This window comes from Myotis nattereri, assembly GCF_964212035.1.
Source record: "Myotis nattereri genome assembly, chromosome: 7".
Classification (NCBI taxonomy): domain Eukaryota; kingdom Metazoa; phylum Chordata; class Mammalia; order Chiroptera; family Vespertilionidae; genus Myotis; species Myotis nattereri.
In genome coordinates this window covers 12,143,528-13,296,960 of record NC_138082.1, presented here as the reverse complement: position 1 = coordinate 13,296,960, position 1,153,433 = coordinate 12,143,528, and the positions used below count along the sequence as shown (strand labels likewise).

At 41.9% G+C, this 1,153,433-nt stretch overlaps 2 protein-coding genes and 1 pseudogene across 5 annotated transcripts; 1 reads left to right on the top strand and 2 right to left on the bottom strand.

The window, feature by feature from the left end:
• Positions 1-46,613: 46,613 nt before the first annotated feature.
• On the top strand, positions 46,614-47,527 carry LOC308522331 (glycolipid transfer protein-like; annotated as a pseudogene). Its single transcript has 2 exons — positions 46,614-46,694; positions 46,982-47,527. The product of its transcript is annotated as a glycolipid transfer protein-like (transcript).
• Positions 47,528-61,213: 13,686 nt separating this feature from the next.
• Positions 61,214-177,958, bottom strand: NRP2 (neuropilin 2; the record flags this gene model as incomplete). Of its 3 annotated transcripts, XM_081095601.1 has the most annotated exons (17): positions 177,470-177,958; positions 162,169-162,346; positions 139,696-139,877; positions 133,663-133,893; positions 132,456-132,611; positions 130,649-130,818; positions 128,187-128,342; positions 115,443-115,587; positions 112,668-113,017; positions 110,735-110,879; positions 106,274-106,390; positions 103,016-103,156; positions 91,737-91,999; positions 90,242-90,338; positions 89,060-89,095; positions 63,632-63,682; positions 61,214-61,628 (listed from the first exon to the last, which is right to left on the bottom strand). In XM_081095601.1, the coding sequence occupies exons 1-17, from the start codon at positions 177,540-177,542 to the stop codon at positions 61,324-61,326; spliced, it is 2,796 nt and encodes a 931-aa protein (XP_080951727.1). In that variant the 5' UTR covers positions 177,543-177,958. The 3 variants fall into 3 exon arrangements, with proteins under 3 accessions (XP_080951727.1, XP_080951726.1, XP_080951725.1); XM_081095600.1 differs by lacking the exons at positions 61,214-61,628; positions 63,632-63,682 and adding an exon at positions 79,223-79,503; XM_081095599.1 differs by lacking the exons at positions 61,214-61,628; positions 63,632-63,682; positions 91,737-91,999 and having other exon boundaries at positions 87,424-89,095.
• Positions 177,959-232,888: 54,930 nt separating this feature from the next.
• On the bottom strand, positions 232,889-1,140,293 carry PARD3B (par-3 family cell polarity regulator beta). The gene is made up of 23 exons (XM_081095604.1): positions 1,140,012-1,140,293; positions 1,036,896-1,036,997; positions 804,575-804,746; positions 733,640-733,749; positions 674,892-674,980; positions 664,433-664,519; positions 658,156-658,281; positions 655,136-655,494; positions 652,651-652,790; positions 651,389-651,517; positions 621,374-621,559; positions 607,322-607,492; positions 602,909-603,041; positions 597,386-597,485; positions 588,408-588,523; positions 559,717-559,761; positions 507,269-507,472; positions 506,323-506,560; positions 418,326-418,436; positions 382,736-383,038; positions 332,052-332,187; positions 285,169-285,248; positions 232,889-234,690 (listed from the first exon to the last, which is right to left on the bottom strand). The coding sequence occupies exons 1-23, from the start codon at positions 1,140,129-1,140,131 to the stop codon at positions 234,333-234,335; spliced, it is 3,615 nt and encodes a 1,204-aa protein (XP_080951730.1). The 5' UTR covers positions 1,140,132-1,140,293; the 3' UTR covers positions 232,889-234,332.
• Between the last annotated feature and the right edge of the window lie 13,140 nt (positions 1,140,294-1,153,433).

Genomic DNA, 1,153,433 nt, shown 5'->3' with positions numbered 1-1,153,433 from the left:
ATCAGTGGTTATGCCCATCAGTGGCCTATGTCCATTAGTGGTTATGCCCATCAGTGGTCTATGTCCATCAGTGGTTATGCCCATCAGTGGTTATGCCCATCAGTGGTCTATGCCCATCAGTGGTTATGCCCATCAGTGGCCTATGCCCATTAGTGGTCTATGCCCATCAGTGGTCTATGCCCATCAGTGGTTATGCCCATCAGTGGCCTATGCCCATCAGTGGCCTATGCCCATCATGGTCATGCCCATCAGTGGCCCATGTCCACCAGTGGCTCATGCTCTGGACCTTTTCTAACTTGTCAATGTCCACCCCAGCTTTCCTTTCCTTAGGAGCCTGAACTTTGGTGGGGCTATTATGTTCAAAGAATTCAGACTAAGAGGCAGGGATGACAAACACCTGGCACACTTCATATCAACCTTTCCCACACCATGCAGATGTCAGGGACTGCCCACGGGCCTGCCTCCTGCTGAGCAGCTGTGGCCCCGGAAGCTTCTCAGGACAGAACTCCAGCAGCTCCTGTGAATCCGCCAGCACTGCCTCCTGGGTTGGATTCAGCGTGCCATCCTGGATGAATGAGAGATCATAGGCGCTCCATGGGCTATCGCTCCCAGGTAATGTTTGCTTTTTCAACAAGGTTTTCATGACTCCATTAACCAGAAGAAGACTCTGGAAATTTCCAGCACTCTGGCAGCTCCAGTAGGAGAGATTTGAAGGCCGGGAACCATTTGTTTTCATTGCTCTTCAAATTACACCACTAACCTGCTGCCTATTTCAATTCAATTCAATTCAACAGATATTTATCTCACTTACAGTAGAGCAGGCTGTGTCTAGGAAGTCACATTTAACTCCATCACCAGCAAGTTTTTATTGAGCACCTGCTGTGTACATGGCAGCAAACTAGGCGCTCAGGTGTTTCTTCTGTGATTATGTTCACTTATAATCACCACATAGAGAAGCTCTATTCTCTCTCTCTCTCATTCTCAACCTCTCTCCCTCCCTTACCCCTCCCTCTCTTCCTCCTTTCTCCCCACCCCCCCTCACATTTTCCCCTGGGGGAGCTGACTTCCTGGAGGAGCCCCTGTCCTGTCCAGGCCACTTGGGCTGTTTTGGCTGCTGTCAGAGCCTCTCACCGCCCTTCCCAAGCTCGCTTAGCGGAGGGGCAGTTCCTGTGAGGGCCAGGATTTGTTCTCTCCCCAGTGTCCCTAAGCCATGGCATACTGGCAGGCCACAACTTTCTCTGCAGGGGCCCAGCTGCCTCTGCTGGTGGCCAGTCACACTTTTTTTGGAACCTGCCTTTCCAGGGCTACTTCACCAAAATGCAGCCCATGCAAAAAGAGCAGGTGTTGTCAGTCTTCCATTTGTGTAAGGGGAGGGGATTTCAATGGGCAGGATTTCTTTCCCACCCCACCCCACCCCATTCCACATCATGTTCTAGACTGGGAAGGGCAGATCCATCCCTTCCCTCCCAGTGAAACGTGTCTAACGAGATGACTGTGGCTGCCAAGCAGAGCTCCAGCCAGCCTGGCATCTGCAGGAGAGATGGGGTAAGGCCGCTGCCAGGACTCAGGGTTGGAGATGTGCCCCCAGGTGATGGCCACATGCATGGACCCACTTAGTCTTGGAAATGGAGTTGGAAAGGCATGGCTAGGCGGGCAGAGGGCAAATCTCAGCTTCTCCCAGCTGGGGCTACCTGTTGGGTGCTGGGTTTCCATAAGGCTGGGTGTGGGGGGGATGCTAGCTATGGGCACAGTGGGAAGGCCTGCAAACATATGAATAGTTAATGAAAGGTTGGATTTTGCAGAAAACAGCCAAATCCATGGAAGGGTGGCAGCTGCTACACTGAGCAGGAGCCCTAGGAGAGCCCTGAAGTTGTGGAATCCGCACATTTTCCTCACCCCTGCCTCGGAGGCCAGCGCGGAGCCGTCATTATGGGGCTTTTCCAGAGGCATCAGGAAGACAGGGAGGGTGATTTGTTTAGATTTGTCTGAAGAGTTGCGGCTGCCAAATCGCGCAGACAGCTGCAGTCAGTTGCTGTCTTCATGCTGTTCAATCCATACCATGCGTTTTATCAGCCGCATCTCTGCTCCACCCTGACTGTCTTGGGAAATCATCATAACTTCACTGGGAGCCAGAGTCCTGAATCTCCTGGTTTTCCGCAACATTGCTACATTTGTTCACCGTATCATTAGCTGGGCGGTGATAACAGACCACAGCTTCATCCCTTTTCCAACTCGGGCATTTGCTCATGGGATCCAGGTAGGAGAACAATGGACTATGGCTGTCACTCTCTCTGTGCCCCATAGTTCCTCCTTCCAGAGCAGCAGTGATGGGAGTGAGAAAGAGAAATCCAATGACGTATGCTCTGGGAATTCGGCCTCATAGGAATTCTGTGGGCAGCCTGGCTTTATCTCTACCCAGAATTCCTTTGCATAAAAGCAAAACACTTGTGTTACTCTCCTGAAGCGGTCTCTTTTGGTCAGTTTCTGAGTAGGCCAGGGGTAAAATCTGGGAGCTGACCTTTGTTGTCATTTTTCTGGTTTTAGGACAGAGTCAACCTGCAAGATCCTGGAGCCCATTACCATTTACAGGAGGTGATAACACCAGCCGAGAGTGGAGTTTGGGAGTCTGACTATAGGAATGAGTCTCGTAGTTTCTCTCGTTTGACTATCAGTTTGGCTTAAATCAAATCATAGAATCTTATCACTGAGTGGAAACTTGGAAATAGTTCTATTTTCATCCTTTCATTTTATAGATGAGGAAACCGAAGCGCAGAGAGATGACTTACATTCTTAAAGGCCCAGATCAGAGGCCGAGATCTCAGGTGTACCAGGTGTCCAGGAGTATGAAGTCTTCAGGTGTACCAACTCTCTAGGTGTACACCAGTGATGCTTCCTGGTTACAAAGGACAGAAACATTACCAAAGGTTTATTGGAAGTTTTGGAAGGATTCTGGAAGCTTCCAGAAATGGCAGAGGACCTGGAGAACCAGACCTGGAAATGCACTAGAGCAGTGGTCAGTAAACTGCGGCTCGCGAGTCACATGTGGCTCTTTGGCCCCTTGAGTGTGGCTCTTCCACAAAATACCAACTTCTGAGCATGGGCCACGAAGTTTCAACTGCACTGTATGTGTGTGCCCGCACGTGGTATTTTGTGGAAGAGCCACACTCAAGGGGCCAAAGAACCGCATGTGGCTCTCGAGCCGCAGCTTGCCGACCACTGCACTAGAGGAACCAAGGCATCTCTAGAAGGGGCCACCTAAGGAGGGTCTGTGGTAGGAGCAGTCTGGGCAGGGCAGTGATGGGCCGCCACTCTTTCAGTCTCTGGGAGCGAGCATTCACGGGGCTTACCTTGGCTATGGAACAGATGCTCTCTTTGCACCAACCATGTTCCCTTGGAGGTCACCTAAAGTCAGTTGCCTACATGCTCTCTCTGGGCTTCCCGTCTTTTCCTGCCTCAGAGCATTCTCTACCCCTGGGTTTTGTTCAGCCTACAGCCAGGCAGCCAGAAGTGCTGGGGACTCCACTCCCCAAAAGTGATCCTCAATAGCGAGGAACAGGAGCTGATGTATAAATACCCCAACTTCTGCTCCCCGGGGGGAGACAACCTGAGGGGTGTCCCACACAGTCCCTCAGAGGGTCCCAATGGGATGGAGCCTCAGTTTCCCACAGCAGTCATGTGGCCACGAGTCTATACTTTCCTCCTTTTCTCTCTCCATCCTCTTCTTCACATTGCTTCCTGGGAATCACCTTCCAAATAAAATGCTTCCTCCCAAATGCTTCATGGCCTACTTTTGGGAGACCTAAGTTAAGACATCCAGTTGGATTCTCGCTAGTACCACCGCTAGGGAAAAAATGGTCCTGATCACAGTCCTGTGAGACCATATCCAACGGGGAGGAAATGATTGTCCCAAAAGAATTTTGGTGCCTTTAGGAAGGTGTCTTAGGGGAGACTTCAAAACAAATATCCTCTACACTAGCCCACCGACCTCTTGATTTCATACATGGGTGTATGGAGTGCTTTTTGACATCTGTGTTTATTATAGAGCTTACTAATTTATTTTCAACCTGCCTGATAAATCTCTTGTGCCGGGGTCCAACCCCAGCGGGTCCAGGGGTTCCCAGAGGCGTAGATGGAGTCGGTGAAGAAGGAATGACACGGAGACAGCGTTCAGTTGATCAGCAGCCTAGCCAGGATCTCCAGCCAGGATCTCCAGCCAGGATCTCCAGCCAAGTTCTGGTCTGGATCTCCAGAGAGGTTCTGCTGTTTATTGTCTTGTTACATCCGTATTTATCCCAGTTGATTTTAATCCTGTCAATTTCTATTACAAAGGTTAGGGCGTTTCTTATCTCCATTCCAGGGAGTAAAGATTATGTAGCTTAAGCATGATTGTTTGTAGTGATTAACTACCCGCCTGGCACTTAGTTAAGGAGTTTCATCCCCTCCCTGACTTCAGGGAAAAATTCCTACCTGGGGAAACAACCTTTCTAGGAGAAGCATCCCCTCCCTGACTTCAGGGAAAAATTCCTACCTGGGGAAACAACCTTTCTCGGAGAGGTGACCTTGGTTAAAACACACAGCGCTAAGGGGAGCAAACATATTAAGAACAGTATGCTATATACGCCAGGTCCCTTGAAACATATGCTGTGCAGATGTTTCTTTCCTGCAGCGACTGTGTCAAGCAGCAAGGATGGACCGGCTTCCGGCACTCTTGTTTTTGCAGTCCTCACCTGGGCCAGAGCCTATTTATTTTCTGCAGTAGGCCTTGTCTTTCTCTCCCTTGGGTACCTTGAAGTTCATCCAGACAACATGGCCTGCCCAGCTAAAGACATTCCCCACCTTCTTTGCAATTAGATGTGGCCAGGGGACTCTGTTTGAATCAATGGGAGGTAAGTTAAAGTGATGATGTGACTTCAAGAGCATTTCCTTTCAAAAGAAATTACATGTCCTTCTTTCTCTCACCATAGGTTCATGTAATTATAGTATTCATAATCCTTCATTGATCCATGCATGGCCATCCATCCAACTATATTCATTATTTTTGTTTTTAATCCTTGGCCAAGGATATGTTTTTATTGATTTTGAGAGAGAGAGGAAAGGAGAGAAAAAGAGAAAAAGACATCGATTGGCTGTCTCCTGTACATGCCCCGACCAGGGATCGAACCTACAACCTAGGTATGTGTCCTGACTGGGAATCTAACCCACAACCTTTTTGGTGTATGGGATGACACTCCAACCAACTGAGTCACCCAGCTAGAGCTATATTTATTTAATATAGCCAGGCAGCCTTCTCTGATTTCCCTCCCCAAATCTTGATGAATGGTCAGTTCCTCCTATTAGCTATCAAGGATCCTTCATCTCTATCGTCATACAGTTACTAAGTCATATAGTGATTTATTCCCAACTAGACTGTAAAATCCATCAGGACAAAGACCATATTTGTCTTGTTTACCATTGTATCCTTGGTCCCCAACCCCAGTGTCTGGCACTCGGTAATGTTCAGCAAATACTTGCTGATGGACTAGCTCAGTGGTCGGCAAACTGCAGCTGGCGAGCCACATGCGGCTCTGTGGCCCCTTGAGTGTGGCTCTTCCACAAAATACCACGTGCGGGTAGGCACGTACAGTGCGATTGAAACTTCATGGCCCATGCTCAGAAGTTGGTATTTTGTGGAAGAGCCATACTCAAGGGGCCAAAGAGCTGCATGTGGCTCGCAAGCCGCAGTTTGCTGACCACTGGACTAGCTGAATGTATTACCCAATGTTCTATGGGACTTGGGACTCCTTTGCAGGGATGAGCCAGGGAGAAGAATGCGAAGAGCTCTATTTGTGGTCTCTTATTATTTTTAAAGCCCACTTGTGGCCTCTGATTGTTTTTAAGCCCTGGAGCACTGGAATTAATGGACCTCGATGGTTAGCTCCAGATGCGCCCAGACCAAGACATGTGCACATGGGGAACACCATCAGAATGGGAGGCAGATGGTGCCAGCTGACGGAGGCACAAAGGCAGGAGGGTGGGTGGCAGTGCAGAGGGGTGAGCTGCCCAGAGCGCGGTGGGTTCTGCTCTTGGTTAAAAAAGATTCTAACTTAACTGGGTTGGGTCTCATCTGGGACCACAATAATAGAGTCAGAGAAGTTAGCCGGAAATTCCCCAGTCCTCCTGGAGAGATGCTCTTGGAGTGTGGTCCAGGTTCCCTGGTGGTCCCCAGGCTGCTCTCCTGCGGGGGGAATGCTAATGTTAAGCCTTTGTTGCTGGCGTGAATTAGTCATTACTCATGTTGGTCCTCGCTTGGTGCCTCAGTTAAGGCAGGGCCATTCTTCTCCTGAATTCTGTGTGTGTGTGTTTTTTTCAGGACAGTGAGCAGGTGCTGCTGGGATGTGTCTTTGTCCAATGAAGTGTGTTGTGAGTGGGGAATTGCAGAACCGTGGCTCTAAAGGTGACTTAGGCAGCAAAAGGACAGACGCCAGGAACCGGCCTCGCGGTCTCTTGGCTGCCCTGCAGTCATTCTCTGCGGGGCAGCTGCTAGTCTCCAGCTTCAAGCTGCCTGGGGTGAAAATTGTAGGCGGAGAAATGGAATTACCCAGAAAGTGTGTTTTTTCTGAGGCTGCTACACTGCAGCCAGCATTAGGTCAGCAGGAAGTCACTGTTGATGATAATGGTGATGATAAGGGTAAATGAATGCTTAGGCCCATCTGAGCAATTGGAGATTAGGCTAATAGCAGTAGCGGCTGAGTTACTGCTTCCCACCCTTTCTGCTCTGGAAAATGCACGCATTTATTCCTCAGTCACCAACGGCTTTTGAGCAACTATCCGATGGTAAGCATGGTGCTAGACTCTGAGCTAACACCAGTAAAGGAAAGAAATTTGTCCCCTGACTTCATGGAGCTTACAGTCTATCAGGGAAGAGGTATATTTTAAACAGATGAGCACTTAACTGCTTAATCACAAATTGCGATGTGTGCGATAAAGCGACATACCAGGTGTGTTGAGAGAATATGGGGCAACGTAATTTAGATTGAGGGGCCAGGGAAGGTTTCTCTGAGGAAGGCAAAGAGGGGAGGGAAGAGCATCTCAGGCAGTGAAATGTGCACAGGAAAAAGCTTCAAGGTCACTGAGAAGGTCAATGCAACTGGAAAAAGAGAGCGAGGAAGAGATGTGGAGCGAGATGGTGGTGAAGCAATAGGCAAAGGCCGGTGATCTAGCCCTTCGAGCAGCGGTTCTCAACCTGTGCGGTCGAACGACCCTTTCACAGGGGTCGCCTAAGACCATCCTGCATATCAGATATTTACATTATGATTCATAACAGTAGCAATGTTACAGTTATGAAGTAGCAATGAAAATAATTTTATGCACAACATGAGGAACTGTATTTAAAGGGCCAGAAGATTGAGAACCACTGCCGAAGGTCATGTTAAAAAATTTTGTGCTTTGTCCTAAGTACAAAGAACAGGCGCTGAGAAGTTTTAAACAAGAGAATACTATGTTTTTAAAAGATTTCTTTGGCATCTTTGTGAAAATCAATAGGGGGCAAGAGTAAAAGCAATGAGTGAAGTACCAATACTTGTGGCAACGTGGATGAACCACGAAGACATTAGCTAAACAAAGGGTCACATATTGTACGATTTCATTTACATGAAATGCCCAGAATAGGTAACTCTATAGACAGAAATCAGATTGGGGCAGCCTGGGACTTGGGGAAGGGAGGATGAGCGCGACTGCTTAATGGATATAAGGTTTCCTTTTGAGGTGATGAAACTGTTCTGGAACCAGAGAGTGGGGATGGATGCATAACATTGTGAATGCACTAAATTGTACACTTAACCATGGTTACAATGGTGAATTATGTTATAGGTCCTCTACCACGAAGCAGATAAAAAACAGTGATAGCAAGGAGACCCCTTTGTAATCTATTGCTGTTGTCTTTGTGAGACTAAGGGTGGCCTGGACTGTGGAGTGGACACAGGAGGGAAGTGAGTGGGTTAGGGATATATACTTTACATAGTTCTCTTAGTTAATCTTAACAAGAACTGTGTAACATTCTCACTTACAAATAAGGAAACTGAGGCACAGAGGAGTTGGACTTACCCAAGGCCACACAGCTAGTAAGCAGGTCTCACACCTGCTTCTCACTGGTTCCAGAGCTCTCTCTACACCCAATCACTACCCTTGAAGTCTTGACTCTTGGAACAACAGGTGAGAATGGAGGTGCATTAGAGCTTGTATTGGAGGTTTCATCTTTCCAGTGAATAAAAGCAAGTCTTTGTCTTCCCAATAAATCCCAACCACGCTCTGCCAACCACGAGTCCTGGCATTCCAGCCGGGGCAGCGACTTCTCAGCGGGATTCCATAATTTTTCACTCACTCACACTTAGTAGAGCACTCTCATTCTGGTTGTTGGCATTTACTCTCACTCATTTTGCAATTTCAACTTCAACCTCAGATTCCATCCAGCGCTCTGTGTGCCCTCCCCGCACCGGGTGTGTTGATGGCCCCAGCGGCTGGGAGAGGTGGTGAAGCTGCAGCTGGCTTTCTTGTGCACCCTCCCTTCCCTGTGCTCTTCCCGTGGAGAGAAGTAGGCCTGAAGGGGAGGCCAAAGGCTCTTCCTACCCGACTGCCAGCCAGGAGCTTGCTTGTTTTCTCTCAGGAGGTCATTACATGGCACAGCTGCTGGACCTAGAGTTTGGTATGGAAAAGTGGGAACCCCAGCAACCTCCCCCTTCCCCTCCCTCCCCCGGGGCCTGTTGAAGGAAACTTGGCAGCTGCTGAGCGTTGTGAGCCTGGACCACATTTTTCAGCAGCTGGTAGCCCGGTGCCACACTCCCCTGAGGTCTCCGCAGTCTGGCCCCGGCCTCTGAGGTGTTGGCTGAGCCTGCAGTGAGTCTCTACACTCCATGGCCTCCTTGCTGGGCCTGCAGGTAGAAGTAGATCCATCTTCAGTTCCTCTGGAAGCCGGCACTTTCTGGCCTTCTGTCCTTAGTCCTTGCCACCTGGGCTAAGAACTGAACAACCGGAACACCAGCCGCCCTTTCTCACAGACACCCCTGCAGGTGATGGGTGAGTCTGAGGGCTTTTGTCTGTCTTCCTGGCCTTCCTGGCCTGGAGAGGGCACTGTCTCTCTTCTACCAGCACCCTCTCTGCTTCTTATGCCTTCTCTCCCATCTCTTCATGACCACAACCTGCAGGCCACTTCTGTGGCTCTGGCCCCAGCACTGGAGGCTTCTTTGAATCCGGCCCTGGAAGATGAGGAAAGTTCTCTTGCATCAGGGATTGCAAAGTCACATTCTCAATAATCAAACTGGTATTATTTTTCATTTTCTTTTACATCTACTCTGCAGAGTTTCCATCAAAGCTACAAAAAACAAAAACAAAAAAAACAACAACAAGATGGAATCTGGCCTCTATTTGCAAAGGGAATTTAATATGTGTAAAATGCTGAACTGTGGAAAAGTCCCAAAGAGTTGCTCAGTAGTAGACTATATAAGGACCTATGGTATTTTTAAAATAAAATATTAATTTTAAAAACTCTCCTGGAAACCTTACACCCATATGATAAAGGTTACAGATGCTAAGGTCATAGAAGCCAGACTACAATTCAGCCGCCTTGGAAAGGGCTTTAGGACTGGGCCTGAGAAGCAATGTTTTCAGTGGAAAGCAGGTAAAGATGAGCCTGCTTTGGCCTGTGGATTACATACCGGAAACATTGCAAAAGAATATCCTTAAAAACTCTTGTATTTGCAGCCCTTCCCCCCCTTCCAGTCTCCCGCGCCCCCTATTTTATTTAAGGCATAGATTGGACTGTTCTATCTCCCTGGTCCTTCCTTTAGAAGTCAGTTTTGTGTGTATACTAGGACGAAATGGAAAGCTTGCCAGAGGAACTACGTGTCAGAATTGTGCCAAGTTCAGCTATATAATCATAAGGACTAGATTCATCAAAACCATAAGAGCTTCAGCCATGTGCTATCATTTTAGAGATTTTTAAGAGGCACCATCTGTGTGGCTGCATATTTAATCAATGTTTATTATTCAACCTTGGGCGCACCCTTTTTCTTCAGATTGGTTTAAAATCATTTCCATCTCATAATAGATCTTTCCTTTCCTGAACTCAGAAGGCTTAGCAACAACCTACTTCTAAGTTATACTTCCTACTACTGCAGTGGATCCTAATACCCATAACCACTTCGGCTGTCAGCATCTTCTATTCGGCAACCTTGCTGAACTTGTTATTAGTCCGAATAGTTTTAAATGGATTCTTTGGGCTTTTCAATATACAAGACCATACCAGCTGTAATTAGAGTTTTACTTCTTCCATTCCAACCTGGATGCCTTTAATCCCTTTAATGTCAGCCCTAATTGCTTAGCTAGAACCTCCAGTCTGTTGTTGAATAGTCATGGCAAGATCGGATATTCTTGTTTTGTTCCTAATCCTAATGGAAAAGCATTCAATCTTTTATCACTGAGTATGATGTTAGTTGTAGTTGTTCATAAATACTTTCATCAGGTTGCAGAAGTTCCCTTCTAGTCCTAATTTGCTGTGTGTTTTTTAGCATGAAAGGCTCTTGGGTTTTGTAAAATGATTTTTCTGCATCTATTGAGATGATTGTGTGGATTTTGTTTTTTATTCTATTAATATGGTATATCACATTGACTGACTTTCAAATGTTAAATTCCAGTTGGTCATGGTATATAATTATTTTTATATGTTGCTGGATTTGGTGAGGAATTTCGCATCTATAATTATAAGGGATATTGGTTTGTAGTTTTATTTTTTGTGTGATATTTTTGTCTGATTTTGATATCAGGTTAATACTGGCCTCATAGAATGAGTTGGAAAGGGTTCCCTACTTTGATATATTTTGGAAGAGTTTGTGAAGAATTGTATTAATTAGAAACTAAGATGGCGGCATAGATAAACACCGGGAAATAGTCGCCTCCCACAACAATTGAAAAATACCACAAAGGACGGAGCAAACATCGTCCAGAACAACAGGAAGGCTGGCTGAGTGTAATTTCTACAACTAGAAGAAAAGAAAAGCACGCTGAGAGCCAGAGGAGCTGCGGAGGCTGAGTGCAGAGGTACGGCGGCGGCTCGCGCGCGCGGAAAGGGGGTGGCACCTGAGGACGCAGCTGTTTTTTTGAATCACAAGCTCCCGACTGCTCTGAACTCCAGTTCTGGGAAGTCTCTGGGGACCCAGGACTCATACGGGGAGAGGCTGGTCTGTCAGGCGGCAGCGGGCGAACTTGAGGGCGGATTTCCCTCAGAGGTGCTTGCAGCCGTTACCGGGACACTGAGACTCGCGACTCCGGGCGTGGAGAATCAGCCATAGCTTCTTTCTCCACCCTTTTGACTCCCTGAGACCCCGCCCCACACAGGCTGCAGCAGAGGCTTTTGCATGTCAATGTACCTAACTACAGCCCAGCCAAGCAGACCTGGAACTTCCAAGAGAAGGCCCAAGGCCCCCCAGCGGCTTGCATTGCTTCACAGCTGAGCCTCTTCGTGGCTCCGGCTGTGTGGCCTCAGGCAGGGGCTGAATTAGCACCTCCTTAGATCCAGGAGCCACTGTACCCAGTGGTCAGAGGGGGACCATTCTCCCACTTCAGACACAGCTGCTTCCCACAGCCAATTGGCCTGGAGGTCAATTCCTCCCAGTGATCCTACATCAACCAAGGCACCAAGAGTGCACCAAGAGTGTCCACCCCAGGTAACTGGGGAGGCTGAGCCACTGGGCCCTACAGGACACCTGGCGTGCAGGCCACTCTATCAACACAGGGAAGCAGCCAAAATGCGGAGACAAAGAAACAGGTGACAATTGGCAGAAACGGAGGAGGCCAGACGACTGGATATAGAGTTCAAGGCCACGTTTATAAGGTTTGTCAAGAATTTTATGGAAACGGCCGATAAATTTAATGAATCCCTCAAGGAGTATAGTGAGACCATGGAGGACATGAAAAAGGACCAACTAGAAATTAAGCATACACTGACTGAAATAAAGAATAATTTACAGAGATCCAACAGAAGACAAGAGGATCCCAAGAATCAAGTCAAAGATTTGAAATACAAAGAAACAAAAAATACCCAACCGAAAAAGAAAAAAGAAAAGAGATTCCAAAAATATGAAGATAGTGTAAGGAACCTCTGGGACAACTTCAAGCGTACCAACATCAGAATTATAGGGGTACCAGAAGGAGAGAGAGGGCAAGATATTGAAAACCTTTTTGAAGAAATAATGACAGAAAACTTCCCCCACCTGGTGAAAGAAATGGACTTACAAGTCCAGGAAGCGCAGAGAACCCCAAACAAAAGGAATCCAAAGAGGACCACACCAAGACACATCATAATTAAAATGCCAAGAGCAAAAGATAAAGAGAGAATCTTAAAAGCAGCAAGAGAAAGACAGTCAGTTACCTACAAGGGAGTACCCATCCGACTGTCAGTTGATTTCTCAACAGAAACCATGCAGGCCAGAAGAGAGTGGCAAGAAATATTCAAAGAGATGAATAGCAAGAACCTGCAACCAAGATTACTTTATCCAGCAAAGCTATCATTCAGAATGGAAGGTCAGATAAAGAGCTTCACAGATAAGAAAAAGCTAAAGGAGTTCATCACCACCAAACCAGCATTATATGAAATGCTGAAAGGTATTCTTTAAGAAGAGGAAGAAGAAAAAGGAACTCTTACCATTTGCCACAGCATTGATGGAACTGGAGAGCGGATAAATACCACAAGATCTCACTTATTTGTGGAATATAATGAACAACATAAACTGATGAACAAGGACTGATCCAGAGACGGAGAGGCTTTGATTGGTCTGTCGGGCTTTGGAGGGAAGGTAGGGGAGGGTGGGGGCAAGGGGGAAGGATCAACCAAAGGACTTATATGCAAGCATATAGGCCTAACCAATGAACACGGACAACGGGGGGGTGAGGGGATGAGCGGGGGGGAGGGGGGAGGTAGAGGGTACACATATGTAATATCTTAATCAATAAATATATATATATATATATATATATATATATATATATATATATATAAAAAGAATTGTATTAATTATTTAAATGTTTGGTAGAATTCACCAGTAAAGCCATCTAGGCTGGGCTTTCCTTTGTGGACAGTTTTATTTTCTTACTAGAGGCCTGGTGTTCCCTGGGGGATCGGGCCTAAGCTGGCAGTCAGACATCCCTCTGGCAGCCCAGGAGGCCTTGGGGGATGTCCACCAGGGAGCGGGCCTAAGCTGTTAGTTGGACATCCTTAGTGCTGCCTTGGAGGTGGGAGAGGCTCCCGCCACCACTGCTGTGCTGGTCAGCCGTGAGCTGGCTTCTGGCGGAGTGGTGCTCCCCCTATGGAAGCGCACTGACCACCAGGGGGAGGCTCCTGCATTGAGCGTCTTCCCCCTGGTGGTCAGTGTGCATCATAGCGACTGGTCATTCCAGTCCTTCCACTGTTAGGGTCAATTTGCATATTACCCTTTTATTATATAGGATCTTCTGGTCTGACATGTAAAGAGCTTGGAAGTCATTAGTGACAACCTCACAAAAGCAAACAAGCTGAACAAACTGAAACCAACAACTCCTCTTACATCCATTAGAGAATTGAAGTCATAGGGGAAACCACTGCCTCCCAAACCTGGAGAGAGAGGCAGCAACCAGCAGAAGCAGCCCTGGAGCAAAAGTTAGCCACTGGAGCCAGTGCTGGTAGGAAAAGCTAAACTGTTTGATGAATTTCTGTGGGCGTTGTGTGGACTAGGTTAAGAGTTAAACACTCTGAGGACCCCATCATAGGGAGATTCCCACACTTTTATGAGTTTTACTGATAGGAACCTTACTAGTTTCTCAAGGTGAATATTGGAGCTTCTCCTTGTGCTTCTAGCTGGGATGGGGCTGTGTGGAGAGGTAAGGTGGGGGATTAACCATTTTGAAATATGCTCAGAGCATTCTATTCTTTTCTCCCTAACAAAAGACTGCCTTACAAAGAAACTTTTTATTTTTTTAAATCTTCACCTGAGAATATGTTTGATTGGTTGCCTCCCGTAAGTGCCCCAATTGGGGATCAAACTCACAACCTTTTTGGTGTATGATGCTCCAACCAACTGAGCCACCCAGCCAGGACCAAAGAAACATTCTGCCTTCCTCTCCCCCAGAGTCTAGCAAACCTGGGAAAGGAGGAAAAGCTCAACTCCCTCTAGCCCTCGATGTTGGGAAAGGGCAATGGCTAACTCCAGCCCACTAGACTGCATGTCCCCTATGGGGGTGGGGGTAATCTGAGATGCTCTTGTGAAGATCACAGACCGGGGCACAGACTCACTAATCATAGGGCTATAAAATGCTTTCCTATACACCACCTCTATATCAATCAGGCTCCTGTGTGATAATATTGGATTATAGGTGAAAGAACTGCAAGGCTCAGACTCTATTTAATAAGGAGTATACAGAAAAACCCAAAGACAGAAGGGGAATAAAAACCAGGACACTAAAGAAAATTTTAGATTTTATAGCAAACAATATACACAGCCTAACTCCTAGCTAGGTAAACCATATAGTTGACACAATATAGTTGAATCTGTTTTTTTTCCAGTCTGACAATCTCACTTAAAAAAAAAATTCTCTGCCTTTTGCCTATTCATAGTGTCTCTATAGATATGGTTAGATTTATGTTTAACATTATGTTTTCCCCCCTATAATCACACATCTTTTTCTTCCTCTGTTCCTTCTTTGCTGCTTGCTTTTGCATTAATTGAATATTTTCTAAAGTAACATTTTAATTACTTTAATTATTTTTAACTACAAGTTTTTTGAATAATTTTGTTAGTGGTTGTTCTAGGGCGTAAAAGATATAGAGGGTGGGGCAAAAGTAGATTTATAGTTGCGAGTATGCAGTACACAGAGTTCATTCTTATATTTTTATTTATTAATTATTGTATTATTTTCCCTATGAATAACTATGGACCTACTTTTGCCCCACCATATATATTATCTTATATTAAGATTTAGTAAATTTTCTTAAATAAATGCTTATCCATTTGATGCATGTCCTTAGGAAAAATTTCAAAGACTTTAAAAGGTTGTTCTTTTATAATTTTCAGTAGTTAAATTGTATTCACCTGGAGAGAGGGCCTTTGGCATGCCTCACATTGCCATACCACATTCAGTCCATATTACTTTTAAAATCTGTTTCATGCAGCAACATCCAAGCTGGGAACATCTTGGGTACAATTTGAACTAATTCATGTCTAGGAAAATACCAGAAAAGTTAAGTCATTTATTGTTGCACACAGCTGAGTCTCTCTTTATCTTGTGCCAGCCACTTCAAACAAAAAGTTTAGAACTACGGCCAAAACGACATGGTGATGGATGGATCTGATGACTCCTTTATGATCACAGCTCTCCAATGGTACCTGTGCTTACATTGAGAGGCTCACTAATTCAGTTCTGCTTTGATCTTTGAAATTCACTTTAAAGAACATTCTGTGTCTACTCCTTGCAGAGTAGAGAGTGTTTAGAGAGCCTTTGTCCAATTGCATTAGAGTTTAGATCCATGGCAAAATTCACATGCAAGGAACAATTAGTGAACAATTAAGAACAAAAGTAGGCTCCCAGCCATTGTGGCTTAGCCTTTGAGCATCAACCTATGAACCAGGAGGTCGCGGTTTAATTCCTGGTCAGGGCACATGCCCAGGTTGTGGGTTTGATCCCCAGTAGGGGGCGTTCAGGAGTCAGCCAATCAGTGTATCTCTCTCATCATTGATGTTTCTATCTCTTTCTCCCTCTCCCTTCCTCTCTGAAATCAGTAAAGAAATATATATTTTTTAAAAAGAACAAAAGTAGGCAACCCTGTGTTGAAGTACCATAGAAGTTCAGATAAGAGAGAGGTTAGTGTAGGTTGGAAGATCTGGTTGAGGCTTCAGAGGAACTCAAAGCAGGCATTGAAGGATGAGTTGGAATAGATCAGCAGGGAGCAAGAGGGATAAACATCTACGCCTGAAGGACCACAGATTCTTCTTACTTGGGGAAATTCATTTCCAATTAACATTCATTGTTGACTTGATTGAAGAGAAAGCAACTCTCAAAGCCAGTGCCTTACTCAAAGTGTAATCTGGAGACCAACAGCATCAGCATGACACGGTAGTCAAAAATACAACTTCTTTTTAGAAGTGCAGATTCCCAAATCTCACCCCAGACTTACTGAATCAGAGTCTTCCGGGGTGGGCCTGACCATGTGTGCTTTTATCAAGCTTACCAGATGATCATTATGCATGCTAAAGACGGAGAATGCTGCTTTCAAGTGTTTTTCCTGGCGCTTCTTGGCATCCAGGGCGTATTTGAAATGAAATAGCCAGGGCCAGTGTCTAGGACCTCTAAGCATGGACCAAGGCTGGGCAGGCACGGATGCCCAGTTAGCAGATCATGGACATGGAAAACTGTGTGTTTGCACCCAGGCCAACAGAGTAGTTAAATAAATAAATAGAAGGCTGCCTGACTCTGGTCTCCCATAGCTGACTCACATTTTTCAACCCCAGGCACTGGGCAGCAGAAGTAGCGGGGGTGGTGCTGGCTCCCTGGCAGGAGGCAGGCTGGCTCTCTGGGGAGAGGGAGCAGCTCACTTAAAGTGCCCTCATGAAAATAACTCAGTCTCAGCAAGCTTGTTACTGAGAGCTCGTTCCCATGACAGCAAAGCAGAACTACAACCAAGACTCCCAGTCATCTTGTCAACCTCATTTCATACTTTCCCTCTATTCTTTTCATTAACATTAGTTTGGGGGAAATTTTCCTGATTCATTGAATCTCCAAGCTCACAAATCATTGCGTCTTTGCTCCCACTCTAGACAGGATCTGGAGAGTGTGATGAGAACCACTCATGTATTTTCAAAACAGTCTCTTTTAGCACAATAATGCTAAGAGGGGCTGAGAGGGGAGGGTCTCTAGGGGAGGTCAGAGTCCCTTAGAAAATGGGCTGCCCAGATGGATGGGCTGGCTTTCCAAAGCCCAGCAGTTTGGTTTCCAATGGCGGTTGGATTCAGCTGCCAAGAACCCAAATTAGGGAAGGTTTTGTTGACAGCTCATAAGAGGACACTCTGAAAGACTGATGGAAGGTCATTGCCAACCCTCGACAATAGACATATATACAACCCAGAGAAAGAGCATGTGCAAATATATATGTGTAAATGTATATATGTTGCTGTGTGTTACTAAAATAAATGTGTTTCTCACAGCCTTTGCCATGGATGAAATGATCAAAACCAGCTGCTCCGAGCAGTTCTTCCCTGGAAGGAGTAGCGGGGCGGAGCTAGCGGTTCGGGGGATTCTGCAGGCACACTTCAGCATCAGGCTGGCTCGCCACTTCTCTGGAAATGGTTAACATGCCTGGCTCACACCAGCCATCATGTGAATGTGACGTGCCTCTGAGCAGTTCTGTAGATGACAGGTATTTACTTTACCCCCAAATCTGGGCAGCACAGGGTCACATCACAGGGGAAGGCAGCTTGCTTCTGAGCTAGTTCATTTGCATTTCTCATGATTCCAGGCTAGACCCTGTTGCAAGTCTCTACCATAATCTATTTAAAAACAGTTCAAACATTTTACTTTGTTTTGGTTGAGTTTACTCTAATGTGGTTTCTGCAGAGCTCTCTCTTTTATGGTAATCAAATGTTCTGCCAACATTTCTCCTGCTATGTGCACCAGCTAAGGAAACCAGATGCTTGGGTTGGTCTTTTCAATGCGTCTGAGTGTTGTTTTTGTTTAGAATTTCAGAGGTTTGGCGAAAGAGTGTTGTTTTATAAATCTGACCCTCGATGCACCCCATTTCCCAACCTACTAATAGTTTTGGCTACTGTTCACATCTTGATTTGAAATTGCTCCCCATCACCATGCAGATTAGCATGTGAAAAGACAAGCTCATTTAATTCATCTTGTTTGATTTGCTTAATTTTCCTCTTCATCATTTATTCCATTTTGTAGGTTAAAGAGGATGGGTAGAAGAGCTAAACAGCTAACCCAGAACCACACCCTGCATTGTCTCTCAACCAATCACAGACCCGAGAGGGACTGTTCTTTGATGTGTGGGGTGTTTTTCCCCCTCTCACACCATCAGTGTGGGAAGGAAGCAGGCCAGCTCTCGTGGGAGTGTTGGCTTATAATGCAGACTGAAAGCGTTTCAGAAAAGTAACTTGGCATTGAATCAAAGTAGTAAGTGGAACTGCTTGTCTGTATGGATTGAAAAGAGACATTTTAGGGCTTCAAGAGTTTGTGGGAAAGAGAAGAGGAGAGAGCTTAGGTGAACTCTGTCAGAGGGAGATTTCTAAAATATGGGCTGAAGTCACCTTATAAGGAACAGTCCCTTGCAAATGGGGAGACTGAAAAGGAAAACACTCTGGGAATTTTAGCCCTCTCTACCCTCGTTCTACCATCTTGTTTAGTTAATAAGATTCTCTGGTCTGAAGATAGGGGTGGGGAAACTAGGAATTAATGACCAGATTTAGTAATTGAAAAAAACATAAGAGGATCAAGTGGTCCCCCAAGACTGGGCACTGGATACCTGAAAGTATATAGATGGAAGCAGTGTTCGTGGTTAATAGTGGCTGAGCCATGGAAAACAGAAAGGGCAGAGGGCGAGCCTTAGACTAAACAAAATCAGTGGAATGAGGGGTCCTCTCTTTAAGGATCATCATTTTTGGCCCCAAGGCCTGGACGTTGAGGCTCTAAAAGATGAGAAAAGTGTAAAGGGAACCAAAGTTCTAAAAAAAAAAGGAACAAAGGCAACTGTTAATGGATTTAAGTTAGTTTAAGGCTATGAATCTAAACGAATTCAAAGAAAAGGCACCAGACATTGGTTTTTCAAGAACAATAGCTGTAACTAACTCATACAAACTACTCATACAAACCCAAACTCTGAAATCTCCAGGGAAAAGTGTTCAGAGTCTTAGCATTTATTCCAGATGTTCGAAAGACTGTAGTTTTCCATTATAAATGTGTGCTTTTGTGAAGTCCACTGACAAAGGGGTAATCCATTTGAAATGGGTCCCATACCACCATAAAGAGTAAGTACTTAAGTTCCAACATGTGCCAATCCATGTGGGGAAGCTTGGCGAAGAGAAGAGTGGTAGGGACCAAGCCTTTGCCCGCTGGAAATGGGCTTAAGACGAGATAGGATGTTTTTGGCAGAACAGCAAGCAAAGGTTGAGCATAAATGGCAAATTCATTAAAAATGGTTCAATTTTTAGCCCCAAAATAGGACATCGTACATCAACTATAGGTTTTAGTTCTACAAATTATTGACTGAGTTTGGATCTTTTTGTAATTTTCAAACCTACTTTTGAAAATCTACGTACATTTTATTTTACTCATGGGCTCCAATGAATTTAACATAGGGAAAACTATCTTGCTTGAGGAGAGATGATTAATTTTGTTGGTAGCTATATCAAGAAAATCAGGATTCATAAATTTTCCAACAATTATGTATGTTTATTATAAGTAGTCAGAGATGCATATACAACATGAGTGAAAAGATTGAAGATGTTAATATGTCATTTTCAGAGTTTTCCAGGATTTGGCTCAATGAAAAGAAATAGATAAACTGGATTTCAACTATTACGTCATTTAATTTTGTTTTTCCCTTTCTTTTCCATCTAAAAAAAATTCTGCTATTAATTCTCTTCCACTTTTAATGTTTAAGATGGGGTACACCAACCTGTATGTATATGTATGTATGTATGTATTTGTTTGTGTAGGGACATGATCAGGAGCAGAGATTTTTAAAAAGCCAAGAGAATCGAAGTGACACTCAGAGAAGGGGAATTTAGGGCTCCATTCAAAATGACTTGTAGAAAGTGATGGGTCCCTAGAAATGTGGAGGTTTGTAAGGGAGTAATTTCAAGAGCCTAGGCAGTATGTGATACGGAGGAAAAAGATTCAGGTACTGCTGAAATTTTGAAGTAGGCTGATGGTTCTAAAGTTCTAAGCTTAGGAAACTTAGTATCTTGAAATGTAGATAGTACTGCCAACAAGGCCAACAGAAATGGCTAGCTTTCTCTTTGCTTGGCCTTAGATGCTGGCAGGACATTTATGCCAAAGTGTTGTGATAGACTGACTGGGAAAATGGCAGATGCATAAACACAGCCAGCTGAGATCAATCAAGTCAGGCCCACATCATAAAACTCCCCAGTGCATTTCATACACTCACAAGCAATAAAAATTGGTGAGTGCTTTAATCCATGAAGTTTTAAGGTGGTTTGTTATGCCATTTTATTGTGACAATGGATAACTGACACATATATCTTGGACAGAATTTGTGCTGGAGGTCATACATACAGTTGATAGGAAAACACATCATTAGAGAAACCACTTATTGGAAATGCTTTATGGAGAAGAATGAGAAGGAATGGTTATTGGACAGGAAAATAAGTAAGAATCTGTCAAGGAGTTATTCAAAAGGCTGCAGGTGATATACTATGTGGATACATCTTTGAGGTTTAGACATAAACTCTCACAACACTAGAGAAAGTGATGAGAAGGACACACATTTGTAAAAGGATTTGTGTATAGGGGAATTTTTTTTTAATCCTCACTGGACGATATTTTTCCATTTATTTTTTAGGAGATAGGGGAAGACAGAGAGAAACATCGATGTGAGAGAGACACATCCATTGACCTCCTGCATGAGCCCCAACCAGGACCTTGGCTGGGGAGGAGCCGGCAACCAATGTATGTTCCCTTGATGAGAATCGAACCTGGAACCCTCTGGTCCATAGGCTGACACTCTATCCACTGAGCAAAACCAGCCAGGGTGCTGGGAGCCGGTCCATCCTTGCTGTTTCAAAGGACCTGGCATATATGGCATACTGTTCTTAATATGTTTGCTCACCTTCTTGGCACTATGTGTTTTAACCAAGGTCGCCTCTCTGAGAAAGGTTGTTTCCCCAAGTAGGGATCTTCCCCTGAAGTTAGGGAGGGAATAAAATCCCTTAACTAAGTGCCAGGCGGGTAATTAATCACTTTAACTACGAATAATCATGCTTAAGCTACATAATCTTTACTCCCTGGAATGGAGATAAGAAACGCCCTAACCTTTGGAATAGAGATTGATAGGATTGGAATCAACTGGTATAAATACAGATGTAACAAGACAGCAAGAGACAGAAGAGAGACAGAACCTAGGCACAGAACCTACACAGAACGTTCTCTAGAGACAGAAGAACTTCGCTGGAGAGAACATGGCAAAAGATCCTGGACAGAAACTGGCCTCAGAACCTAGAGACAGAACCTAGCGAGAGAACATGGCAAAAGATTCTGGACTTAACCTGACTATAGAAATTGGCAAGAGAACCTGACTAGAACCTGGTGACTGAACCTGGCTGGAGAACCTGGACAGAACCTGGCTGAAGAACCTAGCGAGGGAACATGGCTACAGAACCTGGCTGGAGAACCTAGCAAGAGAACATGGACACAGAACCTGGCTGGAGATCCTAAGCAGAACCTCTCTGGAGATCCTAGACAGAACTTGGCTGGAGATCCTGGCTAGAGGAACCTGGCTATGATGATCACCCGAAGGCTGCCTCTGTGTCATTCCTTCTTCGCCGACTCAGTCCACACCTATGGGGACCCCTGGACCCGCTGGGGTTGGACCCCGGCACCAGGGCTATAGGGAAAATATTAAGTTTGACCCAAAACCATATAGGGTGATGGACAGAAACCAGATTACAAGGTGTTAAGAAGGGAGGAAGAAGAGACAAGTCAAAGTCAACAAAATTTCCTATGTGTTTGAGAGGAAAGATGTAGTAGGGGCTCTACTGGGTGGTGGACAGAGAGACGGCCTTCTAGGAGCAGAGGGATGCATGTGTTCTTAAACACAGAGAGGACAGACCAGGCAGAAGAGAGTGATGGCTCAGGAGAATAGGTAAGGGTGCCGGGGCTATTAACAGCTTCTCTGTAACGATAATACCCTGAAGTCAACATTCAACCCGGGCCCTTTGCATTAATTCCGTGAAATTCTCTATGAGATTCCGTTACACATTCAAAGTTGGGAGCAGCCCAAGAGCCAAAAATAACAGGGCTCTCATATTGTTTTACTCATGTTACAGATGAGTAACTTTAGATATCAAGTAGTTAAATAACTTGTCCAAAGTCAAACAGGAAGCCGGTTATTGAGTTGCTGAAAGACTCCAGCTCTGCAAATAAACTTCTAGTCCACTAGCTTTTCACCAAGCGAGTTAGTTAGAAGTCAGATTAAGTTCATTTATTTATGGATCCATTGAATTAATGGGGGAAAAAGTATATATATTTCTTATGGGAGGTCCTAAGTATGAGAATTTCCTTGCATCTGATGTGGTGCTTACGTTTCCATCTTTTTATTTAATTTAATTTATTTTTGTACTCTACACACCTTTTACCTTTCACACAGACACTTTTGGCTTCTCTTTGTGGTTTAAGATAACACATGCTGTCTGAGTAACAGTAGCCAGCTTTTTTCTGATCTACCTTGATGTTTTATAGGCCACAGAAAACACTTAAGGGCATTTCTTAGGTTCTAGAGTCTAAGATTCTTAACTTTTTTGCAGAAATCTCTTTGATCTGCTGGTGAGTCTAGGATGTGAAAAGATGATCACCCTCTTTGCAAGATACACTTAGGTGAATTCACCTGCGAAGGTTATAATTATGCTTATCACTTTGAGGCTTTCACTGTCTCCCCTTAGATCACTTCTCAGCTTTGTTGATTACCCCTCTCCTGGGTTGGTCCAAGGCAATTATCAACCATCCCAGAGCGTTCCGACCTCCAGGTTCTCTATAGACTGAGAGCTCTTTTTCATTTTTAGAAGGAGAGTTTTAGACTTCAAACGTACAGTCTGCTGATCAACCAGTCTGACACATGAAAAGGTAGCAGGGTTTTTTTTTCTTTTCTATTTTTACTGGAGATTAAGGAAACTAATGAATATTAATGACCATATGTACTCACCTATGGAATAACATTGCATATGAGATGCATTCCAGTTCCCAAGGCAAATCGGAGAAGTGAGAAACTGAGGAGAGTCAAAATGGCAGAAAAGAGAGAGATGCAAGCTAGGAATGAAAAGTGGACAGGAATTTGGCAAGAGGGAAAAAGCAAGTAGGAAAAAGAGAAGCAATGTGAAGTGTAGAAAGCAAATGGAATGGAGAGAAATGCAAGACATGGAGGAGGTATATTGATTTTCACATTTCAGAACACTGAAGAAGTTGCATTTCATATGCGAGTGGATGTATATAGGTATATATGTGTATGTACATGCTGTTTTCATCACATTAATAATTAAACTTAACCGCAAAGGTTTAAGATATACCATGAAGATACTAATTCAATTAATTCTTTCCTACAGCTGTGAAAAAAATTTGCCAATTTCTGTCCACTGGGGGAAACTGAGGCAGAAGCAATGCCTCACTTAGGACATGGGTGAAACTGGCAGGAGCCCTGACAATCGAAATGGTGCCAAACTGCTTTTCCAATCGGATCTGTCCCAATCCGAGGGGAAGGCCACGTGTACTTGGCGTTTTAATAATAATTCACGGTATGTTATTTTGAGTTGCAATGGTTTTATGTATTTTAATTAGTGTTTCCACGTATTTCACTTGTGCCCCAGAGAACATAATTGAGAGAAACAAACACCCCAAACCAGAAATGCACAGAACTGAGTGAATGAACGTGGAAGACAGCTCCTGGGAGTTCCTGGCTTGTGTTCTGACCATTGGCTGCTGCTGCCTTTCTCAAGCTCCCCCTCCTCAACCTCCCCTCCCAGTTCACAGCCTTTCTTTGCCCCGGGCTGCTTGGCATTCCTCCTGCACTCTGGTTGCTTACACGGTTCCTGTGCCTTCCATCTCAGATACGCCACAGCAAGGAGCAACCGCGTCTTTTCTGTTTCCTTTCTTTGGGAATCTGTTTCAAAGTCGTCCCCCCCCCCCCCCCCATGGCCAACGTGTGTTGCTAGTGTGTTTGTTGTTGGCCTTTGTCACCCCAGCTCGCTCCCCTTTCCACCCCCACAATCTGCTGCTCTTTTCGCTTGTTCGTTGCAGTCCCCAACCCAATTCTTCCCCACAGGCCTCTGTGGCCTCGCTTCCCTTTCAAGTCCAAGTTGGAATCTTTTCATCACGCTGCCTTAGCCTGAAAAGGTGCCTATTTTCTTTTTGCTCCTACCATTAGATTTATGGCCCTTGTCAGGCCTTCTCGCCTGGCCTCTGACAGCCCCTGCCTTTCCCAACATCAGATTCATTGCCTTTCCTGAGGTCCTTTAAGATTTTAATGCTAAGTCTATAAATTTCGCTTCCTTTCTGCTTTAACCTTTCTGTAGACCTTCCCATTGTCTGATGGGATGTCCCCCAGGTGTTGATTTGCAGCTCCTTCCTGAACTCCGGGGTGAGCTGGAGGAGGAGGGGGCTGGTTGGAGCCAGAGGAGGGGGACGTGGGGAAACGAACGGATAAATTTAGATTTCCATCAACTCCAACAATTCTTTGGGGTTTGATAGGGATTGACATTTTCCTTCAAAGCTGAGGACTTGTGGCTTTTCATTAAAATAGTATCTGAGAGGGGGAAAAAAGAAAAAAAGAGGGTTGGCTGAACAGATATCCAACCTTCCCTGACAAATACATCTGAGCTTACATTTTCCTCTCTGATGTATCAGCTGGGGACGCGCCTCCATCTCCTTCGCACATGGCACCGCTTAAATCACTCTGGTTTTTCTCCCAGGCAGAATTCTGCGGAGGAAACTTTTCTCACCTTAAGATAATAAAGCCCCCAGTCGAGAGAGAGGTGGAAATGGAAACGGGCTTGAAATTTCAGGGGAGAAGACGAGGTCATTGCGGAGAAAGAGAGCGCCTGCCCGCCCAGCGTGGCACCGTGAGGACTTCGGAAGGACGCTGCTTGAACTCATTTCGGTTTCGGAGGTGTGAACAGCATCATCGCCCAGCTTTGCCGTCCGCCCTCCGCTCAGGGCGGCTGCAATGAGGGAGAGGCTGGCGAAGGAGATGGAGTGAAGGAGGAGAAAGTGTGTCCAAATCACTTCGATGACATTGCTATTTAGTCTTAAATGTATTCGGCTGATGGTAAAGTCTAGGGAGCAAGCATGCATGGGACAGTGAGACAGGCCACATCCAGCAAGTCTGGTTTCCCCAGGCCCGACTTGAGAGAAGTCCAGGCTTTCGACATTTGCGGGTTCAGGGTCCCCCCGCAATCTGAAAGCAGAGCGGGCCCAATCTTTCGTAAACTGAAATGGCGCCAAGTGAAGAAGCGGTTGCTACTGAGGTAGATGGAAACATCCTCGAGTGCTCCAGACCCAAAAGTAACCTGCCTCCCGCCATTCCAAATAGCGCATATAACCGGAAGGAGCACCAACACATGCTGAAAGCAGCCACACGCTCGCTCCGTGGGTGTCGCTGCAAAACAGATGCTGAACCCACCATTTTTTTTTTTTTTTTGTGGTGGTGGTGGTGGGGGTAGTGGTGGGGGAGTTATCTTTTTGTTGTTGTTGTAAAAGTGAAAATACTCTTTGGATTTCTTATGATTAGTAAAAAAAGGTAGTATAATGTGGGTCTTTGGTAAAAGCCAAGCGGTGCTATGTGAGCTTCGGGAAAGCGGGGAGACCTGTATTTGTCTGAAGCGCTCACTCTGTTCACCTTTCAGCTCAGTTGGCAGCATGTCTCTGGCTATTGTCTTCTCTTCCTTCGCACGTGCAGCTTTCTTAGGGCCCAGAACAGAACAAAAGGTGGCGGTGGCAGCCCCTCCGTGAAGGTGGTGACCAGGGGAAGCGTCCCTGGGCGTCTGCATCCACAGCTGAATGAAACCAGGCACGTTTCTTACTCATTCTGCACCGCCGTCTCCTCACCAGAACCCACCACAGGGCGTGTTGTGAGGATGTAAGGAGCTGATATCTGAAGCACTTAGAACAGGGCCTGGCACAGAGCAAACCCCAGGTAAATGTTCGTTACCTGAGTTTTTAAGCGTCTTGCTTAAGGGGTCCACGGTGTGGAGGCGGCTGGCTTGACCCGGCCTTGCTTCCTGACTCGGTCCTCTTCACGGTTAAGCTGCTTTCATGGCCTTCCCGAGGCTCCCCAGCCCAGGCGATGTGGGAGCCCGTCTTTCCCTTCTGGCCCTTTCGTGCTGCAGAGCAAGTCTTGTGTTATTCTCTCCCTGAGCCTCTTCTTCCTCCTCCAACTCAGCTTGAGCCCAGGTGCTAGGCTCTTCTCTGTGGGTCTTAGTTCCTCTCCACCTCATCCATTATGTAGTCTGTTTAGAGAATTACATGGAAAAAAACAAACGGTTCGTCCCCACTTTTCCCACTCCCTTTTAAAAACATGTCAGTTTAGCCCTGGCCGGTGTGGCTCAGTTGGTTGGAGTGTTGTCCCATTCACTAAAGGGTCTCAGGTTTGATTCCTGGTCAGGGAGCATGTAGGAGACAGCTGGTAGCTCTCTCTCTCTCTCTCTTTTTCTCTCCCTTTCTCCCTCCCTCTCTCTTTCCATCTCTCTCTCTCTTCCTCTCTCTAAAATCAGTAAAAAATTTGTCAAAGTTTAATACAGTTGCTTTACTTTCCTATCAATGTTGGCATCTGATAACGGCACTTTGCCAACTAATTTATGGAAGGTGAGCCTGGAGGTGAATTATTTATTTTCCCCATGCAAAGGATTAACTATTTGTACTTTCTAAGTTTAATGGATTTTTGTTGCAGTGTTTAGGCACCTTTAGATGGATTGAAAAGTTCTCTGACCTCTAATATCCTATCACACAAAACTATTTGCAAATCACATTAAAAGCCTGAATTTAAACCAATGAAAGCAAAGAAATGAAGAGTTATAATATCGAGTCTGTGACCCAAAGGATTTTTCTTAATTTATATTATCATGTCTCAAAAAGAATACATAGATGTAAGAACAGGTCCATACCCATTTGTTCATTGAGCAAGCCAATACAGGTGTCCAACTTCCTAGGCAGTTACCCACGTCAAAGGTTGTGTCCTCCCACAGTGGGTTGGGGATTAGCCTGAAGGCTAGGGAACAGATGTACAAGATGCTGAATTGCCAGGGTACCGACTTCACCTCTAGAACATGGGCGGGTGAATGTGCTCCTTAGATGGTCATAAGACCAGGTTTTCTTTTAATGTGAAAGAAAGGTGGGTCTATCTCTCTATCTCCCTACCTTGAGTACACAATTACAAGTTTCATAGTAAAACTAGAGGCCCAATGCACGAAATTCATGAAAGAGTAGGCTTTGCTTTCCCCAGCTGCTGGCACCAGCTTCCCTTTAGCACCTGGGACCCAGACTTCCCTCGCAGCCCTGGCTTCGTCCAGAAGGACATCCGGTCTAATTAGCATATTATACTTTTATTATTATAGATGTTTTCAGTCCTTGCCTTCCCTCCTTCATCTGCCTGATTCTCTGTTTCTTGCCTTGGCAATCATTCCTCTTAGTTTCCTCCATATTCTTCCAGAGTTTCTTTTCTTTTTTTAAAAACATATATTTTTATTAATTTCAGAGAGGAAGGAAGAGGGAGAGAGAGACAGAAACATCAATGATAAGAGAGAATCACTGATCGGCTGCCTCCTGCACGCTCCCCAGTGGGGATTGAGCCCACAACCTGGGCATGTGCCCTTGACCAGAATCGAACCTGGGACCCTTCAGTCTGCAGGTCGATGTTCTATCCACTGAGCCAAACCAGCTAGGGCTCTTCCAGAGTTTCTTAATGTAAAACAAATGCAAGTACCTATCCTCATCTCCTGCCACTTGTATGCAAAATTTGAAAAGCCTCTCACACTGTTTTTCTGTGCCTTATGTTTTTCAAAGCTTAGCAATATATCTTGGAGATCTTATTGTTAAAGTACCCAGACAGCTTCCTCATATAAAATTTATTCATTGCTGTATAGTATTCAAATTCAACACGGTATCGAGGTTTATTTGATGGGCTCCCTATCGATGGACACTGGGTTTGTTTTCATTTTCTCCTTTCAAACATCTGCAATGAAATGCCTTATACCTGTTGCATAGCTCATAGGTGAGAGTTAATCTGCAGGATAAATTCTCCAGTATGACGTGCTGGATTGACAGGCATTTGTGTTTGTAATTTTGAAAGCTGTGTCCAGATTGCCCTCTGAAGTTGTTTGTCTGCTGCTTATACGCCCAACAAGAGACAGTGTTCTCTAATTGCGTGTGAGAGAGAGGTGTGGCTTACATTGCCTGAAAGGTGTGACAGTATTTAAATAGGAGAGGTGGAGTAAGAGAGGCCTTTCTTGGTTCCTAGAGTATGAATACGAAGCAACAGTGACTCTAGATAATAATACTAACAGCTAATATTTATATTGCACTTACTGTGTGTTTGCACTAAGTGTTTTATCATATTCACTCAGATCACACATGGCTCCTTTTAATTTTCTTTTCTTTCTTTTTAAAAAACAAGTATTGAGTATTTACTAAGTGCCAGACACTCTGCAAATGTTGGCTGATGTAATTTGTGTTGACAGAGGTCCTGCCAAATGTCAACAGAGAGGGAGTTTTGGGGACAAGCTCTTACACCAACCAAGATTCTGCAGAAAATACCAACAGCGATCTTGTTTCAGGTGCTATGTAATGGCTCCCGAAGGATGTTTGCTGCAACACTGGAAGCTGCAACAGGAGGCAAAGTGTGTGGCTGGCTCACCTGCTGTGCACTAAACACCCAATAGTTGCTTAACTACACATGTGCACTGATGCTCTGCTTTGGTCCAGGTCTCTGTTTAATGATTACAGTTCGGTCTTGGAGGAGTTGGAAAGGAGGGAGGAAGAATTTGATTGTGTGTGTGTGTGTGTGTGTGTGTGTGTGTGTGTGTGTTGTAATACTAAACTAAGAAACAAATCCACTTCAACTACACATTAGATGTAATCAATAACTGACAGTTATTATTAGTACATGGAATGTATTTCTGCAGCGGAATACTGAGAAGGAAAAAAATAATCTGATTGTATATAAATGGAAAATATTTTCCAGACCTGCAGGCATATATACTGGTGCTGGGCGGCAAAAACAAACCAAAAACACTGGGAGCCAGTGCCTTCCATTGTTTTCTAGTTTTTTTTACTTTCTTTTTTTCTGCCCTAGGTCATCTTCATGATTACAGCAGTGAACTCTGCTGTCTTCACTCCTGCCACTGACTTCCAAAAACTGTCCCTTCGCCTCAGCTGGCCCACCTCCCTGGTTCCTGACCTCATCTGTGTTACAGTGCTAGAAAGTGGTCAGCCTTTGTTCCTCTGCTAGTTATTCTTACACCACATAATACCAGTGGTGCGGGTATGAATTTGCATAATGGAGGGAATTTTGGGGTGGTTAGAGTGTTAGACATTTAAAAATGGATTTAGGGACAGTAGTAAAGGTAGGTAAAGTGTTTGGAGTAAAAGAAAGTCTTTTGGGGTATCAATGTTATTTGGAAAGAGAAAAATAGAGGATCTTAATAGGAAAAGGAATTAATAGTACTTGAAGACTGTTTCCAAGTCAGAAGCAGAGAACTGGTTCCGACTCTAGAAATCTCGGTTAAATGCCGTTTCAGTCAAGGTCCATTAGGTTAATGTAAACCACAGTAGTTATTTCAGATGGTGGGGCATTTAATAGAGGGACATGGATTCGGGTACTGTGTCTGGGGATGACTCGCCTGGGCTTTGAATCACTTGACCCCTTGGGACAGGACCTGGCTCTGCTCTGTGCCACAGCTCCTGCTTGGCACATTGACTGATTAGACTGGCCAGGCCCCTGAGTGGGATCTCTGTTGTAGAGGAGGTTGTACCAAGAGAATCAAGACATGTTTCTTGGTTGAAAGCATTTCACCTTGTTGATATTTTATAGGCAGACTCTCACTACCTTTTTGGTAACCACTGCTGGGTGGCTCCCTGGGTTTTTAGACCTATACTTTACACTCCCTAAGAACAGGTCCAAGGTCCTCTATTATTCTCAGGCCAGATTCTTCCCTAAGACATCCCATCCCACAATGATTTCAACTACACAGGAACTACTTCATGCCTCCAGCCCAGGCTTCTATCTTGAGCTCCAGGCCTCATGGATGCCTCAAAGAGACCCCATTTAACACATGTGAGACTGTGATGTCCCTACGAAATCTCATCTGCTCCCAGGGAGCGACACTACTATCTGTTCAGTGGCTCAAGTCAGGAAGCTGGAAGTCATCTATGACCCTCTGCCCTTTCCTCATATCCAATTCATTGTCAAGCCCTCTTGATTTGACCTCCTAAATACCTCTTGAATCTTTTTGTCTCTATCACTCTAGTCTAAGCTACCATCAACTCCCTCCCGAATTATCAAAATTGCCTTGTAACTGATATGTCTGCATCTATTTTGACTTCCCTCAAGTTCATTTTCCAATGGACTGTAGGGTGCTCTTTTCAAAGGCATATTTCATGCGAACATATTTTTCCTGTGGGAATGCTTTCTCTGCCCTTCACATCACTTATCATGGTGGCAATTTCACAGTTCTGAGTGCGGTTCTTCAATTGCTGTCTGCCTTTCCCTGTAGACTGTCAGCTCTTGGAGGGGGTGGGGATACAGGCTCTGTCTGTTTTTGCTTATTTTTTCTCACACCCACAGCCCTCAGGGTGATATATAGCACATAGTAGGCAATTAGAAAATACTTCCAATAATTGCAGTTTTGTACTTAGCCAGTGCTCAATAAAAATGACACATTTTTAAATACTACATGCCAATTGAGTAAACTGACATTGAATTTTGAAAATGAATTGATAATCAGTTAATCAACCTATCATAAAGTACAAAAGGAAGTCTGTGAACCTCTGTCTTTCATGGACAATGGAGCAATACCTGCCAGGATTTTTACCTGCACGCGGCAGCAGCTGAGTCCTGCTGATTGTGCAGAGAAGGAGCTTGTTAAAAGGGAATAGAGGAGCTCATGCGGGCATCGAGAGGGCCAAGAACCAGGCTAGAGACTCAGCTGTTAGCGGCACGCCACAACTGTGCTGTCACACTGGTCTGATGGGGGGCCCTGCTGCCCCCACCAGGAACTTGACACTAGAATTTGCTCTGCTGCAACTTCTGCATCTGGAACTAGGCTTGCTGCTCCCACCAGTGCATCTGATTGGCAGAGTCCAGGCCACATGTCTGTATTGCAGGTGCAAGGGAGATGCATTAGACGCATAGCTAAAAGATGTCAGGCAGCCACCAACATGACAGATGTCTCTGCACCTGGACAGCCATTTGTAAAGTCGTCACTTGCTCCTAGCTCATAATTGTGCATCTAGATATTAGCATGTACCCATAAGCATAGTTATGTAGATAAATGGTAAGAGCTGGACTCAGAGGACTCTAAACTCCTTTCCTACCTTGGCTGCTGATGTTGCACTTCACCGTTAGATGCTTTAGTTTAACCATCTAGAAAATTAATGTAATGCTAGCTACCAAACGCTGAGAATCAGCAGTAATAGCAATGTGTTTTAAAATCCTTGGATAAAAAGCACTGCGAAGATTTGCTGTATCATTATTTAAAATAGACGATTTCTAATGAAAATGCTAAGTTCAAAGGGCTGGATGGCTTCTCGGGATGCAAAATGGGCAATGCCTGGTATATTAGCTTAATAAACCAGTCCCAAAGATGTTTGCCTAACTCTCCTTCGCACTCCTCTGTGGGCATTAGAAGGCAGAAATATGCAGGAATGGTAATGGGTGTAATCAGTCACAACGTGTGAGCTTATTACTTTGGCTGCTTGCACAGTGGGAGCCTTCTGAAGCTAATCACAGCCCTTTTGCAAAGTTCTTGGGTTGGACTTTCTAATCCATCCTCCTCCCAGGTAGGCTGAGAGGCAGAGAAACTCCTGAGGAGGCCCCTGGGCGCACCATTTACCCACGTGTGTGATTCATTGGGAGAGAATCGCACGTTAAAGACACAAATCTCTTTTCTCTTTTTAGTCGTGGGATCTGCAATCTTTTCCAATAGGGTAATATCAGCAATAGATTTCCTCTCGCAGGCTCCTCTATTTTCTTTTCTAGTTTTATTTGTTTTTAAGCTTGGTAGTCTTAGCTCCTTTCTGCCCTAAGCCTGCCAGTCAGGTCTATCCCTGATTCTTCTGTGAAGAATGGCAACCGTAGCCTCTTTAAAAAAAAAAAAATCCCTCTTATTCTCTTGCAGCCTATTCTTCTTTGGTGCATTGCTCTCCACCCCAGAAATGCCTTCACCGATCCTCACTCTTAGCCCTCTTTCCTTCTTTCCCCATTCTTCTGTCCGCCAATTTCCAAGACAAGGATATGAGACGTCTACATGTCTCTTCTCTTTCCGGTCTGCAGCCAACCCTGGTCATGTTCTCTTTCTCCCTTTCCCTCATCAGCTGCAACAGGAGTGCTGGTTTCTCTGTAGGAGGCCATGGTTCTGCCGGCAAACTGAATCTCACCGTGGGGCCGCCATGAGGGGCTTTACGTGGACGGTGGCAGGTTCTCGTTGCCTGTCAATAAAATGGGCACCTGGAAGGGCAGGCATATCAGGCTCCCGCATCACATCACCCCAGCCGAGCTGGTCTCAGCCTCGGAAGGAGTTAGAGAGATTCTACTCACCCAGGACACCCGAGCTTGTTTGGTGGCAAGTTCATTTGGAGGGAAAAGCATGAGAGTTCCTTTCTTGGAGCAGGCTCTAGATGCAGGTGCTGAGAAAGGCCGTTTGAGTGAATCTGGCCCCGAATCAGTCAGTGATTGACTGTGACAACAGAGGGACAGGCACAAAAGCCACTGGAGCCGCATACAGATTACAGTGAGGTGGCCATACACTGAGCGGATGTCGGAGGGAGATTGAGTATTTATTAAAATATCTTTCATCGGCCAGATTTATTTTCATCTTCCTTCATAAGATGTGATAGTTTTGCATCAGCACATCTAAATGAAATAATTTGCTAAAGGTCAAATGCAATTCCCTCCAGCCAGCTTTCATTTACCTTCTAATTAATAACTAAATGTTCACACATACATTAGCCTAAGGCTCATGTATAAAATAATAACTACCATTTATTGAACACCTATTATGTCCCAGGCGTTTGGAATACATTATTTCTGATTCTCACAAACCCAGAAGGTAGAAATGCCCCTTTAATAGAGGAGGAAAATGATGCCTAGATAGCAAAAGAAATTTGCTGTTGGTCATGCAAATTAGCGTCTGAAGCCAAATGCTCCGTGCATTCTCACAGGGTGCCATAGGGCATCGGCTTCCTGCAAGGGTCTGATGCCTGTGCCATCTGTTGTTACTGAAGAATGGGGAGATGAGAGAAGGGTATGAGGACTGACTTTCTGAGTCAAACACATCCCCACTGGAGGAAGTTGCATTGCCCAAAGCTTGCACTCCTTGGGAAACTGAGGTTGGGACCTTGGAGAGGGCTGAATGTCTCTAAGAAAGGATATGTCTTAGGATATCTCGGCTTGCATTACTTCTCTAAGTGAGTGAGTGCCTTGACGGGTTATTTCATATGTAGATCTTCTTCTGCAGAACCCAGGTTAGAAGCCATTCTTCCTAGTTTTCTACTGACCTGTGTTAGCACAGGAATGTCACAAAGGTTCCTGGTATACGGGCCACACTGCTACATGGATCTCTCATATGGGAGAGAGAGAGAGAGAGAGAGAGAGAGAGAGAGAGAGAGAGAGAGAGGTAAGGATGCGTGTGCGTATGTGGGAGGGGGTCCAGTGCAGGGTTCCTAGGGTTCCTTTTCATTCAATTCCATTTGCTTCCCAGGTCCTCTAATTGAGGGAGGGCTTGCAATTAAATCAGAAGAACATGCTTTGAACTGGTGAGGCAGACGCGGACATGCCTTACCTGGAGAGGTAAGTGAATTGGGCAAAACGGAGATTTGCAACCAAACAGTGACTTCTTAATGCAGGCATCCGTCAACAAATTAGTTTGAAGTTTGCTAATAGTTCATGAAAAATAGGTAAAACAGGTTTCTGTAGCTCTTCAACCTCCCTCCTGAGTCCTGTGTCCATGGGCCCTGGACTCTGAAACTTTGCAATAAATTAGCCATTATACAAATACACTGCTTCCCCAATCCCCCCCAATATTTTTGGTATTGAATTTGTAAAAATTATTCAAACCTCTTTTCATTCACTTAATGTTTTAAACTTGAATAAACCAAGGAAGGTTTGAAACATTTATGGAGTAGTTATTTGACAACATCACATTTACATGACAAAATTGCTACCCTCTGACCTCTCAGAGGTCTCCTTCTCATTATGCCTGTAATTTTGATAAATTTCCATCTGGTGGTAATTCCTTGCTCCAGCTGCACGGATCCAGGACATTACCTGGTACATAAATCATAAGAGTAGCTTCTCAAGAGTGAGATGTGAATTTCTTGCATCAAATTACCCAGGATCTATTACCTTCCCCTTGTTAAAACAGATTCCTGAGCCACAACCCTACATCCACCTAATTAGACTCTTCGGTGATTCTGATGCAGATGAATGTTGAGGATCACTCATTTTGAGAAAAAGAGAAATGAAAATCATAAAATCTAAATATAACTCGAAGTTGTAAGGACAGTATAGAAAGCGATACCTAACTTAGAAAAACATACAAAGACCTACTGTACAAAAATCAATATTCAGGTTGAGTGCTTTGTCTCACTAGGCTTTGGTTATTATAGATCATTGTTTACCCATAATTCTACTTTTCCTTTTTATCCTTTAAGCAGAACGTCCTGATTTTCAATTACTCCTAGCATGTTAGACCTACCCCTTGGTCTCTCCTCACAAACTACTTTCAGACTTTCTCATTCTGTAGTTTTCACTGGAAACCTGTGGTACTTTTTTAAAAAAATATATTTTATTTGATTTTTTACAGAGAGGAAGGGAGAAGGATAGAGAGTTAGAAACGCCAATGAGAGAGAAACATCGATCAGCTGCCTCCTGCACATCCCCTACTGGGGATGTGCCCGCAACCAAGGTACATACCCTTGACTAGAATCGAACCTGGGACCCTACAGTCCGCAGGCCGACGCTCTATCCACTGAGCCAAACCAGTTATGGCAGTGGTCGGCAAACTGCGGCTCGCGAGCCACACGTGGCTCTTTGGCTCCTTGAGTGTGGCTCTTCCACAAAATACCGACTTCTGAGCATGGGCCACGAAGTTTCAATCGCACTGTACGTGCGCGCGCGCACGTGGTATTTTATGGAAGAGCCACACTCAAGGGGCCACAGAGCCACATGTGGCTCGAGAGCCGCAGTTTGCTGACCACTGAGTTAGGGCAACTGCGGTGCTTTGACCTCCTTGTTCTGTCTCATCACTTGGCCAAGGTCAGCTAGTCTTTTTCCCAAGAAAGCCTGGCTTTATTAGTCTCATAAATGCCCCCAAGCCACCTTCTGGCTTCCTGGTGTATCATCAGTCTGAGTCAGAAAATAAAATAAAATACAATAAAAGGCATAAGCCTGCATGGCAGTTTGCAAAAATTAAAAATTTTTTCCAATAAGGAAAATGTCCTTTTGACAACCAAGCCACTCCCCGCTACAACTGCCTCCTCCAGATGTGGCAGAGGAATTATTTTTGCTTAGATGGATGATTATTCAACTCGATTAGCAGCTACATAAACCCCAGCTGTCTTTATTTCTTTCCATACTACTTTGGGTATTGAATTTATAAAAAATCAGCCGAACCTCTTTTCTCTTTCCTAATGTTTTAAATTTGAACAAGCCAAACTAGCTTTAAAGCATTTATTGAGTAGTTACTTGATGGCATCACACAAATACATTTAGGCATTCAAGGGCAATATGTTAAGCGGATCTGCAAAATGTTCCTCTTTAACTGTGTTCAAGACATTTTGTTTTCACTTTCAAATTCTTGCCAAGGAAATTGGATATTGGTTCTTTTTCATCTCCAGTCTCTGCCTACTGGGAATAGAGTTCTAGCAATTATCTCAAAGTGTCAATAGAATAAGAAACATTTGAATATTTCATGGGGTGTCTGCAGGGAGGGGTTAGATTGTCATAATGAGATATTACTTGTATAACATGGCCATTAAGGATTATGACAGTAATCAATTGACTCATGAGTCATTCATTCATTCATTCATTATTGCAATAAACATATACCAAGGACCTATCTTGTGCTGTGTCATATTTTAAGTGCTGGGAAAGAAAAATATATCTGAGATTGGCTTTTCCATCAGAGTCACCACAGTTTAGTAGGGGATAAATGCAAGACAATATAGATGGTACAAATATACATACAGTTCTCTTACATAGATACTTGTGCCTAGTGTCTTAGGCAATTCAGAAGGGGGAAATTTCCCAAGGGAACAATGGGGTTTGGTTCAACCTTCATAGCATTTCTACAGCCAGTTTGAATTGAGTCCTGGAGTCTTCTTTTCCTCAGGTAAGCAATGCCACCATCTGCCACTGATCTTGACCTTCTGTGACTGAATTATTTTGTTGATTTACTTTTACTCTTGGAAGTCATTCCTCATCACTTTCTCAACTGCCTCAACCTCTTACATTATGTGGAAGCTTGGGGTAAGTCTTGAGAGAGTTGTCCACAAGAGTTGTAAAGTTGTCAGATTTAAGAAATGTTTTCAAGGAAAGAGGGTGTGGGGCCAGACTGAACTTAATATTGGCTTCAGACAATGGTGACCCCAGCATTCACCTGACTTGGTGGAATAAAAGAATTCATAGCCACATCTACCTGAAAAATAGTAGGCAGCCTTGACTTCCCAATGAGCCCTATTGTGTTCTGGATAGAAGAAGATTCTGTTGAGTGGAACAGCTGAGATGATTACATTTTAGTTCGATATTATGTAGATTGTTTACACCAAAATTGGGACCTCCCTCCTCTGTGGTTAATGGTTCAGAGCATGAGTTTTGAAGCCAGGATGTCTTTGCTCCAATCTGGCTTCATCCTTTACTCACAGGATAATGTCTGGAAAGTTACTTTTCCTCTTTGGACTTTAGGTTCCTTATCTCTAGAATGAGAAAAATAGTAGAACCTACCTTGCGGGAATCATGGGGATCAAGTGAATAGTTCAGCTAGCACATTGTAGATACCCAATAGATGCAAGTTGTTATGAGTATTTGTCATTAGGAGCATCTTATGTTCTGCTCCCATTTCTCCGGGATGTACGCCCCCCCCCCCCCCCCGCCCCCGCCTCCGACACATGAATGTGTCTTTGTAGTTAAACTTGAAACTTCTTGTTATGACTGATTATTACTGTTATTACAGATACATTCACCCAACCTACACATGTAATAAGATTTGGAATCCCCTTGTTCACAAGTGTAGCACTTATTAACCTACAGAGCAGCCATGAAAGTAGGCACTGGCCCCTGTGCCAGAAACCTGGCAAAACCCAGAGGTGGAGGAGAACCTTCCAGAGATCACAGCAAGATGACATTTTCAGTTTCATTGGGCTTCCTGGAAATATAAGTCTAGTGGTGAGCGAGTGAGTGTAAGAAAGAGGACATTTGTGGCATTAGTCATTACAGTCTGTTCTCTGAGCTCCTCCCCGCCCCCAGGACCTCCATGTGGTGACATGTAGCCACTGAGAAGTGGGAATGGGAGCCCACATATTGCTTAGGGTCAACATGGGGTTTTCTAGAACTCTGAGAATTTTTTCTTAATTATTTTATTTTTTTAAATTAGGTAACTCACCCACATGGCTCAAACATTAAAAAATATAAATAGGTGTATAGTGGCTATTCTTCTTCCTCCCCGCCTCCTTCCTCTTAGTTCTCACCCCACCCCAAATAGGTAAACCTGACTATTTATTTCCTATTTAACATTTTAGGTTTATGGCATGGCAGCAAACTAGCCGGACTGGCTTTATGGGTGTGGAAGTACAGTCACACAGGACCCATGTACAGGAGGGCCCTGCACTGGTCTTAATGCTCTGCCATTGCTGTTGTGAAATTCTTTTTTTTTTTTTTAAATATATTTTATTGATTTTTTTACAGAGAGGAGGGGAGAGGGGTAGTTAGAAACATCGATGAGAGAGAAACATTGATCAACTGCCTCCTGTACACCCCCTACTGGGGATATGCCTGCAACCAAGGTACATGCCCTTGACCGGAATCGAACCTGGGACCCTTCAGTCCTCAGGCTGACACTCTATCCACATGAGCCAAACCGATTAGGGCTGTTGTGAAATTCTTAATAACTTTGCCCCCTGCCCCCAATCAATTTTATTCTGTACTAGACCCCACAACTTACACAGCTTGTCATGCATGCCAGACACGGCTCTTCACTTGGCTTTTTTGCTTAGCTCTACATCTTAAAGATCTTTCCATATCCTATATAATAAAAGGCTAATATGCAAATTGACCAAATGGCAGAACGACCAGCCGCAATGATGTACACTGACCACAGGGGGAGCGCTGCTCAGCCAGAAGCCAGGCTCATGGCTGCTGAGCGCAGTGGTGGTGGTGGGAGCCTCTCCCATCACCGCGGCAGCACTAAGGATGTCCAACTCCTTGAGGACCTAAATCAATCAGACATCCCCTGAGGGCTCCCAGACTGCGAGAGGGTGCAGGCTGGGCTGAGGGGCTCACCACCCCCGAGTGCATGAATTTCGTGCACCAGGCCTCTAGTATATACAAAAAGAACTTTCTCATTATACTTTTTACAGCTGCTCCATAGTTTATCTTTGAGGATTTAAAAATCTATATACATGGCTACTTTAGGAGCCCCCTTAGGGATCCCTGTCCCAATTTTCTAGTCCTTCAAAGCTTCCAAACTTGGGAGAGAGAAGAGAAGATGGAGAGAGAAGCAGCAGAAAATCCTCCTTCTAGTTGAATCCCTCCTTTTGCCTGCCTGGTTTTAGAAGCAACTCTCGTTGCTTCCTGACTCGCAATGTCCCCACTCCCCGTGGCTCATTTCTGCCACCCCACCCTGCTTCACCTTTCAGCTCCCCGCTACTGAAATGCTTGGCAAGGAACCACCAGGGCTCCATCAGTCACAGGGCAAACTAATTTTGTCTTTGCCTCCGTGTGGAGACAAATACTTTGGGCTGAAGGTCATAGTGGCCACCAGAGACCCACTTTTAAACCTCCCCTTCCATTGCTTCTGTAGTCCCACCAATCATCATTTCTGGATAAATCTATGGTCGTGGCACAACAGTTTATGTGCGTCTGAGAAGATAGCCTAGGTCCTCCCTCCTCCGGGATCTCCCAAGGTCCTAAAGCCCATAACTCATTTTGAAGCAGCCAGTAGCTCTAACTTCATTACAGACGTATGTCCCCGAAGCCCCCTCTCAGCGTTAGAGCCGACCCCTCACTCAATCAGGGACAGGCCTGCATGGCACTGCACGGTGCACTGTACCATGGCTGCTCCGACCTTGCAAAGGACAGAGCTTCACACGAAGCCCATATTCCCTGAGAGGCTGGTGCTGGGGGGGCTTGTCCATGAGCACATGCTCTGCCTGTCACCTCTCCTCTGGCCACGGCGTGAGGACATGGATATGGATTGTTGGGTTAGACTGACTTGCTCCGCTGTAAATACATGGCGACCGAGATGGCAGCCCTCCAGCCAAGCCCAGAGGTGCTGGCAGCCGGAGGCACGTGGCTGCCACTCGGCCTTGGCTGGCCCAGCGACTGGACGGTGCACCCGCTGGCGTGTGTGCGTGCAGTGTAGACACGGACGCGACCAGTGCAGCAGGTGGATGGGAGGACGTCCTCAGCCTTGTTGTGTTACTGCCTCTGCTCCTTACCAGGCAGGAGAAACCACAAACCACTCGATGGCTCCATGCTCCTTCTTTCAATCAAGCCATGCCCTTGGCACCTGCAAGGAAGATTAACTAGAAGCTGGGAGCGAGAGCTTGGCGTCCATTCCCACTGCCAGGGAGAGCTTCCAGGTACCTGAGACTCCGCCGGGAGACAGCAAGGCTCCGGTTCCAATTAAACACCGTATTGAGTAGCCTGGTCTCAGTGTACTCTGTTTGTTTAGTTTATTTGACTATTTGATAAGAGAAGTGCTGGGGTGGCAAAAAATTAATTAAAATAAGAAAAAACGATCTTAAGAGAAAAGGGAAAAAATGCTAAGAAGCCAAGAGATGGCTTCTCCCCACACCTGCCAGCAATTAATTAATCACTAATCCGTTTATTATTTCCAACTTATGAATCTGTGTCCCCTGGACAAAACAACAAGGTTATTATTTTTTAAATGTCTAGTTAAAACACGCTGAAAGACGTTCTCTAAAATGGGTTTGGCCGGAGCTGATCCCATTGGCGTCGGCAAAGTGGCTGGGAGCTGCCGAAGGGCGGCCAGGGGCTTTCTGGAATGGGAGAAATCTTTCTCATCCAAATGCTAAGCCTTCCGCGCAGTCACCACAGTGGGCAAGGACAGGACCAGACTGACAACAATGATCTCCTCCGTCTTCCTGCAGAGGGTGGGGGTGGGGGAGGAGGATTCCCAGTGCAGCCGTCATGGGCTGCCGGTTGGAATACATAAAACAGCGCTATTGAGACATAAATCACACACTCTCCAGCTCAGCCAGGATTATGTATATATTTTTCAACCCGGATTATATTTTAACCCAGGAAAGGGCTGTACCTCGCTGGGTGGAGGAGAGATGCCAGGAGTTCTAGGAGGAGTTCTGTGCCTGACCATCCACGGCCGAGGCTACCACCTGGTCCGTCGCAGAGCTGGGGCCTCACCGCGGTGACCCCACCTCCCCCTTGTTTTTCTATTACCTACTCGCCCTTCTCCATCGAGCCGCTGAGAATCTTTATGGGAAGTGATGTACGCTGTGCGTGTCAGGGCGGGTCTGACCCTGGCCGAGCCCCTTATCTCCCGCTGTGTTCACCTGGCCGACAGCCTCCCTCCAGGTATCAGTCAGCGCATCCGCTCCCCACTCCTGGGTGGGCCAGGGGCCGGCAGGGATGCATTCTGACTGTCACCTTCATCTGAACTGCCACTTGCCCCTCATGGCTTCAAAGGTCGTTTTAAGGTGTCCAGAGAAGAGGAGGTCACACACCATTCCCAGCCAACCTGCCGTGGCTTGGGGAGATACCATGTGTTTTGGGCAAATTTGGGGGATATGGTTTCTAAAGGCAGCACAAGAGACATTACCTTGCATCAGCTGTTCAACCCCTGGGGGTCATGACAGCCGCATCTGGCAACCTCTCTTCCCTCGAGTGAAAATCCACCGTATGTCTTCTTAGCAGGGGCTGAGCTTTGTGAGTTTCTAAGACCGATGCTTTAGAGAAGGGGTGGGGAACCATTTTTCTGCCAATGGCCATTTGGGCATTTATAACAACATTCGGGGCCATACAAAATTATCAACTTAAAAATTAGCCTGCTCTGTTTGGTCCAACATTTAATTAACTCACCCCTAATGCCTTGGCAGGGCCAGACCAAATGATTTCCCAGGCCTTATATGGCCCGGGGGCTGGACATTCCCCACTCTTGCTTTAGAAGAAGGCAAGTGAGGACCGTACGGCAGAGAGGAGACATTAAGATGCCAATGAACACGGGGATGGGGTGGTGGAGGGGCAGCCCCTGAAGACTCCACGGGAGATAAAAACGCCGGGGCTGGGAGCCGGAACAGAGCAGCCGCCTAAGCCCGGCTTTTGAATCGGCCCCAAACGCAATGACATTTTCTTTTTTGGCTGCTTTGAAAAAGGAGAGGAGAAAATGTAGACACTGACATTAAAGATGGATGGGGCTTAGACAAATCGCAGTTTTGAAGGTTTTCCCAGTGCTGGGAAGCCGAGGGCACGTCTCCATGGTGTGCTTCTGCGGGAGCCGCCCTCTCTTCCCCAAGCCCAGAGAAAGCTGCATAATGCAACGGCAGCTCTCAGCCCAGCCGGCTGCTGGGAGGTTTCACATTTAACACCCTATTGGCTTCCATCGAGCTGGGGTTTGCTCATCCACTTTAGGCTGACATTTGCAACAGGAAGTGGACCACAGCCTCTCAGTGGTGAGACGCTGGGCTCAAGGGCGAGGCCAAAGTACCGAGCTTTCCGGTTTCCAGGGGAAGGCACCTGTGCAGAGCCCCTTCCGGGCAGAGCCCTCCTGCCCTGGGCCTGGCTGTGCACCTGACTTTAAAAGCAGATTCGGCTGGCCGGCCCCTCTGCACGTGCATGGCAGCTTGAAGGAGCGGGAATCTCATTAAGGGAAGAACTATTGACCCATCTGACTGCGTCCTGTTGACTCTGCTAACCTCCCATTTGTGGCCTGTGATTCTTTAATGTGGGGAGTGGTAATTGGAGAAGAGAGATTATAAAGAGGAATGAGACCATGGCTGCATGTCACACTAAATAGCACGGGCCTGAAGCCCACTTGGTCTATACCCGTGGTTGGCAAACTGCGGCTCTCGAGCCACATGCGGCTCTTTGGCTCCTTGAGTGTGGCTCTTCCTAAGCCTTAGGTGTACCCTAATTAAGTTAATACCAATGTACCTACTTATATAGTTTAAGTTTAAAAAATTTGGCTCTCAAAAGAAATTTCAGTCGTTGTACTGTTGATATTTGGCTCTGTTGACTAATGAGTTTGCCGACCACTGGTCTATACCATCCTCCTGGCCACCACAAAATGAGACTTTCTGTTCCTAGCCCCCCAGGGTTTGGTCCAAAGCAGGTCCAAATCCAGCCTGTGTGACTCATCCTAGTGGCTCTGAAGTCTCCAGCACTGGTGCTCTGCTGGCACCTCCTACCTTCACGTCTGTGTCGATGTCAGGAAAGGTTAGAAGTCCAAGGTTAACCTGGGGACTGACAGGGATGAGGGCCACACACAACTACAGGGAAACACGCACACCCAGGATGGAAGGCAAATGACAGGTGGCTTAGAGAGACTCGCCCTGGTTCAATGCCATCGGTAGGTGCTGGACTCCAGGGGCCATGGCTGATGCAAGCTGGGCAGAAAGCGTTTCAGGTGGCAGGCAGGTCGCGTCTGCTTCAGTGGGTGCTGGCTGCCACCGTGACCCTCTTTCTGATGAGTATAGTTGAATTAACTCCCCTCTCCCACCGCCTTTGGGCTTTTGCTCCCACCATGCAACACAAATTGAAATACAGGGGTGGCAGGCGGTGGCAGTGGGGGCTGTGCAGGGGAGGGGACCGCAGAGACCTTCCATCTTGTTAATGTAACGCTTCCTTATGTGATGGGAGCTGAGCGCGCCGGTAATGAATTTCTCCTCTGGTAATCATTCACCAGCGCATTGTGACCTGTGTGTTTTTGCTGTGCTCCTCATTTCCAGACTTTCGCTGTGACTTGTCAGCACCCAGTAAAAATGAATTGGACAAGACCCATCTCTTCTCGAGAAGCCCTCCCCAGCTGCCTTTCGTCTCGGTTGAGAGAAGGAGTAGGTGGGACCACCTGGAACGGCAGCTACAGACTCCTCGGCTGTGGTCCAAGTCCAGGCCCATCGCGCAGGCAGATGGACACAGGCATGCCAAGTCTGCGGGCGCTCTTGTTACATGGAGCCATGTTCCTTGGTCCAAATGGTTCCACAGTGGCCTTTGCCTTGTGCACCTGTTGTTTCTTGCTGTACGATGAGCTGTGCAGGCAGTTTCTTTCATGGAGAAGACATGGGTGCACATGGTGGTGCAATTAGGCATCTGGGCACCCCATGGGTTCTTACCAACTCTGGTGTGAAGATGCCTTGATGGCGGGCGACGAGGCTATCGTCTGAGTCACACGCATGAGTGTCGCCATCTGCAACTGTAATTCTAGCCACGTGGTCAATTGTAAGAAGGGGTTTATAACCAGCTTTTACTGCATTTGTGGATCGTGATGATTAAACAACAGATGGGAAACCCAACCAAGATTTCTAATCTTTACCTCTTCACTGATAGAGGGAGCGAGGGCTGAGGGATCGCGGTGTGGTTTCTGTCTAGGGTTGAGTCTATAATTAGAGAGGCACCCCCTGATTTTCTGCGTCTGTCTTGTATACTCATTCTTATCAGACAACAAACACTGATTTTTGGCTTTAAAAGGATGGTTCTTGAATCCTGGGAAGGTCCTAAGATTAAGAGAAAGTCCTTAATTTAAGGTTGCCAGATAAAATGCAGGATACAATTTCAGATAAACAATAAATAAACTTTAAGTTTAGGTATGTCCTAAGTATTACACAGGACTATATTTTTAAGAAAAAAATGCTTAATATTTTTTTCTATCAAAATGCTTTTTAAAATTGTGGTAAAATATACATAACATAAAATTTACCATTTTAACCATTTTTAAGTGTACAATTCAGTGGATCTAAGTTCTTTCACAATGCTGTGCAACCATTACCACTATCAATTTCCAGAACTTTTTCCACAGTGGCTGCATGGGATATTTTTATTTGTTAATTCCAGCAACCCTCAACTTTTCATCAGCTTTTAGATCTGAATATATTTGATCTAAATTATTATATATCATCTATACTAATAAAAGGGTAATATGCAAATTGGTTGGGATGCTCTCACGCAATGACCAAACAGCAGGCTGCATGGGGTGACCAGGCTGGTGGGGGAGTGGGGGGAGAGGACAGTGAGGGGTGACCAAATGACGAAACAGCAGGCTACGTGGGGCAACCAGGCTGGCGGGGGGGGGGCAGTAAGGGGTGACCAGGTTGGCAGGGGGGGATGAGGGGTGACCAGGCTGGCAGAGGGGAGGGCAGTGAGGGGTGACCAGGTTGGCAGGGGGGGCAGTTAGGGGCTATCAGGCCAGCAGGCAGAGGCAGTTAGGGGTGATCAGGCTGGTGGTGGGGGGGGGGGCAGTTAGGGGGATCAGGCAGGCAGGCAGGTGAGCGGTTAGGAGCCAGTGGTCCTGGATTGTGAGAGCAATGTCTGACTGCTGGTTTAGGCCCGATACCTTGGATCAGGCTTAACCTGGCAGTTGGACAACCCCTAAGGGGTCCCAGATTGGAGAGGGTGCAGGCTGGGCTGAGGCCTCCCCGCCCCTTACTGTGCATGAATTTCATGCACTGGGCTTCTAGTCTCTCTCTCTATATATATATACATACATATACATACTAGAGGCCCGGTGCACAAAAATTTGTGCACTGGCAGGGGGTTGGTGTCCCTCAGTCCCACTTGTGCCCTCTCACAGTCTGGGACCCCTTGGGAGATAACGACCTGCTGGCTTAGGCCTGCTCCCGGGTGGCAGAGGGCAGGCCCAATCCCTAGGTGCAGTCCCTGGTCGGGCTCAGAGCAGGGTGGATCAGGAGGTTGCGATGCCACCCCCAGTCATGCTCAGGGTAGGGCTGATTGGGGGGTTGGGGCGCCACTCCCTGTCACACTCAAGGCAGGGTTGATGGGGAGGTTGCGGCGCCACCCCCGTCACGCACAGAGCAGGGCCAATCAGAGGGTTGGGGTGCTGCCCCCTGTCACACACAGAGCAGGGCTGATAGGGGAGTTGGAGCACTGCCCCCTGTCATACACAGAGCAGGGCGGATCAGGGGGTTGGGGCACCTTCCCCTGTCATGAACAGAGCAGGGCCGATAGGGAGGTTGTGGCCCTGCCCCCTGTCACACACAGAGACGCAGGGCAATCAGGGGGTTTGGGCGCTGCCCCCTGTCACGCTGCTCCAGGGGCCAGGAGGCCTCATGGCTCCACTGATCCCAGTGCTGGGAGGCCTCATGCTTGACACCGGGGCAGTGAGGCCTCGCTGCTCCGCTGATCCCGGTGCTGGGAGGCTCCGCTGATCCTGGTGCCAGGAGGCCTCGCGGCTCCGCTGATCCCGGTGCTGGGAGGCATATTGCCCTTTTACTATATAGGATAGAGGCCTGGTACACAGGTGGGGGCCAGCTGGTTTGCCCTGAAGGGTGTCCTGGATCAAGATGGGGGTACCGCTTGGGTGCCTGGCCAGGCTGGATGAGGGGATGATGGCTGTTTGCAGCTGGTCACACTCCCTTCAGGGTGGGGGTCCCCACTGGGGTGCCTGGCCAGTCTGGGTGAGGGGCTGAGGGCCGTTTTCAGGCTGGCGGGTGACTGAAGCTCCCAGCCTCTCCTTTTTTTCTTTTTTTTTAATTCTGGGATTTATTTACCTTCTATGGCTGTCACTGGAACTGAGAGCTGGCTTTAGCTCTGAGGCTCAGCTCCAGCTCTGAGACCTTGGCTGCTGAAATCAGGTATCTGGTTTGTTTGGGTTCTATAATTGAAACTCTGTTGCAACTCCAGCTTGGCTGGCTGGCTGAAAGCATGGGGCTTGTTTAGCTTCTATACTTGCAACATTGTTTCTTAGCGTGCAGCTCAGAGGTCAGCAGCGGCAGGCAGGGAACGTTGGCTTCCTCCATCACTGGAGCAAGCAAGCCTCCTGTTCACTTCACTGCCTGGCTGCTGGCCGCCATCTTGGTTGGCAGTTAATTTGCATATCACCCTGATTAGCCAATGGGAAGCGTGTCAGAGGTATGGTTAATTACCATGTTTGTCTATTATTAGATAGGATATATATATATATATATATATATAGCCAGTGACCATAATGGCGTCACAACCATAATGAATGTTAGACCAGAACCACCATGGCCCCTGGCTGAGCTGGCCCCACCTTCTAGGGAGCGGTTAGGGGCACTCCTAGGCAACATGATAGGTTGCGAGTTTGATGGGGGAAAATCAAAGAAATAGGGGGGGAAGGTCTTAAGGATCTGTGGGGTTGGGGTGATCTGTCCAGAGTAGGTTTGGAGTGTGCTGGGGAAGGAAGAGAAAGATCTGATTAGAAAACGGCATCACTGCCAGTCTCAACCCTGAAATGGCGCTGTTGGCTGAGCACCTGCTGAAGCTGCTGCCTGTGGACAAGCAGATTGACACAGGGCCCTTCCTGAAGGCAATGATCCACCTGCTGCCCTTCTTTTTGTAAATTAATTAATTAATTAATTTTAAAATTTTTATTTATTAATTTATTTTTTAAAATATAGTTTATTGATTTTTTTACAGAGAGGCAGGGAGAGGGATAGAGTGTTAGAAACATTGATGAGAGAGAAACATCGATCAGCTGCCTCCTGCACACTCCCCACTGGGGATGTGCCTGCAACCAAGGTACATGCCCTTGACCAGAACTGAACCCGGGACCCTTGAGTCCGCAGGCTGACGCTCTATCCACTGAGCCAAACTGGTCAGGGCCTGCCGCCCTTCTTCGATTGCCTCGGGTCCCCAGTGTTTATGCCCATCAAGGCAGACGTAAGTGGTAACATCACGAAAATCAAAGCCGTGTACAACACCCACCCGGCCAAGTTCCGGACCCTGCAGAACATCCTGGAGGCAGAGAAGGAAATGTATGGAGCAGAGTGGTCCAACGTGGGGGCCACACTGGTGCTGATGTGGCTGAAAAAGGGCTTCCACTTCATCTAGGTCTTCCTGTGGAGCATCTGCGATGGGGAGTGGGATGAGAGCCACCCCAACCTCATGCGTGTCAACGCCACCGAGGCCTACGGGATGTCGCTCAAGAAGTACCACAGCTGGATCATGCAGAAGATCTTCCAGGCAGCGCTGTATGCTGCGCTCTACAAGTCTGACTTCCTGAAAGCACTCTCTAAGGGCCAGAACGTGATGGAGGGGGAGCGCCTGAAGAAGGTCCGCCGGTTACTGGTCAACTACACGGCCACCATTGACGTCATCTAGGAGATGTACACCAAGATGAGCACCGAGCTCAACTACAAGGTGTAGGCATGCCCAGTGGCCGGCACTCCCAGAAACAGACAAGCCAGAATCACTGCGAAGCAAGCTGGCAGGCCGCCTTGGCCTGCGTCCCCCAGAGCAGTCCAGAGTCTGGCTGGGGTTGCAGGGGACAGCCCTGGTTTCTGAAAAGTCATTTTTGGGGTCTATCCTAACAGAGCAATAAATAACCACTCTACTTCTCAATCACCTTTTAATTTCATGGCAGCACAGACTGACTGCCTTCATTTCAGTGTGATAAAAATCAGTTAATGTTGCTAATAAGTCAAGTCCTAGGGTTTTCTATCCCTGTCCCCCCACGTGGTGCGTGACCCTGGGGAAGCCCTGTCATACACCTCATTTTAAAAATGAGGATCTGTGCAGTGATGTTTCGGGTTGTGTACAGACCATGAGGAGTCTGATTTGAAATTATACAGGATTTTTTTAAAAGCAGACTGCTTTGTGCTCTCCTGTGGTTGCACAGCCCAGCGTCACAGTGCTGTCATTATAGACCCCGCTCTTTCCTTCTTTCTTTTTCCAGACAGTTTTTTATAGTTGAAAACAACCAGCAAGCCTTTGATGACCTTGACCAAGGGGACTTTATTTTAAAGCTGTCAGGTATGAGTAACTGACCACAGATGACTGAATTTGCATTCTTCTGCATAAGTATTTTCTTTAGGGACAGCCTACACCACCTAAGAAACTACCTACATGTGTATTCTCTCAGAGGGGAGACCACAAGCCCTCCAGATGCTGAGACCCAAGGAAACACCTCGCTGCCTTAACTGTCCCTCCTGGCACTAACAAGAGTTGTATTTTTAAAAATATATTTTTATTGATTTCAGAGAGGAAAGAAGAGGGAGAGAGAGATAGAAATACCAATGATGAGAGAGAATCATTGATTAACTGCCTCCTGCACGCCTCCCACTGGGGATTGAGCCTGCAACCCAGGCATGTGCCCTTGACCAGAATCAAACCTGGGACCCTTCAAGAGCTGTATTTTGAAAGTGTTGGGGTGAATAGAGGGACTCCCAAAAAACTCATGTGTGTTAAAAACCCAGTGAGGAACAGCTGGTAATTTTTATGAAAGCACTAAATAATTCTTAATAAATAAATCTCTATTTTGCAATCACACACACACACACACACACACACACAACTTTGGAGATAGTGAAAGGCAGTTTGCCTACTGTTGAGAGCTCAGAATTAGAGTTTAATTGGGATAGAAATCCTGCTAATAGCACCCGATGCCTGAAATCTGAGCACTTTACTTTTAGGCTTTCCAGTTCAAGTTTTGGAGACTGCCTATTAAAACATGCCTGGTTGGAAAGTGTTTGTATAGAAGCCCATAAGTATTAAGTATTTGCTGTGTTTACCATGCTTAGCTCTCTGTAAGGAATATGGAATAATATTAAATGCCTCATGTTCTCAAGAAGCTTGAATTTTAAAATAAAAATAAAGAAGAAAAATAAATATTAAAAATAAAAAAATAAGAAGCTTGAGTTTTAGGAGCAAAATCAGGCAGGCAGGCAAGCAATTAGGAGCCAGCAGTCCCAGATTGCGAGAGGGATGTCCATGTGATCGGGCCTAAACTGGCAGTCAGACACCTCCTGGTAGGTCCCAGATTGCAAGTGGGTGCAGGCTGGGCTGAGAGACCCACCCCCCTTCTGTGCACAGATTTCGTGCACTGGGCCTCTAGTTTATCATAAAATTATAATTTTACACAGAAACGAATAATACCCATCTCCATGTTGGAACTTGTGGGCATACTTTCTCAGTTCAGACTCTAGGAGATTTCCACATGTTCCGCTACAGGGAAGCACAGGTAGTGATTAGGAAGAACTAAAACTCTTACCTTTTAGTTTGTACAAACTAAATACTATCAGGCAGCTTAATACTATCAGGAAGGGGAATTTAGATATCATTCATTCATTCAACAAATGTTTATGTGCTTGCCCAGTAAATGCCAGTTATGCATTGGGGGCTCCTATACAATAGTGAATGAGGTGCTTGTCCTTAACCCCCACTTTTGCTGCTGCCAGGTTTCCCTCTACCTCCAATCCTTGCATGTGCTGCCCTTGCATATGCTTTCCCTCCTGCCTGTCCCAGTCATCTGACTCACCCTGAGGTTTCAGCTCCATTCGACATGATGCTCAGTGGTGGCTTGCCCAATCCGCTCCCACACTCACAGCTCTCTACTCTTCACTTTATAGCTCCTGCCATGATGGTTATGACAGAGTTGTGCAGTTATTGGACTCACCAAAGTCTCTTCTCTCTAGATTGTAAGCTCTCTGAAGGCAGGGACCACATCTGTTACACCTATTGCTCCCTAGTATCTAGCAAGGCACATAGTAGGCATTTAATGTAAAATATATTGAGGATATGAATGAAATCATGCATACATTCTTCCCTCAAGAGCTAGTAGGAGGATCTTATTTTTCGGGAGGAAAAATGGCGGAGGTATAAGCGGACGTGTCCTGTGCCTTGTCCTGGAGCAGATAAGGGTGAGCAGCTGAAACGGGTAACATTCAGCCCGAATAGGTAGAGGATTTTCAGCTGAGAGATTGTCTGCAGCTAGGAAAGACTGAGAACCCCCCAGGGAAAAAAAAGGACGGTTGGAGACTGCGGCTGAAGCCTCTCCTGGTGCGCCAGCTAAGCAGCGGAGACTGCGCCATCTTGGGTGATTGTTGCCGGCATCCAGAGACCAGCTACTAACCTGGAAACAAGGGATCTCAAGCAGCGTGACTGCGTGAACTCAGACGAGCACTGCTTCTTCTCACAGAAAGCGCAACAGAGAGAGATCTACATAACCAAACACCTTGAGAAGAGAAATCATGGTGAAACAAAGAACCAACCCAAATATGAAAGAAAAACAGGCATCATCAGAAAAGGAAGTAAACGAAATAGAGGCAATGGAGGCAAGCAACCTGTCAGAGAAAGAATTCAGAGTAATGGTCATAAGGTGGATGAAAAGAATGGAAGACCAATTCAACAATATGTGTAGGAACCAAGAGGAAATGAAGAAGAACCAAGAGGAAATGAAGAGAAACCAAGAAGAAATGAAAAACGACATCACTGCCATAAAGAACTCAATAGAAAGCATCAACAGTAGACTAGAAGAAGCAGAGGACCGTATCAGCGAGCTAGAAGACAAGGTAGAAAAAAATACCCAAACAGAACAGCTTCTAGAAAAAAAAATTAAAAAGCAGGAAGAGAGCCTAAGAGAACTCTGGGACAATGCTAAACGAAACAACATCCGAATAATAGGGGTGCCAGAAGGAGAGGAAACTGAGCAAGGAATAGAAAACCTGTTTGAAAAAATAGTAACAGAAAATTTCCCTGATATAGGGAGGAAAAAACTCACACAAATCCAAGAAGCTCACAGAGTCCCAAACAAAATGAACCCGAAAAGACCGACACCAAGGCACATAATAATTAAATTGGCAAACACCAACGACAAAGCAAGAATCTTAAAAGCAGCCAGAGAGAGACAGAAAGTTACCTACAAAGGATCCCCCATCAGACTAGCGACCGATTTCTCAACAGAAACACATCAGGCAAGAAGGGAATGGAATGAAATATACAAAGTCATGCAAAGGAAGGGTCTGAATCCAAGAATACTATACCCAGCGAGGCTATCAATCAAAATTGAGGGTCAAATCAGGAGCTTCACAGACAAAAATGGTCTACGGGAGTTTATTACAACCAAACCAGCAATGCAAGAAATGCTAAAGGGTCTGCTGTAAATAGAAAAAACAGGAAACAAAGAAGGAACACAGCGGTAAAGAACAAAAATGGCGACTAACAAGTTTCTATCAATAATAACTTTAAATGTAAATGGATTAAATTCCCCAGTCAAAAGGCATAGGGTAAATGAGTGGATAAGAAAACATGACCCATATATCTGCTGTCTACAGGAAACCCACCTCAGAAAAAAAGACGCACACAGACTGATGGTGAAGGGATGGAAAAAGGTTTTTCAGGCCAATGGAAGTGAAAAAAAAGCCGGGGTAGCAATACTTATATCTGACAAATTAGATCTCAAAGTGAAGGACATAAAAAGAGATCAAGAAGGCCACTTCATAATACTAAAGGGAGCAGTCCAACAAGAAGAAATAACTCTGGTAAATATATATGCACCCAATATAGGAGCACCCAAATACGTAAGAAAGCTTCTGGAGAAGATCAAGGGAGAGATTGACAGCAATACAATCATAGTAGGGGACCTTAACACCCCATTATCGCCACTGGACAAATCCTCTAAACAGAAACTCAGCAAAGAAACATCAATCCTAAATGACTCACTAGATCAGATGGAATTAATTGACATCTTCAGAACATTTCACCCCAAAGCCACAGAATATACATTCTCCTCAGGTGCACATTTGTCATCTTCAAAGATAGACCATATATTGGGTCACAGACAAAGTCTCTTCAAATTCAAGAAAATTGAAATCATATCAAGTATCTTCTCAGACCACAAAGGCATAAAACTGGAAATCAACTACAACAAAAATAATCCAAAAAAATCAAACACATGGAGACTAAATAGCATGCTATTAAACAACGACTGGGTCACCAGTGAGATCAAAGAAGAAATAAAAAACATCATGGCAACGAATGACAATGAAAACACAACAATCCAAAACCTATGGGACACAGCAAAAGCAGTCTTGAGAGGGAAGTTCATAGCTCTACAAGCCTACTGCAAGAAACAAGAAACAATGAGAATAAATGACCTAACTCTACAACTCGAAGAATTAGAAAGAGAGCAACAAAAAAAGCCCACTGTAAGCAGAAGGAAGGAAATAACAAAGATCAGAGTGGAGATAAACGACATAGAGACCAAAAAAACAATACAAAAGATCAACAAAACCAAGAGCTGGTTCTTTGAAAGGATAAACAAGATTGATACACCTCTAGCCAGGCTCACCAAGAAACAAAGAGAGAGGACCCAAATAAACAAAATCAGAAATGAAAGAGGAGAAATAACAACAGACCCCATAGAAATACAAAGGATTGTTAGAAAATACTATGAACAACTCTACTCCAACACACTAGACAACCTGGAGGAAATGGACATATTCCTAGATAAATACAACCTTCCAAAACTTAACCAGGAAGAATCTAAAAATCTCAATAGGCCAATAACTATGGAGGAAATCGAAGCAGTAATCAAAAAGCTTCCAGCAAACAAAAGCCCGGGGCCAGATGGCTTCACAGGGGAGTTTTACCAAACATTTAAGGAAGACCTAAAACCTATCCTCCTCAGACTATGTCGAAAGATCCAAGAGGAAGGAACACTTCCCAGCTCATTCTATGAAGCCAACATCACCCTAATCCCAAAACCAGATAAAGACAATACAATGAAAGAGAATTATAGGCCAATATCCCTCATGAACATAGATGCCAAAATCCTCAACAAAATCCTAGCAAATCGGATCCAGCAGTACATCAAAAAGATCATACACCATGACCAAGTAGGATTTATCCCAGGGATGCAAGGATGGTACAATATCCGCAAATCAATAAACGTGATACATCACATAAACAAATTGAGAGAAAAAAACCACATAGTCATATCAATTGATGCGGAAAAAGCATTTGACAAAATCCAACACCCTTTCTTGATAAAAACTCTCAGCAAGATAGGAATTGAGGGATCATACCTCAACATAATAAAAGCCATATATGACAAACCCACAGCCAACATCATAATCAATGGGCAAAAACTAAAACCATTCCCCCTAAAAACAGGAACAAGACAGGGATGCCCCCTCTCACCACTCCTGTTCAACATAGTACTGGAAGTACTAGCCATTGCGATCAGACACGAAGAAGAAATAAAAGGCATCCAGATTGGAAAAGAAGAAGTAAAACTGTCCTTATTTGCAGATGACATGATACTGTACATACAGAACCCTAAAGACTCCATCAAAAAATTATTAGACTTAATAAATGAATTCGGCAATGTAGCAGGATACAAAATTAATGCTAAGAAATCCATGGCATTTCTTTACACCAATAGTGAACTTACAGAAAGTGAAACTACAGAAGCAATCCCATTTACCATTGCACCAAAAAAATTAAAATACCTAGGAATAAACTTAACTAAGGAGGTAAAAGACTTATATGCTGAAAACTACAGGACACTGAAAAAAGAGATAGAGGAAGACATAAACAGATGGAAGAATATACCGTGTTCATGGATTGGTAGAATCAACATCATCAAAATGTCCATACTACCCAAAGCAATTTATAGATTCAATGCAATCCCCATTAAATTACCAATGGCATATTTCACAAATCTAGAACAAACGTTCCAAAAATTCATCTGGAATAAAAAAAGACCCCGAATAGCTGCAGCAATCCTGAGAAAACACAAAGTAGGTGGGATCTCAATACCAGATATCAAACTGTATTACAAAGCCACTGTTCTTAAAACAGCTTGGTACTGGCACAAGAACAGACATATAGATCAATGGAATAGAATAGAGACCCCAGAAATTGACCCAATCCACTATGCCCAATTAATATTCGACAAAGGAGGCAAGAGCATACAATGGAGTCAAGGCAGTCTTTTCAATAAATGGTGTTGGGAAAATTGGACAGATACATGCAAAAGGATGAAACTAGATCACCAACTCACACCATACACAAAAATAAACTCAAAATGGATAAAAGATTTAAACGTAAGACGGGAAACCATAAAAATACTAGAGGAATCCACAGGCAGCGAAATCGCAAACATATGCCGAAGAAATTTCTTCTCTGATAATGCTCCTAGGGCAGTGGAAACTAAAGAGAAAATAAACAAATGGGACTACATCAAAATAAAAAGCTTTTGCACAGCAAAGGAAACCATCAAAAAAACAACAAGAAGACCCACTACATGGGAGAACATATTTACCAATGATACCACCGATAAGGGTTTAATTTCCAACATATACAGGGATCTCATGAAACTTAACAAAAGGAAGATAAACAATCCAATAAAAAAATGGGCAACGGACCTAGATAGACACTTTTCGAAAGAGGACATACAGAAGGCAGAAAGACATATGAAAACCTGCTCAAAGTCACTAATTATACGAGAGATGCAAATCAAAACGACAATGCGTTATCATCTCACACCTGTCAGAATGGCTATCATCAACAAATCAACAAACAACAAGTGTTGGAGAGGATGTGGAGAAAAAGGAACCCTTCTGCACTGCTGGTGGGAATGCAGACTGGTGCAGCCACTGTGGAGAACAGTATGGAGCTACCTCAGAAGACTAAAAATGGAACTCCCATTTGACCCTGTGATCCCACTCCTAGGAATATATCCCAAGAAACCAGAAACGCCAATTAGAAAGGATATATGCACCCCTATGTTCATAGCAGCACAATTCACCATAGCTAAGATTTGGAAACAGCCTAAGTGCCCATCAGCAGATGAGTGGATTAGAAAACTGTGGTACATATACACAATGGAATACTATGCTGCGGTAAAAAAAAAGGAACTCCTGCCTTTTGCAACAGCATGGATGGAACTGGAGAGCATTATGCTAAGTGAAATAAGCCAGTCAGAGAAAGATAATTACCACATGATCTCACTCATTTGTGGATTATAGAGAACAACATAGACTGATGAAAAAGGACAGACCCAAAGACTGAGAAACAGCGATCAGGCTATCAATCCCTAGAAGGAAAGTAGGGGAGGGCGGGGGTAAGGGGAAGAGATCAACAGAAGGACTTGTATACATGTATATAAGCCAAACCAATGGACATGGACAACGGGGGGATGGGAGCACGAGTTTGTGTGTGGGGGGGAGGTTGGGGGTTAAAGGGGGGGGATGAGGACACATTTGTAATTCCTTAACTAATAATAATAATAATAAAAAAAAGAGCTAGTAGGAGATAGACAAATAAGCACATCAATATCTATGTAAATAGCTATGAGTGCTGAGAGAGAGCTTGGATTTGGGCCAGTTCCCCCATAGAATCAAGCCCAAGGGTGTGCTCCTGGCTTCTCTGCAGCAGGGAGCCCGAGAGAACTCGGGACCGGGAGCTTTACCCCCCTGAGTGTCTGACACAGATTCAGACAACCAAGCAGAACTACTGCATCAGCTGGGCTGGCCGAGCTCAGGGCTCAAAATTAATTTAGCCCAATGCCCACTTTAGAGGTGGGAAAGCCAAGATGTGCACGACCTTCCCAAGGTCATAGAACAAGAGGCAGAACCGAGAATCCTGGTTCCCCCAAACTCTGGGACTAGCGCTCTCCCACCTCCTCAGCATGTCCAAGTTCAAGGGCAAAGGAGCATTGGTGGGTTTCAAAACCCTCACAAGCTTTCTTTGAACTTCCACAAGATTTAAAAGCAGTTGGCTGGGAATAGAAATGTAACTGCTCAAGAAGAGGTGAGATGAGGGGGCCCGAGGAGAAAAACAGGGAAGAGAGAAAGCCGGTCCAGAAAGGCCGCCTGCCTGGCTCTGGAGTCAAGCCCACAGGGTGGTTATGTGTGGGGCTTGGCAGTGCAGCCGGGCAGCCAGCGGGCACTCAGGAAGCGGTGCTCAGGTCCCAGCGGAGGCAGTCTGGGCTGCAGGATGGAGATTTATTAGCAGAGCTGTGCTCCAAGCCGCGGCAACCTGGCTCTGCTACTGATTCCCAGAGGCCTGGGGTGGAGGGAGCAGGGTTTGGGAGCGGGGGGGAAGGGGGGCAGGCTCTTGAGGTCGTTTGAATTGGGCTAGAGGAAGGTTCATACCTGACCACAGCTCTTGGGCCTGCTGTTATGGTGAGGAACCCAGAACCGAGCACCCAAGTCCCTGGCTCGGGCTGTACTTCTCTGCTGGAGCAGGGCTGTGCTGGGTGCCTCTGTGTGTACAAGGGCTGGCCCTCAGGTCGGGGCTCTACATCTGTGTGGGCCTGCTCAGGCTGGCTCCTCTGCGGAGAGAGGGCCCCGCTCACCTGGAGCCAGCGGGCAGGTGGAGTGCTGAGGACAGGCTAGAGCAGCTGAAGGTCTTTCTCTCACAGCACCAACAGCGGGCCTGCGCGCAGCTGTCCTATGGGGTTTGCAGGCAGGGGAGAGAGGATCAGGCGTCACTCGCTGGACAGGCTGCAAGAATGCCTTGGCTCAGGGCTCCCTAGTGGTCCCTCACCCTGGTGTTCAGGCACGTCCTTCCTCCACGAGCTCCTCTCAAGGTCGCCGAGAAAACGAAGGGCTGAGGAGGACCAGCCTTTGCCGGTAGGGAGCTGGCTTTGGGGCTTGGGAATCCTGAGAGATGGGAATTCAAGGGCAAGCGAGCCTCTGCCTCAGTCCTTACCCTTCTTAGAAACCTTCCTGTTTTGCTGATGGGAACGGGCATTAAAGGTGCCATGACGGTCCTGGCGGGTGTGGCTCAGTAGTTGGAACACTGGCTCGAGCACTGAAAGGTCATGGGTTCTATTCCCAGTCAAGGGCACATGCCTGGGTTGCAGGTTCGATTCCTGGCCCGGGTAGGGGGCATGTGGGAGAGGCAACCAATTGATGTTTCTCTCTCTCTCACTCTCTCTCTCTCCCCCTACCACTCCCTTCCACTCTCCCTAGAAATCAGTGTAAAACATATCCTCCGATGAGGATTTAAAAAATTGTACAAATGTGTAGTGCTCAAAGGCACACACACACCATTAAAAAAAAAAAGTTTCTGTGAAGCCCAGAGGTGGACAGAGGGAGCTCCGAGGTAGGTAGCATTTCATATTTTGATCATCACCCCCTCATCTCACACCCTATCCCCCGGGGGAAATATTTTCCCCAGGAGTTTTATTTAGCTCAGCCTGGGGTTAGAGGCTGAAGCTTGGGAGAAAGGGAACACACTCATCTTTCCATTGCCTCTTCACGCTCCCCTCCCGGGCTCTACCACCGCCACCAGCGTTGCGGGGGCAAAGGCACCGTGGCTTCCAGATGGGCCCTGTTTCCCTCAAGGATGGGCCTATTTCAACTTCATTTCACTGCCTCCCCTGAGCATTGAATAAACATTTCCAGAAGGATACAGATAAGGAAGGAAAAAAAAAAAGAGAGAGAGAGAGAGATCTTATGTAAACACTAGCGGGCTAGAGACCAGGAGATATTATTAGTTTACTAGGGCTTTAAAAATACCCCAAAGCTCAACTAAAGGAAAGTAGGATTTGCTTTTCATTTTACCCTCTGTTATTGTTGCGAGGGTCAGGAATACAATAGAAGCAGGGATCTCAGGAGACGCGTGATATTACAAAGATCACAGCGAGGGCAGAGAGGGAAGTTGCAGAAATCTGACTCTGGTGACCTTCTGGGCCAGTGAGGAACAGGGATGGGAAGTGGGGAGCTGTTCTCTGCATACATTAAGGAAGGCCAGGGAGTGATGCAGATCAAACAGAGCCTTCTCCCTGTGCCTTGCAGGAGCTTATTTGGTCCCCGTCTCTGTGTTCCCAGGAGCACAGCAGACGTCCCCACAGCAGCCTCTCTGTATGCTGTTCCTTCCACGTGAAAGCTTTTCCCAGGCACTTTGCTTAGCTGACTCCTCATCCCTTCCGGTTTCAGCTTAACTATCACCTGCATAGCGAGGCCTTTCCTGGTCTACCGTTGAGAGGTCTGTTTGTAGGGATCACAGTCTTGGAAATCGACCAGGCAAGCCTTTGAGTTAAAATAACCCTATTGGACAGGTAGCCCATTACCCATCTCCATCATATTTTTATTTTATAAAAAGCCAACCAATCACCCTATTAATTCCCCATGAAAATGTTGAGAAACATTGTTCCAGGAGAGTGACCAAGCATCCTGGTTTGCTGAGGTGGAGGGATTTTGGGGACACGGGACTTTTAGGAATGTCTTGGGCAAGCTGGGATGATTTGGTCACCCCAAGTCTCTTTGTCTCCAGTAAAAAACACTCAACAAAATATCTCTGGTATAATGTTTATTTAAATAGTAATCTTAAAAAGGCTTTATACAAATCATATAAACACAGTTTGACATTGTTGTTTGTTTAATTTTTACATTGAAGAATCACAGTAAAAGCTCTCAAGTTCCCGTGATCTGGCTCAGCCAGCAAATGGTTGAATACCTTTAACTGCAAACCCTGGAAAAGTTAACCTGTGTGATGGCTTAACTTCTCCCCTTGTTTTCTTGCCATTCATGCTCATTCCTTGGACCCTCATCCCTGTCAACTCCTCATTCCCACCTAAGAGAGAAAGCAACCTTGGCCCTGTGGCCCGTCTAGTCCGGGAGAGCGTGGAGGTAATGTGTCAGTCAGTACAAGGCAAAAAAGGAGATCAATACTGTGAGTTGGGTTTCCCAAAGGGAATGACTTAAGGAGACGGGTCAGCCAGCCCACCTGCCGATGGAGACGACAAATGCACCAGGGTGCCCTCTGGCCAAGTTATAATCGGGGCCCACTATCTTTCTGTCTCGCCAGAGACCAGCCTCCAGCATTGGTGAGGTATCTACACGCAGCCCTGGGGAGCCTGCTTTCGTTCAGCATTCAGGGCCCGCCTGGGGCTTCACGGAGAACATGGATACAGAGGGATGCAGGCTGAGTTGTACGTAACTTAGAGGTGAACTGCAGGCTGGAGACAGGGCTGGTCTTTGGGGAGCTGTAACACGGTCCATTGGGCATGAGACAGCCAGACCCCCAGAGAAGACATCTGAACTTCTCTTTTTCGGTAGGCTGCTCCTGGAAATCCCCAGGACTTGCTAGCTTCCTGAACACGGAGCTACACGGGAAGGCGAAGAGGAGGGTAGGCTACTTAAACACTTGCTTCTGCTCTACGCCCAGCTCAGGGTGGGCCTAAAGCTAAGCCCTCGGGCTTGACGGCTTTACTTTTCACCTCTAACTACCACGGTGCCAGCGAGTGCTGAGATCAGCAGTTAACTCAGGCCCTCGGTCAGAGTCAAAGTCACAACAACACCACTGAGTCCCACGTGACCATTCACATACACAGTAGATACAGAGAACTCAAAGGCGGCACAGACACACACACGTAGGAATAAATAGCTGTTGGCATGAGTCTCCCTCTCTGCACACAAAACATGGTGACTTTCCCATGTGAACCAGCATTTCCATGAGTTAACACAGGAAACTGCCAGCCCCATTCACCCTCCCCCTTTCACCTGGGCACAAGACACATGAGATTGGGGTGACCATAGCAGCAAAAATGGTCGGACAGTTTATGCGATAGGCTGGGCACGCTGGTAGAGTTTCAACCAGCACACAGGTAAACCTTAGGCATCACTACAAAATCAGATTTGGATCTTGACGCGGACAATCCTATCCTTCGCACAGGTTCATCCATTCCTGATGCGGCCCCTTCTGGAGCAGTTGAGAGTCATCTGGGCAATGACGACCACTTGGGCAGCGGGCTCATTCCATTAGTAGGTCAGCGGTGAGGTGGGGGAGCTGGGTGGGGAGCCTCTGGGGTTAGGGAAGGAGGAATGCCTTAACTTGTATGATAGTCACTGATTTTGACATAGAGGGAAAATACATTTTTCTTCACTTTTTCAAGGCACTTAATAAAAAAAACACATAAATTGGTGCATGTATGTGTGTGAGAGAACATCGGTCTCTCTGGGGTTCAGACAGGGTTGCCAGCGTTTTGGTTCACAGTGCTTGCAGACTTCCGGCGAGACACCCTGACCTCCTGGCCCCCTCTCCTGAAAGGTGGAGGTGGTGGCCGTAACCCCAAGGAGAGATCAATGTTTACTCCTGGAGAGGCTGACTCATCAAGATTCTCTGTACGGTCTGCTCAGCCTTTGCCATCACACCATCAGGGGCTGGACTTTTTCCCCCCTCCACTGCCCCCTTCCCACCCGGTGGGCACCAGGCACCTGGCACTGACAGAGAAAACAGCCTGTGTCTCCCCACCCCACCTTTGAGACTATCAAACGAGGTCTTTCCTGGGGCTTAGAGACAAATGTGGGGGTGTGTGCATGAATGTGTGTGCATGTGTCCATGTCTTAGGAGAACAAGGAGGGGGGCGGGAAGCAGAACCACCCCCAGAGGCCCCGCAAGGAGCCCCACAGCCATAAGTCCTGGTCCGAATGGCTCCGATTCACAAAGCTCCTTAAGGCTCGTCCACGTCTCACATGGAGGTGCTTCCGCGGATTTTGACGTGTGAAGTTTCCTCTCTGGTTTGTTTTAAATCGCATGTAGGAAAGAACTGTTCGTGCTGACCCTAAAATGGCAATTTTCCCCTGGATAAAAAAAGCTAAAGGCAACGACATCCCATGTAAATGCTAGGACTGGGCACGGCAGCGCGCAGGGTCGGCGGCAGGGCCTTCGCCACCGCAGATCCCGTAAGTCAGGAGAAGATCAGGAGACGGGATAAGCTGCACGGCTTGTATTGTGAGTGTTTTCCCCTAAAGGTGGAAAGTGTGAAAAGACCCTTTGCTTTTCAAGTGTTGATTAGAAACAGAAAGCAGAGAATAACAACCCCCTCTGCTTCTATGCTAGAAAAGTCATTCTCTTCTGCCCTTCGAGTTGCTCACAGACCAAAGAAATAAAATATAATAATAATTAATAATAATAACAAACTCACAAACGAAAGAGAACTGTGACCCCAAAGAGATGAGCTCCCGTCTTTGTCCCAGCAATGACTCGCCCCCCCGCGGTGCTAGGTGGGTCGTGACACCCCTCCCCCGCAAGGAGGCTGCATCTCCCTCCTCCCTCCACTTGCCCGCCTGTCCTGCCCACACCTTCGGTAATTCTGGATCAGTTTGATCGAGATTATGGCATTCAGTTTCCAAAGGGGAGAAAAATTGTAATCTTCACTAGCCCCTCTCGCTGGAATGAAACGTCAGATGCGATTTGGGTGCAATCCGTCATGCCTCGGAGCAGCACTTCTGGTGGTTCATCTTGACCTTGTGCTTGAGGCCGTCGTAGAGCTCGAAGTTGTAGTTCTCGAGCGTGGTGCAGCTGCGGGAGCTCAGGCCCGAGTAGGAGCAGGTGCAGTAGAGCAGCAGCCCGGCGCATGTGGCCCCCAGGAGGACGCCCAGCGAGCTCATGGCGATGATGGTGATGAGGATGGGATCCAGCGTGTAGAGCCAGCTCTTCTCTTTGTCGGCCGAAGGGGTGCTGGACCCTGAGGTCGAGGAAGAAGCGTTGCTCCAGTCCACTTCGTACTCATCTAGGACAGAAAGCACAGGACAGATGGCAGGCAATGCTTCTTGCGGGGCGAAATACCTGAGCCTCCCAGAGGTTCTTCAGAGCGTGGGTTGGAAGCTGGGACTTAACACTGCTTGGCTTCAAAGCCCAGCCCTGCCACAGCCTCGCTGTGTAACTTTGGGAAAGTTATTTAACCTCGCTTTGCCTCAGTTCTCTCATCTGTAAAATGGAGATATTAATAAACTCTACCTCACTTGGTTGCTAGGTGAACTACATGAATATTGATAAAGTGGTTAGTGCCCAGCACATAGTGAGTATAGTCTTAAGTATTTGAGACTTAAATAGTTTCACTAATGCTAAGTAAATATATATTATAACAGGGTGCCTTCGGAGCCCCAGGGATGGCCCTGTGTTTGGGCACCCTTCCTCCTTCTCCTCCTCATCCCTTACTTCCAAGGGGTTCAAGTTAAATCGAAGGACAGGCTGAGGCTATTCTCACAGCAAGAGTTTCTGCATAGCATTCCTGGCCATCCGAGCAGCAGATGTTTTTCAAGCCACCAGACTTCACTTGACATCCGTCTTACCTTACTAATGGGTTGAATTATGTCCCTTCCCCAGACTCATATGTTGAAGTCTTAAATCCCAGAACCTCAGAGTGTGACCTTATTTGGAGATAGGAGCTTTACAGAGGTAATCAAGCTGAAATAGGGTGGGCCCTAACTCAGTGTGACTGGTGTTCTTATAAAAAGGGGAAACTTGAGACAGCCAGAGATGGCAGATGGCCATGTGGATACAGGCATGGCCATCGACAAGACAAAGAGAAAGGCTTGTACCAGATTTCCCCTTACAACCCTCAGAAGGAAGCCACACTGTTGACACCTTGATCTTGGACTTCCAGTCTCCAGAATGAGGAGAAATACATTTCTGTTGTTTAAACCACCCAGTGTGGCCAAGGCATGACGATACCCATGGCTTATTTTGTGGGATTTCCTGACAATTCCATGAAGAAAGCAGGGTGATATATATATAGAGAGGATGAAACCGAGGTTTTAAGGAATTAGGTGACTAGGTAACTCACACAGGGTCCCGGAGTCAGCAAGCAGTTGCACCGGGCCCCGCAGGCTTCCTGCACCCTCCTGCCCTCCTCCTCCCCGTCAGTGCTCCTTGCTTGATCCACTGCAGCCTCTCCGCGGAGGCCAGTTGCGCCGCTTTGCCCATAAAAGGAGCGTTAGGCTGGGTTTGCAGGCAGAGCCTGCGTTCAGTTAACAAGGTGCTGTTTGGATTAGTCACTCTGTTTCTATAACTACACTTGAAGTGTTTGATTAAGGTCGGGTGGAAAGCAGCTGCTCTATAAACTGCTCTTCTTAAATGCATCAATCTTGGTCTCAGAGCTGTTCTCCGAGGGGAACCTTCGTGATCCCTCTTGGAGATCAACTCTGGCACTCAGAGAAGCCCGGACAGACCTGTGCTGCTCTGAGCCCAGGGAAGAAACGACATCTACATGTTTGCCCAGGGGCCCTTTAGTCGGGATTCTCGCTTCAGCCTCTTGAGTATGTGTTTGAAGTGGGAAAACAGAGCTTGAAATAAAATGAAAACACGAGATGGGCAGTGTGAGAAGGAAACATGGATCTTGCAGTGAGCCCCAAGTTGGAGACTTGGAGAGTGTGAGAAAAGGTCGCTACACGCCAGGGAACTGGCAACCACAGCGGGCCTGGGAGGGTATGCACGGTGACGCTCATTCACTCAGGCACTTTTTGGAAGGAGGTTAATGGGTTCAAGCAGTGACTCCTGTAGAGGGCCCTGGCCTTCACTTCTCAAGGGTTTCTCCAGATTTGAAGTCCATCAATGTTGAAAGTTGCCCGAAGTAGGGGACCTGTTTCAGATTAGGCAGAAGGGACTCGATACACTTTCTAAACACTAAATTTGACCTTGACAGAGCAATTGGTGGTTTCTGGCCCTCTTCAGTACATCTTTATAACCAAACTTGAATTTCATGATTATCTGCTAAATCATAGTAATACTCACCAACAATTTCATCTTCGTAGCCCTCTCTCCCATGTACTTCTGGGATGTCCACTATAATGAAAAAGGAAACAAACAAATCAAGCTATAACCAGTTCTATCACCATGGCTACAAGGCAGAGACTAGACCTTTCTGAGAATGACTCTTCGGTATGTTGGCAGCTCAAGCATCCCATCTGCTTCTAGATCATGTAACAGGCATATTAATGGAGCCTTTTCCCTCAAAGGATCTGTCTTTACTTCCAGTAACCAGAAGAACAGAAACAATAGGAAAGGTCTTTAGTGCCAAGTAAATCCTTACTTGTGTCTTTACAATGATGGTTATTCATTAGCAATATAGGTCTGAGTTCTGAGGCAACTTCAACGACACTGCATGTCCATCCTCAGTGGTCATGACTGTTGTTCATCTAGTATAACATGCTGACCCTCCTTATATGATGATGCATCTAAGTGGACACAAAGTACAAGAGCCTTTCTCCTCTGGATTTCAAATAAATGTATGGAAATTTAAGGAAGTCACGTTTCATCATTATATGCTTCAGTGTAGACGTAGAATTGGAAAGAATGTCATGCCTATTCACCTTCACATATCTGTGCTAATATCTCCCATCTTTCCTTTCCCGCCTATTTTTCTATTGGCTTCCTTCAGTTTAGAATAGATCAAACATGGGCATCCAATCTGACTAGCCCAGTCTTGAATACAGCTGAGTTAATTTACTCTGAATTTTCTCTAGTATTATCACTATCTTTTTCTTCTTTTATGATAATATTTTGGGGAAGGGGATAATACAGGTTTCTCTATTCACTATGCTGTCCATCTTATAGAAATCAGAGCCAATAAAATTACATGTCTAAAACGGAAAATCATTAAAAAAGAGAATCAAATATGTGGTGAAGAACAGTGTCTTATCACTTCTTCCAATCTCACAAGTTAATTATGCTTGTTCCTGCTGTCAGCAAAATGGCACCAAGTGAAGGCATGTGGCCCTTTGAGAGTTTTATTCAGCCCAAAGTCAGGTGGACAACCTTGAAGTCAGCACTATAAAATGATATGCAGAAATCAAGGCTTACCACAAAACCCAAATCCTAAACAGCTAAAGTATCAAACAAAAGGAATAAAAGAGCTTCAGACCAGCCTGAACTTCTCCTTGATCAGCACAACATCTCAGGGAAGGTCGACTTGACCATGACCTGAACTGAAGATCCATCCATCACGGCCACACATAAAATTCAGACTTTTCCTGGAGGTGCTAGTTGTAGTCATGTTACAACCTCATTCCTGGCAAAAGTGCTAAAGCACATTCTCATCCCCTTGGTGGCCCAGAAGAGATGCACAAAACAATGTGCCAAGACCCCACTTGAAAGGATCGATGCCACTGGCACCAATCCTCCATAAATCCTGCCTGCTCCTGGCATGATTAGAGCACAGCAACTGGCACCTGCAGGCTGTGCCAGCCTCCCCACCTCGGTGCCCACCCCCTGCATTATTCTCCAGGCCTCTACAATGCAGACTGTTTCCCTGGAAGGAAGACGTGGACACGAATCAACAAGAGGCAGGTGGTGTCTGTCATGGGGATCAAATCAAACTTGTGAAAGTCAGCCTGGAGATTTTTTTTAACCTTATGAAAAATAAAACAAACATGGGAGAAAGGGAGAAAGCCATCACATTTCCAACCATTAATAGTTTTGATGCTCAGAGGTCTTAATAGCTTCACGGTTAAAAGACGCAGAACATTGGATGAGACTATGAAAGAGCCTAGAACAAACATTGTGGGGCTCCTATCTGTGAGTTTTGGGCCAAATCCTGTTCTTGCTTTTAGGTACTTGGTCTTCACAAAGGATGCAATGAGTTCTTAGAGGCTAGTCATCTTGCTCCATCTCACACCCGCAAAGAAGAACTCTGAGGACACTACTGATGATAGTCTGGAAAGGGGTGAATGTTGCCTGGATCTTAAAAAAGGGTAAGAGGGTGGTGATAACTATGAGGACATTTTGTCCCAGGAGATAACAGCTTCTTGTCTCTGGAGCTAGAGGACTGGATGAGATGAACTCCTAAGAATCGATCCATTTCTAAGAAATTGGACCAATGAGATTGGTCTGTGAAATTGATTGCCTAGATGTGGCTGATAGTTCTGCACCTGGAGAATTAAAGGCTACTCTGGGTGAAGAACACATTAGAGGCTTGACTTGGCTTTTGACCGCTTCCAGCAGTTTGGGGGAGTGGGAAGGGGTTGAAAAGAGGATAAGTTAATCAACGTTTTCAAACATGCATCTGTTCACCAAGCCTTGAAGAAAGAATGGCACACTGGGGAGAACCCAAATATAGGGAACATTTGTACAAAAGCAATTTAATTTGATAGCAATTTTCTCTAGTCCCTTTGCTAATATTCTTGATGTCTGTGGTTGATTAAGAGCTTTCTTTCTCAAAATCCTCTTTGACCTTCACAGGCCACCTTCCTTTTCGGTTGAGCCTAGTAGGTAAACCTCAGCCTGTTGGCAGCAAGGAGTGTGGTTCCACCAGGTTCCTGTAGTTCTAGCAAAGAAAAGGCAAGGGTTTGGAGGAGGGAGAAGTAATGAGCGAGGAGCTCAAGGCAGAGAATGGAGGCAGCACTTCCCTGGGAAGGAGACCTAGCTTGAGAAGTGAGGCAGATAGCAAAAAAAAACCAACAAAAAACAAAACAAAACACAAAAAACAACCCACCCACAAAAACAAAAAACACAAAAACAAAAAAACCAAAAAACATGGGGTCTAGGGACCTGGAATTTTGTTTTTAATTTTTTTTTTTTTTTTTTAAACGAGGAACAACTTGAAGAGAACCTGCCAGGACTCTGCTGTAGGGAGTGGTTATGAGGGTCAGATGGATGAGAAAGAGCAGAATGGGCCACACATTTAGGAGAACACAGGTCAGGGATGGATCTTACCACCCACATGACTTACACTTTCAACCTTTGTGCTTACATGACCCTATTTCCTTTTGGGCCCCTGTAGGGGTTCAATCTCAGGCCAATCCGACCGCAAAGTCTGAACTCTGACGCTCAGTACTGTATTAGGGCCAGAGGAGAGCCCTCCTCCCCTGGTCTGCTCTCAAGTTCTCTGGGTGTGGGCAGGACACTACAATTGCCCCCACATCATTATTACCCCATCCTAACAGAAATAAAGGTCTTGGATCCTAGTCGCCTGGATACACGCCCTCCCGTGGTTTACCTGCATCAATGGTTCACCACCTTGATGGGAACTAATGAAGATCTCTCATGAACGAGAAGATGTGGCAATCTGAAATTTAGGGCTTCACATTTTCTCTGATAGGCGTTACTCAAAGAGGGAAGGCTGATTTAAATTGTTCTTCATTGACTGGCTAACTAACCAATCAACCAGCCATCACTTATGAAGGGGTTTAGTAGGTGCCCAGGAACCATATTGAGGACTTTGGGAAATGAAGATGTATGGGACCAGGTGTCTGTAATCAAGGCCCTGACAGGTTGGGAAGCAAAGACTCAACCCCAACAAAATAGTGTACGAGAAAGGGGGGCATTGTGGAGGGGACTCCTATTGCTGCTGGAGCACAGGGTGGGGATTGGGCAAAGGAGGCTGGGCCAGGGCCAGGAAAGAAACCCGGGAGTGGGGAGGAGGACGCTTCAGAATTAAGCTGCAAAATGGGGGCTGGAGGTTGTAGGAGTGGTTTCAAACATGGCACCTGAAGCTTTTTACTCATACACTGAGTTCTTGGTTTTGGGCTCAAATTCATTATCAGATTCTCTTTGGGGAATTAAAAGAGATTGCCTTGCCCCCCACAAATCCTCCACCCTGTACTTCCCTACCTGAGAGCCAGGTCTGTCCCCTCTCCCCGCACCCACTGCTGCAGAACAGAACAGTGAGAGAGAGCAGGGCTCATGGTGACTGGAAGGGATTTTAGTAGAGTTGGAGCAATCAAGTGAGCCTTCTTAAAAAAACACACAAATGAACAAAAACGCAATCCAACAAAACATGGCCATTTTTATATGGACCTTGAACCTCAGACTGAAAGTCCTCTTGCTTCCCCAGGAGTTCTTCCTTTAGCATCACTGAGAGGTGGGTTAGGTACACAGTGATGAGTGACTCAAGGTCTCATCTATCTCCCATTTTCCTGATTTTTCAGAGCAAGAGTCATTAAACATCCACTGGACTGTTTCAGGAACCCTCTCCCCCCTAGAAAAGTCAAATATTCTCCAGTGTCCTTATCAGTAGATCTCAATACTATGGCACGAAGGGTGAACAGCCATACCTAGTTAAGAACCAAACCTAGTCTAAGAGATGTTTACCCCAAGGGGTCTGGAACACTGCCTGGTGGCGTAAGACCACACATGCTGTGCAGAGGAAACACCCCAGACACTCCAACCTGCACCGGGAAATTCCCCACTGAGCGTGACTTAGGCCTCAAACAAGAATGCTTTCTCTCACAGTCCTTTCTCCCCCCACCCCCCTTTCTTTTCTTCCTCATTTTCTTTCTTTTTTTTTCTCCTTAAATTAAGATCCTTGGGGTTAGTTTCTTTTTCTGCTATAGAAAAACTGTGACCTTCACTTTCACCACTTCTGCTCTGCTGTGGTCTACTATGAGTGTACTGGTGTTGACATTGTTCTGTGTACTTTCTGTGTGGTACAGGGAGCTTCATAGGGTTGCTAAGAGAGTTAATAGCCAAACCACTGGCTACTTTTATATAAATGATGTAAGACAGTCCATCCCCGGGTCACTTGTGCACAGATCATTTCAGGACACTGACATACACAGGTTCTCTAGAGCAGTGGTTGCCAACCTTTCAGACCTCATGGGCCACCAGTGGTCCACAGACCGCCAGTTGGCGACCACTGCTCTAGAGAGTCCCTTCCATGCCTACTCTGAGCAGTGGACTGAGAGGCTTGGTTGAAGCCTAGGACAGACTTGACATCCAGAATGTGTAGCAGAGACACCCAAGGGCCATCCACTCTGTACCTGAAGGGAATATGGAGGAGCAGTAGACTGGGGGCAGCCTGGGAACAGACTACCTGCTTCTTTTTAAAAACTATTTTTTTGATTTCAGAGAGGAAAGGAGAGGGAGAGAGAGATAGAAACATCAATGATGAGAGAACCATTGATCAGTTGCCTCCTGCACGCCCCCTACTGGGGATCGAGCTTGAAACCAGGGCATATGCCCTGACCAGGAATTGAACCGTGACCTCCTGGTTCATAGGTTGACACTCAACCACTGAGTCACACAGGCTGGGCCAGATGGCCTGCTTCATGCCTGAGTTCTGCTACTGCCCCAGGTGTAAGTGCCTGGACAAGGCATTGACCTCCCTGAAACTCTGTCTGCTCCTCTGTAGAGTAACCACGGACCTTCCCTGCTCAACTCTATCGTCTTTCTGGACAGAAAATAAGAGAGCTCTGAGGGCCCTTGTGCTGCATGCTTTCTGAACAGGGCTGCTGGCTGAAGGAGATGAGGCGGCTTCTACAGAAAAGGGCTCCATGGCTGCACGCTGCTCTGCCCCCACCTTCACCCAATCTGTCCTTAAGTGGCTGCTTCCCGAAGGCATCGATCTTAAGGTGTAAGGTGTGCGTGGAGAGAGAGGACCACAAGTGGGAGCCAGGAGCTTCTATGTTTGCAATACTTGCTCATTAGGCTTCGGAACCCGTCCTGCCAACTGGCAATCTGGGAACTGACGATGTGGGTAAGTGTGCCCCAACTTCCAGGCCTCCGCCTGGACTGAAGCAGGGCTGATAAAATGTCCCAGGACGCCAGCCGTAACCCCTCCACTTAACCCACCAAACTGCAAGCAGCTTTAAAGCAAGGATCCAAGAGGCTCTTCCACACCGAAAAATCACTGAAACCATTCATTTTCACAGGTACCAAGTGTCATCGCTTCTATGTTAAAGAGGAAGAAATTGAGGAAGGAGGGTAGAAAAATGCAATAAATCGTTGAACCAATCAGCAGTAAAACTGAGAGCAAGCCACACTGTCAACACCTTGTTTTGGGCCTATGATTTGTTTGGGATAAGCTCTTGGCCACTTCGAGCTCTTGTTGAATTTGATTCCAAGTTCCCAACCCCCCTGAGCCAGCTAAATCACTGGACTGTTTAGATGGGGGAGTAGCCTTAAAAAATTCTCTCGGACACTCTGTTTTGATCCCAACAGGAGATACAGCACTCAGACCAAAATAAATGGGAAATAATGAAGGACTAGGAGATATTTCTTGGCCCTCCAAAGTGTTTAATTTAGCACTGGCTAAAGGTGTACCCCCCTCCCCGCTATGTACTCAATTTCCCTAATTTGGTTTGCTCATCCCCAGCTGCTACAAGAAGCCAAAGGTTCAGATGTTAATCTAAACTTTGCCAAAGCTGCTCCAGAGTCAGGCTACTTGTGAGCCATTCGCCCCTTGCTGGGTTTGGCTTGAGTTTAGAAACACCCCCAGAAGGTCCTTCATCCTGGGTTATTATCTTGTAGGCTAGAGCCAAATCTAATGAAAATCATGGAAAAGAAATGTTTTTTGGAGTTTTCAAATGGTTTCAAGCTGGGAAAGAAAAGGGGCCTTGGTTTGAGATATTGGAAGAGTCTGGACCTGAATTTAGCCATTATTTTTTATTATTTTTAGTTGAATAACTAGGAGGAAACACTAAAAAGGATTGGAAATAGCAACTGCAATGAGAAGGCTGTAAAAGGACCTAATACTGCTTTCAAGTGTGGAGGAAGATGAGCAGCTGAGGCCGGAATGGCTCCATCAAGCCCCAACAATGGCGTGGAAATAAGAAAAGCGCAGTCAGAGAAATGGTTAGCTATAAAGATGGGTGTCACAGCTGTGTGGGCTGGGAAAGCCCAGCCATGTGGACGGAGGGCAATTCTGGAGCCTCTTCCTTACTCTAGGTCTTTGAAAAATCCGACATTCTCCATTTCTGTAAGAATACAGAAAGGAGGTCTTCTTACAGATTGCTCCATATGATTCCATAGGTGCTTGAAAAAAAGTCTCTTACACATGCATCTCACCGAGAGAGCTGTTTATACTGAGGAACTGGGCAGCTCTTCTGATCACAAGAATGAATGAATGATTCTGAGATAAGATGGTAGGTGTTCCAGAAAGGTGGAACACCTTTACCTATTCAAGAGGTGGAACACCTTTACCTATTCAAGAGGTGATTTGCACAGAAGCTTGCCGGCGAACAATGCAATTGTGTAATAAGCGAATAATAGAATAATTCCTCTGGCTCTAGGTTTGGTCTCCTCGGAGAATGCAACCAGTTGGAGGAACTAAGCAATTAAGCCTTTGTGTGAAGGAATCTGATCCATGCTTTTATGGGAGAAGGTTTTGGTGAGGCGGGCAGGGCAAGTGTGAGGATGTCACAGGAGAGGGACGGGTGCCACCAAGAGGGAGGAGGGTGCAGGCTGGAGATGAACACCTGGTGCAAAGGCAGAGGTGGAGACAGGCCTCCTTGGGGAAAGAGGAGGGGGCGACGGCCCTCTCAGGAGGTGCGAAGCAGATGGCGATTATGGTGTGGGGGCCCAGGGCTTCTCATGACACTACTATTGAGCTCACATTCTTGGTCTGCATTTGGCCAAGGCCTATGAGGCACCCCAGGCCTCCTTTGATGCTCCCATCTCACGCCCATCGAGGTCCTAATGACTGTCTTCCTCCTTCACTACCAGCTGTCAGGACTGTCCTAGAGAAACAGTGAGGAAGCTGACATGGGCCCCTGAGGTCTTTACATCCCCTTTCCCAGTTCCTTGGTGGCAGTGGGGAATTGCTGAGGGACAAAACAGTTCTTTAACAGTCTGTGCTCAAATAGAGTCTCAAACCAGCAGGCCGGCTGAGAACAAGACTCTGGTCAAGGCCACCTCCGGCTCAAAGCTTTCCCTGCACTCGCATCATTACCAGAGCTGGCTGCTCTCTAACAAGGCACAGAGAACTCTAGTCCACGCGTCCTGCTAATGAGTCCTGCTGCCAAGAAAAATTGCTGTGGTCGAAGGCCAAGATGCGGCATACTGTCGTTCCCGCTCCGGATCAGAGCCTTTGCTTGTGGGTATGTTAGTTAATGATGCTAAAAGGGTTCAGTTTTGCACAAGTATACACAGAAGGCAACACAAGGCTTGTGTGCATGGTGACGTCTCTAGCTCACCCACCCCTGGAGCTTATGCTGCTCTCCCCCCTGAGACATCCAGAGAATCTACCCAAGCCCCAGATCCCAGAACCAGCAGTCCTGGGTTTTGGGCCCACACAGCCCATATACGGCCGTAGAAACGACCCTTTATGCTCAGACTCAGAGTCCCCTTTGTCTTAGTGCTCGGCAGAACCAGGGTAGTGCTCTTGGAAGAAATTGTGTTTGGAACTAACAGGTCCCTTGTTTTCTCTCCCATTTGCCACTCCTGCCTGGAGCCCTTTGGGGCTAGTGGCTTGGCCTGCACACATGCACCTCCTGCTAGAAAACAGCCTCGTCGCCTGCTGTCTTTCCTCAGGTCACACCAGCCCGAACCTCCTCTGAAGGAAGCTGGACACCGCCGCTCAGCCCAAGGACTGGAGAATCTGGGGTGGCATGTAGACCTACTTGTGGCGGCTGGAACATTTCAGTCTGCAGCACAGTACTGTGCACTGACCTTAAAGGATGGCTTTACATGAATTTTTTAGTAGAAAACATAAATAAATAACAGCAAGGCACAGCACAGCCACTCTTTGAGGAAACCAAGTGGAACTCATTAATCATGAAGAACAGAGCTCTGCCTGCTGAACCCAGGGATGGAATTAACTCGTGGGCCACAGTTGCCTCGGCTCCGGTGAGCTGCCACGTACAGCCAGGCCCACCTTCTCTGCATATTGGAAGTGTTTTTAGAAAAGTCGCTGGGATTAACATTCCCTTTGGCTAAAGCTACCCAAAGTCTTCTCTTGTAAGCACTCCGCCCACTTTAGAGAAAGGGAGACTGTCACAGAGAGTATGCGGCTTGTGCAAGTGTGACCTGGGGTGCTCTCCGATGTCCACGACCTTGTTGCCCTCTCAAAGGGGGACAGGTCCTTTTAAAAGGAAACCCGCAGCCATCTGAAGTGTGTATGAAAATGCAATCAGGCACACCATGGGACCCAGGCATGCTATCGGCGACAAACACGTGCACAGAGGTGACTTTAAGGATGATCACTGCAATATTGCTTATAACAGTAAAAACTAAACAAGAAGAAAACTGGACACAACCTGAATGCTTATCAGGAGGGGAGCACTTAATAAACTATGGCGCTTCACATGATACGGAATGCTCTCCAGCAGCTCAAGGGCGGGGTACATTTGTCCATGTGAACTGATGAAACCTGGAGACTTTGTCAAGTGAAAACAACTAAGTTGTCCAACAAAGAGAACAAATGCTGATACCATTTATGCAGAACAAAAACAAATCCCAACCAAACCAAACCACAGAATTGGGCACGAAGGTTTTTTGAACTCTTGAAGGTCAGTGACTGAAATAAAACAACCCCCCCAAGAAATATTACTTTCCCCAGAAGAGAGGAGAAGGATTCTGGGTTTCCTGCCCACCCACTGGCCTTGGGACAAGAATGGTTTTTGCTGGTTTGCCTGAGGTAACCTATTCTCCGAAAACAGCATTCCATGCTGAAAGGGATTTTGCTCTTTGGCGATCCCCCAAACCTCGCCTCTCTTCACTGCTTAGGTCTGGGGCCAAGCAGAGCTCCCCACAGTTAGTACAAATGTGCTCCGGCCGAGGCCTGTGGCCTGACGCCTTCTGAGGGTGCAGGCTTCTGCTTCTATCTAACCTCTAGATGCACCCCAGTGTGCGCAGCTGTCAGGCTTCATTAATCCCTACACCTTCCCAGCTTTTAATTTATTTATATAAGGCGATGCCTCTCCCTGCCGACTGTAAGGCCATCAGCTGGCGTCCCCTTCCCTCCATGTTCGATGGTTGGATTTGTTGTGTGTTTTCTTTGGGCCGTCACTAAAGTGGATGAAAGGCAAACTACAGCTGTGAGAAGCCCAGCGACATGCACAATTAGAGAGAAAACGAGCCGCGTGGACAGGCCTGCAGACTGGCTCAGGTGTGCAGCCCACCACACAGACACATCAAAGCTCAACAATGAAGCCCTCTCCATCAACAGATTAGCAGTGGTTCTCAACCGTCTGGCCCTTTAAATACAGTTCCTCACGTTGTGACCCAACCATAAAATTATTTTCGTTGCTACTTCCTAACTGTAATGTTGCTACTGTTACGAATCGTAATGTAAATATCTGATATGCAGGATGGTCTTAGGCGACCCCTGTGAAAGGGTCGTTTGACCGCCAAAGGGGTCGCGACCCACAGGTTGAGAACCACGGAATTACAGACAGGCCATGATGTTGGTGCAAAACCACCGCAGAGTCAGGGAGGAGGGGCAGTAAATGGGCCACAGCAGACCGGCGGGGCTTTGGTTACATGGGCAGGAGGGCAGGTCTTGCTTCCACAGCAAGAACACACATTTAAACCATCATAAAGGGCCAGGTAGGAGCCCAAACAGGCCATGCGGGGCCTTGACATCTGGTATTTATGATCCATGGAAACACGATTTCTGCAACATTTATGCTTGAGCGCAGTCTGAAATACCACATTATAGTGCTGTGTGGACACCTAAGATCAGAGTCCTAACAGCCTTTCTCTCCTTTTGGGGCAGAGAAAGGTCCTCGAGAATGAGCTGTGGGGCTAGAACCAAGGCGGGAAGCGCAGGATGGAAATCTCCAAGGGGGCTCCAAAAACAGCAGTGCTAATGGAGCATACACGATGGCTCATTTAATTTAGTCTGGCAAATCTGGTCTCAGGCCAGCTCAGGAAAATGGTGACCGAGCCTGGGTCTTTGCCTGAAAGAAATACTTTACTAATGGGAACAAATGGCTTTAGAAAGGAAAGCCAAATGTTACTCAGACAAAATGGGCAATCATGCTTGTCATTAGAGGAGCAAACGAGGCTCTCGCCATGGACAGTCTCCTCTGCTCCCCGCCCGGGATGGACGGGGACATCTGTGGAGCCATCTGTACTGTCAGAGCTGCTCTGAGACCTGACAACCAGAAGCCCGTTGCCTCTGAGCACCACTGGGAGGTTTTATAGCTGTAAGAGCACCTTTCCCTGGACCTAGGTGGAGAGAGGGAAAAAGGAGGACTCGGGCGGAAATTGGGCCTCTTGGATATGTCCCTTTAAGACCTTGAATCATGGTTCTCAGACCCCTGAGGAAGGCTCCTGGGTTGATGAAATGTTCCACCAATAGGGGGTGGTGGGAAAATCCTTCCACAACCTCTTCTTGACCACATTCTAGAAACATTCAATAATGGAGAGGTTGCAATTCCTAGATTTTTTTTTCCTCCTAAATCCCACCGTGATAGAAATATCCTATATAATAAAAGCCCAGCGACCAGAGACCAGAAAGACCACGGCCTCTCACCCCAGCCGGCAGCCCCCCAGCGAGCAGTTAGGGGAGATCAGGGAGGCAGGCAGAGTGGTTAGGGGTGATCAGGCAGGCAGGTGAGCAGTTAGGGGCGATCAGGCAGGCAGGCGAGCAGTTAGGGGCCAGCGGTCCCAGATTGCGAAGGGGATGTCCAACTGCTGGTTTAGGCCCGATATCGCAGATTTCGAGAAGGTACAGGCTGGGCTGAAGGACCCTCCCACCCCAATGCATGAATCTCGTGCATCGGGCATCTAGTTTTATATAACTAATCACTGACAACCCAAAGAGGAGAACCAAAGAGAATTGCCTGTCAACAAGACATGGCTTTTGGAATAAGTTCCTCCAATCTCTCTCCTCAAAGTTTTAAAGGAATGTTCCTTTCAGAAGCTGTTCCTTTCATAAGAGTTCAGGATCACAGTAATTTATCATTATCTTCACGACTTGCTCTAAAATGAAGTCAGGAATATCTCTGAGCCTTGAACATGCTACAAGTTCCCGTTTTGTCTGCGAAAGTTTTGTCTGCGAAATGGGAGCTCCCCCTTGCTCTGGAAGTAATAATTAGGTAGGCGAGGCCCAAGACACCGCCTCTTCTCCAAAGGAAGTTATCTGTTTCCGTAGAGTCGAGCACACCTTTCAGCCTCCCTGGTCCCATTACCCGCGGGACCCTTTAAAAGTACAGTCCAGTCTCCAGGCGTTTTCCATCAAGAGAAATTTTGTGGAAATCACATCGAGCAATTTAGCACTTAGCAACTTTTGCAAAATCCCACACCAATCATAAAAGTTGGCTCAGCTGCACACATTGGATAAATTCCTAACAAGCAGTAATAAAACTAAAAGGAAGGGAAGCTGGTGTTCAGCCCCAAGGAGCAAACCCACCCACTGCCCACAACGATGCCCTGCAGCTCAGAAGACAGACAACCTGTAGGCTCTGAAAACATCCATTTGTTCAAAGCCTACATTTCCACTTTGTTCTCACAGGCAAAAGGGAAGAAAAAAAACTCAGATGTTTGTATAAAAAATATTATCATTTTATTACATTCCACAACAATACATTTTCAAATAGTTTCCAATGTCCACAAGTGATTTTGACACACAGGCAACTGAGCAATGCAAGAGTTGTCACAGCTATAGGGAGAGGGGATCAGAACAGGAAGTTAAAATGTTTACGTTTTCTTGTTGTTTTGTTTTCTTGTTGTTCTTTGGTAATTTTCGATTATTTAGGTGTTTGCTTGCCTGCTAGTTTCATTTTCAAGACAGGGTCCTTTTCAAGATGGGGTATCAACCTCAGAAACATGACTTAATTTCCTATCCTAATGTGGCTTTAATCCCTAAATTGTGGGATAACAGAAAGGGCAATTTTACTTTATTTTAAGCATCCTGTTTGGTTAATGGCAATGATACGATTTTTTTTTCTGCCTTTGCCAGCAATTAGGGGATAGCAATTGGCAGCACAATGTCAAGGAAGGGATTTTCACCCGGAGATCAGGGCTTCCTTCCTGGGTCTGTTGATATGAAACCTCTACTAAGGCAAAAACTTTAGCAGCCCGAGCTAGACCTTCATTCATTCATTCATTCATTTATATTTTCTTAGTTGCTATTACCTCTTTGTCTTCTTTGAAGCAACTCTAAACACATGCACGCATGCAGTCACCTGTCCAATCTATTTTTCTTAGGCGAGAGCGACCCTCCCTCCCTCTATGAAATACAGAATTTTGCTTTTTAAAGCTGCAAGGCATGATTTTGTAGAAGAGCTGCCCTTTTAGCATAGTACCTGGGTAATACTATGAAAGTTGCTGGGGGGGGGGGGGGAAGAGAGCGAGAGAGAGAGAGAGAGAGAGAGAGAGAGAGAGAGAGAGGATGGAATGACAACCCCAGCTGAAGTGCATCATGGGATTCACAAAGATTTGGGCAGCCTCATATCCTCAACTATGGCGTGTACATAATGATGTCTTCTTTTAAAGAAGGGAAATCCTCAAGGGTATATGGTAACTCTGACAGTTGCTACACTGGCTGGATTTTCCAGGTGTAATTTCCTGACACAGCTCCAGGGGGCTCCAACAGGGATGCCAATCATTTCCAGGGAATGCCTGGCCCCAAATGCAGACTGGATGTGGACACCTGCGATAAAAGCCCTTAGTGTCTGGCATGCAAGTCATCACAGGGTATCCTGGGCTCCTGCCCCTCCTCCCTCTCCCTGCTTCTCTCTGCAATCTTCAGCTGGGCTAGGATTCTTCTTGAAATCTCAAGGTGGCTCCTACTCTAGCCTTTCATCTTTCCTTTTCTTGGCAGGGCTGCTGTGGTTGAGACAGAGTCGCTCTTTGAAATAGAATAAGAGTGGGAGAGCACCATTCTTTCAGAAGGATGAAACAAACCAGATGCGAAAGTGAGCGTGTGCTAGAGGGAGTGCTGTGGATATCCTGAAAGAATGTCGAAAAGTCTCTCCCAAGCAGCCGAAAATAAAAATAAAAATCTATCATTAGTATTTTGTTCTCAGAAGATCCCTGAAGCTTTGAGCCCAGGCAACCTTCTTTGGAGAGAATGTCATACTTCCCCAGGGGATTCCTAGCAGGAAGGTGAGAAATAAACACCCCCAAGGCGGAGCCCCAGTACACTGTGAATCTCGTTAAAATATGCACTTTCTATCAATGAAATTGACTTCATTATTGAATCTATCCTTTGTACACACTATCATTAGGCCGTTTACCTCCAACATCCCTTTCCCTGTTGCTTAGAGGACAAATGGGCAGCGATGGATTTATCTTCATTATACCTTCTCCTGACCATGAGGCAACATCTGGAAATGCCAGGCCAGCCTAGGATGGTGGACTTGCCAGATGCTACACATGCTTTAAGGGGTAGCACATTGGTACGTTTAAAAAATGATTACTCTTTATTCTCTCATCATATTAAAATAAGTCAGGTGGACAGCCTTATATATTAGTGGCTATAGGCTCAGGCACACATCAACACCATGAAAGAAAGCAAATGATCCCTTTCCCCCATATTTTACAAACGCTATTACAGTGGCCGATAGAATACCAAGGGATATGGTTCATAACCACCTTACTCAACTCCCCTTAAGGTTGGGCACAAGGGTTCCTCTCGGGTGAGACGACTTAAAGAGAACATTTCAGTCCCTCCTTCTTCTGCCTTCTCTCCCCCACCTCCTCCTGCTCTCAACAAGCTACTGCTTTCCCTACATCAGTCTCAGGTCCGTCATTCTCTATGACTTACTCCAAGATTGGACTTAACTGATAACAGCTAAACATTCATTATGAGCTTCTCTTTGTAAGGCAACATGAGACAGATCTGCTTCAGGGCTGGAAGCAGAGGTGGTTCCGCTCGCACCCAATGGCTGTTGTCTTGTTACTTCAAAGACACCAGGAGACATGACAGGGGGTCACATCTGAGTGCACAGGGAACCTTCCTCTCGGGGCAGGGGGGCGGGGAATGGGGTTTTGGGATGGGGATGGGAGGGGCCACATTTCGGTCCATGTGGCCTCTAGGTTTTTAGGTACCCGGAGATGACAATGGTAGCCAACAGAAAGCCAGCCAGAGCTAGATAAGGCAACAAAAAGCTTCAACCTCTTCTCCAAGTAAACAAAACTAGGACAGTATATTATTTTCTCATAAAATGTACCCCCCCGGAGAAGTAACACAATAGTTAAAGGGGGCCCTCTCTGAACACACCCACACACTCCCCCCAACTCCCCACCCCGACAATGAACCGGTCTCTCTCACACCCACACACACACACACAGAGCTACTCACACGCGCAGAATGTATACTATGTACAGACACAGATCCAGGGCTCCCCTCCGGTCCACCAGGAGGGGGGAGGGGGTAAGGCAAGGGGACGTCAGGGAACCGGCCTCTGGAAGAAAACCAGCTGAGCCTTGAGCTGTGAAGTGCTTAGGGGTGTATCTCTTCTCCAGTCCAAGATGCAACATTAGAGTTGGGGTCGGCTGGTTGGTTGGATTGGAATCAACAAAAGGACCAAAAAACAAAAACAAAAGCAGAACTGAAGAATAATGGTCAGGATGGGTAAGAGTGCACAGGGTTTGGGCCCCAAGAGAGAGATGTCTGAGGGTTCACACAGAGACTAGGCGAGGAGGAAAAAGTGCAAAATCGAGGCAACGTGTTTGCAGTTTTTCTTGTTTGTTTTGGGTGCTGTCCTTGCTTCGGCCTCAGCAGTGCGAGGGGCGGTCTTGCTCTAGCTTAATGGTTAGGGTGGGCTCCACCGCCAGAGGGGCCCCGTTGGTGTAGTGGGAGGTTTTGTAGGTGATGGAGTGATCGGTCTTCTTGGCCGCATAGCGGAACCGGTGGTAGTGGAGCACCAGGGCCAGCGCGACGGAGACCAGCACCAGCACGGCACCCCCGGCGGCCATAACGTAATACCAGTAGGCTGGGATGGGCTGCACGGGCACCGTGTCCACTGTGGGCTCGGTCCCTGGTAGGAGGGTGCCCCCTGGTGGAGAGACACAGAAGAGTGTTGCTAGGCTGAGAGCATGCAGACTAATAAAAAAATTAATTTTTAAAAAAAGGAAACACACACATGCTTTGGAGTGGATAGGGAAGGGAACAGGGGAATAAGATGACGCCAAGTATCTAGTTCATAACAAGTACTTCTATTCACAACCTTCGAGGTAGGTACTGTCACACCCATTTTACAGATGAGGAAATAGAGGCCCAGGGAGGTTACACCAATAGTGGTTATGCAGCAAGTAGGTAGTAAGTATGGCATTCAACCAAGATCTGTACGATTAGAAAGCTCTTCTCTTCTTTCTGTTATATCACAATTACACTATAATACAGAGAAGCGGTATAATTTACACACACACACACACACACACACACACACAAATGATATTGAAATGACTTCTGGGATTCCGTAAGGCTGGTTCCCTGAATGGGTGGAAATACAGTATTTGGTCTGGCTGGCTAGCATTTTCAAACAATGTATTAATTAGGCTGGCTAGACTTGAAGGTAAATTCCACTTTGGATTGCCAAGGCTTCCAGGCCCACTGAAATCAGCCTGGTCTTGTCTAAACAGGTCAATTACCACTGTCAAGCAATGACTAACGATTCATTTTTTTTAAAAAAACTATACAGAGGATTTTAAAATCTGATTGGAAGGATGTTGCAACAAAAAATGTGGCCACAAAATGATAGTGGGTGTGTGAGAGCGAGAGTGGGTGAGGGCAAAGGGAGGGAGATCATTCTTAATCACGAAGAAGACAGGGGAGGGAAGGGAAGCTAGCAGAGGATTTAGAAGGCAACCACATTTGCTGGCCGGCCTCTGGTTGCCATGGAGATGATGTAGTAGATTTAAGTCCAGGGTAACTCTGGGGAATGACTGGCTGGAGTCCCACTTGATGCAAAACAGCACTACAACGTGTTTCTCCCAGAGATTTACATCAGATGAGAAGCTGGCCCGGGATGGGACTAGGAGCTTCTGAGCTTGCCAAAACCAGACATGATCTTTACTTCTGAAAAATGATATATGCTTAACCTCTGAAAATTCCTCCCTCGCTGCTTACATCAGATGCCGGTGGTTAGAAGGAGGTATCTTCTCTATCCATGGGCTACCCAGTGGGGGGCCGTGGCCATGCTGGGGCCTTCTCCATACCTTGCTGGTCCTACTCTGTGGGTGTTTCTCTGCTCAGGACACAGAGCTTAATTGTCGCTTCAGGCCTCCCCCGTGGGACCCAGAGCTGCTCAAGCAGGAGAAGAATGAGCGCTCATCTTGGTCCCCCCCCCCCCCCGGGTATGTGCAGAGAAGGCACCCAGTAAATGCTTGTGATTAAAAGACTGAACAGAGCAAGGACTTCTACTTCTGAGTCCGTGTTCGCCCACGCCTGCAGCCCAAACACCAGAGCTCCTCTCTTTGATTGGGGGATCGCCCAGGGGCGGGTCAGACCTTCTGATGTCTGCTCAGAGTGGCAGAAAAATGAGAACATTTTTCTTGGACAAAATTTCAGAGCCTGCCCACCTTCCCAGATCTTCACCGTTGCTCCCTCTGGTCCTAGGATCCCTTTGGCTAAGGTGCAGGGCTCGCCGATGCCTTTCAGGCTATCACAAGTGCCACAGTACTGGAGGAGCTTTGACAAGGATGCATCACACGGCACATGCCCTGGCAGCCGCGTCCACAGCCCCGGGGGTGGAAAGGGTCCCAGAATCCCAGGATGCCCTCTCCGTGCCCCTGCCTATGCTGTCATCTTCATCATCACCTGGTCTGCTTTTCTCGCCACTTTATCTTTTAATAGTCTCATCACTGTAGCTGAGAAAGTGCCCCCCCCCCTTGACCATATTAAAAATTATGCATAGAAACAGCAAAGGAAAGCAAGGCGCTGAAAAGAGCCACACCGGACTGGTATCAACTCATTATTCAGGACACCAGAGTTTCCGCTGCCTGGCAACCATCCTGCCGCTGGATTTTCCTGTGGGCTCGGGAGAATGCACGAGAAACAACAAAGTGTGCAGGGACGGCCCCAAGTTCCTCAGCGCCCAAAGGGCGTCCTTGGGTTTGCCTCTGATTTCGATTTTGCTGCACAGTGAGGGCTGTTATCTAATGAGGTGGCAGCTCACCTGTGAGAGGAAAGGAAGGCGATACATCTGCAGGGATTAGCTCCCCATGGGGAGCACCTGACCAGACCACAATGGCAGGAGTACACATTTTTGTCCAGCGGAAAACGGTCACAGCTGCCCACATTCCCTCCATCACCATCTAGTCCAGTGGTTCTCAGCCTTGGCTGCACATTAGAACCACCTGGGAGTCTTTTTAAAATCCTGATTTCTGGGCCTCATCCTCCTTGGTAACAAAGAAACAGAATTTCCGGAGGATGAGGCCCAGAAATCAGGATTTTAAAAAGACTCCCAGGTGATTCTAATGTGCAGCCAAGGTTGAGAATCACTGATCTAGTTTCAGTTCAAAGGTTTTGCTTTCCTCCCGCCAAGATCCTGGTTTTCAACGTTAAATGCACCACCCACGGCTCAGAGTGCTGGGGCTGAGGAAGGATGTGGCCTTCCTGCTACGCCTGAAATGTTTCTTATGATAGAGACGGTCAGGCACACAGGGGCGGATCTAGGGCGCCCCCTGGAGGAAGGTAGAATTACAATACATGGATTATCCAGTCAGAATCAGTGATGGACCCTGGCCTCGCGTTCTCTGCTCAGGAAGACAAACACTACTTTGGGTCTAAGACCCCCTTCCTTTTGCAAGTAAGACTCCCCTCCCCCAAAGGATCAACATGTGGGAACTGTGGGTGACCAAAGCCATGTGGGGGACATTGAATTGCCTACTTAAAACATTTTCCTTAAACACTGGTTTGGAGAAATGAGGACACATGCTACATGCCTTTGTGCTTTTAATGTTAAGGGAGTTAGAAAGGAGAAGATACACCTCATAACCCTTCCCTCATCTCCCACAGGCAATCTTGGGGTGACCTGCAGTTGGGGGCCAGAGGTGTTCAGAACTTTCTCCAGCTAAAGGGACTCAACGCCCCCAGGCGGGTGGATGGCTGGGTTGGAGTCCGGCTCTGTGGCAGCCTTCAGGGCGCTATGCTGATGAGGCTGCGGTTTGCCAGGAAAGGAAGGTAATAGGTCAATAGGGTTAGAGCGCCTTCCCAGACAACAGCAGCAATCCAACAGGCATCAGAGCGGTGGAGGGATGCATGGATGGGGGAATGTACTCTGGACTAACATTCAGATGCCCTGGAACGTGGTAATGGCCGGCACTTCGCCTCACAGTCATTCTTAAGAAGTGCTGGAGAGTCTGCGAGCTCGTACAGTGCCTCTACGTACAATTGCAATAAAGGTGCCCCCTGCAGGCGGACTGTACCTGCGCCAGGTGCCAAGGCTGGTGAGTGGCTGGGCTTTACAATGAAGGCGCCTGGGCTTGGTCCCCAACGTGGGAGGAAAGAGCGCAGGTACGGCTTCAGCCTGGCCTAGAGCCGGCCGGTGCTGACCTGAACGCCCCCGTTGGTAGCTCCCACTTGTACCGCTTACTCACGTGCGTCTTTTTCCCCAATGGGAAAATCAATGCCTGAACTATTTTTTATTAATCTCTCTCCCCCCCACCCCTATTCTCCACAGAGCTGTCTCCTTCTGTGAGATAATGAGAAACATATTTAAAGGGGCCGTAATTGCAAGTGTATTTGCCAGGCTGATCGGGCCTTCATCGGTACAGGCTCTGAGCCGCCGGGAGAGAGGGCGACATGAACGCACAGCATTTGAATCTGAAGAAACAATAAATGCAAAGAAGCCATGCGTGGGGGGAAAGCGAGGAGAGTGGTTACATAGGGCGCGGCGCTCCGGCCCTTCCTGCCTGCAGATAGGTTAACATGTAACTGGGGAAGTGGCCGGAACAGCCCCTACGCTGCGTGGGCATCTCGTGTGTGGTGGGCCCTGGGCTATGGGCTTCCTGTGAATTGTCCTGGTGACTTCTCAAGACTCTCAGGTAGGAGACCTGAGCATCTGAGAGCGTAAATGATTTCCTCCTGTTTTTCCCTGGAGGAAAGGGGAGGAGGAGGGCAGAGCAACACAGCGAAACCCTAGAGATGCCACGGGTCAGAGGCAGGGCCAGGACCGAAGTGCGTGCTGGTGGCACTGGTCCAGCCCTGATGTTGAGATGCACATGTAGGACATGGTCCCCGCATGCGTGCCCACACTGCTCCTGGCTCTCTGAGTTATGGGGCGGGGCTGAGCACTCGCCAGTCTCATAGAGCCCCACAGTCACCGCCTGGCCCTGCACAGAGAGTGTGCAGACCCTGTTCTTGGACAGGACGCGGCCCCTCCCTCCCTGAGGACCGTCCCCGCCAGGCAGGTCCTCCCGGAGTCACAGCGAAGGTTACGGCCGTCCTCCCGGACCCGGGGAGCCCAGGTTTCCTAAAGCAATGTTTTGAAAGACAACAACGGTGAATCGTCTCAGAATGGAAAACAAGGCTGGATGCAAGCAAGAACTGTTTGGGCCGGCCTGTCTGGGCGGTCCTTTTTGGATAGGTTGAAAATAAAGTGTTGGTGAAGGGGCATTTCAGATAAAAGGCTTACTTAATTTGGGAGATGAAACAAGCCAAAAAAAAAAAAAAAGTTGGCTCCTCTAGAAAAGTTTACAGAAGATAGGGGAAGAATGTGGTGTGTTTGGAAAAAGAATGAAGGAGTATGAAACATCCCTGAGAAATGGCTCTTTGCATTGCCTCTTGAGCAGGGCGTGGAGGGTCAGCAGAGGGTTTGTGCTGAGCTGGCAGGCACCATGCAGACCCCCGTCTATCGAAAATGGTTTTTGTTTTTTTTTTTTTTTTTACATAGGATATGGACTTATAGAAAAAGAACCTTCTATGTTGCTGTTCTAATTTTGCTTAAAGAGTTAAACCCAGGGGATTCCATGCTTAATGGGTGAATGTAGATTAAAAAAAAAAAACCTGCAAAATTTGCATAAAGATGTAAAGTGCTAAAAATGTTTTTGTTTCCTTCCCTCTTTTTAAAAAATATTTTTATTGATTTTTAGAGAGAGAGGAAGGAAGAGGGAGAGACAGAAACATCAATGATGAGAGAGAATCATTCATTGGCTGCCTCCTGCACACCCGCCACTGGGAATCGAGCCCGCAACCCGGGCATGTGCCCTTGACCGGAATTGAACCCAGGACCCTTCAGTCCGCAGGCTGACACTCTATCCACTGAGCCAAACCAGCTAGGACTCCTTCCCTCTTTTAACAAAACCACCTGAACTGTACCCTATACTAGAGTTGTTTGAATAAAAGTTGTATTAGTTGCATCAAAAAAATATAACTAAGTGCAATGCCTCTCAATTCAGGTCTGTGGTTGGCCGGCTGAAGTCTCCGGCACTTCCTATCCCTTCGGAGGCACATATGTGACTGTCTGGCAACCACGGCGTGTCCTTTCTGTACTTGGAGGAAGAGTCCACGAAAGAATGTTCTCCTCCCCTGAGAGAGTCGGCCGCTGGCCCCTGCTCAGATGGAAAGTGAACCTGCAGGAGGGGATGCGCCAGCCTTGTGCCAGGAGAGGTGACGTGCACAAGCGACCCTCACAGGGAATGCCTCAGTGTCCTCTCGGGCAGGCGCGGCAGCACACATCTGATCTGCAGGCTCCCTGGCTCAGCCACACCTAGGCTGCATCTGGCAGCCGGAGCTGGAGGGTGGGGGAGCCGGGAAGGAGCCATACAGCACAGCTGCCTATCTGTAGCCCTGGCAGGGCTTAGGAACATGTCTCTGCCTTTCATCGGAGGATTACGTGCATGAACACCATTTAACCCTCCCTGCGTCTCACAAGTGCTCCCAGCAGAGAGAGAGAGAGAGAGAGAGAGAGAGAGAGAGAGAGAGAGAACAGTGGGAGGAAAGAAGCCAAGGAGAGCGGGACGTTGAGGCCAGCCCCAGGTCCTGTGCCCTGGGATGGGGGCCCTGCTGCCAGTGGGCAAGGCCTCTGGGAGGCAGCCAACGGGAAAGGAGAGTGGGGATGGGAAGGGAGAGAGGGGCCTTAAAACCTGACGCACAGAGTCGAACCCCCGCCGGCTCTGTCTCTACCCCACATGGCTCTCTCCCCTGACTGCTCCCCTCCCTGCCCACGAGAGATGCCCCAATGTTCACTTTCTGCTGGTTATTCCGGGTGAAAACGGTGAGGACTTCTAGAAGGTGAAACCCAAGAGATGGGCCCCAGGACCCTCAGACCTGGTCTGAGACATGCAACCCACATTCGCTGTCATTAACAGGAGACACTGACGCTCCTTTTAGCATCCGTCAGTGGTGACATTCTTTCCCCAACAACCACCGCGCACAAGGGCACCCAGCCTGGGAGTGCCATGGGCCTCTCTCGGGGAGGGCACCAGACCCAGGCCCCGGGGTCTTCAAAGCCCACAGCCTCCAATGTGAACCCCGACTCCCGCCTCCACTGTGAGCTGCTAAGAATAGCCACCTGGCCACCAACCACGGAACGCTGATTATGGGCTTTATATATTTTTACTGGCTTCTTTATTATTTCTTTTATTGAAAAAAGAAAGGATTGGTGAAGAGGAAACAATCCATCACCTTAATTACACCCCTTCCGCCCCCCCCCTTCTTCTTTACACACAGATTTTCATTTGTTAAAGCTCAAATTCTAGAAAAAGATACACGACGGTAGTATGTTTATAGCCAGCGCTTAAAACAGGAGAGAAGAGAAAAAAATAGCGCACACCCAGCTACATTGTTTAAAACGTGACTCATAACAACAGCAAAAAAAGTCTTTCTGAAAACCACGTGACAAGTCGGCTTGTTCCTTCTCTCTCCTTGTCCCTTCCCCACACGTTTCTCTCTCCCCATGGCGTGTCCCTCCTCATTACTGACTCACCCCCTGCAGCACAATGACGGGGTACACACTAACCAGGAAGCACTGGGCGACTTATAGAAAAAGAACATGTTTCGTGGCAAGAAACGAGTAAGAGGCGGAAAATGAAAACAGACTTCAAAATAGGAAAGATCAAGAGTAGCTAAGAAGCCCCAGTCCAGAGGCCACTTTTACTGCATGTCCTTCAAGATTTACCCAGTACGTTGGTCTCCCCTGGAAGGAATGAGAATGCTGCCGTCTCATGGTTAATTTATAATGGAAAAGAAGAACAAGTCACATTCGAGAACACCTACTGACAATGTAAATGCCTGCTGTTAGCGGTGCTTTAGCATCCACTTTCCGTATCCTGCCTGCCCAAACCCGGTTTCTCTCTCTCGGTGGAAAGGTTGGTTTCATCCCCAGGCACCGTGCCCCCACCAGGTCTGCCCTGCCTGGACCAGGAGAGGAGCTGAATGCTGGTCGCTAGGTTCCACGGGGCAAACGGCCCTCTCTCCACTCCCAAAGGGAAAGCTTTGCTAGAATCCAGAGTTGCATACTGAGGTCCCCTGGGCCTCAGCCCCAAAGAAGGCTCTGGCCCTGGGTTCACTGGCTACCAGTTCGGAGCTCCGTGTCCAACTTGTCCATGGGACTGTCACTACCCATTCTCCATTCTGGGCCTGCTCTCGGCCAGAGGAATAGAGTCTCTGCTCCCCGAGACTTGGTTTCTTCCCTCCAAGGATGCTCTTTATCTCCCAAGACAGCAGCCAGGGGCCAACCCATGCCACCCGTGTCTGCCTTTGCTCAACCCCTAAACCAGCCCGTCGGGAGCTCTGGAAATGCTTACCTTCAAGTCACTAAGGTCTGTGTTTATTTTGGCTAAATGAGTGGCATGGCTCTGACGAGATTTCATATATATATATATATATATATATATATATATATATATATATTTTTTTTTTTTTACAAGGGAACACGACGGGACGGTGAAGCTCCCTGGTAAACACAGCCTCAAGGAGCCCACATGTGCCTGGTTTGTTTATTCTCCTTCGGAAGCCAACCACTCCGCCACGGCCATGGGCCTGTCCGTCACAGACCCGGCCTGCGCGTGCGCGCAGAGCACTGTCCCCGGCAGCGGCTGGATGCCTTTGCCCAGCCTCCCTGGGAGCTTCCAGTCTCAACCACCCACGAGAGTCCAGGGAAACAACAGAAGCAGGTTCCACACGCCAGCACCAATTTACCTTGGGTCCTGAAGGTTAGACCTTGAATTCAACGGTACCCACGCCCATCGCGAGTGAATTCCTCCCCACACTTAGATTCGCATGAACATACATCTCACATCCAAAAAGCACCAATGCAGGCATGGGAATGCTCTTAATAACTTCAAAATGTGCAATGGGGGTGGGGATGGGGCTCAGCGGGGAACGAAGGTGAGAAAGAAAGAGAAGACAGTATGTGTGGGCCTGTCCTTCCCTGTTCGGCTCCCCCCCACCCCTTCCTGTCTTAGGCTGTGGGGGGTGAGTGGCAAATTCGGCGAGCTGATTTCGAGCCAGAGAGCACATCTAGGTGACAAACCGGGAATTCATCTCTTTGCAGCCACGAGCTGGACAGATTAATGGAAGTGAAGATAATGAGTCTAGACTCAGATAGAAAACTGACTTCCCTTATCTCTGAAGTGCTGTCACCTACGGGGTGAGGCCCAGCCAGTACAAACAGGGCCCAGCACCCTCATGGCTGTCTGCACAGAGCAGGTTCTGAGAAACCCGTCCCTCGGTGCGGGTGAGGGCCTCTGAGGGTGCTTCTACACCAGGCCCATGAACTGGAGCGCTTCCAGTGGCTTCTAAATGCTCAGCACTGGGACCTGGGTGGGCACTTCAGCAGCGCCAGCCAACTGGATTGCCAAGAGCCCCACATGTGAGATCCGCCGCGTTATAAAAGCCCAGGCGTAAAGAATGAGAATGCGGCTGTCTCATGCATGGCCAATCGCCCCAGCATGGAGCCCCCTCACCGCCCCCATGAGGCAAACATCCCAAATTCTTCTCTCTTTGACCCGCTCTTATGTACTTTATTAGGAAGAAAATGTCCGTTTCTGTGTTCCAGTCCTCTAAGTGCTCAAATCCCAGCCATCGAATGTGCCTCCAATTCCCCTCATTAGACGCCAGCTCCTGAATTCTGCAGCTTCTCCTCTTTAGGATGGATAGTCCCTCCTTGAACTGTCCTCCCGATCACACTGCCTGCCCCTGTCGCTAGCCGGAGGTTAATTGAGACCGCTGCCTGGGTACCCTGGAGTTGGGACTGGGAAGAACCTGTCTTCAGGCTAAAATAAATCATTGCCACATCATTTCACTGTTAATTCACTCCCCATTTTTTTTTTGTTGCTGTTCAGTCTGCTCACAGTTTCTCCTTTCTCACCACTCACGCATTTTCTGCCTCATTGCTCCCCGTCGGACAATGCGAGGCTGAAAGGCTTATCTGTAACCTATTTGTCTCTATTAGAGGTTTCTAAACTTTAATTAAACAGGAGACAGGGAGGATCTCAATCCCCCTTTCCCAGCTTCTCCAGGCGTTGCTGGTGCCATCTAGCGGCGGGAAAGGGTGGCGTCTATGTTCTCTTAGGAGACTCGTTACACTTGGAGGTTTATTCTCTCCATCCAATTCACATCACATGAGGGGAGGAAAAGGCATGCAAAAAAAAAAATTTTTTTTTTACCTTTAAAATTCTCACCTGCAAAAGCTGAGATGGGTTCTGGAAAAAACAAACAGAAAACATTTTGAGTTAGATCAGGGGAAGAAAGAATCGGGCGAACACAGGGCATGGCATAGGTGACTTCCACGGACTGAGTTTGTTTATAATGCCCCTTGGAGAGTGTCCCACGTCCTCCGCATGCCCCAGACTGTCTCACCCACCATCATCATGGGGGCCGGGTGGGTGGGGAGAGCTTCGCAAGGTTGCTTTGGAACAAAAAGCCCTTTATGGAGTAACGGGTCCCAGAAGCATTGTAATCAGCCACTTACCGCTGATTACTTTCTCAGAGTCTGGCTGACTCTGAGATGCCCGGGCCTGAGAGCTGCCTGAAGGGACTAGGGGTCCCAGGTGCTCCTGACATCATCACGCGCACACGCCCGGGACCCACGTGCCAAGAAAAGCACTTGGCGAGTTACTACAGTCACCCTGCTGGCTGAAGGCGGGTTCCCTTCCTTCTCGGGATTCCCTCTGGCTTTTAGGAACGTCTGCGGCTGAAGGAAGATGACCAGGGTGCCCTGGGGTGCATATGGGAGGTGGGCTGGCTGCGCTGTGCTTCTGCTTAAGGGGACTGTCATGGTCCCTTCCCATACTGGCCACCTGGTGTGTCGTGCTTCATCTTATGATAATTCTGGGAGCTTGGCCATTAGAGGCATTCGCTTCAAAGCAAAATCTAAAATGTTACTTCACATGCCATAGTTTGCCCTGCAATTCATTCATGCAGAAGAACTGCTGGGTAATTATGCTATCACTCTGGTATGGCACAGGTACTATTTTTGCTCACCACTGAAGGCTCCCATTAAATCCATCAAACCCCTCCAGCATGTAATTCTGACTGGCAGCTGTTCTCGTCCTCCAGCATTTTCTTTGCTGAAAGCGGGAGTCTGATGATGGGGTCCCGGCACCCCCCAATCTCCATATACTCAGCGCATGTCTATTTCTCAATGGGAACGGGGCTCGAAGGCGTCCCCTCATCAGACACCCCTTCCTAAGACACAGCTACACGCACACCTCCCCTCCAGCACAGGCTGCCGCTGCCTCACCCACAGGGGAGCAACTGTGTCTGAGATGGCGTGCTGCCTCCTCTCGTCTATCCCAGCTCTCGGCGTCCCGTTTGGAAGAGCTGCAAAGAGACGGATCGCCACGTACCCATGCAGTTCTCCAGCGGGACGTCGGTGCTTATCCGGATGTCATCGATGGCGATTTCTCCGGAACGTCCTTTTCCGATGACGCCCTCGAACACAATCTGGAAGCCAGAAGAACAGAGGCACGGTTAGCTGAGCTCCCTGGGCCACCCAGTGCCAGGATTCCCAGCTTTCCGTTATTGGTTCAAGTCAAATGCATCTTGGAAGGGATTAAAATATGTATTACAAGGTGATGGACACTGTTGTCTAGTAACTCGAATGTACTGATGAAAAGAAACACGTTCAGAGTATGTTTAAAGAAGGGTGAAATGTTCCCTAGCATTTTTGAGGTTCCTTCCTCATAAGGCCCAACCCAGAGGTATTTGGAAACTCAGGAGACCTGAGCAGGTGGGGGTAAGGTGAGAAATATACAGTGTACAGGTTTGGATTGCCTTGGGGGTAACACTGTCTTATGGCTCCATTATGACAACTAGCAGGGAAATAGTTTACTGCACACCTACTGTGTGCCAGGCACAAGGATAGCTACAAAACCTAATAGACAAGCCCCTTTGAGAATCTCACAGGTGAGACAAAAATGCACACAGCTACTGACAATACATTGCATTGATGTTTATCAGCGGGAATGTGGTTGGGGTGGGGAGGAACTCGGGACCCCTTACAACACACAGGCGCCCCTCTGCTCCCTGGCCTCCCCCACCCCTCCCCCTCCCCAGGTTCTCTCCGCACACTAGCACATGTCCTCTGGCAAGCGAAGCGAGCAGTTGGCTGCCTCACCAGCCATCTGTTGCTGCTTCTCGTCTGGGGAGGAGCAGGTTAATGCTTTGGCTGGTTCTTAGTCACCTCTTCCACAGTGTGTCACCTCTACCCAAGCTTCAGCCACAGCTGCGCACACCCATCTGTGCCTCAGTCTCTCGCTCTGTGGGGCTGAGATAATGGAACTCAACTCCTGGAGCCTCGGGGAGAGAAACCACTCGTTTAGTTTAGAGCCGGGTCTCTCTGGTCTGCTGGCCAGGAAGCACACACAGCAACCCGTCCCCTTCCTGTGCTCGCACCGGGGCTGGGACAGGCCTGGGATTGCTCCCCTCGCCCCCCGCCCCCCCACCCCTCCACCCCGGAGTCTGAGCGGCTCCACAGGCCTCTTCCCTGGGCGTGGAGGGTTTGTTTGTGTTTATTTCCCTGGCTTGTGTGTCCCTTTGTCAGCCTACCGGATAGCAATCTAAACTAAAATGGAGAGAAGAAACATTTGCTGGAGAAGATTTCAGCAATATAAAAGGCAAAAGGAGGAACAAAGAACCAAGTCTGGGTGTAGAGATAGGCACACTCTGAATAACAAATAAGAGTGTCATTTAGTTGCCATGGCAACGTGAGAAACACAATGAAAACAGCAGCTTAACCACGTTCCCTGATGATGAATGGGCGCAGACAGCCCTTTGAAATATTGAAATACAGATCACAAGGACACCCGCGGAGGCCCGCACCGGCTCCCGCCACCACCCCACCTGATACTCCATGTCGTAGCTGGGCAAGATGATGCGCCCGTGCTTCCACTCGCTGCCCTGGTCCTCGCGGATGACCCAGAGGAGCTTGCTCTCCTGGCTGGCTTCACGCACCACCTGCAGCGCCACCCCGCGGCCGCCCGTGGCCTGGTACTGGAACTCCATGCACACAGGGCTTTGGGGCAGGTGCACGGGCGGGCTGATGAGCCGCGCGTACTGGCCCTCTCTCCGCCCGTCGCTCTGCAGCCGCAAGAAGTTCCTGTCATCTGGGGGGGAACAAACCAAACAGGGGTTCCTGGTAAACGCCTGGGAAAGACACCCGCTTGCAGCTGCTGCCCCTCCCGCGAACAGCTGGGGCCCGAGTTGGAGTGTCTTGTTTTTTCAAGTCCTGGCTCTGCAGGCCCCACCTCCCTTCCTATGGCTCCTTCAGAGCCTTGATTCAGATACTGGGCTCTCTTGAGGCCCTTGAGTCTTTCTGTCTCTAGCCAGTCCCTCCTGCCTATTCCTGGGCATCACTGTCTTTGAGCCACTTTTACGGAGGGCACCTGGCAGGGCTGGCCCGATGTCTCGGCTGGTTGTGTCTACTTGTCTTCTCTCTCTAGACCAGGGGTGGGCAAACTTTTTGACTCGAGGGCCACAATGGGTTCTTAAACTGGACCGGAGGGCCGGAACAAAAGCATGGATGGAGTGTTTGTGTGAACTAATATAAATTCAAAGTAAACATCATTACATAAAAGGGTACGGTATTTTTTTTTTTTTTTTTAGTTTTATTCATTTCAAACGGGCCGGATCCGGCCCGCGGGCCGTAGTTTGCCCACGGCTGCTCTAGACCCTAAGAGGCCAGACCCGCATCTCCTTCATCACTGGCTTACCCAAGGGGCCAACCCAGTCTACTGCGCCGCGCTGCAAGGGGGTGAGGTGGCTCTGGACTAGAGCCTGGCGCTGGCCAGGTGGTGCATGCTCCGAGCCTTTGTCATCTTGGCTGGGCACTGTCCAAATGCAAAACATTTAAAACCTTCTGTCTCCGCCAGCGTTACTCGACGGTGCCTGGGCGACCGTAAATCAGAAGCCTAGTGTCAGTTTTGAGAGAACAGGGGATGATGGCTGAGTGGGGGTGATTCTCGGGCTCCACCCCCTTCCCTGCCCGGCCTGGGGAGGCCTGAACTTGGCCTTTCGCACACACTACTAGGCCGACACTGCTCCCATCATCACGGACGAAGGCTATGTGTTTAGTAGAGGACAGACACATGTTGGAAAGTTAAGGTTTCTCCCATCCAAATGTTCAGAGGACGGGCCTTTTAGCTGATGAGTTTTCAAATACATCAGACACGATGTGAAACACCTAGTGCCTCTCCCCCTTTGCAGACCTCAGGCCCTGCAGACACAGGTGTGGGGCCTGCACCTGCAAATCCGGCTCGTGCGGGGGGAGGGGGCTCTGGCCACGCGTACAGAAAGCGAGGTGGCCCCTGAGGAGAACCCTCACTGGCTCCTGCTGGCCCTGAAACCGCTCAGGCTGGTCACTTCCGCAGGAGGGCAGGGATCCTTGCTGCACGCACCCCGCACGTCAGCCACCTCGGGGTCCTGCTAATGGGAGACGTGCACGGACTTTCTCAGCAGGGTCTGTGAGCACCTGGGGCTTGTTGGGGAAGGACAGGCCAGGACTTCAGAGCTCAGAAACCACTGGTTTTGTTACTCCTGCTGACATCATGTTTCTCGTGAGAGCTGAGCCTGCGACAGTCCCACCATCAGAAACAGCCCCTGCCTCCCCTCCTCCAGTCACCTCGCGTCTCTTCTCTAAGCCCCTCTGGGTAGAGCCTCCGGATTATGGCTCTAGAAGCCCCCCCCGCCCTGAATCAAAAGAGAGCCGCTTAGAATGCATAGTTGGGATTCCACTTTGTGTCTCCTAACCAGGGAAAGCCATGTCTGTCTAACACCCCACACCACGAGACCTCTCCAAGGCCAAAGTCGGCACAGAGACCCAGGCAGCTGCCTGCAGCCGAGATTGTTGATGACGGTGATCTGTGGAGGGAGGAGACACCCGTGCCACAGCCAGACACGCAGTGCGCTGCTAACCTATGCTTCTCCCATCAGATCTCATTACCGCCGCTGTTAATGATAATAATTATGTCGCATCTGCATAATGCTGTACAGGTTACAAAGCATGTTTGTATGCGCTGTTCCATTTAATCCTTGCCACATGCGTGTGAGCTCGGTTTGCTTCATCTTACTTTGCACAGGATGAAAAAACCGAGGCTCAGAAAGGTTCAGGGGACTTGTCCAAGGCAGAGAGGCCGCTAAGTATAGAGCCGGAAGGTGTTCCCACCTTCACACAGCACCAGGGACCCTGCCCCAAGCCAGGCAGTCAGTCACACCCTATGCAAGGCGCTTCCCACTGGGCCTGGTCCCCTTCCTCCTCTTCCCTGAATCGCCTCCCTCCCTGACCAATCCGCAGAGCCCACCTGTCAGGCTAGTCTTTCTCCTAACCCTCCTGGCACGTTTCAACATTAATACCTCCCTCCTCTGAACAACTCGAGCATTTACAGACCGTACTACTCGTTGTACCTTGTGTGTAAAAAGACTGGAGGCCATTTTTCCCCCCCATGCATTTCAGCACATAAACACCGGCTGCTATACTTATACTAAAATTTAACTGTTTCTTGTGTGATTTTATTATCTTCCCCGTTAGATAAACAGGTCCTGGTATCACACACATAAGGCTTAACAGGGCTTCTTCTCACCGGCCCCTAGATAGTGACATGTCTACGCCACTATTAAAAATAAATGTTGTTCCCATGAATGACTGAATGACACACACATGGGCGAGGAATGATAGGAGGCTATGTATTGGAACTAAGAACAGAGGGAGAATCAGCTAGCCTCTGGCAATCCCTCAGACTCATGAAATATCTTCACCATACCTCCACCCTGCCCACCCCCTGCCCCCACCCGGGACAACAGCCCTTTTCAAAAGTGAGGTGAACTAACAAGAGCAGGGGGACCTGTGGACGTCCCAGCCCCGGAGCCACAGGTTAGAACCCCCCAAAGGCTCCCCCCGCTGCAGTCCTTTCCAAGCCCTGACTGTTTCCACCTGATACAAAGGCAGCCAGCTTTCTGAGACTTATTATTCAGCCTTCCTCCTTCACAGTTTCACAAATAAGACCCCCTTGCCGCCTGAAAATTGCTTGGCAGAGATACTGTCACTTGTGTGAATTTACATTAAGCGGCCGGGGAATCCTGGCATAATGGGTAGGATTTAGGAAGTAAAATGTGCGAGGAGGTGTAAAGAGCAGGGCTGGCTGGGTGTTATCTGGGTCTGTTGCACTTACTCACCCTGTTGCTAAAACTTCGGCACAATGAGGCCAAAGGTTTCACAGACTGCTTCTCCCCCCGCCCGAGCTCAACCCCTTCCTACCCGCCCCCCCACCCCGCCCCCTCACAATAAGATGATAGTCGCTATGCATGATTTAAAGGGCCCCTGGAAGACCAGGGAGTTAATGCTGGTGGCGTGCTAAGCACGAGCAGCTGAGGGATCATAATTCAGTGCTGACATCTGAGCTAATCCACTAGTTTGAAGAATCTCGAGACAAGCAGGCCTCTGAATTTCACTGAGTTAAATCGTTTGTGCCCCACTTGTCTGTTAAGTGCTATGAGCTCGAGGGGAGAAAGATGATATGTAAATTTAGGGAATTAGCAGTAGACATCAGTCAGAGGGATGCTGGGCTGCAGAATGTCCCTGCCTGCCTGTCACTGAGAGACCTGATTAGAACCAGGACATCATGCAGGAATGGCCGAGACCAGGAAAATCCGGGGAGGGGGAGAGGAGAAGCAGGGGGAAGGGAGCGGATGTTAACTGAGCACCTACTATATGTCAGCTATTACACTGGAGGCTTCATCTGCCTATCTTATGGAATCCTCCCTGCAAAATAAGGATCATTTTCTTCATTTTTACCAACAAAAGAAAGCGAGGCTCAGAGAACTGAAGTGGTGTGCCTCAGACCCCAGCTACAGAGTGATAGAAGTAAGCTATGAGCCCTGATCAGTCTGAGTAAAATCACCTGAGCATGGCCTCGCACCTGGGCTGGAACCCTAGCCTAATCCTCACTCATCTGCTAAAGCCTCAGCCTTCCCATCTGTAAAATGGGTGCAACAACATCATTACTGCCTAGGGTTGTGAGGAGGAACTGGAACAAGCCGTGCACAATGCTTTGCACAGGAACAGGGACATGGTAAGAGCTCAATATAAATTATGGCCTTTTATCAAGACTACTATGGCTATCAACACTGCCTCCTATGCTTGCCTTTTTGGTTTTTTTTTTAGAAAGAAAAATGGTTGGAAGAGCACCAATAACTTGGGAAGACCAATCCAAGACTCAAAGGGAAGGATGGTTTGGCCTGAGGACAGTAAAAACGTTTTTAGGAATAAGACAGTTCCCAGATCCATCATCCTAATCCCCAAAACTGGGCAGCCCCCGATTGTGCATCATGCACGATGTACCACGTATCTGTGTGTGAACCTGTGCTAGATGAAATAAAGTAACACATGATCCTGGAACTCGAGGGGGCCTCATGAGACGGCTTACAGCAGGCCAGCCCTGCTGTCCAGAGGGACGAGGCCGAAACATCCAGAACAGCTGTCCACCCTTTGCTTTAAGCTTCCCAGGGAAGGAGTTCCCACAGGCCATGTGGACAATGTGCTTCCTGGGTCGCAACCCTAACTGTCAGGAGCTTCTTAAATTCAGCTTTACATTTTCCTGCTGTCACTTTAGACGCATGTCCTCCTTCCATCCCTGAGGGAGCACAGCCCAAGGTCTGTCTTCTGACTTAGAAACACCGTCACTCGTGAAGAACGGGAGACCCTTAGTCTTTGCTTCCTCAGGAAACACAACCCTTGTTCCTTTAAACATCCACTTTGCAGGCCTTCAGGTACAGGGTGGGTCTCCACTGACTCTTCTCTAAGCGAAGTGTCTCTGTTCCTTTAAGTCAGGGCGCCCACGTCAGTGCTACACTGAGGCACACGTGTGAAAGTGAAGTCTGTTCCCAAACACAGAGGGACTGCTAGGCACACACTGGCTGCTGTGACCAGATAGAGCAAAGTGTTGGCATGGCATGACGTGGGGGTGGGGGGGGGGGCTACCTTAGTGATTTCCTTGGACTTTAAGGATGAGCCCTTTGAATTGCTGACAATGAACTAGCTGAGAACCACCTGTGACTGGCGGCTGTCTTCTTGTTCTCCGACCTGGTGGCAGTGATGCCGGCAATGGATAGCTTCCCACAGAAAGACAACGGGAAGGAAATAGGTTCAGTTGTTGAAAGAGAATGAAGAAATAATGTCCCTGAGATACAATCCCTCTTCTCCCAGACCTGACACGCTTGGGAGGCGTTTGCGGAGGGCCCCTGACTCCAAGCATCTGCTGTTGCCCTCGACGCAGGGAAAACCCCCACGTGGGAATGAACAACGGGAGTTCGAAAGGGCAGGGAGGAAGCGCAGAGGACAGGGTCCTCAGGCGTCTTAACCTGCGGCCGCCTCTACAAGGGCCTCCTGATACCTCACCTGGCGATTTACGGCCACATCTGGCTTCAGCTGCGCGAGTGCTTTGTGAGCACGTGACAGCATCTGGCCCAGCAGCCACGGAACCACGGCGTCCCCACCTCACCAAACCCTGAAATAAACCACCAGGCGGGTCCTCCTGGTGATCACAAAGCCAAGCACGCCATCTGTCCAGTGCGTGCCTCTCCTGGCTAGCTTTGCGCCCTCCTGCCAGAGCCACCATCTGAAGGAATATTTAGTGCTGCAGAAGACGCAGGCGCTTTGTACAGGTCATGCTTAAAACATGAGTCAGCCCCTCGGCTGGCCTCCCAAGGTCAACCTGTCTCGCTGAGGTCCTCAGATTAACAACCATCGACAGGAAACACTGACGCTGGATGAACTCAGCGGGATGGTCTCAAGGTTTACAGCTGACCGTTTTGTGGGCAGTCTGGGATGTCAGGCCCGGTCCTTGCAGGAGCCTCCCTGAAGCTGTTTTGGTATGTCAGCGTTCAGGAAGGTTTTGCAATGGAGGCGGTCTTGCTATCACCCCACCCCTGTGTTATTTATTCACACACTGCTGGGGACTCAAGCAATGATGCCTTAAAAAAAAAAAAGGAGCAATTGCTTCTCTCTATTGCTGTCTTTTCCGCAAAGCCGAAGAAGTGTTTCCACCTCCTTAATGAAGGACCTCTATGCTTCTTTTTCCAGTTGAAGTTATTGCTTGAATATTGGCTTTCTTTTAGCCAAGCTGTTCCTGGTCTTTAATTAACTGTCATGATTTAAGCCTGAGAAGTTCCTGTCTCAGTATCTGCAGTGGCTGCAGAGCCGCAGCCAAGCCACAGCAGCCTCTTTCTCAGGGCAAGTCAAGCGAAAGCCAATCCCGTGTCTGCTGCCGTTGGCCCCATCTCTGGGGAAGGTCCTTCGAGCTCAGAGAGTTGCTTTTTAATTCATGGAGTCACCAGTAGTTTTCTGACAAAGATCATGCCCATCACAAGCCAGTTCATGCATCAGTTATTTCCTTTGATTTCTCTGCACCCATCGCCCACCATCCTGGCCCACACTTCATCCTCTCGTGCGTGTCCCACGGTTTTGGTCTTCCATTCTAATGGAGTTCACTCAATGGCCCGGTCTGCACCACCAGCCCATGGCTACCACGTGCTTTTGGTGGGATAGCCACCAGGTGTAAAATTCAAACATTGCTGAACATGGTATCCCTGATTCGCTCTCACTTGAGATTGTTTTTGAACCCAGAGGAAAGGTTCTGTTCTCTCAATCCAATAAACATGAATGTAAGCCAACCAACGCTGTCCTTTCCTACTGGCATACCATTCCATGTAGGCTTTGCCCGTTTCCTTTATATCACGTCCACGATTTGAACTTACTGAAATGAAGTCACACTGTACCCACCCTTCACGAGGTCAACAAGCGTGTGCAAGAGCACACACCCGAGGGAGACCACACACACCTGCGGGGACTGAAGCTAACCTGGCATCGTACCTGTGCCTCCAGTTTGTTTGTCTCATTCCTGACAACAATAATAATAACAACAAAAACAATCAGTATTCTTCCTGTTATGGGTATGGCTTAGGATTGATTTAGGATGCTCTTTCTGATTGAATGAAATAGCCCCTACCCTATCCAATGCTATGTTACTTGCTTACTGTATGAAGGTTGCACACGGAGGTAAAACGAAACAATGAGCCAGATACCAGCCACGGACCACTCCCATCAAGCGATAATATGGATGGCACATCCCCCTCATCACTTGCTTCTTGCTTTGCACCAAACCAAGGAGCAACAGCAGCAGCAGCGAGGGTCCCAGAGGTCACCCTCAGGTCAACGCCTGATGGCGCTGGAGCAGCGGTCGCCAGGGCAGCGTGATGACGAGCAGGCCCTATACCTGCACTGTCCCAGGCAGCATGGCTCTCGTGCCCCTGAACCATGGCTGGGTGAAGAAGGACCCAGAGTTTTAGCGGTATTTCATTTTAATTAAATTAAAATAGCCACACGTGGCTAGTGGCTGCCCTGTTGACAAAGGGCCATCTCAAGGACTTTTTGGCCTTGTTCTCTAAAGACCTCAATCTGATCTTCCTCAAAACCCCCACTAGGGGACACTTTCTGTGTTCTCGTAGCTACAGAGAAAAGGCAGAGTGGCTTCGGGCGACCATGGGACGGGCTCCTCTGTAACCAGCAGGGGTCAGTGAATTGGGAACAGGGTCCCCAGGGACAGGCTTCCCAGGGACGGGTGTGAACACACTCCGGGCTTCTGAGCACAAGCAAAGAGCTAAAAAAAGAAATTCCAAGCGGCTTGAAAGACTATCTTGAAAAACAAAAACAGTGGAATGGAACCAGTGGGTGTCCTGTCAGCCTTAAGCAACCACCAGCGCTGGCCAAAAGAACAGAACTAATTGCTTACTTAAAAGGAAAAGAAAAAAAAACAAAACAAGCAAAAACACACAAAACAAAACATGAGAAAAGAACTAAATCAGAAAATATCTAAGGAATGTAAGTCGTTTCCACAGACACTTCTAACCAAATGGCCTGTGTATGCGATTTCAACATGGCTATTTTCTTTCCTGCCTTCTTTTTTCTCCCGACTCGACGGAGACACCTCCTTTCTTAAATGAAATTACTTGTGTTTACCCAGCGAATGAGGGGATAAAACATATGGCGCACTTCTCTTAAGAGCGGGGTGGGCTCCTCTCTGTGCAGTGGTGACCTGTGGGGGACACAGCCACTTTCAGGTCTGACTTGGAAGGTCTGGCCACTCTGATCCCATTAGCATTTGCCCTGCCCCTAACCAAGCACAGCTGTTTCCTCTCTCCCAACTGCTCCCCTCGGGGGCCCTTCTTTTTTTTTTTGAAGGAGAAGAAGAAGAAAGGAAGGACCACCCTGAACAGAAAGGGCTTTCTCTCCTCTCCTACTTAAAGCCTGAGACCCAGTTTTGCCAGGAGAAGGAACATGGGAAATACAGCACATGCTTTTGTAAGTCATCAGCGGGCAGGAGGAAGGGCTCTGAAGACAATATTATGATTCTGTTTTCTGGAGGCAAGTTACAAGTGCCACTTTTCCAAACTTCAGGGCTACCTCTGGAGGAGGAAAATAATTATTTTCTTTCTCAATATCTTAGGGGAAAAACACCACTAGATCGAGTAGTTCCTTATGGCCCTAATTTTCCTTTCGTCCCCATCCAGCCAGCCACAGGTTGGAATTCTGCCCGCTTTGCGAGCTTGCTCCAAAGAGCCCTACCAACCGCAGGCTGCAATGCATCGGCCCAGTGAGGATAAGGACTAGAATTCCCAACCAGTAACCAGGGCACTCAGGGACGGGGCAAGGGCTGGGCCAGGGGGAGGCAGAAATGAGCAAGCAATGGGCAGGGGTAAAGGCCAGGGTCAAAGGGAGTCACTGAAGCTCTCCCTGAAGTGTCCCTTGCTAATTGGTGGCCTTGCAGCCTGGCCTGGGGAGGCCTCAGACATTCTTAGAGAACATTTGCTCAGAAGAGTGCAAGGGAAGAGGCTGAATTATTCGACAGGACCTGAAGATGAATGCTGGGTAAGAGCCAGGAAAGGTCTCCATGATGTGTCAGCCACATCCCTTTATTCAAACTGCCTCTGCCAAGCTCCCCTCTTACGCACACATGCGTGCCTCTAAACCACAACCACACACACAGATCTATAGACACAGGCACAGAGATTCATGCACAAAACACAGGCATATACATATTTATCCATACATCTACATCTATACAGAAAAACACATGATATATGCACGTACACACATACACAAAACAAACACCTTGAGAAAGAAACATACACACATGTGCCCACAAATACACACATGTAAACACGAGGCATACACACACACACACACACACTCAGACACATACCCTACAAATCTTTAAGATAAAAAGTGGGGGTTAGGAGAACAACCAATTAATTGGGCCAAGTCTCAAAGGAGAGGAAATAAAATGAAAAATCCAGGCTGGGTTATAAAAATAAGTTTTTTTTCCCGCGTGCAGGAGGCTCATTATATTAATTAAACATTATTGCAGTGAAGGAGAGGAGGAGGGTGATTAAGGCTGGGACAGGGTAAGTGCTCTCTCGTTGCCCGCGGCCGCGCCGATCCTCAGATATTAATCTCTCCGAGCACTCGAACGCTGAAGAGATAAACACTTGAAATATGAAAATGTTTTTCTCTAGAGCAGACGCTGTGACCCTCTGGGAAAGCAAGTGCAGGCCGTGTCGGGAGGCGGCCGCAGCGCCCTCCCGGCGTCTGTCCTACTGCCTCCCCTGGGGACAGGGGACACTGCCAGTTCTTGCAGTGAGGGGCAGGGGGCGGCTCCGGGGGACCCTGCAGAAGGGGCGGTCCCTTCTCCCTTTATTCTCTAGCCAGGCAACATTTAATCTGCTAATTTCCAGAGTGAACCCCTTTCCTCTTGAATGCTGGGGGGGGGTGAGGTGGAGGGGGTGGCGCAGGGGTGGGGGGACCGACAGCCCAGGCCAGGGGTGTGGGAATTTGAAAGCGAATGCCCAGTGTTTGTGACGACCTGTTGTTAAATTATCTGGGATTTTGCAAGACGGTTGTTAAACGCAAGCACTATTAAAAATTAAATGATAGAAAGTTTACAAGTAAATAAATGAGATTACAAATTCAAGATAATAAATTCCTTAAAACTCAACACTTCCTAATTATTTTAATATGATTTACCGGTACCTATGCTCCCAAGGTTATTTGCATGTATCACATCTGCCTGAGGGGGAAACTACGGGGTGCTGTCCCCCCCCCCCCCCCCCCGCCCACTGATGGCTGGTGGCTTGAGTTCAGCTACAGCAGGAGGAACTGCAACCCTGAAGGTGGCCCTCAGCGCAGAGCAGGCCTTTTCATCCTCGGAGAGCTGCTTGGAAGCATCTACCAGAACACCCCTGTAGCCGCGTGCAGCCCCGGACATGGCAGATGACCTGCTTCTGTCTATTCCAGTGATGGCGAACCTTTTGAGCTCGGCGTGTCAGCATTTGGAAAAATCCTAACTTAACTCTGGTGCCGTGTCACCTATAGAAATTTTTTGATATTTGCAACCATAGTAAAACAAAGACTTATATTTTTGATATTTATTTTACATATTTAAATGCTATTTAACAAAGAAAAATCAACCAAAAAAATGAGTGTCATAGGTTCGCCATCACTGAAAGGGCCCAGGCAACGCCTCACGTCCAGGGGCCAGAGGCTTTCGGACTCGGACCCTGCAGGACAGCGCCAGGCGGCTCTCCTAGACACCGATGGGCATGGCGGCATTCAGGCCCTCGACGGGGCTCGCCGCAGAAGCCGTGCCACCCTGCGAGAAGGTAAGGCCGACTCTCGGCCCGCGGCTTCCTGACGGGCCACTTTAGGAACAATACCCAGCCTGACAAGAGGCTCTGTGATGCTGGCAGCGAGGACCGGCCGGGAACAAGGGGACATTGACTCATGGCATCTCCTAGACCTCCCCACGGCCCTTCCTTCCTTCCTCTTCTTTTATCTTGGCCTCTCTCCCTCCCGCCCAGCTCCCGGGCCGTCCTGTAATCACAGGCGAGGGCAGGAACCACCAACCCGCTATTCTGTGGGGTGACGTCGTGAGCGAAGACCGTGGTGGTTTGCGGGCAAAGGGCAGAGGGTTGCTCTGTGCTGGGAAGTTAGGAAGCCTGCCCGAGGGTCTGAGCGGAGAGCGTGGGGAAGGCGAGCATGAACGCTCTCCTCTCTGCACTCGCAGCCGGCTTACCTGGGAACGTGTGGTCGTTGGGGCTGGTGCTGCTGGCCCAGGTGGTCCGGAGCCACTTGGCGTGGTCGTAGATCCAGCCGCAGGCCTCCTCGGGGAAGTCGAAGTTGCAGTTGAATCCTGAAGGGAGCTGCAAATCTTTGTCTAAAAGAAGAGAGAGAGAAAAAAAAATAACCCAAAGGAACGCCAGTGAAATGGGTTCAGAGAACAGCCACCGTGGTGCCATTTCAATGGCTGGCAAGGCCTGAGTGCAGAGCAGAGAAAGAAGGCTCCTTTTCGCTCATTCATGTCACTCCTCTTGGCGGTCGCTGGCTTTCGGGTCAGCCTTTGGTCTCATCCTTCCCAGGCACGGAAGCCAAGTCTGCCCGCGGTTCCCATTGTGAGCGATCACAAAGGGGGCCACCGAGTGGCTTCGGCTCTCCCTGGCCTCTCTGTCCACCTCGGAGAGCGACCAATGTGAAAATCGCTGCTCCCTACACGCCAGAGAAGAATGCTCCCAGGCCTCGGTGGAAGGCTGGCCCCTGCCCACCTGGCTCTCGGGAGTGATGGGCAGCCCGGTAGCATCCAGACAGGCGGGAGGGAATGCAGGCCAGGGAGGAGAAAGTGGACACCGGGACAAGGCCGGCTTGTTTGCGCCCCTTCCCCTCCTGCGGTAGGTCTCTCGTTTCAGAAGACCGGGCCATTTCCACATCCCGGGGGAGGCGCTGCCAGGTGGCATGTTAGGGCAAAGTGAGGGAACCGGACCAGCCGGCCGCCCACTCGGCGCTGACCCGGAGGAAAAGGGATTGCACAGAAGGCTGGGTCCAAGGTCAGCAGAGGGTGCATCCTCCTGGGAGTCCTGGAAGCGGCCACCCATGGTTTGCCCTGGCTGCTCAGTTGTTCTCGGGCCTGAGCTAGAAGCCTGAACCCGAGGCGTCGTTTTGAGGGTCCACTCGGCTCTAAAAACCAAGACTGAGCTGGTGCTACATGGGTGATGAAGCAGGGGTGGGTGGCGGTGGGCGAAAAGAGGAAATGGGACAAATATGGACGCATGCGCTTGCCAGAAGGGCCTGTGGAGACGGCAGGAAGGTGTGGCCAGTGCTGGCAGCAGAGAGGAAGTGGGGTCCCTGGCCTTTCCACTTCCCTTCTCAGGGTTCCCAGGGAGGAATTTCCGCGGAAGGCCTCAGACGTGGGTTAGGAGGTCTGAAGTGAGTAACAGGCTGGAAACAGATGGCTCCCACCACGGAGGGGAGGAGGGCACGCCTCTGGGGGCGAGGGCAGGGCTGGCCTCCGCGCAGAGGGCCACCGGGCGCTACCGGGCCCTGCTCATGCCTCTCCTTCCCAAGAGGGAACGTGGAATGTTTGCCCACCGTGGGCCAAAGTCAGCTCAAGTAGAGAAGAAACACATGGAATCTATTACAGCATCAACCTGTGGCTTGGAAAAGTCAGCTCTTAGCCCTCACCATCCCCTTCTCCCGGCCATTTCTGAATTTCTATTTTTCCGTTCAAAAAATATGGAGTAATTCAATATACCGTAATTCCTCTCCTCTCATGTTTACATGCATACTGTATCTCGGGAACCAAATTCCACAAAGGGATCTTGTGCAAAAGAAGAGGGAAGGGAGGAACCACCAAAGAAACCTCAAAGGAAACAAACCGCTACCAACAGGAAAATTATATGAAACTTCTGAACGTTTGCAGAACCCTTACATTTTCCTTTGGGCTGCCATTAAGATAGAAGCCCTGCCCCCTCCCTCCGCCCAGACAACCCTGCTAACCCGACACCATATATTCGCTCCCTATGCATTCTACTTCTGGCCCTCAAACTATCTTAAACATGTCTTGGAAGATTCTCCAAGTCTCCTTCCCCTCTTGATAAAACAAAAACAAGTTCATTAAAATGTCAGGATTCTGTATTCCACTCACCCCGACCAACAGTGTCCCTCCATCCACACAATGCACAAAAGCACATTCCTAAAAGCATATGCATTAAATTATCATTTTTCAGTCACACAACTTCAGCATTTATTTTTGGCTTCCCTCCCATTCTTCTTCGCAGCCTTTTTTTTTTTTTTTTTTTTGAGTTGGCCACTCCATCAGCGCAGTCCCTCCGACTGTCAGGCCGCCGAGTGTGCGGGTCCGGCAGACTCCACCGTCCACCTACGGAATCGGCGTTGCGTCTCTTATGTCTCCATCACTTCCCAAGTCTCTTCACCAATTTTCCCTCATTTTGTTTAATGAACATTTAATAATGGTCAGTAATTTACTGTAAATGGAGGCTGTCAAGCATGCACTTCCAGCCAAAAATGCCAGGTGTTCCAAAATTTGTGGTTTGTTAGGAATGTCCTCAGACTCCGCTCCTTAGCAGTATGATATAAAACCTGTCGCACTTTTGGTCTCTGCCAGTTGTTTCCATCAAACGTGGGTATGTTTAGGAGACGGGATGAGAGGAGTCCAGATTTCCCGCGTGAGGAGGAGGGGCCCTGTGACTGGGAGGAACTGAGGTGCCTTTTGACACGTCCGCTTTTGTCACTGACCTGCACTCACACCCCACGGAGGACGCGCGATCCCATGGAGTCATAACTATGACACTTTCGCAATCAATGGTGGCGAGAGACAGGGAAATGCAATTAAGGAATGGTTAACTGCTGAGTTAACCTTGACTATGGGGCTCCCTGAACCGTGCCACCTCCAGACTTTCACCTGACTGTATTGTGAAGACACGGCTTAGCAGGAACAAGGATCACAGATGTGGATTCTAACCACGTGAAGTGAAGGCTAGAGAAAAGGACTTCTCGGAGGAGGAGTCCTCTTTAAACGGACCTTTATGCCCGGCTGTGGTGGCTCAGTGGTTGAACACTGACTATGAACCAGAAGGTCACAGTTCGATTCCCGGTCAGGGCACATGCCCGGGTTGCGTGCTTGATCCCTAGTGGGGCTTGCAGGAGGCAGCTGATCAATGATTCTCTCTCAGCACTGATGTTTCTCTCTCTGTCTCTCCCTCCCTTCCTCTCTGAAATCAATAAAAATATATATATATTTTTAAAAATGGACCCTTATCTCAGCTGATGATCACTGAGTTTGTGCCCATAGGGCTGCACAGGTGGTTCCAACACTGATTGGTTGGAAATGGCCATTGCCCCAAGCCCCTGAGTGCCTGCACTTCCCTGACCTCTGACCCAGCGACCCCCAGGTCCTTGCCCAGTCACAGGTCAGCCTCCATCCCCACTGGTCAGCACCCCTGCCATCCCGGATGAATGCGACGCTGACCCCGACCCTCACCGTCCTCAAAGCTGCAGTTCTCCCCGCACTCCGTGGCCTCCTCGTCAATGGGATACGGGGTGGTGGTCTCTTCGCTCCTCACGGTGGGACCCAGTGTCTCCACGGTGGGCTTGGCATCTGCGTGAAGGCAAAGGAAGGGGCGTGAATGCCGCACACAGCAGCCAGCACTGAAACGCAGCAGGAGGGAGAGGCCCCACACCAGGTTTCCTGTCTGAGTGTGGGCCCTCAGAGAAGGAGAAGAAAGGCGGGACACAGGCACCCTGAGCCACCCCCGTGTGCCGGCAATGATGTCGGGGCGTTGTCCGAGCTGAACGAAAATGGGCTCAAGCTGCAGAAACAGGCCGGACAGAGGCCCCGATACAAGCCCCTGCTAAGGCCTTCCTGCCCCGCAGAGGCCCTGAGGCCGGCATGAAGGCCACGCGAGACAGGGCCACACGAGACAAGAATGAATGTGGGCGACGCTGACCTGGAGGCGGGGCTAAGCCACACTCCGGGTGGTCCGTTAAGACAGAAGTGTGGGTGAGCAAACACACAAAATGAATGACGCTCATCAAAACCAGTTTGCATGCGTCTTGCTGAACGACCTGAGCTTCGGTTCAGAGGAAACCTAGCACCTACCTGTGCCCCTCCCCTTGGGTGGCAGCCGACATGCCTTCCAGCCTCACCCCTGCTTTTGCGTGAATACAGAACTTTGGGAACCAAAGCTCACCCCACCTGGGCGGCACAGTCACCAAAGCCGTAAGCAAAGCCGGTGCCTGGAGGGTGTGATCCCAACACTGCTGTTCACGTTTGCACAAAAGCAACGGAAAGGACTGCGGATTCGAAGGGACTCAGACTACCCTTGGTGGGAATCGTGTGGGGCTGAGCCTTCAGAAGCTGAACCTGCTCCTTGGCGCCATGTGTGTGACTAGGCGTCTTTGTGAGGCCCCTTCAGGAGACCATGTAATAAACAATAAGGCGTGGCAGAGTCAAAAGCTTCCTAAATTCAATAGCTGCTGCCAGGCAGGCTGGGGGTTGGGGAGAGTCAAGGATGGGACAGAAGGTGGCGCAGGGGACCTTGCCTGCCTGATTTAGGGGGCCACCAGGACTGGCTCCAGCTGATTGAGGCCCTGAGGGATGGGGGTGAGGAAGAGCGGGGAGGTGGCCAAGTGTGGCCAGATCTTACAAAAAAAAAGAAATCCCCCCGCCCCCAAATCCAAGAATCCCCATGGAAAACCTCCAGACTTATCCATGTTGGCAACTTATTCAAAATATTATAATAACTAGAATGCAACAAAAGCGGGCTGGGCCCAACCTGGCTGCAGGCAGTCAGTTCTGACCTGGTGATTCATTCACCTCTCCATTCACTTGTTTATTTGCTCACCCCAGTCATTCATTCAGCAACCGTTTGTGAAATGAATTAAACCGTGAGTCAGGCCCTTGGTGGAGCAAAAAGGAGTGCTGGCGACTGGTGTTCAAACCCATGTGTCGTGGGGCGGGGTCTCCGTCCCAGAGCTGTGCTCCCACGAAACTCCCCGAGTCCGCCCAGGCGTGGTTCCTCCCATTTCTGTACCTGCTCCTTGGCGCCATTGTGTGTGATCAGGCGTCTCTGTCAGGTCCCCTTCAGGATACCGTTTAATAAAGCCAGGAGCTGAAGGAACCCGCTAAATACGCTGAAACGCTTTTTCACGGTCGATTTCCCATCTTTCTGCTATTAAGGACTACGCACCTAACCTCTCAGACTTCCCTTCGCCGTGTCTGCCTCTTGCTCACAGTCAACAGCAAATACCCTCGAAGCGTCCCAATTTGTAAGTTCGAATTTGTCACTGTGTCACGGAATCTCAAACTCAATTGTACAGCAAACTCCAGGCAGCAAGGCAAGAAGTAATCATTGGAAACACACATCGACTAACAGGTGAAGCAGCCCTGTCACATTACTTAGCGGCAGGGACCCGGCCCGGCCCATCCTTCTCCCTGGGATCCTTCTGGGGTAGGAATGGAAGGCATGAACCAAGGATGAGTCGCACAAACGGGTGTGCACGTGACAAGCCAGAGAGCCACGTGCCCTGGCAGAGCAGTTTCTGGAAATGCGAGGTAGCAAGATGGGTCAGCGGATCGGTGGCGATGAGGCTAAGTGCAGGGGCACAGCGGGCCGGGGAGGCCACAGAGGGCAGGGCGTGTGGCTGACAGCGAGGAAACAGCAGCAGCCTCTGTGTCCACAGTGTTTGTACTGGGCGCTCCGAGGCAAGTGCCTGTTAAACTGCAATTGAAACCAGATGTCCGAGACTTCAAAGGGAGGGAGGCCGGGCAGAGGGTAATGAGCCCCAACTCTGCTGTTCCGAGGAATGGCCGGGCAGGACTTTGAAATGAGAAACCTGTTGCTGACCGTCACCAGTGTCATTTGGGCCAGGTTGGGGTCGGGGTGCAATACGTGGAAAAAGCCATTTGCCACTGTCCGGCCGGTCAGAGAGCAGGGCCAGCCGGGAGAGGCCCGGCCCAGGGGCCCGTGGACAGGACGGAAGTGTGAGCAAGCCCCCAGCGGGCTGAGCGACCTCTGCCGCTGGCTTCCTCTCTCTGGGACTCAGTTTCTTTATCTGTGAAAGAGGCGCTGGCTTTGACTTGTGATTTTCCCCCCAAACTGTATGTCACATGCATTAGTAGGTTGTGGAATCAATTTAATGGGTCGTGACCAGCATTTTAAACATAGCAGCGATAACACGTCAGCGCGCACGCACGTGGTGAGGATGAGCACTGCTTTGGGAACCTTTTGTCTCAGTCATACTTACTTATCCTAACAGGTTTATTAGATGCCAGGCAGCAGTCTAGGTACTTGACATCCATTATTTTGTGGAATCCTCATAATAACCCTAGGGGGTGTAGCTATACCACGATCACCCCCGTTTTTCAGCTAAGATACCTGAGATGTTGAGGGCTAAGTAACGTGTCTGACTTACACTTGGCAATCTGTGGCCAGAGTCTAGGCCAGGGGTCCTCAAACTACGGCCCGTGGGCCACATGCAAATACAAATATTGTATTTGTTCCTGTTTTGTTTTGTTTACTTCAAAATAAGATATGTGCAGTGTGCATAGGAACTTGTTCATAGTTGTTTTTTTTTTTTTAAACTATAGTCCGGCCCTCCAGCGGTCTGAGGGACAGTGAACTGGCCCCCTGTTTGAAAAGTTTGAGGACCCCTGGTCTAGGCACTCAGTGGCACACTGTTCCCCATAGGCACACACGTGTGTGCTTATGTGTGTGTATGTGTGTGTGTGTGTGTGTGTGCGTGTGCGTGCATGCACTTGTAAATCTGGTGGGTAGTTTTATAAATTTATTTTAACTTGTGGAATGTGGTTAAAACCACTTGAAAGCCACTGGGCTAGAAGCCGCCGTTTTCAGCGCCTCAAATGGGCAGGTGACCCACATTCCTCGGAGACCTGGCCCTAGTCCTACCTAATGGGGAGTAAGTGTCTCCCCACTAGATGTGCTCATGAGGACTGCCTGCACTCCGAGGGGGAGGGAGGCCGGTCTGGGCCCGATTCCCACCTGCGTGCCGCCATGGGCCCCCTCCTCTGTGCACTTTTCTCCCTGGGAGCCGAGAGCACTCCTCCGACATGCCCTTATCAATCCTCCACGATCCCCTGCTGGTGACAGGCACAGCGCAGGCAGGAGAATGGAGATACCTGGGCCCTGGTGGAGGGGGCCGGGGGCTCAGCCCGCCTGCCGCTCGCTCCTGCTGGCCTGGGGCTCTGGCCGCCCCAGCTCTTTGGCAGCAGTGAGTGCGCTCCGGGGGTCTGTGGGGGGAGGAGGGCTGGTGCCTAGGGGACAGGTGGGGCTGACTCAGAAGAGCAGGGCGCTTCCCAGCAAAGGGTGGGCATGCTCAGGGGCCCCCTCCTTGTGAAGGAGAATTAAGAGGCGCTCCCAGGACCGGCTGCCTGGCGAGGGCGGGAATGAGCCATCTCCTGCCACACACTGGGAAGAGGTCCCAGCAACCGGGTCCCTCCTGAGCAAATGAATGCCTTTTACAGATGTGGCTTCGAAATGAAAACGAAGTCTCATAGCCGCTGACATCTGGAGGCCAGATTCATGCATAAACCGATTACTTGATTATCATGAGGGGTTGTTTTTTCTCTCCCTTCCCTAAATCAACAGCCAAGCTCCCTGGCCTGAAGAGTCAGGATCTAATTGAATTTGGGTGTGTGGTGTGTGGTTGTGATTTGTTTTTGAGAGACTCGGGCTGGAGAGCTGAAACGATCCTTTAAACATGACAAAGTACCTCCCTTGAGAAACCCCCAAGACCAGAGGCTGAGCGCCCATGGTCTGAGGCAGGAGAACATGGCAGGGCCCAGGGTGAGCAGGGCGCAGCATTTCGGTGGAGAGGGATTCAGCTAGGGAGGGGTGGCCCCTCTGCCCCATCCACGTCATGGTCTGACCCCCACCTCCCCCCCGCCCCCCGCCCAGGGCATCCTGAGGAGCCAGGGTCTTACCTGTCCAGTCACAGCCAAGCACCTCCAGCCGCATCCCGATTCCCGCTGGCGACCACCTCTCGGGGTACACCCGCACGTACTGCGCAGGGACGGGGTCGAACCTTCGGATGTCAGGGGTGTCGTAGTGCATGTTCCCTTCAAACAGCTGCAGGGGAGACAGGCTGCTTAGCCCTTCTTATGGGGGACCCCTCCTCCATCATCCCGTCTTCCCTTTCCTCCCCCTTCTCCTTCCCACCCTTCGCAACCAACAGAAGGCAGCGTTCTAGCTGCCTCGTGGTGGCTGGACATGACGGTCTCTGGGAGCTCCATTCTCAGGCCAAGGTTCGTATTCATTCGGAAGATGGTGAGAGGCCCAGACCATGGGAAGGAAGGGGGAGCAGGTCTGAGTGTCATTGCCTGGTCCCGCCTTCTATCCTGGGACTGAACTGAGCCCTCAGAAAAGAACTCGGCTCCGAATGAGTCTCACGCTGGACTTAGCCCCAGAGAGAAGAGAAGGGAGCTCAGGCTGCCTTGCCTGTTCCGAACTTTTCAGTTTATTAGGAATCAGACGTTCTAACCTAGTCCTTTTTCTAATGCTTGAAAGTCTAGATGTAGAAAGTCCCAGTTGACTGATGGTCCAAGTTCACGGAGAGGCAGAAGGGAAAGTGACCTTCGCAACAGCTGGTCACACACTGATAGTCAGAGACTGTTCCCCAAGCCTTTGCTTAGTGGAGGCAATTCTATCAAAAGAAAACTTGCCTAGAGCCCCAGTACATAAAACGGAGGACAGAGGGGCCGCCCCGGTTGAAGTCGGGGGGAGGGGGGGGGTGGCGACCCAGAGCACACCTGGGAGCCACTGGCTTAGGGGAAGGTGGGGTGGGGACAGTCAGGGGCTTGGTGATCAGCATGGGGAATGCTGCAGGGTGTCTGTGTCCACAGCTCCCAAAGGGGTGCTGTCCCGGGGAGGGCGGGCTCTGCCCCTGGCAAAGACCCTCTCTTTTCCCAGCACCGCGCCCCCCCCCCCCACCCCCCCAGTGGTTAAGAAGAACCAGGATCCAACTTCTCCACCCACCAAAGGTTCCCGTAACCGAGCCCTGAGCCTTTCCAGCCCCTGGAATGGCGAGCTGGGAGCTGACATCAGTATTGCAAACCTCCAGCCCAGCCCTTGCCTCAGTGTCAAGAATGAGCACACTTGCTTAGTAAAGGGGCTGAGTAGGGACATGGGCTACCCCTTCCTGGTTAGGGGCTCTGCTCTTCGGAGGAAAACCAGGGGAAACTTAGACATGAGGTTGGGAAGGCCTGGCTAGCCGGGAAATTGACCTGGAGAAGAGAAACGATGTCTTCCCCCTCCTGGGGCTGCTCCGGGCCTGGAAGGCCGGCCTTCACGCCCCTGACGGCAGGGGCTGTCCTCCCTGCCTCGCCCGGCCGCAGTACCAGGCGGGAAAGATCTAACAGTCCAGACTCGGGAGCTACAAAGGAGGGCGGCCACACTCAGGAAAGCACAGTTGTTTTTGGAAGTAAAGTCCCCGTTTCTACAGTTTAGCCTCCAAAAACCACATCGCCTTTGGATGTCTGGCCAATTGGAAGGAAACTTTATCTGGGAGAGCATACAAAAGGCGTCGAACTTGACCGTAAGGCGTTTGGGCTCTGGAGGCAGCCTCACGAAGGGGTCTGAACCGTGGAACTACCACAGGGACCTTGTGGGGCCCTGGGCGTACCCTCGAGCCTCAGTGTGTCATCGCTAAAATGGGAGTGACAAAGGGTCTACCTTCTAAACCTGTTGGAAGGATTGAAATAATAATAATAAGGATTAAAATAAGGCAGTTAGCACAGTGCCTGGCACAAAGTAATCTCTTAATGAGTATTCCTCATACTGGATTGTAGGGATTTGGTGATCACTGGATGGGAAACCAGCACCCCCGACTTAAGGTTAGAGCCCTCCAGGCACCCCTACCTTTGGCTGCTGGGTCCTGGGGTCCTGGATGTATTCCCAGTCCTTGCCGTTCAGGCTGTAAGAGACTTTGAACTTGCGCACAAACGCCCTGGCCTCCACCGCAGTGATGCTGTCTCCTCCTCGCGCCCCCTGGACGATGACGCCTTTGACCGTCTTGGGCGCTCCCAGGTCCACCTGCAGCCACTCCTCACCCGGCTGGGCCTGAGGGATCCGGGGGAACCAGCCCGAGCGGCTGCTGACCAGGCGGGCGGCGCTGGGGCTCCAGAGGTACTCGCGGGTGGAGGAGGCGGAGATCTGCGCGTCCGTGATGAGGCCCGAGAGCATGCCCAGCATGTTGGAGCAGGGGGCGTCTGTGGGGAGGGGAGGAAGAGGCAGGAGGTCAGGGCTGACACCACAGTCACTGGGGACACCGTATTAGTAGGGAGCTGTAAAAAAAACCCACTGGTATCGAACACTTTAAGTCAGCACTGATTTCTTTGCACTCCAAGGTAGAATAGTGCCGAGATCCAAGACTGGGAGCCAGGCTGCCGGGGTTCATGTTTGCTCCGCCACTAACTAGCTGCATGACCTCAGACAAATGACTGGATTGCCCCATGCCTCAGTTTCCCCAGGTCTAAAGGAGGACTAACAGCAGTGCTCACCTCTTGAGGGTTGCTGCGAGGGTTCCATTAGTTACTGTACGAAAGCTCACAGCCCAGAGCCTGACGTGCCGAAGCATCTAGCGCTGTTCGCCAAGGACTCTCAGATCTTTGTTGGTGACACCAGCTCCTGCTGCCCCAAAGGCTCTTCCCCTCTGTCACCACCGGGCTAACCTTTCCTCACCCCCTAAAGGTACAGGTCACAGCCTCGGAAAGGCTGTCCCAAACTTTCAACCAAGTTAATGAAGTCCTTCTAGTCACTCTTGCTCGGAGCTCCTGTTCTTTTTCTCCAGACACCCATCTTCGTTCTGAATGGTCCAGCACTTGTCTTTGCTAATTACCTATCTTGCCCACTAGCCCGAAAGCTCCCTGATGTCAGAGGCCCCATCTGCTTAGCTCACTTCTCAGGCCCCAGCTCCCAGCATGGGGCCTGCACACAGCAGGCCTTCGGTAAATATTTCTGGAGCACATGAGCGCGTGGAGAAGGCGGGCCCTCTGTCAGTGCGCTTTAGGTGCCTGGACACTGAATTACAGACCCTCCAGGTGGTCCCAACTCTTCAAATCCACTGGTTCTCTCTTTTCAATTTTCCAGAAAATGAGTTTTCACTGAGTCCTCGCTGGGCGCCTTGTGCAAAGTGAAGGGACAGAAAACCATCCCCTAGGTGGTTAGGATGCACACTCCCCTTAGGCAACGGTTCTCAACCTGTGGGTCGCGACCCCTTTGGGGGTCAAATGACCCTTTTACAGGGATCGCCTAAGACCATCGGAGAACACATATATAATTACATATTGTTTTTGTGATTAATCACTATGCTTTAATTATGTTCAATTTGTCACAATGAAAATGCATCCTGCATATCAGATATTTACATGACGATTCATAACAGTAGCAACATTACAGTTATGAAGTAGCAACGAAAATAATTTTTTGGTTGGGGGTCACCACAACATGAGGAACTGTATGAAAGGGTCACGGCATTAGGAAGGTTGAGAACCACTGATCTAATCCATCCTCCACATTGTACCCCTGGGGTCTCGGCCCACATTCCCTGCCCGCCCTCTCACTTTCTCTCTTGGTCCCTCTGGCCCCTGTGCCATTGAGCAAACGGTGACCACTCCCTGTGGCCTTTCCCTCTAGTCTGTAAGGCCTGTGTGGTTTACCACCCTGAACCCCATCTTGTCTGGTCTCGGAAGTTGGGCAGGGTTGGACCTGGCTAGTACTTGGATGGGAGGCCTGTTTGCCCGTTGCCCTCAGCTCAGCCACCACTTCCTCAAGGAAGTCCTCCTCCCTGACCTCCAAGACTGGGGCAGGTCCCCTACAGTGTTCTTTATCATGGTTTTATTTACCTTTATTTGTGCATTTGTTGGCTTATAACTATGTCTCCCCAACTTGTCTAGCTGTCCCCTCCGAGCTGGGTCTGTTGTGCTCATCCCTGTATCCATAATGCCTTGCATAGCTCTTGGCCCCCAGTTGAGGCAGCAGAAAGTGTTGTTTGTTTTGTTTGTTTGTTTGTTTTTTGTTAATCCTCACATTTTTCCATTGATTTTTAAAGAGAGTGGAAGAGAAAGACAGAGAGAAACATTGATGTGGAAGAAACACATCAATTGGTTGCCTCCTGTACAAGCCCTGACCAGCGCCGGGGCCGTGGAGGGGCCTGTAACCAAGGTGTGTGCCCTTGACCGGAATCCAACCTGGGACCCTTTGGTCCGCAGGCCACTGCTCTATCCACTGAGCCAAACCAGCTAGGACCAGAAAATGTTATTTGAGAGCCAGGCTCTTTCAAACTGCCTCGTTTCAAATCCTGGCTCTACCGCATAGTGCTGGGGGGGGGGGGGGGGACCTAAATCTCCAAGTCTTGTCTCCTCATCTGTGAAATGGAGAGCACTTCTGAAGGTTATGGAAGATAACACACCCAAGTGCTTGGCATGGAGCCTGGCGCCTCAGCATTCAATAGATGTTAGCTAGTGGAGACAGTAGATGTTTAATAAACACCCCCTGAATGAAGAGAGGGGGGCTGCTAGGATCTGAGTCCCCGAGCCCACTCCTTCTCGGAAGGTCACGTGGTGCAATCATGGGCCGAGAGATAGCAGAGCCAGGACACAATCCGCTCCCAACCTCCCCGGGGCGCCACCTCACCTGTGACCCGGCAGCCGAAGAGCTCCAGCCGGAGGGCGATGCCCGCGTGCCAGGTCTGAGGGCGGACCCTGACGAACCTCGTGAGCAGCGGCGTGTGCAGCCTGTTCAAAACCACCTCCGTGGGGTCGCTGTTGCCCTGGAACACCTGTGACAGAGGACGCGGAACCACGTGAGTCACATCCCCACGTGCAGCGAGGCCCCGCGCGCAGCCCTCGAAGGGGGTGGGAAAGTTCTGTTGAACGTTATTCCCCTCCGGTTTACAAATAATCAGTGGGCTTGTGGTTGGGGGCTTTTTGAGCAGCGCCATGAAGAACAACGTTAATGCCCCACAGAGCTCTGACTTGAAAACAGTCAGGGGTCTTCGCACACACTTTGGGAGGCAAAGACAATGTTGCCCCTGGGCTGAGAGCGAGCCGAGGAAGGCGCCTGGAAAAGGAAAACATGTCAGAAGCCGAGGGAGAGGGGAAAGAGTGGGATTTCCTTTAAAAATGGAGCAGAAATGTCCTCTTTTAGGGCCACCGGACCTCACCCGCTAGCTTGAACTTGACTCTCCCCTTTCCTCGTGTTGCAGGCGTCTGGCGCTATTTGCAGGGTGTTTAATGATAATCTGCTGTTTTCCTTAGTTACTTAGAGGCCTCCTTGTGCCAAGAACGAACGGGTGAAAGGGTGGAGGGCCCCGTCTAGCCCCGAGCCCCTGTGTCAATCAGCATGTTCTGGGTTCTCCTGGCCTTTGTTGTGGGGTCAGGGTTGCAGACGGTCCCCTCGGAGCCCTGCCCCGGCTTCCTCTCACTGTGGTCCCCGCCCTGTAATGAAATCCATCCCTGTCCCCATCTGACCAAGGCGCCTCTGATGGGAGGAAAGGCTTTTTGGAAGAGCTTCTAACCCAACATGGTGGGAGCGAGTCCTGGCCTAGCAGATGGCCCGAATCAATAGCGGCCATATGGACCTGAGGCTTTGTGGGTGTGCGCTCCACAGAAAACAGAATAGCTGGGGCAAGTCTATGCGAGTTCCTCTCGGTTTCCTGGATAAGGGTGGAGGGAAAGGCCAACTAACCAACCACCACTTTTAAATCATGCCTGTCACGGCTGTCACAACCATGTGAGTGCAAATCCACTCACAGCCGACTCTGCAGCAGCGAGCAATTTCTCCTGGGTGGGGGTTGGGGATAGATGCTTCAGCTCCTGATAGCTGGGCCGTGCCAGGGGGTCACTGACAGGCCGGGACACTGGTACATCTGAATATGAACACCTTCGAGCCAGACACTCTGTAAAGACAATTACGCCCACAACACCCCGGGGCCAGGTATTACTAGTCCCACTTTACTGACGAGGAAACTGAGGCTCAGAGAGGTCTGCCTGGACCCGAAGGCCTTGTCACGTTTTTAGGCCGCGGTCTCTTAGGTGGACTCGCATCTCTTTGGACACATGCGCGGTATTTATGTTGGTGGCCAGGAGTCCTGGAGCCTGAAGGTCTCCAAGCGCGGATTCGCTGAGGCGGAGCGGCTGCTACCAGTGTGTTTATAATCTCAACTGAGAATGCTCTGGAGCGGCCAGAAGCTCAGAGCCAATGAACAGCCTGGAAGTGTAGGTAGGAGCCCTGCCGTCAGGCAGCCTGGACCCCGCCGTATTTCCTGCTTGCTCAGGTCCAAGGTGAGAGCCACTTAATACACAGCCCCCCTCTGCTGGCGAGGGTGAAGGGCTAAGAGACGTCACACCTTCTGCAACCAAATGAGAAGTGGCTTGCTTAAGACAAACAGAGGAAAGGAGAGGAAGAAAGGTTTCACCAGTCCAACACATTCTGTTTAAATCTCTTGTTCTGGGTGCTGAGCCCACGGACTCCTGGGAATCTCCCTCCGTCCTGGTCCTAAGGTGGCTAGTCTCCCCCTCAACTGCCTTGCGGGTCACAGGAAGCCCAGAGGCAGGACTGCTGGACACTCACATAGCCCAGGTTCGCTCTGGCTGCTTGATGCTTCGTGCCTGAGGATAAAGAGGGGGGAGAAGAGACAAAGAAGGGCCAGGGAAACCCACGGAAAGAGGGGAGAGCCGGGCAGCTGGGAGAAGTTCAGAGAGAGGTGGAGAGAGAGGCCGAGGCTCTTCATCTCAGAGAGGGATGGCAGGAAGGAGGGAATAGGGCCCAGGAAGGTCTGGCCTCCCCAGGCCCTTTCCTTGGCCTCCTGGGTGCTGATAGGGGGCTCCATGACTCTGAGGAAAGGGACAGGTGAAGAGACGGCATTTGGGGAAGATCTATCAGTTTTCCTAGGCTTCGCAGGCGGCAGAGGCTGGTTGCCTTTGTGTTGTTTGGCAAGGAGAAGCGAGGGCAGCACTCTGCTGATTTCGGTGGGTGCTGTGGGCAGTGGGGGCCTCCACTGGCCAGCTCCCTGAGGGCGGTGACAATGACTGTGTGTGGCCTCCGTCAGGAGATGCTACAGAGTTGGAGGGGAGGGGCTTGATGGCCATGTGAATGCATAATTGGGGTGTGGAGTGGATTCAAACTTTAAGCCAGCTGCAATCCACGGTACCCACACGCTGGTCCTGTTTAGAAACACAACATGTTGCATATGTTCTGAATATCTGACCCCGTCATTGCTCAGCTTGGGCAGATAATACCAAGGAACCTTTCTTTCCTCCCCCTCAGGAATGGTTGTGTCTCTGGACTGCCTTTGGGAGGCTGGTGTGTGCGTGAGTGTGGCTGCGTGTGTGTGCACTCGCGTGTGTGCATGTCCCGGGAGAAGGTTGGTTTTCCCATGATGCATGTGCTCACAGGCTTGGAGGGAGCACCGCCAGGTCTCTGCCCACAGTGACATCAGCCAGAGGGAGGCACACGCTTGGTTTACCTGCCCCAGGCCATCACCCTGGCTGCTCACATTGAACGTCCCTCTGCCGCTCCATTTGCTCAGCGTCTCCCTCCCCGGGACCAAATGAGGCTCTTCCCACGTGGCCTCAAATGACCCTTCACATTTCTGAGCCCAGTCCCTTATTGGATTTTTGTTTGCTCTTGACCTTGTGCTTATATTTGCCCCCTGCAATTTGGACCCTTTGCTAAAGGAATACCATATTAGTTTATGAAACTATTCATATACTGTCCACTCTGAATGTGGCATAGTAGGGGGGGAAATCCCAAAACACCCAACCACCACTGAACTGGGATTCAGGAGACAGATTCTACTGCTAATTAGCTCAAAAGTGTGGGCCCCAACGTCCTCCTCTATTAAATGAGGGGACTGTGTGAGTTGATTTGTAAGGTCCTTTCTGGCCCCCGATTCTTGCCCTTTCTGGCTTCCTTCACAAGAGTTTTCCTATCCAGCACTGCCTTGGGAGTGTCCACTTTATAACAGGGCACCAGTTACCCTGTGTTCCCTGGAGCTCAGAGCTTTTGTGGACAAGTGCTGTGGGTTTTCATACACTTACAGAGATGCCAGAACACACGTGGTGAGCACCCCACTCACAGGGAGAGTCCACCTCGTTGATGTTTTGGTTCAATAACAGTTGGAATTATTAATAACGAAGAGTAATAAATAACCACACCTTGCTCCTTACATATTGTCTTTTGCCCAAAGCTATCCAAGTGCCATTTATGAAAATCCATTTTTAATGACATATTAAGCACTTTCTCTTCCTCCTGACCCAATGGATTTACAAGGTCTCTATTTTTTTCCCTGCCTCTCCCTATTTATAGCTGGTAAATGCGATCATATATTATACATCTTTATGACTTTCTCAATGCTTCTGTGGTTTCCGAATCACCCGTCATCTGTTTTCTGATCAAATTCTCTGAGATGGATTCTTGGCTTCCAGTCTAGGCATTGCAAGGTAAGGAGTTGTGTGCACCGGAAATGCTGCCAGGAAATTGGTTTTATTCCCTATTCCCTGCCGACTCACTGAATCACTATAGGCAAATCAATAAACCTTAGATACCTTGGTTTCTCCTTCAGGAAAATGAAGTCTCTAACAGGCTTGCAGATAGATGCTGCTAAGACTACCAGCCCTCCTGCCGGCTCCATTGCCTGCACTACACCCAGGGCAGATGTCAGAGTGGAAGCTGCGTCACAAGTAGCAAGCGGGTCTTTGTTAAATCGGAAGAGTTCCAGTTCTGAAAGCCATCGACTCCCAAGTGGAACCTCGAGGCCAGAAATTTTCAAACCATCACTTCGCAGTGAGATGTCCCCAAGGCTGAGGAAGCTCTGTGGGTTGTCAGCGTGCGGTACACCCAGCGAGGCCTGTATCCAATGCGATGATCAAACGATAACATCTGCTTTAAAAGCTGGATGTCACAGATGGTACACACTTTTGTCAATTTTAAAAGAAAAATGCTGGTATGGTTGCCTTACTACCCAAAGGAAAACCAGAAATAGGCTCAAGGTGACCCTCACTTCCTGAAGAAGTGGGAATAGAAAAAAACAAACAAATCTATATAGGATATAGCTATAAAAGCTCTGTTGAGCATAAAGATTTCTTCAAATGTATCTCTGTGAAAGCAAGTCTGAAAAACAATTCAGGGCACAAAGTGGTTTGGATAATCCATTTGGTGCTTCGCTGAATGCTGAACATAATCCAACACTTTCCAATTGATTCTCGAGACCTTTGGTTTATTTTCCGTGAGAGAGAATCTGAAACCAGCAGCACCTCGTGGATTTTCTGATTTGCACCTCTGGGGGAGGGGGCACGTGCCAATTACGCTGGCTGCTATCCAACACCCCAGTTGTATTATTATCTATACTGTGCCCCGTCCAAACCAGGAAAAGAAAATCAACATGTTTGACCATGCCTGAGAGCTCACAGGCATGAACTGTGATACTATGTAAAATAAAGGGCATTATCTATATAGAAATATTGCCCCAGAAAGCGCCACTCTATGCAGTGACTCTGGCTGAGAACAGTGAGTGTTTTCGCCTGCCTACCTTGGAGGCCTCTGGGCTGGGGATTTCCTGCCGGCCTCAGTCCCTTTTTTTTTCTTTTTTAAAATATATTTTTATTGATTTCAGAGAGGAAGGGAGAAGGAGAGAGAGATAGAAACATCAATGATGAGAGAGAATCATTGATTGGTGTCTCCTGCATGCCCCCTACTGGGGATTGAGCCCACAACCCAGACATGTGCCCTTGTTTGGAATCTAACCCGGGACCCTTCAGTCTGCAGGCTGACGTGCCATCCACTGAGCCAAACTGGCTAGGGCCGCAGTCCCTGTCTTACAGCCATTAGTGTCTGCCATCAACATCCAGGTGCCCAGGACGGTAGAGATGCCCCGTCCACCAAGGCCTTGGGGTGAAGGCTCACGGTGTTACCTGGCTGTTCCCCTGGCTCAGCGAGCAGGCCCTGGCGGAAGATGCAGGCTCTGGGTATGGCCACGGCCTCCCCTTCGCACAGGGCTTCGGGATTCAGTCTGCACACGCCTGTCTCTTCATTACCTGTGGTGCGACCTACAGTTTGTTTCTACTTTGCTGTAAATATCTGAATGCAGCCCGCTCCAGGGACTGCAGAGAAAGCAGGGAATTTTTCAAAGCCAGCACAGCGCTGGGGCCCTGAGGTAGAAAGTGTGCAGGAGACATTCTTCCACTTTTTTCTTTAACAAAATAAAAAATACTCCTCTCCACTAATAAATGTTTCATTGCGCCCAAACTTCTCCTTTTCAATCTACTTGGCACAGACACCGAAGGAGGAGGAGGACGAGGCAGGCGGCAAGAGGGGAGGTGGGAATGAAGGGCAGAAACGGGGGAAACCAGGAGTAGCTCCTGTTAAAAATTCGTCTCAGAAACAACTGTACCGACGCATCCTCAGCCCGGGGCCCGTCTTCGCTCTCCACCCCCTCCCCCTGCACTTCCTCTAAAACCAGCTATCGAATCCCTGTGTAAAAATAAATTGTTAGCCCGGCCGACGTGGTTCAGTGGTTGAGTGTTGACTTACGAACCAGGAGATCATGGTTCCATTCCCAGTTGGGACATATGCCCAGGTTGTGGGCTCAATCCCCAGTGTGGGGCGTGCAGGAGGCAGCTGATCAATGATTCTCTCACATCATTGATGTTTCTCTCTCTCTCTCCCTCTCCCTTCCTCTCTGAAATCAATAAATATATATTTAAAAAAATAAATAACTGCATTGTTAATTAATGAATGCCATCCTGTTTAATTAATTTGTTGCACCAAACAGGCAAGGGGCAGTGTGTGTGTGCGTGCGTGGGGGGCAGGGGGGCTGTTGCACTCAGGGAAAATGATGTTAAGTAATGGACATTTCGCCCCCCGCCCTTTTTTTTTTTTTTTGTAAATCACGGTCCTGACATTTCTCTCTTAAAACTCTTCCTTAAAGACGATAAAATTTGGTTTAAGCTGCTTTCATTCTAGTGGATGTGGGAACCCAGCCAGATGCAGAGTCAGAAGGGACGTCAGTGAAGGTAAGGGTGGGGGTGGGGCGACGACGCTCCCTCGCCACCAGATGCTCACTATGACCACGATGCCCTCCTGTCTCCTCCTCCTTCACTTGAGGGCTGTTTTTGTCATCAAGCGGTTTTGCTGATGTGAAGGAGGAGACAGAGAGGCAGGAGCGTGCCACGGGGTGTGGGGCGGGGCCGCCGGGGGGGTGGGGGGGTGTCCTGCCTGGGGGTGGGGGGGCGGTGGGGAGAATATGTGCATCCCCATCTGTGTGTGCCTGGTGGGGCTGCTAGATTTACTGCAGGATTATGTTACCCCCATGGAGACGCTGAGCCCTGGAACATACATACTAACAGGATTAGGGTTTCAGGATTTGAGCCAGGAAAGCATCAGGAGGAGAGGAGTGGAGGGCCGCTCAGGGATTTGGGGCCGGAGGAGATGGGGTGGGGGAGAGGGAGCATCAGAGCCATGCAGGGCCGGAGGCCATGGCCAACATCCTCCTGCAAAGCGGGGGAGAAACTGACCTTCTAACTGCGAAGGGCCCTCCACACGGAAAACCTCCTAAAACAGGCCTTGCCACGTTTTAAAGTATTTCTATTGACTCCAGAGAGGAAGGGAGAGGGAGAGAGAGAAACATCAATGATGAGAGAGAATCACTGATCGGCTGCCTCCTGCACACCCCACACTGGGGAGCGAGCCCGAAACCCAGGCATATGCCCTGACAGGGAATCGAACACTGACCTCCTGGTTCCTAGGCTGACGCTCAACCACTGAGCACGCCAGCCGGGCATTGCCACTTTTTTAAACTTGCAGGTGGGCAGACGAGAAAGCAAAGGGTACAGGGAGGGAGGCCCTGAGCCTATCTGACTCCTTCATTTCTCTTCCAGGGGGATCTCAGCAAACGGGAGCAGGAAAACGGCGAGAGCAAAGAACCCCACAATGCACCAGATGAGGTGTTGGCTCTGGTGCTCATTAGAAACCCCAGGGTCAGGGCCCCCAAGCAAAATGATGACGCCCGTCCACACCCCTTGCTTAGGTGCTCTGTCCCTCTGGCCCTGTGCACAGCAGTGGCCTGGGAAATGTGGGGAATTTAGCATCAGGGCTGAAAGAGCCAGGGTGGCTGGTCTCAGCTCCCGGAGACAATTCCGCACCCGTGGGAGCTGGGTGAAGCCAGCCATGGGAGCCGGAGAGAGAAAAGGTTCCAAGCTTATGTATAATGAAATTTTCCCTTGAGCTTCCTAAGTAGAGAGGCTAAAGGTCTGAGCTCATCCCAGGGCGAACGGATAAGGGACAAACTTAATTACCCAGGGCCCTGGATTCTTCTCTGTTGTCATTGAGGGGGGCAGAGACACGGGGGGACTTGAATTTGGAAAGGGCACCAGCCCTCTTCTGAATACACATAGCCCTGGTGAGACGACGCAATCAGAGCCGTGACTCTGAAGGCTGATGCCATGGCTGGCTGACGGTTTGAGTCACTGCCCTAATCTTATACACAACAAACACAATTACAACACTGAAAGGATAAGGGGAAGCCAGTCATCCACTAGGAGGTTTAGCAAAAAGGTGTTTTTGGAGAATTCAAAGTTATTAATTGGAGGAATTGATTGCACCCTAAGAGGAGAGTGAGGCTAAGCGGGTTACCATCTCAGGCCCCATCGGATGCAGGGAGAGGTCTGGATGGCTTCTCAGGCCCCGCCCAGATCTCGGATTTTAAAAGAGGCAGATAAATATCCCATGGGGCCTTGTTACTTTTTAAATGGATAACTTGCTTCTGCTCACGAAGAGCTTTGTAGGTCTAATACATTAATTATGTCGGCAGAGAGCCTTCCATCTGCGGATCCCAAGGTGCTGGGCCAGCAGTAGCCGGGGCACCATTCCATCTGGGCGGATGGAAACACTGAGGCACAGAGCTGCTCAGGGAGATCTGCAAGGTCACCTGGCGCATCAAGGTCACCATGTGGTCCCACCTGTGAGCCGACTGATTTGGGGAGTCTGGTTTCCCAACACCACTCCCCTCCCCAGTCTCTGATCGTTTCGCAGAGGTTTTCAAATTCCCCAACGGCTTTCCAAGTGATTTGGTTTAATTTAGAAAACAAATCTAGGACAGAGGATTTTTGAAGTAGGGGTGTTTGTTTGTTTTCGAGGGATGTGGCCAAATCAAACGCAAAGCAACTTCTTTCTACTCTACATCCTCAGGCTTCTAGGACGGGGCCCAAACTCTGCAGCGCCGAGCCTGGCCCTCCGAGCCACGCAGTCCAGACGCGACCTGCCTTCAGATCTCCCTACCAGGCTCTCCAGGAAAAGGCACCCCTCCTGACCTCTAGACGAAGTTCCCTCTGCATGCAAGACGGTGAGCAAGGCATGGGCCAGACTGTGAGAACACCTGCCGGGGATCAGAGCCCAGTGACCAGGTGCCTTCGGCAGGGACTGCCGGGTTCCCCAAGTCTCAGGGGGCAAATGACTCGTCTCAGCATTTCAGGTCCACAGTCTTTGAAACCCTGTTAAGTTCTGAAGTGAGTAAGTCGGTGCCTGAGGGTTCTCAGAGCCCCTTGGAGGTCATCATTACATTAATATGTCAAGTGTAGGGAGGGCGTTTCTGCCACTCACCAGGGGGCCATTCTAAACACTCTCGGACCCAAACCTTTCCTCATCCCAGTCTCACCCTTCCATCCTCAGTGTGGTCATCAGGATCTATTTAACCCCCTTGGCTTTCTCTTTTAGCTAGAACTTCTTCGAAATACATCAGAATAGCCCAGCAGCACTGTGACCAAGAGGAAGGTACCCAGAGCCATGTCAACAGGGGAGTTGCCCACATTTACCGAATAAGGGAGGCCTGGAGGCCGGGGCTTTTGCTTAGACATATACGGGCAACGGCCTCTGTCCCCCTGTCGGGACACCGGTCCTGGCCTCATTCCCTCCAGTGCAGACCCTGAACCGGCATCTCCAAGGTGAGCAGGAGCTCGGCCAAGGCCTCCTGCCTTCCAGCGCCTCCCTCTCTCTCCACGCCTCTCCCTGGCTGTATGTGTGCACCACTGCGCCTGTAATTATAGACACACCCGCGAACCGTCCACTGTTGTATTTACAACACTCTGCCTATGTTTGGGGTGTTATTAATACAGCTGGGGAAACCAAAAGCAGCCGTTTTCTGCTTGTGGTTTCTGAGGAAATCTATGGGAAGCAATTTGTGTAATCTAAGGGAGCACATGGGCTGGGTATGGGCTCCAGCAGGCGGCCGAGCTCCCAGCCTTGTGGTTACGCCATAAATGTGCATGAGGAGGACCCGCCCTGTAGGAAAATCATAGGTTCCATGTTTATGGCATGTGGGACGGAGAAGGACTGGGGAATGTGCTGTGCATATGGCCTGCATAACCGTGCCACGTATTGAAGGGGGATGCTCGCCCTACCCACGGCTACAGTATCATGCCTTTCTCTCAGGCAACCTCACCACTACCTGTTGGATGGAAAGCGACGAAGAAGAGGCTGCTCTGGGCTGGGGGAGGCCGGAAAAGAGTCCTTGAGTTTTCCTCACTTCCTTCCCCCACAGGCCCAGTCCTCGCCTTAGCCCAGCCTGGGTCTAATTTTTAAACAGTGTTTTGCAAGGAAATAGCACAGCCATCCCCCATCACCTTGAGGCTCATTAATCTTGTTTTTCTCCAGTTTCCCCAAGTCCCTGGTCTTTGGTCCATTGTATTGGTGTGCAGGGGATAAAATCAGGTTCCCACATTTCTGCCCCAAACACCACCCCGCCTCCCCCTTCACACCCGGTGCACTGGTCTGCCTCTGCGAGCCCTCCCCCTGCCCACAGAGCAGAGCCGGCTGCCGCCTCCATCTCGGCGACGCTTTGCTCACAGGTCCTGCTGTCTGAATCTGGCTTTCCAGCTACTACTTAGCACAGTGAGCTTGGCACGGCGCCCACCATCCAGCAGCTACAAAGAAAGGCTCAGTGGTAGCGCCCGGCATAGACGAAGCCGCTCCCTCCACTGCCCCCAAGTCCCCTCCTCACCCCGCCTCCCTGTCGTGGCATCAAATCAGACTGCAGCAGACTTGACAAATCTATTTGGCATGGTCCCCTCAGCGATTTCACCCCGCACAGCCCAGCGAGCCGTGAGGCTCCTGAACGGTATGGAATCTGCACGTTAAATACCGCCGTCTGGGAGGTGGATCTGCTAATGAAGGAGCAGGGAGATCACCCGTGGAGGGAGGGCCCAGCAGGTCTCCCCTGTCGCCTGCCACACCTCAGGGGCGAGGGGGCGTGAGGGAGGGGGCAATGTGCAATTGGCAGGCTTTGCATCCTCCCGCCTCCTTGTAGGTACCAAGAGGATGTTTCTCAGGAGCAGACATGCTACTCCTCTGCCCCAGTGCCTTTATGTGGGCAGGACTGACTCACTAAAAAACAGACAATAACAAAACAAAAACAAATTATCCCTTGGCTACTGGGGGGAAATTTTAGCCAAGGGTAGGTAGAGGAGGAGGGAGAGGAGGAGGAGGAGGAGGAGGAGGAGGAGGAGGAGGAGGAGGAGGAGGAGGAGGAGAGACAGAGAGAGGGGGAGATCCAATATGAAAAAGTTGAGGAGAATGATTCTAAAGGCGCCCAGAAAGCAAAATTCAATTCGCAGGAACATCTCCCCTGCAGCACGAATACCGGGGGTAAAGCCAGGGAGGACAGCATTCTATCAAAATGTGCAGCGCTAAGGTATTTCCAAAAGCAGAGTCCCTACAAATGGTGTTTTAAATAGCATCCAGTCCATCTGCATGCTCTTAAAATCAGCTTATGCTACAGGATCCCTCCGGCCCGCGCTGCTTAGTCACTGAGCCTGGACAGGGCGGCGGTCAGGTGAGCCTCCTCGTCCCCCCTCCCCCCCCCTCCCCCCGACACACCGCTACCCAGCTGCCGGCCCTCATCTACCTGGCGAAGCCCTGGGTTCTACCAGTTTCTTACTGAAAAGGGTGGGTAGAGAAAGAAGGCATGAAAATGAGTGGGGTGGGAGGGAGACTCGGTGCACAGCACTCCCAACCCCCAGTGCCCACCCAGGCTGGCCATTTCCAAGGGATATTTGACAACTCTTTCCGCAACAGACGAAGTCAGTGAGAAACCAGACCTGGCCCCACGTGTCAGGGCGAGGGCGTCTTTCGCGCGCCCCCTTTATCTGTGAAGTGGGGAATTCCTGTGTCTGTGTGCATTGATGCCTAGTAATATTGAGAAGCCACGGTTTTCAGATGAATGGTGCCATGTTACTATGGCAATTTTGATGTAAAAAAAAATCCACTCTTTTAAAATCTCACATTTCCCGAGTGAAACGGTGCCACCAACATTATAGTCAGGGTTTTCTGGGCCCAAGGTTTCCAGCTGCACGGCAAGAGCCAGCTGCCTGGGGTCAGTGACCGGCGGAGGGCGCTGCTGGGAAAGGCTTTTGGCTTCTCTAGGTCTGTGTCCCATTCGACCCTTCACAACTCGAAGGACCAGGGCTCTGGTGGAACAATAGCCCTAGAGAGGGGACCCCTTTCCCTCTGTCCCCAGTCCCCTCCAGAGAAGGGTGAGCATGCTCTTTCCGGGCCTTGGGCCAGTCAGTGATACCAGAGCTCCCCAACCCAGGTGAGCCCACCAGCCAGTAAGGCCCCAGGCCCGGAGCGCACAGCCACAATGCCAGCGCCAGAATGCCACGTGTCTTCAGAACTCTGAGCGCCAGACATCCGTCCGTATGTCCAACAAAAGCCCCACATCACCCGCCCGGCCACACCTCTGTGAGCCCTTGATGCTGAAGGCCCAGCCGAGAGAGAGAGAGAGAGAGAGAGAGAGAGAGAGAGAGAGAGAGAGAATATTCACTGCTCTGTGCCAAGCAGGGCTGCCTGTTCAGATGCCATTCCGACACATGGATTTCTCCTCGCTATTTATTGTCCCCTTTCTTCTTTGGGACATTGTGATCCCTCTCAGGATTTGTGCCCTTTCATTGCCAGACCTCGGTAACTCCTGAACTGCCGGTTCCTGTGGTTTTGTGATTGTTAACCCAGCATGTGGAAGGGACTCCGGCCATAAATGCTCAATGAATCCTGTGTGGGGAGACCAGGACTGGGAACAGATTTTCTCCTTCATTTGCAGTCAGAGAGCACTCTGCAAGCTCTCTCTCTCTCTCTCTCTCTCTCTCTCTCTCTCTCTCTGCTCTGCAGGATGCACCAGCAGCCAGGTTGTTGGAGAAATGGTATTTTCCAATCACTTTAGCATAAGGAAGAGTATTTTCCGGGCCAGCATCTCCCGTGTCTCTATCAGTTATTTGAGCTGCACTGAACAAGACTCCTTCCCCGCGTGGAGCTGGCGTGGAAGCTCCTCTCTCCCCGCCTGTCCTGATCCGTCCGTCCCAGCATGCCCGTGAGGTGGGGAAACGGGTTTACCTTGTGGTTTTTGCCATGCCGGTACACCATCCAGTCTTCACCATTAGTACTGACTTCCAGCTTGTAGGATTTGACATAATAGCCATTCTGGGTTTCCCTGGAAATCGCCCCCTGCGTTGCAATGGCCGTGAGCACGGTGAGAAAGCGCAGGTCCACCTGAGGAAGAGAGGCGGGGACGTGACGGGGGCAGCGTCTTGCTTTTTCTTCGAAGGACACAATGGTCATACGCAGCTCACAACCTGTGTCTGTGATCACTCAGACGTATCAGTGATTAAGGGCCAATTTGCAATTGCACTAGACCAGTGATGGCAAACCTATGACATGCGTGTCAGAGGTGACACGCGAACTCATTTTTTTGGTCGATTTCTCTTTGTTAAATGGCATTTAAATATATAAAATAGATATCAAAAATATAAGTCTTTGTTCTACTATGGTTGCAAATATCAAAAAATTTCTATATGTGACACGGCACCAGAGTTAAAGTTAGGGTTTTTAAAAATGCTGACACGCCGAGCTCAAAAGGTTCGCCATCACTGCACTAGACAGTGAAACTCAACTTATTTGACACTAAATAGGACACCTTTGAAATCGTAACGATTATTTCTCTCTCTTTTTGCAAATCTGAATGGACAGTATTAAGTTTAATCTTACGGGAATCGTTGAATGTCTAGAAGCATGACCCCTTCTTACTAAACAGCAGCCTGCCTTGGATAGCCAAAGCAGATTCTGCTTTAAAGGAACAATGGCTAAATCCAATCCAATCCACTCCAATTCAGTGCAATTCAATCCAATTCACTTACGATGCCCGAGTTGCAAAATCTCAGCTCAGGTCTGTCTCCCCTCCCCTCCGTCCCTCACTCCATTGTGTATTTAGTTGCTCAGGTCAGTCAGGGGTCAAAGGGCAGGTAGAGTCTGCCCAAGCAATTAGGCTTGTGCACCAAGACCTGACCTTTGCTCCATGAGGAGGATGGCCAACATTTCGAGGCACCTCCCCTCCTACAACACCAAACCCATTTGGAAATCGCTGGATGTCATTCTTTTGCTGGCCACAGCGTTTCTTTTCGTTTTGTTTGTTTGTTAGTCCCCACCCGAGGATATTTTTTCATTGATTTTGGAAGGGACGGGAGAGACAGAGAGAGAAACGTCGCTGTAAGAGAGACGCATTGATTGGTTGCCTCCCTCACATGTCCCAACCTGGGCTGGGGACTGAGCCTGCAACCGAGGTATGTGCACTTGACCAGAATCGAACCTTCAGTCCACGGGCCGATGCTGTACCCACTGAGCCAAACCAGCTAGGGCCCCAGCGATTCTTAATGGTCATCTCCAAGTGATCAAAATTTAGCCAGCACACACTGGTAAAATTTGACCCAGCAAGCCTTTACTGGCTACTTCACATGCGCTCAGCACTAGAAAGCATTCAACAGAAGCAGCCAGTGCGGTATCGGTGCATGATAAACAGGTGGTTGGCAGTAAGAGAAAGTATGTGATTAAGGACCACAACTCAAGGTATGATCAATGGGATGCCCATTATAAGGGAGCAGTTTCTGGAAGCTTTGCAGGATGAGGAAGGTTTTTGGAGGGCAGACAGTGACAAATGGCCTTCGGGTTGTGCTGGGAGTGCCTCCCTGAAAGTTTCTCAGTGGTCTTTCTCCCTTCCCCATTGTGTGCTCTGCCATGTCCTTCTCAGAGCAGAAGTCACCGTGTGGCACCCGAGCGAAGACAGGCTTGTCAACGGGTCACACGGCTGCCTGCTGTGAGTCACAGGGCCTTGCTCAAGCAGGGAACTAGCAGCTTGCTCTTCCCTGGGGATGAGAACTGGACACGTCTGTCATGCAAGGGAGGATTACTTAACGTGACGGCAAGTCTTATTCGGAAGGGAAGCAAACTAGTCCGAGAAGATGCTGCAGAGCAGCCAGGCAATCGGAGTGCCATTCCTGGTGTTGACATTCCCCAGGTGCTCTTCTGAGAGCTATGTGCAAACCCTGCCTGGCAGGGCTCCTCCGAACAGCAAGGATCATGGGAAGCTGCCCTGCTCAGCTAGCGACTCACAAGCGTGACCTTAGAAAGATGCCCACCACCCCCTCCCCCCATCACATTTCTGATGCCTCCCTGTGCCAAGGATGAGGAAGACCTGGAACTGCTCATAGACGGTTCCTTGGATGTCTATAGCGACAGGGCAAACAGCATCTCGGCCAAACAGCGTCCCCAAGGCCTGGTAAGCTTCACAGGAGCAGGGCAGTGTCCATCTTACTCGTCATTTAGCCCAGCACTCAGCACGGTGCCTGCACAGCCTATTCATGCCGGAACATGTGTCTGTTCGGATGGATGGATGAGTGAATGGTGTTCTGAAGGATACTGTGTTTATTTTCTTTGTGCCCTCTGTCCACTCTAGATGAGGAGCCACCCCCCTTGCCCACCAATACACACACACCCTGCACACCCTCTGATAGCTGAGCAAGTACCTGGAGATACTCCTTGTTGGAATCCAAGTTGGGTGTCCAGCCGTTGTCATCACCGTGGAGCCGGCTTTGCTGAGGTCTCCACCTCCCGTCAGAGTAGGTAGAGGAGGCACTGATCTGCTCGTTAGCAATCCTGCCAGACTCCATTCCCAGAGGGACATTGCACTGAAAGTCTGGGGAGCGGAGATGGTCAAGCACAGAGTTAGGTATCTCAATCTCATACCCTTGGGACTCGCAAAACACACCTCCCTTCTTGGGACAAGTCCTTGCAGGCACTCTCTCATCTTAAAGACCTAATTATACACTCCCATGTTTAAAAAAACCACACAAAAACAAAAACTACACCAAGTCCTAGAGCTTGACAACCCCTCTGGGTCTGAAAGAAACTAAATTGGACCTAAAAGAAATCAGGCTGTGGATAAATAAGAATCATCACACAAATTAAAAATACAATCCAAAGCACAAGAACTGTTAGTGCTGCGGGCTACAGATGCTCACAGACGCCAGATGCACCATGACTGAAATACAGGTACATGTGTGATAGACTGTGGCAATTTGGGTGGGCTGATACATCGTGGGAAGCCTGCTTCATTAATAAACACCCAGAAGGCATCTTTTGCTTCTTCCTTTCTTTCACTCCAGTGTCTCATGAGTTCTAGCACAGAAGACAGACATTACAAAGCAACAGGTACCTGTCTTCAGGAGACCTCTCTGTAAGCATGTGCATGTCACTCTCCCTTCCCCCGAACCACCTGTCTGGGCAGATGGACCCCGAAGTCCCTTCCTCTGACCTTGTGCCATCAGTTCAATTGCTGCCCTTCCCATGGATACTGCAGACACTGGTCAATATTTGTGAGTGCATGTGTCTGATAAGGACCAGCAAGCTTTTCAGGTTTCAGACCTATTTAGTTTTACGACGGCTCTGGCCATTGGCAGACTTTGGTGCAATCTGCAATATTACTTTCTTGTCACTCAATATTCATGAGCCCTTTGAAGAAAAAAAAAAAAAATCCCAGAATAAAACCCATCGACTTTGCAGCAGGCCAGGCCGCAGTGCCTGTAGGTAAGCATGGGGTATGTGTCTACAATCATGGCGGACTTCCCCTGCTCTAACCGTCCTTCAAGTGCTCCTCCAGTCCTTAGGTTATCATCTGGGTTTCTAACGGGAAACGGGAGCGCAGTTGAAGCACATCTCAGGAGGAGCGGATATGAAGATGGAGCTCAGGGCAGGAGACTGAAGGCCCAGATAGCAAGTCCACAGCACTGGGCTCAGAGCTGCATGTTGTACAGTGCCTGGCACATAGCGGGAGCTCAGAAGGCTGCGGGTCCTGGAAGTGTGAAGGGAAGTGTGGGATAAGCTCTACCCGGGGCCGGAGATGTTTAACGTCAAAATATAGAGAGAGAGATTTAAAATGGCTGCTTCTGACAATGGTCACCGAGGCTTGGAGAGGAAGAAAAAGGTCCCAGACTCAATGTTAGCACAGGGGGAATGTTATATAGATATCCTAACTAACCTCCCTTTTATTTATAGATGAGAAAACTTGAGATGCTCCCGTAACTTTCCCTGGGAATAACTGATTCTTGGTACACATACTATTTGTTTCCTTTAAAGAAACAAGCACCCGGATGGACATGTGTTCTGTTTTCATTCATCTTTGCCTAACAAGAGGACGCGGCTCCCATTCTCTGAACTCAGATGCCAATGCAAGTTCTGCAGAATGCCCGCCAGGCCCCTGGTCTTGGGGAGGTTAGCACGCCCTCCCTCCTCTGAGGAAGGGACAGGACAGACGTTCCCAACCGGCCAACTCACTCTCTAGCGGTTCTTGGTGGACCAGGTAGTAGCGGGCAGAGAAGCCATCCTTGGCCACCGCCATGTCCGTGTGAAAGGTCAGAGAGAGGATTCCTGTTGACGAACGTAGTTCAGAGGGTGTCTTGGTCCCGCAGTACTTGCCGATCAGGGGACCCACTGGATATGCAGAACAAAGAGAGGGCAACAGATACGGAAATGTCAAACTCCATGTTCAGTATGTCCTCCTTCCCCACAAACGCAAGTCATTCAATGGGGCCTCACTCTGTATGCCTTGGCGTAAAAGAACAACCAAAGATATGTTTTAAGAACGATGTCTAATATCTCGCCTGCACCGTAAAGGGCCCCTTCACTGACCCGCCCATTCTGCTCTCACAGCCCTGGGAGATGGGCAGGAGAGGTACCATTATAACGCCTGCTCTACAGAAGAAAGGATCAAGGCTCCCAGAGGTCACGTGACTTTTCATTGTTCAGACAGCAAGGAAATAACAGAGCTCCAATCCAAGTTTTATGACTAAATCTTGTATTTTTCTCAGGAAATGAAACTGCTTAGCTGTCGAGTCTCCGTTATGGGGCAGAACACTGAGAATGACTACCAAAGCGAAAGGCAGTTTCCTCGCTGATACAGACTATTCCCAGGCCTTATGCTGGTCTCCTGCCGAGAAGTACAGGTTCCTGGTTCCTCTTGGCCTGGGTGCTGTGCCCTTTTGACATCTATGACTAAATTAATAATAATGGAATTATAGTAATAATAATGATGACAACAGCAGCTTCTTTATACCGATACGACAGATAGGTTAGCAGCTTGTGCAAGGCTGCAGAGCCACTATTAAGCAGAGCGGGATTTACACCTCATCAATCCGGCTTGGGAGTCCTATCTGGGCACAGAGGGTAGCCACTGAGTCGTTTTCTATGGAATCCTGACAGCATGAAGGAGAAAAGAGCATGGCCGATAGCTTTTCTCATCCTCACCCCAGTGTCTACTCCGTCTCCTCCTATCCTTCTCCAAACCAGTGTCCCCAAGAAAGGATTGCCCTTCTGCAATCTCTGAAACCACCTTGGTGTAGGATAGGACAAGACAGTCACGGTGGGTCAGATACAAACCCGAAGGAGGTATGAAGTCTCGCTCTCTCTTTTTGCGGTTCCTAAAGCCATTAGCAGGCTCAGGAGAGGCTCCTGAGCAGCGCCTGGTGGCAGCGACAGCACTCACCATGCGGGATGCCGTCCCAGATGTCCAGCCAGTCGTACTTGCAGTCTCCCTCTCCCACCTGCAAGGGGTCGTGCTCCAGGTCAAAGGTCAGAAATTGCAGGACGATCTCCATTTTGGGCTTGGCCAGGATGGTGAAGGTGCAGTCCAAGTTGTGTGGGTACTTCTCGGGGAACCCGGGGGACTCGATGGTCCCGTTGGGGCTTGTGAAGTTTTTCGAACAATCTTCGGAGCCTGTATGTCAAAGGGGACCGTAGCATTAGAAAGGAGGAGAAGACGCCTGTCTGAGCTGCCTCTGTTGCATGAGTTACTTAAATGCCTGGCCCTAAATCCTGCTCCTGGGTGTTTGTTTCCACTGGAGTGGCCCTTGAAGCAACATACTCTTCCCATTAACGTGTCAAGCCCGTGAGCGGGACCCTCTTTAAGAGAGAAATTAAGGAGGCGAGATGGTTTGCTCTGCATGTAAGAGTAAGAATAGTAATTGAGGAATTGGGGGGGGGTGGAGTGTGTGTGTGGAGAGAGAGAGAGAGAGAGAGAGAGAGAGAGAGAGAGAGAGAGATTCTCTTGAAAAGAGGAACAGAGACTTCTTTCTCAATTACTCAGCTGCTTGCTCCAGAAATGTAAGTTATTTCAATCCTTAAGGAAGGCTTGCTGATTGCCAGCAGGGCAAACAATGTTACCCCTTATTTATCGCTGACCTCAACACAGCCCCTATTGTACCAGCGCCAACCGAGTGCCCCCTTCTCCCTCCAAGATCCAAGGTGCCCCAGGGGAGGGGCAAAGGGGAGCTCGGGTCTCATTCATGTCATGACTATATTAAAACGAGCTGCTCTGTAGCGGCCAGACAATGAACAATCGACGTTTGTAGCCGGTGGATCACAGCGGGGCGCTGGGGCTGTGAAAGGCCGCTCGGCAAGCAAGTCTCAAAAAATGCGGCCCTGTGCTGCCACTGGGGAGGCTTCTGGCCCCGTTCTGTGGGGTGGCCTTTGCTGTGCTGCTAAGCGCTCGTGTCTGCTTTCTCGGGACTCAGGGAGGCGTCCTTATTACATGTGGCACACACTGCACCCCGGGGCGGGCTTGGCGGGCGGCGGGAGCTGTGACAGGACTACAGCCACCCTACCCCTAAAGCCTCTAGGTGGAGTCACATTCACAGAACCCTCGAGCACTGTGACCCAGCCTCCCTCTGCCAGGGGAGGCCCAGAGACGGCCCAGGACATGCAGCCCAGCCCGCTGGACGTGACATGCGCAGGGCACCCTCTGAGACAAGTTAATGCCGCGTGGGTACTGCCGGACAAGTAGAATGGGTTTCACGACGTTCTGATTTTAAAATAAATTAAAAAAAAAAAAGAAGCAGGATTTATGAGGAGGATAAATAGGCCCTCAAAGCATGAAGAAAAAACACACCCAAATCCTCAATAAAGCAGGTGTTTACTGGCAGGAAGTGTCCCCTGGGAGCCCAGAGAAATGCAACTATGCGATGTCAATATTCGGATCTCGGCCTAGGGCGATGTCTTTATCCGCAGCTCCTGCAGAGGCCCCTCCGTGAGTCTCTTTATTGATGATGACTGTCTGGAAAGCAGCAAAGTCTGACTTGGAAGAGGTATCATGCAGATGAGCAGGGGGTGGTGGCATCAGGCAGAAAATTCCAACATCTCCAGCACTGAGCTTTGGCAGCTGGGCCCGGACCCTGGGACGGGCGAGAGCCAGCCTCTTCCGGATTTGTTGGGGGGAGGGGGGTGCTCTCTGTGGGCCACATCTCAGCAGCTCTGCACCCCATCATTCCGGGGCAGGGCAGCCCAATGGGCAGCCAGGGCCAGCAGGGGGAGCTGGATGGCACCCCAGTTTCCTAGCAAGTTCCTGGCTTTGGTTACCATCTAGCCCTCAGCTCCCAGGCCTCCTCAATGGCCAGATGAGGCAGTTTGGCGAGGCCAAGCCAGCTGGCAGAACTTGGGGCCGAAGGGACCTTTGAGAAGGTTAGCGTTGTGCGGCCTGCTTCATGCGGGCCACTCAGCCAGAGGAAAGAGCTTTTCTTCACAGCACACATCCAGAGCTGGGAGGGGCATGGACCTTCATTCCAGAGGTGGCTCTTCCATCTCTCCCTTCCAAGGCGAAGGGAGTCCCCATCCCCGGGAGTGGGGAATTCATAGTGGAATCTTTCTTTGGTTCCTCCCCACAGTGGGAGAGGCTTCCATAAAGGACACCCAGTAAGCCTAAGGGAGGCCGGGAGAATGTGAGCTTCTAAAGACCCCACGGCCTCCAGGTTCCACGGCATTTGACGGCACAGAATTTTTCAATCTGATGTTCTTTAAAAAAAAAAGAAAAAAGTGTGTATCTATCTCTGACATGTGTCTATACATGGGTATATCCCCTGCTTTATTTGGAATGAGGTAGGTACACAGTTTTATCCTTTTTATGCAGGAAAAATCAAACTTATCCATTATCATCGTGACTTTGTCCGTTAGAGTGCCATCTCGTTATTTAAACCGCGGTCACAGTGTTGGAGAGCGGGCGCAGCTGAGAATCAAATGTGGAGAAGAGATCTCAGAACAGGGTGACGATCCCTGACACAAAAGCTGAGCCTTGCAGATAACTACCTAACCCAAGGTCCCTTTTCTGTGATGTGTTACAGGGTTCGAGGTGACAGAAAAATATCTCCGTCCACAGATACTCAAGTTCCCTCGGTGCGGAGACTGTCCCCGGGAGCCGGGGGGTTTCAGCTGCAGGGCATGGTTTCAGACCAAAGGATTCCGCTATGAAAAATGCCTACTCCGTGGTTCCCCACTGTAAATTTTACAGTCACCCGGCAAGCGGAAGAAGAATCTGTACGCACAAAGCTATTCACAACATGTGGCCTGAGCTGAGCTTGGCCTGAAGGCAGAAGGTGAATCCAGTTCCTCAGTTCGGGGAGTGGGGGGAGGGGGCCCTCCAGGTTTTCGCTGCCTGTGAGTGTCCCCAGAGATTTCAGTTCCCAAAACGTCCCCCAGCACCAGGAAAGAAAACTTGATCTTGAACGCTGGTCCAAGGAGCACCAGAAAAACAAACAAAACCCCCCACATTTTCCAGCGATTTAAGTCTCCAGTGCTGTATTTGAAGTTATTTTAAAATTCCTTTCTCTGTTCTGCCCAGGATTTGGGGACTGGGGAGCCTTGGAGTTTACGAGTTGTTTTGGTTTGCCCCTTTACATGTGGAGAGTCTGGTAATGTACAGACTCCTTTATAAGCCACCTCGTTCAGGGCAGACATGCGCCTCCCACTCCAGCCACATGGCCCCTGCCTGCACCCAAGTGGTGGGTGTGCGTCTGTCAGTCTCCTTTCGCAGCCGTCTCGACAGGCGATGTGCTGGCAAAGGCTTTCAGAGCCCTCTGGGTGGGTATGTGTGTCTGTGTTTACGGTTCCCGCTTCTTTCCCTATGAATCTGACCAGCAAACATAGCTGTGTGTGTTTAGATTTCTCTAGAACGTGCATGCGCTTCTTTCATCTTCTGCAGATGATGTAAATGGTGTGTTTTCTCTCGAGACTCCAGCGGTGGGTGCGGGGCACGGCGCCTGGAAGAATGTTGGCGTTTGCACCCCCACACATGTATGTGCTTGATACCGAGCGGCCGTTCATGCACAGAGCTGCTCTTTGGAATGGACATGATGGCGGGCTGCAGTGGCTTCGAGAAACCACTGGGCTCTCGTCTTCTTTCTTACATTTCCCAGATGCGTGGCCGTTGTGGGCGGGGATACCTCCCACTGTAGTCACATCCTTCCTCCCGTACAGACAACGGCGGTCCTGAAAGCGGGCTGCCCACGTCTCCACGCCCGAGACACCTCTCTCGGCTGGCACTCCTGTTCCTAAGAAGTATGCAGACTCGCTGCCTCGTGCAAAGATCCTACCTCAGCCTGTCCTCAAAACAGCAATGCTGAGTATAATACCCTCCTGTGTTTTTAACTTTTTAAAAAATATTTTATTGATTTTTTGTAGAGAAGAAGGGAGAGGGACAGAGAGTTAGAAACATCGATGAGAGATCGATCAGCTGCCTTCTGCACGCCCCCTACTGGGGATGTGCCCGCAACCCAGGTACATGCCCTTGACTGGAATCAAACCTGGGACCCTTCAGTCCGCAGGCCGACGCTCTATCCACTGAGCCAAACCGGTTCGGCTGTTTTTAACTTTTAACATCGTCCCCTTAAACTGAATAGCGTTAACATCCACTTTTCTGTGGCTTTCTGGAGAATGTGGCAGTGTCGCTGTGAACTGCTGAGTCAGGAGACATGACACAGAGGTGAGCTTGAACGGTCCCGCTCATTTTGTCGCGACGGCCCCATGGCCAGCTCCCTGGAGACCTTGCTTGAAGCTGTTTCCCTCCTGCGGCCAGCACAGTGGAGCTGAGTGACAGCTGAGCCCTGGGGACCCTGCTATCGAATAGACTTCCCAGATTCTCCGCTTGCCAAGCCACCCGATGGAGCCCTCATTTCTACAACCACAGCGTGTCAGTCACACCTTTCCTGAGCGCTTACAGAGCCTCAGATTATAGTTCTTCCTTCCATTTACATTCATCCATCCAACAATGTCCACTGTGCCTCTGGGATGCGCTGAGGGTCGGCACACCTGTCTCCCTCGCGAGAGGAGGGCGAACACTCTTTGATTCCCTGGTCGGCCCTCTCACCCCACTGCTCCCAGCAGAAATGCCACAATGAGCGTTTCATCAGTGATCTGAGCTTGCACAGGACTCGGGAACTGTGGGTCAAGCAATTCAGGAGCTGCCCACCAGCCTGGAGCCACTGGACACGGACTGTCAGTCCCCGTGACCTCGTGGAGTCAGGCGGGTGGTGACCCACAGCAGATGGACCTTCTCGGGACTTGTGCCTGCGAGAGTCCAGGCTCCCACTCCGGCTTGACACAGTTCCCTCGGCCCCACCCCTTCGTCAGACTCTACGTTCCTGTTCTCAGGCAGACAAATTTAACAAATATTTAGACAGAGTGGATATAAAAAGTGCTTTCAGCAGCTACCACTTCCTTTCAAGAACTGTTTAGTGGAAAAGAAAATATAGATGAATAGCTCCCCTCACACTGAACTCAACAGGCGCCGGACTTGGGCCTCTCGATGACAAGGCCTCCCCTTTCACCAGCTCCATCCACGAGCTGCAAAACTTAGGCTGGTGACGGGAACATGCTCCTTCGATGGGGCGGGAGCCTCTTAGGTGGCAGAGAGGCCGAGGGACGGGAGAATTGGGGGATGAACTTCACTCGGCCTCAAGATCATGAGCTCACATATCGGAGGGCAGGGCACGCTGCGGGGAGAGCAGAAATGGGGATGCTGAACCAGCATCTTGTGAATGAAAGTTGGCTCTACCCAGGTATGGGCCTAAGCACTGGTCCATGCTCTCAACAATCTGAGGGGGAGCTAGTCGAAAGCGAGCAGTCTGCTTGATGTGCACGTTCTCTGCCTCTTTTTTTTATTATTGCTTTTTCGAGGTCAGCTTCGTTGGCATTTAGGAAGTGGGGTTCGATGGGTAGAAGTGGTAAAGTGGATCAGCGAGGGGAATTTCTAGGAGCCATAACTGAATTTCAAAGCTGCTGTCTGACCCCAGTGGGAGGGCATAGGCCACACTGAGATCTTTAGAGACTCCACACAATACAAAGATTATGTCCTCCTGCTCCGTGTAATTCCAAATAAAGGCAACATTAAACCGTGAAGTAATTAGGAGGAAGGTCAAACGAGTTTCGCTTTTTCCCATGAAGAGTATCGTGATTTTAAAAAACACAAGAATCAGATTCGCCCCAACAGTGGTTTTCTATTTAATTGGTGCCCCTTCTCATCGGGCCTCACCCAGCACATCGCCCTCGCCAGTTGGATGATGACATAACTGGCTTTCCGTCTTGGTCTGTCTCCCGGTGCACCTGAACCTCTCTTCCCTCCCTCAACCTGCCTATGAGCCCACGACTCTGACACAGTTCCCGTAGGCAGTGCCCCACAGCCTGACACAGAGGGTGGCGCCCCATCTTCTCTTAGAGGCCCAGGTCCCGGCTTTCCACCCAGGACCGCACTGACCTGTCTTGAAGATCTCGTAGCGCAGGGAGAAGCCGGCACCCTGCCGGGCGTAGTCTGAGGTGAACTTGATGTAGAGCACGGAGCCCGAGGAGATGATGGTGGGCGGAGCGATGTTGCCGCAGTGCTTCCCCAGGAGGTCTGCAGACTCACTGTCCCCATCCCGGATCTCGATGAAGTCATACCTAGGTGAGGAGGCGCGAAGGGGCACAGGTGAGAAAAGACCTCTTTAAGGTGATGAGAAGGACCCCTTGTCTCATTCCAGCACATGTGCGCTCTCTCCATTCATTTCTAGACACTTAGATGTTTTGGATTGCTCAAGCAAAGTCACTATGTTTGCTTGCAGAGTATCAAACACACACAGGGGGAGTTGCATTGCTTTACTAAAGCCACAGAGAATGGGCACCTTGGCCAATGGCTAGATTTTAAGGCCTTATCTCTTGCCCACATACGAGCAGTAGCATCAGTCTATCAAATATCTCAAAAAAACTTTTTTTTTTCATTTTTTTCTTCCTTCTGTAGAACCATTTTTATTTCCATTATGATCTTTCTGCATCTTGGTTGTTGCCTCTTAGCTCTGTGTCACTGCAAGTTGCTTAACCCATTTGAGCATCCATTTCTTCATCTGGAAGATGGGGATAAAAATACCCACCTCAGGGGGTTGGGAGAGAGATGGAATGAAAAAATCATATGCACGGTGCTAGGCACCGAGCCAGGCGCACTGGGGCTATTTCAGAGATATTTTCATTTTCCTGCTCCCTCCCCCACCTTTAGGTTTTCTCCTGGGTCCTCCCTCTTCTCTTCTCTTTACTTATTCATGACACAGACTCCCCAGACATGGGCCACCTCCCTCCCTGAGATGACTCTGCAAAGTTCACATCAGCATCGTCTGGCCAACAACATAGTTTTAAAAGGAATCAGCATCACGTTAGATAAGGCAATAAAAACCTTTCTCCCAATGCAGGGGGTGAGTCCCCAGGGACCAGCATCTCTGAGCACATAACTCCTAGCCTCAGCAGGAGGCAGGGGGGCCGCCCTCCCTACTCCACCAAGGCCTGCGCTCATGTCAAACAATCCAACTGCCCGGCGGGGAAAGACCCCTCAACCCACAGGTTGAGAACCGCTGCCTTAAGCAGACATTGGCTGGGCTGTGGGACGGCTCACAGCCTGCGACGCTTTCTCTGCACAGACACACGCCTTCGGCCTTGCTGTGTGCTCTGGGGATTGTCACTGTGCCCTGACTGGGTTCCTCCTCTGGGGTCCCAATGCTGAGGTGGGACATTTCCCTACCAGCTCCCTTCCCACCATTATTTACCGAAAACCATCAACTCCCTCTCCATCCCTGTGTATTTACTTGGCATCAACCTGCTAAACCAGCAGTTCTCAACCTGTGGGTCGCGACCCCTTTGGCAGTCGAACGACCCTTTCACAGGGGTCGCCTAAGACCATCCTGCATATCAGATATTTACATTACGATTCAGAACAGTAGCAACATGACAGTTATGAAGTAGCAACGGAAATAATTTTATGGTTGGGTCACAACATGAGGAACTGTATTTAAAGGGCCAGAAGGTTGAGAACCACTGTGCTAAACCAACACGGGAGAAATCTCTTTCCATTAAAAAGAGGGTCTGGCCTGGCCAGTGTGGCTCAGTGGTTGAGCGTTGACTCAGGAACTAAGAGGTTTGATTCCCAGGCAGGGCACATGCTGGTGTCGTGGGCTCGAACCCCGGATCCCTCTCCCTTCCTCTCTCTCTAAAAGTCAATAAAAATTTATTTAAAAAATAGAAAAAGAGGGTCTGCAAAGGCTACCCTCCCTGGGTGGTGCCTGGCACACACCCAGGATCTGTGGGAGCAGGCTGCCTGCAGAAGTGGCTTCTTTGAGGCAGAGTGGCCCCGAGGCCCCACTCCAGCCCCTGAGAGCCGCATTTCCGGTTGCTCGCATATTCAGGTGGCTCAGGTTGCTGGGCTACTTCCAAACCAATAGGCCCGAGAAGGAAGTGGGAGGTGCGGTCCAGGATTCGTTCATTCCCTGATCCCAGAGCCCTGGAATCCCGCAGTGAAAAGACTCACAGAAGCGGTTAGAGTCTGGGGAAGGTGGCAGGGTTTCGCCAGGAGCTGTGGAGAGACGGCCACAGCCAGGGAAGGCCGTGGCGGTGCGAATTGTGTAGGCCTGTGATTTCACTGCGGGAGATGGTGCTAACTTTGAAAACATGCTTCCTCTCCTCTGAAACAACAGTGAAAAGACAGTTGATTCTCAGAGGAAATTCCCCAAACCTTCTGGAAAATCCCTCCTTACTATTTCCACACGAGGTAAGTGCTGCGGGCCAGCCACACCCAGTGAGTAATGGGGATGCCCGCCAGCACGCTCGGTGGTGGAGAAGCCACGGGGACTCCTTAAACCAGTGGTTCTCAACCTTCCTAATGCCGTGACCCTCTAATACAGTTCCTCGTGTTGTGGTGACCCCCAACCATAAAATTATCTTCGTTGCTACTTCATAACTGTAATGTTGCTACTGTTATGAATCGTCATGTAAATATCTGATATGCAGGATGCATTTTCATTGTGACAAATTGAATATAATTAAAGCATCGTGATTAATCACAAAAACAATATGTAATTATATATGTTTTCCGATGGTCTTAGGCGACCCCTGTGAAAGGGTCATTCAAACCCCAAAGGGGTCGTGACCCACAGGTTGAGAACCATTGGTATGTGTTTTCCGATGGTCTTAGGCGACCCCTGTGAAAGGGTTGTTCAACCCCCCCACAGGTTGGCGACCCACAGGTTGAGAACCGCTGCCTTAAGCAGACATTACCTGGCCACCTGGGCTAGCAAAAGCGTGGCTCCTGGAGAAAGAGCCCTCCCCACATCCCAGAAGTGACACAACTCAACCTAATTAACGGGGTGCCCTCAGGCAAGTCACTTAACCCCCTGAGCCTCAGAAACAGGGAAAATAAAACTAAAATAGGGACAGCAGAACCTTTCTCCTAGGGTTGCTGTGAGATTTCAATGGCCAACATGACCCATACACAGTGTCACTACACAGCCTGGCAGTCAGTAGGTGCTTAATAAACGCTAACTGTGACCTGCTGTCCTCACGCCCATTTCAGAGGTGAAGAGGCCGAGGCTGGAGCGGGAGCGACTTTCCCTGAGAGACAGAGCGAGGAAGGACAGGGCAGTAGAAGCAGGAAGGCACATCTGTTCACACATTTTGGAGGGCATCTTGGCAAAAATGTGATAAAAGGTAATATGTACATACCCTTTACTCCAGCAATCCCACGGCTGGGAATTTTTCCTGAGAAAATAACCAGACAACTGTGCAAAGATGTATATGAAATCTGTGTGGGTGGACATATCAGCAGCAGCACATAAGAAGGGGAAAGATGCTCTGTTTATAACAGCATCGTGTCGGAATGCCCGCATGCACAGGTCCATCCGTGTGGGAATATGATAAAATGGAATACCCTGCTGCTCTAGTAGATAGTTCTGCAGGCCTGCCTATATGCTTTTGTTTATGGAAGAGTCTTTGTTAAGTCGAAAACATAGGTATTTTTACAAGCATGTTTTAAAACATATATGTGCATGTTTACATATATATATTTTGCACAAACATGCAGACAAAAAGTCCAAAACAGTGCATACTAAAATATTAACAGTGGGGAGACAGATGAGTGGTGGGATAATTTTTACTTTCTTCTTTGTTCTCTTCTATCAGGGGTCCTCAAACTTTGTAAACAGGGGGCCAGTTCACTGTCCCTCACACCGTTGGAGGGCCGGACTATAGTTAAAAAAAAAAACTATGAACAAATTCCTATGCACACAGTGGCGGCCAATGCACCCGGAGGGCCGGATAAATGTTTTCGGCCGGCTGCATGTGGCCCGCGGGCCATAGTTTGAGGACCTCTGTATCTGAATTGTTTACAATGAGTCTACATTTCTCTAATAAGCCTACATTTCTCTAATAAGCCACAAAGATATAAAATAAAACTACTTCCATTAAGAGGGGTTTTCAAAGTAGAAGAGCTGGAAAACATAAGCCAGCTTTCACAATTTAGCAGATAAAAAATAAATATCACCATCATCGTCACCATCACCATCCATCTCACAGATTCCCTGTGAGGACTGACTAAGACACAGCCTGTGGGGGCATCTGCCATAGAGCCAGAGACAGGGCCCACACTCAAGAAATATGTACAAATATTTCTGTGAAGTCCAGCAGGTAGCTCTAGTGGCTGTGGCGCCACTTTCTCCAGGAAGGACAAAGAGAGGCCCTGACATCCACCGTCAGAAGGCGGAGGGTTTTATCTGGTTGCCTGATCACCCCTGGATCAATTGAGGGGATCAGCAGAATCAGGGGTGAAGCAGGGCTGCCCAACAAATGCCACAGCTACCTGCTGGCCTCGATGTCCCCAATGGGTATACGGCCCCAAACCTTCCTGTGTAACACTGACAGCTGCAAACACATCCTTACATCCCTCCATGCACACAGATGAAGAGATGCGCTTTTGGAAAAAGTTTTCCTGTCACTCCATCGCATTATACGTTTTCTCTCTGAGCTGGTTATTTAAAGGAGCCCTCTGCAGAATCCTTTTGTGAAGCAAATAATCAGCCCTGACTCGAACTTCGTGGAAAAGCTGGCCTTTCCCATCAGGTTTGCTTGCGAGGAAAGCTACCTAGCATTGTACTGTGTGGGAGACTCTCACTCCCTCCAGGGTCCAGGTTCTGCCCTGTGGACAAGCCCCAGTCAGCCACCAGGGCCGTGGCTGGGCTCTTTGTAGACAAGACCCACTCCAAATGACACGCTGACATCACACGGAATGTCTCAGTTGCCTCCTGGGGGACTGACTCATTTGGGGAAATTTTTTATTAGGGATTTGCCACAGCTGGAGTAAATCTCAGAAATTTCGTGTTGTCAGGTTCGTGTGAAGAAGCTCACAGAAGCTGGGGATGTCTGTGGCCTTGGAATATATATGACTCAGCGTCCAGCATCTAGGATCCAGCGTTTGTTTGGTGAAGGAATCTGGGTACAAGCGTGGGGTTTAACCCCGCAAACAGTCCAGTAGGGGCATAGGAATCTTGACCGTGGAATTAATTTTTTTTGTTAATCCTTACCAAAAGATATTTTTCCATTGATTTTTAGAGAGTGGAAAGGAGGGAGAGAGACACAGAGAGAGAAACATTGATGTGAGAGAGAGACATTGATTGGTTGCCTCCCACAGGCGCCCCAACCGGGGCCAGGGATTGCACCTACAACTGAGGTACACACCCTTGACCGAATTGAACCCAGGAACCTGCAGTCTACAGGCAGACACTCTATCCAGGAGCCAAACCGGCCAGGATGGCAGTGGAATTAATTTAAGAGTCCACGGGGGAGACATGGAAAAGCAACAGTCTCGTCTCTTCCTCACCTCACTTGGGCAACATGAGGAAGGCTCTCTAGTCTCCATGACCCTGTCCACGCGGGACACTTCCTGTCAGGCCACCAAAGGCTGGGTAGCAGGATGACGTCCAGCCCCTTCCGGAGTCTACCTTTGTGAGGGGATTTCTATATCACAGTGAGTATCTGGGGGCTCCGAGGGAAAATGCTGTGCCCATCCTCTGGGACTAAGGTCTACACATCGGCACAAGTCCTGAAGCCATAACCTTTGCTTCCCAGGCAATGCCTCCGCTTTCACGCTGCTTGTATCATCAAACGTTTAAGACATCACACTTGGTACATGGCATGCTTGTTCCAGCCTTGGGGCCTTTGCACTTGTTTTTCCCTCTGCCTGCAATACCATTAGCTTTCTCTATTGGCAGGTACCTTCTCATCCTTCGAAATGCAAAAGTCACCTCTTCCGGGAAGCCAGCCCTGACCACCCTGTTTCAGAGGACAGGCCCTTATTCTCTACCTCTCCACCCTCTTATTGCCTGCACAGCTATCATTGCTGCAGGAGAGGAGAGGGGCCTATCTGCCCAGAATGCGGTGGGAGTGGGAAAGGTCTTGTCAATATAGTTGTTTGTTTGTTTAGAATCTGTGTCCTGCACCAGGCAGTTGGCACCCGGAGGGCAAGGGCCTTGCCTTTTTGCTGCTGCGTTTGTAATACCCGTTTGGTGCATTGCGCACAGGAGGGCTCCCTAACCTACTGTTGAGTGAATAAATGAGGGGCTTGAGGGTGGCGCTCCGTGTTTGGAAGAATGAACTCTGTGATGACACCTTCCGAGGAATTTAGTACGTTTGGTCCATCTTACCCTCTTTCCTTTGTGTTCAACACAATCCCTGAGCTATTCTGGTGGTATCTGGGAACCAGAATGCTGCCTTGTGACTCAAAAACACGAAATACAACATTTTGAGTGGAAGAAACATCTCAAATCATGCTGACAGCACGTTCACTATTAGCGGCAAACAAATCAGCTATAATTAAAATGCTGTCAAAGTGATTTGAGGTTTTCTCACACTTTCAAAGTTCCATATTTCATGAGTAGATTATCCAGACCAGAGGATTTGTCACCTCCTGGAGTGCCTCTCTTCCAGGAAGCTCAGAGACACCTACCAGCACTGTCTTATTCAACCTGACGTTAAATCCTGCAGGGAAGCCTGGCCTGTGTCGCTCAGTGATTGAACATCAGCCTATGAACCAGGAGGTCACAGTTTGATTCCTGGTCAGGGCATATGCCCAGGTTGTGGGCTTGATCCCCAGTAGGGAGCGTGCAGGAGGCAGCTAATCAATGATTCTCTCTCATCATTGATGTTTCTATCTCTCTCTCTCTCTCCCTCTCTGAAATATATCTATAATAATAAAAGCGTAATATGCTATTTAGACCGGACAGACAAATGACCTTCCGGACCCCATTCCGGACAACCTTCCAGATGAAGCCATGAGGGCCTCCATGGCAGGTGGGAGCCAAGGCAGAGGGTTAGGGGCGATCAGGCAGGCAGGTGAGTGGTTAGGGGTGATCAGGCAGGCAGGCAAGCAGTTAGGGGCTATCAGGCAGGCAGGCAGGTGAGCAGTTAGTTTAGGTCCGATCCCACAGGGATTCAGACATCCCTTGAGGGGTCCCAGATTGTAAGAGGGTGCAGGCCAGGCTGAGGGACCCACCCTCCCCTGTGCATGAATTTTGTGCACCGGGCCTCTAATGTGTATGTGTGTGTGTGTGTGTGTGTGTGTGTGTGTGTGTGTGTGTGTGTATCCTGCAGGGAAAAGAGGAGGAAACTGTTCTGTACAACTTCACAAAGAAGCAGCTGCCGCGACGCAGAGGCTGTGGGGCAGGTCTGCACAGTGTGCAGTCTCTGGTTGCCGCCGGCCCCAAGCCAGGCGCTGGCTTCCAGGTCAGTAGGGACATCCCGCCTTTAGGAAGAAACCAGCTTGCCAGCAGGCGGGGTTTTTAAAGGAAGCACATCTCCTTTCCTCTACTGTCTCCCTTTCATTGGTCCCGCCCATGAGACGGGAAGAGCTCCCATTTACTGAGCACTTACTGTGGGCGGGGCCCTGCGTTTAGGTACTATTTCATTTGGACTCATTTAATAGACACACCATGCCCTGTTCCAATCACCATCCATTTGCAGATGCTGACACTGAGGCTCAGAGAGGTTAAGTGACCTGCCCAAAGTCACGTGACAAGGAAAGGTCAGAGGCAGGCTTTGAACCCAGGCAGCCTCACTCCAGGGCACAGACCTTGCTCCCGCCCCCCCTTCCCCCCCCCCCCCCCCCCGCTTTTGCCTTGCTGTTGAATGAATATCTGAGAGCAGAGGGAATGCCAGATTGCTAAAGCACAAGAATATTAGGAGGCACCAGGGGTAAAGAAACAGCTTGGTCTCAGTTAGAGACTTAACAGAATCTTGCTCTTTTTATTTAGCTGTTTTGTTTAAACAAAGCCTATAGGACTTGCCAAAATTAATAGACAAATCACCAATGGAGGCAGTGAGCAAGCAGCTTTCCAATTCATGGTTTCAAGACTGAACCCAGTAGAAATCTAGCATGTAAGTGTTCAGATGGGATGACATATTAATCTTTGAAAGTGAAGTATTTTTATATGCACATACACACCCGTATGTGAACATATGGCCCATCGAGTGAGCAGATAGTATCCTGTGTATTTATAAGCTCTTGAAGTATGATCTAGAGCACATAATCTGAAGCCCATGGATTTTCAGTGGGGTCCACGGATGAGTTTCCGTAGGTTGGGAACCCCTATAAACATATGCAGAAATTTTGTGTTTGTGTATATGCACATTTTCATAGAAAAGGGATCTGTGACAAAAGAAATTCTTAAATTACTCCTTCATGGAAACATATCTGTCCATAAAGCTGTGTGCACATGGGCTCTGTAGACGTGTGGTAGGCAGCTAGACAGAGCAAGGACCACGGGCCAGGCACCGGAGGTCAGCAGGGTGGAAAGCCCTAGGTGCCTAGCAATGGACAATCATTGTAGGTGGGACCTCGCCCCAGGGTGACCTCTCTGCCCAGCATATCGCTGGTCCTGCAATTTGGACCCCCTGACCTTTCCTCCCTAGAGGTAACATCTAGGCCTCAGCCGTATTTCAGCTCCAGGCCCAGAAAAGCAACAAAAGCAGCCACAGCTGATATCAGGACCAGCTGCATTGAATAATGACCCCTGCCCTGGTGCCGGCCAATCCATCCGAGACCAAGGGACCTTGAATGGACACACCTGGAAGAGTACTGAATATTCTACTAAGATCTTCCTCTGGGACCTCCCCCCAAATCTCCGCCCTTAAAACCCTTAGGACAGAGGACCCAGTGCACTCTCCCTCCCAGGAGCATGCCAGGCTTCTGCCTTCCCCTCCCCTCTCCGCTTCCCCCCCCTTCCCCCTTGCCCCAGGCATGTTACCATTAGCTTCCTCACTCCCAAGCTCCAAGAGCTCCTTCCTTTACCTCCTTAGTGTAACTCGTTGTTTCCTAAGCCCATGTCTTCTACCTCTGTGATTTACCGAATAAATGTTCTCTGACAGTTTGGGTCTTGGCTCTGAATTCTTTCCTAGCCAGAGCCCAAGCACCAAGGTTGCTGAACCCAGGTCTGGTCTGACTCCACTCGTCAGACACCTGGTGCCTTTATCACCCAATGCCTACAACAGACAAACCCATCTAGTTTCTGGCTCCCATTAGAGACAGGACTGCAGGCAATGCATTTATTTTGCCTGAGTCTCAGTTTTGTCATCTATACAATGGGAATAATAACAGCCCCCCACCCCCCCAATTGTTGGAAGGCGTGCAAAGATATATACACGCCCAACACAATGCTAGATGCCTTACAACAAGCCTGGGAGACACTGACTGTTTTATTATTACCCGTGTTTTACACAGCAGGATGATGGACTTGGGGGGCACAGAGTTACGTATACACAATGCTTTGGAAACCAAACATGTGATGATGAAATGAAAAATCATAAAGCTGGAGTCTCAATGCCCCACAACTTAGGTGCTGGGAGGGTGGTTTCTTAAATTCCTCCTCCTGAATAAATCCGTCAACGGTGCTTCAGCCACTTGAGTTTCTGAGATTTCATCTCAACCTCCTGTTCTGGGCCCAGGCTCTGGAACCAGCCTGCAAGGCTGGGTTCAAAACCACCCGTTCCCCCGTTTGCTGGGTTCAGAAAGCAAGCACTCAGCTTCCCTCAATCTGGAGAGTTAACGCACATTGACAGCTCGGCACAGTGCCTAGCCCGTAGTAGGTGCTCAATAAATTGATGTCAGTTGTTAATTGCTCCTGCTGCTATTATTATTATTACTATTATTAATTTTCTAACTTATGATTATCATTTGTTATCTAACTCCAAGGGCTCAGACAGTGCCAAGACTCTACGTTTGTTTGTAGGTTTGCACTGGTGCCAGTTGCTGTTATAATAGTGGCCGTTCGCAGTTCCATTTTCTTCCCTCATTTCTCCCCACCACACATCTCCGATATTTTGAGCGTTTTCACAGTGCCCGCCCGTCCCCCCCTCCCCCAGCCAGGGTCACCACGGCGCGAGAGGGAGGAAATCTGACCCCCCAGCAAAGGAAGTGTGCAAAGAGAATAACCCAAAACAAATTGAAGGAATTATTCCAAAAAACCTTGAAGGCAAGAATATGGAAACGACAGATAACATCTATTTATAATTGCGGGTTGTTTTTCCGCAGAGGCCCCGGGATGATGGAGAGGGCCCCGGCGACCTCATTGCTCCTGACGAGCACGCTGCCAAGAACGCCTCACAACGCGAGGAAGGAGGCCGCTCCAGGCAGGGTGTCCGATAAGTGTCACTGCCGATGAACTTGCAGGGAACTGAGGGCACACAACAAAGCCTCCCCCACGCTCCCCTGACCCTCTGGCCGCTTCCCCCACTGACCTGGCTCCCCAGCACGACATTCCTGAGGCCACGTGGCCATAGACCTGCTCCGCTCCTGGACCAGCAGGCCCTCCGGAGGCTGCAGGCAGGACGTGTTTGCTTACATAAGAAACGGTTCCCTAGGCAGCTGGTGCCAATGGGAGGTTTGAGGCTTTGGGGGAGAACGTTTGCAAGGTGGCTGCTGGCTCTCTCTTTTTTCTGTCTGCTGTGCACGGCTAGAAAGTCCTCGCCCTCTGCCGGTAGCCTGCCCAGCCCCTGGCCAGTCCTCTGCGATGACACCAGAGCGGTAAGCAGGTCAGAACAGCCCACAGTTGATGTTCATTCACCAGCAAGCTGGCGCTCAACTCAAAGGTGAAACCCAGCAGGGCCAGAGACTCCCTACACTGCCCCAGCTGGCCTGGGTCAATCAAGCTCACCTGCCTCAGTTTACCTGACCTCATAAATGGGAACAGGGATCATGGCTCTGTGCCCCTGGGGGAGAACGGAAGGAGCAGAAAGTGATTGGTATCCAAAGAGGGGAAATCGGAGCGCTTCATCTGGCCTGGGGTGCTGGCAGCCCCCTGTACTTGGCCGGGTGAATGGTTCCCTCCAGGACAGGCGCTCACTACCCCTCCTCCCAGAGGGTCTAATTGCAAGAGCGAATCAGAACCTGCCCATCTGTCTGAGAAGTGGGAGCCTGCGGGAACGCGGTGTGCGGGGCCTGAGGGAATCCACCAGGGCATCGGAGAAGTCCTTGATGGTTTCCCCGGGCTTTAGGCTCCCAGTCTTGTTTCTTTCCGCCATTGCTGGCATCCAGGCTCCCTGACAAAGCATGGGAAATATGGCACTTAGGTCTGAAAGATGTGCCGTGCAGAAAGCCAAGCAGGGGACAATTTGGGAGTAGGTGGCAGGTGTGCTGGGCCCTGTCCTTGCATTTCATTCACTCGGAGCTCAGGTTACAGAGCTCAGAGCCTCTCCTGGCTTCAGGGGCAACGTTGTCATGACGGTGCAAAGGCACCATGGGCGGGGTGTGGAAGTGACGGTCCCGCTGTGATGTCCAGCAGGAAGGGCTGCTGCCACGCCAGGGTGGATATTCTGAATACAGCACTCAGTGGCCAGCCAGCTGGAACCGCTTCCGCCTCGCACACAGCCACTCGATCACTGCGGTTTCTTCCATGGCCGCGTTCTGCAGGCACCTGGCTGAGCTGGGAGCAGAAGCAGCCCTGTCCACCCAGTGCATGCTAAAGCACTCGCCTCTGCCAATGAAAAAACTGGGTGGGACCCAGACAGTGTGGCTCAATGGTTGAGGTCCCAGTGCGATTCCCGGTTGGAGCACATGCCGGGGTTGCGGACGCAGTCCCCAGTAGGGGCCTGCAGGAGGTGGGCGATCCATGCTTCTCTCTCTCTCATTGATGTTTCTCTCTCTCTATCCCTCTTCCTTCCTCTTCTCTCAGTAAGAACATTGGGGGGAGTGGGAGAGGAAAGAGAGAACTGGGTGGAAGCAGCGAATGTTCTGAATGTTGGATGCTCCTGGCTGGAGGCTCCATAAGACCAGGAGGAAATATGTCCAGAAAGGACACCAGCTTCTACAAGAAAGGGAACCGGATTGCAGGAAGTCTCCTCGCAGGATGGGACCCGTGTGAGACAGGCCTTGGAGGGCCTTTCTTTATCCCACAGCCACAGGGTGCTGTTAGCTTTGTGAACAGAACTGCTGGCTGGCTGGCCGGTCACAGGAGTTCAGGGTCCTGATGGGCAGTAGAGACCGCCCCCCTGCTCAAGAGGAGTCAGTACGCCAACACTTAGCCCAGCAGCCTGCCCTGAGGCTTGGTCTAGAGCAGCCTTGGGCAAACTACGGCCCGTGGGCCGGATCCGGCCCGTTTGAAATGAATAAAACTAAAAAAAAAAAAAAAAAAAAAAGACCGTGCCCTTTTATGTAATGATGTTTACTTTGAATTTATATTAGTTCACACAGACACTCCATCCATGCTTTTGTTCCGGCCCTCCGGTCCAGTTTAAGAACCCATTGTGGCCCTCGAGTCAAAAAGTTTGCCCACCCCTGGTCTAGATCCTGTGTCTGCCTGCCTCTCAGTTTCCCAGCAGATAAGAAAAAAATAAGAATACTCTTACCCTCCTACCACTCTCAAAGGGATGACACATCGACAAATCACTTTGAACTTTCAGATGAAAGGTGCTCTATAAACCTGAGGCCTCATCAACTGTAATTGTTACGGTAATTATTTTAATGATAATAATGATGATAATGGGCGAAGGGGGTGGGGCGGGGAGGAAGCCTCCTGCCTTGAGACAAAGAAAAACTCTTCCATGGAAACTCACATCAGGATTCCTCCAGCTCCCAGCACTCAACCATCTCGTTCGCACTGCCCATTCCTGGGCTGAGGTATTATTTACCCTTTCCCTTCCAATAAAACAATGATTTGTTCCACCGTTTCCCATCTCGCTCACGCCGGTGCGCCTGGCTTCGCCCTGACAGCTCAGCCACGGACTGTTTACACGTCTCGCTCACCCTCCAACACTCTGGTTCGGCTCCGCTGACACTGAAGGCAGGAGAATTCTCTCTGTGTGAGGAATCAATTACTTCTGCTGACACTCTATTAGGAGCCCGCACATCTCCAGATTCTAGATGGAGAGTGGGGGGGTGGGAGGTGGGGGGCAGAGGATGGCAGGGAATTTGAAGAGGGCGGTGAGGGGGGCTGGAGACAGGGGAGCAGGAGGTGGATGACGGGGCAGACAGAGATTATTGACTGAGAGCCAGGCCCCCGGCTTGTCTTTAACGACAGAAAGATCTCTCTCTCCTTGACTGCCCTGCTGGCATCCGGAGGTGACCACATGGCAGGAAGAGGCAAAGAAAAGGAATAAAAAAGAGAAAAGGAAAAGACTTGTCAAGAAGGGCTAAGGAAATCAGAGAGGCCCCGAATAGCTAAGCTTTGGGATGGCAGATGACAGCTCCAGGTACACGGGCACAGGTGTACGAAGGCAGCTCTGGGTGGCGGGCTTCACACCCCAGTCCTACCATTACGATCTGTGCAGCCTCTCAGGGCCTCAGTAGCCCCATCTGTTAAATGGGAAGAGCAGTAGTACCAGACCCATAGGCTGGCTCTTGAAGTAAAATAATGGAAAGTTCTCGGTGTAGTAGCGTCTGATGCCTGTAGAGAGTGCAATCAATGTTTGCTGTTCTTGTCTAACTGACAGTCCCTCCAACCACCTACAAACATACAGTGGAGGCAGAGCAGACAAACACATATACACCATTAGACTGCCAAGGTGCTTGGCTGTAAGGCTAGAAAGAAAAAAAAAAACCAGCATCAAAAATCATGTGGATTTTCCTTGCTCAAGCTTTACTGCCCTCTAAACCTAGGCCTAACTCAATTCATTTTCTTCTTCTTTTTTTTTTTTCTTTCAAGTTTTATTTCGACCAGCTAACATTTTTAGGGCTTTTTCTCCGTCTGCTCTGCAATCACCTGAGAGGAGTCGAAGCACTAGGCCTCCTAACGAAGGACAATTACGGAGGCTCTTTTCTAGAAGGAAGGACAAGGGCAGCTGATATATTTTTCCCGAGATGATTTATCCAGGCAGAAGCAGAAGCAGAAGCATGGAATTAAATTATCTGTAGAGTTTCTCTTAACTCAAAGATTTCAAGCCCCCTTGCCATTAAAAAGGACAAAACAAAAGAAAAAAATATATTTTTTCCCCCGTAAGTAGGACTCATGACTACAGGAAAACACACAAATCCCTTTTTTAGAAAGATCCCATTTTTTACTGAGTCTATTTCCTTTTCCTCTTCATCCCCTCCACCCAGAGCTCCCACTGAATGTCTGCAGACACTCTCACCGGTGTAATTAGATGGGAGAATTACACGGAGTTACGTGGGGTGAGATGCATGCCTTCTGGGACCTCTGGGTTCAGAGGAGGTGCCCGGGCTGCCAGCCAGAACAAGTGGGATTGTGTATTAGAAAACCTCAAGTGATTTTTCTCAATCGGAAGATAAAGAGCATCGTTAGGAAGGACGTCCACAGTGAAGCTTGCACTTGAAAAGGTGCGATTGCAACATCGCCTGTTTAAAAACAAACTGCCCCAAATAGCGGTGGGACCCAACTGCCCTTTAACCTTTGTAGGGGGGGAAGGACAATCTGCGGTGCCTTTTCTCACTCCTGCGGCGCCTTTTCTCACTCCTGCGGCGAGCTCGGTGCTGGGTGGGGTCCTTGGTCAGGGTTGGAGAGCGTGGGGTCAGCAGCCAGCTGAGCTTGAGTCAGCAGGGCTGTGCCTGTTTATTGCACCACATACCTGGAGGGGGATCTGTTTCTGTGATTAGCAGGGTTTTTGCAATACAGAGAAGTCGTGCTGCTCATTGGCTCCTCGGGGGAATCAGAATATTTCTGTGGCCGAGCAGGCAGTCAATCTGGAACGATGCCCGGAGCAATCACCTGAGGGTCTCTCCTGAGGCGAACCACAGAGAACTCTCACTCCGCTCTGGTTTCTAGAATCCCAGGTGGATACCAGCTGAAGCCACACCTCCAGTCGGACATGTGGCCTCCTACCACCTACCTATTCATACGGGAAGGAGACAGAGGCGGTCCTGTGTAGGAGGAAACCGACAAGCCCAGCCTAATCCAAAGTGTTACCTGGACTTTCCCAGGCAACCCCACTTTCAGGCCTTAAACGGGGGTTCCTGGACATAGGGGATGAGACCCAGAGACCCTGACCAGGACCTCTATAATCTTAGTCTTTCCTGCTTCCTGACCACAGCCCGTCTCTGAGATGGTGGAAGTTGCCTGGCCAGGAAGTAAGATTAAATAACAACACTCAGGCACCTCTTTACCAAGAAGAGGGATTGTATCATCAAGTCACAAGGATGGCTTTTCAATTTTTGTGGTTTCTGTAGTTATTAAATTCTCCCCCCTTCTTATCTTTGACATGTTGCTCTCTACCTGGACCACCAGCCATGCACACACTCCCTTTGCCTGGCTAACTTCTTCAGGATCGATATGGACCTCACCTCCTCCAGGGAGTCTCCCCTGATCTCCCCAGCCTAGACCTGATCTCAGTGCTCTGGGCTCACATAACATGTCCATATCATGTCCCCAGTCAGAATGCATGGTGTAGGGGGAGGCAGTGGAGCATACGAGTAAAGAACACAGGTTGCAAAGTAGGGTATTCCAGCTTAAAACCCTTCTCTGCCACATGGGTCAGTTGCTTCGCTTCTCTGAGCCCATTTCTCCATCTACACCAGGGGTCCTTATACTACGGCCCGCGGGCCACATGCAAATACAAATATTGTATTTGTTCCCATTTTGTTTTTTATTTCAAAATAAGATATGTGCAGTGTGCATAGGAATTTGTTCATAGTTTTTTTAAAAGTTATAGTCCAGCCCTCCAACGGTCTGAGGGACAGTGAACTGGCCCCCTGTTTAAAAAGTTTGAGGACCCCTGATCTACACAATGGAAAGAGTAGCAATGATCTCCCAGGTTTTTTTGTTTCGTTTTTAATATATTTTTATTGATTTCAGAGAGGAAGAGAGAGAAATATCAATGATGAGAGAGAATCATTGATGGGCTGCCTCCTGTACGCCCCCTAGGGTCGAGCCAGCAACCTGGGCATGTACCCTTGGCTGGAATCGAACCTGGGACAACCCTTCCATCTGCAGCCGACACTCTATCTACTGAGCCAAACGGCGAGGGCTGACCTCCCAGGTTTTGTTGCAAGAATCAACGAGATGCTGTCTGTGGAGTGCTTTGGAGCTGCTCCACATGTGGCAGCTTTACCATCAGTTACCGTGTGTTTTCACTTGCTTCCTCCTCCCAGACTCTAAGCTCCATGAGGGCAAAGAGTGCAATGTGGTCATCACTGCGTTCCCGATGCTATGGTCATGCTTGGCACATACTAGGTTCTTAAGCATTTTGGGATGAATGCATAACAGTCTATTGACATTTTGTGGGTGAGAGACCAAGTCCTCGAGAGCTTAGAGACATCCACAGCCTGTGTCTGATCCTCCTGCTGTCACCCTGTCATATCACAAGATGGACAGGCACAGAAGACAGCTCTGTCAGCCTTCCAATGCAGGCACGTGCCATGCTGACTCATGTCCTGGCATCTCAAATGTAAAATATCACCGACACCACCAACCACCTGCACCCACCTACTTAGCCTTCTCCAGGACTGGGTGCCCCAGGGATAGAGACAGGAACTGTATGGTCCATGTCCTTAGAGAACTTACATGCTCAGGACACCAGGTGGCCACACATGAACCAAAGGCACATGAGCAAGTCAAGGTGATATGCAAAGCTCTGAGTTCAGAGTCGGGGTCCATAAGAGAGCCCTGGAGGAATCCAGCAAACTGGGGGGAGGCAGAGGGGAGCGTGCAGCGGGACACCGTAGGGGGAGGGGGAGGAGTGTGAGCACTGGGCGCTCACAGGGTCTCATGCAGCCTTCAGGTTGTATTTGGTTGTGTGAAATCAAGGGTGTTTACTGAGCACAGGAAATCAATGGTGGGGAGGGGCCAGTTTATTGAGGTCTAGTCTGTTTCCTCTGTTTACTGTAGTCAATTTATCAACTGCTACCTTTCTAGGATATCACTCCCTACTTTGGGAGAAAGAGACATTTTGGATTTGTGGATGAGGGCTCCTCTGGCTGTAAATCAACACAGGAACATCTTGTTTATCCAGGACACTGGGCTAGAGGCCAAATATCCCAAACCTCTAATATCCAGAACATGGGGGAAGGGGCGAGGGATGGTTTCAGAGGGAAAGATCATGAGCAGCTCAATGCCAAGGACTCCACGCACTGATGCCTAGACCGTGTTCCCTTCCTCACTCTGCTGTGAGCTTGGCTGTCTGGAGCAAGCGGACGAGCAGGCCTGGGTTGCACTGGCTTGGGGCAAAGCTTAGACCTAAGGACCAAAACTTCCCAAGAAAGCAGGGGTTTTCAACCTTTTTGATCTCATCACATAAATTAATTACTAAAATTCTGTGGCACACCAAAAAATATATATTTTTTGCTGATTTGACAAAAAAAATAGGTATCATTTTGATTCATTCACACCAGAAGACTGTTGTTGTGTTCGCTGCTGTCATTTTTTTATTTGGCAGTCAAAGGCAGCGGTTCCCAACCTGTGGGTCGCGTGACCCCTTTGGGGGTCAAACGACCCTTTCACAGGGGTCGCCTAAGACCATCGGAAAACACATATATAATTACATATTGTTTTTGTGATTAATCACTATGCTTTCATTATGTTCAATTTGTAACAATGAAAATACATCCTGCATATCAGATATTTACATGATGATTCATAACAGTAGCAAAATTAGTTATGAAGTAGCAACGAAAATAATTTTATGGTTGGGGGTCACCACCACATGAGGAACTGTATTAAAGGGCCGCAGCATTAGGAAGGTTGAGAACCACTGGTCTAAGGGAAAAGAGGTCAGTGACCCTGACTAGTCAGGTATTACATATTTTAAATATTGGTGCGGCCCACCGCTTGAAAATCGCTGCAAGAGACAGCAAGACCTCCTAAAGCAAAGTCCATACCCAGTATGAAAGGGCCAAAACAGGTCAGAAGAAGGCTCCAGGAGACAGGTTACTCAGAACAGGAAGTAAGAGTAAGAGCAACGATAGAAAAGTCCCAAACGTCCCTGTGACCAAGCCCAAAGATGCTAACACAGCTGCCAATGTATTGTGCATCTACAATAACAGGTAGTTATCATCATCATCATCCTCATCACAGTTTTGCAGAGGTGGAAGCTGAGGCCTGGGAAGTTTTCAAAGGTGAACAAAAACTCCGAATATGACATTACACAGCCAGCCTGTCACAAAAAGGGACGTTTACGGGGGGGGGGGAGTTGACTCGCCTTAGGTTTTGTTTTGTTTCGGAAGACAGGGAAGTGTGGCCCAGGTTCCAGAAGGCCCTTTATCAGCTAACCTTTGTAGAAAGAACTGGAACTCGGAGGGGGCATGTCTCAGTAGCTGGAGATTTCACTTGGATGGAGCGCTATTCTGCAACGCCCCCCAAGGTGAATCAGATACTGCCGCGCTGCACACACGTGTAAAGTCGTTAGTGCAGGCTTCTGTGTGGGTTCTTGGCCGAAGGACTGTTCTGTCAAGTCTTCTTAGCGGTTTTTGCACTTTGTAAAACACGCTTTTCTCCCCATACCCATCTGGAAATGACCAATTCTTAAAAGAACGCAGGCTCTCGAATTTGGTATAATTGGGTGGTATAATGGGCTGGGCTGGGCTGGGCTGCTGTCCCTGCCTCTGTGGGAAGGACTCATGAATCAGCCGTGTCTCATATGCAGTGGGTGTTTTCCAAAGGCACAGATTTTAGATTTCAGAAGTGGAGATTCAGTCTTGTTGCGTATGTTTCTAAAACCCTTGCGTGCAGCCTGTTGGCTGATGACTCAGGTGAAAGGCAGCCGGCAGTGGCCTCTCCCCACCATAGAAGTGGCTTCTCCCTGTTTGCTCAGGTGGCCCCGAGTCCTGCCCTTTTGTCCCTGGGCCACACCAACCTGGCCGGGCAACAAGGCCTCTGGTTGCTGCCCACAGCCGGTAACTAGGCCCCAGAGCAGCCTTTGGGTGCTGGGGGCCTGGATTCCTGAGAACGGCCAGGCGATGGGGCTGTGAGTGAAAGTTTCCAAGCAGACGGAACAGAATTCACAGCAAAGGTTAGGGGGAAAGGTCTCTGTCTGGAGTTTAGTCAGTCATCGCCTAGACCAGTGATTTTCAATTGGTGTGCTGCAAGGATTTTATTTCTTACTGATCTTAGAGAGAAGGAGGAGAGAGAGGGAGGAAGTGGGGGGGGGGGGGCGGGGGGGAGAAACAGCAATGTGGGGGAGAAACACTGCTTGGTTGTCCTCCACATGCACTCCGACTGGGATCGAACCCGAAACCTGGGTCAGGTGCCCTGACCCGGGAATGGCAACCTCAATATCTTGGTGTATGGGTTGACTCTCCAACCAACTGTGCCGCACCAGCCAGGGCTGCCACCAGGATTTCTCAAACATGCCATACCTGACTATTTAGTCAGGGCACCGCTCTTTCCCCTTCGGCTGTCAAATAAAACAATGACTGCAGCCAGCACAATAGCCATCCAGTGTGAATGAATCAAAACTCTATCGATATTTTTGGGTCAGATCGGCAAAAAAATACACTTTTTGGATGGCTGACGACGTTTAGTGATTAGTCTGTGTGTGCCAGGAGCTGGAGAGGTTGGAACTTGCTGGCCTAGCCCTTTGGGCTGATTTCAAGGCACAAAGGGCCAACTGCCTGGCCAGGCCAGGCCTCTCCATCGGGGCCCATTTCCGGGTCACGGGGCAGTCTTTGCAGACCATCCCGCACAGAGGAAGAAGTGCAGGAGGAGCACTGGGGGGGGGGGGGGGGGGGAGCTGGCTGCTTTTCTGACTTCCTTACTCATCCCCCCTTTGGCGGAGGGGTTAACTGCTGCGTTCTCATCAGAAGGATGGTGCAGGCAGTTCCTCTTGGTAAGCACCGCCCGCTGGGCTGCCAGAGCCGCATCCACTTGGAAACAGGCCCCGGAATCAGAGGAGAAAGGAGGCTAAGCTCCTATGCTGGTACGTGCTCTCCAAACCCAGGAGCCCCCTCGGAACAGAAATGAGAGGGGGAAATGAGGAGGCACCGGGCAGAACTTCCGGGACTTCCATTAGATTAACTGTTCCTTTCGCAAGTGAGCCAGGGCGGCGGGGGAGAAGCCCATCGATTCTGAATGCAAATGGCCGGGGAAGAATGTCAAAAATACCGTGCAGAGCGAGAGGTTGAGAGGACCGGATGTGTCTCTCTAAATACAAAAATTCATCAGGGTGAGAGAGACATGGGGAGTGGAAGGGACACGGGGGAGGGGGGAGAAATGAAGGACGAGGTTAAGAAGCAGGGGCTTGACCCCAACAGACCCTTTCTGACAATTTGGCACTGGGGGAGAGAGACCCCAGAAAGGGTTTTCTCTGACCCTCCTGACCTTTCCGGTTCCAGCCAGCAGCATAGAATGGGGGAGTTGGGAAGGCAAACAGGAAGCTACTTAGTGAAGATGATAAGCTGGAGGATAACCTGTCCCGCGCCTGCTCCAGCTCAGCGTGAAAGGACTCTGCCCTCTTCCCCGAGGGCTGCAGCAATCCGAGTTCTCCCATCCCCGGAGCTGGGTCTTGGAAGGGGAAGGGGCTCCCTGCAGCCCCAAACAGGGCGGGAGCGTGTCTTCCTGGCCTTTCACACTTCCGAACGTGTTTAAAGCCATGCTCACCAGCTCCTGAATGTTTCCTCCCAAAGCCGTGCCTTCTCCCTCTGCCGCTATGAATATACATAGGATGACCTCTTAGCAATTTCCCTGGGAGGTTTGCTGGCATAAGCATAACAGAATTTGGCCCTCAGTGGAGAGAGGTGCTTAGTCAAATTTCTCTGAGCTCAGACCCAAGCTTCTCGGTGCATTACGATTCGGTCCGTGCCAACCTCCTGCAGCCCGGCCAGAGGCTCCAAGAGCAAAAACACCTCATAAAGAAGCCCTTCTCACAGAAATTCTTGGTGAGGTTCACTGGCAGGGAATGGGCAGCCTTGCGACTCTGTGCAAGCGTGTCCAAGGGTGTGCACTGAACTTAGACAAAGAGGAACTGGGCAGCTACCCTGTGTCCTTCAATGAGTCAAGAGACGATCTGCGATTAGAAGCTTGGCCTTATGATTCTTTGTCACATGAGGCTTCTATCCAGGAAACCCTGGGATTCGCAACAAAGACTAACTCTTGTTAGGGGAAAACCATTGCGTAGGTGAAAAGCAGTCCTCGGAGGGTAGCGATGACATTGATGCACGGGCTCACAGTGAAAGCCATGTTAACACGAGGGCCCTATAAATCAAGGTGCAGGAGCAGGCAGCATTGTCATGCCAAGAATGTGAATGTGCTTTGTACCATCTAGTGGGCTCTATCTTACAGTGTTTCCAGAGGGTTCTGCCTGGTTACAGAGGGTTCTGTGTTCTGCCTGGTTACAGAGGGTCCTGAATCTATGAGTAAGCGCTGGCTGGTCCAGGTCCGAGTCCTGCACCTTTCCCATCAGCTGGCCCTTGATGAATTTCTCATCACTAGCATTGCCTTGGTCACAAGAAAGGCTCAGACTATTTATCAACCATAAGGGGGCACTGGACATCCACTGGAGCAGGGGCACCTTGTAGGCCCTTCTCTGGAGCCAGACATGACCTTCTGCACAGAAAACTTTCCCTTTTGTTTCAAGGAGGAAGCACTGTATTCACATTCTGGACATGACAGTGATGTCTGCTCCCCCACCTTGATTTATAGGGCCTCCGTGTTAACATGGCATTTCTGAAGCACTCCCAGATGTCTACATGTCCACGTGGTGTCTCCTGAGCCACGCATCTCCACAGTGACAGGACCGAGGTGGTGAGACCAGCCGAGTCACTGCGGGTGACTGACTTAGGTTCCCTGGGCTTTGGCTGTTCTCATTGGCCACATGGAGGTGGAAAGGACCCCCCTTTCCCAGGGCCCTTGTGAGAGAGGAGTGGGCTGATATTTACAAAGCAATTAGGAGAGTGCTTATTAGATAAATCCAGCCTTGAGACTCTAACCTGGGCAGCACAGACACCAAGAAGCAATGCACATCTTAGATCTACCTGTGGAGACTCTGATGTTTAACTGCAAGGAAACCAGCTGCCACTTGCCACCACAACAGCCCGAGTGTCCACGGCTGGGTGCAGAGGGAGTCTCCACGTGGGACTGGGCTACTATTTTACCAAGGAAGCCGGTGGGGTTCCTACGTGTGGTTGTAGCAGTGGAAACGGGGAGATCTCCAAGGGGGAGGCAAGTCCCAAAGTCAAGAGCTGCTGTTTTGTAGTTCACCTCCCACCACGCCCCCACAGGGAACTCCCCCCACTGCCAGCTTTTGAAGATAGGATGCTATTCCTTACACATTCACTCAAGAAGGCTCTTTCCTCCATACTCTGGGACCAACTGTCCTTTATTTCCCCCTGAAAGAGAATGCCATCTTGGGTTGCCCTGGGACCCAGGTCTGGCACTGTTTAGCAGGCCAGGTGTTTAGCAGACCCAGTGTTTCGAGTGTGGCCATTAGGTGGCGCTGCGGTCGGAGCCGGGGCTGGAGGGAGGGATGAAGGGAGGGTGTCTCAAGGATGCACAGTGGGCAGGAGGGTGCTTACTTGCAGTCATGCTTCTCGATTTCAAAGTGCGGGTTGAAGTTGAGGACAATCTTCTGGTTGGGTTCGGGCGCGTAAACAATCCACTCGCAGTTCTGGTGGGACGGGTAGTCCTGGGGGTAACCTGGCGAGGTGATGTAGCCAGCATCTTTGGAATTCAAACGACCGCCACAGGGTGGGTCTGAAAGAGAAGGCAAACAACCCAAGGAACTTCAAATATGCTCCAGCATTTTTTTTTCTTCTCCTCTCCTTGTTTCTCTCCTCTACCAGTGGCCTGAAAGGGTTTTACAGACCTTTTATGGCAGTCCAGGAAGCTAACCTACTTACTCATTCAGTGGAAGAGGTTATTTCAGCCCATCTCCCCCCTCATCACCCGGCTGAGCACGCACACTCACACACACACACACACACACACACACGCACGCACACGCACACACACGCTCCCCAATGAAAATATTTCAGAAAGTGGTCGCCAATGTTCCCGATCACGTGCTCTGGGATTAAAAAAGAACAAGAAAGCTGCAAAGTTAACATGCCTCCCTGCCTTTTCCTGTCTCCTGGCCGTGGCCCATCTTCTTCTGCGCTCGCTCAGCCTCTCCTCTATCTTTACCTCATAAATCCTTCATGCTCTCGGGCCTCCCAGCCCAGCCCAGGCCAGGCCGCCAGAAGTAACGGCTCCGGGAACTGACAAGAGCGGTTTTGTGGTGCCGACCCACAAGCCTGGTAACAATTACATGTGATGCGGAAGACGCGTTTTCAGCTTTGGGCCAGATCAGGCCCTGGAGGGTGATTTCAGCCTTTTTTTTTTTTTTTTTTTGAAAGAAAGCAAAAGCAAAACTCCCAAACACTTAATTCCACATCCACCACAAATTTGATTTATGATTTCATTATGCACGGAGTGGAAAATCTGCATAGGAGACTCCACCGCCTCTGACCTCAGAGTCTCGACAAAGAGCGCTTTGTGCTGAGTGGACGGCTGGCTTTGCCCGAGCTTTCTGCCCACTGTCCCTCCTGCCTGGGCGCCACCAGCAGAGTGTGCTGCTGCTTTGTCCCGGTCAGCAGCCCTCTGGCAGGGGCTGGGGGAGCCTGGCGGAGCATCCCCCGCCCTCCCCACAGTGCCCGGCTGGAGGGAACAGATGCACCTGTGCCAGGAGGGAAGGGGCCATCTTCAGAGGCAGAAAAGGTGGGTGATGACATTTGAAGAACCTCACATATTTGGGAGTGAAGATCTTCCATCCCCAGGAGGGGTTCCTGGGCAATGGGGGGTTTCGCTTAAGACGACCTGAGAAGAGAGGACAAGCAGACACAAGAGACCTGGAAACATCCAGAAGCCTCCGGGAGACCTTCCTGAGAGCCGTGCCGCTCTTAGCATCAATCACGATTTAATATCGCCATCTGCACGGAGCAGCGTGGGCCCGTGAATTATGCATTAGGGCTCAGCAGCCGCCCTCCAGGACGGGTCTCTCTCCTGCGTTCACTCTTTGAGGAAGAGGGTCATGCATTTTTTAACTCTACAGGTGCACTTCCCTATTCCCCGCGCCTGTTGGCATTACTGTCTCCCAGAACTCTGCTTTAGATTACGGGGCGGGCGGGCTTTAAATGCATAAAAGATGGGCACAGTGGTGGTGGGGGACACACAAATCCACACAAGTGGCCTTTAGGCATCAGCGCCTCCAAGAGCTCAAACTGTGCCCCGTTGCCCTGCCCAGAACCAAATGGATTCAGGTTCCATTTCCTACTGGGTAGAAAACAAAAGCAGGCCGTTTCCTCCGGCCAGCAGAGACCACATCAGCCTCTAACTCAGCGGTTCTCAACCTGTGGGTCGCGACCCCTTTGGCGGTCGAACGACCCTTTCACAGGGGTCACCTAAGACCATCCTGCATATCAGATATTTACATTACGATTCAGAACAGTAGCAACATGACAGTTATGAAGTAGCAACGAAAATAATTTCATGGTTGGGTCACAACATGAGGAACTGTATTTAAAGGGCCAGACGGTTGAGAACCACTGCTCTAACTCATGACCCTGCACCCTCCCGAGGCCAGAAGGACAATGGGCCCAGCCCTCCTGCCCAGATGAAGGGGAGGCTGCAGCCGGGCCTGGTGCCACCGCTTCCTCTGCAGCCAGTCCCCGAAGGCTGGCCAGGTGCCCACACCACTCACCCAAGCTGGGCACCTAACCTCTTGTAGCGAGTCAGATTGGGGCCCTTTGGTCCTGGCTTACGCATGTGAAATAGGACCACGAGTGGCCCTCTGAGAAGGCGGGGAGGGGGGAGGGGACTTAGATCACCAGCCGTCTTACAGCTCGGAGGAGAGGAAATTGCCTACGGACTTTTCTATGGAAAGAAGAACTTGACTTCCTCAATGCCCCCACGGCGCCCAGTTTGTGCTTTGAGTAATCAGAGCAGGCACACGTGATCATCAGGAAAGACAGGAAACTTCCTCATAGGAAGGTTTCATTTCTGAGCCACACCAGGAGTCATCACTTCCCCACTGAAGAAAAAAGTTAAACTATGTGTGTATGTCCCGTAGCTGCCTGCCTGCCTGTTCTCCTGGTAAAAACTTATTTCACTCAAAGGAAAAGGAGTAACTCTTTTTTGTTTTCTGTCCTCTCTTTATCAGGAAAATCGAGGCACTCATTAAAATATTTGAGAACTCATTGAAACATCTGCTTTGCTTGTGTGTGGTTAGCCGTTCCAATATCCAAACATTTATAAACCCGCATTCTTTTTTTTAAATGTGTGTTTATTTTTTTAATGTTTTTATTGATTTTAGAGAGAGAGAAAGGGTGAGGGATAGAGAGATAGAAACATGGATGACAGAGAGTTGGCTGCCTCCTGAACGCCCCCTACTGGGGATTGAACCCACAACCCAGGCGTGTGCCCTAACCAGGAATCGAACCGGGGACCTCTTGGTTCATGGGTCGATGCTCAACCACTGAGCAACACCAGCCGGGCACAAGCTCACATTCTTGTCTGGATGGCACTCACACTGAGAAACACACACTTGGATACCAAACATACATCAGGCACACATACACTTTAGAAATTAACACTTTGGGCCTTGCTGGTTTGGCTCAGTGGATAGAGCATCAGCTTGGGGACTGAAGGGTCCCGGGTTCAATTCCAGTCAAGAGCACATGCCTGGGTTGCGGGCTTGGTCCCCAGTAGGGGTGTGTAGGAGGCAGCCGATCAACGATTCTCATCATTGATGTTTCAATCCCTCTGTCCCTCGTCCTTCCTTTCTGAAATATATATATATAGATACATGAAATTAACACTTTAGTCCGGTACAAACTTTCATGCCTTCTCACACAAGATCAGACATCATTTGCACAGACAGGTCCATCAAGTTAAATACTAGAGTTTTCATTTCTGTGTTCCTTGGACAAAACTGAATTCTTGAAATCTATCAGTAAAAATTGTACAGAAGACACACTGAATCCATCCATGCCTCCTTTCGATAATTGATCTTTCATGCCCAGGTTTGAGGACCCTCCATTTCTAAAATGCAAACACACTCCCAAGAGGAACGACCCAGGTTTGCTTCGGAAGAGCAACACTATCCACGCCCCCAGAGGCCTTTCCTGGGTCCAAGTGGAACAGCACACTGGCTCTCTCCAGGAGTCCAGTCCATCCAGTCCAGCCGAAAGAAAGGTGAACTCAAGGCAAATGCCTCTAGGCCAGTATGCATACGCAGAAGAGAAGCTGACCTGCTAAAATCTGAGCTACTGAGTCTGTTTGGTGAGTTGACCAGGGATTTCTTTCTCCCTTGCTTTTGTAACTACCTTTTTACCTGGGGCACATTTCCAAAAGGGGAGCAGGCAAACCCAGGTCTGATCTGCTCAGAGAAGTTTTCTCCTGCAACTGAGATGGGCCAGGTCCTCAGGGGCCCAAGGATAAAAGCATTAAAGTGATAGCTCTAGGGCTAGGCAACAGTATGGAGATTGGCGGGGGGGGGGGGGGGGGGGAAGAGGGGTACGGGAGGATGAAGAGGGTAAAGAGGATCAAATACAGGGTGACACAAGGAGACTAGACTTTGGGTGGTGGGCACACAGTGCAATATACAAATGATGTATTATAGAACTGTACACCTGAAACTCATGTTATTTACCAATGTTGCCCCAATAAATTTAATTTTTAAAAGTAAGTTGAAATACAGAGAATACTATGTTCTGGAGTCCCAAAGGTCTGACACCCCCCATCCCCCCATAAGGACTACTTAGGGTTCTTATTTGATATAAAATGTCAGATTATTTCTGACATTTTTCTCCCCTCCCTCCCTGCCTCCCTCCCATACCCTTGCTTTGCTGATGGCCTAAGCACCATCGTGCTGCCCTGGGGTTACCAGGCCATGGGTCAGGTGAAGAAATGTTGTACCGGTCCACCTACAATTCTCAGGTGCTCTGCCAGCTTCAGAGGGGACTCACCCTCCCACAGAACCCAGTTTCAGGCAACTCATTGGTTCCTAGTAAGAGCAGATTTTTAGTAAGAAGGACTAAAAGAAGATCTTTTTAAAAATCTGGTCTGCCTGCTAAGGGAACTCAACTGGAGCTGTTTTAAAGGATCACTGTAGAGCCTGAACTTGACAATAGTTGTTCAACACTGAAGCCTGAGGATAGTGAGACTTTTAAATGATCAGAATCACAAGGGGGTGACACCAAGTGACACTAGGCAACCACCTGCTGACAGTCCCATAATAACAATCAGGTCCCTTGATTTAGCTGAACTGAGGGGAAAAGTCCTTGGCAAAAAACAGGGGAATTTAGGGCTGGCTGGATGTGGGATTGGAGAGTCAGGGTGTTACTGATGGAGGGTCTAGGGCAGTGGTTCTCAACCTGTGGGTTGCGACCCCTTTGGAGGTCAAATGACCCTTCCACAGGGGTTGCCTAAGACCATCGGAAAACACATATATAACTACATACTGTTTTTGTGATTAATCACTATGCTTTAATTATGTTCAATTTGTAACAATGAAATTGGGGGTCACCACAACATGAAGAACTGTATGAAAGGGTCGCGGCATTAGGAAGGTTGAGAACCACTGGTCTAGGGTAAGGGGACCAGGTTACTGGGAAGGGGAGGGGGTACTGATATTACCGAGAAGACGTGGCACCTGGATTCCTAACTCAGTGACCTGCCTCGATCTCAGCTTCCTAAACTGTGATGCAATGAGTGGACTGAATTAGGTGCGTAGTTTTCAGAATTCTTGTTAGAAGTGTTTGTTTGTTCTTTCCTTGAACAAAACTCTACCCTGAGCTCCAACGTGCAGAGCAGCTGAAAGCGGAGCCCCTCTTAGGCGTGGGAACAGAAGGTGGCAGAATCGGAGTCCTGTCCAGGCCTCGAAGTCCCTCCCTCATCTCCGTTAAGAACATCAGGCCTTCCTGGAACAGGGTTTAAAACCCACAGAGCCAGAGCTCTGTGCCCTTGCTATTTTAAATGCCACGGAAAAGAGAGTAAGGCGAGAGTACACCTACTTCTACCTCTATTCTCCACACCTGGGGACACTTAATGGAGAAAAGTACTCGGTCCCATTTCCATTAAAATGACACTTTATAATTCATCCTTTACCGACAGCATAATCCCGTCCTGTTCCTATTTGCACAGCATTGTTTCATTGACTTACCAGTAGCAAGGCGATGAGGCTTTCTCCTACTTAACAAGAGAACGTGGCCACCTTGCCGCTTAGCCAGCAAGAAGTCTTGTATGGTCTTACCACTCGCAAGCTGTGTGACCTTGGGTAAGTTAGTCGACCACTCGGAGCCTTCGTTTTTCTCCTCTATAAAATGAGGGCAGGGAGTCTAAAGTTCAGTTCCAGTTCTCAAATTCAAAGCCTGTACAATGAGGCGGGGGAAAGATCCTATAGCCCAGAGAGGAACCAAAATGTAAAGGTTCTCTCCCCTCCCAGATAAGCAGATTAGTTACTCAACGTGTTGCTCCTGTTTTATCTGCTCCAGGTGAGCCTCAAACAAAACTCCAGGATTCTTCAGAAGAACTCGTCTGTCTTGCATTATGGAGAGTTCAAATGTCTCTTTTAATCACATTAGCTCTACTGACGTGAGTTTCCTTTCTTAACTGGGTCTGCGGCTGCATATTTATAAATATTATGGATACGCAGTTCTGTGTGTGAGCCTGTCAGCAACAGTGATGCATAAAAAAGACCAAAGAGTGTTTCTTAAAATCCCTCGCCGCCATCACCGAAGTCCTCTCTCTGCTCAGGGTCTTAACCAAATTTTGCTCGCTTACCCTGGACGAGCTGCTTTTTAAGAGTTTTCCTTTTCTGTGAGCTGAGGCTGGGTTTTGTTTTATTCAAAGCGCCGTTAGCCTGTCTCAAGACAGTCTCATAAAATCTGTATCTTGGCTTAAGCGGGGAAGAAATGAGCCAATCCATCAGCCCAGGAATGCGGCTGTTTGACCACTTCCTAAGGCAACGGGGAAGGGACGCAATCTATTCAATTTATGGGGCAGTGGCAGTGAGTGATGCACTCCTGAAGGCACGGCAAATGGAAACCCCTGTGAACTTTTGCAGTGATAAAGTTCAAAATCGGAATGAAAGAATCTTCGGCCAGGCAAGGGGGAGGGGGTTAGGGAGGGGGAGAGGAAGCCTGCATGGAAAGAGGAGAAGGGAAGGGGGGGAACACCCCCTCTTCTAGAACAACTCCAAAGGTTCCCCATGGGGACAACTGGAAATTGGGTCTGGAAATAGAGCTTTGGAAAGTCTCTTCCCCTCAATCTGGATTCTAAAAATGAAGCCCTGTTTAATCATTAAAATGTAAGTTTGATGTGATTACCTCCCTGGCCTCGAATCGTGCCACCTGTGGTAACCTTGTTATTTGTCATCTTATATCATAAACAAATGCAATTCCAATAGGGCAGCCGGTATAATAGCATTAGTTTATATTTATGTCCACTCTTTTCCAGCCTTCATTGCAAATGTAATTTTGATGCCATTGATGAGAGATCTGGGATTACAATTCCTGACCATTTCAACAGGCATTTGGGGAAGGAAATAGAAGAAGAATAATTTTGAGGTCCCTCCAAAAACCCAAGGAGGGAGAAAAAAAAGTAATATAATAGTTTTCTTCATTTATTTTGATTAACTGAGGGCTTATGTTGAAACATCTATGGCTCCCCATTGGTTAGTAAATGAAATCTAAACCCCTTGGCCTAGCAATTTGGGCCTTGCATTTAGCCCGAGCTACTATTTCCAACCTTGTTTGCAATCATTTCCCTCCACACTGAAGCTTCTGAGTGTCACCTCCAACAAACCCAGCGTCCAATTCTCCATTCCCAGCTCCCCCTTCCCTTATGCCTTTCCCAGTCCTAAATCCCATCTATGCCCTCAATCAGGCTCAGTGCACCCTCCCCCATCCCTGGCCACCCAAACCTGGGACTCCGAAGCTCTTCAGTATCTTCTAAGGCAGTGAGTTTCAACCCTTTTTATCTCATGGAGCACGTAAGCTAATTACTAAACCATATTATGTTTTTGCCGACCTGACAAATAAAAAAGTTTAATTTTGATTCATGCACACTGATGGCTATTGCATTGGCTGTTGTCATTTTATTATTTGACAATCTAAGGCAGTGGTTCTCAACCTGTGGGTCGCGACCCCTTTGGAGGTTGAACGACCCTTTCACAGGGGTCGCCTAAGACCATAGGAAAACACATATATAATTACATATTGTTTTTGTGATTGATCACTATGCTTTAATTATGTTCAATTTGTAACAATGAAATTGGGGGTCACCACAACACGAGGAACTGTATGAAAGGGTCGCGGCATTAGGAAGGTTGAGAACCACTGATCTAAGGGAAAGTGGTCAGTGCTCCTGACTAAATAGGCAGGTATTGCATGTTTTACACATTCTTGTAGCACAGTGGTTGGCAGTCGCTGTTCCAAGGTATGTGAGAGCTCGGAACAGCCTTATCCCTTCTGATGGACCACTTCAACTCGAGGGTATGAGTGGCTCCATTCTGACTCATCTTTGGAGAACTTTATAGGATCAAACCCAGAGCTTTTCCCAAGAGTCAGTGTCAATGAGGTTTGACAAATTAATAAATTGCTCGTTGCCTAAAGCAACACCAAAGGTATCAGTAGGTGCCACAAATGCTAAGAAAGCCTAATCACAAATTGTTGTGCTTCTCCAGTTCCAACGAGTCCTACCCAGCCCCCAGCTGATACTAATGGTAAATTTAGTGGTGAACTGGGTGTTTAAATGATTTGTTTGGGATACCAGCACCTAGTCATAAGTCAAGGTAGAGTTACTGTGAACCATGTATCTGAAGACACCCGAACCTCAGATAATAATGAGGACGTTCAAATGACACTTGTAACCTCAGATAATAATGAAGACGCTCAAATGACACTTCTATTTTAATTCTAATAATAGTAAAAATAATTTATTGGAATGTTTTCTTGCCCCCTCACTCCAGCCCCCCACCCTCCCAAAGGCAAGTTCTAGATATTTGTTGTCAGTAGCACCAGAAAGATGCAAACTATTACTTCATCACTAAACCTGTGCTGGGAATGGATTGGCTCTTGCTGGGTTTTAGTTCATTTCTCTCTACCCATCTTTCTTCCCCTGGCCCCCAACATGCCTTTGGGGCACATCTGTTTTATTTTCCCTTTTTATCACAACAATTATTATTACCACTCAGTCCGATAATTTGCAATTCCCTTTATCTTTTTCTCTGAAAGACTGGCCAGATCACTGGCTATCACAGGATCTCTGGAGGGTCACACTGGACATTGCATTAAGCTGGCCTGCAGCCCCGTCCACTGCACACCACGGGGAGAGCTTTCCTTTTGTGTGTCCCAGGCCCCGCCCTTTCCTTCTGGATTAGATCATGACTCTTTTATGAAGACCCAGAGGGAAATGGGATTATTAAGAGTCTTGCTGGGTAAAAGCTATTTTGTCTTTATGATGACTTTTTTGAGTTCAGCTGCTGAAGGGCCTTGATGCCACAGTAGAAGTTATTACACATTCGGGGGGAGGGAAGGTAACTTCAGCACTGGGATCCCTGCTGAGCACATTCTCCTGATGAAGCACAGAAGAGAGGAAAAGGAAAAGAGGAGAGATTTTTAAAAAAATCAGTAGAGGTGAGAACACTGAACGTGGAGAAAAAAGAAGCAAAGAGGAGAAGGATATCTAAGATGAGAACCAAGCAGGGAATACCTGTCTCTAAAGGACAGAGTGTGGAGAGATAATTCCCATGCTTATAAAACACAGGTAAAAGGTTAGTGGAGTAAGAACTGGGAAGGAATAATTATTTACTTATTAAAAAGCTCACAAAATAATGTAAATTGACCACAATGTTTATACTGTGCTTTCTGTGATACAGTAAACTCCACTGAGGCTGTTTTAAAGATGACATGATTTCCGAATAGGCAGGTAATAATACCTATGAGGTGGGCTATATCATTCTCAAACTCATCTGACAGACCAGGAAACGGAGGCACAGAGGGAAACTGAGGCACGGGAGATTCAGTATTCTGGATCGCAGGGCGCGGCTGGGTTTTAAAACCAGGCTGTCTGGCTCCAAAGCTTCAGAAGCTGGAAAGCCCAATGAAGGTCTTCCCCAAACTTCTAGGTGACAAGCTCATTTAGCGGCATTAGGGAAGACAAACATTTTGCCTGATGGAAACTCCTTTTTCTCTTCCTGTGCCAGCAGTCTGCCCGTGTGGACAATGCGAGATGTGTTCAGGCTGGGGTGTGAGAGGGCTGGAAGCATTTAACACCTTCTCCACTCCCTGCTCCCACAGGCACCCCGCTCCTGGTCCCCCTGGCCCTCTTTCCTGTGTACTGAAAACCAGAGCATGTGTTTGGGGGGGGGGGGCAGGGGGGTAGGTAGGATGCTCAGGCCTGAAACTATGCCTTACAACATTGGAAGGTTTTTTCTTGGCAACGCCCCCCCCCCCCGCCCCCCTTTCTCCTTTCTTCTCAACCCTGCTGCTCATCTGTGCTAAATGCCAGGTTGTTATTGTTCTACTGGATAGGAGCAGCGTTTTCAGAAATGGGGGATTTATTTTTATAGCACAGCTGGTCTGCCAAAGGTCACATAATTTGGCAACCTTCCCAGTGGTTAAAAATTAATTTCTCCTTATTAATACAACCAAGGTCCCATAGGATCAGAGCTCAGCCTTATCTAAACTTGACAGCTTCCTAAACCTTTAGAAGATGCCTTCTCCTGGAGGGCCAGCCACACTACAAGGCCACAGTATCCAGGAATCCAACCCCACTGAATCCTGTTCGGTGAGGAAACCATTAGGCCCCTCAATCACTTCTTATCGTGGCAGATAAGGCTGTGAAAAGTGCCGTAGGCTCTCTAGGCCGAGCTGCCACAGTAGCATCCCGGAATGGGTTAAAAAAATTTTTTTTTAGAGTTCCTTCCCTGGAAGGAACAGAACAAAGACTAACTTTTGGGATCAAACACATCTCTGCTACTCCAGGAGGGTGCCTTCACGGCGTCCAATGGCAAATGATGGACAGATGATCCCATACATCAAGTATGTTAATGACATTAAAAACGACTTCCCAGACGTCACCTTTCGCATCCTGTCCCGTCAGTGTAAGAAGTCAAGATGGTATTACGCTTCTGCTCCATCTTTTTAGGAAAGGAAAGTCACATCTCTATTTCCTAACGTCTTCCCAAACTGGACTTTCACAGAATACGTTCTGAAAACTCTTTACCAATGAATCTAGCTCTGAATTCTGTCAGCCCAGAATTGTCCCACACTTGGGTTACCCAAAGTCAGCTCATTGCCTTGGTTGCTTCCATGAGCAGCTGCGTGAAAACACCAGGCAGGTTACTCAGAAATCATCTAGTCCAAGGTGCCTCTCCCCATGACCCCCGCTCCACCCCAGGCCCTTCCCTGACTGTTACTTGCATTCATGCCTCTCAACTCAATGCAGGTAGAAACTGGCCTTTCATTGGTAGACACCACTTGGTAGACAGCAGGAGTCCTGTTTCATAGCCTGGGGTTCCGGTCCCTGCAGCCTTCCAACCTTCCATGTTGTCAGCAGGGAGCTCTGCGGCCTAATGGACGGACGCCCCAGAAAGTCAAACCTGCGGTGCTGCCTGGGCAGTCACAATTCTGCCGGCACATCTTGGACAAGAAGGAGCTTGCCGAGGCGCCCCCACCCCCACCCCCACCCCCCGTGCTGTTCCCACTGCTTTGCACTGTGTGCTCTGTTGGCGAGAGGCCGCAGTTTCACTACCTCCAGCGGCAGTTTATGGGGTAAAGTTTACTGGGCACCCATGGAATGCGGGCATGAGACCAGTCCCCGGAGCCTAGAGCAGACTGTCTGTGTAGAATCTAGGAGTGTATCGTTTTGTTGCACGTTATTATGCTTGCTCATAATTATCCCGCATTTGGAGAGAGACAGGCTAAAAGAGAAATCCTCCTCGGACCCTTATCCTGAGCCTAGCCAGCCCCTCAGTGCGTCTCTTTCAGGACTAGTTTGACCCCAGGCCTGTCTCCCACCGCCAATTTACACCTCTTATCTGATCATTTCAGACAGAAGGTTGAATTGACCGCGTCCGCCCGTGTCCGTGGCAGTAAAACCCCAGCGCGATCAAAGCTCTCCGGGCGGAGGCGGGTGTTTGGAGATGAGAGGGTGTGGGTTCTTTTGGCCCGAAGCGCTGTGGACCCTGGGGCTGGGAGTTGCCACCATCTGAAGAAACCCATTGTCAGGGCCTGAATGATTTCCTGAGCGTAACCTAGTCCCCTGCGGACCACGATTAACTCTAGCAAAGGGGAGTTTCGTGGCAAGGCGCTGACAGCGAATGGCTAGCGCCAGGGGGCTCTCCTCTCTGTCTGAAACCGAAAGGAAGGAAGGGAGGGAGGGCGGGGGAGGCAAAGCAGTGAGCACACGCCAAGAAACCAGAGCGCGCATTCCCTCTCCTTCCAGACAGATCAGCCGGAGCCGCAGAAGCTGCGACACGGAGGAGCCGGATTCCCTGAGCGTGCCCTGGAAAGCTGATCCCCACTCCCGCAGCACTCCCTGATTCCCAGGGGTCACCAGGTTCTTCCCACCACCGTCCCTCGCCAGCCCTAGGGCGTTAGCTCTGCGGGCCTGTGCGCCCCCCCCCCGCCCCCCTCTCCAAGCAGCCCCGCGCCCCAGCCCTAGACCTGGTGGGGAAAGCTGCGGTGCAGTCAGCCCCAGGCGCAGGGTGGGGGCAGCCGCTGCATCACAGCTCGCCGCGCCTCCATTAACTTGTGTTGATATTAAAAAGAAATCAATCAGTGGAAATGAAGCATCGGCCGTGACTATTTCCTTTTCTCACGTGGAAAAGCAAAGAGCGCGGCGGCGGCGGGGAGGGGAGGGAGGCTCGCAGCCCTGCAGAGGTTTCTCCCGAGCAGGGAGCGGCAGCCGAGACTTTCTGGCACTGGACAGGGTGGAGGAAAAGCCGCGAGCTTCTCCCGGCGCTGTCCTCAGTCGGGAGGAGGAGGGGCAAGGCTGGGGGAGTTGGAGTCGGCCAACTTTGCCCAGGCTTGAGCCTCGGTTTTGCTTTCACTGGGGATATTTTTGCCTAATAGAATGTTTATGGATCGCTGGGCTCTGTTTCTGCTGCGTAGCCCAAACAAATCGATGCGTCGTGAGAGATGGCGCTGGGGGTGGGGGGCGCTGGGGGCCACGGCGTCCCCACCACGTGGGCGCCCGCGCCGCGTGCTCTTCACCTGTCTCGGCGCCCGGCGAGCGCTCGGCGCGCAGCGCGGCCAGAGGCGGTGCAGGCGGCGCGCAGCCCCGCGGCTCCATCCAGCTGGCTCCTGTCCGCCTCCGCCCTCGGCTCGGAAAGCCCACCCCGGCGTCCCGCCACCCAGCTCGGATCCCCCTGCCCCGCCGGCCCGGCCCTCCAGGGATGGGGTGGGGGTGGGGGATGAGGGGTGAGAGGGGGTAATGCAGCACCTGGGACGCGCGAGGCAGAGGGGGCGCTCGGGGAGGGCCCGCCGAGCGGTCCTGAGCCCCAAGCGCGAGCGGAAGGGAGGCCGAGAGGCGGCGGTGCTGGGATCGGCCCAGCGGCGTGCGGAGAAGTGGGGGCGCCGAGGCTGCACGCCGCCGAGGGGTTATTTGCTCAATCGCCCTCCCGCTTTCACCTTCCGCCCTCCTTCCCCCCCCCCCCCGACGCCCCCCCACCCCCGACTCCTCGGAATGGGTTCCCGCCGCCGCCGCTGTCCCGTCCCCTCCAGGCCGGCGCGCACCGGGTGAGTCAGAGGTCTAGCTGGGCCTCGCCCTTTGCCACCGCCGCCAGCTGCCAGGGTGCCGGTGGGCGCTCGGACGGAAATCCTGAGCAGCTCCGCGTCCCCCCGAGAGGGCGACCTGCCCGCGCTCTGCGCCTCCGGCTTCTCTAGAAATGACGCAGGGCGGCGAGGGGCCGGGGAGGGGGCGCGCTGCGGAGAGCGCGGAGGCAGGTGGCGGAGCGGGAGTGGGTCCCGTCCTCTGTCGCACACACGTACACACTCCATCCACACGGCGCCGGGCGGGGGGAGGAGGGGACATTTGTGCGAACATCTGGGGTAGAAGATGGCCCCTGAGTCTTCACGACCCCTCCCGCTCTGCACAGCACACAGAATCTGAAGTTGTGTGTGTGCGCGCGCGTGTGAGTGTGTGCCGGGGTGCGCACCAGTGTCCGCGCACTCGCACACCGGGGTCTACCAGCGACCGTGCCGGAATACACAATATACCGTGGGCATCCTCACCGCGCGCGGGAGCGTGCACACACACACACACACACACACACACACACACAGCGAATCACACAAACATACATAATTTATGCAGCCTTCAGGTCTGTGGGAGGTAATTTCATTTCACATCAAACTGGGAATTTGGAAGCAAGGCAAGAAGGAATGGGGAGGCACAGGAGACCTCCCCAAGTGGGACCTGCACTCATCTCTTTGATAGGGTTTGCAGCTGCCCTGAGATCAGTCATGGCAGAGCAGGCGCAGCAAACATGAGGGTTTGGATAGGAAGGGCAATGCCGAATCTTCTTCCCCCTCAAATAAACAGCCGAGCTTAAAGGGGGGCGTGTGCATGTGTTAGGAGGCGATAACCAACTTCCCCATCCGTCAAAGCAGGCCCCACGCTGGCCCCACCAGCCCTGGTGATGGGAGGAGGTGCCCAGGAGCCTGCCAGAGGTGAGCCGGGTACTGCAGCCAGAGCCTTGGAAGTGCCGCTGGGTGAGGGCACCCCAGGAAGGCTTTTCCTCCTTTCTCTTTTTCCTCTTTCCCCATAGATGGTTTCCTCATTCTCAATCACCTGTAGCAGCTCCAAGAGTTCAGTCAGATCCCAGACACTGTTCTCAGAGGGGAGAGAGGCTCACCCTGGAGAGTGGTGTGAGGGAGGAAGAACAAGACCCACCATATTCCCTGACTCCAGAGATCCCTGTTCAGGGAGTGTACCCCTTGACCCCTTACCAAACCCTCCTCCACACACACACTGGCCCCAGACATTCGGGGCCTTCGGGTGCTTATCTCTGCACTCAGTCTACACACCCTTTTTGGCAGTGGTTTTGAGAACAAATTCCACTCAAAAGTTTCTAACCACTTCACAAGAGAGACCTTGGAGGGCCACGCAGTTTGTTTTTTATCTAATAATATTTTTTAAAAGAACAGGATTTACTTTCCCAGATAACACGTGGATGCAGGAAGGAGAGCAGGGTGGATGGACCACCTGGCTGGGCCAGCAGCACCCAGCCCCAAGCCCCTGGCTCTGCGGAAAGCCCCATCGGCCGAGCCCTGCGATTTTGAGGCGGATCCGCACATTCTGCAAAGAACCCACAGCACTGGGAAACAACTAGATTCTTGCCTTTCCCAAGCCCTTCAGTTAACATTGCTCAACGCAGCTCCGTGGAGGGAATGCACATGATTTATATTCCGCTGGCTAGGTTGAAGGAACTCCAGGGAGATGTGCTCTGCTTCAAGAAAGGGAAAAAAAATCCCAAAAACTGTAATGCAGAAAGGCTTTGTAGTATTTTTAAACCTTTGATTCAGTCCATATGTGACATCTGAACACCGCCAAATTCTGTCTATGTTTCAACACACACACACACACACACACACACACACACACACACTCCTCGCAGGAGAATGAAGTTGGGTTTTAGCAGTGGTGGTGGTGGTGGTGGTGATGGTGGTGTAAGGTAGGGAGGGCCGACTGGGATGGCTCTTTAAATTATTCAGTATTAAGGATGCCTCCTTCTATGCCATTCCTTGTGCCCCCCTCCCTGCCTTAGCAGTTACTTTTAAAGGGAAAGTATGTTGAGATGAATAGAAAAAAAAAAAACTTTCAGGGGCTTACCTGGTTGGCCTCTCACTCCGCGTCCTGAAAAGTAGAGAGCTAAGAAAACCCAGGTGAGAGGAAACATATCCATTTTGGAGAAAGAGGCTCTCTCCAGGGCTGGATGTGTGGGTTCTGGTATAATTGTAAGTCTTTGTGTTTTTTCTCGCTCTTGTGGTCTTCCTCACAGTGTCTTCTGCAGAGGATTCTAATGGTCAGCGTCTCCCTCCTGGGCCCCGGCGGCCCGTCTTCACCTTTATCCTTGCTGGATCCCCACCTCACCGGGAGGAGGGTCGGTCGCTCTTGAAAACAGCCAAGAGGGAGCAAGCCGGGAAGAGGGGACTGTTCTCTTCTCTTAAACACAAAACGGATCTATGTCCTCTCCAGTTCCTCAAAGTATCAATTCCTTTATCCTACAACATCACGAATATTTCCCGAAAGCCAAGCGTAAAAAAAAAAAATTATAATAAAAATAAAAGCCAAGACTTGCCTTAGGCATCACACGGCCCCAGGCAGCTGTGTGATCTCAGAGGCGTAAACGGACACACATCCCCCGGCACCCGGGACCCACGAGAGGGCGGAGGCACCCACCGCCGGACAGCCCGGGTGGGAGGCGGCCGCCCGGCTCCAGCCCTTGCCGGGCTCCCCTAGCGGGATCCTCCCCCAACGGCTACACCCGCTCGGCCAGCCTCACGAGGGGAGTCTGAGGAAGGAAGCTGCCGGTGCCGGTGCCGTTGCCGGAGCTGCTGGCGGTGCGGCGGAGGCGGCTCGGATCGCCTGGGAGCGAGCGAGCCCCTCTCCGAGTTCGCTCGCGCCCGCCTTCACCTCCACCTCGCCCAGCGCCTCGCCGAGTGTCTGCGCGTCTGAAGATGTGCTGGGGGCGGGCTGCGGGCTGCTGCCTCGCTCGCGATCTCTGCTTCCCCTCGGGCTCCCCCCTGCCTTTTCAGGCAGAGCAGCATGTGGATGTCAGAGCCGCGGCACAGCTATCCGATTACGCGCCGACTCAGGGCCCGCCCCTTCTGTGTTCCTGATTAAAGAGGCAGCCGCGGAAACGCGCGGCGCAGAGGCGAGCGCCGCGGCACCCAGCTCGGGCGGGGCGGCGGCGGCGGCTTCCCCCGGGCCGCGGCCGGATCAAAGTTAAGGCAGCTCCCACCCCGCCGCCCCTCTCCCACCCGGCACCTCCCGCCCACCCCGGGCTCCTCCGCTTCAGGCTGCGCCGAGCCGCCCGTGCGCAATGCCCCGGAGAAGGAGCGCCCCCGGGCACCTCCAGGGCGTGCTGTCCTTGGCCGTGTCGATGCCGCCCGAGGGAGACTCCGCGGGAAACGGGGGAAATCCTGGTTCCCCCCAATTCCCTCACCGCGATGCCACACACGTAGAACCCAACACAATGCCACGCGCAATGGCGTTGGTGGCGCACGGTGTTTGGAGTAGGGAGCGAGGCGGCAGCTCAGCCATGCGTTTGAACAGGCAGCCGTGCGTGGCGGCGACACACACGCACAGGCCCGGCTGAATAAAATCCCAAACACCCTGCGTTTACTACTGAGATCCTTTGTTATGTCCCAAACACACTCCTCTTCACTCTGGGTGATGATTCACTTTTCTCTACGCCCCTAAACTTGAAACTACCAGAAGAGGAAAGACTTCAAAGAATTTGTTCAGGCCATTGAACTGGATTCCCCCAACCTCTCCCCCCCCCCCCCCCCAACATGTACAGGTACATGAAGGTTTCTACTTAATATACATACACATTTCTCCCCTTGGAAATGTGGCCACAGTTTGGGGTGAAAAAAAAAAAGGTATGAGAACTGTTTAGAGGGAGCTACAAGCTAACAGTTGGGGAAACGCTTGTATCTTTGTTTCTGAGGATGGCTTTGTGGATTCTAAACGGTCTTGTTTCACGGGCACCTATTACTCCACTATCATACAGACTCCAACAGGAACAGTCTAAATAACACCCCGCATGTACTTTCCTGCCACTCTGCAGATGAAGAAAAATAAAGTTTTGGTAACAAGAAACACACACATCTGACTATCTCATTTATTTCTTTGCTTGTACTTGTGGATTCTTCTGGGTGGTTTTCCTCCTTATCTGGATTTGCCATTAGCTTTGTTTATCACTTTTAGTGTTTGAAAAATCTGTGACTCCCACTTAACTGTTATTTACACGGAGATAACCAAAACAAAATTGAATCAGAAGTGATTTGCAAATAGTGGAGCCAAGCCGTGGAGGGGTTGGAAGGTGCTGTGTGAATCCACAGGCTGCCTATCGCACTGTGGATCTTAGATGCCGGGTCTGAAAGGGCATTTAGCAGAGGCCTGGTGATTCCTCCCAGCAAGCATACCTCCAGGGGGGACTACCTTTCACCCCCCTCCCCTTCTTCCTTTCTTTCCCTCCTTCCTTCCTTGGCTGGAGAGCACATCCACAATATTAAAAACTCCAGGTTTACTTTATCCCCTGTTTAAATGTCAGTTATAAAGAAAGACGGCCACTCCCCGATATTCAATGGAGTAAAGAGGCAGTGTGGAGTTTGAATCTTCAGCAGAGACCCCCCCCCCCCCCCCCCCGCTTCTACTATGGCCAAGATGCTAACCTAGGGACAAATAGCACTATCTACAGTGACAGTGCCTAGAGGGTCATTTAGTATCACCTCCCCTGACCACTTACCAGGCTGGCCAGACCATTCTCGCAAGTGTCCAGCCTGGAAGAATCCTGTTTCTGAGAACCTTGTAGCCAGAGCTTAGGGGCAGGGCCAGGGGAAAGAGGACAGAGAGAAAACAGTACTAAGCTGAAGCCCATTGGGAAACCATGAGAATGACAACTCTGACTTCTGAGCTTGGGGCCTGGGGTTGAGGGGAAGGCCTGATATCCTGAAGTGGGATAGAGGTCTGGTGAGACTGGTGAGTCTGGTTCAGAGCCCTCAGGACTCCATTTTTTTAATCCTCTAGGGGGCAGCACTCAATAAATAATGGTCATAACTACCTGTGGTAGCACTTCTGTTGGTGCTTTTATTTCTAGAAGCTCAAAGCCCTTTATCAGACCAGGCGAGAGGCAGAGTGAGACCAGTTCCCCTCCAGCCCTCTCTGAACAAGACTCCACGGGCCCAGGGAGGACGGAAAATTGCTTTAATCTAGGACTTCCAAGGACTCTTGGGAACTAAACACAAATCCCACATGTGCCCAATGGAAAATGAACCTTTAGGGGAATTCTCCAGACTGGGGCTGGCTCAGACCTGCCAAGCCCCAGCTTTTGTCTAGACTGGAATCTCAGGGGTTTGGCTGCAGTTGGTTCGGTTACCACCAGAGGTGCAGGGGTGAGGATCCAGGCACCGTCCTTTTCCTTTTCATTATTTTGTGAATTTACGTCCCTGACCCATGGAGATGCTTGCCTACTAAAAGGCTGGTTGCGTCAACAGAAACAATGGGCTTGTGAACATAAATACCGAACCGACTAGAGGCTGAGATTTCTGGAAGCATCCCTGACTCACCTCGGACGTTTTACATCATTATCCTTAATTGTGAAATAATAATAGGTAATCTCACCCTACATTCCATTCCTTTGACAGGAAGGGATATGGGAAACATAAAAGATTTGTGAATGATGCTGAGGGAAGCTGTAACCTGGCCGCACCCAGTGGAAACCCAGGCGTTCCCAGCGGGGCAGTCCCAAACCAAGAGAGCTCATCCGAATCACCAAGGGCAACGATGTTCAACAAGGGTGCTGCACGAATGTTTAAAACATGCAATACCTGACTCTCTAGTCAGGGGCACTGACCTCTTTCCCCTTAAATTGTCAAAAAAGAAAAAAGAAAATAAATAACAGCAGCTAACACAACAGTAGCCGTATGGTGTGAATGAATCAAAATTATACCTATTTTCTTTTTGGCAGACTGGCAAAAAAAAAAAATTTTGTGTGCCACAGAATTTTCCCAATTAGCTTATGTGTGTCATGAGATGAAACAGGTTGAGAATCGCTGACCTAGGGTGAGTGTTACCAATGCAGGTTGGGTTTCTTGGATCTGGGGTGGTCTACAGATCTGAATCTTAATGCACATTTTAGGCGATGCTTAATAGGCCAAGCAATGGGCAGCCTCTGTCCTGGGGGTATTTTATTTACACACAGCCTTCGATGTTGGCACTTTCACTGAAGGACACCTGGATCCCTGTTTTTTTCCACATCTCCTCTCCAGGCACTTTTCAAATGGGGGGCACATATGTCAAGATTCTGAGAAAAGCCACCAAAAACATGGCCCTTAAAATGCCGGCAGGAGGGTGGCGGGGGGCGGGGGGGTGAGGGGGGAGGTTACCAGCTCTACCTCATGACCTTTATTTAGCAGCAACAGCAAAGAACCGATTTGAATATAGGAAAAGCTCGGCTCCAGGGTGGGAGGGTTGCAGGAACAAGTTCAAGGTGCCCGCTGACGGGGTTTACGGAGCTGGATCCAGCCCTTTCACCACCAACCCATTCAACCACTGGTTGTTACTAGAGGTCTGTTTCAGGTACGGCTCTCCATCTGCGTTCATCACAATGTACTCATTAGATGCTCATGGAAGCATGACTGTGCAGGAGGTGCGTGAGCGAGTAAGACATTTGGGTCTTGCCTCCTGGGAACACAGGATTTGAAAGCTCCAGAAGCTTCGTGCTTCCACAATAGATGGCACCTGTCACAGGGTGCTTCCCCTTATCTCAGCCCTGACATCGACAAGCTCTCACCCTGAAAGGGGCAGGTCTGAGGCCTAATTGCATCTTAATCTGTAATTTACTACACGGCTTTAGTTAATATTTAGCCGCATCTGTCTCAGAGGCAAAAACTTCGGTTAAAATGTAAAAGCTCCTCATTTTGTATTCTTTTGTTTGAAGCTAAAGTCCAGGTTTCTGGTCAATAGGGGTTTCCTTCCTCACCCTTTAAACAATCAACGTTTTTCTTTCTTTTCAACACATTTGAACACTGCCTGGCAGTTTCTATCTGATATTACCTTTGGTGGGTTCCCAGAATTCTTACAGATTTCCATAAAGTATTGAAATCTCCTGTACTCTAAACTGTGTGTGTCTCATCTCTTTCTCAGACACAGACACTGGATCAGGTAGGAGGGAACCTTATGAATGAAAATAAGGGGGGGAAAAGGAGTGAAATGTGCAAAATTCATTCAAACATTCCTGGAATCCTTGCAAAGGAAAGTCATGTTGCTCTCTCTGCTCTGCTTGTCGTAAGCATGAAGCTCATCTCCTGCTGCTACACTAATTTTTATGCATTTGAGGTATTGGTGCTTCATGAAGGACCTAGTCAATGCCTCCACTGAGAGCAGCAGTGCAGCTCCCTGTCCTGTTGGAGAGATTGGCATTCTTAAATGGCTACTGGGCATTTGAGATGTGCCTGGTCTGACTGAGCCACTGACTATCATTTTATTAAATACAACTTCCTAGCCTCTCAGAAATATACAGATTCCACATGTGTTTAACAGCTACCATATTGGGCAACTCAGCTTTCGATATTCACTAGACCAGAGTATGACATTCCCCATCGAAGCCCAGAGAAATTCAGACCCTTATGAGCACCTGAGGCTACCTCATCTGTTCACCAAAGAATGAGCGCCAATATCAGCAGAAGCATCATTTGAAAATGTTTGGTGTCTATTTGGTGCGGAAGAGAAGGGCTGGCTCATACCATTGTCCATCATCCTGTGCCCCCTCTATGCGCTCTTGGATGACTTTCCGGAGCGCTCACCAGGAATCAGGGACTCCACAGTGCTCCCAGGCTCTTGACCTCTGCCTCAGTCCTCACCAGAGAGAAGCAGGTTGGGGTGGCCGAAACCTGAGGTCAGGGCAGACGGACCTGAGGTCTCCACTGCCCTTGGGTGTCCTTGAAAAAGTCTCTTAACCAATTTGGGACCAGCTTTCTCACCCACAGAAGGAAGAGGTTGGTTTGAATGACTACTGATCCTTTTCAGGTTTGTGTTTTGGCTGGGCTCTTTTCTGACGCCATCCTCATTCATAAATTTGAAACTGGATGTAGTCCTAATTTCACAGCTACCCTAAGTAATTGAAATTAATAATCATGTATGTAAATGCACTGGTGGGGCTGGATGGGATGTTCCATTATCATAGTATTTATATTGGGTGTCTTTTCTCAAAACGTATGGCAGGCAACTTGGCGGAGCTTTTAGAGGAGATATTTTCAGACAAATTTTCCCAGTCCCTCAAAATTTTTTACGTATTCCACTTCACAATCAGACACAAAGGCCAAGAACTTATTTGTAATCTCACAGCATTTATAGGAGATATGATTGGAAATTTTAGAATGACGGTCTGGAATTATTTACTATTCAGCGATATCTTATTTTGAATGGAACATTCCCATTCTCTCACTAAAGCAGTTTTCTCTCATAGATCAGTGTTCTTGGAAACTTAAATCTTCTATCACGAGTGCCCATTGCTTTTCTTTCGTTCGCATGCGTACCTACCCAGCAAGCCCCACAGATTTATAAGGGAATAAGGGGCTTTTTTTGTGTGTGGCTATTGCTATTTTCAAATTTGTAACTTGTGACTTATGGTACCTTAATTAGACATCGACATGTCAAGTGATTGTTACATTATGATGGCAATAGATGCTAATTTGAGCATGAAAGTCGTGATGGAAAGGCGAGAGTCAGGGAGCTGACCTTTTGCTATTGAGGAGACTCCAGGGTGGGTTAATTCACACCTACCATAGTCATTAGTTCCCACACTCCCCCTTCATATGCACTCCTCCGCAGTCTACTGAGCTGCCAATCAGCCGGCAGGATCTGGACGAGAGCCCTGACTGGGAGGGCTCAGGAGGATGCTTGCTTCCCGCGGGGATCACGAAACCATGTGTGGAGGCAGTTTCCTTCTGCAACTCCAGACGTGGATTCTATTTCTTTTTAAAATTAAAAAAGAGGGAGAATAAGTGGTATATGGACATTGTTTAAAAGAATTAAAAAACACATAAAAGGTATTCAGTGAAGACTTACGCTTCCCTCCCACCCTGTCCTCCAGTTTCCCAGTTCACCTCTCCAGGTCACTTCTCCATTGAGGCAGGATTGGGGTGCCCTCCCAGAGATATCAAAACGATCTATGTCCAAGTTAAAAGCAAACATACATTTTATGTTTTCCCCAGCTCCCTTTCTCCAGCCCTCCCTCCCTCCCTCCCTCCTTCTCTCTCCTCAGTGCCTGAAGCGGTAATGATCTTGAAAACCATTAGGGGGCAGCTGGGACCAGAAAAGGAAACAGCAGGAGAAAATGCAGAACTAAAATCCAAGAGGGTGAGAAGCGACAGGAAATCAAAAGAATGCTGGGACAAAGATCAGGGGAAAAAAAGGAAAAATGAAAGAGAAAGCAGAAGTAAACAAATGCAAAGCAGTACAAAATAAGAGGAAACAGAGAATGAAATACTAATATCAAAAAGCGAAAGGAGGTGCATCTGTTAAGAAAGGGGGGGATTTACAGAAGGAAGGCCAGAGATGCTTTTGCTTTTTGTTTTGTCTTAGGCAAACCTGTAGAACCCCAATGGGCTCAGTGTTGGCAGAGAGTGAGAGGTTATCTTTTTTCTGAACTGGAAGGCGTGTATCGTGCTGGACTTGACGTTCTGAGGACCTGGCCCAAGTGTATCGTGCTGGACTTGACGTTCTGAGGACCTGGCCCAAACGGAAGGGTTTAGAGTGTCCTAGATCCATTTGGACTTGGTGTGAGGGGTGGGGATGGAGAGGAGCAGCCCCCCTCCCTTACAGCCTCAGCATGCTTACGAATGCTTTCAGCCCTCAGCAAGGCGGCGAAATTAGCCTGAATATAAAGGTGCAATTCTATTTCTCAATGCAGCAGAGCTCAGAAAGGAGGGAGCGGGCTTCTTTTGAAGCTGATGCCATAATCAAAGTGCTTTCAGGTGTAGTTCAGGCGAACCTCCCCCGGTTTCAGCGGGTTAACTTCATTAAAGCTGAGAGCCACTGCTTTCATGTTTTCTAGGCTTCCCACCCCCCTGGGTACATTAGGCAGAAACAAGCCCTCACGGGAGTTCTGTACCCTGACATTTGGCATTGTGAATGGAACGTGGGGGCAACATTTACGCTTGGATAATAGGACAAGGAAAACTGCTTCTAGGGCACGATTAATATGATCAGTGGTAGTTCGTTCATCTTTTCTCTTTCTCTTCCAAACGTCCCCTCCCCAACTTTAAAAAAGATAGCAAACACTTGAGGAGACCATGGTCTAAGGCAGTGGTCGGCAAACTCATTAGTCAACAGAGCCAAATGTCAACAGTACAACGATTGAAATTTCTTTTGAGAGCCAAATTTTTTAAACTTAAACTATATAGGTAGGTACATTGTTATTAACTTAATTAGGGTACTCCTAAGACTTAGTAAGAGCCACACGCAAGGGGCCAAAGAGCCGCATGTGGCTCGCGAGTCACAGTTTGCCGACCATGGGCTTAGGTAACTAGATGAAACATGGAGTGCCTGGGCACCCTGTATGTATTAGTTGCTAAATCTGTTTCAGAAGATGGAGTACGCTCAGGCTGACCCAAACTCGGTACCCAAGGTCATTCATCAAAATCCAGTGGAAATTCTCACTTCAGGCTCAAAGGTACATGTTCTCAGTCACCCATTGAGGTTAGACTCATGTGATTTACAGGAGACCCAGGATGGGTAGGGTTATTAAACAAAGGTTGAGGTGCACTGGCTGTAGGGTACCCCTAAACCCTGTATCAGATGCAGCTGGGCTGTCTCAAGGGGGCCCTGGAGTTTTGGGGAATTGGGGTAAGTTGCAACAAGAGCTCTTTCAAACAATGGCCATTTTTGCAGAATTTGGGGTTTTCCCTGTAGCTCAAAGTCAAAGGTTCTCTTCAGTCCTCTCTCCCTCTTTCTCATTCTCTTTTTCTTTGACTCAGAGTCCCGGAATTTAGTTTCTAAGAAGTTTTAAAAGTCATACTGGAAACTTGGCCACACAAAAACCTCTCTGACCAGAAGCAATTTGCTTCCCTGTAAACAAGTCCCCTAGAGTTAAATGACAAAGCATGTTTGTTAGAATTTGTCTAGGATCTCGGATGAGAAAACAACTCCCATTTGACTTGATCATCATTTAGAAGTGAGTGTAATTTTTGCCCTTTCAACACATCTGGAAGTGTCCCTCCCTGTTGCCATAGCAGACTGACTGCATCACATGGACTGTGGCTGCCTGAACCCTGGGGTCCTCCAGCCTTTAGAAAATAGACAAGTCGTTTCTCTGTAGGGGTGAAGAGTGTTCTGGGCTAAGTCAGCCTAATAACATTAATCATTAGGTGAACAATGTAAGATGACAGACATATCAGAGGGAACTCAGGGCCCTCAACCAAGGTCAGGAGACCAAGGTTCTGGTTCTAGCTTTTTCATTGACGCTGTGTGCCTTGTGTCAAATCTTTTCATCTCTTTTGGATTCTGTTTCCTCACTCCTAAAAGGCACATTGTTATTCCAAAACGATGGCCTTACCAAACGATTCAGGTGAATCTACACTGGTTATAAAGCAGGGCCCATTTAGAGTCCTCATTGATTCAAAAAACATTTGTTGAGCACCTGGTAGGTGCCACGCTCAGCATGGGTGGAGTAAGAGTGCCCACATGAGTAAAAACGGCTGTTCTCAAGATTTACTTCCTTCCTAGTGGGGGAGATAGATAACACCCAAGTCAACAATGAGCAGGATCATTTCAGATGGTGATCGTGAGTTCTTAAGAAGAAAACAAAATAAGATAATGTGATAGAGATCAGTAAACCAGGAGATAGGGAATCTGGGTTAGCCCTCCCATTAGCTAAGGCTCTGCTGAGTAAGTAAACTAGCTCAGGCGCAATCTCTCATCTTTAAGATAAGGGTTTGTGCTGCATTGGTGTTTTTCAACCACCAATTGGAGATCCATTAGTAGGTTATTAAATCAACTTAGAATTTTGTGATCTATATTTTTAAAAAATGCAGTAGATCAGAATAAAATGAATGTATATTATTTTATGAAATTTGTTTTCATTTATGTATATGTATTTTATATACACATAAACACACAGAAATATTCTGGATCATATATAGAATATAGTTCTGTGGGTTGCAGTGGATCAGATGAGCTTCAATATTTGTAGGCTCTCAGAGTCTATGATTCTATTAAACTTTTATAGATGGGGCCCAATCGAGCATGGTTCTTGCTTGATTTTACTTATTATTGAATAAATAGTAGCATTGCTTATCAGAAAATCCTACTGTTTAACCCAGCTTCTGGCACATTATTGGTGTTCGATAAATGTTTTTTTTTAAATTAATGGAGACATGATATTTATGCATTAAGTCTTAAAATAAATTGAGCCACCTAAATAAATTGCCAAATAACTTACCAAAGTATCGAAACGATCCTATCTAATAATAGACAAACACGGTAATTGACCGTACCTTCGCTATGCCTCCCATGGGCTAAACAGCGTGATATGCAAATTAACCATCAACAAAGTTGGCGGCTAATTTGCATACTGCAGGCAGGGCGGGCCAGCTCGAGCCGCCATCTGGGCCCCCGTGTGCCGCCTAAGCCCCGCCCCCAGCCAGGACCCCCGTGTGCGGCCCTATGTGGCGTGGTAGGGCTTGTTGGCACGAACAAGCTGCCTAAGCCCCGCCCTGAACAAGCTGCTTAAGCTCCGCCCCCAGCCGGGACCCTCATGTTTGGCCCTGCACATGGCGGGGCTTGGTGGCAAGATTGGTCCGAGGAAGCCCTATTTGTGCAGGAATATTCCTGCAACGGGCTTCTAGTGTATTATGTTTTCCCAAACGCTAACCTTACACACCAAATTTAAAATTATATTGCCCTTGTGATGCTAGGAACTGACTTTCCTTAGAATTCTTAAAATTTTCTCAGAATTTATAAAAATATAGCCGAGACCGGTTTGGCTCAGTGGATAGAGCGTCGGCCTGCGGACTGAGGGGTCCCGGGTTCGATTCTGGTCAAGGGCATGTACCTGGGTTGCGGGCACATCCCCAGTGGGAGGTGTGCAGGAGGCAGCTGGTCGATGTTTCTCTCTCATCAATGTTTCTAACTCTCTATCTCTCTCCCTTCCTCTCTGTAAAAAATCAATAAAATATATTTAAAAAAAAAATAGAGAATGAAAGAGCTTAACATGTTCTCTCAAGTAGGGCAAACTGCCTTCTTCACGCTTATAACAGTAATTCAATAAACCTTTAGAATGTTTTAGAAAAGGAAGCATTAGCGGGAAAATTTTTCTATTTCTTGTCCTTGGGGATCCAGATAATTCTGTCTTTTTAAAGCTGGCCCTGTGAGTTTTCATTTGTTAGGTCACCTTTTTCAAAGCAGCAGTAATCTGACTTTAACAAAGATTTCTTTCCTTAGTTATGGCTTAGAAGTAGGCTTCTCAGTCTCAGAATAATTCTTTTAAATTATGCATTTGATTAGAAATAGATGACCCAAGTCCTCCATCCTTTCCTGCCTGGAACGCTTGTTGACTTCCATTGGGATGGGGGTACCAGACTGAGGCCATATCATTGAGGAATCAATGAAACATCATCCTTAAGAAAGGCAAGAGTCAATGGACCCTGCTCAGGGCCTAACGCACATGCCCATGAGTTAATTTTCAAGTCCATTTCCTTAATTGCCAGAGAATTCATGGCCAGGCAAATAGACTCAGAGTTAGGATTGCTACGCCCAACCTTCTGTATCCACCCCCTCCTACCTTCCCCAAAGCAGAGCAGACCACATATAGGAACCAAGAAGAAACATCAGCTCTCTGGCATCCCAGTCACATTGCAACTGCTTGCCCAGTGGGGCCAACACAATGGCCACAGGTGCGTTTTTGTTATGGGGCACCTTGGTTCACGCAAAAATGTGCTCTCGAGCTTTAACATAGGAAATCACAGGTGTTTTGTTTTGTTTTTAAATATATTTTATTGATTTTTCACAGAGAGGAAGGGAGAGGGATAGAGAGTTAGAAACATCGATCAGCTGCCTCCTGCACACCTCCTACTGGGGATGTGCCTGCAACCAAGGTACATGCCCTTGGCCGGAATCAAACCTTGGACCTTTCAGTCCGTAGGCCGACGCTCTATCCACTGAGCCAAACCGGTTAGGGCAACAGTTTTGTGAATCAAAGTCTATTATAAATAACCCAAAAGGGGGCTCTGTTTTGAGGAAGTCCATATTTTTAAAGCAAATAAGGATCTCAGAGTTGATCAGCCCAGTAAGTTCAGGTTGATCTGGAACTAACCAATGAATATTTGCTAAGAATTAGTTCTGAAACTACTGCTTAGTAATGTAGTGAAATGTGTAAAAATCGTGAAAGGCTTTTGCGTCATTTTATGGGCTATTTATATTGTTATTGTTATTATCGCTGCCTTTACTAATGATTTCCCCAGTCAGAGAAATTCAATATATTCATTTTTCTTTCTTTAAAAAAATTTTTTTTTCTTTGCCAAATATAAGTCATATCAAATGCATACACATCCATGAATTTCTCTAAGTAATTCCAGTCTTTGTGGATTTTCTTCTTGCAGGATATCTCATAGAATCATTTTGACAATGACACGCTGGTGAAAATATGCTAAGACTCATAATTTTTTTCTGGGAGCTGAAGTTAACGCACTCATCATTTTGAGACATGACACCCAACCGTCACCAAAATGGCAGCTTTCAGTTAAACAAATGCAAAGCTGTATTTAGGCTCTTTTGCAACATTGTGATGGGAGGAAATCAAGGCCTTTTCTGCTGCTATTTTTAAAATGCTCACCAGGGCAATTCCATCAGAAATATTGTTACGATAGCTTTTTGTATTTTGATTTTTTTTCTGTTCAAGGCTAATGTGTTCATAGAAACCCCAGATCCACTGAAAACTATTTATTTTTTTTAAACTATTTTAAAACGTCAACTTGAACAAATGCTGCTGCGATATTTATGATTTAATAATAAAAAAAATCCTCAGACTCTCCTAAAATGTGGTTGTGGAAGGACTGTTTAAAGAGGAGGGAACAACATGCAGTCAGTGGAAGGAGTGACAGGCCTGGGGCCCTCACTAAATGTTTCAGAGGACACCCTTTACCTTCTGCTAATTGCACAATAAGCAGACCTCCCTGCGCCAGAGTCCTGGAGACAGTCTTTCTCCTACGGGCACCGGGATGTCAGTTTATGTATCACCAAAGAGTTGTTGGCTGAGCAGGAAATTAAACTCTAAACTTCTGACACTGAGTTCTGAACTTTCACCACAGGGCAATGTTTGGACTCCAAACCCCAGCTCTCCCCAGCTCTCTCCACATGGTCTGTTTACTCACACGCCTACCAAAGAACTTAGTACGAGATTCCAAAAGAAATCTTGCAACATACCACAAATCAGCATCAGCTGGCCAAACTGAGCTCTGTCACCAAGATGTTGATGTTTAAAAAAAAACAGTTATCACCATTGTAGTAAAAACATGTCACCCTACAATAGCATTTCCTAAGCACCTAATTGCTCCCGGGGAGCGGGTTGGGACCACACAAAGAGATAGCTCTATCCTCCTTCAGCAGATCCGTGAGAGCATCTGAGTTAGATGGTGTGTGAGCAAGAGAGGGAAAGGCGAAGGCACGCCTTGCAGGGCTAGGGGGATACCCCCCTTCCCCAGTGATGACTTGTCTAGTGCTGGTGTGTTAGCTCCAGGAACAAGCAGACAGGACTATTTCTACTCGTTCCAATGGAAACTGAGTTAAATAAACTCACTCCTATCTACATGGGGACAAGTTGCCATTACTTGTCATGTAACAGTCTCAGAAACAGAAATATCTCACATATCTTCTTGTTGGTTTGTTGTTGCTGAAAAAATTGCTGTGCTTCGCCCAAGGGCATGGGGAAGCAGAAAGAGTGTTGCTGTGAGAGATAAGAAGTCTCCTTCTGTCATTACCAGCCTTGCAGGCAAGTTATACTCAACAATCTAGGGTTCTGTTTCTTCCTCTATAAAATGCGGGGGTTGGAATAGACTGGGATCCCCCCCAAGATTCCCGGGTCTATGAAGCGGGAGCTCCCTGGCCATTTTTATCAGCAACCCTCTCTCAATGTGTGTTTTTTTCAGGAGGTGGGTTAGCTTTACATGATTTCAAATGGTCACACTTGACAAGAAAGAGCCTGGCAATTGATAGGTTAGCACCCTTTGTCCCAAAGCAGTGGGATTAGGCACAAGGGTGGAATGCAAACACCACGAGGGTCAAAGGTCATGGCCTTTCTGGATGGAAACCAAGGCAACTGCATACCTGAGTGATCTGGGCTGGTCTCAAGGTCCCTCTCCACTGGAGGATGCTGGGAGTCACAGACTGGAGGGTGCAAAGAGAGTTCAGGCTGCAGTCCTTTAAGTGATGATAGAAAGACAATTTGGCAAACGTAAAGTCCTGTCGTCTGCGTGTTGTTTTGGAGACGATTTAGAAGTGTCGGTGTGTGTAGCTACCATGTCGGGCTGTTTCCCTGAAATATGTGGGAGCTTAAGCGATGGTGTGAGGTCACGGGCCAATGATGGGGGTAGCGAGATGCTGGGAGGAGTACACGTGGATGCAGGACTTTGAAAATGCTCATCTGTACCTGCACCTGGGCAGGAGGGGGTCCTGCAGAATATCAAGGAACAGTGGTGTCTCCGGCAGAGACGAGACAATGTGGTGGGTGGGGGTGACATGGTCCCACAGATGGGGGGGCACCCTGCAGCGGGCTCCCTTTTGGTGGAGTGGCAGGACTGATTTCACTCACCACTGAAAACAAATGAACAGAAAAAAAACAAAGAATGGAACACACACATGCACACACACTTAGAAATGTTAAAAGTGCGAGCATCGAGTATGTCTCTCAAGGATAAGTTGACAGAAAAGTAATTTGCCTGTAACCAAAGGTTGTGAAGGGGACAGATATCCTCTCAGCCCAAAAAAGTACAAAAGCTTTGCTGGCAGGGAGAATGCGAGTCTCATCTGTAAACTCAGGGAAAGCCATTGGTAGGAGATGAACTCATCTATAAACTCAGGGAAAGCCATGGGCAGGAGATAAACTCTTGTAGTATGAGGCATCTGATTTATTTAAAATATGGCCATAACTAAAGAAATAGAGGGGGGGGGGGGGAGAGAGAGAGAGAGAGAGAGAGAGAGAGAGAGAGAGAGAGAATGAATGACAGCATGCTGACTCCCAAAGTCAAGCTCACACTATGTATTTCTTTTCTTCTTTTACCATAAGGACTTGAGGCTTTCCTCTTACCTCACCCAGGAAATAGGACCAGGCAAGAACATCTGTGCCTCGTACCTGTAAGAGTGTGCCAGGTACAAGCCAAGGCTTGGGGAGGACTACAGCCTGGGAGAGAAGGGGAGGCTGGGAATTCAGGAGAGTAAAGAAGACCCAGGCGCTGTGTGTGTGAGGGCTGAGGAGGGAGGTAAAGAGTGAAGAGTGTGGCATAAAAAGGGGAAAAGAGCCCTAACCGGCTTGGCTCAGTGGATAGAGCGTCGGCCTGCGGACTGAATGGTCCCAGGTTCGATTCCGGCCAAGGGCATGTACCTTGGTTGCAGGCACATCCCGGGTGGGGGGTGTGCAGGAGGCAGCTGATCGATGTTTCTAACTCTCTATCCCTCTCCCTTCCTCCCTGTAAAAAATCAATAAAAAAAAAAATAAAACAAGGGGAAAAGAAATTCTGTGAAGGACACTCCGTGTTGAAGAATCGCAGTGAGCTGATCCCCCACCCGTTGACACACACTCCAATCTAAACAGTAAAATTTCATGATCCTTTATAGTTGGAATAAATAAGTTAGCTTCTCTGTGGGAGCATTTCTTAGACTTCCATGTCACCAGGTGAAACAGATTGTGTAATTCTTCACTTCATTCGCTGCACTCCTTTGACATCAGTCTTGGCTGTATAATGTGCTTTGGCCATTGGAATGTGAGTAGAAGTGACATAAGTCACCTGTTGGCAGCCACCCAGAGAGCCGTCATGGGGTTTGGCCATTGTCCATGGCCTCTGCTGTGAGAATGGCATGTGCCAGCCCAGGCCGTCAGCTGGATCCCAGCATGAAGAAGACACAAGAGCAGACCCGGACTGCAGGTGAGCCAGGTTGATGTGTGCCCTGAGCGAGATGCAGACATTTGCTCTGCGAGTCCCTGAGACCTGGGGGTACAACAGCATAATCTAGTGGACATGGAATATGCACACCCACTGTACAATGTGTAGGGGTGTCCTTGCCAGAAAGAGGTGTCCCTGGCATCCACAGAGTGGGTAGGGAGATCAGGAGACACCTCTGGCAACCAGCTGACCAGCTGAACTGTCAGGTCAGTGTTACTGTCCACATTTTCCCAGCCTCAAAGGAGAGTTATCATACTCCCCGCTTCTCCCCCCGCCCCGCGGGGCCAAGAGGAAGACCAAGTGCATTATTCATAATTACCAAGTCTTCAAAGCAGAAATAACCGGGGAACGGACGCAGTAAAGGGGAAGTTTGGGACAGGGAGATTCTCCGAGTCCAGGAAATTCCACTGAATCAGAGTGTGGGTGACAATGAGATGAGCAGTCTTCATCTGGAAGTGGGTGTCGGAGGCGGTAGAACTCGGGTTCAGAGAGCAAAGACTCTTGCTTTTCCGGGGACCCTAATAAGGAGAAAAACTGACAGGGAAGCTAGAAAAGCCCCAGGTACTGCTTATTGTGAGAACACATTCTATCATAAGACAGAGGCAGTAGGAAATGACCTGGGTTGCTTGTGACACAGTCTTCCCTGAGGGACTCAAACTTCTCTTCCCTCCCTGGGAAATTCACCAAGCTTCATGTCATAAACATGGGCCTCTCATGGGCCACTGCGTGGGAAGGGGTTTAGGCAGTTGCTTAGTATCTGCCACAGAGCCCAGGCAGGAATATTAGGAATCTCTCTCATGTCACTAAACAGGATGTCGTAGAAGCTGTGTTGGGTGGGAGGTAGGACGAGATGACCTGTCAAACTCTTTCAACTCAAATAGATTAATATTTATATTTTAAGGCTATAATTTATGACATTAAAATGTCAAAATTGACTTAATTAGGGCAGGCAAGTAGGATTACATCGAAAATGCAAACCTACAATTTTACCATCTTTATCCCTGTAAGCCTCATCAACTTATTTATAGGAATAACGTGGGGTACCCATAAGTGAATGGATGAATAGAATGCCATGTTGCAACCTAATGCCGTATTCAGACTAATAGGCGTGAGCGGCGGCAAGTTTTGAGAGGTGAAGGACATGGAAAAGGAACCTTGGGTCGTGGGGAAACGTCTCATAAACCTGGACGAGGAGGGAAAAGGACTGAGGGCGTGTAGGGTTCACGAGCTGCGACACTTCTACAAAAGGCTGGACGTGATTCAAGGGAAAAGGGAACCATTAGGTGGTTCCCAGCGGGCACGGGCGCGTTCCAACGAGACATGTGCCATTGCTATGGCTTTACATTAATTTCTTCTTCATCCCAAATGTTCATTTGAGTCTCCAGAGAGGATTTTCCCCTTAGTGTGACAAATTTTCCAATTTTGTAATGGGAGCCAAGAGAAAATGGAATTCTCTTCATAGAAATCCATTTTGTAGCCAGCTTTCTTGAGATGCATATATCCCTGAAAGCAATTTCCCTCACCCGGTAGAGGCAGCGGAGGTGTTTAGGGCCGGCTAAGTGGATGGCTGACGACTTGCTTCCAGAGCTTGTGGGAGATTGAACAGGGAGACCTTGGGGCTGTCCTCCCCAGGCCTGCGCTGGCTGGGCCGAGCTCTATTTTCAGAGCAGCGATTTCCAAGGGAGGGAGCAGCCAGGACATGGGGGCAGCAGAGCATCCGAAAGTACCAGGCCAGCCATCCTCATGTGGCAGACACGCGGGACGACTTCTATGCCGCCAGCAGCTCTAGCATTTGGCTGGCAAGCCCGCACCCTCACCGGCGGGGTAAACAGAAGAGAAGTCAAGAGGTAATGGTGTCCCAGGGTATGTCCCTGTCACAGATCAGAGTGGCCACTGAGGATCTGTAGGAAAGTGGAAGGAGTTTTCTAGCGAGGACCTGAGCGCACGTCTGGCTGGCGCCCTGCCGTGGCTTTGCATGCTGGCGTGGCCTCTTTGGGGGCGCATTTGTGACTATGTAATGGCAAAACACGGCGTTGGGTAGTAAGTGAATCAGTCTGATACTATGTGGGTGACTTGCAGGCAGCGCACACCGCCAGGCTCTGATGCATGCCGACATGGGAAACGCGCTTGAAGCATGACAACTGGCTCCTGTCCATCTGTTCCTGTTCCCCGTTTGACTCATCCTGCTCGGCAAGGACTCTCTGACTTGTTAGCAAGTTGAACAAATTTCAAAGCTCTGTGATCAGAGCGCACGCAGGTCAGGAGGTGCCTTGTGGGAGGCCTCTGAGGAGCTTGCCTTCGCAGGAGGATGGTTTCATCTGTCTGACACGCGGGGACCACGGCCTTTCTCACGCGAGCACGGAGACGCAAATGCAGAGCAGATGAGGGCGAGTGAGGAGGGAAACGGGGAAAAGTAAAAGTTTATGCCCCAGAATAGAGTGAAGACCTACCACTGGGATGTGATAAGGAAAAATCATTGTTTGTGAGGGTAACAAGCTGGATAAAAACAGACAGGCACAAACAGGAGATTCTTAACGGAATTAAATGACTTTTCACTAAAGCTTGATGGGCTTCCTCAGTCTCCCTCATTGGCTTCCATAACTTTCTCAGGACGCCGTCTCTGCCTTGCCCTGGTGGGAACACGCCATCGAAGGCTTTCCCCTTTCCCACACAGGCCACCTGCTGCCCGACCCCGCAGGACAGTGACCCAGTGTGGAGAAGCAGGCACCTGATTTCACAGGCAAAACAATCAGAACAACTAGAAAGTGCCCCTGGTGTAGTAGAGAGGAACTGGCGAGTCCCAGGAGAATGAGACCGCAGGCCAGGTCTCACTCTTCATACACTAGCTTACACTTATTGTTTGCTATGATCCAGGCAATGTTCTCACTCATCTACTGGCGCAAATCCATGCAATTTTCACAGTAATGGGATAGGTTTATTTTTTTTGCCCCCTTTTACAGAGGGGAAGGAGACACAGAGATGCAATAATTAACCCAAAGTCACACACATGTCAGGATTTAACTAAGGCTATCTGGAACCTAACTAAGGGATGGAACTTGTGACCATAAACTCTAGTATAAACATATCCCAATCCAGTCAACAAAAATCCTACAAGTGAGTTAGAACACTCTCTCTCTCTCTCTCTCTCTCTCTCTCTCTCTCTCTCTCTCTCTCTCTCTCATAAATGTTTTGATTGGCCTAACCAATCAGATTCATCTGAGAATAAGAAATTCAGTCTTTTGTGCCTTAGCTTTGCCCTGAAATCTAGTGAGCAGTATGTCACAGCCAATACCACTTTAGTAAAGGCAAACTCCCATATATACCAGGCAGTGTGTGTGCTCAGGTTTCAGGGGCTCCAAACTTTTCCCCAAAGAGCTTTCAATTTAATTACGGGATGGCATCTAACCTTATTAAGAATAATATGATGCCGACGGCAGAGCAATGAGATGAAAATGAAGACTTCTGATGGGGTAGGAGCAGAAGAGAGGGGGAAGCCCCAACAGAGAAATGAATATCAGGAGACTATTTGCTGTTGACCATCTGAATTAAATTTTAAGAAGCAGCCAGAGAGAATGGACTCCAAACTTATAATGAGGCCCAACTTACTTGTGGGGAGGCCAACTCCATTCTCTTTAAAAAAACAGGGTTATTTCAAATCATCTTTGCTATCTACTTTATAGGTACTGTGAAAAGAGTCACAGAGCAACTGCTTCATCCAATCATGGATGTTGAACTTATGTGGCTCACCTTCTCCCACTGGTGAACTGATTAGTATTGTCTATTCTTCATTGGTAAGTTCATGCCTGAATTAGTCAAACCTTTTACCATGACAAGGAACAGGTATTTAACCCAAATTAGCTTAAGCAAAATGGGATTCACTGGCTCATATACTCAGGAAATCAGGGATCTAGACACAGCGAGATCCAGATACCCAAACAAGAATGTCAAGTCATTAAGTCATTGTCCCATAATGCACCCATGCCCCAAATAATCAGTCATCTCTCTCCTGCCTTGGTTTGTCCCTGATTGATGACATTCATAAGCAGGCTTTGTTCAAGTGTCAGGGAACCCACATCCTCCCAGCTTTAGCAACATCAATGGAAATTGGACTTCCCTCTCCCAGCATCTGAACATCAATCACTGAGAAGACTCCAACTGGCCATGGTTCAGTTGATGCCCATCTCTTAGGCCAGAGGATGGTGTCAACCTGATCATGTGCCCACCCTCACAGGGGATGTGGAAGACATGCCACTCATGAAAGCCCCATCATGACCACAGTGTTGGGGGAGTGGGGGAATCTTAGGACACTAGGAGACTGAGGTGGGGTGCGGGGTGGGGGAGTGGGAAAGAAGCTAGAGCAACAGAACCAGAACTGCTACAATCCATCGGATAAGGCCTAAGAATTTCAAAGTCTTAGAGCTCTTTAATTTCCCTTACCAGTGCTTCCTAGCATGGATTACACCTAACAGTGGCTACCTCATACCTCAGTATGACTTATGACATGAACAATTCTGTCTTCCTATAGCTGCAGGGTTCTTATGATGACTGCCTCCTGCTATTAGAAGCCACTTCCACTCATGTAGCTTTCATGGCTTACCAAGCACTCCTACATAGAAGTGATCTTAGCCCATCTACCCAACAACATGAAAAGTCCTCGGGCAGCTGTTATGATTCCCACTCCATGGATGAGGAAATGGGGTCTCAGGGAGGTTCGTGGCTTGTTCCGGGAAACATGCCTGGTAGGTGGTCAGTCCAACTAGGACCAACTAGGACCAACTAGGACCCCGGGCCTCCCAGCTCCCGGATGAGCGCAGGAGAAATGGGAAGCTTTGTGTGAGCTTGGGGAACGTTTTTTGAGGTCACACAGTGACTCAAACCCTGAGATAGGATTAAAGTTAGAAAATCATGATTTTCCTTCCAGGTTTTGATGACCAGAATGCTGGCCTCCTAAGGAAATTCCTGTCTTAAAACCTGCTCAGAACCGATGCCAAGAAGTTCAGTTTCAAAACGCATTTGGGGAGGACTCTGCGGGGCCGATTTGTCTCCAGCACACACTGGAATGCGACACATGCTCACTTGATCTCCAGGTTCCTTTCAAAGGGAGCCAAGACAAGAGATTTTTGCTTATGAATTACTGCACTTGTAATGAAGAAAGAATTACAATCCATGCTCGAGATGCTCAGATGTTAGGCGAGCGTGGAGTTTCTAGGTTGCGAACAGGGCATCCAACTGCCCAGCCTGCTAATAACCCCATTAAAATGTTTACCAAAGGTAAGCCAGCGTAGTTTGGGGTGTGCATGGTGGCAGAGGGATGCAACCTGTTTCTGGAATTACAGAAGCTCAGACGTAGACTAGAAGGCGGAGTCGGAACACTAACTCCTTACAGTGGCTAATTGGGCTCTTTTCTGACAAGCGCATTATTACATTACAGGGGAGAAAGGAAAATAAAACAAGCAGCCCAGGCAATTAGGGGCCAAGCGAAATTAAACAAGTCCTTATGGCCATAGGTCTCAGGCACTGTGCTTTGCCTGCATTGCTCGAAACGCATGCATTATGAAGCACTTAGGGATGCTCGCTAATGGGGCCTCTCTGCCTCCTGGAGGGCGACTTGAACATTAGCCGGTGACTCAGGTGTTGAAACTCGGCTGTATTAGCCAGGGCAGGAGGATGCTTTCCTCCCTCACAGGGGTGCAGCGAGGCTTAATTAATTGTCAGGGAAGCACTCGGAGATTCTGGGACGAAAGGCACTATAGAATGAGGATAATTTGCATCGACAAGGTACATTTCTTCGGTGCAAATCCAAGCCCTTCACACACATTAATTAATCCTCATAACACCCCGGCGAGGCAGGTAAGTTTTCCCAGGATGCGTTCAACAAACCCACCGTGTTCTGAGTAGGAGGGAGGCTACTGCCATGAGCTCACTTGATTATTTATTCTCGGTGGGAACTTCCAGAAAGGCTGATGCAGACCCTGCTTCGCATTAGTCCCAACCATTTGCCATTCGCTTTTGATTACCCACGGATATCGGATTCTGCTGGAGCGCTAATCATTCTGCTGGGGGGACACGTGTCCCGAGCAAAGCGAGTCATAAACAGCTGTCATTCCAATGGATATTAATGCCTATTGTTTCTCACTGTGGAGCTCCGCGCCTCCCTGACGCACAGGATGGCGGAGGAGCGGGTGACATCTGTTTTAATGACGGTCTGCAGCCACGCTGCCGAGCGTGCACCTGGCTTCCACTCTCCAACCCGTGTCGCCGGTGGCTTCCTGGCCTTTCTGTGGCACTAGCGCATTTTGTATCGCACGTTCTGGTTTTCCATCTCCGTGCAGCACGGGGAAACGGAGCTGAGGTGCTGGTGAGGGAGGGAGTTCGGAGTTGCATGTAGACAGGGCAACCAGTGTTTCCAGAATCAAGGGTCTGGTATAAATCAGCAGTGCAGAAGCAGCTCAAGTGTCAGGACCCAAACAGCCCCCCAGACCCCAACCAGCCGCAACTGAAATCAACCTAAAGGGGGAAAGCAATCGCAAGTCAGACAAATGACTTCAACATGCTGAGCGGTTGACTTGGTCTTGAGTGGCTCCCTGATTGTACCTCTGGTCCCCGACTCCTGGCTTCAATTCTGCACACAGTCACTGCCTGCAGGGTTCCTGACGGAGAAGGAAAAGAAACAGAGCAAAGGAACTTGCTTGCTAGCCATCCGCACAGGCATGCGCACTTTTTAACCAGTTGCCTCCAGGCCAGCCTCCTGGGCTGCAGGAAGAGGGTGGGGCTGATGCATCAGATGCCATCCAGGGGCATAGAGGGAGCTGCCCTGACAAGAGGCACCTGATCAAAGGGAGAGTAAGCGCCTCCTGGACAGGTATTTGATTTTGTCCAAAGGCAACCCAGATACTGACCTGACACACTCTTTGAGTGAGTCACCCCACCTCCACAGGGTCCGTTTTCTCTATGAAATGAAGGAGTTAGAACAGACCATTCTCCTAAGAGCCCCCTTTACCTCTCATAATCTATGGTGGGATGACTTGGTAACTTTCCCTGCTCCCTTGCTCTTCCCACAAAGCCCCCAACCAGTGTGCCTTGAAAGGGACACCGTGTGCATAGGTGCTGATCCCCTCAGCCCCCGGATGGTTGAAGATGAAATCACCTGCCCTTATTAGTTTACTCTGGAATGCTTGACAAATATTTTACTTTTCTCTATGCTCCATGACATTAAGCAATGGGGGAGGGCTGCTCTACTTATTGGTCCACAGATGAATGCATTGAGACAAGGAATGCTCAAGTGACGTGCCCATTGTCATATATACTCACTAGCTGACTCCAAAGGCTGGGCTCTTACCCGAGACACCAAGAGTTCCCAGTCCTGGCATCTCATTCATACCAGAGCGGGGCTTTTAAAAATACCTATGTCTGGCCTTAGAGATTCTGACTTCACTAGTCAGGGTGGGAGCTAGTCTTTGTTATTTTCCTAAGTACCCCCAAGGGTCTCTCAGGTGCAGCCAGCCCTGAGAGACACCGAGCCAGACAGCATGGCCTCTGCTGAGGCAGTTGTAACCCAGGGCGTGTAGTCTGCCCTTGAGAAGTCAGTGAGTAGCTGAGAGTCATCGACGTGATGTAGGAGAGGCAGTGTTCTATTTTCATTCCCATTTAATGAGAACTGAAAAGTTGTTTGAAAATAAAATGTCCAAAAACGCCATAGGCTTTCATATTATAAGGTCCAGAGAGCTAAACAGTGGAAAATCCTGAAATATGTCTTATATAATTTGGTAGGTGACTGAGAAACTCCTGCTTCCTGGAGTGGGGGCTAGAGGTTGCTCTGGACTGCTTCGGTTGCCCTTATCCTTGGGGTGGGGAAGCAGTAGAACCCGGTGGTACCCCCATTTCCCAGGCACTGGAACTTTCTCTATCACATCAAACAAGAAGGTCCCATAGCCCTTTGATCTTCAAATTTCCTTCAGTGCCTGGATAGGTGTCTGGAACCACAGCGAAGGAAAGGGCCAGGTACAGCCTTGGTACCTGCCCCTGTTCTCACATGACAGTGAAGTTCTCTAGGCTGCTGCCAATGCCTGTGTCTACGAGACCCTGGTTGTGGGGGTGGAGGGAGGGGGGAACGGTGTTGGCACCTAATGAATGGGAGGGGAGTTGGGGCAGGATCAATGTTGCTCTCAGGAAGGAAGTAATCTTCAGTGCCTGCAATAGGTTAGTGGCTCTTAGAGAGATCAAGGAGGAGGACTGGACTGGGCTTCTTAGGGAGAAGGTAGCGTGCCCCCCCCCACCACCCCCCATAGCTCTGCTCCAATAGTCAGCCTCAGACACCTGCTGGGGGAAGCCAGCTCTGTCTCCCCATCGTGGTATGCCACCAACCCCATCTACCAGTGGAGAAGTCATTACAGGGTAGGTTTTGTCACCACCATTTTAGAGGTGAAGTAACAGAAGCCCAAACAGGGAAGAGATTGGTGCAAGTTGCACAGTTGGTAAAAAGTGGAAGAGCTAAGGCTTAAGTCGGGGCTTTTGGCTCCAACTTCACACTCTCATTTCTGTAATTCAGCATGGTGGTTTGGAAAGGGCATGGGGTTGGGATTCCTCCACTTTAATATCTGTATGACCTTGGGCAAGGCACTTGAGGTTATAGTAGAGATTGCATGAAGTGATATAGGTGGAAGTGGCTACCATAGCCCTAGCAATAACCGGTGCTCAATAAAAGTGCTAGGCATGGAGGGGTGGGTGGTGGTGGGGGGGGGGATAAAAACAGGAGTAAGACTGCATTTCGTCCCTTAGGAAGTTCACTGTTACAAGGGACAAGATAGCATAGCAATTAGGCTCATGGACTTTGGAGCCACACCACCTGAGTTTGAAGGCCGGCTCGTCTTCTTCCTAGCTGTGTCACTTTGGTAAGTGACTTATCCTTCAGGGATTCAGTTTCATCATCTGTAGACTGAGCATCATGCTAGTATATACTTCAAAAGGTTATTGTGCAGATGAAACGCTTTGGACAGTGCCTGTTAGTTGTCAGTACTATTATGTAACTACGTAAAAATGTAAGTAAAAGATTTGGGTAACAGTCAACAAAAACAATGCTAGACATGGCACAAAGGAAAAAATGGAAACTTTTCAAATATGCTCCAAGGAATAAATTTCCTGCTATGTCTGGAAGCACCTGCAGATACAATTCGTGACCAGACAGCAAGTGATCTCATTCTTAGCTGCTCATGAAACAGAGTCCAGAAGATGATGCAAATCTTTCTTTTAAAAAAATAGTCTTCTTGCGATTTTTTTCTCGACTTGTGCTATGGTTCTCCGTGGGCATCTTGCTGCAAGGTCAAGACCTCTGAACTTTCCAGGTTCCATTGGGGAAAGTCTTTGGTACAGAGCATTGTATTATTTTCCTGTTGTTATGACAACAACGTAGCATCATATTGCTGGCTTAAAGCAACACAAATATATTATCTTACAGTTCTGGAGGTAAGAAGTCTAAATGAACGTTTATTCCTTTTAGACATTTCAGGGGAGAATCTGTTCCCAGCTCCTAAAGTCTGCCTACCTCCCTTGGCTTGCGGTTCCTTCCTCCATCTTCAAAGCCAGAAATGCAACATCTTCTCCTCTTTCTGATCCCCTGCTCCCTCTTTTAAAGATCCTTGTGATTACCCGGGTTCCACCAGGATGGTCTCTCCATCTCAAATTCCTTGATGTAATCACATCTGCCATCAAAGGCAGCAGTTCTCAACCTGTGGGTCGCGACCCCTTTGGGGGTCGAACAACCTTTTCACAGGGGTTGCCTAAGACCATCAGAAAACACACATATAATTACGTATTGTTTTTGTGATTAATCACGATGCTTTAATTGTGTTCAATTTGTAACAATGAAATTGAGGGTCACCACAACATGAAGAACTGTCTTGAAGGGTCGCGGCATTAGGAAGGTTGAGAACCACTGATCTAAGGTAACATAGGCACAGGTTCTGGAGATTGGATGTGGACACTTTTAGGAGCCTCTATTCAGCTTATCCCAAGTGTCTAGAAATCAAACACATCTTTCTCTTGCTAATGTGGGCAGCCTTGCTTAGGATAGCTAACATTAGTTATTATGCAAATTCACCACCCTACCATGGGTAGGAAGGGAAAAATGCCAATTGGTGAGTGGGAGTGAGAACCTTGCCCTACCACTTATCCACATAATAATTGCTATGAAAATTTTGGTGGGGGCAGCAAGATAGGGAAGGTTTTTGCTGGAACTAAAAATTTTAAAATAACTTGAGTAAGGAGCAGGTCCAAAATATAACTTATTTATTTATCAAAATACTTTTATAGCCCAGCTTATGTGGCTCAGTGGTTGAGTGTCAACCTATGAACCAGGAGGTTGAGGTTCTATTTCCAATTCCCATCCAGGTCAAGCACATGCCCAGGTTGCGGCCAGATCCCCAGTGGGGGGCATGCAGGAGGCAGCTGATCAATGATTCTCTCATCATTGATGTTTCTCTCTCTCCCTCTCCCTTCCTCTCTGAAATCAATACAAACAAACAAACAAAACACTTTTATAGAATTTGATGTATGCCAGCACTGTTCTAAACACTTCATAAATAGTCATTCAATTCTTCTAACAACCCCATGAGGTCCATTCTATTAGCATCATTCCCATTTTACAGATGAGGAGACGGAGACACATCCAAGGTTAAGTTAGTGCCCAACGTCACACAACTGGAAGTGGTGGCTCCTTTTGAGATGGTATCAGATGATCTTGAACAGCAGAACCCCTGGTTCCTGCCCCCTTGAGCATTTTCCACCGATGGTTTCATGTGTCCTCAAATTTACATTTTTCCAGTGTCCCTCAGGGTGGCCTTGGTTAGATGGTACAGTATGAACATGCGGAGAAGTAGTTTTTATCTAATGTAATGCCTTTATCACCTCTAGAATGAATGAGGGCCCCAGGAAAGCAGGGAGGAGGAACTTTTTTAAAAAAATATTTATTTTATTGATTTTTTACAGAGAGTAAGGGAGAGGGACAGGGGGCTAGAAACATTGATGAGAGAGAAACATTGATCAGCTGCCTCCTGCACAACCCCCACTGGGGATATCCCTGCAACCAAGGTACATGCCCTTGACCAGAATTGAACCTGGGACCCTTGAGTCCGCAGGCCAACACTCTATCCATTGAGCCAAACCGGTCAGGGCAGGGAGGAGGTACTTTTGAATGCAAGAGTTTGGAACAGACTTAAATGATCATTCTGATTATCAAGGTTTCCAAAACTTCTGTCCCTGGGGGCAAAGCAAAATGGCTGAACTGGTGGTGGTGGTGGTGGTGGTGGGGAAGGTCCAAGTACTTTGCCTAAATTTCCTGCCTCAAACAAGAAAATGCCTTTCAAATCTCAAGTTCTAGTTTAAAAATAATTGAAGCATTTTGCGTTCTCAACTTGCAATGTCTGTTAATGAACTGTTTTTCCATAAAATGAGTCTTTGAATAAAATGATCAGAACATTGTGCAATGTGTATCTGGTGATTTTGAGTTTCCCCAGACCCATCTCTGAGCTGAACACTCAATCCCCACAGCTATTTAGGAACATAGACTCTAGCCCTACCCACTCATAGTCTAAGCACCAAACTTATCAAATGATGTTTAAACTCTTGGACACACTCCACTGAGAAGCAGGAAGGGACCTAAAGCCTGCTCATGAAATGTACAAGGTGATGTTGTCAATGTAAGTTTTATGAAAAAATATTTTTATTGATTTCAGAGAGGAAAGGAGAGGGAAAGAAAGATAGAAACATTAATGCTGAGAGAGAATCATTGATCAACTGCCTCCTACACACCCCCTACTACCAGGAATTGAACTGTGACCTCTTGGTTCATAGGTCAGTGCTCAACCACTGAGCCACACCCACTGGGCCAATCTAAGTCTTGGAGCTAAGGGCCGAGTTCTTACTCTTGCTTCTGGAGTTCCCTCATGTCAGATCATCCAAGCTGGTGTGAGGGAAGAGGCAATAGCAGTAGGTGGGGACACTGGGACCCGCCCTTGGCTTTAGGCCTGGCTGGGTTCCTGGGGATTGAATGGTTGTCTTTGACAGAGAATCAGAAATGGGTGATGACATGGGCAGAGAGCAATAGTGCTGAGTCCCCATAGGACTGGGGATGTTTTCTTAGTTTGTATTAGAAGCAAGTAGCCACTGTTGTGGGTCAAGGGAGAGACACTCATTCAGCTCAAGGTCAGTGGGTTTTCCCAAGCAGAGATTGAAAGGGCTAGATTTAGGGTAGAGGGGAGAGGTGTGGTGGAGAGGAGGTGGTGGGGGACAAATACACCGAATAAGGCAAGAGTCTGTGTTGCAGTCCCTGGTTGGCCATGAGGCAACTGGTAAATTCCTTTTAGTGATTACCTACCTACCTTCAAGTCTCAGTTTGCCAAACAGGTCAGAAATCTGTTGTTTAAGATTCCAGCAGGCCTGAGGTCATTCAGTGGACAGCTCGTATGGGTCATTCTCAAAGCTTCACCAGATTCTAGTAATTCTTGGTCCAGGCAGATGCAGGCTAAGGTCTAGGCCAGTGATGGCGAACCTATGACACGTGTGTCAGAGGTGACATGCGAACTCATTTTTTTGGTTGATTTTTCTTTGTTAAATGGCATTTAAATATATAAAATAAATATCAAAAACATAAGTCTTTGTTTTACTATGGTTGCAAAGATAAAAAAATTTCTATATGTGACACGGCACCAGAGTTAAGTTAGGGTTTTTCAAAATGCTGACATGCCGAGCTCAAAAGGTTCGCCATCACTGGTTTAGGCAGAGGTTTCTGTCCAGCGATAGCATCTCTCACTCAGGAAAACAAGATGGTGAGGAGGCGGGAGGCAGAAACGCTGGTTCCTATTGGGCTCTGATAGGACTGATCACACCACAAAAGTTGAAAGGTCCGTAAACTATGCAAGTTTATCCCAATCTCAACTTAAAACCAGATTTTAAGAAAAAGCACCAGGTGGCTTTAGCATGACTCTCAAGATCAGGATGGGGAAATGGCCGCTTTGCCATTCTGCTTGCTGCTCAGAGCCTCATTTGCAATCTTTTAGGAATATGGTTCTAATCAGGAATGAAATCATAGAGGAAGAGGATTAGAGGGAGAAATCCAGGAGCTGTGCCAGGGGCCTCTCGGTTTCAAGACCGAGCCCACTGGGAGTTCCAAGACAGAGCGTTTCAGCTGGTGCTGTTAACAGGGGTCCTCAACAGAGCACGGGGGCTCAGAACTGTGGGCCTTTGAAGCCTTTGTTTCTGCAGGAGACACAATAATGGAAGGGTCCAAAAAGAGCAGGAACTTTTGCAGCAGATGGGCGTTCCTCTGCACAGAGGATGACTCCGCCCTAGAGGTAGAACCTGAGGACAGGGCCGCTCCTTTTCCTCACTGCCCACCTTGCCCTCCCTGGGGAGCTGCGGCAGACTGGCAATCAGGCTGGGCTGTGGCACTTTGAAGTCTCTTCTCCATTGAGGTCCTGGTGGAGGGCTAATGAGTGGATGAAAGGCCTCTTTAGCTGGGGCCGTGAATAGCTAGTTCCAGATGAATGGGCACTAGCCACACAGGGCAGCCTGGGGGGCCTGTTCAGGAGGCGGAGAGGGGAACAGAGCAAGCCTTTGGACAGAGTTCCCCCCCAGCGCTAGCCCTGGAAACAATTAGTGAGGGAGGAGAGCAGAGGGGAAGCAAGGACGGAAGGACAGTCCTCCCAGACTGGTGACTCATTCCACTCGCCTCTCCTTGGGCATGTGAATGGACTTAGGACAGTAGAGGGTGTGAGCTTGTAGAACAAGGCAGATTCTGGCAGAAACTCCCTCTTTTCTAGATAGGAGCCTTTTCATCCTCCTATATTTACGGACCATGGGCTATCCTACCCCCATTTGGGGCCACAAAGCAATCTCTCAGATGCCCTGGCCTTGGAGGCCCTGTAAGATCCTGTCTTCCAGTTCAGGTTCCGGGGCCCTGGGCCCCTCCTCTTATTGTTGAAGAGCTCTCCCTCTCTCTCCTCTGCCCTTCCCTGAGAGGAAAAATGCCTTTGGGTTTGGTTTCCATTATCCCTGAAACCCTTCTCTCCCCAGCCATTATACAGTTTCTATAAAATAGGCCACAAGCCCCGCAGCCCTCAGGTGGGCTGTGTGAGGCTGAATCTGTGTCATCATTTAACTATCAGGAAATTTCCCTGCACAGAAGCTGGTACTAACTGTAGCCTTCATCATCTGAACCACAGGATGTTCCAAAACAATGCTAATTCCAGCACTAGCCCTGCAATTGGCTGGAACTCCATGGAGGCTGCTGTATTTAGTCTTTGAAAGGGGCATGGGTGCTTCCGTGCCCTAGGCACGATCTCCACCCCCACCCCATCTTCTTCCAGACCCTACACCCGCCTGCTGCTGTTCTTGACCATACATGCTTGTGTGTCTCTCATACCCACACCATAAGCATTTGAGTTTGTCGGCCCCAGATGAGGTTGAGGAGGGAGAACCTCATCTCTCCCCTTTGGTGTTTCTCTGTAGAGACAGTTTTGAGTGACACTCCTGTCCTCTCTCCTTCTTCTGATTTGGTGAGTTTGGAAGAAGGACCCAGGCAGGCCCATCTCAGATTTGCCTGCCTATAGGAACGTCCCTAACAGCTCTTTTGTGACCCAGAGGAGGGGGCTCTCTCTGTAGAAGACCACCAAGGTTGTTCATCACTGTCTGCCCCCAGGAGGTCACATTGGATTAATTTGGGGGTTAAATGTTAGCAAGCTAACTTGACTGCAGTTTCGTTCGTCAACTGGCTCTGTCAGTGACCAGCTGACATTTCTATCAGGTATCCTGATACTTGGTTCAGAATAGGTGAGAGCTGTGGTTCAGATAGTGAAGCTAAAGTTAGTACCAGTGTATGTGCTGCTGTGCATCTAGGTTGGGATCAGCAAACTTCTTACCCCCAAGATTCCCCAGGCCTCATGGAAGTGAGTACACCCTTGGGCCACAGGATTTAGTGACCCAGGTTTTCTGACCCACGCTCCTTTACCTATACGGTGAGGACTGCAGCCCTTGCAAAATCCCCCTCCCTGAGAGTCAGAGAGACCTCCAGGGATATCTCTCTCGCTCTCACCCATGGCCCCTGTATGTACAGCTTCTGCCCACCCAACGATGTCCCTGCATGCATAGTTTCTCAGTGCCACCCATGGGCTGGAGTCCTCCCTGGGAAAGCTGGTATCTGTCCTGGCAGTACCCTCTCAGGGTGCTCCTCAAGTTCCATCCTTGTGATGTCCAAGTCAGTTGGGTTCTCTTTGGGCCTCGCTGTGCAAGCGCAATTTTGTGTTCTGTACAGAAGTGTCAGGAAGACTCTTCCTCTCATTCTGGGTCAAGCTCTGTGTACCCCCAAAGTAGCTGTGTGTGTGTGTGTGTGTGTGTGTGTGTGTGTTTGTCTTCACCTTCCATCGCTGGTGCATCTTCTCGCTCCACGACCTCCATGGAGTTGACTGAGGGCTGTAATACGGACACTTGGCTGCCCTCCCCACCCCAGGGTCCCCTTCCCTCCCACCCTAGGCTCCCTCAAAACTCCCCTCTCTACCAAAATTCCTCAGGAACCTCTACTCATGTAAGTTGACTTTTCAATGGCCAACCCAACTGTCCTGTCCAGACAAACTGAATGACAAAAGCCAACATCGATTGAACCAGACACCTCTCTAACCACTTTATGTGAGTGAGCCATAGAAGCCTCCCAACAGCTCTGTGAGGTAATGCTCCTATTATTACATTTTATGGACATGGACACTGGTTCAAAGGGCCTCAGAGATTTGCTCCAGGTCATGCACCAGGTCAGATAGAGAGCTGCTCTTTAGATACAGGTGGTCTGGATTCAAGGTCAAACCTCTTAGCCCCCACTAGGACTGAATCTGTGATGTAGGCCAGGGAGGAGGAAAAAAGGAAGGGAAATTTTAAGGAAAGTTGGAGATAGGCAGAGAAGTCATTAAAAGGGAGAAAAAAGATAAATAAGCAGGTGCGCCAGCTCCCGACGTTTGCATGAGAAATGACTCCATCACACTGTATTATAAAGAGCTTGAAGGGACCTCAGAGAATCCACCCTCCTCATTTCATCAAAGAGAGCGCTAAGGCCCAGAGCGGCGAGAAACTTGCCCAAGATGAAAATGTGTGCATTTTGAGAGAAGAAAAAGTAAAATACAAATTTAAAGGGCTTCTAAAATGGAGATGGTGCAAATCTTTGTTTTGCTTTATAAGTGGAATATTAAGGCCCAGAGGGATGAAATGACTTGCCCAAGATTAAAATATATGTATTTCAAAGGGGCTAAGGAAAAGGGAACCAAAAAAAAAAAAAAAGGTGAGAAACTAGCCTGAATGAACATCTAAAATGGAGATTATTCCATTTTTGTGTGTGTTATAAATGGGAAGAAAAATTACTTTCTATTAAAAAGAGGAGTATATTCAATGTACTCTTTATACTTCTATTGAGTAATGGCGAAAATGAAAGGTATGCCTATTGATCCCTTTGTGCATCATGTAAAAGCAAGCCATTTGCCAGCTGGAATAGACTAGAATTGGGGGCCAGATGCTCTCACATTTCACTAATTAAAAAGGCTTTTTTGGGGGGTATTTCACGTGTGTTTGAGGGGAGGCACATAAATTCATGGCGGTATGAGAGGCACGATGACGAAGGCGTGCGTGGCGTTGGCTTGTGCGAGGTCCCTCTGTGCTTAGGCGTCAGGAGAGATCAATGGCTCGGAAGCACTAAGCATTGCAAACACTGGGCGTATGTTTAAACATGAATCCCTGCAAAGAGGCTGAGGTTAATGTGAGTACCTTTCAATTCCCTAATAGAAAATCGAGCCAGCCCACGCCTCTGCCCACAGACTCGGCGATGCCCGTGTGGTTTCCATGTGGTCAGAAGCATTAGTCAGGGTCTTGTCCATATCTATTAGGAGGAGGAAGCCCATTTAGCAAATTAAAATTGTTTTTATTTCTCTAGCTAATTGTTTTCTAATTGTTTAAGTAAAAGGTTTTGGTCTTGATTAGAGGCTTTTAGTAAATTAAATGTGTTCACATTTTACAAGTCTAATATTTAGATCCTAGAGAGTCAGTAATGGCTAGCGAGGTTTGCTATGACAGGGGTTTCAAAATATAAATGTTGATGCTGAACAGGCCTCAGAGATTCTCTGTTTCAATGATCATCCTACTAGTGAAGGAAGGGAGGCCCAGAGAGGGTGATGGATTTGTCAAAGGCCACACAGCTTGAGAGTGGGAGAATCTAGGCCAGAGCTGCTAAGGGCTATATCCCAGGCCAAGCAAACATTTAAAAAATGAATGCCTCTGGTTAATACAAAGGCTTTAATTAAATATTAACCTCAAAAATAGCCTTACATAGAATAAATGGGGCATGCAGAAATGCCAATTAATGTGTTTTATACCAGAATGTAAATTACGTGTTTCACGTTGTAATGTAAACTGGTCAGTTGATATTTAATCGAGTAGTTGTTATAGGAAAATTTAACACACTGTTGTGAAAATTTGAGCTAAGTAACCTAAAGGTAGACATCTAGTCCTAGCTGGTTTGGCTCAGTGGATAGAGCATAGGCCTGTAGACTGAAGGGTCCCAGGTTTGATTCCTGTCAAGGGCAGGTACCTTGGTTGTGGGCACATCTTCAGTAGGGGGTGTGCAGGAGGCAGCTGATCGATGTTTCTAACTTCCTCTCACTCTCCTTTTCCCTTCCTCTCTGTAAAAAATGAATAAAATACATTTTTTAAAAAAGGTAGACATCTAGGTGTGTACACGCTCCTTACAATAAAATCTATATACTCCATTATTAACTTTAGAACAAATGTGAAAAAATTATGTTAATATGATGCAGGATTTTCCAAAGTGTGTTCCTTGGAACCTCACACAGTGCCATGTAATGATAACAGATCCTATGGGGGTTGGGGGGAGTGATTTTGTTGCCTAATAAAGTTAGAAAACACAGGTTATGCAAGGTTAAACAGATTTTTTTCTCTTTATTTTCCTCCTCTGCTCCTCTCTTTCCCTCCCTCCCTTCCTTATTTCCTTATTTGTCTCCATTCTTTCTTGCCCTCTCTTTAATTAGCATCAGGAGACTTGAGCATTGGGAAACCCTGGGGGGGAGGGGGTGGGAGGGGGTGGGAGGGGGAGACAGCTTGGGACAGCCCCTCTTTGTTTCCAGGCAGGATCTGGGGAAGGCTGGCTTGAATGACACCAGATATGTCTTTCTGTCCAGAGGTCTGTCCTGGCTCACCTGGGCTTACTCGCCCCTCAGCCCAAGAAGCCTCAGCCTTTCGCTCAAATTTGAACCTCTCCCTCCATCCTGGTCTCACGTTCAGCCCTCTAGCCTGGCTGTCCTCTCCTCGACCCTTCCTCTTGTTTCCACGCCAAGCTCCTTAGCCATCAGGGTGGCTTTCAAACAGGAGGGCCATCCAGGCTCTGCTAGAAAAGAGAGAGGCACCTCTGTTTGCATGGACATGCTGATGGAGCCCAGCCCCAGGCTGGCTATGAATCCCAGGAAAACAAGCTCTCCCGTCTCCAGGACGAATCTGCGAGGGGGGCCAACGGTAGACACAAACTTTCCCTGACTTGTCCAGTCGCTTTGGTTATTAACAGCCTTGTAGAAATAAGCTTCTCTGTCTTGAAATATGGAATGACTGGGAATACAGCCCCGGGATTTATGGCTCCACACGGCATGTAGATATAATTTTTACTTTGCTGCTATGATGACAAGATTCAGTAAGCATTAGGCAAGTGAGTCTGAACTACTTGGCTAAAATATGGGCCGTCCCTAGACACTCAGCCCCTCAGAGAGGATACCTGGTTAGCCTTGGGCCCTCTGGGGGCAGAGATTCTTGGAATCTAAATTCCACTTGGCTGGCTTGGAAAGGTGGGGATCATTTTGGCTGAGCCTCTCTCTTGGGATTTTTGGAGGAAGGTGGGAAAAAAAGAAGACTGGCCACAGAGCTGCCACTCAGGATGGGTCACTCAGATTTCAGATAAGCTCTTCTTTTATTGCCCTCCTCACTTAACCTCTGCCTCCCTGTTCTTCCTGTCCCCTCTGGGGATGGGAAAGGGGAGAGAGGGAGGAAGGGGAAAGAGTACTTTCTTTTGAAGCCCGTAACCACTTCGGTTCAAGTCTGTAAATAAAGGTTAAATGGCGAGGGAGCCCGAGTTAGCACAATAAATGCCCACTTGAGCTCTTCGGGAGCTGTCCCCCACTGGCCAGCCTCCTGGGGCCCCCCTGGAAGAGGCAGCTGCAAAGATCAAATCCTTGAGCTATTTGGTCTTCTGAATCCAATTTGATTTGGCCCCACTATCACCCACTGACATTTGAAATGTGTCTATTTAAAAAGGAAAAGAGAAAAGAGCCCCAATAGGAGGGAAAGAAGTATGCCCGAGATGTCATATCCTGCTAGGCAAGAAAAAGAAATATCCGGCTTTGCCGAGACTGAAGTCTGTGTGTGTGTGGTATTGGTTGTTGTTTTTTTCTTTTTGTCTTGGTCTTTTCCTGTGTTTCTGCCCTCACACTGTCACATTTACTAAGATGAAGATAAGGATGACTTAAACCGAGTTTTTCCAGAAGGAGGGGGCTTAGGAAATGAATGGTCTGAACCTCCCTCTTGATTAGTCACAGGGCCATGCTCTGAAGAGTGTCCTTATGATCCGGGGCCCTGGCTGGCTGGGGAGGGAGGCCCTTGGAGGAAGTTGGCTGGCCTGAGACAAAGACAACAAATGCAGGAAGGATGTCCTTGACCTGGCTCCCAAATTCAAGACCAAGGGACAGGGTCCTGCAGGCTTGCCTTCTGGTGGTCAAGCAGCGTTAGATGTGCCCTCTGAGAACCGACCCACAGGAGATGCTGAGAAGGGGCTGCCTGGGAAGTTTCTAACTGGGGCCCGGCCATTCCGTTCTGGTGCCTGTAGGTTCTGGTCCAGTGCTTCTGAGTCCCGTTCAGTGGAGGCTCTGAGTCAGTCGGTCTGGAGTGGGGTCTGAGATTCTGCATTTCTAACAAGCTCTGGGTAGCAAGGGTGTTGCTGGTCATGGACCACACTTTGGAGAGCAAATGTGCTGGGCACAAATGTGAGGTGAGGACGTGAGGAAGGGTTGGGCCTGAGGCCACAGCAGTGAGGAGAAGTTTTGTTCAGAAGTGTTAAACATGGGTTTGAGGGCAGGCCAAGGTAGCACTTGGTTTCCCCTCACATACCCATGCTTGATACCTTGGGCATTTTGTAACCTTAGAAAGACTTCTTCTCAACAAGGAGTGATGCATAGCATAGTGTCCTCAAAGTGTTGTCCCTGGATCGACTGACCTACTAGTAGAGTTTCCTTGAGAGCTTGTGAGAACTGTGGATTCTTTAATTTTTTTAAAAAATATTTTTAAATTGATTTCAGAGAGAGGAAGGGAGAAAGAGAGAGAGAGAGAGAGTTAGAAACATCAATGATGAGAGATAATCATTGATCAGCTGCCTCCTGCACTCTCCCTACCAGGGATCAAGCCTGCAACCTGGGCATGTGCCCAGACTGGGAACCAAAATGTGACCTCCTGGTTCATGGGTTGATGCTCAACCACTAAGCCACACCGGCTGGCTGGGCAACTTTTTTTTTTTTAAACTCTATTACATATTGGAAACTTCTCTTCAGGCAAATACATTTCTCCAGTATACATTTTAATTATGTGCTATTGGATTTTTCTCTTTAAAATCCATTGTCTGTAAGTGATCTCTTTATCAACATTGCTTCCCTGAACAAAGGGAAATATATATATTTTTCTTCCTCCCTCCCTTTCTTTTTAAAAGTTACCTTTATAAATCAGGTATAAGCCAGGAGTGAGAGTTTGAGTCCCACTCATGAGATATTTCCAGAGTTACTTTAAGAGAAAATGGGTAAATCTCTTTGGAATCCTGAGTGAGAGAGTGATAAACAAACACACACACACACACACACACACACACACACACACACACCACCAACAACTAAGGCACTATTGTTATTTCTGTAGTACTTATCACTGAATTCCCAGCTGTTGGCTTGTAAAATCATTTAAAAAAAAAAAAACTGCTTTAAACGTAAAGACAGAATATCCTTTTGTCTTCATTTCTACAAAAGATACATTTCTCATTTTTCCTGTTAGACATTAATATGACATTAGCTGCAAAGGGGCAGGGGACACAGAGGGTCTATTTACAAGTCATTTAATTATGGTAATTCTACTTTGAATTCAGTTTCTATAACATGGACCAGGTAAAGAGCTGTATCAGTCAGGTACAACCAGATAAGCAAAGTCAGTAGGGGCTGACAGGTAGGTAGGTTGGTAGGTAGTAGACAGACAACAAGTCATATATATATATATATATATATATATATATATATATATATATGTTTTGATTTTGATATATGGAATATACATGTATGCATATTTATGTGTGAAGTGAATGTGTGTATATACGTATGTATCTAGATATAGATATATACAGAGATTTAGTATAAGCGACTGGCTTACAGAATGGGGGATGACTCAGCAAGTCTAAAGTCTACAGAGCAGACTGCCAGGAAGGGAAGATACAAGCCAGCTAGAGCTCCACGGGCCCTGGCGGGAGCTGTTGTCCACAGGCAGGAATCTCTTCTTTTTCTAACGATGGCCTCGGCCTGCTTTTAAGGCCTTCAGCTGATGAGGCCCGCCAGAACAATCTCTTTAATTTCAGGTCAGCTGACAGGGACTTTAGATTTGCCAAATCCCCGCACAGCAGCACCTGGATTGGTGTTTGACTAAATAAGTGGGGGCGGTAGCCTGGTCAGGTTGACACGTTAAAAAGCGATCATAGTCCAGTTCTTGTCAACTTTGACACCCGTGCACATCGCCTTCAGCCACATTTAACCTCCAAATGATGACAATAAGTCATACTTTTACTCAACACAATGCAACTATCTAGCATACATCTGTAAACAGTTGTGGAATTTGCACACCCCCACTCACACTCTAGGATATTTTGAAGGTCCCTGTAAGGGCGATGGTTCTTCCAGGGTGGTCTATAGACATCTATATTAGAATTACCTTCTGTACATGGTAAAAATGCAGGTCCCTGGGCCCAACCCCAAACCTAGTGAAACTGCTTCTTTAGAGACAGGGTGAGGATCCAACAGTTTTAACAAGTTTCTTAGCTAGTTATTTATTTATTTATTTTAGCATTCTGTCATTGGAGCAACCCTAATGGAGGGAGTGAAGAAAAGTATTTTTTTTCTTTTTTTAAAAATATATTTTTCTTGATTTCAGAGATAAGGGAGAGGCAGAGAGAGATAGAAACATTAATGAGGAGAGAGACTCCTTGACCAGCTGCCTCCTGCACACCCCACACTGGGGATTAAGCCTTCAACCCATTCCATGACCTGACCTCCTGGCTCATAGGTTGACAATCAACCCTAGCCACACCGGCTAGGCTAAAGGAAAGTATTTTCAAAGATGGACCATCTTGGCTGTTGGTAGGTTTCAATTATTCATTTTGTTGAAAAGGAGCACTGTCAAATATTGAGTATGGCCTCCTAGTGAGTTGGGAGGCTTCCCATTGCTTGAATAGGTTATGCTAATGAGGGAAGTGTGTACTTCATGCAGGAGAATTTCCCACTTTCCCTAGAGGCTGGAGGCATGGGTTCCTGCCAATGCCACATATCACACGCTCAGAGGACCAATCTCATCACATATATCAGTTGTCCCAACAGATTCAGACACAACCATGAAATGCTGTTATTACTATTCCCAGTGTGATAGAGTCGATATTGGATGGATGGACAACTCAAATTACATTGCAATTTTTGGTAACAAATATATACACCAGAGATTTATAAGACCTCTTCATTACCCTGGTTTTGCAGATAAAGGCAAGGGTGGGGGAGGAAAGGAGGCCAGAGGGACTCTGAAAGGCATATGATTAAAAAAGAGAAGGGGAGAGGGGGTGGCTTATTCTCATTCCCAAGCCAGATCAATCATTATTCCAAAGTGATCTCTAATCAAAATCCAGCATATGGTTTTTATTAATTTGGGGGCAATTCCCCTACCATCTAGTGCAATAAAAAAGGCTGTTGATCTCATAAAAGATTATAGCATCCCTTATCAAGCTAGCAAACAAGAAGTGTAAAATCCAAGATAATGAAGTAAGTTGAATTGCTTCACCCTTCCCTCCCTGGCTTTATTATTATTATTTTATTGCTGAAAGTTCTGAGGGGAAGAGATTCGGAGCTGGCTTATGAATAGATTATAAATCAGGTTCATTTCTAGTATGAAGTTGGTACCAAGGGCCCAAACTTCTCCTCAACAGCCTCACTGGGGAGAAAGCAAAGTTCTACCTTTAAGCTCTAATTTGCAGGAATGATTCACTCCTATTCGACTTTGTGTGTTCTGAAGAGAGAAAAAAACCTGAGCTTCTGAGTTTTGTTGTTGTTGTTGTCAGTTGGTTTGACCAACTCTTGTTCCCTTTGGTAGAGTATAGGTTCATGCACTTTCTCCCCAGATCGATGGGGACAAGTAGTTCCCGTATGAAAGCCCCACCATGCACATTAGGTTCCTCCTCAGGGGATGCTGTCTACCATGAACTTGGAAAAACAGCCTCCAACTTGGACCCGCATAGATACAGCCAGCGGGAGAGTGAGGGCTTAATACAGAGATGACATTCCATCTCTGGGAGCTGCTGGCCCGTTCTGAGAGAGGCCGGGAGGGAGGGGCAGTGGTCTAGGTGCTGGTTACCCACGTTTCTTATTCATCGTCTCCACCATCCTGTGAGGCAGTAGTTGTGACCACCCCCTCAGAAATGCAGACACTGTGTCGCTCAGAGGTTAGATAATCCACTCGAGGTCATACAATTAACTGGTGGTGGAACAGAGATGCCAACCCAGGCCTGTGTGAGTGAGAAGTGCAGCCTTTCCCCACCCATGGGTGCCTCTAAAGTGATTCCCTCCAGCCACGAGGTGAGGGGGCGGGGGAGCCAGGAGGCCCCGGGGAGAAATGAAAGGAGTCTTTCTGCTCCGTGTTCCTGCCCCCAGCTCTTGGTGCAGCCAGGTTTGGGGAGGCACTCTGAGTTGGCTGTCTCTCTCGGGGCAGCTTGAAAATGGCTTTCCCAAGAGGAAAGCAGGTTAGTGTGGAGCTCGCCAAGCGGGACGATGCCTCTTTGTGAGCCGGCTCTGGGCTCGGGAGACAGATTTGACCCATGCAATTTTTTTTTTTAAACCAAACTGCGCTCTGCAGGTTTGATAAGATCCTGCAGAAGGCCACAGCATGAGTGTTCAAAGAAGTCACTGCGGATGGGTAACTTCTCAAAGAAGAAATGACTGCCGCATTCTGTGGATGAGGGGGCGTCTTGGTCAGCTCCGGCTGCTATGACAAAATGCCGCAGCCTGGTGGCTCAGAAAAGAGACCGATGTCCCACAGTTGTGAGGCTGGAAGCCAAGGTCAAGGTGCTGGCAGATTAGGTTCCCGATGAGGTCCCTCTTCCTGGCTGGCAGATGGCTGCCTTCTCGCCATGTCCTCACATGGCAGAGAGAGCCAGTGGGAGCAAGCAAGCTCCGGTCTGTCTTCCTTTTCTTATAGGGACACTAATGCCATGATGAGGGTCCTACCTTCATGACCTCATGGAACCTAATTACCTCCCACAGGCCTTCCCTCCAATACTACCAGGCTGGGCGTCAGAGCTGCCACATGTGAATTTGGGGGTGGGGTGGGGGGGTGGGGCGCAAACATTCAGTCTACAACAGGGCACTTCCTGTTGTCTGCTCTGATCCATGGAGACCGGGCACGGAGGGGTCTGGCTTTGAAGGAACAGGGCTGTGGGCCAGGCAGGCAGGGGCAGGGCCTCGCCTACCGATGCTGCTCTGAATGCTGGGAAGCCGACAGGCCTGGCAGAGGGCTCTTCAGTGAGCTCTCGAAAGGCTCCCGGGGCTATTTCTCAACTGAATGAATTGCTGGTTCAGGCTTTGGTAACCGGGCACATAAAACCTTTTCCTGTCATCCTTAAGTCATTTTTCCAACCTTGATGCCCGGAAGAGAAGAATTTCCTTGCAACCTCAGCATTCTGCTGCTAAAAGCGGAGAAGCATCTCAGGATAGTTCATGGGATGCCCTGTGTGATGTGTGGCTCCGGAGAGAAATTTAACTCCGACGGAAAATCCCTCAGATTAAACGGCAAGAGCACTGCTCAGAGAGACGCTGAGACCAGAGAGAGAGTTTGGCAGACCAGAGCTTTCTCACTCACAGGGCCCATGATGCCGGAGAATGTCATCAATTGCAATATCAGTTTACTTTCCATCTAATGAATTTTAGTGGCAGCTCTCCCCATTACCTCCAGTAATCCATAAGGAACAGAAAAACCCGCCTGATAGTCCCTAACGCAAGATCTCTGGCATTATCTCAGCTCCCTTTCTAAACCACATTATTTCCTCACAAAACGTTTTAAATATAGCACAAGGAAGATCCCTCGCATCGCATGTCCTCACTGTACGCTGAGCCCAGACTCGCTTTGAGCAGTCTTATTTTCCTTGCATATCTTATTCTGTTATTCAAATGATGAAGCATATTTTGCATGAAGTTACACCTTTTCAGAGGCAGATTTTGTTCTGGAAAATTGGTGCAGCATTTCCATTTCTCACATCTTTACAGAGCTGGTTCCTTGTCAGCAGATGTAAATATGTTTGACAAGAAAGCCCTGTAATCTGTACCCTGCAGGGAGTGGGCCCTCGTGCATTTCTGAATCTCTAATTAGGAGGCTATCCCTTCCCCCGGAAGGAGGGGAACACGGACAGGTGTTTCTCCAGCTCTTAAATAGTTCATTCACCTGATTTTTCTTCAAAATACGGACCCTGGTAACCTGAGAGTCAACTTTGTCCTCAAGTTAACCTTCAGGTTTCAACCTGACTGGCTTCCTAACAAGGTGTGTGTCTCATTAGCCATGACGGAGAGCCACTGGGCCACACAGGCCGGCACTGACCCGCTCACCTGGCTGCGCAGGCTGAGCAGAGAGGAGGCAATCCCAAAGCGTCCCTTTCTGCTCTCTTTTGAAATGGAGTTTTTGACATTACCAGGTGGCATTTGGCACTCATTATCAAATACCAACATCACTGGACTGCAAGCGAGTGCTTTTCAGATCGGCTGGCTGTACGGCATCTCGCATAGACATTGCCCTGTTTATCCCTGGCCCACTAAGCTCTGGCCCCCATTCTCGCTGTGATCCCCCACTAGCAGGCCATTGCACCGCACACCTCTGGGGGGCACTGTCTACATTATACACCCCAGCGGTTATCGGAGTGGTACCCCCCGAGTTGTATATCAGGGGAGCCCTCCAGGCTGCACGAAAACGAAGTCAATCACATCATCAGGCCGGAGAACTTCATACCCGGAGTCTTGGTGATTCCATTTCAGGGGAGCATTCTTACTGGCCTGGGAAGCTGCCAGGCAGCTTTTTCTCTAGAGCCTTTAAGCTAACCCTCTGGATGCTGCCTGCAATTCCCTTAGTTTTGTATTAGTCTTCTATTGCTGCTACAACAAATGATCACAAACTCAGTGGCATAATGTAAACTTATCTTACAGTCCCATAGAGCAGAAATCCACTGTGAGACTTACCAGGCCCAGATCTAGGTGCTGGCAGGCTGTGTTCCTCCTGTCGGCTCAGGGGCAGAATCCGTGTCCTTGCTCACTCAGGTGTTGGCCGCATTCAATTCCGTGAGGTTATAGGACTGAGACCTCCGGTTCCTCACTGGCTGTCCACTCCTGGAGGCCTCTGTCCAGTCCTTGCATGTAGACTCACACTTCAGGGCAGCAGCAGCAGATCGAGTCCTTCCCACATGGCCACCCTGGCCTTCCGGAAGAACTTTCCTCAGGTTCTCTGCTTTAAGATCTCATGTGATTGGGTTGAACCCACCTGGAGAATCCCAAATAATCTCCCCATCTTAACCACATCAGCAAAGTCCCTTTTGCCGAGTCCCATAACATGCTCACAGGTTCCTGGGGTTAGGGTGGGGATGTCCTTGGGAGGCCCTTCTTCTGCCTACGACATTATTGATCCAATGATTTTAACTCTTTGAATGGGTAAGCGTTAAAACTAATTGTTTATTGAGAACCTTTATTGAGAATTCTGTTTCAGGGAACATTAACTGATTGTCATTGTTTTCTCCATCCACAGACATGTATTTTCTCATTTAATCCCTTTGATGACCCTAGGAGGTGATATCCGTGTCAGCCTACAATGCAATCAGCTGCAAGTAACATAAAGCCCAGCCAATGCTGGTTTCTTATTTTAAAATAAAAGGAACTATATAGCAGCTCAATGATGTCATCAGAACCTCCAGACTCTGTCATTTCTGCGAGGGAGAATGCTATAGCTGTTAATAGCATGGGCCCTGCAGCCCATTGTGTGGGTTTGTACATGTTTCATCTGCAAATAAAGGTGATAATATACTCAGCCTATAGGGTTGATGGAGTGAGTTAATACATTGAATGTACCCAGAAGCATGCCTGGTGTATAGTAAATGCTCAATAACTGTAGGCTATCCTGTATAATAAAGAGGTAATATGCAAATTAACCCTCACACCCTCACAAAGATGGCTGCCTACGACTAGGCCAGCAGGGGGGTTAGTGAGGGATGACCAAATGACTGAACAGCAGGCTGCATGGGCCAAAACAGGCCAGCGGTGGGGGGGGGGATTAGGGGCGACCAGGCCAGCAGGAGGGACAGTTGGGGGTGACCAGGTCAGCGGGGGGGGGTGGTGCAGTTGGGGGTAACCAGTTTGGTAGAGGGGGCAGTTGGGGGTGATTAGGTTGGCAGGGGGGAATGAGGGGCAATTAGGCCAGCAAGGGGGGGAAGTTAGGAGCAACCAGGCTGGCAGGGAAGGGGCAGTTGGGGGTGACCAAGACAGCAGGGGGGGCACTTAGGGGTGACCAGGCAGACAGGCAGGTGAGTGATTAGGAGCCAGTGAGAGGGATGTCTGACTGCCGGTTTAGGCCTGATACCCAGGATCAGGTCTAAATTGGCAGTTGGACATCCCCTGAGGGATTGGAGAGGGTGCAGGCTGGGCTGAGGAGACCCCCCCCTCCCCCCACCCCGCCCCGGCCCCATGCACAAATTTCATGCACCAGGCCTGTAGTTTTAAATATTATTCCTGAGTCACCATCCTTAGCATGTTGGATTTTGACGTCATATTTTCATGCTCATCACCTCATAGTTACAAAATGGCTGCTGGGCTTCTAGCTATCACAGCTAAGTCCCAGGCAGGAAAGAGAAGGGACAAGCAAGGGAGAAGGAGGCAGGTTTGCTATTTGTATCAGGAAGTCAAACACCTCCCAGAAATCTCTAGCTACTTCTGCTCGCTTTTCATTGGCAGAACAGTGACCCATAACCTTCCCTATGTGGAAGGAGAGTCTGGGAAAGCAAGTTTTTTGTCGGTTTGTTTTCATATAATGAAGACGCTGGATGGGCAGAAATACATCATCCCTATCTCATGGACTTTTCTCCAGTCCCAAGAAAATGGTGATCTTGTCAGTAAAGAAGGGGAGAACATGAAACATGGAAAGGCACTAACAGGATATGCACAATCAGTCACTGGTACTTGAGTGTGTGTGAGTCTTAGCCACACACAGGGCAAAGATTTTGATGGGAGAATGGTGGGAGGTGGGGAGAGCCTCTGGACATTGGGTAGTGTTTTGGGTTGAATTGTACCTCCCCCCAAAACATGTTCAAGTCCTAAATTCCTCTATCTGTGGACGGAACCTTATTTGGAAATAGGGTCTTTGCAGATATAATCAAGTTAAAATGAGATCATTAAGGATTGGCGTGGGCCCTAATCCAACATTTGGCATCTTTATAAGAGAAAAATTTGGATACAAAGGCCCACAGGTCGGACACCATGTAACCACAGAGGCAGAGATTGAGGCCTGCTGTAATAAAGATGGACTTAGAAAATTTAGGGAAAAGAAGAGCTTCTACTTGGTGCTTTTAATACTAGGGTGCAGTCTGGTTTGTCTCTGGCTCTAGCAAGAGAATCAGCCACGTGCTCCTGCAGTCATTGCTGCTGACAGGGCAGGTGAGAGAAAAAAAGACCCAGCCAAGAGCAAGGAGAGGCTGGGGGTCAAGTGAGGTCCTGTTGGGGAAAACCAACCTGGTCAGCACAATCTCGGCCTCAGAACGCCCTGACCTCATTTCATTCCTCTGTAGCTTAGCCTGGAGTCCTAAGATTCAGCCAAACAGTGCGCATCCTCCAGAAGTTATCCTACCTTCGGCGGCCCCAGCAACCTGGGGCACCTTCCAACTGGCTTAGTGCAGTGTTTCTAAACTTCATTTTTTTTTACCATTCTGTGACTAAAATAACAAATATATGTATATGTATTCGTTAATCTTCACCCAAGGATATTTTTTTCCCATTGATTTTTTAGAGAGAGTGGAGGGGCGGGGGGGTGGGGTGGGGGGGAGGGAAGAGAGAGAGAGAGAGAGAGAGAGAGAGAGAGAGAGAGAGAGACATCGATATGAGAAAGACACATTGATTGGTTGCCTCCTGTATGCACCCAGACCAGGACTGAAGATGGAACATGCAACCCAGATATGTGCCCTCGACCGGAATTGAACACATGACCCTTCAGTGCACGGGCTGATGCTCTAACCACTGAGTGACACTGGCCAGGGTTAAATATTTTTATTTTTAATGGTAACTTCCTTCACTACTATAAGTAGAAAAAAGCCAGGATCATTTTGTATTAAACCGAAGACAATTATACAGTTAATACAATGAAAGCAAAGCAAAAGTCTTCCATGCAAGCTCGAGCCTGCAGAAGTCTGAGGCCTGCTCTCTGTTAGCAAGTGATCAGCAAATTGTGGAGGTGTGTTGGGGACATGCTAGCACCTGGCCACGTTAGACCAGCGGCTGAGGATAAGAGGTGGTCAGAACCTAAATGAGCCACCCAGCTTGTCAGTGCAGGAGCCACTCGTCACCCACCCACCCAGCGCCTGACTCTCCTGGCGACCTGGGGGAGGGAGGGGAGTGCCTCTGCCATTCACTGTGCCTCAGCCTTGGCCCAACATGACTGTGTATCACCCCACTCCAACGAGCTCGCTCAGGCAAGGTGATGGCGGGAGCCCAGGGCAGAGCAGCAACGTGGAGCGAAAGTCCCAGAGGGAGCTGGGCACACCTCCAGGGAAGGATGGAGGTGTCCTACTGCCAGGTCCCTCGGAACGACCTCACTGCTTCTCAACAGAGATTGCTGGCACCTACAGCCGAGAACCCGCCAGCTTGCCCACCCCCAGCCTTACGGGCACAGGCCTGGTTTGTGTGTTGGGGGAGTGGGGTGATCCATCAGTAGAGGCAACGTTTCATGTTCTGGGACAAAGCTGGATTTCTCTCTCTCTCTCTCTCTCTCTCTCTCTCTCTCTCTCTCTCTCTTTCACACACACACACACACACACACACACACACACACACGCACGCACGTGAACGCAGCCCCTATGAGACAGTCAGCTCACCTGCAGATTCCCATGTGCCCATCACTCTATGTGTTCTCTGCAGGGAGCCTGCATCCTGTTGCTTGGTTTTGTAGAGCTCAGCCCAGAGAGCACGGCCTCTGAAAGTGGCCCCAGAGCAGTGTGACCCCCCTCTCTGAGGCTTCCCCTTTCAGGCCTGGGTGGAAAAAATCACCGTGAAGAGGCATAGCCCCAGGCCAACCCTGTCACACTGCGAAGGTCAAGAGAGGGTCAGGAGAAAAGCGGATATTGGAAGGCCACCTGGAGAGCAGGCTCCGCCCCGCCCCCCCCCCCCCCCAGCCCCCACCTGGGGGTCAGGAGGCAGGCTGGCAGCCGAGGGTACAAGGCAAAGGCTCCACTTTCTAATCACCGAGTGCTGCTTATCAAAGGGATTCTGACTGCTAGGTGGTGGAGCTCTTGGGAGCTGGGACTGGGGAGGTATAATATGACTAAAAGCTGCTTTAATAAAGCACAGGGCTGGGTTTAAGCTGCACTCTCTATAAATCAAAGGGCGACATCGCCATTCTCTCTGAAGAGAGCAGCAAGACCACGCGTTGTGGGGCTGGGGCAGCTCTTAAATCTCATCCATAGCCCTTTGAGCACAAACACAGCCGTGACTGGAGGACAGAGGTGGCTGCAGGCTGCACAGTATCCCGGGGAGCACGCGCATTCCCCCCGGCGATAAGAATGCTGAATGGTTCTGAGCCGGGAAGCCTTGGAAAACAATTAGGCAGAGAAGCAAGATAACCTGTTGAAATTATGGGCCTGCACTTTACTGCTCTTCATAAATTTTCCAGCAGCCTCTCTCCAACTCAGGGGCCTGGTCTGCTTCTACCTTTAATAGTTGGGGGAATTAAGTCATCAAAGTTTCATCTACCTGTCTGACTTCAGCCAGAAGGACAACTTATTTGCTTGGATACCTTTCAAAACTGCTGTCTACATAGATTATAATTTAATATATGGTTCAAGTAACACAGGCTGCCCGTTTCTTGAGTCTAAAATGTCAAAATCTGCATTTACACGTTCTAAATTTTCTTCAACATTGCCCTCACTCTAAATAGTAATCACAGCACAAGCGATGAAGAATTAAAAGAAATCGCACTGAGATTTACTTCCAATAAAGTAAGCAGCAGTGTGGACTCAGAGCTGGGTCTCAGATCAGAGCTGCCACTGTATAGCTACCGCTGGTGCTTATTCTCTTAGAGCCCAGTTTTCTCATCTGCAAAATGGGGATAATGCCCACCTTAGCTGATGTGAAGAGAAAATGAGGCAAATTCAGGGGGAAGCTACTAGCATTGCGCCTGTACACTCAGTAAATATTAGGCCTCCCCTCTTTAGTAAGGGCTCATGATTTGATGGATTTTTCTAGTGCAACCCACACAATGCTTTCACCTGGGCCAGCTTGCTTTATTTAAATGCCCATCTGTGTGAGCGATTCTCCCAAGTACCTCAGTCCCTGGAGTCCCTAAGTAACTTTTATTCTTGTTGGGTCTGCAATTCCAAGGCCAAGTTCCTTAGTTCATTTAAAGCTCTGTTTCCTCATTATTAGAGGATTCAACGGGATAAATCATGAAAAATATTTAGGCCAGTATCTGGCACTTACTAAGCACTTAATAGTATCAGCTGTTATTCTTATTAAGCACAACCCTCCCTCTCCCATCACACATCCTGTCCTCCCCTCCGCCCCGGGTCATATGTATTCGGAGGTGCTCTGTGCAGATGCTTGTGTTCTGTTCTTTCTCTGGAAAGCCCTTACCCTTCTTTGTGTGGCCTGCTTACATTCTTCCCGTTCCTGAAGCGTGTTTCAGATGTCACATCCTCCATAAGACCGACCCCGATCCTGTCTCTGCCCGAAGTCAAAAGTCAGGCTTCCGGGCCAGTGTCCACCGCCGCCAGGCACTCACCACGTTCAGCACTGAGTCTTGGTTCTTTCTTTACTTGTTTGTCACTCCTACTCGACTCACTAGTGTTTGAGGACAGAATCCAAGGCTCTTCCATGTTTGGGATCCTGGGTAGCATTTACCAGTGTCTGCCAGGAAGTGTCTGTTGGGCTATCACCGAATCTCATTTTACTTTAGCACTTCTTCTTAGCTGGACTAGGCAGAAGACACACAAAGTCAAGGGTTGTTAGGGTCCAAGTACACGGTTTTTTATGCAGCCAACCTTGGTATTTGGTATTGTGTGGGGAGGGTCAGTGACAACCAGCCAGGTGAAGGTTCAAGTCAAAGGCATGATAGTGAAATGGTAAATGTTGACACCTAAAGCATCTCCCCACCTCTTCCAGGGGGCATGGCCACCCTTAACCATGATAGGTGACCTCTGACTGTCCAGTGACGATGAGGCAGGTACGGGGATGATGCACGCTGTCCACATGCCGAGGGTAGCACTTCTAGTGTGAGCTGCCCACCCAACCTGGAGAGAGCCCCCTCAGCAGCTAGCACAGTGTTCCAGGAACGTAGCAGATTCTCCAAACATACATATTAAATAAAGGAAGTTTGGCTTTTCTTCTCCTGGATGGCCCTGCATTACCGGGTTGGCTTCTTCATGCCTCATTTTCTTCAGCTGTAAGATAAGTATGAACCTGGTGTTCTTAGACTATATGACAATCGAGCATTTGCTGGGATCATGAAAGAGTCAGCATGGAGTGTAAACAATGATTACTGAGGATAAACATGGCTGCTGGAAGAGACAGCTCAATTGTCAAGACACTTACAAAACCATCTCTGGTTTCTCTGGATATGCCTAAATAGCGTTCATTAAATCTTTATCTCAGTACCATCGTCCGCAGGACTCAGTTTCCTTATGGAAAGTCAGGGAGCCATCCATCGGCTCACCGCCGACAGCTGTTGAAAGGAGCAAGTAATGCGAGTGATTGCAAAGCACGGGCCTCAAATCCGAGGAATTATACAATAATAATAGTAATCATCTGTCACTAAAAGTATTTCCATCTTAGTAGGTTGTAAGTAATACATTTTCTCTCTGCTTAAGTCTCTCTTTACTCTCTAAATAATGCATTACCCATTGCATTTACAAGCTCCCAGCCTGCTTCATGTTTTAAATTGAAATCTGGCCTGCCCACGTGAGCTAACACCATTCACCTCGAGAATAATACCAGGCGATCTTTAACAACAGGGCTTTGAGATTTATGGTTTGAGCTGTGAGATGGAACGTCAGCAGTGCAGCAATTCAGAAAAAGAATCCTCACACCTCATTTCTTCATTCAAATGAATTCAGCAAATATGTCTTGAGCACAGAGTCAGAGCCAGGCAATGTGTTGCAAATCCGATACTCCGTAGCAGGCCACACAGACGTGGAAACTAATCACTGTAATCGAGGCAGTAAAAGTTTTATGAAGGACCTGCAGAAAGTATCTCGGTAACATACGGGATGGAATTACCAAGTGGGTCTCGGGAGGAGGGCTGTGGAAGGTGTCTTGGTGGGTTCAGTTGCAGATAACTGAGTCCCTTCTAGCTGATTTAAACAGAGAGGGATTTAATGTGGTGAATAAGGCATTTGCAAAATTTAGGGCTGGAGGAGCAGGCTCTAGGCAGGGCTTCCAGGAATAAATCTCAGAACAACAATATGGCTCACTGATGTTGGTATCCGTCAGAGATCAGAAAGTCAGGCCCTCAGAAGCCAGTGCTGCAACTATCGGCAACAGAATCACTTTGCCTCGGCTGTGATCCATGCTAACATGACCCTCACACGGCCTTGGGGTCCCCAGAAGGTTAGACTGGACATTGTGCAGTAAAACCAACACCTCGGCTACTGTGTTTGCCAGCAGATGCCACACCTGAGTCTCACTTCCCTCTCTCAAGGTGTTTGGCTGATTGGTAGATGTGGGCCTGGTGAACTCAAGCTGCAAGGAACTCTGGGAAGTGTGGTCTCCAGCTTTAGCACCTCTGGCCCATAGTAACTCTTGCTGTGAGAGGGTGGGATGGATACAAGGGAGCCAGCTCCAATTTCTGCCTTTAGGTCTTTCATGGGGAAAGAACTACTTTATCTGGGACCTGCAGGATGATTGTGGAGCCACAGGCCACAGGGCATTGGCGCAGGGGCAGCTACTAGTATGCTTACTGTGTGTTGTAATGGTGTGGAGCTATGAAATGCATGCCTGGTTCAAAGAAATAGAAGTAATTTGAAATAACAGTAGCACAAGATATAAAACTAGGAGCAACAAGACATGAGGAGGGAGAGTCAACAGTGGACTGATTTATCAGGGCTTTGGACTTTAGGCTTTAAGCTGAAAGTAGTAGGGACATCCAGAAGGGTTTAAAGGAGTGAGTGTGTGTGTGTCGAAAAGATAGAGAGAGAGAGAGAGAGAGAGAGAGAGAGAGAGAGAGAGAGAGAGAGAGAGATTATATACAGTGGTGTGCTGGTAAATGTTTAACAATTGGGCTCTCCAGAGGGGAGAAGTCCTGATTTGTAGAGTATGCCAATTTCTGTGTTGTAAATGCTTCCAACACAGGGATGGTCTCTTTCAAGCTACCGATGTGACATCACTGAACATGGGGGTGGGAAGAGATATTGACAGCAGGTTCTTGGGAGCTGGTTCAAACTGCCTCCAGAACTCCTATTTTTGTGACGTGAATACATTCTCAAAATAGTTTCATAAGATCTATAGTTCCATTTCACAAATGCTGAAACTGAAGCCTAGAGAGGTAAGTATTTTACCCCAGGTCATGCAACTAATTAATAGTGGAATCTTGTTTTAGGTCCAGGTCTGCCTGTTCTCAAAGCTGGTGTCCTTTCAACAAGACTGTGCTGCCTCTGGAGAGAGAGATGGTCAGGTCTTCATGTCAGAAAAATTCCTCCGGCAGTGCCGAGCAGAGGTTGAAGTTGTAGCGTGAGAGAGTTCTAGGCAATATATAAGTGAATGGGAGTGCTGGTGTTTCAATAACATGTTATTTACCAAAGCATGCGGTGGGTCTGTATAGTATAGAGGTGGGTCAGAAGGAAGCACAGTCAGAGAGAGGAGCCACATAAAGGTCACTGAAGAGGCTAAGTGAGAGGTGATGAGGCTGAGCCAAGTGTGGTAGGGTGTCAGGAAGCATGGGCACATTGGACAGAGCTGCAGGACGCAATTGCTGGCCTTGCATCACATCAGAGGGGAGGGGCTGGGGGGAGGGGCAGAGTTATAAATGGAAGGCGAGGATAATTTCCAGGTCTGGTTTGTAACTGTGAACAGGGTGGTGCCCATGGCCAGGATTGGGTCATATGACACAGGTTTCTTTATAAGCTTACGTTCCAGTGTGGGCATGTTGAGTTCAAGGGCCTGTGGAAAGTCCAGGTGGGGATGTCCAGTAGGAAAGGGGAGACCCAAGTGCTCAGGAGACATGTCTGAGTTGGCGATGGTGAGCAAATAGGTCTAGAGACATAGTGGAAACCTAGGCTATAGATGAACATGCAAGAGAGAGTGTGGGGAGGCCTGAGAATAAGCCAATAAAGGGATGGTCTCAAGGAGAATCAACTCAGAATCATGCTTCTGTAGACAAGGAAAGAGTGTGCCCAGCATGAGAGTTCAACAGTGTTGGGTGTTGTCGTGGATGCTTTGATGTACTCCCTGACCCCATTTCAGCAATAGACGACTATTCTACCAATCACTGTGAATACCTCCCAAAGATGACCTCCTGCTGTCAGCCCTCTTTGGGGATTGCCTCACCTGGTCCTGGGTCTCACCTCCTTCCAGGGGTGGCCCATATCCACTGACCAACACAGTGGGACAAAGGCCTAGCTCCCTTGTCCCACTTGGGACAACTCTACAGGGCCACCGTAGCTCCAGATTTCCCTGTGGCTGAGGCCCAAGTTGGAGTGCATTGCAGTTCAGCTTCTCCCTCTGCCCCATCCAGCTTCCTTCCCCTGCCTCCTGTAGACACTGAACCCAAGTGTGCTCCCAAATAGACATCCTGCTGACTCACCTTCATTTCAGCATCTGTTTCTCGGGGAGCCCAGCATGTGACAGAACTTTATTCCTTGTGTCTTCTGCCCTGTGACATTGCTGCTCAAGGGTAAGCAGGACCAGACCAACCCATTCATTCATCAGATCCTAAAACTGGTGGTGGGTGAAAACCAAGACTCTGACATCTTACTGACTGAATAAAGCTTTATTTTAATGCAAAATAAAACAAGAAAATTTTGTATATTCATCTATAACAACATCCAAAATGTTTTCCGTGGTACAAATGGATTCGTTTTAAAAAGTCTGCAAAGAATTTATTCTCCACCCTCATATGCCAAAATATGATTCACATATTTTATATTCAGAACAGACTTGGTATCACAGAAGCACAGGAAAACACTAGAAAAAGTGACTGCATCCACAGCAGGTTTTGTTTTTATGTTCCAGTAGTAAACGGCACTGCAGTCAGCATAGATGGAACAGAACTCTCTCAAAGAGCTGAGTCAGGACAGTCTGGGGTTAGTTCACTCTCACTCGGCTTGGTAGTTAAGCCCATCTTTGTAAGTCAGGCGGTGAGTGATTCTATTACTATTTTAGGACAGGAGTGAGAAAGAGTTTCACTTAGAAGTCGGAGCTGCGTGTGAGAGTCTAGGCTTACTTTAGATATCTAACTTTTATTCTCCTTTTTATCGGAAAGGTGACTTTGTAGGGGTATCTTATGGAGAATCCTCTTTGTGGTCTCATTGTGGCATCATTTCTACCTAAGTCAGTGCGAACTGGGAGTGTAGAGAAATAGTTCTGCGGGCTGTTTCTGAACCCAACTCCTTCCTTCCTAATTGTACTAAATCTGGACTTTCTGTTGTGCTTGGACTCAGAAAGCAGTAGGTGTCCGCCCGATTTGCACCAATTTGAAGGCCATTCTTTGTGGATTTCAGAGTTTAATGCTGACGGGGATTTTAAAGACACACATTCCTCTCCACACCGAATTCTCCAGATCTCTTTACCCCCCTGAAATGCTAGGATGTTCCTCCGAAGGAAATACATGTGGTGGTTACAGGTTAGGAGGATAAATGCTCTTGAGGGCTTGATCTCTACACCTACGAACCCTAGGCATGACAACTCCAAAAGTTGCTAGCTAGACTTCCTTCAAAAAATAGGTTTACTGCAAGCAGTTCATGAATCTTTGGAAAAAATAACGAGCCATGTTTTACTTTTATTGAGTTTGGTGGCGAAAATAAAGCTACAGTGAAGTCTCAAATCTCTTCTATCAGGCAGTTGTGACCGTGGGTCTGTGGATCTCACCATGCTCTTGATTATAGGATCTTTGTTCCATGATGTCCTCTGCGGGGGGGGTCGGGGTGGGGTGGGGTGGGTGTTTAATGCATACAGACCAAAAAATCCAAGAGTAATGAGCTTCACAGTAATTTTTTTCCAATTTTTGTTCGTTACTCAATTGTGATTTAAGTAAATGTTCCTTTGAGCTTGCCTTTCATCTACTGATTTGATATAGTGGGGGAGCAATTATTGTACCAAGAGTGATACTACCACAGCCAATGACACAACAGGCTAATGAAATACTATGTTTCTCTCCCTGGCAGAGGACTAAATTCTCCTGCATCTAAAATTTTTCAGTGGTTTTCTCCCTTTCATCTCTCTACTCCTGTAAAAAGGGACAAAAACAGAGCCCTTTCAAATATCTAGTGACTTGAAGCCAAAAGCATCATTTTCAAGGCATAAATGACCCAGCAGTCAGATCACGAGTCAGGTGGGTGTATGTCGATGGATTTGCAGCTCCCTGTGCCATCATTCCTGGGGGCGCTGTGTGTGTGTGTGTGTGTGTGTGTGTGTGTGTGTGTGTGTGTGTGTTTGATGGTATTAGCATTCTGAGATACAAAGAGACACGTGGTTGAGTTTCTCCAAGGCCCTAAACTGGGAACTATTTTCTGCTACTGGGTACCTACTGATTATAGCCTGGTCTTCTAAATACTTTAAACAACCTGTTCCTTTAAATACTGGAGAGTTCTGTAACCTCGGGTGGTGAGGGTTGGTACAAAGGCATTTATAAACCTTACATTCAAGCCGCTCTTAATTGTTGCTTTGCTTGACGGGACCTCTGTCGTACACATAATGTTGGGTTCTTTCGGGCAGGGTCAACGGGGCATGTTTTATGCTTCAGGCAAGAAGAGAAAACTGCTATAATCATTTTGTGGTTCACCTTAATAGTACCTTCACATCACTGGCTGCCTCTCAGGATTAGCAGCTGTTTTACTGTGTACACAACACAAAACCATGCTTGGAGCAACTTACCTGCCTGCAGGGGGTATTGTGCTCACAAGGCGGCAACGGGGTGAAAATATGGGCTTTCTTCCTACAAGGACCACTCCTCCAATGCACAGAAAATTTCTCTTCATGCTGCTTCCCTTGGGCGACCTCTTGTGAGTCTTGGCCTTAGTCCAGAAGCCGCCTTCTGGCTGGTCTATCTCCAGTAGTCCACAGACATTTGGTTAAACTATGGGACATACTGAAGAGCTGATTTTCAATGCTTCAAATCAAGTTGCATTATCATCACCTTATCACTTTCTTCTTGGAGGTTTATTTAGATTGAGGGGAAGGCAGCATTCAGCATGTGGGCAGGGAAGCCCTATAGCTCACCTGCCCTCCAGGTAAGCAGGGCTGGAGATCCTCAACCTCTTTGCACAAATTGCAAAGGATCTAAAGGCTTAAGAGAGATGAGAGAGGGAAAAAAAATCTTGGAAGTCTATTCTCAAGAGGGCCATAAGTAATTGTAGTTTAGAAAACGATACCTCTTAAAGTCCAGTAAGTAACACCATTTAAATCTAAAACCAGCAGTCACATCATTCTTGGTAACATAACTCTATTTTAAATTAAAAAAATAAGACTAAATTGGGCTATATGGATACTCTATATATTCAATAATACTATAATTTATTAAATCCTATCAGTCAGAGATATTCTAATATATCAACCGAAATACCTCTAAATTGAACTCAAGACATTTTTATTTTGGGGAGGGAATAAAGAAGGAATGTGAAAATGCCTAAAGTACGTCTGCCGCTCCAGGTTTGACTGTTGCTCAGTCTTTTGTTTGCATTCTCATTTGGGTCAAGTTGTAAGTTTTAGATGTTCTATTGAAAAAAAAAATGGAAAAATAGCTGCAAAGCTCTAAAGCAATTGGGATGGGTCTTGGAGGTGGGGTTCAGCTTTTCAAAAACATAGACCTTCATTTCCCAATTGGCCATCCTGGCCTTGGTCTTGTCCTGACTTTTGTGAATGAAATACAGCAGATACAGAATGACCTCATTTTATGTGTCTTCTCCCTTCCCATCCCTTCTGTTTTCTTTTTTCCCCCCTTTATTATTCCCTTACCCATCAAATTTTCCAGAAAGCATTTTTATCTTTTATTCTCCATACTGCTAATCACACACGCACACACACACACGAGTCAGCCACCACCATCCACTACCTGCTGGTTCTCAATCTCCGAAGGCCACAGTCAGCCTACCCTGTCCCCGGGGTCCAGATGGCATTGTTTGGCACTGGGTCTAGAATTGGCACCTCCAGGGCATTGCTTCCCCCGTGGCCTAGTCCATGGGCCCTCTTTTTCTCAAGTACATTCTAGTCCTCCAATGGGAGGCTTAAAGCAGAGGCTCCAGTTCTAATAATTACAGGCAGCAGACTCTGAAACCACATGTCCCCATGCCATTGTGCTGGGGACATGGGAGGAAGAAAGGTGAGGATCACGGGAATTTCAACCTGGTCACTGTGGTCCTTGGTATAGATTCCTTCTGGAAGTTCTGACTAGCTTTGCACATTCTCCCAGGACACTAATACTGCATTCGCATCTTATTTTTATACAAAAGTGAGGAAAAGTGAAACACTTATACCACATGAATGGTACCAGGAACCTGAGAAATTCTACAAGTAAAGAGATGCAGTCTTCCTCTGGGTAGAAAACGTTCCAAGGAGATCACAAGTCAAGCTTGCTGTTTCCTTTCTCATTGAAAAACTACTCACTTAAGACGCCCATGTTTGCAGCCACTACTCCGACTTAATACAGTGGTTGGAGCTTAGCTTCTGAATGGAGATGATCCAGGGCAGCGGCTGCTCCACACTGCCAATGCTGAGGGTATCTTCTTTGTGATTTGCTTGTTCAAATGCCACTCATGGACGTTAACCGTTCTAAACGTGCTTCAAATATCAGGCAGTATTGTGTTTATGGCCCATCCTTCCTCTTTCTCCCGACATTTCCCCTCCAAAAACTCCTGTTTCTTCTTTTTCCCTCTAATTAGCAGTCAGGTGTTACATTCTCAATAAAAAAACCTAATCTGTACGCAGGACAAGTCTTAACAGGAAGAAGGCCTCGAGGAAGGGCGATGTTAGCTGTCTTCCTTTCTGGGCTGCGCTGGGCTTGGTGGTGGTGGGCTACACGGCTGCAGTCATGGGGTTCTTCTGCCGGGGGTCCTGGGTCCGGTAGGGGTACTGGTCTGGGCTGCCCCCTCGGGGGCCTGGCCTGCCCATTTCCTGATAGGCTGGCACTCTGTGGTGCTGAGGGGGTGAGGGCGGGACATCTTGGCGGAAGGGTCCTTTGTGCTGGGGGGCTGGTGGGGGTGGGTAGTACTGGGGATACCGGAGATCTGCAACCCTCAGGTCTGGGGGGCGGGGGTAGCTCCCTTTGGGCGGATGCATGGGATGAGGCCCTGGGTAGTATGGGAGCTCCCTCTCCTTGTAGAGCCCTCGGGGTGCTGCTGTCAGATAGTCTGCGGGATCGGCGGGTCCTCCCCTGGGAAGAGAAGAGCAGACACATGTCAGTAGTTACCTGGCCGGCTGCCCCGCTGAAGACACATTCCCCACGTGTGCACCATAGAGGTCCCGACAAGCCAAGCGGCAATGAAGAGCCCCTTGCATGTAAGCTTTAGACAAGCCTGTGTACCAGCCCCCCACTGTCACCACCCCGAGGCTGAGAACTTCCCCCACCATTTAGGAGAACAGGTAGGTGTGGCAATGGGAGGTGTGCAGAAGTGACTGCGCCCTTACACAGAAGAGAGGGAACCTTCCTCTTCCCTGTCTCCTTCCTGGTGGCCATTGGAGTGGCCATTGCAGACCACAAGGTGAAAGCCATGGGCTGAGGAAGCCTGGCTCTCTGACACCTCGGAGCCATCAGATCAGCCAGGACTGCGTACACTCAGATTGGTACATGAGAGAGAAAGATGCTTCTACTTGTTTAACTCCTCTTAGGCTGGCCTTGATCCTAGTGGCCAACTAGTTTCCTAAACAAGGCAAAGCTGGGCTCTCTAAGGCTGTGAACATTCCACCCTCTCCTTCTCTGCCCGCTTGAAGCCAGTCCCACGTATGATGGCAGAAACATCCAGGTTCCTCGGGCTCCCATGGCTCACCCTCGCTTCTCTCCTCGGTCTTTAGTGCTCTTCACATGGCCACCGTCTTGGTCTTCCTCTTGGGTCTTCTGCCACCTCCCGGTGGGGATTAGTGTGCCCTCCCCTCTCTCCAATTCCTAGAAGAGGTCCTAACCCAGAGCTGGGACCTGCTCCCCTGGAACCTTGATGAAAGCCATCCGCCAGCAAAGCCGAGAAGCGCCAGGCCGGTAGCAGCTCGGGAAAAGCCAAACCAGGAGGTCCGGGGCGAGAACAAACGCTAACAGAAAGCGACCCCGCCTGGATCCTCCGCTAAGACAACAGCTTCTTCTGATCCACTTGCCATCCCAGAAGCAACCCGTCTCCAAACACATGACCACATCTTACCCAGCCCGGGGCTAAACAGATGCCTTCTGTTTGCGGCTCTTAACTCCCACAAACCTTCCGTGGGCGTGTACACCACCATCGCCCCAGATTCTCCTCGCTTTCCCCCCTCCCCCTCTTTTAACATATTTTTAAAGGGAAACAGCAACAATCATAATGAATGAAAAGCTCTCCAACATCAGCGTACAGGCTGGTCGAACCCTTGCAAGCAATGGCGTCGCTGTGAGAACAGAGTCTGTGGCTAATCAAACGCCGTCATGTGGGTCAGGATCACCCTGTCATCTGCAGGCTGATGCGAACCCAGCTCTGCAAGCCCCTCAGATCCATGCAGGCTTGACCAGTGCCGGCTTCGAGCAGGTGCCAAGCAGCACGTGAGCACATTTATAAAGATGAACAATAGGATTCTCTCTCCACTTCTTGGCGTCTTAATTTGGCTATGTATAACAATGACAGATAGGCCTTCGAGCACGGGGTAATTTAGTCCGTGAGAGTTTTCAGATAAAAAAATTAAATTGTTTACGTACAAGTTATTATAACGTCAACGGCGATGATTCAGTGCCGTGCGCTTCCCTCTATTTTAAATCGCCCGTGACAAATCGGGCACGATCGCGCCTGTCACCCCAGCCAGGGGAAATGAGGGACCAGGATTTCTCCCCTCTCCCTGAGAATTTTATTTCTGATTTAGGAAACTTCCAGCATTCATTTTATCTTTTATCATAAAATATTTTGAAGGCCCTCGCCGCCCCCCCCCCCCCCCCCGCCCCCGCGCTCATTTCTATTTCCTGGGGTTCATGTTGGAGATTTCTGAAAAACTTAAAAAAAAAAATCCTTAACCTGTGCCTTCCCTCCGAATCTACTGGAGCTTTTCTCCGCATGAAGTGAAACATGTGGTTTTGCTGCACTCATTTTAAGCCCGTGGGATAAATCACTGACATTTGCAACACACCAACATTATCTGCTTTAAAATGAACACACAGCCGGCGCTCCCTGCGGGCCCTCTTAGCCTGGATGCTTCCTGTTTAAAATGGAAAGAGAGAAAGGAGGAATTCCAGGCCTCGGACTTTTAGGGTCCTGTTCTCTCCCTGGAGGTTCCTCTCTTAAAACAGAACATTATAAAAGACAGGCACGCCTTGTTTTTTAATTTTACTTTTTTTTCACTTTTGGAGAGAAAACCCAGACCAAGTGGCGACAGGGCAGAAGCCACCCCGAGAGCCACCAGGGCAGTGCCCATGGGGACAGTGGCTATCTCTTTCCCCAACCTCGCCCCTGCGGCTCCTCCACCTCTCAGGGCAAGGGGGGGGTCCCCCTGGGCAGAGGGGCAGAGCTCAAGATGCTGTTCCTCCAAGCGCAGGCTCTATGCCTGGGCGTGTGCTCACATGGAGGCTCTATGCCTGGGCGTGTGCTCACATGGAGGCTCTATGCCTGGGAGTGTGCTCAATGGAGGCTCTATGCCTGGGCGCGTGCTCACATGGAGGCTCTATGCCTGGGAGCGTGCTCACATGGAGGCTCTATGCCTGGGCGCGTGCTCACATGGAGGCTCTATGCCTGGGCGCGTGCTCACATGGAGGCTCTATGCCTGGGCGCGTGCTCACATGGAGGCTCTATGCCTGGGAGCGTGCTCACATGGAGGCTCTATGCCTGGGAGCGTGCTCACATGGAGGCTCTATGCCTGGGCGTGTGCTCACATGGAGGCTCTATGCCTGGGAGCGTGCTCACATGGAGGCTCTATGCCTGGGAGCATGCTCACATGGAGGCTCTATGCCTGGGAGCGTGCTCACATGGAGGCTCTATGCCTGGGAGCATGCTCACATGGAGGCTCTATGCCTGGGTGCGTGCTCACATGGAGGCTCTATGCCTGGGAGCGTGCTCACGTGGAGGCTCTATGCCTGGGAGCGTGCTCACGTGGAGGCTCTATGCCTGGGCGCGTGCTCACGTGGAGGCTCTATGCCTGGGCGTGTGCTCACATGGAGGCTCTATGCCTGGGCGTGTGCTCACATGGAGGCTCTATGCCTGGGAGTGTGCTCACATGTGGCAGAGACCGAGTAAGGTAGCTGTTCTTTGTCAAGAAATGAAATCGTGGAAAGCGTCTTACTCTGTAGAACTCATCACAACAGTTATGGCTTTACATTTTTCAGAGAGAAGGAAAACAATGAACTGGCCTATAAAAACACCGTTTAAGGTTCAAAGGGAGCTAGGAGGATTTGTCTTTTTTTATTGGGGGGAGGGGAGTGGCTGTTGTTGATAATAACTTTTTGCTCAAAAGCAAGCATTTTCTACAGACTTTCTCCAGAACAACAGAGAAGTGCTTCTGAATAATGTACACACACACACACACACGCACGCACGCACGCACGCACGTGTATGTGTGAATGATTTTTAAACAGAAAAAAAAAAAAGCCCTCCTCATTAACAAGGAATTTGAAAGGAAAAGGAGAGAAGAAAACGGAGCTGAAATTTTAGCCTTGTTAATCTTGAGTTTCCCTTTTCATCGTGTCTTTATTTGGGTGAAATTTTGTATTTGCAGGAAAGCACAGAAACCAACCCATTCTAAGGCCTAAGAAATGCATATCCCAGTGACCAGTGCTTTGAGTCGACTCTGAGGAACTCAGCCGCAGCTTCCTCTGAAGATGCTGATGCAAAAAAGGGTCCAAACAGAAGATGTATCAGAACTTCCAGGCCCCTCATTTTCCATGTGACCTCCTGAGTTTCATCTCTGGGTGTTATTGTTTTCCTTAAAATCAATTTCCCACTGAAAATCTCACCCAGGAATCATATTTACTTAAGGGAAGAGAAACAAGCCTATGTTTGCTTTCTTTATAATACAATTCTTTGGAGAAGTTGCCATGAAAATATCTATATTTTTAAATTTCCACTATTTACTTTTTTATTTTAGTTTTGCTTAGGCTCATTGTTGAGGCCAAAAGGATTCAGATTTTGCTCTGATAACTCACAGGAACTATCTCAGACATACGGTTGTCAATCACATAGATGCATGCAATAATGAAAGTTGACCTTTAAGTCTAAATGTGAGAAAGCTATATGATACAGACATGTGAAGAAACAATAAGGATCACTTTCTTTATATGAGGTTTTCCTCCTTTTGCCATTTTGGTATGTCACTACTTTTCATTAAACAAAGAAGGGGCTGAATCTCAGAGGCTACGTGGGTCAGAGAGCCAGCCCCTGGGTACCAACAGTCTTGAATTTATGGCAGGATGGAAGGTATGCTCCCATATTTGGTAAGACAATCCTATACTGGGAAAGGGCTCAGTATTGGGTGAACTGAGTCACTGGAAAAGCATTTTAGTGAGGGACGAGATAGCCATACTTACTATACTTACTGGAATAGATGAAGGGGCATGAGCTATTTTGAATCGCCCCATTTCTCCTTGCATTTCACCTCCTCTTCCCCCTCAAATGCAAAGAACACCTCTTTCTTCTGAACTTACTACAGCCAATGATTCTCACCTCACCATCTTCCCCCTCCCTGTGGCTAGTTTATCTACTGGCCTGAGCACAAGCATCCTGAAGGAAGGAACTGAGCCTCATACATCTAGTATCTACCGCAGAGCTTGGCACTGGCCTTTGCGCATCATAAGAGCTCCATAAAGGTCTAGTGAATGTGTTCAAGGGAGTTTAACATAAAGAGAAAACCCACTAACATCTCCAATAACCACAGAGGGTCTGGTGTGTTTAGGGGCTGGAGTGGGTAGCTGGGTGGAGGAATAAAAAGAGGAAGGGGACTCTCATTGAGATCCAGCGACTACAATGGCTGAGGTAAGACTACTCCCTAATTTTTCCAAAGGGAGACATGGAGGGGGAGGGCAGTGGGCTGAAAAAAAAAGCTGGATTGTGTCCAACACAGAATGACTGTAAACTTGATCAGGGCACAGATTATTATGTTTGTCTTCTTTGCCAAGAACAAAAGTATACTGTCTTATCTCTGTTGTCTTGCATGGTACTTGAAACATAGTAGGTGCTTAGTAAATCTTGGACTCGGATTTAATTGCCTTGACTTACCAGTAAGTTTAACATGACTAATTGGTGATTCAAGAATCATTTAAGGATTATTTCTATGATGGTCTAGCAAAGACATTTTCTTTATTACTGTCAGAACACAACAATCGAGGAACATCTTATTGTAAACGTTTAAAAACTACAGTACCCATGGTCTCAAATAAAAGGTCTTAGGGAGACAATGTCAAAGGTGAAAACCAGGTGCAAGCACCACAGTTCCAAGTACCTGGGCTTGAGGATAGATAAACACCTTCCAGAGGTAGAGGTCATGGCCAGTTCCCCTCTGTCACAGAGCTTCCCACCTTTTCTCCACCAGAACACACATGATGGGTGACCTTCATATGAACCACAACAGAGGCAGAGGCTAGGATTATGTGAACTTCTCTACCTCCTGCTGGAACGGAATGCCCTTCCCTCCCACTCAACAAAACGAAACAAAAACACAAGGACATTCAAGTGAGTGGGGGAAACATTATCAAAAGTGACAAATCTTTGCAATAAATAGCCGATCGTGATTCACCTATGTGTATCAGGCCTATGTTTAAGAACCGCCGCTTCATCCATCCAATGAGCTCTCTTTAGGAGGAAGGACAGGGGAAGTTGAAGAGTGACAGGGGAGAAACATCTAGGGCCGAGCTGGAGTTTAGCAGGTGTGAAAATAAGATACACAGTAGAAAGTGTGAAAGCCACGAGGAAAAACTCCCAAAGGGCAGAATCCTGTTGCTCTTAATTTCTGTAAAATACCACCCACGTGAATCATTGCAAAACAAAGGTAGCCTGTATGGATTTCCTTTTGTGGTAATAATTGACTGTGACCAAATTTGAGGTTCAAATGAAAGGAAGTAACATTATGTAAAACTGCTGGTAATAAGAGAGGTCCTTGTACCCCTTGGCAGAAAGTCCACGTGTAGGTTTCTTAGTGGGGAGCTGATGTTGGTGCCTTCCTCTCTGATTCTTCCACAAACGTGGCAAAGCTGAAAAAAGACCAGCACAAACAGTATTCTTGTAGGCGCGTGAGTCCCCCACGCTATGTGGCCAGAGATGCTTTCAGTCTGTTTGGAAATTCCTTCCCTGTCAGATTTCCAGTTACAGGCATTCCTCCTCCACCAGGTGTGACTGTGGCTGCCGGGATTAGCAGAGCCCTCCGCACTGTACGCGGCACAGCTATGATTTCTGCAGATTTTACAGAATTGTAAAATATAGTGATCATTTGATGGCCTATGTGGCAGAGATGATTTCAGAAAGAAAAGCCGCGTTCATCACTCACATATCCCAGGGTGTTATGAGGACCGGACTCTCGCTCTTTGCTAAGAACGGGAGTGGGAAGAGATTTATCAGCAGATGCCTTTGGCCCTTGTTAGCACCGAGGAAATGTTTGCAAAGAAAATGAAAGAGGGATGAGAGTGACCGAGTGCTCAGAGGACATTTCTGAGGCAGTTTAAGACAGTTTTAGAATTTTGGTCACTCACATTTAATTTCTTCTGTCATGTTTTACAGCAGTAACCACAAATAAGAATTCAATTATTAACAGACTTCATGTGTAATTAGTATGAGACCCTAGATAACCGGTTAGCAGATATTACCTGGAAAATGGCCCTTAAGAAGGTTTCATCCTATCAGACAGTGGGAGGTATTCCCTTAAAATAGTCCTGCTAAAATAATTTTCTTTATGAGGGGGAGTGAGATTTTTAAAGTGGGTGCTGAGGGGAACTAAAAGGGGTAACATGAGACTATAGAGAGAGAAGGAATCTTAGAAAGCTCAAACTGCCGTGAGTGGCCCCCCAAAAGCCCCGAAATCCATTGAGTGATACTGCATGTACTTATCCCATGGTCTTTTTAACCTCAGAAGATACTTTATTTAAAGAGAATGGCAACACCCTATCGGGTTTGGCCCAGTGGATAGAGTGTCAGGCTGTGGACCCAAGGGTCCCAGGTTTGATTTCAGTCAAAGGCACATACTTCAGTTGCAGGCTCCTCCCCGTCCCTGACCCTGGCTGGGGTGTGTGCAGGAGGCAACCAATTGATGTGTTTCTCTCACATGGATATTTCCCTCTGTCTTTCACTCTCTCTTCCAGTTTCTCTGGAAATCAATGAAAAAATATCCTCGGGTGAGAATTAAAAAAAAATAAAATAAGAGAATGGCAACCAAAGTAACAAATCATCATAACTTGTTAGGCCACTAAAATCCTCTCTCTCTCTCTCTCTCTCTCTCTCTCTCTCTCTCTCTCTCTCTCTCCACTAGTCCTGGAATGTCAATTCTAAACGCTGAAGATTTTATCGAATTGTCATGCAAGAGATGACAGTTCAACTTCAAGGTCACACTTGGAGAACCAACAGGTTCAAGAGCGTAGGGTCCTGAATTCTAAAGATGGTTTGCCTGCTCCTTAGAAGCCCTGCACAGTTGCCTGCCCAGGTCACTGCCTGCAGACAGGGCATTCTAGGAGAAAACACACTGTTCATGAGGGCTGTTTTTCCCTGATGAATTTAGGCTTTATTTGTTCTTAGAGTAATACATACAATTGATGGGTAAGATATGCCTATGTCTTATTCAAAGGTATTCAGATATCATAGAGTGGCCACATCTTTACCTGCCCCCATTCCTCTGCCATTAATTTCTATGCCTGGGCAATTGGAGGATTTTGATATAAATACCTATGGTATTAGATCATCAGAACCCCTCTTCACGGAGGGAAAGCACCGCAATGAACGAGTCTTACATATATGCCCACCTGTGTGTGTGTGTGTGTGTGTGTGTGTGTGTGTGTAAGGGCTTTCACACCATAATTTCATTAAGACCTGAGTGCACGCTACCACGGCAGTTCTCTTTCTCTGTAATTCAGAAGCAGAAATAGCCGTGCTGGGAAGAGTTCCGCTACTCTACCTGATGTGCTCAGGCACAAACCTCTAAAGCTGGACTTAGACTTGCCAAGGTTTGACGGTTGCCACGCACAGCGGCTCTTTCCCGAGGGCCCACAGCAGCCAGTTCCATCCTAAGCATTTTCTCCACAGTACCATGCTTGGTCCTCACAACAGCGGTACAAGAGAGGCACTATGATCATCCCAGGTGTGCAGATGAGAAAGACAGGGAGATGAAGCAAGGTGACCAAGGTCACTCAGGAAGTAGCAGGGCCCAGAATCAAGCCCAGGCCAACTGACTGGGAGGTCACACACACGGCCACTAAGCTCGACCATGCAGCCTCTGATCTCTCTTGCTTGTCACCTGCTCGCAATGTGCCTGTTGGCAGCAAGTGGGGGAGTCAGGATGTGATGTGTACGCAGTAGGATCTGGAGCAGGAGAGCGACGTGAATGCCCTCCCTGTGGGGATGGCTCCGCACGGGGGTTCTGCAAGCACCTGAAACCGCACAGGAACAAAATGAAACCACCACCCCACCCCAGAGCTGCTGCCCTACCAGCATGACACACTCCACATGAGCCAAACCAGCAATCTAGGCTCCCTCTGTCACCCCCACTCCAGCCAGAAACTGGGTTCCAGAAAATGCTCTCTTAAATATTCTTGGCTGTCCACCTTCACTGCCGTGGCCATACGGCCCTCCAATCCCTCTTCAACTGGACAGGCAAGAGCAGACCAGGGCTAGCGGACAGGCAGGCCGCGCGGGGGGGCCAGCTTCACAGGACAGCAATTCGACAACGCCAGGCTGAAGGCAGTTGAATTCTGTAACCGTCAAGCCCGTGGCCACCAACTCGGAAGCAATTTTGAGCACATTGCACTTACTCTCAAATGAAAACGTGGCGCAGTTTGTAAAGCCAGGGGAGCTCAGTTATCTTTTGGGGACTGTGTGAGCGTTTTCTTTTTTGGGGGGGATATGATACTCTCGAATGCAAATCCTGACAACCGGCAAGTTTTTTGCTTGTGTCTGAATATGAGATCTTGCCCAAACTGGTTTGGCTCAGCGGATAGAGCGTCGGCCTGCGGACTGAAAGGTCCCAGGTTCAATTCCAGTCAAGGTCATGTACCTGGGTTGCGGGCGCATCCCCAGTAGGAGATGTGCAGGAGGCAGCTGATCGATGTTTCTCTCTCATCGATGTTTCTAACTCTCTATCCCTCTCCCTTCCTCTCTGTAAAAAATGAATAAAATATATTTTAAAAAAATGAATATGAGATCTGCCATAAACCTTTTTATTATCATCAGGTAACCTTTTCTCCTAAACTTATAAGACTAGGTGAAGTTGATATCACATACTTCATAAACTTCTGGGTTTACTTGCTGCCTTAAGAAATGAGTGTGCTGGTATTAGTATTTAATTTACAAGGGAGCCAAAAGAGAAATGGACGGGGACCAATGTGAAAATGGGTGCTGGGTTTCCAGACTTTTGGGTGGGAAGGGTTTTGACGCCAGCACCTCAGATACTGACTTGATTTCATCTCTAAGCAGGTTTCCTGTGGAAAGAACCTTCCTCATCCTTCTCTCAATAGTGGCATGAGCTTCCTGGTCCCGCCCTCAATGGGAGGGGGCACACGAAGGAGGCACAGTGGCTGTTGATAACTGCTTCAGCCACACTCATGGTGGGCGTGTTTTGGAGGTCTCTACTCTAACAACCTCCCTGATACCCAGCGCCAAGACAATGGGTCCAGTCTCCATTTCCACCATCTAATACAAGAAGGGAGAGGGAGAGAGAGAAATGATGAGGGAGAATCATTGATTGGTTGCCTCCTGCACATCCCACACTGGGGATCGAGCTCGCAACTCAGGCATGTGCCCTGACCAGGAATCTAACCGTGACCTCCTGGTTCATAGGTCGATGCTTAACCACGGAGCCATGCCAGCTGGGCTCTGTATTGCTTTTGATGTAGAACTGAAGCACCTCATGATAATGTTCACCAAAGTCTGGAGAGTAATTCCTGGACCTCATCTCCTGTCTGTGCTGAGCAGGTGCCAAAGGCCCAGGCTGGTGCTGGTGGGCACACAAGGCTCAGCTGCTGGCCCCACTCAGCCTTCTACCCAGAATCCCTCTCATTATTCGGCAGAACCCTTTGGAGACAGCATCAGCAGGACGGACTCTGAAAACCATCACATTCTATTCAGCTTTCATTCTCTGCCGATGAAATGGGGTTATAGCACCAAGGTGACTGAACTATATTGTGGAAGTGATTTTCAACAAATAATAAAAGTTATTAAGAGCGTCTTAGGTACTGAGCTGCCCGTTCCTGCCTTGGTCTCTTCATCCTGTGGCTGCTCATTACACGGCTGGTAAAGGCTGGTTATTAACATCATTACAAACCTGTTACTTTCCAATCTCCTTTTATGGAAATTAGAGCATTCTTTGTCCTTTCTCTTTCTGTTGTAATATAGCCCGACTGTCAGCCCAGCCTCCCCGGGTTCCATCTTGCCTTTGATGCTGGTAAAATTGAGCAGTTAGCAAATCAAGGCTTGTTATAGCTCAAACTGATTGGCACTATGAAATGCCTCTCATCATTCCTTCTTCTTCTCTTTGTCCCCAATGTTCTTGTACAGTCACCCCCTCCTATGCCCCCACCTCCACTCCCTTTAGCAAACGAATGTGTGGGTCCGGAGCCACTGATAAGTGCTTTTAAAAAAGATGCAGCAAGACAAGCTGTTGTTATGAGCGAGCTCCTTCAGATGTTATTCCATCCTCCATTTTTTCTCTAATTCACTGATTTATTGACTTATTCCTTGAGCAATTCAGAGAGCACTGCACAGCCACGCTCGCTTCTGTTTCTGAGTGTTGCCTTGTTCTCGGTCATGTTTGGTGCTGGCATGTGTACCAATAATGAGATGGTTTTCCCATTTTATCCATGAATTCTATTATCAGCACAGCGGAATCTTGATTCTTAAAATCAGTAATGTAGCTGAAGCTTTAATAATTTAAATAAAAGCTTATCATAGAAAAGCAAATATTTATAAGTGGGAGGCATCTAATTTAAAGGGATTAATTAAAAGTAAATGCTGAAGTGATTTAAAATGAAGGAGCCATTTTTCTATATAAAACCCTAATATGCAAATAGACCGAACAGCGGAACAACTGAACAATCTAACAACTGAACAACCGGTAGCTATGACATGTGCTGACCACCAGGGGGCAGGCATGGAACATGGTGGGCATCGGCCGCGGCGGGATGGTGGAGCAGGTGAGCAGGGGCACCAGACCAAGGTGGGGCACTGGTCGCTGTCCTAAGGGTGAGCCTCTGGTGGTTACTGAAAATTCTTTGCTCCTGTGTTCTACAGTCTTGCCTGGTGCTCACATCTGCTGCAGGCACCGGCCCTGCTCGCACCTGCTACCAGCGCCGGAGCCACTGCCAGAACCGCTGCTAGCACCCAGTGCTGGCCCCGATTGCTTGGCACTGTCAGGGGATGCAAGTGGTGACTGCTGGCCCTGATCACCCCTGAGGACTTCTCCACCTCCCCCTGCTCTTGAGGGGCAATCGGGGCAGCAGCTGCAGCTTGCACTCACTGCTGGCACTGGCTCCAATCACTCTGAGACATCAGCAGGTGGGAGTGGGGCTGGCTCTGTCAGTGCATGGGAGTGGTGGCAGCAGGAGAGGGGCTGCCAGCAGGCAAGGGACCAGGGGCCATGGCGGGAGGGGCCCGGCTGGGCATGGAGGATGGTCTGAGACCTGCTCCTGGGTCCACTGCAGCCTTGCACCCCACAGTTCCTTTCAAGGTGCACAAATTCGTGCACTGGGCCCCTAATTACTAAATAAAACGTATTTACCATTTGCCCCATGCCAGCATACCCTTGAACTTCAGGAGAGATGCAGCCTAGGCTTCCCTGAGGACCTCAAGGTGCTCTAGGGTTTCCGGTCTTGAGGGATCTTGGGGTGCACCTCTGCATAGTGGGGGGAGTGTGAGGCTCAGAGGCACTAGACTGGGCTTGAACTGAATAAGGCATTTCATGGACTTATGATCCAGGTGATCTAACTCTTTCTGAGCCTCAGTAACCTCATCTGTAAAATGGGGATATTACTCCTGCCTTTCCTCCCCTTGCAGGGTTGTGATGAGAACTGACTAAGAAACAGCAATAAACAAACAAAAAGACCAACTTCACAAAACTCTTCAATACTTGTTGAATTTGAAGCCACAATCACTTAAAAAAAAATAATACTGTATATTTTATATGGAGTTTAAGGTGATTGTCCAAAGATCTAGAATGAGCAAGTAAACAAATCTGTAAACAAATTCAAAATTTATGACCGAGAGCCATGACCCCTACCTATTCGTCCCACTCCACATCAGTGGGTGTCAGTGCGGGAAATCCTCTAACAGAGCTTGCAACATGTAGGCCCCTCTGGATATACACACATAGAGTCACAGTATAGGCTTACGTGGTGTTTAACATTTCTTTCAGGTAGTTGCTGACATTCAGGCTTTCACATAAAAAAAATGCAGCTTTTTTGTTTTCCTTTAAATGCAGGCCTTACCTTCATTTAAGGTGGTAACAGTGGGAGCTGCCCTCCCCCACCCCCTGGAGGCAGGGACATAGCCCTCCTTAGGTTGTCCTTCTGCCTGCTTCTCTCCTGACAGCCCTGACCTGCCCCCATAGCCACTTAGGGGTGCAGCCCCTGCCCCATAGGAATAAATGTCACACGCTAGATTTCTGCATCATTGTACTCCGTTTACATCCTTACATCCTCTATGTATAGATGCATGCTATCCAAACCGCTCACTTTGAAGAGGGAACGTGCCCTGGGAAATGACTGAAATTTCTACCACTATCCCTGATCACCTTTACATCTTAAAAAATGAAGTCTCTGTAAATGGCTCTGTGTTAGGGAGAGCTGCAGAATGGAGAAGGGACCCTGTCCTTGGGGGGTTTCAGACAAGTCATTTCACTGTCTCAGGCCTTATCTTCAACCCTGGAAAATGAATAGGTTGCCCTAATGAGTCACTGGGGTGGGGGTTACGATTTCAAATCCAGGAAACCACACAGGCTCTAGTCCACATGGACCTCAGGTCACACTGCTGTGTTTCAGCCTGACCTCTGCCAGGTCACCAGGCTGGACTTCTTTACTTATCTGTGCCTTGGTTTCTCCATCTGTAAAGTAATATGTGCTTTTCTTCTCATAAGAGAGAAGGCCATGGTATGGGTGAAAGTGCACTAGAGGAAAAGTGGGGTAAGAAGATCCTAAGATCTTATATTACTCCCATGACTCAAAGGTTGCAATTATGAAGGGAAACTTGCCTTCCCTAATGGGATTTCTGGATCTGACCTTGCTCTCCCCACTGAGAGGCATTATGTAGATACCTTCCTGACCAACAAGGTGATACTGTGCAAGTTTAATCCAGCCCACGGCAGAGTAATGCCAGACCTCAGTTCAAGAGTACGTGTGTCCCACTTCAGAAAAACTGGATCCTAATTTGCCTTCCTGCCCCATGCATTTTATGAGGAATGTATGTAGTTAACTGTTATCAGGTGGTTAAGCAATTTGATGAGGTGTGAACTAGCCCCTTAATCGTTTTATTTACAACATACTTATCCTCCCCTAACATCCCATCGGGGAATTCTCTACTTAGTTGATTAAGTGAAGTTTAGTGAAGTACAATTTGGCAAAACCAGAAGCTGAAAAACACTCCTCAGAGTTTTAACAATCTTAGAGTCATTTGTAAGCGTGCAACACACTGAGCTGAGGTTTAAAAACAGTGGCAACAACAACAACAAAAATGGATTAAACTGTTAATTACCTTTTATCCCCACCACTTAGAAAAATAATAACACAGAGAATCAAGATGGGGAACATAACTACAGTTAGATGCACTTGTTCTTCTCTGGGTGCTGCTTCCAGTAGAAAGAAATGGCTTCAGGGAACCATTCACTTGTTGGGGACAGATAATCAGAACTGCTTTTAGAAGCTGCTAAATGCTTACTTAAAAATAATCCTCTTATCTTTCCTCTGTACTGTAGCTTAAATCTGGATGGATGCAACTCCTAATGTTGACCTAGCCTAGAGGGCCACCTCACTCCTTGGTTGGGGCCTCTGCTAAATGATCCCCGAAATATCAAGCACTTATGAAAAGGTAGGCACCCCAATGCCTACCCCAAAGACTTACCACCTAGCCTGGTAGACAAAAAAGGCGATGCCAAACAAGCCAGGGCACATATGCTCAGTGCTAAGTGCCATGGATTCCTGCTCGAGGTAAGGGTTTGGATGAGGGAAGTCAACAGTGAAGCAGTAATAGTCCTTCCACACAGTCTTCAACAGTAAGAAAGTGTTGGAGGAAGAGTTGGAGATGGGCAAGCGGAGAGAAGGGGATGGTGAGAGATGATGACCCTATACACGAGGCAGTTGAAAAACGGCAGGGTACTGGGTAGAAAAGCTCAGAGGCCAAGAAAGTTCTTCCTGGTCCCTGTTTCTGAGTCAGATGCCCTTCTTATGAACCTACTGAGCAATGTCAGTAACATTCGAAGATTAAGTCATAATTGGTTTAAATTTATATGGTGAAATTATATAAGATCATGGAAAATCTTTCATGAAGTGCAGACGTTATACTTGCTTAGGGAAAAGCTCTGCCTCTGAGGAACTGCTGACCACTGTCTTTAATTGTCTGTTTCCTCATGTGTCCCTCAATCAACTATGAGCTTCGCAATGGAAGGACTGTTACTGCTTCACTGTTGACTTCCCGGTGCTTGGCACATGGAAGGCACTTGAAATCATACTTATGAAATGAATGCTAGATCCCTGGTGGGAACAGGAGTCCTCTTTTCTTTAAACTGAGTGGGACTTACACTTGCCAACTGAGGAAAACACACACAACTTCTCATTTGAGTTCCAGCCACGGACCTTTCTCCCCCACCAACTGGCATCATTCTTGTTGCCTAGTGACCACGCTCCCATCTCGGACACCAGCTCCAGTTGATGAGTTTCTGTTGTCATGGTTGGCTCAGCTGCACTATGGTAAACAGGAGTCCTAGGCTTAGGGTCAAAACTCCTGGGTTTAAGTTCTGGCTTTGCCACTGGCTTTGAGTAAGAAATTTTCATGTTCACTTTCTTCACTCAAATGTGGGGAATATAATGCCAAACTCATAGGGTTGTTGGGAGAAGATTGTGTGGAAAAGCACTGTGTAACTGACAGAGCCTTCCTCTATTATAAGGTAGTATTAGCATTACCTCTCCACTTTCTCCAGGCCTGAGCTTCTGCCCTACCCATTAAACTCCTTCAAGGAAATGAAGTCCTAGCCCTGAATCTTAATACCTAAGGCTGGGTGTCTTCATTTGCTGCCGGACCTTCCTGGTGCTAATAGAACCTCTTTGTTTTTAGTCTTTGACAAGAAGCTGTGTTCCTCTCTGCCCGTGGGGATCCTGGGTTTTTGTTCAAACTGGATGGACTTCTTTGTCTCTGAAGACCTCAACATCAGATTTCTTCTCTTATCTGCTTTTGCGGGGGCCTCTCCTGCTCCCCTTTTCTACTTCTGGGTGTGCCTGTATTTAGGTCTCAGCCAACTTTGAGCAGAGCAGCAATCTTAACCATCAGTACAGACCCCACTACAAACATTAAGAAGTGAGATGAAACAGCAGCGAAATTAGGCGCAAACAGTTCTTGGCTTCCATTGAATGGACCCGTGACTTAGGAAAGCTGCTGTCCTCTATAATATAGACTCAGTTTCCTCATCGGTAAAATTGGGAGAGTAACGCTTACCTGCCTCACTGAGTAGTTAGGAGGGTTAAATTAGAACATCTGTAACTCAGCGCAGTGGCTGCCTGGGCATGATAAGTGTTTGATAAAGACTGGCTATCATTATTGTTATTGTTTTTCTTCCTGCTCCAAACTTTTATTGCTTATTCCTGATTCCATAATGTATTACTTGCTTTTCTCAGTCTTACAAATATGCAAGTATGTCCAGAGGCCCTTTTCTATTCTAAAAGTCTGCTTCCTCCAGATGGGTATGAGGCAAGTTATCACCACTTTCCCAATATTTATAGACTATGTTCATAAAAAAACTGTACAAGATATACTAACATGTACACTCTGTTTTTGGTGCAGCTCAGTTACATTCTTTAAGACTAATTGCTATTTATTAGTGTGTCCACTGTGATGCCACCTCCTGGGAATTGTGGAGGAATCACTGGAGGATTGTTCACGTTCTCAGAGAAAGACAAACACAACTGCGTGTGTAGCTATGAAGGGAGCATGATGCATACATCCAAACCCATAGGAAGTTGGGGAGCAGCCAAGAGACCATGACGCATGATCTCAAAAGAGACATATTATCCCCATCTCTAGTCTTTCTCTTTTATGTGGAACTATCTGGACGAATCAAGCACTGCATTGCATTTACTGGAGGAAACATTCTTGAAGCCTGTGGGTCAGATGACAATCAGACCCAGAAATAGAAAGCAGTTTTGGAGCATTCGTCTGACAGATCATTTTTTAGGGTTTGGCACTCATTCTGCTTTTTATGAGTGTTCAATAAGATCTTCACTTTCCCCTTCGTCCATGATTCTATCTTTCTCCTTCTTGCCTTGTCATCAGGGCTGGGGCAGAGGAAAGGTGCTGTTCTTTCTGCCTAGCATCTGCCCCATCTTTCCCAGGTGTACTATACTATTCTTTGGGGATTCAGTCCACGTTGGAATGATTCCACTCTCAGTTCATGTCGTTCAGCTGAAGTGACTCTACCCATGACTCCACAGGTGGAATGTGACCCGGGCCTACCCATCAGAACCTTCCACCCCTTTCTCCTCCCCCCTCCCAGGCACAGTGATTATTTATGCCTAAGTACACAACTCCATCACAGCGGCCTGATATAATTCTAGGACTTTTGTTGGACCCATTGAAATGAGAGAAGGCCTCTTTTGCTCAAGTGGCTAAAAAGATAGGAGAAAGGCCTGGTGCTGTGGGCACCCATCTCAACCCCAGGGCAGGAGAGTTCGCCCGAGAATGGGGCCAATATACCAGGGTCAAGAGATGGTGAGAAGGGAGCCAAGTCCTAATGGCTTCCCCTAATGGTTGCTAGGGAGCTGAGCCTGAAGATAAGTCTACCCTGGGACTTTTTTTCAGTTATGTTTGCCAGGAGATTTTTGCCCTGTATTTGATATACCTCACTATGTGAATAATGTAGAGGGAGGCCAATTATGCTTACCTATCATTAGTGTGTGGAGCAGCAAACCTGATGGTATAAACACAGGTTTCAGAGGATAACATTCTCAGAAAGGACAGATGGCCATCCACTTTAGAAACCACCTGGGGAGAGAGGAGCTTCAAGGCAGCTCACGTTGCCACAGCTTGGCCCAGGTTCCAACATCTCCAGGGTGGAGAAGGCGAAAAGCAAAAGGCCAAGAATAATTCCCTCTTTGAACTGAGATAAGAGGACAGTGGGTGGGGAAAGAGAAGAGGCATGGAGCATGGGAGGGTACCCAATGGATTTTTAGTCCTTGAGAAACTTCCTTGAGGCCTAGCTGCCTGTGCCAATAACTAACTTTCATAACTACATATGCAATTATGTTAATCTATTTCCAAAAAAAGTGAATAATTCCACACCCTGGTCCTCTAGCAATTATCCAACAGGTGACAACAATGAGAGTTTGCAAATAAGTAGTAATTAGTTGCATAAATATAAAGCCTGCCAGAAAATTCCTGCCTGCTTAGACCTCAAGGGCGTAAATCAAAGAGAAGACACCAGTGACTTCCTGTCTCTTTCAGCCTGCGCCTCTCCCTTCCAGCCACAGACACATGCAGCCTCTACTATCCTCATCTCTGCCTGTGTGTCTGTTCACATAGCGCATTGGAGATGGGCCTGGGTTTGGAGCTGCTTTGAGAAAGAGGTCTGGAGAGCCTGCCTTTTATGAGACTGTAACCTCATCCTGCAGCACACTGATTTCATAAAAGGAGTAATGAGGCTTATGATGTTTATTTGAATGGCAAACAGACTGTTCCATGGCCTAAGAACATGGAAACCTGTTTTTCCGGGAGCAGCACAAGGCAGCCAGACTTGCTTGGGTTCTCCCCTGCACGTCTGAAAGTGCAGTGAGCATGAGCCAGGGTATCCAGGGCTCTCAGGGAGCTGGAGTTCACCAGGGACCATGAAGGGATTGACGATTTCTGGAGCGTTCAAGCTCTGCCAGGACGTGGCCTGGAAGTAAAGCCCAGATAAAAATGGGCCTCTCCTCTCTCCTCCTCTTCCTCTTCCTCCTCCTCCTCCTTCCCCTCCTCCCCCTCCTCCTCCTCCTCCTCCTCCTCCTCCTCCTCCTCCTCCTCCTTTCCCTTCTTCTTCTTCAAAATTTACTAAGGTATAATTTACATGCATGAAATGTGTCCATTGGAAGTATTTAGTTCCACGAGGCTTTACACATGTACACATCTGAGCCACCACCAGAATCAAGGCTATGGGTGACTCTTTTTACTCTGTCCCATTCTCCTTTTTCTTGACCAGCTCTTAACCTGAGCATGCCCTGGCCCCACAGAAGACACAAAAGAAAGTCCCACACTTACAAAATGCATTACTTGTCTGGAAAAACTCCAATCACTAATGCTTGAAAAAAAATGCTGAATGCATCTAAAAAATTAAGGTCTGGATGGATAACAAAAATAAAAAATTTGAGTTTTGGAAATAATTTTCTGGGAGAGATATACAAACTATTCAAAACTGAAATTTTGAAAAACATGCCAAGTCATCTCAACGATTGTGCATTGAGAAATGCTTTATGCAGAAATCCTTTTTCCAAATGACAGAAATATAACTAAAAAAGAATAGAACAAAAAAAATTGCTTTCAATGAAAGAATTCTCACAACTGAATTAGAAAACCAACAAAATTTAATACAAACCAAACCCCATCTGATTTAATACAAACCAAACCCCATCTGATCCACTCAAACCCCATCTGACTGAAAGTAGAAAACTGTCCTTCCTGCACTTGCACCATGAAATGTCTGCACTTTCCCTCCTCAGCTGGCCGCATAGTCCTTCCTGGGTTTTGCCTTCCTTTCTTTTTCTGCCTTAAAATTTAGTTGAATGCCTACTATGTGCCACGTGCTAGGCAAGGCTGAGGATACAGTGGCGGCAAGACAAGACACTGCTTCTTAAGGAGCCTATGGCCGTTGCTTTCCATCTCTTAAGTCCACTTCCATTCTCATCCCACTCCTAGTGGGTCTGTTGCTCTTTGCAAAGCTTGGCTATAAATGGAAGGCTGGAAAAGAGAGAGGAAGAGAAATCGGGAAAAGAAACGTAGCACAGTAAATATTTCCCATTTGATAAAGACTAGCAATTCTGTTTGTTTTCCCAACATTTGTCCTGGCTAGGGTCTATGGCAGAAAAAGATTCTAACAATCCAAATCAATGAAAAGCAAAAACCCAACAGGAATAGCCCAGTCCGGAGTGCTCATCTAAAACAGAAGTTTCCCTCAGCAGCTCTCTCTACAGCCATGCACCAAATAACGACAGTTCGGTCAACGGCAGATCGCATATACTCCAGTGGTCCCATACAATTATAATGCAGCTGAAAAATTCCTGTCACCTAGTGACATTGTAGCCACTGCGATGCCGTAGCACACGCATTGTTCATGTGTCTGTGACAATGTTGGTGTAAACAAACCTACTGTGTTACCTGTCCTATAAAAGTATAGCACATACAATTATGGATAGTACAGAATGCTTCATAATGGTAATACATGACTATGGCTTATGCATTTACTAAACTATTCTTTTCATCAAAATTCCAGAGTGTGTTCTTTCTATAGAAAAGAAAGTGTGTTCTTTCTTATATAAAAAACGTTTGCTATAAAATAGGATGCTGGCAGCAGCCTCATACATCTGGTTACTGCCTCTCTGGACCACATAATTTTTTCTTGTGCTTGGCTGACTCTTGTGTTGTTTTGCACGGTAACATGCTGTACAGGCCTGTAGCCTGGGAGCCATAGTCTATACCACACAGCCTAGGTGTACAGTATGCTACACCGTCTAGGTTGCCGTGAGTGCACTCTATGATGTTCGCACACTGACAAAATTCCTAATTGCCTAGAATGTATCCCTGTCGTTCAGGGGCACTCAACAGTACATTAGAAAAGGAGAAACCCACAGAGAGAAATTAAAGTCAATGCCAATACAACGAGGTGCCAGGAGCTCCCAATAATTAAAGGATTTCTTACATGTCAGAAATTTAGAGAAGAGGATAAACTATTTCTGATGGCTGTAGTATTATTATTCAGAACATTGGACTAAATATAGACAGTGGGATATCAACCACCAAATATAAGTCGCATCTATTCTAGTGCTGATTGTGAATTCTTTTCAATGAAGTACCCTTTTCATGAAAACACTAAATAAAACAAAATCTATACCCCAGATATAATTGTGGCTTATAAAGAAATGAAAACAATTAGAAAGAATAAACATCTTCTTGACAAGTGACTTCTATGATTTTTCATGATGCAGCGGCTCATTTGAAAACCACCACTGACTCTTTGAGACCTCTGATTTCTATATTAGCACCGTAGACTAGACCCCACAAGATACTAGTGTGAGTCTTCTGGTCAACTGTGGTTGTGAATGTAGGACTTTCTTCTTGAGACCACAGGATGGAAGTAGATGTGTTGGTGTAGAAGCTCACGGCTCTGGGCTTCTTGGAGGAACGGCTTAAGAAATTTACAACACAGATCGTACTCAGACATTTGAAACAGACAAAGAGCTTCGCCTTACAACAGGCACCGTGTACTTGGTTCTTATTTAGGATTTCCATCTCTCTGCTTACATTGCCCATCTGTTCTTGTGTGCTCTCTACTTTATTCACTGAAGCCCTTAGCATATTATCATAGTTGTTTTAAATTCCTGGTCTGATAATTCCAACATCCCTGCCTTGTATGGTTCTAACGTTTGCTCCATCTTTCCAATCGTTTTCTTTTAATATGCTTTCTTGTTTTTTTCTTGATAGGTGGACATAATGTACTGGGTAAATAACTGCTATAAATAGGCATTTGATCATGGGGGCGGGGGGGGGGGGCGTGATGGCGAAGCACTGCACAGTCCTGTGACCAGGTCTCATTTTTTCAGGGAGTCTGTGCCTCTGAAATGCGAGCCACACAATGTTCACACTAGTTTTCTCTCCCCACGCAGAGGGGACAGATGGCAGAGTGGGCTGGAGTCTGGTCCTTCCTTCTCCAGTATGGAAGGCCAGAGCCAGTTGGAGTGGGTGTTTCCCTTCCCCAGGCCATTTAGGCCCTGATAAAGCCCCCAGCAGGTTAGGCTGGTTGGCTAGTTCCCTGAGGGCAGGCCTTGCTAAGAACAGTGCTCTGGTTCAAGTTCAAGTTCAAGATGGCCCCTTTTCTCTCCTGTGCTGGAAGCTCAAGGGCATTTTCTCAGTATTTTCTGTGAGAATCTGTTTGAGCTCCTGGAGGTCAATGTCCTAAGACTGTGGGAGCGCCCATGACTGGGTCCCCCTAGAGCAGTGGTTCTCAACCTTCTGGCCCTTGAAATACAGTTCCTCATGTTGTGACCCAACCATAAAATTGTTTTCGTTGCTACTTCATAACTGTAATGTCGCTACTGTTAAGAATCATAATGTAAATATCTGATATGCAGGATGGTCTTAGGCGACCCCTGCGAAAGGGTCATTCAACCGCTAAAGGGGTCGCGACCCACAGGGTGAGAACCACTGCCCTAGATAGAGTCTTTAACTCAGCGTTGTCCCCACTGAGCCTCCAGCAATCCATGACTACACGCAGGGTCTCCTCCCCTAGAGCTGGTTCCCACAGGGGTTCTGCCATAGTCTCTGCTCGGGTGACCCCAAGACCAGCTCTCCTGTCTCGGGGACAGCGGCTTGCTGCGTTCTCACCTCTCTATGGGACCGAGAACACTTGCTGATTTTCAGTCTGTTCAGCTTTTCACTTGTTAGCTCCTTCCATGAAGAATGGGAAACTGGAAATCTCCACCATGTATGTGGTGTCAACGTTTACAACTTGTGAAAAACATTTAAAAAATAATCAAGTGCAGGGACACCTGGCCCACACTGAAAACCTGCAAATCCCTCCGAACAACAGAAAACTCCCACTCCAGGCTAGTCCCCTCCAGCGCCAATCTGTCTCCAGTTACTGGGCAGCAAGTAACAGGCAAGGAGGCAAGGAGAGGGAAATTTTGACTTTAAGTTTATAAAATTGTAAAATCTAAATCATTGTTTGTGCTTACACCAAACACCTAAAAAAATATATTTTCATGAATATCTCCAGTCTATGTATAAAGGTTAATAATACGAAACAGAATATTTTCCACTGTGCCTTTAAAAAGAAGAAAGAAAGAAAGGAAGAAAGAAAGAAAGAAAGAAAGAAAGAAAGAAAGAAAGAGGAATCATATGAGCTGAAATACTGTAGGTGAAGAAAATTCTTCAGTAATCTCTCATCAACCCTCCTTGGCTATTAGGCACCAACAGAGAAAAGCATAATGGAGAATTGCCTTCCACATAAAGGAACTGTAGTAAGTTGACATGAGGGTGAGCTGCAGTCCAGTCAAGATGGAAGAAGCTCAGAGCTGAGCCCGTCACGGAGGTTATAAAAGAGGACAATCAATGTGTGTTTTTAAACTGTCTTCCCCGTATTCTGCTGCAATAACTTGAACTGGGAATTGGCTCTTTGTGGAGATTTATGACAATAGCGTTGCCATTCAAGAATAGGCAGCTATTGTCGTAAATAAAGAGCAGACACAAAGGGACGTGAAGATCCAAGACAGAGGATTTGTCAAGGCGGGTAAATCATGAACTCACTTATATTGCAAATAAACACACACGACGAAAGCAGTCGCTCGTTTGGAGAGAACCCTTTTCTTGTCCCAGAAAAAATGGGTCCAGCTTCTGCAGTTTGAATTTCCCCACCTCGTCCAAGGAGCCTTCCTTGAGCTCAGAAACCAATGCCGGGCCCTCTGTTTCACCCACACGGGCTTCTGATGAAGACACGGTGTGGATTTACTTGAGCACTGAAATCTACTATGGCCTGAAGGTTGATACTTCTGATCAACAGTGCTGATTAGGCTTGCTTTCTGCAAGAGACCCCCACACTACTGAATACCTAGTACAGAGCCGCTCCTGAAATACCAGGGGAGAGAGAATGCAGACTTCTTACTTCCCGTACTAAAGGCTGAAGAGGCAGGGCCCCGGTGTCTCCCCACTTTTCTTGTGGACACTGGAATCCGTGTAAGGAAGCGTGTTTCCATGTCCAGCCTTGTTGTTGCAGCTGTGAGGAGAGCTGGGCTATCAATTACTCCCGCCTGCAGATGCTGACCCGCCCGACAGCTCCAGGCTTCGAGGCTGGCCTCGCTCCCCCCTACCTGCCCCCGCCCCCCCCCCATTTCAATAAATGCCTGGGGAGTCTTCCTGAGGCTACCACTCTGGCCTTGGCATCCCCACTAAATGATTCATTAGGTTGGATTAACCCTTTAAACACGACTATTTACCAGAGGGTCCCCGGGGATTCTCACACACTCCATCATTTTTAGCCATTATAAACAGGCGGTCCCAGCAGGGCGGAATCCACTTTAAGGCTACTCAGGTTGACAATGTGGGTTTTGTTAGCCCCAATTTACTTAAAAGCCCAAGGCAGCATTCACGGTGTGCAATGGGGCACGCACATTTTCATCTCTCAGCCTGTGCATTCCAACTATGCCTCTCGCCATAAACACCTACGTGGGCATTCCACGGAGAAGGCCGAAAGGAAGGCGGGATCGCACCACGCGGCGGGGTTACCTGGGATCTGTTTTCATGCCGCTGCTCGCCAGGCCTCCTTTTTGGTTGTTGCCATTTTCTGCCCATAATCAGCTGTGTGCACAACGAGCGGTGCCTGCCAAATGGCCATTTGTGGGCGCAATTAGACACCTGTGCCTTCAAACAAGTTGCAAGCACCTAATTGTGCCTGCATGTAGCCACTTGTGGGTGCAATTATCCAGAAATCCAGGTGTGCCTGGTATTATGCACAATTTAAGGGGCAACAAAAAGAGAGTGTTTTCCAAAAAAGAAGGCTCAGGTTGAGCGCGAGCCCTTGCCTTAACCAGGGTGGTGCCGCAGACGCGTCCACCACTCTGTGTGTGCAGCCTCTTCATTTTAGAAAATAACGAAAGTCACTGATTTCATTACAATTGTTCTAGTAGCCACATTAAAAAGCAAAAGGGAATAGGTGAAACTGAATTTAACAACTTATTTATTTATTATAAAATATGTTTTCATTGGTTTCAGAGAGGAAGGGAGAGGGATAGAAACATCAATAATGAGAGAATCATTGACCAGCTGCCTCCTGCATGCCCCCTACTGTGGATTGAGCCCACAACCTGGGCATGTGCCCTGATCAGGAACTGAACCAGTGAATCTTGGTTCATAGGTCAATGCTCAACCATTGAGCACCACCGGCCAGACATAATTTATATTATTTAATCTAATATATATAAAATATCTGTTCAACATGTTAGCAATGTAAAAGTAACGAACGAGATTTTTCACATTTTCAGAGGTGGTTATACTAAATCCTTGAAGCCCATTGTGTAATTTACATTTAAAGCACATTCTCATTCGGGCCAGTCACTTTTTAAGTGATTGACAATATCATGTGATAGGAGCTACCATATTGGAAAGTGTAGGTCAACAAAGAATTGCTTCCCATTGTGGTTCTGCTGAAATTTCTTACCTTTAAGCACTTTCCTGAATATTTGCAAAATCAGATTTCAAAGAAAAACATGTAAAAATGCCATTTAGTGTCCTAGGGTTGCCATCGGTTAACATGATTCTTCATAATAAGAATTGCCAGTTAAGTAAAGAGAATGTTGAAAATCTGCCTCTAACTCTGTGTTATGGTGTATGAGGGGCGTGCTGGGCTAGGTTTGGAAGTGACAGGCACAAGGTGTGTAGACAGGGCTAGAAGAGGGGCAGCTAGCATTGAAGGGCAGGTGAGAATGGGGCCCTGAGGGCAGGAAAAGGGAGTGGACGCAAGACGATGGCAAACCTCCGTTTTTATTCCAGAAGACTGTGGCTTTAAGATAATTTTAACAGAAAGTATGACTCATCTTGGTTGCATATGGTAATCACTGAATTAAAATTTGGCAAGATATTCAAGAAGTTATTTTAATTTCACTATAAAGTAGAGAAACAATAGTACCGAGGTGACACACTTATGGTGAGGATTAAATGGAGTTAATGCCTGTAAAACACTTAGAACAGTGCCTAGCACAGAACAAGCCATCAATGCATATCAGTTGCTACTGTCCTCCTCCTCACTCCCACCATCATCATGACTTTTATCATGATATTTATTTTCAAATCATCCCAGAATAGTATGCATATATATACACTTGTGTGTACATACGTATGTATACATATACATACACATATGGTCACATAGTTCTTTGGAGGAGGGAGAGGACTAACTTCTTCTTTGCCTAATGTCTCCTAATTCCTGCAGTCATCATTGCTAGGCACTCAGAGAAGTTCTCCGAGTGCACCCATCTCATATGAATATCTCCGATTCCCCCAACACCCCCAGTAGACTTCAAGCTCATGACACAGGCATTACCTGAGAATTGGTTAAACAAAGGCTCAAAGCCAGTTGTAATGCTCTACCTTTCACGTCACAGAAAGAGTCCATGGAGAACATGGAGAGTGCCCTTTCTCCGAATCAAGAACAGCCAATCACGCACACTTTTATGTAACAAGTATATTTTTATACAGTTAGGTTATATATTTCACACCTACACTCACGGCCCACACCCCCTGCCCCCTATAAACAATGGCCCACTTTTTATTCCTTTCCTGACTACTCTGAGAATAGTCAGTTCGACAATCCACCTGTCCTGGGTCTGTGCCTCCTGCACCAGTTGTCACAAGAAACGGCTGGCTACAATATTTCTCCCTCCGGCCTTCTCTTTTGTTTTCTCCTGCGTCAGTCAGCAAGAGAACTGAGCATGCTCAGTGTTCCTCTGGGTGTCAATACTAAACACCGCGGTTCATTCCATCAGAGGCAACACCATCACCACTTTCTTTAATAGACTCCTACCTCTTCCTCCTCCCTCCCACACCTCCCCAGACCCCTCAAGAAAAACAGCCTTTGTTTCTTGTAGCTATACTTGCTCTTTGTTCCATTGCCAAAAACACTTGAGGAAAAGACACTAATCTAGACTACTCTACAGAATTTTTTAGGACAAAAAATATACCAAAGGAAGCAAAGCCATCCACCTGGAAAGGGGCCAGCTGCCTCTCTCAGAACCTCAACAACAGCTTCCAGCTACGTCCTCATCTTTCTCTGATCGAACCTGCTTTTTCTCAAGCGCAATTATTAACATAGACAACACAGGGCTTCTTATTCAATTTTATATGTTTCTGCTTTAATTACCAGCACTGTAATGGTATTCTTCAAAGCAATGTTTCTTCATCCTGTTCTCGACTGTGACTTCTCATTTTTGTGCTCAGACTCCAGTGTGCTAGCTACCCCAGGAGGCAAGGCATTGTGAGTTAGCTGAGAAAGTGTCAAATGCCCCAGAGCAACAATATTTAAAAACGGTTTTCATGTGGACAGCACTCAGTTGTGTAATGGGATAAGCAGGTTTCGAAGTTGCTAGCTTGGCAGCCTGCTCACGGGACAGAACATCCTTTGTATGAGAAATGCACTCCAGGTTCCAGGACACAGCTCGTTTGAGCCTGGGGCCTGGCTGTATGAGGGATGGACTTGAGCAGCCTCACCCATGTCTTCATCTTTAGTTGTTTCCAAGTGGCAACCAGAAATGAAGACAGCAGGACCAGGTTCCACATCTGGGGACCGGGACACAGCCAGGCTGTAGATGAGCTCCAAGCCCAGTTCACCATAGATAACTTTTATGTGCCCGATAAAGGGAATTATGACTTCTTCCAACCATCTTTTTATTCTATGAAAATCAAATTTTTAGATGGTTCAAGTGTCTTTAATAGAAAGTATTAGTTAATTCTCAACCCTGTGCAAATGCTTGCAATATTCTCAATTTAACATACATGTTTCCAAAAGTATCCAGGCATTTTATACTCAGACTAGTGACCCAGTGCATGGATTCATGCACACTGAAAGGAAATTAATTAGAAGGTGGCTGGCAGGGCAGGACTGAGCGACATGGGCCAGACATGCCCTGGAGCCAACCGCCTTCAGTCCCTCCCTGACATCTGCGGAGTGAGCGGGGGTCCCTCCAGCAGGCGGGGTCCCTTGGCCTGTCCAAAACCAGCTCTCCGACATCCCCTGAGGGGACCCTGCTTGCGAGAGGGCACTCTTCAAAGTTGCTGTCGTACAGGGTGTGGAACGCAAATGGAAGTGTGCAGTAAACCAGATCTGGGGCTCACAGTGCCCCTGCAACAACATAACCCATGGCCGAAGGTGGAATCGTGCAGCCCTGCGAGGAATTGGGCTCCCTCCTCTCTGGTTTTGGGGTGCATCACCTAAGAACCACTGCTGCAAGTCACTGTAGCTCGGCAGCTGCTGCATTGAGCGTCTGCCCCCGGTAGTTAGTGCACGTCATAGCGACAGGTCAGACGCGTGGAGGGACACTTAGCATATTAGCCTTTTATATATATAGATTGCAATCAGTTACTTACAAGTAACTTTCAGTATGAAATAGAATAGAGTTGAACTTATGATAATTCTAAAGAAGTGTACTATAATTATTGTTGCATCTGAGTAACTTTTTTCCCTAAGAGATTTTATTGTCCTCTGCCTTCCCATGATTCAAAAATGAAAAATGAAGCAGTTATCTGGAATGGTTGAAAAATAGGAAGGTTTTAAATCTTTCTTACATGACCATCATTAGTAGAACCATTTACGCTTCAAAGTCCCATTCTTTGTGATTAATTCTTTCACCAACTCTGATCATGTAGAGTGAGACAGTTAAAGTCCCCTTTTTTCAGACACCGAAATGTATTCCTTGAATTTATGGATAATTAAAACATAGGCATTAGCATAGCTTTGGGTACCAAATCTGAGACGGACGTCACTGCTGCATGTTCTCAGCCCACCCTCCGGCCGCGGACCTGAAGTCCCCGCCGGGAACAAATACCAGCACGCCCTCTGCGACAGTGGCCTTCCCATTATTACAGACGTCCAGGAAAAGATGGGCGCAGGCTGTTCGATTACGGCCATGGCCGTGAGTGACAGTGAGACAGAGCCTTCCAGGGCGCTCTGATAAAACGGGCGATTCAGAGATGCTGCGCCTCCTACTTGAAAAGAAGATCTAAATTTATTAGGTTTAATGTTGAAGATAAATCACCAAACCCGACTATGTTATAAAAATGAGCTAAAATGCTGCTTAACAGACATTATTAAAGACTGTTAAGTGTGGAGCCAATTCTAATTGGTAAAAGTTCACAGATGAGCACATCTTGCAAGTACTCAAGTTTAAGGACAATTTCTCCCAGTAAGAAGGGCTTTATTTCAGGGTGAGCTATAATCTAGGGGACACATCTCTTTACGAAAGCGTCATCTTCAAGTTCACAGGAGGAATCTCAGTGGAATCCACAATTTACATCTTATTCCCCACTTATTTTATCATGAGACCAAATCAAGGTTAAAAATAATTAAGAATACAACTGGTAAACAGTCTAAGTTTTATGTTGAGTAAAACTTCTGCTATATGAGGTAACACGTGACAAGAGCCAAGCAGCTATTAATAGTCTAAAAACACACACAAAAACCAAAACCCAGAAGAACAGGGCAGAAAATTATCTGTGCTGTTGTCATCATCTTGATGAAAGGATGTAAACATGGATAATTTGAAATTAATCTGTGGAAGAATCTGCTGTCATTTCAATTAAAGGAAAAGGAATCATTCCTTAGCTGTCCCCCCTGTAGCAAAGGCACCGACCTAAACCGGGGAAGTTTGGCCTCCACAAGGGGATAAGCGCAGTAAACCAATTTTCCGCCATAAAACGTGATCGGTGAAATTGGTTTGAAGTGGTGCTGGCTAGGTACCACCTCTGATGGGGAGTGAAGGCAAAACTGTTACCCATTCACACAAAGTCCCCAACAACTTGGCAGCCTCTGGTGTGTGCTGGTTCCCAACCATGGCTGCCTTCCCTATGGCACCAGGACACCCCTTTCGGGACTCTGCCCCTTCCACTTGTTTCTAGAATTCTCCAACTGCTCATGGAAGGTACTCGGGTTACCAGGGAGACTTGCTCTCAGGGGAGGGGACAAGAGGTACCAGGAAAAGCTATGGGCCACCAGCTTTTTTACATGGGTCACTTCAACTTTTCCTCTGCCTCTCCATTCCCCTGCCACATCCCCCGCACCCAATGTAGTTTCCGAACAACTGGATATAAGAATAACCACTTCCATTTCTGTTTTGAAAAGAGAATTCAGGACCTGCAAAAATAAAGGATTAGAATGCTAGGAAGAGAATATGTTTTCTTACAGCTTCAAAAATCTCAGTGTTTTGTGGAACACCAAGATTTGTAAAAATGTTACAGTTTTACATTTTATTTAGTTGATCATGTTACTTACAGCAGATAAACATTATTTTAACATAGCTCATTATAATCAATTTGAAATACAAAGCCACAAATATTAAGTGGGGCAAATGTAGGCTTACAGTTGCGAGTATGAGAAACACAGAGTTTATTCTTGTATTATAATTTATTAATTATTGTATTTATTTCCATATGAAGAACCGTAAACCTACGTTTGCCACACCATGTATTTATCATGTACCTATGATCTAGCTGCTACTGCAGAGGATATAGCAAAGTTCAAGACATAGTCCTTACCTTCAAAAAGCTAATACTTTCCTAGTTGGGCAGATGAGCTAAAAACGCTCCCCCAAATAATAATTTGAGAGGCTTTGTCAATGCAAGAATCCATGCAAAATGATACAGATTTGGACTTACTACAAAGTTAAATCACTTAATTGTTATATAACAATACAATCTGGGCGTTAACATGGCCCCCTTAAAAGGTGGACTCTGGGACTCTGGGCCACTCCATTTGACACCACCATGTCATACTGTTTTCCTTATGATTCTGCTTTTATCCTCCATTCCTGGGATTCTGGTTTATATTATTCAGTCTGTCTCATGGGGGTATAGGCCTTATGTTTTATAGTAGACGTATCTTCATCCGCTGATGTCCTTTGCCAATAACTGAACTGCAGCTTTCTGCACAGGTGCCGGGGTGAGTAAAGGATTGTAGATGTGCCTGTCCCAATTTTTTGGATGTCACAAACTCATGCAAGAGAAGAGTCTTGCCTTTGGGGAGATCTTGCTCTTTGAATGCACACGATTATCAAGTTGACAAGGAAGTTGAAACTCTTGCTTTGAATGACATGGTACTAATGAAACTCTAAATAGTGAGCACATGGTCATTGAGGGAGAACAATCCGGTGAGACGGCCCCTGAATTTGTACCACCAAAGCTGAAAGGTAATATGTCTGCCTGCAGCCCGACTGTTTCCTATCAGAATTATTCTAATCAATGTTTAGGAATAAATGCCAAAGAAGAGCCCATAAAGTAATCATCATTTTTTTTTTTCAAGGCAAAAGTGGCTCTGAACCAACCCACAAGATAGGTCAGATACCCAGGAAGTTACCTGGGTACCTGCAAAACCAACTGCATTAAAACATTTGCCCAGCATAGAAAAATCTGAGCACTTGGAGATGCTGCTAACATAGTAAAGATCCTACTAAAAGAAATATTAATTTTCATTGTGCTTGTGGTCTCAGGGGAACAACAACAACAACTAAAACCTTCACAAACATTATCTTTAAGCTAGCCTCATCAAATATTCAAATATATGTTACTTGCTTTACCTTGTTCTCTTTCATATTTTTCTTTCTTTCTTTTTCTTTCTTTCTTTCTTCCTTCCCTTCCTTCCTTCCTTCCTTCCTTCCTTCCTTCCTTCCTTCCTTCCTTCCTTCCTTTCTTTCTTTCTTTCTTTCTTTCTTTCTTTCTTTCTTTCTTTCTTTCTTTCTTTCTTTCTTTCTTTCTGCAATTTGGCCCCAATGGGATTAAAATATAAAATCCATGTACGTTGGCTTTGTTCTTAAAAAATTTACTTATCACCCACTTTACGTTAAATCCTCTGAATTAGTACCTCCTTACATTATTTTCCTATTTCCTTGCCCCATCTCAAGCCTAAAAGTCAGAAAAACATTTTCTTCAAAGAATCATTTTTCTTGGCTTTGACTGACATTTGCAAATAGGCCACTCAAACATGTATCCTGATGTAGAGCATGCCTTGCTCTCGCTAGAGCCTGAGAACAGTTAAAGAGGCAGCCTGTGGCTTTCCCTTTCCCATAATATGGGCCACTGACAAAAGACAGATGTGCCCTTCTTTTTGGACAGATGAAGCCACAGCTCTATTTTTAAGTCTATAAATGCTAACTCTGGTATGCCATCTCTGGGTTTTACTCCTCAGTGGCTTCTGTCCACTTACAGCTCCTACGGGTCCCAATGTTTCCCTGGCTTCTAGCTCCCTCTCCTTGTCCACATAGAAAAGAATAAGATATTATCACATGCATCTTGGCCTAGGAATTCCCATTTTTAAACTCAATAATGTAACTGTGACAGGAAAGGTTTTGTGTCCTGTTCAAGTTTCAGGCAAATATGTCAAACTGATGTGACATGGCCCCAAGTTAGAGCATTAAGTCAATGAGTCTATATTGATTCCAGTCTATACTGGAAAGTGGGGTCTTTACTACCCAGAATGACTAGTGTGTCTCTCTGAGAAGAACAGATGACTGTTGCTATAGGTGTTTTTGGAATTATTCTAGAGGAGCAACTGTCTACTGGAGTGGAACATGTGACTAACAATGACAAGACTCAAATGGAACTTGGGGATAGTTCATGGCCATCCACCTGGAAGCCTCTTCCTGGAACCATAACACAACTGGCACCACAACGACACCTTGCCTTGCAAAAAACATTGAGTGATGTGTTTAGTCCTGTTTGTTGTCTGCCGTTGCTAAGTTCTCTCCAGGCAACCCATGAACTCTCCACCCTTTTAATTTGATGCTTTTCACATTCCTGAAGAATGTGGTTCTCATCATGCAGTTGCCACAAGGGTTACTGGTTTAGTAAACTTTGATGTGAATTTTCTTTCTAAAAATGACTTTGGTGCACATAGTATAACATCGCAACTGTGGTTTCTGAAATTCTGAAATAAGTGTTTTATCTTTAAGGACATTTTTGCTATTCTGTGGTGAAGTTGTCAACACCTTCTAATGTATGAGAATTTCTCCTTTCTCCCCCAATATATAATTTCTTCCATATTTTCAGATACTTACATCATCTAAGCCAATTTGTTGGCACATTTCACCCCATACTATAGAGAGAAACCACAGTATAGATTTTAAGTGCTGACAGAGAAAGAACTGTTAATTTGCCTAGTCTGCAACCTGTGCAATTTTCTACTTCTTACATAGAGTATAAATTTCCTGATAGTTATATTGATGTTTTATTAACTGTGGATGTGCTGGGTGAAAAAAGAAGGTGTCTTTCTCAGAGATGATTTTTTTTCTCATTTGATACTTTCCCATCACCTGAATACTGGTAATAGTGAGCAATAATATAGTCTGAGTTTGGAGACATCTATATCTTTGAAATCCCCTCCTCTGCAGACAAACTAAGCAAAACAAAATACTGTTTAGGGATTCAATTTGTACTTTTGGAATTAGGCAGCTTCGTAGACATGCTTTCTCTTGGTGTAAACTTCTCAGCTCTCATTAGGTGATTCACATGGGTGACTCTAGTTCTCTATGTGCCATCCCAACATGTTTCTCAGGCTCTTCCATGAAACCTTGCATCCCTCCTTCATCACCTACTAAAGAGAATGGCACCTACATCCACCCAGTTGCCCAAGCTCTGGACTCCAGACTTATTCGTATTACCTTTTCCCTCATGGACCACACATCTAACCAGCCACCAAGACATGTCAAGGTGAATCTTCTTAACAGTACCCGCCTTTCTTCCCTTCCTGGCATTGCCCACTGTGACAGGCTCAGGTCAGGCCTAAGGCTTTTCCACAGGAATTAAACAACAGCTTCCCATGGTCTTTCCTGATTCTAGCCTCGTCCTTAAAATTTATTCTCCATAGAATTATCAGGGGGCTTTTTCCAGAATGCGAACCTGATCAAACCATCCCCTGGTTTTAAACGCCTCCAGTGGCTGAGAGCTATTGAGTAGTCAAACTTCTTGGCATGCTGCATCAGGTGCTCCACAAATACGTGTCTTGCCTCTTCCTCACCTCAGATTCAACGTGTGCATATAAAATGTTTAGCACTTGATATTCTGTGTTGCAATCTCTATTGATTTGTCTCTCTTTCACTCCTTACCCAAGCCACCAGCCTAGACTGTAAAGCCAAAGGTGGTGTTTCAGTAAGGAATATTTTCTCAACGCCTAGCTCGGTGACAGCTACACAGGATTGTCCAACTAAAAGTTTACTGAATGGATGAATGAGTCAATCAACAAAGTGTCAACTCTCGCTACCATCATGATCTTATCCAACGATAGAACACTAGATTAAATGTCCCTCACAATCCAACTTCTCAAGTTTCCTACGCTCCTCTCAGCTGTCACATGAACACAAGGACAGGTTTACTTCCTTCCATCAGATGCCAGCCTGTCTCCATCTTTTCTGGGCTCAGCTTCAGCCAGATTCCCTACCACTTTCCTCCCACACATAAAGCGTACGAAGTCAAACTCTCCTCTTCTTCAAGACTTAATGTGCCTCCCTAAATGACTAATTTACTACTAGAGAGACACTTAGGCACTGGGGAGAATCTGGCTCATTATTTAATAGCCAATAAGGCCAGCTGTTTCATTTCAAGAAATTAATGGTCTTTAAAACCTTTCCATATTGTACCAACTGTGCTTCTCAACGAAGAGCCAAGTGACTTTTATTAGTAGGGTTGATAAAAGCCAAACCCTGTTAGTCTATGCTAGCTTTCTTCATAATACCAAGAGAGTCTTCGGGGATATCTGGTTATTTTTGCTTTACTCTCCCTGTTGATTCTTTGAAATATTTTCTCTGCTGAATTTTCTTTGGTCGGTCCCTTGGAGACTGCAAAAGGTGGTCTGACAGCTGTACTCCATGGCCTGATGGCTTGATCCTCTGCCTTCTTGACATCTTAAGGAATGCCTTTCAGCATTTAGCCCAATTTGGCTGAGACAGTGAGCAGTTTGTTAGTTCCAGGTTAGCTCATTCAATCTTTAGCCACTTGAAATTACTCTTGTGTAAAAAAAAAAAAAAATTCATATTCAGAGGATGTTTTATGAAACCATCTTTCTCTTATTAATATTCCGTCATTAGGCAAAAAGGTCAAGAAAAGGCTAGATGAAGCCACAAATCCATATTATGAGACAAAGATATAGCAGCCCTTAAATTTTTAGCTCTTGATCAGTACTTGAGGACATTCAGCTTTTAAGAACAAGACTGAGTAAAATACATTTGCCGTCTACCAGCAGCTAATGTCTCTATTCTTTTTAAATATCATCTGTTGCCAGTGGCACGTGAACAGCTATAGTACCATACCCTACATACATAAAATGGATTATTTATCTAAGTTATCTATGGCAAGGGTGGCTATGGCTTAATGTTAATATTGTACTTTCTTTGGGTTCCCTGTGGTTTTATGCTGCTATAATTTAAAGTGGGATTGATGTAGTACTTTTTGTTCCAAAAAAGGTTGCTGTCTACTCAGACTCTTGAGAGCTCCCCCTCCCTCTTTACTTTCTGGGGGTGGGAACAGAATGTTAGCTTCAAATGCAGGGAAGGCAGCCTTGGTGATCACACAGGAGTGGCCTCTGACACTCAAGTCGGCCAGCACTGGAGGATGTGATGAGAGGAGGGGAGTGAGGGCACAGAGGCAGGAGCTTGCTTTCTGGGATTGATATGCTGGGGAGGTTTTGTCCTCTCTAGAAGCAGGCAGGGAGGCTGGGTGTGGAACAGAAGGACACATGCACACTATGATGCGTGGGACTGAGAGGCAGGAGGCCACAACGAGGCTTCTCGCTAAAACTCTCACATCCACTCTGATACTGAAGGTACGTCAGCACAGTAAGTTAGTGTTTGGGTATTTTCTCATACATTTTATAAATTAAATCTTCTCTGTGAATCCATTATCATCTTATTGAAAAAAAAATGACACAAAAACACCCAACACTTGCTAGTCACATAAAAATCATAATATGAGGATTTTTATGAACGACCCCTTTAAGAGTTTACAGTCAATCCTTCTAATTCTGTAAATCTTACTGAGTCACAAAACTCTCTCACTCACACCTTCCTTCAGAAATGTGAAAGTACATTGCTGCTCGGGATGACATGTGTGTTCAAAGATTTCCCACAGTAGAACAAATAAATGAAAACTAAATAAAATAATAAATAACTAGAAGAAAATATGGGCAAATACATGGCCTCATGATGGGAGACAATGTTTTGTATAAAAAGCAGATGAATAAGCCATAAGGCAAAAGATCAAAGATTTAACTATAAAAATGACAATTCCTATTAACTATAAATTTAAAGTTAAGTAATGTTAACATATGACGTTAATGTTCTTAATACTATCTGATGAGATCTAGTAAGTCAAGAAGTAAAAGTTGAATACAAATGATAAATTACAACAGACTGAAAAAAATGCAAATTCCAATAAACACATGAGAAAAGTTCAAACTTACTAAGAGTAAAGAAATTACAAATTAAAACAGTTTGTGATCACCCTGGCTGGTTTTGCTCAGTGGGCAGTGGACTGAAGGGTCTCTGGTTCAATTTCCAGTCAAAGGCATGTACCTTGGTTGCAAATTCCATCCATGTCCCTGGTTGTGGCACCAGCAAGAGGCAACCAATCCAATCGAAGTGTCTCTCTCACACCAATGTTTCTCTCTCTCTCCCCCTTCCCTTTCTCTCTTTCATTCTCTCTAAAAATCAATGGAAAAAATATCCTCACTTCTCAGGTGAGGATTGAAAAAAAAAATGGTTTGTGGTCATAATTGTTATTTTTAACCTATTAAATCGATAATGCTGGTGAGGGTGCAAGTTGGTACAGCTTTTATAGAGATTGGTCAGGCAATATATATCAAGAACTTTTAAAATAATCACACATTAGGAATTTATCCTGTTGCCTGCGTGTCTTATGACAAGTACTTTCTGTTTTCAGGAAGATGAGCTTAAGCATCTTTATAGAATTGGATATAACTGATCCAGTCTTACAGGTTTCCTACATTTAACACTGGTATCTTAGCAAGAAGTCTAACGCTAAGGTGAGATTATAGAGGCCACAGGTGTGGCATGACCAGGGCTATAGGACTATCCTTGCATTTGGGCAAATTTTTGTTATTCTTAATTTGAGCACAGGCGTCATGTTGAAATCCATGCAGAACTTGACCTGGTATGTGTTTACAGCACGATCCTAAGTCACGGCACTGCCGTCATTCATTGCATGCAGGAGTTAGGCACCTTAGTGCCAGTTTTCATTTGCTGAGGCTTTCTACAATCTCAGGGTATTCCCAGAGGTGCTACTGTACTTCAGTGACATTCTGAGCATGGGCTCAGCAGAAAATGAACTTGTCAAAGACTTTCCAGCATGCTGATGGACTGTACATTTGAGTGAAACAAAGAGAAACCAGAATTCCGTTCTTCTGGGGTGATGTTCTTGGGCTGCTCTGTCCATGCTATGGTTGTTCATTGAGTACCACATAAGACAACCAATTCACAGAATTCCTCCAAAAATAAAATGCAGGCGTCAAGACTGCCTGGGGCTACTGAATAATTACTTAATTTTCTCTCATCAAAGGCAACCAGGACTGATGCACCTGCCCCCTGAGACTGCACACTCGCTAGTGGAGCTTGCTGCTGTGCCTCACCCCTATCTCGCCGTCACTTCCGGTCTACTAGAGGACTTCCTCCAAGTATCCGTGCTTCATGGCTGGGGCTTCCTCTCACCAGTGCACAGGGTGGGCAGAAGCTGGCTCCCTTAGGAACTACTATCAGCCAATGAGGAATAGGACTTGGAAGACACACAGCGCAATATCCTCGCCCCTCCGAGGGGCAGGGTGTGAGTCCACCCGCACCATGTCCAGAGGCCCCAGCAGAACTGATCCACTGCCTGCAGCAGTGACCTGCTTACCAATGCCCTCCATCTCGGCGTTCTTGCCTTTCTCCCCTCGCTCCCCTTCCAGTGCTTCCTGGGAATGCTTCCCAAATAAAATCACTTGCTCCAAAGCCTTCATCCCAGGGTCTGCTTTTGGGGCAAACCTAGCCCAAGACTCCAAAATGAGGGCATTTTTTTTTTTTTTTTTACTTTTGAGTTTGAACTCGAAAAGTATGGGAGCTTCCACTGTTCCTTGTTTTTTGTTGTTGTGCTATTGCCACAACAATACAAGGAACTCAATATGTCCCTTAGCCAGGTACACCAAATCCTTGTGTTTTCCCCATTTACTTTATCACTGATTCTTTTCACCGCTCCCCCCACTTTCTCCCCTTCCCAACCCCTCCTTCTCTCCATATGCAACATGGACATACATATACATATTAGTATACATCCCTATTATTATTTCCTGAACCATTTGAGAATAATTTGGAGACATATGCCTCTTTATCCCTAGATATTTCAGTGCATATTTTGGAAGAATAAGGATATTCTGTTTTCTAAGCACAACAGAGTTCCTCAAATGATTTCTTCTCACCCTCATGCCTATGCTTCATGGGGTCAGAGCTGTGCTTAGTCACAGACTGCCATTAAGTCACCAGTTCTTCCTATATGAGAAAAATGTAATTTACAGAATGAAATTACACAGACAGTGAGAGATAAGACTTTGCTGTCCACATAAGCAGTGAAGACATGTCACAACCACAGACCGGCAGCCAGGCCTGTGCGATTTGCCCTGATCATCTGCCTCTTTCTGAACTTTTGGAGTAAAAGATTCCACATTTCTGGGGCTCCTTCTGGAAGTCTGAAGGGCACCTCAAATCTAACACCTCTCAAACCATGCTCACGAGCCTCTCTCCAAACCTAGTCCTCTGCCAGCATTGCCTTCCTTGGGGAAGGGTACCACCACCCAGCTGTTGTGTGTGCGTTCATTCTTGACACCTGGCTTTCCTTATCCCCTACACCGCCACATGCAACCCATCATCACTGTCAGTTCTCTCCACCATCTCTTTCCATCTCTACTATCATCACCGCCACCCTTGTACACCCTACCAACATCTCTCACAGGAAGGACAGCAATGATCTCTGAACTGGTGGGCACCCACTCCAGCCTCCCTCCACTCTATTCTCCAGCCTGCAGCTAGAAAAAATAACTGAAACACAATCTGACCATGACATTATTCTGCTTAAAAGCCATCTGGTTTCTAGTTAGTGTTGGAATATACATAAACATCCTTCACTTAACCACCCATGACCTGCCTTCCACCTACCTCTCCCGCTCTACTCTCGCGGTCTCTGTCCCAGCCACACAGCCTTCCCTCAGTCTCCCCGTTCACCAGGCTCTCTCCACCACAGGGCCTGTGCCTGTGCTCTCTGTTTGGAATATTAATTGTTTCTTCTTTCTAACCTCCATTAGACCATAGCTCAAGTCTCACTCCCTGCCTTGATTTAGTTCAATTTCCCATATTTTCTTGAATGACATATCTCTCCTTTTTCATAATGGGCACAGTTGCAATTTTATGTTTACTTTGTGACTGTACAATGACTATACCTTCCACTACATATAAGACCCACAGTAGAGAGCTTTGTCTTGTGGGCTTATTATTGTATCCTCAAGGCCTACAGAGTATATTGAACTTGGTAGGCAGTCAGTGAAGAGTTGCTGAATGAAGAAAGTAGAAAAGATATGCGATTTTTCTAGCTCATCTGTTCAGGCTAATAAAGTTGCCCAATTTACTCTGAACCATTCAGGACTGACCTGAATAAAAAAAAAATCAGATAGGAAAGGACTGACCAGAAAAAGGACAAACTGAGGAATTCAAGCTATTGATAAGGTGATAACATAAGTGACCTGTCTATACGTAACCTGCAGAAGGCAGCCGTCACTTTGTCGTGGCTACATTACACATTAATGCATCTGGAAATTACTCACACAAAACATCGTCTAGAAGCTCTGTCTTGTATAGGGACCTGATTCTGATGTTGGAGAAAACTGTAAAAGGGTATTGTACAGTGTTGCCATCCAGTATAAATTGTCAAAGGCACCAACAGAACAGTAGAAAGTGACCCAGCACAAATTCTAATCCTGATTTTATAGGATTGTTTCCAGCAGGAAAAGTTCACTGTGGCGAGTTCCTTCTCAAAATAGCTCGGCGTGCTTATTTTCCATCTTAAGCCTCTGCTGCAACAATTAAGCTCTTTCCAGTACCCTGCACAAACCAGGCTGTCAGACACTATCATTTCTGAAAACGGGTCTGCATTTGCCTCGGCTACACGCAAGCAATTAGTGGGCAGAGACCTTATCTGAGCAGCCAACGCCCCGTCTTCACTTTCAAGCAATGGCCAAGTTCAAAGGCTGCTAATGATGCCCCAGAGCGTATTGTTGGTGGAGAGTGGCCAACGGGAATTGCCAGGTTCCCACCTATTTAACATGCCATTCCGTGTCCAGCCATGAGGGTCAGTCTTGCTAATTGTGGAGCGGCACAACCCTCTGTTGGGACCAACCCCAACCACTTCTATCCAGGCTTAATTGAAGACTTGGAATATAGGCAGGAACACATTCTGGATGTGGTTCTATTTGTACCACCCCTTCCCACATTTGTACCACAAATGTTTGCCTTTGCGAGAAATAATGGAGCTGGACCAAGGTGTTTCCTGGCACAAGGACGGAGGTCATGGGGCCCGTGTCACATGAAATCCAGGGCACAGATGGGCTCATATGGCACCTCCATGGTCACTGACTGCCAAAGCTCTCTTCTCTGGACTTGAAGCAACAGAGTCTATAAAAGCCATCCCTCCACAGTTTTCTGGCACGTACATCCCAGCCACGTCCCCCGAGGATCTGCCAGGACTATATGTGAACGGAGCAACAATACTTTCCTGGCTACAAAAATTGCTGAAGTGGAACCGACGGCTATATATTTTTTAAACACCAGCATAACAAAGAGGCAGTCTTTAAAAAAGAGCACTATTTAAAAGATCTTTCGGCTGGAAGGAAGTGGGTGTTTACTAGTACATGTGTTCAGGGGAGCTCTGTGGTTCTTAGTAATTTTGAATGCCTGTTAAGGGTTTTTGCATTTTAATGTCCTGCAGTTACATATTGCAGAGATGTGTGTGTGTGTGTGTGTGTGTGTGTGTATGTGCACATGCAGGGGTTGGGGGTGGACACAGCGAGAGCTGCTGCAGTACAGGATGGTCACTGAGTACTTCTACCTGATTACAGCCAACCTAGCACAAGACAACCTGATTCACGGGGATTCTGCACGTTTTCGGATTGGGAAGAGCTGGGCTGAATTCAAAGTGCCCCTTATTACTCTGTGTGCAGTCTTGGCCATAACACTTTGCAGCTCTCAGCCTCAGTTTCTTCATCCATAATATAGGGACAATAATACCCAGGATTGTTACTAGAAATGAGGTGACATATTTAAAGGACCCACCGGAGTCCTTGGAGCATAATTAGATACCAAACAAGTGTTAGTGGCTACCTGCATGCCCCATTGCAAGTGTTTCTGTGGAAGGATAGTGCAGAGTGCAACCCTCAAAGAAATGAGGTGCAGTGCATCCCGGAGCCATGCACACGGGGGTGTAACGGTTATGCCTGCAAAGCCCTAGGCAGAGCCATGTGCATCCTCTTAGTCGTGAGGAAAATGTGGCCATCTTGTTTTCACTTAGGGAAAGCATCTCATAGTGATATAAGAATAAAAATGGCAAACTTCTAGAGTATTTTTCTTTTCCTCCATGACTTCCCTACTGTTCTCTTCATTGTAATTTATTACTTTTTCACCACCTCTAGGTTGGAACATTTTTCATGTTCTTTGAGCTCTAAAAGACAATGAACACAGATGTGTTTTTAACATGGTCTAAGCTGTCTTTCTTCCCATGAACTCATGCTTCTCGAGAAAAAGCTGATGTAGTCCAGCCTCTCCCTAAACTGCCTGTGTTCAGGGCAGCACACAGTGAAATAAAACTCATAGAGAACTGAGTTTGAATTCTTGTTTGGGTGCCACTTGGAGGATGGATATTTTTCTTTTGTGAATGACAGCCGTCATAATGACCGCTATGCAGTTAGAGGGTGAGGATCAATGAGGCGATGCACGTAACATACCTAGCCCATGGGAGGGACTCAGTGCATTTACAATACTCCTCTTACTTCTGTTGCCCTAATTGTTCGTAGCTTGATTTTCTCTTCAAGTATAATTGGGCAGTTTAGGAGTAAACATGACATCTTTGAAACCATCTACCTGCAGATTTGGGTTCATAAAAATGGAAACTCCACCCAGTGATTTTACTCTTAAATATTCTTGTTGAATAACATCATGTGTTCACGCATTTGGGGATGCACTTGCTTTTCATCCAAGATGCCTGTCTGTTTTAGTGATGAAATGGCATTTTATATAATCATATAACACCAGCCTCATAAACACATACACACCAGAGAATATCATGAGTTAATGCATTCGGTTTATTCAGCATCTCTGCCTGCAGTTGGTTGGCCTGAGGACAAATCTGGGGACAGCAAATCCAGGAATATGAGTCATGGGACAGGCACAAAGGGCTGGGGAGATGGAGACAGAGGAGGTGGGTGCAGCATGAAGGGTGGACCATGCAAACAGTGCAGCCCAGTCCAGAAACTCACAGCAGTGACCCTCGTGTACGAGCTTTTGGAGGCAGAAAGGGCAGGATGAGGATACACCAGGAAAACTTCCAGAATAGCCAAAGAGCATGAGAAATTAGGTGCAGAGCAACCCTCAAATCTGAGCAGTTGCCTAGGCACAAAGCAGCCTTTCCTCTTGGCCGGAGAAGTGGGAAATAAATGCTAAAGCTCCTGAAATGTGTGCAGGAGGGAAAGCATGGAAGTCAGCCTACCGAATGTAACACGTTTCAAGTTCAAGGTAGTGTCAGATCTGGCGTTCTTAAAATAGCAGGCACACACTCTGCCTCTAAAAGAGTACTTAACAAGCAAACATGTAGTAGTTTAGAATTTTCTATGGAAAATGAGGGAAAAGTAAGAATGTGTGGAATTTAACATATGTGGTCTATCAAAGTTCAGTTAAAATTATTTTGGGGACATCAGTCCTGTAATGGGTCTTAACATGTTTTAAATCACTAATATTCTAGCTAAACTCATAATGGAGGCCTTCAATTGAATAATTAATATCAAATATTCTAACTGGCATCAAGGATATATTGCCTAGGAGGAAATGATGAAAAGTGTTATTAAAATGGACTTTTATCAGAGGAACTAAGTGACATAAAAACGACATGGCAGCAGCATTAACCCCCTGATCTCAGCTGTTTGGCATCTGAAGGCACTATTACACGCGAGGGCTTTTTGCATTTTTCAGGAAGTTTGAGTTGACAATGGAGACATCTTAATCTCACAAAGAATTCAATCGCTGCTAATTCATCATCGTGTCCTCCGCATTAAGAGGGAGGTGGTGTCAGAGAGGCCGGTCCAGCAGGCAGCTGACTCCACAGGGCAGGGAAGCAGGGATGAGATTTCCAATACGGGAGCCTGAGGACAAGGAGGAGAAGCTGGCTCTGGTGGGCGAAGAGTGTCATTGAACTTCAAGAGGCATTAAACTCTGTCACATGCCGATGCGGGAGATGCGATCTAGACAAGCTCTTCAGCTGCCTTCACATTCCTGCAAAGTCAGAGCAGCAGCCGCAGCCCTGAGCTCTGAAAGGTGGCTTTTCACGGCAAGAAAGGGCCGTTCAGATAAAGTTGTGCCACCCGGAAGGTATCAGAGAGACTGGCCACGATTCGCTGTATCAGATGAAGGGTGACAGGCCCCTGTCTGGAGACGTGGGGACAAGGACTACTTTTAGCTGCAGTGACCTCAAATCCAGCCTTGACTGCAAGGAGCGGTCCGCATGTTTGCACAAAGCACCTTACTTGTCACACTGGCCTTGTGGCAGAGAGAAGCACTCAATTAGGCAGTGTGGGGACGTTGTCAGCTTCTCCGGGCCCAGATGGCCAAACCCTGCCCACACCTGACACACACACAGACGCCCAGTGTGCTGACTGCTCAAGTTCTCATCGAAGCCATTTTATCACTGTCTAGGTTCGCTTCAGCCAAGGCCAGGCCTGGGCACTGGTGGATATCTTTGCAGAACTCGAATGTCACTGCCACCTGCTTAGCAAGTGTCATAAAAACAATGCCAAGTTGGCCATGGGAAACGCAACAGCCATGAGCAGAGCGGAAGCTAAATGGAGAAAAGAATGTGATGAGCGAGAGAGGGCGAGTGTCTTGGAGCAGCGAGGCAATGACAACCAAGGACGCAGAGGGGACCCAGACAAGATGTTCTCAAGGAGGAGGTGCTGTGCATGCTGCGAACTTCAAAGTCAGCTGCACACGTGGGCCTGGAGTCCTCCTGGGGCTGGGCAAGAGCATATGTAGGGAAGAAAGCTGAAACCGACAACACGAACCAACTGAAACGTTACAGCAGAAGCACATTCTTACGGCTCGTTCCTCTGATCTGAACACCATCCCACCCAATATCACAACACTGGGAACGCGCTTAGAAAGCTAGTGTATTTTAGGTTCTTAGGCAGCAAGCATACGCTGTCTGCTCCTCCTAAAGTTGCTCTTTCTACCAGAAATCAGTTCTGGGATGCCGCTTCTCATGATACAGCCAAGTTAAGGCTGCGTCAGAAGTTCAAGTAACTATGTAACACGGGTGAGAGCGACGATGCCAGGAGGGGAAGCCACACAGCCTGCGCGGGCCTCCGTCTCACATCAGTCTGGGAGAGAGCGTCTCTCACCCCGGGGGGTGTCATGAAGGTTTCCACCAGAAAATTTATCGTCATTTTATTTCTTCCTGGTAGAGATTATTCCTAATCTTAAAGAACCAAAGCACCAATTTGCAGATACTGCTTTCTCATCTCTCGGGAGTGTTCTAACAAAACAGGAGTCTCTTTTTGGTAGGCAAAGTATATTGCTTAATGTTCATCTAGCAATTACACATTAAACTGTTCATATTTCAAGGGAAGGACTCCAGGGAATGGGAAAGAATTGATTTTATGACAGCATTACAGAGACGGTGGAAAGGCATTACCTAACCTGTATATTAGTAATGTCTGTGTCATATACAAAGATGAATAAGACACAGCCCCTGTCCTCAAAAGCACTTACAGTTTAGTGAGAAAGACAGAGGAGGAGTATGAAATGAAGGGAGTGTGATAATCGCAGAGTTTGGATTTGACTCAGAGCTGGATAACCTTAGTCTCAGAGGTTAAATGTACAAACCTGCAGCCGGACTGCTTGGGTTCAAATCCCAGCTCTGCTGTTTCTAGCTGTTGAACTTGGGCAATTTTATTTCCTTTCCCTATGTCCGTGTTCTTGCATATGAAATGGGGACAATGACAGGGTTGCTACTGAGTCATAGCATTGCTGTGAGCATAAGGTCAGTCAGTAGATATAAAGCATTTAGAACAGTGCCTGGTATATAATGAGGGTGCACTAAAACTTTTATTGATCCTAGGGGAAAAAATATGTCCTCATGAAAAATCAATACTAATATTGAAAAACAGTGCCCTGAAATAGTCAAGAAAGCTTGGGAGGAATTCTTTCCTATAACTTACTTATATAAAGACAAATCTATCCTCATCTGTAAACCAATGTATTAAAAACCTACTGGTATTATGTCCATGGTCTTAGTTTAGGTCCTGGTGCTGGGTGTAAAAACTGATGGGTACAAAAGACAATCCTTACTTCCAGGGATTTATAATCCAATGGGGTGGAAGGGACAGTGAAGAATCATAATCTAATTCAGGGTATTTTCAGTGACACAGGAAAGGTGCCAACAGACATTATGGAAGTTAAAATGAAGCGGAGCTGAGGGAGGCTCAACTTTGCATGGGGGCTTTGAAGTATCTTGGAAGGAAAGGGATGGATAGGCCAAGCAGACAGTTGTAACTGGGACCACAGGAAGAGTGAGGCAGAAGGTTAGCTGGGTTCATTTTGCAACGTCATGGTGATGAGAACTGAATCTGTAGGAATGGAGGAGGCTGCCCAGAAAGAGTCTACATAAAGGAAAGGGCTGGAGGTGGGATCAGTGGGAAGCATCACTGGCAGGCAGAAGCCTGGGGCAAGAGATAGAGTGTCCGTGGGTGGTGAGGAAATAGAGCCGACAGGCATAGGCCACTTTTCCCTAAAGTAGGAAACGTGGGAATGAAGGAGAAAGGGAGGTTGAGGGAGGGTCTTCGTTTTCTCTGATGGACTGGATCAAGTTCATGGGGTGAGTCTGCCCCCGAGCCCTGCGTGGCTATGAGGCATTAGAGCAGTATGGTCGGTGCTGCCCAGTCCTGAGCCGACAGGAGGATCTTAGCAGCGTCTCAGCACTTCCTCCCACCAGTAAACAGAGTGCTTCTCCCACACCATATGTGTCCTGGGAACTAGCACGTCCCGTTCGGCCCTCCTGGCTAACTCGCACTGGATATGGTCTCCACACCGGGGACATTCTAAGCCTGAACTGAATCTTGTTGGACAGGCCATGACCTCTTGCCTAGACCTGAGTCCACATACTGTACCCATTATAGGAACTTTCATCTAAAAGAAGTGCTGTCTCCTAGCGTGTCCATAGCACAGCATGTCAGATCGTCTCAGTTTGACATGTCCTCTTGCCCCTGACCATCTGGACTACTGGTCCTTTCTCAGAGTCGGCTAATCCTTCAGCCTAAGTTATACCTCGCACAGTTATTAGCTCTCTCCTTCTCCACGCCGTGGGATTCTCAGCAAACTGTGTGGCTGAGCCTCTGCATGCACAGTAGTAGGCAGGGGCAGTAAAGCAATGGCCAAGGGGCTTGAAGATGTAGGCAAGAGGGGTAGCTGTTGGTACAGGGTCCCCGAGAAGCCAGTGAAAATGAGCTCTGCTGTATGGGTTTGACGCCTTAAGGAAAGGAACACATCTTCCCCAGAAATAAAATGAAAGAGAGCTAACAATATTAAAGCAAGCCCTTAAAATATGGCAGGCAGGCTCTTCACTGAGGGTTCTGCTCATATTATTGTACTTAACACTCACACCAGCACTACACAGAGGCCCTAAGGTCATCCCCAGTTCACAGATGGAAAAACTGAGCCTGGAGCAGTTAGATCATGAGCCAAGGTCACACAGGTGAGAGTGATGGCTGGGACTGTAACTATGGCCTGACTTCAAGTCCTGTCGTCATCGTCTCTGCTCAGGGCCTGTGTGTTAATGAAGACACAGGGAATCTGCAGTGCAGGACGCAGCAGTTGAGAAGCTAATGTTGACTATTTCAAGGTCATAAAGAAAAGGAAGTGAGGTCATCTCTAGAGATTGGGCTCGGGGGCCTTGGTCATCTCCACAGGAGTTAATGGGAGCAGCCACTATGGGACCGTCAGGGGAGTCAACAGCACGGCTAAAGGGCCCTGGCCGGCAGCAGGGGCCCAGCTGGGGCTGGGTAATGTGGGTCTTGTAGTGAAGTCCATGAACACAGTTTTATGAGTTTCTCCAGCAACCTTTCACCGCCCACGTGGGTAGGACCACAGAAGAGATGTGGTGCCTTTTGGCTCACTCCTTAGGGCTCAGCACTCGATGACAAGCCCAGAAGTGCAGTGTCACAGGCTGATGCACTGAGCCATCTGCAGAGGAGGCATAATGGGGTCCCGTGGGGCCGGCGATGGGCCAGGTGGGAATGACGGAGGCTAGGGGTGGGAGAGTAGAGTTCCCTGCCGAGGGACTGGCCAGGAGGAAGCCTGTGCAATCAGAATGGGGCCAGGAGATCTGAGAGGGGCTGGGAGGCTGCCATGAAAAAGAAGCTGTTTGCAAAAATACATACATTAATGCTCGCCTGTTATTGCAGCCTGGGAAACAGCCCTTCCCCACTCACCCAAGGTGAGTAATAACTTGTGTCAGGCAAGGATAAGGGGATGCTTTCTTCATGCTGTTTACTTCCATAAAAAACTGGGGGCTGGACAGGATAGTAAAACACGGACCCTGGTAAAAGCCCGTGTTTGCTAACGAGGCTGTATTACAACCATGCTCTGCTTTCCAAAGCAACACCCCCAGGAGAAAAGAAATAAAGCCATTTTTCTTCCGAGGCAGAAGGCTTAACATTGCTTAACAATAACACTTAACATCGCTTAGCCCTTAGCCTCAGGCAACCTCATAAGTACTACGCGAGGACTTGTGTTTTTCCTGGACTGGCCAGGGCTCTGGCTTAATTTTGTGAAGTGCCATTTAGCCTGGCAGCGGCTGCACGGGCCTCCTTTAACGTGACAGCTCCATGAAAGCATAGTGGGGTGCCCCTTCACCTGGGCTCCCCCCCCCCACACACATGTCCACCGGGAAGCATTGTCTCTGTGTCGATGGCTCCACATTTGACATATAAATCAGCATTATGGACTTTATCTTCAAAGCTCCCATGAAAACCATCCACAAACAACGCTGGAACCAAACCCAGCAGTAGCATATTAACAGTGGTCGGCAAACTGCGGCTCGGCAATCTGAGGCTCGCGAGCCACACGCGGCTCTTTGGCCCCTTGAGTGTGGCTCTTCCACAAAATACTGACTTCTGCGCATGGGCCACGAAGTTTCAATCTCACTGTACGTGCGTGCCCGCATGTGGTATTTTGTGGAAGAGCCACACTTAAGGGGCCAAAGAGCCTCGTGTGGCTCCCGAGCCGTGGTTTGCCAACCACTGCCCTATAAGGTTGGCCACTGACTTCCTATTGATAGGATCATTCCTACTTTTATTTAAAGATTTAACTCCATAACTATGTCAAAGCTTCCTGCTGCTGTGACAAAGAGGGGATCCGATGCTACAAGGAGGTGCTCTCCAAACTCTGCCCTCAGAAGGGAGAGCCGTGGGGCTGGTGGGACCCCATTAGTGGACAGTGACATCTCCAGGGCCCAGGAGACCAGGAAACCAGGGGAAATGTTGCGGGCACTCAGCGGAATCTCCACTTTCTCAGAAGCCGGCAGAGCAGCCGCTGCTTCTGCATTCTGCTGCTTGTTGGGTAAATAAGGAGGGTTCCCCCCCACCCCCACCCCCTGCCGCAGCCCAAGGATTAGAGCATCTTCCTTTTAGATATTGAGATGGCATCTCGAGTTTGAGCCCTCCTCCCATTTAGAAACCAGTGAGAGGGATCTCGTGCATTTGTCTGAGCCTTATTCATTCTCCATCACGGCAACCTGGTTGCCAGGAAGCTACAGAGGTCTGCTTGCTCAGGCAGCTGATCGCCCACCCTGGTGCTTGTGGTGAGTGGACCGTTGGCCCATTTGTTTTCCGCCTACGATGCTCGCATCTAGCCATAGCGATACTCTCGGGGCAGGCGGGATTTTATCAATTCCTACATGTGTGATGGCTCCAGAGCCACCCACAACATGAATGCATCGCCTTCGTCAGAAAACGCCCTCCGCAGTATGCCATCCTGAAATAGACGTGTGTTGATTCAGCCGTGATGGAGTACAGTGGGGCCTTGACTTACGAGTTTAATTCCTTCCATACCCGAGCTCGTAACTTAAATTACTTGTATGTCAAATCATTAAAGTGAGCGAGTGAGACACGTGATGCTGGGCTGATGTTGTGGCGTTCACTGTGACGTTGGCTGAGCCAACTAGCGGTGGGGTATCTGAAGGTGGCTCGTAACCCGAATTTTAGCTCGCAACTCAAAGCAAAAAATCGGCTGAGAGACGGCTCATATCTCGAAAAACTCGTTAGTCGGGACACTTGTAAGTCAAGGCCCCACTGTACTTCAGGGTTTATTAGTAACAATACTTAGAAGTTGGAGATTCAGAGGACTTTATGTTCATCATGAGGAATCTGGGTATTGGTAGCACCGGCATGAAAAGTGATTTGCTGCTTCCCGTCCTAGACTGAAAGGACTCACTAAGGATGGACTCACTGTGTCTCCAGTCTGCATATTCTCAGGGCTGATACCGAATAGAGGAGCCAGAGGTAGGTGGGGAATGAAAGAGTGACTGAAATTTATAGGCTTTTCAATGTTCTTCCGGTTTTTGATTTGTACCCAAAACTCCATTGCCTCAGTCTGAGTTCAGATTGGCCAGGAAGATGTTAAACTGCTTCCAGTTTTCCCCTTTTTTCTTCCCTCTCACAAGAACATACTACTTTCCATCTGCCTTAACCACAATTTCCATACACTTCAACACTGAAAGCCAGAAATTTTATATTTAAAACAACTTTTGGAGACGACTTCCATCTTTTTTTAAATGAAAACAAGACACGAGGCCAGGGGAAAGTAGGGAGAGGAAGGAAACCAAGGATGGGAAAAACTGTGAGACAAAATATAAAAAAAAGCAAAGCAGGGAGTAAAAAACCTAGCGGCACAGAAGCTTCTAAAATCCTGTATGTGGGGTATCCTGCCTAATCCGTGTCAAAAACTGGTTCTCTGTGTGACTTGAGATTTTATTACGTTTGACAGTCAACATACTATGGAGAAGAGCGGACGGTCACTTAGGCAGGCTCTGCCTCGTATAAGTTTCAGGAGGTTCTTTTTGTTATGAGTTGTTATGAATTTACACGCGAAAGTCTAACCAACGCGCAGCAAAACGGCACCTCCAGTTCTGAGTTAGCACTTTCGCAGCTCGGCCCTGATGGTCAGTTCCACCGGGGGTCCTCCTCTTTTTGCTAAAGGAGACACTGCAGCACGTCAGTTTTCTGGCTGTCCCTGACCTTTGCTGGCTCCCCTCCCCTCCCCCCCTCCCCACCCCCCAGCCCCCCATCTCACGCATTCTCACACTCCCAACTCACTGAACTCCCTGAGTGGCTGCACTGTGATGCCTCTGGAAAGGTTTCCTCTTTGTCATGTGCGCCGAGAGCAGACTAAAATTATTCTTCATCTCACAGATAAGAGCGCCAACCTTTGAGAAGTGTATCTCATTTTCAGGGTGTCCAGTTACGGCCTCGGTGGATCGCGTTAGGCCGGAGTCGCTGGACGGACTTTTCCCACGCAGTTCTCGCTCCCGTTCCCGCCCCGCGCCCCTGCCTCTCACAGATATTTGCTTATTGCCTAAAGAACACGGTCAGATTCTAACTCAGGCAAAGGACGCCTTCCCAGGTTCACATTTCTCGCCTGCTTTTTGACACCCACATGGAGCTCCGAGGTAAAGGTCGGCCTGCCCTTCCTCGTGGGGACCTGCGAGCACAGGGATTTACTGTTGTATTGTCTCTAAGCTGGGTGTAGGGTGTTCAATACCACTTTTATAGCAATGGCTTAGGATTTCCATTCCGCATCCAATATTCTTGCTGACATGTTCCATTGCAATGATATACTATTCCCTTCCCCTAAAAAGTAACCCACAAGTGTTTCAATTATTAGCACAGTTGTGAAGATGGCACTGCGGCTGCAGCAAATGGCAGCGAGGCAAAATTACAACATATTCCCTATCTCAGAGCCAGACTTCTAGCTCGTGTAGACTGAAAGGAAGACTTTACTTGTGGGGGAGTGGGTGGCAGAGACCCGCCGGGGAGGTACCTGGGTAAGGATGCGTACTGCCTCTCCATCCCCTCGAAGCGGAGGTTGTGCGCATTCCCATCTGGACCCTTTCCAGACACCTGTGGAGAGAAGAGTAATTAGAGATGAAGATCCATTATACACCCCGGTTACTGACAATGCATCTCAGAATTATAATCAGTGCACAAATGCCTCCGCCGCCTGCCAAAACCCACCCCGGGAAAGCAGCAGGGGCTCGGTGTCGCTGTGCGCACTGACGATCAAGCCGCAAGCTCGGCATTTAACAACAAAGTCACTTCTTTCCCAAAAGGGTCATTGTCAAACTGACTCCTTCCTGTCTCCGTGCCAGGGGTAACCTGTAGGCTGTAAGAACACTTTTAAAAGCAAAAAAAGAAAACTAGGCTTTCATTTTTATAACAGCTTTAGACGTCCAAAAAATTGAGTAGTACAGTTTCCCTGTTACTAACACGCCAGATTAAAATACAATTGATGAATCAATACTGATACATTATCGTTAACTACAGCCCACAGCTTGTTCAGATTTTACCTAATGCCTTTTCCTGTTCCAGGATCCCATATTACATTCAGTCATCATGTCTCCTTAGGCTCTTATTGGCTGTGACAGGGACTGTATTTTGCAAAGCACCTTGTCAATGACACCCTTCTTTAGCAGCAGGTGTTGGTGACAGCCAGCTGTGTGCTCCACGACTTCCATGAAGCCCGCTTCCCTCTCACTTAGTCCCCTCACTTACGAGCAACCAAAGGGAAGCGATGAACTGTTTTCTAGCTAGTGCTGGTCTTTATTGTTTTTCCTCCTTTCCTGTGTATTCCTGTGTTCACCTCTCTCCGGGCCTCTTCTATCAGCCTCTGAAACTCTGAAGGGCAGGAACTGTCCTGGTAGTTTCTCAATAAAGTGTGTTAGTTCTATGAATCTAAAGATTTTCTATATTCATTCCGTACCCACTATACCAACTAAAAACAGGATGGACACTTACAGGGATGTCAAGTACCTATTGACCTGGCCAGTGTGGCTCAGTTGATTGGGCGTCATCCTGTGCACCGAAAGGCTGCCAGTTCGATTCCCGCCCTATCGGTTCACTTTCACATTGATGTTCTCTCTCTCTTTCTCTCTAAAAATATTAATTTAAAAAAATCTAAAAGTACTTGTTAAGTGGACAATTCCTCACTTGTTCATGTGGCTTTGTGGACCACTCATGTGCTTGCCCCTGTGCGAGGTCGCCTTTGCATAATGGTTCATGAAAGGGGTAAATAGAGGACCTGGGCTGTTATTTTGGGGGGAAGGGGGAGTTTGCTATGAAACACAGGAAGTGGCAGTGTCCAGATCAGTAGGAGAACTTTTTCTAGGTGGTACTGCACCTGGAAGTTATTTTCTTCTTATCTAATGTCCTAGCTCTCTATAACACCAGCATCCCAGTGTGGGCTGTGTGTGTAGGGAGGGTTTGTTGGGGAGGTGTTGCAAAGCAAGTGTAGACACTCAGGTAGAGTAGGAAAGACTATTCCTGGTGTTGATTGATTACAGGAGGCCCTTCAGAGTGGATCCTACAAAACCTCTTCATAGTTCGCCAACACCTAGAACAGGAGTGGCTGGACTTACCTGAGAGGACACCCACCCAGCGAGCTCCCTAGATTACAAGAACTGCAGAGAGAGGGTTTAACATGGACCTTTCTAACGAAGGCCAGAAGCAAGGGCAGAGGTGTCGAACAGACAGGGGATAAGTAAATGGCACAGAAAAAGCAGCAAAGGATAGAAGTGATGTCACCAGCCACTCCCAACTAAGGTTTCCTTTGTTTTCAACTTATTTTTTTATGGAGGAAGAATTAACATAAATACAAAAACTATGTTAAAGACGATTACTATAATTGTGGTTGTTGGAAAGATTATGCTTATGTCTCCCTAGTGTGGCTGTAGACATTTACAACTGATCTTTTTCTTGGGGCCACAAAATTCCCAGTTGATACTTTCAGCAAAACTGTCTAAAATGGGCCAGCCTGATGATGACAGTCAGCATTCTGGTGTCTCCAGGAGGTATCACCGCCCTCCCGCCCCCCCCCCCCCGCCCCCCAGGCATCTGGTGAGCTACCAGAATACTAGATACTATAAAGCATAGGGTGATCCATATCCTGAAGGAACTTTCAGTCTTTTTGGGAAAACAAGCATCAGAAATGAAATAATTAAAGGATGCTGTAGGACCCTCTATGGTCCAGGCCCATTCAGGATGCTACTAAAAGTAGCACAGATGACACTTGAAGGTGTTAGGAAAAAAATCATGAAAGTAGAAGAACATGAGTTAGGCTTCAAAAGATGGATGCCATTCTTAACATAAAAAATTATTGTTCTTTATCCATTGTGTATATATTTAATGTATTTCTCTATTAAAGTCACAACATCTTTAAGGCAATCATTCAGTTAGAGATTACTGGGCACCTACTGCATCCTAAGGCCACGCGAGGCATTATGTTCAAAGCGAGAAGCAGGGGCTGGCTCTCCTTGTTGTAGGCCACGCGAGGCATTATGTTCAAAGTGAGAAGCAGGGGCTGGCTCTCCTTGTTGCTTTGAATGCAGAGGAGACAGGCCTGCGAACGATTACGATACAGTGAGATCACCACTAGCATGTCAGTCAGAGGAAGGAGGCAGCGGGGGTCTGAAGGACCAGACACCAGAGCCCACCTGGGAGAGTTGAAGACAGCTTTCTCGGGTGCTGAAGCCTCCTCTAAATCTTGAATATGAAGGAGGAGGAGTTTTTTAGGGGAGAAGGGTGTAGTAGTAGCAGGAAAAGGCCTTCTAAGTAGCGGGAACAAAAAGTGCAACAACAAGAGGCTTAAAAAAGAAGCACTGTTTTCTTCTGGGAATGTCAAGCTTTTGGTGAAGGAAGAAACAGATGCTATGAGGAAAAGGATGTTAGTCACAGCCAACATTAAGATCTGTGACCCATTTTGAGTTGCTTTTGGGGAAGGTATAGGTCTTTGCGCACATAATTTTATTTATTTTTGCATGAGGCTATCCAGTTGCTCCAGCACCATTTGCTGAAATGACTCTCCTTGCTCTATTGTGTGGCCTTGGCTCCCTTGTCAACGATAATGTGGTGATATTTATGTGGGTCTATTTCTGGATTCTCTGCTTTGTTGATTTCTTTGTCTATTCTTTCACCAATAGCACACAGCCTTGGCTATTGCAGCTTAATAGAAGTCTTGTGTTGGGTAGTGTTAGTCCTCCAACATGGTTTTTCCTCTATCAATAGTGTTGGCTATTCTGGGTCTTTTTCCTCTCCACGTAAACTTTACAATTAGTTTGTCTAGATCCACAATAGAACTTGCTGGGATTCTGACTGGGATTGCATTGAATCTGTGGAACAAGTTAGGACTAACTGATACCTTGACAATAATGAATCTTCTTATCCAAGAACATGGACTATTTCTCCATTTATTTAGTTCATCTTCTATTATTGCAGTTTAACCTTTATTTGGCACTTATTGAGTGTTAAGCACAAGACTAAGTTTATTTATTTATTTATTTTTTGCATTAGCCCATTCAATGCTCTGTATAACTCACTGGTTGCCCCATTTAGCAGATGAGAAAACTGAGCAGTTGCCCAAGGCCATGCTATGAGTACCTGGAATATCTGAGAGAAGGATCAGGTCTTTCTGTCCCCAGAGTCCAAACTCTGGAGATACAGACATAGACCAGGTCTTAAAGGAGCACATGCCATGCCAAGGGACCTGATTTTACATTTAGGTGAGAGTGAAACCTTTGAGAAGTGCAATGTGATAACTAACAGGCCATAGCTATAGGTTAGAGAGGTTATGCTTGCCATAATGTGGAGTTCTAGTGCAATCTGAGCCAGAGATAATTAAGGCTTAAATTAGGGGATATTCAAAAGGATGGAGAAAAGGGAGTGACGTAAGGATGCTAAGGAGGTAAGTTCTATAGAACTGACATAGGATTAATGGGAGGGATGTGTGTGGGATGATGCCCAACGAGGTGGGTTTGGTAACTGTCACCACGACAAACTAAAGGAAGAACAAATGCAGGGGCCTGAGTGTTCTTACCTTGCTATAGGTTTGGCTGAAAGATTTTTGAAGGCAATACTTAGATATATTGAACTTGAGTTGGGACCTCTGATGGAGATGTTTGATAGATTATTGAGTATAAAGTTTGCCACTTAGAAGAGAAGTCTAGTCTAGAGATGTAGACTTGGGAACCATTTAGCCTATAAATGGTCCCTATAAGAAAATATATGCAATGAAAATAGAAAACACCAATAATTCTCTTAGAAAAACTATCACTTAAGGGGCAGGACAAAAAAAGTTGAACACAGGAGGGAGGTTGATAAAGTATAGTTGGTCTGGATGAGAACTAGGAAAGATTGTTATCATAGAAATCAAGAGGAAAGAATTCCATAAAGGAGGGAATGGACCACAGTGAAAAGTATTCAAGAGCTTCTTCAGTAAGACAAGGTCTCTGATGTATATGGCGTGTTGGCATGCTGTACCAAACCCTCCATCCTTGAAGAGTGTAATCTGAATTGCAGCACCTAGAAAGATAAAGACTACCTTTCCCAGAATCCCCTTGCCATCAGTGTACTGGGCATAATTTAAGTTAGACCATATCATTTGGGAAGTGGAATTGACAGTAGCTACACCACCCTGTTATTCTGGCAGGAGTGACTAAAGGCGTGCTTGGTTGTCCTGTAGTCATTTTGGCAGATGTACCAAACATCGCTAGTTTCTGGGGTGGAGTGCTAGCTTTGGGGTTGGTGGCACCAAAGCTGGCTTCCTGATTGTGGCACCTTCCTAAGTATGGTGGCTCCTGACATATGCATTGTTGTGTGGCTTCCCGTATGGAGCAGCAACAGTATGGTTATGTAAGGTGGCTTGGGAAATGATTCCTGAAAGCTTACCCAGGAATTTGTTCCTTTAGCCTTGCTAGTTTTCTGTAAGCCCATTAATATGGTGCAATAAATTTGTTTCTACTTAAACTAGCTGGAGTGTATTTTGTTCTCTGCAACTGAACAGTGACTAATAATGTCTGCAACCATGTATGTTGGAATCGGCAATGAGATGGTGATTGGTGCTTTATTGAGAGTGATTTCAGTGTATTGATGGGGAGAGAAGGCCAGACTCTATGGTGCTGAAAATCTTTATTGTTTTCGAAAAAATAAACAACCACTGGTTGGAATGTCTTATGCTGTCATGCTCAGAAAATGAGATGAATATTTTTAAGTAAATAAATATTTGTTAGTGTCTCCTTTTTTTCTTTTTTTTAAAAATATATTTTATTGATTTTTTACAGAAAGGAAGGGAGAGGGATAGAGTGTTAGAAACATCGATCAGCTGCCTCCTGCACACCCTCTACTGGGGATGTGCCCGCAACCAAGGTACATGCCCTTGACTGGAATCAAACCTGGGACCCTTCACTCCGCACGCTGACGCTCTATCCACTGAGCCAAACTGGTTAAGGCTTGTTAGTGTCTCCTAAGTAGAGTCACATGCTAAGTCCGCTAAGACAGAGAGGAGAGAAAGTCCTCCCTCCCAGAGACACACTGGTAGTTAGTGGAAATAATTGGAATAAATTTGTGATCCATTATTTAAAAAAAGATTTAATTGCTTTATTTTTCTCCCTAAATAATTATTATGGAAAACCACCCAAAGATGACCTCTGTTAACTTTTATAAATAGATACATATTTTAATGGTAGCTAGAGTTTCCCCCCAACTATGTATAACAGGCATTTTCCTGTGCTATTAGATATATTTCACAAACATGAATTGTCATGGCTATCTAATATCCCATTGGTGGATAGATCATAATTGATCTAATCCCCTCCAGTAATTTGATCAATGTTAATGCCCCGATCAGAAATGGTGGTGATGAAGATTGTTGTGCTGGGTACAAAGATTCTTGCAAAGAGCTGTGAACGGAGGGTAGGAAAGCACAGGTAGGACGCTGCCTGAGAGGAACGAATTAAGAGTTGTCAGTAGGTCCCAAGGAAACCAGGCCACTTCAGGAGGGAGTGAGGGAGAGAGAATAGGCGCAGGCACTCGCAAGCTCATTCCCCATCTTGCTCTGTGTGCAACAAGGCTCAGAAATGTTCCTGCTCGAAGAACTCCTTATTAGGTCATTTCCCTCATCACACACACAAAAATAAGGTCAGTGGCTTTGATCCAATTAAGTTTTTTTGTTTTTTTTTAAGAAGCTCTTTATTTCACTCAGTATTGTGCAGTATTTTTTTTTTTAAATTAATGACCTACATATAACTCTGATAGAAACAATCTTGACTTAAGCCATAACAGAAACCTAGTCTTTTCCACAACACTGTCATGTTAGAACTTAGGCTTGGCTTGAACTTCAGAGAGCTTATTCAGAACAGCTTAGAAAGCTCATGCTGCGGGGTGTGCTTTGCACATAGCAGGCCACCTCCTCTGGCTGGATTAGGACAGCCCGAGACAGCCGAGAGGTGGGTTTGGCGTTTGGGAGGAATGTAGAATTAAGATGCTTTTAGTCCATGGGAGTTCTCCCAATGCCATTCCCTCAATGCCTGCTGTTGTCTGGGGCATTAAGAGGCTTGTTAAAATAAAGCGATTCGTCTTGTTCCTACAAAAGCAAGGGACTTGCTGCTTACAGTCAGAGTTTCTTAAATTAGTATGTATTTCTCGCCTGGCATTGCTAGAATCAGCAGTTTCACAGAGCAATGTACTAAAGAGGCCACTTCACCCCCCTGTATCCCCCAGTTTCAGATTAATGGCAGAGGGGATGATTTAATACACTTTCAAACATTTTTTCACAATTCACTAAAAATAAAAGAATAAATCACACAAAAATTTCTGTAAATGTCTGATGATAAAAAGTGGAAACAATTCAAAATTAACATGTTTCCCAGTTCCTATGGGTTAGGACACATTTTTGCCAGTGCTATAATTTATGTCCCATAAGTCAATTTTCTCGAGGAAATTTAAAAGCTGCTATGAGGGGAAGGCTGTGCAGCGTTGCAATGCAGCTTATTCACCTACATACAATGTTCTCATTACAAATGTCTTACTCAGACCCATTACAAAATAGGAGTTTCATGCTGCCAGACACATCATAAGATTAAGATGCAAAGCATAAGAATTTAGATGCAGTTTTAGGAAATATGCTTTTCATTTCAAGTTGGTATCCTGACAGATACTTTTGAGCAGTTTCCAGAGGCTTTCTTTTAATTACATTGCTCTTATGTGGCCACAGGTCTGGCTGGAAGATTTTTGAAGGAATCAACATGATGAAAACATCTAAAAAGTTATGAACTTGGCTTTGAGCATCTTCTAATATTAAGACATTCTGCTAGAATGCTACATACTTGGAGGGAAACTAAATTCCATTTGGACAAAAAGAAATGAAAGAAAATGGGTTAATTCTCATTGGTAATGTGAAGTACATTAGTCCTGAGATGTATTTGCGGATGTGCCACCCAGACCAGCAAAAGTACAAAAGTACACATACTCATTCCAACCATTTTTTTCTTAAGTGTTTGTTTTCTCTAATTTCAGTAATTTTGTCAAGTAACTGGGTATTCGGCTTATAGACTAGCTTAGAACATCTGATAGTTTAGAAAATACAGCAAATAAAAATATTTTAAAAATAACTCTTGGGTAAGCCTTTTCACCATTCTGTGCCTGCATTTCTTCCCCTGTAAAATGTTGGAGTTAAAATATTGGAGTTGAGCCCTAACCAGTTTGGCTCAGTGGATAGAGCATCGGCCTGTGGACTCAAGGGTCCCAGGTTCGATTCCGGGCAAGGGCATGTACCTTGGTTGCGGGCATATCCCCAGTAGTGGGTGTGCAGGAGGCAGCTGATCAGTGTTTCTCTCTCATTGATGTTTCTAACTCTCTATCCCTCTCCCTTCCTCTCTTTAAAAAAATCAATAAAATATATTTTAAAAAATATTGGAGTTGAAATAAATCCTCAAAGTCCCTTCTGACTTATGCACATTTATAAAAATTACTTTGCATACAATTTCCATATTATGTTAACCACTTACACCTCATTAATATAGTAACTATATATATGTACACAACAATTATTTTAAACCTGAATGACAAAGGTAGCAAAGTAATCTGCAATATTATAAAATTATAAAAGATTTTTTGGAGTTTAAGCATTAAATATTACTCTAGCACCAAGTAATAGCCATATGCACACTGAGTTCTTCACATCTTGATAACCTGAGCTATCTCTCTTCTAATTGTCTTTGGAGAAAATAAAATCAGACATCTCCTGCCCAGCTCTGTTTGTGTCTGGGCCTAAGATACAGTTACCATAGAAACTATGATTGTGGATACAATTTTACAAATTTGGCTTCATCTATCAGATAGATGCGCTTTGTGTGTGTGTGTGTGTGTGTGTGTGTGTGTGTGTGTGTGTACATGTGCATATGTGTCTTGCCGATAAGCTTGAAGAGCAAACAGGCTCTCCATCTTTAATTAAAGAACCAGACACCATTCCTCATTTCCTTTCCTCAATCTGTCTACCCACAGATAGAGATATTACAATACTGGCTGACATATAAACTCCACTTAATATAAGACAAAGGTCTGATGAAAAGATGAATAAAAGGCATTAGGAAGAGTATCCCTCAGAAATCTTTCTGTTTTCTTGTCCTGTATTTTCCAGAAAAAGTATAAACAGGAATTTTATGGATTCTTGGTTAACTACGTTAATCACTAGATACTAGTATTCAGTACTTGTTGAATTTGGTATCTAATTGTTTCTTGGATGTCATATGCGAGTTATTTACTCCTCCGCTGTTTTATTGTATTGATTCTGTGACAGTGTCCTTTACTTATCCTGAAAGAAACAAAATTGACCCTCGAAATGTGTCCAAATCTTAAAATGATGTAAAAGTTTGTTCATATTATTTCTTATGAGTTCCTAATATCCTTTTTAACTAATAAGCCTCATAAAAAAATACTCAATGACGAAAGTTCTCAAGGTTACTTAAAATATAGCTGCACTTACAAAGACGAAAATGTAAACACCTGTGAAATCATAAGCTTTTCAGAGTGATTTCTTTTTGCAGTGTAGTCAGTGGGCAAGTTCTAGTTCCTCCTATTTCCAGTTACTAGAAAGAAACGACGGCCTGGAATACTCTAAAACCAGTCTCAGATTTCCAATCAATGCTACCATCTCCATCTCTGCCTCATTTTACCCGCGAGGAAAACAGAGTTGAGAGGAAGGTAAAGCAACTCGCTAAAGAGGCTCACAGTGGCACAGCCAAGATCTGAAGTGGGGTCTGTCAGACCTCACACACTGCATTTCTCCCTCTCAGTGCTGCCTCAGATGCTGCCAGTGATCATGGGTAAACCCATGGTGGCAGTGAGACGGAATATGTGGAATTACGACTGTATGCAAGCATTCAGAATGTGTTTATGGTCATCATGGCCATACCACTGAAATAAAATTGCCTAGCAGGTTTAGTTCACATAGTCAGAAGCATTAATATATGTCTGTATGTTAATTTTTTGGTACAGGGAAGGTAATTTTTTTTTTAAATCTATAGCTTTTTTTAAAAAAATATATTTTATTGATTTTTTTAAAGAGAGGAAGGGACAGAGATAGAGAGTTAGAAACATCGATGAGAGAGAATCATCGATCAGCTGCCTCCTGCACATCTCCTACTGGGGATGTGCCCGCAACCCAGGTACATGCCCTTGACCGGAATCGAACCTGGGACCTCTCAGTCCGCAGGCTGACGCTCTATCCACTGAGCCAAACCGGTTTCGGCAGGGAAGGTAATTTTTAATGCAGAGTTAGGTTTTATAAAAATAGCCTGTATTATGTACAATATCTTTATTTTTAGTATTCATGTTTGGTGTCAGTCTATTAATTTGGTTTACATAAGATAAGATTTTAAGCTTCATCAGAGTTGGGACAATTGGAGTCATTGCATTCTCAAGGGCTGGCATATCACCTTGGTCATTAATATTTATTGAGTCAATGAAACAGAAATCTCAAATATCTACTCAGTGCTGGTTAACAGAAAGATTCAGGTTATTTTTTTATTTTATTGATTTTTTACAGAGAGGAAGGGAGAGAGAGAGAGAGAGAGAGTTAGAAACATCAATGAGAGAGAAACATTGATCAGCTGCTTCCTGCACACCTCCCACTGGGGATGTGCCCACAACTAAGGTACATGCCCTTGACTGGAATTGAACCCGGGACCCTTCAGTCTGCAGGCCAAAGCTCTATCCACTGAGCCAAACCAGCCAGGGCAAGATTCAGGTTATTTTAATTCCATAGTTCCCTTTGCATATGTGATATTACAACATTTATCATTAGACTGTTTTTAAGGAAGTTTTATGATATCTGTCCTATGATTGCATCTTAGTAAGATTGCCACCTTCAAACTCTTTTGTCTATGTAGTCTTAATTTTTTATCCATAAAAAAACTATAAACATTCTTACAATTTAGATTTAAACAAGGATCTGGAATATAAATTGAATCTATTAAGAACCTAATTATGTAATTGCTTAGAGTGAGGGAAGATCTTATAAGCTGAAAATAATGGTAGAGGAGAAGGGGAACCTTATCTGATGGGATAAATTACTGGCCCCCTAGTCGTAACTACTGTTGATCTGATGAGTAGCACCTATTTGATTCACAATGTTAGTAGACACAGGCCACCATTAATGCTGGAGTCACATACCCATTAGCCCTAAACTTATGTGAACCAAATTATTTTGCAGCCCACGACTATATCATCAGAGCTCAGATTCTGGAAAGATGAATGAAGATAAGGGGAGGAGAAAGGAAGACTGAAACATGACATTTTGAAAATCAATGGTCTTGGGCCAACACCTCTTTTGAAAAACCAAACTAAATACACACATTCATCTATGGTTTTCTCTTGAGTAATGAATAAAGGCTTTCAGTAACCTTTAGCAACCTAACTTCCCATCTTTATCTCGCCCCTCTCATGTATGCTCAACGATTTAATCTCATTGGGTATTTTATGGATCCTGTTTTGTGCCTATGGCAGAATGCCCACTTCTTGCGGTTAGGTTGGTGCCTTAAACATGGCAAAGGCTTAAGAATACTTATTGTGTGAATGAATAAAGCAATCAATGTTGCTCTGATTGTGTTGCATTTACTGCTGTGAAGGGACAAGAACAGGTGGAAGTAGTAGTGGATAATCAAAACAGATTCTGTAGGAGGTGGTGAGGACGTTAAAACAGCAATAAACAGAGAAGGGGGCCTTGAAAAGGGGTGTAGACAGGGAAATAGGAAAAATCCTGAGAAACAGAAAAATAGAAAAGTTGCAAATGAGAAAGGAAACTATGGAATGATAATAAGCTTAGTTATTGCAATTCCAGTCTAATTCTTAGCATACAGGTAATTCCTGCCCTAAGTTTTTCCCCATTCATCAAACTCTGGGATGAATCAGAACACTCCATTCCTCTGCTAGGCTGGGTAATATGACTCTGCTCTTCTGGGAATATATATATATACACACACACATACAGGGTGGACAAAAGTAGGTGTACATATGGAAAACAATACACGAGCTAATAAATAATATAAGAATAAACTGTGTTTCCCATACTCACCACAGTAAACCTATTTTTGCCCACCCCTGTGTATATACACACACACATATAGATGGCATCTTACTTTCAGCATCTTTACAATGTGATTATTTTAAGCCAACATTTAAAGTTGAATTTGATATAATCATTTAATTGGGCATTGATTCATCTACACAGAACTCATTACTGACTTCTTCAATTTCACCAACACAATTTCTTTCCAAATTATCTTTTATCTAGATGCTGGAAGTCCAAGTGCTATGAAAACTTTGCCAAAATAAAAAGCTTTTAGATTTCTAACGCTGGCTGAACACACGCCCATGGAAGAGTGTGGAAGAATAATGCATGCTTGCCAACTGCCAGAGACGATTGCTTTTCCCATAATTAATGTCATTCTTGCTGTTCGAGTACCATTTCCACCCTCTAATAATTTCCATTAATAGAGGAAGTTTCTGCAATAATTTTTGCATCCTGTAAAACCACCATGGCTTCTATAGACCTTTTAATCAAAATAATGACAATGAGTGAAAGGGGGATGGTTAGAGATGCTACTGTAACCCTGGGTTGCATTTCCTTTGTCATTGTTTTCAATCTCCAAAAACTATCCAAAGGTCTCATGTTGACTGTTATTATGTCAATCAGACCTTGGTGCTTTGGGTTCAATAGCACTGAACCCTATGAATTTATAACAAGAAGAGAAAAGTGTATAAAATGAGTGTATTGGGCAATTCATCTACAAAAATTGTAAATGTAAAAAGTATTTTTTTTTTAAAAGCAACAAAGAATGAGCAGATGCAAATATAAGCTCAGGTCTTGTAAAATATGATAATTGTGTAATACTTTAAGCTGAAGCTTCCAGTGAGAGGAAGTGATAGACCAGCTGCAAATCATACCCCCAAATCTGCCAGTTCACACTGTTTTTTTATTTTACTCTTGCAAAATCACAAGCTCTGCTTGGGATATAAAATTATGCAAATATACAAAGAGCAACAACAACAACAAAAATCAGCTCAAGTTTCTCACAGGAGTCAACACACAGATATAGCAGGATGGCGTAGCAGTGGTCCCGTACGTACTGGGGAGGAGGCACTGAGCTCATGGTGGACTGGGGTGCGAGGAGTGCTGGTACTAAAGTGAGGAAAGCTTGGATCCAAGGAGACTGGTGCTGGGAGGATTCCCCCTTCTGTTTCTGAGCTGCTTTTGAAACAGTGAAAGTCTACATCAAAGCCTCATTCTTCTTTGCCTAAGATGGCTTTGAAAAAAGTCACCCGAGTCCCAGCTAACCTTCCACGTCCTTCTCTGTGAGGTCCACCCAGGGCAGATCTGAGGCTGCTACTGGGACAGGAGGCAGTGGCTCTGTGCACTGACCTGAGATGGACTGGGGTTCAGGCCTGAAGATGGGGTTCAGTGATTTGATTAAAGCTTAGAACCAGGTACCTAAGTTACCGAGGAAATAAAAGGTATCCCCCACAATGTGTACACACTTTAATAGCTGATAGCTCAATTTTGACAATGAGATGTATTTTCATAAACACTGCCTTTATAATCATTCAAAGTGTATGTACATATTTTTGGGGGGACGTCCTATAATGTAGAAACAATACTCATGTATGGGTCTTTACAGCCATTGTTAAAATAAAAAGCAGCTGGTTACCAATTGTGACAACTGTGTTTCCAGCAGGTGAAAAAGCTGGTGGGTAGTTAGGGGAGGACAGAGCGATGGCTTCAGGGCTCGGATGTTGATGGGCACCTGACTGTGGGCTGGGTGGGGCTGTGCATCCACTTACTCTAGAGCAGTGATGGCGAACCTATGACACGCATGTCAGAGGTGACACGCAAACTCATTTTTTTGGTTGATTTTTTTTTGTTAAATGGCATTTAAATATATAAAATAAATATCAAAAATATAAGTCTTTGTCTTACTATGGTTGCAAAGATCAAAAAATTTCTATATGTGACACGGCATCAGAGTTAAGTTAGGGTTTTTCAAAATGCTGACACGCCGAGCTCAAAAGGTTTGCCATCACTGCTCTAGAGGCTTAGGGTATGGACCCCTAAGAGGTCCTTACCAACACAGATCTTTGCAATGACCAAAGTATATTCTGAGACATCTGATCTGTGCTGCTACCCTGACCAGAGAGAGGCAGGCGATGTAAATTCCTCGTAAGATTGTTTTGCTCTAAGAGAGAGGCATAACAGTGACAATCCTAAAGAGCCGTCATTCCTCTAAAGTACCGTGTCCCTCCATTCCAAATGGAAAGCAACCAGCATGGAGAGGACTGTACTGGACATCCATAGGCTGTGGTCTCTGGCCTACACAGTATGGCACGGTGGGTTAGGAGCACTGACTCAGAACACACTGGCTGGACTTGAATTTCATCACCTGCTGACTGTGTAACTTTCTGAGTTACCTTCTAAGTTACCTTCTGAGACTCCGTTTCCTCATCTATAAAATGGGGTTAAAATAGTATGTACCTAGGATGGCTGTTGTGAGGAATCAGTGGTATGATATGTGTAAACCACAAAGCATGTTTCATGCCAATAGAGAATACTTATGTGTCTAATAAATCTTAGTTGTTCCTATTGTGGCTGATGTTACATTGAACTTGACCTTCCTTTTGGTAAGGAAAACACCGGTAGACTATTTTTTTTTCCTGTCTTGTAGAATTCATTTCAATGGACCTCTGACCAGCCCTAGTTCAGCTAATGGAAGCTTCTTAGTGATACTGTTCCGAAGGCAGTCCTGGGAAAGAGTGAGGAGGGAGAAAAAGAAGCCAGAGACAGAAAGAATGAATGTGGGAAAGAGAGGGGGAGGGAGAACTCATACTTTCTTTTGCAAAAGTCTATTTTCTGCACTTATATAGGATGAATGGCTGGAATTATAGGACATTTAAAAAATGACATATGTATATGTACATACATGTAAGCATATGTAGATGGATTTACACACACACACACACACACACACACACACACACACACACCATTGTTTTCCAGCTCTACACAGAAACTACTCAATGCATAGGACAAAGTTTAGAAATTCCTAAACATGACACCCAAGCCTTTTCACAGTTTATTGCTGTCACTGTTATCATCACTGTCATCGCCATCGTCGTCATCATCATCATCATCATATCTCTGAAGCCCCATTTCATGCTGCTTCATCCTCATCTACCCTCCCGCTGCCTTCTCTCCCATTGGTCCTTCTCTGACCCCATGCGCCCTCACACTCCTTCCCTTGCCTCAGCTTTTCCCTTTGCCCTTCTCTTCCACCACCAGATCCTTTGAGAAGCTCTTCAGATCAAACTATTTACTTCCTATTTTCTGAGAGTTTAGAGAATATCTTAAGTCATTACCTAGAATGGTATCCTGTAATGATCTTTGCTAACACTTACTGTTCAGCTCATATTTCAAGCTCAGTAAATGCTGGATGATTAAAAGGAACCATTTAAATGAGAAAGTAACACTGAAGGTGAGATGTAACACAGGCAAGCTGAGAAACACATCATCTTACACTCCCCAACAAACATGGACTTGGGTTAACCCAGCTGCCTACCTCGAGAGGCCATTAACAGCTGAGCACAATGCTCCAATTCACATGGTGGCAGGAATTCCACTGCATGGAGTGAAGTCAAGAAATAGAATTCTTTGTGATTGAGGCATTTAATGGTACAGATGAGAAGTGTGTATTTTATTACAACATTATCGGGCTCTTTGGGATCAAACATAAGTGCCAGGACTGTGTGTGTGTGCTCAACTGATCATTGGGCTTGGAGAGGATGACGGCTGGGTTCTGTCCCAGAGCAGGATGGGCTCTGTGCCCAGAAAGGGAGCGAGTCCCCCTCCAACTGCTGGCCTCAGCCATGGCGATAGAGGTCCTCCCAGTCCATCAGTGGCCTTCCAAAATGAGTGCCACCCTAGACTTAGTGCTGCCTTGTGGTGGGAGGCCCCATCACTGTGTTTTCCAAGTCTGAGAGCAAGAGTCCAGGGAGAGGCCCAACCAGGTACAGCTCCTTCCAGAGAAGCGTATGTAGTGAGAGGTCAGCAAACAGAAGAAACACAGAGGAATAAAAAGAAACCAACATTCAACAAGATTCTGTCTGAGCATAGAAACAAAAACCCAACTTTGGCAGCTAAGAAGTGAAATGCTGGTGGAGTGCCATTTAGATGATTTCCCTTATTTGAGAAGAAAAATGTCCATCTGCTCACTTCAGGGTGTATTCATGATGCCCCAGTATAGCATGGGTGCTGAGCAGAAACCCATTTATTATCTATTACTGCTTTTTATTGTTTAGGTGGGCTCAGTTGGAGAACTGTGAGGTGATTTACAAACTTTAGCCTAATACTCCTAACATCCCTGCGATACAGACAAAGGACATACTTGGATCGCTACTGATCCATGTAATGAAATTAAGAAAAGTAAAATTTTAGGATGAATATTGCAAAGAACTTCCTATGGTGTCATGCATTAGGATGAGGGGTAATTTCCCAGGGGGAGTTGATCTGTATGTTAGAAAACGTATAATGCCCATACATAATGTACTTGTGACAGACGCAATGCCTGGTCCATCTATAAATCAGATTTACCTTCTGTGCGAAGCCCCAGGGTCCTTCCTCACTGAAGGCTATCCTCACGGGCTCTGACCTGAGAGGATTTAAAATCCAAAGGGCCCAATTACTAAAAAATCCTCCGTCATGTAATTGGGCTTTGGTATGGAAAATAACACCAGTATTCATCAAGTCACTCAGAAGGAGGCGGAGAGAGCCACATCTCCTGATTCTGTCAGCTGGTCCGTGCAGTCTAGGCATCTTTCCCCAGGGCCCTGAGGAACTCACTTTCACTTTGCAGACAGCAAAACTACATAAATTACACCAGCAATCCACAAATGAGTTGCTAACTATATGAAGAACACTGCATTTAAACTTGGGAAGTTCACAGGGGAACCATCATTTTCAATTTGAGGGCCATCCACTGGGAGCAACTCATCTAAACAAAGAATGGATAGAATCATAGCATCTGTCCTTAGGAACAGAGACCCAACCCCATAATTCAAAGAGCAGCAAAACTCCAGTGAGTGGGAGCAGGAGGGTGCAGGACTTTGAAAAGATCAGGCATAGAGCCCCTTTCGCTCCATTCCTGGGAACAAAGAAGCATGTGATTCAAAAGTTAATGGAATCATTAAAAAAAATCAAAATTCAGTGCAGACGACAACATTTTCAATGCTGCACAACTCAGTTACTAGATGCCTCACCGTGGCTCTGGCTTGTCCTTCTCACTCAATGAGAATTCAAATACCTGCCCAGAGGAAACACCCTGAAAGGTCCCTGATTGCCCAGATATCCGTGAAAACCAAACTGCAAGAACCTACAGAGAGAGAAGAAGTTCACTAAGGGTGTTCGGGTCCACTCCAGTTTCCCTTAGGCCTGCTGCCAAGGTTTTAGTGGACTCGCCCTGATTACTTCTCAACCTCCCCTAGGAGTTCACACAATGCAGCACCACTGGGCTTCTTTAGAATCAGGAAGGACAATGCACCAAGAAACGCAATTTGGGAATAATTCTCTACTAGTAAGGGCTCGAAAGAGAAATGACTGCAATGTGGTTTTCTAATTGCTAATTTCTATGAGACGTGGAAACTGGGGGGCCTTGAACTGGGGGAGCTTGGCTGTTGCTTGAGGAGCTGCAGCAAACCAGCAGGGAGGCCAGCATGACCTTGTACGAAAGAGGAGACTCTAGAGGTGGTGGCGTGAGCTCACCTCCCGCATGGGTGTGGGGTGCCTTTACCTGGATAACGACTTCACATACCTTTTGGTTTTAAATACTGTGAGTTAAAGAGCCCTATTAAGCCAGGCCCTACACCAGTATTTTCAAACATTTCTGAAGCACATATATTTCTTTTTATGATACAGAGATCCCAATAATGGTAGCATTATGATGTGACTAGAATGGTAGCATTCAGTTTGAACAGAATATTCACTCACAAATGACAATGACCCCCACTGGCCATGCTGTTTTGGGTATCCAACCACAGAGTTGCAAGCTGTTTAGTTTTGCACGGTCCTAAGACATCTGCTTTAGAGATGGAGAAAATACCCCAGTAAGGACCCTTAGGACAACAACTCTGCCCCTTTCTCTACCTGTTGGTGGGGATAACTCTGAGGGGCAGTTACATAGGAGAGAGCACGTGTTAAACAAAGGAAGGACTTGGATGTCTGCGATGCACGTGGCCAGCGGCTGTGACCACTTCCTCTTCCCGTTACCTGCAGGTGCATGGGTGGATGCAGTCCATGGTGGTCACGTCAGGAGGAACGACAGCAGATTGGATTATGGGGCAGTATGTCTGCATGGCTGCCATGGGCCTAGAGATATGCATGACAGAACCCCATTCCCACCAGTGTCTACGCCTTTGTAGAGTGGGAAACTCAAATGTCACAATTATGAACAAACGGAGCATAATGGCTTCTGCTATAGGCAGTCTGGGGTGAAATTATAGGTTACTCTGAAAGTCATTCACTAAAATTGGGCTGTAAAAGAACATAGCAAGCTATACCCAATGCCAACCCTTGTACTGTTTTCTAAGCATGAGCGTTATACAGTGTATGAATCTTAGCAAATTAGAAATAGCAACCATCACCGAGAATGGTTGAGTCGTGTGAACTTAATAATCTTGCTGCAGTCAATACGTACGGTTTTTTCACTTAGCTGCCTCTCTTGCTTGCCCTCTTCATGCTCCACCCCTGCTGCTCCCACTGCCACTCCTCTGACTTGCACGCAAGTGCTACCTCAGGGCTCCTGCACGCATGTTCCCACTGCCCTGGAATGCCTGCTCTTCCCGGCGTCCACATGCCTTCCTTCCTCACACTGCTCGTATCTCTGCTTAAAAGTCTCCTCTCCAGAGAAGCTTTCTCTGACCACCTTATATAAAACAGCACAGCATCTGCGCTAGCCCCTCAGCCACTGTATTTCTCCCTGGAAATGATCCTGGCTGATAGCTACTCTTCAGTTGCTATGGTCTATCTCTCTGAGAGCCAGGCCTTGTTTCTCTCTTCCCATCCCTTGACCAGTGCCTGAAGTCATTCAATAAGTCGACATTGAAGTGAAAATGTTATAAATCACTTTTCTAAACATCCGTTTCTCCTCTTGTCACCTCCCTTTCCCTTTCTTTTCTTTTCCTTCCTGTTCATTTTTCCTTTCCTCTCTTTCCAAAGACCAACAATAAACGCACATAGCAGCCCCATGCTAGGAGTCTTTTTACATGCCTTACCAGCCTCCATTAGAAGTGACTGGCTGCCAGTGGTTCCTTTTTCATACCTTAGAGCATTCGACATTGGAACCTTTGTCTTTTTATAATTTTAGTATTTATTTTCTTAAATTTGAGGATGATTTTGGCTCCAGGGGAGTGACTGTATTTTTCTATTACTGATTTCTAAATTGGGTGATGACAGATTTTTAAAAAATATATTTAAAAATGTATGTGAACAAGGAGATGTCCCTTGGCCACTAGCTTAATTCTTATTTAGGAGAAAAGGTGACTGGAGTTAGGCAGTCAGAGAAATCAGGAATGTGATGAAAATGAGCTTTTATTTCCAACCTTTATTATTTTGATTTAATCTATGAAAACTTTCACAGACAAAAATCTAGTGGCTCGGATGGTAAAATAAGCCACTGGAAGTCCTGTTTAGAGGACAGACTTCACTTATTTGTCTCCTGTCATTAAGGTATAAAGCGCCATGGCCAGGAGCTGGGATGTTCCTCAAACTGCAGTCCCACCGCTAAACTGCTTTATTTATGCTCATTATGCCCCCCCGCCTTCCTTTGGGAGAAGAGAATGGAAAAATTAAAATTTATAAATTCAGAATATCTACATCTTAAAGAGAATGTGTCTAATATTTTCCTCGCGTGAAAAAAAGAGGGATGGACATATTTTGCTTTCCTTTCTTTGCAACCAAAGTTGAAACAGTGATTTTGTGTTATTATAACACTCATCATTTCTCCTCCTCATTTGGGCGGTTTTTAATATAGCTCCATTGATTCCACTGAAAGGAATTCCTCCTGGCAAAGGCAGAACGCACACACTGATTGCTAAATATGCCCCAATTATCATATTCAGCAGCGCACTTTAATATCTTATTTATAGATGTATCTATCTGCAATTTGCTTTAATTAAGTTGCATTGATTTTAATGACGGGAGCGATCCTCAGACAACGGGCTGGTGTCACATGCTCCTGTGAGCCCCCGTCTGTCAATCACTCAGAGGCGGTCCTGAGCCTTCCTGACCGAGTTACCTCCAGGCAAGCCCATCCCAGCTTAGCGAAGTGTTGAGACCTCAGAATTTATCCTCCTGATAACAGGGCCGTGTGAAATGCAAGGTTGCTTGGTGGAATGCAAGTGGCAACCACATTTTAAAATGGCTTCACTTGCGTATCCTGTCACCACCTGCCCTAAGTCCAACAATTTCGAGGACTACTCTCTCTCCGGTGTGGCTAGCAGCATTATTCTGCTAGTAACTTAGCCTTCTCCACCCCCCACCCCCACCCCCACCCCCGCCCCCGCCCCCACCCCCTTTGCCATATAACGCCATACAGATCTCAAAATGATCGTGGGACCCTAGGTATTTTTTTGAATTCTTGATTCCTTTTCACACCCCCTACTGGTGAAAGTTCTGAGAAAGCTGGAGACAGGAAACAATCGTTCCGCCTTTCACGACACCCGTGTTGGGAGGGGAAGGCTGGCTACACATAACAAAGAGCCATGAAGATAGCAAGTCTATTTTTAAAGGCTCTAAAATATTACTCATCATGACCAGGAACGATTTCTCTTTCTTTGCTAATGCACGAAGCAGCGAGCACGGCTTCTATCCATCTCGGCGCCTCGGAAGGTGCCAGCGTTCATGCCACATAAATTACCCGCGTGCGGCTGCCGGGGCCTGAGCACAAAGGCAGCGCGCGGCTCTGCAGCCCTTCGCAGGGCCCGGCCGCCGTTTCTCACTTACTGATTATTGCTGCAAGTGTTGATTAATAGCGGTGCTCACGCTGCTAGAATGCATTTCCCTGGAGGTAAAGAAAACATTCAAGGGGGGAAAAATAGAAAGAAATGAAAGATCATCATCAGCCCGTCCTCCCGCTTCTCTGTAATAACCCGGCCCCGCGGAGGGTACGCAAATCATGGCCCTGATGATCCCGTCAGCGGCTTCGGAGCCATTACACTAAAGAGATCATCCATATGCATCAGGCCGCCGATTTGTCAATCAGTTTATAAGGCAATTAAGCGTTCCCTAATCTCCCCCTTCCCGCTGTGGGAAAGTACGAAATGATACCAGCAGCCGGGCTCCGAGGGTGGCGGGGGGACGTCTCCTATCCAGTCGTTCTCCTGTGTCTTCGTGCCCCGTCGCAACGCTGGCCTAAGGCTTCCATGACAACCATGTGCAGGACTGGAATTTACTGAGGCTGATTAGCTTAGTACTTATTTTCCTCTCATCAGTGATGCCACACCTCTTATCCATGGAGGGAAAGGAATGGATTGCATTTAGGGAGCGAGGACCTTTCTTAATAAACGCAATATGACAGGAGATGGGACAAATACAGATGAGAACCCAGCGGAGAGGGGGGCAGGCCCGGGCCAGTCTACTTGAGACCCTGTTCAGACCTTAGTGGGAAGAGGCGTTGGCTTGAAGGCTCTCTGTTTCCTCTGTCCAGCTCCATAAGACCATTTCCCGCTTCGTGTTTCTCTCTCCGGGTGGCTTTTTATCATTAATCCTAGGATGTGCTTTTGTTCTTCGAACTCTGAATTGTCTGTAACGAGGCACAGACCAGGGCCGGCTACATTTTGCAGTTCCCCCTCTTGATTAAAGTGGAAAGACTAATGAGTATAAATTATGGTAAAAGTACTTGAGTCCCATAAGTTGGAAGAATAAAAGCCAGTGCTATATTTCCTCACACAGAGCATGCAACCTAGGTCTTCCTCCTGGAATCGGGTTTAAGTTCATTTTGGCTTTCCCATAAATTCTTTCGCGCAGGTCAAAGTCCTCGTCGATACTCCTGGATCATAACCGCTTTCGTTTGACATCTCATCCTTCACTCCCCTCCATCCTGGCGCTTTTCTAGTGAACCTCGCACCATCTAATGACTTTGTAACAATTCTTGTCCAGGTGATTCGTGCCTCCGAATGACCACCTTTCTCTCTCCCCCTCTGCCTCTTCCTGCAGCCTTCAGCACGGGGCTCTGTGTGACCCACCGGGAAGATATTTTTCTTTGCTTTCTCTCTCAGTGGAAGCAGGTGAAACATTTTGTAGGAGATTATGAAAGAGAGGAAATCGATGTGGCTCGCATCCTCCAACCATCCACGGGGCGGATCTTCTCCCACAGTGAATTTCGCCCTCTGACTCCGTGTCATTCTAGGGGTCACTGCAATGATCCTTACGTAGTTAAGTATTTCCTCTTGTAAGAAGAGGACTGAAGTTCAGAGACATAAACCAGCACGCTCTTCTACAGAAATGAGGTAGAAGAGTTTCAGGCTTTGGGTCCAATGATCAAAGCTAGCGATGGGACTGTCAGCGATCCTGGAACTTTCCTGAGCCTCGGCTTTCTTTTCTGTAAACATGGGTTCCTGTCTACATTGAATTGCTTACAGGTAATGAGCGTGACAAGGTCTTTCAAAATATATGGCAGTCTACAGGTTACCATCTATACATATACGGTGCGTTATTTGAAAGACAACCCCTTTCATGCATAGACGTGGCCACCTGAGAGTGTGTTGTTGTTGCTTACGTGACCGAAATGTCACCGAGTTCTCAGTCTGGTATCTCACTTTACTTGGTCATGTCTGGCATTCATGTAGAGAAGAAGCAAGACGGGGACCAACAGCGCAGAGCAAAAGGAGGAAATAAGTAGGGAAGGCTCCCCCGGATGAGCAGCCTCGTGGGCATGCGTGCTCTTGTATCTGGAGCAGCCTTTGCATTTGGAGCTCCGCAGGGGGGTAGGGTGCTCTCTGCAGCCAGCAGTCTGCCGGATATATCAACAGATTCTCTACTATTAGCTAGTGTACGAACCAGAGCGCACTGCGTTCTTGGAGGAAGCAAACAAATCAGAAAAGGGGGACATAAAAACACGGAGGAAGTAATGAGTCGGTAAATGTCTAAATCATTTTACAGCAACCACAAAATCCTTATTTTTGCTACAACCGAACTGGCTACTGCAAAGTGACATTCCACGGAAATTCAATGCATGCCCTGATGATGCTGGTACCCACGCCTCACGTCAAAGTCCTCAAGTCCCGTTGTCCAGTGGGGGTGGATGCAGTGACCAAAGGTCTCAAGAATGTTAGGGTAATGCTTTCTCCCCAAACACCACCAGCAACTTTGTGGGGCTGAGGACATGGTCTCATGGTGAATGAGCTGCAGCTGGAAGGTTAGATGTGCGCAGCGTGTCCTCTCCACAGGCACTCGCCTGCCATTCTCCTGCATCTTGTGGTGCAGTGTGCACACCCTATGGCATTTCCTACTCCTCACAACGCTGGTGGGTGGCACCTCTCTTTGCCTGCTTATACCATGTTGGTCTAGTTTCTCTGTGATCTGGTGTTATCTTTCATTCATGCTACCAGATGGATACCAGATGGGTAATTGCAGCCAGCACCCCTGCCCTATCTTAGCCACCCCAGAGCCATGGGCATGGGCCTGTCAGTGAGCTGACTACGATGCTGCTTCAAAGAAATACTCCTTAAAACTACATGCATCTGCTCCCTCCTCGAATAACCTGGCAAAAAATGAAGCAAGAGAGAAAGCAAGAAAGAAACCTCTCAGAGACAAGCTTTTCTTTAACTAGATGTACTGTAAGAAGAGGGGAAAATAACCATAGGGTGGCTGTGGATGTCAAACTCATTTCTAGCTAACGGCACCTTCAAAAAGCCACCAACTCAAACAGGCATGTCAGTAGAGAAAGTGAAGTATGATCAATATATTCCTTTTGCTGATATCCTCACAATATTGGCTCTCCAGTCCAGAAGAGCCGCTTCTGCATAACATTTTCTGAGGCAAAAAGTGTGTGTAAGAGAGAGAGAAAGAGAGAGAAGGGTTGGGGGAGAGAGAGAGAGAGAAAGAAAGAAAGAGAGAGAGATATCTAGCTCTGAAGGGCCTTGGCGATTCCTGGGAAAGAACGCAGTTTATAAACAGGAATGAGCACCATGGGTAAGACCTGTTGGGAGAACTCAGCCTCAATCTGTTTCTCTTGCACCGATGCCTCTGTTGTCACATACGACAAATTCCATTTTAAAAATATCTTGATGGATCATCTGATTGTTTCAAGCGTGAGTTTCAGCAGTTCATTATGAAAGTTTATTTTCCAAATTAACTACAAATAAAGTGAAACCTTCTAACCATGCACTCACACGATGCTGTCAGCTATTCTTTTTTTTTTTTCAACAGACATCAAAGCATATTCCCAACCCATGCCTGGCTCTCCTTGGAGAGATTATCACAGGTTATGTGTTCCCTTAGGTTACTATGGAACCTCTTCTCAGGTCATCCACTTACAAAGGTAACATTTGCATTAAAATATGTTGTAAGTTAATTTTTTCTAATGCTCAAGTGGGGTCATGCTACTATAGCCATGCCTATTATTTCAAAATCCATGAACATACATTGATTTAGTCTATAAAAAGACTTGAATGAGATGCTCACCCTATAGGTGTAATTGCCTGCATGTCAGGTGGCTGGAACATTGTAAAAGACACCAACCAAATTACCTTTCATTGCAATATATATAAAATAATGTTAGCAGTGACCCACTAGTGGGCATTCCTCATTAGGCTAATTTGTTGAATATTTAAATTTGTATCATCTCTGACACAAAGAAAAGCAGATGGAGATGAGAACACAGGGCAGGAGTCAAAAGATATGTACCTTGTCTTCAGATATTACTCGATGACCCTAACTCAGTTTACCCATGTGGGCCATTAAAAATTCAATTTGGGTCCTGGCTGGTTTAGCTCAGTGGATAGAGCGTTGGTCTGTGGACTCAAGGGTCCCAGGTTCGATTCCAGTCAGGGCACATGCCTGGGTTGCTGGCTAGATCCTCAGTAGTGGGTGTGCAGGAGGCAGCCAACTGATGATTCTCTCTCATCATTGATGTTTGTATCTCTCTCTTCCTCTCTCTCTGAAATTAATAAAAATGTATTTAAAAATCTATTAAGAATTCAATTTGGCAAGCATCTGTCTAGGGGCAGCAAAGCAGTTAGCATGAGGCTGAACACAAGTAGGTTTCAAACGTGCACAAGATCTTGCTCGACTAAGTTCTATGAGCGCACCAGGTAGGATATGATTAAGTGTTACCTCCTGGAGCAGATAGGAAATGGCAGGGAAGCACTGACAGGAATAGGAGATGTGGCTGGAGCAGCTGGGGAGGCTTCAGTGAAGGGATTATTGTGGCAGTGCAGACATACCAAATGTGCACATGAACTCCCGCAAGGCTGGCTCATGGGACCACGACCTCCCAGATCTCCTGGATCCCTCGTGCAGACATTGGCTGGTGACGGTAGTACCTGGATGCTTGTGAGGGACTCTGACCAAAAACAACTGTGGACCATGGATCATGAGGAATTTCTCCTAAAAAGTCACCAACCCATCTCTCACTGCACCATGTAGTCATCAGCTCCTTGACAAAGGTAGTGAGATGAGGCCTATGCATGGTAGGAGAAGGACCTTCATATGTGTTACTTGTAAGATGATTACAGAAGTGTCTCAATCCTCCTCCTCCTCATGAAAAAAAAAAAATACACCTAGAGATAATGGTACACAATTTAACAAGCATTTTTCAATTGTGGACTCTCCACCAGAACTGCAATATGGGATGCAAATTGTGGGAAAGGGTAGTGGGGGAGGCTGAGACAGACTGTGATAGAGTATGTCTTGAACCTGCCCGTATACATTGAAGCAGAGGCAGGAGGGGTCCCATGGCTGACCCCCAGGGAGTTTCACATGGCAGAAGAGTCCCGAGTCACCCCATCGTTCACTGCCCTGCTCAGTAACTGTCACAGAGAGGACAAGTCTGTAGGCTTGCCCCGAAATGGAAACATTAATGACTTACTCTACCAGCATCCCAACATCGTTGGCCTTTAAACCATAAAAGAAAGAGCTCGCTCGTTTCTCCTTTACTGTTGTTGATCTCGTACCACAGAATCAAAAGACTTACGTAGTCAAAAATGGCTTTCCTATTTTTTTTCCCTGTCGGCAGCCAAATTCTTTTCTACAGAAGGACATTAGGTTGTTTTGACAAGATTTGTGCTAAGTAATGCCCCTTGTTTTCCTACTGTGTTGTATAGGGGTGTGTGTGTTTATGTTTCCATACCGATTGTTTAATCATCTCCTCCATTATCTTTCTGGAAGCTGTACTTCACTGCATCACGCATATTTATCAATAAGAAATGAATGCCACCCTGGGAACATCCTGATTTGCTGAAGGTAACTTTCATTGCAGATACACTCGCGTGTCTGATAACGGTTCTGTGCTTGTGCTGTTTTAGTCACAGCTGCAAACAGCTCATTGGACCCCTTCACTATCCTGAGAGCCAAACGGAGTCTCAGTGGACACTTGTGTTTCTGAACAGAATTTATCTGGAAAAGGGTGTGGACATATAAATATAAGAATCATCTAAAATTATTTCTAAGTCACTATTCATTACTGATGAAGATTGGTCTTCCCCCTCTACGCTACGCGCAGATGCCATGTCTCAGTGTTAGGCGATAAAAGCAGCGAAGGTGTGCTTTGGATGTTGCGTACCTCAGGAATTTTAAGCTCCACAAACATGCAATCGTCACTGAAGACAAAGCACCGGCAGAAGTTCAGTAGTAATCTTGCAAGTTAAGATGTTTTCCTTGTCAATTAATTGAGCATCCTACATAATTTTCCTCAAGAGAACTAAAAAAGGTGGGAATATGGAATGTGGCATCTGTCATGTTTGGTTCCGAGTTAAAAATGGAAATAGGTAGGCAGCAAGCGCCGTAAACAGAAGACGCACAATTTGCCATCAAAGTTGAGCTTGCCATCACGTTGGAGGATCGGACTTGTGGTGCTGAAGCTGGTGAGCTCCTTCAGGCTTTCTGACTGGCACATTTCTGGGCGCACACACTTAGCAACATTTTAGGAAAACAGGCCATGAAAGTCGCCATTCTGCCCGGCAACATTAGAATGGGCTTTGTATCCATCGACCCTTGTAGCTTTGAAGTTAAGGCTTTGTCACTATCAGACAGAAAGGCAGCAATGGAATGGGCCAGACCAGTGACAGTTGCACAGGGTGGGTAGAAGCACCCCCCCCCCCCGCACACACACACACACACACACACACACACACACACAGCCCAGGTATCCATGCCTACAAGCGGGATAGAGAGAGAAGATAGGTCTGAGAGAAAAGAAGAAATTAGACTTAACCATGACACAGAATCTGTTCAAGATCGCCCATGAAGCATTGTTAAGCAGTTGGGTCAAGTTCAGAGGGGTGACCAGTCCAGGTCAGGGAATTCCAATAGGAGCTATAATGCCAGGGTCTGGGGGTGTCGGAGATGTAGGCCTCAATGGAAAATCTGATTCTCATGAGCAGGTGGAGCCCCAGACCCTGAGAGGAAGAGGAGGCCATAACATCGGAGCAGGACAGCTTGATTCTAAGAAAACTTTTGACAAAGGATCCTGCAGATTTTCCTGCATGTTCCCAGGTCTGGGCACAAATCCTGGACCCTTAGGGACCCAAACAATCATATCTGCAGGAGTGATGGGAGTGGCCAGGGGGCAGGGAGTCCACCAGACCCTGTTTGAAATTTTCATATAGAGTTGTCTCCGGAAATGAAGGTGAATATTAGTTCCGTGTGAGACAGGACAAACTTTCAACGATGCTGGGCCTTATGTGCACCGTTCAAAACACATAGTGAGGATTTTCTCCTGTTTTGTTCACATGATTGTTATTAGATTAGCATCTGCATGCAGACCTCTGCCTAGGAATCAATCAAGTCACGCAATCACTCTCTCTACGTGTGCGGCAGGTCCTTTCTCATTTTAAACATTTATAACAATGCTGCTGGGCAGAGAAAATAAAACTTCTATATATCGATAGGTAATCACATATATGCAACAACTAGCGTTACCTTCTAATTATTTTTCACCTCTTCAACGCAAATAAGAAAACCCACAACAACTCACCCCCCTGGATGTCCATGGCCTTTTCAGCTTAGCCCCCGGGACTTATACTGCCGCGCAATCAGGAAGCCAGCTTTGTTACTATGCTTTGCAGAGGCCCTTTCTTGAAATGGCAAGGAAACCACTTTGGAAGTTTTACTCATGTGTCACTTTTGCAAGACCATTAAAAATAAAAAGAGTTAACAGCATAGGAGGGGTTAATGGCGGAGGAGGGGAAAGCCATCATATTTTCCAGCCAGACCACTAGGTGTACGGTGTTTTAGTGCGTGTGAATGAGACTAAGCTGCAGCTACAGAAGTGGCCTGTGTGATGCAATAAAACCTCCTGGATCTTGCTGTGGTACATCAGCAAGAAATCCCTCCAGCAAGGAAGGTTAAGAGTTATAACGGGTATCGAATTCTGACTCAATGGCAATGTGGGCACACAATTCACTCCAGAGCTCCCAGATCCTGGCCGGCATGGCCAACAGGACGTATAAAATAGGTAGAAACTCTCCCATGCTGGGCGTTGAGGAGGATCTGCTGGGAACGCTGGGCCAAACTGAAGGGGGGACACGGCGCCAGCTCACAACCAGCCTTCCTGGGGAGCGGGCGGAGGAGGGTGAAACTGTCCCATGTGAGGGTGCGGTTATGGGCTGACGGGGAGCTGACATGGACTTCCTCTGGTCTCTGGAGTGGCGGCCTTTCTAAAGAGCACAGGGTTCCTGAGCGGTTACAGCCGGGGAACATCTGAGAGCTGGAAATTCTCCCTCCTGAGGTGCTGGGCAATAGTGTGAGGATGAAGGGTGGACACGGCCGTGTGCGGGCTGGGGCCAGCAGAGATCAGGGCACAGAGAGCGGACCCCTTGTTCGGAGAGTCCAGGGACATCATCTGAGAAACTAGGCAGCAGCAGGGTCCCAGGCGTTGGTCAAGGCTTGGGTTCCCTGTCTTCTCGAGCTGCTGAGTCTCTAAACAGGAGGCGTGCATTCCCATCAGCCAGTGCCCTCCCCCTCCCCGCACCCCCCCCCTTCACACCCATATCCACTCCTGTCAGACTCCCCTACAGTCAGGTGTAAGGGCATGAGAACCGAGGGACCGCACCACTTCGTTTCAAGAACACAGTCGTGCTTCCGATAACAGAACAGAAAGACGTGAACACAAAGCTGTTGACCGAAAGAACTCAATAAAAATCTGGTAAAATGAATGAAAGGAGACCAACACCCAGACTAATCTGGGTGCACATTTTGAATATCATGAATAAAGAAGGAATCCCTTAAGATCCCGATAGGGAAGACAGGTTACTTGCAAAGAAAAAAAATCAGGTCAGCTTCAGATTTCTCCCTCACCGATATTACAAACCAAAATACCATTGAATTTCTACAAAAAAGACCCTTGGGAAGCAGGGATGTCATTCATTCAGCAAATATTTATTATACACCTCAAAGCACCAGGCATTGTGATGAGTTGAGATTTATATAGAAAGGATATTATCAGATTTCAAGGATTTAGAAATATACTGCCTATATATCCTTCCTGAAGTGAAATTACTCAAACAGGTAAGCAGCTTAACCTTGAGAGGAATCAAGATAAAGAACTCAAGGATGGAGATGTCATAGCAAAGGAGGGCTGCCTTTAGACACTATAGGTAATCCTCAGAGACAGGAAATGTACCCCATAAAGGATGAAGCGTGTGCTCTCCCTCCCAGGAGCACGCCTGTGTCTTTCCCTTCCTCCTTTTCTTCCCCCACAGGCATGCATCTCTCAAACTGCAGCCAGAAGCAATGGGCAGCAGCAGCTCGTCCCAGGCTAACCCCCTGACTCTCTCCCCGAGGCCTCCTGCTTCTGACTTCCCATTGAGCCAGTGCAGGCCAGGCTAGGATCATTTCCCCGCCTTGCCTCTCTTCTACTCCTTCTTCTATCCTAGGCCCTTCCTTCTTCACCATCCCCAGCTTTCATAAATGTCCTCAAAAAAAAAAAAAAGAATATGAAAAGAGAGACTACACATTCTTCCTTACAAACATGATTGGACCTAAAATACAACCGGTTAAAAGCGTGAGGGAAAGTTGTGATAACATATGATCCTGTTGCTTTGTTTCCTTCACATGGAAGGAACTCGGTAGAGATTATGTCATTTTTGAATTTGATAGAGAAAATGAGATAAAGAATGTTTTCCTAAAGTCAGTATGATTAAAGTTTCTAAATAAAATAATCAAAGAAAATATAGCCCTTGGGTAAAAGTAGCAAACAGAAAAAGGTATACAGAAGAGAAAGCCTACAGCACAAGGACAAGAAGAATAATGCCAGTTTTGATAACAGATATAAATGAGTTAGACATTTCTTTGGAAGAAAAAGCCCCCGAATGAATCAAATGTCATAATTCAACCTTTTATAAGAGATAGACCGAAAAAATGATGCTGAAAGGCCTCAGAACAAAAGAGAGCAGACGGGGACTTTAATCTAATGTTTATCTGCCTGTGACAGCTCAAGATGATAAATAAACAATGTAATTTATAATTTTATCAACTGTGGGACATACATTTATCATGCTTAAACATGTGTGAAATGGTGATGGCTCCTAATATAAAACTTTGCATTGAATGTGATAATCTCTTTTTTTGTTGTTTTCATGGAAATTTGTTAATGAATTTATTGTGTGCATAACAACTATGTTGACTTATATTTCAGAAAATACAGGATGTTATACACTACAACACAAGTAGCACAGACAGAGACTTCCATCTGTCTTGCCCTCTGCTATATCCCCAGACCTTTAATAGTGCTTGGAATACAAAAGGCACCCAATAAATCTATACTACATTAGTTTTAATTTAACTAATTTAAATCTTTAAATGACAAAAATTATATATTTTATGTAAACTTTTAATAAATGCCAAAATTGCAGAAGTCACTGTCCTTGCATTAAAATTGTATATTAATAATAAAATTTTAAGTAGACTACATTCTTAATAATTAAAATCATGATCATATGCTAGTAAGTCATTTGTGGTCACAGAAGTAAAATCTTTAATTTCAGAATACCAAGAAAAAATAAGAACATTAAGATACCAACACTTCTGGAAGTATATCAAACTAAAATCACAAGCACACTAATTGATTAAAATTATACGGTTATTAAATAGGTTTAAAAAGTAACTGAAACAAATAATCTAAATAATGAATTAAATAAAATAATTTTAAAAGTTTGCTTTATCGCTCCTTAAGGAAAGAGAAATAAGTTAATGCAGCAAACATAAATATATCAGAATAGAAAAACAGAATTATTAAATATATTAATCTAGAGGCCCGGTGCACAAAATTCATGCACGGGGTGGGTGGAGGGTCCCTCAGCCTGTACTGCACTCTCTTGCAATCCAGGACTGCTGGCTCCTAACCACTGGCCTGCCTGCCTGCCTGCCTGCCTGATAGCCTCTAACCACTCTGCCTGCCTGCCTGATTGCCCCTGACTGTTCGCCTGCCTGCCTAATTGCCCCTAACTGCCTCTGCCTGCCTGCCTGATCCCCCCAACTGCTCGCCTGCCTGTGTGATCATCCCTAACTGCCTCTGCCTATCTGCCACTCACCTGCCTGCTTGCCTGATCGCCCCTAACTGACTCTGTCTCGGCCCTCGCCATGGTGGCTTTGTCCGGAAGGATGTCCAGAATGACGTCTGGAAGGACTGGTCTAATTAGCATATTATGCTTTTATTATTATAGATGGTAAAACAAAAAATATATGAAAGGCTGAAAATCTCAATGTATTAAGTAATTTTATAGAAAAAGATAGCAAATTCCCAAAATTCAGTAAAGGAAGAAACCTCTTCTTTTACAAAGATCTCTATCTATTGGAAAAGTTGAAAAAGATGTCAAAAAATTTCTAAAAAAAAAAGGCATCAGGTTAGATGGTTTTATGGATGATTTATTTCAAATCTTGACACAGAGAGAATTTTTAGACAAGAGAAATTGTTACAAAGCATAGAAGTAGGTGAAAAGCTACTCAAATCATTTTACAAAGGTGATAAAACCCTTTTCTGTAAAACTGCTGAGTTAAAAAGGAAAGTTTAGTTATCAATTGCATTTACAGATGAAATAGCAGCAATCCATGCCCAGCTCTATCTTAAGATAAAAATAGGTAGCATGGGAGTAGGTTTATTTTTTCAGAACTGCAAGGGCTATTCAGTATTAGGAACTCTATTAATATAAATCATCACATTAATAGACAAATAAGAAAAATCATATGGTCATCTCCATAGATGTTTAAATGCCATTTGAAAAAACTAATAAAAAAACGTCTGGTTTATTTACACAAAAATAGAAGCTTCTTTTTCTCTGAAGTATCATAAAGTTAAGAGAGTACAGATAAAGTTGGAAAAATCTGACTGAGGTTAACTATTTCTTCTACATAAAAATACTTATCACTCAGGAGAGGAAAAGGCAGGCATTGCAATTCAAAAAATGGAAAATTCATAAAAAGAAAACATAGACATAACCAATAAAAACAAAATGCTCAATAGCTGTAATTTAATGAATATATAATAATTTATATTTGCTATCAATTTGGGAAAAACTAAGAAAAATAAAAACATTCAGTTTTAATACGGCTGATAAGAAACCTGTATTAAACAGATCATTAATATTAGTTGAATGTATTAATGAATATGCTTATCATAAGTATAAACTTATCTTTACTCAAAGCTAGTTGGATAATTTATATTAATTTAGTTTTTTCATATCCTTATATTAAATAGTATATTGATTTTGATGATGAAGTAATAACATAAGAGTGCAAAGATTTATTTATAATGCTAATTATTACATCATTACTTATGATAAAAATGATGAAAATAACTTGAGCATCTAACAATGATAAAGTGATTAATCAATTATTAAATATCATTTCTAGAAAATACTGTGCATTAAATTCACATTTTCAAAATTATTTTGTGGCATGAGAAATGCTCACAATAAAATAGAAAGTAGAAAAAGTAGCTTAAGTAACAGCATATTCAGTAGGATCCCAATTTAATTACTATATGTGACATGCATGTATGTGCATCTACACTAATAAAAGAGAAACATGGTAATTGGTGTACGACCGCTACCCTTTTCATTGGCTAATCAGCACGATATGCAAATTAACTGTCAGCCAAGATGGCAGCCGGCAGCCAGGCAGCTTGAAACTAACATGAGGCTTGGTTGCCTCAGTGACGGAGGAAACCAACGTTCCCCGCCTGCCGCTGCAGGCCTCTGAGCCGGCAATTTAAAAACTATGTAATAAATCCGCCTGACTTCAGCCAGCAGATTCGTAACATTGTAAGCAAAGGCCAGAAACCTACTTTCAGCAGCGGAGGGAGGCCTAAGAGCTGGAGCCAAGCCTCAAGGTAAAGCTGGCCCAGAATAAAAAGAAAAAAAGGAGCGGTTGGGAACTTCAGTCACCCCCAGCCTGAAAACAGCCCTCAGCCCCTCACCCAGACTGGCCAGGCACCCCCAGTGGGGACCCCCACCCTGATCCAGGACACCCTTTAGGGCAAACCAGCCGGCCCCACCCATGCACCAGGCCTCTACCCTATATAGTAAAAGGGTAATATGCCTCCCGGCAACGGGATCAGCGTGACAGGGGGCAGCGCCCAAACCCCCTGATCGCCCTGCAGCTCTGTGTGTGACAGGGTGCGGGGCCCCAACCCCCTGAGCAGCCCTGCTCTGTGCCTGATAGGGGGGAGCTCCCCAACCGCCCCCCCCCCCCATGGGCCCTGCTCTGTGTGTGATGGGGTAGAGCCATAACCTCCCCATCGGCCCTGCCCTGAGTGTGAGAGTGGCGGTGCCCCAACCCCCTGATTGGCCCTGCTCTGTGGGTGATAGAGGGCGGTGCCCCAACCCCCTGATGGGCCCTGCTCTGTGCGTGACTGGGGGTGGTATCACAACCTCCCAATCTGCCCTGCTCTGTGCATGACAGGGCGGCACCCCAACTCCCCAATCGGCCCTGCTCTGAGCCCGACCAGGGGCTGCACCTAGGGATTGGGCCTGCCCTCTGCCACCTGGGAGCAGGCCTAAGCCAGCAGGTCGTTATCTCCCGAGGGGTCCCAGACTGCGAGAGGGCACAGGCCGGGCTGAGGGACCCCCCTCCCCCCCCAAGTGCACAAATTTTTGTGCACCGGGCCTCTAGTATGTTTATAAAAGAGAAAATATTTCAAAACATAAATAGTGTTCATTTCTTGTGTGGTCAGATTATAGATGATTTAAATTTTTGTTTTAATATATTTGCCAATTACCTAAATTTTTTTATAGTGACCACGTATTCCATTTATAAAAAAATGTTAACTATAAAGGGAAAAAATAGTAATTTCAGGAAAACAAGAAAAGCTAGTGTATGTCAACTATATCTGCCTGATCTTTAAAACACTGCTGGCTATATAATTGTAACCTCTTTTAATCTGTTTATTTAATGGATACATAAACCACTGCCTGCTAAGCTAAAATTTATTAAAATATGTGCGAGTTGTATATGTATCTATCTTTATATGTCAACTAGAGGCCTGATGCACAAAATTTCTTTGCAAGAGTAGGCTTTCCTTCCCCCAGCTGCTGGCAGCAGCTTTCCTCTGGCACCCAAAACCCGGGCTTCCCTCCGGCTGCCAGCAGGCACCCAGGACCCGTGCTTCCCTCGCAGCCCTGGCTTCGTTCAGAAGGACAAGTGGTCTAATTAACATATTACACTTTTATTATTATAGATATACTAGAGGCCTGGTGCACAAAATTTGTGCGGGGGGGGGGGGGTAGGGGTGTGTCCCAGAGCCTGGCCTGCACCCTCTTCAACCCAGTACCCCTCGGGATCGGGCCTAAACCGGCAGTCGGACATCCCTCTCACAATCCAGGACTGCTGGCTCCTAACCGCTCTCCTGCCTGCCTGCCTGATCATCCCTAACCCCTCTGCCTGCCTGCCTTATCGCTCCTAACGGCTCCCCTGCTGGCCTGATCACCCCCTAACTGCTCCCCTGCTGGCCTGATTGCCCCCTAACTGCTCCCCTGCTGGCCTGATCACTCCCTAACTGCTCTACTGCCTGCCTGATCACCCCTAACTGCCTCTGCCTCCACCATCACAGCTTTGTCCAGAAGGACATCCAGAATGATGTCTGGAAGGTCGTTTGGTCTAATTAGCATATTATGCTTTTATTAGTAGAGATAGGTAGATCTCTACTGATACATGGATATAATCAAGAAAAGCACACTCTGTGCCAGTCATTATGTGTTGCAGATCAGATGTATTCAACAACGTTCATTCATAAAAGTTTGGAGCTGCCAGAAACAAATGCCATGTGAGTTCTTATAAATGAAAAGGTGCATCAATCAGATACAGAACTTAAAGTCTAGTTCTGCCTTCAACCTTTTAAAATCTGAACCCACAGGAAGAAATGTAGTTCACATATACATCAGGTGTGTGTGTGTGTGTGTGTGTGTGTGTGCATGCATGGGGTATGAAACAAAAACTTTACCACCTAATGCTCATATTTACTACTTGTTATTCTATTCTATTCTATTCTATTCTATTCTATTCTATTCTATTCTATCCTATCCTATCCTATCCTATCCTATCCTATCCTATCCTATTCTAAATCTTTAAACATGTCCATTGTGACCAACTAATTGCTTTTATGACCATCTAATACGTTGTGACACACAGATAGAAAAAGTAACCTCTAGGGCAGATCTCAGTCAGTAACTGGGACAGACGTGATGCATAAATGTTCATAACCTCAAAATGAGAGCTTGAGCCTAAAGAAAAGTGTCATCACAAAACATATGTGAGAAGTCACCTTCTATTTGCTTAAAAATGACAAAGGGCAATTGGAGTAGCAGCTGCCCTACATGCAGACAGAAGGAAAGGCTGGGCCCACGGGGGAAACTTTACAGGGATGAAAGCAAACCTTGCTCATTAATTCTTGGTGAGTCTCTCTTTCCTAAGTATTCGCTTATCATTTTTTTCTGTACAATTATTTCTAAATATCTCATTACATTTTAAATCATGTTTCCTGTCTGCCTGTCCCACCAGATATGAACTCCTTATTCACTTTTGAATTCTCAGAGTCAAATAACTTCCTCGTACAAAGTTGCCACCATGCAAGGTTTAAGGAATTAATTAATAAATGAATAGAACATATGCTTTGAAATTTTGTTCTTCAATCCTGGGGCCAAAGTGACACTACATAAATGAAAATGGGTTTATTCTTCTTAATTGATGATAGGACATTAACAGGTCTTCTTCTTACTAAAGAGATAAAAATCCTCAAGAAAGTTAGGAAAGTTGTAAGAGCTTCTAATTGGGAAGGTATTCAAACTTCTGATAATGAATCAATGAAGTGGAAATACTGAATGCTTGAAACAAAGTGTCAGTTTTTTCCCTATTTGTTTGCCATTTTTTAATTCCCCCTTCATCATGTATTTAAGGATTATATTTAAAAAAACTTACATATATACATCTCTTATATAGAGAAAGGAGAATCTTATCCACTTTCTCAAATTGTAAAATTGTAAAATAGTTCTAGAACCACGCGGAAACCACAAACTCATAAGTCCCATAGCATTTTTTCGCAATCACCAATGTAAGTACAATGTTAACAGATTTCTTCCTGCCATCACTCACATTAATTGGGAGACCATGATCCCCTCTCCTGGAATGTGAGTCTCTGATTCCTGTAAAACCACATACACACAGAGCACGCCACTGCTGAAGGGCTGCCTGGCCATTTAAACCTGGGAAATGACCAGAGAGGGAACTGCATGGAAAACAGGAAACCCGGTCCCTAGGAAGAAAGGTAGCTGACATATATGAAAACTATAATTAAGCTAGACTTGCTATTCCCAAACAATCTGGGACTCCTGACAATTGTGATGATATAAAAATAAAACTGAAAAATGGAGGTATCTCCACAGGGTTTGGCGGTACCCATTATCATAGAGTGAGCCGAAAGGTTTGTTAGAGAAAAGACACCAGATTGTGACAGGGAATGTCTTTCTCATACAGCATTTCTTACTGTTTCTCTAAAGGAGTAACTACAAATCATTAATATCTTCACACAGACATACACACACACACCCCACAATGAGGTTTTCCTTCTTGTTGGTGTTGATGCAATTGTTGATGAATACTCATGTATAAATTGTCAAGTATTCAGCGACTGAATAAACCAACAAAGGAATGAATGATTGCGGACCATCTATTTCTCTCACGTGCTGATTGGCTTGGCCATCTAGGGAATGGAGTTGTGTCTGAGAATAGGCTGCATGAAAGATGACATAGAACAAGCTAAATCATTTGAAGAAAGCTTCATAAAGATAAAGTCGGAGAACTCCATTCCTTTTTGCAAGTCTTATCTTGAAAACAGAAGAGAAACAACTTCTCAATTGTTTATAATAACCATGTTATACCCTTTCTTCTTAGATCATTTACTTGAATAAATGGAAACTTTTCCTGTCAGCAGAGCTGCAATTAGTGGCATTACCTTTTGCACTTTCTCATAAACGTTCTGGAAATTAGCACTGTGATTTCAAGGTTCAGAACAAAACACAGAGAAATTAATGAGATTCATAGGAGGGCCGTACAGTCACAGACTCTAGTATGTGTCATTACAATTATATTCAAACATGGTGATTCTTCTTGTGGAGAATGGCAATGCCAGGCCCGCCATAGTGAGGATGATTACCTTAGAGCAGTGGTTCCCAACCTTCTGGCCCTTTAAATACAGTTCCTCATGTTGTGACCCAACCATAAAATTATGTTTGTTGCTACTTCATAACTGTAATGTTGCTACTGTTATGAATTGTAATGTAAAAATCTGATATGCAGGATGGTTTTAGGCGACCCCTGTGAAAGGGTCGTTCGACCACCAAAGGGGTCGCGACCCACAGGTTGAGAACCGCTGCCTTAGAGTTTCTTGGATTTGAATATTCTTCCTGTTTCAGAGGAGAGCTTTCTGTGTGTTTTCTTTTTCCATCATAACACCAGGCTAGTTACTAGTTAACAAGACACAATAGATGGTAAATTTCAGAATGACTGAGTTAAACATCTGCTCCAACTGAAAGAATAAGATGGCACTTGTGGTGACCTGATTGGCTGTAGCTTGGAAGGCTGTGGAAGTTTGTTCTGAGCTAGGGAATCGGAACACAAATATGGCTCACATAGAGTTATTTATTTATTTTTATTGATTTCGGAGAGGAAGGGAGAAGGAAAGAGAGGCAGAAACACCAATGATGAAAATCATTGATCAGCTGCCTCCTGCATGCCCCCTTCTGGGGATCGAGCCTGCAATCCTGACATGTGCCCTGGCCTGGAATTGAACCATGACCTCCTGGTTCTTAGGTGGATGCTCAGCCACTCAGCCACATTGGCTGGGCTCATGTAGAGTTTTAATTGTCCTCATGGTTTGGTGGCGTGTATGTTATAAATGCCAGGTAAGTGCCTTTTCATATCTTCTACTGTAAACATTCTCATTTAAAAAATTTAGTGCCCAAAGTTGATTTCAGGACTTTTGAGCTCCGCAAAAGTAAAACATAGCCAACTGATTTTAAACAGCGTTGAGAACAGTTTAGGGAATCTGGAATTCATAGGAGTCTCGGCTATGGTTTTTCCTATGTTTCATAAAATGGTCATTTCTCCCATTGCAGCTGAAGAAAAGAATGTGATTATTGTAGAAGTGGTAGCTTTGGGGTTTCATGATCCAACACAAACGGCTGTGGTTTGGGGGAAGTTAACCGATTCTAAACTCGACATCCTGAGCTGGCAGTGATTGCTCATTAGAAGCAGAAAGGGTTCTCTTCTTACTCCAATGTAAGTACAGCACAGGGTCTTTTGACATATTACGGAAAAATAATGTGGTTCTGAACCTCTGCTTTCTGCCTTTTGGTATTTCGGTTTGGGTTTCAGCCAGGGATAGGCTAACTTATTTGATTAGAGCATAAAAAGAATGATTTCATTTAGGCTTTTACAGAGAACTGATGAAATGATACCAAAATCTGGTTTTGGTTCAATACTATTAGGTTAAAAAACAAAGAGGGATAATTAAAGAGGAGTTTGGCAGAGGTAGAAAACAGTTTTTATGGTGTTTGCTAATGAATACTCAGAGATCCCCTCTCAACCTTCTCATGTAAAAGAAAGTCTGGAACCTTGCTGCCATAGCATCCTTCTTCCTGTCCATTTCCACCGGGAGTCAGCACCGATGAGAAAACCAGCTTTGCTAACAGGTGTGTGAGGACAGTGCGAAGTCCTAGAGACTCAGTTTCCTTATCTGTGCATAGGGTTACAGCTCCAACCCCCTCCTGGGACTGTTGTCTGGATTAATTGCGATAAGGTATTGACAGCAGCACCGAGTAAATCGTTTTACTATGCATCGGGTTGTAGTATAATTTATTGAGTAAATAATTTACAAATATTTTCTTTGCATTTCCCTCTCATTTTAAGACCTTAACTAGACCCTGGGATTTCTTTGCTTTAGGGTTTTTGCAGAGCTGAAAGGAGAAGTTTCTAACTTTCTTCTGGTCTCTGGTCTTTGATTTTAGCATAAGATCATGAAAAAGATTAGTGTGCCCCCAGCGTCAGGGATGAAAGGCGTGCCCTTCTGAAGGAAAAGTTGTGTGTGGGAGAGAGGGGACTAGAAACTGACCTTTTGACCAAGGAACTTTGTCAAAAGGGCCTGACAACCAGCCTGCCAGTCACTACCCGAGGGACTGTGGCCACCTCAGTGGTCACCAGAGTGAGCCGGCCTGGAAGCCCTCCCAAACACTTCATGTGTTGTACCATGTCCCAGGACATTGTAATTAAGCTCCGATGATGACTAAGATAGAATGGTGTGCTGGCTAATGGAACGTACTCTTCCTAAACACCTCAGTGTGAGTACTACTTACACTCCTCACGTTTACTGAACACATGCTACATGCCAGACACTATTCGAAGTGCTTTCCATGTAGTAATCACTTAATTGTCACAATGCTATTGTACAAATGTGAAAGGAGACTAAGAGGTCAAATGAATCGCCTAATGTTCCGGTCCGCATGCGGTGTGGCCTGATGTGAATGCGGGCAGTTCGGCCTCAGGGCCCGTGCTCACACACTGCGTTTCCCATACCTGCCATATTATCATAGGTCAAGTTCAGGCCAGCTGTGGGCTTAGAAAGGCCGATGGGAAGCCAGGAGAGGTTCAGAGAAGCTACCTCAGGGCAGAGTTTCAGACAGCACTGACTGAGGCGTCCTGGACCATGGTAGTTGTACTGGCCACGGGCCACAGAGGACAGACTTAGAAACAACAGGCTTCCTTGAGGGGTGTGAGGACCCGTTTGCAGGAGAAATCAGTGCTGCTCGTGGGATCAGATCGCTGGGAGTCGTCAGACTGGGAGGTCTGGGGACCTGGGCTCTGTGGGTAACAGAGAGGCGCTGGAGGAACTTCAGGCTGTGGAGTGGCAACAAGACATCTGGAATATGACCTAACGGCCACGGGCCTTTCCTCTGCTTCACAAGGGGACGGACTGTTCCAGGGGGAGACTCCATCAGCTCCTCTCCTGCTCCCTTCTCATAGACTTGCCTCAAGTGCCCAATTTGGCACTTAATCAGGTTAATCAAGTGTCTTCTTTAAACAGAGAAGTCTCTCAGGGAGTGTTAAGGACCTTTATGGGTCAGAGAGAAGGGTGACTGTGGTGGAGGACGGAGCACTTTGGGGGAAGCCGGGGGCTTAAGAGGTGTGCCAGGATGGGGAGATAGGGGTGTTTAAGGGTCAGGACACCTGGCAAGACACTCCTAAGGACTGGTAGATAGGAAGAGGCTAGAGAATATTTTAAAAGTGTTATCAAGGAAAGAAGTAAAAAGAGCATTTCCTTCTCCTCCTCTGGGCTCAGCTGTCTCCCTGTTCCTACTCCTCGGCTACGTACTATGATTAGCACAAGGTTATTGGATTTTAAGGGGCTTTTGTAAGCTGGTCTGGGACCCTACAATCAATAGTTTTTTTTCCTTTGGGAAACCATTCCCAGTTCCAAATTGGCAATTTCTAAATGGGTTTCTGAAGCACAGTTTATGTCTATGCTGGGGATTGCCTATAAACATGTTGCCTCCCTTCAAAATGATTTACGCTGTTTGAAAGCCAGAATTTTGCTCACATGATCTTCTCCCATATAGCTAATACGTCAACATGTTCCTATGAAATCCACATTGGAATATAAATGAACTAAAATGACCAACCAAACAACAAGTCTTCAATTTATTTTTGTCCTCTTCTTACCTCAAATGTTCAGTATTTCCTGTAATCTAGGTAAGTCCCAACTCTCTAAGTGGCACTGAATATTTTACCAACACCAAGCTCCATCAAATCTCAAAACCCACCTAGTTTATGGACACAGTGGTGTGTTTTTTTCCCCTGTCTCGGAACGTCTTCTGCTCCTCAGTTCAGCTATTTGAGGAAACCAGGGGCAGCAGTAATCTACTGATGGAGGGCCACAATGGGAGGAACTGTTTATGGAGCTCGAGAGGGCTCATCCACAGAGTAGGGGGTGGTTATTTCAAGGCGGGAGCCAAACTGCAGCAGTTTCTGGATGCATACATTTGATGACTCTAATTCTTTACTTCATTCCATATTTTAAAGATTTTAATAATAAAATGGTATTTTTAATGGAGATATAATTTACATATAGCAATCCATTAGTTTTAGGTGTCTAACATGAATTTGATATATGTACCTATCTATATATATATATATATATAAAAGGCTAAGCAACTGTCTGACCGTCTGACCAGCCAGTAGGTACGACGCACACTGACCACCAGGGGGCAGATGCTCAACACAGGAGCTGCCGAGCTGCAGTGACTTGGCAGCGGCGGATCTCTGATGACACACCCCAGGACCAGAGAGGAGGGAGCCCGATTCTGGGGTGCATCACCCGAGAACCGCCCTCTTGCAATCCAGGATCCCTTGGGGGATGTTGGAGAGCTGGTTTCTGCCCGATCTCTGCAGGCTAGGCCAAGGGACCCCACCTGCCAGAGGGACCCCACTCACTCTGCAGACACCCTTTGAGCCATGGTGCTGTCCCAAGTGTGGCTGGCTGGGGAGGGACCTCGGGAGGTTGGCCCCAGGGCATGCCTGACCCATCTTGCCCAGTCCCACCCTGCTGGCCACCTTCTAATTAATTTCCTTTCAATGTGCACGAATCCGTGCACTGGGGCACTAGTATAGAATATGACCTTGTCATAAAAAATAATCCAAGGGGATATAGATAGAGCAATTCTACCCAAAGACTGAGACTCACTTTGAGTCCTTTCAAAAAATTCTACTGCCTTCTTCTGGAGCAAATTCCCAGCTCTGGGGGTGAATCAAACTTTCACTTGCCTATCTAAATAAGTAGCCAAAGGCCTGGTAACTTCTCATGAACAACGCAGTGAAGCCAGGTAGGTTCCTGGGATAGCTCAAAGCCCCCAGACCAGGAGACAATACTTCTTTTTCTTTTTATCTAGGCAACAAATAGGTGTGTTCTTTCTGATGATAAACAGGAAAATACCTGAAGGGAAAGGCCTTCTTAATGCTTGTGTTGGCCCACTGACAGCAGGAGCGCATTTCTCTTATTTCTCATTTTTAGAAAACAAAGTTCTGATGGTTTTGATCATTGTGTGGCTAGTGCACATTCCATCCTAGATCCCTTTCTCAAGATGGTTAGCATGACCTCAGCATCCTGTTCTCCCTTTCTTCCGGCTGCAGAATTCACCGGATGCTTCTTTCAGCATCCAGACAGCTGTCAAGTATGTTCCTAGACCATCTTCATAAGAAGGTGAACAAATCTTTCAGAATGTTTTCATTTACTCACCCAACCATCACCTTCCTGAATCAACCCCCTTTGCCAGAAAGATAAATCACCATGTCTTTTAAGACAGTGGAAAGTAGAATACTTCCTTCCCATCCATGTATCTATAAACCCCTTCTTTAGATAAATATTCTTCTAATTTAGTCAGAGTTAAAAACAAAAACAAAAACTGGGAGGAGGTATGATATATTCCATGCAGCTCTTTAAAAAAGACAGTAATAAAGGTACTAATATTTTTAGAAAACTCTAGAGCCATCTCATTTCTGAAATTACATACAGGATATTCATGTTGCTATTAAATAAGCAGATACTCTTTATCTGCTAATAAAAAAGAAACATCACAAAAAAATAAAACACAGCAGTTTACTGCCAGAGGACTGTGACAGTCTTAACAAGTTTTCAGGAAAATAAAATACCAGGAGATAACAGGTATTATGTTTTCTTTTGGCAAATTTTAACACTTCACAGCTAGCATATCTTGCTTACTTAATTGGACCTATACAAACTCACCAGGCCTTTTCACTTGCAGCCATTGAAATGCTCCCAATTTGCTCTTTACAGCTTTTCAGAGCCTACATGGGAAAACAGCTCCACAACAGACTGGCTGAAAAGATTTTTAAGGTCTCATGTCCATATTTACAAATCTTGCAATCTGTGTGTATTCATTGATTTTAACACAAATAAAGGGAATAAATCAGGAGCTCCTTTGTGGGGAAAAAACACACCACACTGAATTTGAGAGAAAAAGAACAAAGTATGTCTGCTGAGGCCACTCTCAGATGGTCTCTAGAGCCTTCCCTCACTGCAGCCCTGCCCCAACAGAGTGCACTGCTCTTTCTCCAAGCTCATGTGGAAGCTAGTACCTCTCTATCAGTGCAGTCCTCACCTAGATTATTATCCGTGTCCTGTTTGGGCTTAGATGGCTGTATTCATGACTGGATTGTGAGCTTCTCCAAGGCAGAAGTAATATTATATTCCTGTTACCAGCACTTGGCCTACACTAAGTCTGAGTACACATTTGTTAAAATTGAGTGGGAGACACAGATAAAAAAGGAAGAAAGTAGAAGGATGCCAGAGCAAGGGAGAATCTGAGAGAACAGTGGGAGAAGTCTTCAGCTTTGGGCCAGTGGGCAGGTGTGATCATGGAGAGAACGACCAAGAAGATGGTCAGGAAAGATCCAGAAAGTCCCAGGACAGCCAAAGAAAGACTGTTAGTCTCATAGACAAACATATATTTTCTTTTGAAAAATAATCATAGGTCTTAATCAAGTGATTGCTTTCATCATTTTGGTTTAAAGACTTTTGTGAGCATACTCACATTCTTTCAGGCCTATTTTAAAACTAATTTCAATGTAGTTATTAGGTAACTTATCTTCCTAATTTCCTTCTCCACAGTTCAGAAGTTCCCCAGTATCATGTGACTGGGAATATTTGTTAGGCCTCTCAATAGGACTTGGGGGGTTCTGAGCCAATGAAAATGTTTTTTGATGACAAGTCCATGGGATGATCTTGTTAGAGAAGCCGAACTAACTTGGTGCTTACTGAATCGACTGGAATTAATGCTGTAATTTTAGAATTGTGGGTCAGAAATCTTGAAGTCAACCCGGAGAAGCACCTAGGGCCCTCTCTTGGGCCCCACTCCTCCCCTGAGCGGACTGTGGATCAGATTTTAACAAGTGATGCTAAAGACCAGCATGATTCAGGAGCCACAGTCTCATTCATAAAAGCTGCCTTGTTGGGTCTGGCGGACTAATAGGAATGAAATGTTAACTTTCTAAACTTGCTTTCCTAGATCTCTCCAAAAGTAGCAAGACAACAGTGCGATTTCTCAGGCCTATGCTGGACAAAAGATACTAGTGTTTTTCCTTGGCTTGGAGAGAGAACAGGAAAGGACGCTGAGATGCTAATCCCTGGTTTGGAGTATCTCAGGCAATGACAAAGAGCTCTCGTGTTTTATGACACAGCATTTACCAAGCATCCCTTTGGGAAGCCCTTGCTCCCAATTGTCTGGGAAGCATAAAATCAGGCACTTTTGGAAACACTCAACACATCTGAGCATGGGAAACACAAATTAAAATAGAGATACTTCTTTACTCACTAGCTTGTGTTTCTATTTATACCGTTACTTGGCTTAAAAATAGAATCAGTAAAGTAGGAAGGACCCAAGTGTGTGGATATCTAACTCAGGTTTGGTGAAGGTAAGCGAACACTTTATGTCTCATGCAGGTTAAGTATTTTCATCCCTTCAGCTTCTAATGAAGAAATAAAATAAAATCAGGTAAAAAAAGCAGGACTGCTTACTCTAAAATTACTTGTGTTCTGTTGCTCATAGTGGTTTTGAGATGGAGGACTTTTCAATGCATTGGGCATGGTGTTCCCTTTTGGTTTGGGGGAAACTACTTCCCTTTATTTCATTGCTTGTTTGTTTGATTGAGGGAGCAGAACTTCTCATCAAAGTCAGCAAGTTGATCTCAATTTAAGTTAGAAATAGTGAACGGTTCTCTCCATTGTTATTCTAGAGAATTGTTTTCTTCTGCTACTGAGAATATCAGTGACCAGTTGCCTCATCACTGCTAATGTCATTCTGTTTAATTCAAATGTCTGTAATCAAGCCAATAAATAGCTGTTTGTTTTGACCTATAGCCGCAAGATGCCTATCTCTGGAAGAGGTGGGAGTCATTTGGTAGAAGGCTGCCAATCCTTACTGTGCCTTTCTGATGAGTGTTTTTAAAGTCTTATCGCACATGGAAGAACCTACTGGTGCTGGGAGTTTTAGATGCTCTGCACAACAGTGCTGAATGCTCAGACAGGCTCTTAAACAGCAGTGGGAATGTTCTGAGGGCCGCACACAGGAAGCCACAGCACTGAAGTGAACACCAGAGGCAATCAGCTCAGTCACCGGACTCTACTCTTCCAACCCTGCCCTTGTGAGCATAAATAGGAGTGTGAACATCAGAAAACTTTTCAAAAACAGATTTGCCCTTCAAAAGAGCTGGTGTCTTTAGTGACCACGGGGAATAAGCGAGGTTCTTATGTGGTTCTCAAGAAAGCACTAAGAACTGTAGCAGCCGGCAGTGGTCATCAGAGAGGGTGAGTGAGAGCTGACTCACGAAGAGGCTGTCACTATTACCACACAAGCTCTGCTCCAGTGATGATGGCAGCAATGAGTGCTAATGTTTACTGAACACCAAAACCCAGTCTCTGGCACTATTTTAAGTATGTGACATGTACTTTTTAAAAAATTAGATTTTTAGAGAGAGAGGAAGGGAGAGGGAGAGAGCAAGAGAGAGAAAAACGTCAATGTGAGAGTGAAACATCGAACGGCTGCCTCCTGCATGCCCATACCGGGGATTGAGCCCCCAACCTGGGCATGTGCCCTGATTGGGAATCGAACCGGCAACCGTTTGGTGCACTGGATGATGCCCAACCAACTGAGTTGCACTGGCCAGGGCAACATGCACTTTTTTTTTTTAATTTTGCAATATTGGGGGACCAGGCAGGCAAGTCCCAAAGGACTTCCACCGATGCTCAGGCCGCTCCAATCTTTTATTTATCTGGAGTAGCCTTTAGGGTAAGGAGGTTTCAACTTTTAATCAAACTCTAAGCACCCTCCTCTTGGGGATTTTTGTGGATGCTCAAGAGTCAAATGTATTTTGTAAGTACAGCTTTGCCTTCTCGAAAATGATAGGAGAATGAATCACTGCCCTGAAAAAAACAAACACAAAGTCTACCTCTCTAGAGGTCAAAATATTCTTTTCTGTTCCCAAATGCTGAAGGATTGGTAAAGAGAATTTTCTAAAACAAAAATTGCCCTTGCCTCAAAATAAAATGATCTTGGAGTCTGGTAAGATCAGCAAAATCTGAATTGTTCAGGTGTGATGTACAAACAATTGATATCTCTGAAGACAACCCTTCTGAAATGTACTCTAATACCCATTTTGAAAAGGCTTAATGACTTATGCTGCATGTTCCATTACTGTTTGCCCAGATGTCTGAGACCCAAGATGGAGGGCAAAGATTAGAGTGCAGTGGATGATGACAAAGATTCTTTGTCCTCTTTAAAACAGCAAACATCTGCTCCCCTCCAAGTTGGTATACAAGTCCAACAGGGAGTAAATATGAGAGCAATTAAAATGAACTACTGTGCATTAGTGTGGTTTGATTTATGTGAACAACTTCTGTGGGAGAGGGTCTGGTGGACTAATAGGAATGGAATGGCTGTGGTTGGGATAACCCAAATATAACAATATATTTAGATCATCCTTGGCCGTGTTCTTCTGCTCTAAACTATCTCAGTAAAGATACTAGTAATTTCAATAATTGGAGTTAGGCATGGGCTTACCCAGTGAAGGTCATAGTCAGATGGCCTTGCTCTTCCTTCGTCGTCCTCATATAATGTGAAACCTTCCCTCCGAGCCTGATAATACTCCTTCCGCAACTTCTGGATGCGATCAGCACCTCCACTCATGGGATAGCCACTACAGAACACAAACAAACACAGTCACACAGTGCACGTCACCCTGGAAACTCACTTTTTGATCTTCTTGTTAAAGGAGCTGACATCTGCATTTGGAAGATTCAATAATGTCAGGCACTATGCTAGGAAAACTGTGAAATCAGTAATAACAATGAACAAAAACCAGTCCTGACATGCATACCTTTAGCTTCAAGGGTCAGAACATCTGACTTGAGCTTAGTAAGTGCCTTTTGAAAAGGTAAGAAAAGGTCCTGACCTGTAGAGCAATTAAAAGAGCCATCACATTTTTCTTATAGTCACACCCACAAAATTTGGTTACATTTTCATGTGGGTATCTCATTTTCTCAACTAACTATTGCCTATTAGAGACCAGTTGCTTGAACTGAAGATTGGATGTGACACAGAGTTGGCATGTGCCAGTGTTCAATTCAATGAGACTCATGCATTTTTAGAGTGTGGGCGGGTGAGGTACATGTACATGTCAATGTGTAACCCATGCCAAAAAGTAACAAAGAAAGAGAGAAAGCGGGTAATAGTAGAACGTGTCCACTTATTTACTAGTCCAAGGTTCTCTCTCTACTTTACCACTTCTTCCTCTCAGGAATTATAAATTCTCCAGTGACCCATCCACTCAACCCCAAACTGGCCAGCCAGTGGCTCCATTTTAGCTAGTATTTGTCTCCTTCATTTCAATAGACCCAACACCATGAGATACAATTCAGGGCTAGGAAACAAGAAAGGAATGATCGGCAGAACTCACAGTTGTTCAACTTCTTTGGTTCATCTGAGGTATAACTGAGAGCCCTATTGTGTCAGACCTTAAGTTAAGATCTGGGAAAGTAAAAATGGACAATTCACAGTCCTTGTCTGCAAAAAGAGCACAGTCTGGGAGTTAGGGGACTGATAGTGAAAAAGACTGCAACCCACTGTGACAGGTGCTATAACAGAGTCTGCACAGTGAGGAAACAGACCGCTTAAACTTAGACAAGGTGAGCGCAGGGCCACAGAGGAAGATCACGGAAGGCTCCATAGAGGAGGTGACACCTTGGCTGAATCGTGAAGGTACTCAACAGTTGGGGAAGATGAGGAAATTCTGGACAGAGGAAAGGGCAGTGTAAAGGACAGAAATGAGAAAGCATCTTGTTTTGGGGAATGCAAGTAAGTTATTTGGGGCAAGCAGCGGTCTCAGCTTCATTTGTCCTACCTCATGCACATATCAGGTGGTACATGCTCTCTTTCTTCTCTTATTGAGGAAGCACAGTAGAATAAAAGTGCGTGTGTTGGTGATCTGGGATATTTTGAATTTACTTTATTGACAAAAGCATATTCCTTGCAAAATTTAGTATTTTAACTCAATTTGTAATAACAACCATAATGACACTCCTATTTCATGAGTCTGTAAGAATCACTGCTTCAGTATACAGAGCATATGGGTGGAGCAGGAAAGAGAAGTTTTTCTTGAGCACTTGTGTTTTTTAAAAAAAGAAAAGAAAAGAGAGACAGGTGTGACTGAGAAAGGTAAGTAGGGGCCCCATTGTGAAGAGCTTTACATGCCCCAAACATCCCCCAGTATTACAGCTGAGTTTTAAGTTTAACTAAGATATAAAATGAGATCTCTGAAAGCAATAGAAAGAGGTCACCTACCATTTTGTTAAAACACCGAAAAATTATACTTGAAAACTATAACAAGAAAATGATGATTAAACATCTTTTGGAGGAAAAATATTCTTCCCAAACTAGATTGTAAGTTAATTAAAAGCAGGACCACGTGTTGATACCTTCCAACCTCTCTACAAAGTTAGTATCTGGTGCTAGGCTTTCCATGTACCCTATACCCTCGGTAGCTGATGCCTTTGGTTAAGAAAAGACAAACCTTTATAGATTACATACCTTGATATTTTTTCAATATGTATTTCAAAACTCTCAAATAATTCTGTTTCTATACCATGCTTTTCTCTTCTTTTTTTAAATAGAAGTTTTTCTTGAGCACTTAAAAAAAAGTTGGAAGGCCTGATATGCTTTTCCAAACTACAGAGCGCTCTCTGGCACAGCTTGCCTCACGCCTGCGTATGAGGAGCTATGATACCCGTATCCAATGTGCAGCGTCCGCTGATTACGTGAAAGCATGAGCTGCAGTCAAACTCACCAGACAAGTTTAGTCAACACAGTGCAAACTCACATACATAATCTATTAGTTTACCCAGAGAAACCGAAGCACTGAATTCAAGCAGAAAGAGGTCATCGGTAATAAAGAAAAAAAAAAGAAACTGACTAATGCATCATTTTAAAAAACACAAAACCCACCACTTTCCTACATTTGTGGCGGAGAAAGAAAACATACTCAGACTGTAAACTAGTCTATATATCTATAAATACATACATTTTAAAATACGGGTTCAATCAGATTTTAGTTCTCAAAGAGAGGGATTGGGGCAAGAATACAAAATCAGCTGTTTAGGATTCAGAAAATCTCTTATGGTTGACAGGTACATGACTATTTACTCAGAAAAGAAATCTGGCCTCAGAGAAAAAAATAGGAAAAAAAACCACTAGAAAGTCATGGACCATCTCAGTGCAAGACAAGCTGTCCCTTCTCCCTCCTGTGGGTATTTTAAAGAAGATATGGACACCGTACATATCTGTCATAACCTGGAACTACATCTCAACATGGCCTCTTCTTTTTCTTTTCCTCTCCAACCCCCATTCTACTGTTAGTACCTGTATCATATTTTTTTCAAGTGGGTGTTTTATATAATAAAATTAGGAACAGCAAATTTTGGCTTCATTTTTTAGCTCTTCTTTGCAGACAATATACAAAAGCTCACCATCACATCAATAAAAGTGATATACACAGCTATTGTTACCAAAGCAGTTAATTAATTCCATTTTGTGTTGAGAATGCAGAAATGTGAAAATAAATATAAAAATACCATGTCATAATAGCAACAATAATCATAATAGTTATAATTGATAGAAACTTACATAGTAAATATATTGTTACAGACTTTTATTTACTCCATATTTTGCCCAGAGCAGACATCACTAATCAATTACAGCATTCTTTCCCAGTGACCCTAGACATGATCTTAGGATCCTTCTGAGAACTTCAGAAAGCCACTACCAATCTGCAAGAGCTGGCACTTGAGTTTATTTCCAATTCTTGTTTAACAGGTGCTGTAAATAGCTCAATATATCAAATAAAATGGAAAGGTAGGTGTGTTTTTTTTGTTTTTTTTTAAATATATATATATATATATATATATATATATATATATATATATATATTATTGATTTCAGAGAGAAAGGGAGAGGGAGAGAGAGAGAGAAACACCAGTGATGGGAAAAAACCATTGATTGGCTGTCTCCTGAATGCCCCACACTGGGGATTGAGCCTGCAACTGGGAATCAAACCATGACCTCCTGGTTCATAGGTTGATGCTCAACCACTGAGCCATGTCAGCTGGGAAAAAGGTTTTATTGTTCTGCTCCCCAGAGATGAGGAATCATGGCTAATAGATGATGACTAAAGTCTGTCTGACTTCAAAAACTAGTCTTCCCACCAATGTGCACTATCTCCAACCTGGGTCTTTTCCTTTATCTTATCTACTAGTGGCCCAATGCACAAAATTCGTGTAAGAGTAGGCCTTCCTTCCCCTGGCTGCCGGCACCAGCTTCCCTCTGGCAACTGGGACCCTGGCTTCTCTCTGGCCACCAACAGGCGCCCAGGACTCATGCTTCCCTTGTAGTCCCGGCTTTGTCCGGAAGGTCAACCAGAGGACATCTGGTCTAATGAGCATATTATGCCTTTATTATTATAGACTAGAGGCCCAGTGCACAAAAATTTGTGCACTCGGCGGGGGGGAGGGGGAGGTCCCTCAGTCTGGCCTGTGCCCTCTCGCAGTCTGGGACCCCTTGGGGGATGTCCACCTGCTGGCTTAGGCCTGCTTCCCGGGGGATTGGGCCTAAGCTGGCAATGAGACATCCCTCTGGCAGCCCAGAAGCCCTTGGGGGATGTCCACTTGCCAGCGGGGAGCAGACCTAAGCTGCAGTCAGACATCCTTAGCGCTGCTGAGGAGGCGGGAGAGGCTCCCACCACCACCGCTATACTGGCAGCTGTCAGCCTGGCTTGTGGCTGAGCAGAGCTCCCCCATGTGGGAGCGCACTGACCACCAGAGGGCAGCTCCTGCATTGAGCGTCTGCCCCCTGGTGGTCAGTGTGTGTCATTAGTGACCAGTCATTCCCAGTCTTTCTGCTGTTAGGGTCAGTTTGCATATTACCCTTTTACTATATAGGATAGAGGCCTGGTGCATGGGTGGGGGCTGGCTGGTTTGCCCTGAAGGGTGTCCCGGATCAGGGTGGGGGTCCCACTTGGGTGCCTGTCCAGCCTGGATGAGGGGATGATGGCTGTTTTCAGGCTGGCCACACCCCCTTCAGGGCGGGGGTCCCCACTGGGATGCCTGGCCAGTCTGGGTGAGGGGCTGAGGGCCGTTTTCAGGCTGGCCAAGCCTCCCGGAGATGGAAGCTCCCAGCCTCTCCTTTTTTTCTTTCTCTTTTTTTTTTATTCTGTAATTTATTTACCTTCTATAATTGAAACTCTGTTGCCTTCACTGGCGCTCCCAGCTCTGAGGCCACAGCTGGCTGAAAGAAGGTATCTGGGGTTTGTTTAGCTTCTATAATTGAAATTTTGTTGCTTTCAGAGCTCAGAGCCAGGCCGCGGCAGGCGGGGAACCTTGGCTTCCTCCATCACTGGAGCATGCAAACCTCCTGCTCGCTTCAGCTGTGTGGCTGCCGGCCGCCATCTTTGTTGGCAGTTAATTTGCATATCTCACTGATTAGCCAATGGGAAGTGTAGCATAGGTACGGTTAATTACCCTTTTTGTCTTTTATTAGATAGAATATCTTAGAGACTGGGTCCACAAGTCACATACTAGCCCACAATGAAAGTTAACCCTAGCCTTGAGAACTTACTTTCTGAGGACTCCTACTTTCCTTCCTTTATTACATGTTATCCATTTATTTTTCTGGCTTTATGGGACTTAGCAGTAGTGATTCTAGGAAATATTTTGCCTAATAGCTTCAGAAGTGATATCAGATTATGATGGAACTCAAATACTCTTGCAACCATATAACATGGGGCAAAGCATCAATAACCCCATCTCCACATTGCTAGATGGAAAATTTGCCTTTCTGTATTAATTGTTCACTGGATAAAATTAGCCATTTTATAAAAAGGAAAGGCTCGTATTATAGCTGTATTTATATGTAGGTGATCAGGCCACTCCTATACTTTCAATGTGCTGAAATTTTATGTAAAATGAATTTAAACCGTGTAACAAAACAGATTTATATTGTAGCGATTTCTTGTAAATTATACTGGCTATACCAGTATCTTTAAAGGCAGACATGTAGCCAGGCCGGTGTGGCTCAGTGGCTGAGTTTTGACCAATGAAACAGGAGGTTATGGTTGGATTCCCAGTCAGGGCACATGCCCAGGTTGCAGGCTTGATCCCCAGGGTGGGGCATGCAGGAGGCAACCGATCAGTGATTCTCTTTCATTACTGATGTTTCTATCTCTCTCTCTCCTTTCCTCTCTGAAATCAATAAAAATATCTATATTTAAAAGCCTAAGCAACCATTCAACTGTTCAACCGGTAGCTATGATGTGCTCTGACCACTAGGGGGCAGATGCTCAACTCACAGACATGGAAACATGGAACAGACTGATGAATCTCAGAGGGAAGGGGGGAGGGGGGAGGGCAGGAAGGGATTAACCAAATAACTTATATGCCTTCTAGAGGCCCAGTACATGGATTTGTGCACTGGTGAGTTCCCTCAGTCTGGCTTGTGGGGATTGGGCCGAAACTGGCAGTCCGACATTCCCCAAGGGTTCCCAGGTTGCGAGAGGGCACAGGCCAGGCCTAGGGATCCCACCAGTGCATGAATCCTCCCATTACTGCTGCAGGCTGGAAAAGGGAAAGCAATATTTATTAAGCTCCTGTAACTCCCCAAGTTTAATACTTATGCTTTACATACTTCATCTCACTTAACTCTCCATCAAATTTGTGAGGACGACGCTGTTACTGACATTGCACAGGTGAGTAGACGAGGCTCAGAGAAGTTGAGCAGCACGATTGCTGAGCGGTGGGCCAGGGGTTGGGTGACTGCAAACCCTGAGTTCCTTCTACCATATCGTGTTGCCTTGCCAGAAAGGCACTAAAACGCAGCAGGCATTTCTAGCAGCAGATCACAGGCACGTCCAGGCGGAGGGAACTTAGCAGAGCACATTTATAGCCCTACCTTCTGATACACGTTTATCTGCACAGATCTGTGCCATAAAAATAGAAGTAAAAGTAGCTAAAGCAATAGAAAGACATGCAACGAAGTCCATATTCACTCAAGAATGATGTTGGAGCAACTGCAGACAGAGAGTTCTGGATAATTAATGTTACATCTCTAACAGGCTTATGTGGGAAATGGGTATAAAACTGAATGGGGTGTGAAAGAGAATCCACATGGGACAAAGATCCCACATGAAAGAGAGAGAAGTGCTGGATGGGGACCAGGACAGACTGGCAGCCAAGGCCGCTCCCAGGAAAGTTCACCCCGACTGAATAAGGGGGAGCTGATCACTGACAATGAACCACTGTTGGGCTTGTGAATTAACTTGGGGTGATTTTGTGTTTATGCCTTGGTAGGTATGTATGTAAAAATGTGCACCCTGGGATTAAATGGCACGTGGTTAATTCCAATGAGCCGTGCTGTTTTCGGACCTGCAGCTCTGCGTCTGCAGAGGCGTTTGCCTTCGGTGAGGACAGGCCTCATTTGCAAGTACCAGCCTGGGGTCCAGAAAGGCGATGTGGTTAAGAAATAGTCTTTGTAAAATGGAGCCTTCACAGGAGTATTCCTCCCTGGATGTGGCAATCCTTACGAAGTCACTGAACAAAACGATGTGAATTAGATGAGTACATGCCAACAATTATCAGAACACGGAGTATTTGTAAGTTTGGGGTTGCATCGACTCTTTAATTTTGTATGAAGTTTCTGTAAAATGTTATTTTGAAGTTTATCACTAAATGTTTAATTATATAAATATGGTGTCAACCTTTCTGTACATAAAAGGGTGGGACTTTAAAGGTTTTCTTAAAAAGGGTTAAGCTTCTTGAAAGATATGGGGTGAAGAAAAACATTCTTGTAGCCTTTTAAGAATGCCAGGATGCCAATCTTTTCCTGTTTCTCCCCCTCCCACCCCCCCCTCACCCCACTCCCCAGGTTGTTGGGTTTTTTTTGGTTTGTTTTTTTTTTTGCATTCAAGGACCTGAAAATTATCATTGTTATAAACTTCAATTTTAGTAGTACCATTGTTGCCTTAGAAAACAGAGCATTTCTTTTTTGAAAGTGGGAACAGACTTCTCAAAGTACCTGTGTTCTGGGTCACTAACACTCCCGATAACACGAATGAAATATAATCTAAAATAAAATCTATATGCAATCTTATTTGACCAATTTTACTTTAAACTAGTTTCTGGAAAAGACTATTCCGTCGAAGACAGACAGTCATGGACACAACTGTTACTTATTTTCTGTTGGTGCTAAAGATCCCTGTCAAATAAAAGTCCCTAGAGATTCTTATAAATGCATTCAGGCTCATTAATTCAAAAGGCTTTTGAAGATTTACAGAAACTATAGCCCAAAAGCACTTACATTAATACTCTACAGATTTGCCTTTCATAGCAAAAATGCATTTATATAGTGGACCATATACACTAAAGGAGCTTAAATAATAAACAATGGCTTTTAATGGGGCCTAATTCTATAGAATTCTTCAAGTGATACTTTAGTCCTGAAAAGCTCTAAAAATTATCCAGTGTAAAAATATTCAGTAAATATTATGATTATGTAAATTCCCTATCTTCTCCTGCTCCCAATTTCTTATACTTATTTTTTGAAAGGTACATTGACAAGTAAGATTTTTCATGGCTTAGTCCATCCAGTGAAATTTTGGCACCCACAACTGAGGACCCATGAATCACATCTGGGAATTTTTTTCCAATTTCTTCCCAAATTCATCATCACTATTTATCACTTTAAATTATTTTTGCTAAAATGTTTCCCCAAATAATAAGAATATGCCTTTCCTCATATGGACATTTAATATATATCAGATTTAAGTTATCTTGTTGATTAAATAATTCATTGAAATGAAGAGCCCTTTGCATGCTTACTATGACTGCCTAAAAATTCCTCAATCAAGAGTAATGAGTTTAGAGAGAGAGAAGCATATTATTAACAGACAAAACAAACTGTCCACATCTAGACTCTGCCTTTATTTCCGGGGATACATTTGTCAATTATCTCTGACCTCTACTTCGTAGAAGGTGAAGGGACAATGCTTAGCCATTTAAAGAGAATATTTAATGTCACATAAGAAAAAAACTGGTGGCAGAATAGGAGAAAAAACAGTGCTCTATGCTAATATGTAACTTTGAAAAGTATGTTTTTGTATAAATTACGAAGAATTCAACAAATCACTTCCTATGTCAGGATCATGTGGGGAAGTTGGGAAAAACCTGTGCAGAGAGATTGATATGCACGTAGGGTTAGAAGAGGAAGAGAAACCGCAAAGCACAGTGATGCATTCGCTCAGCCTGTAATCCTGAACACAGTTTTTCCTCCGGGCCATCCCGATGCTGCCTGGGTCACGCTGACCTAGCAGCTACAACCCACAGCGTGACTTGGCTTACCTGGGTGCCTGGCTTTGCCATGGCAACGGGAGTCTTGACCTTTCATCTTTCTCAACATGTTGCCTGCTTTCAGCATCTGCTCTCTTAGAGGTCTTTGTTTTGTTTTCTCCATCCCTAACTCAGTAAAGTCAACTTTGATTCCTACAGCTTGCAGATTTTTCCTGGAAACCTTAACCCTGGACTGGACCTTGACCCCCAGTGAATCAAGCCTTAGTGGATGTAAAGGCCCCTTCCCTGGCACTTTCGATTGCATAATGGCAAGCATTTCTACTCACACTACGAACCACGCTGCCATTTATCGTTGAAAGCAATCTCATTGATGCATGAAGGACAACTTTCTCCCGTGTGATTGATTGTTGTGACTGTGAATCTCCCCAGATCAATGTCATCTCCTCTCTGTTAAAAGGCATTGCTCTACCTTTGCTCTTTATCACTTGAGACAACGCGAGGCCAATCTCTAAGCAGATCACCTCTCATCAGAACATCCTGCTTCTCTGTCTGCATTTCCAGCGAAGGCAGAATGTCTTTGGAGTGATATTGACAGTGTTTTCACAGTTCGACAACACACAACAGCTTCAACTCGCCATTATAAGCCAGAAACACATAATTTCATTGTTCTGATACTGCACAAGGACCTCCTGGCTGTGTTCAAATTTCAGAAGCCAGTTTTGCCATTAGTCATAAAATATCCAGGTGAGTTATTCATATTTTGAATAGTATTCTAATACATTTCCTCCAACACAGCGCAGTATTCTTGAGCCTTAAATAATTTACACAAATACTGGACACATTTAGAGTTATGTATAAACATAGGATACATAATGTCTAGAGACATTTTGCCAATTTTATTAACAACACAAGGTATGTGGAGGTCACAGAAAGAATTTATCAAGTGTTTCATGTGGTAACTTGTTGCTAAAAAATCTAGTTGAAATGTTTACACTGGATGGTTGCAAAATTAGCCCTTCATTTCTACTCTACATCTTTGCAAAAACAAACATACATAGATGCAAAGGAAAATAGATTTGGATCAATTTGGAACTGTGCATTCACTGTGTCTTTCATTAAAGATGGTAAACAAACCATGCTCTCAATTATAATTCATGTAGTTACAGCTGTTCTTACATGGTTGAAATATAGTGACATTGCATCCCAACTGTTTAACTGATGCACCAAATATTTGAGTGTAGAGAAAAATGTGTGTGTGTGTGTGTGTGTGTGTGTGTGTGTGTGTGTGGTGGGGGTGTGTGCGGCAATTTAAGTTGTGTTAGTGTTCCCACCGGCCAGTCCATGCAATGAGCACATGGCCCTGGACATGAGCGCATTCATTTCCCTGGGTTGGTGTCAGTTCCTAAGCACCGCTCATAATGTAACCTTGACATTGTGTTGAACTCAATTCCAATGTTTCAAGATGTGCATTCCTTGCACAACATGGCCCCTTGCATGCAAGCCAACTCCTCCACCAGGGAACAGCCACCTGACATGGTGCTCAAGGACACAGTGCGGGGTGGATTTAGTGAGAGGCCAGGTAGGGTCCAAAACAGCCTTCACCTTAAGTGTTTTCCAAGGTCTATTCTGACTATACACAATTTTTGTCTCACCTAATGACTTTAGAAACTAACCTTAAGACATGACTCTACATGAAACGCAAGGTTTTTCAAAGAGTTTTATGGTACAACATAAAATTAGCAAAATATTGATAAAAAGGTAAATGGAAGGGACCTATAAAACCTTTAACTCTTATTCGCACTGTTGAGCTGAACAAAATATAGTTTAAGGAGAAATAAACTTTGGTTGCTTATACAGTATGTGAGCAAATTAATATTATTACAACACACACACACACACACACACACACACTTGTCAAAGAAATTCTCATCAATAAGTGTAGGGCTTGCAAGATGAAATTATCTTCTAGGCTTAAGTTAAACACAGCTTGAGGTTTAGAAATACATATCTGACATTTAGATGGGAATTAAACTTTCAGAGTCTATTCTGGGAAAAATAGGCCTTCGTGGCAGCAGGCCAGAAAACCTTGGGAATTTCCTGGGCTTCCATAAAATTCCCTCTTCCTCAGAGGAAAGAAGCAAGAAGCTCATCTCCTCCCAGGGGATCTCAGAATGCCATGAAAGGCCACTGATTCCCAAGCTGCCACCCAGACCTTTCTTTTTAGACTGGAAGAAAATAGGACCTAATTGACTACAGAATTTTAAGGGAAAATAAGCAGATTCTAAATGATTTAGTGCATGCATACTTTTTTTAAAAATTTTTTTATTTGGAGGATTATATTAGTCAGGATAGGCTATTGTATGCTGTGGTCACCAAATGTCAGTAGATTAAAACAGTAATTTCTTAATCACATAACAAGGCTTATTTTTCCTCCCTTGGGAAAATAACAGAAGTGACAAAGGAAGAAAATATATAAAAGAACAAGGTTTTCAATTGAAAGAAGCTAAAAATTGTGAAGCTCAACACTAACTGTTTGGAGACAAAGCCTTCTAAATAATAAGATATGTAAACTAGTCCTGACCAACACATCAAAGGGATATATGATAATAAACTACCCAAACACCCAGAAGGGACATATGGGTCACACAGATATGTGATTGTGGGGCCGATCTTAATGATCACATATATGGTGTTAAATCATACTATCTCATAAGCATAGAAGTCTACATGAAGTATTCTGAAATGATTAGCATAAAAGCAATTAAGAATCTATCAAGAACATTTTTGATATTACCCAATTCCTTTCATTCCTTTTACACCTTTATGCTGAATACTGAGCGCTAGACATTTTAAATAAGGTTATAATAATTAGCCAATCCAAAGAGATTCTCAACTCCAAAGAGCCACCTAAAACGTTCACATATACTTAGGTCCCAAAGGATGCCGAATCCAAGAACTTCCCACAGCGCTCATTTGCCTGGTGTAACCTGAGCTCTATACCCCGTCACCTCTCGCTGACCTTCTGACTCCAGGGATTTACGGGACAGAGACAGCTTGGAGTGCCACCGCCTAGTGTGCTCCAGTTGTTTTGAAAAGACGTTCACATTCCTACAACTCCTGTCTAGGACCATGCTTTTCAGAACAGCTCAGAAACTAATACATTGATTGGTATCAAACTTAGATCAACTGCTTTCTTAAACATTTTCTAATAACCCTCTGAACGTTTTCAGATAGGCACATTTATTATTTATTCTTAAACATTACATGTCTATGGTCCTAATGGCACAAAGGGGAATAAGACCCAGAACCGGACCCTCAGAGATTTCACAGTCACATGAGGGCCGTGGATACAGTGCAGTGTGGCAGTGATGATGAGGAAGTATCTATCACGAGTATCATGATGTCCTGCAGTGGGTCAGGGTGAGGGTGATTGGTTGGCTTGAGGAGACCGGGAAGGGCCTCAAGGAGAGAGGAGAGCAGGCAGAGGGAGGGTGACTGGGCACGCTCAGGTGGGAGGGACACCTGGAAAGAGTGGAAACATGGAAGGACATGGCAGGTATAGCGGGAGTGGTGCAGTGGGTGGGGAATGAAGCTGGTAGGACTTGGACAGCTCCTTATGCCGGTCTTTCCCAAAAGGACGATGATGTGGGATCACTGGAGGATTTCAAATATGGCAGCACTATCATGAGAGCTCTTCTTTGCAGCAGGATAACCCTGGGAGACCCTGACTTCCTTTGACCCCACACATCATACCCTATGAAATGAACCTCTATGGATTTCCTTTGCATTGCTATTCAATGGTTCCTTGAGTGCGTGTAGAGTTCAAGAGACAAGGTTGACCATATCATTGGCCAAGGCCACCTCCTATTTCCATCTCCCTACTTGTTGGAGGCTGTGGTTGGAGGGTAACTTCAGTTCGAGGCAATGGGACACGGAGATTTCCCTTCAGCTTGGAAACAGAACATTTTCTATAGCCAGAGCCCTTGTTTAACCAGTAACATCAACTGGTGATGAAGCATGACGCATCGTTAATACAGTGATAAATTTCCCATTAGGAACAGGGCACGGGCTGCCAAATGGGAGGGCAAAAAGTTAAAAAAACAAAACAAAGCAAATGAAACCAACCCATTATGGTTGACAAAGACTTTTATTGTCACTGGCACTTTCAGCGAAAGCAGTCACAGAACCTTAATTAATAAATAGCCATCGCCCCTCCAGGCGAGGGGAGGCCGTGCCTGCGTACCTGCCGGGGAGCAATTTGTAGCTGTCTGTGCTCTGAGAAGCAAACGAATACGTTGGTGGTGACGATCCTGGAAGAGGGGCATTAGGCTCTCTGCTGTCGACAATTGAACTCTATAAATAACCCCCTCACCCACCCCGTGAAAAGGAATAAAACACATGCCTTTCTCGAGCTTTCGGTAGCCTCTCGACAGTGTGACAGTTGATGGTTTTTTCAATAAACATGATGTCAATTGTGCCTTTGATCTGCCGTGGCAAAGTCACGTGCAGGGAAGGATTGAGGAAACGGAGCCTCTGTTTTTTGACACTTCATATAACAATGCTTTTCTGCTTTGTTTACATCATCCTGAGGCAAAGCAGCTGCCCCATCTGTAAGCTATATGTTGCGCCAACGTTCTTCCCTCTCTCATCCCTGGTTCCAACAGCTTTCCTAGCAGCAGCGTTCCCGTGAGCTCTCTCAGTTGTAGGCAGAAATGGGAGGTTTGGAAGAGTGCGAGAAATAGACGCTATGGATGATTTGGAAAACTCTCATTTAAACCAACAACTTTGGGTTCTTCCCCAACCAGTGTTTTCCTAGAGCTGTAAACAATCCCCCAATTAATGGACTGCCGTTTCACATTCTTTTCCTGGCCCAGCCGCTGGTTTGGTTAAGATACTAATGAGCAGAACACAGGCCAAAAGGCGGACAGAACATAGAAAAACAGAGGAGCTACGAGGACTCACAGGGGGAAAAACAGTATTTGGATGGTTGAGAGTTAATGACCCAGGGAACATTGCCCCTAAAGGATTGACTGTGTTCCTAGAGAAATGCAGCTTTCCAGATTAAAAAGTAACAGGTATTCGTTTTCTCAGTGGATAGATGGGAAACCCAGTGTTATGTGGAACAGAGAGAATTAATGAGTAGGAACACGGCCAGCTAGACGGGACTTGTGGGTGACTATTTGTTTCAAGATTGTGCTTTGTCATGAACTTAATTACTGTGCTTCCCACTAACAAATATTATTTTTTCTCCCTATTTGCAGATATATTAAGTACAATCATTCAGATGCCATCAGTTCATCGTTTGTCAAAGAAACTTGTTCTTAGCAAGGAAGAAGGAAGGCCACGTTGTATGGCCTTGCGTTACGTGTGCCTTCCACATCAAGATGGAAGGAGGAGGTGCTGAGTTTTCTTTCAGATTATTTCTATCCCACAAAAGCATCTTCTATCCAAGTGCAAACAAGCTCACTAGCTAGAAGCCTTTTCCCCTCCCAAGTTCTATGGAAAATGTAAGCCACAGCTTAAATTAAATCACTAAAATTATTTCCTTCTATATTACTTTTTCATTTTTGAACTGAATGCTTACTGTATATCTAAGAAAACTTCTAAATGTATAATCTACCCCCTCCCCCCCAAAAAAGGTGGGAAGGGAGTGATTTCCCTCTTCTTCAAAGAAGCTTTTTAATATGGGATCCAAAATATCTGGGGAATTGGAGGGAGAAAAAGGAGAGTGGGGAGGGAGGAGGAGCCAAAGAAAAGAGCTAATGGTCAAAATGCATCCTCATAATAAAATGAGCTTCTTAATGGATGCTCACTACAGGAATAACATTAATTCAGTATTAGGACTTTCACTAGAAAAATATGAACGTAATTTATCTTTTTAACTGTCAGCTGCATTTCTAAAGCTCTGAAGTCTGTAGCTTCCAGGGGCCTTTTGTCTTTCTGCCATGGCAGGGATATCTTGGACAGCTGTAAGAGCTTTCTAAGCGATCTTTCTCAAAATCCATTAGCTAATTCAAGGAACCTAATTAGAGCTGCCATTTTGATGGAGCGTACTGAATGCTCAGTACAAACTAGTAACACCATCGATGTTTATTAGAAATCGCAAAACCCAAAGTGCTCCATTCCCTATGAATATTAATGGGAGTACAGCAAACAAAATATTTATTAAAACATAGGCTTAATACCATGAAAGTTTATAGACAGACATTGAAAGGGAGAGAGAGGCAGCCACTTGAATTTGAAGACATGTGCCCATGGACACACAATAAACCAAGATTGATATTTAAGCAGCATGTCATTATTCGTTGCATGGCCCTCCCATTTGTCTCCCTGGGTTTTGCACCCTGGAATTCAGCAGCTCACAGCTGGGAAGACAGATGTAGGTCCAGAGAATTCTGAAGAAGGGGGCAGAGGTTGCTTTATTTTCTTTTTGCAAACAGCTGCTGAGTGCCACAAATTCTTGTCAGTGGAGAAGTAAGTCTTGCTTCTCTATAAAATCAGCAGCGTGATGATGTCAGTACTTTCTACCATCGTCTAAATCGGGGGTGGGGAGCCTCCGGCCCAAGGGCCACATAAGGCCCACAAAATCATTTTGTCTGGCCCTGCCAAGGCATTAGGGGTGAGATAATGAAATGTTTTACCAAATACAGCAGGCTAATTTTCAAGTTGATCATTTTGTACAGCCCGTGAATGATGTTATAAACTTCCCACCCTTGCTCTAAAGGGGGGGTGTCACCAAATTAATCCAAAGAGCTATTATGCCACGTACCCACCGTGGCTGAGTTTCTGCCAGGGCATGGCCCTGACTCAGGTGGAGCCTAAAGCTTGAGGTAACCCTGCTGTTAGGCAGATGGGCCCCCACTACCCACATCAGTACAGGAGCAGACTCACACCCCTTTGCTGAGGCCCAAAGACTTGCTCATAGTCCTCCCGCAGGAGCAATAAAAGGACCTCTGTGGACTGTGACTGTCCAGCAGCTCTTACTACTTGGCTAAGGTCAAGCTGTTGCCTCTTTTTCTCTCTTTTCCCCTTTTTACCAACTTTTGAAAGAATCGCTGTTGCCTCCTTTTGCCATTTGCCATCCTCTCTTTCGAGCTGATGGTGATCTGGTTTGCATCTCAGCACGGCTGGGCCTGCTCTCTGTGGCTCACCCAAACCCTCGCTCTGCAGACTGGACACCGACAGCAATTTCCCTGCAGGTCTCTCCTCTTGGTTTCCTTCCTGCTTCCAATTTCATTGTCTGTTTCCCTCCATGTCCCTCCCACTGTTCTCTATGCAAGGCCTTCTCTAAGATTCTCTAACTATCTGTTGTCTATGCGTTCACTCTTGGGGATGCTGTTTACTCCGAGGGCTTTGGTGATCATGTCCCTTGTCATGTTCACTTATGTACTCGCCTATCTGTTTGTTCAACAGATGATCCCTGAGGGCCTCCTACAGGGCAAGTCCTCACCACAGCCCGTCTACTCAAAGATCTCCACCTCCATCAGGCACCTCGAGGAAGCCTCAGGTGCCACACCCGTCCTTGCTCTTGTTTGCACCTGAAATGTACCAACATCTTACACTTGACTTATCCACAAACCATCTGCTCCCCTCTCCCCTAAAAGCTACCTTCCCTGCTATCTTCCTGGCTTTTTAATCGCTCCTCCCCACTCATCCAGGCTTGAAACAATGGTTGGCATTCAGAGCACAGACTCTGGAGCCAGACTGCCTGGAGCCAATCCCTGGTGCTGCCACCTCCCTCTTCCCTGCCTTGGGGAAGCTATGCAACCTCTCTAGCTACAGAATGGGGGTAACAGAGTAAGACCCCAGAGGGTTGTTTTGAGGATTAAATGAGCTATTAAATTTAAAGTAGTTAGAATAGTGCCTGGTACAAGGTAAGATTCAATAAACAAGCTGGTACTATTGTCAATATTATCTTATTTTATGCTACTGTTGCCTTCCCTCATATGTTCTACATACAGTCAATTGTAATTAATTACCTTTAGCAATGTGCCCTCCCATGTATTCCTCTTCCATGAGTCTAGTTCATATACTCATTGCACAGATCATAGGAACAGTTTGGCAATTAGTCTTTCCACCCCAACTCCATTCGAATTCATGGCCAGGTTAGCCAAAGCTCTGCTCACAGAATTCTCCTGCTCTAAAATCCTCTCTGTCTCTTCCCATGGCCTCCACCTCCAACCCCACTTACAGTCTCCCTAAACTTACCCTCAGCTTTCATTCACACCCCCTCCTCCAAGCCCTTGTCCACCCTGCCTCTTCTACCTATAATTCTTTCCTTTTGTTTTTAAAAAATATAATTAAGATGTCATCAATCTTTAAGCACATCCACTGCCTTGTTATTACATGCAGATGAATTCTCAAGCTACTGTCCACACTCCATGTGGTCTGTGTTCACAGCATTGGCCCCTGCTTCCCTCTCCGCCACATCACGAACCATTCTCTATTGTGCTTAGCAGCTTCTTTCTTGTTTTTCCCTGGTTCATTGGACAACCTAAGCCTGACACAGCTCCAGGAGCAAGTGTTTCCAGGCACGCTCTCCCTTCTCTAGCCACCTCATCGGAATTCCCTTCAAGTCATGCCCCGTCCAGTCAGACTGCTTGTTTCCTTTGTAGCACGGATCACTCCATGAACACATCTTAATTATTTGTTCACTTATTTCCATCTGCCTACATCCATAAGAATAGAATATGGGTGAGAGCAGGGACCTTCTATGTCCTGTTCACAACTGTCTTTCTAGTGTCAATGCCTGGCACATACCTAAAGGAATGACTCTATACCTGCAAAATCCTTTAAGAGTCTTAGAGCAGTGGTTCTCAACCTTCTGGCCCTTTAAATACAGTTCCTCATGTTGTGACCCAACCATGAAATTATTTTCGTTGCTACTTCATAACTGTAATGTTGCTACTGTTATGGATCATAATGTAAATATCTGATATGCAGGATGGTCTTAGGTGACCCCTGTGAAAGGGTCATTCGACCGCCAAAGGGGTCGCAACCCACAGGTTGGGAACTGCTGGTCTTAGAGTCATTCAGCAAGTATTTGCTGAGCAGCTACCATTCACTAGAACTGTTCCTAAGAATTGAGGGGGAGTGCAAGACACACAACCTTGTGGCCTTATGCTTTAGTGGGGAGTGAGATAATACACAAACCAATGGAAAAAGATGTTAAGCAGTGGTAAGTGCCACCAGAATCTTAAAATATGTATTGATAAAATAATGACTGGGTAGCTACTTTAGGTTGGGCAGTCAAGAAAGGCCTCTCTCTTTTATGTAAGCTAAAGTCTAAAATATAAGAAGAAACCATCAGAAGCATCTTTATGAAGAGCATTTGAGAGAGAGAGAGAGAGAGAGAGAGAGAGAGAGAGAGAGAGAGAGAGAGAATATTTAAAGCCAAAGCCCTAAGGAGGGAATGAGTGTGATGAGCTAAAGGAACAGGAAGAAAATGGTGTGGCTGGAGCTAATGGTCATGGATGAAGTGGCAAGTGACGAGGTTAAGCAGACAGGCAACACTGAGATCCCACATGCTTTGTAGGACCTGGTAAGATCTTTGGATTTTACTCCAGGTGAAATGAGATGATGTTAGAAGATTTCAAGCCAGGAGGAAACATGATCTAATTTAACTAGAAGACAACTCCAACTTCTCTGGAGAAAAGAGATAGAGGTTGTTGCAGAAGAGCAAGTGAGAACTGAAAGTAGACTGGCCCTGGAGGTAGTCATGAAGATGGAGAGAAATAGATGAGTTCAGAAGCATTTTGTTCCAAGCGCAGGCTATTCCATGAACCTTTCCTGGCAGAAAACAGTCTTTCCTGCTTTAGAATCCACATGGTACTTTGCACTTCCATTATGGCCCTTACTTTCCTCTTCCACCACTCATACATTCTATACAGTTTAAATCTCTGTTTAATCCCCAGCCACCAGTAGATAAGAGATATGAAGAGTTCATTATATCTTCTGTAGAACTTGGTCCAGTGCCCTCACCTAGGATGTATTCAATAAACACATTTTTGTGGGAGTTCAAAACAGGAAAGTGATTTAAGAAAGTGTGCAATGAGAAGTGGGAAGGAAAAGGGGGGAAACAGTGGTGCCCTGTAAGGGTGAGGAAGGGTCTGTGCATGGGCATAGGGGGGTATTTATGGGCGAGGGTATAGGGCCAAACCACTTGGCAATACCTTAAGCTACTGCCACCTAGAGAATGCTTTCCTTTTTGTATTTCTCCTTCCCTGGCTCATGAGCCACACACTCTGAGTAAATCCCTAATGGTTTTGTACAAGGTACTTTGCCATTCCTGGGTACTTCCCAGATAGCTCACTCTTTAGGACATTTCGACATGTTTTTGACACTCTCTCCACTGCATCATGGTTTCATGGGCTTCTGTTTTCTGCCAGCAATTGCTGCAACATCCTGGTGCCATCCACTCCCATAAGAATTGTCTAGCCAAGCAGCGAAGCACTTGGCTTATTGATGTTCACGGAATAGATGTGTGCTGAAATGGTGTTATTAGAAACCTTTTCTATGCTATTTCATACTAAATATAGTATGCACGCTTCCAGGTGAAACTGTCTGGAAACTGAGCTAACACTTCAGAGAAGGTAGGCTGCCACCATTCGCTGACCTTTAGCTTCAAATTAAATTTAGCTCCTCATCCTCATTAGAATCGAACTGCCAAATAGCACTCTACTCTGATTAACAAAGTTTTCTAATAAGCATATCACTTTCTAGCACTCTGGCAAGGGAGCTGAAATCTTGAGCAGGGCTGAAAGGACTGCAGATGGAAAAAATATTATGTTCCATGTCTGGTAAAATCAAAACATCTCCTTGTTGTTAAGTCAAGTCCAGTTCTGGGAGAAAGAGAATGGACTGTGAGGTTAGAAAGAAGATGCAGTCACTGCTTCTGAAGTTGGTCCAGCAGCAGACTTCGGAAACCATGGTAACCACTCAACCCAATGCTGTGGGGCAGCAATTTTCAACTGGTGAGCCGCAAGAATGTCTAAAGCCTGTAACACCTGACTATTTAGTCAGGGCGCTGACCTCTTTTCCCAAGCATGTCAAACTCATGGCCCATGGGCCGCATGCCTTGTTCATTTGGCCCGTGTTAGCCTTTGAGTTTGACATGCTTGCCTTAGATTGTCAAATACAAAATGACAACAGCCAACACAACAACAACCATCCAGTGTGAATGAATGAAAATTATACCTCATTTTTTTGTCAAATCAGCAAAAACATATATGTTTCAGTGTGCCACAGAATTTTAGTAATTAGTTATGCGTGCCATGAGATGCAAAAGGTTGAGAATTGTGCTCTAGGTTCATTTAGAATCCAATAACCCCCTTTCAGAAATGCTCCAATTCATGTTTTCAGGAGAAACTGGTCAGATCTAGCAGAGGGACTTAGGGACCAGGAAAAAGGACATAAGGGTAGGGTTGTTGTCTCCCTACTCCCCCCCTCAGGGTAACTGGGAAGCGCTTAGTACCACCCATTGCCTCCAGGCTGATGCCAGAAACTCAACCTTAGTTTTACTCCAAGGCTTTGATCGCCATTAAAATACAGATGGTGCCAGACATCTGTCTCCATGAAGCCCTGATGTAGGACTTCACCCTAAACTCCGCAAACACTTGCAGAGTCCCGTTCACCGGTGTGGTGTGGGACTTTAATGCTGGTGGACAGGGTTTGACACCAAGAAGGAAGGTTGCAGAACCTTGGTGACCGGGTGGGGGGTTGGGTGCGGTGGAATAGGGGTTCCTTGCTCCACATCCCTCTCCAAGCCCAGCCCTGGGCTGGGATATTCCTGGCGCTGGAGAGCAGCCGTGGATGGACAGCAGGAATGTACTGAGCGCCTGCCGCACAGAGAGCTGCCCTCTGTGTGAGGTTTCAAGAAGGAAATTATGAAATGTCCCTCAAAGAAACCAAAAGCGTTTCTCATGCACACAGCCTCCCTTTCCACCTGCTGCACGAACACTCAGCTCCTGGCAAACGCACTCCTAGGTGAACGGCGGTAACTGGAGGTGACAGGTGGATACTGTTTCCCACAGTGTAGTGCTCTAGACTGCAGGCTTAGGGACCATGAAAACGGAACTCCTTCCTCTGACCTCCCTACACAGAGCAAGAAAGAGTCTAAAATCGTGTGCTTTTCAAAGTGCTTTCACTGAGCAAGAGTTGGACAACAAAGGAAGGAGTCTGTTTACCTCTAGAATGCTTTTCAGCTATAGCCGCTTTATGGCTTTTGTTAAAACCAACGCCTCCAGCTTCTTCACTGGAGACGTTCAGACATATTCCACCTCTGCACACCCCGGGGCACGTGAGCGGTAACGGAGGATGCATACAGTTGAGGTATGACTCAAATTTTGTGGGAGACAGCAGCTACAATGGCGAAGGGAGTGAGCCCATAAAAAATTCAGGAGTAATGTTTCCATACACACCCTCTCCTCTGTACCAAAGAGGATAGCCACAGAGTTGCTGTAAAAATATACAAGCCAGACTCAGAGTCGGTGCGCTTATCCGCTCATAAAATATTTCAGATAACTAATTACGTAATAACTGGAAGCGTATTCCTTGTTGGATAAAGGGGGGAAGTGCAGTTAAAGTGCAAAAGCAAATGTCTGCAGAGCTGAGGGCGAAGCCCCACATCAGGGCTTCATGGTGAGGCTCGAACCCTGCAATCTGACAAACGAAGGACCAGATATCCAGTTACTGTCATTGGAAGTGAATCTTCATTTAACCAACTTGGAATCTGCCCACAAATAAGAAGAAAAGTGAAAACACTATTGCCAGGGACAAGTGACAGATGTTTTCATTACACCAGTGGCATACACGGGCAGAAGTCTGTATTTTTGAGGGAAAAAACCGTTAATGCTATAACCACAATAGAGCATGAATCAAAGGGCACGATTTGGAGCTGAACCTTCCCACTAATAAGTTTGATAAATGATGCCTAAGGCTTATAAGGAGGTAAAAATGGTGCATGTGGAAGTCCAAATCAAAACTCTACTTTCAAAGTCTTTTGCACACTCTACCTCCAATAAGAGGATAATGCAAATTTTATTCATAATAAAGAAAAAGAGACCCTGGGCAGATGATCCAGCCCAGGAATAACCATGCTGTGCAGATAAAACGTTTTCTTTTTTAAGAAAATATATTTTTGTTGATTTCAGAGTGGAAGGGAGAAAGAGAGAGAGAGAGAGAGAGAGAGAGAGAGAGACAGAGAGACATCAATGATAAGAACGAATCATTGATTGGCTGCCTCCTGCACGCCCCAGCAACTCTATGGCTATCCTCTTTGGTACAGATCAAGCCCACAACCCGGGCACATGGGCATCGAGCAGTGGCCTCCTAGATCGTAGGTCAACCACTGAGCCATGCTGGCCGGGCCAGATAAAACGTTTTCAAACCAGACAGAGGCCCAGTAGCTGTGGCATCAGCACTCCCACTGCACACGCACTGCTGTAGTTCAGTGCTTAGAAGAGTTACGGGCAACTCAGAAGTTCATGGATTAAGGGTCGTGATCAAAAACAAATGGAGCAAGATGCCTACTTAACACGGTTTTCACTGGTGATCCTTTTAAGAAAAAAAAAATATGTTAAAGGAAACGTCACCATTCTACCTAATGCATTTGTTAGAAAAATGTTAAATTAAGTCATCTGCAGTCAAAATGAACAAATCGGAGGTCTGCCTCGGTGCACCGGTGCCTCGCCCGACATGCGTTCCAACGACGCATGGTCTGGCTAAAGAGATGGCTGATTGTCGATTGTTCCCGCCGCTGCTTGTCCATTAGGAGAAATCCGGCGTGCGGACACTGAACTCTCCCAGACAAAGAGCCGCATTAGTTTTGTGCGTGGAGGGCGCTTAATAAATCGGACACTGTCTGGTGGTTTTCTTCCTCCGAGCCCACTTGACAGCCACTGTGATTACAAGTTTCAGAGCATCTATTTTCCTGTGTAAAATTAACAGCAATAAAACAAGCTAAATGGAATATGACCAAGCCACAGAGCCCGTCCTATCACGGAGCTGCAAAACAAATGCTGAAAGCAGATTAGAGAGGATTCGCGGTATACACATCAATTCACCGCGCGGCTCTGAATCCGGGGCGTTCATTCAATATCAACACAAACATGATGCCCCTTTTTTGCAGAAGCAAGCGGTATGCCTGTCACCGCGGAGCAGCCTTGTGTGGCCGGTCGGGGCTTCGCACAGCAAATGCCCAGGACTTTTTCTTTCTCAGGCTGACATTTGTATCAAATCAAGCAAGTTCTTCCTACTTTTTCCTTTTCTAATGGATCTCCCCAACCCCCCATGTGTGTTTGCAAGGGGGAAGAAAAGCAAAGGGCAGCAAAACCAGCTTTAAGTGCTTGGCAAATGATCTTCCGGAGTCTGGACCTCATAAATCCTACAAAATGTGATATTTCAACAATAGGCTGGCAAAGCTTTTCTCTCTGCAATGATGAAGCCTGGCTTCAGGATTTATAGTTTCATCTCAGAAATGGACTATAAAGAGAGACTGACTTAGCTGTCTATCAACTATGCCTGACAATAGCAAATAAGGTGGGAGCCTTCAATGTCAAATATACATTTAATATTAAAATTCTCAGATTAGACATTGCAAAGGGGTTTCCTTTGCAGCACAGGCTGACGGGAGTGGTGATGGATGGAGCCGGGGTTGTCATAGCAATGTCCAGACCCTGGTGTGACATTTCTTTCATTATTCGCTATGAGGGTCTTATTTTTCTAATACTGCCTCTTAAAAGGGACGCTGTTCTGTTAGGGGTAAGGGTGAGTCGATGAAAATAAGATCCAAATAGATGTGGCCTGGTTCAGCGCGTAAAAGAGCCAGGTGTGTAATCTTTCATTTGTGTCAAGACAGGTATGAAAACCTGCATCCAAATACGTCTTGATAAACCCAATAGACTTTTTTTTTTTTTTTTGAGGGAGGAAACAGATTGACTCAAATAACTATTCCTGCTGGTAATGGAACAGGGCTGAGGCAAAATGAAAACTTCTGATGGCAATTTGGAACAAGCATGAGCTTCCTTAAAAACATCTAACCTTCCTAGGAAGCTAAGAAGTTTAAAGTGAAGTGATAGGTACTATTTTTTCCATCACGAAATTAGCAAAAACTGAAGGGAGGAAAGATAACAGTCAGTGCTGCCAGGTATGTGGTGAAGAGCGTTCTCTCCCACTTTGTGGGGGAAGCATTCTTGGTTTCCATTTTTCTGGGAAATTGTTGGCAATATGTTTCAGCTTCAGTCCCTTAATGCATCATTTACATTCTAGAAATCTTAAGAAGAAACTAATCCAAGCTTACAGCAAGATATATGCACCAAGGTGCTTGTCAGAGAGTAATTTATAACAGTGAAAACTCTGAAATACCCTAAATGTCTACCATTAAGGAAAGGTTACATAAATTAGTGTATAGCTATACAATGATAGTTTATGTAACCACTAAAAGTGAGGATTTAAAAAAGATTAATTGGCATAGAAAAAGACCACAGTAGTAAATATGCAAGATACCAAAGTTTATATAAGCATGTAAATATTGTATATGTATATAATGTATGAGCACTATTTACACACAAATTTTATATACAGTGATAGACACAAACGACACTGGAAGAAATACTCTAAAACATTAAGGATGGCCCACTCTAGATTATGGGAAAATTGGTGATTTGATTTCTGTTTTTTGCTTTGACTTTTTGGTTACTAACTTTAACATAAAATAGTTATTATAGAAAATTTAGCAAAGAAATATATCCTTGCCACTAAGTCTAGCTGCTGGGTGCCTGAACAACTTTGCTATCATCAGTAAACAACAAACAATAAGTGTTGGAGAGGATGTGGAGAAAAGGGAACTCTCTTGCACTGCTGGTGGGAATGCAGATTGGTCCAGCCACTGTGGGAAACAGTATGGAGTTTCCTCAAAAAAAAAATTAACAAGGACCTGCCTTATGACCTAGCAATTCCACTTGTGGTAATATATCTGAAGAAACCATAAACACTAATTCAAAAGAATATATGCACCCCTATGTTCATAGCAGCACTGTTTACAATAACCAAGATTTAGAAGCAGTCCAAATGTCCGTCAGTAGATGAGCGGATTAAAAAGCTGTGGTGCATTTTCACAATGGAATACTACTAAGCCATAAAAAAGAAGGAACTCTTACCCTTTGTAAGAGCATGATGGACCTGGAGAGTATTAAGCTAAGTTAAATATGCCCATCAGAGAAAGACAAGTACCATATGATTTCACTCATATGTGGAATCTAAGGAACAAAATACACTAACAAACAAAACAGACACAGACTCATAGATACAGAGAACAGACTGACAGCTGTCAGAAGGGAGGAGGGTGGTATGGTTGGGTGGAAACGGTAAAGATATTAAGCAAAATAACAACAAATACACAGAAAACCTCACAGACACAGACAACTGTGTGGTGATTACCAGAGGAAAAAGGGGGTGGAGTAAGGTAGAAGAGGGTAGAGCGGGGTAAATGGTGACGGAAGGAGATTTGATTTGGGGTAGTGAACACACAATACAATGCACAGATGATGTATTATAGAATTGTACACTTGAATCCTATATAATTTTATTAACCAATGTCATTCCAATAAATTCAATAAAGAAAGGAAACATATCTTTAAGTAACAAAAATCTAAAAAGAAGATATATAATATTAGAGCCAGAACTAAGTAGACTAGGGTAGAAATTTGGTATTTTATTAACTTGCTTGTTTATACTTTCGTTTCTATCAGATTTAGCTTCCTTATCCTCCTTATTAGGAAGAAAGGTTGTGGTGAAGATGAAATGGGATCTGTACCCATAAGGAAAGCTACAAATATTAGTTCAAATTTAACATAGAAAGAGGAAAAGAGCATTTCATGGGGGACACAAGAGGTTGACCATTAAGCGTATAAAAATATAAGTTGGTAGTAGAGGGGTCATTTAAATTTAACTAAGAAAAGGATATTTCCCCACTCAAAAGATGGAAAACTAAATTGCAAATATAAAAACATATACACAAAATGGTGTATTGGGAAATGCGTAGGAAAGAAGCATTGCAGTTAGTACATGCCGCCTTCCTGTTGAATTTCATCTCGGCTCTTCCTAACAATGTAAGACTACACCAACATTAATGAGTGAAGCGTGCCCCACTGTCAGGCAGCAGAAAACCAGCAGCGTATAAACAATTTATATTGTGAAATACTCTAATGGGGCTTAATAAGGGAGCCAACATTTAGACACTACAGGGCTGGGACAAGATGTGACAGCTACCATAACACAGAATCTCATTACTTTGTTGGTCGTCTGAATCATAACCAGAATTTTAAGTTTGTATTTCTCATAACTGAGCCATGAAGAATTAACCTGTGATTTGAAAGGTAGAATATTGCAATGGGTAAAATGCCAAATTGATGGAAGCATCCTCTTTTAATTCGAAAAGGAGAGTTTTTAGAGGTCTGGCAGTTGAAAATTATCATGGGAGATTATTACAGTGGAAGACTATGGAGATATATAGTGGGGAAAGTAATATGGGAGACCTCCCAACCCAGGGCTCTTGCTTCTGAGCTTCTGAAGGAGTTGTTAGCATTTTCACAAGGTTTTGGCTCTCATGGGCCACTTCGGCTTTCATTTTTTGTCTTTGTCTTTCTTTTTTTAAAAAAATATATTTTTATTGATTTCAGAGAGGAAGGGAGAGGGAGAGAGAGAGAAACATCAATGATGAGAGAGAATCATTGATCAGCTGCCTCCTGGATGCCCCACACTGGGGATCAAGCCTGCAACCCAGGCACGTACCCCTGACTGGAATCGAACCTGGGACCTTTCAGTCCGCAGGCTGACACTCTCCCCACCAAGCCAAACCAGCTAGGGCCATTCTCTTTCTCTTTTTATTTTTGGTCATTCTCTTTCTTTTTTTATTTTTATCTTTGGTCATCAGTTGCCATGCCCTCTAATCCAGGTGACTCCCCATTTCTGTAGCTGCCTTTTTCTGTGTGTAACTTCTCATACTCTCATTTGTCTTCCTTCTGAAAAGCACAGAATCCTAGAACGAGAAGTGAGATCTAGAACTCATTCTTCTCTCCATGTATTTGGCTGGCCATGAATACTCAAAGTTGATGACTCTCTAAGGTTTCAAAGGGCGTTTTGCAGAATCTGAGAGCTGTGAGGGCCATTTCGCAGCCTCATGCTTTGCCTTGTGTAGCTTCTGGTTCTGGGAATTACGCATTGGGTAAATTTTAAGAATAGAGAATTATTATTCCTTAAGAATGCAATAGGTAAAGTCTTGACATACATTATTGAACGATGGCACAATTATTATAGCATCACATATATGTAGTCCAAAATATTTATTTTATCAACTCAATAAAATGGCCTCTATGTACTCTAAAAACAAAACTTCATTGTTTTATCAATGAACAAAATTTAACCTATATTATTTGACTGATTCTAGAAAATGTGTACATCTTGGTTCTAATCTTAATAAAACCAAGACAACTTTAAAAGGCATTAAAGAGGAAGAGAGAGAGGGGTGGGGGGGGAGAGAGAGAGAGAGAGAGAGAGAGAGAGAGAAAGAGAGAGAAAGAGAGAATACATAGAAGGTTTCCTTATTTTTCTTGACTTTTTTTGACTTCATGAGTTGAGCAGACAACTGAAATGGCACAGTTTACATGCCCTGCATTATCTTCAGAGAATAACAGTATGCATTAATCTATTTACACCTTTCAAAAAACAGCACAGGAAAAAATCAAATTCGAGGACGATAAAAGCCTTGCTGGCTAAAGGGAAGCCAAGCTAAACAAAGAAGCCCGCAGACACACTGAGCGCACACAGAGCCCAACGCTGCTCTTTTGTTCCAACGAAGCTGAGTGACGACCCCTCTTCTCTATGAATGTGTATCACTGGGTTAGTGATGCTTTTGTAAAGAGGGTTTGACAACAATAGAGAGTCTCCTGCCAGCTAAACAAAAAGTGACAACTCCATTTGAAAGCTGTCCCCAGATGTATTTTATGTGCAGAAATTACCTGTGACAGTCCCGATCAAAATAGAGTTTCATTTCACATGGACATAAATGGACGATACAATAGGTTATCTTGAATGTTATCATTTTGTTCAATTAATGGTTAAGGTATTTTCTAGTGAGTTTCTCATAGGTTACTATTTTTAAATGAAAGTAGGCTTTTACTGATAATGCCATTTTTAAAAAGCCAATGCCGTTAATTTAAGAAAACCATGTATGTAAACAAAGAAATATGGGTACATCCACTTGAAAATCCACGTGTTTAAACCTAATGTACAATGAGAAATCATGTTCCTATTGATGGATCCACAGATGTATCTGGGCAACTTTGCTCTGAGACCTTTCAGGTCACTTCTAATATCTGGAACCCACCTTAGCAACCAACATCAACATGGAGGCACCTATGAAGACAAAACTGTGAACAACACTTACAGCATCTAAACTAAAGGGTATGTGCAAGGCCACAAACTTGCAATTTGTCAAATGTCAGACTGAAAGGATCAATTCTCCCTTCTGATGTCTGACAGACATCATTTCTGGCTTGAAAAATCACAATGGACTTTGTTTTAAAGAATACTTTCATGCCTACCTGTCTATCATAGGCCATGGGGCTAAGAAATCTATTGATGAGATTCCCAGGATTCTATTTTAAATTCCATACAATTTTTCATGCTATTTAATATCGACCTAAACATTATTTTCCCTGCCTTGTTCCACAAAGTATCCTATAAACCCCTAGAAGGAAGGGGCTATCTTGGCTTGAAACTTCATCAACTATAGAGGTAGGTTTTCAGTAGATTGTGGGCCAGAGAACCTAAGTGAGAAAAGGGATTGTCCTGAAAATATTGAGTGACTCACCTGCATTTTTGTAATATCTATTTTTATTGATTTCGAAGAGGAAGGGAGAGGGAGAGAGAGATAGAAACATAAATGATGAGAGAATCACTGATCAGCTGCCTCCTGCATGCCCTCCACTGGGGATTGAGCCCCTAACCCAGGCATATGCTCTGACTGGGAATCGAACCATGACCTCCTGGTTCATAGGTCAACACTCAGCCACTGAGCAACATTGGCTGGGCTCGCCTGTATTTCTTTATCCCATTGTCCTTGCCCCTCCTTTAAAGATTTTGATATTATTATTGAATGAAAGATTATCTTTTATCTTTTAAAGGACATTTCTGCAAAAACAAAGTTTATAATAGCATAACTACAAATTTTGATATTAAATTGGAGTGAGGAAAAATTACAAAGTATGTATGTATATATTTGTGTGTGTGTGTGTGTATGTGTGTGTACAATTCTATTGTCAAAGGCTATTTACAAATCTCACAACCTAAGTTCTCATTGTTCAAAGACAGGACCACCTAGAGGAAAGACAAAAGATTTCCAATGTGAGAATTTAAAGAAATTCAGACTAATGTTCCAGTTCCTGAAATCTGGGGTCAGGGTGAAGCATTCCTGCAGGGGTGAGCAGAGGGGGTTTGAGAGTGGATTCATGGGCACTCTGGGTAACAAAGAAGGTAGCAAAGAGGTATGAAATGGGAGATGGGGAGCTCAAAGAGGCCTTGTGGGACAATTGATGAGATTAAAGATTAATTTTTGACTTAATTGTTTAAAGCTACTTTGAAGAGGAATAAGAAAGGAGAGTCCGCTACCAGGAGGCGATGCTTTGACATGATAACAGCACCAGAGAAAAGGCAGAGCAACCTGAACTCCTATTTTCCTTCCATTAAAGAATCGCAGAACCATATAATTTTGGAGATGGAAAGAAATGCTGAGACTACTTAGTCCCACCCTCCTGTCTTTATAGATGAAGAAAGATGCACAGAGACATTAAGTGACTCACCTGACATTTCCATCAAGGGAAGGCAGAAAAAGGCAGAAAAGAAAGGACCATGGGAGGGAGAGAGAAAATACAGGGTCCAGGATGCCTTGAAAGGCGTTCTGGTTCCTGGTACTTACAAACTGCATCCAGGGTTTTGAGAGAGCTGAAAGGTATGCCCCTAGAAGCAGAGTTGGTATTGTTGAGAGATTATGAACAATGGGATAAGTGTCCAGGTACCAGAAGGTTAGCAAATAGCAGTCATTTTTTTAAATGGGAAAAGTAAACTCTAGGAAAACTAGAGAACAACAAGTTCAATGGTCATTTTAATCAACATTCTCTGGAACGTAACAGTAGAGGCGAGTAGAGATTATCACCAGGAGCCAACAGCAAATATCAGGTGTGGGAAAATTTATCTGCCAAGGAGAGCCATTTTTCTTGGTAGAACAATCAGATTGGGATGATTGTAGCTTCGGAATGGTAAATGCTACCTTATACCCTTAGGAAGCTTTTGAAGCAGAGACTAGATGGGGGAAACCATGACCTGTGGTGTCTAGGGAAGTCTTTCATCTAGGGGTGCTTGGCTAGGAGGCATTTCCTGACAGAACAGAAATAGGACATGTCACCACAGTGAGAGCCAAGGACCAAGAGAAACCAGCAGAGTCACTGAACCCCACAAATCTGAGCAGAACAGGGGAAGGAGGCAATCATAGGGAGGCTATGCTGACCTGGAGGCCAGACAAGTCATATTACCCTGGGAGACTGGCCCATGAAAGAGTGTGACGAGGAGGCTGTGTGATCTTCAAGTCAGGCAGCTAGGAGTAGAGCCACTTGGCTTCATTCATTCATTCAAAACATACATATTTATTGGTAGCAGATGCTGCAGGAATTATGCTGAGACTAGAAGTAAAGTACAGCGCTTGTGTCAAGATCTCACGAGGAAACAAACAAGTACCAGTTAATTCCAATACTCAATCCATCTGTGGTACAGGTCTCCATGGAAGCTTTGGGAAGATCGCTGAGGGTGGGATGCTGGGCTAAATCCTGAACAGCACATAGGGCTTAACCTAGAGCAATGTTCTTGAGTCATGCAGCTAAGGTTGGGGTCCTTAGAAAATCAGAAGGAGGGGGTGGGCTTTAGCAGGAAGAACGCTGAACAGAGTTCCATTTTGAGAGGCATTTATCAAAGACAATGTATGTAGGGGTACTGGGCAATGCTCTCTAATATGGGGACCCAACACTGTCTCTCATCCAGATGAATGCAGTTGCAAAAGAGAACGCACCATGGACCAAAGCAAGTGGTCGAGGCAACCTGGACCCCAAATCATTTCCTCATTGAAGAAACACAGGGCACGGACATCAGAGCCAAAGCTACCCATTCCCCTGGATCCTCCTGGGAAAGAGTCTGGGTGTGTGGCTAAGGGGGGTGGAAGCCTCCAGGACCCCCGGATTGGTGGCTTGAGCAACTAGGTGAATAATGGGGCTACACACTGAGGTGTCATAGGCACAAAATAGCAGCAACACTAGACAAGAAAGGCCTGGAACTAAAAATGGATATTAATAAAGTGAGGACCCAGTTTGTTGTTATATACACATCTACAAACATGGCATCTTAGGAGGATGATAGTTTACTGAGAATAAGAGTGTGACTTAGGGAAAGAAAAGGTTCTGCCTACAGCACTGCCTTTCATTATTCCTGGCTGGGATGACTACCTATTGGGAAGGAAGGAAGGAATTGTAGTTAAGTGAGAAGCACACTGGTGTCATACTTTGGTAATTAGTCACGCATATGCCTGAGTTAGTTGCTGACAGAAACATTGTATGGGAGGACTGCACATACTCCCCATCTGAAGCCAGGCTTCACTCTCCTGTCTAAGGTGGAAGCTAGGTCATTGGTTCTGTCTTCTCTCCTAGACAAGAGATGGGATGGGATCGGACCTGCTGAGGTGGCCTTGGCACCGCTCAGGTCACCTTGTCTAGCACAGTCCATGCTGAGGTTACCGCACGGTGCAGGGGCTGGTGCCTAAGTGAGGGGCATCTCTCTGGAGATGGAGAAGGTAGGGCTGGCAGATCTGTCTGTCCCTGGGAGTAGGAATGGATTGTTTACATGTCTTTTTCTTACTCTGCCCTGTACATTCTGTGAGAGAAGAACAGTGCTGCTTGTCTAGCAGCAGTTTGGAGTTGAACATAAGAAAAAGTTTTCTGTGATTGGAGAAAGGAGAGGGTCCTCCCATTACCCTGAACTCTAGTACCCAGAAAACTTCATGCTGAAGCATCAGCCACCCCTGAGAGTATGTTGAAGGGACTCCAGTGCTGTCCATCATGGCGGCCAATAGCCACAAGTGTCTACTGAACACTTGATATACTGCTGATCCCACTGACAAATGCGGGAAAGGGGCAATACACACCAGATATTGAAGACAGCATGAAAAAAAGAAGGTAAAATAGTTCTACGATACCTGTTTTGAACGCATGTTGAAATTATATTTTGCGTATATTAGTTTAGATAACATATTATGAAGTGAACTTTACTTTTTAAAATGAGGCTCATATAAAAATTAAAAATTACATGTGTGGTGCCCAGCCAGTGTGGCTCAGTGGTTGAGCGTTGACCTATGAACCAGGAGGTCACAGTTCGATTCCCAGTTGAGGCACATGCCCGGGTTGTAGGCTTGATCCCCAGTGTGGGGCGTGCAAGAGGCAGCTGATCAATGATTCTCTCTCATCACTGATGTTTCTATACCTCTCCCTTCCTCTCTGAAATCAATAAAAATATTTTTAAAAAATGATTCTTTAAGAAGCTTCGTGTGCATGGTTCACCTATTTCTTTTGGACCGAGCTGCTTACACTGAAGTCGAACAGGCCCACTGTCGTCCTACACCCAGCGGGCCGCAGGGCCTGTCCTTGATTCTGGTTACCCACACAGAGAAGAGAGTCTCGTTAATTGAGAACATCTTCCCATTTATTGTTAGTTAGTGCCATTCTATAAATTCACACATGCACTGATGTGTAGCCCAACCCCCAGAGAGAAATTCTTGTTTTCTCTCTTTTCATTAAGTTACAAATGGCCCCCGGGTTGTCAGTTTGTTGTTGTTCACAAAGAGAAGCAGGGGTGGCTGATGCTTCAGCGTGAAGTTTTCCGGATACCAGAGTTCAGGGTAACGGGAGGACCCTCTCCTTTCTCCAATGGCAGAAAACCTTTCCTTATATTCAACTCCAAACCGCTGCTAGACAAGCACCACTGCTCTTCTCTCACAAAATATTGGCATTCCAACCAAACTCTATAAAAAAAGACATACTCTGGGAACCTTTGTGCTTGTTTAGGATGCAGATCAATGAGGGTGACGATGGTAGCCTTTATCAGAGAAGCTAGTGTTGAGTTAAGATAAGACGAATTTAGCTAAAATAATACCGAGGCACAAGTATTAGCTAAGTGTAATGTAACTGCCTTTGAATGAAATAATGGAATAAACAGAGCCATTGAAACTCTTAATTGAATGGGATGTGGTGGAAAAACGGATCACTTATTTGTAATGCTAAAACTTCTCTTGGCAGGTCTGTAATAGCGCTGGAGAAAAATTTAAATTTATGCCTGTTCATCTGTGGAGACAGAGCGTGTTGCTAAGGTGCAGCACGAGGTCAGAGCAGGGACACTGGTGCAGACGGCAGCATTTACAACACAAACCGGACAAATAGAGAGCCACGCTCTCTCTCTTCCAGGACACAGAACCAGAGCGGCACCCAGAAGATCCCGGCCGGTACAGCACGAGCTTTCTCACACCTCTCACTGGTAGGAGTAAATGGCCCCTGAAACTTCAGAAGGCCATGAAAAGACATTCTGCATATTTATTAAAATGATTTTTTGCCGAAACCGGTTTGGCTCAGTGGATAGAGCGTCGGCCTGCGGACTGAGGGGTCCCAGGTTTGATTCCGGTCAAGGGCATGTACCTGGGTTGCGGGCACATCCCCAGTGGGGGTGTGCAGGAGGCGGCTGATCGATGTTTCTCTCCCATCGATGTTTCTAGCTATCTCTCTCTCCCTTCCTCTCTGTAGAAAATCAATGAAATATATTTAAAAAAAATGATTTTTATAATCAGTAACCATTAAGCACTGCCTTGCTGTAGTCTAGGCCTTTGCTAATCACAGTGTGGTCCCTGGACCAGCAGAGTGAGTGTCACTAGGGAGCTCGTGAGAAATGCAGAGTCTCAGGGCCCACCTTGGCTCTCTCCAATCAAAATCTGCATTTTAACGAGATCGCCAGGTGATCCCAATGCAGGGGTTTGAAAAGCTAAGCCTTTCCTTTGTGGAAATACACTTCTCAGTCACAGCGGCTTACTTTCTGCATGAGGAGCCCCCTGGAAAGTGGCCTCCTGCCTCTCGCTCTGCTTATGAAAAGAGCACCTGAATGTTAGGCATCCTGGTTGGAGGCAGCTTTCAACCCATCACTGGTCAATTAATGCAGCTTTTAGCTGCAATTATTGGACATCACTGCTCCCCACATGCTCCTGGCATCTGCGCATAGGTTTAACCCCATTCCTTCAATGGGGCAGGTTTTCTCCCAGAAGTACCTATTTTCTTTGCTTTTGCACCATTCGATTTTCAGCAGAAAGGAAAAGCTTTGAATGATCCGTTTTTCTAAAGCGAGCCCCTACTGCCTTTCTTAAAGTGGAATGCACTTGCCACTCCGCGGCCTGTAATTGAGGGAGAGCTGCGGCTGACCTGGGACTGCTATTGGGCGGAGTGCTGTTCTGCAGGAAAGTTTCTAGATTGAGACTTTATACACACGAGGGAGAAAAAAGAGTCCAAATAATGAAATCAAATTTCAGAGAAAGAAAATAATTTTTTAGAAAAGAATACAGTAGTCAACACAACACAGCAGAGTGGTTAAGTGGCCGGGCTCCGGATGCAGGCTCACTGGGTAGGGACCCTGGCCCACCCCTGAATGCATGGACCAGCTCCTTACAACTGAGGCTCCTCACAGGCACCTTGGGAATAGCAATAGTGCTACCTGGGAAGGTGGTCGGGAGGATTAAGTGACACTTGCAAAGCAGTCAGCACAGTGCCTAGTGGTGGTAAATTCTCAATAATATTCAGCATTATTATGAACAATCCCGAGTTTTCTTTCTTATCGAAACATTCCAATTTGGTTTCTGAGTTACATGACATTAGGGCCATCTCCATCCATATTTAACTAAATGTGTGAATAAAAATATAATAAAACAACTTCTTTAAAACATACTAAAATATCAAATTACTCTCCTTCTCTTTAGGCCAGGAAGAAAACGGAGTTGACCACATAGAGAGGTAACAAAATCCTACTATTACTACAGTGCAGGCTCAGAGCCTGGCCACTCCAAGGCGCAGTGTGGAACCTAGAGCAGTCCAGTGTGGACTAATTAACTTCTCAAGGCTTCCAAGGGGTCCCATGGGTATTTCACAGGTCCCACCAACCCATAGGAGGCTCAAGGAGAGGAAATAGGATTAGCTTCTTGATGAGAAGGGTGATTAAACACTGGAACAGGATACCCAGGGAGAGGGTGGGATTTGCATCCCTAGGGACCTTTTAAACAAGAGATATTAACTGTCTAGCTTGTGTGATTTGGGTCTTCTGCCTGGAAGCAGGAGATTGAACTGAGCGAACTGATTATATATATATATATATATATTGCTAATTTTAATGGGTAGAATTAATTTTCTCACAATTTTATAGGAAACGACTACATGCCTGACTATCCCCAGCCTCACCCTGAGATTCCTAGCTCCCCTCCTAGGCCACGCGAACTATTCGGCATGGCTGTGATTTACTTGTTGACATGCCCGGGTCTCCTCCACTAGATTACGTGGTCCTCGGGGCTGGGACATCATTATTACGCAGCCACACATTAATACCTGGTGCAAGAGAGGAGCAGGGCAGCCTTTTAGTAAGATAGATGGAAAGGCATTTAAGAACCACAGATATTCTACTACCCAACTGTTAGCTAAGTCATTCATTCATTTCTTTATGCAACATTTATGGAGTTGAGCTCTGATAAACAACTTCAAAAAATATTTTACAGCACCTCCTATACACAAGGCAGACCCTTCCCCAAGGAAGCGATGGTAGAGCCAAGCCCACAGAATCCATGTTTGTACCACCAAGAGGGCTGGCAGCCTCAGACCGAAGGAAGTATCCACTACAGGTTGAAAACAACATCCTGCAATTCCTCGTCTCTCTGAAGAGGAGCTTCTTAAGCACCTGCAGGTTCTGCCTACTCTCACCCAGGACTACGCAGCATGCGGGAAGGAAATAAAATATGCCTGGTTGCCCGGGATGAAGGCGCTCGTGAAGATCCCTTCAACGAAATGCTTTTCGAGTCCGTTTTCCAACTTGCCAGCTTTTACTTCAAAGACAGGTCCCTGAGGCTGCTGCCACGCAGGGCTGCACAGTGTGCGAGAGGGTGCTCTGTTCAGACGCTCTGTTAACGGAAAGGCCACCATCTATCAGGGTTTCACTTCCAGCATTCAAGCGCCCGGCCTATAAACATAATTTTTAACAGCTTTTCTTCAGCAACTCTGACTGTTTAATTAATCTTCAGCCATTAACCATTCATTTAAAATGCCACTTATGAAATCTTAATTTTGCACATTATCAGCTGGTTCACAAATAGCTAACCATGAGCAGAAGCGTAATGATCGCTCTCTCCCTGTTCTTAGAGCTCACCAAGCTTAGAGCCAATTTTGGCTTCTTAATTAACCATATGCATATTAGCATTTAAAATTAAATGACAGGTTTTTTTAAAAAAAGAATTAATGCGCAGTGAAATGTTAACACTAACCTCATTCTGCTGCCTTCTGAAGGGCCTGATGGCAGGGCCTGGCCAGGTCGCAGCGACCGGATGCCCAAAGGTGATGCATGCGTGGGAATGTGTTTCCACTCAGTTGAGATGCCATAAATGAGTGCACATTTGAAATGATAGCTTGGGTCCATTGTTCAAATTATACAACTTTTATGTTTAAAGAACAATTAGAAATACCCTCCCACCAAGATATTTCATTCTTTTTCGGTGGTTGACCCCAATTAGGTGAGTTAGTTTAAGCCAAATAATAGGGCAGGGAAGGATATTCAGGGTCAAAAAAGAATTGTTAGCTGATCCTGAAATGACTTTTTCTCTAACTAGGACTCTGGTTATTAGAGATGACAAGGAAGTCACTTGTAATTTTACAGGTGTCAGCTAGGGTCAAGGTCCAAGCACAAAACTGGGCACAGAATTGTTCGGGTTGGTTTATCACAGCACATGGGAGTCTTAGACCCATGAGCCAGTGCCTGCGTCACATCTGAGATTGGGTAGATGGTCGCATCAAAGCACCTGCATACTTCAGGGATTAGACTATAAGTGTCTACTTCATGTGACTGGTGACAGTAATTACACACATTCTATTTTGTAGAATTATGGTAATCCTGGGCACTTTTCTTTTTCTTTTATCCAAATACAGAGATTCGAAAGACAACCATAAACAAAGAATCACAAATGAAAATAATGTTGCATCATCTACTGAAACTCCATGCTCTGGGAATGAGAAAAATTGTTAGAAAGTTCATTAAAAATGTTTTACATTACTGTGGGAGCGAAAGCGGGAAAAATAGAGACCATTTTCTGAATCACAATATGAGTCGAGGTAAAGCATCTCAGAATTCATTAGATACTGAGTGTAGGTGACACAATGGTGGCTCGGGGCCTTGTTGTAGTTACATAATACCTGTGCAAATTGCAGCTGGTTTTGACTGAGACTTCATGTGCAGGTGTCAAAAAAAACAAAACAACAACTAAAACATTAAGACTGCAATTAAAACCAGATACGTACTGACTGAAGAAAGAACTGACAACCAAACATGCGCATAAACAATTTGAGTCTCAGTAAACTTGGCATTTTGTAATCCTGTTAGCAATTCTGTTTTTAATCCAAGTAAGTACTTAAAATGCAAGCATATCTTGAGTCTGCAATTTCTGAGACTGTGTTCCAAGAGAATGACAATAATTTATTCTCTTAGAAGGCCTTTTAGACTGAAAGGAATCATGAGAACTTTCCAAAGAATGATGTATGAAATCCACTGAGCTAGATCCATTTTGTGGTTCCTTCACTGATTCAACTCATTTAACAAGCATGCATTGGGTATGTACTATGTGCTAAGCACTGGGGTGCAGATATTTAAGATACAAAAAGGTACAGTTCCATTAGACCAGGGGTGGGGAACATTTTTTCTGTCAAGGGCCATTTGGATATTTATAACATCATTTGAGGATCGTACAAAATTATCAACTTAAAAATTAGCCTGCTATATTTGGTCCAACATTTAATTAACTCACCCCTAATGTCTTGGCAGGGCCAGACCAAATGATTTTTCGGTCCTTATATGGCCTTTGGGCTGGATGTTCCCCACCCACATCATTAGACAAATATGGCAGTTACCCACAAAGTTTAGTTTTGATTTTAGTATTTTCCCCTTGGAAAATGTTCCTTGTGCATTTTTCTTTGAGTTAAGGAATAAATGATGATTGTTAAGCTGCTGAAAGAAGAAAGACACCTTAAAATAGTGATTCACCAAGTAAGAAATCCCTGCCAGCAACATCAGTAGCACCAGGTAGCTTCTTAGAAATGCAAATTTTAGGGTCCTACCCTAGACCTACAAAATCAGAAACTCTGTGGGTGGAGCCCAGGTCTATAATTTAACAAGCCCTCTTGGTGATTCTGACTCAAGTTCAAGTTTGAGAACCATTTCCTTAGACAATTAAAGGTTGACCTTTTACTGCAGACACATACATTTATTATATTAATAAGGAATCTCATAGCTCTGAGAATGAGTGAAGGGGTGAGAAATTGATTAGATCTCTGGAAGCTAGAAGGTACATGTCTCCATGGATAGGCTGAAAATAATGGGTACCTTGAGATGTGGTAATGAAGAAAATGGGGAAACTTTTCTATCTACATATATAAAAGCCTAAGCAACTGTTATGACTGGTCCACCGGTTGCCATGACGTGCACTTACCACCAGGGGACAGATGCTCAGCGCAGTGGGGCCAGGATGACAGGGAGCAGAGTGGCACCCAGCCCCAGCTTGGTCTCCTCCCTGGCCGCCTGCCACTTTGTGCACTGCTACATCCCTCTGGGGATGTCGGACTGCCAGTTTCAGCCCGATCCCCGTAGGCTTGCAGGGGATCAGCCTGAAACCGACAGTCTGACATCCCCTGAGGAGTTCTGGATTGCGAGAAGGTGCAGGCCAGGCTGAGGAATCTCTAGTGCACCAGGCCTCTAGTATCTATATATTTGTGGTAGGGCATATTTCAAGGGAAGAAATGGATAAGACGATATCATGCAGACTGATTAACTCATCCAATTACTAAACTCTGGCCTGGGTGTTAATAACAATACATCATCAGTGGTTCATGTAAATCCCTTCTTTTTATATGTTAAGATATTTCTATTAGTTACATTCTTCATCTGACTGGTCTACTGAAGGGCATCTTGACCAATAATGGTAGAAAAGTGAAAAAACAATAATGGCTAAAGTTTGCTGAGAACTCAATATGAGCCAGTCACTGAGCAACAGATTTAACATGCATTAATTCTTCAAGTCTCAGCTTCACTCCAGAAATAGAGAGAGGCTGGAAGATACTATATACTAGGATTTATCCCAACTTCAAATTCCATGTGATTGACTACTAGGAGAAAGACAATAATCTCAAGAAAAGTAATAAATAGATAGTTATACACTGCTTAAGAGACAATGAAATTTAAAATGTAAAAGGTTTCAATTCTGGGCATATATTAGGTATCCAATGAATACTATTATTAACTATCATCATCATCACCACTATTACCAACTTTAGTCTTAAAAATCCTTGTATACATTATGCTTCTAGATTCTAAAACCCATATCTGAGCAGATTCTGGAAACACTGTTTGGAGAAATTCCCTCTCAGAAATAAATGACCCAAAATAAAATTTATGAATTGAGCTTCTTCAAATCTGCTTATAGTCTCAAATGGTCTGAAATTACTATTGAAATCTACTATTTTACATTGAAGTCTACTGCTTTCCATTTTTTTGTTTTCTAGTGAATTTATTTTGAGACTTAGATATCATACACACTCAAAAAATTTGTGTCCCAGACTTTAAACTCAATTTAAGCACGTACTATAATGTCCCAAATTTCTGAATTACTTAGATCTAGTTCTGCTTCTCTACCTTAGCATACCATAGTCTTCACTCACTTCAGCACCCAGATAAGCCAATTCATAAGACAGCTGCCAACTTTCACCAACCCTGGCCTCACTGTCGAAAGAAAAAGGTGGGAACAAAGCTGCAGAGAGTGGAAACTGGTAGAACACAGGAAAACAGACGTTGAGAGAAAGGGTTGAAGTGGAGTGCCAACAGATTAGTTATTCTCTATGGAACAACACTGAGACATGAGATGAAAGAGAAGAAAACAAACTTGTCCTCTCACCTGCCAAATGTTGTCCCTCAAATGCTGAGGTTGCCCTACAGGATCTCTAAGTGAGAGCATGGTAGGGAGATGTAATCCTTAGAAAGGTTCATGAGATCAACAACTCAGCATCCTGAGAGTGACTGCTGTTTTGTGGGGCCTCAACCACAAAAGACCAACATGAAAAAATTAAATGTTACTGACCAAATCTTTCTACGGCTCTAAGGATGGGCCCAGGCCACCTACTAACTTTGACATACAAAATCTACTTTGTCTGCATTGAAGAGAATATCCCTCCTAATCTTGTGATCAGAGGCCTTGACAATTTGGAAAGTCAGAGACCAAGTAATGGCCAAACTTGAGGGAATTCAGAGTGCTTGCTCAGGATTCACCAGAAGTCTGTACAAAAACTGTTGCTACTGAGTTCTGTTTCTGGATGGTTTTATATCAATGCTCAGTCAGTTCTCCAGAGGGGAGGGGAGTCCACAGCACATAAATATTAAAACATCTCTTTAAGATGTTGGGTATTTATGAGTACTAACATTAAAACCATCTTTTATTGCCCTTTCTCATCCCACTGATTATATATTGTTTGAAAAGATAAATACAAGAAGACAACTGAGCTAACAATGGCCTATTCTTGATTATATGTTGCATTAAATACAGAAATTATAACGAGGGCACTTTTGAATCTATCTTTAGCATTGGCAAAAGTGTGTAATGAAAAGGTATGTGGCTTTGCCTAACAGATGAATGCAAACCATAGATCACAAGAGGCCTGGAGTAAGTGAGGTATATCAACACAAACTTAGAACTTCTACAGAGAAGTAGGTCAAAGCCCAAGGTTTCTGATTTGTCTTTGTGTCTCTATAGCCTTGAGTAGGGTGCTTTGCACAAAGTAGGAATCTAATGTTTTTAATGGAATGAATGAATGAATGAATGTGGGAGAAAGAGGGGGAAAGATGTCTGGCAAGTAAGGAGCAACATACATGCTCTTTGTACATGCTTACTGGCTTCCAACTTGTTCTACTGCAATCTGCAGTGAGAAATGCATTTTGCATCATGTGCCAGTACTCACATACATACCTTGTGTACATATGCACATGTATACATTTTACATACACATATAACTTAAATTATGAAATAATTCTTACACTCATTACAATCTATGCAATGATATTTTCTATTCTTTTCTGTGCTATTTTTTAAAATGGTAGTTTTGATTCCACCAAATTGATTTCAAGATGTATTTATACATTACATCCTGCAATTTTTAGAAACCCTCACTTAGCTAGAAGCTGATGCATGGATTTTGGAGTCAGACCTGGGTTGAAATCCTGACTCTGCCAATTTATTACCTGTGTCATCATTGGTAAGTTTCCTAATTTCTCTGAGCTGTCAGTTGCTTATTTGTGAAATACAAACCTACTCTGTTATCTTTCCAAAGCATAAATCTCAACATGCCATCTCCATTTCAAGGGTTCCCTGTTGCTCTAGAGCTGAAGACTAAGTGCTTTATCTTTGACTAGTGGCCAGGTGCATGAATTCATGCACATTGAAAGGAAATTAATTAGAAGAAATATTTTAATATCGCTATTAACCCTTTCTCTATAATAGAAGTGTCAACCAAATTCATGATCGATTACAATGACACATCGAAACACAAATGTGTGATTGGCACCAGTGGGAGCTTTATATGTATCACACATGCACAAGTCAGCTTAGCCTTTTATAGATATAGAACAGTGATGGCGAACCTATGACACACGTGTCAGAGGTGACACACAAACTCATTTTTTTTTGGTTGACTTTTCTTTGTTAAATGGCATTTAAATATATTAAATAAATATCAAAAATATAAGTCTTTGTTTTACTATGGCTGCAAATATAAAAAAATTTCTATATGTGACACGGCACCAGAGTTAAGTTAGGGTTTTTCAAAATGCTGGCACGCTGAGCTCAAAAGGTTCTCTATCACTGATATAGAATAAACTTGCTTAATTAGACTTGCTTTCTGATTTAGCTAAACTTTTTCCAGTCCAGTGAAGCACCCTAACTTCTCTTTCAGGTAATTGTTAGCAACACAGCAGTAAATATCAACACAAAGTAGATTATTATTGTAGATCATGCAGGGAGAACAAAGGGTAAAATATTGAACTGCAGCAGAGTTTGACTATATTTTGTGCAGTGAGAAAACCTGAATTCATTTTCGAGGTCCACCATTTCTTACTTCTTTTCAGTTGGGTCAAGTTTCTAAGCTTTCTAAATCTCCGTTTTCCAGCTAATGAAATGAAAATAGGATTCCACTGAGTCTCCTACCTACCTATTTCAGGACTTCTGTGTTGATCAAATGAGATGAGGCACGGAAAACACTTCACAGACATTTTGTTGGTTAAAGTGTCAAATATTTGCACCTGGCTATAAAGCAAGTCGTGTTCCTGGGCTGAAGAAACTGCAAGGAGGCTAGACGCTAGGAAGAGGAAGCCGGGCATTGCTACCTGATGTTATTACCCAGAAGGTTGGACACTTAGCATATTAGCCTATATATATATAGATAATGCGGCCTTTAACAATTTGGCCTGTGTTGACCTTCATCTTTTTACTTCAGGTGACTCTTATTTACATAACACACTCCACCTCTTCTAATATATAAAGTTCCCTAAATGTTTTCTCTTTGGGCCTATGTGCATGCTCTTCTGCCCAATTGATTAATTTCTACTGTTCTTTAGGTCATAATACAGAGTCCCTCAAAAACTTTCTTTGACCCCCCAGATCTGCCTTCAGTGCCTCTCTAATATGCTCCTATAGCATCTTTGGCTTACCCTTTTCATAGCATATCACCATTATTGTTCCAAAATATAAGCTGCATCCTCTAGAAGGCAGAAGACTCTGTATTCTGCTCTATTCTCTTTGTGTTATTTATATTTCTAAAAAATTCTGTATACTTCCTCCCAACTCCTCTTAGTAAACAGAATAAGTTAGATGAATATATCCTAAGGATTGGGTAATTTGTTTGAAAAACAGTCAAGTCAATGCTTAAGTGACAGCTTTAAGATTTATCAGAGCAACCCTTTGGCCAGCACTCCTCAAACATGCTCACTTACTACCCATGACTGAGGATGGCAGGGGGCGGAGGCCTTGGAAATGGATGGTCATTGCGTACCAACTCTCTGCCTAGCTCATGTATAATAAAGGAGAAGGTTGTCTACATTTGTCACCCCTGGAAGCTGACAACTTAGGCAGACATAAGTCTAGCATAGTCCCAAGAGCAGGGCTTTCAGAAGTTGGAAAAAAATTAATGAGAACATCAAGTTTGTAAGAGGGGGAATGGAGCAAAGTAGAGTTAATAGTATATCAGTTACTATTAGCACTTATCTGGTCATAGAGATTCTTTCATTAAGAGATTTCTCATTATTGTTTAAAAGTCACTTAAAAATCGATGGTAATATGTTCTAAGGAAAAAAAAATCTGCTTGCTTTGTTCAATTGATGAATTTTAACTCTCTATGGGAATGGCATTTATCATTGGGATTCCCCAACTGAAATGAGACCGCATTGGCTCTGTTTGGAGAAACAAAAAACCCACATCTTCAAGTAATCTGTAGTCATTCTTCAAGGCCCTACAGACAGCCTCGCTAAACTGTGAGTCAGAAGTGACAGCAAAAAGCCTCACTTCGAAAACACTAAAGTAAAGTTAATAGGAAAAACCCCTGGAGATAGAGATTGGGACAAACACCCACAGAGGTATGAGCTGTGTACGACAAGATGTGGCTCAATGAAATGCACAATCTCTGAAATCAAGAAATGAGATTTCAGTTTCCTGCACTGCCCCAATAGCACAAGATATGTTCACATCCAGCAGTTCACGCCTGTCTGTGAAGCTTTCCTGTTAACACTTTGTTGATCCTTCATCACTCTTAAATTCAAAGTTCCCAAAACACACTTTTTCAGTGATCACAAAAAATAAGAATGTATGTCCCCGACTTGCTTTACTTAAGTGATATTAGAAATATTTTTGTCTCAGCTCTAAAAGAGGGTCTTTGTAATAAGGGAGTTAATAAGTATATTTGAACAGAGTGCTATATGGCATTAATCTTTAACTTTTACATTACTATGGGGAAGTGGGGGAAAAAGGGAGAGAAGTCATCTAGAGGTAATCTATTTGTGCTGGAGCCCATGGAATGACTCCCGCAAGCCACTTCGATTCCTTCCTCCCTTGCCTTTGGGGTATTATTTCTCAGGATTCTTTTACAACTGGCAGAGACTTTTAAAAGGACTTTTCACCAATAAGAAGTTGTCCTCTAGAAAATGTTCTGAAAGGGATAAACTTGACTGACACATTCCACTGGCCATTTGCCCCACTCTCCTTGGAGAGTGAACATGAAGCCTAGAGCTGCAATAGCCATCTCAGAATCGTGATGCAACATGAGGAAAAGGCCCAAACACTAGAAAGCAGAGGAGAAAAATTAAAAGAAGCCACTTTATGAGGCCAGGGTCACTAAATTCCTTAAAGGATGAGACAAATATATCAATTGAGTTTTCTGTTGTTTACAGCCAAATGGGGTCTGCCTTGACATGTTGTTATTGACACTTCTTCTGGGGCTAGTCCATTCTGTGGACAACTGTTGAGCCCAACTCCAAACCATATGGACATTCAAGTGACATGGCAGGAAGAAAGTGTTGGTTCTAATGACCAGCTTAGGGACAGCTAATTAGCTATGGTTTTTAACAAGCAATTGACAAAAGAGGTGAGTAATAACTGTTCTTCACTTACGTACATGACATGATTGATCTAAGAGAATTGGTGCTAGTTTTTTTTTTTTGCCTTTTGTCCCCTCACTTTGTTTTTGTTTCTCATGATTGAAATACACCAACAGAAGTTTGGGCTCCAATTAGGTAACCATTAGCCACATATCCATGGAACAGACAGAATCTAATAGGTTCCTATACCCACAAATTTAAGACTCAATAGCTAGATATAATCAATAACTTTTCTAAATAGTTATAGTTAGTTCAATAACCTTATTAATATATAGCCCAATAATATGTATCATAGTCTAATAGTTTAAAGTATAATAGCCTTCTTAAATAATTATAGTCAACACTTATTAAAAACTAGGTACTGGGATAATTTTATTTAATCCACAAGCAATTAATAGGAAATAGGATGCACTGTTGTCCCTATTTTGCAGTGAGAAAACGGAAACTTTGAAAAATTAATACATTTGAACCAAGATTCTAAAAAGACCAAACCTCAGGTCTTCCCCAAATTGAATGTATATGAAATTTCATGATTTTTACAATATATTCTGTATACATCTCTATTCTAATAGAACACATTATACTGTGATTATTTTTATATGAGACAGTTTCAGCTCTTACACTAAGTTCCCTGAGGGTAAAGATAGTTTCTAAACCTCTTTGTATGGCCTAAGAAATATAGCAGACGCTCGATAAAAGCTTTCTACAAACATTGGTGAATATCTTCTGGGAATTCAAGGCTGCTTAACTGTAGTACCAAGGAGCTGTGTGCCATTTGCCACTTTAGTTTAATAGCTGCTGCGTATCAGTCAATAAGTATTTAGTAAGCATATACTAAGTGCCTAAAATCACACTGGATCACAGAAAACCTTATTTTGCATAATTAAGTCTAAATGGGCACATTATTTATGAATATGTAGAAGAGAAAAAAGTTATTGATAGGATTCCCAAGAGCAAGTAATACCCTTTCTTGTCCGGATTACTGATTGCTAAATCAGGAGATATTTGCAAATATGGTGTACCTTAATATCAGTAAGGTATTTGACAAAGTCCTAATGTTCATGGATGAACTGGAGAATGCACACTAGATCACAGTAGACTGGATTAATAGCTAACAGTGTTGATTAATGGAGATCTTGAATGATGAGTTATGGGGATTACACTTGACTTTGATCAAACGATCTTTTAATGACATGGATGACTGCACAATGATTAAATATACGGATGGCATAAAGTTATGAAGGATGGCTAATATGTTGGAGGACAAAAATAAATACTTTATTTTATTGGCTACAACAATGGGCCAAATCTAATAAGCAAATATTTAACTTAAATAAAGAGAATATCTTACATCTAAAAAAATCATTGTACAAATGATTGGATTTTTCACAATATATTGAGGAATCTGGTTTGATAACAACTCAAGTGAAAACAAAATATATAAAAGTTAAGGCAATTGATATAAAAGTTGTCCATTTTAATAAGTTTAAAGGATTAAGGCCAAAAGAGGCAAGAGTCCTGTTGATTGCTGTGCCTTTTTTTCCTGACCATACCTGAGATATGGTGTACATCTCTCCATGCCATGCTCAATAGACGACTATCATAAATTCCATAAACTTAGTAGTGTTGAGTGTTTTCAGAATGTGGTTACCAAGAGTGCTACAGGCTCAATTATAATATGTGACTAAGACAAATAGAAGAATTTATCCTGAATAAGTTATTATATTTCTCAAGGTTATGTACATGTTTTCTTTTTCTTCCTTGTAAGGCCAGCTCTGAGCACGGAGCCTGGCACATGTTTGGAGCTGAATAAATGTTTGTTAATGAGGAGGTCACGCAGTCAATTCAGATATCTGAAGAGCTACTAATGAGGCTCACACCCTGTGCCCAGGTAGATTAAGCTAGGACCTCTGGTAAATGTTACATAGAAGCAGCTTTTGGGTGGAGACAAGTGGGCATGTGTATATCAATTAGAGTGATTTGAAAGAGGAAAAGGATGCCTCATGAATTCTTGTCACTGGAATGTATGGGTCAAGTGACATCCTGTGAGGGATTTTGTGGAGAAGATGCCTCTGCTGAATGGGACATGAGACCTGACCATCTAAGGTCCCATTCAACTCTAAGATTCTGTCAAAACATTAATTAATTATTTATTGAATATAGATTGTTCTGTAAGGAGATAATGGTGAGCAAAAGCAGGCAAGGTCCCTGCTCCCAGGGGTCCTGGAGTTGAGACCAGTGGTCTCCAAAATGGGCTGTGCGCATCCCAGTTGAAGGGAGGAAGAAAATATTAGAGTTATTACTTATTAATTTAAAATCTTTTCATTCTTTTGTTAATTTTTATATTTTCTATCCTATATAATAAAAGGCTAATATGCAAACCGACTGAACGGCAGAACGACCAGAGGAACGACCGGTCACTATGATGTGCACTGATCACCAGGGGGCAGACACTCAACACAGGAGCTGCCCCTTGGTGGTCAGTGTGCTCCCACAGGGGGAGCATTGCTCAGCCAGAAGCCAGGCTCACAGCTGGAGAGTACAGCGGCGGCGGTGGGAGCCTCCCCGCCTCCACAGCAGCACTAAGGATCCCCCAAGGGCTCCCGGACTGCAAGAGGGTGCAGGCCCGGCTGAGGGAGCACCCTCGCCCAAGTGTACGAATTTTGTGCACCGAGCCTCTAGTATGTTTTATAATACATATGATACCTCGAATATCATTCAGAATCAAATACATATATTTTGGGGAATTAACACCCCAAAACATTTTAACTTATACACTGTGTGATCAACCAAGATGCTAAATAATCATGTGAACGAATTGCAACCACATCAAGTGCCACCACTTCTATTCCCCTTTGTGGGACTAATCTGAACTCATTCAAACATAAAGCTTTAAGGTTCATACACTGTGGAAGCCCTTGAGCTGCTGCTGCTGCCATGGAGACTAACATATTGTAAACCCTAAGCAGTTGTCAGGCTTTTGGGACCGGACTTAGCCCATGCTATGCTCACATCCTGGAAGGATTAGCACTGTGAGAATCCAGGCCTATGATTCTGTTATAGTGATAAGGATTTTTTTGAACTACCGTCATTTACAGATGAATTCTTTATAAGCCAAGCTTTTCTTAGAAGAGCTGAAAGTTCAGTGCCAACCCTTGAGAAGCAGAGATAAGAGGCAGATGTTGCCTCTATTAAGAGGCCACTGTGGGACATACTCATATGATATATTCCTGTGATATAAAGATATATGGACAATAGAGGTTTGTTTCATATAGTGGCACAAACGCATGCAAAAAAATTGGAATATAACCTCCTCTGGACTGGAACCTTATCTTAGTTATCTTTGTATCTTCCTTAGAGCTTACTAAAGTAGCTAGAATACAGTAGGTACCAATCAAATATTTATTGAAAGAGTGAAAGATTGAACAGATGAAAAATGAATGATGTGCTTTTAGTTGTACATATAGTAGGTTTAGAACTCATAGTTCTCAATTATGGACACTGTTAGGGAGGATCCCACAGCAACTATCTTCTTAGACTCACCTGGTCCCTGGCATATCAGGAAAGTTCATAATGTCATTGATAAAGAACAGTAATAATAACAATGATAATGATAATAGCTAACATTATGAATGCTTATTATGTGCCAACACAAAAACTGCTTGCTTTAAAACTTAAAGAACAAGGAGTAGAGCAATCATTAAATATAATTAAAGATAAGGACAGAATGAAGTAATTCAGAGTATAAAGAATCACACTTTGATCTCTTATCCAAAAATATGGCACCTGTCTGAAACTCCACTGAAAGAACTTTAGATCATTGATTAATCAGTTAACTGCCACAATATTTTGAATTTAATTAAAAAGGTCTGTCGCTTGCATCTATAGACACTTACTAGTATGGTGTACAAATTGTTAATACAAAGAGGTCAGAGTCAAAGGAAAGACTATTGCTTGTACACATGTCTGGGCTGGGCAGTAAACTGCATATTTTTTCTGACATCATTCTATTGTGTCTCCAGTTATGATTATCCTAAGAAATTTTTTTCCTGGTCAAATCTACATGGGTGCAAATTAGCTTCAGGATAGTGTCTCCCAGTGTCCCAAAGAATAACCTCAAGATCTGGGGGGAAGTAAGCATTAGGTGACAACAGTTTGGGGAGTGATAAGTGCTGAGTGTTTTGTGCTCCTCTTAGAGACTTACATTGCACATGAGTATATTAGAGATAAAAAGACCACAGTAAGGAAACTTGTTCAGTATTACTTAATCCAGAATTCTCCATAGCTTTTGACAAGTAAACAATTTTTCAACAGAATGCTTCACATATATTTTCTTGGAATTAGGGTTAAGGAATACTGGCTTTTAAAGTTCCTAAAAAGAGCTCTGTGCTGGGATTCTAGCAGTGGACACATGGAAAGGGGATCACTATGAAGACCTATCTGATTTGGAGAAAGTAAGGTTTACTATGGTCTGGGCCAGAAAAGACTCTTGCTTGGTATTGTTATTTATATGACAAAAATGAAACCCAAAATAAAGACTTGGGAGAAAAAGACCAACTTTTAATCAGTTGTTTGAATGCACAGTTTAGTTATTATGGCGGTCTCACACAGTCATAGAAATTTATATTTTCATTTTATCCCAAAGAAAAACTTGACCATCTTTCTTTAATACTATCAACCTGGAAGCTTGACAGTAAGGATTAAAAATTGCTCCTTCCTTCCCACTTGGTTATTGGAAAGGCTCTGAAAGGTAATCAGTCTTGTGAAGCTACACTTTACAGTCTGCATAAAAATGCCATGATTTCCCTACCTCTCCCCAACCTAATTGAAAGTGCATAATATCCCCCAGCTGGGGAAATGTAAACGGTAAACATACGCAATATATCATGCTCCCACACAAAAGCTGGTTACTAATAGGGACTGGGTGGTTGTCAGGACCAAAAGGAACCTGGAAAACAAGTCTTTTTCTTTTTCTCCATCTAGAATGAGTGCTCTTTGTGTCTGCCACCCTCCCCGCTTCACCTCCTCCCTCCAGACTTCAAGCTGCAGCCAGATTAAACCAAGGTCAGTCAACTCATTCCCTGCCTGTGTAATTCTAAGGGTCACCTAACAATGTATATTGACTAACACGCTCTTATATCAGCCTTTCAAGAGATGAAGCATTTTGCTTTTGGCAGGAGGTGGAGCTGGAATCATCTTGTTTCCAACCTACTTCAATTGTGTGACGGATGGTCCTATTATCTCTTGCCTTAGCTGCTATACCTAAAGATCCTTGGCCTTGTCACCTCTTATCTTTTTCTATTTCATCAAACTCCTATTGCCAAGATGTTCTCCTTTCCTACTGTTGATCAGCCATGAATATCTGTACAGAATCACATGAGTATAAAATCTCAATCTTACTTTTCAAAACCCTCTGGCACCTCTGCAGTGATCTATGATTCCACCTCAGTTATGTCTTCTTATAAGTAATCATTCTCACCTAAGACTCCTCATCTCTTTTCAATAAGACTTTCACAGTAGGGTTTTTAGCTGAAAGTGTTCACCATATTCCTTCAAAAATCACTCCCTGTTGTACCATGAACTCAACTTCTACTACTCATTCATGTCATCTTATAATGGGCTATTGTTTTATTTTTGATAGCCAATACCTTACAGGTAGGTCAAAGCATAGCACTTGTCAAGGGTACTGTGTCATTTCAGTTTTAATAGATTGAAGAATGTGTTTTTATATGCTTCAGAAGTAGAGATAATTTCAAACTTATTAAGTTAAAACTACATTCATCTTTCAATAAATTACATTACCTGTCAACTGGCACCGGTGGATGGTATGGCTTGTTGACCTTGGCATAGAGACCCTCTAAATGGTCTCTCTCTGGAGAGAGTGGACGGCCATTGCGAGGATAAACCAGTGGTCCAGCCCGAGGGGGAGACGGAGACCTATAGACATTTGCTGATGCACATGGTTCCCGGAAGTGGTTCACCCTGGCATAATTGGGATCCATTTCATCATCGTCCATATCATGCAGTGATCCAATTGTACCAGTAGCATAATCAACAAGACCTCTTGCCTGCTTTTCCCTTAGCTCCTGATGTTTTGCTCCAATCCTGAAAAATGTAGAACAGGTAACAGAGACATCTGTGAGTTTATATGCTGGTACAATGATACACTCGTCTGACTCTGTTAGTTCCTCCTAGTCGGCCACTTAGCTGTCACTTACCTGTATACTCAAGACCACACCACAGCGAAATGCAAATAGCATAGTCCATGGGATTAATTTTATATCTATGGCCTTTATTTGTTAAGGAGTCTTTGCTATTATAGCAATGCTGTAGGTACTTTGATATCTTGCCCACTGATGTCTGGGATGATTACAGAGTCAGGCTAATTTTCATTAACATTCCTTCCCTATAAGTGGGATGTGCTCATGGGAACAGTATATCTTTGATGTGATCTTATGGAAGCCGGCCTTGGAACAGGGATGCATGTTAAACAGTCCATCGGAATCTCATACTTTGTCTATGATGTCACTACTTGGCACTCTAGAGTTCCAGTGTATTCTTCTAAAGAAAAGAGTTTGTAAAAATTGATTTGAATATGAAAAATAAGTAAAGAGGCTTTCTGGTTACTAAGAGCAGTGGGATCAGATGTAATTTATCAGAGACTCTAAGTTTTTTTGGTTACATAAATGGGGATCATTATGTCTCATTACATAGGAACTAGGGATAGAGTAAAATAGTGAAGAAATTAATAGACTCCTGACAGAGATGAATTGGCACATATAAATGAATTAAACACTACTACTGGCACAACTCCACAGTGCTAAAACCTTAAATGATATTACTGCTGATCAGTGTACTGTGTATGGGAATGGGAGCAGAACAGGATACTTAGGTGGATTCCAAATCCATCAGAATTTTGAGCATTCGACATTTAATCTGGAAAGTGTTAGATCAGCTCTCCTAAATTCCCAGTTAGGTGTTAAAATGGAAAGGTCGCTGTGTATCTTATAGGACAATGGCGATTTGATGGTGTCAGGAGGCTTTCGGCGCGAATGAGGAGAGAACGTAACCTTACACATCACTGGGCCAGCAAGGTGTATTGTGTACCGGACGAGAGAAGTAAGGTGATGAAAGAGACTCTCAAGAAAGGATGGTGACAAATCCGGAGTCCTGGGCTCAGAGAATACGAGAGGGCTGTGGGCTAGAAGCAAAAGATCTATATTTGCCTGGAGATATATATCGAAGGCTTAGATGAGGGAAAACAAAAACTGAACTCTCTCAATATATTCTCTTCAAATAAAAACAGCTGTTTTTGCACATTGCAGCTAGCTTTATTTTACTGAACATCAAACTCTTTGTAAAAATCTTTAAAAGCCATGATCTTTCAAGGTATTTTTCTCTTTAGGCAGAATGGCTTTTTTTTTTTTTTTTTTTTTTTTTTTTTTTTTTTTTTTTTTTTTAGTAGAGAGGAGGAAAGGAGAAAAAAAATATGAAGAAGGGACAGGATAAAAAACCAGCATCTATCCTCAAGTCACAACAGATGAAAATAAATGTCAGAATACTTTACTGCATCTCTCTTTGGACTAGGTCAAATCGTGTACCATACACTGCATATAAATAATTAGGAGAATTCATATTTTTGCAAAGGGGAGTTAGAATTTCCAAGGGATTTTGAATGAAGATAAAAGGAAGATTACTCAGCAGGGTACCTGTTAAGAGGCCCTGCCTATCCTCTTTCAATGCATGTTAGCCCTGGATTCATGGATGTTTGTTTTGAATAATTTTTTGATAAAGGAGATAAGCTGCAACAAAACAATCTTCCCAGGGACAGTGCCAACTGGATTATCAGAGAATGCTTGCTGCCCTGGGATGATAGGGATGGATTTCCTTGCAAATAGAGTGCAGGACATCAATAAAGTTAGGGGGCGGGGTTCTGTGTGGTTACCATGCCTCCTAAGAGGGATGCCTTCAAGAGGAGTCATTCAGCAGAAAGATGAGCATCTCATGGCTGCCACGTGGGGCTACACTTGTGCATTAATGAAAGAGGAAAACACCAAGCTTGGTTTTTGGATATCACAGGAATAGAACACTAGTATCTGTGTTCCTTATTTTATCACTGCTCTTCCTTTGAGGCTTGCTCATTAATATGAGCATGCAGAGATTCTTGGGTGAAAAGTACTCAAGCAATATTTTGTCCTGTATTTTTCCTTTCTAAAACAAAACAAAATTTCTCCTTCATCCTCTCGGTACCACTAAGTGTCGCAGTAACTAATTTCATGTTAATCCCTCAGTATGTGAAACAGAAATTTCTCTGAACCATCATTCTTATGCCAGATATGAGGGTCAATCCAGGAGGCAGAGGAAAAGGCAATGTTTGCAAAGGGGAGTATGGACCTCCTGCTCCAATGCAGTGTAAGAATTCTAGTTGTTTATAGTCATTTCCCCTTGGAGGTCTCCTTATCACTGGGAACTCAAGCTGTAAGAATATCAATTTTTCAAAATAGTTCTGGATAATATAGCGTTTTTATTGGGTGGTACCACCAGTTTCCCCATTCTCCCCAGTACTCTGCCTTTAAATTGTTTAAATCTCCCTTTTCCCTTTTCCCCTATAAAAAAATTGTTTCTTTTTTTCATTACACCTCTTGGATATCCTCTTCTGATTCAATTTCTTTAGTTGCAGTCTAGTGTTTAGGTTTTATATTGCCTGCATCTGCATTGTCCAGTATGGTGATCATTAACCATATGATTCTATATAAATTTAAATGGGAACAAATTACCATTACATAAAATTTAAAACTCAGTTTCTTGACTTCACAAACCACATTTCAAATGCTGGTTGGAAAAGGTGGCGAGATTAAGCAAAAAAAAAAAAAATCTCACAGACACAGATAATAATATGGTGATTACAAGAGGGAAGGGGGAGGGGAGGCAGGAGAAGGTAGAGGGGGAATAAATGGTGATGGAAACAGATAACTTTAAATGGTGAACACACAATACAATATACAGATGATGTATTATATAATTGTACACTTGAAACCTATATAATTTTATTAACCACGGTCACCCCATTAAACTCAATAAAAATTTTAAGAAAAGAAATAGAATAAAAAGAAAAGGACAGGCAAATGAGAGAAAATATTTGCAAAATGACCCAATTAAAACTGGGCAAAAGACTTAAACAGACACAACACCAAAGAAGATCTAGACATGCCCAACAAACAAAGGAAGTGTGTTTAACATTGTACAGTAAGTCATCAGGGAAATGCCAATTAAAACCACAGTGAGATACTCTTACTAAAATGAAAGAGAAGGATAACATCGAGTGCTGGAGAGGCTGTGGACCATCCCGAATTTTCATGCACTGTGATGGCATAATCCCTTTGGAGAAATGTCTGGGAGTTTCTTATCACACTACACTGGCACTGAAGTCATGACAGACAATTTACCTCCCAGGTACTCCTACAAGATAAATAACTACATATGTCCACAAAAATTGCTGAGGTAGCAGCTTTATTGATCATAACAAGAAATGGAAATCATTGAGATGTCCATCCATAGGAGAATGGATAAGCAAGCAATAGAATGTTCATATAACAGCCTATAAATGATCAATAACACAAAATAAACTCCTGAAATACTCAACCATAAGGATGAATCTCAAAATTCTTATGCTTATCGAAAGAAGCTGGACATAACAAAAGAACTTACTACATGCTTCCAATGACAAGAAACTCCAAATCAGGCAAAAACAACCTCATGGGGACTGAAATCAAATCAGGTGCTTCATGGCAGGGCTCCACTCAGGGAGAAAGGGCTTGAGGGGACATTCTCGCGTGAAAGGAAAATTCTCCACCTTGATATACGTTCATCAAAATAGAACAGGGATAGTCTTCTCCTTAGTTAAGACCTGAAAATGTCACTGTATGTAAATTATACTTCAATTAAACAACTCAAAAGAAAAAATGAAAATTAAATTCAAAAATGCCAATTATGCTACGTACAGGGTGGGGCAAAGGTATGTTTATAGTTGTGAAACAGTTTATTCTTATATTATTATTTATTAATTATTGTATTATTTTTGTATTAACAAACTTAGCCTACTTTTGTCCCCACTCTGTATATACCCTTAAATCCATGTGATAAAATCTAAAATACTTGGAATAATTTATTATAAATGTACTTATATATAATTCTCCTTTAAAATATATCACCTAAAATAATTATCATAAATTAACAGAATGAGTGTGATTGCTGGGAAATAATTTAAATTGCTTAAGGAAACACAGCCCTTTTTTTTTCAGGCAATTTAAACACTTTCCAAGTACTAATTTACAAGCCAGATATTGATTTTGATAAATACATATCATTCTTATTAATCCATAAACACATCTTCTAAATACTGGGTAACTTGTTTAAGTCAATTACAAGATTCTGCATTTATCGTTCAACAAATATTTATTGAGCATCTACATGTTTTAGTTTGTTCTTGATACTGAAGATTCAACAGTGCATACAAATTCTTGCCCTTATAGAATTTAAATTCTAGTGAGGGGAGGCAGTAATGGACAACAAAGTAACTAAGTACAATAAAAAAAAAATGATGTTAGATGGTAGTAACTGTTATAGAGGAGAAATAAACAGGGGAAGGTATTGGGATGGTTGTGGGTGGAGTGGGAGGGTTATACTTTTAAATATGTGATAGGAAAAGGCACCCCTGAGAATATTGAATTAAAGCCTTGAAGAATAAGAGGATGGAACTGTGTAGCTAGCTGGGGGAGAGTGCTTTAGGCAGAGCGGGTAACAGGTGTAACAGTCTTGAGGCTGGCAAGTGCCAAGAACAGCAGAGGCCAGAGTGAGAGAGCGAGGAGTTTGATGGCCAGAGTGGGAATGGGGGCCTAGATCCTACGGGGCCTTGAAGTCCATGATAAAGATTTTGGCTTTTACTCTCAGAGAGGTATGTAAAAAAAACCCCACCACATTTTATTATATAACAACAATGCCATCATCTCACTTAAATATGAACAATGGCCCTAGCTGGTTTGGCTCAGTGGATAGAGCTTCAGCCTGTGGACTGAAGGATCCTGGGTTTGATTCCGGTCAAGGGCACATGCCAGGGTTGCGGGCTCGATCCCCAGTAGGGAGTGTGCAGGAGGCAGCCGATCAATGATTCTCTCTCATCACCGATGTTTCCATCTCTCTCTCCCTCTTCTTTCCTCCCTGAAATCCGTAAAAACATATTATATAAAAAAAGAACAATGTTTTTAATGTCAGCTAATACCTAGTTTATAAACAAATGTCCCCAGGTGCCTAAAAACGTCTCTTTCCCAGTGGATTTATTTGGATTTGGCTCCAAAAGCTAATCACACATTAAATTTGCTTATGTCTTTTCAGCCTCATTTCCTATATAGAACCATACTCTTTTACCTTTTCTTTTCTTTTTTTTTTTTTAAATTTTCCATGCCATTGAATTGTTGTAGAGACCAGGCAGATTTTCCTATAAGTGGTCCCACATGCTTCTTCATGATGTGATTTCATTTATTTCTCCATTTCCCCCCACCCACCCACCCCCACACACACTTCCTGTTTATGAAAGGCAGTTCTAGAGCAGCACTGCCCAACAGGTCTTCCTGTGATGAGGGAAATCTGTATGTGGCCTGTCTCATACTTGACATGTGGCCAGTGTGACTAAGGTACACATTTTAAAACTTAATTAATTTAAATCTAAATAGCTACATAGGACCAGCGGCTACTGTATTAGGCAGATAGAGGCTCAGTTACATTCAGGTTCAACTATTTTGGGAGAAGAGTACTGCAGTGGGTTGAACATTGGTCCCCAAAAGTAGGTCCATATTTCCCCCTATACTTTGCTTTCCATATACCAGTATCCAGAAAAAACTGCATGTTAGTGAAATGAGATCTTTCTCATTTTAAAAAAGAAGTTTCATAGTAGTCTACTGTGTGAACAAGCTTTTGTTCCAATGAGTCCCATGTTCTTGGACATTTGGGTAGTTCCAATTACAAATAATGCTGTAATGACAAATCTTATGCAAAAGTTAGTCCATATTTTTGCCATTGTGGTTTTCAGATGAATTCACAGAAGTAGGATTTCTGGGTCAAAGAGAAGTCACATATAATATTCCTAGATTATGACAAATTTCTTTCCATAATTGATCTATTTTGCATTACCACCTGCAATGTAGAAGGATGCCTATTTCTCTGCAGTCTCACCAACAGAATATATTGTGGAACTTTGAGATGTTTGATAAACATAAGTGAGAAGTAATATTTCAGTGAAGTTTTAATTAGCCTGTCTCTTATTATGTGATGCTGAGTATCTTTTCATATGTTTAAGGGCCATTTTCATTTCCTCTTCTGCGAGGTATCCCTATCTTTTGCTGATTTTTCTATGAGATTGTCATTCCCCCCCTCGATTTTTCAAAGACCTTTGTGTAGCAGCAATATTAGCACTTTATCTGTGAAATAAATTGCATATATTTTTTCTGTTTGTCATTTGCCTTTTATAAGTCCACTTAAAATGATTGATTCGCATTTCATACTTTATACTTTATTCTCAAAAACTTTATAAAATGTTGCTAGTTTTGCGTACTATTTCTTTGATTGATTTGTCTCACTCAGAAGGTGTCAGAAGTGTAGTTCGGATTGACTTGACCAGGGCTACGAAAATGTAGCCACTGGAATCCTCTTTGTTGCTACTCTGTGAGCCCAAACAGCAGAGACACAGATGAATAGATAGTAGAAGAGATGATTTGCTACCTGCAGTGGTGACAGTAGTTGGGGTCAGAAAGGCTTTTCAGGGGAGAGCTATGGGGTAAAAGAGGTAGTATCATTAAAAGACATTACGAACTACCTGCTATACAGCTTCCTTTTTTGACGGTGGAGATAATTTGTCCTGCTATCATTTCTGCTTTTATAATAGAAGCTGCAATTAGGTCACTACAATTATCCTTTGTTCCAGCAACCAGGCCCAGTTTCTTCAGCTTTTTCTTATGAAAAGCCACTTTATGCTGCAATATACCTGGTCAAGAAAAATTATGGCTGCTTTATTATGTTTATTATTATTATTATTATCATCGAGTCACATGCAATATTTGTGATCAATGTTTCAATTTGTCAACAAGACTATTTTAAGTGCATTCATATTTTTCACTACTTACTCATTCCTGCCTTGGTATCTATAATATTTTCTAAATGATATTTTTTTCCTGTGCATTTTTTCTTATCCTAATCTAGACCTGATGTGGTTAAGGGAACTACATTGATGGGATAATCTATCACTTATCCTGTAATAAATACATTTTCTGGAAAGTAAAACTTACATTCTACAGTACTGACATGCAAACTCTTTAATGCCATTAATCGAATCTTTTAAGTAGACCTTTTCTTCATGTTTTTCTTTTTGCGCACAGACACACATCTAGCATTTCATGATTTGCATAAGCAAATAATGCTGTGCCTTGCGGATATTGTGCTTGACTGGGAATATTGTACGTGCATTTGTGCCCATGGTTTGTCCAATGGCATAGAGCAAGGGTGATGCTGATGCTGATTGAAGCAGGTTAAGGCAGTCAAGTCTGGGAAGCCTATGAGGTCAGGTGTGGTCTCAGGACATTCTGACCCTGGAGAAACCTGAGCGGCTCGCCAGGTCTTTGTGTAGGGTGGGGTGGCCAAGAAAAGATTTCCATGTCCCACCTGGTCCAGCTCCTACCAAATTGCCCACATCAAACAGTTGACACTGAGTGCATTTCATATTCTACAATCATGGCGGTCATTTGCAATCCTCACCTATTAGCTGTATTTCTTATTATGTCAAAGGGCAAGATTCTCTAGTAGTTCCCCATTGCTACTAAATACTACCGTTTGGAGAGAATTGCCATTCAGTGAAGACTCTCTTAGTATTGCGATTTACATTTTCCCTAAATTTATACCTTTCCCAGACCCATTACACTTCCTCCATTGCTAATGTGCTGAGTTCCTGTAATTTGTTTTCTCATAATGTGGACAAATTTCTCAGAAGTGCTTAGTAAACATCCTTTAGTTTTCACTGGAAAATTAGCCCCAAAGAGGGGGCGAGGGGAACAGATGACAGAGTGCTCGCTATCTTCTCTGATAATGCATGGCTCCCTCACAGCCACCCTCGACGGCGCCCCTACCAAGGGTCTCATTAGGCAGCGAAGACATGAGGTCCAGGTTGCTGGCCTAACACTGAAGAAAGAGCCAGGAGACTCTGCCCGTGAGAGGGCTCTGCGGTTTGAATAAAGTTCCTAAGTTACTGATGTGCTTTACTCTTGTCCATTAGGCTTATTGTTGTGACATCTGTATGTAGCAAAAAACAGCCTTACTTATTTTCTATAATTCCCCCCATTATTGTGCATCCACTGTGGAAAGCAGAGGGTGAAAGTAAGTTTTCTGTATTAAAATGATCTGATATACAGCACTTTTCAATCCTAGGACCTGCTTGGGGTGATATCTACACAAATAAATGACTGGCTGTTGACATGGTACTGGTTTTCATCATATGGAAAAGAATGAGAATAAATCCCGAATGCTGACTGTTTGAGTTACTGTACGTCTACATAAACTTCCTGGGGAGGAAACAGGAAGAATCCAGAGAATAAAAGGAAACTAGCTACATTTCCTTTCCTTTCCCTTCAAACTCTTCTTTTCTTTCCATTTGTCACCTGGAATTTCACACCTGCCAGTGCTCCCCTGGACGTGTCTGATCTTTGTCTCTAAAAGCTTTTCACATAAAAATGTGCTGATGCACAGGGAAAGTGGACATCCACACAGCAAATGCGGCTCTACTTCCTTTGTTTTCTTAGCCGTAAATGCCAGATGTCTTCTTGGGAAGAACTGTGGCTTTAGGAAGAGTTCTGGAAGGACTATCAACCTCCACAGGGCCTGGACACACCAGGTGTGGAACCACGAAAGTATCTGAGACAGGATAAACACACACTGTACACCTAACATCTCCATCCAGCCCAATGTGAGGGATTCTCTTATTCTGATAAGTCACGTGCCCTGCAGGATAAAGCATTTTTTTTTTATTGTTTAAAGTTTTATATTTGTCTCCTTTTCCCCCAATTGAACCCCCCCCCCCCCAATCCCACTTCTAGAACTATATCTCAAGAAACCAGAAACACCAATCAGGAAGGATATACGCACCCCTATGTTCATAGCAGCACAATTTACAGTAGCTAAGATTTGGAAACAGCCTAAGTGCCCATCAGCAGATGAGTAAATTAAGAAACTGTGGTACATATACACAAGCATTTTAAAAGAAGCAGAAAGTGCAGTCTCCCACCCCTCACCCCCCCGATCTATTTATACATGAGACTATTTAAACAGCAAAAATATTGTACTGAACCACTGTATTATCTACAATGCTTGTTAGGATTGTTATTCTTGCCTTTTCAAGATGTGACTTTGTCCTAGAGAAACCATACAGATCAGTGGTCAACAAACTCATTAATCAACAGAGCCAAATATCAACAGTACAATGATTGAAATTTCTTTTGAGAGCCAAATTTTTTAAACTTAAACTATATAGGTAGTTACATTGTTATTAACTTAATTAGGGTACTCCTAAGGCTTAGGAATAGCCACACTCAAGGGGCCAAAGAGCTGCATGTGGCTCGCGAGCCGCAGTTTGCCGACCACAGATATAGGTTATTCTCAAAAGTCTAGACACATGCCAAAAAAACTGACCCTGTCAATCAATTTGGTTTCTTAGGTTCCAACAGTTCCTGTTTATTATGTACTCAGAACTGTGCGGGGCTACATTACAAGGATAGGGGATATTGGAGTGACAGGTGGAAGAACCACAGGCTTGCCCATCACATCTGCAAACTAAGTCCCCTCCTAATTCCAAAAGGGGAGTGACAAGGCCTCCTTAATAGGGGTTCAGATCTAAGATGAACTGGTGCCAGGAGGACACCTGGCCTCCTCCATGTACATGCTAAGAATGGGACATGAGGAAAAGCCAACCAGCACCTTAGATGATCCCCACCATGCAGCCAGCAGGAGGTCCAACAAGCTAGTCCAGGAGGCGCCCACTGTGTCTACAGTGATTCAGCCAACGAGCTGTTGGACAATTAAGTAAGCAGACAACTAGGAGGAATCACCCCATTCCTGCTCCAATGGATGACAAGGAGCAACGTTCAACCACAACCACTGGTTTCCACCTGGGTGTAGCTTGAGGGAAGCTATTTGAGGAACATATGCTACATGCACATGGTCTTGAGAATGGCAGTGAGGATTTTTATTTGACACGAGGGCCAATGGGTTTTCACACTAGGGATTCTAATGTCGATCATCCTCATTTGTCCCTCCACAATGACCAACAGACATTATGTCAGACATACTCTTTTGAGTTGTCATTCGCAGTTCTGACCACAGCATTCCAGTATTTGACTGGCTCCTTATTCCTCGGTCCACCTGGTGGCTCTTTGCTCCAGGTTATGTTTAGAGTTAATATAGGAAATCTCTTCACACTTGAAAAGAGGTTTGGTTTACCGCTTATTGGAACCATAAATTCCCAACGTGACTGTGAAGTGTTGGGAATAAGGGAGAGACTGACGTTTTTTATGTGGTTAGCAGGGTATAGTAGTGGTTTGAGTTTTAAGATGTGGGGAAAACACCCTTAATTCCCTTCATTACTACCTGAGATTTAGATATTCAGGTTCCATCTATTAGCAATAAAGAAGCATACTTTTTTTTTTTTTTTAAGTGGAGGAAGGGTGTGGCTAGATATCTCCCTACAGGGAGAATCCACTCTTTAGGTAGCAGTCTGGATGATCTCCTAAAGAACGAAAGTTTACCTGCTACTCTATGTAAAAAACTTCCATGTCTTTTACATTTAGGTAACGTCCGACCCATGAGGCAATGTCATCGGACACAAGCCCTCCATGACTTTGGCTTATGCACCTGGGTCTTAGTTATCAAACTTCCATCACCACCTTCAATGCCTTGGGCTTGATTAGCACTTGCGGCCCTTTCTGTCTGCAACCCTCTGCCTCCAGGGCTTCCTGTGGCTGGCACATCACTGTGTTGTCAGTTACCCTTCCCAGTCCCTTCTCCCTGTCATCTCATCCTATTTTCTTTTCCTTATAGTTCTGTCACTACATGACTTGATCTCTCCCATGGATCTGTTTACAGGAATGTAAGCTTCGCAGGAGTACAGACCTATTCCCTGGCTATGGATATGACTCCAATATCTAGCACAGTGCTTGGCACTGACAAATATGATGGAAGCAGAGCCTGGGAGAGAAGACCATGTGAGGCTGGAAACACAGTGGGAGAGATGTACTTTGAAGGCAGAGGAAGAGGCCATGAGCTGGAGTTGAGGCAGCCAAATAAAGGCAAGGACAAGGATTCTTCCCTAGAGTTTGCAGAAGGAATCAGCCAGCCTACAACTAGTCTTTATCGCAATGAAATTGATTTCATATGCAGTCTGTGTTGTTCAAGCCACAAAGTTTGTGATAATTTGTTACAGCAGCAATAGAAAACTAATACAGATTATAAAGAAATGGAATTGATAAGTTAAAGCATTTAGGCCTGACCTATTTTCTTCCAGAGCCTAGGGTGGTGTGTCATGTGAGTCTTTCTTGCAATGTAGAAATATAAGCAATGAAACCAACCTCACACTCTGTAGCAGATAAAGAGACAAAGTAAGCCAAATTCTGGATGTTTTTGTACTGTGAGTCATTAAAAGATTAAAAATAAAAATATATGTTTACCGCTGAACATAGAAGAAGGAACCTAAATGAATGGCTCTAAATGTCAACATATCAATTATATTGGAGACCTTATTGTGGGCCCAACATCTACCCAACGTGGTCCTGCAGCTGAATCTGTGACACAAGAAATGACCCCCCTGAAGAAGAACTGTGGGTTTCAAAGAGCTGATGCCAGGGCCTTCCTACAGATACTGCCCTATCATCGCCCCAGATTCGCTATAGAGTGCATGTACTCTTTTGCATTTTAAATAAAGCAAAACTTCCAAATAAGCAGCAGTCTTTTTATCCCCTCTCTTAGAAAATCTACAGCGACCTGCTTGCAAATATACAGTGGAAGTATCCCAGAAGAGCCCCTTGGTTCATTAAAATAATCAGCATATTCCAACATGTATTCGTCCCTGAAATAATAACAATTCACTTTCCATAAATTAATTATGGTTTTAATGAGGGAGATTTGCATGTAGACTTGTGCCTTCAGATCTGCACAGGAGGCAGCCTCCGCACCTTACAGCTCCACTGAAGAAGGCCTTTTTCCAATAGCCCAGCCACAGTGGAGGGTATGCAGCACGCTGCTGTTTGAGAAATGGAGAAGCAGCGTGGCAGAAGGAGCCAGAGAGCCTGGGTTTGGAACCGAGTTCTGTCTCATTCTAATTTTGAGACCATGGGCAAATTATTGAACCTCTCTGTCACCTGTAAGATGAGAAATATAATAGTATCTACCTCACAGGGAGAAGGCTAAATGACTTAATACAGCTAAAGCTATTAATATAACTAAAAGCTAGTTTTCAATCTCTGGCACATAAGTGACAGAGATTGTTGGCAAGAATAATAACAATCCTGCCCTGGCTAGTGTGGCTCAGTTGGTTGGGCATCGTCCCATGCACCAAGAAGTTGCTGGTTCAATTCCCAGTCAGGGCACATGCCCAGGTTTTGGGCTCAATCCCCAGTAAGGGATGTGCAGTAGGCAGCTGATCAATGCCCCCCACCCCTCAAATCAATAAAAACATATATATTTTTAAATAAATAATAATAATCCTCCATTTCTGACATAGCTGAGGGGGAAGTAGCAATTTCACATGCACACACCCCTAGGGGTGTCTGCAAAGCATTGCCCAATTCATCCAGCTTCTTCCTTTATACTTGGAACCCTAGACAGAGTAGTTACTTTTAATAATTGCTATATGACCTGCATTGGTGAAATGCACAGGGGATGGGGATGTTACAGCTAATTAAATTTTCAGCTTGATTGAGAGCAAAACAGCAAATGCTTCTGGCTTGAATCTGTTGGCTGAAAATTTTTCTAAAACATACTAATCCTTTAACTTGTCCTAACTCAACTCACTGAATAGAATTTCTTTTAGAAGTCTTAGTACATGCATCACTTAAAGACCAGCCTTCTCGGCTCCAATATTCATCCTTATAACATCTGAGATACGGAAGAGTCACAATGGAGTAACGAAATGTTAGCTGTAAGTTTACTTGATACATTTCATCCGCATTTGCTGAAGGCCTAGCCTATGCCTGGCACTGGGGGGCATTGTTTATTCTCTCCATTCCACCTCCCCTCCTAAATGAAATGTTCAAAGGAATTATGAAAGAACTAGAGGCCCGGAGCACAAAAATTTGTGCATTGGGGGGGGGGGGGGGAGGTCTCTCAGCCCGGTTATGCACTCTTGCAATCTGGGACCCCTCGGAGGATGTCCACCTGCTGGCTTAGGCCCACTCCCTGAGGGATCGGGCCCAAGCTGGCAGTCAGACATCCCTCTGGAAGCCCGGCAGCCTTCGGGGGATGTCCACTTGCCAGTGGGGAGCAGGCCTAAGCTGCAGTCGGACATCCTTAGCGCTGCTGAGGAGGCAGGAGAGGCTCCCACCACCACCACTGTACTGGCAGCCATCAGCCTGGCTTGTGGCTGAGCAGAGCTCCCCCTGTGGGAGTGCACTGATCAGCAGGGGGCAGCTCCTGCATTGAGCATCTGCCCCCTGGTGGTCAGTGTGTGTCATACTGACCAGTCATTCCCAGTCATTCTGCTGTTAGGGTTAGTTGCATATTACCCATTTATTATATAGGATAGAGGTCTGGTGCATGGGTGGGGGCTGGCTGGTTTGCCCTGAAGGGTGTCCTGGATCAGGGTGGGGGTCCCGCTGGGGTGCCTGTCCAGCCTGGGTGAGGGGCTGACGGGTGTTTGCAGACTGGTCACACCCCCTTTAGGGTGGGGGTCCCCACTGGGGTGCCTGGCCAGCCTGGGTGAGGGGCTGATGGCTGTTTGCAGGCTGGTCAAGCCCCCCCCAGTGGGGACCCTCACCCCATGGAGGTTTGGCCAGCCTGGGTGAGGGGCTGATGGCTGTTTTCAGGCTGGCCACACCCCCTTTAGGGTGGGGAGTCCCCACTGTGGTGCCTGGCCAGTCTGGGTGAGGGGCTGAGGGCTGTTTTCAGGCTGGCCAAGCCTCCCGGAGATGGAAGCTCCCAGCCTCTCCTTTTTATCTTTTTCCTTTTTTTATTCTGGGATTTATTTACCTTCTATAATTGAAACTTTGTAGCCTTGAGAGGAGCTCAGAGCCAGCCAGGGCAGGCGGGAGGGAAGCCTCCTGCTCACTCCAGCTCCGTGGCCACAGCCGGCTGAAAGCAGGTATCTGGGGTTTATTTACCTTCTATAATTGAAACTTTGTTGCTTTGAGTGGAGCTCAGAGCCAGGAAGCTTGGCTTCCTCCATCATTGGGGCAACCAAGCTTCCTGCTTGCTCCGGCTGCCATCTTGGTTGGGTTAATTTGCATATAGTCACTCTGATTGGCCGGTGGGCGTGGCTTAAGGCATAGCAAAGGTATGGTCAATTTGCATGTTTGTCTTTTATTAGTGTAGACTAGAGGACCAGTGCATGAAATTCGTATACTGGGGAGGGGGGTGTCCCTCAGCCCAGCCTGCACCTTCTCCAATCTGGGACCCTCAGGGGATGTCTGACTGCGGGTTTGGGATTGAGCCTAAACCAGCAGTTGGACATCCCTCTCACAATCCGGGACTGCTGGCTCCTAACCATTCTCCTGCCCGCCTGCCTGATCAGTCCCTAACCACTTCTGCCTGCCAGCCTGATCACCCCCTAACTGCTCCCCTGCCAGCCCGATCGCCCACTACTGCCCTCCCCTGCCAGCCATCTTGTGATGACATGAGGGCATGAGGGCCACCTAGGTTTTTATTAGTATAGATCTGATTAGTTAAGTCCAGATTAATGAAGTTTTGGTATAATTACTACCTTGCAAAAGTTTAAAGGGTAAGTGAATTGTAAGAAACATGGCACTTGCTTGTTCAGGTAGCTTGGGTTGTCATATCTGTTGCCAATATGTAAGACAAAAGGCGAAAATGGCCTTTTGTTACCCAAGTTGATTTTTTTTTTAGTTGTTCAAAACTGTAACAAAAGTTCAATTTGCTTCATCTTTAAAAACCATATATCTATATCTATATTGCAAATACTAGTAGACCTATACACAAATAGATAGTGTGTAAACCCCCTATCAACAGAACTATTTTTGCAAAACTTTCACACACTACTGGAAACTGACGTTATCTGCCTGACTCAACTAACTGCTATTTTCCCAGAAAGTTTCGCCCTAAACTTTTCAGCTGTCTCTGTCAGCTTTGGAGAAAGAAATTATAATTAAAAGCACCCTGATTGCTTGGAAAACCCCTTAGATTTCAAATGAAAAATCTTCCTGAGACTTAAATTCCTCTCTAGTCAGCAGCAAAAATATCATATATTATTGATGAGTTTAAGAATTTAAAAATCTCTTTCAATATGTTGCCCAGTTAAGTTGTACTTTCTAATTGATTTTAATGATTTCATTGCAAGTGTCTATTATACTGGGTGCTAAGGAAGGTCTGTCCTATTGTCCCACCTAGAACACTATTTATTCGTGGCTGCCTTCTCTGTGATCACACAGCACTTTTAGAGCCTGTTACAGTATTTACCACAGTTTAACTTCATTGTAATTAGTTGTGTATTGTTTTCTCTCCTCTCTCTTAATCATGAACTTGTTGAGGGATGAGGTAGTATTTTACTCATCTTGCTATTTCCCCTAAATGCCTAGCTTCTCAATTAATGCTTGCTGAATTATTGAAGAGTTCAGGCCAAAAATAATTAAAAAGTCAAAAGTGAATCATAGCAGAAAGTATCTTCTCGAGTCCTGTAAGTGGGAAAATTTCATATAAGTATAATTTAACTTCAGATTCGAAGGCAAGATGGTGTATCCTGAGGAAAAAGATTCAGGGATGTAAAATAGATAATTAGTTCCACAGATGATCAAAAATATTAAAAAAATCATCAGAACACAAATCTTTCTCATGTGCTTTTAGAACTGAAATCGGAAACTATTCAAATGAAGTAACCAACTAAAGGTGACCTATCATATGAGAAATGTGAAAAAGAAAAAAAGAGTAAAGGAAAAAAGTGTGAATACAAGATGGTAAAGATTAGCAACAGTTTATCCAAATAAGTATTGCCTGTCAGTAGCATGCCTGTTAGATCTTAAAATGCACATCTTAAGCCTCCAGCGTACTTCCTGTCTGGATGGCACCCAGGGCTGTCACACACAGAGCAGCCAGACACATTTCTGCTCTTCAGTGAAAGGTCAGGGTGGCTGAGTTGATCCTCCAAGGATGGCTCCAGCACGTGGGGTTCAGGTTGGAGGGTTACAAGGAAGAGATGCACTCAATAGGCTACATGTGGGGTGAGACTTGCCACCTTTTGTATATACAGGTGACATGCTCCAATGCCCTCCCTGAAAATAGGGTTCATTTGTTCCCTCAGCTTGAAGGCCTCTGTTTGAGAGAACACATTTTAGATGTTCACCTGGGGTGGGAGGTACCGTTTGGATTACTTATAAGAACTACAAATTGCTTGATGACAAAGACCTGCTTTTCCTGCTTTAAAAAAAATACTAGTCCGAGTCCTTAGCATCTGTTACAGTACTTGGACCACAGTGGGAATGAACTGATTTTTGAATGTTTCAATTTTCAATAAAGGGGTATAGTTTATATAGTATCAGCCTTATTAGCATATTACCTTAATTATCTGAGCCAACCAGTTGTTTTCAGTGAACAAAAGTCTACTTTTGCTCACAGGCAGGTGCAGGCCTTCAGGGGCATTTCAGGGAGGTGGGGTGCAAGAGGGGGTGGTGGCTTCCCACCTGTTGTCCACTCCCCGCACTCTGCTATTTCTCTCCTTTTCAAGTACCCAATGCTCCTCACGGACATCCTTTTCTATAGTATGTAAACTGATGTTATACAATAATTGATTTTGAAAACTTCTGCCTGGCTGGTGTGGCTCAGTGATTGAGCTTCGACCTAGGAACCAAGAGGTCGCGGTTCCTTCCTAGTCAGGGCACATGCCCTGGTTGCAGGCTTGATCCCCAGTAGGGGGCGTGCAGGAGGCAACCGTCCATGATATTTCTCTTTCATCCATCCACTTCCCTTCCCTCTCTCTCTAAAAATCAATAAAAGCCGAAACCGGTTTGGCTCAGTGGATAGAGCGTCGGCTTGCGGACTGAAAGGTCCCGGGTTCGATTCCGGTCAAGGGTATGTACCTGGGTTGCGGGCACATCCCCAGTGGGAGATGTGCAGGAGGCAGCTGATCGATGTTTCTCTCTCACCGATGTTTCTAACTCTCTATCTCTCTCCCTTCCTCTCTGTAAAAAATCAATAAAATATATTAAAAAAAAAACAAACCTAAAAAAATAAAAAATAATAAAAAATAAAAATCAATAAAAAAAATATTTAAAAACAACAACACTGAAAACGTCTGCTTTTCCAACCAGTCAAGGACTGCTTATTAAATGCTTGAGTGGGGGCTAAGAAGTACAGTTCCAAGCACTTTTAAAACTATATGCATAATATCTATCTATGTAACCACCAATCTCACAAAGAAAGACAGTCAGACACAGACACACACATACACACAGCCACTTGCAGGGGTTACAACATTACAGATATTCCCACAAACAGTGAAACTTTCCAACAGCTAAGGTCTCTTAATATCAGAAAGATATCCTCTAAAGCCACAATGTAATAAAATAAAACTTAAGTACTCCTCAGCTAGTCTATGTCTGAAACAGCTTCTCAGATTTTGTTAGATGAAAAAATTCCTTTCCTATGTCATCTGATTATGAGGAAATATAAAAATGAGTGTGTAAATAGAAGCATAAGCATGTCTATATAGTTTCGAATGTTTTCAAATGCTCCAGAAAAGTTGTGAAAACATACTATACATTTTACTTCTAATTTGTGGCATTTGGAGATCTTTCTCAATTTTCCCTTCTTAATTGGCATGCTTTCAACATACTGTGTTCCTCCTCTCCTGCTTAGAAGCAAAATCTAGAAGTATATTTTTGATAAGTTGAATTTCTATTTTGGTTCACACCCCATATTGGAATATTGGGTCACTTTTTAAAAAATTACTTGAATTTAGGCAGAGCCAAGCTTATGTAAACCTCAGTCGTGTGAGCCATGGTAATTGATATATGCAGGAGGTTATTTTGGATTGATCAATGTGGGTTGCATGACTAGCTCCAGTAGAGTATATTTATTTCCTCTATTTATCATTTGATGATATGAATTGGACAATGACATTAGGCATCCATTTTTATCTTAAGTCATATACATATTTGAGGCAGGGAATGTTTTAGCATAACGCCAGTTTTCTTGGCATTGAATTTTTGTGTGCTGGTGTAAAGAATTATGCTTTCTCAAGAACTGACTGGCCATTCCTTAACATTTTGTAAAATGTTCTAGTTTCATATAAAGCCTTTGTTAGGTCTTACCTGTCCATCCTTTTGAAATTGACAAAGGCAAAGCTATAACCATTGAGGATAGAACTGATTGTTAACTAGAAAAATTACTATACCAAGTTTTTAATCTGCTGTGTAAAAAAATATCACAACATATTTAATTGAATATCAAAGCAGCCAATTATAAGACAAAAGCATTTTATTAAAGCTATGATCTTGTTTTTCCAAAGTGGAATATTTAATGGTCATTGCATAATTTTTTTCAATATGCATTCATTTATGTGACTGTTACAAAAGGCAGCTCTGAGATTTAAAAGTTCAAGTAGTAATTATCCTCTCTTGACTTTCTTCTTACATCTACTATAAGCAGATTAAAAACATATGAATTACACAATGTATTTCTTTGATTCAGTGATTTTTTTCTTAAACAAAGTCAACCCACTAAAGTGGATTGATGCTCACTCAGCAAAAACATTACACTTTTTTGCAAAGACACATTATTTGATCTGAAAATATTTCTAAGTGGCTGGGATATATATATTTTTAGCACTTGAAAGTTTCTCTGGCTATCATAGTGTCTATTAGAGACGGTGAAACATTTTAGGATTATTGAACAAATATCAATTATCTCTATGTCCTCAGTGTCAATCTGAATTGAAAATGTGCCATCTTTTATATCTTCACTAATAGAATTTTTAATTAGCTGTTGATACTGTCATTAATAGAGTCTGCTATTTTTTTTAAAAGGATTTATCTAAGCAACTTCTTCTCTAGTCTTTTGTTTTTTTTTAATTTTTTCTAACTGGTGCTTACTATTATAATCAGGCTAATTTTTTTTAATTTCTTTTTTTTTTAAGCAGAACACTATACTTTCAAAACTAGACAAGAAATTTAGGCAATCTTTTTAATTTTACTTTATTTTTTATTTCTTGAGTTTATTGGGGTAGCATTGGTTAATAAAATTATATAGGTTTCAGGTGTAAAATTCTACAACACATCATCTGTATATTGTATTGTGTGCTCATCACTCCAGTCAAGTCTCCTTCCATCACCATTTATCCGCCCTTTACCTCTTCTACCTCCCACACCTCCCTTTCTTTCCCTTTGATAATCGCTATACTGGCGTCTGTGTCCATAAATTTATTTTATTTTATTTTTTTGCTTAATCCCTTCACCTTTTTCACCAAGCCCCCTAACCCTCCTCCCCTCTACCAGCTGTTAGTTTAGGCAGTCTATTTTAATACATGGTTATTCATTATTTTCCTTCTGATTCTTAGGAGTTTCTTATTTTTTAAAATTTTATAAGTAACTTCTTTAAATCTGATATTATTTTATACTTTCAGGTCAACCAGGAGTTTACTAAATATCTTCTCTCTACCGAGAGGTAAGGGAATGAAACAAGTAGTAGTTGCAATCTGTGCCTCAAGAGAATTAGGATCTAGACAAGAAGAAAAGGCGCGAAATTGCAGGAGAATCTACACTAATAAAAGAGAAAAATGGTAATTGGCGTAGGGCGATACCATTTTCATTGGCTAATCAGGGCTATATGCAAATTAACTACCAACTAAGATTGGCAGTTAACTGCCAACTAAGATTGGCAGTTAACTGCCAACAAGATGGCAGCTAATTTGCATATGTAGGCACAATGCAGGGAGGCGAAAGGGAACGCAGGAAGAAGCCCCCTGCCACTGACAGTGATCAGAAACCCAGGGGGGAGCTAAGAGCTGGGGGGCAGGGCAAAGGCGGCCCTGGGGCCGCCTTTGCCCTGCCCCCCAGCCATGATCGGAGAATCAGGCGCCTTTGCTGCCCTGGCCAGTGATAGCAGGAAGTAGGGGTGGAGCCAGCGATGGGAGCTGGGCACAGACGAAGCTGGCAGCCCCAGGAGCTAGGGGTCCCTTGCCTGGGCCTAAAGCGAAGCCCACGATCACGGCGCCCCCCGCTGCCACTGCAGGTCCCCACTGCCTGGGCTGGACACCTAGGCCAGAGGCGTTAGGCCTGGGCAGGGGCAGAGCCTGAAACCGCGGGGAGCTGGGGGTCCCCTGCCCAGGCCTGACACCTCTGCCGGAGGCATCAGGCCTGGTCAAGGGGCCGATCCGGTGATTGGTGATCGGAGGGTGATGAGGGTCAACTCCTCTGGCCGAGGCATCAGGCCTGGGCGAGGGGCGGAGCCGGGGATTGGGGGGATATGATGGTCCCCTTGCCCAGGCCTGAAGCCTGGGTCAGAGGCGTCAGGCTTGGGCGGGGGGTGGAGCAAGCGATCAGAGGGAGATGGGGGTCCCCTGCCCAGGCATGATTCCTGGGACAGAGGCCTCAGGCCTGGGCGGGGGCCAGAGCCAGTGATCGGGGGGAGATGGGGGTCCCCTGTCCAAGCCTGACACCTCTGGCGGAGGCGTCAGGCCTGGGCAAGGGGCCGATCAGGTGATCAGAGGGTGATGGGGGTCAACGCCTGAGGGCTCCCAGTATGTGAGAGGGGGCAGGCTGGGCTGAGGGACACTCTCCCCCGCACCCCCACACCCAGTGCACGAATTTCATGCACCGGGCCCCTAGTATATAATAAGAAATTATAAGATAAAAACTGTAATTTAACGGTAATGTGGACTCCTAATTATGCACTTGGATTTTAGTCATAGTGCCTCCCTAAGAGAGCAGCTCTATGGCATCGTGTACATCACCAATGGCTGCTGCCATTTTTCCTGAAACTCCCTTTCCATTACAGTTTTTTATGCTTCCTCCCTGAAACGTTATCTGCACCATGAATTCTGATTGAATAGGCACAGCATGCAGTACAAAAATAACCTTCTTTGATGGAGAATAAGCCAAGGACAATGTGTATCATCTATACACTCGAGTTCAGTTTTCTCTAGAAAGGCAAACCTTTCCTTTTCAGAGATTGGAATGAATGGTACTTAAAAATAATTTCAACTGGTTAAATTTAAGCCAATGGAAAAGGATGAGGGCAAAAGCCCAATTAAAAAACAAACAAACAACTCTCTAGGCCACGGCATTTCCATTTGTGTGTGAAGTGGATAAATTTCATTCACTTTAAGGTCTTGTCTGGTAGGATCTGGCTCAGTGAGAGGAAAACAAGTGCTGATGGTCCTGATGGGCTGGCCACTACGCTTCGCTGATCCATGTCCACAGTTCTACTGCTGGTTACAAATGACCTCATGCTTCTTGACACCATTTCATAGCCCAAGGGACAGTCTTCTTCTAAACTCTATTGCTTTGTCAACCATTGATTCTGCTTATTCTGCCCCTTGGTTCCATTCTAGCAAATATTAACTTGAAATGTAAAATTAAAATTAGTACAGTTTCATATTCATTCACCCATCCATCCATCCATCCATCCATCCATCCCTCACTCAACAACTGCTTATTGAGTGCCTACTCTGTGAAACAATGTATTAGATGCTGAGAGAAATAGAAAAATGATTATAATGTAGTCTTTGCCTCAAGAAAATTACAAGAGAGGGAGAGAAGGCACGTTTGAAATCATAAACATCTACAATTCAATGAAGCAAAATAACAACAATAATAACAACCTGTATCTACCATATGCCAAGACCTGCTCTAGATGCTTCAATTATTTCATCTTATATAAATTTCATAGGAACTCTGACAGCTAGATATTATCTCTCCCCTTTGAAAAATAATTTCCAGGCGAACTGGCTGAGGCTCCAAAGGTTTCAAAATATGCACGAATGCACAGCCAATGCAGAGAAGAGTTGGGTTTGGGCTGTAACACTACTTGATTTTAATTTTCATTCTCTTTCAAATAAATGCTCTAAGAAAAATGGTAAGTTTACCATTTATTGAACATCTCTATGCTTGGCACTATTCTGAATGCTTCACTTCAGTGTCTCAATCCTCACAACAATATCATGATGCTACAATGACTATAAACCCACTTTGCAGTTAAACAAAGGAAAGATAGAAACATTAAGTAACTTGACCCAGGTTATTCAGTGGAAGAATTTTCTTTTAACTTGGGTGGTTTGGGAAGATACAATGGAAGAAGTGAGTTTACTGAATTTCCATTGATTTGGACCAAGTGAGACAGAAGGAGGGTTTCCAGGAAAATGGTCTTAAGAAAAGTACAGAGATTGGAAAGGGTTATGGTCATCTCAAAAAAATGAACATTCCAGAATGGCTGGAGTATACAGGTCACCTTGGCCAGAAGTAAAACTTATAATTTGAAAGCTTGGCTACTGTCAGGTATTAGGCCAAGGAGTGTGAACCACATACAGCAGACAACAGAAAGCCATGAATAGTTTTGAAGAGAGGAATGGCTGATCAAGGCTATTATTTCCTAATTCGCTCTTCACCAACCTGTTGTATTTAGCAATTTCACTTCACAAAATCACTATTCCACAAATGATTATTTACCTAAGATCCTCCCAAGAACACGAATACTTACAGCTTCTACCTAAACAGCCAACTGTTACTACTGTAGTTGAAATAAAAAGGCTCTTTTAAATGACCTCTTAGAAAAGCAGACTTTGATGCCACAGCCCAACCCACTTCAACCTCTTTAGACTTTCTATACTAAAGTCAAACAAAGGGCGCAAAGCAGAAAGAGGCAGGAGTCTGAGCCTGGGAAAGGGTCAGGTTCCTCTGGACATCAATCTAAAGTCAATTCAGAAGCACTATAAAGTCATTCAATAATTAACCTCCCAGAGCAAGGACAGGTGGGTGGGAGAGAGTGAACGGGGAGAATATGGACATGTCTGTTCCATTTCCACCGAAGACTGGGTCTGAAACATTAGCAGGCCAGCATCACCCTCCCAACCAGTGTAACAAATACAATGAAAATGCAAAGTGAGGATTTGGTGGATTTAACGACTGTGGTTACAAGTGCTTTCTGCAGCCACATGCCCCGTGGACTTGGAAAGGCTGGCAGGCAGTCACCCATGCCACTGGCGCCCCTCCCCCCGGAACTGCTCCCAGGGCAGCCCAGCACTGGCTGCAGTCAGCTCTCCCTCGCTGCTGTGCTGCCATCTCCTGCCAAGATCACTCAGCGGCTCAACTTCCAACAGGTGATCAATAAGAAACGAGGAGAAGCTTCTTGAATGGAATTACCTGGCACGACTCCCAGCTGGGCAAAGCCTGCATTCAAGTTGGCCTTCTTCCTCACGACAATATCCAGTTCAGCAATTTTCCCAGATGGTGTGTCTCAGAGCCTTCCGGGCTCCCGAAGGCTACTGAAGGGATTATCTGGGGCCTTTAATCCCCAGAGCTGGTCAGAAAAAAGCACTGAGCACCTAGTGGGCCAGGTGCTTGCTTCGGAAATACAGCTTTTCCCAACGTCCAAAAGACAGACTTCGCATTTCACAGACCAGAACAGAGCGGCCTGAAACAGCTGAGTGGCCTGACTGTGCTCATGCTGAGGCAGGTCTGTAACCTAGCTCTGACCCTCTCCCAGGCCTTGTAACCGCCCCACCTGGCCACATGCCTCCCCAGGTCACCCCCTTGGCAGTTGATCCCAATCACAGTTATAAACAACAATCATCTGGGAAAAGGCTTTTAAATGCACGTCCTTAGGTCCAACCATAGAGATTCTTCATATCTACAGCACACGTCTGTCTATAGCTGTACATCTATATCCATGTTATACAATTATCTATTTCTCTAAAACAGGGTTTCTTCACCTTGGCACAACTGAGATGTAGAGCCGGATAATTCTTTCTTATAGAGATGCTGTCCTATGCATTGTAGGTCGGTGAGAAACATGCTCGTTTTCTATCTACTAGATTCCAGAAGCACCTTCCTTCTGGTGGGATAACTAAAAATGTCTTCAGACCCTTGTTGAATGGTCCCTGGGAGGGAAAAATCACTCCCAGTGGAAAAGTGCCCAGGAAATTTTGGAAAAAAGCATATTCAAAACTTAGTGTTTGAAATCACAGGCCTAGGTTAGGATTTCTATATAAAGAATGCAAAAGGGGAAAAAGCAGACTCTGGAAGACAATAGGTCGAGTGTCCTTTGAACCTGCAGAACTTGCCAACCTGTGTGAACAATAATCTTGGCCTCCACAGTGGGTGCGTTGTCATGGGAGCTGTCCAAAGCAGGATGCAATGTAACATATGGCCAACAAGAAATGAAGGCGAAACACTTTAGAAGTCCTAGAAAATGCCATTTGACTTAAAAAAGTTTGATTTGCCCACATCTGTCAGAGCACTTTCAACAAATTATGTTTATTTGTACACTGCCCAGCCTGAGCTGGTTCACAGTAAATATGCTGGATTCACTTAACTTTTATTTTTTTCCTTTTTTTTCCCTTCCAAGGAACTTAGCAGTTAAAAAACATTTTACCCAAATAAAATGTATAAAACTGAGGTCTTATAGTATTATTACTACCATTTTATTTCATGGTAATAACAAGAGGGTCTTGAAGAATACATCCTCAAAAGTGGTTTATCCAAAGGCATGGAAACAATCGATAAAATAAGTGTTGGACTCTTATTCCTAAATTCTAGTCACCAAATGGCCTTCTACAAGTTACAATGACCCAAAGCTTTCATGGAAAATGCTATTTTCAGATTCTGCCACTGCTGTAGGTAACCTTCATCAAACTAAATCTATCTAGACCTCTGATTTGCATAAAGTTCAGTGCAAACCAAAGTTAATTAATTATGTTGAATATATTTTTGTGTGTATATTAAAAGCAAAATACAGATAAATAGAACTTTACAAAAAATTTTTTAAAGTAAGTCTTGGGGCAAGCCCATACGTTAATTTTTAAAAGTATGTTTTTATTGATTTTAGAGAAGAAGGAAGGAGAGAGCTAGAAACATCAATGATGAGAGAGGATAACTGATTCGCTGCCTCCTGTACTTCCTCTACTGGGGATCAAGCCCACAACCTGGGCACATGCCCTAACTGGAATTGAACCATGACCTCCTGCTTCATGGGTCCATGCTCAACCACTGAGCCACACCAACTGGGTCTGACTTTAAAAAAAAATCATATCAGGTATTCTATACATTTCCATGGAATCACTCTAGATAGATTAGTATAATTTCTTTTTAGAATGTATTTCAATTGCACTATAATTGAATACAACAATATAATATGTCACTCCAGGGTATTTGAATTTAAGAGTATCCTCTTAAAACACTTTTTAAAAGAGCTGGTGTACTTTAATCTTAGAAGTTTGTCTGAACGACTATTGGAAAGCCTGCCAGTCAAGTGATTCATTTTATGTATTAATCCAGCTCGGCTGACAAGGAGTTGCTAATACAGCACTTCTAACATTGATTCAAGTTCCATAAAAGGATTTTGGCTCATAAAAAATGCTGGCGCGACAGTAGGATGTAGGTGATCCCAGCTCTTGTCTATAGGAATACAGTAATGTGCCAAATTTTTTGGTGACCACAAGCATTTCTGAGAAGATAGGTGTTACAATGATCAAATAAATGTATGGATATTAAAACCACCAGCATCCCCCTCTGCCTTCTAAATTAGAAGTAAATCTTGAAAGATGGCTTCTGAATACGGGGTGGTGGGGTGTAGTAGCCACTATGCCCTGTGTCTTTGAGTGTTCTCCCCCACCCCTCTCTCTTCAATTCTTATTCTAGGAAAGGAGGCATCCTTACTGCAACCCAAGCATCAATAGTAATTACTGGGATACGGCAAATCTCTTTCTATTCACTGAGATGGTTAGTACTATGAAGAACCGAAATCTGATAGCTTCTTTCTGTCAGCATAAAATGAGACCATGACCTTGTCCTGAGAAGCATCGTCTAGTAATATGTTTCATAACTTCCGTGCAGTGATGATCTAATAAGAATCTAAAAGTAATTAACTGGATCTCGGTTAGCCACCCAAAGCCTTATTCAAATACACATTTTTATCAGGACTCTAAGGGAGCCATAAATTGGGGCATTTTGAAAAACTGGGATCTAATCCAGTCCATGATCTGATCAGGGTTCAGTGGTAATAATAAATTAGGACTATTAAAACTGGGAAGCATTCCAACGTTTTATTTTGCCCACACCATAGGACCTAGCAAATTCTACTGCAAAAAGACAGGGATCTTCAGGGAGGAGCAAAGCCATGCTGAATTAATCATGTGAGTGTGATCATGCCAAATCATGGGTGTTTTCAACAGTTTAAATAATGCCAACGTTTAAGTTCAGTAAATAATTAATTATAGAGAGTCTCTTGGCATATTAAAGAAACCAGCCTTCTGGTATCTTTAATAAAGTAGGCACTCTTTTTTGGATACAATAATGAAAAAAATCCTATCAATTCATTTGTTGCTGTATGTATTTAGGAGGGTAATACTTATGGAGGTTACAAGTAAAATGTTAATTTCAAATATAATACTTTCATTTCCTTTCTAAGCATCTTCATTTTGCAGCATGAACAAATGTTGGATAAACTCTAGCCTTATTCTGGTTCTCATTTCAATTTCCAGTAACATAAAAATCTCCCAAAATTAAATAAAACGCTGAGAGGCTGGGAATAGATTTTCACTCACTTGTATTCTCAAACTATAAATGGTTTCTGAATGTTTTTATTTTTCTAAGATGCATTTCGTTTATGGGGGGAACTTGCAGCTGCATAATTAAATTTCGGTTTGCCAAATATCAAAAACACATGTATTGATTTAAACGAAGGGAACAGGCCACAAGCAGCCTGGCTGATAAGGCAAGGGAGAGGACTGTGCGTTCTTGGAAGCCTTTCTACCAGGAAAGAAAACTTAGAACCTTGAATGCAGACACTGAAACGGATGAACTTCCCTAATCTTAGCTTCACTCTCACTTAGGCATTCCGTTCAGGCCACTGGTTGAAAACAAGAGCCGTATGTTTTCATGCTTCTCAATCCTGGACGGGACAAGTCACCTCTTTCACCTCCTCATCTATCCTTCTAAGAGTCTAATAAGATCTACAAAAACGTCTCATTAACACACTGAATAAGCTCCCTTGCAAAATAAACTCTGATAATGGTATATAAGAATAATAGAAAATCTTGAACTGCAAACTCCTGTTATTAAACTCCTTCTCCCACTCCATATTAGTAAGACGTTTCAGTTAATCAAATGTTATTTCGGTGATATGGGGCTTTAATGGAAGACAGCCTTTGATGTCAATGGAGATTTTTTTCCTCCCTCAGTACCATAATCCTAGATAAATGAGGAAATATATATATATATATATATATATATATATATATATATATATATATATTTTTTTTTTTTTACCTAATCTCCACCTGACTTCTGACAAGGCATTAACAATACAAATACAACATGCATGGAGTTAGGTGTTTTATAGGTTTAAGACTTTGGTTAATTTCACACTTTGTAAAAGGTTATCAATTTAAGTTCAAGTCATGGAATAAAACAAAAAGATATGTTCACTGACTGGCTAAGACAATCTCTTGCTTTCTGTTCACTGTACGAATTTACATAATCTGAATGTTTGAAAAATGCTAATTTAATTTAGCCTGATAAAAATTTCTATAAGAAATAATCTTTGAATATAATATTGAATTCATTCTCCTAGCAATGCACGTAGAAATTTAGAACTGATGTTTTAATATTTCCAATCTTACTAGAAAAAATATGAGTTTGTTTAAAACAGGGCTTCACAGCAGTGGGCTGTTTGACATGTTTCAGGAGGGGACACATGACCAGCTCAACAAATCAAATAGGAGACAAAGAAAATCCTAGTGCACAATGTTGAGCAGGAAATTTGAGCTTATACACTCAGATAAGAATAGTGCATATACAACTGGATAAAAAAGTTGTGGTACAAGATAAAGATCACATGATCTCACTCATTTGTGGAATATAATGAGCAACATAAACTGATGAACAAAACAGATCCAGAGACAGGAAAGCATCGATTAGACCATCAAACCTCAGAGGGAAGGTAGGGGAGGGTGGGGGTAAGGGGGAAAGATCAACCAAAGGACTTGTATGCATGCATATAAGCCTAACCAATGGACACAGACACCGGGGGGGGGGTGGAGTGGGGGGTGGGTGGGTGTGAAGGCATGAGTGGGAATAAGGACACATATGTAATATCTAATCAATAAAGAAATTTTTTTTTTTTAAAAAAAAGCCGTGGTACATTTACACAATGAAATACTACTCTGCTGTAAAAAGGAAGAAAACTTTACCTTTTGGGACAGCATGGATGGACCTGGAGAGTATTATGCTATAATAAGCCAGTCAGAGAAAGACAAGTACCATATGCTTTTACTCACATGTGGAATTTAATGAACAAACTGAACTATCAAGTAAAATAGAGACAGAGTCATAGATAGAGAGCAGGTAGACAGCTTGGGGGAGAATTTAGAGAGGAGACTGAGCAAAGAAGGAAAAAAAGAGAGAGAACTCATGGTCATGGACAACAGTATGGTGATTGAGAGAGTGGAGAGGAATGAGTGGGAGGTAAAAGAGGGTATAAGGTGATAAAAAATAATAAAAAGAATAGTGCACATACTACAACGAACCAATGCCATGGCAATTTCAAGAGAGGCCACTCTAGAAAGTTCAGGGTAAATGCTTCTATACTTAGATATGTACATACTAGAGGCCCAGTGCATGAAATTCATGCACTCAGGGGGTCCCTCAGCCCGTCCTGCACCCTCTCACAGTATGGGAGCCCTTGGGTGAGCCTGGCTTCTGGCTGAGAGGCGCTCCCCCTGTGGGAGCACACTGACCACCAGGGAACAGCTCCTGCATTGAACATCTGCCCCCTGGTGGTCAGTGCATGTCATAGCGACCGGTCGTTCCACTGTCGGGCTGAAACTGGCTCTCAGACATCCCCTGAGGGGTCCTGGATTGTGAGAGGGTGTAGGCCAAGCCAAGGGACACCACCAGTGCACGATTGGGACCCAGTAGGGACACGGGAGGTTGACCAGCCAAGGAGGGACCATGGGAGGGCTCCAGGGTGTGTCCGGCCCATCTCACTCAGTCCCGATCAGCCGGACCCCAGCAGCAAGCTAACCTACAGATGGGAGCATCTGCCCCCTAGTTGTCAGTGCATATCATAGTGACTGGTCAAGTGGTCGACTCTCTGCTCCCTTGGTGGTTAGTGCATGTCAAGCGGCCTTAGTATATCATTAGCATATTACACTTTGATTGGTTGAATGGCCAACCAGACAAGCAGACACTTAGCATATTAGGCTTTTATTATATAGGATTTCTAAGACCCTGAGATCTGGAGAAGACCATTGAGATAATCTAAGAACAAATGCAGCATCAATGATACACAAAAAGATTTTTGGTGGTATGTGGCTTAATGTATGTAATTACAGTAACTTACGTGATTTTGCACTTATATATTTTATTGATTTGCATGTGTATAAATATAAATAAGACAATGAAGGCAATATATCAATGACTGAAGCTTATGAAACTCTGACCTAGTCCAATACTTTCCTAACACACTAATTGTTTCTCAATCGGTTCCTTATTAGACATTTCCAGTGTCGACAAACTACTGCGTCATGAGGACTGTGATGGTCAGGATGTTTTCCCTTCTATTAAGTGGAAGGCGGAAGGCCATCTCTCTTAAAATAATTCCTCACTAGTATCTTCAAGAAAACAAATGATTGGATGAATAAAAACAGAGACAGAGAGACAGAGAATAGAATGGATGGAATGAAATATGCCTAATTCCTTTTCCACAGGCAAGTCCTTCAATCATGTGAAATCAGCTCCCTCCTAACTGTACAGACTATGACTCACCGGTCCTTCAACGTTTTCAAACAACTTGGACTTGGCGCTGCCATTCTTCGTGTGTGAGAGAGCACAGGAGGCTCCAGGTATTATCTCAGCTGCGTAAAACTGGAATTATTGCTTCTTCCTTCGTTTTGTTTATGGGCTTGCAGTCATGTAGCATAGGACTGGATTAACTTTTTTGGCAAGCATATCCTCATATTGACTCATGCTAAACTTTCCCTCAAAGAAAACCATCAGGCAAATTTTTCATATATTTGGTATTAAGTCAAACCTTCCACATCTTGTGTTTGTACCGTTCAGTTTTGGACCTAAAAGCTAGACTTTATATTTATTCCTATTAAGTTTCTTTGTGTTTGATTCAATCCATTGTTCCAGATGATTCTGTCATCTGACACATTATCAAACCCTGCAGCTTCTTGGCATTCAAGTATGACCCACAGGCACCATCGTTTGATGCCAATCCTCAGCAGGCCAGCGTTAAAAATAAAATTTGAGACAAACTTTTTTCTTGCAAGCTTATATGGATGGAATCACTAGCAGTCTTGGGTACAGCTTCTCAAATAGCTCATAATCCCTCTAGGGTTATGTCATCTGGTGTATATTTCTCTGTGTTATCCACAGGCATCATGAGACAATCAATGCTAATGTCCAGGAAGGTACCTTCTCTTTGTGAAGTCCAGAGATTAGAACAGGGGTTTTCAACCTCCACACTGACAGTTTGTGTAGGACAAGTCACTTGTCTTGTACATTGTAGGATGCTTAGGCCCATCCCTGACCCCTACCCAGGACATGGAAGTAGCAACTCCTTCCTTGCCTCCTATCCCCTCAAAACTGTGACAATTAAATGTCTCTAGATACAGCCAAATGTTCCTTGGGGAGCAAAATTACTTTTCCCGTCCCTCCACCCCCCACTGAGAAACACTATTCTGGACTCTGCATTCTTCCAATCTAATATAGTAACTCAATCCACCTGTTATGGTTTTTTTTGACCGTTTCATAGCTCTAGTTATGAGTAAACTCTTCATATATAGTAATATATTACCAAATAGTTTCATATCATAATTTAGATATGTAGATAATAGTGAGATATGGAAATCATAATAAAATAATGGGAGAAATGGAGAGGTGTGATATAATCCTAAAATTTAGAATTAAATTTAGATTAACCCTTAAACTAAACAGTTACAGGGAAATTGAGCCTCCAAACAGCAATTCTATGATTTGAACAGGAAATCTATAAAAATTTTTGTACCCGGTGCTTATCAAGGAATTACTATTTGGGACAGTGAAAACTGGAAACTCTACATGTTTGACAATAGAAGATAAATTATGGTATATTGATCTCACAGAATATTGGATAGTCATCAAAATTACATAGTTTTGCCCTAGTTGGTTTTGCTAAGTAGATAGAGCATCCCGGGTTTGATCCCAGTCAAGGGCCCATACCTTGGTGGGGCGCATGTAGGAGGCAAACAATCAATGTGTCTCTCTCACAGCGATGTTTCTCTCCCTCCCTTCTACTCTCTCTACAAATCAATGGAAAAATATCCTCGGTGAGGATTAAAAAAATAAATAAGTAAATTTTTCAAAACATCAATGAAAATGCTCATAATATAATGCTATGAAAAAAGGTAAGATACTATATATAGGGCATCTGCAAAAATGTGTACATACTTTAACAGCCGATAACTCACTTAAATTTTACTCCTTTTCAGGTTTAACTGATTTGAAATAATGGGTGAACAAAGAAATTTTATCCTAAAGTGCCACTAGACTTTTTTTTATGGGGATACATAAAAGATAAAGTTTACAGTACAAAACCCACAACAGTCAACGAACTGAGGGTATGCAAATGCCCAACAAAATGATTATTGCTGCTTGTGATTCTACTGCTTCCTGTCATCAGCAGTGCCTGGACCAGAACAGTCATCAGCTTGAAAAGAGGTGTTGACAAAAACATTATTCACTTTTGTAGATACTTTTAAATTTTGAAAATGAACGTATGTTAATGAACGCTGACTTTATAATCATTCAAAATGCATGTACATCTTTTGAGACACCTTGTATATTCTGTATGAATACCAAGTTTTCAAAGAAATAATACACATAGTAAAAAGATTCCACAAATATTTATAGTAGTAATGAAATTATGATGGAATTATGCATGATTTTAATAGTCTTCTTTACACTTTTTTCCCCCCAAAATTTTCTTAATGAACTTATAGTTTTTCCATGTTTTTTCATGCATGGGAGGTTCTGGGGAAAGTGATCCGTCTTCTCTTAGGCATGAGCTCTGGCAAGGGTTTCTCTGTGTGTGCAAAACAGTGTGCAGTGAGGGAGGCTGTTACTGAGAGGATGTATGAGAAAGATGACTATATTTTAGACTGGGTTATTCAATCCTCTTGGGGAAAAAAATCTGTGTATCCGTTTTTTTATAGAATAAGAACAGTTTAATGTTCGAGCCAAACCCTGCACCTCCAAGTCAGTGGTCCTCTGACATGAGAATGCTAAAGAATCACCTGGGCTCACCTATTAAACACAGTCTCCTGGGCTTAACTCCCAAGGGTCTCATCCTGCACGGCTGGTGTGGGACTCGGGAATAGTCATTTTTCATAAGCATCTCAAGTGATTCATTTTGATGTAGGTGGCCCATGAACCACACTTTGAGAAACTCAGCTTCTATAGGAAGTCATGTGCTTTGATTTGGATGAGTATTGTGTTCTTTTGCCTCTATTTTTGATAATTTCTTCCTGGGTACTCACTAAATAGAGTTGGTATAGCCTCTCAGCGGTGTGTTGGTAAGCTGCCTCTTTGAAAAACTTTTTGCATTTGCCAATTTCTGTGGAGTAGTAAACATTCTCACCATAACCAATTTCCAGCTACCAAGGATTTATCAACTAGCTCACAGAATTCTTGAAAGCTTAATAATTGTCTCTCACACGCTGGTACAAGCTGGCTTCAACACTGTATGGTATATATTTTATGTAAATGCTTTAAATCCTTTGTAAAAGGGATATGTTAATGAAAAACTACTAACTCGATATCTAGGACAAAGCAGTAAGCAACAGGATGGCTTGAAACATCATAAGGTAATAAATTCTAAATGTATTAGGGAAAAGGACAACTTTATGAACTTGTATACACTATTTCTAATTTTGCTTTATGTTTTCCATGGCCATGCCATGAAGAGTGATAGGCTCACTGAGTTCTTTAAGAGTTGTGAATTGGTTTCCTATGGATGATGGAGAGCCAAGAAATGGGACTCCAGGGTTGGGAGTAATGCCAAGTGTTCAGCCCCCACCTCTACCCTCTGTGGCCCTGGGCCCCTGAGCTGTTGAAATGCCCTTGGTCATTCATTCTATAGCACCCAACCATAAAATCAACTCCAACTTCTTCCCCTCACACATGATTGAGACAATGTTGTCTCTGGGAAACCCATATCAGATGCGTTTTATGTGTTCATGTGTGGGACGTGGCCTAAGTGAAGGCTAATAGCATAGTTCTTTCAATATTTTGACCAGACATACTTTTTTAAAAATTGGACCTGAAGCCTATACAGCCAGCTGAGGCGAATTTACAGCCTTGCTTTAAGAACAAAACTCCCTCAGGCACCTGCTTCCTAAAAGCAAAACCAGAAAGGAAATGAACTCTTGCTTAAAGACAACCCACCTTATATTATGGGTTATCAATTTTCTAGCTGGCACACAGTTCCCTAGCTACTAAGACTCTCTCTCCCTTTCCCCCCACCTCCTGCCCCAACCCCAAGCAAATATTGAGCCACAAAATATATGAAGTCTGCATTCTAGCAAACAGCTCAGTTTCCAGAGGATGAGGTATAGGATGTGGTGCCTCGGTAAGTAAAGCCAAGGGAGCAGCACGCGGTGATGTGGCCTCGCCACACTGATGTCTTTGCCAATACATGCATTAAAACCTTAGCCCGAAGCACATTCTATATACAGGGTTACTGCCGCTTGGGCGATGCTGGAGAATTCGTCTTCCTTGTCTTTGGGGCAGCTCTGCCAGGCGAATTGTCCACAACAATGCAATGCACTCGATTTCCTTCTAACTGCTCCACTGACCCTGGGTTGGAGCCTATCAACTCCTCAAAATTGAGAAAGGACTAAACAGTTTCTTCTTTTTTTTTCCCTATTGATAAAGTCAGCCTTCCCAATGGGAATAGACTATAAGATAGGGGTCAAAGGTTAACTGTAGATACTCGTAGTCTGCTCTGTGCTAGAAAACAGTAAGTATGATTTTCTTAGTATACATGATAGAGTATTAAAATAAGTATGAGCAACTCTAAAAAAAAGGGGGGGGCTGTAGTTACTAAAAAGCAAGTGGAAAGTTGGACAAATCTGACCTGATACAGAATGACGTCAGAATTGAATATTTAAAGTTATATGCTAGTTTTGTCAAATCTCAGACTTTCTCCAAGTTTCACTTAGTTGTAAAGGCGCAACTAAGTATGGAGAAATATGAATATTCTACTACATGTTTCAAAATCAAATATCTACGCATCTACTTGGGATAAATGCCAGAGTTACCATCACAGATACGTGAAGGACCTCTTGTCCAAATGGGAACATTAAGCTCCTCAAACCGGAGAATGCAGTCCTTGCAAACTGTCATTATTTCAGTAAATGGAACCGGCCCTTTCACAGATGGGCGACATACTTTGCCACTTGCTGATAGGCTAATAAAAGACACTGGCTTTTATAAAAATGAAGGACATGTTCTTCTCAAGTTACTGTACGCAAATGGATTTAGCAGAATAAAATTAAGAAGGCATACAACAGTTTGACAAAAATTGGGAACAGACTACGGAAATATGATCATTCTAAACATCAACATCAAAATGATATTTTTTTACTAAAAAAAAACTGGTTGTTTAAACCATACAGAAAATATACACTGATAAAGTCAAAACCAGGGGTAGCATATTATGAAATTATAAATATTGACATAACAAAAACATGAAGTTAATTTCTTCTCAAAATATAATAAAAATCCCCAAGACAGGCAGTCCCCTTTTCTATCAAGTACTTTTCCATTTGTATCAGTCAACCTCTTGTGCTTCTTAAAGTAAAATTTCTCCAGCTGATGGAAGCAATAACCAAATGAAACCCAGACTATGGCTCACATGCAACAGGGCCAGCCTTTCTGCTCACCTTTCCCGTTCCTCTTTCATCTTCTCCAGCTCTTCTTCTCGCAGGCCCCCATGCTTCACAGGACCTTTCTGCTCAGCCTTCCCACCCTTCTCGTCTTTCTTCTTTCCAAATCTAGTAAAACATGAAGGAGAAGATGGCTGTTAACAATAACCGTGTTCTTGTTATGGTGAATTTAAGATATTTATGAGATGAGTCCATTAAACCATAATTTCTTATACTAAGTAATACAAAATCATTTTGCATAAAATGGAAATAAAGTAAGGTATTGAAAGCAGAAAAATAACATAGTTATTGAATTCTCTTCTTTCTACTCTCCCTCTTTCCACTCATATATTGATTATGCAGCATGCACAAAATCATATGGTTAAAGACTAAAAAATGTCAAACCATTAATTCAGTAGAGATTAAAGAACTAAAAGGTTATCATTAAAAATAAGTAAAACCTGACCAACCTCTGAAACAGGACTCCAAAGCTCCAAGTGACATGCACATTTAAGGTAAAACTCATGGGATAATATAATGATGGTGTTGCAAGGTACCTTACTGAACACCTACTTTAATACTGTCATTTTACAGATGGAGAACTGAAAGCTCTGAGAGGCCTTAGGCCTTGACCAAGACCACCAAACAGGTTCCATACAGGGCTGGGGTTAGAACTTGGGTTGCCTCCTTCACAGCCCTCTTTCCTTCTCAGCACATTTAGTCTCCTACAGAGCCACAGGCTTCCTAAGTCAGCCCAGGGTGAGTGTGCTCTGAGCACTCCTTGGTGTCAGGCACATTTGTTGTTAACTGGACACAATGGCACTTACAATACCTTATGCTTTTTCTCTACCTTTATTGAGATACAATTGACATATAACATTGTGTAAATTTAAGGTGTACAATAATTAATATATAATAATACAAGAATAAACTATGTTTTGCATACTCACAACTATAAACCTACTTTTGGCCCACCTTATATATACCACATCTTCTTTATCCATTTGTCTGTTGATAATACACTTAGGATGTTTCCATATCCTGGCTATTGTGACTAATGCTGCAATGAACATGAAAATGCAGATATCTCTGCAAGATCCTGCTTCCAATTCCTTTGGATATATATCCAGAATATAATGGATTCTGGATTGCTTGGTCATACGTTAGTTCCAGTTTTAATTTTTTGAGGAACTTCCATACTGTTTTCAATAGTGACTGTACCAATTTACATTCCCTGCCAACAGTGAGCTAGAGTTCCATTTAAAAGAACAGTGTGTTTCCTCAGCATTTTGAGGAAAATAAAATTGCACATTTGAAATAAAAAAGCTATTAAATTATTAGCAGGACACATTCTTAAATGACAGACATTTTTCCCAACAAATATTTTCTTCAGAAGCAGTCTCCCATGGTCTTGGGATCAACACACATAAAAAATAAAAAGACTTGATGTTCTGCTGATAAACAGAAAAAAAAGTCACTCTGACTAAGGACATTTTTCAAATTACACATTCTTGGGCTGACTGCCTCACCCCCACCAATCCCGCTCTCTGTCCCCCAACCTCCTGACAAATGCACAGTGAGTCAGAATCTCCTCACATGAGGACCTGGCTTATAAACTTGTAAGGAACTCTGACTTTCATGCAAATGGGTTATATTTGTTTTTTCTAGATTGTGTTTCAAGCTAAAGCAGAGGTTGTGCCCTAGCCTGTTTGGCTCAGTGGATACAGCACTGGTATGCAGACCAAAGGGTCCCAGGTTTGATTCTGGTCAAGGGCATATACCTCGGTTGCTGGCTCCTTCCTGGCTCGGGCCCTGGTTGGAGGTGTACAGGAGGCAACCAATCAATGTGTTTCTCTCATATCGATATTTCTCTCTGTCTTTCCCTCTCTCTAAAAATCAATGGAAAAAACATCATCCTCAGGTGAGGATTAAGAAACAAACAAAACAAAAACAAAAACAAAAACAAAGCAGAAGTTGTTAGTCAAGTGGCAGCTCTAAGTATCGCACATGGAAGACATCACCACTAATATCTACTTTCTTGTTGTTATCAGAATACAGATGCATCCTACTTTCCTCAGAGTCTCTCCCAATTTGGACTTTTCTGCATATTGTGCAATTTCTAATTCCAATTAATAAATCCTCTTTCATGAACTTTCTCTCTTCCCATTGCTCTCTCTATTGGCCTCTGCTCCTACTGCATTTCCCCCTCTATATTCAGCCTAGTTTTGGGATGTTGGTTGATCAAGTATCAGCTTTAACTCCATCATCCCCAGCCTTTTTCCTATCTCTCTCTTTCCTGCCTTCCTTTCTGCATCTAATTTTTTTCCCTCAATGAAGAAATGGCCTGATATCATTTATAGACGTAAATAAGGAAGAAAGAAAAATACAAAATTTAAGAACATTAACTTTCAAATATAATTGAGATTTGCTGATATATTCAAGGTCTCTCTTAAACCTAAAAAGCAGGAGATATCTCAATAATGTGTGTTTCCATTAATATATTCTTTAGTTTTTCAGACTCATGCAGAAAAGTCTTAGAAGTCAATATTATTACTCTAAAATTCTTTATGAAAGAATACCTTAGTACATCACATAGAGAAACAATTTTCCCTCAAAATGTCATCAGATATAGTAATATTTGGGCAAAAAATAGAAATTGTGGGGAGTGAGGATAGAATAATGCTTCAGGAAGTTGATAAGGGAAAAAATGTTGCCCAAAACTCTATAGATATTTTCTCTGTGTCCTAAATATCTTCTAAATTTGAAGTTTTTGAATATTTTGAGACAAAAGTAGTTTTGTTTTTGAAGGGTAAAACTAACCTATGTCCTAGTATACCTTGATCTTTATTACCACAACCAGTTAAGTGTTTTTTCTTCCTGCAGCTAAAGTATTTCAATTTTACTGCAGCTTGAGAATAGCTTACTATACTCCTGCCCTAGTGGAACATGTTTGGTCAGGAAAAGGTTGGTTGTAAATAAATTCTGCAAAGCATGTTCTTCTTAGCAAGAATCATTAGTCATAAACAAATCAACCAATTCCACAAGTATTATACATGTTTTGAATCACAGTTCATGATCATTTACTAAAGTTTCCAATAAGAAGGGTGGAAATAGCTGAGAAATTTGTTTCATTAACCATAAAGAACAGTCACACATTATTTTATAAAGTTTGGGTAGGTTCAAGAACAGAATTATAAAACAACAATCTTTAAAAGGACTCTCATATTGTTCAGTGGAGGAAATTAAGATCCAGAGAAGTTAACCGCATTTTATATATTAACACACATAATTCTTTATTCCAGTTTTGCAATCAGACAACTTAATTATCAGTGGTGGTGGTGGTGGTGGTGGTGGTGATGGTGGTGGTGGTGGTGGTGGTGGTGGTGGTGATGGTGGTGGTGATGGTGGTGGTGGTGGTGGTGATGGTGGTGGTGGTGATGGTGGTGGTGGTGGTGGTGGTGGTGGTGGTGGTGGTGGTGGTAGGGAGTTGGGAGAAAAGCAACAATTGGATGAATTTTATAAGCCTTTGTTCTGCTTTCCAAAGCAGCCTCTTTGGGGGTCATTTCACAGCCATTCTTACTTTCCCTGACACACAGGAAGAGGAGCTGGGGAGATTCGGATACTTTGATTCACTTCCCCATTAGCTATTTTTGTAAGAAAATTCATGAGGACCCTAAATGGCTGAAATGACTGCTTTGCATTCTAGGGTTTCAAATATCCACTGCATTCCAGGCCTCCCATTATCTATTACCTCGGAAATTTGAGATTGGCCATTCTGGGCTAGGTGCCTTAAGGAAATTGCTTACAGGTCAACCTTGCTTTATATAAAAGATATTTTCCTGAAGAATTCAGTGCGAACATATGGTTTCAATCAATAAAATCTTATGTTCCATGTACCTGGGAAGCCTGTTTAAAGAATTTTATGATGGATCTTTTTGTAAAGTGGAAAAATCACCTTTCAACATGCCCTTTATGTAAATTTAGATTTTCATGAATTATAAGTTTGCTTAAAACACCTGTCCCTGTTCATTTCTATGGAGAGGTTATATGAAACAGCTTTATGGAAAACTAGCTTGCTAGCTTTCTTCTTCGCTCCTTTATGAATTTGTTTTAAAAATATTTACTAGGCATCTCTTCCGTTACATAGTACTTAGGTGTGGTACTGTATTGGGCACTACCTCATGGAATTGACATTCTAATAGAGGAGACTGTTACCAAACAAGTGTGTGTGTGTGTATAGTTGTAAGTTGTGAAAAGTGCTATGAAGGGTATTAAGAGGGACAATACTAGGATATTATTGGGGAAGTACTCAGTGAGGAAATAACATTTAAACTGAGCCTACAAGGGCGAGAGGTCCAGACAAGCAAAGAAAGGAGGTAAGCCTTGTGGGTGGACGAATCGGCACACACAGAGGACAAGAGGTGGGAAAGGCCTGGTGCATCCCAGGCAGCAACAGAAGGCCAGAGTAGCTGAAGGAACGAGAGCAGAGCAGGTACTCGCACAGGATCCTGAGGGCAAGAATGGCAAGGACCACAGAGTGCAGGTCTGAGAGAAGCTCGGAGTTTAGTCTAAGAGGCCATTCCTTAGTAATTCAAGGAACAGAGAAGCTGGTCAGGGAAATTGGGAGATTTAAAGAGTGTTAGAGGAGAAACCAAGTCATTTTAAGCGGAAATGACACAATGTAACATACATTTTATTGTAATCTTCACCCGAGATATGTTGAGAGAAAGACAGAGAGAGAGAGAGAGAGAGAGAGAGAGAGAGAGAGAGAGAGAGAGAGAAACATTGATGTGAGAGAGAAATATTGATTGGTTGGCCTGGAATACTGCTGAGAAGTTCAGAGAGGTGAGGACTGAATAGTGTCCACTAGATTTGGAGATTTGGCAATTGGTAGCCATTCATCATCTTGGCAAAGTTCAGTGGAGAGGTGTAAGCAGAGGCCAAGTGATCTTAACAATGAATGGCAGATAAGTCTAAAATTTTGTGTGTCTGTGTGTATATAACCATTGCTGGTAGGATGGGAGCTAGAGGCAGGGTGGAAAGTTCAAGAAGGATATTTTGAATTTGGCTAATATTGAAAGACTTTTGTTTGCTGAGAGAAAAAAAAATGCCACAGAGTGTGAAAGGTTAGAGATGGAACAGAGAAGAGAATAAAGTTATTTTTTCACCTTGGTAAAATACACATAACAAAATATACCATTTTAATAAATGTTAAGTGTATATTTTAGTGGTATTAAGTACATTCACATTGTTGTGCAACCTTGAACCACCATCCTTTGCCAGAATACTTTGATCACCCCCTGACCGCAATTCTGTATCCACTCAGTAACTCCCCATTTCCCCTTCCCCAGCCCCTGGTAACCACTATTCTACTTTCTGCCTGAATTTGCCAATTCTAGGTACTTCATGTAAGTGAAATCATACAATATTCATCCTTTGGTGTCTGACTTATTTAACTTAGCCTAATGTCCTCAAGGTCCATCTATGTTATAGCATGTATCAGCATTTCCTTCTTTTTAGAGGCCGAATGACATTCCATTGCATGTACTTACTATATTTGCTTATCATTCATCTGTGGATGGACATTTGGGTAGGCCCACCTTTTGGCTATTGTGAATAATGCTATCATGAACACTGGTGTAGGAGAAAAACGTTCTTGATAAGGGAAGAGGTCAGAGATATACAGAACTTCTGAAGGGATTGGCTGTAAGCAGGAGGAGATTCAGAAAAATAAATGGCTAGGAGAAGAAGCTAGTTTGTTTATAGAGTTGATAAAGGGGAAGTGAAGGTGTTCCCAGGTAAATAATTTAGCAGATAGCATGATACAACATGTGTAAGAGAAGTAGTTTCTATTGATAAAATGAGATTTCTTGGCAGAAATGAAGAAATCAAAGGAAGTAGAATACACAAGGTGGAAACAGAACGGGTTACAGAAAAATACCAAAAACAGACCTTACTTACATTGTGATTTTGCCTAGGTAGGAAGTCCCTGAGCAGCCATCTGGGAAAGTAATGGCTTATTCATTCATTCAATCATTTACTGAACAGCCATTACACATCATATGGTTTATATACATATAATTTAACCATTAATAGCATCAACTCTCAGGTAGTATCTAACTTAACAAAACAAGCCCTGGGATCCTATCACTTTCCATTTGATAAAGATTTTAAATACAGTTCTAAGTAGTTATCCCCTAATTTCTCAGCAAATATTTTCTTCTGTATCTTTCATCGAGTTTTCTAGATAACGATGACATTCAAAACCTTTGCAGATTCCCAGGCAGGGTGGCAAATGATCCAAATTCACGATATGTTTAGCTCCATCTCTGGCTTTTTCCATGTCTGGTCTCTCATGTAATTCACTTCATAGTTCTGCTAAGTACTGTCTACAACTTTCCTCCTAGATCCCATTGGGCTGTTTAGGCAGCTATTAGCATCCACTCTTCTTCCACTTAAAAGCAATCCCGAGCAATGGCTTAAGATGATTAAAAGATGGGCAAGAAAAAAGTTCAGATAATCTTATTCCAAATCAATGGTGACCTATGAACCCAAGGATAGTTGGAAGTTTGAAATAGAATGTATTTCCCCCCCTCCAATCGGAGAATACCTTTAGGTGTCCATGATGCATTTGGAAAGGCTACGAGATCCAGTCACCATTAATATTGAACTTGGAAATCTATGGAATGATGTCAGATGTAGAAATGCACAAGCCTCACGGTCATGTTTGCTGGCGTTGGATAATGGTTCATTCTCCCTGTAACTAGCTGACTTACAAACCACACATGATATTGTCTTAGCACTTTATAAATTATACAGTTTGAAATAGCTCAAGCAAAATACGGGAGGAGAGAAGTTCACAGGCCTTTGACTCTATTTCCATAGTTTATTCCGAAATTCACCCATAAAAGGGTTCTGTTGTCGGATGTATTCTAAATTGGCTTGTGAATTAGCATATGCATATGCCAACAAAATTAGTTTCCAGGCATTGCAATCTCCTACGGTTTTGTGCACTTCAGCTATTGCTTCTCTCTAAAACGTATGTCACAGCGGTCTTTACTTGTTTACCTCAGATGGCTCCCACTGTATTTGAGAGTTAATGCATCTGATAAAAATTCCGTGAAAATTGACCAATTAGAGAGTTTTCCCTCCTTTTGGTGGGTACCTAAGGGCATCGCCTACTTTTATGTTAATATTATTGATAGAACAATGAACACATTTGCGTTTGTTGGAAATCAATCTTGATTAAGCAAAAAAAACCCCAAAAAACCCATTCAATTTTATTTATAGCCTCCCACAGTATGGAGGATTGCCATTGTTAACGCTGGTGACTTTTCAGGAGGGGGTGGAATGCTATCACTCTCTATGCTTTCCCAAACAGAAGCGTTGATTTTAAAAGTCCAAGTCCACTCCATGGCCTGTGAAAGGAGACAGGGATTTGCTTCATAGGATGTGCTCACAAGCAGCACATGAGCTGATGCTTTTTAGTAACTGAAGAACTCAATCTTAAAAGTCGTGTTAACTCCAATTGGGCCAAGCAGTGGAAGCCCTAAAAATAATATTTCTAATTAATATTTTAATTTCTGGTATATGATTTAGACATTTATTTGGGATACATTTATATGTTTCCAAGATGAAGGCAAGCTATATGAAAACGACAAACATGTTTAATCCCACTGATATCTTTATCTACCACTTCCTTTGAGGCCAACCTTCCTGTCTACCCTAAAACAACTACTTTCCTCTGGGCTGTTCTTAATTCTAGGATGTGACTCCTAAATTGGTGGTCATGGCAACTCTTCATTCTCAAGCAAGAAATCTTCAGATCTCAAATAGGTTGATGTTTGTTTTGGGGATTAAAAAGCAGAGAGGTCCTATAACACTCTCAGATTTCTCTCTAAGTGGATAAAACACCTGCTGGGTAGAGTCTTAGGCAGCCCACAGGCTCAATTCAAGTGACTTGGGAATCCTTGAGCTAATTTGCCTGCCCTGACTAAGGAGCCAGGAAACACATGAATTTGGAAATACCGAATACATTAAAAAGTAATTCTAGCCGTAACCAGTTTGGATCAGTGGATAGAGCGTTGGCCTGCAGACTGAAAGGTCCCAGGTTCCATTCCGGTCAAGGGCATGTACCTTGGTTGTGGGCACATCCCCAGTAGGAGCTGTGCAGGAGGCGGCTGATCGATGTTTCTCTCTCATCGATGTTTCTAACTCTCTATCTCTCTCCCTTCCTCTCTGTAAAAAATCAATAAAATATACTTAAAAAATAATTCTAGAGGATCCAGGAAATGCAGTAAAGCAAAATGCACACCACCAATAACCCATCTTCCCACAAATAACAACCAAGCGAAGAGGCCCTCTAGAAGACCAACTTGTAAAAATCAGTTAAGGAATTTTGGAGCTACTGGAGAGTTACTTTAAAAATATATATGTTTTTTGAAAAAAATATGTTCTTATTGATTTTTTAGAGAGACAGAAAGGGAGAGGGAGAGAGAAATAGAAATATCAATTATGAGAAAGAATCATCAATCAATGGGCTGCTTCCTACACGGCCCCATACGAAGGATCGAGCCTGCAACCAGGACATGTGCCCTGACCAGGAATCAAACCATGACCTCCTGGTTCATAGGTCGATGTTTAACCACTGAGCACACTGGCTATGCTGGCCAGTTACTTTTGATGAGTTTTTCTTTTTGTAGCAAATGAGAACTCTGCTCTGAGATTATTAAAGCATCACTCTGTTAGGAAAAAGATGGGAAAATATGAAAAGAGGCCAGAAATAAAAATAAACCTGAATGAGTGAGCAAGAAAGATAAAGTTACTAATAAGGTATGATTTTCAGATCCACACGGGGACTATAAAAGCGTATTAGCTGTCACTACCACACTGGGTTTTAAGTTATTCTACCCTCCGCTTTCCAGAAGGAGAAAACCTCGTCAGGAGCACCGTGAACTTGATTAATCGCTTTCATACGCTCTCGCTGGCTCTGAGACATCGTAGGCAAGAGCCTCAGTGATGCAGACTAACTGCTTAGGATTTCTGGGAAAGATATTTAACAGGAGCATTAAAGAAATAGATCTTTTTTTTTTTTTTGCATTCTTATGCTTTCTTACTAGTTAGATAGGCTTGTCTTTTTATTAAATGTTACTTATTTCAAAGCAGGATACATGTGGTTTCTTCCTTTTTCTTCCTATTACTTTTAAGTGGGTCTTGGAGCATCTCTGAAGGCTGCTGGAGTGCACAGGCGTGACCCAAGGCCTGTCCATAAAACCCCAATACTGAGTCGGACAGACCACACGCTGGAGTTCTGACCATGGCTAATAACCAGATAGCCCTTCTCACTCTCCCACCCACAGCATCTCCTGCTTCCTCTTTCCTTCCGTTTTCTCTACCTCCTATGCCCCAGAAACCCAAAAACAAGGGAAGAGTGTTCTGAGACCAAATCACACCTCATGTCTAAACATTTTCTACCAACTGTGGGAGGTTCTCCCAATGGCAGTGCTTTCCTCTGGTTACCCTGCTGGGCTCCCCCGACACTGACCAGACTCATCCTGCAGAAGGAAATCCGGGCCCCACACCGCAGGAAATAGCTCTGAGATTCATTCCCTGGCAGGTGGGGCCATTTCAGCAAAGGGCCTGGGAAGGGAAAGACTGACTGACTCATGTCAATGAAATTAACCCCAGGGAGAGCTCACCAAAAAAAAGTGCAGTAGAAATCAGAGGCCTCATGTATAGTCTCTGAATAAAATGTCAAATACAACTTATATTCCAACATCACCAATGCATATATGTGTAATTTATATAAAATCTATTACCAGAAAAAAAATGAGGGTGCCCTTAACTTGTTGCGTGTAAAGAACAGAAGGACAATGTTCAGAAATGACTGATATTTTGGGGGAGGGGAGTGGACAATGACTATTCAAAGGACTGTTTTTAAAGAAAATTCTGGATGTTGCCTCTCCATCTTCAGAAGTTCAGATAACAGGGCACATTTTCTCTGGAATTCATCTGCACTGGATAAGAATAAAATGATTGAGCTCCCGATCTAGTCTAATGGGGGTAAAACTTATCTTTATAGCTCTGATTAAACAAAAAAAAAATGATCACTTCTTTGATGCCCAAATTAGCATCTTTTCTCTAGCATACTGAATTAATTAGCTGAGTGACAAAAGAATTGGTCCATGTAGGATCAAAGCTGAAATCATATTTATCTGAAATTTAAAATTAAGAACACAGCATTAACCCTCTATAGCTCATGTAATGTTCTTTTATGTTCTGTATATTCTAAACCTTCTGCATGTCACATAAAGTATAACTTGGGCTTTAAAAAATATTTTTTCTTTTTAATATATAAAATATTCCTTTAAAAGACAATGAGAACATCACAGATTCTTTCCCCCTGCGGGTGGGAAACTTTTCCATTGTGCCATAAAAGTCTTAAATTAGGTGGCTTCCCCCCCTCCCCCCAGGATTTATTGTACAAGTACAAAAGAAGCAAAGTAATTAATACATGTGAGAGCTGGTAAGAGAACCTTAAACAATAGAAAAGAGTTATTATATTGATTTTCAATAAGTGATACTAAGTTTGAAATTGTTCTTAAAAGATGGAAGCTCTCTTAACTGGGCTTTTTCCTGTAGAAGAAAAAGCAATTTTGAATAAGGGAGAATTGTTGGAGGTTAATTTCTGGGATGTCCCCATCGACTATAACTCACATTTAAAGGTCTTTAATTTTTTTGATGTGCATAACATTTTTCCTATTCAAAACAAACTTGAGTAGGCATACGTATCTTTATTCAGGATAGGATGGAGAATGGATTCAGGGAAGGTTACAGAGAGGAGGAGGGCTTGTGCTGGTACTACCAGCTGTATTTGGGATAGGGTACTATTTTAACCATTGCTTAAGCATGAGCTCTTCCAGGGCTAGGACTGAGTCTCTATATGTTTTGTTGTTTACGCCTTCATGCATTCATTTAACAAATACTTACTGAGTACCTACTTTGTGCCAGATTCTCTAGTAAATGCTAAGGATGTAAGTAAATTAGTCAAACATGGCCTCTACTCTCATTCTTAGCGCCTAATACACAGTAAAAACTCAACAACTGTTGCTGAGCCGAATTACAGATGAAGTCTGGATTTCAGGGAATATATTGCTTGTCTCCTTTTTTCATAGCCTCTATCCTATAAGGAGGATCCAATGGTTCTTCATAAATCAGCATGTTATTCCCCTACAAAGCTCCCAAGCTAGAAGATACTGTCCCTATAAACACGTCAATCACCATACTAGCTCAGTGTAGGTGTGAGAGCTACAAGGTAGGCACAGCCTGGATGTCCATAGTCAGCCACAGCAAGATTAAACAGGGGACAGACTGTGACTCGCCTAGGAAAGGCAATGGACAGGACACCTGGCTATCTAAGCATCATGGGGGCCCTGAGTCACCTTAGGCTTCTATCTCTGATGACCAGTTCTTTCATGTTGTACAAACACCTTTTTTAAAAACACCACGCCAGGTTCTAAAATGAGATGTAAACCCCAAGCCATCATTAAAGATGATTAATCTGCAAGATGTCACCTGGAAACAAAAACATGATGTCTATGTACTTAGACCTTTAATTTCAGCCTCAGAAATTATGGCCTCTTTAATCTTAGGTTTCAAATAAAGGTATGTGTGAGGTAGTTGCTAGGTTCTCCTTCTCTAGAGATTTGACACTGCTTATCTTTGTCATTAGTTAATCCTGTCTTTAACAAAATTCCAAATAATAATAACCTCCATCTGTGCTCCTTAATAAAGGAGTTCTTTTAGGAAAAAGAGGTTATTAAAAAAATTGAGCCATAACTTAGTTTATAAGGCAAAGGGTCAGGTTTCAATATTTTTATGTTAGATTTAGAGTAAAGTTAACTAATATCCTTTTTATTTGATAAGTCCCTTAAGAGCAGGTCATAAAACTGAATTGATTCTCAACTATGAATGGGCTGATAGGAAAAAAATATCCATCCCTAGTGTCTCACGAGAAACTGTACGTAACACCTGGACTCATCTAGGGCACAAAAGTCACAGGTCTCATGAAAGTTTTCAAATCTGTGTTGCTTACAAGAGTCTCTATTTCAGTTTTTTTCAAAGTCTAGAAACTCCTTGTTACATTTGAGTTTGCGACCCATGGGTTGCCAAATTCAAAACGCGGTGTAATTTGTTATTTTAAATAGAATTTCTGTTTATTCATTAAGTCACACAGTAAAGATTGTAGGCACCCTCCAGGTCCCAGAACACCTTATCCTGAGGAGCTCTGCCTAAATGACAGTCACTCAGGGGCCACTGAGCAATCAACGTTTCCTTTGTCCAGGGTGGGGCGGGGCAAAAGACAGGAATCTTTTACATAGGAATAGGATTCCCATGGGATTGTAATATCATTTTATAAAAATGGATATAATCTCATTCTCAGCCATATAACATCACTAAAGAAAGTATATCCAGGATTAAACAACAACAGCAATTTAATTTCTGACAAGGTTTTCTAATCACCTATAATTCAGAAAGAGCTATTACTAGTAACACACAATCATAAATGTATGCTTTCACCTAGAAATGTGTAGTAGCTTAGCACACTGATGATTTACAATTTGACCAAAGAAATCAGAAATTGATTTATAGTCTGTCCAAAGCATCAGGCTCTTATTTGCTTGTCCACTAGACTGTGAAACTACTATTCTGCTATGTAAGTATATTTTCTTGTTCCTCTCTTTCCAGTACCAAAGGCTAATTTTTCTTTTCTTCAATATCACAGATGAATAATTCCCCCAGATTCCTGATACTATTCTATAGTTCAAAATGGCTGCTATAGTTGTCACAGAATCATAAAATAAACCAATGCTAGGAATTTTGTGTATATGTAATTAAATGCACGATCCTATAAAGCACATAATTAAATAAAGCAGAGGGTTAATCCTCTGAGTAGAACATTCCAGATAGACTTTTTGGTGAGCATACCTTAAAAAAAAAGTGGGCAATTCAACCAAGTAAATTAGCCTGAGGGTGTTTCCTTATCTCTGTGGTTATTTTTAAATATTAAATCCATTTTGGACATCACATACAAGGAATTATATTGGAAATGTTACTTTTGCCTAACTATATGTTTTCTCAGATGACAGAAGTGTCTCAGAATCTGCCTGTGTTTCAGAAAGGCTTTGGGTGGTACAGGACCCATCAGCAGCGGCACTCGATGGTGCTGGGTTGGCAACCATCACCCAGCACATCTGCAACCTGTATTTGGCTTTGGATTTAATGCTTCTGGTCTCTCCAGGTTTAGTATTTCTAAACTTCACCACCTAATATTGAAGCAACTTCCAATAACTCATCCTTTTCACAAACATTACAGTCATATTTGATTCTGTAGAAACCCTCAGTATTTGTGTTTTTCATTTTGTAAGGTTATCTGGAAAGCCAGGCCAATGTATTATTTCAAGTGTGACTAAGCTGTTGTCATTCATTTTACACCAACCCTAAGACTTTCTAGGTCCCATCTCGAGCTCTGTGGGCTCACGGATCTAGCCAATCCAGTGATGTAAGGATCAGACTGGATAAAAGAACAATATATCCAGCCATTATCTCAGTTCTATAAATGTAATATTTGAGAGCATGAGTAACAAAGAAAAGAAAGAAGAACTGGAATAACATACAATTTGGTAAGGAAAGCTGGAACTTGACATGCTTCATATAAGTTTAGCAAGTTAAGGAGAGGAGAGTAGGTCTTAGATGGTCACATTAATAGACAAAAAAAATGAGAAGATTCATGAATATTAATCCTAAAGCAATTAATTAATATGTTGCATCTAAAATAATGATTATTGGATAAATCGAAATTTTTAAGGTAATTATAAGTGCTTTAAAATATAAAATGCCATTAATAACCTATCATGTAATATATAAAACCATAGCTCATTTATGTATTTATTTATTGGATTTAAATTGGATTTTGGTATAAAATATGCATATTACATATCAATTTTTACAAGCACCAATATATTTTAAAAATGTTTGTTCAATAAATATTTTTGAATATTACTTATTTAAATATCTCTCTGTGGAAAATATTCCATTTGCATTTTTAGCTAAAAAAAAGAGATTTGTATGCAAAGTGTTATGATTGGTTCAAAAATTGTGGAATTATAGAAAGTTGTGTAGGTCAGAGGGATCTTTGCCATCATAGTTATGCAACCCTCTCAAAGCTCAGAAAGTCTACCGAATGGCCTAAAGCCATTGGTAGTTGAGACCAAACAGGGACTTGAATCCTTCAATTCATTACAAAGTCTTTCCATCTCGTGATGTTCCCCAATTGTTTGTACATATGTTATGAATTATTCACCAAAAATTCCAAATCTTTAAAAAAGAACCCTATTCAATAAAATTTAGGTTTTGGGTTTTTTTTTTTAAAGTTTGAATTGCCCAGATATGCAATTAGTTGTAATGACAAAGTCCAATTTAGTAACTACTTGGCCAAATACAACATGCCAACCAATGTGAGGGCTTGATAACTTTCCCATTATCTTAAGTTCCCTTGTTCACTGACATGCTCACCCTTGTCCACAGACAGACCCTTAATATATGCCAGCTGATTTGGTCAGATTGCTAAGAAACAATTACTTATTATTTAGCTCCGTTGGCTAGAACACTGTGGTAATGGGGTCGAGGTCATGGGTTGGCTCCCCTGTGTGGGCCAGTTAACTTGAACCTATTCCATAACCACAGGGTCTACCACCAACGCAGACAGTCTTACAAATACGTGCCAGCGGTCAAAAGGGCACTTGCCAAGAATGTGTGGATGGAGCGGCATAAATCCATCAATTCTCCCAGAAAAACAGCTCAATGTCAGTTTTGTTGAACACATGTGGGTTAATAGCAACGTTTTCACAGGTGAAAGGCAGAACATAGTTTCAGAGTTTGTAACACCACAGAACTGCAAGCGTGGAGTTCAAAACAAATTTTTAGAAAACAGGAAAGCCTTTGGTGAAACTTAAATTCAAGCAAGCATTTGAAATTTACAGGAAAAGTTTCAACGTGAACCAATGATTTCTACCAGCTTAAATTTTTTTTTCCCCCACAAATTTTGTCCCATGTTGTGAAATATCCTGATTTTAAAATATTGGCTCATTTTTAATTAAAAAATAATAATCTAAGGCCCAAATGTAAAGTATCTGTGAACCAGATTCAGGCTGTGGTATCCCATTTTGCAAACTTTGGTAATATATCTAAATACCTACATATTTATATCCATGTTATGTCTATATGCATTTTCATGACTGTAGCCACCTGCAATAAGTATAATTGATTGAGCTTTCCATTGATCGATGCCTACTGCTTAGCTCTTGGCTCATGTTGAACTGTTATCCCTCAAATAAGGACGTACCACTTTTAAATAGTACCGTTAGTATAGAGAACACAGATTATTGTGGGTTGAAATTGTTGGTGACCGCCTTGAAGAAGAGAGGATCACCCACGTCTCTAAAACTCAGCCCTAGTATATATTTTTGAATACCAAAACACAGTTATCTGTGTTTTCTTCAGAAAGCCCTCTATAGAAATTTATAAATCAATAGGGCTAGAATAGTCAATTCTGCATAATAACACAATTTAGACCTTGTATCCAAAGTTTTAAAAAACCGAAATAAAACTTTTTTTTTTTAAAGATTTCACACCTCAGAGTGATCTTTGCAAACTCAGTCAAACCTGCCCTCCCTTAGGTAATAAAATATAGAGGGAGAAATATATTTCCGTTTCTCACCAATGCAGGCCACAGTGATTCAGGAAAGGAAGGCACATGATGCAAATACAAAAAGTACTAGAAAAAAGTACTGGGGCCCAGCTGTTCTGGCTCAGTGGTTGAGTGTCAACCCATGCACCAGGAGGTCAGGGTTCGAATTCTGGTCAGGGCACATGCCTGGGTTGTGGGCTCCATCCCCAGTAGGGGGTGTGCAGGAGGCAGCTCATCTCTGTTCCTCTCTCATTGATGTTCCTATCTCCCTCTCCCTTCCTCTCTCTCAAATCAGTAAAAATATATTTTAAAAAGGTACTGGGTATACTCACTACTATTAGTGATTTACTAGCTAATTAATTGATATATGAGAAAGCCTTATGGATTTTTGCAAACTAATTAAATTACATGTATTACAAAACATAGGCCAATCAGATTTCTTATAGAAATAGACTAAAAAGCCCTATCAGTAGCCTAAAAAAATGGAATTCATTCATAAAGTTATTTATCAAACACCTATCATATATCAGGCTCTGTCCTAGGTGCTGGAGATACAGAAAGACAAAGGTTCAGTGCTTTCTCCTATGGAATTTACAGTGTAGCCAATGCTTCTTGAGTTTGAATGAATGTTTCTCAGACTAAAGAGACAGGATATGAGGGCTTTCAGGGTTACCATGTCAATTATTAGAAGAGTTGGGTAGATGATCTTTCTGGTTAATTTTGCCGTTTTGAAAATCTGATTCAAACTGAGGTCCTTCCTCCCAGGAAATGTGCATACACTAATATATATAATTTCTAGAAGCTCACAGATTCCTAGAAGACTATCCATGTGTGCCTATCCATGGGCTAAGTTATAAATATCTGTTTTAATGCAATTAAGATTCTCGCAGTGACACCAACTAATGCCACACTTTGTAGTGAAGAGCACACAGGTAGCTGCAAAAGACAATAGAGCTAGGAGGTAGGTACTTTCTAAACAGGAATATATTCCTTTAGGTAGACTTTCAGGACAGACCATAAGTCTATCAGTGAATCGACAAATGCCAAACATTAAATGGAAATCTAAAATAAGTCAAAGATACATAATCCCTACTCAGATCTATTTTATTAGAATGCAATCAATTCTCAGTGACACGGAGGCTTTTTATCTACCATGTAGATTACCCACAGCCTGTGCTTCCCCTTTTCCTCCACCTTCCCGTTTTTATGGCCACCTGAGGACTCATTAGTGCTTCCACCAGAGGATGAGTAAAGGAAGGCAAAAGACATAAAACTGAAAATGAGTCAATTCTGCTACCTTTAAGTAGTTGTGGGGAGAAGTAGCTATTACAAGGCTTGTATTTTACATGAAGATTTCAATTATTGATACTCTCCCTGTCAATCTTACCAAAAAACAATTAAAGGTTGGTTCTAACCCTCCTGAGAATGTTCAAGTGATTGATGGTTGTAGAAAATCACCAAAGTAAATAACAGGAAATGATGCAAACTTTGTGCTAAAGAAAGATAAAAAACAACATACTTTCAAAGTCAGTTTCACAGTCCCAAGGAGCATCAATCCAGTGGGCAATTTTATGAATATACATAGTATATGCATGGACAAGGATCACAAATTATGTCATGAGAAGGGAGGACAGCATCCACCCAGTGGAATGCTACTCACACAACAACACAGATGAACCTCAAGTGCATTGTGTTAAATGAAAGAAGCCAGATTCAAAAGGCTACCAACTGTTTGATTCTATTGATGGCATACTGGAAAAGGTGGGACTTTGGAAAACAGATCCGTGATTCTCAGGACTGGAGGGGAGAGTTTGTGGTTATGGAACTGTTCTACATCAAAGCTGTGGAGACACGACTCTTTGTACTTATCCAAACCCCATGAACTGTATACAACAAAGAGTGACTTTTACTGCGCACTGTCTTAGCCAACAGGTGGGGTGAGGGGAACCAGTAGGAATACAGCTATAAGAAATGAACCTAATTATATTGCAAATAACTAACATAACCACATTGAAGAGCCTGGAAATAAAAGAACTAGCATAAATAACATTGAAAAACAGTATTTTTACTGGCTACAATAGAGTGAGGACAAAAAGAATTATATACAAATATAATACTTTAGTTAGCACAAGGCTAGGAGTTTGAAATTCTGAAACAACTTTAGGTGAATACTAAAGGGATAAACAAGGAAGTAAATATATTGTAGATAATGACTGCCAGCTTTTTTCACAATATGAAAATAAATTAGCAATAAGAAAAGGGGGAAGGCTATAACAAACATTATGGTGTTGAATTGGAAGTGGTAGTATAAGCATAAACTCATAGTTTTAAAATGTATATACAGATTCAGAGATATAGATGTGTGTGGATGTACAGGTTATTATCTATAATAATAAAAGTATAATATGCTAATTAGACTGGATATCCTTCTAGATGACCTTCCAGACAAAGCCAGGGCTGTGAGAAAAGCCTGGGTCCCAGGTGCTTGCCAGAGGGAAGCCCGGGTCCTGGGTGCTAAAGGGAAGCCAGTGCCGGCAGCCGGGGGAAAGGAAGGCCTACTCTTGCACGAATTTCATGCATTGGGCCTCTAGTAAGTATATATATTTCTAAGTCCTGTTTGCTGAGAGGGTCTAGAAGCAATGGTTCCAGCAATGAGCATTCCTAGCTCAGATCCTGGTTTCTGAATAGAAGTCTTAATAAAAGGAATTGGGCCTCCTAGGAAAGTGGTTGATTCCCTGGCGGTGGCAAGGAAAATATGAGATCATCCTGGAATACCACATAGAGCCAAAAAATAAGAAAGTTCTCAAGAAGTCTTGACAAAGCAAAAGGGAACAGGAGCGATTCTGAAAGAGCTCCCAATAGCCAGAGCTGGGATAATTTGACCAACAAAATCATGATAGGACTGGATTATAACCCATGGAACAAAATAAACTTACTATAATGATATAAATATTGAATAAATAAATTGATGGCAAAGAAAGAAAGGATAGCTCTTTCATAGAGAATTCCAAGTGATGAATGTAGAAGGAATAAACACAATAAAAATGATTATTGGAATAGCACAGTAATAATAGCTATCCACAAGATCCACTGATAGATGCTGACATTAGTGGGTGAAAGTATTGAGGAGAAATAGGATATTTGCATATAGTCTCAAAATATCTTCCCCAAGGTGTGTGTTAATTAAAAAATAGTAACTGTGCAGTGAAGAAACCAAATAGATACCACTTTAATGAGATGAGCAAGATTAACATCACCAGTTCTAAAACATATGGACATCATGGGCCCCTTGAGAAGGGCACATCACTTCTGTGGTATTCTGGCCAAAAATACACATCCTCAATCTAATCATGATAAGTCATCATGTAAACTCAAATGAGGGATGTTCTACAAAGTAACTGACCCAAACTCTTCAAGGTGTCAAGGTTGTACAGAAACAAGGGCAGACTTGTCCCAGAGCACAGGGGATCCAACGAGACAGAATATCATGGAATCCTGGTTGGATCTTGAAACAGAAAAAGAATATGAATGGAAAAGCTGGTGAAATACAAATAGGTTTGTAATTTAGTTAATAATTTTGTACCAATGTTAATTTCTTAATTTTTTATGTGTGTTATATTTATGCACTATCTTAACATTAGAGAAAGTTGGGTGAAAGATATATGGGAATTGTACTATTTTTTCCAACTTTTCTGTAAGTCTAAAATTATTTCAAAATAAAAAGTTGCAGAAGGAAAAGTTTAAGAATTGTTAAGAAAGCTAGAAGAAGGAAATATATATACATATATGTATATATATGTGTGTGTGTGTGTATATATATATATATATATATATATATATATATATATTGATTTCAGAGAGAGGAAGAAAGAGGGAGAGAGAGAAACATCAGTGATCAGAATCATTGATTAGCTGCCTCCTGCACATCCCCTACTGGGAATCGAGCCTGCAACACAGTCATGTGCCCTGACTGGGAATCGAACTCTGATTTAGGCTATGTATGATGAGCATATTTGGGATGGATGACTTGATTTTGACTGTTAAAGACTGAGGAAAGACAAATGTTAACAGCATGTGCAATGAAAAAAAATTGAATTCTATGTGTACAATATTCCACAGAAAAAAGACATCCACCATATTTTTTAAAGTAAAATGATTTAAATATGCGTTCTCAGTCTAATGCCTGCAAAATAAAATCATGTATGAGGCCACTATTTTTTCTTTTCTTTGCCAATTACTAGGATTTGACACAAACAGGAAGTACTCAGGGTATGAAATGATGGAGAAGGCATTTGTGAGAGTATATTTTTAAATAGCAATATAAGACAATAGTTGGTGCTTTCTCTTTGCCAGTACACCTGTTAAAATCAGATGCTGTGTTTGTTTAAAAAACAAAACAAAAATCCAACAATAACGTTAGCCTTTGCCATAACCCATAACCTTAGACTTTGGGGATACGCTCTAGAATCATGCCTAACGGGTCAGCTTGCACACAGACATTTCACTCAATAACGTTTTCCAAAAGCTTAGGTTTACCAGAGACCAATTCATGAAGCTCTGGGAGGAGGGATATGTCTGCCTGTCCATACAGCGGCTATACATTACAGCTGCATTTGATTGTCTCTAACAGTTTTGATGGTGGTGGGGATTTGAAGCAAAACCAGAGGCCGTTCAGTGAAGTTGAAGTGAACTAGCTGAATTATGGAGCCTTTGAGAGCGACCATTGCTCATACACTTCAAATTCACCACAATTTTTCAATCAAAGTCGGTGAGAATCAGCACTTAGCCTTACGAACTCCCCTCCGTAGTTTTTCTCAGATGCTTTTTCATGGCTTCCTGCCTCCCGACTTTGAGGGGACCTGCTTAGCTACAGCCCATCAGCAGCTGCCCGAGAAGTTCCCAGAGATCGTTCTCTCATTGTTTTTCAAAATCACATCTCTTTTCTGATAACTTCTGTCCTCTGAGCCCTTACAAGCTGTGCTCCTGAGCGGTGCACCTGGTGAGCTCTGGCAACAGAAAAACATGGAACTCCCACTTGGCTTTTCCATTCTGAATGCGAACATGTCAGCCCTCGGACTTGTTAGGTAAAACGAAGAAAAATTAAATGTTGGTTTGAACCCTTCCTCCTTTTTCCCTTCCATCTCTCTTCCCTAAGGAAGGGCGTTCTCTCCAGGTACCTGGTACCTGGTACCTGGGCCTCCAATAGGCCCAGTCTCTTCCAACTGTCTGTTTCCAACTCTTAACTCCATGATAGTATTTCCCAAACTTCTTCAATCATGAAGAGCTTATTTAAAAAGTGCTTTCAGAGACCATTCAAACTTTGACTCGGAATTTCCAGAATCAGAATCTGTATTTCCTAGGAACCCCAGGGGGTACCTGGTTCCAGCAAGTATGAGAAACATTGACTTATGAACTCCCCATTCTAATTTTTCTTCTAAGTCTGAAATTGCAATTTCTTATCTCTTCACTAAAACCCTTCCTACAACTCTTTCCTTTAAGTGAAACCTGGCTTGGCTCGTGGCCCTCACAAATGGAAGCTGTGGTTCTCTCAGTTATCTCGTACATAGTTCTCATTTCATAGACTGGTTGCAAAGTGTGTAGAAAAGCTCTAATATACCCTAAGTGCTCAATTAATATTAGCTATTATTTTCATCTCTGGACCTGGAGGTTGTTTCAGCATTTTCCTGCCTCTGTTTTAGTACTTAAAGAGCTTGTTCTTCCAGACTTATGGAAAAATACAACCAAGGAGAAAAGATACCTCTCTATTCTCACTGACATCTACTTTCCTCCAGGACTCCCATGAGTGCATGCCTGCTCCCCCAGGCCCGCCGCCATTCCCATAATGCTGCAGACACCGACACGCAACCTCCCATTCATTTCCTCCTGCCTTGGAACTGCTCGGTGGTGGTTTTACTTACTCCTCCTCAGCTCCCATTTACATTCCCCATGGCAGCGATTCCAGATTTTATGCTGCCATCAAACGGCATGCACACCGCTTCCCTCTGGACTGCATGCGGTCCTTGAACGCCTCAGCCATGATTTCCCTTAAAGTTCCTGCCATCACCCTTAGATTTATCTACAGCAACTGGTAGACCACCAAAGCTAAACCTCCATGCCTCTCCACCCTCTCCCAGGACCACATGTCAGACTTCTCTCTACTCCTGGTTTGCTTGGACTCCCCCACTTCTCAGCAATTAACACCACCCATGTGTCTTTCATGTTTCCTAAGGGTGGTTTGACTAATTGGTCCCCAGCCTCTGTCGCTCGGCCCCACCAAGTCTTGCTTTCTCTGCTTCCTCAATTCCCACATGTTCCCTGACTCATTACTCTGTGCGGTAAGGAAGTGCATGGGCGGTAGACTCTGCCTGCTGTGATCCCCAGCCCTCTCTACCTAGTGGCCTCCCATGGTACTCAGCCCTCTGAGCCTGGTTTCTCATCCAGTGGAATGAGATGAGAAAGTGGAGATAGTTATAGAAAATATATCATAGGATTGTAAAAAGAGTTAAATGAGATGGTAAGGTGCTTTGAATAGTATCCAGCACATAAAAAACTCTTAATAAGCATTTATTATAAATGGTTGAGTTTTATCTCATGAACTTTATTTTAAGGTCTGTTTTTATTGATTTTTAGAGATAGAGGAAGGAAGAGGGATAGAAAAATAGAAACATCAATCAGCTATCTCTTGCACAACCCCTACTGTAGATTGAGCCTGTAACCCGGGCATGTGCCCTGACCTGGAATCTAACCACTGACCTCTTGGTTCATGGGTTGACACTCAACCACTGAGTCATACCAACCAGTCCCTCACGAACTTTATTAAACTGCTCTTGCTAAAGTCGTTGATGACTTTCGTGTACATTTTCAGACTGTATTCCCTGCACGTCAGCTGTGGCCAAGCACTGTTGAGCACTTTATACTTCATGAAACTCTCATTGCTAACAGGGCAAGCTTCTTGGCATGCAGACGTTTCCTCCTTAATGTCTAAAAGGACTCTTTCTCCTTGTCTCACTTTCAATCTACTATTTAAACACAAGACCTCTCCACCAGTGTGTCCAGACACTCCTCAAAATCGAGTAAAAGCAGAGTTTATTATCTTTTTCTCTAGGGCTCTTCCTTTCCCGACTCCTCTGGAGCTTACCTCTGCATGCATCCATTCTCCTAAATTACAAACAGAGGAGTTCCCTCCCTCTGCCAGTGCCTCTATCAGGCCCTTATCTTTACTCTCCAGGCTTTTTCATCAGTCTCCTGCTATCTGGACGTCTTGCCCCAAATCTCTCCTGCTTCAGTCCTTTCTCCTCACAGTCCTCAGCATGGTCATTCTAAAACCATTTACTAAAGTGTAGAAATATTTAAGTCTTGCTCAAAGATCTCTGTTGTCTTCCTATTGTCTCTGAAATCAAGTTCAAACTCTTTAGCCTGGTCTGTAAGACTCTTCCCAACCTTTTCCCCAACTCGCCTTTTTAGTCTTATTTTATATTACTCTTGTAATAAATAAATGAATGAATGAGGCACTCATCTCTAAGGTAACTTGAAATCAGAAACTATATCTAAATTATCTGTCCTTAATATTATATTTTACAGTTCTTTACTCACTGTGAGTGTTAAATAATAATTTCTAATAAGGAAATACAAGAAGTTTCATTTAGGGGAAAATATAATCCAGTGCAGTTGAATGAAACAAGTACCAATGTAATACTTGATATTGAAACTAATTATAAGTATGTGAAAACTAAGAGAGGAGGAAAATTGAAAATTCTTTTTGGCCATGTAAAGGTATCCCTAATTATATTATGAGATTACCTATGTCAACATTCATCTCTGGACCTAGAGAGTAATTTATACATAATTACCATAAAGGCCATTAAAATTTTGCATATAACTAAATGTATCACATTAATTTAAATGCTATTAGATTATAAATAACCCATTTCTCATCTATTTTCACTCTTCACTGTGCTTTGTGCTTATGCCTGGTGAGTTGCCCAAACTTTGAAGAATGAGAAGTTATGTCCTAAAAGCTTTCTCTTAATTTCCTTGGTTTAGTTCTCTTTATTGTTATACTTTTAATCTACCTTCTTTCTTTGTACACACTAAACACTGTCATACTAGTGGACACTGATGAAATTCTGTTGCCTCCATTTGATAGAGTATTGTATAGCCATTACAAATGATAGATGTGGAAAATATGAACATCATATTAAATAAGAGTAGGAAATATGATTATATACAAAAAGAGGCAAAATATCTAGACAAAAGGCTAAAGGAAAATATTAAAGTGATTGTGTTATAGTAATGGGATTATAAAGTATAGGGCATCTTATCTTTTTTGATTTTTCCCTAATTTTATGTAATGTGGATATATTAATTTTAAGTGAAAAAACACACAAAAAAACAAGATAATGTCCTCTTTCCTCTTTGGCCACTAAACATTTATTTAGCCTCCTGGCCTTCTTATTTCATCCCCCCCACCCCCCGCCAACCATCAAGGCCCTCAGAGTATATTTTCTGTACCTATACTGTCCAGTGAAGTCGCCACTAGCTGCCTATGGTTACTGAGCACTGAACTGTGGCTTGTCCAAATTGAAATGCACTGCAAGCGTAAAATACAGACTGGATTTCAAAGATGTGGTACAAGAGAAAGAATGTAAACTATCTCATCTCACTAATGATTTTTAAATTAATTACACATTGTATTAGTTTGCTGGGACTGCCATAACAAAGCACCAGAGACTAGCTGACTTAAGCAACAGAAATTTACTTTCTCACAATTCAGAAGCTAGAGGTCTGAAGTCAAGGTGTCAGCCAGTTGGTTTCTTCTGAGGCCTCTCCTATTGGCTTGTAGATGATCATCTTCTCCCTGTGTCGTCACATGGTCTTCCTGCTGTGGTTGCCTGTCTTCAAACTTCTTCTCCTTATAAGCACACCAGTCATATTGGATTAAGGTCCCCCCAATTAAATGGCCCACTTTTAACTTAATTAGTTCCTTAAAGAGCCTATCTCCTAACAGTCACATTCTGACATTCTGGGAGTTAGAATGGCAACTATTTTGAGTGAACAAAACTCAGCCCATTGCACATGTCACAATGATATTTTGGATATATTCAGTTAAATAAAACATTATTAAAATGATAAAAAAGACTGTCATGAAAACCACTATTGAAGGTTATTGTTTCCTCTCATTTACACATGCTTAGTACATATTAATTATGAAAAAGTCTATAGAAATAGGAATAAGAAACAGGGCCCTGAAATAGACCTAAAGATAGACCTTCCCACTAGAAGATTTTGCAGTGATTAAACATTACATCTTTCTAACATGCAGAGATGATCATCTCATTACAGGAGTCTATATGGACAGAGCAAAGAGGAAAGCATCCCAATTATCACGCTGATAGAGGTGGGCACCTTTTACTGGATACTCACTGGGCTTAAACGAGACCAAAAATATCAATTCAGAATAATCATCAATGTACCCAAGGATTAGATATTAACTCTTCTTTTTAAAAGATTTTATTTATTGATTTTTAGAGAGAGAGAGGAAGGAGGAAGGGGAGAGAGATCTTAAAACTGAATATTCATTTCTCTCCAAACAACAATATTTAGCTAATACAGTAATGGAACAGATTCCCACATTACTGAGATGATTTCCAATTATGAGAATAACAATTACCAGTAAGTTGATCTATGACTAAGGATGTCAAACACTTGATCTTTGTAGGATAAGGTGCCAACAGAAAAGCTAAGTAACACCACAACATTTGGTTGGGGGACTTAGCAATACCAAGGTGCCCACAGCTCTTCCTCTAGGGCCATGGTCGGCAAACTGTGGCTCGTGAGCCACATGCGGCTCTTTGGCCCCTTGAGTGTGGCTCTTCCTAAGCCTTAGGAGTACCCTAATTAAGTTAATAACAATGTACCTACCTATATAGTTTAAGTTTAAAAAATTTGGCTCTCAAAAGAAATTTCAATCGCTGTACTGTTGATATTTGGCTCTGTTGACTAATGAGTTTGCCGACCACTGCTCTAGGGGTACTTGGGGTTAAAAAGAATAGATCCAGAGACAAATGGCAGGGGAGGGGGGTGGTTAGAGAGCAACCAAAGGACTTGTCAGCATGCTTATTAGCGTAACCAATAGACACAGACATTGGGGTGGTGGGGGCTTGCCTGGGGTGGGAATGGCTGGAGGCGGGGAGGGGGTTCAATTGGGGAAAAAGGAGACATATGTAAAACTTTAGACAATAATAAAAACAGAGATATGTACAAGAAATATGGAGTGCAGACCACCCACAAGCTAAAGGCAACACAAGACACACCATCTATAGATGAAAATAATTTTTAAGTTGATGGTTGCCATGCCAATGCAAATATTACCTTACCACCCACTTCACCATCAACAGATTTCAATAAGTAACCAAGATGACAGAATGCCATTAAAGCACTCTTTTCTCTCAAAGTTAAAATGTTACTGTCATCTGTTGGTACTTTCAGAAATCCTTAAGTAATGGTTTGAATTCAGCTTTCAAGAAATAGGCTCCCTATATTCAACCCTAGAGCAATTGTCAGAAGTGGAAGCACCAGGAGGACAGAAGGAACTGTGTCTCCCTCCGGAAATTGATGGCTCATAAGGTCGATCGTGAGCAGCAGGAAGAATCCTCCTCGCTACTCCTCCTGCCCTTTGGTTGCCCTGCTGCTTACAAGCCACCCCTTCCTTCTCTCAAAAACAGTACACACTGCGTGTTATCTCATGCCGGTCCAGCAACATAATGAGAAAAATAAACTCAAGTTCACTTCATGAAAGTCTCACTATATTCATTGAATTTAAGGAATTCTCCAGTACTCTGTGATTACATCCTCCCTATTCTGTTAATATTTTAATTGTGCTTTTCCTTATAGAACAATGACTATAGCAGTTATGGAGTTTTATTTATGTATGTTCTTAATTATTGAAGTAAAAACTTGGTTGCCTTATGGTGACCTCCCATTTTTTTTTTAAAAAAAAAAAGCTGATTAGTCCATGAAAAGTTTGAGAGCAGCTCTTCTCGGAAACAACGTAAAACTCTAATCTCGCAACATCATTAAGACAGCTGGGGAGCAAGGTGAAAAATGACTGAGTGTGTTCCTCCTTTTTCTCCCTAAGGACCTCTCTGTTGTTTGCAAGGGTCCTCGTGTCACTCTGAAGGCACATCCTTGGGGGACTGAGAAAAAGATGTTCTTGGGAGCAGTCCAGCAGGCAGGGCTCTGGGGACAGAGTCTCTAGGAGTTCTCAGGAGCCAAGCAAGAGAAATTAAGTCTGTGGTGTGACTTGCCGCTAACTAATAACTAGAGTCCACATACTGCCTGTTTATTTTAAAGGCATCTAATTTCTATCTTATTCTAGACAATTTTATTCATTAATGTATTAGCTGAACAAAACCAATTTACTTCTCAGCCCAACCAGCATGGCTCAGTGTTTGAATGTCTACCTATGAACCAGGAGGCCATGGTTCAATTCCCAGTCAGAGAAACATGCCTGGGTTTTGAGTTCCATCCCCAGTGGAGGGCGTGCAGGAGGCGGCCAATCAATGATTCTCTCTCATCAATGATGTTTCTATCTCTCTCCCTCTCCCTTCTTCTCTGAAATCAATAAAAATAAATTTGGGGAAAAAAAATTTACTTATCAGCTAGTATGTTCCAGGCTCTGTCCAAGGTGCTAAGGATATAAAAGTTAAGGCCTTAAACAGCTCCATGTCCCACAAGGAGAAAGTTATGCAAACAAATAATTACATTGGGATTGTCTGTGATGGGGAAGGTGGGAACAGTTAGGTCTCACTGAGTAAGGCAGAGAAGCCTTCAGAGGATGGAGTGGGGGATTTGATGTAGATATTTAAAAATTAGAAGAATTTGTTCTTCAACCCCATTTTCCAGACTGAAGAAATAGAATGTGTAACTGGAGAATAAACTGAAGATGTGGCAAGACAAGCAGACAAAATCAGAACATAAAAAGGCTCAGAGCCTGTCTAAAGAATTTACATGTCATCCTTGATGTGAAGGCAAGCTACTGAAGGATGGTGGCATGACCACTGGGATGTGAGAAAGCTCATTCTTGCTGTCAGGTGGAAGACGGAGCACAGGGGAAAGATGCCAGGTGCTGGCAGGCCAGTTAGGAGCCCATGACACTAATCCAGCTGAGAGAAAACCCATGTCTGGATTAGGAGAATAATAGTGGTGAGAAGAGGCTGGATATCAGGCGCATGTAATGGTAAGAACTGGATATTGAGTACTATCCAAACTCACAATTAGTCCATGATAAATTTCACCATAGGCTGTGGGCATTAACACCAATGTATTTCCCATAATCCTGTCAGTAGACAGCTGCATACTCTTTAAACTACCTAATTTTCTTGCAACCACAGAAGAGAGGGCAAAGCATTTGAGTAGGTAAAGCGCTACCTACACTTGCATTATGCAACAGTCCCATCAAACCGAACAACACAGGAACTTACATTAGAGTGTCTGCCAGGAGAAAGGACTGAAGGATGGGCTATGAAGCACACTAGCTTCTGATTCAGCCTCTGAGTCCAGAGCAAGACAAGCGATGAAGGAGAGTTATGAGGGCTCTTCAACGTTATGGGTTATGGTTTCTTGTTGTTTTTCTCCCCAAGCTCCCAGAATTGAGAATAGGTACATAATTTGCATTACAAAGTAGACAAAGTGCCTCTCTGAGAGCAATGACAAGCCTAACAATCTAATGTTCTATAAATATTTTAGAAATATTACAGAGATAAAGGTAAGACCACGGTGATATTAGTTTTGTGTCTGAAGTATGTCATTGTTTATTTTTCAGATGTGAATTTATTGTTTTTATTGTGGTATAATTAACATACAGCATTATATCAGCTTTGGCTGTACACCATAATGATTTAATATTTGTATATATTAGGAAATGAGCACCACAATGAGTCTAGTTAACATCTGTCAGAATACATAGTTATAATTCTTTTACTTGTGATGAGAACTTTTAAGATCTACTCTTAGGCAGTTTTCAAATATGCAAACAGTGTTACTGACTATAGTTACCCTACTGTACATTACATCCTATATCCTCAGGACTAATTTATTTTATAACTGGAAGTTTGTACCTTTTATTACCCATTTTGCCCATACCCTACCCTTTGCCTCTGGCAACCATCAACAATCTGTTTTCTGTATTTATGAGCGTAGAATTTATTTTACTTTATAACTTTTTAAAACCTGTTAATAAGAGATATTTATATATGCTACAGAAAACTTGAAAGACAAAAAAAGTCTCATATGAATATACAAAAGTCCTTGTTATTCAGTCAGCAATATTCCATTGATATTAGTATATTTGGTACCAGATTTTTGTTTCCTTATATGAAGACTTTTGGAACCATGCCATGGATATAGTTTTGTATGGTATTTTTTCCTCCCTACATAAAGCATTTCTTCAGGTAATTAAATGTCCTTGAAATTTTTTAATTGTAATGACTCCACTATATTTTATCATACGGACACACCACTGTGTAGATGTACCGCAGTTTTTTCACACATTACTGTGTGATACATTGTGTAGATGTACTGCAGTTTTTTCACACATTACTGAGGTGAATCCCTTCATGCTGCATATTTAGGTAGTTTCTAACTTTTTGCTAATATAAACACCATAGTGACCATCCTTTATATTTATATATCATTTTATAAAAGTGAAATAATTTAATCATGAAAGCATTAGCATTAAAGCGATAGAAGGAATATGAAAAAAAGGATCAATTGGTTAAACTATATAAACTCAAACACTCTGCATACGCGCACACACACATACACACACACATACACACAAAACAAAAAAAATCCCACTGTGATATGCAGCTTGTTTTAAGCTAAAGGCAACTTTAGCCAGTGGCTCAACAGAAACTTCTGCCTAGAAGTTTAACCACCCAGAAGAATTCAAATTAGGGGCCCTGCCCATAATAAGCTATTATCAGAGGTGACCTCTTTTGACCTGTCTATCGGGCAGGACAGACTTCTATTTACTAAATATCTGTTCTCATCCCACAGTACCCCTTCTGAGTCCCCCAGGTGCATTACCTCATCCCTCACTCAAAGTGTGTTATATATCCCAATCCCCTTTCTACCTCTGACCTCTCCTGCACGTGGGGTCTCTGACTCTCTCACATACGCAGGGTTCCCATTCATATGTATGTGTTAAACTTGACTATTATCTCTTGAAAACGAACAAAACTCTCACACCATTAAAAACAAAACAAAACAGCAGAACCACAAACTGAGAGAAATGCTGGCCTTCTTAGAAACTTTTAGGCAGGTCTCAGGACAAGCTGACTTCAGCTGGTGATTGTGAAGTTGGTTATCTGGAGGCTCAAGATGGTTTTAGCCTCTGCAATGTTTACTGATTGGCCAGTGACTAAGACCCCCAACTTCCCTTGTTTATCATAGGACTAGAAAGGACCTTAGAAGATAACCTAATCCATTGAGAGGCTTTTAGTGTTGTCTGTTCTCAACCACCTAGACACATGGGGATCTACATTGTTTTTAAAGGTCTTTAGATAAGAAGATTTCATAACCTCTCTTGACAACCCATTCCAGGGCTTAAGAATCGTATTGTCAGGAAATTCTTTGTTATCTAACTTAAATCCCCCATGCTTTAGATGAAATCTATTTCCTTCCACTCCACTCATTTAGCAGAGGAAGGAGACCATCTGATCACCACCCTGAACATAGTAACTCATCACATAAACACCACCAGTGGGGGATTATTACATTTCTTCTTAGCTTTCTATTCTCTCGACTATCTAACCCTGGCGCCTTCACCTTTGGGGATGGTTGGTCCTAAATGATTTGTTTAAACATCATTTAATCATTCCTACTGCACCGTGAAAGGGCTCCGCACTGTACCAGCTCGACACAGTTCTGATCATTAATGAAGACACGATTCACTAAATGTGGCTGTCCGGAAAGGTCCTACAGCTAGAGGCCGTTTTTCTAGAAGCCACCATTTCACCGGGGAGGAGGTTAGGAGAGCTCAGAATTCCTGGTAGAGGAAGACACTGGGAGATGTTCCCAGAAAGAGGGAGGGCTGTGTGGAACCACGGACTTTGTCTTTGCAGCTTCCCAGATCTAAATGTGATAGTCGAGCCTCCATGCCCCTAGGGCATCTGTGACAGCAACTAAAACCTAGACCCAGTTATTACTGAGGCCACCTTTGCTAGGTCAGCATCAACCAGTTATTAGTGGGGAAGGACATGGGCATAGGGCCACTTCGAATGCCCTCAGGTGCACAGATGAAACTTCAAAGGATAGGGAATCAGATGGTAGGCAACTAAGTGCTAGATATCCTCCTTGCCTCTGTCCATTGAGGTTCAGCCACAGTTAAAAAAAATCCATTGTGTAGATGTACCGCAGTTTTTTAACCCACTCATCTGTACAATGAAATACCACGCTGCGGTAAAAAAGAAGGAACTCTTACCATTTGCAACAGCATGGATGGAACTGGAGAGCATTACGCTAAGTGAAATAAGCCAGTCAGAGAAAGATAAATATCACATGACCTCACTCATTTGTGGAATATAATGAACAACATAAACTGATGAACAAAAACAGATCCAGAGACAGAGAAGCATCAATCAGATGGTCAAACCTCAGAGGGGAGGTAGGGGAGGGAGCGGGTAAGGGGGAGAGATCAACCAAAGGACTTGTATGCATGCATATAGGCCTAACCAATGGACACAGACATCAGGGGGGTGAGGGCATGAGGGGGGGGGCAATTGGGGGATAAGGACACATATGTAATACCTCAATCAATAAAGAGAGGGGAAAAATGGAAGTCAATCCAAATATCTGTTAAACTGAAAAAAAAAATCAGTGAATTTAGCACTGAGAGGAGACAGATCTGCGTGTCATGATGTGCTGACAGGCAGCACGATAAGATAAAGCGAAACCTGGAAGTTTCTGGCACTAGCTCTGTCCCTCAGTCACGATGTGACATTTCTATTCCTCTGGGTCTCCGCACGTAAAATGTGGCAAATTGCAGAATCTCTTAAAGCCTTCAAAAAAAGACACCTCATAAATATAAGCTGCTGGAATAACTAGCGATAGAAAAAAACATTAAGTTGTCATCATATGTAAGTAGGGGATTCTTCACCCTTCCCATTGAAGTACTGGATAGCAAATTTAAAAGTTGAATCAACATTTGATTATTAGTCTTTGGGGATTATTCAGGAAAAATTTAAATTTCTAACTCCACCAGACAAAAACAAGTATAGGCTCTGTCTCCTTTCCATCAGCATTGGAGTGCTTGTGGGATATACAACTAATTTTAATGTCTCCTAAGTTGAATATAATGAGGGAAAACAAACAAAACAACAGGTTTAAAGGAATTCCCGAGTCCAGCCAAATAAATATAGAGAGCTGAGCAGATGGATGAATGGATGGGTGGATATATAGATAGAAAAGGAGCGATAAATAGACAATCTCTTGCTTTGCTTGCTCTGGCTGATTGTGTCACCGACTTCCTTCCCCTCAGCACACCGGCTGACCACCCTCTGTGCTTATTTCCCCTCCACCCTTTCAGAAGCGCCCAGAAAGCTTTCACCTGAAACCTTACTGAACAGGCACCCCATGTTCCACACATGCCGTAAGACAGCCAAATGCCATTTTTCTTCATTGGAGTTTATTAATGGACTCATTCAAAAACTACCTTAGAGACATCAGTGTGAATAACAAAAGGAAAGTACTAAAGGGGGCAAGTAACACCACACTATGCTCGCAATGACTCTGCTTCTACAAAGATAAATGCCAGTTGCTGCCTCTAACAGACTTGGGCTCACAGATTACGTCCCCAAAGAAGATAATTTAATGAAAGCAAATTATCATGAAGCAAGTTTTCTTTCCTAAATGATATTTTTTCCTTTCAAGTTTTTTTTTTCCTTTCCTGTAGATTAAGAAAGCAAACAAACCAACCAAAAAAAAATAAATAAATAAAGGTGCTCTGGGCAGATTTGGCCCTGATGTGATACCCAGAGGGCAGAGACAAGGGGAAGAAAGGAGGAACTATGCGAACGGACTGGGTGCCATGCGGCTGAAAACAATGTTATAACCTGCTAGGCCACAGCAGACTCCCAAAGAAAGGTCTTGGGGTGGAAAAGACTTAAAAGCTGCCGATAGAGTGAGCAAGCTTCATGCTTCTTGAGAAATGATTACATGTGAGGAAGGTATTATAATTAAAGTAATTGTCGGCCTCCGTCAGGGCAGCCACAGCCACTTGACATTCTTCCCTAGCGGGTAAGTGTCTTCATTACAGAGCCCACGGTAAGTGTGGCCCCTCTCGAGGCATCCATACACTTCAGTTAAGCATACTCCAGTCGACAATAAAAATCACACTCTGCCTTATGTAACATGATAGTCAAGAGTTGCACACAAAACGAGTCTCTGCAGTTTTGAGAGGGTTAATGCCAGAGCTTCCTCCCCAGGATTAAAAGACAGAGGGGAGTGAAGTCTGGGGGGGTGACCAGCCCCGAGTACGCTTGTTCGACAGGTCGGAACCCGAGAAACTGACTGCATCAAAATGCAAAACAAGTGCTGGTTGTCACCTGTAACAAGGAGGCCTCAGATGTAATTTCTAGGCTTGAATGATAGGGGACAAAGAAACAGTACACTGGGGAGTGCCAGGTCTCTTACCTACGTCAGGACTAACCGAAGAGGTGGAGAGGAGGCGATCCTGAAAATGAGTGGGTCTCCAGGAAGGTCACCCAGGAAACCACTAACCGGTGGGGCTCTAGGATCTTGAGGCTCAGGCTGAAGTTCAGTGCATTGAGCTCTGAGTGCCTATGAGTGTTCCCACTCTTGCAGTACAGTCTTCCTGGTCCTGCTACTCTGTGTGGTTGCTTTGCCTGAGGATCTCTAAGGACTCCAGAGTCTACTCCAGTCTGGAGCTGACAGGTGCATTTGACCTCAGAAAGGGCGTCCAGCCTGCATTCACAGCGTGGCTGGGAGATAGGGAGAGAAGTGGCTCCAGAAAAGAGGCACATTTTGCTTCTCGGCCTTTCCAAGTATCCCCCCCCCCCACTACCCCCCACAGGAAAAACTCTAATCTCTGTGCAGTATGCCCTTCCGCTCTGCTTTCTGACTTGCAGAGATGGTAAGGGTTTACTGTGTGCTGGGTACTATACTGCATGCTTTATGTGCCTTACCTCATTTAATTGACCTGGTCTTCCTCTTTTTGCTTTGATAGATCCTCCTGTATGAAACCAGTCTTGGGGAACCAGGAAGTGAGCTGGAAGGCCCTTCTCCTTTCAACGCTCCTCCCCTCCTGCTGCTGAGCCTCCATCCAGACACCTACTCTGGCGGCCCTGCTGGGAGCAGCTCTGTGTTCTGGAAGGAGTGTGATGCTTTGGCTTCTGTTGAAGCTTTCCTGGTTCCTGTCCCCGAGGTCTCAGCTGGACTTGGGCTGACCTCACAGCATGACCAGAGGTGCATGCTGATGGCTCCCTGCATTCATGTGGCTGTGAGTGCAGCACGTCCATAGTGTCTGTCAGTGCTCTGGGCAGAGGGAGAGGAACCGTGAGAACAGAAAGCACCACAGCTTTGGCAAGAGTTCCAGAGGCTTTCTGATGCCCCCAGGGTCAGTACTTGGTGGAAGCCTGCTTCACTCATAGGGATCTATCTACAAGGAAGGTTTTTCTAGATCTTTCTAATGCTGGCATGAGTGGGGCCCTGTAGAGCCCGGGAGTCAGAGCCTTTCCTGAGAGAACAGCTCCATCGTCAGGAATACAGTGCAGAGGCTCTGTGGAAGGGTAGACGTCAGGAGAGCTGGCTTCCAATTTCAGTCCCTGGTAACCATAACCTTGGGCAGGCCCTTTATTCTGCTGTCAAAATACAATAGCTATTCATTCTTGAACGTATGTCACATAAACTAGCTAGTGTGAGCTAATGAAGGTGGCACTTAGACAAGTTAAAAGTATATAAGTGTAAGCTACTGATATGATTAAAATTATAGACCTTGGTTATGTCTGATAGACTATCTAAGGAATTATAAATGTCTGAATTCTGATAACATAGAGGAGTAACAGAAGCGGGTGGGACATCTTCATTGGTGACCCAGGCCCTTGAGATGCTCCGGGGAGCAGAGCGCGCACTGTGCACCCTGCCTGCTTCAGTTTATCTGACACAGCATGATGACTGATTGGGACGAGACATGTAATGCTATTTAACTGTAAATTTGTTGCAGAACCTATTGAGCACGAAGTCAAAATAAGTTATGATTGAACAATAGAAATAAATAGCTATAAGTACAATGGCAATGTGAAAATCAAAATAAAGTAGACTATTATTTTGTTCTGACATTAATTGTATAATAATACCTATATTTAAGGCCGTGACTCAATTTTGTGTGTCAAGTCAGAGAAACAATTGATATAAAGTATCTGAAACAGCAGTGACTGCTTTTCATTGTCACTAGCTTCTTCTAGCAAGAATCTTTGGAAATAAAGTTTGATGCTACAAATATGCCCAGGGTCATAGGTTAGACAATGGTTGTCCATGGCAAATGGGTTTAAATGGATTGAGAAAAAAAGGTCTAGCTGTTTGCATCCCAGCCCTCCTCTCCCCAAATTTATTCTAAAGATTGCAATTCTTTGTCCCTCCCACTCAGACAGACCCTATGGTGCCAGCAGATGGGCACTTATTTAGATAGAGAAAGATAGGCTTGAGGCCTGGGGAGGAGACAGAGGTGGGAGAGATGTGGGGAAGATGAGGACGATGGGGAGATGAGGAAGATGGGATAGATGTGGGGAAGAGTATGGTGGAGGACTCTAACTGGGGACTAGAAAAAATGTGTTTGGGAGGAAATTTATTGGCCAGAGAATACTTTAAAGGGGAGAGTGAAAAAGTAGCTAGATAAAACAAAACCCTATTCTATGTGGCCGTGATGCACAACATGGAGAGAAGCCAAGGGGGCGCTGGGCTATCGCCTGGACTTGGAAAAAGTGTTGTCCTCCTAGATAAATTAGTAAAATCACCTATATTGCATGAGATTGGTAACTACCTGAAGATGTCACCTTCATGGGCAGGATAAAATCCAGGGCCTAGAAATCTAATCAAGGCATATGTGGCTGGAATGAAGGAAGACGGTGGAAGCTTAATCAATGGTGTTGATAAGCCTGAAGGAAGATGTGCTAGAAATAATGTGTTCTGTTGAAATTATTCCGGGGGAGTGGGCAAAGAAGAATCTTCTGTGTGATCTCAGCATATCCAGAGAAGGGAGTGTCTGGGTAATTCTACTGCTCTTTGCCTTGCTTGGCAGGTGAGTATATCTTCAGTATGGGGCATTATATTGTATAGTATGTGTATGTGTCTGGCTACATGGTATGAGGACATTGGATCTTCCATCTATCACTCTCTAGTTCCGTGAGCTCCTTACTCTAAATGCTTTCCAAAGCATTACCTCTTGCACAGGTAATCAAGAAAACCAAGTACCTTTATCCACGGGGAAGTTACAGATCTCATTGCAAATTAATACATTTAATTTTTTAAAAAAATATATTTTATTGATTTTTTTACAGAGAGGAAGGGAGAGGGATAGAGAGTTAGAAACATCGATGAGAGAGAAACATCGATCAGCTGCGTGCTGCACATCTCCTACTGGGGATGTGCCTGCAACCAAGGTACATGCCCTTGACCGGAATCGAACCTGGGACCCTTCAGTCTGCAGGCCGACGCTCTATCCACTGAGCCAAACCAGTTAGGGCACAAATTAATAAATTTCATTGGCAATCTCTTTTGTGCATTAACTTCTTCCAAGACTCCCCTCCACTCCTTAGAGTAGCCGTCCAACCTATACCTAACTAAGAAAACGAGGAAAAAGTAAACTTTCTCAGTCTGCAAAACTGAGGAGGTAATCCTGGGTTCGGGTAGTAAAAAATAAGTGAAGATAAAGAAGAAAGAAATGAGGAAGTTGTATATGAAGTATTACAAAGGCATGTTTATAGCATATTCTGGTACCCGCCCCCCCAAATACTAATAAAACTGAGTAAAGAATAAGGGAACTGCAATAGATCCATGTAAAGCCATGAGCTGCTTAAAGATTAATACATTCTGAGAAATGAATCATTAGGTTATTTTGTTGTGCAAAAATCAGAGTACACTTACACACACCTACATGGTTAGTGTACTACACACCTAGGCTATATGGCATAACCTATTGCTCTTGAGCTCTAAGCCTGTACAGCATGTTACTGTACTGAATATTATAGGCTATTGTGACAGAATGGTAAGTAGTTGCATATCTAAACATAGAAAAGGTACAGTAAAAAAACATTATAAAATATTTTTTAAAATGGTACACCTGTATACCATTTGGAGCTTGGAGGACTGGAAGTTGCTCTGGGTGTGTCAGTAAGCGAGTGGTGAATGAATGTGAAGGCCAAGGACTACTGCATACTACTGCAGACTTTATAAACACTGTACACTTAGGCTGCAATAAATTCATAAAACAACATGAGATTAAATCAAGCACAAGAGAAAACGATATAATCAAGAGATAAGGTAAATAGGAGATGTATGAGGCTGTTGCCAATGTAACACAGCATACTATTTCACAGCAAACTTTTTTTTTTTTTTGGTAAGTAGAAAGAATTCACTCTAAAATAACGAAAAAGTATAATATGGTAATACAGTCACATAGAAATTTATTATCATTATTAAGTATCCTGTCCAGTGCATAACTATACATGCTACACTTTTCTATGAGTGGCAGCGCAGTAGGCTTGTGTACGTCAGCATTGAGATCCTTGGGCAAGAAGGAATTTTTCAGCCCCTTCATAATCTTGTGGGACCAATGTTATATACGCTGTCTGTCATTGAAACATCGTTGTTCAGCACATGACCATATACTAGTATACAGAACCTGATAGATAATAACAAAAAATGAGCGTGCTCAATGTGCCTGGACATCTCATTTCTTCCTGGGACTGTTAGGTAGTTGTCTACGTCACGGAGCTGGTGAGCAACAGGGTGTGATTCAGACCTGGGTGCGGTCCGGCCCTGGAGCCCATGCCTCCTGACCGCTGTAGGGCACACCTCCCAGGACACTGAAATCCTCGGGGGAACACAGGTGTTGTTTAGCTCTGGTGGTGGGAAAATTTCCTAACTATATTAAAAAAAAAAAGGCTAGATTTCTACATCCCTATTTATACTATAAACCAAAGTGGAATGCAAATGAATTAAAGACTTACATATGAAAGGTCAACCAAACAGAAGAAAATGTAGGAAGATATCTTTATGATGTAGAAGTAGAAAAGAATTCTTAAGCCTTAAATGCCCAAACTGTATCCCGATTCAAGGAAAATAATATGGTGGGTGGGACCAGTACAATATTAAGAACTTCTTTTTATAAATGACAAATCAAATAAGACTACAAACTGAGAAGGACATGGAACACCCAAAAGAATAAACAAAATAGCAACACAAAATGGACAAAAGGTATGCGTAAAAAATTACAGGATGGAAAGTCCCGAGAATTAACAATTACAATTACAGTTACACAAAGGTGCCCAAACTCACTGGCAATGTGAGAAAACCATATCAAAACACTTTACACGGAGTAAATATGGAGGAGAAAGGAACAGGGGTGTGGATTAGGAATAAAAAGGGGAGAAGAGAAGCTCAAACAAGGAAGGAGTTTTGTGTAGAGCAGCGATTTTCTGGGGTGCTGCAAGAAATTTTAAAACATGCAATTCCTGACTATTTAGCAGGGGCACTGACCTCTTTTCCCTTAGACTATCAAATAAAAAAATGACAGCAGCCAACACAACAATAGCCGTCTGGTGTAAATGAATCAAAATCATACCTATTTTTTTTTCTCAGATTGGCAAAAAGTATAATATATTTTTGGTGTACCCCAGAATTTTGGTAATTAATATGTGTGCCATGAGATGAAAAAGGTTGAAAGTTACTGGTGTAGACTAATGATGATAGAACTATGAACTGAGAATTAGTATTCACTCAACTCTGCACTCAGCCCCCCAAAAAGAAGAAACAAAACCAAACTCACGTGGCACAATTCTACAGGAAATACGTTACAGACAACCTAGCCAGCTAGAGGATAAGCATAATATGCCCCTTATATTTCTCATATTTCTTATACCATTATCATGGAGGCAAGATATAGTAGCGTTTAGAGAAATTCAGGTTATTTTCAAAAGCTGTATTCTTCTAAAAGCAGGACAGATGGATTCGTAATTTGCTGACAATTTAATTTTTCAAAACTTGGAGGGGTTAATCAGAGTAGCTATTGCCCTGCATCAGTAAAGCAAAGTTAAAGTGATGGTACACTTGGAAAAAGGGCTATGAGAGTAAGGGAGAGAAGTGCTATGCAAAGTCCTTCCCAAACATTACAGACCTACTAATCACCAGATCACAGGAGCCCCTCACGAGCTGCTGATTCTTGAGGCCTCGAGAGGACCCAGAATTGTACATTGTAAAACGAGGTGCACCGAAGACCACAAAGATTAGGGTACAGACATTTCTAAACGTTGAGAGGAAAGAATGATGGCACTCCATGACCAAGAAAACAAGGTGTTCAACAACCAAATGTTGACAATAGAATGGAAAATTGTATAGATGAGTCAGAATGCCACGGAGGAAGTGAGAATGTAAAGAGAGGCATGTGGCTGATGAAACAGGAATGAAACAAAAGGGAAGGGAAAAAAGCACATAATCAAAAACCAATACAAAGAGGCTGGGATAAGAGCAGTGTCAGGAGGGGTTAACTCTGAGATGAGCTCAAGCTGGAGAAAAATGCAGAGGACAATAAAAGGAATTATTAACGGATGTTTAGAGTGAATGCAAGGAATGATTCACATCCCCCTGGGGGCAGATGTTATAGTATTAGCAGATGATAGTAAGAGCGAACAGAAACTGTTAGCATTCTCTTTGCTCCCACCTTCCCTATCAATGAGAATGATCTTTAAAGGAAGCCACAAAACAAGGGATTAACAAGGGACTGAAACCCGAGAGAGGTGATAAAACTAAAAGGCAGCATCTAGCTCCTTTAGATGAGTTCATATCTCTAGGCCCAAATGAATCTTATCCAACTTCCCTGGAGAAACTTGTGGATGTGATGGTAGAACTTCTGTGGGGATCTCTAAGGGAGCCGGGAAAATGTGGGAGGTGCAAGAGCATGCGCCAGGGGAAACAGACTGCTGTGTAAAAGGGGGGTTGGGTATAAGGAGGGGAGACATTTTGAAAACAGCAGAAAAGTGGATTTCAAGTTCCCGGATAAATAGTTAAATAGATGTTTTATCGGAACTCAAGAGAAAAAGAATGAAAATGGGATCGTTGCTCTATAAGGGCTCTAATAGCAGTATAAAGCAAATTCACCGCCTCCCCCCCCCCCCTTTCATCTCTGAAAAATTCCCCATATGAGGTGAGGGATGTTTGAATCCCTATATAGGTGATTCTGAGGGTCAGCTCGGTGTGGGCACATTGCTAAACCGCCATAAGACCCCTCCAAAGGCAGAGATCCTGGTACAGTGTGATTCCCCCCCATTAACTTCGCTGCATCAATGGCTTCTAGTTGCATCAGTGTTCCTTATGCTTTAACATTTCTTAGACTTTCCCGTCATCTTTGACAAAGAGGAACATTAAGCCCTGGAGTCTTTTCCTTACTCTCTGCTCTAACAACTCCTGGAGATGCCACACCACCTTCTCCCTTCTGTTTGATTTGAGAGCAGTTGGCATAATTACAACCTATAATTAATTTTTTCATAAAACTCTGAGATGTTCTTTCATTCCAACTAAAACTTTCCCTTGGAACTTCAGAATCTTTCACTTCCCATACGTAATATTTTCTACTCTCTACTGGTATTTTTCTTTCCTTTTCTCTGGTATCTTGAGCCCTGCTAAAATAATCCTTCCGTTTCACTCACCCAAGCCAGTGCTTAACCTTTTATTAAACACACATCCGTGCCCATGTCAGCCCCTTTTCTTCCCTAACTCAGGTCCTTTGAGTTCTTAACATTTATAAGCCAGAGAGTAACTCTGCTATTCTTCCAAACTGAATTTAATCCATGAAGTTTTCGTGGCGTGTATTCTGTTCTCAACACCCCATCCAAAGTGTGTAAGACACATTTGTCTTCAAATGCTTCAGCGTTACCTAAGAAGCCCAAACACACACACCAAAAACTCCCAGGGAACTACCAAAACTAATTATGATTAAGGAGTAAAATATATCCTCCCCACCTCCTCCCCCCACACTAGGCCTAACATTTAGCAGGCACTCAACACTTTCCTTTGTTTTATTAATGAATGGGTGGATAGATAAACATATGTGGATCCAAATTCAGTATTAGAGAAGTCTGGAAGAAAAAAGATCACAGTGGAGCGAAGGTGGAAAGCAGCCACATGGTTATTACTCAGATAAGAAATAATAACATTTATAGCTTGGGTCTAGGGCAGGGGTGGGCAAACTTTTTGACTCGAGGGCCAAAATGGGTTCTTAAACTGGACCGGAGGGCCAGAACAAAAGCATGGATGGAGTGTTTGTGTGAACTAATATAAATTCAAAGTAAACATCATTACATAAAACGGTACGGTCTTTTTCTTTTTTTTAGTTTTATTCATTTCAAACGGCCGGATGCAGCCCGCGGGCCATAGTTTGCCCAAGGCTGGTCTAGGGCAGTGGTTCTGAACCTTCTGACCCTTTAAATACAGTTCCTCATGTTGTGACCCAACCATAAAATTATTTTCATTGTTACTTCATAACTGTAATGTTGCTACTGTTTTGAATCGTAATGTAGATATCTGATATGCAGGATGGTCTTAGGCGACCCCTGTGAAAGGGTCGTTTGACTGCCAAAGAGGTCGCGACCCAAAGGTTGAGAACCGCTGGTCTAGAGCAAGAGAAACTTTCTTCCCAGAATTTGTGTTTATTGTTAATGGATGGATATTCTTTTATGTGTACACTCAGCAGAGCTGCCCAATGAAGGGTAATATCTAAGTAAATTTTAGAGATAATCCCAGTAAACACTTTCCCTATTATTGTTTTAATACATGTGATGAATAAAATAAAAAGATAGAAAAAGAGTATTTCAGTTTCTTCTTCAAATTTTATGTCAGGCCATTTCAAGATAGAATTGAGAAGTAATATAAAGTTTAATAAAGAATCCACTACAAGGCGGGGCAAAGGAGAAGGAACTTCCAGGCACCGGGCAGCTGTGCAAGCTCAAAGCTTCTCACTGATTTTATACTGGCCCTTTGACATTTCTGGGTAAATAAGCAAGTTATTTAGAAGAAAAATATGAACTTCACCCACATCAAGCTCTCAGGATTGTTTACTCAGAATCATTTTCTCAACATAAAAACAAAGATCACTTACCCTGCATAGTTGAAACAGCCTGCAAAGATTCAGGATAAAGGATGTAATGGATCATCTCAAAAATTCCTAACACATGCTCACTTGCTGATCATTAAAAACTTCATCATGATGAAGAGCTTTACCAGGATCACTTTAGACTTAACATTCTTGCTTAATTTTCATTTCTGGGACTACCTTTGCAATCTTCTCTATTTTTTTCTTCTTCCATAGAAAGTATGCATCACGGTTCAAAGATTTCTCTATCCTAAAGAATTAATCACTTGCAAAGGAGGAAATATATCCCACACCATTAGAACAAATGGGCAGCGTCCCAGTCTCTTAAGCAGAACTGGCTACATCACTTTGGGGGCCAAGTCGAAAATGAAAACAGGGCGCCTATGGTTCAGAAGTTATGAAGACGTTCAGCAGGCGGCCTCGGAGCATGAACCCAAGTGCAGAGCCTGACGGTGCAGGGTCCTGCGCAGCTGGCTCATCCACACGGCCAGCTCTGCTCCCTGAGAACAGTGGACGGCAAGCTCTTGGCAAATGGGAAGCGTGGGTCCACTAAGCTGAAAAGTAGCTTCCCAAGACTGTTAAACAAAGACCTATGTTACTTTACATCAAAAATGTCTCCTCTCTTTTGTACCCTGACCACACACATTTATCATTTCTTAATGTGCTTGTGTTCTGTATTTTATTTCCCCCACCATTTTAAAAGTTCTCACCTTACTGACCTCATTTTACCCCAGGAGACTAACATCCTGTAACAACCTGTAGCCTACCTTCCTTCCTATTCCAAACTCACAGCCTATCCAATCCACAAAAAGTTTCATTTCGAGTGTTCTAGAAACTACCCCCTACCCCCACCTTGCCCAATTCTAATAGTAAAAATCTTTGTAATCTCTGGTATAAACTCTCCTTGGCACTATCAGTCATTCTCTCAGCACCAGTAGGTAGCCATGTAAAAAGCAAGAATGCTCATCAGAAAATCAGGATTTGAGTCCTAAATCCTGGGCAGGCCATTAGCTTTCCTGCATCTTAGCTTCTTCGTTTAGTAAATGGGATACTCTCTTCCTCATTGACCTCATTGAGAAAACACAAGAAGCAAGTGAGAGTGTGTTTATTAAAATGCTTTGTAACCTCCCAAGGGCTTTGCACACATACAATATTATTCTGGTGATTTCCATGCCGGCAAACGATAGCCAGCTACCAATTCATAGTGAAAGAACTTTGAGCTGTAAATCAGGACATTTGGCCTTAATTTCTGCTGCCAGTGACATGCTGTGGGATGGAGGGCAAGTGCCTCCATTTCTCCAGGCCCCAGTCTTCGCATCCATGAAACAAAAGGTTTCAATCATATCACCAAGATGCTTAACAATTCTAACATAATTTTATTTTATTCAATTTCTTTCTTTGACAAAATATTTGTTGGGTTCTTTCTATCTACCAATTAAAAATTCCTAGAGCCCTTGGAATACAAAGATAGGCCATTTCCCCCCCCCCCACCCCCCCACCCCCCTCCCCCCGCCCCCGACTAGGAGTTTACTAAATACTCAGCATGGTCCAGAAATTGTGCTTCATGTTAGTGGAACATGGATAAATAAGGTCTGGTCTATACTCTCAAGGAGCTCAACAGGGAGATAATGAGTTAAATAGAAAATGACAATATCCTGTGATGATTTGTTCTAGAGAGGCTTACTCATATGCTATAATAGCAGGAAAGAAGGGTCCTTGCCCAGCGCAAGGCTGGGGCTGGCAATGTGTTCAAGGAAGGCTTTCTGGATAAACTAGCACTTTTTTCCTTATCCAGGAGCACATTCGTTTCTGCTGCATATGCTCCTGGGGGTCCTCTAACTCTCTTCCACTTACAGTTCATCTGCGGAACACATTAACCCCAAGTGGTGGCACAGGCTGGACCCAGTAACAGTTCAAAGGAATCTGCAGGATCAGAAGATGCTAGTCTACACACGTCCTGAGTGGATTATATATGGGAAACATATTGCTTTGCAGGTTAGCAGATTCTGTTCTGGTTTTTGCCTCAATACATTCTAGGAGACTTAAAAAAAATAGATGAAAAATTGAATTTTTTTTTCCTGTATGATACCTCCACTGGTGGGGATTTATCTTTTCTACCATCATAAGACATTGGTGAGTTATGTGATAAAATGAGGACAGGTATTTAGGAAAATAAGAAAAGTAGATGAATCAGCCTGGCCAGTGTGGCTCAGTGGTTGAGTGCCAACTCATGCACCAGGAGGTTGCCAGTTCGATTCCAGGTCAGGGCACATGTGCGGGTTGAGGGCTCGATCCCCAGTAGGGGGCCTGTAGGAGGCAGCCGGTTGATATTTCTTATTGATGTTTCTCTTTCTCTCTCTCCCATTCCCTTCCTCTCTCTGAAATCAATTAAAAAAACATATTTAGAAAGTAGATGAATCATAATCACAAGTAGCGGGTCGGGGCATGACAAAGGGGTGGCTCACAGCTGCAAAGTTAGGTGCACACTTTAGGTGATGAAGAGTGAGGGGACGAGTGACACCCAAGGCTGTGCAAGTCTGGGGCTGTGTGTATATCTCTAAGGTCTCATATCAAAGACCTTAAAGTGCCACTGGGTGCCACAACAGAGACCAAATGCTGCCTGTGCATCTGAGCTAGAACTTTTTCTCTTGAGTCCTTTTCATTGTTGTAGTGTATTTAAGTGAAGGAATGCAGAGGTAAATCAAAGCAAATATTCAGTCATCTTAAAGGTATTAACCAACCTAATGAAATCCTATGTAATGAAATAAACATGACTTCATTCTGTGAGTGGCATAGATCTGACTTAAAACTGTGAAGTTCATTATCTTCAAAATAGAGTCCTTCAGGGTCACCTGCTACCATATGAAACCCATTTATAAGACTCCCTATAATCCAGGACATGAGAAACCACAAAAATCTGAAACAAATATCCAGCCAGCAAAGATAATCCATAACTGTTCAGTGCAAAGAACAGCTCCACTGTGTTTCTTTTTTCCTCCTTCACACATGGTTTAAATATTCACTCCTCCATGTTCACTTGATGTAAGATTCTGTTATCGTTATGAGGGAAACCTATAATATGCCAACTCGACAAAGAGTACTAAGCTCAATTACAAACACCATCTTTATATACACACCAAATCCCAGGCTCTTACGGATATCTGTGTAATGAGAGCAAACTGGGGAGAATTTAGCAGCTGTAAGACTATTCATCTCCAAATTCTCCACATCTATTTTAGTATCAGAGAGCTTACTACTCCATAAAAAATGGTTCTGTTTGAAACAGTTGGCTTTGGTTGTGTTTCTTCAGGACTGTGCATACATCTGTGAGGCAGGAGGTTTGACAGAAAGACATTGGGTGCTACTTACGAAAATAGATCCCAAGGAAACCATCATACACCTCTGTAAGGGAAGTCTCCATTCCCTGGAAATCAACGTTTCCACTCCTTTCTGCCCTCCATTCCACCCATTTCAAGAACCTTGAGATAGAGTAGCAACTAAACTTACTCCTAGAGCTACACTGAGCTATTCTAGAATTAAAACCATTCAAGAATTGGATGGTATCACCAGAAGCAGAATAATTGCCTCCAATTTCCAAGGCAATTGCTCCTATTGTGGGGCTTCTGGTGGCACAAGAGCGGAGAGCTCTGGCGATGGCACCTTCTAATTTGGTTTGCTGCATTCTCATTTCTTAAAACTTATTAAGTTACGGCTGTAGCTTCCTCCCTCCAGGCCAAATTGCAAACTCTGCCACTCACTCAGTTTTAGGCACAGGTGGCAGACTCCCCCCTCCAAACTGAGGGTGTCCTGGCACAGTTGTCTGAATCCTCAACACCCTGCCCGAAGGAGAAGATCTGGGCTAATTCTACCCAGAGTAACAGAGAAGGAAAGAAAAACAAAACAAAACTGTGGACAACCAGGATTAAGAGATGAGTCACTGATGCAACTTCTCCTAGGAAAGATCTCATCAAAACACTGGTGTTGAAGATTTTCACACCATAGTTGTGTGTGTGTGTGTGTGTGTGTGGGGGGGGGGGGTTAAGTGGGTGGGTGGGAAATAGCAACGTGAGATAAGAGAGAATTGTGGTTTAATAACCATTATCCAAACACCAACAGCACTGTTTCCAATCTAGTGCTATATTTTATCCTAGAAAATAATATTAACCTTTTGAAAAATAACAAATAGAAAAATCTGACCTAAGTTGAAGAGAAAAGCAGGAAGGTGAACCAAGAATATGGATAAAAAAGGTGTTCTTAGCATTCATTTGATATACAACTCGTAAAACTTAATCAATGCTAACTGCCAAAAGGTGTATATAGTTTTTAAGAAAACATTGAAGTCATTAACTGTATAAATAATTTTAAAAGAAAAAGGGCAAGAATATTACTAGAGACAAATCATTTCAGAAACCATGACAAGAGGCTAGTGTACATGCTTTAACACAAGGTCAGAGATTTTGATTTGTAGAAATATTAAAAATATTGTGGGAAAATGTACACAAGTATTTTTTGGGACAATCCAGGGACCCTTTTTCTTTCAATACCATTTGGGTTACAGGAAAGAAAAATACTAGAGATAAGAAAGGGCCACTTGTGATGTTGCCTTAGGCTAGTAAGATCCCATAAAAACATGATTAAAAGTCATACAAATACAATAAAGGGAAATCAACAAAAAATAGTATTTTGGGAAGTGCTTATAAAAGTGGTGATGGAAGGGAGCCTGACACAGAAATAGCAGCACTCCGGAGGGGAGGGGCGTCATATTTGGAACAAGATTATACTCTCATAAAGTCAATGTTATTTCAGTGCAATCAAGTGTATCACTAATGTGCAACATCTAACTTTATGAGATGCAGCAAAGCAGAGGAGAAAGTTGCCTTTGAATGATTACTCTGAAAGTCTAATCAAAGACATTCTTCCATGTTATCAAACACAGATGTGCACACTAAGGAGGCTACAAATGGTTTCTTATTGAAAAAGGTTGGCAATAAGATTGAGTACCTTGAACTGAATTCATCTCGTCACACGGAATCCTGAGTATACCTGGGAGGCGCTTCAAAGTCTACGCACACAGAATAATGTCCAACACATGTTTGCCGCGGTGCGCTTTTAACCTAAACCCAAATCGTCATAAGCCAACCCAGCGGCGCACAGACTACTGAGCTAACCGGAGAAGCATTCAGATGCTGGGGACGGCTGAAGAGAAGCAGCTGAAGACCACGGCGTGCTGCTCCGTGTGAGCTCGGGCACATCCAGGGAGGTTTGCTGTGTGTTCACATGCTGGGTAGAAGAACTCGAACGTGTCTGTGCTCCATCAAATGACATAATAAATAAAGCACTGTGGGACACAGTATCACACATAGCCCTCTTTCCTCCCTTTGTTTAAAGGAGAGAAAAGGAAAGGGATATGCTTCCCTCATTTTTGACTAAAATATATCTCTTTCATAACATCCTATTTTATGATTGGGAAGATGTCGGGTATCTGAGTGCTACCGACTTGCTAATGGAGCCTTGGTTTTCATTCCAAAGCTTAATTATATCTCCAATTCTATGTCTGTAAAATGCTAATGGAAGAAATTCTTAAATACAAATGATTAATTAACGCCCACGTATTTCTTTTTAAAAATTGTTTAATTTAGTTGAAGAAACCCTGTGATGTTGTGATGGTTGGGTTCCATAGGGAAGTGATTTCCCTTCACTATTTACCTATTTTTTTAAAGAACACACCACTAATTTGACAAGAAACCACAAACTGATTATTTACTATTTAACTGTGGCAGACCTCTCCCTGGCCAGTAGAATTTAGAGAGGCAGGCTGGGTAAGGACCGAGGGAGATTACCTGTGAAATAAGAGTTTTTGGTATTTCTCTCTCATTCTTCCTAATTCTACCCCAAGGATTGAGTTGTGGCACCGATGTTACATTTCAGATTCCCCAGAAAGACAGCCAAAGTAACAGCATGAAAGAGCAAAGCTAAAGAGATTACCAATTCCTCTATTTCCTGCAGATCCTTTTTCCATCTTTCTGCCCCAAAATGCAGGCCTCATTATTAACAAAGGACAGAAGACAAGGACATGCAGGAAAGGCCAGTCATTCAGGAAATAGCTATCATTTGGTAAATGGCATAATAAACACATTATGATCTTTGATGCAGTGGGTAATGAGCCAGTATATATACAATATCAATGCTAAGATTATTCTCTATCTCTATATGCATTTTTCCTTATTTTACCTGAACTTCCCTTTTCTATCTGTTTATATTTCCCAGAATTCATCAAGTCACTTTGTAACATCATCTAAGAGTTTTTATTATTATTATTATTATTATTATTATTATTATTATTATCCTTTGTATCTATTCTACTCTGAAATGAAACCTCCCTTATCTAACTGCTTTAGTCTATCAGTTAGATGACAATGTCAAAGGTGAGATTCAGTGTTATGAGAACTGAAGGACTTTGCATGCCTCTCAAGACTAGGGTTCTGCCTTAAATCCTGCATATGGATTGGGCACCAAATTGTATGCTTAACAATTGTATGCTTAACAATTCTAACATAATTTTATTTTATTCAATTTCCTTCTTTGACAAAATATTTGTTGGGTCCTTTCTAACTACCAATTAAAAATTCCTAGAGCCCTTGGAATACAAAGATAGGCCATTTTTCCGCCCGCAAGGAGTTTACTAAATACTAACTCTTGCCAATCTAACTCTTGCCATGATTTTCAGAGTACTAGGAGCTAACGATCGTCAAAGAGGCAAAGTCCATCATTTTGTGTAATGAACGGGGAACATTTTAGAACACCCTGGCTCATGTCTGATTCCCTGGTCACCTGTCTGTCATACCCTTTTCAGCTTCAGGTGGCATCAGGGCTCGGTGAGTCTCTTTCCTATCCAGCTCAGTGCGGTTCCTTGCCCAGCCCTGTCTTGCACATTTTGATCTTGAATCCTTCACCCAGCTCTTGGGAGCCACTTCAGGTGTTGGTGACGTCATGTCTCCTATGACTATCTCACTTTGATCCAGAAGAGTGGCATTTTCAGGTGTTGGTGAAACACTGAGAACGAGAGAACAGGAATGGCAAAGCCACCTCCAAAGATTGTTCAGCAACTAGAGGAACGTTCTGTGCACAGCGATGGAGATGCACTGCTTTCATCTCCCTTCAAGAAATAACCTGTCACTCAGCGGCACGCAGCACAGAAGTAGCTGACAGGCTCTAGCCATTCATTGTTTAGGATCCTCTTCAGCTTTTGACTAAAGGCCACTCGTTCTTTTTTTTTTTATTTCTGTATTGATTAAGTTATTACATGTGTTCTTTTCCCCACATTACCCCCCATCCTCCTCACTCATGCCCACCCCTCCTGTTGTCTATGTCCATTGGTTAGGCCTATATTCTTGCATATAAGTCTAAAGGCCACTCTTTCAAGGTAGCCACCAGTCAATGACTGAGCATAGTAGGGTTCTGGAGTCTGGCTATTTCTGCCCAGTGTACGATTCCTCTACTAGGCAATCTTTGCTCTGGAGCTCACGTTGGGTTGGCCAAGACATTGTTGGATTTGTACTGTGGTCAAGGCTCTCCCTGCCCAACCCTGCTTTTTTATTTTTCACAGGTGTTACCCTCTCAATTAACCTCTTGTGCTCCTGCTCTGTCTTACCCACTGCTTCCTGGAGGATGTGACTGGGAAATTTTAATTCCTATTACTCAACCCTGGAAAGCTTCCCGTGCTTAGGTAAAGCTCCCAAACTCTCCCTAAATCACCTGGCAACAGGCTTGGTAACAAATATGTATATGAGATGACAGAGACAAATAAGTTAAACAGTAGTAATGCTTGCCAGGACAAATGAAAAGGAAACTCACAGTGTTCCTCAGATTATCCTGAAATTGACAAGCATACTTCTCATTAATCTTATTACTTTCCTGCTGTTTGTGCAAAGGGCTCTAAGTAACATACCCTTAGGATTCTTCCTGATCCACGTTCCCTCTTCTATTAATGGCTTTTCATTTCAGATTATTTGGCATTTTTATATAGGAGACTAACAAATAGTGTAATTTTTTTTACATCCTAAATGTTCTTACACAGGTTGGTTTAACCATGTTTACTTAATAATAAAATGCAGATTATACTTAATTCGGGCTTCTTAACTACTTTAAGTAATTGGTTAATTCACCTAAAGGTTTTAAAAAAACACCACTTTCAATGACTTACTGGTAGTCTTAAATAGGACACTTCCTACTATTCTGCAGAGATTGGCCATCATCTATTTTATTTCAAATTTTACTGACAATGACTTGAATGAAAAAATAGCATCATTAAAAATGTGATAATTACAACAATTCCAAGAGAGGTAACCAGCACCTTTGACAGCAGTAGAAAAATTAAAACCTACTTTGATCAATTTGGAAAAGTGTTTTGAATAAGAAATGGGAAATTTAATGGAAATAACTGGAGGGCAAGGCACTTAAGGCAGAAAACCCCCGTGCATAAATACAAGATGGAAATGTATTCACTGTGCTCAACCAAGGTAGACAAATACACAGGAGTCACAGAAGGCCACCCCTGAGCGTTAGCCATCAGGATAATGGCAATATTTGAAAAGAAAGCAGGACACCGGGATGCAGGGACCGGAGTAAAGTGGGTGAGAGCTGTGAAGCAATCAGCAGATAGTCATTCTCCATTGATCGGGCCCTCACTGTGTGGAGAGAGAATACGCGGAGAAGATCGAGAGTGTGTGGGTATGATCAGAAAAATGAAAAATAAGAGCTTTGGAGACAGTAATTTGGAGAAGAAATAGCTACAGGTGACAAAGTTTATAAAACTTATAAGAAGGACCATATGAAAGATGGTTCCGTGCTCCTAAAGGAACTAAAAAGCTTGTAGCGTGTCACCAGGGATTTAAGGCAGGAAACTTAAGTGCCTTGGAAGGCAGGCAGGTAATCTGGTAAAGCAAGCTAGGAGAAACCCACAGTCCTCTGGGAATCTCTCTCATCGTCCCACTTTAAATGGAGGCATGCGCACACACGTGTTTCTCTTTGTAAGATGACCCCATAATCACAATGCAAAATAACACCTGACATTTAGCCTCAGCTGCAGAGAGGCAATAGGGCAGGGTGGAGGCTGTGGCAAGCTGGAGAGCGTGTGCATCTGATGAGTGGGGTGAGCCATACTATCGGATGGGATGTGGTTCCAGGGGGCCAGGTGGTTTAATTTTCTAGGGGAAGCCAGGAATCTGCATTTATGTAAGTTTTTAACCTAAACTTTTTTTTAATTTTGAAAAAAGATTTCATGACAATAATATGTGCACATAATTCAAAATTTTAAAAGTTAAAACATTCTACAAGCAATATCTCCCTTGCCCCCTCTGAAGCCAGCTTCCCTGAGGCAACCCTGTTGAGAAATCTTTTAGCTGATACCCACACTTCTAGAAAATGAGCTGATAAAGTTATTTCTTAATTAATAAACTTTCGTCACTAATTGGTGTCCTTTGGTGATGACAAATAAAGATTTAACTGTCTATGTTCCTCATCCTCCTAAATATCGCCATCCCATACTCCTAATAGAGTTATGCCACAATTTGGCTTAAAATTACTCCATTTAATGTTTCTATTATTACAACCCTGCAAACATTGCTCAGTGATGAGTCAAGTAGTGTACTAATGATCGTTTCTTCTTTCTTGTTCATTTTTCCCTGAAATTAACCATTGCCTCTTTTAAAAATTTGCATAAGTTTATACATTGTTACTAATGCTTCCTGGTCACTCCAACACTGCCATTGCATTCCCAAATTTGTCAATTCCATATCTTTCTGTGGAGCTATCACTCCTGGAGCCTCCATCTTATTGTGCCACCATCTCCCTCATCTTGCTGCCTCCCTCATCATGCTGTCTCCCCTGGGATGGTCGCTGCTGTCTGGCCGGCTTCCCTTCCCTGCAGCTCTGAGCTTTCCCCTTGTTCTCTTCCAGGTTGCATCCTTGTTTCTGGATCTGGCATCTTCCTCCTTCTGGACCTATACTCCTTCATTGGGTGAAGCATATGCTCCAGTAAGTCCTGAGCATGGACACATGTGAGTGCAAAATGCCCTAGAATTTTCAAATAGATACCCAAGGATTGCCCAGAAAGACCATAATGGCAACCCTGCAGAAATAGAAGTGGCGGCTCCAAAGACATGCCTTTGGGTAGAACCAGAAATGCTCATTTTGTCAGCTGAGGTACTGAAGACTGTGCTCAGTATCTCCTAGGGATACACAGAGAGAAAGTCTGAAGTCAGACATGCACCATCAAGGACCACCTGGAACAGGTGGGACTTGTGAGTTCTCTGTTGATAGTCACCCCCAGATGTGCTGAGTAGATAGTCTGTGAGTCGCCCACAAGGGCAGAGCTAGACGGCAGCACAGAACTCACCTCCTGACCCGTTGTCACTCTCCCTCCAGTGTGTCAGGCCCACTCGCCTCTCTTCAGAGTGTCACTGATGGGTCCTCACTTAGTGTGTGTCTGTGCATCCCATTCACGCCGTTTCCACATGCCCCTCTTTCTATCTCTTTTGGTGGTTCCACAGCTAAGTAAGGGTCTCTGTGGCCTCCCCTGTGTACCTCACAAAACCAAACCAAATAGCACCTGCAAGCTCTGCTTTCTCACCATCTCCCATGTTAAAAACAGTATCAGGCCCAGTGACAACACCACCATTGAAAGATCAAACATTGAACATCCACTGGAAGCTCTCATTTCTTGAATGTTCTTTCCTTAACCCTGTACTACTTTCCGTTGCCACAAAGAAAATACCCTTCTCACTGTGGGTGCTGTTCTTCCGCATTTAAAAGAGAAGAAAAGAGAAGAAAAGAGAGTTCGTGGCCGGCAACTTCAATTTCCTTTCTCTTCCATGCACTTAGAATATTAAAACATCCTGTATTATAGGGGGCCAGAGCAGGTGTGAGGAGTAGGGTCAGGCCTGGGGGTGAGTGTGGGGGGCTGTTTCAGAAAAGACTGAGGAGATATTGGGGTGGTCAAGAAGGCAGGGGGCCGAGGCACAGAAAGGAAAACAGCCCGGCAGCTCCCACACAAGCGTGCTGCTCTCCACAGCTGTGGGCCAGGCCCGGGGGGCTGGGCTGTGCTTTTATTAGGAATGTGTCAGATGCTTTGTAGTTACTTCTTAATTTTACAGATGGTCAGGGAAAGTGATTATGTTACTTGCCTAAAGTTACCACCGAAGGCTGATTAATACAAGATGTCCTGACACGGAACCCACGTGGAAGGCAGAAGACACAAAGCAAGGAGCACAAGTGTCCCTGCAGGACCCACAGTTCGACGTTTGAAGCAATGAGAGCAAACTGTGTCTGAAGGCAAATTGGCGAAGATCCCTCATTTCAGAACCATGGAAGTGAAGCACCTAAACAGCTCTCTAAGCCCACTCGGAGCTGGCTTTCCGAGAGTCACACCATTTCTATCTCCTTCATGCTTGGAGCGCGTGTCATTGGCTATCTGCAGAAAGCCGGGGAAGGCGCCCGAGATAAGCCCGAGCATGAAGCTGATGCATGGAGGGCAATTAGGAGATGTTTGACAGGAAAGCTTTCTTCTGGGGGCGGGGGCAGACGGGGGAGCTTTTCCACTTGGTCATTTGGCACAGCTTTCATTAGAAATGGATGTAATATAGAGAACCGAAATGACCTTCCTCATAACGGAGATATTTATTATAAATAGACTTGTGGCACGGGAGATTTAGCACTGAGGACAAGGCTGATAGAAATGAATTTGGGGAGTCTCCCTGCTAATGAAACGCCAGATGAAAGAAAGGCGATTTAGTCACTCTGTGTTGCCAAATTGGTAAAAGCTTTTGAGGACAAAGTAATAATATAGATATCGCCTGGGTAGCAGACAAAGAGATTCCAGAAGAGATTGTGAAAAGCAATTTTATGTTGAATGGATCCTGTTTTCCTACTGACTTGCATTATAAAATCAAAGATGTGTGGTGGCGAGAGAAAAATGTTGGCACCTGGATGGAATAAGGCTCAAAATGTAGAGTGACTCACATACAATAATGTATTTCAGGTAAAAATTTTAGGTCAAAAATAGTTACAATAGTAAATATTAACACATTACTTATAATATTATGCTGTAATCAAACAAGTCACAAAAGGAAATACTGACAAAGAAATTAGAGCATATTCCTGAATATTCTCTCCTAATACAGATGTACGTGTTGCCCTGCCTCATATTGTTCCCATTTGCAGTCTTACGATCTCCAGAGTTTGGGTAATTTGTCCAAGCTTTTCACCAGCCCTATAGCACCTAAGGTTTTTACCTTCATGTCCAAGGTAACATTAAAATAAGCAAGTGAGGTCTCTATTTTATCTCAGCTTCTAAACCAGTGATGGCGAACCTATGACACGCGTGTCAGAGGTGACACGCGAACTCATTTTTTTGGTTGATTTTTATTTGTTAAATGGCATTTAAATATATAAAATAAATATCAAAAATATAAGTCTTTGTTTTACTATGGTTGCAAATATCAAAAAATTTCTATATGTGACATGGCACCAGAGTTAAGTTAGGGTTTTTCAAAATGCTGACACGCCGAGCTCAAAAGGTTCACCATCACTGTTCTAAACTCTTCAAGTTGGCCTGGTTGATCTTTAAGGTATTGCGAAGGTGTTCACTTCTTCAAAGATGTGCTACTCCAGTGAAGACATCTGGTTCATGGTCTTCATCCTCTTTCTGCAAGAGCTACTGAGAAATTCTTGGGGCTACGTAACCCTATGGGGACATGAACTTTGAGAGCTGGAATATTAATCTGTTTTGTTCACTTATGTCTCCCTAATGCCTACATGAGTGCCTGACATATCAAAGGCAATCGGTACATATTAATTAAATATACTAATGAATACATTTTTCAACCCTCCCTCCTGTCTAGTCCTTTCTTCCTTTAATCATACAAGAAACATTGTCTGTGAGACACTGCGCCTGGGCTGAGGTTAGGCACTGAGTAACTTAAGCAGACAGTCCCTTGCCAGATGGGACAAACACAGAAAACCTTTTAAGATTATTTTGAAATTATGGTAAAAATGTGACAAGTGTCACAGGGTGAAGTTCAAAGCTTGGGGACCTTTCAGCAGAAGGACTGGTCAGTAGTTTTCCAGTCTCCCTTGAAAACTCCCAACAATATCACTCTCTACTTACAGAAAAGGGAAAAGCCATTTCAGAACACACGTAGCTGTTCCAAAGTTCATCTTTATATTTAGCAAGGATATACCTCCCCAATTTATTGTCTGGATTAATTGCTTCATTTCTGCCTGCTTCTCACCCCTCTTCCAAGGGACTTCCCTTCAAGCACTGAACACAGCTATTACAACTCCCCGCTTTCTCTTCACCAGGTCAAATGTTTCCATCTTCTTCAATTACTCCTGCTATGAAATTGGTTTGAGCTGCCTCATCATTCTGGTCAGTGTCCTTGACATGTGCTCTTAAAGTAGAGTGCCCATAGCCAAACCAAGTGACCAGAACAGAAAGTCTGAATACCGTCTTCTTCTTGATACCGCATGTTTATCAACGTAGGCTCTGATCAGTTTTTTTGCTGGGAGACATGTCACACCACTAACTAAAATTAACCTTACATTTTACCACCCAACATCTCCCAAACTTTCAGCTGGATGCATATCAATGGAGAACGGGCTATAACTCATGTTCTTACTCATCAAGCCTGAGGTAGGTTCTGAGATCATTTCTAACAAGCTCCCCAGGAAGCCTCCACACTGTTGGTCCACAGGCCACACAGTCAGTACCAAAGGACTAAACTAAGGCCAAACCAGTAAAATTCTCCTTTTAAGAATAAATTCTCACTTTCATATATTTGGATCTTGATTCAACAATACTGCATATGATCTAATCCTCTTACTTCTAAGGTTGGTGACTTAACTCTCACCAAAAAAAAAAAATAAAGTATTTTCCTCATTGTTAATACGGATTACCACTTGCTGTGAGGTATCTCTTGGATGATGAACTGACATTCAGAGTACAGCATGTCCTACAATAAATATAAATTACTATTATTGTGCCAAAAATGCTTCAAGTTTATTTCAGTGCATCAACTTGAAAGAAAATGGTGTTCAATAAACTCTGATAAATTTACCTTCATAAATTTTACATATTGGTAGCAAGTACCAGAGATACACAAATATTTAGGGTAGAACCCATTTCACTGGACCATTGGTTAAATTCTATCCCTCCACCCTCAAATCACAGGATTTCTTCCAGACTTATTTTCCCAGAAACACCTGCTTAATTTGTTATGGTCTTCCTCCTTGTGCAAAACATGAAATAAAGAAGTGGGAGAGGTCCAAATGCTGGCTTAGCTGTGGAGCTTCACTTGATGTCCTCTGGGACAGAAAGCTATTTGGAAACTCACTACAATTCCACAAAAATTAGCTACGTACAAGTTGGGTCGGTAGAATTCTATTCTCACTTGAATAAGTATGCTGATGGCTTTTTTTTCCTTAAGAGACACAAATTCCATGGCCAAACATCCTGTTTTTACACCCACTTTCAGAATTCTTGTGAATTAAGCAGGAGCAATTACCATGAACTGATTTGCTACGTGATCATACTGAGACACAGAATAGTGAGATGGATCAGCCAGATTAGGTTGCCTGACCTCAGAGCAAGTTGAGCTAGTTAAATTAGCACACTGCAAGCACTACATTACATGTCACTGCGGTTGCCAGAACTGGATGTGATATAAATAAACTCATGTTTTCCCAGGGTAATAGTCTCCATGTAACTGGAGTTTAACAATTTAACTGGAACTGAAAATAATATAAAAGAACAAGAGCAGAGGACAAAGTGGAAACATTAAGAGGATGAGTTAAAACATCTATAAGCATATATTGGGAGGAAAGTTTTGATGTGAGACCATGATAACACTACAACAGAGTCTTCTTTAAATCTTCGGGTAGATGCTGTAAAGGGGAAATCTACAATCACTCTCCATCATAAATAACATGCCCCAAACTTCTTCACAAAGCTTTTTGTTATCTTAAAACAAGTAGAACACTAACCAAAATAAATGAACTGGACTATATAATAAGCCAGCTATTCTTGACATAGGCCTTCATTAACCTCATTAAAAAAGAGTTATTAATGCATATCACTTAAACACCAATACAGAAAATAACTACATTTAACTTGAAAGTAACAGTAGGGCATTTTTTTTTTTTTTAGTGGCTACGCTATAAAAACTGTAAAACGGTTAATGAAATACTTATTAAGTAAACCAAAACAATCTTTAAGTAATGTTAGTACTCTCATCAGAGTACACCTCTATCTCCAATAACCAAAAGTGAAAGAGTTTAGAATGGATCAACTTTAGCATTTCAATATTAACAAAAATCTACCTAATAAATGATTTATAGATAATGAAAACATTAACTAATGCCAAAACATTCTTTTCCAAATGCACATGCTTTCTATCATATTGGAATTGTGAAAATATCTAAAAAAATATGTTCCTAATACATGCACTCAAGGACTTAGAAGCATACAAAGAACACAAGGATGACAAAATTGAAATCATGTTAATTGTTGCTTATTAGCTACAATAAACCTCAAGTCGCATAGACACTTTTAAACAGATATGTTTACACCAGATTATGTTGCTGAATAGATTTAGTTGTATTTCTTTTAAACTTGAAATTATCTGTATAAGTATTCTAATAAGATACCACTACCTTGGCAAAGATGGAAAGTCATAAAAAATCTAACAACAGCATTTTAAAAATGACACAGTTCAGGTTAAATTATAAAAGATAAATTGGCATTAATTTTTTTCTTACAGCATACAGCTTAATAAAAATGTTCCACTAAAGAAAGATTCAACCCTAAAATATTCCTGAAGATAATGACAGGATGGCTGAGGAGCAAGCTGAACTGGGCCCTAATTCAGTGTTTAGGCCTAAATCTGCCTCTTGGTTCTCCTGAGTGGTCATTGTTCGTCACCCAACAAAAGGATTTGGGGCCCCACACACCTTCTTCTCTTCTTAAGGGTTACTGTGCACTGTGACTTAATTACCAGCTTATTATTTACCTTTTTTTTTTTTTTATCACAAAATAAGTTCATTAAGAGCAAGGACTATGAACTATTAATTAATGTATCTCAGGTGATATTATTTCTAGGAGATAATAGGCACTTAGCACATATTTGATGAATGAATGAGTGAATGAATGAATGCTTTCCAAATTCATCAGACTGTGGAAGTCAGCAACTACGTCAGACTATTTCTTGAGTGTGAGCTAATTGTGCAACAAGTTACTGGTTTAAGTGGAAGTTAAAGGCAAGTTCAGGGCATAAATGAAGAAAGGGAGAGAGAAATAACTTAAAATCAAGTAGCATAAATGCCCTTTTGGAAAACAAGAGCAGTGAGTGTAGAGACAGTGTAAGAATCAGAAATGGAGCTGCTCCTTGTGCGCACAGTGGTTCTACAGTGTTAAATGCTAAAGGCCCAAGGAATAACTGTATGTCACCTTGCCTACTGTGATGGTTAGTTTTATGTCAGCTGAGGCTAAGGGATGCTCAGATATCTGATAAAATGTTACTCTGGCTGTGTCTGTGAGCGTGTTCCTGGGAGAGATTAGCATTTGCATCAGTAGACTGAGTAAAGATGCACCCTCACCAGTGTGGTGGGCATCATCCCATCCACTGAGGGTCCAACAGAATAAAAAGGCAGATGAAGAGCGTATTTGCTCTGCTGGCTTAGCTGGAACACCCGTCTTCTCCTTTGGGCTAGGACTGAGTCTTACACCATCTGCCCCCCTGGTTCACAGGCCTTTGGACTCAGACTGAATCATACCACCAACTTCCCTGGGTCTCCAGTTTGCAGAGAGCGGATTGTGGGACCTCCCAGCCTCTGTAATCAAATGAGCCAATTCCTACAACTAATCTCCTCTTATGTATGTCTATGCCTCTCCTCTCCTCTTACCCCCCCCACCTCCTCTCCCCTCCTCTCTCTCTTCCTCCTCACCCCTCTCCTCATTGTGTTTCCCTGAAGAATCTGGACTAATACAGATTTTAAGTGAACTCATGGCCAAATGGTATGATGGTCACATTCTCATATATTTTCACTCATGTGAAATTTTCTACTAATTACTTATGCTGGTTCTTAAAGAAATATTCTTAAGCAAAGAGAAGGGTTCTAGCCCAGGGTCAGAGGCAAAATGGAGTTTAGGAGTCACCATCTCACTTCTGATATTGAAATCCATATTCACCATCTTTTGTATAACTGTGGGTAGATAGAGTTTGGAAGAAAAATTATGATAACCAAATTTAAGCTAGTTATAAATATAATACCGCTAAACCTGAGAAGTTATGTGACTGACAAGGTGACCCCATGTGTTGGTGAAATAGCCAAGTTTAGAACCCAAATCTCCTGCCTCTTGGTGCCCATGCTTTCCCCACTACAGCTCACTGCCCCTCAGGACATGGAGGAATGCATAGTTCATATGGCCTGCAGGACTGGGGGTCATGTTATATGCTAAACACATAACCCAGCAAAAAAGACTATTAACATGTCTCCCAATTCTACAGTGAGTATAATCGGTCCCTGAGAGCAGGGACTTTCAGAGAGCATGATGGCAATCCTTGAAGATAAGTGAGAGCCAGTGGACCTGGTAGACATTTGCCATCTGTAACTTCCCACTATGTCCCAAGGGTGGGGCAGGCATCACCATTTGGAAATGACTTATTTAGTGGCATGGGTACCAATGCTTATAGTCAGATTGCATTGAAACGACGTAGGATGTAAATTTCATAAAAGGGTCTTATTTCTATCTAGAATCCCTACAACATTTAGCACTGTTGGTGCTTTGAAAAGGGAAGAAGGAAGAAAATGAGGGAGGAAGGAAAGGATGGAAGAACAGAGGGACAGTGATGGGGAGGGAAGGAAGGAAGACAGTGCATAAACTACGGGCTTGTTACTTGTCTGAAAAGTCAGGTACTCTTGATTTTAAAAAGATGGCAAAGTAAATGGTGTATCTGTAAGTTCAAGATAGCATTCCTTCCTTTTTGATCATGGAGAAATGTATAAAACCCATATTTGAGGAAGGCACGTGTCAGTTATGTTGTATCACCAAGTGTGCACATCTGCCTGAGGTAAAACAGACGCATGAGGAAAAAATTACTGGATCTGGTATGTTCTCACTTAGGCACCATCCTTCACCAGGGTGTGATCTATGGATTAACATTTTGCAGAAAAATGAATTCAGCTAATGATAGGCGAACGTTCTCACATCTGAATGTCTCCCTTCCATGAAATGTGTAAAAATTGTCAGGGTGAAATTAACAGGCTTTTGGGAGGACCAAGTAAAAAGGTCATAGAGGAAGAAAAACTCTAAGGCTTCCAAAAGCAGAGATGAGATTCTAACCGAGAAACTGTCTGCTCTTTATCTTGGGCCCCTGTATCTACTCTCGGACAACAAACACATACAAATACCCCTTGAGGTTCCACGCTGTTTCTGGTTACAGTTAGTGTCAGGGAAATCAACAGCTTTTTTCACAATATGCTGCTTGTTCTTGCCTTCCCTCTATTCTTGTCTATCCCTCTCAAAGTTAATTCACGGTATGTAATCAGGTATGCGACCATGTGTTAATTTTATTTGGAGGAGGGTGATTAAAATGGTCAGGATCATTTATTCTTAAGAAAATAACATTTACAAAGTAGCTAAAAAGCTCTTCGCTCAGTTAGCAGCTGGATTTATAGCAAAAACAATAAGCGTGTGTGTACACCACACAGGCGCGCGCGCACACACACATTCACCCAAACATGCACACAAAGCTATGAGCTGAAGAGACGTCAACACCCTTTGGAGGTTACAGGTTAGCTCACTGGTTAAAGAAGAATGTGCTGAGTTGAAACTGATCTTTACATAGGTAAATACATATTTCCACAAGAGACCACTCAATCATCCTCCAATCGCTGTTGCTAAGGGTGGGGGCGGGAGGTCTACATTTTCCAGAAGAAAAAGGGTTCCCTAATAAAGACCATCTGTAACTTGGCCCTCCATGCTATCAATTAGGAATACTTAGAAGACATTCTGTGGCAAATAAATTTCTACAACTTACAGAATAGGGGTACAATTCCACTAACAAATAAACTTTGATGGACTCCCAAAAGAGTAAAGAAGAAAAGAGGCCTGCTTGTATCTTCCTGGGGATCACAGACAGGTCTGGGTGCCCCTGGTTATGCAGGGCGCAGTGACAGGGAATGGTGAACGTGTATGAGTTTGTTCTTTTTATGCTACATCTGAGGGGGATGGAGGATGGTCTGAGACTCAGATTGCCAAACATTTTGGCTGCCAGTTCTTTCCTTTAAAGAAGTTCACAGTCAGAAACCTGATTTGATAAACAAACAAATAACGAGTTTCTCAGGTGGAACTAATCCTTCTTCATCTCTGGCTACCCCAGTAGGAAGAAGTTCAGGTTCACTGGGAACCCAGTTTGAAAACCTACGGTGTGGGACAGTGCTATCCAACAGAGCTATAATGTGAGCTTCATCAGTAACTTAATTTTCCATTAGCCATATTAAAAATGATAAAAGAAACAAGTGAATTTAATGTAATAGTATATTTTAAGTCAACATAGCTGAAATAGTATCATTTCAGCATAGAAGCAATATAAAAAACCTTGAGCAATATAAAAAACCTCCATTCCTTTTTTCATACTAGCTTTTTGAACGTTCATCACAACACGCATAAGTCCCCCTCCATAAAGTAGCTGCGATGATAGAGAAAAGGTGTTAGCTAACAAGGTAAGCAAGGGCGGGAGGCTGCGAGGGGGTCCGCAGGGAAGCATCTTTAATCTTATGATAATATCAACCCGAGTATGTGTAGAATGGGGGTGGAGGGCGGCTGAATTCTTTGTCAACACTGAAGCAGCACTGGGGAGAGACTGCATGCTTATCTCTCCCTCTCTCTCCTCCTCCCTCCCTTCCTTTTTCTTTCTCTCTCTCTTTCTTCTCCACAGAGGAGGAGAGAGGAAGAAATAAAAAAATATCATTTGGGAGAAGTCCCTGGCTGTGGACTAGGTTTGTCCATCAGCAGCCCTGGATAAAACTATGTCTGTTTGGGGGGAAAAGAGTAAGAAACCTAAATATAATTTAGAAATTAGCACCCAACTCTTCGTGGTGTGTAATGAAATAATATATTTCATCATATGCCAAGTTATCCACTGTCTGAGCTAAGGAACTAGCCTGGTGACATATGATAAAGGTCTTGTCCAGGCCACGTGGGTGCTCATCCTGGGTTGGGAGTGGGTAACACAGCCCAACACTGCTCTCCCTGCAGGGCGAGCCACTGCACGCATCCACTCAGTGTGCCTTGAGCACTGGCTAGGTGGACATACACAGAAAGCAAAATAATGTTAAGTTGCAGTCTTTGGAGACGCAAGACACAGACACCTGGAAAATAACTGATGATGCAAGGTAGTCAGTGACAAGCTACTGTATTCTAAGTTCTCCGAGGGTAGGGCTGCCTCTCACTCATCACTGTCCACAGTGCTGTGCATACCTGGTGCTTAGCGAATATTTATCAGGTGAAGGAGCGCCATGCCAGAGAAGGACAGGGGGGTGAGAGGGAGAGCAGCTTTGCCATTAGGGTCATTTAGGGAAGATGAAATGTCCCAGAGGAGCGGGGGCTGCGGGCTGGTGACTGGTGGAAATGCACTGGGGAAAAGGTCTGAGAAAAGAGACACCATTTCGTGGTCTGTTATGCTACTTTATATTCCTAGTAGCTGATGAATCTCTGGGGCCCACTTAACCAGAGCAAACAAACAAAACTTTAATATGCTGACCTTTCCGGAGACATGTGATAGATTCCCTGATTTTATATAACTTCCAATTACTGGAGACGGGATGGTTTGTGTTGCTTATAGGCGAGCATTCTGAAAACCTAGCTCTGCAGTGATCCCAGGCATGTACTTTTAATTAAAAAAGGGGGGCAGGGAGCTACAACAGTAAAAAGTAGAGTGAAATTTAAAAAGTATAGAATGGGCAACTTTTACATTATAAAATTTCTAACACTAGTTTGAAATTAATGAATTCACTGGGTGTTTGAATATCTACAATTACTCTAGTATTACTCCATATTTGTTGTTACGCATAATAAAAATTTTCTACTATTGATTTTCCTGCACTGATAATTTCATACCAGTATTAATTTATAAAAACCATTAAGTTGCTTATTATCTGCAAGACAAATCAGTGATGGTTATACAAGATAGTTAAAAACATGAATTAAGGTCTAATACGACTGAAAATTGCAGATTGTAGCAGTTATTACCATAACATTAGCTGCATCTAAAGCTCACAAGGCTAAGGTGACAACGCGAAATGATGATATAATGTCAGTCTCATAATACAGCAAAGAGAAAAGCAGGGCATGATCACTGACACGACGATACAATGGGTTTCACTTCCACTCTCCTTACAGTCTGTGCTCTGGAAACACTGGCAGTTTTGACAACTTATAACATTCCATGGACTAGCCTATATATTTCTAAATTTCTAATTTAGTGGCATAATTGCTGTAATAAAGATTTATTCTTTTCTTATTATAATAGCTTTTCCTCTAACCTGATGAAGACGGCGTGCGGTCGTTTGACCCCTGCACACAGTGCTCTCAGGAGAGAGCCCGAGCTAGACTACTGAGTCCACCCTTTCTCACGAGCTTCTCAACAGAAACAACGGAACGGGGAAGGATCAACTTAGTGATTCTGAGTTATGGCGCTTTATTACTCAGTTCCTTCACCTGACATTTGTCACATGAAGATAATAATATTAGTAACATGAATGCTTGCTATGTATCTGTAACTGAGCTAAGGACTTTATAAATGTCTAAATAATTCAAACCAAAATCTTATAAAGGTAGAACTTATCTTATTAAAAAAATTTGGAGAAGGAAAGTCAATGACTGAATACCTGTAAGGTGACCAACAATGGCCGGGTAGCAAGGAGTCAATAAGTATAAAGAAGAGTAGTATGGAGGCAGGTTATTGGGGTCAAATCACAGCCACTCTGCCCATTCGGGATATATTTTTCCATGGGCAAGTCATCCTTTCTATAATTCAGTTTCTAAATCTGTAAAATGGCTATAATAATAGTGTTTACTTCATAAATCCTTGTGAAGAGTAAATTAATGAATGAATGCCAAGAACTCAGGACTGTGTCAGTACTTATATAGCAATAAGCACTATAATATAAAGGTTAGCTACTATCACTGCCTCTGTAGTATACCAGGCACTGGTACAACCTTAGTTAGTATAGGAAGCAGGTACAACAATGGGAAGATGCAAGTTATAGTCATATCTTTATAAACATGGGGAAATGGAATGAGAGGTGCAAATTAAGGACTAAACATTCAAGGTTTCGGAAAGAGATGGGAGTGATCAGAGTGGTACTAAACCCTTCCAGCAGCTTAATCTTGGGATATCCAGGTAGAAAATAACACGCATATCTGTTAAGTTCTTCAAAGAGAAGTTTCATATTCTTCCTAAGAGGACACACAGAGACAGAGCTGGACATTCTGACAATCAGACTAAGATGCAATATGTTAAAGATCTTATATTAGAGGAATATGGGGTGTCAGAAGCAGAGAATGTGTAACAACGACAACAAAAATACTAAAGAGAACAGCTAGTGCTTGAGGGTCTTCAGCTATTATCAGAAGCATTTGTCTGCTCTGATTAATATTGATTTTTTTCTGTCTTGCTACAAGATAGTTCTGTTACAAGTATTTACTATTGTATAAGAATGTACCAATTATTTCGCCTAACGAAGAGCGCATTTCCAAGCCAGCTGGGTGCTACAGTCAATCTCCTCAGCCTTGGGGTATTCAACGTTGTTCTGCACAGATTTGGCCTGAGACCTTAAGAAATTATTAAAATACAGAGGTAACATGTTTCATTATTTAATTATACCAAGCTTCAGCATACTGAGATTGTTTGTAATTCCCGCCTCCGCCCCCCCTCCCCCCGCCCCAATTTTCCTCAGTAAAATAATATCCCTTCTGCTACTTTACAATTGAATAATGTGTGGCCATGAAAATGGCAACTGTTGACTAGCACCCTCATTCTAGCTCTTAGAGGTAATGCTTTTACCACTATTCCCTGACTTGGTCATCTCTTTCTTCCACTTTCCAGGCAATGCTGCCCTAAAAAGATTAACCTCCTCTATGGGGTTGGAGCCAATTCTTTCAATGGATGCCAAAGGTTCACCAAAAAATTCAATTGTCGAATTATGTCTCTAATGGAATATGATTTTTGTTTACTTTAGATTATGCAGTTGAGGAAGTTGTGGCTAAGTACATTGGCAGAATATAAAGTGTCATTAAGACGTGGTGCCACTGTTTCCTGCTTTGCTACATAAAATGCACCCACCTTTGCAAAGCACTCAATATGTATCTCCAGCACACAATTTTTAATAGTAATTTTCAAATAGGAGCTATAATAAAGGCCAAATCCATTTTGTTACAGCAGCAGGAAGTAACACCAGTTATCCGCTCAGAGCTAGTAAGCTACATGCCAAATCGGTTTCCACCACCTACGGGGAACAGCACACTTCACATGCAAATCAACAAATTAGGCAGTTTTTACAGATCCTGTCCCCTCAGATTTGAGGCTTCATAAAATACCACATGATTTTCACATTAAGACACACAAGCAATGGTGTCTAAGATGGTATTATGCATTTGTGTTTATTTGGCCTCATAATTACAGGTAAATTACAATGGACTGTGAAATTCAAAAGCCTTCTCTGGAACCAAATTCCTCCAAAGGGGAATCAGTAAAAGTTCTGGTCTCAGTGCAGGATGTCTAACTATTCAAAATAGTGGGTGAAATGAATGGCCAGCACTGAGTTAGGAGAGTGGGTTTCAGAAAAGACTCCCTAAGAGGTAGTCCTGGAACTCAGTATTGAAGCAGGACCAGGCGTTGTCCAGGGGCAGAGTAAAGGCCTAAGGAAGGGGAAATGGCATTTTATTCACAGGAAATAGAAAGGGCCCAGAACATTGACTGGCTTAATGCTCTCGCGGTACATTGTGGTAACTGCCTGTACTTATCTATGGCTGCAGAAAAGAATAAAAGAGGGGTGTCTTATGCCAGCTCACAAGTCTGAGCACTTCAAGGCACTGTTCAGCCACTGTAAGGATTCTGCCAGGAGATCAGATATATGTTTGGGAGGATCATGTGAGTACCATTGTAGATGGTGGGTTGGAAGAGAAAGTGAATATTGCTCAGAAGGCTATTGCTTTAATCTGGTGTAAAATGAGGAGAATCTGAACCAAAAAAGTTCAATATAAAGGAAGAGAAAGAATTCAAATACTTAGGAAGTAGAATTCATAGGACTTGGTAATGGATTAGATTTGAGGAGTGAGGGGAAAGGACGCATCACTCTTTTGGCCTCCTGGATAGCCTTAGTAAGGGCAGACAAGTAAGGTTAATTCCACAATGTTCCAGCTGACTGGGGGTAGATGTGAGGGGGAAAGAAAAAAGGGTGAGAAGAGAGGACTAAATATAGGGGTCCAGGATGTCAGCTTTTAATAAGAAGCTAGCATGAGGAGCTAGAAGGAGCAGCCAGAAAGCTAAAAGGAATATGTTGAGAGAGCAGCATTGCAGAATGTAACAGCAAAAATAGTGTTAAGGAAAGAGTGATCTTGGTGGAAATGAAAGAATTCATTTTAAACATTACTAATTTTAAAGAGAAGGTCGAAACATTAAACTACAACTGTCCTTGTATCTCTAATTGCCTGCCCTTTCAAGAAAGGAAATTCCTGTTTCTTTCTTGAATGGTAATTTGTGTCAAATAAGATATTCTTGTTTTTTGAAGATATATCAATTTTTGGGGGGCTTTAATAAAAACTAGCATTGCTCTACAAGGCTAAACATAAATTATTTCATTATAAAATTAAAATTTATGGGTAAATTTTATACATATTTATTATAGCCACTTCTTATTTTAAGTACATTCACGTTAAAGTTTTTAAATGTACAGAATTGATAAATTAATAGAATAATAATATAAAATAATATAAACTTGCAAGTCTCAAACTCATCATTTTTCAGTTCGGGGCTTAGTGTGCAATGTAGCAACATCTAATGGCCAAGAATGACATCACAGCTTAGTTCTATTAGACACTAAAAATCCTGACAAAAGGCGAAGGTGTGTAACGCACTCCTAGTGATTTGAAACACAAGCTGCTCATAAACATACTTCAAAGTTTCATGGTCTGAGTTGTGACAACAGATAGAAAATATCAGTATTTTTAAAAAATTCACAGACCAACATAAAATAGAGTCTCTCCACTGAAAAGAGTCATAATTCTTAGGTTGAGGAAAGCTGTATTTGGTTTGCGCTTGGTTGAAACTAACTCGGGAGTACTAGAGAGAAGACAGCCTTTAATAAACACCCTTCCATGGTGGACAGCGTTGCTTCCCATGACATTAGACTTAGGTGGTTATCTCTCAACCAGGCTCTACCTGAGGAGGTCTCTGAGTTATAAAATATGTTAAGATGGACACTCTATACGTCATTATTCCTCCCACAGAAGGTGGCATTCCTACTCCACTGACAGAGATTGTATCCAACAGAGTTGAATATTGAAATTAATTTGTGAAAGGAGTCAGAAGAAACAAGAATACCACCTACTTGTCAAGCAGAGCACACGTGGCCACACAGAGGCTGGATTCCATTACAAAATGGTCCTTAACTTCTCTGTAGTAACAAACCACTCTGAGAACTAGAAGGAAATTATGAACTCTCTCCATAAAAGCATATATACTCATTTATAGTCAAAATTTTACATGCACTTTTTACATAGTCCCAAGGACTGTGCCTTGGGAATTTAACTCCACATGTTCTTCATAAACACTGTCATTGCATGTGGATTCTCCACAAGAACAGAAAAAATAAGATTTGTTTTCTAGGAATTCTTTACCATAAACCTTGGTAGAATATAGTTAACCTAGGCAGTAAGGAATAATGATGCATTAGCATTCACAAAATACCTATACAGTGGGGCCTTGACTTAAGAGTGTCCCGACTAATGAGTTTTTCGAGATACGAGCCATCTCTTGGCCTATTTTTTGCTTTGAGTTGCGAGCTAAAATTCGGGTTACGAGCCAGCTTCAGATACCCCACTGCTAGTTGGCGCAGCAAACGTCACAGTGAACACCACAACATCAGCCCAGAATCACGTGTCTCACTTGTTTACTTTTTGATTTGACATATGAGTTATTTGAGTTACGAGCTCTGTCACGGAACAAATTAAACTCATGAGTCAAGGCCCACTGTAATAATGTTTTCTACCAATTTAATTTTAACTAAGTTAGAAAGAGATAGTAACGATAATATAACAACACATACTACCTTTTGGCTCAACATTTCAAGGTGCTTCATAAAGCTGTACTATCTTTTCTATGGAAGATATTTGGTCATTAACATTCAAAGACATATTCAATTTACAAAAAGAACAGAGTAGATTTCCGCCACTGTGACTAACTAAATCCTGACAGACAGAAAGAAGCCAAGGATTCGGTAGAGTGTTTACACCATTTTGTACCTTTCTGTCTTACCCAAAACCAAACTATCTCCAGTTAGCAATACAGACAAATTCAGTGGAATGTGGTCATGAGCACAGGAAGGTTTCTATCACTTGCATTCATATAATCTGGGAACAGACCTGTGATGAGGGACACTCTTGGGTACCGCTGCTTCAGTTTCTGTCTAACCTGGAATAAATGTGTTCAGGGAATCAGGTATTTTTTTTATTTAAGTACCGATCCTCCACAGATGTGTATCCCCACATCCTCTAACTATATCTATGCATCATAATATTATAGACCACACTTATACTTCTGGATCTCCTCTTCTCTCTCAGGACACCAAAGCTTAACCAACAGCAGATACCTCTCCAATATAAAGCATCCTGAATGCCTAACAACTGTGATAAAAAAGACTGACAGAATATACCAGAGCTTTTTCTCCAGATTTCCCCCTCCTGATTAGGGAAAATATAAGTTTTGTGGATGAATTTAACTCCACTATTGCTATGTCATAGTACCAGGGGTACCGGTTAATAATGAGGATTTTGTGATCAAAGAAAACATGATAATTTCAAGAGAAACATCAAAAGTGCTTTATTCAAAGTAATGTCCATCGCTAGCTACACATTCCCCCCATCTTTCAGGTAATTTGTGGATACCGTCCCAATAGAACTTTTCTTGTTTTGAGGCAAACCATTCAGAGACCCAATTTCCCACGTCTTTGTATGATTTGAAGTGCTGCTCAGAAAGTGCGTGTGCCATCGATCGGAACAAGTGGTAATCTGAAGGAGCAAAGTCTGGTGAATATGGAGGGTGGGTTAATACTTCCCAGGCAAGATCTTTTAATGTGTTTTTAACTGGTTTCAAAGTTGTGATGGTGTGTTATTATGAAGCAAAATTACTTTGCCATGTCTTCTGGCCCATTCTGGTCATTTTATGGTCAAAGCGTGGTTCAAATTGATTATTTGTTGTCAGCAGCGATCAGTATTTACAGTTTCACCTGGTTTTAAAAACTCATAATACACCACACCTTCCTGATCCCACCAAATGCAGAGCATTGTCTTCTTTCCAAAGCGATTTGGCCTTGCAGTCGATGTTGACGGTTGACCTGGATCAACCCATGATTTTGTGCATTTGGGATTCTCAAAATAAATCCACTTTTCATCACCAGTCACAATTCGATGCAAAAAAGACTTTCTTTCGTGCCGTTGAAGCAACATTTTACTGATCACTTTTCAGTTTTCCATTTGTCTTTTGTTCAGTTGATGTGGCACCCATTTTCCTTCCATTAAAATCTTTTCCACTGCTTGTAAATGATCAGAAATAGTTTTCTGAGCAATGTTTAATCTTTCTGCAAATTGTTTTTGAGTTTGACATGCATTTTCATCCAATAATGCTTGTAATTGTTGGTCTTCAAACTTTTCTGGTTGACCTGGATGTTCTCTTTCACATAGAAATCATCACTTTTAAAGTGTTTAAACCAGTATTCACAAGTATATTGAGATGGAGCATGTTCACCATAAGCTTCCCGAAGTATATGATAACTTTCAGCAGCACTTTTCTTCAAAATAAAGGAATGAATTAAAATTTCCCACAAATGCTCTTTTTTGGCATGAAATTTGACATTTTTAAGTATAAAAATATCTATGATGTTAACACCTTCAGCAAATTTGACATATGAAGTTTTGAAGCTTGTTGTCAATACAACAAAATAGCATACATATCAAATCGCATATATATCAACATATGTGTAACTCCGTCTATTGAAAAAAATCCAAATTATTAACCGGTACATTTATCTTTGTACATTTTTGTTTTCAAAATGTGTTTTCCAATGCACAGTATTGATAAGAAAAGCCCTAAGGTGATCAAAGACTGGTAGTACTTCCTAGTTCCCACCTCCAGTCTTATCAATAAATCATTTGCAGCAAAATAAAAAGGGTCAGAAGTCTGAGAGAAAGATAGAATTGGATTTCTCAGAATCTTTCTGCAGCAATTTTAATAATAATCAGCAGGACATTTTCCTATTTACCATCTCTTTCAAGCATATTGTGCTAAACTCAGTGGTTAATGAGGCCTCATCACAAGGATGAGATATTTGCACCTTTTGAAGAGGTTTTACTTTTGAACTTTCATTAACAGTCAAAGAAATACACCTCACTCTTGGAAACGTGTACTCATTTGTCAGAAGTCAACGCTGACTTAATTTAGATTTTTAGATTACATGGTGATAATATAGCCCACAAAAATAAAAGTGACATAAACTGGTTTTCTTGACTTGTAATCATATTTGAAATTATTACCTTCCTTGCTGTATAATTTCTAATTTCACTAATTTGAGGATAACTTGAGGCCAGCTCTTTACTTTTCCCAAATACAGGATAAAAATGACACAATGATGCAGTCCCAACTTCAAAGTAAGTTTAGGGGTAAAAGGTCATCAGGTTTGAAAATATTCTCAAAGAATTTGGACAAATTACGCAAGCATGCATGCAAATATACACACACATCCATCTGGAGGGAAATAAAAACAGAGAAAATGCTTGAGCTAATGGGTAAAATGTTAACATCTGAGGAATCTGGATGAAAGGTTTTGTACTATTTTTTTTGTAACTTTTCTACAAGTCTAAAATTATTTCATAATAAAAAGATTTTAAAAATCTAAGTAAGTTCTGAGTTAAAAAGACATAAATGGGAAAAGAGATCAAAGAATTTATACACATGGTACATAAGTATGCTCTCAGACACAATTAGTATTGGCCTCAATCTTGTAAATCAACAATCAATACTCAAACACTTACATTGTTTAAAGTCACTGGTCTATTGGCAAGATGCAGTAATATACATTACAAAAACCATCATCCCTAAACGATAGTAATGTTTCAACCACAGCTGTCATCAATTATTTAAGACTTACTTCCTTAAGTAGGTTCATAGGCTAAAAGGTAAGATTGGCAGAGAGAGGAGTGAGAATTCTGAAAAGAGAAGCAAAAAATAATTTTATCCTAGTAGGAGAATGCTTTCTGAGCAGTCTAGAATCCTGTGTGTATACACATAAGGGACTATTTTCATCTGGTGGCCTATCCACCAGATAGAGCAAAATTTTAAGACTGCCTAACAGAGGAGGCTTCTTCCCCCCTAGGCTGTGTATGCCAGCAAAATACAGGATCAACTTATTGAAATATTGGCCCAGCTAGACTTTCTTCCATTAACAATCAGTTGAGACACATTTTTAAAGCAACAGCTTAAATGAATGGCTGCATGTCTGTAATAATTTTGACTTAAAATGTCAACTGTATTTGAGATGCCATGTGCATTTAATCAATGTCTCCACATTGTAAAATAAATATGCTTCAGTGTGACTGCCGTGCCAGTCATAAATCATAATTCACAAAGACAAGAACATTTTATCTTCTCTATTGATAGTTGTTAATGACAATACTGATTAAAATGGTATCTGCCTGCCATATTATTGTTAAACAGCTTATTAGAATTTCTATTACATCCTATCACCCACCACTATTTCTCTTTATGCTGATGCATCACTTGTGGAATAAAACATGATAGTTAGATTTAAAGTTTAACACTAAAAATGCAAAACTGGAGAGCAGAGCTGCACAGTAGGTTTTAACCTGTATTTCCAAAATTAAGAGCATTCCTTCTGTTATAGATTCTATTGTTCAAAGGACTTATTTCTTTTGGGATTAATACTTGAGTTTTTTTCCAGATGAATGAGTTGGATTAAACACCCCCGCCCCCCCCCCCCCAAACACACACACATACACACACACGAGAAAAAATATAAGTTGCCATTTAAAAGTCACATTAGTCAATGAAAGCAATTTCAAGTACAAACTAATTGTTAGCTACTCTTTCTAAAATGGATTTCTTGGAATCAAGAATTAGCTCAGCAATCCATTGCTGAATGCATACTATGGCCCAAGAAGTAAGCAACAGCAAATTGTAGTCAGATATTCCCAACACCATAGGACCACTGGGAATGGGAATTCGATAGAGACCCACTAACTAGGATGGGTGATGGCTAGAGAATTCACACAAAGGCATAGAGTCTGACTTACTGAGGACAGCTAGCTAGTTTAGAAGTGGTCCCTTCAGGCATATTTCATCAGCAAGACAGGCCATGGTAGTGAGGAGAGCAAGTGACAGATAAATACTTTAAAGTCAGGTAAGATACATGAGGCTCAAGAAAAAATGTCCTGTAACTAAACTTATGGGGCTGGAGATGGAGCCAGAGCCAGTGTACTGGGTGTGACCTATCAGAAATAAGTTCTACTATAACAGTGCTCTAGCCTAAGATTAATGGGGTTTAAAGTGGGGACTACATGGGACTGTGGGTTCTATGCAATTCTACCAAACAGACCTCAGAGTAGAAACCAGCATGTTAGGGAGGTAATATTTGGTTGAGTCGCGATTGCTCCGAGCTCCACAGGTTTATTGAGTTCTGTAGTTGGGGTGCCAGTTGTCAAATGTGAAGAGAATGTATACAAAGCTAACCAGGGTCAGAGGAGAGACTGCTGATAATAATTCTATCTCTGTGTTTAGTTAAAAAACTAGGACCAAGAGGGGCCAGAAAATTGGGTTACAATTATGAGAAGATATGAGGAGGTGGCAGTGTCAGGAAAAAGGAGGTAAAGAGGCAGAGGTACTAGGGAGAACACACTATTCAAAAGACATGATTCTTGTACTCCAGGTGGTTACAAAACCCGTGGAAAATACCAAGATGATCCTGACCAGCTCTCAGGCAAGTCTAGAGTAATCAGACCTGGCCAGGGCCTTTTCCATGAAGTGTGGCCCGAGCATGTTGAGACCAGGAAGATGCTGGATGAGATGAGTGAGAAGGCTGATCAAAGGATTCTCCCTGTCAGGGGAAGGAGTTCAGTCAGCCTGAAGGAATGAGAATGACCTACCATGCCCCCACTTCTGCATTTGTTGCAACAATTCCTTGGGCACTTTGCTTGTTTTTAACAATGGAAGCATTAGCATCTGTATAAATGCCTAGATTTTTTTTTTTATTACTTTACACACGCACGCTCGTGAGTGTGTGTGTGTGTGTGTGTGTGTATGCGCGTGCGCCTTGTGCACGCGCATGCATATGAGTTTCTTCCTTCACTTCCTTCCCCTCAAGTCACAATATAGGGAAATACACTGTAATTGAAAAACAAAATTAAGGGGACAAGATAGGATAAATAGGAAAACTATTCTGATAGCAAGTGCCAATTAACTTGCCAAAGAGTCTTTACAAAAGTGTGTCAGTAATCATATGCCTCTAGACATTAAATACCCTAGTAGAATGGGAATAAGGGAGGCCTGACAGAGACCTGGAGACGGCATCGTAGTCTGGGGAAGAATGTTTGGGTCAGAGTTCTAGGAAATTGGTCAAAGCCTCCCCTTTCATTTTACAGTCCATCTTCATCATAAAAGCTTTTCCTTCACATACTCTGAAAATTCCAGGAGGCAGAAGGAAAGCAGAACAAATCTATGATATTGATTTTCTACTATACATTGACTAGAGTTCAAATTTAAAGTGAAAAAGTATAGTCCCTGGGGAGGGAGAAACCCATCAATGGGAGAAACTAATATGAAAAGCCCCAGAATTAGGGTTTTTACTGCTCACTGGTGATTTTGTCTGTAATCAGAGTCACACCGTTATTTCTGGTTGATGTGCCTCTTGCTCTCTCTTTCTTGAGTTTTAAATTATATATTATTTTAAAGGATTCTTTTGTTGGCAATTGGGGTGCTGCTTTTAGTCATTCTCTGCTGAGACATTTCTACTTTGATTTTTGGAGCTTTGTGGCTTTTTCAGATACAAAAATGCATTAGGAGACTAGATGGCAACTCAGGTGAATGCAAGCACAAAACTAAGATGACAAAAGAGCTCACTTACTCAATTTTCTTTTATACCTTCCATTCTATTATACTTTTTAAGTTTGTATCATAGACTTTTTAAGGTTGTGGTATCAAAAATGATAATTACTTTTAAAATATTTTTAAATTTTCCCCAAAATTTTATGTCTATATAGTAGCACATAAACAAAGGATGGGAAGGGAAGGACTAATCACCCTGGGAGTACTAGGGTGACTAACTGTCCTGATTTATTTACAATTGAGGAGCTTCTCTGGGCATGGAATTCTCAGTGCTTAACTCAGGATAAGAAGGTTACCCTACTGCAGACCAAAGGACATGCTGAGTATGAATAAAGGGGTGGGAAGAAGTAGGTTTATAATAATAATAATAATAATAATAATAATAATAATAATTACAAGAATAAACTGTTTCATGTACCCACAATTATAAACCTACTTTTGCCCCACCCCTGTATGTTTAAAAGCCAAAGTTGTCATATATGCCTCTAGTTAAATTTTTGATTTTGGCAAGTTAAATGTTAATAGTCTGGGTGATTTCCCTCAATTCAGTGTCATTTCACTTGTGAAATGGACTTTTTAGATAACTAACCCTTATCTATTTTAATCTACAGACACATCTACACTAGAACCATTTCTAGCCGATGGCCAAATAGTTGGTGACCATAAAGACAATTTATCTACCTACTGCAAGTGTATACAAAGTACGAATTTCCCAGGCAAAGAAAAACATCCATTCAAGAAGGCAGTTACACAGCTGAGTTTACATATCAAGACATCTTACTATTCAGTATCTTTACCAACTATGCTACAAGTGGCTTAACCATAGTTTTATGAAGTCAGGGATGTTCTGGTTACTTAAAAGGAGCTTAGTCAATTTTATGTCACCTTAATATTAGAACATCTATGCCCCACCACGTTTTGAGGAAAGGTTACAGGTAACATGAGAACACATCTGACTTGTTTATTGTGGATATCTTTGAACTGAGCATCAGGATTGCCACTTATTAGGCAATCAATCAATATTTGTGGAGTGAATGAAAGAAGATGTCAGAAAAAAAGTAATAAAATATAGGTTGTATTCTTATCACAACACTAGAGGCCCAGTGCATGAATTTATGCATGGGTGGGGTCCAGCCGGCCTGACCCCAATTGGGGTGGATCAGGGAAGGCCTGTTGGGAGGAAGAGACAGAAGGAGGTTGGCCAGCTGGCCTACCCCGATTGGCCTGTCAGGGCCTGGCTGGCTAGGGGGAGGAGCTGTGGGCAATTGGCCGTGGGCCCCGCCCCCAATTGTGGGGGTAATTGGGGGCGTGGCCGGCCATGGGGAGGGGCCCCACCCCTTGATCCACCGGTTCACTGGCTGGTTTGCTGGCCACAGTGGGCGTCATAGTATGACCGTCGTTCATACTATGAATGACCGTCGTTCTGGTCATTATGGCATTCTGGTTGCTGGCTTTTTATATATACAGATACTTTTCATGTAATTAGCAGTTGCTTGCCCAATAATATTGAATAAATTATTTCAGAAAAGATTGGGGATACTCTACTCAACCTAGAAAAGCAGCTTGGAAAGTTGTTGAAAATTCATTTATTTAAAACATGCCTGGAGTGGATTTTTTAGGGGTGCAGAGGGAGAGAGTACTTAGAGGGGATACATCTGAATTGCAACCACAATTATGGTCACAACCTCACAATTTAGATTTTAACTGTAAACCCTACTTTCATTGCTAATAATCTCCTATTTATGGGTCATCTTAATTAGATAGTGAGCTTAAGTGAAGGGTTCATATTGTATATTCTTTCTTGGCTTCCCCAGAGGAGCATTTAATAGATATTCAAGAAATGAACTGGCTGACACATTTTTCATATCATTTTCAATGATATTTATCCTTCCTACTTTTAAAGTACTTTAGGGAGGTCAATTCCACAACCTGTTCACAAACCTCATTCCAGTGCTTAACAACTATCTCTTTTTTTATATATAACCTCATTTTTTCCCCCTGATCATGATTTTGGCCCATTTTCTCTAGCACTGTCCTCAGTGGAGATGGGTAACAGCTGGTTACTACTACCAGTTAACTCATCCTTCAACCTTTTCTTCAAGCAGAAATTAAAACATTAATAATAATTAACTCCCAATGCAGTTAACCCTCTTTCTTGTTTTTGAATCACTTCCACTGTTTTCATTATTTTTAATACTGTTTTCTCGAATGACTAAAGGGCACAACACTTTAATATCCAAATAAGTCTATTCCAATTAGCACACCGTATAAGCCAGTTAGTCAATCAACAAAAGCTTATTAAGGGCCCACACTAAAAAGCATTGTGAGGAGGTCCCTTTGCTTAAAGGAATTTACAACCTCACTAAGGATATGAGACAGACATGTAAAAACCACACTAAAACCCAAGCCGGCCCTATGGGAAGCAGTAAATGAGAAGACAAAGGCTATAAGAGTTTTGATGAGAAAGACAGTAATGGGGGTCAAAAGATTCCTAAAGGAGATAGGGCTGAGGGTGGGTTTCAGAAGCCTAACAGGACTGCAAAGAGAGAGAGGGGAGGGAGGGGAAGAGAGAAGAGGAGGGAGCAGAGAGGAGGGAGGTCATCTTGGCGTTTTTGTGCATGGGTGGGTGCCATCTTAGGGCCTCACAAAGCGTGTTCTGGGTAATAGTAATCTGGTTAGACTGGTTGTGTATGCAGAAATGAACAGTAAAAAACAGTGATACAAAAATGAATTGGTGTAAAAATATAGAGAGCATTAAATACCAAACTAAATAGTTTGAACTTTATGAGTTAATATTTCCCAAATAGCGGGTTCCTGGGACTGGCTGCATCAGAATTCTCCGAGATTCCCAGACCCCACCAAAATCTAATGAAGTAGAATCTTAGACGATAAGGTTCAATGATCTTCAATTTTAACAAGCTCCGTAGATGTCCCTAAAGTACAGTTGGGTTTTTGAGAACTACAAGGTAATTGGGAATCATCTTAGCTCCTGGAGCAGAATACTATGCTATGTGCCAGGCATTTTCTATAGATATAATCTCATTTACACTCTAAGCAACATTATTAGGTAGATGCTATTATTATTCTAATTTCACAGAAGAGGAAATCGAAACACAGAATAGTTAAGCAGTTGCTAAAGATTGCGGGGCCAGCATACATCAGTGGTTGAGCACCTATCTATGAACCAGGAGGTCACAGTTCAATTCCCAGTCAGAGCACATGCCAGGGTTGCCAGCTCGATAGAGTGGGGGTATGCAGGAGGCAGCCAATCAATGATTTTATCTCATCACTGATGTTTCTCTCTCTCTCTCCCTCTCCCTTTCTCTCAGAAATCAATAAGAAAATCTATATTAAAAAAAAAAAAAGAACCAACAGCTAGAAAGAAATGGGGCTGGGATTTGAACCTAAGGAGAATGACTCCAGAGGACTTCCTCTTTCCCACTGTGCTCTATTGCATTTTAGTGCAGAAGGTGTGCATTAAAGGTCTGATAACAATGAATGAATGATTGGCAGCTATGCTTAGGATGAGCTGGAATGATGAAAGGGAAAAGGAGAAAAATCAGGTAGGAGTCTATTGAAACAATCTAATTATAAATAACAAAGCCTATGATTAGAGTGTGGCAGTGGAAATGGAAAAAAGGCCCAGATGTAAGAGATAGCATTTTGTGAGTATCAACAGGATTACCGGGTGAGGGAATGTGGGAATGGGAAAAAGGAGGCTCCCAGATGTCATGGGATTCCTGGCAGGGCCTCAAACAGAACTAGGAAAGTCAGGATGAGCTGGTGACTTAGATGGGTGAATGATGAATTGGATTTTAGACATGTTGAAGCTAAGGGCGAGGCAGGGCCAACATACAGAAATGATCAGGAGCTAGCTGGAGAAGCAAAGTTGGATTGTCTCCAAAATCCTGGTGGATATTATTTAGCATGGTTGAGATAATAGTCCTGGATGTGCAATCCAATAATATTTGTATATCTCTGATCCATTTTTCAATTTGTGTACCTCTTATATCTGTCCATAATTGTTCTGGGAAGTCTCTTTCATATTCTACAGAGGAAAATCGTTACAGTTATTATGCCAAAGATTCAAGTCGTTTCCCTTAGCTATGAACCATCTCATGTTATTAAATTGCTCTTTCATATGTTGACTTAGGACAAGAAAAGCCAGTGAATGGCAAAAATAAAGAAGTATGGGTTCTACAGGGTGTGAGAAGTATACACAGAATTAGGCCTGGTGCCAATGCATTACTAGATGCTAATACAATAGCAGCAATGATCCAGGTGGGTCTTGGTATTATATCAGTTCAGTGTCTGGCTCCAGACAGGCTGTTCACTTCTCAATGTCTCACTCATTATTATCTGCAAAGTAAAACTACTACCTGCCCCATCCATCTCCCCTGCAACTTGAAGATGGATGTTAGTAAATTACATGGACATTCTCAGAGAAAAGGTGCTACACAAAGAACTAATTCCATTTTTCCCCTCAAGCAAATTATTAAATCTATACATGTCATTATCTAATAGTATTATGTAAACATCTTACAAGGACATGACATTGTGCTGGATATGGTAAAAAGCAAATTAGGCAAATACAGTCCCAACTTGAAACTTATGAGTATTCATATATGTGAATAAAACTGTTATTAATGTGTTTTATTAGTTACTTAAGATCAGTATGCAAATAGGTCCATTAGGAAATCTTTTGCATTTTTTTAATCCAGCATCTTAAATGATTATATTTTACCTCAAATGCTAATAGAGTTTATTTATTAATCTGTATCTTCCACTTTAGCACCTGTGAAAGTTCTTTTTAGCATAACATTTTTTCTAAAAGTTAAGCCAGTGTTTTTCCACTGGACTTTTATTCTGATCTGTTAACAAATCTACATCTCATTATCCAAGAAAAGTAATGAGATAAAGGGGTCTATTCTTCTCCAGTGCTCTTTCATAATCCATATCAGTGTTAATGGGAGCTGTGCACACTTATGAAAAGGAGAAGAGAACCTTAATTAAACAAATAAGCCTTTCAGCTGATAGTCTACGTGATCATGTTCACTGTGATATGTATGAGAAAACCATGTTGCTTTGGACAGCCATAAACAGAGCTCCAAAGCAATCAAGATTATATACGCAGGGAGGGAAGCTGATGGAGAGCAATCTGATTTTAAAATGATTTTGAAAACAAGCTACCTATCCATTTTTACACTAATTAACTCCATCTATGCCCCTCGCCCCTCCAACACATTAAAAAACAGAATGGTAAACAAACATTTGCAGACATGTTTGACAGCTGAAAAAAAAAGTAAGTACTAACTGTCAGTTATAAAGATAGTCATGGGGATGCAAAGCACAGCACAGGGAATACAGTCAATAATGCCATATAATAAAAGGCTAATATGCAAATCGACCGAGCAGAAGAACCACTGCCACTATGACTTGCACTGACCACCAGGGTGCAGACACTCAATGCAGGAGCTACCCCCTGGTGGTCAGTGTGCTCCCACAGGGAAGTGCCGCTCAACCAGAAGCTGCTGCTCAGCCAGGAGCTGCGAGCCGAGCAGTAAGGAGCAGTGAGCAGGCAGGCGGTAAGGAGTGAGGGGTCCAGACTGTGAGAGGGTGCAGGCCGGGCTGAGGGACCCCTCCACACCAGGCATAAATTTCATGCACTAGGCCTCTAGTATTATAACTATGTATGGTGTCTGATGGGTGCTAGACTTATTGGGTGAGCACTTTGTAGGTGTCACTATCTTGTACATCTGAAACTAGTATAATATTGTATGTCAACTATAATCAAAACAATTTTTTAAAGTCAGACACATAAATTTCTCATGACATATATCCAATGGTCCCAAGATATATGCCCAAACTTATAAAAGAATGTTCATAGCAGCATTACTCATAATAGTAAACAACTGGAAATATGTCTAAATGTCCATCAATGGATAAACAAAATGTGAAATATGCATACAATGGGATATTATGCAGCAATAAAAAGCAATGAATTACTGAAATACACTACAAAATAGCTGAACTTTGAAAGCACTATGCTAGGTGAAATAATTCAGTCATAAAAGACCACATATTACATAATTTCTTTTATATGAAATGTCCAGAATAGGCAAATCTAGGAGAAATAATTCAGTCATAAAAGACCACATATTACATAATTTCTTTTATATGAAATGTCCAGAATAGGCAAATCCACAGAGACAGCCTGCAGATTGGTGGTTGCCTAGGGCAGGGCCATGGGTGTGGAGGGTAATGGAAATAAGGAATGTACGCTAATGGGTACAATGTTTCTCTTGGGGGTTATAAAAATGTTCTAAATTAATTGTGGTGATGGTTGTCCAACTCTGTGACTCTATTAGAAACCACTGAATTGTACACTACAAATCAGTGAATTGGGGTAGTACGTAAATTATATATCAATAAAATTGTTATTTTAAAAAGTAGATATGAGCCCTGGCTGGTGTGTTCAGTGGTTAGAGGATTGGCCCATACACAAGGGTCTCAGATTCAATTCCTGGTCAAGGGCACGTACCTGGGTTGCAGGTTTGATCCCCAGCACCAGTCAGGGCAGGAGGCAACCAATCAATGTCTCTCTCACATGGATGTTTCTCTCTATCTCCCCTCTCCCCATCCCTTCCTTCTATTCTCTCTAAAAATCAATAGGAAAAATATCCTTGGGTGAGGATTAACAAAAGCAAACCAAACCAAACAGAAGCTAGCTGTTTTCTACTGAGAGACCATGAAAGAGATTTGCAAAATCTAAAAGAGAAGTGAGTGAAGTCAGACACCACACAAACTCTGGGTGGTGGGCACTGCCACAGCTCATTTGTCTGTGTACTCAGCCCATCTGAGGAGCAGCCCATCTGTTTCGGGGGCTTCTTTTAGTTAGGAAATAAATGCCAACCAAACGAGCCTGCATTTGTTTGATCCCAATGTAATCTATACTTTCTAGTTCCCATCCTTGCATCTGTGTCCATGGTTTTATAGCCCTTGTCCTCTTCCCACAGGCACTCACAGTCTCTGCTTCATGCTCTCCTGTTCACAATGTATTCCTATTAGGGTGCTAATTGTCCTCTCTGGTGCTTAGTTGCAAATGAACAAAAGCTAGGATGTAGAATACATAAATATATAAACGTTATCAGCTATCACACCACTGGGTTTAATGGAAGTCGATATCGGTATATTACACTCTCTACTTTGCAATTCTATTATGGGCTCAACACCACTGCTCATAAAATGTAGCATTCTAAGCCTGGACCTGTGATAATAATAATGAAAAAAAAGAGGGGGGGGGGTGGGTCACAGCTCTTCCCAACTCGAAAGAAAAATTAAAACTGCTAGGGCACTTTGCTCAAAGGAAAATTGGTAAATTAACAAAATGAAGAAACAAAATATGGATGGCTCCTAATGTAAAAGAGAAAGTAAATAATTTAAGATAAACTGTGAGGTGGGAAAATTCAGTTACCAAAGAGACAAAAAATGAACCCAACAAAATTCTGCCTTTGTTTTAGTGTCTATTTCTTTTCCTCTGCAATCACAGAAAGCAGGGAGGATGACTGGCTGTACTCACAGCAGCCTTCGACAATGCAAATTATTATTTTTTTGCCAAAGTCATATATTTCTCTCAGGCTCAAAATACGCAGCCATTTTACCCTGATTTGCAAGGCTCTCTGTATTCAATGTATTTCTATATCCAGCCTGAACCTGAATTAAAAGCATTGCCCTACTTTGGCTTTCATTTTTCATCTGAAATTTCATGTTTCAAACTGGCCTCTACTTCATGAAGCAAAGTACCTCAGCTCTAGCCTGTTGATGGCCTTTTGCCTTTGGGGAAATGACTGTAAAAATTTCATGGCCTGGCTACATTAGCTGGGTTACACTTCATACCCATAAAGTTGAAGGGATACCCAGACATTTTACAACCACTATCTAGAAAGAGGTAATGACAGGCACGGCCACATTACATTTATTGTACACGAGACCTGTAACTGCCATCATGGGATCAAGGTAAAGAGGGGAGATGTATGACAGATGTCATACTCCCTGGAGTATTCAGTCTCTATCTAACCTAATTTAAAAACCAAGTCAAAATGTATCTTTATGGGTAATGTATTACCAGACAACTTCCAAGGCAGCCCCATGAAATAACTATGAGCCATGCATTAAGAACCTTAAGTTCAAAACCCAGTTATACATTCTGATCTGAAATACATAAAGAAACAAAAAAAGAGAAAAAAAACCCCACCTGTTTCTCTATTTGAGTTCATTTTCTATGTCTACTCAGCACCATCAAGTGATTAGATAACCTCTGAAAATAGTTCCCAGTTCCATTGAGAAAGGGGCAGGCAAAGCTTATAAAGTATAAATGATTGAATGATTTTACCTGTCATTACTTATTATAGTTTGCTATGCAAAATTATCCAGGCTAAAGAAAAAACAGCATGCTCATCTGAAATACAAAATAGTGATTGGGGGGGGGGGAATTGAAATGGAAATTGAATGGGCATCAAGTCAAAGGCAATAACTGATGTTCGGCTATCTGGGATGGGGCCCTGGGGAAAGAGACAGGAAGTAAAGCCTAGCAAGTCAGGCTGACAGCTTGCTTTACATAAGTTGTTGAACTTAAACATCACAATAACTCTGAGAGAATGTGTTGTTATCCCCAATTCACTGATGAGTAGACTGAGATTCAAAGGGATTAATGAAAGTCTGGAGATTGAAGTACTCAGAGCTCATAAGGGACAGATATTTAACTAGGTTAGGTATGAATTTGGCGGTGGTGATGTCTGTGTTGTTGTTTGTGGTGGTGGAGGAGGAGGAAGAGGAGGGTGAGAGTGAGTGTGTGTATGTGTAGGAGTGTTCTTTTCAAAAACTCACAGTATAGTGCCATCATATAGATTTGCCCTAATTTCAATAAGGTATATAGTATATTTTAGTATAAATCAAATGAACATAGATGCTTTAGATTTGCAAAGCTTAGAAATAAAAAGCTGATGCCTCTAGATTTTTAAAAATACCTTTGTCATCAGGGCTCATGATTTATGATTTGCTGTGTAGACTCTGAACCTTAAGGCATACATACATTGGCTCAGTTAAGAAGTTTCAATAAAGAATATTCAACTGATGGGCTAGGAGGAATAGAGTTGATGCAAATAGCCGCAAACCAAGCTCACTATTTAGATTAAAGACCACATTTCTTCAGAACGTTTACTTCAGGTATAAAAGGGCTTTGTATACTGAAACAGACACAATTTTTACACTTAGCTTTTTGTAATGGCTTCATGTGAAGCTGGTTTAAAAATAACCACCCCATACTAATATGTAACAGACAATTTTTTTAAAAAAGCAAGCATACAGTGATTTGGCATCAGTACCACAGTGTGCAAAGTTCTGATAACATATCTGCTAAAAATTCAGCGTGGCCTGGGCAGATGCACTCGGTTACCTGCTAAGACAGTTACAAAGGGTGAGATGACGCTGTCCCTTCTGACTTCTTACCCTCTTCATAGCACCTACTACAATCTGAAATCATCTCAACTATTTTGAGTTAATTGCTGACTCTCTCCCCATCACTGGAATGTAAGTTCTGCAAGAGCCGTGCGTGGCACAGAATCAAATGACTGCTAATCCCCTTGAGCGGACAAGGGCCTGCTTTCTCCCAGAGGTCTCCTAGGCAAATGGCTCACCACTTCCTGGGAAATGCATTGTTGTAAGTAGTTCTCATGGTTATGCAATATTTTCCTTATTTTTGTTTTAAACTCAAGAAACTTAAAAGTTTTATTTCTCCTTCCTTCACTATGACAAAAAATATACCATAAAAGTAGGGATTTCATTGCTTATGCCTAGTGTCTAGAACACTGCCTGATGCAAAGCAGGCCTTTAATAGAGTTGAACAGCTGAAGAATAATTATTAATGTGCTTGGCAATGAGTAGGCATTCAATATATGTTGTTAATCAAACAAATAAGGGCAAACAAAATTTAAAAGCAGAGATGAAATCTCTATTGACACATTTTACACTTTGTTCTCAGTTAATCCATTAAAATGGAGTTCACTAGGCACAATTCTTTTGAGAACAAAATCACACAAAAATATACAGAAAAAGGTACTTGATCAACAATATCAAGGTTTTCCATTCAGTTGATAATTCAAAGGCTCTTGAAGTGAGTGGCCTATAATTTGAAGAAGATAAAACAGCAGCTATGATATAAAAGAATGGATTTTAAACACAAATCTAAGGCAGAATTCAGTTTAAAGAATATAAAGATTGACAAGGTTATTAAATAATTGAGAAATCAGACACTGATTCCTGGGTTTTTCATTCTAGACAGGCAAGATTTTGTTAGTCAAAGGATATTTCTCTTCAGTGCTTAGGAAGTATCTGGTAGACCCCAGGAAGGTGGCTTAAGGCTGATAGCAATGGGCGTGTCTATTGAGAGGTTTGAGCTTCATTCACTCTTTGGCTACAAAGAGCCACAGGCCACAGGGCAGTGCCATAAAGAGTACAATGCCTAAAGGACACCAAACACATAATGGAGGAATCTAAGCGGTTTGAACCCCTAAGGTTCTCTTTCAACAGCAGGCAAACAGGATACAGGGAAACTAGCAACGTGGGTGGGTTCCAGCCCTGCCTATTTTTCCATGGTAATTTATGGCCTGTGTAAGCAAGCCATGGCTGAATCTGCAAGGTCATTCTGAAATCATCACAGAATAAGCATCCTGGGCCCAGACAACACATGCAAAGACATGAATTAATGAGATCCGCCACAATTTTTCAAAAGGATCAGGAGTAGGTTAAATTAATTAATCAGCTGCACTGTACCACTTCCTACATATCACCAAGAGGAGTGGATCAGCCAATATCAGAAAAGCATACAACACAACCATTTTTACAAGCATAGCCACGGCCAACATATTTGCCTTCCACGATGCAAGGCGTGGTGAGCAGAAGGAAGCAGAATTTCAGTCCTCACTCAGGCCCTTGGCCAGGAGCCACCGTACATGGTGCAAGTACACAACCTACATTAAAGCCCTAGGTTTGGGAAAGTGTCTGTGAAAAAAGCTAATGGAAAAAATAATACATATTTAAACCACACATCTAACTCCTAGAGAACCTTAAAGCAATCAATCTTTTTTAAATAAGAAAGAAACTAAGTCAATAGCATCTGAGCAACAGATGAGAATTAAGGCAAAATCTCTTGGCTAATGGTAACAGCTTTTGTGTTCTTTGTTGTTGGGAATGTGCATGTAGCAGGAGCTCCAATATGCTCACACACTCACATGCAAAAGGCTATGGAAAACAGCAGTTGCTATTTTTACACCAGAGATAAAATCAAACACCACCTTTCAGATCTTAATTTTTACTCAAATAGTAGAAAGGAACAAACCCTGAGTTGCTAGATGTCTGAAGGATCTAGGAGGCCCTGTGATTTCTAACAGAGGAAAATATAGCACATATTGAACAACAAGAGAAGCCGGCTCTGTGTTATGGGCAATGGAGTGTGAACCTGCCGAATCCAATCATCTGAAGTAAAATATCAAGTTAAGGCTTAATATAGTAATATTCTAGAAAATGGGAAGCTCTGAGAGTTTTTTATATTTATAGACGACTCTAGTTAAGCCTCTATAGAATTTTTTTCCTGATCAATTACTATGACATTAAAGAAATAGTAATAATTATGATGATAATTATATTAGTTTTCTATTGATGCTGTAAGAAAGTATGACAAACTTAGTGGCTTAAACAACAAAAACAGGCTGAAATTAAGGGGTTGGCAGGTCTGTGTTCCGTTCTAGAGGTTCTTCAGAGAGAATCCATTTCCTTCATATTTGGGAGATTTGTCTACTGGTATCAATCAGTATTATTTGTGTCCCCTAAATGTCATGTATAGGAGTTTATGAGTATGTGAAACACAGAGTTTATTATTGTTATTATTTGATTATTGCACTATTTTCCATATGGAAAACTATCATATATAAACGATTGAACAGAGAGGATACTTAGGATATGTATATGAATAACAAAATTCAAATGAAATTTTCCGTATCTGTGAGAAATTTCAGTTCAAGATCCAGACACTGAGAACATCTGATGACAAATACCACTCAGCATCGCTAAGAGAGAGCTCTCCTAAGGGTTTAATATGAAGGCCAAAGTGATTCATCACCTATCCCCTCCTATCACTCACCTTCAGACCATGGGGCAGAGGGTAGAGACTGAGAGAAAGAGAGGTTTTCTGTGATCAAGGGAAGTAATGAACAGGGGCGTTTCCATCTCTCACACCAACAAAATTAATGGGGAGGTTGCAGAAATCCCCTCTGAGAATGTGAAGGCAACTGCATGAAAGGAGACGGTCATCCCACTTCCTACAGATGTGCTTGGTGACTTGCAAACATTTGCTGATCTTCCCCAGCATGAGAGCATTCCAGGGAGAGTTTGGCACGTGGCCTTCGAGTTGGGGAGGCAGAGCCATGCCTGAGTCTGCCCTAGAGAATTTTGAGGGTGCCAGGCTGGATGGGCATCCTGGAGCAGGGTGTAGAGGAAAGGGACCGCTGAACAGACTGTACTTCTGGCATTTGGAGGCACAAGAGATCACCTGTCCAGTGAGCAGAGTGGATGCTGTAGAGGAAGTTAGGCTACGGCCATCTCGGACTGTGGTGGACAAGCTGGGGTGAGGAGGAGGCCCCAGGGCTGTGTGGTCTGAGGTCAGAGGGCCTCAGGAAGTCAGTGAGAAAATGAAACTCCTATGTCACTATTGGTGCAGTAGGGAGCTCCCTGAAAAATGCACAAAAGTGGCCCACAAAAGGGCACCCAACAGCTCCGTTATACCAGGTACAACCAGTTAAGTAAACCCCTATCCTTGTTGTAATAGTGCCTTTCCCTCCCCCTCCCCCAGGACCCCCCTCCTCCTCTCCTCATCTCTAGCTGCAGACTGAGAAGCAGGTGTGGTCCTGACACCAACCCAAATGCAGGGGTTGTTTTCGGACTGGACCTGCGACCATGCCTAGTCAACGGAGCAATTGCACATGAGACCTGGTCTCACACGTGTCAGGAGAGCAGGTATGCCAGCCTCTAGGGAGGGGGGTGTGGTTCATCTGGTCAGTCTTCTTTATTCAAAGAGATTGTCCTAAAGGTCACAGTTAGGACTCACATTTACTTTATCCGCATAGCACTTTGGGACCGAGGGCTGCGGGAATTGCCCACGTCTTTGACAACAGATATAGAATAGCTTCCTGTCATCACCATGAGTTTCTGAGCCACCCAAGAAGTCTCCTTCTGCATCCGCAGAAAAGGAGCAAGCGCGTTCTCAGTTTAAAGTTGTATGCATGCCGCTAAATGCACACACATGGGTGATTTCACCACGGGATACGAACAAACGAACAAATGAAAACCAAAACCAAGTTAGCCTTCAAAGCAAGGCCCTACCTCAGCATGGCACCAAGCCCCTTCCTCTTTATCTTCCTTTCTGGATCTTCACTCTCCTCCTTCTGCTTCTTCTCCTTGCCTTTCGCTTTGCCCTTTTCCTTCTTCTTCTCCTTCTCTTTCGTCTTTTTGGCTTTCCTGGCTTTATTCTCCAGGTCCTCCGGCTCAGAGTTCCCGGGAGGGGCCGAGTCACAGTTCAGGGCTCCGTGGCCAGAGTGAGAGCTCCTATCAGACAACCCGTCTGTGCAGAGACAAAATATCAACACACATGGTCAGGGGCACTCCGTGTTAGCGTCCCAAGAAAAGTTAAAATGCAGGACGCAGAAGAATGAATAAAAGCGCCCTGCAGGCCTACCCTTCCAGGGGCCACTGGTACCCTTTGAAGAGACAACCACCTACATCTGGTTTGGTGCAGGAGTGGGAGGTGAGTAGGAAAGGCTTGATGCACGGGAAAGCAGCCTCTCTCTGAGGGCCAGCTTGTTCACCTTGATCGGCTCAGAAAGAGCACATGCTGGGCAACAAGCAGGGGGAGTTATTCCCAGGAGAGGCTTTTGAGCACAAGATAACCCGGCTGCTTCCACCCCATTAATGCAGTCGATGGGGGGGGGGGGGGGTGTTGCTGCTGTTTCTAATGGCTCCAATAAGAATGTCAAGAAGCGCAGCCGGAGCGCTCCCGCCTTCAGGGGGACTGCCAGTTGGTCCTCGCAGGAAAGTGACAGCGAACATTTCTTTCGCGTCTGCGCAGTAGAATAAATTGCACGCTGCCTTATGCAATCTCATGTTCGTTAAGCCAAAGGGCAAAACATATCAGGGAAATGAATTACTTTTAATATCGAAACTATAATTGGGATCCTTAAGTCAGTTTCCTCCGCAGTTAAGCACACGCTCTCGCCCGCGATTCGTGGGTAATGACGGGATGAAGGAGCCCTTGCAGGAGGCATGGCCCTACCGTCCAGGTCCTCGGGGCCGTCGTAGGACTTGTCGATGGCCGCGCGGAAGCTCTCGTTGCAGCCGCGGCCGCGGACCATGTGCGGCCGGGGCCGGTGGAACGGGAGCTCGGTCTTGCGCACCTCGGCCACCGCCGTCTGCAGGCTCTCCAGGGAGCTGGACTTTTTCAGTCCCAGAGTGGGGCCGAAGTCCTTGCTGGGAGACTCTGGAAGAGAAAGGCAAACGGTCACCCCTTTCCTACGAGCAGGGTGGTGACCTGGCAAGGTCTGCTGTTCCAAAGATCTCTCTGTTTGGGCATCTTACAAAAGGGGCGCTAAGCGGGTGGCAGCTGGGGATCAACCCCGGCTTTGCCTCTTGCTGTGATTGTGAGCAAGTGGCTCGACTCCTTCGAGCCTTAGTTTCTTTTGTATCAAGTTGTGGGAAGATTTAAAATGGTATCATATATAGAAATAAACATGTATGTGTATATATGTGCATAGGCACACGCACACATATATATACATACATTTGAAAGGTTATAGCGGTCTGCAGAGATTCCATGTGTGAGAGTGTGTACATGACTGTATGTGCCTATGCACACACGCACTCTGTCACATATACCTACACAGAGCGCCCAACCTAAAGGATGCTGTTCTCCAGCACCCATCTCGAGCACCCCCATACCCTGTAGCTTTTATTACATCCATCACTGCTTTTATAATTATTAAGTACCCTACACACAGAAATCAAAGAACACTAAAGCGATTGCAATTTTTGAGATTAAATACTTTACCTTACTCTGGTGGCTATTAGTGCATGGTGAATACAATTTATTTAGTCTCTAGATAAATAAAGCAAAGCGAGAAGGAAAATAACTTTTCTGTGTGAATGCTTATGGTTACAAATTATTTCTATTTGGGTATTTACAAAGGGGCAGCTTTTTTATGTAATATAATATTCCAAAAAGAAATAAGCAATACCTAAAGAGGTTTTAATAATTTGTGTTCTGATAGACACTATTTTTCATTTGTACTGTTTGCCTTGCCCGGTATCTGCCTCCTTTCCCTCATTCCCTCCCACAGCCAGGCTCCCCGTTGTCCACAACAGGGGGAGGCTACACAAATACCAGCGGCACAGGCTCACTTTGCAGATGGAAAGAATCCTATCAGGGCTCTTTGCCACCAGGGCCAGGGCTCACGATCCATTCCAGTTACGAAGGAGATTAAGATGACCAGGCTACACTGGCATTACTGGAAATAAACTCCTTTGCAGGTTTTCAGTAGCTATAGATGGCGTGCATGTTCAGGGGTGTGTACATAAAGTACCCACACTTCAGTGCCCAGCGCACAATAAGGCTCTCTGAACTATGATCAGTATCTTTGCTCTTTTACTGTGCCCACCTTTAATACTAATTGCTTCACACAGCACTAAATAATGCAAAGAATACAAAAGATGTAATGCTTATACAAAGATGAAATGCCTACATAAACACACATAACATTAAAAAACAACACACACCTTTCATAAGTTCTGAATATATTAAAAATAGTCAAAATAATTACAATAATGCTGACAGCTAAGGATGCATAGTCCTGTTCTAAGTGCTTTGCCTGTACTACCTTACTATAAGCCTAATAGTTGTGCTACTGCACTACTGTTCGTCCCATTACAGATGAGGAAACTGAGGCACAGAGCAGTGAAATACTTGGCCCAAAGTTACACACTGAAGTGTCAGAACTGGGCGCTGTCCTGCGGCAGCCTAACTCCACCCTTTCCGCATCACACTGCCTAATGCCATTTGGTCTCTGCTTTCTTCCTGATGATGGCCAAGCTACTTCAAGTGGCCTCCAGATTCCTCGTCTCTAAAAGAAGAGCATTAGTTTAGATTAGCCCCGAGCCTAGTCAAGCAGGCAAACTGCAAAATTGGATATATTTTTACAGTTTCATCATTAACTTTCAAGAGGCAATTTTGCACTTTGAATAATACACATGATGACAATAAACACCGCATTTCATGGAGTGATAATGCATCCCCAATAAATGCAACAGAGATGAGACTAAGCAAAAAACAAAATCCCAATAGATTTCAGGGACAAATTTCAGGTACTACTTGCAAGTCATAAATACTGAGAATACATTCCTACTAAATCCAGAAAGGGAGATGTTTCTTATATTCACAGGAAGGAAGGTAAGTTGAATAAGCAGAAATCGAGTAAGGTCATTTCTGACAAGAAAACAAAAAAGCAACATGGAGTCTTGGGGTACTGAAGCAACAGTAAAAGCTTTGGAGTTTACAGAAAATATTTTACACCATCAAGCCTTAGGGATGTTTGATATGAAGTTTGGTGAAAACACGGAGATGAAAGTGTCTGAGAAAGCCTCATCCTTCTGTTGACAATAGTAACCATCTTTTATTTATTAATTGCCATCCAGGAGATTATATTGGAACCCAAACTGTAAGTATTCACATCAACCTCTAGCAATAAATTCCAGGGAACATGAAAGTGAATAAATCATCCAAGAGAGAAGGCATGTTATCTAAAAGGAGCTCATCTGAAGCTTAGCGAGAAGTTATATTTGAGAAGGAACAAATACATTGCTGCTCATTCGAAGAACACTGAACATTAAGGATTCATGGACTTTGTAGGATTAATAGAGCCAGCAATGAATTCACTTTGTTTTTTCAAAAATGTATACTTATTGTTGAAAGTATTACAGATGTCCCCTTTTATTTCCCCATTGACCCCCTCCCCCTTCCCTATTCTCTCCCCACCCCCCCAACCAAGCCTACCACACTATTGTCTGTGCCCATGGGTTATACAAATCCTACATAATAAAAGGCTAATATGCAAATTGACCAAATGGCAGAATGACTCGTCATTATGATGCGCACTGACCACCAAGGGGCAGACGCTCAATGCAGGAGCTGCCCCCTGGTGGTCAGTGCTGGGAGCGTCACTCAGCCAGAAGCCGGGCTCATGGCTGGTGAGCACAGTGGTGATAGCAGAAGCCTCTCCTGCCTCCGCAGCAGCACTAAGGACCCCTCGGGGGATATCTGACTGCCCGCATGAGGGCGCAGGCTGGGCTGAGGGACCCTTTCCCCCACAGTGCATGAATGTCGTGCACCAGGCTTCTAGTATATAAGATTCATTTGGTATAAATAGACATCACAAATTAGAAGCATCAACTGATGTTGGTCCCAATAACAATGTGGCACTCTTGGATGCAGTACATAGTAAAACTAAAGGCAAAAAGGGTGGTTGAGTCCTAGGTTGTAATGTGGACTCAGGGGTTTTCAGGCTTGAAACAAGTGTTTATATTTATTCCCAAGGAGTAAACAGGATGTAGCAGTGGAAGAGAGACTGATGGTAAAGAGGAGAATCCAAATTCAGGAAGATTTCTACGAGGATTTACAAGTTCATTGATCTGATGGAACTGAATCTCCAACTGAAAGGGGAATCTGATATGGACCTTGACCAGGGCTCACATTTCCTTTATGTGTCAGAAGGCTTCTAAGGAGACGTCAAGGTTACTGGTTGCAGGAGGGATTCTTATGTCAATTGATGGGCATCAGCACTCAATTGCAACAGAACCTTTGGAAAAAAGTACCCTGCCACACACAGATTTCATGATGTACAATAAAATGTTATATTCAATCCATCTTTTGTACTCCTAACCTCACCAATTCCAGCTGAGATTCACATTGCATTGGGAATTCCATAGCTTTTAGAATGGGAAGATTCACCATCTATTTTTAGCCTAATTATTCACCCAAATATTTTTTCTAGGCTCCCACTAAAAGAAAAGGTCTCTTTGAAGGGATAGTATAAAGTAAATAATTAGTCACAATAAAAAAATCTCAGTCATTCTATCCCACTGAAGTCATCCTAAAATATGATCACTCCTCACGTTTTCATCTGTAGCTGATATGATATTGGCTGTGGCTGAGTTTAAGCAATTGTCTGAGAGAGTGATCTATGAATACCCCGTGTTATCAGTCATGGGGTGGACTTTGTCCAAATTTGAGTGTTTACTTGTCCCACTTTGAGCATCTACAGAACTGATCTGAGTACGACTGCTCAGTGACTTTCAGGCCAGCGTAGGCTAGGTGCTCAGGCCAAGGAATACATCTTCCAACACTTAGCAAGAAGGCTTTATTTTGTAACCTATGATTTCCATGCCCAGTGACCATGTTCTCTGAGATCCTGATAAACTTATCTCACCATCAGAAATATGAACCTGACATACACACACTTCTCATAATAAATGATGCAACAGTTATCAAGGTGTGAAAAGAGGGATCTTCCGTGTCAAAAATAGGCGGCATAATAAAAATATACTGTAAGTTCCATGTGCCAAATATTACCTTAAAATAAAGGCCTCCTAAAGAAATATGATTGTAATCTTTTTAAAAATTTATTTTGAGAGAGGAAAGGAGAGGGAGAGGGAGATAGAAACATCAACAATGAAAGAATCATCAATCGGCTGCCTCTTATATGCCTCCTACTGGGGATTAAGCCCACAACCTGAGCATATACTCTGACTGAGAATTGAACCGTAATCTCCTGGTTCATGGATGGATGCTCAACCACTGAGCACACTGGCCAGGCTGTAATCATTTTTTAAAAAGATGTTATAACACTTTTGAACATTCTTCTATTCTCAAATGAAGGGGACTGCCTTGACTTGGTCCCAGAAGACTTCCTTATATAAAGGGGAATTTCAGGGTCATGTCTCCTGGCCCCACCCACCCTCAGACACATCCACTACTCCATGCCATCTCAGAAAACAGTGTTATGAGAGAATGGACACACACCAAGATTAAAGATTTAAAGGAGTCGTGCCACCAGTTCTCCCGTGGGTATTAAAAATGTGAGGAGAGGGGAGTTCAGAGGTCCTGTGTAGGTGGAGAGGGGTCACTACAAAACAGATTCTTAAAAGACTGAGAAACCACTGCACCAGCCTTCCAGCTACGAAGGCTCACTTCACCGGTGAAACAGAAAGTCCTTCCTGGACGACTGTTTGGATGTGAACCTCAATTTCTCTGACTCAGACTTAGATTCCTGCCCCTGCACTCGGGCTGGAACTGCTGCTGGTTCCTTACAAGGTTCGTGAATAAGATAATAGAGAATAAAACAGTCCAGAGAGTAGTGGTTCACAGAGAGTGATTAGAGGAGAGGCTGTGGGAAATCCCAACACGCCCCACTCTGCTACTTATTTCTTGAGTTACTGACTCTCTAAGCCTCAGTTTTGTGATCTGTAAAATGGGGATAAGACAAGGATACAAGAATGCCTGTCACATGGTATATGCTCATAAAACACTGATGGTAATTACTATGACTGTTACCCTAAACATGTGGGTAAGTGAAGGCCCAGCACAGTTCATTTGCTTCAATCCACCATTGCATTCTCTTTTAAAAAATATATATATTTTATTGATTTCAGAGAGGAAGGGAGAGGGAGAGAGAGATAAGAGAGAATCACTGATCAGCTGCTTCCTGCATGCCTCCCACTGGGGATTTATCCCACAACTCTCGGGCATGCGCCCTGACTGGGAATTGAACTATGGCCTCCTGGTTCATAGGTCAATGCTCAATCACTGAGCCACACCAGCTGGGTTACCACTGCATGCTTAAATATAACCATTCCTTCCGCAAAAGCTGAAAAGGGCTTCAAACAGATATACTTCCTTTACTTTTTAATTTAAAAGTTGAACCTGATTTTCCCCCCCAAATAACTTCTTACACTTTTCCATCTATTTGTCACATATAGAGGCTATTCGTGGGAAGATTAATGATGGGGCCTTGGTTGCCCTTCCCTTTAGGCTATAATCATTTAATTAGTCAGAGGTTTCATTGGCAATGTTTGAACTTCCCATTCCAGCATTAAAGTCTCACATTAAAAGAATGCCTTAATCCAGAAGACCAGTAATTGGATCTTCCATTATTGATGAAATTGCTTCCAATACATTCTTATTAAAACATAGGAAATTGTTTTGGGGAAGGTATTCACTTTCAAATACATGGCAAGTTTTTCTCCCAGCTAGAGCTTAATAATTAACAAATATTTATGATAAATTAACAATAACGTATTAATCTGCTCATTTCAATAACATCAATGGTCCTTAAGGCACTTAGTGGAAATTAATTAAGCTAGAGCCCCTCCCTTGAAAATAAAGGAATTGTGCCCAGGCATCAATTGGGGACCAAAATGATTGCAATGCTAACCAGGGGTCACAGCATGAAACCTGAAAAGGCCAGGAATTCATCAAGATAGCTTGCTCTCATTATCAATTTGGCCTTTCTGTATTATGAGCAATGAACTTGGGCAAATACAATAGAAATGCTTTACTTGCTTCATGGGGAGTTGTGATGTGAAATTAATAGCCTTAAAACTCTTTGAATGAAAAATTATTATAAATTCCGAGTAGGAAGTCACAGCACCATTTTATTCATTAACATATCCCACTTTGTCTTTTTATTTTAGATTACACTTACTGAAAATTTTGTATATTTGATTTTTTTAGTAGTTTCCCTAGAGGCAAAATGTCTTATGTGCTTTAATAGATATCATTGCAAATCCATTAGCCTCGAAAAAAAATTCCCCATAATATTCAAATGTATAATTTCCCAAATTGTGTTATCTGTGCTAACTGTGTCCATAATGGGACTAATTACTTTCTTGCCTATCTCAGTATTCCAAATATTGATCATCATTCCAAGCTTATCACAGTGCCCCATTTCCTAGTCATTACCACAGGGCATAAAGTAATCTGGCTTATACATTATCTGCTGTCATTTGGGTCTCAGTTCTTTTACTGGTAATTTCTAAGTTCTCTGGGAGCAGAGTTTTTTCTCTTAAGCCTTAATAAATTCCAGGGTCTTTCATCATTTCCTGAAATTCACGTCAAAATGTTCAATAATCAACTTCTCATTAAGATTCATATATTTGCATAATCCCTCCTCTGCCTTCAAACATTATCTATTTTAAAGTGAAAATATCTAGAAAAAAATATGAGAAGATTAGGTGAACAAATAAAACTAATGCTTCGATTGTGTGTGTGGTCATGGCTCTCCAAAGGTCTTTAAATCTTTGCCAAGAGTTGCTATACACTTTAATTTTCATTACTAAAGATTCCTTCTTTTAGATACTGAAAGTCAAAATCTTATGCCATATTTTGATTTCTTTCCTGGACTCAAATTATGTTCAACAAAAATAACAGTGAATCTATCACACTGAAAATATTCTTATGACACTTTTCTGTCTTCTTTTATTTTGTGGATAACAAAATGGCTCAACTTCACAGGTAAATTATTTAAAAAAAATATATAGCCACATCTCTGGGTGGATTCTGTTAAGGTAACTGAAGAACTCAGGCAAATTCAACCCAATAGACTGGTTTGTTTTAATCTTTTGGTTTTCCTTGACCTGCCTTATCAGGAAAATGCCACTGGATTAAAAACAAACATATACATTTAAAACCACCCAAAATTGGCATTGAAGACCATAATGAATTTAAAATTAGAGAAATAGCATCAGTCTCTGGAGGAAATACGGCTACTTAAAAAAAACAAAAGATAACAAAAAACCCTGGCACTTTATTATTTACCAGGGGGAAAATTCATTTTGAGAGTCAAACAAACCGACTGAGTGGCAAGCTTTTCTGCCCGTGAAATCGGATAAGAGGATGGATAAATGCCACCCACCATGTCCTTAGTCTTGCGGATCTTTGTATCCGCAGCACAGAGAAGTGCTAAATAAATATTTGTTGTAGGAGTAAATGAAGGTGAAAGTAAATGGTCATTATAGCACTCGGATGCCCCCTTTCTCCAATGCTGTGAGGGCCAATACAGTTTTACCTGGAGAAACACACCCACAATTGCTTCACTTCCTCCAAGCCCACACAGAGCATCCTGTTCTTTGTTAATACAGCGCTTAGGTTCTTTCGGGCCACTTTCAAGGATTTAGTAATTTCTACCCTGCCTATAACTAACTATTCATTCATCTTCTCTATGCTTTGGTCTTTCTTTTTATAATAGTCATTCCTTTCCCTCAACTTCTCTTTGTAATATCAACCTTTCCTGTCATTTCCTCCTCCTTATATGCACTTTCAGACATCTTATCTTTTCCCACTGCCAAGAACACCTTTATTTATCTTCCAGCTCCTCCTTGTATATCATGGTAACAGGCTTTTCGCTCTGAACACGACTGTTTCAGGGAGGCCCACCCCCCTTTCTTTTTTGCCATTTACTCTTTGTATGACTTGCTTTGACAGCACATTTTTCTTCTGCTTTTGATTGTTGAATGGCTTATGTGTTATGCGGGTCATTTGTTATAGTACTCTCAAAACAAAGTATAATATAAAGAATTCTAATAACTTGCTTTAAAAACCATTAGCATAACTAAAAGGCCAAGCTGATTTCTTGGATGGTATTCACAGGAAGATATTTTTACACAATGTGTAAACTGATGTATTTTTTAGGATCAAACATTATTTTGATACATTTTGCTTTATTATTTTATTCTCTTTTTAGAGGGGACTGTACTAAAAACAACTTCACATTCTCAATTACTGAGAAAGTGAGGTTTGTCACTTTTGTGTTAACATAAATAACAATCTCTTTGTAGATACACATTAAGCAAGATTTCAATTTAATGAATGTCAAGCCAAAATCAAGTCGGCTACCACTGTTTCCTGAGTATTTTTTGTTGCTCAGAATTGTGCTTGGTCCTAAGAGGAACAAAAGACAAGTGTAATTAGTAACTCGCATTCTCTTGCTGCTTTCTAATTTACAATGTTCTTTCCTGTTCAAAATGAGACCACACCACACACAGTTGATCTTTCCTAAATTTGCTTGTACATTCATGTCCCCAGAGAGCTATAGAGGAGGAGAAGGAGGGAGGAGGGGCAGGATAAAATAAGTTAAGTAAGGAGAGCAATTTCACTCACCATCTCACTCAATGACAGTGTGTTCTAGAGTGAATGCGAGTCAAGGAGAGAGCAGGAATTGGGAGAAATGGACTGATTTCCGTGAGTCTCTGCTTTTTTTTGTTTAAATCCCTGGGTTACATTTTATTATTTATCGAGATATAATGGACACATAATACTGTGTAAGTTTAAGGTGTACAACATGATGATTTGATACATGTTTATACTGTGAAATCATTACCTCAATAAGGTTAGTTATCACCTCCATTACCCCGCGCGCGCACGTGTGTGTGTGTGTGTGTGTGGTGAGAACATTTAAGATCTACTCTCTTAGGAACTTTCAAGTACATACTATAGTCACCATGCTGTACAGTAGAAGTTACTCATCTTATAACTGACCTATATTTCCCTGTTTTCTACTTTCTCAGCTCCTGGCAAACACCCTTCTATTCTTTTTTTCGATGAGTCAGGCTTCTTTGGATTCTACATATAAGCAAGATCATACAGTAATTGCCTTTCTTGGTCTGATATATTTCACTTAGCATAATGTTCATAAGGTCCATCCAGGTTGTCCCAAATGGTGGGATTTTCAACTAACATTCCAATGTGTGTGCGTGTGTGTGTGTGTGTGTGTGTGTGTGACCTTTTCTTTACACATTCATCCACCAATGGACACTTGGGTTGTTTCCATGTCTTGTCAAGTGTGAATAATGCTGCAGCAAACATGGGAGTACAGATATCTTTTCAAAATAGTGATTTCATTTCCTTTGGCTATATAGCCATAAGTGGGATTGCTGGATCACATGATGGTTCTAGTTTTAAATTTTTCCATAGTGGCTGCACCAATTTATATTCCCACCAACTGCGCAGAGGTTCCCTTTTCTTCACATCCTACATGCGCTAATTACCTCTTGTCTTTTTGATCGTAGCTATTCTTATAGCTGTGAGTAATGGTCTCTGCTTGATGCTCATGCCATTATCATCTTATCACAGGGAGTGTGACCCTTGTGTTCAACATTTAAATCTTTCATATGCCCCCACCCTTAATCAGAAGGCAATCAGCTGGTCTGATGCTTGACTGAAGATACAGCTATCTGCTGGAAATAGTTTTGTATCATCTACTTTAAGATGCATTTAGGAGATTTCCAATTGTGTTTTGTGATTTCCCTTTCCCCGGTGACTTGAAAACCGTTCCTGAGAGGTGGTGCTTTTTAGTACTGTATCTTATGTAAAATCAGCACAATCACTGGACTCTACTCTCTTCTAATTCCTCTTTTAAGTGCCTGGAATTTACCAACAAAACAATGTTGGCCTATTGACTTGGCAATGCTACTCAGACATGAGGTTTTCCTGGTCTGAACAATCTTTGAGCTAAAGTTCCTCCCACTTTCTTTGATGCCTCAGAAATAAAAAGATAAGGCATCTAATTTCCTCCAGAAGGTTATAATCCATGTGTGAAGTAAAGATGAACACACATAAAGTGATAACATCAGAGAATGCGGAGAAGTCCCCTAACATTTGTAAAATATCACCTAAGGGTAGTAAGATCCCAACATTTTAGAAAATAGAGATGTAGGACTCCTAGCTTTCTCTGGAGTTATATTTCCAATGGGCACCATGTTATCTCTTCATTCCACTAATTAACTGCCTCTTCACTAATAATTTCATATCTAAAGCAATGCCTATGACTTTGTCCTGATGCATAGGCCCTGGCATCAAACTGTTTGGGCCCATGTCCCAGGACCATCCCCAAACTAACTGTGTTAACTTAGGTAAGGCTCCTACCTCTTTGTGCCTCAGTTTCCTCATCTGTAAGGCAGATAATAATAGCACCTCGCCCTAGCTGGTTTGGCTCAGTGGATAGAGTGTCGGCCTGTTGACCGAAGGATCCCAGTTCAATTCCGGTCAAGGGCACATGGCTGGGTTGTGGGCTCCATCCCCAGTAGGAGGCATTCAAGAGGGAGCCAATCGATGATTCCCTCTCATCATTGATGTTTCTCTCTCTCCCTCTCTCTTCCTCTGTGAAGTCAATAAAAATATTTAAAAAATAATAATAGCACCTCCCTGACAGGGTAGTTAGAGGATTACCTGATATAGAGCTTAAAGGTGGTACCTGGAACACCGCTTATATTCATTAAATAACTGGTTTGTACCGTACCATGTGTCTTCTTTTATGAGCAATGTTTATATTCATTACAAGTATTCTCTAAAACAAAGAGAGTGCCAGGAGGGTTTGTTTCCAATCTATACATTGTGGTCCGAGTCACCACTAGCTTTGAACGTTGACTCTTTATTCAAAACTTCCACTTTTTCTTTGGTTTTGTAGAACACTCTTCACCACTTCTCAAATTATCTTTGATATCCTTCACTTCTTTCAATAACCCAAAAGGCTAATTTGTTCCAGAGACATTTTCCATAAAGAAACCCAGTGTTAAGATCACTTGATAAAAATAACCTTGTCTGGACAGCAAATAAAGAGCAGGTTAGTTTCTTTCACAGCCAAGTGACTCTTCTCCCTCAGACTGACGCATGACACCATCAACACAATGACACACCAGACATGGTCCTAGACTTTTGGGGTCATTGGTCAATAGGCATGTCTGTGAGTAACGGAGCAGTTCATGGCTGGAGGAGTTTGGACCCGTGGAACCCAGAGCAAAAAAAGCACTGTGGTCCTGAGTCATGAGGCTTCATGAATCAAACAGGACTCAGCTTTGAAGATGGACTGACCATAGGTAGGAAAAGCAGGAGGTGGGCAGTCACCCACAAACAGGGACGTGCACGACACACTTACTGGGTGTTGGAAACAAAGGATGGATGGAGTGACCATAGGGAAAATGTCAGAACTGGAGATTGGTGGGAAGTAAGTGTGGGTTTAGAGCAGGGGTGGGGAGTGCCCAGCCCACGGGCTGCCTAAGGCCCGTGAAATCATTTGCTCTGGCCCTGCCAAGGCATTCGGGATGAGTTAATTAAATGTTTGACCATATATAGCAGGCTGATTTTTAAGTTGAAAATTGTGTATGGCCTGTAAATGACGTTATAAATATCCAAATGGCCTTTGGTCTGGAGAAGTGGTTCTCAACCTGTGGGTCGAACGACCCTTTCACAGGGGTCTCCTAGGACCATCGGAAAACACATATATAATTACATATTGTTTTGTGATTAATCACTATGCTTTAATTATGTTCAATTTGTAACAATGAAAATATATCCTGCATATCAGATATTTACATTATGATTCATAACAGTAGCAAAATTACAGTTATGCAGTAGCAACGAAAATAATCTTATGGTTGGGGGTCACCACAACATGAGGAACTGTATTAAAGGGTCGTGGCATGAGGAAGGTTGAGAACCGCTGGTCTAGAGGATAAAGGGAGACATGAGGGCCTCCAAATCTGGCAAAGGAGAGACTCAGAGCAGATGCAACTGGAAGCCTTTAAAAGATTTCATCAGAGGAATGGCTTGATAGTACTGATACTGTGAGAAACGATAACAGGGAAGAAATATAATAGAGCAGGAGACTCCTCTATTACACAGCAATGGAACTCACTGCTAAAAAACACAGTTTTTCCTTTCTTCCTTTTCATCATTTGACTTCAGGCTTTTGTGAAGCAATTTCTGTAAAAACATGTTTGGGTGGCTGGTCACCTGCCCTCACAGAGAAAGAGCTGCTTTCCTCAGAGCCTTCTCTGAGCTGGTATGAAAGGCAGAAGACATGTTCGCATCCACATGTGAGGCAGAAGGTGATTACAGGGGTGCCTCTGTGAGTGGGTGCGACAGGGGCCCTGCCCGCCATGCCCAAGCTCTCTCCTGTCACCGCAAAGCTGTGACTGCCTCGGCCAGTCCCTGCACTATCTCCTCTTAAGCACACTTTCCTACGTTTTGTAATATATAATGATTAATGGGCAGTAAAACTAATAACATGGGGACATACAAAATAAATGAGGTGGCAAATATGAAAAGGAAGTCCCACTTAATGTTGTTGTGAGGTCTGACAACGCGCTGGAGTTTCCCTATAACTCAGCCAGTGGAGCCCTTGCCAGCGGGGAACAAGGTCACAGAAGGTGGTCTTCCCATTAGTAATTCCCCCTCGGGAATGTCTATGATCAATCTTTCTCACACTGAAACTCTTGCTGGATTGTAATGAAACATCAGGGTACACGGAAACACTGCTTTACTGCATCTCAGGGACGCTCAGAGAGAAACAAGAAGAGAACCACATCTCTTCAGTTATCCTGATCTGCCCCTTTGCTCTGCTCCTGGTATTGACATCCGTTCTTTTTATTCTACCCAGTATCCACTATTCTATCTGGAATGAGCATCCTAGTTTTGTCTGCATTGCTATGTCTCCCTCACTCTTACCCAGAAGGGATGACCCAGCCATGACTAATCAGTGTATTTCGTCCTCCTGGTTCGTTCAGGGATAGGCTGCTGACTCATATAGGGCCAATTAGAACTAATCCTAGCAGAATGACCAGGAAAAAGAAATCGTCTTTGGTACTGGAGTTACTGGGATGATAAGCCTGGGAGCTTCTGGTCGCTATCTTGCTTTTTCATCAGAATGAGGTTGAAAAAGAGGAACTAGAACTGAGAGAGAGAGAGAGAGAGAGAGAGAGAGAGAGAGAGAGAGAGAGAGAGAGAGAGAGAGATACTGTTGACACTGAGACCCTAGATCTAGCCAGGTCTTTATGTAGATGCTCTTCTGAACTTTTTAGTTTGCAAAAGCCAGTTCAAATTTGGTTCCTTTGAATTATAACCTAAGGAGTCTGAAATGACACCAATCTCTCTTCCATATAACAATTCACCGGATGTTGCAAGGTAAGTCAGACAGACATCTGAGGAGCAGGGAAGACTGTTCCTGGGCTATGATGTCTAGTTGGCAAAAAGGAGCTGAGCACAGCTGTGAGAAGGGTGACTGATGCCAGCCTCTGGGCGGGCATGTTCTAGTCTATCCCTGGGTGGGTTTTATGAGAGACAGATTTCCCACCATTGAGAAGAGTTGTATTCAACTGAGCAGCTCAGTTTGGCCCCTGACTCCTCTGTGAAGACAGGGCCATTCTTCAGATCATTACTAATAACTATAGACGTACTATTCATTGCTATGTGCTTTAGAAAAACAGAAGGGCTTTCAGAAGAGGAATAAAATCAGTTCTTGCTATGGTCGACCAAGGGTTCAAACAACCTACCTACAATTGCACTAAGTAAACATGTTGTTCTAGATTGTAACAACAGAAGAGTCAACCTGACTCTACTATTAAGGGCCTGATCTCCCCACTGTACTCTCTAGGCTGCTATCATTGGGAGGTGACAGAGCTGCCTCACAGGAAGGAGGTATCTGTTTGTGGAGGAGGACCTGTGTTGTATAGATACTTTCATTTCCAGCTTCTGTTTTCTAGAATTTCTAAACAAACTGCGATTTAGGAACTTAGCCATACATTAACTAAGGACATGATGGACTGAAAGCCATCTAAGGGGGCTAACAGTGAAATCCGATGGAGGAGGCACCTTTGGTGTGGACTTGGAATTTAGTTTCTTCTTCAGTAAGAGTGAAATAATGCAAAATATAATATTAATGATGACAATGATGGTGGTGGTGGAAACAATTTATGTACATTAACTCAATTAATTGTATGAGGTACATACTATTGTTATTCCTGTTTTATATTTGAGGAAATTGAGGCACAGATAGGGTAAGTAACATGTCTAAGTTAATAGAATGCCAATCTCACAGGTTTTTGTTGTGATCAGATGACACTGCACATATACAAGCACATTGTAAAGCTGCACCATCCTACATATACATGCCATATGCTGCTATTAGTAATAAAAAGCTGTTTTCCTCCACAGCTGTCACAGACGCAGGACTCAAGTGATCAAAGGAAGACACAGAAGGGTATCCTCCTAAGCAAGGAGCAAGCTGTATAGAAAGTCAAAATGCTTAATTGGAAATCTCCCCAACCAAGCGGAGATATAACAAGACATGGAGAGGGCGGTGAGAGTCAGGGAAGGAAGACTGTGGACTGAAATGGATCCTGGAAAAATGGGCAGCAATGACAGACTGTGAGACAGAGGGGGCGAGAGAGTAGAGCGGAGGCAGGCGGAGGGGTGGCAGGCCCGGCGATTCGTCTACTACAGGGTAGTCAGGTGGGGCTGGGGGTGTGCAGAGATGAAGGGGGGGACAGGGAGAATGGAAAAAGAGTGAAGAGGACCCTACCAGCCAGGTGACGGGTGCATGACTGACCCCTCTGCCAAATGAGGCATCTGAGGTCTGGGACCCTGTGCCCGACAGTTGCTCGAATACATTAGTTAATTTCTGAGGCCAATAAACAAGGCAGGGATTCTGACTGCACCATGTAGGAGGGGACTCGTTTGCCCTGTGTCTGTGATTTAAGGACCCGGAATCGGGACGAATGTTTTGGTTCAGCAACAATAACAACAATGGCCAAGCTTTATTTAGAACTCACTCTTTGACAGGTGCTGGACAGGCCCGGGGGGGTCATTATTCACCTTTCATAGAATCAGCCTCCCCGAGCAGGGGCCCAGCTCTGCCCCAAACACTGCAGAGCCCTATTCTACTTTTAATAATTAATTATAACACACAAACACAAAATCATACAGCTTTTCTGAAAAGTATTTACACAAAAAGGAAAAAAACAAGACAATTTGGTTCACTGCTACTACTCCCACACACAAAAAGAGAAAAAAAAAAGAGAGCTACTTTTGTTCTTACTTTAACATCAACTTCTGAGCCAAGTGTCATATTTTATTTTCCCAGCCTTGTTCTGGGTAAGAATTTAGGAAGGCGCTTGTGATGCATCATTAAGTAGTTTTCCCATCATCTCGTGACTGAGTTATTGGCACTAGCGATAGCCATGGGGGGAAAAAATAAATGTTTATGATGATTTAAAAGACCAATTATAAGCCTTTGCCTTGTTCCTTACTCAGCATTCTGCATGGGATATAAAAATGGCAATGAAAAAAAAACAGTACATTTGAAATTTTAGCTGAGCAGAATGTCAGTTTTCAGTTACACTTAAAGAATAAAAAACATTAGGGTTCCATTAACAGTTTCAGGGTAATGGAGGCAAAGTGGGATTGTTTTCTGTTATTATTATTACTTCCATTAATGGGTCAGTGCCTTCCAAGGGGGCAAAGCTGGGGACAACCCAGACACTTTCAATACAGCGTTAACTCTTTCGGGTCAAAAGGGGCCCATTTAGTGGACTGTGGCAGTCATTTAATAAATGATACTCTCATGGCCTCGAAGAATTTATCTCCTGTCTAAAGAGTCTCACTTACACATTGCTATTTCCTCCATTCTATCCCTACAACTATTCCAGTAAAAGAAGAGGTTAATTTGCAGATAATTATTTAGGGAGGGAGGGAATAATTTTTACAGCAGAAAAACAAAAACAACCCGTCACAATGCATCCGTCACCCTGTGCAAATCTGAAAAAGGATAATGAGGCTCTTGAAGTAACAGAATTAAGATGAGAAATTAGAGGTGTGAGACAGAACAATTTTCTTTCAGGGGGAAGTACTCGGTGGAAGAACCACCCCCAGCCCCCATGTTCGCTCTGTGCACTTTATAGGTGAGAAAGTACAGCTAATTCTGGCTCTTTTCAAAAGTTAATGTCAGCTACTAGAATAATCTGCTTTCTTGATTTAATTGCATAGTTTAACCTCTGACATAACCTTTTAATTCATACCATGACAGCCAGCCCGACTGAAAGTTTTTCTAGAAATCTGAGCAACTTCCCCAAGGTAAAAACTGCTTTCCCTTTGGTGGGTATAGGGGGGACTCTCCGCCCCAGATCACCAAATCCGGGGCTGCTCTGGCTGTACAGGCAGGGGAGAGGGGCTCTTAGTAGGATATCTTATATGTTAAAAGTCAGATGCACCATAAGTGTACTTAACACTGCACACGCGGAGACAGTTAAGATGGTAAATTGTGTGCTATGTATTTTGAACTACAATTGTTTTTTTTTTGAAAAGTTGGATGTGTGGTTATTAATAAGGGGTATGATATAGCGTAGCGATCAGATGATATTTTGGGGAATGAAAGCGCTTAGGGCCACCTTGATTCAACTGAGGTTGTAGAAAAAGACAACATTGTATACATTTTGCTGCTGTTTACTGAATTGAATTCTGGGAGCTGAATAGAATAACTGGTTCCTTAAAATGCTAAGACAGAGCCTTTGGCCACAGGAGTGTAAAGATTCACACCCTCTGAAGGTTTTGGTTTCATATGAAGACCTAACAATGATTCAGGCCGTGAGGCACCTAATCCAATGAGCTTAGGCAATTAAAAAATTAATTAAATTTATTGGGGAAACATTGGTTAAAAAATTATATGGGTTTCAAATGTACAATTCTATATCACCTGTACATTACATTGTGTACTTACACCCAAAGTTAATTTGTTAAACTGAAAGGTGGCAAAATTCTGATGTTGTTTTAGCCCTAATTTGTTTTCAAATTATTAAGAAAGTTTCTCCCATTGTTGCAATTTAAGAAACATGATTTGGGGAAGCAACTTAACTTTTCTTTAATCCTCACCAGGGGATATGTTTTTGTTGATTTTTAGAGAGAGAGGAAGAGAGAAAGAGAGAAACATCAATGTGAAAAAGAAATAGCCTTGCGTATACACCCCGACTGGGGATTGAACCCACAACCTTTTAGTGTACAGGGTGATGCTCCAACCAAATGAGCCACCTGGCCAGGATGCAACTTAATTTTAATAGCGAGAAATTTAAATATATTATGTTTTTCTTATTTAAGTTACTGAACTATCCAACATGGAGACAAATATTAAAGGTTATCTTGTAAGAACCACTTAAATTATTAAAAATACCCGGCTCCTTAAAATTCTAGGACAGAAGTCTTTGGCCATAGGTAGTGCAAAGATTTTTAAGTACACTATCATCAAGAAAAAAAGAGGGAGATCAGTAAGGAGACATACAAACTAAGTCTAAATACATCATTTTGGATTAAATTCCTCTGCAAAGAAATATAAATTAAGATGGAGGCATATTCTCATTTGATATTTTGTTGTAGTCCTTTTAATTTAAATTATTTCAATATGAGTTTTTCTGTCTGTAGCTTAGATTTTTTTCCTTTGGTGAAATGATAATTCTTTGCTTATATAACCTCACTAATGCTGTATTAGAGTTTTGCAGCATGATCACATAAAAAGAGGTCTAGGGGTTGAGAAAAGAAAATTTGTTTAAACAAACATCTTTGATAATTAGAAAACTGATGGGAAATGTTCTACAAAGCAGACCAAAGCTAACGACGTGCATACATTAAAACCAGGAAGCCACACAAGTAGAATTGGTTTCTTTCTGTCTTTAACCCCTCAACACAAGGCATTCTCACCTACTGACGCCCTTCAGGAGTAAACATGTATATCTCTTTCTCTTCTTTTCATGGAAAATTAGGTCCTTTAAAGTGTCTACAACCTGGCAAAGAGGTTAATTATTGGGCTATTTCCACATGAAATGGTTCTGTTTTACGGATACAAAATAGTTCCCTGTCCTCAGAGGAACAGCTAAGCCCTGCCAATCAGGAGTCTCTCCTGAATCTTGTTCGAACTGATCTATGATAGAGAGCATATATTTTCAAATCCAAGGAGGAAAAAAGTCAATTTCTTGATTTATACTAATTCCAGAGATCAGTGTGGTGCCTGGGACCTTGGAATACAAAGCCCAGGAAAGCCCTGGCCAGGTCGCTGCTCAGTTGGTTGGAGTGAAAACCCGATACACCAAGGTTGCAGGTTCGATTCCTGGTCAGGCCATATACAGGCGTCAACCAACGAATGCACAAATAAGTGGAGCAACAAATTGACGTTTCTCTCTCTCTCCCTCTCCCTCTCTCTCATCAATAAATAAAAACTAGAAAAAAAAGAAGACCAGGAAAGTCTCCCTAGTTGGTCTCTGGTCTCACCCCAGTCTTCGGTTACTGAATCTTCTGTTCCTCGTTTCCAAACAGTGTTCAGTATGTGAGATGCTCAAGTAAATGTTTACTTAACACGATCAACCCAAATCCTCATCTCTTTAGGCCGGCTCCTTCCCCCTGCACCTGCTGCTATCGCATCCTGGACCCCCACACCCTGTAGACGTTTATGACTTCGTTTTATAGCTGTCTTTGCCCCTCCCCAGCAGCTGAGCAGCCACTCTCATTTAAGAAGCCCTAAGTATTGTTGCCATGGGTGACACGAGAGCATCGAGAATGGTGCAGCTCAACTAATAAAAAGGCTTTCACAGCATTTCAGCCTTTGCTCATAAGTGAAGTTAAAATTTATGGCTTTTAAAATACTGGATCTGGAAGAGGTTAGGTTAAACGGCTGCTAGTAATAAAAGGAATCAATACACCGCAGCATCTTGAAACAGCCAGCAAACTAAATAAACACTTCATCCAAATCCACTTGGCCCTGAATTAAAAGGACGTAAAATACTGTATTTATTTGGTTTGTCCCCCATCCATCAAGAGCTTGCTCCTCTAGGTCTCAACAAACTCTACCCAAGACACGTCTCAAATGTTTGTTTGCCAAATGGCAATTACAGGCCATGTCAAGGCTCTGGGTAATTAACTAAGCATTAACTTTATCAGGGAAGCTTGTGTAGATGAGTTTACTGCAAACACACAAATGAGACCAACAGCCTGGCCTGGGAGGACAACAGACTTGCTGATACTTATTTACAAACCAACATTGGAATTTGATAGCCTCTGAGAACCTAAGCCTTCCTGTAGGAAAAAAAGAAACACACACACACACACACACACACACACACACACACACGTTTTTCAATAGTTCCTTTCTCACCTGCTGAATTCTGAAACTTAATCTAGGTTTTAGAATGAAAATTAAACCTTTTGCAATAATGAACAACATCACAAGTCTGTAAACCAAGGGCAATTGTGAATTACACTGGAAAAAGAAACGTTAGTAGATTTTGAAAGCAGGGCAAGTAAAGGCTATCCTTTTGATGTGGTTTTTTTTCTTGCTATAAATTATCCAAGGCACAAAAATACTTTCTACTTTCCTTTGGTGACAAATAGTTTAATAATCTGTTAATGTTATTTTTCTCTTCTAAAGTTCATGCATAGGAAAAGGCGTAGTGACTGGATTTTGTCCTAAAGTCATTTTTTTTTCCTTCTGAAAGGTATTATGTGAAAGCAATTTATGACAGAGAAAGGCAACTGCTATTCATTCCTTCAGACAGAAGAAATCCCAACACAAAGGGACTCTTTTACCCTCCTCTAATAGCTTACGGTTTAATATTTTAAATGTATTTTTGCTTTTCATGGTTCATCACCAAGTGTGGCTCCGGGATGAAAATAAGTGATCTCAATTTATCGACATCTCAGGTAAAACAGGGCTACTTCTTTTTTGTAGGTTCAGGCTGTATTTAGGGTCCCTGCTGGGAGTAATCTTGGATTTCAGAAACCCAGCTTTATGGTCAGAAACACTGGAGCACTTCCCAGAATGCCCTCCGTCCAGTCCGGTTTGACTCTCTTGGAAAGTGAGAAATGTTCTCTGAGTGGTGGTGCGTTTCAGGGAAGTGCTGTCCTTTGGCTGAATGGGGCCAGGCTGAGCCACTGAGAGCTGCCTTCCTCCTCTCGGGTCCCACACACCAGGAAGTAAGTGACTGTGAACTCTGCAGAGTTTCAGGCAAAGACTCTGAAACTAGACTGAGGCAACTCCAAGGTCTAAATTTCAAAGACACATCAAAGCAGTGATTTAGGGAGAAATTCTGTTCCAAATGGAAAGGCATCCGTTTAGCTTGCCCTTTGGACAATATGACATTTTAATAATGCCATTGGGAAATTATGGCCAATGTACATAATTAACAAAGCAAAAACCCCTGAAAATATGAAAGAATGTAATGAGAAAAGCTGGTAATAGATGAAATATATGAATAGGACGAGTCCTCCAATGGGGTTAGTTGACATTAGAGGCAGGAAGAATGGCAGGAACAAGAGTAAGGTACATTTCGGGCAACCTGAGGGAACATTTTAAGAAGCAGAGAGTTCTGAAATGGGACCAGCACTGAATAAAGTGGAAGGAGAGGGCACTGGAGGCACCACCACTTATTCTGGCTGCCGTTTGATAAGCAATGTTGAATTTGGGGGAAAGTTAGCACAGCTAAGGGAATTGGAGAACAAACACTGTTTTCTAAAATTCAGTAGCTTCTTAAAATTCTGACTCAGAATTAAATTCACGTTTCTGAAGGAATTAAGTGGATGCCATGTTTCAGTCTCACAACTACCCGAGGCTCACCGAGCAATGGGACTCAGTAAGTTACTGTGGGAAGTGGACTAGCCTCCAGGCGTCTAGCAGATGTTTCGCTCATTCTCAAGAAGTCCCTACAGCCCCAGCAGCTGGCTCAGAACCCTCTGTAACAGCAAGGCCCCTATTTCCATACATTTCCCCACCTTCTCAGAACTTTAAAAAATACCCTCTAGATTTCTTCTTTCTCAGCCTCACAAATGGTCTCTCTGCCTGCATCCACCCTGTCTTCTAAGCCTCATGCCCAATAGAGAGAGACCCTCTCCCTTCTGAGCCCGCCAGTGGTCTGCTTCTCCATTATTCGGAGTCAGGAAATTCTTTCTCTTCACTGAAATCTCCTCTTTCGTTTCTCTTATTCAAAAGGCTCTGCAAGTCTTCTATTCCCCCTTCTTGTAAATATGTTTTTATTGATTTCTGAGAGAGGAAGGGAGAGGTAGAGATAGAAACATCAATGAGAGAGAAACATAGATTGGGTGCCCCTTGCACGCCCCCTACCAAGCCAGCAACCTGGGCATGCACCCTGAACTCCTGGTTCATGGGGCCACGCTCAGCTAACTGAGCCACACAGGCCAGGCCTCCTTTCCCTTATTTTAATGCCAGGTTGGGGGCACCCAGAGGCCTCATCCAAGGAGTCTACTTCCTCCCGGTTCTCTGCATCCCCTGCCATATGGCTTCCAGCTCCAGTGCTCCAAGGTCACCAATTACCTCCTAATTGCCAGAACCAATAAACTTCGCTGGCTCCTTATTTTGTTTGATCTCTCTGCAGCACTGCATACTTGGCTTAACCCTTTCTGCTTGAAATCCGATCCTCCTCCTGCGCGCAGGCCCGCTGCTACCTGGTTCTTCGTCGCCTTTCCTGGTGCCCTTTCTTCCCCTTTTCCCCAGATGTGGGCCTTCTCTGAGGCTCACCCTCAGCTCAACGCTGTCCCTACTTCCTCACATTCTCCTTCCGGGCATCCGTTTCCAGGGTTTTTGATCATGTGATCAAATTACTCCTCCGGGCTCCCCACTGCTTTTGGGAGAAAGTCCAAACTCCTTAGGATGGTTTACAAAGCCCTTCATGATCTCGCCTCTTTCACCCATGTTACCTCACCTCCTTTCTTTTTCCTTTGCTCTTCCCCACATATTCCAAATTCTAGCCATTTTGAACTAATTGTTGTACTTCAAAGATGCCAGCACCCTCCTCTGTGTCACTGCACATGCCATTTCTCTCCAGGATTCTTTTCTCTCCTCTCAGGACAGCTTTTCCTCAACTTTATTTTCTTAGATACCACTTCCACCAGGAAGCCCCCCTAACCACCTCTATGTCAAAAAAGAAAGAGAGGAGAGAGAGGCGGTCAGGTTCCTAATTTCTGTTACCACCATGTAATAACACCTAGCATTTATTTAGTGCCAAGTATTTTTTAAAGCCCTAGACAGTATTCACAAGTTTAATTCCCACCACAACCCACGGATGCAAGTGCTATTATTGATATAGGGAAACACTTGGGCACAGAGTGGGTAAGTCCTTTATCCAAAACTGCACAGCGACAGAGCTGGGATTTGAACTCAAGCTCTCTGTCTCTGGTTTCAGTGACCCAAACAACATGATATAGCTGCTCTTACAAGTTATGTATCATTGTGTATATATCTGTCTCCCTTACTAAACTCACAGCTTTTGAAGGCAGAGATGAAGCCATGGTCACCTTTGTATCAATGTCCGGCAGGGTGGGCACTCAATAACAATCTGTTGTTTGCCTGATGGATTGAAGCCTTCCTGACTGTCGTCTCAAAGATTGCCCATCCTTGATTGCTTAGCATGGATTCTTAGTTAATGGCACCCTGGCGCTGCAAATATGCAGATCACTCAACTATGATAACAATGAACATGTTTGGAAGTTGTCCTAAGTGGCAGAGACAGTGCTAGTTGTTCTATATAAATTGTCTAAATCCCCTTCATCTTGAGGTTGATATTATTATTATTGTTCCTGTTTTAAAGCTAAAGAAGCTGCGTCTCCAAACAACCATGGGTCGCACACTGCGCCAGCAGTGGCACCAGGTCTCAAAGCCAGGGCTGTCTGACAGTGAAGGCCATGCAGGTCACCACCGCCCTCCAGGTCTCCCTCCCAGGATGGCCAGTCTCTAGGCCAGAGTCTTTCGGGCTTCTCCTCTCAGGGATTTCCTAGGGAGCCTGGAGGCAGACATTTCTGTGCCTCTGTGCGTGTGCTGCTGCTGATCGCTGCGACAAGACACACTGTGAAATCCCTCCATTTCCCTGGGAAACGCTCCAGTGTTCCATGGGGCCCATTCTGTGCTCTTGGGCTCTGCCTCCCTCTCCCACTGCCCCAGGCCCACCCCAAGCCTTCGGCTAACCCTCCTCTTCCCTGTACTCCTCCACAGTAATGCTTGGCTCTGCCGCCTTGTCTTCTTTTAAATTCTTTCCAAAAACCTATTTTGGCTGAAGCTTTTGCCATTTCTTCTAACAAGGATGAATAAGAAATAGAAAATACCACAATTACTGTAGAAACACTAAGGAGCTGGAGGCCTTTGAGGTTTAACTACCTTTTCAGAAGGTGCATTTTCTCTCCAGGTTGTTTTGCAAAGCTCTCCTGGCACCAGAAATCCTGCTGGTTCACACAAAAGGAAGGCATGGCAAGTAGGATGAGGCTGCAGAGTGCTCTCCCATTCAACTTTCCCCTGGGACTTCCTGTGTCAGCAATGAATGAATGCTATATATACAGCTTATTGTGTACATTCTACATGTCCAGGAAGGGAACACCTCCGAGGGCAACAGCTTCAGTGACTTGTATCAAGACTACCTCCTAATGGACTTCTCAGACTAAATAATGACAATATCACTAGCACACCTGGGATTATAGCTTCTGCTTCCCCTAGTGAAAAAGAAACGACAGGTCCAAAATGGAGTGACTTGTGCTAAGTTCCACGTCAGCAAACCCAGATTTAAAACTCAACTCAATTGCAGTTTCAACCTTCCCCAGGAATGTCATCTTAACAGGTCAGTCTGGAATTTTCTGGTCAGTGGCAACTAGGTTATTCTGACACACAGGCCCTTTCCATGCTTTAAGGTGACGGGTTCTCTCCTGTCCTGTCCCCTTCTGCCTAGATGAGCCATTCATTTTGTACAGCTCCTCGGAGCTCTTTTCTACAGGCTGGGTGGGATGTTGCCTGATTCAGGAATCATTCAATAAAGCCAGTTAGGTCTTCAAGTTTACTCAGTTACATTCTGTTTTTTAACACTGTTAACATAAACACTGCTCTCAGAACCACCAAGAGCAATCTGCATTAGGATTTGAACAATCGCATTGATATGAAAAAACAACAACAAAAAACCCTGTTAAAGTTCTTGTCTTTCATAAGGACATCTAATTGAACTTTTTGTCTGCAGCTCCTCTTTCCAACAAAATACAGAATTCAGGATTAAACGCAAGAATGACAAGCCCGGATTTTTTTATACTATTAGGAAGCCACAATGACCTCATTTGGGTAATCGAAAGAGACAGGAGGCTCCTGGTTTTTATCGCTGTGTCTCTTAAATAAATATTTTGAGATAAGACACATGAACTTATATTTCATAGCCTCATTAGAATGTGCTTTTCAGAAACTAATTTCTCTTTTCATTATCTTTCTTCTCCCCATACACACTGTTAATTGTATTTTCAGGGCATGGTAAATACAAGGAAGTTTTTGCTAAACTGTGAAACTCAAGAGATTTTTCCTTTCCAAAAGGGTACTGACAGAAGCCTAGCACTGGGCCGTGGGTTGATTTGTGATTAAATATTACCTCTTTATTCACTTCCTGCTCACAGAGTCTGTGATTGCCCCATAGAGCTGTGGGAAGCTAACCTAAGCATTACAGTTTTTTCTTTTTCTTATGTTTAAACTTGTATTCAAAAGGCATATAAGCAGATAGAAATCTAGAAGAGGCCACAACTAAAAGCATTTCCAAACAACATCCAACTCTATAATGAAGGATGACAAAAAATTAAGAAAAGGGTAACGAAGAAAATCAATTTTAAAATATTAAAATAATATTCAGTAAAATTATATTTCTAAATTTCACCAACCTAGTTTTTTAGTAGTTTAAATTATAAGAGTAATATTAAGAGATACACATTACGGACTTGTTGAAAAGCCAAGAAGAGGAAGTGCTATGGATCATGTGTGAAGTAATGTAATAATTTCCAAAGAGGACTCAAAAAAGTTGCCTGACAAATTTTGCATTTGATGCTAACTGAAGACAAATACTGTATTTAGGAGGCCAGTGCCTTATCCATTAGGCAACTGGGGACAAATACTGTATTTAATAAAAGGTACAATGAAAAAGTAATGGGTTAACTGACATAGATACCTCAATAATTTCAGGCAGAAATTAAGTAGAAATGATGATTTAAAAATTCACTAATGTAAAAGTAAATTATGTAAACTAAGGAATATAACAAAGGTGTTCATAAAAGAATGTGATATTCCCTATACTTGTGTAATAATAAATACTGTGAAAATTTCTCCCTGAGGTGAACAAGATAACTAGTTTTTTCTCTCAGTAGTGATTGGAGTGGAAGTGTCTAAAGGGGCTTGAATGATGGAGTATTTTCCTCCAAGCTTCAGGGAATGAAACCAGTTGGCCAATCTTCCTGCAAATTTTCCTAGTTTGGAGTTTATCATATATCCTAACGCCACAAGCATGTGGACATGCTGTCTATTTACGAAAGAATCCAGAACATAAAGAACACAGGTACTGACTTCTCTTAAGAGATTTTAAAATTTATGGAAATTAAAGACACTTTAATTTATCTAAGATCCAGATACATATGAGGAAAATTTACTAAAAAACAAACAAAAAAACCCCCCCAAACCTCTGCGTTTGTCCAAATCTAGATGATAAGCTAATGACATGGATAACGCAAACCAGGAACCAACCCTCAAACGTGCAATAAAGTAACCTGAGTAACTTCGTGCACACACACAGGTTGTGTGCTATGCAGCCCCTGGGGCACCATTCACAAGACTCACATGCAGTCTGCACGATTAACTCCCTCCCACCCTCGCCACAGAGCTGGTGGACTTGTTAGTAAAAAACAACAACAGAGGTAACTTATGAGAGCAACGATTTTTCCAAGCTGCATTTACAAACATTGTTTGATTTGGCTGCAGAATACGGTGTGGCTACATACATTATGAGCTCAGCATGACATACAGCACATAGCAGGGATTTAACAGGTGTTTGTCAAGTGAACACATGACTGATTGAACAAACGGAGTGTTCGCAGTGGAAACTCGCAACATCTCCAACAAGAACGGGAGTTCCTGATTTAGGAGGAGTGTGCAAATTCTTAGGCAACCGCATTTTATATTTGTGCTCAATATTTCCCACCCTGATTCATAGTCAAAAACGAGAAGACTGGCCCCAAAGTAGCTGCTCCTTTAGATAACTGCCTGTGTGCTTCTACCTTTGCTGTAGGAGGAGGAGCTCATGGGAGGGAAAGGCCCTTTAAGGAGATGACCTGAGTGTGCAGGGGAACTAACAAACACTTCCATTCAGGCCCTGCCTTGCGAGGGCCAGGAGGAGGGTTCACATTAAGATTAAGAAGGAGAGAAAGCTGTCCCCGAGGAAACAATGCACACCTGGAACGGAGAGCCAGATTTTCCAACAACAATGGGAATTCAGAGAGTTCACCCTTTGGTAATTAACAGTTGATTGTATATATGAATAGTGAGTTGCAACAGTTAAAATAAAAATTTACGTTAAGGAAACTCGTTGAAGCAATCAACACAATTTAATTTAATATTCATTAAATTCCTGCAATGTATGTGTTAGTTGCTGTTCAGAGAACACTGAACTTGTTCACAGATAATTTTCAGTGGCTGCATTTCAAAATGGTTTTCTTTTCAATCACTTCAGGCTTTGAAGTTAAATTTAGGAAAAAAAACTAAGATACAATAAATGGGACCGTTTTTATTTGTTTAACTCATCTGTCTTATGCAAAACTATTTGTTGTCTATCTGAAATCCTTTTCACCTTCTTCCTTTTAATAAAAATCCTAATTTTTTTGGAGAAGAAATGCTACTCACTAAATATACTCCTCTCCCCATACATTCACGAAATCCTGGGTCACTGTGCAATGGTTTTGAATAATTAGATGTAAACAATGTGTTTAAGGTCACGTTTCTGGATAGCTATTGTTTCTAGATAAAAGGGGCAGAACCAGCTGGCATGTTTTATTTCTTTGCCCATCGTCTCTATCTTCCTTGTTCCTTGAAAGCCACAAGGTATAGCAGGAGGAGCAGGAAGTCACAAGGAGGCTTGTGCTCTGAGGACTTGTTTTGAGGAGTTATCCTGGCCCTGGCCTGCCTGCCTCTGTCCTTCTTCATGCCCAAGAAAAAGAAACCCTTTTTGGTAAAACCACTGTCATTGATTATCAATTACCTGTAGCCAGTACATACTAATTGACAAAACTGATCATAAATATTTAATGGCCTTCATATATTGAAGTTCGCACATTTTAATACCAGCTATTGCTACTATCTATTTAAAGGAAGTATGGTCTATCAAATAAAACTATAATTATGGGGGGAAATAATTATGGGAATCAGAGGACAGATGATCTGAAATAAGAAAATGTGTGACAAGGTGGTAATATATATATTACAATCTGAATTCTGAGAAATCAAATTATGCAAAATTTTACAGGAATCAGATGTTTTACCTTTCGTTCAGAGAATAAGGCCAAACATAGTATCTTTTCCTAAGTTTACTACAGGAGGGCTAATATACTGTTAAAACATGGCTAATTTAAAATAAAGTAACTTTTATATATGCTACCGTGTTTTGTTTTTAAACTGATAAATTATGTTAGTTTCAGGTGTACATCATGATTTGATATTTGCCTATATTGTGAAATGATCGCCACAATAAGTCTTGTTAACATCCATGTAATGTTTTCTTTCAAATGCACTGTGGGAGCATCTGTGGAAAGTGGTGTACAGTGGTTTGCAACCTGGAGCTCCTGGTCTATGTTTGGTTCCCCAATGGAAATAGTAGGCAACGGTAGTGAGGACCTATGACTTACTTCCAAATGATGACTAGGAACTGTACATTTTAATAAGTTCACATATTTTCTGTAAGAGCAAATATTTCTGCTTTGGGGTAAAATTATGTCAACGTAGGATAACACTGGTTACCTCAGGTGGAAATTCCGATATACATATGTCCATATGTATAGGTGTGCTTTAACCGCATATATATATATATATATATATATATATATATATACCATACATATACACACATACATAGTAGTTATTGGCACATTTATTTGTATGTTAATAACTAAAAGCTGAACAATCGATCACTATTGCTTATCAATGCCACTTTTCCATGAATATCCTTCAAACATGGGCTCTGAGCCTCCCTGCCATGACCCTCCACAGCAAGTGCTTGGCACTGGCATTTCATACGGTCTCAAGTGACTCTGAAGGTCCTCCTCGTCTGGAAGGAATCTTAGATTTTGCTGAGGCATGAATTTGAATCATTTTTCAGAAAGTGCACCTGGCACAAAGTCCAGCTCCTGAAACCTTTGGGAGGAGAATTTTCTCTGCTTGTCTTTGGATGTACAGGAATTATCCTTAAGTGATTATTTTTCTAGATCCTGGCGAGCTCGTGGCAAATGCAGCAACTGTCCTGGGATTAATGTGATGTACAGTAAAGTTCATTTGTGGCAGAATTCCTTCCTCCACTGACTCCAGAGCAGAGGCTAGAAAATCAAATACTTCCATTCTAGCCTTTGCTGTTAGCGAGGGCAATGAGCCAATTCTGGGCCATGAGACATGCGTGGAAGAGGGTGAGGTCTTCTGGGGGGAGGCCTTAGCTTGTAGTGGGTAGATAGAGAAGGCTGGCACTATCCTTTCCCTCCTCCTACCTCTTCCTGTTTTCACCACAGCCCTTATGCCCAGAGCTGTTATGAGATGGTCAAGAGGAAGAAGCCAAGAAAATCAGAGACACAACCAACCCCAAATCCACTGACTCTCCCTCCTTCTCTCCCCTGCTGGCTGGGGCCTATATTCAGACTACTTATTATCTCAGAAATATAAACCCTACATCATACTGTTACCTATAGTTGAGCTTTGTTATTGGTAGCAACTGAGCCCTCTTAACGGACACAAATAGTATTATGAATTAATTTAGTCCTGTACTCAAAACATTATTGTCTGAAGGATCTGCAGAAGCCCCTTAAAGCTGTCAGTTCTTATTTGCTGTATTTCAGGGAGAAAATTACAAATTATATGATCTTTGTGAATGAGGAGATTGGCAGAAGTGCCAGGAGGAATCCCTAGACACTGGTCTGTGGCACATTCCCATGGTGGAGAAGCGCGTAGCTTCCTTTCAGCTAATCCACTTCTTGCTCGCTCACCCTGGTAAGTATCCTTCAGATCTTAATTTGTTTCTGCAAGTAAATTTTCTTACTAAGAAAAAGATATTTCTGACAGCCGAAATGACTATTCCAGTTCGGAGGGAAATTACTAATTATACCTTGTCACAGAGTAATGCATTTTTGTTTGTCAGGTATGAGTTGGTTATTGAGAATCAGCAGCCCAGGAGATCGACTGCCCCTGGGGGCACTTAAAAAAATCAATGAAATTCCTGAATATAAATTCCTGAACATAAAGGTTCTTGGAAATTCTAACAAGCTGCCAACATTGCTTTCTCTCTTCTTGCTCAGGAAACATTACCTGAAAAGTCCTCCTTGCTTCCTTGATCATGTCCTAGCTATACTACCAATGGAAAAAAAATTGAAAAACAATTTGAAAGCGTCTATTTGGCTATAAGAGTGTGCCATTATTTCTATAGAATTAAGTACCAAAAAGTTTTCAGTACAAAATATCTAAATGAGTGTATTTAAAAACACTCAAGAGACCTTCAATTATTGAGAACTTGACTTTGATGAATGGAAAATTATAATAAAACTAGAGGTCTGATGCATGAAATTTGTGCAAGGGGCTCGGCTCTCGCAGCCCTGCCTTGCCTCAGACCTTGTAGCCCTGGCTTCGTCTGGAAGGTCGTTCGGTCATCCGGTCTAATTAGCATATTACGCTTTTATTATTATAGATTTTTTTCTATTTGGTTGGAAATTTATCTATCCTGTTTATCTGAAGACAAATGCGAAATCCTAAAAGTTTTGAATGATTTAGGTATTTTAAAAAGACTTTTAAAGGGACTTAGATTCACATCTAGACACTGTCCCTTACCATTTACATCAACATCGCAGGTTCCTCCTCTATAAAATAATATCCACTCTTCTAACCTCACAGTTTTCTGAAACTGAATGACTTGCACTAATTTTATTCACAGGGTGAACCACTTGCTTGGGAAATTGTACTTGAGTGTGCCTTTATTATATAAGAATATTACATTTTCTTACATTATCTTTTCTTCTTTTGAGAAGTGCCAGTCCACACTTGAAGTAATTTCTAAGGCAATTTCTTAGTTCATTAATGAGATTATTAGAATGATATGATTTCTTGTCCTGATTCTCATGGACACATGAAAATCTTCACTCATTTCAAAAATTGCCCCAAAGAGTTAAAAAGTCTCCTCTTTTGCCAAACCTCTGCTATTTTCCTCAAAATTATTCTTTGTTTTATATTTTTAACTTATTTTTGACTGATTGAATATCTCAGAAGTAAAATTATTTTTTTCTAATTTTCCTTTTATTTATTTTTTATTATTTTCATTTTTATTGAACTTATTGGGGTGACATTGGTCAATAAAATTATATAGGTTTCCGGTGTACAATCCTATAACATATCATCTGTATATTGTATTGTGTGTTCACCATCCCAAGTCAAGTTTCCACAGAGGTAAAATGTTAAAATACTGCTTGCAGACCTGTATTTCTACTTTTTATCCACAAATTACTGCCTCATAACACTAGTAATATTAGAACACGAGGTTCTTTCCACTTCATTTCAAATAAAATGCTTTGATATACTTGAAACTCAATTTTCTTTCTCTTATTTTCCCAGTGGATCTTTAACACCCAGAAAGTACAGCATCTCTGAGTGCTGACCAGTAATTTGAATCAATACCAGCTTCTGCCAGAATCTTTTACTACAAAACTCTAACAATTCTCCTGTTCAGCGATACAACAGAGCCACTTTGATTTGCAAGTTGATGCTCATTTTTCTCCTAATATATTGGAATAAAGTGTCTTCAAGAACCAATTATATAAGCAGAACTTAATCGGTCTGTCTTCATGCTTATTTACTTTTACTAATGCGTGTTTGTTACAGACATGGTGATGCACAGCCTCTAATTTACTTTGTGATCAAATCCCTGATGATCAGCAGTTCCTACTTTGGCACAGTATTAACGAGTCCTTGCAGTTGCCTCTAAAACATTTCGGTGTCAGCATTCTTTCTCACTGGCGAAGGCAAGGAGTTGAATGATGGTTATGTTCACCAGGGCACACTCACGAAAGGCCCTGGGTTGAGAGCAAGCCTGAAGTTTAGCCTTAAAAGAGTTTGATTAATAACCAACAGAATTGGTGCCATATAAAATATGGTGGCAGCCTTTTTTATTAGAGTATTAAGAAAAACATCCTTCCTCTACTTTAGAGATTAGATTCGTTTTCTTGAGTGTTTGGGTTACTTTATGGTGCCCTAAGAATTCTGTCTTCTTAAAAATAAGCCCTGGGCTACAGAATATGCTTAGGAAAGCTAGAAACTAAAATCCCAGCTTTTTCATATTTCTATTTGCTGTTATTATTTCTTAAATGTATGTATTCAGTATTTAATCTTCCTATGTATGTATTCAATCTTCCTATCTCTAAATGAAGCCAGCTATTACACTGGAATCTTTTTCTGCTGATAGAAATTACAATGAGATCAAAGTCACCTCCTAGGACTGCAGAATCATTAAAATTAGGGCATACTATGGCATTTGCATGACATTTCTGCTTCTGAGTTTGGTTTTGCTTTCCCTGCTGCCCTGAATGCCTCCCCCTCTCTTCTACAGTGATCCAAACCAGTCCTTCAAAGCTCAGGCCAAATCCCTTCTTGATGAATACTGATCTCACCCATCTCGAAGCCCCCGTTGCCCTATTGTCTGTGTCACACAATCTGTGCACTTTCCACTGCAGAGTTCAGTATTTACAAGCCACTTGCTCTTCATTGTCTCACATGCTTACCTTCCCTGAAAACGTATCTGCACCCATGCCTTTTACTTTGCTCGGATCTTCACAGTATCTTATGCAATATCACAACCCAGCAAGAAATCAAGTATTGCTACTTGATGCCATAATTTGCACGAATGTATAAATATTAAAGGAGTTCTGTTATCAATGTTGCCTAAAATGGGAAACTACTATTGGGACTACAAAAGAAAAGTAAGAAAAAGGAGAGCTCAGAGTAAATGATCACCTTTGAAAGTTAAAGGTATGCATTATTAAAATTTCAAAATGAGTTCAATTACCTTAGATTTTAGTAAACACACACACACCCTGGATTTAGCTTTTCTAAATCTTGTAGGTGAAATGCCATTTTTTCTTCTTCTTTAGTGTCATGAAGATTGAGGACGGGGTTCTTTTTGTTGACAATGCCTTTAATAGCCCTGGCTGTAAGGAGAATTCAAGAATAAGCCTGAAAAGTGGCACGCATCACTGAAAATCACTAATATGCCTTCACCCTGACTCTAAAAACCATGTGTGCAAGATGTCTGCCAGGAGACCACCACCATTGCCAATCTCTTCCTCTTAGTAAGAATGAAATAGGGCAAGGTATTGAAAAGAATCCTTTTATTGCCAAAATAATAGGATCCGGAATTCAAAATCTAGGTGAGCCAAAATCATGCTTCTTGAAATTAGTCAGAGGGAGAAAATAGCAACAAAACCATCATAACTGCTAACGTTTATTGGAAAATTACTGTATTCTAGGTACCATGCTAAGTCCTTGCCATGTATTAACTCTCAGTGCTGGTTGTAAGCAAGTGTTCCTGCAGAGAAATTAGTAAGCAACAAGTTGCTTATGGTCCCAATAAAGGCTCCAATAACTGTATTTTTTAAATATATATTTTCATTGATTTCAGAGAGGAAGGGAGAGGGAGAGAGAGATAAAAACATCAATGATGAGAGAATCTTTGATCGGCTGCCTCCTGCAAGCCCACTACTGGGGATCAAGCCCACAACCTGGGTATGTACCCTGACTGGGAATCTAATTGTGACCTCCTGGTTCATAGGTCAATGCTCAACCATTGAGCCACGCCAGCCGGGCGATAACTGTATTCTTGACCTATAATGTTGCATGGGGTTATAAACTACAAAATTAAATTCATTTTCATTTATTTTATTGGGTTGCCATCTTAACATTATCCCTCCTTAAAATACCACTGCATCCTGAATGAGATAAAATAGTGTCCACTTGACTTCTTGTTCTAAATTCAGTGAATTTTCTCTGTCCAGTTAAACAGTTGCCAAATTCCATTTCAGCTGCCAAAATTTATTCTGGAGGTAACTGCATTTTAGTCTTAGATGAACTCTATTTGGTGGGCCTGGGAGACAGTAAATCAATAGATATTTAATCAAAAAGTACTTTTCCTTCCTCGAAATGGAAGTCTAAAAGGCAGAGCATATTCAGATAAGAAGCTATGTATTTTCAGGATAGAGTGGTATAATCGTAGCATAAGAAACATTTTAATATTTTAGTATGATGTTCCTAATACGTCTTGTGATTGATGTCTTACAGGATGTGCAAGCTACTTTTAGTAAAAATCAAAAAGGCCCTTCTCTGAAGATTTACATTTTCTATCACTGGCAAAGTCCCAAGATGATAAAAATCTATATCAACAGAAGATTTCTAAGCACTTGGGGATAGCCTGTTTAATTTAATAAATACGTACCTGGTAAAATTCATATCTGGAAAATCCAAAGATTTGAATATGTCTTAATTTTCTTTATTAGCATGTGATTTGCACCTAATGCAATTAATAAGTATCAAGTGTTCAAAAGATCACTGGATATTAGTTTAAAAAATGAAATTATAGCCCTCGTTACCAATGTTTCCCTAGAAGATTTTTTTTTCCTTTTTGAGACCAAAACAATGCAAAGTGATATAGGCATGACTACACTGCAGTGGCTATCTCTTCAGTTAAGTCTCAATATCGGTGGCATGTAAAAAAGCACCTGAGACTCCACCCTAATCCACCGTATAGGAACTTATGCCATTTGCAGGTAAAAAAAACAAACAAACGAACAACCAATGTTGTGATGACAGCAACATGTCAAAACTCAATGCAGAAAAAGAAGCTGCAGAACTCTTCACATTAATTTCAAAAGTGAATGTTCCAGATTGTTACTAACATTTAGAGATTGATGCTCAGATGTTCAATCTTGAAAATGCATCTATTCTGTTAACCACCCCAGTGCCCCCAAGGGTCAAATGTAAATAGGCATTTTATACTTATTCTTGGATGTCTTTCCTTTCTCTAGGCCTACAAATGTTAATTTATCTCAGAGTAAGCTATTGGTGCTTCCTCCATCTAGTTTTGATGTTATATTTTTCCTGCTTGTTCTGAGGACAGAGCAATTTCTGTGACAACTTCAGCATGAATACCAGTAAACATGGCATAAGAGTATGCAAATGAAAATATAGTAGTATATATGTGTGTAATGTGAATTACCAATTTACAATAGCTATGAAGACATCACTCATTGCAAAGCTGTGCCTTTTATGCATATAAAAAGGGTATTTTTAAATAATAAGAAAATTTATCTATTAATCTCTGAATATGAAAACTGGGGTGGGGGGGAGAAAGAGAGAGAAAACAGTATATGTATAACACTACATACTTTAGGAAGAACATATCATCATTTGTTCAACATTTACTTTTACTAAGTGGAAATATGTTAGAAGCTGACTTTTGTCAGTTGATCAAAACAGACAACTAATATAATAAACAAGCATATAATTACATCTTAAGAGAAAACACAAGACTATATTGGCAAAATCAGTGCCAATTTCATTGCATAATGACTTCTATGCAGTCATATCCCACTAATATTTAAAAACAAAAATCACATTTGGATGTTTAAGATACCTTATGAATATAAATATATAAATTGATTTAACTTGGTATTGAATTTTTAACTGCTAGAAATTTTGCCTTCCCATACAGCTGCTAATTTTCAGAGACAAATCCTAGTCCTTTCAAGCCAATGAACATGATAATAACAAAAATGAGATTGATCATTAACTCTAGTAACTGCCTTTGTCTTCATCTTAGGCTGCTAGTTAGCCAAATCAATTAATGGCTGCTAACACTTTTAAAGAATTATTACTTAATTTAATCTGTGCAATCATGTGGACAAAACCAAGATCCAACTATGAGCTCTATGCAGATGATTCTAAATCTATATTGCTAACCTTGACTTGTCTCTTGAGTTTCAGAATCATATTTTCAAACGGGGGGGTGGGGGGCGTTTAATGGGGGAAGAGGGAGGAAGGGGTCCTTCAGCCCGGCCTGCACCCTCTTGCAGTCCAGGACCTCTCTGGGGATGTCCGCCTGCCAGCTTAGGCTTGTTCAGGTTGATATCCATCTCGCAGTCTGGGACCCCTCGCTCCTTACTGCCTGCCTGTCACTGCTGCTTACCCCTTGGCTTGCTGCTCCTTTGCGCTGCTGTGGAGGCAGGAGAGGCTCCTGCCACCACTGCTGCACTTGCCAGCCTTGAGTCTGGCTTCTGGCTGAGCGGCACTCCCCCTGTGGGAGCTCACTGACCACCAGGGGGCAGCTCCTGTGTTGAGTGTCTGCCCCCTGGTGGTCAGTGCGCATCATAGTCACCAGTTGTTCTGGTCGTTCCACCATTCAGTCACTTAGGCTTTTATTATATAGACTAGAGGCCCGGTGCACAAAAATTTGTGCACTCGGGGGGGTCCCTCAGCCCGGCCTATGCCCTCTTGCAGTCTGGGACCCCTCGGAGGATGTCCACCTGCTGGCTTAGGCCCGCTCCCTGGGGATCGGGCCTAAGCTGGCAGTCAGACATCCCTCTGGTAGCCCGGCAGCCCTCGGGGGATGTCCACTTACCAGCAGGGAGCAGACCTAAGCTGCAGTTGGACATCTTTAGTGCTGCTGAGAAGGCGGGAGAGGTTCCCGTCACCACCGTTGTGCTGGCAGCCATCAGCCTGGCTTGTGGCTGAGCAGAGCTCCCCCTGTGGGAGCGCACTGACCACCAGGGGGAAGCTCCTGCATTGAGCATCTGCCCCCTGGTGGTCAGTGTGTGTCATAGTGACCAGTCATTCCCAGTCGCTCTGCTGTTAGGGTCAATTTGCATATTACCCTTTTATTATATAGGATAGAGGCCTGGTGCACAGGTGGGGGCCGGCTGGTTTGCCCTAAAGGGTGTCCCGGATCAGGGTGGGGGTCCTGCTGGGGTGCCTGGCCAGCCTGGGTGATGAGCTGATGGGTGTTTGCAGGCTGGTCACACACTCTTCAGGGCGGTGGTCCCCACTGATGTGCCTGGCCAGCCTGGGTGAGGGACTCATGGGTGTTTTCAGGCTGGTCACACCCCCTTCATGGTGGGGATCCCCACTGGGATGCCTGGCCAGCCTGGGTGAGGGGCTGATGGCTTTTTGCAGGCTGGTCAAGCCCCTCTCTTCCCCCAGTGGGGACCCTCACCCCTTGGAGGTTTGGCCAGCCTGGGTGAGGGGCTGATGGCTGTTTTCAGGCTGGCCACACCCCCTTTAGGGTGGGGGGTCCCCACTGGGGTGCCTGGCCAGTCTGGGTGAGGGGCTGAGGGCCATTTTCAGGCTGGCCAAGGCCCCCAGCGATGGAAACTCCCAGCCTCTCCTTTTTATCTTTTTTTTTTATTCAGGGATTTATTTACCTTCTATAATTGAAACTTTGTAGCCTTGAGTGGAGCTCAGAGCTGGCCAGGGTGGGCAGAAAGCTTGGCTTCCTCCATCACTGGGGCAACCAAGCCTCCTGCTTGCTCCAGCTCCATGGCTGCAGGCTGCCATCTTGGTTGGGTTAATTTGCATATAGTCACTCTGATTGGCTGGTGGGCATGGCTTAAGGCATAGCGAAGGTACAGTCAATTTGCATGTTTGTCTTTTATTAGTGTAGATACTTCTTCCTCATAACTTGGCCTTTCTTCATGGTTTATCTTTTTCTATTAAAGGTATCACCTTTCTGCTGGTCTTCCAGCCTAACAGTCTCAGGGAAGCTTTGGATCCCCTTATGTCTTGTCCCCAAAGATGAGAAATTGTCGAGTCCTATACACTCTTTTTATACACCCTTTTATAGAAATTCTATTCAATTCTCTATAACAGAAGTAAAGAGAAAAAGCTATGAATTGATTGAAGAAAGCCTTGGAAGAAACAGTTGGGAGTGGAACCAGAACACAAGTGACAGATTAGCTTAGGATAAGGAATGATACATTTTCTTTTGTAAAATCCATCTCTTTTCCTTCATGGGTTCTTACTCTTGATATTTCTCCAGGCCCATAAAGCATTACCCTCTCAGCAGCTAGACAGTAACCTTGGGTCTCAACCTCGCCCTATGTTGCCATTTGGTAGCATTCTATACATAGTTTCTAGAACCTTAAACATTTACAATTTTAAAAGAAGCCCTAACGGCTGAGCTAACTCCTCCAATAAGTATTTGCATATAGAAATAAAATGTTAAGGAAAAATTATATGTCAGCACTTGAAAAATCAATACAATTTAAAGCAATAAATGAACTATTCTCAATTTTTTCTCCTTGCAGGTGTTGCTATAGTCATTTTGAGTGACTTATAAGTTCCTTAACAACAGAGGTCAGGATTTTTCATGTTTTATACTCCTATTAGGCAGAACACTCATTGGTTTCCATGACTGCACGCATTTTAATTTACTGAAGACAATGCGCAAGCAAACAGTTTTACCCATACCCTATTAATACTCAAGGAGCAACTTCGTGACCAGACCATCAGGAGAGTCCCCTCTCTTACACTTCGAAAGCACTGCAAAGGCCATTTCTCATCTGCCCCCTGCCACAGCCATATGCTCTGAAATGCAAGCTAGAGGGGCAGATGTATAATCTGGGAAAAGATCCAAATTCATGACCTCTTGGAGCCCAGGGTATGGTGTGTGCAATGCCAGTCCCGGCTGACATGCCCAGAAATTCTCATTCATAGAAACAAAGGATGAAAACACACAGAGGAAGAAGAAGAAAAATAAAAGTTCACTAATTTCTGCAGCCACAATAGCAACTAGCACCTCATCTGTTTTACTGAAGCTGACCCAGCTAATATCTTCATGCCTTAAGGGTTTCCTGAATCCCTGTAGACTCCAGCAGCAGACAGCTTTTCAGAACCATGACTATGAGCTGAGACTTCATCCAAAGTCTCATGTCATCCCCTTGGCCAAGCTCATCTCCACACTATGGTAACATGAGTCTTACCTAATTGAAAAGTTACATAAAATTCTATAAAGCATCAATTTCTGGTCTTCAGAAAGATGAAAAACTAAAGAGTATTATATGGTTCAAGAAGAACACAGGGAAGGTCAGCTTTGTAAGAATGAACAGGACTGGTTTTGATTTGCTTTAGTACCTAAAGGACCCATCAAACAGCCTCCTCATGCATTACTCTTGGGGTGTGGTCATGACTAGGAATTCAGTCTAAGGGCATTCCAGAGGTTCAGAAAGAATTCTGCTTAGTATCTGATCCAAGGCCCACATAAGCAGCGCCAATAGCCAGATATGCCTCTTCTTTCCCACTTTACAACAGGGCACGTTGTAATCTGGTAAAAGCTCCTTTGTGAACCCTATTTTATTTCTTCCTATAATAATGTTTCAGTATAAGAATCTCTAGAAAGGGTAATAAACCATAGCTCGTAACTACAAATATAACCAGAACCTTTTATTGTGTGGTTTCTTATTAAAGAGAATTTTCCATTTCAGACTTTCTCAGCATATTATGGACATCACCCCCCACTTTGTTCCCATGTCATGTGGCTTTCCATAGATTTCAAAGGAATGTTTTAAATTGGTTTGTCTTGTCAAAAGTAATCCAGACCCAGTGAGATAAAACCTGGCTTAATGTGCGCTTTAACCAGCATTGGACCCAATGGTTTATTTGAATTCAGCCATTTACAAAGGATAACCATTCATTCATTCATTCAGTCATTCAGCAAACAATTTCTGGACTCTAGACTTCTGCTTCCAGTAATGCATCAATTTTCAAAACCCTGGTGATAAAAATACAAATAGTTCTTGGATACATTGAAACAAATGCACATTTAAATGCACTGCTTAGCTCAAAGGAAATTAAGGGAAATCCTTAAGCAAAGTCCTTTGACAAACAGAAAATAAATAAATAAAAAATCAAGCACGAATAATGCTAAGCAACCAAACTTATAGGTTGAGATCGCCCCTTAGGTAAATGCTGGTACTAGGAATCTGGAGCTTGGGGATGTGGAGTGATGATGGTATCTTGGAGGTTCACAAACTCAAATATACTTGAGAGTTACAGTGATGACCCTCAAGAAGACCTACAACAGCCTGGCTACACTGGTTCAGTGGTTGAGTGTCGACCTATGAACCAGGAGGTCATGGTTCGATTCCCAGTCAGGGCACATGCCTGGATTGCGGGCTCGATCCCTGATAGTACAAGAGGCAGTCAACCAATGATTCTCTCTCATTAATGATATTTCTATCTCTCTCTCCTTCCTCTCTGAAATCAATAAAAATATAGATTTTTTAAAGAAGACCTACAACCTTAGTGGAAGGATGGGCTGAAAACCTTATCCCCTGAATACAGTTTCCTCAGCAAAGGGAGTCCAAGACAATATGCCTTTTACTCTGGCTTTAGATAGGGAACATAACAATAATATATTTTTTTTTTTTAAAATATATTTTATTGATTTTTTACAGAGAGGAAGGGAGAGAGATAGAGAGTCAGAAACATCGATGAGAGAGAAACATCGATCAGCCGCCTCCTGCACATCCCCCACGGGATGTGCCCGCAACCAAGGTACATGCCCTTGACCGGAATCGAACCTGGGACCCTTCAGTCCGCAGACCGACGCTCTATCCACTGAGCCAAACCGGTTTTGGCAACAATAATATATTTTTTTAAGTAACCTTTTACTTTTAAGAATTTTCAACCATTGAAATTTAAGAATTTTCAATGTCCTCTTAGAATTATTAATTCAAAGTTATTTTCTCTCAATTAATTAAGCAGTTGAGAAATTCTATGAAAGTGATCCTAGTACCATAAAGAAGCAAAACTAAATCTTCTCTGGAGAAAAGCATATATAAATCAGGCTCTCCAAGATCCTCACACATTAAGTCCAACCAAATAGGACATCCTAAACATCAATTACCAAATTCATTAAAAGAAAAAGTCACCACAAATGAGGGTCAAAAGAAACATGAAAGCGATTTAGACACCAAATTGGAGTTAGATGATAGGTGAAAGTATAGATTTGTGAAAGTATGGATAGATCTAGAGCAGTCGTGGGCAAACTACGGCCCGCGGGCTGGATCCGGCCCGTTTGAAATGAATAAAACTAAAAAAAAAAAGACCGTACCCTTTTATGTAATGATGTTTACTTTGAATTTATATTAGTTCACACAAACACTCCATCCATGCTTTTGTTCCGGCCCTGTGGTCCAGTTTAAGAACCCATTGTGGCCCTCGAGTCAAAAAGTTGGCCCACCCCTGATCTAGAGGGTATTATGCTAAATGAAATAAATCAGACAGAGAAAAACAAATACCATATGGTTGCACTTATATGTGGAATCCAAAGAACAAAATAAAAGAACAAACAAAATTGAAATAGACGCAGAGACACAGGAAACAGACTGATGGTTGCCAGAGGGGAGGGGGTTTGAGGGACTGGGTGAAAAAGGCAAAGGGGTTGAGAAATACAGATTGTAGTTACAAAACAGTCATGGGGATGTAGAGTACAGCATAGGGAATATAGTCGCTAATACTGTATGACTGTGTATGGTGCCAGGTGGGTACTAGAAATATCAGGGTTAACATGTTGGAAAGTATGTGATTGCCTGCCCACTATGTGGTACACCTGGAACCAATACAAAATAATGTTGGGTGTGAACTGTAATCGAAAAACAAAATTTAAAGTTCTTTAAAAACAACAACCAAAAATCATGTAGCACTACTATACATGGAAAAACAGTATTTTACTAATATACATTAATACAGATAAATACTTTTTAAGAATAAAAAGTGTTTGCCCACTTACATCACTTAAAACATTTCTTGGACACTAGGTCACTAAACTAACCAATAGTAGCCATTTGTAGCCATTTTTTTCTCTTATGTATGTTAGCAAATAAAAAGCCTCCAACACCAGTGTTTATAAATACCTCCAACAACTCCCCGATGGCATTTCATGATATTCTACAAAACTATCTGCTTGTGATGCATGCAGGAGGCCGCTCTCTCGTCAATGATGTTTCTCTCTCTCTTTCTCACTCCCTCTCCCTCTCTCTCTCTGAAATCAATTAAAATATATTTTAAAATAATAATAATAAACACACTGAAAAGTGGAAAGAAACAGGGTCTTTGAAGTAATTGTTCAGCCACTGAATTAACTCTCTGATGACCTTACACCAAATTTTTTTTTGTTATGTGAGTTAATAAATATATTGAATTAAAAAAAACACACACAACTATCTGCTTCCTCCCCCATTTTTATTCTTTTTTTCTTTTTGCAGTTGCACTTTGCCTGGTTTAAAAAGGCATGCATTTATTTTTAACTTTGGTTAATAAAAGGGTTTTTCTTCAAAAGGTAACTCTGAACAGCTTCGTTTTGTTTTGATGGGGTATAATTTGTAAGTTGTTTTGTGTGGGTGTGTGGTTTCTAATTATCAATAGTGTGGGAATGAATTCACATTTCAGCAAGAAGTAATCTAGGTTGTTTTAAGCTTTCTCTTTAATTTTTACATATTCATTATTAGTCCTATTATAACTCTGCTTTTATTAGACACAGTTGGGCATCATGAACCTGTAAAAGGAACATTTTTATACACAGCACGATGTGGGTGCCTTACCAAATCATTACAAAGACTGAGTTCCTGACTTCTGGGATACCAAAAATTGACAGGGGATTTTAAAATTCCCCAAACATGTTTTTCATGTTTCTAGCAACCCATAAATGAGGTTGCTCATAGTTAGTCCCCTCTCCATTCCTTCTCCCTGAAATACCTTTGGGCCCCAAATAGGTTTCCAGTATGACCCAGGGATTCGGCTTCTCACCTCTTCCCAAATTATCCCTTTTCCTGTGGTCCTTCTGTACATCTCTGTGCCAGTCCCATGCTAAATCCTCACATTTGTATACCATTTCTATTATTACATTCAGCATGTGAAGTTTCACAATGTTTAAAATGTTTTCATTTATAAAGATCCATACATTTTTTCATTACCCAATAGGTACATAAATATAGTCTCAATGTAAAAATTCAAATACTATAGATAAAGCAGAAGTCCTCCTTGAATGCCAAACTCCAACTTCGTCTTCAGTAAAGGTGACCACTGTTAATTTTTCTATGTGGTTGCATTTATATATAAGCACGTGGTATTTCCACTGTTTGCACTCCTATCGCTGCTACTAAGCTGTGAGCACTATGGGGGCAGAATCCATATTCCATAGAACTTAATATGTGTAGTAGTGCCTGGTGTAGTGTCTGACACAGGGTAGGTGCTCAACAAATATTGGCTTAATAAGGGAGGTACTGGCTCCTCCCCTTTATGCAGCAGATAACAGAGCTCTCCCGCCTGTATGTGGGAAAGGTGGGCCTTGGGATTACTGATGGCTACGGAGCCATGACTACGGATCAAAGGAGCTTGAAAAGCAGCCTGAGGGGGATATCATGGGCTGGCTGACTCTGATGCAAAGCCGTGAGTTTGGGCAAGAAGAGCTGAGACAAGATAAAAAGTATAAAAATGGTGCCTAGAGATACCTGAAGTTAAACAAGGCGACACACCAGAAAAGAGCCTGGAGAAAGAGCTGGGGAAGGTTTCTCGGGGAGGGAGGCCTTCGAAGAGTTCAGCTGGGGTTCTGAGAATGAGAGACCAACACATGGTCAGACAGCACCAGGTGAATAGCTCTGTGAGATGGGAACATGTGGATGAGGCTGGTGGGTGGGGTGGAGGGTGTTAATGGCAAGAGATAAGGCTGGAAAGGCAGGTCATGGCAAGGTGATGGAGGGCCTGGAATGACTTAAAGATATTGAAATTTATCCCTGTGGCTGGAGACTAAATACGGAAACTAAGAGTTTGTAAGTAGACAACACTCTTCTAGAAATATACATATCTTTTAATAAGTCCCTTCTATCTGCTCCCCCTTCCCAAACAGTATTCACTTATGAAGTTCATGTGTGTATATATACTCGCAGACATAAATGCATCTAATATAAAGTAATACTGAAATTTTCAAAGTAGATAATGTAGAATATTTCCCATTATTAGTTGGCAATATTATACCCTTCTCAGATATTACAAACAATAGTTAGGCTTTGACATATTTTAAATTATTCAAAATAGATTGGGTATCTATTATGCAAGAGCTCATTTTTAGATTTCCCAGGTTGGGTTTTAAACCTGTCCTTCCACCTGTTGGCTAATTTTTAGCTCAGAAAACTTAAGAGCTATAACCATTGCTGGGTGGCTAAATTACCACTCAGTTAACACTGGCAACTACATTTTCCATAGAAGTTCAAAATGAAAGGTCTTATAAGCAGATAAGGAATAACCTGACTAGGTCATTGGAATCAAAGTGTCTTCGTTTTTGATTCCACAACAAATTTGCACATGAAATACCTTCCTTAGAGGAGTGATTTTTAATTCTAGGTCTCAATGTAAACCTTTTTAAAATAATCAGGTAAGAACTAAACAGCTTTTTACCTCTTCCCAAGTTTACTCTTGATAAGGGCTGCATTATTTACAGCTAGCAGGCTAGAGTCCAATGATTTTATTGAAATATTCTCATTGCAAAAAGTTGGCTGAAGACATCCTAAAGCTAAATACAAAGGAAGGAAGAGAGAACTGATGCTCAGACTGTAGGTTACATTTTATAGTGACTATGTTTTTGAGAATGTGATTTGCTTTTACCCCTGGAGTATCTAAGTTCATGCAATAATATTCTGACTGATGATGGCATCTTGGAGTCATCTTTAAGCCACTCCGTATTGCTCTTCCTCTGCAGTTTCAGAGAAAATTCAAGGTTGGATACAGAAAGCTTAACCTACAGTAAAGTTTTGATGTCAAGCATCCAGTTTGTATCATCAGCCATCATGTCATCCTTTAATAACATTTTCCACTGCAGATGTTCACTCTGGCATTTAGAAACACTATTAGAATTGTCAGTTCCAAACCACTGTTTTCCAAACATACAAGACACATATTCCCCATGGATGGCAAAGTTTGAGAGTCAGCCACGTTTGAAAAAAGTTGACATATATAGAAATATGTTCTCCTCTTTATCAAATTATTTTTACCTGTTTAAATAATTAAAAAAATACTTAGAACCTATAAGTTTTCTAAGTCAGTGCACTCTCAAGCATAGTAAATTTTATCTTCAAAGATAAACTGTCAAATTCTGAATAATGGGAGAGGATAATAAATAATTTTGTTAATGATAATTTTGTAATGTGAATACTATTTATAGGGGGGCAGAGAAAAATATGTCCCAAAATACTCCACATCAACGAAGGTCCACTGGAACTCAGAGTAAAATAAAATAGTTTGTTTTGTCCATTTATATTTAGGGGGGGGGGGAAGAAATATATAACATAATTATAAAAGTAAAAAGTATAATAGTCATTATAAATAATACAGACTGTTACTAAGTCTGTAGTATGAACTTTGAATAAAACATGGACTTTTGTTGATAGTAGCTTTTTCAATTCTGGAGGCTTTTAATGGGAGAAGCTTCAAGGAAAGATGAGCCTCAGTTCTCTCAGGGACCGGGATGGCTTGCCCTCCCCAGGCCTCTAAAACAAGCTGATTATACTAGAGACATATGATGCTCCATGCAGTCCTAACATCCTGCAATTCCAACATAAATAGATCATTGAAAATATAGCTGCAAGAGATAAAATTTTAGTTCAGGGAAAAACTATATAGCCTATCTGTAAACCCAACCCTTGAATGTAGTGTGCATGTATGTGTGTGTAGGCATAAAAGTAGTTTTTTAGTTTCCCATCCAATTTTGCTTCAATGATGTAAACGTAACCCAACATGAGTTACCTATCACCTATAATGTTTATTATTTTCTTGGCTAATTCTGTAATCCCATTATGCACAGACTTCATCGTTATCAAGAAAACTGAGACAATTAAGGTCCTTAATTTCTCATCCCTTCAATCTACAAATGCATCCATCCCCACACGCATCCCCACCACTTTCCCTATAGTTTGACCCACCTCTGTATCTACCCCATTTCCATCTATCACCCTTGTTAGCAAAAGTGCATGCCTTAGCAAACCATTGGCCCAAGGAGGGTAATGGACACAGGCAAAAAACCTGGACCTAAACTGTAGGTTGGGGCTAAGCTCAAGCAAACACTTCTGAGATCAGCAAATCCCAACCTACATGAAGATACAGGATCAAGGAATGAATGTTTACTGCTTTATTATGCAGGATAGTTGTAGGAAAAGCTGACTGATACACTGAGAATAAACTTGGATCCTCTTCTTCACTTACTAAGTTTAATTTTAAGAAATTCTCAAGTTTTTATTTCCTAAATATTTCTTAGTTTTTTCCATTCTCCCTGCTAATCCATTAAATGTATGCCGATATAGTAGCTGTTAAAAAACAGTTTATTGATCTTTCGATAGAAAGGAAGGGACAGGGAGAGAAACATTGATCTAAGAGCATAACATCCATCAGCTGCCTCCTGCACACCCTCTACTGGGGATCGAGAATGCCACCTGGGCATGTGCCCTTGACTGGGAATCGAACCAGCAACCTCCTGGTGCACAGGACAACACCCAACCAACTGAGTCACAGCAGCCAGGGCCCTACATAATCTCTTATCTGAACTATTGCAATGGTCTCTTGACTATTTCTCTTGCTTTTTTTGGTCTGTTTTTGTTCATTTGGTAGTAGTTCCCCATGATCTCACATCTCCCTACTTGATCCTTCTTATTCTTTGCTTTCCTAACACAATGAATTGTTTATAGTTTCTTGAACATAACATGATGCTTCATGTTTTGATAACCTTCCATATGCCTGAAATGTGGTGGCTCATCGACCTTTTCTATTTCTCAAACTTTTATTTATCTTTAAGATCCTGCTCTGGCAGCATTTCCTTTCTGAAACCTGGGAACCGATCCTCAACCCCAAGCACAACCAAGCACTATTTCCTCTGTTGGATGTCTCTGCACTGCCCCTTTAACAGGAAGGCACTGAATATTTAATTAGGTATGTCTTTTCCTCTACCACTTTATAAACATTTTTTTCTAAAGCAGATACCATGCTTTATGTCACTTTGTATCTCCAACATTTAATACAGTACCTGTCACAGAGTGGGCATTTAATAAACATGAGTGGAACTGAAATAATTAATTTTGAAATTTGATTTGTAAAAAAAAATAGTCTCTATTTCCTCATGAAATTCAGAGGTGCACACACATACACCCTATTTAAGTAGTGAAGAATCTCATCTCATTTATAAGAAGACTGACACATATTTTTCTAATTCAATTTGATTCATTGAATTTTAGAGACTAGAGTGCTTGGTAACCTTTGCAACATAGAAAATACAAGGTTACTTCATAATCAAGCTTGTACAAGAAGAATCCTAGACATATTGCTAATTTTTTATGACTTCCTGAATCCCATGAAAATGTAAAGCAAAGCTGGAACATAGAAGAAATGTATAGATTTCTTGTGTCTAAAGCTATATTTATCCAACATAACAAATGACAAAAGCTTTCAAAGTACCCAATAAAGATGTTTGTCCAAACAGATAATCATGCAATGTTACCTTAACCAATTGATAAGGAAAGAAACAGAGTTCAATTACATTGACTTGAACTAACTCCACTAACCCACTGACTCCAAGATTTTACTTCTTCATCAACAATAATAAAAAGTCATCAAAAACAGCAATCCAATATTACAGTGGTTCTCAACCTTCTGACCCTTTAAATACAGTTCCTCATGCTGTGACCCAACCATAAAATTATTTTCGTTGCTACTTCATAACTGTAATGTTGCTACTGCTATCAATCGTAATGTAAATATCTGATATGCAAGATGGTCTTAGGCAACCCCTGTGAAAGGGTCGTTTGACCGCCAAAGGGGTCGCGACCCACAGGTTGAGAACCGTTACAATATTAGAAGACTCAAATATGAAAAAAATGGCCATGGTTGGTGTTCCAAACATTAAATGCATATTTTAATTTAGATATCCCATAAAATATGAAATACTAAGACTCAAAATTTATGAAATGTCATTTAATAACTCATTGCTCTTGTATGAAAGTGACAACTCAATCATCTCATGTTTTTAAGAGCTCTATTCCCTTGCAATGATTCAGAAATTACTTTAGCTACATATGGACATTCTAGATTTGAAGTTTACCCACGATGCATTTAGGACAGAATGGAAGGTCTGCCAGGTTAGCAACTTGCATATTATACCTCAGCCTTTGCCATGAGGATATACATCACATGCACATTTGCTATAATTTATATATAACACATGTACATCACATGTATTTTTCTGTCATACATCTCTCAACTTAGCCCACACATTCATACAAATATACATGTGTACACATGCATTCAGGGAAACAAAGGGAAGAATGATCAGATGTCCTTTTCCTGCTCACAGAATTACAGCAGTTTGCAAGAGAAATTATACCCATTGTGTTCCTTGTTTGGGTGTCTGAGGCTATAAAAGATAAGTAAGAATTCATGGGAACTCTTGATGCGTGTATCATGTCATCCAACTAGAACTCTGTCTCACTCTTATATTCTTCTCCATTCCTGGGAGTGTGAAGTATTAGGTCCATTCAGGTGGAAAATGAAATGCCACAAAAGCAGATAGTATCTGGATTCATATGCTAAACCCACTAGTTAACAGCTGAGAGAACAAGTCCTTAAATGCCCTGAGCTTCAACTTCTTCATCAGTAAAATGCGTTAAGACATCAACACACTTATTGGCTGCAACATACCTCATGTAGAGACATCCCCTAGATTGTTAACGAGTATTTGCTCATTAATTGATACACTTGTCTCAGAAAAGGTCTGGACTTACTGCCAACCATTACTTTTACAGACTTGCCTGCTTTACAGCTCTATAGACAGGTGTTGGAGAATATAAGAAATTAAAATAGAAATCGGAAAGCTTTTTAGTCCATTTTGCTAATTAATGTGTCAGAGCTCATAAAGAAGAACTCGCTGGCTTTCTTCAGCACTGCATCATCGTAAAGAGCTGGGTCAGCAAAGATCTTTGCAGACAGTCAATACATATTAAAACAGCTCCACGCAGTAAATCAAAACAACAAAAATGAAGACACAGTAAAAAAAAGTAAAATTTATAAGTCCTTTCTGTCTGAATGCCAAGGAGCATGAAACTATTGGTTTAGGTGTCAATTCAGCATGTAGAAGGAAAGAGAAAGGAATGATTCCTCCGCAGACATTGTGAGTCCTTATAGTCAACATTAAAGCATATATATTTTTTTTAAACAGCTATGCCGAATTTGATGCCATTTTCTCTGGATCCTAATGTTCCTTTATAATATTTAACATAAATCAATATTTAATGCTTTTATTATCTAAAATATATATATATTGCTGAAGTTTTTGCTTTTCCCCTGCATTGCTAGGATTTGAATTTTGCCAGAATTCAATAGTGAGATGGCTAGAGAAAGAGGTCAAAGATGCCTCACTGTTTTGCCAGGTTCTCTGAAACTTGTGATTTTTCTTAAAAGAACCAGATGAAAGGCAAAATTTTGTTCCTCACTCTTCTGGGTGGGCCTCTCCATTCCGCAGATATTAATACCTCAAGCACATGGAGGAGGACCCTGCACAGATACAGGGATAATCATCCTGCTGTCTTTCTCGCCAAGGTCTGAGATGTGATGCACTGCCAGGGGGAGGCCCTGAGATGGGGCATCAGAGGAGCCTTGGGAAGACTGGACTGATTCCAGACGGGCTGCGGGAACACTGCCTTCTAGGCCGAAAGTGCTAGAAAGATGATCTTACCTGAGCTTTCAATTTGATCTGAGCTCTGAAGAATCAACCATTTAAAGATTAAGCCAAGGAACGGGTGCCAAGAATATTGTCACAAGTTTGGGAGGAATCCAAGCCAGTCCAACAGATGGAAATTGGCACGGAATGGCTCTCTACACACTAAGTAGCTGACGCAGAAGAAATTTAAACTCAGATGAATTTATTAAAATGTTGCATATCCTCCCGAACAAGAGGATGGGTGATAGATCTAGGTCAGCATATACGACTGAATTTAACTTACTATGGTCTTGGATAGCATGACAACTGGTCACATTTCTATAATTAAAAATAGACAGAGGGAGGTATTCTTCTTAGCAAAAGAGAAACCACTTTTTTCAAACCTAAATATTCCGGAGAAAGAACCTGGGACAGGGAAAGGTGAAACAAAGAGAAGTTGAATGATACCTTTTGACTTCGTAAGACTGGTGTGATCATGGAACATTGTACATTAACGGTTCAAACTGGTAGTTAGCTTAGTAGTCACAGACTGGGGCAGATTGAGACTACCATTATATATTAGGTGGCTTTTAAAAATGATTTTGTAACTAAAAGAGGTTGCCAGAATTAAACGGACCCTTAATCCTCTTTCACCACCACCACCTACGCCTAATGAGAAATGGCTAGAAAAAAAAAAAAATGCAGAACACAGACTTTTATGTGAGGGATGAGTTCCTGAGGATCTTTATAATTCAAGACTAATTTTCCAAAAGAAATAAATGCAGAGCATGGCGAGGGTATATTTTGGAAGTATATAAACTTAAAATGTTAGTAGCATATTTTTCTTTAATGCTTCTTTGTATTTTTTCAAAACTGTCACTAATGCTTTACAGAGCGCGTTCACTTTAACTCTAACGTGTATAATTCCAGGGGCTTGCTTAGCCCTCTTCGTTGTGTTTTGTCATGTGCCACTTTTGCTCCAAAGTTATCAAGTATGTTTTGCAGCATTTGCACTGGTTCCACAGACAGCTGATTAAAAAGTCAAAGACGCTATGATAGGATTTAGAAGTTCTTAAAATATAAGGATAGTGAATATTATAATGAGAGTTTATTATAACTCCAAATCTTCTTTAAAACAACCGATGTATGTAAACAGTCTGGCTCATGGAAGTAATATAGAGACCGCTGGTACTATTTCTATCCATCAGCTAAAGCAAAGCTACCGTGTGGAGCTTACAACTAACCTACCTGACAGCTTTAAGATTATGCTATTTTTAAAACTTGGAAGACTATTATAAGTTTTGTACTTAGATTGATTCTTCATTAATATTTTTGTAACACAACATATAAAAACCTATCATTCAAATTTGCCTAAAATATTACAGCAATATACTAAGGTAACAATATTCTCACTTTTAAAGGCTGTCAATAACTTTTAGTTACTAGCAATTAGTTCTCTGTTTGGAAATTAAGAATACTTGAATAAGATTTGATTTCTTGGGGGAAAAAAAACCCAGAAGGTTTATCATTGGCTCTTTTTTAAAAACCTTGATAAACATTCTTAAAACTGCTTCCACTTTTCACCTTGCAGCCTAGCCCAGTGTGTAAAAAGGCATTGACCTTCAAGTATTACTATGTCAGAGAACTAACTGCCCGCAGTACCATGCATTGAGGATGAACGTAACATAGACTATCCTTGGGGCTCCTTGATCATGAGAACTTCCCTCTCAGACTCCTCAATGCATGTCCAGTAGTAGAGCATTTAATGGATGAGGATGACGGGAATGAGCAGCATGTGGCAATTGCTCAGCCCCACGGAAGTCTTCTTTTGCAGTGATCTAACCTCTGAGGCTCTTTCTTCGGAGAAGCAAAAAAGAAAAGAAATCTAAAAGTTGTGAACCAGCCCTTCCCTGCTGTTTCCACTAGAGAATCTGGAGAAGGAATAAAAGAAAAAAATCATAACTGTGCCCTGGAACATGATGGAGGTAATGAGGCAGCAAGGCCACTTACTGCTAAAAACATAATTGGCACATAAACACCAGAGACGCTGGTGGTGGGGAAGACTTCATTGTTTCAGAAACAGAGGGATGTGAACAAATTATACCCATTCTGTTGTTTGGAGTGGCAATTCTAGGAGTAAAATGGATATTCCCTCACCCCAACAGTGCACCCCTAGAGAACTGCAGTGTTTTCAATTACTGTGAATAAATGATGAAGGAAGAGCAAAGGGATAGAAAGCAGGACACTTGGCAATAGAGAAAAAGGTTGGATTTTTAGACCTGATGGTTTCTGATAGAGAAAGCCGCAGTAGACACCAGGAGATCCCTGTGGACCTTCTAGAGAACCTCTAGGAATCTCATTCATGAGTCTAAAGAAAGATAATATGATCATTGTGGGTGGGTACAATCCCCTTTGATGACAGGCAAAAAGACTTTTGTTTTAATCCTCACCCAGGGTATATTTTTTTTAGGGAGAAAGGAGGGAAAAGAGAAACATCAATCAGTTGCCTCCCATATGTACCCTGACCATATAAACCCACAATCTACGTATGTGCCCTGACTGGGAATTGAACCCGTCACCTTTTGGCATAGGGATGACGCTCCAACCAATCAACCAAGCAACCCAACTGAGTCAAGCGGCCAGGGCAAGACTATTCTTTCTTGATGAGAAAGAAATAAGCAAAATTTTCTTATTCTGGAACTCTCTGTCCAATCATTTTATCTGAAAGTCATCATGGGAAAATTTTTCAAACTTTCTGGGTTTTTTTTTATAATTTTTTTTGTTGTTCTAAGTATTCGGCTGGCATACAGATTTAAGATTTTAGATTTTATAATCATTTTTTTGGAAACGTTTACTCTTTCCTCTCAAACATTTTGAGTCAGCATACATTATGCCACTATGTACAGAGCCAAGCAATAATTCATCTTTGTGGAAGTCAGAGACATCTCATGTATTAATTACCAAGCCTTTCAGTGACTGGTGGATGGAAATAGGTTCCAACTGCTACTCAAACACAGCCAGGGATTTCCAGGAAGGAGAATAGAAAGTCAGTTACAAGGAATTTCTTACCCAATTTGTGTCCAGCCAATGAATGGACTTTGCTTTCATCTGGCACTGAGAAGAAATAAAAGAGACAAGGATCAGCCTGCCTGTAAATAAGTCATTTTAACAATAAATTAATACAGATTCATAATAAATTAAATATTTTACTGGCAAGGATTTGACAAAATTTTTCCCCAGCATCCCTGGGGCACCTCATTTCTATTGGTAGATATGTTAAGAATAGCTATAAAGAAAGATATATTTATTAGGCTTCTAATTTTCAATACTTTCAGTTTTTTTTTTAAACTGGGTTATTGTTTCCATGTTTGCAAAAAGAGAAGCTAAACTCATGGACTAGAGATGTATATATATAGTAAAACTCTTTAAACACAATAGAAATATGTATAAACATTCAATATTGAGCTTCTATATCTGATAAACCTGGAGTAAAGTTAACAGATTTATAATCCTTCTGAAAAATATTAAAAGAAACAAAATATTAAACAATGACATTCAAGAGGTTAGACATCAGAAAACAGAGACCAGTGACTCCTGAGAAATGAGAAACAAGTAAGGTGAATCCTACAATTGCTCTACTTTACTGCATGGAGAGTTTCCAGGCGTGACGCAGGGATGGGAACAGAGGCAGCGCGCAGTGACATCCCAGCTTGAGGACATGCAGCTGGGTGTCCAGGGAAACCAAGGCAGATGGAGTTTGCAGGGCGGAGAACTGCAGAGAGAGCTATTGAGAGGAGCCCCTCATATATTTAGTTGAATACCGAGGATCCCATGCATGTGAGGAAACTACCCAAGACCTGACAAAGAACCATGCCTAAGTAGAAAGGGAACAGTGTCCAAAGTTGACACAGGGCTGAGAATAGGCACTATTCCCAACAGCCATAGTGAAAATCTTCCTAATTCAGGAGCATCATTGAGGATATAAAGAGGAACCTTGCTTCAGTAGTGGGAGAGACAAATAACTCCAGATTAACCCAGCTCTAATGAAATAGATACATTTTCCAAAGATACAAATTAGCAAAGCTTACACAGGAAGAAATAGATAAGCTAAATAGTCCTATAGTTCGATTCTTTAATTAATTTTTAGCTAAAACTTTCCCATAAAGAAAACTCTAGAACAGGGGTCCTCAAACTTTTTAAACAGGGGGCCAGTTCACTGTCCCTCAGACTGTTGGAGGGCCGGACTATTGTTTAAAAAAAAACTATGAACAAATTCCTATGAACACTGCACATATCTTATTTTGAAGTAAAAAAACAGAACAGGAACAAATATAATATTTGTATTTGCATGTGGCCTGCAGGCCATAGTTTGAGGACCCCTGCTGTAGACAGATGGCTTCACTGGTGAATTCTATCTACCAAACATTTAAAAAAAGAACTAATATCAATTTTATATAAATTCTTATTTCAGAAAATTCAGAGGATGGGATATTTCCCAATGCATTCTAAGAGACTGGTGTCAGGCAAAATATTATTTGAAAGCTATTAACTAATATTTCTCATGAACACAGATGCAAAATTCTTAACCTTTAAGCATCTCTGAATGATTATCACTTTAATATTCAATGACAACTGTTCATTATTCGCCATGTGCTGTTGTCCATGTTAGTCTGTGAAACTCTAGTGCTCAGGGTTGAAACAAGGTGAGGGGAACTTTGTTCACAAGGAGGACCTCCTCCATCTTCCCTAACACTACATTGGTCTCAGAGTAATGTGCCCCTCCCTCCTTCCTTTACCTACCACAGTCAGTCCTATTTCATTAATCCAGTTATTAAACATCATTTGATCTTCTCATTCCCACCTAGCCCTCCTTTCTTAAATGATTTCTTTATTTTTTAGTTAAAACCACTGCATGTCTATAATTTTTCTGGAATGAAATGCTTAAAAATCTTGTTAGAGTTTTCTTCATACTTCCAGTTGGATATGTCAGTTTGTATTTATTAAGCTCCATGTTGGGGGCCAACTTCTGTCTTTCCCAAGTCTAAAAAAACTTAATTACAGTGGAATCTACAATATACTAGTAAATAGAAAAATAATGGAAAACAATCATAATGATTAAAAAATGCTAGTAGCTAATATTTACTAAGTACCTGTAATGGCAGGTTCTGCCCTATGTACTTTATATCTTATTATCATTCATTTAATCCTCACAATGACCTGTCAAGATAGGTGTTATTATTATCCTTATTTTACAGACAAAGAAACTGAGGCATGCCTCCTAGGTAGAGGATAGGATCCAGAACTTAAATATGGCCCTCTTACCCTCTGCTATCAAGGTGATGAGTTGCAGAAACTTGTTATATTTTTTTGAATTATCAATCACATAAATTAAACACTTAACCAACATCTATATGTTAGAAAGCTACTATCCTTTTTATTTGAACATATGTTATTAATAGAAATCTGTCTGTGGTGAACAGTATTAAGTGTTAGCTACAATTTTTTAAAACATTTTTGGAAATCTACAATTCTAGTGGGTTCAAGCTAAAATATCCATTCCCATTTCACAGATGAAAAATCACCAGTCTGAGTTAAAATTCTGACTTGGAAATTTACTAGTTATGTGCAATTTAACTTTCAGTGCCTCAATTTCATCATATGTAAAACGAGGATAATATGGCTTACTCCATAAGACTGAAGTAAAATTACATGTGTAGATTTGTGCAAAGTACTTAGAAGGTCATGCAGAAAGTGCTTACAAAATATTAGCTGTTATCATCATTATTAATGAGAAACTAAATAGAAAAGTGAAATAACATAACCTATGAGATAGATATGGGTTGAATCCCGGCTTTACCAGGCAAGTTACAAAGCCTTTTTTAAAAAAAACAAAAAACACACACAAAAAAACAAAAAAACCCACATGTTTTACTGATTTCAGAGAGGAAGGACAAGGGAGAGATTGAAACATGAATGATGAGTATCATTGAGTGGCTGCCTCCTGCACACCCCCTAGTGGGGACCAAGCCCATAACCCAGGCATGTGCCCTTGACCAGAATCGAACCTGGGACCCTTCAGTCCCTAGGCCTACGCTCTATCCACTAAACCAAACCAGCCAGGGCACGAAGCACTTTTTAACCTCAGTTTCCTCATGTGAAAAATTAAATAAAAACACTACATAGGGCAGTGATGGTGAACCTTTTGAGCTCGGCGTGTCAGCATTTTGAAAAACCCTCACTTAACCCTGGTGCCGTGTCACATATAGAAATTTTTTGATATTTGCAACCATAGTAAAACAAAGACTTATATTTTTGATATTTATTTTATATATTTAAATGCCATTTAACAAAGAAAAATCAACCAAAACAATGAGTTCGCGTGTCACCTCTGACACGCGTGGCATAGGTTCACCATCACTGACATAGAGAGTTGTGGGAATAAAATGAAAAATATGTACAAAAACACTTAGTACAGTGCTAGTTACATATTTCTCAATAAACGAAAGCTTTGATAAATGAAAACTGTGAGAGTGGCAAAGTTTATGAATTTGGTGGTGGTGGTGGTCTCAATGATTTAAGCTGCCTGGGATTATAAAGGAATATAGGGAGAAATACTATGCTTCAGACTGGGCTTTTTAATCATTATCTTATGGATAATCCAATACCCACAGCAGGTTTGACCTCCCATTTTACTCCCAGTCCTAGTTCATCGCTTAGGTGAAGAAAGGCAAAGGAAACATAATACTCAGACTACATGGTCTTATTATGTACAGTTATTCTGAAAAAGGGATTCATAGAAAGGTAGGATTGTATCGTTTTGTTTTGTCTATTGTTTTTTTAAACAGACATAGGTTATCGCATTAAATCTAAGCCAATTTTAGTATTATTGCAAATTTCCCAGTCATATTAGGTCAAACATGGTACTTTGCTAATTTTTCAGCTGCATTACTGTCTATTATTCTTAGTAGGAATACTTATTATTTTAATTGACAATTTGAAATTATTTAGAACGGTAACATAAGCTTTTTTTTAACAACAGTGTAGAAAATCCAAATGAGTGATAGGCATAAAAAGTAAGTGTCTCTCTCCAAAATATTCACTGACACAGATATCTATCTTTAGGACAGAAGATAAATGAATAAATATAATAGAAAAGAGAGGGAACTGCAATGGCTTAATTAATAGAATACATTTTATTTAAAAGGTTAAACTGGGAACAATCTTCCTTTATGCACATGCTTAGTGCCTGGAAGTGATTTAAATAACAGTGGCAAATAAGAAAAGGAGGTAAAATTATACACATCATCACCATTTATTTTTAAATGACAAGTGTTATAATTAATACTCAACTTCCTTTATAACTCACATTACCTTAGCAGGGTTCTCAACCTTCTGGCCCTTTAAATACAGCTCCTCATGTTGTGACCCAACCATAAAATTATTTTCGTTGCTACTGCATAACTGTAATGTTGCTACTGTTATGAATCGTCATGTAAATATCTGATATGCAGGATGGTCTTAGGCGACCCCTGTGAAAGAGTCGTTCGACCGCCAAAGGGGTCGCGACCCACAGGTTGAGAACCGCTGCCTTAGAGCTACTATAAAGTTATCTCTTGAGGCTGGAGCTAAGGTCTAGTCTTTTCAATGCATAATATTTAGATAGCACGGCAACTGGAACAGTAGCGATGTGATTATGACAGGTAGGTCATTTCAAACCTTATTTACAAGACCTTATTTATAAGGGCGGGTGTGGGAAGGGTCTCTCATTCCAAAATGCGAAGGTACCGAAAGCATCATGTAAGAGAGTGTTGATGGAGCAAGAGCCAAAGTCTACTGTTCTAGTTCTGATGACAGATTGTTCTTCCTTTTTTGTTAAAGTTTCCAGAGCCTATTATATTCCCTTTCTTGTCCTTCAGTTTTACCTAAGAAATGATACCACTTGCTCTTGATCACCTTAAAGGGATATTACAGTAATTGAAGAGATACCGGTGGAATGCCGAGTCCTGCTGAAGATGAAATTCAGACATTTTTATTGTAACGATTATGAAATACTTGTAGGGTGCTATGGATTTGTGCCTCCAGAGAGATCTTTGGATTTATTCAGAGAATGGGACGTCTATAATACTAAGCTCACGCTTCCTAGTATTCAACTCCAGTGATTTAATTACCGGGAAGTGTTTCATAAGGAGGCCACTCCTGGGTTGGATGTGTCCTGATCCCATGGCCCGCCCTCTGTCCAGGATGACCTCTCTGGGAAGCACCGATCCTGCCCACCTGTTTCCAGTCATCTTGGTTGTAGACCTTTGGGTTCATCAGAACTGCTCAAAATCAATGGCACCTTTTTAAAAAGAGCAGATAAACACACCTTGCCTTTGAATTTCAACCACGTTCACTGTACGGAAGAGAAACCGTAAATAAAGAAATTAAGAGGAGAAAATCTATGAAAAAGATAGCACTCCGAGAACTTATTAGTGGCAAACATTAAAGTGCATAAACATATCGGCTCCCCAGTAGGATCCATTTATATTAATATAGTGATCACTTAAAGTGTTTTATTCTTTTGTCAGGCCCTCTTGCACACTTCAAATGCATTCTCACTGGGGGGAAATAATCCCCTGGCTTATTGATAGCATTTGATACGCATTCTATAACATAAGTGACTATTAGGAACTGCACTTGCTTCATAAAAATTTGCAGAACAGTGGCAGATTTGGTGAGTTAATGGGCCCCATATGCTCTTCTTAAGCTGACAGAGATGGTATATTGCTAACATGCACAAATCTCTTCAGATGAAGATTGCCATCAGCCACAGTTATTCTTGTTGAGAATGCCAACCCTTTGTCACGAATGGGGGATATGCATATGTGTTCAGACCCCCACTACTTCCTATTGAGGTACTTCCATGTAAAGCAGCACTCTAAAATATGACGCAACGCTTGTCCTTACACAGGCAGCTCTATTTCATTTAGTTTTTGATTTCCATCTGTGACGGAATAGAGAATGCAGCTTTGAAGATGATGTTTGGCACAACAAAAATACATCTTCTAATGAGGCCATCAACACTTTTCCTTGAATAGTTTGCTAGGAAACTAAATATCAAGTAATTCCTTAATGGTTAATAAACTTGTTTCTGAGAGTTGTTCTTTCAGAACTTTTTAAGAAAAAGGACACAGTTGCCAATATTAAGAATCCATTTTATTCGCTTTTAGTAGATCGATTTCTGTGCCCCTGATTGATTTTCAGAAATTTCAAGGAAGGCCAACCTGTTATAAGTTGTAAATTAAGTTCCCTCCTTTACTGCATTGATTTATAGTGTTTTCTTATATCGATGGCTACTTGGCACACTGTTTCTCTTCAGGGAGAATTTTGAGTATCAGTACTACACATTTTTATGAGTTGAAAAATTCTCCCATTTCTTGAAACCAAAAACGCAAAAACAACATACACAAAGCTTTTGCTGAAAAGGGGGTTAGGAAATTAGTACAAGATAATGATGCCAATGTTTATCTTGCCATCTCTCTTAGCAGGCTTCCCCAAAGCACATGCTCCTCCCTGGCAGGTGGCTGTTCTGACAATAAGCTAGTTAGAACTCAGTAGCTGAAGTTTTTTAATACGATAGTGTATCTCTCAGCCAGGGTGCCACAGGACAAAAATGAGGACCTGCTTCCTCATCGTTAGCCAACTACTCCTTCCTTCACAACTTTTTAGCCATCTCTTTAAAATTCCCTTTCTTTCTTCATGAATCTCGGGGGAGCTTGAAGCTAAAGTTAGGAAAATCCACTACTTTTCACATATTCTTACACTATTGTGTTTATCTCATTAAAGAGTACTGGGAAAATCGAATCATTGTATCACAAATTGACTAATTAATTTGTTTGGCGTGTATTCAATAGACACTGTCTTTCTCAAAGGAATCAGATACTGTCTGAGCTCAAGTACCCCTTCTTGGATCCTTGTGGGAGTGAGGTTCCTGGCTTGTTAGTTTCCTGACATGAGTGCTCTGCTCAGGACTCTGCAACTCTCAAGACTGATTCTCCAGATCAGTGGTTCTCAACCTTGGCTGCACATTAGAATCACCTGGGAATCTTTTTAAAATCCTGATTTCTGGGCCTCATCCTCTGGAAATTCTGTTTCTTTGTTATGGGGTGGGGCCACAACGTTAGTAACAAAGAAACAGAATTTCCAGAGGATGGGGCCCAGAAATCAGGATTTTAAAAAGATTCCCAGGTAATTCTAATGTGCAGCCAAGGGTGAGAACCACTGCTCTAGATATTTCTGGAGTTCACTCTCTATGCAGTTCTTTCTTCTCTGTTACTGCACTCTACCCACCTTTTTCCCCCTGGATTCTCAGCCCCATTGCCTCCACTCAGATATGAAATAACGGGATATATATCTTACAGCAAGTTTTTGTGGGGTGGTATTATTTAATTTCTCTGGAATAAGTTGCAAAATTATTACACTATTTAATAAATGGAAACATCTTTGTGCTTAAAACCACAGCTTCCTAAACCACAGGACCAATGGTCCTAAGATACCTTGAGTAACTCTCACCCAAAGCTAAGAATGGGATCAGTGATTAAGAGCATTATTCTTTGGAAGTGCCATCACCTGCTTCTCTCCTGCGTGAGGACATCATGAAATCAAGGCTGGAACCTAGGGCCACTCAGAGGGTGTAGCTGCGCTGCTGAGTGGAGAGGGAACCGCCTGGAGGCCCAGGGCTATTCCCGTTCTGATGGCACACAGGCCATAGTCACGAGGACAGGCACAAGTCCTCCTTCCGGGTCTCCTAACCGGACCCAAGGCTTTTTCTATTCGATGGCCGATCTTTCAAAATTGCTTCCAACTTGCTCTTGACCTACCTCCGTCTCCCCAACTCTACTATACATCTCTTCAACTCAGCCCAGATTAGCCCAGGCTAAACATCACTTGCATCATTTTTCTACCTCACCAAAAGCCTTCACTAAATTCAACTGCCTAGAAAATAATACAGTCTCCTTAGCCTGATATTCAGGTTTGAATCCTTTTTACCTTTCTCATTATATTTTCCTCTATTCTTCTTTTACTGAAGTCATAAAGTAATTCCTGGTTTCTTCCCATTTGGCTTTCTCCTCAGGGGGAAATGCCTGGAACCTCACGTGTACAAATACTATTTTATTGCTCCTTCTGGGCCCAGCTCCCCATCATAACCTCCTCTTTGTAGGATATTCTCTCCATCTGTTTCCCCCAGGACACTTTGGCTTCACTTCCAAGAAAATGCACCACTTTCTATCTGTATTATGTTGATGTGTATGCAACTTCAATGAAGATGCAGACAGCATTTTATTCATCTTTCCATGGTAAACAGCGACAGATTACAAAGGTCCTCAAAGGTCAGTTGTATGGAGCCTCTGTCCTTTTTTGCATGATGAGGAAAAGATGCCTATGTGAGACCCCTCCCAGGAACCTTCTTTATGTGAATTCTTGGGATCTACCAGGTTTGGACTATTTCTACTACTCAGAGTATGAAAACTGCTGTTTCCTAGACCGTTGGTAAATATTCTGTTATCGGCAAGAAATTGATACTGACGAAGCCATCAGAAAAGAAGGGCTCAGACTATCCCACAACCATTTTCCTCTATGAGCAAGTGAAACAACACATTTTGTATAACATGTGTTATAATCCCACTATTTATAATGCACATTTCCACATAGTGATTCTATCTTTAACAGGGAAGAGGAGGAAGGAAACTAAACTTGTTGCCAACTTACGTGTCAGAAATCATGCTAAGCATTTTAACATGTGCTATCTCAATCCTTACAGAGCTCCGTGAGTTGGGCATTACAATCTGCAGTTACAGAGCAGGTAACTGAGGCTCGGTGGGATTATGTCATAAAGTTAGCAAGTGGGACAGCTGGGACCCAAAGGGTTCCTGACTTCAAAGCACAACTTCCTTCTACTATGTGAGTCTGAGAGGTAAGATTCTGCTAATGGCTTCATAATCAAGAACTACATATTTCACTAGTCACCACTACCTACCAAAAGTAGAATTTCCCAACAAACTACATGCAAGAGCACATGATGTCTCTTAAAAATGGCTGGTGAAACTCTCACAAGTTAAGCAATAGAGTTGTCATAAGTTGTTGTGAGGCTCATACACCTGGAAATTGTTACCAAGGGGAAGCATGGACTATTGTTCAGGTGTCGGGCGGGAGGAAAGGGAAAGAGACAGCGTTCGCTTTTTTGGCAGCCAAACGGCACTATTGTTGGCTCATCATGTGTACAGCGAACTGAAATCCTTTTTATATTAACTCCTGTTAAGCCAGGACTTTGTCCAACAAATTCCTGTGGAGAGCCAATGGCAGCATGCTGGGCACTGGGATTGTGGAGGGACAGCCTTGAGCCTGTACCAGCAGGGTTTTTATCACACAACTAATGTCAGAAGTATTAGCAAACTTTCTGGGACAAAGCTTCCTATAGCTCTCACCTCGACAGATGTGATAACCCCTGGACTGAACTTTGGGATTTTACACTTATTCCCTATACATTATTTCTCCCCCTCCCCGCCTCCTTCCTCCCCGCCCCCCCCCCCCCCCAGAAGCCAGTGCAATCCTTTTAAAACAAAAACAAATCTCAATCAGAACAATCCTTTGCTCAACGCCTCTCAAATAGCTTCCAATCACATTTAGAAGAAAGTCTAAAAACGTACAGCCTCCAAGCCCAGCCTGAGCTGGTCCCCAGGGCCTTTCCCAGCTCATTCTGCACAGCTGTCCGCTTGCTCAGCAGCCTTCCGTCACCCATTCTGGCCTCACTGCAGGCCCCCAAACATAGAAAGCACATTCCTCTTCAGGGCTAGTGCTGTTCTTCTGGACAGGCCCTGGCTCACTGCCACCCTTCCTTCACGTCTCCACAGACATCGCATCGGCACAGATGTCCTCCCTGGCCACCTCACCTAACGTAGCGCCTTCCGACCCCAACTGTGTCATTATCTCCTCCTCCTGCTTCATTCTTTCACAAGGCACTCTTCGCTGCCTGCCCTCTTCCCCATTAGAACATGAGCTTCAGGTAGACCTGGGCTTTGCTTTGCTCATCAATTTGTTCCCAGGGTCCAGGACAGTGCCTGGGACACAGTAGACACTCAAAACATATTTGCTGAATGAAAGAAGGATGGTCAGGGAACTTTGAAAATAGGTAATGAAGAGACTAAGCCTAGTTTATGGATTGGACTTTCCTGCTGACTTTCAGTTAAGACCTGGAGATATATAGGGAAGGGTGAAGATAGTGTTTGGACAGAGGAAACATGAAACAAAACAGGTTCTATACATAGAACCTGAAGGCCTGTCATACGGCTGGAGTGCTCAGCATGAGAGAGAGACCAGTGAGAGCCCAGGTGGAGGAGAAATGAAGGGGCCAGTCATGGCGGATCTCAAATCCCCATAATGAGTTTGTCTTTATCCCCAGGGCAATAGGATGCTGTTACGGGATTTTCAGCAAAAAAGTGACAAGATGGGGTTTGGGTTTTAAAAAGATCTCCCAGGCTGCAACATGAGCAATGAATTGGATGGGAGTAAGACAGGAGAGAAGTGCTTCTCCTTTTTTTTTTTTTTTTTAAGCCAAATACAGGAATTTGCATTTGTCACTATTAAATGTAATCTTAGGAATTGCAGCTCATCAGTTCTCCCTGATCAGATCTTTTGGAATCCTGGTTCTGTCATCCAGTGCATTAGATGCCCCACCCAGCTGCGTGTCACCTACACATCTGACAAGTAAGCATGGTAACTTCAAGTCACATGCAGAGCTCACGTTACTGAACACCCTCTGCTCCCTTCATGGCACTTCTGGACGTGCTTGTGAGCTGGCTGGCTGGGTAAGAGCATCTCTCCCATCACTCAGTGTTTCTTCTCCTAAAGTTAACTGAGCCCAGAACTGAACGCTAACCCTCAAGATCTGGTAACATGAGCTACCCAGGATTTTCACGTGCATTTTCCCTAAAGCTTACGGACTTCACACTGAGACGGCAACCCAATTTATTCCTGGATGAATTCATTTTGGCACCTGGCTGGTTTGGGACTGGATAGCTGCTGCTGTTCTTGGCTATAATAGTGCTATCAAAAGATTTCTTTTCTGGCATGAGCTGAAGTATATAATACTGACTACATTTCTGCTCAGAGTCCAGTATCATCTGTTTAATATGCAAACAGTGCAAAACCAGGGCTACTAGTATGCAATAGATTTTGAGAAGTTGTCATTCGGATTCATTGCTTATCAGAGGATATTAACTTTGGGGGTTTATGGGCTGGCTCTCCAATTCAGAGCACACCCACTCACGTCAATGGATGCACAACGTCCTGCACACACTCTGGTGAACTGGCCTGGTGTGTTATACTGATCTATCAGAGGAGCTCATTTCCATCAAGCTCCTTTTAGCAGAACAGGTATTAACACAGAAAGACTAAACCTCCACTATCCTTTTGGAAGGTATTGAGGTATATTAACCATCTTGAACCAGGTTGAGTTCATAGAAAATATTAATAGAAAAAACAGAAAGTTGTTAGACCCAGCATCCAAAATGATGTCACAGGCAGCATATTTTGAATCTCTTTCCCTTTGACCAGGGATTTCTTTGGATGCCAGAAAGCCTGCTGATGAAGGAAGGAAAAAAGAAAAGCAATGGGCATAATCCCCTCCTACCACTCTTCCCTACTCCTCTGTCCCCCAGAGATTTGGGAAAATTGATTCAAAATTATTTGGGTATGCATTACTCATTTAATAGACATAGACTAATTTTTTTTTAGCAATCTTTGTGCATGCACAGAAATTCTTGTGAACTGGAAAATATCCCCAAATACAAACTATGTTCAAATGTGATAATAGTTTTCATTGAATTCTAAATGTAACTAAATAAAACTGGCATAGGGTTACATTGCAGAGATAATTGAACATTTATTAATTTAAAATAGCTGGCTTTTTTTTTATACTTTAGAGCCAACAGTTTTGTTTTTTTTATGTCTCAGATACTTTGGTAGGTCCTTGTAGAACTCTGTAATTCTAAGCTTTGTGACTATAGTGACTATCAGGAAAAAAAACAAAACCCTACCAACACCAGAGAAATTATTTCAAAAATTCAGGACATGAAAATATACAGGAATATATAAATAATACATGTAGCATTATTTATAATTGTCCCTACAACTTCCACTAAAAGACAAATTGATGTAAACATGTTATTGAATTTCCTTCCATATGTACACACAAATATATACACATATGCACCTACACTGACATAATTGTATACTGTTTCTTTTCAAATGATGTCTTATCATTAACATTTTTATGTCATTAAATAGACTTTTGTTACATAACAGTATATTATATCTATTAGATTAGAGTCTATAATTTCACCAACCCACTAGTTGCTGGAAAATTAAGTTCGCTATAATGAAAAACCCTTAAAGTTTGATTTTGATTTTTTTTTGGAAGGAAATGGACTTACTGGGTAAAAGATAACAAAAGCGCTAAGGTATCTTATACAATTACCACATTGCCTTGTGATAAACTGATATTAACTTAAATACCCAATAAACATGTGTTACAACACAAGCACATGTATATTATAACATTTCCCAGTTTTCCAAGAAAATATCTTCGTTTCCTAATTACTTGTGAGGTTGGACATATTCCATATATATTGGACAACTGAATAAATTATTTGTAAATTGTCTGACCATATATTTTTAAATTTTGAATTGAAATATTTATTTTTTAATAATTAATAAGAGCTCTTCATATATTAAATATGTTAATTCTTTGTCATGTATTTTATAATTATTCCTTTATTCTCCTGAATAACAAACAACACGTGAATAATATTGAGTGATGATTAAGTATCTCTTAAGCAGCGTCTCTTAATCCTATTTTAAGAATGTTATTTCCAAATTAATTACTTTTTAGGATGTTGCTGGATTAAAAAAGAAAAATAATGTAATCCAAAGTAAACTCTAAGATCATTTCTTAGTTTTACATGTTATCCATACTAAATCTCTTTTCCAACAGAAGACAAGGTTTTTCTCTTTTCGTTCCAAGAAGCTTCTCTAAGTATTAATCTTACACACTAGCATTTTATTTTCAGACTCAACCTCCTAAAGCAAGGGTAATGATATATTAAGCACCTGTGTAATAACTATTGCCTTCTTTTACAAATATAATATTCTTAATCCATTAATGATTAATCACATCATCAGTTTTTTCCTGTGGGGGTGGACAATTAGATTGAGCTGTCTTTAGAAATTCTTGCCCTTAATGACTTTGTGACCACATTTTCAATATAATAACCTCTCTGAATTATGGATTGGTCAAGGATGAGCCCTTTAAGTACTATGTTTTACAGGGATACAGATTTAGATATCTAAGGGGTTAGTTAATTTAGTTGATTTAAGAGTTAACTTATACATCTATCAGTATCAAGTCTCTATGCTGGACACTGTATAAATCAGGTTACAAGAATATGGAGCACTTTAAAATTCCTTGTTGTCTTAGTAAATGAGGCTAGAGTAGACTGTACTTGTATCAATAAATTCATTGATTAAACCTAAATACCAAAATTGCTTCATGGATAAAAATGTGTGTAAATTATGAAGCAGTTAATGGGTGAGCCTATTCCAAGTATTTAAATCATGTAGAATATTTTTAATTTATTTTGAGTCACTCATGTTATTTGATTCAGGACATTTTTGGGATTACTTTAGGATATTTGCCAGTACTCAAGGTAAACAAAATCTCTGAATATTCAGCCTATACAATATTTGGGACAACTCACATACAGTCAAATTGCTCTATACTAATGTAATTCAATTTCATGTTGCTGCAAGCAATTCAAGCATGTTTTAAATATAATTCCCATGGCACTACATTTGTGCACAGAATACACTGTTCTTTGCAAATAGATTAATAGAAAATGAAAACAGGATTCACATAAGAAGCACAGATATTTTGTTAGATGAATATTTATATCTTCAACTTTTCCTAATTCTACAAACAAACAAAAAACACTTCATGTTAACTAAACTTAAATAATATAAATAAAATAATATTCTTCTTGAGATTAAAACAAAACAACAATAAAGTGAGGTATAGATTAATACAAAGGGGAAAAAATGTCAGTGCTAGAAGACTAGGAAGGGCCACAAAACAATCTGATCTAATTAACCCTCAGGCAGTGCCAGGAATTCACATGATCTAAATCAATTATGTCAAGTGATTGCCTAATTTATTCATAGATTCCTCCACTTAGGAAATAAAGCACACAGCCTTTTTTCTCAAGTTCTAAACAACTGCTTTCACTCTTTTCTATATAATGATGTATAACCTTGGCTTTTTATATTGCCTGTGTTTGGCTCTTAAGTCTGTTCATTATTATGAACCTTCTCCAAACGCTATAAAATAAACAACACTGGTTTGGGTAAGTGAATGTGAGTGTGGAGTGCTATAGTCTACACCAGTGGTTCTCAACCTTCCTAATGCCGCGACCCTTTAATACAGCTCCTCATGTTGTGGTGACCCCCAACCATAAAATTATTTTCGTTGCTACTTCATAACTGTAATTTTGCTACTGTTATGAATTGTCATGTATATATCTGATATGCAGGATGTATTTTCATTGTTACAAATTGAACATAATTAAAGCATGATTAATTACAAAAACAATATGCATTTATATATGTGTTTTCCGATGGTCCTAGGCGACCCCTGTGAAAGGGTCCTTCGACCACCAAAGGGGTTTCGACCCACAGGTTGAGAACCGCTGGTCTACACCCTCCCAGAATATCTTTATCCCTATTTTATTTTGCTACCCAAACCAAACATTTATTTGCACTTTTATTCATTTATCCTTTAAGTATTTGTTTGCACTTTTATCCATTTACTCATTCAATAATTTGATGTAGGAAAGGAGAACCTGCCTACTAAGTAAAATCAGCCTAATCAATCATGGTGACCAATAGGTTTCTGAGATTGCACCCAGATTGCTCTACCAAAACCCAAGCATGTCATCCGTCGGGGATTTACTCAGCAGGTACACATTCTAAGCAAGAGGAGGGTGCCAAAGATAATAAGGTATGACCATGTAGGAGCTTCTCATCTAATCGGAGTGAGAAAAAAATTTCACATGGTAGATACCCCAGAGAGTATGCAATTCTGTGCTAAACTCAGTGCTGCCAGTGGTAACTGCTTTCAGAATTTAGAGAATGAGCTGAAGCAGGCAAGACTTGAGTGAGTCCTGAATGAAAATTAACATTTAAATAGGAGTGGGGATGTAACTTCTGTTTTTAGAGTTAACACTAAGAAATTAATATGACTGGAAACATAAAGGTTTAATGGTTGGGAGCTCAGGCATCAAAGTTTAATATTTAGTTTGATATTTACTTCCCTTGACTCTGGGGTCTCTCTCAGACCAAGGTCCATAAGGTTAGTACTGTGGTTTTCTCCTATGTATTTAATTTTTTCAGGCCTTGTATTTAGGTCTCTAATCCATTTTGAGTTAATTTTTGTGTATGGTGTCAGATTGCAATCTAGCTTCATTCTTTTGCATGTGGTTTCCAATTTTTCCAGCACCATTTATTTTAAGGTTTTCCTTTCTCCATTGCATATTTTTGGCTCCTTTGTAAAAAATTAGTTGCTCATATACATGTGGGTTAATTTCTGAGCTCTCGACTCTGTTCCATTGGTCAGTGTCCTATATTATGTCTTAAAGATTTGTGTAGACTCTTAAAAGCCCAGCAATGCACACAAACACACTGGAAGATTGTGAACAAACTTGTATCTAAGAAGGCTGTTTAAGTCAGAATGTCCCGGTCTTACTTGACTATTATTAGCCTACGGCTAGAGGACTTGGCCACTTGTGATTGTCCTCTAGCCTTTCTGAGTCCAGAGAAAGCTCAGGCATGATTCATTTACCTGGCATGACTGATTTACTAAGGCTGGAAATCGGAAATCTCGGATGTAACTCATTTTTCATTCATTTTGGTCGCTACAAAAACCTTTCCCAAACTTAAAAAAAAAAAAATGAGCTTAATGTTTTCCAATGTTTTGCTATAATCTTATTTTACTTTTAAGGATTTCAGCTGAAACCTTTGCAGGCTCTCACAAATCTTTCAAGACAATGCTGATGTACTTGGGGTTTATGCCAGTTAGTTCCTGGATCAGCAGAGGGTTGATCGGCTTTTCCCAGCTCACTTGGAACCATCACACTTGAGTAGTCAATTTCCAATTCGATCTCTATTTTAATTTTAATTCCATCACTGGACAGAGCTCCCAGTACCATTTCTCATGAACTCTAGCCAAGTGGGTATTAAAGCATTAGCCTTTCCAGTCATGTCTCCTCTCTCCACAATTTGTAGTTTGTTTGTTGTAGTGACTATTGTTCTGGTGTCTTTGTTCACTTATTTTATTATTACCATTTACATCCCTAATCTCTCAAACTCTGTTCATGAGATTATTTCCATTCTAGGTAATCTAACAGAAATAAGGTATTGTTGTCCATTGTCACTGATAAGTCTCAGTTATTTAAAGTAGTATCTGGCAGAGAAGGAACAGAAATATTTGTTTAATAAAAGAAGGAAGGGAGGAAGGGAGGGAGGAAGCGAGGAAGGAAAGAAGGAAAGAAGAAAGGAAGGAAGAAATAGGTGGATGAGTTTTACATGAGACTGAAATTATATTTTCAAGTGTTGAACACCTATTCAGTCCTATAAGAACAGAGTAGGTGGTTCTGGTGACACCAGCCTTTGTACTAAGTGGTTGGGGTTCTAAAGCGGCCAGCTGTAAATAGGGTGGGCAACGTAAGTTTACGGTTGTGAGTACACAAGACAGAGTTAATAAAGCTATTGTAATATAATAACCTGCATGACCAACTGCAAACCTACTTTTGCCTCACCCTGTACAGTATAGTAATTTTAATGCTTCAATAAAGAACTAAAAAGAAATTATTTTAAAAAGATTTATTTACCCAAGATTAAGCAGATTTTATCATAAATAAGTCTGAATTCAGACTCTGTTTCTTATTCAAATTAGCTAGACATTTTCTAACCATTTAATGAAACACAGATTTATTGATTAATATGCATTCTGGAGCAGGTAACATCCTTAGCTTTAGGAAAGTAAAAGCAAAATATCTATTTTCCCCATGAGCAAGAGACAAGATTTGACCTTTAATGTAGAATAACATTTTATTTCCAGTGAGGTGATATTTAATTTAGAAATTGTTAGCCTTACAGAGGCAATGCTGAGAAGATTCACCATAGAAAACATAAAGTCAATAAATGTATAAAGTATGTTTAGCCACAAAGTTAATTTTAAAAGTAAAAGAAAAATATACTTTTAAAATTGGCAAAATTAAAAAAAAATAATAATGACACCTAGATTCTTCCATATACTACTGATAGGAGCAATATTTCCTTTCTGGAGAGCAAGTGGTCAAAAAGTTTAAATCTTTACATAACAGATGGCCAAAAATTTATATTGATAAAATAATCATGATTATTTACAAAGGTTTTTGTACTAGCAGGCTCAATGCATTGATATTTCTAAGAGCAAAAAATTGAAAACAACTCTTATGGCCAAGTATAATATTAGGCAAATAAATCAGGACAAATTTATTCAAGAGCAAACTTTACAATTAAATGATAATATAGAAACAAAGATAAAGAAAATAATATTTAAGCTAGATTGTTCTTAAAGGACACAAATTTAAAAGCATATGTTCAATATAACCATTTTGAGAAAAAATAAGATCATAAAGGTATGACTATGTACATATTAAAATAAAAATATGGAAGGCTATTCCCATTTGACTTTTAAAGGACAAATTGCAATTACTGCACCTAAAACTGAGGTAGTTGTACCTCCCCACAATAGTATTAATTTCTGCTTAAAGTATGGCCCATAAAAAAAATCATTCCAAATACCATTCAGAAGAGACAACTACATAATTGCCAAAATTCATTTAACATATATTCACCTTATCTAATAAAAGAGAAACATGCAAATTGACCGTACCTTCACTACACTCACAAGCCACGACCACCAGCCAATCAGAGCAACTATATGCAAATTAAATCAACCAAGATGGCAGCCGGCAGCCATGGAGCTGGAGCAAGCAGGAGGCTTGGTTGCCCCGGCGATGGAGGAAGACAAGCTTCCCGCATGCCAAGCTTCCCGCATGCACTGGCCAAGTGTGGGCTCCACTAAAGGCAACAAAGTTTCAATTATAGAAGATAAATAAATCTTAGATACCTGCTTCCAGCCAGCCTCCACTGGGAGCTTGGGTGGCTGGGGGTTGTGGCCAGCCTGCAATAGCCATCAGCCCCTCACCCAGGCTGGCCACACCCTCATGAGGTGAGGGTCCCTGCTGGGGGGCTTGACCATCCTGCAAACAGCCATCAGCCCCTCACCCAGGCTGACCAGGCACTCCAGCGGGGACCCCCACCCTGAAGGGGGTGTGGCCATCCTGAAAACGGCCCTCAGCCGCTCACCCAGGCTGGCCAGGCACCCCAGCGGGACCCCCACCCTGATCCGGGACACCATTCAGGGCAAACCAGCCAGCCCCCACGCATGCACCCAGCCTCTATCCTATATAATAAAAGGGTAATACGCAAATTGACCCTAACAGCAGAACGATTGGGAATGACTGGTCACTATGACACACACTGACCACCAGGGGCAGATGCTCAATGCAGGAGCTGTTCCCTGGTGGTCAGTGCGCTCCCACAGGGGGAGCTCTGCTCAGCCATAAGCCAGGCTGACGGCTGCCAATACAGGGGTAGTTGCGGGAGCCTCTCCCGCCTCCTCAGCAGCACTAAGGATGTCTGACTGCAGCTTAGGCCTGCTCCCTGCTGGCAAGTGGACATCCCCCAAGGGCTCCCGGGCTGCCAGAGGGATGTCTGACTACCAGCTTAGGCCCAATACCCCCAGGGAGTGGGCCTAAGCCAGCAGGTGGACATCCTGTGAGGGGTCCCAGACTGCAAGAGGGCACAGGCTGGGCTAAGGGACCCCCCCCCCCCCCGCCAAGTGCACAAATTTTTGTGCACCGGGCCTCTAGTTATATTATATACTTATATAATATTTTATTATTATACTATATTTAATTATTTTTATATACAATATTTTTAACTAACAAAATCTCACTTCAAAACAACTAAAATAAATTTGGTTCATACTGAGAAGGAGAATTTAAGTATTTTGTTCTATTCTTTAAATAGCTCCCTTAGTTTCACATTTTTATGAAGATGTTCTTGTATTAGCACAAAAGTTCTTTAAGAAGGAACACAGAATTTCATTTAAACATGAATAATGGTTTACAAAACAAAGCCAAGTGAGAAAGAAAGGTTCATATTTGGCTTTATTTAAAATGCTTAGTATCTGAGAGGTAGAGCTTCCTTTGAGGTAAACAAAGAAGCAGTCCATGTATTAATCCAAATTTCAAGCGGAACCCGGAATATTTCAGTTCTAAAGGATAAGGCAGTTTCTCTATTGATCAAGATTTTCCATCAGAGCACAAATAATGCTCTAAATATACAGAGGCTAATTTAATGGAGATCTTCATGGATTTGTTATGGGCATACATCATTGGTTAAGATTCAATTACAAATGTAGTTTTCTTTATATCTCCTGTGAGAAAACAGAACCTAGGGTTTCTCTTCCAGACACTGAATTTTTTATTTATCTATGTATTCCACTGAACAATGCCTCCACTTAAGAAAATGTGAAACACTGCATGTCAACATTTGAGACCATTTGTGACCCCATGATTGATTGAGGTTCTACATACAAAATCCATACAACCTTTCCCCAGTACTTCACAATACTCACTTGAAGAGAAATTACTTACATTGACAATTCAAGTCAAACACTCATCTCTAATAATACAACTAACATTATCCTCTCTATGGCTATAACTATTACTAATACCAGCATTGAATCTCCTGTTCTAGTTCTAGGCATCAGGTTACCATGTTTTTATGTAAGACAGATGATCCTTGCCTCCAAGATAATTTATTTTCCTAATGGAAATATATGAGAGAGTTGAGCCTCTTAACCATTCATTCTGTGCTGGACTGCATATCTGGCACTTTGGCCAGACGGGTCATGCTGTGCTGTCTGTTCCTAAAACACATAGATAGGAAGGTACTGACATCAGGCCAGGCCTTGAGATATGGTCTCATGGCCCCTTCCCAGCACGCAGGCCTTCTTTCTAAGAAGGCCCGGAAGTCTCATTCCAAATTTGGGAGACAAAGACTGGAAAAAGTATAAATAAAGAGAGTTTCCTCCATATTGGGGGCCCCAGAATTTGAAAGACACATTTTCCTCTGGGCCGCCACAGAATTTAATAATAAAATGTAACTCTTGCAGTGAGCACTGCAGTTCAGCCTCTGCTTCGGCAGGGTGCTGTAACTGTAATCAACTGGCCAGCTTAATAAAGGCTCTTAAATTTAAATTCTGAGTCGGTGGTCTATCTCGCTGAGTGAACCCATAACAATTCATCAAATGATAACATGGAGATGGATGGAGACTTGACTTGGGGTGATGAACACACAATAAATACAGTATACAGATGAGGTATCCTAGAATTATGTACCTGAAACCTATGTAATTTTGTTAATCAGTGGTACCCCAATAAATTCAATAAAAAGGAAAAAAAGACAAATGAAAGTAATAGTGTTTAGGTATTTGTCACATTTATTCATTGGAGATGGTATGAGAGAGGTGGGATGAAATGTGCCATGACTTTTGGGCAAATGTAAAACATAAGAAGTAGTATAAAAGTACAATTTCTACACAAAAAGGCATCATTTTCCAATTAATAGTAATAATGAACACAAAATGAGTTATTCTTGAAAACATATTTCTTAGGTAATGCAAAGGCAAAAAAAAGCAGAAAAATGCATTTGGACTTACAGGGAGAGAATCAAGTCCTTTTTATAAAAAGGCATTTTTATGCCTTTGCTTCCAACTCAAATAGTTATTCTAAATAATTTTAAACAAAATCTGTATTATTCTGCTAGATTTATGATTCTAATTATATTACAGATACAGAGAAGTGATCTATATAGCTATAATTCAGTTATTAGTAATACAAGTTAATATTAATTTTCACTCTTCAATGCATAGTTGTCTAAAATTTAATTATATGTTAAGTTTTCGTTAACTGGAATGTTAGATTTTCAATGTTGTGAGAGGCCTGCTTTGATGGCAGTGTTGCAAACTATTTGTGAAGTCAGTTATTTCAGGTTTCCCTTTTCTCACCAGAGATGTCTTTTTAAGAATTCAGCCTGAGTCTTGATATGTCATTTCTCTGAACTCTCTTGTTTTCACTAAGTCACCCCACTTGAGTTATAAGCTGTGTGGTTATATTAACTATATCAATATATTAAGATACACTAAAAAATAACATTTATCCTTTATCTAATAGTGAAAAATTGGATCTTTTCCCATAATGCTGATGAATTTTGCTTCTCAGTCTTCATGAGTTTTTTTAATTTATATATCTATTTTTTCCTTCCATATCAAACATGTCACAAACCAGAATTTAGTTTTCCATCATTATTAACTTCCTTCATTTCAAAGCTTGTAAACTTGACGTATCTTCTGAAGAAGCTATCACTAGTTGATATATTTGGGGGGCATATTCAAATTTAAACAGATCTGAGTTTTTCAGTCTTACCCATGAAAATATCTAAGGAGAACTCTCGTGTGCCTCCACCCATCTTTCTTCCAAGCAAGACATCTTTATTTCTTCCTACTGTTTTTCATTGGATATGGTTTCTAGGCCTCTCACCAATATCTGGATGCATTCCACACTGTTTTTGTCTCTATTAAAATATTGTACTTAGACTTAAATACAGTGCTATATTTTTAAAAAATGTACATTTTATTGATTTTTTACAGAGAGGAAGGGAGAGGGATAGAGAGTTAGAAACATCGATGAGAGAGAAACATCGATCAGCTGCCTCCTGCACACCCCCTACTAGGGATGTGCCCGAAACCAAGGTACATGCCCTTGACTGGAATTGAACCTGGGACCCTTGAGTCCGCAGGCTGACGCTCTATCCACTGAGCCAAACCGGTTAGGGCCAGTGCTATATTTAACAATGTAATTAAATATAGGCCAGGGTAGAGTGGAACTGTTGTCTTCCTTGATCTGGTAACATAAAACTAGCTTTGGGGGTGGCAACTAAAAACCACAGCCATCTTGAATAACTGCAATGATACCATGCCTCCCAAACTGTACACTTGTACAATTCAGTTCCTTTAACCTGACTCTGGGACATTGCCTTTATCTCTCACCACCTTCTCTAAAAGAGGCTCACTTCTCCTGAGTCTTCCTCTCTACCTGAATTTGGCTTCAGAAAAAAATCGACTCTATCTGAAATTTTATTGTCAATTTACTTGTATACAACTTTATCATGTATTTACCCAAAGGGGATGAAAACACAATAAGAGTGAATGAAGCCTTTGTCTTGTTTACCTAGGATATTGCCTGGAAAATAGTATCCAAGAATGCCTCTTAGATGAATGCATCCATCATTATTTGTTAAATTATATCTTCTTCAATTCCAGAAGAAATTATTTGAATGCTAATTCTGTCAGTCTAACATATTACCCAATTCCCTTAGACAATATCTACTAAAAATTTGGAAGAATGCCTTTCATGCCTTCATCCAAATTCTACGTATCTATTCTTTATCAAATTCTGTTGTTTTATTAGAATATAATGAGAAGGTCCAGAGTCTTATCGTATATATTATTTAATTCCTTTCAGAGTGACAATGAGCTTTAATTAGCACATTTGGGGAAAGGGCATTCTAATGCTATTACCTATGTTAGTGTATAATTTGGCTCATGTCTCAATAAAAAACAATGAATTAAATTCTTTTAAAAAGACCAATGCAAATCATAACATTTCCCTGATCTATCAGTCTAAAAATTCTACCAAAAAGGAACTAAGACATCAGTTGTTTCAGAGATCCCGTGGAGGTTGCTGGTAACCACCATTCTCCCCACCCCCTTCTCATTGTGCAAACAGGGAAATCCTCTGAGGATCAGCATTGAGATCACCAGCTTCACCAGTTGCCTCTGGAATTCATCATCTTTGTGAAAATTGGTAATCTGCTTCCTGGACTACTCTTCTTAATTTCTAATAACCAGGGACAGTCACTTTATAATCACAATCCTTTTGATGTACACGGATATAAACTGTCTAGTCTCCCACTTGCTAGAAGCTGTGCTTTTCCAATTCGAACATCTTTCTCTTGTGCAGATGAAGATAAAATGAACACAGGAACTGGGTGCCTGCTTTCCACCTGACAGTGGTGAGCTAAGATAAACAATGGGCCACCACACTTTCTTTTTTGGGCTCTAAAAATAGCTTGAGTGTCTAACTCCATAAGTGTTGCAAGTCTCAACTGGAACTGCTGGCTAGCTCTTCCTGTACTTTTATTTATTTATTTACTTTTCCCATTTGCTTCTCTCTTCCTCTTTTCAAGGTTATCAGCTAGTTCTGAAAACAACCACATTCCTGTCTTCAGATGGCTCTCCCTTTTCTTCCTCTCTGAGATAAGTTATCATCAAAATGTCAGTATTTCCTTTTCAAAGTCTTTAACTTTTGAGTTTTCTGTTAGGTTCTGTTAGGGTTTTAGTCTAGGTACATGTGGCAAACATCATTTCTCTCATTTACTACTGAATCCTCAGTGTTTAATCTACTTCCTGGCACACAGTAGATATTCTATAAACATGTGTTTAATGAAAAAGTCACATACTGGGTAATTCCTTCATTTGGACTTCCTAAAGCTTAGGGCATACACCTGACTGTATCGGTATACTCTTCCTCATTTATTAGAGATGGTAGACACTTTCTTTTGGTGTTCCTATTAGTTCTTCTTTACCAACCAGGCCTTTTATTTTTAAGTAGGTCACAGTTTTATCTTAAATAGCAGTTCTTGATTCAGCTTTTATCATCTTCAGAGGCATTACTTACTGATGATCAATAAAGAGGATCCATATGTATAAACAAACATTTATATTTATTAATATATATTTATGTACTATATTAATATAATATATAATTTATAAACTAGCATTATAGTTATTAGAATATACACTTTAATAAAAATCCTCTGATCATCCAGTGTTCAGGATTTTTGTCTTATTACTAACAATGTATAAAGAAGTATTTCACTACACAAAAAATTAATTTTAAAAATTAAATATAAAAGTAGAGTGGGGTTAATTAAATTTTTCATGTCCATCTTTGATTTGAAACTAGATGCCTAACTACTCTCTGATGGAAATGTCTGATATTTATGAAGGGGTTATATTCAAATGTGAACCAAATATTTACCTTTGTTGATATGATAAATCAGTTGATATATAATTTACTTCAGCTGTGAGTGTCTGCAAATATTTTCTGTCTTAAGACAAATTTTGAACAAGCAACTCACAAAATAAAATTGCTGAACCCAAAGGAAAATCAGCCAGTTTATTTATCGTCTTGATTTTAGGGACTCCTAACACAGGCACTTTTTAAAGAGACATGGAATGCTAACAATCTTCATTGTCGGGAAACTTCCGGAAATGCTGCCTGAATGCCTCATGCATCACTTAGAGCTCATTTCCTCTCATTGCACTGGGCCGGACAGCTGGCCAGCATCTCCCATCTGCACTGCCCTCAGGCTCCTCCTAACTGTGTTACAGGACGCCCTTCTGAAGTAGGAGTACTACGCAGAGGCCGATTTGAAACAGGAGAGAAAACATTAAAAAAAAAAATCTTGTGTGAAATAACATTTTAAACTTAACTTTGAATTGAGCTATAGATTAGATCAATGAATGGGCCAAAATACTGAAATGCTGTCCCTAGAATAATTCAGACAAATACTTAAAAAGTATTACTGGGTCATAAAACACCAGGCCTGGAAATTAAAGATGTTTAGTTCTCAACAAAACGTCTTTGACTGTAACTCTCTGGCATACTGCCAACAAGGCCAGCTCTTTGGGGGAAAACCCTATGCCAAAGGCCAAAGAGGCAGCTGTGTTATTCAGCTCCTGAGAGCTTCCAACTCAACACCCACACAAGCTCAATTATGAACAAATTAAAGGGATCCAGGCTGAACATAGTAATTCTGGTAATTTAAATAAATAGAGGAAAGTCTACAATTAGTAGGAAAAGATTGATTTTCTGGAAAACCCAGAAAATGACACCCTAACCCCTTTGAATAGGCATAGTTACATCTAATTGTTTAAAAATAAATTTCCTTTTATTCATTATTTTAATCATTCTTGATGTTTCTTAAATGTGGCCACATGCATGCTGAAAAAAGTATCCACCAAATATTGAGGCAGACGAGCTTCAAAAAAACCTAAAATGGATATATAGGAACTAATGACACTGAGTAAAATTATAACTAGAGTTTTATACCTATGTTTTAGAGCACATAGAAAATATTAATCATTTATACCTTTTATAAGTGCAGAGAAAAATTTTAAGTTATTTGGAGATTAAATATTAGGTGAATCTATTAATATAACTCACCATATTAATAGAATAAATAACAAAATTCACATAATCATTCTATATAGATCATTAAAATCACTTAATAATATGCAGCATACATTCCTGATTAAACAAAATGAGCAAATAAAAATCTTTTTAAGAAGATAGGAATGCAAAGAAACTTATTCAACTTGGTGAAAACATTTCTATCAGGAACCATCAGCAAACATGATGATGACATGCACACACACACAAAGAAACACCCCTGTTTAATTTTTAAATTTATTTTGATGAGCTGATCTAAAGTTCATGTAGGAGAATAAATGCCTATGAAAAGCCAAAGTAATTTTACCAAAGAAGAAAAATCAGAGGAAGAGTGTCCTGCAAGTTATCAAAATACAGCATGATAGCATGATAACCTAAAAAGGATGGTTCTGGCATGGGACAGTCTGATATATCAATAGAACAGCATGTCTAGGAACCAACCCAGGCAGTAAGCGAATTTTGTGTGCAATTTGACTGCATTCTGAATTAATGGGAAAGAGATGCAAAAGCCAATAAATGTTACTAATAATTTGTCTATTTACATGGAGAAAAATTTTCTGCTCATAAGCCATGGATAATATTACATCACAATTTGCTACACACTAAAAAATAAAAGCCTTTAAAAGTACTAGAAAAAAATAAATAAGTATAAAACTCAAAAGTCGTGAAGGAAAAAATGAAAATATTTGACTAAAGACAAAAACCTTTTTATAGTAATGAATATCACCCGCAAGCTAAAAAAGACAAATTGTAAGAAATTATTTGTAACATATATAATATTCTTAAGAAGAGAATAAAGAATTAACAAATAGAAACATTGGCAAAGGACATGAATAAGAAAATTATAGAATAAGAAATACAAATAGGCCCCCAAAACATAAAAAGTCCCTAAAACTCTCAATGAAGCCTAAATTCAGTCAAAAGGGGAAATGTAAATTGTAAATCAGGATTCATTCATATAACATAACACCATACATATCTTATAAAGAAACACAACATATGATATAGACATTTGTATGTAGATGGGGCAGCATATAGATAGAGTGCTATCTAGAAGGATGCACACAGCAAACTATTTTAAAATTATGTTTGTGTCTGGGGAATAGTGGAAGGAGATGGGGGAGGAGAAGGCTTTATTTTTTATAACCAGAATTTTCTGGCTTTGGAAACCTAAGTGAAAGTAAGTAAATGAAACCTGTTCACCTTAAAGTAATTTGAACATATGAACAATGACTCATCAGTATTCAAGTTAATACTACCTTAGCCCCAGCAGCAAAAATGAAACAAACAAATCAAAGAAGGTACTGATTGGGCCTGTTTAGCTTTCGGAGATTCCCACACACTTTATGCAGGAGCAATATCCAATATAAATTAATTAAACAATAAACAGGAGGTTTTGTTTTGCTGCAATTATTTTATTTTTTTACTTTGTGAAAAATAGTTCTAATAGTGACCCTCAGAGCCCTTTGCAAGACTGTTAGCTTTCAATTGGCACTTTCTGGAAGGGACCACGCATTGATGGTTACTTTAAAAATGTTTTTACAGCATATTTTATCACTTCTGTGGTAGAGTGCATTTTAGCCAATGCTCTTAGTTGGGCATTAGTGTCCTGAAGAAAACAGCTCATGGCCTCTGCCCAATTCTGTAAGCTGAACAAACATTACTATTATCCTTGTCATCTATGGCATAAGTACGACGAAATGCAATGGGTGACTGCTCACCACACATATTTTGCAAGGACTGTTTCAACTTGAGAGAGAAAGGCTCTTAAAATCAAACTTTTCAGCAACAAGAAACATCAAGAGAAATACCATTTCTGGATACAGATTTGATATTTTTCCTCCCTTACATTAAAATGGATGCTATGTTTCCTTTTGCACAGATTTTTTAGAACCATACTGCTGGCCACTTTTAAAAATTATATGAGGAAAACAGTAATATATTTCTACTCCAAAATGAAGAGCATTTTTTATCCATTCATCTTCATCATAGAGGAGTTGGGAAGACTGAACAGGAAATGTTTATCAAGCACTCTCTGAAAATAAATTGCCTTTAAATTATTAGTAATAATGTATGTCATTGTCACACATTATTCCTCTGTTTTTTCAAAGGATCACATGAGAGAAAATACTCCATGTTGCCAGTGCCTAGGACTGCGTCTTTGGTAAGGCTTTCTACCCATCTTTTACTATAGCTGATTAGAGCAAATGTGTCCCAGGGATCTGTTTAATTTATAGAAAATAGGATAAATTTCTCTTGTTTCATCATGATTGAACATTTTTCTGAACTCCTGTAAATGAGTTACAGATAAGCACTATTTATCAGACTGTTTTGTAGAACATGCAGTTTTGATTATTCTATTTTCTACTATTTGCTACTAATGAAATATGTAATATGCCTCAAGAAAAAACATTGGCAAAGCATGGCCTCTGAGCATTCAGGAAGCAATGAATAATTCGCTGAGAATTTATTTTGTACCCACACTCCTCTCTAAACATTTTTCTCCCCAGGAGCCCATGGGGCAGCAATGTCCTTGGGTATCTGAAGTGTCCAGGCTGCCACGTTCCAGGGCCTGGTTTGTGCATGGGCCCTGGATCTGCCCTGACAGCCAACACTCTACTGGGTTCCTTGAGGGGTTCAGAACCTCAATGAAGTTGTTCAGGCACTGACCGAGGGAACCCTGGCACCCTCAGTCTGGCAAACCCAGGACCCCTCTTCCCTCCAGTGTTACAGGATGGGGAGATGGGCATTTAAAGACATGAGTCCTTTGCTGCCATTCCTGCCCATCACCCACAGAGAGGGGAAATGCTGTGGAAGAGGCTGCATTAAACCACATTATCTTCCCAGGCCCTGCAACACCTGTGTCTGTAAGCAACGGAAAGGCTCCAGCAGAAGCGAGAGCACAGGTCCAAAGGCAGGTGAGTTAAATGCTAATGGTATTCACATCCTCCGGAACGAATCATCATATTTTTCTGACCTATATGGACCACTTTATAAAAACAAGTCATCTCTCTCTCTTTTAAACAGGGAAGGGATAATTACAATGAAGTATGTGAGAGGAAGCGAGAAGATAGGATGACCATTGCCCCCTGCTCTATGCTTTAGTAGGCCCTGCCCCGTGAGAAGAAAGGCAGGACATTAGGGAAGACAGATGGGCTGAGGCTGGAGAGCTGACCTGGAAGTCACCCCACCCTCACTTACCAAGGTCCATGCTCTTTGAGGCTTTCAGACTCATGGATTCGGGCTGCCTAGCTGGTGTCACAGATCTGAAGTTGCTGTGCTGATCTGGAAAATACACAGCCGGATCCATCCCAGAACTGTGGAAAAAAAGCCAGATGCCATATTTAGGTTTAGAATGAAATCTCTCTCTCTCTCTCTCTTTCTCAGAAACAGTCCTCATTTTGAACAGAGACCCTCATCACTCTAATTGCAGCACACAACCGTGCATTTTAAACTAATTCTCAGGTTTCTTTCATGAATCTCAGGTTTCTTTCAGGAGATGTAGCAATTTCTTTTTCATGTATGTTATCATACTCTACAACTTAAATAAAAAATTCTCTGGCTAATATGGTGTTTTCCTCTTGACTGGTTCCCGCTAATTGGGATCCTGTGGTACAATCTGTAACTCTGAGTGTGTAAGGCGAGGCAGGAATGCACCGGCACTTCAAAGGATGTCGCCAGATATCAGCACAGACTAGACTCGGGTTAGATGTCTATGGGCTAGGCATGCCCTTCCTTTAAAAACAAGTGAAAGGGAATCTCTTAGCAGTGGTTCTCAACCTTCTAGCCCTTTAAATACAGTTCCTCATGTTGTGACCCAACCATAAAATTATTTTCGTTGCTACTTCATAACTGTAATGTTGCTACTGTTATGAATTGTAATGTAAATATCTGATATGCAGGATGATCTTAGGTGACCCCTGTGAAAAGGTCATTCGACCGCCAAAGGGGTCGCGACCCATGGATTGAGAACCGCTGTCTTAGAGAAAACCATCCTGTTGAATGACTGATGGCTGCAACAGTTGGATTTTCTCCTTTTTTTAGATCTAGTATCTAAAACTAATGTTAATGCTGAGCAAATAGTCTACTCATCAATAACACCAAAAGGAAATAATAGGGAAAGCACAGTTGACAATTTAGACATGAGATACATCAAATGTTCATTATAGGGTTCCTAATACTTGTAGTCAATCTCATAGAATTCTATTTCTGCTGAACATTGTATTTATTTTGCTTGAGGATGGAGGAAATTATATAAGGGAATTACGGATGAGAGCTTATTTCTTGATCTGGAAATAAATTTTATATATATATATATATATATATATATATATATATATATACACACACACACACACACACACATATATTAGAGGTCTGATGCATGAAATTCATGCAAGAGTAGGCCTTTACAGCCCCGGCAGCTATCTGGATCCATCCCTTGCAGCTGCGGCTACATCCCCGGCTTCATCCAGAAGGTCGTCTGGTCATCCAGAAGAATGTCGGTCTAATTAGCATATTACGCTTTATATATATATATATATATATATATACACACACACACACACACACACAATATACACACATACACACACACATACATACATATACATATATATATTAAATTAAATTACACCAACCTTCTCCCTTGGTACTTCTGTATGTTCAGAAGGTAAATATGGGTAAATATAGTGGCTCATTTTAACATAACTTTATCCTAATCTTAAATACAGTGAAAACTCAAATCAAGTATCTTGGTGAGTCTGAAAGTAGTGAGGCTGAATTTTTCAAACAGTTGAGATTTGATACTATCAACAATAAAACAACAACAACAAAAATAAACTATTATTAATGAGAACCCTTCTAAAATGTACAGGGGATCTCAGTTTCTTAACCAAATATACCCAAATAAGTTTAATCTTTTATTGAAACTCATTAGTCATGCATATTTAATACTGCCTTACAGCAATATTAAAATGAATGGGCAGCTACGTAACATTGCTGAATGAATGAATGAATGAATGAATGAATGAAGCTCTATTATTGTGATGTAGTGGGGAGATAAAGAAGCACCGGGGACAGGCAGCACAGCATAGCGCTCAAGGGCACAGAGGCCACAGTGGATCTGCCCAGTTCTAAATCCTGGCCACTTACTAGCTGTGGGACCTGGGCAAGTTATTGAACCTCTCTGTGCTTGGATTTCCTCACGAAGAAAATGGGTATAATTACACTCCCTAGCTTATAGTATTGTTAAGAGATAAAGTGATTTAAGTTTGTAAAGTCAGGAGAATAGTGTCTGCTCAGGGTAATTTCTATAGAAGCTTTTAGGAAACAAGCAGATAAATAAATAGGCCTGCTTCAGCTTCCAAATGAATGCAAATTTCTGCTTTTTGAGTTTTCCAGGCTTTTTACAGGTACTTTGCCTTCTCTGCTTTTTCAGCCTCTTGGCAGGTCTGTGTCTGAGACCCCTTTGCTTCTGTTTAGAGAGTAATGTGGTGCAATGGTCAGGGCCCTGGGCTTGAGAGCGAGAGGCCAGGGTCCATGGCTTCAGTGTACTAGTGCATAAAATGAATAGTAATCGCACTTACTTTATAAGGTTATTGTAAGGATTAATTTTGAAATTTGTTAATATTGACAATAGTGCCTAGCACACAATAAGAGCTCAATAAGTGAGCTATTAATTTTTTTCTTTATTTCTGTAGGTTAGATTGGTTTTTGAATGAGGGTCTGAGGCACTCTACAGTGAAGAAATAATACGTTTTCACAAAAACTATTCAAGGTGTTTAAATCTGCTCTTTAGAATTTGAAGCTTATTATTATTATTATTATTATTATTATTACTTTGCTTCTTTCTTGATGTCTGTCTATATTTTCAATAGACAAAACCACTGACATAGAAAATGTATTAGATGTGGTGTCTAGTGATGGCAAATATGCCAACTGTGAACAAAAATCCTTGACCCACTGGTGCTATTGCCACTGGCCTCGCATAATGGCAACACTTTCACTGCTTCAGCTCATCTTGAAGAACTCGATGCTACTGAGACTTGAGCTCAGCCTCGTGTTTGGAACATTTGCCTTTAATGATGTTACCTGACCTCCATGTGCACTTAGGCTTTCATCCTTTGATCTCTTGTGATGATGTGGTTTTAGTGTCAGAAAGACTCATGGGCTTCATAGGATCAGAGCCTTTCAGAGTCAGAAGGCGGGAAAGGTCACCTCATCTAACTCTCCATCTTGTAGATAAGACACTCGGGCCCAAAGGGGAGGCTGAAGTTTCAAGGTCACACAGCTGGCCGGTGGCCAAGCCAGGACCCACACTGTGGTTTCTTGAACTTTTCCCAGAGCCACAAAAACGTTGGCTAAAATGGTGGCCAACCTGAGGCACAGGTTGTTGCTGATCCTGAGTCCAAAAAATTGAAACTTTCCCTGTGACTGTAGATTGGCTCACTCTCTGATGCTTCTTGCATTTTAGATTCACTTTTTTGTTTCCGGAGAGGGGTGCATATCATGATCGAAAGGAAAACCAAAGCGTCAGTCCAAACAGATGCCAGGCGTTATCATGAAAGCCTTGAGAAAGGAGGTTTAGGACCAACATGAATAGCCCTTGTTGAAACAGGCCCCAGGCATTGAAAGCCCTCTGCTCAAGGAAGACTATGGGAATCCACCCAAATGAGTAACATACTAGTTAACGCACTTCACTGTCTTAGATTACTTTATGAAACCACACATTCATTGACAAATTAAGAATAAAAACTCAAATTTCCCCAGCCTCTTGCGAGACAACCTTCTCTATCTCCATTAAAAAACAAACAAACAAAAAAACCCACAAATAAAGCTGGTAATACCACCTGATGAGATAACATCAAGTAAGGTCCTGTCAAAATAAAGTGAATTTCTTTTTGTAGCTATGTTGATATATAATCAAAGAAATAAAATTAACCATAGTGATATATACATCTGCTACCATTGTTTTGAATGTGACCAACTGACTTTGAAAACCTTCTCTAGAAGGTTTTCCCTCTTGCAGTGGTACAAATGGATCTGAAGATGATATCAGATTGGCAGATAGTTAAGGAGGGAAGTCTAATATGGCACTGTGGGATTAAAGCCAATGCGAGCATACAAACACTTCAATGAGTGTAGCACTGAACTAGTTAACATGCCAATATTTTAGACATGTAAGTTTGACGAGCAAAACAGTTTGCAGTTTTATGCTACATATGAAAAGTTCTTCGAGTGGGAGAGTGACACGATGATTATAAAATATGACGCATGTTACTCTGGAAGGAGTTTGCATGTGCTCGTGGCTGAGTGGGCCGCAGTGGATGCTGCGGGAAGCTGGACATTGACAGCAGGCCACAGACGTGCCGTAGGTAAAGGCTGTGTTTTCAGCATGAGCTACCAGGGGATCTATCAGATAGAAATGATACTCCATGTCAAATTATGCTGCATAATGAATAAACGGGGTAGCATGAAACACACACCAGTGTCCTGAGCATGATGGCAAGTCAGGAATGTGACAGACATGTAGGACCCGGCCATGAATGCTCAAGGAGAACTGTCTGAAATAAAAGCTGGGGGGGTAAGTTTTTAGGGGCATGCTGAAAATCATGTCAGAAGTCTGAAGTGTCCACAAATAGGCTTCAACAATTGGCTACTCTGAGTGAGAAAAGATGTGTGTGTGTGTGTGTGTGTGTGTGTGTGTGAGAGAGAGAGAGAGAGAGAGAGAGAGAGAGAGAGAGAGAGAGAGAGAGAGAGAGAGAGAGAGAGAGAGAGAGAGAGAGAGAGAGAGAGAGAGAGAGAGAGAGAGAGAGAGAGAGAGAGAGAGAAAGAGAGAGAGAGAGAGAGAGAGAGAGAGAGAGAGAGAGCAGAGACATAAGATAGAATCAAGATAGAGGAAAACAGACAACCTAATATTGCCTAAGCTGTTACTATATTCTGTCTGCTGTTAATTTGCCATGAGATATCACTATAGAAAATACATTTCCTTTATATTTATTTACTTTTACTCAGACACATATATTCTAAATTTCTGTCTGCTAATTACTGATATAATGCTACAAATAAGTTCAGTAAATCCCTGATTTCATTTCGGTTCAAAGTGCAGGCATTAGGTTTGATCAGATCCGTTTTTTGCTCTTCATGCAACAGCAGTTTTCTGCTTCATAAGACTGGCTCCATCCCTAAAGCATCGCTTTCCCGTTTAGAGGGCTTTCAACGTTCATTTATTTATTTATTTACTTATTTTGAAAGACAGGACGGCCTCCCAGCCTCCTTTGCTCAGCCATCCTGGATCCCTTCCAATTTTTCCTCCACCCCAAGTTTCACACATCCAAACCCCACTGCTGCTGGTCACCTAGGCAACGCAGCAGCTCACAGGATGGTGCAGGTCAGGAAATCCCAGGAGGGAGAGCGTTTCAAAGCTTTAGATTTGTTCCTTCCATCTCAAACATGTCGTCGGCTCCGTTTGTCCCTCTCCACCATGCTGCTCTTCCCTCCATTCAAGTCCTTCTCTGCTCTTGCCAGTCCCCAGACAGTAACCTTGTCTAGGGCTTCTTCCGTCCACTCATCCTCCACAACCAAACACACTCAACGTGATATTGTCACCCAGGCTTGAAACCCTTCACTGCTTCTCCGCTCTCTGGAGAAGCCGGTGCCCACAGAGGGACAGACAATGCCCTTCCCATCGATTCTTCCCCAGGTACCAGATGCTTCCGCCACACCGAGCACGCTCTGCATGGCCCTCTTCCTTCCTTTGGGTTTTCCTAACCCAAACTGCCCTTCCCACCATTTCTCTGCCTCCTAAGCGCCTTTCTCTTCTCCCAGGGACCATTTCAACATGACTTCTCCTGTAAGACCTTCCTGGCTACCTGCAGGCAGAGTTAGTGGCCCACTCCTCTGGCTCCAACAGCAGATTGTATCTAAAGCTCAGCAAGCAGGCTACTTCCTTCCTGTGTCTGTCTCTTCAAGAGGGGGCTGTGTTCCTTAGGTCAGGGATGTTTTCCAATCTGAGAACCTTCTGCAGTGACCAGTTTAGAGCTCCATAGATACTTTTGGGTGGATGAGTGAGCAAATTAATGACTCTAATAGTCTGGAGGAGGAAAAAGGAATCCAGTTTGAGACAATGACATACTTTTCATTGAAAGGAGATTACTGTTGATGGTGAAGAGAGCAATTCTAGGGAAGGGATGAGAACTGAAGCTGAAACACAGAAGGTTAGGGAGGGAGAGGGGAAATAGAAATGGAAGTTACTATTTCAAAGCATGTGATGAAGAGTTATTGCAGTAGGGGTCAATATAATCTGTTTTTCAAGATCATGGAGAAAAGAGCTTTATAGAAAAGGGCAAGAAAAAAAAATTTGTGGAGACATTGAAGCATCTAAAAAGGCACTTGCTAATTCTCAATAATTCTATCTCTGTGACATCTCTGAACTCTCTCTCTCTCTCTTTCTCTCTCTCTCTCTCTCTCTCTCTCTCTTTCTCTCTCTCTCTCTGAAGGTTTTTCATCTTGTTAGCATAGGCAGCTAGTTAGGGATTAACAAAAAGAGAAGGGAGAATCCTGCCTGAGGCTGATTAAATCTGGAAACTACAATGTTGGACACACAGGGGAACAGCCTCCATCACTCCGTCAAACAGACTAACACCCCAGAGGGCAGGAAAGACTGGTTTTCCCATTGCCCTAGGGAACAACCCGCCCCCTTCCTCAGATTAAAAAGGCGGGAGAAATGGTTAAGGGGAAAGTCTTTTCACGGGGTCATAAAGGGGAGGAAACAAAGCTGGGGAAAAGATGGGGTTGGACAGGGCAAAGCCTAACATCTAGGAAAGAGACTGGATAGGGGAGGCAACAGCTTAGCCCCAGGAAGATCCAGGAAAAATATTGGCTAGTTTGAAAGAAAGCTTACCTCTCCCCTAACCCAAGGAAATGTAGGTAAACTTAACAAAAGCCCCAGTCTCTTTGGCAGCTGCAGGGCCGAGGCAGAGTGCTGATCTCAGGCCAGGCTGAGGGGAAGACATTAGCTAGACTCCTGGGCCTCGCATGTGGGGGCACGGGCCGGCAGCTTCGGGCCCTGGGGACAAGCGCAAACCTGTGGCATCTGAAGCTAGACTGCATGTGGGGGCACAGGCCGGCAGCTTCGGGCCCTGGGGACAAGCGCAAACCTGTGGCATCTGAAGCTAGACTTCTTCCACAGGGAGGTGGCTGTAACCCACCTGGTCCTGGATGTGGGCATGGTGTACCTGGGGGCAGTGAATGCCACCTACCAGCTGAATGCCAGGGAAGCACCTCATCGAGTACGGGAGCCTTTTCAAGGGCGTTTGCTCTAATAAATCTTGCCACTATTGCTTAAAATCTGCCTTCATGATTGTCCCTGAAATGCCTTTCTTGTGATACCAGGAGAACCTATTTCCAGATAGTTCTGGGCAGACCCGCCTTGGCCCCTCTTTCACTGGTGACAATCTGAAGGCTTCTCCCATCCCCCCAGGACACTCCTCAGTATCTTTCACTACAATTGCCACAGAAGGTACCTGAAGAGCCTGTGTTTCCAGTGAACATCAAGCCTCCTCCATTTTTCTAACCTATGTCTCACACCCCAAACCCGGTCATAGCATGCTCCTGTCTGCTGAAACCCTCCTCACATGTTAGGATTCATCTCAAACGCCACTTTTCTTCCATAATGTTTTCTTGCTGCTCCATCTGGAAGCACTCTCCTCCTCCTTAGATACCCAGAGCATTTTATCTGTATATCTTTTGTAAATACCTTGTGTTCTGCTTGTCACTTTTACCTACTAGCCTTCCACCTTCTAGAGCAGGGGTTCTCAACCTTCCTAATGCCGAGACCCTTTAATACAGTTGCTCATGTTGTGGTGAACCCCAATTTCATGGTTACAAATTGAACATAATTAAAGCATAGTGATTAATCACAAAAACAATATGTAATTATATATGTGTTTTCCGATGGTCTTAGGTGACCCCTGTGAAAGGGTCATTCGACCCCCCAAAGGGGTCGCGACCCACAGGTTGAGAACCGCTGTTCTAGAGGGTAGGGTTTACATCTGATTTTTCTTTGCATTGTCTCAACAGTTTTGCACATATACACAGGATAAACACTCAAGTAGAATAAATAAAAGTATTCTTTAAAAGGAATATTTAATGCCACCAGTCTGTCATCTTTGATTCAGGATTGAGGTAGGCAATGGAAATGAACGCACAAAATTAAATATGCCCAGATATTCTTTCAAAAATCCCCAAGAGACACAGATCTAGAACATGAGTGCAATTATCAATCTAGTTTGTGAAACTGTCTTTGAGTGAGATAGCTGACTTCAAAAATGTTGGAATCAGAGATAGCTAAGTATAGGTAAGCTGCCGGCTAATAGAGTTAGCTATTCTCTTGTTGTGTTGCTTTAATTTTTAGCAGATTGTAATAAAAAGTATAATAGGAATAACACCAGCATTGCTGCAAGAAAAATGAAAAAAATTTCACACGATTATCATGGGACATAGAATAGAATACAATGCACAGTTTTAAACAGCCATAATAAATATAGAAAATAGCAAAGGGGCAATTTAATGAGTTTTAAAATTCATCAGAAGAACAAAATCTATGAATTCCACTAGTTAAATGGTGTGTATGCTTGCAAATCTCTCTCTCTCATGCTTGTGTGATTCTAAAAAATATTGATTTTTTTTGGTTTCTATTACAAAATGGATATAGCAATGGGCACTCTTTGCAATATTTTAGATTATATATGGCATTGCTTTAATTTTTAGATTCCATTAACTTTCTTGGAACAGCTATTTTTTAAAATACCTTTAGGGTTTGCCAATTACAAAAGAAGAAAAAAAATAAAAAACCCAGCTTTATGTCTTCTCAGTTTTGCTTTATAGCTTCCCATATAACTTTTCTTTGATTTCCACTGTTTCCAAGTTTTTAACTTGGCAAAAGAAAATCCAACAATTTTCTTAAGTATTTTATAATATATGATGAATCTTAAAAAATTCCAAGAAGCAAAATACGAACAATCGAAGCTATCGGCTATAAGAAGCCTTCACTGGAAAGGAATTATAGGCACTCTGAGATTTCCATTCTGGAAAGAAAAAGAGTTAAAATAAGGTTGCTGGGTTTTCCCCAAAAAACCATAACTAGGAACATTTATGGTATATCATTTTATCGATACCTGTGGCTGTAATCTTCAAGGCCCAATTCCAGAACGGGAAGTGGTGATGGAGAAGGAGGTACTTCGCTCTCGGCCCATCCATCACCGGGAAGCAATGGCTCTATAAACAAAGAACAAATGAAGCTGTAGTAAACTGGGGGCAGAATCATTCAGTGCCGGCTTGTGCTTCAGTCCAACTCTCAGACACAATTTTCATCAGCACATAAACCAGTCTCGAAATAAACAAGTCCTCAGATGGAACGGAGGGATTTGTAGGAGAGCTAGTGCATGCAGCCTGGGCAAGGAACTCTCAGCCTGCTAATGTTTTTACGCTGGTGACCCGCTGGCAACTCCTGGCAAGTCCATGCATCTTGACTACCTTTTCCTTCTCAGGAAAGGCTGACACACATTCATTCCCTGTGATGAGGGGAAGATTAACAGAGCTATTTCTGTCATGACAACAGTTTTATAAACAAGACTCTGTAATGAATGCTCTGGATTATATGGTGACTTAAGCATTTGCCTTAGTGACCAAAAAGTACTTGAAAAAACCATGAGACACAGTATATCCACTCCCCATGTAGACATAGTAGAGAGGAGTGGATATACTGTATCTGTTTCATAACTGAAACCCCTGGGCTTAGGGTCTTGGAAGCATAAAGACTGAAGTCTGAATCTTGATTTTCCTACCCACCAAAAATGTATACTTTTTCAGCCTAATCTTTTGCACCAGACTGGCAGAGCTAAGGAGCGACAGCCAAGATTCTATGGCCCTCAAGTCTAAAATATTTACTGTCTGGCCCTTCACAGGCAACGTTTGCTGACGCCTGGTTTAGACTATTTTTGAGGACTCTAATGGCATTGTTTTCATCTTTACATCTCTGATAGTATGTTCTGCACAATGGAGGGAACCAATAAACATCAGTAAGACTGAAAAGTATAATTCTATTTCTGATCTCCACTGTAGAGGTAGTGCCTTCCATGCTATGGAGGGGGGGATAGATACATGCTGGCACATCAGAAATAACTGTACTATTAGGTTTTGCCTCAAAGGACCCCAGGGAACACAAATTCAGAGAGACAGGACATAGAACCAACGTTTGATTCGGGGTAGGGATGAAAGGCTTAGAGGAGACCCCTTTGGGTGATCCTGGACAGATTTGGGGCAATGGGTGACTGAGGCAGGGGCTGGAGTGCATGTGAGCTGACCTGGAGGGGAAGAAGGAGTAGGGCAGGAAGGGAGAGGTAATCCTATATAATAAAAGGCTAATATGCAAATCGACCAAACAGTAGAACGACCAGTCACTATGATGTGCACTGACCACCAGGGGGCTGCCCCCTGGTGGTCAGTGCGCTCCCACAGGGGAGCGCCATTCAGCCAGAAGCTCAGCTGACAGCTGGCGAGTACAGTGGCAGTGGCAGGAGCTTCTCCTGCCTCCACAGCAGTGCTAAGGATGTCTGACTATAGGCTTAAGTCTGCTTCCCCAGGGCAGCGGGCCTAAGCCTTCAGTCAAACATCCTCCAAGGGCTCCTGGACTGTGAGAGGGCACAGGTTGTACTGAGGGACCCACCCCCTGGGTGCACGGGCATCTAGTAACAAATAAGAGGCAAACTGTGCTTAGGCTATTTCTTGGCCCACAATGAGATCTGCCAGCAAGATTCTTCGGAAAATACAGTGTTGGTGGACTTTATTACCATTCAAATGCTTAGTAGGATTTCACAGTGACCCCCTGGGACACAAGCTCCATCCTCATTACCATCCTGGAACCACACTTTTTCCACTGCAGGCATTGCTAGCGATTCTCCAACACAAATGTGAATTTTATGGTGTTACAATTTCTACAAATGTTAGTTCTAAAAATGCCTTTTCTGTGGAACAGCTTGACAGAAATATTCATGTATATAAAAAAAAGAAATGTGGAACTGTGGGTGGTATGTACTATTATTACAAAAATGGATGGAACACAGCATATCAACATTGGATTTTTAAATATACAAAGGAAAGCAAAAAGGGAAGAAAAAAAAGTCAATGTTTTGGCTGTAATAGTTCCTTTCCTCACTAGACATTTTTGTCAAATCAATCTTGTTTTTCTAAAAGAGCTCCCTAAAGGACTGGGTTTTGGTGAGTCAATACTCACTGTTTTTACAGGTCTTGGTGACCTATTGCCATCTCCCAGGCGTCTGAAACTCGGCAACTGCCAGTGGTTCTCAAAACTTAAAATGTTATTAAGATTACATAGAGGTGATGATCATGGTCATCTTCTATAGTAGGGATGGGCAACCTTTTTGTGAATGCATGCCAAAACCAGCAAAATCTCTGACTCAAAATTCTTCTGCATGCCAACCCTAATTTTTTGAGAACATATTACGCCTACTTGATATCTCTTAAGGTGTACGTATGTGAAGAACCTTGAAGAAATAATAAAATTCATTTGAGCAACAAAAACACAGTATATGATGATGAAAAATACATTTATTTTTTAATGTATACATGTTATGTAAAATTATTTATCTAAGATGCACCGATACTGAATTTATCTGAAAAATAAAAAAGTCAATATTAAGAAAACAATTGTATATGGAAGATTATAAGAGAGGGTTTCATGTGCCAGCAAAAGTTACTGGCATGCAATGTTTGGCACGCATGCCAGGGTTGCCCAACCCTGTTCTATAGCATCATGTTTATAAATTCTGTTATATATATATATACTTTTGTCTCTAAGTCAATATGCTTATATGAAAGTAAGAGAATTTTACCCACTGGCCTCTTACAATTAAAATTTCATGAGTCTATGCTTTTATAGGCCTAATTCTTATAACATAGTATATCACAGATCCACAAGAAAACAATAAAATAGATGTTCTCCGATGTTTAAGAAAAAATGTTTAGTGAGTCACTTCTTGAAAGGACTGGATTTTTTATGTTTCCCTTAGAAAATTGAGGTCCAGGGAGGAAGTACAGTAGGAACCTTGTAGATAGCTGATCTGCATGGGTTTTCCATTGGTGTAAATGTTGTTCTACCTGGATTTACATCTCAGGAGGAAGAGAACAGACAGAACTGCCCAGTGGTTGTCTGTGGCCACTGTGCCTAAACAACTCCAATCGTCCATTGGAAATAGCAACTCTGAACATTCTATTGACATTCTAAAGTATTACACGTTTGTTTTTAGCACGTTGAGTGGACTTTATTATTGTAAAACTTTTTTCTGGGTGTAGTCTTATACTTTATGTAGTTCCATAATTTTAGCCTTTGTTAGCCTTTCTAGGTATTATCAATATCCTTGAATGTTTCAATGTCCTCTAAAAATATACTGTGCAATTATCACTTCAGCATCATGTTTTATAGGTACTGAAAACGAAATGAGATAGGAGGTAAGGTGCTCAATGCTCCCGTGGATGTCACAGGTATACTTAGGAATAAAACCCTGAACTTGGATGGCCACTGAACATGTTTCTTGAGAATTAAATGACAATCAAGTCATATTAAGGCTACATGTTTCAATATAGGCACGGGAGGGAGATGGCTGGTTTAGTCTGTGGAAAACTTGCTGTTTCTTCCCCAGATTCTACTGCTGTTGGAATTGAAGGTCTCAGGAGGAGATCTTGCTTTGTCAAGACAAATTTTAATTTTCAATAAGATAAGAAACATACTGAGTATTTCTTCCTCTGATACAAAGTAAAGTGGGTTTCTCATGGATATTTTTAGGTAGAAGGACTTGAACAGTTTCAAGGGACCGTGCTATGGTGCAGGGAATACACTTGAGTCTGGGAGATGGGCTGAATCCAGGCTGTGTGGATCAAGTGTGTGTTCCTGGGTTAATTATTTACTCTCCCGACTTCGTATTTCTTCATCTGTAAAATGAGGGTAATAATATTACCCACTTCGAGTGTACATGTAAATTGCTTAACACAGTACCTAACAGACAGCAAACACTTAATAAATGGTCACAGCTGTTGCTACTGCTCTCAATGAAATGGGGGAATTCAGAGGGAAAAATGGCATCCCATTCTGATGAAACAATTTAATCTAGAGAAACCTCAGTAATCTCAGAGTTGAGAGACTGTTTCCACATAATTAACTCCTGGTAACATCTTACATGTAAATAAGGGATTGATTACATAAACAGTACTCCATTCAATAGATGACTATGCAACTACTGAATGTGATGATGTAGAATATCCAATGGCATAGGAAGGTGTTCCTAATGTGCTATTAATCTAAAAACAATTCCATGAATATTACATATAGTATATTTCACTTCCATTTCACTTTTATACACATATTTGCATGAAGGAAAGACTTGCAATATATACATAAAAATGTTATGGATTAACATCTTTGATAGAAGTATGAGTAACATTGGCTTTTTATTGCTTTTTCTCTAATTTGTTTTTTTGTAAGGAATATGTATTGCTTTCACAATACAAAACTTAGATTCAGGGAAATAAAAAGACTTTTCTTGGTGACCTGAAGTAGAATTTTTGAAACACAAGGAAGAAAATCCAAGTGTTTCCTATCTCAAGCTCAGCTAGAAATGTGACCCCCCCCGCCCCCCCACAGCAGGTAAAAAGCGTGGGACAGTACAGTGAGACCTGCACAAGGATGTTCCCACAGTCACCGAGGTCTAGGTCAGCCGTTGGCAAACTGCGGCTCGCGAGCCACATGCGGCTCTTCGCCCCCTTGAGTGTGGCTCTTCCACAAAATACCACATGCGGGCGTGCACGTACAGTGCAAAAACTTCGTGGCCCATGTGCAGAAGTTGGTATTTTGTGGAAGAGCCACATTCAAGGGGCCAAAGAGCCGCATTTGGCTTGCGAGCCGCAGTTTGCCGACCACTGGTCTAGGTTCATGATATTTACAGAATCAAGCGTAAATCTGTGAATCATGTTAGGACCACTTAATGATTTAATACTAGTCCACACTTAAAATATATATATATACACACACACCCACACACACACACACACACACATATATATATTATTGATTTCAGAGAGGAAAGGAGAGGGAGAGAGAGAGATTGAAACATCAATGATGAAAGACAATCATTGATCGCCTGCCTTCTGCTGGCCCCACACTGGGGATCGAGCCTGCAACCTGGGCATGTGCCCTGACTGGGAATCGAACCGTGACTTTCTGCTTCACAGGTAGATGCTCAACCACTGAGCCATGCCAGCCGGACCACATATTTTTTTTTTTTTTAGTTTAGTTATTTATACTTCTTAACTTTCAATATTAAAATATTCTAAAAAAAAAAAAAGGAAAAGCGGCAGTTGCCATTTTGTTTCCCAGGCGCGGCTTGTTTTGCACGAGCCCTCCGTGTGTGGGGCACCAAGCGCAGAAGCTGTCACTTCCGCTGGAGGCGATGCCAGGAATCTGCTTCACAACTTCGGAGTCAGCTCTCCCGCCCGCCTCTGCGTTCACTCCTCAGAGCAACAGGGTCTGCACTTGGTTTAATGAATGCCCCTTTACAAAAATAAACATCAAAACACACTGGTGTTTTCTCGCACCACCTGAGCGGGTGACCAAGGGCAGGCCTTACCTCTCTGCTTGTGGTGTGGACAGTACGTGCTCAGCGGATGCCACGTGCCATCCTCGCTCCTCCTGCAGGTGGCCACGGCGCTGTGACAGTTCTCAGAGCACGGCTTCGAAAACGCCCCACACTCTCCGGGCTCCTGAGGGATGGCCACAAAAATTACATTTGCTTTTTAGCTATGTTCCAACTCGGTCAATGAAAGCAAAGCAAAAGAATGATTGATTGACGAATAATCTTCCAAGAGCCTGTTGCCCATAAATCCTCAATTGTGGAAAATCAAGATGGGTCTATCAGTTAAAACATCCTTGAATCTGGAATAGAAAAATACTGACAATGTGGTACTAAGGCTTAGGAGTGCTGATAGCCAACACAAAAGGGGATTAACTTTCCCCATTTACAACTGGCTCCTTCCAATTTTTCTTCCATCTGGGAGTACAGCTTGTGGTGGTGTCAACACAAGAACACAGCTCATGCCAAGGACGTGTCTCTGCCAGCCAGCTGGTTCCCTCCCTCCCTGGGGACCGAGTGCACACACTCCAGGACAAGTCAGGTTTGCCGCTGAAATGCCACGAGTGTGGCCCAGTGCAGACGCCAGGCCTTCTGGCCAGGAACTAAAACAAGCTGCTATGACCATGCCAGACTGGGATCTCCTGAGAACTTTTTCTCTTTTTTTCCATATTTCCCTCTCCTATTATGACTTAGAAACTCTAGTGAGTAAACAAATTCACAGTTTCCTTAAAACTGCTGAATCCGGAAGAACACCCCAAGCCGTGTAGTAGGTGGGGTCGATATGGAGAGCTATCTGTACAAGAGGATGGAGTCACAGAGAATGGGGTTTTGATCCTCTTCACATTATGTATCTTCCTAACAGATATCAAGGAAGTCACTTGGAATCTATCTCCTGGCCGTGCCCTTGACCGTTTGGGAGAGGAACGTGCAACAAGGGGAGACACAGATCTGGGCCCAAAGCCCCAAGGCATTTGGCCCAAACAATGCAGTTGATGTATACTTTCCTCTTTGGTGACAGTGTCCCGCTAGTGAGAAAATATTTAGAAGATTCATTTTATGCATTCTTAATACTGAAAATGTTTTCAGTGCCTGAAGGTCCTTTCTCTTTTTGTCAAGACTTATAACACCTTTTCCACATCCTTTGCCTCTGCACTGCTGGCTGGCACTCAGCAAACTGCTTTGAAGTTACAGCTGGAGCCCTGGCAGGCAGGGGAGGTAGGACTTACCTTGCATCGCCTCCTGCTTTCGGTTTTAAAATTGAATTTATTGGGGTGACATTGGTTAATACAATTATATAGGACTCAGGTGTACCATTCCATAATACATCATCTGTATATTGTATTGTGTGTTCACCCCCAAGTCAAGTCCCCTTCCATCACCATTCACCCCCTCCCCATGATCCTCTCCTACCTCCCTATCTCCTTACCTCCCCTCACCCCCTTTCCCTCTGGTATTCACCATACTGTTGTCCTGCTATGATTTAACAACAACAAGAACCAAAAAAAAAATTGTTTTTTTCCTGCTTTCCCAGCTCTTTGATAAATGACACAATCGATATCCCAACAACTGATCAGTAAACAGCCTAATTAAAGTGTTCAGCTTGTAAAATGGAGCTGCCATGGAGCCCTCCATTAGTGTCCCAGCCAATAAAAAATATAATGGATTTTTAAACATATTCTGCTTCTACCAAGATGAGCTTGCAGCGGGAAGGAAAATGTTTTGGGGAAAGGGGAAAAAAACACACAGAAAACAGGTCATAACCCATTTTTTAACACCAAGTCTCCAGGCTCAAATAGAATTACAATTGAACCTCAAGCGCATCCTTTGAAAAACATGTTTCTGTTTAAAATGCTTTTGATTCAATCAAGGGCTCATTAGGTATTCTTCACAAGGCCCTCATCAAAACTGTTTACGCATCTTGTACATCTGGGTAATGTGGAAAAATACCCCAACAACTCTATATTTTGACTTTTCTTAAGTAGCTTCTTCAATTTTTATATCAATATAAGGTTCAAGTAACCATTATGGTATTCTTGTCAAGTCTACTTGATTTGCCTGAATGCATGAGCCATGTGGAGACCTTTTTCTAGGTTACAGATGCTTTCTTATTGCACCTGGGGGTGATTGCTGGCCCACAGGAGAATACACCAAAAACATGAGCACACAACATATGCTTTCACATAGTAAAACACAGATTTGGGAGATCAAATAGCTGCAGATTATTTCTTTTCAATTTAATAAAGATTAGCTGTCTTTCTAAGAAAACATGCTCTTTAATCTTCATGGGCACCACAGAGATTCTCAATAGCTCGGAGAGTCAAATGCCTGCTTATCCCCCATGGAAAGCATGTAAATATTAAGAAAACTAAAAATGGATCTTGTTTAAATGTCCTCATAAAAATTGCTTTTTGTCCCATTTCTTATTCACAGTTGATTCCCTGATGAACTATATTAACAAGACATTTCTGGGGATGGGCAACAAATGGAAAGTTTAGTACTTTCTTCTGATGGTATAACTGTCAACCCACCCCAGAGTGTGAGATTTAAAATGAGAAAACCTGCAATAAAGAGAATGAAAATGATAAAATGTCTCTACTAGATGAGCCAAAATACAGAACAGTTATCCACTAAGCATTCATATGTTCTAGAGAAACACATAAAATTAGGGAAGATGAGAGATGGGGGATAACTAACTCTTAACACACACATTCATTTATTTTTTACTTTTGCTATCTGCACAAGCACGGTACTCTAAAGCAGTGTCCTCCAGACTTTTATATTAATTGAAGTATCTTTTTTTCAAGAAATCTTAAGTGAGGTCAAATACACAGATGCACAGACTGGTCATCTTTCACCAACAACTGGGTTCCATGAAGTCCTAGGGCTCTAGAGTAGGAATCAAATTAAACCAGAAAGCAGCCAATTCTTTCAAGGATGGGAGCAATAGATATGGGTTTTACAACTATGTACATAAGTAAAATGCATTAAATATTCATGGAAGACTCTCTGTCACTTAAGCAGACACAAGTGTTGAAATCCAGTTGGCTCATTATATATAGGCTCCAGTAATTGGCCAATTTACATTTATTTAACATTTACAAGGTTATGTACAGAAGAGTAAAAAGGTGCAGTTACTCCTTCCCAATAGCTGATAATATAACAAAGTAAGAGGCAGTTTATGTGTACTACTTCAGCTAACCCTTCAGACGAAGTAGGTCTCAGATGGAACCTTTATTCATCCATTCAACAATATTTATTAAGTGTCTACAATGTGCTGGGAAATGAGGGATAAAACAGACAAAAGTGCCTGTCATCTACAAGTACCCAGCACTCAAGTATGGATGTCTTCACATTGCCTGGAAATGGCCAACCTGGGATTTAACTCAAGTAATACAAAACTACTTTCTACCCTTGTCAATTTGAAAACCCTTTATTATTTTTTTTAACTTGAACTTATTATTAAAACAAATATTTTAGTTTGTTTTAATAGTAATCTATTTTAATTCTGCTCATTGTATTATACAAACATGTTTTGTTTGAGAGAATGTGTGTCATTTGTTGATGCTTTTCTTAACTGCTCTAAACATTTTTCTTCTTATCTTTTCTTAAAATAATTTCAGCAGCATTTAATAATCTCTTCATATAAGAGAAAATAATGTTAACATCATTGTATAATATATATGATTGTATATGTAATACTTGTTTAATATAAATATAATCCTATAATTGTAAGTAAAATATTTAGGGATATTAGCGTTCAAGAATATTTTATGCTTATACTTCATGTGTAGGTAAAAGTATTCCATACAATTAAAAAAATTCATAAGGAAAAAACAATAAAACATTTTAAGTATTTTTATTTAATTAAAAGCATATATTTAATAACATAAAATAAGCAGTTTGCTTAATAGATCACATTTTAAATTAGTTAAGTTCCCATTTTATACTATCCACGTGTGCATTATGGGGGATAATGCAGACATTTGATTGCTTTATAATGATCTTCACACTGAGCATTGTACATATCTGATTAAGAACTTTCTAAGGTATGGACACTGCTAGCACATAAATCAAAGATATAAAAAGATGGTGCATAGATTAATAATTTATTATGTGAATAAAGCCTTATTCATAAAGTCCCGGGCTCTAGGAATTTCTGGGGAAAAAGTAGAAAATATGGTCCTGTTACATTTGATAAATTACTTACTTTATATGCACATTTTTACACCTTCTAGTTATGCCTGAAATATACAACCACCTGTTCACCACATAAATCCATCAGAGAACTTCTGGGGCATATTTTTCCAATTTCAGAATCTGTGTAAGTCTAGCTACCATACTAGTGATGGAAGTTTGCATATTCAGGAGGCCATTTGGGCAATTTGCTGACAGAAATATGGATTTGCTCACCTCCATCGGCCTCTCTGGCCTCCTCAGAATCACCAACTGGATCATCCCTCGTATGTTTCCTTCCATGGACATTGATCGTCTAAGTGTTTCCATAGCTTCATGGTTGGACTTTCCCAAGAGAGATTCCCCATTAACTGCAATCAGCTGGTCGTTCATCCGCAGACGACCGTCCTAGGGCAGAGGAAAGAAAAACAGTCCTAAACAGAGAAAAGTCTGGTGATGACATGAGGCTGTTCCAGGGAAAGTTCAAGTTTAAATACAAAAACAGAAAATAATTCAGCTATTAGAAATGATTTATTTTCTATGGCAGAAAAACGTTCTGGAGCTTATCAAATAGTCACAAAGACAAGCAAGAATGAATTGTGTGAAAGTATTTTTTTAGAAATCTTCGAGTCCTGAGACGCAATAATGTAGATGTTTGTATAACGTCTCTTACTGAGAATCTTTGGCAAGTATGCAAACCCAGCCTGATTCTGCCATTTGCTCTGGCAGGGACCATGTTGCTGACTCCAGGAAAGGGGTTTGAAAACCAAAGGAAGTGGTCATATCCCTTAGGAACAGGGTTTGCATTATTAGGCACAGAGAGACATCACGCTTAAGTGCCTTGTGCATGACAGTGGTAATGTGTCTTCAGATGTTATTGCTGCTCTAGTGGATAAAATTCTCATGCAATTTTCTCTAACACAACCAAAAGTTGCTAGTCTGATAGTCTGCAAAGGAACACAGAAGTATGTCTTGAAGGACCAATTTGCTGTGATGTCCTCTGGCAGAAAAGCTTGAGAAAGGGGATTGTCAAGCCTTTTATAAGGAGGTTCTGACTGCTGAGTACTTTGTCCAGCATCTGCAGGAACAAACGGCACCTCAGCATGTGACTAGGCAGCCCGGACTCTAGACTAATTCAATTCTCGGCACCAGTCATCCTCAGCCAGAATCCCTCACAAAAAGTCTAGCAGTAGCCAGCTCTGCCGACAAAAGAACTTGAGGGGACCACAGTTCATCTCCCCTACAGGCAGCCTGGTGGTGAAGGGGTGCTTAAAATATTGACAGTCAGATTAGAGACATGAATTATGTTTTGTTGTCCACTAGGGTAGAAAGTTCTTGCTATGAGGCACAGAGGCAGTGTTCTGGACGTTATACCGTGGCTGCTGCTAATAAATGTAATAGAAATCACAGTAGGTGTGTACAACAATTTACCTTTCCAGAGATTTTTTCCCCATTAACAATCTCAAGTGATTCTCACAGAATCCCAGGCAGTGAAGTAGATTAATGCTTTTCTTCACATTTTACAGATAAGAAAATTGAGGCAAGTGATATGACTTGCCCCAGGTCACAAAAGCAAGGTCCAGACAAACCAATCCAAGGTCAGGTACCATGCACCTGGTCTCTTCAGTGTCTCCTAGAATTCCCTTGTCATTCCTCTCTAGACGGGAATTGGGCAACACTGAAACAGGGTCAGGAAAACATTAAAGAGTGTTAGCAGTTGGAAGCATCTGGGATCCATGTTCAAATGAACAGACTGAAATCACAAGGAAAACACTTCCTTAAGAAAGGAGAAAAGCAGACAAAGTGACCAATTGGACCAAAACTATGGCTCAGACAAGAAATCCTGTGGACAAGTTGATGAGCTTCGACTAGTGCGGTAGCAGATGGTCAGAGGACACTCCTCTGCTGACAGAGGGAACAGGGTGAGTAGTGACAGCTGCTCTGGGGAGTTAATGTCTTAGAAAAGCACTGTATACACCACCTGCTGGAGAGGGTGCTGGTCACATGGCATCTCGGGGGCCACCCAAAGGAGCATACCCAGTCTCAATGAAGAAATTGAGATGGCAAGGCAATGGGATCGATAGAGAAGGGTGAACCATCAGAGCTGTAAAATGCCTGAGTGGGCTGTCTCAACAGAGCTCTGTCCCCTCCCTTCCTCTTGTTTTCCCACTCCACTTAACCTTTACCCTAATTTGGAGCAAATCTGGAAATGAGATTTACAGGAAAGGCCAATTGAGAAAGAAATCTTTTATTTCTGTTATCTATTTTGAAGGAGGCACAGAAAGAATAAGATTAAGGTTACTGGAAATGGGGGTAAAACAAAAACAACCATAATGGTTTAGTCCTACGAAGGAAGACATTTGATGGAAGGAGGATTACTGGGCTGAATCTTGTGAAGGAGGTTAGGAGGGTCACTCAAAATCTTTTTAGGACGACTGGTTTTTAAAGAGGAGGAGGAAGCAGAAGAGTTGGATCAAGATCCTAGCTCTGCGAACAGGAAATGAGGACTAGTGCTGGATTTGTAGAGGCTTAGTCTTGGCAGGACACCTTGTCCTCTGGAACAGGAAGAAGAAAGATAAAGTTTGAAGCTGTATGAATATCTGTAGAATGAAGGAAATGAACTCTGAGTGAGATCCCACCTGGTAACCTCTTGTGAACCTGCTCTGTGAGGTCTGGGACCAGGTCTGCGTGAAGAGGTAACCAAGAGATAAGGAGATATAAAAAGAACATTTTTTGGGGGGGAGGGGGGGAGGGAGCGGCGGGGGAGGTAAGTAATCTCTTACCAACACGTACTAAGCACAAGCTTTTCTTTTCAGCTGCATTCCGAGTCTCAAGCATGCAGAACTACACTGAAGTAGAACATGTTTGCTGAATCCAAATCCCAAACAAAAAGGCAGGTCAGGTCATCGCAGGGCAGCTGTGATTTTTTTTTTTTAGAGACATTCACATTCATCACAAGTAGCACGGTAGAGCTGCGGGTGTGATAAAAATCCACACTCTCTCATTTTCAGGCTTGGCTAGTCTGTTGCTATCGGTGTGTGCTTTTTCTTAAAAGATAAACGATGGGTAATTTCACTAATGGTGATGCCGCTAAGCACCATGTTGTCCTAACATTTAGAATATAATCACAGAATTTAGAGCTGGAAGCATCCCTAGGGGTCATCTTGCCCAACCTCTTCTGTGTACAGATGAATAATGTGATGGCCAAAGAGGAGCAGAAACCATTTACTGAACTCCTCTTAAGAGGAGGCACTTAAATTAGGACTTGCTCAGCTAGTTAAAGTCAGCACTGTGTCAGAAGAGCCCAAGTCCTGACTTCTCGGCATCACATATTCACTAGCCATTCTGTTGTCTACAAAGATGACCATGACTAGTCCCTAAAGCAGTAATGCTCCAAGCAAAAAGGAACTTTCAGACCCAGAGAGGACAATATGTTACATGATATCTCCTAGAAGAGAAACCTACCTGCAAAGCCACTCAGATGGCTAAGGATGTGAAGACAGGAGACTGAGCTGGGGGATGGAAGAGCAAGGAAGTGAACTAGAAGAAGGAGAAAAAAGAAAACACCCCTCTATATATACCTCCCCAGGTCTGGTCTTAATGTAAAATGAGGTTGGTTCAATGAGGTCATTACTCCTCACTCATCAAATATACTCAAAATTATGTATGTCTAGTCTGCTTTGGAGTAATTTTGTCAAGAAGAGTAGTTTTTTTATGGCTTTATTCCCTCTCCCCCATTGATACTATGTTCAAGCAAATGCTTAATTAAGCATGAGGATGCTAACTCTCATCAGCTGATTGTATATAAGTGAATTCAACTATCTAAGGATATTCCTCAGTAATTTTAGGATATTTATTTCATTATAATCTGAGCCATGTTTACATTTGTTTGTTTTTTAAAAAATCCCTTTCTACTACGGACTGAATGTTTGTTATGCCCCCATGCCCCTGCCTGAATTCATATGTTGAAATCCTGACTTCCAACATGAGGTTATTAGGAGATGGGGCCTTTAGGGGTCATGAGAATGGAGCCCTCATGGATGAGATCCCTGCTCCCTCTGCCATGTGAGGTTACAGCAAGAAGATGCCCACCTATCAACCCAAAGGGAGCCCTCACCAGACTCATATCTGCTGGTGCCTTGATCTTAGGCTTCAGCCTCCAGAATTGTGAGAAATAAATTCCTGTTGTTTATAAGCAGCCAGTTGATGGTATTTTGTTATAGTAGCCTGAACACACGAAGACACTTTCCTTCCTAATCACAATGACAGCAACTATACTCTCACCTCTGGCAAGCCCATAACCAATGTATCCATCCTCAAGCTAGGAGAGTGTACAGGAAATTTTCCAAAGAGGAAGAACAGAGAAAAGATAAGAAGTAACTTCCTCAAGGGCACTTTAGGTCAAGTAAAAACTGGTAGGAGATTTAGGTCTTCTCCGTGTCCTGGGCTGGCTTCAAATCTTATCAGCCCTCACCTGGTTCAGGAAGAAGAGTGAACTGGGAGACAAGATGTTTGAGTTTTACATCTCCCTTTAACTGAACACTAATACAGGCCAGTCCTTGTGCAAATATTTGGCATATGTTCTCTTATTCATTCCTTACCACAAGCTACTACTCTCTGCTATTTAAGAGATATAAAAAGGAGGCTCAAAGAAATTAAGTGACTTGTTAAAGGGCACAGGCATGACTAGGTATACTTGTCTTTGAATCAGACATGTAGCTGTCATGCTACATTGCGTCTAAAATCAGAGTTCTAGAGATGATTAAAGGCACTACAGTTATTAATGACAAGAATTATTAATGATTTTCTACTTTGTGCAGTCATCGTGCTAAAACCTTTACATGCACTAGACTATTTAATCCATACAGCAATCCTATACATTAGGGACTATTTCCCCATCTTATAACAAGAAACCAAGGATCCGGCTGGTTGAGTGCATTATGACAATTCACATTTCTAAAAGCTGATTTGAACTGCCTTATTCACTCTCAAGTTTTCAACCACTTTGCTAGTAATTCTTGTGTTTTGGAGGCTCTTAGCCTCCTTTGAGAATCTAATAAAAGCTACAGAATCTCACCTCTTAAAATAAATATGGCCCTAGCCAGTTTGGCTTAATAGATAAGAGTGTCTGCCCGTGAACTGAAGGGTCTCAGGTTCAATTCCAGTCAATGGCACATACTTAGGTTGCAGACTGGATCCCCGGTCCTGGTCCTGGCTCGTGTGAGTGGCAACCAATCAATATTCTCTCTCACATCGATGTTTCTCTCCCTCCTCCTTTCTACTTTCTTTTTTTTTTTTTTTAATATATTTTATTGATTTTTCAGAGAGGAAGGGAAAGAGATAGAGTTAGAAACATCGATGAGAGAGAAACATCGATCAGCTGCCTCCTGCACATCCCCCACCGGGGATGTGCCCGCAACCCAGGTACATGCCCTTGACTGGAATCGAACCCGGGACCACCCAGTCCGCAGGCTGACGCTCTATCCACTGAGCCAAACCGGTTTCGGCAACTTTCTTTAAAAATCAATGGAAAAATATCCTCAGATGAGGATTAACAACAACAAAGATACATAAATAAACAAAAAATAAATATTTACAGCATGGTTTCTCCTCAGCTGGACACAGTACCAAGTGATGTTAGCAGTGGGGGCAGCCAGGAGGAGGCATTTCTAGAGTGGCGTCCAGTGACCTTGGAGTTCAGCTCCCACTGAATTCAACGGCTTCTGGGTACTACTTCTGCCATGATTGCCGGTGACATTACATGGTCCAACCCACCTCTTAGGGCCAATTTCTTGTGAGGTATCTTTATCTCTAAAGTTCTCGTGATTATAGAGGGGAGAGTAAGGAAGCCATGGTAAAAAAAAAACAAACCAAAACTTGCCACCACAGAACCTGAGACAAGCATGAGAGAGTAGGCTGGCTTTCCCAGGAGTAGCTGGCCGGGGCCCAATGCCAGTCTGCATTAGGCCATGGTGTTGAGAGGATTAATCACGACCAGATGTCGGCTCCTGCCTCTGCATGTTTCTAAAGCGGCCCTGGGTAAAGCCTTCTGGGATAGTATCCACACCCAGAGCCCAAACCCCAAAGCCGGGCTTCAGACTGCAGAGCAGGGTGTCCTTGGAGCGGGTGGGCCTCCAGGCAAGAGGGCCCCTGACTGGGGGAGAGGGTGTCCTGAAAAACACCTTCTCCACTCCCTAAAGTCACTCCATGACAACAGCTGCCTGTTGTACTTTTAAACAGTCACAACAACAAATCCCAACCTAGGAAAGAACCTTGCATGTCAGATTGAAATATTTTAATTTCATTGAAAAATAGTAGTGATGAAAGGAACAGAATAAATCAAGATTTAAAGTACAGTTTTAAAATAAAGAAGTGGAATAAAGAAAGTTGGTAAGACTGGAAGCACATAAATTCTTGTCTTGAAGGGTACTTACCTCCATCAGCCAATGCTTTACATCATCTGTCCTAAGACCGTTTCAACCCACATGAATGGGACATTCCTGCCCAACCAGAGCTCTATTTTCTAGGGGCAATACGTTGCATTCTGGTGTATACGCCACAGTGACTTGACCCACACTCTTCCTTCCATCCCAAATGTCCTCTGCATTCCCGCTCACCTGTTGAATAGCTATCGTTTATAACAAGGCTCAGCAACTGCCTTCCATTCATATTTTTCTCCACAGACAGAATTAATTGCTCCATCCTCTCACCACCCATATTTTATATTTGTCTACCATCACCCTGATCATATTAGAGTTGTTTATATATTTCCCTTATTATGCTACTACCTCCCTAGCTTATGGAATGAGCTGCCTTCAGTTTTCTGTCTCCAGTCTATTGTGTATTGCATAACTCACTGCAGATGTTCAAGAAATACTTTCTAAGTTGAGTCACTTGAAAAACATTTCATTCAGGTGCTTTGGGCCTGGTGTAAGTTTCAACTACAATAGACCAATTGTTTAATTTACAAACTATGACTCTGGGAGAGCCGTGAATCCAGGCTGGCTCGGGTACACCCGCACATGTTCCGAGAACCTTTACAGTTTTAAAAGTGAAGCTTGATTACTTACTGCGAACTGGCCCAATATCAGGGGGTCAGCTATGCAAAATTTTAAATGTATTGACCTAATTCAGCTATTGCCGTAAAAGTCTCACTTCATTTCTATGTAGCAAACCAGTGAAGTTCCAGCAACATACTATTGAGTCAGCACTGCGGCATCTGAGACTTTTTAAAAAAGATATCTGAAGAGTATTTCTTTAGAGCATCACAATATACATAAAAACCATTCTGATATAATGTTTTCAAAATGTGCTATAATTCTTTCCATTTTGAACACCTCCTGGAAACATGGGGCATGAACAAATACACCATAAGAATGAGCTTTTATTATAGTCATTACTGATTCTTACAATTTCCTCAGCAGGACAATTTCAGAAGTCCTGACTTAGCACAAATATTCACTGGCCTCCGGTGCAGTGATAGCATCCTCTGCTTGTTTTACACTTTTTCTGTCTCCTGTCATTTCAGTTTCCTCTCCATCCTTTCCTATCCACTTCCTGATTTTCTCTTTTCAGTTTACTTTGGCCTAGAAAACCTGCTAATAAAAAGTTACCAAGGCGTATGTTATATATGAATCAAAAAGATTCTGCATGAATGCCTAACCGGATTAGAATCTCAGAGGCTTCTCCAACTTATTGAAAAGTATTTATTTACTTAAAAAAACAAAATGAAACAAAGTGTGCTCTCGTCCATGCCATGATTGCTAAAGGCCTGGTAACTAGAAACATGGGCCCAAAACAGAGCATTTAGAACAGCGGTTCTCAACCTGTGGGTCGCGACCCCTTTGGGGGTCGAATGACCCTTTCACAGGGGTCACCTAAGACCATCGGAAAACACATATATAATTACATATTGTTTTTGGGATTAATCATTATGCTTTAATTATGTTCAATTTGTAACAATGAAATGGGGGGTCACCACAACATGAGGAACTGTATTAAAGGGTCAAGGCATTAGGAAGGTTGAGAACCACTGATCTAGAACAAAACTCTGAGCACATTATAACTCCTATCAATCCCTACCAGGAAGTGGGGCATGGCTTCCTAGGTGAAAGGTGCTGTTTTCAGACAAAGGATCATCACCTTAGGATATCAACTTCTGTAGATTATAATTTCCTTTTTAATTAGGTCTACCAATGCTTTATTATTATTCAAGCCTACTGAGATCATCACGGAATCCAAAATATACATCAAATTGATGTAGAGTTCCAAAATTTTACCCAGCATGGTATAAATTTGTTCCTCATTTGCATGTCCATGCATGAAATAAAAATGAGAGAGTGATAAAGATCAGCAAGAAAAGTAATGATGGATGTTGGATTTTAAACATAATATTACAATTGGTATTTTTCTCATTTTTAAATTACTAATTTCACTTCTTAAGGTAAAATTCTTTAAAAATATGTTTTTATTGATTTTTTAGACAGAAAGAGAGAGCGAGCGAGATAGAGAGATAGAGAGGCAGCGATCGGTTACCTCGCATCCAGACTGGGGATCGAACCTGCAACCTGGTTATGTGCCCTCACTGGGAATGGAACCAGCAACCTTTTGATGCACAGAACGATGCACAACCAACTGACCCTCACTAGCCAGTGCTTTGTGTAAGATTCTTAATGGAAAAACAGTGAGTGTGACTTTTTCCTGGTAAAGTTCCTGTTTTCAGTTGTCCATAACATGTATAATATTTTTGTGATTAGGATGAACTTTAGAGTTTGGCTTCTAACATTTGAGGATTTGCAATGGAGCTATTTATACCTTCAGCGTGTATGGTCCTTTTGTCAAAGGTATAAATGTAGAAGATATGACTACTTGTAATGATCCTTAAGGCTCTACCAGTAGAAAACGTTATCAACTTTAAGGAAAATGAATAGTTAAAGAAATCATTTAACATTAGTGTTCCTTAAAAAGCTGTTCTTTTTATCTTCCTTTAAATTCATTAATTATAGATCTGTCACATGATTTATAGATACCAGCAGAGATGAAGGTGGAAATTACTCATGCTGGGAACTCCTACCGGACCCTGTTAAGAGCTTGGATGCTATTAAATGCTCCTCATTATGAAGAGACAGGGAGGTTTAGCATCAGCCCATATTCCCAGAAATTCTGGAACTGGGCAGAGTCTCTCCAAAAATTTGTATTTTAGTCATTTTAAAAATAGGAGGATTGCTTGTATTAGATAAAACTTTATCTTCTACCAATTACTAAATAGTGTAAGATTATGAAATTCTGCATCGAATTTCCTAAGCACACCAAAATCAAATCATTTAAATTATATCTATTTCATATTCTGAGTGCATGCATTTGCAATTAGCTATGTCAGGCATTTTTCCTTCATTTAATTTCATCATCATCAAGTAGTATTTATTAAGCACAAACCTCGCTAATTAATTTTCTAGAGAATAACAGGTATTCTTAAATTCATTCTCTCTGTTTTAGAGCCCTTAAATAATCTACCTGATACATGACATTTTCCCTTAGCAAAAATTGTCTTTAAATTTTAATTTTACCTTATTATTTCAAGGTTTCATAGGACACTTTTCAGTCCCAAAGTCCGTATATTCCAATAAAAAAATTGGACTGTGAGATTTTGGTTTTTACTATATGTTAATAGTCTATCTCAATCTTCAAAATATCACTATTCTAGTGATATTTTTCTAAAAGTGATTCATTGTTAGGTAAAAAAAAAAATAAGTAGTTTAAGTTAGTATAATCAATAGATGTAAAAATGCATTTTCTCCAAAAAAAAGGTTCAATTGACATAGTACATCAAAAGCAACGCAAAAACCAAACTAAACAAGCCACTGATTTCAGAATTCAAAATGTTTACCAAGTAAGTGAAAACATTTAAGATCTTCAATCTGATAATCAAGGTTTCATGGAGAAAAGGACAAGCTGATTTTTGTGTGAATTTTGGGAAAGGAGAGTATTTTTCTCAAGGTATTTTTTTTCCTAAATGCAACAAAGACAACATTTCTTTTCACCTAACAGTAACAACAACACCACATTAACTTTAAATTCCAATCACAAAAGAGGAATCTTGGAAAAGCATCCTCATGGCATACTAACGTATTCCACTTATAATGCCTGGGTCATAAGAAATTAACACATATGCTTATGTCTAGTCCAGCCGTGGGCAAACTACGGCCCGCGGGCTGAATCCGGCCCGTTTGAAATGAATAAAACTAAAAAAAAAAAAAAAAGACCGTACCCTTCTATGTAATGATGTTTACTTTGAATTTATATTAGTTCACACAAACACTCCATCCATGCTTTTGTTCCGGCCCTCCGGTCCAGTTTAAGAACCCATTGTGGCCCTGAGTCAGAAAGTTTGCCCACCCCTGGTCTAGTCGATGTTGGTTCTGGAAACAATTGCCCTGTACTTCAGGGGCAAATGCCCAGGAAGAATGACAGAAACTGAAGTGAAACTACAGACATACAGTAATGCATGTTATTGTTTAAGCATATTCGGATCAATACTTCTAGTTGTAGTTGGCTGTTATGGTCCAAGGTCACTTTGCACATTGCTAAGGAAGCTCAACGCGATGCCTCGGAGGGGGCCACTGACAACTCTAGATGCAAAGCAGTCTGAAATGGCAGATGCTGTGTCCAAACACGAACAGGGAAGAGTTTCTGGGCTTCTTGACTGGAATTTCAATATTTAAGCATTTGGGTAATTCTGAATAAGTAAAAATACTACTTGGTTTTCCCTTAGAGTGAGTGAGGCATTCACTTCCTAGGCTAGCTGAATGCTCTTACTTTCAAATAGAGCTTTACTTCTCTGTTAGAAACGACTCAAACAAGAGCTGAAATGATAGAAAGCAGCAGCCTGAAAGGTAAGGGGGGAAAAACAGAAGCCTCCAAGTGCAGTCCCAGTCATTCCAGCGTTTTACATCTGGCAAGAAGTAGGCTACCTTTGTTTACACCAACCGGGGAGAAAACAGCACACAGAATCCACAGGAAGAATTTGGTCATACTTTTCAAAGGAGTTTAGTTTTCAAAAACCTACCTTCCCTAAAGGGAAACAATACCTTGAGAACCAATTCGTGGTCTGAAGGGCCAGGAGGAAGACTGTGCTCCCGCAGAAAGATTATTTTGTTGGTTTCAGGTAAAAACCAGGGGCCAGATGCTAAAGCCCATGTTCCCCAAGCTTATCTCCCCTTTGCCCCGGGGACCTGCAGTCTGTTAGATTGGTATCTCCTGAACAGGGACAGGAACAAAGTCTCAAAACAATTTTTGTAAAACATAATCCTGAATCACAGAGTGGGTGGCAATTTTCTGAGGAGTAATGGTAGATGATTGGAACGGCAGAAGGAGAACAGCGAAATTCTCTTTCTGTTTTCTCTAGTGAATCAGATTTCTTGTGAGCAGTGCTTAGGCCTCTACCCTTTCCACTGCACGAAGTAAACAAGACAAATGGATACCAAACCTTCACAATAAGGCTACATTCATGATTGATGCTGCTTACTGCCTAAGATCAGCTATAAACATGCTGTCCAGTGGGCTTTAATGGTGTGATCGTCTGACTCAGCAGACCAACATCAGGAAAGAAATTTACATAAATGGAAAGTGAAATCCTTCTGCAAGAAACAGGCTTGTTAGAAACTGCTTAGGTCAGGAGATGCTCACTTTCACAAACATGGACATACATATTAAACCAGCGCTCCAGTAGCCGCTTGTGCGTAAGTTATTGCCCATAAAAAAGGCTAAGATGTTTGCTTTTAATTTCCCCAAATTCATTTCCGTTTCAATTTTACTTGGAATAAATTCTGCAAATAGAGCTGTCATCAGGAATAAGAAGAGTGATATCAAGCTGATGTCCACCAGCACGACCAAGACTCGCCCTCAAACGCAGCACATGCTTAGGTGGCTTGGCTCAGCATGACAAGCCTGATACAAGATAGTTCCAGGGCAACGGGCCCTGATCTCTAGGAAGATAAACCGAGCGGATAAAGAGCCTGCATCCCAGGGCAGCATAGCACAGGGTCTGAAGGCAGACTGCCTGGGTTCAGCTCTCAGGTGAAGCAAGTCCTGGCGGGGTGACCACAGGCACACCGTGGAGGGGCACTAACCACTGCAATCATCATCCAGTGTGAACGTCGAGAGTAAAACGAGAGAAGCCAGAGAGATACATTCCACGCTGTCCAGCATATATTTGCACGAAGAACAGTGAACGTTATTTGTTGTTGTTATTACTTTTATTCCTTCTGTTCCTGGTTCTGCATTTTGGAGCTAGACTGTTGGTAAATTGGATGACGGGCTTCAAATCTCCATCATTCTCTGCACCCACACTTTGCTATGGCTTCATCATGGGTGGACTGTATTTCCTCACACCTTGGATTGACTTTGGATTCAATCATATGACTTATTTTGGCCAATGGTGTGTGTGTGTGTGTGTGTGTGTGTGTGTGTGTGTTGTTATTATGAGCCAGTTTGGATCCCAGAACTTAAGAGGCTTCACCCATTGCTGTGGGCCCTCTGACAACTCATGGATTAAGAACGTGCTGCAGCTAGTCTGCTGGCCCAAGACACCAGGGTAGTGGGGACCACAGTCAGACTTGTCAACCTACAGTGTGAGAGATGTTGGCCTGAATCTGAACCCCTCTAGCTGCCCTGCAGTCATGAGGGTCACGAAGGAAATAAAGGTTTATCGATGTATGTTTTTTAACATTTTGTCACTTATTATACAACAAAAGCTGATGGATCCAAGGGGTACATTAAGGAATTGTCTCTCCACAATGCATTTCTTACTACCCAAGGAAAAAGACTGAAAAAAAGACATTGTTTTGCAGTGTCTATGAAACAAAAGTGATATGGAAGGGTGAAGAAGAAAAATGGCCCTAGCCAGTTTGGCTCAGTGGATAGAGTGTCAGCCTGTGGACTTTAGGGCCCCGGGTTCGATTCCAGTCAAGGGCACATGCCTGGGTTGTGGGCTCGATCCCCAGTAAGGGGTGTGCAGGAGGCAGCTGATCAATGGTTCTCTCTCATCATTGATGTTTCTATCTCTCTCTCCTTCTCCCTTCACACACACACACACACACACACACACACACACACACACACACATATATATGAAAAATGCTCCCACAAAACCATGATTGGAGCTCATGGTTTTGACTGCTCCTATAAACCTAACTAGGTATGCTTGGGTTTTGTGGGGGATATGGCACACATTATTAATATCAAGATTATTAAAAAATGGCTAACATTTATTGAAGGCTTATCATAGGCACTGTGCTAGGCACTTTATACATATTGTCTCTTTTTTGTCTTCGCAAGAGCACCAGGAGGTAGGCACTATTAATTTTACTCTTTTTACAAATGAGGAAAGCGAGGCATATTGAGGACAAGTGACCTGCTTACATTCACACAGTGAGAGTGTAGCTGAGGCCACAAGCAAACTCAGGAAGTCTCACTGTCCAGCAGGAGCTGAAGGCAAGCTCAAGCACGTTTCCCTCTGTGATCACTTTACTGCTGTAATCACATGGTCTGTATCACTTTATTTAATCCTAAGAAACCCCATGGATTAGGTATTACTTATCCCCATTCTACAGATGAGGAAACGGGAACATGGCAGGTCAAGTTCCTTGTTAGCAGGTGGTGGGTTGGAATTGAACACAGGCTGTCTAGTTAACTATACCTGACCCCATGCTAACAGCTATGATCACACTCCCAATCCAAAGGAAAAAGGCAGAATCCCATTCTCCCCTCACCCCCTTTTTTGGGGGAGAAATGTATAAGCTTCTCAAGTTCAAAGGCAAATCTGCATTCCCAGCACCATGGTTATCTCCAAGTGCGTAAAATGTGATAAATGGCCTTTAGCTTCTACTACAATCACTCACAAGCTCCACTGAGCTTTCTTTCTTGCAAACGCAATTTTCTTATTTGCTGCCTTGACGTTGACTTATTTTTTTTCGTTCTGTTTTCCTGATGGTGTATTTTTAGGTCTGTCAGCTTACACATCCAGAGTCATTCGCACAGAGTCATAAAAAGAATGCAAGAGAGCATGTTAATCATGGTGGGTTTGTAGAGCCATGCCTAGGAAATGAAATTAACCGCTTCAAGTAGGAGGGGAAACCCCTGCTACCCAGATGTGTCCACACACACCTTTCTGAGTGCAGCAGGAAGGCCCAGTGGTCTCCCCTTCACATGCCTTCTCCATCCAGACCTCAGGCCCAAAAGCTGCACCTCTGGGTACCTCCCCACTGATGGGGAAAGATCATTCTTACCCACCTTAAAGGCAGCACCTCCATGGATGACGGATTTGATAAAAATCCCCATGTCGGTTCCAGTTTCTCTGGATTTGTTCCCTTTCAAGCTCACCCCCAGACCAGCAGAGCCAGAGTCATTCAGGGGGATCTCAAAGGTGAGCTGGTCCGTGGTCTCCGGAGAGAGGGCCCGGCAGTCAGGTTCTCCTTTCTGTTGGGGAGATGGACATGAAAAGAGTGGAGGGAAGAAAGCAGGTTAATATTCACATACTCACATGGCCAAACACAGATGCATTTGGTAAGACAACGACTGGACCTTTAACAGCTGCATTCCTTTCCCCATGGGGCAAAGGGGAGGGGGGTGTCATTCTCTCTGCAGGGGCCACCATGTCCATGGAGAGGTGGAAGGGTTTGGGGGATTATAGTTGATAATGGGCCAAAGAGAGGATCCTTTGGCAAGGCAGGGCCATGTCATTTGAAACATCGCATAAGTATTTGGAAATTCGGCAAGATAGTCTCAATAATTAAACAGGCTGGGTATTAGACTTAGGGAATCCTAGGTACCAGGAAGCCCTTAGATGTGGTGTGGTTGTAACACCCTTCATTTTACAGACAAAGAGACAGAGCTTAGTGTAGAAACTTCCTAAAATTTTGAAGAAATATCTGGTGCATATAATTTAAAACATATCATTTACTGTGAAAGCAATGCTACTGATAAAGATGGCCCGTAGGATGCGGAGCACTGGGAAAAGAGCATGCTATTAAGTTAGAGAGATGTGGCTTGTAACGGCTATCACTGAATCAAATTTTACTTTGTGGAAACTCAGGCCTTACCCATGCTTCCCTGGGTAGTATAATTGACTGGCAACCCATTGTTGAGCCTAGACAAAAAGTATAATACACAAGAAATATTCATGGTTGTTTTTTGTTGGTTTTTTTTTGACAAATGACCTGGAGCAACAACAACAACAAAATGGCAGTTCTCAGAAAATACAGAGGATGGTGAAAAAGATAGGCATCCAGGGAGAAGGCCGTGGTTAATCATATTTGGTCCCTAGTATGTCCAGTACTTCCAAATATACACTAGAAAGTGCTGCCCGCGTGGTCAGCTTTGCAGGTGCCCCTCCTACATCGCTCAGGCTTGCAGAAAGACGAAACGCTGCCACAGGGGTTAACATTCGAAAATGAGATAGCCCTGGAAACCATCGGCTCTTGAGGTCGGTAGTTCCTTCCTCTCCATAATTATGTCTAGACACTCTCATCTTAAGGTCACTTTGAGGGACTCTTATGTAAAATTACATATTTTGAAAATTACTGTGAAGGTCTGAACGCCAGTCACAAAATAACAACTATACAATCAGAGGTAGCAAAGAACCCATAATTAAAACAGGATTTGGAGGTCTGATCATAGCCAGATCCACCAAAAAAGAGAAAATCCATGTCTAACTTTAAAGAAATAGTCCCTTCATTTAATTTCATTGTAAATGAAATTAGCTGTAAATATTTTGACAATAGATAGTTTCAAAAAAAAAAATGAAACTTTGCTTAATTTAATGAACCTATTACAGGCTAGCTCTTTAAACTAACTCATTTTATTATTATCTAAGAAAAATTTCATTATTTGATTCAAACTAGCTGTCCTTTTTCCATTAAAATGCCAGAGTTAAAGGTAAATTATTAGCCTGCATCTTTGTTTTCCAGAATGCCCTATTCGGAATCCATAACATTTCAAAACCATTTATGTGTCCAGATCTCTGTGGGATTTAGTGAATTTAAGAGTAATAAAGTTCTGCTGAATTAAAGTATAAATTAAAGAACAGCTGTTCTCGCTAGAAGTTTGTGAGAGAGAAAGACCAGGAAGTTGCTCTGGCTTTTTATCTACCGAGTCAGAGATACGAAGACCAGGTTTGCTTACACCACTTTATTCTATAATCAAATCAGGTTTTTTTGGCAACTGTTTGACTCTTATAAAGATGAACAACCACCAGTTGCACTGACACCTTTCGTCTGGTGCGTAAGTGGTACAAACAAAATATAAATCAGGTGAAGTATGGTTATCTTTTCATTTTAAGCTTAAAAGGTATCTTTTTGTTAAGTCCCTGATATCAGAGAGCCAGATATAACAACAAAAACAAACTAGGGCTCACAGTGATTGAGTAGTTCTTTTCTGAGCGCTTCACTCATATCCATGTACTTACTCCTCACATCAAGCCTTCGCGGATTATTATGATGCCCATTTATGGATGAGGAAACTGACCTGCATGGCAGTTTGCATGTACTGTGTGTGCAAGTACTGTGTGTGCATGTGCGTAAGTAAAGTGTGCATGTATGTAGTGCCATGTGCGCATGCATGTAAGTACCACGACGACAGTCTGTAAGACTTGTCAGTGTGGGAGCTCTGTGGAGTCCAGGCAGTGTGGTTCCTGTGTCAGACTCTTCACTGCTGTACCGAGTCTCAATTTCTCTGAACCACCATGACTTGGCCTCACCACAAGAACTTCCAAGACAGATGCCTACAGGGACCGTAAGACACTATGCAATTTCACATCCTCCACTCAATTACAGTAACGTTTTATATCTTTCTTATGCTATACCAGGCTCAGGCCATAATTAGTGGTCTCTAATAATAGCAACATTCCCAATGGTGGAGGAAGCCATTACAGTAGTTAACATAGCCATTTCCTGTTAGAAATAAATGTCCCTTTACCTAATGGACCAAAAAAAAAAAAAAATCAATATGCTGAATGCCTTCCTCCAATAATCTTGGCTCAACTAGTAACTCGGAAAATTAAACTCAAATCTTGCCAGACAGCATTTTGGGGGAGATGGAGAGAGGTATAAAGTCCTCACAAGGGCCCCACTGCAAGGCCTTCGTTATAGGATGAGCCCAAAGGCAGTGGTACAATGGACCTTCAACTCTCCCCAGCTTCCTCGCTTTCAGACAAGGGCTCTTCCCACACTGTGCCAGGAGTATCCCTGCTTTCTCCACCCAAGACAACCAGAGGGAAAACTAAACCAAAGAGGCAAGCCTGGCACATCAAGGAAATCTTATGAATTTCATTGATTTCTGTCTTTTCATTACCTCTTATACTTTGCTACTAGAGGCCATGTCTCCAGTCAAAGTTCTCGAGGTCCCTAGAGCAGGGCCCAGGATGGATGCTCAGATGCCCAACCTGCATGCACCCAGGTCTAATGTCCTAGCTCAGTGATGGCGAACCTATGACATGCGTGTCAGAGGTGACACGCGAACTCATTTTTTGGTTGATTTTTCTTTGTTAAATGGCATTTAAATATATAAAATAAATATCAAAAATATACATCTTTGTTTTACTATGGTTACAAATATCAAAAAATTTCTATATGTGACACGGGACCAGAGTTAAGTTAGGGTTTTTCAAAATGCTGACATGCCAAGCTCAAAAGGTTCGCCATCACTGTCCTAGCCCCTGCCCTGGGCCAGCCATACAGGATCCTCAACTCAGGCTCTCTCAACCTCAGCACGACTGGTATTTGGGACCTGATAACTCTTTGTAGTAAGGGACGATCCCACGCACTGTAGGATACTTAGCAGAATCCCTGGCTACTACCTACTAGATGCTGGTAGTAGTTCCTTCCAGAGTTATGACAACCAAAAAAGCCTTAGGCATCACTAAATGTCTCCTGGGGTCAAAATCACCTCCAGTTGAGAATCATGGCCCTGAATCAACAATTGCCAGATGTCGCTGAGGTTAAGGCCACCAGGATCCAGAGAGGCACTGGAACTGCAGAACTGCTTGTCCATATGTTCCCAAGTCCCAGAATGGGGTGGCAGTAAAAGCCTCTTCGGTTGACTAGGTCTCAGGCTCCACTTACTTGGTGAACTATTAGGGAATTCTGCACTTGGTTATGTCTGGCTTTATAGCAGCTAATTTTCCAAAGGCAGAAATGTGAACAATGTGGCACAGAGAATGAAAAGTGATAAGTATTGAATTTATTGGAACATCTGCAGAATACTAACTTTTACTTACATAAGAACTGAGAAGAAAAAGACAGCCTAGCAAGTGGTGTTTGTCAGGTTAGTATTGCTTGCATGTATGTTATTTCTGTCCTCTTACTTATTAAGAATCGCATAATTATGGAACATAGTATCGACACGACTACTTTTAATCATGTGAGAATATATGAAATTAAGCACAAAAACTTATGTGTGCAATATATTTCAATTATGTAACATATACACTTCATACACATAATCAGATAACTACTCATCTACCTATTACCTACCTGCCCCTCATCTTGCCTCATCTGTTTCTACAGAAAATAACTTGGTTATCTATTGGCACTGGATTATGGACCATTCTTATGTGGAAATATATTTAAGTAGAATATGTGCTATATATGTTCTTTTAAAGCTAAATATAATTATATAATATGCACACATATTATATATATATATATATATATATTCATACATACATTAGAGCCTGGTGCACAGATTCGTGCACTGGTGGGGGGGTGTGGTGTGTGGGGATCGGCCCACTGTGGGAGTGCCTCTCATCCCGGTCAGCAGAACGGCTGTGGACCCACCCTCTGAGTGGCTGCTGCTGGATGAGGAAATTAGTCTGAGCTGATATTTCGGGGTAATGTCTTAGGTAAAGGCATGTTCTGTGTCCTGGAGGAACCTGGCAGAGGGCTTTGCACCCCAAAGCGACTCAGTGAATGTCCTTGATGTGTGATGCCAGGTCAGAGACACCATTGGGGATATTCAGGTAGCCGTGCTCCAGGATCCTCAGACAGCAGGACAGCCTCTCCGGGGGGAGTCCACAGCCCCATCCCCTCTTGCCATCCGTCTATGCCAGCTCCCCATGCTCTTTCTAGAACACACCTTAGAGAGTCTGCATCAGCTGGTGGGGTCAGGCCAGTCTTTCCCCTTTCAGACCATACTTTCTGCTCCTGGGGGAGATAATACCCCAGTCCAGCTTCAATATCAAATTCTCAATGAAGGCACTGGGCTGTGCCGTACCTACCAATTTGTGATAGACTTTTGACTGTTCTTGGTTTTAAATTGCATCATGTAGCTCAAGTCACAAGTGAACTGCAAACAGAAACATTCATGGTACATTTCATCAAGTTTGGGAAGCACTGTGATCAAGTCCCAAAACTACGTTATCTATCTGCTTACTGTTCTTTCTATCCTTCCATGCATATATGTATATGTGTGCACACACACAAAGACAAACGTTTTATGAGAAAATACCCAGAGTGCAATGGATTCTAGTATCTTCTAAGCTGTTTTATTTTTTTAAAATCTTTGGTCACAATCCACTACATTAAAATAATGAATCATAGTTTTCAATTTGGAAAACACTGCAGTGATGAATATATAGACATTACCTTTATTAAATAAAAAGAAGTGAAATGCAAAACTAAATGGTAAGTAAAATGTTAACTGCCCTTTAAAAAAATTTATAAGCCATTTTAATGCTTTATCATATGTGTCCCCAGCCTTAACCAACCCATTATTGTGTTTTAGGCAAATGTTCTTCAAGTTTTCACAGCTGTTGTTTGGTTATCACCCTGATTATATGTATGTTCCTTCTCGCTCCCATTCAGTTATTTCTTTTCCTATTTCTCCATCTTCTCATTTTGTTTTCCATATTATTATTTCTATACCTAAACATAATGAATAACCTGTCATGGTTGGGATTCAGGAATGAGACTGATCCATTCTGGCCTAAGTGAGTTAATCTTTGACAACCACAGTCATTCAGCAAATTTTTATCAAGCATCTATTATGAACTAAACCCGAAATATGAAATAGCCTACTTATACAGAACATACTTGACAAATAGTTTATTGAACAACACGGGAGGGCCTTTCCGTTTCAGTCACAGTATTATCTGAGAGGAAAAAACAGACTTCAAGAATAGGAAAGAGGAAACAGAAGAATCTACACAGTTGGAGCTTGCCAGATATTCTAACCGTTTTTTATCAAACAAATATCAAAAGTAATTACTTGGCGTGAGAGGAGGAAAGAGAGGCAGGAAGATGGATGAGTGGGAGGCATCTATATTATTAGCTTAAGAGTGTTCCAAATGAGGCCATTTCTGGAATCACAAATGTTCTAGTATTGCAAAGCAGTGCTTGATTCACGCACACAAGTGGTAATAACCCGGCTTTTCAAAGCCCGGGGGAATCCACCAGTCTGCAGGGCCAATGTTCAATTTCCCAGAAGCCCAGGTCAGACCTGAAAGCATCCACGCTGAATCCTTTATGGTCCTCATTTCATTAAATGCTGTGTTCTTGGCTCAGCACGAGTAAGCTCTGGATGTCTTAGCCCTGCCTCCCAAATGTGTAATTAGTCTGTGTTGTGAGCAGCTTACTTTATGCAAGAATTATGCTTCACATGCAATCATTTTGTCAATTACCAAAACTCAAACAAATGGACTTTGAGGGGAAAAAAAAAAGAATGCTTTTCTAAAAATATATTAAGCAAAAGCCATACCTGGCAAGTCTGCCAGGATATTCTATAATAGGCTTAACCACTGTTAACTTTTGTTAACTAAGTAAATTCTAAGGAATTTAGGGTGATGAGACTTTTGTTATAGCTAAATAAATTTTCACAACAATGAAAGGATAAGACACCTGCAAGGCACTTAATTTCTGAAATTTTTTAATCTTCTAGAAAAGCATGAGTAGCTATTATAAACATGAAAGCTTTTTGGCCAATTGGATTATATAAAATTCAACATGTGGCTATTACCCGAGAGAGGGGATCAGAGGCTCGTTCCAACAGCTGGGAGGCATTTTATTTCAAAAAGATTATACTTTTCAGAGAGGAAAGAAAAGAAGACAATGAGAGAGGAGTGGGCACATGCAAATGTAAATGATAATCTGAGGATGATCACTGTAATAAATGGTAAAATACTTTCCCACCACTGCTGCTAAGATAGACATGAAATCTGCAAAACTCATGGGTGATTTACAAAGTGGATAGATTATCTTTTAAAGTCTTTTGTCTTCTGGACAATATAGGCAAATTACCAAAAAGAAACACAGATCACAGTGAAGATAAGTTTTTACAAATCTACTGAATTATTCTATAGGTTGTTGAGAATCAACCCACAGTTCAATATTATACATCAATCATATGGAAAAGAAAAATGTAAGTTAGTGTTGCAATAAGTAGCAAAAAAGTTTTAGAGCTGCATGTGAGCAACGCTGGTATTAACTTTTAATGGATAGAAATATTCCATGTAGATTTCTCATAGTTAGCTCAATAATCAATATTTTGTATATATGTCCTTATGTGCACATTTATTCATTTTAAAATAATTTGTAACCAAAGATATGAATGAAGGAAATCCTATAAAGTATTTGCAATTGAGATACTTAGTTTTTTTCATGTTTTTTGAAAGGGGCAGATGGAGGCAACCATTGAAAGCAAGAGCTGATCTCTGGCTGAATTTATAAAAAAAAAAAAAAAAATTACTTTAAGTAATGGATTAACCTAATACCAGGAAACAAATGTCAAAAAATGGCCATTCTTTCTTGCCTGTTCAATCTAAAAGTACCTTAATTTAATACTGAGTCAGAGATTGAAACTAACAAAAGTAAAGTCAGAGTTAAGATTCTCATAGCAACCTTTTTCCTCTTCTACTTACAGTACTGATACATGAAATGTCAGCAAATTCCACAGTTTATTGACACTGGCAAGTTTTTCCTTTGCAGATGAAGACTAAGAAAATGAATATAATATTTTGTCATTAAAAGTAATATAAGTGATATTTTATATTCAGACGGCATGGAGTTTTAGGAAGCTAGAACCTGCTTTGTTAATATCAAGAAACAGCAGGTCTTTTTGTTCTGTGTTTACTTCTTCCTATTAAAAATGGATTACAGAAACATGATTACCAATGTCTTAAATATGCTATAGGCAATTATTTCATGGTTAAAATATAAGAAGACATGCTTTTATATGAATATAAGACCCAAGAACAAACCATTTGATTGTAATAATTTACTGATCTGAAAAGGAGGCCCGGTGGGCCTGGTTCTGAGAGGATTAGATGCCTATGTGAGAAGCTGGGTTTGTGATCACAGATATTTTGCATGCCAGGCTCCCTGCACAGAACACCTTGAGAAGACAATGCAACTGTCAAGGACAGAAGCTGAACATAAATAAAAATGGAAGGACACACACAGTCAGGGTGTCTGCTCCACTCACAGCCCAGCCCCCTGCTCAGGAAGGGGTGGCACTGGGGAATTTGGAGGTGCCCTCTGACCCCACCACAGCCAGTGCACGGGCTGCTGGTGCTTCCTGAGGAAGTCTGGCCTGAGGCTGTGCCCAATTAGCACTGGCTTCAGAAACCAAGGAAGCCACCAGACGGGTTCCCCATAACACATGGATCCATCTCAGGTCTAATGCACAGGCTCGCCACATTGCAGTAAGGGGGAAATGAGGGTTTCTATGATGAAAAAGTCTAGGGAAAGGGTTTCTTTATTTTGGGACTTCTCAGTGCTTTTAAAATAACACTGGACTGTGGAACACATGTTGGCAGGAAGCATATTAGAGAAACAGTGCTCCTCAGCATGCACGTAATGCAGTGCTTCACTAGGGAACATAGGGAAGGAAGGTGAGGCTAGAAAGAAATGGGGCAGAGAAGGGAGAAGGTTTGAAAGAGAAATCTTGTAGGTCATGAACAAAGTCCTAGAGATACTGCACAACTTCCTGGTTAAACCTTCCAGTTCCATTTTTTTTTTCTGCATCACACCCTTTTTAAAAAATATATATTTTGTTGATTTCAGAGAGGAAGGGTGAGGGAGAGAGAGAAAGAAAGATCAATGATGAGAGAGAATCATTGCTTGGCTGCTTCCTGCATGCCTTCCACTGGGGATTGAGCCCACAACACAGGCATGTGTCCTGACCGGGAATTAACTGTAACCTCCTGGGTCAATGCTCAGCCACTGAACCCCCATGGCCCGGCTGCATCACACTCTTGTCTACATTCCCTATGTCACTTTCAGCATCAGCAACAACAAAAGGTCACAGGGGTCACACCAGGCTTCAGCTGTGCCAGACAGCCAGGGCATTCTGAAGCTTTTGGAATGAGGGACTCCTTATTAAAGGGGACTAAATGTTTGGTTTCCTTAAGAGAGGTTTAAAAATATATTATTATTTTTTAGTTTTGAATTGGGAAACTTCTGTAGGTTTTTTAAAGACAATGCATTACAGGTTGTATTCACTGGGATTTTAGAAAGTATAGTCAAAGAATAAACTCTTCAACCATTACAGTAAAAGTATAAGAATATCCTACATAACATCCTCCATTCTTAGTATGTGTGTCATTATTTAGGGTAAATAACTCTTTTAGTAAAGAAATACAGCTTTCTTTCCAACTGAAGAATTCTAAAGGCAGGGATTACATCTCAGTTACCTACATTTTCCCTAGAGGACCCTGTTAATGTTCTTTCCTGTCAGGTGCAGACAGTCACGTTTGTTTAATCGCATTACCATGTAAAACAGTACAACCACCGCCTTACGAAAGTGATATTTGTTTAAAGGCAGGGGGAGGGGAAGTTTATATTTGTTGGTTAAGGCTATAAGAAAATCAAGTGATTAAAATATAGCCATTTTAACCCTACCCTTTTTTTCTGATGTTTGAGTTCCATCTAAGGAGATTCCAAGGGGAAACCAATCCCCTTTAGTACACTATTAATGATAAATAATCCCAATGTTCATAATATACATATATATGTGTATTTGAAATTACCATATAGACAGGTATCCCAAAAACGTATACACACTTTGAGATTCTAAAGTCAGTATTTATTAACTTACAGTTCATTTTCAAAATTTAAAAGAATCTACAGAAATGAGTAGATTATATATTTTTGGGGCTATATATATATATATATATATGTATATATATATATATAAAACATCATTTGCAGATAGACATATAATTTGCCTTTTAATAATTAAATCCATCTGTTAAAATTAATTTTCAGATAAAATTGACTATAAACTAAGAAGTCATTTAAGTTCTATAGAGTATGAAAACCCATAACATTACACTGTGATATATCTTCCTATCCTCACTACTACAAACAATTTTAAAGGAGAGGGGAAATCTACCCAGAGTTAAATGGGGGAAAGTGAGTGAATGTACCAGTTGTCTGTTGCCATAAAAATATTGCATAACAAACCACCAAAAATTGTGACATGAAAAATAAGGCATCTACTTCTGGCTCACATATCTGCAAGTTGATGAGGGTTTGGCTGATCTAGGCTGGGCTCAGGTAGTCCTGCCTTCAAGGCGTGGATTTCTCATCTTCCTTAGACCACTGGATATCTGAAGTATGTTTCCCTCATGATTAAAAACAGGAATGTATTTTTTTTAAATTTTCCTTATTGATTAAGGTATTACATATGTGTCCTTGGTGTCTGTGTCCATTGGTTATGCTTATATGTATGTATACAAGCCTTTTGGTTGATCTCTCCCCCTTACCCCCACCCTCCCCTGCCTTTCCTCTCAGGTTTGACAGTCTGATCAATGCTTAAAAACAAAAGTAATTTTAAAACCTTTGCTCACAAAACATTGGCCAAATGAATTCACGGGGCCAAGTCCACAGGCTATGGTTGGAAAAATACTCTCCACACACCATGAGACCATGACAAGTGAATGGATATATGATGCTCTGATTGGAAGTGAAGAACTGAGACCAATAACCGTGTTCACCAACTGGGGGATTTCTTTCTTTCTTTTTACTTGACACATGGAGATACCAAGGATTAACGATGTATCATAGGGCTTATATTTCTCTTAATCATGTCTCTCCTTTTGATGTCAGGATTTCTATTTGACACATATATCCACCTGCCATCAGCTGAATATTTCCATCACATCCAAATTCATATATTGAAGTCCTAATCCCCAAGGTGATGATATTAGGAGGTGGGGATTTGGGAGGCGATCATGAGTGGGATTAGCACCCTCATAAAAGAGAACCCGCAGAGCTCCCTATCCTTTTCTCCATAGGGGAATACAATGAGGAGTCTACCACCCAAAGAGGGCTCTCATCCAACCATGATGGCACCATGACCTTGCTCTTCCCGACTCTGGACAATGAGAGCTAAGTTTCTGTTATTTATAAGCCACTCAGTTACAGCAGCGTGAACAGGCTAACACAGCATCTCAGAGTCTGAAGTTCACAGTGGCTTCTGGGGCTGTAATATTTCCCCAAGGTAGAGGAGGTAGGCAACCCAATTCTGGGAAGATCCCTCCTCCCACATCTCTTCACTGTTCCTGCCAAGTTCTTGAAAGAGATTGTTCGGCAGACCCCCAGTCCTAGATAACTGTTGAGCTATTAAATGCTGTCTTTCACTTTACATTCTTCTTCTTCAGTCTTCTCCATCTGAATCCTCCCCCGCCTTGCTGTTATATATAGTATAGGAAAGCAGGACAAGGGGAAAGGAGCAATTTCTATGGCCTTAATTCCTGTAAAATCAGTGTGTAATTACAAGAAGTTTAAAAGTTCAGTGCACTTCCAATCAATATCTCCCTAGCTATAGGTTGTGCAGGACTCCTTTCTCCCCTGAACTAATGGATCTTAATTTTCAAACGAAGTCAAGTACATGTCAAAGACGAAACAAGGACTATACCAGTCCCATTCCTAACTAAGGAATTAAATTCTTTAAAAATCGAATCCAGCACAGCTCCAGGTGCACCTGCTGCAAGACTCATCTAAGCACAATGAGCGACCATCTTTCTGGCTAAGCATCTTCCTGGGGGTACAGATCTACAATACTCGTGACGCCTAATGAAAACGTACACAAGGAAAAACCCATTTCCCATGCATCTGCATATATATCAATTATAGAAATTACTTCTCCCTCAAAGGTTTCATAGAATAAAAGGCTATTTACTTAGCACTTCCAAGCGCCCTGGCTTCATGCTCAGCACATAAGACACCTCTTCCTTCCCTGATGCTATCAGTTTGAAAACAACCTGCTTTCCTCTGAGCTCCTATTTGAGTTTCTTTCCCCCAGTCGTATGATTCTCATCACTTTCTGTTTTTACAGTTATTTGCTGGCCTGTCTGTCTTAACTCCACTGTACCATTGTGATCCCATCAAAGGCAGGAATTATGTTTAATTCAACTTTGAATCCAGTTCAGCTTCCAGTAGGATGCATGTGTAATAAATATTTTTGCTAGGGTGACTTCATAAATTATTTTGTTGACATTTCTCTGCGACAGTGCCCTTTTTGAAATAATAGCATTAAAAGACCAAAAGAAAAAAAAAGTAACAATTGTATATCTTATCTACAAAATCAAAATTTTAACTCTTCTACCATAACACTCTAGAATATTTGTTAGGTAGAAATAAAATTAATTACTTAAATGTCACAAAGAATCTCTCTTAGTTTTTTTTTTTTTTTTAGATGGGATTCTCTCTACCTTAAAACTCATTCTCTCCCCTCCTCCCACTTTGACACCCATTGGAAAACTCTAGCATATTTGTTAGATGGAAATAAAATTAATTACTTAAATGTCACAAACAATCTCTCTTAGTTTTTTTTAGATGGAATTCTCTCTACCTAAAACTCATTCTCTCCCCTCCTCCCACTTTGACACCCATTGGAAAACTCTTACTTAGCCATCAAAGCCCAACTTAATTGTCACCTACTCTCTGTGGCTGGGCCCTCATCTGGGTCTCTGTACATAATTAAATTATAGCACAAATCACAATGTATTATGGTTATTTGTTATTACATAAATGTTTAAGAACTGCAAGGCAACAATGACCATTCTACCTACATTTATGCCACGAGGGCCTATTCTAATGCATGCCTGAGAATGAGTGTACACTACATGTTTTTTAAAGAGCATTGCTGACAAGCACTCCATCGGTTAGTTCTTCCTTTGTAGGTCAATGTGGGCCATGTTAATATTAATATTAAAAATAGTTTAAAAACTGCTAATTAAGTTTCAATACTTCCTAATATAGATCACCATCACCATCAGCAAATGGAAGTGTGGAATAACTTGCAGTCCTCTGAGATGTCGGTTTGGGGTGTCCACACCAACTAAGTGGTTTCCTTTCTCATTTTATAACAGTGCTAAGTTTAATCATGACCTGTGTGCACGCTGATGCCTATAAAGGGCTGAGCTATGCAAGAAAATCGCTTGCAAATGTTTCTACGAACTTAGATTTATTTTGGCTCATCTGATCACCATATCCGCTCTTGAGTTTTGATATGGGGTGGAGTGAATCTGTCATTCACTTCTGCTTTATTATGACAGCTGGTACTATTTGGCAACTACCCTGTTCATAGTAACCCTAAAAAACATTTTTTTTTACATTTAAAACGAAGACTGTGTCTATATTAACTCCTACATAATTGGTTGAATAGTTTAAAATCACTTACTGAGACAATTCATTTATTTGGAATAAAACTAAAAATCAAGTAAACTAAAAATGGCTTTGGCAGTTATTTTCTAAAAACTAAACTGGGCACTATTTGGTCACAGACCCCAATTAAAACACTCCTAATATATTTGGTATCTCCCCATCTTTGTCCTTTCAAAATCACTGCACCTTAGGTTCAAATAATCCAGAATATTTTTAAACTGTTTTTGTCACTAAAGAAGAATCAAAGTCATAATTCAAATCTGTTAATGACTGGTAGAGAGACACCTGCCCAATTATGTTCTTTTAAAGGCAGTCCTTAACCCCAGATTTTGTCTCTGTGGCTAGAGAGTTCACCCCATTATTTTAGCCACATCAAAAGTAGGGCATGGGATAAACAAATATGTGTGATTTACAAAGGCAGCCATATTTCAGTGATACAAAGCAAGCCACCTAGTACTTAATGGGGACTGTATGTTTAGTTATATATATATTTTTTGTAACACTGAAAAAAATCCAAAGTATTTAAGAGAACAAGCTGAGAGACATAATCAAAGAGTCAAAAGAAATTCTAAACTTAAGAATAAGTGCAAATAATATTCTGATATGTTATAACAACATAATAGGTATGTATCAATTTTAACCATTATTCAGCATATCAGTACAGTCTGTACTCTGACCAGATCTCTAACTTCCAACAAAACGATCTGTACCAGTAGAAAATTCGGCTGCAACTTCCTAGGAAATATTAATAGTATTCTAAGAACATTGTATGTGATCAAAATCCCAATTTCCTCCCTAGTATTCTATTAGGATAATCTCCCACATTCTTTTAAAGAAAAACGGAATTGGGGGGAAAAAAAACAATGGTCTTCCTTAGCTTTCCTCACTCTCTGGTCTGTGGTCATTAATGTCTACTCAATACCACCCTCAGTCATCTGTCTCTCCTGGGACAGTACTTTCAATTAAACCTTTTATTTCGCCCAGGAATGCCTGTTCTGATTGACCACTGCACTTTTCATCTGTGGATTTATGATAATCTAATGCACATCTTTTCACAGGCAGAATGGCCTCATGAATCCTTATTGTTCTTATAGCAGAAGAGAAGTGAAAAACAAAATTAGCTCCTGCGGAAGACAGGAAGGAAGCGGCATTTGTTTAACACTGTAAGAGGCCTTTCACTACCTGCCCAATGGCCTTGACCCTGGCCTCAATGTGCTGGCTGCCCTCGCCTGGCTGCTCTCCTCTGATAAGACTTGCCAATTCCCTCGAGAGTCATTGAGAGCCCAGGGTGAGAGGCAAAGTGATCTTTGGGTTACATTTTCAAAGGTTTGCAAAGGAAGTAAGACATTTACATGCTATCGCTATTTTCTTCTGCACAAAACCCTACAGGTTAAAGAAGAACCTCTGAACTGTTATCCAGCGGCAAAGGCTGGGCTTTAAAAAAAGCAAGCGCCTTATGACCCAGTGATTCCATTTCTGGAAATATATCTGAAGAAACCTGAACCACCAATTCAAAAGAATATATGCACCCCTATGTTCATTGCAACGCTATTTATAATAGCCAAGATTTGGAAGCAGCCCAAATGTTCATCAGTGGATGAGTGGATAAAAAAGCTGTGGTACATTTACACCATGAACTACTACTCGGCCATAAAAAAGAAGGCAATCTAACCATTTGTGACCGCATGGATGGGCCTGTATTATGCTAAGTGAAATAAGCTAGTCAGAGAAAGACAAGTACCATACGATTTCACTTACATGTGGAATCTAATGAACAAAATAAACTAACAAACGTTATAGAAACAGACTCAAAGATACAGAGAACAGACTGATGGTTGTCAGAGGGGAGGCAGGTTAGGGTGCTAGGTGAAAAAGGTGAGCGGATTAAGCAAAAAAAAGAAAGAAAAGAAAAAATAACCCTCATAGACAGACAACATAGTGCCAGAGGGAAAGGGGGTGGGAGGAGGTAGAAGAGATTAAAGTGGGGATAAATGGTGATGGAAGGAGACTTCACTTTGGGTGGTGAACACAAAATACAGATGACATATTATAGAATTGTATACCTGAGACCTGTATAATTTTATTAACTAATGTCACCTCAATAAATTCAATACAAATCCATACACTTTAAAAAACAAATAAATAAAATAAAAAAGTAAGCAACTAGCTTGTTAGTATCTATTTTGTCTTCACTTTCTTTCCAAATAGGATGCACATGATTTGGTTTCTATTTCAGAAGCACACAAATTATAGTGACATGTTATTAACTTAACCACCATGAAAAATTACATATATATGTATATATTTTACAATCATATTCAGCTAGGCAGCTGAAAACGAGTGTATTTCTATCTCTTTATGATACAGGGAATAAGTCACTCTTATGTATATTGTCAAACATGAACAAGTTCAACAGCCTTCATCTTTGTTTAATTTCTTTGAATGACTACATAGCATATAAAATTACCAAGTTAATAATTGCATTAATATTTATTTATATAATTTGTTTACAACCGGTATAGTATCAAAGAGGAATTGAAGTGGCTTGCATTAATAATTACATTGAAAATATCTGCCAAGTTTTCAACAAGTTGCTAATGTTGACACACTCATATTTTTCCATTAACAGAATCCAGAGCTCAGAGACTTCTTTTTTTTGCATAAAGGATAGCCCAAACCTTAATGAATAGTGCTTGTAATTTATTCACACTTATTTGTGTGTAATGCAAATTAGCTTTAAGTAAATTGACTGTGGAGAAAGACAATTTCTAGTTAGAAAACAGGTTATCTTATATAATAAAAGAGTAATATGCAAATTGACCAAATAGCAGAACAACTGGTCGCTATGACGTGCACTGACCAGTAGGGGACAGATGCTCAATGCAGGACCTGCCCCCTGGTGGTCAATGTGCTCCCACAGGGGGAGTGCCACTCAGCCAGAAGCTGGGCTCACGGCTGGCGAGCGCAGCAGTTGTGGTGGGAGCCTCTCCCGCCTCTGCGGCAGTGCTAAGGATGTCCATCAGTCAGACATCCCCTGAGGGCCAAACTGTGAGAAGGCGCAGGCAGGGCTGAGGGATCCCCTTCCCCACCCAGTGCATGAATTTCATGCACCAGGCCTCTAGTTTACTATAAGTTTGCTTGTAAACCTGGTTCTTGCAATTTGAACTTTTTTTTCTCTCAAAAAAATGATGTGTACAATTACACAATGGACTACTATGTAGGCAGTAAAAATTAAGGATCTCTTACCCTTTGAGAAAGCATGGAGGGGCCTGGAGAGTAGTATGCTAAGTGAAATAAGCCAGTCAGAGAAAGACAAATATCACATGATCTCACTCATTTGTGAAATCTAATGAACAAAGTAAACAGATAAACAAAAAAGATCCAGAGACATAGAAGCATGGAACAGACTGACAGATCTCAGAGGGAAGGGGAAGGAAAGGCAGGAAGAGATTAATCAAAGAACTTATATGCATATATGCATAACCCATGGACACAGACAATAGTGTGTGAAGGCGTGGGGGATGGGGTATAGAGTGGAGGGGATCAATGGGGAAGAAGGGACTATCTGTAATACTTTCAATAATAAAGATAAATTTAAAAAAAGAAAAGAAACTGGTAAATTGAGCCTAGGTTTCACGTAGATAACAGATGTTTCTTTTACAGTATCTCTAAAATATAATAGTAGGTGATAATTTACATTCTACTGGATGGGCTATATATAAGAATGGTCTATGGGGAAATACACCCAAACTTCCAATTCAGGAGAGGACGAACCCATTTCCTTTTCAGCTGGCTATGGAAGTAAAGTCTCTTATGGTACCCACAGCCCTGATGGTGTCAGGAGTGGGTTAGAGGAAGGGGTCCAAATGTGCCTATTAACTACTCTGGCAACAAACACCACAACAGCTGGAGATAAAAAAAAATTTGGGCACAAGAAAGTTATCTGTTTGCAACTGGCTAGCTCTACATTTACTTAGGAGAAGGCACTCTACCTCAAATGCTCCCAAGGCATTCTGAAATGTGAAACAGACACCCAGAGGCAGACTCCTACTGCCCATTCATAGAGTACACAGATCAATCATAATTCAGGCACTGCCTGCATTGAGTGTCCTGCCAAGATTTGATGCACAGAAATTCAGAAAAGAGTATTTTGCATTAGGAAGAGATCTAAGAGACCATTCAATTCAATCCCCTCATTTTATAGACAAGGAGACTCTTCTCCTTACTTACTGTCAAATTACTTTTTCTTTTGATAATTTAACTTTAGTGTTTATTAGTTTATCACTAACTACACAATCCAACTTCTACTCCTAGTCTCCAATCCAGATTGTGGGAGTTATCGACATAAGAAACTTCCCATAGAGAATGTTTAAGAGTTTATTTGTGTCATGGCCAGTCCTCACAACCATCAGCCTGAGGGCCAATCCCTCTCATTGATGCACCAACACAGGATATTTAAAGTGATGAAAAATTAACAAGAAAACAGAACTTAATTATATGCAGAATCTAAAGAGCAAAATAAACGAACAAAACAAACTCATAGAGAAAGAGAACATTTTAATGGCTGCCACATGGAAGCGGGTGAGGAGAGAGGTGAAAAATGGGAAGGGAGTATGATGTACAAATTGCCTGTTATAGAAACAGTCACGGTGAAGGCATAAGGAATATAAAGTACAGCATAAGAAATATGGTCACTAGTATTGTAATATCTTCCTATGGTGTCAGATGGATATTAGTGTTATCAGGGTGATGACTTTGTAAGTTACATAAATTTCTAGTCACTATGTTGTATGCCCAAAAGTAATATAATATTGTATGTCAACTGTAATAAAAAATATTTAAAAAAAGAGAATGAGGCAGAAGTGACATTGTGCAACTTGCCATGGAGAGCCCTTGCATCTCATGCTTTTGCTATCTTGAGAATGTCAGGTAACGAAGCTGGACCAGCCTTCTGGAAGGTAAGCAATCACATGAAGGGGAACCAGTGTGCCCCACCCAAGAGCTAGTGACAGCTGACAGCCACACCAGGGAGGTAAGCTGCATGAATAAGCCCAGACACCGAACTTCTAAACAGGTAACTTATGAACACGGGGCATCCAATGGATCTTAAATTTACACTTACTGGCATTTCGATATTAGCCCTAGACATGGTCCTGTTATGGACTTGTAAATTTTGCCCAAGTGATGGTGTAAGTTGCCAACATTATCAGCACTTGAACTACAATGTTTCTTTCCTCTACTCTCCCTTTTCCGCAGTTTTCCTTCATCTTGCCTCATGCTTTTCCATATCCCTAGAAGTGTTTTCTCACTTTGTTTCCTTGAATCCAACCACAGCCCAGAGTCAACATAAATGAAATGTTTCATAATTTTAAGGCCCTTATGGATTTCTTTTAAAAATATTTTTATTTATTGATTTGAGAGAGAAACATCAATTTGTTGTTCCACTTATTTATGTATTGATTGGTTGATTCTTGTATGGGTTCTGACTAGGAACAGAATCTGCAACCTTGGTGTATCAGGACAATGCTCTAACCAATTGAGCTATCTGGTTAACCTGGATTTCTCCTTCTTATAGTGAACTTCTAGTTCACTATTAACCTCCTCTCAGCTTTTTCCTTAAATATGTGTACTATTTCCCTCCTATCAGCTTCCCCTCAGATGATAGGAGCTATGTAATATTCTTACCTGGTTTCTCTAATGGCACTTAGCAAATGTCTACAAGCTCCTGATTTAATAAATCTTAAAATACACACTTTAAGGTACAGCATCTAGCACAAATAAATGTTCAGTCAGCATTTGATCAGCTAAACTGGAAATAGGTGTTTGGTAAATATTTGTTGAACAATCAGGTCTTGTTATCATCAGTGAGGACCCAGAAATAAAGGGACATGGAGGCCCAAGAAGACAGTTCTCCTGAACATCAGCCTCTCTGTGAAAATCACGGGAGAGAAGCATTCATCTCCAGGATGGAGGACAAGCAAGTCACAGGTACGATATACTGGTTGGGTGTTTTTGTGCTTTTCCATTTGGGGTTTCTTGCTTGTTTCTGTGTGTGTTCTCCCTTAAGTGGGAAGTCAAGGGTCTGTAGATGAAATATGTAGCTGCTGAGAAGCAGAGAAGGGAGGGGTGAGCCCCCTGTGTCAGGCTGAAAGCTGTAACTCACCTGCAGGGTTTAGTCAAGGCCCACAGTTCCATAAATCAACAGCCACTGGCTCCAATACATGGAGGAGCAAAAGTAGGTTTATAGTTGTTGGTATGAAAAAGAATACAAATATTAATAAATAATAATAGTACAAGAATAAAGTGTGTTTCTTGTACTCACAACTGTAAGCCTACTTTTGCCCGACCCTGATGTAGGTGACAATGACTACCACAGGCTTTGTTGTTCTTCGGGATATTTTTGCCATTCTATTAGCATCTTCATCTACCACGTGGCATTTCAGTGTAATTTATATAATGTTCTGTTACCTTCCTCTTCATCACCATCGGGCATCTTAATGTAATGTAGAAATAAATATATTCTGCAATTGGTAAATATCATCTTGAGTGTTAGTCTTTTCTAAAAAGGCAGAATGGCAGGTCAGAAGCAAGAAAGAGGAGAGAGGAAGGGAAGGGAGAGAAAGAGGAAACAGAAGAAAACTGAAACAACATTTCAAGCTGTTAAACAATGCTTCCTTAGATCCCAAGCCTATAAAAATGCAAAGAATTAATTAAGGAAAGACTAGTGATAAAAGTCCTTCATATAACTCAATAAGCGGTCAGGAAACATAATTGAACTCGTCTGTAATCGAATACCCTGCCATCCCGTGGATTTAAGGAAGAGTAAACTTAAAGAGACATAACATATTAAATGTCCTTTGTCTTTTTAACGTTCCTGATAAAGCAGTCTTTATTGGCAAGAGAGCCAGGCTGTGGATGGGCTTCCATGGGGCAGCCACAGGAATGGAATAGTCTGTGATTTGTACTTGGGCATCTTAATTTAAATAATTACAATATCTTAAGTAAAAATGAATCTTAACTCCTTCCGTGTTTTATTATATCTGACAAGTTCAGTAAAAGGGCACCTACTTACTGGTGCATTATGCGTCATATGCTCTGCACACTCATTAAAAATAACGAGAGCATATTTAAAAGTCCTTGCCCAGAGAATCTTTGGTGAGGGAGCATGGGAAGAGGTAAGTGGCAACAGATTGTTATTTAAGAGTCTCTCTCTGTTTTATCAGCCCTCAGGAAAAAAATAAAGGAGCATGATTAAGCTGATATTCTTTAATGATAAAGATCACACATTTTCCTGAGAAACAGGCGGATGAAACATGCTCAGGCCTCTAAGTGTACTTTCAAAATCAAGTGGACTTTCGTGGCAGTTCCACATGTGTGGTATTTACTTTGATAACAGCTGGGAAAGTCAACCACAATCAATTAAGGCGGTACTTTCTTCCCTTTAATCTTTAAACATCCTTTACAAAATGAATGCGTTTCCTTATCTTACACCAAATGTACCTTAGCAAATGCACAGATCACAGGCATAGAGGTAATTAAGCAAATCAAGGTCTTCCCCCGAGTTTTGTAACCACCTTCTTATCCAGCTGCTACGTATCAACAGCTGGCATGAATTACTGGTAACATGTGGCTAACTGAATAATAAGAAGGATAGAGTGTGTGGTTGGTCACACTCTTACTTTTCCCTAGCTGTTTAAACATGTATATTTGAAAACTTCTTGTGTGTTTTTTTTTTCCAGCCTTCAGAAGCCTAATAATGGCCACAGTGGCCACTAATAAGACATATTTCTTGTGCCATGAGACTATGGCAGTCTCTCACGGCTCTTCGGTTTTACTGTAACTTTGTAGGAGAATGTAATTAGGCCCCGATCCTCTGAAATGTCAAGAGAGCTTCGCTTTAGCATGGAGCGCTCCTCCTTCCACCACCTTCCACCCTCCAACAAAACCAGGCTTGTGATAAAGGCCATTAAGTATTTTCCTTCTGACACCTGGAAGCCATACAACCAGGCAAAGCGGCCAGCACTTCCTCCATCTGTTTTAATAATGCTGAACCAGAGCATTTATCATCATCCATTTTACCAAGACTAGATTTTGCTGACAAGGCTTCAGTAAAATTCTTTCAGGTATAAGTACTTCCCAGGGAGTAGCAAATGACTATTAATCCCTCAGCCTTGTGGGTTATTGAACGCATTCAAAAAACTGGCAGAGATTGAGGACCTAGAGAATCTCCGTGCACAGCACAAGTGAGAGCAGGCATGATGCTTATCTTGGTGAGGTGGAAGTCTTACTTAGAAATATTTCTGATTTTGATCAACAATGTACATTTTGAAAAGGGCCAATACCTCCGTGCCCCATTGGTCCTATCTAAAAACAGACAAAATAAATGAAATAAATGGGAACTAAGCATAGTTGCTTTGTGATAGAAAATGAGGATCACTTTCTTAGGAGCTTTATATAATCTTTGCCATGAGTTCAACCACAGTACGTGGGGGACAGTAGGGTATGGTCCATGTAAGAGGCCAATGGAGCATCTCTTACATCCTAGCATCCATGTTGGAGATAAAGGGGAAGGGAGAAGGGAAATTGGTGTGACTGCAGACAAATAGCAATAACACAATCTTTTAAGCTTCCCTATAAAGACCTCCCTCTGGTAAGTGTCTAAATCTACAAGTTACAAGGTGGCATGTAACACATTTGGAGCACAATCAAATTGAGTGTGAAAATTTTAAAGCACAATTGAATGGGCCTGAAAAAGTCAAGTACAATTGAGTTTGCCTAAATGAATCAGGTGTAATTGAGTTGAGTAACTGGATTGTGCTCAGCACTGGCCCTTGGCCAACATGAAGGCACGTGGCCTAAGAGACACGGGGCTTAAACTTCTCACAGCCAATTTTTCACAGAGCAAGACATTGTTTGCAGACTACAGAATGGTGGTTCTCAACCTTCTGGCCCTTTAATACAGTTCCTCATGTTGTGACCCAACCATAAAATTATTTTCGTTGCTACTTCGTAACTGTCATGTTGCTACTGTGATGCATCGTAATGTAAAATATCTGATACGTAGGATGGTCTTAGGCGACTTCTGTGAAAGGGTCGTTCCACCGCCAAAGGGGTCGTGACCCACAGGTTGAGAACCACTGCTCTAGGAAGATAAAGTTGAAAATGTGATTACTGAAGCTAGTCAGCGAGTCACTGAGTCACCCTGTAGTCCTTATGCTGTTATAATGGAGCCACTATTCCAATGCTTCTCAGCCTTGAGTGAGCTCGGAATAATCTGGAGGGCTTGTTAAAATAACTCTGAGCCCCACCCTTAGAGTTTTCCATTCCTTTGCTCAGCAGGGAGCCTGAGAATTTGCATGTATAGGAAGATCCCAGGTGATACTGTACTGCTGGTCTAAGACCACACTTTGAGAACCACTGTTCTCACAAGTTATTGTAGCCAAAGATTGAAGCATTAAAAATACTTTTAATACTTTAAAATAACTCTAATATTTTTAAATGTGGGGTAATAATACTTTCCTATATCTTTACAAGTAGACTGTACTAGATTATGCAAATGTTCTGATAACTTAAACTGTCTAAATTGTCATTTTTATTCAATATTAACTATCCCTGCTCTCTCTGTCATGTGTTGCTGTAAAGATTGCTAATGCTCTGGAATCTGAGAAAATCTCTATATATTCTTATTTGGTTTAAATGGATAATGTGTTAGATAAAGGTTAGGTATGGGTTAGGGGTAATAGGCCCTTTAGCAATACATTTTTAGTCTTCTGTCATCTGCTTTAACAATGCAGAGATTTCATTTATTCAGTTAACAAATATTTACTGAGCATATAGCCTGCACCAGGCACAGGAAACAACAGGAGTTAACACTATTTGAGATTTACCATGTGTTCGCATCTATGCCCGGTTAATTCTCACAATTATGTGTTGTTATCATCACTTGACAGATAAGAAAACTGAGGCACTGAGAGGTGAATCGGGTAGGAAAGCAGGGATTCACACTCAGGCCCCGAGACTCCCGAACCTGGGCTCTTAACTGCTACTTCTCTATAGGTTTTAAGGTCTACATGAGAAAATCTAGCAATGAGCGATTCAGGGGCATGGTGAGGGGAGGCCTGAATATGAATGGCAAACAAAATGAGGCTCCATAACCAACACCTGGGCTCCGAGGAAGCTGTGACCAAGGAAGGGACCTGTGGGTAGATACTTTAAGAAGCTGTGAGGTGAAAGGGAAGCGAAGGGGTGTCCTAGACAGGGGGGAGGCTCATAGCAAATGTTTGGCAAGGAGAGGGCCCTGGTAACATTTAAACTGGTGAGAAGAGCTTGGGATGGCTAGAGAGCAGGGAGAAAGAAAATGTGCTGACAACCCCAGGGTCATAGACCAGCGTGAAATCCATGAAAGGAATACAATTTTAGGAGAGAATAATTGTTTTTTCCTCCAAACCAACCTATACATCTCTTAATGCTAGCCCTAAACATCCAAAGTCAAAACTTTAGAATTATTGATATTTCTTACTCCATCACCCTAACATCTATCAAATGCCCAAACTAAAGTTTTCTACCTTCATTTCTCTCTCAGTCACCAATGGGTGGGCAGCCCTAACTGCACGCCTAGGGCTCCCCATTCGGGTGAGCAATGACGATAACAATAACATCTGTTGAACGCCATTCTGTGTCCTGTTCTCAGTACTTTACATGCGTCTCATTTAATGCAGAGTGTCTTAAGTTGACAATAGTCCGATCCCCTTATTAGGGATGAGAAATGGGGGCTCAAGGGGGTATCTTAGGCCATTCAGCCAATCAGTAGATGGGAATCAAACAGGCAATCTTTTAATGCATGGGACGATGCCCAAACAACTGAGCAACACCGGCCAGGGCAAGTCTGTCGTGTTTTTGAAGGTGTCCTTGGTTCCCAACTTTGAATCACTGCAACACTTTATTTGCCCAATTTCATCAACTCATCACTTTTCTTTTTTATGGGCTAGAAGCTCCCTTAGGGCAGAAGCACATCTTATTCACCTCTGGAGTTCATGTCGCAGAGCCTTGACTGGATTAAACACAAATTGATTGACTGGAAAAACAGTAAGAAGGAAATGGAAATTATTATAGAGGAAAGCAGAAATGGAGACTATATCTCAGCACTAGAACTGTGTTACTAGAAGAATCCATAAAATACATCTTGATTTTTGTATAATAATTTAAATTTCAAAACATAACCCAGGGACTTTGGTTTACATAGAAAAATCATTCTAAAATCATTCTTTAATTTCTGCTACTTATCCACAATAGCTGCTATCATATTCGCTCTTCCTTAAGTACCTTGGTTAATTAAGCATGGAATCATTTGAATCCAATAGCCAAAGGGAGTACAATAATATATCAGTTAAATGAGGTTCATCTAAAATTTCAAACAAAATTTCTTGCATGATTTATGATGTTCAATAATTTGACATTTGAAGATGTGAATTTTTCACTGAAGAAGACAGAGAAAACCAGGAAGGAATTGGGTCCACGTGTTATTGGCTGAGGTGGTCGCAGGGACTGCTGAACAGGAAGCATTGAAATACTCTAAGCACAGCAGCTATGAAGGGAGCCTCCACACCTGTGTGCATCACTTTTTTTTTATTTTCTCAGCAAGAGCACTATTCCTAAGTGAAGGTCAAATCAGCATGACAAACATGGCTGACTTCTGGATCTCAATCCTGCCAGGCAGGAGCAACTTGCTTCTTTGAAATAAAGTCAATCCCACTTGCAGAGACTGTCATTTTATAGCAGGCACACTTGGCAGGTAGAAATTATAAATACTTTTGAAATTTTCTCAGCGGGTTTTACCCACCAGGGATTGCTGTGATTTTCAGGATAATTTAAAGATAAGGCAGTAGGTCAGAATAGAAAACGTTAAAGAGGTTAACAAAGAAATGGCAGAATATTCCTTTTTCCTCAAGAAATGAAAGAAGACATATACATACACACACACATACATGCACACAAAGGACAGTAACACAGTGTCGCTCTTTCTCTCTCTGAAGCTCTTAAAAAAATAATAAAGGCATGAAATAAAGATAAAACCTTCAGTTTTTCAGAATTTTTCCTAAATGGAAAGATGGCTTCATCCCACACTTTGCATGAACATTAAAAAAAAAATATATGGTCTCGGGGATGGAAAAGAACTTGTAGACCAGTCTGTCACTGAACAGACCAAACAAACCACCGATTAAGTAGCATAGTTTTCATTTCAAGTGCAGACGCAGACACAGCAGTCTCCCCCTCCGATTCTATTACCAACACTAATCTCCAAGTTCCTTCTGCAAAAACGTTCCTTATGTGAACACCTCTTTAATAAACTCCCACCCTGTCAGGGGGCGAGGAGATCAAAGGATCTTTTGGGCTGGGATTCTGGAAGGATTATCTGGGACGCACAGTTCTTTTGGTAAAGATACCAGGAAGAGCTAAGTAGTTGTAATGTTATTACATAAATTCCTCTCATTTGATTTTTGAACCCAGCTTGCCACGAATGGAAAGAAGGTTGGCTATATGTGCTGCTAAATTCATGATACTAACCAACAGCTCTGGAAGGAGGACATGGCCCAGCCAATGCATGAGCTCAGCACACCCGTCTCATGTGGCAGGCGGGAGAAATGACCAGGAAATGGATGCCAAGGCCTTTTGGCGTGACAGAGGGTCACATCCGAGAGGCCATCCTATATTGGGGCTTCCTGTATCGCTGCTGACCACACAGTCCCCTGACTGTATGTGTTAAGACTTGACAATAAACTAGTGATAACAAGGAAACAAGGAAGATTTAACTGTCAGAAAACAGGCAGAGCTGTGCTGCTGAAAGGGGAGCGAGCTTCTGAAATAGCAAGGCTTCACAAAAGGGAGGGGACAGCTTCTCAGAAAAGAAAACAATCAACACAGTTTGTTGTCTTAAAGGAGATAGAACAAGACAAAAGCAGGAAGTGCTGTCCTTCCTTCACCCTGCCACATTTTCAATGGAAAGTCAAGTGTGCACATCAATCACAAGAAGGGAGAAGAGGCCGAAGCGATACCATCTTCAATTTTTTCTTGAAGAAAAATACAAAGATCTATCACAGGAACAGTGTTCTTCATTTTGCTCTTTCGACTAGTCCAGAGCATGCCGCACTATGAAGTCACTCCCTTTGAAACAGCCCTGTGCAGGCCAAGCATGACCCCTCTTTAAACTTGCTGCATGGTTCATGCTCCTTAGCACCTGAGGCAGGCCTTCGGGCTGGAAGGAGAATACTATGCCATAGTTCTCCAGAACAAAGATTCCGGGTCCACATTACTTAGGTGCTTCTAAGCCTCAAAGGCCCTTGCTTTGCTGTGGTTACAAAGAATATTGAACATACTTGGATAGTTAGAAGTCAAATATTTTTAAAAGAGTTGAGATGATTTGCCAGGGAATTCTAAGAGGATGGATACTAACCATATGCCCTCCAAATTTTGTATAAAACTAAAAACAATGAGAACAAATAATTTATTTGCACTCAATCTTGTCGTTGCACAATTAATTTAATATGTTCTCTGGTGGGCTCAGGCTATGATGTCACTTTCTGGGATAGAAATCAAATTTTGCTAAATTCTATTAAATGAAAATGAAATAATATATGCAGGCTGTCCTGAATTATGGACTTGGTTGGTTATAAAACTTGTTTGCAATTCTGTATTTTGGATACCAAAATACATTTTAAAATAATAAAAAAAAAATCAATGTTTGAAATAGTGGTTAATCCCAGGCAAAACTGCATACATTTATTTACTCCACAATGAATCTAAAGTATAGTATTATGTTTACAGTGCTACAGAAGTGATAATGTACAAGAAGAAATAATTATAGCTAACATACATCAATAAATTACAATCGGCCATAAATTAGGCTAAAAGCTTTGCACGTATTATCTCTTTTAATCCTCACAAAAATCTTAGGTACAGATGAGGAAACAGCCTCAGAATGATATTGCGACCAGCTCTAGATCACACAGTAAGTGCTGAATACAGACTTTGAGGACAGGGAGCTGAACTCCAGAGATGACTCTAAGTGTTAAGAAACTTAGGCCTCTAGCTCATGCTCGTTGTGGGGACCTGCACAGGTTACTCAATAACAATGAACCTGTTTTCTCAACTGAAAATTAGAGCTGGACTCACAGATTCTTCCAGCGCCCTTTAGGATGAACATTCTATTATTCCATTTGCTACATTTCACATGTTATTGCCTTTGCCTGAAAATGTATTCAGAGTTTCAAACTGGGACAGATTCAACATCCTTTCCCCCTTACATGGTGGAAGAGGGAGCTTGTAAGAAGAAGGACGTAGGAGGGGGGGGGGGAATGCTAGAGGACACACGGGGAAGGGGAAGGGCATAGGGACTGTTAGATGGGGAACCAGGGGCATGTGAGGGTTTGAGTTTCCAGCTGGAGCTCTGTCATTTGTTTCTTTTGCATGCACAGGGGGCGACTGGGAAGGTTCTCTTTCTACATAGGGTTTTGCTCCTTCCAGGACCCTATTCAACAGAACACACAGATAAAACTCCTTTCCTTGTGCTCCTGTCCCTGAAACAAGTACTGCCTAATCCCACTGAAGTTTTCTGAGTTTTTATCCCCAGTAACCAAAGAAATGGACAGGAAGCAAAGGGCTTCCTGCCATGTCCACATGCAGCCCCCTTTTTATTGTTTCTTTCCACTTCAACTTTTGTAGCAAAACACTAAGATGTTGGGATAAATAAAGGATTGAAGGAAAAATCTATCAAATTTTAGGGGGAAAAATTTAGACTCCAAGTTTCTTCAGCATTTCTCTTTAGGAAAAGTAAGGAGCTTCAGCAAGGAGATGAGATAGAAATTCCAGATTCTGTCTTCCAAAATGCTTGGATATAGAAGAGTCAAATAGAGGAAAGGAGGTGGGGAGTGCTGTCTTTGTGGTTTATGCCACTAGTTATTCTTCCTTTTTCTATTTCCCTAGAAGAATGTATAAGATGATGGGAAAGAGAAGGAATAATTGAAAGGAAACTCCATGCCACAAAAAAATCATGCTGGGAAGGCAGTCCTTTGGCCAGTAATAATGAGCATTAATATATGAGAGAGGTGACTCAGCAAGGCTGTCTATTCAAACATAACTCATGTTTAGGCTCAGAGTAAATATCGTAAAGGTTATCTAGTCTGATCACCTTATCAATGTGAGGATTTTTCCTGAGAGCACCTTAGGCAGGTGGTGAGGCAGGCTCTGTTCCAATATCCTATATAGCCCATCTCCTTCTTGGACAGCTCCAATAGTTAGAAAGTTCTTGGAACATTATCACTTCCAACTACTTGTGTTGGTGCAAACTCAATAAGGGCAAAAATGAGTTTTATTTTTGCATCCCTAGAACCTCCTATTTAGTGCACAGCAGATGCTCAATAAATTGTTAACTTAATGCAAACGTAAATTAATGAATATAAACTAAAGAAATAGATTAAGACTACTCTCTAATCTATGCAATGACTCTTTACATATCTGATAACAATTATGATGTGTCCTGAACTTTCTCTTTCTCAATCTAACTATCCTCAATTTTCTCAACTAGCCCTCTGTTGATCTAACTCTGGGGACTTATTATATTACCCATATGTGCTTTTGTAATTTCTTATATAGATTCAAAGGAAATAAAATAAAAACCAAGAGGTAATAAAAAATCCTCTTATCACATCTATTTCTCTTTGTTATTAGCCATAAAAAGTCCTTTGAAGATTCTATATAGCCTTCTCAAATATTTCAATAATAAAATATATACAATGATTGTGTTCATTGTAAAAAAGTGAGAAAATAAAATTCTCTCATAATTCAAGCTATTCAGGTACATCTCCTTTCAGTTATTTTTAAAAAAGATTTTAAAATGTAATTTGATCATACGACATAGATCATTTTATACACTGCTCTTTAACTTAACAATATACTATAAACGCTTTCTCATGTTATTATCAATTCTTCACTGAGACTATTCAAAGTTCTTATATTTCCTTAGAAGCTATCTAGTTATTTACCCAATCAATACCTTATGGTTGTACAGAATACACTATATCACTACAATAAATAGGACTTAGGAAAAAAATATATGTCCACGAATTTTCCCCACATAGTTGCTAATCAGTTTAGGAGAGATTACCAGAGGTAGAGTTCGAAAGGTCAAAAGGTATACATTTTTAATAAGACTTTTGAAATATTCTCTCTCTAGCTACCTTTCCCAGCCCTCAAGACTAGGTTAAATTCCCTTGTTATATGTTACTGCAGCACTGAGCAGTTTCTTCATCACCATTTTGAATATCTTATTACATTCGTATTTCCTTTTAGACTGCAAACTGCAGTAAGGCAGGGCCATTGACGTTATTGCTATCTGTGTTTTGCATAAGACCCACCACATAGCTCATACTCAATGTATATTTTACTCAGCTGAGTATTGTCAAATTGCTTCCTTAAAAGGGTCTTGTGCACCAGTAAGCAACATTTATCCAACTCCTTGCATCAACATCCTAAAACTGAGATACCCCAAGTGCAGCAAAGCACTCCTGGTGTGAAGGAAGCCTGGGACTTAGATGTCCTCCTTCAGATGTTAGGAGTTTACTGAGTTCAGCAAGCTCTGCCTGAACATTACCAGCTCTCGGGGCAGGAAGGCTCCTTCTTGGCGGGCGATGACCAGAGATGCTGTCTCTCCCTGCTTGGTGCTCCTCAGCATGGCCACCAGCTCTTCCTGAGTTCGGCCAGTGACATCTCTGCCATTCACCTGATGAGGACATTCATAGGAACCATCACAATTACAGCACTTGCCATCTCCTTCTACCCTAATTGGTTTTTGAAAGTAAGCAGCAAATGGACTTCCCACAATCCACGAAGATCTGAAGTCATTAGTGAAAACCAACCATGGGCCCAAACCAACCATGTTTAAAATAACAACACACCAACCATCACTCATTAAGGTGTTGGACAGCCTCAGAGAATCAGTAATTAATATGAGCAGTTTCTCCTAAGACTTCACAGTCTTATGAGGAGAAAATAAAACTGAAAGATACCAGAGAATGATTCTTTAAGTAAGAAAAAGGTGTATTTCAAATGCTTAGCTGGCACCATTTTCTGCCTCATGCAGGAAGCAGAAATGGACTATTATCACGTGGCAAATCCCTCTGGGAACAGGAGTCTTTTGTTAACATTCTATAGCATTCTCCATGTTTGGAAAATTACAGTCATCAGGTCATCGTAGATTATTGGGAATTCTCATTTGCAGCTGTGTTGTCATTCAGTACATCTTCTTTCATGATCTAGAACTGCCGACAGAGCGATGTAGTGTTGCTTCTATGCCATGAGGAAGTTAAACGGAACCAGCAGTTTCAATGAAGCTGCTTTCTTGAAAGGTAAGCTGACAATATATATTTGCCAAGGAGTTGAGGAGATGATTCTATCAGACAAAATTAAATGAGAGGGAAAAAAAAAAGCCTCTTGCATTGGGTAATTCCAAATTCTTCTCTAGAGGCATAGATCAACCCAAGACAGGCTGCCCCATTTTTGAAAGAAGTTTAAAGAAATTGTTACCAGGGCTTGGGTGTAACTTTGAAAATCTTACCCCTAAATAAAGGAACTCAGATTTGATCCAAATTCCCCAGGGGCCCTAAGAGGTGAAAGTAAGACAAAGAAGACAGAGAAAAGCTTTCAGGGTAACTTGTCCCAGTATCACTGGCCTCACTGGGGGCTTACTAAGTTAGGCTGCTTATTAACGAGTCTTATAATTAAAGTCTTTATCCTGTATTTCAGTAATGATTTTCAATATATTATATTCAAAATTTAAGTATTAATACATGCGTTTAATATACTTACTTAAACACCAAGAAATACTTTATTGAAGATATTAATTTCAATTCTTACCTCCAAAATTCTGTCCCCGGATTGCAGACGGCCGTCTTTTATTGCTGCTCCCTTTGGTAAAATGTTTTTCACAAAAATGGGACCAGGACCATGTATGGAAGAGTCTCTGGTGACCACAGTGAAACCAAGTCCTTCCGGGCCTAGTGAATAAGACCAGGAAAACGCAGGGTCATCATAAGAGGAATAATATCATATCCGATCCTGCACTAAATGCTACCTAATTTAGACTCATGTAGAACAAGTGAAATAGTTACATTCCAGAAAATGTTTTAAATAAGTTTCAGTTGTTCTAGTTGCAAATACAGATTGTAGTTTCTGACAGGCTATGATGCCATCAAAGCGGATTTAGGGCCAAGTGCAGACATGTAACACTTTTGTTTATTAAGGCCCTAGAAGAAATGCCACAAGTTGTCCACACACCTGGGAGATTGAATTCTCAGTTAACCATTAGAAGCAAAGGACCCTGGGACATGAGTTCTGCCAGCACTCAATCAGCGGGTTCCCCTATGGCCCCTTTTACGTGCATCTGTCCCTTGTACGCTGCACCCCACTGTCCCTTCACTCACTCCTGCTGCTCCTGTCCCGCTCGCTTGCATCTTCAAGCTCTCGGTAAGGATATGGTTTTTCACTCTATCTAAGGGTATGCTCAGATTTCTCTATCCTAACGAGTTCTTACTCCAATCTTACTGCTTCTTCAGTCTTCCATCACCAGTGACCTACCTGTGAGCATACCCAGTAATTCTTCCTATTCTTAATTTTTCCCCTTCTCTAGTGTTGACATTTTTTAGCAATCATTTTCTTGAAATTAACTCTCCCCTTGGTCTCTGTATCTTTATTTTTTGATTATTTCCTACCACTCTGATCATATCATATCTGTCATTCTCTCTCTTACCCACTATTCTCCCATAGCAATAGATGTTCTCCAAGGACCTGTCCTGGAGCCATTTTTCCTCCAGACCCAGCTCCTGGCTCAAACTATCTTCTCCCTATAAATGACACCTGAATGTCGTTGTTTGGCTCCAGTCTCTCTGGTGTCGGCATTCTAGAAATCACCATGCACATATTTTCACCAGCTCTTCAAACGTCACCATGAACCTGTTCTCTGATGCAGATCCCGACCTTTTCAAACATACTCATCTACATAAATTTATAATTTCTAGAAATGGCATCTCCATCGTGCAAGTTACTCTAGCTGAAACTCTCAGCAATAACTGTAATTCCTCTCTCTCGTCCCTCCTATATCCAGGCAGCTACTAAGGCATACATATTATATCTGAACACATGCAATGCACCCTTTGCTGAGACTTTGTTGTTTGGCCTCTCCTTTGGTGTATCTTTTTGCTCTCAGATTAATCTTCCCAAAGTACAACTGTGATGTTATATTCTTTATTTTTACAATCAAGGCTTTCTGATGGATTTTTTAAGGCTACATTCTACTTTTGATTCATCTATCCTCAAAGCACACAGCCTTATATCTATACACAGTTGGGTAATTTGTACGAAAAGCACAAATTGTGCATTTATATAAAAAGCCCAATTGCTAAGCACACTGGTCTGTTTGTGCCTCTCAGTCAATACATTTTCTTTCTAGTATAGAATTCTTATAGGGGGAGGCAATTTTGACCAAAGGATCTTTCAGAATAATCTCTATTAAAGTACATGTTTTTTGCTTTGAATGTATGTTAACAAGCATTCTAAAACTACTTTATGGCCATTAAATGACCTGCTAATTTAGACAAGAATCTATGAGATCTTAGTTTCTTTTGAATTGAGTCTTGAAAATCACATATTATTGTATAAGTCTGCAGTGGGGGAAGGGAAGTTACAAAATAAACAAAGGCACGGAAATGCATGAATGCTTATGTTTATGATAATATTGCATACATATGTATGTACACCCATGATCTAGTCTCATTGATCTGCATCTGAAGTGGATAGAAGGATTGAAAAGATGAATAAAAGGTTAAACATGCCTTTGAAATTAAGTATATTTTTAAAAATTGCTTGCAATGTTGAATTAATGATATGACTAATTGTCACATGTTTGGTTTCTGAGGAGTAAATTATTTTTGCTGGTCCAAAACTATGTTAGAGAACCAAAAACATATGTTTTTTTGAGCTTGGCCTAAGGTTGTTTCAAAATCATGAATCTTGCTCAAAACAGGAACAACTGAATTTTAGTGTCTATTTAGTATTAACTTGTGTTACAGTATTGCTCTGTCTCTATCAAGTTTGCAATGATTCTCTCCATTCCCCAGCATGTCTATTATTTTCTTGTTTAAAATAATTTACACTCTTCACAAGAAGAGATGAATAAGAAAGTACTTTAGTTTTCAGAAATGTGTTACCTAAGTATACACTTAAATCCATTCTTTGATACAATTAAATGAAGGGAGAATTAACGAAATTAGCCTTAATGCATTTCTCTTAACCAATTTTATACGTTACAATAATAGAATGCTATTAAGCATAATTTAATAATTACCTTTCTTAAGGTCAATCTTAATTTTCTTTGCATTTTTCTTGCTGCCAAACCCCAAGAGAGGGGAGAGTGAGGGAGAGGATGGCTTTCTCCCTATTCTTGGTACTCGGGGGCTCTTGCTTTGCTGCAGGGAAGGTGACCCATCTTCTTCGGGGCTGCTTGTTCCTGTGAGACTCACGGTCTTTATTCCCGATCTTGGGTGGACAGGTGGTGGTGGCTTTGTTCTCGAAACACCATCGCTGCTACCAAAAATGTTCAGAGGTCCAATGACTGATTTTTCGTACTGCTCACGGTTTTGAGGGGGGAGCACGTGGAGGAGGACACAGGGAGCTTTCATTGCCTGGCGGAAGACGTCTTGAGCCCTTGAAGGAGAGTTAGGAAACATGTAAGGAAATGTGGAAAGAACCGAGGTTAGCAATGCCATCTCTAAAGCACGCCAGCATCACAGTGATGGGAGCAGCACAGCATTAGCATAGGAGATGCTATCACTACTCAACGAGGTTGACTTTGCTAACTGAATACTAGTTACCACTCACGTCCTGCCCATTAGGTGCCCTGTACTAGGCTACACATGCATTATTCTCTCAATCTTCTTTTTTTTTTAAGAATATATTTTTATTGATTCCAGAAACAGCAAGGGAGAGATAGAAACATCGACGAGAGGCAATCATCCATTGGATGCCTCCTGCACACCCGCAACTGGGGATCGAGCCCACAATCTGGGGATGTGCCCTGACCAGGAATTGAACCATGGCCTCCTGGTTCATAGGTCCATACTCAACCACTGAGCCATACCAGCTGGGCAAGTTTCTCAATCTTCTTAATGACCATATTAGCTCAGTAAAATTAGCTCTCATTTTACAAAATGAAAAAAAATTGAGGCCCAGAGAGATTAAGTAACTTGTCTAGAAAACCACAGCTTTTAAGCATTTCTAAATCAATCCAGTAATGATTACTGAAGTAAATATCAAAGCAAGCTTTAATTTTAGATGGGAAAAAATCATTTTGTATATTGATCAGATTATCAATTAATTCCCTTTTAGGACTTCATTCTAAAGTATAGGTGTTCTGTAACATGAGTTGTGTTCCCAAAGTTCAGTTTTGACACACACGTTTCCTCACAGAGACATCTGGTAGGTGTGCGGGCTGAGCCGGATGTCATAGTGGGTTGTCGATCCCATATGCACCCTCTTGTTCATTCTGGTCACTCTGCTGTGGACTACCTACAGTTTTTACTTTTTTGTCTTAGCACTTTATATTTCTCCTCAAATTTCTGACTACTTTTTCTTCTTCTCCTTCCTCCTTCCTCTTCCTCTTCCTCTTCTTCCTTATGCCTTATGATGAGGTAACATTACTCCCTTCCCAGCCTTTCTTGCCAGTGAGACACAGTGAAGGCGTAGAGAAAAGCTGGATTATCTGGAAGGCAGAGACTTTTTTGTTCTCCCATTTCTCTTTCCTACTTTTTGAAACTCAGAAGTGATGGAGGGAACCCCTGCAGCCATCCTGTGAGCCTGACACAGCGGAAAGGTGGCAGCCACACAAGAAGAATGGTAAAGCAGAAAGAGGGAAGACGCCTGCTACGCTGATGATGGTGGACTCACCACATCAACGCTGGACTGCCACCTCCATACTTTTTTTCCTTAGAAAAAATAAATGTTAATCTTGTATGAGCTACTTTTATTTCAGGCCTCTGTTACCAGAAACCACACCAAATAATAATGAATCATAATTCCCACTGCCTTCTGCGCCCCCCTCATCTTTCTGAAGCACTGAATTGCCCATGTGGGTAGTGGAGGAGCGAGAAGACTGCATATGACAACCCCACTCTCCCGGCCAGGTCCTTGATCAGGAGTCAGTTTCTGTTCTCAACTAACTCCACACAGAATTTTTTTGAGCCCCAATTTCCACCTCTAAAAAATAGGGAAGATAATGTCTGTCTTACATACTTATCAAGTCCTTGTAAAAGACAGTAATATCATTATTAATAATTACTATAATTTTATCTATTATTCATTATTTTCAAAAATAGACAATTAAGGTTTCCTTTTCTTCCACACTTAAACCTGATGCTCCCTAAACCCACAACCACTGGCCCCTTCCCTCCACAGAGTATACTGACAACTAATGGCCACAGGGAAGATATATTATGAGTTATTTTGGTCAGAAACAAGAGGTTGGTGATGATTACTAGGAAGTATTCATCACACTTTTCTTCTTGCTCCAGAATCCCAAGGCAAGGCCAACATACATTTAAAAAATACATGCAGCCCTAGCTGGTTTGGCTCAGTGGATAGAGTGTTGGCCTGCGGACTGAAGGGTCCCGGGTTCGATTCCAGTGAAGGGCACATGCCTGGGTTGTGGGCTCGATCCCCAGTAGGGGGTGTGTAGGAGGCAGCAGATCAATGATTCTCTCTCATCATTGCTGTTTCTATCTCTCTTTCCCTCTCCCTTCTTCTCTGAAATCAATAAAGATATATTTAAAAAATAAAAAATACATGCAGGCTGCTACATCTTCTAAATCTTTGGTGAACAAACCTATTCCCATCACATTTTCATTCACAGAGAAATGATTTCTTGGGGGAGAGTATTTTAATCCCCTCCCCCCTTTGTTCCTATTATTCAGTGAGTCCTCACAGACATCACTCACAGATATTTAGTTGAAGGAAGACTGCTGATACCAAGTAAGTTAATTAATAAGCTGAACTAACAGTCTGTGAAAAGAGTCATTAAATACCAGTTTAACTGACCCATATCCCAGGAAAAACAAACCCATCTATAGATGCCCCAGAAAGACAACCAGCTGGGAAGGCTTGCTCCATTCCACAGTTTACCATTCATTCCTGGGGCTGTCGGGGGCTTTGCGTGTGCTGAAATATAAGCTGCAATTAAAAATGGGTAGTCTAGGGTCCTTCAAAGGGAACTGATGGAAATTTTACCTAGAATTTTGATCATAATGAGCTCAGCAATGATTGTAAACACTCTAGGCATCATGTAGCATATAACACAATGAAAAGAATGCTTACTGAACAAAGGTTTTGTCTGCGAGGTCCACGTGGTTGATCTTTACAATGCACTCATTCTCCTGAAACAGTCCTTCCCGCTTGGACCTGCTGTTTTCTTCAATGCCTCGGATGAAGAGTCCGAGAATCCTAAATGCAAAATTTAGGTTGAAGTGCAACTGAATAATAATATGCTCATTATTTCTCCACTTGCAACTATTCAGAAATAAGTACTGATTTTTATTTATGGGAGAAAAAAAGATGCTTTATATTCAGGCAACTGTCTGTTATTTAAATCCTAAGTGGGGAAAAAAGGACAAAAAACACAACTCACTCAAAAGAGAAAAATCCCTTCAAGACAAATAGACATAAATGCCTACCCAGGGCGCATGAATCTACAGTCCCATTTCCAGTGCTTGCAGGAAACTTAGAAAGGGCTCCGGAGGCTAAGTGCAGCTGAGGGTACAACAGGCTGGTGGTCTGGAGGAGGGCATCACCGCTGACCGCAATATGCAGTTAGTGCCAAGGGGGCGACTTGATGGTTAGTAACAGGAGAGGATGAGTTATTCATTGTAATGTTTTTGCAGTCTTACTGCCTGTTTCAATAATTTGCCTCTTAAGAAGTTAACATTTAAGCACAGATCTTATTGCTCCATTTAGAAGGAAGTTTGGTCCTATTTGTTAATGGAGTCAAACATGTGCTGAGTGTCTTCTATGTGCTCAGGAAGGAGGCGTATGAGACAAGGTTGTAGGGCCAGGGCAAATGGTCAGTACATGCTTAGAGCAAAACAGAAATTAAAAGTCTGGACACATCAATAAGCGTAGACCCTTCACAGAAGGATGTGGGGAGAAAGTGGGGTGAAACTGGGTCAGAAGAATGAGTAGAATTTGGATAGGAGAGAGAGAATCAACAAGAAGGCAGGATAGATGCTGTGTGTTTGTGTAAGTGGCCTTGTGTGAGGAGCAGTGTGGGAGCTAACACTGGATGGGGCGGCCAGTGGAGGGGCCTTGAATACTTTCCAATGGCCTTAACCTGATATGGTTGGAGTGGTACCCGCACCCCCACACACCGCTTTTGAGCAAGGCAGTGGTGCGAGGAAGGCAGGGCTTTGGGAAGAGGTGCCTGAAATTTCAACCACTCTGGATTCAGAGAGGACACCTGGTGGCTCCTGGTGCTTTGTGGTTGTGGCTTAAAGTCAGGAAGGGAGGGAACTGGAAAAGAAAGGAAAGCGAAAGAACTATAGCAATAGAAAGATAGGGATTGAATTTTATATGTATACTAGAGGCCCGGGGCATGGATTTGTGCATCGGTGGGGTCCCTCAGCATGGCCCGCAGGGATCAGGCTGAAATCAGCATCCAATATCCCCCAAAATTGTAGTAGTGGGCGGAGTGGCAGGTGGCCAGGGAGGAACTGCTCCTGCTCATCCTGGTCATCTGAGTGGGGATCCCTCTGTGGGTGTGCACTGAGCACCAGGGGGCAGCTCCTGCATTGAGCGTCTGCATTGAGTGTGTGCCCCCGGTGGTCAGTATGCATCATAGTGACTGATCAACTGGTCACTTAGGCTTTTATATATATAGACTAGAGGCTTGGTACACGAATTCATGCACGGGTGGGGTCCAGCCAGCCCGCCCCGATGGGAGCCCATTGGGCTGGGCCAGCATGGGGGAAGGGCCGTCGGTGGTTGGCCAACTGGCCTCACCCACAATCGGGTGTTGGTGGCGGATCAGGGGCTGGGCTGGCTGGGGAGGGCGGGCGATCAGGGCCCGGATCAAGCTGGTTGACTGCTGCAGTGCGCATCATAGCCATCGGTCATTCTGGTTGTTCTGGTCATTCCACTGTTCTGGTCGCTGGGCTTTTTTATATACATATATATAGATAGGTGTGTGTAAATCTATTACATATCAGTAGTAACTACATAGAAAACTAGAAGATATTAAATTCATGTCTATTATAGATTTTTCTCTTTTGAGGATTTCCCTGCTCCTTGTGGCATGTCAGGGTAACTAGCTGTAGCCCAGAGTGAGAAAGACCTTCTCCACAAGGAATTTTCTGGGTGTGGAGAAGCTGCCATCTCCTCTTCCCTGGTCCTCTTGTTTTTCTTTGTCATCTCCTTCTATAGGGGCCTCGAGGGCTATTTTACAGCCCCTCTGTATTACATCTCAAATCTAAATAAGATTATGAGCACACTTTATGGGTGAATAATAGGGTCAGCCATGGACAAAGGGCTGCCACTAATAAAAATAGAGGAGAAAACCCCTCTTTCTGTTTGGAACAGCCACAAAGTGGAGCCTCTGCTGCCAGGGCCTCAGCTGGCTGAATGAGCACATGTCATCTCAAGATGGCAGCAGGAGAAGCACAGCAGTGACACTGAGATCTCTACTGAAAACATATTGGATGGATACAGTATGCGGATGCAAGAGAGAGAACTGCAAACAGTCATACCCCCCATTCAGGGAAGGCCCAGGGTCACAGGCCCAGTGTGTGCTGAGGTGTTACACTTCACTCCCTAGTTCCAGTAGGTTAGTAATTTAACCTCATTCTGTGCGGAGGAGGACAGGGGCCAAGGTTGCTATTTGATAAAGGATCTGAGATTCAAATGAAAATCTTTAAGGCACTAATCCTACCTTAATCTAACATAATATTAAAAGTTGAACTCTTGGACATGCAAAAATATAAAAGTAAAGAAATAGAACAAACTAGTGTTTCTTTCCTAAATTCAACAACTCTCTGAGAGTTCACATTTTGGAGTTTTGTTATGGTGGACTCACAATAACATGATCCATTAGGAGACTCACATGTGGTTCTAAACTAGTTTATGTAAGTGATATTTTTTTAGCAAGCATTCAAGTCTTCCTTTAATTTAATTCGGTACATCATCAGTCATGTAATGCTACTCCGTAGGATTTAATTTCACATTTTGGGAGATGAATTAATTCTTTCAGGCCACTGGGTTGCAATGTAGCTGGCATTTTACAGCTGGAGCATGCTATGTGACCCTTGCTGATCTAAATAACCTAACTCTCCATGAAAAATTTATTGACAGTATAAGCCCAACTCTAAAAGCCATGTGTCAGAGGTAATTTTGGTAAAATGTAAAACTGACTGATTTTATGAGTTTGGTCCCTGGCAAACCATTCCTGCCTCTCTGTTCCTTGGAAGGAATGGATTCCTCCAGTTTGATTTCATGCAGAGTATGAGAGACTCAGAAAAGAATCCCTCATAACCCACTTTGCCCCACGCTGGTGGGCTGCATTAGCTGTCTCATTTGAGACCAAGACTCTCAGGATATAATGATTAATGCTGTCGAGGAGTTATAAGCTGAGATAAACAGGTTAATTTGCATTAATGAGCAGTGATAAAGGAGGCTGAAATCCATAGTCCCGAAGAATCAGAGGGGTAGCAATTGCTCCTTGGTCTTCTGAGAATCATTCAGGCACCAACCCACCCTCTCCCTGGCCGCCTTCCATTCTTCCCACTGCATCACATGGCCTCCACCACGCTCCCAGCTTAGCATTCTGATCTAAACATCAGTTCTTCTCACATTGTGTCTCTCTTGACCCATCCCTTCCTTCTTCTCTCTCATATTTAGCTGTCCTTCCTATGAAACTGAGCTACAGTATTGTTATTTACTAAAAATCAAAGAGATTCAATGACTTTAATTATAAAACAAAACCACATTGAGTTTTAAAAAAATAAAATTACATTGTTTTTTACCTGCCAAAACTCAGTTTTTTCTATATATATATATATATATATATATATATATATATATATATATATTGTTTGTTTGTTTGTGTTTTACTGTGCAAGCCAATAGTCCTCCATACAAGCAGCATTTAGCACCCTGTGCTGTGATAGCCAATGAATCTATTGAGGCTTTATCTAATACAACAGCCACTATATTGTACTCAGGGTGTTCTAGCTTAGATTAGGTTTCTAATTCAACAACAGGTGTGGCAGTATTTTTCTAAAAAAAAAAATTGGAGGCAAAGCCAATTACAGTAGTCCTAGTAAATAACTAAATGTAAATTCTAATTTAAAATAATGACACAAACCAATAAATGGAAGGAAATTAAGAACTAAGTATACCACTCTGACCTTAGCTCACCCCACCCCCTCTCACAGTGAAACCATATGGCATTATGAAGTCAGACACTTGTCTGACACGCTCTATACCCAGTTACATGTAGACACATGGGTTGAGTTAAGTGTGCTTTTTCAGCCTGTACTCATTACTTCTTAACTTTTATTGGCTCATGTCTCCACGTCCATACTATTTTTTTATGTTTTTAAATTAAATTTCCTTTCTATAATACTAGTGGATAGCAGAAAAAAGTTACACAACTATTTCACTAAGTTACTGAACAGTTGACCATGAACTTATAAAAGTTCATTGTTGAACTAAGCTTTTCTGTTTTAGTCAAAATAATAATAATAATGACCATTTACACATTCATATGGTGTGTGTTTTACAAGGGGCCTTCCCATTTTTAATGTCATTTAATCCTCATAACCTTGATGTGAAATAGGTATTCACAAGAGGCAAATTGAGGGGACTTGCTCAAAGTTATTAAAAGAGAACGCCGCGATTCAAATCCAAGTGTTCTGAATCCAAGTCCAAACTTCTTCCCACTATTCTAGGAGGCTTATGCTAGAGAAGTCAGAACTAGGAGGGAGAAGGGAGGAAATCAATAAACTCCAGTGAGTTTTCCTCATTTGAAGTGAGAGAAGGTGATTGCTGGTCTAGAGGGTCAACCTGTTTTCCAAACCACTGAAAATGAAGTATGATGATGATCACATTGTATATTCCCTCACGATTTGGACATTGGGATGATCTTGCGTTCTACTCCAGCTTCATTAAGCTAAAGGGCCTGTACTGTAACCCCTCTGGTATTTCACAAAGCTCTACCGCTGCACTTCTGCCAAAAGCCATTAGACTTTCTCAGGACAACTGGGTAAATACTCTCCCTGTCTATCAGAAACAGCCTCCGCTTGTCCTGTGCCATCACCCGGAACATTTATAAACACCCTTATTAACACATACAGGAAATGAGACAATAAGAGCCAACCGTTTTTCAGTTCATTTCTTTTTCAGGAGCATCCATTCCGGCAACAGCTTGGCATCAGCTGTTATTTGCAGAAAAAAAAAGGTGATGACTTTGCAATTACAGGTAGCAGATGGCTACCTGCTGAAAACGATGCCAACCAAAATATCAGGCCTAAACCTGCTCTTCCTGCTATATGGCAGCCTGAATTGAATAAATATTCAGAACCAGTAAATTAATACTATATAACCTTTGGGAAAAGTTCTATTTTAGATAGAGCAATGGAGTGAGAGCAAGTCTGGAGATCTGGATTTTGTACGACCTTGAGAAAATCAACTGACTTTTCTACTCTTTGGTCTCTCCTAAGCTGAAATAAAGTGTTGTGCCTTTTTGATGATGCATTTAATTTAAGAAAACAAATATAGCAAACTACTTAAAATCATGTCATATGAAATATTGATTTTCTTTTAAGTTTTAGAGAGTCCTTGTCAATAGAAATCTAAAGGCAGTATCTTGTTGAAAAGTGACATAATATCTAATACTAGTTTTGTATGGTTGTTATAACAGTATTAATATTAGCTTTCGGGTACACATTTAATTTCCATCAGTATCCAATTGGGTAGACAGTATTTTCAAGAAATGCTGACACAATCTAAATTAACATTCGCCAGTGTAAAATTTTAAAAGGATATGGTAAGTTATTTATAAATGATCATATTTTATTTTTTTAAGTAACTAGCATGATGACATTTTGCTACTATAGCTAACGTCATCAGAATATACACAGCTTTTGATATGATTAGATATGTTATATTATTTATTATTCTAAAGTCTATATTCCTGAGGAATATCAGAAAATATCAGTTTGGAATTACTATTTTCATTTGTTGAAGTGTATTTTAGAACATTAAAAAATTCAGTTGCAATATTCATCTAACAATATGTTAAAATCTTTTCTAAGGATTTTGTTTACTACATATTACTGATAAGAATACATTAAGAAAGCACTTCAGAATTAATTGTAAATTCAGGAAGTGTCATTGATTTTTTTTCTTTTCCATTGCATCTTAGAAACAAATTATTTCATTTTCTTTCTAACACCTACTTGGCCAACAGAAGTATTATCTTGAGGTGTCCATCTGAATAACAAAGATACACACTTAATCCTCTTCTGAGAAATGTTTGGGCAAATGAGCTCTGGTCTTGACAAGGTTTCCATTAGCAGGAACTCCTGATAGAAGTAAAGCATCTTACCTTCCACTCAGAGAAGAAAAGAAGGGCACGACATGTATTCCCAGGGGGCCTCCTTCCGCAGAAATCTCCACTGTTCTGGTCATATCACTGGGGCAGAAAAAAAGAACATAGATGAGTCTCTGCTAAAAAAATACAGATGAAGCACATTAAAAAAATGATTTTAAGATTATATCAACTTCTATAAATTTAACAGCAGAGATAAAACCAAAGGAGTGCATGATTTACTGATAATGTTCAGAAGATTTGGGAAATAAAATGCTTCAAAGAGTTTCTGATTTCTTATTTTTTCTCCTAGAAGAGGAACAAATGGAAATGACTACCTACAAAAATAACTTCCTACTTAATCTACATAAATCAACATATTTAAAAGGATGTACAAAAAAAATAAAAATTTTCCCCATTGAGACACACTTGAAAATTACTGTATAGATGATAAAATACATAGAACTAAGAACAGCTATGCATAATCATAAAGTATGATTTCCCCCAAAAAAGAGGAAAAATGAAATAAAATATGTATTTAATAGAAAACGCATAGAATTAGATTTTACAACTGTGAAGCCACAGTTGGTAATATATATAGGCATGTCCAAAGCATTATAAATCAAAATTTAAAGTTGCCTTTTAATAAGGCAACAGTTGTATTCAATGGAACAATTCCAAATTTTCACCTCTGTATGTTTTTTAGAGGCAGAAAAGAAGTTATAAAGCCTGGAGAAAATGTATTACAGAAAGAAATCGAAAGCCTGACCCGCCTAACCTACTCCAGATTAAGGAGAGGAGGAGCTAGAAACATTAACAGATAGTGTGTATGACTGAAATGTAGAAGACCCTGGGAGCTTTTGAGTAATAAAATGTGGAACTAACACGTTTTTATATAGATGGGAAATAATAACCGTGAGCAATTATTGGCTCTTTTAATCCCAGAGAGAGAAAATAAAGTTGCCAGAGGAAAAATGATAAAGTTGAAGCAAACATCCCAGTTATGGAAATTGTAAGCAGGTTTCTATTGTTTTCTATTTACATGAAAATGACCTGAAACTAGATGTCAAATTAAGAGATACAGCTGCTACAAATGCATTCCTGCTCCAAATTGAAAATGGTGAAATTTGGCTCCTTGCTGGAAAGTTGAGAACAGCATTAAGACAGCAAATGCCTAATGAACTCTCTGCATGAAATATTCTCTAAATTATCAGCAATCTAAAATAAATACATTAAATATATTCTCATCAGAGGATTAGGCTTATTTTTTAATGTGTTTTCATTGCAAACCTATTATCATTAAAAACGGCAAAAAAAAGGAGAGCATGTCACTTTCCAACATTTGTGGAATATGATGGAATTTCAAAGCTGATAATAAATTTCAGATGAGTTTTGCTCAGATATTGCTGATATATTTAAAACTTGTTCAGTCAAGCAGGTTATAGCAGAGGCTTGGAATAAAAGGTAGAAACAAAACAAATCTTAGAGTAATAATATCATAGGATAAAATAGATTCTTTTCTGTACTCTCTGTGTGAGAATATGGACATTATATGAATATATGTACATAAAATACGAGGTAAAGGAATGCATTATAAGTCATGAATAAAAATTGTTTGGTGGGCAGAGAATGTTATATAGCTTTTAATGGACCACAAGGCAATCATTTTTATATAATAACAGATATATATAGTGCTTTTGGAGGTATTTGAGGAAGACTAAACCAAAACATTCACATTCTAAGGTTACGGTATTGTTTTAAAGACTTTTAAAAACAGAGACTAAAATCTCATTTAACCATTGAAACTTTATCTCAACCTTTATGATGTACTTTTATAGTTTTGCCCTTAGACCATAACACTTATCTTTCCTAATAAATGTATTAAGTACACACATGCTGATAGATGGCACTCGTATGTATTATATAAAGGTTTTTGGAATGCAAGTGTTTAGTCTAGTATAGACTTCAAGATTTCAGCTTAAGAAGTTTTAGAATGCCTTTATGGATTCTCATTTTTTCTCTTTTGCAAATATTTCTCTACCTCCCTCAAAACCCCTGTGTAAACTTAAGTTCTATGTGTCACACTGATGTCTGCTCTTTATTAGTCCTGTATTTTTACATTCACTTAATAAAGTAAATCTTATAATCTGTTACAGTAATCAATCTTGTCTTAAAAACTAAAACTTTTTTGGGGGACGCATTTTTTTTAAGTTTCACTTCTACTTTATAAGATTTTATTTTTCAACAATTCAGAATGAACTTTTATGTTATTTTTATACAGGACAGCACAATTTTTGGCTTGAGGGATATTTGACAACTGTTATATTACTACGATGAAAATATTTTTATATTAGAAACAAACAAGACTTTCAATTCTGTTGACTGTAATATGCAGGCTCTTACAGGGAATTTGATCTAGTTAATATAGACAAGCATTGTAAGTTTTATGCATACCATGGCCCACCATGCTCTTTATAAATTGTTATCTGTTTTTCATTTCAAGACAGAAAGAAAAGCATTTTTAAAAAGGGGGCCTCAGAGATTAGTACATATATTTTTATTTATTTTTTAAAAACCCAAACCTCGGTATTATATAAATTTGATAGAGTTCCATAGAAATCTCTCTATACACCATTCGTGGAAGATAAACACAGCAAGTAGAGCTGGACACAGTACCTCATAGAGTGAAAATAGCTATCAAAGCTATTTGTTTAGGTAAGTTACAGAATAGAGTTCAGGGACCAGTGAGCAGGATATGCACACATTTATTTATGTACTAGAGGCTCGGTGCACGAATACACCAGTGGGGTCCCTTGGCATAGCCCAGCCGTGGGCAAACTACAGACCGCGGGCCAGATCCGGCCCGTTTGAAATGAATAAAACTAAAAAAAAAAAAAGACTGTACCCTTTTATGTAATGATGTTTACTTTGAATTTATATTAGTTCACACAAACACTCCATCCATGCTTTTGTTCCGGCCCTCCAGTCCAGTTTAAGAACCCATTGTGGCCCTCGAGTCAAAAAGTTTGCCCACCCCTGGCATAGCCTGTGGGGATCGGGCCAAAACCAGCAGTCCAATGCCGCCTGCTGCTCCTGTTCATCCGGGCTCCACTGTGCATGCCGCCGCCTCTTGGTAGGCTCACTGCCGCTCCGCTGTGGTCTCTAGGTTGTGATGGCCATCTGTGAGCCCTGCGTCCAGCGCCCGTTCCGTCAGCTGAGCAGCACTGCCACTGTGGGGTACACTGACCACCAGGGGGCAGTTCCTGCGTTAAGTATCTGCCCCCTGGTGGTCAGTTTGCATCATAGTGACTGGTTGACTGGTCGTTCAGCCATTCAGTCGCTTAGGCTTTTATATATATAGACTAGGGGCCCGGTGCACGAAATTCGTGCACGGGGGAGGGTGTGTTCCTCAGCCTGGCCTGCACAGTCTCCAATTTGGGACCCCTTGAAGGATGTCCTACTGCCAGTTTACAGGGATCTGGCCTAAACCAGCAGTCGGACATCCCTCTCGCAATCTGGGACTGCTGGCTCCTAACCGCTCACCTGCCTGCCTGCTTGATTGCCTCTAACCACTCTGCCTGCCGGCTTGCCCCACTGATGGTCTGCTTGCCCCTAACTGGCCCCCCTACTGGTCTGTTTACCCCCAATGGCCCCGCCCCCCACCAGACTGATCACCCACAACTGCCCTCCCCTCTTGGCCTCTAACTGCCTCTACCTCGGCCCCGCCACCATGGCTTTGTCCAGAAGAACATCTGGAAGGTCTCCCAGTCTAATTAGCATATTACTCTTTTATTAGTATAGATATATTTGTCTGTAAATATGGTTATGATTGCAGATATGAGTAGGACCAGGTAAAATTTTCTAGAATGGGCCTTTTATTACAGATGGTTTGCCATGTATGCATTTTTTCTAAAGAAGTAAAAATTACTTTAAAAAAATGTTTCAGGAAGACTTTGAGAAATTTAAAGTATCTGCTTTTCTTCCAAGAAAGTTGTCACTTTTATGCCAGAGTGAGAATTATTTGTATGCTTTGTATGTCAGCATTGGGCCACTGTGACTGGGGGTCACTTATCTTGAATAGAGAGTAATTATCTTGCTCACTGGCTGGGAGGGAGGGTGTGAGGCAGAGGAGATAAATACTCGGTTCTGGATTATTCATAGATTGCTGACTTTCTGGATTGATTGTGCAAGCCCCTCCTTTTATTGATGTCCACCTTCTATTGACAGACATCTACACTGGGAGAGAAATGAGATGAAACTCTCTTTCTTTTCATTGTAAAAAGCATTTGAATTCCTAAGGTGTGATAAGGCCACCCAGCCATCCACAGTCAAGGTACACATTTTCATGGAGGATGTTCCCACTCTTGAATAAATTAAAACAATTTTTTTCTTTTAATTTAAACTTTCTTCTATAACTGTTTTCCTGTTACTTAAAAGCTAGTTTTTTTGAAACTACTTCCAAAGCTTTTCAAGCTGTATATGTCCTTGGAATGAATTTATAAATAAGAATTGAGCCCGGCCGGTGTGACTCAGTGGTTTAGCATCGACTTATGAACCAGGAAGTCACAGTTTGATTCCAGGTCAGGTCACGTTCCCAGGTTGTGGACTTGATCCCCAGTACAGGGCGTGTAGGAGGCAGCCGATCAATGATTCTCTCTCATCATTGATGTTTCTATCTCTCTCCCTCTCCCTTCCTCTCTGAATCAGGAAGAATATATTTTAAAGAGAGAGAGAGAGAGAGAGAGAGAGAGAGAGAGAGAGAGAAGAGTATATATGTTTGTAAATAAGAAAACATGTATTTGATGCTCTTAGTCTTATTTTCTTTCATTAAAACTTGTGCAGGATAGGGAACTCCATAGATTCTCTTAATTTGAAGAAAGTTAGAGGGCAAGGTACTAATGCAGAGTTCCTTGGGAAAATGTGTCACTTATATTTTTTTATGTTTTTTTTTTTTAAATCAAAAACTGAAATATTTTCTATTCAGAAAATATATTTGGATCTAAATATCTTCTATAATTTTAACCCTAAAATATCAATTTAAATATTTTTAAAAATGGTTGGGATTTTTTTTTTTTTAAATAAGTTAGGTTACTGGATTTCTACATGTTACTGGATCACCTGGGTAATTTTCTGATTGGAAAATTAAGAATTATAGTCAGAGGGGAGGACATGAGAATTTTTAAAGAACATATTCAATTTACTTTAGAAGCTGAACTTCTCTTATCATGTGACTTGTTCTGTATGTTTGTCAAATTATATTATCACATAAGCATTGCTGCTATTGGGACCAACAGTGACAGTTGATTCGGTCATTTGAATGCCCACTGTCTGTTTTAATTTGTATGTTCGTTTTGACTCTGTTATATGCTCAAACTTCAGTGGAAGTCATGAGAACCTATTATTTTTGACTGCTCCCTCCTTTACGTTGGCAATATTCTTTTTTACTCAGAGGGACCTTAACTTTGATGTAAGGAATTGCTTCCGTTGCCAACTGTTTTCTTCCTTGCCAAGTAAGAGAGTTGTTGTGAACTCTTCAGTGATGCCTTCCCCAGGATACTTGCAGATGTTTTTGGGAAAATCATTTCATCCCCAACCTTTGCATGTCAGGTGATAGGGTGCCAGGGTGCCACCTCGCCTATTCCCTGGCTCTCCGATTCCAATGTGGCTCTCTCTCCCTTCGATCGCCATGCGATCATGGGGCCACAGGCAAGGCGGCATCCCCCCGGCTCTTGCCTGCTGCCTGGATTTCGGATCACTGTTCTTCCGTCCTTCCCCTTTTGCCTCCCATCATTGTGCCTACGTATGCAAATTAACCGCCATCTTTGTTGGCGGTTAACTGCCCTCTTTGTTGGCAGTTAATTTGCATATCGCCCTAATTAGCCAATGGGAAGCATAGTGGAGGTACGGTTAATTACCCTTTTTGTCTTTTATTAGATAGGATTGGGGGAGGGCTAAGAGTGGAAAATGTAGAAAATAAGATGAAAGGGATATTCTAGCAGTAGAAGGAAAACAGGATTGGATGCTACTTGTGAAAACAGACAAAAAATGAACTGTGGGGTAAATGAAAATACTTCAGTTAAGTAAAAGTCAGAAGATTTCACTACAGTCAAAATAGCTAAGTCCACACAGGTTCCTATGACAAACTTAAACAGAAGCAGGTAGTTACAAAGCATTAAGTCCAAAAGTGTTAACAAGATAAACATTCTAAGATCCAGTTGACAAAACTGATTCAATAATCACTGGAACCAGCTGCTACCTATGTAAGACGTTAGAACAAAATGATGGGAGGAGATGCAGAATCAGTGGTTACAAATGAGCTGCTCTGCAAGAACTAGATGGAAAGCGTTGCCTTTGGTTCCACCATGAGGAGAGGAGTCCAGCTTGAGGGAGAGGATACAACAGGAGCTGCAGGAGTCTGTAGGTCTAATTTCTTCACTCCAGGCAAATAGACAGCATTTTTAACAGTACAATGATTTAACTCAGTGAGGCCACTCGCTTAGAGTAGGGAGGAGACTGGACTTGGGGGAGGGATGGGGAGACAGTTTGGTTCAGAAGGAAATCATGATTCACTTGTGAAGTTAGACAGCAAGTCAATCCTAGTGGTGATGTTAAGTCAAGTGTCTGAGTAAATAATTTAAACTACGACCAAAAGCATGTTTCCTTATTTGTATAATGGGAAATTAAGATAAATCTCTAGTAGAGTTGTTAGTTTTAAAGAAAAAAAATAGAGAAGCTAACATATACATCATATATCAGTATCTGCTATATACAAGGGGACCAATAACTATCAGTTATTAGTATGATTATTAGAATGTTCTGAGGGAACAAGTAAGCTTATGGATTAAAAAGGAATAACCTATTTCAGGCTTTACAATTTTTCTCAACTTATTTCCTTTGTAAGACTTTTTAAATAAATCTGTAAATACTTTAGGGCTGAGGAACCTTTCTTCACGATTAGACTGCTGACAGTGAGAGAGAAGACGGAGGCTGTAATAGGTGGATAGAAGGCAGCGGTTGGTGGCCTTTAGGGACTGATGCCCAGTCCATCATATACAAGGGAGTGAGTGATGGAGTCCAGAGATGCACATCCCAGAACAGCTTGCATATGAGACTGAAGCCCACCTGATGTAAATGTTCTGTTAATGCAAATATACTGAGTAAACATCTAACAAAGAATTTGCTGTTGATGGTAGTGGAATTCACTTAATTCACTTGAATTCAACAAATAGTGAGTAGTTCCAATGGGGAAGTTCTGCAAGGAAAAAACAAAGAGCCTGAGGAGTTCATAATCTAGGAGGCAGGTTAAGAAAAGGTAATAAAAAGAAGAATACAAAGCAATAAAACAGAAGTAGTAGTAACAGTAGCATGTTCTCAGTGAAAGTAAGCAAGCTCTAACTTGGGGTGCCTGTGCTGGTTGCATTCTTGGTATTATAACATGTACTCACATCAAATGTATAAATGCTTACGTCACTTCCATGTTACAGCTAAGTAAACTGATCCTTAGAGAGGCTAAATCACTTGTCCAACATTAAGCCAGTCATACAAGGTAGTCAGGCCTCAAATTGGAACTTACTGCATTCCAGATCAGTGGTTTTAAACCACTATGACGTTTTTCAAATCGGGGGCACTTTCTCATGAGATTCAGAGAAAGAGGAAACCGAATCAGAAAGGAAAACTGGGACCAGGAAAATCTTCTGAGAGGAGGTTGCATTTGAGATGGAACTGAGCAGGGCAAATATATCTTCAATCCAAAGAGTTAGCAAGGGAGTAGACAGGGCGTGCACACAATTCTGCACTGAGACCGTGAAGCAGTATGTTGTGGGCACACAAATTGGGGGTCAGAGGGGACGAAGGAAGGGAAGATAGAAAGAGTGAGCGAAACAGAAGGAGAGGAGGTAAGAGAAAGATAGGTCAACTGACTGATTGTGATGGGTAGGAGATAAGGTTGAACCATTAGTTTGAGATCAAATCTCAGAATGACATGTCAAATTTGACGCTGAAAAATTCACACTAAATGTTGTAGAAATGGAGTTGCTAAAGGTTTTAGAATGAAGGGGCACTGTGATAAATGCTGTGGTTAGTTATATATAAGTGGTGGTGATATGTGTGATCAATTAGATAATGGGAGAGATTGGTACTGGAGAAAGGAATTAGTAAATTTTGCGAGAATCTATCTGACAGGTAATAATGCTTGAGCACTGATTATAGGAAAATAGCACAAAAACATGGGGAAAGGCTCAAGATATTCTCAGATGGGCTCTGCCAATAATTTGCTTAATGAATGGATATTAGAGGCAAAGGAGAAGAGGGGATAAAAGGTGAGGGCCGTTTTAAGCTTGAAAAAAGAGGCAAGTCTGAAGGAGGCAAGTGTGGGGGAGTGTCAAGAAATAAGGTCAGGTCAGGAACAAGATAGAAATTAGGAATGAGGTGAAGGTCTCTGGCATCCACCACTTGCTCTTTAAAGAGAAGCTAAGGTGTAATTTTACATATAAGAAAATTCACCCACTAGACACCTCTTGTTTCGTTGTCTTCTTAAGATCAAAATAAATTGAATGGTGCTTCATCAGAGACAGATGACACTTAGAGGGTAGTCTATTTGTCATTTTTTTTCTGTAAATAAAGATGTTTGTGTTAATGGGAAAGCAGCTAATAGTTATGTTTATGATTTATGGATCAGGGCATTTTATCCATTCAGTCATCTAGTTAACAAATATGCTGTTTGGTTCTAAGACCTGTATTGGAGAATGCTGACCAAATAACTCAGCTTTAAATGGCTTCATAATTTCTCTTCAGCTGCTTCTTCATCATTCCATACCAGCTAAACCAGTGTCTTTTCCTAGAACTGCTACCTCCAAGTTTCTCCTGCTAGCTATACATTCCATGTTGTTAAGATCCTTCGCACCTGAGAAGGTGCACAAAACAGGTAACACTGAAGTCAAAAGATTTGGGGAAAGGAGTTATGGATGCAGATTGGGTCTCTAGAAGTTAATTGTTCTAAACTTGGTACTTCCTTAGCCTACTAGAGGTAATGATATAACTCATGTGAAAGCGTGTATTGATATATTTTTAGTTAAAGAATATTCTTTTTTTAAATTCCTAAACTCCATTTGTCTCAATTCCTCATACCTAGCAAAAGCTTAGTTAATTTATTCCTGCAGCCCTAAACCGCACAATGTGTTTGCTCTATGACAGCTATCCACATAACATTTAGCCAAGATGTTAGCAAACTTCAAAAGGCAAACATTACAAAAAGTGAAATTAAAGTCAAACAGAATTAAGAGTATTACACTCATTATGCCTACCTCCAAAAACAATCTTATCAAGCTTCTAAAAAGACATTGCCCTGGAGATTTTCGGTACCAAATTTTTATTATCGTGCAGCTCATTAGTCAAAGAAACAACCTATATAAAGAGTAACAATTTCACATGGCTATCAACTATAAGTTTGAGGAAAATCCACAGTGAGGCAGAATAATGAAGGATGGTCACATATATTTTAAAAGCCAATGCCATGTAAAATGCTTGGCACTCATTAGTAACCGCACGGAATTAAAGGAATCTGTTGGCTAAATGAATGAGTGACCATCAACTTCAGAAGCATCACCTTCTAGTGCTAAAGCCACGCATCTATTAAGTATGGAATTCCTTCCCTTATGCAAAATTTAAAGCAACTTAAAATACGATACTAATCATGATGGTAGTAATGATAATAGTAATACAGACAATGATAATTACATTATAGTGGTAGCAACAGTAGCAAATACTCACAGGGCTTACTCTGACCTAGGCACTGTTTAAAGTGCTTTACATATATTAATTCATTTAGTCTTTATACCAATCCTCTAATGGATTTATTATTATTTATTTTACAGACCAGAAATGAAGGCAATGACAGATGAGTGACTTGACTAAGCAATTAGAACCAGTAAGCAGCAGGGCTGGAAATTGAACCCAGATAGTAGCTAGGGCAGAACTGGAAATTAGTGCCGAGAAAAGAAGTACTGGTAAACACGAGAGCAACTGGCTTCATATAATGTTACATTAAAACTATGAAAAATCTTGGTTGATTGGCTGGTTTCATTTTATATACATCGAATAAAATATTGCAAAATAGTTAAAATACAATGCAAAGCAATACTCAAAGAGTTAACATCAAAGTAAAACACTCAACCAAATTGAACTCTGAAAGGTATACTTTAAACAGCTGTTCCAAGAGAAAGCAAATGCAATTATGAAATCCAGGTTGCAGCAGAGTTGGAAGGATGGAGGTTCATTTGTATATGTTTGTCCAGAAGTTCTCATATCATATAGAGAAAATGAAAGAACAGAGTAATTAAGTAATTTTAGAATAGTGATAGAGTTCATTCCACTATTCTAATCATCTTCATCCTTCCTAAAAAAAATAAAACATCTATGAACTATTAAAGGGACAAACATTGAATTGAAAGAAAATATTCCATTCACATGAAGAGAATACCTCAGTGCATCCTTAATTTTCGGTGATGTCAGTAGTTCTGTCTGCACACCATTCATAACTTCTCCATCTTCTAAGTTTTGTGTGGAATCCTGTAGAGAAGCAAACCCATAAACATGTGGATGCTTTGCATATAGAATTGAAAATTTGAATAAAATGTCTCGACATGAGAGAGTAAATGGTTATATACAGCATGCTCCAGTTTTTCTGAAGACTGGAAACAGGTGTTAATCTTTTCAGGGCATTCAATATTCTTTTCTCTCCCATTTGATTTCTAAAATACTCAAATGGGCCATTTACACAAGGCAATATGTTAAGAGCTTAGGAATACATCATTTAGCTTCCTCCAACTCAACTATAAGCTTTGGGGACTGAATGTTTTCAATCAGCAAGGTAAAGGGGTACCAAGGGGAAGGAGTCATTGACAGGTGGTGATGTATTAGCTTTAATGTACTGTACTTGTTTGCACCCCCCTCCCCAGTGACACTAAAATATAAAGAAAGCAAAAATCATGGGGGAAAATGTTGCCTGGCAAGGTCACTTCTGTCAAAAGTATAATAGGAATATTGAAAAAAAAGAAATCTGGAGTTCTTCCTTTGTTATGAGACTTTGATTCTAATGATGATCATCACAGAAACCAAAAGGAATCATTTAATTTCTAAAATGGTAAACACTCTGCTACTGAGAGGTAAGAGTGTCAGAGAGGCCCTTTACTCCAGGACAGTGGCAAAGGTGAGTTGATGTCACATAGAAGAGAGGATAGATTCTGGAAAACACGCCTGATATAGATCCCCACTTATGTAAGACACTAGAGCCCCAGTGCATGAAAATTCATGCATTGGAGGGGGGGGATCTCTCAGCTCTGCCTGCCCCCTCTCACAGTCTAGGAGCCCTCAGGGGCGGGAGGCGACCCGGCGATCAGGGAAGGCGATGCCCCATCACACCTCTGCTGCTGCCACTGCCGGTAGCGCAAGCCTCGGCCGGCCCTGGTTACCTGATCCTTGGGTGGCCCTGGGTGGCTGGGCAGCCACCATCTGAGGCTTGCCTGCGCTTCGGGCTGGCCCTGGGTGACTGGGGGGCTGAGGGGACTGGGGGACTCTGGAGGCAGGCATTCGGATGGGCCTGGCCTGCCTGGGGATGGGCCTGGCCTTGTCGCGCACCTGCTAACCTGGCAGGGCTAAGGGGACTGGGTGCTGTCATCTTGTGGCTGTGGGCACTGCCATCTTTGAGGGTGAGGCAGTCAACTAGCATATTCCCTTCTTATTGGCTGTGGGTGCCGCCGTCTTTGAGGGTGGGACAGTCAATTAGCATATTCCCTCCTTATTGGCTGTGGGTGCTGCCAACTTTGCAACAGTGTGAGGGTCAATTAGCATATTCCCTCTTTATTAGATAGGATTAGTTCTCCATTAGGCTTTAATAGAGTAATTCTGCAGATGCACCACTCTTCAGAAGCAGGGTCACAAATAAATAGCTTTAGTCATGGACTCAGACTTCAATGAAACAACAAACCACGTGGAGATGACCCACTATCAGCAATCCCTCTTGTGAACAGAGCACTCCTAGATCGGAATGCACCATTTCAAAAACAACAAAGGACAATAGTTTAGAGTTGGCCACAACAGAATTAGGTTAATATCTTGAAGAAAAGAAGACACAGCTACAACTGAAGCATTTTGTCATAGTGCATCGAGTAATAACAAACAAACAAAAAACAAAAGAAAACACAAATGTATTTCACTTCTAGACTTAGTAGCAACATTTCATTTAGGGACTGGCAGTTTTGTGAAGGACTTGGTGTACATAGATTTTTAAAAAATATTTGTTTTCTTCTCCTCACAGAGATAAAGGAAGGGAAGAAAAATCCATAAGACTAAAGAAAGAACCCTTTCTAATTCTTTCTAATCTCAAAGATAAATGTCTTTGAAAGCTTTCAAACATGCATATAAATGAGAAGGATGAGATATATGCTTACATATAAAAGAGATAGGGTTAGGCAGGTTACAAAAATACTTCAGAAGGCAGTTTAACAAGATATTTGCATTTCTGACTATCACACATGGCAAAACATCTGGTGACAGTATCTCTGTCAAAGTCATTAACTTTCTTATCTGCCTCTTTCTCACAAGAGGGAGCCCTATGAGGGGTGAGCCTTCATCTAGTCCTCTACATATTAAGCACATAACAGTTTTCATTGAAGAAATGTTAATGGATAAATGAGCCGAGGACTAGAGTGTTTGTTTTGAAATGCTGTTTAAGAACTTATCCCCAAATTTAATGGATTAAAAAAATAAACATTATCTCTCATGTTCTGAGAGACAAAGACATAGAATCCACCTGTCTGGGCAGTTTTGGGCTGGGACCTCTCAGAGGTGACAGGCAAGGTGTCAGCAGGGCCTCAGGAGCAATGCTCCAAAAGCTTGACTACTGGGCTTTAAGACTTACTCTTTTTTTCTTATAAAAGCTTTATCCTATCTACACTAATAAAAAACAAAGATGCTAATTGACCATAACTTCGCTATGCCCTATGCCACACCCATCAGCCAATCAGAGTGACTATATGCAAATTAAACCAACCAAGATGGCGGCCGGCAGACACCGAGCTGGAGCAAGCAGGAGGCTTGGTTGCCTGGGTGATGGAGGAAGCCAAGCTTCCTGCCAGTCCTGAGCCAGCTGAGGCCTCCGCTCATGGCAACAAAGTTTCAATTATAGAAGAAAAATAAATCCCAGATACCTGCTTCCAGCCAGCCTCCACTAGGAGTTTGGGTGCCTGGGGGCTGTGGCTAGCCTGCAAACAGCCATCGGCCCCTCACCCAGGATGGCCACACCCTCATGGGGCGAAGGTCCCCGCTGGGGGGATTAGCCAGCCTGAAAACAGCCCTCAGCCCCTCACCCAGACTGGCCAGGCACCCCAGCAGGACCCCCCACCCTGAGGGGGCTGTGGCCAGCCTGCAAATGGCCCTCAGCCCCTCACCCAGGATGGGAAGGCACCCCAGGGGGACCCCTACCCTGAAGGGGCTATGGCCAGCCTGCAAACAGCCATCAGCCACTCACCCAGGCCGGCCAGGCACCCCAGCAGGGATCCTCACCCTGAAGTGGCTGTGGCCAGCCTGCAAACAGCCCTCAGCCCCTCACCCAGACTGGCCACGCTCCCCAGCAAGACCCCCCCCCCCCCCGAAGGGGCTGTGGCCAGTCTGAAATCGGCCCTCAGCCCCTCACCCAGGTGGCCAGACACCCCAGGGGGGACCCAAACTGAAGGGGCTGTGGCCAGCCTGCAAACAGCCATCAGCCCCTCACCCAGGCTGGCCAGGCACTCCTATATAATAAAAGGGTAATATGCAAATTGATCCTAACAGCAGAATGACTGGTCACTATGGCAGGAGCTGCCCCCTGGTGGTCAGTGCACTCCCACAGGGGGAATTCTGCTCAGCCACAAGCCAGGCTGACTGCTGCCAGTACAGTGGTGGTGGTGGGAGCCGCTCCCGCCTCCTCAGCACCGCTAAGGATGTCCGACTGCAGCTTAGGCCTCCTCCCCACTGGCAAGTGGACATCCTCTGAGGGCTCCCGGACTGCCAGAGGGATGTCTGACTGCCAGCTTAGGCCTGATCCCTCAGGGAGTGGGCCTAAGCCAGCAGGTGGTCTTCCCCTGAGAGATCCCAGACTGCGAGAGGGCACAGGCTGGGCTGAGGGACACCCCCCCCCCCCCGTGCACAAATGTTTGGCCTCTAGTATAATAATAAAGAGCTAATATGCTAATTTGACCAAACAGCAGAGCGACCATCTGGACAACATTCCAGATGAAGCCGGGGCTGTGAGGGCTGGCCAGGGCTGTGAGAGCTGAGCCCCCTACACGAATTTAATGTATCAGGCCTCTAGTTAGGATGTAATCCACATAACATTAAAGTCTTCCTTTAAAAATTATATATATATATATATATATATATATATATATATATATGTGTGTGTGTGTGTGTGTGTGTGTGTGTGTGTGTGTGTATTGATTTCAGAGAGGAAGGGAGAGGGGGAGAGAGATAGAAAAATCAATGATGATAATCATTGATCAACTGCCTCCTGCACGCCCCCACTAGGAAGCAAGCCCAAAACCAGGGTATATGCCCTGCCCAGGAATCAAACCAGGACCTCCTGGTTCATAGATTTATGCTCAACCACTGAGCCATGCTGGTTGGGCTAAATTCTTCCCTTTAAAAAGCACAATACAGTAACTTTAGCTTTTTCACAGAGCGTTGCAACCATCAGCACTCATTTTAGAACAATTTCAAAGCCCCTAAAAGAAACCCCATACCTCTTAGCCCTCATTCCCCATGCTCCCTGCTCTCTCGCCACTCCCCCTCTCCCAGCCCCTGGCAATCAATCTGCTTTTTTTTGTCTCTAAGGATTTGTCTATTATGAACATTTCACATAAACAGAATCATGAGGTAAGTGGCTTCTATCACGTAGTGTAATGTTCTCAAGACTCTTCCATGTTGAAGCATGTATCAGTATTTCCTTAAATTTTATGGCCAAATGATATTTCATTGTGTAGACATACCACATTTTTTTTTACCCATTCAACTTGATGGCCATTTGTTTGCACTTTTCTGATTATGAACAATGTTGTTGTGAACATTTGAAATAATAGTCAGTTATGAAATAATGCTAAGAAAAAGGATTTATTGTGTAGGCATGTTTTCAATTCTCTTGGGAATGAAACTGTTGGGTCATATAATAACTCTGTGTTTAACATTTTGAGAAACTGCTATACTATTTCTAAAGTACCTGTACAATTTTACATTCCCATTAGCAATGAATGAAGATTTCAATTTCTCTGTGTCCTTGCCAACGCTTATTTTCCTTTTTTTAAAAAAAATTATTTTAGCCATCCTTTTTCGTGTGAAGTGATTTTTGATTTGCATTTTTCTAATGACTAATGATGCTGAATATCCTTTCATGTGATTATTGAACATTTATATATCTTTCTTAGAGCAATGTCTAATTACATGAATTTTTATTATTGAGTTGTAAGAGTTCTTTAATACTCTTATACAAATTCCTTATACTACATATAAATTGCAGATCTTTCTCCCATTCTGTGGGCTGTCTTTTCACTTTCTTGAAGTACAAGTTTTGAATATTAATGAAATCCAACTTACCTATTTTTTCTGTTGTTGCTTGTGTTTTGGTGTTGTACCTAAGAAATAATATCTAATATAAAGTCACAAAGATTTACTCCTATATTTTCTTCTAAGAATTTTATGGTTTTAGCTGTTAGTTTCAGTTTAATTACCATTTTGAGTTAACTGCTATACATGGTATGCAGTTAGGGATCCAACTTTATAATTGTCATATGAATATCTTGTCGTGCCTGCTCCATTTGTTGAAAAGAATATTTTTTCCCCAACTGAATTGTATTGACACTTTTATAAAAATTCAATTGACCAAAAAAATAAGGGTTTATTTCTGGACTCTAAATTCTCTTTTGTACTATACAGTCTTGATCATTGTAGTTGTGAACAAAGTTTTGAAACCAGGAAGTTTAAGTTCTCCAAATTTGTTCTTTTTCAAGTTTGTTTTGGCTATTCTGGGTCCCTTGCATTTCCAAATGTATTTTAGAATAGGGACATCAATTTCTGTAAAAAAGCCAGCTGGGTCTTTTATAAGGATAGCACTGAGTTTTACCATCTTAACAATACCATGAATAGCTTATAGTGGAAGTTAGATGAAATAAATATTATTTTTGGCTTTGTGTACGTAGGTGTATATCCTTGCAATGGCAAAGAAATGTTGGGAGATTTGCTCTAAAGTTTTAACTATCTAGTTTTGCCTTTTTGCTCCGTACTCCACATAGAACTTTCGTGTTGATCCCTTGCCAACATTAAGAAAAGAACATACTTTCTAGTTCAAATCAACATTCTGCAAGGTTAAAAGACTTTTTTCTAGTTCTAGTTAGATAGTAAGTAAAGATTCTATTTATGTCAACAACATACTTAATGCTCCAATTATATGGAAATGTCAATTAGAATTTGAAAGCAATATTGGGCCAATTGCAATGTAATAATCTGCTCAAGGGCAATTCTGAACTAACTACAGTTTTAGAGCAATCATGTCAATGACTACAGACTTAAAAAAGAACCCACACAGAGATTTATATGTCTAAGATGAGTTGAACTATTTAATTTATTTATTTAATTTATTTTTTAAACGTAATACTCACCAGAGGATATGTTTTTATTGATTTTTTAGAGAGAGGGGGAGGGTGGGAGAAAGGAAGAGAAACATTGATGTGAGAGAAGCACTGACTGATTGCCTCCCATATGTGCCCCAATCAGGGATCAAACACAAAACCTTTTGGTGCATGGGACAATGCTCAAGCAACTTAGCCACCAGGCCAGAGCAACAGTTAAGTAACATCAAAAACTCTTCGTTTTGCCACAGCTATCAAAAAGGGCAATAACTATAGGTTGTCCTCTACTAACAGGCAGTGCTTATACTTGCCAAAATCATTTCTTTATATTGCAGTAACAGAAGTTTTTGATATTTTTCAGAGAAGAGGCAGGCAGACAAATGTTTAGGACATCCTAGAAGGACCCAAAGCCAATTCCAAATTTACGTCAACAATGCTGTGGCAATGCAGTGCTTTAAGAACTATAGGCCAAGGCAGTTTATTTCTGTACAGAGTTCATAAAGTCACTTTTCCCAATATTACAAAATGTTTGACAAGCAATAATTTAAGAGCGCTGAGCATTTCCCCTCAATAAATTAATTACATGGTAAAGAGTCACAAAACAACAAATATCTAAAATCAAAAATTTTTTTCTCATAACTTACTTAACTAACTTTGAAATATCTGTAAAACCATGACTTTTAAATTTGGAAATAAAGGGGAAAAAATATCTGATTCTCAAGAACTAGATCAGCGGTTCTCAACCTGTGGGTTGCGACCCCTTTGGCGGTCGAACGACCCTTTCACATGGGGTCGCCTAAGACCATCCTGCATATCAGATATTTACATGACGATTCAGAACAGTAGCAACACTACAGTTATGAAGTAGCGACCAAAATAATTTTATGGTTGGGTCACAAGATGAGGAACTGTATTTAAAGGGCCAGAAGGTTGAGAACCACTGAACTAGAGGTATAACCAACTGGTGCAGAATGGCCACTATTGTTCTTTACCTGTAGACTTGACACATATGTGATTTCAAATCCTCAAACTCGCTTCTAGAAAATACAATGGCTTGGGAAGCTCTTTACTTAATTTTATTAATAAAATTATTACAATTTTTATTTTTGCTGTTACCTTAAAATGGAGTGAAGTGATTAGCTCTACACAGCACATAAGGGCACACAGTTATTTCCAGATGTGTTTTGTCTTGGCCACATAACAAGCCTTTGCTCTCTGATCAAGTTCAGCAGAAGGTCGTGTCGTGCCAGCCAGGGCAGAGACCTTTAAGAACCTTGTCCTTTCCCTCTTTTATCAAAATGGGGAACATATCATCTATGGCTCTCACAAGAGACAAGTTTAATTACTACAATTTTTAAAAAAGTGAACATTTTTAGCAACACTTGCAGGATCACGGGAGCAGTTCTGACAGCTCGAATGAGTTGGATTCAAACATCCCTGCACTATTTTTAGCTTTAAAATCAACACTTACATAAATATTCCCAAACCAATTAGCAGCATCTGGAAAGTAAAGGTGTTTACATTTAGTTAGCACCCGTGCTAACAACTGCCAGTGCTTGCAGGCAGCATGGAAGGGCAAGCAGCAGGCAGGGCCTCTCTCTCCAGGGTGATCATGGTGTTGGCACCAGACTATCATTTCATATTTCACAGTTGGTATAAGTCACTGATTCCATTCAGGAAAGTGTGTCCATTATGTAGTATTGTTAAGTTATACATCTCCAAATACACTTACCACTTAAACACTACCCAAATTCTCATTGCTTTCTCCTAGTTGACCACAGCTATAAAACAGTATTATAAACTAGAGGCCCAGTGCATTAAATTCATGCATGGGTAGGGTCCCTAGGTCTGGCCGGCAATGGGCTGATCTGTGGGGAAACCTGCAGGGTGATCTTGGGGCCACCACTGGCACCCACCTTGGAGGCGACTGGCAGGGTGATCGGGGGGCAGTGCCAGCCTGCTCACTAGCCGGCCCTGCCTCCTGCCACCGCCCATTCACCGGACAGCCCCACCCCTTGCCACTGCCACTGATCATCTCCCTCTGCAGGGCATCTGGCAGGGCAATCGGGGGGCCACTGCTGGCACCCGCCTTGGCTGGCCTGGGGCCTGCAGGCTGGGGGCAGCTTTTGCATTGAGCACCTGGCCCCTGGTGGTCAGTGCGCATTATAGCGACTGGTTGTTCCACCAGTCATTTTGCTGTTTGGTTGATTTGCATATTAGGCTTTTATTATATAGGATAGCTTTACAGCTCAGTTTTTCATCTCTCAGATGAGAACTAAAATAGATGTCCCTTTGACTTATACTAGGTGAAAATATACAGCCTCGATCCCCACACCCTCCAATGCATTTCAGTTGTAGTTGAGATTATGTGCCCACAAAATGTTAACTGCAATTAAGTTATGTGTCAAAAGTTCAGGGCATTTAAAAACAAGATTTGCATTCTGAAAATTCAACTGCAAAGTGTTTTATTTTGAAATTGCACATGAATTTTAGAATGAAAGTAATAGAAAAATTATACAGAGAAGATGTGAATGCCATACTTATGTGCCTGGTGCTCATACATAAACATAATGTTAATTTTAAAATTAAAATCCTAGGCATAATTTTGGAATATTTGTTTTACTTTTTAGAACAAGAATATCTGTACTGAAGTAAAAACAAGATGTATTTGATAAGCACACATATGAAATGAACATGCATTTTGGTAGTCAACACTGTTATCCAAGCATGATCTAATATAGATTTTTCATGCCTTCGTCAATGCATTTCATGGGAAAATCTCTCAGTTGGCTTCATAGATACTACCCCAAAATGTTTCAGTCTTGGCAATTTAACATGCACATAATTTATTTTTATGTATATCACAATAAGTGATTATATATATTATAAATTATATAATGAAATAATTTAATATAACATAATATAATGTGATTATATATAATGCATATTAGATTATATAGTCACAAATCTAGAAATTGGCAAGACAACTAGAGATTTAAAAAGTGCTAAGTTATAAGTTTCTTAAGAATAAAAACTGCCTTTTATTTCCTTTACTTTTAACAGAGGTCCTCAAACTTTAGCACAGATCAACATCGCCTGGGCCTTGTAAAAACCCAGGTTGTGGGGGCCCTGTGATGTTCTGATGAAGCAGGTGTAGGGTGAAGCCTGTGAGTCCGCATTTCTAACAAGTTACCCATGCTGCTAGCCAGGGAACAACACTCTGAAAATGCTGCCGTCAGTAACCAGTGCAGATCCACAAAACTGAACAATGTGAATAAAGCCCTGGAAAGACTGTGTTGTTGAGCTTGCCTCATCAGCTCATTTGGTAGCTAAGGAAACTGAGACCCAGAAAGGAGAGGGGGACAATGAAAGTGACAAAGCCAGAACCCAGGATTCTTAATTCTCAATTCAGGGCTCTCTCTGGGTCCCAAGGTAAACAGTTGTTGACTTAATTAATGTTGACCTTATTCATTTTATGGATCCTTTTAACTTTCAATAATGTTAACAAAAACTCTACTAATGTCTTGGATATACTTTACCTTTCTTTTGAAGATTTCACATGTAGCCAGATGTATATGCATAGCAATCCTAAATAATTTCTTGGCAGTCCTGTTCCAACTTTATACATGGACATATTCAAGGACAAAAAGATTAATGTCTTGTCCCACATGCAACTAAGAGTCAAAGAAAGAACCAAGGTGACTTAGAACTGGTGTCTTCTGAGATTCGTGTTTTTGCATAAGCATGTTAATTATATTTACCTTGTAATTTCTCCTCGCTACTGATTTAGGCAAATGGGGTGAGGAAACAATATCATATCATGAAACATTAAAAGAAATATTTTACATGAAAAACTATCAAGTGCTTCATTATTCTAGATATTGAGCTCTAATAATAGCATTTATAAACTAAAAAGTTATTTTGAGGGAACACAACAAATTAGATTATAAATAATCTAGTAACTAGTCCGTTGCTAATTAGGAAGCAGATGAAACCATTGACATTAAACGACTAGTTCAAACCTTGGCTTGTGGGGCGTGTGCACACATTCGCACACTCACTGCCAAGTCTCGAGGTATGTTACCCGAATATAAGAGGGGTACAGCTGCAGAGTTTAAACAATTCTGGAATTAATGACATGCACTAAAAGTCAACAACCTTCCAGGTGACTGTCTCACGGAGCTCAAGCAGTTGTGGATGCTGAGCTGCACAGGTTAAATGCCACTGACTCTCAACCATGCACAGGTGGCCACACTTTCTGTCCATCTGGTTTGTGTCCAAGAGATGCTTAATGGTTAAATAGATTTAATAAAAATAAATTGGAAAGGAGAAAGGCCAAGGTACAGTAGTAAAATTAAACTCCGGTCTAAGAAAAAGGAGACATAAGTTCCAACATTTCTCTCATTGCTTTGCCTGGTGACCATACACCTTACAATTCCCTGCCCTCACTTTCACTAACTATGAAAAGGAGACAAGAAGATTTCTATCTCCTTTTCGGGTATAAAATGCCCCAGCACTCAGTGAAGGGACACCAAATAGGCTGGGAATTCCTTGCTAAAGAAACAATAACATTCTCCAACAGATAAATTTAAGGCTGATTATTCATTTGAACAAATGTTTTCTTGGAAAACTTTCTTTGAGAAGCTCTCACAGAGATATAAAATATTATACTTTCTCAAAATACTGATTCTAAATATTGAGGAAGAAATCTACAGCATGAGTAAATAAAACTAAAACTTCCCCTCCATACCTCATTATCTTTCTTTATATGTTTCTCCTGTTTTCTTGGATGAGGTTGATAAGATTTGCCAATATTCTGACTTAGAGTTGAGAAGACACATTTTAAAAATTTTTCTTAAATGCATACCCTTTACGCATTGTACCTGCTGGGACTTTTTGTCTGTGTTTTTTGATTGTTTGTTTCTGGTAGAAATTTATAAAGTGGTTTTCACTGAACCTGATATCAGGCAGTCAAAACACAGCTCTGACTTTTAAAAAAGGTGGGGAAGAAGGGGCAAATTCAGTTTTGTTTTTGAGCTGTGAGTGGACTAGACACACTGACCAATCTCATCTAGGTATCGAAAATAAGATCCCCTCTGTTTCCTATGCTGTACTTTACATCCCCATGACTGTTCATGTATGGTGCCAGGTGGGTACTGGAAATATCAGGGGGAACACTTTGTAAAGCATATTATTATCTGACCACTATGCTGTACACCTGAAACTAATACAAACTGATGTTGAATGTAAACTGTAATTGAAAAGATTTCATTTTTAAAATTTAAAATTAAAGAAAACCACTATTAATATGATCAACATTTTACCTGCTCTGTTGCTCTTTGCAACAGAAAACCAACACCAATGGGTGTGCTGCTAACCACTCAAATATGTTCAATGAAAAGCTGCTTTAAAATCCTTAGAACTGTGGAACTTCAGAAGTTCAACAAGGAAATTCTGCAACCCCTATACTAATGTCCATCATATCTTACACTCTAATAACACAATTTAAAAATGCTGAAAATAAGGGTGAAAAACAAATGTAGTTTTTAAAAATTACAATACTGACACACTTCACCAATGACCACTTTGATTTATAATTGGATTATTTCCCCACCCATTTACAGCTAATTTTCCTTTGTTCTCCTTATTATTAAATACCGAAAACCACTTGAGCCCAACACTTAGGTACATCAGAATAATGTTGTTTTCTTCTGGAAGAGTGAGAATACTGGACAACAAACATGCTCTCCCATAAGCATCTGCTTCAGATCATGCACCCATCATCAAACACACGATCAAAGGTATTGTACACATCTGCTTCTCTTCCATTTAATCTCTATTTAAACCGCATCATCTTCTCAAATATTTAGAACACAGGTCTGTCAAAATGGGTGGTTTGATGGCAGGGGGGTCTCCGGTGTAACTACAATCCATCACTTCATGCTGGTAAGTATATGAAGACTTGAGGGAGTGGGGAGGATCCCACAATTGCAAGACATTTCTAGCTGACCCACTCTCATTCTGCTGGCTGAAATTCCTTCAGGTTATGACACTAGTACATATACCATATGATTTAAGTAAAGCTATGCAAATTCCAGGTCTGGACAGGAGAGCATAAACGTGAAAACCGGCATTATTAAGCGAGTACTGTCATTGGCACGCACATTTCTCATGCCAGCACAGACACATGTCTCTGCTGGTGTTCCCTGAAAATCTTCTCTGGGAAATGGGCTGCAGAAAATTTTGAATCAATAGACCAAATACATAGCTGTTTCAGGGAGGAAAATATCACAGGATTTTTTTGTGTATGCTTAGTTTATTTGTATGTTTCAAAAATTCTCAAAATTAGGAAGCCAACATTCTACCTTGAAAAATCCTCTATAATTACCAGGAGTACACCATCTTCATTATGACTAAGGCAGCTCCAGGGCTATTCAGAACATCCTTCTCATCGCTTATGCAGAGAAGCATTTTACTCTCTTCTCATCCAGCCCCAAACCGCCCTGACCTGGCCATGTGCACTTGTTTCTCTCCTCTGACCTTCATGCATCTTCCCACAGTCACTTTGCCATTCACTTTATCTTTCTTGCATTTCACTCTGTGACACCTTTATGGAAGCCTCTGGTTTCAAAAGCTATCTCATTCCCTTACGTTATAAGGTTTACTGCTCAGAAACAATTTGGGGAGGAATTTTTTCCCAGACAACCTAAGCTGCCCTTGAAGCAATGCTATCCATGACAAATATGAAGAAGGGAACAGCAGGAGAGGAAAATGCTATGGAGAAAAGAAGTGGGTGATCCAGAGCTGGCTGCATCTCGGGTTTTCACAGCACGTGGCAACAGCTGAAATGGGGTGCAGAAGTCTGACCTGCTGAGAAAAGCTGTAGTCCTGGGGAGCAGTCAGCAAAGAGGATGTTGTTTGTTTAGACAGAAAGACACCATGGAGAATTGAAAGAGATTCTGCCAAAGCAGCTATAGCCAGACCAGAACATATTCTAATCACTCTAGGAAACCACCATGCATTTCTCTTCAAATACCGATGCCTTTTATTTAAAGGTGTTTGCAGTGGTCCCGGGTGTGGGCAAGCACTGCCCTGGTAAGATCTCTTTGGTTAAGTGATCAATGGCCAAAACATAAGCACCATGAGGGTAGAGTTTTTTTCACTAATATATCCCCAAAACCTAGACTAATGCTTGGCATAGAGTAGATACATCTAGACACACCAGCTACCCAGAACACCAGTGCTTGTCTGGAATTCATCCATCCATCCATCCATCCATCCATCCATCCATCCATTCATCCATCCATCCATTGATGCAAACATCCTTTAACAGCATGGGCACTTTCTCCTTGAGCACTCTGTGCAGACTCGGTGTGGCTCCCCAGGACCACCCTTGCACCATGCAAATGGTCTACAATGGCATTCATCTCAGGGTAGGCAATGATTCCTTTAGATGTCTGTCTCCCTTGCTTGGTTGATATCCTTAAAGTAGAGAATATTTCTTCTCCGTTTTTGTATACCTGTCGCCTAGCACAGGCCTAGATTTGATAAATATTCCACTTCAGAGGTGTTTATAAAGAAATCCTTTCCTTAGAAATCTTCCCCCTTAAAAGCTCTTAGGTAACGTTCAATGGAAGAAAACATATCCCAACATTTATGAACCCTCTACAACATGCGGACTATTATGCTGGACTCGATGGGGGGATTTCAAAGCTGCATATGACACTGTCTTTGCATGCAAAGCAGCAAGCTAGCTGGAACCATTGCCAGAGGCATCTCAGGCAGGAGAATCTAAAGTGGAACTGAAAGCTAATCTTTATTTATGGATTGAAATAATTGAAGTAAAAGAGCCGGCACATATTTGTACCTGGCTGGTTATGTTTCTTCATATGTGCTTTTATATTTTATTTATAATAATGTAATTTAAAATGGCTTTCATTATTTATAAACTGTATCTGAACCAATATTGAAAACCATCTAAGTTCCACAATCACTGGAAGCCAGCTGGGCAAGGGACCCTGCCATGCGGACACCTCCAGATCTTGAACCTTTGGACTGGAGATCGCTGAGCGTGGTGGGGACCTCCCACCTGAGGCAGGGCTGTGAGCAAGGCCCTGCCACTGCAGCCATACCATTGAGGAACTTGTACCATTCTCCTCTTCTTCCAGGTAGCCCATCTCTTTAGATCCAAACACCGTCAAGGTAAAAAAATCTCAGGTCAATTGTCTTCTCCCAGTGTTTTCCCTCCTTGGGCACCTCCTTACCCTTCAGTGGGACATTTCCCAAATGCCTCCAAACCCTTCTCTCCCACTATTTTCAAGAAGGCCCCGGAACTATTTCACACGCTCAGGAATTTCTTCAGGTATTCCCTCTTCTACTTTGACTTAAATGAAAACTGACTTTGCCAGGGAGCCACTTCCAGGGCAGCCTCTGAAGTAGGACATGCTCTACTTTATGCTGCCAACCCCCGTCCGGGGCTGTTTCTAGACTAGATCCCTGTTTCCTCCTTAAGAGCCTGCAGCCTGCTTCTCATTGCCTTCACCTGTCACTCTCCAAGTTGGTCCCCAGCATGTCCTCCTGTCCCATGGTTTTAATTTATTTATCTTTCTTCTTTCATGCCTGGTCTCTCACTAGCATCCTGTGACTTCCACTTCCGGTGCCCTAACACTTGGATCCACTCAGTACCTCCTTCTTCCTCCTGTTTCAGAAACTGTAATCAAAAGGAAAGTCAAACATAAGAAGCCAAGAGTGAGGTTACAGGCCAAATCCTCATTACTCATCCATGAGATGCTCTTGAGATTCAAAGCATAGCAAATGGTATGCCAGCTCAGGGCCAGAAACCCACAAGCAAAAGAGGGTTCATTCAGTTCACATTTATAGAGATGCCCTTTCGTGCTAGGCAATGTGCTAAGTGTTGGAGATGTACAGAAGCGCACACACGCGCGCACACACACACACACACACACACGAGCTCATTCTGGGGAGCAAGAAGCAATAAGGCTTCAGAGAAGACTGTGGTGATTGACCTTTCAACTGTGCCCCCTTGTATGCTCCCTAATTCAGCTCATCTGAATGCAAGTCAGATACAAACTACGCTGCTATTCTTTCTTCAACCTCAACCCCTTTCCATGTGAAACAACACATATGTGCAAATAGAGGAACAGACATTAACCATTCTCCATCGAAATCAGTGTTTTTCACTTTTTTGGGGATCGTGGCATCATCTGTAAAACTAATGCTAGCAATGCTTCCTCTCCCAGAAAAAATACACATAGTAATTCTACATAAAATTTTAGGGCTTTTCAAACTCCCCAATCTTGACTATGATCTCAAGGTTAAGATCTGATGTCTAGCTGCCAATCCAAGTCCATGTCCATGACAGGATCATAAGAGATTTGTAATACAGCAATGATAATAAATGTTCTCACAGAACGGATCCTTAAATAGTGATGGCTACATGGAAAAATATCTGAATAGGGCAGGTGGTAGCTGCTACAGATAAAAAGGCTAAGTGACTGTGGGGAGGATATCCTACTGACCACACTTGCCCCAAACTTTCCTGAGAACCCCAGGAAGCTGAGAGGTGCAGTGTAGACAAAGACCCCTTCAAAATAGGTCACAAATGCTGCGGTCGTTTCTGAAGCCTCCTTGACAAGCTGCACCTCCTGCACACAGACCTCCCCGTGTGAGAGATTCACATCATGCTATGGCAAAATCACACACTATGCTACGCTCTGCTCCTTCGGCTTGCATGCAGTATATATGACATCTCAAAAGTTAAATCTGTGAGTACTAAAGGTCTGATGCTCTTGTCCACTAGTCCATTTGCCGGCTCTTCTGGGATGGACTAATTTTCAGCCTCCAATCCTGGCCTTAGGCAATTGTTAGAAGTATGTGGAAAAATATACTCAAATCAGATTTCTTAATTCACAATTTTAGAGCTAATTCTATTAGGCAATGATGGTTTAATATAAATACCATATATGTAGTAATCTTTGAATCCTATCCAGATCCAACAAACAGGCATAGTTAGTGCTGCAATTCTGTAGACAAGAAATTTAAGCAAGGAAAACTGGTAGAGGATGTTATTCACGGATTGTTTGTAAATTTGGATTCCTCTTAGGTAAGAGCTATAAACCAGCTTTATAAAGGGCTTCCCCAACTTACTGAGCCAATCTTTTGCCCATCACATGTACATCGTTACCATTTCTCTCCCACCTTCCCTTTCACTCGGCTTCAAAAAACACAGTACCTACACTCAGTTAACACTGGTAAATGCCATCCGAAATCCTCATGAAGGCCAACATGGCTTCCAGCTTACAAAGTTGTCTAAAACCAGGCCATGTCCAACCACCTTGGGGTCTCTGCTTGAGTTTTATCAGCTTATTTTATAACGGATACTCTAATTGATTGAATGAATGAGTCGTGAACAAGCCAACCCACCCACCCTGCTGTGCGATTTGAACCAGACTACACCCCACACTCCTTCCCAGAGAAACGTGCGCCAGTGTATTTTTTTTCCAAAATTGAACACAGAACACACCAAAGAGAAACTGTATCTTTCTAGTCATTCAGCAAAGTGTCAATATATTAATACTTGTAAATATTTGACTGTTCCCTGAACTATACTTTAATAAGTGATGAACATAACAGAAAGAAATAGTTAAAAAAAATGAAGCAGGTATTTTTCAGATCTATAATGGATCACTTACTCAATGCTATACGACACAACCTAACAGTCTCAAGTGGAAAAAAAGAGAAATCTTTCTAATCAGAGCTTCCCTCTGCCTGAACTAAAGAGATTTTCTTTATATTGAATTTCTGTTAGGGTTTCTGCCACAACACCCTCACCCCAACCTTCAGCTATGTCTAACCAGTGATGCAACCGCACACTTTTAATGAACTCCTAGGCTTGCTTAGGGAAGTGCATGCTCCTGACAGATAAGAGTTTTTAACCCGAGTGCTGATGTAAACCCCTCTCTTCTCTTCCTATTACAAGGGCGACACTTCTACTGTCGCCGAGGCACCCACTCAGGTGATGCCTCTTTACAAAATACAGCAAATGACCTCTTTACCAATGAGGCGATCATAGCAGATTAACTCACAACATTCAATAGCTCTTCAGAAAGAATGGCAATAGGAAGCAAAAATAATAGTTCTGTATAATCAGATATATTGCTTAATTTTCTGTGGGTGAAGTTCTTTTAAGGAATGATCAAATTCCAAATATGACAATAAAGAAAAAGCTTGGTTTTTACTGTATTCATTCCTGAAGTCTGAAATACATGCATGCAGAAAGGGTCATGGTTAGGACATCCGCTGGATGTAAAGGAGTAGTCTGAACAAAATAATGGACTCAGTTTTCCCCCTAGCTCCATAAATGAGAATCAGTGAGATTTCAGGCTCCCGCCCCTCATCTCACCAGAAAGAGAAATGTCTAATGAGTCGGGAGCTGGCACACAGCAGTAGCTGCCATGGTCAGCGAAGGGAGCCAGGGCAGGTCACTGGTTTGTGGTCACCTTGCCCTCCCGTCAGGTAGTGAGGTGTCCTCATCACGGCACACATGGTTTAACCTGGCTGGTGCGGCTCGGTTGGAGCATCGTACTGCGCACTGGATGGTGGTGGGTTCCTCTCCCAGTTGGGGCACGTGCTCAGGTTGCAGGATCAAGCCTTGGTTGGGGGGTATGTGGGGGTTATGCGGGATCAGCCAGGTAACTGATCAATGTTTTTCTTCTCTCTCTCTCTCTCTCCCTGTGTGTGTGTGTGTGTGTGTGTGTGTGTGTGTGTCCCTTCCTCTCACTCTAAAAAGCAATAAATTAAAAGAAAAGATGGTACGTGGCTTTATGTCGGGGCACAAATATTTGGAGCTTGTAGGAAAGAAGGCTCCTATGTTTTGCACCATTCTATATATTTTGCACTCTGATGTCAGCAGTCATCCATAGAAATAAATATTGTTGGCAATGAAGGGTACCAGGATGTGTCACTCCAAAGCACGCCTCTTTGACATCAGGATTATTTTGAGCTAAAGGCCATTGAGGACCAGAAGACACAGGAACTACTCCTTACCTCATCCTAACTTCCTAAAAATAAAGTAAAAATTTCCCCTTTTGTGACAAAAACTTTCATTTGGGAAGATGTCTCCCTAGCCAGCTGAAATAACAGGACAACCCTTATTTACCACACATTCCGCCCAGAACCTGCCCATAACTTGCTTGCTAAGCCCAGGGTCCCCGAGACCCTTTCCCTTGGTTTCCCTTAGGAGGGTATGTAATCTCTAATCATTTGGCTGCCTCCTTGAGCCGCATTTCACTCAGTAAACTCCCAGTGTGCATGTGTATGCACATAGTTAAAACTTTCTTCTTGTATTAATATGTACTTTCATCAATTTGATTCTTGAGTCCCAAACATTGAATCTAGAAGGATAGAAGGAACAAGATATTTTTCTCCCCTCCAATACAAAGAAGTTGAGACTAGGGGACAAAAAAGAGGCAGAAAGTCATTAAAAGAATTAGAAAAAGAAGAGAAAAAGTCAATGATCTGAATATGTCCCACTCTATTTCCAGGCTTTTGGCCTAAAAAAGTGAAAATTGAGAGCCAATTTTTAATTAACATAGCTCTCTTTCAGTACAGTCTTATGGTTATGATCCAAATGAGTTGAAACAGAGCAAAATTGATTGGCTTTTTTCCCATTATTTTTGAAAGCAATTCACCCCCCAAATCCAGCTTATCACATTCTACCCTATTATCTTACAAAGCAATATACCAATCTACTTATTTTATTTTGAATTTCTGTTAAGGTTTCTGTCACAAGCTGGATTTGGGGGATGAATTGCTTTTGTCTACCTAAATAATTCAAGTATCCATGCATCTAGACTTCTTGTCTTAAGATAATGGATTTTTTAAGTATAAACTCTGTCAAGTTTTAATCTTTCGCTCTAAAGGAATTGACTCTGTACAACTGTCAAATGTATCACTGACTCTCAGGTTCCGTTACCGTGCTAATGATAACTTCTCAGTGTGTGGGTCTGTTACGGGTGTGGAGGAGAACAGAACTCTCCTGTACCCTTCTAGGTTCTTCCAGCTGCTCTAACAATCAAATTGATATAAGACAGATTAATAAGAGAAAATAAGCAAATTTAATTACATATATACATATGGGAACCCCGTGTGTGAGAGCATCAGAGACCCCACATTCACAAGAGGTTCAGAGACAGAAATGGAAAACGAGGCATGTAGGACATTCTGCAATAAGGATGAGGTAAGGCACCGTGGGGCTTCAGAGAGGAGGAGGTCATTCTCAGGATGATAAGAAAAGCAGATGTTCAGGAATTAGAACTATGCCCTGCCCCATAAATAGGTCACAAAATATACTTCTGCTGATAACTCTTATTATGGGCAAGGCTCCTAATTTAAATTATTTAACACAGAGGTACATTTTTCTCTTAAGCTCACAGGATCTCAATTGCCTTCAGTTCAAAACAGTTCACATGACCGAATGGCACATCTTGGGGAGGGCTGCTCTGAACCCCTGCACCGGAAAGACTGCTGAGTGCCTGGATTAGTCTCGATACAAAAACTTTAGTTTGCAGTTGCAAACTCCTCAAAGCCTGATGTCATTTACTTGACTGTGTTTTAGAATCACATTCATCTGGACACCTCTACCTAGAAAGAGATAGAATTCCATATAGAATTGCTCTGGACTGGAGCAGTTGGCCTAACCTTCCTGTCCCCTATAAATCCACGGACACATTTGAAACCAAGCTTTACCGGTGTCTTAGGTATGGGTTTTGGACAGCACACAATACCCATGTGGGATGGTACTATTCCATTCCGCCTGTTCCTACCCGAATAGCTACTGTGCTCAGCATCACATTAAACCTGGGAGAGGTGTTTCTGTGTTGTTTTGTTTTTAAATGATGCTATCATTGGTCATACTATTTTGCAACCTGAAACATCTCATACTAGCACTGATGAAATGACATCCTTTCCAGGTTGATTCCCCATTCAAACTACCACAGACTTTTACTTTTGCTCTACCTATTTCTGGATAAAGTGATATCATTTCAACCAACTCAACTTTAGCTCCATTTTACTCAAATAGTCGCATTACAAAAAGATGTTTTATGAAGTGCGGAGAATTGCTAAAATATGACTGTTTTTTCCCATAATATTGAAGACGACTATAAAAAGGAGAAAATGTACTGATCAAACGGCACAGTGGGTGAAGTGGGGCTGCTAGGGTTATAAAGTGCCTAATTTCAGCCTAAAGACCACTATAAATTGATTAGTATACAAAAAGAAGCAACTAATTTATGGGAAGTACATTATATGAGGAACAAAAAAGAATGGCAGCTTTAATTAATGGAGGAACATGTATGTGCTTTCGTGGTGTTTTTTTTTTTTAAGTTAAAACTTCAAAGAACACAAACCGATTTCTCAATCTATAGAACACTTTTCATCTTCAGTTTAGATGCACTGTTAAGTTCAGACACTTTTCCTTTGGTCTTATTATTTACAGTCTCCTAATAAAAAAAAAGTAAAAAAAAAAAAGGAGAAAAAATTTAAACGCTTAATTAATTTTCACAGGAATTGCATTAATATGAACTGTTAAATATACTTCTAAGACTCTAAGCAATGAAAGCTAGAGGAGGGCTGCTAACAATGCCCATATCTAAAAATCTAAATTTCAATTATCTGCTATATTTACAGCTTCATGCTTTACAATGTGCCAGAAGGGATGGCTTAGTGGTCTCGGCATCTGATTTTGAATTGCTATATTCCTCAAATCACACAATTTAATTCATCCCTTCGTTTTTGTAGAGGCTGGATACATAGGAACCCGCTCCAACACTTGTGGGCTTACTCATCCAGGGCCATGTACGTGGATGGGGGAGTGACGGACTGCTCCGAAGTCTTCCCTTCTCTTATACTTGTACCAGACCATATTTTGTTTGAATGGAGACTCGCTTCTCTCTCTGTACATTGGGAGTGTTCCCAAAGATCCCCTCCAATGCAGAAAAATGTATAAAGTAGCAAGGGACTCATTATTTTTAAAACATGGCAAAAATATTTAGTAATAAAATATGGTCATTGTAACTAAAGTTTTCAAAACTGAAATAAAACTGATGCAGAGGCAACTCAAACCATGCAGAACTAGGTGCAAATGGATGCCTGGGTCTCTGAGGAAATAAGAGAGAGGCCTCTGCGACTGCTCCCACATAACGCAAGAGCTCAGTCTCAGACTCTCATGTTCTATGTGCATTTTCCTGGAAAATAAAGAGGCCACCAGAGAGCCCACTTAAAGTGATCCTGTCATGTAAATACATCAGCACGCTATGGCTTTCCACAGAGCTGAACTTCAATACTAGTGTATTATCCTATATAATAAAACACTAATATGCAAATCAACCAAACAATGGAACAACCATTCACTATGATGCACACTGACCAACGGGGGTCAGACGCTCAGTGCAGGAGCTGCCCCCTGGTGGTCAGTGCGCTCCCAAGAAGCAGGCTCATGGCTGGCAAGTACAGCAGTGGTGGCGGGAGCCTCACCCACCACCACAGTAGCGACCACAGCAGCGATAAGGACATCCCCTGAGGGGTCCCGGATTGTGAGAGGGCTCAGGCCTGGCTGAGGGACCCCTCTTCCCCGAGTTGTGCACTGGGCCTCTAGTTTCTATAATAATAACTGTCACCTGTGGGAACAAAAAACAGTAGGTCTAGTTGAAATCCTCACTATAGTAGCAAATTAATTAAGGTTAGAAATGCCACAATTAATTAGATCATCTCTTCTTCACTTGAGGGGCCAGAATCTATACCGAGTGATCATAATCCCTACTGTCTAATAAAGCTACACAGCCAAGAAAGCAAGATGTTCTGTGTTATCAACAGCATCACCACAAGTTGTAGAAGGTATGGACCTTGACCTTTCATTATTTCTCAGTACTCCACGTTATTTTCTTCAATGAACAAGTTTGACCATATTTAAAGCTTATATATCATCTTACATAACATACAAGAATGTCTGATAATAATTTCCATCCATTCAGCCCACTTGTTTATCAATATGAGAAATAATGGAAAGATGCACTGCCATATTTCACTCCTAGGATGAATATAAATAATAAAACACCTTCAAATATAATTCAAATGTAAATATATACTAAGTATCAAAATAGCTTCAAAGCTTTTAGGGTCAATAATTAGGTAGGAAATACCTACAATATTTAAGTAATGCTTAACTTGATGTTTAAAACAAAAAAGTTCAAAAAAGGTGAAGACATCAATGATTTTTTTATAATATGTAAATATCAAGAGGAAGAGATGAATGACAAATATAGACATTTGTTATTTAAAGCAAAAATAATCATATGTCTCCTTAGGGAAGAGAAACAAAAAAAAAAGGTCAACAAATGAAGCTACATCAAACTAAATTTTTTTGCACAGCAAAGGAAACCATCAACAAAACAGACAACCTACTGAATGGGAGCATATATTTACTTTTTAATCAGATTTTTCATCTTTGTGGTATTAAGTTGCATGAGTTCCTTATATATTTTGAATAGTAACCCTTTAATGATCTATCTGTTAAAGGGTTACTATTCAAAATATATAAGGAACTCATGCAACTTAATACCACAAAGATGAAAAATCTGATTAAAAGGTAGGTAGAGGAACTGAATAGACATTTTTTCAAAGAGGACATACAGATAGACAATATACATTGGAAAAGGTGCTCACCATCACTAATCATCAGATAAATGCAAATGAAAACCACAATGAGATATCACCTCATACCTGTCAGATAGCTATCAAAAAAAGAAATCAAACAAGTGTTGGCAAGGATGTGAAGAAAAAGAAACCCTCATGCACCGTTGGTAGGATTGCAAATTGGTGCAGCCACTATGGAAAACAGAATGGAGGCTCCTCAAAAAATTAAAAATAGAATTACCATATTTCCCAGCCATCCCACTTCTCGGTATTTATCCAAAGAAATTCAAAACATTAATTCAAAAAGATATACGCATCCCTATGTTCATTGCAGCATTATTTACAAGAGCCAAGATATGGAAGCAACCTACATGTCTATTAATACACAACTGGATAAAGAAAATATGGCATGCCCTAGCCGGTTTGGCTCAGTGGATAGAGCATCGGCCTGTGGACAGGAGGGTCCTGGGTTTGATTCCAGTCAAGGGCACGTACCTCATGCAGGCTGCTTCCCAGCCTGGACCCTGGTCTCTCTCACATCAATATTTCTCTCTGTTTTTCCCCTCTCTCTTCTACTATCTCCAAAAATCCATATAAAAACATCCTTGGGTGAAGATTTAAAAAAAATAATAAAGTATATGATTCAATGTTTAAAAGAAAAGAAAATATGTTATGTATATACAATGGAATATTACTTGGTTATAAACAAGAATAAAATCTTACCATTTGCTACAGCAGAGATGAATCAATGACATATTTATGTATGATACCCACACAGTAGGGGGAAAAAAATTAAAGCAGGTATCTAACTCATCTATTAGGGAGCAAATAACAATGTATATGTAGAAATGCATATAACTATATGTTGGTTTTTTTAAATTTCACAACATTAAAAACTTGAATATTTATATTAAAAAAGAAAGCCTGCAACAGATGATAAAAACATCAAATGAAAGGGCAATGGAGGACTTTATGAAGGAGGTATTATGTTCCCCACAAAAGTGATTCAAAAGGTAGCAAGTTCCCAGAACCACCTATGAAACAGTTTTGCCAAAAGAACTGATCCGGAATCCAATCAAGTTTCTACATTTAACTACAGAAAATTCAGGGAAAGAAAAAACAACATAAATGATACCACAAGGCAGCAATCTGCTAATTCTAGAATGTAGGATTCTGTGCAGTAAAAAAATGACCTGGTTTTTCCTCAAATTCAAAGAACTTAAAATAAAAAAGAAAATAGGAGGAAGGATAGCTCTATAATAAGAATCCTATGATCACAACAAACAGATGAGAAGTGTGAACACAACTTAGATTCTGCCACAAACAAATTTGACTCCTAAATATTGTTTTGGAGATATCTGAATAAGTTTCAATATGGACAGGGTATCAAGTGATATTTAAATAAGCACGTATTAATTTTGTAAGATTATGTTTAAGATTTCCAATCTGTTAGAGATGTGCACTGAAATATGGCATGATGTCTGGAAGTCACTTTTCAGTATTAAAGGAAAATTAAAGAGGAAGAATGGATTAAACAAAATGAGAATATATTGCTAATTATGGAAAATAGCTGACATGTACATGGGGGTTCATTATACCAATCCACTTCTGTGCATGTTGAAACTTTTCAATAACAGAGCTTAAAAATGATTTTTTAAAATATGTTTTTATTGATTTCAGAAAGAGGAAGGGAGAAGGAGAGATAGAAACATCAATGATGAGAGAGAATCATTGATCTACTGCCTCCTGCATGCCCCAACTGGGGATCAAGCCTGCAACCCAGGCATGGGCCCTGACTTAGGAATCGAACCACGACTTCCTGGTTCATGGGTTGACTCAACCACAGAGTCACACTGTCGGGGCTAAAAATGTTCTTAACTAGTAAAAAAAAATATGAGGCTTTAAATTAAAGAATATACTGAAAGAAAGAAAAAAGAGTCATAACAAATATAAAAGCAAACACAAAAAAATGAAATAGAAAATAAAGCCACTGCTAAAAACATCGAAGTCAAAAAACTGGTTACAAAAAAGAAAAGAAATGAAAGAAAGAAAACAGAAATCCATTGGTAAGACTGAGGAAGAGAAAAAAATGAAAATGAGGAAGCACACATAAACAAAATTAAAAAAAAGAAGAAGATGTATTTGTAATGAACCTGTTATGGTTTTTAAAACCAAAGTTTGCCCTTTTGCTATTATGGTGTTAATTTTCACAAGTGAAATTAGCCTATAATTTGCCCTTTTCATTCCATTCTTACCTAGCTTTGGTATTAAGAACATACTGACGATATACTAATAAAGTAAGTTGGAGAGTACTGTCTATACTTTTTTCTAGTCTTTAATTCATTTTTATCCCATGAGATTACCTGCCCTTTGAGCACCAGGGAGAATATTCCTAGCCAATAGTCTGGGACTCCATCCCCCTTCTAAAATGGGTATATGTTGACTTTTGATTCAATTTCCTTTATAAATATATGTCTGATTTGGGGGTTTAATTTTTCATAAAAGTGCTTTAGTAATATATTCTCCATTTAAGCAAAGGTTTCAAATTATTGGTCTGAAGTTGTGTAATCTCTCCTAAAATAAATTATCTAAGCTTCCCCTATAGAAAGCTAAAGAAGATCAAAGTTAAGAAAAAGAAAGATGAAAAGAATGGAAACTAATAAAATGGAAAATATGTATATAATAGAGAAATATCAATTAAATCAAACACTGATCCTTTGAAAATACAAATAAAATGAACAAATAGTTAGCCAGAATAACCTATTAAGTAAGTGGGAAGACACGGATTACCAATGTCAGGAACGAAAGAGGGAATACCACTACAGATTCCATAGACAGGTAAAGAAAAATAAACAAAAAATATTACTTATGGCAATATATCTGTCTATTACAATGAAACTGGTAAATGTCTTGAATGATACAAATGACCTATACCAACACAGTAAGAAAGATGGAACTTAAAGGCTCTATGCCATATAAAGAATTTCAATCTATAATTACAAACCTCCCACCAGGCAATGACAGGCCCAGATGCCCACATCACAAGCATCTTAGACAGAAATAATACCAGTCCTACTATAAGTTTTAGAAATAGAGAAGCAGGGGGCACTTTCTAACTCATCTTATGAGATCAGCATTATTCTGAAACCAAGATCATATAAAGACATTAGCCCATAAAGAAAACCAGAGACCAATCTTTAATAAAATCTTAGCAAATTAAACCCAGCAATATACACAAAGGATAATGTATCTTGATCAAATGAGGTTATCCAGAATGCAAGCTTGATTTCACATTAAAAAAACCATCAATGTAATTCACCATGTTAACAGAACAGAAAAGAGAGATATGAAAAAAAATATTATGATTAAAAACTCCCAGAACATTAGGAATAGAAGAAACCTTCTTCAACCTAACAAGAGATTAACACCATATTTAATGGCAAAGACTGAATGCTTTTTACTAAGATGGGAAGATGGCAGGAATATCTGTTTTTTGCCATTTCTATTTCACATTGGAACCATGCAGTTAGGTAAGAAAAGGGAATAAAAACATAATGATTGGGAATAAGTAAGTAAAATTATCTTTTTTCCCTTAAAAAATGATGCTGGGTCAACTGTGCATACACATATGAAAAAAAATTGACCTCTAGTTTACAGCACAGAAAAAAAATAAATTTCAGGTAGATGATAGAGTTACAAATGAATGGCAACAATAACAAAGCTTTTCAGAAACAACAAAGAAGAATATGTTCACTATTTGGGGATAGGAAAAAAATATTTAACAGGACACAAAAGCACTATTTATAAAATAAAAGATTGATAAATTGAACTACATTAAAAATAACTTAATCGACACCACACAGAGAGTGAAAACAGCAAGCCACAAACAGATATCTGCAACACATGTTTTCAATATAAGGGCTCTTATAGAGAATAAAGAAAGCCTACAGATCAATGAAAGAGAGGAGGGGACCAGGAAATCCAATAGAAATATGGGCAAAAGATCTAGATAAATACTTCACAGGAAAAGGTAAAAATATGGCTAATAAACATATGAAAAGGTGTTCAATCTCATTAGTCACCAAGGAAGCACAAATTTAACCCTAATTTGACAACACTATATACCTCTCAGAACGGTTAAGATGAGAAAGCCAAACAATATCAACTATTGGTAAGGCTACGGACCTCCTCTGTTTTACTGCAGGTGCCAGGGTAATTTAGAACAGCCATTTAGAAAACTGGTACCAAGCACACAGCCTTTAACTCCTAAGTGTACAGATTCAACAAAATGTGTACATCTGTGCACCAAAAGACAAGTACAAGAATGTTTATAAAAGCATTATTCATAATTGTCTTGAAGTAGGAAAATAACAAATATTTATCAACAGTAGAAGAATGAGTTTTTAGGTAAAAATAATAACTCACACAAATAGAGTAATAAATCAAGGAAAATTTAAATAAGGAAACAGGCTTCTAATTCCTTCTTCTTCATAGTAAAGCATAAGAAATATTGCCCGTGTCAGGCGAATCAAGAAATAGATGTTTAAGTGTATTATTTAATGCTATAAAAGCAACCATTATTCAAAAGATAGTCATTAACCTGAAAATTATATGTAGCCATCAGGAAGTAGAGGAGGTGAGTGGGAGGTGGGAGATAATGTAAGTGTATGAAATCCTTCATCTATGGTTGCAGGCAGTCAAGAGCACGCATTACATTAAGTTGACATATCAAGAGAGGGAACCGTATATAATAAAAGGGTAAGGCAGAATGACTGGGAACGACTGGTTGCTATGATGCACACTGACCACCAGAGGGCAGATGCTCAATGCAGGAGCTAACCCCTGGTGGTCAGTGTGCTCCCACAGTGGGAGCCCCGCTCAGCCACAAGCTGAGCTGACAGCTACGGTGGTGGGAGCTTCTCCTGCCTCCTCAGGAGTGCTAAGGATGTCCGACTGTGGGGAGTGGGCCTAAGCCATCAGTCGAACATCCCCTGAGGGCTCCCGGGCTGCCAGAGGGATGTCTGACTGCCTGCTTAGGCCCGGCTCCCTGGGGAGCCGGGTCTAAGCTGGCAGGTGGACATCCCCTGAGGGGTCCTGGATAGCGAGAGGGCACAGGCCGGGCTGAGGGACACCCGAATGCACGCATTTTCATGCACCAAGCCTCTAGTAATATAATAATTAATTTAAAATTATATGATAGCTACCAACAAAATGTAAGAACAGCAACTGTGAGCAAGCAGTATTGGCCTTTGGGTTTGGGAGTGAATAGGAGTCAGAGAGGCCAACATTCATTTTCTTCTTTTTTAAATCAGCTGTTTAGCATGTAAATATATTACTTCTATAATATAAATACAAGAAAAGGTACATAAAATAAAGAAAAGGCTCTGAGTGAAGACATGAAGAGATCTAGTCTCCACAGGAGCTCAGCAAGTTGAGCTCCTGACAAATGGTTGTAGTAAGATATGAGCATACAAAATCTCTTAGAACCCTAGAATATAAATTAAGGCAACTGCCTATGATTTTATAATTCAATAAATTATAGCCTGTTAACTTTCACTTTAACATAATTCTATTAAATGGTTTTGTTTTGAAATACGAATGTATGATTTATATTTTCAACAGATATTATTCTATGCATAATTAGAAGAATACATTGCTAATTTTTAAAGATCGAGCTGCAAGATAATAATATAATCATGGGTTGAGCTCTTGGAGGCAAAATACTTCTTAAAAATCATGGTTGTTTTTTTTTATAATATATTATATCATGTAGGAACAGGTCTATGCTATTTAATGGACCTACTGGTACCTGTCCTGGCTTCTGTTATTGCATAACAAAACATCCTCCAACTGAATGGTATTAATTAATATATATATTTAGATTCCCCAGATTTGTGGGTCAGGAATTCTGTAGGTCTAAGCTGGGCAGCTCTCGCTTGGGGTCTTTTACAAGGTTGCAGTCGGATGTAGCCAGGGGCTGCAGTCAAGGCTGCACAGGTCTGGGCATCTAAGATGGCACCCTCACTTGGCTGCAGTGTATGCAACCTGGGCGCTAAGAGCTCTGCCACTGTTGTCAATTAGCTTGTCTAGCCATGGCCTTTGCAATTAGAGGGACTCCGAGTAGTAGAACTCGCTGGCAGCTGCATTACTCCAGAGTGACTTTCCCCAGGGAATCAGATGGAAGCTATGTGGCCTTTTGTGACCTCATCTCAGAAGTCACACAATGTCTGCTGCAGGCTATTGGTTTCAAATGAGTAACTGATATTAACTAATGGTAAACTACAGATTCATGAAGAGGAGAGACAGACTCTCGCTCTTGAAGGAAGGGGTGTCAAAGATTTTGTAAACACATTTTATAATCACCACACGACTCTAAGAATTTTTGAAAAATGTGACTTTAAGTAAAATACTACAATTTTTAATAATGAAGTTACATTTACTTAGAATTTCTACCTTACCAGAATACTTCTGTGAACCATAATAAACTGAATGACATTCATTGGGTGGAGGAAAAAGGGGAATTACTGAAGAAAAAATAAAAAATGCAAAAGCTTGGCCCATCTTTGGAAAAGAAATACTTTCACCTGAAAACATAAAAGGGAAACTGTGCAATTAATAAAAAATAATTATGGAGAATAATGTAGCAATAACAACTCAGCGAACTTAAAATACAAAACTGTTTTGTCACATCAAATAAAAGGAGTGAAGCTAAATTATAAACACCGAGTCAGAGTTCCCAATGCCTTCATTTATTAACTAAATCTTTATGGCTCCTAACGAGTCCAGGTTAAACATGTAACCATAGAAAAAGTACCTTTCCCTAAATAAACTACACTTCACTCTTAATATATATTAGTTAATATATATTAACTAATTCTCTGGGACTAAAATCTCAATGAAGTAATTCCTAGTTGTTAAGTCAAAAATAAGAGGGCACAATTTTTATCATTAGGTGAGTTTAATTTGTAATAAACACAAATAACTCCTCTGCATTAGGACACTGGAGCAAGTTGTCATGTTTCCTATTCCTTTATGTTCTTATCCCACATCCCCCAACACACTTCCTAAGGTCAACTGTCTTTTATTGTTTAAATAAGAAAACAAGGAGTTGTGAAGGTGGTTAGTAACAATTTGGGTATTCAACAGAACAAGCTCTTTAAATAAGTGTTATTCCTTAATACTCTTGTTTCCTCTAACCTATCCCCAAGTGTACATTCACCTCAAGCTTCTCCATTGCTATCATTTCTCGGTCACCCCTTTCAATTATTTTCTAAGAGATCTTTGAACTGGTTTTAATTTATTTGGAAGTCATTTAAAATTTCATTAAGAACACAATTTAAGGAGTAGAGGGAATGGCTCCTCGTTCTTGGCTTCTTCAAGTAAGAGAGCTCACTCAGGGAACTAGAGAATAGTAAATGAATGAACTCCGCCGGCTGCCTCTTATGTCAGGCTGGCATGCATCAAACCAAACAGCTAGCAAAATACTAAGAAAATATGCAAGGGGGTATTGATCAAATTGTTAACCACTTTTATTTCTAGGCCATGGTTTTTTAAAAAGGAAAACAAAACAAAAAAGAAGCAGAAAATCAGTCTTGAGACATGGGATTTCAGAACTCAAAGGAGGTTGTCTGACATTTTTAACTGATAAACAAGAAAAACAAAACCAAAAAAAGTACTTCAATTTGCTCACAGCCCCAAAGGAAGTCAATCCTCAGGCTCTTAGGCCCTTTCAAGCACAATGGTTTTAGACATTTCTCATGACAAATAACACTCCTTCCCTTCTGCCAACTCACCTGTCCACTGCATCTAGATATTCACAAAACAACTTGGTAATTAATGAAACCATGTGCAACTGGCAGGTTAGATTTAAGGTTCATACTTGTTATTAATGAGATGGAATAATATTGGTATTTCTAGTATTTCTTACAATGACTTCTGTGGGCTCATGGTAAATGGCACTTGCAAAAGGGTCGGTGGTCAAATAAATTTGGGAAACTAATTTAAATTATATAAAAATTTTATATAATACTCAGAATTTTTAATTTGCTACATTATGAGCCCCCGTGGAGGGAATGCAGTATGTAGCATTTCACAGTCTTATTTGAACTGGGATTACTTAGAGGACTAGAAATCTGTGGAACACTCTTTGAGAAGTCCTAAACTACATGTATTGAATTTGCATTATGATAACAATTGAACTAAAAATGATATGGAATCCAATCTGCAGTTCTTGTAGCATATGGTCCTAAATAAGTAAACAGTAATTAATACAACTTATTAGCCAACAGTTTTAAATAATTTTGAGGTTCCCAACAGCAAACTTATTGGAGTTGTTAGATGCACTGGTGACCAATGCTTTTGACTGGCTTCCTTTACTTGGTTAGTTGCATAAATCTAGTTATATAGCATAGGACTTAGCCAACTAAGATGTTAACCAGACAGCTTCTCATCTACACTGCCTATCAGAGCATTCAAAACCTCATGTAGTTGAAGCTACTTATATAATTTGAAGGCCACCTTTTCAGTTCTTAGCGTCCTCGTTTAACTTTTTAAAGCTTTAAGAGGCAATTACAGAACCATTCAGTGTCATAAAATTAAGTAAAACTGAAGGTATAAAAATTCTCTCATATAACAGAGGACACTTTAGAAATTAATTATTGTGATGTTTCCTGTTAATTATATAAATTGAAAATTTTTATTTAATAAAATACTCATCTAACTTGATAGCTTTAAAATAATTACAAGCAGATGTTCATTGTTGACATGGGGTATTTTATATTTACTGTAGATGAATATTACTTTTTTAAAAGTATGAGGATTGCATTCATTATTAAAATTTGATCCATAGTTTGAATAACAATACAAAGCAAAAGTGTGTGTTTATAAAAAAAAGTTTAACTGTAGAGGTCAAGTAAAATGTTTCTTTTGGATAGTGTCTTGGGTATTACATCATTATATCAAAATACGTCTGTTCAGAAATCTCATATAGGTGAGGCAGCTGGGGCGAACATCTATTAATTTATTTCTTATGAGGTAATGGTAAATATAGAAATTTTGCAACCTAAAAAAGAAGTGAAGTTTCTCATTTTCTTGGAGATAGGTTGAGCTTTAAACCCCCATAGGCAAATAAAGGTTTCTTAATCTATGTTTTGGATTTTTTCCTTTATTTTAGGGTGAGTTAAAATGTTACTGAGCTAACTTGGACTTTCTATATATAAATTTTAAACATTTTTTTTTTTTACATCAAGGAGGGTTTGGTCATTTTATTCAAAAATTCATCTTTCTATTATAATTAGTAAGGAAAAAATCTTTACAAAGATGTAACCAAAGTTTATTAGTACAGAACTTCTGCATTAGGTGAAAAACAACAACATAAAATTCACTGTGAGACTTCCTTGAAGCTTTTGAACATTTTTTCACTGTGAAATCTGGTGTAAAATATGTATAGGGCTAGAATAGATTGTCTCATTACAATATATTTTGTACAATGCCCCATTTAAAGCCACATCAAATTATAAGTTGTAATGATTTTAAAATCCTTACTACCTATATAGCCCTCTTTATTCCAGAGTCATAATGAAAAAATTATTTATTAATGAGCTTGATTTATAAAATTAAGCCCATTACAATTTTTGCCTTTGGGCACCAGATCAAAGTTAAAAACATTCAGTGAGCTACAGAACACATAACGATTATAAAAGCAGTCAGCAGCACCATAAATCACAATTATTCCAAAAAAATACACCAAAAATGCAATTTAAACTGATAATGTATCATTTAATTATATGTTGATGTGGAGCAAAATTTGTTTAAACGACTTAGGAAAATACGGAGTCTTGGAAGATTATTTTTATTAAGAAATAAATTGGAGAGCTGACAAATTTTTTGAGGGTATATGAAACAAAAGGGCAGTCTGTGTCTTTGGGTGCCTCCAATTACAGCTGGAATATCTGTATTCAGGAAGCTAGGTTCTGAAGACTGGCAGATTTTGTGATGTAAAGAACCCTACTATGTAAGAGCTGCTGCCGACCTTTCTGACACACCAGACAGCCATATTACTGAGTTCACCTGATCACAGAGTTTTCACCAGAAATGATAAAGAGGGTGGAACAAGGAAATCAGCACCATTTTCTATGAAGTCACTATTTATCCTGCATGGAATAGTCAATAGACTGCATATGATAGGTTTTTTTAAAATATATTTTTAGTGATTTCAGAGAGGATGGGAGAAGGGAGAGAGATAGAAATATCAATGATGAGAGAGAATCATCGACTGACTGCTTCTTGTATGCCCCCTACTGGGGACCGAGCCTGCAGCCCTGGCATGTGTTCCTGATGTAATAGAACCCAGGACCCTTCAGTTTGCAGGCTGATGCTCTATCCACTGAGCAAAACCAGCTAGGGTGTGATAATTTTTCCTAAATAGTTATATAAAGCAACTTCTGCTTTCAAATTCTTCAAGGTAGGATTAGATAATTGCTTCACATATCAGAAACATTTGAGAGTTCAGATATGTTGGAAACACTTGATACATGCAGATATATTACTAAATATATTTAATTCTTACCATGGAAGTTAATTAAATAAAATTCTTTCAAAATATTTATTTGCAATCAATAAATGTTTTTACTCAAATAGACAATTTACATATTAGTAAAATATTTCAGAAAGCATTATATGTTAAATATTTTTCCTTCAAATATTCTAAATAAAATCTAAGCTTACAAATCAGAAATCCCGGAAATAAATGTATCCACTGAGGAAAAAAATTGTACATTTTCATAAAAGAAACAATGGGTATTTAAAGCAAACAAGTTCATAAAACCTCCGCTAAGATTAGCTACAGGACAGCCTTTTTGTTTGTCTGATGCAAATCAAATGCATTTTCTACAGATGTGTTAAAAAAAAAAAAGAGGGATATCTGCAGGGTTGGTCGTTGGCATGTATGGCTATCTTGAGAATCATACCTGTTGATTCAATATGTTATTTATAACCAGTGAAACTAAAAAGCATAAGGGGTAATCATTCATGTTCCTTATTTGGAATTGTCTCATGTTTTGTATACAACATATTTCCAGTAGGAGCTGTAAATGTCATACATGTACCAGGGCTTTTTAATGGTTTCCTGTTCTAATAGTTGGTGTGAATCTAACAGACTATGGACTATCCTTGCTCTTTTAGGGAAGGAGGGAAAAACGACAACAAAGAAACCTAATCAGGTCTAAAAACGAGTTTATCCTATTTTGTACAAAGAAAACAGAAAGAGTCTGGGGAAGATAAACTAATTTCCACCAGTTTCTGCCTACCACATATACACTAACTCAATTTAGATTGATCTGATAATGTCTACAGACTTACTACCAAGACACAAGGTTGCTATATACACTTAGACTTCTTTTTTATTTTTTATTTTTTCAAAAATAGCATGAGATGAAATGTTGCCTAAGCTCCCTTTAATTTTATTTTAGTTTTATCTTGGTCTCTTACTTCAAAGTAAATAAGACAAGTTTTTTACATCTTTTCAAAATATGCTACAGCAGGATAATGCCAGAACCAATTACATATCTAACACAACTTTAAGTCATAAGATGATGATTTTTAAGAGAACACAGCCTGATTTACTTGAAAAATTCTGTGTATGGAGGGGCAATAAAATAGTAGCATTTACATAAAAGAAACAATGGGTGTTTAAAGCAAACAAATCAGAAAGAACAACATTTTTGTTCTCAATGAGCTGAGTTTGAGTCTCATACATCATCTATAATAATAAAAGCATGATATGCTAATTAGACCAGACGACCTTCCAGATGACTTTCGGGAGAAGCCGTGGTGGCTGAGGCTGAGGCAGAGGCAGCCTCCTCAGCTGGGGGTGAGGGGGAGCCCGAGCCCCTTGCATGAATTTTGTGCAGTGGGCCGCTAGTATTTCAATAATATAACTTAATATTGTTTTTCAGAAACTGTATTATCACTGTTACCAAACAGAATTAGTATAATTAAAATAAGAAATATGGCCATAGCAAGTAATATAATTTTTTTAAATAGTAAATAAATGCAGCTACAGAGAAGAATGTTTTTTCTTCCTTACTACATTCAATTTTCCTATTTAAAATAACTTTTACAAAAATGAGAAAATGTTATTTACATCCTAAAGTATCTGAATTATAAACTCTATTATAGTTGTGAGCCAGTGTTATGGCTCTTAACAGGTAGCCTTATTTATTTTACTTATATTAAATTCAAGTACAGTTTACAGAATTGTGGTCAGTCTTTAATGTAGGATTCTTGAATATATTACTTAATACCCATGATTTACTATAACATAAATATAGACTTCAAACTATATCTTATTTCTTTATAAAAAGTAAAAGTACTAAGTTTATTTTTATGTGTGAGAGTACATAAGTTTCATAAGAAGAAATACATAAAATAATTTAATTTACATCTACAATTTTAATATAGATGCACTATACAATGAAAAAGACTTTGCTTAAAAGTATAGTTTGCCTAAATAATGTGCAGTATTCATTCCCTAATAAAGTAGAACTGAAATTTTTCCACTTTTTGTATTTAAAAATATCATTAATGACTTACAGCAAAGGTGTAGAAGAATAGTCAAGAACTGATATCACCTCTACATAAAGCACACTGGGGGAAAAATGAAAGAGAAAAAGAAGAAACTCCAAAAGATAAGCTTGACTCAAAAACAAGATAAACTCCGCAGTATACCTGAAACATAAATTAGCAACTGCGACCGAAGCCATACTTGCTAGACTCCACAAGAACAGCTTGAGAGATTCCACTGAATGTCTAAAAGGAATGCCAGAGGAAGAAAATATAAAAAAGGTTAAGAATCACTGTAGTTTGAGATAATAGCTGATAAATTTTCAAAAGAGAAGGAAGATGTAAGTCCTCTGGTTGAAACTGCATCTCAAATACCACACAAACAAAAAATGATTGAAAAAGTAAAACGTCAAGAATAAAGCAAAAATGCATTCCTTCAATCAAAGAGTGATAATTAGACTTTCATCAACAATAATAGATTGCAGACAATGAATAATCTCTTAAAATTTTAAGGAAAAACAGCTGTCAACTTAAAAATTCCATATCCAATAACTTATCATCCAAGAGTTAGGGCAAACTAAAGGCATCTTTGGAAATTCAAAGAGTTTACATTTCACATATCCTCTTTCATAGAAATAGTCAAGAAAGTACAGCACCATTATTTTTTTAATCATCACCAGAGGACATGCTTACAGAGAGAAAGAGGGAGACAGAGAGAGAAACATTGATGAGAGAGAGTCATCAAGCGGTCCCAACCTGGGGTTCGAACCCTCAGCCCAAGTATGTGCCCTGCCCGGGAATCGAACCAGCAACCTTTTGGTGCACAGGATTATGCTCAACCAACTGAACCGGCTGGGCAACAATAGTATTTTTCAAAAAGCCAATCATGGAAAGGCATGAATCACACAAGTATAATTATTCAAACAGGTTGCTAAGTCTAAATAACTAATGGCTTTAAATTTTTAATTACCAGTGTTTTGAGCTTAAGGTAAAACAAATCTATACATAACAGTAACAAGAAGCATAACTGTATTACTCAATAAACAGAGAGTGTAAGAGTAAATCATATTTAGAAAGACAGAAATTCTTGGCAACAAAATTTTATTTTAAAAATTACTATGTACATGTAGGTATGGATCTCTCTATACACACATCCTATATAATAAAAGCCTAATATGCTAAGTGTCTGATTGTCCAATAGGCCGCTCAACCAATCAAAGCATAATATGCTAATGATACCTAAGACCGCTCAATGGCTCCCTATGACATGCACTGACCACAAGGAGGCAGACAGTCGACCAGTCACTATTGACGTGCACTGACCCCCAAGGGGCAGATGCTCTGACCCGTAGGTGAGAATGCTGCTGGAGTCCGACCCATCAGGACTGAGCAAGATGGGCTGGACATGCCCTGGAGCCCTCCCACAGTCCCTCCCTGGCTTCCCAACCTCCCGCATCCCTCCCCAGCCCCGATCATGCACGGGTGGGGGGTCCCTCAGCCTGGCCTGCACCCTCTCGCAATCCGGAACCCCTGAGGTCAGAGAACCAGTTTCAGCCCGATCCCACAGGCCAAGCCGAGGGACCCCACTGGTGCACAAATTCGTGCACTGGGCTTCTAGTACATACATAATAAAGCACAAAGTGAAAGGTCATTTCAAATGACTTTAGATCAAAACCCTTTGATGGTGCATCTTTGTTGTTTGTAGTCATATTAACGCTATTATTTTTAAACTTTTAAAATTGTAGCATAAATGAGGAATTATATTAAACTTAACAGCAATCAAGACTTTCAGGGTGAAGAGAAGCAATTAAAAATCAAAGAAATTAAACTCTGAATGATAAGCTGAATTATAGGTATTGACTTAAACTCAAGATTTTAAATAAATATATTCATATACTTTCTAACTCAGGCCAGAAACTGATGCAGAAGTAATGTATTCTTAGGAAAAAGGCGCACACCTAGGACCTAGATTTTGGCCCAGGTCCACACCATTCTCCATAGACCTTTGGAGAGGAGATTTATGCCAAGTCTGGGGCAAGGAAGGTAAAAGGTAATCTTGGGAAATCTGTTCCAGAAAGGAAGGAAGCTAATAAATATTAAGTCATGTCAAGAACACAGAGGTTAGTCTAATGGGACTTCCAACTCACCAAAGCTGAGGCATCAGAAAGAGTTATTATAATTGATTGAAACACACTACATCTCTGAAAGTCTGAATCCAAAGTGTTACTTGAGGAAGAAAAAGTCTGAGAAAACTCATTTATCACCATTTGGTATGTCTATGAAACAAATGAATTACTTTGAAAATCACTTAGTCATTAAAAGCAAAAAAAATTAAGTTTTTCCTGTATTTCTAGTATGAATTATATTTCAAAGTATTCAAGTAGCTATGGTTGAAAACTAGAAAGAGTGTTATATTATAAAAGAATGCTAGCAAGGGTAGAAAAAATGAAAGACTTTTAAAAGTGTCATAATACTGAAAGAAATTGTTGCATCAGGTTAAAATTATCAAATGTTATAAAAGCAATTGACAGTAACCTGAAATAGTACCAAAGTAATTATTTCTGGTTGCAAGTAGAACAAATTCAGGTTTGTAATGGAGGGATGAAGCTATCACCTTAATCTAATAATCAAATTTAGGTCACTAATGGTGAAAAATACAACTGCTATTATCTGTTGTTGTTTTTTATCACCTATGATGTCATCTTGCTAAAAAAATTTAACTTAAACTTAATCAAGCCTTTAGATATAACTCTCAGTTAACAGAACCTACAGAGACTAGAGGAACAAGTCAAATTATCATAAGAAAGAAAACAAATTGATTAAAAAATGACATACTAAAGGATAACTGGCTGGTTTTTCTGCAAGTCAGTGTAATAAATGAAGAGCCTATTCTACATTATAAATACGTAAAAGACACAGCAATTGGATGTGTGCTCTTGAACTAAATGTGTAGTTTTAGATTAAATCCTAGTTGCATTCAGAGGACAACTGGGGAACCTGTAATATAGATTACTTATTAGATAATGTTAAACATTGTTAATTTTGAGATTTACTAATATTATATCACAACTAGTGACCCATCATGCGAAATCGCGCGAGACCTGGGACCCCTCCCCCACACTCCCAGCCCCTGCCCTGCCCACCCCCCACACAGAGGGGTCTGCCCTGAGTCCTGGAGTCCCGCCCCACATGGCCAGCGTGCTGTAGGACGGCCCCGAGTCCTGGAGTGCCGGCCCGATGCCCCGCCTCCGGGCTGCATGGAGCAGCTCCGTTGGGCCCCGCACCTGCGGTGTGCATGCAGGGCCGCGGAAACCCCAGCAAAAGTAGCGTGAAGTGGCCACGGGGACCCCATGGTGCACGCACATGGGGCCGCAGAAACCCCGGCAGAAGCTGCGCAAAGCAGACAGCGGGACCCCGTGCCACTGTGGGGCCGCAGGAACCCTGGTGGAAGCTGCTCGGAGCGGCCACTGGCCCCACCCCTGCTGCCCAGCCCCCGCTGTGTGCACCGCCATCTTTTGATGGTGTTAAGGCGTGAGGGTCAATTTGCATATTGCCTCTTTATTATATAGGATGTATAAAAAGATTTATATTTTTGAGGTACATGTGTAAGTTTTGGGGGTTGTATGTGATGATTTCTGTCTTGCAATGTAGACCCTTTGATGGTCACCACCTATTGGACTACAGGGCTCAGCATGACTTCCCAGCCTCCCACCGAATGTGTTGAGGAACAGGGTTGGGGACATTAAAGCCACAGGGGCAGAAGAAGAGAGAGAGCACAGGTTTCTTGATCATCCCATTGACCCCAAGGGAAGCTGAGCACCAGCCAGGTGTTCTGTGAACATGCCATGGGTAGGCATCACAGGACAGGGCCAATGCCCCTAATGCTATACATTTTACAGAATGAGTGTGAGAGGAGCCCTGTTGGTGTCAGGAGTAAAGAAGAAGCTGGGACATGGCAGAGCACAGTGTGGATATCCAGCTCTTTTTTTTTTTTTTCCAATCCACACCTGAGGATATTTTTCCATTGAATTTTAGAGAGAGTGGAAGAGAAAGGGAAAGACAGAGAAAAATACCGATGAGAGAAACACACTGATTGGTTGACTCCTGCACACACCCTGACCAAGGCCCAGGCAGAGGAGAAGCCCACAACCAAGGTACATGCCCTTGACCAGAATCGAACCCAGGCCCCTTTGGTCCACAGACCGATGCTCTATCCACTGAGCCAAACCGGCGAGGCTATCCAGCTCTTCACCGTGGTGCTGTGCAAAGGCCAGCTGCCTTGAACCTGGATATCTTGGGGCCTCTGGAATTTCACTGTAAATGTGGCTGATGCCGGGAGCCGCTGGCCCCATTGAAAATGAGTTCAAGTGCAGCCCCACACTCTCATGGTGAGGACATGGTTCTGGTCCTAGCCAGCTTACTTTTCAACCCAGGGTGAGCCCCCACGGTCATTTCAGCCAGCTCTGCTTGTTTTACCACAGGGTTGAAAGGCTACTTCAAAACTCCTTTGCATGAAATAATATAACTTACAAATACTAAAGTTAATGACTAACAAGTAAAAAATACAAATAAAATCTGTAGATTTGAAAGAAACAAATGGGGGATATCAATCCAATGCTAATAAGAAATAACAAACAGAACAGTAATCATAATAATATTAAACAGGTTGGACTTATCTATTAAAATACATAGTTAATTACAGTGGATTTTCAATATACATGGTTTCTATGGCCCTCATGTCCCTATCTGCATTCCTAAGGTAAAGCCACACTGACAGGCTGAAAATAAAGCAACAGAAAAATACATGAAGTAGATTGTAACCAAAACAGACTGGTGATTGTAAATATATTGGACTAAATAGAATTTAATAAAAAATTACTAATATGGCTAAAGAGAAAAACTTTAAATGAAAGGAAGCGTCAAGATGATAACAACCATGAATTGTAAATAGCTGATAATATAGCCTCAGCAAACATAAGACAAAATCTCCCAAATTTAGAAGCATGATTTGACAAATCTATTACAATAGGTGGAGATTTCAGTACACCTTTGTCAGAAATAGAAAGGTAGAAAAGTAAAAAAAAAAAAAAAAAAAAAAAAAAAGTAGGTAAGAGTATTTGAACAACAAAATGAACAATCAATCTTGAGGTAATAGAGAAAGAAGTAGGGGGTATGCATTTATTTTAATACCTATCTTAACTGCTTTACCAGAAATCAGTACCATATAAATCTCTTTGTGGATGCTGTGATTAAATTAGCAATGGGTCTAGAGTGATATGTTCATAAACTTTAAAATGTATTACTAAATATTTCATAGCGTAAAGAGAAAATCACAACGGAAATCAAAGCACTGTGAAATGAATTACAAATGAAGGTACTGGGTATCAAAAATTAAAGGATGCAGCTCCAGTAGCTGTATTTTGATGAGAAAACATATTTTAAGTGCATTTATTTAAAGCAAGAAAGTGAAAAATACCCACATAAAAATCTAGAAAGGAAAATGTAAACATTTCTTTCTTCACTCTTACTTTACTTAAAACTAATGTGAAATAAAGGAAATGAGAGCCTGAGGTAATAAAATAGAACAGGAAGAATAAATGAGATTTAAAAAAATCCTAAAACTGTTTCTCTGAAAACAATTCTAAAATACCAATCACACAGACAAATCTCCATAAAGGCAGACCAAGGTAAAAAACAAACAAAATGCACAAATTAACATTATTAGAAATGGGGAGGGGGGATAACTACAGAGATTATTTTAAAATTTCAAGTTTATTTATACCAGTAAATTTGAGAATTAATGACAATATAAAGTTCTGGCAATTTTAAAAATTGGCCAAAAAAAAAGAAATAGCCCTGGGCAGTGTGGCTCATTTGGTTGAATGTCATCCCATGCTCCCAGAGGGTGCCAGTTTGATTCCTGGTCAGGGCACATGCCCAAATTTCTGGCTCGGTCCCCAGTGGGGGGCAGGCAGGAGGCAGCTGATGGATGTTTCTCTTTCACTGATGTTTTTCTCTTTCTCCCCCTCTCCCTTCCTCTCTTTCTAAAATCAATAAAACATAATTTTTTTAAAAAAGTACAAAAGAGGAAACCATTCCTGGGAAGTTTAGTTACTTCTCCAAGGTGACATAATTCAGTCTCTAAGCTTAGACCAGATGGTGGGTCCCAACTCCTAACCTACAAAACATTGGCTGCTCTTGTTTTATTTGAACACACTGTATTCTTAACTCAGGTGGAAATAGCCAAAATTATCTCTTGTTTGGCGCTTCCTGCTGGGCTGATTCCTCCACTGGTACAGCCTTCCGAGAGAGTCAGCCTACCTGTCTTAACTGCTTCACCGGAAACAAATTTCTCTTCATGCTTGATGTTAGCCATGCAACCAAATGTCAGAACTCCTGCCAGACAAGGGAAGGCTGAAAGGGCAGGTTGTCCTGTTCAACACCATCAGATTAAAATTAGTGCTGTGGCCAAATATTTTTCACCAAATAGAGAGCAGAATAATATACACAGGATCTTTGGGGAAAACTTGATCTGTTCTTACATGTGGTGAATGTCCGTTAGTTAATTGAGGCATTTACTTTTCTAGACCCAAGAGAGTCTGTGTCCTAAATCATGGCTGCTGTGGCCTGAGACAAAACTCCTTCTAGGGAGATAGTGCTGGTTGCCTTTTCTCTAATCTACTTATTTAACAAGGCTGGCGATACTAAGTATGATGAATTAAATAGGAATGAATAAAAACACATGCTTGTTTCTTAAAAAAAAATATGTCAAGGTATCATTACAGTCATGTCAAATTATCCTGTTTATCACCACTCCCTTCCTCTTCAACAGAATATCTGTCCCATTTTCTTCTACTTCTTTTTTTGTTTGTTTTTACAACTTCACCATTCCACGCAGAATGTTACAGCTAATTTATTTTCCACAACTCCAGTGTGTTTATTCATTTGTCAAATACCTTGTGATCTGTTCACTCTACCCGCTACATCGTTGAATAAATTCATGGAGACCATGCCGCTAAGGGTTTCTTCCATCTCCATACCATCCCCATATCAAGCAGCTTGCTCCCCACAAGGCAGTGAGTCTCTCCTCATCATTTAACTTGACACCATTCTCCCACTGCACTGAGATTGCAAAGTGCAGTCGCTTGCGATGCAGATTCCCCAGACCCTCCTCTCAAAGATTCGCATTCAACAGACTGGGCTGTAGCTCAGATTCTGTCATTTCTGCAAAGACCTCCGGCATTCCTGAGGCAAGTGTTCTTTCAATTACTCTTTGAGAAACAGTGCATTCACTATTCTTCCCCTCTGTCCACTAAGGCCTGCCTCTGTCTCAGCACTGCTTGCCTATCCTTGTTGCTACGAATTGAATCCCTGAATTCTGCATGCCTCTCCGATGCTCATACCTTCGAGGCATCTTTCTCCTTGAGGCCTCCCTGACCGCTCAGCACAAACCTCCCCTGGAACCTATTGCACCCATTGCCATTATCAATGGTTTATACCTGCCCTTGGCTCTGGGTGTACATCTATGGGAATGTCTACCCGGTCCTCCAGTCCTCCTCATGCTGGAAACAGCTCTTCGCCCAGTGAAACCATGTACCCAATATGGTGTGCTCCCCCAAACCCTGATTTTTTAAAAAATATATTTTATTGATTTTTTACAGAGAGGAAGGGAGAGGGATAGAGAGTTAGAAACATCGATGAGAGAGAAACATCCATCAGCTGCCTCCTGCACACTCCCCACTGGGGATGTGCCCGTAACCAAGGTACATGCCCTTGATCAGAATCGAACCCAGGACCCTTGAGTCCGCAGGCCGATGCTCTATCCACTGAGCCAAACCGGTTAGGGCACCCCCCAAACCCTGATTTAAAGTAGCCCAAGCCTGGTTAAAGTCACTGATCAGACTCCTTTCCCAGAGCCTAGAAAAAGGATTCGTGCCTCCCTGGAGATGGGGAGATGGGATTATCAGCAGGCATGTGCCCTATGGTGAGGAAGCCGGCCTGCAGATAAACTGACGGAATCTGTGAAAGAACAAAGCAGAGGCGATGACTGGAATCGGATTCCCCAGTTTCCTGAGCCCCACCTGCCTCTCCTGCTTCCCAAGATGTGGCGATTCCACTCGCTCAAGGATTATATGCCACAAACTCAGAAAAAAATGCCCCTCATTTTTTGACTGAGACATTTTTTAATTGTACTTTTGTCACTTTCAATTAAAGGAGCTCTTAAATGATTACTGGCATATAAAATTTAACTCCGTGTGCTTTCCACTGGGATTATAAATTCTTTAAGAGCTGTTTCCACTGCTTTGCCTCCAATTTGCTTCTTAGACAACAGCAGGACGGTTTATACCTCACTTCCCTCTACTCAAAAGTGTTCTTAATAAGGTTATTCACAATATCAGGTTTGAACTCCTATTTCTTTGATTCCCTCTACTTGTGCCTTTGCCTAAAAGCTGATGCTGAGTTCTGTATGTTGGTTGGCGGAACACTCATCTGCCTCACTACACCAAAGTGAAACCGACAATTAATTATTCTTGATTAATTGTTCTACTGCCTTATCCAAGATCTGTGGGTTTTATTTCCTAAATATTTCTGGCACTTATTAGCTTTATGACTAAGCAATTCAACTTTACTTAATCTCTATGTGCCTCATTGCCTTATCAATAAAATGGGAATATAAATGGTGCCTATTATCATAGGATTGTTATGAGGATTAGATAGAACAATACATTTGAAGCACTTAGAATAATGACTGGCAAAAAGTAAGTGTGGCTGTGGATGCTTTGTAATTACTACTGTATCACTGAGTTTATATCTGTAAAGGGATCATGATATAATTCAGGATTTTGCACCTATGCCCTGAGTCATATTAGAGCAAATTCCTAAGCATTTTCTTATCTCTACCCTTTAATTTTGCAAAGCTAAACTTGTAAACTCTCTGCTGAAAACTCTTCAGTGGTCTTGCATAACATAAATGTCAAGCTCCTATGTGGGACTTATATGGTCCTTCATGATTTGGCCCCTCATCTCTCAACACTCCCTCAGCAAGACCAGAGTGCTTGTGATTCCTGGGAAAAACCATTTCTCACATCTGGCTTTATTTCTGTACTTCTCTGGCTAAAATACATTCTCCCAGGAGTTGGCCTGGTTGGTTGTCTCCTATTCATCCTTTAAGACTCAGCATTTCCATGCAACTTCCTCCCTTCAAGAATTATTTTCAAATTCCCTTGTTAGTTTTTCATATATTTTCTTTGTACATACAAAAAATCATTGCACCTGCCATATTATATCATCATTTCCATTTATTTGTCTGTACTCCTCAATGGATGAGGGAGAGAGGCATATAAATGAGAATACTCTAGGGGGAGGCCCATGTTTTATTCATTTTTTAATCGCAAGCAAAAACCATGGTACTTGGCACAATGTTTGTTAAATGAAGGAAGACATTAGAACCATTTTGCTGAGTCAGCACAACATTATGGATAAAGATCTCACAAAACTCACATACTCAAAAGTAGGAAAATATTATGAGGGCTTGACAAAGCCTTAATTGTCCATATTGGTCTCTAGGTTATACTATCAGTTGGGGATCATGCAATGAGCTAAAACTATAAAAAAATTTTCTCCAAATTAGGCCAGAAGAAATGTATCCTGAAATTGATGCCTAGATTCATGGCTTTAAAATATTTAATTTTGCATGTTATTTTGGGGCCACCAATTTGAAAAATTTCAAGGATTTTAAAACCAAAAATCACTTTGGAAATTTCTAAAGTAAACTGTTTTATGTTACATGATGCAATAACTATTGCGCCCCTCTGTTCTTTAGGCACAATACATGTGGTAGAATCAAAGCAGAACAAATATTTTTGTCCACAGTGTTTCTCCAGTGTGGGGTACAGTCATACAAGCAATGGCTATAGTGTGTTTTCACAATTTATTTGTATAAGTACTAAAGGTACCTAAAGAAAAAAAAAAGTAGAAGCAGGAACATTACGGAGAGTATTTATTCTACTTATTTCAGGGAAAGTAGTTCATGGATATTCATTAAATGCCTATCTGGTCCCAGATCAACATTTTCCTGATATTTGTATGTTTAATGGAACATACTTGCAGAAAGCTTCTCATTTCTAATTTATCTGCTTATCAAAAGAGGTTTAGAAATACTGAAAAACTCATATTCTGACATTAAATGATCATCTCTTTAGGTTCTATATTTACTTTTCCAAATATGCAGATAATTAAATGAAATATTTTCAAACTGTTAAGAAAGCACTTACCTGAAGCTAAAATCGAATGACTACAATAATTTCCGAGAAAATTCTCTCCCCTACCTCTGCCATCATGTTTAAAATGAAGGAAGCTGGAAAGTGACTAGGAGGATTGAGTTTGAACCATATTAAAAATGCAGAAATGCCACAATACCTTCAGAGGTCTACTTATGCTGTCTTAGTTTGCAATATAGATGTAAAATATATATAAATAAATTTCATGCTGAAGTCCATGTGTTCATCAGCAGTGGATGAAGAAAACACAAAAACATGTATTACCCTTAAAACACTATTATTTTCTGAAATATTGCATTTCAGATATTTTCTCTAGGAAAAAAACAACCTGTTAGAATCTGAGAATCTGTTTGTTTTCTTAATGGGCTTCATTCATTCATTCATTCATTCAGTCAATCTGTTATTACCTACCATATGCTAAGTGCTGGGCTACCAAGAGGAAAAGCAATTCTCTGCCCTCAGGGTACTTCCACTCTTGAGGAAAGAGGGAGATATACAAAGACAAGTGGTTAAGTGTTCACACATGAGTATGAACCATTCTCAGAAGTGGGACAGTAGGGCCACAGGAGGAAACAGGTGGCTCAGCCTCTGAGCACAGCAGAGCTTGTCTGAGTCAGGGAACCAGCATGTGAAACGGGAGGCACCCATCCTGTGCTCTCCAGGTGTCTGTCCTGTGTGTAACCTCTCATATTTTGGCCCTATATTAAACACTGTTTCCCACCAATAATATTTTCACCGTGATCTTAACAAATGCCATATCATACATTACTTTAAACACTATGTCTGAAATGGCACCAAACTTAGGGCAGGGAATGGAGTTTCCAGGATGGATTTAAAAGGGAGGTGGTGTTTTAGCCTTGACTTAACAAGTGAGAAGGCATCTGCCCTGCAGACAAGTGAGAAGGTGAGTCAAGATAGAGGGTGCAGGAAGAGTGAACCAGGGAAATGCCAAAACCTAGAAGAGATGGATGGCAGGTTTGAGCCATTTGAAATTGCCCTGCTCCTTAATAGCCCCTTCTTTCCTGTTTCCTTCTAGGTTTTCAATTTAAACAAAATGTTTACAAGGAAGAGAACCATTTCACAGCAAGAGAGGAAAGCCAGGGCTGGATTTTTTGATGCAGTTCCAACAGTGCCTTAAGAATTGGTCTTCAGAGGGTTGGTTCTTTTTTCATTTTGTTTTCGGTTTTCTTTTGTTTTCAAATGAAATGGGCTTGCCAGGATCTCTATAAGCAAAAGATGGTCAATATATATTTAATGTTCACCTTTGGAATCAGTATGTTTTCCAGCTGTGTGCCAAGTGCCTTTCTTAAGTGAAAACGAAACATCAAATTCAGCTTTAAAAATTAAAGAGTATTCTCAGAACTACTACTATGGTCTACTTTAACCTACCACCCTTTACTCCTTCATGTATGGGAAAAATCAAACATTTTTTTTAACAAACATATATAGTACTTATCCACCATGCACTGTAAGAATTTTTATAAATAATCACTCATTTATTTCTCAATACAACCCTATGAGGTGAGCACTGTTGCTATTACTGGTTTACAGATTAGAAAAGTGAGAAGGGAAATACTTGACAAAAATCAGCCAGCTAGTCAGTTGGCAGAACCAGATTTGAACCAGGCAGTCCATGTTCTTAACCGCGTTAGCCCACTGCCTGCCATAGCTCACAGCTCCGTACCCCATTCTAGTACCTTATGAAGTCATAATAATTTGATTTAAAATAATCTCCTAGCTGAATTTCATGAGAAATTAGTTACGATTGTTGTTTCCACTTTTTTTTCAATCATCATCTGAGAATATTCAGGGAAAGAAAGAGAGAGAGAGAGAGAGAGAGAGAGAGAGAGAGAGAGAGAGAGAGAGACACCGAGACCCCGATGATAGGTTGCCTTCCATGTGTGCCTTAACCAGGGATCAAATCTGCAACCCAGGTATGTGTCCTGATTGGAAATGAAAATGGCAAACATTTGGTGTACAGGGCAATGCTCAACCAACTGAGCTACTCTGGCTGGGCTATTGTTTTCCTCTTTTCCACCGAAGTCTTTTAGACACATCTAGGCAGATCTGTTACTCATTCCTGGGATGGTGCCCAGCTTCTAGGAAAGTACCTTTCTCTCACAGAACTCACAGAGAGTATTATGAGGGTAAACTATAACTATAATGTCCATTGCACTAGTTCATATGGTCTTGCTCCAATCACAAGGGTCCCTTGAGATTTTCCATACATAACCATGTTTTTCAACTCAAACAAATGACTTTCTAGTTTCTAGAACCTGCATGGGTTCTCCATACATGACCCTAGTGAAACTATCATCAAAATAGGAGTTCTAAATATTAGATTTACATGAATGGTGTTAGTTAGATGGCTAAAACTAAAAGCTGTGGCTAGCTCTACTTTTTTGTGTGCATGCATAATAATTTAAGTCATTTCCTTTTTATTATATTTAACACACATTGGAGATCTGGTAATTAGAAAAGACCTTTAATTATCAACATTAATTATTATCACTATTATTACCATATATTAAGCAGTCTGCTAAATGCTCTACTCAAGATAAAAGGCACTAACCTTGCAATTCTACTGTGAGGAAGATAGAAGACAATCTTCTTCCAGACAGAGGACAAAATTATACTCGCCTAACTTGACAAAGAGCCAGTGGATGAGTCAGGGGTAAAACCTAGTTGTCTTAACCACTGGACAATTGAATAAACAAAGAATGGCTATAAAAATCTGCTGCTTTAAGCACAACTGAATCTATTCTTCCATGTGCATTTTTAATACCTGCATTAGATTTGTTTTTATGGTGAAAAATATTTCTGCTTCATAGGGGTATCTAACTTTTGTAAACAGTCAAGCCATTTTAGACCATCTTTACAATATATGTTTTGGCATTATATAGAACCATACCATTTTGGGTAAAAAAATACAAAAAAATACATTTCTACCAAATGATACAATGGATTCTTTTAGGAGGTGGCTCACAGATTGGCTTGGAAGGCAGTCTCACATGAAGATTGCCCAAAGCACTTCAGCAATGGCAGCATTCATGAGACAAAGGTACAGATGCCAGGGTGGTACTTCCAAGGCTAACATTTGACTGAGTGTAGAAGGAAAAGAGGTGATACTTTGGATTAAGGCTTATTTGAAGTAAAATTCTAGCACTTGTACTTAGTAGCTATATGATCTGGGGCAAATGAGTTCACTTGTTTGAGTCTTCGCTTCTTCATCCATAACACAGAGCTAATAAAACTGAGCATGGAAATTTTTATGGGATAAAATAAAATGTTTAAATATTCGTAATAAAGTGTCCACATCTGACATGAAATGCAAACTGAGTAGAGAAAGTCCCTCCCTTCCTGACACCCTGGGTCGTGTTACCTGGTCAACTGTTGGCCTACCTGGCACATAGATTAATGCTATTAAAACTGCTATTAAATTACTTTGTAGTTAAACAAGGTATTATCCACTCAGAAAATGTTCTCCATTCCCTATATAAACCTTTTATAAGTGCCCCCTGTTCTTTAGGCACAATGCTATGTTGTGGGTATGTGGAAGGAAATTCAATCCACCCACAAGGAGCTCAGAGTCTAGTAAGAAATATATAAAATATGGGAAATGATAAAGAGGTATCCATAATTATAATAAAGGTATGCCAGTGTGCAGAAAGTGGTTAATTCTGCTCATAACAGAGAGGGCAGGGACAGATTAGTGAAGAAAAAGGCCATAGAGACAATTATACTGAATTGTGAAAGAAAATTGGACATTCTCTAGGAAAAGGGGGGAAACTGACATTTGTCATTGGCCTGGCAGAATAAACAGCTGGGCAAAGACGCATAGAGAGAGAGATGCATTACTTGGACATGTGAGAAACTTCATGCAGGTGTATCTAGTGTGATGTGGCTAGAGATGAAGTTAAACATGTAGGCTGGGGTTAGGTTGTGAAGTCATGACAAGAATTCAAACATAAACCCTTGCATATATGGTAGAGACTTTCAGTTTTGCAAGATAAAAAGAATTCTGGAGATGGATAGTGTAATGGGTGCAGAATAATATAAATGTGCTTAGTGCCACTAATATAAATTCTTCCACTTGAAAAGTTATTACGGTGGTAAGTATTATGTTTATTACCATGATAACCAAAGATTTTAAAAAAGCCAAACCAATAAATTTAAAAGGTATCCTGGATGCATGGATAATGGTCAGATGTTTCAAGACAGATATTTATAGGTATATAATAATTTTACTCACAAAACAGTAAGGAATAACCTTATCCTAGTAGATCCTGTATTTTATGCCTATTTGTTTATCTTTGGATAGTCACAGAACATAGCTAAGTGTCAAACATATTTATTTAAAAGTGAAAATGTAAGGAGGATGGGTGATTGACACAGTGATTGAAATTAGAGGCAGAGAAAAGGAAACTACAATTTCTTTGAGCAAGTTTATTGCGTTTGACTTCTGATGTTTAAGAATCTACCTGCACCTTTTAGAGGAGGGTAATCCTTTATGATTTTTTGCAATGAATGCCACTCGCCCATTCTTTGCTGGAAAGATGGGGAGTGCAGTGGGGAGAGCAGACTGGTAAAAGCCAGGACTGTGTCAGTCTGAAAATCGCCTGCCAGTTGCCAGTTAAAAAGATTTGCTAAAAGTGGCGATGTTTTCACTGGTTCAGGTCTGTAGGAAGGCTCTGGCTTCTCTGTGCTTCACACCAGCAACTTCAAAACTAACTCACTCCAGATGTCCCTGTGATCATCTCATCAGACATCAAAAGCTGTGTAGTGTGACAAGCTCACACACTGCTTACCAGGATGCTAGCTGTTTCCACAAGCGTAAAACACACACAGTAGCTGCTTTTAAAATGTGATTCATCTAAATCAGAATTGCATTTCCAAGTACAGAGCTATTAGAAAAGCGGCCACCCCTCCCGAGAGAGAGACGAGTCCTTTAAATGTCTGCACCCTGTCATTCTGTGACTAGATTTTGAAAGGAAAACACCGAAATGAAACTTGCACTTCAGAAGAATTCATGTTGTGAGAGGAAAAAACATCCCCCATCAGAAGAGATTTCTAAGAATCCCACCATGTCCCAGGAAAAAACAGTTTCTCTTGTCCCCTCAGTAGGGACTGTCTTGCTTCTGCTTAAGGTGAACGCTCATTAACCCTTTGCAACCATAGTCAGTAGGCATCCACAACACAGGAGGAAGGAGCACATGGAAAATCAGAGCATACGGAGGACACAGTCCACATCCGTGACCTTTCACGTGAAAGTAACAGGACCTACCACATGTCCACCCTCAGATTTAAGCAGCGCTCTCCTCCAAAGAATTTTCGTGTGCACATGTATGTATGTTTTTATGGTGCTGCCTTTGTGTATTTGTTGCCTTAAATATATATATATATATATATATATATATATATATATATATATATATATAAATACATTTTGGTGTTTTGGCTAGAACTATAACCTCATTCCATAAACACATAAATATTGAATATGAAAAGGAAATTCAATGTTGAATTCATACCAACCACGTCAGTAATTCACATCTGGAACCCTGACGTTGCTAGTCTTGGTGTTTGAGACCCTAAGAACAACAGGAGTTCACACAGAATTTGTTTGTTATTTTCTTTCAGTTGCACAGGGTTTCTGAGGAATCCCCATGATTTAATCATTTGCTGAGGGTCACAGAGTGGTGGAGGCAATCAGGACGTGGGATCTTGACCTTCACAATAAAGCTACTTTAAACATTGTATTTACCAAATTTCAAACAATGCTGTCAAATTCATTTGCCCAAACCACTATCATGAGAAGTGTTTTGTTAAGAAATGTCTTATAAATGTCCCCATAATTTTGAATTAATTAGCAATACAAGGATTTTTATTTTCTTCCATATCACTTGACAACAGAGGAAGTTTTTAATAAAAATGGAATATGAGAAAAAATTTAGGACATAATCTTTATTTTTATGGGCATAGATGTATCTTGTTCACAAATTTCTAGTCTACTCAAGAATTTCCTAAATTTTTAAACACAATTATTATAAAATTGCAAAGCTGTAACTATCAAGATTACTAGTACTTTGAATCTAGAACTCACATTTTTGTTGACAAACTCAGATAACTGACTCTATTGCATGCATATTAATTTCTATTCTTCGTTCACATATCATGGGCACTAACAAAATCAGCTTTTATAGTGGCTAATCTCTAGAATTATCAAGGTTTGTCTTTTCCTATAATGTTTATTCTTTCCCAGAACCAATTTCTATGATGGCCATTACTAGAACCGGAAGAAGATGACCTCGGCTATCAACCAACATTTTAATTCTAAGTAAAGAGTTTGTGTTTAAACATTTCTCTCCCCTTGACAACACAGGTAAAATTGTCCTAAAACAGAAAATTCCAGACTAAAAAGCTACTTAAGGTGCAAAACACTATATTAAGCAGTGTATTTCACAACTTTTACATTCTAATTCATACACACACACATATTATACATACACACAAATATACACACCTTTACAAAATGAGTTAAAAGTTGTTGAATTTCATTCATTTTTGCCCATCTCAAAAATAAAAGTTGTAATCCTCTAATCCTACATGTATATGTCAGGCACTGTGCCTGGGGCTTGAATATAAAAATGAATACACTGGCTCCTATCTCTGAGGAGTTAGGTCTTGTAACAGACATGTAAACAGGCACTTATATTTGCGTGAGGTGAGAACAAACAGGTACCGCGCATGGCAATTCCCTTGAGGGGCTCAGGAGGCAGAGCAGAGTTCAGAATAAAGGCAAAGGACACTAATTTTGATGGTTGAAAGTGCATGCCGTGATCATCTGATCCTCTCCTGCAGGTTGCGAGGGTGGCCTAACTGCTAGAGTTCTGGCCTTCCTGACTAGGTGGCACGTGTCCTGAGGACAGGACCCATGTCGTATGCAGTCCAGATGGCACAGAGCAGGGCCTTGAACATCTAAGGATTTCATCAATTACTGTTGACATGAGAGCAAAGCCCATTCAGTTTTCATTCTGTGCAGATCAATCTCAACAACAAAAGGCAACATGTCACGGTGAGCTTTTTAATTTCTGGAACTGACCTCTGCACAGTGAACCTTCCTTAGACTTTCAGTTCTGGACCAGACCCGCGAAGAATGATGGGAGCACACACCTGCGCGGGGGTCACGTTCCCCAGGTCCTTTGATTAGTCACGGTGCAGACCTCCAGACAATCCAAACTGCATTCATCGACGTCTATGAGACTTGATGAAAATCTCTGCTGAAGAATAAATCAGGCCTCTGGACTTGAACTTGAGTCTTACACATACAAGTGCTTCAGAAATTAAGTTGTCTAAACTTGCCAAACTAAGTAAACATTTGGCCCCGTGAAATATTGGATGGCAGTTTTATCTCCTAAAAACAAAGCCATATGAAAGCCATGTCGCCATGTGTCTCCACGCTCTGGTCTTATCAGCACCCGGCGCGAACAGCTGGAGTCACAAACACCAGGTCTGTTATTAAATCACCGCGTCAGGAGGGGAAAAGGAGAAACCTCTGTAGGCTTCAGTGTCTGTAATAATGCCATTCCGTGGTACAGGCTACTGCTCCCTCCCCGGTGCCCTACAGGACCCATTTCTCTGCCTTGGAAGACAATGGATAGAGCCTCCCTTCCAATCTACACTGGTTTCTACAACTGTTTTGTTCCAGTGTTTCTACTGCCACTTAATTGTATATCTAATGGCTAGACATATATGCGTTGGTTACTCAGAATTTTAGTGAAGTTTCCATGTTGGATTTTGACAGTCAGCAACCCACAACCACAAGTCCTCTGACAAATTAGTGGCAATTCAAAGATTTTAATCCTAAAAGCCAAGCTATTTCAATTTCTCTGTAATTTCTCGATTATTTCTTTCATGGATTTGCAAACACTTAAACCAGGAACAGTGTTGATTATAATTTCAATATATGTAACATACAAGGGATGATTTCTCAAATCAGTTACATGTCCGGCACAAAAATAATGCTTCTATTCGCTGGGAGTATTTTCTCCCACTAGAAGCACCTTGCACTCTCTTTGCTGATAAAATACCCAAAATTCCAAAGAAAACAAGATTGTACATTCACTTCTCACCCTCGGTGCACAAGTGGGGCCACTGGAAACACGCCTCCCACTGCCTTCCCACCACCAGGCTGTGCCCTATATCCTGTCTCACTGTTGCTAAGCATGATGTTGCTACTGACTGAAGAGTTATTTTTGGCTTCTCAATGCAGCAATTCACAAACATCTATTCATCTTAACATCTTGAATTTACATACTATGCATTGGATAGAAAAGATGAAATTACCTAATTACTTAATAGATATTTGGGAGAGGTGGCAATTTCTACCTTACTTCTTAATCTCTAACATTCCTCATACTTTGAGAAATGGTGTCTTTCCCGTATGATTTCATCCCAAACCAACCCCTAAATAAGTTTTTGATCTCTTGTTTTCCTTGTAAAATTTGATAGCAGTGATAGAGTCTCCTTCGTTAAATATACTCCCTCCCATGCCCTCCCCGCCCTCCATGGTATAAAACTTCGGACGAACCCATTCACGAATTCTAGTTTAGCAGCCTCAAAGGCTGCCATTTAAAAATAAAATGTATTTATTATAGATATGAAGTTTTAAAAGATACACCAGGATTTTCCTAACTGATTTTGGCGATGCGATACAAGTAACGGTTTTAGAACAAACAAAGGCGTTTACTCTCTGAGAACAGGCACAGCCTTATAGTGTTCAGGAATCCACGTTTTAATTTACTCCCCTGCAGGATCTTTTTGCTTTAGGGGTTAAATGTGAAACTATAAACAGTCATTAAAACACAAAACAACCATAGTAGTTAACCGGATATTAAAAAAAAAAAAATCACATCTGTTTTAGAGTTCTCTTCCATCCGCAAATTCAGGAACATCAATTTCAAGAACCTGGTTTTATGGCATGCCCTTCAGCCAAGAACACCAGGTTGCAATCAAGGCCTTAAGAAGGTAAGGCGTCTCCAGAAGCGGATTCTCACTGCAATATCTTGCCCCCTGGATTCGCTCTCTTTAATTCAAAAACAGTCAGTGGAATTAGATTTTCTATTGCCTCGAAAGAAACACAGTCATTACTAATTGCACATTAATAATTATGCTACTCTGATTAACTGGATATGAAAAAAGGTCTATGAAAAGAGGAAACAAAATTTCATGTTGTGTACCGACCTGTACTCTAAGAAACAATGAAGTTTGGTGGCTTTTCATTATTCAAAGACTTTGAAGCTTGCAGAGAATGTGATATTTCGAATTTAAATCCTTTTTAAAATTCCAACTTGTCTGAGGATACACATCTTAAATAAGCAATTTGTAATAATTTAACCAGCTAGAAAACAAGTGCAACTTTTCCAACTTTTCAAAAACACACCTCTGGGCATCAACAAAAACTCTTCCCTCTATAGTAAGAATAATGAAGTGCAACTAAAAATAACAGTCATCAACTGTGGCTTTAAAGGCAATAATTCAACATAATCAAATGTGTCAACTACTCATTCTTACAGCTTCTCATGCTCTGGGTTATGAGTAAGTTTCATTTCTTGGGGATGATTGAACATAACCCACTTGGGGCTCTGCCATCTGTGAATTGCTTACATGTGAACATTCTGTTTAAGAGATGGAAATTTTGATTGTTTTTTTCCTTTGGATATTGAGATGCAATGCAATTGAAGAGAGCTTTTTAGGCAATTAGTTTTCATATTAGTTGCTGCATGAGTACATTATCACACACTCCCCATATTCATCACCACTTATCAAATCACAGGAATCAAGGGTGGTGTCGCTGAAGTTGCGGGGGAAGCAATGAGTAGAATTCTGGAATCTGAGAGGCGGGAAAGAATCTGCAGGCTCCACACTGTACTCCCTGGGCTCGGGGCCTTGCTACAAAGAGCTCTCTCTGCAGTGTACTCCGAGGTGAGAGCTGTGGTTTTGTTCCCAGGGCTTCCTTGAAACACCACTCCTTTTATCGCTGAGCAAACAATGAAAGTGACTATAGGGCTACAGTGTAGGGCGCCACATAATTTATCATCCACACATGAGCACCTCGGAGAGTTAGTCGGGACACTGTTAATAATTATGCCAGAACAACAGGCATGGACTAGGACTGCCCCAGGCAAACCTAATCACACGGCTACCACCAGAGATGATGTGTAACTCAAATAACTCCTCCCAAGGGGCTCCAACCATTTCATTAATGCAATATCCAATCTGCTCTGTCCACTATAAATGGGCTGTGATCCACACATGCAATTTTAAAACTTCTAGTAGATATTTTTTTTAAAAAAAACATTGATAGGTGAAAATAATTTTAGTAATATATTTTATTCAACCCAATATATCCAACCATAGTATCATTTCAACATGTAGTCGATATGAACATTTTAATGAGATATTTCACCTGAGTTTTCATATTGCAATCTTTGAAATCAAGAATGCATATTACACTTAACGCACATGTTTGGTGCTCAATAGCCCCACGTACCAGTGGCCATGCCTTTGGATGACACAGTTTTAAGTAATCCATAAGTTTGGATAGGCAGGAATAAAACAGAGTTATAATACACACATGCAGCCCTGCTGGCGTGGCTCAGTGGTTGAGTGTTGACCTCTGAATGAGGAAGTCAAGGTTCAATTCCAGGTCAGGGCACATGCCTGGGTTTCTGGCTCGATCCCCAGTGTGGGGCGTGCAGAAGGCAACCAATCAGTGATTCTCTCTCATCACTGATGTTTCTTTCTCTCAATCCCTCTCTCTTCCTCTCTGAAATCAATAAAAATATATTTTTAAAAATACACACAGGCACACACATACTTTTCTTCTAGGTAAAAACAGATGCGCCTAGATGTCTTCACATACTGATTTCGCCTACCGTACACACTAGGGCAGTTAAACTGTCTGTGAACCAGACCCTGGAGCAGGTAAACCTTTACCGGGTGCATTTCCTTGGAGAGCAGAAAGAATGGTTGAATTAGAAAAGCCGGGTAATTGCTAAGAACTTCTGAGACTTTTCCCAGATTAAGATGTGTCTTGCATTCCTAAATACAACACATGCACACTGAGCACCCCCCATGAACTTCAAACTAGAAATAAAGAGATTAGAAAGGGACGATGCCTGCACAGTAGGCCGCTAATGCTTAAACTTTGCATGGAGAGTATTTCACAACTGAAGCTAGAAAAGCCTGGGCCGGGCCACTGTCCTGTGGGCAGGCAAGGACCATTCTCTGGGTCTCAAGTTTACACTTCAACATCCGCAGGGAGCACTGTGAGCAAAGGAGGAAATAGGCGTGTTCCTCTTACTCTTGGTACATGTGGCCTTGGCCCATGTCTGATAACCTGCATATTGTTAGGTAAGAGCATTTGGGGTGTTAGCATTTCTTCTGGAATCAGGACTTGCATCTTTGTTAGTAACAATATATCTCTCTCTCCAACTACTCCACTTAGAACTCACTGGTATCATATTTTGGTGAGGATACATACTAGGAGAAACATGGAACGGATTGGTGACATTCCGCATGTAAATGATGGTAACACAGTCAGATATACTCTCGTTTTAAAGTATTCTGACACTGCAAAAATCAGCAGTAAATTGTAGTTTTTCTCTTTGATGTAATTATTATCTCATTTATATAGTTCTTTTCCCCCTCCAATCCAGTTCGTGTGTGTTAAATGTACACATACAAACACACATGGACACACATCATACCACATACTGGTTCCGTTTACACTAATCTTTGCAGTAGAGCACACACATCTAATATTTATTAACGTAATTTCCATTAAATATATTTCCTTAAAAGGATGGAGAGTAAAAAATATTACATCTACAAATACTTCCAGGATATTTGCTTCCTTGTTCACAGAAAAAAATATGCTAAAATATTGCCACTAACCTATTAGTAAGTGCCAATGATTAGATATACTGACACCTCCCTCAAACACAATCACACAGGTTCTTAATAAGAAAATTTTATGCAAAACTGGGAGAATCCATTTAGCTCATTCAGGACCCTTATATCCCTGTCAACATTGCCTTTTTCTTAAGGTGTTATAGACAGTGAGACTTAAAATGGGGAAGAGCCTCGTTTCTCGGAGTCTTTTTAATATGGTGACATACTGAAGACCACTTATTGCAATGATATGTTGCCGTTAACCAGAGTCTAACTCTCAGGCCATTGCAAAGGACAAACCACAATCACAACTCTTCAAAGCAGCTCAGGACTTAGCAGAAAGGTACCACAGTCCCAAGTGGAAGAAGGACTTTATTTCTTTAGGAAACTAGTCTTCATTTAACCTATCACTTTATAGGTATAGCATACAGGTATATCTGGTTATAAGCACTTTGGGCATGGCATTTTGTTTTTCTTTAATTTCACTGTTGAGTTCTAGAAACCCAGTACTGGCACCATATACCCATAATATTCGTTGTCTTGACACTGTATCACCACTTACCATGTTACGATTTCAGAAGCATTTCACTGACACGCTGACCATACCAGCTGCATCCTTGGGCTTTATGAAGCAGGAGGAGGATGGGAGTCAACAGTGTAGTGCACTGTGCAAGAGCATGGACTCTGGAGCCAAGCCACCTGGGTTAAAGGTTTGGCTCTGCCACTTGCTAGCTGTGACCTCAGACAACTCACTAAACCTTCCTCTGCCTCCAACTTCAGCATCAGTAAAATGAAGACAAAAACGTGTTCCTCCTTTAATACCCTGGTTCATAGCACTTAATGTCATGCACTTAAAACACTACTGGGCACATAATTAGTGCTTTATAAACAAATGCTATCCTTATAACTATATACTCTTAATAGATCGTACCAGCTACTATTATAACTAATACCATATATCTTATCAAAAGATCTCTAATTGTCAACTGACTTAAGACTGCAAATCTATCTATGGGTAAGGCACTTTGATCTTTCCTTAGAAATGCAAAAGGCAGGATACCTACTGGAATAGCAGGTTTCAGACTCTGGCCACTGGGGTGTGAAGCAGTTGGCTGGGCATCAGCAGGTGGGCCTGGTGCTGGGTCACTGCTTCTCCTCACCAGCAGTGGAGTGCCTGGAGGACAAAATAAAAGGTGAGAGGTCAAGAGAACCCTGGGGGGAAGAGAGTGCACGGTACAATGCAATTTAATTAAAAAGGTTTACAACATGCTTTTATGTAAAAACATTCTGTTTCTCAAGAATGCTTGTAAATTAATCCATTTAACGATCTTTTGTCATTTATTCATAGAATGACACACAGAAATGCGATCCTTCAACCCTCATCTTTCCCCACTTGCATTTCAAAACAAGTCATTGTACTTAAGCCAGAGCTGTTAGGCAATACAACATTGACTGTGTGCAATCTAACACCAACCTAGAAAACCTATTTGGGTATTGAAAAGAATGATTATCCAGTAGCCTAGTAGAGGGGTTCACACAGTCAGTGCAATTTGCTATTCAGTAGAGCTAGAAGTATAGTTCTTGCTGCCATTCTGGACTTTCCAAATCTTCTGAATGATGACATATATAGAAATAAATTATTTTCTGGGGTTACAGCATTAATGTCTATTTAAGTACACAAAGAGATCGGTTCCATTCTCTTCCTTTCTCCTAAAGTAGATGAAACTGATAAGGAAAATAAGTTACATCTTCTAAAAATATATTCTGATTTCTTTTTAATTTAATGAAAGCTCCCACTATTAAATATTTGAGTCAGTTATTAAATTCTGAAAAGAGAGATCATACTATTAGAAAGTTCAAATGAAATTCAACCTTAGCAGAGCTAGCGGCCTAACTATTCTGCTTACAATTAGGCCTCAAATAATTTGTTTCATACAAAATTGGCCACAATAGAGGAAACTCTCAAAAAAAATCCATTTGTGGTTTAAAATTGCTCTCATATAAAAATTAACTTTTTATTTGTGTACTTTTGGGGGGAAAAAATGGAAAACAGTATAAATGCAATTCCCTGTTAATCAATATTCTGAAACTAATTCCCCAACTCTTTCAAGCTATTGCAGTTTAAAATAAAAATTTTCCATACTTCATTTTTTTATGGCACAGTAATAATAAATAAATCTATTTGAAACTATTTATATATTGGATTTTTCGATGTGTTCCAACATTCTTATTCTGTGTATGAAACCTAGACTTGACAATACTTTCATTCTTGTTTAGAAAAAAAGTTGCTTTTTAATAAAATAACTTATTTTACAGTAAGAAATTATCATGTGTAGTAGAGCTCAGGAAGTATGTCTCAGCGCTGTGGCTGTTGCAATGGTGTGAGCACACTCCACCATTACATGCTTCCTCGGCACACCAGGAAGTAGCAACACCTGCCTGAACTAACTCCTAGAGCCACATGCATAGTACCCCAGCCTTTCAGCTATTGGTTGCCTATAGCAATGTGTCTCCCTCTGATTGGTCACCTATAGCAACGTGTCTCCCTCTGATTGGTCGCCTATAGCAACGTGTCTCCCTCTGATTGGTCCCCTCATGCTATATATACCCCTGTAGTTCCTCAATTAAACGGATCTGCGTCAATGAACCTGGTCCCCGGGGTCGTGCATGCAGACGCCCTAGCGCGTTGGGGCCCCGTCGTCCTCACCCCCGAGGGATCCCCTGCTTCAATCATGCTACTTAGGATGAAACACCATATCAAAAGGTATTATCAAGTCCAAGTTCACATTCGATTATTTATTTCTAATTAATAGACAGTTGACTACATTATTCCTCACCTTCTCTATCTCCATCTAAAATTTTTCTCAAGCAAGTATCATATCAATAGCACCTGTGTTCTCGAATGAAACAGTTAAAAACAAGAAAAGTAGAAGTTATACAAAGTACCATCAACTCTGAAGACCTCAGAGTCCCAGTCCTGTACCACTCTATGTTCCCTCCTTCAGGTAAGCTGAAGACTGACTGCTTCTCAGATAAAGCCCTTGATTACCATGAACTTGAAGTGAGCAAGTCAGTCTAAATGTGATACCCTCAGAAGTAACCTGCTATCTTTAAAACGAAGAAGAAAATGAGGCAAATGCTTTTTTTCAAGCATTTAAAACAGACCGGTACACTGCACGTCAAATTGGAGAAAAACAAATAAATAAAATATAACAAACAGACAAAAAGCTGGTAAAACCACTATGATATACTGAGGTCAAAAAAGAAATTGTTTTAGAGGCAAAGAAACAAAAATGCGAGGGAATGACAATTTTAGTTGTGTTGTGTTTTCAGCTGAGTCATATACATATCCTATATAATAAAAGGCTAATATGCAAATTGACCAAAGAACAGAATGACCAGCGGAACGACTGGTCACTATGACATGCACTGACCACCAGGGGGCAGATGCTCAGTGCAGGAGCTGACCCCAGCCTGCAGGCCCCAGGCCAGCCTAAGGCAGGTGCCAGCGGGTCTCCCCCATCCCCCCAATCACCTCGCCAATCACCCCACAGAGGGAGGCAACCAGCACTGGCGGCAGGGGGCAAGCCAGCGAGTGGGCGACGCCAGGCCAGCCAAGGTGGGTGCCAGCAGGGCGCCCCTGATCGCCCCGCTGGTCACCCCACAGATCGGCCCTGATCGCCGGCCAGGCCTAGGGACCCTACCCGTGCACGAATTTTGTGCACTGGGCCTCTAGTATATGAATATGTACATAATATGCGTGCATGTGTGAGTGTGTGTGCCCATGAAAACAGACCTGTTATTTTTCTTGGGTGAGAAGTATACTTTTCTTAAAGAAGCCATGCCAGATAGCTTTCCTTCAATTTTAAGGATCCGACTAAGACTCCTCACTACTTGTCAATACTGGCTGTTTTAATACCAAAGTGTTATCATTGAAGATAATTTTATAACAACATGTAGTTCGGCCTCGGTATTCCATCAGTACGTAGTAGTATTATAGTGTATCTCCCCGAAGAAGACAGCCGAGTTCAATGTCAGGGTCCCAACCATTCGGGACATAAACAAGTGTGAGAGGGTTAGGTCTTTCTTAAACATGCAGCTCATCAGGAATAAGTGTTTTTCTTCTCTACTTTCTCTGCATTCCACACATCAATGTCTCCTATTGAGCTGCCTTCTCATCTTTTCGTTTGCTGTCTTAACGTGTTAATAACACATACAAATCATTTCATATTAGAATTAACAATGAGCATCTTTAAATACGAGCTGCTATCACAGGGAGTTTTAAACAGCCCTTGCTTGGGCTGTTTAAAGCTTATTTTTTAAATGGCCCAAGTCCCATTTGAAGGTGGTTGTTAGGACCAGACTAAGTTCCTGACTTAAAGACAAAGAAAATACAGAACAGAGGCGTGTAATTTGAAGTGCTGACGATGATTTGGGCCAGTCCTTGGGCATGTGTAATAGAGAAAATGGCACACCTCACAAGCAAGACTAACTAAATTAAGAAGAAAACCACTAATCTGGTTTTATGGGACCTCCTGGGGGAGGAGGAGGAAATTACTTAACCCCTGCAATGAAGGAGCTTACAACCTGTCAGTAAGATCAGAAACCAGCGCTAAGAACTAGCCCGTGTTGTTCAGTGGAGAGAACCGCGGGTTTGGGGGTCAAATAGACAGAGCTTCACCTCTGGTGGCTCTTTGACAATGAGCGGCTCAGTGACACAATCTCCTCATTTAAAACCTGGTAATAACCAAACACCACAGATTTCATGGGAGGTGGATATACATACACAGCCTAGTATGTAATTTTCACGCAGGAAATCCCCCTTCCCCAATAAAAAGGAGGAATGGTACTTGCTATTGTTGTAAACAGTGTTATCTGTTCAAAAAGCTGAACCTGGAAGTCAAGGTAATTTTCATGGAATAATACGCAAATTAAAATAGAACAGAATTCTTTGCTTAACCAGGTATAGCCTTATTATAGAAATCAAAGCTTTTAAGAAAAAAAAATGATGGTGTGGGAAGATACTTCAAACATGGAAAAAGAAAATAGACGGTTCATTGGTATTTTTCAGTTAATTGAGAAAAGACTCTTAGATTTTAGAGGCAAAAGTCCTCACTTCAGCTCAAGAGAATAGCAGTATTGCTCACATTCATAGTTTAAAAGCCAGTGGCTATAAAACCCACATAAAGTAAGAAATGTTATGCACTTTAAAGCACGAAGTCCTATACAGACAACTGCATTATATTTTTCCACACAGTTAACTTTTGAGGCCTCATATAGGAACTCCACTAAGAGAGGGAGATAATAAGATGAGTAGTCATGGTGCTTACTCTAGGTTATCTTTTACAGAAAGAGATGTGGGGCCCTGGCCAGTGTGCTCAGTGGTTACAGTGTCCACCCTGCGCACCCAAGGGTCTCAGGAGGTTTGGTTCCCAGTCAAGGGCACATACCTGGGTTGCAGGTTTGATCCTCAGCCCCAGTCAAGGTGCGTGTGAAAGGCAACTAATTGATGTGTCTTTCTCACATCAGTGTTTCTCTCTCTCTTTTCACCTTGCCTTCTACTCTCTCTAAAAATCAATGGAAAAAATATCCTCGGTGAGGGTTAACAACAACAACAAAAAGGAGATGTGAGGACAGAGAACATTTAGTACATTTAGCAAGTGCAGTGTTCTGGGAGTTGGTGTATGGTTTATTGAACCTGAACCAATGAACACACACACTATAGACGGGATCCAGTCCCATTTTATTTATCCAGACGCACAGAAAGTTAATGAAAGCCAAAGAGAAGCCATGTCCCTCCAAACACAGGAGTTCCTGATTAGGAGTGTAAGGCTGGCGACTTTGCCCCTACAAATAGGGTCTTCCCTCATCGCAGAAGTTCCGTTCTTTTTGGATCAGTGCTCATGTGTATTCTGGACTTCGGTTACACTCGGGAGAAATTTACTCACACTCTCATGCTCTTCCCTTTAAGAAGATGGCTACATCCATCAGCGTCTCCCAGGCCTAGAGCCGCTAGCATTAGCCTCAGTTCCCAGGTGTCTATGAATGACGGCGCATTTTCTAGTTCTGAAGCAGTCACCATTTTAACGATAGTAAAATTAGAATCAAAGGGGGTACAGTTACTTGTCCAATGTCCCCTACAAATGAAATTAAGGGACCTCATAGGAAAATCACCTAATCCATTTTGAGGAAAAGAAATTTGAAAGAGACAGCAACTAGTTAAAAGGTTCAAATTGGTACATCAGTGAATCACACAAGATAGAAAGGCCGACACAAATGTAAGTTATCTATATAAATACAAGTTTCTGTCTCTTCGCTATAAAGTCTCTCTCTCTCTCTCTCTCTCTCTCTCTCTCTCTCTCTCTCACACACACACACACACACACACACACACACATACACACACACACACACCTCAATGATTATTCTACATTTAGAAGATGCTTGCGATGGAGTTGGCTGAAATGACAGGCGATGTGTTATACATGAAATCCTGTATTGGGCGTTTGGAAAGATGTCTCAGAAAGACAGGCAGTCACACAGACTGCCAAGGTCCAGAAGAATCATCCCTGTGATGCTGCAGAGAAAACAAACAACGGCTTTAAACATGAGCCTCCTATCAAACGTCACAAAGGCACATGTTCTGAGTTGTATGGTGCATGAGAGCAGAGATTTATTTAAAGGTAGATAATTATTTTCCTGAGCAACATTGGAAGGCCAGCATAACATCAATATCGGGGCTATTTCATTGAGTCTAGGATGACTGATACCTGGAGGCTCTAGGAGGGTTCCAGTTAATGTGCTGACAAGGCATCTATTAAGAAGCAGGAGGCCTCAAGCAAAGCAAGGCTGGAAAAGCACTGGAAGGAAAGGAATGGGGTCCCGGAAGTCACAGGCAGAGATGCAATAATGAACTAGAAGAGAATGTAGGAGAAATCAGCAATGACTACACACACAAAGGAAATGAGAAGGGGCATAAGCCAAAACCTAAAACCATTCTTGTATCTCTTGCTTGGGGAAGAGTGAGCCATAGGAAAGTGTTTAGCAAGTATTATGATTTGTTTCAGAAGAAACAATGAACTTGGCTTTAGCCCACTGAGGGTTAGGGCAATTTGCTTTTAATCTAAGATATCTCGATATATACAAGAAATCAGCTCCAGAGTCTCCAATGGCCATTCATGAAGATGAGTATGAAGCTCATACTGGAAATCATGTTGGCACCCAGGGTAAGTGGGTGGAGACAAACATGAGGTAAACCAAGGAAAAGAAATGAGGAAGGATCAGAACAGGTCTATAGACAGCATCACATGCAAAACACAGAAAACCAGGATCTATATTCTCCCAGAATCTGCAGCAGAAACAGGCATTTAGGATGACGAGTGGTTACCAAAGCCACAGAGGGCAACTTAGGGGGAAGGTGGGGAGGAACGATGAGAAAAACTGGATGCAATAGGAGAAACTGTCTCTCTACAAAAAGGGGAAAATCCTGGTCTTTTCGGTTTCAATTGTCCTTTGCTCTAAGGGATTACTTCTGTGTTAGTCCATTATCAAATCACAAAACACTGATTTGAAGAAAGAAAACACACTCTCTTTCCAACTCTACCGACACTGCTGCTTATGACAAGGTAAGTCTGTACGGGGAAATGCGGTTGAAATACACCTAACTTGGTAACTATTTAACTTTGATGATGAAAATGAATTGCAGATGGCTAAAAGTGTTATCAACTTAAGAAGAGATAAACAGGAAAACACGAGTTACCAGATAATCAATATTCATGTCATATTAATAATATTAATAGTATATGGAAGCTGCACCTTGGTTTCATGGAGCACATGTCCTTGATAGACTGTGTAACTAGTCAGCACCTATAAGAATGCCTTTGTCTTGTACTCAGACACCAGTGGAATGAATTTGACATTGATTGAATGAATAGGACATTAAAATGTAGACATGTCTTCCAGAGGCATGGTGCCTTCCACGGGCGTCTCTGGCAGGGAGGAGTGTCCAGGAAGCTGCCCTACCTGGGGCCCAAATCTCTCCGCATCAGCTAAGTAAGCAGGTCGGATGAGCTACACCACAGTCCCCTTTTGGATCTACAAGGAGACAGCTCCCTGATTAGCTAGCCAGTAAGGAAACGGGTTCCAGAGATATTAAGTTTTTAAGTCTTTTGGACTCGATTCTACTCCACTTTTATTTACTTGGCACTTCAATTGTGGGGCTGCAATCTCAGTGTGGGTAGGGGTGTGGAAGGGGAAGATCTCTTTAAAGCAGTAGAAATCCTTGTCATCTAAAGAGTTGAGAAAGATTTGAGTGGAAGGTACATAGAAAAGGAAAGGCTGGTGGAAACTGAGCAGCCAAAAGCAAACATGAATCCATAGCCACATGGGCATATCTGGCAGGATGCGCGACCTGCCCGTCAAGGCACCAGCACCTCTACCTGAGTGCACGGCCTTCCTCACAGGCGAGTTAAATCACTTGAAAGCATTCTCTTCCTATCTGTCCTGTCAATATCACAATAAAAAAGAAAAGAAAAGAAAAGAAAGGAAAAGAAAGGAAAGGAAAGGAAAGGAAAGGAAAGGAAAGGAAAGAAAAGAAAAGAAAAGAAAAGAAAAGAAAAGAAAAGAAAAGAAAAGAAAAGAAAAGAAAAGAAAAGAAAAGAAAAAAGAAAGGATGCGTGAAAGGGCACCTCACTTGTTTTTGGAGAAAACCAGGTATTATTTTGTAGGTGGATTTTATGGGTAGCAGAGAGGGCTTTTCCAATGATGCCTAACCAACTCCACTGCAATGAAATCTGGAGACCCATTTAAAAAACTCGGTAATGGTATCAGTAGCGGCACAATTTATGGCAAAGTACCGAGGGGAGACGGCTTTCACTGTGGGGGTGCCTGGCCGGGTTGAGCCCTGCCTTGATGAGCATAGCAGCTGCACAGGCTCTCAGACACCACCATGCAGAAACCGCACAAGAGAAACCAAGTCCCACTTCAGCAGAACTGTAGCTGTCCAAATACTTCAGTCTTAAATATCACCCCATTAGGAAAATGACTCCCAGTATTGCCATAAAAGGAGCAAAGAAGTTCAAGTTGATGAACAGTATCATTTTTCTTTCATTTGGGATTGCAAAAACCATGCCTGTTTACAACAGGCAAAGGCGGGTAATTCACAGGATTGTCACCAGCAACACACTAGATATGAATGAGCCCATACGAGATAAAATATCTTTTACTATTTGTGAATTGGAGCACTACTGCTATAAAAACAAGTGATGGGGTTTTTAACTGACTTTGATCAGGGACCGTACTTTTCTCGGAAGACGGCGATGCCTTCAACTTGCTGCGTAGCAGCGTTGCCGCATTCCTGGGGTGCCTGCTTTTTCTTGTACTGGAGCTTTCACACTTTATCCAATTCTGATGTGCACACCTGGAATTGTTCATGTTGTTGAAAATACTTTACCCTATCAGTTTACTCATCTATTTACAGACAGTTTATGCCACATGGTAGACATGAACTATGTCCCAAATGTTACATTAAGAACAATGACAAGCAATAAAGGGGCAAAACTTGCTGTATGTGTTCCAGTGACGCTGAAGAAATTCAGCAGTGGTCATTTTAGGTCAGAGTAAAATTCAAATGATCCTATCTAATAAAAGAGAAACATGGTAATTGGCGTACGACCGCTACCCTTCCCATTGGCTAATCAGCGAGATATGCAAATTAACTGCCAGCCAAGATGGCGGCCGGCAGCCAGGCAGCTTGAAACTAACATGAGGCTTGCTTGCTTCAGTGACGGAGGACTCCAACGTTCCCCGCCTGCCGCTGCAGGCCTCTGAGCTGCAACTCTAAGCAACTATGTAACATATAGAAGCTAAAGAAAACCCCAGAAACCTACTTTAGTTCACCGGGCTTCAGCCAGCAGGATCGCAACACTGTAGGCAAAGGCCAGAAACCTACTTTCAGCAGCGGAGGCCTAAGATCTGGAGCTAAGCCTCAAAGCTAAAGCTGGCCCAGAATAAAAAAGAAAAAAAAAAAGAAAAAAAGGAGCAGTTGGGAGCTTCAGTCACCCCCAGCCTGAAAACAGCCCTCAGCCCCTCATCCAGACTGGCCAGGCACCCCAGTGGGGACCCCCACCCTGAAGGATGTGTGACCAGCTGCAAACAGCCATCATCCCCTCACCCAGGCTGGCCAGGCACCCCAGTGGGGACCCCCACCCTGATCCAGGACACCCTTCAGGGCAAACCAGCCGGCACCCACCCGTGCACCAGGCCTCTACCCTATATAGTAAAAGGGTAATATGCCTCCCAGCACCGGACTCCCGGCACCGGGATCAGCATGACAGGGGGCAGCGCCCAAACCCCCTGATCGCCCTGTGGCTCTGTGTGTGACGGGGGCGGGGCCAGAACCTCCCTATCCACCCTGCTCTGTTCCTGACAGGGGAAGGCGCCCCAACCCCCTGATCAGCCCCGCTCTGTGCTTGATAGGGGGGAGCTCCCCAACCCCCTGATCGCCCTGCGGCTCTGTGTGTGACAGGGTGCGGCACCCCAACCCCCTGATCGGCCCTGCTCTGTGTGTGACGGGGTAGAGCCATAACCTCCCCATCGGCCCTGCCCTGAGTGTGAGAGTGGCGGCGCCCCAAGCCCCTGATCGGCCCTGCTCTGTGGGTGATAGAGGGCAGCGCCCCAACCCCCTGAGGGGCCCTGCTCTGTGAGTGACAGGGTACAGAGCCCCAACCCCCCTGATGGGCCCTGCTCTGTGAGTGACAGGGGGCAGTGCCCCAACCCCCTGATTGGCCCTGCTCTGTGCGTGACAGGGGGTGGCGCCGCAACCTCCCCATCGACCCTGCCTTGAGTGTGACAGGGGACGGTGCCCCAACCCCCCAATCGGCCCTACCCTGAGCGTGACTGAGGGTGGCATCACAACCTCCCCATTGCCTTGCTCTGTGCATGACAGGGGGCGGCGCCCCAACTCCCCAACTGGCCCTGCTCTGAGCCCGACCAGGGGCTGCACCTAGGGATTGGGCCTGCCCTCTGCCATCTGGGAGCAGGCCTAAGCCAGCAGGTCATTATTTCCCGAGGGGTCCCAGACTGCGAGAGGGCACAGGCCGGGCTGAGGGAAAACCCTCCCCCCCGAGTGCACAAAGTTTTGTGCACCGGGCCTCTAGTTTATATATAAAACAAAACAAAACAAAAAACACACACAAACAAACCACAACAACCAAAGGCCCTGGACTTTAAAAGGCACACACTCTGACAAGGGAACAAAACCTTAGCAGGCACTGATAAAGACGCCTGAATCAATAATGCCAAGTATAGGCTCCTGCACCGTGGAGGGGAAGGGAAGGAACGAGACATGGGCAGGGCACACTCCCTTTTCTTGTTCTTGTTTTCAAGGATCTCACTGCTTTCCCCCAACCTACCTCTCTGATGGCGGCTTGTACTGCGCCAATGGTCGCGTGGCCCATGTCGAGCAGGACCACCTGCCATTGCCTCCAAGTGCCCACAGACTCTGACCTCAGTGCATACCAGCCCGACCCTCTCCCCCATGTTCCGATGCTACAATCTGCTGTAATCCCGTCCATTCCTTAAGTCATAAACAACCTCACTTCTTTGGGACACCCAGAAGCAGATCTGCTGTGCAGCTAACGAAGCAGAACTTCAGGACCCCTTGTCTGCCAGGGCCCCTTGCAAAATCGCAGGAGGAGCCTGGCAACAAGATCCCATGATTCTATGCTTCGTAAACTTTACAACAGTCCAGTAGCTTAATGCTACCTCAGCACTGACACCCCCTCCACCACACTCTCCCTCCTGTCAGATGAACCTAGGATGGCCCAAAGCATTTTTGGGATCCAGTTAAGGGGGCATTGAGTTGGGGATATAGCTCGTTTGAATATAGTGGCCTATGTTTGTGTGGTTCACAGACACTGCTTTGTATAGTTAAGTTAACGCCAGTCACCTGGTGGGGAATGCGGATATATACCTATTTCCCACTGTGCTGGTTCACCCAGCTTCATGATACAAAGAAGCAGGGCCAGGTTACATAATGGAATGACTGCTCTTTTTGCCCCTGGCTGACGGGTGTGGGTCCTGGAAGATGAACAAGATTTGAAATGTACAAAACCAGAAGCTAGTCTAAAGAAAGTCATTTTACTCACCCGATGTATATTAGTGTATGCATTTCATTGCTCAGATAATTCCGTTCTGGCCAATCCCTTGTCAACGGAAAGCTCTCTCCTATCTAGAATACACTTGAAAATGCGGCACGGAATAGAACCCTGTGCTAGTAAGACACAACCTGCAGCAGTTCCACAGGTTAACAGCCTGCAATTGGAAGTCCCGTTTACACATCACAATGTAAAACAACAGAAACAGTTTGATTAACCAGGCAGGACCAGAGATCGAATTATCCATTTACCAATGTACAAAAATTGATATCACATAGGAAGTGGTTATTAAAGAACATGCAGTCAAAAATGGAAGGGAAAAAGTATAAAAGAGTTATTTTCAAGTATAAATTAATATGTAATCAATTAATATATCATCAATTAAATATTATTTTTAATATTTCTAATGTCCCTAGAATATTAGCTCTATTAAATTTCTAAATTATTGTGATTTTTTAATGATTCTAAATAAGTATTGATTTATATATACATATGTATTTTTAAATTTAAAATGTATGTTCCTTTTCTTAAATAGCAATTCTACATTTCATACATTGGAAGTCCCACAAAATGTGGACCTGCTTCTATACCTTTTTAGCCTATGTCACATCCTCCTTCGTCTCATGTGTGTAGTTGTATTTTTCTTGTATCCCCTTAATTTACTCATTTAACAATGTTTGCTGGATGCCTAAATTATACCAGGCATTCTTCTAGACCAGCGGTTCTCAACCTGTGGGTCGTGACCTCTTTGGCGGTCGAACGACCCTTTCACAGGGGTCGCCTAAGACCATCCTGCAATCAGATATTTACATTATGATTCATAACAGTAGCAACATTACAGTTATGAAGTAGCAACGAAAATAATTTTATGGTTGGGTCACAACATGAGGAACTGTATTTCAAGGGCCAGAAGGTTGAGAACCACTGTTTTAGACACTCTGGATACCTCGGCATACAATACACAAAGGTCCTAATCTTATAGAGTGTCTCGACAGCTGGGAGACAGATAAGAAACAGGTATGCACTAAACGTGGGTGTTTAAGATAGGGATAAAGGAAGTTCTTAAACAGGAACAAGAGAGAGCGTGATGGGGAGGGAGGACAGTGGGGTGACATTACATTGTAAGCGCTGTGATAGCAAGCAAGTCATTTTAGTGAACCAAGTAGGATCCCATCAGATCGGTTACTTAACAGCTGCATGCTGAACAGAGCTGAAGAGGGCTAGAGGAACAAAGATTAACCTCTAAATTCAGAAATCCTTGGAACCCGAAGTGGCCCAGACAAGGACTTTATTCCCCCCTTAAAGGTGTCTATGCCCCCCAATCTGTAAATACATTGCTACTGTCAGGTTTGTTTTTTCTTCAAACCTAACACATTTTTCTTCAGCACCAACATTTATTTTAAAACAAACACTATTCACACCAATGCAGCATATGTTATCACCCTTTTGACTTAATGATAAATGAGCATAAAAGTGACATCAACATCAGTGTTAAACAACTCCAGTAGAGGCTCTGAAATATTGACTACGATCTTGTCAATTATGGTGGTTTATGAAGGAATCTATTGCCCGATCAGCTGATCTTTCAGTTTTCTACTTTACAGTCTTACAACCTAGATATTTACGAGGTTAATCTATATTCATAAGATTTATGGCAACTCATGGAATAATTAGAAGAAGAATAGTTGAGTTTACTTGAAAAGAACCTTCAGAAGGATATATATATATATATATATATATATATATATATATATATATTTAATTCTCACAGGAGGATATTTTCCCATTGATTATTAGAGAGAGTGGAAGGAAGGGGGAGAGACAAAGAGAGAGAGAGAGAAACATCAGTGTGAGAGAGAGACATCGATTGGTTGCCTCCTGCATATGCCCTGACCATGGGTGAGCATTGAGCCTGCAACTGAGGTACATGACTTTGACTGGAATCAAGTCCAGGACCCTGTAGTCTGAGGGTCGGTGTCAAACTGGCTAGAGCCAAAAAGATCTTTTAAACAGAATTTTGAAATTCAGAAGATACAGCAATGGACAAATAAGTATAAAATGATGACTAAGGTATTTATTGTAGGCATTGGGCACATGATTTTAAAGCAGGAATGGGGACCCTTTCCTCTGCCAATGTCTGTTTGGATATTTATAACATCTTTCCCGAGCCACACAAAATTATCAACTTAAAAACTGACCTGCTGTATTTGGTCAAACATTTAATTAACTCACCGCTAATGGCTTGCTTGGAAGGGACAGACCAAATGGTTTCTGGGGCCTTATACTTCCCACAGGCTGGAGGTTCCCCATCCCTGTTTTAGAGGGTAGAGATGGACATCCATTCATGGATACTGAGAAGACTTGCTCAGCCAGAAAGTAGGCATAAACCAAGTGGCAAGAGGAGAAAGTGATTGAGGAACTAGGGAAATCTAGTTAGAACATTACTAGATGGTCTGACACTGAGAGAGCATTCACATAATCTAATTAAAACAGCAACGGCATGTCCAAGGTGTGTGTGTGCGGGGGAGGGGGGGGGGAGGGGATGGCACTCCTAGTATATAGCCCTTTTTTCAAGTTTTAAGGAACTGGGTAAAAAACATTTTGGAAAGACATTTGTACCTAAGAATATGTGAACAATGTTGACTAACAAAATAAGTGAAGATAGCCCAATAGCTTCTTTAGTGATCCCCTCCTAAAATCCATAAGATGGATCCTAATATGTGTCCAGTGAAGGGGGTTTGGACTTGGGAGGATTGTTTCATTCAGAATGGAGCTCATATGGGATGGTTCATTAGGGCAGTGGTTTGGGCTGTACCAAGGATTTACGGAACCTTTATTTTACCCCAAATTTTGGGCACTGCCACCACTGAACTGAGAATAGCCTCTGAGAGAATTGATTTCACCAGCTCTTTGCAAGATGAGAAAGGGAGAAACCAGCAAGGCCTTCAGGCCATTCACCCACAGTTGCAAACAATTACTGACAACATCAAAGCACTACAGTCAAATCACCGAGTCCCTCATGATAGATGAGAAACATGGACACATCCATTTAAGGCATCCTGGCATAAGACGATATGATTTATCAGCTACATTTTATTGGACTGTGGAAGGAACCTGGTAGACTGAAGAAGGGGTGCCCTGTGAGCCACTGCTATCTCTTAGGAACACTCAAAACATGGTTTTATGCCAGTGTTCGTGTGCCACAAATATTGTCTTCTATGTGCCTCTCAGACCCTCAGTTCTGACGTGGAAACAGTAATGCAACACTTAACAGCAGTTAAAATTCTAAACAAGAGTCAATCAAGTGAAGCTCAATCCAGAAAACTCAAACACTGATTTTTCACCGGCAGGGACCATGTCTAATAAACCAGTAGGGGGAAATCTGCCTGTCTGGTGCGGCCCTGCATGGAGACTTTACCAACATTTGCAACTGTGGCTTGAGACCTCATTTGTTGACCCATGGCTACTCCTGGAGCCCAGGGATCAGCACTGACCTCAGGCACCTTTTATCTCATGCATCTGGTAGGCAGGGGTCATATTTAAGCCGTGATGGGGGACTGGCCCCAGATGTCCAAGCCGTTGTGACCTCACATTAGATAACTGAAATCTAATCCACCTGAAAGTTTCCTGAAAGACCACCCAGGTGTTTCAGATGGCTGCTTTCTCACTACTAAATATGTCCATTACACAAGCTGGAGCACATTACACGGACAGACTAATTCCCGGGGGCAGAGCGAGGCCATGATCCACAGATCATTATTGACTTTTCCGTGCAACTCCTGGCAGCAGATCCAATGTGCATCAACATCCAAAGGCCGCAGGTACAATGCTGGATTGCGTCCCTATGATTCCTCCAGAGACAAGCTGCTCTTGCTAACAGCATTCAAGCTCCAACTTTCAAAGGAAAAGGCATTGGACAGAGAGGGCCTGCTCATGCTGTGACTGGACAACCAGGGTGTCTAGGCTGCCTGTCACTACTTGAGTCAATTAAGCACAGACAGGGTTTAATCATACATGAGCATTTATTTCAATAATGTCGGCAATATGGGAAAGCAGCAGGTCACCCACAAAAATCTGTTCTGCCATAAGCCTGCTGCTTATATTGGGTAGGACAAAGATTACATGGGGAAGTAGGAAATATAGACATGGAAAGTAGGCAATGCAGGCTGGGGCAGGACTCCACTGTTTGGGCAATAAGATTGTTAATTTTTCCATGATAATAGGCAGTTATTGAATAAGAATGGGCCACATACATTCCAAGGTTGACTCCCAAGTCCAAGGTTGACTCCCAGGTCCCTAGGCATACAACTCTCAGCCAGATTAGAATGTCCTTTTTAAAATCAGAACAAGGCAATTAAAGTTAACAGAGCATGATTAATATTTCTTATAACTCTAGCTAGTCCTAATATTCTATTTTTGCCCCTAACAATGTCAAGTGTGGGTTTAAAGTTAAAATAATTTCTACAAATGGATTTTTGAGAGTCACAGGAATAACTGGGTTTTAATCAACTTAAATAAAATTAAACAACAATTGGAAATCCATGACTATTTTAAGAGACAGAACAAGTAAGTTTATATGACTGTTTTCCCACAGATTCTAGAAATAAACCAAATTATACCAGAACTAGAGGCCTGGTGCACAAATTCGTGCATGGATGTGGTCCCTTGGCCTGGCCGGCGATCAGGACAGATCAGGCCCATCTTGCCCAGTCCCACTTGGGGCCAATCGAGGCTGGCCGGCCGGGGGAAGGGATCACAGGAGGTGGGTCAGCCGCAAGAGGTTGGCTGTGGGAGCACACTGACCACCAGAGGGCAGCCCCTGGGTTGAGTGTCTGCCCCCTGGTGGTCAGTGCACGTCATAGTACTGACGGGTCATTCAGTCGACTGGTTGTAATGGTCGTTTAGGCTTTTATATATATAGATAAGAGATGTATGTTAACTTGGAAGTGATACCTGTTTTATCTAGCTATGTCACAAGCCCATTATAATCATAAGTGTTGTATTATACTAGGTTGGTATTTATTATAACTGAATAGTATGAGTATACAGAATTGATAAGAAGTCACAGAATAGTAAATTAAAGTACAACCTACCCCGAGAAACGGAACACAATTTAACAATATAGACCTACCACCTATGAAACGCATTAAATTGCAGGTGCTGATAAGAGGTCAGTATCTAAATCAGCCAGTATTTGAACTTGTCAAATGGTTCCTTTAATTTCAGGTGAAGGGCCATAATCTCATCTCCAGGTCTTCTCAGGGCCAGCAAACCAATACACAGAGCTGTTTGTAAAAGAAAGATTGACATAGAATAAGGAGGCACTGCCCTTCTAAAGTGAAAATGAAAGTTCAGATGCTATCAGGACTGTCTTTGTACAAGCTTGTCTAGGTCATCTCCTACTCCCTATCTATCTAGATTGGAAAACACACACAAAGCTGCCTCTACAGATGAAGTATTTGGGCCTCAAAATGAAACAAGTTGAATGCTCAGATGTGCAGTGACATTGCTAAATCATTTCATCTGTTTCTGCCATGTACGTGAAGCTTCCTGGGATGTGTGATGGGATGTGTGATGGTTATCTTTCTAGCCTGTGTCACTCTTTGGTTGTGTTCTTGAAGTCTAGCCAATATTTTCACAAAAGCCTTTTGATACTCCTTGTCCATAGCTCTTACACGGTCAGACTAGACTTAAATGCCACAATAAGACTGACTACCAAGCAAACATTGGATTGTTAGCAAAGCTTATGAGTACACTTTGTAGCAAAGGGTGAGAAAATACCCTCTCCCTTTGCATGGGAGGGACAGCAACATAACATTAGGAAGGGTCAGACACAGGAAGATAGGAGGAATCCATGGCCACAGAGCATCTACCATTGCTTCCACTCCTAGAGACTAATTTCATAAGCCCTGATGTTTAAAATACAGATTTCATGAACCCTTATGTTTAGAATGGATTTTGTTTCCTATCTAAAACAAACATATGGTATCAAGCAGTCTTTTAATGCTCAGATTTAAATTAGTCTTAAAGAGATAAAAGGACTGAAATAGCTCTGCTATTTGAGCATGCTTAACGACGGCAATATTTATATAAACATATTGGCAGAGGAAATGTTAAGTTCCCTGTATCTATGTGGGCCCAAGACTTCATGTTAGAAGCAACACATTTACATAAAACATTCACAGTGTTGTATGTAAGCGTTGGGGGCTGAGTGATGAGGAGGAGACCTACTGCCAACAACTTCTCAGCATTTGAACAGTTTGATCCTAACTTCCAAAGGTGTCCCAGTACGCAATCTAAGGGTTTGTCAATGAAGGGTTGTGTTTTTGGTTGCCGCGGGGTCACTGCTAGTTTTGTGCAAATATTCAACCAATAATAGAGTGTGCCCAGGCATCCCGGGTACCAGGTAGAGTTCACTCTGCTTTCTCTGAAGGCACCTCAGGAGAATCTCTGGATCCTTGAAAACAGAATTTTCTCATTCCGTGGGTTGGAACGCATTCCCAAGTCTTGAAATCCATTTAAGGCAGCGACCCCTGTGGGTCGCGACCCCTTTGGCGGTCGAATGACCCTTCCACAGGGGTCGCCTAAGACCATCCTGCATATCAGATATTTACATTAGAATTCATAACAGTACCAACATTACAGTCATGAAGTAGCAATGAAAATAATTTTATGGTTGGGTCACAACATGAGGAACTGTATTTAAAGGGCCAGAAGGTTGAGACCACTGATTTAAGGAGTCATGATATGCATTCTACACTGGGAATGGTGTAGGAAATATCAAACTGTGCTACACATGGTAAAGATATGCTTTGTTTTATAGAATAGCTAGTTACATATGTGTGTTCTGGGTTGCAATGAAAAATGCATTCTCTTGCTTTGAGTCATGGTCAAAAGTGTTTTGGGGAAAAACAGGTCTAAATCTGCCTTACGGGAGGACGCTAAAGAGCACCTTGCAACCCCAACCAGCTTGGGAAGTGTCTGGGGATGACACGCTCTTTAAGGAAACACATGTAGCCCAGGAGAGAGTCTGCTGATCTACCTCCAGAGCCCTTCTGTTTTTGGAGCTTTATGTCCTGTTCAACGTTATTTTTCTCAAGCATTTCCTGGGAACGTGCTCCTTGCTAGAAACCGGGCTAAATCCTGGGGAAACAAAGATCAATATGACAAGGTCCTTGACCCCCCAAGAGCTCTCAAGAGACTGACACAATAAAGCATGACAATGTCACTAAAGATACCCAAGAGGGAGAACTGCAATGGTAACTGTTGGGGAGGGCCTCACAGGAGATTTGACATATCTGTAAGTGTTCATATTCATTCATCCACTCACCCACCCACCCACCAACCACCTCCTACTTTGTTCAAGGCACCAAGGTAGAAGTTGGGGGATCTTAGATGAATACGTTAAAGGGACTACCCTAGAAGAGCTCTCCACCCACCCACAGGAGAAAAAGACTTACAGGATGAGGGAGGAAGTGGCAGGGACCAGGCAGGAGACCCCTGTGTGGAGGGCTCCCCTCTGTTGGGGTTCCAGGAGTGGGCTGTGAGAGGTGGTGCTGGGGAATGGTGGAGAGTGGAGGAAGGCTCTGATACAACAAAAAAGCTGGTCCATATGGTAGACAGAGCAAAATAATGAGAACCAAGTGTGCGCATATTTGTAAACATTTCAAAAACTAAATGCCAAAAACATAAGGCAGGAGCTGAGATAGGGGCTAGAACTCCTGCACTGGAGATCAAGCTTAAATCCAAGGGGTGGAAAAGAGACTCTGGAATCAAATTTTAGTACTTTCCTGTTTTAAATCCTCATTTCTGACCATTTCCATGAGAAGAAAATCAACTTTTTACCAAGACCTGCCAGACTACATGTTCAGGCCTTGTTGCTTCCCTCTCACCTGACTCCCTGCCCCTGTGCTCACTACATCCCAGCCAACCGGCCTCCTTCATGGCTCAGGATCTTCCCCAAAGCCTCCAGAATGCCATGCACCTCTGTACCACTGAGCCCTCTGCTCTGAATGGTCTTCTGCCCTCCCCTCTCCTCTCACAGTCTCTGTTCCTTTAACCTGCTTATCTTTCTTCATTGCAATGTTACTGTCAGAAATATTCTGGGCATCTGTTTACGTGTATAATTCCTGACTCAGCCTGAATGAAAGCTCCCTGTGAGCAGAAATCTTGTTTCTCTCTTCCTGCTGTACGCCCAGGCTCTGGCATACTGCAGGCACTGAATAAATGTTCAATTGGTGAAAGAATTGGGACAGGTGTAGGTTGAGCAGTCATGCAGGGATACGGGAGGGTCTGAACCAGGGTAGACAGGAATTTCATGACAACTCAGCAGCACAGGGTCCTGATTCGATTTAGAAGGTCAGATACCAAGTGTATGTATGTCATGGGGAGTCAGGGTGTGTGGGGAGGAGTCAGGGTGGGTGGTGACCGGTAAGGGATGTGGAGTAGGTCACCTTTGGGCCTCAGAGCCAAACCCAAAGAGGCTTTTGACGTTTCACATATCTGGTCCATGGATACAGAAACACCGAAAATACGACATCTCGTTGCTGATGCTCATGTGTGCGCACAGCTGAACCAAGGCAGAAATCTGGACACCAGACCACCGAGAAAACATCGTGGCACGAATTCAGTCAACAGTCACAGAGTCTCAATTAAGAAAACACACACAATAAAACAGTTATTTATTCTAAGCCATTTTTCAAGGGAGTGGTGGGAAACAACTCCAAGATAATGAGAGTTATCCATGATGTTAGCGGTTAGCTATTTAGCACAACTGAAGGACACTGTGCATGTGTCATATGGATAGGTCTGGGGGAGAAATGCTGACAATTTTGGCAGCGAGAGCAGCCCGAAAGGAACACGCAGCCACACAAGCCCATCTAACGGACGCTGCGAATCCCCCTGATCATGAGCCACCAGCATGCAATCGCTGGCGCACAGAAACTCCTGACGCACGGCCCTGAGCAGTTTGCCTTTGCTATCTAAGTGTCACAGACTGAACACACTCTTGCCCGACCCAAACTTGGCATTAATACCAGAATCACAGCCTGGGAAGCTCAATATTCCACTGCTGGGGAGACGATAAACAGCAACAATACAAAGCGCGATGCAGCCCCTTTAGTGCCGCTAGTTAAACCGAATGCATTTCATCTTCCCCTTGCATCTACCATGCCTGTCATCTTCTCTGGGTGGAATGGATGGTATTTAAACGCTGCTGCAGAAAGCCAGTTTCTTGAAGGCTTTTCGACAGACCAAACGGATAACAGAACGAAAAACCCTGGTTACACGCAGCATCACAGGACACAAATCATTAGGTTGCCAGAGGACAAGCTGTTCGTGGTTCCACAACCGGAGAAAATCCCATGATCATTAGTGATAACGCCTGCCTATAGCAATGAACTTCTGCAGAGTGATATATGCATAACCTGTTCTAGAAACAAACGCTATGCTTCATTACCTATCACGGTATGAATGATTCACACACCTATAGGAAAATGAACCATGTCCAATGGCTTTTCACCTTGCTCCACCATGACAAGGGATTAAATCATATTGTCTTATAAGAAAGAGTTGATCAACATATCCGCACAAATGCCTACTTAATCACCACCTCCATTACCATGGTTGGTAGGTCCTATCATGGGGGGGAGGGGTAAATAGATATGACGTACGTTTTTAAGGAAGCATGAACTCCTGCAGAAAGTGATGGCGATGCATACATGGTCATAGTTAACCTCACCAAGAGCTCAGCAAGCATCAGGCACAGCTCTAAGTGTTTTGTGTGCTTCTTAATCTTCACAGCAATTCTAAAGCTTGAGGATGACTTTACTGCACTGCAGAGCTAAGACAACTGACACCAAGGGACAGTTAAGTGATTTGCCCCAGGCCAGACATCTAGCATTTGGTCAAAGTGGGATTCAAACCCAAGCGCTGCCTTGGAAAGCCTGCGTGCCTGACCCTATGCGCAGTGCAGCCTTCCAAGGAGACTCCTGGGAACAAAGCAACGCAGATGCTGCCAGGCCAAGTCCTGGGTGTGCTGATGTCAATCCACATTCGTTTTCTTAAGGAAGGACAGTGCAGTCTTACTCAACCCCTGAATGGTTGAATCCATTCATTCATTCTTTCAAGGAGGAAACCTAAAACCCTCAATTATATTTAATTCAAGTTGCGAAAGAACTATCACTGCATAGGATGTCCTTTAGCAAAATGTTTGTGGCTACAGTGTAGCATAGGGCATCCCACCCTCCCCGCAAAAGCCAAACAAAAACACACAAAAACAACAACACTGCTGCTAACAATAAATAAATATGAAATGTATGTAAAGTAGATGATTTGGGGAAGTGTAGGCACCAACAACGATGCAAACCCAGGGACCACAGTTACCAGAGGCAACTCCTCCTCTTTTCCTTTCTTCATTTTCTTGGTGTGGAGGCCAAAGGTGGGACCTGTCCAAGCAGCATTGCTGCCCTGGACAATGATTATTTTAATCAACATTGTGCTGTGTTAATGAGTGCCAACCATGTGCCAGATGGTGTCGAAAACAAAGCCTTCTCCGCCGTCCCGCCCAGTGGGATCAGCACCTCTCCTCTCCGTGAACGCGATCACAGATGCGGTAATGAGCTAACTCCGATGCAACCGAATTCTAATCCCCCGGGCACTTTCTGATTGGGCACTGCACCAAGTTTTGGCATAGAAAAGGCACCTGGAGTGCTGTCGGATGATCTTCAGGGATAATGGACCAGGGAACCGAGCCTGTAATGATTTCATATCAGTTTGTTCAAGTTCAGTTGCTATTAATTGGGTTCAAGTTCAGCTCCAGTTCACACAATCTAAATAAATAGCTGTTGAAACCAGCGTAGGGCCTGGCACAGTATGCATCTTCGTGACTAACAAGAAGCAAGCAAAAGAGAAAGCTGCAGAGGGACGCCTGGCACAGATGTCCTAGTGGACACATGAAGTAAGGGGGTGGAGCCCAACAGTGAACTGGCTTGTAACAATTGTGCATGGCTATCCTGCTTAAAAAATTATAATATTCTGATGAATCCAGCCTCAAAACGACTTTAAATGTAGTAAAACATGCATATAATTCTTGAGAACAGCTACAGGCAAAACACTGGCTTAAAGTTCATCTGGTCTAGAATCTAAAATTTCTCTGTATTTTGCATCCATCTTGGCCATTCTAAGGTATTAATTCTATTATAATCTAAGTAAAATCTGAAAAAAGAAACATTTTAGATAAGTTCATTGTTAAAGAAAAGGAGCTCTATTGCAGAGGAAAAAATCTAACTAAAAATAGGGCTTTGCATATTTTATGGAAAAAAATCAATCCCGAATCTATTTTGTTCTGGCCCATTAAGATTTACTCGAAGTTGGTCTCATTAGAATGAAATTTAAAATACATTTCTAAGACCATTTGTAGAAAATTTTGAATGAAGGCATTTTCTAAATCAATGTTGTCTCTCAAATTCTAATTTCTGTTAGAATTTAGTCATAAATATGTGTTTAAATGTGGACTGGTAATTTAATAAAGTGCTAGAATGACATATTGAAGGCTATATGTGCAGGTAATATTAGACAGAATTTATAATACATATCCATTTTTTGTGACACCATATATACCATTTAAAATATAGCTAATGTAATGAAATATAATCATTATATTTACGTTTATTATCTATGTTGTTAAATCTAAACAATGAAAGAAGCAGGTAATTGCTAAACACAGCAAATTATGGATTGAATTTATTGAAAACAGGTAACTTCTGCTATTTTGGATTTTCTTTTTTATTTTATTTTCTGTAGTAAACTCAACAGACATTTGATCAATATAAAGAATTTGTCTCCCTAGCAATGCACCTGACCATATATAATAAAGTGTAGGGGAAAAAAACATTCCAAGTGCTAGGGAATCAAAAGGACCCAGATTCCCTGTGTTCGTACCATTTACTCGATGCATGAATAGGTCAGGTTCTTTCACTTCCTTGAGTGTTGGTTTCATCATATTTAAAGTAAGAATCAAAAGAGAGAAAGGCACAAGGTCACTGAAAAGATTGGGCAAGTAAATCTATCATGTGTCCAGCAAAATGCTTACGACATAACAGGCGTTCCATAAATGTTGCCCCCCCCCCCCCCCTGCTGCTTGCCACCTAGCAATCCCATGTACTCTGATTCCACTTTGTGGCCAGCCTTCCATAGTTACCACTTCTAGAGGCAGTCTAAGAAGCTGCTGAAAAGTTGACCCAAAAATGTGAGTCACAATAATCTGTGGCCCCAGTGTATCCCAAAATCAGGAAACTCTCCAATATATAATTTGCTTACCATTTAAAATAAATTTGCCCCAGCCAGTTTGGCTCAGTGGATAGAGTGCCAGCCTGAGGACTAAAGGGTCCCAGGTTCGATTCTGGTCAAGGGCACATCCCAGGCTTGTGGGCTGAATCCCCAGTGGGGAGCATATAGTAGTCAGCTGATCAATGATTCTCTCTCATCATTGATGTTTCTATGTCTCTCTCTCTTTCTTTCCCTTCTTCTCTGAAATCCATAAAATATATTTTAAAAATTTTTTATGAAAGGCTGTACTCAAAAATTAAAATAAATTGCATTGTTTTGTAACAAAGTCTAAATAATTATTTTATCCTACATTCCAGCTACTCATAATTGGTTCCCTCATCCTCAGAATTATTTTAAAACTGGGATTCAGCCAGTGTGGATGCATTTCTGTGGAACTACTGACATAGTCGTTTTCAGGACACCCTCCCAGCTGTAGACCTGCCCACATGGGCTCAGGAAATCATTCACATTTGCTTTATTTGCTACATTAGAAATCTGCAGTTTTTAGGTAACCCATAGGTAACTGTGCTTTCTCGGCCCTTTTCTCACCCATCACCTTTCTCTGAACTCTGTCTCCCTCTTGGCGGAGGGGTCCTGAGGCAAGGTTGCTTAGGGAGTCCCGTCCTGGTCAAATTTCCAGTTCAAGCAGTCTTGGTCTCCGAAGGGCAGGCTCTGGCGGGACCTCACTTCAGGCTGACAAGCCCCATCTGTTTCCTATTAGCCTGCCCATATTAACCTTTGCCTTGTTTGCTTGACTTTGCCCATCTCTAATTTCGAATTGAGAGCTCAAGGACAGAAGTGGAGTAGAATGCTCTGAAAGACTAACCTTGAGGACAACTCAACAACAGAATCCCTAAATGCAGTACCCCACCCCCACAGCCCTGGGGTTCTAACATGTGGAGGAAAACGCCACCTCACGTCAATATGACGCTTCTGACTTTGGCAACACACAGACAGGAATTTGAAAAATAATTTCCCATAGAGAAAAGATCCCCGACTGTAATAAGTGTTCATGGGTGCCCCCAGAATCCTACAAAAATGCTCAATGCCCTAAAATGTTATAACTGTAAATGGGCATTATATCTGAAAAGAAACTTATTTTTATCTGAAAATATAAACTCTTAGTCTTGTTTTGTATTAATGAATTTATAAGAACGGTCGTTTTTCCTAAGGCCAGTGAGAAGCTGTCTGCATTTATGAAAACCTAAGTGTTTAGATGGAAACAGAAGAATAAGACTTTTATTTAATTCATATTTGACAAAGGAGGCAAGAACATACAATGGAGCCAAGATAGTCTCTTCAATAAATGGTGTTGGGAAAATTGGACAGATATATGCAAGAAAATGAAACTAGACCACCAACTTACACCATACACAAAAATAAACTCAAAATGGATAAAGGACTTAAATGTACGACAGGAAACCATAAAAATTCTAGAAGAATCCAAAGGCAACAAAATCTCAGACATATGCCGAAGCAATTTCTTCACTGATACAGCTCCTAGGGCACTTGAAACTAAAGAGAAAATGAACAAATGGGACTACATCAAAATAAAAAGCTTCTGCACAGCAAAAGAAACCATCAACAAAACAACGAGAAAATCCACTGTGTGGGAAAACATATTTGCCAATGTCATATCTGATAAGGGCCTAATCTCCAAAATCTATAGGGAACTCATACAACTTAACAAAAGGAAGATAAACAATCCAATCAAAAAATGGGCAAAGGACCTAAATAGACACCTTTCAAAAGAGGACATTCAGAAAGCCAAGAGACATATGAAAACATGCTCAAAGTCACTAATCATCCGAGAGATGCAAATCAAAACAACAATGAGGTACCATCTCACACCTGTCAGACTGGCTATCATCAACAAATCAACAAACGACAAGTGCTGGAGAGGATGTGGAGAAAAAGGAACACTTGTGCACTGCTGGTGGGAATGCAGACTGGTGCAGCCACTATGGAAGACAGTATGGAGTTTCCTTAAAAAACTGAAAATGGAACTCCCATTTGACCCTGTGATCCCACTTCTAGGAATATATCCCAAGAAACCAGAAACACCAATCAGAAAAGATATATGCACCCCTATGTTCATAGCAGCACAATTCACCATAGCTAAGATCTGGAAACAGCCTAAGTGCCCATCAGTAGATGAATGGATTAGAAAACTGTGGTACATCTACACGATGGAATACTATGCTGCTCAAAAAAGGAAGGAACTCTTACCATTTGCAACGTCATGGATGGAACTGGAGAGCATTATGCTAAGTGAAATAAGCCAGTCAATGAAGGAAAAATACCACATGATCTCACTCATTCATGGATAATAGAGACCATTATAAACTTTTGAACAATAATAGATTCAGAGGCAGAGCTGCCTCAAACAGATTGTCAAACTGCAGTGGGAAGGCCGGGGAGGGTTGGGGGGCAGGAGGTAGGGGGGTAAGAGATCAACTAAAGGACTTGTATGCATGCGTATAAGCATAACCAATGGACATAAGACACTGGGGGATAGGGGAGGCTGGGGGACTGTCTAGGGCGGGGGGATAAAATGGACACATATGTAATACCCTTTGTAATACTTTAAGCAATAAAAAAATTAAAAAAAAAAAAAAAGACTTTTATTTAATTCAATGAATGTGCACTAAGCACCTATTGTGTTTGTGGTGTGATAGGTGATATTAAGTGGTATAGACCCCTCTTTCCCTGTAAGGAACATGGATTCCTGAAGCCATGCACCCAATAATGCAAACAATGCAAGACAATATTATCACTAAGTACGGAGCTGTGGGGTGCAGACCCCCTAAGCGCCGTCAGTGCCGTCCCAGAGGTCAGACGGGTTTGCAATGAGCAGGCAGTCCGGGTGTCCCAGTGTTAAAGATGAGGTAGGGCGGAGAGGAAAGGGGGAAGTCATTCTCAGTGAAAGGAAATACAAGACCAACAACAGTGACAGGGATGACCAGAGCATGCGGAGTTGGAAAAGGGGTGGTAGGAAGAGTGAGCAGAGCCGACCCCCTGTGGTTACCCTGAAGAAGCCGCTGTCTGCTGGCAACACCAGGTGAGAGGATGAGTGCACAGTCCGCCTTTCCAGGAAGGACTGTAACTTCACCACCACGGAGGCCTGTGCCGCGGCCATAATCCAGAACTATAGGCTCCCTGAAGCACTGTCCTGCCTACCACGTCCTGTCTCTTGGCCAGTTTTCTAAGCAACTGACTTCTACATTTCCACCCCGCTCCCCGTTTCTCCCTCTCTACTTTCCCCCAGTTTCTGTCTTTGTCAGTCTGACACTAATCATTCAAGAGCTGACCACTTTATTACAACTTAAAGGAAATGCATATCAAAACCATAATACGGTCCCACTTTACACCCATGAGGGTGACTCACATGAAAAAGGCAGATAATCATAGGCGTTTGTGAGGATGTGGAGAAACTGGAGCGCTATACAGGGGGTGGGAATGCGTATGGTGTGGCAGCTATGGAAAACAGCTCTCAGGCCCTTAGATGATTAACCTCAGAGTTACCACGTGACCCAGCAATGCTCCTCCTGAGTACATATCCAAAAGAAATAAAAAACAAACATATGTCCATGCAAACACTTGTACATAAATGTTTATAGCAGCACTATGCACACTAGCCAAAGAACAGAAACAACCCAAATGTCTTAAACTGATAAATGTGTAACACAATATAGTATGTTCAGAAAATGGAATGTCATCCTATATAATAAAAGGCTAATATGCAAATCAACCGGACAGTGGAGCAGCCAGTCACTATGACATGCACTGACCACCAGGGGGCAGATGCTCGATGCAGAAGCTGCCCCCTGGTGGTCAGTGCCACTCAGCCAGAATCCAGCTCACAGCTGGTGAGGGCAGCAGTGGTGGCGGGAGCCTCTCCTGCCTCCACTGCAGGTGGGCAGTAAGGAGCGAGGGGTCCCAACTGTGTGTCTGGCAGTCAGACATCCCTTGAGGTGTCCCGGGCTGTGAGAGGGCACAGGCTGGGCTGAGGGATGACCCTCCCTCCCCCATGCACAAGTGTCATGCACCAGGCCTCTAGTTTGTCAATAAAAATAAAATTGCTACAACATAGATGAACCTTAAACTATTATGCTCAGAGAAACAAACTGGTTGCAAAGGATCACTTATTGTACAATTCCATTTACATGAAATGTCCAGAATTGCAAATCTCTAAAAACAGAAAGTAAATAAGTGGTTGCTGAGACTGAGGCTGGGCTAGGAAGTGGGGGTCGGAATGGTTATGACATGCTGCTAAGGGGTAGGGATTCATTTTGATGTGGTGAAGGTACTCTAAAATTGATTGCAATGATAGTTGCACAGCTCTGTAAATACACTAATATCACTGTATACGGATGAATTGTATGTTATGAATTACATCTCAATAAGCCATTAAATAGTAAAGAACCATCCACTCTGATGAATTCAGGTAAAAATCACTTTTAGTACATGACTCATAAATGTCTTAGCTTCTTAGAAGTGAGGTGGGTATTGCAGGTGCAGGCTAGGGATGGGAACTTCCTTAATAGCAGAATTTATTGGTCAAGCAAAATATTTCATAAAACACAATAAGTAAAACGGAAAAAGCAATATTTTATTAATCTGCTGGTGCATTTTTTAGTTAAACAGCTAAGTCAAATTGGTAACTTTGGGGCCAAGTTTGTAACATTTATTTACACGCTTGGGGCAGGCACAATGAGGCTCTCCTGATGAGGCGAAGTCTAGGTAGAAAATACATTTACTGAAGCACACATATTTTTATCACACCTTTCAAAAGCATTTAAAGTCAAATGTTTCTGGAATCTTTGCAGAGCCGTTTGATTCTACAGGAGAGTAGTTGAACACACTGCCTCTTTCCCAACGCTTCTAGTTTGCAAATGAGACAACTGGGACTCAGACAAGTGCCTCAGGTACAGGGCTAATACGCTTCAGAAAGCTGGTCCCCCTCACTTCCATCCTTCCTTCCAGACTCAATGCTCACATTTCATTTTCTGGCAATTCAGTTGGAGCTATCCATTAGGCTATGGATAAATAAGTAGACATATGTACACAGATGGGCACACCTTTTTATTACTACAGAGAAGAATGCCTTAAAGAATCCCAAATCCTGCATTTTGTACTCCCAGTGCTTAGCATGGTACCTGCCAACAGCATAAGCTCACTAAACATTGAAGGAATTAATACCTGAAGAATAAATGTTATCTTCCAGCAATAGAGAAAACACACACACAGATTTCCAAACTAGAGTTCTCGTCCCTTATCTCTAACCACCTAAATACCACCTACGCTAAACTACTGCAGTGGTTCTCAACCTTCTGGCCCTTTAAATACAGTTCCTCATGTTGTGACCCAACCATACAATTATTTTCGTTGCTACTTCATAACTGTAATGTTGCTACTGTTATGAATCGTAATGTAAATATCTGATATGCAGGATGGTCTTAGGCGACCCCTGTGAAAGGGTCATTCAACCGCCAAAGGGGTCGCGACCCACAGGTTGAGAACCGCTGCACTACTGTCTTATAGATCACACTTAACTTTTTGGCCTGGTCAGTTCCTCTTTTGACCTCAACTGTTCTGGTCAATGGCCCCATCCTTCTGCTAGGCACCTGGTGACAAGGCCAGGATTTAGAGAGAACAGTTTACACAGGACTACTCAGTAGAGTCTTGAACCCCTTCATTTAGGCAGGCAAAGTGGAGAAGAAATCAAGTCATTAACAAATCACTGGCAAGGGTGTGACCGGGTGGAGGGGCTGGGTAAACAGGAGAGTGCCTTGGTGAGACCCTTATGCAAAGCCAGGCAGAACGATGTGAGATTATGCCGGACAGCAATCCAGGAGAAGGCAGATGTCCACATAAATAGAAAACAATGAGTGCATATGAGGGGCAGGTAGGATGACACTGGAATGAGGTCAGGGAATGGTTGCTTTATAAACCGTAAAAAGCACTTCATAATGGATGAGTTTAGCCTTCTGCTAAAATGTCCTTGGGCAACAAAGTTATGTCAGCACAATCAAGATGTATCTAGAAGAAAGAATTGTAATACGACTGAAATTAAAAAAGGAAAATTGGACTTTATTCAATAATATTTTTCCTAGCAGGCTATGGTATTTATGGCAATAACAACTACCTCTATCTCACTTGTGAGTGTGTAATGTTCAGCCTGTGCTAGTGAACTTCCTCAGCTACTGTAAGCATGTGTAGCCTTGCACTAAATAGCCACAGGCCAGGCACTTCGTCACACACTTTACATCACGTCGATGACCCTGCGAACGTAGAGATGATTACTGGTTTGACAGAGGAGGAGCCCGGGACACAGAAGACACATAATCTGGCAAACACCCCAAAGGTCTTAAGTGGCAGAGTTAGACCCCAGTCTGTCTAACTCTCAAGCTGTGCTCCTCCCTCTGCGCCATGGCGGCTTCCAGATACAACTGCCCTCTAAATAGGAAAATGCGGACTGGACGGCGGCAGGGATTGGGGGGGGGGGGCGAGAATTCACTACATATTTGCACAGCTCTGAGAACAGGATGCTCTGCTTCCAAACATACAATGCTGGATATTCAGATAGAAAAATCTTCCAGTAGAAAAGGGTAATTAATTCATCAGCCTGCCAGAGATCAATGGAAATATCCCTGATGAATAATCAATTCCCTTTGTTTTTAAGTCTGAGTCACCTCCTGCCCTTTGATTTGGTCTCCGGAGCACTTCCCCGAGCAGGCGAACGGCCCCAGTTTTGAGGCAGTTGTTTCCCTGCAGTAAAGTGATCAAGGAGCTTCACAAACCCGCCTCTCAGGAGCTTCGGCCCTGGGAGCCCGTTCACCTTTGAAGAAATTAATAAAATTGCACATATGGACCCTAAAGGCTGGGAGGTCCCTTTATGTAGAACTTCACAGTGATCAAAGGACTTTCACATTTGCTCCATGCCACTGCGAGATTAACATCCCTGAACACACCCCTTTCCCACTTCCACTGACACCACTCTCTGCTTAATTATGTCTAGAGCCGGGAATTCCAAAGAGTGGATTGTTTCTGATTAGCCCAAAGGAACGAATCCATGTTTAGATCCTCCTCACTTCTTGGCTTTAATTATGTAAAAAATGCCCGACTGGCTTTTCTAGTCTGGTTTCTTTTATCATGAACACTAACAGGCACAGAATCAAATCCTGCCTGCCACATGCATGAAATGTGTATGACTCTGCACAAGTAGCTTAACATTGTTACACCTCAGTTTCCTCATCGGTACATGGAAATCATTATGGCATTAGTTTATAGGAATTGTGAAGATAAGGAATTGCTACAAAGTGCTTAGGATACGGCTCGAAACACAGTGTTTATTCAATACATTTAACTGTAAAGTGCCGTTATCTGACATATAGAATATTTTAAATTCTATTTTTATATTTGTATTTGATATTTTATGTATTTACTTATTTTTTATTAATACTCACATGAGGGTATTTTTCCATTGCTTTTCAGGGAGAGGGGGAGGGTGGGGAGGGGGAGGGGGAGAGAAAGAGAGAAATCTAGATGTGAGAGAGACACATCAGCTGGTTGCATCCTGCACGCACCCCGGCCAGGAGCAGGAGCAAACTGAAACCTAGGTACAGACCCTTGACCAGGAATTGAACCTGTGACCCTTCAGTGGGCGGGCTGAAACTATAACCACTGAACAACAGGGCCAGGGCTGCATTTCATATTTTAAATAATTTAAAATGCTCTGTGAATAATGGATTGTACACATAAAAATGAAGGTTAGTGTAGCTGTGCTAGAGAGAGATGAGGGTGGTTTAGATTATGTAGAGAAAGGGACATAGTTTTGAAACATAGCTTAGAGATAAAACAAATTTCTTTCTTATTTCTCATTTTCAGATAAATTAACTTAAATGTAACTGTTAGGAATGGGGGACGCAGAATATAGAAATGCTGTGGGCAGGCAGGCAGGCGAGACTGAAGATTTCAAAGGTCAGCAAGCAGGCTTACAGTATAAGATTCACAATCAGGAGAAGAAACCCATTCTTTCATTCTTTAACCTCTTGCTTGATGAATGGGTAGTAAGTGCTCAATTCTGGGCACCCATGTAAAGGAGGCCAATTGTCCAAGATTAGGTAAGAAACCCACTGCATGAGAAGAAGAGGTTCCCCACAGCTGGCGTGAGAAAAATGGATGCAAAGGACAAAGCAGACATCATCCTTTCCTGCATCTTCCAATTCATTCATTCATTCACTCACTCATTTCAGTCATGCACTTCCCCAATCTCGTTCAATTCAATATTCAACATTACTGAGTGGTAAAACTCAAGCCTGGGTCATACCAACACGAGGAGGACACAATCCGTATCTTCCGGGAACTCGGTTTGCACCTTGTTGAGGAGAATGTGAAATGCTACAATAAAAATATACACAACTAACCATGCATGGGACATAGAGAATGCTGCCTCCGCGGCCTACAGCACAGCCCTACACACATAAAAGCCCCAGACAGGAACAGTCCTCCCGTCTAAAACGGACTCAGCTTAAACTCTGCTTCTTACAGGGGTCTTCTCTGACTCTCTAATTAAACTGCATTCCCTGGATTCTCTCGCCTTGCAGCACTCCTCCGCGTGTGCAGTTAGGTGCTTGTTAAGTGTCTGCCGCTTCCACCGGAAGCCACGCGGTGCGAAAGCAGGGCCTGCATCTGCCCTCCCTCCACTGTCTTCTCCGCAATGAGCACAGCACTTGGCCCCGAGGAGATGCTCAATAAATATTAGTTGAATAAGTGATGTTTTTAAGTCCAAGGTAATTGTGGGCACATCTGGTTAGAGCAGTGATGGCGAGCCTATGACACGCGTGTCAGAGGTGAAATTCGAACTCATTTTTTTGGTTGATTTTTTCTTTGTTAAATGGCATTTAAATATATAAAATAAATATGAAAAATATAAGTCTTTGTTTTACTATGGTTGCAAATATCAAAAAATTTCTAGATGTGACACGGCACCAAAGTTAAGTTAGGGTTTTTCAAAATGCTGACACGCCGAGCTCAAAAGGTTCGCCATCACTGGGTTAGAGCATGCTAAGTATCCCAACAGGAAAAACGAGTTGCCAAAGCAACAGGTAGATGCTGATGAATGACATCACTTAGGCACCTTCTCTGCAGCCTGCAAACTGAGGCATCCCAGCTATGAATGAGTTATCACTCCCTTTGTTGCAACTACCCTTCATGCTCTGTACCTGAGAACAACAGATAAGAAGGTAGCTCTACCCCGCGGACTTCAGTAACTGCACACGTGACAGTCAGACACCAGAATCACAAAAGCAGAACGACAGGAATCGACTTGCGCCTGCAGAGAGGCTAACACAGCTGTGGTGGAAGTCCAGCTGTCAGGGAATCGGGGGGTTTTGCAGCCTTATTTGAAAAGGACATGAGGAGTCTAGTGGATATTAGTGACAGCATGCAAATGAAGCAGTTTTTTTTTTTTTTAATTTCATGTGTGGTTCAACTCGGACTTACATTTAATTTAAAGTAGCAGCATGCATAGATGAATATAGGAAGCCTTTCCTAAGAATTCTCTGAATTCCAGGAGTGAGGTTGCATAGCAGGACAATTTATGTAGCTAAGGCTGCAGCTGAGCTGTTGAAAGGTGAGTCCCACTAAGCAAATGAGAGCGCCTCACTACCCATCATAGGGGACATTTGACAGTGACTGGAGATACTCAGGATATCATTAATGTGGGGGGAGACATGGGGGTGCCACTGGTCTAGCAAGTAGAGGTCAAGGATATTGTTTAACAAACAACCTACAATGCACAATGTACCTGACAGCCTCTCCACAACAAAGAATTATCCAGTCCAAAATGCCAGTAGTCCCAAGTTTGAGAAACCCTGCACTACACCACAGGCTACACAAGGGGCAGGAGAATATATTCTCTACTCCTCAAAATTTAACAATCTCATTGGGGATAATGGCATTTATACACAAGACAGCTCAAGCATAAAAAAAAAGTTTCAAACATATAAAAATAACTATTTTGAATAATTAAACTACAGTAATAAATTATGAATACTAGAAGAAGACATCTGAACAAAAGAAGGCCATAGAAAATAAATAAGAATTGGCATTTGAAGTACAGACAATACAAACCACGCTGGGATACGACTTTGCCTGCATGGGGTGGTCTCAGATAGGAAGTGTAGATGCAAATATGCAATCAAGAAGGGACAGGCAGGTTCGAGTCTCCCTGGGGAGGGACAGTGTGTGAGCAAAAGTCAAAGATACAGCAAATACTACCAAGAGTTTAGGTCCATCAGCAAAAAATTTTAAAACCTTAAATATATCTTACTCTTCGACAGGTAAAAGTTACTAATTTTAGAAATGCTATATTTTGGAGGAACTTGCATCGGGGAGTTCAGGGCAGTTTCTCATGAGTCTGCTGTCTAGCAGAGTAATAAATTACCCAGGGGTGACTTCAGCGGTTTCACCTTGAGGTAGTGTAATAAATATTTCCAACTTGTTTACAGCTTTCTTCCCATGATCCTAACACTGAAAGGAACAGGCAGATTTAAACACAGAAAACTGAAGATAAATGAAGATATTCTTAAGGTATATGTGCAGCTAAACCATTATTTTTAATGAAGTTGCACATGTTAAGCTATCAAGTGAGTGTTGTGGTTGGCACTTTAAAGAGTAATCCAAGATAGGTAAAAAAAAAAAAAAATCCTTGGATTTCTAAGCTGATTCTTAGGCATTATACTACTCACCACTTTCATCTACTCTTATTAGCTCGTAAACCTACATTCTAAAGCATCAAGAAATAAGGGTGTCATAGAAAACAAAATCTATTCTAGTCTCATCTCAAAAGCATTGAGTGAGATAAGCTGATTCATCTATTAATACCTTGATTCTTTCTCTACAAGTAAACTTTGTAGGACACACTGTTTATCAAGGTAACACTGAAATTATAGGAGCAGAAAAATAAAATACACACCAGTGGTAGGCTAAATATAGACATTCATCCATCCTAAAACTTTATCGCAAGGACAGTGAAGTATTAAAACAGACACAAGGCCACAAAGACCAAGCAAACTGGAGAGAAAATGAGAGCAGCTGAGTGAATACCAAGAAAATGTTGGCAAATGGCAAGTGGAGGTACAAGTAATGATCCTACCAGATGGGCACAAGCTGCAGCCTAGGACACCCAGGGGAGGGAAAGCCAACTGAAGCTGTGGAAAACTACCAACACTCAGGAATTGGGGAATCAGGTATCGCTGAAGGCCAGGGTGGGGCTGATTGGCAGGAGGGCTGATAGAAACCCTCTAAAAATCTCAGGTAAGTTCTGCCCCATTTTCTCCCACCACTCTGGGTGCTCCAGAGACTGCCCCTCCCTTCCTCTCACCCTTAACACATCAGAGGTATCAACAGCCTGACTGAAGAGGATGCAGAGTGAGATGCCAGGAGTAATGCAAAGGATGGTGTGAAGCACGGGGCTCAAAACCAGAAAAGTAAGCACGAGTCTGAACACTAAATAATGAGACCTTTCTCTCTTCCCAAGCCAGGTTCCCAACACTGACCTCCAGGAGCCTGGAGGAATATTGTCTGGGGAATCTGAGAAAAGAGACTCATAGTGGCCTGCCTCCAGGATGGCCCCCAATGACCCCTGCTGCCTGGATTCGGACTCTTGTAGCCCCTTCCCCTACTTTATCGAAATTGGTTTGTGACAAATACAAAATGGCAGAAGTACTGATGTGTCATTTTAGAGATCTGGTTATGCAACTACACGCCTCTCTTCCTCTCTTGAATCGCTCATTCTGAGGGGAGTCAGCTGCCAGGCCCTAAGCAGCCTACGGACGTACCCCAGTGGTGCAAGATGAACAACCATCAAGTAAGTACAGTCATGTGAGTGCACTTAGGAATTAATGCCCTGATCTAGGCAAGCCTTGAGGTGACTGCTACCCCAGCTGACTGTGACCTCTTGGGAGACCCTGAGGCAGAATCACCCTGCTAAGCTGCTGCTGCACCCGATATTGAGACGAGGTAGGAGATAATATACGTTTGTCATTTTAAGCTAAGTTTTGGGTAATTTGTAAATAGTAACACACAGCTTGTGGATGAAGACAGTTAGGAGCCCGAGTGACAAGTCAGTATGTCTGTCCAATCAGCTGAGGTTGCTATCAGCCCAGGAGATGCTCCCACCACCACCAGATCTCAGACACAGTAAGCCTGCAACCAGCTTTTTCATGGGATCTTTCTTAAATTAAATTTGAACAGACAGTTGAGGGTAACAGAAAATTGAGAAAAACCTGTAAAATGAATGACCAAGGCAATCAGAAGGGAGAAACTCAGCAGTAACACAGACAGCATGAGAACTGAAGACTTAATATTGACTATTAAAGACAAAAGAAAGTGTATTCATAACATAAAAACAGTATGATATAAAAAGGGGCATTCAGGAAATAAGGACGAGCTCATAGAAATTGATAGTACAATGGTGGAAATGAAAAATAAATAAATATAAAAGTGTTGGGGGATAAATTTGAGGAAATCTGTCAAAAAGTAGTAATACAGAGCACAGAAATGGAAAACAAAAGAGAAAACCATGAAAAGTTAAAGAATCAACCCAAGATTTTTAGCCGCCAACTAATATAGAATTCCAGGAAGAAAAATATAGAGAAAATAGAAAAGGGCATTAGTTGTCAAGTATATAACAGAAGACAGGTTTGCAGAATTGAGATTCATATGCGTTTCAAGGTTAAAAAGTCCTACTGAGGACCCAGCTCATTGAAAATACATAGGCTTGATAATGCCTATTACTGAATTTTCAGAGCACTAGAGGTAAAAGAGGATCCTAAAAGTTTCCAAAAAGAAAAACAATTAATGCACAGGACCTAAAATGAGAATGCCACCATACCTCTCTCCAGCAATACTGAGAATTAGAAAATAAAAAAGCAATGGCTTTAACATTTGGAAGTGAAAAGATTTCCAGCCTAGCCCTAGCCAGTGTGGCTCAGTTGGTTGGGCATTGTCCCATGCACAGAAAAATTGCACATTTGATTCCTGGTCAGGGCACATGCCCAGGTTGCAGGCTTGATCCCCGGTGGGAGGCATGCAGGAGGTAGCTGATTAATGCTCTCACATTCAATGTTTCTCCTTCTCATTTCTTCTCTCTCTAAAAATAAACAATAATAATGCTTAAAATAACCTTCATACTGCACTGGGAGGTTTAAAAAAAATTTCCAGCCTACGGTTCAATATGCAACCAAACTACAAGTCAGAGTTAGTTATGAAGGTAGAATGAAGACTTTTTTTGTTTTTAATATGAGGTCTTGAAAAATATTTGCTCTCATGCAATCTTTCTTAGAAAGCTACTGAACGGTGTGCTCTTCAAAAATGAAGGAATAAACCCAAAATGAGAAAATATGAAATCCTGATAAAGAGGGGATTCAGCCCAGGATAAAGGTAAAAAGTTTCCCCCCTATCACAGCTGTGAAGTGAAGTGAAAGACCAGCACAGACTGAAGGAAGAGGATGCAAGGAGTCTCCCAGCAGGAATGACCAAGAAAAGCCAAAATGGGTACACTGCCTTGCCTGACCATGTCGTGGGAAATCTTACATTTCTAATGGAAATTTTTAAATACAGTTTTTATTAGTATGCATTACTTTAGAAAAATAGCATAATGAAGGGACTGTGATTATAATATACTACATGCTCTGTAGTACATATACAGTACACATGTATAAACATATATATATATACACACACATATATATGTGTGTGTGTGTGTGTGTGTGTGTGTATATATATATATATATATATATATATATATATATATATATATAGAGAGAGAGAGAGAGAGAGAGAGAGAGAGAGAATAATAATATAAGTAAAAGTATAGCTTGAACCCAAATTTTATTATAACTGTCTTGGGAAAAAGAGGAAAAGAAAGCTTGAGGGTTGTTTGCATGAGAGAGTTTAAATCCTTATCGTCCATAAATCCTTTCCAAAGGTAAGGATCCTTTCCAAATCTTTTCCAAAGATTTACCTTTTCCAAAGGTAATGTCCCAAATGGAAAAATTAATAACAAAAAGGGCACAAGTCTCCTATTCAGAAATAGCTCAGCACTAGAAGAAGCCACTGAAATCACTGTGAACTGATATCTAGAGAGCAGGAACTAGGGCTGGGCTATTTTTGTTCATTGATCCATTGATGTAGTACTAGACTTTATATGCTTCGTGCATTTTTATTGATATAATTTCTAAAATAAGATAAAAAGGACTGAGCTAAGATATACACGGCACACAAAATAAAGCAGACATTATGATATTCAATGAGTAAAGGTGAATATAAGCTTAAAGGTACTAAATATGATAAAGTAGACATTAGGAAATAATAAAAGGTATACTCCCTGCAAGAAAAACCTACCAAAATATACTGATCTTGGCTTATGTGTACCAAAAACAGTAGCACTTTTTAATCATATGAGAGAAGTTCAAACAACAAAAAGATATAAATACAAAGAAGGGTAGGAGATGCAATGGTGCATTCTCATGCCACTGATGGTCCTAGATTTAAGGAATGAGATTTGGCTTCAAAATGGGGTCACATCATAGAGTCAGATAAAAATTCTAACTTCCAGCTCTTTCCATGTGTTCTGTATGCTGAGAATTAAATAATCCATAACCTTTGTAAAGCAATGTGACTGTTTTATAGGCACAAGTCTTTTTATTTTTCATTGAAGTGAGTGGACCACATGAAAACCAGTACGTCTAATGAGAATATTTCTAGGCTTCCTTTAATATGAGTATTTGGCAAAAGTGATGAATTCCCCCTCCCTACCTTCAGAACAAATTTGCTTTTATTTTTAAACTAAGGAAATGGGCCTTTCTCTGCCATCAACTCCACTGAACTTTGACATCACCATTAATATTTTTAGAGATGTATTTTTGAAAAGCCCATTTCCTCCCTTCTGCCTTCCACTTGATCGCTCCACAATTGTACTTTCTAATGCTGAACAATAAATGGAAATCAGCTTTATACATCCCTGGACTAAATAAACTGAGAGATAAAAGAGAGGTACAAAAGCTAACAATCCTTTAAGTATAGAATAGGGCAAAAGTAGTCTTTCTCAAATCAATTTAACACTTGCTAGAAATGATATTAGTCAAAAGAAGTTAGAATTTCTAGTTCCAATAATATACCACATTAATTATTTCTGTGATGCATGTAAAAGTCTCTGAGTTAAAGATGACAATTCTTTGTATCAGACAGGTTAGGTGATTTTTCCAAGATGACACAGCTTCTAAGTACGTAGGTCACAGAGATTTTGTTACAATCAAGAATCAGGTACATAAGAGGAGTCTCAGACATTAATATTACTATCTAAGGTACATTATGACTAATCATGATAAAACAGAAAATCAGAAGAGAAAATATGCACCTTAAAAACATTAAACATTAGATGAAATAAAAGACAGCACCTGACAGATAGCAAGGGTACAAATATTTGCTGAGTAAATTAATTTATGTAAAATACATTGAACAGATCTATAGGACACCTTATTTTTATATTGTGTGATTAGTTCTACTTTGATGTGATGATTTTTTCCCTAAGGATATGGAGGCATTTGGAATAGGCATTGTAATTAAAATAACATAAACCTGGTACCAAATATTTACTAGTTGTACCAGTTAATAATGTGGATTTGGGTATTTTGTAATCAAAGAAAACACAATAATTTCAAGAGAAACATCAAAAGTGTTTTATCCAAAGTAATGTCCATCACTAGCTACACAATACCCCCATTTTTCAGGTAATTTATGGATACCGTCCCAATGGAACTTTTCTTGTTTTGAGGCAAACCATTCAGAGACCCAATTTTCCACTTTGTATGTTTTGAAGTGCTGCTCAGAAAGTGCGTGTGCCATCGATCGGAACAAGTGGTAATCTGAAGGAGCAAGGTCTGGTGAATACGCTGGGTGGGTTAATACTTCCCAGGAAAGATCTTTTAACGTGTCTTTAACTGGTTTTGAAGTGTGTGACGGTGCGTCTTCATGAAGCAAAATTACTTTGCCGTGTCTTCTGGAACATTCTGGTCGTTTTACCATCAAGGCGTGGTTCACATTGGCCTGGATGTTCTTTGTCTTTCACATTGAAATCATCGAGATGGAGCGTGTTCACCATAAGCACCCTGAAGTATATGATAACTTCCAGCAGCACTTTTCTTCAAAATAAAGTAATGAATTAAAACTTCCCACAAATGCTCTTATTTTGGCACGGAATTCAATGTTTTTAAGCATAAAAATATCTATGATGTTAACACCTTCAGAAAATTTGACATATGAAGTTTTGAAGCTTGTTTTCAATACAACAAAATAGCATACAAATCAAATTGCATATATATCAACATATGTGTAACTCCATCTATTGAAAAAAAATCTGCATTATTAACTGATACACCTAGCAATACTGTGGTATGACTAAGACCAAAGCACTCTGGGCCAGCTATTCCCAAAAATATTTTAAAAGTTATAAATTGATATTGAGAGTCTCAGAATATATTTACCGGGGTGGTAGATGAGTATATTATCAAGAAAGTACATGCATTATAGTCCCATTTATATAGTTTCAAAATCATATACCAAAATAGGAATATGTTGTGCTTATGCTTCATTGTGGGTGGTGGGATTATAGTAACGTCTTTTTCTTCCTTTAGGTTACCAATATTCTTTAATTCTTCTACAATAAACACCTATTACCTCATCGCTACCTATCACGTTTTTTAACGAGTGATTTGAAGGTATGGGATTTGAACTTAGATCTTCAGGTCTCGGTAAAATACCACTTGTCATTAGTGGCTCCGGGTCTTCACAGGCAGAAACACACTTGTCTTCATGACAACCTGTAAGGTCGCATTGGTTCCCCTGTCACAGGGAGACTGAGAAACGGGAGGCGCTCTCTCAGCTCTGAAACTGTAATGTTTAGTAGCATTTTTCTAAGCAGGCCATTTCCACCAATAATGCCATTAACAAAATGACAATAAATAACCCCTTGAGAAAGAAAGGAAGGGAGGAAGGGAGGAAGGGAGGAAGCAAGGGAGAAGAGGGAGAGGGAAGGAGGGAGGAGTGAGACCAGCTTGCCTGAAAAGAACAGCACCTACACCAGAGGGTTGGTGGTGTGCTGGGAAAGTGAGGCCTAATGGAAAAGCCTGCCTCTCCCACTAGTTCCCGCAGAGAGTCTGCTCCAGGAAGCCCGGGGCAGCACAGACGCTGCGGAATATCCGACGGGAGGGACTAAGGCCTGGGAGGAACGTGACGGGAATCTTGAGCGGGTCTCAGGTTGAAGGTAAATGGCACATTTCTCATTTCGGCTGAGATGCTTTAAGTCTGGTTTTAAACCTAAGCAGTTATCCTTGCATATTTGAAGTGATAATAGAGAGAAATGCAATATTTATTTGCCGTATGCGTCTTAATTTAATTTATGAAAATATTATCGACATGACATTGCCTTGGCAACTTCACATTCTCCACAATGGACGTGCATCACCATCATTTCACTTCATTTCCTTCTGCCTCCACAATATCGCCTGAGCTTTGTCAGAAAGTTCTCAGGATAGCGATGCAAATCTAAGCTTCATTACAAAGCCCAGGGAAATAGCGTTATTGTAAGGACATTTCATGAAAGGTAACTACTGTGCATGCTTAGGGCCTGAATTGAAATGATAAAATATATATTTCATTTAGTTTTATAATAAAAACTTATTTTTTAAAAAAAAAATAACATGTGGGCTTCAAAATCCTCACTTCTCAATTCATTTACTCAGAAGAAGTCTTTCAGGAGCAGGCGCGCAGGCTGGAATACCTGGGCTATCTCTCATCACCCACACTGACAATGCACTGCGTGATGAAATACTCTCCCAGAGTCCCTCCATGAGACAAGAACAAAAGAGCCCTCAGGGCTGAAGACCGAGAGGGGGTAATTTCAAGAAGCAATACAGTGATACCCCAAGTTTTAATAAGGACTCAGGCACTCTTCCACCACCTCACCAACTTAGCCCATCTCCTGAATTACACTGACTAGGAAATTGCCTGGAACTCCTTAATTCTGTTTCTGAAATCCAGTCCAGTCTAATAAAATGAAAAGGGCTTCATGCCACCCCCATCCCCAGGACCTTTGTAATTCCCTTTGGCATACACCAGGTGTCTACAGCAAGCCAGTTTCCTAGGCAGTTGCCACGGAGACCCTACGGCATACCATGGCGCTTTCATGGATGCTACTGGGAAGACCTGATGTGTGCAAACAGTTGTATTTATTTACAAAAACATTAAAACAGTCTAACTCACAGAGGCAGAGAACAGAATGGTGGTTGCCAGGGGATGGGGTGGGGAAATGAAAAGTTTTTGTTCAAAATGAGTATAGAGTTACATTTGCAAAGATGAATAAATTCCACAAAATTGGTGAACAACATAGAACCTGCATTTAATACTGTATTGTGTTAAAAACATCAAAAAGAAAAAAAAAAGGAAGGGGCACACTAAATCCTACGGAGGCAATGACTTTGGCTGTGGTGATGGTATCCCGGGTGGATGCATATGTCCAAACTCATCAAAATGTACACATTGAATATCTGCTATTTTTGTATACTAAGTATACCTAAGTAGAGCTTAAGAAATCAATCAAACAAACAAACAAATGGGATTCATCCATTCCACAAATACTCAATCACTTGCCAACTAAGTGCCAGGTACTGTTCTGGGTGCTGGGGACATAACAAAAGGAAACTTGAAGATGTGAGTTCTCAAAGAGCTTACATTATAGACCTCAAACACGAACGTAAGTTGTTGACTGCATTGGGTGTGGACAACTACTATGGAACTACAGAGGAGAGTGCAGGCTGGGGCCACGCTGCAACATTAGAAAGGGTGGTCAGGATAGGCCTCGCTGAGAAGGCGATTTTACGGAGGAACTTCTGAAGGAAGTGAGGAAGTTAGCTAGGTGGATCTTTGGGGGCCTGACACCGTCGGGGTACAGCCTGAAGGTGGATGAGTTTCAGGCATTTATATATAACAGCAAGGAGACCAGGGAGCCCAGTACATGGGAGCATATGGGACAAAGGTAGGGCATAAGGTCAGCAAAGTAACAGGGACTAATCATGAAGGCCTATCATCCTCCACTGAGGAGACAGATCATGACAGCCCTCCAAGCCCCAAGAGGTCCATGTCCTAATCCCTGGAAACTGTGAATATGCTATGTAGATGGAAAGGGGAAATTAAGGTTACAGATGGAAGTACCATTGTTAATCAGCTGATCTTAAGAGAAGATGGCCTCGGATTACCTGGTTGTGTGCAGTGTGATCACAAGGGTACTTTAAATATAGAAAAGGGAGGTCAGAATGATAGAGCATGAGAAAGATCCTGTGAGCCATAGTGGCTTTGAAGATAGAAGGAAACAAGAGCCAAGGAATGAAGGTGGCCTCTGTAAGCTGAAAAGGCAAAAATAGAGATTCTCCCCTTAATTTTAGCCCAGTGAAATTCTGGAACTATAAGACAACACATTTGTATTGTTTTAAGACACCAAGTTTGTGGTGCTTTCCTACAGCAACAATAGAAAAACAATCTACCTATTGCAACAAGTTTGGCTTTTATTCTGAATGATATGAGGAAACACTAGATGTTTTAAAGCAGAGGAAAGACATGATTTGAACTATATTTTAAATCTACTCGTTGCAATTTAAGAACAGACTATGAAGCAATAGGGGTGGAGACAGGACTGCAGGGAGAAGGGTTTTAAAAGGAGACATGATAGAGGCCTGGGTAAGTGATTTAGGTAAATGCAGTTCGAGATAAGAAGTGGTTGATAACTGGCTGGTGTGGTTCAGTGGTTGAACATGGATCCATGAAACAAGAGGTCACCAGTTTGATTTCCAGTCAGGGCACAAGCCCAGTTTGTAGTCTTGAGCCCCAGTAGGCAGCTGATTGATGATTCTCAGCATTGATGTTTCTATCTCTGTCTCTTCCTCTCTCTCAAAAAATTAAAATAAAATAATATATATATATTACATATAATATGTATATTACATATATAATATATATTTTTTAAGTGGTTGAGTAATTAGATGAGGAGAAGACATTGCTATGGGATAGCAGAGAAGACTCAAAGACGACTCTCTGAAAAAGGAAGTATCTGATTTGGCCCAGGAAAAGACCAAATGCTTTCCTCCAGGTAAAAAGGAGGTCAGTGTGTGTGTGTGTGTGGGGTGGGGGGGGGGGCGGGGGGGGAGTGAGTGGGGGTAGCTGGGTGGAGGTGAGCATGGGAAATATTTCATACTGAAGAAAGAATATTAAGGGCAAAGAGCTAGGAAGTTCAGCATGGGAACCATTTAATGGTGCGGTCTGTCTAAAATGTCAGAGCTAGACCATGATTTGTTTAAGAGTTTATTTTTTTATTTTTTAAATATAGTTTACAGTCTGCAGGAAGGTAGGAAGAGGACCGCTTAAGAGAAAGCCAGTATTTATTTATGAGTTGTTTGACGGGTAGGCTAGGAACATACACTTTCACCTTATAAATGCTGTCTGCCACATGACTATTGACAAGCTTTAAGGGAATTGATGGGCAGTTGGTGGTTTTAAACTACTCACACGAGTAACATGAATGTGACTAGTAGCTACTTATATTAGGAAATGGAGTAAATATATTTTTGTTTGGGGAGACTTTTCTGATATTTCTTGTGTAATTTAAACCACAAAGGGGCCCAATTAAACTTTAATATTCAGGATAGGTATTTCCGCTTTGCTCTTTCTTCATCAATCCTGTATTTGAGCTATATACTGAGAGCATCTTTCACAATTTCATCCTGAAGACTAAAAATGATCTCAGGGTCACTCTCAATTACTTTTATTTAACAAGGACCACATCACCTTGAAAAGAGTTACAAGCAGTGCAAGTCTGGGCTTTTGTTATACAGTCTTGCAGGTCTTGCCCCACAGTCAGTTTGCTCCTTGCTCCTTCCAAACACACCAGAGGGATGCATTATGCTGCCCACTGACACTTTCATTCATGAATTCTGCTCAGCAGGTGGAGAGCAGAAGCAGTAGGTACAACTTGTGAGCCAAAGTTTTGTAATGCCCCCAGAACTGTCACCCCTGACATGCTAATCGGGAAGGCCAAAGATTCAGATCACGGCACCTGTCTCCCTGGGTCCCCGAGTCACCACATGGAGACTGTTGCTCTGGAGAGCCACCTACACTAGCCATGAACTTTGTATGGAAAGAAAATGAATTCTGTTGTATTAAGCTACCGAGACATGGGGAGTTAGCCTAGTCAAACACAAATGACTACAAATCAGTAACAAGAGAAAAAAAATTAACACAGAGTCAGTATTCCTGGGGTTTGACCTTACAGTTATAAGTATTGGATACTTTTGCAAATAAACATTTAAATATCAATCCGAAAAGCAATAAAGTGTAAATCACACATGTATACACATAGGACCAGAAAACAAAACAAAAGAAAAACAAAAACAAAATGCCTAACATCCCTAATGTGCAAAAGACAACTTGGGATGAAAATTCCGGTGCTGGTGTTTTCATCGTAGCATCTGAGCCACCAGCACTTTCGATGCATGATTCCTGCTGCATAACAAACTGGCCTACGGCAATTTTGTCATAAAAAAAAGGTAAAATTACTGGTTGGCAGTTGAGCTTTTGTTTGCTGTTTCGTCGGTTTCATTTCTCCATTGAAAAACCAATCAACACCTTCAGCAGACTTAATATATTTAAACTAGTTATCATTTTTGTTTCATTTCTCTATTAATGAAGTTCTGGAAGTTGCCCAGGATTTTATATTATACTAGAGGCCTGGTGCACAAAAATGTGTGCACTCGGGAGTAAGGGGTCCCTCAGCCCGGCCTGTGCCCTCTCGCAGTCTGGGACCCCTCGGGGATGACCACTTGCTGGCTTAGGCCTGCTCCCCGGGGGATTGGGCATAAGCTGGCAATCAGACATCCCTCTGGCAGCCTGGCAGCCCTCGGGGGATGCCCACTTGCCAGCAGGGAGCAGACCTTAGCTGCAGTCGGACATCCTTAGCGCTGCTGAGGAGGCGGGAGAGGCTCCCACCACCACCGCTGTACTGGCAGCCATCAGCCTGGCTTGTGGCTGAGCAGAGCTCCCTGCTGTGAGAGCACACTGACCACCAGAGGGCAGCTCCTGCATTGAGCGTCTGCCTCCTGGTGGTCAGTGTGTGTCATAGTGACCAGTCATTCTCAGTCCTTCTGCTGTTAGGGTCAGTTTGCATATTACCCATTTATTATATAGGATAGAGGTCTGGTGCACGGGTTGGGGGCAGGCTGGTTTGCCCTGAAGGGTGATCCGGATCAGGGTGGGGGTCCCACTTGGGTGCCTGGCCAGCCTGGATGATGGGCTAATGGCTGTTTGCAGCTGGTCACACCCCCTCAGGGTCGGGGTCCCCACTGAGGTGCCTGGCCAGTCTGGGTGAGGGGCTGAGGGCCGTTTTCAGGCTGGCGGGTGACTGAAGCTCCCAGCCTCTTTTTTATTTTTTATTCTGGAATTTATTTACCTTCTATAGCTGTCACTGGAGCTGAGAGTCGCCTCCAGCTCTGAGGCCGTGGCTGGCTGAAAGTAGGTATCTGGGTTTGTTTAGCTTCTATAATTGAAACTCTGTTGCCATCACTGGCGCTCTAAGCTCTGAGCCCGCTGGCAGCTGAAAGCAGGTTTCTGGGTTTGTTTAGCTTCTATAATTGCAACATTGTTGCATCCGGAGCTCAGAGCTGGGATGCGGCAGGCGGGGAACCTGGCTTCCTCCATCACTGGAGCAAGCATGCCTCATGTTCGCTTCAGCTGCGTGGCTGCCGCCATCTTGGTTGGCAGTTAATTTGCATATCTCGCTGATTAGCCGATGGGAAGGGTAGCGAAGTTACGGTTAATTACCATGTTCCTCTATTATTAGATAGGATTATAAATCTTACCCCACATAATTGTCAATATAATGAGAAGTAGACATGTGGTGGTGATGGTCTCAAAATATTTGGCATTCCTGCCAGATGATGATGATAAGTTGCCCTAAGAGTTGGTTTCTTATTAGTGAAACACACTCATTGGAGGAGACAAGCCCAGACCTCTTTGGGGGTACAGAGTTGGTTGAACCCACATTTTCCATAGGTGGAAGACAAAGGTCTATGTACAATTTATAAAATAAAATCAGTTTTTTGCGCAGTATGTCATAAATCTACACACATTTAAATACAGTCTTTAATTTTGCCATTCATTTTTGGATATGTCATTATGCCCTTTTTAATGTCCCTCTTTAATTTCATGTGATTTTATCCTTTTCACAGCAAAAGTGCCTTCTGGCTAAACATGTTCAGGGTGTAAGTGTTTGTGGCAAAGATGTTTAAGGTGAAAGTATCTAGAACCAAAATTACTAGTGTCAGTATCTTATATAAATTTAAAAAGTTCAGTATCTCAAACAATTTGGATGGAAGTAAGGATGGATGATAGGTCATGAAAGCCATGTATAAAAACAACTTATATGATAGCAAGGTATTATCCTACATAATAAAAGCCTAATATGTTAAGTGTCTGATTGTCCAGCAGTCCATCCAACCAATCTAAGCGTAATATGTTAATGATATGCTAAGGCCGTTCAACCACTTGCTATGACATGCGCTGACCATCAGGGAGCAGACAGTCAACTGGTCAACCAGTCACTATGATGTGCACTGACCTCCAGGGGGCATATGCTCCGACCAGTAGGTTAGCTTGCTGCTGGGGTCTGGCCAATCAAGACAGGCTGAACATACCCTGGAACCCTCCCCTGGTCCTTCCCTGGCTGGCCAACCTCCATGTCTCTCCCCAGCCCCAATTGTGCACCGGTGGGGTCCCTCGGCTTGCCTTGCACCCTCTCGCAATCTGGGACCCCTTGGGGCATTTGGAGAGCCAGTTTTGGCTCGATCCCGCAGGCCAGGCCAAGGGACCCCACTGGTGCACGAATTTGTGCACAGGCCTCTCGTAACTAATCCTATATAATAAAGATCTAATATGCTAATTAGACCGGATGGCCGAACAACCTTCCTGAACGACCTTCTGGACAACCTTCCAGAATGACCAGTGGGTGGGGCCGTGGGGCCACGAGGCAGCCAGGGCCAGGAAGCATCTGGGGCTGTGACGGGCCAAGCCCCTTGCACGAATTTCATGCATCGGGCCTCTAGTAAATGTGGTAAGTTGGAATAATACGATTCTTGTAAAATGTGAGAGTGGGGGGGGGGGGGATCAACATTTTTCAAATAAATTTTACACATGTAATTATAAAAATGGATGTTTAATTAAGTTAATAAATTGAACTTAAGTTGGCACTTGGCTATTTCACCTAATTCCTTAAAAGTTTTCATATCCTCATGGAGAAAATGGGGTCACCTTATTTTTTATTGTGTCATATATTCAGGGCATATATGGTATGTAATATAACAAACCTGGATTTTTTTTTTTTAGGGAAATTTAATGTTAACCAGAACAAAGGAGAAAAGCGACTTCTCTAACATGAGTGACCCCCAGAAACATTATCTAGTCCCACAACCACCACAGGCACTCAATAAATATCAGCAACAGGTTTTATATGTGACACCTGAGCAGGCTCACTCGGCATAAAACACAAGGCCGTGGCCTCACTGAAAACATAATTTAACAAGCCGAACGCACCAAATCAAGCTGTGCACATGGGCCCCGTCAGGCTAGGAAAGGGCCTATTGCTAACGCTGCACTGTCCAGAACGTCCCCAGCATGTGGCATCAGCTCCAGCCAGCCAGTGATTTACATGATGACGTTTCAGTAGAAGTTTCAGTAATGGAACAGGGCTGCCCTCCCCGGGCACCCCCATAGAGGAGCAGTTTTTCTACAGAGTTAAAAGGAGCAAGAGAAACGCTTACGTCAACTTTAGTAGTGCTTATATTTTTCATTGATAACAATTCTGCAGACTCCCAGGCTGAAAGAACTAGAAATGTATACTGCCCTTGTATCCTATAAGTAAACAGACGGTTTTTCTGAACACTGTGTTGTTGAGATAAAGCTTTAAAGTTTCTGTGGTCTCAAATGAACGCCAAACATTTCTTTACCACTCTAAAAGTTCAGGTAATTGTATCATGCACTGCTTGCCTCCTAAGAAAGATTGGATTCACTGAAGCAAATTGGTAGTTCTCAATACCACTTTATCTTTATCACCTACAGTACTATTCTCCAACTGAGAGCACTCCAGTTCCAATGGCCTCCTTGTGAATATTACAGCAATTAAGGAGAGCACTTTAATATACTGGGAAAAGAAGAATGATCATCGGTGGGATTGGGACTCTGGAATTAAGTTTAAACATCACAGGAAAAATGTTCTCATCTCCAGTGGACAGAGAAGATTTGGTGCACTTGGCATTATTATCAGGTGAGATTGAAAAGGGAAGATTTTCCAAGTTCAAAACTCAATTTTAAATAGTGTCTTTGTACATTCCATAGCAAGTTACTGAGACTAGTAGAAAATGTTTCATGAATTAATTTCAGAAAGTATGGGGCCATGGAAATTCTAAGTAAATGTTTAAAAAACTCACTCTTATGGCTGTCATATTTTGAAAGATACTTCCACTTAACGGGACAACACTGGCCTTTCTTTGCATGTCCTCTTCCCTTACTCCTTTTCTAGTTATGTGGTAAATGATGCTGGCAAAGGTAATGAATTATAAAACCATCATATTTTAGTGTTGGGAAGACCATTTAGTAACCAAGAACATTCTGCACCACCTTCAACCTATGAATGAGCTATGCATCTGTGCATGAAAAATGATTATACTTTTTAACCCTTCTAATTATGCTCCATATTTGAGCTATACTTAAAAACTAAGCAGATCTTTATTCCTGATCAAAAACTTTCAACAAAACTAGTCATAGTTCAAGAATGGAAAGTATAAGAAATCTCACTCAAGAACAGACACAAAAGTCCTAAAGAAAATATTGGTGAACTAATCACAGTAATATTATAAAAAAACAATACTTTTTTTTCCAATTTGGAATTACCCCAGAATGAAAGTTTGACTTAAATCTGAATAATCGATTAATATAATTCACCAAAATAATAGGTTAAAAGTAAAAAATATATAATTGCCTCAGTGGATATAGAAAAAAAAGGTTTATTAATATTTAACATTCATTTATGCCAAAAACTTTTAGTGAGCTAAAATTGAAAAAAAACCTAAAAAAATGTTTCTCTCACTTTTTTCTCTAATCCTAACACTTTTTTCTCTTGCCTTACTATATAAACACCTACAATGTTGAACAGAAGTGGTGATAGTTGGTGATTTTATTCATAATATTTATAAGAAAATATTAAATAATATATTAATAAGTATGTAATTTTATCATAAATGTGTTATAATTATGTAGATGTGTTTATATATACACTATAAATTATATAAAATAGTATGTAATACTTTATATTGTTAGGATATCATTTCTCCCCAAACTGCCCTATGGATTCAATTAAATCTCAAACAAAATGCAAATCAAAATATATCTAAATTCAACCACAGTAAAATATTTTATATACACCAAATTGGCAAAATTTAAAAAAATTGGCAATATTAAGTTTTGTTGACCATATGGAACAACTGGAGTTCTTTCACAATTAGTGGAGAGAAAAAAGTTGGTAAAAATGATGTGAGAAATAATTTGTCATCTAATATATTTTAAAAATGGAATACCCTATGAACGAACAATTTTATTCTTAAGTAGGTATATTTCCTAGATGAAAGCTTTACACAAGGTAATCAGACTATATGGAGAAAAAGGTTTATAGTCATGCTACATACAAAAACCTGAAAAAACACAAATGCCCATTACAAGGAAACTAGAAACTATGCAACAGTGAAAATAGATTACAAGAGCATTTAACATAATCGATGCTCCTTAGGAATGAAATATTAAGAAGAAAAAAGCAAAATGCAGATGAATTTTTATAATAGAATTCCATTTGTAAAGTACAAAATCTCATAAAACTCAGCATAATCCTTAAGGATATAAAAATAAGTGGTCAAGTTATAAAGAAAAGCAAAAGAATAAGTAAAATATATGGAATTGACAAGAGTTAAATAGGGGACATTAAAAATAGTGGTAATGTCCTTTTTTTTTTTCAAACCAATGGGTATACAGGTGTTAACTGCATTGCGACTCTTCATACCCAACTCATAGTTTTAGAAAAGTCTCTTTTATCTACTTGAGATTTAACTTTTTAAAAACGAAACCTTTCAGTGGCTTCTAGAAAAACGTCTTATTGGTTATCTAGGCCCTCAACATGATTCATTTCCTTGGACATACAATGCTATAAAATACCCTTTCTACTTTCATTTGCCTCGTCAATGGCTCACTTTCTCGGAAAAACTCTCTCTACCAGACCTTCTCCTAACCATCTCTTTCCCTGGGACCTGTTTTTCTGTTTCCCACTTCAACAATCCCTCTTCTTTCCAGCCTTTAAAGTGGCACTTTTTGGATTCTGCTTGTAAGCTGGATTAACACAGGAAAAAAAAAAAAATCCATGAACTCTCCAGAAATTAGCTAATTGAATGAAACTACCTCCCTGTATGGGGATCACAGATAATGTTTCTACCTTTTTTTGTCACATGTTTAACATTATTAATGAATGGAAAGGAGCAAAACAGGATTAAGATTCCCAATTTCAAAAAAGGGCTCAAACTTGGGACACTGAAAAAATACTCTAAAAAGATGAAAATATATTTAGAATTCAGTTAATTTATTCAATGTGTTCCTGCATTCATTTGGTGAATATTAATTGACTGAATATTAATTGAATGCTACACACAAGGCATTGTTCCAGGAGTCACAGATACTATGGAGAACAAAATATATAATGTCCCAGAATTCATCCAACATACCTTCTAGAAAAAGGAGGAAACAAATGCATGCATAAGAGTGTCACCTTTATAACTTGTGCCCTGAAACTCTAGAAAAACTTTTCTTAGGTAAAGGTAATCCCACAAGAAATAATCCTAATGAAAGTACATATTTTCTCAATCAACAAGCATTTCATTCTGGTGACACTCAGGATTCAAGAGAAACTATCTCTATTCCTGAAGAAAATGGTCTTTTGAATTTACATGTCACCCCAGGGCTACATTTTAAAAACACATTTATTTGCAAATTAATTGCCTTCATTTTACTAGTAAGTGCTTTTATTTTTCCTCTTGGATATTTCAACAGGGAACTTCACAGTCCATATTTCCTCAAAGTCAAAGCTATTCTCCTGCTGTAGGGAAAGGCACCTTTGGCAGTTGTGTTAACTCAAAATAGGCCACGGGAGTGCTGTTTAATACGCCCAGCTAGTACTATTTAGCAACCTGACAACAGAGTCACTCACACACCTGGGAAATCTGATTCAGCACCTGTACTATTGTTTTAGAATTCCTCCCCAAAGGACACATTTTCTCCAGGTAATGAAAATACCTTGAAGAGCGAGCGAGCTTTCAAATTTTGAGGCACTGCACCAAGGGAGATAGGCAACGAATGCCTGCTGAGAATCTCATCAGTTGAGTTAAAATTTTGCTCTGGCATTTTATGGCAGGAAGTAAAAGGCTGGCAGAGACAAGGGAGAATGCTGTCCATCAAGTGTCTGTCAAATTATCCACTGAAAAGGTCATTCCAATGACAATTATTCTTCTAGTTAATATATTAGGAATTTTTGCCCAAGAGAATTTTTAACTCTACAGAACAGACTGAGGAACTTTGAATAATCCTTACCTATAAAATCTAAAAAATCACTTCGGAATGTCAGTAAGAACACACAATGCTAATAATTACATGCTTTAGAAGTAGGATGTTGCCAAAGATAATAACTAATTGCTTGATGATTTGCTCTTACTCAGAAATAGCTATCTGACCCACAAAAAAATGTAATGTGGCCATGTGAGGGGTTGTCATGCTAGTCTTTACATTCAGTTTGATGCATTAAGAAACTAGATTTAAGAGCTCAAAGAATGGTTACCATCATTTATACCAGAAAAGTGATGATGAGTACAAATTAACAATTGCCAGTGCTGAAATCAATCCCAGTTTTGGGCTGGTTTGCACAATCCAGAACTTCCCAGTGCCATCGACATGTAAAGAGCAACGATTCAGAAGCCCATTGTGAAAGCCTTATTCCCTGTACTTTTGCTGACTTCGATACCTGCAGCTGCTGAAGGTTCCTTTCCGTCAGCACTGGTACCTGACAGGGCTTCGTGAAATTATGGGATCCAGAAACATTCGATTTGCCAGCAGAGGCCACTATCAAAGTCTGCAAAAGATGCAACAAATCTGCCTCATCCTTGAGGTCTCCAGCACATGGCTCCTCTTACGCCCTTTTTCAATACAATCCAGCTGCTTCCCCTCCTCACATCCTTTATCACACATGCACCTTCCCAGACTTTTTGAGGTCCTCACTCCAAATGAAGCCAGCTTGGTACACAGGGCTCCATCACCTTTTCCACTTCCTTTAAGTGGCTTTGACATTTAACTACATTGGCAGGAGAAAGACCCTCTGTTGCTGATATCATGTAGGGTGGTTGATATACGCAGTTCAATTTCAGCAAGACCCTCTGTCCATTTAGTCAAACTCTAGCCATGTTCACGTCTGTGGTGCATGGCAACAATGCAAACATTTCATAAGTTCCTCCTCTTTGTTTTTTGCAAAATCTTAGCAATCGTGCATGTTCCCTGAGCTCAATGACTTCACACTTTCTGTTTCAGTTAATCGAGTGTGGGACCTTTCCTTCTAAACAAGAAATGATCTCTTTTGACACCAATGGTGTCCACTCAACCACTTAAGCATTTAGTCTTGGTATCCAAGTTTCTATCGATTACCATTCTTCAGACAGATGAACATTAGGAGTTAACCAATTTTACTATATGGGCTTTAATACATAATTGCCCAAGAAAGGAAAGTTGACAAAGATTTTAAGAGGGGGAAATAAAGGAGGATGGATGGGGGTGTGTGGAAGAGGGAAAATGAAAGAAAGCAAGGCTTGAAATGCAAAGATAAAGGAGAAAGGGAGAGGAGAGGGAGGGAAACTAAGTCGGAGAGTTCTTAATCTTATCGTGCACAATATCACTGCTTATGTGGTAGCAAAGATTTTGTTGGTATTGGATCTGTGTAGGAACTTGGTGAATTAAGACACCATGAAGTCCTCTGGGGCGAGGGTGGGGTGAAGAGGGGAGTAATTTTCCCCCAACGATTATTCCATGCCTCCTGCACATTGCTTCTGCCAGTCTTTCCACATCTCTCAGTTTATGCATCTACAGCACTAAACCCATATCTAAGTGTGTAAGTGGGTGGAAAAAGGGGTTACAATTTCACACTTGCAATATTGAAATGACCCTTATCTTTCTAACCACATCTGTGTCCTCAGAGGAAAAATCCCCTCCTCCAAATTCCAAAACTTCTCTATGTCTGGCCACTGAAATAAATGCTCCCCAGAAAAGTAGATAACTCATACATCCAAATAACATCACTTTTTGCCTTATCTGTTACACACACTTATCTTTAATATTAATGTTATTCATATTAAATACAGAAAGGGGACTTCTACCTCTCCTAGGGGTCCTGTCTATGAATGATCCGAATTTGAAACTCCTTGAAATCATTTTGCCAAATCTTCCCTTGAGTATTACCCAATTTTAATTCCATTCAAACTCTCAACATAAAACTCCATCAATGTCAGTGATAAAGTAGCAGTGCTTATACATGGAAACATATGCGAAAAGTGTTTTAATTATTCTCACTTGACTAATGAGAAGATTAAAAAATCTTGACTAGTATTAATACAGTTTAACAAAGATCTATTCATATTTGTCAAATCATGCAAGTAAAAATCTCTTTAAAATAAATGTTTTTATTTATACTTTTGCTAATTTGGACATTAAGTTATAAATACAATGAGTATTCTCTCAGATATAAAACGTTTTTTAACAGTTTTGATTTAGATAGCTCTATAGGAAATGAAACACCTGAATGTTTCTGCACACATGCCTCTGTTGGCAACTTTTCCTTTTCCCCATATCTGTACAACATGCGTGCACACATGCGCTTTTTGGATGCATTCTCTACCAAAGCCTTAGTCTGAAACTTCATAATTTTCAATCCACAATACACATGCAGTTAGAACCACAGTACAGAGACAGAAAACATAATTGCTCAAAATTTAATAACACCAATATATTTCAGAATATAACTACAAAATAAGGAAATTCTTATATAATGCCTAAAAGTCATCATATTCGTGCCCAGTATCAACCATTTTAGCTTCAAGTCACTGTGCTATGAAAATTCAAGTAGCACCTCTTGGAAAATAATTAAGCTGTGTTTACTTATACTAAGTCAGGTGGAAAATGGAGGCAAATATCCAGGTTCTCCAAGCAAAACAAGACAAAAAGAGTCCCAATTATTTAGGTGAAACAGTTTTAGTTATTCTAGACTTAGATAATTATGTCTAATAACATTTTAGACATATACAATTTGAAATTCTCCCAAGTAAAATCAAACAAACAAAAAGACAAGCCCTATAGAGTATATTACAATTTCTTAAGACATACCTTTTCATTAGAGTTGATGACTAATTCCTTTGAGGCGTATACTGATTTAGCCCGTAAGTGAATACACACAGTCAATTTTTTTAAAAAATATATATTTTATTGATTTTTTACAGAGAGAAAGGGAGAGAGACCGAGAGTCAGAAACATCGATGAGAGAGAAACATCGATCAGCCGCCTCCTGCACATCTCCCACTGGGGATGTGCCCGCAACCCAGGTACATGCCTTTGACCAGAATCAAACCTGGGACCTTTCAGTCCGCAGGCCGACGCTCTATCCACTGAGCCAAACCGGTTCCGGCCACACAGTCAATTTAATACTGAATTGTTAGGCAGCATATTCAGTCCATGACTCAGTTCGTTACCCATTTCCAAAGGTTGAATTAGAAAACATTCTTTTGTTTTGTTTTGTTTTGTTGTTGTTTTTGCCATTTACCTAATTAAAATCTTCAAGCTTGACCTTATAGACAGTGCAAGATGCGGTGAGTTGGTTTGGCTATGAAATACAATCTAGTGCTCTCATGATACAGAGACACAGTTTGGGTGGCAGCTGGAGCATGTTGCTGAGCCTGCCCCGGGAGGATGGGGGGACTCTGCAGCTGTGCCCATGGCTACACTCACTCCTCAGCCTCCCAGCCTGGTTGACGAGTTGGAGAAAAGAGAGTGAGCAGCTCCTCCAAGCAGCTGACAGGTATGTCACAGTAATTCCCTATCAACAGTAAGTTCTAAGTTTTGCAGATGATTTCTCTTTAAAAAATATAATTAGTGTAGTTTCAAGGCTCTCTAATATTCCTCACATTCATCGCCTACAGCCACTCATTTAAAATGTTATTTTAAATACTATTTATACCATCCATTGTAATAATGCAAACGATGAAGAAATAAATAAAACAAAAAATAAAATTCTTTCTCCTTTGCATCATCAAGCTCAAATGCCTGAAGTTACTCTTTTTATAACATTTCTATTTTTGACTCTTTTAGTGGCTAATCTATATATATAAAAGCCTAAGTGACCATTCAACCATTCACCTGGTAGCTTTGATATGCAATGACCACCAGGGGGCAGACACTCTGACCAGTAGAGGAGGTAGCCTGATTCCTTTCCAAATCAGCCATGGGTTAGGTTGCTGCTGGGGCACTGTAGGCCCCAAATCTGCTTCACCCACACCCCGGATATAGAGAGGAGGGAGGAGGGAGCTGGTGGGCATCCACATGCTGGGGGCTGGGCCTGCAGGAGGGGGTCTCACAATCCAGGATCCCTTGGGGGATGTTGGAGAGCCGGTTTTGGCTCAATTACTGCAGGCCAGGCTGAGGGACCACCATCAGTGCATGAATCTGTGCACCAGGCCTCTAGTTGCTAAAATTATATAATAATTTCTTGAATTTTCCAAATTTAAGTAGCATCAGTTGATTCCTTGCTAGGAAGGATAAGGAACTTTCCTAACGATTTCTGCCCTCTCTCCTCTCTCTAATCATTCTATACTACTTTTACTCCCCTACTTCATTTAAGTTTTTGTTTAAATGCCACTATGTCATTCTCACTACCAGACAACCCCTTTCTCCTTATTCAATAACTTTAGTGTTCTTTCAAAATGCTTAGCACTTCCCAACACACTATATAAATAACTCATTATCAAATATATTGTTTGTCTCCTATTAAACTATAGGAGAACAGAACTTTTTTTGTATTTTTTTGTTATTGTTTACTGTTATATTCCCAGAACCTAAAAATGCCGGGCATATAGTTGTGTCCAATACATATTTGTTGAATGAATTTCAACTAATTGCAGTTTTAATTATTTAATATCAAATTACTATAACTTCCTAAGTCTTGGTATCTGGTAGGGTAGCTCCTCCAGCTTTTCCGTCTTCTCCAAGGTTGTCCTGTCAATTCTATCCCAACAACAGCTCTGAGTTGTTGCTCCCTTAAATGTCTGGTGAGTGGTGGTTAACTGTTCGTACTTCTGAATGAAAATCTCAGTTGCTTAAAAATAATAAGTAGCTTCAGTTTTTGTTGCTAATACATTGTTCTTTCCTGAACAAGCCTCTCCTCTGAGTTAGGCAGGTGACGTGATAAAGCATGTTCAGGTACAGGTCTCCCTTTAACAAACATGCTCCTCTCTTAGAGGCAGGCAGGCTGCTTACCCCCGTCATCCCTCAATGCCAAAGGAGAAAGGCTTTACTCTAGAGTAGCCTGAAGTCCGAGTCACCTGTTAATCTGATCCTATCCACTTTCCATTTCCAGTGGTTTTATTAATTCACCCCCCCACCACACACACACACACACACACACACACACACACACACACACACTTTATTTGTACTTAAAACTGCCATTTCTATGAAAGTTTGGGAAGAAGAAGACACACAATAAGTATATTCAATGTACTTTTTGTGAACTGAAAGCTGATATGCTTTACTAAGTTATAAAGGTGGTGGAATTATAGTCAGCATAACAGTAATATTATAGAAAGGCAGGTGCTACATTGCAGTGTATTGTATAATAAATATCACCTACGCTATGTCTCAAAAAAAAGGTGAGAACAATTGCACTGAATTGTGAACATGTTGAGAAACAAAGTGTATTTTAATGATTTCTATATTTCAAAAAGTAAGTTCTATGCCAAAAGTATAATCAACTTTAAAACATGATTGATCTCTCCTAGCACTTTATAAAAAAGAAGTCACCTCAGAGAAACAGGCTAGGTGTTTGTGATGGTTGATCCCCGTGTTGCTATCTAGGGCCGTTCCCAGCCTCCTAAGCCCGGCTCTGGTCCCCAGCGGCTGGCTTCCAGTCAGAACGCAGTGCATCACACAGGCCCGGTTCCTCCTGGCTGAAGTAGGCTTTGGCCATTAGGAAGAAGCGGCAGGAGATCAGCAGGTAGGGGTATTAGGATGTTCCCCTCCCCGCCTCCCCGCTGTGCTCCCTCTCAGCCAGCCTGGCCTTTGAAAGTGGCACACTGGGCAATACTAGGTCACAGGTTCTGACCCCCCGAGGACCTCGCGCACACCTGCAGCTCTCACCAGCCTGGAAGGAATTGTCTTCCCTGGCCCTTCTCAGGCCCGGGCTGGTAAGAGCTCTTCATTCTTTTTGGAACGTGAGTACCAAAATCCCATTTTTAAATTCTCCTCAGTTACACCTTTGAGCACGCCATCTGTTTCCTGTCGGCACCCTGATGATACAGAATTCTAGGTCAGTTGGGTGAGTGGAACAACATTAAAAATAAATTGTCATTCCCTTGTGTAAAGTATTGTCAAACATGAACAGCAGGCACTTATCAATTCTAAAAGAAAATCCTTGTGAACAATATGCTGAATCAGTGTGAGGACATGAAAGTAAATACTTGAGTTAAGTAAAGATAAAAAGAATCAAAGCAATTACACTTCTACAAATGTCTAGAAATGAGCAGAGAGGTATTATTTGAAAATTTTTGAAGCAATTATACTATTTTGATTAATGTCCCTGGGAATTGTTTTGGCTTCAATAAACCATTTTACCATTTATCTTGAAAGCCTAAGGAGAGAGAGAGAAAAAAAAAAAACATTGTTTGGGGGATTAAGAGAAGGCATAAGATAACCAGAATCCCCATAATGAAAAATTATGAAAAGAATCTCCACAATGAAAAAGAGAGAATATCATGGGTTGAGAGTTGAAAATGAAAAGGGGAGGACAAAAGACCACATCAAAATATCAATTAAAAAAACACAAGGGTAGTATGAGTTTTGTGTCCTTTTAGGTGTCCTATCTTCCAATGATTAATAATAAGTATAATGGTGAAAATAATAGTAACTAGTAGTTATTTACCATGTATTTATTATATGACAGGCACTGCTTTAAGTGTTTCATATCTACATGAACCTCTTTTGATGCTCACAACTCCATTAGTCTATTACTAATATTATCCATTTTACAGATGAGAAAACTGAAATATAGTGAGGTTAAATAACTTGCCTAATACCACCCACCCAGTTTATAAAGGGCAAAGCCATATTTGACCTATGCAGTCTTATTCCACGGCTTATGATCATCACTTTTATACTAAACTGCTGTAAAATAAATGTTATACATAATCAATATCCTTCACCATCCCTTGTTTCTTTTGGAAATAATGCATTGCCTACTTGCTCAACACAAATATTAGAGAAGAAATAAACTCAGATATATTCAGGTTACATTTTAAGTACCAAGAAAAGAGCCAATTTTGAAGAAGATATGAATTCCAGACAAGAATTCTGCCTAACCTCTCCTAACTTTTCATCTTGTAAAGACAGAACATAATCATGTCAAATATATGACAATTACCAAACATTGTCATATGATAAACATTATTTCATAAAGCAGGAAAATAAGCCCTAAGTAGTTTGGCTCAGTGGATAGAGTGTCAGGCTATGGACTGAAGGGTCCCAGGTTCGATTCTGGTCAAAGGCTTATACCTCTGTTGCAGGCTTGATCTCTGGCCGTGGTGGGAGCATGTACAGTTGGCAACCAATTGATATGTGTCTCTCACATCAATATTTCTCTCTGTGTCTCTCCCCCCTCCCTTCTACTCTCTCTAAAAAAATCAATGGAAAAATATCCTCGAGTGAGGATTAACAAAAATAAATAAACAAACAAACAAACGAATGAATGAATGTAGGGAAATAAGGTAATCTAGGAAGTTCTTTTTCAAAAAATTAATTTTTGAGTTTGTTTTTGAAGAAGGCGGTGACTGATCTGAAAATGAGAAAAAACACAAAGCTCATTCTCTAGACCTCTCTATGGAAATCTTCCAAGAGGATCAAGATGCTCCTTGTCATTACAGTCCACAATGTACAGGAATTCACTAGCAGGATAAGCATGTTTAGACTTGTTGGACACTCAACTGACAAATGGTGTTTTGATTCAGAAAAATAGAGGGATTGAACACAGAACTTTCTTGAACTTTATGTATCATGTTAATAAAGTAAGCAGAGGTACAGCCTATAGACTTAGAAAGGAAAAGATCCCCTTGGAGGTCTAATCAGTAATGCATGTGGTACTCAATGGAAAAGAAGCAAGGAGTGGGTCGTTGTCATCTGCTTCCTGCTTACTGCACAGCTAATTCTTTTGAACAGTATGATTGCTGAGCTTACCAGGGTAGAAGTTTGGTTTCCAACCTCATTACCAATAATTAAAGGAGTACATTTGACTGGAGAGTAGTTGAGGAAAATAATGAAAAGATGAATGGGCCGATAAATAAATATTCACCCCTCAATCCATTAGGTCCTTGGAGACCCATCTTGGACAACAAAGGACAATACTGGTGGTAGTGGACTTTGACTTTATTTACTTCTTGCCACCTAGTAGGACACAAAGCACACACTGCCCCAAATAGAGAGTCAGTGAAAACTGGAATCACAGATAGTCTACAGACTTGAAGTGTATTATTTCCATGAACCTCCTCACCAACCAAAGACCCAAATAAAAGACCAACAAGCTATGGAGATACTCTGCGCATGACGAATAGAGCACACAGACATCTTTTATGTGTCTGTGCATCTCAACTTACTTACGAGGCAACATCTTTTTTAACTATAAGGCTTTGCAAGTGTTTGTTCTGTATTATTATAACAACAGTTGTAAATTATAAAAACGGAAATCTAACCAAGTTAAGGCACTCACTCAGCAATTAATTTTAAGTCAACCAGCTTGCAGGCTGCTTGGAAATGAGTTCATGACTTTTTATTTTCCTCTGGTAGCCTAGCATAATACTTTTCATCTTTCGGGCCAGCAATAAATACTAATTGATTAACTGAAGTCAGTGACACACATGCCACCAACTTCTGTAGCACTGACATCAGCTATATGGATGTCCACAGCTACATTTGAAGCCCAGTCATCTACAAAGAGCAGATGTTAGTAGTGCAGATGCTGAACTGTGCCAAAGGGGCAGTTAACTGTAACACCAAACTAAAATCCTGGGGTCAAAGGGCATTATTCCTGAACTGTGACTGAAATAAGAAGTTTGCCTCATGATTTCAGACCTCTAGGGTAGAGAGTCTATTTGTTTTAAAAACACAAGAAGAGTCTAATTGATCATCGCAATTATGTAGAACCAGATGACACAAAGCCATTCAGCTTGCTGTTATCCATGCCATTATTCAGACAAACAGTGCAAAAGGAGATGGAAACACCATTCTTACTAACAATTTCAAGAAATATAGACACTGAAGTAATGGCTTCTTTTAGTCAATGTTATCTTAAAATACCAAATACAAGTGTAATGATTTTAAATAAGTTGTGGTGAGGCAAAAAGCCTACTCACTTATTTTCCTTGATCATGTCCTTTTCTACATACATGCATTAAGTAATCAGAGTCAGCGTGCCCACATAAACAAAAAGAAAATAAGCAAGATATACCACATAATTTCCTTTACTTTAATTTTACACACAGACAAAAAAAAAAAACAAAAAAAAAAACAGCCACCATAAAGCCCCAAATTTCTTCCATATGTAAAGGAATTTGAGTTTAACAGAGTCTCATTTTCATACAGAAGGATAATCAGATTTCTTTTTGCATTTTACCTGTTGTTTTTTTTTTTCTGATAGCATCAAGATTTTCCCCATTAAGTCCAGGAATAAACAGAGTGAGAACTGTTTTCTGGTACCACATGATAGATGCATTGTTTCAGTGATAAATTGACAGGGTGCAGCGGCTATATCTGGGAGGTGGTCTTCTTTTATCTGGTAAACATTAAAAAAGGGCAAACACAAGAGAGATAGCTTTTCTTAAGGCAACTGCTAGCAAAGGCTGTCACCTTCCTTATCACCTTGGAACGTGAGAATGAGCAGATCAAGCTGCCTTGGTATTTCTTACTTCCATTGGGCCGAATCCAGATCTTAGTAAAATTTCCAATTGGATATAGAGCGACGAAATAACCAAATGTGTGCATATTGGGGCATAATTCATCATGCGGCTTTATCAGATAAAGCAAATGAGAAAATCCCGAGCCAGTCATAAAAGCGTGTCCAACTCTGAGTGACTTGTCCTTAAGATGGATCTTCTGTAAATAATTAAATTAGTGGATTTTTCCCCCCTCTTCCCATCTGGGCAGAAAGGAAAAAAAGTCATGCACAATCACACACACACACACACACGCACGCACACACACACACAGAGAAATAAATCCCAAAGGCTAAACCTTCTGTTTAAGTTGTTTGTGCAAAAAAAGGCTTTGCCATATATGGAATTATTAGCCAGATTCTTGAACTTCAAACTGCAAAAGAAAATCAGCACCGTTATTATAAATAATTTGTTTAGGTGTGATTAGAAATTTATGAGAAATGTAATCTATTTCGTGGCCACAAAGATTTATGTGAATAAAAATCTGAGTCATATTGTTAAAAAGGTTTTAATACAGATAAGTAACTTGAAAGCATTTTGTAATAGACATGTGAAACCCTTTCCAGCTCTCAACAGCAGCACTTCTACTTAGAGAATGAGGAGCACTGACACTGAGTGAACACAGGGCCATGCTGCTGGGTCCTGTTTGGCTGTCAGACCACCTGGACTGAAGACCAGAAAAGCCGAGGTTGGTTACAAGAAAGGAAGATAGATGGGTAGATGGGGCTGTGATGGTGTAGGGAAGGGAGGAAAAAGTGATGCTGGGGTGTACGTGTATGTGTGTTTGGGGGGGGGTCTTTCTTCTCTTTTATTACAAGGACAAACTGCAAGTCATTTTATCTGTGGTCCAGGTAACTACAAGCAGCTGGCTGTGACTGCATGGCTAAAACCATTTTCCCCACCCAGGGACTCGGCCTCTGCAAGCACGGCTTTCCTGGACTTACTATTAAAAGCAATCTGCCAAGAGGCTCGAAAACCCAGGGGTCTAGTATCAAGTGAGCAGTAGGAAGGTGACCTTTCCTGCTGCTTGTTTATGACGGATCTGCGGACTCCGGCTCAGTGTGGGTCCGGCATCGGCAACAGGCCGAAGGGGAGATGGGGAACTCGCTGTGTTGTGTGTGTGTGTGTGTGTGTGTGTGTGTGTGTGTGTGTGTTTTCTTGAGGTCATATAATCAACTTAGAAAATACAGCTGGAAAAGACCAAGAATGAAAGCTTGGTTTTTTATACCCTACCTTACATTTTGGGGGTAAATGGCTAAAGGCAAATTCCCTTTAATACTTTTTTATTAGAGTGCAACCAACTTAGTAACAATTTAGTTACTACATTGAGCCGTTAGATACAAGTACGCAAAATGAAGGAAAAGAGACAAAAGGAGAACTGAATGAGGCAGCAGAAAATAAACTGAATTAAGACTAAAATACAAAGAAACCTGATAGGAAAAAGACAAAGGAAAATGTAGTTCTATTAAGAAGATGACCGTTTGTTATTTTTCTTGCTTAACTTTCTATAACTTAATAAATAATATCTCATTTAAAAGACACTCATAAGAATATATGATATTTTCATTCAAAAGTCATCTTATTTTCACACAATGTTGTGAAGTAACTGCCTGTCTAGGAAGTCTGCATGCATCCACCATGATCTCAAATTACTCAGAGGAGGCCATGCCAGGCATATTGAAAATCTTCTTTGAATGCTCATTCACATTTGCATGTAGCTCACACAAACAAAAACTACTCCTGTGTGGTAACTCCCTTTGCTACTTGTTAGGAGTTGCTTGTCTTTAGGTATTGATTCTATTCTTTCATTTAACCAAGAATCTTAGGCCCTTTTCCAGAGTATTAAAATAAAAAAAAAAAATTGAATGCATAACCTGATCCATCTCCCCCCCTTCCCCAGGCAACATTTCACCTATTCTGAAAACAAACTAAAATAAAGTCCGATACCGCCATCCCAAAAGAAGAACAATGCCAGAAATGGGGGAGGGATGCTCTGGCCTCCTCAGTCCTGCTTTAGTTACCGCCACACCAGAAAACACACACACACACTTTGTTGACTGGATGGCTATGACTGATTGATGATAGCCTGGTAAGGTTACCATAGCTAATTACAACATCATTCATCTAAGCCTGCATGGAAAAAAATGCCAGGCTCCCGGGGAAGAAAAAGGAAAGAACGAAAAGCTATGCCATAGCTAGCTGTTAGCTTTTGAATAATCAGCCACAACAGGAAAACAAATAGGATGAAACTCAATGACCAAATTATGACTTATGGATCCATCCAAGCAAATGACCTCAGTCCCCTGGTAATTTCAACTCCGAGTTGCACAGCCCACAGCCGAGCGCTCCCAGCAACAAGGAACCCTCACATGCTTGTGCGCTTTGTAGTAGGAATTCAAAGGCCCGGCAGCAGCCCAGCCCAGCCCAGCCCTGAGCGTCAGTTCTGCTATGTGTGTGGTGTGAGCATGTTTGTCTAGGATCAGATGCCAATACTTAAACTCCCATTATGGGCACAGCAGCTACTTACATGCTGCAGCCTAATTAAAGGAATAAACTTCCCCCTTCTTTATTTTTTCCTGAAGATCAGTGCCATGAAGGGATTTGGTTTCGTTAAAAAACTCAGACAAATGTTCCCATATGCTTCCCTTATGCAGTAAATTGTCAAATTCGGAAGAAAACAGTCACGAGCCCCAACACTCATCTATGGCTATACAACGTTTTCTGAGAACTACTGAAAACAGAGAGCAAAGAACTCAGTGTTTTGAAAATAATGATAACAAACACACAGGCATAATTTCCATGTCAGTTCTGAAGCAGCACAAACACACATGGAAACAATAAAGCATCTGAGGCACCTTCCAGCTTTCAAGTCTCAGAAACAAGAACCACTTTCAAATATAAAGTAGCTCATCTTCAAAGTTTAACACACGAGAGGGGAGCAAAGCTAATGCCATTGCAACTCCCGACTTTAATCAGATGGCTTCATATCTGGGTAATAGAGATCACAGGAGTGGCAACAACCACGTTGAAAGGACTCTGTATCCTGACACACTGTTTGAATTAAATTGCTAAAATAATTATAACTAAAGAAATATTTTCTCATGGAAGCCTGAACCCAACATGGCAAAGTTCAGTCAAGAAGTCCTTAGAAAAATGATCAACTTGTCTAAACTAAAACTACTAATTAACGGGGGCCGGGGGAGGACAACTGAGTCAGATTCAGCTTTAGCTGGACAATAATGAAATTCCCAGGGGACAGTGATAGCCCATAAGAGCAAGAAAGGCTCATGTTACAGGTGAGAAAACTGTAGTCCTCTGACATGTGGCAGTGACACATCAGGAAGTGACCTGGATGGTCTCAGATAAGAATATCCAGCCTGAGCTGGTTTGGCTCAGTGGATAGAGCACTGGACTGCGGACTGGAAGGTCCCCGGTTCGATTCTGCTCAAGGGCACATGTTTGGGTTGCGGGCTTGATCCCCAGTGGGGGGCGTGCAGGAGGCGGCCGATCAATGATTCTCTCTCATCATTGATGTTTCCATCTCTCTCTCCCTCTTCCTTCCTCTCTGAAATCAATAAAAATATCTTTTTTTAAAAAAAAAAAAGAATACCCATTCCTATGAAATGCCAGATGCGTCCACTTTGGGGGGCTGGTGTTGGAAAAGGGTGGTCCTGATGGATATAGGTTAAATGACTTGTGTGGGAACACAGCTAGATGAAAATCTGTAGAGTTGGGAACCAGCTCCCTATCATTGGTTCACAAGGGACAAGGATTGGGCCAACCTTGGGCTCGAAGGTCTTCTGGAGAACAGTACAAGGTCATAAAGGTGGCATAGGAACTACTGGGGGAAAGGCTCAAGAGCATATTCTTCTGAACTGCAAAATAATTGCCCTCGCTATTCTACCTTATTTTCAGAAGGTCCTACATGAAGGCAGTCGAAATGTCAAAAAGAGTACAACAATATCCACAAGACAGGAAAAGTCACCTAGGAATCCCATGAGCATAATGCTTTTGGCGCAAGTTCCCCCCAAACACACATACACATACGTGCATACACGTGTGTGCACAAACTCATGGGATGAGGAGACAGGAGCAGATTCATTTCTGAAACTTAAAGAAGGTTTTAACAAAATGTTCTCCATCTTAATTTTCTAGTCTTTATTCCCTTATTAGCTGGCGATCTGCAGCTATTCATAATATGTATTTCTTACTTTACACTCTATCTCAATTCCAAAAAATATGAGGTGCTACTTTATCACATACAGTATTAAAAGTCATGGATAATTGAGATCTATAATTAATCCAAAAAATGTCATGTAGTTGAAAGAGCATTGTACTAGAAGCCAAGAGGTGAAGGTTCCAACTCTAGTTCTTTAACCAAATAGTTATATGATACTAAAGCACACACTCTCTCTAAGCTTTTGTCTTTCTTTTCTTTTTTTCTCATTGTAAGGTAATGACAATTGTCTAGACCAGCGATTCTCAACCTGTGGGTCGCGACCCCTTTGGGAGTCAAACGACCCTTTCACAGGGGTCGCCTAAGACCATCGGAAAACACATATATAATTACATATTGTTTTTGTGATTAATCACTATGCTTTAATTATGTTCAATTTGTAACAATGAAAATACATCCTGCATATCAGATATTTACATGATGATTCATAACAGTAGCAAAATACAGTTATGAAGTAGCAATGAAAATAATTTTATGGCTGGGGGTCACCACAACATGAGGAACTGTATTAAAGGGTCACGGCATTAGGAAGGTTGAAAAGCACTGATCTAGACAATTGCTGATTATGAAAATCTATGGAACTGGCTATTTCTAGACGAGCATTTCATAAAGGTTGTTCTAAGGGGTGCTAACAATTCTTTTGTTGGTGGTGGGTTTCTTTGCTGTAGGAATTGTAGAAAACATGGGGTTTTCTGCTGCCTGCTCAACACTTTCTTCCCTGCAAGCACAACCAATCCTATTTGAACAATAAGTAAACATAAATAAATTAGAATAGCTTCTAGAACTTAAGTGCTCAATAAATGTTATTTGTTAATTAACTAGAATCAAATATATGTTGAAATCCTGAAACATGTCAAAAAGTAACATTGGTTCCACAAAGAAGACTTGGACAATTTCTGAACTAGGTAATTTTAAAGTGCAGATGGCCTCTGTGAATCTGATTCTTTGCTGTTTCACCTGGTGTTTGTTCCACCATGTCTCTTCTTTTAAATAGGCTATTTAGCAATCTCTAGGCTATACAGTAAAAAGCATCAAATAATTTTAGAAACTTAGAATCTTTAAGTGTTCCAATAATTTGCTAGTTAGGGCTGAGTCAGGACTTACTCATTTAGCGTTACATTAGAAAATCCATTAGAAAATAAATGGTAGGAAATTATTTAGATGAATGAAGTTGGAATTGTGTGGTTGCCCACTTGATTTAAAACTCTTCTTACAAATTAAAAAATATATACCCCATTAGCTTATAGGGCATAAGACTATAAACCTTTTTAGGCGAGTGGAACACTTCTTCAATGCATTTTGTACCACTTTATTGTTGAATAAGAATTAAGACATTCATTTATTGTACATCTACTGTACCGTCTTGAAGATTTGGACAAGGCATCAAAACCAAGGTTAATATTTGAGCTTGAGCTTAAAGGGTGCATATGTTCACCAACTAGACAAGAGGCCAAAGGGGTGAGCAGCTAAAGGGAACAGTACCTATAAAGCATGGAGGTTTGAAAACGAACAAGTGGGGCCCTGGTAAGTGTTTCATAGTGGCTGCATGTGAAGGTGACTGTAGGGTGTGGCCAGGAATGAAAGTGGGCAGAGGAAGTAGCCAGGTCATGAAGAGCCTGTGAGTATGAACTTTCTGCAGATTCTGTGCATAAATATTTCATCTTGGAAGATACAAAAAGAACAGCAGGGGCCATAGTAGGGAAGGTCGTTGGTTTTTAACAGAATACTGTTGACGATTAGCTTGTGTTGGAAAAAGAGATATGAAAATTATACTGAACTTTGAGTATATTTTAACCCCCAATATCAGTCAAAGTTTTTGGTGATTAATATGACCTAATCATAAAAATGTCTTGATTCCTAACATGTTAAATTGTGCCTCCTTAAGTGAGACAAGCAGGAGAGCTGGGGAGGATTAAATTCCCTGGCTTCCCGAAGGGTCTCAAGAAAGAAAAAAACTGAGAATAAGCGCTTGTTTTTGCTGCACCAGCCTGGGAGGGCATCTGAGTCCCATGACAAGCAGGGCCAGTTCCAACGGCCTCGGGGAGCGGAGCTGGGAGCAGGGCTGGGCTCTGTGTTTGGTATTTTATGTGCACAATGTTATGATGAATCGCTGGGACACAAATGCTGCTGCTTCTCCAGCCTCCCCTCCCACTCTACATGTAAACAGGATCTCTGGGGGGTCTGGCAGCACAGCCCCGGGACGAGCCATGGCTATGGGCTGCTGCCATGCGCATCCCTCCATCCTGAGATGACGCCTGCCCAATGTATGACCACATCCTGCCCTGAGGCAACAAAAAACAGAACAAAACTGGAAAACACCAAAGCTGGCTGTGCTGCTTCCTTCTTCCATTTGTCAGAGAAACTACATACGTGGGCTTTTTCTTTGCTTTTAAAGTTCAAGATATGAAAAGTACTCAATCTGATGGGATGCTGAAGGTAGATAAGGGATGATTTTTGTCATTGTTCATCCCTGCCCAAATTCCTCCAGCGAATTCTGAGGAGCCACCTGCATCAGCTTACTAATGAGTTTGGACACGGTTATCCACGCAGTAGGACACCGCTGGAAGTGGTTAAGCCGGGGCCATATAATCAGGTTTGGGACGTAGGAAGGCGGCGCTGGCAGAGCCGGGCTTGGAGAAAGCAGCACTGTCCAAAAAGGGGTCAGATGGAGGCCTTGCAAGCATCTGATTAATGATAAAGGTCTGGGTTGCTGCAACAGTGTGGACATGATGGCTGGAGAAAGTGGCGATGGTGGGAAGGAAAAGGAGGAGCTGGAGACGATGCCATGATTTCAGACCCAGTCTCTGGGAGGCACACTGATCGATCACCTAACAATGAGTTCATCTCACCCTTGAACCCGCAGCACAAGGGGGAATGGGACTTGAAGCCAACAAGTTAGCATTTGCAGGGTTTTCATATGTAGTCACAAAGTAAATCCTAGAAAAATTAAATCAATTATTTTATCCTTTTTTTTTTTTTTTTTTTTTTTACAATAGCATATAAGAGGCACATAGCCAAATTGTTCCTGACACTGGAGCCAGTGTCAAATCCTGGCCTTGACACCTAATAGTTGTGTGATTTTTGATGAGTTACTGAACTGCCCTGTGCCTGCCTTATCCCTTAAATAAAGGGAATAATGGAACCCAACTAAGTATGATGATGCTTAAGTGAGTTGTTATGAGTAAAGGATTTAGAATGATCCATGCACGGTCTTAAGCTTAGTGGTTGTTGGGTAGTCACCATTAATGAATATTATTTCCTATCTCTGTCTTACCAAAAATCAGTATTGAAAGAGTAGAAAGTCCACTTGCAAAGAAGAGAAACCTCAGCTTACTTTCCTTCTCTTCCCACATTCAATGTTATGTTGCTCAGATGGTTCAACAAAAGAAACTATGAAAAATCTGAAGAAAAACAAACGTTTTCTCTGAGGATGCACACAAGAAAGATAAAAACAAATTCCCAGACACGAGCACTCGGAGGTTGGGCCTTTTGAAGACCAAAGTGCTTGCTTATAAATGGAATATTAAAACAACGAAAGGCAATTTTCCCCTTTCGTCTTTCCTTATTGCCTAATTTTCCTCCCAATCTCATTTGCATAATGGATAAAAAGGCATCCATTATGCAAATGAACGACAGGGCTGTGAAGTTGTTGAAGCCACAAACCTGGCTTCCCATGAAGAGAAGCCGCGATGAAGCCGCCCAGTGTCCGGGTTCCAGCAGACTGCTTCTCTCGCTTGCATTCCAACAAACAGAGGAACATTATGAAGCCTATGCTAGTACAGATCATAGATCATTACTATCCGCCTGGTTCTTCTAAAAGGGGCACTGCAGATGCTTCCAGAAAATGAGTGCAAAGGACAGATACTCAGAATGGTCGCGTGTAAAGGAAACTTGACAGTATACACTTTGTTTCAAATGTGAAACACTAGTACTATGTACAGTTTTTACAACTTTAAGCATATGCTTTGCTTTAAAAGGCAAAGTGGAAAAAGCCCCTGTTCTAGCTTGAGAATTAACCTATAACAGGTGCTCAGAGCTGTCTCAAAATGTCTGCATACATTCAATAGGAATGAAAAACTGTTTTAAGTACCAAAATATTGAACTTTTCTGAAACTTCATGCTGTTAAACTGACCTAAATTTATCTCTAAGAGGTATCACCAAACACTGACATATTATGTCTCTTACAATTGTCATTTCACTGAAACTTGAGAAGAATGTTTATTTTCTCCTTCTATCCACACCTTTAAAACAAATATAACAAAAGAAGAATTCTGAGCGCACTCACTGGGTCAGTTGCTCTTGTTTTAATAAACCAGTAGGGCAGAATTAAGAAACTTACTTCAAAATGTTTGCCCCAAACTCTGAGATATGTAGTCTGTGGGGGGGAGGGGGAGAGGAAGGTGGCAAAAACAGACGTGACCTTTATTCCTAGAGTGGATTCCTTGATCAAGCTTAGCTTATTCCACATGATGTTTTCAGGGACTTAAAAATAAAATGCTTCTCATAGGCTATGGATGAACCTCATCAGGTGCATTCCAATCCCTCCCTTATGATACTTCAAGGGCACACAGTTCAGATTCAGATTCACCTTCCATTCAAGAAAAAATGCTATCTACTTCCCTGAGCCTCAACAACTGCAAGGAGCTATGTAAAAAACAATAATAATAATATAGAGAAGAAACCAGTTTGTATTTTTTAAAGAAAGATGACTAACAAGGTAAGTCACAAAGTAGGAGCAACTCATAGTCAGCAAGGGGATATATATCAACCAGTGAAAAACATACCACAGAAAATACACATACCTAGTTTCAGAGCAGAAGGGGTTACTTCAATTTCCCCACCAACTGGTTTAAAGGCAGCCAGTTGGGCAGCCACTTCAGTCTCGAAGGCATCTGGGCTCTGGCGACCTGCTGGGTTTCCTCCAGGGCTCTCGATCTTGTGGAGTGGTTCTTGTTCGTCAAACACGGCAATCAGCTACAAACAAACCCAGCAACACCAATTAGTGCTTCATTGGACACACACATCACCTGGAGACTGTCTCTAGCTGTGATTTTTGGTTTCAATAAAAATGGCCTCTGAAAACTTACACTGTTAATGTGATTGTACCCACAACTTTTAATTCAGTATTATGTCTATAAGCACCATGGACAGGAAATAATGAACAGTGTATGTGTCCTGAAATAGAGAACCAACTTTGGTTATCTCTCTTGAAGGAATGAAATGGTTGCCTCCTCCCTTCCCCTTTTCTAATAAGCCTGAAAGGACTCCAGTGTCACTTCTAAGAGTTGTTCCAAAAACATAAAAGTTGAACATGCAGAAATAGAACAGTAGATATGATGAATTCCATAATTACATCTTTCCTTTTAGACACAATCATAATAAACTGACAAAATGTGAATATTTACACAGAATTTGTATTTACCTTGTACACACACACAGATAACCCATTTTCATACATGCCTTTACGTTTGTTCTTTTCCCACATGACTGATCTATGTTGACTGGTCTAAGTCCAATGAATTTCAATTTCAATGAGAATAAGCATCAGCACTTTAACCTAATTATTCCCATCTTCATCTCAATTTTATTTCACGGGTGACCTATGCTTCTTGTCATAAATATAAAAATGTTTGTCAATTTCCAAGTCATTTTTCATAAAATAAGGGCAAAATATCATAAAATATTCCATTCATTGTGCAAACACTGATGTGTAAAAAGTGAGGCAACCCGGCTGAGACTGCATTTTTGGCCAGCGGACAGCACCACCATCAGGGAACCTCCGATGCCCCTTATCACTGATGTGGAAAAGTCTAAACGTGAGGGCAGCTCAGGGATGCCCCTGTCAGTGTGTGTGCAAATTTGAAAACCGCTAGTAAATCTCTATATATTTTTCATTCATTAAATAAAACAAACCTACTTATGATTCAAACATTTATTCAGGAAAAATACTCAAAGCCCTATTCATAGGGGAACCTTGTTGGCGATAGTATTAATGACACAAGCTCAGGGGTAACCAATCAGAACATCATACATTCCAAGTTCAATCTTTCAGAAGAAATGAATACAATTAGGGATATGTAAATTGGCTATTCAAAAATGATTTTCATAATTGACTACTCATTTCCAGTATGGAGACTTGTTTAATTGGAAAATCCAACAATCCTCTCACCACAGGAAACAAATGCTAGTCCCCAGACATTATTTTTAATTTAAAATTGAACACACACATTTTCTATTTTTAATCGGCAGCACTGATGAACTGGTTTCAGAGAAGACTTAAATAGATTAATAATGAAAGATTATTCTAGGATAAGAATAATCCCTAAAACTATATTTTTCCAAGCATCTGGCCAAAGTGATGTTTAACCTGTAAATCCTGAAAATGAAAATAAAAACAATTTTTAAATATGGTGGAAGTATTATTTTCATCACTATTTCTGTGACAATTATAATTTCAACTTTATATATTGGTAAATTCTAACACGTTAGTAACATTTATTTTAATGCATCAATCAACTAAAAAAAGTATCTTATTATATGGGTAGTATAAACAGTTTCATGTAAATTAAAAATCATACCTTACTTTTCCCTTTTGTTATATCCTTAACTCAATATATCCTATATATCTTAAATATTGGGGCAAAGAAGAAAAAATAAAATACTAATCGAAAGTATAATACAAAAGCTTATCCCAGCTGGTATACACCACTGTTGAGCATCAACCTATGAACCAGGAGGTCACAGTTTGATTCCTGATTCCATGTCAGGGCACATGCCTGGGTTGCAGGCTTGATCCCGAGCAGGGGGCATTCGGGAGGCAGCCAATCAATGATTCTCATCATTGATGTTTCTCTCTCTCTCTCCCTTGCTCTTCCTCTCTGAAACCAACAAAAAGCTTAAAATTGGTAACTCATAATATAAATCATTATCTATAGCTGCTATATAACATTTTTTTCTTGAAATACTTTACTAATAACCATCAATACATATATAAGGCTAATATGCTAAGTGTCCCTCCAACAGTCCAACTGGTCACTATGATGCACATTGACCACCAGGGGGCAGACACTCAATGCAGGAGCTGCCATGACACACACTGGCCATTTACAAAGAAATGACACCACGGACCTGGCACAAACAAAGCAACACTCAGCTTCCCCCAAGTGGGACACAGGCCCTGCCACCACCGGGGAGCGACAGCCCACCAAGTCACAGCCAACACTGGCAAGATCCCATGGCGCAAAATGCAGCCCACAGCCCAGCCCAGCCTGGAAATGGTCACTGTGGGCAACAGGTAATGACATCACATAGCAACACCCGGCTTCCTCTCGCTAGAGACTAGCCTCCTTGCAGTTTCTTCAGCCCAGGAACATGACTTGCTTTATAGCCAGGTGCAAACATTTTACATTTCAACCAAATGTCTGTGAAAGCGTTTTCCCATGTCTCATCTCATTTGATCCTCACAGAAGTCTTGGAGTAGGTAGATAGGAGCCTTGGTAGAATCCTATTTTTTTTTTTTCATTAGTTGGAAAATGGAGATTTAGAAAGTTTAGAAACTTGACCTGACTGAAAAGAAGTAAGAAATGGTGGACCTTGAAAATGACTTCAGGTTTTCTCACTGCAGAGGATATTGTCAAACGCTGCTGCAGTTAAATATTTTACCCTTCGTTCTTTTTGTGTGATCTACAATAATAATCTGCTTTGTGTTTATATTTACTGCTGTGTTGCTGACAATTACCTGAAAGAGAAGTTGGGGTGCTTCACTGGGCTGGAAAAAGTTTAGCTAAATCAGAAAGCAGGTCTAATTAAGCAAGTTTGTTCTATATCTATAAAAGGCTAAATCGACTCTCACATGCCCAATACATATAAAGCTCTCAGCACCAGTTGTACGCGTGTGTTTCAATCTGCCATTGTCGATTGTGAATTTGGTTGACACTTCTATTATGGAGAACAGGTGAATAGTGCTATTAAAATATTTCTTCTAAATAATTTCCTTTCAAAGTGCACAAATCCGTTCACCGGGCCACTGGTACTATTCTATTCACACAAGTGTATAGAGTATGCAGTAACAATGTTATACCAAATAATATGTGAAATGGAAGAACAAAGTAGTTTGGAGACTGTGTTGTCCAACTGAACCTTGTTTTTTTAATTTCCAATGCAGTGTCTCAGACCACACTGTAACCATCTTCCAAAAAGGAAGGTGTGCAAGACTAGGCTGTACTGTGGAATATTTGTAGTTATCCAGGAGGACGCTATGGCCTAAACTAAGAATGTGAACATGACTCTATGGAGACACAGGCAATACACAACTCTTCCCAAAGATGATGCTAGTGAGATCTGGAGGCTCCCAAATCTCATAATCTCTCTGACTAATTAGTTGCTTAGTCTGTCTCTGAAACCCATGACTGACAGGAATGATCTCTGTACAGCCCATTCTGAATGTATGGATGAAGGGCTGAATGAATGACATAGAGTCTCTACCCCTGGAAGGAAGAAGATCGGTTTCTGAGTCTGTGATGCCCAAGGTCACCGGCAGCGCAGGTGCTGGCTGAGGAGACTTCAGCCTTCAACTCTACTCTTCAATGCACACAGACACACACTTGTTTCAACACGATAATTAATTTCCACCATGTGTTGTAGGTGCTTATTAGCTAGATTGCTTGATTCATCAGAACACTTACATTACTAGGTGACAGAGTTCCTAGAACACAGTGTTACAGAGATGCATATGTTAATTAACATAAACCACCACTCTAGCTCCTCAGCAGAAGACATGCTGACTTCCAAAGTGTCCATTGTATGCCAGTGGCCCCCCTCCCTGCCTTAAACCCATTCAAAATGACCTTTCCAAGAGAAATGAGTTCAACATCAAAGAAGAAATTCTATTAAATCTCTGGTGAAGGATTCATCTAGCCTAGCCATCTGTGGCACGCAGATTTTTTCACCCACCCCTTGGAGACTGCAGTAACCTAAACTGTATGCAAAAGGCAACCAGGCAGTAACTGATTTGGACCCGTCCTCTTCTGCTGCCCTATCCATCTCTGGCGCCCCTGCTTCTCTCCTGTGATGCCAGCATTCTCATGCCACCCAGGGCAGCACTGGCATTTCCCACAAAGACCATGGTCCCAAATGATCTGTTCACACAGCCTTGACTTCTAATCACAACTCCTGTCCCTGCAGACCTCTAATAGTAATTGGGTACCTAATCCCCATATATGCACAGAAAGATCAGCCTACAAATATGCTGTTCATTCTCTCACCCAAAACAAAAACCCAAACAAGCCAACCTTCTCAGGACCCACCCTTACAGGTGCCAGCCCAGTTCCTACCTCCCCTCTGGAGTAAAATCTGAAAGAGCTAGGCACAGAGCAGTTCCAGGCTCCCTCCTTCATTCCTTTACTGAGGTCACTAGTCACTGACCTCCACTGAAGCCAGTCTTAACAAGTCAGAAACAATCTGCAGGCTGTGAAATCCAAAGCCCACCTTGGGCTTGTTTTTAGGACACCATCAACCATTGCATCCTCTTTACATCACTTTCTTCACTTCCTTTCGAGGAAATGCATTCTCTGTCTCTTTAAATATATTTTTTTCCAATTACAACTGACATTCTATATTATTTTAGTTTCAGGTGTACAGCATAGTGATTAGATATTGATATAACTTACAAAGTGATTACCCAGATAAGTCTAGTACCCATTTGGCTCCATACATAGTTATTATACTACTAGAGGCCCCATGAACGAAATTTTGTGTCCCTCAGCTTGGCCTGCACCCTTTCACAGTCTGGGACCACTCGCTCCTTACCACTGGCCTGCAGTGGAGGTAGGAGAGGCTCCCGCCACTGCCACTGCCCTCGCCATCTGCGAGCCTGGATGGCTTCTGGATGAGTGGCACGCCCCCTGTGGGTGCACACTGACCACCAGGGGGAAGCTCCTGCATTTAGCATCTGCCCCCTGGTGGTCAGTGTGCATCATAGCAACCAGTCGTTCCATTATTTGGTCAGTTTGCATATTAGGGTTTTATTATATAGGATTATTGAATATGTTCTCTATGATGTACTTTACATCCCATGACGGTTTTTATAACTGGAAATTTGTACTTCTTAATTCCTCCCCCTTGTTCACCCATTACTCCAAACCCCCTCCCATCTGGCAACCATCAAAATGTTCTGTGTTTGATTTGTTTGTTCATTTATTTTTTTATTAGATTCCACATATAAATGAAGTCATATGCTATTTGTCTTTCTCTGACTTATTTCACTTAGCAAAATACCCTCTATGTCCATCCATGTTGTCAGAAATGTTGTGAGTGGTCTCTCTCCCCCGCCCCCCCAACCCCACTTCCTATCTCTAAGAATGTCCACTGCTGAGAATTAAAAAAAACAATAAGAGTGAGTAAACCTCCAGGGGAGTGGAGGCATAACCTGAATTGGCATGCCGTGAGTTTAAAATTGAAGTGCTCAGCCTTATTTTATAAATTCATGTACATTTTACATTCATTTTATACTCTACCAGATTTCTGTGCTTGTTTTAATATGAAAATACTTGTCTTTAATTGCCACTAAATTTAAGGGACCAGGACAATGTGCAATGTTTATCTTCTGTGTTTTATACCTCTGTTTGAGAGCTCAAGGTAAAATGTATTTTTTAAAACACACCTATCTTATAAATAGGACTTAGAAAAACACACAAAAATAAATATATTAATGAGATATGTATGAATTCTATTCAATTGTCATACCTCAATTGCCTGCACTGATAGTGTCCCCACTGCAAAGATTAGGCACTAGATTTGGTGCCTACATGTATCCCCTGGGGGGCATCTGGAAAGAGCATCTGAAACTAGGATAGACCTAGAAAAAATATCATCCATAAAGTTTATTTTAGATAACATTTTAATATTTTTTCCACAGTCACCTTGTAAAGGTTAAAAATAATGTAAAAGTCAACAACAACAACAACAACGAAACTCAAAAATCAAAAAGAGAGAAAAGAGGCCCTGACCAGATAGCTCAGTTAGTTAGTTATCCTGATGAGCAAAGGTTGTAGATTTAATCCCTGATCCGAGCACATAAAGAGGTAATCAATGAATGCATAGATAAGTGGAACAACAAATCAATGTTTCTCTCTCTTTCTCTCCCTTCCTCTCTCTCAAATAAATAAACAGTAGTTTCAAGTTGGCCAGTGTGGCTCAGTTGGTTGGAGCATTGTCCCGTGCAATGAGGGGTCTCTGGTTTAATTCCCAGTTGGGACACCTGCAGAAGGCAGCCAATTGATGTTCCTCTTTCACAACAATATTTCTCTCTCTCTCTCTTCCTCTGACACTATAATCAATTAAATTAAGAAAAAAAAGAAATAAAGGAGATTTGGATAATTTACAACTTACACAAGCCTGAGTATCAGACTTGATCAAAAGAGCCATGTCTTCTTTTCAATTTCACACCATCAATATCTCTTCAAGGACTCAGACCTGTTTTTATACTCAAACGATAGGGCCATTATAATAAATATCAATAATAAAGGTGCGTGTGTATATGTGTGTGTTGGGGGCTGAGGGGGGGGGTAGAATATTAATTTTCTTGATAATATCCCTAACATGTCTAGATGCTTAGCACAGAGAGAGCCTGACACACATGGAAGGCTAATGTCAATGCCTTTTGTTACCATACTTAACATTCCCTGGCTTTCAGAATAATCCCACTTGACTTGTTTATTCCCATTCTACTTTCACTGTGTTGCTTGTCTTTAATCTCTTCATCACAGGACTGACAGAGGAACAGAGAAAGTACCAAGATCAAACACATCAAACAGGTAATTTTTGTTTTTCCTTTTCTCTTGCTCTTCATCACACGAGAACACACAATCCTTAGATACTCAGTACTGCCCTTCCACCAAAGCGAAACATGGTTTGTGCTGTCTGTTCTATTTCTACCATAACTCGAAGCAATATACCAACACTGTTAGTTTTTACACTGACAAGTAAGTATTTTAATAATAACGCCAGGAAGTGCTTTAGTTCGGGGTCCTTCAATATTCATGATGTGGTTTGCTCTCTTGTCAACCTATAGCATTCTGTCACTTTTATAGCCTGAGTTTTTATAACCTGATGCTATTATCATTGGGCTACATTGAGAATAAAAAAAAGAGTGATCCAAATGCCCATAGAACATAAACTGCATTTTCAAAAAAATATTTTATTAGCAATTACACTGAAAATTATGTGGCTGGATTTTAATTACATGTCAAGTGAACTAATGCACTACTAAGAAATGCTTATTTGCCATATTGAGTTCTTTGGGTCAAACTGTTGAATTTCACAATATAGTGCTATTTTTTACCGTTTCGTACAGAGTCCGCATTACTAATAACTATCAAGTAAAATTAAAAGACAAAGGAAAAAATGGTATCCTACAAAATGAAATTGGAATCATTTGTCTCAAATCCTAATAAACACAATTAAATCTAAGGAAGCCTGTGAAATTACTGCAATTTCACAAGTGGAGGAAAACACATTATCACCTTTGGGAAGAGGGTGAAACACTGTGGAATTTCATTTAAATGTACGCATCTGCTGGAAACTAAATAACAACTGGCTATGTGAGCTGATTTTATGCCATTTTAAACAAAGGGTGGAAAACGGGTTCTTTTCCTTCATAGTATTTTGACAGGTAGCTAAAAGCATGTGATCTGAATTTTTAAAATTAGCAGGCTCATGCTATTAGTATCTTCATCAGATGCTAGCCTTCAGATCTCGCATCCTCAGAGCAAGTGCGGAACAACCCGGCTTCTCATAAAGTTCAAGCCACATTCAGTAAATGAGATAAAACCAATTTTCACTTCCTCTCCAAACTGAAAATCTATCATAGGGACCTTTACAAACTTTACAGTTTTAAGCTTCATCCTAAAGAAAATAACATGATTTACATAACTGTACTAAGAATGCTATTTACCCTTATCATTTTTTAAAGAGGCAGCTGCCTATATTTCCCCATAACAACAAAAGATATGCCTATTAAAAACCACCCATATTTCAGCTAAAAACACATTTACCTCCTTTAATTATGTAGTACGTTTACTTAGAAGCCAGGTATAAAGACATTTTATACTGAATCACATTTTTGTCTCTGACTGACTTGAATTAAAATTTCAAAGTTGAAGTTGTCATTTGACAAGAATCTGGAGTTTGTTTTTTGCTGCATTCTTTCCGTTCCTTAGTAAGAACAGCTCGCCATGTGTGAAACAACGTTCACACCCTTATCTAATAGACAAGGGCAATCCTGAGGAGCCCTTTCCTCTGTGCCTTCTTCATCCACAGCAGTGGTCAGACAAAGGGTCCATGGAGTTCAGGTGCCAGCCACCAAGTCTAATCCTAGGGGGCCCCAGGGGCCAGCGACAGGAAAAGGGAACAGATACAGAAGCCTGGAGAAGTTCCAAGCATAGTGAGGATAACACAAATGTCAGGCATTTAAAAAACTCAACATACTTGTCTTATCAGTAATAATAGTATTTCCTCTCTCCCTGGTTTACACATACTAAAAATAACAGCTACTCAGAAAGTGGGAGCTACCTGGGTGAAGCTGCCTGGGAAATCCTCAAAGATGATCCCAATCCATTGGGTGGTTTGCCTGCCATTTAGCCAATCTACCACTTGATGGTTCTGATAGAGTAGGCAGTTAGATATGAGCAGAATAGGAACTACAGGCCAGGTACAGAGGAAGTCCCAGGAGCCTAGCAACTGGCAATTGTAAGGTGGGACCTCCCTCACAGGTGACCTATCTTCCCCTAGATCAGTGGTTGGCAAACTGCAGCTGGTCAGCCACATGCGGCTCTGTGGCCCCTTGAGTGTGGCTCTTCCACAAAATACCGCGTGCGGGCGCACATGTACAGTGTGATTGAAACTTCGTGGCCCATGTGCAGAAGTCGGTATTTTGTGGAAGAGCCACACTCAAGGGGCCAAAGAGTCACAGGTGGCTCAAGAGACGCAGTTTGCTGACCACTGCCCTAGAATATCACTGGTCCTGTGGTTTAGACCACTTGACCTTTTATATCACTGGTCATGCAGATTGACCCTCCCATGACCTTTCCTCCCCTGGCATGTTGATGGTCATCTGCTAGACCCCCTAGACGAGGAACAAGGGGACCAGAGAATAGCCTCATACGACTCCCATACAAACCCTTGTATGACCACTCCTGTAAGCACTGGGACCTTAGGACAATGAGGTTTGGGTCCATATCAAATAATCTTAAGAAATTCTGAGGTCTGTTGATCACAGAGTCAGAGTTTTGCTCAAACTAGAGATAACATTTAGGCCTCAGTTGTATTTCAGCTTCAGGCCCAGAAAAGTAGCAAAGGTCAGGTGGGGCAACGCAATGGCTAATATCAGAACCAGATGTGCTAACGACCCCCTGCCCTGGCACCAACCAATCAGTGGAGAGCACAACCCTGAGAGGACACACTAGAAAGCTGATGAATATTCTATTGAGATCCTCCCCTTGGACTTCCCCTAGGGTCAATGCTTTGGAAGCAGATAAAAACCCTCAAGACAAAGGGCCCAAAGCACAGTTTCTCTCTCTCTCTCTCTCTCTCTCTCTCTCTCTCTCTCTCTCTCTCACTCTCATCCACAGCTTTCCTCCCCCTTTCTTCCCTCAAGGCACATACCTTTCGTTTCTTTCTCCTAAGCTCCAAGGTCCCTTCTTTTGTCTCCAAAACTTGTTTCCTGAGCCCATACAGCCCAGCTGGCTCACTTCTTGCCCCGTTCATGGTTCACTTTCTCTACCCCTGTGACTTTCTAAATAAACTTTCACTTGTATTTGAGTTCCTTGGCTCTGAATTCTTTTCTTAGCCTAACTCTATCATCTGGTGCTATTTGCCATTAATAGTTCCTCAATTTTCTTCAATCCCAGTGGCTCCAAAGGTCTCAGGAGAGTATACATTATTGGAGATGAAGGTACAAGTGGGAATAATTTAAAATGCACGGACACACGATCACACACTTGGCTTTGTTTCTCCAAGTTATTCTTATCTAAATCTCACACATCTAACCAGCATTTTTGAAAGAATATTTTATTTGAAACAAGTATCTCTGACACTAGGAAACATAAAATAGAATGTGGAAAAATATTTTTGTAAATTATAAAGCATAGATACAGTTACGATGTTGTAACATCCAGGTTGAGTATTATTTCTCGGGCTCAGTTTTATTCTCCCTACTTCCTTACAATTTCTCTTCTCTAACCAAACCAAAGTGGTAGCTGTCTCAGAAACACACCCTTTGATAATCTCTTAGCCAAGGATCAGTGCTACAACAGCCATCCAGACGTATGTCGACAGATTAAAGGCAATAATTTACTGGAACCTGACGAATTCTCTCTTCAGGGTTATCCCATCCCAAAGGAATGGCACAATGCCTCTGACCAGGTCCTCACCTAGCCCTTCTAAGGGCCTCAATTCTCTTCTGGCTTCCAGTCCAGCCCCCTGAAACTGGCCCACCACACTACTGCGGAAGGGGCTTTCTCTCACACAGGTGTGGCATGGTCTTGCCCCAGCTTAAAATTCATTATGTATTTGTCAGGCTTTCAAAATGAAGTTCAGGCCTTCCATTGGACGCCCCTGACCATGGTGTTTGTTTCTACAATACTGTGTTCCACATCTGAAATTCTTGCCTCTATAAGTAAACTGTAAGCTACTTGAAACCATGTGTCACATCATTAAAATTTTATATTTAATGAACACTTATGTAGTCCTTACCCTGTTCTAGGCACTGTTCAAAGTGTTTACATATTTTATTTCATACTCATAAGAAACCCTATGAGAAAAGCACTCATACTGTTTTATAGATAACAGAACTGATAGACAACTGACTATGTTCCACACTCAGAGCATGGTAGTTGGCAGACAGAAGGGGGGCAGGTAAATACACGATTTTTGTTTTCTGCTGTACCCAAGCCTCTTTCATATGAATACCTACACCTTTCTGTGGGCACCATATCCCTGAGTCCTGATTTTCCATCCAGTTAGGAATAAAGGCAACCTCCATTGCCATGTATGCTCCTCTACGGGCAAAATAGCTACTGCCCAGCCTGAAGGTTCAATGCAAATTTGCATTTTACAGTTTTCTCCCTCTAAATTCCACGTTAGTATATTATGATCTCAATCCCATTCCCTGACGGACTATATGAATGCATCCGATTCTCTTCCAGAGGAAGCCTTTGAAATTGTAAAACTAATTTGCACATTAACATACCTCGTTTTGAAACAAACACCACTGTGCAGTGTTCTCCATTACTTCTGACTGTCAGAAGAAGCTGGCTTATTTGTACTAATGACTGCAATCCAGGGCGGATTGCTTAATTTTGTGGATTAATGAGTAAGCAATCAAATGTGATTTTAAATCATGAATATAACAAACATACTATTCATTTATTTTGACAAGTAGTTTAATTTATGAGACTTGGCTACAAATAGAGCAGTCTATTTTGTAAAAGAAAAAAAAAAGAAACCCTTCTGCGTCTAAGACAGCACCTCTCAGATAACAAAACTCGGTAGAGAATAATGACAAAGCCACCACCTTCTAAAGACAAATAAAGAATTGATAGTTGATGGAGAAAAACAATGAGACCTGACTATACCATTAACATTTTCAAAGAGAATGACTTTTGCATGCACCTGAGCTATATGCAGTATCTTTGTGGGTTGCACACCACACAGAACATTCTAACCAAACTAGGTCAGTGCTGGTCTGAAGCAGGTGTCCCTAGCCTGTCACCCTGGTAGCCCAACACACGAGTTTCTGCAACTTTGCGTGTCCCCGGGGTGGCCTGACATCCCCCAAGGCCAGGTGAAGCGGTGAGTGGACTACAGATATGAGGAAGGTCACAGCTCCCTGAAAATGAGTTGGTGATTAATTGGTAATACATGTCATCAGACTGGTTAGGGAGCAGACCCTTTAGCGTGGACACATTTAGCAAATTGGCCCGAACCCCGGCTGGTTGACCTCGTGACAGCTCCAGTGATGTCCCACCCTCCCGGCTTTTCATGACAGCTGAGCAACTGGTGGGGACCCCGGAAAGGTCAGCAGCCGACTGATTGAGGGATGAGGAGGCGCTTCTCGCCTAAACGTAACACTCAGACTCAGATCGTCCTTGTCGTGAGTGACAAGGCTTTGAAGCCGATATTTAAAAAAATGCACGCTGCCCTGGCAGGTGGGGTTAGCTGCCCAGCCGCTCCCCTCTGAGTGGTGGAGCGCACCTTCTCCTCTGCCTTCTAATTGCTCGACATCTTAGACATCTTAATGGGTGATAGTGTGGCTAACCCTGCTGGAGTGGGCGCAGACTTTGGGAGCATCTAAATGTCAAGATTTGTAATTATGATTGTGGGTTGATTAACCTCACAAGGAATGATGTCTTGCTAATTGGGGCCTGACATGCAGAAGCCCGGAGTCCTTGCCCTTGTTCCGTCACAGGAGGTTGGTTACCTCTTCCGGGAGTAGCAGCATTTTAGGTCTTCTCTCTAATTGTAGAAAGATGGTCTTTGCAAGTCAGTTGTAACTGTGTAACTTGAGTGCAGAAGGTCTTCCTAACGCATCTAAAATATATTCTGTAGGCATTTTTATTTACTTCCAAATTAAAAATGGGAACACACTGAGTATACTTGTGGAAAACAATTGAACACAAGTCTTAAAATTAGGACTGGACCCCCAAATCCAGGTCGCTATGACCATCAGGAACACTGGGTTTGTAAAGGCGGTCTTCACACTGATACTCCCAAACCCAAGGGCTGGTCCTGAACTTTGTTACTCAGGCCTTATGTTTTCTAGGCAAAAATAAAAGTGTGAAGCAAGGAGATGTGGAACTCACACTCTCCCCCAGTTCCCTACAACAAACTGCATACTGCTGTGTGTTTGCTGGAGAGGGGAAAGAGGTGGGGGAGGAGGAAGGAGAACAAACCTTCAAAAGGATGTCATTACAGACTTCTGAAAACACACAGTAGTAAATAAGACGTACAGATCATCAAAATTCCCAGAAAACTTCTATTGCAATGTTGGTGCTTTCCCTCTCACGTTCTATTCCATATATTTACATATATAGGGTGTTCCAAAAAATGTATACACACTTTAACAGCTGATAACTCAATTTTCACTCCTTTTCAGGTTTAAGTGATTTGGGGGAAAAAAAAGGTTGATGCCAGACTAAGCTTTGAAAAAAAAGAAAATTGATCCTAAAGTGCCACTAGACTTTTTTTTTTTTAATGGGGATATATAAAAGATAAAGTTTAGGGTATAAAACCAGCAACAGTCGAAGAATTGAGGGCACACAAATACGAAATGAAATGATTCTTGATGTTTGTGATTCCATTGCTTCCAGTTATCAGCAGTACCCGGACCAGAACAGTCATCAGTTTGAAAACAGGCATTGAGAAAAAATTATTCATTTCTGTAGATTCTTTTAAATTTTGAAAATAAACTGTATGTTAATAAACACTGACTTTATAATTATTCAAAGTGAGTATACTTTTTTGGGGGGAGACCCTGTATAGCTTACCATTATTTGATCTATACTACATAATACACAATTTAATTTTCTGATAGTTTCACTTAGGATTTTCTTATAAGCAATTTTCTGTAATTTTAACCTGCAAAAAATGAAGAAAATTCATAACTGATCATTTCATAACATAATTGTCTATATCATAAATAATTTTGCCATTCTGGACACATGAAAGTAGAGGTTATCTTTTTACAGTAATATCATTTTTTAATTCATTGCTAATTTTGCAGACAAAATTATATCTTCCTGTTTAAAGGTCAATCATTTGATTACCACTAATACTGGAAACAATGTTATAAGCCACTTTTTTTTCTTCAATGGATTGTCTGTTCATACCCTTTGCCCTTCTTTTCCATTTTGCTTTCAGTGTTTCTTATTAATGCATATAAGCTCTTTTTAAGTATATTAAGTTTGTCTTTTTATCTTTGCAAATTTATTTTTCGCCAGTTTACCTTTCAATTTTGTTTATGGTGTAAAACTTTCATTACATGGTATTCCATTCACTTAAAACCCACTATTAAATCTTCAAAGGTCCCTTGTAAATACTTAGTCACCTGGAACCAGTAACAGTTTATGATGGGCAAGTAGTAAAACAATGCTGGTTTCATTAAATTTACTACATTGATAGTCCCTTAAGAAGGAACAGGTGGAAAATATTTTGATTGATGGCCTTTTGGTTTTTAAATCATAGCTTTATTTTCTAAACAAATACAGATGGGTATTACAATAAAGAAATCAGAAATGAATTTTAATATTTCAATAGGATGTTATAATCCGAGTGTCTGCCATTATTTTCTACAAATTCCGTTTATTATTAAAATGAGATAAATATAGTCACAAAATTCATTAAAAATAAAATACTTCATGTGCTTAAAGACTCTAAAATTCCTTTACTTATATTTTGTCTTCCAGACAAAAGACACTTATTTATGTTACTATCTTTTAAAGTTTCTTCTGCATCCCCTACTGTCCAATCATCAATCATGTTTGTTGCTTTCCTGTAAACTATCCCCCTGTCCCTATATCACCAAAGGTTAAATGCACTAGAAAGGACCTATTGGCAGTGATGGGTGAAAAATGTATGTGTGTCCTTCACTCTCACCCAACTGTTCTTTTCATGTTTATTTAACAGCATAGCTATCATGGTCAGCCGACCTTTTGCCCTGACTACTGGGTTTCTGGCCACATTTCTCTGTCTTGCCTAAAAGCTTTTGGTTGCATTCCATTATCCAATCTGCTCTGCCAGTTCATTCCACTTTCAATAAATTTTAAACATAATGACATTAATCTCATTTACAACGTGTAACACATGGGGAACTTAAAGAATCAGGAAACATGGATTCCCTCAGAGTTAATCTTTTAAATAAATATGTAATGGTCTGTTTATAAATATACAAAGTCAACTTAAAGATATACACCCAGGACAATATTTAATTGACAGTATAAACAGGCTAAAGAAGTGCTTGTCCTATAGATAAGAGATAGTAATAAAAGTCAAGGAAATGGTGTCAGAGGTGAGCATGCTGGCAGGGTCATTTTAAGCACAACCAGCTGAAAGCATCCATGGATTAAGGAGCAAAACTGCAGTCCCACTAATAGGAATTTCCTTACCATAAAGTGGGTGAGACATGGGATTAGGGTGGAACCATTAAATTCATACATTTAGGATCAAGTGCATTAGTTCTGGGGCCAATGAACAATAAAATGTAGAGCCCTTGTTCAAAACTTTTAAGTGTCAAGATGGAGACAGCAGAGCACTTACTGAAGCATGGGGCCCTGATGAGCATGGGCCCTTGAGAAATTGCACAGGTAACGTGCCCATAAAGTTGGCCGTGCTTGAATCATGTGACTTTCTAACCCTATTCTGCATTCATGTCTCCACGTAAAATTCTCTGATTGCAATTTGACTTCATGAGTCTCTCCACAGGGAGGAGATATGCAGCTAGCGGACACGCAATGTCTAGTCCCCGCAGCAGGAGTGATACACATGCTTAGAGTCCTGGTGAACTTTGCCAGCTGGAGTCAGAATCCTTGAGTCAAATCAATGCACTTAATGCAACTACAACACTTGGATTCCGGGTTGAGATTAAATAAAAAGCACATTGCTTGGTGATACTTCTGCAAACTGCCTAATCTTCAACCAGTCTCCCATTTGAACTCTAGTTCCTATTAATTCACTGAAAATGTATTACAGGCTTAGAAGATAGCTTAAATCAAAGGAAAATGGCAGTATGTTCTTGTTTTGTTTTGTTTCATTTCCATACAAAAGAATTGGAGAATAGGTTATATTCCACTGAATCTAGGTGGCCTCCATGGTAACATCTATTTCTTTCCAAGGCATTCCAAGGCCTTTCACAATAGGTGTTCAACCCAATTCAGCCCTAGGTCCCTGTACGGACTCATCTATGCTCTTCACTGTACATACATTCACCTTATCAAGCCTTTGCATTTGCCTTTACTCTTTCCTTTCCTAGAATCCTTAGTAGTTAGAACCTAGACTCTGGTGCTAGGTTGTCTGAGTTCAAATCCTGGCTCAAACTACTATTTAAATACAGAGACATTACTTAGCTTCTCTGAGACTCAATCATTTTCTTCATCTACAATATGGAGGACAGTAGCTAACGTTTATTGAGTAATTACTAGGGTCAAACCATATAGCATCAGACTGTATATTCATTTATTTCTCATACCAGCTCTAGAAGGTAGTTACCATTAATATCTCCAAAACTGGGGGCACTGTCAGATGGAGTACATGGCCAGTAAAGTAATATAGCCAGAATTAGAAGCCTATCAGTCAAACTTTAGCACCTCCCCATTATTCTGGGCTCACCTCTTAAATTGTTGTATTACATGAGATATGACTGACTAGAGTGCCTAACCATAAAGAGTGCTCCTTTAATGCTAGCTCCTAGCTTTCATTAAAATAATTATCTTCATGTTTATTGTTACTATAGATCAAAAGTCCTATTTATCCTTGAAGATCCAACTCAATTTAGATCCTGGAGAATATCTGGTATCTGGAGAGTGCTTATGTGTGTATCTATGTGTGTAAGAATTTACCCTGCCATTATCCAGTTGGAAATACACAAAGTCAATTTAAAGAGACTAAGAAACTCCCAGCCCAGAGCAATATTTGACTAAATATTTGAATAATAATAAGATAGACTTGATTTATAAAGCATAAATAGACTAATATTCAAAAGAAATTGACATTTTCCCCACCAGATAAAAGATATATAGTGTGACTAATAGGTTTACCACCATGTCAAGTGATAGGCATCAAATAAAATTTTTAAGAAACACAAAGTTGTTGATGGGGAGGGGGAAAGACTATAATTAGAGCATAATATTCATTAACCGTTTTGTGCCTAGTTTTTACACATGGAATATTGATGCACAGAAATGTAACATAGTCTATTAAAACATAGCTGCAAAAATAACTTGTTTTCAAAGACTGCATTTCGTAATAGCATTTTTGGAGTGACTGGGAGTGAAGACGTGTTCCATTTTTGGTGGTGAGTATCCCCTCCGCAGGCTTCATGACTAGAAATGCCAGGCAGCACTTTCTCAGAAAGTACTCTAGAAAGCTCATCCAGTTAATCAACTGTAGTCTCCAGCCTTATAATTTATTTTGTTTTTATATATAAAAAATGTCTTGGAAAAGTTCCTGAGAAACATGGAAAAATACCAAGATCTGTCAAGGATAAACATGTTTCATCCTCAAGCCCTTGAAGTCAGTGAAAATGGCTTCCAATAATGAATCACTGAAGGAAAAAGTCCTATTTTTATTGGACTAACATTAATAATTTCTCTGAAGCAAATGGAAAGTGGATGCAGGCAACCAATGGAGAATGCCTAATCCTGCACTTAGGAAGCATAAATATTGGAGCTCTGGAGAAGAGCCTGGTGAGACAACAAGACCCTTCCTTTTTCTCTTTAGCGCTCAGAGTCGGTCTCTGAGTGCTGGGGAAAATTGTTTTAGATGTGTTCATAACTGGAAGCCTTTGGCAAAGGTGGACCCATATATCTAGTCAAATCCAGATGGAAGGCTGAAGTACGCACAAAGTGTAACATGCAAATTATTCGACTAATGTAGCTAAACTTGATGAATGGGAGTCAAATATTATACATCTCTAATGGCCTTGCTTCCAACTTAAGAGTGGAAAACACCATTTATTTGTAGCTGGCAAATACTATATTCTCACTCATTTAATAAGCAGGCACCATTCTCCCTACCGCTGAAAATTTATGTTGGTCTCTGGATGAGTTCGGCTGCCTTTTTAAATCTAGTGGTCTGTGACCAGAGAGGGCTTTAGCCAAAGGGAAAATGACTCCATAAATCCACAGAGGCTGTCTGGCTTTAAATTATAGTTTGAAGGCGTCGGGACTCCATGAAAAGACTTTGAACAAGAAAAGTCCACACACACCACCACATACGTATTGAAAATCATCCCATTTTACAACAGGAAGCATTGCTCCGGCTTGAGAAAGCATGCAAGTGTGGGGTAAGGTACGGACTTGGCAACGCCCATTGAGACTTGCCACCAAATTATCAGGAGCCTTGGTCAAATTACACTAGGAAGCACATTAATGCTCACAGTGCTTTTTTGATACAGAAATATGATTAGGATATTTCTGCTCTTGATACATTTCAAAGCATAGACCTATTGTTTCAAAACAATTCACTCTAATGTCACTGGAAGGTTATGTTGCTTCAGAGGGTGACATGTTACTTTCCTTTAGAATTCATGTTCGACATCTTTAAATCAGCAAAGGTGTTACTTCCTAACCTTTCAAACTTAACTGGCAGGTAAAATGCATGGAAAGATTCTTGAGAATACAGATTAGCCATCTAGTCTAATAAAATAACCGAGTCCCAGAAAAATTAAATGAATTTCTAAAGTCCTGTAGCTAGTTGATAGCTAAATGAGGGAAATAATTTAGTCAGAGGCTAATTTCAAATAATAGTTTGACATTTAAAAATTGCATATCTTTAGTTAGGTCTTGAGTTCTCCTATGTACCACTGTTCCTGCCATTCTGGGTTGGAATATACTCAACATACTGTACTTACTTATTAATTTGCATGGCTCCTAAAATCATGTAATTTGAGACTCATACCCTGTTTCTGACTAGAATATATAGGATTCTTTCTACTCTGTACTTCTTCCATGATTAAATGCAATTATCAAATGAGACGACTTCAAACTTCTTGCAAAGACTTTCATTATCATATCTAGATAATGATTTTCTATATAAAATTCCTTCCTTAAGTCAACTGTCTGGCACTATTGGCAAAATAATACTCTCTCTGTGATGGTCAATTTTATGTGTCAAGTTGACTGGGCCATGGGGTGCCAAGATACTTGGTTAAACATTTCAGGATGTGTCTGTGATAAATTTGGGATGAGATTTACATTGGAATCAGGAGATGAGAAAGTAGATGGCCCTTCCCAATGTGGGTGGGCCTCATCCAAGCCACGGAAGGCCTGAAGAGAAGATAACGTTGAATAACATGGAATCTTCTCCCTCCTGCCTTCCTGCCTCACTGTTTGAGCTGAGGCATAGGTTTTTGCAGGCCTTCAGACCTGGACTCAAGAACTGGCTCTCTCTGGTCTCAAGCTCTCCAGCCCTTAAACTGGGATTCATACTCCTGGTTCCTGGTTCCCAGGTCTTGGAACTCACACTGGAACCCACACTGGCTCTCCTAGGGGACTACAGCTCTTGGGACTTAGCCCCCAAAATCATGTGAACCACTCCCTTATAATGAACATACACACATACACATATGCATCCTGCATGCCCTTACCTACATCTGACTGCTTTCGTTTCTCCGGAAAGCACTGACTAATAAAGCTCCTTGCCCAGAGGTCAAGCCACTGGCAAATCGGTGCTTAGAACTAAGTCTCAGACCCCAAAGCATAAACGTCTTCTCAGTGTGCTTACAATATGCCCAGCATTTAAGATGGTCAGTTAGGGAATCGCCAGGCAAGAGTTGCTTAATGGGAAAAAATATGGAAATAAATGAAAGATTTCCTAGATGCAAAACAGGGAAAGTTGAGCTAAAGGAAAATAGAGCACCACTCAAACTCAGACAGAGAGGGAAAATGCCCACCTTCCTTAATGCACCTCACTGAGGGAGGCAAGGGGACGTTCCTTTCAGTTGCCCTGAGTAAGACTAGGGGAAGTTTTTCAGCTCCTACACCCAAGGAACAATTTTGAGTATGTCTAGTACACCAAACGCTGCATTAAAAAGAGGGGAGGTGGCCCCCCACTTCAAGAACCTACCAATTCAGGAACAGGGGGGGCAGAAGAATATCAGTCAACATCCATCTGTGATGCGTGTTGAAATAGCTAAATGAGCAAAATGCCATGACAGGAAGAGAGGAGAAGTAGTCTTTCTATGTGTATTTGCAGGGAAGCAGTTAAGAAAGTAGGGAGGGGAAGGTGACATTTAAGCTGGGCCTTAATTAGCAGGACTTCATAGGCCAGCGGGAGTGGGAAGCCCTACAAGGCAGAGGAACCACAAAAGCACAGGAGCTGGAAACTGCAGAGCCACTATTTGTGAAATGCCAACCAACTGGTTTGATGTGTTCGGAATGCAGGTCCCTGGAGGTTAAGAGGAAAAGAAATAGAAAACCTAAGGCTGGGCTGAAAGGTTCCAGAGAGAAAATAAAGGACCTTGAGTGTCTTGCTCAGGAACGATTCCCAAAACTTATACGAGGTTTTATGACTTAAAATGTTTGCTTGTTAAACTTTCTGTCCTAACAACAATGCTATGAAGGCCACCTTAAACATTTTTGGGAATAATAGTAGGTGTAAGCAGACATACTGTGTAGAAGAGACATACTGTGTGCATACATCTCTCATTGCCCCTATCTTAGCAGACCCCTGTGAAAAGATTGAAATACATAGTTTGGGCACTTGAAACGTGAGTTATCTGATAAATGCAGCGAAGTTACTCCCCATGAATTGGTGCATGAGTGGAGTAACAATGGGCAGATAGTCTTTTAAAAAATATTTTGCTGATTGATTTTTAGGGAGAGAGAGGGGGGAGGGGGGAGAGGGAGAGATTTGTTGTTCCACATATTTATGCATTCATTGGTTGATTTTTGTTATGTGCCCTGACCAGGGATCGAACCTGCAACCTTGTATCCAGACAACAATCCAACCAACTGAGCCACCCAGCCAGGGCAAACAGGTAGTCTTGATTAGGTGCTGCCAGGTACAATTACAATAAACATTCTATCAGCAACTGGAAAAGCAGACCTTTTCAAAATAGAGCTTTTCTAAATTTAAAAAGCTCACTACTGTTTTTACTCGACAAGTAATTGATTACGAAATACCAAAACAGTCGGACCATAAATATATAAAATCATAAAACAGCTGATCATATGGCGGAGTGGTTAGCGGGCACACTGTGCTTGCCCGCCTGCCTGAGGAACACTGCGCTAAGTGTGGGCCTTCCTTCAAAGCGTGGGTCTCCCAAAGGGACAGATGGAGACGGCTGTGGCAGCATTCACGCCTGTGCAGAGCCAGCGAGGGGAGCTGGCAGCTGGCAGCTTGATGGATTGCTGTTTACTGAAGGGCACATCTCCTTGCCCTCGCAGGTGTCCTAGAGGGAGCTGGGGGACAGAAGCCACAGACAGGAGGGCCCCAAGAGCCGCATCTTACCCTCCACAGCGCAGCTCTCTCTCTGCCCTTAGAGGTCTCCATTGATTCCCAGCCACGGAAGCTGCCTCATTCCGGGGGACCCCTCAGAAGGCCCGCTTTCTCCTTCCTCATCCACATTTCCTTACCCATAGTGAGTCTCTCCCCACTTCCCCAAACAGTCTCATTTACTCCCTTAGTTGGTCCCTCAAACACCTGTATTAATATGGCGGCCCATAAAATAAATTCCAAACTGGGTAAGACACCTCACTCTTGCTTTCTCATGGCAGAAACCATTCCCCTCCCCTGGGAGCAGTCTGTAGGGTCTGAACCGGGCACCTAGAACCACTGGGCAAGGGTGGCGTTAGAGCAGAGAGTCCCCTCGGGAAAGGCCCCTCCATCAGCGGCCTGGGTGCCTCAGTCCCTCTCCAGGTCCCATGGGAGAAGCATGGGCGAGGCTCATGGTGTCATATTGGATTCTCTCTTGTAGCCGCCAGCCCAGTTCTAACCCATCAGTTTCCCATGCCCAGTCCCAGGAAGATGCACCTGGCATACGGGCATCTTTCAAGTTATAATCCTTTTAGGAGGGAAGATGTTTGGATTTGAGAAAAGCAGAGAGAAGCTGTTTAGACCTGTGATCATCTCTACATAAACGTGTTTATTTAAAAAAAAAAAGTCAAGGCTAATTTTAAAAATAGGTATATTTTACACAAAATATTGCCTAATCCTTTCTTTAAAAAGGAGGTATCAACTTAGCTTGCAAAGAAGTAAAAATCACTTTATAAAAAGTTTGGAGATTTTTCTATGTACTTTAAATATTGGTGCCAATCGAATCTCATTATCATAGATCACAGGAAGCTGGCCACACAGAACATTGCTCTTGTGAGCAGTTACTGGTGACCAGAACACGTTGGTATTACCGCTACTCCTATTTTTTTTTTAAATATTGACCTTTTGAAAAAAAAAAGTGAAACCTTTGTTAAAATGCCCAAATCTGTGGAAAGAGTAGAGGGTTTTTTTCTCCCATTCTGCTTTTCTCTCGGGAACAACTTCAATAAAATTCAGAATGCAGAAATGTTTCTGAAGTTCTCAAAAAGGCTTGTGATCCCTCAGAGTCCTATCAATAAATCAGTGCACTGAATCTGGTAAGGTTTATTTATCTGACTGGAACTAAGGAATTTGTACTAAATCACTACATTTTTTGAAATATTGGTTCTCAAATGAAATATCAAAACAGAGAGAAAAAGAAAAAAAATATTTTGACCTGACATCTTAATGCAGCGTTACTACAAAAACAGGGAAAGTTGAAGTTACATTTCCAGAGATAGTCCATTTTAACTACAGCCACCAACAAAAATGCCCCTTAGTCTCAGGTATTCATTTTAGCAATTGGCTTATAACACTCTGCTTTGTTTATGATAGCCTAAGGAAGATGGATTTACATGTTCAAAAATCCAACTTAGTTCCATGGTAATTACTGAGTAACTATAACTCAGATTTTTTCACATATTTAAATCTAGGTATCTGAAATAAACATCAAAAATCTAAATAGCTAAGCATTCCTTGGATGAAAATGATAAAAGACCAACCTAAAGGTATGCGCTTAGGAATGGCTGAGTTCAAGTTCTGTACTTCTTTTTAGACTAAATATTTGAAATTTAGAACACACACAAGGATATAATTTTTAATACATATCCTGAGACTGCAGTAACAATGTGAGCTCTAATAAAACCAAATAAAATTCAGTTTTTTTAAAGAAACAAATGATTTCCCTCACACTCCGCACAGTCTCAGCTCATCATGTACAGCATCTAAAAACACCATTGAAGAGAGAATAAATCTTTCAGGAAAATTTCCTTTAAATGGAGCCAAAGGTTAAAAGACCCACATGGAAACCCTGAAGCACAAAGGACTCCAATATTAACCTGAACAATTTACAATGTGCTTTAATTTACCCATTTAGAAAAGCTGATTTCCACAGGAAAGGTGCCCTGGTAATAAATCGTGTCCTGCTAGGAAGCCTAAGAGGCTAAAAGAAAACAAAATCTCACCCCCTGTTTGTGGATTAACTTTTTCATGTCACTGATAACCATCCCATGCTAATAGATTCACGTGTCAGAGCTTTCCAACCAGAGCCATTTACTCTATGGTTAGCAATGGAACAAAGCTTTAAAAATATTTTGCCTTCTTTGAAATGCATGATATCGGAGTCTTTTCTATTCATGAATCTTGAATGTTAATGTAAACGTCTATAAAATAGAATATTGTAAATAGCTCTCAAGGTTATGATATAACAAAAATGTTATGGCTAAAGCTAAAATATGGAAATAAATACATAAAAAACCCCAAGGTGTATCACTGACTGAGACGTTTGCTTTTAACTCCCCCGTGGTAATTGAATAGAACATATGACACTGAACATCTGCTACTCAATCAACTAACTTGGAGATGATTAATTTGTTTGCAACACATCTTTTATAGCTCTTCTACTCTTCCTTGCACTATCGTTATTTTTCTTTTTGCTCCTAATACATTACAATCAACATGAGACCAAGCATACTCTCCTACTGATACTATGGGCCCTGCAACCGCGAGCCCAGGCCTTGAGTGTGGCAGGGACTCCCAGACTGTATGCACGGTTGTCACTGGAACATCAGCTGGCTATTCTCAGCGACTAAGACCTAATGTCCAGTTCCCCGGCTCCAAACCACGGTCACAGCAGGCCCAGCCTTGGAACTGCCCCACCCATTTATGTCTATAGCCCGTGGATGCTTCCTGAAGCTCCCAGTAGGACCCTCGTGTAGTAGTACTAGGTACTTTTTCTGCCTATCTTAGAATTGCCTCAACATTATTTTATTTGAATGATATTCATGCATAGGAACGATGGAATCCATTCTAGACAGAAAACGTGTAGATGAAACGAATGAGCTAAAAACTAACAAACTCTTAAGTTAATTAACGGACATGATTAAACAAACTGTACTTTTGCAGTCACTTAACTGTCACTTGCACACTGGGGACCCAGTACCCCCAGAGATCTTTGACAACTTTTTTATTTGATCCTTTATGTCCTCGATCACAATTCTGCCATTAGGATATTCTCGCATTTCCTAAGGAGGAAGTGAACATGAAACATGTCTGAGAGAGGAGGCAGGACTCTTTATCCTGCAGCTAGTCTGGTTATTACACTGGACAAGTCATTAAATGCCTTTGAACTCTTCTCCAAAAGCACACATTTTCCTACATTATATTTGAGAAGTATTATGATATAAACTGAAACACCCACAGTGCCTAGTAAGCTCTCCACAGAACCTGGTAAGCTCTCCTATGGATATTTTTCTCAAAGGATTAGTGTAAAAAAAAAAAAAAAAACAATGTTGTTTTTCTTATTTCTGGAAAAGAGAAGTATAATACTTCAACTCACAAATACGTTTTCAAGGTAATAGCAGGTATGATATTACCAAGAGATACCAGAAAACCACAGGGACAATAGTAATTTATGTACATTTTGGGGGCAGTCTATGATCTGAAAAAAAAAAAAAAGTATGCTGATTGAGAAGTAATGACGTGATAATAAATTGGAAACTGTTTTTGATTATTGTAAGTTTCTGATAAATGGTAGAGTTTCCCTGAAGAAATAAACACTTCATCAACGATTTGTAATAAACTACAAGGCTCTGTTTATAAAACTCACTTCATTGTAGATATAGTGAATACTGGCTTTATAATACCTCTTTTCATTTCCTAACGATATTGCCCAAGGACTACATTACATGGTGTATATACAAGGGGCTTTAAATGACAATGTACTATGTCATTATACATGTGTCCAAGCCCATAGAATGTACACACCACCAGGATCTGACCCTAATGCACACTATGGACGTTGTGTGATAACAGTCTGTCAATGTAGGTGCATTGATTGTTAACAAATGTACCAGGGATGTTTATAGTCTGAGAAGAGGTTGCCTGGTGGGGTGTGTGTTGGGGAAAGGAATATATATGGGAACTCTCTACATTCTGCTCAATTTTGTAGTGAACCTAATACTGGTCTCAAAAATAAAGTGTATTTAATAAGGAAAAAAATAAATGATAATGTACTATTAAAATGCAATATACTTTGCCTCAGATTTTAGCAGTTGAGTGACAAAAATGAAATCTTACTATAATATTCTTTTAATTTCTGAAATGATGTATATATCACAAAGTTTAATTTTTAAATGTCAGAAGAACATGGCATTTATTTACAGCATAATCTTTTGATTACTGTGTTATTTCATTGTTTTCTTTGGGAATACTGAATAATACAGAATACTGCATAAAAGATGTCTGTGACATATTTTGTCCTAAATTTCACCACCTGCCTTCTAATGATCCAGTCTACAGCTCAACAATTCCTCTAAAGACCAATACTCTTCTCTTTGGAAACAATAGATCACCCATTTTTCATTTTATTTGGGTTAATGGAGAAAGAATATAGGATTATTCTTGCATAAGGTATAAAAAACAACATGCATTTTTATTTTTTGTTTCCTGGCTAGGGGTGGTGATAAGTAACTGGTGGGGGCCTTATTAACACACTAGAGGCTTGGTGCATAAATTCGTGCACGGGTGGGGCCCCTAGGCCTGGCCCGTGATCAGGGCCAATCAGGGCCTGCCAGCCGGGGGAGGGGTGGGACCTCGGGAGGTTGGCCGCCTGCCTTGAGGAGGGAGCCAGCTCCAAGCCCCCTAGGAAAGGGGCCATGTCTGCCGCCACCCACCTCCAGTTCCCGGTCCCAGCCAAGGGCCCAAAGGGGTCAGGAGAGGAGGTGAAGGTCGCCAGGCAAGGAGTGGAAGGAATGGATGTGGGACACTGCCGCTGTTGGCGCCCTGTCACTGCATGGTTCCCCGCCCTCCCCCTCCTCCTTTCGTCACTGCCGTGCCACCACCACCACTGTGGGCAGGCAGCCCCCAGGGGAGGGAGAGGACAGAGCAAGACAAACCCTCGTGTTGAGGGTTGACTTTCAATAGATCGCAGCGAGGGACCTGCTCTGCTACATACAAAACCCTGACCCAGAAGCAGGTCGTCTACGAATGGTTTAGCACCAGGGGCCAATGGGGGCCGGCTGGCTCGGGGGTAAGTAGAAAGGGGCAGCAGGCATTTGGCCAGCAGCAGGAGGTTGGCTGTGGTAATGCACTTACCACCAGGGGGCAGCTCCTGTGTTAAGGTTCTGCCACCTGGTGGTCAGTGCACATTATAGCAACTGGTCGTTCGGTCCTAACAGTCGTTTAGGCTTTTATATATATAGATTATGGGTCATGCTAGGCAGAGGTTATTCACACCAGTCGGCAGACATCATCTTTGCCATTCTGTTGCTTATGATCTGGTTGCACATTAGAATCATCTGAAGACAGTTTGAAAAATACTGATGATCCTGCTCTAACCACTGCTTCAATTTGTCCAGGATGCCAATTGAGCGATGGCCTGAGTTAAAATTTCCCTGGGTGACTTTAAGGCATAGTCCAGAGGACAAGAGAAGCATAAGATAAAAATATAGTGATAAACCTTTATCACGGCTATAGGGGAAAAGTGTAAGAAGCTATGAGAGTGAGTAACAAGACCGAGGAGTTGAGGAATTAGTCAGGAAAGGCCTCTCTGAATCTCAGAGACCTGGGGGTTGGAAAAGGGAGTGTGTGCTAAGGGGGAAGCACAGGCTTTAGAACAAGAAAGGCCTTGGCTTGTAGAAAGAGCAGGGAGGCAGCCAGTGCGCTTTCCCTTGAAAGGGGTGCAGACAGCAGCTGGAGAGGCAGGCGGGGCCAGACCTTGCAGGCTCCCAGAAGGCTGGGTGAAGGGCTGTGGTTTCACCTGAAGGGCAGGAAAAGCTACCTGATGCGTTATTGTCTTGTCAGAATGTGACATTCCGATTAAGGGAAAGCACAGTGATTTTCTTCTCTCACTTGTTTAATATTTTAATTAGACAGTTTACCTAAAAAATTATTGATACCAGCCAGACAGACAAAATCAACAAGACTCTAAAAGCCATAGGCATTACTTCCCTCTCCCTCTGGCAGATGGCAATGATCACCGCAGTTATGAAACCCAAGGGCACACCCAGGAGTCAGACAAGAATTTCCCCTCTCTCCAATATTGTCCACAACATGACATGTTTTAATCAATTAATATTAACTAACAGCAATGCTGTTACTTAAAAGAATGAAGTTTTAAACCAGAGGAACTAGAAGCTCCATTCAAATTAAGTCTCAAACTATTATAGACTCTGTGGTTTAAACAATATGGCCTGTGACTTGGAAAGCAGCTAATTTCTAAAGAATATGTATCAGTTACACATGATATACTTTACTCAAACAAAACACTCCTTAAAAGAAGAGAAAGATAAGACTTGGTTTTTATGGTTTTAGCACACTCAGAAAACTCATAAAAGAGACACAATGATCTTGTGTGAACAGGACAAAGGAAGATTTAAAAAAAAACACATGAGAAAAAATAAGAATGAAAAATAGTGAATGCAGACAAGAAAAAGAAGTAAAACTGTGGGATAAAAGTGATTCATTGAAGTCTGATTATCAGGTTATAATCAAGCATCATATAACAAATGAGGCTTTCTAAACAAGGGCAAGACAGCAAAAAATAACAAGATCTACTGGTCACAGAATTACACTTCATCGTCAATAAATCAGTGGTCAGAACAATTAAATCAGTCTTTCCATTATTAAATTAATGAGTCATACATATGAGACCCAAATATCATGGGAAAACTTTGATGTATATACCCTTCAAGATTTTTTCCCTTCCTTAAGGAACCCCTGAATAAACTAACAAACTAATAAATACCCACCCAAGTTCCCAATTTGCTTCCAAACCTTGTCCTTCATTCAGAGGAATGGGAATGTGGAAAGTCCAACCCCAAATCCAACAAAGTGAGTCTACCTGTCCCCCCCACTGTCAGTGTTTCTCCCATCCTTGCATTAAACATATTTGTACACAGAGTGTATCTGTTCCCTGTAGGTAATCTTGCAGTAAAATGATATTAAGTAATTAACAGCATGACAATGATGGAAACAGATGTCACAAGCAAAAAAATAAAAATACAAAATAATTGGAGGCAAAGCGATGTAGAAGATAGAAAACCAGTCTAGAATCAGATGTGGCTGCCTTCCCATCCATGTCACTGATTACAGCTTCACCCTAAGCAAGTCGTTTAACCTGGTTAGTCTCCAGCCTCCCTTCCGAGACCATCTGCTTTGCTCACAGGAACACGGTGATGAGGAACAAGAGTGCCTTTAAATGTGTGTTGAGCTCACACGAAAAAGACTGCATCAACACAAGGCAGCACTGCTCTGGTTACCAGGAAGCATCAAGCGGATTTTTGTGTGAGCTGTAATTACAAGGGAGAGTAATCCTCCACAGCAAAGGTGATTTGGCAAAATACAATCTATGTCATTTTCAAACACTCATTCTAGGCAATGATAGCAGAGAAATAACTCCAAGTGAGCTGCTGAGCAGAGGCAAGGGATATGATTAGCTAAACTGGAAAACTTACATTGAGAGCCATTTATTAAATGTAGGTTTGGACAGAAAGTCACTAAAAATGAACCCTGATAGGTTATAATAAAGCATGGTGGTTTAGTAGTCTGTGCACAACATTAAAAGCAATTTGGGGCCTTATGGTCATAACCATTATTTCCAACACAGCACGTATTTTTAAATAAAATTCTACATCCTCCAAATATCAGTATTTCTTTTAAGAGAAAGATAACTGTTAATAAGTTTTACATAGCATTTTCTATAAAATGAGCAAACCATTTAATAAAGCCACACTTCATTAACTAAACCTCCTTTATTTCCAATTACCAATATTCCATTCTGCCTATGTCTCTATTTCTTAATTAAGAAACCTCTGATATATCAGGGTATCATCAATTAAAATCAAATGTAAATTAATTGTGGCTCTGGATCCCATCCACAATTTTCATCAGCCAAAATTCCACACTTCCTTGAGAGTTCCTGGGTAGGTTTCATTTATCTGTAGCTTGGGAAGTAATTTTACTCCAGGCAGATATGCACATAGCCGTACACATTCTATTTATTCTAATGATGAAAACAGTTAATCATTTAAACTATTTTAAGTGCTGTCCCTACAGATACCTTTAGAGCAATTGGTTCTTTTTTAAAAATATATTTTTATTGATTTTAGAGAGAGAGAGAGAAACAACAAGGATGAGACAGAGACAGCCACTTGGCCTGGAGGTCAAACCCTCCCTGGTATTAGCTACAACAATCAAGGCTTAACTACAAGACTGCGCACAAAGACCACTAGGGGGTGCACCAAGAAAGCATAACAAAATGCGGAGACAAAGAAACAGGACAAAATTGTCAATGGAAGATATAGAGTTCAGCACCACACTTTTAAGGTCTCTCAAGAACTGTTTAGAAGCCGCCGATAAACTTAATGAGATCTACAAGAAAACTAATGAGACCCTCGATGTTATGTTGGGGAACCAACTAGAAATTAAGCATACACGGACTGAAATAACGAATATTATACAGACTCCCGACAGCAGACCAGAGGAGCGCAAGAATCAAGTCAATGATTTGAAATGTGAGGAAGCAAAAAACACCCAACCAGAGGGGCAGAATGAAAAAAGAATCCAAAAATGCGAGGATAGTGTAAGGAGCCTCTGGGACAGCTTCAAGTGTACCAACATCCGAATTATAGGGGTGCCAGAAGATGAGAGAGAGCAAGATATTGAAAACCTATTTGAAGAAATAATGACAGAAAACTTCCCCCACCTGGTGAAAGAAATGGACTTACAGGTCCAAGAAGCGCGGAGAACCCCAAACAAAAGGAATCCAAAGAGGACCACACCAAGACACATCATAATTAAAATGCCAAGAGCAAAAGATAAAGAGAGAATCTTAAAAACAGCAAGAGAAAGAAACTCAGTTACCTACAAGGGAATACCCATACGACTGTCAGCTGACTTCTCAACAGAAACTTTGCAGGCCAGAAGGGAGTGGCAAGAAATATTCAAAGTGATGAATACCAAGAACCTACAACCAAGATTACTTTATCCAGCAAAGTTATCATTCAGAATTGAAGGTCAGATAAAGAGCTTCACAGATAAGGAAAAGCTAAAGGAGTTCATCACCACCAAACCAGGATTATATGAAATGCTGAAAGGTATCCTTTAAGAAGAGGAAGAAGAAGAAAAAGGTAAAGATACAAATTATGAACAAGAAACATGCCTCTATCAACAAGTGAATCTAAGAATCAAGTGAATAAATAATCTGATGAAAAGAATGAACTGGTGATTATAATAGAATCAGGGACATAGAAAGGGAATGGACTGACTATTCTTGGGGGGGAAAGGGGTGTGGGAGATGCGGGAAGAGACTGGACAAAAATCGTGCACCTATGGATGAGGACAGTGGGTGGGGGAGTGAGGGCGGAGGGTGGGGCGGGAACTGGGAGGAGGGGAGTTATGGGGGGAAAAAAGAGGAACAAATGTAATAATCTGAACAATAAAGATTTAATTTTAAAAAAAAGAAAAAGAACATTAAAATTTAAAAAAAAAAAAAAGGATGAGACAGAATCATTGATTGGCTGCCTCCTGCATGTCCCCCACTGGGGATCAAGTCCGCAACCCCAATATGTGCCCTGACCAGGAATGGAACCATAACTTCCTGGTTCACAGGTCGATGATCAACCACTGAGCCACACCAGCCAGGCTAGAGCAATCAGTTCTTAACACTAAAAGTACCTTAAGTGGCTTGAGCTTCATGTCACTTAGAGGCTCCTTCACAGCCTGGATGGAGGGTCTTTAACTTTGCCATATAGGATTTAAGACTCTGGGGAATGTAATAACACAGCACCCTCTGCAATTAGTACTTCACAAGCCAAACAAGCTAGGCACAGGGGCAGCTGCACTACCTGGTACCAAGAGCCTGGCAAACAAGCTCTGCAGTGAGGTATCATTGACTAAACATAAAAATGAGAGCCACGGGTTTAAACACAGTTTGTTCGGGATAAGACAAAATGGTTTTTATTCATGTGTTTATTTAATCTATCTTCCCTTTGATAAGCATGCTTCATTTTAGGTAAGACCAAAATTTTTAGAGCAATTAAGGTTCACAGCAAAATTGAGGGGAAGATACAAAAATTTCCCCCACATCTCCTACCCTCACACAGGCGTAGCTTCCCTCATCATTAACATTTCTCACCAGAGTGGACCATTCGTTACAACTGATGAACCTAACTGACACATCATAATTACTCAATATGTACAGTTTACAGGAGGGTTCACTCTTAGGGCTTGGGCAAATGTACAACGACATGTATCAGTTATTATGGTATCACACAGAGTATTTTAACTCATTAAAAATCATCTGTGCTCTGTCTCCTTATCCATCTACCCCCATCCCACTGGACAACCCCTGGCAACTGCTTATCTTTTTGCTCTCTTCATAGTTTTGCCTTTTTCAAAATGTCGTTTGGTTGGATTCACGTAGTATGTAGCCTTTCAGACTGGCTTCTTTCACTTAGTGACATGCACTTAACGTTCCTCCATGTCGTTTCACGGCTTGGTAGCTCTTTTCAGTGTTGAGTAATTTTCCATTGTCTAGATTTAGCACAATTTATTTATCAGTTTACCTTCTGAAAGATATCTTGGTTGCTTCCAAGCTTTAGCAATTATGAATAAAGCTGCTGTAACATCCACGTGTGGGTTTTTCATTACATTGTAAACCATGGAAGGCATTACTGATTAAAAAACTCGAAGATAATATCACTTGTGTAGCTTACTCCCTGACCTAAATGAATATAAGAGTAGCTTTGGCGAATCCAGATAAAGGAATGTTAAATATGTCTATTAGGGCATCTCTCTCCAGCATCAAATGCCATAAGATTTTGCAGCTGCTCATAATCAAACATTTTAAAAAATTGTGAGTATCTGAGACAGAGTCATATGCTCAGAGCTGCCGAGCAAACTGAGGTGCAAATTCACTCTTCATTTTTGAAAATTCAGCAACTGGCCGTATTCCCATTTCCTTCCTTAGTTTGTTTTTGTTTTAATAAGAACTCGTAGCTCAAAAAGGATTTAAGCAAATTAACCAAAGTCATTGCACTGGTAAGAAACAGGTCTGGGAGCTGGATCAGATCTGAGCATCTAAAAGGTCTCCAAAGGGTTCAGAGGCTGGAAAGCTTGCCAATATTGTTTTTCCTTGGGGAAAAAGAAAAAAAGACTATCTTTTAAGTTTATGTTTTTCCTATGGAAAAACAACATTGGCAAGCTTTTGATACCTTTGTCAGTTTGAAAAACCTTAAAGTTGTTCAAACTCAACCTACAGAGAAATCTCACATGTACATATTGTTTTAAAATAAATTACAATTAAATGGATCTTCTCCAGACCCCAAAATGAATACTCCTGAATTGATAAGAAACCTACCTACAGAACAGCTACCATTTATTAAGCACTTTCCATATTCCAGGCACTTGCTAAAAGCTTTGAATGGATAATCTCAACCAACAGCACAAGCTACAATTATCTCTCTTTTATAACCAAGGTAACTGAACCTTAAAACAGTGAAGAAATTTGACCAGTATCATACAGGTAATGTGTTGGAGGTAGGATTTGAAGTACAACAGTTGATTCCAGAGTGCTAACTCTTTATCCAATTCTTAATTTGATATCACAAATGTCCTTGAATATTTATTTATTTATTTATTTATTTATTTATTTTGGTTCTATATTAAAGCTAAGCTGTTTCTTCCATCAACATCCAGCCAATAAATGGACCTACTCACAGGCAAAGACCATGGCATCAACCTAGAGGACTTTTCTTGCTTTTGTGCTTGGCAAAACAAGAAGACAAAACATCTAAGGTATCAGACCTATGAAATCAAAGACCTTTACCATTTAGTGGAGGAGATAAAATGTATCCAAGTGTTAAAGTTGGTTTTCAGGCAAGTTTTATAGTCATAGGGGAAGCCAAGGAAGAAAGACAAGCTATTGACCTGGGAGAGGAAAAAGGGAGCTGGAGGCAGCTGAGAAAACAGTTTGAACAGGCAGTTGGGGGAAGCAGATAGTTCTTGGACTCACAAGCTACTGGAGGATGAAGCTTCAGAAAGAGAACATGCTCAGTGGGTTAAGGGTTACAATGGCCTAAAGACAAATCACAGGATTGAATCTCTGTATGGCAACTGGCTGACTATGGTGAAGTTTCCCTAAAGTGCTGAGGGAGCAGTGCAGCTAGAAAAACGGAAGGTTGGATTATTGTATTATTAAGGAGAGAGTGGGAGGTAACGAAGTCAAGTTGGTGAGTCAAAATACTCCAAAACTTTAGACATTAAATGAAAAGAATAAAAACAACATGTATTAAAAGAATAGAGGATTTCTTTTTAAATTTGTTTTTTGAGAAAAAAAAACTGAGCATGTTTTTAAGTATAGGGAGTACAGATTATATACAAATAGGAATTAAAATAGGAATTAAATATGTAAAACAGAGATTTTCAAACTCTAGGAAAATGAAATTGTTTACATTTCTTTTAGGAAACTTTAGGAAAAAATGTAATTGTTTGAGAAAAGTCCCAGAGATTCAAGAAGATGGGGGGATTATGATTAAAAACAGAAATGAAAGGGTTGGGCTTGGCAAAGAGGAGGACGATTTTTTTTCTTAGACACAATAAATAGAAGCAAATAAAAACATACCAAGAATTTCATGTTGAGGGAAGGGGGAATTAAGAGAGCTAAACTTGGGTAGTCTTAATATTCTCAGCAAATTAAAAGTTAATGTCATAGGGATTGAGTTGGATTTGGGAAGAATTAAATTGTCTGGAGTAGTCAAAAGGGTGAATATGAAAAACAATTATGTCTTATGAGTTGAGGCACAACATTTGTTTTCGTTTTCTGTTTTGCCAGCATTTGAGGGAAAACAGCTTCTCCCAATGTCCCCAACGCCATGTCCTGGGGAAGAACAAACACTCGCTTATATAAGCTTCTCATTTCGTTGCTCTTCTGATCTCTATAAAACCAAAAGGAAATCGTTTTCTATCCAATTCACATGTATTTACTCTTCTTCAAAGACGTTGCCTAACCTCATCCTTGCTGGAAAGTATAATTCTGCATAAAAATTTAATACAGAAGAGTATGTTTCATATACGACGTAAAATGTTTCTCATCAGTCTTTTTCCAACTCATTCCATTATTCATTTATAAATTTTAGTTAGCCTCCCATAAGATCATAATATTAAGGTGTCTTCTTAATATAAAATAATAACAAATGACTGGCCTTGATCCATTGTTCAAGTTATTAACACTGACAAGTTTGAAGTTTAGATGGCTGGGGGTCTTTAGCATTCAATGTACATTAAGTGTGATTTTGCCCATTATTTGAATGATCCACAAATAACCTTTTTGCTGCCAGTGTAGATACCTCCAGAAAAACAAAAACACACACACACACAGAGTATCTACCTATGATACACATAGTAATATTTTATTATCAGCAAATTCTTTTCAAAATGTAATGAAAAGAAATCCATGTAATTTTATGGAAAATATTTTTGGTTTAGTTCAGGAATGCTAAAAAGTTATCTGACTAAGAAAACCAGATCTGTTGAGCACCCATTGATCAGGAGGATGAGGGTTTAGTGAGCTGGAGTCAGATGCAGATATTAGAACAATAAATAATCCACCATTATATCAAGGGTGGCAGGACAGAAACCTGTAGGCCAATTCCCAGCTTCAAGGCGGAACGTGTTCACCTAAGAAACATTGCATGGGTGCAAGATTAGACCACTGTCATCTGCTCCTGTTTGTCAGCTGGTCAGTCACCAGCTCAGCCATCCCACTCTAACCACTGTTAATCTTGAAGGAGAGAATTCAGAGGTTAAGAGCAGGTTCTCAGAAAAAGGTGAGAATAAAACCAAAAGGAACAGTAAATCGATATGCCCAAAGCTCACCGACAGTAAGGTAGGCTAGTTCTTTCTCTTCTGCCCGTTGGGGTTGGGAACGCTCAGCCAACTATGGCACTTAGGTGATGAGTTTGACAAAAATGTCTTTGATGAATCTCCTTTCCAGGAGCAATGTTTCCTTTATTGTCTTTCAAATGATTTAGAACCCTATTTTTTTTTTTCAAATACCCCCTTCCCCTAAATTCATGTTGTGAATCAACTTCAGAGTTTTAGGTAGTTTTTAATATAGGTTCTGTGATAAATTGATTCTTTAAAAAATGAGCCCAGTTATTCCCCTGCTTGGATGATTTCCCTTTGCAATGTAACTGAAGCTCCTATCATCAAAGGTGGAATCTATTTCCCCACTTCCTGATTCCTGGTAGACTTGTGACTGATTTTGCCCAACTGACTTTGGTAGGATTGATATTGTGCTATTACAAGACTAGGCTCTGAGACACCGTGCATTTCTGCTTGCTCCTTTAGAAACAAGGGCCAGTCTGCTGGAAGGGAAAAGGGCCATGAAGAAGGGCACAGCTGTCCTAGTCAAGGTCATCTTAGCCCACCCAGTAGCCAACCAATTCCCAATCATGTGAAAGAGCACAGCCCAGATCAGCAGATCTACCTATCTGACTCACAACTGCCCAAGGTACATGACGAAACCCAGCCAAAACCAGAACTGCCCCGAACTCATATATATCCTATATAATAAAAGCCTAATATGCTAAGTGTCTGGTCGTCCAGTTGTCCGTTCAACCAATCAAAGCATAATATACTAATGATATGCTAAGGCTGCTCAACTGCTCACTATGACATGCACTGGCCACCAGGGGGCAGACACTCAGACTTGTAGGTTAGCTTGCTGCTGGGGTCTGGCCAATTGGGACTGAGCGAGAAGGGCTGGATATGCCCTGGGGCCCTCCGGCAGTCCCTCCCAGCTGGACAACCTTCCACATCTCTCCCCAGCCCCTGTTGTGCACTGGTGGTCCCTCGGCCTGGACTGCGCCCTCTCGCAATCCGGGACCCCTCAGGGGATGTTGGAGAGCCGGTTTCGGCCCAATCTCACAGGCCAGGCTGAGGGACCCCACTGGTGCACAAATTCGTGCACCAAGCCTTTAATATATATAGTTTCCAATAGATTAAGTCTTATGAAGGAACAGAAGCAATGGGCTACAGAAAAGACTTGTAACTTGTTACCAAGATTCCATATTAGAAGATCTTGTGTTTATAATTCCTCTCTAATAGAATGGATTCATGTATCAACCCAAACCATTCATATGACTTTTAAGGTTATAATTACAATCCAAAATAGCTAAAGTAGTAACTCTCAAAATACACATAAAATTGTATTGTTATTCTTCATATAGCCTCTGCAATTACTCATTTTTCAGTATCACCGACAATATGCTATTTCTTCAGCCCTAAAGAGGGCTCTGGATTCTTTGTTAAAATATTGGTGAAAATGAAACCTCCTCTTTCCTCTCATCTTTGGACTTGCTTTGAATCACCAATAATAATTTTGGCTGCATTATACTATTGTCTTTCAAAGAACCATCCCAACATGCTACTGAAATAAATTTCCCCCTCCTGGTGACAGAAACCATTTCAGAGTTAGCTTGGCTTCCAGGTGACAAATACAGCTCTTCTGTCACTTAGGTTTATATGTCACAGTTCAGAAACGTTAACATATTAATATTTGATATCAAAGAATGGTATTTGCATTTGCCATTCTTCATGTCATGGGAAAACTAGCCTGAATGGTCTGCTGCACATTAAATATGAAGAAAATATTGTTAGTTCCACCCTTGGATTCTGGGATACTGCTTTGGAAGTCAGGGGTTCAGTGTCGGAAGGAGATGGATTATTAACTGAAGAAACCTAAGAGCTGCCATGGAGACCAGGTTCGCTTCAGAGAGAAATAACAAACGCTCTCACAGAGAGAGCTCACATGCTGTCGAGAGATTGGGTTGGAGCACCACACAGTAGAGCCCTGCATTGGGACTTTGAGCTGTGGAGTCCCCTAGCAGTTTCATTAGTTTAATTGGAACTGGGATTAATTAGTAACACTCAGGTTCTATTCTTAGTGGTGAAGGGTGTACGATTTCCCTTGGAGAATTACTTCCCTGAGGAACTTCTTCAGAAAAGTTGCTTGATAAATAGTTTATATTGAATAAGCGAATAAATCACTGTTTTATATGGCAAAGACACAAGGATATCGACATTATGTATAAATGTTCCATTACTAAGTGCATGGGAAGGCTTCACTCTTAACACTTCTAAAGCCTCAGGAAGAAAGCATCTTCCCCAGTGACAGCTGAGGTGTCTTTGTTTCAGGCTATCCCTGCCGAGGCTTTCTCCCCTTTGAGAATTTCCTGAAGACTTATGTTCAGTAGGACTTCTGTTTGGTTGCATAGTCAAATCACACATTTTCCACCTTCAACTGTTTCAAGACAAGACTTATGGGATCTGACTGTTTTAGGTTTGCCTTCACTAGCAATGGCTTTAGTCCCTTGTGCTATGGCTTTCACAGTCCCTCTCGAGTTTATAAGCTTTTCTAGCAATATCATTCCATCAAGTACCACGTGCCACAACACATTGATAATGTTTCCTTAGTATCCTAAAAATCCTGGGTTATATAAAAATTTAATTCAGATCATTAAAATTTGACTTGTAATTTTAGATATTCAACCTCTGAAATGGTAGCTATCATTCTCTGCAAAACAAAATTATCTGTGGGTATAAAAATGACCATTAAGTGTCTCTCCTCTATAGGAATTGTGTCCCAGAAGGAGTAGGTGTATTTAGTAAAGTTAGTATGAGTGGTATCATATTCGTTAGCAAGTCTCACAGATAAGTCATTGTTCAACTAAAGTAAGAACAAAAAATCAGAAAATATTAAAATTTTCTATCCTGGTATTTTTTAACCTTTTCTTTTTCATGATTGTCTCTCTAAGGAGCCTTTTAAGATATTGTTTTTCTAATTGCCATCCCACATGAAATTTTAATATACTGCATATCCATTTACTAGTCTGTACTTATGCATATCTACGCTTTATAGATACAAAGAGTAAGTATAAGGCTTATAATTTTTATTCACTGCCGAGTTAAGAATGACTAAGTACTTTTTTAAAAAGCTATTAATGTTTAATTTAGCTTCATAACTCTATTTGCTAAGCAACTTTTAATGAAACTTATTTAGTTCCATAAATTGCAATTATCAAATTTCATATGAAACTAATTTACATAAATCCATATTAGTGATATAATCATATTTCTAAAAAATAATTCAAAATTATTAAATTTCCAGTAAAAGCAATTGTACTAGAAAATTTTAATAAACTGTTAAAATATATATTCTAGTGAACTGAACTTTTGAGTTTTACTTGATATGAAAATTCATTTTTAACTTAATTATTGCTAGACAATCATTCAGATATTGATACCATTTTTTTTCTTTTCAGCACTTGAGATAACATATAAAATTGATAAAATAGAAACTATTTTTAGTTACTTTCAAAGCTCAAGTCACACACGAAAGTACTGAGGAACAAATAAACAATATCCACAGGGCAGCCAAGGGGACACAGGCCACCTCTCAGGTTACGACTTTGAGGTCTAGCAATAGACTGCGAGTCCTCCAATCACAGGTGTATGTTTCTCATAGCTTTATAGCCCTGACCGGGCATGCAGTCTGTGTACCTTCCGTGAACTCAGTCGATGCTGCTCATCGGATACCCAAGAAACCCCAACAAGAGAAATTAAATGCTAAAGAATACGATTTTGTCATAGAAGGCTGAACTTTGCTGGGACACCACACATTGTAATTTACTTTTCCTACCCCTCTCCCAAAACCAATTTTCATTCCCGTGGGGGTGATATCTGCCAATGTTTGCCCTGTTTTTTAAAGAAATAAGTTTATGTATGCATGTGCCCTTCAAGCCCAATTCCCTTTTTCCCTTTACCACCGATTTCTTTGAAAGAACTGTCAACATGCTCAATACCATACCCTGCACTCACTCCTCAACCAAACACAATGTGATCTCTAAATCTACCATTCCCTGAAACTGCCCTGGCTCTTGATAAACCCAGTAAACTTTCTCCAAATAGAAAAAGACCTTTTACACTTATTAATTCAACAACAGTACCTCCTCCAAACTCCTCTCGATTAACTACTCTACTGTACTTGATGGTGTTAGCCATCCCCTGCCACACACCAGTTTCACAATACTTCTCTTTTTTTCTGGATAATCACTAATTTGAGTCTTTTATCAATTTACTTTGGTACATTTTTTCTTTAAATATAGCCTTAAACTCAAAATTTCATTGTTTAGCTGCTTCTCTAGTCAAGGTAACTGGGACCATTCCCATGACTTCAGTTATTTACTGGATACAAAAAATGCGCTCCACCTTCCGATCACTGCTCATCGCTACCTGGATATCCCATAGGAAAATCAAATTCAGCATAATCTAATCTGAATTCATTATCTCACCCTACTCATACTTAGGTTGGTCTTCTCTCTTAAATAGCATCCCAATCCTTAGCACCCTGTTTCACCTACAGACCTGGGAGACATTAGGGTTCCATCTTCCCTCCTTCCCCACACCATCCCCATCCTATCAAATCCAACCCAAGTGTATAACTACAAATTTTAGTTAATGTTTTTTAATATGTGTCATAAATGTTCTGCTTCCACTGTCTCTGTCTGGGTCCTTATCTCTCAACTGCCCTATTTCAAGAGCCAATATTTAATGTTCCTCTTTGTTTCTTCTCTAATCCTCCCTTCATACAACCATCCAATTTTTCTTTCTAAAAATGCAAATTTAATCATGATACAGACCTGTTCTAGAAGAAGGAAAAAAAAACAACGATGATTCCCTCTTGTCTACAAAATTAAGACCTTTCCCATATGCTCCTAAATTGCTTTTCTAGTCTTATTTACCATCACAATGGACAACTGTTTCACTGAATAAATAATTTCCTCCCATGTCTCTGATTTTGCTCATGTTGTTATTTCTTGAGTGATTCCTTTCCCCCTTTTCTGATTGTCCAAAAATCTTAGTAAACTTCAAAAAAACCAGTAATCATCTTCTTCCCAAATCCACCAAAATCCTCCCACCATACCCTGTATTTGTCTAAGACAGTGGTTCTCAACCTTGGCTGCACATTAGAATCACCTGGGAATCTTTTTAAAACCCTGGTTTCTGGGCCTCATCCTCTGGAAATGCTGTTTCTTTGTTACTAATGTTGTGGCCTCACCCCATAACAAAGAAACAATTTCCAAAGGATGAGGCCCAGAAATCAGTATTTTAAAAAGATTCCCAGGTGATTCTAATGTGCATCCAAGGTTGAGAACCACTGGTCTAAGAGGCTCTAATGCAACGGTTCTCAACCTGTGGGTTGGGACCCCTTTGTCGGTCAAAAGACCCTTTCACAGGGGTCGCCTAAGACCATCCTGCATATCAGATATTTACATGACGATTCATCACAGTAGCAACATAACAGTTATGAAGTAGCAACGAAAATAATTTTATGGTTGGGTCACAACATGAGGAACTGTATTTAAAGGGCCAGAAGGTTGAGAACCACTGATCTAATGGAAGGTCTATCGTTTCAGACTTCCTCTAGGCTAGAAACGGGCATATTATTCTGTAAATAGATTTTGCTAGGTTGTTAGCTACTTTTACACATTCGATAAGTGCATGATCTTAGACAGGAATATGCTTTAACATTAAAAATAACTAAGCATAACTTGCTTTCTAATGGGAAAAATACTCTCCATTCCCTCATACATGGACAATGAATGGATTCTATTAAAAATGCTGAAGGTCTAATGAACCAGCACTGATTACTTAGTCTCAGGTTTGTAAAGAGATATTCAGAAGTGAGATAAAATTCATCAAACCTTGGAAAGATCTCCAGTTTAGCCTCACTCATCTATTGCACATCTGCCCGGCCGCATTATCTTAGTGCTTAAGCATCATTTTTGCATTTCAATGTGGCATTCTATCAGATTAATGCCCAAGATATTCCAGCTGCACAGCAAGTGAGTGAGTGGACATATAGGGATATTATGCATGGCTTGTATCATTGACACTGAGCAAAGGAAATGTGATTAGCACCAAATTGCATCTGACAGGGGAATCAGAAACCTGTCAAACATGATGACATGGATCCAATGTTTAGAAGGCAAAAGGGGGATAAAGGACCAGGGCAGTCTGGCATGGAGACAGCAATAAAACACAACAGCGATGATAAATTAATTCATTTACTTATGAAAAATTAGAGGCTTCCACACACAGCTCTCATTTATAATCTTGTCAATCTGGTTGAGTAAATAAAAAGGCTCTACATTATTAGTTGAAAACACCAGCAAGTGAGAGGAAATGCAAAAATTGGATTCTTGGCCTCGCTTTTAATCAAAGGCAATAATTCTTTGGAATGAGCCACAATGATCTTTGGAAGGGATTTTTCATCTGAAGATACATTCCATCACCTTCTATATAGGTGTTTTCCTGGGCTCAGATTTAGAGCTGTCAAAATCCCAAGGCTGTAGAGCATCGCAGGCACTAGTTTAATCAGAAAGGATATTTAGACAAAAGGACACACCCACATGGCCTCCTTTGCTCTTAAGGATTCTGAGGAAGGGAAGTACAAGAATCAAACTAGAGCCTTCTGATGTCAGGTGGCTATAGACGGGTATCACAGCCTTGCACAGGAAAGGTGATGGCCCTAAGTAATATCCAGCTCATTTTAAACATCACTTTTATTTGTCAACCTAACAGAGATCAGCACATCCTGATGATTTAATCTCGGGATGAAGGTTGGATGAACCTTAAGCCTTTTTGTTTTGCCACGCTCCTAACTGAAGGGGGCATTGGATAAACACAATTACTCAGGACCCCACAATTATTCTTCAAACATATTCTCCCTATTATTGATGAAGGAGGACAAGCTCTTCTATTATCCCAGAATTAACATGACTATGGAGACCAGAGCTAAGGAACAGAATCCTGAGGATAAATCCAATGTGTGTGTCTAAATGGAAGATCTTTAGAAAATAAGTGACTGTCTGGAAGAGGCAGCTGAAGAGAAGAAATTTGGGGGCAGGAAGACATCCCTGACCATCCATTTCAAGTCTCCAAGGAAAGCTTCTTCTCCTACCCAAACTATTTTTAGAAATGCAAACAAGCTATAATGTATGGACTCCTTAAACAAGACTGAATAATAATAAGACTTTGGTGGGGAGGGGATTGTTTATTAGATGACAGAGGAATTATATTTACAAACAGAGAAGTCACATTGATATCATTAATAAAACTCCAAAACTGAAATATTCCAACCCTCATTCCATAACAGGAGACTAGAAAAATAACTTGTAGAATATTCATACAATGGAATATTACCATTTTTTAAAAAAGAGCTATCTTCTATATACCCAACAAGGGCAAATCTCAAAAAGCATTGAGCAAACAAAGCCTTTCACAAAATCATACATACTATATAAATAATTCCATTTATATTGATATTCTAAACCAGACAAAACTAATCCATGATAGAAAAACATCAAAACAGTAGTTATTGTTGGGGGTTGGAGTAGAGACTGATTGGAAAAAGGTGACTTTCTGAGGTGAGCGCAATGTTTAATATGTCAATAGTGGTGTGCCTTTCAGAGATATATGCCAAAACTTAGCAAATAGCCCTGGCCAGTTGCAGGTTCGATCCCAGGCCCCGGTTGGGGCGAGTACAGGAGGCAATCAGTCAATATATTTCACATCTAGCTCTCTCTCTCCAGCCCCTCCCTTCCACTCTCTAAAGATCAATGGAAAAAAATATCCTTGGGTTAGGATTTAAAAAAAAAAAAAAAAAGGCATAAATACACTTAGGATTTGGGCATTGCTTCATATGTAAATTATATTATAAAAATAAATTTTAAAAATCCATAGACAGTACTGAACTCTAGTTAATGACATGAATGCCAAGTTTTAGGGATGAAATGCACTGATGTCTGCATGAAAAAAAGATGGATTAAAGAATGGTCAGAAGAACAGACAAGTGATAAATCAAATATAATAAAATGTTAACTGTAAAATCGAGGTGTTGAGTATATAGGTTTTTACTGTGTAATTCTTTCAAGATTTCTATATATTTACATTTTTTCATAATATGTTGGACTAATGGTGTGTAAGGGAATTGGAGAGGTAATGAGTACCAGTTTTAACTGAAGAGGGGAGGTAGTGGGACCAAAGCTGGTGGGTCTCAAGTATGACAGAGCAAGAAAAAAGTCACCAGAGCCATGGCGCTGCTGTGAAGTTATCGGTGCTGAGTGGAACATGGGTGATGGCTAGGTGCCCTTCAGAGCAAGACAAATGACTAAGCCAGGCAAAACAGAAAAAAAACAGACTCTGTCAGAAGGACAAATGACATGTCAGATCTTTACAAACTATAGTACTTTCCCATCACTTTTGTAAGTTTTACACCTCAGCAAAAAGCAAGTAAAAGAGTAATTTCTATGTGAAGTATCAAAGCAAGTCTAGCAAAGAAATTCCCCCTTAGGAGAGAACACTGTCAAGCATTATGAAGTTTGAAAAACAAGTTGTCTGTTTGTAATGTTTAAAGTCCAACAGCTTTCATCTGACTTTAAGAAAGTTCTGAAAAGAGAAATTTGAAGGTGCGCATTTACATTTCCTTCTACCCATTTAAGTAACCATTTATCCCTCTTTGGTTTAATTCAACTCCTGATGTCGGAATGTCTATCAAATCTTAATAACAGGTACCAGGCTACACATGTGATACTACAGACTTTTCTGAATTGTGAAAACTATTTTAATTGGTTTAAACAATAATGCAAGCCCTTGCAAGGTAATCTAAGAAAAAAAATTACTATTCCAAACTGCAAATTCTAATAGTTAATTAGGTTACAGTGATGAAATTATAAACACTTTTAGTATTACTATTGCCAGAGTTCACTATTACTGAAAAGAAAACAACCGCTTGTATTGGCCATGCTCCACAAATCACAGCAACCATCCACAACAGCCTTTCAGAACCTCAAACAAATGAAATGCCCTGAGTAAAAGAAAAATACCGAATACTGTTAGTTAATACCTTTCTCATCCAAATTTGAAACCAAAACTGTAGAATGTTACCCCTAGATTACGAATATACGGAACTCCCAAATATACATCTCGGTCCAGATCTCTTTCAAGTTTCAGACTTCCGACAGCATTCATCGAATGCCCGGTCTTCCCATCTCATTCTTCCAACTGCTCAGGACAGAAATCTTGGAGCCATCCTTAGCTTTTCTTTCTCTTACTCTCCTCACCCAATAAGCCATCAATCCTGACTATCTGGAATGGAAGCCCACACTGTGTCTTCCCTGAATTACTGCTCAGGCTTGCTGACTAGCTCCTGCCTTCCAGCCAGCACAACCTCCCATCCCCAAGGTGCTGTTGGATCATGACACTGCTCAGCTTAAAATCCTCTCTGGCTAGAGAATAAGAGTCAAAGTTCTGAGAAGAACCTACAAGTCCCTATTTGATCTACCCACTCATCAAGCTCTCATTACCTCCCAGGCTTCCAATATCACTCTTTTAGTGAGAGGTTCCCTAATGACCCTATTTTAAATTACCCTACTCTGGTTTTCTCTGTACCCACCCTCCCTACTCTGTATTTCTCCAAAGTACGTATCACCCTCTGTATTTACTTACTTCCTTGTCTTTGGAGAGGGCTTCTTTCACTAAATTTCTAAAATCATTTATTTACTTTTATTTGTTTACTAGAGGCTCAGTGCATGAAATTCATGCACTTGGGTGGGGGGGGGGCGGGGTCCTCAGCCCAGATTGTGAAAGGACGCAGGCTAGGCTGAGGGACCCCACCGGTGCACAATTGGGGCCAGGGAGGGGTGTGGGAAGTTGGCCTGCCAGGGAGGGATGGCAGGAGGGTTCCAGGGCGTGTCCAGCCCATCTCGCTCAGTCCCGATTGACTGGACCCCAGCAGCAAGCTAACCTAATGGTCAGAGCGTCTGCTGCCTGGTGTTCAGTGCACATCATAGTGACTGGTCAACCAATCAACTGTCTTCCCCCTGGTGGTCAGTGCATGTCATAGCGAGTGGTTGAGTGACCTTAGCATATCATTAGCATATTAAGCTTTGATTGGTTGAATGGCTGACTGGACAACCAGGCACTTAGCATATTAGGCTTTTACTCACCCAAGGGTAATTTTCCATTGAGTTTTAGGGAGAGTGGAAGAGAGAGAGAGAAAGACAAAGAGAAACATCGATGTGAGAGAAACACGCGATTGGTTGTCTCCTGCACGAACCCTTACCAGGGCCCGGGCCAGGGAGGAGCCTGCAAACAAGGTACATGCCATTGACCAGAATAGAACCCAGGACCCTACAGTCCACAGGCCAATGCTCTATCCATTGAGCCAAACTTGCTAGGGCTAAATTGCTAAAATCAAACACACAAGAATTTTATTCATTTTGTTCATTGTTCTCTTTATACTTCACACCTAGAAAATGCCTAGAACCCAGTAAGTATTTGTCAAATAAGGGAATGAAATAAAATGTATTTCATATGCTAGACATTCAGAAAAGAAGAGTGACTTAGTGCCATGAGCTCTACCCATATTTGAAAAGGATCATGTAAGTAAATGGTAAAGAGAAAAATACAAATAACTAAGAATATGGCATATGAGTGCTCACTGAGAGAACTCCATGAACGGATGGATAAATTAGTTCTAATTACAGTTTCCTCACACAGATCTTCTTTATTATAAAAAATATCTATATCTTGATACGCGGAAAATATTTTCTAATTTAGCTTCTCTTACAAATTAACTCTTTGGGATTATTTATCACTTGAAATGCAATTGCACTGATAGAAAAATAATGTGAATTTTAATGAATCCCCACAGCATTTTAAATTTAATATGCTACCATATAAATTAGACTATTCACACATTACTTTATCCATTCTTTGGGTTATCCAAGGAAATTTTAAAATATTACATGTCTTCAGAGAATCTCTAACGATTCTGTGAATGCAACAAAAATGCTGCATATGATTAGAAATTAATAAGGAACCGAATCTAAGAAAGACTCATAAAGTTCAAAACTATATATATTTTGAGAAAAGTGGCCTAATTGATGAAATAATGTTTTCCGTTTCACACATGCACAACATATTCGTATATCTGAATGAAAGCATTTTATATAAATAGTGCAAAGTCAGTAGCTATCTGCCGTCTGACCCTAATTTTTACCTTAGAAAATAAACTGCCTTTACTCCGTTTATTTTAACTGTTACTTCCAATAGCTAGGTGTGACTTTCTCACACAGCCGTCGCAAAAGCATCCTGCTCAAGCCCATCACTAAAGCTCCCCCTTCCCTGACGCCCTCTATGAAACATGACCAGGGCAGCTCCTGAACTTGGACTCAACCACGCAAACCTGTCAAGAACACTTACGGGCCCACCACTCAGCAACCTCCCAGCGGTCACATTCACAGCCACAAACCGCAAATGAATTTTTAATTAGTCCATATTTGGCTTTTTTTTTTTTTTCAATGCTTTGAGACAAGCAATTACCAACAGCACTTTATTTGTCTGATGCCATTAATAAGCACCGGTGACAATGAAACCACAGAAAAACCTAGCGAAGGAGGTACATCTCGCTTATTCATTAGTTAAAATATTGCCCAAAATCTCTAAAGATTTTGTGGAAGCCCCCAGTATTGTTATTAGGGGCTTTTCAATTCTGAGAAAGTTAAGTGCTCTAAAATATCTTACCTTTCCCTGCAGGTTTTTCCATGCTGAGGGAGTTTGGACTTGTTTAATTAAACTTTAGTGGCATTTTTCTACATACAACCATGAAAGTGCTATATGTTTTATTACATATTTATATATTAATGAATAAAGTTATATGGCAAAATAATGACTATTAAAATGTCCTTAATTCACACATTTTCTTAAACCATGCACAACTTTCAGCATTACAATTATTACCAAAGGAACAATGGAAATTCCTCATAAACTTAAAATGAAACAGCTTCGTTTTGGGGGAAGGCTTCTCCAGAGAGGGGACTCTTATAAAATTAAAATTAAACATCATTAATTATAGAGTTTATTAAGTGTGGAATTAGCCCTTTGATGAAATGAAAAGAAAGTAATATAATTTAACTTGGAGAAGAAGTGGCTGAGAGAAGGGAACTAAAAGAATATATGTTCATATAGAGACAGTTAAAAGGAATTAGCTAGCCGCGTTCTCTATTTCTACCGAGGAAATGTTTTCCAGATGCAACAAGTGCTGCCCAGGCCACTGACCCAGAGGACAGTAAGGGTGCAGAGGAACAGCTGAGTGATTTCTCTGTCGCTCAGTCCTCCGATCCATGCAGGGTCCTGCACAGGTGAAGAAACTGGGGGAGGGGCTCTCGCTGCTGCCTCTCCTTTCCCCTCCGTTTTCAGGGCCTTGGGTCTGGCTGAGGCCCTAGCACAGCTTTTGAGAATTATGCCCCTGGCCAGTGATTCCCAGCACAGACCCCTGAGCTGGGCTGGAGCCCACAAGGTCCCTCCACCCTGGGGCAGGGCATGGCGGCCCCTCCCAGTCCTGCTGGAGGCTCCTTCCTGATCCCGCCATCAGCCCCTCAAGCCTCCCCTGGTGGCTGTCCTGCTGTCTGCATAGCTGCTCCTGACCTCTCATGCTTCGGGTTTTTAGGCCGGATGAATGGGGGTGTCCCCGGGGGTTTCTCTCTGGCTCTGGAACAATTCCCACAGGATGAGCACCCCCTCTCCTGTAGGGGCAGCTCCTCACCCACTGCTCCTGCCTGGAGGCGGCTTTCACTTCCACGCCCACAGGCAGATGCCAAACCCCCATCCCAGGATTCACTATTCACTTCCTTCCCTTTCTGTCCCCTTCTTTTCTTCCTCTCTTTTCTCTCTAGTTGTCATTACACAAGAAGAATGAGAATGAGGACTGGAGAAATGTAATTTAAATGTAAAGAAATGGCTTCTCACTTTTTAATCGTCACCACCACCAAAAATAGCACCCACCCCTTCCAGAGAGCTGGCTGCATGCACAGGACAATGTGGAGCCAGGAGGTCTCCAAACTTCCTTGGTTCACAGAGCCTTTAGCTCCTCAGGAATGTGTTCATGGTGTCGCTAGGCCAGGTGACATCCTAACGGGTCAATTCTGTAAGCAGTTAGGTCCAAAGAATTTATTTATGTCCTAAAAAACCTCCGTAGCCATTTCAGAAAATAATACCCATAAAGTGAACAAAACATTTTTAATTAATACTGAAACACAGTCACGGACCAACAGGAGGTGTGTGCCTGTTGGGCTCCATATAACTTCTAAACCAGACACCCACTCCCTCATTTTCTAGCCCTCATTACGTTCACATGGTAGTCTGTTTATTGTAGCAACTGCTGAAAACCCAGCTTCATGGATATGACATCATCAAAAGAAACACAGTGTGACCTAATATTAGCACTGAACTTCCCCAGGCTACTGGTCTGTGTGGTGTTTCATAGAAGTTTGAAATATTGTGCAGTGCCCCTGTGAGTCTACTGTGAGGTACCCATTGGGTACCTCGGCTCAGTTTGGGTGCATGATACCTGAGATACTTCTGCTTTATCTCTTCACCCACTCACAGGCATGCAAGGTCAGTACTGTCATCAGAAGAGGACGCTGAAACAATATCACACAACCCTTAGACGGAGGGGCTGGATTCAGTTCGAGTCTGATTCTGGAGTGGGGGATTGTCACCAATCCGGAACTCAGAGAACACACACAGCTGAAGGATACAACTGAATGTTTGAATAAAACGTCATGAAATTTTGTCCACTGAATATTTTTAGGATTGAATCTCTCAATTACCATCTTTCTGTAATGGTTATAAGCATAGAATTTGGGGATTTATGAGATAAAGTAACTCCTGTGAACATAATATTAAATAAAATATCGCATCCTTAGGAAAGATTATTCTGAGAAAATTAAACATTTGAAAACTCCATTTCATAAACATATGATGCTCATTTTATCTGTAACCTAAATTACCATCAGTGGGCTGAATCCATTTCCATGATAAATGATAATAGCCCCTTTGAAAGTCATCACTTTAATGCTTCCAAACATCTATCTGTTATGGTTAGTATTCAGATTAGCCAGGTGAACACGGAAGAATTCTGATAAATGTAGGGAGAAGAGAACAAACAAGAGCTAAAATTAAAAAAGTATCTATAATTATGGTGGAGATAACTAAAGGAAGAACTCAACATTCCTCACATATCATTCTTGGTTTTTCATATTGTTTTATACTTAGCTATTTCCAAATTAAACTTTCAAGCTTTTTCTCTCACTGTTCAATAATTTGACAGACTTGCCAATATTCACTATCAAAAGGCAAACACACTTTGGGCATGCTACAGGAATAATTATTAACTGCTCTTAATGATTATATCTCTTTAAAACAAACCTACTGCTTAAAATGCATTTTAAATCTTTATACTTTATATTTAAAATTTGGTAAAACTGTTACTAAAGTATATATTTATGCAAAATGAGATATATTCTTTAAACACATAACATCACTATGAAAATCAAAATATAAATGATCCATAAAATATTTAATATGACATGATAACATGCAAATTTAGGATCAACTGTATACTCGAATCATTTAGGTTATTTCTTTAAAACAATTTAGGTAAAATCCATAGGTATAAAACATGTGATTAAAAGACTGCAATAATTTTATACCAAAGTATATAAATCAAGAATTAGCATCAACTCCAAACTTGCATGAATTTTTATGTTGCATGCTAATCTACTGAATTTGCTTTAAAATTATGATATACTGCTTCTAAAACATTTAAGTCAAAATACTCCACATACTCCTTCCAGAGAGAAGCAAATATCTCAAATTAATACTAGTCTATAATAGTTTTTAATCCCAAACTACCTTTGAATTTTGGTATTTTAACCACAAATTCATGCAAATATTTCATTGTATCCAATAATATATTAGTTTGTTTAAATATGTTTTATCTCTCTAAACCTTCAAATACCTGGTTGCTATGGGCAGATGATCTTTGCTTAATTTTAACTTTCTGTTGATGCTGAAAAACAGTCACACATTCCCCAAGGTACAAATATCAAAGGTTGAAATTCACATTTAGTGCAGCATGGAAAAGTACTGTGGCAGACTGAATGTGTCTGAGCCCAGAAGCAAATTTCTGATCACTGTCTGCCTTTATGAAATGGAGGAAACTTTGGAAATTTAACAGAGAAAACTTTTTCTGAATTATTGAAGACATTGATGAGCTGCTGTCTCTCAAAATGATATAGAAACCAGGAAATATAAGCCGTATCATGGCCTCTGGCCACTGGTGTTCTCTAGACTTCCTATATTCAGGTGAACACTGCTGTTGATGGGGAGGCCAAGGATGTTAATGATATTAGCCACAGGTCCCAAGCACTGAGCTTACAATGTGCCTGGCAATGGGTTGGGCAACTAACATACAGGGGCATGCTGAATGACTTAAGCTTCCTTCCTAACCTGGAGCCACCTGAGTGTCCACTCCATCTCCCGGCCCCAGCATAACTGGAAACGATGTTCTCCCGCACCCTGTCTTGTTTGTCTGTGCATTTGTTGATTCGTTCCTTCATTTATTCAGGCATTACTGAGCATGTCTTTGTGCTGGGCGCTTGAAATGCTCACAGACACACAAAGAAAACAAAAATGGCAATGCAATGTTACAAAATGAAGTGATAATTGATGACCAATACTATAATGTCATTAAAATCATGACCTTCACTTATGCTCAAATTACTAATTTTTCACCCATTTTATGGACCAGCCCAGCTGAATAAAGCTCTGGCTCTTAAACTGATCTTATTCATAGGTGTAGGCAAGACATTAATTTCTCACTCACAAGCCAAATATCTCAGGGTTATTTCTGATTCATCAAAAATTTCTATTACCTTTGTCAGATTTTCATTCAATCCTGCTTGTATTTAACTGTTTTTCTTCATCTAAACCTGTACCTCCCTTAGCTAGAAATTAAAGAATCAATGATTTTTTTTTTTTACCAAGTGTTCTCCCTCCCAACCTTCTTCTCAAACTTCCTATCCTTAGATAATTCTTTCCTTACCAAAAAAAGTTCTATTCCTAACAAAATAATAATAATAATTTAACCAAGGGCAGTTTCTTAAGGCCTTAGGCAGCTATCCATTACACTAAAAAAAAAATAAAAAATGTAAACCTGTTTTATAAAACCTTCAAATCTGGGAAACCTTGCCTCTGTTACAACCTCTTACATGTTCCCCCAACTGCTTTCACTTCATTCCATGTCATTCTTACCTTCTTACCAACGGTCCCTCCGTTCAATCATATCTTTCAATTCTCCATACTTTCTTCCCAAGAACATTTTGCTTGGCAAGCCTTCTTAGCATATGCTCACCACCACACCTGCCCTATGATCAGCCAATCAGCTCATAGTGCTCAGTCCCCTTCCACATCATGTCTAGGGCTGAGATAGGTCATGATCATTCCTGCCTGTGCACTTCTATTTATGCTGTCTCTTCTACTGGAATGCCTTTATTTTTTCTTATATGAAAAAATGATTAAAAATACAAATGTCTAGCAACAAAGAAAATACTGAATAAATTATGGCAGGTTCATGTGCTGGAATATTGTATAACAAATTTGCTTTTTGATTCCAAAAGTGAAATCATTCATATTCCCACCGTTATAAAATGATATAAACTAAGTGAAAGTCCTTTCCAAAATTCTAAAGGCCACTCAACACCAACACCAAAAACACCAACACCAAGATGCCAAAACTCAGGGTAACCACTACGAACAATTGATTAGGTAAACTTGCATGCTGGTTCTCTTATTGTCTTTATTTCACAGGTGTGACCGTTAATGTTCAGCGCCACTTTGAACACAGAGCGCTCAGAGATTTGGTCTGAACATTTCTGTGATGATTTCGGGTGAGGTTTACATTAATATCAGTCAACTGAGTCAAGCAGATTGTTCTCCCTCATGGGAGTGGGCCTCACCCAATCAGTTGAAGGCCTGACTGAAACAAGAAGGTTGACCTTGCCGAGGGAGTAAGAGAGCGGCCTGATTGCTGTGGACCCTGACATCAGCTTTCTTCCTGCCTGCAAATGCAGACGGAAACAGCTGCTGCTCCTTGGCTCTCCTGGATCCCTACCATGCTGATCCACCCTGGAGATTTTAAGATTTGTCAGACTCCATAGTTGCATGAAATAATTCCTTATTATAAATCTCTTTGTACACACAGGCACACACATGCAGACACACATCCTGTTGGTTTTGTTTCTCTGGAGAACTCTGACTAACACCACCTACAAGTGAAGAACATACAAGTGAAGGGGCATGCCGGAACTTCCCGGAGCTAAGAGGTGGAAAACCGCTCATCACATTGACTCAGTCTGGCTCCATGCCCTGTGGCTGTGAGCACTGCACTCTGTATTTATGATAGGAATGTTCCAATGTTAGGGGCAAATACTTCCACACATTTAAATATGAGTGATATGAATGGGCATTTATGTTGCTTTTAGAAAAATTATTAGCAATGCTGAAATAAATATCCATCTATACCGACTTTTATAATTTTTTATTTTATTTCTGTAGAATGGATTCTTAAACAAATAATTTCTAAGTGAAAGAGTATGTGCATTTTCAATTCTAATCAACGTAGACAAATTACTCTCACAAACACTGTACAGATTTATACTCTTGACAAAAGTGCACCACAGTGTGCTTCCTTCTGTTAAGGTGTGATGTCTGCATGGATGCTAACTGCGTGACACCTGAACCTTCTTAGAGAATATCGAGATAGGTAAACTCCTGGTACTAACTTCCCTTTGGCTTAAATTAGTTACAGCAATAGAAACAAGATCTGCTGAAGAACACAGCTGATGGTATGAGTCCATTCAACTGCTTTATCATTCACATTCATGCCCTTCTCTAGGACATAAGGGTTCATGGAAGTAGTTTCCTTAATATAGCTTACCCAAGACAAATATACTATTCTTTAAGGAACCTCCTTGGTCAAATAATCTTGCAGACCTACATAAAAAGGAAACAGCTCTCTGACTAGACACTCTTTTTAGATTTTTGGTAACATTAATTAATCTTTTAGATGCTCTTAATTTATATGGTTCACAGGTAATTCAATAATTATACAAGGATGGCATCAAGTCCAACAGAATCTAGGCTCTGGGACAACATTTCCCTTTGCTGATTCCCTGGTACTTAAGCTAGTATCCTGAATTCTTTTATATCTCCTAGACTTTTATTCTTTACTAGGGGCCCGGTGCACGAAATTCGTGCACTGGGTGTGTGTGTGTGGGGGGGGGTGTCCCTCAGCCCAGCCTGCCCCCTGCCCCCTCTCACATACTGGGAGCCCTCAGGCGTTGACCCCCATCACCCTCCAATCGCAGGATCGGCCCCTTGCCCAGGCCTGACGCCTCTGACAGAGGTGTCAGGCCTGGGCAGGGGAACCCTCATTTCCCCCCATCACTGGTTCTGCCCCCAGCCCAGGCCTGATGCCTCTGGCCCAGGCATCAGTCCTGGGCAGGGGACCCCCAGACCCCTCCGATTGCTGGCTCTGCCCCTTGCCCAGGCCTGATGCCTCGGCCAGAGGCGTCGACCCCCATCACCCTCCGATCGCCTGATCGGCCCCTTGCCCAGGCCTAACGCCTCTGCCAGAGGTATCAGGCTTGGACAGGGGACCCCCATCTCCCCCCGATCACTGGCTCTGGCCCCCGCACAGGCCTGAGGCCTCTGGCGCAGGAATCATGCCTGGGCAGGGGACCCCCATCTCCCTCTGATCGCTTGCTCCACCCCCCGCCCAAGCCTGATGCCTCTGACCCAGGCTTCAGGCCTGGGCAAGGGGACCATCATATCCCCCCAATCCCCAGCTCCGCCCCCAACCCAGGCCTGATGCCTCGGACAGAGGAGTTGACTCTCATCACCCTCCGATCACCAATCACCAGATCGGCCCCTTGACCAGGCCTGAGGCCTCCGGCAGAGGTGTCAGGCCTGGGCAGGAGACCCCCAGCTCCCGGCGGTTGGAGGCTCCGCCCCTGCCCAGGCCTAACGCCTCTGGCCTAGGCGTCCGGCCCGGGCAGCAGGGTCCTGCAGTGGCAGCGGGGGGCCCCGCGATCGTGGGCTTCGCTTTAGGCCCAGGAAAGGGATCCCTAGCTCCTGGGACTGCCAGCTTCAACCGTGCCCAGCTCCCATCACTGGCTCCACCCCCCTACTTCCTGCTATCACTGGCCAGGGCGGCAAAGGCGCCTGATTCTCCGATCATGGCTGGGGGGAAGGGCAAAGGTGGCCTCAGGGCCGCCCAGCTCTTAGCTCCCCCCTGGGTTTCCGATCACTGCCAGTGGCAGGGGACTTCTTCCTGCTTTCCCTTTCGCCTCCCTGCATTGTGCCTGCATATGCAAATTAGCCACCATCTTGTTGGCAGTTAACTGCCAATCTTAGTTGGCAGTTAATTTGCATATAGCCCTGATTAGCCAATGAAAAAGGTATCGCCGTACGCCAATTACCATTTTTCTCTTTTATTAGTGTAGATAGAACATTACACAAATGATAATTATATTTGTAGAAAAAAATGACAGTGATTTTTCCCAATATGCAACTCCAAATATAAGTTTTTCTTGGTAGAATATTTTAAAGATACTTCTAACATTTTATTATCTCAGAAGTCTGATGTACAAGGGCAGTGGTCAAGGAAGAGATCTGATATTTTACTTCAATTTCCTCCACTTGCTTTTTGTATGAACTTGGGCAAATGATTTATATAGGATTCAATTTCATCTTCAATCTATATATATATGTGTGTGTATATATATATATATATATATATATATATATATACAAGAGTAATATGCAAATCGACCGAATGGCAGAACAACCAGAACGACCATTTGACCAGTTGCTATGAGGCACACTGACCACCTCTCAGTCCCTCCCTCTGACTGGCAGGCTCCAATCCCCTGATGGCGAATGGGGAGCCAGGGGTGGATGACGGCGGGGGGCGGGGCCAGCTGCAGGCAGCCAGGGAAGATGGCCCTGATCACAGGCCAGGCCTAGGGACCGTACCCATGCACGAATTCCATGCACCAAGCCTCTAGTATATGATAATTATACATAAGTATATTTACGCTTCCTTTTAGCTCAAAATGTTTATAAAACATTGGTTAAGAAGCCTTAGCATATGCTCATATTTCCAAATGCCCTTACTATTTATTTTGCTATCATTATTCTGTTGCATTAAAAGCTCAAAGAAGAAAAAATTGTATCTGTTTAACTCATTTGGTATAAAATGGCACCAAGAGACTTAGAAAATGTTCAAAGCCTTATTATGACAAACAGGCTAGTAACAATATAATTTGTAGTGAATCCAATGGGTGTCAAAAAGAGAGAGAACTTTTACAAAACTTTATAGAAGCAAGTCTGGGAAACAATGTAAGTCGAGACAGTATTATCATATCAGTGAAAAATCATAGTTTTATGACAATACATCAATTGAACCCCGAGTCCCAGGAAAATAGGGTATTGGATGAACCTAAAATATCTTGCATTAATATCAAGAGCTTCTGAGAAAAATCTTCTAAAAAGAATAATTTTTTTTCTGCATTATCAGCAGGATGCTCTAAGAGAAATTAGCTACATTAGGAATTTTCCTCGAGATGATTTTATTACATAATAGAATTTATGTTCAAATGAAGAATACAGGAGGTATACTATAATTTATGCTTTTAAAGACAAGAACAAGAATCCTGGCCCCGTGGACTCAGATCATCTATCATAGATCCCGCCTTAGTCTTCCACAGATATTTTCCTAGTTGCTAAAAAGCTTAAATGCTTTTCACTTTTCCAAAGGAAATATCCTTGCTTCCATATTTTCCAGTATTCCTAGTTCTCTAGTGATACATTGAAATTTTCAAAGAATGTTCATTTTCTGTACATAGCATCATTCTCCAGGATATCACCTTGAGTACCCCAAATTCAAATGGTTTGGAAAACCATGCAGATTAACGTATCCCACATAAAACGTTTAACATAAAGGTAAGTCTGGGAGAAACACAATTCGGTGATCACATACAAAGAAAGCCTTCCCATGGCTGGAGGTCAGGTTGAATATGACGACAACCTTTGGATACACTCCTTTCGTAAGTATTAGTTAGGCAACTGATATATCTTTCAAGCTTAGTTATTAAACAGAACAGTAGTTAAATCTCCAACATAAGAGAAGGGACTGAAATTACAGCCTGAATGCTGCATTGAGCAAAGGAAATAATTAACAATAACAGTCCAACCACCATGTGTTCATTCCCTACTTAATAATAAGGTCTACTGCCCATATACACGACTGGGAAAAGAGAAGCGTCCTCTCTCCCTGAAGCTCGTTTATTTACACACACACACACACACACACACACACACCACGCAAGCACGCACACACACACACACACACACACACCACGCAAGCACGCAAGCACGCACACACACACACACACACCACGCAAGCACGCACGCACACACACACACACGCCACGCAAGCACGCACACACATACACACGTGTGCCAATAAAAAGAAAGCAAAGCAGAAAATAAGGCTTTGGAATTCTAACTGCAATTTTCCTTTTTTATGACATGACAGAATTATTATGGCACATCAAAGCATAAAAAGTCTGAATGGGAGTGAGTTGCATCCTGACAGGAATCTTTTGGAATGATATACAGAGAAGACAGGAATGCTTCATTTTACCTCTTTGAACAAATGGTCACTGTGGTTTCCAAATAATACATTGTCCCTCTAAGTTAAGTCATAGAAAAGGTATGTAACCAGTTACCCAAGGCAGACAGGAAAGAAAAGGTGGTGCTGTATGTATCACAACCTGCAACCAGGAATTCCTTCCAAACACCCAAAATCAGCAAAATCTCTTGAACCAACAGTAGGTGAATGGATTAAAAAAAAAAAAAAAAAAGCTGTGGTACGTATATACAAGTGAATGATATTCAGCTGTAAAAAGAATAAGATCTTATCTTACGTGACAGCATGAATGGACCTAGATCAGTGGTCGGCAAACTGCAGCTTGCGAGCCACATGCGGCTCTTTGGCCCCTTTAGTGTGGCCACGAAGTTTCAATTGCACTGTACGTGCGCGTCCGCATGTGGTATTTTGTGGAAGGACCACACTCAAGGGGCCGCAGTTTGCCGGCCACTGACCTAGAGGGTAGTATGCTAAGTAAAATAAGTCAGTCAGAGAAAGACAAATGCCATATGATTTCTCTTATATGTGGAATCTAAAGAATATATAAAGAAACAAACAAAACAGAGACTCAGATAATATCCCTACCTTAATCACGTTAAAAAAAATAAAAACCTTTTGAAGACATTTCAGGATTTCTGAAAAATGAGTAGAAATTAAAGCAATTACTATAATTATAATTTATAGATGAGTATAACCTGATGGTAAAAAATGTGCCTGTCAACTAAGAGAAGAATAAAATTAATGGAAATAAAAGTAAGGGTTACACACAGGATTTGAATTATACAAAATTCCAAAGAGACTTGATAAAGTTATTTCGAAGAGGCTATGAATGAAAATAACCTCTAGGTTAGCAATGGGTACCTGAAGTGTATTATTAACAAGTTAAGCAAAATAAAATAAATAAGTAGCCAAATTAAGGTCCATGGCCAGGCCTCCATCATTACAGTTAATAGTGGTAAGGGTCAATATTTGAATTAACATGTCTAATAATGATTATAGGTATTATAACATCCATTGGCTGGGTCGTGATAAAGCTAAATTATTTTAATTAGTAAAATTATCCTAGAAGATGAACCATGCAGGAACAGTTTCACAAAAGAAAGCAGTGAAGACTTAAAAAAATTAACAAAGGGTAGTACTGAATTGAACTTAAAGAATTATAAAGCAGTTGATCGCAAAAAAAAAAAATGAGAGCTTCTTTTATTGTGAGGGTGCAATACCCTCTGATGGGAGGATTTCAAAACCCTTATGTGTGGTACAGATCAATGATGTTCTTTCAAGTGGCATTCAATAGCAAATGGGATACTTTAGCACAGAGAAATTACAAACAGTAGCCGATAATTATACATTGGCAGCACAATGAATAATCTCAGCATTGAGTCGAAGTTAGTCACCTATTTTAAAAGAATGCTCTATAGAGACTGTAAATATAGCTCCGTAAATCTCCTCTATTTGTCACAGGTTTTTAAAGTTTTAGCTTCCATAAAGCTCAATAATGGTTAGAGGCAAGATGAGATTTACATATAAAAGGCCACTGCAATGATTGCCTTTTTTAATGAAAAGGTAGAGAGGAAGATAATCAGAATTATATGTATTCTTCATTTTATTTCACATCAATAACAAGAAAATGAGGAAATTTTTCAGGAAATTAAAGAACAGAAAATTTGTGAGCCAATTAGGAAGGCTTCTCTTTGCAAATGTTACAGTAACCTTAGAATGTGGGATTCATAGCATCAAAAAAAATCCATAGCCCGGCTGGCATGGCTCAATGGTTGAGCAGCAACCTATGAACCAGGAGGTCACCGTTCAATTGCCGGTCAGGGCACATGCCTGGGTTTATAGGCTCAATCCCCAGTGCGGGGCATGCAGGAGGCAGTGAATCAATGATTCTCTCTCATCATTTATGTTTCTATCTCTCTCTCCTTTTCCCCTCTCTCTGAAATCAATAAAACCATATATTTTTTTAAAAAATCAACATAAACAAAGTTGTTATTTTTCAAAGAAATAGACATATCTTAGCCCATTATAGTGGTTTTGGACAATTTATGACTATGTGAAACAAAATATCAGCACACACATAAGATAGAAAATCATGGACATTAAAACATATGTCTACAACAGTGATGGCGAACCTATGACACGCGTGTCAGAGGTGACACGGGAACTCATTTTTTGGTTGATTTTTCTTTGTTAAATGGCATTTAAATATATAAAATAAATATCAAAAATATAAGTCTTTGTTTTAATATGGTTGCAAATATCAAAAAATTTCTATATATGACACGGCACCAGAATTAAGTTAGGGTTTTTCAAAATGCTGACACGCTGAGCTCAAAAGGTTCGCCATCACTGGTCTAGAAGCTTGTTGCTCAAATACCAAATTTTAGCCATTGGGTTCATTATAAACAGGAAAGCGATATTTACACTTACATCACACTTGAGTAATATGAAAGGCACATTTTATTCAAGTTGTTAATTGGTTTCAAACTAAAACTTCTGTTTCGTCTCTTATGACCCAAGTGTTTTTCAACTCTAGAAGGTAAGCTAAAAGAATCACAACTTTTCTCATTTTAAATATAGATACTCAAAACTAGAAGTAGCACAAAAGCCGAAAGGAAAATAGCTTTTCTTATTTACATAATTTCTATCGACTGAATGTTTGAGTAGCTCCTAAATTCATGTCACAACCTAAGGCCCAATATGATGGCGTTTGGAAATGGAGCATGAGAGAGGTGCTATGTAAGGGTAGAGCCCTTGCGAATAGGACTAGCGCCCTTAGAAAAGAGGTCCCAAAGAGCTCCTCGCTCTTCCATGGGAGTTTACAGTGAGAAGACAGATGTCTGTGAACCAGACACTGAATCTTCCAACACCTTGATGTTGGACTTTCCAGTCTCCAGAACTGACAGGTAAATTTTCCTCCTTATAAACCCATCAGTCTATGGTATTTTTGTTACAGCAGCCAGAACAGACTAAGGCAATGATAGATGTGTTCATACTCCCCTCTCCCTTAAAGACCTCTAGTATTCACCATGGTTCACCCTCCCCTACTCCCCGTGCTCTCTCTCAAACCCTTGCTCCAGCCAAACAATTCCTTGGAGTAATTTTTGTGTCATCACCACTTACCATCTCTAGATTTTAAACAGTGACCATGCCCACCACGGAATTTGAACACTGGGAAAGGGCATGTCAAATTTAGGAGCCACTGCTGGGTAAATCACTTCATTTTGCCCAAATAAGTAAAAAGAGACAAATTAAACATATTTAAGTTCCTATGAAAGCAGGACATTTCATTTAAGGAAATACTTGGGAGATAAATAGCAACAAAGAGAAACCCATTATTTATGCAGCTTAAAAATACCTAGCTCTCAGAAAGTAGCTCTGAATCCTTATAACTCAATTAATTCCAAGCTTAGGATTTAATCCCTAAAATCATGGGTGAAGAATACTGATCAATGAATGTATAGAACCACTTGAAGCTTACCTTAAATTTTCAATAGCTATTTAAGGAAAATAACACTTTCTGCCTAAAAAAAAACACACACACACAAAAAACTCTGATGTGTTTTTTAAAAGCTATTCTTTAAATTAAGCTTCTGAATTGCAGCTGAAAGACAAGAAATTGTGAATGTCTTTTTTTGCTGTTTGCTTGCTCAGTGGTTTTTATTATGACAAAATATTCTTAACATAAAATTTACCATTTGAACCATTTTTAAGTGTACAATTCTGTGGCATTGAGTACATTCACAACGTTGTGCAGTCATTTTACTATTTCCAGAACCCCTTATCATGCCATGCTGGTCAATGGTTTTCCGTTAAGTTTTTCCTTTGGTCCTTTTATTATCTATAGAAACCTTTTAATTGTTTGTTGACTCAATCAACAGATTGGGGTTTCTATGACTTTAAAGGGGTATTAGAAACAGTCTTTTGTTCTCTACTGGTGGCTGTGACTTGATTGACTGCCACAACATTCCAATTAAGAGGCACAAACTAATGATCAATGTTCTCTGGGTGAAATTTTGGCTTGCGTCTTTGAAGGAAGCTCAGTATCGGGTTGATCCCTTTGAGGTGACTTAGCCATCAGCAATCAGAGTTTTACAAAGCATTTATTGTGCTGACAGAACTGCCCTATACCTTAACTATATCTATGTCAAAATCCTGGGCATGATACTGTACTGTAGCTTTGCAAGATATCATCGTTGGAGGAAACTCAGTAAAGTGTACACCGGGTCTTTCTGTATTATTCCTTATAACCACATGTGAAGCCATAATTATCTCTAAAAAAAGTTTGATTATAAAAACAAATCAGAGTTTTAGGATACAGCCTATTGGCCCTTTCTTTCGGTTATGTGCCAGAAAGGCCTAACCAGTCCCATGTTTATCATAGGCTACAGCCTAAAATCAATGAACTCTATTTTTTGCAAACTTTTACCAACGCTTTAACCTCAAAAATTTTGATTGAAGGCACTTTCACTAAAGTCTAAATGAGAATCTTCTAATAAAGAAAGGCACAAACACAGCAGCTCCTCCTAAGTCCACGTCTTTTCCTGATACGTCTAAGCCCTTAGGAAAAACAAGGCTGGGAGAATGAAAACTACTAGTAAACTTGTAAAAAATCTTATGAATTTAATTCTTAAAAATATTTATGCAAATGAAACTACAAAGAAAAACAACACTGGAAAAGAATGTGCATGACACAACACTGAACATGTTACTACTGAGTAATATACATTAGTTTCCTTTTATCATTCTTCACTTGTTAAAATCTTTTCTACCTCTCTCTTCCCTACAGATGCAATTAACTACTAATACGCTCATTTTGATGTGTTGAGATTATATGCCTACCAGGCAGCGATTTTTGCTTTTAGACAAAAGTTCAAAGCCTTTCTTATGCTATGACCTCCAAACAATTAGGCTCAGCCTGAGTCTCAGAGACTCGAGTAACAAGGACATTAGCAATAGTTAAAGCTTTAGAAAACCTTTATTTAATGTACTAGACCCAACTGAGTAGATATTTCTCAACTACCTTCCTAATTAATAAGACTCCAGAATTGTATTTATGCCTGCATAACTCTCGAATTGCATTGTTCTTGCATAGTACAAATAATAATAACAAAATATTGATGATTTTATTTACTAACATGTATTAAACTCTTACACTCTGCTAGAAACTGTATAAAGGGGTTTACATATGTGATTTTAATTCGTCCTTTCAAATCTCTATGGTATAGTATGTTTTAAAAGTTATCTCTATTTCACACATATAACTAAATTTTAGATGGCTTGGATAAAAGTATCCAAGTTGCCACCATTGAGAGAGGTGCCCAGCTGGCCTGGTCCCAGAGCCCTTGGCTTACCCTCATCAATGTGCAGTAAACCACCCTTAGTGAACATCTAGGCACAGAGATGGGTCTCAACTGGGAGGCCCCAACCAACTTTCATTCACTTTCACTATTGTTTTCATCCCCAAAATACCAAACTTCGCTGACATCCAATCTACCCTCCGTTTCAAAACCTAACCTCTCATTGTCTCATTTACTAATTATCCCAAAGTACAGTCACAGATAATAATGGCAGCAGCTAGCATTTGCAGAATCCCCATTCACAGAAGAAACAAGCGTGCAACGCAGTGTCACAGGTCACACAGAGAAAATGTTTGCTTCAAGCACATCTGAGTAGAGACACTGTATATTTCCAACCCCAAGTTGAAGATACGTCAGAAGGAAATTATGCTCAAATTTCACTGAGGACTATATACTGTTTAGGTAAATCAATAGTGCTGTTCTTTCTCTGTGTCCTGTCTACCTTTTCAGATACTGTTTACAAAAATTAAAAAAAAGATAGGTGGTAATCCTTTCACTGGGCCCCTATATGCTTAAGAAGCATGATTCACTTGAAGTATTTCTAACTCCTTTCCCACTGCTTGCTCTTGTGTTCATAGTTTTACTTCCTACAATCAAAAAGCTGTCAGAACTGAGCTTAAACAGAGATAAAGAGATAATGGATTATATCTACAGAGAATCTGATTAAAGAGACTAAAATACCCTGGAGATAAAGCACAATGAGTCAGTTAATATTAGTTCTTTTTTAATTCACTAAGTTTGAATATGTTTACCTCAGTAAGACAGTAAGTTTTTAGTAAAGAATTGAATGCAAGAATAATGTATTTTCTTAGCTTTTATTGCCAAAATACCACATGGTATTATGAATGTTTGTAGAATAAACAAATGTAAATTTAACTCATCTTGGTCATAGAGAGCATTTAAATACTTTGGCGGGGCACACATTATGATTTAACAGATATTCACATTTACACATCCTTCTCTTCACATAGCTCTATGTACATTGAATTATATATTTTTTTAAAATCTTTCTCCTTAATCCTCTACTTTTCAAAAAATATATTTATTCCAAACCTCTTTAAGTCACTATGTCTCTACCTTAAAAAAAAGAGACCATATTATCTTTATAGTAAATTTAGTTTTATTTCCAAATAAAGTTTATTTTTTTTATAATCCCTCCTCTTATGAACCAAAATCATTCTGTTGTTGTTGTTTGTAGGACATTATTTTCAATATCTTATTTTATCTATGTAGTTTATAAATATATTTAATACCTTTAATATCTGAAAAAAAAAAATTCTGAGGAATTAATTTTCACGAAATTCGCTTTAAATGTCTATCTCTGAAATGCCAAAAACACAACCCAGGGTTGGCCTCCAAGCAGTATTTTACAATGCTTATTTCTTTATTTCATACTTTCATCATTCAATGCAAACCATTTGTAACCAACAGTTACAATTTACTATAGACCTGCAATGTACTGTAACCACCTCCATTTCAGAGACTCACAGAACTGTGTGTCCTAAGGAGCATTTCGTCCATTTCCTCCTTTTAATGAGGAGACTGTGGCAGGGATGCTTGACTTGTCCATGGACAGAAAGTTAAGTGGAAAAATAAAAATAAAAATGCTGTGACCATAACATGGGCCTCACCATATGTCTATAGTCTCCCTAACCAATGAGTTTCAAGTTACTCCAACCCTGGTTCGCACTCTCTTCTGTTTTTCCTCACCTCAAATATTTGTTTAAAGAAAATGTCTATGTAACATACAACCTTGCAAAAACGCAATTCCATTACTACAATTTCAACAGATTCAAGTAGAATACACACATTCTTTGCAAAGGACACCATTAATCTCTGAGTATCAACATGTATAATTCATCAAAAAAACCCTCAATGCCCTTTAAATCACCCAAAACTTTATAAATGTTATAAATAAAATTAAACCCATTTCAAATTTCACTGCAACCACATGGTTGAAATGGTAATTAACCTTTTTATTTTACTAAAATAAAAAAAGGACAAGTGTATCTTCTAGTTAAAATAGTTTTCTGCTGATGTAATATGAATGCAACAAACTCAATTCTGCATTTTATTCATTTTGCATTAATTGGTAGATATTGTATAGCTGGAATACATACTATAATTTAATAAAAATTATTCTATTCACTCTTAACAATAACTCTTTCTGATTTTTGAGGATGGTGGCCTCTAGCCACACATGGCTGTTGAGCACTTGTAATGTGGTTGGCCTGCACTGAAAAGCGCTACATACAGGGTGGGGCAAAAGTAGGTTCACAGTTGTTTGTATGGAAAAGAATATGAGAATTAATAATGATAATGAAACATGAATAAGCTGTTTCGCCTACTCACAACTGTAAGCCCACTTCTGCCCCACCCTGTATGTAAAATAGTTGAATTATGAAGGCTAGCATAAAAAGAGAGCATTAATTTTCTCAATAATCTTTATCTTATGTCTTAAAAGAATAATTTTGTATATAGTGAAATACATAAGATTAAAATGAATTTGGCCTTTTGCTTTTTACATTTTAATGTGGCTACTAGAAAAGTTAAAGCTACAGATATGGTTCACATGCTATTTATTTTGGGTAGCACAGCTTTGGAATCGTTAAGTATGTTCATTTGCTCATTTATGGATCTATTGGACAAATACCATTTATTTAGTCACTTATCAGTATCGCTCCTTTGACCCTAAATTTCTCTTCAGGTACATTCCCATTTCTCTATTCAACTAGACTCCTTCCAAAGCCTGGCTCTCCTAACTGCCCCGTTGCTGTCCTCCCATGTCACTGAGCCAGCTCTCCCCAGGTGACCTGTGACTTACAAGTTGCCACTTCTCAGTCCTGCTCTTACTTGACACAGTTGATCATTTTCTCCTTGAAATGCATTTTTCCCTTGGCTGCCAGGAACCCCATGCTCTGATTTTCCTCCGGGTCCAGGCCCTCCGTTTTCCCAAGCTTTTTCCTAGATTCAGACATTTGAATGACCCTGGGCCACGTCAGAGACCTCTACTCTCTCCCTATAGGGTGTCATCCAGTCTCATTAATAAACTCTTTCTACGCTGAAACATCCACTTTTATGTCTTCACATGGATCCTTTCTATACCTTCAGTCTTTTATAACTATCTGTGGAATGATCTTTTTGCCTAGATGTATAATGACTATTTCCAACTAAACACATACAATAAGGACTTATGAATTCTCCTTTCCCCAACCCTGATTACCTCAACCAGTCTCCCCCAGCTCAATGAAAGGACACTCCTTTCCTACAGTTAGAGACAAACTCTTAGAACTGCCTTTCTTTCTTCTTCTCATGTCCCCACATATAATCCGTCATTAAATCCTGCAGCCTCAGGGCCTTTGCACTCATTGTTCTTGCCGCCTGGACTGCACCTTCTCAGTGAGGCCTTCCTCTTCACCCCACCTAAAATAGTATTTTCCATCCTACCCTGGCCCCTCTGGCTCTCCCTATCCATATATCACCTTGTGTTATATATTAGTTTAACTGCTTCCCTCTCTCACCAGAATGTAAGCTTCAAGACGTAGCCAATGCATATGTGTTAAATAAAAAATAAATGAAAGCATTTCACTAGTTGCCATGTCCACAGACATGTAATTATTAATTACTGCCTTCAAGGACTCGTCATTGCAAGGCAGACAGGCATGGGCATATAAATGCGGGGTCAGAAGTGCTGTAACAGGAGTAAGTCATGTACAGGCGCTGCGAGTGCTCAGGGGAAGGCACTCCTACCTGCTGGAGGCTGGGCAAGGTCAAGAACCCTCTCCAAAGGGGAGACTTGGAGCCGAGCACTGGCTGGCAAACCATAGCTCTTCAGGTATGGTGGTGACACATGGGGGAGAACAGTCCAAGGCAAATAAAACAACAACATATTGAGGGGCCCAAAAGAATGAAAGAGGAAAGTCCATTTTAATATTTCTATTCATTTTAGAGAAGGAGGAGGGCGGGAGGGAGGGGTGAGAGAAAGCTCCATTGGTTGTCCCGTAAACTCCAGGGATTGAATGGCAATCTAGGTATGTGCCCTGACCTGGAATGGACCTGACACCTTCCAGTGCATGACGTAACACTCCAACCAACTGAGCCACACCAGCCAGGGTGACAAAAATCAATTGTAGAAATAAGCAACTGCTTTTGGCTCTGATCTAGGTGTCTATGTAGATAAGAGAGAGGGAAGTAAAGGAGATGGGAAAGGGAATTACAGACCGAAAGACCCATGCATGCTAGGATAACTATAAATAAATACAATACACACAAAAGTACACACATGTATGCAGGTATGTATGAACTGCACACATATGTATCTAATATACGTGTATATGTACAAGCATATATATGCCCAAACATGAGGGTGATGACAAAATTCTTAGAAATATATTTCGGATCTTCTACTCATATCTTCCATTTTTCTTTTGCTATATATTATGATCTTAATAGGAAATTTAGAAATCCACAAGGTGGTATAAATATGAAATTAGAAAATCTCTAAATTCCAAATATTTTCTCTTCTCAACAGAATAAGAGCAATCTCCTGGCCTCCACTTCTATTAGTGCACAAAAAGTGTCTACAGAAGTACATAGATGGCAGGATTAATGCCCGAAGTCAAAGCCAGATCTTTTTCTAGGAATGTCCTCTGTACTGTAGCCAGCAACTGTTCATCAATTCACACACAGTGCTCCTTGCAGAGGCCCCCTTCCGTTCATCACGCGCTGCCAAGAGCCAGCTCCCAAACGCTGGCCCCGCTGACTTCCCTTCTCCGGCAGATTCCAGATCAATCAGTGATCGTTAGCAAAAAATTAATCAAAGTGAAAACAGATACGATGGCTAAATTTGAAGCTTGATTAAGGTGTGACTGGAAAGCAGTCGTGGGCACAAAACTCTGGCAGCTCTTTTTTTTTTTTTTTTTAATGGCATGCATGATAATAATAAAGTAACTGGAGGATACAGAGCAGGGAAGAGGTGGCTGGGTTTCCATGAGACTGCAGTCCGCATTGTACCGCAGTGCTGCAAGCACCTCTTAATAAAGCCAGATTAGAATCTACCCCGCGAAAGTATGTGTGTTATTCTGAACACTGATTAAAACATTTTGTGCGGATCCCGTGCGGGAGTGCCATATCCTATGCAGGGCCCACTGTGGCACTTGGCAGAAAATAAATCACCGCGCTCTAAAACCTGCTGCGGTTGCTGTCTTCATTACGGAGACCGTGCAAGCAGCATACAAATCCACGCATAGTGTTTACAGCACCTGGAAGCCTGCGCTATTAAACATCAATACAATCTGTGTTCATATCATCTCCATGCTAATCAGATCGATTACTACTGATATAGTGTCTTGTCACGGTATCGTAATGCTAATCAAACAAATGGAGCTACGGGGAAATGATTCGGATATATAGGTGTTTAATAACACACTGTAAACACACAACACACAAAAGGAAGCAACAGAAAACACACAAGGTGCAGCTGTGCCACGGACTTGGACGGGCCATGCCTCGTGGGGTCCTGGGTGGTGCTGCTGTAATTTTGTCAGCAGCCATTAAAAGGGGGATATAATACAGTTTGATGCCATAAAATGGACTTGAAAGGGAAATGAGATTACCGCTGCTGCTTAACATGGCAGAGGCAATTAGCTGCACAGGTAATTAGATACAGATTCCCAGCATAGCCTCGTGCAGGCCGTGGAAGATGGCAGGAGAGAATATCTCTTGCCCCTCGAAAAGGATCAGTGTCACAGTTGTTTTAGATCCAAAACAACATCCGCATCAGACACTCTAATCCACCAGACAGCAAAGATGCTGTAGCAGCTGCAGTAAAACGTGCTATCACTTAATAAAAACGAACGCGGGAGGAGGGGAGGGCCGGGGGTGGGCAGGGACATCCCTGCCTCACGGTAGCTGGCAGGCCCTGGGCCATGTGCATATCTATCTCCGTTGTCACTTGGTGACACTCTCAGTTGAGAATGTCTCCTGGCCCCTCTTCAGCTAATAGCAAAATCCTCAGACAAAGACAATGAGGGGGAAAAATCAATGAGAGTGCCCCAAACATGGAAAATCCATTAACATAGTGATCCTTTAAATAATGACCCACTGAATTTAATAAAAGTACACACAGTTTGGCCAAAAGCTTACATTTCACCAATGTATATCTATCCCTACTGTTGGATGGGAAGGCAAGTAACACTTCTTGACCAGCAACAGAAACTTAATTTCTCCTACTACTAGAAAGCAGAAGAGCTCCCAGTACTATCAGGCTATTCTGTGCTCTGTCATCTTCTGCTGAAAAGACACTGATGAATAAAACATTAAGTGAAGCTTCTCCATTTATTTATTTCATAAAGATTGGTGAAATGACCACTATCTGCGGGGCCGGCCCAAAGCATACCTTCCGCACATACCTGGGCTGCTGAATCACTCCGGTAGCACCAGCCTGCCAGCTGGGAGCCACGTGGACCGAGGTGTGGTGAGTGCGGCCCAGCAGCCGCACGTGGGAAAGGCAGAGGAAACACAGTAACCCCTGCCCTCAGCTGCAATAAAACCGATCGCCCTTGAGAATACACACCACAAGTAAAATTAAACTTCTGCAAAAACAGCACTCCACATCTCCTTCCACAAGAAGAAAAAAGAGACCCCATGATTCAAATGGTTTTAGAATCAGCCATTTGGGTAGCTGGTTAGAAGAAGCTTGGCTACCAAAACAACAGTTCCCTGGCTTACTGGGGTAACTCGTTCAGTTGTTTTACTCTGAAAGAACCCTAACACCTCCATTTTCTCTTCACCTTCCCTGCCTGTTTTGTGGGACCGATGGTGGACTAAACGGGAAACAAATAAGAGTATGTTGACACTGTAAGTGACTATCAGAGGTATCCCTCCTCACATCTGCTGGCTGGTGGAAATCCTTTGACATCATGAGTGAACTTTAGTCAATAATGTTCACCGTTTGTTCAAATGTTCAGAATACTTTGCATCAGGGTGTGCGTTTTTTTCTTTATTTTTATTTTTTTAATTTTTAATATATTTTTATTGATTTCAGAGAGGACGGGAGAGGGAGAAACATCAATGATGAGAGTCATTGATCAGCTGCCCCCTGCATGCCCCCCTATTGGGGATCAAACCCGCAACCCAGACATATGCCCTTGACCAGAATCGAACCCAGGACCCTTCAGTCTGCAGGCTGACACTCTATCCACTGAGCGAAACCGGCTAGGGCACTTTTTCTTAAGGTGACAGAGTGGTTCCTGCCTTCTTGCGGGCCTTGAACAGCTCCATATCCAGGGCCAGCTTCCCAGGCGCACAACCTAGCAGTCAGAGCCCGTGCTCTGCGTGGTTTAATGCTCTGTTGTTGTTGTCCAGAATTTCTTAATGTCTTAGCAAGTTCTGAACAATGTGCTTGCATTTTCACTTTATACTGTGCCCTGCAAATTATGTGGTTGGCACTGCCCATTGAGGAAGATCAACATTTCCTTTAAATGTGGTAGAAAGGCAAGAAACTGCCGGAGTCGCTGTCAAACCCTTTTGCATCTTTAATTGACCTCAGAGGGCCCTGGATGTGACATCTACTTATTCCACCCTTTCATTTGCACAGACTATTGTTCTCCTGCCTCTGCTTATCGGGGAGATACAGTCTTTTAAAATTATCATTTATTATCTTTTTACTTATAGACTCTACCAGTTTGAATGTCTCACCAAACATCCTTCTATTCTCTTAAGCCAACTACATTCTTTGTTTCTTAATGTTTTACTGGATTCTCAAAGGTTTCCACTGTCATGATCCATGGATTTTCTCAGACCTCCTCATCTTGGCACCTCCACACCTTCTAATATATTTACGTCTCCCTTGACACTGACTTCAAGGCCTTATCTTTCCTTCTGCTGTGAAACACAGTCCTTTTCTTGCTGCTTTGTCTACCCTCTGACTGCTATTATCTCTTCTCTTCTCCTCTTCTCTCTTGGAAAGATATCTTGGTCCCGGGTCCCAGCAACCCAATTCCCTAGTCTGGGAAGGCATCAAGACTGAATCCTCACCCTCAGTCTTATTGTTGATGAATCTCATTACACATCCACCAATGTTTAGGGGATATGTCAATTCGAATGTCTAGAAAAGCAAGGGTTCTCAACCCTTTCGAACGACCCTTCACAGGGGTTGCCTAAGACCATCGGAAAACACATGTATAATTACATATTGTTTTTGTGATTAATCCCTATGTTTTAATTATGTTCAATTTGTAACAATGAAATTGGGGGTCACCACAACATGAGGAACTGTATGAAAGGGTCGTGGCATTAGGAGGTTGAGAACCACTGCTCTAAACTCTCCTTCCTTCACAACCAGAGCCTGCTTCTGTCAAACAACCTGCTGCTTCTGCCCTTTTGCTCCCGCCCCCTCATTACCCTCCTGCTTCTCAGCTCTCTCTAGTGACCATGCCATGCACGTCTCCGCCCTTCCCATTCCATCCTCCAGTACCATCCCTCCCAGCAGGAACCTGGGGCCTTAAGCTCCCACATATTCCTGGAGATCAGCTCACATCTCACCACGTCTCTGACAACTTCTCAGGCGACTCAAATCAGCAGTGAACTTTTTGTCCTAAACTCAGGACACCCACATCCTGCCAACCTTTATGACTGAAACTTACGCTCCCTTGTCTTACGCCTCTTGTAGAGTTGCCCACGACTGCTATTTAGCTTTTCGTGTGTGTTCATGTTATGTCTACAGTTATTCTGTCTTCAGTTGGAGGGCAGGGATGGGATTTTAAATTTGCTGAAACTCCCAGAGGAAAGGAAATGGAGCCAAGTAAAGAATAGTACTCGATCAATATTGCTGAATCAAAGCAAACAGCATTCTCATCTATAGAAGTCTGGCCTTCTCTGGATTTATAGAGCAGCTTACCACCATTCTCAAATAAATTAATTTTATTTTAAATGGGTATAATTTCCTGTGTGTGCTGCTTTTAAAACTTGCTGTAACTAGGCACCATGCAGAAGCAGCATCCCAAATGTGGTCAGGCTTTGTCTGGGTGAAAAGCTATTACCATTTACCCCCTAAATCACAAACGAGTAATGGCTTCGGCTTCAGTAATATTCCACTAATGCTTTTTAAACAAAGATATATGCAGGCGGCGGGTGACTCAGCTTCCAAAATAGGCTTAAATAAAAATAATCACATTGTTTTAGAACAGAAGATTGTGTTTAATTGGTAATTTGTGGGTTCTAAGATGGAAACACACTACTGTGGATTCTATTGCTCTGTTAATAAATGAATTACAGTCATATAATCCAATTACTATTCATCTCAATTGAACAGATAACTTTCCCTAAACAAAAGACAAAGGAACCGGAGAGATCCAGTTTACCTTATCTTTGAACAGATGAAACTGAAAACCGATTTTTAAAAATAATGCCCAAATGCCTCAGTGTGCTTGCTGCATAAGATGTTCAGTGTGATGATACTTACATACCCTGCAGGCAGCAGAAAATGCCTCAACTCCCTGCCAGACACCAGTACTGACTGTTAGGCAGCCAGTCATTAGGCTAAAGTCGCAACTAAAATAAAATGCCTTTGTGTGACACCCCGATATTAAACAGACCAACTGTCTGCCTATCCCCCAAAGGACAAGAGTCCCCAAGCATCCTCATCTCCATGTTATTCTCAGTCCACAAAAGACATCTACACCTCCACGGTTCCTGTCTGCTCAGAATGAACTCCATCGTTGTCATGAGGCTTGTCTGGCATTGAAGAGATAACATTGATTGCATTTGTTTGTATGATTTCCTATGTTGCCTAGACACCAATTTCAAATATTTTTAATTTCTCTTTCCTACATCCCCAAAGCAAATCCAAGCAGGCCCTGCTTAATAATATCAAGTCTTTTCCTTTGTTAAAAACTAGTATTCAGCCTAAGGACCATTAATCAGAACTGTCAAGTGTGATAGAAATACACAGGCTGAAGAAAAATTCATAAACCATCAAGACCCAGAGCACTGGCAGGCAACACCCAGGAACTCACCAAGTGAAATCTCAGAGCATTTCTAATTTTTACCGGAGACACCGGCACTAGAGCAAAGGTGACAGCTCTCTGATGTCTCATAATGAGGGTCAAATGCTCATGTTACAATGGCATGATTTATGACAGGAACTCATAAAAACAGGTTGAGAACAAAGAACTTAATTTTTTTTACTTTGGTTTCTGGAAAAGCCCAAGGTTAAGACTTGTCTTCCCATATCCCTATATGAGGATGTAACCAACCCACCCAGGCAAGACCCATCGGTGACTCAGTGTTGTCTTCTTTGGTAGTTGTTCCTGACTGGCAAATGCTTTATAGGTTCTGTAAACGAAATTAAAGGCTTTCAGGTAGTTTAAAGGAGTGTATTAGAAAGCCTCAACATTGCTCTATTAATAAATTAACATAGTTCCATAGAAGAAAACTATGGAGAAGTGAGTTTGCAGTGTAACTCCTCTTTGAAGATGTCCGAGGGCACATTAACATCTTCGACAATGAACTATGGGAAAAGGGAATCTGTTCCGCTGATGCTGAGAAACTATGTGTACAGGTCAAGGACTGTTCTGAGGAGCCAGGTGTGGCTCATGTGGCATCAGGCCACAAACATTTCCTTGAACAACTACAAAGGATGCCAGGCTCTACCTGAGCTATGAAACTACAGTCACCGAATCTTCAAGGTTTTCAAAATTCAAATTTGAAATTAGACACATAGGCAATCAACAATATACCGGAGAGACATTATATTATGTTCTTCACAATTAATAACCACGTTCAATAAACTCTGTCTCCAATCTCAACATTCATTTTCCCCCCAAACATTCTTTTTAACAGTAAATCTCTAAGTGGAAAAAGCATCAATCTTGAATGAAGTTTCAGTTTACTACTCTCTGAGACTATTTTCTTATCTTTGAAATATGAATAACACAATTTATCTCACAGGACTTTCATAAAGATGAAACTAACATGTACCATGGCTAGGATAAATGGTGTTCAATAAATATTAGTTCTCTCTAAAGAAAAATTTATGCACACACTTACAAATGCAATTGCTTTATGCTTGTAAAGAACATTTTGCTATTACCAGTAGGAAATTTTCTATTCTGTTTATAGTTTCATTACTTTTTTAAGGAAAAAAAATATATATAAAGTTAAAAAAATCCACTCTATTGGTTACAGAACCACAATTCTATTTACAAAATAATCAAAATATAGATCTATTCCTTTATTTATCCTTAAGGTAGACCTGTTTCATTTATTTCAACAGTCGCATTTCAAATTTGTCAACATAATCATATTTCCACCCCATCAGCCCCTGACTATCAGCAACAACCTCAATTCAGTGGTCCTTGAGGACTAAGTGTATCTAGGACTTAAATACCTTCCTCCTCCCGTAACCCAAGGTTGAGAAGCCTAATGTTTGGCCCTAGAAGAAACTGAATATATAGTTACTACCCTGTATTTATTCCCACAAAGAAAATATGGTTCATGCACTGAATACAGAATATACACTAATTATCAAAAATAAAACACTGAACAGCAATTTAGGTTTCAACAACATTTTGGAAAATAAAACAGTAACATAGTTACCACTGGAGACCCTAAGTGTTGGTGAGAATGATGAGATGAATGAGAAGGAGATGATGTTGATGGTGATGATTTCTACTATTGCTTGGATACATGCTATGTGTAAGGTATATAGATATATAGATCATCTCAAATCCTTCCTTAGTATTTAACCAAAGTAAAGCAAAGAGATTGTAAACAGTTGGTCTCACCTTCCCATTTTACAGTTGAGGATACTGGAGTTCAGAGAGATTCAAGTCTGCATAGTTTTAACAAGTGGTGAAATCAGAATTTAGACCCAGTTTCCTTTGGTTCCAGAGCCAGTACTTTCCCTACGATTCACAACACCAACAAAAGAAATAGTTACTGAGGACAACAAAGGTAACTCAACAACCATTTGGAAACATTTTTACTAGCATTTCCCAAGATATTGAGAAAACATAAAATTCTTAATCTACATGATATTACAAACAGATTGGAGAAAATTAAGGAATACTTTCTAGATGTGAACTACAGATGTCTTTACAAGAACAATGGAAGCTCAATTCTGTTCATAGGAAAGTCTAAAAGTTCTCCTCAGTAAAGATATACAGAGGATGGGATTGGAATAATCCCCCAAATTCCTCCAGAACTCCCAAACTCCAGAATGTTATTTTATGATACTGAAGGTCAATTCTCTAAGGTTCTATTACAGTTGTTTTGAATCTCTGGAGAAAGTCTTCTAAGTCAGTGACCAAAAAGAGAGGTACAATTTTGCATTTCAAATAAGCTCCCAGATGTTCCCATGGGGTCCATAAACCAACCCTTTGAATAACAAGATTCTTAAACCAAGGTCGTAGCATTGAAAAGATCCTGCAGCAGGATCCTTAGTTTGGAGCCCAAAGAATCAATCTGTAGCCTCCCGTGCAGATGCTTTGTCAAGGAGTCTGACCGCCAATGCATTCAGCAACCCTTTGTGAGGAATTGCTGGGGTCCAACCCCAGCAGGTCCAGGGGTCCCCAAAGGTGTGGATGGAGTCGGCGAAGAAGGAATGACATGGAGACAGCGTTCAGTTGATCAGCAGCCTAGCCAGGATCTCTAGCCAGGATCTCCAGCCAAGTTCTGGTCTGGATCTCCAGCGACGTTCTGGTTAGGATCTCCAGCCAGGTTCTGTGTCCATTTTCTCTTGCTAGGTTCTCCAGCCAGGTTCTGTAGCCATGTTCCCTCACTAGGTTCTCCAGCCAGGTTCAGTCACCAGGTTCTAGTCAGGTTCTCTTGCCATGTTCTATCCAGGTTCTGTAGCCAGGTTCTGTCTCTAGGTTCTTCAGGCAGGATCTCTCGCTAGGTTCTGTCTTTAGGTTCTGTTGCCAGTTTCTGTCCAGGATCTTTTGCCATGTTCTCTCCAGCGAAGTTCTTCTGCCTCTAGGTTCTGTGTAGATTCTGTCTTCTAAGTTCTGTCTTGTTACATCTGTATTTATACCAGTTGATTCCAATCCTATCAATCTCTATTCCAAAGGTTAGGGCGTTTCTTATCTCCATTCCAGGGAGTAAAGATTATGTAGCTTAAGCATGATTGTTCGTAGTTAAAGTGATTAATTACCCGCCTGGCACTTAGTTGAGGGGTTTTATTCCCTCCCTAACTTCAGGGAAAATCCCTACCTGGGGAAACAACCTTTCTCAGAGAGGAGACCTTGGTTAAAACACATAGTGCCAAGAAGGTGAGCAAACATATTAAGAACAGTATGCCATATATGCCAGGTCCCTTGAAACAGCAAGGATGGACCGGCTCCCGGCAAGGAATGAAGGAGAAAGGTAAATAAAGCAGAAATCTACAGACAAAGATTTCATAATCAGCCATATGCCAGAAAACCAATCCACCCAGTGGTAAAGTGGTCTATGGACTTTTCTAGGTTAACCAATACCATGCTAAATTTTAGAAGGATAATAAAAGGATTACCTGATTCTTCTTCTCATGAAAGATGCAATCTAGAAAAAAATATTTAGGGCAATTTAGCACCAACTTTAGTGATACTGACATGTCATGGGACTAAAGTATTGGCAGATAACAGATTTTTCACCGGAGTCCTACTTCCAGGAAGCAAGAATGGTGCTGATTTCTAAACATGGAGAATTTACAAAATTGCTTTTCTGAAAATGCAAGTTTTGAAACTAACACCAACCCAGCAACTGGGTTCCAAAGACAGTGAAAGTTAGTGCACAGCTTCGGCCTTCAGTGCAGCTGAACCTGTGCTTCCTCTGAAGGGGAAAGGGAGAGCGCAGGTCAATCTAAGGAAATGTTGGTGCTACCTGATACCAACATGTGCCTCAGGGAGGCTCCATCCCAGGCTGTCAGCTATTCACTGGGCTCTGGAAGAATGAAAACCACAGCATCACCCCAATTCTTGCCACCTGGGTCTGGCTTCGACTCCCTCAACATACTCAAGATTCAGGGACAGTGCAGAGCTCGAGTGGAAGACTGTTGCCCAGACTATACTATGCCTTCCCATTACAGTAGTGCTCTTGACTCCTGGTTACACACTTGCTCTCTTTCTGAACAATCCCCCTCTGCTACTAACCTGGCCTGGAATTCACCAAGAATTCGCCCTTGAAAGTATCCCATTCACTTAGCATCCGCCTGCCACTGTTGTTGGTGACCACGTCCAAGACTTGTTCTCATTTCTAGATTGAGATACACAAGTTAAAACAACAAAATTCCCCAGCCACTCAAAATGACAATGGTGAGTGAATCATGACTAAAAAAAAGAAGAAAGCTTGAATCATCCTAGTTTGCTAATTTAATTAAACAAAATTACATTGTCAATGTATAACAACCAAAGTTATGCAGGGAATATACAGCATCCTGCTGAAGAAACAGCTGCCAATTAAGGTTACCAACTTGTAGATTCTGAACCTGGTTCATCTGCTCTGTAGTCAGCCAAAAAAAAAACCAATCAATTAATTTATTTATTAGAGTTTTGAGAATGGTATGTTACATTGACACAGATGAAAATAATTGAAAAAAGAAAAAATGAAGTAGCTACAGATAACATCTAATACGGTCATGTCTTTCTAAAATCCAGGCCTCAATAAAACGCTTGCTTCTACTTAACTATGATGCAAACATGAACTGTTTTCAGCAATATGAAATTATTTCCTCAAGCTGGAAGAAGTTTCATAGAAATTTCCTAACCTTACACAACAGGTAATTCCAATGATCCAAGGCTCCTCTGGCTTATTTTTGCTCTTAATGAAATATGATCAAATATTAATTCAAGATGCCAAGAGACATACATAAACAGAAACACTGCCGCACGTTTGTTCTAATGTAATCGCAGGATGTTGGCTGCGCTCCTGGATAATTATTGCATTAGTTAGCTCGGGCTCCCTCTAGGATTATGCAATTTTTTAAAGTAGTTAGACCACATATCCTGTCCATGGGAAAGTCATTTGTGTGCAACCCCACATCAGCTGTGCGTTTCTGGGAGATAACTAGGCTTTTGCACACTCTGCTGTACTCCAAGCTGCTATGTATGAGTATGTGGAACTAACAGGCAACCAGCCAGGCCAGAGATGGAGAACAGCTGACAACTCCAACATGCTTAAATGAGGGTAAAGAACAAACAACACTTCCAAGCTTTCTCAGAGAACAGCTACAGTGAACCTTCTCTTTTCTCAGGCTTTGACAGCTCCTTTGAAAGAGTGAGAAGAATCTTTCAGAAGAAGAGGGTCCTTCCATAGAGCAGTCCTCCCCATACCAGAAGTTGGCAGTCTGGAAAAGAAAGTCGTGGATCCAATCTATTCCTTTTGAGAAACACAATCCAGACACATCAACAAAGTAAACCCTTTAGAACGGTCACATTATGTCTGATGAATATAAAAGCATGCTTAGCTATTATACACTTAATAAAACAAAGTAAAAAGAACCCTGCCTTCCTTTCCCATGGAAACTCTACTGATCATCAGTTAGAGTTCATTCAAACCTGGCGGGAATCTGGCACCTGGCTTTTGTTGGCCAGTCAACAAGGCATTGGCAAAAAGAACAAGCCCAGTGATCCCCAGGATCTGCAGACCTGATTTCAGAACCAAGTTATGAGCTGTAAGTACGAAAATTGATTAGGTACAAGAATATGCATCCACGCCAAAGCACCTCCAACCAAATACTCAATTCCCCAATCTTTTAATGCTGATAAGAGACCATCTTTAATAGATTTGCAGAGGACATGCGATGTGAGTAATCAAGAGTTATTTTAGAATCTTGCACTGCCCTTTCAACCCATTAAGGCATTTGGTTCCCAAGGAAATGCTCTGACCTAGATTTTTATAAATGAACGATTTTTACAGTGGATTCCTCCAGGAGTGTCACTGCCTAAGCACACGGAGAGCTGACCATGGCATTATGAGGTAGTCAGCGAGGGAAGTGATGTGGCCTGTGTCATAGAACATGTGTTAAGATGAGGAGAAACACAGCCCGATTACCTGTACTCACATATATGAGCTCAATGACCTGGCTTAGTTAATGTCTTCGTCTCACAATCATAAATCCAAATAGATGAAGCATGTCCTGAGAAGTTCTCTGACGCCAAGCATTAAAACAACTACTCTGATGGGTGCCCTGTTTCTTCTGGAACTACTGTCTGACATACAGATACAGGAAGCTTCAGACACCATGCTAGCGTCCAGTAACAAACATGGGTTCATCTCTTTCACATTTGTAATTTTTAAAAATTGAATGGTCATCATTATAGAATGCTGCCAGAAGTCCTTTCTTCATGTACCTTTTGTACGAAACAGCTATAATTGAACCACTCTGAAGTGATGACAATTGCAGGAGTGAAACATTTATAGTGCACATCTTTCCACAGCCCAAATAGCTGAGGGCATGTAAAGCAACCAACAATTACAGCTTTCTGCTTTAAGTACCGAACCTTCTGCAAAGGAAAAAAAATCATTGTCAATCTTGTAAACCTAAATAACTACTGTATGCTTCACTTCTTTCTTCCTGTGCAGCATTCCTATAATTTACAATTTTCTAAAAAAAGACATCACTAATAATCACATGCATTCTGTCAAAGCTAACAATAAAAAGTTCTGTTCCTAATCCTTATATACGGAACAGCAGGAGTCACACCACAGTCACCCTTGACATGGCTCTTCAAAAAAAACCCCTAAATTCATAGATATATATATATATATATATATATATATATATATATATATATACACACACATATATATATATATGTATATGTACACACATATCATAAGTGTGAAGACACCTGTACAATTTATTACCTTTAGCTAAGAATATTGTGTTTTCAAAGAGCATATATATTACATATATATAATAGCTTAAGTCTTTTTATTCCAGCTTTATTGAGAGAACAAACAAATGAAAATTGTATATGTTTAAGGTATACAGTGTAATGATTTGATATACCTATACATTGCGAAGTGATTACTACAATCAAGCAAATTAACCCATCCATCATCTCACCTCATATAGTTACCTTTGGGGGGGGGGCAGTGTTGGTGAGAATTTGTAAGTTCAACTCTCTTAGATAATCTACAGTATACAATACAGTATAATAAATCATGTAAAATATCAGTAAATACAGTATATACAGTAAATACATTAAATAACCATGCTGTACATGAGATCCCCAGAACTTATGCATTTTATAACTGAAACTTTAACTCTTTGCCCAGTGTTAACTAGCATTCTACTCCCTGCTTCTGTGATTCCACTCTTTTAGATTCCACATATGAGATCACACAGTATCTGTCTTTCTGTGTCTGGCTTATTTTACTTAAATAATACCCTCCAGGTTCATCCACGTTGTCGTAAATGGCAAAATGTTCATCTTTTTTATGGATGAATATCTCATTGTGTATAATACACACATACACACACAGGATGTAACTATATACATATATTCACACCATGTTTATCAATTTATCCCTTAAGAGATAATTAGGTGGTTCCATATCTTGGCTACTATGAATAATGCTGCAAAGAACATGGGAGTACAAATATCTGTTCAAGATATTGATTTCATTTCCTTTGCAGATATACGTAAAAGTGAAATTGCTGGATCATAGGATAGATCTATTTTTAATTCTTTGAGGACCCTCCATACAGTTTTCCATACTGGCTGTCCCAATTTCATTCCCTCCAACAGTGGACAGAGGTTCCCTTTTCTCTACACCCTTGCCAATACTTGTTAACTTTTGAATTTTGGTTATAGCGGTTTTAACAGGTGTGAGGTGGTCGTGTGTGGTTTTGATTTGCATTCCCCTGATGATTAGTGAAGTTGCACATCTTTTCATGTAGCTGTTGTCCAATTGTATGTCTTCTTTGGAAAAATGTCTATTCGGGCCCTTTGCCAATTTTTACTCAGCTTGTTTTTGTTTTTGTTTTACTATTCAATTGCATCAATTATTTATATATTTTGCTATCAAGCCCTTATCAGATATATGGTTTGTAAATACTTCTTCCCATTTTGGGGTTGCCTTTTCATTTTGTTCACTAATAGTTTAATCTTATAAACATATTCTATACTCTTATTGCAACATAACATTAAACTTGCATGGCTATAAATATGTGTCAGGGAAAAACTGAGAGTATACTTAGAAAAACAGAGACAGACTCAATTTTAGATTAGACTGCATTTCTACGTCTAAAACCATTGTTCTGGTATTTATGTTTGACTAATTTTTTTCTACATTATTGGACAGTAACATGTCAATTAGCTAAGTCTAATAAGAATTTAAAGAATGTATGTAATTATACTCCTAGTTTTATTGCTTTGCCTAAGATCATTGTCACCCTCTATAAAATACTTTTCATTAAAAAAGGCAATTTCTTCAGTCCTTTGATGGGACATAATTAGCTTTTCTGACATATCAAAGTCACCTTGCAACACTAACGCTATTCTACAACACTAAAGCCAGGTGTGCTGTGACATGACTTTCTTCTTTACAACGCCAACAGAACTGTTGATGGATGCCTCTGTAGTTTACTATCTGACAGTAGGTGCAAGTAAATAACATTTTTATTTAAAAAAAACTATAATATGTAGTGATAATGAAGAGCAGAGGCAGCTTTTTCATTTACAACCTGTCTATAAATTTTGGCAGGAAATTGAAACTAATTTAATGTGTTCAGTCTGAGGAAGTTACTCGGTTCTAAGAACACACAATCATAGTTAAAATGCTGTAACTGGAATTGTTTTCTCTGGAATGAACAAAACAACAATGTAGGGCACCTCACTGATGTTTTAAATGAACACATGGTATTTGGCTCGACTTGAGTAGAAACACAGAATTCTTCTGTCTGCAAAGGCATTGCAATTATTCTCATTACTAAATAAATCTTAATTGGCTACCCCTCAGTATTTGAAAAAAATCAGTAGTGCTTTTTTAGAATGTTGAGCCCTTATAAAATAATAGCATCTTGGTGATGTTCTTTGGTAGTTTGACAAAATTATATACTTCACTTTAAATAAACTCACTATGCAAAATTTCTATAGAGGAGCGCTTTCATTACATCTCACCTATATCTTCAAATCAAGGGCTTTCAGTCAAGACTTCAGACAACGTATGGCCTCCAAGTCTGCATACAATTCCTTCCTCACCCCAGGTCCTCAAAAGCTCTGGCAGCGTCCAGTAAAGGAGTAGTTCCAATACTGAGGAAAGGCCCGGAAAGGGCTTTGAAGAAATCCTACTCTTAGTTAGCGTGTCCCTATAGGGACCCTAAAGAATTCCCCTTGTAGAGGTGTTTCTTCTTCATTCTTTAGCAGGGTCCTTAACCAGTGGCTCCTACTGGTAAAATTTAACACCTTAATACAATTAAAAATTTAATAAGAATTGGGCATGATGAAAACTACCCCAAAGAAGCAAGATTCTGAGTGGAGAGTGGCAGGCCTGGAGAGAGCGGTCCATTGGAACCGGAGGGAACGACCCTTTCGAGAGCTGCAGCTTGCTGATGGAACTAAACACAAAAATCAAGAGCTGCAGCCTCCCTTGCATTTCATCTGTTAAGTCTACATGTCTGCCAAGGCTAAGAGCAGCATAAAGTATGTGCCACTTCTACATATTTTTTGTAGAAAATTAAAATCTTTTAACTCAATCCAACAATCATCTGCCTATATAAACATCTTTCCAACTGTCTGATGAAGAATGATAGAAAAATGTTGTTTGCTCTACAAAAGTGTGCATTACAGCCAACTTTAAGAAAATGTGTAGATTTCTGCTAGAAGATACCAATGCAAAGCTGCTATCCAGGGTTGATTCAGTTGAAGCCATTCTATTTGCAAAGAGGGCTTTCTAAATGAGCCCTTGGATTCTTGCACTTTATGAGGCAAACTATTTAAGGCCAAATTAAAATTTTTGAGGCAATTATTGAGTCTAACTAATAATCCACTGCCTGACTGAGGCAGGGATGGATATAGCTCTGTTCCCGGAGGTCCAGGCCCACATCTCTCAACTGGCTCCAAGTCTGCATACAATTCCTTCCTCACCCCAGGTCCTCAAAAGCTCTGGCAGCGCCCAGTAAGGGAGTAGTTCCAATACTGAGGAAAGGCCCGGAAAGGGCTTTGAAGAAATCCTACTCTTAGTTAGCTAGTCCCCATAGGGACCTAAAGGACTCCCCCTGTAGAGGTGTTTCTTCTTCATTCTTTAGCAGGGTCCTTTGTAAGCTATCAACAAACTAATGGCATGCTGTTAAGATTGCGGGATGGTGGTGGGGGGGGACTTTTTCTTAATTCTACATTTACAACTCTAAAAGTCCATTCCCTTTTATATACAAAGGGATGTGATGAACTTTTTTAAAATTCAAAATGGATTAATAACTGCCCTGCCTGAAAATGAAAATGTCATCGGCATAAAAATCATCAGATGAGGAATATAAACACAAATGCAGTGTCTCTTATATTGTCCCTCTTCGAAGACATGCCTGTCAAAAGCCTTAGGATGCAGCTCAACATGGCCCCATGGACCTGCAGCGTGGGCATCACGTGAGGACTCATTAGAAAAGCAGAATCTCAACCCCACTCCAGTCCAACCTAGTCAGAATCTGCTTTCTAACAAGATCTTTAGGTGATGAAAATGCACATCAAGTTTGAGAGCATTCCATCTGAAGACTTTCTCATCATCCACAATGGAATTTGAAAAGGTACAACTATTAGGAAATAGGCCATCTTCGTGTTCAATGGGAACAGACATAAAGCCCATAGAGCTCTCTCATAAAACTTTGATTAAAATATACATAAAATAACACAACACATTTTAAAATCCATAAATTGGGAATGGGGAAGGATTGCTCATGGCCACAAGCTTTCCTATGGAGGTGATGAAAATATTCTAAAATTAGATTTTGGTGATAGTTGCACAACTCTGTAAATATATTAAAAAACAGTGAATTAAACACTTTAAATAGGTGAAGTTTATGGTTTAGAAGAGTAAGCCTGGTAAAAACATGCATTAAATAAACTTTTAAATCATAAAATGATCAAATATCATTAGTCATAAGGGAATTGTAAATTAAAAACACCACAAGATATCACTTAATGACAACTAGGATTGCTGAGGAGAATGAATCAACTGTATGTAGTCATACAATGGAATATTACTCTGCAACAAAAAAATCAACCACTATATGATGCGCACAGCTATATGGGTAAATTTCGCAGTCATTATGCAGAATGATAAAAGCTGAGCCCCTAAGATTACAAACTACATTTTCATTGATATGAAGTTCTAGAACAAACCTAGGGCGATAGAAGTCAGAGCAGTGGTTGCCTCTCGGGGTGGATATAATTGATTGGAAAGAGGCACAAAGGAACTTATTGGAGGGAGGAAAAGTTATCTGTTCTTTGCTTGAGTAGTGGCTTTGCAAGTGATTCCATTGGGTATAACTCACTGAACATTTTATTTATTCTCTGTGTCTTTTATTGGATGTTAATTATACTGCAACTTAATAACAACAAAAAATCTTGCTCACTCCATACATCCATATATCCAAAACTGGGTGATACAAGTGTCGCAGGCAGGTCTACCTTCTCTGTCCTCCTCAGGTATTGTAGTATCTCTTGAGATGAACTTTCTCATAGTGGTACTTTATTGTTTTAAGCACCAAAACTAATTTATTCGAAATTTATTATTTTTTGTAAAATTCTGCACAAAGGGCTTATTTTCTGTAAAATAATGTACGTATTTCATCGTTTTCTGTGTAAGTCATGTGAATCGTCATGAGCATCAGTTAGAGTACTCACCCACAGCACAGGGCTATCATTCGCGGTATCTGTGTTCGAGGGGGCTATGTGTTGTCTCCATAACGAGAGCTCCTACACTCCTGGCTTTATTGTTTTATTCCTACCCCATTATCTCTTTGCTATTAGCCTGCCTCTTCTCTCACTGCCAGCTGCCTGCTATCTTTTCTGTCTCCTAGACTTGCTTCTAGAATCATAATGTGGACTCAGGTGTTGCTTCTGCAGGGACATTCCGTGATCAGCCTGCCCAATGCACTTCCTAGTCACTTTCTGACAAAACACCCCGTTCTTATCCTAATTACCACATTACGATTTTATATTGTTTTATTTTTCCAACTTGTTTACTCTCTGTCTCCCTTTACAAGAAGACCTCACTGGTGTCATTTACCACTGAATGCAGAGCAACTGGAAGTGTCTGGCACAGAATATATACTTAAGCACAGTGGATGGGTGGTGGGTGGTGGGTGTCCGGCTGGACAAATGAATACAGAATGGCTAGCGAAAGCACTGACTTGAGAATCAGACACCTGAGTCTAAATCTCCCACTAACCTGAATGACTCAGAGCACGAATGGACCTTTTAAGCTATAGTTTCCTCGCTTGTTAAAATGATGCTATGCCATAGGTGGCATCTATCACTGCTGTAAGGACTGAGTGGCCTCCCAGCCTTCTTTAGGGAAACAGGCTGATAATGAAGCTCAAGCTGTTTGTAAAGAACAAACAAGTAGGTCTTGAATAAGAGTCTGCCTGTAACAGATATAAGCTTTAGTAAACCCTTCTTATGCATATTTTAATTGCTTGGGTCCTTCAGATATAAGACCTCTACCAATCTATTAATTTTATTATCTATTATTTTATAATAATTTATCATTGTTACATTATATCTATTTATTTATAATTTTTCTAATAGGTAGAGAGGTAATATACTCTTACTGTGAAGTGCTTATTAAAGCCAAACCAAGAACCATCTGTCTACCCCTTACAACCTTGTTTAAAATACTGTTTACTCCCCTAAATTTGAAAAGCAGTAAGTACAGAATACAGAGGAAGAATAAAGTTTAAAAAGATGCAATCCCCAATAAAGGAATTAGGTTAAAGTCCACAAATGACTTAAATAAGACAAAGAAAGTGTAGAGTTCAAATAAGTATTTGATTTCAGTAATATTTGCCAAATTAGGTAAATGAAAATCATCCACGCTGTTATTCAAATAGCTGAACAGCACAGAGCTAAAGCTAATCCAATTAGAGAAGCACCCAGAAGAATTTATTACAATTAGTTTCTCAAAGTAAGCAGATGACCTTTAACAACTTCTGTCCTAACAGATATTAAGCATTAAGACAGCAGCCTGGGCGTATTTCTCAGGCCCTGAACACACTGAGTAACAAGTCCAGACAGCGGCATAGCTAGCCCAATAGAGAGCTGAGAGAGAAACAAAACAGCCACAAAAAAGCGCTAGCATTCCGCTCTGTGGGCCTGGGCAAGACTCACTGATGGGACCTACACCACCCTATGTGCAGGGCAGCTCTCAAAGTCACGTACCTCTGAATTCTAACTAACACCTGAAGGCAAAACTTTTAATCCTTCTTGTGAAATATTTCCGTATTCTTCAATAATTTTATATATAGTGTGCATATTTAAAAACATATATATATATATGGATATATATATATTGTATATATATGGATATATATATATTGTATATATAATTGCATCGATCTATCAAATGAGTATGTGTATAAAATTTAGCAGATGAGTCCTGAGACAAGTGCCATATGTTCCTTTTCCCATCACTTGCTATACTTTACAGATTTTTCAGAGAAGTATACTCTTTTGAAAAAGAAAACAAATATACGCATTTTTAATGATAAAACATTTAACCTGGTAGAAGTGTTAAGGATAGTTATATCTGTGCTTGTATGTGTGTTTTTCATTTAGCTTTGTTTGGGGGAGTTTTTATATTTGTTTGTTTAGCTGCTGTGTACAAAAGAGCTTTGAGATTATCTGTTTATTTTAATGACAGAATTTTCAAAAACTAGACTTTCTCTTCACATTCTCTTTAAGAATAAAGGGGCAAGAATGTTTTAAAAGTGGGCATTAGGTACTGATTGTCACACACAGACCTGGAGAGCCACTGCCTGTAGTACATTCACAGAAGATCTCATAGCTCCACCTAGCTCCAGACTAGGGAATGATACAGAATTATACCCAACAGGACAACCCAAACAAAAGGGAAATCTGGAACAGTCCAAATGAGCCATTATGTAAGTACTGGGTTTGTTAAGTACAGGAAACGTGTCAATTAACACTGATTAAAAAGAATATTCATTAGTTAATTGACAGTTGATTTTCTCAACAAAGAAATCAATCATATCATTATTATTAACCTTTTCAGCACTTCATTTTGTTAGAAATAGAACAAACATGTGAGAAGATTAGAACTAAACTTTTATTTTTCCATTGAAAATGTCCTTCTGCCCCACGCATTGTTCTCAGTGCTCTGAATTCTGCCTTGAGATCAGGAAAACAAAGAGGAATCTACTTCTCCAGTTAAAATTAAAGGATAAAACAGGATATGATGCAGAAATATGACCTGATTGGTACTTTTAAAAAAAATTCAAACAATAGGATCTGTTTTGAGTTGTTTATAGTCTACAATTAATCAAAAGGAAATTTACACAAAGCCTCCAAAATGGGCTTCAGAAACAATTCATGCACTATCTACAAATATCTCTTTAATATGAAAACACAAAAATAAGCAGAAATTACTAAACAATTAATGAAAATCCATCTGTGAAAAAAACAAAAGAAAACCTCTGGGCCTAAAAGTAAAGAACTACCAGGAAGAACATGCACTTGAAACAGAAAACTCATCAAAGTAAATTCAACTCAAATCATACTTTGTCAAAACATATGAAAATGGAGCTTCCACTGGGTGTTGCAAAATTTAAAAGCAGCATAGTTCTATCACTATAATGCTTTTTTAAAAATGTTTTCAAACATTTTAAGTGACTTAGTAATGGACAGGCGACTCCAGATGTCTCTAGATATCATTTATTACTGAGGAGCTCAAAACAAAAATCCCTGAAATCAAAACAAATGGGTGATTATACCAATTTGACGAGTTAGATTTAAAAAATAAATATTGAAAATACCGAAAGGAAACATTCTCTGTAGTTCTTTCTTCACTTTAAAAACGAACTTTTTTGTGTGTATTTTTATTCAATTGAAGTGTAAAGTTTTCCAAGTTAATTTTATAGAACTTTGTATATCTCATTATTTGTTATCCAGGCAAACTCCTCAACGCGAGTGTATGTCTTCTGATTTTATTTAGTGGAGTGACCCCATGACCCTAACCAGCTAGGACTGCTCTGGCCTCTAATGCTCATTCCAAGTGGTCAGGGCTTCCAGGTTCGTTCCTACCGGAGCTACTAACAGGACTATGCAAACCTCAATAGGTACAATAAGATAGACATGATTAGGAGTTTCAGTCGAATCTTTTCCACTGTTCTCTAAGCATAATTCCATTGATGTGTTTCTTACACTTGGCAAATAAACAAGATAAGCATTTTAGTAAAAACTATTTTTTTTTTGCATGTATTTAATTTCACTTCTGTGTGGTAGCCTCTCTGTTTTATTTGACAAGTCTTTCTGGTTTTGGTCAGCCACTGCCATTCTTTAAAAAATATCTTTTTTGGGGGGAGGGGGGGGCTATTTTCTATTTTCTAAGAACTTATCATCTAAAGGCTAGGATATTGCAACAGCCTCCAAAGTGACCTCACCAAACATCCAGTATTCTTACTCTTGGTTCCAATTAGCAAAGTCCTTGTGGTTAATCCTGATATGCCTCATGATGGACATGCGCAATAACATAAAAATGCTCCCATTTCAACCCTGCAGCGCCCCAATATGGTGCAACCTGAATTGGCAAGGCATCCATGGTTCTCCCAGAGTCTCCTTTCTCTCCCGTACACCCTGTTCTTCAGCCTTGACAATCAGCTCCTTGTCTCTGCCAAGGCTGAGGCACATCCCAGGCTTGGAATGGCCTCTTTATTTCTGTTAATGACCCCAGGCCCTCACTGCCCTTCGGACTCATTTCAATTCTTACTTCTACAGGCACATTTGTCAAGATGGCCCAACCCAGTGTGTTGTCTCATTCCTCAAAATCCCCACAGCATTTATCTATAGCATTCACTTGCCCCTTAATACAAATGTACCAGTCCAGTGATTTGTGTGTGACTTTTCTCTCTTGCTGGAATTCAAACCCTTCAACACAGAAGTCACAGCTCTATTATTAGTGATATCATCACCCTGAGTCACTCAGAGGTACTGGTAAGTAATGAGAAGACCGTAGGATTTGGATATAAACAGACTGCTGGTGTGACCTTCCCTTTTCCCACCTGTGAAGTGGAGAAATGACTATCTGCACCTCCTTGCTTGTTGTGAGGATTAAATCCCCAGCACAAGCCAGAGCTTCACTACTGATCCCATCCTCCCCTTGCTTGCAAGGCCAAAGCCTGGCATGCAAACAGTGCGGACATGTGGTGAGTACCCTTAGAAACATTCAAATTAATTAATACAATTTTTTAACTGCAGCTAGGGATATTCTGAATTACAGTTACAGTAAGAGGTGTTTTGGTAGTTATCCAATTAATTGTCATGCTCAGCACTTTATTTGGCTTGTAGCCTGACAGCATACTTAAGTTTACTTGCTTCTCAATCTAAGGGGACTGTCCCTGCATACCCACCCCCCGCCCCCATCCTGATAAAGTGCTCATTTGAGGGCCTTCAAAAAGAGAACCAGAGAAAGAGAGAGAAATGGGCTATCCATGGAAAACAAAAGCCTCCTTTTACCTGGTGCCTAGGCAGATGTGGCAACTGCTAGAAAGAGTCAAACAGTGGATTCTGCATCCCATCCTCATACTAGTGTAGCCCTAACAGCAAACACCACACTAACAGATGGCTAAAAGAACAGAAAACAGGGAACCAACTGGATATTATTTACCTGCAGCCATTATGTAATCTATATGTATAAAAGCCTAAGTGACCGAACGACCAATCAACCCGTTGCTATGACATGTACTGACCACCAGGGGGCAGACACTCAATGTAAGAGCTGCCCCCTGGTGGTCAGTGCACTCCCATACCCAACCCCCCATGGTCCTGGGCAAGATGGCCCCGATCAGCCCCAATCACTGGCCAGGCCATGGGACCCCACCCACACATGAATTCGTGCACTGGGTCTCTAGAGATAGATAATTATGTAAAAAAAGGGCATTTTGAAATTTAAGTATAAATAAACATTAAACATACCACACATGTATCTTTAGAACATAACTCCAGAACACTTGAGAAGCAAGGGAAGGAAGTTCAACAAAGTTAAAGGTAGAAATAAGACTGGATACCCATATAGTTTTGTTTTATCTTAACATTCTCAGTAGTCTTTGATTCTGACAACAACAAAAAAAAATGTTAACCGCCCCTATGTCTCAGTCCCATGTTACAATATTGAATAAAAAGAATCACAGCCAACAAAACTGTCTACATGAAAGAGAAAACTTCCCACTGCAACAAAGAAGTGATCAGAATATTTTGTCTACTTAGGTTTCTAGATATTGCTAAATATAGTCTCTATAAAGACAAAGATCCCTGGCTGGCATGGCACCGTTGGCTGAGAATTCTCCCATGCACTGAAAGGTTGCCAGTTCGATTCCAGTCAGGACACGTGCCAGGGTTGCAGCTGGATTCCTGGTAGGGGATGTACAGGAGGCAGCCAATAGATGCCTCTTACATTGATGTTTCTCTCTCTCCCTCTCACTTCCTCTCTCTCTGAAAAATCAATAAAAGTCTTTTTATTTTTAAGACAAAGCATGAAGGGACCTTGAGAATATTATCTAAGAGAAATAAGCCAGTGAGAGAAAGATAAGTATCACATGATCTCACTCAGATGTGGAATCTAATGAACAAAATAAACTGATGAACAAAATAGATACAGAGGCATGGAAGCATGGAACATACTGACGAATCTGCGGGAAGGCGGGAAGCAGGGGGACAGGAAGAGATTAGCCAAAGAAGTTATATGCATGTATGCATAACCAGGGCTGGGGTGTCACGGGAGAGGGGTGGAGGATGTCAAGGGGAGGGAAAAAGGGGGGCCAGGAGACATCTGTAATACTAGTACTTTCAACAATGAAGATATAAGTAAGTAAATAAATAAATAAATAAATAAATAAATAACAAAGAAATTCATTCCTAAGGTTCTAATAGTATAGTTGGTAATAAATAAATAAATAATCCCTGTGGCCTAATAATCTATTTCTTTTTACATGAAAGGTGCTTAGAGGAATCTTAGATCAAAAGCACAATTCTCCCTGTAATTCAGCATTTGTCAATGTTTGGTTATGAACCACTGGTATCAAAATCTCCTCGGGTGGGATAGGGGAGCAAAGAAAAATTCCTGGGTCCCAAACTGCAAGCCAGTCGTCTCCTGCAGAGGGAGGCCAGAGGCAGCAGCAGTGAGGGAGTGATGGGGGCAGTGTGTTTCCCTGATCAGCTGGTCGCTTCCAGCAGAGGGAGGCCAGACTGCGACTTAGGCTCGCTCCCCACAGGAAGCAGGCCTAAGCTGTCAATAGGACATCCCTGAGGGCTCCCAGACTGTGAGAAGGGGCAGGCCGGGTTGAGGGACCCCCTCCTCCCCCAGTGCACAAATTTCATGCACCAGGCCTCCAGTACTAATATAAAAGTCAATAAAAGCAATAGCCTTCCTAAAAATCTGTTAAAGTAACAGCTTGATCAGGGTATTTTGAAGGAAAACTCAGAAATCCTCAGAAGTTCAGGGTCCTCCTCATCGGAAATATTGGCGGACAGGGAGGTTGAATGCTTTCTAAGGTTTCTCTAGATTTAAAGCATGACCAGAGACCATTTGAAGCCTTAGACAGTCCGTTCTACATCCTTTCACAGGCATGGCGTCCATGTGTAAGTTAATCACTATAAACCTCAGTCCTCCCATTGATAAAATAAAGATGATAATGGCACTAAGTATCATCCTATTGGAATTATTGTGAGGCTTGAATGAAACAAAGCTCTTAGAGCATTGAGCACTACCTTTGGCTCACTGTAAATTCTTAATAAATAATATTATTTATAGATAGTCTGACCAACTTTTCTCAACAAAATGTCATATTCACTGGCAGTTACACACAGTTCCTTTATCATCATAAAGCCCAATGGTGCCAAGGTCGTGGGAAAAGCTAACTAACTCACCTGGGTGGAGACCCACGTGAAGTCGTTCACATCAGCCAGTCACCACCTCAGAAGCGAGTGCCACATGGAGCTGTTTTCCAGCATGTTCATGCTTTAACCAGGTGGCGCCTAAATGTTTCTCTCTGGGGGTTCTCACCCTTATCTCTAAGACCTATTCCACCAGAATGCCTTGCCTGCCCCAAATGCCCCTCCTCTCCTGTGCTTTTGCTGAGAGAGTGTCTAGGTTAGTCAGTTTCAAAATCTCAAGTTCCCAGTTTGCCTAATAGCACCAGTTAAAGACCAATAAAGCAGTGGTGGGATTTTATTTCCTTCCTTTTTTTTTATTTTCTTGCTTTCTTTCTGGTTTTTAAACAACCAAGTAACAGCCATTCGAAACAGACAAATGCCTGCTAAATACATCCCAGGAAACCAAGAGGAGCTATGTGAAATGAAGTGGCAAAACATATAAAATGGTCAGGGACTTCTCTTTCATTACTGTTATCAAATTTCAAAATTAAAAAGTCAAGAGGGGTATAATATTTATTCAGGGGACACAAAGCACATGGAACAATGCTCAAAGGTGCATTTTAAAGACCTTCAAACACGTTAAGGGAGTCAAAGTTATAAGACAATAAAAATACTATACAGCCCATTAAGCATGTTGTAATGGAGCTTAGGGATGATGCAGTCATGTTTTGCAAAAAGTTATTTTCACCCATCTCCCTAAGCGGAAATTCAGTACAATGCAAATATTCCCAGACAGGAAGATACACAAGAATTTCCCAATAATACAGAAACGTGCCTTACCACCAAAGCACACCTAAAACACTAATCTAAGTTTTGAGGGTATTCAGAAGTACAATAAACCAGAAAAGAGGATCAAATTGAAAAGATTTTTTGGGTGTTCTTTTTTTTTTTTTAAGTGCTTAAATCATTCGGATTTGTCTGGGTCATAATTTAAGATTAATTAGGTCAAAGGTTCAGGCTTTCAATACTTTGCATTTGTTCTTTCTGAAAAAGAAATATGTCCTTCACCACACAGTGGGGGATAACTCTGTATTTTTATGATGCCATAGTTCACATGATCATACTCCTGAATTGACAGCTCATAGTATAATTTTCTTTTATTTTTACTCTATACACAACTCAGTGGAGAACATATCTAAGATCTTCATCACCTTAATGATTGCTGTTGACTGTACTATTTTTCTCATGCCTCCATTTCCAGCATCTAAAATAAAGTCAGCCCCTGATAAATAGGTGTTCAATAAATGTTTTTGAATAAATATGTTAATTATTGAATGATTACCCATATATATTTATGGATGGATAGAGGTATAAATATATAAATATGTATACACTCATCCACACAGAAATGGATGGGGACATTTTAAAAAGGCGAGGGGAGAGAGCTCTCGTGTTTTAAGCACCAACTATGTGCCCAGCTCTGATTTAGTGTTTCACTTAAATAGTTTCACTTAACCCTCAAAGTAACTCACAGCCAAAGCTCACGGAGAATAAGCAGTAAGAACATAGAGCCATTGGAGTCTTATGGTTAATATGTGGTGGAAACAAACTTTGAACTACCTGGATCTACTTGACTTTTAGCATTCCAGCATGCTACATCTTGGGATTCACTCTTCTTCCATGGCTACAAGTAATGGTCAATTAAGAGCAAAATAAAATAACATAACAAAGTATTGGGCATTTGGAAGAACCCATGAGCTACAAAGGACACCGTGATGATCTGGTACAAGCCCTCAACAAAGACACATGATGAGGATGAGTGAGCAGAGATGGCAGGATCTGTTGTGAAAGCAAGGACTTCGTGCTGCTCAATATGTCTGGGACCATTTAATTTGTACAATAACCATGCAGCAAGAACACAGGGTAATACCACTCATAGTGATGGAATTGAATTCCATGTATTTTTTACTCTCACCACTACAACATCATAATATTGAGATTCATTCTTCCAGCTAGACCAGTGGTTCTCAATCATCGGTAATTTCTGGAAACATTATTTTACTGTCCCACTGTGAGTTACTGGCATCTAGTGGGTAGAGGCCAGGAATCTGCCAAGCATCAGACAATGCACAGGACAGCTCCCCACCAGGAAGAATTACCTGGACCGAAGCAAAAATCCTGCTAAGATTGAGAAATCTTGACCTATAGTCTATATCCAAAGCACTCATTTGATTCACTCATTTATGTACTTGAGTGTCCACACTGCCCTAAGCCTCAGCAATATGGAAATAATACTGTGTTGTAAATGATGGTTAGATTCCTTAGCCAGGAACAAAAATCTGTCTAACTCACACTGTACCTATGTTAAAATACCAAAGCTAATGATTTTCAACATTGCTTTTAGGGGGAAACATTGGAAATTCACATTCCCAATACCTTATTGACACTGAGAATGAGGGAAATAAGATCTCCCACACCCTGATGTCTGTCTTTGGAAAAGAGCAGGGCTGTGGTGGTCTCCAGCCTTAGACGGGGTGGTTAAGAATCTTTACCAGTGGGAGGAAGTGGTGGAAAGATGGGGATTCAAGTGGTGAATGAAGCACTGGGAGTCAAGTTATGGCTAAAAATGTTTATAGCAATTAGTCCAACAAATATCTGGCCAGAAGTTGGAGTGGTGAATACAGCCAGCTCCCTGTCTCTCATCCCAGGATGTAAAGACTAAGAATTGTTCCTGTGGTAGAGGAAACAAGTGGTAGAAGGGAAAATGGGGTGATGTAGATGTGGGGCTCTGGTACCAGACGAGGGGAGTGTCCTAATGAGGGGTTCCTTTTTCTCGAAGGAAAGGGGAGGAAATCATGAATTTCACTAAAAATCATTCTGTAAAAATCTTACAAATTTCAGCCCACTGAATCAACTCTCTCATTTCACAGAAGGAAAAAACCCACATTGAAAGGAATCTAGTTGTGAATCTGGAATAAAATCTGCAATTCTTGATACTAAAGCTTCTGTTAATGTGTGATTTTTGGATCTTACTTTGTTCTTTCATGGCTTCAAAATAATCAATACTTTCTCCTTCTTGTTTATAAGTTGTATCCTAGAGTGGCAGGAAAAGCCTCAGTGATTAATAAAGAAAGAAAGGACATGAAAATCCAACGCCTTTATTTCACAGGGAGAACACAGAAGTGCAGGGAGCTACAGCAGTGTGGCCTGTCGGAAGCTCAGGCGCAGGAGGCTGCCTGGCTTGTGTGACCGAGCAGTTGCCATTATACCACCACCAGCGCCACGGTCACAAAATGCGGATGAGGAGGAAAAAAACAATACCTCTGGGAGCAGATACTATATGTAGACTATAAAGGCACACTCCTCTAAACAAAGATTTTAAATATAATTTCCAACTTATAAAAACCAAAGCTTAAAAATCATGTATGATTTTAATCATTTTATCTAAGGTAAGTATGAAATGAAAGTCTCTAAAACAGCAAATTTTCTAGAAAATTACTGTTTGTCCTTTAGATGCCCAAAATAATTGACCATATTTTAGAGAAATTTATTTTAAAAACCACAATTATCACCTATGGAAATAAGTTTTCTTCCCTTGAATTCTTTAAGCCATAATTTTGCTCCTTAGTAATTGAGTGGATTTCATGGGTTCTCCATTTGTTCAGCTACTGCTGGGGCTCCGTATCCATGTTTCCTTCTTATAGCCTTTTAATTATAATGGGATAATTCTAAGCCTTCTATAGACTGAGAAATCAGATCACAAAGACTGACAGAATGCTGTTTAAGAGTCCATAAGTTCTAAGAGAAGGCTTATCACAGTTAAATAATCATTATGATGTTAATTTTGGTGACTCAAGACATCTCAGGCGACATCATTCTGAATATATCTTACTGCCGGGGTCAGCGAAGACTATCCACCCTCTTCCTACGGTGGAGTCCTATCCGTCCCGAGTGTGGGGCGCTTACCTAGGGGTCCCTGTTCGGGCGCCATATGCCGGGGTCCAGCCCCAGCAGGTCCAGGGGTCCCCAAAGGCATAGACGGAGTCGGCGAAGAAGGAATGGCACAGAGACAGCGTTCAGTTGATCAGCAGCCTAGCCAGGATCTCTAACCAGGATCTCCAGCCAAGTTCTGGTCTGGATCTCCAGCGAAGTTCTGTGTCCATGTTCTCTTGCTAGGTTATCCAGCCAGGTTCTCCAGCCAAGTTCTGGTCTGGATCTCCAGAGAGGTGATGCCGGGGTCCAACCCCAACAGGTCCAGGGGTCCCCAAAGGTGTGGATGGAGTCGGCGAAGACTAAAGGACACGGAGACAGTGTTCAGTTGATCAGCAGCCTAGCCAGGATCTCCAGCCAAGTTCTGGTCTGGATCTCCAGCGAAGTTCTGTTTAGGATCTCCAGCCAGGTTCTGTGTCCATGGTCTCTTGCTAGGTTCTCCAGCCAGGTTCTCCAGGTTCTCCAGCCAGGTTCTGTAGCCATGTTCCCTCGCTAGGTTCTCCAGCCAGGTTCTGTAGCCATGTTCCCTCGCTAGGTTCTCCAGCCAGGTTCAGTCACCAGGTTCTAGTCAGGTTCTCTTGCCAATTTCTGTAGTCAGGTTCAGTCCAGGATCTTTTGCCATGTTCTCTCGCTAGGTTCTGTCTCTAGGTTCTGAGGCCAGTTTCTGTCCAGGATCTTTTGCCATGTTCTCTCCAGCGAAGTTCTTCTGTCTCTAGAGAACATTCTGTGTAGGTTCTGTGCCAATTTCTGTCTCTCTCTCTGTCTTCTTACATCTGTATTTATACCAGTTGATTCAATCCTATCAATCTCTATTCCAAAGGTTAGGGCGTTTCTTATCTCCATTCCAGGGAGTAAAGATTATGTAGCTTAAGCATGATTGTTCATAGTTAAAGTGATTAATTACCCGCCTGGCACTTAGTTAAGAGGTTTTATTCCCTCCCTAACTTCAGGGGAAAATCCCTACCTGGGGAAACAACCTTTCTCAGAGAGGTGACCTTGGTTAAAACACATAGTGCCAAGAAGGTGAGCAAACATATTAAGAACAGTATGCCATATATGCCAGGTCCTTTGAAACAGCAAGGATGGACCGGCTCCCGGCATCTTACTTACCTCTTTTGAGCTCAGTTCAAGAGCACTTTAAGTTTTCTGAATAACTGAGACACTGAAAGGTTAAGTTTCAATAAGAAAGGCTGAAATAATTAGGAATACACACAATTATATATATTTGTTTTTTTCTATTTCTAGCAATGTGTTGCCATCTTAAATCCAATTTTAAATACTCATAAATATTTTTCTTAATATTGTTCTTGATATATGAAAATTATGATTTTAGAACAATCAAGTGACATATTCCAGTTGAAAGTGCTGCTTGTGGATAAAAATTATTAGGTAAAAGTCATATAAATTAATTAAGAAAAACAATCCTATATAATAAAAGGGTAATATGCAAATCGACCAAATGGTGGAATGACCAGTCGCTATGATGTGCACTGACCACCAGGGGACAGATGTTCAATGCAGGAGCTGCCCTGTGGTGGTCAGTGCACTCCCACAGGAGCAGCGCCACTCAGCTCAAGGCTGGCGAGTGCAGCGGTGGTGGTGGGAGCCTCTCCCGCCTCGGCAGCAGAACTAAGGATGTCCGACTGATGGCTTAGGCCTGCTTCCACCGCCCCCCCAACCCTGCTGCATGCACAAATGTCATGCACTGGGTCTCTAGTATCTAATAACAGGCATATGGGGGAGAGGTATTAGGTAATAATAGATGAGAAAGCTACAAATGAAAAATTGTAGCAGCCCTAGTGAAGTCATTAGGAACTAAATGTCTATTTGTTACAGGTGGCTTCAGAGCCTCCAGAAAACAAATGTGGTACGTGTGGTAATGACTGTAACCCCAAAGTAATTCAGTGACACAATTGCGTACCCCCTTTGCTAATAAAACTCTAAGTCTATAAGTCATGGTAGCCAAACCTGACTTCCCCACACATTATTTCAGCATGCTGAGCATGGCTGAAGGGCACTTTAAATTGACAAACAAAACCCATACTCCTAATCCCTACAGTGTAAAACTACAATTTTAGTATGCCATAGGAATGCAGGGGAATGGAGTCATCAATAAAGATTTTTAAAGCCTTATAAAAAGGAAGAGTGGATTACACTTTTTATATTTAAAGTTTTGAAGAGGCACCTTCAGTAATAAAAACAGAATGAGTGTACCCTAATATTCAGGCCACATCGTTGGTTTAGATGATCTCTAAAGGCTCTTCCTTAAGAAACTATGTTCAAGTCACACCAGGGAAGCACGCTGTGTGCAACTTATTAACAACCATTCTTCCCTTTCCCCGCAGTTAACCATCGAATATCTTTTATCCGTCTCCCTTCTGCCAAAACGCGCTCTGTACACAAGCTGGCCACACTGGAGAAGCTGTTCTCTTCCTTCTTCCAACTCTGAGTACTGGTAGCCAACAGTGCCTTTGTTGCTCCAGTAGTCCATGCCATCTGCCAGAGCTTCTCCCTCCTGCAGGACCATCTGCCCGCCTCTGCCTCCCCGTCCAGCCATGCTGCTGCATGCTCTTTCAAATGGCTCTCTCACCAGAAGAGGGGAGAGAGAGAGAGCAAACCCGCACCTCCTTCCAATTTTAACCGCTCTTCCTCACCCCCCCCAAACACTGTTCTCTAAACCGGGCCCCTGCTCTCAAGCAGACAAAAGGCTCAACAATTTGAATGGTAGCAAGTTCCTTTTAATTTTTTCTTCCTTGTTGGAATGAAGGTATAGTATGTTAATACAACCAGTCATTGATAGAGCCAGTTCTTATGGCTATGTTCCCTTTCTGTGTTTATAAGGTATTCTTAATCACAGTGAACTATTCTTTGGATAAAGAAGCAAAGAAGAGAGACCAATCCTTATTCTTATGGTTAATCCTGATTATTTTAAAAGCAGAAATTATTAATTTGGTTGAATGTTATTAATAGTATCATGTTAACTTGATGCTGCCCTGCACTGTTCTTCATTCTAATCTCCTTAAAATTCCTGACTTTAAAGTAGAAACAAGAGCTGCCAAACAGTCTCTTAAGGAGGGTAAGCCTAGAGAGTCCCATTAACACCCTCCCTAAGGCCAAGGGCAAGTTTCTTATAGCAAGAGGGTCTCAGGCTTCACTGGGGATTATGCTCAAGAGGCTTCCTTTCTAGACTTGTTACTGCTGGGAAGTTATCTAATCCTCCATCGCTGCCCAGGCTTGAGAGAGAGGCCCTTTTATTTCCAATCACTCATCAGGACCCCAGAGAAACTCAACTGCCATGAAATTTGGAAGCACTAGTTATCCCAGGCCCCAAATTAAGTTAGCATTTAAGGGAAGGTCAGGAATCAAGTTCACTTATAAGAAATGGTATCATTCTGCCCAAATGTCAGAAAATGTACATATTTTAAAACACAACATCTGAGGTCCCCAGTCTTTAGACACAGATGGTACTGTTTTCCATAAGCATGTCTGACCTTTAGGAACAGTGGAGGATGCTCTTATTGTATTAACCTTCGCACTGCGTTCAGCTTTGTGTTAGGGCATATGGCTATTCTCATCAATATCTAAAAATATGCCATGTTTTCTATCCCAAAATGTGTGTAGTGTTTCCAGTTTTAATTTACCAAGCAACTATCTGCAATGGAAAAGTACCTATCACTTATAGTTGAATAATTATGAATATCATTAAATAAATGTTCACAACAGCTATCATTATTCATACTCTGCTCATTTCAAGGAAAAATAATTACTATTAAATTTTGCTCATGTCACACATACTTTTTGTCCTTGAAGAATATAATTTTTTTAAAAATATATTTTTATTGATTTCAGAGAGGAAGAGAGAGGGAGGGGCAGAAACATCAATGACAAGAGAGACTAATCTATTGGCTGCCTTCTGCATGCCCCCTAATGGGGACTGAGCCCACAACCCAGGCATTCGCCCTTGACCAGAATCAAACCTGGGACCCTTCAGTCCACAAGCTGACGCTCTATCCACTGAGCCAAGCCAACTAGGATAAAAGATATATTTTCTAACAAAAATTACATAAAAACAGTATTTAATTCACATTTCAGTTTTAATTTTCCAGTTTCACTAAAATTGGGAAATGGAAAAGCTCTTAAAAACTTTCAGTTTTCCTCAAATACTTAAAACAATACCATGTAGAATATCAGAAACATAGGGATGATACTTAAATCTGTGATGGTTAAAAGCCATAAATATTCTGAAATATAAGATTGTTTTTAAAAATTCTAATTCAGATCATAAACAAATGTTTTAAATAAAGGTGATTTTTCTCTGGCCCTTGAAATTGAGAAATTTTACCAAATGATGAAAACTAAAAGGTTAATATGATGGTCTTAATGGGAATAAAATAGATTAAGTCGTTTCCCTAAGTTTAACATACTACTGGTTCAGTTAATATGAAGTTAGCAGTTATGAACACAGACATCAATTCCTTTGGGTTGAAAGACAAACAAACCCAAGGTAGCAAGTGCTTAGAACCAACCTTCTCAAATGACTAAGGATCTGTTGGGGGATATGTCTGCCTCACTCCTTTCTCTCTGGGGGCAAACTCTCTTCCGAACAGGAAGCCTCATAAAGGCACCAACAGTAATAGTGACACAAAAATACATTTCAGTTTTGCTGACTGTTTAGCAGTAACTGATGAGTGTGGGATTCTTTTCACGTTTTAAAAGTTGGGTGAAGAGAGTCGTCTAATTGTACATTTTTCTGGCCTGAAGTCTTGGAAGTCCACAAATGTTTATGATAAAGAGACCAATATTTATTTTTCTAATATTCACCCTTTTGAATAGAATGAGAGACTATCCTGAAGGAGGATCCACTGAGCCCTGCGTCCCAAGGACATAACCATTCGGAAAGTTATGCGATGTTTGCTATGTGTACAACATAATGCTTTCACTGTGTGCTATTCACCGAAGTGCACTTTTCATCTATTCTTGGTAAAAATAAACAAACAAAAACACAATGGCCCCATCATTAGAGTCCACTAGAATCTTCTATTGCAAATCTGTATTTTCTGCTTCATTGCCATCGTCTTTCAGCAGAATGCCTCGGCTGCCATGCTTACCTTGTTCCCTTCCTCATTCCAAACTAGACTCCTTCTGTTCTCTCAGCCAAATATTTGAAAGGCTCTTCTTCTAAGCCGCGCTCTTAGTATATATAGATTACTCCCAGCACTCCAACTTCACCTACCCACCTTCCCTATTACATTAAATAAATTCCCAGCATTCCTACCTCACCTACCCACCTTCCCTATTACATTAAATAAACTCCCAGCATTCCTACTTCACCTACCCACCTTCCCTATTACATTAAATAAACTCCCAGCATTCCTACTTCACCTACCCACCTTCCCTATTACATTAAATAAACTCCCAGCACTCCTACTTCACCTACCCACCTTCCCTATTACATTAAATAAACTCCCAGCATTCCTACTTCACCTACCCACCTTCCCTATTACATTAAATAAACTCCCAGCACTCCAACTTCACCTATCCACCTTCCCTATTACATTAAATAAACTCCCAGCATTCCTACTTCACCTACCCACCTTCCCTATTATATTAAATAAACTCCCAGCATTCCTACTTCACCTACCCACCTTCCCTATTACATTAAATAAACTCCCAGCACTCCAACTTCACCTACCCACCTTCCCTATTACATTAAATAAACTCCCAGCACTCCTACTTCACCTACCCACCTTCCCTATTACATTAAATAAACTCCCAGCACTCCTACTTCACCTACCCACCTTCCCTAATACATTAAATAAACTCCCAGCATTCCTACTTCACCTACCCACCTTCCCTATTACATTAAATAAATTCCCAGCATTCCTACTTCACCTACCCACCTTCCCTATTACATTAAATAAACTCCCAGCATTCCTACTTCACCTACCCACCTTCCCTATTACATTAAATAAACTCCCAGCATTCCTACCTCACCTACCCACCTTCCCTATTACATTAAATAAACTCCCAGCATTCCTACCTCACCTACCCACCTTCCCTATTACATTAAATAAACTCCCAGCATTCCTACTTCACCTACCCACCTTCCCTATTACATTAAATAAACTCCCAGCACTCCTACTTCACCTACCCACCTTCCCTATTACATTAAATAAACTCCCAGCATTCCTACTTCACCTACCCACCTTCCCTATTACATTAAATAAACTCCCAGCATTCCTACTTCACCTACCCACCTTCCCTATTACATTAAATAAACTCCCAGCATTCCTACTTCACCTACCCACCTTCCCTATTACATTAAATAAATTCCCAGCATTCCTACCTCACCTACCCACCTTCCCTATTACATTAAATAAACTCCTCTGTAAAAAAGTAATAAAGAACCACCCGCCCCAGCTCTCACTGAACTGCATCACTTCCATACAGACCTGGAAAGAGTTGGCTCCTCACTTCTTTGTTTCAATTGACTCTTTATCTTCAGTTTCTTGATCCCTTCGAGTTCTCTTATACCCATTCCTCTCTAGCCTCATCTTACATCACTTTTCCCCCCCCTCCCCCCCGCCCATCCCCACCTTGAATGCTCAACCCTTGCTTTTCCATTGCTGTCTCCACCTCTTCCTTCAGGTCTCATTATGATATCTCTTCCTACAAAATGCTTATTTGATCCCTACGTACATTTAGATAAGACTTCTCTATCCTGTGTCTCTCAAGTCCTTTACTTTTTCTAACTAGCATTTACTGCAACTTGTAATTACACATTTATTTGTGCAATGATTTATTAAAATGTGTCTTTCCTGCAAGACAGAGGCTCATAAGGGTAAAGATCATATTGACTATGTATTCATTGTGGTTTCCCCAGCTTCTAGAACCATGCTCAGTACATAAAAAGTCAATTGCCGGACCATTGTGGCTCAGTGGTTGAGCATCGACCTATGAAGCAGGAGGTCATGGTTGGATCCGCAGTCCGGAGCATGCCCAGTGATTCTCTCTCACCATTGATGTTTCTCTCCCTTCCTCTCCCTTCCTTTTTAAATATATTCTAAAACTAAAATAAAAAAGTGCTCAGTTAATATCTGTATGCGGGGGTATGTTTGAATCGTCACGCTGTTTTCACTTCTTCACTTTTCTTCTGCAGGGCACTCATCACTCATTTAGTTCTTTGCTATGGATGCGAGCATGCCCTTCAGTTGGCTGAACTTGTGTCGATGAGAAGCTTCAGCATCTTAAGTCTGATGTATTCTTTGTTAACAAGCACAGCTCTGCATAAAGACTGAACGATGGCTGCAGCTTGCTGAACCCTCGGCCCCCATCTCCCCGAGCGGCCACTGTTCCATGCTAGTTCTTTCCCACATCCAGGCTTCAGGAAGCCGACACTGGATGGTTACCCCAACTCGCCCATGTGCCATCCACCAGGAAGACTTCCCTGACTCCCCAAGCTGATGGAAACCCCTTTTTTGTGTGATTCCAAAATTCCCTTTCTATTTTGTTTCAAATAGTATTATAGTTGACAACTTACCCCACTGTCCCTCTCTATGGCTCTTAATTATCCAGCATATATTGTTCAAATCAAGTCCAGGACATAGCAGCACTTAAAGAATTTGATAAATGATCAGATGCCATGATGATAATGATAAAAAAAATGTGGTTATATAGAAATAGAACATCAAAAAATAATGTCAAAGAGCAGAAAGTAGTAAACTCTTCCTAACAAATTCTTGTTTATTTTGATAATCAAAAAATCCTCAGAACTCCAAGACAAACTAATGTTTGCTAAGAATGAAAACAAGCAATTGAGAAATACCATAGCATGACTTGGGGATTGAAAGAACGTCAACATGTTAACTTTTATTGCTAAGATATCAAATCAGATGGTGGTGAGTTCCTTTTTATCATGTATTTTATTAGTGACGGAGCAATATTCAACAGAACCTCTCCATCTCAGTTAAAAAAAAAAATTAGCTTTGTTACTGAGCCTTTAAACTTAAGTTAGCACTTAAAGTGGAATAATTAGAACAGTGATTATAATTAAGAAATAAGAGACTCTGGAGCCTTGCCTTTCTGCGGGATTATGGCATGTCTCAAGCACATTACGCCCGCGACCGGAGGCACAGTGCCTTCGCCTCCTGGGAAATACACTAATCCCTAGAAATCCACAGCTTAAAGCAGCTTTCTGTGTATGTGGATTTTTTTTTCAGTATTTATATATCAACTCCGATAAAATTTGTGCTTAACGTTCACCACATTATTCCAATGTGCACCTCAACAATGTTTGACTGCTATTTTCCACATGGACATTTCAAATACTAGGGGTGGGGGGAAGGCAAGACAATCATCATATACTTTTTTATAAATTAACCTTTATGTATTTTTGTAGGAAGTTGTAAGAAGCCTTAACCAGCCTTCCCTATAAACATACATTCTATATAACATTTTGCAGAATTGCAATTATGAGACTTAAAGATCACTGCACTCCACTAGAGTTTAACTAGAGCAATCACCTATAACACTATTGGAGAAAACAACCCCAAAAATGACAATCAGTTTTTACCAAGCAAAACTTGTTTGAAAACGTAAAAAAATAAAGTATCTCATGAATGTGTTCAAGGGCAACTGTTTGTAAAACACGGTTGTCTTTTTACTTTCTAATACCACTCCTTACTTCACACCGTGGGAGTTGTAACAACTTTATACTCAAATTGTTTCAACAATTAAAACCATTTATTAAAAACAGAGTCTATGCTCAGTCCATGTGTTTTTGTTCTTTTTGTGAGATCAATATGTTGGCCAGTTGATAATGAGCATTTCATTGCAATGTGTCCATTTGTTAATAATGCCATAGAGCTAAGCTTGCTCATTGATTTAACCTGTGTAAAATACTTAATGGCAAAGTCAAATACAGTTTGATAGAGAAAATTATAACTACCAAGGAATCTTGTTTTAAAATTCATTTTAGAATAAAAACCTATAAAACAATGTTTAACCTCTGAATCTAGCTTGATATGATGCTTATTTACCAGCCACACTGAGAAGAGGTTAAATTCCTTTCCATTCTTATAATGTTCTAATGTTCTCTGTATATTCTATTATTTCCAAAGTCTTGGGGAAAGTCACTTGGATTAGTGTGTGGGGATGAAGGGAGTGTGGTAATAGTTACCTCTTACCACACTCTTCCAGAACTTATGAACAGAATACCACATCACACATGGGCAGGCAGACTTGACATATTTTCTGTTCTTGTTCACTAATCTTTACTGGTGACTCATGAAGAAAAGCAGAGAGGGAAGTGTGTGTGTCACCAAGAATAAACGGGAAATAACGGAGTGCACTGGTATAAACTAGGGAAGTCACTCTGGTACGTTTTCTAGTGACTTAGACATCCCACTCAGGAGCTCTGCATTACCCAAAGTTTTCTGATCTTTGGGGGCATTTTCCCAGCTCTAAGGAAAACTCCTGTTAGTAAAATAGGTGCATTGTAGTAACCAAATTCAAGCCTAATTGAGCTCTTCCATGTAGTAGTGAAGAGACCAACAGGACTTCTGTACTTGTTTCTCTCCCTTCCCCAGACGGTAACAATGTGATTCTTTGAACAGAACTCACTGCAATTTGTCAGACAGCCATAGTGATCGAGCTCCCAATACAAGGACAGCACAGACCACGTGTGGAGCTCTGTGAGACATTACGCAATACCATAAGAGATGCATTAAACACGGTCCCTGTTCTAGCTCACTCAGTATACAGGCTCATAGGTAGAGTCATGAATTTCAGCATTTGGTCAGCGGTTGCTTAGAGAATGAAGATGCAGAGCAATGGACCAAAATGGGAGGTGACTGGGAAACCCTCCCAGCACTGCCACCTAGAATTAAGCAAATACAATGAGCTTGTGGCACACACTTATCTCAGCCACTTCCTGCTGAGCCAGGATCACCAAATGTAACAGCTTCATCAGCCTCTTACATGCTTTCATCACATTCACCCCATTAATCATACATGCATGCACATACTTTGCCTGATGAAGACGGTTCATTCACATTCATGTCTCAAAAGCTTATGAGACCCAGACACAGTAAATAGATTTACTTCCTGCAAAATATCAAGAGCACATATTGGCCTTGATTATTTCTTTTCTACTGGAAGGATGAATTCAATAATGGGATGGTACCTTTCCCACTTATATTTACTTAGTAGGAAAATCAGAAGAGAAAAGTAACAAAACAGGAATATCATATCACCAAATATCACATCAAATAGTGTTTTAAATAAAACAATACAGAGATAAAAATGTAAACTGAGCTTCAAGTAGCAAATGTGCAAGCACCAAATACTGGGAATTTGCCAAAGCAAACCACCCAAGTTATTCAACATGGCTGACCACCATTGAGACCTGACTAGCATGTGTGTGGGTACATTCATAGTAGGTGTGCATATGTAATATATACTAACCATTCAGTAATTAGCAATATAACATCAATTAGTTTGAGTCTCTGTGAACTGATTCTCAATCTGTCCATTAGCAGAAACCACCACTACTTCTAAAAACTCTAATTGGCAATTTGCTTATCTTTCTGTGAAATGATAAACTCATTAAACACCACTTTTTGGCAATTACTTGGGCCAGCTGAAAAAAAAAATTAATGCTAATTTAAGTATAGGTCCTAGCCTTAAGTAAGCATATACTATCGGGATAGAAAAAATATATAGTGTTTTGAAAAACTACTCTTTTTCTTTTCAGGTTTATCCCATTCTTATACATTCTAAGAGAGGTGTCATAACCAGCCATTAATCAGATGCTCATGACGCCCTAATGTGTAAAACTATAGTCTTTTAAAGATTATTTAAATTAATGTATGGGGATGATAACCTTGTACTAACATTTAAATTTCATCGAAAGGTTCAGAAGTTAGACTACAAAGATGTCAGCACTTCACTATTCCCTAAATGCCAACATGCTTCTGTTCGTTAGGATTCAGCACCTCATGTTCCCCTCATTTAAAGGGTTGCAAGAAGGTCAGTATGCAGCCTAGTCATGTGCTGAAACAGCGAAGTCAAGTGGCTGAGTTCAGAAGTCTTAATTACAAATAAATTAACTGAAAGAGTTTCTATTTTTAAAGAACACACATACTGTAATTTATGAATTAGGAATAATCATAATTCTCAGGAGATGAGTGTCTTGTACATCTTACAGAGTATTCATTTTTCTATCTGCTTGTAAAATGACAGCATTCTAATTATTCTGTCAAGGTTAATATACCCCAAATTAGACTCTTAAATCTCAAGGGATGTCTTTTTCCAATAGCCACTACATCTCATTTGTGACATTTTTCCTCCCTAAAATTATGTGTTGCAAAAATTTTCATAAAGTCAATTTATATACCCAAGAAACCTCTAAATCAAAGGACTAGAGTGGTACAATCACAAGATAAATTAGAAAAGTTGTTCAACTTTTAAAAAATCTTAACAAGTGCTTTGAAAAGAATCTTGAACATGGATTTTAAAAATTGTTAATAAGCTTGAAATTTCAACTTCTAGTAGGATCAATAAAACTCTAAATGAGGAAAATAAATCCAGATAACATATTTCAATTAAAAATGAAAGTTTCGAATGAAAGACAATAAAGAAACCATCGAGGCAAAAATCTAAGTGAAAGGTGGACCCAGGAAATTAGTAAATACGAAAGCCTAATTTTATTCTGAGAGTAGAGGACAAAACTTAGTACTCTTGACATTACTCATGTGTGCAGGACATGAGGAAGAAAACAACGCCTAGAGAATGTTGACAATAAAGAGTTTATAGTAGGCCTTCATAATAGGCATGCACAAAAAGCTAGGACAGAAAAAAGCTATGCCAGAAGTGCACTAGTGTTGAAAAATAAATTCACTACACGGAAGAGATCGACAAGTAAACTTGACATCCTAACACTGGCAATGGGTGGAGGGGGTTGAGGGGAATCACATCTGAATGTATCCTTCCCAAATTCCAAAAACCAGAAGCTGAAATTTAATTCAAAATAATTCTGGCAGTAATGCTCCCAATTGGCTGGCAGGAAAAGAAAGGTACATGCATATTCTCAAACAATCGCCACAGTATTCTAAAGAGCAGAACTTAAAAAAAAGAAAAAGGGGAAAAAAAACTTACAAGGCACTCTGAATGAGACGGTGAGGCTGCAGAAACAACAGAATCAGTCTTGGGAGACAGCAAATTACTTAAGAATGTGAGAACTGAGAATAAATAACTGTTTCCCATATTAAAGAAATAAAAAAGGCTTTAAAAACAAATAATAAGACACCATAAACATGAGGCAACTGGTCTTACATAGAACAAATGGGAAAATATAATTAAAATGAATTATAGGATGAATATATAAAATGGCATATTAGACAGCATAAGAGAAAAACTTAATGAAACGGAAGTAAGTTTAAGAAATAATCCAGATGCAGCCCATACAAGTTAAGAGGTGCAACATACAAGAATGCATGTTTCAAGTGTAGTGAAGACACAGGTAAATGGTCCAACATGTATCTAGTCAAAGTTTCAGAACGAGAATAGTGAAAACAAAATCTTCATAGTCCTAACTGCAATAAAGTTCCAGATTTGCCAAAAGTTAATAAATTTTATATCCAACAAATGTCAAGCAGGATAAATTTGAAAAACAAAAAAATGATAACTATATATACAGTAAGTGAAACTTAAGAAAAAAGAGAAGAATTGAAAACCAATGAGAGGAAAACAGATCAACCACAAAGGAATTAAAAGTACACAACAGCTGATATATCAGCAGCAACCCCAAGAGCCAAAAAGAGTGGACTGATTTTTTCTATGTGCTGAAAGTTGTTGTCAATTTACAACCCTATACCAACTGAAACTAATTCCTAACCCAGAAAGAAAAGAGACAGCAAAAATGAGTGCATTTGCTACTTAAGACACTGTTAATTATGAATGTCAGAGTACGTAGTTTTTTAAATGAATCTGGATAAGCTAATTCTGATTTTTTTATGGAGAATCATACAGCTAAAAAATTAAAAAATATGCTCTGAAGAAAAACAAGATGAGGGGACATGCCCTACCAATGAGTCCACCCCATTCGATATCGAAAGCCTTCTCCCACCCTCGTCCTTCTCAACACTTCGCTTTAATTTGCCTTTTATTCTGAGAAGTAAAAATAGGATTTATCATCTCTCAACATCCCGCTTAATATTTATTGTTTATGGATCCACTCCCCATATTAGAAAATACACTCCACATCACAAGGGTATTTGTTTTGGGCACTGAGTTATCTCAAACATGTAGAACAGTGCCTGCCATGTAATAGCTGCTCAATAAATACGTGCTGGGTAAATGAGTAAATTGAGATGGTAAAGCTATAGACAACACAGCCAATGGACCAGAGATCTCAGAAACAGACCCGTGACATATCGGATCACTGGAGAAAGGGTGAATTTTCAGGAAATGGTCCTGAGTTAATTAAGTTATCCAAATGGGGGGGTGGGGGGGGAGAGACAGTAGACCAGTAATTCACATAACATCCAATCAATTACAGGTGGATTGAAGATTTTATATAATACCTTTAAAGCAACAACCAAACCATACCTTTAAGAAAACAACCAGAATGTCTATAAAAAATGAAACAGATGAATAAATCAATTTGGATATATTCCTCCAATTAAGTATTATGTAACAGCTAAGATGGAATCAATTTACTGGGCTGCAATCAATTTTTAAAAAAGTAAGCTGCATTAAAAAATACAAGAATGTACAATTCATAGTAAATATAATTATTGTGCACAACTTCACTTTTAATTGTGTGTGTGTGTGTCCTAATTTGTCACTTATACATATTTCTTGTGTTGGCTGCCAGTCAAAACTAATTGAAAAGCACAGTTCTGTAATAATGACAATGGATAATCAACAGGTACTTATTATCAACATGGATGAATTAAAATATATAATGTAAGGAGAAAAGGAAACTTACCGAAAAATGGGTATTATAACATTCCATCAAGACACAATAATATAATGTTTAGGGATATAGAAATACGTAGTAATCGTCCATCCTTAATCTGTGCAGTAACTACATGGAATTGTTTATTTTACTGTTGAAACTGTGCATGAATTTTTACACGTATCCTTTGGTATATGTGTTTCACAATAACAGGCTTAAAACACGAGAATTTTAAAATGTGCAATACATTTTGTAATCAGAGAATGATCACACTGTGTATGCTCTGTAATTCCCTCGTTCAGCTCCAGGCAGAGGAGGTGAGTTGAGAAGAAACACTGATATAGTCTGTGGTTCAGGAATTCGAAACCATGTCCTGCAGTCAGAATCCCCTGACATAAGAATCATTTCTTCTCAACAAGGAGATAAAATATTCATCCAAAGACACATAGGAGGCAATGAGATAAGAAATATGAAGCCTGAATACTAAACTTAACTACCGTCTAATACTCTACAACGTGATCATTGTAACAGATTTAAAAATTTCTCATTGATGACCATTAAGGTTATTACTTTTTTTAGCCATCACGATTCTATAATGTACATACCTGTGTATTTCTTTGGATAATGCCTAGCATTTGAAAGCGTTTGAATGCTGGATCAAACGTTCTGCATATTTGTGGTTTTGAAAGCTACTCCCTAACTGCCTTGTCAAAAAGGCTTTATCCTTCATTCCCACCCCTGCTACAGGAGAGCAGCTGCTCTCCACAACAGTGTGAGAAAGTCAGCTCTGGCTCTCATCCTTATATATTCTGCCAATCTTCAAAGCACTGTGTTTTCATTTCCAATTCCCAGATAGTGAAGATGAGCATTTTTTTTCATTCCTGCCATTCCTTTCTTCTGTAAATTTACTGTTCAAAGCCCCCCTATTTCTTTCCTATTCTTTTTTTCATTATTTTCCATTTTGATTCCTAGGGACTTCTTTCATATTCTAGATATTTAATCCTTTGGCTGTTAAATAATTTGCAAATATCCTTTCCTATTCTGTCTCTTGTTTTTTAATTAGGTGTATCACTTTATCACATATATGTTTTCCATTTTTATATAGGGTTATATGTAAAATGATTCAAGGTGAGAAAATGTGAGAAGGATGATAAATATCTCAAAAATATTCTTCAGATCAATACTATCTATACAAATAATTTGCCGGGAAAAAAAAAAAGTTTGTTCTTTTTTTAAACAGTAAACCTCTCTAATGGGTTTGAGATCAAGGTGTACTTGTGAAAGTTACAGTTTTATATGAAATAAAATCAGCTGGAATCAGAATCTATTCACTCCTTAACCTATATAAATGCAAGAGTGTCTATGTAAGGTTCTCAGAAATGAAAGAAATCAGCTAAACTCACATTCCATAAAAGAGTAAATCAGCTCTGATGCACGTGTACAATCTTTAGAACCTGTTTTTCATATAAACTCAAATGAGTACCATCAAGATTCTAAGAATGTATTTTAATGCTATCCTTTATATACTAACAATGTAATTTTTAGTCTTTGAGCAAAATCTGGGCAGTAGTAAAATATATACCCAGTTGGTATTTTATGATTTCTATAAGTAAGCTTATGAAAAATTTTATAAACATTATGCAAAATAACAAATTATGCCCATCTAAGGTTAAGATTTTCCACATGAGAAAGTTGTTCAAGACAGAAAGTTAAATCTTGAATTATCAGAAAATACACATTTACATAAACTAGTTATTTTCTTCTTCAGACTTCTCTTTAAGTCAGCAGGAAGATCGTAGAACATAATGAGTGGTGGCTACATATACTTTTTATGGCTTCTAGTTTATTCCCTTTGAAGGTAATATTAACACCTGTCAGATTCCACTATATTACATTCTACCAAATTGACTTTCAATTCAACACATGCCTCTATTTGCAACTCTCATTTAGCTATAGTTAATCTTTAGCATGCACAATCCATTTTCCTATTTTAAGATGTGTACTCTGTCGAATTTTTATCTCGGAAACCTTGCATCTTTCTTCCCCCTCCATAAATTGACCTAGAAATGTGGTTCAGTGTGCAGAAGATGGATTAAGAGAGGTTGGAGTCAAAGGTCAAATGGTAATAAAATCACATATAAAAATATAACCTTGTCATATTTAAAAGTACACTTTGAAGGGTAAGTGAATAATGCAGGTTATTAATAAAGTTTGAAATAAAATGGAACTTACAACATATGTGTTCAAGTTCTTATATGAAATCAATGTCTTATAAATTTTTTATCTCACAAAATTTTAAGAAGTTGATTTGAGATAAAATGTTTATAACTCAGTAGAAGAAATGCTTTACCATTTGCTCAACAAATACTTCTTGACTGCTCTCAAATACCTGATATGATGCAGGACTACATGCATTTGGCTCAATTCCAGGTCAGGGCACATGCCCAGGTTGTGAGCTGGTTCCCCAGTAGCGGGGGTGGGGGAGGGGGGAGAGGGAGGGAGGGGAGGATGGGGGAGGGGTAAGGTGGGGGGGTGGGGGGGTGCAGGATGCAGCTGATAGATGTTTCACTCTCACATTGATGTTTCTCTCTCTAAAAATCAATTTTAAAAAAATATATTAAAAAAAGAATATAATTTCAGAAATCAATGGTATAAAAATATAAGCAGCTTTGGGAGCTTCTGAATAGCAAATGTGAATGAAAAGGAAAAGGAAATAACGATTCTTAGGGAACAAGTGCAAAATTATGTTTTGATGCAAAGAGGTAAGACTTCAGAGACAGACAAGGGCAGACCCTCAGGCGCAACCGCTACCCTGGCTTTAAACTCTGGGTCAGTTAATTAAGGAAACTGAGTTCTGCAGGGGGGATGCTGTGATGCGGCTATCGCACTACTTGCCTCACCAGGTTGGATGGAAGGTCTGATGCCAAGACCCAGCACAGTATTTAGTAATTCACAAACGGCAGTTCTCGTATCTGTCCAGCTGGGAGGTGACTGTCATACTTTTGGCCAAAGCTTGCATCCGTTTTTTTTGTTTTTGTTTTTTCCTCCAAGCTTTTGCTAGTGCAGCCATTCCCAACACTTGGGCCCCAGACTAGCAGCTTCGAATTTGTTAGAAATACAAACCCCCAGGCCCCTGGGTAGACTCACTGAGTCAGAAGCTACGAGGGCACCTGGGAACCGGTGCCATCAAATGAGGCTCACAGAGGGCTCTGGTGCGCCCAGTTTGGGAGCCACCCTTACCGTGGATCTGAAGGTCCTGCAAACGTGGCCGAGCCCTGTAACATGACCTCCTCCCCCTCCCCCTCCCCCTCGCAGGTTCCTAAGGACGCATTGCCTTCACTGGGTGCTGCAGTTTGGAACATTAAGGCAGCAGTTGCCAGAGACCCTAATCCTGTTCTACACAGCAATGTTCTCATCAGCACTCGGGGGTAAACGAGGTTTTACAACATTTTAAAGTTTAAAAATACATTATTTCAAAATCATTTTTTTTTTCAGCAAATTTGCTCAGAAATCCAAGCTGGCTGTAACAGACACCGGTTCTCCAACTCTAGGGGGTTTTTAAAAGATACATTTAAGTGGGGACATCCCTCTAATTTTTCAGGCGCATTTTACAAAATCTAATTAGTTTCCCACCCTCCATTCTGTAGGAACATTTTATTCTCTCATTGACACTGATCCCTCACCATTTCCAATAACTCTCCATACAAGCTCTTGTCAATATATTGCTTCTCTATTTTTTCTTCTTTCAGGCTCTTGTTTAATCCTCCTCATTTGAGAAAACATTGTTCTTTAAGGGAAATGAAAGCATCCAAGGCCACCTAATTCTGTACAATCACCTTCCTCCCTCACCCACCACCCATACACGTATGTGGGTGTCAACACATCTAATATTTAGTAGCCACCGGGGAGTTTTATATCACCTCATTTCCGAAGCTGGAGAGATTAGAGGTGGGCTGGAGAGATTATTGCTTTGAAATATAACTACTATTATGTGTACACACACTCTCTCACATACACACAGTATCCTGCTACAAGGCCAATCCTAAAATAAGAAATTAATATATAAAATATTTTTAAATTTTTCAAAAAATATTTCAGTCTGACTAAAAATTATTCAGTTATTCATTTTCTATGAGGCAGTTGAACCTCCTGGAATATCACCAACCTGAATTGTTACTCATTTAAAATAATCTAAATTCAATTTGCTATTTTTTTTTCTAAACTTCCTATATTGTAAAAGTTTTTGCACATTCTTTTAGATTTAATTTCTTAAGTTGTATTAACAGCAAATAACTCATTTTTGCAAAAATTTATCTGATGCAGTGATGACAATTTGTATTGTATACAATGGGCACAAGCATCGTAAATAAAACAGAGGAAACTGCCGTGTTTCCACTAGAAGAGGGAGAGAAAACATTGTTTTCACGTGAAATAGGGAAAAATAAACCCCGTGGAATTTGCCCTCATCCTAAAACAAAGGGAAGCCGGCATTTCAGTTGCCGTATAAAAATCTGTATATATCTGAAGACTTGCACCTTTGGAGACAAAGTCATTTAAACGGGAACATATTTGAGTCATGGTGCCACCTGAGCAGACACTGCCACGAATACATCACCATGCTGGAATGCTACTTATTGCATCCATGACTCAATGAGACACAACAGCGGCCACTGGAGGGGCGTCAGCGGGGCCTGTGCACAAACACTTGAGAACACATTCACCAACACACACGTGCGCGGGCGAAGCTCCCTTTGGAATGAGCCCAGTTTTAATATTTTTATCAGATGATAATCCAAACGATTAAAATCCCTAGGCCCTTTAAGTCAATAAAACCAAATTTAGTTATTAAAAGATGTTAAACAAAATGTAATAATCTCTCACATGTCTCTTGCTTTTAAAAAGGTAAGACATCTTGTAAAAGTATATTTTGAACTATGTATTGACTACCTGATGAATACAGCATATAAATGGAAAAGCTTGGATTCCTATAGAGTCTTACTTAATCAGGGAAATTTACTGGATGGCTTCATTGTCATTACTAAAAGGCAGGTTCCACTATGATAGTTCATGTGGAAGTGTGCCGCATCGGGGGTCCAATCACACTCCAGTGGATACTAATTAAATGCCCCATGTTACTGAGGGCGGAACAGCTAACTGGGCACTGAGGTTGAGAGTTACAGCCAGAGAGAAGTGCTGTAGCTGTGGAGGCCCTTCATTTCAAAGGGAATTGTTTTTCTTTAAGTCCTATAATTTTCTATGGCACATAAAATCCACTTTCATAACATTTTTATGACCAACAAAGTATATGATCATTGTAGACAATCTCTAACCTAAAAACCACAGAAAAAAATATATTCCGTAATCCCACCTTCCAGAAATAACTAGTGTTAGCATTGTATTTTCTTCATATACGACTTCGTACAAACACAGGAACATTGGCCACATATATGTACACATGTACCATATTTTTGTCTCTGATATAATTTAAAGGGATTTTAGAAACATATATGGTCACCATTTTAACTATCATATATATACAGTTTTAAGTTAGATACAAAGTTTACATGCTCAATATTTATTATTAACTTGCTTCACAATATCAGAGACACAAAATTCTAATTTTGAGATGCAAAATAATCTGCTCTCAAACATAACAAAATACCACCACCCACTGTATCTCCCTTGATAGGCTCAATGTATCTATATACTTAATTATCCCACACAAGACGAAAGAGTACCTTAATCATTCAATGGGAAAAAAATTATAAATGAAGCTAAAAGCTTCATTCATTTAAATGCTGATTTCAAAATACATTAGAAAAATGCATGTGTTTATTATATCTCATTCTCAGATGTTTTGATAATTATAAAAATATTTTATAAATTAGTGGGTAGGTACATTGAGTACTTTATTCCAAAATTGAACTTGTTCATTCCTTAGATCAATAAATCTCCCTTTTCAACCATCACGGCTTTCCTAACACAAGTATGGGGGAAGGACTAAGGAAGGGGGGCAAAAATATGCTGATCACAGCTGCATTATGCTATATTCTGCAAAAAGCATTCTGCACCAAAGTGCATATCATCTACCAAGTCCAATGCATGTTTGTCCAGAGCTGGGTACAGGGTGTGGCTCCCTCATCTGCAAAAAGTTCATTACCTAGAGACAAATATATACCTATTCCAAAGTGCTCATTTCATACTGCATGCAGCTCTCCACGAGCTTCCCTGTAATTATCTTATTTTATACATGCAAGAATCCTGCAGGGTACCATTTCATAAATAAAATCACCCTGTGTGAGGTTAAGTGGCTTGTCCCAGCTTTAATGTAAAAGGTAAGTGGTGGCACTGGGACTGAAGTGCAGGTGTTCTAGCTCTAAACCTGGAGCTTTTTTCCAACCACACCGCACTACTGCAATCAACAGGGTACTCGGAATCAGAACTAAAAACAATTACTCATCAATTCATGAAATGCAGGTGTCTTTTTCAGCCCATGCTGACACAGGAAAAGTGATTTGATCACTTTTGGTTTAATAAACACTCCACTGCGGAGGATAGAGGTAGGAGAAATGTCCTTTCTCCTTGTGTTTTAGCTTTTGTTCTAATTTTCCTTTTTTCAGCTCCCATCTATTAATTGCCAAAATACCTCTTCATGGTGGAAATATATTATTTAATGGACTGTTTTGCTCTCCTAATGAGATATATATATATATATATATATATATATATATATATATATATATATACTCAAAAAAATTTTAGGATTTATATATAGGTATTTCTATTTGTGCTTTAGCCAGATACATATAATTTTACTTCACTTAAACATATTTTGTCCAGTACCATTGTAACGTAGCTCTGTTACAGGATTCATTTGCTTGGTTAGTTCATGTTAAAGAAGTATTTTTATTTCCATTATTATTTGAATTTTAACCCTTTAAACCACCTCTGTCTGTCCAAACACCAGTACAAATGCATTTATTGAGCCTCTATTCTGCACTGGGCACTGGGTGTACTGAATACAATTGATGTATTTGCTCCTGAAGACAACAGACCAGGAAAGGAGACGTGTAAAATGAATACAAATACATATAGAAATAGTAAGAGCAACTATGAAGGACAAAAATGGTCATTTATGAGTCCTCGGCTTTCCTTGGATGATACTTCATATGAGAGCAGAAAGTTATCACCAGGTGAAGAGCGGGGACTGGGCTGAAGTAAGAGGAACATTGCTGATGTGGGAGACTGTTAGGCTGGAAGAAGAAAAGGCAGCTTCTATGGTTGGGGCAGGGGAATGGAGAAAGTGATGGTGAGGAATTTGGAGAAGTAGAGCAGCCAGGACACTCATGCTAAAGACCGGGATTTTATTCCAGGTAAATCTACGGCATCAAAGGGTTTAAGCACAGAGAGGATATGAGCTGAGGTATGGCTTTGGTTAAGTTAAACCACTGCTGAGAATGGTCTGGAAAACACAGGCTTTTTTGGGGGGGGAGGGGGGGCTCTGTTGAAGCAGCAAGTAACATGGGGCTCCTCAAGTGCCTTTTGGCCTTTCCCCCAACTGTGGGAGAAAAGGGGGAATCTCCAATCTTCCTGAGCTGTAATGTTCAAAAATGGCAGTGAATACCAAGTGCTTTTAGTGCTGAATACTTGGACTCTTCAAGATTTATCTACAACATGGCACCCATTTATGTGACTATGAAATTCCTGATGATCAAACCATAATAGGGCATGCACTATACATTCACCATTTTTCATGATAAATGAAAGTATTGTCAGATAACAAGCTGGAGTTGGAGGGTATTTTCAGTGCAATAAATCTTCTTCTATAACTTTAATTGCCTGCTCAGAACAATGCTTTTTCTTTTACTCCAGCAATAATGCCAACTTACATCTGTATAGCACTTCCGTTTCAAAGCATATTAGTTCCTAATAATAGGGACCAGGCGTTCATTTTCCATTTTTCTCTTTATAGTGCCCAGCATACTTTGCTATAGAACTAAGAGTTCTTTTGTTTTAAAGACAACTAGTAACTGTGAGTTAGAAATGTCACTGACAAGGAAATGTACTACACTGGGGGGGGGGGGGGGGGCCCTTCTACAGTATGACTGTGCTGTGTCATAGCCCTGTCTCATGCCTCAACCCCAGGGAACCCTCCACAGCCTAGAATCCACTTCCTCTTGTAGGTCACTCTCATTTCATCTCCCTCGCCAGTCTTCTCTTATCTCCACTGCCCCACCACACACACAGAGTTCCCTAATGCTTATGTTCTAGTTGTTCTTTTAATGTGATAGGTCATTCTCACCTCCCATGAAATTCAACTCCTTTCAATATGAATACAGTCTATTCGCTGATGAAGTGTATGCAATAAGATGATTCAATATCCCCTCACTTTCTATATTTGAAATAGAGGCCCGATGCACGAAATTCATGAAGGGGAGGGGAGAGATCCCTCAGCCCGGCCTGCGCCCCCTTGCAATCCAGGTCTCCTCATTCCTAACTGCCTGCCTGCTCACTCCTTACTGCTTGGCTCACCACTCCTTAGTGCTGCCGCAGAGGCAGGAGAGGCTCCCGCCACTGCCGCTGCGCTAGCCAGCCGTGAGCCTGGCTTCTGGCTGAGCTGGCACCCAAGTTGCGGAAGCACACTGGCCACCAGTGAGCAGCTCATGCATTAAGTGTATGCCTCCTGGTGGTCAGTGTGCATCATAGCAACCGGTTGTTCCACCATTCGGTCAATTTGCATATTATTACTCTTTTATTATATTGTTTTATTATATTTTATTATACTCTTTTATTATATAGGAAGGTTATTTAATTCTTGCCCATACCGGAAAAATCAACTGCTGAATCAATTCCACACATGAAAGCAAGGATGGACACTGAAATCTTGTGGAAGTACAATTTTTAAAAATCATTCAGATAATTCAGAATATAATTTTTAAGACCACTAAAATGATAACAGGACAGTCACTAGCGACTCTCCACAATACAACCTATATAGACTCAGGAGTCCATTGAACAAGTGTGACAAATCCTATTGTATACAATTTACTTACACTGTAGCACACAAAAATCTGAAAACCCGTTTCACAAAATCCATATACCCCTGTTGATTAGAATAGTTCCCTCTCAGATAGGAAGGTCCCATTGCTCCAGGATAGGAACTATGACATGACCCACTACAATGAGAAGGCTTTTGTTTGAAAGGCAATCCATTCTTTAGCTGTCAAATATGTGCAGGAATAAGCCAAGTCAATTCAGTAGATTTGCTTTGGGTGCAGAAAATATTCTGTTTCCATTTAATTGTAAGCAAATTCTATTCTTACGTACCTTTGGCACATCACCATTTTCTACTTTTCCTCTATTCTAGACTTGATTTTAATATTTCTGCTATGTGATGCTTAAATAAGAGCAGTTTTATTTCTGAACATGTTATAAAAACAATGAAATGTCTTTATAGTAGCTTCCAATTAAGCATGTGAATTGAGTTTGTGCAAGTTTTTATATAAATGTGATATTTAAAGAATGTTGTCCTCATTTTTAGATGCAGTAATAAGAAATTGTACTTCTTTTCCAATTACTTGTAATGGCCACCTCGGTCACCTCTCAAATGCTTTTGATCTCAGCTCCGTCGCTTGAAGAGTAAAATTACATTTCACTTTGAAGTACATTTTCTACTCCTAATTTTTCTATTCATAGCAAAGTTCAAGTAAAAATTTTAAATTACATAGCATCTAAGAAAACAAAGCTATTGGCCTAAATTTAGGAAACGAGGGAGAGTTCAGACAACAGAATTTGGTTAACTTGATAGCTAAAGCCTTAATCTATTCCATTAATAATTCAAATGGTAAGTATAAGAACTCAATTTACTCAGTTACATAGGTAATAAAAGCAGTTAATCGTTTTTAAAGTATACTCCAGCAAAGATCGCTTGAATTCTTTGTCCTAAACTCCATTTGCTCACCAAATCCTGATTGGAAATACGTCTCCCACACATAATAGAGGCCCAATGGGATGGCAGTTATCCCAGGAGCGTGTCCTCCTCCCTTCTCTCCAGCTACAGAGAGTGGAAAGCGTCCATGGTCTCCTGTGGGAACTGGGGCAGGACGTCGCTGTCGGCTGGACACCAGCTATCCTGAGAACACTAGTCTCCTTTTTCATTTCAAAGGGACAGTGGTGGGAAAACTGATCCCTTCTCTTGAAGGAAACAAATATTGTCCCATGGACTTGAAATGATCCTTATGTAAACCCCACAATAAAAATGGCAGCGTTCGGACCCACATTCATTTAAAATCATTTCTTAGTGCATGCACATGCTGGACAGTTTTAGTCATGTTTAGCCTCATCCAGTACTTAGACAACTCTAACAATCCATTGTGGAGGCTGCTGCGCTGCCTGTTCTGCTCTTCTGCTCAAGACGGAATATAGAAGGGCTTTTGGAAGGCGATGTGGGAAATCCAGCTTCTCCTAGGATCCTTCTCACATTTCATTTATTTAATAACTACCTATCATATCAGTCGCTGAGTTTCGGAAAGAGAAATATTAATAAAATAAAAATGTGCAATCCCTGCCCCGACCAAAGAATGTACTAGCTGCGTTATCGAGACAAAGCACTCGCTTGGTGCTCTGAAGACCTGAACTGGAATCCCAGGCATGCCTGTAACATGAAGAAAGTGGATGACGAGTGTTGGGCTTCAGTGTCTCATCTTAAATTTGAGAAAATACTACTTTATTTCACATAAGGATGAAATAAGATAACAGGAATAAATAAATAGCTAGCCAGTAACTGTTGGTGGAGTATGAATTTGTATTAAATATTTTATGATAGGCTTCTTATTTTAACATTCCCACTCCTTATGCATTGCCACTATAATACATAACCCATATCTGATCACCTTTTCTGATTCATTAAGAAAGGTCTCTGATAAATGAAAGGAAGTACATACTCACAGTTAGGTTTCAGGACAAGATCAGTCAGGATTTTGTCTTCTAAATGGTGGCCAAACTTAATAAAAGGAATTAAAATAATACTTGGGAAGCTTGCAGCCATCAGATGCAGAAGTCACGGAAGGTTTTGTGCAGAAGGTGGGAATGCACAGGCCCTCTACAAAAGGCTAAAATAGATGTTCACTGAGGAAGATAACCTGTGGATCTGAGTCTAGATTGCTCAAGCTTTATATTCCACTAGTGGCCCAGTACATGAATTCATGCGCATTGAAAGGAAATGAATTAGAAGAAATATTTTAATATCACTATTCGCCCTTTCTCTATAATAGAAGTGTCAACCAAATTCACGATCGACGTGCGATTGGCGCCAGCGAGAGCTTTATATGTATCGGGAATGCGCGAGTTAACTAGCCTTTTATAGATACAGAATAAACTTGCTTAATTAGACTTGCTTTCTGATTTAACTAAACTTTTTCCAGCCCAGTGAAGCACCCCAACTTCTCTTTCAGTTAACTGTAAGCAACACCGCAATAAATATGAACACGAAGCCAATTATTATTGTATATCACACAGGGAGAGCAAAGGGTAAAATATTTAACTGCAGCAGTGTTTGACTATATTATGTGCAGTAAGAAAACCTGAAGTCATCTTCAAGGTCCACCATTTCTTACTTCTTTTCAGTCGGGTCAAGTTCCTAAGCTTTCTAAATCTCCATTTTCTGGCTAACGAAAAGAAAATAGGATTCCACCAAGTCTTCTATCTACCTACTCCAGGATTTCTGTGAGGATCAAATGAGATGAGGCAAGGGAAAACATTTCACAAACATTTGGTTAAAGTGTAAAATACTTGCACCTGGCTATAAAGCAAGTTGTGTTCCTGAGCTGAAGAAACTCCAAGGAGGCTAGTTGCTAGGGAGAGGAAGCCGGGCATTGCTATGTGATGTCATTACTCGGCACCCACAGTGACTGTTTCCAGGCTGGGCTGGGCTGTGGGCCCCATTTTGCACCATGGGGTCTCCGCAACGTCGGTTGCAATTTGGTGTGCTGTTTTTCCAGGGTAGTGGCAGGGCCTGTGTCCCACTTGGGGGAAGCCGAGCGTTGCTTTGTCGGCTCCAGGTCCATAGTGTCATTTCTCTGTAAATGGCCAGTGTGCATCATGGCAACTCCTGCATTGAACATCTGCCCCCTGTTGGTCAGTGCACGTCATGGCAACCAGTCAGATGGTTGGACACTTAGCATATTAGCCTGTTATATATATAGATGATAAGTTTTTTAATCTTACCCTGCAGTCAACAGTGAGCCAACAGCATTTGGGTAAATGAGTAGCTGATACTAGCCCAATGCATTATTTTAATCACAGTGTGCTAAAGATAATAAATAGAAGGAAAGTCAAAGATGAATATTTTTGAATTCTAATTTAAAATAAAGAGAATCAGGAGGTAAAGATATTTTGGAGATAAAGCAGAGAAATGACATTTCTAAATGGAAATACCTTCTTGGAGCAGAACAAGCACTTAAGTGAAAGCAGACACTGGTATGACACTAATCAGGAGAGACAAAAGTGAAGTCTTGCTATACAAACAATTCCCTGGATTACAGTATAAAAAATAGCTCTCCACTCTAGCTGTGCATCAGGATCACTTACGGAGCTTTTAAAATGTGTCCACGCTTGGGCCTCACCCAGAGGTGGTGATCATAGGACAGGCAGGGTTAAGACTCACCAGAGCAGAGAAAGAACAGAGGGCAAAAACTGAGCCTCAGGGAACTCCCAAGGCAAGGGTGGAAAAGAAGATTGAAAATGAAGCAAGTTTCACAAAAGTAGAAGAAAAGCCAGGAAAATAATGTATGGCAGAATCCAAGGAAAAAAGATATTCCCTGAAAGAATGGGTGGCAAAAACAATTGCAAACACTGTTTAGAGATCAATGGTGATGTATCTAATTTGGGAGACAAGAGGAGCCGATCTAAAACAATGTCTGGCTCCTAGTGGGTGCTCAACAGATACGTACTGAGTGGATGACTACTAAGAACAGGGCCTCCTCCCTTTGGGGTTCAGATGAACATCCGCTTAGGAATTCTTCACTGGACCAGCATTATTATAGGGCAAAGGTCTTCACAGGGTTGAACTGGATTGATAAGGCTAAGCTTGGGGTTGCAACTTCCCACTCCTAAACTCTACCGTGAATCTGATGAAAAAATGACCAGGTGGCAAAGAGGAAAATTTACCAGCTTTCAAAGTGAAAAAAAGATTCATTCATTCTTTCATTCAGCCCACCAACCAGCCAGCCAGCCAGTCAGTCAGTCAGTCAGTCAGATATTTATACATCCATTCTTCAACAGCCATTTACTCCAGGGAATGAAGATAGCCCTTCAAAACTTAATCTTCAAGCCACATGATTTGCATTAATTTGCATGTACTTTTAATCTGTTTCGAAACTATAGTAAAGCACATTTAACATGCATTAAAAAAATACTTAGAATTTCTTCTGACAGATTTTCAAGCAAAAGCATATTTTTATTGTGATCAGATGATTTTTGCCTAATACCTACCTTTGTTCTTCCTCATGTCTCAAGTTCACTAGAATGTAGTTTTGTTATCCTAAAAATGTCAGACTAATGGGTACTTTTAAAATCATCACATTAATGTTCTTAATGCAAATTTCAGCTTTGAAGTTATTCATTAACAAAAGAGAAGGCCAGATCTCTTTAACTAAGCATGAACTATCTTCCTACTTCTATTAACTATAACTGCCACTTTTACAAAAGTCTTAAAGGAAACCAATTAAATTAATATTTCCGTGCAGTACGTGAATAGATCCTCACCTCTGTCACCATTTTTTTCTCTCTATAAAATGCTCCCTGTGCATTGTGTAATTTCATGCATTTCTACCATTACACTAATATGCAGAAACCTGTAAATATATAAGGCATGATGTTGCCACTGCTGGATTGCTAGTACTAGTTCAATAAACAATAGTTCAACAATTATGAATATGGGTCATTGCTTAATTCCAACTTTATTCAAATAATGGCTTATATATTTTAGGGGTTTTTTAATTTCCCCATGAGATCAATCACTAGAATACTCAATGAGTCTTACATAATAGGACCAAGAACCAAAAGGTATAGGAATAGAACTTTCAAGGAAACAAAGGCAAAATGAAAGATATTACTAAAAAACAAAAGAAAGATGTTATCTTAATTTTTATAAACAGACGAGAGGCCCGATGCATGAAATTTGTGCAAGAGTAGGCCTTCCTTCCCCCACTGCCAGCACCAGCTTCCCTCGGGCACCCAGAACCCGGGCTTCCCTCTGGCTACCGGCAGGTACCCAGAACCTGGGCTTCCCTCCAGCCACCAGCAGGCACCTGAGACCCGGGTTTCCCTCGCAGCCATGGCTTCGTCCTGAAAGTTGTCCAGAAGGATGTCCGGTCTAATTAGCATATTACACTTTTATTATTATATTTTTCTCATGTATAATATGTAGACGTAGGTTGAGAAATAAAAAAAATTATTTCCATGGGAACGATAATACTATCAATGTTTAACAGTTTTACATCACAGCTTTGATAGGTAACCCTTTACAATAAACATATGAATATATTCTATTGGTACATTGCTGGGGTACTACTCCCTAGGGTATCCTATCTAATAAAAGAGAAACATGGTAATTGGCGTACGACCGCTACCCTTCCCATTGGCTAATCAGGGAGATATGCAAATTAACTGTCAGCCAAGATGGCGGCCGGCAGCCAGGCAGCTTGAAACTAACATGAGGCTTGCTTGCTTCAGTGATGGAGGACTCCAACGTTCCCCGCCTGCCGCTGCAGGCCTCTGAGCTGCAAGCAACTATGTAACAAACATAGAAGCTAAACAAAACCCCAGAAAGCTGCCGGGCTTCAGACAGCAGGATTGCAACATTGTAAGCAAAGGCCAGAAACCTACTTTCAGCAGCAGAGGCCTAAGAGCTGGAGCCAAGCCTCAAAGCTAAAGCTGGCCCAGAATAAAAAAAAGAAAAAAAGGAGCGGTTGGGAGCTTCAGTCACCCCCAGCCTGAAAACAGCCCTCAGCTCCTCACCCAGACTGGCCAGGCACCCCAGTGGGGACCCCCACCCTGAAGGGTGTGTGACCAGCTGCAAACAGCCATCATCCCCTCATCCAGGCTGGCCAGGCACCCCAGTGGGGACCCCCACCCTGATCCAGGACACCCTTCAGGGCAAACCAGCCAGCACCCACCCATGCACCAGGCCTCTACCCTATATAGTAAAAGGGCAATATGCCTCCCAGCACCGGGATCAGCGGAGCCGCGAGGCCTCCCGGCACCGGGATCAGCGTGACAGGGGGCAGCGCCCAAACCCCCTGATTGCCCTGCGGCTCTGTGTGTGACAGTGTGCAGCACCCCAAACCACCCCCCCCCACGGGCCGTGCTCTGTGTGTGACAGGGTAGAGCCATAACCTCCCCATCGGCCCTGCCCTGAGTGTGAGAATGGCGGCACCCCAACCCCCTGATTGGCCCTGCTCTGTGGGTGATAGAGGGCGGCGCCCCAACCCCCTGATGGGCCCTGCTCTGTGCGTGACAGGGTACAGAACCCCAACCCCCTGATTGGCCCTGCTCTGTGTGTGACAGGGGGTGGCGCTGCAACCTCCCCATCGACCCTGCCTTGAGTGTGACAGGGGACAGTGCCCCAAACCTCCAATGGGCCCTACCCTGAGCGTGACTGAGGGTGGAATCACAACCTCCCGACTGCCCTGCTCTGTGTATGACAGGGGGCGGCGCCCCAATTCCCCAATCGGCCCTGCTCTGAGCCCGACCAGGGGCTGCACCTAGAGATTGGGCCTGCCCTCTGCCACCCGGGAGCAGGCCTAAGCCAGCAGGTCGTTATCTCCCGAGGTGTCCCAGACTGCAAGAGGGCACAGGCCGGGCTGAGGGACTCCCCTCCCCGCGGAGTGCACAAAAGCACCGGGCCTCTAGTGTAATAATAAAGCTCAGTGTTTGCTACTGGGAGCTCAGAGGTTAATGAATGGAATTCATTCATTGACTGGAATGGATTTAAAACCCAGCTTACTCCAATTTGACAGCTTAGAATCTCTGCCTCTTCCAACTGCTGGAGAAGAACAGTGGCTGCAGCTGGATCTTTATCAATAGTTCACACGGAGTATTAAGTGCAAATGGACCAACACTTCTGCTTCACTTCAAGGGCAAGTACCACTAGTGATGGAGGCAGAGCAATTTCAGCCAGAGGGCCCTCATGTAGCAGGAACAGTCAGGGTCAGATCATTGTCCTCCCCACCTGGTAGTGTCCTTCAAGGCGAGAGTCAGATTATGAAATTAAATTTCAGAGTCTCCTCTCCTCCTCTTCTTCCCATAATTTAATTTATCATTTGACCTGGAATGTCTGGAATTTTTTAAAAGGAGCAAAAACCCGGAAGTGGGTCATTTTGGGAACTACAGTGCACAGGGAGTAAGTCTGAGACGGAAGTTAACACCATTGCTTGACTGTGCAGCCAAATTCATGCTAAGGCACACGAGATGCTGTAAAAGAGGGAGGCGATTCAACTACAAAATGAACTAGAAAACTAGGTAGAGCAGGAATTGAGAATACATGAAAATGGTAGCCACCAACTACCACATTCCTGCGAATCACATTCTGTACCCTCATCTGGATGAGGATGAGATGGAGCCAGGGCCTTGTGCAAGTCTCTGGCTGAAGCTCATACCAACTTCAGGGGATAATTGTCAGGAAAAGATATCAGAGCATGGAATTTATGATTTTGTCTACACTTGATTCTTGGATCACACATGGTTGCCACTCCCCAACTCCAGATTGCCAGATGAGAATAAAGTTTTCTCTGCTTGGCTTTCATGAGAAATTTCGCTGCCACCCACCCAACAAAAGAGCTGGCAAGGCTGTGTCCCTGGTCACATCAAGGATTGACAAAATTCCTATGCAAAGAATCAGCGATTCCAAAACCACATCCCTAAGGCATAGATTTGTGTGACCCCAAATACTGCAAGTATGGTTCCTATTTGCCTCAGTCTAGCAGACTGTCAACAGAACCACTCCAAGATATGCTAGTTTGTCCCTCTCTCCCAGCATCCTCGGAAGGCCACACTTTCTCCTCCAAGACTTGCTGAACTGTCCCTGCAGCAATCTAGGGTTAGTCTGCTACTACAGTTAATCTGCTACTCAGCAGCCCCAGTTCCTTCAGATGATGAATAACAAAGCCGAAGAGCAAATCAACTGCACTCATGCTCAAGAGACTGATTATACAAATAGATAATATCTGGATCATATATGACAATACAGCTCTGACCCATGAACTCTGTAACTATCGCCCAGAACAGTCAGGACTTGGAAAGTGAGGACCAGTTTCCTCATATTTTGGTCCCTGCTTCCAACTCAGGAACAACCAGAGAAACCCACTTCGTGTTCCAAACCAATCAAATCAGATGCCTCACTCCTGCTGAGCCTGCCTCCATGCCAGCAACCTCAAATCAGAGATGATATACAACTATTTTTTCCACAATAAAGCTTTCCCACTTCCCTGCCTGCCTTGGAGTCTCTGCAGACAGAAGTCACAGAGGTGGACTCCCTTGCCACAGCAAGCTCTGAATAAACAGCCTCTGTGTGTTCCTATTTGGGTTGTCTTCATTCATTCCCACATGCTCGAAATCCGAATGCTGGAATGTTCATTGCCTCAGCTTCCAGAAGCTTGGGATTTGTAAATAAAAAAATTAATATATTTTCATAATTTCTAATCAGATGGGAACAGAGAACTAGGAAGAGTAGAAATGGGCATGCATAGATTCTGGACCAGTCATTACTGGTAATTTAATACTTATGAAAAGCTGAACTTTCTCTGGCCTCACTTTTTTCATTTATAAAATGAAGAGGGGAGAAAGCTAAAAGATGAGGAGGACGTTATAGCTCTGATTCTCTGAATGTGCCAGTTAGGAAACCTATGATTCACTCAAATAAGAACAATCCAAGAAGAATTTATGATAAAGGCTATGTACAAAGATGTGGGCAGGTGTACGAAAACCTCCAGATAACAGGCAGTAACTCCTGGGCTATTAACATGCATGAGCCTAAAGAAGCAAGAGGAGATGGTCCCAGGAATTTGCAAAGAGCTACCTTAAAATGAGTATGATCTTTGATAGAATAACACAGCCAGACTAAGGGACCCCTAAAGAAGGGAACAAGGGGAGGGGACCTAACGTCTCTTTCTTCCTTGCTCCCATTTCTTTTCAGTTCCTTAACACAGTGGAAGCCAGAAAGAAGGGATTCAGACAAGTTGGCCTCCCTGTGCAGAGAGCAGCATGGAAAGAGGTGGGCAGTAGGTCTGCGGAAGAAAAGAACAAACTGCAGTGTTTTGCAATTGAACACTGATTTGGCTCACAGTGCTTCTATTTGGAGCTCAGATTTGAATAGTCGTCTTTTTATCATCAAAATCCCTAACTTCTTTCCTCCTCTTTACCTTTTTCATTTTCATTACTTCTCCTTTTTAATTCCTGCTATCCAAACTGTAGTCTTATACTTCTTTTTCTGATAATAATAGGCAGATGGGATTCAGTGACAAGAAGAATATAAGTTCTCAATCAGCATGCAGAGCATCTCAATAGCATTATCTCCTAGCTTGCACTGGCTTATACTGTTGTCTTTCCTGTATTAATTATAGTTATGTGTGTATCTACTAGACTGTAAGGTTCATATAGGTAGAAAAGCTATCTCTTACCTCTGTACTTACTGTGCCCTGTGTTATATATAAACTACTGGCCTGGTGCATGAAATTCATGCACATTAAAAGGGAATTAATTAGAGGTAATATTTTAATATTGCTATTTGCCCTTTCTCTATAATAGAAGTGTCAGAGATGAAAGAAAATTAGTAAAATGCAAATGAAAATCTCCCTCTTGTCAGAGTCTGGGGTACACCACAGGACCCAGAGTCAAATCCCTGCCCACCTACGTGCACCTCAAAATTGTGCCTGAACCAGACCCAGCCAATCCCACCCCCATTGGGTGAGACCCAGACCCAGTCGGCCCCACCCCCGTCAAGCCCCGCCAAGTGGGGGGTGTGGCTTCAGGTCCCCCATCAAGAGTCGCTGGGGCGGGGGGCATGGCCTGAGTTCCCCCAGCCCAGTGCCAGAGCGGGGGACACAACCTGAGGTCCCCTGGCCTGGCCTGGCACCACGCAGCCTCAGGTCCCTGCTGATTGGTCGTTATGGCATCACCACGTAACAACCATTTGCATATTAGCCTTTTATTGTTATGATAATACTCAAACACATTCCACACTAATTCCTAAGCATTACACCATAACACACACCCTTTCTTTGGTTCTTTCTCCTCAAAGATGCCAATAATCTTTATGCTGATAATTGACCAGATAAAAAATAAGAGCACAAGATAATTAAAAGCCAAATAATAAACCTGCAGAGGACAAAGCATTCTGTAGCACAAGAATAGAGGTCAATGTAAAAACTACAGGAAGCCCAGCCTGTATGGCTCAGCAGTTGAGAGTTGACCTATGAACCAGGAGGTCACGGTTCAATTCCAGGTCAGAGCACATGCCTGGGTTTCGGGATTGATGCCCAATGTGGGGTGTGCAGGAAGTACCTGATCAATGATTCTCTCTCATCATTGGTGATTTTATCTTTCTCTCCATATCCCTTCCTCTCTGAAATCAATAATAAATATATATATATATATATATATATATATATATATATATATATATATACACATATATATATATATATATATACCTATAATAATAAAAGCGTAATATTCTAATTAGACCAGACAGCTGAATGACCTTCCATACGTCCTTCTGGATGAAGCCATGGCAGCAGGAACCAAGACAGAGGCAGTTAGGAGAAATCAGGCAGGCAGGCAGAGAGGCAGAGTGGTTAGGGTTGATCAGGCAGACAGGCAGAGTGGTTAGGGGTGATCAGACAGCCAGGCAGAGGGATTAGGGGTGATGAAGCAGGCAGGCAGAGTGGTTAGGGGCAATCAGACAGGCAGGTTGGCGAGCAGTTAGGAGCTAGCAGTCCCAGATTGCAAAAGGGTTCAGGCTGGGCTGAGGGATCCCCTTTCCCCCGGTGCACAAATTTTGTGCACCAGGCCTCTAGTCTATAATAATAAAAGCATAATATGATAATTAGAAAGGTGTCCTTCCGGACAAAGTTGGGGCTGCAAGGGCTGAGGCAGTTGCCACTGTTGCAAGGGCCAAGCCCCTTGCATGAATTTCGTGCATTGGGCCTCTACTGTGTGTGTGTGTGTGTGTGTGTGTGTGTGTGTGTGTGTATGAACAGCTTGCTGTGGGAAAATAGAAACAACCTGAAATGTATCCAAAACTTTAATCTGATCATTTCCATTCATTCAAAAGGAGATAGGATTCCAAAGCAATGCCGAGAGGGGAAGAAGCTGAAGGGAAGAGTTTATCAGGATGTGGTTAATTAATACCTTTGCCTTAACAATGAAGAAAGTTGCTATTTACAAAGGCTATTCCAAATGGCAGTCCCATTGTGGCAGAATGCTTCTATAAAAGGCAACCCAAGGGCTTAAATATTTTGTTCTCGACCAAGAAAGTTAGTAGAAAAAATATGTTCCACATTACACAGCATGAAACAACTTCTAATGAGCTAAATCTGTTTTCCTCATTTCTTCTCTCTCCGTATTTACTGAGTGCCATCAATAAAGAAAGGTGGGGGGTGTTGCCTTCAACTCAAAATAACTGAGAACAAGTTGTGCAATGAATTAAGAAAGATGTCTATTATATAGATAGATATAAAATCCATTTGAAATAAATGTATTTGATTTGAATATTCAAGTCTATTTGTAGACTGCTTATATCTTTATCTATAATAATAAAAGTGTAATATGCTAACTAGACCAGACAGCAAAATGACCTTCTGGATGTCCTTCCAGACCTCCTTCCAGACGACCTTCTGGATGAAGCTGGGGCTGCGAGGGGCAAGGCAAGCCGCCACAGCTGTAAAGGCCGAGCCCCTTGCATAAACTTCATGCATCAGGCCTCTACTATCATTGTAAACACATTAACTGAAAAAAATAAGGCTAAAAATAAGCTACACATTTTTAAATAGTTAAAGAAAATTTAGAATAGACTTAGATTTACAATAACATTATGAAGATAGCACAGAGTTCTAATATAGCCTACACCCAGTTTCCCCTATTATTAGCATCTTGCATTAGTATGTACATTTGTCACAATTAATGGACCAATATTGATATATTACTATTAACAAAAGTGTATACTTTATTTTTATTTTCTTAGCTTTTACTTCCTAGTGTCTTATTTCTCCACCAGAATGGCCAAGATTACAGTTAGCTTTCATTTTTCCCTAGTCTCTTCTTAGCTATGACAATTGCTCAGACTTTCTTTGTTTCTGATGCTCTTGACAGCTTTGAGGAATCCTGGTCAGGTGTTTTAAAGAATTCTCCTTATTGTTGATATATCTGAAGGCTTTCTTATGATTAGACTAGGTTTATGAATTTCTGGAAAGAAGACCACAGAGGTAAAGTGATGTTCTCATCACATCAGATCAAAGGCATGTACTATCACATGACTTATCATTATTAATCTTGACCACGTGGCTAAGTCTGTATTTATGGGTTTTCTCCACTGTAAGTTTACTCTCCATCCCCCGTGTCCATACTGTACTCTTTAGAAGTGAGTCACTATGCATAGCCCACATTAAGGATTCTCAACCTTCTTGGAGACAGAGTATCACATAAGTTATTGGGAATTCTGTATAGGAGAATGTACTTCCACCTATTTATTTATTTATTTATTTATTTACTAATTCATTTATATCAGTATAGCCTATGGATATTTATTTTTCATTGTGTTATACTCCCACAACACATTTTTATGCTGTGGTTCAAACTGTTCTACCTTTGGCCTTTAGGAGTCTCATTCAGCCCCTGTGTCATATGACATGCTCCTATCACGGGGGATTTTTTTGAGTACTAATGAAACTTTACTTTCTTTCTGGCATTACAGGATGATTCAGACTTTCTTGTATATTATTATCCCAGGCTGTCATTTTCTAAGAATCCTTGCTTCCTTTTATTCAAATATGTCTTTAGAAACCAAAATTTGGGTGTTAGGAGTGCTCGCTGCTACTGGCATGTTGCCTCTAGGCACTCTCAGCCTCCAAAGTACGGAAACATATGTGTGCATAATAACCAATATGTATGTAAATATTTATATATGCATGTGTATATATGTGTGCATAATGCGTGTGTACGAATACTACCTCCATCTGTATTAAACTAAAGATGCATTCCTACTGATGTCTTCAGCTCTAATCCATTATACAATGGATCACTCTAGGCTAGCCTCTCTCTTTATTGATAACATCTCATTCTAGCTTATTCAATTTTTAAAAAATATATTTTATTGATTTCAGAGAGGACGAGAGGAGAGAGAGATAGAAACATCAATGACGAGAGAGAATCATTGATTGGCTGTCTTCTGCACACCCCCCTACTGGGGATCGAGCCAGCAACCCAGGCATGTGCCCTTGACCAGAATCAAACCTGGGACCTTTCTGTCTGCAGGCCAATGCTCTATCCACTGAGCCAAACCAGCTAGGGCCCACCTTATTCAGTTTTAACAAGTCCTAAAATGTACGTAGGCATATTCTCTCATGAAAATAGCAAAATTTTTAAATAAAAGAATGATCTTCCAAGTGATAGTTCAATTCACATATATAAGACATAGGTTTCAAATTATATTAAGGTGCTAATATCAAGAGATACTGCCAAAGATTTCCTTTGTCATCATGAATCCTATACCTAGTCTCAGTTAGCACAAGCAAGGGTCTTTGCTGAGGCTGAAATGTTCAACCTTCACTCGATATTTCTCTCAGGGCAAGTTATAATTGGATGTCACACCTATTAACTCAACCTCAGTATGATAATTATTTAATAATTTTCCTCATATTTCTTCTTACGATTGCATTTAGAAGAGCATTAATATATGCAATGATAACATTTTGAGACATATGAACTACTTAAAATTGTAATTACTGTATGATCATCCCACAGGAATCATTGAAACTACACGAGCACAATCAGATAAATATAAAAACAGTACTTAACTGCATTCTAGATATCTACAAAGCTAATGCTTTTATAAACCTTGTTTTTAAAGGAAACAAAGAGTTTGCATTAACAAACATATCTTCAAAATGACAAATCCATGTGAATAATTAATATCTACTTTCAATTGTACTCATTCGCTGATTAAACCAATGTTTCCATTTATTCCTGAAAGAACATGATTATAGGTAAAAGAGACATAATACTGCCAAGGTCATGCATTTCTTAAGTGAAAGGCAGGCCATATATCCAATTCCTTTTGCCCCATGCTCTCTTACTGAGGGAAGAACTACTAATTTGTTCTTGGCACTCTACTTTTTGGATTCCTAATCAGTTGAAAGCCTTTGCAGAATAAATCACTCCACAGTGTATCCTATGGCAGGTGAATGGTAAAGCATGTGCATATCTGCCTGGTGAAATTATTCTCAGCAGTATGCAGCTTATGTTAGGAGCATGTACCTGCACTGACCAATAAAAAGAGAAGAGTTTTGGAGTACACCTTCAGAAGTCAATTTCACCCTTTAAAAAATACTTCAAATAGACTTGCTCCTGCCAAGATTAAGTAAAAGGAACTGCATTTTAATCTGCTTGCTTGAAACAGTTAAAAAAAAAAAAAGATAAAGCATACAAAACAACAATTTGTAGTTTAATCATCAGGTAACAATGGAAATGTGATACACAAGGAACAGTCATGGTAAACCCAAGTGCTTCAGTTCCCTGTCCCTAAGAACAGATCAGGGCGATGCATCCACGTGAAACCCAGCAGACTTCCTGTTCAGGAGATGGAGTTGAGAAACAGAGGAGTCCAAGGCAGGCAGGGTTCATAGGAAAGAGGAGGGAACTGTGCAAAGAAATAACGCTAGAGGTCTGCAGGAGGCCTTCCTCCAATATCCGAGTATCGATCAGCACATGTCTATTGGAAAACAACCTGAAAGGATTAGAAATGACAGTGCTAGCCTCCACACAAGGCCAAGGACAGTGCTTCTTCCCAGCAGGCAGACTGAACCACCTCAAAATGCACAGAGAACTGGGCAGAGGACACGGAGGGCTCAAGGCTCCGTACTGGGGGATAGTTAGACTGAGCCCTGATCTGGTCCCACCTCACATTTTCTTTTGTTATCTGCAAGAAACCTATTTTATTTTTCCAATTTTATTGAGAAATAATTGGTATAATCACTGTATAAGTTTAAAGTGCCTGAAGGGGGGTTATTTAACAGCTTGTGGAAACACTTGGGAAAATAGCAATGTCCACCACCTTGGTTGTGGTGACAGTGTCACGAATGTATATACGTATCAAAAAATACTCCAACAAAACATGTATTGCCAGGAAAAAGGAACCCAAAAGAGCCATTAGGGACCATAATATAAATAGCACAAAGTGGGGGAAGACTTATAGAAACACTAGAGGCCCGGTACACGAAATTCCTGCATGGGTAGGGTCCCTAGGCCTGGCCGGCCATCAGGACCGATTGGGGCTTTCCAGCTGCCGGCCAGACCCTCCCTTGCCCGGTTGCCACTGCCAGCGAAGGCCTTCCTTTGTTCAGTGCTGCTCCCTGGTGGTCAGTGCACATCATAGCAAGCGATAGAACTCCTGGTCTCCTGGTCAAACTCTCGAGGGGACACTTTGCATATTAGCCTTTTAGATAGATGATAGATAGATAGATAGATAGATAGATAGATAGATAGATAGATGATAGATAGATAGATAGATGAAAGATAGATAGATAGATAGATAGATGATGATAGATAAGTCTGCAATGCTGGTGAAGAGAGTTCCTGGTGGAGAAGAACTTCCTCAACTCGCTTTAAGAACCGATAGCTCTGCTGCCAACGCTGAGGATGTGTGAGGCCAGCATCCTTGTACTCGGGCTGCCTCTCCTGTTTTCATCTTCACTAGATTTACTAAGTGCTATATTGGGAACTATTAAGCTAAAGAATATTGTTAGTGTGTTAACAGAAAGATAATATACTTTTTTTGTATTCTGGTAAAATATACACACCGTAAAATTTTATTTTTTAATCAATTTTTGGTGTGAAGTTTCGTAACATTAATTTCACACACGCACACACAATCAAGCACAATGCCAAAGATAAAAGAAAACAAATTAAAGGAGAGAAAAGAAGGGCCAACAGCAGGAAGCAGAGTCACAGACTATTGTTATATGCCAATGCCTACCTAGAACAAAGGAAAAGGTAAAAAGAAAAGAGGTAAAGACAAAGAAAAAGGAATGAATATATTTAAAACAATATCAATTCATATAGGACAAAGTGTAAAGAACCAGAACTAAGATGCACATTCAAATAATGAAGATAATAATTTTAATTGTTGAAATTAATTTCATCAACTGCTTAGGAGGGGAAAGTGTGAAGAAAGCCCAACAGTAACAAAAAGAATGCAAGGATCACCAATGGTCAACTCTGAAGTCTGGAGACAAACTGACCTTTTTTTTTGCTTAAATTCTATGCAGACAATTAATTATTCAGATTCAACACTCTTATCTCATCTCACCCTTTACCCCCGTTTCAGTATTTCCAATACTTCAATCCAGCCAATCAGGAAACTAGAAAGCCCCTAAGAATCTGTCTCATTCTGCATCAAATTCCACAGCTCTGATGGGCCCAAGTGTACTTAGAAATCTACAAGTCAACTACTATTACTGTCTCTTGCCCCAAACACTGTGCTAAGCCCTGTGAGATAAGAAAGAGGCTTCAAATATTACGCAGGCTTCACAACCCAGGAGAGTATGATGCAATATGTAAATAAAGAATTAAATGGGCAATTTGTGATAAGTCCTTCAAAATATTTTGTTACAACAGACACAAAAATGCCATCCTACCCCAACCTCAGGAGAGAAGAGAGGCCCAGGCAGGACTTCATGACTACAAATGCAAAGCACAAATAGATTCATGCCAGGGATATGCAACTCTGCAAAATGTGTGTACAAACAGGTGATTTCACCCTGAAGTACCGCAAAGGAGATAAAACTGGAAACCTCTTTCGATGTAGATAAACCGGTTAACAAAGACAAATACAAATAGAACTGCAACCCAACATGGAGTTTTGATGAGTCAAAACTTAATAAATTTCTTATAGACATGTTGGAGAGCATTTCAAGTATCTATGAATGTGATGGTGTCTCCCAAGGGAATTATATTAATTTTAAAATGGCCTCCTTAGCCCATTAAGTCACCTAAAGAAATGTGTTTTTAAATTATACAAAGCATTTCTCCTATCTCATTGGGCCAATGGCATTCTTCCAAAAAAACTCTTCTGTTGTAGAAACCCTGATATGGCAATAAATTTCATTTTCAAAAGTTCAGAAACTTAAGATGTCTCATATGCTAATATAAAATATATTTATTTCACAAATACGGGAAGACAAATAAACTATCTAGAGCAGTGAAATAGCAGTGTCTGTTTATAAGTTAACATATTTTAATGTACTTGTCCAAGCTCTCTTCTTTGTATCCACGTTTAATGTACTTTTCCTGTAAGTCCATATTATTTACAGGTGTACTTTCTTGGTACAATATTTCTTTTAATAACTTTCCTTTATGAGAATACCATAATACAACAACAAAACTATGATGCAAAATGAGACATATTTAGCTCCTGTGTTGCAAAATGTTGTTTGAACTGATTAGATTTTCTTTCAGGTAATATAATTATTCATCAATAAAATGTGAGAATTTATTTCAGTAACCTATTTAAATAAAAAATAGAAAAGAATGTTACATCTTGATGCATAGAATAACCATAATTTAATTGAAAAATGTTCTCTCATATGCTGTAACTCTTTATAAGTTGTTAAGTTATTAATGATATACTAACCAGCTTATTTTCCTGTGAAATAGTATAACTTAAAATCTAATGAATAGTTTAAAATGAGTATGGTAAAAAAAAACAACACAATGCAAATCTATCTAAATATAGTCTAGCCAAATATATCTGTCTATTCAAAACATAGAGCCTGGATGTGAATACATGAGACTAGAAGTTGGAAATCACACCAACTCCTTTAGCATGCTGACTACACCTGGCATCCAGGATGGGACTGGATGGATGATAACACACCTGCTAGCCCTCACAAGGATGTGTATAATGTGTAATGCAATGAATATTAATTATATTGGGATGCTACTTCCTGGCTTATGCTCACTCTTCCTTTCTGAAATCTGGCAATGAGAACAAAGGAGCATAACACTTCCCTATGAGGCAGGCACCCCAGGTTCAACATGAATGGTCTATGTTGAGAAATTCAGAGGAAGAAGTGGCATTCTCCAGGTGGGATCAGTGTTATGCCCACTGTTGAGGTGACGAACTACCCACTTGCCCATATAATATCTTTCCATCTATAATACTTGCCTTGTTTGTGCAGTGCCATACCAGTGACGGGATCTCTAAACACAACCATTCAATCGGGTCATGTGTTTCTAAACATAACAGGTCAATCATGTCACGCTGCAAATCAAGGGATCACACTGGTAGAGGGAGTGATGTAGAAGAGAATGGTGACCGGGCACAGCCATTGGGATTACAGACAACCAACAGTAATTACCAGCATGGCATGGGTGACATCACAAATGCTACTACTTTTTCCATTAACAACTTAGAACTATAGTGTTTATCACTTATACCTTCTATTAGAAAATTTAAAGTTGCTTATAAATAAAAACAGAGATACAAAAGAGAGAGAAGCTGAACATGTAGAGTGAGTAGGAAGCCAGTGTCAACTACACTTGTTAGCATAGACCTAACTTTCAATTCCTGGTCACCAAGATAAGAATGGGAAGATTAATACATTACATAGGGCCTACATATTAAGGAAAATAAATGACCTCCCATTAGCAAACACTAAAAGTAATTTATTACATTAGTTATAATACAAGAGTATTTATATAGAAAATATATATATATATTTTCTACTTATATAGAAAATATAAAGTTAGAAAATGTATTCTTTAACTGCTGCTTATAACTGTCTGGAGTCATAGCAAATGTATTAAAATGGAGTTCTGGAAATGCATTTCTGGGCACACTTAGCTAAGTTCTCTAACGAGCTAATTATATAAAAGTTTAGACTTTGCTGTAGAATGCCTCTCTTGGGAGAGAGCCTGGGTTGCTACCAAATACTCTTTGTTGGTAACAGAAGAGAAATTCATATGCCGTGGCATCAAGTGGCAAGATTGGCATCTCATGGTCAGCTCTGACCAGCCAGCTGAGTACGTTGCTCTAGTCCAAGGAAAGTCCTGATCCTTGGCTATTTGCTAACAATCCCCAAACATTCCTCATGTCTGCCCAAGGGTCCCAGCAGTCCATCCGGGCAGACTGGGAGTTTCCCTTGCTCTTTGAAGCGAATCTGACACATAAGAGTGGAATGACTAACACTGATTTCCTGTTCGGAATGCAAAGGAATGCCTCCAAAATCACTATCTACCCGTCCTTTTGTACAAACACTGATGGGGAAAGAGGTAGGGGTCAAGAAAATATAATTTCAATCCACCAAAGGCATTGCCGGATAATCAGAATGGAACATCTTCTCCTTCCCTACACTTGGGAAAATATGACCATTTAACTCAGTTACTGTTAAATGTTTACATCCTGAGTATTTCTATTCTTTCCATGGCTGATACTATCTACCTAGCATTGGCTTTCAGTTTCTGAGGGACAATGACCATCTACATTTAATTTACTTTATGTGGAAATAAGCAGTTTGTTAGAATAGTTTATATTAATGATGATGATAAAATTATATAAATGATCTACAAAGAATGGCAAGGACAATAACCAAAGAAACAAACCTCGCATGTCAGAGAACTCAGTGCCATGATGCTTTACACTGGCATTGTGAAGCTGGCTCCCACCAGCCCGGGAGCCAACTGGGAAATAGCAGGCATTACAGACTATCTAATCATATACGATTACAGTTAAATGAATTATGTTAAAAACACATGTAAAAAAACCTCAAAACTCATCACTTCCTAGATATTTGACATTTTACTGGTACCCATGCATTTGTGGCTATTTACATCAACTGTTATCTGTGCTGGGAGATTATACGATGGCGTCTCTTGTGCATCTCTTACAGATCTTCCACTTAGTAACCCCATGTGGTTAGGTTGGATTGCTCATACTGGGAGTATTTTTATCAAGGTAATTGGCACAGCCTACAGATCAGTCCCACCCAACCTCATCCTAGCCTTGAGCACTGCTTGTTAAATGTTTACCAACGCACCCTGCAGACACTCAGCCAAAATGAGTTGAGCACCATGGCAGGGCACTGAGGTATAAATACCAGCAACTGTTGTTAAAGTGCTGGTTATGCCATATTTACCGAAACGACTGTGCAAGACGGCATTCTTTTTATTTTTCTCCAAGTAACCATACTTCTCCTTGGTCACATGGAATTTACAGAGATTTGATTCTTAATATTGAAGACTGACTAAAACTCTTACCTAAGAGAATTCTGACCTTCAGGAAAGAAGAGCAGGGCTGCTTGGGAACAGGACCAGCAACATTTATGAAACCCCAAAGTACTTTCATTCTGTTATCTGAGTCTACTAATTACCTGAGATGGAGATAGTTCTAGCGTCTCTCTATCTTCCCTGGTTCTAAAACACCCCATCACTTTTAAACACATCCATATTGAGATTATGCAAATCAAGGATGGTCGCTGGAATCATAAAGTGTCAGAAAAACAGTTATAAATCGTAACGCAAGCATGCCCCCATATGAGTGTATTCCATGATAGTAAAACATTCAGTCTCTGAAAGTGATTTTGACATGTCTGTAACGATGGAAAGGAAAGAAGGAGTGATTTATACTAAAAGAGGTCAATGATAATTAATAATATTAAAAGACAACAGTACTTATTGGAAATACTTGAACTATATTCTCACTTAAAGGATAACCTTAGAGATTTATAATCCTAAAATTACATACATTTTTACTAGCACTGATACAAAACCAAAATACAGTTATGACTAAGTAAGGAGTCTGCTCACTTTCATGAAAAGCTAGGAATCTTTTACAAATCGAATGAGGTAGCAGAGAACTGATGGGCTGTCCCCATAATGATGAAGGCAAAGGAACTAGAGAAAAGACCTCTAAAATATGAATGAAATACTCTGGCTAAGCTAAAACACTTTTTCCATCAAAGAGAAGGGGGACGAAAAAGAAACAGAGAGTTGGGTTAAAGCAAGTCTCATATATTTTGCAAATACAAATCACTGTCCACATCTGTCGGCACTATTATTGGTGACTTCTTTTGATCACCAGGGATTAAACAAAAACTGGTCTTCTGGTTTCCTTCCTTATTCAGGCTCATGACAATCAAGGGCAATTAAAAAAATAAATAAATAAGGAGCCGGAAGAACTCTAAAAGAATGTCAGTAATCCTGCTTGCCACCAGCTGTGTGTGAAGAGCTAAAAGATCCTGGTGATGAATGGGTCTCCAAAAAAAAAAAAAAAAAAGCAAACCTTATTATTATGTTCAGTAACCCAGATTAAGAGAGATGTAGGAGGTAATCAAGTAATTTGTGTACAAGACATCGAAAAGAATTAAAATTAGCTGAAACACACCAGGTTGTAAACTCTCAGCATTAGAAACCATAGGCCTTTCTAATTGACTACTTAAGAATGTCTAGTACTTCATTATAGGACTGAGTTTGCATTTTATGTGTGATATTTGAAGTACAAGAGGTGCTGGGTATAAGGAGCAGTGTTCAGGAGGTAAAAGGATGGACAGTGGTGGAGAGAGAATATGTGATTATATGTTGGAAAATCCTAAATTCCAGGTTTTTTTCCTCAGCATCTCTAGCTATTGACAAAAAAAAAGAAGAAGAAAAAAAAGCAGCCTTATTTCAAGAGGAAATTCAGGGCTTTGTCTGGTTTTCTTTACAATAAAGCACTAGAAAAATAAAGGGTACATATTATTGTTCTTTGGTCCATATAGAACTTGATAAAAAATACAAAAACTCTGGTCCCAATGATTTGTTTTAAGATTTCAAGTTTAAAGCCATCATGACTGTATTCTTTAATAAGCAAAAATAGGGAAGCAAGTTCAAAGGGGTAATATTTTAAGTACTTTAGGAAAAATATAAAAGAGAAGAAATACAATATGTTCTGATATTTGTGCCTTTACCCATAAAGTTCAGCACATATCCATAACCAATCAAAAATCTAATAAATGTATATTTGTTACCAGATTCACTATTCAGAATTTTTCTATTTACCAAATTGGTGAAGTCTTTCTAAATTAGATTTTTAACACCCTTCTAACTTTCATTATCAGGCTTCCCAAGGGCGTTAGCTCCAAAGAACTTTCTGTTAAATGTAAAAGATAGAGTCTAGCATTCTTTCTGAAACCTACCCTTGTACACATTTTAGTAAATGTGATAACGATAAGTCTCAGGCACTATAAGGCAAAGGATTATTAACATGAAAGAACTTTTAAAAGCATCCAAGTACAAAGTTTCCAGCTCTCAGGACTGAAGGGCAGAAGTAATGGTGGATTAATAAATATGCATAGGCACACGAATAGGGGAAAATCACAATTATGTACGTCCATTTTCTATACTCTAATAATCTGGGTGTAATAATAACAAATATATAGACAAGATCAATGATATAATGGCCCTGACCCTTGTAAATCTAATAACTGGTACATCCCTTGGTTTCAAAGAGTAAGGTATTCAGATATACTTAAAAAGAGAGAACTGCAATAGAAAGTATCCAGAAAACTGGGATCTATAGTTATCACTGCCATGAACTTACTATCCTCAAGTGAGTCTCTGAAAAGGAGTCTCACTTTCTGCAATTACAAATTGAGCCTCATTATCTGAAAGGCTTCAGAGATAAATTCCACTCCTACAATCCTCTGAATCTCCAAAATTCTTCTTTCAGAAAGCAAAATGGAAAGTGAGAATTATTTTAGGAATTCATTCAATAAACAGCCAGTGTTTACTTACTGCTATGATAAGATTATGAATGACTTGTTATTATGAAATACTATGTTTAAGATTACTGTGAATGGAAATTTTCTTATTGTAAAAATAGGAGGGGTATGATATAATATGGGTAAGACATCGTCAATGGGAAACAATGCTATAGAAGGTATTATGAACTAATACTATAGAAAATGAGGCCTAAATTTAAATGTGGAGTGAATTGCTATCATTTTCATTCTGATAGGGGGGCAAGTTAGAAGTTTTACTGTTGTACTCACGTGTTCCATTCCACACAGCTGTCAGGTGACTAATGAAAAGCCTTTGAGCTTGCACCAATTCAAGATAAAGAAGGTTTTACTTTCTAGTTTCTTTTGGATGAGTATTTTCTCTTATACTATAAACTTAAGTCATAAAACCGCAGGACATCCTGCCAATTTTTAAATCCTTCAGGACACTGACAAACACTAAATAACAGGTAAAACAACAACAGCCTAGAGGTAATGACTAGGAAAACCTCATTCTCTCTTACAGAGACTGTAAATGGCACATTCTTAGATGGTGCTTTGGTGATGTCAACTCCATGTTAGAAAATTTATTGAAAACAGTTGCTGGTACTAAAATGTAAACATTAGAACCCAGTGGACTTTCTGTTACATATAGGTCCCTATTTCTCCTCTGAACCTTAACTGCAAACAAAATAATTCACAAAGCTTGGATATATTTAATAACTCAAAGGCTTGGTTGGTTTGACTTAAATAACTTCCACGGAGGAGTCACAAAAATAAACCTTTGTGATAAAAGATATATAAGGTAGAATTTGGGGCTCCCAGGACTGCAAGGAAAGTTTTTGGAATAGTGCCAGCCCCACCTTGTTAACTGCAAAGCAACCAACTTGAAACAAAATAAAAAATTAGTAGAAAGATGCAACTCAAGAGGTCTAAATTGTTCCATACCTCTATTTTTCCAAACCATTACAAGATCAAAATTAACCTTCACCAAGTTACAGAAATGGAGGGCTAAAACTAATATTGGTAATAATAGCATGATCAACTCAAATTTCTGAGAATAAACAGATTAGTGTTAGGAATTATTTAAAGTTTAAACATTTAGTTTTCATTAACTGACTGGGAAATATTGCTTGATATCTCTCCTGGTAGTTCCTGCTTCATTACAAAATTAAAATCAAGCCTTTAGAATATTACTTTCCTCAAGTGTATAGTTGTTTCAAGCATGTGACTCATAAGTCTTATTTCTTCTAAGGTATCTTATATAATAAAGGCTAATATTCAAATCGACCAAACAGTAGAACAACTGGTCACTATGATGTGCACTGACCACCAGGTGGCAGATGCTCAATGCAGGAGCTGCCCCCTGGTGGTCAGTGCACACCCATGGGCGGGCATTGCTCAGCCAGATGCCAGCTGATGGGTGTTGAGCTCAGTGGCGGTGGCGGGAGCCTCTCCCACCTCTGCAGCAGCACTAAGGATGTCTGACTGCTGACTTCAGGGAGTGGGCCTAAGCCATCAATCAGATATCCCCCAAGGGCTCCCAGACTGTGAGAGGGTGCAGGCCAGGCTGAGGGACACCCCCCACACACACACTGGGTGCACGAATTTCGTGCGCCAGTCCTCTAGTTTAAAATAAATATCCAATAACTTCCAATTTCTTAAAATATTGTGTTTATTATACTTTTTAAATTACAAATACTAATAATTTGTCACAAAATAAAAACCATCTCACCTACTTAAAAAATATACTCCATTTATGTCTGAGCATCAACCCATGAACCAAGAGGTCACTGGTTGGATTCCCAGTCAAGGGGACATGCCCAAGTTGCGAGTTCAATCCCCAGTAGGAGGCATGCAAGAGGCAGCAATCAATGTTTCTCTCTCATCAATGTTTCTATCTCCCTCCTTCTCCCTTCCTCTCTCTCTAAAATCAATAAAAACATATTAAAAAATATATGTATACTACATTTAATAATAGAACATGGCAACTGTTTAACAAAGGTAAGTAATAGAACTGTGGGTGAATAGATGACAAATTTATCTAATTCTGAAAATTTATCTTAATTCATGTAACAGCAAAACAAAAAAAAGGAAATGTTCTATATCTGTAATAATACTACATAAAATGCATTCAAACATACTATGATCTGTGTGTTTGAAAAATATATCCACAAGCATCTTTCTATTACTTTAATCTGCATCACAATTTATGTATTTTGTCCTCTCCTATTTTTATGTACATCTCACCTCAGTAGTTTTAGATGAGGAAGCCACTGCCCAGAGCTTTTAAGTGCTTATCCTGGATCTGACACACTTATGGGAAGATCTGGAGCTAGAACCTAGGATTCCCTTCTGAGAGTCTCACATTTTTTTTCTCTAAAAGAAAACTTACTGTCAGAAATGATGGGTCATCTAAAGGCTATTCAATTTATTGGGCCTTAAATAATTTATATAATATGAGAAAAGATCATCTGCACCTGGATGGCTTACTTTTTCAACAGAACAAATCAGATAAAGAATTCCACTGTGTGCATCACAAATCACCACAGAGGAGCAGGTACCTCATCATTACCTTTACACATTCTAGGCTTATTCCTCTGCGTATAGCAGGGGACTTTCACAGACCTTATGAAGTAATGAAGCAGAACTGTTAAGGAAGAATGCATCCTGTAGATAATGCTCATGTAGAATGTCAGATAAGGGGGTGACTCATTTGTCCAGTATCAGCATATCTTAGCCATTCCCTCTGATTAGGGTGCTTGGTTTTCCTAAGTAACAGGCTCCAGTAATGTATGTGCATTTTACAACCTCATACACCTAGTAAAATGCAAGTGGGTATTCGAATGGATACTTTGGATTCTAAGCATAACCATTAGAAAAGAAGATTGATCCCTGACTTGATACATAAATCATTCAGGAGTAATTATAAAAGCAAATTTATTCATAAAATATGTATTAAACATCTACGACAGACAAGTAACTGTATGGATGTACAGAAATGATAGTCACAATGCCACAAGGAGCTCAGTCCAGCAGGATCAATGGACAAATCCAGGTCAATTGCCACACTCTGCCAAGACAGAGAACCTGAGGCGGAGACACCCACCCAAGGTCAACAGGAGAGACAGAGAACACAGAACATCAAAGTCAGTGCTGAGGTTCTTCCCCAAAGTTCTTTTCCTTTGAAGTGGGGAACCTTTTTTTTTTTTTTTTTGCCAAGGGCCATTTGGACATTTATAACATCCTTCGGGATCATACAAAATTATCAACTTAAAAATTAGCCTGCTCTATTTGGTCAAGCATTTAATTAACTCACCCCTAATGCCATGGCAGGGCCAGACCAAATGATTTCACGGGCCTTATGTGGCCCACGGGCCAGACGTTCCCCACCCCTGCTTTAAAGGCAATTGACAATTTAGAAATATGCTTTCTCCTTGAAAAGTGGTAGAAAAGAATTAATTATACCAATCAAGGATATACTGAGGGTCCCAAATCCTGATATCTAAACATGAAATGGCTCCACTGAAATGAGAAGACAGCAAAACTCCCTCACTCGTGTGGTCAAGGGAAAACAAGGCTACTCGTGCTCACATCACATCTGCTCTCCAGAAACCCTGTTCACTGAGAGGGGCTCAGATTTAACCAGATAAAGCTCAGCACTGACTTACAGGTGGCCTTCTGGAATTGCCTCCTTCCATGCCATGGTGCCGAGACTATATACTGAATTGGACAATAGGGCTGGGACTACACTTTCTCCTAATGTTCCTGCCTCCACACCTGGTGATACTTAGGGAGATGTTCCCTCTCGCACATGAGATATTGACAAAAGTTAAGAAGTGTCTAGGAGGGAAGAGGGTAAGATAAAAACTGAAATATAACATCCGGTACTTTGAGGGACGCATTCCCGGCAGCAGGTTAAACACGCCCCAGGAGAAGGATTCCTTGTTGTAGGGGTGAGAAACAGCAGCACTCTGAATTGAGCAGCGTTCCTTAATCGTAGGGATTCAAAAACGTATGCTGAGTGACTCCCAGGCTGCCTAAAAGAGAATGTATCCTTTCAAATTTGATGAAATGATGCAAAAAGCTGTGCAAACAAATAAGAAACAAGTGTGTTTAGTAGATCTGGACTTAAAACAAAACATTGACGGCCTATGTGCCCAGAGAGCTAAGCAGTCCTGTGAGTCACAATCATTTCAGAGACCGTGGCTGGAAAATAGTCTTTAGTCTTATTGATATTTTTGTCTTTATTACATTGGGAACGGGAGCAAAATGCTTGCAGTGTTCACAGTATTTGATGCTGAGAGTGTCTATATTATGATGAATATAGTTTTTCATTGCATTGGTGGGACTGTCATGTACCATCTCTGAACTAACTTGTTTTAGATGTGATGTTTTGTTATTTGCTCCTTAAAGAAAAATCAATGTAGATTTTTTTTCTTTTAAGTTAAAAAAAAAAACAAAAAGAGCCATACTCTTCATAAATTCCTTAGGAGCCCAGAGCAACACTGACAAGGGAAAATAAATAGGACAAAAAACCCTTATTAGCTAGACTAAGCTCCAGTGACCTCCTTTGGCACCCTGAGATGCAGTAATTTTTCAAATGTTTAGCTTATTGCCATCCAAGGAAATGGCAGTAAATCCAGGCCACTGTGTGGAGTCTGAGTGCAAGCAGGTCACTTGGGCCTTGAGCTCCAGTGATTCACAGAAAGGAGCCAAATCCAATAAACAAACAACAGGCGAACAGGAAGCACCTTAGCACAGGAGAGGCTTTCTTTGTTTGAGACTCATTTTTCAGAATCCAAAATAAAGGAGTTCAAGTAGTAAATGACGTCTATGTAAACAAACACACCCAGAGTGTCCTGACCCTAAGATCCCATATTACCAGGCTATGCCGAGCACCAACTTGAGTTATTCAAGTTGCAGAGAATAACTCACTCCACTTATGATTTATGTGATGCCCAAAGTTAGATGTCTGGCACACAGTCTGTGTTCCTTATGTATTAACAATGCACTATGAACTGAACTGTGTCACCCAAAATTCATATGTTGAAACCCTAACCCCCTTCCCCAATGTGATTGTATTTGCAGATGGGGCCTTTTGAGTGGTAATTAAATGAGACTGTAAGGGTGGGGCCCTAACCCAAGAGGATTAGTGTCCTTTAAGAAGGAGGGACACTGGAGATCTCTTTCCATGTGTGCCCAGAGGCTATATGAAAACACAAGAAGGCGGCCTTCTATAAGCTGAGAAGAGGGGCCTCACCCCAAACCAATCCTGACTAATACCCACTGAGTATGACTATACCAGGTTTCTCCATTCAGGTCAGGGTTGATCATTCCACAACGCCACCAGCATGTTCCAAACTTAACCGGCTCCCTTGGGTGAGGAGCTCGTACATGAAGCCACTGTGAGACAAAACAGGTTGCCAACTCAGTCAAAATTCTTTCACTGCCAGCCCAGTGAGCATGAAAATAGAGATTGTGCGTTAGACATTTTCTTGTTGAATCTAACTTAAAGGAAAATGCCACAACAGGTCTATGGAACAGACATTTTCAAAGCACAGCCACAAATCTAGAATATCACCTTTCCTCTTGTCAGATGTAATGTGAACTAAACAGCATTTATTGTGGGTCCAATTACTATTAGCAACCAATAGTATAAAAATTTAAAAATTAATAAATTTTATTAAAATATTCATATTTCATATAGGAATATAAGGAATTTGTATAAAGGGGATAAATAATGCATTGCCTAATTTAAAAGACATGGTGGAGAACTACTTTTTTTTGAGGAATTATTAAAAATGGCTTTAGTTGCACTGAATTTTCTTTTTGCGTGGTTGATTTAAATGGTACAGATGGATGAGTGCTGTGGTTTTATTTAAGCAGATAAACAACCAGGAGTGTGTTAATATATATTTAGCAAACAGTATCATTTTCACAAGGAATGAAACTCATAAGTGAATTACGAATATGAAAAAACATTCACTCATGCATATGCAGTGTGGAAGACAGTCATTGCAGAGACAAAGGGGACTCACAGCTGTAGCATGCTGGAGAACCAGACATCCTTAGATAATTAGGCTGATCAACATGCTGGCGTTAACGAAACCAGTGACATTACACTCTCCAAAACAGAGTAACACACTCTGCTCTCCGTTCACAAAATCTGTGACTTCAGTTGTTTTAAATAAGAGATTTAATTTGTATTGTTTCTCATCAAGCAAACTTTTAACAGCATGATTAGCCTAGAAACTTGTAAAGTAAGAAAATGGATAAATATTAAGAGCTGAGTCTGATCATCAAAGCTGAAAAAGCGATTAGCACATACTAAGACATTTGAAATGGCATGATTCATGATGTCACAGTAACAACAGCCTGTGAAGCACTTTGATTCACAGAAGCAGAATCATACTAAAAACAAAAATAAAAATACATCAACAAAAATAGAGCCAATACGAGTTTCAGGTTAGCTGTATCCATTATACATTCCTATTGAATGTATCACAAGGTTAGAAACCATTAGAAAAGCATCTATTTTTCAAATCAATAAATCACTAAACTGTAGTGCTTCGCATTTCTGACAAATACACTTATTTTGTTAGTTGAAACTCAACAATGGAACATAATTGTTGCAACAGTTGCTATTGCTGAACACTGACTACATTGGCAGCTAATTCCTATTACCAAAATATTTATTTTGATCTGAAAAGTAAAGTATCAATATTAAAGCTAGTTTTATTTTGTAATACAAATAATTGTGGGAATAAACTAATTTTAATAATTACACTGTGCTGTACAAATGAGTAGGCAAAATGATACAAGTCTCAAGTATATACGTTTACATGTACAATTTGAGTTTAAAAATTTTAATAGAATTAAACTGAGATAACTTTTTACTCACCAATATTGTGATTTGTTGTTTACATTACTTTTAATTGTGCCTAAAATGCAATAAGCTGCTCTAATAAATTCCCAAGACTCTATAATTGAGCTAAAAGACAGAAAGTAAGCTTGTTTAGGTATTATAACATGAAAATAAATCACTATTGTTACATATCACTAAAACCCACTCTACCAATGAGAGAGGAGAGCACACTTTAAGCTCTGCCTCCTCTGGAGGGGAAGTTACCTTTTCCCTGAACAAGATAATATACTAAGGACAGAACACTTTCCATGTTAATGTTCACCCATGTTCAGACTGTAATCCCTGTTAAGCTTCATATTAAAAAGTGCAATGATACATTTTTTCTTTCTGAATTAGATGGAATTTCTCAGAATAGGAAAGGAAAATAATATTTTTTGAAGAGCTATGACTTCACGAATGTACCAGTAAAATTTTTCAATGCCAATTTGGGGATATATACATATTCCCAAATTCAACTGTTTTCCGCTCAGATTTTCAGCTTCTATGCAATGTAAAGTCACTGTACTAAATGAAAGAATTGCCGCAGACTTGTATTAGGACGGTTCTAAACACTCTTCAGGGTGGGGAGGTAGCTTGTGAGAAAGCTCTGTAATAAATATACAGAATTGGTATAAAAGCCTTTTAAGTTATAGTCAGAAATATCCTATAGAACACATTTCTATTTTTTATAAATTATTAAGAACACATATCTGTTATGTATAAATTATTTTAAAATCTTATTTTCATGCAAGCTCTTCTTTCTTTCTAGATTATAACCAATTATTTAATTATTTGCTCCTAACTATCAAAGGCTAAAATGCTTTAAAACCAAATTCTATAATTTTAGATAATAACTAGTACTGCTAGGGTTTCTATAGTTACCCTGGAAAGGGTCATGCCTGTCTGAAACACATACATTCTCTCTGATAATTAACCACATCATGATAGACTGGCAACACTTAATGATTAATTAGGCTAAGAACTCAAACCCTTAGCAGGAGGTAAAAGCACAGAATTTCATAAAGTACTAAATACCTCCCAGAGAGATACAGAATACAAATAGAGCTAAATTTTAAAATTCAGGTTTGCAAATTTACTAACATAAATATCTCCTTGGGAGTCTCCCAGCAGAAGAAATGAGGAATTATCTGCTTGGCAAATACAGCCATACAATCACAATGAAGGCTTTGCAAAATAGCACAACTTGATTCATCCAGTGCTGCTTTATACACAAAATACACTATTCTCCTCCCCACTATTCAATAAAATACCGAGTTTATAGTTACTTCAAAGAGCAAACTGGATATATCATCTGCATGCTAGACCTGACTTTGTTTAGCATTTTACAGTTTACATACATTTTTGCATACAGTGGGTCCTTGACCTATGAGTGTCCCGACTAATGAGTTTTTTGAGATACCGGCTGTCTCTCAGCTGATTTTTTGCATTGAGTTGATAGAGTAATTTGAGTTAACGAGCTCCTTAACAAGCTCGGTTTCGGAACGAATTAAACTCGTAAGTCAAGGCCCCACTGTACTTTATGATACCCGATTTCAATAGGTAAGTGGCTAAACCCAGGCTTGGGAGTTAGATCCAATACCAACCAATCTATTGCTTATCAGCCATGGGACCCTGCACCTGCTTAACAGGGTATTACTATTGAGATATGGCTAAGTAATACGGTGGTTGGTAGGAAATGAGAAAGAGCGAAAAGTACCAGACAAGTTGTCTTCAGTTCTCTAAGTTTCTGACCTACACTTTCCCATCAGATCAACAGAGTATCCTATGTATGACTTTATTCCGACCTTCAGATACTGTCAACGCAAACATGACCCACATTATGTTCTGTTTAATTGATAGGTATAAGAAATAGGAATTGCTAGACAGTTAAGTGAGTATTCATAAGGGCCCATATAACCAATTCATGTCACTTCTGTTACTTAGGATATATTTGTTAAACAGCTGCTATGGACTAAGCACTGCATTGGGGATTTAGTCATTTAAAAACCTGGAAATAATCCCTGCTGTCATGGAGCCTAATTCTCTAAACAAGTAACTGAATAAGGACAATGAAGTATGAAAGGCAGAGGACAGGCCCAGTCAAGGGTATCCAGGAAGGCACTGATGACAGAAAAATCATAGCCTACAAGGGCGAAGGAGGTGGCCAGTGAAAAGGGCAGCTGAAGCACCATAGCAGAGATAACGCATGTGCAGAAGGAGCGGGTATGAAGCCTTGAGAGGCAGAACAGCTGGAGCTACAAAGACAGAGTACAATGTTTGAGAAAAGCCTGATGAAGCAGGCAGGGCCCACTGAGTAGGGCAGTGATGGCGAACCTATGACACGCGAACTCATATTTTTGGTAGATTTTTCTTTGTTAAATGGCATTTAAATATATAACATAAATATCAAAAATAGAAGTCTTTGTTTTACTATGGTTGCAAATATCAAAAAATTTCTATATGTGACACGGCACCAGAGTTAAGTTAGGGTTTTTCAAAATGCTGACACTCCGAGCTCAAAAGGTTCGCCATCACTGGTGTAGGGCTTTGTAGGCCACGCTAGAGAACGCTACAGGAGAGCAGCATGATTAGGAGAACATGTTGAAAGGATCATGGAAAATGGAAGTAAAGGAGGAAATAGCAGATACCATGACACCAAATCGAGTGGATAACACAGGAATCCAGATAGGAGACAGCAACTTGGATTAGAGTCATGGAAGTGAAGTTAGGAGGAAGGGTTTGCTATATATTTTAGAAGGTTAGTCAGCAGGACTTGGCAAGACTGTCCTGTGGATGATGAGAGAGGAGATGCTATGGCTAGTTCCAGTGCTGCTGTCACTATATGCTCAGCCACACTAGAAATTTCAGACTCCAACACTACGCTTTACTACTGTCACCCAAGTTCGACACATTCTCCCCGAAGTCATATCTCAGGTTGACCAGACCTCTCCATTTTCACTGTCACTGTCACTATCAACAAACCTGTCCTAAATGTTCTACAATCTCTCTCAATTCCAACACCATCTCTACTTTTCAGTCAGGGCTACCTTTTTATAAAACACAGAGTTGGCTATAATTTCACTGCTTCAAAATGCTCAATGGCTCCTAATTATCAACAGAATAAATTACACAGAATAACACCCAATTCTGCAGAAAATATTCTGCAAAACTGTGTTTTAACAAAACCATAAAAAGCATAATATATAGCGTGATAATTTAATGGGTACAGAAACAGTGATGGCGAGCCTATGACACGTGTGTCAGAGGTGACACACGAACTCATTTTTTTGGTTGACTTTTCTTTGTTAAATTGCATTTAAATATATAAAATAAATATCAAAAATAGAAGTCTTTGTTTTACTATGGTTGCAAATATCAAAAAATTTCTATATGTGACACGGCACCAGAGTTAAGTTAGGGTTTTTCAAAATGCTGACACGCCGAGCTCAAGAGGTTCACCATCACTGGATTAAGACATGGTTTAGCAACTTTCTTTTAAATTCACATAAGCCTTCATATTTCCTTCCATTATTCTCCTTTCCCCTGACACACATAACAAAGTAGTGTGCTAGAAAGAGTACTGGCCTGAAATCAGGAGACCTGGGTGTTAACCAAGTGAAAATAGATTCCGAATATCTTAATCCTTTCAATGTCCATATGAGTTGTAGCGCCAAAGAAGAAACAGTTAGTTGTCTATTCTTATTTCAAATGCTTCCTAACCATCAGAGTTATTTAATCAGTCCTGGATAAACTGATAATGTTCTGTGCAACTTGGTTACAGTTGTCTTTCAGGACTTTGATTCTTATTAGTCTCCATTAATTTGAAAGCTGATTCTCTCCACACATGAATGAATAGAATAGATCACTGAGTTTATTTATCATCTCCACTTGGCAAAGCAGCTGTCAAGGGTGCCTCATGTAATGTTCAGAGATAAACCTCTGGCTTCCTTCTTCTTCTCACAGGATCATTATCATCCACTCATTTCCCTTTCCCTTATCACATGCAAACTCCCACTTACTTGCCCTCATTATATCAGCCCTCTCCTCGAGCTCTCTAGATCCTACCTTATCCATAACTAAAGATTAACATAATCCTCTTCACCTGGCTTAAAATTTCCTTCCTTAGGGGAAGGAGACAAAAGAGGCATCACTTTCCTTGACTGCACACCCCCAATTTCTCAAACCCTCTCTACTGCCTTTGGATCAACTTAGATTCCTACCATAGTGGCTCTGTGGTTTGGCTGCTCAAGCCCACAGCAATGGTTAGCAAACTTCCCACTTCCCTATGTCTCATTATAGGATGGTAGCCAAGTTTTATTATACAAAAGGCAAAGTTTCACAATTACATTTTGTCTATGGGGGGAAAAAAGGAATAGGCTTGGAAAAGCAAGTCATAAATATTGCATACAAGTCTGCTTTTGAGAAATGGCCACTTGCCTACTTAAGACCTAACTAAAATGACAAAATATTATTACTGAAAACCAGACTACCACAGCCTGATAAAGATATTCTATCACTAATAATCTATTCTATGGTCCAACAGGTAACCTAAAAACTATTCTATTATCTTACCTCTGAAGCTAACAAGTTCATTCGGAATCTATTTTCAATAAATCACCCTCATATTAAAGATCTTATTCAATTAATGCTTGTCATCCTATCAAACCACTCCTGTAAACTCTCAAAGCTTTCAACTCCCCTTGTACTCACTTATGTTAGTCCCAAAGCTAGAAAATATATCAACAACTGTAATTGCTATCTGAAGAGTATTTTTCATCATTTCAGCAAAATTTCTCAAGAGATTGTGTCATTCAATAATATTCCTACAGAAAAGGTCAAATAATAACAAAATTTTCTGCTAGAAGACTATCAGACCACATATTTGGTTACTGGCAGCTTTCTCTCGCTAGCAAAGCCACAGAAATTCTAGAGTTTCTGCTGACAAAACAAGGGAAAGAAAAGTAGATTCTGACTGTGAGAGCTAACTATGCCAATGCTCCTTACTCCAACATTCGGGCGGAGGGAGAGAGGCTGTTACAAAAGCTCCCCAAGAGAAGCAGAGGTACACGCAGGCCAAAACGATGTTACATAGTATGAGTTAGTCTTGCTTATTTAACCATGTTGTTCATTTGACTTCTCTCCTCAGATGGCATGGAACTAACAGAGTCTCCACATTGAAGGCACTTGCTAGAAACCAAGGCCCTAAGAAACAACCAAAATAATAGCTAAGTCAGCAGACTTACTCACTCTCTGGGGCTTTAAAATGGGAGGTGAACAAAGAGGCTTACACACTCTGAGGGCATCACTTCATTATGATGGAAAAAATAGGGGCTTTGTCATGAACCTCAGCCTAGTCATGAGGTTTCCTTGGGTTGAGATTCTGGGTTTGAGAGTTAAGAGTTCTTAGATTCAAGTCCTGACTCACCATCTCCATCTGCATAACCAAGGACAAGTTAGTTAACTCTTCCTTTCCTCCACTCAAAATAAAGGCAATAAGAAGCATTTTATAAATGTTTTGGGGACAAGAAGAAATGACACGTGAAAACCTAGGACAGTTTCTGCCACATAAGCATTCAATTACTATTAGTATCATTATTAGCTATAACTGTGATCAATATTTAATAGAACAGACTTCATTAAGAAGGAAATTTTGATGAAACTGCCCAAGTTTAATACTTGATGTTCTCATAGCAAGAAAATAAAAATAAAATAAAAAAATAACAAAGAAGAAAAAAGAAAGAAAATGCTTCTATGCAGTACATCTCATTTCCTGATAGTTGCTATATGAGAGTTCTCTTCTGAGTGTTTACCAACTAAATTACTTTAACCACTGGATTTTTTTAAGTTATCCAACAATATCATCTCCATTAAGCATAATTGAAGCAGAATGGAAAACCTCAAGGTTACTGTAATCCAGAAATTCAGACAATAGGTATTTCTGTTGACAATATGAAAGGAAATTACACATCCTGAGGATATATATTGGCATCTTTGGGTCTTTAAAGAGCACTCAGTAAAATATTTCTTCCTAGAATATGATCGTAAATGGAAAGAGTTACTAATCTCTGCAAGTGCAGGGAAATGCCATAATTTCCTATTGGAAGTATTAGGCACACCATTCCCCCTTCCTCCCAAGTATAAATTATTGAAGAGTAATACTGAAGGAGACATAGAAGATGAAAGAGGTATTGGGCAAATTCTGACTGGGTGGATTTTAGAACTATACAAAATGGTAAAATTCTCATAGCAGGGCTTATGCAAAGTTTTGATAACTATTTTTCAGGTAATAAATCAAAAAGCATTATTCTAAAAACTGATTCCAAGAAATAAGCATTCATAAAGTAAAAGGAACAAGGTTTAAGCACCAATGGGAGAGAAAACATTAGGGATAGGGTTTGAGCTAATGATGAATCTAAGAGCTTTAAGATGACCAGTGTTTGCTGAGCCCTAACTGCAGCCCCACTTGCTTTTCAAATATGTTCTTGATCACCTATTTGAAAATGTCGTTTCTATACCTAAGCTTAGTTCTTTTGAATATTCCTTTTTAAACAACTACATCAGCTTTTATTAAATTTATTGGGGTGACATGGGTTAATAAAATTATGTAGGTTTCAGGTGTACAGTTCTATAATACATCATTGGTACAGTGAATTGTGTGCTCACCACCCCAAGTCAAATCTCCTTCCATCACCAATAATAGTATGTCTCCTTTACCCTCTGCTACCACCCCCTCTTCCCTTTGGCAATCACTATACTGTTCTCTGTGTCCATGAGTCTTTCTGTTATATTTCTTTGCTTATCAGCTATTATATGCCACAAGCAGGTACTGATAATTCAGAGGAGGACAAAAGAAAAACTCCCCATCCTCACAGATCTTGTATTCTAATGGAGGGAAGAAGATATAATTTATATAATAAAATGTCAGAGAGAAGTAAGTGCTGTGAAGAAAAATAAAGCAAGATCAAGGGCGAGGGAGGTTCCATGTGAGACAGCAGAGCAGGAAGGTTCTCTGGGGACACAGCATATGCTACACACTGAATGTCGGTGTCCTCGCAGATTCTATATGCTGAAACCTAATGCTCAGTGTCCTCGCAGATTCTATATGCTGAAACCTAATGCTCAGTGTCCTCACAGAGTCTACATGCTGAAACCTAATGCTCAGTGTGATGGTATTAGGAGCCGGGGCCTTTGGGAAATGATGGAAGAGTAAATGAGGCCCCACAGAGCTCCCCTGTCCCTTCTGCCATGTGAAGTACAGGGATAACCAGAAAGCAGGCTCTTGCCAGACACCAAATCTGCTAACACCTTGATCTTGGTCTCCCCAAACTCGAACACTCTGCGAAATAAATTTCTGTTGTTTCTAAGCCATCCCATCTATGGTATTTTTGCTATAGCCGCCCAAATAGACTAAGCATCTAAGCAGAAATCAGGACAGGACTAGGAAGCTGTCAAATATCTGAAAGAAGAACCATCCAGGCCTAGGAAACAAAAGGTACAACAGCTCTTATGTGGGAAATGACAAGTTCAAAACCACAGCAGTGAAGCTACTGTGGCTGGAGTTGAGTGATGGAATGAACAGGGGAATGAGGCTAGGGCGGCAGGCAGGATCCACACCAGGATAAACACGGCAGAATTCTCCAAGTGAGCTGGAAAACTATTAAATGGTTCTGAGCAGGATGGCGCATAATCAGATTTATAATTTTAAAAGGTCATTCTGGCCGGCATGAGGGGCATGGAGGGAAAGAGGAAGAAGGAGATAAAAGGAGAAGCAAGGAGAGAGGTTAGGAGGCGACTGCAGTGCTCCAGGAGAGAGATGGTGACAGCTTGTATTACCATCCAAGGCAATAATGAAGGTTACAAGACATATCTGGCTTCTGGATAGATTTCAAAGGTGAAGCCAACTTCCTATTTCAGTGGTAAAACCACTCAATATGATCTTTTAAAAGTGAAGGTCATCTTTTACCACTTTGTTAAAGTTAAGAAATTTAGCATTATTTAAAAATATAACATCGGCCTGACAGGTGTGGCTCAATGGTTGAGCATAGACCCAGGAACCAAGATCACTGGTTTGTTCCTTCATCAGGCCACATGCCCAGGTTGCAGGCTTGATCTCCACTATAGGGCAAACAGGAGGTAGCCGATTGATGATGTTCCTCTCTGATAGATTTTACTCTCTCTCTCTCTCTCTCTCCCTCTCCTTTCCTTTCTCTCTAAAAATCAATAAAAACAAACTTTTAAATATATATATATGTATATATATATATATATACATACATATATATCCCCATATATATATACACACACATATATATACATATATATATATATACTATTAATAAATCTTCCATATCAAACCCAATTCTCCCAGAGATAACAGGAAAATTATCTTAACATTGATATAAAATACATAAAGTTAAAATAATAAAATCCCCTTCTTCATAAAGCATCCAAAGTGAGGCAGAAAGTTGAGAAGGAACAGGAGTTGGCTTTGAACATATTTAATTTCAAGATGCATTTCTTCCCCATAGCATAACCACCCCAGCTAGCATATGTCCATTTATTTTTCACAACAACCTTTAGAGATAGCAGTTAACACATGTTGTTTTATGCAAATCACAAATACAACAATCTTCCATTTGTTGCATTTCCACGGGAATACTAGAAACTTACCATTCACATTTTTTAGAAAACTCAGAATTACTGTAATTTTATGGAGAAACTGAAGATGCCATAATTTACATTTTTTTATTATTTGCTGTCAATTCTATCTCTGCCTCCGCTTTCTTAAAAATATGCTTGTCAACCGTTCCCTTATGAAAATGAAAACTATAAAATGTATAGACTTCCTTTATATTAAACTTGATTGGCTACTGGGGAATCAAACCACCTGAAAAATAAAATACCATGTAGTCCTATTAAAACAACAGGTCTTAAAACCACAGATAGTTAATTATGCCTCCAAATCTTCCCCCACCGGGATCAACCACAGTGTGCTTGTCTATGAATTAGACTTTTCCACTGACTTTCCATCTCTGCTAGGAGTAAGCAAACAACAGTAAATTGGTTACTGTGGTTACAGTGCTTGATCTACAGACTAGAAAAACCTTAACCCTTTCAGTTCTGACTCTAATTGAGAAGATAAACAACATATGCTATGTCTTCTTGCGTGTGAAATGTCATTATAAGGGTAAACATCTCATTTAGTGAAATTCCAAAAGTAAGTTATATATAAACAATACGAACCACTATGGTAAACAGTAATGATGCCAAAGCTTATTGAGACAGTCTAATCTCCATATTCAATACACACTTGTTAAAAAGGAAGTCACTTGCACCAATTTGTTTTGTTCAAGCAAAGACAAAGTAAAAAAAGATATATTGCTATAAGGAATTCTTGGGATTTGAAAACTACTGAAGCTACTTCATAAAAAAATATAAAATACAGAAAAAGACTGCCACTAACATTCTTTTCTATTATACTAAAATTACAAGTCTTGCACAACGAGCATGTACTATATTATGTGGTCAATAGAATTTTTTTTTTGTCAATAGATTTTTTAAAGTCTCCCTCTACAAGTCGTATACAAAAACTACTGCCATTTTAAAAAAATATGTTTTTATTTATTTTATTTTTTTTAGAGAGAGAGGAGGGGAGAAGGATAGACAGATAGAAACATTGATGAGAGAAACATCAATCGGCTGCCTCCTGCACATGCCCCACTGGGGATCGAGCCCAAACCCAGGCATATGCTCTGATCAGGAATCAAACCTGTAACCTCTAGGATCATGGGTCAAAACTCAACCGCTGAACCACCCAGGCCGGGCAGTACTACCATTCTAATACATAAGCATCAGTGACATATAAATGCATAAACAAAGTATAAACATAAAAGCTATAGCTGTGAATGGATATATTTTTAGACATTCAGGAAATATGTCTCTTTAAATCAAACACAGCAATTTTCAATGGTTGTATGACAAACTATAATTAACCACTAAGACATAGTATCATACAGTACAATTCTCTTATTATTCTCACAGAGCAGAGCTTCCAGACAGCAAAGCTGGCAAAGCCATCCCTGGGTGTCTGTGAGCACCACACCTCATCAGCCTGAGTGTAGATTAATTCCTAAAGACGACAGAAGTGCTACCCAGCACATGCTTACACATACACACACACACACACACACGCACGCACACACTCCAACTGAGGACCTCAAGACAAAAGATTACAAAATGGAACCCATTTTGAAATGGAAGGGGAAAAATTCTATAAATTACTGTAATTACTTTAATAGCCATTTCAGAAAGGATACTAACAAAGGCCTGGTCTCCTCACACATGCACACGTGCCTATTCTGATCCTTAAGAGGGCCCAGGCTATTCTTATCTGCAATTCTTACCTAACACCAGCGATTTGCTAAACAATGAGCCTCATTTATATCATTTCAATTCTGTTCTGATTAGATGTTTTTCCTTCTCCCGACAGAAACATGACAATCTGCAAGTTATTTGTTAGGAAAAACAGAGCTTGGACTTCTGTTTGCCAAAATCACACAAGAGATTAAAATGTTTAAAACATATCTTGGTCAATAACAAAACAGCTCCAGAGACCCTGGGCAGGCTAAGTGACCATGGGGTGTTAATGCAAGCGGAAGGGGTGAGTAGACTGTGGGGTGTGAGCTGGTTCTAGGTGGTGCCAAGGAGTGTGAGTAGGTGTGAATGATCGATCTGTTCCTTCAATGGGGCACAGAAATAAAATCCTTGCATAAACCTCTCAAAATGGTTCATGCTCAATACACAGAAAATCTGAAAACATATCTATTGACTGACTTAATAAATGGTGATCAGTTCTGAAATTTAACCTGCTACATTCTCAAGGGACATTGCCATATTAGTTTGAAAATACAATGAACAACAGAGCAAAGACTTGCCTACAGGAATATTACCATTAAGTTAATTCCTAAACCAACTCTGCAAAATCATTTACTTCAATCAATCCCTTATTACAATCTCATAATACCCCATTTTACATAAGGGCACCTTTCCACCTCATAAGTTTTTAGAGGCACATTAGTTTGCTGGTTATTTCCTCAATCATTTTTTATTTTTTATTTTCATTCCTCTTGGCTTTTATTTTTGATGGCATTCATATGTGCATTTTAGCAGGATGGATATAAAGATTTCATCAATATGCCAGAATTCTGCCCTAAATTTGTCAGAGGAATTGAAACTTGGACTGTGCATATAACATGAAGTGTAACAACAGTAATGCATTGAGAGTGTAGTGCACTAATATTTTTAATAGTGCAATTTAGAAAAAATCTGAAGGAATGTAGAACAATGGTTACTTTGGGTTGTGGCCAAAAGTAGGGGAAGTAGATTCCAAGGGACTTTTATTTCCTATATACATACTTCCATAACATTTAAGTGTTCTATGAAGAGTATTTATGCTTTTATAGTTAGAATAGTAAGTATTTTTTAAACATGTGTACTATTTAAAACACACAAGTCAGCTAGATTCAGAAGGAAGTTTCTAAGAATTATCAGGTATTGGTTAGATCAAGCAGAACTTATACATCTGTTTCACTGTTCTAATAAACTACTTGCTAGGTTTTTCTGTTCATCATATAATATAAACTATACAGAAATATGTTAGAAGTTAGAGCAGCCGTGGGCAAACTACGGCCCGCGGGCTGGATCCGGCCCATTTGAAATGAATAAAACTATTGAAAAAAAAAAGACCATACCCTTTTATGTAATGATGTTTACTTTGAATTTATATTAGTTCACACAAACACTCCATCCATGCTTTTGTTCCGGCCCTCCGGTCCAGTTTAAGAACCCATTGTGGCCCTCGAGTCAAAAAGTTTGCCCACCCCTGAGTTAGAGCACAATATCAAGTCTGTGAGGAAAGACAACAAACTAGCATTGACAGTAGTAGAATCTATAATTCATTCGTTTTTAAAACATGCCAAGTAGTTCAGGAAAGCATCAATATTAACTACTTCCTCCATTTGTTGGCCATACCAATTGCACTAGCTAGACAAGTTCAATGGGCTCTCAATGGCTTAAATTACACTTGGTTTTATACTCTGGCACATCAAGTACTACTAAATATTTCAACTGTCCTTGTCAAGTGTCTTCAGAAGCAAGGCCCACAGGTGTTGGGGAGACTCAGGGCCATTTCCTCCTTTATTAGTGTGTAGCCTAAGGGCACCTGACAAATGCTCGCCCTCCATTCCCCACAGCATTTTTAACTCAGGGAGATTAAATGATGCTTCTTTCCGGCTTTGTAGCTTTAATTGCATAGCAATAGCAGGAGAAATTATACAGCTCAAAGATGTTTGACATTATTAATGCCTTGAACTATTTGGAAGAAAGTCACAGAGCACAATTCCCTCCTTGTATAATCAGGGAACGGGGATACAGAGAGGTCATGGTCACAACTGGCAAGAGGCTAAGACCAGAACTCAGGTTTCTTAGATTCAAGGAGCAACACTCTATTCTGCTACTGTGACTGCAGTATTAAGATTCAATAGACCAACATTTCGCCCATTTTAAAGAGCACCAGAACGCCCTGCAAGGCTTGTGAAAAGTCAGATTGCAGGTACACACCCCAGAGTTTCTGAGTCAGTAGGTCTTGGATGGGGCTGATTTCCCCCCAACATTTCCCGGTGATGCTGATGCCACTATGGTGACTACACTTTGGGAACCACCGGCACAAGCACCATCAACCCAGAGGAACAAATGTATTCACCTCGATTCTACTCCAGAGTCAAACCAGGTAAATACTATGAAGTAGGTGTGTGGATCAAAAATAAATAAAAAGTTGGGTGGTGGTAAATCTCTATTTCCTTTTCTCTCTAACTTAAGAAAAGGTCCAAATGAGCTCTAAATTCATTCCTCTTCCCCTCAAATCCCACCAGTTGATTAATTCAATTTTATTAATTGAAATTTCATAAAATGCATCAGTTCTTCTTAAATTGATTTTAAAAAACTGTCAAAAACGCAAATGATTCTAGTCCTGGCTAATGTTCTCAGGTTCGATTCCCAGTTAAGGGTATGTAACTGGGCTGTAGATTCAATCCCCAGCCCGACTGGAGCACGTGCAGGAGGCAACCAATCGATGTGTCGCTCTCACATTGATGTTTCTTTCTCCATCTCTCTAGCTCTCTCCCCCTCACCTTCCTTCCTTCCACTCACTCTAAAAATCAATGGAAAAATTATCGTCAGGTGAGGAATAATGAAAAATAACAATGAAACAAAATTGTAAATGGTTCTAGAAGTCAGGCAGGTAAAATAAATGAATGAAGCAAGGCAATGCTACAGGAGAGAAGATGGAATTAACTCTTGCAGCTGTAGAATGCCTGCTTCATACAAGCATATTTCAAATTTAAGTAAAAAATGCACCACACACACACCTGCAGGTCAAATTCTGCCTGTGGGTCAGGCAGCCACTTGTCTAGATTGAAGTCAGTATATTCACATCCAGGTATGTAGTATGTTCCACCATTTTTTCAAGGTTTAAAAAAATTCTTAGGAAAACCTATCAGAATTGTGAAGAAATCTTCCCACATAAAAGAAACTGTCTCTGGAAAAGTAAATACCTTAAGTACAGACCAAATATTCACTTCCTATAAATTATATAGATTGAGAAAATCATTCTAATCTATGGGAGAAAATTTTTTCTAATCAATACACATTATCTTCTCACATTAATATATATATATATATATATGCCCAGCTGGAGTGGCTCAGTGGTTGAACATCAACCTTTGAACCAAGAGGTCACAGTTCGATTCCCTGTCAGGGTATATGCCCGGGTTTTGGGCTAGGTCCCCAGTAGGGGGCGGTGCAGGAGGCAGCTGATCAATGACTCTCTTCACTGATGTTTCTATCTCTCTCCCTCTTCATGCCTCTCTGAAATCAATAAAAATATTTTTTAAAATATATAAATTGAAGAATGTATGGCCTGGTATATATTATTACATGGTTTCACCAAGTCTGTGAGACTCAATATTCAAGCACAGGTATCATGCTTGACAATGCTCCAAATATTCCTCAGAGCTCACTGGTACTATGTGCACATAAAATATCCTAAAAACAAACAAACAAACAAACAACCTCAGTCTGAGCATTGGTCAGTAATTTTTACTATTGACAGTAAAAATGTATTATTTATCTCCAAAATAAATTCATAAAGATTAATAACCCTTTTAAAATCATTTTTGCTTTCTGTAAGATCCATTCTCTTCAGTTCCCTGGAAACTACTCTAGAATCTGTTTGGGAAAAACAACTCCTATAGTTTGAAGAGTTTTGAGTCTTTTGCTGATCTAGCCAGGAAATCAGGGTATCCAGGCAAAGTTGCCCATAAGTCTGACCTGAAAAATGCAGCCACACAAAACAGTCACAGAGTTAAAACTTGAATCTGGAAAACTAAAGTAAAAGAACAAACACAAAACAAACTCAATCTGTATGTGGTAACTTTACATAGGGGGTACTCTGGCTTTGTGTTGGCTGGATCAGATTTAGCTGGATCAAATACCAGAGGTGTTGTCAACAGTGAAAGATAGTTTACAATGCATTATGCTCCTGGTAGGCAGAGCCACGAGATGCATGTCTAGGGAGAAATCCTATAGCTACGCTATAGGGTTGCACCATAGGAGCGGCAAGGGGCAGTGCAGGAATCCCAATCATCAACTAAAGCAAGAGAAACAGCTGACAGTGAAGTTTCCTAATCAGCAGCAGGTCTCCTCCCTTCCTTCATTCAAGTCATTTCATTATTAGATTGATGAAATGGCATCTGAACTTAACTCATATTTATACCAATTAGCCTATGGCAAAGTAGTACAAAACCTATAGATGATGTTAAGTGAGGACATACTGTACTAAAGAAAGTATATAACATTAAAAGCAACAGCAAATGGGGAAAAGTCATTGCCTGATCCAAGGCACCAGAAATAAAACTCCAATGCCCATGTTGCTGTAATTGACATCTTAAAAAAATCCATGTACAACTTATTCCTAATTCAAGGCAAATAATAGTTACCTAGAGATGTATCGAGGCTCAACTCTAAGTTTACCTCTATCTTAATATAAGCCTCTTGAGTCTCTAGCAGTTTATTTGATTTAGCTTTAGAAAATATTTTTTATTAGGTAATGCTTATTTATTAAAAGAAAAAGGGAAGATTGTGGTCTCAATGGCAAGATAAGACATCTTCCTCAGATATTAAAGGCAAAGACAACATCCATCCCAGAAGCATAAGAGAGTAAACAAGGGATTTTGAAAATTGAAAACCTGAGTCATGTAGCCATCATGTCTCTAAGGCAACAAGTGTAATAGATATCATAACTACACCATATGCTCTATTTATGTTCCAAAGCATCATGAAATTTAAAACAAGGCCTATCACTATTTATAAGTCAGATACAGATTTGATACAGTAGTTCATTAAAACTGAAATAAGGAAAAATTCCTTGCCTTAAATATAAAACTAAATAAGCACTTGGTCTTTGGCCTAATTTTTAAAAATATTTTAATACACATAAACTGTGAAAAATAACCGAAGTGAAATTACACTTTAGAGAAACCATTAAAATATATTTTTCTAGTCCTCATATAAAAATACAAGCTCCCCTTATCAAAGAAAACCTGTGGCAGAATTTAAGAAATGGAACCAAAATAGCCAGCCTAGAACTGACCACACAATAGAATTTTCTCTGGAATCTAATCCCTTAAAAGTAAGACAACTCGAAGGACTCATTCAGTGGCTTCCCATTATCAAGAGCTACTTCTGCTAGTTGGCTTTCACTTAGTGGCTACTCTTTCAGCAAAAAGAATGGTGTGCCTTTGAGCAATTCTGCATTAAAGTAAGAACCATAAAAGGTGGTCACTCCACTGTTTGGTACCTGGAATATCATGAAGCTCAAGTGGCACTCAAAGGTTACAGAAGACGATGGATGACTAAAATAAGATCTTGGGAATCTTGACTTGTTTGCTGCAATCCGTTCTTGGGCATACAGTGACTGTGCATTTGGGGTCAGGTTTGCATCCCAGCTTCTGCCCCTAACAAATTCTGCCATCAACGGCCAAATGACTTCACCTACTGGAGGTTTACTCTTCTCAGTCATAAAATGTAGTAACAACACTTCAAGGGGCTCTTGTAAAGATTAAATAAAAGAAAGCCTGCAAAATCTAGTACAAATACTGGAATACAGAAGGCAGTGAATAATTTTGGTAGATATGTAGAACCTCCCCTATGATAGGCAGAAAGAAATTCCCCTAAAGAGAATCAAGTACTGTACTTCTAAATGAAAAGAAAGTGGTTCAGACACCTTCAGTTTCATGTCCATACTAAACATGCAACTTCACTTGCATCAATGATGGAAAGACAGTAGCATGCTACTCTTTCACTCCTAATCGCTTGCCTGCCTGGTCACTCCTATAATATCCTATAATACATCCAGACACAATAAATATTTCTTGCCCTAACTGGTTTGGCTCAGTGGATAGAGCGTCAGCCTGCGGACTGAAGGATCCCGGGTTTGATTCCAGTCAAGGGCATGTACCTTCGTTGCGGGCACATACCCAGTAGGAGTGTTCAGGAGGCAGCTGATCAGTGTTTCTCTCTCATTGATGTTTCTGACTCTCTATCCCTCTCCCTTCTTCTCTATAAAAAAAATCAATAAAATATATATTTAAAAAAATATATATTTCTTAAAATACATACAGCTTTCCACATTTTCCATCACTCTAAAAAAATGGCAAGATATTGAAGAGATAAGTTTAATTATGAACTACCCAAAATTGTATTTGCCTCAACGTAAAAGGTTAAAAGTTTTTAAATTTCCTTATTAATAAAACAGTTTCAATATATTAAAAAGAAAACTACACAGGCCAGATATGAAATGTAATTCATAAAGTCATGATTTTTTAATCACAATATAATAAAATACTGCTCAAAGCCAGTTTTTCATTATATAAGGTATAATTTTTTTGACTTTCCTAAATATTCTACTACATGTCATATTGTATTTTCATTAGTAATTCATTCCATTGTTTGTATACAAGAGGAAATCCCCACAAAATCCAGATAAGTAAAGACATTTTCATCCACAGTTCACAAAGATTTTAATTCATTCTTGGCATTCAAAAATGTTACAACCCACTAGGTACAAAACATCAGAGAAGGAAAACTGAAAACTCAAATAAGATATATCCATGTAAGATACTGTAATGTCACTTATGGGAACCATTTAGCATACTGAGAAGAGGACAAATACAGTGGAGATGATATCTCAGAAAAAAGATGTGTTTGAAATAAGTGGAAGAAGTCATACTGGGAGTCCAACAAAAATCATAAAGAATGCCATGCTTGATCTTCTAGTTATTGCACATTTGGCAGACATTATCTATCAGTGATGCCAAGAAAAGAGATGGCTGTCCTTCTTCAAGCCAACCTCAACAGAAACATATCCCCAAAAACAGTGATTCGCAACCTTGAATGCACACTGGAATCCTGCCAGAGAGCTTGTCCCTGAGTTAACGCCTAGAAATCTTTTTTGAATAGGCCTGGATGCAATCGAAGTATTTGGAATTTTCAAAGTTCCCCGAGTAGTTCTAGCCTGCAGCCCAAGGGGAAAACCACCACCCTAAAACATCCTGCTTCTCACATTTATAGTCTAATTCAAATTTTCATAGTTTAAACTTGTCCCATCTCTCAAGATACTAAGTTCTTGAGGTTCCATCAGATATGCACATATTTCAATCAGAAGCTCCTTTCTTTCCACACCTGTGGCAGACTGCTTCCTAGGTAAATCCCAGGGAAACCCACCTGAAGGACTCATCCCTTTGTGTAGCCCTCTCTTAGATTGATCGTGGGCTTGGCCATGTGCCTTTTTTAGGTAAGAGATGCAAGCATTTAAGCTCTGGGGTTTAATCTCTGGGAAACACCATCTCAGTTGACCCATCCGCCAAGCTTTAAATAAATCCAGCTGGATTAAGTGCATGCAGGAAAACCAACAGGTCCCAGCTAAGCCCAACTGAATACAGATGGAGTGATCAACCCCCAACTGAAAACCACATGGAACAAAAATCCAGCCAGTCAACCCAGAGATTTGTGAGATAATGAAAGTCATTGTTTCAAGCCACTAAGTTTTAAAGTGGTTTGTTACCTAATAGATAACTAAAGTGTTTACTACTTGTAACCACTACAGTTCTCCTTAAACAGCTTCCTGGGCCCCCACTATCCCCCTAATGAAGTTTTACATGCCCAGCTCTAATTTTTCTCAAGCTTCATCCTTTTGCTCTTTATGGATCTTATTCCTGTTCCTCTGCCTAGAGTAGTATTTCTTGAACTTAAGGGACCTGTGGACTACTTAACCAATGTTCAGCACACACAGGTATGAAAAACAAACAAACAAAAAATAGTCATCAGAATTTTTAAGTAAAAATTAAAAGTTTTGAAATCAATAATGATTTCATATCACTGAGACATGATTTGCCATCTGCAATCCTTCACTAAGGTGTCTTTATCTGAACACGAGCTAAAGGTCAGATTGCACATCCATTCAATTTATGTTCTTACTCATTATTTCTTACTCCGTCTTTACCATAATAAATCATTAGGAGTGACAGCAAGGGTTCCATGACTCTCTCAGATAATTTGGGATATTCGGAGGAAACTTAGATTTAGGAATTATGGAGAGATTTCCCATGTATATGTGCCTTCAGATAGTCAGTTGAAACACCTATCACTTGTAAGATGAGGCTGACCATTTCTTTCAACATAAAGAAATAAATCTTTATATTCTGTTGTAACATTTCTATTAATTTTTAAATGTGCTATCCAGCTTCTTCATCTAAAGGATGGATATCAAGTTATGGGGAATAAAATAAAATTCTTGGTAGGAACTATCTGGAGTCAGAATTCTTCAAAACCCCCACAGCCTACATTCCATGTTTAACACTGTGATAATGCAACCCTGAAAAGGTAGAGCCAAGTCATTCAAGAAACTGAATTACCACAGAGAAATGCCGACCAAGGAACCACTTAAAATAATATAAATAAATGAATCCATTGCCAAGAAGAAATGCTTTTATTCCATTTTTCAGATAAACTTGTTTGAGCCCCTTAGCCTCCAGGCAGCCAGCCAGCATTCTGCAGTAGGGAAAAAAGCAGTCTTATTCTTTGCCCAGCATGCTAAGACGCATTCTCAGTGACTGCTATTCTATCCGACACAATTTTCACTATTCCCTTCTTCCCTGAATCATAAGCAGGAGGGAGATAGATTATTGACTACCAACTGCTTGGGGAGTGGGGGAGCAGAAGACGGACAAGTATTCAGGTAAAACTCTTCACTTTACAAAGCAAATGTCACCCTTACACCCCCAAAAGGTGCTTTAACTCCCAAAACAATCACTCCCTTCACCCGTGGCACTGGATCTAAAGTAACAACGATGCCAGAAGTCATCAAACAATTCTCTCTCATTAGAGTATAAGTTCTATGAGTGCAAGGGCTTTGTCTCTTTTATTCAATGCCACATTTCCAGTGTCTGAAATAATTCCCAACACAGTAGGTTTTCTTTAAAAAAAAATTGTTGAGTATATGAATATAAGTATTTCATCCATTCCAAACTATGAATCAGTCTCTAAACCTCAGTTTTATTGCCTCACTGTGAGGAAAATGTTAGTACCCAAACTAGTGAATGTTCCTATACACACTGATATGTCAGCTAACAAAGGGGTATTGCCAATAATTAATCTGCTTTCTCTATATATACATCTGTCATTAGTGTTTGAGCCAGTTGACAAAGCTTGGTATGTCACACAAAGGATTGTCATTCGGAATGATGTCTCTAGGAGTTTAGTCCCTATCTCCATGGAGGGTTGGGGTTGGGGTTGGGGCGGAGCGGGGGGGGAGGGGGAGGAGAAGATCATCAATTTTACATCCAAAGACTTATTTTGGCAGTTTTGTCAATAGCTCACAAGTTCAATAAAAGCTGAATGCTAGATATTTGTTGCCATAGTTGCTATTCACATTTCCTTTCTCAAAGCCTCTGGTAAATTATGACACTAATGGAGTCCCTTCAACCAACTTACATAGGTTTAAATCCAGCATTTGAACTAGAGTTCTGATGCTAATACTTTAATTCTAATTTATTATTTAATTAAATGACTTGGCACATTAATTCTTTTTTGTATGCATGGGAATTAAAATAGCACAATAGTAAGAACAGAAATTAAATAAAATAGTTTAGCAAAGAACATGTACCTTTATTGAGAAAACTGAGGAACCTAGTCTTCAAAATGTTAAGATTTGGGGAGAGGCCTGCTGGTGTGGCTCAGTGGTTAAGTGACGACCTATGAACCAAGAAGTCACGGTTCCATTCCCGGTCAGGGCACATCCGGGTTGTGGGCTCTGTCCCCAGTGTGGGGTATGGAGGGGACAGCAATCAATGATTCTCTCTCATCATCGAAGTTTCTATCTCTCTCTCCCTCTCCCTTCCTCTCTGAAATCAATAAAAATAATATTAAAAAAAAAAAGATTTGTGTTGGGGGGACGAGAAAAGATAAATGGAAGAACTTAAATACTTGGCCTTCAGTGGTCCGGATCTGTCACTGTTCCATTCAACAGTGTTTGGATGGAACAGACCCAGGGATGCCCCTTCTTCCAGCCTCCAGCCACCTTCCAACCTTTTCCAGTCACCACCTTCAGAACCATCTCCAGACCAGCCAACACACTGTTGTTTTTTCTACCGTCACTCCTTATTGCTGAACAACCATGAGCTCCAAATGCCTCACAATTATCCCACCGACGTGGAGGCAGCATCAACTGCCTAGGGCCTCCCACACCTACCTCTCTCTGGGCTTCTATTTTGACTGAGGCGATGTGGCTCTTGGGGGCCTGGGTTACTTACTCCTGGAGTTGGCAGAGAGAAAGCACGAGGGCGCTGAGCGTCTCTTAAAGTTGCAAAACCAGCATAGTGGCTGCATTCTCTCCAGGACGTGCTGAAGCCTCCCCAAGGTGAGTGGGCAAAACTCAGGACTCCATAGAAGCCGCCCTGGCCTTGGAGAGGAGCCTGACCCAGCCCCTTTTAGAGCTTCACGCCCTCAACTCGGTGACTTCCTGGAGAACCACTTCCGGGGTGAGGAGGTGAAACTCATCAAGAAGATGAGCGACACCTGCCTCACCTCGCAGGCGGCCGGCCCCCAGGTGGGGCTGGGTGTGTATCCCTTCCAGAGGCTCACCCTCAAGCACGACTAGGAGCCTGTGGAGCCCAGCGGCCTTTGAGGGCCCCTCTGCATCCCCTGGCGTCTGGCTTTTACCTGAGCCTCTTCCCGAAACCCCTAGACATTCTTTTATCCACCCTGAAGCCCACCCCTATGCATTGGACCAAATGAAACAATAAAGCTTTTTGCAGAAAAAAAAAAAAAAAGAACTTATACACTTATGTTCATAGGCCATGGACATGGGCAATAGGGTAGCGAAGACCTGGGGGGTTAAGGTAAGGGGTAGGGGGATAAAAGGGACAGGGGAAGAAATGGGAGATATCTGTAATACTATGAACAATAAAAATATATTAAAAAATATTTGTGGAGAGATACTAGTTGTTTCCGAATATACTCTTTCATTCTCAATAAAATCACCACTTTGGACTCATCACTTAGCCCCCCAGATTAAAAAGTACATTTTATAATCTCCTTTGAAGCTGAATTATAAGGCCAAACTAAATTTTGGTCAAGAAGATGCAAACTAAATTGTCATGTGTAACCTCTAAAACTTGTGCTTACTAGTAAATGGAAGGCACATCCCCTTCAATCCTTCTTGATCCTGGCTGGAATTCAAGCAAAAAGACTTGAGTAGTCTGGCCAGTGTGGCTCAGTGGTTGAATCAAGAGATTAAGGGTTGAATTCCTCATCAGGGCACATGCCTGGTTGCAGGCTCGATCCCCAGTAGGGGGTATGCAGGAAGCAGTCGATAGATGTTTCTCTCTCATTGATGTTACTATCTCTCTATCCCTCTCCCTTCCTCTCTCTCTCAAATCAATAAAAAATACATTTTTTTTAAAAAAAAGAGTGTTTGAGCAGTCATTTTGGACCATAGGTGAAAACAACCCCAGGAGACTGCACAAAACAACACAACACAACACAACACAAAACAAAACAAAACAAAACAAAACAACACAACACAACACAAAACAAAACAAAGGAGCCCGGTCCCAAACATCAGAGGACATTGGCTACGTATGGATTTTTTTCTTAATATTTGAGGGAAATAAGCTGCTTACTTACATCATTGCTATCTTACAGTTGCAGCTATTTGTGCCTAAATTTATTCTTAACTAATACTATAAATTTTCCATAAAAATAATATACTGATAATGTTAATAATATATTATACTTACACCAGTGGCCTGGTGCACGAAATTTGTGCACGGAGGGGAGGGTCCCTCAGCCCAGCCTGCACCCTCTCCAATCGGGGAACCCCTGTGGAACTAGGCCTAAACCAGCAGTTGGATATCCCTCTCACAGTCTGGGACCACTGGCTCCTAACTGCTCACCTGCATGCCTGCTTGATCACCCCTAACTGCCTCTGCCTGCCTGCCTGATTGTCCCCAAACCCTCTGTCTGCCAGCCTGATTGCCCCTAACCTCTCTGCCTGCCTGCCTGATTGCCCCTAAACCAGGGGTGGGCAAACTTTTTGACTCGAGGGCCACAATAGGTTCTTAAACTGGACCAGAGGGCCGGAACAAAAGCATGGATGGAGTGTTTGTGTGAACTAATATAAATTCAAAGTAAACATCATTACATAAAAGGGTACGGTCTTTTATTTCAATAGTTTTATTCATTTCAAACGCGCGAGCCGTAGTTTGCCCAGGGCTGCCCTAAACCCTCTGTCTGCCTGCCTGATTGCCCCTGTCTCTGCCTGCCTGCCTGATCGCTCCTAACTGCCCTCCCCTGCCAGCCTGATCTCGCCCCTAACTGCCCTCCCCTGATGGCCTGGTTGCCCTCAACTGCCTCCCCTGCCAGCCTGATCTCACCCCCAACTACTCTCCCCTGTGGGCCTGGTTGCCCCCAACTGCCCTCCCCTGCTGGCCTGATCTCGCCTCCAATGGCCCTCCCCTGCCAGCCTGATCTTGCCCCCAACTGCCCTCCCCTGCCAGCCAATTTGGTTCTGATTGGTCAGTTTCTATGCCAGTCAGCATCAAAAGCTCCGCCTCTTAGGCAGCCATTGGCTCCTCACAGTTCACCCAGATTTGGTTCTGACTGGTCGATTTCTATGCCAGTCAGTGAAAAAAGCTCCGCCTCCTAGACAGCCATTGGCTCCTCACATTTCACCCAGATTTGGTTCTGATTGGTTGGTTTCTATGCCAGTCAGCATCAAAAGCTCCACCTCCTAGGCAGCCATTGGCTCTTCATAGTTCATCAGATTTGGTTCTGATTGGTCAGTTTCTATGCCAGTCAGCGTCTCTGGGCCTATCTCTGGGCCTGATCAGAAAGGCGGGACTGATCAGTAGCCCCCAGGAAGGCCCAGAGAGAAACAGAGGCACGGCTGCTGGCGAAGCCAGGAGAGAAAGAGAGAGGCAACAGCTGATCAATAGCTGCCATGGAGGCTGCGGATCAGACCCTGCCTCTCTCTCCAAGCCTGATCTGCAGCCCCCTGGACAGTCAGTGCTGGGTCACTGTGCCTGCACAGGCGGCCACGGCAACCCAGCACTGACTGCAGGACTGACTTGCGGTGTTCAGTCGAGCCTTGGGTTGTTACAGACCCTAGGTTTTTATATATTAGGATACTAGTAATATATACTATGTACCAGACCTTATTCTAAATGCCTTACATTTAATAACACATTAACCCTTACAACAACCTTATAAGGTAGGTACTATGAATATACTCATTTTATATATGAGGGGGTAGAGCAGGGGTCCTCAAACTTTTTAAACAGGGGGCCAGTTCACTGTCCCTCAGACCATTGGAGGGCCGGACTATAGTTTAAAAAAAAACTATGAACAAATTCCTATGCACACTGCACATATCTTATTTTGAAGTAAAAAATCAAAACGGGAATAAATACAATATTTGTATTTGCATGTGGCCCGCGGGCCGTAGTTTGAGGATCCCGGGGGTAGAGGCACAAAAAAAGTTAAGCAACTTGTTCAAAATCACAGCAACTGAAAGGCAGTGCTCAGATTTGATCCCAGGGAGACTAGCTCCTGGGTTTCCTCTCTGAACCACTGTGGGCTCTATTGCCTCTAACAATCTATACATATAAAAGCCTAATACGCAAATTGTTCCCTTGGGAGTTCAACTGGGAGTTCGATCACTCACTATGATGTGCGCTAACCAACAGGGGTTGGTGTGAAACGAAGGAAGGCCCCGGTCAGCAGCGGGAAGGCCCCGATTGGCCCTCATCACCAGCCAGGCTTAGGGACCCTACCCGTTCACGTATTTTGTGCACCAGGCCTCTAGTTACTCATAATTAAACATACTATACTGCTTGTCATAGTTAATTATTAACACTTAAAATCTGTGGAATGTCTGAGAACAAAGCTGTCCCATTGTTCTCCTCCCCAATGCCAATTCACCATGAGGTGCTTGCTGGGCCCTAATGGACCACAGAAATCCATGGTCCCACTGTGAGGTACTCAGGTCATATTTTTTCTCAGTGGAACTGAAATTGTCTCACCATGGCACTGTTTCCCTGAGGCTGTCCTCACTGCTGGGATCCTATCAGGCAAGCAGAAAGCCACAGCCATTGTACAGATGCCTGCATCAGCCTGGCCCCTACTGCGGGCTGAGGTTTGCTTTTAGCAGAGACATAGAACCAACCTGACCATCAATTACCTCTCATAGAGTAGGGGACAGAAGTTTGATAATAACTTGAATATTGGTCATTGTCTTCAAATGTCCAATAATGAATTAAGACCATAGAGAACTGTGAACTTCATTCCTGACCACTAGATACATTCCAGGAACCAATGCTTAATAATATTGCACCATCTGATTTTGAATAAAGCATTTTATATGCTGCTTTGTGACAACAGAATCAAAGCCTGTTAGAGCTGAAGGGGGGATTAGAGATCCACTTAACCCAACCTTCCTTATTTTACAAATGAGAAAATCAAGACATACAGAGATGTAGTCTAGTCATGTATCAAGAGAGATTTGGGGTTTTATTTGTTTGTTTGTTTAAATACACAACCCTTTTACAAGTCTAAGTAAGTTATATTCAACATTTTTTGAATAATAGGTAAACTAAAGTTTCCTGGAAATGAGATGAAATTTTTTAAATAACTATGAGCAATATGCTCAGCTGTAAATTCACAGAATTTTGCGACTCCAAATTTTTATCTCTACCTATGATGGCTTGTTTCTGTTGGATAAACAAATTTCCTTAATAATGTACCATTCATAATATCAGTCAGTAGTAGAAATGGTTCAACACATTTGGGGGCACCAAGCGATATATTTGGAATAAAAGCCAAATAAACAGAAAATGCAGTTATTTCCAGCTTACAAGAATCTTAGGTGATAAAAAAAATGATGAATTAAATCCTTTTTTAAAATCCTTACCCAATTGTATGTTTTTATTGATTTTTAGAGAAAGAAGAAGGGAGAAAGAGAGAAAGAGAAACTTTGATGTGAGAGAGAAACCTCTTTCTGCTGCCTCCCGTAGGTGCCCCGGTCAGGGATCAAACCCGAAGCCGGGCATGTGCCCCGACTGGACCGAGCTGTACAACCTTTGGTGTCAGGGGGTGATGCTTCACAAACTGAGCCACCAGGCCAGGGTGACTAATCACATCTTTCAATGGAAATTTCTCATTTCAGAAAGACCCAAGATCTGATTTAGTGGTGATCCATTCTTGAATATAATCTATAAGCAAGTAAACAAGCCAAAGGCCTGAGTGTTCTGACAGAACTGTACTTTACACCTCCTAACCAGGTTTTGGCTCTAAAATATTGAATATTACCTCTGTTTTTGCCCAAAAGTTACCCAAATGTTTTCAAAAACTTTGTTTTAAATTCTATGCTTTTAGCAAGCAGATGATCACTTCCATTTTGCTCTTTAAACCTGTGTCAGAAAATGTGATATTCACATAAAATTAGCCTGTTGGGTACACTATTAAAGGCCCTAGACCAGGGATGGGGAACCATTTTCTTTCTAAGGGCCACTTGGATATTTAGAACATCATTCACTGGCCATACAAAATTATCAATCTAAAAATTAGCCTGCTATATTTGGTCAAACATTTAATTAACCCACCCCTAATGCCTTGGCAGGGCCAGACGTTCCCCACCCCTGCCTCAGACAGTAAGCACAATTGGGCAGGGTCCCAATCAAGTCCAGGAACAATCCATAAAACAATTAAAACCACACAGAGGAGAACCTGCATGCAACTGAGCATGAGAAAGACATTGATGGGGCATAGGGGATAGACCATTTCATAGAAATTACTCCCATTACAAAAGGCTTGGCAGTGATTTATGGATTAAGATGGTATAAACTTAGAAATTAAAGAATCAAAGAGAATGGGGATCAACTGAAGAAAGCAAAGTAGTTGTTCTCAGACTCAAACAAAGTGTGCCATTGGAATAATGAATTTTGCTCACTGATATCTAAGGCAAAAATGAAGATAGGTTGGGTTACCTAGTAACCCAATTTTCTGATAAGGAGAAACATTCCCATTTATAAAGACACCAATTTTTATTTCTTTACTAAAAGTAGGAATGTATCAGATGTGTATTTGTGCAACACTGAGTCGATGGCAAACAGCAGCTGCAGCATTAGGTAAATACCTAGAAGCACTCGCTCTCTTCCAGACACTTGACCAAGCACCCTCATTTATTATCACATTTAGTCATTACAAGAATTGTAGGAAACCTCCATTTACAGATGAGAAAATGGGAGGAGCACAAAGACATAAAGACTGCCCAATGGCACAGCTAGGAAGTAATATACGCAAAGACATTGCTCCACAATCCACACTTTTAGAGGTAATCTTTCTTTCTGAATATAGAAAATGAGCATATTTTCTAGATGTTTTACAATGGCTATAAGAAAGTGACCCTGAGGTATGGTGATTATACTTAAATATTTTAAGTTCTAAAGCCTGTATTTTTTAACACAACACTTTTCTGTCTTGCTAAGCAAATATCTATCAGGACACTCTAGACTAGACATTGGGATCAGCAAGATAGATACATAATCCACCACATCTGACAGACAATATGTATTATGTAATAATGTATGATTCAGAAATACAGTGCCAACAGATGGTTCTCCTATTGAGCCGCCATAACACATAACATTAAAGTATAAGTCTGATTGCATTTCTCTGGGGATAATGTGATACAGATACTTTGCTTGCTGGTATGCTATCCTAATACATTAAAACATGGAAAAATCCATGTATTTAAAAAAAATTGCCACCATGAAAGAGTTTCTCTCAATTTTCAACAATTTTGGCCAAGTGCTCCAAATCTTGGTCAACTCCTAATCCAGTGATGGCGAACCTATGACACGCGTGTCAGAGGTGACATGCGAACTCATTTTTTTGGTTGATTTGTCTTTGTTAAATGGCATTTAAATATATAAAATAAATATCAAAAATAGAAGTCTTTGTTTTACTATGGTTGCAAATAACAAAAAATTTCTATATGTGACATGGCACCAGAGTTAAGTTAGGGTTTTTCAAAATGCTGACACGCCGAGCTCAAAAGGTTCGCCATCACTGTCCTAATAGACCAAATAAAAATACATATTTAGCAAGTTTCATTGGAATATTTCAGTAAATAGGTAGAGTCACTGAACCAGGACTCAAGATTGAGATGTAAATTGTCTTGTAGAAGGAAACCTTTTTGGTTGGCAGGGAGTGGGGGGGTGAAAAATGTGCCCAGATCTGGAAGAAACTTTGGAGGCTACTTCATGCCCATAGGCAAATTCTTATCGTCCTTTTCCGCCTTAGAGACAGAATTTACCCTGAAGCTTGTGAAGCCTAAACGCAAAGGCCCCCCTTTAGAGGGACTCTCTCATGGCCCTGGAGGAAATCCAATGCTGTCACTTACAGGCTTTAGTAAATTTCCAAAGGAGAATATTTTTGTTTTGTTTTTTTTTGCTTTTGTTTTGTGTGGGGTTTTTTGTTGTTTTTTTCCCCCTTAAAGAAAACCCCCAAATTGCCCTGCCTGGTGTGGCTCAGTTGGTTGGAGCGCAGTTCTATACACCAAAGGGTTGCAGGTTCGATTCCCGATCAACCTAAGTTTCAGTTTTGATCCCCAGTAGGAGTGTGCATGGGAGGATACTGATCTGTTTCTCTCTCTCTCTCTCTCTCTCTCTCTCTCTCTCTCTCTCTCTCCCCCCTCCCTCCCTCCCTTCCCCCCTCCTCCTCTCTCTAAAAAATCAACGAAAAACATATCTTCAGGTGAGGATTAAAAAAGCTCCCAGATAATATAAGTTTCAGAGCCCACCACACCTGGTTATGGCCCTCTGACTGCCTTAAGACTTGGAATGCTCTCAAACTTTTGCAATACTGATTAGCCAACACTCCAGTGATACATATCATGATTCAAGAAAGAAGCTCCTCCTATTTTTCTTCAGATAGCTACTTCAGCATCAATTCCTTTAGCTGTGATTCTCTGCTCCCTATTGCTGACATGTGGTAGCAGTTTTAATAAAAACTAATAGGATGATGGGGGAAAATGAGTATTAACTTTTCCACAGGCATACAATATAACCTGGATTTTATGTAAAATTCAACCTTTAAAAAATGAAAAGAACTATCTTAATAAACTGGCTGTTTGCCTATAGTGAAACTTTAGCCTAATCATGGTCTATAAGAATTTTTTAATGTAAAGCCTTTGTAAAAGTTACTCAATTTACATTAATCTGATTCATATATTATATAAAAATTTTTAATTATTTTAATGACTTTAAAGAAAGTCAGTCAAGCAAAACAATCTAGCTGTAGAACACTTTAAGAAAATAATAGCATTTATCTGTGTTTATAAAAGCACATTACTAAATATAATGTCCCCTCTTGATTAAAAGTTAGATGATATTATGAATACTTTAAAGAAATAGGATAAACTGTTTCTTCAGCATCAGATCTTGGAGCACCACCTTTCAACTCTAAGCTCTGAAGTCATAATGCTTAGATTTCCAAATGATACATAAAAAAATCTTTCGTTATTGCCTGGCCAGCATGGCTCAGTGGTTGAGCATTGACCAATGAACCAGGAGGTCACAGTTTGATTCTCAGGCAGGGCACATGCCTGGGTTATGGATTCAATCCCCAGTATGGGGAGTGCAGGAGGCAGTTGATCCATGATTCTCTGTCATCATTGATGTTTCTATTTCTCTTTCACTCCCCCTTCCTCTCTGAAATCAATAAAAATATATTTTAAAAAAACTTTAGTAATTGAGATACAGAACATTCTTATTTAATTCTTTTACCTAAGTGGAAATGCTGACAATCAGAAACTCTCTCAATGCCACATCTATTTGCTCTTCTGTGTGTATCACAGTGGAGTCGTCCTTTGAAAAATAGTTTCATATCAAAGCTCTTTTTCTTTCACACATTTCAACCCAATTAGAGACAAGAGAGATGAGTGTTAACAAGACAGTTAATTTTAGATAATATATGCAAAAAAGCCAAATGTTTTTGATTACTTTAATATTTTCCACATGTAGAACTGTATCTTATTAGGCATTAAAACAATATCTGAAAACGAAAAATCAGAGCCATCAGATTTCTGTCTGAGGTTATCAGCTGGACACAATTTATTTATGTTCAGACACTTCCTCTATCAGCTATCAGAGCATTATATTAAAACCTCCTCAAGCATAGTTAACCCACAAGCTCTTATCAGGTAAGAACAGAAAGTTCTAGCACATGTTCTGGTTATCTTTTAAGCCATAGCAAGAAACAGGGTAAAATATAATTCAGATCCCATTGCTCTTTTTTTATTTATGTTTTCCATGGTGGCTTTCTTTTGGGAATATAAAGGACATACTAGTAAAGTCTACTTTGTAGACTCACTAGATCAAACTTGAATTGATGGGATCCCAAACTGAAGGAAGCAAGGAAACCACAACTCTGAGCCACCCATTTTACCACTCACATTCTCTATGAATTTAGAATATTTCCCTAACTGAAATGTACTCTGAGTATTTAAAATACATCTCTTTCATTAATATTAAAATATTCTAATGATGAAAAAAATCCATAAAGCATTTGTTAGAGCTCAATGCTATATGAGTGTTGATCTAGTTACCAGAATTATTATCCTAAACCAAAAATTGATATGGAAGGCCCATAGATACTTGGAAGAAAAAGACATTAAAATGAGCTATTTCAATACCAGCAGAAACCATGCCTTTTAAACACTGAACAAATTAAGAAAGTATTCATTTTATATTCAAATGACCCTTGGTGATATTACAATTCTAAAGATAAAGGCTAGAATCTTTGACCTTTTGTACTTTAATTACCAGATAACTTTGGATAAAAAACAAAAATTCCCTGTGAAACTGCAGAATTTCAATTAACTATGAATTTGACACAGGTTATAAAAAATTTGCCTTTGATATTATCAGTGAAAAGGGGGTTGACTTAATTACCCGAAAGCATGTGAATGGTCAAGCCTGTAAAGAACAAATAATCCTTCTCAACAAATTAAAAGAAGTCCTATCAAAATAACCTTCAAACCCACACCCATTCGTTAGTTTGCTAACATGGACATGAGTACATGAAAAACAAGAAAACTTCTGAAGAAACAATCTAAGACATTTCCCTAATTTAGACTGTTAGTATTAATATTTTTAATTAACATCCAACGTCATTCCATTTCCTCGCTGGAGTGTACAGCAATGGTTCTCAAAGCGTGGTCTCAGAGAACCTTGTTAGAAATGCAGTCTTCAGGTCCTATGAAGACCTACTGACGCAGATACTCTGGAGGTGGGGCCCAGCAATCCGTGTTTTAACAAGCCTCCCGAAGGATTCAAGTGCATAGTAACTTTGGAGAACCACTGCCTTAAAGATTACAAGATGAAACAAAATCCTTATGGATCATTGTAAAAGGACTCAAGCAGAGAACGAAAACAAACAACAACAAAAACCTAGAATCTATTCTCATCCTCCTATAGTTCATATCCCACTTCTCTATATAATGGGTATCCTAATACAGACAGGATGTACTCAGCCCTAATCCTGGCTTGGGAAGAGTTGAACTCTTAGTTCAAGAAACAGTAGCAGTTGACTCCAAAGCTCAGATTCCCCCTGAAGACACCATACTGCTATTTCCGGGCTGAGGTTTTTGCTATTCTGCCATAACGTTCTCTACTCATTCTCAGCTGCCATCTAGTTTCTACCAATCTTTAAAAAGTTTGGCATCTGGGTAGGTGTATCTACATTTCTGACCCTTCTTTAATCAAACACTGTATTCAGCCACATTGTTTTAATGGAATAGAATTAACTTTACTTTCCTTACATTGACAGTTATTATCAGAATGAGCTCAGTAAAATGCAGTGCTATTTTTTTTTCTTTTTATATTTTTCTTTTTTTTTTTTCTTTTTTTTGAGGATGTTTTTTGTTGAATTGAGCTGGACCTGTCATTCCCACATCTCAGTACTGGAAGTAATCTTCTGAGGAACTAGGTTATTTTTATCTTATCAACCCTGAGTGTTAGATAACACATGTTTTTCCCTTCATGTTTGATCTTAAAATGATAAGAGCAATTTTATAGCCTAAGCCTAGTAAATGTGCTAAAATTAAAAAAACGAGTTTGTGTACTAATCTTCCCTTGATTGCATGTTTATTATTTTTACCTATCAAGTATATACTTTATTTTTATTTTATTGAATTTATTGAGGTGATGTTGTTTGATAAAATTATTTAGGTTTCAGATGTACAATTCCGTAATACATCATCTGTATATTGAATTCTGTGTTCACCACCCCAAGGATGGAGCAACGTGGGACCTGTTGGTCCAGATACTGGGTTTCAGCTTCAATCACGCCCTCAGAAATCCTTTCATTTACTCGTGGCTCTATTCCACATCTCAGTTACTCCAAACTTCACCGTTTTCTTCCAGGCCTTTACCCAATCCTATCACTCTTACCTGGCACCCTTGCCTCTACTCAGGAATTACGTTTTCACTCTCAGACTCAGACACACAATCAACATTGATACTCCCGGCCGCAGAGAACAAGGCATCTCTTCTGCCCAAGACCAATGACTCATCTGACTGGCCCTGGACTGCTTTCTTCCCGACTCCTCCTGGACCTGGTATTAGCCATCAAACCCTCTCCCTCCTTCACATTCTTTCAGCTTCTTCCTCCCAGTTTTTCATTCCTCACTGATGAAAAACATTCACTGTCTCTCCCTCTGAAACACAAGAATTCACAGTTTGAAACTGGCAATTAATAATTTGGAAAGTGTGATGTGAATGTTAAAAAGGTTTGCATCAATTAAAACCACAAACCTGGGGTTTTTCTTTTTGCTTTTTTTTCTCTTTTGTCCCAGCTTGAGTCAGAGCAGATATAGCCTCACAGTGGAGCAAGGCTGCTGAGGGCCCACGCTGTGTTTTACTGTACACTTCATCTTCGATCCACAGTGAGCTGGATGTGACGGAGCATGTACTCCACATTGGGCCGATCTCAGTATCTTTTTTGGTCAAAGATCTTATAATCCAGTCAGGCCTGGTCGTATAAAAAAAGTTAACTGTACAATTCAGTGGCCCTGGTTTAATCATCTTTACAGAATCGAGTGCAAGTTGGAGGAAAGAATGGAGCAGATGTGCCTGGCCAGCACGGCTCAATGGTTGAGCAATGACCTATGAACCAGGAAATCATGGTTCAATTCCCAGTCAGGGCACATGCCCAGGTTGTGGGCTTGATCCTCAGTGTGGGACATGCAGGAGGCAGCTGATCGATGATTCTCTCTCATCATTGAAGTCTTTATATCTCTATCCCTCTCCGTTCCTCTCTCTGTAATAAATACAAACATATTAAAATAATAATAAGAAGAAGCATGGAACAGATGTACAGAGAGAGGCAGTGGACACACCTGGCTTCCTGACAGCTTTGCATGTCCCTTTGTAAGATCTATATTTTTAATTCCTTGCCCTTGGGTTTTGTTAGACATTCTTAAATCAGGTTTTGCTGAAGACAGCCCTGGCTGATTGTTATTACAACCAACCAAAGAGTCAAAACACTTCTCAGTGAGAGGAATGAGGGCTTCTCACTGCTGCCCTGTCACACTGTCCCTTCTGAAAGGTCACCGTGACCACAGATAGAGCAGGGTTAAAGGGAGGGAAGAACCTGGAAATGGTCTGAGGTGACCTTGCAGGTGGTAACTGAGGGGTGTCAGACCCATCAGAGTAATTTAAGAGGGAGAGAGGTGTTGAAAATGAAGAGATCTTCACCTTTTTAGGAGGAAAAACAATTTGATAGGCCATTTAGAAGCTATGGGGAGATAGACACTACAAGAAGTCAGAAACCCAAATGAGCCTGCTAGTAAAAAAAGTCTGATAGAGTTCTTACACCATTAAAGCAATATAACAGGTGGTTGGGTTTTTCATGCTGTTTTTTTTCCCCTCCATTTTCACATGATGAGAAACCTTACCAGTAAATGCCATGGCATACAGCTTTATAACAGCACATTTCTCGAGAAGTATCCATAAAATCTATCCTGGCGTAGAGCTTATTTTAAATTCTTCCCATTTGAAATTAAGTGGAACATTTAAATCAAAGAACCATAAAATTAAGATCAACTTTAAAAATCTATAAGCAATTAAGAATTTCAAAAAGAGATCAATATTAAACTACAAAAATATAATACAAAAATCAACTCAGAGCAGTTGCAAAAATAACCTCTCCAGGCCCCTTTCTAATATTGAGGAAGCTTTCCCAAATAATTGTGAACTATGCTAGCAAAACCAACATTCATTCATTTAACCAGTATTTTTTTAGTGGGAACCTACGATAAGTACATATACCAAAACTAAAGTTTACATTTTTAGACTATACTGAAATTAAGAATAATAACTATCATTCCAAAAAATCAATAAACAAATAAAAACCAGGGTTAACCTACTCAAAGCCATGTTACTTCCTCAACTACTGCAAAATAGGAAGTGTGGACCTCCAACAAGATAAAATCTGAGAAAAGCCTTGTAAGAGGAAACAATAAGTGAAAACTTTTATTTGACAAACAATGAGATTATGTTCTTGAAGAAAGCAATCAATGCCTCTTTTCAGATGGACGCCACCTCTGTGTTTCATCTAACTGTAGTAACAACCGTAATCTACATATTACAGCACTACAGCCTATTCTACATACTCACACCGTAACACATTTCAGGGCTATCATATGTAGAATACAGTTTTACAATCATGTTAGTGACAACTGTGCAATCATTAAAGCCATCTTACTTTACTGTGGGAGTGATTTTATATGGGGCTAAAGGCAAAGGTAGTTCTTGACTATCAGGAAATTAAAACAACCAAGGAAAGGATGTTGATTCAACCTCCACCAAATCATTGGAAGAGATGAGTCTTGACTAATACCAAAGGACACAGCATCAGCTTTTGCTGTACTCCCACTTAGCTGCCCCAATGATGCCTTCTCAGCTGAGCTCCCAACACATGTCATACACCCAGTCTTGCTCTCTGACTTCAGCCCTTTCTCAGCACCTCATCCCACCCTTTATCTGTCAATCTCCAGCTCCACAGAGTCCCACCTGGCCTAGTTCTGTCTACATTATGTGATTTTTCTTGTTTCTATATCAAAATTTTCAGGGAGCAATGGCAAAGACAATACTCTTTTGTTTTTTTTTTAAAAAAATTAATATACAAAATAAAATAAGTTTACATTCATATATACATACTAGAGGCCTGGTGCACGAAATTCGTGCGGGGGGGGGGGGGTGGTCCCTCAGCCTGGCCTGCACCCTCTCGCAATCCGGGACAGCACGGAGGCTGTCTGACTGCCGGTTTAGGCCCATTCCCACAGGAATCGGGTCTAAACCGGCAGTTGGACATTCCTCTCACAATCCAGGACCACTGGCTCCTAACCGCTGGCTTGCCTTCCTACCTGATCGCCCTAACCATTCACCTGCCTGATCACCCCTAACCACTTAACTGCCTGCCTCATCATCCCTAACCACTCACCTGCCTACCTCATAGCCTCTAACTGCTCACCTGCCTGCCTGATTGCTCCTAACTGCCTCTGCCTCGGCCCTCGCTGCCCCAGCTTTGTCTGGAAGGACGTCTGGAATGACGTTCGGCTCTCTGGTCTAATTAGCATATTACACTTTTATTATATAGGATACTTATCATATGTAATAATGGATAACAAAAATATACATAAAATGTCTCATGCTGGTCATAAATAATACATATGCAAAAATATAGAAGGTAAAATTTATGCTAAATGCTAACACCAATAGCAAAAATCGTAGACAGTGGTTCTTAAACTTATTGTGAATATTCCCTGCAAGGGCTTGTTAGAACACAAACTACTAGACCCCAAGCCCAGAGTTTTGGAGTAAGTAGATCTAAGTTGTGTCCTAAGAACGCATTTGTAACAACTTTCCAGGTAGTATTGATGCTTTGGAGCCCAGGGACCCCCTTGAGAACTCCTGGACTTTGAGTGTCAGCAGCACTTAATCCTAACCCAGGAGGTGACTGAATCCTTAAAAAGAAGATTTTCAGTGAAGCCCAATGTGTAATGAATAGAAAGCACAATGACGGTTGGGAAGATTCCCTGGAGCCAGTGTGTCTCTACTGACTTTACGTTGCAGCTGCTAAACGTCAGGAAGCAAATGTAACAGCAATGGTGTTAACCACTAACAGAACAGAAACCAAAAACAATATGTCATATTTTCTATAAGGTGATGGAATTCCTCAAGGATTCCTCAAGTCTTTTCCTCTCAAATTAGTAAGAATAAACATGGTCTTAATAACCTAAAGACTGATGGGAGAATACATATAGGGCTCCAAGTTTAAACAGAACACTAGAAATGTTAAAAAATATAAATAAAAAAAGGCTGAATAATGAATTAAACGCGTGTCCTCAGGGAGTTTGGAGGAAAGTTAGCATTGCAGGTGGCTGCTGTAACACGGTTCTGTTCGAGAGCCATGAATATTTGGGTGGGTAGAGTCCTAATTTCCTCCCATCACCAATCTCAGCAGCATCAGATCTCACTTGAGGTAACACAAGAAAAAGTTCTGCTCTCTTCTGCATGAGAAACCCAAGAACAAGGCAAATAGATTTGATTTTTATCAAAACTGTTTTTATGATTTCTCCTTTCTTTTCTAACTCTATCTTATAATGTTTTCCATCCTCTCCTTTCCCAAAGCTGGTAGCCAGTTTCTCAACAAAATTCTAAGAGTTCATTAGTAATGACAAGGGAATACAACAAAACCCCGCATTTAATTATGCTGCAAACTTTTTAGAGTAAAAGTCTTGCTATATGCAAATTGATGCCAATTATTTTGAAATGAAATAAAAATACAACTTAGCGAAAAAATGCTACTTAGTGATGAACAGCATATGTAGGTAATATATATTTTTCCATCCATCCAAAAATCTAAAGTTTATGATTTAGAAGTCATAGTTGCTTTTCTCTGGAGACAAAACCGTAACTCAGAATATCTGAAAACACTTTAAGAAAGTTATACAGAATACCACCAAACATGAACAATAATGTTGGATCGCGTCTCATTTAAAATGTTATCTGAGCCCTCTGGTGTGGCTCAGTGGTTGAGCATCAAGCTATGAACCTCGATTCCCGGTCAAGGCACATGCCTGGGTTGCAGGCTAGATTCCTAGGGTGAGGCGTGCAGGAGGCAGCCAATCAATGATTCTCTCTCATCACTGATGTTTCTATCTCTCTGCACTTTCCTTCATCTCTGAAACCAAGAGAAATACTTAAAAAATAAAATGTGATATGAGATTTTTAGATAAATATTCAGTTGTGCTGAGAACCTGGAGGGGTCATGTATGAAGCCTGACCCCCTGAGGTCTCCCTACTATGAGGAAGTTCCGGACACATGGGGCAGCTTTTTAGGCTTCTGGGGGACAGTCCCAGTGGAGTCCAGTCTATAGAACGAGAGCAAAAAGGCCTCTGGGTGATTTTAGGCCTCAGGGTTTTGAGCCACCCCTGGAGGTAGAAGCCTTCCCAGCTGAGGCCCCAGCATGAGGAAGCAGAGACCAGGCATCGCTGCTGTGCCCTGCCTGAGTTCCTGGGCCCGCCAATCCGTGGCCATAACGACATGGTTTTGTCAGACACTGTTGGTTGGGCTGGCTTATTAGCTAGAACACATATCTGGAGCATGCTAGCAGTGGTTGTGGCTGGATTTGATATAGAGCAATTTAAAAAGAAATGTGGAGAGCATATAAAGAGAATTAAAATTCAGGGAATAAGTTTGAAATAACAATACAAATAACTACAGAAAGAGCATTATATATTTCCCTCAAAAACATTCATATTTCTGTCAGCATTATGATTACAAAATAAAGCTGAGGGTTTTGGGGTTTGTTTGTTTTTTGTTGTTGTTGTTTTTCATAAAAAGCAAATGCATGGCTTTTTACACTGTATTAAAACCAAGTTTTTTCTAATTAAAGTATGTCCTGATTTTAAAAAATAGATTAAGTAGACATAATTCATTCATCATCACAAAAATATGTCTCCTAGGAATCAAAGTAGAAATCCTTAAACCAAATTATAAGAATCATCCCAGTGATGCTCACTCTTGTATAACCTCCTCTTTGAGTAACGGTGGAACCTGTGGTGTGATGGCATATCATGCCCATAATTATTTCTAAAGGCACAGTTGACCTTTAGAGAGAGATTTTCTGATGGACTTAATGCAATCAGCCAGCCCTTTAAGAAGCAGAGAGTTTTTCCTGGTGGTTGTAGAAGTCAGGAGAGATAACGAATGGGGAAAAAATGATGCTGGTCTGCAGATGGAGGAGAGTATGCAAGAAAAAATGCAGGTGGCCTCTGGAACCAGAAAGCTACCCCTGGGGGCAACCAGCACAGACATGAGGCCACAGGACTAGAACTCCAATGACCTGAACTCTGCCCACAGCCTCCTGGAGCCCCCAGATAAGAGCTCTGCCGGGCCTGACACCATGACTGTGGCTTTGTGAGCCCCTAATCTGAGCAGCCAGCTCAGTCTGCCCAAACTGCTGAGATACAGACTGTGGGCTACCAAACCAACCTTGTTTTAAGCAGGGAAGGTTGGGGTAATTTGTTATATAGCAGCCAGAGGCCCAATGCACAAAATTTGTGCAAGAGTAGGCCTTCCTTCCCCCGGCTGCCAGCACAGGCTTCCCTCTGGCACCCAGGACCCAGGCTTCCCTCCAGCTGCCGACAGGCACCTGGGACCAGGGCTTCCCTCGCAGCCCAGGCTGCGTCCAGAAGGACATCCGGTCTAATTAGCATATCATGCTTTTATTATTATAGATGTGTACCCCTGAACTCAAATCTCACCAGCTCCATATAGAAAATTAAAGTCTTAAGTCTTTGTTTTAACTAGTTGCATTTTCTTTTTTAATTAATGTAAAATAACTTAAAAATCAGTCAATGATTAGTTTTTCAAACAGATTAAAAATATATTTATAATACAGAAAGGTTTCCCTCCTCTATGTAGAAACATAAATTGGTAGTTCAACTGTAGATTCAGTAAAACTGTGATGTTCAGAACAGTGAGGAAGAGAGGGATGTACTTCTTAGGTGGCTGAATCTTTAAGAACTGAAAACTCCCTGAGGCATACTATATTTCAGAACTATCTTTCAAAAGGGAGAGTATTTTATTTTTCAACATTTTAACATAAAAGGGTTTAAGCATGCAGAAACGTTACAAAGCATAACATGAGTGCTCATGCACGTCCCACTGGATTCAAAAATTAATGTTCTGCCATAGTTGCTTCATTCATGGTATGTATCGCACCTTTTATTTTAAACCAAAGTTACAGACAACATGATAAGACACCACGATCCTCCCAAGAATAAGAACATTCTCATCGTAGTCATGCTAATACTGTCATGTCCAAAAAGAAAATCAACAAAATTCCATTTTGCCTAATGGCTCATATCTATATTTTCAAAATTTCCTACTTGCCCTAAAATGTCTTCTATAACTTTTATTTCTAGTCAGAACCCAGTCAAGTTGCACACATTGCACTTGGTTGTCTTGTTGACCATTTAGCTCTAGAAGAGTTGCCCTAGCTTTCTTGAGGTTTTTGTTTTGTTTTTTTTTTACATAACTTTTATTTTACATAATATTTTGTTGAGGTGGAAGAGGATACAGGGAAGATAAATGGTGATAGAAAAATAAAGTAAAATAAAATATATAGTAATGAAATTAGCACAGTATATATTTATGATGTAACATATCTTAGCGATTTTGCGACTTTTTGGCTTCTTTATCTCATTATATTTCATTTTCTGGCTGTAGCATAAATTTAAATTACCCTCACTTGGTAACATTTGCATTCTTTCTGATTAACTGTTATTTCCAATATATATCATCATATATATATATACATATACATACATATATATATATATATATATATATATATATATATATATATATAATCAGGAGAATTGTTGGATCAAATAATTTATATACTTAAATTTTGATAGCTATTGCCAAAGTGCCTTCCAAAAAGATGCCACTAATTCTATATTCCCTTAAAAAATCCCTGTTTTCCTGCATCCTTATCTACACTGGATTTTAACCAATTTTTAATGTTTTGCTTTAGGATAGGCCCTTATTATCTCAGCTGAACTACTGCAATGATCCGTTCTCTGTTTACCCTCCACAACAGCAAGAAGAGAGTCTGGTGCACATGGAAGAGTTCCCATAAATATGAGTGTTAGACTTTACTGGATTGAGGAGCAGATTAGAAAATCTCTACCAACCACAGAAGTCCAATGTAATACAGACACATCCAGAAGCTCATGGTGTCAGGCTGAACACTCTCCATGATGCAAATTTAGGTGACAAACATGAGCAACCAGAGAAAAGGCACATTTTACCCAGTAAAAGTAGCCAACAGTTTGTAGGGTAATCTGTAAACATACCCAACCATCTCCCCTAATGATTTCAGCAGTCACTGATGATTGTTGTGCCACTTTAGGATTTTCAAATGATAGTCTTAGCAATCCTATAATTCCACCTAAGTTTATTAATTGGCAGACTGCTGAAGGGAATTTTTTTTCAAATACTACTAAGGTCTTACTTTTAAACAACTTTATTGAGAAATAATTAACATATAATAAAATTCACCCATTTCAATAGTAAACTTGGAGTTTTGGCTAAAGTGTGTCATTGTGCAACCGTAGCCACAGTCAAGATAGAAAACATTTCTACCACTCAAGTCCCCTCCTGCTCTTTGCAGTTAACTCACTCACTTCACCCCCAAGAAACCACTGATCTAATTTGTATGATTATAGTTTTGCCCTTTTAGAATTTCATTTAATGGAATCATATTATAGTTGCAGTCTTTGGTGTCTGGCTTCTTTCACTTTGCAAAATGCTTCTTAGATGCATCCATGCTTCTTCACGTAAAAATAGTTGTTCCATTTTATTGAGTAGAATTTCATTGTATAGACATAACAACACAATGTGTTCATCTATTCACTACTTGATGGACATTTGGGTTGTTTTCAGTCTGGGCTATTATAAATAAAGTTGCTCTGAACATTCATGTACAAGTATTTGTGTGAACATGTGTTTCATTTCTTTTGGGCAGTACTTGAGGATGAAATGGCTAAGCAAGCATAGATTTAACTTAAGAAAATGTCAGAATGTTTTCCAAAATGTTTTTAGCATTCTGAATTACCAGCAGCAATATCGGAGAGTTTCAGTTGTTCTGCATTCTTGCCAATACTTTCTATTTTTATGTACTTTAATTTTAGCCATTTCTGTGGTATCATTGTTGTTTTAATTTGCATTTGTCTGATGACTAGAGATACAGTGCACCTCTTCATGTGCTTCCTGAGTATTTCTATATCTTCTTTGGTGATGTGTCTGTTCAAAAATTTTGCCCATTTTTAATCATGATGATTTATTGTTTTAAATTGTAAGAGTTATTTGTAAATGTCAGATACTAGTCCTTTACCAAATATAAATTTTGCAGATGGTTTCTTCCAGGTTGTGGCTTGTCTTTCTACTTAATAGTGTCTTTCAAAAAGCAAAAGTTTTCAATTTTGATAAAGTCCAATTTTTTTTTGTTTTATGGTTCAGATATGTTACATGTAATACTTGCCTAACATAAAACTGATTTTTTCCTCCAATGACATCTTTTAGGAATTTTATAAATATATACATATATGATCTATTTAAAATAATTTCTTGCATATGGATGGAGAATTTTTTGCATATAAATATCTGGTTTTACTCACACCATTTAATGGACAAATATATTGCTATATTTGACTAAAGAGCAAGGTAATAAATTTAATTACTTGCATGAGCATCTTCTCCAAAAAAAATAAATAAATAACAGATATAAATATGATCCATGTCTGAATTTTATTCAGGTCATTGATCTACTTCTCTATCCTAATGTCAATACCATACTGTTTTTACTTAGGTACCTTTTTAGATCTTGAAATCAGGTACTGCAAGTTCTCTTCATTTTTCTCCCCAAAAACTGTTTTTGCTATTTTAGGTTCTTTATATTTCCATATAAATTTTAGAAGCAGCTTACCAACTAAAAACAAAAACAAAAAGCAAACACCTGCTGTGTTTTGTTGGGATTACATTGAATCTATATATAATCAATTTGAGAAAGATTAGCATTTTAATAACAGAGTTGTCTGATCCATAAAAACTTTCCCTTCATTTATTTAGGTCAGCCTCTCTTCATTTCTCTCAGCAATGTTGTGTAGATTGAAATGTGCAGATCTTGAACATACTGTGTATTACATTTATACCTAACTATGCTATGTCTTATGATGCTATTGTAAATGACATTATTGTATATCACTGTGTACATTGCTACTCCCTCAATTTTTTATTTATTTAATATGTTACAATCTAAAATCTTGATTCCTTTGAAGGTGATCTCATGGACAGTGTCTTAGAGGTTAGGGAAAGAAGTTTCCCCAAGCTTAACTTGTACCTTTCCTGTGAGAATCCCTTTAACACCTTAAACAAATGTTTAACACTCCTTAAAAGGGCACTGTGAAAGTCACCATAAAGGCAGGTGCCAGCTAGAAGTGGGATGGAAAGTTGGTGAGGCCCATAGATAGGATACCATTTGTCCCTTCACTATAAAGTCCAGCCAGAAAGGCAGAAATTGGGTGTTCCTGAATTGAAATATCTTTGTATTAAATTGGATACTTTTCTCAAACAGTCTACCCTTACAATAAACTTCACTCAGGTTTGTAGAGATGAACATCCAAATACTAATATCTAAGTAGTCCACATATCCATAATTTAGGTAGATATGTCACTAGAATTAGACAAAAATAGGGTTTTACCCAAACCAAATGTGTTCTCAAGATTTCACTAATTGCTTAAATTTGGAAGAGTTTCCAACGTGGTGGGGAATGGAAAAGAAATCCTGTTTCTTCCTTTGTGAACAGATGCACTGCAATGCTAGACTAAAGTGCAAAGTAATAAATTAATGATCTCCTATGAATGGCTTCCTACCCGGCACCAGAGTATCAGGGCGCCACCACAGAAAACCAGGACGAGCGTCAAACGGTGCCGCTTGTCCTCCCACCACCCGCTGCACACACACTCCTCTGTGCCTCTTTGCCAAGTAAGTCCTAGGCGTGACACTGTGTCTAAGAATCAGGTCAGGTATCTGACTCCCAACCTTTCTCCTTTGTACAATCCCTTGTGGGTGGCAGAGGAGTGATGTGTGTGCAATAAGAAAGGCAGTGTCTTCCCCACTTTTTACCAAGTTAAACAGCCTCACTTTTCATTCTGAAAACCATACACAAAAAACACACACAACATACAATGATTTTTTATGTCGAACGAGGATGGTGAGTTAGGGGTGAATTATAAATTGATAAACTCAGAGGAAACAAACAACCTCACTGCAAGTGAGGACTGCAAGGGAGAACCTGCTGCTTCAACCTATTCTTCCCTCATGAAAGGGGAAGGTCAGTAACTTCCAGGAACTGAGCGGGGCGGCAGGGAGTCCAACCAACTCACCTTCCCCACTCAGAGCTGAGGGAGCAGCAGAGCAGAACGGCACTCCATCTGTCAGAATGGGTTCTAAACACACTATATACGAAGAACTCAAAACAAATGCAACTTGCAACCCACCACACACAGTTGTATATTTAACTTAACTGTAAATCATTTAATTCTATTCAACTGTAACTCAAAGAGCTCCAAATGTTATTTGGTTATATTTTTCATTCACGTTTCTCATGACTATATCCCACACACAGTCCATTCAAAGGTGACTGTATTAATGAACACGCCTGCCCCATACAGTTCCCTACTGAACTAATCCAGAGAAAAGTCTCGTCTTGCGTTGGTATTTTGTGAAAACAGATAAACTCGTAAGTGGATCTAGACTGCTTCCACATAATCTAAGCCCAATTTGGGGGGACATATTAAACCTTAATCATTTATAAACCTTCTGTTACTAATTCATAATTCATACCAGGAATGGGCTTTTGTTAGTAAAATGTAATTTAACTTTGTTTTGATTTTAATCACAGACAGAGGTAGACAGTAAAGGAACTCACGTTGCTGCAAGACTCAACAGTCAATAAATCTTTGGACTGGTTTTAAAATGAATAAATTGAGTCAGTGCTGATAAAGCATTGTAGACCAATTTTTAGAATCCACAATAAAGTAACAGTCCTGAAGCAGAATGACCACCATTCATTGCTTCAGTGGGTGAGAACCAGAACATCAATGGTGTATTATTATTACACTACAAGCAATAGTATAAAAAATATGGCAAAAACAAAACTAGAAACAGCTATCACTGAGGACAGAAACATGGTCAGGGCTTACAAAGCACCCAGTTGAAAATAACCACTACCCACCAAAATATCTAAAGATGTGTCAACTAATTTCTCTGTCTCCTCCTCCATTTTCAGTATCTTGGAATGCCATTTCTTTTTTAAAGCTGTTGCCACTGAAATCCGGCCAGTTAAAGGCTGATTTTGGTCAAACACATTCTATGCTAAAGTCTACAAATCCCAAAGAAAGACCATTCCCAGCAGAGAGAACTTGCCATCCTCTGTCGCACCAGATGGCACAGATAACAGGACATTGTGCACTCCAGCTCAGCAAAGAGATGGTTTCATCACTGTCATTTACACATGTCCCAAAGGGGCCCAATCCAAACTGACATGGAGATTCTTCAATGACAGCTGAGACTGAAATATTCCATCTGTGTTTAATACAGAGATTACATCCTTTATTCTCCGATGAGAGCCTTTCAGAATATCACTGTGCAATTTTTTCCTTATGAAAGACAATGCTTTCTCACTGTTTTCTTTCCCCTGCATCTATCTGCAAAATTGCTTTTAGGAGAATGGCATAGGTTTAAGAAAGAATGCTAAGTACTCTTCCATCTTTACTTTAAATATCAATTTGAGGCCTTGCAAAGCTACATATTAATTTTGCTACATATGACAAAAAGCTATGGTATAGGGAACCTGTTTACAGAGCAGCATAACTGTGCTATAGAAATTAACCATCTAAAACTAAAGTCATAGTGCCATTTAGATAGACATCTATATGCACATATTTTAATATATACATAAATACAGAATATCTTAAACTGTGATTGGAGAGGGAAATTAAACAATGATTTCCATAAAAAGAGAAAAACAAAAAAATAGGAGAAATCAATGATCACAGTAGTCAAAAGTATATAAATACTATTTTGTTGCTTTTTAATTTATTTACCCTTTCAGGGTAGAATAGTAATAGAGTACAAAAATAAATTTAAAAATAGTAGTTAACCAAAGCAAATGCATAATGAAATTATAAAAATAATAAATAATTTGATGGGGCATTCTAGTGACTTTTAAAAATACAACCAAAGCATTTACCAAATACCTAAATGGTACTCTGCTACATGATACAACAATGCACCGTTCATCCTCTGAGGGTTTGTCATGTAATGGTACCTGAAGAGGATACTTTAAGAAAGAAAGTTGTAATATAGATGTTACTGATATGTTAATATTTTTATATAGGAGATACCTACTTGGCCTCACATTTCAAGATTATATCATAAAAATCAAACCTTAAGGATCTGTGAGATGGACAATCATTGGTAGGTTTATCAGAATGAGAGTTTTAGCATCACAGAAATGAGAGGCTAGGGAATGAGTCGGTTAATGCCTCCAAAAGCACAAGTTGCCTCTTCTCATTGAGGAGGTAGGCAAGAATCCAAGAAACATGGTGAGAATTTACAAATCTCTAAGTTTTTTATCTTGCAAGAGCTGGTTCTCAAAGAAAGATCGGGATCAAGGCAGGAAAATGCCTGACAACCAAAGGAGCCAAGTGCTTGGTTTTTATTTTTAATGATCCAGGAAGACTGGCGAACAGGAGCCATGAATACATAGTGCATGACATATAAGACCCAATTAAAACTTTCAGCCAAACGTATTATTTTGTATCATCACCAGAGAATGCTCACCAAAGGATTGTGTCAGGCTTTACCCAGGGAATGACTGGAATGGGGCCTCACCGGACAACTCTTTAACACATTCTAAATCCCGGACTCTATAGGCAACCTATTAACCTGTCCTAAAATAACAGAATATCTTTCTTCCTCTTCAAGGGCAATAGCTATTCCTAACCACATTCTAGAACCTGTTCCCTCCAGGTACTGAGAGACAGTATCTTTAAAATCAATCCTCTTCTCAACATCTCCTCTCTCATTATCTTCAGAAGCTCTCTTTTTTTCTTCTTTTGTGTCAAATAGTCTTAAGTTGAAAAAAAGAAAAGAAAAAAGAAAGTAAAGAGGACTCTTAAAGCAAAAAGATCATGGGAGTGCATTAAGATAACCTCCATACAAAACCTAGCTCAGCTACTCTCTACTTATGTGATCTATGAAACTCACGCTGTGAAATGATTTTCGCATCCATACAATGGGGATAACAATAATAACTTTATTGTCACATCTAATAGGCTCTTCAGCATGATAAGAGGAAAAAATGCACATGAGCATGCACTGCAAGTTGCAGAGTATAAATATGTAATATGTAATAAATCATTTATTCTGCCAAGCTCAATCCAACAAATATCCAATTTCTCCTTTACATTTTACAGCTAAACTTCTTGATTAAGTTTTAGACACTTAATGCCTCAGCCTCAGCACCTTTTCCTCTTTGTTAAAGCAAGCTCTTACAATTTTCAACACTCCATTAAACGGCCCAGTTGGCCCTACTTGACATGAAACAGTGTAGGTTTTCTTCTTACATCTTGCATTACTGCTCAAGTTCTGCCATCCCAAAGCCCTTGTCTTCCTTACCCACGTCCAAATTTCCTTCTCCTTGATCACTGCTGTAGTCAAGTTGTGCTACAGTCACTTATCTGAGAACTTTCTTGAACTAGGTTGAGAACAAACCATACCTAACAGATAAAGATATCCTGCATATTAATTCATATGTGTAAGATTGTAAAAAAAACCATGACTGGAAATATTTACATACCTGTGTTTAGAAACTAGTCATCAATATGTAGTTTCCAGCATAACTGACTCAGGAATTCTGAATAATATTTTTAGTTTACGGAATTTAAAGTATTTCCTGAGAGACTATAATACAAGTCCATTAAAAATGTAAATCTAGATCATTATTGAATACTTAGATGTGGTCATTCAAATGGGATGAAACATATATACACACAAAAAAAAAATGGGCAAGAAAAAATATTTTAACACCAAAGGCTGCCTTACCTACCTAGCTAATCAGGGCCATCAGTTCAGACACAGTCCCCCATTCTGGCCAGATGACCTCCTTATTTGCTATGTAATATTCTCTCTTACTAGAGTCCTTAGTGATATTTTCAAATGAGGTTCAGTGAATTATAAGGGAGGAAACCAGAATCGCAGGGTTAAGAGATAGACTGAGATCATCATGCTCTCCTTCAAACAACGCATTAAGCCACTCACTTGTGTAAGAAAGGAAAAGGGGAGATTAGGAAACTGCAGAACAATAAAAGAAAGGAGAAAATATAGAAGCTTTTACTTGTTTATTTGTTTTCCCTCTTTGGTTTTAAGAACAGAGCTGAGATGAGTCAGTACAGTAGAGAGGCTGAAGACTAAGAGAGAAGGGGCTAAGTTAAAAGATCTGGGGTTAGAATAAAGGAAATGAGATTGAAGGGTAAGTGGAAGAATTAATTTTGGGTAAGAGAAGTAATTACAAGTCTCAAGAGCAGAAATCAGTAATTATTTGAGGCAATAAGGTGAGGAATTGAGAAAGTTTATTCAAGCCTCAAAGCCTCAAGGTCTTTTTTTTTTTTTTTTTTCAGATGATCAGCATAGCCAGGATCTCTCTTTATTCTCCTGTTACATCTGTATTTATCAAGGTCTTTGTTTTGTTTTGTTTTTTCCTGTAAGGTGGGAAGAGTTAAGATGCCAGGGCTGGGGCTTAGTCAGGGTGGTGAGGTGTTAGCATCACCACTGAAGGAATATAAAGGAATCAAGCTAAGTAAAAACACCCAGTGTGTGGGACACAAAACTGAAAGCAACCAATAAATAAACAAACAAATAAACATTCACAGATACAGACAACACTATGGTGGTACCAGAGGAAGAGAGGTTGGGAGGGAGGGAAGGATAGAGGGGCGTGATATATGGTGAGGGATGATTTGATTTTGGGTGATGGGCACTCAATGCAATATACATGTGATGTGTTATAGAACTGTATGCTTGAAACCTATATAATTTTATTAACCAATGTCACCTCAATAAACATAATTTTTAAAAACCCAGTTTGATTATTTTCTCCAGGAGTGCTCAGCAGCCAAGGTGTAGATGAAGAAATACCAAAAGCATAAGAAACCTCCATGATTTTAATCCCACAGTCCAAAGGCCTTTGACTCCTGGACTGCCATCTTGAGAAAATGTGAGATCCAGATGATTGAGGATAAACCAGCAGCTGAACTAAGAATCAGTTTTAAGTGATGCTATGATGATGGCTTAGCAATTGTTTACCTTCAAGGTCAAATTCACATTTAAGTTGCACTATCCTTCATAACAAAAGGTGTATTTCTTTTTAAATTTTTTTTTAATTTTTTTTTATTTTATTAAATATTTCAGAGAGGAAGGGAGAGGGAGATAGAAACATCAATGATGAGAGAGAATCATTGATAGGCTGCCTCCTGCACGCTCCACACTGGGGATCGAGCCCACAACCAAGGCATGTGCCCTAACCTGGAATAGAACCATGACCTCCTGGCTCATAGGTCAACACTGAACCACTGAGCAATGCGGGCTGGGCACAAGGTGTATTTCTTACCTGTCACTGTCCAGCATGAGAATGAACATAGACACCCCTTCCCTTTACTGAGGGGAACTCCCACTGACAGTAAAGAACTTCCCACGTGCATAAGTATGGCAGGGCCACTGACGGGTGGCCTGCAGCCCTCACTGTACTCAATCTGTCCACTAGTTAATGCTCGCAGCCCTGTTTGCACAGGCTGTCACTGCTGTGTTCTACTTCTTAGCCTCCTAGTCAGCATGACATTTTTCATCCAACTGAGCTAGTCCATTTCTGATTTCTGCTGTGCCAAATGGTCTGTCAGCTACTGTCACTTCCCAGATGTCCTTGGCTATGGGACACTGGTAGGAATTGTGTCGAATTGTCCTTGAAACACATCTTGTCACCTCCCACAAGCATATAAAGTTGGCCACAGGAGTATTTCTTTGGGTTTCTGTCATTTTCTTTGAAGTTCTCTCTGAGATACCCTGATAAAGGAAGGCAAGAGTTTACTAAATACTGGATGAATATATGCCAGAGCCTCAAATGCATTAATGCTCTATACCTAATTTCTTGGATATATAAAATATGTAAAGTAGACTTCACAGACCCTAAACGAATGTACTGAAACAGTGGATGTTAAACCAAATGGCACCATTAAGGAAAAGAGGTTCTTCCAACTTGATCAGCCAAAGTATTTGGCTGTTCCAAAGTATTTTTAAAATTTTATGCAACATATGAATTCAAGTCATTAGAAGGGTGGTAAAATGTGACAAATTAGGGAGAAACTAAGATGGCGGCATAGATAAACACCGGGAAATAGTCGCCTCCCAAAACAATTGAAAAATATCCCAAAGGACGGAGCAAACATCGTCCAGAACAACAGGAAGGCTGGCTGAGTGTAATTTCTACAACTAGAAGAAAAGAAAAGCACGCTGAGAGCCAGAGGAGCTGCGGAGGCTGAGTGCAGAGGTACGGCGGCGGCTCGGGCGTGCGGAAAGGGGGTGGCACCTGAGGACACGGCTGTCTTTTTGAATCACAAGCTCCCAACTGCTCTGAACTCCGGTTCTGGGAAGTCTCTGGGGACCCAGGACTCATACGGGGAGAGGCTGCTCTGTCAGGCGGCAGCAGGCGAACTTGAGGGCGGATTTCCCTCAGAGGTGCTTGCAGCCGTTACCGGGACACTGAGACACGCGACTCCGGGCGCGGAGAATCAGCCATAGCTTCTTTCTCCGCCCTTTTGACTCTCTGAGACCCCGCCCCACCCAGGCTGCAGCAGAGGCTTTTGCATGTGAATGTACCTAACTACAGCCCAGCCAAGCAGACCCGGAACTTCCAAGAGAAGGCCCAAGGCCCCGCAGCGGCTTGCATTGCTTCACAGCTGAGCCTCTTCGTGGCTCCGGCTGTGTGGCCTCAGGCAGGGGCTGAATTAGCACCTCCTTAGATCCAGGAGCCACTGTACCCAGTGGTCAGAGGGGGACCATTCTCCCACATCAGACACAGCTGATTCCCACAGCCAATTGGCCTGGAGGTCAATTCCTCCCAGTGATCCTACAACAACCAAGGCACCAAGAGTGCACCAAGAGTGTCCACCCCAGGTAACTGGGGAGGCTGAGCCACTGGGCCCTACAGGACACCTGGCGCGCAGGGCCACTCTATCAACACAGGGAAGCAGCCAAAATGCGGAGACAAAGAAATAGGTCACAATTGGCAGAAACGGAGGAGGGCAGACGACTGGATATAGAGTTCAAGGCCACGTTTATAAGGTTTGTCAAGAATTTTATGGAAACCGCCGATAAATTTAATGAATCCCTCAAGGAGTATAGTGAGACCATGGAGGACATGAAAAAGGACCAACTAGAAATTAAGCATACACTGACTGAAATAAAGAATAATTTACAGAGATCCAACAGCAGACAAGAGAATCCCAAGAATCAAGTCAAAGATTTGAAATACAAAGAAACAAAAAATACCCAACTGAAAAAGAAAAAAGAAAAGAGATTCAAAAAATATGAAGATAGTGTAAGGAACCTCTGGGACAACTTCAAGCGTACAAACATCAGAATTATAGGGGTACCAGAAGGAGAGAGAGGGCAAGATATTGAAAACCTTTTTGAAGAAATAATGACAGAAAACTTCCCCCACCTGGTGAAAGAAATGGACCTACAAGTCCAGGAAGCGCAGAGAACCCCAAACAAAAGGAATCCAAAGAGGACCACACCAAGACACATCATAATTAAAATGCCAAGAGCAAAAGATAAAGAGAGAATCTTAAAAGCAGCAAGAGAAAGACAGTCAGTTACCTACAAGGGAGTACCCATACAACTGTCAGCTGATTTCTCAACAGAAACCATGCAGGCCAGAAGAGAGTGGCAAGAAATATTCAAAGAGATGAATAGCAAGAACCTGCACCCAAGATTACTTTATCCAGCAAAGCTATCATTCAGAATGGAAGGTCAGATAAAGAGCTTCACGGATAAGAAAAAGCTAAAGGAGTTCATCACCACCAAACCAGCATTATATGAAATGCTGAAAGGTATTCTTTAAGAAGAGGAAGAAGAAAAAGGAACTCTTACCATTTGCCACAGCATCGATGGAACTGGAGAGCGGATAAATACCACAAGATCTCACTTATTTGTGGAATATAATGAACAACATAAACTGATGAACAAGGACTGATCCAGAGACGGAGAGGCTTTGATTGGACTGTCGGGCCTTGGAGGGAAGGTAGGGGAGGATGGGGGCAAGGGGGAAGGATCAACCAAAGGACTTATATGCAAGCATATAGGCCTAACCAATGGACACGGACAACGGGGGGGTGGTGAGGGGATGAGCGGGGGGGGGCGGGAGGGGGGGGGTAGAGGGTACACATATGAAATATCTTAATCAATAAAAAAATTAAAAAAAATGTGACAAATTAAACAGATTGTAGCACATGAAATAGGTAAAATTACTATGTTCACTCTAGTTCCTACTTTATATTAACTGTATTTTTCTATCGCATTTATTAAATTGAAAACATTAAAATAAACTTCCATATATACGCTCATGGCACTTTCTCTCTTGCTTTTCCCAGGTAAGAAAAGATCACACTTTTCTCATGCTTTCTTATTCTTTAAGTGATATCCTTAATTGTGTCCACCAAATTACCTCTTTATGTCCTACAAAGGGTCCCTTCCCCCGTTTGATGAAATGGGATTTTGAAATGGACTATTCAAATAGCCACAGTTCAAACAAAAGAGGGAAACCTCCAGGAAGAAAACCTCGATTTGTCTTTCTTCATATTCAATTTCCTCAAAGTGAATCTCCTGTCGTTTTAAATGTGTTCACCACTCTACCACAGTGTAGAGATTTCTACCACACTGGACTTATGATAAGATGCCACTTTCCCAATTCTCACTCCATGTTGCCCGCCTATTGGACCAGTCAAATTCTAACAATCATAAATAGACTGGATCAGCCTTAGCTCTCTGTAACTTCTTCACGCTCACCCACACCCATCCTACAGCACAGGATGGCCTGTATTACTTCCTTAGGCCCATAATCAGACTTCCAAGCACACCTTGCCTCCCCAATAAGATCATGAACTCCTTGAAAGCAAGGACAGTATTTTCTACTAATTTATATCTTCTACTACTCCCCTTTCCACATAGTCACTTCATAAATAATTAATAATCTGCATATCAAAGGGCCACCTCTCCAAGTTTTGCAGCATGCCTATTATTCAAACCAAAATGTTGTAGATAATCAGAGGGAATTCCTGGAAGGGAATTTTTAACTATCCACTGATGACAGAGGTCACACCTAACACAATGAAAAGCAAATTTATACTGAATAAGAAAGCAATAATTTAATAGTAAGGGAATACCCAGATGAATGGCACAAATAATTAATTCTAAAGTGCATTCTCGCTATGAATATAGTGCTGAGTATTGCTCCATGTGGGGCATGAAATTCATAAAAGATTTCACTCTGAGTCAACCATAAGATTGGGGGACCTTCTATTTTTTACACTTTATAGTAATTATTTGCCAGCATCTTCTAAGGAAAAGGCAAGCTGAAATGCAAAAGAGAAAAGAAACTAAAAATTAAGACTTTGATTAGCAATGATACATGAGAAAAGTGAATGATTGATTGCCTGTCACACTTTCCTTAATGAAAGTAGTTATAGCTACTGCTCTTTTAGAAGGTGGCAGGGAGATGCAAAGTGCTCTGGAATGTCAAAGGTAATATCAAGGCTTCCAGTACAGTAGTACATAAGAAGGTTCTGACCAAGAAGAAAACATAATGCAACCAGTATAAGGAAGCAAAGGCACTGGCCATAAGGTTAGAAATTGTAAGAATAATAGTTTTCATGTTCTCATTTTGTGCCTAGAAGGCATATATAAGAACTCACAATCAGTAAATTTATTACTAGTATAGGGGGAAAAATCACTATTTCTTGCCAGGAGAAATTTGGAATTTACTCTCAGGTCATAAAAGTAATTAGGTTGGACCAACATGTCAATCCTAATATGCTGGCCTCTATCAAAATTCTTACCTGGTCAACCTTCAATTTATTCCATCATGTCCACTTTCTCCTACAAATGATCATGACCTCTATCGCTCCAACCATCATGCCCTCGCCCCAGATTCCCAACTCCCTTCTTGTAAGTGACTTACCTCCCTGCCCTCTTGGCCCATGCCTGATTTCCAGCTCACTTTTGTTTCCCTTGGAAGAGAAAGGCTTTAAATTCTGAGGTTCTATAAGTTTAATGTGGAACAGAAGACCTTCCTTCAGAACATGTAGGATCGTGTTAAACATTATTTATTTTCTGACTGGTGTTGTAGAGAATAGTGAAAAATACAATAAACCAAATGACAAAATCTCCTTTTTGTCCTCTCACCACTCTGAAAGAAACAGATGAATGTCTTTGGTTTCCTGAGAAACATAATTAAGCTAATTTTTTTTCCATAAATTACAAAATATATGTATTATGCCTAACAGAAATGTCAGCTAATTCAAAGCAATCTGAGAATTCTCCATAAATATACCATTCTTATTTTTAATACATTTATTGAGTAAACATGAAATGATCTGAATCATTATCAAGTGGCTAACTCATCTTAAAACCAGTGTACCTCACTTTGTTAAAAACGTATTGACAGCATCTGTAAGTCTGTGTTGGCATGAAAAGATGAATTTCTAAGAACTTCGGCTAATTTTTTAAAAAATAAAGATAACTGATTCAGAAAATACTTTATATTTAGAAGTGGCCAAATGGTTCTGTATAGGATATCAACTACTCATTTCCCAGAGAGACGTAAGTGTCAAACAGTGATTCATAAAAATTATACTTCAATTACTCAACATTGATGAAACAATCATCCTTTCTATGCTAATTCTCAGCCACCATCCTTGACCCACAATTTTCAGTCAAACAAAACAGCAGGAGGCAGAGGGTAAGAGTGGGGTGCAGATGCCACAGCCTCTGTCCCCCTTCAAATGACCAAGGGGGCGGAGGAGAGCACCCAGCCCATTTTCAGAGGATGTCCCTACAGCGCTCCACACAGTGGAGCCTTTAGACAGGGGAATTAGAGAAATTCAAGCACGCACAAAAGTCTTAGTATTTCCCTAGCCACATTAACAAGGATAACACTATCTGGAATCAATAAAAGTAAAACATTGCAATACCTGTCCAAATTCTGAGAGCATATATCAACCCATAAGGCCCATCTCTTGTCTCACTAATCTGGCATTTTAGAGACAACAGCTATCTTGACGAAAAGGAATACATTTCCATTTGTGCAACGGGCACAGTAACCAAGCAAGTAAGCCCAGAATGTAAGCCCATCTAATCCAATAGCACTGTCATCCAAGTAGATGCCACTGCCAAGGCATCTGACAACCAGATATTACCAGACAAACAAATACAAGTGAAACATTTTTAGAAATATATTTATGTCATTATAAAGTCATGACAAATTCACTGAATAATATCTTGACCAACTAAGCATAAGAGTTAACTTTCTACCAAGTAATTAACTCAATCTGTGAGATCCAATATTTGCCAATGGATAAAAAGCTTACTTAAATCTACCTAGTGTGTGAAAATGGAGAAAAGAGTATGTCAGAAATATATCCTAATGACATTAGTTTCATTAAAATCAGTAAAGGTTTATATTGGGGATGCAAACACTAATGACTATTTAACAAAGGTATCATTTATTCAGCTTTTATTTATTGTATCATTTATTCAGCTTTTATTCATTGAGTGCTTCTGTGCAAATACAGTGCAAAGCACTAAAAATATCAGTACAGTGTCATTCAGTTTACAAAGCGCCTCTGCAGACAATGTGGCCATTTTCAGCAAATTTCCTTTTATAATGTTAAACTAGAGGCCCAATGCACAAAATTCATGCAAGGGGCTCAGCCCTGGCAGCCCCAGCTTTGTCTGGAAGGACGTCTGGTCTAATTAGTATATTACGCTTTTATTATTATAGATATTAGAATGAATTTTGAGGGACAATTTTGTCAATGAGAAAAATGCTCTTTTTGTCTTCTAAATATTATGCTATAAAAAATGAGGTTGGAATTTGTAAGTGGCTGTTAAACCATATCCAACATGTTAAATTTGGCTGGTATTTCAATGAAGATCTAGCTTTCTAACTGGATGTGTAAAGACCTAGTCCACTTTCCTAAAGGGCAACTGGTAGAGCTGCCCCTTTAAAAAGGCCCTTGAGTTTCAAGATCTGGCCGTTTTACATGCTTGACTCCAATAGGATGGAGTTTGGGCTCCCTGTAGGTATTCAATATAGCACCACTCCAATTTCACTTATGCCAACTAGCCTCCCACTCTATCACTGTTCTTCCTTCTCTACCAATTGACCTTAAATCAGTATTATTGTGAGTGTCTCAAACTCTAACTGGCAAGTAAAAAACAACTAACCATCCCCTAGGACAGTGATTCTCAACCTTCTGGCCCTTTAAACACAGTTCCCCATGTTGTGACCCAACCATAAAATTATTTTCGTTGCTACTTCATAACTGTAATGTTGCCACTGTTATGAATTGTAATGTAAATATCTGATATGCAGGATGGTCTTAGGCGATCCCTGTGAAAGGGTCGTTCAACTGCCAAAGGGGTCGCGACCCACAAGTTGAGAACCACTGCCCTACCGTCTTTTTAATAATAAAGCCAACCAAGTTTCACCTGCACACTTGCCTGCAGCTAGAGACTATCTTCCTCGCCTCCCTTGCAGCTAAGTGAGGTCTAATTACTAAATTCTGACCACGGATTCTAATTCAGTAGGTCTAGGGTGGTACTAAATCTCAGAGACTAAATTATATTCTGATATAAAGCCCAGGAGTAATTTTTTTAATTCTCCAGATAAATCTAATAAATAGACAGGTTTAAGAACCACTGCTAAAGCATGGTAGTGTGATAAGACAGACCTCTGAGCAGAGATGCTTGGATTCCATTCCCCAAATCACCTTCAACTCAGACTTTTCCAAGAGAGAGAAATAAATGTATCTTGTTTAAAGCTCTGTCATCTGGTCTCTATCAAAGCAATTAACGTTGTAAATTAACACAACCAGCATCACTGGCGTCCCTCCTGGTCATCTCCGAGTCATGTGGATGCAGCTAAAGTTCCTGTGCCTACTGCTTGCTGACAGAGCCAGGCCTTCATTGTCTGATCAAGATCCTTGGACAATGATTTCTTTTTTAAGTTTAATTTTTCCCTTTTGCTTCAAGAATTCACTAAAAGCCTGGCCACTGTGGCTCAGTAGTTGAGCCTCATGGTTGGACTCCCGGTCAGGGCACATTCTTAAATTGCAGGCTCATCCCTAGTGGGGGGAGAGAGGGATGCAGGAGGCAGCCTATCAATGATTCTCTCTCATCATTGATGATTCTATCTCTCTCTCCCTCTCCTTTCCTCTCTGAAATCAATAAAAAATATTTTTAAGAAAGAACTCACTGAAAATACAAAAGACATCAAGCTTTTCATTCTTTTTCTTTTTCCAATCATGAACCATCCGGTTCCTTTCCCATCTTATAGAGCAAGTAGTTCAGTGGCATCTTTTTTCCAGCGGGTTGATAATTGCAGTTTTTACCTTGATTCCAATATTGTAGTTTGAGTTATGTTATCACATTTAATTTTTAAAAGGCTCAATACCATCCTTCCATTCAAATTTGGGCAGACCGAAGATGAGAACACAGTTACCATGTCTATGAAAGTCACACGGTCGACCGGCCAGAGCAGCAGGAATTCCCAGGCGGCGATGAACTTAAGGCGGTATCTGTTTGTTACATACGATTACACATAAGAGATGCTATTTCATGCGTGGATGTTTTAGTTGGCTCGTGGTAATTTAAAATTGTAAGAATGAAATTTCTATTAGCATTTTAGCATAATCAATCCAAACGCCAATTAATGTACTAGTACTGCTAAATGACAGAGTTTATTGTATTTTCATTTGACCTTCATAAACGTTTTATAAAGGCAACATTGTTACATGCCTCTTGCAGATACTGACAAAGAAAACTTTAAAAAGGAAGTAACTTCAAGAGACAACTATTTTAAATTTTCACTTGAGCAGAAAAAAGAGAAGTTGTGTATGCATGAACACCTTTATTCCTGGGATTTATTCACAACTACAGAATAGTATTTAAATAGTTTGGGTTCCATGTTGTTCTTATATATTCATACAAAGTTTCAGTTGGTTACTAACTTCCTATCATTTAACTTCTATGAAGAGATGGAATATTAACCTAATTCAGAAGTATCTTAAGAATGACTGTATAGATTGTCCTGATATTCATGGTCATAGAAAAGATAACTCTGTGAGTAACAATACTTCTGGTTTATCTTTATCATTTTAATGTGATTAAAAACGATGAATTTTTTTTTTTAAATTTTAAAAATTTTGGGTTATGAAAGAACTGGGTAAAAAGGCAAAACAAGCCAAAGCCGGTTTGGCTCAGTGGATAGAGCGTCGGCCTGCAGACTGAAGGGTCCCAGGTTCGATGCCGGTCAAGGGCATGTACCTGGGTTGCGGGCACTTCCCCAGTAGGGGATGTGCAGGAGGCAGCTGATCGATGTTTCTCTCTCATCGATGTTTCTAAACTCTCTATCTCTCTCCCTTCCTCTCTGTAAAATATCAATAAAATATATTTTTTAAAAAAAAAGGCAAAACAAAATAGCCAGAAGGTTACACGTGGTTAAAAATTTGCATATTTTTTATTGAAATTACGAATTTTTAAGTAACAATACATCAATTCACATAGCATTAAAGTGAATTGAGTTAGCAGTTAATTTACACTTTAAAGATATCTATTATTAAGATGATCAAAGATGTTCACTCAGATTTTCTATCTATTCAAATACTGGCTTAAATTTGAAAAATAAAGAGACAAGCATTTGAAGGCACTTGGCCCTAATTCCTCAACTCTTTGCTAATCCTCTAGGCTTTGAAAACATACCTCAGTCTATAAATATTCCACACTAGTCCTGTTTGGCATGAAATAATTACTCCATTATAACTATTATAAGAAAAAGCTTTCAACTAAAGTAATCCACCAGATATGCTTTTGAAAAGTTTCATTAGAAGCATGTCTTTACAAAATGAGGTCAGATAATAAGTAGGAAGTTCAACTACATTATAAAATACAACTATAAATACACTACTTTCAAGTTGTTAAAGAATAAACTGTTTGGCTTATTCAGCTATTGTCTCTCCACTAAGTAATACATTCTCTTAAGGTGTATTTTATGCATGGTTGTAAATTCTACCAAATGTGTCTTGAAAAGAGTTAAAACTGTACAATTGTTGGTTAACCAAACATGTCGTGGGTAATTATGATTAAAATGCAATGATACATATATATTTCATTACCTGATGCTCCTGCCGTCTCCGAGGGAAGCGGGTTTACATGTCATATGACCCACCCCAAACTCAGCAAAGCTGATTGACGAGGGATGCACATCTCTCAGAGGCAGCCGAGCACTTGTTTGGTTTGGCTTATGGGGATAAAATAAAGAAAGTGGGTACTCTCCCTCCCCTTTGAATTTGATCCAAGACTCAAGAGACTCTTGCCAGTCAACAGTGGATACTGAACCTAATAAGTCATGACAGTGCTGGGATGGAGGCCATGTGCAAGGTCAGTGAGCAGTAAGAACTAATCAAGGGGACGGGGAAGAGACACAGGAGACAGAGACCAGATCTCCAAGAGCAACCTACAGATGAGTGAAGCCCTGTACATCCTGAGAGGAGGCTGCTTCCGGCCCTGAAAACACCCCATTCCTACTTTCATTTCTCAAGAGGCCTGCCTTTCTACCCTGGAGTTCCCCTGAAATACCCATGTTCCATTACAGTAACACACTTTAAACTATAGTCTGAGTTAGATGCTGGCCCTTGAAACCCAAAGTGCCATAACTAGAACATTCACATAACATTAAAAAACACACAATACATGCAAATTTGGTCTGAGGTGAGCCTGCAGAGCTGTCATCCCAAATGTCAATCACTGTGGCCACGGAGCACAGAAACCGAGAACGTCCTAAGCTGAAGCTGGCCTGGCTGTCAGGGGCTGAGAGACACCCAAGCATGCACACCTTGGCTACTGCTGCTCCCTCTACCTGCAGGCAACTGGCCACCCCTGACCTGTCACCAGCACAGCCCTCTCTCCCAATACTCTGCTCCCCTCACGGTCTTCGTTTCCCAGCTTGGCTCTCTGGCTACCTGCCCTCCTTCAGCTGATAAAGGGATTACTGCAAGTCTTTTTTTTAAATTTACTTTTATTTTTTTTATTTTAGAGAGAGTGGAAGGGAAGGGGAGAGAGAGAAACATCGATGTGAGAGAGATACATGGATTGGTTGGATTGAGCCTACAACCTAGGTAAGTACCCTTGACCGGAATTGAACCCAGAACCCTTCAGTCCATGGACCGACGCGCTAACCACTGAGAAAACCGGCTAGGGTGGGATTACTGCAATTCTTACTTCTCACTTTACAACAGCATACTTATTTAAATTATGCAGCATGACTTTGGGTGTCTGTTGGATTGCTCATTCCCTAGCCTAGCCCCGTTGTCATTCCTCCCTTCAATCCATGCCACCACTGACCTCACCAGACCACAAACTGGCTGAATTGAAATCAAAGAGAGGAAAGAGACTTTCACCTGTTCACACTTCAAGGCTAAAATAGGGGAGGAATGGGAGGAGCAGTTAAAGAGGAGAGAAAATGGAAAGACTTAAGCAACAGGCTCTTAGCATTTCCAAGCATGTAAACTCAATTATGAGGAAAGCCCTGTGGAAGTAATTAAAAAATCTTAATTATTTACTCATGTGGGCATATTGATTGGATTTAAGGAAGGTAGAAATATTTTAACATTAAACCCAAATGCCTCAGAACTGTGCACCCACCTCTCAAGTTTCCACTGAATCTATTTCTTAATAGTGAAAAATTGTTTCAGATTCCCACTTGGTGCTTCTAAATCTTGGATCACCTTATTAAACCTGCAATCACTGTTAACTGCACACTCTGCAATTATTAAGGGAATCCGGTGCACATTCCATTGTGAAAAATCCTGGTGGAAAAAAATGGAAAAATGAAATTGCTCCCTAGTGCCCCAACCCAACCTACATCAATATAAAGAAACCAGGTAACCTCATCCTTACATGCTTCTTCCACAGCACATCATGACTTATGTAACACTCCATTTCCTCCAGCTTCTCCTGGAAGCACCCAATCTTCCAATACACATCTTTTAAAGATTCAAGTCCCACTGCCTCATTAAATTGTGTCTCCTTGTCTGAGGTATTAAAATCCTGCCCACTCTATTCCAAGAATGCATTGCAACTCTGGCCCTTTAAGAAAGTGCTTCTCAAACTTTAATGTACATACCATTCAATATGTGTTTGTGTTATAGGGCAAATTTTGACTTAGTAAGTCAAGAGTGGGGCCCAAGACTGGGTGATGCACCTGTTGCAGGTCTGTGGACGACAATTTGAGTAGCAAAGCTATAACCTAAACTTAGTACCACATATAAGCGGGCCAACCATGACCGGACTGGAGAGAATGGTTACCTCTTAGGGAGAGTACAGGGCTCCGATTCTAGTGTTTATGTGCCAAGCACTTATGGATCATCTAATAAATGTGCAGCACTGGTCCAAATACAAGAAAGAATTGATCCCTACCTTTAAAGTATGCACTTTGATGTAGCAATGTTCCAATGTCAATATACACAAGAACATACATTAGTGCTTGTTAAAAATGTAAATCCGTGGCACACGCCTGAGACAGAGCTTCCGTATGTCAGGGTCAAGTCCCACGAGTGTGCTGGCCAGGCAAGTCTGATGGTCCACTGAGAAATACTGCGGAGGCAGGCAGGCAGGTATCAGAGTTCTACGGCAGGTCAACTTTAATTCAATGCAATGTGAAAACAGGCCTCAAAGGACTGGACTCTCTCACCAGGGGGTATATATGAATGGGCCTGGCAGTGAAGGGAGAGAGGAGCATATGTAGAGGTCAGCAGTGAGGATCATAGCTGGCTCTCAAGTTCAAGAAAAAGTGAAAGCCACACCTGGAAAGAGCTGTGGGCTAGGGGAGAAGGGTGAGAGTGTGTGTGGAAAATAAGTTGGAAAGACTATCTAAGGGCACATGACAAAAGATCCAGGACTCTGGACTTGACTCTTTAGGTCTTGGGAAGCTAATTCAAAGGGACAAAGGGAGTTAAGATGCCTTAATTCAGCTACAAAGAACTGGGCACTCCAAAGTCCTTTCTCTTTCAAAGAAGACCGTCATCTTCTCTAAAATGTCTTGCAAATTTCAAACTGGGTCTTCCCATATGCTCTGCACAGAAATCTGGTTACAAAACAAAGTAGTCTGAGTTACAATTTACGTTTTAATTAATTAAATGCCAGGAATAATCAGTTTCATAGTCAACAGCAGCAGAAATGGAAAGAAAAACAGCATCTGCTTTTAAAAATGTTGACTAAACTGAAATAGCTTTAAAAGCATATTTTTAAAATGACAACCAAAATTCTTGTCTAGCGAAATCTACAGGAAAAAGAATCCACCCACTAGAAAAATAACTGATTTTTCTGTAAAAGCACATTTACAACAATTGTTCTTAAAATGTGTCAGTGTCACTGGGAATTAAACTTTACTAGGATTAAATACACAGTTGTCAGTAAAGACAGGAATCCCATATTAAATTAAAATTTTAAAAATGATAGGTTCACAACTACTAATCTATTTTAATTATTTTATTATCTCCCATAATTCTTCACTCTTGATTCCTGAAAACTAAGATTTCTTTCTATAGAGCATTCCTTTCAAAAGCAACTATGACCTCAATTGAATCAGTTTAGTAGAGATTAGGAAGGCACACTTCAAGAATGGCTTGTTGGTAAGCCTTTGAAAAGCTGGTTCTTTGTGAGTGTCCTGTAATTTTGTTTTCAAAGGATGATTTGCCACCTCTCATTGCTTAGGATACCTCTAATTGTAACATGGAAGCTATTCAGCCATTAAATGTAATATCATTTCTGTTGTATAGCCTAAAATGAAAATTACAGCACAGCCCCATAGCATATTGTCAAATTGGAAAGTGAATGGTAAATCCACAAGCAAAGTGATTAGGTATTAGATACTGATGACTTGCCATAATTTTTGCCTTGTTGGTTGGGATTTTCTTTTTGTAAATTACAGTGAAGAAGTTATCAGAACTTGCATTTCATATAATTGGATATCACAGAGATAACTAGACAGTATAATGTGGTGTTCTCAAATAATATGGAGTGCTTATGTGCATATTCTCACTGTATCTGATTTTCTTCTGAAATAATTTTCTTAAGTCAGAAGAGGGGTTTTCTACTGTTATTTGTGGAATGACAGAGCTGACTGACCAATCACACTGCTTTTGTCAGATGATAAGCGACAGATGCCCAAACTAATATAGGCAGCCTGAAGTACTGGCTCATATAATTTAATCACAGAAAGATCACGAACCTTACTCATATTTTGACACAAGCTAAAAAATTGCACGAAAAACTTTGTAAAACAAATAGGAAAATATGAACAATATGAACACTTGCTATACGTTGACTTTTAAAGTGTTCTTTTTTTCTAGTCAAATAAATGTATTATGGTTAAGCTTAAAAAGAATATATATGAATATAGCCGAAACCGGTTTGGCTCAGTGGATAGAGCGTCGGCCTGCGGACTGAAGGGTCCCGGGTTCGATTCCGGTCAAGGGCGTGTGCCTGGGTTGCGGGCATATACCCAGTGGGAGATGTGCAGGAGGCAGCTGATCGATGTTTCTCTCTCATCAATGTTTCTGGCTCTCTATCTCTCTCCCTTCCTCTCTGTAAAAAATCAATAAAATATATATTTTTAAAAAAAGAATATATATGAATATAAATACTCTAGCCAGTAAATTTCCTTCATACAGGGGTACGGAATAGAAAATCTGAAATTATACTGTGTATATAAAAATATGAATAACTAAGTCTATATTATCAATAAAGATAGCCAGATTTCTAATCCCAGAGAAAGGACCTAAATATAAAAAGAGAGCAAAGGTTAGAATTAAGTATGCAGTGGTGGGCTGGAATCTGAGGTATCAATATGACCTCAGGGATTTTAATAGATGTCCAAGTTAGTAAGGAGGAAAATAAATATAAATGTGCATATCCCTATGTGCTAATAAACATGTATTTCCTAGCTCTGTGTACTGAAAAGACCTAGAAGCAATGCATCCATAGTAACCAATTCAAGTAGCACCTCCATCTACCCCAATACTACTCTCCAATAAAAGGAACCAAGCTTCTTGGAGAAATTATTGATTCCAAGGCTGGAAAGAAAAAATACAAGATGATTATCAAACAACGTTGATGGTTGAATGGATACACAAATGGGGTATATACATAATTTGGAGCATTATTTAGCCTTAAAAGGGGAAAGAAATTATGACACAGGTTACAACATGGATGAACCTGGAAGACATGCTAAGTGCAATAAGAGAATCTCAAAATGACAAGTGTTGTATGATACCTTCGATACTTAAAAATAGTCAAATTCATAGAGACAGATAGTAGAATGGGAGTTGATATTTAATGGGTACAGAGTTTTAGCTGGGGGAAAATGAAACATTTTTGGAGACAGATGGTGGGGATGGTTGCACAACAATGTGGATATACTTACTTAATACTGATGAATGGTACACTTAAGATGGTGTAAATGGTTAAATTGGTGTTATGTATATTTACCAAAACATAAGGAAGTAAATATATAGGCAATGAAAACTGGCACACCCAATTTGAAAAGCAATTTGTCATTACCTGGTAAATGATGAAATATTTATCTCAATAAATGTACTCCTCTGTTTATATACTAAATATATTTTTAGTATAATGTTCTCAAGATCCATCCATTTTGTTGCAAATGAGAGTATTTCATCTTTTCTTATGGCTGAGTAGTATTCCACAGTGTGTGTGTGTATGTGTGTGTGTGTATCACATCTTCTTTATTTTTTAAATCATCTATCGAAGGACACTTGGGTTGTTTCTATGTCTCACCACCAAGAATAATGCTGCAATGAACACAGATTGTCCTTTACAAATAATTATTTTCAAATTTTGGGGGTTGATGCTCCGAAGAAGGGTTGCTGGGTCAGATGGTAACTCTACCCTTAATTTTTTGAGGAACCATCATACTGTTTTCCATAGTGACTATACCAGTTTACATTCCCAACAGCAGTGAATGGGGGTTCCTTTTTCTCCACACCCTCCCCAACACTTGTTATTACTAGCCTTGTTGATAATAGTCATTCCATTATCTCATTGATAATAGGAGGTGGTAATTCATTGTAGTTTTGGTTTGCATATCCCTAATAGCTAGTAAAATTGAGCATCTTTTCATATATTTGTTGGCCATTTGTATGTCTTCTTGGGAGAAGTGCCTCATTCAGGTCCTTTGCCCATTTTTCAAATTAGATTGTTTGTGTTTTGTTTTTGTTGTTGTTGTTGTTGAGTTGAATGAGTTCTTTATATATTTTGGATATTAACCCCTTATCAGTGTTGTTTGCAAATATTTTCTCCCATCAGTTAGTTTTCTTTTTGTTTTGTTGACAGTTATTTGTGTGTGTTTTTTCTGGGCAGAGCTTTTTAGTTCCATTGGTCTGTGTCTGTTTTTCTGCTAATTCCATGATGTTTTGATTATTTTCTCTTTGTAGAACCATGGTTTCACTCATATGTGGGATATAAAACTGACAGCAACAAATGAACAAACAAGACAAACAAAAACATAGACACAGACAATGGTGTATGGTAGTTACCAGAGGGAAGGGGGTGGGTGGGTAGTAAAGGGTAAAGGAGGTCAAATACATGGTGACGGATAAAGATATGACTTTGGGTGGTGAAGACAACGCAATATACAGATGATGTATTATAAAATTGTACACTTGAAACCTATATAATTACATTAACCAATGTCACCCCCAAAATTTAATAAAAAATATAATATTTAATTATAACTCTGGTAGGGTGGCTCAGTTGGTTGGAGCATGGTCCCATACACCAAAAAGTTGAGGATTTGATTTCCAGTCAGGGCACATACCTAGTTTTCGGGTTCAATCCCTGGTCAGGGCATGTACAGGAGGCTACTGATCAATGTTTCTCTCTCACATCAATGTTTCTTCTCTCTCTCTCTCTCTCTCTCTCTCTCTCTCTCTCTCTCTCTCTCTCCCCCTCTCGTCAATAAAAACATATCCTCAAGTGAGGATTAAAAATATGTATTTAGTTCTGATTTCTTTAGCCTGTTCAAAGTAAAAAGATGAAACTTTTTAAAGATGCAACTATCATTATTCCTCAATCATTTAAACACTTAAAATCTTTGAAAGTTAATAATCCTTTATTCAGCAAGTGCTTAATCCTAAGGCCAATATAAAATTCTAAGCATGCAAAGGTACAATGACCCTTAAAGTTCAGCCTACAACTCTGTAATACTACAAATTGGACATTTTTTACATTTTTGTCCTCAGTCACTCAAGTCATTCACCCAAAGAGCTTTTACTGAGCATCTATTATGTACTGAGTACTTGCAATGAATATATGATCACCATCAAAGGACCTCACAGTGTTGGCTGGGGAGAGGAGAGCAGTAGAGATGAAGAGACAAAACTGTAAATAATTACCAAGTAATACACTTTCCTAGTGTTTGGCCAAACAGAAAACCTGTTACATCCCACACACTCTGCTTTGGACTGTGCCTTTCAGTTCTCTTAGGAAACCACAAAGGTTGACACTGAACTGTAATTTTCCTGAACACAGAGATACATCCTTTATCTTTTCTCCCTCTAGTTGAGTTAGTATCTAGTCAGTGCCTTGTACATGATATAAATTTAATAAACATCTATTAAGTAGAGTATTGCATATTTAATAGCTGACAGTTATTTTTGTGTGTTTTACTATATTTTATAGTAATTTATTCATACTATGTATAGTGTAGGAGAGGTATCTGTGTGCTATTAAAATTTTATAAGACTAATATTTCAAAATGGCCTTCATTCATGACAATTCTAAAATGTCAGGTGCTCAGAAAAGCTTCCTTTAACTTGTTTATTTAAAGTGCCCTTTCCTCTACAGTCCCCCAAACACACACTCTCTATCCTTTTCCTCTGCTGTGTTGGTCTTTATAGCGCTTACTACGCATTACTTGCTATGTAATTGCTGCTGCTTTGCTCATCTCTTTCCCCATAAAGAACAGAGGCTCCATGAAGGGAAACATTTGTCTTTTACATCCCCCTCATATCACCGGTGCCCAGCACACAGCAGGTGTCCAACATTAAACAAAATGAAAATAAATCAAGAATAAGATCTGTCCTGCTCAGAGCATCTCTGAAAATAAGATGTCAAGTCTCTGTGTGAGTCGGTGACTAATTTTCAATTAATCCTACCCTTCCTGTATTATATTTGACAGTGTTGCATGCACTATGCAGTTTTTCTTCCCTCTTCTGTGCCAAAACAGCTTAACCTTTTATTTAAGTGTCTCTGGTCCAAAAGGAAAAAAAAAACACATTAAAATTGGGCAGCTCTAATAAATACTACTCCATAATGACTCGCTCCAGTTCTCTGCAGTAATTAGTACTCTAGTGATGAAATGTGCCTCGAGGTTCAAAATTTTATAATGTTTTGACAGTTGGAATCTTACCAAGCATGAAATGAAGCAATAAAAAATTCTTTTTTGTTATTCTCCACGCATTAAAAATACATATATTCTCAACATATAACAGTAATACTCTAAAGGAAAAAAATAGTGACCCCCTCAGATGTAAAGAGAGGGTTTATGTAGCATTCAAATGAAGAGACAATAAATGTAAAATCCCTGATAACTAAGCCGAAAGCAACTTGTATTTAACAGGCAAATGCATCTCAATCTCCTTGATTAGCAAAGCAAGATAACGTGCATTAAAATCTTCATGCCTGTCAAAAAGCTCATCAATACCATATTTTATTTTCTAGCTTTAACTGTTTGATGATCATGATATCTTTAATCATCTCAACTAGTTCTACATGAGATTGTTTTTATGTGAATGTAGTTTCCCCCTCCATATCCTTGCATCCCACAGAAAACAAGCATGACCCTGACAGTATTTCAAAAGCTGAGCAAGTATTTCATTTGTATCATTGGATGCCATATAGTACATCGTCAAAGTTCATTGCTACATAAATTGAAAAGTCAAAAGCTTTAAAGGTTCTAAGCACCTCTATGAATCCAAACATATTCTCAATGATGTCTGCATTACTTCATTCAAAACAAAAACTGTTCATACGATGAAAAGTTCTGAAGATGAATAGTCAATGTACTTAGTGTATACGAAGTGTTCAAGTAAAAATAGTTACAACAATAAATTCTGTTACAGATACTTTACCACAATAAAAAATATTCCTTATGCGCTATCTCTTTAATGTGAATGATAATTTCATTATATTTTATTCCAAAACACGAACTCATTTTCTGAAGGACTTTTACAGGTCATTTCCTAAATGTATGCTCTGACACCTGTAACAGGTTCCAATGAACCTTTCTGATATCTGGCACTCATTCATTAACCTCCTTGAATTTTTAAGGAGCCAACAAAAGTGTTAAAGGAATTGCTAGGAATGTGCCTTACATTGTAGCATCAAATTCACCGCCATAAAATATGATTTTTCTTGATAAATTATATAGTAACATAGGATAAGCGATGTGGTAGGTGGTCGTGGACACACCAGCATGCGGTGGGACATGAGGCAGAGTCCGGGAGTCCTCAGTAAGTGGCACTGTAACCATACCACCCCCCCAAATGAAATGCCAGGCTTAGAAATTGGTTATTTTTTTAATGATTTAGCTAACGAGTTCTGAACTTTTAACCTATATGGGTTTCATAATTACACAGCTTGAAATCCTCATCAGAAAATCTGTCTGCTCCTGAAATTCAAATCATCTTATAATCTTGAATAATGCATGGCAACTCTACAGAAATTAAAACGTTTCATAAAAGTAAAGAAATTCACAACCTAGTTTTTTTTTATATTTTTACAGGAGCATAAAGCAGCAGAAATAAATGAGTTTCACATCCTGTGACTCCCCAGCCTCACCCCTCTCTGTACATACCCTACTCTTTAATAAGAGGCATCTTTTGCTTTTCCATAAACTACATCCTGGGTATGGATTCATAGCACAAAGACTCTATACGTGAGCCAATGCAGAGACGATTCAATCGAGTTCCAAATACCACAAACATGAAAAAGCAAATGGCAAACTCTGGGGGGTTTTCTGGTTTGTTTTGTTTTAACATTTACTAGTATAGGGGTGGCACTGATTTCAAAACCAAACATGTCTCAAGTGTACAATTCAATACAGCATCATCTGCATACTGAATCATGACCACATCGTCCCAGCAAAGTCTCTTTTGGTCCCCATTTCTCCCCCTTTGCTCACCTCTACTTATCCCACAACCCCCTTCCCTCTGGCCATCACCATACCATTGTCTGTGGCTATGTGTTTTTAGCTAATCTCTTCACCTTCTTTCATCCAGCCCCCCACCACCCCCTCCCCCCTGACAGCTGTCAGTCTGTTCCATGCACCCATATCTCTTTTCTATTTTGTTTGTCAGTTTATTTTGTTCATGTGATTCCACATGAGTGGGATCATGTGATATGTATCTTTCTCTGACTGGCTTATTTCTCTTAGCATAATAATCTCCAGGTCCATACATGCTATCGCAAAAGGTTAAGATTTCCTTTTTTATGGCTGCATAATATCCTATCTCATAAAGCACTAATATGCAAATTAGACCAGACAGCGAAATGACCTTCCAGACCAACCAGTAGGCAGGGGGCAGGGCCAGGAGGCCTCCGGTCGAGGCAGCTGGGGCTGTGATGGCCGAGCCCCTTGCATGAATTTTGTGCATCGGGCCTCTAGTTTATAAATGAAAAGCAAACTCCGTGTCTAAGCATAGCCATTGAGAAGTCCGGCTTTCGAGATCTGAGTTTGATTCCTGGCTCAGCCACAGACTGGCTCTGTGACACGGGCCAATAACTTCATGCTGCTCTCTCAGCAGTAGATCCTTCATCTGTAAAATGGGGACAACAGGTTTACCTCACTGGACAATCCTAAAGATTCAATGAGATAATGTAAGCATTTTAGTACCGTGACTCATACTTGATAAACTCTCAATAAAGTAAATTCTAATCAGAATCATAGGTAGTGTTCTACTTACAATCTTGTAAATCTAAAATAAATATTTTCATGTTCAGATTATCTTCCTCAGTAGAAGGCATCTAGAAAGTATGCCTGTTTTTAGTTGGTGTGAAAAGGTATTCTGTGGATTATTAAATTGCTAAGCAATGGTTAAATCCATAGCAAAATAACCCTAATAAGGAAATAGATGTTTTAAACCTAAAACAGATTTAAGATTTTTAAAAATTGAAACTTGCTTTAAACTTTTCATATATGTATTTCAAGGGGAAAATGTCTTTAAAGCAAATCATAGCTAATAACTTACTACTAATCTCTTGTAAGACAAATGGGAATTTTTTTGCAAACACCATAACAGAGATCAGAACCCATACATAGCTGCCTAGTAAGCAACCAGCTCAATAAGCCCTATTAAAATGGTCACTTACCTACAGTTTTCTTAACAGAAATTCTATGCTGTCCCTTAAAGTACTTGATGTTATTTTCCTAAAATATCCCAAGATTTTTATATTGAAAAGACATCTTGCTTTAAAATTTACCTATAGTAACTAGAGTAATTGTTGACCGAAGTATAGCAAAAACGTCAAATAGAAAGCAAGATGCCAAACATCCCCATTTAAACAAGGATGCAGCACTATGCTGACATTAAAAATTACCCTTCAAAGAATGCAAAATGTTAAGTTAAAGAGAAGAATGTCACTGCATCAATTTTGTGTGAAAAGTATGTATGTAATATTGATATTTGAATGTCTCTATGAAGGAAATTTATATGCCCAGTTTCTAATAATTATTTCTGCTTGATATGATTACTTATGATTTGGGTACTTTTTTATGGTATTTGAAAACTTGAGATTCAACAGGTATTAACATTTTTAGTAGTGAAATAATTTTATATCATTTCAAACCAAAGGGAAAAACCTGCAAAGGTGTCTTTTGCTTAAAATTCCTTTCCCACCACCTTTCATTCTTAGGCTTTTGTTTTGACATTATCTGTGTGTCACTCAAATGCAAGAAGAAAGTCACATATAAAAATCGTCTGGCCTTACATTAATTCTTAAAACATAGCATGTAGACTATACTTTAAACACTCTAACCAAGGCACTGGCATTGTCCCAAAGTGAATGGTGAGGGGTACAAAGAGGACACCAGGTTTCATGTATGCTTGCAACTCCAGATCTCATGGGCAGTGAAAGGCGATACTTTGAAACAATGATTTGGTTGAAGTATTAATCACCTGGATGTCATAATAAAGGATTGTTTGTCAAAAATTTAATCCAGAGCTGCATTCCTCTCCTAATATGGAGACACTATCAAATTTTAAAATCTGTGTTATTTATACTGTCAAAATATCGTGTTCTCAAAATTCCAGCCATAAGTATTTTCATTGTTTAAAAATTTAATTTTCAAATAAAGTTATAACTAAAATAAAGAAATTCTACATTTCAAATTACCATGTTTACTTATGGTGACATTAGGTCATCAGATACTATAGTGGAATAAAAGAAAAAACTTGTCCACTTAAGAGTACAATATTTAATTTTAGAAAAATCTAAGCAGCATGCTGAATTAAATTACCAGAAAACAGACTTCCATAAGCATTCATTTCAATAAATTCAATATTTATTTTCAGCTTTTGACTTCCAATGAACAGCAAAGATCTAAAGAACAGTACCTTAGTCTTTTATTTGAGAACTCATTTCAAATAGCAATGTAGCAAGAAATATACTTGTTCTCAATCTAAGTTTTCTTGAAGCATGACAACTTGATAACTTTTCTGTTTGTGTTTATATACACAAAAGATGCTAAAATTTAAAATTAAAACTTGGCTAACCAGAAGTTACATTCCATATTTTAATGCATTATATATGAGTACAAGCTTCAACTCAGATTGAAGTTTCTGTCAAGTGTAAAATATTTCATCCATTATGTTCAATCATTGCCGTTAAATACTTAACTTCCTTAAATAGAAGTTTCCATTTGGAAGAGAGACATCTAAATAGCTTGAGTGTTTATGCCTTTGACATTAGGTCTCCCTAAGGAAATGCCAACATTATTTTATCACTTTTCTATCACTTTCTCCTTCACATTATTCTTTGTTGCTTGTTTTATTTGGATGTTTATCACGGCATTTCTTTTCCCCAAGTCATCAGCACCCTGAATTTGCAAATTATTTTCCTAACTAGTCACATTCATGACCCCCAATCCCAACACTTCTCACTTAATCTCCAATCTTCCTAAATACAGTGAAATATCCCCTGCAGTTTGAGGAGAGGGGCAAGTTCTGCAGCTACCTCAAAAAACACTGATTTTAACTGTCATATAGCCATTTCAGAAAAGAATGATCATGGTTTAAATGTCACCATGTAAAGAACCACCATCTTTATGTTATTTGGATATAAAAACGCATTGACTACCACTGCCATGGTGATAGGAGAAATCGCCATTCTGCCCCGACTAGGGCCCAGGGTTCCCTGGGCGTCCCTGGCTGCATCGGGGACATCTAGACACCTCTTATAACTTAGGTAAGGGTTAGAAGGAAAAGAACCATATGTCAGGACAAGGGCCCCATTTCTTTCTAGATGACTTCAGAAAACTCTGATAATTACTAAACTTCTCCACTGCTTAGAGCAAGCTGGAGTGGAGTATCAAGCACATTATCTCATGCCATTACAGAATTCTTTAAAGGATTAGCGTACTTCATTCCAAGTTCTGGCAAACATCTTAAACTGCCTGAGTGTTGCTGTTTTTGTTTTTCATTTGTTTGCTTTAAACATAGTTCCCAGTTTCTTGATGTAAATAAAATTATATCCAGTGAAGGAGAACTCCCAACATTTCAAGATTAGCAGCAAATGTTTCTTCATGAAATTAAAACAAAAAAATAGGAAGATAGGTCGAGAAAAGACCTGGGAAAACAGCCTCTGTTTCCTCTGTGAGGCACACACAACTTAACTATGTATGTTTTAAGTATCTAAAAATGACAAAAATAAAACTTTCTGATTCCTCACAGTAATTAGAATATTGGCTGTCAATATATAATTTTTAAAAGCACGAGTGAAATAAGGAGAATTTTTGACAAACATAAATCTAATCATTCAATATCATGAAGTGTTTCCTTGTGCAAACTTAACAATCACAGATAATAAAGAACTTAAAAAGATATAACTCTCCCAAATGGAAAACTTACAAATTAATCTAGCCTAGTAAATCAAAGTCCTGCAAACTAAACTTAACTCTACATTTTAACTTGAATGGGGCTTCATTCTTCCTCAAACAATTCAAAAACTTCTGAAAGGAAGAAGCTAAGTAACTTGGCAGAAACACGAACAAGATTCAGAAAATTTTTCAAATGAAAGTTGCACAGAACTAAAGAGGGAAGAACAAGCAGGTGGGAATAAACAGGAGTGGGGAAATGGGGCCCAAACTCCCATAACAGGGGGTAACAATGGGGAAACTGCAATCTGTGAGTCACTGAAACATGCAGCTGAAACAGGCTTAATATAAGACGGCGTATGACTCCTCTCACTGGAGGTCCCGAGTCGGGATGGACTGACTTCAGAGCTGACTCAATCCACTGGCTCAGACGCGCAGTCCCTGAGCCCTTGTGGTCTCCTCGTGCGGGAAGCTAGATGGCCGCCTCGGCTCCAAGCCTCCAACCCTGCCATTGGGAACTATGAGATTCTTCAACTTTCCATTCGTGTACATAATAACTGCACATTTCAGATTGGTGGGCCATTGGAATCATCTCAAATCACATTAGTTTGCAGTCTTTCTGGTCCATTAATGGTTAAATATTATATAATATGTGTGCTTCCCTTGTAACATATTTTGAATGAAGATTAATAAAGATGTTATATAGGAACAATCTTCTATGCTATTTTACTCCACTGATTAAAGTCTGCGCAGGGAGGCTTTCTTCTTTATTGCTAAGGAAATGTCACTTGATCCTTCAAAACTGATTCATAACATCAAAAGAAGGCAAGCAAGAAGGAAAACTAAAGTTAAAGCAGTAAATATAAAGTTCGGTAACCCTGCCAAAAGTCTCTAAGTGAAGTTCTATATTCATGATGGGAAAATCCACGTTATTTTTAAACAAAAAATTATATACTTATAGGACTTTTAAATGCTACAATTTAAGCAGCCAAATATGTGGGAATTAAATATTCTTATTTACTAAAATGTTATTAAACGTAAGGTATCTGTACATGTAAATGGAATCTGGAATATGTACCTCAATGAAAAGGTTATCAACATTAATTTGATTCCAAGAGCAGCCCCCCAAATTCCAACTGATCTGCAGTCTAACTAATTAACAACACGAAGTGAATATGAGCTCCTAGACATAGAAGCACTAGGAGAGTAACCGATTAACTAGGAGTCTGGTACATGGCTAATCTCATAAAATGGTTGAATAGCTCATATCACTTAGTAAAAATATCAAGGATCTAAATAGTTGCTTGTTTAAGCTTCACGGGTCACTTGTCAGTACTGAGCAATATCCCTGTGGTTGGCTTTTTTTTCCCCTTGCCTTAAGTCATGGGATCTCAGGTATTCTGGTGCTTTTCTTTCCATTATATTTTATCTTATTTCTTGAGGTCTCTCTTATCCTAAGAAAGACAGACGCACACACCACACACACACACACACACACACACACACACACACATACCATTTCAAAAAAGCACCCAGTTTCTTTCCATTTTAAGAAACCTACTGCCAACCGTTAAGGAGAAAAACGGGGCAGTGATCACTTACACAGCCTGTAGCAGGTTCCAGAGCCTCGGGAAGCTCTGGGAAGTGTCCCTGCACGGCAGTATATTCCCTCCTTGCTGTCGTATGTGGACACTCTGATATCTTCTCTTCCCACCTATTAAATTCCTAAGGGTCAGTTCAATCTTCCTTTCACTAACCTGCGTCTTCTTACAATCCCATTGTTACCCTCTTTCCTGGTTAAGGAGGCCCCTTCTTTCAGGAACACCTCATTGGAGGAAAGGGAGAGAAAACTGTTCTTTTCACATAACCATCTTCTTTCCAACCTCTCAGATCCCTCTCCCGGACTGAGTGTTCTTACTCCAAAGCAAGTCCCTCCTGGACAAAAAGGAAATGTTTGCGTATGTATATCCCTCAGGGCTCCTGCTGCAAAGGATACGAACAAAAGAGCTATATTTGTTTGGTACATCCTTGTTCAAAGTGTCACCATACCCCGAATTTCATTTGATCCTCCTCCAAACCCAGCGTGGTGAGTGGGACAGGGGCAACTGATTTTACAAGGTTGGGAGAGGTTAGAATAATAATCAGAGAAGGCCAGATTCCAGCTGCCCAAGCCCAGTGCTCTGCCACACAGCATCTACAGTGTTCCGTTAGTGGCCTGATCTCAGCTAGATCGCGGAGGGATGCCATCTTATTTAAGTGATATGCATCCAGGTATTGATGATGTGATGCCCAATTAGTACCCAGAGGCATTTGCCTTTTTCAAAGAGGATGTTTTATAACTTATATCGCTTCCCATTCCATGTAATTTGAGGCTTTTTGATGCAACTGCCATTTGTAAGCTAGGTAAGTCAAAAATAGATGTATTTTAAAAATAATAGTTCCATACCTCTTGAACATAGATGGGCCTATACAAATCGCTTCAAAAGAAGTTAATGTGAGAGAAAACAGTGAAGGAACTGGGTCCAATAACATAACATATGGCTATAGGCATGCTGTAATGGGTGAAAATGTTCATTGATATATTTTTTTTAGAATTACATTTTTAGCTCTCAGTAAAGCATTATTGTAATCTCATTTTATTGCCTTTTCCCCTCCAACCAAGAACTTGAAGTTTTACGCATATATCAAATATTTTCATCCTCACTGTACTCAAAGCCTAGCCTAGCTGAATTACCAGAACCATCAACCTTTACACTTTCTTTCCAACCTCTGGGGGGAACTTTGCATTACAGATGTGCACAACAAATACACACACACACACACACACACATCTGTACATCTGTGTGCATATTCTCTCTCTCTCTCTCTCTCTCTCTCTCTCTCTCTCTCTCTCTCACACACACACACACACACACACACACATACACATACATACAACTATAGTTGCCAGCCTCCTAAACAGCAGAAGACACCAGGGAAAACATATTTGGCTTGGCCAACATCTGGAGAACTTTGGTGTAAGTTACTCAGCACCATTTGTTTTTGCCACAATAAGATCACAAAGGCACTGCTTCCAAAGTTTCCCCCTGGGGTGGAAATGTGCCCATAAACTGCCTCCTTCTGAAATATTTAAAAGAGACAATAGTTTGGTGAAAGGAAAAGAAAGACTAGTAGAAATCTTTGATTCTAGCTCCAACTCTGTCACTATTTAAAATCAAACATATCTATTAAACACGAAAGCATAGGTAAGAAATCCAGGTGTTAAAAAAATATACCAAAAGACCATTCCCATTGTAAAGAAGCATATAATTCATTTGGGGATAAAAAAAAAAAAAGTCTTATGCTAAACCCTAACAAAATTCTTAAGATTTTCAAGGTGGCAATTGATAAATGTTACTAGGCAATAGTATTTTTTGTAAAGACTAGTTAATGATTTCTATAAAATTACAGAGCACAGAGAATTCACTTAGGATTGGGATGGCTGGCAAACATTGACTGAAAAAAAATACAATTTGACCTGGATCTTGAAAGATCAATAAGAATTGAGCAGCAGGAATAAATACATTTTACATGTACACAGTACTTTATAATTCCCATTATATTTTCACATACAGCTTCTCAACCTTCCCAGTGACACTGTGAAAAAGATATCATTTACCATTGTCATTGATCAAGGAGAAAAGCCTGGAATTTAGCATGGTTAAAGGGCTTACTCCACACCTGAAAACATACCCACATCTTCACTCATTCATTCATTTAACTCCACTCTACTACTATCTGAACAGCTATGAAGTGCAGGCACTGCTTGCAGACACTAAGAATATAGCAATGGCCCTGGCCAATTTGTCTCAATAGATAAAGCGTTGGCCCGCAGACTGAAGGATCCTGAGTTCAATTTCTGTAAAGGGCACATACCTTGGTTGCAGGCTCAATTCCTGGCCCTGGCCAGGGCGCATGCAGGAGGCAACCGATGTGTCTCTCTCACATCATGTTTATCTCTCTGTCTCTCTCCCTCCCTTCCACTCTCTCTAAAAATCAATGGAAAAGGGTGAGGATTAACAAAACAAAATAAAAAACAATAACACAGCAATGAAGAAAACAACGGCCCTTTCCTCATGAAGTTTGCATCCTGTAATATATGGAATGAATCCTGGATAGGCGCAGACTAGGGGTAAGGACACACTAAGCAAGTGAAACATTAAGAAAGCTATGAAGCAAGAAAGCACATACAAAGTACAGAAGAGAATAGTCAGTATAGTAGTTTTATTACTACTGAGGTTAGAGAAGGTTGAGTTTGAGGAAGATAGTTTGGGGGCATTCTGAGGCCTCTGAATACACTGTATAGATATGAGGTTTGGACTTGATTCAGTATACACTGGGGAAAAATGGCGTGACTTAAGTGTTACTTTAGGAATAAGGTAATCTACATTAACAACAGTAGCATGTTCATTGTGATAACATCTACCACATACTGCTGACTTACTGCAGGCCAGATACTCTCCTAAACACTTCACATGTATTAACTTGTAAAACTGGTACTATTTTTAGCTCCAATTGCCCATGAGGGAACTAAGGACAAAGAGGTTACGTAACTTGCCCAAAGCCACACACAGAGCAGGGCCAAGAAGTAAATGGCCTTGGCTACCCAGAATCCACGCCCTGGGCCACTCTGCTCGCACTCAGCCACAGAACGGGTGAGGAGTAGGGATGAAGCTCAAGGCAAGACCACCGAGTCCTTATCCATTAAGTCCCCCTGCCTGAGATTTTAAGGATTTAAATTTGGTAGCTGTGGAAATACAAAGAGGGGGATAGACACATGAGGTTAACGGAGAGGATGAATTGGCTTTGTTAAACAACTAGATTTTACAAACAACTGCATGTTCAATCCGGGAAGACTAGGAAGTGGAGTGGAGGAAGCACTTGAGGGAGGAAGCTGAGTAGCTCTGGCCTCACCAGCGGGTATCAGGCTTCCCAGGAGGAAAGGCTGACATGGGCTCAGGAAAGACCAGGGCTGGGAATGTGGAGCCCTCGCCGCTCTTCCTGGTTCGATGTTTCTCTTGGAAGATGATGGGCTTAGACCACATGATGGCAGAGGCCTCTTCTGGTTCTATGATTCAATAACCTTGTAATTGTAAAAGCAGAGAATATCCTTTAACAGTTTGAGATAGTATTTGCTGGCCAAGGTAATACTTTTTTATAGTGGCTTCTGCATTTATTTCTGAAACATTCTACAAACTTTGTTTCAAATATAGTTTCAAACTTCCACACCCATGAATCAAAGAAAAAAATTTTCAAAAACATACCTTAAAACCCCATATTCTGATTGGTTAAAAATCAAGAGTTTAAAATAGGTGTTTCTCCTTTAAATGGGAGTCTTACTGACAAAATCAGGACTCAAAAATGATGTAATCAATTCAGGACCCTTTTGTTTTAGAGTCATCTGACTTAATTTAGCTTCAGAAAAACACACTATATATATCCCATATATTATTTAACTCCACACTGAAAAAGTTACACTTTATCACAACCAGCCATTAACCTTTCAACTAGTGAACAGGAAGATGAGAAGAAAGTCTAAACCAAAAGAAGGGGTTTTATAAATGCAAAGGTTTTGTATTAGCCCTTCTAAGAAAACTCACAAAAGCAAAGGTAAGTATTGGTACATGAATAAATGACAAGTACTGGTTACAATATAGAGTCTGGTTTTACTCTCCATGACTGCATCTGTGGGTTATACGAAAAAATACCGTAAACGCTCATTTAGAATGAAATAGAACGAAATACATCATCACAGTCCAGAGCAGCTCCTGTGAGCTGGTTTCCCGGTCGCTGTGGACGCCACTAGAGGGCAACGGAGCGCGCTCAGCAAGCCACCCGCTGAGGGACGGCGTCTGGTGTGAGGCACAGCCCACTAGGTGTGCACACCGGCCGTCTCAGTTTCAAAGCCACATTTGATCCCAGAATGCTTCTTATATTACCAAACACTACATTCTGAGCAAAGTATTCTTATTCTAATGCTACATTTAGTCATAGTGGCATTTTGATTTCTCAATAATGTATAAGTCCAAGTGTCTTATAATAATAATCTTCCCATAAAACAAACAATTTAGTAACTTTTAACGAAACCGATAAGGGTTTTAAAAAAACAGACTGTACTGTAAAATAGTTTGATGTTTTAATGCTTAAATTTAAAAAATTTAATGGTTACATCAAAACCCAGGTAAAAAATGCACTAGTAACACTACCAAAATAAAATTTTAATATTACAGCTAACATTTGAATGCTTACGGTATGCCATACTGTATTTAAAACTTACTATAGTTTTCCTACACTAATCACGTACGACTGAAAACGGACACTTTATCCATTTTACAAATATAAAAATCAAGGCTAACAGAAGTGAAGAAACTTGCCCAGGAACAGATAAGGTTGCACTGACACTGTAATAGTTGAGTACTAGATATCACATGTGATCCCGGAAGCAACCCACCCTCCAGAGGCCAGCCCCGCCTTGCTGGAGGCCAGGAGAGGTTGGCATCTCTCCAAGACAAACTCTGATGACAGTCAAAGTTTTATCAAAAATAGAGACGTTACCACATAATATAGTTTCACTTTTGCATATTTAGTAAAACCATGGCAGTAATCCAATTTAAATACTACAAGTTTTATATTTGCACATTTCAGTATTACATTGCAATTGTCTTCTACAACCAAGTCAAGATATAATAATGGCAATTAATAAGAAAAACAATCATTAAAAAAGTTCAATGCTCAGAGGTTCTCAGACGGAAATAATAGCAATTAGAGAACAATAAGTTTTGCAGTGGCTTATTAAGCACCAATCTTTGGACTTCCTAGGGTCTTTGAATACTGAAATGAGAAACTGATAAAGGAATACTGCATAGCTCTTGGGTGTGGAACTTCAATGATTTCTACATAATACAAGACAACAGCATAACATTCAAGTCCCAAAGAGTTGAGAATCTGTGATAGACTCTGGAAGGAATGCACATTCCAGTAAACTAATGTGAAGTATAAGAGATTTTCCCTGTCTTATAAGATCTAAAAAGCAACGTTAGTATGAAACCGAGAAATCCATCATTGTTTTATAAGTTTAAAATTGGATAAGAGACAGTGTATGAGTTTCCTATTGTTGCTATAACAAATTATAGTGCCTTCAAGCAACACAAATGTAACTTACAATTCTGGAGGTGAGCAGTCTGAAATGGGCCTCACGGGCCTAAAATCAAGGGGTCAGCAGGGCTGTGTTCCTTCTAGAGCAGCGGTTCTCAACCTGTGGGTCGCGACTCCTTTGGCGGTCAAACGACCCTTTCACAGGGGTTCCCTAAGACCATCCTGCATATCAGATATTTACATGACGATTCATAACAGTAGCAACATTACAGTTATGAAGTAGCAACGAAAATAATTTTATGGTTGGATCACAACATGAGGAACTGTATTTAAAGGGCCAGAAGGTTGAGAACCACTACTCTAGAGGTTTTATGGGAGGATTCATTCCCTGGCCTTTTCCAGATTCTAGAAGCTGAGTGCATTCTTTGTCTTCATTTTCCAAGCCAGCACAGGAAAATCAACTTCTTCTTCCATGGTATCTCTTTAATACTGATTCTCCTGCCTTCCTCTTTCATTTATAAGGACTCTTGTGATTATCCTGGGCCCAAACAATCCAGAATAACTTCCCATTTTAAAGTCCTTAATCAGTTCTGCAAAGATCCTTTTGCCTTTAACACACATAATCACACGCTGTGGAGATCAGGGGACAGATGCTTTGGGGGGTCATCACTCTGCCTCCTACAGACAGCACAGTGTATAATTTGCACACATTCTGTAATCCATCTGAAAAGTAGCTATTAGAATACAGCATTTATTTATCTATGAAACTGCATTTAGTGTAGTTTCTGAAACAAATACAGTTTATAAGATCCACTTGGAATTAAACTGAACTGAGTAACCTAGGGCCTGGAAAGGAGACACAAGAGAAAGCAACTGATAAAACTGGCAGGCATGCATAGGGAATTAGATGCAGGCTGCAGGCTGCAGGTAAAGACAGGTGAAGCGAACTATATATGCATGACACTCTAATTCTGGATTAATTTTGTTGCATCCCATAGTTCTATTATCTTTTCTTAATAATGATGTAACTGAGTAAAAACACATTTCGATTATTTATGATTGATGAATTTTTATGATTAGAAATTATAGATACAAACACCCAACACACTGCTTGGCACATTGAAGAAGAACAAAATAGTGTCAAAATTTAAATTCTAGGTTCCAGAGTCTGATTCTGCCACTTACTACACCTGTGTGGTCTTTGACAAGTCACTTAGAATTTCTGTGGCTGTCCTCAGAAATTAAAAGCAGGGGTAATATATAGCTCCTGCCCACAGGGTCACTCTAAAATAGAATATGTAAGTGCAAAGACATGCTGGGACACTGTTAGTGCTCAATAAAATATTAAGTAGTTGTTATTAGGTAAACTCAGTCGGTAGCTTTGGGCATCCAGAGAGGAGATGTTAGTGTAAGGCTGTAAATTCTTAGGTATTTATCCCAGAGAACTGGTATCATCAGACTGAGACAAAAAAGTGAAGAATTTTGAGAAAAACTGTCACAACTGGATAATTAAGTTTCAGCACAAATCTTATGCAAAATTCCAAAGCTGCTCCAATAATATTTTGAAAAAATGTAAGATGAAATAGTGCATCATTGTAAAAACGTGATTCCTCTGTGAAGGGGCTCTAGTGGGAAAGCAAACGAAAAAACAAAGACACAAACACCTCCCACAGAGACTCCACGTAAGGCAGGTGCCATGCTCCATATTGGCCAAAGTTATTAAGAGAGGTAAGACCAAAGACAGAGCACTTCTAGTGCCAACGTTTAGAAAGTCATTCCTTTTCTTTAGAAAACTGACGACGCTGGATTAGCCCTTGCCTGGTTTTAAGTAAATGCCATCTATCCTGTAATTTGTTCTTGACAGAAGGGTGCTGTATGGTTCCCTGTACACTCACTAAATGGCCTCAGCCTACTCTGCTCTCTAATTCTAATTCCAAGTTTCTGTTTTTCCTGCGTCATCCTTCCCAGCTAAGCCAGCTCCTAATTAGAATCTCTCACCTGGCGTGAGTCTTTCCTAGGAGTTGAGGTGTGTGGACTTTGGCACAAGGATTAGGTACATCCATCACGGCTCTTTGGGCTTGTTTTCTATCTATATTCTCAATACAAGAAAGTATTAGGTGGCCCCTTTGAAAACAGGTGAGTTATAATTTGACCTAAGCTCAATATGTCCCAAAGGATCTTGGGTGAATTTCACATGTCACTGAACATTCTGAAGCATCACTTAATAAATACTTCTTAATCTAAAGTGACAAAAAAATCAGGAAAGATGGAGACTGGCAGAACCTGCTTCCCATACTAGACAACTATCATGGAAGAGAGGTGTGTGCAACTACTTTAAGAAAAATCTTTACCATGGTTCTTTATAAGACTTTCTTCCCCATGTTTTCTCTACTTTGAAACATATTCAAATCTCAGGCATTAAATTGAATATTTAGCGAAAGCCAAAAATAAGTCTATGAGAAAAATCGTAAGATTGAAGAGAGGGTGTCAGGAAAAAAAATTAGTGATGCTCTCTTTTTCACTTATATTATCGTAAAAAAAGGAAGAAATAGGAATACAGTATTTTCTGACAAAATGCAAAGTATCAATTCCCATCAACTCCTCAGAACAATACAGGTTAGGCTTCATGTAGAAGAGAAAAGCATATTATAGGATTCACTAAGTCTGAACCCAAACAGCACTAATCCTTTGCTAGGATTTTAACTGATTATCTCAATTTTTCACCTTATTTAGTAGTGATGGTGAAGTCCCTTAAAACAGAGATTACATACAAACATGCTGTTTCTGTGTCTAGTAAGCGGATTGTGCACACGGCCACGACAGTTAAAATGAATTCTCTAAAAGGAAGCGTTCTATAGGACAAATTGTGTCCCTGGGCACTGTTCACAGAAACATCCCCCTGTAAGGAGGTGTTGTATGAGACTGGGGTGAGGCATCATCTTCTGGCTTAAACTTGCCACTTTCCAGCTCTCCATTCTAATACACTGGACTTCAGTGAAATTGGAAGCAGGAAGACCTTCTTCATTAACAACCCAAATGACTAGAATATTTCCAAGGAAGAAGATGGCTTTAGAGAAGAAGCTGAAAGCAAAACAGTGAAATGCAGAAGTGACAGTCCTCCTTTAAAGCTATGAGCATAAATAATGCAGTGTTACGTACTGTGAGACCCCACAACAAACAAGAAGTGTGCATTGAAACCATGTACAGCAGGAGTCAACTGCAGACAGGAAAGCTTTCTTTTTCACTCATTAATTTCAGTAAGTGTTCTTTGAGAATCAAGTTTGAGTAGGATTTTGTACCAAATATCATTAATACAAGGAACACACAAAAATAAAAATCTCCTAGATCATGTCCTCCAGGAGCTTACAATCTACTTAGGGAGGTAAGTCCTGTATGAAGTCACTAATTACAATGCAAGGCAAACAAGGATTGAGTCCCAACAGGAAATAGGAAAAATAAGTGGGCAGAATGTCTGTGAAGACTAATTAAATGTGAAAATTCCAAAAAATATTTTAGGGGGGGAAAAAGTAAATATTACCTAAGTTCAATAAATCACTTATTTACATTCCAGTTGGTCAAAACACACACACACACACACACACACACACACACCCCTACCTGAGATTGCAATAAACAATGCAGAGAAACACAGACATGAATTGGCCAGGTGCACACAGGATGCACAGCAGAGGAACTTTGAAGCAAGGCTCTCTCAGGGAGGGCTGCAGTTCAATTCTGAAGGACACATTAGCCATTGATAAGAGGAGCCCAGCACAGAAGTAGTGATAAACAATGCCGCAACATCAATAATCCAGTTTATTGAAACCAAATAGTTTAGTTTATACCTTTTTTCAGTTTAGTGTCAGAAGAAAAATCCCATTAAAACAAGATTTGCAATGAAATTATTCCCAAATAGATGGCAAAACATGCTCAAACTTTTTTTGACTATTCAATATAGTATTTTACTTTATCAATAAAAACAAAACTATCAGGAAAGATAGTTATGTGCAACTACTGTAAGAAAAGTCTTCACGGGAGTTCTTTATGACTTTCCTCCCCGTTGTATTCTCTATTTTGGAACATGTTCAAATCTCAGGCAGTAAGTTGAATATTCAGCGAAGGCCAAGCATAAACTCAGGAGACAACAATGACCGTGAGAACCCCAACAGCCTCAGAGGCTGACACTGATTTACAGAGGCGCATCAGGACGCCTGGGAATGGAGTGTCTGCTAATCAGGCCACCACGAACAGACTCTCGGACCTTGTCAAAGTTTTCCCAAACATCTCATGGAGAACTTTGATTTATGGGCTGCCCAAGTAAAAACCTGAACAGATGGTATGTTTTAATAATAACTGACACACGAGTTTGCTAAGGATCTCACTCTCTGGAAAACACACAGCTCTATAGAGGAACACTTTTAGAGTCATCTACCTTATCTTTGTCTTCCACGACATCGGCCAAGATATCGTCTGGATCCAGGATTCCTCCGTCTGTGTATTCTAAGTGATGAATCTTCACCCAGTAGCCAGGATCCTGTAGTAGAACCATCAACAAGTTTCATGACTCAAACTTTTCAAAAAGGTAAACTACATTTTAATTTTAAAAGAAATAAGCCGGCTCATTAAAAATATGCTCTAGTGATAATCGATATTTTTAAACACTAAAGTCAAAAGTTATCTATTTACTTGGATAAATATTTAGCATTTTTATCCTAGTTCATATAAATCAGTAAACCAAAGTATATATATTCCATCAATTATCCTAGAAGGTAAATTGTAATAAAAAAACAATGCTTAGCTATTTAAAAAGCATATTCAAGGAATTTTCTATAACCTACAATTTAGGTAATCCCAGGAACACTCTGGAAAAGAAAGGTATTCTTGAGGATACTAGGTGAAAAAGGTTTGGAAGTTCAAACTAAGACTCCAAAACTACAGGGGGATATCAAAAGGAATAGCTATAACTGGAATATATGGATGAAGTGGGGTGACCCCTGAGCCCCTTGCCTGTTTGGATCGCCATGCTCTCTGCACGCCCTCACACTAAGATTTTCAGTGATACTGGGAGCCAGAACTCCAGTATTCGTCTCCATGACGGCAACTCAAACTGTGTCAGAGTTGAATGTGTTGTTTTTTTAAAAACCACTTAGGAGTATAATGTTTAAGGAAAAGAACTGTTTTCTCAATTTGATAAGTGGCTAGATACTCTGATACCACAGTTTAGAATTCAGTAGTGGAGCCCATTCAGTTACTTATGCACTGCCCATTTGCAGAGAAAAATATGCAAGTGAAACATTATAATGATGAGACAAGAACATGAACCAATGAATGGGAAGCAAGGGAGGAAATAACATTAGTAAGGTTTTTACCAGAATAGCCAAGCTATAATTGATTTGGTTCTGAGATTCTTAGAAAGCCTCTCAAATTGGGAAACTTTTGAGCTATAAATCACTCAATTTCCAATAAAGGGCTACCAGTTCCTGAGAAGAAGTGGAAATTCTTCTAGGATAAAGCTCTAAGCCTTTACTACATGAATCTTTATAAAGTATTAAAAATAAACATAACCCACAGAATTCAAGTGCAGTTCTACAAAAACTAATAGAAATTGTTGTCACACTGCCTCCTCTTCAATGTCTCATACTATTAACAAGTCCAGGGCATACCATTAAATAATAATTCCTTTATAGCTTCTATTCAATAGGCTACTGAAGTGTGGCCCAAGTACATAGCTTTTCATATCTGACTTGATAAAGTAATAGGCTTTAAAAATTCAAAGGAATTCTCCTTAGCTAGGCTTTCGACATTTCAAAGTTAAGTTTTCTATAGAGTATCTGAAGAGCTATTCCAAGCAAAATGAAAGGAACTCCTTTTTGCTTCTAATGCTAGATTTATGCATGGAAACACTGATGATTTATTAGGAAACTTTGCCTGAGTTTATTGCCCAGATAGGGCAGTGATTATACAACCAGGTAAGAGGAGCGTAAGACACCCATCCATTAGAGTCTTTAACCAGAGACCTTTTCCAACTCAAGGTGATTGTGCAATAAAAGGTGAGATGATGGGCCCAGTGCACCCATCAGCAAATGGGTGGATAAAAATGTTGTGGTACATTTAAACCATGGAATACTATGCAACAGTGAAAAAGAAGAATCGCCTACCCTTTGAGACAGCATGAAGACCTGGACAATATCATGCTAAGTGGAGTCTAAGTAACAAAATAAACTGGTGAACGGAATGGATCCAGAGACATGGAAGCATGGAACAGAGTACAGAATCTCAAGAGGAAAGGTGGGGGAGGGTGGGTGAGCGGGAGGTAATCAACCAAAGACCATGTATGCATACATGCATAACCCATGGACACAGACAATAGGGTGGTGAAGGCCTAGGGTAAGGGGGGGGGCAGGCTGGAGGGGTCAATGGGGAGAAAAAAGGGACATATGTAATACTTTCAACGATAAAGAATTATTAAATAAATACATAAAAGGACAAATTTTTAAGGACTGTTTAAATTGCTTCCTACAAAAAAATAAATAACAGGTGAGCTAAGAACAATGGACTATATTCTAAATAGGGAGAATACTGGGGTAGACAAAACACTAAGCAATGCCCACGAGACAATACAGAAAATACGGAAAAGAGAGCAAGAAAGGACTTCCCCAGTAATCTTTGGGAACTGAGTCTTTCTGCTACGGCCATGCTACGAACGATATGCTTCTCCAAACTTACCCAAAACTTCTGGCTGAAATCTATGGAGCACTACCTCTTCCTTGTAAAAGTAGCCTTCTTACAAAAGGAGTTCAATGGAATTAATTTCTATTAACTTCCGTGGAGTTAGTTTGTTACATATTACAGCACTGTAGATAAAATCTGTTGATTTTAAACGTGTTTATAGAAGATGATGTATTCTAAAGAGTTTGCTTTTTTATATTCAATTACTTAAAAGCTGACATCTATTAAGTCGTCGCCTTTTCTCTTATGTTAAGTTTATAGAAACAGATTTTATTAACTAAGACTTAAGTAAACAATTACCCCCAACAACAGAAGTACTGGTTAAAGCACAGCTCTCTTCCTGCCTAAAAGGAGGAAGAGGGAGAATAAAACCAAAGACTCGGATTTAAAATCGGGGAACTCGAAGAAACAGCAAGGGGTTGGGATCTGACCATGGCGAAGGGCGCGGCAGGAGTGGCAGAGGGAAGGGGTTGTTAAGTCACACACTCCACCTTCAGACATACTTGTGGGAACAAAGATATTCTGAAAATGAGGCACGGGAGTTGAAACTAAGACCGTTTTTTGTCTAATTTTGACTCGAAAGCATACATAACTTAAAAATTTTACACTCATGTGGAATTTAATTGGACAGAACTACCAAGCAAAATAGAGACAGATTCATAGATAGAGAGCAGGCAGACAGCTCTGGTGGGAGGTGGGGTATGGGGGAGGGGTACAGGATTGAGTGAAAAAGAAAAAAAAAGGAGAACTCATGGACATGGACAACAGTTTGGTGATTGTGGGGGAGGGGGAACAGAGGGGATCGAGGTGGAAGAGGGCATTGGGGATAAATGCTGATGGAAAAATAATTAATAAAAAAACAATAAAAGTAATAAAAAGAAAATAAATTTTAAAATTTTTACAGAACTAAAGCAAAGGGGAAAAGTAATCTGATATATTTTGGAATCATATATCCAGCCTCCCCCCAAAATGTTTAAGTGAAACAGGATGGCAGAATATAAAGAGACTGCTTGCAATTGTAACTCTCCCCATTGCACACTGAGGCTGCTTTTTAACTCTAAAGGAGGAAAGGGTAGGCTAGTGGGGAGCACACAAGAAATCCTGAACAAAAACAGAGGAGCTATTTGAAAGCAGTCTCCAAGAGAGGTAAATCAGCATGCACAGTACACACCCGCTGTGAGTTTTGTGCCCATGGGACTTCGGCCATGATGCTATAGATCACTATAAGAATATACATGCAGTATTAGCAGCCGACAGCCATCATAAAACCATAAATTCACCCTGACTCTTTATGCATGTGGAAATTTCAACCATTACCTCGCAGTCAACATTTTGCATTTCATTTACTTGCTTTTATTACCACCAGGAATAAAACTGATCAAACATGAAAAGATGTTCACATATGTGTAATAGTTCAGACAATTAATCACTTGGAAAAATTTATTGTATTTTTCATGATCGTGACATTTAATCTACCTTTATATTGCAAAAATTTCTCTAATACATATAACTTTTAAATTACTTTGAAAATGTCTCTAGTATATGTGCTATGCAATAAATCTTATTACTTACACTCCTAGGATCATTAAAATATTGAAAAATCACATAATATACATTTTGTTTCCTCCATTTCTGATAGTAACTTATCTGTTTTTTAAATAATGCACAGTTAACTTAAACACCACTGGGATTTTAACCAGTCTACAGAAGTGAACTGAAATAGGAAACTAAAACACATGCATTATGGGAAGACAATTACTGGGTACTTTTAATGATCAATGTAAAAACTGTTCCAAACAGGCACAAATATTCTTCACTGTGCGTAGATGAAATTTGTCCCTATACCTTAGAGAGTCTATATTAGCCCAAGTTTTTTTGTGTGCATTTTAAAATATATTTTATTGATTTTTCACAGAGAGGAAGGGAGAGGGATAGAGAGTTAGAAACATCGATGAGACAGAAATATCATCGATTAGCTGCCTCCTGCACACCCCCTACTGGGGATGTGCCCGCAACCAAGGTACATACCCTTGACGGGAGTCAAACCTGGGATCTTTCAGTCTGCAGGCTGAAGCTCTATCCACTGGGCCAAACCAGTTAGGAAGCCCAAGTTTTGAAGAATAACAATTTTTCATCTGCTATGCCTAGAGGAGGAGACTGGCAAGCCAGAAACTATAATGCTGTGACTACCAAGCACTGAGATTATGTCAATAATCAAAAGAGGGAAAACATGGAGGTTTCTAAACAAAACCTTCTGGTCCAAGAAGAGAAAAAATACCCCCAAAGGGGAGGAAATTTCTGCAAAAACAAACAACAACAAAAGGCCAATGTCTAGAGAAGGGCTAGTGGTGGCGATTACAGGCTCAGTAATGCAACTGGTTTTTGTGTGGGGTTTTTTTTTGTTTTTTTTTTTTTTTGTGGCTTTGCTTTTTCACAAGAATAATCTTACCCAGTAGAAAACAAGAACAATTGTAAAATGGAAGTTAATGGAAAATTAGAATTTTCCTTGTAGAATTTAACTCCTTGAATTTGGTGCAGTATGTCCATAAAACAAGATGTCACCATTTTCACCATTATCTTCATCAACAGCATAACAGATAATTTGTTTCAGTACTTACTATAGGCCAGGGACTATAATAGGTACTGCATGTTTTATATGATTAACTCGTTTATCCTCAAATAGACTCATGAAGTGGTTATCAATCTAATAGATGAAGAAAACAAGGCATAGGTAAATAAATTAACTTACTCAAGGTCAGATGCTTAATAAACAGAAGAGACAAGGTATATTTTTTAATACAAAAAAAATAAGATTAAGGAACTTAACAAAAAGAACAATTATCTAAGAATAAGGCAGTGGGTCATATCCATTTCTATTGCTACTTAACTTTAAAGGTTCATTTTTCACCTTAGCTGGTTTGGCTCAGTGGATAGAGCATTGGCCTGTGAACTGAAGGATCCTGGATTCAATCCTGGTCTAGGGCACATGCCCAGGTTGTGGGCTCGATCCCCAGTAGGTGGCGTGCAGGAGGCAGCCAATCAATGATCCTCTCTCATCATTGATGTTTCATGTTTCTCCCTCTCCCTTCCTCTCTGAAATCAATTATATATATATATTTCATTTTTCATACTGGAATTAACCTACATTTATTTGAGGGAAGAGGTCCAGATATCTAGATAGAGGTTGTTTGTTTGTTTGTTTTAAATAAAGGACAACTTTCAATTATTTTCAAATCTATTGCCTACATCATCACAGTACATTCTAATTCAAATTAATGTTTCAAATTAATGTTAAAAACAACTATTTTTTTAATCCTGCTTTCCATTAATTATTTTCAAAGACGTTTTATAGTCCAAAGACCCGGATGCCATGGTTTTAGAAGCGTGTGTGGTCCAAAGGAATGCAAAGCCTGCAGCCAAAGAATGGAAGCAGTCACATCCCCAAAGAGTAGGAAGGACAAGCTAGAATTTTTTAAATAATGTGTTCATTCTAAAACCCCCAAAATTATTCTGCTACAAAAGGGATTTTAATAAGTATTTGAGAATGCATATTCATACAATGCAAACTTTACTTAATGCAGCCAATTAAATCCAAACTTTCTTGCTGCTATGATGCTGGCATCTTTTAAAAGGTAACTCCAAAGAATACCTCTCACAGATACTATCAAGTGTGTGTGTGTAGCTCTGCATAAATGAATGAATGAAGTTTAAAGCATCCTACAGGTAACTACCGTGACCTCTAACTCATTACTCACAAAGTTTTATGCTCCATCACCAAGGAAATTAGACATAGAAAAGAGCATTTTAATTTACATCAAAAGAGGTATTGGTGACAGTGTTTATAAAAATAAGTTAACTCTAAGTAACATAAAGAACTCATCAACTTTATTCCTGCTCACTGTTTATAAAACTTCTTGCAGTATGGCCATAATAGGAATGGTGAAGGAGTATCTGTCTTTGATTTCCAAAAGTATTGGGACACTATTGTCCACCACTGTTAGTTTAGTTTCTCCCATAGTCATTCCTCTAGAACAATATAGATGGGTCACAGATATAGCTAAAAGGAACACGGAAAGCACAAGAAAGGAAGTAGAAACAGAGGAGCTCAAGTACCCCCGGCTCAGAGATGCCTTCCCTGTCCGTCTAAAGCTGATGCTCTCCCCCACGGCCAGTATCGAACATTACATTACCTTAGTCAATTGCTTGTTAATTTTTATTGCTTGTTCTCCTCCTCCAGCTAGACTGAGTTCCCTGATACAGAAACAACTTCTCCACTTTCCTATCCGCAGCACCTAAAACTACTTCTGGCATCAATCATAAATTTGTCACATGAATCAAAAGAAGGAGAAACAAATGAGTAACAAAGAAAGAGGAGAAAAGAACTCATGTTGTAACAGAAAAGTCTATTTCATTGATCCTAAAACAAAAGGTTTAACCTTGTGACCTGGAGCTAAGGGCAGTAGAAAAGTAGAAACTGGCATACCACGTGTCAATGGCAGTCATATGTCCAACAAGTACATGTTGAATTGTTACAACCATCCATGAACAAAATAGAAGAGAAAAACCACATCCTTGGAAGAATAGAGCTTAAATTATCAGTGAGGAGGGGAAACAGGCAGTAATTAACAAAATAAACAATTAAGTGAAATGGTATGTTAGAAAGTGATGTGATCTGGCAGGAAAAAAAACAGAATAGGGTAAGGAGGTGGGATACAGAGAGTTTATATTTTAAAATAGGGTGTCAGGTCAGGTCTTACTGAAATGAGGACATTTGAGAAAGACTTGAGGAGGAAAGTCAGTGGCAGTCTCGAGAATGGAAATCGGTTCTCCCAACAAGTGTCTGTACCCCTGGGCAAGTCCATTTGCAGTCACAGCTCAGAAAAAGAGTCCCTTAGAGGAGTCCCTTATGTGGGCATAGAAGGGGGGGCGGGCAGTCCACTGGTCAAGCTGAATAAGCATGGCAGGGACATGAAAATACCAAATGGTAGTAACTGCCTGTCTAGTCTCCCCAAAAATGCCTGGCCCCACACCAAGTAAAGTTTCCACAACACAAGACTGTGCAAATATATCATCCCTTAAAAACATATATACATGTTCTATAATATTTTCTATATGTATGTAGCATATATATATATATATATATATATATATATATATCATTGATTTCAGAGAGGAAGGGAGAGGGAAAGAGAGATAGAAACATCAATGATGAGAGAGGATCATTGATTGGCTGCCTCCTGCACGACCCCTACTAGGGATCGAGCCCACAACCCCAATAGAAAGGCAAGTGCCCTTGACCCCAATAGAACTCCGAACCCTTCAGTCTGCAGGCCGACACTCTATCCACTGAGCTAAACCAACTAGGGCCAAATATATTATCCTTTTTACAGGTTTCCCAATTGGTCAAAATTATTTTGATCATTTTGATATGTAAGCAAAACCACATAGTAAGTTATCCCAAAATATCTACAATAATAAAAGTGTAATATGCTAATTAGACTGGATGTCCTTCCGGACTAAGCTGGGGCTGCAGCCACAGGAGCAAGGCAGCCTCAGTGGCTGTGAGGTAGGGATCCGGATCCAGGCAGCCACAAGGGAGGGATCCAGGCAGCTGCCCGTGGCTGCGAAGGCCCACTCTTGCACGAATTTCATGCGTCGGGCCTCTAGTTATTTTGTAATAGTTTCTATATGTATATAGCATATCTATGTTTTACATATATAGTAAGAAATATATAGATACATATATTACACATGTATATATGGTCACAAACAAACATGTAAGTAAATATAATCACATTCAATAGCAAAACATATTGAGTCCAATTTTGTATAGGCAAGAAATACCATTCTTTGAAAATGAGCATAGTTGCCTTTGATATAAAGTAAAAATAAGCTAATTTTTCTAGGAAAATTATAAATTCCTAGTATCTAAAATATGAGAACCAACCCCTTCATATAGCCAATTAGCAATAAAGAAAAGTGCTACTAGTTTCCTATTGCTCCTGTAACAGCAAACTTATTGTTAAGCAACACATATTTATTATATTATAGTTTTGTAAGCTCAAAGTCTGATGCAGATCCCACTGGGTTAAAGCCAAGCTTTGACTCCCTTTACAATTACCTCATAAGCATACTTTCTTTATCCTTCTCTGAAATTTCTACAAGTCTCTTAATGCATAAAGGCAGAGTCCAAAACATCAAAGGCATAGAATAAGTGGGAATATAAAGATTCTACTACAGCCCTAGCCGGTTTGGCTCAGTGGATAGAGCGTTGGCCTGCGGAAGGAAGGACCCTGGCTTCAATTCCAGTCAAGGGCACAATGTGTTTCTCTCACATCAATATTTCTCTCTGTCTTTTCCTCTCTCTTCCACTCTATATAAAAATCAATGGAAAAATATCCTCATGTGAGGATTAAAATTTAAAAAAGAAGATTATACTGAAAAAGCAAGTCTTTTCACTATTTGTGAGTGCCTGAAAGGCAGAGGCTGACAAAAATAAATAAAAGAAAACACACTAAAATTTAAGACTATAGGAGAATCAATTATAAGACATGTGGCAAGATGAAAACATGGAGGAAGAAACAGTAAAGTAGAATAAAACTAATATACAGGGTGTCCCAAAAAATGTATACATACTTTAACATCTGGTAGCTCAGTTTTAAAAATGAAATTTATTTTAATAAACATTGACTTTATAATTATTTAAAGTGTGCATATGCATTTTGGGGACACCCTATAGTTTCTCCATGCATTGAATTTGAGATGTTTCCAGTTGATTAAGGCTAAGATATATAATAGGGGGATTAAAATATGGGAATGGAGCTCATAAAAGAGATTAGGACTAAGACATATGGAATTGTAAGACATATGGAAATGTACAGAGTTAATGCTTGGAGTCAAGAAAATCATAAAGTACCTGGAGAATTAGAGAAAAATTTTATGGAGTACATCAAAAACAGAGCTAAGAGGGAAATTTATAGCATTGAATGCATTAGAAAAGAAGAAAAATCTAAAAATCAATTATCTAAGTTTTCACGTTAGGAAACTAAATAAAAGAGCAAATTAAATTCAAAGTAAGCAGGAAAAAAAAAGAAAGAAAAAATGAGCAGAAATCAATGAAATTGACAATGATAAATCAATATGGAAAAATCAATGAAACCAAGTTGAATCTTTTAAAGGATCAATAAAACTGATAAGTCTTTTGGACATGCTAACTAAGGAAAAAGAGAGAACTCAAATTACTAATATAAGAAATGAAAGAAGGAACATCACTACAGTTCCAATGAACATAATAAAAATAATAAAGGAATATAAACAACTCTATACCCACAAATTTGTAACTTAGATGAAATGGACCAATTCTTTAAAAGACAATCTGTCAAAACACAGAAAACAATCAATAATCTGAAGAGAACAATATCTATTAAATAAGTTGATTTCATAATTAATAACCTTCCAAAACAGAAAGCATCCAGATCAGATGGGTTCATTAATCAATCAGACAAATGCTTATGGAGAAATTATACAAATTCCCACAATTTTTGTCAAAGAACAGAAGTAGAGGGAATATTTTGTAACTCATTCTATAAGGCCAACATTACCCTAAATCCTAAACAGTTGGAAACATTAAAACTGCAGACCAATCTCTCTCATGAACATATGCGTAAAAATCCACAGCAAAATATTAGTAAATTGAATCCAACAATATATACAAATAACTGTACACCACGACCCCCAATTAAGATTTACCCTAGGTATGAAAGGCTTGGTTAATAGTCAATAATCAATTAAGGTAATCCATCCTATCATTAGGCTAAAAGCAAACCTCAAAAAAAATCACATGATCATATCAATACATGTAGAATACAATACCCAGTCATTTAAAAAACAAAACAAAAACAAAAAAACAAAAAAAACTCAGTATATTAGGATTAGAGGAGAACGTCCTCAACTTCATAAAGAACGTGTATAAAAATTACCTAATTTTAATCTTTGCTCTCATCTCTCTAGGCTCAACTCAGAGAATTAATTTCTCCAATTAGAATTACCTTCTCCTTTTATTATGACCCCACATTACCTTACTCATGCTTTGCTTATATCTATTTCATTTTGCCTCTATGATTAGTTGCTAGCATGCTTCATTATCAAGTGTATGTGCAATGTCTTCATCTTCTTAACATACTCCTTTTACTTCCCCTTCCAAAGAGCCCAGTCCAGAATTATAAAACCAGCATGAGTTCAACAAGCAACAAAGTCAATTACTGGTGACTGCCATACAGATAATACCCTATTTAGAAATAAGAATGGTTAGGACCAGGGTAAATTCAAGACAGGAAATCTACACTACTAGGCAACAGGAAACACTCAGTCACCATTCAGTGAACAGTTACTCAACAGCTTTAGGCTCTATGCAAAGACATAATATAGTCGCAGAATTCTTGAAGAGTTTGCTACTTCTCACATATTGCCCAAATGTTCCCACAATGCCCTCAAAACCCTCTAAAACTTGGTAAGAACTACAACAATCAACGTCAATGGTCAATGCTAAATCTCATTTCCCAGTAACTGTACTTCCTTGCAACACTGTTTTATGAAAATTACCAGTTAGATGTCATAGACTGATTCATCAAAGTGGGAATTTAATCAAATTACTTCATTTTGCAGATGAGGAAACTGAGGCCCAGATTAATTGAGCATATTTCCTGAGGTCACAAAATTGGCCTCTGGTAGAGCCAAGATCATAGCACAATTTTTCTGAGATGTGGTCTAGTGAGTTGGCTCCTGCTCTGTGTAAATTAGAAGGGTTCATAGGCATGGATAGCAGGAATGATTAGAATTTTATACCCACTGGTTGATCAATGTGGCTCACTTCCTCCAAAATGAGATTTGCCATTGGGTGTGGGGCCACAGCCCTGAGCCAGATGGCACAGGAAAGCCATGCCAGGAAGATTATACTTGTTCTGTTGGCAGAGCCCTTGCAGCCCTTTTAACAGGAGCCAAACAGCTGTAGGGCGGGGCATTCTTGGGCAGACTTCTGCTTTCATATGGTCAACAGCATAGCCTATTCTTCAAGACTCTGCCAACACCATTCAAAAATTTTAGATAGGTGATAGATATATTAGATGATAGATAGATACATACGTGCATGCATACATACATACATACATAGATAATAGATACATAGATAGATACATAGATAGATGATAGATAGAATTTTTTTTTTCAAATCCTAAACTGGGGACATTTTCTGCTTTTTAAAGAATTTTAAAAGTCCGTATTAAAGAACAAAGTAAAAAAAAATCAAGAAAACCACAGCCATAAACACAATTAATATACTGTAGGGTTTTAAGAAGCCACTCCCCCAAAATTCTTTTTTTGTGTGCTGTAAATATTTTACTACATAAATTAAGAGATTTAAAAAAACAATCATTTCAATCAGTTATCAAATTTTTTTAAATCTTTATTATTGTAAGTATTACATTATATCCCCCTTTTTTCCCCATTGACCCCTTCTAGCCCACCCCTGCCCCCCTCATCCCTGACCCAAGCCTTCACCACCTATTGTCTGTGTCCATGGGTTATGCATATATGCATACAAGTTCTTTGGTTGATCTCTTTCCACCCACCGACCCCTGCCTTCCCTCTGAAATTAGGCAGTCTGTTCCATGCTTCTGTGTCTCTGGTTCTAATTTGTTTATCAGTCTATTTTGTTCATTAGATTCCACATATGAGATCATGTGATACTTGTCTTTCTCTAACATTTCTAAATCAGTACAAACATTGTCTCTGCAATCTTCTTCATGAGAGCAATGCTAAGAGTTGCTAAAACTGAATCCAGCAAATACTTACATCAAATATTCACATATGCCAAAGTTCCTATTGAATACAGGCTTTAAAATTGATGCCCAATAAACATGATAAAAAAAAATAGGGTAAAGAAAGGGAGAGAGCTAGAGGATACTGATCACTCCTTGAACTGCCTCATTCTCCCTCATCCTGTATGTATTCACTAATAATGAGCACAGGAGAAAAATTCTTACTGCTACTGCCATCTGACATGCACATATGTAAAAGAAAACTATTATCAGGAAATATAGCCAAAGGAATCAGGCCTGCTAATGAGTTCATATTCTCAGAAGCTATTTGCGTTAGGTTCTTCAGGATGGATTTCGCCAGAGCCCATAGGAGCTTACTGTATAAGGAAAGTTCCTTAAAAACCAGAATCAATTTTTTAAATGGGAAAATAAAAATATCCTTTCATAAGTACTTTTATACAATGCATTACCATTCACTATCATGTCAAACAGGAAAATCAGCATTCTTCAGTACATTAGACCAATGAGCACAAGTTCACTTTTAATGACTAACTTACAGGGAGAGTGGTGTGCATTTAGCTACGCCCAGCTGGCAAGAACTGTATTTGCTTTATGTATTTGCAGGCCACAGTTTCTACAGTTCATTTGGTACATGCACACATAATAGATACTCCCAGATGAAAATAAAGGTATTTCTCCATTACTTGGAAAAAGTCTAGCATATGAGAACAAGCAATTGATACTGTAATTTCATATTCAGTTTTATCACCCCAGGTATTTTTTGCCTTGTCATCTACTTTTGAGATTTGAAAAAAGAATGGAGATTCACAGCCTAGTGGCTATAGGTAATAATACTGTATTGCACATTTGAAAGTTGCTAAGAGACTAGATCTTAAAAGATCTTATCATGCCGGCCATTTGTGGTCCAGTGATTGAGCGTCAACCCATGAACTAGGAGGTCACAGTTTCATTCCCACTCAGGTCACATGCCCAGGTTGTGGGCTCGATTCCCAGTAGGGGGTGTGCAGGAGGAGATATTTTTTCTCTCACCATGGATGTTTCTATCTCTCTCTCCCTCTCCCTTCCTCTTTTTGAAACCAATAAAAATATATTTTTTAAAAAGATCTTATCACAAGAAAAAAAAATCTGAAACTACGATAATGAATGTTAACTAGGTGTATTGTAGTGGTGATTTCACAATATATACAAATATCAAATCATTATGTTGTAGATACATAACAAAAACATACATCAATTCTATCTCAGTAAAAAATAGAAATTATCAGAATAAAACCTACCCTTTGGTATGATTAACCAATGAGCAAATAAGTGATTAGAAAGTAATGAGGTTAGAATGTATCAAAGAAATAATATTGGCCTCAAATTGTATGTGTATCAAATAAAAATCCCATCTAATTAAGGGCCCTATTCTCTGAAAAACATGAGTTTATTTGCTATCTCTGAAAAACATGAGTTATATGCTTGAATATTGAAAAAAAGATTGATTGCATTTTGTTTCTCATCTGCTGTTCATTACATGAAGATGTAAAAATCCGTTTTACAACTTTAGCTCATGCACACATGCCAAACCACCACTTTTCTAAGGGCACCATTTCATTCTACAATAATATAACAGTATGTGACAGCAAACACTAGACCTGGTACATGTCTAAGTACCAAATGAATAAATTATTATAATTTTTAAAATAGTTGCTATCTACTAGTATTGTTTGTGACACATTGTGGAAGCTACTTTATTACACACAATGAGATTAATTTTCACTCCAACTTTTACAGGTAAACATCACTAACACTTTTACACAGACGAGGAAAAGAAGGCTCCAAGAGGCAGCACACCTCGCACAAGGTCCGAGAGCTGGTAAGTGGAGGAACCACACCTGGAGTTTGCAAGCCCAGGCCCAACCCCACTTGTCAAGTACTGCACAGTCTATCCATCTGCCTTCAATCTCATGTTCACATTTCAAAACCAAAACAAACTAATTAGTGAAATGGTTTTCTTCATTTGGTAAGGTCTACATAACTATTAGAAAAAACAGAGATGACACTAGCTTCCAGAAGTGTGCTTGCCCTTAACACTTATAGGTCACAGTATGGGTGTAAGTTCGACAAATATCTTTAAGTACTGACTCTGTAACCAAGGACAGGATTACAGTTTCACCAAAGCAGCATTAAAAGTTGGTGGAAGGATGTTTGGACACAGAGCTCAGGATAAGCTATGAGGAACCTCAGGAAGATGAGTGAAACCCTCACAGCAGGATGGTAGGACAGGCACTGATGGGCAAGACAAGAGGGGATGGGTGAGCCAACAAGTAAGACCAGGCTGGGGATAAGGACACTGAGGTTACAGCTCAGAAAAAGCTCCAGCTACTTACTCATAATGGCAAATTGACAGGAAAAATTACCAAAATGTGGCAAATGTAAACGGAACTATTTGCTTAGTCTTGGTTCTTGGCTAAAGGGAGAAAAATAGCATATTCCACTCCTTCATGGTATATAATGAAGTCATGGTTTGGTAATTGACATTTTTTTGAAAACTAATAAAGCTAGCCTGCCACATCAAGGAAAATTGATAGCATTCGTTGCCAATAATAAAATTCCAGCATTTAAATAAAAATTAGAGTTTTGGATGACTTGTATCACCTCCATGAGATTCACAGCTTCCCAATACTAAAAGATCTTTATGATAAGATTGGTGGTGATATTATTTAACATAATTCTGATTCACACAATGAAATGTGTTAATACTTGCAAAATCTGCATAACATTTTACCAATATTTTCCAAGGGACAATTGTATGACATTACAAAATAATGTCTAAGTAAAAACATCCATTCAAAATTCAAGATTGACCAATGGATTTTAAGTTAGTAGAGGATTAGAAGTTAATTGATATGGTTTCTGGTTGTTCCTTGCCAAAAAATCCTTAAACTACCACTTGTCAAGTTTTGGTGTAATTATAAAAAAGAATATACACAATTTCCCAACTATATATCTATGTGAGATATATTATATCTGCCTTCATAAACCTCAACCAAAGGAACACATCAAAACAGACTGAATGCAAAAATAAATCTGAGAGTCCAGCCATCTCCCATTAAGTAAGACATTAAAAAGATATGTGAAAATGTAAATAAAAATACTTTTCTTAGTAATTTTTTTTTGTTTTGAAAAATAGTTACTGCTCAAAAAATGTTATTTTTGTTACCATGCACTGGGCTTATTTATGAATAAAATATTAAAATAATTGAGACATCTCAGTTTTAATGTCTAATCTAAAATATTAATAAATATAAGGCACATAACCTTAAGCTCATTGAGTTCCTCAAGGATTTAAGAGACCAAAGAGGTCCTGAGACCAAATGTTTGAACACCCCTGCAGCAGAGAACTATATTCCAAAAGGAGATGGAGAAAGGGTGTCTGATTGTCATGGCTTTTTCCGCCTCTAGTCATGCAGTACTTGGTTTGATTTTTAAATGTCTTGGGTAGGCTTTATTTTAAAGGGAAAGCAGACTGTAGCTGGGTTCACTCCTCTGGACTACAGAGACTCCAAGGTCTTTTACAGCAACATCTTGTTTTTTGTTTTGTTTTGTTTTTTTTGCAGTATTATTTTATATCACATTCAGGAGTATAGTATAGTGGTTAGACAAGCATACACTTGACTAAGTGGTCCCCTCGATACTTTCAGTGCCCACCCATCACTATACTTAGTTATTCCAATATTATTGACTATATTCCCTAGGCTGTACTTTATATCCCCACGACTATTCTGTAACTACCAATTTGTACTTGACACTCCTCCCAGATACTCTTATGTAGCAGGGGACACAGCAAGCGGGAATGGAGAAGTCATCAGCACCAAGGTCATGTCTGGTAGAGCACTGAGCACTCCCATCTAGGATGAATGATGCCACAGGATAATCTTTCCCAGGACATTCTTTGGGTGGTGAGATAGGAAGGAGGAAGGATTACTACCTGTTCCTAGAAACAACAAAAATGCGTGACTGAGGAGAAAGTAAGAGCCTGAACAAGGTCCTTGGATCGACCAGTTATTAAGAAGACTAGCCTGACCTAAAAGGAGTCCTGGCCCAGCCAGCATGGTTCAGTGGTTGAGCATCGACCTATGAACCAGGAGGTCACAGTTCGATTCCCTGTCAGGGTACATGCCTGGGTTGTGGGCTCAATCCCCAGTGTGGGGCGTGCAGGAGGCAGCTGATCCATGACTCTCTCTCATCATTGATGTTTCTATCTCCCTTCCTCTCTGAAATCAATATTTTTTTTAAAGGATTCCTGACCTGTAGAAATAGCAGGGGAATTAGATGGCAGAACTCTCTGATCAAAGCATCAATACTCAACTACTCAGTCAGAAGGAAGTATTCAGACTGTGAGGGAAGGAAGTTAGAGGTTTAAACTCCTACTGGACTGTTCCCAAAGTTCTACAACAATTTGAGAATTAGTGGCTTCATTTTTGACATATGAAAGGGCGAGGGCTATGCCCTCTATCTTGCCCTGGATCCTCCATGTTGGGGCGGAGGCCATGTGCTCGGAGGAGTGCCTTCTTCCTGGAGGTCCAGGCCTCTCCTGGCCACGCCCGGGATTTCTTTGAACTAACCAATGGCAAGCAAGGGATGTGCGCGCCATAGAGATGACCACATCCTGTGTAACAAGACCCGACTTGGCGCCTGGCCAATTGGAGGGCCCACAGTCAGCTCCCCTCCCCTCACTATTAAAAGCCCTGATTTTCTCGTGAGTAGCACTCGGTTTCCGGTCGCTGCGTCGACTGGATGCTCGGGTCGGGTTAGCTAACTCAATAAAGGACCTTCTGCTTTTGCATCGGACTGGCTCCCTGGCATGGTTTCTTGGGGATCTTGAATTCTGGGCATAACAGCAACATTGCATGTTCTGTAAATTCATTCATTAATACTTTAAAATTAAAGTTATATAAGTTAAGATCAAGCTAGATTTCAGTAACACTTTTCCCTAGGATTTATAAAAGATCACACTCTTGCTATTATTAGCAGAAATTAATTAGTTATTTTTTTAAATTTCTTTATTGATTAAGGTATTACATATGTGTCCTTAACTCCCCCATTACTCCCCACCCACCCCCACTCATGCCCTCACCACCCTGTTGTCTGTGGCCATTGGTTAGGCTTATATGCATGCATACAAGTCCTATGTTCCTAATAAAGGGCAAGAGAAATGTTACGGGGATGGAGCAGGGTGATGTTACTGACAAGGAAAAGCAGTAACTTGTTTAAGGGAACATAATTCAGTACAGGAGTAGTCATTCCACAGATACACTTTGGGAACTTTAAGGAACCCAGATCAGCACTTAACTAGATGACACTTGATCTACTGATGATTTATTATATACCATCTGAACGCCTGCCAGCAACAGCATTGACATAACAGTATGTTAGCAATTTTTTAGAGGCATACATTTCTATGTCTTATTTATTTTCCTACTCCCCTCCAACTTTGCATATTACCTGGCAAACTATAGGTATTCAATAAAATAACTTTCTTTGTTTTAAATGTTTAATGGCTGGGGATGGAAAGGGAATATATTTCTCTTCAGGAGACTTGGAAGTAACTGTTGCTTTTCAAAAAAATTTGCAAAGACCAACTGGAAGGAGATGGTTAATTGCAAAGATAAACATGGTTGAAATAGAAACTATTGATTGAAGGAGAAAATTTTCAGACCAACGGAGACAACACAAGGGATGGGAATTTATAATTTAGAGGATCCAATATTCAATAAACATTTCTTGAATGACATCTTCCCTAAGGAGAACAGATGAAAAGCAAGTACGTTATCTAGAGACTTCCCTGAGAGCAATCAACAAGCACTTCACACCTCTTCTCATGCAAAGACCTTCAAGGTTGGAGGTGAGTTATCTGTAGGGGCTTTTTCAAGTAGAACCACATTGCTCTGAGGCCCCTCTCCTAGACAGAAAATAGGTTTAGCTCAGAGTCTTCCAATCTGAGAAAAAGGATGACATTATTGTTAGAATTATATTAAACAGTAGCAGTTGCCAGTTTATGCTTAATGTGATAAGGAACTTTGGCTTGGACCTAGGTGTTGTATTGTAATCTTTTTTATAAATAATACCCAGTTTATAAAGACAGATTAATGTCAGTCAATATGGCTATTAAATAATGTATGAAAGTTCTTCAGATGATGATAAAATGGTCTCGATGCTACCATCCACATGTAGTTCAGTCTACTCTAGATCATAGTGCAAACCACAGCCTGACCCATTAAAAGTGTTTTTGCTTGATTTGCACAATATTTTAAATATAGAAAATTTTGCATAGATATCTGATTTTCCAGCAGCTGTTAAAAAATCATGTAATCTTTCAAAACTGGGCCTGCATTTCAGTGTAAAGTAATCAAGTGGACCCATCACACTGCACACACGTGCACATAATCTGTGTACCCTCCACATGGCCAGTCTCCAATACTCCTTAATGCCTTCACAGGGTCTACCTCATTCATTTGCCTCCCCTGTCCAGCTCCCTTGGGGTTGAGTTAAAGACCCCTGGCCAGGACAGCTGTTTCATACAGAATAAAAGAGGTTCCCTCTTCCCAGTGCCAGCATGGAAAGTGCCAGGTGAGAATACAGAAAAATGACTTCTTTCAGGTTAGCTTTGTGAGCCAAACATTAGTGTAATGGAATGCAATACTACTGTCCAATTTTGTCAAAATTACTAGGATTCTTCCAACTAAGTAATAGAACGCTAAAATCTTTGCTATTGATTATTCTTGAGGTCAAGAGCATTTCATAACACTCAAAGCAGTAACATATCTAAGAATGCAAATTGAGGACTTAGCATTTTCTGACATCAGCATATATATACTGCTTACAGACTGAGAATGCTAAAACATCTCAGACAGCATGAAAGCTGGCCTGGCTACTTAAACTTTCAAGGACTAAGCCATTTGCTATACATACCTTCAAAGAAATGGAACCTAGGTAGTGCATTTTAATATCCAGAAGCTTTTAAACGTCTGCAAAGATCATGAGGATTGATTGGGCACTTGACTATTTCTTCGCATAAGTTATTAGATAGGAATAAAATACTCATAGACACATTGATAATAGATTGCACCATGGAAATAAAAGTTGGGGTCCTTCAATCTGATGACTTCTGTTGGATCCTGGAGCCAAAGTGTTTTTAATAGTAGTAACTCACGTAATGGAAATGAATAATAATTATTTGAAACTAACATGAGCATTACCCATAATTTCTAGAAATCTATCTAATGATAAGAATGGTATCTAACTTGTATTAACTTCTCCAAGGTTTGAAAGTAAAAGAAAAATAACTGTCCAGGGATCATCTGGGGGTTCTGCAACAACTTTCCTTTTACCAGTCTTCAACCTCGAGGTAACTGGAAAAAGAATGATCTCTCATATTTACAAGAGGCAATGGCTTGCATAGTGACTACACACAATGAAGAAACCACTTCTTAGAATTTTTTTCAGGCTTTACTATTTACTTTACTTTATTTATTTACTATGACCAAGAGATGTTTTAAAAACTTAGGGGCAATAATGAATAATCCTTTTTATGGTGTGCAGAATTCAATGAAGTATGTAGGAAATTTGTATCTATGGAAATGTGAAAGAAAATGTATAAACCAACTTCACACCTAGCACTCAATCCTATACTTACTATTTAAAGCAACTCTAGTTTGCCTTTTCTCTTATGCAATATTTTGACAGGAAGAATTTTAATGGGGGGGGTCTTTTTTAATGGTTAGCCTTCAGAGTGTCTTTGAATAAAGGTCAAAATATGAAATTCCAGCATGTCCCAAATGCAAAATGGAAAGTTAATGTCATCCAGCAATCACAAAAATGATCTGCCATAGTATATTATTTTATAATAGTTACACATTTGTCTTTCTTTGCCAAATAGGTTTGGATCATGTCTAAGTGATCATTAAATTATTCATAGCTTCTAGTACAGGGATTTGCACCTAGAGGTGTCAGTTAAATACTTAACTACCCCCCAAATATAGAAAATATGAAAAGCAAATGTGTATATATATATATACATATATAGTCAGAAAGCTCTTATATTTGATTTTTTAATTAATAAGTATTTTGTAAAGCTTCTTGAGTTTTAACAGCATGTATCTTAGTTTAGCAAAATATATCATCGAAATAAAGTAATGGAGGCAAATTATGACAATATACACTCCTTAAATTAGTACAGTGAAGAGTTTCAATTAATTTTGCTATGTATGATCTTCAGACAAATACTGATATGTGAGTAATCATGCTCTCATTTGTTTGTTTCATATAATGAGTTGGAAATATATGGTCTAAAAACACAGGGTTTAGAAAGATTTAAGCATAGCCTTCATTAAGCTCTCAACCAGTTCTAATTCTTTTCAATGTACCTTGGTTTCTCCAGCAAGAATTAAGTTATTAATCATCATTCTTAATAATAAGAAACAAATAGTAAGTATGAACAAGTGTGAAATGATAAGGAACACATCTGGAGTAGATTACTCTCCTTCTCCTCTACTTGCACAGAGTATATCTTAAGGAAGTGGAAACCAAGAGCAGAAACATAATTTTACTGGTTCTAAACCTTTGAAAGGGAGTTCATATATGCCTTTTTATGTTTTTACCTTACTTATTATGGAGGAATATTTTTGTTTTATGAGTATCATAGGAATATACGGCAAATACATGCAGATCCAACTCAACATGAGTTATGATTTCATATACAATAAACCTCAGTTAGGATTCAATGTATTCTAATATTTTTTAAATTGCATATTCTTAAAGAAAAAGACTACTTATCCTAGGAATAATCCTATGACAAACCCTCCACTTTTTCTTTTATCAGTATCCAATGTAAAATTATTTTAAAATTTAATATTATTCAAAGCACCTAACAAGGGAAATATTTCTAATTTTGAAAAGTAAAACAAAAATATCTGCATTTATTTTTAAAAGAGTCATTAGAATTACTTTTCACTTTGAGTTAACACAGCAGTAATAAATATTAATAAGTTTATTTTTGGTAAGTAAAGATTTTCAAGACCACAAATGAAGGTAAAATGATAAGCAGGGCTGAAATGAAAGAAAAAAGAAAAGAAAAGATCAACCAAAAGTATTTGTTGGATATGTGTTCCAGGCACTCAGAATAATGAAATGAAGGACTGATTGTCCCTGTCTTCAAGGAACTTTCTATCCCTAAGTAGAGCTATGACCCCATGAAAACATAACACAACATTCGGAAAAGAGGCATCCTAGACAGAATTCAAGGGAGGTATGACTTGACTGGGTTTTGAAGGGCAGACAAAGATCACTGGGTAAAGAAACTATCAAAGCATTCTACACTGAATGGGCTGTGTGAGCAAAGGAGTAGAGAAAGGGACAAGCCCTATTCGGAGGACAAACAAGTAAATTGGTGTTACTAAAGAATTCATGCAAGAGGCATGAGATCAGGAAGACTCCTACAGGCTGGTAATCTAACAGCACCAACACATGAAATGTTGGACAATGGACCTTTGACTTCATCCTCTCAATCAGGGTCATTTTTCTTTTTAATAGGGTTGGCTCCAGGAAGGATTAGCAATCAACCTTTAATTTCATGCAACCATTGTATAAATGAACTTTCGTTGGAAAAGGTGTCAAAGAATTTGCAGTTCCTAATTTGAACAAGTAGGCGATTGGTATTTTCTTTTACAACTTCTCTTAAGTGATATAAGGAGTCAAATTTGCAAGAACATATTCAGTTCTATTTTAGACATGCAAATATCTGAGGTGGCAGTGAGATATTCAAGGAATGACATCCTGCAAGTGTTTGGAGATGAGGGTAAAGTCCAGAACAAGACTAGAGCATTCATTGTAGGGAGGGAAAAACTGAATCTCCTGGAAGAGGATAAGCAGATAAGATGAAGTCATACCTTTCTCTAGTACTGGGATGGTCTTGGTTAGGAATATATTTCTCAATCTTCTGATAAATGATGCATGTTTTGATAGCTACAGCCTCATACAGATGTCTGTATGCTACTATCACCATTGACAGGAATCAGAAATTTCCCTAATCACGCTAAAGAGTTTTCCAAGTAATTTTGGTGCAAGCTTCCTCATAATGATATCCATTCAATCATTAGGAAAAACATACATCATTAAATTACTGTGGCTATTTCATCAGAAGCAACACTATAACTGTGTTTCAGACTCTCCCATGGCATGGGGAAAGCCTACCCCAGCACTGTGTTGTTTGCACTGTTTATATCCTCCTCCCTCTGCTCCCTCCTCCTGTGGTCCAATGGCTTCAGTCAGGGCCAGTGAGCCAGGGTTTAAGTCAGCGGTTCTCAACCTGTGGGTCGCCAACCTGTGGGTCGCGACCCCTTTGGGGGTTGAACAACCCTTTCACAGGGGTCACCTAAGACCATCGGAAAACACATATATAATTACATATTGGTTTTGTGATTAATCACTATGCTTTAATTATGTTCAATTTGCAACAATGAAAATACATCCTGCATATCAGATATTTACGTTATGATTCATAACAGTAGCAAAATTATAGTTATGAAGTAGCAACGAAAATAATTTTATGGTTGGGGTCACCACAACATGAGGAACTGTATTAAAGGGTCGCAGCATTAGGAAGGTTGAGAACCACTGGTCTAAGTGTTGCAGAGACCAGTGCAACAATAGATACTTACATAGAGACAAGCTTAGATTGAATTCCATGTAGCTTTCCAAGGAATACTTTAAACTAAGAGGAATCAAAGGATCAAATGGGCCATCCAGTCTCATACATACAAGTTGTCAATTTCCACCCTATCCTTAGGTTTATGTTTGAACCAACTTAATTTCTAAATAAGGTAAAGCTTTATTTAGTAATTCAAGATAATTCAAGCCTCCAGATGTTTTTCTCGGACATAATTTAATGATTTCTTTTCTCTCCCGTATTTCTAAATAGAAGAGTGTAAGTCATTTTGTGAATATTCCTTTTGATTTAAAGCCTTCCTTTTCAGGTTCTACAGAGAGCTGCCATGTCTAAAAGGGAAATTTGATTAGACATCAGTTTTGTTTTGAAGTTCAGTGGAGGCTGATTTCTTAGAAATTCAAACATTGGAAAAATCATTGTGATAACTGGTGCTAAGCACACTATTTTCAGTGTTCTAAATACTGGACCAGTTCCCACAGAATGGATTTTACTGCTGTAATTACAAAGTAATGATAATTATATGTAAACGTGTTGTTGAACCAAGAGTATGAATTACAACCGTGGTGTGTCCAAACACAACAGCAGGCCTGACACACACAGTCAACAGATACTCAAAGAAACTCCGGTTCCTCTCCAAAAAAAGGGAGGGTATAATCTAAGCGTAATCACCTATATCAAACCAGGTTTAATTTACCACAGGCATGAACAACCATATGTATAACACTAATGTGGGTACAAATCGTGTGTTGTTTTGTTTTGTTTTTTATCAAGATTAAAAACAAACCAAAAAATATCTTTTTAACACATAAGTGTACACGTCATCTATCCCCCACTATTCCCTCTCAGGAGCCCTTAGCTCCACCTAGACTTACCTTCTCATTATCCAAAAACACATTTTGCACATTCCTTCTTTCATTTTGACTAAATCTTACCAGTCCTTACAGGCTCCAACGAAGCACCTACTCATCCTTTCCTCTGCCAGAGCAGAGCAGAGAGCTCTCCAGTCTAAGTTCATGTTGCATTTAGCCCTGGCTGCCTGTATTGTCCATTTAAAGGCACCATCTTCCTTGATAACCTTTTGCTTTTTAAAAGGGCAGGGCCCATTCCTCCTGCTTCTTCAGTCACCCTACTACACCTAGCACAGAGCCTCATGGCTTTGTAGATACTTAATGAATATTTGCTGACTGCCTACAATGCAAGCATTCATCCTAGTGTGGTTCATTTGCTTACAATGGAGAGCTGGTGCATCAGTCAGGGTTCTGGCAAGAAGCAATGGCACCCTCCAACTGAGTAATTCAAGAGAATTTAATGAGGGGCTATTTATAAACGTATGGCCAGGGTTTGTGGTAACCAAGAAGGGACAGTGAAGTACGTCAGGTCTAGTAACAAGAACTGACCATGTACCCTGAATGGAAAAGGAGAGAGAGCAGTTACCAGGATCCTGGAGAGGGTTCTGTGACCTGAGATACACAGCCAACCTGGCAGGGAGGGAACCAAGATACGGAGTACTCTAATCGTGCTCTCATTTTACCTTATGTTCTCCCTCTGTACACCTCCCATTGGCTGAACAGTTTGGAAGCCAGGCACAAGGGTACCTGTTAATGCATTTCAAGAGGGTCACCACCTTCCCGGGCCTATGGTGAGGAGAAGGGTAAGTAAAGAGTGGATCTGGAAGACAGTAGAGGTTACCCAGCTAAGACAGTGGGAACATAGGTAAACTGCAGGCACTGGATTCAGACAGCTTGCACACCATCTCATATCCCCACCACTGGAACAGCACATCACTGGCGCTTTCTGGTATTGATATCCTCATCTGATAAAGGTAATAAGAATTCTATCTTTAAAAAGCACCATTGACAGAAGTAATTTGATTATATATATAAAAATACTTATCACAGTGCCTAGTACAAAGTAAGCACTAAACAAAAGTTATCAATCACAGTAATATTTATTTTCATCCTTATTAAAATCAAACTTCCCTAGAAATTCTGTTCTGGAAATCCTGGTCCTCAATCAACCAAAAGACTTAGAATATCTGATTTTTATGTTCTTCCCCACCTTCTGCTAGAAATGTCTATATGAATCAGATGAATTTTAAGATTGTATTTGGAATGTTTTCCTCCAAACTCCACCCCACATAGAAAACATTTAGCTGTTCAGTTTCCCCAATCTCAGGACCCTGAGGCTTGGTCTCTGCCTGTCCTCTGCCCACTCTATTTGGAGTTCCCAGAGTATTGTTGGCACCAATTTGTCAGAGACAATTTATGGATCATAGAGCCAGCCTCAGAAGAGTTAAAAAGACACTTGCCCAAGGACTTCTTGTTGATGAGCACCCAAGTCAGCTGTCGATGTAGAACACATACTACACACAAGGTGTAATTAATGAATGCATTGTCATTTGAAGGCCAAAAAATTATCTTAGCAGGGCTTCTGATAGCATAACCAATAGAGTAATGAAATGGTTTAATGCTACATTCAACATGTCTATTTTCTTTTTTAAAAAATATATATTTTTTACTGATTTCAGAGAGGAAAAGAGGGAGAGAGAGAGATAGAAACATCAATGATGAAGAGAGAATCATGGATCGGCTGCCTTCTGCACGGCCCCTAATGGGGATCAAGCCTGCAACCCAGGCATGTGCCCTTGACCGGAATTGAACCTGGGAAACTTCAGTCCACAGGCTGACACTCTATCCACTGAGCCAAACCAGCTAGGGCTCAACATGTCTATTTTCATTAGAACTGTGTAAAATCTTGTTACTACAGTCTTGAATGGTCACACAAATACCATTTCCAAAGTCCAGTTTGCTCTAGATAACAAAATTACACTTAGCTATAAAGCCAGTTTAAATATATATACATGTAGCAAGCAGCAATACTCAACGTGTGAAAATCAATTCACTACATTGCAGTGCTCGGTCGCAGCTCTCCAGGTTTTCATCTGCACCTGACCACATTCACTCAGAGGACCCAGTTGGCATGCCTAATCACTGTTCCATAAAGCAGGAGATGATATCTATGAAATCATCTTCAGAAACGTACAGTGTTGCTAAGCAATCTTTAATGATGTGCTGGGAGATAGCACACTTCTACCTTTATACGTGCCTGGCATGCAGCAGGTTCCTAACTCTGAAACCTGGTTACCACATCTTCACTAAAGTATACATGTCACAATCGATTCTATAGAAACTGAGAAACCATTGCTTGTAACTTTCCAAGTTTTTTTCTAAGAGCAAATGCACAGCTTGATTGCTAAGGGCGATGTTCATTTTTAAAATCCAGTCCCGGGTTTATTCCTTAGCAAAGGATACGGACACATCTACAGCTTAGACTCAGGTTGGCAGGAATAACGCCAGGAAAGCAGTTTTACTCTGCCTCCCTCACTCACACCCGCCACCTCTACTGCCAGGGTCTTCTAGGACCTCACATCTCTTCTGCATCCCTCTCCTGTGCCTGCCCCACTGCAGTAAAATCTTCATTCTCCTTTTCAAAATCTAAGGAACCTTATAAAGTAGAGACTTGAACTGTTTTGAAGCTCAAAGGAAATATTAAACCTCCAACAAATGAGCAATGTGCATGGTGGTGGGACTGGGTGACAGGGAGAAACTGAGCAATTTGCTAAAGGTTTCATAAATGGTTGCAACCTCATAGAAGGCTATTCAGGAATGTAAATCAAGTGGAGTAAAATATTAATACTTTTAACCTCATTGTTTTACTTCTGGGTTTTGTTTTGTTTGTTTTTTAAATATATTTTATTGACTTTTTTACAGAGTGGAAGGGAGAGGGTAGAGAGTTAGAAACATCGATGGGAGAGAAACATCGATCAGCTGCCTCCTGCACACTCCCTACTGGGTATGTGCCTGCAACCAATGTACATGCCCTTGACCAGAATCGAACCTGGGACCCTTCAGTCTGCAGGCCAACACTCTATCCACTGAGCAAAACTGGTTAGGGCTACTTCTGGGGTTTTAATCTAAAGAAATAATCCAAAATATGAAAAGACTATATGCACAAAAATGCTCACCCTAAGTGTTTACAATAGTAATATATTAGAAATTGGTAAATGCCTAATAATAGAGGAACATAAAGGAAATAGGTAGGTTATGCACATATCTCAGATGGTATACATTTTTTAAACTGATGGTTATATCACATCTAGAGGTATATTAAATATGGGAGGAAATATAATGAACTGTTAACAGTGGAACAGAAGTACAATACTTAGAGACTTTGTAAAAATTCAAAACATTTATATCTTTAAAATTTATTACATTTTTACCATAAGAACAGACAAACTTATAAAATTTTTCTTTCAGTGTTCATTATAAATCCTATAAAACATATAAATCTTGAGTTTATTGGTCATGTGGATATAAACAACTAAAATGTACTCTAGGTCCTGGATGGTTTGCTCAGTCATTAGAGCATCAGTCCACAAACTTGGGTTCCATTTCTGGTCAAGAGTATGTAGCCAGGTTGCAGGTTCCTTAGCCCTGGTAGGGGTGAGTACAGGAGGCAACCAATTGATGTGTCTCTCTCACATGGATGTTTCTCTCTCTAGCTCTCTCTCTTTCCCCCTCCTCTCTCCTTTCCACTCTACCAATGGAAAAGATATGCTCGGGTGAAGGTTTTAAAAAAGTGTATTCTACAACAACTGTATATAAAAATAAATGGTGATGGGACCACACACACACACAAAAAAGACATAAGTAATGATGAGTATGAAAGAATAATACAATTATCTATTTCCTTTATTTTCCAAAGGTTTGTAATATGATTCTTTTATTTCACACTAGAAATTATTAAGAATAGCAACCATTTTTAACTCCTTATAAAGATGTAACTTTTGGTAAATTTCAAATGAGTGTTATGAAACTCTATATGGAAATATTGTAATGGTGTTTTACTAGTAGAAGCCCAGGCTACGAGGGGAAGGCCACTGCCAATGGCATAGGTTGGCTATAAATGCTGGTAGAGCCAGAATGTATTTGAAAAACAATAAGGTGTAAGTTTTAGGTAATTATCATTGACCCGTGATAAGAAATTAGAAAGAAAGCTAACCACAAGGAATCTAGGCTAGAATGAAGCAAGGCTACGAAACCAGAGGAAAGGACAAATTTGGGGCCTGTGAGAGCACAGGTTGGCGGGAGGGAACGGAACAGGGCTCCTGAAGGCAGGCCAAGGAAGCGCCTGTACAGCTAGGAAGGCGTGCTGGCCACTTTCCATCAGACCTCACGTGGATAAACAGCCCCAAGATGGAGGGGGAAACCGGTCTGAGTATATTAAAATAATTTTTTAAAAAAAATACCAACTGAATCTTTAGAATCTTGGCTAAGAAAGCCTATGAGCCAAATATTGATAACAAGCCTAGCAACGCCATGAACATAACAGTGTGTCCAGCTCACTTACTTGACCTGTACTTGCCATTTGTTTCCATGTTATGAGGTCAGAGCTCTGAGGTTAGATCCCACCAAACGAAAAGATTAGTTAGCTCTACCCACAGAGATATACTTCTGGCATCTACCGTATCCATGACACTGAACAAAAGAAATGAAGCACTACCAAAAACAAGAAACAGGCTTTTCTGTAAAGTTCCTTTTACTTTAATCCTCCATTCTATACTCAGTTTATATTATAAATTAATTAAAACAAAAATATGTAATATTTAAGCCAAACAAATATTTAAGCCATTCAGTATTCTCCTCAAGAGAAGTCCACAAACATAAATCAAACTACAAGGAAGTTCGGTTAAAGAAGATAATTATGAAGGCTATCCCAGCAACCTAACAAAACAACAAAAAAAACCAACAAAACATACCCTGTAAGAATAAACAAAACCTGAAAAAAAAAGCTAATCAAAAGTCCAGTGGCTCAAAAACGCATTATTTTTTAATAAGATGGGGAAATTATTTCTATTATGATACATTAATAATTTACACAGTATTTTCACATGTATTATCTTCCATAAAAGACTTGGGATGTAGATTACCACTACCCCAATTTTACAAGACTGTAAACAGGTGACAGGTAAATTGGCAGAGCCAGACCTCTTCTATCCCTTATATCCCTGCTATCACTCACTTAAGTAACCTGTCTTTAACACCTCCCTGTACGGATGTGGCACATGGAACTCCGCCCAGAAACCTGCCCCTCACTGAGACTGAACTTGAAATTCCTTCTCAACATACGTAGCCTCAGGACCTGTGAGTCAGGCCTCTATCTCTTCTAGGGACAAACAGATAACACTTCCAAACAAATTATGTTAATTCTTTAGGAAGCAAGATATGTTAGAGAAAAGAGATGCAAATATAAAATCAAGTTAAAAAAAATCATATCATTCTAAATTTTGGTTGAAAACAGCATAAACTCTAGAGGTACATTTGTTTCTAAAACGCTCTGTCCATTGGAAAAAAACCTACACACGGTGACCAGCCCAGTAACAATGATTGCTCCTGGCACCTACATCATGGTTCGCCAAGTTCCATCTCACATGGAAAGTACCCAGGGCTCCATGGAGAACAGTGAGCCTGGCCTGGGGTAGGGAAAGTACGTGAGCCTGGGAGATGTTGTCACAAGACAAAGCAAGGAAGTCTTCACAGACTCTCAACTGCAGAGGCTCCCACTGGCTAAGAGGTGAGGAAACTTAAGCAAGGAGAATAGTGATAGGTTTATTATCCATATGTTCATGATAACTTATAATTTATAAGGTACCAAGACACCTCTGAGGATTCTAGAGAACCAACCCATTTTCTGAAAGCTAGCAGAAAAGCAAAAGTATCAAGTCTTCTATCTGTCCCTCAGATAGATGAAAATACTCTCCTTAGTATTATTCCAACTAATAAATGTAGAAAGAATAATGAGATATAACCTTTTTGCAAACAAGTAATGAGACAATGGCTCTAGGCAATGATTATCCATAGCCACTAACATCAAAGAGAGAAATAACTATGTTATGTGACCTTAGATACTCCCCGCCCCCCCCCAAAAAATTGATTGAACTTCCAGGACAAATCACTTTAGAGAAATAGAGATACCAGAAAAACATGATAAACACAGAATACAATAATGAAATGCAATCAACAAAAGACAGACTAGAGAGAACAAAAGAGGAAAAATGGTCCTGTTTCTTCAAAAAATAAATTGCAAGAACGAATAGGAGGGGAAAGGGAGACCCATATATAAAAGAGACTTACTAGTATAATGTGTGGGCCTTGTTAAATCTTGATTCAAGAAAGCTAACTATAAAAATATATGAGAGTGAAATTTAAACCTTAGTCTAGCAAGTGATGATGGCAAATTGTTCATTGTTTTTAAATTTGAAATGATATGGTGATACTTGAAAAAGAATCCTCATCTTTTAGGGACACATACAGAAACATTTATGAATGAAATATGACATCTGAGATTTGCTTCAAATTGAGCCAAGAATTTTGGGGCATAGGTTTCATTTTCAAACAAGCAGAGTCAGGAAGTGGCTATGGTTGTAGTAAGACAGTGTAGCAGGGATATGCTTTCCTCTTATCTACTTATTTGTAAGTTGAAAATTTACCATAATTTTAAAATATACTTTCTTTATTAAAAATCACTCCAACTACTACAAATACCCATCCATCCTTGGTTTTAAACTCAGTGAGAATAAATAAACCCTTTCGTACTGAGGGCTTTTTTTTTTAATGTGATTGTCAATTCTCCAAAATGAAAAGCTGAAGACATCTTCCTGAACAAAAACTAATTAAAATATTAATATAAGCATGAACATTAATAAATAGGAAATGTCCTATCATATAACTTTTTATTATACTCAAAAAATTAATATGATCATTCCCACAACAAAAAATTGTAACTACAGGGAGAAAACGTAGATGTGTCATTACATAAAAATTTTTATGAAATATACAGCATATCAGGAACAAATAATTACAAAGCAATTTAATTTTTACCAAAACCAAGATATCTACATATAAGAATAAGATACTAAAAACACAAACCACAAATATTGGTCTATTCCCTTCTTTTCTATGAAAATTTGCCATCTCAAATAATTCATGAGTTTCCAAAATTTTTCAAAGTTCCCTAAGCATATAGTTACACATTTTTTAATTGATCTTAGACAGAGTGAGAGAGGGAGGGAAGAAAGGGGAGAGAGGGAGAGAGAGAAACATCGATGTGAGAAAGAAACATAGATCATTTGCCTCCTGTATGCCCAGACTGGGGATTGAACCCACCACTTTCTGGTGTAAGGGACAACGCTCCAACCAACTGAGCCACAGGCCCGGGCTAGCTAAAATATTTTTAAACCTCAATCCTTCACATCCCCTACAACCTTCTTATACTATGGTTACCCCCACACAAACCCCATTACCCTTGCCCTGTTATTGCTTTTCTTCACAAGCACAGCTACTAATATTGCCTAATAAAAACCAGTTTGGATCAGACTGACTACAACACTATTAACATAAAGAACAGAGAATAGCCCTAACCGGTTTGGCTCAGTGGATAGAGCATCAGCCTGCGGACTGAGGGTCCCAGGTTTGATTCTGGTAGAGGGCATGTACCTTGGTTGCGGGCAGATCCCCAGTAGGAGGTGTGCAGGAGGCAGCTGATTGATGTTTCTCTCTCATCAATGTTCTAACTCTCTATCCCTCTCCCTTCCTCTCTGTAAAAAATTAATAAAATATATATTTTTTAAAAGAACAGAGAATACTGGATGGGGTCTAGTTTATATCACCTATACGAATTATAAGCTCAAGAATTGAAACTCTCATTTCAAAGCACTGAAACGTAAACAGAATGGCAGACAGAATTCCTCATTTCAGATACACAGAGATTAGGAACATATGTACTCCAGACCCAACTTCATTCTCAACTTAGGAGCTACCTGACTATATGTAATGCTAAATAAACATCAAGAATTTGCAGGGGGAGTATATTTGTTAAATATTTCTTGACCTGACTAGGAAAAGGTCTATATTGTTTGGTATATAATTTTATAAGTCATATTGGATAAATCAATACGTCCTTTTTTAAAGAAAAATTTCAGCCGAAACCGGTTTGGCTCAGTGGATAGAGCGTCGGCCTGCGGACCGAAGGGTCCCGGGTTCGATTCCGGTCAGGGGCGTGTGCCTGGGTTGCGGGCGCATCCCCAGTGGGGGATGTGCAGGAGGCAGCTGACCGATGTTTCTCTCTCATCGATGTTTCTGGCTCTCTATCTCTCTCCCTTCCTCTCTGTAAAAAATCAATAAAAATATAAAAAAAAAAGAAAAATTTCAGTAAGATATTAGCTTAACCTAAAATGCAATATAATTCAAAATTACAACTATGTAGGCAATGAAACATTATTGGGCATTATACTAGTATTTGCATTATAGAGATGCAGAGAGATTTCATGAAATACTTCACCCCGAATGCTCAGGACCACATCGTCTCTGAGTGACACTGGACAGGTGTCAGCTAGTGTTGCCACTGCTGCTGCTGCTAGTTACTGTAGCTGCAATAAACTACCAGGAGGGCAATGAGCAATAAGAATAAGAGTATGAGAAGGATCCTGAAGCCCGGCCGGTGTGGCTCAGTGGTTGATCAGAGACCTATGAACCAGGAAGTCATGGTTGATTCCTGGTCAGAGCACATGCCTGGGTTGCAGGCTCGATCCCTAAGTAGGGGGTGTGCAGGAGGCAGCCGATCAGTGATTCTCTCTCATCACTGATGTTTCTATCTTTCTCCCTCTCTTTTCCTCTCTCAAATCAATAAAAAATATGTATTTTTTAAAGAAAAGGATCCCAAAATAATATAGACAAGGTAAAATTAATCTAATGTTAATTCCCATGAAATGAAGGACAAATAGTATGGCTTGATTATAGATATGTCTGCATAAGGTCTGGAAACATGACTAAATTCATCATGGCGCTTCCTTTCAGAGAAAAGAAAGCAAGCAAAATGCAGAAAGAGTAAACCAGTTCCCATACATAGGAAAGCAAGTCGCTTGGCAGGAACATGAGATGTAAAAATGCAAGCCTGAGAGTAGGCAGGGGGCAAATTTCTAATTCTTAGAAAGCTAATTGTGTTGTTGCTCTTATTCACAGATTTTCAAAGGACATCATCTCTCCACTTCAAGTTTTCTATAGGATTTCAAAGTCATTATTTTATTCTTTTCTTCTTGCTTCTCTTTGAGCAGCTACCAGTTTGATCATCTCTTTTGTTGTTCCATAAAAGCTTTGGAGGGTGTCCAACTTCATGAGGTCTTTTTGAAGCAAGTTTAGGCAATGGCATGCACATCTTTTTGGAACCGTATACGAATATTTACCAATTTTTATCTCTCCCCAAACTCTTCCAAGTAAATGCACTGTTAGTCAGGCAAAGACGTAACCAGCCTTACCATATATATTTTACAACTACTATATTCTACAGCAGGAGTGGGGAATGTCTGGCCTGCGGACCATATAAGGCTCTCAAAATCATTTGGTCTGGCCCTGCCAAGGCTTTCGGGGTGAGTTAATTAAATGTTTGAGCAAATACACCATGCTAATTTTTAAGCTGATAATTTTGAATGGCCTGTGAATGATGTTCCAAATGGCCTTTGGCAAAAAAAAAAAAAGGTTCCTCACCCCTACAGATGTGTGCTTCCCCCCTGCCCCCTTATAACAAATACACGTGGTTTTAAAACAATCACAAAATGTTCTCTTTCACCACAGAAATTTCCCCAATCAGGATGTCAAGATATTGCGCTTGATTCCATTAGTATGCACAGGTAGCGCTCCCAATGCACATTCAAACTTCTAAAGAACAGTGTTCCATGGCAATCTCCTGGGTAAGCAGGTAATCTTAGTGGCCTGGACAGGCATAAGAAGGTTTTATTTATGTCAAAATGTGTTGAAAATATACTGGAGAGTGTGTGCTCTGGTGAGCTGTTTCTCCAACAGGAATTGTCCCTTCAAAGAAGGGTTTTGAAGCTGTGGGTGCCTGCTCTTCCCCGAGTGACCTGCTGTCATCCTTCCTGCCTCATTCCTCCACATGTGGTGTAATATTGCCCTGTTTACCACCACGGAGGGCATGGCCCGCCGGGCAGTGGGTTCAAGAGCCGTCTAAGTGGATCAGAGGTCTCCTCCAGTTTTCTCTGCCCTTCTTGTCCAGAAAAAGTACAACCTCGACACGCTTTTCTGACTCAGTTGAATCCGCAAAGGGAAAAACAGTGCCACTAACGATTGCATTGCAGCTGCTTGGAACTACAATCCTCCTTGCCTCAAATAGAAAGTACTTTTGTGAGCTTGAAGAAAAACACACAATATGATGTCAGTATGAGTAAGTTTACCTTCCCCTAACCCAGAGTGTCATGGTCAAAAATGAAGTCACTGATCGGTTCTGAATATATATATATATACACACACACACACACACACACACACACACACACACACACACTCAAGCTCTGCTTAATTATGAGGATGGGGGGGCGAAATTCTAAGAAATGCATCATTAGGCAATTTTGTCATGGTGCGAACATCAGAGTGCACTAACATTGCCTAAACCAGTGATGGCGAACCTTTTGAGCTCGGCGTGTCAGCATTTTGAAAAACCCTAATTTAACTCTGGTGCCGTGTCACATATAGAAATTTTTTGATATTTGCAACCATAGTCAAACAAAGACTTATATTTTTGATATTTATTTTATATAATTAAATGCCATTTAACAAAGAAAAATCAACCAAAAAAATGAGTTCGCGTGTCACCTATGACACGCGTGTCATAGGTTCGCCATCACTGGCCTAGACAGAACCATCCACTACACACCTAGGCCTGATGGTTAGCCTATTGCTCCCAGGCTACAAGCCCGTACAGCATGTTACTTACTGTACAACACAACATGCGACTAAGCAAGCACAAGAGAAAATGATGCAATTAAGATACAAGATCACCATGAGATGCATGACTATGGTGCATGTAACATGGCATACCATTTTTCAGCAAACTTTTCTTTATAAGTAGGAGTGCACTCTAAAGTAATAATTAAGCCCTAGCCAGTTTGGCTCAGTGGATAGAGCGTCGGCCTGCGGACTAAAGAGTCCCTAGGTCAATTCCAGTCAAGGGCACATGCCCAAGTTGCAGGCTCCATCCCCAGTGTGGGGCAGGCAGGAAGTAGTCGATCAATGATTCTCTCTCGTCATTGATGTTTCCATCTCTCTCTCCCTCTCCCTTCTTCTCTGAAATCAATAAAAATATATTTTTTAAAAATAAAATAATAATTAAAAGTATCATAAATAATAAATACATGAACCAGCAACAGTCATTTATTATCATTATCAAGTATTATGTATGTTACATAATTGTATGTGCTATCCTTTTATACAAGTGGCAGCACATTAGGTTTGCTTAAACCAGCATTACCACAAACACATGAGTAACGCATGTGCTACAATGTCACCAGGTAATAGGAATTTGTCAGCTCCACCACAGTCTTATAGAACCGTCATGTTATATGTGGCCTGTGGTTGACCAACACATCATTATGACTATTTGCTTATGTGCTTATGTGCAGTTATCTGACTCCTCATGATGTTGCAGGACAAGAATCAGCAGAAAAACTTCAAAGCCATTTTTGTAAAAAGCTACTTTCCTGTTCTCTTTAAGTTTGTGCATTTATAGATCATCCTAAAGGCATATATGAAACTGTTGCAAAAATAGTTGCTAATCCTACTTTTTCAACAGTACCAACAGCCCCAATAGAACCTGTTCCACAGACAAAAAATTAACTTTACTCTTTTTTCTATAAAGAATGACTACAGACTTAAGTCCAGTCTGTAGACACTATACACACACTTCACTATGGAATTTCCTGAGATGATCCTAAGGAGGTGGGGAAAGGGGAAGCAGGTAGCAATGTTCTTTGGTCTTCAGAGGGAGGGTTATTATTAAAGTCCAAAAATTTTGCTCAAGTTAGGCAGAGATGCAAACATCTAGATTATAAAATTAGTAAGTAAATCTTAGAGTTTTCAAAAGTGCAGTTGTTAAGAAATAACTGTATAAGAGTATAGTTTTAAGTGAAATGCTACTTTAGCATCCTCAAAATTCATTTCCTGGGATCAAAAGCCAGGAATCTCAGATACCCACCAATAAAAGGATATATAATAAACAACATATAGTATACTCATATCAGAAAATAATTCTAATATAAAAGGACAAACACTGGCACATGTGACATAATAGATGAATTTCAAAAATATTATGTCAAGTAAACAAAGCCAGACACAAAAGAGTACATATTGTATGATTCCTTTTATATCGAACTGTAGAACTGGCAAACTAATCTTGGGGAGATGGGGCCCGATTGCCAATGGCATGAGGCAACGGTAATGTTCTATATCTTGGTAGCAGTTTGAGTAATAAAAATAGACACAACTGTCAAATCTCACCTAATTTACGCTTAAGATTTGTGAATTATATTATGTAAATTTTAAATAAAACTATAAATAAGTGTTGAACACAATGATTTGCATACTAAATATAATTTATCTTAAAACACATGAACATATGACAGATTAATAGACATAATCTAGATGTTAAGTATATGAGTGTTTCTGTAAACTTCTTTTAACTTGGCTCTACTTTTGAGAAATTTCCATCAGAAAATGTTAGGGGAAGAGGGTTGATTCTTATTTTCCTAAAATGGGAGTGGGGGAAAACAGATGGCAAAATGTGGACAAAATTTTTACTTCATTATTACAGAAAAGTTCACTCGGATTGATCAAAAGTTTGAGAGCAGAGAATTTTTTTAATAAAGAATCTGAAAACACAGAGACAGAAAACAAGACATTTTCTTTTGGAGCTTCATATTTCTAATGGGTTTTTCACTTGAGTTTTTCTAATATGTAAAAAGGCATTTGTAAATCATATTTATTTTCTACATGTATCCAAATAACATTATTATGTCCACTTCATGAGTACGTCTAATAGCATGATCAAACATATCTTTTTTTTTTTTCTGGAAACATTTGTCATAGTAGAAGCACTTGAATATGAAAGTGAAGTTATGTTGTTTCTCAATAAATAGACTAATAGATTCACGGACAGAATAAGAATGGCAAGGAATTCATGTCTAACCCAAATCAGCCTGGCCAGGTGGCTCAGTTAGATGGGAGCATACCTAGGTTCCAGGTTCCGGCCAGGGCATGTACAGGAGGCAACCAATAGATATTAGATGTTTCTCTCCATTCCTCTCTCTCTAAAATTAATAAACATATCCTTGGATAAGAATAAAAAATGTAAAAACTCACCCAAAATATGTAGTTCTATAAAACTAAAGCCAAAATATTTTTCAAACTTTATCTTTTCCAGAAATCAAGTCTTTATTCCAGATATATTAAAGCTGCCATTTACCTCCCATACAGAAAACGGGTATTTTCCATTCCATGATAACTCAAAATATCTAACTGAATCAATTTCAACCTAAATGTTATAAATGTAAGCATATTTATATCTCTGCAAAGTTTAAAGTGTATGGAAAGTAAGATAATACAGCTATAAATGATATATCAGTAAGTCCTCACATCCTTGTTCTAAAAAAGGAATTTTCATTATATTATGGTTTATATGCAGAAAAATAGCTGTTAAATGACTGTCCAAATTGAATAAAACCTAAATCTATAAATAATGTTTTCAAAAGCAAAGGTTAGATCAGTCTTCATTGCAAATGTCATTTCAAGGCATGTCATAAGTACATCTAGAGCTAATAGCAATGCTTTGCTTTAATTAGAGGGATTTAATTACTGAGAATGAACACTCAGAATTATGAAATTATGAGATAAAGGAATATAAAGTCCTCGGTTTTTATTGTCTAATAACCATTATTCCCCCCCCCCCTTTTTCATTTTAAAAAGAACTTTATTTTGAAAAAATTTGAACTTACTCATAGAATAGATTATGGACCTCTCACCCCCATGTATCCATCACTCAGCCCCCAAATCATCAACCACTGGCCCACCCGGCTCCAACTTTTGTTCTTTTTCTATCTATTTATTCCTACTTGTGTTTCCTTTTGAGAGATGCTGACTCGTGGAGCAAGGCTTCCTGTGTGATAATGGAGCTTTACTGAACGTTATCTTCCAAGTTACTTCTGGTGTTCTTATTTTGCCAGGCTGGAAACAAAGAATGCACGCCAGCCGCATGGCTGTTTTATTAGTTGTTTAGCAAAAAGACAATAAAATGGTTAGTTGACTTCTAGGTTCAAGGATGAGTCAGTCCTGCTGCTCATAAAGGGGCTGCTTTTGCTGGCTTTAGAGGGTTAGAGGTTTGCTTGCCACGTGGTTAAAGTTCATGGACTGTTGGTTACAAAAATAAAAAAGCCTTCCAGCTACAAAAAACACACATAGAACACCCTCCAAATAATCTTTCAAGTGAGCTAAGCTTAGCAAGGGAAATAATTGAAGAGAACATTCATATTTGTGGCCTATACTTATCTATAATAATAAAAGGGTAATATGGGGAAATAATTGAAGAGAACATTCATATTTGTGGCCTATACTTATCTATATTAATAAAAGGGTAATATGCTAATTAGACTGGACATCCTTCCTGACAAAGCCGGGCCAGAGGGAAGCCGGCCTGGGGCCTGGGTGCCTGCGGGCGGCCGGAGGAGGGAAGCCGCCCGGGTCCTGGGTGCCTGCGGGAGGCCGGAGGAGGGAAGCTGCCCGGGTCCTGGGTGCCTGCGGGCGGCCGGAGGAGGGAAGCCGCCCGGGTCCTGGGTGCTGGAGGGAAGCCGGTGCTGGCAGCCTACTCTTGCATGAATTTTCATGCATCGGGCCTCTAGTCTTGTACAAAGGCAGACATTTCAGGCTTTTAAGGAATTAAGCTGTCTGAGAAGTGGGTATGGGGAATTCACCTACCCACTTCGCTGGCTCCTTGGCAGTGCTCATGATCTGTGATGAGGACACTGTTTCACAGTACAGCGTCATGCTTCCTCAACTCATTTCTGAGGATGGACCACGGTGTCATGTGGCAGGTTTGTTTCTGGTAGAGGTCTGAACCATTGATGCATATAGGATAAGTAAGGGTTCCCATGAATAAATCCTCACTAAAAGTCTTCAGGCGTGGATGCTTTCTCTTTGCTACTGAGAGTCCCCCTAAAGATGCTTTCTATTTTAAACTCATCTCTCCTAGCAGGGCAATGGCAAGTATGGGAACTGTGAGAATCCAGTACAAGTACTGTCAACTCAGCCCTCGAATGTGGAGAGCGGGCAGCTGTTTGCACAGGATTACACTGCGAGCATGTGGGAATATGCTCTGCAAACTCATTTCGGTTCTTACACATCTCAGTTAGAGAAGCAGGGGAACAAATGGTATTGACCCTTTTCTGCTCTTGAGTAAACAATCTTAGACGGGCCAGTGTGGTGAGCCCGGACCAGAGCTCAAGTCTTCTCTATTGTTAGCATGTATTGCCATCCCAAGGAGAGCCTTGCATAGTGTAGGCACTTGGCAATGGAAATAATGAATGAGTGCAAATGTTACAATCAGCTTTCTTCAGAGTGTGCTTCACAGAGCCTTGGTGTTATGAGGACACCTTCGGAAGAGTTCATGGAGAAAGAAGTTGGGAAAGATGAGCCTCTGGTAGAGTCCCTGAGGGATTGTCTTGCAGCAGAGAAATCATCTCACCTCTGTTTAATCCCCTGTGAAAACCCATGCGGATGCGGTGCCTTCCTAAACAGCACAACTTTTAATGTCCCTTGGAATCACTGTTATGTGTAATAGCCTTGGGAAATACAGCTCCAAATGAATGGCCTTTTAGAGTATTTGACATTTAGCAATTAAGACCACCAAATTAAAACCTAAGCTCAGATCTTGACCTTCAGCTTTTGTCTTTTATTCATTCCTTTAGTTCCCATTTTGAAGCCTCAACTATTCTCTAGGTCTTGATGATTTAGTTTTTTACATTTCCGATCCCTACCTACTTCCTGGGTTATTCTTTAATTGGTGCATTAAAGTAAACTTTCTCATAAAAATAATCCATGTTCAAGTTGAAAAATTAGAAAATATAGGTAGGTAAAACATGATTTAATCCTATTGGCAATTCTACTATCAGAGATGGTTGTTATTTATTTATATATCATTGTACATATCCTTTAGAGCTCAGACTAAAGAGCTAGGTTGCCTGGGTTTAAATCTGAGGTCTTCCACTTGCTGGCTGTGTAGCTTTAGGTAAGTTATTTAGCCTCCTGCCTCAGTTCCTCATCTCTAATATGGGGATAGTGCCCATATAATGGTGCTGTTATGAGGATTAAAGGAATTAATATTTGGAAAGTGGTTAGAATAGTACCTGGCACATAGAATTTATATAAGAACTAAATTAAAGAATTATGAGTGTATGCACAAAACTATAGATATGTGTATGCGTGTGTACAATATTATATTGTATGCATACACTACTAATTATTTAATACACCATTGTTGGATATGTGTTACAGATCTTTCACAACAATGAACAATTTGTCATGACCAACTGTCCTTCAAATTTTTTGAGTATCCATAATTATTTCCTTAGGTTCATTTCTTAAATAAGAACTACTGGATCAATGGGTGTGCCTGTTTTCAAAACTCTGGTACAGTCTTCTACAGAACTTGGTAGGCCATCCAATTAGTGCTGCTAGAGACTTTTTTTTTTTAATTTTTGTCAGTATGGAAGGGGTGGTGGTGGTAAAACATTTAAAAAACACATTACTAATGAAGTTAATTTCTGTTGTATGGATTGAGGGCCACTTGTGTTTCCCCTTTGGCTGTTTAAGTTCCAAAGAAAATATGGACAAAGGACCTATTCTTTCTTTCTTTGATCTTTTATTGTGAGAACCCTTTCTATATTGAGGATTTTTATCCCTGGTGATTTGTTGTAAATATTCTCACCATTCTTTCCCCGCTTTCTCTTAATCTTTTTCCCAATTGCTTCACTTCATTACTTCAATCTGTGTGTGTTTTTTCAGTCTTCTAGCTTCTAGTATAATTCAAGATAACATTTATAAAATATCATCACTAATACTACTTATCTTTAGAAAAAGTCTGCAAAGATATCTATATCTGTTGTTGAAGGGAATAGGACAGATTTTAAATGATATTTGTCTGGAGGGGAAATGTCTTTGAATTTCATTTTTGTTCTAGAACTGGACTGATAAGGTTTCAGCTTTCAAAATGAATGTCTCATTCATATTTTGTACTTTTGCAATGTTGACTGGCATTTTTTAAGTGTCTCTCTACCTTTTTATTTGCAAAGTTAGTTACATGAACTGTTAGACTACTGATATTAAATGATGGTTTTATGTAGACTTCCTAAGCTGGGTGGTTAAATGGTTTTGTCCAACTGTTTAGTTTAAAATAAAATGTTGGTCCTGAATAAATCTGTCAATGATGAACTTGAGGTTTCTGTTTGTCATCTCATTTGGATAAGAATAGAGTGCAGTTATTTCTTTCAAGGACTGATCGTTAAGCACATTTTTTGGGTTTAGACCTTAAGAACTTTATTTTATAATAATGGAAATAAAGTATTTGATGCATTGAATCTTCTCATGCATATAACCTCGTTTTCTACTCCATTTATTTGATAATTGTTTCATCATTTCGAATTCAATTTGTAATAGCAATGAACACTGTTTAATATTTTTCTAATAAGGATTAGTTGGAAAGGTTAATATGGTCAGAAATTTAAAGAAGCCCAGAGTCATCTTAATGAGTGTCAGGTAATTAACCTACATGAATAGATTAAAGAAATCAAGCAGGCTCACTGATGGGTTTTGCTTTCAAGTTCAAATTTAGAATATCATCTGGTTAGGTCTTACACATTAGGTGGTGATTGCTATATTGTTTTTTAATATATAAAAAAACTTAATTGTGAAATCTTATTAGAATTCTTCATCAAATTTGATTAATTGACGAATGATTATGATATGTGATATGAATTTTGAGTTCTTATATGTAAATGATACATTTTTAAAATGAATGGACTCCTCCAAATGAATTTCTTCATAAACCAAGAAAAATGCTTTAAATTTCCTGTTACAAGAAAAAAATCATAATGTAAAACTTAAGTAGTTCATGAACTGCTTAATTTAAGGGTCTGAGATACTTGGTGGAAGTGATTGTCACTATCATCCTATGAATGCTATTGTTCAAATGAATATGAAAAGTTATTCCCATGGTCACTGTCCAATTAAAAGACAAGTTCAAAGGCAAAACTTCATCTTCTAAATTATTCAAACAGATGATATTCATCTTCTTCTTAAGGAATTCTATAAATTGTTAGAAATGTCTTCTTTGTTTAGCTAATTACAATGCCATTGATGTAAGCAATTTGTTTTTCTATTCCTGCTGGAGGACGTGTGCTATCCTTTTATAATCATGGTAATTTTTGACCAGAAAAAAAAAACAAAAAACTAAAACTAGAGTGTACTGGCTTTCACCCCCGAGCTGAGGAGAGGTATTTCCGGTCGAGGGTAGACAGCGCCATGTCAGAAGAGAGAGCATCTGGTTTGTACCTCTGCTCTGTTCTCACCACTCAATCCTTTGGCCTCATATTATGTTTTGGACAAATGGGTACACACACTTCATCGCACGGACAGGATAAATAAGAGCTTGCTTGTGAAAATACTTTGCACATCTGCTAAGTAATACAAATAGCAGATGTGTCACTGTTTGTATTCTGGGTGAAGCTTTACCTGTCACTCTTAGGTATGTCTCCTCCAAGCTAAATACACTTCTTTCATTCAACTTAGTTTTCAAGCTTTTAATTCTTTCTGCAAACCCTGCCCAAGAATTTTGTTGTTGTTGTTAATCCTCACCCAAGGATATTTTTCCATGAATTTTTAGGGAGAGTGGAAGAGAGAGGGAAAGACAGCAACATCGATGTGAGAGAAACACATCTATTGGTTGCCTCCTGCATGAGTCCCAACCAGAGAGGAGCCTACAGCCGAGGTACATGCCCTTCACCAGAACTGAACCCAGGATTGTTTGGTCTGCAGGCTGACACTCTATCCACTGAGCCAAACCAGCTTGGGCCAAGAATTTTCTTAAATAATAACATAAACAGTGAAAATGAGACTGGTATTGAGTTCAAGAGAAGGTAGAATGTTATATAATTAGATCTATACAACCATCCCTAATCAGTGATTAGTAAGATGTCCATTTGAGTCAAAATGTTTTTGTGTGTGTTTTTATTTATTTATTTATTTATTTATTTATTTATTTATTTTAATTTACTGATTTGAGAGAGAGAAAGAGAGAGGAAGGGGCAGGGAGAGAGAGATAAAAAGATGCTGTCACTCCATTTACTTAAGCATTCATTGGTTGATTCTTCCGTGAACCTGCAACCTTGCCATATCAGGACAGAATGTTGGTTTTTAACCTGCATTTTAGCCTGTTTATGTTTTCCATTGTCACAGACTGTATGACCACCTCTCACCAAATATCTCGTTAGTGACAGTCCCTATTTAAAAGGGAGACCAAGTCTTATTGTGTTAATAATTCTGTGCTGGTTGTTGGTATGGGTGGGTGAGATAAAAAGATAAAAACCACACAGAAATCCTTAAGCTTCTTAGTCTGGTTAGAAGACGACATCCTATATAATAAAAGGCGTAATGGCGTAATGACCAGAACGACCGATTGACCAGTTGCTATGAGGTGCACTGACCACCTCTCAGTCCCTCGCCCCAGCCCACATGCTCCAATCACTGGATGGCCAACGGGAGCCTCGGGGGAACTGGGGTGTGTGGCAGCGGGGCGCGACTGAGGACTGGCGAGTGGGTGGCATACCTCTTGGTCCCTCCCCCAGCCCGCAGGTTCCAATCACGGCGAACGGGGACCCACGGGGAACAGGGGAGGGCGGCGGTAGGACGGGACTGTGGACTGGCAAGCAGACGGAAGATTGTCCTGATTGCAGGCTAGGCCTGGGGACCCTACCTGTGCATGATTTCATGTTCTGGGCCTCTAGTGTTATATAAAAGTCAGAAGTGACACTAAATGTCTCTCAATCACTTATTTGGTCACAAAATATATCCTGTTTCCCAGGGGATGGACAAGGAGCTATCTTTATACTTCTTTGTATTGCCCTATTGACTAACACAGTGTTTCCTCTTAGCAGATGCTCAATAAATATTTTGAAATATTCTGTAGAACCATGATAATTATAAATCCCTTTACTTTTAGAAAAACAGTTCACAGGACCGGTATTACTGATGCTAGGTTAGCAGCAGCCTCTGAAACTTGTAAGGAGAGCAAATTTACTTCTCCAAATTATATAGCCAAGTGCTCACTATCTTTTACAGTGGTCAATAAAAGAGCCTTCTTGCTTAGCACAGGAATGAGGAAGTATAGATGGAATGGTCTTTTAAATCAGAAAACCTGAAAATACTGAATCCTTATCACATTACCTGAGGCATGAGGAAGTATAGATGGAACAGTCTGTCAAGTCAGAAAAGTTGAAAATACCGGAATCCTTATCACATTACCTGAGGCATCTTAAGTTAATTTTCCTTTATGCCTCTGTAACTCTTACTTTATTAAATTTGCTGTCTGTCAACCTCTTTGAGAATTTTCTTTATTTGCCTGGATCTGACTTTCTAATAGCACATTTTGTATTAGGGAGAGAGTACTTTAGCTGCGGTTGAAATCATTTGTAGGTCTTGATTAACTCACCAGTATTACTTCAGGAATCCTCATAAAATCCGCTTTAGTGGATACTGTTTGTTAATTTCTCCGCTGGGGCAACTTAAGTGTAGAGAAGTGAAGTAACCCACGAAGCCTGCGTGAACTGCTTTGGATCCCTGAGTACCATCAGGGGCATACAATGAAAACACTGAGCATTCACCATCCTCCCAACTTCAATTTTATGTTTCTTTAGATCAGACCATTGTATGTTTTCACTGCCCTCATTAGCGTACTACAAAAACATAGAACCTTAATGCCTGTTAACTACATCCTGACTAAAACTGTGCCTTATAGACCAGACTGGACTCACTCCAGCCACAGGTGCATGTGCTACTTCCAAAAGGGGTTCTGCCCAGACAGAATGAGAAGCATGCAGTGCAGCCCAACAGGAGTCTTGCAAAAACCCTTCCAGGTTCCTGGAGCGCTTCGCACCACATCGCTGCGGAAGGTCTTTGTTTAGTCTCTGGCTTGGTCTCTGCTTTAGGAGACCACCTGATGCCATTTTAGGATAATCCCACCTGGGCACCAGCTGTAGTGCTCATCTGGTTCCTTCAGCCTTCTCCTGGGAAACCCGTGGGTGATTTCCCTTCACCTGACTCACTACTACCTGGCACACAGTAGGTGCTATTTGCTGGGTGAGTAGTAAGTATTTACTGAAGAGTATTTGGTCATTTCCAGTCATACTTGAACAGCGTTTGATGATGAAGCTGAGAAGACAGCTGCTGAGATGATTCCATTGATCATTAATGACCTCATTTTCTAACTCCTGAATATTAAGGGTCCAGAGAGAATATTTGTTTTATAGGAAATGGCCTAATGTCTTGTGCCTTTGATATCCTGAATGCTTTTCCTCACTCCTGAGGATTGGACAAGGGCGATACTTTGTTACAAAGGCAATGGAGGTTATCTTGATTTTTAAAAATAAACTCTTAAGTATTAATATTCTTTAGATTCCAGTGTGGAATTCTACATACTGAAAAGAGTTTGGATATTAGCTCCTTAAGAGAATACAATCTGTATGGTAGGCAGTGGCTTGGTACATGTAAGCTAAGCTTTTCTAAAATTAAATTTTCCCTTTGAAAGCTAACGTCTTTCCAATAGATATTTTTAAAGCAGAAATATAAATCTATTCTTGAAAGTCATATGCTTTAAGCTAATTCCTGAAAGATGCTCAGAGACTCAAAAAATTACTTTATGTATTTAAAATATTTGACCAAAATGTTATGTGTTTCCCACGTCCTTTTAGAATTGGGGGGAGGGGAGACATTGTAATGCTTTCTAATCTGTTTCACTTAAGTGATGCCTGGAGATCATCCCTGTAGTTTGAGGAATCGAGCCAAACCTTACTTTTTCTTCTGAGTGATTCTTTTTGTAGGAAGGCTTTTTTAATACCTTCAGTGCTCATAAAGCAATAAAATATTAATGGTTAACTGTGAACCAAGGGCTCTCAATCCTGGCTGCCAGTTAAAATGGCCTGGATATTCCTCCCACTGATTGGTTTGGGGCGGGGCTTAAAACTTTGGCAACATTCAAAAGTTTCCCAAGTTTGAGTTTTTCTTCTTTTTTTTTTCTTCCCAATCCTCATCCAGGGAAATATTTAGAGAGAGGGAGGGAAAGAGTGAGAGAAGGGAGGAGGAGAGGGAGAGGAACATCTATGTGAGAGAGAAACATCCACAGTTGCCTCCAGTACCCACTCTGACCAGGGATCAAACCTGCAACCTAGGTATGTATCCTGGCCGGAAATCAAAGCCACCAACATCTGGTGTAGGGGACGAAGCTCCAACCAACGGAGCCACCCGACCAGGGCTCCCAGGTGATTCTGAGGGGAACCAAGGTGGAGAATGACTGGAGGGAGCAGGAGATGAGTAACAATGTAAGTTTTTGTATATCACTCATTTTGTGGTAAGCCTGGTCCTTCTGGTTCTATTTTTATTGTGTGGGTAGTTTTGATTCTAATTTTCTCAAACTTCAATGTAAGAAGAATTTGTGAGGTTTGATAAATGTTGATCATTGGAGCCATATGTACAAATTCTAACCATTCAGAGAGAAGTGAGGGGCAGAGCACGATGAGGGGCTGGGTTGAACGTCAGGGTTCCTTTAATAAGCACTGTGTTCCAGTTACCATTCCTGCATAACACGCCATTTTAAACATATCGTCTTAATACTTCCTCATAGCTCAGGGGCCTGTGGGTCAGGCAGCTGGCCCAGTGTGGCTGGGGATACTCTTGTTCCACACAGGGTCAACAGGCATCCCTTGGTGATACTCAGCTGGTGGCTGGTCTGGAGGCTCTACCATGGCTGAATTCATGTCTGGCCCTTCCGCATGGGTAGCTGGAAGGCGGGGTTGGGCTGGGCCCTCTCCCTGTACTCTTGGGCTTTTTGACAAAGCCTCTTAGCAAAGTGTTTGTGTGTCTTACAAGGCTACTCAGGCTCCCCACTGTTTGGCAGGCAGGAGCCGCAGGGTTACTTATGGTCCAGTGTCAGGTGTCCCCAAGTGTCATTTCTGCTGCAAGCTATTGGTCAAGCAAGTCTATGAGAAAGTGTAGATTTAAGGAGAGGGGAATTAGACTCTCCCTCTCAATGAGAAGAACAGCAAAGAATGTGTAGCCAGCTTTTAAACACCCACACAGAGGGCCTGTCACTATGACCCTATCACAAGTTTCTGAATTATTGATTCATAGTTACTGGTGACTGTCTTCATACAGGGACTTATTACCTTTCACCTGGTTGGTTTCTGTTGATTTCTGAAAGGTATCCCTACCTACACACTACTCTTCTTTCTTTGGTTCATATTATTCATGACAGAATTAATGTTTTTGAAGCACGATACTAATCATAGAGCTCCCCTTCCCAAAGGGTAAGTAGATTTCATCGCCTATATAGAAAACAATCCAAACTCTGGGGCTGAAAGTATAATGCAGTGATTAATATAGCAGACCCTGGGATGAGAAGGTCTAGGTTCAAGTCCTGGTTCCGCTTCAGGCATACCTTGTAGATATTTTGGGTTCCGTTCCAAACCACCACAATAAACTGAGTCTTGTAATAAAGTGAGTCATACATTTTTTTTTTCTGATGCAAAAGGCAATAAAGCGAAGCGCAATGAAACGAGGTGTGCCTATACTTACCCCTTTGTGATCATGGGCAAGGCACTCTACCTGCACCTCACTATTATAATCTGTCTTACAGATTTAAAGAAGTACCTACTTTAGTGGGTTGTTGTGACAATCCAGTGAGTGATTTATGTAATGCCCTGAAATGTGTTGGACATAGCGGTTGTTTTTATTATTGTTGCTCTTCACGTTTTTATGGTGAGGCATTCGAGGACCTTGCACCTTATATTTCCAACCTCATTTCCTGTGACTGTCCTTGTAATCCAGGCTGCAGCCTCACTCAGCCACCTCCTGTAGTCATGTCTTTCCACGCGGTCTGTGCCTCGACTCGTGCTGCTGCTGCCCTGTCTCCTTTGGAAGGTGATTTTGCCATGAGGCTTTAGAAGGCTCTCAGGAGATAGAAACGGAAGCCTCATGTCATGACCAAAGCATGTGTATGTTTGGTATAAATGTGTGTTCTTAGTATATACTTCTCGAGGGCAATAGCCCCGCCCCCTTGCCTGACAATTGCCTTTGAGTTTCCCACAGCTGTAGCAAAATACTGTGCCTTACATATTGGTGTTTAAAACAGTTGTAGTATCAGGAAAAGTTAGGCTATGGTGCTGTAACAGAATCTGCAAATCTCAGGGGCTTAAAGTAACTAGTTTATTTCTTGGTCGTACTATGAGCCCCTGGTGGGTCATAAGGAGATCTATTCATTATATGGGGGCCTCAGCTGATAGAGGCTCCATCTTAAAACATGCTTCCATGATTACAGAAAATGAGGGAAAGAGAGCTGTAAATCCACGGACTGGCTCCTAAAGCTTCGGCACTGCCAGGCCCATGTTACTCAGGTTCGCACTTCTTTGGGCGTACATGGTCAAACCCAAGTTCAAGGGGGTGATAAAGTGGTTTTTTTTATCTTGGTATCAGAACATGAGAATCAACAATTTGTGAAGGAGCTGCAGTGGCTACACAGATGGCTCCCTGGTCTCATTACCTATTCCCATAAGATGATGCTAGGTGAGCAGGGCCAAGCTGCTATAAAAACTTAACCTGTGTGCACCTCATTAGGTTAGAGCATTCAATTCATAAGAGCTTATAGAGACACCTTTTTAGACTCATTTGGGTGCTTTTCTACCTAAGGCAGCCGTGGGCAAACTACGGCCCGCGGGCTGGATCCGGTCCGTTTGAAATGAATAAAACTAAAAAAAAAAAAGACCGTACCCTTTTATGTAATGATGTTTACTTTGAATTTATATTAGTTCACACAAACACTCCATCCATGCTTTTGTTCCGGCCCTCCGGTCCAGTTTAAGAACCCATTGTGGCCCTCGAGTCAAAAAGTTTGCCCACCCCTGACCTAAGGAAAACAAAACAAAATCACGCAGTAGCAGTTATATTGGGTGTATGATTTTTCTTAGAAATATTAAAGCCTCAAAAATTCTCTCATCTTTAAAGAAAGACATTTCTTCCTCTTACCCTCCACTTTCATTCTTGCTTTGAAGTAAAAACTAGTTAGAAGACATGAGCCATAATCCCCTAGCATCCTAGAACTACCACGAGGTGGCTGCAAAATAGACTCCTGGGCATAGTCACTGGATTTCTGGGAATTGCCAAATTGAGCATGTTTAATAATTTAAAGTAATAATGGTCTTAGCAAATTGGAAAGAGACCATAAACATGTGATAAAATTCAGTAGATCTAAGTTTTAGATAGTAACCAAAAGGAAATTATAGGAGATCAACATATACATATAAATATGAAAGATCAAATTTATTAAATAACAACTATTGGAAAGTTTTTTATTCATTTTATAGTGTAATCCTTAGGAAGGCTTACCATAGAACTTTGCTTTAAGGCAGTGGTTCTCCACTTTCTGGCCCTTTAAATATAGTTCCTCATGTTGTGACCCAACCATAAAATTATTTTCGTTGCTACTTCATAACTGTAATGTTGCTACTGTTATGAATCGTAATGTAAGTATCAGATATGCAGGATGGTCTTAGGTGACCTCTGTGAAAGGGTCGTTCGACCGCCAAAGGGGTCGCGACCCAAAGGTTGAGAACCGCTGCTTTAAGGAGTCCTGAGATATACAGATTCCAGAGAAACCTGCATGAGTTAGGGAATAACCTTTTCAAGGTAAAAATGGCAAATCGAGGAGGGTCATAATTGACTGGTTGAATATATCAGCAGAGTAGGGCTTCCCTCAAACATGCTAAGTTGGCTACATTATGCTTAGTTGGGTCTTGGAAGGCCCAGAAAGTAATGTCTGTGTATCTACTTGTCATTTTGTAAGTGGTGTACAAAACGTAAAGGTTGAGAAAGGTATCCTATATAATAAAAGGGTAATAATAAAAGGGCAAATTGACCAAACAACAGAATGACGGGAACGCCTGCGGCTCCTCGCCCCAGCCGGCCCACCCCAATGGCCCCTATCAGGCACGGGCCAGCTGGACCCTACCAGTGCACAAATTCGTGCACCAGGCCTCTAGTTACATTATAAACTAAGTAGCACAGGGGAAGGAAAGGATTAAAAAACCAAGGGGATGAAGGGTGTGGGAATGGCTGCTCCTGTGAAGCTGTTGACTGTTCTTCACTTCCAGAGAACCAAAGGGGTGCAGGCTCACATTCCTGTAAGATACCTGCATGGAGTCCCTCCGGCAGGGGGATTAACTCTGAGGCGGTTGCTCAGAATGCTACTGTTTAGGAAATACATGTCTTCCTCTTACCCTTCACTTCCATTCTTGCTTTGAAGAAAAACTAGTTAGCAATAATGAGACATAATCCTCTAGCATCCTAGAACTAGAGTTTTAGGGCGGCTGACCCAGATGACTGGAAGAATCGCTAAGTACATTGTGACGTATTAATGTGAATTGTAATCCCTTTAAAGCCATGCTATCCTTTAAAGACGTGGACCCCTTTGATAATTGGGACATGCAGTAATCCTCTATCCAGAAAGATGCACTTGTGTGTCCCATATTGTGTTTCATTTCGGGGGTTTAATGGGACTCTCCATTTAGAATTCTGGCTGAACATGCCAGGGGAATTTTGCAAAATAGTTTGTATCCCCAGCCGTCAGCTACTTCATAAATATCTATGGTGATAAAGAGTGATGTGTTAGTGGTTGTAGGCAGGCAATCAGGGGGAATTTGTTTGTTTTTAATTTTAGGCATTTTAAATAGCACATGCTTGTGGATTTTAAAAATATTTGCTTTAACACAACACTAAATATTGTAAGGGGCAAGGGAAGTTTACAGCAAAGCACATTTGCTTGGGGAGAAGGTTTCCACGGCTCTCCACTAGCTGTTAGATGTTTATATCCTCCAAAACTTTCACTCTGGCTTATTTCCCAGGAAAGAAATATCTGCCCTTTCCCATTCTTCTACCCTCAGTGTGTGTGGGCGGCTGTGTGTCTCCAGGGGGAGGGCACTGGGAGTAGACTGTGCAGAATGCTCCTTCGCTCCCAGAATCTCACGCCAAATGGAATTGTTCTGAGTTGGCTGGGTCTCATTTTCTCAGGGTTATGCCTGGAAGGAGATGGGATTAGAGTGTAATGTGTACTGAAAGCATAAACTCTTTATTAGCACAAACAAATCAGTTGGCTGGCCCAGTAGATTTGGGGAGTGCTGTTAACATTTATAAATCATTGCATAGGGAAGCCAATTATTTGGGAAATGCTTAGAGCATAGATTATGATATATCCTGATTTTTTACATCATCCGCTCAATACTCATCATGACCCCCACCCCTTCCCCCACATATACAACAGGTATGTTTGTGTGATGCTAGTGGGGAAGGTGAGATTTCAATCTTTAATGTACATTTCTCAGATTAACAGGAGAGTGGTTATAATGTCTGAGGGTGAGAGAGAATTTGAAACTCTGTTTTAAAATAAGGGTATGAGATAACTGTGGCCACCTGTATTCTAAATAATTTCAATTATGATGAAGTTATGGTTGTTCAGGTAACACCTTACTATATTGCTCTGAAGTTACACTTCTTTTCAGATATCTTGGTTAACAGTTATAACTTTACTCATACTTTTGTTTCTAAAGTTAAGTTAAATTTAAATGAAGTTTTTAAGGTATTTTCTTCCCAGTAGGCTTTTGGATCTATTGAGAAAGTTTTGCTTTTTAAAGCTAAGCCTTTTAGATTAAAATAATGCATGATATATGTTAGGTCGGAGGGAGCCCAGGATCGGATACATCAGACATGTGACAAGATAATGGACTACCTCTGGCATTTCTAACAGATCAGCATGCCAGACACAGATACTGGCTTCTCCAAGACCCCCACACAGATACTGACTCCTTCCTGAATACCTTGCTGACCCCCTGCAGCTGAAAGTTCTTCAGCTGAATACCTCAGCTCATGTCCCCGCCCCTCACCCAACTGCAGTATAAAAAAAGCGCCCCCCTCCCTGTTGGCATGAATCCACCTGCCCTGTCCTTGGGGGTAAGTGGGTCTCCCGGGGACGCAGAATAAACTTTCCTTCCTTCCTTCCTTTTCTGATCAACTCTCTTTATTTCCTTCGCCGCCTCCTGAGCCACCTAACCTAACAATAGACCTACCATCAGTTTTTGTAATAACCCCCAAATATTTTGCTAAGTGTTTTGTAATTGGAAAATGTCTAAGAAGTGTTAATGTTCATATTACTAAAGGATTATCCAGTCTGGGGTTTTTTCTTTTCTTTTTTCTAGTTTAATGTGGCATGCATTAACAATCATTCCAGTAGCCAAAACCAGTTTGGCTCAGTGGATAGAGCGTCGGCCTGTAGACTGAAGGGTCCCAGGTTCGATTCCGGTCAAGGGCATGTACCTGGGTTGCGGGCACATCCCCAGTAGGAGATATGCAGGAGGCAGCTGATCGATGTTTCTCTCTCATCGATGTTTCTCTCTATCTCTCTCCCTTCCTCTCTGTAAAAAATCAATAAAATATATTTTTAGAAAAAACAAAAAAACAATCACTCCAGTAGCTTATCAGCATAGTTCTGGCTTTTTGCTCCCTTGTCTTTTATAGAATCACTTGCATGCATTAGTCCACTTTACAGCAGGCACTCTCTCTCTGGATTGCAGAAGAAGCATATCTCCTCCCAGTCTGAGCATTCTGAGAACAATGCATGGCCAGTGGGTCCAGTCTAGGTGACTGCTCCCCACACCCTCTAAGAATGTGACTTGCATAGCAGTGTTTCTATCATATGCACTTCAGTTGCTGCATAGCTGAAAAATCGCTCTAAGATTTCTGAAGACCTCAATGATACTTGATTTTCACTGAGAACGGCTGTTCCAGCGCTGCATGTCCTGATCTTCCGAAACCCCTTCCTGGTGCCTTCCCTCCAGCAGTCAGAGAGGGTAGGAAGCACCAGGCAGTAATTCCGTAACCAGGGCAGGGGAGCCTTCAGCAAGGGCTTTCTGGCCCACACTTGGATGTTTTGTAAACACAAAACAAAATTCTTCTTCTGGCTCCTATCCTGCTAGGGGAGTGGTTAGCTCAGCAGGAGCCAAGTGCATCAGCCATGGAAGGAAATGGGTTGGAGAGACTTTCTTTAGTCCTGGGGCCAGGTGAGGAGTATCTGGTGTCCTTTTGAAAGTGCTACAGAGAAATCCTTGTAGGCCTCTCAAGACACCCATGTAGACACAGCCTGTTAAATCCGCTACATAGTTAAAGGTGACATTTTGAACCCCGTCTGAGAAAGCAGGAAACCGTGTCATAAATAATGCTATGTAGAACAGTGGATTGGGACTTCTACCTTTTTAAATTTTTTTTTACTGAATTTATTGGGGCGACATTGGTTAATAAAATTATATAGATTTCAGGTGTACAATTCAATAATACATCATCTGTACATCACCACTCCAAGTCACAACTCCACTGATCTCCCCTTTACCCTCCTCTACCTCCCCTACCTCCCTTTCCCTCTGGTATAGGACTTGTACCTTTTATCTTGCTTTCAATTCTAATGTGGCATTCCATTCTCTGTCGCTTTAGTTAAAATGTGACTGGGAAAGGCAGAGGTCATTCGGAGACTGTTGTGTGCCATGTAAATAAAACTAATATAGTCTTTGTTCTAAAGCCACACTGCCTCTCCCCTTCTTCCTCAGTCCCATTCTAGGATTGAGATCTTACAGATCTTTTGCAAGAATAGGATTTTACTATGTATAATGAAACAACGAAGCAGGGATATATGTCATGCTTTCAACAATAAAGATTTTAATGCAGCTAAAAAATTTTCAATGCTTTAATATATAGAGTTACAGACGAAATTGGAATAAGTTTATAGTTATTTAAAAATATGCTGATCTGTTCATTTTAATTTCATCTGCATATATCACATAAAGCTTTGTGAATATATATATATATATATATATATATATATATATATATATATAAGCTTGCAGGACAGGACATAGCAAAATTAAACTGAATGTTTCTTTCAAGGCTACAAACTAATGCTCACCCAAGGATATTTTTCCATTAATCTTTTAGAGAGAGTGGAAGAGAGAGGAAAATACAGAGAGAAACATCGATGTGAGAGAAACACATGGATTGGCTGCCTCCTGCAAGAACCCTGACCAGGGCCGGGGTGGAGCCTGCAACCAAGATACATGCCCTTGACCCAAATCAAACCCAGGACCCTTTGGTCTGTAGACCAACACTCTATCCACAACCCAAACCAACTAGGGCTCAAGCCTACAAACTTTTAAACAAGGAGTCTGAGTCAGATTACTGCAGGGCTTGGACAAGTAATGGGAAATAAACATCTGTTTCATCTTAGACAATGAGAATTTTCTTCATTTCTACACACATATGTGACATTTCTGATTATTCCTGAATGATAGGTTCTTCTTGTTCTATCTTCTGTTTTCTTATTTATAGAGGTGTGTACAGAGAGATATGCACTACTTGGTAGTGGAATGTGTGATGCTAAAAGTTGGGGTGACACCTGCTGCCCTTTGCTCAGCTTTGATTGGTTGGTGCCTGAATGGAATGCAGGCTTTGCTTTTACAAGAAAAGATAGTCTGGGTTCATTTGCACTCTCTCCTGTTTTACAACAAGAAGAACAACATACTATACAGCCCAAACAACACAGGTCAGCAGGTTGGGTCAGCTTATGATTCCTGGTGGTAAATTGTCTTTTCTCTCCAGTTATGTCTAGTTTAAAACAAAAATTTGACAGAAAATTTATTTATACAACTTACAAATATATATTTTTATCATATAAGCTTTCTATAGGTTGGATTGCTTTGGCAACAAGAGTTAATAAATTCCACATTTCTTTGCAAATGCCTATTTTCTTGGTAAATGTGTTTCTAAAGTTAAATATATATTGTCTTTGTTATTTGATATCAATTTAAATATTTTAAACTTTAAGCTAATTGAAGTAAGGCATTTAAAACTATATATGGCATACAAGGATCTAGACCAGTGATAGCGAACCTTTTGAGCTCAGTGTGTCAGCATTTTGAAAAACCCTAACTTAACTCTGGTGCCGTGTCACATCTAGAAATTTTTTGATATTTGCAACCATAGTAAAACAAAGACTTCTATTTTTGATATTTATTTTATATATTTAAATGCCATTTAACAAAGAAAAATCAATCAAAAAAATGAGTTCAGGTGTCACCTCTGACACACGTGTCATAGGTTCCCCATCACTGATCTAGACACGTACTAGCAAATTCATGACCTACCCCTTCCTACTACTTAGTGGAAACCACTTTCAACTTCTTTAAGAGGTTGTTCTCATTTCTTAACAATATGCTTAAGTGGATATTACTTGATTTTAAAAGTTAAGATGTTTTCGGTTGATTCCATCCCTTCCTCCTGTTTTAGCCCTCCTGGGCCCCCTCCCTATTCCCCTGCTTCCTTAGTTAAGATCAATGGTCAGGTCTTACATTATTCAACTTTATATTAGCATGACTGCAAAACATAGTTGAAAGCTGAGCCACATAGTATACTATAATAAATGTTTGCTTGTACAAATAGTATTTATTTTTTGTTTTTAATAATGGTTTTATATTATTTAGTGATACTCCTGTATATACATTTCAAACACACCTTATAGAAATTTGGAAATGGATTCTTGGGAGGTGTTTTCTTCTTTTTTTAAACATTCATGTCTGTAAACATCATTATTTTGTTATTCATACTTGATTACCAAGGTCAGAAATTTTAGGTTGAAGTCTCATTATACAATATCAAAATATTATATTTGCTTATATCACCATCTATCTCATCAGAAAATTCTTTAAGAATGGGAAACTGTGTTGGAGGTGGATATAACTTACACAAAACCTTACTTTTTTTTTTTCTTTTTGTTAATCCTCACCTGAGAATATTTTTTTTCTTCTTTCTTTCTTTCTTTCTTTTTTTTTTTTTTAGAGAGAAAAGGGAGAGAGAGACACATTGATGTGAGAGATACGTTGACTGGTTGCTTCCCGCATACACCGTGAATAGCATCAGGGATTGAGCCTGCAAACAAGGTACATGCCCTTGACCGGAATCAAACCCAGGACCCTTCAGTCTGCAGGCCGACACTCTATCCACTGAGCCAAACCATCCAGGGCCCAAAACTCTAAATTTTGTTTTAAAGTTCAAATTTTATCATTGGCAATAAGTACTGTCAGTTTTTATCCTTGAAGTGGCAGGCTCATGGTGTTCATTTTTAAAGGAAATGTCTGCCAAATACCCAGTCTGAGTAACTATGGTTTCTCTGTTAGTCATTTTCTGAAGTAAAAATGGTATTTCATGCAAAGAAGCCACGAGTTCAGCTTGAAAGTCAGACATTAGCACACATCCTTTTCCTGGAGATAATGCTCATCCTTCAGCTCACAGCAGAACTGCTTTATATCTGCCTCTCATTATTTATTTATCTATTGATTTGAGAGAAAGAGGACGAGAGAGAGGGTAAGAAAATGAGACAGAGAGAGAAAGAGAGGGTGGGGAGAGAGGGAGAGAGGGAGAGGGAGAGGGAGAGGGAGAGGGAGAGGGAGAGGGAGAGGGAGAGGGAGAGGGAGAGGGAGAGGGAGAGGGAGAGGGAGAGGGAGAGAGGGAGCGAGGGAGCAAGGGAGCAAGGGAGCGAGAGAGAGAGAGAGAAACATTAACTATATGTGCCCTGACCAGGGATCAAACCCACAACCTTAGCATATCGTAGGACACTCTAACTGAGCTATCCAACCAGGGCTCTATACCTCTAATTTTGTCACACAGAATATTGTAAAGGTATCTAATCAAAGGTTGAGATTAATAAAATAATTTTTACAGCTTCATGAAGATCTTGAAGTGAACTCAGCTGCTTAAAACTCTGCAAGTATGTAATGAAGAATATAGTAGTACAGTTTTGCGCCATTGCCTTGATTCTTGCTAAGAAACTAGCAGCTTTTCCCACCATTGCATATGTACCATTAATGCAGATTTCAACAGGATAAAGGCAAATAATGCCAAAGTATTACTATAAAAATAGTTTTAGCGTCATAATCCTTTCCGGGCTTCCCAGCCTGTGGGTCTCACTTTTAGAGGAATCGCTGATCTTAAGCCTCCGAGGTATAATATAAGCCTGCTAACCAGTGTCCAGGTTGCTTAGCGTGAGAAGTGGGGCCGGAGAAGCCCTAAATCACCTGGGCTTCATACTGGACTCTGCCTTCTTTGTTTTTAGAGAAGCCTTCTCCCTCGCCTCCTCATATTCCCTTTTAGCCAAGGGCTGACTATTGGTTTATGGCTGTCCAGCAGGTTGCAATGCCGAGACTGAAGGTCACCATTTGGGTTCCACTCTGCATTCCAAATGTGTGCCATCCTGTAGCCTCACCGCATGACCACTGCTGAGCTCATGTCTCTGCTGAGCTCAGTTCTCGGTGTGAGCTGAGGGATGGTCGCAGAATTAATCGACAGGCATTTCGTCATTGTTCCTGGTCGCTGAATACAGAGCTGCTCTTCTCTGGTTCCCTCATCTCTTTTACAAAAGTACAAAATGTCTTGAGCCTATATCAAGTTTGGCAGTTGTCACTATTGCAAGCAGTTATGTCTGGAATACCCTTTGCCACCGGGTGAGTGACATGTCAAAAATAAGAGGGCAAGGTTATTTTGTGGGGAAAGCAGTGTACTCTAAGTTGATACAGTGGTAGGGAGGAATAAGCCAAAATTCTTGATTGTTTTAGTGTTGCTTTATTTCTAAGGTAAGTGTCAGCTAGCATCAAAATGCCTTCTGGGTATTCGTATATAAAGCAATGTGAACCAATCTTATCATCAAAAGCCATATGGGCCCAGCCAGTGTGGCTCGATGCTTGAACATTGACCCATGAACCATGAGGTCGCAGTTCGATTCCTGGTCAGGGCACATGCCCAGGTTGTGAGCTCAATCCTAGGTGTGCAAGGGGCAGCCGATCAATGGTTCTCTCTCATCATTGATATTTCTTTCTCTCTCTCCCTCTCCCTTCTTCTCTCCGAAATCAATTAAAAAAGAAAAACGTATTTTTAAAAAAGCCATCTGGTTTCCTCCAAAAATGTATATACCTTTTGAAGACCCTAAGTTGATTATAAAACTAATAAAAGACAATCACATATGATACACTATCTTATAGAAATGGCCCAATTTTTTGGCCTTAAGATGAGCAAACCTACATGTAGGTTACTAAGCCTGAGACTTCATTACCACCCAGGAGGAAACACCCGTGAAGGCACCCTGCGTTTAACTTCACAAGGGTCCTTCTCATTAGGATGAGGGTTCAGCAGCCTTTTAAAAATCTCCTCCACCCCTGGCTTGTATGCTGTTGTTAAAAACCTCTTGACATAGCCAGCGACCTTCCTTAAGCGCTATGCACTGTGGCTGTAACAGAGATCAGCTGCTTCTGAGTATCAATGAGGTAGGTGTGGTCCTAAAATCAATGTGCGACAAAAATGTACCTAGCTTTCCCCATCATATTAATTTAATATGGGGGCTCTATGTCGGAATGTGCTTAGCGTACTATTGTCTTTATCAATTGATCATTATTCCTGAGATATATTGGGATAATTTCAAGGTGAACTTATATTTTAGGCCCACTTTTGACGTTCCTCAGAGAAGGTATTTTTTGACATTGTGTCAAAGGAGAAAGTGAGGCTTGATAAATGAATCTAAGCTTTACCTCACTGAAGCCACCAACCAAAAAGTCATGTCATGGTTTAGTAGTAATCTATTTTCTCAGGTTTACATATGTTGGAGGGCCTTGGGGGCAAGTCTAAAGCTGAAAATCAAGGAGCAGTCTAAGGCGTTTGATTAGGCCATGATGTTTCTGAAGCAAAACCCTTAAATTGTTAGATTAATGAGGCATTGATCACACATCTGCTATGTTGCACCCCTGGGTGCTGGGAAAGGGCACAGGGTAGAATATAACAAAGTCTGTAGGACCGAGGCCTCTGGAGGCTGTTTGCCCTCTAATTGGTACATTTCAGTTAGTCGTCATGCTTAAATTTCTGTCAATTCATTCATACTCTATTCCCAAAAAATTATAGTTTTTGAAAGATTCTACATATCATATTCCACAGCTTTTCATTTGGCACATAACAGAACATTTTCCAGATTTTCAGATCTCATTCCTGCCCTTTTTTTTTCTCTCTCTATTGTTCAAATTCTAAGTAGAGTCTCCACACGTTTAATACGACCAAGAAGTATTTTATAAGCCCGCCCTTACTTGTCAGTATTATCTCTGCTCTTGCATACCAGTCTCCATTGTGTACTGACACCCGCTCTCCCCCATTAGCTAAATGACTGTAAGCATTTCTGGAGGCAGACACATTTGGTCATTCCTTAAAAATAGACTCCCAGTAAGTAAAAAGAGAATATGAGAAAAAAAGTCAGTGAACTCTTGATTTTATCTGAGCCCAATGCCATATTTGCTTTAAGCCCCTGGGCACACCTGCCAAAGTCTATCTTCATGGTTGATTGAACTTTATTCTCACTATTAAAGGCCTCTAATACTTATTACCTTACTGTGGAAGAATGCTTACTATTCATGGTACAGAACCCTTTTTGTTTCTTTAATCTCTTTGAACCCTTAAACAGGGGTACTTCTTTCTTTATCCCTCCCACCCACCAACCACTATTCATCCCTATTCAGATGTTACATATGTGGGAGGGACTATCTAAAACTGAAAATCAAGGAGCACCTTGTAATGGTGGTTATTATTTGAGAGAGAGTTGAGGGAGAGCAGGAAGGAAGAGAGGAGCAGAGAGAGAGAGAGAAAATGCTTTTAGCTTTAGTGCCTATCCTTGGAGATTTCTTTCCAAAAAGTCACACTTTTGTTCCCCCGCAAGCCCCAACAAACCAGGATGTGTAGCCCCAACCAATCAACAGTTTAAAGCCTCCATCTGAATGAAGTTACTTCTGGTATTTCAGCCCCAAGGATACTGGCCAGAGATTAAGTGCCATCTCCACTTAATCTCATTTTGAGGATGTGAAAAGAATTCCATCTCCAATAGCGCGTAGTAGGTATTTAATAAGTATTTATTTGTGAATGGATTACAAAAAGCTATTAAATACTGTCCTGTAAAAGAATGTGGCATATCTCTGGTAATTCAAAAAGTAGCTGAAAAACTTAAAGCTATAAGGGAACTAATAGAAAAATGCTTGGGTTTGGAGAACAACAGTTCTACTAAAATAATGAATGATATTTTCAGATACACACACATATATGTGGACATGTATTTTTTTTCTTTACACTAAGCCAGAAACTGAGTAACTTACTCAGTTTCATTTATAAATTTGCTCCCACCTTTCCTTTCAAACCTCCTGAGCACTATGCTTTAATAAATTATAGAAACTGATCTCTTGCTTAATGATACTTCTTACTAAATACAATCTAATCCCAAATACCCAATGTATAATCTCCCTGAATTAACTTGATTCTGTTTAACATTTCTTGGGAATAGAGAAGTAGAATAAAAGATTATCTCTATTATCAACCTGACTTTTCTCCATTTTTAATCTATAATATTGACTTTTTGAATTTTCTTATAAACAGAGCCATGTATTTCACTTTCTATTTTTCTTCTGAAACATGGTAAAACATTCCTAGAAATCTTTTATCTAGTTTTTCTCAAATAGCTTCATGTGGTCTGAACCCATTGTTTCTAGGGCATGTTTTGAATCAGGGGTAAGAAGATAGACTATATCATTCAGCATTCATTCTAAACTAGCCATTGTTGATGTAATTCGGTAGATAAAACATCTATCTTATCTAATAAAGATGGAATATGCAAATTGACCATCACACCATAACAGTCAAGATGGCTGCGCCCACAGCAGAGGCAGGGATTTTGTAACACAAGATGGCTGCACCCACAGTGGAGGCCGAGTTCCCGTAACAAGCCTTAACGAGCAATCAGCAGGGACATGAGGCTGTGCCCCCCCCCCCCCCGCCTGGTGGGGCTTGACAGGGGACCTCAGGCTGCACCCCCCGCCCCAGCGCTGGGCTGGGGGACCTGAGGCTGCGGCCCTGCTGCCCAGCTTGCACCAAGGGACCTGAGGCTGCAGCCACCCCCGCCCAGCGTGCGCCACAGGACCTGAGGCTGCACCCCCCCACCGGTGCCAGGCCAGGGGAACTGAGGCTGTGCCCCCCCCCCCCCGCCCAGCAGGGTTTGACGGGGGACCTGAGGCTGCACCCCCCACCAGTGCCAGGCCAGGGGAACTGAGGCTGCGCCCCCTGCCCCACAGGGCTTGACAAGGGTGGGGCCGACTGGGTCTGGGTCTCATGCAATTTTGAGGAGCCGTCAGTGTATGGGGACTTGACTCTGGATCCCGTGGCGCGCCACAGACTCTGACAAGAGGAAGATTTTCATATACATTTTACTAATTTTCTTTCATCTCTGACACTTCTATTATAGAGAAAGAGCAAAAAGTAATATTAAAATACTTCCTCTAATTAATTCCCTTTTAATATGCATGAATTTCGTGCACCAAGCCACTACTATGTGTGAGTGTGTGTGTGTGTGTGTGTGTATGCCTAAGGAACCGGAATGAACAGTCGCTATGGCATGCAGTGACCACCAGGGGGCAGACACTCAATGCGGGAGCTATCCCCTGGTGGTCAGTGCGCTCCCACAGCCAACCTCCCTTGGCCGGCCAACCTCCTGCAGTCCCTCCCCCCGGCCCCTGGGCTGGGACAGAGAACCAGGGTGGGTGGCGGTGGATGCAGCCCCTTTCCCAGGGGGGTTGAGGGCTACCTCCCTCCTCAGGGCTGGCAGCCAACCTCCCATGCCCTGTCCCTTCCCACACCGCTGCCCGCCCATCCGCAATGGTGGCATGGTGACGAGGGAAGGAGGAGGGGGAGAGGCAGGGAACTATGTGGTGGCGAAGCGCCAGCGATGGCCACGTCGGCATCCAGCGCCCATTCCTTCCGCACCCATCCCAGCAACCATCGCCTCCTCCCCGGCCCGGCCCTGATCGCCCTGGCCCTGATCAGCCTCACCACTGCCAGGCCCAGGGACCCCACCCATGCACAAGTTTTATGCATCGGGCCTCTGGTTTATTAATAAACAGCAACCAGTGAGATCTTGTGTTGGTAAGGTGTGTCTTATGTTGCGTAGGTAGCTATCAAACACTTTGGTATTTGAACCTAGTTTCTTCCATTGGTTGAGTCTTAAATAGCTAGTGTACAATAGCAAAGCCAGGAAACTGGCATTGGAATAAAGTGTGTATTTAGGTCAGTGCCATTTTATCACGTGCATAGAGTCATGTAGTCACCACCATCACCACAGAAATCTCCCATGCTACCTCTTTACACACAAATACCCTATGCCACCTCCCCCTTTACCTTTCCCCTTGCAACCAGTAATCTTTCTCCATTCCCCAAATGTAGTCATTTCAAGAATGTTGTATAAATGGATTCATATAGTATGTGACCTTTGAAATTGGCTCTTTTTCAGCCAGCACAATGCCTTTGAGATCTATTCAAGTTGTTGCATGTAACAACAGTTCATTTCTTCTTATTGCTGTGTAGTGTTCCCTGATACAGATACACTAAGTTTGTGTAACCATTCGCCTATTATAGGATATTTCCATTATTACAAACAAAACCTGTATGAACAATCATGTACAGATTTTGTGTGGACAAATGACAAAGTTTTTATTTCTATGGCACAATGTCCAGGAGTGTCATCACCGGACCATATGTTGAGTGTATTTAGTTGTCAGACTGTCAATCTCTTTTCTAGAACAGCTGTACAATTTTACTCTCTACCGGAAAGGCAGAAGAGATCCTGTTTATCTACATCCAGAATTTGGTGTTGTGGTTACTGTTTTTTCTCATAGCAATTCCGGTGTGTAGTGATGTGTCATTGTTGCCTTCATTTACATTTCCAGGATGACTAGTAGTGTTGACCATCTTGTCCTGTGCTCATCTGCCTTCAGTGAAATGTCTCCTCATGTCTTTCTCCTATTCTCTAATTGGACTGTGTTGTGGTATTTTTTACCATTTAGTTTTGAGAGTTCTTTAGATATTCTAGATAACATTTTCTCCTTTTCTGTAACTTGTCTTTTTTGTCCTTATTTTTGTTTGTTGGAGATAGTGATGAACATTTCGCCAGGACCATAGTCATAGTTTCACAAAAATAAAAGTATGAAATGATGCCAGATATGCATGCCCTCTGCTCTGTCAGAAGTTCATGAACAGATGGGTGAGAGGGCGTCCACTCTACTGAAGCAGGGCATCACTTCCCCAGCATGGTAACTCAATGTAGGGTGGGGGGAGGCGCAAGGGTGCAGCTGGAACCTCCCATCTGCCCTTCCCAGTTCACATAGAGAACATCACTGGTGCTGCTTAGTAGGAAACCACTGATCTGTCACAGGGTGGGAGATTCTTGCTGACTTAGCATATTATAGTGCTGTATTGTTTTCACTTAATCGTCTTTATACCCAGCAGTCAGAGAGTTCCATGAGAGCAAGCACATGTCTTGCTCAGAGCATTTAGCATAGCACCTGCAAACCATCAGTTGCTCAAAAGAAAAGAAAGTTTGCTGAATGAATGAATAAAATCCTATTTCTTTGTTTCCCTGGAGAATTCAAATCGAGCCCAATAGCCCAGCATTCTCTCATTTCCCTAAAAAATAAAATTCTAAATCTCAATTCTGACCAGGGCTCTAATTACTACAAAACATAAGACAAAGCAAGAACAAATGAAACGTTTGAAATATACCCTCATTTTATTCATGTGGCTTAACACAAAGATACTTGACTCTCTGAAACAGTTTCCTCAGTTCCAAAATGATGAAAAGACTTTATAACATGACTGTTTTCAATTGGATAAAATATATAAATATCCTACCTCTTACTAAACACTAATAATGCTTGATATTCCTCTATAAACTGTTTCTTCCCACCTAACTTCTTGCTTCCACACACCCACACACCCAATTCCCCACTGCCAGCATAATGCCAACATGGGCAGAAATCTCATCAGCATCGGGTGGGGGTGACAAGAGCCAAACCACCAACCACTGTCTTGCATATCCCGTGGGGCACCCATCCTTGCCAAAACCCTCAGACTCCACCTCAGGCTTTCATCTGCCCCATGCTCGCCACATCATGGGATCCACCAGCAATGATTTAGAAAGAGGAGAAATCCCACTGTCAATAGGAAGGGGAGGCCCAGAGGGGGTAGACTGGACGTTGCTCTCCTTTGGAGACTCAAAGGACAGAGATGTCTTTTTGGCACCTCATGCAGGTGTTCTGAGTGCATTTCCCACAGCAACAAAAACCCTTCTATGTCACTAAGGCATAATGCAAGTACCCCAACAATCAAACAGGACTTTCTGAAGCGATGCAACATCTGAGCACCCTGTGAAACAAGGGGCAAGCCTGCAAACAAATCCTAAAAATTCTTAGAGCAAACCCTTCCTATGTAGTTTTACCCAAGACCCTAAGGCAGTGGTTCTCAACCTTCCTAATGCCGCGACCCTTTAATACAGCTCCTCATGTTGTGGTGACCCCCAATTTCATTGTTACAAATTGAACATAATTAAAGCATAGTGATTAATCACAAAAACAATATGTAATTATATATGTGTTTTCCGATGGTCTTAGGTGACTCCTGTGAAAGGGTTGTTCAACCCCCAAAGGGGTCGCGTCCCACAGGTTGAGAACCGCTGCCCTAAGTAATAGGCATTTCTCTGGGCAGCTCACTGCAGGCGACATTCAGATTCTGAGAACCCTTAAACCAGGGATAGTGAAAAACCATTCACGAAGGGACCTGATCAAACCACCTTCCAGATGCCATCACAGCCGCAGCCTCTATCTTTCTTTAATTCTGCGCCATTAACATTGCAGGAGTTCAAGTTTTTTTATTTTCTTTCTTTGTACTGTGTTTTCTGACATTTTCCTTCAGAGAGTACGCATTACTTTTACAAATCAGGAATAAAAGGAACACCGATAGAGCTCTCTAAGAGAAAGAAAGGAAAACAGTACTTTAACTCTGAAAGCACATTCACAGAACTCGGTGGTGACGGCAAAAGATGGCGAGGAACTCCAGGGCTGCAGGTGGCAGTTCAGCCGGAATCCAAAGCATGCGCACTGCGCTCCCCGCCAGGATGAGCCTGGCCCCACCACTGCCCAGAGGTCTGGTGTGGGGTGAAAATAACTTACCCCTTGCTCGAACATCTGCAGGATGGAGATAAGAGCTCCCACTCAAAGGGTGGTTCTAAGGATTAAAGCTGTGTGAGGCCTTAGCACTTTCTCGAACATGGCCAGTTCTGCACACATGGTCACTACTGTCACCTTCTCTGAATTCCTTTCGCATCCTACTTAGAGTGATGTCCATCTCAATGCTTTGCTATTATTATGAGAATCTCAATGCTTTGCCATTATTATGAGAATGTATGTAAACTCGATAGAAAAGGACTATAGATTGTCTAGTTCTCAACATGCTAGATAGATGCTACTGGAAATAGATGCTATATTTGCCTAAATGCACGAGAAGGCCTGGTAAGGACTGACAGAGCCAAATCAGGATTTAGTGCAGTGATGGCGAACCTATGACACGCAAGCTCATTTTTTTGGTTGATTTTTCTTTGTTAAATGGCATTTAAATATATAAAATAAATATCAAAAATCTAAATCTTTGTTTTACTATGGCCGCAAAGATCAAAAAATTTCTATATGTGACACGGCACCAGAGTTAAGTTAGGGTTTTTCAAAATGCTGACACGCCGAGCTCAAAAGGTTCGCCGTCACTGATTTAGTGAGTAAGGTGCGCAGGTTTGAACAGAGTCCTGAGTCTTCTGGCACTAGCATTGACCTCAGTCTGTAATAATGAGAATATCTTCACAAAAAGCCTTTTACCCAATATCTGCTTTATTTTAACTAATTAATCTGAGGCTCCTCTTCGTTTATTATTCTGGATGTCTGTTTTGGGGACAAGAATGATGGGACCACTTTGTGACATCTTAGTGTGCCACAAGCATTATTAATATTGATACGTATGACAGAGTTTTGGATTCAAAGAGCAGTCAAGATACTATTGTTGGATTCCTTAGTGGCAGTTTTCAGTGAAGTCACTTTCACACTAAAACACAAAGATGCCACTACTAAAGTTTTTGAGTGTGCTGGGCATGGCTAGAAAAAGGGAGATCGAAGGTAGAGAGGTGTGTAAGCAAGGGATATTTGAGAACAAGCACAGGTTCTGCATTTTTTAAGACCTGGAATCAAGTTTGACCCTGCTGGTTAGAAGTAAGTCCAAGTCATTGCTGACTCCTGAGTTTCTGGCAAATGAGAAGACTCCCTGCTCTACTCAGTATTTAACTAGAAAAATTAAATGAAGCCAAATTATGTCCCTCAATAGATGAGTGGATGAACAAAATGTAGTATATCTATACAACAGAACAGTATTCAACTGCAAAAGGAATGAGTGCTGATACAGCTACAACATGGGAGAACCTTGAAAACATGCCAACCGATATAAGCCCATCACAAAGAAATGCATATTGGTTCTCTGATTCCACACATATGGGATGTACAGAAGAGCCAAATCTATAGACAGAAAGTGAACTAGGGGTTGCCGGGCACTGAAGGAAACAGCGGGATGACAGTTAAGAGGAATGGAGTTTTTTTGAGGGGGGCAGTAAAGAAAATATCCTAAATTTGATTGTGGCCATAGATACACAACTATGAGAATATACTAAAAAAAATCATTGAGTTGATCATTTTAAATGAGTGAGTTGTATGACATGTGAACTACATATATCAATATAGCTATTATAAAAATAAAGTTGGAATATATATCATTACAAACATACATAAAACAAAATTTTAAAACATCAAAAATATTTTATGAAGACAAGTTAACAAAAGTGGAATAGCTGGTGATTGTATTTAAGCTGATTTCCATCTTCGGGGCTTTTCAGCAAATACAATTGTTTTAAAAAACGTATTTTCATGGCAGGCTTTCATGTGTGCTTTTCCATCAACATTACACACACACACACACACACACACACACTCCCCTTTTATTACAAAAGTAATCATTTTAAATAGGAGTGAAATAAATGGATCAGACATGCTTTTTTTCTTCCACTGGGTCATAAAGATACTGTACTTAACTCATTTTATGGATTTCCAGGGGAAAATGAGAGCCACCATTCTACTCAATGCTGAGAGTGTGCATCAGGTCAGCATTTTACACAGTTGCCTAGCTTCCTCCAATGGATGTGGTTCGTCCCCTCATGCCCTTGGCCTCCAGCCTCACCACATTGCCTCAATGGCAGAGGTCATTAAGGGGTCACCATTTCTCCCCTGGCCCTCTAGGCAGGTATGTATTTCAACCATACCTGAATGATAACTCTCATCTTTACTTGCTTTTCCGATCACAAAATTGCCAGTCACAGTAGAAAAAAAGATATACAAATTATCCATTATGAGTATCTTATCAAATATATATGGTTTTAAAAGACAATGATAGTACACTAAGTGGTCCAAAAACATATAGTAATTTTTCACTATGCCTTCACAATAAAACATATCATTACTTATTAACATAATATTTTTAATTCATCTTGCACAGTGCTACTCCAAATAATAATGGGCCCAAAAAAGTCTGTAAAAATGTGGGAAATTTTATCCAAATCCTACATGCTTCTGGCAGATACTAATACTCTTATCCAGATGCAGTTATAAAATTAAAATACAGAATTATTTTTATTACTCACCCATCTTTCCCAAGCCTGATACTTTGCACACCATTTGCTTATGAACCTTAGCCCCGAAGCCCCAACGGACATTCTTTCACTATACCACTGAGTTGGCAGCTATTGTTCTAATTTCCCTACTGATGAGCCAAACAGTTAATCTGTTTTAGCACACAATGCATAAAAGGTTTCATTTCACTCCAGAAAAGAGAAAGAGACACTTATAATCACTGGGCATTCATATTTGAATGACAGCTAAACATAAAGGAACATCAGGCATGCAGCCATCTGGAAAAAAGCTGGTATTCTTTCATATTATCTGTTCTCAAACCTTTAAGACAAAAGGGTCAGAGGTTGGCCCAAGACTTCCATTTAGTAAGATGCTCATTTCAAATCCATGGCCATTAATAAACATTCTGTCAGCTCCACAATAAAAGACAATCAGCTTCCCTCTCTTCCCATTTGGTGCTTCTAAAAGATGGCTTCATAATAAACATATACATGCACACTTAGAATTATTTTATTTACCGGAATAAATTATGTGTGCCTGCTTAGAAGTAATACATTCTTAGTTCCAAATGAAAAAAAGGAATGTAGCTTACAGGGTATTAATGCATAGTAATTGAAACATTCATTTTAATACAAAAGACAAAGTAGGCAGTCAACCTGTGATTATTGTTAAAATTGCATTTTTTTCCTATTTAAGTTATATGAACCCCAACTGGAGATATTAAATTTCTTACAAAATGCTGGGGAAAAAATATATAGAACAAAATCTAACTGCCTGGCTTTAAAACAAAACCCTATTTTATGTTGTATATATAATCCTTCTATTGCCACTCAATACTCAGTTTTAGGGGGAAAACGATAGAGATTCAGCCCAGCCAGTGTGGCTCAGTGGTTGAGTGTTGACCTTGCACTGAGAGGTGGCTGGTTTGATTCCTGGTCAGGCACTTGCTAGGGTTTCAGGCTTGATCCCCAGCAGGGGGCATGCAGGAGGCAGCCAATCGATATTTCCCTCTCGTCAATGTTTCTACCTCTCTATCTCTTTCCCTTCCTCCTTCTCTAAAATCAATAAAAACATATTTAAAAAACAAAACCAAAAAACTAGAATAGCAATTCAGTCCTTCCTAAAATCTAAAGGGGAGATAGTATGACTAATTCTACTGTTAAGAGAGGTATTTCAACACAGAGAGGCAATCATAGACTTGCACAGTTTATAAAATGGCTGAGTCGCAGTCCTAAAAAGGAGATCTGGAAACTAGAAGCTACCTTTCCCTGGAAAGTCTATAGTTGCCTCTTGCCACAAGCAATGTATTATTTGGAGCAGCCACAAGAGAGAGGTCCCTCATGGCATGTTCCCAGCTCCTGTCTCCCTACGCCAGGCACAAAAGTCTGAATCTCACCATCTATACACCCAGGAGAGGGGCTGTTAATGACTGGCCATTGGCATCAGCACTCGTGTCAACAGGAATAAACCGAAGCACCATAAGTGAAGGGGTCCGTTGGAACGGCATTCTCACCAACATCTCCTCGCACGTTCTCCACAGTCACAGTGAGACAGGGAAGAGACCACTCAGGGCAGCAGCGGATCAGTGGCAGACCAGAAACCGAGGCTCAGATTCCGAAGAAGCAATTCCCCACCTCCCGCCCCCAGTCCGCCCACAGGGCCCAATCTTTTCTGTTGAAACTAGGGACCCTGGTAGGTTTGTTGCCCATCAGGCCTCAAATACCACCAACCCCACACCTGGCGGGGTTAGGGAGAGGGTACTTAGCTCCACACCCAGTCTCCACACCTCTGTTGTTCTCACTGAGGAGGCTGTTCTGCAGAGCTGGTCTTGGCCCATCCCAAAGAGCAGCTTATGGGGAGAGGGTGCAGAGAGACCTCACAGCCAGCTTGGAGCCTTGCTATGATGGTGTGTTCACAGCAGAAGGAATGTCTCTGCCTAGGACAACCAAGAATTCCAATATGCTTAGGACAGACCCAGTTTATACCTGTGGTCCAGGCATAATTATTAACAGCACCCTTCTTACTCCCCAAAGTGCCTCAGTCTGAGTAAAGACTTCAACGCGGAAGTCTGTAAGCTCTGGTTTCCAGAGGCCACAGAGAAGGCTGGGACTTCTCTACTTCAATCTAAAAATCCTCTGCTTCTTCAACACCACTCCTAAAATGATGCGGTTTCCAGATGTGGCTCGTGGCCTTGGCTCGCTCGCTCTCTCTCTCTCTCTCTCTCTCTCTCTTTCTCTCTCTCTTTCTTCTCTCTCTCTCTCTCTCTCTCTCTCTCTCTCTCTCTCTCTCTCAAGCTCTTTTGGATGCCGCATTTTTTAAAATAAACACACGATGTGATTAAATTGTAGTATAAGACCAGGTAAGTACTGTGAAGTCTCACCGGAGGGCTCCAGGAAGACAGATGTAGGTGAGACCAGTGGAAGCTTTGGACAGGACAGTCCTCAAGGAGCTGCATGTAGGTGGGATGACAGCACATGTTCATGTGATATAAGTAGGGCAGAATATATGACATTCTGTCACTAGGTTATTAGGTGGCAAAACGTATGTTAAAATATAAGTGCTAAAAGCAGAGAGGTTGGGAAATGCTCACAGGAAAGGAGGGGCTGAGCTCAACCTTGACAGACAGTTGGGGAGCAGAGACATCGATGTGCGGATAGATATTGGAGCAGATTTACAAGGAGACTGGTCTGATGAGACAGTATTTATGTTGGAGGGTAGTAGTAACAAGATGGGGTAAATAAAATAGGACCAAGTACCAAGAGGCCTCAAATGCCACTGTGCTGACTTTGAACTTGACACTGATGTTCCTGAGAGCCAGAGTAGCATTTTTAATGCTGGAAAAATGAAAGTTTCTGCAGGAACCAATAAAAATCCATCACTAAATACTGGTGAGGGCCTTCCCCAAGATGAATTCTTATGATTCAGTCCTTTAACTAAACACACAGGTTACCTGCTTACTCCAAAAGTTTTGGCATCCTCAATATTAAAAAACCATTGTGTTATCACAGGCCAGCTTTATCTCCTGTGCATGACAAATAGGTTCCTGTAACTCCCACATATTGTTTAGCTTGTTCTGCATGAAAGACTTCTAAATCTGACATAACCAAGAGAGCCGACCCAAGTCCAATTCACTGCACTCTACACAGCAACAGAGAAAATTGGTTTGGGTTCTCAGTCAGATACCATGTCTTGTTACAGTGTGTTTTTTTCTACTTCAATCAATACCACAATAATTCTAATGTGCACCTTCCCTCCGAGGATTAGGAAAGGTGTATGAGCCAATAAAAAACCAATTGAGGTGACCCAGGACCTGCTAGTCTCCCTCAGAGCAAAACAGAAAACGACTGTGTTGGAGCTGAATGAACTTATTTATAGTTATTCAGGGCTTTAAAAAATGAATTTAGAATCAGTGAAGTGGCTTTTTTTTTCATCTAATACATAAAAAGCTACTTCTTGTACTTAAATGCCCTCATAAAGTAGTCCAGATATCTTCACATTTCGATTATAGCAGAGCTCCAAAGTGAAAGTGTCTACCAACAATTCCATTTATCTCTGGACAATTCATTGCCAACAATGGATAAAAGCGCTCTAAAAGTAATTAAGGTAGATGGAAAATAGAAAATTCAATTTTTTAAAAGATTCACTCAGTTTTAAATAATGCAGTAATCTGAGCAGAATTAACCATCATAAAATAGCTTTTTATCTTCTTTATGTCCTGTAAACGATAAGATTTATCCTATAAGCATCTATCTTAATGAGCTTTCTGGCTTTTCCATATAAGTTATGTCTTCTCTATCTTACTGGCATATCCTCTACTGCACCATTGGCATACCTCCCAGTGTTTAAAAAAAAAAATTACACACACACACACACACACACACAATTTCACAGGACAAGAAGAGGTAGAAGCTTCCTAAAATTGTATTTCCATTCATTCTGTTTTTATAATTGCATGTATATAATATGACCTGGTTTGGGGCCATCATCCAGCACCCCTGTATACCTCAGGAAGAAATCGTTACATACTCTACTAGTTTACCCCAATTTCTCTGTAAGGAGTAGACAATGGAAGTAAAAAAAAAAAATTATAAGAACATGCCATATTTATCAGTCTTAGTCACATGTATTTTTAAAATTAGGTAATGATACATAATGTTTATATTTTGAGATTTATTATATTTAATATTTACTATTAATAATTCGTGAGCTACGTCAAAATATAAAATTTCCCAAACACTAAAAACAGTCCAATTAACTGAAGAGTAACAGACACTCCATGGGCTGACTCCCTGGCAATCCTTTCTGGAGAATGTATTAGAAAGTAGTAGATTTATGAAAGTCATAAATTCCAGCCCTGCATGTTCTTTCTGATGGTGAAAGCTATCATTAACCACAGACTAATTCTGAGGAAAACGAAGGTCAGAACTCATTACCGTAATCTGTAGTTGGCAATTCAAGCAAAAGGCTAGAAATTCGGAACCAATTCTAACCCTCCTCTGGTAGCCGTGGGGAAGCATTCAATCTCTTACTGTTTAACTAGCTTCGGCCTCAAAACAGGAGCAAGACTTAGTATTTAATTACTCTTAGAGCAGTCCTGGGAGACAGGTTCAAGTAGATGCAGGTGTTCAGACTACGACCTACAGAAATACCAAATGCCGATACTGATGGCACGGTAAGGACATGCTGTTGAAACTCCCTTGACCTCTTTGGTATCACTAATTGAAGCCCCTTTGCTACATCTATTGATTGAAAGAGTGTCAGGTAGGCACTTGTGATAGAATTGATCAGAATACCATTAGAAAAGAAATATGTATTGTATTTATTTTAATAAAGCTCCCTTTATGACATCAGACTCATTATCCAAGGCTAGAGACTGCTGCACTCCACAGGGAGCTACAGTGGGAACAGCAGGAGGGCAGGGCTTAGCTGGCTGGGTGCTAAGCACTTGGCCCATCAGGCAGAACAAATAAAATGCAGTGTTTTATAATTCCATTGTTCTTTAAAAATGCCTTTAAGTGATAAGGCAAAGCAAGCAATGTCTGTCATCTCATCTACATATAGGGAATCATCAGGCTTCAGCAATATATCTAGAAAGTAGGTAACTAGTCCTCAAAGGAACAGATGCTTAAGATTCAGCCAAGATAAGATTACCAGTGGGTCTTTAAACATATATATTATATATTCTTTACATATAAAGGCTGTAAAAATGTGAACATGTTGAATGGGAAAGAGATATGGGCCAGAATTGAGACAGAAAGAAATATTATTGAAAAGATGCACATCTATATTAAGCCTCTTGATCATAAGACTTAATCATCTGCTTTAATATGGTTATTCCTAAAAAGGGGGGAGGACCCCCTCCTCCACATACAATTTACTAAGAAACTCCCCCAAGACCCTCCTTTATGAGAACAGCATCCAAACACAGATCTGCTCAAAGGCAGGACCTCAACCCCTGGGAAAGACTGCGTGCTGGTCCCCTGCTGGTTTTCTCTCAGGCCCGTTCCCTCTTGTGCTCGGGAGGGAGCCACACTTTCCAACTGGAAGTCCCAGTACAAGACTAGAGAGCACGAGTAGAGCGGAGTGAAGGACGAATGTTCTTCTCTGTTTCAGTGGCATCTCCAGCTCTCTCTATTAGTCTCGGCTCCTACCAGGCAGCCCCAACCTCCACCATGGTTCTAGCTCCCTCCACAACTGCTCTGGCATCTGGGATCCAGAAACACCATCTGCTCCCATCACCTCTCCGGCCCTAGGGGTGATGTAGCTGCTTCCTGCTGTTGCTGGTCTCGGTCTCCGAGTGGCCTTACTGTCTCCCTGTTGCCTCACCTCTTGCATTATCTATGTAGACAGCACCCTGTTTTCAATTCCCTTTGTTTGTACAGCCAGGAGTGACGTCTGGATTCTGAGCTAAGAGTCAGGAGACTTCTGTTTATTGAATCTTCTCTCATTCTTAAAACCATGTGTACTTTTGAAAAATTCATAATATTCCTAGACCTGAATCTCCTCATCTAAAACTGAGGGATTGAACTCATAGTTGGCAGATGGGAGGGTGGGTGGGGTGGCAAAAAAAAAAAGGTGAAGGGATTAAAAAGTATACATTGGCAGTTACAAAATAGTCAAGGTGATGTGAAGTACGGCACAGGGAGCAGAGTTGATAACATTGAGATAACTACGTATGGAGCCAGATGGGTACTAGATTTATGGGGGAGGGGATGATGTCATAAGTTTTGTAAATGTCTAACCACTATGCTGTACCCCTGAAACTAACATGATATTGAATGTCAACTGTAATTGATTTTTTAAAAAACTTTAAGTAAAAAGATAGGTTTTTTTTAAGGCAAAAAAATAAATAATAAAAAAATGAAGAACTGGAGAGCTTTTAAAATCCCAATGTCCAGGCCATACCCCTGCCAATTCAATCAGAATGTCTGGGGGCAGGAACCAGGCCACAGAGGTTTTTAAAACACTCCCCAGGTGGTATGGAATAACTGCACTAGAAAACTGGAATGTGTGTTTATGTATTCTCAGGTTTTCCAGAATATTCGAAGAGTTAGAATAAGAATAGCACATTTTCAGAAAATAACTTGCTTCTTTTTAGTACTTCTACTGTGCTACTAACTAGCTATCTTCAATTGTATCCTTTATTTGTAAACAATATGTATACTTACTCTATGTAATGCATTATGCTCAATATCTAAACAGTCAATTACCAAACAAATTTCAAGTAGCTAAACTGGCAAGTCACAGCATGAACACCTTGAGGAAAAGGCCTGAGATAAATTAGTTCCAAAGGTCCCATGGCTAACCTCCACCTTGTTCCCACTGGAGCCTCTTTCTGCTTCTGCCTTCTGCATACTTGAATCTCATCTCCCTCCTCTGCTCCCTAAGATAGCTGAATTCAACTTCCCTTACAGACCACCGCTGCCTTGAATCCAATTCCACAAACTACATATTCCTGGCTCGAGCCTCGCCTCACTCCTCAGGCCTCACCTCCCTAACTTCTGGTCTCCGTGGCACCTCACCAACCACTTCCAGAACTGCTCGCCCATGAGCTCACGTGGAACTTTAACAATCAGGGCATCACTGGTAGTGACAAACCACAGTGATAGAAAATTAGTCCCGAAAATGTGCATGCCGAGATCTGAGCAAGGCTGAATGATGTGATAAGTCTGCATTGCTACTTTTCATCAAAGAGAAATTTGATCAACCCTTGAAAAGAATACTTTTAAACCACAAATAATGACACTGTAATTCTGAATCAGTGCATCTGGGGTGGGCCAGGAGTCTCTTTATTTAACAAATACCCAAGGGATTCTCACACGGGTGGTCCTTGGACCACACATTAGGAATCATATCATAGGTATCTGTATGGATATGAAGATACTCCTATTAAAATCTTCTTTCCAGCTGTGTTAAAACCTTCCTCTACAACAAAGTGCTGGCAGGGACATGGCTAGCCAAGGGATCAGGGAGAGCAGAGTGGCTGCGTGGGCTGGGGGGGGGGGGGGGGAGTTTCCCTATAATCCAAGCTCGGTTCAAGCTCTCTTAAGTCCATACACTAATTTGTGTATCCTACCCATCCTGTAGAAGAGAAACCTTAGGGTCAGGGGGTCACCTCTTACTCTTACCACCCTTGGGGGATTCAATTACAATCAGCAAAAAATCCAAAAAGGCACTGGAAACTATATTCACTCAAACTTGTGAGGAGTTTTGAGCATGTCACCCCCAAATTTGCTGCAGGCAAATGATTTTGAGTTAAAGACACTTGAGAAACAGCAGGTCCAAGAAGGGAACTCAGACCCTCATTTTTATTTCTGAAAGCAAGAGGCAGCACTCCCACATGAAAGGTGCCCTCTCCACACCAGGAAAAAGAAAGACGTTCTATCACCAGGGCTGAGGGAACTCTGTACAAACAAACCACATTAAACTAACCCTTATCGTCCTAGTCACTTCTCCACAATTTACTGCCCCTCACACAAACCCCTTTGTCTGATCAGTTCTTCACAAATGTATTGTTTCATTGTCTAAAAGATCTAAAGAACTATCTGCTCTGGTCACTGCTTTCAGTCCTTGTTCTCTAGTAAGGGTGCCCATGCACATGTAAAATTTTAATAAAAATTTGCATGGTTTTCTCCTGTTAATCTGTCTTATGTCAGTTAAATTCTAGTCAAAGAACCTAAGAGGGTATGGGAGAATTTTTCCTTCCCTATACCTGCCTGCACTCCTTCTTAATAGTTAAGAAAAAAACTGATCCAAAGAAAGAAGTGGAGGTAAAAAGAACTAAACATACATCTCCCCTTAAGAAACGGAAGTCAAGGTGCTAGGGAAGTCCCCCACTCTCCAAGGACAGACCACTGCAGGTCAGTCCTACACTCAGCGAAATGTAGCAATAAAGCTTCTCTTAGGGATCACCAAAGAGCAGAGCAGGAGTAACCTTAGAAAGGTCCTAGCTGTGCAGGGTTTGTGTGTGCACGCCCTGTGCAGAGCTCCAAGAGCTGGGAGGTGCCTCCTACCTCTTGGACATTGGGGGTGAGCCGAGGCTTCAAACTACCACCACCACTTCCCCAGGACGCAAAACCAAAAGGAGAGAAGGCAATGTTCACCCTGAGACTTCAACATGCCAAACCATTTACATGCATCGCCTTATTTAAAACTCTCAACAACTGTCAACTGTAATTATTATTACACCCACTTACAAATGGGGAAACAGACTCATACAGGTTGCCTAACTTTGCCCACAATCACAGAGTTGGGATGTAGTACGTAGGATTGGAACCTGTGTGGGTGCAATTCCAAGTTAGTTCTCCCATCAAGACCTCTGTAGGCTGCAACCAGACTGCCTAGATCAAATTCAGTCTCCAACTTACTAGCCGGGAAACCTTGGGCAGCAAGGTAACGAACCTTTTTGTGCCTCATTTTTCTTTCTGCATCCTTAAAATGGGAATAGTAATAGTACCAATCTCATAGAGTTCTTGAGGCGACTGCGTGGTGACTCCATATAAAGCCCTTAAACAGTACCTGGCAGATAGTACACACTCAAGACATGGGCTACTGGACTTGAAGCCCTCCTCCCCCTCAGTCCCCACCATACCTAGTCCCTGTTTGCCACACTTCTCTGCCAGAGTTCATGTCCCCCCACCACGTTGCCTTTCTCCAATGAGAACATTGGGTTGTGCGTGTGTTTTTTAATACAAATCCATACGACCATTCAAGTTCAACATTTTAACTGTAAAGTAATTACGAAGCATCTATCATCATAGCAATGCTTTAATGACTGTGGGATAAAAAGCAAAGAAAGTAGAAGATAAGACGTAATTTAGTTATAAATGTAACTCGATATCTAAAACCCCTTTCAGGGATTAGATGCGCTCAGGAAGAACAGGCAGGCGTTAGAACAGAGTATACAATCCTACAACCTCAGGGCTCAGAGAGCTAACAGGAGGCAAGGGTCAGTTCCTCCAAACCTGTCCCCTAATTAAACTAATCGGTTTAAGATAAGTTAGACTTCTTGTGTATAAAGTCCTTAATGGTCCGTGGTTTGGTAAAATATACCAGGATACATGCACTGGTTTGCATTTTATTAGAATTAGGATTCATCATTATAACATGCAATCTGATATTTAGCAAAGGAAACAGGCCTTTTTAAAGCAGAATAACTAACTAGTCTGCTTAACTTTGAAATCCTGCCGGTCGAAGTGTCATCTGCTGCCCACAAGAGCACTGCGATTTAAAAACATGCCTTAAACAAAGGACATTATTGCTTCCAAATCAAGATTGCTGTTCCCCTAACTCCTTCCCACGGAAGGGATTCATTCTGTGTGTCACACAAACTGTGCTTACAGGGTTGGCCAAGATCACACCCTCTCTTAGGGAGCCCCAGTCACACCCCTAGGGGGCACGATCCTGTCATCTGTAAATTAAGAAGGTCAGGTGTGAACAACACTTAGAGCATATTTTTAGGAAAACAGGTACTTCCAAACGATACCTAGGAAGTACAAATGTAAACATTAACCTGCACATCAAACCTGAGGTGATGCCCAGCAGGATGAATGCCCCCTCACCTGAGTGGGGTTCCCATACGTCTGCTGTTTTGTCCAATACAGCACTTTCCGTATCCCATATGTGCTGGCCACCTCTGTGACAAGTCACAGGACTGGCCAGGGTGAGATGACAGGAAAAAGGAAGGAGCAAGGTGGCAGAAGCTCATCAGTATTAGAAGAAGACAGTCACAGTCCCTGTCCAAGTCCCTGGGTCTGGCTGCAGGTGTGAGTCAGGAGGAAGAACGGAGAGCAGCCACCCTCGAGGAGAATGCAAAGGGGTGTCAGGCACCTTGCTAGGGACTCACTCTGGATGAGAGGGAAAATGGGGAATCTAAAGGGCAGGTGTCAGTCCAGGACAGTGGATGAAACAAAACAGAGAAAACACTCCCCAGAAATAAGGGCTGCCTCCTCTCTCCCTCTTGCAGGACCCCCTCCTTCCAGGGGCTTATAAACATTTCGCTTTACCTCTACCCACTTACTTTTCACAGCCAACACTGTACTTATCACTTCCCACGTTTTCCTCCAGAGTCTAGACTATGAGCCCCTTTAGGTCAGGGACTGGCCTCCTACCAACGCTTGATGAATGAATGATCAAGGAAGGAATGGAAGTGAATTCTCTTGGAGCCTGTAGGTTAAATTAGATCAGTCTCTTATAACAAAGACACTCAGGGAAACACAGATAAATATCAAGAGTTTTTTGATATACTATCAACTTATTACTTTTATTACCAAACCCTAGCCTTCAATTCATTGTCATGAGGGTGGAGAAGGGGGAAAAAGTAAAGAAATTTGAGAAATGAGTGTACAGTAATCTTAGCTGTTACAGTCAAGCAAGGAAAGATACCTCTTCCCCCCTCCATGTCCTGACCCCCCACCAGGGCCTGCTGTGGGTACAGGGAAAGAATAGGCTATTGTTACAGGCCCACAGCTACTCTGAAGAGCCACACACTCCACATTGGCCTTGACCCGGACTCTCTGTTGGAGGAAAGCTTTGTGGTAGTAATTCCCATTTGTTTAGTCTGTAGTTACACTTTCATACTTAATTGCCCAAATTAATCACTTTGACCAGTTCAACTCAAATCATACTTTTCCAATTTTTCAGGTCACAACATTTCCAGGAATCCTTCTGACACAAAGTATAACTGAGCCAATTTCCTCAAATGGAGTCCAAACTTACTCTTCTTGAACAGAGAGCTGTGTCAAGGCCATTCCCTCCAGAATCACATTCACCTTGCTGCACCGCGGCTCTGCTCACAACACGCCCTAGTCAAACCCGAATGTGACCGCGATGGGCTACTGCCCAGGGCTGCCTGTGGCCCATCAGAGAGCCCTGTGACTGTGGACACGGCACTGGGCCTGGCTAAGGCCCTGTTTTTCTGTCTGTGATGATTATAATACCAACCCCATGACATTGCTCTGAGGATTAACTGAGCTCACATGATACTCCCGGACTAGTAGCTTTATAGAGTAGGTACTCAGCATATGGCAGGTAGCCATGATTTTTATTGGCAATTATGATTTCCTTATATCTCCCCTTCCCCTGCCTGCCCTAAAAAGGCCACTCTTTTGCTTAGGGTGATATTCAACATAGACTTCTCCTATGTTTCAGAGAGGAAGGGAGAGGGAGAGAGAGAGAGATAGAAACCAACATCAATGATGAGAATCACTGATTGGCTGCCTCTTGCACACCCCCTACTGGGGATGGAGCCTGCAACCTGGGCATGTGCCCTGGACCAGAATCGAACCCGGGACCCTACAGTCCCCAGGCTGATGCTCTATCCACTGAGCCAAACCAGCTAGGGCTCCTATGTTTCTCTTAAAAACAAGATCCAGTGCAAAGGCTGCCTCCTCCCTCACCACCCTGTGCACCTGGGCCCTCAGCACACAGATGAATGAGCATCTGCTTGCGCTGCTCCAGTGCCAAGTCTGCAGCATTGCTATGTCACCTTTCTGTCTCGTTGTCACAGATGATGCCCTCTCTCACGGAACCAACACCTAAAACTTCCCCTATGTGGTTGCATATGGTGAGTTCTTAACCACGATCTGTGGAAATCTCCACAAACAGCAAACTATCAGGACAAGCGTGACACTGTCATTGCCTGGGGGAGAATGCCAGACTTCAGGCACACACTTTGAATTTTTATAACCTGCTTAGTCCTTAAGGTTTTGCATCATTGGGAAGGGGGATGATAAATCAAGCACCCAAATATTACATCATTATAATAAACTAGTTTACATCTTTCTCATGAGACAAGAATTACTCATGCTCTTACCTCTTCGGTAAGTACATTACCTGCTGTGTTCTGAATCCTGGCAGATGCCATCTTTCATGAAGTCACTTTTGTACACACTACATGCGCGCACGTGCGCACGCACACACACACACACACACACACACACACTCACTATGTACAAAGAAGTGTTCACCACACAGATGCCCAGACACACACACTCCAGACCAGCTATATATGTGGACTTAAAGGTACCATCCTCCTATATTCCAGAAGGTGAAAGGTCCTTCAATCTGAAATTTGTGATCCTATGAGTACATGCAGCACAGGGTTTAAAATGAGAATGAATTCAGCCCATGAAAAGGGGCTCTCTAAGCCAAGACCCTCCCTACAATAGGGAACCCGTGTGGGACTTCTTGCACAGCCCCTAGATTAAGGTAGTCCTGCCTTCAAAGCTAGCAGCACCCCAGCTGCTGGTATGAGGCAACTCCCTACCAATCACTGTCTTTTGAATGACTCCAGCGAATGTGTAACTTTACAAAAAAATCGAATCTGCAAGTCAAATATTCAAAATCAGACCAAAGCCTAGATGCTGTCAGGACAGAGCTATTAATTGCAAGATTCTAGTTGGTACTACAGGGACCATAAATGATGACAGGTAGGGGGTAAAGGAGTGCCCATAAGGAAAGACAAGAGGTTACAACCCAGAAACTTTATATAAAATGAGGGATAGAACATTTGAATAACACAGGAGCTAAAGGCCATGTAGCAAGACTACCTATTACAAGGGTGGGACTGCCTGAGAAATCACAGGAGAAATATAACGAACTTGGATCACCAAGGTTATCTAAGGGGCAGGCAAAGACTGATTCTACTAAAACAAACAACAGGAATTGGCCAAGCCCACCAGCTGAATTAAACAGGTGAACAGGGTGTTAAATAAGCAGACCTGTTGTCAGTCTCCGCCATTTCACTGAAGTGGCTCTCAGAAGCACTGATGAATGCCACGGTCAAAGAGAACACAGGGAGGACAGCATGTAGGGCCCTGCATCTTCAACAAAGATGACACCAGACTCAAGTTCCACATCATTCAAGAGCATTTACAGCTTAAGTCCATCCTACACAAAAGGGAGGGGAAGTGCCTATTCATCTTTATTGAGTGTCAAGAGGATGATTAAAATTTTAAGTGCTTTCTTAGTATCAGTACGTTTCAGAAAGTCCGTAACCACTTTTTCCTTGAACTAAAAAAGCAGCCTATACATCACATATTCCGAGCTATTTGAAAAGTTTTAAAAGCTCTTTACAATATGGCTTATACTTAAGATTTTAAATGTATAGAATTTTTTTTAAAAAAGCAAAATGTAATAAATATGTAAAGAGCTCACAACAACTGCTAACTGTTAACCAGGAACAAATCCACTGGAAACAAAGCATTAGAAGACACACAATAAAGAATGACTATTTTCATAATTTCAGAAACTATTCATGTTTAACAGCATACCGATTATAATGGAGCCACATGCCTTATTGTCCTAAATAAGTTACATTTGGTGGACTTCTTAGAACCAAAAACCAGTTCTGTGAAAATGTTAAGCTAGTTTTCTTGTAGCTAATGACTGCTCCTATGACAGCCAGAAAGAACATCAACAGATCATAATTAAATCAATGAACATCAGTAACTAGGGAGGAGTCACCCAAAGAATACAGAACTTAAACTCAGAACCATTTAACCATTTAATCAGTGAAAAAATACTTTGAAGGACTAATGAGATTTAGTGAAGGGCTTGCCATTTGTTGTTTGTTTGTTTCTTTAAAGAACATTTTGCTCTACCTCTGTCCCTTCACTTTTCACACCTACCCCTGTACTTATTGGTTCCCACATCTGTTTTTTTCCTCGTTTAAACGAGGCATGCAGCCCACCGGCCAAGAGTTTGACATGCTTGGTCTAGAGGGGCCTCCTTAGGTCAAGGACTTTCTAAAAACGCTTGATGAATGAATGAACAAGGAAGGAATGGAAGTGAATTCTCTTTGAGCCTGTAGGTCAATTTAGATCAGTTTCTTCATCCAAAGATCATTTTTGAGTCAATAGTTTAAGGCAGTAGAGAAATTTCAAGTTCCATCCTGTCTAGGAGGGCATCTAAAATTCCAGCTCCACAAGCAGAGTGATCATGTCTGATGCATGATGCTGTATAGGTAAGCTGCATGGAAGAGTAGGAGCCATACAATATCTTTATGGTATCTCCATTGACTGGCAAATTATTTGACACATGTCTAGCAACTGATGAATACTGGCTATATGAATGAATCACTAACTTCCACGATTTTTATGTATAAAATTTAAATAACTGTGTAGAGTATCTGCCTATTTAGCTCAGATCCTCAGATGGTCAATCAACTAAGGTATTGTCAGAAGACAAAAAACAGACTTATTGTGTTTATAGAAATATTTCTGATAAAGAAATTAATAAATATCTGCTTTTAACTGGTTTCTGATGCAATGTCTTAAAACGTAAGTCAAACATTCCCATTCACTTTAACCACAGATCAGACTTATCTTTATGAACATCAACAAATGTTCTAGGCTAAAACATATGGAACAAGGAATATTTAGGACGCTATGGATGAGGAGAAAGGTCAGCTTCCTTCCACAATGAGGAGCTCTCTAGTTGCGTTCTTTCCTCCCCACCATTTCCCTGACATGCCTGCTACTCTCCCTCATCACCACCGCATGCTCCCATCTCCTCATCCTTCAAGCTCCTCTTTTTATCTTCTCTCATCTCTGGTTCCTAAAGAAAGTAAAAGCAGAAGGCAGGGGCCCCGTGTGTTGGAAATCTTTCATTTTAAAAATCATCTCTATTCAAGAAAACTGTTCTTTTCCTTCTGGCCAGAAAACTGACAAAGTGCTGTGTTCTCTATGTGGCCAACCGCAGTTGCTTCTGAACTCCTGACTTTATTTTTTGTGTTCCCCCTTCCCTAATTGCAGGACACTGTCCTGGATCCATGAGGTTACTCAAAGACGGATCTCTAGACACTGGAATTTTTTTTCTGAATAAATAACCTTTTATATGATTATGAACCAACTCCTACCAATTTTTTTTTTTTAGTTCTTTGGTTTACCACACATACACAACTCCATCATACCTCTGGGTAGCCACAGCAATAATAATTACAAATGCATTATCTAATTCATGACAGTAATAACATATCATAAGCCTAAACCTTTATTAACTCATGCTTAAATGTTTCAGAGTTCGTAATAATTGGATCTGAACTGAAGTTTGTGCTCCAGCTACACATTCAATGATGTGTTTCACAAGTGCTTTATGTATGCAGAGTACTATTTAAGGCATTGTGACGGATTAAAACAAACAAGCAAGCAGAACTAAACAAAGCATTCTGCTTTCAAGGAAGTTACAATCTAATTAGGGAAAGTATATATATATATATATATATATATATATATATATATATATATATATTCAGACAAAGTCATTTCCCAAATTAAAGATGCAAACAAAATTTCAAGGGCGTAACCCTACTTAAGGGGTTGGAGGGCGAACTATTATGGGAGACTTAGAGCTCAGAAATTGTTTGTATGGAAATATACACTGTTAATTGTAAATGAGTCATCTATTCATCATACTTCATCATAACAGGCCCCTAAAAGACCACTCCTTGGCAGCATGTAGAAGTTAGTCCTTAGAAATGTGTATTTGCAAGTAATAAATCATAGCTGGGACAGAGCCTTAGAAATAAGCTACTCTACTAGTACACTGGGGTCTTGAGGGCTCAAGGCCTCGCCCATGGATTCAGAGCTGGTTCATCCTATTCACAGAATTACTGTGCTGTACTGCAGGCCCCCAACACCAAGTCCAGTGCTTTTCCCAACGCCCCACATGGATCAACTTGCCTTTCTTCGCCAGCCATGCTAAGTTAGTAGGTTTTCTACTCTAAATATTGCCTGAAGTACTAGAAATAACATATATACCGAAATCAGAGCTAAAACCAACAGGATTTACTCATCTAGGTTATAACAGCTACCTGTTTGATCTTCAGTTTTTCCCACTTCCACTTCATCCTGCACACGGGGCCCTGGGCAATCTACCCACAACACAGCTTTGAACGTATCCTTAAGACTGCTTTCCCTCACCTTTGCAGTAAAGCTCCTAGCCAGGCATTCAAGGTTCAATATTCTTGAGAGAGCTTCCAAAACCACAACATTCTCAACTACAGTCCCCAGTAATTGACAGCTATCCGAGCCAGATGGGTGTAATCTTGATCAGGATGACACAGAAGCTGTCAGGCTCCATTCTACCCACTGTTCTTTGCCAGGCAATCATAGAAGGAGGCACAAAGCAGTGTATTGTCTTCCCAACATCAACTGTAGTGGTGAAGCCTGTTCTAGCCATACCTGGTAAACAGAGCCAAATTCTTCTTCCTTCCCACCTATGCTACCCCTAGGGAGTAGTAAATTCACTACGGGTATCAGACACTCTGTGGAGGCAAGGCTGACAACTCAGAGTACAAAGCACTCTCCTTCCCCTGGGATTTGAGTCCTTTGGTTTACCACACTCTGCCTCTAAAGTCTACATTTATAAGATCTCATCAGACTTGGTCTTTTCAGAAAGGGCCCAATATTTTTTGTTGTTGTTAATCCTCACCCCAGGATATTTTTCCATTGATTTTTTAGATAGAGTGGAAGGGAGGGGGAGAGATGGAGAGAAAGAAACATCTATGTGAGAGAGACACATTAATTGGTTGCCTCCCACACACACCCAACAGGGGCCTGCAACCCACGTACATGCCCTTGACCAGAACCAAACTCATGACCCTTCAGTCCATGGGCCAATGCTACACACTGAGCCAAACCGGTCAAGGCAGGCCCAATATTTTGACTCCATCAGCCAAACCTCCAGCCCAATGATCACTCTTGCAAACTTTACCACACACTAAAATTCCAGGCCCAAACATGGAAAGGCATAGCAAACTGCAGGAAAAAGGTTTTGGTTTTTATGCCATCTTGACAACGCTTAATATCCTGACCTTTAAGGCAGCGGCAAGTGGCCCCAGGTGTACAGAAGCATTTCCACTTAAGATCATCTCCCCACTTCTGCCCAAATGTGTACTTTTTCATAGTACACTCACCTCCCCTCCTAATCAGTTTTCATCATCACTGCATAAGACAATTTAGTGCTCAAAACGGTACACATCATAGAGGTAATGCCAAAGGGGAAAGAAACTAAAGTTTCTCCAAAACAATTTTTATTTACAAAAGCATATACTATATAATAAACGGGTAATACGCAAACTGATCCCAATGGCGGACCAACCAGGAACAACTGGTCGCTGTGAGACGCACTGACCACCAGGGGGCAGACGCTCAACGCAAGAGCTGCCCCCTGGTGGTCAGTGTGCTTCCACAGGGGGAGCGCCACTCAGCCAGAAACCAGCTCCTGGCTGGCCAGTGCAGCAGTGGTAGCAGGATTCTCTTCCGCCTCCACAGCAGTGCTAAGAATGTCCGACTAACGGCTTAGGCCCGCTCCCTCAGGGCTTCAGAGCTGCCAGAGGGATGTCTGAGTGCCAGCTTAGGCCCAATCCCCTAGGGAGCGGCCTTAGCCGGCAAGTGGACATCCCCCAAGGACTCCTAGACTGCGAGAGGGATGTCTGAGTGCCAACCTAGGCCCGATCCCTTGGGGAGCAGGCCTAAGCCAGCAGGTGGACATCACCCAAGGGGTCCCGGGCTACTAGAGGGCACAGGCTGGGCTGAGGGACCCCCTGCCCCGCCGAGTGTATGAATTTTCATGCATTGGGCCTCTAGTACTAAATATCTTATTATACAAGTATCTACCTAAACAACAGGGCCATAACCAAGAACACCAAGGCACACCATCTGAGATTGTCGGCGACAGGAATGGAGGAGGTTCAATTTATACAATGGTACACAGTCTACATCCTCCAAGTAACAGTCACATTAATATCTGTCATCTGATGATCACTGCTATTACACATTTTATCTTTTTAATTTAAACCTATATGTTCTTATTTGATATAAATTTTATCTAAACATTTATACTATATAAATCTTTCCATGAATCAGAGTTTAAAGAAAGGCAATATGATTTTTTTTTTAAATATATTTTATTGATTTTTTACAGAGAGGAAGGGAGAGAGATAGAGAGTTAGAAACATCGATGAGCGAGAAACATCGATCAGCCGCCTCCTGCACATCTCCTACTGGGGATGTGCCCGCAACCCAGGTACATGCCCTTGACCGGAATCGAACCTGGGACCTTTCAGTCCGCAGGCTGATGCTCTATCCTCTGAGCCAAACCGGTTTCGGCGGCAATATGATTTTAAATACATCTAAATCATAGCAAAAAGATGTTCAACTCTAAAGATGAGTGATCAGCATCTTAGGTTTTCTAAAAAATAAAAGATACAAAATATACAAGTGGAGACAACTTGTGATATTTAGGGAAGTCCTTTTCTTTTTTTAAAAAAAAAATATATTTTATTGATTTTTTTACAGAGAGGAAGAGAGAGGGATAGAGAGCCAGAAACATCGATGAGAGAGAAACATCGATCAGCCGCCTCCTGCACACTCACTACTGGGAATGTGCCCGCAACCAAGATACATGCCCTTGACTGGAATCGAACCTGGGACCTTTGAGTCCGCAGGCCGACGCTCTACCCACTGAGCCAAACCGGTTAGGGCTAGGGAAGTCCTTTTCAAGAGAGACAGAATATGAAACTGAAGTGAAAGCAGAAAAGCAAAATCAGGGAGACTTTCCTGACCTTAGCGGTAAGGAACCCATTCAGTACCGCTATCTCCCATGCTCAGTGAATGGCTGATGAAAATTAAAAATGCTCCCATGAAAGTACTGATATTTCTGGTATTCCACTTAAAATAGTGATACATTTGAGTTATAAAATAAAAAATGAGGTCCCTGATTTTTGTTGTAATTTGTTTCTGTTAATTAAATTTCCATCATTTCCATGCCAATGGAGATTATTTGGCTGTTTTCCTACTCTAAGCTTGTTAATAGTAAGATGCCCCAGATGCCCACTGGTGTTTTAACAGTATATTTTAAATTTTTAAAAATATCTTTTTATTGATTTCAGAGAGAGAGAAGGATAGGGAGAATAGAAACATCAATATCTCCAGAATCATGGGTCAGCTGCTTCCTGCCCACCCCACACTGGGGATCTAGCCCGCAACCCAGGCATGTGCCCTGGCCAGGAATGAAACTGTGACCTCCTGGTCCATAGGGTAACGCTCAACCACAGAGCCACACTGACCAGGCCTAACAGAATATTTTTAATGTTTGACCTAAGTTGTGCCACTGCTGCCTCAGAGAAATCGTTTAACTTCAAGATTAAGATAAGTACAATCTTTTGTATTTATACATGTATCCTCCTTAGGTTATATTTAAAAAATAAGGAACAGACAAAATATTTCTATTGTCAGGAAAGTACAATTTATTCCTACCTTCTGTTGCCAGATCCTAAGTAGGTTCCCAGTCAATGACAAAGCATTCTTCCTTCCCAACCTTAATTCCATGGCAACTGATTTGTTTGTTACTCCTTTTTAATAAAATAAAATCTTGGGCAGAGATTACGAAAAAAATGTTTTTTAAATTCATAGTAAGATTTGCAGACCAAGAGGAATAACTTTTATCCACGCAAGAAAACAGTGTCAGAACTCACTGTGAACATGTTTCCAACACTATACTTCAGCAAACAGTTCTCAAAGTGAGGTCTGGGAACCCCTGGAGGTGTCAAGGCCTTTTGAGGGGGTCCATAAGGCCAAAATCTTTCCCCAAGTAATTCTAAAAGGTTACTTACACATTTTATTCGTCTTTTCACGAATTTACAACATTTTTAATCTTTTCAAAAATACTTCTAGCCCTAGTCGGTTTGCCTCAGTGGACAGATCATCGGCCTGCCAACTGAAGGGTCCCGGGTTTGATACAGCCAAGTGCACAGGCCTGGGTTGCTGCCTGGATCCCCAGTGTGTGTGTGTGTGTGTGTGTGTGTGTGTGTGTGTGGTGTGTGTGTTTGTGGTGTGTGTGGGTGTGTGTGTGTGTGTGTGTGTGTGTTTGTGGTGTGTGTTTGTGGTGTGTGTGTGTGTGTGCGCGCGCGGGGAGGAGGGAGGAAGGAAGCAGCCAATCAATGACTCTCTGTCATCATTGATGTTTCTGTCTATCCTTCTCCCTTCCTCTCTGAAATCAATAAAAACATATTTTAAAAAATACTTCTAAATGTTCAAATAGGTCAAATTATAATTTAGAATTTAATATTTCAATCAAAAATAAAAGAACATGTAAATAACTATTTTATATTTAAAAATGGGTGTTAGTTTAAAAGGGGAGCTTAGATACTTCACACCCCTTAGGGTAACTATTATGTTTTTGAAAGAAAGAAGGAAAGAGAAAGAAAGAAAGAAAGAAAGAGGGAGGGAGAGAAGGAGGAATGGAGGAAGGGAGGGACAGAGGGAAGGAGGGAGACAGGGAGGGAGGGAGGAAGAGAAATGCTGGCAGGGAAGTGGAGAAATTGGAAACGTTATGCATTGCTGGTGGAAATGTAAAACGGCACAGCTATTGTAGAAAACACTAAGGCTGTTGCTCAAAAGATTAAACAGAATTACCATACACCCCAGCACTTCCACTTGTAGGCGTACACGCAAAAGAACTGGAAGCAGGGACCCCGGTAGATATTTGCACAGCTATGTTTATAGAGCATTATTCACAAAAGCAAAGGAAGGAAAAACACAAGTGGATAAATGGAGAAATAAAGTGTGATATATACATATAGTGCAGTGATGGCGAACCTATGACACGCGTGTCAGAGGTGACATGCGAACTCATTTTTTTGGTTGATTTTTCTTTGTTAAATGGCATTTAAATATATAAAATAATTATCAAAAATATAATCTTTGTTTTACTATGGTTGCAAATATCAAAAAATTTCTAGATGTGACATGGCACCAGAGTTAAGTTAGGATTTTTCAAAACGCTGACATGCCAAGCTCAAAAGGTTCACCATCATTGATATAGTGGAATATTATTCAAGCTTGAGAAGGAAGGAAATTCTAATAGAACATTGAAGACATTATGCTAAGTGAAATGAGCCAGGCACAAAGGAAAAGTCATATGGTTTCACTTACATGAGGTACCTACAGTAGTCAAAATCATGAAACAAATGGTAAAATAGTGATTACCAGGGACTGGGGGAGGGGAAATGGGAAGTTGTTTAATGAGTATAAAGCCTCAGTTTAGAAAGATGAAAAAGTTCTGGACATGTTGGTGGTGATAGCTGTACAACGATATGACTGTGCCTAATGTCACAAACCATACACTTAAGAATAGCAAAAATGATAACTTTTATGTTATATATATTTTACCACAATAAAAAGTCTAACATAAAAAGAGGGGATTAGCCAACCTTTCTCAATAGCACACTATACCATCGACATCGAAAGATACTAAAAAAAGACAAAACTGATACACCAGGGGATTCTGGTCCATGGAAGGGAAGAATCTAATTAAAAAAAAAAAAAAAGAACCGGGTAAAACTGAAAGTACACAAAGACATGAAAGTTATTTTTTTTCCTTGTCCTGTTAGTAATTTACATAATGTGTCTTATGCAGCAGAACATTTTCAAATAGTTAAGTTGTGGCATCATTTTCAAATTAATCACTAAGAATTTAAAAGAAAAGAAAGTGAATATTTTTTAAATATATTTTTATTGATTTCAGAGAAGAAGGAAGAGGGAGAGATAGAAACGTCAAGGATGAGAGAGAATCATTGATCTCATTGATCGGCTGCCTCCTGCACACTGCACACCAGGGATCAAGCCTGCAACCTAGGTATGTGCCCCAACCAGGAATTGAACCGTGACCTCCTGGTTCATAGATCAACGCTCAACCACTGAGCCATACTGGCCGAGCAAGAAAGTGAATATTTTTAAATGCAGACATAATAAGCACTTTGAAATCTAAACCTGATTAGAGCTTTACTAAACCAGACATGGAAAAGCCCCTGAAGCACCTTACAGGGTAAGCTACTGTATTGCATTAGCTGGAGAAGTGCACACGACAACTGAGACGCTAAGCCTCATACAATGGACACTGCTGAACGCCTGCTAGATGATGTTAATTTTAGAAAGGTATGTATGACAGTACCACTTCCCAGTGATACAGTACCTCCTCAAATGAAATATCTGGCAGAAAACATGAAGACTGAGTTAATACCTCATCTGCAGAATTATACCTTTGCCTTGCAAATGGATTCAGGTATAGATATGACTGAACGTGGGGCTTCCTTGGTATGAAATGACTACTTGGTGCTGATACTGATGGAACAATTTTTTATGTGAATGCCTGACAATAACCACTGGTGCCGGCATAGTGCACATGGTGAATAACTTGTTGGAATCTCATGGTTTATCCTTGGGGTAACTTGTGTTGACACTTGCATTGCTGGTGTGGAAGCAATGGTGGTGAAACTGCTGGTGAATCAAGGCCGTAACTGGACCAGGAGTCACTCTATACTCAACTGCCACTCATTTAACGTACAAGGGGGAAGGGGAAAACTCAAGAATTCCCTTGATGAATAAACATTAACATGATCAATTTTAAATCCTTGATTTCACATCTTTTTGACACTTTATGTGAAGAAATAGAAAGTACTTTTCCATAATAACATACAATGGTCACCTCAGAGCTTTTAGCAGATATTCCTCGAAGATGAATGATGTGAACCTGGGCAGTTCATGGAAAACAAATGACAGTATTTGTTGCCAATGATAAAGCAAAAACTGAAATTTTAAAAAACTCGTGTCCACCACTGTGAGCACGATAGCTTCCCCATACTTATACCTTTCTGATTAAATTACGGTAATATCAAAGTACGTGGGTTTTGAAATTATACAATAAAATGCGTCAGCATTTGGAAGATTGACATAACTCAGTGAACCAATGTTTTCCACATGACCAATGTATGTTAAAAGATAAAAGGTCTATTCAAACTACAATGTAAACCAATGCCACAGAGTTTGAAATTTTCATTGGTACGACTTCAGATTCCACATTGCAACCAACTAAGCATCACTAGCTGAGAATCATCCCCGTGATTATACTCCATTATATAAGATTCCATCTTGCTTTAGAGATCCTTCTTGCTTGATGACCCAATCAATCAGATTGGGAAATTCCACATCGTACAGAACTGCAAGTGACCTCTAAGAGCTGACGGTGGTCTCTGGTGAAAAGCCAGGACCCTCAGTCCTACAGCTGTAAGGGATGGATTCTGCTAGCAGCCTGTGTGAGCGCAGAAGCAGGTTCTTTCCAGTCCAGCCTCTTGAAAATGCAGCCTAGCTGAGGTCTTGATTGTAGGTGGTGAGAATTCCAAGAAGAGAAGTCAGCTAAGCGGTGCCCAGGCTGCTGACCCACAGAAACTATGATATCACTATTCTCACAAAATGTTTCTTTTGTTTTAAAAAATATAGTTATTTTTCATGACAAGAAGTAATCTTAACTTGTTATGGGCTCGCTGTTATATATTTTAATTTCGATTGCATATATTTTAATTTCTCGGTTTTAATTTCTACTCTGCTACATAGAAAGAGGTATAGTCCACATGAAAAGCACTCTCAAGTCCTCTAAAATGTAAGAGTTTGAAAAGGAATGTTGGGACCAGTAAGTGTGAGAACTACTGCAACATTTCCCTGCCCCTTATCTCTGCCACATGAAACACACTCCCCACCTTTCCTCCATTTATCTAAATTCTACCCATTTTTTACATTTGGCCATGCCAGCCTACTGTGAGCACTCTCCCTTCTGAACACCCAGAGAGCTCATCTGGCATCTGGCTGTTGCTTTCTTCATTTTCAACAACCAGGTCTCTCCACCTGGATTGTAAAGCCATGAAGGAAAGGGACTATGCAGTGTGGCAAATGACAGGTGCTCAACAACACCTCCTGCCTTCTCCAGACTAACTTAATTATAGACTGAATAGGAATGCAATTCAGACAGGCCTCTGGGCTCCAATCAGTGATGCCACAGCTACACCTCAAGGGCGTGGAAGAGATGGAATCCAGGGCAAACCGGAGTCTCTAAAAGGTCACCTGAAGAGGCAGATAAGATACATGTTTAAGTGGAAAAGGAAGTAGTAAATGATATCAGATCATAAGACTTTTATTTCTCAATGAAGTAGAAAGCAAGTTATCTGTGGACCATTTTGTAGTGAGTGAACGAGAGGGAGAGAAACATTGTGAGGAATTGACAGTACTCCTCCAATGACTCTTACTGTGAAAGCGGGGGGGGGCTGGGGTGCATTAAACTGAATAGCAATTGTTTATCAGTTGAATTGTATCCTCCTGAAAAGAGATGTTGATGTCTGGTCCCTGGTAACTATGAATGTGTGAACGTGACCTTCTTTAAAAATTGCGTCATGCTTCCACAAGCTAAGGAATGTCTGGGCCACCAGAAGCAGGGGAAGGCAAGGAAGGCTCCGCGCACCCAGGCTGTGAAAGGAGCATGACCCTGTCAACACCTGATTTTAGACCTTCAGCTTTCAGTCCTCTGAGGGAATACATTTCTGTTGTTTTAAACCCCCACTCCACCCCCCAGTTTGTGGTACTTTTTCATGGCAACTCTAGAAAACAAATAAGCAACTAATAAGCAAGGGACCCCTCACTACCTACAGTCACATCTCCAACTAGCCCTCCCTCACCCACAGACAAACCTGGAACACAAAAAAATGCAGATCTGAAATGCAAATCAAGTTGCAGCAACCAGAACAATATGTATTTTTTACCTAGAAGTTCCTGAAGTGCAGTTAGATTTATATCAGGTTCTGGGAAAATGTCTCTGATCAAACACTGCTGTCAAAACTCAAGCCTACTGAATCTCTATAAATGTTCCTTTAAATACAGAGACAGGGTATTTATCCATCTTGCATCTCCTCAACTCTGTGCTACAAAAGGAAGTAATCCAGAACCCAATATTTAAAGTTACCAATACTATTAACATGTCATGACAAAAGAAATATGGGATGACAAGTAAAACTCTTCCCATTTCTCCAAAATTGTATGAAGCCATCCAGACTTCTAGGCCAAGCAGAGTCTTAGCTCATGTGCTGGGCATTCACCAAGTCTCAAGATCCAAGTCTTATATATACATAAGGTACTTGGCATTATAATCCACGGAGAAATCTATTTATGGTCTTATAATGTGTACTTGACTTTAGCAACTTACCTTCAGCCTCCAGCCTCACACCTTTTCTCAATCCATAAAACAATGGGATCTTAGAGCTATGGGGATTTTCGATGACCCACCCAATGTCCTCTAAACATCAGGTAGCCCCACTGGTTTCCTAAATATGGGCCCTAACCCATTAGTGGTCAGTGAAATCAATGCAATGTTTCCCAACAACTTTTTTAAATAAAAAATTTAGACCGAAAATATCAGAGGGCATCATCCACAGTGAGGGCAAGTATACTCATGAAACTTTTATTTGCGTTGTGTATATGTGTTGTGGATACTGGGTCATGAAGGAGAGTCTATTATTATTGTATTTATCAGTCAAAACCCTGGCAGGAAATAGATGGTTCACAATTAGGCTCTTAGGAGTTTAACCAAGAAACTACTTATAAAGGCTTATAGAGGGTTAAGGGGAAACATTAAGGAATAGTGCTCTTAGCAGTGGTGAACCCTTCCATCCTCTAGGACCCCACAGGTCAGAGAAGAGAGCAGATGCCAATACAGTGAACAGAAAAGTATGGGGAGGGCGGCCTGATAGGAGCCATGGCCTTCAGTGAAGAGAGGAGCCAATTCACAGTGGTTTGGCCAGAAGGGAGCTGCCTACACTCCCTGCTCCTGCTGGAGCCTCTGCCATGGCTGACCCCAACTAGAAGTCAGAGAGCTAGAGAGTCCACATTCTCCGCCTTTCGGGTCACAGATGGGGCTGGAGGAAGGTCGAGGACTTCCAGCCACTTTGAATCTCTATCACAAAAGTCAGGGGTGGGAGGGGCAGGGGGGAAGCACAGTATAGTCCAATGATGGCGAACCTTTTGAGCTCGGAGTGTCAGCATTTTGAAAAACCCTAACTTAACTCTGGTGCCGTGTCACATCCAGAAATTTTTTGATATTTGCAACCATAGTAAAACAAAGACTTCTATTTTTGATATTTATTTTATATATTTAAATGCCATTGAACAAAGAAAAATCAACCAAAAAAATGAGTTCGCGTGTCACCTCTGACACGCGTGTCATAGGTTTGCCATCACTGGTATAGTCCATGCATTCAGCAACTTAGTCCGAATGCTCGTATTTCTAGATGCCACATTTTTTCCACATCTGCCCTCAAATCCAAATCTTGCAATGAGGCTCTAATCCAAGGCCAAACAGCTGATGCAAAAGATTAGCATCTTGATGAACTCACGATTTATGATCTCAGCCAGCCCCCCAACACTTCCCGACAACCCATTCATCCATCTCTGTCTCTCACCGCTCCTCCGGCTCTCCATGAGGGCACAGACCACCTCTTACTTGTCTCTGTATCCCCAGGTCTTGGAGCCTAGAACATCGCTGCAGACATTGAAATGTCTGTTGAATAGTGCCTACAAAAACCTCACACTGCTTCTTCTCCCCATTTCTACCCAGAGAGACTCAACTCCCAAAAGTCTGATTACTTTGCCCTGAAATCTCAAAGACCATTTTCTCTTCTGCCTCAATATGTGTAACCTCTTCTCCCACAGCAACACATGGGCCAGTTTCTCCACCTCCAGTCTGTTTCCTTTGTCTCCATTAGTCATACAAAAAGGCAAATCACACAATATTAGCACCTGCCTAGACTCCTCAAGCTCTTTAGCTAGTCATTACCAAAGGCCTCCTGGCTCTGACCCTGCCTTCACCTTAACAGTCTCATCCCCTACTATTCCCTCCCACAATCACGCCTCCTACTACTCCTTCCCACAATCACCCTTGGGAAATTTTCCATAATATTCTTCTCTTCCCCTACTCAAAGTCAAATGTAGGCCATCTCTCTCTCTCTCTCTCTCTCTCCATAATATTCTTCTCTTCCCCTACTCAAAGTCAGATGTAGGCTCTCTCTCTCTCTCTCTCTCTCTCTCTCTCTCTCAAATCAATAAAAATTGGGCTTAAAAGTAACCATGGGTTTAGGTACCAGATCTTGATAACCTTTTTGATAGAAAGTAGCTGAGGTAGGTGTGAGAAGAGGGTAACATAACAGAAATACCAAATTTTCTAAAAATCCTCTCCATTTTTAAAATTTCATTTAAATAATTTTAGACTCATGCAAATAACATAAATGTATTTGTAATAAAACCAACACGACATTAAGGAAGCAAGAAAATCCCTTAGGGTGGCACCCAAGGGCCTTCACAATCGAGTCCCAGTTAGTCTGGGCACCTCCACTCCTCCCTGGGCTACACTCAACTTTCCACAACCCTCTCAGCCAGCGGATGCCTTCTCACTTTCTTCCCTCCACCTGGAAAGCCTCATCCCACTTCTCTACCTGGCAAATTCCTCATGGAGCTTCCCAACAGTGTCAGTCTTTTGTTTCAGAGCATTCCTTACCTCCACTGTATCCAGGCAAACATTCCACTGGCTCATTCTCAGGTGTACTTCATCCCCCAGAAGGCTGTGAAACTCATCAACGCCAGAGACAGTGATCTCCACATGTCCATCACTGAGGCCAGCTTTGTGACCAGGTACATCGGTGGCCCTTCAAAGAATTCTACACTTGCTGTTATTCAGCTCCTTGTGTAATCTGGGCTTGAATCTGGGCTGAACCTGTTACTTGCTGGAACTAATGGGACATGGCAGAACATGCCAGTTGCAGGTCTAAGCCTGAAGGGTGCCTGGCAGCTTCCAATTTTGCACCCTTTGGAGCCTGAGCTGCCATGTAAGAAGTGATACCCTGCTGCAGAATTCTGTGGAGAAAAATAAAAAGCAGAAAAGCAATATAGAGGATGGCTGGAGGGGTTATAGTTATAAATAGTGTGGTCAGGAAGGTTTGTGGAGAAGGAAACTATCTTTTAAGATGAAAAAGATAAGGAAGGCAGATAGGTGGATAACTGCGGGCAAATATTTTAGGTGGCGAAAACAGCACATAAGGTAGGCCCTGCCTGGCATGTTTGAGTAACAGCCAAGGTATCAGTGTGGCTGGGGGAGAGAGAGGGGGTCTGAATGGTAAGAAATAGTGTCTCGTCATCCCCAAGACCAACCAAGTTCAATGTTTCATGGGGCGGACACGCAGGACTCAGCATATGGCCATTCTCACAGCCATGACTTACTCCAGCAAGAGGGCAGAGAGCCAGAGTGGGAGAGGGACAAGGCACATGGGTGAAGTCTGGAAAAAAACTGGGCACAAGCTTCCGAGGATCCTCTCAAGTTGGATGCCCCCTGCCCCTGTTCCCGGTAACGAGTTTTGACAGCACAAGTGAAATGTCGTTTACCAGGGAGGCTCATTAGAACCTCGGCATCCAAGGTTTTGAGGGGGGGCTGATGGCATAGATCCCTCCTCTACCTAGCGGCCTCAAAAGTTCCAGACCTCCAGAAAAAAGAGCAGGTATTCAGCACAAACCATATTGTTTGCATGAACAATTATGGCACAGTGAGTCATTCTCTTCAAGGAGTGGTGGAAACCCTCCCCAAACCTCAGCTCCCAGATGCCAATTAAGGACCAGCCTTGCAAGTAGGCCTAAGGCCAGCAGACCCAGAGCAGAGGTGCTAACTTTCTGACCCGAATAGTGATAGCATGTGGATCATAAGAGAAAAAGGGAAATCAAGGGTTATCACAAGAATTTCTGACCTGAGCAACTAGAAGGTTGGAGTTGCCATTTAATGAGATGGGAAGACTAGTGGGAGGGGTGGATTTGGAGTAGGGGATCTGGAATTCAGTTTGGCACATGCTAAGTGTAAGGTTCCTCCTTGACATCCATGCAAAGTTGTCAAGGACTCTGCCCTGTTGGAGCTTGGGGTTCTTAGGAGAGATCTGGGGTGTCACTAAACAGATGGTATTTGGAGCCTTATGTTAGATGAGCTCATCCAGAAGCATCTAAGTCTCACTGAAAATGTCTAGATTTTTGTTCACCCTCCCTGTTGGCCTACCCTCCGCCTAATCCCAGAAGTGGAGGAGGCATTAGGCTGGTGCATCAAATGTATTAAGCCTCAACCTGCTCTGTAAGTCAGCTGGGTTTTGCTCTTGTCTTGGTGAAGGATTTAAGAATATAAAGGCTCTCTCTACTGCCTGTGGATACCAAAGAGTAGTAAACAAAGATCCCTTTCTGATGGCAAAGTTCTCAACAGAGCAGAGAGCTAGGTCTATAAGAAGGTCAGGTAAAGGTCTTCCTGGGATCTGAGCTGCAGACCAGTGGTTTGCAAATGCAGCTGAGAGAAATTGTTGGAGGAGCTTTGGACCTGAACTGTCCAATAAGGTAAGTCTCTTGTGACTATTTAACTTTAAATTAATTAAAATGTAAAATTCAGTTCCTCAGTTGCACTAGCCACATAGTAGCCAGACAAGGCTAGAGGCTACCCTATTGGAACACACAGACGCAGAACATTGGGCTTCACTGCTTTAGACTTTCCAAGAGAGGCCCAAAGCTCTGCATTTTTAATACACAACTTAGATTATTTCAATAACCAATCACCTCAGCAAACACAGTCTCATAAAAACCTGACAATATCATTTGCTCAACTTCCTCAAAGAGAATCTGTGGGACGAATACCCCAGGAATGAATACTAAGCCATTTGAGCACAGTGCTCCAAACTACAAATCAGGGCTGTGATCATCCCACGTGGGACAATTAACTTAGCTCAGATTAACTAAACTACAGTCAAGACCATGGTCAATATATCCTGTTAGGCCATAGGGGAAAGTAAGAGAAGGTCCAGGGGCCACAAACTCAAAACTCTACCAACAAGCCAGCCAAAGAGCAACAGTGCAGGAAGTGGGCCATAAGTAAGCAAATAGGAATGAGATTAAGAGGACAGTAACTTAGACTCACTTTCGGGAGGCAGTAATGGAAGTGAGAGCATCCCTTCTAAAGAGAAAAGACATGCCTCCGCTGCCACTAAGGATTGCTATGTGGGAAACTGAAGCTCAGAATTGTCAGCGCTTCAGTCCTGTTCCCTCCCCCTCTGCCCCTCAAAAAAAAAAAAAAAAAAAAAGATGGAAATCTGTATTGTTGCATGAAATCTCAAAATATTTAAACATGGCAACTAAGTCAAAATATAACACTGAGTGGAACTAAAAAGCACATCTGTGGGTCACAGCCGGCCCCATGAGCACTGTGTTTGCAAACTTAGAGGCTGTCCAATGAAAGTCAAGTAGCAGAACTACAACCAATCAGAAGCACGTGCCACTCTTATGGTGAGTCAGTGCCATCCGTAAGCTGGGAAGAACATCTAGTCCACACATTATGACAAAAGAGAACTGAACAGAAAATAAAGCACTCAAGTAAGTCAGTGCCCAAAAAGCATTTTCAATATGATGGTCCTAGTTTTTGTGTAAAAAAAAAAAAACAAAAAAACCTTAAATATGGAAACAAGGCATCAAAAGCTGAAAAGTTCAGAAATTCAAGCGTACTAGCTTATTCCTCTACACTAGTCCCATACAACAGCGTACCAGATTCTCATTATGTACAAGTTCTCTTAGATTCTGATCTCAAATTTAATCAAGAAATAAAGTTGTTACCGTTGACTTGTTCAGATCTGGGAAGCTGGCCTCAGCTTGTAAAACAAACACATTATTCAAAATGTCTGAACACAAAAGAGATTGATTTTGAAAATTTTATCAAATGTTTCATTCATTTAAAAAAAGAGAAAGGAAAAAGGTTTCTCATGCAGTCAGATCCACAAATCAGCTTCTGAAAAATTCTAGCACACCCATTTTCCCATGAAATCAATGTTCATAGTATCTCATTAATTTCAACTGCTGAATACACCATAAACTCTTGTTACTAAATAGGTTATTCACTTCAGCCTCACCATGTGTGTGTGTGTGTGTGTGTGTGTGTGTGTGTGTATTTGTGTGTGGGTGTATGTAATCAATGTTTAACTTAATGAATTATTTGAGCTCAGATGAATCTGCTGAGAGAATTCATACAGGGTAGGAATAAAGAGGCAGTTGCTAATGACAGATTGGTCTATAGATGCCTAAGATACAGTATCTGCCATGGAAAAAATTTAAAACCAAATGAGTTCAGTGATACCAAGATTGGTGGTTGTGGATTGGTGGTTCTCAACCCTGGCTAGGTATTAGAATCACCTAGAGCAGTGATGGTGAACCTTTTGAGCTCAGCGTGTCAGCATTTTGAAAAACCCTAACTTAACTCTGGTGCCGTGTCACATATAGAAACTTTTTGATATTTGCAACCAAATATTTATTTTATATATTTAAATGCCATTTAACAAAGAAAAATCAACCAAAAATATGAGTTCATGTGTCACCTCTGACACCCGTGCCATAGGTTCGCCATCACTGACCTAGAGTGCCTTAAAAATACCCACATCCAGGCTCCACTCCAAGCCCAGTGCATGAGAATCTTGGAGAAAGGAAGTCAGGCATTTGTATTGTTTTAAATGTGAAATGTTAAAGTTAGAGGTGACTAATAATCAGCCAGAGTTGAGCCCTTGCAGGATATGGGCTCAATCACCCCTCCACCTGTGACACATAATTTTGATGATAAATTAAACTAATTACTCTATGGCCCCCATCTTGACTATTTAAGAAGACAATCTCCTCTCCACTAACTACTTAACTTAATTGGATTTAGAGGCTGGGAAGCTGATAAACTACCAGAATCCAAAGACAAGTGATCCCATAATTCTCGTCCATTAGTCAAATCACCTCCCCAATAGAGTTCCTCAAATGGGAGGGTGTGGGGAGGCAGCAGAAACCTCAAAGTTGCAGATTTCAAGTTAGCACCTTCCTTCAGCATCCTACCTACTTCCCGCCTTATCTGATGCTGACTCAGCTGGTTCCTCACATTCCACAAATACCGGTCTTATTTGTTTCTTACTTCTCTGATGCTGCCCACAAAACCCAGAATGTCCTCCTTGGCCTTCGCTTACCCTCCAAACGGTAGAAACCCCGAATCTAACCTCAATCGTGAAATCTGACTTTCTCTCATCTAAATTATTCAGGAACCTAAAGAAACCAACTTAACTTACATGGGGTTCTCACCAAATTTGTTTTCTGTACGGCACTCTCTACCTGGATGAGATCTAGCCCATTTTTCCGTCTATAATTAGACTGAGGGACATTGTTCATACTTCATTTGCAAATCCTGCAATATCTGTCTCAGAAATTAGACTTCTCCCTTACAAACAGAGATCCCTACAGTTAACGATAATCAAGAGGAAACTGCGGATGTCCTGCCTCTCCGCAAGAAACAAAATTGCTTTTTCATTATGTTCTTGTAGCAGTTTGTAGATGGAATTGTCTTTTTAAAACAAACTGTAAAAAATAAACAAGGTGGGGAAACTCCAGTGCATAATAATCTACTGGGCTGTGTAGTTAATGACAGTGTAAGGGCCTGGACACCCAGTGCCTGGGGTCAAATTCTAATTCCACAATGTCCTAGCCACCTCTTTGTTACGGAGGTATGACTTTTCTCCCCATCTGTAAAATGGGAATGATAGTACCTACCCTCGGGGAGTAAGTCATTTAATACCTGTCAAGCTCCTAGGCCAGTGCCTGAACAGTGTAAGCGCGATTCATGTCAGTTGTTATTACATGCAGGGTGTAAAATCTTGTTGTCCAGGGAAGCAAGCCTTTTAAATCATTTTCACTCTTTTAACACGTTTTCACTGATTTAAATAAATGAACTTATGACTAATTGTTTTTCAAATTGAATTTTGATATTTCTGATCTTTTCCCATTATTTTCTAAGTTCAATGGATAAGAGCATGGAATTTGTCAGAGTATTTCTTGACATTTTAGTTTCATTAGGAATCCCACTTAATACTAGTTAAGCCTTATATGATTACAATATTATTTAAGATGGAACTATGGGAGAGGAATATTTGGGGAGGGGAAAAATATCACTTGCCACTTATTAAATTGAGATTTTAAAAGCCAAAAAAAGGGAGGGAGGATTTATAAGCTGCAGGTGACCTTTAAATGCCACATTCACTAATATATAAACAAACAGAAAAATTTAATGTCTGGTAGTAATAGTAAACCGGATCAATACAATTACATTATGGATTCTGTGATATTATAAATTATGCTTTCAGTCCAGAATATCAATAACTTTTTAACAACATTTAAGATCAAATTATAATACATTAAATATCACCTAGTTAGTTCCCTGCATGTTATTTATAACCTTTTATCTTACTCTATTACCTAGACAGCTCCATGTACTAAACTTCTAAAGATCTATGATTTTAGGGTATAAATTATTTTAATAATGAGTTAAAATGAAAATAATTCATCATCTCAGTAAGACAATCCTTCAATCTACTTTAATAACTAGCCTAGAATAATTTTGTTACTATTAACCTTAGCTTACTTTCAGAAGTTAGGGAAATATGACTTCAAAGACAATTGGTTACGTGTGTATCTCTCAGTGTAACTGAATTACACAATGTAAACAGCACAAGCTATTGTAATAATGTAGCTACAATACATTAGGGTGGATACTCATATAGTTTTATAGGCCTCTTTGATTATTTTCCCAGCTCTACCCCAATTCTATTACTAAAGAGTTCAGCTTTGGGTATTTTATTTAATATATTTATAGACCTCTCACTCTACAATTCTCAAGCCCTTGGTTGTTCAAGACAACATAAACATGTATTTATCCAGAGTAGAATTTTTTTTCTGTATAATAATTTTTAGCGGGGGCACAGAAGTTGCAGAGAGTTTTCTTAACTGCCCAAACTATATATTTGGAAGAAACAAAATCATTTTTATGCCTTGGATAACCTTTAAGCCATTACCAGAAATCACATCTTCCCATCATTAAATTGGTCAACACACCACCTGTACAGTTCTCACAGCATGAGAACAAATAATAAAAGAACAATTGGCCTCTGAAGCAAGAGTTTAGGACTTATCCTGTGTTTCAGGAGGGTTTGGGGCAAACAAGATGTTCCATCTGAATATCTGCAATGCCTTCTCCATTGATGAGACACAGAAGGAAGCCCGGTATGGTTACCCAAGCACCTCATAGGGGCTCTAGGGTCCAGCTAAGTCTTGTGAACACGCATTCCACACTTGAAAACAGGGCCTGCGCCTCACTTCATGTTTACTTGTTTCTGAGTTCAGGAACAGAGTTAGGGACAGTCTTGGTCCTCGTTGCAACAGTCATCCACGACGTGACACAGACCACACACGTGGTAAATGCTCATGAAATGTGTGGTTTTAAAATATAAACACTTGACATGTAGGCTGGATGGTGTAAGCAAACAGCATCCTTCCACCCAAGTTCCCGCCCAGTCAGTCACTCAGGGAGGACAGCTGGCGAGGCTGAAATTCCAAGGGACCCATCAGTTACAACTTCCCAGTGTGTCACTTGCACCAACCAACTTTCAAATTCCAAGGGGGCGAAGTAGGGTGGGCCTTGGGGGGTCAAAAACCACACCTGAGGTCAGCAGCGCCTTCAAGGCTTCCCTTGCAAAGCTTTCCCTCAAACAACTTCTCAAGCTGCGCTTCTCAAACTCAGGTCCTGCCAATCACCTGCGAACTTGATTAAAAACGGAGTCTGGGGCAGTGAGCTTGGATCAGGGTGCGAGAGCCTGCATTGCCAACCACCCCCCAGGGGACCCCCACGCTGCGGTTCCCCCTACACCCCTTAGAGAAGCCAGGCCCTCCAACCCCCAAAGACACCCGGGTCGCTGATAGCAGCAACATCCAAAAGTTGTGGCCACAGGTTATGAAAAATCAAGTTGCCCGGGTGCTCTGCGGCCTCTGAGCGTCGCCAGCCCAGCCGATCGGTCCTCCGGGCACCCGGCCTCCGTCCGTGCGCTCGCGGGGAGACCGCCGGCAGCCGCGCCCCCTCCCCCGCCCCGCGCGCCCCGGGCCCCCCGCGCAGGCTCACCTTCTCCCGGGTCTTCAGGTACCTCTGCAGCGCCTGCTGCGTGAGCTCGCGGACGCGCAGCTGGCCCTCCTTGCAGGGCACCACGATGCCGGTCCTGCCGAAGCACACGGTCACTTTCATCCTGGCCCCCGGCGATCACGCCGGGCCTGGGAACAGGTGTCTGGCCCGGCGGGTGCAGCCCCGTCTCCTGGGACGCGCGGCGCGGGCGGGCCCGGGGTGTCTCTCCCCGGCGCCCCCTCCGGGCCTGGGGCTCGCAGCAGCGCCCCTTGGCCCCGGCCAGGCGGGCTCCTGGGGGCCGGGATCGGGGCCGGGGAGGCGGGAAGGGCTACCTCCCAGGTGGCGGGGCCGGGACGCGGCCGGGCTCCTCCTCCTGTTCCGGCTCCCGCGGCCGCTCAGGCTCCTGCTGGGGCCCGGCCGCGGCTGCTGCTCCGCGCGCGCCAAAGCGAAACTGCCGGCCCGGCTCGGCCCGGCCTGGCCCTGGCCCTGGCGGCGGCGGGTCGGCCCCAGGCCCGGGGCGGGAGTGGGCGGCGGCGCGCGGGGCCGGAGTTGGGAGGAAACTTTTGCGCTGGTCCCAACTCCGCTGCGGCGCGCGGCGCTCTGGGCTCCGGCGGCCCCCGGGCGGCTGGGCCCGGCTCTTAAAGGGGCCGCGGCGCTCCCGGCTCCACCGCTCCCTCGGCGGCGCGGGGCGGGGAACGCGCCGGCCGGTAACTGGAGCCCGGGAGCCTGGTCCCCTCACTCGGTCTCTCCTTGGCCCCGTCCCTCCAGCACACACGGAGCTCTGGGGAATGGTAACGGGACCCGGGAGCTGCTCACTGGGGAATTGAAACCGGATCTCAGAGAGCACACTGGAGGGAAGGGCCGGGAGCCTGCGGAGCTGCACCCTTAAGTGAGGGGATCGAGCGAGATTCAAGGCGAGCGCGGGAGCAGGTGCTCTGCGCCACGCCCACCGCACGCCCCGAGGGCAGGCTGCGCACAGGTATTGAGCTGCAGCGGTGGCCCAAGGGCCTGCTTGGAGCTTGTCTGAAGCCAGCATCGCAGCTGCCCTCTGAGCCCTGAGATGGCAGAAGGTAAGGGTAGGGATCCTGGGAGGTAACGTGGCAGTGGAGCCATTCCTTGTACAGAGGGAGACAGTATTCCCACAAAAGTTACATCCCGGGCCCGGATATGATTGTGCTTACGTATATTCTTCTGAAACGTGCCTCCTATTGTGCATTTGACGGGAAAAACAATTTTTAAAACGTTTAGATTCATGATTTGGCAGGTGTGAATCCATCACCAACTGATATAGGCGTATGTGGTGGGGTGGGGGGGGGAGGATTCATCAAATAACGCGTGCATCATTCGTAGCTCCCACATCAAATGAGCTCCTTATAGCCTAACATCAACCCTATAAATATTTCCCATTCTGTGAATGAAGAATGGGGTTCAGTGCGGCTAAGGGACTGAGCTGACCATGGAGTCAGTTATGCGGAAAGGAAATCATTTCTTCCGAAGCTGAATCTCTGGTCTCCCTAATCAGTCCTCTCAACAATCCAGTCCATCCAACCTGATCCTCGGGCTACATCATGTGTTTCTCTACAAAACGGTTTGTTGCTATGTCAAGACACATAAATTGAACTTGGATTGCCAAGGACAGTATGATAATGTATAGGACATTGAGTTAGTGGGCTCATATGCTTTGAGAGTTTTAAATTATTAACTCATTTATACATGCAATAAATTATATATATATATATACACACACACACACACATATACACATATATATATGTTGTCTTAAAGGTATGCAGGGCCTTATAGGCAGTCAATGGCATCAAACAGGATCATGCAGATCAAGTTGATTTTAAGAAAATATATTAGTTTAATTTGGTAGCAAATACAATACAAACTAATTTAAATAAACTCAAGACAGAATGTATTTCCTTCTAAAATCAGAAGATCCAAGAGCACTCTTTTGAGGCAAGATTGAAACCCTAAACCGATGTCCTCAGGGGCCTCCTCTCTCCATCCAACAGGCAAAACAAGAAAATGGAACCAGACGCTCTGTACATCTTGGTGTTGTTTTCATTCTCAGGCAGGATCTTCCAAAGGAGACAAAGATGCCCAGCCTCAAAGCCAGCCATCTCAGACGTCAGGAACCCTTTCTGTGGTGAGGACTTGCATATCCAAGCTTCAGTCCACACCCTCCCTCTGGCGAGATGAAGGCAACAGTGATTGGCCAGACCTGGTTCACCTGCCACTAAATCATATCGACCTGAGAAAAGAGGAGGGAGTAAACCCTCAACAAATGGGTTTACAGAAAACATGTAGCCACCACGAAATATGATCGCTTCCCAACTCTCAAGGAGCTCATAGAGAGGAGGGAAGACCAGGCCTACAGATGTGGGAAGTTAAGTAGAAACTATACAACAGTGAATTTGATAATTCTATTGAACACTATTGATTTAGATATCTGCCAGGCACTGTTTTCAGTGAATATAAAATACATATATAAAGATATATATGTTTACATATATACATATATGTACACAAATGCATCATATATCATGTGTCTATGGTTTTCCTTTACAATGATCTTACAAGAGAGATAATTTTATTTTCCTTTTAGACACGAGGAACTGAGGCCAAGGGAGGTTAAGATCACACTCTTAGAAAGTAGCAGAGGCTGGATTAGAACCCAGGCCTGACTGCAGAGTCTTCAGGAACTGCTATGCTGATTTTACATGGGAAGTACCAAGTGAGAAGAGCAAACAAACAAATCAATAAATGCTAATGCTGTGCATTCATGTATGGCCCTTACTTTTCATATCAGATATTATTAGGACATAAAATTATATGGAGCAAATTTTTAGCTGATGAAATAACTTTGTATGTTGCCATTCTATATGCTTCATGGCTTTTCAATTGCTCCTGAATCCTCCTCTGCTGCTCAGGTAATGAATAGCTCCTGCTCTTCTTCATTCCACAAACTTCCTCTTGGACCAGCCTCATCCTCTCACCAATACCTATGGCCCTGACTTTGAGAATGTCCTGGCTTTGAGAAGCCCTGGGTGAACCATGAAGAATACACAGACTCTGCAAATTCCATTGGCAGAAAGACTGAAATTGGGTCTTGTGAGATACAAGCAGAGGTTGTAAGGTTCTGAGATGAATGAAGAGATGAAGCCAGGCATGGATATAAACAATGCATTGTGCAATCCTGCACACCATGGAGTGAACTTTAATGATCCCCAAGTTAGTAATTATAAAAAGAGTTTAGTGTTTACATTTCATGTTTATTAAATAGCCAGATTTAATTTCTTATTCAGCTTATCACAGCATGAATAAAAACATCTTATAATATACTAGTATTAAGAAGTTACATAAAAGAACATAGTTGCAACACAAAGACATTCATGCCCAGCAAATTCCTAAATCAATATTTCCTGTCCCATGGGGCCTCCTGGGCAGAAGACAATGAATAATTTGCCTTGATTGAGTAACACTAGAAGATTCTAGGCCTGGGTTCCATTTTCGTGTTTTGCCTGTTGGATGGGTAAATATTGCCTGTGGTGTGATATTTTCCCATTTGTTATCCAACAGTTTAGCAAGCTTTGGAGTAGCCAGTGAAAATGTGTTCTGCAGAGACCAATAATACCAATATTATTAGACAACTTTGCCTTATAAAAATTCTAACTAAATTGTCAGGGGCTGTTAGGTATATGGTAGTGAATGAAGTTGGCAATTCTTAATATAAAATCAACCAGTCATTCATTCTGATTATTTGCACTATTAAGACAAAATATTTTTACTCTTCAATGAATTGTGTATAACAAGCATTATTTATCACAAAATTAATTGAATTGGAGATAACCTTCTTTCTGAGACCCTTGGAGCAATTAGTGCAATAGATTATGTTCTTAGCTTCCTTATGAAAATAGGTGTCAGAGTGATATCATAAGAAAGAGAAAAATGAGTATAATTTTTTTTAATTCTTTCCTTCCATATTAAAAGCAAAGGATTTGGCAAGAATGAGTTGTTCTTGAGGCATCTGTCTCTAAATGCCTGATGGCCATCATGTGTTGACTGTTTCTGTAGCTTAGCTAAGGCACCAATAACAATGCTTTACCTCCTGAAGAGAGTTCTGTGGATCATCAGCCTTTTGAAAGGTCCTTATTTACACCTGTTTTATAGGTAAGACTCACAGCTCTCCATAATGATTCAGCTAGACTTCCTTATACTGGATCACTCTATGAATTCTAATGTCCTACCTTGATTACGTTTCTTGAAAAGGACTTGAATCATGAACTGAGTGTCTCTTAAAAAAATAAAAATAAACAAACCAACTATAAGCAAGGAAACTGTTCCAATGATGTTGCAGTAAGAGTTGATCAATAGCTGGATGCTTTTTCCTCATTGTGTGATCTCCTTCTCTGAAGCACATTAGGGCCCATGAGCACTGAACACTAGTACTAGGTCCTACTCAGCACAGCACCAGGTCCTCTCACCACTAGGTTGCAATGGCAGATTAAAGAAGGCATCCAATGGCAATGATCAGGGAAAATCTCAAGCAAGCTATTATCCAAGGATAGCTGCTGGACTGAGGTGAGGTTGCAATCAAGAATTCTCTTTTTAATCCTACTCCCTTTTCCCAAGCTCAGGCATTCTTCTGCAGCTCATGTATATCCCTTTACTTGGAGAAGTGACTTCAAGGTAGAGAGAAAACTGATATTTGGCACCAGATATCAGTATCTAAAAGGATTTCAGGCAGAACCAGTAGACTAGAGCTGGATACATCGATGTTCCTGCCACTTACCAGCTCCGGAGTCTTACTTATGCAGGCGTCACTGTGCTCCTTTATGAAATGGGATGATATGCTAATTTTAAGGTGTAACATACAAAAAGTACCCAATGCAGAGGAGGCAAAATATATTGCCCGTCTTCACCTTTTATGCCATGTACTACCATTTCTAAATGCCACTTGTTTTCACTGGGCTTGACATTACTTGCAAAAAGGAACAAATCAAATAATGCTTGGAAGCTACATATCATTTTCATCAACCATTTCTAAAGCCCAAGTATAACAGGCTCCATAATGAAGGTACCACACTCATAGCCCAAATAGTACAACCCGTATTATATTTTACAGTCCACATTTCATTTAATTTGATGCTCAAAAACTAATCCTGAGACATAGTGGTCTAGTACCTGAGAGTCATAGAATTACAGAGCTGAAGGGGGCCTTGGAGATTATTCATACAATCTCCTCATTTTATGTTTGAGTTAACGAAAAACTGGAAAGGTCAGGTGACCAGCAAAAATTAAGACCCAGATACCCTGGTTTGTACTAGTAGTCCAGTGCTTTCATTACTTCCCTGTCTGCCTGCTAACCGAATTTAAAAAAAGGATCTATACTGGCAAAAGCCTTTGAACTTTCATTGGGCCAAGAGGTGATGGGAAAGAGTTCATTCTTCTATCTATTCCAGAACTTCCAATTTAAACGGAAGATTCTGAACCCTTGTTCTTGCTACAATTGTAAATCTCAAAAAGGTTTTGTAAGTATTAGAATGACTATTACAGAAAATAGAAAACCATTAAAGGACTTGAAGCAGGACAGTGACATGATCAGATTTGTGCCTGGTGGACTACAGAGGGTCTGGGAGACAGACCAAGGGCTCTGCTTAGTTTATTCCTTCCATCGTTCATATCTCTATCCCACAGTGCTTACTCTATACCTATACTCTGTTGAGCGTACAGTGATCACAAAGCTTAGATTCTAGTGGGAAAAAGATGATAAAAGACTAACCAAATGAACAAAATGTTTGCAGATTGTGATAAGGTGTAATGAAGGGTATAAACTGCAGGCTGTGTGATAGGGAATATTGGGGGAAATAAGAACCTGTTTAGATTGAGCAAGAGAAAAAACATTTTGTGCAAAACTTAGAGGAAAAGGAACAGCAATTGCAAATATTCCTGAGACTGGTGTGTTTTAGGAATTAAGAGAAAACCAGTTTGGTCTGTGCATTAAGGAGCCAGGAGAAAGAGGCTGGGGATAAGGTGAAGAGATTGTCTACAAGAATGGCCTCCTAAAGGACCTAGGAAGGATGAATTCGAAAGATCTTTCAGAATTTGTGACAGATCAAAAATGGCAAGCTTTTAGGAGGCATCAAGAAAGACTCAGTTTCTAGTTGAGAGGCAACATTATTAATTAAAACTAGAGAATCTTGGAAAGGGGGTGTAGGGAGAGTGAGGAAAGAAAATTAAGTTCAGTTTGGGACATTTGGAGCTCTTGTGCCTGCAAGGCACTCATGCAGAGGTATTTAGTTAGCTGCAAACACAAGTCTGAAGCATAGGAGAGTCTGAAGACTAAGTATGTAAATTTAGGAGTCATACATTTGGATTTAGACTCATCAGAATGAAAGGTATCATCCAAAAAAAGAAATTTAGAATAAAAAGGCAATGGGGCTTAGACTAGAACCCTGGAAAATGCTAATATTTAAGAAGAGAGAGGCCCAGAGAAGTTACACATCCATATGATGGTGCATTATTAATTACAAATCATTATTCTTATTCTGTACAAGGTATTATCAGTGTGAAGGATGTGAGAAGAAAGGGTGCTACTACCCTAGTGAAAACACAATGGTAGAGAACAGGAAATTGAATGTTAAGAATGGCAAGCATGACAGTTTCACTGAAACAGATAGGCTTCATTGGAGCATAACATAGGATATAAGGTTATAAAGATATGGGAGGAAGGAAATGATGGAGGGTGATGATTGAGAGAGAGCTGTTATAGCTGGACCAAGGAGCATGGATCTGCTTCACCAAAGAAATATCCTCTAGATCAGGGGTGGGCAAACTTTTTGACTCGAGGGCCACAATGGGTTCTTAAACTGGACTCAGAAGAAGGAGCTGCGGCCGTGTTTCCCGACGTTGCCATGTTAACACTGCTGCTGGTGAAGGAGCGGAGGGGAGAGCAAGAGAACCCTCCGCTCTTTCTGCTCTGCGGGCTGGATAGAACAGCTGAACGGGCCGGATCTGGCCCGCAGGCCGTAGTTTGCCCACGGCTGCTCTAGATGCTTGAGCAAAGGAATAATATGCATAAAATAGCATTTGATGGTCATTATTCTGACATCTTCATGTACGAAGAATTAGAATTGAAAGTTGGGAAGGATCCCAAAGAAGAATGTTGGAGTAAATAATATAAAAGTAAATTCAAGTGAAATATCCTATATGTATATAGTCATAGAATATTCCCACATGCACATGTGTTTATCTGAAGTAGTGGACTCTGATTCCTTAATGCCCAGTCCTACTATTCTACTATTCCATGCCTGGGAAGTGGGGGAGTACCATGTGACTCGGGGTCCAGTCAAGCAAACTGAAAGCACACCCTATCTCAAATAGAAGGCATTAAATAAAAGAAATTAATTACACTGTGATGGAGAAGCTAAAAAGTCAAACAGGGAGTGGCAAGGCAACTGAGAGATTAGCCACAGCAGGAAGCTGCTGCTTCCTCTAAGGTTGGCTGGATGCAGGGAAGAGGTAGTGTTAGCAGAACCCAGACGCTGGGCAGCCTGGCAGGAGCTAAAACTATAGCAGGGACTTCCCTGCAGAAGCTGGGAGCACGGAGAGAGGGGTTGTCCAGAGGAGAACTGGAACTATAAGGAGTTGTAGTCATGAAAACACAACCAGAGGAGTGACAGAGAAAGAGAGTGCCAAACCCACCCCTGGGTCCCTTTCTTCTGCCCTCCATGCTTCCATCTATGTTTCACACGAACAGGAAGGGAGCTGGGGAATAAATACACAACCACATATTGGCCCATAGCTGATCTCTTAAAGGTGCATTTCATAGGTCAAATCCACGGGAAGGCACAAGGCAAGGGAGTCCAATGAAACTCTTGGAGTGAAGGAGGAGAGTAAAGAGTAGAGAGTAGTCACCATGAATAATGCACCTTCAAGGTTTGCAGTGGTGTGGACTGTAGACTTCCCTTCTTGACATTTTACCCATTTAGGGTTGGTCCCTTTGAGCAAGTTTGCTTGAGGCACAAAGGTTTTCCAGTCTTTTTGTTGTAACTTGAACCCTCAAAACGCATGACTTTCTCTAGATAAGGAAGCCCTTTGATACTGTTGAAGCAGATAGGCTTTTACTAGACTATTAAGAATTGCTAGGGATGCTTGAAATGTTTTACCTATTCTCCTGATGTCAGTTTTTGTTGTGCAGAGTAACCATGCTTTCATGTAAAACATCTCTTGGTATTATCATTAGAATAAGAAAACTGACTTGAAAGGACTATTTTTATATTCCACTTGGCATTTCCTTTGTTATTTTTCCTAAGTGTTGCTATCATATATATTTTTACATAAATCATATTATCATATATTAAGTATGTTTTAAACATTAAACTAAAGTCAGGTGCTAGATCGTGTCACGGAATATGTAATATCAGATTTATGAGCAACTTATGAATGGCATAAGTTTATGAGATAGCTGTAAAATCTGTAAACTTATTTATTTATTATAAGTTTATGAGGCTGGTAATTGGAAACTTGGCTTCCCAAATTTGTGTTCTTAGGCCCAAACTGATAGTGGGTATCAGTGAAGAAAATATGTGGAAAATCAAATCTTACTTTTAGATTTCTTAAGATCTTTTCAATAGTTTGAGCCCTCACATCAACATACTTTCCATTTTAAAATGTGCCACTTTTCAAGATTACTCAGGAGTAGAAGTCATGCTGCCTCTTTCTAGGTTGTTGTCCAGTACAGAGGTGTCCCGTATATTTAATATCATCTTACCTCTCCCTAGCATCTCCAAGAAAACGTCTTTCATCTCTGGACAGTTAACATCAGGGTGCTTTGAGCAGCACAATCAGTATAAAATAATGCATCAAAGGTCATGCTTCTTCCATTTCCAAATGTGGGACACTTGTGATGACTATTTGTTAATGGCAAACAATACCAGATGTTAGACCTTGGTCCTTGAGTTTTGGCTAAGAAAGAATTCAGAGTCAAGACTCAAATACAAGCACAAGTTTATTTAGAAAGTCACAGAAGTAGAAGTGAGCCAGTGGGCTGTGTGGGCTCAGGAAACAAATTACAGAGGCAAAAGAAGGGCCTTGGAGCTTAGGTGAAAGAAAGCAAAGGTATGCACCTTGAGGGAAGAAAGGTGAAGGAAAGTACATGAGAGAGAGCCACTCTAGTCCTCTGTCTTAAGGAACTTTATCTGGAGGTCTCCGGGAGGATCTCAATAAAATATTCATCAGCTTCCCAGGTGTGTCCCTTCCAGGTCTTGGTCTCTACTGATTGCTTGGCAACAAGGCAGAGTGTCATTAATAATCCCAAGTGGTCTTGATGTCAGCCATAGGGTCACTCTGCCTGGTCTTGCTGCTTTTCTGGGCCTGGAGCTGAAACACAATTGAGGCCTAGATGTTATCTCCAAGGCTTAATGCTTAAGGGAGTGGTGTGCAAGGGCTTGTATGGGAATGGTATAACTCCTCTAAGGGGGTCTATCACATGACCAGGGACGGTGCCAGGGGAGGAAAGGTCAACAGAGGGCCTGAACCAAGTGACCAGTGAATCAGGGCCTAACCCAAGATCTGCTAAGGTAGGCAGGGTCATCCTGGAGGCGAGGTCCCGCCTTACAATTGTCAGTTGGTAGGCCCCTGGGGCTTTCCGCCCTGACCTTTTGTACCTAGGCTATTGTTCCTACTCTGCTTGCTAACTGCCTACTATATCATATTGACTTAGAAAATGTCCCCAAACATTAGAAAAAAATGGACACACACACAAAAAAATCAGCTTTAGAAAGGAGGGAATTTTGAAGATACTTAAGAATGACAGTAAAGCACCTCTGAGTTAAACTAAGCGATTCAGAACAAAAACATGAGGTCAGAGTCAGAAAAAGCAAACCCAAAATCATAATTTGTGACGGGCTGGCTAATGAGCATCATCCAGATTAAGTTTCAATCAAGAGGTTAAAGAATGGCTGCTTCCGGAACCTGGCAGTTAGCATGTTTAAAGCTGTGAGACAATGACTTAGCATATCTAAGAGAAGAAAGTGTTAAAGGAAAACTCTCAGTGGCAGAATGAGGAAAAAGAAGGGACCAACAGCTTGGCCTGTCAATCCCCAACACTGATGGAGAAAGAGGTGCCCTCACTAGAAGATTCCAGTCATCTCTGGTGCTTTCCTCCCTGGAGAAAGACTTACGTTTCAAGCACTCTTAGCTGAAGAGCCCTTCATTAAGAAAACCTAATTCCCACGTGTTTGTGCTTAATATTCACCAGGCAATCTTGACTGTAGGTTACATTTCCGTCTGTCTTCCTCAGGGTGAAACTGTGAGATCCAAATACCACTTCATGAAGGTCCAGTCTGAGTGCCACCTTGAAGCCCAGTGTGTCCATTAAGGATGCCGGATGGCTGTGTCCCAACCTGGGCTCTGTCACTACTACCTGTGAAATGTTGGGCAAGTTACTCAACTTTTCTGTGTTTTAGTTTCCTTGTCTTAAGGGGAATTAAGAGTAGAATCTGTGGACCTCTTAGTATTGTGATGATAACTGACATGAGATAAAAGACTTTAGAGCAGTGCTTTAAAATATATATATATATATATATATATATATATATATTTCAGAGAGAAAGAGAGAGCGAGAGAGAGACAGAAACATCAATGATGAGAGAGACTCATCAATCGATCAGCTGCCTCCTGCATGCCCCACACTGGAGTTTGAGCCCCAAACCCGGGCATGTGCCCTGACCGGGAGTTGAACCATGACTACACTCAACCACTAAGCAATCCTGGCCAGGCAGAGCAATGCATTTTGTTTGATACTTCAATTTTTGTGAATTCAGTTGGTTTGAGTCAGTTCCCCAAGACTTCCTTATTTGGGGGCACTGAAAGGATTTCTATCTAGAGACACACAGGCTAAGATCCAGCCTCTGTGACTACCTAAATTATAGAAACCTTGGAAATCACCTCTGGGCAAACTGCCTTTCTGTTGACTGTGGGGGAAGAAAGGTACAGGGTAGGGTGGGAGTTGTTTACCTAAGGTGCATTCTGAGGACTTTATGAGGGCAAGTTTGGGGACAATAAGGGAATTGAATCTGGCTATGGGGCAGTTTCTCAGCCTCTTGGCTTGCCTTTCCTTTGACCTTCACCCTGATAGAAAAAATCCAGACTACTCAAATGAGATAGAGCTGAAAGTTCTTGGAAAAAGTACACTGTGCACAGGTAAGGTTTTATTGCTCAAATCACTTTGCCTAAAGGCTCAGCTTCTAAGGCCAAAGTCCAGCATTTGAGGAAATCCATGTATACAGGTGTGTCTGTCCTCTGCCCTTTGCTTAGAGGCAGATAGGAGTCTGTAGAGTTGCCAGTTCAAGATGGAACCAGGACAGCCCAACACCAGGGCAAAATGTCAAAGTCTGGTTCAGAAAGTAAAAGTGAATCTGGCTAAGAACAAGGGTTCGCTATCTAATCAATACAGCAGGAGGCACCCAATTTGAGCAGGAATAAGAAGCAGAGGCTGAAAGTCACCCAGCACTAGAACGGTGACAAGATACTCTTAGCAATGCTGTACTTTGACTCCAAACAAATCATGGAACACCTTTTAAAAGGTAATGGTGCTGCATCCACGAATGCACCTCCCCATCCATAAGTCTTACAAAGTCCTGTGAACTGAAGCTATCAGCCCACTCTCTCCAAATTTCCCACTAGAAGTTGCAAAACTACCAACATAAAATTTATACTGTATTTGGGATGCTGTAAGCTCATCTTCTTCCGCAACACTCTATTTACCCCATCTGAACCCTGACTTTTGGGCAACAGCATCACTTTTCTTGCAAAGGTCTCCAACTCCAATCCAGACTCAGCTCTCCCTAGCTTTTCCCAGACACTGATCTGGCCACCGTGCAACTACCTCTGCCTTTTGAACATGAGCCATCTGCTTCTTCCGCCCTCTCTACATTCCTGCAGCTGTTGTGTACTCACCTTAGACACTGTCCCAGTCAGGGGCCTGGCAGGACACAGATGGTGCACACATAGGGTTAATTGAAAATATTTTAATGTGGGGATGATTTGCAGATGTGGGCAGGGTAATGGGAGCCAACAAAGGTTAGTGTTGAGAAATTAGCAAGCAAGAAGCCTACTGGCCTGAGGCCTGAAGAAGATGTGGGAGGGAGTTGTCCCACAGGATCTGTCCCTACAGGTAAGTAGCAGAGCTACTGTCCAATGTGCCTGGTAGCCAGGAGACCAGTTAGCCCAACTTCTCTTTTCTCCTATTGTTCATTCTTCTGCCAGAGTCTTTATTGGTCAAATCCAACTTGCAGCCACGGGAAGTCTGAGTGATGCAGTCCATGAAGGTTGGCCTCTCCTGGGACAGGGAGTAGCACTGACAAAGGATCTAGGAAGGTAAACAGAGAATAATCAACACAAACATACTTTGCTACTATCCTTTTAAAATAATACACACTGGTTGTCTTAACTTGATTATAAAAGTAACATATTTTCAGGCAGAAATTTTTTAAAATACAGAAATGAATATGTAAGAAAATAAGAGTAACCTATAATTCTGTTACCCCAAGCTAACTTCTGTCTGTATAGTTGTGGCTAATACATTTTATACTGAACAAGGTATCATGAACATTTTCCTATGTCACTAAACATTATTTGAAAACATTAATTTTTTTCGTGGCTGCATAGATTTTCATCTTTTGGATTCACCAAGATTTGTGTACTCATTTTATTAATGTTCACATTTAAAATATTTCTAATTTTTTTTACTATTATACATAACTAGAGGCCTGGTGCACAAAAATTTGTGCACTTGGGGGGGAGAGGGGGCGTCCCTCAGCCTGGCTTGTGCCCTCTCGCAGTCTGGGACCCCTCGGGAGATAACGACCTGCTGGCTTAGGCCTGCTCCTGGGTGGCAGAGGGCAGGCCCAATCCCTAGGTGCAGCCCCTGGTCGGGCTCAGAGCAGGGCCTATTGGGCAGTTGGGGCGCTGCCCCCTGTCATGCACAAAGCAGGGCGGATTGGGAGGTTGCGATGCCGCCCTCAGTCACGCTCAGGGTAGAGCCGATTGGGGGGTTGGGGCACCGCCCCCTGTCACACTCAAGGCAGTGTCGATGGGGAAGTTGCGTCACCACCCCGTCACGCACAGAGCAGGGCCCATCAGGGGGGTTGGGGCTCCGTACCCTGTCATGCACAGAGCAGGGCCAATCAGGGGGTTGAGGAGCTCCCCCCTGTCACTCACAGAGTAGGGCCGATAGGGGAGTTGGGGCACCGCCCCCTGTCACACACACAGCAGGGCGGATCAGGGGGTTGGGGCGCCGCCCTCTATCACCCACAGAGCAGGGCCAATTAGGGGGTTGGGGCGCCGCCACTGTCACACTCAGGGCAGGGCCAATGGGGAGGTTATGGCTCTACCCCGTCACGCACAGAGCAGGGC

What these genes read in the sequence shown, in the direction of transcription:
- PARD3B (XM_081095604.1), bottom strand. Translation starts at nt 1,140,131, where the DNA reads ATGAAAGTGACCGTGTGCTTCGGCAGGACCGGCATCGTGGTGCCCTGC. An exon ending in CCGGGGACAGAATTTTGGAG is followed by an intron (nt 651,518 to 652,650) that starts GTAAGAATTGAA and finishes TGTCCTCATCAG; the next exon opens with GTGAATGGCAGAGATGTCAC. An exon ending in ATTGGCTGGACACAAATTGG is followed by an intron (nt 507,473 to 559,716) that starts GTAAGAAATTCC and finishes TTTCTCTTCCAG; the next exon opens with AGTCTCCCAGCAAGGACTTC.